Source organism: Dipodomys spectabilis, unplaced genomic scaffold, assembly GCF_019054845.1.
Source record: "Dipodomys spectabilis isolate Male_0828 unplaced genomic scaffold, ASM1905484v1 ptg000137l, whole genome shotgun sequence".
NCBI lineage: Eukaryota > Metazoa > Chordata > Mammalia > Rodentia > Heteromyidae > Dipodomys > Dipodomys spectabilis.
The window spans coordinates 10,977,792-11,831,602 of record NW_024870814.1 but is presented as its reverse complement, the minus strand read 5'-3'; the positions used below and the strand labels follow the sequence as shown (position 1 = coordinate 11,831,602).

The window sequence follows — 853,811 nt, the reverse complement described above, 5'->3', positions numbered from 1 at the left end:
AGAAAAATCTTTCTTACACAGACTTTGTGAAAAAGGTACATTGATATGTTAGTAGTGCCTGTCCATATGCTAATACATTTGTATTGGTAGACAAAGGGAAGATGCATGCAATGTAATTTAATATTTTGTTATAAGCTCTACTCTGCTGTGCATATTACATTTCTATGGGTATCAATGCAGGTTGTCAGATATTGAACTATACAATTCACCTCTTACTGATAGGCATTCTATTCCCCTCAAAAGCACCAGGAAATGGGTATTTGAGAGAGGAAGGGGCAAAAGAGAAGAGTAGAAGAATGATAGGCAAGAGAATAGAATGCAGGCAAGAATGCATCTAGAAAAAATAGGGGAAAGGGTGGGTCAAAGTGGGTGAAGATGTTGAAGGGATGACACAGATTGAGATGCATTGTAAACATAAACTTCTTTGTTAAATGGCAAAACAATCCATTATATGCTAAAGTATGAAAAATAAGGAAAGAGTTAGGGTGGGAGGGGTAGGTAAGAATGTTAAAAGGGGCAACATTGATTAAGAGGCACTGTGGTTATAAACTTGTATTGAATGGCAACTCCCTTTACTACTATTTACAAGAAAATAAAAAATATTCAAAAACAGTTACTTAGGGCTAACAAGTTAGACAAGAAATGTACTTACCACCTTACTTATGTAACTGTATCACCTCTGTACATCACCTTGACAGTAAAATTAAAAATAAACATAAACATAGGAATAATCCGAGGTCTCTTTGAATGGGAATGAAACATTTTAAGCTTATGCATGATATCAACACTTATGCATGATATGCCATGTCAACACTTCCTTCCTATGCTATACCATGTACCATGATATTTGCATATTCTCCTGTATGTAATGAAATATATGAAGGCATATAAAATATGGTGCCGAGCTAATTGAGAAGTTAACTTGCACATGAAGTTCAAGTCCAAGGTGATGTGGTCACCGGCTCTGATTCTCAGCTTTTCTCCTCTAGATCTTTCATGAGAGAAACAGTTTCTCTTCTTTATGGAATTAAGTGCTCAGAATCTTCACCAAATAGTACATTTTCAAAAGGGATTGATATTCTTCATCTTCTGAAAATATGATGCACTTGACTTGTCCTCCTTATTTCTATCCATAATCAAACAGAAGAAACAATATTCATACAGTCTCCACAGTTCCCGTCTACAGCTGCAGGACACAAAGCCACCATCCACTGCAAAGCCAGCACAGACATCGATTATGACATGCATTGGTACCAACAGAAGCCAGGAGAAGCTGCCAACCTCATCATTAAATATACTACTACTGCTGTTTCTAGGGACCCATGCTGATTCAGTGGTGGTGGGTATGGGACAGATTTTACCCTGACAATGAATGATATGTCTGAGGATGCTGTATATTATTTCTGTCAGCAGGATAATACTTTACCTTACACAGTGATGCACTCTGCTGCAAGAAACCTGACTAATGCGCTCAATGAGACTGCCTCAGCTGCTCCTGAAGATGGTTAATAGGGGAACAAGGCCTGCTGCGGTGTTTGCTTCATGCACAAGCGAATTCACTTCTCTTTCCTGTTCTGTAGTTTCTACTACCCACCTCCTCCTATGGTGTTCTTGACAAATTTGATGTGGCAGGTTAAAATAGATTTTTCCACATTCTCTGAGTCAAAGACTAAAAAAAAAAGATATCTCCAAAGCAGAGGTCAATTCATGTTGCAAAGTCCCTGGCTTATACCTCACATGTGATTTCCAACTCCAAGAAGAAATCAAAGACCAGAATGGACCTAGTTAATATTCTAAATAATATTAATAAAGGCAATTCTTGATCTTGCTCCAATCTTCCATACTCATGACCATATTCCAATGCCCTGGGCAAAGCACATGATAGGTCCTTCTTGCATTCCCAAAATTTGTCCTTCATGGATTTTTCCTTGATTTTTTATTATAAAGGCCATTAATCAATAAAATATCTATCTCTGTCTCTACTACTTTATGACTTCATTCAGTTTTATTTAAATTTATTTAGATAGTCCCATAGTTGAAGGCCTCCTCTTCTAATCTGGTATATACTATTTGCTTGAATTGATGGGACAAGAAGAATACAATAATGGCTTCCCTCTTTAGGCTTGAGGTTGCGGCTTTCAGACTGTACTCCTCTAGCCATCACCTCTACAAGGTCCAGATGTGATGGTCTCACCTGTGACTCTTCCTGGTTTGTAGGTGATGGCTATCAGTGTCCCAACTGTTAACTAATTAATTTGAAATACACATTCATAATACATATTCATAATATTTTCTAAATATGTTATAATAGTTCAATATTCCAGTCAGTGGCTTCTCTTTTTATTTTCTTTACATTGTCTTGGAAGTATAAATGTTTCAATTTCTTCTTTCTTTCTTTTTTTTTTTTTGGTTGGTTGTGGGCCTTGAACCTGGGTCTGGGCACTGTCCCTTAGTTCTTCAGCTCAAGGCTGAAGAAAAAAATGGTATGGGTTAGTAGTCTTAAGGATTGCAAGTTATGGTATCAATGTGGATTTAAACATCAAAATAAAAGTACATAGATTAAAAAAAATATTTAAACTAGTGATCGGATCATTATTTTATCCTGTGTGTGGGGCGGGGGGGGGGGGTCTATGCCAGGATTTGTGTGTTTGTGACTAATTTCACCTGTGGTCCACAAACATATTGATTTAAGATGTAGATTATTATACTATCAATGAGAGAGCTTAACTATCACTCTGAAAGACCTGAATTAAGACATTCAGAGACTTCTGCACAAGTGAAAACAAGGTGTGAAAGTATGTTCTGTAGCCCCACTGCTGCTCATGTGTAATTTGTCAGTGATGGAGGTTTTATCCTCCAAGATGAGCATTTACGGATTCCATCTATTAGACAGGAAATTTCCAAAAGCAGCATTAACTTGTACTTCCGTGAAACTTGTCAACAAAACAATGGAGGTAAGGTTGGTAATTTTTAGAGGTTCCCTTTGCCTTGGAAAATCCCCACTCTTCTTGTTTTGTGTTTTATTTTTTTTTTAATTTAATTTTATTGTCAACGTGATCTACAGAGGGCTTACAGTTACATATGTAAGGTAGTGTGTACATTTCTTGTTAAGCATTGTTACCTTCTCCCTCATATTTCTCCCATTCTCCCTACCCAAATTATATATTCTGTTGTATGAAACAAAAACAATAGCCCAACCATAATAATTTGGTAGTAAATAAGTAACTGATGAAAAATCATCAATATGTCTCACAGTGTTCGTGCAGAACCGTGCACTCCCCTCTCATTATTGGAGAATCCATGGGGATGATGGAAGGACCTAGACTCCATAATGCCGTCCCGCTATCCATGGAGAACTGGCTCCCACTTCCTGAAGGTCCATTCAGTGCCTACTACACAGTTATGGAACAATTACTTTAATTGACTTTTGTAGATGCAAGACTATTCTCTGTGGATTTCAACATGATCTCTGGGTCCCCAGATAGTTTCTGTGGCAGCAAGTTAAAAAAAAAAATAACCGACTATCTGCAGCATTGTTTCTAGGCATGAAAGAACACAATACTGTCTGCTCATTGGACTCAACGACTGTCCCAGTGCTACAGTTTTGAATAAGAAACTGCCTGCTTGGGTTGCCCAGCTGTAAACTTGTCCCTTCAGTGTGGAACAAGCAGGACATACTCCCTAGTTCTGTGTCAGAGAAAAATGTCAAGGAATTCATGTGTCCAAATTAGTAAGAAGCCATGAGATGCCCGGTTTATATCTGTCTCCTGGGGTGGCACAGCATCTTAATTATGGCTAAACTTTTAGGGGAGACTTTAGTGAGACTTGATGCTTGGAGAGCTGACTGGAAACCTCATCCTCAGTTTCTCTATTTTGTTTGTACAGTGTAAGTGTAACAATTGAGGCTGAATTTGTGGCAAGAATACTAGAGCAGTTTGACTGATCACTTGTGATTTAGTATTTGTGGTCTCTAGTGTTATAGCATATCACTTGGTAGTATGAAGAAATTTATTTTTGGGGCTGGGATGGTGGCTCAGTGGTAGAGCGCTTGCCTTGCATGTCTGAGGCCCTGGGTTCAATTCCTCAGCACCACATAAGCAAAAAGAAAAAAGCTGGAAGTGGTGCTGTGGCTCAAAACTAGCCTGGAGCTGAAGAGCTGAAGGACAGCGCCCAGGCCCAGAGTTCAGGCCCCATGACTGGACCCCCTCCCCCAAAAAAAGAAATTTATTTTTTCCTGTACTATTGCCTTCTGCTTTTCCTTACTATGTATTCCTTTACAGGCCAATGGCACACATAGGAGAGTGTGATCCTAAAGGAGAAGCTAAGAAGGACATGAAAATGGATACTCAGTTTTAATTACTTACAGTTTATCCACAGTTAAAATGGATAAATGTTATTCAACACTTTTAAAATACAATGTAAAACTAAATAAACTTCCTGGAGAAATCTCATTAAAAACAGTTTAATATAAACCACTATCATTTCCCTTCCATTTCCTTCTCTTCCTATCTTTCCTTCTTCCTTCCTTTCTTTAATGTGTGACTGTATAGGTTTGTGATGTCTGCATGTGTGCATGTGTAAGGTGAGGTGGAGGGAGTGTGTTGGAACTGATAATCTAATTCTGGGAGTCATGCATGTTAGACTTATAGTCTATCACAGATCTATATGAAAATAAATGTAATTTTGCAATTACACAGTTGTGCTTGAGTTTTATTGTTTTTTTTCAATTCTTAAGGAAAAGATCAGTTTATAAATTGAAATAAAATGATCCCATACATGCTGAAAATAAATTTTTAAAAATCCAAAATTGCGATGAAGGTCAAAGCACATTTTACCATACTGGATGCTGATAGTGAATGCTTTCCATGTTAAAGTAATTCATGAGTCACTCAATGCACTCTAAATAGATCTATTCACTATGCTATCATAATCTGGGAGGTGGACACTTGTGAAACCTAGCACCAGGAAGCAAACTTGGCATCAGAATGAGACTCAATCTCAACATATAAAATGCAGAACAATCTGAGTTCAGAGTGAGACCATATTTCAATATACAAAACACAAATATCACTGTAGAATTTTGGTGATTCAGAAACATATATTAATTATGCTATCATAGAAATAATGAGAAAAGGCTAGACTGAACAAAATACTTTTGCGAAAATAATCATGAATTCAAAAATTTCCATACTAATATATCCCATAATTAATACAATTAAAGTTCCTTTTTCCCAATTTAACAATCCTATGAAAATCTTTTTTTATAGAGAGGGTCTTGGCAGCAGCAAAGTAGTAATTCCACATATGGCAGTTTGCCTATATGAAGGATAAGATAGTACATGAGCTCTAGTTCTACCCTATTTGAAAACAGAAAAAGAGTGCTTCAATTAGAAATCAAGGAGCCAAATCTTGTCATCATTTCATGTCAATATTGCAGATATGGACCTAAAAGAGGAATCTGATCATTCATGGTGTTACACCTCACAGCACAACATCTGTGGTCATTGATACACATGCCTGGTGACCTTAAGTGCTTTCACGTGACAAGTGACACAGCAGCTATGCCTATCTGAATCAGCTCTCACAGGTTTGTGAGACAGGAGAGCTCTAGATCAGGAGACCTCATCGTTCTTCCCACCCTGACGTTATACCCTAGAGTTCCTCCAGGAACACTGTCTAAAACCACATTATTAACATTTCGAATATATCTTAATAGCCCATTCATAAGAGTCTTGTGACTAACATCTTTTCTGAATTTAAGGTTGCGTATTAGAATTTAATATTGAAATAGATGTCTGAATGACTGGGAAGGGGAATTTTTTATTGTAAAGATACTTTACAGAGGGGTTACAGTTACATGAGTAAGGTAATGTAATGAGTACATTTCCTATTGAGCATTGTTACCTCCTCCTTTGTTTTCCCCTACTACTCTTCCTTTCCTCCCTACCTGAACTCCTTCCCGAAGCTGTAAAGTTTGTTTTCAGCATAGTGTCTTGTACATCTTATTGTTACAATGGGTTAACCTGTAACCTTATTTCAGCATTTTGTTATTTCCCTTCCCTCCATAAATTAGAAAATGTGTATATAAGATGTAGGGCACCAGAATCAAATACAGTGAAAATAGGGGCTATACCAGGGTGAAGAACATACAAAAGAAACAAAAATTCACATGGTACATTAAAAACAACAGCAACAAAGAAAGAAAGTCTTGTGTCCCTATTTGAGGTTCATTTCACTTAGCATCATCTTATATACGGAATTGTTTTATATTCCTTACAGATTCCATTCTAGCAATGGATGAAAAGGATCAACAATAAACACTGATGGAAGAAAAGCATCACAAGTAAAAGTGGAGTTTGTCAACTACTGATATCTAATATCTGGCATTGTATAAGCTCAATGTGAGAGAAAGACTATCAGATGGCAAACAAATTCCAAAATAAACAAAAGAGCTCCTATCTTATAACAGCAAAGTAAGAATGAGTGTCTTGCTCTGTATTTCACAGGTCTTCCCCGCTGTACATTGCAATATTAGGCCAGGATCTCCCTACCCAGGACAAAATTAGAGATTAGGGGAATATCAGCTCAGAAATGAGATGTTACGTGTGTGTGTGTGTGTGTGTGTGTGTGTGTGAGAGAGAGAGAGAGAGAGAGAGAGAGAGAGAGAGAGAGAGAAAGTTGGGAAATTTGGTCAGTTCTTTTAAAAGATTGTGTTCCTCTATAAACTGGAAATCTAATAGCTTTCCTTCAAATTCTTTTTGGAATTTTTATAAGAGAACTTGGCAGAAGCACCACAGCTTTCTTGACACCATGAAACACTAAGCCTGGTATTGAATAGTCTACCTGATTATGGTAAAGTAGACATATAGAAGGAACCTGAGTCCTTTCTGCCATCATTATGTTGTAATAGCCCACTCCTTCCCAGCCTTCAGACTTCTAAGTGTGAGTTGGTGCTGCACTATTATTTCTTCTGCTAGCATATAAAGATGCATCTTCTGAAACTTGTCCCAAGTAATTCTATCTTGCTGTCATAGAGATGCTCTGCATGTCAGACTGTAACAGAGCAAGCCAACCTTCCTGTAGTTGAGCAGCTAGCTGAGAAAGTCTCATTAAGGGATACCTTTTGCAGGGTGGTTTTTTCTCATATCATGTCATTTGAGCCTGTGTGCTGTTTTACCACTAGGTGGAAGTCTAGGACCAGGTTTCTATTATTGGGTTACATACAAATAAAATAGGAGTTCAAGGGATTTTAGTGTCTTTGGGAGCTTAGGGTCATCGGTAGTCATCCAGTGCTCTGTAAGTTATTCCTATTAAGGTCACTCACCATAGTAAGTTATGTCCATCCTGGCAACTCAGTCATACTATGCTAATGTCCAGTCTAAATAACCTCCTAGTTTATGACTACTATTTTCCAATTTTCACTTCTCTTCCTATAGTCTAACTGTGAAACAGCCTCTTGTTTTTCTTAATCTTGTCTCCTTCAAGGGCAATTAACACAGAATTAGAATTAAGAAACACAGGAAGTCTGTCCACAGACCTTAAAGGATCAATAGAGCATCTCCTTATAGAGCACAATATCTGAACTAGTAAGAAAAACATTTTCTCTGTAGGGAAAATTCTTCTGCTTTGCTCTGACCTAGGACAACTGGCATTTGCTCTGCTATACCATATGGAGTTTACCAGACAAAGCCATCACCCCTGGTCAGAGCTCAGGCTGTCAGTGGGTTGTGGAGTGTTTTGGCCTGTGTCCACGAAGCCACTAAACATGTATGCTGCCCTGGGTGATAAAAGTCACTAGGAGAGGAGCTGTCCATGGTAAGTACTGGACACAAAGCTTCTTCACATTTGAGGGTAAGATCCAGTGTTTCTCCTGGGCTCCTGTTTCACTTTCTCCAGACCAATTCATGCCATTGTGTATCTTCAGAATGGTGAAGGTCTCTGTTTCAGCAGCAGGAGCACAGGGGTGGGTTTGGGAATTCATGAGTCTAAAGGGTTTGGAGTAGGAAGGATTCTGTGGAGTTGTATAACCAGCCCTGATTTTAGTATACCAACTCAATACATCTAAATGTAATATCACATACACCAACAAACAGAATTGCATCTATGTATATTCAAAGTAGGACTACAGAATGAGCTTGAGTCTCTTCTATTGTGTCTAAGTTGAAGCCCCATCCTAATAAGTTCTTCATTCTCAGCCTTATGCTTATGGCTTTAGCTATGATCAGATTTTCTTTTGATAGGTCTGACTGGGACTTGTTGGGTCACTGAATCTGTGCAGAGTTACTGTGATGATCCAGTTCTGTGCCTGTGCCCATCACTGGAGCTGTGCTAAGGCCCTGCTGATTTGCATCTGCCAAGAGCACAGCCCACTGCCTGAGCATGTCTAATAGCTGGTCTCAACCTGTGCAGGAGTCAGCCTCATTCAACACACAGTATAGCCATGGCAGCCCCTGCTCAGCTCCTGGGGTTCCTGCTGCTCTGTCTCCAAGGTAAGGAGGGCCAGCCTGGAGATCTATTCAGTCCAGTGTGATCAGTGCTGCCTAGCACTTCATGGAAGTCTTCTTGTATTATGATTAATACTATGGTGATTTTGTTTTGTGTTTCTCTACCAGGAGCCAGATGTGACATCCAGATGACCCAGTCTCCACCTTCACTGTCTGTTTCTCCAGGAGACAGAGTCACAATCACTTGCCATGCCAGTGAGAATAATTATAACAATTTACACTGGTACCAGCAGAAACCAGGGGGAGCTCCTAAGCTCCTGATCAATTATGTATCAAATTTGCAACCTGGGGTTCCATCCAGGTTCAGTAGCAGTGGGTATGGGACAGAGTTCACTCTCACCATCAGCAGCCTGCAACCTGAAGATGTTGCCACTTATTACTGTCAACAAAGTACTAGTTACCCTCCCACAGTGATACAAGTCATAGCATAAACCTCTTAGGGAAGCAGAAGTGTGAGGCTCAGCTGCCCCAGCTGCTCTTCCTGGTGACTCTTGTTGCTAAGGGTATTTCGTGGAGGAAGCCAAGTTCTGAAATTTATTGGAATGATGTTATTGATTTGTAGCAGTGGCAAGGATTAGCACCGTACTATCATTCCAGTTTATCCCACTGTTTTTCCCAGCACAGACATGTTGATGCCTCTTCTAAGAGAAAGGAAAGATATTTCCTCTGAAGAGTGTGAGTTTTGGCATCATTTACTATTAATTCAGCTAAATTGAAGGCAGGCAAGTTAATAAGCACCAACTGTTTTAATACAGAGCACTAGATTCTAAAGTTTCCATGTTGAGTGGTGGACAATGACATTAATAGAAATGAGATTATTTGGTGCATTCATAGGGCTTAGCTGTGTTAAAGTTTAGAATGTCTCATCATGTGATCCTCTGTCATGCAGAGAGAACCAGTGGTGAGGTAATTACGTCCTCACTTGCTCTAAGCACCTTTGCAGGTAACCTGGATTTACCTTTGCTCATGTATCTGACTGCTGATTTAAATAAATTTAAATCCTTTCCTGTGCCCCTCAGTCTCATAGGAATTTCAATCAATCAACTCTTCAGGAAACCATAGGAGGGGCAATTGCTCTGGAACAAAACAAAACAAAACAGAAGGCTTCCAGAGTGATAGCACTGACAGGTAATAAATGTTCCACAGGCTAGGATAGTAACTATGGCTCAACTCTCAAATTTTTCATTTAGAGAATAACCCTAGAATATAGTTGAATGTATTTGAGCCAACATTGACTATTGATCTTTCTTTACTTCTCTTTGCATATCAGGAAATAATTGTACTTGAATACCAAAGGACTAGTTCTTTCAGGTAGCAATCTATTTGTGTGTGTGTGTGAGAGTGTGTGTGTGTGTGTGTTTGTGTGTGTGTGTGTGTGTTGAAACTAATAGTATATTTGGAAAGAATAAAGACATTGTAATCTAGCCCAATCTTCAGTCAGAACCTGACTCTCCTACTTATTATTTTTCTAATAGAAGTTGAATAAATTGGGCATATTATGGGCATATATATAGTCTTGTTGTGAGAATGAAAAGAGATAATAGACATAAAATGTCTGCCATGGTATCTAGCACATCATCAGATATATACTAATACCCTTTGTAGTTGTTTTCCTTGCATTCAAGTTCAACATTTCTAATTCCAGACAGTGTCTTTGAAAAATGATGTTCCCTCTATCCTGTATTATATATTAAGGGATTCCCATCTACATCCCCTTAGAAATTTATCTTTTAGTCAGAATCATAGGACAATTCTTTACCGAACTAAGAATATTATTTTAATAGAAGAAATTATGATATTACTCTTACTGCTTTTCATTTTTCCTCATTCCGTATTTCCATATTGGAGAATGGAGTATTCATTTTAAGGGGTTCCTTAACCAAGTGTCACAAATTTGGGGACCAGAACCAATAGAAATTTCCAATCTCTTATCTCTGGATAATGGAATTCCGAAATTAATATCTCCATTCATCTCTAATCAAGAAGTTTATGTCTTAGCAGCTGTTTTAATGATGTGCCAGGAAAAATCTCAATCATTGCTGTAGAAACAGAGACATGAAAACATTGGGTTCAATGCTTGGTATTCCAGCTTGTGGAATCTAATTTAACTGTGAAATTTGTAGTTGTGATCACACCACAAAAAAACAGGGGTTGGGATAATATGGCAAGAAAAGAAATAGAAACTCTGACAATCCCAGCTTTTAAATGAAAAGAAAGTGTAAAAGTGTACAGGTTAGGATAATTTTAAAATAATCACAAATTAATACAATTCTTTCTTAATCATTCTGTCACACTATTTGGGTGGAATTGTATTTTTTTATTTTAATTTTTTATTTTTTATTATGATAATACCATACAGAATATTTACAATTACATGGGCAAGATAATGAGTACATTTCTTATCAAGCATTGTTGCTTAGTCTGTTATTTTCCCTTCCTATCCCTTCCCATATCCAGCCCCCCACCCCCATATCCACCCTTTTTCCTCCCTTTCCCCCTCTCCCCTTTCCCCACCAAAGTTGTAAAGTTTTTCTACATAATGACCTGTATATCTCATTGTTGCAATGGGTCCACCAGTATCCCTATTTAAACAATTTGTTTTTTTTCCCTTCCCCTCCAACATCAAATACAGTGAAAGCAGGAGTTATATTGTGGGGGAGGGCCATACAAAGCAACAAAGGAATCATCTTATAAATATGTTAGAAACAATCCCATGAAAGTAAAATACATTTGAATACTTATCTTGGTGTTCATTTCACCTAACATCAACATATCTGACCTTTTCTGTTTGCCTCACACTAGTTATTACAAGTAAGGGAAACCATGGGGCCTATGTTTCTTTGGGTCTGGCTTACTTCACTTAGAAAAATTTTTTTCAAGTCTTTCCATTTCCTAACAAATGGGGCAATGTCATTCTTTCTGATGGTTGCATAGAATTCCATTGTGTATATATACCACATTTTCTTGATCCATTCATCTACTGAGGGGCATCTGGGTTGGTTCCAGATCTTAGCTATGGTAAATAATGCTGCAATAAACATAGTCATGATGGTAGCTTTAGTGTGGTCTTGTTTGTAAACATTTGGGTAAATGCCCAAAAGTGGGATTGCTGGGTCATAGGGGAGCTCTATGTGGAATCTTTTGAGAAACCTCCATACTGCTTTCCAGAGTGGTTGAAGAAGTTTAGACTCCCACCAACAATGCAGTAAGGTTCTCTTTTGTTCACATCCCCTCCAGCATCTGTTGTTATTAGAGTTCTTGATTTTAGCCATTCTAACTGGGGTGAGGTAGTATCTCAATGTTGCTTTGATTTGCATTTCTTTTATGGCTGGAAAGGTTTAGCATTTCTTCATGTGTCTATTGGCCATCCTTCTTTCCTCTTTAGAGAAGTTTCTCTTTAAGTCTTTAGTCCACTTATTTATTGGGCAGTTGTTTCTTTGAGGATTTGTTGTTGGGGGAATTAATTTTTTGAGTTCCAGGTATGTTTTAGATATGAGACCCTTGTCCGTTGTATGTCTAGTGAAGATCTTCTCCCAATCCATGGGCTTTCTACTGATCTTGCTAGCTATGTCTTTTGCCATGCAGAAGCTCTGCAATTTCACGAAATACCATTTGTCCAACCTTTCTTTGAATAGCAAAAATGATCCTCAATGGAAAGAACAGTGCTGGAGGAATATCAATACCAAATTTCAAACTCTACTACAAAGCCGTAGTAATCAAAACAGCTTGGTATTGGCACAAGAACAGACCTCAGGACCACCGGAATAGAATTGAAAACCCAGAAATGAACCCCAAATCTATAGCCATCTAATCTTTGATGAGGGAGCTAAAAAAATAGAATGGAAGAAACACAGCCTCTTCAGTAAATGGTCCTGCCAAAATTGGTTAACTAATTATAGAAAAATAAAGTTAGATCCTTCTATATCACCCTGCACCAGAATCACCTCCAAATGCATCAAAGACCTTGGAGTTAAAACAGACACTCTGAAAACATTACAGGATGGAATAGGAAAAACCCTAGTCTCCTTGGTACAAGCCCAAATTTTCTTAATAGAGACCCAGAAACACAACAAATCAAAGAAAGGTTGGACAAATGGGATTGCAAGAAATATTTTTTTTATTTTTTAAAAAAAATTTATGGGGTTTCAACTCAGGTCCTGGGCTCTACCCCTGAGCTCTTTCACTGAGGTGGTAGTGCTCTACCACTTTGAGCCACAGTGCCACTTCTGGTTTTTCGGAGTGATTAATTGGACATAATTTTCACAGGGACTTTTCTGCCTGGTATGGCTTCTAACCAATATCCTCAGTCTCAGCTTCCTGACTAGCTATGATTTGAGGTGTGAGCTACCACGTGTGTGGCAGGTGAAATTCCTATTAAATAGTTTGACTGATCTGTAGTATTGCTATAGTATGAAAATGATATAATATTTGGTAAATTACACAAATTATTACATGGACTTTAATACTTAAGTCCTAAGGTATGACATCTCTCTGCTTTTACTCTCACTCAAAAGAAAAGCTATTATTTCTCAGCTCAAGGAAACCAGTTTTAATCTCCATGTACTGTTCTTTATCCTTGATTAGGGTACAGGGCCATGTTTATGGACCATGTTTATCCTACAGATCCAAACCTTTGCAATGGATTTATTTGGCTCACAGATGCAGGCGGCATAGTCTTTAGAGATGTTACACCAAATACTGAAGTTATTTATGTCACTCCAGTCTCAAGAGAGAGGTCTTTTCCTCCTCTTATCTTTTCCCATACAGCTGCACCAACAAAGACATGTACAGGTTCACTATAGGTAGTACCTTTCCTCAATCTCTGAGATAAATGCTCAGCTCTAATGATTTACTAGGACTTCTGCGTTTAGGTTCTAAAAATGAAGATCATGGTCTTTTAATAGTGAAGAAAATGAAAAATATTTTAGTGTTATATGTGTTCTCAGAAATCACATTTCCATATTTAGCAGTGTGCAGAAAGGATTCCTTATTGAGAAGGCTTTCAGAGTTTTAAATTCTTTGCTGGGTCAACTCTAGTAGAGTAGCATTATATAGTTCTCTTTCTGTTGCTCTGCTTGTTCCCTAATTTTGTTCTTACATTTAATTTTCCCTCTCCAATTTCTAATATGTTTCAGCTTCTTTTAATAGTAGAATATTAGAGGGTTTGATTGTGTCTGAAAAAAACAGATTTTAGTTAGTTAACATCATAAGAAAAAAATGGGAAGATCACAAGGGAAGATTTCATGATCCTCAAGGCAAATAAGATACATTACTACTGAACAACAGAATATTTCAGTCCTGTGGTCCTGATATATGTTAAGCTTACTGAGATGAGTCAGCCACATAGCTGTGCTCACCTAGCCCAGGCTATGCTGGTTTGCATGTGTCTCTCATTACACAGCTTAGGTGTCCTAAGGAATTCTTCATAGTCTGCTCATAACCTATCCAGCAGTCTCAGTCAGCACACAGCATGGACAGGAGGGCCCCTCTCCCACTCCCCCAGCTCCTACTGCTCTGGCTCCCAAGTTAAGGAAGGACAACAGTCAATATTTACTCAACATGGTTTGCCCATTGTTGTGTGGCCTTTCAAGGAAATCCTCTTCTAACACAATTAACCATGTGAATACTTACTTTTATATTTCTAATGTCAGGTGCCAAATGTGGCATCCAGATGACCAAGTCTGCATCCCTGCCTGCATCTCTAGGAGACAGAGTGATCATCAATGGTCAGGCCAGTAAAGACATAAATAATGAGTTATTTTTGTATGAACTGAAACCAGGGAAATGGATTAAACCTTTCATCAATTATGCAATTCATTTGGTATCTGGGATGCCATTCAGTTGCAGTGGATCTGGGACAGAGTTCACTCTCCCCATCAGCAGCCTGCAGCCTGAAAAATGCAACTACTTATCACTGTCAACAACTTAGAAGTGAGCCTACCAGAGTGATATACATCATAATATAAAGCTCCCAGAGAAGCAGAAGTGTGAGGCTGGGCTGCCCCAGCTGCTCTTCCTGTGCTTCCTCCAGCTATGAGAGTTTTCATTTGTAGCTGGGCAGTGAAAGTCATTGGAAGGGTTTGGTAGAAAGGGAAAAGAAGGCTTCTCAGTGCCCTAACACTCTTTCTTCCTCCTGAAGTCCATCAGGAGGCACATAGCAATGCCTCTCATGATTTAATAAAGAATAAGTATCAGTACATAATCTGGATTATCTCATCAGCTAAGACTTAGCCATCAAAAGAAGAACACGTCTTTGATTTCCCTGGGAAGATTAAAAATATTAAAGTGTGTATGTGAGTAAAAAGTATAAAGTTTCAAAAAGCTTTTGTTTTGTTTTGATCCCAGTGCTGGGGCTTCAACACTAGGCCTCTTGTTCTTGTTCTGCCTTTTCTCATGCTCAGGATTCTCCATTTCCAGATGTCTGATAATTAGTGAGAAGAGTCTCTTGGAATTGTCTATCTTACTACAAAATACAATCCTGAGATCTTAGTCTCCTAAATAACTATCATTATAAGCATGAACCACCATGATGCACTCATAATAAGTGTAAAAATTGTTGGGTTACAGTATGAGTTTTCAATCTGGATATTGACTAATGATGAAATTTGTTATTAACATATTTATAGCCTTAAACATTTATCGTTTCTTTGGTGTTAGTTTTCAAAGGTATGGAAGAATGCCTAACAAAGACTTAGATACTAGTACTGGGGTAATCTAAGGTCCAGGGCATCAGAAGTCAGAGTGCATCGCCACAGAAGATCTACCATGAGATTCTTAGATTTGAGTGTGATACCCAAGGGTATCATGATCTCTAATTCCATACATTGGTTTTGAAAAATGGTATTCTTCCTATCCTATAATAATTATAAAAATTTAGAATTTCCCATTTACATTCTTCTATCAATTTATCTCTTTGTCAGAATTTATAGGACAATACTTTACAAAGAGTTGAGAATACTTTAAATAAGAGCGATTAGAAAGTTACCCTTACTGCTTTTCATTTTTTCCTCATTCCAGATTCCAGATTTCCTCACTCCAGATTTGGGTAGTGGAATATTCATTTGTGGTTGAATGAAATACCTCGAGATGAGACTAGTGTATTTATCAAATAAAGTTTGGGGATCAACCTGAGATGTGCTGTGAGTTGTCATAATTGGTCATGTGACACCAGGATTAAATAGAAACCACCAAGACCGAGTACACTTCATTGGAAGTGCAAATTCCAGATTTCATATGATCCATGGGTGCACTGAAAAAGTTGCTTTACAAATTAGCTAGCATAAAAACCAACCAGTTACATAAGAATCATTGTCTTTCTGTACTTCTATTCGCTTAATAATAAAGTGTATGGTAATATGTTTCATCAAGCATGCAGTCTTGGACCATGGCAGTAACAGATTACCTCTATGTCAGAAGCTTGGAACCCACCTGTAGCTATGCATGTTTCCATATCCCCATTAACACACATTTAGCAGAGCTGTGGCACTGTCCCTGGGTTCATCAAGTAAGAGCACACCTAGCACTGAACCCTGGAGCCTGAGCTCTCACACTGAGTCCTGGTACTCTGATTCTAGCTGAGATAAATGAGTGTAGAGAGGTCCATGAGAGAACATTCACAAATTCCAAGGTCTCAGTTTGAGTCCCCATTCAGCAGGCCCAATATTCACAACCCCATTTGATCAAACAGAATGAATTTGTTTGAAGACCATTGAATGAGTAATCCTTAATACAATACATATAAGCATAACACAGGTATTATGCTTATTTTTTCATATTCTACTGGCAGTACTATGGACTTAGGCTCTGCTGTTCCTGTCTTCATTCTAACAGTTTCCATCATATGGGGGTGGGGGGTACAGAACTCAGCAAAGGCCTTAGAGCTCCATCCACGTATTAGCTCTATCTTGTTCCAAATGTAGAAGCATAGCTATAATACTGGTAAGTCTGGTATCACTGTCAAAAACTGTGCTGTTTCACATGCTAAATACTAAGCATAATTAGATAAATGCATACTAAACATAATTAGATAAATGCAAGTTAAAAGTAAGTTGAGTTTTCTAGTTACACTAGCTTTATTTCTAATGTCACTGACATATGCACAGAAACTTACCATGTAGTACAGTACAAATATGGACATTCTATTAATTTAGAAAAACCATATGGTCAGCACTGGTCTAATTATAGGCAGTCAGTAAAGTATCACAAAGCTCATCAATGTTTAGTCCAGCAGGCAAGCTAGCCCCAGAAGCTTCCTTGATTTAGGCAATTGTTTTACTTCATTTTTCCTATATTGAGTTGACATTTCTTTTTTTTTTTTTTGTCTTTTTTCTCTTTTTTTGTCAGTTGTGGGACTTGATCTGTAGGTATGGACAGCTCAAGGCTAGCACTCTACTACTTGAGCCATAGCACCACTTCCAGTTTTCTGGTGGATTATTGGAGATAAGAGTTACACGGTCTTTCCTGCCCAGGCTGGCTTTGAACCATGATCCTCAGATCTCAGCCTTCTGAGTAGAAAGGATTACAGGTATGAGCCACCAGGGTCCAGCAACATTTCTTTCATGATACACCATGCCAATTTAATCTAATGAATTAGCCTTGCCTTTACAATAATGCATTATAAAAAGTATTTTACCACTTCATGCCTTCCTGAGGATAAGTTAGGAGTGCATAGGAAAATCAGTATGTAAAAGCATTTCTTTTAAAATTCTTATTTTTGTATAATTATTATCAGGTAACAGTAACAAGAGAGTGAAGAATGGGGACAGAAGGGATGGTGGGGAAAAAAAAGGAGGAGGGAACAATGCTCAATAGGAAATGTACTCATTGCCTTACTCTGTACACTATTTACTTACTCTGTACACTATTTTTGCAATATAAACATAAAAAAGAAGAGGATGAAGATGAAAGAAAGGAGAATAATACTATTCCTGTCATGGGTTTATTTTAATAAAAAAGAGAAAGTATCAAGTACTTGTTGTCTTCCATTTATGTCAATTGCTTATTGTCTTTCCAGTTATTTTCTATGTTAAATACTTCTCAGAACATCAGTTCAGCGGTCTATTCCTGAGCTGTAGATCAGAAATTTTCTGTATGCCAATATTATGTCTTTACTAACTTCTATGTGATCTCCCAAAATGACTGGTAAATACTAAAAGCACGCACTCCAAATTTATCTCTTTACTGTTTACTCAGGAGCTAATTACCTGCTTTAGATAGGTTCAGAAAAATATCTAAACTATCTAAAGTCACATAAACATATATTAGCAATGCAAAAGAATAATTGCATCTTAAATATAGAAATAAATCACTAAATTCACCAAGAGATACAGTTTTGTCACTTATTATATCACCAAACTATACAGCCTGAATTCAATAATTAAAGCAAGTTAAATAATAATACACAAACATGCATAAAACTGAGCTTTAGTCCCACCTTTGTTTTTCCTCATTTGAAGTATGACTTTCCCTAATCTTCCAATTTTGGCTACACAGGAATACCGTTTCTGTCTTAAATATGACCTCAGATGACTTTTCCCAGAGTGCTATTTTCTCATCTTTTAATGATGAGTGCTAAAGCCCATCTCTTCTTTGTTCTCTTCTGATGTCATAAATCAGTTGGTCATTTGCTAGAAGATGTTGACATTTATATCAAGAACAGGGGCATAACTGATGTATCTAGCAGCAAGCTTCTGCCCAGTTTGGTCCTGCTGTGTCCCACACCCACAATCCTACTGTTCTACACCCTAAGTCAATGCAATCACTGCCAAAGAGGTGTTATCAAAAGTATAAAAATGTCTAGCAATTAGGTAGGACACTAAAGGTAAAGGAAAAATGTATAAAGCAGGTGCACCTTTGGAGTTCTCGAGGCAAGCATTCCTCCTTCCTCACAACCAAGATCAGATGGGAGGTAGAGTGGGCTGAAGGAGTCATATGAAAGCATCAGATGTCATTCAGGATCCCCTTGGGCCCTAGCGACCATAGCTGCCTCCTCCACTCAATTGCTCAGCAGAGTTTTCATCAGCTTCGTGCAGTCAGCTATCCCCAGTTCCTTATCAATGAATCTTGGAAGGTTTCCCAGAGGTTTCTTTTGGCCAAAACACACCTTTGTTATATAATATGGATTATATAATATAGACTTTAACTCTCCTGTGATCATTTCAAAATTCCCTTTGAAGTCTTGTTAACATTGAGAAAATTGATTGACAGTAGAAGACATTTGAGTTTTCTATGGAAGCCTATTTAGTAGTGGACAGAATAGGATCATGTTCATGAATATGAATGAAAAGATTTAGAGTGAAAATGTTAAGTACTCCTAACAAAAGACCATGTATGCTGCTGTTCAAATGCCTACCATTAGATGGTAAGCAAACCCAACCAGAAACAAGGCCCTGAGGCTGGTATTAAAAATCCTTACTGTTAGGAGCCTGAAGCTTGGCAGCTCTCCACCCAGATTTCAAGGCACTGGCAGTCTGTTCACAATGGACCACATCTCCCCATGTGCAAGTTCCCAAGTATCTTATTTTATATTAGGATCTGTTGGCCAAAATCCCTGCCAATGTTGACTGCCCCATCAGGATTCTTAGGGTGAAGTCTGAACTACAAGTCAACAGTGGAAAAGAATGTGAGAGAACATGGGAGGCAACTCTGAAGATGTCACAGCCGTGTGATCAATGAGGATGAATTATGTTCATGGAGTCAGAGCTGGAAAGGGAAAGACACACTGAAGACTTTTAAATAAAGCAAATTGGATGCACTGGGCACATCCCAAAGATGGTAGAGGGCAGGATGGGAGAGAGATGGCAATTTCATTGTGCTCTCTAGAATTCCAATGAGCAGGGTGCTGCTCTGTCCACAAGTGCACAGGGTGAGTCCTGAGCTTCACCATATTCAGACTGTGTTAGTGAAAAAGGCCACATGGAGAAGTGCCCATTGTGGGTTCCTAATGTTCATACTCAATTTGTGAGAACTCAAAATGATGTTATATAAACAATTAACATGATAATTCTTTAATGTTCTAATTATTTTTCACTAATTATAAGTAACAAATTTCTATTTATATATTCTAACACATTATCATTTAATTTGTAAGTAGACCAGTTCTGTCTGAGTATATTTCTTTTTTTAAGACTTTAGTAATAAATAATTTTTTATTTTATATTTTGTTGGTTGTAGGGCCTGAACTCTGGGCCTGGGCACACTGTACCCCTGCTCTTCAGCTGTACACCAGGGCTCTACCACTTGAGCCTCAATCCCACTTCCAGCTTTTTCTGTTTATGTGGTGCTGAAGAATTGAACCTAGGGCTTCATGCATGCAAGGCACGCACTCTACCACTGAGCCACCTTCCCAGCTCCAGTAATAAATAATTTTATTATCTTTTAGTTGTACAAAAGGACTTAAGTTCAATGAGCCAATTCATGGGATATTATGTGTCTTGAACAATGTCACCCCATCCATCATTCTTTACCCCTCTGCATATTTGTAAGTCAGTAAGTTGCAAATATGGCTGGTGGAAATGAGTGAAAGGAAACAGAGAAGGTACGTGCCAAAGCAGCCATTAAAACTGTGGATAGTATTCTTCTCATTGGAACTGGATCCTGTCAGGTTGTTGGCTTAAAAGTTCCCATGAAGTTCATGCCCCTGGAAGAGCAAAAGAGGTCAGTACCCAAGATGCAACACCACGTTTTGGACTTTTGCTATCATGCCAGCAGTAAGATCTGGATATCAAAGCTGCAGGGTAAGTCACAACTGCACTTCTTGTATCGCTGCTCTGAGCAGGGACAAGAAAGGCAAGTTTGTATTCATTCAGCTCTTTCTCTATATCTGTCCAGATCAAGATATTTCTCCATGCTCCTTAACACTGGTTTTACATGGAGACTCCCACTTCTTCTTCCTCGTCCTCATCCTCCTCCTCCTCCTCCCCTCCTCTTCTTCCCCCTCCTTGTCGTCGTCGTTGTCTTCCTCTTCTTCCTCTTCTTTGTCTTTGTCTTCTTTTTTCTTTTTTTTGAGTAGACGGTGACATTTATGGTGTTTGTATTGAGTATCTCTGATTTTTGTTGAGCTAATCAGATCTGGCATTAATAATCAGCCCTTTGTGCTGATGAACAGTTCTGCACTGATGTTTTATAAATGTATTTTTGTAAATGAGTGTGCTTAGCTTTAAAAGTGTATTGTTTCAAGATTTTGTTTTTTGTCAGACATGGGGCTTGAACTCTGGGCCTGGGTACTATCCCTCAGCTCTGCATCTCAAGACGAGCTCTCTACCACTTGAGCCATAGCGCCACTTCTGGTTTTCTGAGTGGTTTATTGGAGATAAGAGTCTCATGGAGCTTCCTGCCTGGGCTGTCTTTGAACCACGATCATCAGATCTCAGCATCCTTACTAGCTAGGATTACAGGTGTGAGCCACCAACACCTGGCTTCTTCAAGATTTTTTTTTTTTTTAAGAAAATAACATACATTGTACAACATTTCAAGTCATCCATTACTGAATAGATTTTATAACCTTATCCAGTTTTATTGATTAAAAAATAAGCATTCATTTTCACATCATATATGTGCAAATCCTAATGAAAATGAGAAGCTTCAGGATTGACAGCATATATGCATTCAGTGATACAGGTCACATGAGTGATCAGAGTCTTCTTACTTGAAAAATTTCCTAGTTTCAAAGTGCTGCAAGTTCATTATAGTGTAAGGATATAGCAAGTCATTATTCATACTCAACTTTAAATTTCATTTTCTTAACTTAATCCTGATGAAGTCCATGGCGGAACTGACAGACTGTCTTCTAGTGCATGAAAGACTGAGCTATTTGCACAAATATACAATGTATAACCCAACAGGTAAAGAGTCTGGAGAGAAGACTATGCTCTAAGGGAAGTTGTTTATAGTCAAGGACAGACATTAGTATGAGAGACACACATTCTGCTAGTTTATAATGTTTTAAACAGACTTCAGAGGATTCTGGTGTCTTAAGCTCCTATTTAAACTATTCTATGGGAATCTACAATATTGAACCTGAACAGCTAGTTCTAGAACACAAAGCTCTTCTCAGAGGCCTTTCACTTTTAGAGCCTAAGTCTCTATTCGCTGGCATGCATTGAATCTGCCCCTGGTGATTATCAAGTATTTATTTGACTTCTGGAACCCCCCCCCCCCACACACACACGAATTACTAACCCTTCAATAATACATATTAAGCCAATTTTTTTTTGTTGCACCATTAATAGACAGGACATAAGAATGACCCAGATTATGAAATTTCAAGGCCTCATATCTGGCTATTTCAGAAAAATCCAGTATTTCCATTGTAAGTGCTTTTAAGCATCACATGAATGCAAATATGAGAGTGCTTGATAAGAAGATTGGTCCAACAGAGCCCATGAGGTAGAGTTGGGTGAGATGCAGCATACACTGACATGTTGACTAGATCGCCCAGCAACACCTGCATCACCAGAGAAGCAGTGCAGACAGACATCAATGCCCATCATTTGTGCAGCATTGAGGAATAAAATTGTGCCAACTGAAATCTATTTCACCATACTAACTAGAGAATGATATCTATATTGAGTTGATAAATATATAATTTTACACTGTTACATGATTGTTCCTCTAATAACAAAGAGCATTTTTATGTTATAGTGGCAATAAAAGATTGCATTTAAAACACAACAATTCTACTTTTGTTTAAGGAAATAAACTTCACTTGGGAAAATTGTCTGTTCTGTGATAATATAACCTATGAAGAGAAAGGTAAAATCCTATTATTCAATGCTATCAGTTTTATGGAAATAATTGTAGATAGAAAATTGGGAGTAGCTAATCTGATAATATTGACAAAAACCTTTTATAGATGAGAACTAAACACTTCTAACAAAAGATGCCAAATTACTACAAACATAGGACAATTGTATATTGTAAAATATAGTAATCATTAACAAAATTAAAGGAAAAATAATGAGAACCCTTTCTATTTTACTCAATAATGCATAAACAGATAGCAAGACAAGCATGAAGTCTCTAATTCTTCAATATTATAGACCAATTAAATCTAAAAAACATGTAACACTCCAACATTAACAGCACAATATGCACTTTTCTGAAGTGCCCATGGATATTTTTTCAAGACATATTATATGAATTTGAAAAATATCTTAATGCATTTAGAAAAACTAAAACCCTTATAACCATTTTTTGAAGAAAATGAAATTGAGTTTAAAAACGAATGGAATAAGGAAAAGCTGAAAACTTCACAAATATGAAGGGAAGAATTCTACAAACAAATTTTAAGTTGAGAAGAACAAATCAAGAGAGATATTAATAATTATAACACACAAGAACACACAAATACAAAAAACTAAAATCTGTAGGATGCAGCTAAAGCTGTCACTGGAGGAGAATGTGTGGCTTTGAGTGCCTGCATTAACTCAGAGCAAAGTCCTCAAGGGAGATTCAGATTTTTCATACCATCCTCTAAATCTCTCCTTTGTATTTGGTAAGGACAAGTGAGTCTGCCCCAAGGCACACCAAGCAGAGTTTAGAGGTTCACCTGGATCATATCAGAAATGAGATGTGAAGGCAGCAGACAGCTGTTATAAAATTTTTGATTCCTCTAAAAAGAGGGAAGGCAAATTCTTAGAAATTTCTTTCTGGAATGGTTTTGAACATACTTGATGTGTGGGACAGCCCAATTGAAGATCAAGAGGCATTGAAGCCAAGATTGAATAGTCTGCCTGGAGACAGGAACACAGAAGGAACCTGAGTCCTTTCTGACATCCCAGTGTTGCTGCTCAAGCTCCTACTATCCATGCCTTCAAACTTCTGTATGTGAATCAGTTCTGCCAGATGGTTTCTTCTGCTGTCCTAGTGAGATGACCCTCCTGAATTCTGCCCTGAGTAACTCAGTATAAGTCAGCTGTCATGGAGCAGTTCTGCATACCAGATTACAGCCACACAGGCCTTCCTTCCCATGATTATAGTGTTTGTGATAACAGTAGAATCCCTGGTAAGAGCAGTGTCAGAGCTCTATCAGCAACTTTCCCATGGTCTGATTTTCCTGTTTTATAATATTTAAGCCTGTAGCTGCTTCTCCTGTTTTGATGCTAGGTGGAGAACTAGGTCCAGGTTCCTATCATTGACATACAACATATAAAATAAGAGTTCTGTAGGCTGAGGGTTGAACAGACTGGTGAGTTGGAGAGTGTATATACCTCTGAAGTCATCGAGGGTGCCACAAGGAAGCCTTAGTATAGTCACTCAAGTGAATTTCTGTGAGTTATTTTATGAACTGTAGGCACCCTCCCAGCTCATAGGTACAGGTTTCTTTATATTTCCCCAGAGAATTAGTATACTAACTTAATTGTAGAAGTATCTAATTAATCAAGAAAATATGTAAAATAAGTTTGAGATCCAACTGTGCCTTGCTCTACGAGGTAGAACAGCTATTACCATGTGTTTATACATATGCTTTGGGGGAGACTGAACCATGGAAGACTGGAAGCTATAACAAGTTGTATGTCCTTCCTGCTATTGTGGCATGCTGTGGTAATGTCTAGAGAAAAGTGCACCACATCACATAGTCTACAAAATCTTCCAGTGTTCATTTTTCTTTATATATCCTGAAGCATGAATGCTTCTCGTTTTCCTTAATTCTTCCCTCCTTCAAGTTCAATCAAGTACAACTATGATTAAGAAGCACAAGAAAAGTTTCACAGGCAGCCAGGAAATAAGCAAGAGCTTACTCTACTTTCAAAACTAACTGATTGATTCCTTTAGCTACCAGGGAGAAACACATTCTATGCACGCAAACTCTGCTGCCCTCCTCTGGCCTGTGACAACAGAGGAGAGTTAACATGCATTCTGCAGTTGTTTCCAGCTTTTTACAGCCTCTGCTGATTTGCATGTGCCCCAAGAACATTCCACTGCCTGAGGATTCATACTAGGCTGCTCTTATGCTGTGCAAGAGTCAGTCCCAGTGAGATCGCAGCATGGATATGAGGTCCTCTGCTCAGCTCCTGGGGCTCCTGCTACTCTGGATCCCAAGTAAGGAAGGACAATGCTGGGGCTTTACTCAGCTCTTGTGTCCAGTGTTAACCTGATTTTCAGCAAAGTCCTCTTCTAATATAATTAACTGTGTAGATATTTATTTTTATTTTCCAATGTCAAGATCCAGTTGTGACATCCAGATGGCTCAAAGCTAGTGCTTTACCTCTTTAAACCATTAAATTAATTGGAGATAAGAGGCTCATAGAATTTTCTCCTGGGCTGGCTTCAAACTGAAATGCTCAGATCTCAGCCTTCTGAGCTGCCAGGATTAGAGACATGAACCACCAGCCATCTCAGCATGAACCATGGGTAGTTTTTTTTATTTGCAAAATACACTTTTACTAAAAGACTTGTATTGTGAAAATACAATGAGTAATAGGGCAATATAATGAATTTGATCAAAGTGCATTATACAGATGTCTTAAATATCACAACACAATCTCTTTGTACAATTAATCCACACTAAAGAAGAATGCACAGGGAACACATGATGAATGATCATCTATAAGAAGATGTTCATCAACATTGGTTATTTAGATATGTACATTAAAACAAAATAAATGCAACTATAAATGTAATAGATTCTTCAAAACCCAGAAGGTTGGTCAGTATCAAATCCTGATTAGAATTCTGAGGGACGAGGGATTCTGACTAGGCTCTCATTGATGGTTATTCATAATATAAGACTGTATATTACTTCAGAAGGCATGTTGGCCGCTTTCTACAAACACCCACAAAATCTGATGAGTATGAGTATTTTCACTGCTACTTAGGTATTCATTTGAATAGAAAGCATGTCCTCATACAATATTGCTTGTGAAAACTTTCAGTGCTGTTCTTCATGCTTGCAAACCCAGGTGAACAATACCAATCTTCTTGAAATTTATAAGCCACCTGTGAAACTTCCATACAATGGAATATTAGTTAATGACAGAATGGAAAGAGTTTTCAATCCACACAGCACATAGATGGGTCTTAAAATATAGGTTGCTTAGTGAAAAAATGTGAAAAGGCTGTGCACTGTCTTACTTTGTTTAAATGAAGTGCTCAAAATAGGAATACTTCAAGGAGTCAAGTCTAGGATTGCCATAAATTGGAAGGTGTGAGAAGTATATTGGGGAGGGGGGCATAGGGAGTTTTCTAGAACTGTGATAGATATTACTCTGCTTGTTTTTGTAGGGGTGGATCCACAATGCTATTTAATTTTGGAAACATTGAGACTTAACAACAGAAAGTGAGTGTCAGTGTATGAAAATGAGTTGAGGTCCCAAGATCTCAATATAGAATTTAGGCTGTAATAGAGGAATCTAGATTAATTGCAAATCCTGATATCACCTCAGTACAAGGAAGGAATTGAGTACATGTTGCTATGTCCTCAGATAAAAAAAGGATAGAAAGACAATGTCATCATACAATTGCATGGCCTCTTTTCTATACCTCAATGTACCTTGTAAGTCAGGGGCAATTGTCATCACTGATTGTTCTAATTCTCACTTATTTTTCATTGTCTCCACTCTAACTCACACCTTCAAAATTTACTGCAGAATAAGTTTAGGAAAACAAGTATATTTAGTTACTTCCAATTTTGGTCAATATTCCCTTAGAAAGGAACTCTAAAATGTAGGGTAAATGTTGAGGTTGATTTTAAATTTTGTTATGTTCTTACTTTAGTAAACCAACTCTTGTTTCATGTCTAAGAACTGTGACATTTAAAGAGCATGTTCAATTGCAACATTCTATAAAGCTTTGTGTAAAAGAAATAAAGAGCTTGAAGAAAAACTTCTATAAATCTTCCTTGTCATGAAAATTTACCAAGTGTCTTTTGGTTGGAAGCAGGATGTTTGCTCTGATCAACTGCAGAAGGGTCTTTGTGGTTGCAGGTGTTACTCATGGTTTGGCAAAAGCATTAACCAAACAAGGTAGCAAAGATGTAATGATTTATTAGGATGCTGTTGAGAGATAGCTGAGGCACAAGAGAGGACTGGTGACCCAATATGAGGATTAGGAAGAGCATCTATAGAATTAATAGCTATATGGAAATGGTTGGTAGATTAGTTCTTCCTTATGGTTTCGAAACCAGAGTTCTAATACTCCAGGCCCAAACTGCTCAAGTTCCCTGTGCAAGGTCTGGCAACTCCTCTATGCATTAAATAAAGGGATATACAGGGTAAAAGATGGAGATTTGTTACATAGCATGCAAAAGACAGGAAGACAGAATTTAACCCATCTTTAGTAGTCTTCAGGGTACTCACAGTAGATCTAGGTTTAAATAGACAAAGAACTGTGATTAGGGAAAGAGCTATGCATAATATTTAAGTGCTTCTAGTCACTGCTGTTGGCCCGTTATCTCTGTGCTTGTTTCTTAAGGCCTTGCAGAGGAGTAGATATCACCTTATCACTTGATGGGAGTGAACTAGTCTTTGGTGCCTGGTGGTTGCTCTATTTGGAATTCTATGGTTGGGGAAGTTTTCCTTTTTTAAAACTTTATTTTATTGTAAAGATGATGTACAGAGTTGTTTCAGTTACATAAAGTAATGAGTACATTTTTTAAAACAAAGATGAGTAGTTTATCAGCAATCCCACAGTTGTAAAATTAAAAATTGCAGTAATAAATAAATTTAGATGATTGATTCAAAGATACAAACTATCAAATCTATGTAAGGAAGAAAGAGCAATCAAATTGAATCTATACATATTAGTTAATGTATATTTAAATGCATTACAATCAAGAATACCCATAGTATTGATGCGATTGTTACTGATTCTAAAACTTTAAAGGTCATTTTGATTCTTCAAAAATATTCTTTAGAAATTGAAGAAATATGCCCATGTAATTATAACCCCTCTGTACAGTATTTTCAGAATAAAAAATAAATAAAAATTAAAAAAAGAAATAATATTTGCCCATATAAAAGTTATTTTTTATTGTAAGGGTGATGTACAGAGGAGTTACAGTTACATATGTAAGGTAATGAGTACATTTCTTATTGAACATTTCTTATCCCCTTCCTCATTTTCTCCCACTTTCCCTTCCCTCTACTTCCCTCTCCACCCCAAGTTGTAAAGCTTGTTTCCAAAATGTCTTGTGAGTATTACTATTACACTGGCTCATCCTTTGTCCTTTGTCTCACCACTTTGTTCTTCCCCTTCCCTTCCTCAAATCAGATATATATTTATACAAGACACAAAGTACCAAAATAAAAAAACAGTGACAACAGGGAATAAACCAAGGGATAAATGAAGGAAAAGAAGAAATAACTTCACACAGTACAATAAAATAGAAAATTCTAAACAAAACCTAAAAACACTTGTTTCCATATGTTGGAGTTCATTTTGATTAGCATCATTTGATATGGTCATAAGATTAGTACATTTCTTTTTGAGCAGTTTTACCTCCTTCCTCATTTTTTCCTGCTTTCCCTTCCCCTACTATCCCATACCCCAAAGTTATAAAGTTAATTTTCAATATAGTGTCTATATCACTGTAGCATTGGTTCACCCTTTGTCCAACTGTTTCTGTGATTCCTCTACCCTTCCCCCAAACAGATAAACTGTATACACGACAAAGGGCAACAAAAATCAGAAATCATGAACATGCAGAATAAATCAGAGAAGAAAAAAAGCAAAACAAAAGAAATAACTGCAAACAATACACTTTAAAAAAAGAAAGAAAAAGAAAACAACAATAGCAACAAAAAACCCTCCTTGTGGCCAAATCGTGAAGATCTATTTTTTGTTTTTTTTTCTTTTATTTTATTGTGAAAATACCATACAAAGGAGTTACAATTACATAAGAAGATAATAAGCATTTTGTTTATCATCATTTTATAAGGTCATATATACAGAGATATTGGGCTATTGTGAACCTCTACTAGGACTATCCTAGGCATATACTATTTATTACGAATGAGGAAAACCGTGAGCCTATGTTTCTTTGGTTCTGGCTTACTTCACTTAATATAATTTTTCCAAGTCTTTCCATTTGCTTACGAATGGGACAATTTCATTCTTTCTCATGGAAGCACAGAATTCCGTGTGTGTGTGTGTGTGTGTGTGTGTGTGTGTGTGTGTGTGTGCGCGCGCGCGCGCGCGCGCGCGCGGGCGTATCACATTTTCTTGATCCATTTATCTAATAAGGAAAATCTGGATTGGTTCTGTATCTTAGCTATACTAAATAATGCTGCAGTGAACATAGTTGTGCTGGTAGCTTCAGTGTGTATAAATGTCCAGGAGTGGGATTGCTGGGTTGTAGGGGAGCTCTATGTTTAGTTCTTGAGGAACTTCCATATTGCTTTCCAGAGTGGTTGTCTAATCTTGGCCTGACTTGTCAAGACTCGTTATTTCATTCCTAAAAATGAAGTCTTTTTCTCAGCTCTTGTGGCTGTTAGTGCTCTGGATCCCTGATAAGGGCAAAGGAAGATGAGGAATGAGAGTGAGATGGAAGGGTGAGCTCTCAGGCCCACTTCTGCCCTATCCATGTGTTAGATGTGCAGATCTCGTTATCATGATGGGCAAGTGACATTTAGGTCTGGGAAAATAAGGAACTTCCCAAAAAGAGCTTGATGCTTTGTTTGGCCCAAGACTCTGCTAGGTGGGAATACCACGGGTGCCAACTAGAGACACATTTATGCTTTAAAAATGTCTCATTTTTACAAATATTTAGTATTTTAGATTCTGGTTTAAATCATGAAATATGAGTAATAGGCAAATAATTATCAAATTAGATGTAATAAATGTATATGCCCCTATAGTTGTACATAACCTTGCACCTCTAACTTATTCTAATTTCAGGATGCAGTAGAGATGTTGTGCTGACCCAGACTCCATTCTTACCTGCCAGTCACCCTGGGAGAGCCGGCCTCCATCTCCTACAGGGCTAGTCAGAGCCTTCTAGAGAGTGATGATGCTTATCTGGCATGGTTTTTGCAGAAGTTTGGCCAGTCTCCAGAACTCCTTATCTATGGAGTTTCCAACTGAGCGTCTAGTATCCCAGTCAGATTCAGTGGCAGTGGGTCAGATACAGATTGCACACTGAAAAATCAGCAGGGTGGAGCCTGGGGATGTTGGAGTTTATTACTGCTTTCAAGATACACATTTTCTTCCCACAGTGATACAGCCTTGAACTAAAACCTCCCATCTGACTGGGTGAGTTGCTTTCATGGGTTACTTGTCTAGGGGCACAGCAGAAAAGATTGTCTGAGTGTGCGTAGGACATTCATACAATGGTCAATGTGAGTGTGACTCTGAGAGTAGAAGAGTATGTGGCTACATACAATTTACAAAGACCAAGAGAATAATCATGGAAGAACAAAACCAGGAGACTTCAGATCAACCATAGGGTATTGATTGAAAATATTCCTTGTGTCTTAAGTAGCATTATGGCTAGCTAGCAATATAAGAATCAAATGTCTACTGCAATGTAAGTTTGTTCCCTTTGTAATGAAAATTATAGTAATTCCATCAAGCACACCATCTCGGTTCATACTTATAGTATATGATTTGCTTTCTATTCAGAATCTGGAAGCCCAGTTATGCATTTTCTAGCTTCTGCTCTCTGTGTTTCCCAAGTCTTTCCTGACTATCAAACTATTAGCAGAGTTTGATAACTGTCCTTTGGCTGTATCAACCTGGAACAGTTACAGTACTGGACTTTGTACAATGGTCTCTGGCCTTCTGTGTCCTGGTACTTTACAAGGGAGAGTCTGGTGAAACCCTGTAATAGTGTTCATAGGTTCCAGAGAATCTGAGATTGAGCTCTTGTTCAATGGACATAGCATTCACTGCCCTACCAGGTCAGCCTTTGTGATTTTACTTGAAAAACCATGGCATGAGGGAATCATCAATGCATTAGTTAGTCTTTTATCTACTTTTATCCCATTAAATAATGTCATTTTCTTTTAATGAGCCTTTCAGAAGCTTGGAAGTATGATACTGCACAGTCGAGGACTCGAGGATTGTCTGGCCTCCACCAGTGTCCAGTGTGCATCTGCCTCCGGTGGTGTAAACTGTTTTACCGTGATGCTCTCAAAGCCATCTCAAACTAAAGGATGAAGTTGGAGATACTATGATGCCACTGAGATAACATTCATAGGAGAAATACGATCTGCAATGTATATGATCTAATGGAATAATTCATGTAACTTATGGAAATTTCTAATAAATTGTATCCACAATTGTATCATTCTGCACAAGATTAGTATCATAGGTAGAGAGACTGTTTTTACTCCTCAGTTAGCCCATTTTAGATTGCTTCTATTTCAAGCATTACTCTCTCTCTCTCTCTCTCTCTCTCTCTCTCTCACACACACACACACACACACACCAGTATCAGTTCTTTTCTTTTCCTTTCTTTTCTTTTCTTTTTCTTTTTTCTTTTTTTTTTCTTTCCTTTTTTGCAAGTCCTGGGACTGAACTCAGGGCCTGAGCACTGTCCCTGAGCTTCTTGGCTCAAAGATAGTGTTCTACCACTTGAATGGCAGCACCACTTGTGGATTTTTTTCCCTGTGGATGTGGTACTGAGAAATTGAACCCAGGGCTTCATGCATGCTAGGCAAACTCTACACTAAGCCACATTTCCAGCCTTTTCTATAACAAAGCTAAGCTCTGAATAAAAAAGAATTTAAGATACAGAAAGTCCTAGATGTAATATTCTCATCAGTGTTCTCACCAGGTGATGGCTGTCATGTTTGTGGGAAAATATGGTGTGTCTATGAAAAGAGAACCAGCCACAAGTTGAAGTGGTCAAGCATATGATTGCCTTCCTTTTATCACAAATACTACTGTTGAACCTACTCTCACTTCAGGAGAGTAACTTTAGTCCTCCAGAGTTCAGGAACTCCCCTGATGTAATCACTTCCTACAAGACACCTTTTCCAATGGCCAAGTGGGGACCATTGGGACATCAGTACAAGCCTCCTTCTCCAGATGCTCCCGCTTCCCAGGTGATGTTGGAGACAAGAAAAAGACAATGAAAACTCTGAGATACTTATGCAAATATCGGTTAAATTAGATTGAAACTAGAGACATTTAAATGTTAAGTACTAATTTAAGTTAATCATAAATTATATGTATATGATTATGCATCAGAAGTTACACAAAGGGGTTTTGCCTCAGCATGTCAGTGTTTGAGTACAATGCATCTTGATCAATTTCACCCTTCCATTACTTTCTAGAGGGAACATTCAATAAAACCATTAATTAATTTGCTGTACAAATATAGTGTAGGACAATGAAAGGATATTTAGTGGATTTTAAAAATTAAAAAATTAAATTTGAAAATTTAATATATATATTTCCATTCTCTGATATAAATATTCTACCATTTTACTTTTCCCTTATAAATTCTACTATCTGTATTATTAGTTCACTCTCTATAAAAGAAAATCCTGTTCTCCTTGACATTTCTTTAAGTCTTAATAGGAAGTTCTTTGGAAACAGAATTTCTAACAATTGTAGATATTATCCTTGCTTCTTCTTACCCCTCTACTCTGTGCTCATATTGGTCAATTCCCTGAGGATCAGAGGAGCTGACAGTGTGCGCTATGTCTTTCTCTAGACTAGCTGAGGGAAGTCAGAAGAGCCAGGCCCAGTGTCCATTCTTTCCAAAAGACTGTCCTGGACTTATATATATAGTATGGTGGTAGGAACATGTGCACTCTCTGGAACCTGCAGTTCCAGACTTTTACAGTGGGGTCCCTCCTAGTACCACAGGTATCATGGATTTTTATTGATTATCATGAAACTCAGAACACACTTGACACTTTTCTCAGAAGAGCAGGCTTTACCTTCCCTTTTTCTTTCCTCACTCTGCTGCACCCACCTGGCTATTTGCATATTGCTCTCTAAAGAGGACCTTCCTTTCTAAATCTGAGATAAAGGCTCAGATCTGAACTTGCCTTGATCTGTCAAGACTCCTCATTTTACTCCAAAAATGAAGTCCTTGTCTCAGCTCCTGTGGCTGTTAATGCTCTGGATCCCTGGTAAGGACAAAGGGAGATGAGGAATGAGAGAGGGCAGAAGGGAGAGCTCTCAGGGCCCAGTTGTGCCTTATCAGTGTGTGAGATGTTCATGATAGGACAAATAATGTGTAGGTCTGAGAGAGTGAGAAACATTCCAGAATGAGTACCTGTGCTTGGGTAAAGATTCTGCTGGGAAGGAATACTGTCATTGACTTCTACAGACACTTTTGTGCTTCAAAAATATATCTTTTTAATATTTAGTATTTTGAGTTTATAAATCAAATCATGACTATGAACAAGAGGCAATATTTATCTAAATAATAGTAATAAACACATGGTTCTCTATGATTATATATAACCTTGCACTTCTGTCTTATTCTAATTTCAGGTTCCAGTGGAGATGTTGTGATGACCCAGACCCCGAGTTCCCTACCTGTCACCCTGGGACAGCTGGCTTCCATCTCCTGCAGGTCTAGTCAGAGCCTTCTGTATAGCGATGGAAACACCTATTTGGACTGGTATCTGCAGAAGCCAGGCCAGTCTCCACAACCTCTGATCTATTTGGTTTCCAAACGAGCATCTGGGGTCCCAGACAGATTCAGTGGCAGTGGGTCAGGCACAGATTTCACACTGACAATCAGCAGGGTGGAAGCTGGGGATGTTGGAGTTTATTACTGCATGCAAGCTACACATGATCCTCCCACAGTGATACAGCCTTGAACAAAAACCTCCCATCTGGCTGGGTGAGCTGCCCTCATGGCTGGCTGGTCTGGGGAGCAGCCCAGCAGATTTTGTGAGTCTGCCTAGGAGGAAGATGTTGAGATCAATGTGAGAGTGACTCTGAGTGGAAATGAAGAATCTGTGACAATATGACAAAATACAATCTATAATGACCAGGAGAACAATTATCTGAATATAAAGACCAGGAGACTTCAGATAAACCGTAAGGAATTTTTGAAAAATTTCTCTCTTTAGTAGTATTAGAACCAACCAATGATCTATGAATCAAATGAATCTTTGTAATGAAATTCTTAATACTTCCTTCAAGCACATCGAAGCCTACAACTTTAGCATATCCTGTGCTTTCTGTTCAGAAGAAGCCCAGTTCTACCTTATCTAGCTTCTTCTCTGTGTCCATCAAACCCTGCCTAACCATCAAGCCATTAGCAGAGTTTTATCATTGACTCTTGGTTGGATCAACCTGAGAAAGATACAAAATTGCACATAGCCAGTTGTCTCTGCATTCTCTGTCCTGGGGATCAGGATCTAATTAAGAGAGTGGATTGGGGTCAAGCCTGGGAATATGCTTCATATGTCCCAGAAGTCTGAGACTGAGCCCTTGTTCAATGGGCACAGCATTCACAGTCCAACCTGTTCAACCTCAGTGACTTCATATAAAAACCATGTCAAGAGGGAATCTTTCATATTTAAGTGTTTCTGGTATCCATTTCCATCACTTTCAACATTTATCATTTCCTTGTAATGGGCCTTTCAGAGGCCTAGAACTATGACATTGCACAGGCTGGGACTTGGGGGATACTCTGACCTCTACCAGTGCCCAGTGTGCATCTACCTCAGCTTGTGTAAACTGTTTCTGCATGATGCTCTCAATGCCATTTGGGAAGAAAGTAACATGACATTGGAAATGCTCTGAGCTCATAGGAAAAAATATAGGTCTGGAATGTATATTAACAAATGGAATGGCCTTAAGTCACTCTTGGGAATATCTTAACAGGAATAGTTAATGCCAAGTTTATCCACAACTGTAATATTCTGTAGAAGACTAGTCAGAACAAAATCTCAGCTCACACCTCTGTCCAGGCATTTTACCAGCGTACACAAAGTCACCTCTCTGATTTTCAATTCTCACTAGGCTCCTCATTGTATAAGTCTGTGTGAGTCATCAGAAAAGAAAAATAAATTATCACTGTGCCTCTACTAGAATGCTGTTGCTGTGTGATTGAAAAGTCAGTTGTGATCACTACTTCCTTTGTAAGAATTTTACCAATTGGGTTCTGGTTCTGGAGCTCACTTTGAGGTGTTTCCTGATATTAAGTCTAAAATCATAGCAACAAAAATTCATCACTGCATCTCCAGCACAGTGATTGATATTAGCTGTCATTACTACTTTCCATCTAAGAATTTTGATGATTGAGTGATGGGTCTGGAACTCATTTGGAGGTATTTTCAAATACGATTATTGAGTCTAAAATCATAGCAACAAAATTTCATTGTAATACGTTGATGAAAAATGACAAATTACATTAACTATTTCCAGTCTACATTTGACAAGCCTTTCTAGAAGACCTTTCTAGAAAACATGTATATGGGCAAATACACATACTAAAAATAACTGCATAACACTCATGTAGTTAAATATAAAAATATACTTGACTGCTCATTTTTTCTTCAGAAACCAGAAATATTCCCATTATCTCTAAGCACTTGTTACAAAGGCAATAGCGGATACATCTCTGTCCAAGGAATGATGCTCTGTGTTTTAACAAGGAAACAGGTGTCCAGGGAATGTTTTAGAATCCATAATTTAGGAAAATTTTACTTCAGCAAATGGGATCCTTTAAGGAAAGTTGTAGGCAACCCATTAACATTTTTCTTATTTAACAATCATTTCTGTTCATGGATGCTGAAGTGCAAATTCATAATTATTTCTGAGTTGAATCATCCAATTCAAATGACTATTAAGAGATACGAATCACTCCATGAGAGCAGCTTTATCCTTCCAAAAGGCAGCACCTCCAAAAATCTGAGTAGTTCTAACAGAGCACTGACATTTCAAATCCCACATCTGTTAGCATAGATACACAGGGGTCCACTGGAAAAAAAATCCTTAGTACTCAGGCCTTGTGGAAAAGCAAAATCTAAATGTTAGTAAATCCTTTCCTTGCATTTGTTTTCACATAAAAAGATATTGAAAAGATTGTGAAGTTATTGTCCTCTAAGAAAGAATAATATAATTAAAACCTTTCAATAACATGATAAAGTATTTGCTTGTACAGCTTGAATAGTCAATGGATTGGATTTTCTCCAAGTACTTTCTCAAGATACTTTCCTTCTGTTTACTTCACATTCCTAGACTAGCTGTCTCATGATTCTATCTCCTTTCTACTTGATTTCTTCTTCCTTCCTGAGTCTCTGGGAATTCTCATGGTATAAGGTTAATCAAGGTATATCTTACTTTTTTTGGTTTCCAACTAAGAGATCTTAAGGATTTTTTCCCAGTGGACCCCTGTGTATCTATGCTAACAGATGTGGGATTTGAAATGTCAGTGCTCTGTTAGAACTACTCAGATTTTTGGAGGTGCTGCCTTTTGGAAGGATAAAGCTGCTCTCATGGAGTGATTCGTATCTCTTAATAGTCATTTGAATTGGATGATTCAACTCAGAAATAATTATGAATTTGCACTTCAGCATCCATGAACAGAAATGATTGTTAAATAAGAAAAATGTTAATGGGTTGCCTACAACTTTCCTTAAAGGATCCCATTTGCTGAAGTAAAATTTTCCTAAATTATGGATTCTAAAACATTCCCTGGACACCTGTTTCCTTGTTAAAACACAGAGCATCATTCCTTGGACAGAGATGTATCCGCTATTGCCTTTGTAACAAGTGCTTAGAGATAATGGGAATATTTCTGGTTTCTGAAGAAAAAATGAGCAGTCAAGTATATTTTTATATTTAACTACATGAGTGTTATGCAGTTATTTTTAGTATGTGTATTTGCCCATATACATGTTTTCTAGAAAGGTCTTCTAGAAAGGCTTGTCAAATGTAGACTGGAAATAGTTAATGTAATTTGTCATTTTTCATCAACGTATTACAATGAAATTTTGTTGCTATGATTTTAGACTCAATAATCGTATTTGAAAATACCTCCAAATGAGTTCCAGACCCATCACTCAATCATCAAAATTCTTAGATGGAAAGTAGTAATGACAACTAATATCAATCACTGTGCTGGAGATGCAGTGATGAATTTTTGTTATTAAAGTGTTTTGAAAATAGTTGCTTCATATATTTGGGGCATGTTTTAGTTAATCCATCAGGAGTATAAATAAAATGCATTTATACTAATCTATTTGAGCCCTAAGTAACTCTGTGGGTATAACCTCAACTCAAGTCAAACATGTGATCATGTGGAAATTGTCCAATGTGTAATGATGGTGGAGATGTAAGATTGAAGGCTAATGTCTGGGGACCAAAGCATGAAACCCTGTTTTTGGGTGTCAGAGTGTTTCTGGTTGAAGTACTGTTGTGACACTGTGTATTATCAGTGAAAAATCTGTCAGATGGCAATTATTTCCATCTGGCTATCAATACTGGCTTTCTTTTTTTTTTTTTCATTCTGTGTCCATTTTTATTAGTACATTGATAATCTTCTATTCCACTGAATATTTTCTTCTTTTTTTTTTGATGTGCTTTGAACTTATTTTAAATTTAATTTAATTTTTTTTTTGTGAACATACTGTACAGAGGGGTTACAATTACATGGGCAGGATAATGCGTACATTTCTTATAAAGCATTGCAGCCTCCTCCTTTGTTTACCCTTCACATCCCTTCCCAGCCTCCCCCACACCCCCCCAAACCTCTCCCGTCCCCCCCCCCCCCCCCCCCCCCCCGCACCAACGTTGTAAAGTTCGTTTTCGACATGACAACTTGTACTTCTCATTGTTGCTACAGGTCCACTTGTATCCTTAAACGACTTGTTTTTCCCCATCTCCTCCACAAATTATACTGACATCAAATATAGTGAAAGCAGGAGTTATACTGTGGGGGAGGGACATACAAAGCAACAAAAATATAATCTTATAAATGGGTTAGAAACAACTGCATGGAAGAAAAAAACATTAGAATACTTATCTAAGGGTTCACTTTCCTAATATCACATTATCTGACCTTTTCCGCTTGACTCATACATATACTAGATATTGCAAATAAGGGAAACCATGGGACCTATGTTTCTTTGGGCCTGGCTTACTTCACTTAATATAATTTTTTCCAAGTTTTTTTTCATTTCCTAACAAATATGGAAATGTCATTCTTTCTGATGGAGGGGTAGAATACCATTGTGTATATATACCACATTTCCTTGATCCATTCATCTACTGAGGGGCATCTGGGTTGTTACCATATCTTAGCTATGGTAAATAATGCTGCAATAAACATAGTTGTGCTGGTAGCTTTAGCGTGGTCTTGTTTGTAAACATTTGGGTAAATGCCCAAAAGTGGGATTGCTGGGTCATAGGGGAGCTCTATGTGAAGTCTTTTGAGGAACCTCCATACTGCTTTCCAAAGTGGTTGAACAAGTTTACACTCCCACCAACAATGCAGTAAGGTTCCCTTCTGTCTACAACCCCTCCAGCATCTGTTGTTGTTAGAGTTCTTGATTTTTGCCATTCTAACTGGGGTGACGTGGTATCTCAATGTTGTTTTGATTTGCATTTCTTTTATGGCTAGCCAGGTTGAGCATTTCTTCATGTTTCTATTGGCCATCCTTCTTTCTTCTTCAGAAAACTTTCTCTTTAAGTCTTTAGCCCACTTATTGATTGGGCAGTTGTTTCTTTGAGGATTTGTTGTTGGGGGATTTATTTTTTTGAGTTCCAAGTATATTTTAGATATGAGACCCTTGTCTGTTGTATGGCTAGTGAAGATCTTCTCCCAATCCGTGGGCTTTCTATTGATCTTGCTAGCTATGTCCTTTGCCATGCAGAAGCTCTGCAACTTCATGCAATCCCAACTTTTCTTTGATTTGTTGTATGAGAAGGAGTGAGGATGTCTTGAGGGTACTAGCACCTTTCCCTTGGTTTCTGGGCCATCTTCGGTATGTGACTATCTATGGTCAGCAGGATGAAGATTTTCACTCTGTCAGTTTTTGCTGCTGGTGAGTAGAATCTGCTTTTACACTGCCTCTGGTTCCTTTGTCCTGGAATCTTTCTGTCGATATGTTGGCCATGGTAGCAGCTGCTGCTGCCACCACCACAGACCCTAGAGTGTTGGAATCTGTCTCTGGAACCAATCTGCCTGAAGTTTTCCTCTCTGGCCAAACTATTTGTACTATGATGGTATATTTGCTGTGACTCTAGCCTTAAATTTGCCACTGGAACAGTAAAACTGGTTTCTACCTGAGAGCTTATTTAGCCCCCATGTTCTCCTCTGCCATCTTCCTCCAGACTCTCTTGGTTTACATCTTAACAGGCAGCAACTTTTTCAAAAGTTAATGCAAAGAATGGAAATAATAGTAGAGAGAACATCTGAAGACACAATTCTAAAAATGATAAATAAAACATGACAAAATCTACAACGCAGCATGATTTTATCACTTAACATATATCCCATATATTGCACAACATGTCCTTGAAGATAAACTTCTTGACCTTAGGAAAAATTTTGGCAACAAACAAAATGCATGTACATAAAGTGTGACTGAACAATCATCTCTCTCTTGCTCTCTCACCCTCTGATCATACACACACACCTGTACACATACATATACATATACACACATACGTAGATACACACACAATGCATTTTTTCCACTGTAAAAGAAGGATGCTTTCTGTGAACGGATATGGAATGATACAAGTATATGTTGTTAATAAATTGAAGAATTATTTGGAATATATTTCATATAAAGTTGAAGAAAAACGATTTGGTATTCTAATATAAGCGGGGAAAAACCTTTAAAAACAAGCATACAGCAAGTGAATGTGATACCCAGTATCTGCGATACCCAGCAATGTGACAGATGGATTAGATATGTGATTTTTCTTTGAGCATGACTTCCTTCATTTTGTTAATTCTCACTTGTTGTGCAATATCAAACTTACACTTATACAAAAGGAATAGATGATGAGAAATATAAAGGAGGGTGAAATTATGATTCTTTAAGAGGAAAAGGAAATTGTGAAAGTCAGAGAGAATATCTGTGAATAAGAATCCACTCTCCTGAATGATTAGTTAGCCATACAGTCAGATCAGTAGATAATGTATTAAAAATTATATACAAATATAATTCTTGAATATCCAGGTGAACATAATTTGATATATTGAAGTTTGGAATTTTATTTCTCAAGTAATGAATTAAAAGTATAAATTAAACAAGCACCAATCATACAGTTTTCATCTACAAGACCCCAGATCTCTGTGACCAGAAATGTGATTGAGGAAAAAGAGCTGAGACATTAAATAGTACATCATAAGAACACTGAAGAATTCCTAAAACATTTTGTATTCTTTCCTTTTTTGGAACCAGGAAGCAAAATAGTATGTCAAGCACCATTGTCATCTTCATACATAGTGCTCATCTCATGACAAAAGAAAGGGTTTTCTTTTTATTCAAATAAGCTCATGAAAGTCCAAGATTTAGGAAATCAATGGTTTAGAGAAGATAACAGGGCATCTCCTTCTTCTATGACCATCAAGCAGGTGTTTCCCAGATCCCTGGAAATTAACAATTGAAGAAGATGACATCCAACTGGAACTGAGAATTTGAAGACAAGCTTTCCTCTTTGACCATCATTTCTTTCTGCCCAATATGTCCCAACAAGGACCAGGGAAGACATTAGCCAGAAAAAGAGATGCTGCCTGTTAAAGCTCTTAAGTGCTTGGACTTTAGTTTCTGTGAAATCAAATGGTTTATTGAGTCATGACACATAACAAAAGAAAAACATCATGTCCTAGGATAAGTTCCTATATCCATCAGTGAAAATACTGAATAGAAGTAGGACCATTTTTCTCTGGATCTAAACACCAAGAGCATTTTTGTCATCCTTCCCGAAAAGTTCATGCAATAATTCTATATTAGCTAGAAATGAGACAAGTTAGATTGTACATACAGTGGTCAAGTGTGGCTGTTTGTAAACAATGTATTTGGTGTTTAGGGATTGATTGAGGTTAGCAGTCTATAAATTCACTGTTACTAAAGATTTCTAATTTATGTGTGAGTGGCTACTCAGGTTTTAGTATTTTAATTAACTTTCAGAAAACTTTTGTCAAACTTTCATTCTATGGGCCTTTAACTTTTAAGTGATTAACTTTCCTTATCTCTTCCTTCCCCTTCTTCCAGCTTTCAAAATTTAGGATGATTGTTTTTATCATCCCTCAGAAACAAAGAGTAAACAGAACGTCTAGCACAATAAAGACTAACTGAATCTCTACAGCCCCAAGTCAAGTGACATTGAAGTCTCTCCAGTGAAACCTAGGGAGCATTGGCATCGAGGATTTCCAGGAATGGTGGTGGAGTTCCATTTCAGAATCACTAACATCTAACTGAAGACTACATCTCACTAACTCATTCAGCCATACTCCTAGATTATTCAGAATAAAAACATTCAAGAATGTTATGTCTAGATAATGAATGACATCCATAGAAGATGATTGAAGAATTATATCCCTCTAATCTATATTGTGTCCTTCCAATGCTGTTAAAACGAGGAAGGAAGTTTTCAGTTTGCTTCTTCCCACTTAACCACAAGAAAGGACACATTTTCCGAAGGATTGCTCATGTGTTTTGGAATGATTTTGGTGGCTTACACTATCACTCATCTTTTTGTTAAGTTATTTCTTTCTCTCAAAAGAGTTTCTATGTTGTTGTGTTTCCAAAGTTTGGTCCCCTGAATTCACAAAGCTAATTCACAAAAAAATGGCAGCAGTGTGTTGAGGAAAAAGAAAATAAGGCTTATTATTTGTCACATGTCAAATGAGAAGAATAGTGAAGATTTGAAATCAAAGCTCTATTATTCTACTAATCAGAGAAAAGGTCCCAGTTTTAAGAGGCTGCTCAAGGGGTCTGCTCCAGGCTACATGAAAGATGTCCATCCCAAGACTAAATGGTAGCACAATTGGTTCTTATCTTTTGGTTTACTGTTGTCTCATCTCTTTAGTTCTGTGTTTCTCTGACAGAGATTTAATAACTTTCTGGGTTGGAGAGATGAGAGGTGACTGTCTGTTTTGGTTGAAAGTATGTTAAACTTGTTTTCCCCTTCATGGGTATGTGAGATAGAAAGGGGAAACAAATGCAAGTTTGAATTTTTAAACATACAAATTTGTCCAGTAATACAAACTGCCTAGGAAGAATACAGAGGAGGGAAAGGACAGGTAGAGGAGAAGTAAGGCAAAATTTTACATTGATGTAAAAATCAGTTTTGGGATTTCTAGAACCCAACGGAACAATGCACTAAATAGATATGTTATGACTTGATTATGACAGAAGAATCAATGAATATATAACAATATAATTTTTTAGTAAAAAATCAATGAAAAATGAACAGACAATTCCTCAGAGAATTATAGGCTAATTTAGTGATTACTATGGTAAGATTGTATATAAAACCCTACAAATGAAAAGATAAAAATAAGCTAAAAATATTTGAAAAATAACTCTTAAAATGAGATTTATTTTTGCATTAAAGAGTTCTACTGAATCACAATCAGGTAACCACAGATAAAAAGCTGTTATACAGGAAAAGAGACTCTTGTAGAAAATTATGCCTATTTGCACAGGAAAATTCAATAACGTCCTGGATTAATTTTATCATTAACAATTGAGGTTAGAATATAGTAGAATGGCATATGTGACAATCAATTAGAAAAGAAAAGCCAACCAAGAATATTGTATTCATGACCCCATACCTTAAAATTGAAGGCAAAAAAATAACATTGTTTTTCTAACTGTAAATGAAGAGAAATTGGTATGTGCAGACATACTCTGGCAGAACAAGAAGCCTTTCAGAACCAAAGGAAGTGATAGGAAGGACGCAGAACCTATGAGGGTAAAAGACCTCAAAAGGATTTCAGAAACAAGAAGCTGAAACCACATAAAAGTTCTCTCTTCCACTTATGTGATGGTCAAGTCTAGGAAACAAACTATAATGCCACATGTTGGGACTGTCTGTTATGGACTGGAGTAGGGGCCTTTGCATAACTTGATACTGAATACCATGATTTGTCTGAATTGTAGATCTGTGCTAAACATTGTACATTTCTTATTTTTGCTCTCTACATTACATGTAGTTTATACTAAGCAAAATAAAATGACCAGACCTAAACTTGTAAACAAATACCTAGAAAATAAATAAGAATGACTCAATATTTATAGAAATGCATCCTTATCAAGAAAACTGTAAAACATACCAGAAAGGGTTGAAGAATTAGGCAGCAGACAAGAGCAGGAGGAATCATGAAGGCATTCCCTTTCTAGGGAACACACATTAGATTTCTCTTGCTTTACTTGGTCCCAGTTAATGTCATTTGCTCACAGGAGAGGCCCCACCCTCCCGGTGTCTGTTTCCCTCTCACCTGACAGTTTGTCTCTCACCATTGCACCCACCAGGACATTTGCATATTGCTCCTTAGGGAGGAACTCCCTTGCAAGTACAACATAAAAGCTCAGCTCTAAGCTTGCTTGGACTGACCAGCATTGCTTACTCTCAAAATGAGGTGCCCTGTTCAGCTCCTGGGGCTGCTCTTGCTCTGGGTATCAGGTAAGAACACACTAGAGCTCAGGAAGGAGATGGGGAGGGGCTGAGCTCTGCTCCCCATGTGTGTTATGTCCACTCCTGCATATTTGCCCTCTTGAATGGAAATATGTATCTTTGAGAGTGAGGAAGATTCCAGAAAGAGCAAAGCCCCATGCAGTTTTACAAATTCTGATATGTGTATGTGTGTGTGTGTGTGTTCATCATGTATTTAATGAACATTGTGTTGGATGAAACAAAAATTTAAAAAAATTATAGCCTGCAATAAGATAATTGTGAAAATGTCTCATGATGCCTGTAATTAACCCTGTCCACTTTTCTAATTATTTTAGGATCCAGTGGAGATGCTATATTGACTCAGACTCCACTCTCTCTGCCTGTCACCCTGGGAGAGCCAGTCTCCATCTCCTGTAGGTCGAGTCAGAGTCTCTTATATAGTGATGGAAACACCTATTTGTACTGGTTCCTACAGAAGCCAGGCCAGTCTCCACAAGCCCTAATCTATTTGGTTTCCAACCGGTATTCTGGGGTCCCAGACAGATTCAGTGGCAGTGGGTCAGGCACAGATTTCACATTGAAAATCAGCAGGGTGGAGGCTGAGGATGTTGGCGTTTATTACTGCTTTCAACATACACATGTTCCTCCCACACTGATACACCCCTGAACAAAAACCACCCTGACTGGTGCAGCAGAACTGTCACATGTAGCCTTTTTTAGGAGCAGCACAACAGCTTTTCTGAGTGAATGTGAGAGCAAGATGCTAGAGAAGTCAGGATAGTAAGTCACTGTTGTGCTCTCTGATCCAAGCATTTCTGATACCCTTTAGGATATTGCAGCAAAAGCCATGGAATTGTACAGGCAGCCATATGGCTCCTTTGGCTGATGGGATGATAATGCATCATATCGTTTAATAAATAATCATTCTGATTCCATTTTCTTCTCTATCATTTGTCCACTCGATTTGAACACTACAAATTGTATAGTTAATATTTAAAAACTAGTGCTTTTCAAATAATTCTCATCTTTGGCTGTGGTGGTGGGATTTACCAGCTCAGTATTAGCCTAAGCTATATTGTGACTTCCAGTGCTAAAGGGAACATGTGCACACAGCATGTCCAGTTGTGGGAGATGAGAGAGGGCTGCAGGATCAGTGCAGTCCCCAGCAGGTCACCAGAGTCCTCTGCAGTGAGCAGGCCACTGCTTGTGCTCAAGGGCACAGACTGTGTCCTAAGCTTCATCATGCCCAGGCTAAGAGTGAGGGAAGGACAGCCGAGTGACTCTCCATTATTCCCTAGATTTCCTTCTCAGTTTCAGAATTTAAAATGATATGTTATACAATTAAATATTAGTTTACCAATCAATTAAATTAATACCTAATTTACCACATATACACAATAGACATATAGCTTTTGCATTCATGCATTTATGCAGTGCTCCTGGATGTTCTAAGAACAGACTCCACTGGTTTAAGACACTGTTCTTAGGACTCTGCTGACTCTCCTCATTATCCAAGTCCCTCAGAAGCAGTGAGAACGGCCCTTGAGCATCCTTCCAACACAGTCCTGGCCCTGGAGCTTTTTCCAGGGCCAGGAGGCTTTTCTGTAGGTTGGTTTAAGAGCTTTGCGCCCGTTGGCCTTGGCTCTTCTTGGCTTGGGCAGGCGCTTGCTGCTTGCACACGCTGCTCTTGGTCTTGGCGAAGCCGCAGGTACAGCTCTCGCCAGGACTCACCCTTTGCTGGTTTTACATCTTTGAATGCTTTGCAACAGCGGATTTGCCACAGCCTGCCTGTACCACTGTGCTCCACTGTCCTCTGGTGAGTGTTCCCTTGAGGCTGGTGCGCAGAAGGGGTAGAAGTCTGGGAAATGGGTGCTAGGAGAATGCAGGGCGGCCTGGGAGTGGCTGGAGTGCTGTGTTGCAGGAGCCCCTGGACATCCTGGGGACACCAAGGAGCGAGGGAGTCGTGCTTTGGTCCAGAGTACAGTGGCATCTTCCGGGACTTTCTGACAAAAGGCAAGGCCATCTCTTCCCCTCCCTCTCCCTGTCCCCCTTTGCCTTATGCTCCCCTTCCCCCTTCCCTTTCCTCTCCCTTTACCCCTTCCTCAACACCTCCTCCTTCCCCTTCCCATTCCCCTTCTCCCACTTCCCAGGCCACAGAGGCTCCTGGCCTAGATGAAAAGAGGGAGGGCATCCTTTTCAGGTCAGGCAGCCGACCCGAATAGGCCTGCAGCCAAGGGAAGTTATAGGTTTCAGTGCTGAGCTGCACCATTGGCACCCTGACTGCTACTGTGGAATTGACGGGACTGGCTGGATTGGCGGCTGAGGTTGGTACCAGCTGTCCCGCCTGGTTTTCCTGGACCTTGCTTGCCTTTGGGACTGAGCTGTGCACGGAATCCGAGGGTCTTCTGGGGCCGCTGGAGCCATTCCTTTTCAGGCCTCCTGAGCCAAGGCAGCAGCACGAATCCTGTCCTTGGTCCTCTGTCTCCTTGGCAGCAGCTGGGTCTCGTTGAGGGCATCCTCGAAAGACTGTGGAGGTGCCCGGAATTGATGCTGTTGCTGGGATTTGCTCTTGGGATTGCGCCTGCGCAACTTCGCTGCCTGCGTCTCTGGATTGCCAGAGGTCTGCTTGACCTTAGAGGGCAGGGGGCCTGAACCTCTCTTCCACTCTTCAGAGGATCGGCACCCATCTTTTGGTCTGGCCCCAGCCTGTCCCTGGGGTTCCCAAGGGAGACCTTCTTGTGGGAGCCCTGGTGAGTCCGGAGACTGGGGAACTGGTCCGCATGCAATACCAGGCATGTCCCGGATATCAGTGGGCCCAGGGTCCCGCGAGACTCCAGAGCTGTCCACAGCCCAGCGATGAGACCTGCTGCTGCCCCCAGAGGACTCTGGGTCCACTTGGGGATGTTTCTCCTGCCTGCTCCTGGGACAAGGGCTGGAAGACCTCTTTCCAGGTCCCTGGAACTCACACAGCTCCCCGGGCCCTGGGGGCTCTGGCCCAGAGTTGGGGCCTCCCCTCCCCTCTGCAGTTTCTTTCCCCCTGGAGCCCCAAACCACACTTGACTCTTTCAACTTGTCCTCTTGCACCCACCCTGACTCTGACAGCCCAAGAGCCTCCTTCCTGGACTCTTGAGCGCCATCCTGTTCAGAGACCTGCTGTAGAATCGCCGAAAGAAGCGCTGGGTTGCAGCCCAGGAGAGCCAAGGTCTCCCAGCGTGTGTCCAGCTCCTTTGCCATACTGCCCACCAGCGGGTGCTTCCTAAAACCCTTCACTATCTCTCTGACACCCGTGGTACCAAGGATTTCTGCCGTTATGGGCAAGACAGAGAGCAGACTCAAGGATTTGCGGAGCTCCTCCATATGTGTGCTGGAGGCCAGGTGCACTTTGAGAAGCATCACGGCTCCCCACACCCACTCGGTGGTCTGCGTCCCTATGCCACCCCTGGCTACGTCTACAGAGATGTGGGAACCACAAGCCTGGACTCCTCCATCCAGGGGTTCACTTGCCCTGCTCTGAGAGGACAGATCCACATTTGATGCCTTCAACAGGTCCTCCTGCTCCCTCTCACCATCCTCCACCTCCCTCTGCCCCTCCCCCTGCCCAAGATCATACTTCCTGGGCTCTAGACCTCCATCCTGGTCAGGGACCTGGCTCAGAGCCTCTGATTTGTGGCTCAGAACAGCCAAGGTCTTCCAGTGTTTGTCCAGTTCCTTGGCCAAACCGGCCACCTGTGGGTGCTTCCTAAAACTCTTCACTACCCTTCTGACACCCGTGGTGGCAAGGATTTCTGCCGTGATGGGAATGACTGAGAGCAGCCTCAGGGAATTAAGAAGCTGGTCCATGTCTGTACGGGAGGATAGGCGCTTCTGGAGCTGCCGCACAACTCCGTACACAGACTCAGCATTCTCCATCCAGATGCCACCACCGACCATGTCTACAGAGATGCTGGGCCCACTCACCTGTGTTCCTGGATCCTGCGGATCACTCGCCCTACTCTGAGAGAACGCACCTACATTTGAGGACTTCAACATGTCCTCCGGCTCCCGCTCCCTTGTCCCCTTCCACTCCCCCTCTCCCAGATCATCCTTCCTGGGCTCTTGACCACCATCCTGCTCAGGAACCTGGCTCAGAGCCTCTGATCTGCACCTCAGCACAGGCAAGGTCTTCCAGCGCTTAGCCAGCTCCTTGGCCACACTGCCCACTTGCTGGTACTTCCTAAATCCCTTCACTGTCTCTCTGACACCCATGGTGGCAAGGATTTCTGCCGTGATGGGCATGACTGAGAGCAGCCTCAAGGATTTGTATAGCTCGTCGACATCTGTGCTGGAGGCCAGGCGCTCCTGAATCTGCCTCACGGCTCTGCACTCCCACTGGGCTGCCTCCATCCTTCTGCCAACCCCGTCTATGTCTACAGAGATGCCCAGGACACTCACCTGGCTTCCTGAATGCTGTGGGTCACTCACCGTGCTCTGGGACTCTTCTTCTGGTCAGTCGCTGTGAGGCACGTAGGCTTCCTCCTGGTCCTCTCTGCAGCCGAGTCCAGAATGATCCTGCCCACCAGCTGCCTGCCTTATATAAACTCTTACTGCCCCACCTCTTCCCACAGTTCCTCCTGTAAGCCCCTCCCTGTCTCAAGCCTGTCACACCCTTACATCCTAGAAGGGGGTCTCCCAAGATGCACCTTGCCTGACCTTCCACAAGTCCCCTCCCTACAAGTCTCAAGTCTGGGTGTAGACTCTGCCCTTCTTGTCCGGAACTCCTGTATCAAGACATTATTCCTCTGACCTGGGGGACCAGGGGATAGTGCAACTGGCACCCTCCACTAACACTCCCATTTTCTCCATCCTGTTTACAGGATCCTCTGTATCTGGCCCTGTATTTTCCACCTTTAAAGATAACCCATAACCCTAGACATACTTTTGTAGTTGCTCCACAAACTCCAGGGCTATTCTTGCCGATTCAATGTCCTTCATCACCTGATGTGCGTTGGCACTTCCAGGATTGAACACTTGCTGAGGGAATTGCTGATCTCGCCTGCACCAATCCAACTAAAGGCAGTGGCCATTTGCCTGGTCAAGTTTAATAAATATATAAATGAATGAATAAATATGTACATATGTGTCTGTATGTATTTTAACCTATGTATATGTGCAAACATATATACATACATATATATGTATATACACAAGCATATATATTTACATATAATTGTTTATAGTTTATACGAATACAAATATATATATATATATATATATATATACATATATATGCAAATCTGTACTGGCCAGTGTCTTTTCCCAGTCTTTCCTTCCTCTATTGTTGTTCCTTTGGGGTTTGTGAGCTGCTTGCTTGCTAAGGAACTGTTTCGTTTGCTTGCTTTGTTTCAGAGACAGGGTCACACTGGGAAGACCAAGTTGGACTGGCGCTTTGGAACCTGGTGATTCTGGCGCCTGTAGGCTGAGCACTGGTGAGGACCATCAACACTTAGCTCCTACCCCCTGTGGTTAGGGTGTGTTTTGAACTGAGCTTGTTGCTCTTGTTTTGGGTAGATGGGAGAGAGTGCCTTGATCTTCTCCATCACATGATGGGTGTTGGCAGTTCCCAGGTTGGATAATTGTTTAGGGAATTGCTGCTCATGCTTGAACTAATCCAACTGAAGCCAGTGGCTATTGGTCTTCTAGACATAAGTGTATATATATATATATTCCCTTGTGTATATATGTATATATCCATACATATATACACATATATATACATACACATATGCAGAAACCTATACAAATGCACATATATTGCATATATACGTGTGTGTGTGTGTGTGTGTGTGTGTGTGTGTGTGTGTATACAGTGTGTACAGCCTTTCCTTCCTCTTTCTTGGTTCTTTGTAGGGTTGTGAGACTTCTGGCTTGGTGGGAACCATTTTATTTGCTTGCTGGGTTTCAGTGACAGGGTCCCACTGGGAATACCAGGTTAAACTTGAGCTTTGGAACCCGGTGAGTTGGCCTCCTGTAGATTGTCCCACAGGTGTGGACCATCAACACTGATCTCCTAACCCTCCCTGCTGTTAGGGTGTGTTCTGATCTTAGCTTCTTCCTTCTGGTTTAGTAGGAAGCAGCTTGGGTAGATGGGAGAGAGTTCATCAACGTCTTTCATCACCTGACGAGAGTTTTCACTTCTCAGATTGGATAATTATTTAGGGAACTGCTGATCACTTCTGCACCAATCCAACTGCTGCCAGTGGCCATTTGTCTTGTCCATATATATAATATATATATATATGTAAAATTTATACATTTATCCTTATATACATTTATATGTTTACCTATTTATATGTGTGAGTATACATACACACACATATATATGCATATATATATACCAATCTATATGCAGATATATATGTGGATATCTATATCCCAAACTTAAAATATGTTATCAAACAACATTTAGCAGGAAGGCTTTAGGATCTTATTTTTAACTCTCTTGCTCTGAAATTACTCATTCTCCATCCTCCACATTTCTATTGTTAGAAAATTTCTTCGAAAATAATCATTACCCATAGTTTATTTGTTCAAAATCCTTACTAACAAGAAAATCATATTCCAAATTAACCACTTCTTCTATTTCATTGTCTCTCTTTCTCTCTTTTCTAGTCTCTTTTCTGGAATATTTTCTTTCTTTATTTTTTTTTGGGGGGGGGTAATTCCTCATTTTGTTTACTTCTTTTTTTTAATTGTGAAAATACCATACAGAGGAGTTACAATTACATGGACAAGGTAATGAGTACCTTATCAAGCATTGTTGCCTCCTCCTGGGAGTATTTTCTTGAGGTTACATATATGGGCCACCAAACTTGGCTTTCTGTAAGACTTCTTATGTTTGCTGAAGAATGTAGGCAACATTATCAACAATTTAAGATCTAGACGTCTCTCTGTCCTCAGAGTTTGAACATTGGCCTTACTACTCATCCTAACCTGGTGTGTTCCTTGGGTTAATGTTTCAGTGTTTATAGGATTCTTCACAGGTTCTAAAGGATGTCTGAAAGACAAAATCCTAACATGCTCTATTTCAACTTTTCTTCCAATAACTATGAACCCATCCTCTTACATACACAAAAATTCTTCAAACCTGCTTACCAACAGGGACAAGTTGATTGCACCCAGAAGGTAAATAAGAGGATTTCAAGCAGCCCGTGGGAACACACCACTTAAGGAAATGGAGAAGGAATGCTGTCCTCCCATGCTTTCCCATCCAAAGGGTGCCAATCTCAATCCAGACAGAAAATGAACACCTTCCTGCAGTCAGCAGAGAAAAGATTCACTCTCTGGCACACCTTTCAGCTCCATAACACAAAGCTAATTTAAATATGTACCAAAAAGTCTGAGGGATTTCTGTATTTATCAGAACCCTTATTCTTTGTTGTCACACATAAGTTTAGTGTTTAATATAGGTCATCTTTATCAGTAAATTATAGCCAAAACATCATTTCATAATAAATTAGAATGCTATTTAAATATTTATTGATTGTACACTATAGACAAATGAGAATCTTGGATATAGATGTATTATTTACTGACAAATAATAAAATGAATATCACTTACTCACTACTTGGTCTAAGAAATAACATTCTCAATAACATTGAAGTCTAGATTTCTCCCTTTAAGAAAGCTTGTTCAGAATAATAGTATTAGTATCTTCTTTGTTTTTCTTTACAGTGACATAAATACAAATAATGCATCTTCTATGTTTAAAAAAATGGGATTATACTTCCTAGATTTTTCAGTGGTTTATTGAACATCAACATTATGTTTCTCAGGTTCACCTGCATTAATGCATATGGCTGTAGTTCATTTTTGTTACTTAGAGCATTCTGTTTCTGTGACTGCAGGACAGTATATTTCTCCTGGGATAGACCCTGAGATGTTTCCAGTGTCTTCTGTTTCTGGATGATGGCTATTGTTTCCCTCTTCTAGAGATGATGAGCAAGGTGTTTCAGGCATGTATAGCCAGGAGAGGAGGTGTTGTGTGGCAGCCCGTGTACAAAAGATACACCTCCCACTTTACCCAGCAGCCCTGGTTTCTTCCAAGATCCTCAAGCCAATTTTCAGTTCACACCAGAACTTTAGGAAAATAACCATCACTTCACAGTCTTGCCAACCCTGAGTCCTGGCAGATTATGTATGTCTTGAAGTCCTCTGGGGTTTGATTTCCTGATTACCACTGAGATCATCTGTCTTTAAAGTTTATTTTATACTTTTCTTTGAAATGCCCCACTGTGCCCTTAGGTGGACAGTTCTTTCCAAACTGGCTCATTAGAATTTTTTTTTTATGTTCACGTAATTAATCTCTTCTTTTCTTTATTATTATTTTTTTATTGTGAAAATACTGTATAGAGGGGTTACAATTATATGGGTAAGGTAATGAGTATATTTCTTTTTTTTCCTTATTATTTCTTTATTGTGAAAATACTGTACAGAGGGGTTACAATTACATGGGCAAGATAGTGAGTACATTTCTTTTCAAGCATTGTAGCCTCCTCCTTTGTTTACCCTTCCCATCCCTTCCCATCCTCCCACTCCCCCCACCCATTCCCCCTCCCCAAGTTGTAAAGTTCATTTTTGACATGACAACTTGTATTTCTCGTTGTTGCAACAGGTCCACCTGTATCCTTATTTAAATGACTTATTTTTCCCCTTCCCCTCCACAAATTATACCGACATCAAATACAGTGAAAGCTTAGGTTATACTGTTGGGGAGGGCCATACAAAGCAACAAAGAAATAATCTTATAATTGCATTAGAAACAAATGCATGAAAGAAAAAAAACATTTTAAATAAATATCTTAGGGTTCATTTTCCTAACATCAACTTATCTGGCCTTTTCTGCTTGACTCATACATATACTAGATATTGCAAATAAGGGAAATCATGGGACCTGTGCTGCTTTGGGCTTAGCTTACTTCACTTAATATCATTTTTTCCAAGTATTTCCATTTCCTAACAAATGGGGAAATGTCATTCTTTCTGATGGAGGGGTAGAATACCATTGTGTATATAGACCACATTTTCTTGATCCATTCATCTACTGAGGGGCATCTGGGTTGGTTCCATATCTTAGCTATGGTAAATAATGCTGCAATAAACATAGTTGTGCTGGTAGCTTTAGCGTGGTCTTGTTTGTAAACATTTGGGTAAATGCCCAAAAGTGGGATTGCTGGGTCAAAGGAGAGCTCTATGTGGAGTCTTTTGAGGAACCTCCATACTACTTTCCAAAGTGGTTGAACAAGTTTGCACTCCCACCAACAATGAAGTAAGGTTCCCTTCTGTCCACATCCCCTCCAGCATCAGTTGTTATTAGAGTTCTTGATTTTAGCCATTCTAACTTGGGTGAGGTGGTATCTCAATGTTGTTTTGATTTGCATTTCTTTTATGACTAGAAAGGTTGAGCATTTCTTCATGGGTCTATTGGCCATCCTCCTTTCTTCTTCAGAGAAGTTTCTCTTTAAGTCATTAGTCCACTTATTCATTGGGCAGTTGTTTCTTTGAGGATTTGTTGTTGGGGGATTTAATTTTTTGAGTTCCAAGTATATATTAGATACGGGACCCTTGTCTGTTGTATGGTTAGTGAAGATCTTCTCCAAATCTCTGGGCATTTTATTGATCTTGCTAGCTATGTCCTTTGCCATGCAGAAAGCTCTGCAACTTCATGCAATCCCATTTGTCCAACCTTTCTTTGATTTGTTGTGTTTTCCGTCTCTATTAAGAAAATTTCGGCCTGCGCCAAAGAGACCTAGGGTTTCTCCTATTCCATCCTGTAATGTTTTCAGAATGTCTGCTTTGACTTGGAGGTCTTTGATCCATTTGGAGTTGATTCTGGTGCAGGGTGATATATAAGGATCTAGCTTTAGTTTTCTACAAGTAGTTAACTAATTTTGCCAGCACCATTTACTGAAGAGGCTGTCTTACTTCCATTCTATTTTTTTAGCTCCCTTATCGATGATTAGATGGCTATAGGTCTGTAGGTTCATTTCTGGGTTTTCAATTCTATTCCATTGGTCCTGAGGTCTGTTCTTGTGCCAGTACCAAGCTGTTTTGATTACTATGGCTTTATAGAAGAGTTTGAAATTTGGTATTGATACTCCTCCAGCAGTGTTCTTTCTGTTGAGGATCGTTTTTGCTATTCGGGATCTTTTATTGTTCCATATGAATTTTTGGATTGTCTCTTCTATTTCCTTGAAGAATGAGGTTGGAATTTTGATAGGTATCACATTAAATTTGTAGATAGCCTTGGGAAGTATTGCCATTTTCATGATGTTAATCTTTCCAATCCAGGAGCATGGGAGTATTTCCCATTTTCTAAGTTCTGTTTTGATTTCCTTTTTCAAGTTTTTAAAGTTTTCATCATAGAGGTCCCTCACTTCTTTGTTTAAGTTAATTCCTAGGTTTTTTATTTTTTGTGGGGCTATTACAAATGGAGTTGCATTCCTAACTTCAGCCCCACTTTTCTCATTGTTGGCATACAGAAAAGGCATTGATTTTTGAGGGTTAATTTTATACCCTGCTACTTTGCCAAAGTTTTGAATGAGCTTTAGTAATTTGGGAGTAGAGTCTATGAGATTCTTTAATACAAGATCCTGCCATCTGCAAAGAGGGAGAGTTTTATTTCTTCTTTCCCTATTTGGATCCCCTTTATGTCTGCATCTTGTCTCATTGCTGTAGTTAGGCATTCTAATACTAGGTTGAAGAGAAGTGGAGAGAGTGGGCATCCTTGTCTTGTTCCTGAGTTAAGCGGAAATGGCTTTAGATTTTCACCATTGAGTATAATGTTGGCTGTAGGTTTGTCATATACAGCCCTTATTGTATTGAGGAATGTTCTATGGATTCCTAATTTTTCCAAAACCTTCGTCATAAAGGGGTGTTGGATCTTGTGGAATGCTTTTCCTGCATCTATTGAAATAACCATGTGGTTCTTATCCTTGCTCCTGTTGATGTAATGAATAATGTTAATTGATTTGCGTATATTGAAACAGCTTTGCATCCCGGAAATGAATCCTGTTTTATCATGGTGTATGACTTTTTGGATGAATTGTTGAAGTCAATTGGCCAAAATTTGTTGAGACGTTTTGCATCAATGTTCATCAAAGAAATGGGTCTATAATTCTCTATCTTTGATGAGTCCCTGCCTGGTTTTGGGATGAGGGTTATGATGGCTTCATAGAATGTGTTCGGTAGTGAGCTTTCTCTTTCAATTTCATTGAAGAGTTGGAGGAGAATTGGTGTGAGCTGTGCTTTGAAGGCCTTGTAAACTTCCACTGTAAAACCATCAGGTCCTGGACTTTTCTTAGCTGGGAGGTCTCTTATTGCTGTTTCTATTTCAATGCTTGATATGGGCCTGTTAAGATAGTTTAACTCATCTTGGTTTAGTTTTGGCATGTCAATATTTGCTAGGAAGAGGTCCATTTCTGTCAAGTTCTCAAACTTATTAGCATAAAGTTTTGAGAAGTATTCCCTTATAATGTTCTGAATCTTGGTTGTTTCTGTGGTGATGTTTCCATTCTCATCTGTGAGTTTATTAATTTGGGTGTGTTCTCTTCTTTTTCTGATAAGATTTGCTAAGGGTCTGTCAATTTTGTTAAGTTTTTCGAAGAACCAACTCTTTGTTTTGTTGATTCTTTCTATAGTTTTTTGGATTCTAATTCATTTAATTCTGATTTAATTTTGATTATTTCTTTCTGTCTACTGGATTGGGGTTTTTCTTGCTGCTCTTTTTCAAGGAGGTTTAGATGTGTCATTAAATTGTTGGTTTCAGATCTCTCCAATTTGTTGATGTAGGAGCTCAGAGCTATAAACTTGCCTCTGAGTACTGCCTTTGCTGTGTCCCAGAGGAGCTGGTATTTTGTGTGTTCATTTTTGTTGAATAGCATGAACATTTGAATTTCCTTTCTAATCTCTTCCATGACCCACTCATGATTCAGCAATGTGTTGTTCAACCTCCATGTGATACTGAACTTTCTTTGGTGGCTTTTGGTGTTGAGTTCTAATTTTATTCCCTTGTGGTCAGAGAGAATGCAAGGTATAACTTCAAGTTTTCTGAATTTAGAGAAGTTTGCTTTGTGGCCTAAAATGCGGTTTATTTTAGAAAACGTTCCATGTGCTGCTGAGAAAAACGTGTATTCTAATGCTGCTGGGTGAAATGTTCGGTAGATGTTTGTTAAGTCTAGTTGATCTATGCAGCTGTTTAGATCTGCGGTTTCTCTGTTGAGTTTTTGCCGAGTTGATCTATCTAGTGGGGAGAGCGATGTGTTAAAATCCCCAACAATTAATGTCTTTGGATCTATATGGGATTTGAGGGAAAGTAGTGTTTCTTTGATAAATTTGGGTGCTCCATTGTTTGGCGAATAGATATTTAGAATTGTAATATCCTCCTGAAGGAGAGATCCTTTAATTAGTATGTAGCGACGTTCTTTATCTCTTCTCACGAATTTTAATTTGAAGTCTATTTTATCTGATATTAGGATTGCATCTCCTGTCTGTTTATGGGGCCCGTTTGCTTGGTAGATTTTGTTCCAGCCTTTAACATTGAAAATGTGTTTGTTTTTACTGGCAAGATGTGACTCCTGCAGGCAGCAGATAGAAGGGTCTTGTCTTTTAATCCAACTAGATAGTCTATGTCCCTTAATTGGAGAGTTCAGTCCGTTAACATTAAGAGATTGGACTGGGAGGTATTTGGGAGTTCCTGCCATGTTATCTACCTTCTTGGGGGCTGCGAAAACTGGGTTCTTCCTATGGTTCTTGGATTCTCAGTTTGGGTGCAGTTTCTTGGCATTTATTGCGGTCTTGTTGGTTTTCTATGTGTAGGACATCTTTAAGAATCTTTTGTAGGGCTGGTTTGGTGGAGATGTATTGTTTCAATTTTTCTTTGCTATGGAAGGTTTTTATTTGGCCTTCAGTTATGAAGGAGAGTTTAGCTGGGTACAGTATTCTTGGTTGATAGTTGTTTGTTTTTAGGGCATGGCATACATCATTCCAGGCTCTTCTTGCTTTGATTGTCTCTGCTGAGAAATCTGAGGTGATTCTAATTGGTTTCCCTTTAGAAGTGATTACCCTTTTCTCTCTGACAGCTTTAAGGATCTTTTCCTTGTTCTGAGTTGATCCTGTGTGGATTATAATGTGGCGGTGGGATGTCCTATTCTGGTCTGGTCTATTTGGGGTTCTAAAGGCTTCTTGTATCTGGACAGGCCTATCTTTTTGCATGTTTGGGAAGTTCTCTGCTAGGATCCTGTTAAACAAATTTCCTAGACCATTAACTTCTGTTTCTAGGTGCTCCTCTACACCCATTATCCTTAGATTAGGCCTTCTGATGGTGTCTTCCAGGTGTTGGATAGATCTATCATATTTCTTGGACTTGTCTTGGATGGTTGTATGTTCTTTCTCTATAATATCTAGGCTGTCTTCAATCCCTGAGATTCGATCTTCTGCATGGTCTAACCTGCTGTCAAGACTCTCTACTTTTTTTTTATCTCTTTTCCTTCTACTTGGTCAGCTTTGATGGCTTCAAGTTCTTTGTTGAAGCTCTGTTTTAGGTCTTGTATGAATTTCTTTACTTCCTTAATTTGGTGTTCAGTGTTTGTCCTCAAATCACTTAGTTGATTGGTTATGTTTTCTTTGGGCTCCCATTCCTTCTGTTGGATTCCATTCAGCATTCCCTTTGTGGTCTCCCTGACTTCCTTCAGCTCTTTGTTAATGGATTCCATGAATGCCTTTAGTGATCTTTGTGTGTTCTCTACCTGGTCTCTCAATTTCTGTATTACTCTTTGATTAGCTTCCTCCCGTTCGTGGGATTCCTGCAGATCTCTTTGAGTGTTCTCAGCCTGCTCACGCCATTCCTCCCTTTCTCTTTGAGTATTCTTAAGTTGTTCACGCAACTCCTGTATCAGTTTTTGAGTAGCTTCCTCACACTTATGATATTCCTGTATAAACTTCTGGGATGCCTCCTCTCTCTCCCTATCACGCTCATGCAGAGTCCTTTGTACGTTGTCAAACTTCTCATTTATCATGTTTGCCAGCAGTGTTTGTAGAGCTATTTGGGAACTCTACTCTGGATTATTCATTATCTGTTCTAACCCCTGATTATCAAGATTGGGAATTGAGATACCCGAATTTGTCATTTTTCTTGTGTTTTTCCAGCTTACTCTGCCCATTTGAGATGAAGATAGCACCAGTTTTGTGCTAGAACTCTATCTTAAGTCAACCATCAACCAAAGTTTGCATTTGTACAGTCAATAGTCTACAGATACAATCTAGTTCAACAGATACATCTATTCGACATCAAACAACTATATGTTAAAGGACTTCGAACCGCAGAGAAGAATTTGGAAAACCAGAAATTATTAGGGTTAGGGAGAGATGTGGTTAAAAAATAGGAATAGATTGGTGTGGGGAGGCACAGGGAGAGTTAACTATGTCCTAATCACAATGCAGGAAATAGGTTGGGTAGGATGCAAGTAGAGAGAGAGAGAAAAAGAAGAAAGGGAAAGGGGAATGAAAAGAGACCAGAAAAAAAATGGAAACGTAAAAATTAATGTTATTATAGAGATTAAAAGACCATCTATTTAGAGAGGGATGTGAATATGTTGAGAAAAAGGGAGGGACATAGAGGAGATGTGAAAAACTTTAAAAAAATGCTTAAAATATTATATAGGTATAAAGAGGTAGTACTGCTATTAATGAATTTAAGTCTCAGAGGTTTTGAATTGAGTAATAAGTTTGTGGATTAAGTGTGTACACAATGGGGGATAGGGTCTACTAGTTAACTACGGGTTTATCTGAGGATGTGCAGGACAAGAGTTAAGTCACATAAAGAAGAACAAAAGAGGAAAAGGTGGAAAGGATGGGAAAGTGAGAAGAAAAGATCAGAAGTTCAGTAGAGCTAGACAAAACACAAAAAGATAATTAAGAATGAAAGAAAAAGAGAAAGAAGACAAGAAAAGAAAGGAAAACACACATTCACGTTATTCCTAAAATAAAAATTATGAGAAAAAAAAAAGTTACTGGAAAACAATTATTTTTTTCAGAAGAGGCAAAAATTAAAGATTAATAAAAGTTTTAGAAAAGGAAAAAATTTTTTTTATATATATAAGGTAACAAAAAACGAGAAAAAAAAAAACAAAAAAAGAAAAAAGAAAAGAAGAAGAAAAAAAAAAGTTCTTTGATTTTTTTTTTTTTGGGAGGGGTGGGAAGAGTCCTGTATCTCCCTTTTGTCTGTAACCAGAGTCTGGTTGGAGTCTCTGGTCAGCTTGAGGTCCTGTGGCTTGATTGGTTTCTTAAGTCAGTTTGTTGGAAAAGGCAGAAAAATGCTCTGCTTTACCCAAGATTTTGAGATCCCCCTCCCAGGTTAGTTTACTGGGAGGGTGATCTGCTTTGAGAATCACACAAGAGGGGGATGCAGTGATGGGGCTAGGTTCTGGTAGAGTTGAGGCCTTTCAACAAACAGTAGCTTTTCCCTGGGGCTATTTTGTGAAAAAAACTCACAGCACCCAGCCTAGAGCCATTCTCAGGGTTTCTGTTTTTCAATTGATTGTGGTGGCTGCTAGAGGGAGGGGCAGCCTCTGGCTCTGGTTACCCGGTGAGGAGAGCCACTCCAATGGCCGGCGCCTGAGCTGGGTGACTTTTCCCTGGATGGAACTGAGTCTGTGAGGTCACTTCGCCATTAAGTTCTTGTGACCTGCTAAATGACTCATTTTATTCCAAGGCCTGAGCTGGAGCTAGCCGCTCCTCCGAGCTTTGTTGGTATCCAAGATGGAGATCACCGGTGCTGGGGGGGAGGGGTGGCCTTCCCTCCTCTGCTCCCTGAGATGGAGTGAGGACGTCGGGCTTCTACTCACGCCGAGTCTTGGATCCTGGGTCGTCTCTGGTCTGCAAAGTGCAGGATGAAGTTGTCCGCTTCTTGTCGGTTCTTGCTGGTGTTGAGTAGGATCCGCTCATCCGCTGCGTCTGGCTCCTTCGTCCCGGACTGTGTCTCAGGTATGCCCCCGTGGCAGTGGTCGCTGCCATGACACTGCCGCCGCAGCGGCAGCTGCTCAGATGTGTCTGCTTGGCTTCCCCCCTCTTGACTAACTCTCTGTCCTTTGATGGCACACTTGGTGTGATTCTCTGGCTTGGGACTGTTCACTTGAACTCTGAAACTGTTTTCTATGCAAGAGCTTGTTCAGATTCCAGTTTCTCCTCCGCCATCTTCCCGGAACTTCCATGAGACTCTTATCTCCAATTATTACTGGAAAACCAGAAGTGGACATGTGCTTCAAAGTGGAGAGTGCTAGCCCTGAGTTCAAGCTCTATGTGACCAAAAAAAGTATGAATTGCTGATGAATATAAGTTCTTGTGTTGTATGCCAAAAAGTTTTTGAGTGTTTCATTGCACACTATTTTTGTTAAAAACCAATTGCTTCACTATAGATATTTACAAAACAATGGAAACAGGAGAAATAGAAAAATCTACAAAATATATGAATGAATAGAATACATTTTAGTTCATTTATGGAAACATCCAAGGAATAGTTAGTACTATTACCAATATTACAGAATTATATAATATAATATACAGTAATGTGTGGTAATATATAAATGGAGCAATAAAATGTGGCTTTATATGTACAATAAAGACTTTTCAAATATAATTAAGTTCATAATTAAAAAATGAGTGGCATATATCCCTATGGGCTATAGGTTTTAAAACATGCATATAGATTTATTTATTGCTGCATACATACATGTATATGTGTGTATTTATAAATATCAAGAGAAAGATGCATCATTTGCAGATACACACACAAACACACATACACAAACACAAATTATGAGGCATCTGATGAAAGGTAGCTTAGTTTGTCCAGAGCCTCTCCTAAAGACAGAAATGTAAGAATGTAGATCATGGAAACCTCTGAGGAAACATATATATTGCTAACCTATATATTGCTAAATAATCTTATTTCTACACTTACCATTCTCATGAAAGTTTCAAGAAAACAGAAATACTTTGGGAACCTTTTATAGTAGTTCTGCATTGTCAAATGGGTAGGATTGCTTACAGATTAAGAAAGTGTATTTCTGAACCTGTCTGTGAGAAACTCTTTGGAGAGAATTGACTGTGAGAGGAAGATCCACCTCATATTCCACAGCTCCTTTCAATAGTATGTGGTCTCTCGTGCAATAAAAGAGCCAGGAGGAAGAAGGAGAACATTCACTGTGCTTCTTGGGTGACATGATGTGAGCTCCACTGTATTCTGCCCACATGGCAGAGTAAAATTTCTAATCTAAGATTGAAATAAAGAATTCTTCCCTTCAAGTTGCTTTTATTAAGGTCTTGTCAGCAATTAAAAGCTAAGTACACATGTTTATAACATGTTCTAATTAACTTTGACCAATGATATAAGATGGATGCTGTACTGAAGAGCATTTGGCATCACAGTCTCTGGGTTGAGAGGGATGGCTATTATTTATAGTGGAAACTTTGCCAATTTGTTAGATAACAATATGGTGAAGTAGATTTCTTTAAAGAGGGTTTATAAGTGTGTGAAACTATGTTTCTAAGCAGATGGTGTAGAACAACATCCTGAACTTATCTATTTAGCCTCAGGATGATGAAAAGTAGGTGTGATTAAGGCGGGAGAGCTGCTAGGAGGTGGGTTCAGAACACTGGTATCTGGGTGCCATATTCTTGGAGCAGGAAGGCAGTGACATCTCTTCTCTGCAGGAGGCAAGGTGTCCCCCTACAGGCTCCATGTACAACTTTAATCTTAAAACAGTTTTGAGACCCTTTGCAGGGATGGGAAGGGGAAAAAAATGAGGAGGCAACAATGCTTGATAAGAAATGTACTCATTACCTTGCTCATGTAATTGTAACCCCTATGAATGGTATTTTCACAATAAAATAGAGAAAAAAAAGAAAAAAAGACTTCTCAAAATTTTGTGAACAAATCCACATCCCATGATAAATCCATTGGCACTGAGTGCACTTGACATCTGTAACTAACAGTGATGAATTCACACTGAGAGTATCAGCCTGCTTTTCTTCTAATTATAATACTTTCCCAGCACATTGGTTTCAAGAAGTTAATACTATCAACCTTGTAAATTGTCAGGATTCAATGGCCAATAGACATAAAAGAAATGCAAATCAAAACAACATTGAGGTTCCACCTCACCACAGTTAGAATGGCTATAACCAAAAACTCTAATAACAATAGATGTTGGAGGGGATGTGGACAGAAGGGAACCCTACTGCATTGGTGGTGGGAGTGTAAACTTGTTCAACCACTTTGGAAAGTAGTATGGAGGTTCCTCAAAAGACTCCACATAGAGCTCCCCTATGACCCAGCAATCCCACTTTTGGGCATTTACCTAATGATCAGAAGCAAGATCATACTAAAGTTACCAGTACAACTATGTTTATTGCAGCATTATTTACCATAGCTAAGATTTGGAACCAATCCAGATGCCCCTCAGTAGATGAATGGATCAAGAAAATGCGATATATATACACAATGGAATTCTATGCCTCCATGAGAAAGAATGGCATCGCCCATTTTTTAGGAAATGGAAATATTCGGAAAAAAAAATATATTAAGTGAAGTAAGCCATGCCCAAAGAAACATAGGTCCCATGCTTTCTCTTATTTGCAATAACTAGTATATGTCTGAGACAAGCAGAAATGGTCAGATAAGTTTATGTTAGGTGAAATGAACCCCACAATAAGGACTCAAATGTTTTTTTTCTTTCTTGCTATTGTTTCTAACATATTTATAAGATTATTTCTTTGGGGCTGAGATGGTGGCTTAGTGGTAGAGTGCTTGCTTTGCGTGCATGAGGCGCTGGGTTTGATTCCTCAGCACCACATAAGTAGAAAAAAAAGCTGGAAGTGGCACTGTTGCTCAAGTGGTAGAGTGCTAGCCTTGAGCTGAAGAGCTGAGGGACAGTGCCCAGGCCCAGAGTTCAGGCCCCTTGATTGGACCAAGAAAAAAAAAAGATTATTTCTTTGTTGGTTTGTATGTCCCTCCGCCATGGTATAACCCCTGTTTTCACTGTATTTGATGGTATTATAACTTGTGGAGGGGAAAGGATAAAACAAATTGTTTAAATATGGATACAGATAAACCCATTGCAACAATGAGATTTACAAGACATTATGTTGAAAATGGAACTTTACAACTTGGACATAGGGTGGGGTTGGGGGGTGGTGACTGGGGTGGTGGAGGAGATGGGAAGGGATGGTAGGGGAAACAAAGCAGGAGGTAACAATGCTTGATAAGAAATGTACTCATTACCTTGACCATGTAATTGTAACCCCTCTGTATGATATTTTTACAATTAAAAAAGAAAAAAAAAAACTAGCTCACAGGGAAACACTGGTTCTCCCCATCTGCACCATGGCATGCAGAATAGTGATAGATTTTCCTTTACCACTTAAGCCCTCTACATGCCATGGGACCTATGTTTCTTTAGGCCTGGCTTACTTCACTTAATATAATTTTTTCCAAGCCTTTCAATTTCCTAGGAAATGGGGCAATGTCATTCTTTCTGATGGAGGCATAGAATTTCATTGTATATATGTACCAGATTTTCTTGATTCATTCATCTACTGAGGGGCATCAGGATTGGTTCCATATCCTAGCTATGGTAAATAATGCTGTGATAAACATGGTTGTTGTGGTAGCTTTGGTATGATCTTGTTTGTGTAAATGCTCAAAAGTGGGATTGCTGGGTCATAGGGGAGCTCTATGTGAAGTCTTTTGAGGAACCTCCATACTGCTTTCCAAAGTGGTTGAACAAGTTTACACTCCTACCAACAGTAGGGTTCCCTTCTGTTCACATCCCCTCCAGCATTTGTTGTTACTGGATTTCTAGATTATAGCTATTCTAACTGGGGTGGGGTGGAATCTCAACATTCTCTTCAATGATATTGAAAGCAAAAATTCACTATCACACTCTTTTACATGAAGCCAGCATAACCCTCATACAAACCAGGCAGGGACTCATCAAAGAAAGAGAACTATAAACCCATTTCTTTGATGAATATTGACGCAAAACTTCTCAACAAAATCTTGGCCTAAGGACTTCAACAACTCATCAAAAAAATCATACACCATAATCAAATAGGAATCATTTCAGGGATGCAAAGATGGTTCAATATATGCAAATCAAGTTATAAAATTCAACACGAGTAAGGATAAGAACCACACAATTATCTCAATAGATGCAGAGAAAGCATTTGACAAGATCCAACACCCCTTTATGATGAAAGCTCTGGAAAAACTAGGAATCTACAGAACATTCCGCAATACAATAAAGGCTGTATATGACAAATGTACAGCCAGCATTTTACTAAATGGTGAAAAATTAAAGCCATTTCCTCTAAATTCAGGAATGAGAAGAGGATGCCCACTCTCTCCACTCCTCCTCATCCTATTATTAGAATGCCTAGATCATGGGCCTCAAGCCAGAAATCTCAGGGATCATGCCCATGTCCTGCAGCCTTGCCTAGCTCCTGAGGATTTGCATGTGTCCATGCACAGCCAAGTGCCTGAACCCTTCTCCATGGTCTGCTTACACCCTGTGTAGCAGTCAGTCCCAGTCAGCACACAGTATGAGTGAGAGCCCCTGTTCAGCTCAGAGGATCCTGCTGCTTTGACCCAAAGATACAGAAGGACAGTACTAGGAATTTATTGAGCCCTAGGTTAACAGTGATGCCTTACTCCTCATGGAAACTCCCAGAACATAATTAATTCTGTGGATATTTGGTGTCTGTTTTCAATATCAGGTGCTAGAGTGACATCCCCATTTCCCAGTGTCCATCCTCTCTGTGTGCATCTGTAGGAGACAGTCTCCATCACTTCTAGATCCAATCAGGGATTAGTCGTGATTCACAGTGGCATCACCAGAAACGAGGTGATGCTCCTAAACTCTTGATTTATTGGGCATCACATTTACAGTCTGGGGTGACATCCAGATTTAATGGCAATGGACAGGAGTATTGACAACCCTCTCAATGTTGTCTGTCTGTCTTCCATCAGCCTCAGGAGCACCAACCAGATAATGCTTCTCGTGTCTTATAAAAAACACAGATCTGTCATTCTGAGCCTCTGAAATATGGCATCCAGGTGGATATAATTTGCAGTTTGTCACACAAGAGGCTTTTGCCCGCCTTGTGCTCCCTTTACACTGCTGCACCCACCTGCTAATTTGCATAGTGCTCCCTAAGGAGGACTTTCCCTTTTGAGATGAAGACTCAGCTTGCCCTTGTCTTGTCCTATCAGGACTCTTGAAAAAGAATTCTTTTAGTAAGCTCCTGGGCTGCTAATGCTCTGGCTCACTGGTAAGGACAGAGGGAGATGAACAATGAAATCATGTAAATCTCAAGAAAATGAAAGGAAATAGATCATCATATTGAGTGTCATAGGTCAGGATGCAAAAGCAAAATAGTGTTCGGTCCTACTCACTTGTGGAACCCAGACTTAAATGATGGTAGTGATGATGGTGGTGATGGTGATGATGGCATTGATGATGATGATAATAATGATAATAATGTAATATAATTTAACATGAATGCCAAAATGGAAAATATCTGAAGGGAGACAGGTGAAGCTGAAAGAAAGGGACAACAAGCACACTAAGTGTAGAAGATGAATTGGTATATAAATAAATATATACATTCATATACTCACATGTGCATTCGAGTTACGAAGTTCCTTTACACAGTATGAAAAATGGTGGGAGTTGGAGAGCAAGAGTATTGCAATAGAAAGGAGGTGGTGAGTTTTTGAAAATAAGCTGCATTCAGGTAGGGATTCTCATCACAAACTAACCTACTGTTGTTAATATATGACAATTACAATTTATCCAACAATGAAATAAATAAAATACCATGATTATGCATATAAAACTACTGGGAATCTGCACAACTATTAACCAAGAACGGTAAAACTCCAAATGAAAACTTGTCAGCTGCTATGTCATAAAAAGGCCACTAGATGGAAAACAAATCTCACAAAGAAAAACTTGAAACCTAACCTTGTCCATAGGAGCTTGAAGCCAGGGAGTTCCATCTCAGTCTTTCATGGCACACATGGCATGTAGGACCATGTTTACAGAGGGTATTGTGTCTCCCTACGTCCACTTTGTAAACCTGACAAGGATGACGCACAAGTTTCTTTTTTTGGGGGGGGTGGGGGCCGGTCGTGGGACCTGAACTCTGGCCCTGGGCCCAACACACAAGTTTCTTGTAGTGAAGTTATTAAGGGCAGGTCAGAAAGGTGAGGGGAGGAGGGTGGACCCTGCAGATATGCAGCCCTGACGGGAACATGTGCACACACCCTGTCCAGCTGTGGGAGGTGAGAGAGGGCTGCAGTGTCAGTGCTGTCCCCAGCTGTTCCCAAGGGTCCTCTGCAGTGATCAGGCCACTGATTGTCCTTAAAGGCACAGATGGTGTCCTGAGCTTCATGATGTCAGGCTAGAAATATAGCTGTTCATTGTTCCTAGCATTCTTTTACAGTGTTCGAATTTAAAATGCTGAGTTAGACAATTAGAATTATATTAATTAATGTTTTAGTTTACTAGGTAATTTACTATGTATAAACAATAGATATATAAACTCTACATTCATTTGTGAAGTGCTCCTCTCTATTTGAGAGGAATAGACTTTTTCTTTCGATCCAGTCATCACTCAGGTCCATGACCCAGACCATTAACACTTTTCTTTCCTGTATGCTCTTTCTTCTTCCAGGAAGATCTCCAGAAATGTTTTCTTATGACCTGCTTGGTCTTCATCTCTTTCCTTGGTTTTCAGCCTCATTTCTCAGCCAGCTGGCTACATTCCTCACACCTCAGGGCAGTGTAAGCCTATCTGCAGCTCTGATATGAGACTAGTATTCCAAGTCTTCCATGTATTTCAGTACCTGAAGGAAGTCTGTGCAGATTTCAAATTCACAAGTCCCATGCCACATGTCCACACATGCTGAAGGCAGCCCTGGAGTATGGATCTGGAGAATGTAATGTGTTATTCCCAGAGCCTGGCTGATTTTAACCACACTCAAATAGATACTCTTGAGTTCTCTCTTCTTCATCCTATTATAATGGCCCCTTGAATTTATTAGATGGCCTTCACAACTATAGCAGCCAGCTGCCTTCTCCTTGTTTTATTTAGTACCAACTTTGTCCTGGAGTGCATGTAAGAGATACCAGATCCCTCCCAGCAAGGGCAGTAGGAGCAATTCATGGGACCATGTCATAAGATTAGAAGTGATATTTCAGAACAGTGAAGGGGGTGGGCATATCTTTTAGGGAAATATATAAATCATCATCAAAATAGGAAAAAAGAGCATTGTAAAAGAATTATGTGAGCATGTAGTGCAGAGAACATTAATTTTTTATAGGATGGAGGTCATCAAATCAAGACTCAGATGGAGTTCTGGTAGTAAATGGTACTGAAGAATACACTGATTGGGTAATGAGTTACTCATGGTCTATTGGCTTTGAAAGAGCAGTGTTATCTTTACACATCATCTTCTTGGACTTACAGTGGTAAGTTCCATGTGATCACCCTGTTCATTTAACTCTGGTATGACAATCTACACAATGGGATGAAGCATGTCCATATGCTAATCTCTATGTGGGGACCTTTTTCATTTCACTTTGGCTTCACTGTCTGTGATTTCCCAGGTGGAAGATGTTCTTCGCAAACTGGGTGGCTCCAGTTTCTCAACCCCACCCTTGACCACATTGTAATTTGTCATTTCTGTACCTATATGAATAACATCTCCTACATACAACTTGTGAAAACTGCTTTGTTGGGGTAATGCATATAATACTAGCCACAGGAGGTTGAGATCTTACGATTAGGGTTGGAATTCATGTTGGACACAAAAGACTATGAGTCTCTGTCACCACTTAAACACCAAAAGGTTGGAAGTGAAGCTGTGACACATTTGGCACACTTTCACCCTTGAGCACAAAAGCTCAGGGACTAAGTCAAGCCCCAGGCCTAGTACACAAAAATCTGCTTGACTTAGGACCTAAAAGACATGTAACTTGAAGGACTATGCAGGCTTAAGGAGCATAATGGAGTTCAAGTAGAGTTGAGTCCTCGGTCTAGAGAATAACTCAGCTTCTGAGAAAGAAAAATTTCCATTAATAGAAGAAACAAATGTCCTCTAAAAGTTCAGAAATATCTGGCACATACATGCATAATAGCCACAAAGCTAGATATGATTCCAGGTATTTTCCTAAAACTAAAGAAGAAATACCTGAGGGTGAACTGTTCTAGGAGAAGGCGTTAGGGAAGAATATTCAGAAGGGAAGCAATCCAGTCAAATATATGAGTTCACAGGACACCAATGAATGCACCAATGGATTGTCCATACACCTCTGATCATGACACTTTATTGCACATATTATATTTTTCAGTGCTACCTTCCAATAAAGACTTTGAAAACTGTCCACTTCTCTCTTTCTATCAATGCATCTATCTGTCTTTCTACCTACACATATATTATCACTTTTATAGCACACATGTCTGGGTATTAATGATCATTATTAAACCATATAACAAGGTTCAAGCAAACAACCTGAATACTCTTAAGAATTCTGTGTCACAAACTTCACTGATACCAGAGTTAGGGGCATTCTAAAATTACTTTCCCTTGGAAATGTTTGCCTTTGAGTGACTGATTTTAGTGAAGGAAATCATACCAAGTCATGGATAAGTTGAAAATGTTAAAAATTCTATTTGGGGTTGAGAATCGAGCTCAGTGGAAGAGTGCTTACCTGGAAAGTGCAGGCCCTCTCAGTTCAGTCCTCAGATCTGGAAAAAAAATCTATTCTTATCACAGGCCAACAGAATCATAATGTTTTCTTGTCTCTAGAAACACATCATCTACAAGCACATTGGACATCTGGGTTCCCAGGACTGTGCTTTGTCACTGAGATCTGCTAGCCTGCGGCTTTGACTCGTACTGCCCAAGCCATGTTGATTTGCATGTGCCCAGAGCTCAGCCCACTACACTGGGAACTTCTTCATAGGCTGCTCACACCCTGTGCAGGAGAAGTTCCAGTCAGCACACAGCACGGACATGAGGGCCCCTGCTCAGCTCCTGGGGCTCCTGCTGCTCTGGATTGCAGGTAAGGAAAGATGATACTGGGGATTATTCATCCAGTGTTCAACTGAGCTACTTTGCTGTTCATGGAAGTACTTGGACAGCAGAATTAATTAAACTGCTAATGGCTTTTATGTTTTCAATGTCAGGTGCCAGATGTGACACTCAGTTGACCCAGCCACCATCCCTGTCATCATCTCAGGGAGACAGAGTCACCATCACTTGCCGAGCCAGTCAGGGCTTTACCAATTATTTACATTGGTACCAGCAGAGAGCAGGAAAAGCTCCAGAGCTCCTGATCAGTTATGCAACTACTTTGCAATCTGGGTTCCCAACAAGGTTCAATGGTAGTGGATCTGGGACAGAGTTCACTCTTGCCATCAGCAGCCTGCAGCTTGAAGATGCCGCAACTTATTTCTGTCAACAGAGTCATTATTATCCTCCCACAGTGATATAAGTCATAACAAAAGCCTCCCAGCAAAGCAGAAGTGAGAGGCTGGGCTGCCCCAGCTGCTCCTCCTGGGGCCTCTACCTGCACAACTGCCTCTACTCTACACAACTTCTCAGATGCAGCCAAACTTTAAGGTCACTGGAATGTATTGGGAGAGGTCATGGAGGCATTTGCACACCCTAACATTCTGTCCTCCTGCTCATCCCAAGCAGCACACACCTTCTGACTATAAAAATCACTGATCTATACTCATGTTTCACTTACATTGTGCTAACAATTTGCAGCCACCCAAAGAAAGAGCCATTTTAGGTATATCAAACCAGGTTTTAAACGCAAGGCAATAAAGCTTTAGAAAAGATTTGGAAAAAATTATATTAAGTGAAGTAAGACTGACCAAAAGAAACATAGGTCCCATGGTTTCCCTTATTTGCAATAACTAGTATATGTCAGCGTCAAGCAGAAAAGGTCAGATAAGTTGATGTTAGGGAAATGAACCCTAAGATATGTATTCAAATGTTTTTTCTTACATGCGATTGTTTCTAACACATAAGATCATTTCTTTGTTGCTTTGTATGTCCCTTCCCCACGGTATAACCCCTGCGTTCACTGTATTTGATGTTGGTATAATTTGTGGAGGGAAAGGAAAAAACCAAATTGTTTAAATAGGGATACAGGTGAACCCATTGCAAAAATGAGATGTACAAGTCATTATGTCGAAAACGAACTTTACAACTTTGGTGGGGGGGAGAGGGGTAGGAGGAGTGGGTGGAGGGGCAGGGGGAGGATGGGAAGGGATTTTAGGGGGAAACAAAGGAGGAGGCTACAATGCTTGATGAGAAATGTACTCATTACCTTGCCCATCTAATTGTAAACCCTCTGTATGGTATTTTCACAATTAAAAATTATAATAATAAAAAACAGGTTTTGTTTTCAGATTATAAAGAATTCTTCATCAAGTTTTGAAATATAATTTCTTGATTAAAATGGAAAATTTCCAGTTCACTGAGAGATACATCCATGAGTTATCATATATATATATATACATATATGTATATATATATATGCCAGTAGCAATACATAAGATAGCAAATTTACACAATTCCTGTTACAGCCATGGTCTGATTCATAAGATACTTCATCCATCTGCCAAGGGCTCTGAGGATATTGAGCAGAGCATATCTTCTGAGACCCCACTCCGCTGGGCCTACAGCCCACAAAGCTCTCCCCTTGCAGGTCTGTATTGGTGGCTCTACTCAAGAAGCAGTTTTCCCTGTATTTGATGTTGGTTTATGTCACAACCACCTCGGCCAGCAAGGAAGACACGACCCGGGATTCTTCTCAAAGCAGTTTATTCAGGAACCTTGTTTGCTAGCTTCTCCACGCCCCGCACCCGCACTCCGGTTACAAGCCTCCTGGATGGCCAATCCCGAGGTGCCACGTGGCATATACCAATAGGGTCGCAAACACGGAAGCAAGCCAGTAGCCAAGCCATAGCCATATAAGGAGTTGTTTTTCACAGAGAGCACTCGCCATCTGGAAGGCGGAAGGCGGAAGGCAGCACCATCTTTGGTAGTGGCCGCGCCATGCGGCCGCGCCATCTTTGGTCAGCTCCTGCAGCTCTCCACAGGTTTAATTTGGGGAGCGGAAGGGAAAAAACATATTGTTTAAATAGGGATACAGGTTGATCCATTGCAACAATGTACAAGACACTATATTGAAAAATGAACTTTACAATTTAGACTGGGAGGAGTGTGGAGGGAAGAGAGAAGGGAGTGTAGTTGTGGAGATGGGAGGGAAAGGATGGTAGGGGAAAACAAAGGAGGAGGCAACAATGATTGATAAGAAATGTATTCATTACCTTGGTTATATTGTAACCCCTCTGTATTAGTATTTTCATAATAAAATCCTTATTTAAAAAAAGGAGTTGTTTGAAGATATTGAAAGGTAAAGAAAAACAGAAATAGGAAAGGAACAAGAAAAAAGCCTTGCTCCTGTCATTGCTTAAGGAGGTAAAGAAAAAAATAAGTTAATAGAGGAATAGAAACATCTTAATACTCCTTAAAATAACATGAAGCTCAGACCTAAGTGAGACATAAGTCAGGCAACGCAGTTCTCAACACTTTCAAACAGTGTGTTGAGCATCCTTTGAATATCAAACTGTGAAATAAGAAAGCAACAAAATCATGCTCTGAGAAAGAAGTTAGAAAGGACAGTTGTGTAAAGCTTAAGGTTGAAAATGGTTCTCCAGTATCAGTTCTTTGGCTTGCTGGGTAGTAGCCTCCAGAACAGCAAGATGTGAGGCTCTGGTTTATGGATGCTATAATGACCCCATACCGACTCTGCTGCACACCAAGATTCCTCCTTGCAGATTCAGACAACAAATTGCTTTTAGGGACAAGCTCCATTATGTCGTTGGGCAACATGTCATCCTGGCATGTCCTATTTATCTGAACAGTAAATTTGTTTATACAACATGAATGCTCCATCAGTGAAATTCTAAATGCAAGCTTCTAACCATCAAGCAACTCATAGCAGCACATTTGAAAACATTTTCGAAAAGTAATTTTATAAAGAAAAAATAGTCATTGAAAAACAATTTTGATTGCCGTGATACAATTGTATTTGAAGTACACTATTGTGCAATGATCTAAACATTTGAACTAACAAGCTAGTTCATCACATTAAACATCCATTTCTTATAGGCATGGGATATTTTCAGCTAATTATGTCTTTAAGAACTTATTTCTGGGGCTGGGAAGGTGGCTCAGGAGTAGAGTGCCAGAGTTGGCCTGAAGAGCTGAGGGACAGTGCCCAAGCCCAGAGTTCAGTCCCCATGACTGACAAAAACAAAACAAAACAAAAATAAAATCTCCCTTATTTCTACTCATGTTAACAAAACATCCAATCTAATTATCAGAAAATTAATTTCTTTCTGATGGTGATTATCAAATTGGTTATTAATTGTCAATGCCATGGTCTCATCCCTTGAAAGTAGAATAGAACAATGACATTATAATAACTTAAGGAAATACAAAGACAAAACTAAGAAAAATGTGTTACCCAATTTTGGAAAGTTTGGACATAGATATATCTTTTTCAGTTACTAGACCTCAAGGTATTATTCAGAGTTCAGAAGGTCAAGGCAGCCTTGGATTCTGGCTAGGTTCAAATAAATACACACATAGAAAAATAAAATATGAGAATTTGGGAATAGATAAAATACATTTAAGACAATATTTAACAGGTTCCGATACACACTGACCCATTACATCAATATTTACTATAGAGTAATGAGAAAGGGATCTTACATATACTATACAATTTTTCAGGGTCATAAATTCACATTTATTAACTGAAAATATTTTATATATGGAAATATGTATAGAAAAAAGGGTTGGATAGAGAGGACTGGGGTAGAAAGATGAAATGGTAATATGGATCAAGATGCACTATATTTATATACTGACATGTTTAATGTACCTTTTATGTAATACTCACAGATAATAAAAATATAATTCAAAACCAGAAATATGCCTGAAGTTCTCAGTTGTCCACATTCTCATCTCTGTCCACATGATTCTTTGCAGGTTGTAGATGGACTGGATTGAGACTCTTAAGGCTTCTAAACTCATAAGCGAATAGAAGAGGTTTCATCTCATTCAGAATAACCACAGTAAAGAAGAGAAGGAATAGAGTGCTGGAAAATGCACTTCCTGAAGAGGCTGTGATCACAGGAGCTCACAGCTGAAGACCCGGTGAGGTCAGGGCCCAATTCTCAGAATATATCCAGGAAGGCATTGCACAAGACCATGTTCACACGTGCTTCTTCTTATCAGCAACTTTTAACCATAGCAAGAATTTCAGTAAGACTCAGTCCACAGAAAAGGAGCTATTTGTATGAAATATGTTAGGGACACTTAAGCAAAACTACTTCTTGACACAAAGGAATCAAACACAACAAATCATGGATGAAATATTATTTTCTTACCTATTCAGAATATGTCCAGAATTCAGAATCATCATCAGTATCCCTGAGAGCATCTTACAAATAACATCTTAGATCTACTGAATGTGAATCTTCACTGATTCTTAGGAATCTGAATATGCTTCCTTAAGGTTTAGGATGTTATTTATGAGAGGAGAGGAGTATCATGGGTAGAGAGATGCTTTTTATTCCTCAATCAGCCCATTAAAGAGCATTTCTATGTAAACCGCATCCAACACACACACACACACACACACACACACACACACACACACACACTCCTTTATCAGTCAACTGACTTAAGCTCTGAATAATGTTTAACTCAGTTTTAGATACAGAAAATTCTAGATGCAGTAGTTTCATCTGTCTCTACTCAGGTGAGGCCTGTCCTGTCTGTTGAACAATTTGTTGTATTAATGTAAAGAGAACAAGTAGTAGCCAAGTGCTGGTGGCTCACGCCTATAATCCTAGCTACATAGGAACCTGAGAGCTGAGGATCAAGGTTCAAAGCCAGCCCAGGCAGGAAAGACCTTAAGAGTCTTATCTCCAATAAACTACCAGAAAACTGGAAGTGACACTGTAGCTCAAGTGGTAGAGCACTCTCCTTGAGCTGAAGAGCTGAGGGACAGTGCCCAGGCCTAGAGTTCAAGCCCTATCTCCAAATAAACAGAAAAACAAAAAAAAATTAAAACAAGCTGCAATTAAAAGAGTTTAAACATATGGTTTATAACAAGCAACTACTGTGAGAACTGACTCCCTCCATGAGAGGAGATATAGCCCTTCTGAGAACAGGACCTCCAATGAATTAATCACTTCCCACAAGGAGGCTCTTCAGATGACCATGTGGGGTCTTCTGGAGCATCAGCACCAACTTCCTTCTCCATATGTTCCTTCTTACGATGTGATATTCTGCCCCATGACAGAGAAGAATCCTTGGAGACAAGAAGTAGGGATTTAAGTCTCTGTGACAAATAAGCAGAGACTGGTTAATATAGATTGGGAAGGTAGACATTATAAGATTTTATGTTAATTAAAGATAACCAGAATTACATACCTATATTTGTCTTTACATAGTTTAAAAAAGAGGCTAAAAAACAGGTCAGTATAGCAGTAGAATACATCTTGATCACTTTCTCCCTTTACTCTCTAGAGGTCAGATTTAAGAAATTCTGTGAGCAATTTGTTGTGTAAATACAGTGTGGAAGATTAACAGGATAGATAATGGATTTTAAAACTCATTACACTGAAGTAAAGATTTATAGCATTTTTCCTTTATCCTTTTTAATTTAATTTTATTTTGTTGTAAAGGTACTGTACAGAAGGGTTACAGTTACGTAAGCAACGTAATGAGAACATTTCTTGTCAAATATTGTTACTCATTCCTTCATCTCCTACTATCCCTCCACCCCCACCCACCCCGAAGCTATAAAGTTCATTTCCAACATAGTGTTCTGTGATTATCACTGTTGCATTGGTCACCCTGTGTCCTTGTTTCACCATTTTGTTATTCTCCTTCTCTTCTCAAGTCATATAAATGTGTATAAAAGATGATGGTTCCAGAATATAAACAGTGACTACAAGGGATAAGCCAAATGGAAATTAAAAAAGATATAATAAAAAGAAGGAACTTGATACAGTATAGAGACCACAACAAAGACAACAAAAAAGACATCTTGTTTCTATATCTTGGAGTTCATTTGGATTAGCATCATTTTATATGGTGATATGTACATAGCTATTGATCTATTGTGATTGTCTGCAAGGACTATACTAGACATATACTAATTATTACAAATGAAGGAATCTATAGAGCCTATGATTCTTTTGATCTGCTTACGTAATTTAATATGGTTTATTCTAAATATTTCCATTTTCTTGCAAAGGGATTTGTAGAGCTCCTTTACCCAGGTGAAAACTTTCTAAATAAAGATCGAGAAACACAACGAATCAAAGAATGGATGGATAAATGGTATCATATTAAGCTGCAGAGCTACTCCATGGCAAATGCCATAGCCAGCAAGATAAAAGCTTGCACACTGGGAGAAGATATTCACAAGCTATACAACAGACAAGGCCTCATATCAAAAATATACCTAAAGCTCCATAAGCACCCCTCAAAAATCCTCAAAGAAATAACCAGCCCCTTAATCATTAGGCTAAAGAATTAAGAGTCTATTCTGGAGAGCAAATAAGAATGTCCAATAGACACCTGAAGAGAGGTTCAACATCTCTGGCCATAAGAGAGATGCAATTCACAACCACATTAAGATTCCACCTCACCCCAGTTACAATGGCCATTATTAAGAAAACAAATAATGGGGATGGGAATGTGGGTCAGTGGTAGAGCGCTTGCCTTGCATGCTCGAGGCCCTGGTTTGATTCCTCAGCACCACATAATCAAAAAGAAAAAAGCCGGAAGTGGCGCTGTGGCTCAAGTGGTAGAGCGTTAGCCTTGAGCTGAAGAGCTGAGGGACAGCGCCCAGGCCCAGAGTTCAGGCCCCACGACCAGAACCTCCCCCCCTAAATAAAAGAAAACAAATAATAATAGATGTTGGAAGGGATGAGGCCAGATACTACTCTGATGGTGGGAACATAATGCAATTCAACAACTATGGAAAGCAGTATGGAGGTTTCTCAAAAGATTAAACATAGAACTCCCTACAATCCAGCAGTCCCACTTCTGGGAATTTACTCACGTGACCACAAACAAGGCCACATTAATGTTACCAGCACAACTGTATTCCTTGCAACACTATTCACTGTAGGTAAGATATGGAACCAACACTGATGACCCTCAATAGATGAATGGATCAAGAAAATGTGATATATATATATATATATATATATACATCTATCTATCTATCTATATATATACACCTGTATACATCTATATCTATCTATCTATCTATCTATCTATCTATCTATCTATCTATCTATCTATCTACATTGGAATTCTATGCTTCTGTCAGAAAGAGGGCATTGTCCTTTATTTATTTATTTATTTATTTATTTTTAATTTTATTTTATTTTATTTGAGAACATACTGTACAGAGGGGTTACAATTACATGGGCAGGATAATGCATACATAGCTTATCAAGCATTGCAGCCTCCTCCTTTGTTTACCCTTATAATCTTATAAATAAATGCATTTAGATCACTACTAGTAGCAGAAAATTTTGTTTTTCCTGTCAATTGTTTAAAATGTGTGTGAATTTGCATCAAATGGTATAAACTGTTTCACCATGATTTTCTCAAATACATCTGGGAAACTAACAGTTAGAGGTTGAGATGTTCTGAGCTCCAGATTTTATCATTCATTGGCAAAATATATGACAAGAATGTATGTTAACAAAAGGGATGCCTTCGATTCACTTATGAACAGTTATTGTAAAGTTTATCCTCATTTGTAGCATTCTGTAGAATGCTAGTCAGAACTACCTCAGATTGTATTCTCAGTTCTCACCTCTGTCCTAGCAAGCATCTTACCCACATACAGAGAGGCACCCTTCTGATTTCTAATTCTCACTGAGTCTCCTCATAGTGTAAGTTTGTGGGTCACCAGAAAAGAAAAAGTAAATGATCCCTGAGCTTCCAGCGTGGTGCTTACGCTGGGTGATTGATAGTCAGCTGTCATCACTACTCCCATCTCAGAAACAGTTGATTGAAGGGACAGAGCTTACTTGGAAGTATTTCCAGACACTTTTATTGGTTCTAAGATTAGTGCAACAAATCTTCATGGTAATTTGGTAAGTAAAAAGAAGAAATTACATTAAGCATTGTCAACATTTGACAAGTAGTGGAAAACCTCTCTTGAAAAGCACATACACAGGCAAACACATATACTGAATATAAATATATAACACTCATTTACCTTAATGTATATGAATATACATTTCTTCTTAATTTTTCCCTGAAATGAGACATATGCTCCTCATCACTTAGCACTTATTACAAATGCAGAATAGCTGATGTACTCTGCATTTTATCAAAGTAACACTTGTCCAGCAATGTTTTGAAATTCATGATTTAAAAGGACTTACCTTGCAAATGAGATCTCTTATGAAAAGTTGTTGGCAAAACACCAACATTTTTGTGTAAGTAATAAAAACTATTTTTTCTTCTTGGATGTTGAAGTTTAAGTTCATAATTATTTACTATTTGCAAGATCCAATACCTTGAAAGTCTAATGGCATGATTGGTTCTCATTAACTTGATGAATTATTAAGAAATACTGATTTCAAATGTGTATTTCTGTTCTGGAGATACATGGACATAAATGTGTTTCTATATCTTGACATCAAGATAGTGTTCATGATCTTAAGTGTCCAATGCCTCTTTGGTGTCTGTTCCAGATCTAACAAATCCACACAATGGAGACAAATCCAGTGACCCGCAACAGAACTCTCCAGTTGCTCCCTGCCTGCATTGTAATGGTGAACTTCTCTATGACCTAAGATACATGTTTTGTAGTAGGATCCCCTGGGTTTGGAATTTTTACACACCATCATTGTTGAAACACTGATTTCATGTCAAATATGCACACAGAGAGATGAATTTTTATCAAAACTGACTACATAACTAAACTATTTACAAAAACAGAGAATACAGGGAAAATGTGAATATGTGAATGAATGAATTACAGTGAGATCTTCCTAGGAACCGTCTATCAGGAGCAGTAAATTTGCAAGAGATCCACCAACATCAATAAATATCAGAGGACTTAAAAAAGGACTTAGATATAACATGTGAAAGTACTGATGATAAGAAGTTTACAACAATGTACACACTAACAGCAAATGGTATGTTTGTTCCTATAAACTTGTATAAAGAGCTCAGTTGCCGGCAGCCCTCAACTCTGTCCTCTGCTCTCTCAGAGATGGATAGGACTCTGTCATTCTACAGCGTTGAATTCTAAATAAGGCCCTCATTCACCATATGGATAGGGATCTACAGAGGGAAGGAGTTATGGAAAATACACTTACTGCAGAGACTGTGTAATGAAGTTCAGAGCTGACTACCCACTGTGGTCCTATGGCCCAACTCTCAGGATTTGATCAGGACAGCATTGCCCAAGAACATTTCCATATTGCATCTATGTGTCATCAGAAAGTTGCAATAAAAGCAACAAAGTTTCATAAAGTCACACATTAATGGAAATAAAGTTTTTATATTATATGTATATATATGAGTCTCTTTACAAACTAAATTCTCGCTTAACACAATAAAAGCAAAATTCAACTAAATATGGAAATAATAGTTTCTTTCTTATTCAGTTTTCCAGAATTCAACAATATCATCAACAACACTGAAAAAATGTTGCAAATACAAAATTATAAACCACTTGAGATCTACTGAATGTGAATCTGCATTTCAGCATGTTGGCAGGTGAGCTTTATTAGGTTTAAGAAGCCATGTTTAACCCAGGAGCTGGTTGCTCACAGCTGCCATTTTAGCTTCTCAGGAGTCTGAGGTCTGAGGATTGTGGTTCAAAACCAGCCAAGGTAGGAAAGATATTAAGTACTTATCTCCAGTTAACCACCAAAAATCTGGAAGAAGAGCTGTGATTGAAGGTGGTAAAACACTAGCATTGAGCAAACAGAGATTAAGGACATTGCCCACACCCTGAGTTCAAGCCTGAAGACTGGCACAAACAAGCAAACAGACAGAAACAAAAGAAAACCAGCTGTGTTTAGATGATGAATATCAAGGTTGAGAGATTCTCTTTACTTCTCTATTAGCCCCTATTAAGAACATATCTAGTTAATCCACATGTTAAGTACACACATGTGCATATATACACATGAATGTGCCCATATGTACATGCATATGCACGTGCATATACACACATACACAGTCCGTTTCCAGTTGCTATAAAAAAGTGAGTCACTTTCAATAGTTTGATGTATAGACTTATTCATTCAGAGAATGATAATCAGTTTTTTCTTAGTTGACCTAGGTGAAAAAATTGCCACAAACCTTACAAACTATACTAAAAAAGAATAATATCTTTATGAAAAAATAAAATATTTAATCCAATTTGTTGTCCTTTACAGAGATCATTGCACTGAATTCAACATTCAAATCCAATGTAACTTTTACTCTTATCTCTTGTAATGTCATTAAGGCATCATGAAAAGCTAAATTTTTCAGAAGACATTTCAAACTTAGCTTTCTTACAGAACCAAATCTAGAAATGGATTTGTTTTCTGGATGTTTTAACAAAAAAAGTACTGGGTTTAATTTGGGCTTATTACCCAAGATTACATTTTATTACTTGGTTTTGGGTTAAATTATATAAAACTATATTTTCTTAATATTTATTTATTTATAACTGCTGGGTTGAACATGGAGCCTTATATCATCTTGGCTAGTCCTCTTTCCCTGGAAAATTCCTCCAGCATTCTTTGATGGTAGTTATTTAGGAGATGGGTCTTGTGACCCTTTGTGACCATATACTGATCCTCAACCCAGATTCTCCAGATCTCAACCTCCCAAGTAGCTTGGTATACAAGGTTGATCTTTGCTTCCAGCAACAATCTGTAAATCCCTTTCCTCCAGCATTTGTTTGCTGTCCTGAGCATGTTTCAAAAGTGAAGGGATGTAGGCAAAAATGGTTCCAAAAGCTGGTTAATCTAGATTCAAATATACTATCATTCTTCAGAAACTACTTGCACCTGAAGAAGCTAATTGTAAGCAGAACTCTGAGTAGCCAGGTTTGGTTCCAAGGATACTATGTAAGTGATCAGATGGTGTGAAAGAAAAAAGTAAATGTGGAGCCATTGCAGCAATTGTCACTGTGAGCTTACTATACGTTAATACAATTTAAATGCACAGTTTTCAAGAATTTCCAGTAGTTAATTACTTTAAATATCAACTGTACGCTTTCAGTAGAAACACAATATGAAATGTGAATTGAGAGATACCAGAATAGGAAATTACAAAGACAACTGAAGTATTAGTTCTTGTGTTACCTCATGCAATACATTATTTTGAATACTTTTTATTGTAAAAATGCTGTACAGAGGGTTTACTGTTACATGAGCAATGTAATGAGTACATTTTCTAATGAGCATTATTGCCTACTCCTTTGTTTTTCCCCTACTATCCCTTCCCTCCCACCTCCACAACTGCCCCGCATAATTGTTGTCACTATTTATTTGTTTGGCTCTGGTCCTGGGGTTGAACTCAGGGCCTGGTTGCCCTTCCTGAGGTTTCCTTCCTCAAGGATAGTGTTCTACCACTTGAGCCAACACTCCACTTCCAGCAATGATTTTGAAGGGGGGTGGGGGATGCCTTTGGGGAAGGGTAGTTCAGTGGGTAGGACAGTCTCCTGTACTTTCCTACACGGTCTTTTTTCAACCATGGTCTTCAGATACCAATATTCTGAGTAGCTAGGATGGCAAACTTGAGTCAGAGGTCCCCCAGCTTTTCCCCTGTTTGGAAAAAAAATCTGATTACTTTCCCCTGTCCAGAGGCCCACTGAGTAGTCTGTTCTGGATCTGAGTCTGAGACACATACACACACACACACACACATGCACAGATATTATGTATGTGTTTGCTTGTATATCTGTGTGTGTGTTTGCTTGTATGTGTGTGTGTGTGTGTGTGTGTGTGTGTGTGTGTGTGTGTGTGTGTGTGTTTAGTCTTTGCACTATACAGGTATTCCCTGTGATTTGAAATCCTCTAATATTATTGCACATATTCATTCATACATTGGTATAAAACTTAATTTTATTGATTTTGACCATGTTTGACTGTTTTCCCCTATCCACAGCCTGTCTGCACAATGTGTGCACTTTGTGGGTCTATGTGTGGGTATATTTTGCATTTCCATACAGCTGTTCCCTGTGAATGGGAGGAAAACCCATTTCCTTCCGAGAGTAATAACACTTATTAATATATATGTCTTATAAACCCAATCTACATAGAATACCTGTTCCTTAGGAATTCTTCCTTCAAGTTGTATAAGGACGGGAATTAAGGAGGGAGGAGTAGCCATGAGGTGCTAGGGTCCCAGAGATAAGGTAAGAGTGGACATATTGTGAGACTGTGGCCTTGGCAGAGGCATGGGAAAGCCAGTGGGCAGTGTCCTTTGGACATCCCACCAGTGTTCCAGGCCTCTTGAGCTCATCGCCAGGGGAACTTGCCATTATCCTAGTTGTCCTCCCAAATGGTCTTGAACATGAGCTTGGCAGTTTTCATACCAGAGGCCTTTCTGGTGTTGCCCATGGACCTGTGTACAGATGGTGGTGCTGGAAGGGGCACAGGCTGTTGTCTGGGCTTGGGATGAAACTTCCTTCCCCTGAGACCACCCCTGCCCTCAACTCCTCCAGCACTAGCAACACTACCAGCACCCCTTCCTCCTCCTATACCTCCAGCTCCTGGCTGACCAGCACTTCACATCACACTTGGTAGAAGGGCAGAGATGTGGCCACTCCCAGTGCAGGCCAGGTCTGGCTAGACTTGACCTCCTCAGGACACTGTGCCACTGTGTTCATGGCCCAGAAGCTTGTGCAAGAGCCAGGAGGCTTTTCTGGATGTTGGTGTAGGAGCATCTGGACCTGTTGTCCTCGGCTCATCTTGCTTTGGGGAGCCCAGAACCTGGCACTCACAGCTTTCAGACGCCATAGGCAGAGTACTTAGTTGCTACTTCCATAACAACAGCATTGTAGGGGGGTTAAAAATCCCTTTCAATTAGGGTTTAAAGTGATAGTATTTTTTATGATCATCACAAAAATAAAAATGTAATCAAACAATATATCAATACATTATTCTGACAATATTACTGTTCGAATTTGAAAATAAATATGACTTGTTTATTTGGTAGGAGCTGATGCAAATATATGCTTTTAATTTGATTTCTTTTAAAATAGTGCTATATGATGAGTTTTCAATAATGCTTTTCATTTCAAACATTTACATGGTATAATGAAAGTAAAAGAACACTTCCATCACCAGGTAAGATAAAGAAGACTTTGATCAAGAGAATAAATTAGTTTAGAGAAATATCTCAAGATACAGGAAATTCCTTCTAACTCTAATTGAGAAGAAGTGGAATTTGATATTAGAACTTCCTGAATTCAATGCTGTTTATAATCATCTGATCCTTATACCAGCAAAACAGTAGGGGTCACTCAAGTGTTAGATCTATAGACATTTTTCTCATTAAAACTTCTGGACTAAATTTTTCAGACTTCATTCAAAGGATAGGAGGAGAAAAACAAAGGAGAGGCTAATAATGCTCGACAGAAATGTACTTGTTACATTACTCATGTAACTATAACCCCATCTACACAGCATCTTTGCAATAAAATAAAATTTTAAAAGGCCTCAATGGCTCCCACTTTAATTCTACCTAATTGAGGGTTGAGAATATGTGGTTTGAAGGCCATCCTGGACAAAAAGTTCACAAGACCCCTTCTAAGCTGATAGTGCTGGACACAGTGCTGTGTAGCTTTTATCCTAAGCTATGGAAGGGGGGTGGGTGAGATTTGGAGGATTGCATTACCAATTAAACTCATATTCACCTTTTGCTGCCACCTTACTGGGACTCCAAGATGTGGTCTTTAGCTGCCTCTTTCCTTGAAAGTAGAGTCAGGTCTTCAACCACTGAATAGGATGCATAGCCCTTCTTGCTGGCTAATCATGGAGCACAGGAGAGAGCTATAGAGCAAAATGCTACCTTTAAACTGGATTCAGATGTAGAGAAGAATGTTAAGAAATGTCTACTTAGGGGATAAGTGACTTCAAACTCAGAAGCTAGTTAGAAATAAACTTGCAGGTTCAATTCTACATGCCCTGAGATTCAAGGATCTATTCCATCCACCCAGAGCTTGGAGTAATGCTTTGTGCTTTGTGACTAGACATCACTTTTAAATTACGCAAACACTCCCCATTTGATTGGAGAGAACATCCATTTCAGCCTTGGAAGGGAACTGTTTCTGTGTGAATTAATCTGTCCTCAAACATTGGTCTCCAGGGATGGCAAAGAATTCCCTCAACAAGTATTTTTCCAAGGCACAGGAGGCGCAGCAGCCAGACAGGGTCATGGCCCCAAACAATAGCACTTGGCAACACAATGGACATTACAAGGCAGTGCACCTGCCTCAGTCTTTTCCTTAATGATGGCCAGATCATAGGCACTTGGGGACACCTACTTCCACAAAAACAACAGGATTAGGAATTTGAAGCATGTCAGAGGCTACATTGTGAAAATGGTACTTTCTATTTTTTATTTTTAAATTTAATTTTATTGTAAAGATGCTGTACAGCGGGGTTACAGTTACATGAGTAAATCAATGAGTACATTTCTTGTCGAGCATTGTTACCCTTTCTCTTACTGTTCTCCCACTATCCCTTCCTATTTTACATTATTTATATTTTTTATCCTCAAGCTTCTTCATATTCCTTGCTTATCTGGTCCTCTATAACATGAGCCACACCTCCAGACCACCTTCTTGAATGTTAGTTGGGATTTGATCATGATCCTTGAGATTTCCATACTCCTGTATGGTTAGGAATATAGTCATGAGACACTGATATCTGACAAATGTTTTCATGATTATATTTTTATTCTATGAGCTCATGACAGAATTTTTGCTGCTTCTTCATTTTGTCAGTCCAAGTTTCCATATTGGATAATTACAGTATTAACACTTGGGGCAACCATAAACAACATTTCACAATTTTAGTGTTCATTGTAGCAGAAAGGAATTTTTTTGTCATATATTTGATTGCTGGAAGGGGAAATAATGTGTCTATGCAGCTCTGACAAAGCATCCTGTTCTTCAGCAGGTTTTGATGAAGGTCCAGTGAAATTTCAGCCATTGCATTGAGAAAAATAAACAGTGGATCTACTCTTGTGTTTTAATCTGGGAAATCTACATTTCAACTATGGACTCCTTGTTGTGGGTGCTCTACATACAACTTGGGATGAGATGAGGTAAGTTTCTCACTAAGAGCTATAAATCTTGACAGGATCACATTTTGCTCATCAGAAAATTAGTCATTCTGTCCCATTGTACACAGAGAAATAAAAAGAAATATGTGATTAAGTGCCCAATTATCATGAAGAAATAATGTAGGTTTACTAATTATATTGTAAAAATAATTCCACGGAGTTTTATATTCACATTTTAGTAAACATCTCTGCTATTATCCAATGTATTTTTGTTAATATTATGAGCTCACTAACTGTAAGAAATGGCTTTATCTTCTGTGTCTATTTTTTCATCCATGATCATTCTGATTAGTTTATTAGAGCCAATAACAACATTTCTATTATTTTTTGGTAAATTTTATTTTATTGTAAAAATGCTGTACAGAGGGGTTACATTTACATGAGGAAGGCAGTGAGTACATTGCCTGTTCAGCATTGCTACCCTTTCCCTAGTTGTTCTCCCTCTATCCCTTTCCTCCCAAACCATCCTCACCCCTTCACCCTCCCCTTCCCACCACCTTCCCTGAAGTTGTAAAGTTCATTTCCAATATACTCTCTTGTGGATATGCTGCAATGTGTCATCCTATGTCTTTGTTTCCCAATTTTGTTATTCCTCTTCCCCTCCCCAAATTAGACAAATGTATACACATGATGCAGGATATCAAAATCAAGTACAGTAACAACAGGGGATATATCCTAGGGGGAAGAACAGACAAAGGAAACAAAATAATCACATAGTACATTAAAAATAACAACAATAAAGAAAGACCTCTTGTGTCCATATCTTGTGGTTCATTTCACTTAGCATCATGTTATATGGTCATATGTACATAGCTTTTGAGCTTTTTCTGCTCATCTGATAAAATTGTTCTATACATACACTCAATATTGTAAATGAGCGAAACCATGGGACCTATATTTCCTTTGGTCTAGCTTACTCCACCTTAGGTCTCTGGGACTGCCAGTCCTGTACTTGAATTCAGGGCCTGGATGCTATCCCTGAGCCTCTTTGTGCTGAAGGTTAGTGCTCTACCATTTGAGTCACAGCAGCACTTCTGGCTTTTTCTGTGTATGTGGTACTGAGGAATTGGACCGAGGGCTTCATGTATACTAGGCAAGCACTCTACCACATAGCCACATTCCCAGCCCAGGACAGACTGTCTTATTTCACAATTAGTCGGTGATTCTTACTCCATCCTCATATCCACTCTTCTTCCACCTGCAACTGAGAGCTATTCCTCTAATTGTTCTTCTCTCAAACCCACATCAGAGGAATGATAATTTAGAGACATTGTCTGTACCAGGAGTGCATGTTTACCATAAGCCAGGTCCAGCATCAAAGCTATACTCATTATGTGGAGGGGGGAGAGGAAAACATGAATTTATTTCTATATTCTGCTTTGGCTCCAAAAGTGTGTGAAATACTTCAGTTAGCAGGGCTGCTATAAGAACCTGTCATGTAGGGCCTGGTACAGATGGACTCTGATTTGGCAATGTCTGGTCCATGAGCTATTGGCCTTTGGGGAGCAGTGTTATCTTTGTTCACCTGTAGCAACTGCTTGGACTCACAATAAGATGGTGGATTCATTGTCAAGCAAATGTCCTGTCCGTGTCTTTCCAGTTGTGACATCCAGCACTAGGCTGAACAGCTTCCTCACATGCTGGACTCCAGGTGGAAGCTTTCCTCATCATACTCTGGATTTATCACCTGTGGCATTTTCCCTTGGCTTCTCTGGGCTTTGCAGCTCCAGTGTCCCATTTCACACTTCACTATGCGACATGTCATCCTTTCAGAGCTTGTTTATATCATAAACTATGAGTTCAATCACTGAAAACTTCTTTAATTACAAATTCCATTAAATGGGAGGTACTATAGTAATTTACAGTTTTAAGAGGCAGAGTAAATGGTAGTTCATCCTTGGTTTAGAGAATAGTTCATGTTCTGAGGAGGAATAACTTGGATTACGAACAATAAGGTATGAATATCATCAAGACATTAGGAGACTTGCAGTCAGAAATGTACAATGATAATAAGGCTATGCCTGTAGCCAGGTCCTTTCAGTATACAGAGAGCCAATGTCTGATGTTAAGTCTACTGGATGATGGTGGTGGGAAAGTGCATTCAGAAACAGACAACAGCAACCTGGAGTTGATAGCAAAACCCAATAGCTAGCCTGTACATTGTATACCACAGCACAATACTGCACATAGTTTAATTTCATATTTTTCATTGTCTTTCATTAAGTCTTAATTGATACTTGTCTATCATCTATTTATTTAACTATCACTCTCTCATCAACCTACATACCCATGTAGGTTGAGTAATTGAGTAATTGTGTCTATGATTAACAAACCGGTTCAAGGAAACCAAAGACTTAGAAAATCTGATCTAAATCATCAATTCTACATTTTGGAACCGTTTTTGCTTGAAAAATTGACTAAGATAAAATGCTTTGATGAAAAGCTTGTCATGACCCATGTATAAATTAAAGTTCATTGTATTTAACCAGAGAGGCATTCTGTCCCCTGAACCACAGAGGTAGACACATTCTCTTCAGGCACAACAGTGCTACCCTGGTATGGTTTTTTGTATCTGAGGCATCATGTCTGGGGTGAGATACTGAAATCTGGCATTCTGGTGCAGCTGTGCTGGCCCCTTCCAACCCCTACTGATTTACATGGGCCCAGAGCACAGCCCATTGCCCTGAGCAGTTCTTGAAAGCTGCTCACACCTTGGGCAGGAGTCAGTCCTAGTCAGCACACAGCATGGACATGAAGGCCCCTGCTCAGTTCCTGGGGTTCCTGCTGCTCTGGATTACAGGTAAGGAAAGACTACGCTGAGGGTCTCCTCAGTCTTCTGTAGTCAGTGATGCTTGGCTGTTTATGAAGCTTTCTTATAACATGCTTAATTCTATGTATACTTATTACTTTTCAATGACAGGTATCAGATGTGACATCCAGATGACCCAGTCTCCATCCTCCCTGTCAGCATCTCCTGGAGACAGAGTCAACATCACTTGCCGGGCCAGTCAGAGCATTTACTATGGGTTAAACTAGTATCAGCAGAAACCAGGGGGAGCTCCAAAGCTCCTGCTCTATGGTACAAACACTTTACAATCCGGCATCCCCTCCAGATTTAGTGGCAGTGGATCGGGGACAGAGTTCATTCTAACCATCAGTAGCCTGCAGCCTGAAGACATTGCCACTTATTACTGTCAACAGTATTATAATTACCCACCCACAGTGATACAAGCCATAACATAAACCTCCAAGAAGCAGAAGTGTGAGTCTGGGCTGTCCCAGCTGCTTTCCTCATGCTTCCTCTTGCAAGAGCTGTCCTAGAATCATAGGACAGGAATCTTGCCCAGGATATCCTGGAGCAGCGAGCTTCTCTGTCTCAATCTTTGGAGTAAGTGTAATTATAGATGTGCAATAATGGCATTGGGCTGAATGTTGAAATATTAAAATTACATTCCAGACTATGAACATGGAAATACTCTGACTTTATTCAGGTTTTTTAAATCTTGACTAGATATTCACAATGTGCACAGAGACACTTTGAAGTTATTTCAAACTTTTATTTTGAGATTTTTCAATAATTCATGCATGAATTTCATCAGCACATAAAGACAGTTTGCCACTTCCTTTTTCTGCTTCAGGACTTTTATGCTTTTTTCAATTAGTTGTAGCTTTTCTTATTGCATTTGGAGAACCTCAGTACTATATTAGATACAGAAGATAATAGTGAACATTTCATACTTTAGTACAACTTAAGTGGTAAAATGCTAAATAACTATATCAATGAGTACAAAGTTTGTTTCAGAGATTGCCTAGTTATTAAAACAGGCGTTTTCCACTATTCCGGGCCTGCTGATATGTCATGGAGAGCTATTGACTCTATTAGAAATATTTTTCACATAAATGGAGACAGCCTATAGCTTTCTTCTTTAACTCAATCAGAATGATGAACTGCAAATATAAGTCATCTAATTTAAAAGAGTTTATACTTGTGCAATATATTTGACTCAATCAACATACATTGCCTGAGAAAAATAAGAAAAATGAGAGAGAGAGAGTGAAAGAGAGAGAGAGAGAGAGAGAGAGAGAGAGAGAGAGAGAGAGAGAGAGAAGCAAAGTAGGAGATGGTGTGAATGGAAGGAGAGAAAGGGAGGGGTGAAAGGAAGATAAATTTGGTTTATTTCTGTTTTCTAAATCCCAGTCCCACTTAGCAATCAAGCTGAAATTATCAAGAGAAACACTGAATACAAACAACACTGTTGGCACTGTGTATCCAGCCATTCTGTGCTCTCTCCTGCAAGGTACACTGAAGGTGAGATGTTTCTTGAGCTTAGTCCCTCTGTCCTCCAGACCAGTTCCCACCAAGAATCACTGAATCACCTAGCTCACTGAATCTTCTCTGTTTTAAGCTCAAGAATCTAGCAATCTTTGACAGTCAGCGGAACAACACTGACGTCTTTTATTTACAAAAAGAAAAATGGAGAAATCCCAAGATAAAGCAGATCTTCCTTAAGTCAGAAGCCCTCTGATTCTCAGACTGACAAGTGAACATATGCATGCAACTTATGCATCATATTTCTGTATTTATACCTAATGAGTAAAATACAGTACATAATAATTAAATATAAATTATATAAAATATATTATTGCTTTTTTGTATATATGATGTATCATTAGATATTAGTCTATGATTTTTCTGATTTTCTCTATTTTATTGTTTTCACGTTTTTTGTAAAGGTGATACATAGAGAGGTTACAATTACAAACATAAGGTAATGAGTAGATTTCTTTTTGAATAGTGCCACCCTCTCCCTCATTATCTCCAATGTCTACCCTGCCAACTACTCCCCTAGCCCAAGCTGTTTTCTACCCTGCCAACTACTCCCCCAGCCCAAGCTGTGAAGTTCATTTCCAGTATACTGTCTAATAAGTATTATTGTCACATTGTTTTGTTATTATATGCTATGTCATTTATGTATCATCTTAAGACTTACCCAATTTTTTAACCAATGTATAGGTAAACTCTTCCATTTTATAAAATATTGTCCTACAGATTATAACTTTACATGGAAATATATCCAATTAATCATAAGGAATAACTTGGGGAAAAACTCACTCTGAAGGAGTTTCTACTGTGCGTATTGAACTTGCCACTACTAAATATCATGAGTTAAGTATTAAGGAAAAGGTATACAAAAAGGTGAATTAATAGCAAGTAAATCACTTAATATAATTTTTTCCAAGTCTTTCCATTTCCTCACAAATGGGGCAATGTCATTCTTTCTGATAGAGGCATAGAATTCCATTGTGTATATATACCACATTTTCTTGATCCATTCATCTACTGAGGGACATCTGGGTTGGTTCCATATCTTAGCTATGGTAAATAATGCTGCAATAAAGCTGGTGATCATTTGGGTTTGGACTTGTAGCTTTTAATTGATTAACTTCCCTTGTCTTTCCCTTCTTCTTCCTCTGTCTTTTAAAATTTAGGACAATTTTGCTTTTATTATAATTCATAAACAATAGCTAAACAGAAAGTATAACACAAGAAAGACTAACGGAATCTCTAGGGCTCTAAGTCTAGTGACACTGAAGTCTCTCCAGTGAGACCTAGGAAGCACTGGCACCGAGGATTTTGAGTCGTTTGGATGCCAGACATGGTGGTAGAATTTGAATTCAGCGGCTATTACCATCTAATGGAACACTATATCTCACTATCTCATCTACCCCAGGATGCTCTGTCTTGGTAAAGAATGACAGCCATGGAAGGTGATTCTAAATTTATTTCCTTCTAGATTATAGTGTATCCTTCTAATGCTGAAGCTACAGAGAAAATAAATCTCCAGGTTGCCTCTACCCATTTGGTCATAGAATGAACCCATAACTAGCTTATGTCAAGGACAAGCAGACAAGGTCAAAAGCTATGTACATATGACCAGATGATGTTAAGCGAAATGAACCCCAAGATAGGGACCCAAGTGGTTTTTTTTTTCTTTCTTGCTATTGTTTCTAACGTATTTACAATGTACCATGTGATTTTTTTTGTGTCTTTGTATGTGCCTCCCCCATGGTATAACCCCTGTTTTCTCTGTATTTGATGTTGGTGCCCTGCACCTTTTATATACCTTTTATATATTCTCTAGTTTGGGGAGGGGAAGGGAAAAAATCAAAATACTTAAATAGGGATACAAGTTGACCTATTGTAACAATGAGATTTGCAAGACACTAAGTTGAAAACGAACTTAACAATTTCTGAAGGGATGGTGAGGAGGTGTAGTTGTGAAGATGGGAGGGAAGGGATGGGAGGGGAAAAACAAAGGAGGCAACAATGCTCGATTGAAAATGTACTCATTACCTTGCTCATGTAACTGGAACCCCTCTCTACAGTATCTTTACAATAATAAAACGTACAAAAAAGAATGGGCCAATATAGATTAATGTGTTAGTTATCATTGGAAGATTATGTGTAAAACTTTCAAAGGAAAAGGCAGAACTAAGCAAAAAATGTTTGAAAAAATAACTCTTAAATAAAATATACATTTGTACATAGAAGAGTTCTACTGAAACAGAATCAGAAAACAGATAAAAAGATGGTATGCCTTTTTACAAGTGGAAACTTCAATATAGCCATGGAGTAAATTTTTAATAAGTTTTTTATTGTGAAAATACTGTACAAAGGCTTTGCAATTACATGAGCAAGGTAATGAGTACATTTCTTATCAAGCATTGTTGCCTCTTCCTTTGTTTTTCCCTTACCATACCTTCCCCCACCTCCTCAATTAACCCTCCCCCAACCCTCACCCTAACCCCAGCTAAACTGTTAAGTTCCTTTTTCAACATAGTGTCTTGTACATCTAATTGTTGCAATGGGTCAACCTGTATGCCTATTTAAACATTTTGTTTTTTCTTTTCCACTCCCCAAATTATGCCAACATTTAATACAGTGAAAACAGGGGTTATACGGTGGGTGAGGGACATACAAAGCAACAAAAAATCACATGGTAACTTGTAAATCCATTAGAAACAAGAGCAAGAAAGAAATTTTGTGCCCCCATTGCAGGACCCCACCAAAAAGACCACAGAGAGTCAGAACTTCCGAAATGCAAAAGCAAGGCTTTATTCAGGCGGGCTGCAGCTCAGGCTTCATCCTTCACACCAACACAGCAGAGCTTAGGAGGAAGCGCTGAGCTGAAATTTTACAAGGCTTATGAAGGCAAAAATCACAAGGTTACAGGAACCAGATGCAGGACATTCCAGGGCGATAAAGGCCATCTGGACATTTCAGAGCAGTTAAAGTTTAGCAGGGAGTTTTCTGGCTAGTCGGATTCGGATAAGCTGTTCTGCTAGCTGGGATAATTGCTGGTCTGGGTTTTCTCACAGGGTCTGTTTATCTTGGGCCAGCTTAGTCATCTCTTGGAGTTTGTGGGGGTCTAAGGTCAGCTATAGTACAAAGTGGGGCCTAACTTCAGAGCAGTTTCAGCACAAACAAGTCAGCTAGTGGAACTCAGGTGGGCCCTGGGTTAATATGAACAGCAGAATGGCCACTGCTTTGAAATGAAGCCACTTTTAACTCTTCAGAAAAAACCACTTATGTCTTTTGTTTGTTTGTTTGTTTTATACAACTTTATTTTTAAAACATCTTGTTAATGTACAGGCATTGGCACATTTTTTAAAACAAACGACATAAACAACTCTTTCCTAGGCTCTAGGAAAGTGGAATGTCAGAAGTCAACAAAATGTGATCAACTTAAAGTGCTAAAACAGAAGGCACTTCACAAAATCTGTTCACTGAAACAGTTACATCCTTCACCTTATAAATGGCAGTGAGTATCTGGACTGAAGGACATATCAAAATACAGCTTTGTGACAGTTAAAATACAAAACAAGTTGATTAGCCCTTGGCCAACATTTTTGCTTTTGATGACCTAAAGTCCACTTTAACTTTCCTCTATGAAGAATCCACACAAGGATTCAGAACTGGAAAAGCTGGAATCCAAATTATACAGGGAAGGTGAATACAAAGTTTATTTTCCCCTGAAGCAGTAGAGCCCTTCGTTTTTATGAAGTTTTGTGAAGTTAAAAAAAATAAGAAGTATTAAAAAGAAGAACACTTGAGAATCAGTGAACTACAAGGTGTTACATTCATTATTTTAAATACTTAGGTTATTAAGAAGTCTAAAATGTTACAGTTCGAGGTAGATAACAGTCCCAAGTGGCCAAGGAATCTAATAATTTAGTTGCTGGACATCAAACAGATCACATACACCTTCATTATCATCTAAATTAAAGTTGCAATCATCAGCCAGAGTAGGAGAAAGCCCTAAGAGAGGAAACACATCAGAAGTAGGAGTACATGGATAAGTCCTGAGTGACTCTTTAAATTTATCTGATACTTCTTTTGTCCATTCTGACTCATTTCTAGAATAGGAACCTCCAGCTGCGTACCGGAAGGGGCCTGAATGGCCAAAAGCGTGTCACCATTAAAGCAATTACAGATGTCTTCATGAGTCACATAGGAAAATCTGTTATTAATGGAATCATCCATCACATTTTTGATGCTTTGCTGTAGCCACAACTTCTGCTGGTCAAGTTCTCTTTCCTTCAGTTCTAGATCTTCAATTTCAGCTTTAAGAAGTTTTAATCTATCTATAACTTCTTTTGTGTTACAGCCAGCACCTACACCTTTCCATTGGATACTATTTTTTTATTTCTTTTCAATCAGATCAATTCCTTCTAAGACATTGGTGATATCATAAATTCTTCTCTTTTGCATAACAGCCAAAGTATCTGCAGCCGCTTTGAGATCCAGCACGCTTCCTGAAGCAGCGACACGAACTTGGTGGTGAGCAGCCTCAGGCTCTTCTCGTGCCGGCAGCAGCCTCCCCCGAGGCCCGCGAGCTGCGGCTGCGGCGGCTGCGATGGCTGCGCGGGCTGGGCCGGCGCGGGCTGTGGGCGCTGGTTCTGGCCCTGGCCCTGCGGCGCTGGCTGGCCCGAGCTGGCGGGTTCGGCCGCCGCCATCGCGTTCCAGGCTGCACCGGGGTGGTCGGGCCCCCACCCCCACCTACCCTCCGCGCTCCGCGCCCACCTGCCGGGCTGGGCAGCCGCGGCTCCCCGCAGCCGCTGAGTGGGTGGCAGGCTCCAGCAAGCCACAGGTGCGCCGCATGTCCTCGGGAGTCCGGGCAGCTCGCTGGGCGCGCAGGGCCTCCGCCCCGCCCCCCTGCCCAAGCCCGGGAAGCGGGAATGGAGCCCACGAGCCACTGAGGGAAGGCCAGCCACTTGTGTCTTTACCTTGGGCTTCATTTCACTTAACTTCATCTTATCTGGTCATATGCATATAGCTTTTGACCTTTCCTTGATCACAGTTAATGTCATTTGCTCACAGGAGAGGGCCCACCCTCCTGGTGTCTGTTTAGATTGTCTCTCACCACTGCACCCACCAGGATATTTGCATATTGCTCCATAGGGAGGAGCTTCCCTGCAAGTCCAACATAAAAGCTCAGCTGTAAGTTGCCTGGACTGACCAGGACTCCTTACTCTCAAAATGAGGTGCCCTGCTCATCTCCTGGGGCTGCTCATGCTCTGGATCCCAGGTAAGAACACACTAGAGCTGAGGAAAGGGTTGGGGAGGGGCTGAGCTCTGTTGCCACTGCTCTCCATGTTTGTTGTATCCATATATGAGATGTGCAGATTTGTCCTCCTGGGTGGAAATGTGACATATGTATCTGTGAGATTGAGGAAGATTCCCGAAGAAGCAAGGACCTGTGCTCTGGTTACAACTAGATAGTGGGATGGTGCTGGCAAATTATAGAGGTCCCTTACAAGCATGGTTTAGAAGCATCAAATTCTGTGTGTGTGTGTGTGTGTGTGTGTGTGTGTGTGTGTGTGTGTGTGTTTTCATTGTATATTTTATGAACATTTGATACATAAAAAAAATTTAAAAATATAGCACGAAATAAGAAAAGATGCTTATAAAAATATCCTATGATGCTTGTAATTAACTGTGTTCACTTCTCTCATTATTATAGGGTCAAATGGGGATGCTGTATTGACTCAGAATCCAGGTTCTCTGACCCTCACCTTCGGAGAGCCAGCCTCCATCTCCTGCAGTTCTAGTCAGAGTCTTCTGCATAACAGTGGAAACACCTATCTGTCTTGGTTCTTGCAGACGCCAGGCCAGTCTCTACAACTCTTCATCAATAGGATCTCCAACCAATATCCCGGTGTCTCACACAGGTTCAGTGGCAGTGGATCAGGCACAGATTTCACACTGGCAATCAGCAGGGTGGGGCTGAGGATGTTGGAGTTTATTACTGCTTTCAACATACACATGGTCCTCCCACACTGATACACCCCTGAACTAAAACCTTCCTTCTGAGTGATACAGCTGTGCTCATGTGTTGCTGTTCTGGGAAATCAGCAGAGCAGATTGTGTAAGTCTACCAAGAATGAAAATTGTGTTGTTATGATGAAAGTGACTGAGTCCAGAAGAAGACAATTGGATAATTATACTACATACAATCTACAAGGACTAGTAGAATAATCATAGAAGTACAAATATCAAGAGACTTCAGACAAACCATTAGGTATTTAATGAAAAAACTGCTCATAAGCTATTTATTTATATTTAAATATAAATTATAATTATAATAATTATAATGTAATGTTATAATTATACTATATTACATATAAACATAAATTATACATATATGAATTTATATATTTATTAATTATATATTATATTAATATTTATAGCTTTATATAGCTATCCAGTTTATACCTATCAAATGTTGTGTGTGATTTATTTTTCATTTGTAATGAAAGTTAAAATACTTCCATCAAGATGTGGTCCTGCTCCACAACTATAGAGCATACTGTTATTTCTGTTCAGGAGCTGAAAATCCAGTTGTGTCTTTTCTAGCTTCTACTGTTTGTTGGTCAAACATTGCCTGGTCATCAAGCTCTTAGTAGTGTTTGGTTACTGTCTCTTAGCTGGATCACCCTGAAGAAGATACAGCATTGGACTCTGCACTCTGGTCTCTGGCCTTCTGTGTCCTGGGTCTCTGGCCTAGTTAAGACAGTTGATAGGAACTTCTGCCTATCCACTCTTTCTCATCACAGTCAGCAGAAACAGAAATAGTAATGGCAAAGAATAAAATTAGGGAAGGTTTATTTGATCTCCCTCAAGAGGGAAGGCAGAAAGCTTTGTGACACTTGTGTGTATTCGAAAACCCAAGTGCACTGAGTTAGCCTTTGCCTGACTGACCCTCCCTGGCTTTAAGCCATCTTTAATCATAAAGTGCCCATCACATCATCAAACACTCTCTGCAGTACTGATGTTTTGATCTGCAGTTTGTTGTATCCCATGTCACACATTCTAGTGACAATTGTTGGGTCCAAGTGATCTGGCAGTGGATATTCTGGATACAGACAGTGTTCCTCAACTTGATCAAACCAGGGGTGTACCATTATTTGATGTATATCCAGCCTCTGTTATGGGTCTATTGTTCAGAGCTGCCAAAGGATGTTACATCCTTTGGTAGTCAGGTGAGATGGCATATTATACTTGCCCTCTACAATTTCTGCACATAGCTGATTGGAAGTGTTCCCTTTAAATGGGAAATTTCCTCTAACCATAAACAACAAGCTAGTGCCCAGGCACCAGACTGCTACCTTAAAGCCATTATATTTTTGCAAGTATATTTCAGGGGCACAGTACACATAGGCACCACGAATTTCTGTGAGCAACTGACCTGGGGCAATCCTAGTGCTTAACCCAATGCCCGACTTTGACATTGCCATTTCCATACAGTAGGATGCTGTCAAGTTTTAGGTCAAGGTATGCAATCTGATTCAGATGAAAGTACTGCTTAGTACTTAATATCTGCTTTAGAATCCTTCTGGTTTCCTTCTAAAAAAGGCAGCCAGATGCTTTGATCCACATCTGGAGATTTCCCTTGGTGGCCATCTCCATCACCAGGTAGACATATTCTTCTCCCTGGATCACTTGGTATAACCCTGACCATGTGAGGGTGATTCAGAGCCTTAACAATTTCCACCTCATTGTCAACCAGCATGGGGTTCTAAAAAAAAAGACAGTGGAATGTGGTGAAACCTTGTAATAGTGTTCATAGGTCCAAAATATCTGAGACTGAGGCCTTTTTCAAGTGGAACAATATTCAAAGCCCTACCTGATCAACCTGTGTAACTTTATTTGAGAAATAATGACAAGAGTACATCACTAATGCTTAAGTGAGTCTTGTATTGAGTTCTATCATCTTGGTTGTTTTGTTGTAATGAGCCTTTCTGAGGCCTAGAACTGACATTGCACAGTGTTGGTCTTGGAAGATTCTCTAGTGTCCATCAGTGTGCAGTGTGCATTTATCTGCCATGGTATAAAGTCTTTTACATGATACTCTCAGTTCCATCTGAGAAACCAAAGGATGAAGGTGGAAAGCTATGAGCTCACTGAGATATATTAATAGGAGAAATATAGGTCTGGAATGTACATGAACAAATGAAATATCTTTAAATCATGTATGGAACTTCTAGCAGACATAGTTAACCCAACATTTATCTATACTTATAACATTTTCTAGAATACTAATTAGAATCACGTCAGAGTTGATTCTGTTCTCATCTCTGTCCAGCCATTTTACAATGGTTCAGAGTGGCACTGTTCTGATGTCTAATTTTGCCATGGCTTCACATTGTGCAAATATGTGGGTCAACAGGAAAATAATAGTAAATGTTACTGTGCCTCCCATGTGGTGCTGATGCTGGGGATTGGCAGTCTACTGCCATCATTACTTTCCATCTCAGAATTTGGCCAACTGGTAATGGGCCTGGAGCTCACTTGGAAGTATTTCCAGACATTGTCAACAAAATTTCATCATAATATACTAATGGAAAAATGAGAAATTACATTAAAATATTTCCAGTCAACATTTGATAAATAGTGGAAAATCTTTCTTGAAAAACACATACACAGATAAACCCACATAGCGAATACAATGGTGGAACGTTCATTTACCTAAATATATATAAACATTGCTACTGATTTTTCCCCCAATTCAGAAATATACTCATCACGACTGAGCACTTGGTACAAATGCAAGATAACTGATCCTTCTTAGTCCCAGGAATGACAGTCTGGATTTTAACAAGGTAGAAAGTATCCAGGGAAGGTTTGCAATCCACCCTTTAGGAGCTTTTTACCTCAGCAAATGAAACCTTTTAGGAAAAATGTTGGAATTTGAGATTGAAATTCCTCCAGCTCTGTTCTTTCTTCTAAGGACTACTTTGTTCCATATGAATTTTGGGATTGCTTCTTCTATTTCATTGAAGAATGAGGTTGGAATATTGATAGGTATCGCACTGAATTTGTAGATAGACTTTCGCAGTATTGCCATATTCATGATGTTAATCTTCACATTCCAGGAGATGGAAGGTATTTCCTCTTCCTTAGTTCTGCTTTAATTTCCTTTTTCAGGTTTTTAAAGTTTTAATTGTAGAGGTCCCTCAATTCTTTAGTTAACTCCTAGATATTTTAATTTTTGTAGGGTAATTACAAAAGGAGTTGCTTTCCCTATTTCAGCCAAGCTCTTCTCATTGTTGGAATACAGAAAAGCCATTGATTTTTGAAGGTTAATTTTATACCCTGCTACTTTGCCAAAGTATGACATGATACTGCCGTTTACCAAAACTTAATCTTTTTCTATATTCTCGCAAGAACCATTTTTGGATTGTGTATTAGTTCTGATAAAAACAATAATCAAAATTTCTTGAACTAGTTTCATTGCAATTACATATCATGCCATTCACAGTAAAAGACTATTTAAATAATCAGGGAAATAATCTGTTCAGTCAGATTTTTTAATGCCAAGGAAATAGATTCTATTGTTCAGTATCATTGCATACCTGTTCATAAAATAAACACAAAGAAAAACATACAGGAAGGATTTGGCAACACAACTCTATAGAATATATATTTCGTTTTTTATATTTCAGTAAGTCTTATTAATTTAGCAATACACAAATTGTTTTTGATTTATGTTAAAAGAATTTACAAAGTAGAACCCTCTTATTTAGCTTTTAAGGAAATTGATACATATAATGATGGTAGAAACTTTCTAGTTTGCTTTCAAATATCACAACTTTAATGTTTCTCCAATAAATCAAGTGTTCATTTATAGGTAAAGGTAAGTCATTCCTGAATTACCTTAGGAAATCATTATTTTCACTACATGAAAAATATAAAAACATTTTCTTTTAAAATATGTGATTTCCTGTTTAATTAAATCTGTAAGACATGACAAGTACAATAGAAGAGTTACAGAATATAAATTTCTACAAACACTCTATGAAGTGTGATGACCCGGCACACACAGCTCTGAGCTGGACACTCACTGGAACCCTGCACAATGTCACAGCCCCAAACACAAACTCCCAAGATAGCCTAAGATTCTCAATGTAGCAGCAGCAGCTGCAAAGCTCAGAGGACTACAGGGAAACAGACTTGGCTCAGGGGCAAATGGCTTCAGAGTCTTGAGAAAGAGTCATGGGAAGCCTCAGTCACAAGCACTGGCAGCCCTCATGCAAAAACAGGAACCAGTACTTGGCCAAAATAATCTGGTAGCCTCTTCTTCCCTCTATATTAAGAGCCTATTTTGAATACATTTTAGTAGGAAGTGGGTGTAATTTCTCCTTAAATGTCATTGCTTAACATCATGGAGGCAGGGAAATTCTGTCATGACCTCTCGGGAGGAGACCTGACATCACTGCTGCTATATGGCCCACTAAGGGCACTAACTCATGCCTGTTCTGGGTATCTGTCACTCTCCTAGCAGGAGATCAATTGTGACCATAGATGAACCAAACATTAGAACTTCAGAATACTGGAATTAACAGTGACTGAATGGGAGAAATAGATTTACAAAAATAATAGCATATTCTACTATGCTACTTTCAATAACACAGACTATACATAGAAGATCACTAATGAAAAGGATTGAATCTTTAATTATTTAAAAGCACAAAAAATCATATCTTCATTACACCACCAAAAACATAATATATTTTTCTTATGCAAAATTCATTTTTATTAATAATTATGTGTATTTATTTAAAAATTGTTAATAAATTTAAAAACAAAGACGCAAATTGTTTTCATTAATGAAAAAGGATAAAAGCACAAATCAATAGAAAAAAGAAACGTGAAATTTTTACAAATATGATGGGGGGAAAACATTACATTTATTTTTCTTTACTGTTATTGTAAAAATGATGTGTAGAGGGGTTACAGTTACATAAGCCAAGTAAAGACTACATTTTCAAACAATGCCTGCATATCTGTTTTTTAAAGTTGGTCTAAGAAGAAATCAAAAGTCATCTTAGAAAATATCATGTCAAAAATACAACTGCAAAAATAAAATACTAAAACTTATGAGTTTCAAAAACACGTGGTATATATACACAATGAAATTCTATGCCTCCATTAGAGAGAATGATATTGCCCCATTTGTTAGGAAACGGAAAGGCTTGGAAAAAATTATATTAAGTGAAGTAAGCCAAGCCCAAAGAAACATAGGTCCCATGGTTTCCCTTATTTGCAATATCTAGTATATGTAGGAGTCAAGCAGAAAAGGTCAGATAATGTGATGTTAGGAAAATGAACCCTTAGATATGTATTTAAATGTTTTTTTTCTTTCATGCATTTGTTTCTAACGCATTTGTAAGATTATTTCTTTGTTGCTTTGTATGCCCCTCCCCCCACAGTATAACCCCTGCTTTCACTATATTTGATGTCGGTATAATTTGAGGAAGGTATAATTTGGGGAAGGGGAAAAACAAATCGTTCAAATAGGGATACAGGTGGACCCATTGCATCAATGAGATGTACAAGTAGTTATATCGAAAACGAACTTTACAACATTGGTGAGGGCGGGGAGGATTGGGTAGGTGGGGCCGGGGAGGATTGGGTTGGGGGGACAGGGGAGGATGGGAAGGGATGTGAAGGTAAACAAAGGAGGAGACTGCAATGCTTGATAAGAAATGTACTTATTATCTTGCCCATGTAATTGTAGCCCCTCTGTACAGTATGTTCATAAAAAATTAAAATTAAAATTAAAAAAATAAGAAAAAAATTTGCAACCATAACTGCATACTTAATAACAGAGTTCTCATAGTAAATTTAAATTTGGAAAACTTCCTTTAAAAAAATTACCTTTGTAATAGCTGAGATTTGTTTCATGCTGCAAGAATCATTAACACCTACAATATGTACAAAAGTTTCAAAAGTTAGCTGGGAGCAAGTGGTTTACACCTGTAATCCTAAACTATTCTGGATGCTGAGATCTGAGAATTGCATTTCAAAGTCAACACCAACTTCAGGCAGAAAAATAATGCATGAGAATCTTTTTTTTTGAGGAGTGGCGTGGTGGAAAGGGGTTGTTGGCCTGAGGCCTGAATTGAAGGCCTGGGTGCGGTTCCTGAGCTTTTTTGCTCAAGGCTAGAACACTACCACCTAAACCACAGCTCCATGTCCACTTATGAGTTTCATGAACTTTCCTGATCAAGCTAATTTTAAACCACAATCCTCAGATCTCAGTCTTCTGAATAGCTGGTATTACAAGTGAGCCACTGGAATATAAGACTCTTATCTCCAATAAACAATCAAAAAGCTGGGAGTGAAGATATGGCTCAAGTGGTTGAGTATCAATCTTGAGGGAAAAAGCTAAAGAATAGCATCACTGCTGGCACAAAAATTAAAACAAGTGACAAGGTTGGAAAAACCACCTAAAGTGATTCAAAGATAAAAATGGACAACCTGAACACTGTATTTACCGGGTTTCCATCTTTAGGCCCAGATCCCCTCACAGCTGAGTAACAGTGGTTAAACAATGATGTCACTCTTAGCAGCAGCAGCCTGGAGATCCAGGGGCTGTTGGACAGACTATGCTAATAATTATCATCCTGATTGTCATAATCATGCTAATGAATATAATTATTAAAATGTGCTGTCTCACATAACCAATACCAGCAGCACATGTGTGTTTAAATTTAAATTTTACTCTAATTATAAATTATACATTTCAGTTGCATTCAATACAGTTCAACTGCTTAATAGCCATATGCAACTAATGACTACTGTACTAGACAGATCAGATATAGGCATTGTCATTGCAGAACATTTTTTAGAAAATATTGGCTTAATTTACAGAGGTAGAGAATGTCCACCTAAGGGATGATAGGAGTAGAACACAATTTAATATATGACAATTGAGACATGTATGCTTCTGGTAGGGTCTTGTAACTACTCACAGCCCATAGGTGGAGTGACAATTTTGTATGAACGAAGAATAATGGGAATGTTAAAAGAGGTGACATTGATCAAGATATATGTTGCTGTTTTTGTTTTCTCTTCCTTTTGTTTTGCTTGTATTTGAGAGAGTAAGGGAGGGCACATAAAATGTGGAACAAAGATGAACAAATACAGCAGTGATACACACTGGACACTATGTGGAAAACGAACTGGTTAAATTATGGGTGGGGATGGGAGGGAAATACTGGGAAAGGGTGACAGAAAAGGAGACATGGTTCACAGAGAATTGTACTCGTTTCTCATTACCTGATTCATGTAACTGTAACCCCTCTATATATCAACTCTACAATAATAAGCATTTTTCTTGGCAGAAACAAATATTCCCCTATCTCTAGGAATATTAATTGGATCTTTCAGTGTTCCAGATAAAGATTCATATCTTTCCAACTCTCTGGGTAGATATACCTTGTAACAACACTGGAGACTTATAGTATTTGTGCACATATATGTGTGCACTTTTGTGTGCATACAGGTGTGAAGGGAGACATGGGGAAATAGAGAACGGTGAGGATGGTAAGAGACACTGCAATGAATGTAAAGAGGGACTGAGTGTTTAGGTATGGAAATCAGAATGAGGGGGATAGGACAGGAGATGGCGATAGTGGTATTGTAACTGAAATACAGTATATGAACGTCATCAGTATAAAACATCAGAAGTAAATAGTAGCAGAATAAAAATATCCAGTGGTAATTATGAGCAAATAAAATGTATGCATGTATGTATAGAGGTTTAAAAATGAAGCTCCTTTGGACAAGTAATATATGCAAAGGGAGATGAGAGGAAATGGGAGAAGAGGAGGGAATGAGGATTCATAAAATCTAGTTTCTCTAAGCTTACAAGATGCAATTTTACAGTATGACCATTAGATGGCACATCTGACACTGCTCACACAAAGCCCCCTATAAGAAATACTAGAGGGGAAATAAGAGAACTATGTTTGCTATCACTAGTGACACCCACTGGAACTCTGAACAGAGCAACAGCCTCAAACATAAACTCACAGTTAAGTAGCTCCTCCTAGCAGGATGGATTTGGGGGTGAAAGTCTTTGCCCTTGCTGATTCTGAGACTGGAAGCCTGGCATTGCCTCTATCCCTGCATTCTGTATGACACCAAAGCTGTCTCTAAAGGAAGGAGTTGTGTCCCCTGTGTGTGTCCTTATGGAGAGTGACCTGCAAGGAGGAAATGAATGTTAAGAATGCAGTCATCACATCCAATGCATGTCCTAAAACTTAAGACAATTGAGGAAAGGGGTTGAAAGAATGATGAAAAAGGTGATATTGAATAAGATGCATCGTGTTCATAAACTGCTTTATTGAATGGCAACTCACTTGTACAACGACTTAGAGATAATTTTAAAAAGAGAGGAAGTATAATGAAGAGTGACTTCCATATCACCAATGTCATTAGAAGAAAACATTCCAAGACACTCTTTTTCTAGCCTTCTTCATAGGCAACAAGCCTGTAAGGACATGACAAGAATGTGAATCATCAGGACAGACAGGAATCTTGGATTTACCCAACTTCTAGAACTTTGATAAAAATTAATTCCAGTTGATTAATAAACCCTGCTCCAGGTATTTTGGCTCCTTATTGCACACAAGGCAAACTAATACACCAAAAACCAGCTCTGCCTGAGCAGGATCCGCCTTTGGAGTTGACTTTGGAAAACAGAGTCCCTAATTTTGTTATTCTCCATCCTGAAGCTTTGACCTTGGTAAGAAAGGACTACTGAAGCTCCAGACCCAGTGTGTCTGCATTAAACATGACTGTATCCTTGTGAATGAAGATATTTTCCTGTTTGGTTATCTGAACAGAATGACATTCACTAAATAGCCTGCTTGATCAGCATTGATTTTTTTTCTCACACTTAGATATCAGTGGACAAGTTATGTGGTCCTTATATCTAGCTTTCCTCCCTTATTCCCAGGATGTGGATGATCAGCTAGAAGATTAACAGCATCCTACCCAGAAACCAAGTTTTCTCATTCTGGGAGAGAGGGGATGCTGCCTGTTTGTTTCCCTTTGTAAACAGGAGCTTGAATCTGAGGATCTCTGCCAGGCTTTTGAGGCATACATAGAATCTGGGATCATGATATTAGAGGGGGTCATGTCTGCCCATATGAGAGTTTTTGACCATTTCTTTTCTTTCTTTATTTTTTGTCAGTCTGGGAGCTTGAACTCTGTGCCTGGGCACTGTCCCTGAGATTATCAGGTCAAGGCTAGAGCTCTACCACTTTGATCCACAGCGCCACTTCTTGACCATTTCATATATTACTTTTTAAAGTGTAATCATACCTGTCATTGATAACACTTGATCCAGGTTTCTTACAGTAAAGTCATTAATTGCAGGTCAGAAAGGTGAGGGAAGGAGGGGAGACCCTGCAGATATGCAGCCCTGAAGGGATCATATGCAATCACCATGTCCAGTTGTGGGAGGTGAGAGGGAGCTGCAGTATCAGTGCTGTCCCCAGCAGGTCCCCAGAGCCCTCGGCAATGAGCAGATCACTCTTAAAGGACACAGATTTAGTACTGAGCTTCATGATGCTCAGGCTTAGAGTGAGCAAGGGCTACATAGTGACATGCACATTGTGCATCAGAGAATTTTCTCAGTATCAAAATTCAAAATGATGACTTACACAATTAAAATCATGTTTATTAATGTATTGATTTAACAGGTAATTTATTACATATAAATAATACATGTATAATTTCTGCATTCATTTGTGATGTACTCCTCTATGTTCTGATAAGAAGGGACTCCAGTGGATTTAAGGCTCTGTCCTGAGGGCCCTGCTAACTTTCCACATTATCCCAGCCCCTCAGAATCAGTGAGAAAAGCCCTGGATCATCCTTTCACAGAGTCAGCCCAGTCAGGCTGGATCTCTCAGACTTTCACCTTAGTCCCAGATGTCATTCAGGTTCATGGCTCAGACTATAAGCACTTTCCTTTCCTGGATGTATTTTCTTCTTCCAGGAAGATTCATGGAAATATCTGCTGGTTTTCCCCGCCAGTGGGGTCTTCAGCCTCATCTCCCAGGCAGATAGCTCTATCTGTCATAACCCATGGCCTTGTACGCCTGCCCACAACTCTGATTTGAGTCTAGTATTTGAACTCTTCCATATATTCCAGTACCTGAAGTCTGTGTGGACTTGAAGTTCACAAGTCACATGTCCACACTTGATGAAGTGAGCCCTGGAGAGTGGATCATGGGAATTTAATGTGTTATCCTCAGAGCCTGGCTTCTTTTACTCATACAAGAGTAGAGGCTCTCAGGATCTCTCTTTCTCATCCAGTTAATATGTTCCTTATAATGTACTAGGTAGCCTTCACATTTACAAAATAGCTAGCTGCCTTCTCCTTGTTTCCTTTAGTATCAGCTTTGTCCTGAAGTGCATAGTGGAGAGAGCAAATCTCCCCCAGACAAAAGCAGTAGGAGATACACAATGACCATATGATATGATTGGAAGTAAAATTTCAGAGGAGTGGCAAAGATGTGTAAACCCTGTAGACAGGATTATACATCATTGTCAAAAGAGGAAAGAAGAGCATTGTAGAAAACTTGAAACCGTTATGCTAGCATGTAGTGCAGTGAGCGCTAATGTTTAAGAAGGTGGAGGTGATGAAATAATTACTCTCATGGCATTCTTGTAATGAATGGTTTTGAAGAGGCATCTGAATGGCCAATGATTTGTGCATGGGCTAGTGCAGCAGAGCAGTGTTATCTTTATGCATCACTGTCTTGGCTTTGTTAAGTTCCATTAGAGTACTCTGCTCATCATTTCTAGTTCTGACATTCTGCACAATGGGATGAAGTCAGTCCACATGCTAATCTCCATGTGGGGAAAACACCTTCATGTCACTCTAGCTTGACTGTCTGTGGTCCCTTGTCCTTGATTCTGTGTGTTGAAGATGTTCTCTCCACACTGTGTGGATCTACTTCCTGTCCCCAACTTTGGCTTTGTTGCATTGTATCTGGATCACACAGACTAAACACAGTAAACACTGCTTTCCTCTTGGTCACTGGTAGCTCATGCCTATAATGCTAGTTACACAAGAGGCTGAGATCTGAGGATTGTGGTTTGAAGCCAACATTGGTTATAAGAGTCTATGAAACTTGTTTTAAAAAATGGGATTGCATGATATTGCTGAGCTTCTGCATGACAAAGGACATAGCTACCAAGATCAATAGAAAGCCTATGGATTGGGAGATCTTCACTAACCATACAACAGACAAGGGTCTCATATCTAAAATATACCTGGAACTTAAAAAATTAAATCCCCCAAATCAAATCTTCAAAGAAACAACTGACCAATAAATAAGTGGGCGAAAGACTTAAAGAGAAATTTCTCTGAAGAGGAAAGAAGGATGGCCAATAGACACATGAATAAATGCTCAACCTCTTTAGCCATAAAAAATGCAAATCAAAACAACATTGAGATACCACCTCACCCCAGTTAGAATGGCTATAATCAAGAATTCTAATAACAACAGATGCTGGAGGGGATATGGACAGAAGGGAACCTTACTGCATTGTTGGTGGGAGTGTAAACTTGTTCAACCACTTTGGAAAGCAGTATGAAGGTTCCTCAAAAGACTCCACATAAAGCTCCCCTATGACCCAGCAATCCCACTTTTGGGCATTTACCCAAATGTTCACAAACAAGACCATACTAAAACTACCAGCATGACTATGTTCATTGCAGCATTATTTACCATAGCTAAGATATGAAACCAAATCAGATGGCCCTCAGTAGATGAATGGATCAAGAAAATGTGGTATATATGCACAATGGAATTGTATGTCTCCATCAGAAAGAATGACATTGCCCTATTTGTTAGAAAATGGAAAGGCTTGGAAAAAATTATATTAAGTGAAGTAAGCCAGGACCAAAGAAACATAGGTCCCATGGTTTCCCTTATTTGCAATAACTAGTATATGTCTGAGTCATGCAGAAAACGTCAGATAAGTTGATATTAGGGGAATGAACCCCAAGGTAATATTCAAAATTTTTTTTGTTTTTTTTTTCCTTTCATGCAATTGTTTATAACATATTTATAAGATGATTTCTTTGTTGCTTTGTGTGTCCTTCCCCATGGTATAACCCATGCTTTCACTGTATTTGATGTTGGTATAATTTATGGAGATGAAAGGAAAAAAATAAATGGTGGACCTATTGCAACAATGAGATGTACAAGTTGTTATTTCGAAAAACAAACTTTTCAACTTTGGTGGGTGGTGGGGGGAGGATCGGGTGGTGGGATGGGGGGTGTTTGGGAAGTGATGGGAAACGGAAAAAAAATGGAGGCAACAATGATTGATAAGAAATATACTGGTGGTTATCTTGCCCATGGAATTGTAACTCCTCTGTATGGTATTGTCACAATAAAAAAGAGAGCACTAAAAAAACTTATTTTCAAAGTGAGGTACAGAGGGCTTACAATTATATACAGAAAGTAGGAAGTACATTTCTTGTGATAATCTTATCTCCAATTAAACACCAAAAACCTGGAATTGAAACTGTGGCTTATGTTCCTTGAGAGCAAAGGCTTAGGGACTGACTTCAAGCCCCAGGTAGAGCAAACAAAATATTGCTTTACTTAGGACCTAAAAAATATGGATGTTGTTTTAGAGGACACTCCAGCTTCTGAGAAGGAAGTGTTTCCAGTAATTAAGAAAGAACACACACATATCCTAAAAAGCTTAGTAAATATCTGGCACAGAAATGCATAATGCACACAAAACTAGGTGAGGGGACATTGTCTTTTCCTAAGTATTAAGGGGAAATGTCTCATGTGAACTATCCTAGAGGGAGGCAATGCTTAAGTTTAAGAGCATTCAGAATAGAAGGAGGACAGCCATTTATAAACAGTACCCAGGGCACCAATGCAAAGACCAGTGGCCAGTCCATAAAACTCAGAGCATTTTACTTTATTGCATATATTTTATTTTATCTTCCATTAAACATTTTGAAATCTATCCCTCTCCAGCTGCTCACCAGGGCTTACAAACCAAGCTGGCTCCAATGGTACCTCCAACACCCGGCCCATAGCAGGTTTTTTAAAGAAAGTTGATATAGCTTTTGAAGATTTTTGGAAAGATTTTGTAAAGAAAAAAATACTCATTAAAATTTTAAGATAAGTTTTATTGCCAAAATATAATTGTATCTGAAGTACAATATGACGTTTAGGTATGTTCATATATTTTACAATGACTTAAACAGCGTAATTAACATGTTCGGTCATTACATTCAACATTGATTTCTTGTAATCAAGAATTTTCTTCTTCAGTTAATCAAACCTTTTATTAAAAATGTTATTTCAAGTGACATGTTAACATTTATTGTACTTTCTTTTGTAAAAATACTGTACAGAGGGGTTACAGTTACAGGAGCAATGTAATGAGTACATTTCCTATCGAGCATTGTTTCCTCCTCCTTTGTTTTTCCCCTATCATCCCTTCCCTCCTACCTACACAATTACCCCCCCCACCCCCAGCCCTGACAAAGTTGTAAATTTTGTTTTTAACATCGTGTCTTGTATATCTCACTGTTACAATGGGTCAACCTGTATCCCTATTGAGCATTTTGTTTTTTCCCCTACCTGAATTACAGAAGAGTATATAGAAGATGCAAGGCTAATACAAAATAGCTTGTGAAAAATATTTTTGAAAAATAATATTATATGATAAAGTCATTAAAATTTTTAAAACAATTACTGATTACCACAGTATAATCTAATTTGAAGTACAAGATAATTTTTGTATTTGCACACATTGTGCAATGATCTAAAGGAGTTAATTAACAAGTTAGTTCACCACCTTAAATATTTATTATTTTTGTATTGTGAACTTTTTTTCTTCAGGAAATTAGATTTTTATAACAACTTATTTCTACTCATCTCTCAATAATACATCCAACATTGCAATTTAGCTATCAGAAAATTAATCTTTTTCATCCTGAATATCACATTAATTATTATTATTTCTCAATGCCACTGTCAGACCACTTTTGGAAGTCAAATGGAATCATGAATTTGTTATTAACTTAAAAAACATAGAGACAAAATAAAGATTTTGTACCTCCATTTTGAAAAGTTTGGATATGCTTGATCTTCTCAAAATAAATTACTCTCTTATTATTTTTCACTTCTTATTGTTATTGTATAGGTGATGTACAAAGTGATTACAGTTATATAAGACAGGTAATAAGTACATTAATTTTTGAACAGTGTTGCCACTTCCCCCATTTTCTCCCTTTTCTTCCTCCTGATCCTTGCCCCAAAAGCTGTGTGGTTCATTTTCAACAGTGTCTAGTGAGTATTACTGCTGCATTTGTTGACAATTTGTCCCACCATTCTTATGTCATACCTTACTCTCTTCAAAATAAAAAAAAACAAAATTTATATATAAGACAAAGAGTACAGAAAACAAAAACAGCCAGAAAGGAGATTAAAAAATAAAAAGCAAAAAAAGAGAAATAAATCATAATTTTAATTGATCATATGTATACATCCACTGAGGCTTTTTTGTGAAAATATCGTACAGAGGGGTTACAATCACATGGGCAAGGTAATGAGCACATTTCTTATCAAGCATTGTTGTCTCCTCCTTTGTTTCACCTTCTGGTCCCTTCCCATCTACCCACACCGCTCCCCATTTCCCGAAGTTCCCCAACCCCACCCCACTCCCACTGGTCAAAGTTGTAAAGTTCCTTTTTCGCAGTAACGTCTTGTATATTTCATTTTTGCAATGGGTCCACCTGTATCCCTATTTAAACAATTTGATTTTTTCCCTTTCCCTCCACAAATTATATCAACATCAAATACAGTGAAAACAGGGGTTATGCCGTGGGGGAGGGACATACAAAGCAACAAAGAAATCATCTTATAAGTATGTTAGAAACAATCACAAGAAGGAACAAAAAAACATTTGAATCCTATCTTGGGGTTCATTTCACCTAACATCAACTTATCTGACCATTTCTCCTTGTCTCAGATATATACTAGTTATTGCAAATGAGGGAAACCATGGGACTTATGTTTCATTGGCCCTGGCTTACTTCACTTAATATAATTGTTTCTAAATCTTTCCATTTCCTAACAAATGGGGCAATGTCATTCTTTCTGATTGAGGCATAGAATTCTATTGTGTATATAACCACATTTTCTTGATCCATTCATCTTTTGAGGGGCATCTGGGTTGGTTCCATATCTTAGCTATGGTAAATAATGCTGCTTAAACATAGTTGTCCTGGTAGCTTTAGTATGGTCTTGTTTGTGATCATTTGGGTAAATGCTCAAAACTGGGGTTGCTGGGTCATAGAGGAACTCTATATGGAGTCTTTTGAGAAACCTCCATACTGCTTTCCAAAGTGGTTGAACAAGTTTACACTCCCACCAACAGTGCATTAAGGTTCCCTTCTGTCCACATCCCCTCCAGCATCTGTTGTTATTAGAGTTCTTGCCTCTTCAGTAAATAGTGCTAGGAAAATTGGTTAATCACTTGTAGAAAACTAAAGCTAGATCCTTATATATCACCCTGCACCAAAGCAACTCTAAATGGATCAAAGACGTCGAAGTCAAAGCAGACCCTCTGAAAACATTAAAGGATGGAATCAGAGAAACCCTAGGTCTCCTGGGTACATGCCGAAATTTTCTTAAAAGAGACCCAGAAACACAACAAAACAAAGAAAGTTTGGGCAAATAGGACTGCACGAAATTGAAGAGCTTCCCCATGGCAAAGGACATAGCTAGCAAGATCAATAGAAAGCCCACAGATGGGGAGATCTTCACTAGCCATGCAATGGATTAGGGTCTCATATCTAAAATATACTTAGAATTTGAAAAATTAAATCCCCCAACAACAAATTCTCAAAGAAACAACTGCCCAAGAAATAAGTGGGCTAAAGACATAAAAGAGAACGTTCTCTGAAGAGGAAAGGATGGCCAATAGACCCTGTTCCTTTTTCTTTTCTTACACTGTTGCACCCATCTGGCTATTTGCATATTGCTCCCTAAAGGGGACCTTCCTTTTTAAGTCTGAAATAAAGGCTCAACTATGATCTTGCCTTGACCTGTCTAGACTCCTCATTTCACTCCTAAAAATGGAGTCCTTGTCTCAGATCCTGTGGCTGTTAATGCTCTGGATCCACGGTAAGGGCAAAGGAATGTGAAGAATCAGAGAGGGTTGGAGGGTGAGCTCTCATGGACCAGTGGTAATTTATCCATGTGTTAGATGTTCATTGTAGGGCAATGAGGTTTAGGTCTGAGAGAGTGAGGAATAGTCCAGAAAGCTAGAACCTGTGCTTGAGTGAAGACTGTGCTACGTGGGAATACTGCACTTGACTCCTAGAGACACTTCTCTGCTGCAAGAATATCACTTTTAATACTTAGTATTTTAAATTAAAAATCAAATCATGAATAAGAGGAAACATATATAAAAATAAAAGTAATGTATGCATGGCTCCCTATGTTTATATATAATCTTGCTCTCTGCCTCATTCTAATTTCAGGATCCAGTGGAGATGTTGTGATGACCCAGACTCCAAGGTCCTTGCCTGTCGCCCTGGGAGAGCCAGCCTCCATCTCCTGCAGGTCTAGTCAGAGCCTTCTCTATAGCAATGGAAACACCTATTTGAACTGGTACTTGGAGAAGCCAGGCCAGTCTCCACATCGCCTGATCTATTTGGTTTCCAAACGAGACTCTGGGGTCCCAGACAGATTCAGTGGCAGTGGGTCAGGCACAGATTTCACACTGAAAATTAGCAGGGTGGAGGCTGAGGATGTTGGAGTATATTACTGTTTTCAAGGTACACATGAACCTCCCACAGTGATACAGCCTTGAACAAAAACCTCCCATCTGGCTGGGTGAGCTGTCCTCATGGCTGGCTGGTCTGGGGAGCAGCCCAGCAGACTGTGTGAATCTGCCTAGGAGGAAGATAGTGAAGTCAATATTAGAGTCACTCTAAATAGAGGTGAAGAGTTTATGACAATATAACAAAATGCAATCTAAAACAATCAGGAGAATAATTACCTGAATATAAAGACCAGATAAACCATTAGGTATTTATTGAAAAATGCAATTTTCTCTTCAGTAATATTATAGCCAACCAGAAATCTAAAAATCAAATGTCTGCTAGCACAGGCTAGCCTACAACTTTTGCCATGCTTTCTGTTCAGAATCAGCAAACCCAATTTTGCCTTTTCTTTTTTTTCTCTTTTTTTTTTCTTTTTTCTTTTTATTTTTTGTGAACATACTGTACAGAGGGGTTACAATTACATGGGCAAGATAATGAGTACATTTCTTATCAAGCATTGCAGCTTCCTCCTTTGTTTACCCTTCACATCCCTTCCCAGCCTCCCCCCAACCCAATCCTCCCCCCACCCCCAACCCCACCCCACCAAAGTTGTAAAGTTCGTTTTCGACATGACAACTCGTACTTCTCATTGTTGCAACAGGTCCACCTGTATCCGTAAACGAATTGTTTTTCCCCATCTCCTCCACAAATTATACTGACATCAAATATAGTGAAAGCAGGGGTTATACTGTGGGGGAGGGACATACAAAGCAACAAAAAAAAATCTTATAAATGCGTTAGAAACAAATGCATGAAAGAAAAAAAACATTTAAATACATATCTAAGGGTTCATTTTCCTAACATCACATTATCTGACCTTTTCTGCTTGACTCATACATATACTAGATATTGCAAATAAGGGGTCTGTCGAGGCGATCTCGGACTGTACTTGGCCAAGTTTTCCTGGAGGATGGCGTTCCTTCCTTGGTCAGAGGCTTGTGCCCCATGTTGGGCGCCAGTTGTCCTGACCATCAGGACTTCAAGGAGGGCAATGAACCTAAGCGAGAAGGAATGAAGGGACAAGAGACACGAAGAATGACAGCAAGACAAGGATTCTGATCAAGCTGCAAATTGTTATTTTTCACACAGGTTTATTTATATGCTTAGAATAAGGAAGCCTTTTCACTGGCCATAGCAGTTGCAGGATGTTTGCTTAGGGCAGTGTGAAAAGGTGGTCTTTAGCAGCTACAGGGTGTTTGTTTGGGGCAGGATGAAAACACCAGATTCTGTAAACAGCCTCAAGATGTTCCAGTGAGATAGTCAAGCCTATCATGTTGAGAGACTTCCTTTTGGCTCCCAACATATTGTTGAATAGTGATACTTAGTTAAAGTCACAAACATTACAACCTTTACAAGGCAAATTGTCATTATCATGGTCTATAAAGTTTGTGAATTCTATGAGCTTTGACAATACAAATTCACATATACTTTTTTTTAAATTTTTTAATGTTCACTTGGCCTTTATTTGATACATTTTGATTTTATAACATGAGAGTTTTTCAAAAAGGGGTTTAAACGTTTGCATTTCAGCATAGTACATTGGTGTTTCCATTTTGACTATCTGCCATGAAGAGTGAGAATGAAAATGAGTACATCATTCCTCCCTAGAGGGACAATTGATGTTATTTCTTTTTTTTAATTTCTTTTTATTTTTTGTGAACATACTGTACAGAGGTGTTACAATTACATGGGCAAGATAATGAGTACATTTCTTATCAAGCATTGCAGCCTCTTCCTTTGTTTACCCTTCACATCCCTTCCCAGCCTCCCCCAGCCCCCCACCTAATTCTCCCCCCACCTTCACCAAAGTTGTAAAGTTCGTTTGCGACATGACAACTTGTACTTCTCATTGTTGCAATGGTTCCACCTGTATCCTTAAACTGAAAGATTGAAATTGGGGCTATGTTCATTTTACAATATGCTAACTGCTAATTCTGCTTCTGTAAACCTGCTTGCGCTAACACTGACTCTTCCCCTCCCAGAAACAAGTTAAAAAGTTACAAAGTCCAGATGCAGGCCGGCCCAGGGACAAGGTCTGCAAACATAGATAAAGAACAAAAGAGTATGTTCTTCTAAATTCCTGTTTAGAAACTCTCAGCAAGGGGCTCAAGACAAGGACCATCTGGCGAGCCCAGCAAACTAAGTCAAATGTCAACCAATCACGAGCCTGTAACTATGTGGACTCCCCCCCAGGGAAGCCTCCCCCTAGAGAGCCAACCAGTTTTCAACAAGTGTTACAAGACTTCCCACACAACAAAATGATTGCTGGAGTATATGATAATTTTTAACCTGAGCCAATCCTGGGGAGCCTGGGGTCTTATGCTAATCCTGTGGTTTTTGTCTTTAAAAGTGCCTGTAACGGCTGCTCGAGGCTTCCAGTCTGCCTTGGACAGGGAGCCCGTTTGCGCAAATGCCTAATAAAATCCTCTTGCTTGTTGCATCTGCTGGTTTGGAGTCTTGGAGCCCTCCCGTTGAAGAAAGCATCTCAGTGAGTCTGGGTTCTTTCAGTTGGGGGCTCGTCCGGGATCCAGGCGCCCCCAGACCCCAAATTCCAGGACCGGTAGGAGGTAAGATAGCGCTCTTGTGTCTCGTGTCTTGTGTGTTTGTCACTTTCGTTTTGCATTCTGGGATCCAAATCTGTATTAGGACTAGAGGGAAAAGCAGACCTGCCCAGTACCCTAGTCCCGCCCTGGAGCCCTGCTCCAGGGTCGTCTAGAGGAAGGAGGAGATCCAAGTGTCTCTGTTCTGGGGAGTTAAGGCGAGGCCGGCCACTCCCATCTGTAATTCCTTCCTCATCTGCACTCGGTTGCCGCGCTGCGTCTGGTTCTGTCTGTCTCTGTTTAGTGTTACTCCTTTTTAGTGTGTGTTTTTTATTCTCTATAGAGATGGGACAACGAGTGAGTCCACTCCTAGGACACCCGAGACCTTGTCCTAGTTCGTTTGAAAACTGCTGGTTCTGCTTTTGTAACTTGCTTGTTTGTCAATTATGAAACTGCCACTGACCACCTGCAAGTGGCCCCAGTTAGATCTCAGCCTTGGGCCTTGGCTAGGGGGGTCTGAGCGTGGGGGAGAACCTGTCAGTCTGAGGGGACAGCCGCTAGGGACTTTTCCCTTGCCCCAAGATGACTGGGAATTCTCTTCCGCCTTGGAAGGCCCCTGGGTCAACGTCTACAGGAATCTAAAAGAAAAATCCTCCAGAGGTGAGTAGGGGGGGTTGAGCCCCTGGTAAGTGAATGGTGGTGAGATGTCGCCCCATTCACTGAGACTTGATTTTGTCTTTTTGGCCACTTTGTCTTGTTAACTTTAGTGTGTGTTTGTTTTATGTTTTCTGGGGTAGGAAAGTTCTGGGTGAGTGTGGCAGGCTCACTCAGCAGACTCTGGATTCAGCTTGTTGAGTGGGAGCAGCACAGAGTTCCGGTAGGGATAAATTGGGTCCCATTAGTCCCCAACTCAGCCTTCAGTTCTTGTCTAGTTCTGTTTTAGAATTGGTACCAGTTTTAAATGTGGATTCTTGGTTTTTGTGTTTATCTGTGTTTTAGTTATTTATTTTTTTATTTTTATTTTTTTTAATTTAATTTTATTTTATTTGAGAACATACTGTACAGAGGGGTTACAATTACATGGGCAGGATAATGCATACATTTCTTACCAAGCATTGCAACCTCCTCCTTTGTTTACCCTTCACCTCCATTCCCAGCCTCCCCCCTCCCTCCCCACCCAATCATACCCCCCTTCCCCCCACACCGACATTGTAAAGCTGGTTTTGACATGACATTTTGTACTTCTCATTGTTGCAACAGGTCCACCTGTATCCTTAAACGACTTGTTTGTGCCCATCTCCTCCACATGTTATACTGACATCAAATATAGTGAAAGCAGGGGTTACACTGTGGGGGAGGGACATACAAAGCAACAAAGAAATAATCTTATAAATGCGTTAGAAACACATGCATGGAAGAAACAAAAACATTAAAATACATATTTAAGGGTTCGTTTTCCTAACATCAAATTATCTGACCTTTTCACCTTGACTCATACATATACTAGATATTGCAAATAAGGGAAAACATGGGACCTATGTTTCTTTGGGCCTGGCTTACTTCACTTAATATAATTTTTTCCAAGCCTTTCCATTTCCTAACAAATGGGGAAATGTCAATCTTCCTGATGGAGGCATAGAATTCCATTGTGTATATATACCACATTTTCTTGATCCATTCATCTACTGAGGGGCATCTGGGTTGGTTCCAGATCTTAGCTATGGTAAATAATGCTGCAATACACATAGTTGTGCTGGTAGCTTTAGTGTGGTCCTTTTTGTAAACATTAGGGTAAATGACCAAAAGTGGGATTGCTGGGTCATAGGGCAGTTCTATGTGAAGTCTTTTGAGGAACCTCCATACTGCTTTCCAAAGTGGTTGAACAAGTTTACATTCCCACCAACAATGAAGTAAGGTTCCTTTCTGTCCACATCCCCTCCAGCATCTGTTGTTGTTAGAGTTCTTGATTTTTGCTGTTCTAACTGGAGTGAGGTGATATCTCAATGTTGTTTTGATTTGCATTTCTTTTATGGATAGGGATGTTGAACATTTCTTCATGTGTCTATTGGCCATCCTTCTTTCTTCTTCTGAGAAGCTTCTCTTTGTCTTTCGCCCACTTATTTATTGCGCAGTTGTTTCTTTGAGGATTTGTTGTTGGGTGGTTTAATTTTTTGAGTTCCAAGAATATTTTAGATATGAGACCCTTGTCCATTGTATGGCTAGTAAAGATCTTCTCCCAATCCGTGGGCTTTCTATTGATCTTGCTAGCTATGTCATTTGCCCTGCAGAAGCTCTGCAACCTTATGCAATCCCATTTGTCCAAACTTTCTTTGATTTGTTGTGTTTCCGGGTCTCTATTCAGAAAATTTCGGCCTGGGCCAAGGAGACCTAGGGTTTGCCCTATTCCATCCTGTAATGTTTTCAGAGTGTCTGCTTTGAGTTCAAGGTCTTTGATCCATTTGGAGTTGATTCTGGTGCAGGGTGATATATAAGGATCTAGCTTTACTTTTCTACATGTAGTTAACCAATTTTGCCAGCACCATTTACTGAAGAGGCTGTCTTTCTTCCATTGTATTGTTTTAGCTCCCTTATCGAAGATTAGATGGCTATAGGTCTGTAGGTTCATTTCTGGGTTTTCAATTCTATTCCATCGGTCCTGAGGTCTGTTCTTATGCCAATACCAAGCTGTTTTGATTACTATGGCTTTATAGTAGAGTTTGAAATTTGGTATTGATATTCCTCCAGCAGTGTTCTTTCCGTTGAGTAGCGTTTTTGCTATTCGGTGTCTTTTATTGTTCCATATGAATTTTTGGATTGCCTCTTCTATTTCCTTGAAGAATGAGGGTGGAATTTTGATAGGTATTGCGTTGAATTTGTAGATAGCCTTGGGAAGTATTGCCATTTTCACGATGTTAATCTTTCCAATCCAGGAGCATGGGAGGTTTTTGCCATTTTTTAAGTTCTGTGTTGATTTCCTTTTTCAAAATTTTAAAGTTTTCATCATAGAGGTCCTTCACTTCTTTAGTTAGGTTAATTCCTATGTATTTTATTTCTTGTGGGGCTATTACAAATGGAGTTGCTTTCCTAATTTCAGCCACACTTTTCTCATTGTTGGCATACAGAAAAGCCATTGATTTTTGAGGGTTAATTTTATAACCTGCTACTTTGCCAAAGTTTAGAATCAGCTTGAGTAATTTGGGAGTGGAGTCTATGGGATTCTCTAAGTACAAGATCATGTCATCTGCAAAGAGGGAGAGTTTTATTTCTTCTTTCCCTATTTGGATCCTCTTTATGTCTGCATCTTGTCTTATTGCTGTAGCTAGGCATTCTAATACTAGATTGAAGAGAAGTGGAGAGAGTGGGCATCCTTGTCTTGTTCCTGAGTTAAGAGGAAATGGCTTTAGTTTTTCACCATTGAGTATAATGTTGGCTGTAGGTTTGTCATATACAGCCTTTATTGTATTGAGGATTGTTCCATGGATTCCTAATTTTTCCAAAACCTTCATCATAAAGGGGTGTTGGATCTTGTCGAATGCTTTTTCTGCATCTATTGAGATAACCATGTGGTTCTTATTCTTGCTCCTGTTGATGTGACGAATAATATTAATTGATTTGCGTATATTGAACCAGCTTTGCATCCATGAAATGAATCCTCTTTGATCGTGGTGTATGATTTTTTGGATGAATTGTTGAAGTCGGTTGGCCAAAATTTTGTTGAGAAGTTTTGCATCAATGTTAATAAAAGAAATGGGTCTATAGTTCTCTTCCTTTGATGAGTCCCTGCCTGGTTTTGGGATGAGGGTTATGATTGCTTCATAGAATGTGTTCGGTAGTGAACTTTCTCTTTCAATTTCATTGAAGAGTTGGAAGAGAATTGGTGTGAGCTCTGCTTTGAAGGCCTTGTAAACTTCCGCTGTAAAACCATCTGGTCCTGGACTTTTCTTAGCTGGGAGGTCTCTTATTGCTGTTTCTATTTCAATGCTTGATATAGACATGTTAAGATAGTTTAACTCATCTTGGTTTAGTTTTGGCATGTCAATATTTGCTAGGAAGAGGTCCATTTCTGTCAAGTTCTCAAACTTATCAGCATAAAGTTTTGAGAAGTATTCCCTTATAATGTTCTGAATCTTGGTTGATTCCATGGTGATGTTTCCATTCTGATCTCTGAGTTTATTAATTTGGGTGTGTTCTCTTCTTTTTGTGATAAGATTTGCTAAGCTTCTGTCGATTTTGTTAAGTTTTTCGAAGAACCAACTCTTTGTTTTGTTGATTCTTTCTATAGTTTTTTTTGGATTCTAATTCATTTAATTCTGATTTAATTTTGATTATTTCTTTCCGTCTACTGGATTGGGGTTTATCTTGCTGCTCTTTTTCAAGGAGGTTTAGATGTGTCATTAAATTGTTAGTTTCAGATCTCTCCAATTTGTTGATGTAGGAGCTCAGAGCTATAAACTTGCCTCTGAGTACTGCCTTTGCTGTGTCCCAGAGGAGCTGGTATTTTGTGTGTTCATTTTTGTTGAATAGCATGAACATTTGAATTTCCTTTCTAATCTCTTCCATGACCCACTCATGATTCAGCAGTGTGTTGTTCAGCCTCCATGTGATACCGGACTTTCTTTGGTGGCTTTTGGTGTTGAGTTCTAATTTTATTCCCTTGTGGTCAGAGAGAATGCAAGGTATAACTTCAATGTTTCTGAATTTAGACAAGTTTGCTTTGTGGCCTAAAATGTGGTCTATTTTAGAATACATTCCATGTGCTGCTGAGAAAAACGTGTATTCTGTTGCTGCTGGGTGAAATGTTCGGTAGATGTCTGTTAAGTCTAGTTGATCTATGCAGCTATTTAGATCTGTGCTTTCTCTGTTGAGTTTTTGCCGAGTTGATCTATCTAGTGGAGAGAGTGGTGTGTTAAAATCCCCAACAATTAATGTCTTTGGATCTATATGGGATTTGAGGGAAAGTAGTGTTTCTTTGATAAATTTGGGTGCTCCATTGTTTGGTGAATAGATATTTAGAATTGTAATATCCTCCTGAAGGAGAGATCCTTTAATTAGTTTGTAGCGACCTTCTTTATCTCTTCTCAAGAATTTTAATTTGAAGTCTATTTTATCTGATATTAGGATTGCAACTCCCGCCTGTTTATGGGGGCCGTTTGCTTGATAGATTTTGTTCCAGCCTTTAACATTGAAAATGTGTTTGTTTTTACGGGCAAGGTGTGACTCCTGAAGGCAGCAGATAGAAGGGTCTTGTTTTTTAATCCAACTAGACAGTCTATGTCGCTTAATTGGAGAGTTCAGTCCGTTAAGGTTAAGAGAAAGGACTGAGAGGTATTTGGGAGTTCCTGCCATGTTATCTACCTTCTTTGGGGCTGCGAAAACTGGGTTCTTCCTATGGTTCTTGGATTCTCAGTTTGGGTGCAGTTTCTTGGCCTTTATTGCGGTTTTGTTGGTTTTCTATGTGTAGGACATCTTTAAGAATCTTTTGTAGGGCTGGTTTGGTGGAGATGTATTGTTTCAATTTTTCTTTCCTTCAGTTATGAAGGAGAGTTTAGAAGGGTACAGTATTCTTGGTTGATAGTTGTTTGTTTTTAGGGCATGGCATACATCATTCCAGGCTCTTCTTGCTTTGATTGTCTCTGCTGAGAAATCTGAGTTGATTCTAATTGGTTTCCCTTTATAGGTGATTTCCCTTTTCTCCTTGACAGCTTTAAGGATCTTTTCCTTGTTCTGAGTTGATCCTGTGTGGATTATAATGGAGGTGGGATGTCCTATTCTGGTCTGGTCTATTTGGGGTTCTAAAGGCTTCTTGTATCTGAATAGGCCTATCTTTTTGCATGTTTGGGAAGTTCTCTGCTAGGATCCTGTTAAACAAATTTCCTAGACCATTAACTTCTGTTTCTAGATGTTCCTCTACACCCATTATCCTTAGATTAGGCCTTCTGATGGTGTCTTCCAGGTGTTGGATAGATCTATCATATTTCTTGGACTTGTCTTGGATGGTTGTATGTTCTTTCTCTATAATATCTAGGCTGTCTTCAATCCCTGAGATTCGATCTTCTGCATGGTCTAACCTGCTGTCAAGACTCTACTTTGTTTTTTATCTCTTTTCCTTCTAGTTGGTCAGCTTTGATGGCTTCAAGTTCTTTGTTGAATCTCTGTTTTAGGTCTTGTATGTATTTCTTTACTTCCTTAATTTGGTGTTCAGTGTTTGTCCTCAAATCACTTAGTTGATTGGTTATGGTTTCTTTGGACTCCCATTCCTTCTGTTGGGTTCCATTCAGCATTCCCTTTGTGGTCTCCCTGACTTCCTTCAGCTCTTTGTTAATGGATTCCATGAATGCCTTTAGTGATCTTTGTGTGTTCTCTACCTGGTCTCTCAATTCCTGTATTACTCTTTGATTAGCTTCCTCCCGTTCGTGGGATTCCTGCAGTTCTCTTTGATTGTTCTCAGCCTGCTCACGCCATTCCTCCCTTTCTCTTTGAGTATTCTCAAGTTGTTCATGCAAATCCTGTATCAGTTTTTGAGTAGCTTCCTCACGCTTATGATATTCCTGTATAAACTTCTGGGATGCTCCTCTCTCTCCCTATCATGCTCATCAGAGTCCTTTGTACATTGTCAATCTTTTCAATTATCATGTTTGCCAGCAGTGTTTGTAGAGCTATTTGGGAACTCTCCTCTGGATTATTCATTATCTGTTCTAACCCCTGATTATCAGGATTGGGAATTGAGATACCAGAATTTGCCATTTTTCTTGTGTTTTTCCGGCTTACTCTGCCCATTTGAGATGAAGATAGCGCCAGTTTTGTGCTAGAACACTAACTTAAGGCAACCATCAACCAAAGTTTGCATTTGTACAGTCAATAGTCTACAGATACAATCTAGTTCAATAGATACATCTATTTGACATCAAACAACTATATGTTAAAGGACTTTGAACCGCAGAGAAGAATTTGGAAAACCTGAAATTATTAGGGTTAGGGAGAGATGTGGGTAAAAAATAGGAATAGATTGGTGTGGGGAGGCACAGGGAGAGTTAACTATGTCCTAATCACAATGCAGGAAATAGGTTGGGTAGGATGCAAGTAGAGAGAGAGAGAAAAAGAAGAAAGGGAAAGGGGAATGAAAAGAGACCAGAAAAAAAATGGAAACGTAAAAATTAATGTTATTATAGAGATTAAAAGACCATCTATTTAGAGAGGAATGTGAATATATTGAGAAAAGGGAGAGACATAGAGGAGATGTGAAAAACTTTAAAAAAATGCTTAAAATATTATATAGGTATAAAGAAGTAGTACTGCTATTAATGAATATAAGTCTCAGAGGTTTTGAATTGAGTAATAAATTTGTGGATTAAGTGTGTACACAATGGGGGATAGGGTCTACTAGTTAACTACGGGTTTATCTGGGGATGTGCAGGACAAGAGTTAAGTCACATAAAGAAGAACAAAAGAGAGGAAAAGGTGGAAAGGATAGGAAAGTGAGAAGAAAAGATCAGAAGTTCAGTAGAGCTAGACAAAAAACAAAAAGATAATTAAGAAAGGAAGAAAAAGAGAAAGAAGACAAGAAAAGAAAGGAAAACGCACATTCACGTATTCCTAAAATAACAATTATAAGAGGAGAAAAAAAAAGTTATTGGAAAACAGTTATTTTTTTCAGAAGAGGCAAAAATTAAAGATTAATAAAAGTTTTAGAAAAGGAAAAAAATAAATTTATATATATAAGGTAACAAAAGACAAAAAAAAAATAAGAAGAAGAAAAAAAAAGTTCTTTGATTTTTTTGGGTGGGGGAGGGGTGGGAAGAATCCTGTATCTCCCTTTTGTCTGTAACCAGCCTCTTGTTGGTGTCTCTGGTCAGCCTGAGGTCCTGTGGCTTGATTGGTTTCTTAAGTCAGTTTGTTGGAACAGGCAGAAAAATGCTCTGCTTTACCCAAGATTTTGAGATCCCCCTCCCAGGTTAGTTTACTGGGAGGGTGATCTGCTTTGAGAATCACAAAAGAGGGGGATGCAGTGATGAGGCTAGGTTCTGGGTAGAGTTGAGTCCTTTCAACACACAGTAGCTTTTCCCTGGGGCTATTTTGTGAAAAAACTCACAGCGCCCAGCCTGGAGCCATTCTCTGGGTTTCTGTTTTTCAATTGATTGTGGTGGCTGCTAGAGGGAGGGGCAGCCTCTGGCTCTGGTTACCCCATGAGGAGAGCCACTCCAATGGCTGGCGCCGAGCTGGGTGACCTTTACCTGGATGGAACTGAGTCTGTGAGGTCACTTCGCTGTTAAGTTCCTGTGACCTGCTAAATGACTCGTTTTATTCCAAGGCCTGAGCTAGAGCTAGCCGCTCCTCTGAGCTTTGTTGGTATCCAAGATGGAGATCACCGGTGCTGGGGGGGGAGGGGTGGCCTTCCCTCCTCTGCTCCCTGATAAGGAGTGAGGACGTCGGGCTTCTACTCATGCCGAGTCTTGGATCCTGGGTCATCTCTGGTCTGCAAACTGCAGACTGTTCTTGCTGGTGTTGAGTAGAATCCGCTCGTCCACTGCGTCTCTGTTTTTGTTATTTATTTAAACATCTCTGGGGGAATAAAAGTTCCAGCTGGGCTCGGTCACAGACCTGCTATGCCCCCCCTCCCTGTGAGGCATGGAAGGTTACTGGGCTAGTTTGGTTCCCTTCTAGCCTCAGGCTGCATTTTCTCCTTGTGGAGGCTGCCAGCAGGGAGGGTGTAGAAGGCTGTGTGCCTAGTTTGGACTTTTTCAGCTAGTCCTGACAATGTAACAATTTGTAAAGTGCTCTTGTCTGAAATTGGATAAAAGAAATCTGGCCAGTTTAAAGTGCCCCCCCCCCCCCCAGCCCTCCTCCAACAGAAGGGATTCAAAAGACTAATTAGTGAATTGCCTTGCTAGACAAACAAGCTCTGAGAAAATAAAGCCCAACAAAGGTACTTAGTTTAAAGGAAATACTGTCTTAAATGTTTGTTTAAAAACTTTAGAAGGTGTATGTATGACTGATTTTGATTTTTGCGCGTTTTAAAATCTGTGTGAGTGTTTTGTGTGTGTCTGTAAACGTGTTCAAAGATAAGACTTGTCAGCATGCTGTAACAATTGGGTGAGTTTAAATTTAAAAATTCAAACGGTTATGAGGTTCGGACATTACCAAAAATTTTTAAAAAATCTTCACATTGATGTTTTAAATTTCTTAAGACTGTTTATACTGTAATCAAGTTAGCTGGCTTAATAAAAATGCACTGGCAGTTTGGGATTGAATTCCCTTGGCTAAAATTTAGGGATAAATGTTAAAAATTTAAATGTAAAGGTTAGTTTAACACTATCAAAGATGTTACCTGTTCTGTCTGTCTAAAAAACTGTGTATTTCATTCGAGAACCAAGAGATAAGAAAAGGGAAAACTAGAAGCCAACAGAAGACCTATCTTTAGGGGTAAGGGGTGAACAAGCAGAAGTGCACTTCAGCTGGTCATGCATGGTGGGACAAGCCCTGGGAGGAGTCGACGCATGGTGAAAGAGGGTAAGCTGGCACAAACGCAGTTCATCTAACCCTAAAGAGTCGGATTGGGTGCATGCCCATTCCATAGAAGGGGCTGAGTGGCCCATCTTTGTTCTCTCTCTTTTCCCTGCAGATACAGACTGAAAACATGATGGTTAAAATGAGTAATGTGATGATCTGATTAGTATTGCTAAAACTTCCCCTTGGATGTGTTAACATTAAAATTAGAAAGGCCTTAAAAAAATTAGAAATGGATTTCTGGATATAAAGTTTAAAAATAAAATTGTTCTTAACATTGGCCTCAATGTGCACAGAGGAAAAATTAGGATTATCAAAATGATTGCTATTCCAGTTTGCTCTTATAGGTTGTTTTTTTAAGTTTCCAGCAAAGTCCAGAGCAAAGCACAGAGGATTCTTAAAAGTTTGTCAGATGTAACTTTGACTCTTAATAAGTTTTAGGTAAGAGCATGCTTAAAAGCTACTTCTATGTTGACCTCCTTTTTGCTTTTAATTGGAGTAAAATGGCCTTTTGTAGGACTCATTGATCTGCAAACTGGTTCAAAGCCAGCCTGGGCAGAAAAAGGTCCCTGTGAGACTGTCACCTCTACTCAGCCAGCAGAGTGCTGAAAGAGCAAGCAAAGTTGCTTTGGGACTCAAAGTGGCAGAGTGCTAGCCTTGAGCTGGAGAGCTGAGGGACAGTGCTCAGGCCCGAGTTCAAGTCCAGCGACCAGCTAAAGGGAAATGCCAATGAGGCATTTATCCCAATGTGGAGAAGACACTCCTGGGACAAGAGCAATGGAGGAGCATCCAGAGGCAGTAAGTCACTGCTTGGATGGCAGAAATGTCAGATCCTCGAGTCATTTGTGCATGGCCCTTCAAAACTGGTCAGAGCCGGGAAGTCATGGGAAGAGTTTGTAAGCATGCCTAATGTCCATGACTATCTACCTTGTAAGGGACAGGAACTTGCCAGTCCTCTGTGATAGTAAAAAGCTAATGTTATAAAATGTGGGGGATAGCTTAAATCTCAACCCCTTTATGTGCCAAAAGCTCTAATTGGCAGCTTTAATTGAGCTGACACTAGTTACATGAAGTTCATCTGCTCAGGAAAAATACAGAGAGTGTGTTTCTATTGATATCTGTCTTAGGCATTGTTGGGATCATTAGAGATCACATTCCTAAGCCATCTAGGAAGATGCTTTTGCAAACCAGAGTGCTAAACAAGCTACACTGCTGTAGCCGGAGAAAAGGTCTGTGCAGTTGTCAAAATATTGTTCTTAATGACATCTAACCCTGATGGCCTCTTTGTAAAATAGGCTAAGGTTATAGGTTCCTGGCTAGGTAAGATCAACGCCCCTGAAGTCAGCTTGAAAAAGTTACAGAAGATGGACCTTCACTCTTCTACCCCCATTTTAAGATCAAGGGTCCAGAGTCAGTTTTGGAGAAATGAGGCAAAATAGATAAAATAATTTTAAAAAAAGACATAAAAATAGTGTTAACTGTTGTAGGTGTGCAAGGTGTGGAGACTGCATCTGTCAGAAATGGTTACAAGACTGAGCCCTCTGTGTCTATTTACAAAAATATCTGGTTAGTAAAAAAGTTATGATTTTGGTAAATTGTCCTGGGCTATTGTTTGAAGCTCTTAAAAACCAGCAGGATCAAAACCTGCCAAGCCTATGCAATGTATCTTTAACCAGTCTGTGTAGGAATTTACAGCCCAGCATAAGGTGTGACAGTCCCTCGGAACCACTTAGAGACCCTGCTGCTGCTGCTGCTGCTGCTGCTGCTGCTGCTGCATACCCTAATGGGTAAAGTTCAACAACGGCATGACAGCCACCTGGCAAAACTCCTGCCTGATTCCATCACCTGAGTCTACTTCCTGGTTGACTGCTGCTAAATCTAAGATCTTATGGGACATTCTTTTGAGTAATATCCAGAAACTCTCTCTTCCCACAGTGGATATTGGGGACAAGGATATCACTGGCTTTCTTGTCTTAGGCACTTCAGTGCATAGTGACTGGAAATCCACTCTATGGTCACAGCCTAGTTTGGCTCTGGTATGGTAATAACTTGAGTGTGTTATCAATGGAAGTAATAAACTGAAAAGGAGAGAGGGGTAGTAAGAAAGCCTTGGGAAAGGAATTGGGGAAAAATTGGTATCCCCTTTGGATAAGAAAGGATTTGAAAACTAAGGATTGTCTTTAAGACAAACCTCAGAAAGTTTAAGTATGTCACAGGTGGTATGAGTATGTCTTAAAATTGGAGCTTACAAGTACAGCTGATATAAAATTAAGTTAACTGTGATACACGGAGTCAGGACTTGTGGAAAAAAATGTAAGGGGCCCTGGTCAACTGTTACTTTTGTTACAATCGGACCTTGTATACTCAACAGACTTGTAAAAGAAAAAGATCAGCTCAGTCCGTACATTAGTTCTGAGATCCAAATACCAAGCATTGAGAACAACTGACACCCCACAAGATAATATAGAGACACCCTAAATTTTAAGATTAAAATTAGTCCAAAGACAAGAGGAGGGAATGAAAGATTGAAATTGGGGCTATGTTCATTTTACAATATGCTAACTGCTAATTCTGCTTCTGTAAACCTGCTTGCGCTAACACTGACTCTTCCCTTCCCAGAAATAAATTAAAAAGTTACAAAGTCCAGATGCAGGCCGGCCCAGGGACAAGGTCTGCAAACATAGATAAAGAACAAAAGAGTATGTTCTTCTAAATTCCTGTTTAGAAACTCTCAGCAAGGGGCTCAAGACAAGGACCATCTGGCGAGCCCAGCAAACTAAGTCAAATGTCAACCAATCACGAGCCTGTAACTATGTGGACTCCCCCGCCAGGGAAGCCTCCCCCTAGAGAGCCAACCAGTTTTCAACAAGTGTTACAAGACTTCCCACACAACAAAATGATTGCTGGAGTATATGATAATTTTTAACCTGAGCCAATCCTGGGGAGCCTGGGGTCTTATGCTAATCCTGTGGTTTTTGTCTTTAAAAGTGCCTGTAACGGCTGCTCGGGGCTTCCAGTCTGCCTTGGACAGGGAGCCCGTTTGCGCAAATGCCTAATAAAATCCTCTTGCTTGTTGCATCTGCTGGTTTGGAGTCTTGGTTCTTGGGGTGCCCTCAAGATGAATAAAGCATCCCAGTGAGTCTGAGGTCTTTCAAAACGACTTGTTTTTTCCCATCTCCTCCACAAATTATACCGACATCAAATATAGTGAAAGCAGGGGTTATACTGTGGGGGAGGGATATACAAAGCAATAAAAAAATAATCTTATAAATGTGTTAGAAACAAATGCATGAAAGAAAAAAACATTTAAATACATATCTAAGGGTTCATTTTCCTAACATCACATTATCTGACCTTTTCTGCTTGACTCATACATATACTAGATAACATATACTTTTGAAGTATTATCTTTAATTAAGAATTTGGATATTATTCTTTATCTATGTATGCATTTTCTTGACTATCTTTCTGTCTCCACATGCTTATCGCTTTTACAACACTTGTTTCTGGGTAATAATGATCCTTAGTAATCATATTCTAGGAATTGTGTGTCATAAAATCCACTGATACCAAATGCAGAGGAATTATAAAACTAACTTGCCTTGGAAATATTTGTCTCTGAGTGACTTATATTAAGAAAAAAACTAGCAAATTTTAGATGATGTTTATTAGATTATCATTCTTCTCACAGAGACACATCTGTTTTTTCCTCACCAGAGGCAAATGCATGTTCTAGAAACTAAGTGGAAATCTGGGGTCTTTAGGTCTGTTCTTTGTCACTGAGATATGCCAACCTGAAACTCCACCCAGCCCTGCCCAGCCCTGCTGATTTGCATGTGTCCATAGCATAGTCCACTTCTTCATATGCTACTCACAACCTGAGCAGGAGGTTTTAGTCAGCACACAGCACAGACATGAGGGCCCTTCCTCTTGATGCTCTGGCTCCCAGGTAAGGAAGGATGATAATACTGAAGATTTCTCATCCTGTGTTCACAGAGCTGCTTGGCTCTTCATTGAAATATTTGGATAGTAGAATTAACTAAACAGATAATGTTTTCCATATATCCATTGTCAGGTGCCAGATGTGACATCAGGTTGACAAGTAACATCCCTGTCTGCATTTCTGGAAGACATAGTTACCATCACTTGCAGGGCCAGTAAGGGCCTTAGCAATAGCTTACTTTGGCACCAGAAGAAACCAGGGAAATCTCCAAAGGTCCTGATACTTTATGCAACTGGTATGCAATCTGGGGTTCCATCAAGGTTCAGTGGCATGGATCTGGGACACAGTTCACTCTCAACATCAGCAGCCGGCCGCCTGAAGATGTTGCTACGTTTTTATTTTTTATTTTCATTTTTTATTACTGTCAACAGAGTTGTAGTTACCCTTCCACAGTAATACAAGTCATAACAAACTTCACAGAGAAGCAGAAGTGAGAGGCTGTGCTGCCCCAGCTGCTCTTCCTGGTGCCTCCACCTGCTGACAGAGCTTCTCAGATGCTCTTTTAATATCATGGGAAAGTATTGGGTGAAAGGTCATGGAGACATCTTCACACACTAACTCTCTGTCTTTATGCTCATCTCAAGCAACACACACCGGACTATGCCTATTATGACTTACAAGGAATACACAACTGTACTCACGTGTAGCTCAGATTGTGTTAATAATGTGCAGTCACCCAATAAAATGGAAACAGTTTTATGTAGATCAAAGCAGATATTTTGTATGTTTTTCATTGTAAAAATACCATACAGAAAGGTCACCATTATATGAGCAAAGTAATGAGTACATTTCCTATCAAGCATTGTTACCTCCTCCTTTGTTTTCCTCTACCATCCCTTCCTTCCCACTTCCACAACTACCCCTCACTCCCACGACTCTCCCCAAAGTTGTAAATTTTGTTTTCAACATAGTGCCTTGTATATTTCACTGATACAATGGGCCAATCTCTATCCCTATTTAAGCATTATGTTTTTCCCTTCCCCTACCCGAATTACAGAAGTGTATATCGAAGATGCAAGGCTAATACAATATAACCTGTGAAAAAGATTTCTGAAAAGATAATTTTGTGTGATAAAATCATTAAAATTTTTTAAAACAATTACTCTCTGCCACAGTACCTAATCTAATTTGAAGTACAATATAATGTTTTTGTATTGGCATACATTGTGCAATGATCTAAAGTAGTTCATTAACAAGTTAGTTCATCCACTTAAACATTAATTACTTTGGTGTAGTCAACTATTTTTCTTCAGGAAATTAGATCTTTATAACAACTTACTTCTACTCATTTCTCAACAATACATCCAACATTGTAATCTAACTATCAGAAAATTAATCTGTTTTTCATGCTGAATATCACATTAATTATTATTTCTCACTGTCACTGTCAGACTACTTTTAGAAGTTGAATGGAATCATGAATTTGTTATTAACTTAAAAAATATAAAGTCAAAATAATAAAGATTTTGTACCTCCATTTTGGAAGGTTTGGATCTAACCTTTTTTTGCTTGATCTTCTCAAAATAAGCTACTCTTTTATTATTTTTCACTTCTTATTTTTATTGTAAAGGTGATGTACAAAGTGATTACAATTACATAAGACAGGTAATAAGTACATTTCTTTTTGAACAGTGTCATCCCTTCCCCCATTTTCTCCCGTTTCTTCCTCCTGATCCTTGCCCCAAAAGTTGTGTAGTTCATTTTCAACAGTGTCTAGTGAGTATTACTGCTATATTTGTTGACCATTTGTCCCATCATTTCTATGCTACCCCTTACTCTTTTCAAAATAAAACAAACGAAATTTATATACAAAACAAGGGTACAGAAAAAACAGCCAGAAAGGAGATAAAAAAATAAAAAGCAAAAAATAACACAAATAAACCATAATTATAATTGCTCAAAATTTTTTCCAAGTCTTTCCATATCCTTATGAATGATGCAATATCATTCTTTGTGATAGAAGCCTAGAATTCCATTGAGTGTATATGTCACATTTTATTGATTCATTTGTCCATTAATGGGTATTTGGGTGAATTCCATATCTCAGAGTAAGATAAGATACCATGAAAATATGACAAGAAGGAGTAGAAAAACACTAAGGCTCTTAGGCATAGCTCTAAAATTCTTAAGTAAAGATCCAGACTCAACTCAAAGAAAGATTGGATAAGTGGGATTATTTCAAACTGAAGAGTTTCTACATGGCAGAGTTTCTACATGGACATAGCTAGCAAGTTAACTAGAAAGCCCACAGAATGGGAGAAGATTTTTGTTAACTATGCATCAGTCAAAGGCCTAATATTTAAAATATATTTAGCACTCAAAAACTTAAACCTTCTAAAAATAAGCCTGCAAAACCCCAATAATCCAACTAATAAAGGGTCTAGAAAACATCATATATATATATATACAATGGAATTCTATGCCTCCATCAGAAAGAGTGACATTGTCCCATTTGTTAGGAAATGAAAAGACTTGGAAAAAATTGTATTAAGTGAAGTAAGCAAGGCCCAAAGAAATATAGGTCCCATGGTTTCCCTTATTTGCAATAACTAGTATATGTCTGAGTCAAGCAGAAAAGGTCAGATAAGTTGATGTTAAGTGAAATGAACTCCATGATAGGGACACAAGTGTTTTTTTCGTTTGTTTTGCTTTTTGTTTTTCCTTTCTGGCTATTGTTTCTAACTTATTCATTAGGTACCATGTGATTTTTTTTTTTTTGGTCGTGGTTCTTGAACTCTGGGCTTGGGTGCTGTCTCTGCACTCTTCAGCTCAAGCCAAGCACTCTACCGCTTGAGCCACAGTGCCACTTCCAGTTTTCTAGTGGTTTATTGGAGATAAGAGTCTCAGGAAATTTCTTACCCTGGCGGGGTTTGAACCACGATCCTCAGATCTCAGCTTCCTGAGAAGCTAGGATTACAGGCTGAGCTGAGCCATCTGCGCCCAGCCATGTGATTTTTTGTTGCTTTGTATGTCCCTCGCCCACAGTACAACCCCTGTTTTCACTGTATTTGATGTTGGCATAATTTGGAGATGGGAAGGGAAAAAACAAATTGTTTAAATAGGGATACAGGTGGACCCATCAACAATGAGATGTACAAGATGTTTGTTGAAAAACAAACTTTACAAATTAGGCGGGGTGTGGGGGGAGTGTAATTGAGGAGGTGAGAGGGAAGGGATGGTAGGGGAAAAACAAAGGATATGGCAACAATGCTTGATAAGACATGTACTCATTACCTTGCTCATGTAACTGTAACTCCTCTGTACAGTATTTCCACAATAAAAAAACTTATTTTAAAAAAGAGCAAAAGAGATAGCTCCATATAAGAAATAAGAATGGCCAATAGAAAAATGAAGAAATGTTCAACATCTCTGGCTATAAAAGGAATGCAAATCAAAACAACACTGAGATTCTATCTCAACCCAGTTAACATGGCTATGGCCAAGAAAATGAACAATAATAGATGCTGGCAGAGATGCAGCCAAAGGGAACACTACTACACTGTTGGTGGGAATGTAAACTTGTTTAGCTACTCTGGAAAGCAATGTGGAGGTTCCCCAAAAGACATAACATACAGCTTTTCTACAACACAGCAATTCCACTCCTGGGCATTTATCTCCTAGACCACAAACAAGGTTAAATGGTTTCATTGCAACATTGTTTACCTAAACTGCTTCTTGACACAAAGGAAGCAAATACAACTAAACATGGATGCAATATTATTTTCTTTTTTATTCAGAATTGGTCCAGAATTTAGAATTATCATTAGCATCATTGAGAGCATGTTACAAATACAAAGCGACAAAACAATCTCAGATCTTGTAAGTGTAAATCTTCACTTCAGCAAGTTAACAAGTGATCTCTTTACCACATAGGAAGTGGTGTTAAGGAGGATATGAGTATCACAGGTAGGGAGATACATTTAACTCCTCATCCTATTTTAGATCATTTCTATTTAAACCATCTCTCTCTCTCTCTCTCTCTCTCTCTCTCTCTCTCTCTCTCTCTCTCTCTCTCACATACACACACACACACACACACACACACACACACACACATACACACACACACTCATTCCTGTTTCATTCCTTTTCTATAGTAAAGTATCTGCCCTAAGCACTGAATAAGGAATTTTGTTTAATTCACAGGTTTAGATGCAAAAGTCCTAGATGAAATATTCTTACCAGTGTCCTCATTAGGTAATGGCTATCATATGCATGACAAAATATAATGTATTTTTAAGAAGAGAACTAGCTGCAAGTTTAAGTGGCCAAGCACATGAGTGTCTTCATTTTATAAGGAACAACTATTATTTCAAGCGACTCACTCCATGAACGTAGCTTTAACCCTCCAGAATACAGGACCTCCAATGACCTAATTACTTCCCACAAGACACCTTTTCCAATGGCTAAGTGGGGTCCAGTAGGGATTCAGCACAAGCCTCCTTCTCCAGGTGCTCCATCTTCCTAGCTGAGGTTCTCCCTCAGGACAGGGCCAGCATCTTTGGAGACAAGAAGACCATGCAAACTGTGAGAGAAATACCCAAAGATTGGTTAAATTAGATTGAGAATGGAGCTCAAGTGATGATTTAAGGTAATTAATTATAAACTATATATTTGTGATTATGCTTAAGAAGTGACACAAAGAGGTTTCACCTCAATTTGTCATTCATTTTTTTTGGGGGGTCCGGTTGTGGGGCCTGAACTCTGGGCCTAGGTGCTGTCCCTCAGTTCTTCAGCTCAAGGCTAGTGTTCTACCACTTGAGCCACAGCGCCACTTTCGGCTTTTTACTTTTTCTGCTTATGTGGTGCTGAAGAATTGAACCCAGGGCCTCATGCATGCAAGGCAAGTGCTCTACCACTGAGCCACCTTCCCAGCCCCTGTCATTCATTTTTAATTATATACATTTCTACCATTTTCTTTTCCATTAAGTCACTATCTGTAAAAATGTCTTCTTGACAATTCTTTACTCTAAGTCTTAATAGGAAGTTCTTTGGGAACATGGTTTCTAACACTACTAGGTAATATCAATAAACAGATAACTTGGTAAGTATGGTGTCAGATGCCTTTTCTTATCCCTCAACTCTGTGCTCATATTGGTCAAATTCCTGAGGATCAGAGCTTCTGATGGTGGGCACTATGTCGTTATACTAGTTGAAGGAAGTCAGACGAGACAAGCTGAGACATAAACCTCATTATAGTATGGTGGTGGAAACATGTTCACCTTCTGGAACCTGCAGTTCCTGACTTTCACAGTGGGGTCCCTCTGCCTAGAAGCACAGGCATCATGGATTTTTATTGATTATCATAAACACAGACATTTTTGATGATACTTTTCTCAGAAGAGCAGATTTTACCCTTCCTTTTTCTTTATTTTATATATGTATATATACATTTTTTTTATTTTTTTAATTGTGAAAATACCATACAGAAGGGTTACAATGACATGAGCAAGGTAATGAGCACATTTCCTATCAAGCATGTTGCCTCCTCCTTTGTTTCCTCTTACCATCCCTGCCCTCCCATCCCCGCCTCCCGCCCCCTGCTGCCTCCCCACAAAGTTGTAAATTTGTTTTTTGATATAGCATCTTATACATTTCATTGTTGCAATCGTCCATCTGTATCCCTATTTAAACAATTTGTTTTTCCCTTCCCCTCCCCAAATTATACCAACATCAAATACAGTGAAAACTGGGGTTATACCACAGAGAAGGGACATACAAAGCAACAAAAACATCACCTTATAAATATGTTAGAAAAAATAGCAAGAAAGAAAAAACACTTCAGTCCTTATCTTAGGATTCATTTTGTTTAACATTAATTTATCTAACCTTTTCTGCTTGTCTCAGACATATACTAATTATTGCAAGTAAGGGAAACCATGGAATCTATGGGCCTGGCTTACTTCACCTAATATAAGTTTTTTTTAAATCTTTCCATTTCCTAAAAAATGGGACAATGTCATTCTTTCTGATGGAGGCATAGAATTCCATTGTGTATTGAGGGACATCTGGGTTGATTCCATATCTTAGCTATGGTAAACAATGCTGCAATAAACATAGTTGTGCTGGTAGCTTTAGTATAGTGTTGTTTGTATTTATTCAGATAAATGTCCTATAGTGGGATTGCTGGGTCATAGGGGAGCTCTATGTGGAGTCTTTTGAAGAACCTCCACACTACTTTCCAAAGTGATTGAACAAGTTTACACTCCCACCAAGAATGCAGTATGGGGTTCCTTTCTGTCCATATCCCTTCCAGCATCTGTTGTTATTAGAGTTCTTGATTATAGTCATTCTAACTGGGGTGAGGTGGTATCTCAGTGTTGTTTTGATTTGAATTTCTTTTATGGCTAGAGAAAAAACAGAATTGAACTCACAGATGAATAGCCATCTAATCTTCGATGAAAAATAGAATGGAAGAAAGACAGTCTCTTCAGTAATGGTGCTGGCAAAATTGGTTCATCACTTGTATAAGACTAAAGCTAGATCCTGCACCAGAATCAAGTCCAAATGGATCAAAGACCTTGGAGTCAGATATTCTGAAAACATTACAGGATGGAATAGGAGAAACCCTAGGTCTCTTTGGCACCGGCCAAAATTTTCTTAATAGAGACCCAGAAACACACCAAATCAAAGAAAGCTTGGACAAATGGGATTGCATGAAATTGCAGAACTTCTGCATGGCAAAGGACATAGATAGCAAGATCAATAGAAAGCCCACAGATTGGGAGAAGGACTTCACTAACCATACAACAAACAAGGGTTTCATATCTAAATTATATTTAGAACTCAAAAAATTAAATCTCCCAACAACAAATCCTCAAAGCAACAACTGCTCAATAAATAAGGGGCTAAAATCTTACAGAGAAACATCTCTGAAGAGAAAAAAAGGATGGCCACTAGACACCCTTCCTTTTTCTTTTCTTACACGGTTACATCCACCTGGCTATTTGCATATTGCTCCCTAAGGAGGATTTTAATTTCTAAGTCTGAAATAAAGGCTCAGTTCTGAACTTGCCTAGACCTGTCAAGACTCCTGATTTCACTCCTAAAAATGAAGTCTGCCTCTCAGCTCCTGTGGCTGTTAATGCTCTGGATCCCTGGTAAGAGTAAAGGGAGTGAGAGTGTGTGGCAAGAATTACTAGTTGTAATTTATCCATGTGTTAGATGTTCATAGTAGGGCAATGAGGTTTAGGTCTGAGAGAGTGAGGAACAGTCCAGAAAGGCAAGAACCTGTGCTTGAGTGAAGTAAAAGTAATGTATGCATGGGTCTCTATATTTATATATAATCTTGCATTCTGCCTTATTCTAATTTCAGGATCAAGTGGAGATGTTGTGATGACCCAGACTCCACTTTCCCTGCTTGTCACCCTGGGAGAGCCAGCCTCCATCTCCTGCAGGTCTAGTCAGAGCCTTCTGCATAGCGATGGGAACACCTATTTAGATTGGTTCCTACAGAAGCCAGGCCAGTCTCCACGTCGCCTGATCTATTGGGTTTCCAAACGAGACTCTGGGGTCCCAGACAGATTCAGTGGCAGTGGGTCAGGCACAGATTTCACACTGACAAACAGCAGGGTGGAGGCTGAGGATGTTGGAGTTTATTACTGCATGCAAGCTACACATCTTCCTCCCACAGTGATACAGCCTTGAACAAAAACCTCCCATCTGGCTGGGTGAGCTGTCCTCATGGCTGGCTGGTCTGGGTAGCAGCTCAGCAGATTGTGTGAGTCTGCCTAGGAGGAAGATATTGAGGTCAATATAAGAGTCACTCTGAGTAGAGATGAAGAATATATGACTACACAACAAAATGCCATCTATAACAACCAGGAAAATAATTACCTCAGTATAAAGACCAGAAAAACCATTAGGTATTTATTGAAAAATGCAATTCCCTCTTCAGTAATATTATAGCCAACCAGTAATCTAAAAACCAAATGTCTGCTATGATGATTATTCTCTCTGTGATGGAATTTATAATAATTCCTTTCAGAACATGGTAGCCTACATCTTTTGCTATGCATTCTGTTCAGAACCTAGAAGAACAGTTGTGCCTTTTCTAGCTTCTGCTCTGTGTGTTCATCAAACCCTGCCTGACCATCAAGCCATCACCAGAGTTTGATCAGTGTCTCTTGGCTGGATCAACCTAGGGAATATACAAAATTGCACAAAGCACAATAATGTCTGCCTTCTATGTCCTGGGGCTCTGGCTCTACTTAAGAGAATGGTGTGTGGTGAAACCCTGTAATATGGTTCATAGGTCGCAGAAGTCTGAGACTGAACCCTTTTTCAATGAGTGCTATATTCACAGTCTTACCTGGTCAACCTCTGTGTTTTTATATTAAAAAACCATGTCAAGAGGGCATCATTAATCTTGTTTTCTTTGTATCCACTTCTATCACCTTAGACACCTGGAACTATGAAATCTCACAGGCTAGGACTTGGGGAATTCTCAAGTCTCCACCAGTGTCCAGAGCTCATCTGGTTCAGATGATATAAATTGTTTCGCCATGATGCTCTCCAATCCATCTGGGAAAAAGTGGCATGAAGTTGGAAATGATCTGATTTCATCAAGGTATCATTCATAGAAGAAGTGTAGGTCTCGAATGTATATGAATTTATGGAATAGCTTTAAGTTACTTATGGAAACATCTTGACAGGAACAATTAATGCCATGTTTACCCACAATTGGAGCATTTTGTGGAAGACCAGCCAGAAATGTCAGAATTGAATCTCAGTTCTCCTCTCTGCTCAGGCATTTTAACAGAAGTTCCCATCAGATTTCTAATTCTTACCTGGGCTCCGCATTGTCTCCTCACAAGTCTGTGACTCATCAGAAAAGAAAAATAAAGTTTCACTGGGACTCTGCACACTGCTATTGCTGTATGATTGACAAGACAGCTGTTATTATTACTTCCTATCTAACAGTTGTGACTGGAGCTCATGTGGAGTTATTTCCAGATATTATTATTGAGTCTATTATCATATCAACAAAAATGCATTGTAGTAATGGTAATTACAAAAGGAGAAATTACATTAAATATTTGTTGTCAATTTAACACTGGAATACCTTTCTAGAAAAGCACATGCACAGGCAAACACACATATGGAATATAACGGAGGAATATTTGTTTACCTAAATATATATATATATATAATTAAGCATTTCTACTCATGTTTTTCCTGAAACAAGAAATATTCTTATCATCTCTGAGCACTGGATACAAATGCAAAATAAATGATTCACCTTTTTTCAAGGAATGATGCTCTGCATTTCAACAAGTTAACAGGTTTCCATGGGATGTTTTGAAATCTAAACTTTAGGAGATTTTGACCTCAACTAAGACCTTTTAAGAAAAAAATGGTAGCAACACAATACATCTTTGTCTAATTAACAAAAATTAATTTTTGTTCTTGGATGCCAAACTGCAAATTCATGATTATTTCTCAGTTATAAGATCCAGTCCGTTGAAAGTATAATGGAATAAATCCCCTGTTCAGGGGATATTTGGACATAAATTTGTTATAATAGTTTGACCATATCAGAATGTATATAATCTTAAGTGGTCATTTCCTCTTATGTCTCTGTTCCAGATCAAACAAATCCACACAAAGGAGACAAGACCAGGGACCTGCAACAAAATGAAGAAGCTGAACCCTGCCTGGATTGGGCACATCAGTGCAATTGTGAATTTGTCTTTGCACTAACATAAATGATTTGTGTTATAAGCCACTAGATTTAGAGGAGTTTGTTACACTTTATTTTTGTTGAAATGATGACTGGTTTTATATGAAACATGAACGAATAGAAAGGATGCATTTTTATGAGAATGATTACATAATATAAGTATTTATAAAATAAATATAAAGTGATAGAATACAGAGACAAATATGAGATTATATAATTAAAATAATGCAGTTGCATCTACCAAAGAACCTTCTGAAAAAGAAACAATTAATTTGCAATTGACCCATGAGCATCAATAAATATCAGAGGAATTAGAAATAGGCTTACATATATGAACTGATATTCACATGTATACGTTAACAGAAAAAACATACTTAGACACACATAATATATAAAACATATATAATACAGGCTGACCCATTGTAATAATGAGATGTGCAAGACACTATCTTGAAAACAAACTTTACAAGTTGGGGGGAAGGGAGGAGCTGGGAGTTGGGGAGGGAAAGGATGGTAGGAGCAAAACAAAGGAAGAGGTAACAATGCTCAAAGAAATGTACTCATTACCTTATTATGTAGCTGCAAACTTCTGTACAGTATTTGTACAATAAAATATATAAAACATGTCTAATACATATAAAATATGTAAAAATTTATGAATCCTCGGTTGTCTACAGTTCTCAACTATTTCTTCCTGTATATCTGGGGATATTATTACTGAGTCATCTTAGGGCCTAGAATCCTATATAACCACAGGAAAACAGAGAGGGAAAAGGGTTCTGGGAAATACACTTCCTGTAGAAACTGTGTAAAATAGAAGTTGAGAGCTGGCCACCCTTTGTGGTCATATGACCCAAAACTCGAGGATTTGATCAGGATTTCATTATCCAAGAACATTTCCACATTGATTCTAAGTATCATCAGCATATTGCAAGCAAAGCAAGGAAGTCTCATTAAGTCACAGGTCAGTGGAAAATGACATTTTTGCATGAAATATGTAAGAATTGCTTCACAAGCAAACCAAATTCTTTCTTAACAATATAAAAAGCAAACAACTAAATAGGGATGCAGTATTTCTCTTCAGAGTGTGTACAGAATTCAACATCATCAACCTCACGAAGACCATGTGACAAAAACAAAATTATAAACCATCTCAGATCTACTGAATGTGAATATTCAGTTCAGCAAGGTAACAAGTGTTCCTTGTTAGGTTTAACAAACCTTGTGCAAGCCAGAGCCAAGTGGCTCACAACTGTAACTACAGCTACTCAGGAGACTGAGATTTGAAGATTGTGGTTCAAAGCCAGCCCAGACAGGAAAGGAAGACTCATCTCTAATTAACCAAAAAGATCTGGAAGTAGAGCTCTGACTCAAGTGGTAGAGCACTAGTCTTGAATACACATAGTGCAAGGAAAATACCTAGGCCCTGCATTTCAACATGAGGAACGGCAGAAAAAAAATCAGCTGTGTTTGCAGGATGAGTATAAAGGGTAAGAGATTCTCCTTACTTCTCTATTAGCCACATATAAGAACATGTCTATTTAACCTACATGTTAAACACACACAGATGTGCAACTGCATATACATGCATGTGCATACACACATACACATACCTTCATTAGCTCATTCCCAGTTTTTATAACAAAGTACCTGAGCACTGTACAAAGAACAGTTTTGGTTAATCCACACTTGTAGAGTTAGAAAGTCCTAGGTGCAGTGTCCTTATTTGTCTGTTCTCAGGTGAGGGCTGTCATGTCTGTATCAGGACATGGTGTATTATTAGAAAGCCACATGTTGAAGAGGCTGATTATTTGGTTGTCTTCATGTCATAGCAATTGACTCTTAAGAGATCTGACTTACTAATTAAACCCTCCAAAAGGCAGCACCTTCAGTGTTCTAAGCACTTTCCACAAGTCACTGACATTTGAGGTCTTCTACCTCTTAGCATAGATACACAGGGGTCCACTGAGGAAAATCCTTCTTACACAGACTTTGTGGAAAAGGCACATCGAAATGTTAGTAGTGCCTGTCCATATGCTAATATATGTGTATTAACAGACAATTAGATTGGAAATGTGTGAAGTTACTGTCCTCAAAGAAAGAATAATGAACTTAATGCTTGCCAGTACTATAATGATGGATTCACTTCTACAGATTGAGTAGTCACTGGATTGGGAATTTTTTTGGCCTATCTTTCTATAGTTTAATTATACCTTTTGACAATGTTAAGTTCTTTTTTTGTGTGAAAAACTGTACAGAGGAGTTACAATTACAGGGGCAAGATAATGAGTACATTTCTTATCAAGCATTGTAGCCTCCTCCTTTGTTTCCCCTTCCCATCCCTTCCCATCCTCTTCCCAGCCCCCCACCCAATTCTTCCCCCCCCCCCATTAAAGTCGTAAAGTTCGTTTTCGACATAACGACTTGTACATCTCATTGTTGCAATGGGTCCACCTGTATCCCTATTTGAATGGTTAGTTTTTCCCCTTCCCCTCCACAAATTATACCGACATCAAATACAGTGAAAGCAGGGGTTATACTGTGGGGGAGAGACATACAAAGCAACAAAGAAATAATCTTATAAAGGTGTTAGAAATAATCACATGAAAGAAAAAAAGCATTTGAATACATATCTTAGGGTTCATTTCCCTAACATCACCTTATCTGACTTTTTCTGCTTGACTCAGACATATACTAGATATTGCAAATAACGGAAACCATGGGACCTATGTTTCTTTGGGCCTGGCTTACTTCACTTAATATAATTTTTTCCAAGCCTTTCCATTTCCTAACAAATAAAGCAATGTCATTCTTTCTGATGGAGGCATAGAATTCCATTGTGTATATATACCACATATTCTTGATCCATTCATCTACTGAGGGGCATCTGGGTTGGTTCCATATCTTAGCTATGGTAAATAAGGCTGCAATAAACATAATCCTGCTGGTAGCTTTAGTGTGGTCTTGTTTGTAAACATTTGGGTAAATGCCCAAAAGTGGGATTGCTGGTTGATAGGGGAGATCTATGTGGAGGTTTTTGAGGAACTTCCATACTACTTTCCAAAGTGGTTGAACAAGTTTACACTCCCACCAACAATGCAATAAGATTCCCTTCTGTCCACATCCCCTCCAGCATCTGTTGTTTTTAGAGTTTTTGATTTTAGCCATTCTAACTGGAGTGAGGTGGTATCTCAATGTTGTTTTGATTTGCATTTCTTTTATGGCTAGGGAGGTTGAGCATTTCTTCATGTGTATATTCACCATCCTTCTTTCCTCTTCAGAGAAGTTTCTCTTTAAGTCTTTAGCCCACTTATTTGTTGGGCAGTTGTTTCTTTGAGGATTTGTTGTTGGGGGATTTAATTTTTTGAGTTCCAAGTATATTTTTGATATGAGACCCTTGTGCATTGTATGGCCAGTGAAGATCTTCTCTGTATTGGGAAATTTTTACATTTATAAATGTCATCATAACACTGGGATCTGAATGTTCATGGTTCTTCAGCCTTAGCTCAGATATAACATGGGAATCATCTTAGTGTTCTGCAGGGCAGCCACACAGAAGCCCTGTCAGCACCAGGGAATTCTGCACATGAAAATGTATGGCATTAGTTTCAACATGCTGGTCTTTCTTTTTTGTGTGTTTTTTTCAGTGGTACAGAGGTGAACTCAAGACTTCACAAGTACTCTTCTATTGCTGCAACATATCCAGATCTTTTTGATTTAGGTTATTATTTTCAAGTAAGGTTTTGGGGTTCTGCTTGTCTGGGTCACAAGCCCAGACATTAGTTCAGTCACTAAAGATTTCTTCATTTTGACACTAAAAGAGATGAGTAACATAGTAATGCACATGTTTATAGAGCAGAGTAATCTGAATAGACTTCAGTTTGTAGGATAGAGAATATCTCAGTTTCTGAATGGGAACAATTTGAAAGGACAGAAACATGAATGTCATCCAAAAGTGTAGGAGATTTCTACCTCAGACACGTGGAATGATCACAAAGCTGTCATGAATCTATGTCTTTTCAGAATACAGAGAGCCAAAGTCTAATATTAACTGTCCTAAATCCTGGTTATGGAAAAGGAGTAGAGGGCAACAAATGGCTTATGTGGTAGACTGTACTTTGAAGCACATAAAAATATATTTCACAAAGAATATTTTCACATATTTCTTCATCATTCATTGAAATATTTTAGGTTTCTCTCCATTCATCTATCTATCTCTCCATCCATCTTCAGTCTTAAGTCTCATTCTATCTCTGGGTAATTGGGTAATTCTCTTCATGATCAAAAAACAATAAAGTTTGTTAAAAAAAAAAAAAACAAGCTAATGAGTCAGGGAATCTGGTAAAAAAAATAATTACTTGTATATCTCTGGGACTGTCTTTTCCTGGAAGTTTGGCTTAGATAAAAAGCTAGCCAAATAGTATTTCATGACCAACATGGAAATCACAATTCACTCATACCACAGGACATAAATTCATTTAGTTCACTGGACCCAAGAGAATACCATCCCATGCTAGCACATTTGTATTACCCTGGCTGGGTTGACCTTAATGTATCCTGGGCACATTAAGGACAACATGTCTGAGCTAAGATACTAAAATCTGCAGCCTTATAGCTGTGCACCACACTTCTAGTCCCTGCAATTTACATGTGGCCAGGGCACAGCCCACTACTTTTAGGATGCCATAATAGTCTGCTCACATCCTGGTCAGGCCTCAGTCCCAGTCAGCACACCGCATGGACATGAGGGCCCCTGCTCAGCTCCTGGGATTTCTGCTGCTCTGGCTTCCAGGTAAGGAAAAACAATCCCTAGATTTACTTAACACAATATTGTAAACAATATTTTAACAATATTTCTTCAAGGAAGTCTTTTAATAAATTAATGTACTATTTTTAATTTTATTTTATTGTAAAGATGCTATACAGAGGGGTTACAGTTACGTGAGCAAGACAATGAATACATTACTTTTTGAGCATTGTTACCCCTTGTTGTTGTCCCACTATCCCTTCCTTCCCCCACTTCCCTCACTCCTCCCCCTCCTCCCCACCCCTGCACCCTTTGCCAGAAGTTGTAAAGTTCATTTCCAATATACCATCCTGTGGGTATCATTGTTGCAATGTTGCAATGTGTCAGCATTTTGTTATTCCCCTTTCCCTCCCCAGATTAGACAAATGTGTAATCAAGATGCAGGGTACTAAAATCAAGTACAGTGTCAACAAGTTTTGTGTTTCAATGTTAGGTGACAGATGTGACACCCAACTGACACAGTCTCTGTCACTGTCTGTGTCTCCAGGAGACAGAGTCACCATCACCTGTAGGGCTAGTCACAGTATAAGCAGTTACTTACACTGGTATCAACAGGAAGCAGGAACAATCTCCAAGCTCCTTTTATATAGAGCATTCCATTTGCAATTGATTTTCCCATCAAAATTGAGTGGCAGTTGATCTGGGACAGAGTTCACTTTTATCATAAACAGCTTGCAGTCTAAAGATGTTACAACTTATTTCTGTATGCAATATGCAGTGACTCTCCCATAGTGATACAAGTCATAACATGAACCTCCCAGGGAAACACAAGTGTAAGGCTGGCTGCCCCAGCTGCTCATATTTGTGCCTACATTTGATAACAGTGGTACTCAAAAGAATGGAACTCTGCAGGTCATTTGAAACTTTTGGTTGAAAAAAAAATCAGGGATAATCCTTTCCAGCTTACTTCTCTTCTTCTGACCCACCAGCACAGATCTGACAATGTCTCATAAAAGAGACACATCTATACTTACGAGGATCTGAGCTATGATATTCAGTTGGATTCACAAAGTAAACAAGAAGATAAAATTATACAAAAATGATTTTCAAAAGAAAAGCTGTAGATTTTATAGCTCTTCTTGTTCTGGTCCAGAAATAGGCATGTGGATGTAGAGGACACCTGATATTTCTACCAATCTCTTCCACTTACAGTTCTTTGCTTTCTGGAAAGGGTGAAAAACAATACAATGGAGAACACAGTATCTATTGAACAATTAGTGGTAAAACAAATAATTTCTATAGGCAAAAGCCTAGATACAACTGGATACATGCTACATAGCATTTAGGAAAATTAATACAAACTATTATGAAAATGCAAGTATAAGAAGTAAAATTAAAATTCTTAGTAGGCGCACCAGCTGTCTAGCTTTGTAACTATGCCTAAGCACCATTTCTTAGTTGTCAGAGTTGGGAGGGGGGAGGAGTTGGAGAGGTGGGAAGGGAAAGGATGGTAGGCCTTAAACAAAGGAGGAGATAACAATGCTTAATAGGAAATGTACTTATTACCTTACTCATGCAACTGTAACTCCTCTGTACAGTATTTTACAATAAAAACATATTTTAAAAAAAATCAAACAAAAAATTCTTGAGTGTAAACAAGGAGGATTTTCTTAGTATTTTAGAGAGATTCCCATTTTGGTATACACAGTCACAGATCCTGCTATGTACATCTAGTTACCAGTAATATTTATCAATCTATTATTTCCCAGTGTTAACAATCTTAAAGTAACTGGAAAAGGCACACAGTATTCATGTGTAGGTTCTTAGTGGCTGGTATTCCACTCCTTATACTTGGATCTACATGGAAGTGGCCTTGACAAGTGTCTGGGTTTCCATTCTCATCCATGGACAGAACTCTCATCTCTAATAAGTTGGATACTCCAGTATAGGCACCAGATCGAGACAGGTCTCTGTGTGTTTAGAACCCCATTAATGTAATATAGATTTCGAGATTTTGCAAGATTATAGTCTAGACAATCTAGAGCATATGCAACTGTACGATATAAATGAGATAAAGATGTCTATTAATGCTTCATGTCATTTATTCAAACCACACATTTATTTACCGTTTTCTTTAAAGGCAGATTTGTATTGCCAAATTTAATTTTACATATCCAGTTATTTCAAATTTCAACAAAGTGGCACTGATTTTGACCACTAAAGAAGTAGATAGAGTGGGGCTCCAGGAAACTCCATCCACAACATCAAGCAATCAGGAAAGATAAACCCAGGTCATGGAAATTCCTAAGCACACTGGCCTTGTGTATCTCTGACCTAGAGACTCCCTATGTGTCTCAGAGTGAAGTCTTCTAGACAGACTAGCCCTTCTTTGTTCCCTGTCATCTCAGCTTCTAGACAGTCTCCTGTTGTGAGGGGCTTTATTCTGCAAATGTCAGCCATCCCCAAAATAAAACTGCCACTTACTCCTGGTCCGTGAGATCAGATCATTTTTATGTAATCATATCACAGATGTCACAATACTCTTATAGATTCACACTTCCTGCTTGTTGGACACAAACAATTCACTTTGAAGAGCTTCTGGCCTGACATCCAGATAATATACCTGGTTCTAACGTATGAATCCAGACTAAGAGCATCAGGCAAAGGAGCCTGAATAGCAGAATACAAAGTGCCCTTTTATAAGTCCTACCTCCTTTGATTGCCTCAGGTCTTTATTAAAGACATTTAGGAGCCTGAATCCCACCAGGGCACAATGGATACTCCTCTTAGATCCTTACTCTTTTCCTTTTCAGCATGTGGTCACCAAATTTGGTGATGTTGTTACAGCCACAGTATTATGTATTAGCATAGGAGAGTGACAGTTTAAGTCAGGGTCAGCATAGTCTGCTTTAGTTCTATAGACAGTATGTGAAAACTGAAATGGCTCTTTTCTTTTTCCGTGTGCTGATACCAGTACTTGTATTCAGAGCCTGGGAGCAATCCCTGAGAATTTTTGGCTCAAAGCTCTACCACTTGAGCCACAGCTTTACTTCTGGAATTTCTGATAGTTAACTGGAGTTGGCTTTGAACTGTGATCCTCAGATCTGGACCTCCTGAGTAAGTAGCTTGGATTGCAGAGTGAGCCACTGGCACCTGGCTGAAATGGCTTGTTTTTGCTAAAGAAGAGTTTTGGTGAGTATTTATATTTTCTGAACGTTTAAGGGTCATATATTATGACAGAAAACAAAAACAAAAACAATAACAATGATAGTATCTTATAGTGTTAAGCATTTATTTCCCAAAATGTAGAAATACATTCTAATACAAACATCTTTAAACTATGATTTGTACCCATTATATTTTCCAGCAGTAAGTGAGGTCATGACATATTTCATATTGTTACTCATTTTCCCAGAATTCAAATTTGGTATTTAGCAATAGGTCTTAGTGTTATTTTTAATTTAACATTTCTTCACAAATATTTTCTAAGCAAGCAGTTGTATTTAAAATGGATTCATGAGTTGATTTTATTTTTGTGTGTATCTGTGTACTTTTCTTTTCCAAATCCTTATGTCCTCAACTCCTTTTACTGGAATGAGACTTAGATTTAATCATTTATAGAATGATAGCCAGTTTCTAATTTGTTATGCTAAGTGACAAAAAGTTAAAATGCACAAATCATAAACATTATACTAAAGGAAACAGTAAAATCTTTGTGGAGATATGAAACATTTGCTCTAATTTTATCTACTCATCATGATTTGTTGGCTTTCACAGAGATTGCCCAGAATTTTGCAAATAATTTTATGCAAATATTTCTTGTTAGTTTGTTAAAATATCTTATTTTGCTAAATTTCCTAGAAAAGATTTCAAAGTTAGCTTTCACAGAAACTTACCTAGAATTAGATTTGTTTTTTGGTATTTCTTTTAAATTAAGAATGATAGAGAAGGATATATTGTCTTGCTATTTGTTTATTTATAAGTGCTGGGTTGAGCATAGGATCTTACATTTGCTTGAATGGTCCTTGATTACTTGAGCCATACACTCAACAATATTTTTAGTGGTCATTTTGGAGATAGGTTTTGTGACCATATTTTTCTTTGACTGTCCTGCAACCAGGATCTTTAGGATCTCAGCCTCCTAAGTAGCTAGGACTACAAGCCTGATCCCTGCCTCCCAGCATCAATCTATGATTCCTACTCCTCTAGCATTTGTTTTCAGTTGTGTGAGCATTATTCTAAAGTAAACTGAGGTAGGCAGTATTTTTCCAGAACCAGATTATTCCGGTTTCAAATGCTTTAGTGGGAAGTGGAGCATAATCAAGTTGTTTCCATGTTTAAATGATTCATGATGTGAAATTCTCACAACAGTAACAGTTATCATCATTAAATGAAGGGCTAATAAAATGTCAGCCTTACAAGCTAATTGTAAACAGGAATGTGACCATCCTGGCTTGGACCCAAGGATACTATGCAAATTATCAAATGATTCAAAAGAAAGGGGCATGTGTGCTACATCTTTGAAAAGGAAACAAAAATGGAGTTTTTCCATGAAATGTCATTGAGGGATTGTGAAAGATCAAGATGATAACTTTAAGCGCATGATTCTCAGGAATATTCACCAATATTTTTAGCAAATACTTTAAATATGCATTAAAATCTTTCAACCAAGACACTACGTGAAACATAAATTGATTGGTACCAGAACACATAATTACAAAGATAACTTAGGCATTTCCTCTTCTGTTACCTCATGCGATATATTTAAGTCATTGGCCAGTATGAGAACAGGTGCAGACCCTCTTTTAAGTTTTAAACCTGTCTGTAACCACAATCAGAAACAGCATGATGATTACATGATACTGGGCCTCTGAATTGAGAAAGACGACAAAATAGAAAAGGGGCAGCAGGAGATCCAGAGCGCAGCACCTGCTTCTGAATCCTGAGATCCCTTAACAAGGCTTTTTAATTTAGTTCAGAACAGGCGAAGTTACTTGTTTTTAATGTACTTACAACGTACTATATGATTTTTTTGTTTCTCTTGTATGTTCTTGCCCCATGGTATAACCCCTGTTTTCACGTATTTTATTCCAGTGCCCTGCATCTTGTACATACATTTTTCTCATTTGGGGAGGGGAAGGGAAATAACAAAATGCTGAAATAGGGGTATAGATGACCCACTGTTACAATGAGATGTACAAGATAATATGTTGAGAACGAACTTTACAACTTTGGAAGTGGGACAGGAAGGGATGGAAGGGAAAACACAAAGGAGGAGGCAAAAATGCTGGATAGTAAATGTACTCATTACATTACTCATGTAACTATAACCCCTCTGTACAGTATCTTTACAATAAAAAATATATTTTAAAAAGGACTTAAATAGGGATACAGGTTGACCTATTGTAACAATGAGATGTACAAGACAGTATGTTACTTTACAACTTCGCACTGGGGGCAAGAGTTAAGGAGGTGGGGAGGGAAGGGATGGTAGGGGAAAAACAAAGGAGGAGGCAACAATGCTGGATAGGAAATGTACTCACTACCTTGCTGTATAACTATAACCCCTCTGTACAGTATGTTTACAATAAAAAACGTACAAAAAATAAAAATAAGTACAGGCAAAATGACTACAGGTGTGTGCAGAGACTAGGGTATCCATATCTTTGAAGTTAACACCATTAACATGAAGCATAATTTGCATACAAGTGACAAATGCCTCCCTTAGGAAGCAGAGGGAAGCAATAAATACTCTAACTTTTTAAATAAGTTTTTTTATTGTGAACATACTATATAGAGGGGTTACAGTTACATGAGCAAGGTAATCAATACATTTCTTATCTAGCATTGTTGCCTCCTCCTTTGTTTTTCCCCTAACATTCCTTCCCTCCCACCTCCACAACTACACTCTCACCCCCCCCCCCCCCCCGCAGTTCCCCTCTCCTCCTAAATTATAAAGTTTGTTTTTCAACATAGTGTCTTGTACATCTCATTGTTACAATGGGTCAACCTTTGTTCCTATTTAAACATTTTTTCCCTTCCCCTACCAAAATTATACCGATATTAAATACAGTGTAAACAGGGGTTATGCCGTGAGGGAGGAACATGCAAAGCAACAAAAAAATATGACATCAAAACAGACATTTTTCTCATCTCCAAGTATTAAACTGCCCAAGCAGCTCGCACTTAATGGAGAAAATTGAACCTCTGTTTTGCCTTAACAGTCTGACCTTTCTTGGGCACAACTCTCAGCCTTCTGAATGCAGTCAGAGATGGCTTTCCAATCTCTTAACCCTTTCTAGGTCTCACAGATCAACTCCAGAGTTCACTACATTTCCTCCTTTTATTATTATTTAAGACAGTATGATTGTCATTTCTGCTTGAGTAAAACTCATGCTGATGATAAACATTGGAATAGACAAGGAACCAACAAGACAACCCCTAAGATGGAAGCTCTTGGACCCAAGAAGAGACATAGCCAAGACAGCCCCCAGTCATTAATAATTTTTAACTTGTTTAATTCCATTTCAAGCTGCTGTAATTGGTTCTGATTTTTTTTGAGAATTATTAGTCATATTAAAGCAACATAACCCTTCAAATTCTTGTTCTTCATCAGCAAATAATCTATGGAAGCTCATTTTTTGCCAAATACTTGATCTTCACTCCTTTATTTCCTGATTTATTTCTTCCAGAATTATGGCCCTAACATTTGTTGTCTTGTTGAAAAGACAAGCTAGCTGACTAGGCTCTCTCTGGACACCTACTTCACAAGTTTAGGGTCAGATAGAGTAAATGCTGTAGCTACAACTCTATCATCAGTACTTAATAGTGTAAGGTTATCATCATAATTTTCTGGAGATCATGTTTCATTCATCCCTTATTCTGGTGAGTCAAATTATTAAGTAATTTAGGTACATCCTCCCAATGTAACAGAGTCCTGAATAATTTCTCTTCAGAACACGAGATGCTTTTCTTCCACAAAAGAAAGACCAACCAATTCCAAGTAATTTTCCTTTAGACAAAGCAAGTATTGCTACAGAAGAAGAGTTACTAACATGTTCCATGAAACTGAAACATAAACATTTCTTTTTGGTTTTTTTTTTGGGTCTGGTCGTGGGGCCTGAACTCTGGGCCTGGCCGCTGTCCCTCAGCTCTTCAGCTCAAGGCTAGCGCTCTGCCACTTGAACCACAGCGCCACTTCCAGCTTTTTTTCTTTTTGCTTATGTGGTGCTGAGGAATCGAACCGAGGGCCTCAGGCATGCAAGGCAAGTGCTCTACCACTGAGCTACCTTCCCAGCCCATACATATCTAATGAACTATAAATTCAAGGTCCAAACTCAACTCATTCTCTATGATTTCATCTTTTTTGCTGACTAATTTTATCCTAGGTTATAATTTTGTCCCCTTCTAAACTGACAGCAGTTTCAACTAAATTTTGCAATAGGATATTTTGTACAGAGGGCTTTCCTCGATAAAAAAAAGGAAGTTTTAATCATGGTATTAATGGCCAATTGAAGCCTTATGTTTGAAGAACTGTAAATTATCTCAGGAGCTAAATATACAGTAACATTTTTTTCTATAAGAACACTGTCTTGGGGGTAGCCATTCTGTATTTTGGAACTTAAACCGATCAGATATATTTATCCAGGGCCCTAATAGTTCTACTCTATCTTTATATCAATGGACAGGTCCCACTTCTGAATTGTTACATATCACAGTACAAGTTAAGTAGAATATTGACCCAGCATTGGAACCTTCCCGGCAGAGGCTTGCACTCTGCAAGAGGCACTCACAGTAAGAATAAGTGCTGTTTCCATTACAAACAAAGTCACGGCATTAATTTCCTGTCCATTGTCCTGTAAGCATCTCTCAACTTCTTGAGAAAGCTTCTTCATCTGTTCAGAGATGGGAATAGTTGCTGTTCTGGTTTGCACTGTTTATCCAGCGCCTGCAGTCATATTCATCCTCTTGAAGGATTCATCCAGAGGTTCCTTGGTATTAGATGATCTTTTCTTCATTCCTGGATTTTAGTTTCTGGGCTGGTAACAAGACTTCTGCAAAATCTGTGGAGACACAAGCATGAACATGGTGTCATTCTTTGACAGTTTCAAATTTCCAGGTATTATCACTATCATCCTTCTACCATATAGGCTGACATGAAGATGGCAATTTTTTCAGAACCTTCCAATGTTTATCTTCTGGTGAAGTACTGGATGCAAAATTAAATTTCATAATTTAGGGTACGTAATGATTGCTATCTGTTCTTTGGCTGGTCCAGTGACTTATGCCTATTCCCCTTTCTTGTTTACTTAGTTGTGACTTGAGTGTATGGTTACTGTATTCCACAATGGCTTGTCCTTGAGGATTATATGGGATTCCTGTAATATGATTAATGTGCCATTTATGTAGGGAAGATTGCAATTTAGTACTAGTATAAGCAGAACATTGTAAAGGAATCACCTATGTTCAATGAACTCATTGCCCTGGGACAAAGGACCGAGCAATTGGGAGTGAGCTCTAATGAGATTAAAAGAAGTGGGTTAAACCTTGAACAGTTTGATGAACAGGTGGATGAACAGTTCTTTCTGCTGTGTAGACTGTTAAGGGAGTTGTTACAAGAGCGATATACCTTTCTGTTTTTGCTTCTGTCAGTAAAATAAAGAGGTAGTCTTCATTTAGGATAACAATCTTTGGCAAAATCCGTTGTATATATTTTAGAGATGAATAGACCTTACCACTTTGATTATGATATCCTAGATGTTTCAGCTAGCTGGAAAGAACTATTTATCTCCTTACATGCTAGAGATTCAGGATCCACTCTTTCTAACTCTATATTTTGAATATGTTGCTGCAGTAGTTGCAGCTCCTCTTGAGCCTGTGGAAGTTAATACACCAGGGTTACTTAGATCACTATTTTCCTGCATTTATAAATCATAATTCCTGGGGAAGGATTTAACCAATATTTGCTTCCCAGATAAGAATAGGTAGGTGACTGACAAGTCAGGTGAGAGTAAACATGGAGACCAGTAAAAATAGATTTTAAGCATGGCTTACCTAGAACTTATTAAGAATCAAAGTTAAATCAGGAAAATTTGTGAGTATCACCTGTCCCTTTGTGAGCCTGACTATAATTGCTACAGAAGCTCTGTCTCCAAAGCAACTTACATACTTAGGGAACAGACATGTTAAATAGCAAAACTGATCTTGCTAGCTATGTCCTTTGCCATGCAGAAGCTCTGCAATTTCACACAATCCCATTTGTCCAATCTTTCTTTGATTTGTTGTGTTTCTGGGTCTCTATTAAGAAAATTTCAGCCTGTGCCAAGGAGACCTAGGGTTTCTCCTATTCCATCCTGCAATGTTTTCAGTGTGTCTGTTTTGACTCTGAGGTCTTTGATCCATTTGGAGTTGATTCTGGTGCAGGGTGATATATAAGGATCTAGCTTTAGTTTTCTACAAGTGATTAACCAATTTGGCCAGCACCATTTACTGAAAAGGCTGTCTTTCTTCCATTTTATTTTTTTTAGCTCCCTTATAGAAGATTAGATGGCTATAGGCCTTTAGGTTCATTTCTGGGTTTTCAATTCTATTCCATTGGTCCTGGGGTTTGTTCTTGTGCCAGTACCAAGCTGTTTTGATTACTATGGCTTTGTAGTAGAGTTTGAAATTTGGTCTTGATATTCCTCCAGCACTGTTTTTTCTGTTAAGGATCATTTTTGCAATTTGGGGTCTTTTATTGTTCCATATGAATTTTGGATTGTCTCTTCTATTTCCTTGAAGAATGAGGTTGGAATATTTAGAGGTATCGCATTGAATTTGTAGATAGCCTTGGGAAGTATTGACATTTTCACGATGTTGATCCTTGTAATCTAGGAGCATGGGAGGTTTTTCCACTTTCTAAGTTCTGTTTTGATTTCCTTTTTCAGGTTTTTAAAGTTTTCATCATAGAGGTCCTTCACTTCTTTGGTTAATATCAAGGTATTTTATTTTTTGTGGGGCTATTATGATTGGAGTTGCTTTCTTGATTTCAGCCATGCTTTTCTCATTGTTGGCATACAAAAAAGCCATTAATTATTGAGGGTTAATTTTGTACCCTGCTACTTTGCCAAAGTTTTGAATCAGCTTGAGTAATTTGGGAGTGTAGTCCATGGGATTCTTTAAATACAAGATCATGTCACCTGCAAAGAGGGAGAGTTTTACTTCATCTTTCCCTATTTGGATCCCCTTTATGTTTGCATGTTGTCTTATTGCTCTAGCTAGGCATTCTAATACTAAATTGAAGAGAAGTGGAGATAATGGACATCTTTGTCTCATTCTTGAGTTTAGAGGAAAAAATAGCATTTTAGTTAAGAGGTATTCATTTGAAGGATTTTTGACATAAACACTTAAGTGAACTTGGTTTAGTTACTAGTTTAATGCCATTAAAACTTGACAAATTTAATAGTACATGTACTATTACTTTCATGAGTGGACATAAAGAATGAGATGCTGGTTTTAGTGTATTAATCCTAAATTTATTCAAATCACATTTAGTTACGTACTGAATTCACTACTAAACTTTAACAATAAATTCTCACTTATAAATTCAAGACATATTCTGACCATCTTCTAGTTACTTAAACCTTCAGTCATTAGTCTTCTTCCTTCATCCACTTTGAAACAAACATTTAAGACAATTCTTACTTTCTAAATCCTTTCTTATCTAAGGAAAATCATTTTTCTGTTTCCTCAATTTTATTTCCAAAGCCTTTCATTTACTCTCTTTTTTTCTTCACATTCCCTTGTCTCCTTAATTTTTTTCTGTAATTTGTATTTTGAATTAACACTTACAAAAGTTTTAAGGGCTGGGAAGGTGGTTCAGTGGTAGAGCGCTTGCCTTGCAAGCCTGAGGCCCTGGGTTCGATTCCTCAGCACCATATAAGCAAAAAAGAAAAAAGCCGGAAAGTGGCACTGTGGCTCAAGTGGTATAGTGTTAAGCCTTGAGCTGAAGAGCTGAGGGACAGCGCCCAGGCCCAGAGCTCAGGCCCAACAACTGGACCCAAAAAAAAAAAAAAAAAGAAAAGAAAAGTTTTAAACTCAAAAATCATAGTTTTTCTTAATATAATAGCAGACACATCTGTTGACATGCAGATATAATGATGATCTTCTTTGTAGTTTGAGTCTAACACTGCCCCTTTTTTCTTTCTCTTTTCTCTCTGTATTTTTATTTATTTTTTAATCCCAACTAGCTGGGAGCAGGGCCTTTTAACAAGCCCCACACTTGGTAATTACAATTTATTCTTTTAATTCCTCTGACACAAGATTCACATTTTTTATATGGCCGCTGCTCACAACAGTATAGATAATAGTTCATCAGTAAACAATTCCAGAGAATATCAATACAAAAAATATTACAACATGAAACAGAAGCACTTCAGTTTAATAGAGGAGAGTAATTGTCTAATACTATCTGATATTAAAATATCAGATTATTTTGAACATGTTCAAACATATATACACACTTGTGCACAAAGGTTTAAGGCAACTTAAGTTTTATAATTGAAAATAGGCCATAAATTTCACATACAAAATGATATTATTTTGCCCAATATGATATAACGTGGTCAGTGTTAGAAAAACAGTCCACACCAAAGAAACTATGAGACAAAATGCAAAACACAAAACTCCTGTTAACAATAGCATTTGTATACAGCTGATCAAGACTTAGATAGCACAGAACACATTCCAATACACATTAGCACACATATTGATTTTTAAATATTTCCTAGATGGGCTTCAGTCTCCAGGACCTGGAAAGAGAAATAGAGAAAGAAAGGCACATGGCCTTATTTTAAGAATGCAATAGAAATCTATAGAAGGGTCTGTCAACCTCCATCCTATACCAAGAAGTTTATTTAACTTATACAAGGATCTGAATTTGTTTGGAGTTTTTATATTCTGAACAATTCCTTTTAATCTGCAAGGTTGGCATTTGTGGCCCTGATTAGGTCCAAGCATTCTGACACTCTGAATTAGTATTATCAAAGGCAAGCATTTGGAGAAGTAATTCTATTAACTCAGCTTGTTGTACAGTTTTATGAAGATTGTCTCAACCTGGCTATAAAATAACATAAGGTGCTGGGCCTCCATGCCTGATTTCTACTGAAGAGATAGTCACTTATCCTGGCTGTGTTATCTTTTCTCTTGCCCTGTGTTCCTGATTAATAGCTTGATCATCATACTGTAACTGTTGAGCCATGTTCAGCCAAGCTCGCTTCCTCCTAAGTGGGGCAGCCCCAATTTGTATGGGGGCTAGACATGCTTTTTTCTAAAGGTTTGGCTATGGGCTTCCTCATTCCAGGACATTTTGAATTACAAATACTTGTTAGGCTTCAAGCAGGTTTCCTTTTTCTACATAAGAGCTTCCAATACAGACCTACACTCTGATTGTGGAGGAGTTTGAAAAGGCTGAAACATCATTGTAATTATTGCATAAAAATCAGTTTTTATGTTTTTTTATTGTAAAATACTGTACAGAGGGTACAGTTATATGAGCAAGGTAATAAGTACGTTTCCTATCAAGCATTGTTATCTCCTCCTTTGTTTTTCCTCTACCATCCCTTCCTTCCCAATGGGATTATTTTCCCCTGGTTATGAGCCATTTCAAATGGCCTCACAACCTCCTTCCATCACCAAATTTGAAGCATTCCTTGTGGAGGCAACCGATGACTATATTTCTTGACATAAAAGGCTAAGTCCTCAGTCTTTTCTCTTTACTTTTGCTCCTGAGGCTACCAGCAGCATCTTTGTTGACTTAAAATACTCAGCCCTTTTGCTTCTAGCTTGCCCCATTATTACCCTGACAATCCTGAAGTGTGGTGCTAGTGCAGGAGCTCCTGAGGGTTCTTCTGTTGACTCTTCCAAAACCTTGATTTCACTTGTTATTCAAGCCCCATGTTGGGTGCCACTTGTTGCTAACCACAACCAGGATCACCAAGATGACAGGATACCTGGCCAATGAAAGAGAAAAGAGAGAAACTACAAAAGGAGAGAGCAGGGGATCCAGAGCTGAGATCTCAGTAACAAATATTTTAATTTAGTTCAGTATTGATACTAGGGTATGAATATCTTTGAAGTTATAACCACTATGGATAATTTGCATACAAGTGATAATGGAGTCCCTTATCTTATGAAGCTGAGGGAAGCAATAAGCATTCCAACAATAGCATAGACTTTTATCTTACCTCCAAGGCCTTAAACTTTGGATGCACACTCAGCCACAGGGTAGAAACTTGAACCTCTGTTTTGCCTTGACTATTTGATATTTCCAGGGCCCAGCTTTCAGCCTTCTGGTTACTGTTGAGATGGCTTTCCAATTTCTTTTTTTTGGGGGGGAGGGAGTCCAGTTGTGGGGCCTTGAACTCTGGGCCTGGGCACTGTCCCTCAGCTCTTCAGCTCAAGATGAGCGCTCTACCACTTGAGCCACAGTGCCACTTCCGGCTTTTTCTTTGTGCTTATGTGGTGCTGAGGAATCGAACCCAGAGCCTCTTGCATGCAAGGCAAGCACTCTACCACTGAGCCACCTTCCCAGCCCCTGGCTTTCCAATTTGTTAACCCTTTCCAGGCCTCGCAGCTCAGCTCCAGAGTTCCCTACATAAATCCATGTTTGAATTCCTTTTATTAAGTAAACAAGCAGCTCCAGACATCAAGCAGGCTTGTGACATCTTCATCAGCTCAAGCATTATTGCAGACTATGAATCCCCACCACATGTTCAGGAGCTTTATCACTGCTCCTCAGGTCAGCCAGTCTCTCCTCTCCCATGTCAAGTGCTCCCACATCTCTGTCATTGACACATTGAAGGCTCCACAGCCCCACCTGATGGTAATAAGTAAAACAGCTACAGATCTAAAACTATTGGGCAGTTGTTCATTTACTCCTACCCCAAACACAAAGAAATTACTGTTATAAACTAATAGTATCAGGGACTATCACCAACCCTGAAATCTTGAGCACATAAAAGAAAATCAAAGATCTCATAGAGCATTCAATTTAATGATATTGACAGACATATTTAATGATATTGAAGACTGTTCCGGCTGCTCCTAACTTGGTCTTTGGATATTCTTACCCCTTTTTCTGTGCTGTCCAGGCCTTTGAACTTAAGGCCTGGATGCTGTCCCTGAGCTGTAGTGCTTGAGCCACATTTCTACTGCTGTCTTTTGGTGGTTAATTGGAGGTAAGAGTCTCACAGAGGTTTCTGTCTGAGCTGGCATTGCACTTTGATCCTCAGATCTCCATCTTCTGAGTGGTTATCTATCCACATTGGAAATTACCTGTGCTTCACATCATGGAGAGAAGTTTTACAGAGGGTGGCATGTAATATATGAGCACCGTATAACAAAGATCATTGGATTTTAGGGTTTATTCAAATCCAGACTTGGGCTTCTCTCTCTCTGTCTCTGTCTGTCTGTCTCTGTCTGTCTCTGTCTCTCTCTCTGTCTCTGTCTCTCTCTCTCTGTCTCTCTCTCTCTCTCTCTCTCTCTCTCTCTCTCTCTCTCTCTCTCTCTCTCTCTCTCTCTCTTTCTCTATCCTTTCTCCTCTTTCCCCTCCCCAAAGTTCCAAGGGATTTATAGGCTCTTATGTCATGAAAAAGGATGGAAGTGCAAACACACATTGTTTTGTATCACAGCTACCTTTAAGAGTACACCTAACACAAATGTTTCTTTTTCTTAGGCTTCTCCCATTTAATGCATTGTCACAGAGTTTTCAGCCCATTGTAAACAAAAGTTTTCACAAAGGCCACTCACTTTATGTTCTTGCTTAGGTGTAGTATGGATTGATCCTCATGTGTGAAGACCTCCGCACTTACTCTAACTTCACAGTCTGCGGTCTTTGTCCTCACTGTATGAAGATGTCCACTCTATATTTTTAATTCCAGTTCCTAGTCCTCATCCTTGGGCATGTTGCATTTTACCCTTTCCGTGCTTATTTGAGTCATGATCCCTAAACTCAGTCATTAAAAACACTATCACTTAGTAGACACCTTCACTTAGACAGTAGACAAAATGGATGATGTACGAACACACAGATGTGTGAAATGGAGTACACTGAAGTAGATATGAGTCCATGATTTAGAGAACACCTCAGCTTCTGAGGGGCCTCAGGTTCAGATAATAAAGATAGGACATATATGACACCCAAAAGCTTAGGAAATGTCTGGTGTAGAAATGTGTAATGCTCACTAAGGTAGAAATAGCATCAAATTCTTTCCTTAGTAGAAGCTGGGGGTGGTTAGGGGAGCTTATATGAACTGTCCTGGAGGGAGGCATTGGGAAAGAGCATTTACCAGAGCAGAAAAACAATCATTTATCAGGAGTGTGCAGGGCACCAATGCAAAGACCAGGGGATGGTCTATACTTTGCAGATCATGATTTTTTATTGCATCAATTTTGTTTTTGCATAGTATTTTTAAAGTAAAATTTAAGCCACCTAGCTACCTAGGCAGCTTTCTGGATTTTCTTTCCTTCCTTGCTTCCTTGCTTTTATTCTTTCCTTAAATTTCTATTTTTTTCTTTTTTCTACTTCCCTACATATGTACATTTCTATCTGTCTACTTCTACCTAGCCAACTACCTACCTACCTATGATTGGTGTTATCACGTATCAATTTCTGGGTAATACTGATTATGATTATTCTTTGGAATAGGACAGGGAAACAGTGAAAACTCTGGGAATCTGGCATCATAATATCTACTAACAAAGCAGCAGTCTTCTATATTTTTATTGTAAAACTGTTTAATTTTTTTCTGAGTGACTAAATTATATAAAAAGCTGTCATGAAAACCATAGCATGGGCCTGGGAGGGTGGCTCCGTGGTAGAGTGCTTGCCTTGTATGCATGAGGTCCTGGGTTCAATTCCCCAGCAACAAATGTGGTGCTGTGGCTCAAGTGGTAGAGTGCTTGCCTTGAGCTGAAGAGCTGAGGGACAGTTCCCAGGCCCAGAGTTCAGGCCCCACAACCAACCGGGGAAAAAGAAGAAAAAAAGAAAAAAAAACATAGCATGGATTATGTCAAAATTAAAATGCACTTTAAAAAAAAGAGCAGTGGAGAACAATAGAGTCAATCTGCCTTAGGTTTCCAAGGAAAAATATTTTCTTCTTTTTGTATAAATGCATAGATTTTCATTTTCTTTTCTTTCCTTAATTTTTTTACAGGCACTAAAGTTTATTTAACATTTAAAAATGTTTCACTTCACTAATATGACAGACATCCTTGTACAAGCAGTTAAAATCGAGGTTTAGGGCAGGAGAGATCTTAACCTATTTCAGAGGTGGAGTTAGGGAGTTGAGCCAGGCCTTCAGGATGGGTCAGGCTCCTCCACTAGGTGGAGAGAGGAAGCTTCAGACTCATTGCCATCAGGAGTCAGGTTTAATGCTCACAAAGAACAAAGAGCTAGATACATTGGGAACTGGTATCGGATGAGTCAATGGGGAGGTCAGTGGTTGTTTCTTCAGTAAGAAAAAAGAAGTTGTCTGGAGTGGGGCAGGGGGATGGAGACTAAGGGCCACCGTTCCACAAAGGTCCCCTTCTTTTCCAGTAACACTGTCCCTTCATTTTCTTTTAATATATATTTTATTGTAAAGCTATTGTACAGAGGAGTTACAGTTACATGAGTAAGGTAATGAGTCCATTTTCTATTGATCATTGTCACACCCTCCTTTAAAAACATTTTCTGAAGACAAATTTGTTCTGTGCAGGTCTCTAGAGACTCCACCCCTGGTGACTTTAGTTCTGGGCTTTGACAGGCCTTTCAGCCAGCCTGCATCTGGGCCAGGCCTGCAGCTCTGCCCACTGCTTGAGGATTTGCATGTGCCTAGAGCACAGTCTACTGCGCCAAGAATTTCTTTATAGTCTGCTCACACTCTGTGCAGGAGTCAGTTGCAGTCAGCATACAGCATGGACATGAAGGCCCCTGCTCAGCTCCTGGGGCTCCTGCTGCTCTGGCTCCCAGGTAAGCAAGGAGATGCTAGGAATTTACTCAGCCCAGTGTTAACAGTGTTGCCTCATTCTTCATGAACGGTCTCAGAGCAAAATTAATTGTGTTGATATTTGTCTTTTGTTTCCAATATCAGGTTCCAGATGTGACATCCTAATGACTCAGTCTCCATCCTACTTGTCCGCGTCAGTAGGAGACAGAGTCTCCATCACTTGCAGAGCCAGTCAGGGCATTGGTACTAATTTACATTGGTATCAGCAGAAACCAAGGAAAGGTCCTAAACTTTTGATTTATTGGGCAAACAGCTTGCAAACCGGGGTCCCATCCAGATTCAGTGGCAGTGTATCTGGGGAAGAGTACACTCTCACCATCAGCAGCCTTTAGCCTGAAGACTTTGCAACTTATTACTGTCAACAAGGTAGTAGGTACCCTCCCACAGTGATACAAGCGATAACATAAACCTCCAGCGGAAGCAGAAGTGAAAGGCTGGGCTGCCCCAGCTGCTCCTCCTGGGGCCTCTGCCTGCAGATAGTGCTTCTCAGCTAGAACAAGGCTCTGAAATTCAGTGGGGGTTTGGTCCAGGTGGTCAGTGACAATCCTCTCAATTTATTCTTTCTTCCTTCTCAGCCTCAGGGGCACCAACCAGACAAGGTTTCTGTTGTCTTATAAATAACACAAGTCTGTATTTCAGAGCATCTGTGATTTGGTATTCAGGTGGATATGATTTCCACTTGGTCACAAGAGAGACGTTTGCCTTCTCTTTCCTCCTCTTAAACTGCTGCAAGCACTTCCTGACTTGCATAGTGTTTTCCCTTCTAAGTCTGAGATGAAGGCTCAGCTTGACTTTGTCTTAACATATTAGCACTCCTCAGTTCACTCTTTAAAATGAGGTATTGCTGAGTACTGGTGCCTCATACTGGGTACTGGTGGCTCAATCCTAACTACTTATGAAGCTGAGATCTAAGCATCTCAGTTCAAAGCCAGCTTGGGCAGGAAAGTCTTTGAGACACTTATTTCCAGTTAACTACCAGAAAACCAGAAGTGGAGCTGGGGCTCAATGTGGTAGAGTGCTAACCTTGAGCAAAATAGCTCAGGGTTCAAGGACTATGATGGACAAAGAAGGTATTTTAGTAAAATCCTGAGGCTGGTAATTCCCTAGATCAGGGGCAAGAACAGAGGGGAAGGAAATCTATAATATGCTGAAAAATGAATGGTACTAGACATCATGTTGAGTGATATAGGTAGGGATCCCAAAGCAAATTGTCCAAAGACCCACCTAAATTATGATGATGATGATGGTGATGATGATGCTATAATAATAATAATTAAGTAGTAGTGACAATAAAACTCAGTAATACATACACAAATACACTTTTGAATAATGGAGTCTATTACCTACCATCAGAAAAATGGTATGTGTTAAACAGGAAAAGACAATGGAAATATAAAGTGTTTAGTGAAAAATTTCAAAGTACACTGCATTCAGGTAGAGAATTATCAAGAAATCACTGCATGTTATTAATATACATAAATTACAATTAAGCAAGTGGTAAAATAAATAAAATAGCATAATTTCACATAGGAAAATACTGGGACTTTCTTGCAGAACTCTTTGAGGTAATCATTTAATATAATATAGCCAAGCCAAAACTCCAAATGAAAAGCTTACCTGTTGATTTGTCACAAAGTTGCCACTAGTTGACAAACAATACCCACAGGGAGAAATATCCAAATCTTGACCTTCTAAACCCTGGGAAAGCATGGGAAATACTGGATCTTTATCAATAACAGCTAGAAACTGGGGAGCTCTATTCTAGGCTTTCATGGTACATAGGCAGCTGGGACCATGCTTTTAGAGGGGTCATGTCCCCCATGTGAAAGTTTCTATTTCCTATTTTACTTCGAAAGTGTAATCACACTTGACTAAGATGACACTTTCACCAGGATTCTTTTTTTAAATTTTACTTTATTTTATTTTATTTTTTTATTGTGAGAATACCATACAGAGGAGTTAGAATTACATGGGCAAGAAACGAGTACATTTCTTATCAGGCATTGTTGCCCCTTCACATCCCGTCCCAAACACCCCTCTCACCACCACCTAACCCTTCCCCCACCTTCCACCAAAGTTGTAACATAACAACTTGTACATCTCATTGTTGCAATGGGTCCACCTGTATTTTAAACGATTTGTTTGTTCCCTTCCCCTTCACAAATTATACCAACATCAAATACATTGAAAGCAGGGGTTATACCGTGGGGGAGGGACATACAAAGCAACAAAGAAATCATCTTATAAATATGTTAGAAACAATTGCAAGAAAGGAAAAAAAGAAACAAACAAAAAACATTTGAATACTTATCTTGGGATTCATTTCCCTAACATCAACTTATCTGACCTTGAAAGACCCCCGACGGCGTGGGGTGTCCTTCAGTCTGAAGAGACCCTTCCCCAAGGAACAACGAGACCACTTGTGCGGATGCAATCAGCAAGAGGTTTATTCGGGCATGCCTCGGCTCCCAGGTGCACTCAACCACGAGATCCACAAGGTTCGAGTCAAGTGTCTGAGAACCGGTTACACGGGTACCCGGGGCGACAAAGTCTGTCGGAAGACTTGCGCGCCCAGTGCCTGAAAGCACCCTCTTTTTATGGGCAGCAGAAGCGAGGTTACAGAAGCGAGATGCGTGGTTACAGGGGGTTGATTGGTTAATTTTGAATTACGCGTAGGGTGATGATTGGTCAGGTTAAGCTGGCCAGATGGGGTAGGTGGGGTTGGGGAAGAGCTGACATGTCGGTACTTGCCCTGACATGCCGGTTCTGGTCGGAATGCCCCGAAACTTCTTCTTCCCTAATTTTGACAAGTGATTTATTACATCCTGCCCTACCCTGCCATTAGGGTTAAGTTTTACAGGAAGGGACGGGTGGGTCGGCTATTTTACCGGAATGCCTGGTTTTAAGGCATGTACTAGGGTCAGGCTAGGGTCTGCAGGCGGTGACTCAGAGGCTCGAGGTTTCGTTTCCTGGTTAGCGGCCTGCACTTATCCTGCCCCACCACCCCCTTAGGTATGCAGGGTAAGGGGCAGCAATTTTCCTTGGGGTACCTAATGGGCAAGCACAGGCTGGGGTCTTTCAACCTTTTCTGCTGGACTCAGACATTTACTTGTTATTACAAATAAGGGAAACCATGGGACATATGTTTCTTTGGGCCTGGCTTACTTCACTTACTATAATTTTTCCAAGTCTTTCCATTTCCTAACAAATGGGGCAATGTCATTCTTTCTCATGCAAGCATAGAATTCCATTGTTTATATATACCACATTTTCTTGATCCATTCATCTACTGAGGGGCATCTGGGTTGGTTCCATATCTTAGCTATAGTAAATAGTGCTGCAATAAACATAGTCTTGCTGGTAGCTTTAGTGTGGTCTTGTTTGTGATCATTTGGTTAAATGCCCCAAAGTGGAATTGCTGGGTCTTAGGGGAGCTCTATGTGGAGTCTTTTGAGGAACCTCCATACTGCTTTCTAGAGTGGTTGAACAAGTTTACACTCCTACCAACAATGCAGTAAGGTTCCCTTCTGTCCACATTCCCTCCACCATCTGTTGTTATTAGAGTTCTTGATTATAGAAACTCTAACTGGGGTGAGGTGATATCTCAATGTTGTTTTGATTTGCATTTCTTTTATGGTTAGGGAGGTTGAGCATTTCAACATGTGTCTACTGGTCATCCTTCTTTCCTCTTCAGAGAAGTTTCTCTTTCAGTCTTTAGCCCACTTATTTATTGGGCAGTTGTTTCTTTCAAGATTTGTTTTGGGGGATTTAACTTTTAAAGTTCCAGGTATATTTTACATATGAGACCCTTGTCTGTTGTATGGCTAGTGAAGATCTTCTCCCAATCCGTGGGTTTTCTAATGATCTTGGGAACTATGTCCTTTGTCATACAGAAGCTATGCAACTTCATGCAATCCCATTTGTCCAACCTTTCTTTGATTTCTTGTGTTTCTGGGTCTCTATTAAGAAAATTTCAGGTTGTGCCACCCTCATTCTTCAAGGAAATATAAGAGGAAATTCAAAAATTCATATGGAATAATAAATGACCCCGAATAGCAAAAGTCATCCTTAAAAGAAAGAATAGTGCTGGAAGAATATCAATACCAAATTTCAAACTTTACTACAAAGCCATAGTAATCAAAACTGCTTGGAACTGGCACAAGAACAAACCCCCGGACCAATGGAATAGAGTTGAAAACCCAGAAATGAACCTAAAGACCTATAGCCATCTAATTCTTGATAAGGGAGCTAAAAAAATAGAATGGAAGAATGACAGCCTCTTCAGTAAATGGTGCTGGCAAAATTGGTTAACTACTTGTAGAAAACTAAAGCTATATCCTTATATATCATCCTGCACCAAAATCAACCCCAAATGGATCAAAGACTTCGGAGTCAAAACAGACACTTTGAAAACATTGCAGGATAGAATAGGAGAAACCCTAGGTCTTCTTGGCACAGGCCAAAATTTTCTTAATACAGAAACAGAAACACAACAAATCAAAGAAAGGTTGGACAAATGGGATTGCATGAAGCTGCAGAGCTTCTGCATGGCTAGCAAGACCAATAGAATGCTCACGGATTGGGAGAAGATCTTCACTAACCATACAACAGACAAGGGTCTCATATCTAAAATATACCTTGAACTTAAGTCCATGAGATTCTTGTCTCCAATTAACCACCAATAAAACTGCACAGTGCCCAGGCTGAATTCAAGCCCCACAACCATCAAAAAAAGAACTAATTACAAACAGAGCACTATAAAACAAAGAAACAAAACAACAAAACAAATACTCTTGTCTTCCACATTATAGAGATCATTTTGATCACCATCATTTTATATGGCCATATAAACATACCTATGGTGCTATTGTGAGCCTCTGCTAGAATTGTGAGGGGTATAGGTGTTAATTATTTCAAATGAACCTAGAAATTCTTCCATTTCTTCTGGATTTTCCTATTGAGTTAAAAAGTTATTCAATGTGCATTATCATCTTTTTATGTGCTGTATTTTCACATTTCCTTCATTTTAGTTTTAGTATAAGTCTATATATTTCTGTATATTTGTATATAGATAGGTGACAGACTACATAGTTTTCCCTCATGTTCCACTTGATCATATATCATCCCTATGTATGCATACTGGTATGTATGTCTTTATCTCTTTACAACCCATTCTATCACTGGCTGCTAATAATGATAATATACCACATAAAGGATTTTAGGGACTCATATAAAAGTAGAAATCTCTTTGTCTTTAATATTATCCACATGTAGCAAATGTTACGAACTCCTTAATTTCTTGTGGTTTCTGAACATGTGATTCTGCAATAGAGTATCTTAGATAAAATCTTTGAAATAATAGAATGTCCTAAGACAGAAAGAAACACAGATCTACAGTTAACAGAGCAGTCAACTTTGTCTCTGTTTGGCCTCCTGAGACAAACACATTTTCTAGAGACAAATGTATCCCGCTGTGGCAAGGTCATGAACACCTGAGGAAGCAGCTCTTGCTGAGTTATTGACATTCAGAAGCCTGCAGCTCTTCTAGCTCTGTCTAACCCATAGTGATTTGCATGTGCCCAGGGCACAGCCCACAGCCCTCAGGACTTCATAATAGTCTGTTCACACTCTGTGCAGCAGTCAAAAGAGCAGAGAGAGAGCAGAGAGAGCTGTAAGAACAATTTCTTATCAACTCATATTAATATATTTTAAACCAAATGTTCAAGAATAGATTTGACAGTTCAATTCATCTGAGAGATAATAGTTAATCCAGATGATCAAATTAAGAATACAAATAAGCCGGTGCCAGTGGCTCATGCCTGTAATCCTAGCTATTCAGGAGGCTGAGATCTGAGGATCATGGTTTGAAGCCAGCCTGGGCTGGCATGTCTGTGAGACTTTTATATCTCAGTCAGCACAGAGCATGGACATGAGGGCCCCTGCTCAGCTCTTGGGGCTCAGCTGCTCAGGATCCCAGGTAAGGAAGAACAATGCTGGGCTTTAACACAGCCCAGTGTTATCCAGGATTCTTTACTCTTCAGGATGCCCTCTGATAACTTGATTAATAGTGTGGATGTTTGTTTTCATGTTTCCATACAGGAGCCAGGTGTGAAATCCAGATGGCCCAGTCTCTATCCTCACTGTCGCTGTCTCTAGGAGACACCACCACCTTCACTTGCAGGGCCAGTGAGAGAATTGGTTACAGTTTAGTTTTGTACCAGCAGAAACCAGAGAAAGCTCCAAAACTCCTGATCTATGCTGCAGATACTTTGTTGTCTGGAGTTCCATCAAGGTTGAGTGGTGATAGATATGGGACAGAGTTTACTCTCACCATCAGCAACCTGAAGCCTGAAGATGTTGCCACTTATTACTGTCAACAAGGTTACATTGCTCCTCCCACAGTGATACAAGCCATAACATAGAACTCCTAGGGAAGCAGAAGTGAGAGCTTGGGCTGCCCCCACAGGTGCTTCTCTTGGTGCTTTCCCCTTCTGAGAGTGCTTCTAACAGGAATCCAGGCTTAGAAAGTTACTGCAAGGTTTTGGTAGAAGAAAAAGATTTTTAAACATCATATTTTTCTTTCTTTTGATTATCCAACAGGACACAAATTATGTTTGCTCTCCTGATTTAAAAAATGGTAGGGATTAGTAGTCTTAAGGATTGCAAGTTATGGTATCAATGTGGATTTAAACATCAAAATAAAAGTACATAGATTAAAAAAAAAACATTTAAACTAGTGATAGGATCATTATTTTATCCTGTGTGTGTGTGTGGGGGGGGGGTCTATGCCAGGATTGTGACATGGGTTTGTGACTGATTTCACCTGTGGTTCACAAACATGTTGATTTAAGATGTAGATTATTATACTATCAATGAGAGAGCTTAACTATCACTCTGGAAGACCTGAATTAAGACATTCAGAGACTTCTGCACAAGTGAAACCAAGGTGTGAAGGTATGCTCTGTAGCCCCACTGCTGCTCATGTGTAATTTGTCAGTGATGGAGTTTTTATCCTCCAGGATGAGCATTTATGGATTCCATCTATTAGACAGGAAATTTCCAAAAGCAGCATTAACTTGCACTTCTGTGAAACTTGTCAACCAAACACTGGGGGTAAGGTTGGTAATTTTTAGAGGTTCCCTTTGCCTTGGAAAATCCCCACTCTTCTTGTTTTGTGTTTTGTTTTTTAAATTTATTTTTATTGTCAACATGATCTACAGAGGGTTTACAGTTACATGTGTAAGGTAGTGTGTACATTTCTTGTTAAACATTGTTACCTTCTCCCTCATTTTTCTCCCATTCTCCCTACCCAAATTATATATTCTGTTGTGTGAAATAAAAACAATAGCCCAACCATAATAATTTGGTAGTAAATAAGTAACTGATGAAAAATCATCAATATGTCTCACAGTGTTTGTGCAGAACCGTGCACACCCCTCTCATTATTGGAGAATCCATGGGGATGATGGAAGGACCTAGACTCCATAACGACTGCATGCTATCCATGGAGAACTGGCTTCCACTTCCTGAAGGTCCAGTCAGTGCCTACTACACAGTTATGGAACAATTACTTTAAATGATTTTTGTAGATGCAAGACTATTCTCTGTGGATTTCAACATGATCTCTGGGATCCCAGACAGTTTCTGTGGCAGCAAGTTAAAAAAACATAACCAACTATCTGTAGAATTGATTCTGAGCATGAAAGAACACAATGCTGTCTGCTCTTTGGACTCAACGACTGTCCCAGTGCTACAGTTTTGAATAAGAAACTGCCTGCTTGGGTAGCCCAGCTGTAAACTTGTCCCTTCAGTGTGGAACAAGCAGGGCATACACCCTAGTTCTGTGTCAGAGAAAAATGTCAAGGAATTCATGTGTCCAAATTAGTAAGAAGCCATGAGACACCCAGTTTGTACCTATCTCCTGGGGTGGCACAGCATCTTCATTATGGCTAAACCTTTAGGGGAATGGAGCAGTGAAACTTGATGCTTGGAGAGCTGACTGGAAACCTCATCCTCAGTTTCTGTATTTTGTTTGTACAGTGTAAGTGTAACAATTGAGGCTGAATTTGTGGCAAGAATACTGGAGCAGTTTGACTGATCACTTGTGATTTAGCATTGTGGTCTCTAGTGGTACAGTATATCACTTGGTAATATGAAGAAACTTCTTTTTTCCTCTACTATTGCCTTCTGCTTTTACTTACTATGTATTCCTTTACAGTCCAACGGCAAACATAGGGGAGCATGATCCTAAAGGAGAAGCTAAGAAGGACATGGAAATGAATACTCAGTTTTAATTACTTACAGTTTATCCACAGTTAAAATGGATAACTGTTATTCAACACCATTAAAAATACAATGTGAAACTAAATATACATCCTGGAGAAATCTCATTATAAACAGTTTAATATAAACCAATATCATTTCCCTTCCATTTCCTTCTGTTCCTATCTTTCCTTCTTCCTTCCTTTCTTTAATGTGTGACTGTCTCGGTTTGTGATGTCTTTGTGTGTGCATGTGTAAGGTGAGGGGGAGGGAGTGTGCTGGAACTGGTAATCTAATTCTGGGAGTCATGGGTGTTAGACTTATAGTCTATCACAGATCTGAGGGGGAGGGAGTGTGCTGGAACTGGTAATCTAATTCTGGGAGTCATGGGTGTTAGACTTATAGTCTATCACAGATCTATATGAAAAGAAATGTAATTTTGCAATTACACAGTTGAGCTTGAGTTTTATTGTTTTTTTCAATTCTTAAGGAAAAGATCAGTTTATAAATGGAAATAAAATGATCCCATACATGCTGAAAATAAATTTTAAAAAAATCCAAAATTGTGATGAAGGTCAAAGCACATTTTACCATTCTGGATACTGACAGTGAATGCTTTCCATGTTAAAGTAATTCATGAGTCACTCAATGCACTCTATAGATCCATTCACTATACTGTCATAATCTGGAAGGTGGATATCTGTGAACCTAGCACCAGGAAGCAAACTGGCATCAGAATGACTCAATCTCAGCATATAAAATGCAAAACAGAGTTCAGAGTGAGACCATAGTACAATATAGAAAACACAAAAATCACTGTAGAATTTTGGTGATTCAGAAACATATATTAATTATGCTATCATAGACATAATGAGAAAAGCTAGACTAAACAAAATGCTTTTATTTGAGAAAATAATCATGAATTCAAAATTTTCCATACTAATATATTCCATAACAAGTACAATTAAAGTTCCTTTTTCCTAGTTTAATGATCCTATGAAAATGATTTTTTTGGAGAGGATCTTGGCAGCAGCAAAATAGTAATTCAACATATGGCAGTTTTCCTATATGAATGGGGACCTATTAAAACACTTTCAAGCAAAGGAAGGATAAGATAGCACATGAGCTCTAGTTCTACCCTATTTGAAAACAGAAAAAGTGCCTCAATTAGAAATCAAGGAGCCAAATCTTGTCATCATTTCACGTCAGTGTTGCAGATATGGACCTAAAAGAGGAATGTGATCATTCACAGCGTTACACCTCACAGCACAACATCTGTGGTCATTGATTCACATGCCTGGTGACCTTAAGTGCTTTCACGTGACAAGTGACCCAGCAGCTATGCCTGTCTGAATCAGCTCTCACAGGCTTGTGAGACAGAAGAGCTCTAGATCAGGAGACCTCATCTTTCATCCTACCCTGATCCTATACCCTAGAGTTCCTCCAGGAACATTCTCTAAAACCACATTATTAACATTTCAAATATATCTTAATAGCCCATTCATAAGTGTCTTGTGACTAACATCTTTTCTGAATTTAAGGTTGCGTATTAGAATTTAATCTTGAAATAGATGTCTGAATGACTGGGAAGGGGAATTTTATTGTAAAGATACTATACAGAGGGGTTTCAGTTACATTAGTAAGGTAATGTAATGAGTACATTTCCTATAGAGCATTGTTACCCCCTCCTTTGTTTTTCCCTACTCTTCCTTCCCTCCCTACCTCCCCAACTCCTTCCTGCCCCCATAACCGAAGTTGTAAAGTTTGTTTTCAACATAGTGTCTTGTACATCTCATTGTTACAATGGGTTAACCCATAACCTTATTTCTGCCTTTTGTTATTTCCCTTCCCTCCCCAAACTAGAAAAATGTATATATAAGATGTAGGGCACCAGAATCAAATACAGTGAAAACAGGGGTTATACCAGGGGGAAGAACATACAAAAGAAACAAAAAATTCACATGGTACATTAAAAACAACAGCAACAAAGAAAAAAACGTCTTTTGTCCCTATTTGGGGTTCATTTCATTTAGCATCATCTTATATGGGGAATTGTTTTATATTCCTTACAGATTCCATTCTAGCAACAAATGAAAAGGATCAACAATAAACAGTGATGGAAGAAAAGGATCAAGAGTAAAAGTGGAGTTTATCAACTACTGAAATCTAACATCTGGCATTGTATAAGCTTCTGTGTGAGAGAAAGACTATCAGATGGCAAACAAAGTCCAAAATAAACAAAAGAGCTGCCTATCTTATAACCGCAAAGTAAGAATGAGTGTCTTGCTCTGTATTTCACAGGTCTTCCCTGCTGTACATGGCAACATTAAGCCAGTGTCTCCCTACCCAGGACAAAATTAGAGATTAGGGGAATATTAGCTCAGAAATGAGATGTTACAAGTATGTTGTGTGTGTGTGTGTGTGTGTGTGTGTGTGTGTGTGTGTGTGTGTGTGTTTGTGTGTGTGTGTTTGTTTGTGTGTGTGTGTGTGTGTGTGTATTTGTGTCAGGAAATTTTGTCAGTTCTTTTAAAAGATTGTGTTCCTCTATAAACTGGAAATCTAAGAGCTTTCCTTCAAATTCTTTTTGGAATTTTTATAAGAGAATTTGGCACAAGTTCTTGACACCATGAAACACTAAGCCTGGGATTGAATAGTCTTCCTGATTATGGTAAAGTAGACATACTGAAGGAACCTGAGTCCTTTCTGCCATCATTATGTTGTAATAGCCCACTCCTTCCCAGCCTTCAGACTTCTAAGTATGAGTTGGTGCTGCACTATTGTTTCTTCTGCTAGCATATAGAGATGCATCCTCTGAAACTTGTCCCAAGTAATTCTATTTTGCTGTCATAGAGATGTTCTGCATGTCAGACTGTAGCAGAGCAAGCCCTCCTTCCTGTAGGTGAGCAGCTAGCTGAGAAAGCAGATTTCATGATAAAAGCAGAGACAGTCTCATTAAGGGATACCTTTTCCAGGGTGTTTTTTCTCATATCATATCATTTGAGACTGTGTGCTGTTTTGCCACTAGATGGAAGTCTAGGACCAGGTTTATATTATTGGGTTACATACAAATAAAATAAGAGCTCAGAAATTGGTAGGCACAGTTAAGGGATTTTAGTGTCTTTGGGTGCTTAGGGTCATCGGTAGTCATCCAGTGCTCTGTAAGTTATTCCTATTAAGGTCACTCACCATAGTTATTTATGTCCTTCCTGGCAACTCAGTCATACTGTGTTAATGTCCAGATAAGTCTAAATAACCTCTTAGAGTTTATGACTACTCTTTTCCAATTTTCACTTCTCTTCCTATAGTCTAACTGTGAAACAGCCTCTTGTTTTTCTTAATATTGTCTCCTTCAAGGGCAATTAACACAGAATTAGAATTAAGAAACACAGGAATTCTGTCCACAGACCTTAAAGGATCAATAGAGCATCTCCTTATAGAGCACAAAATCTGAACTAGTAAGAAAAACATTTTCTCTGCAGGGAAAATTCTTCTGCTTTGCTCTGACCTAGGACCACTGGGCATTTGCTCTGCTATACCATATGGAGCTTACCAGACAAAGCCATCACCCCTGGTCAGAGCTCAGGCTGTCAGTGGGTTGTGGAGTGTTTTGGCCTGTGTCCACAAAGCCACTAAACATGTATGTTGCCCTGGGTGATAAAAGTCACTAGGAGAGGAGCTGTCCATGGTAAGTACTAGACACAAAGCTTCTTCATATTGGAGGGTAAGATCCAGTGTTTCTCCTGGGCTCCTGTTTCACTTTCTCCAGACCTATTCATGCCATTGTGTATCTTCAGAATGTGAAGGTCTCTGTTTCAGCAGCAGGAGCATAAGGGTGGATTTGGGAATTCATGAGTCTAAAGGGTTTGGAGTAGGAAGGATTCTGTGGAGTTGTATAACCAGCCCTGATTTTAGTATACCAACTCAATATATCTAAATGTAATATCACATACACCAACAAACAGAATTGCATCTATGTATATTCAAAGTAGGACTACAGAATGAGCTTGAGTCTCTTCTATTGTGTCTAAGTTGAAGCCCCATCCTAATAAGTTCTTCATTCTCAGCCTTATGCTTATGGCTTTAGCTATGATCAGATTTTCTTTTGATAGGTCTGACTGGGACTTGTTGGGTCATTGAATCTGTGCAGAGTTACTGTGATGATCCAGCTCTGTGCCTGTGCCCATCCCTGCAGCTGTGCTAAGGCCCTGCTGATTTGCATCTGCCAAGAGCACAGCCCACTGCCTGAGCATTTCTAATAGCTGGTCTCAACCTGTGCAGGAGTCAGCCTCATTCAACACACAGTATAGCCATGGCAGCCCCTGCTCAGCTCCTGGGGTTCCTGCTGCTCTGTCTCCAAGGTAAGGAGGGTGAGCCTGGAGATCTATTCAGTCCAGTGTGATCAGTGCTGCCTAGCACTTCATGGAAGTCTTCTTGTATTATGATTAATACTATGGTGATTTTGTTTTGTGTTTCTCTACCAGGAGCCAGATGTGACATCCAGATGACCCAGTCTCCACCTTCACTGTCTGTTTCTCCAGGAGACAGAGTCACAATCACTTGCCAAGCCAGTGAGAATAATTATGACAATTTACACTGGTACCAGCAGAAACCAGGGGAAGCTCCTAAGCTCCTGATCAGTTATGTATCAAATTTGCAACCTGGGGTTCCACCCAGGTTCAGTAGCAGTGGGTATGGGACAGAGTTCACTCTCACCATCAGCAGCCTGCAACCTGAAGATGTTGCCACTTATTACTGTCAACAAAGTACTAGTTACCCTCCCACAGTGATACAAGTCATAGCATAAACCTCTCAGGGAAGCAGAAGTGTGAAGCTCAGCTACCCCAGCTGCTCCTCCTGGTGCCTCTTCCTGCTAAGGGTATTTCGTAGAGGAAGCCAAGTTCTGAAATTTATTGGAATGATGTTTTTGATTTGTAGCAGTGGCAAGGATTAGCACTGTACTATCACTCCAGTTTATCCCACTGTTTTTCCCAGCACAGATGCCTCTTCTAATAAAAAAGAAAGATATTTCCTCTGAAGATTGTGAGTTTTGGCATCATTTACTATTAATTCAGCTAAATTGAAGGCAGGCAAGTTAATAAGTACCAACTGTTTTAATACAGAGAACTAGATTCTAAAGTTTCCATGTTGAGTGGTGGACAATGACATTAATAGAAATGAGATTATTTGGTGCATTCATAGGCCTTAGCTGTGTTAAAGTTTAGAATGTCTCATCATGTGATCCTCTGTCATGCAGAGAGAGCCAGTAGTGAGGTAATTACTTCCTCACTTGCTCTAAGCATCTTTGCATTCATAGGCCTTAGCTGTGTTAAAGTTTAGAATGTCTCATCATGTGATCCTCTGTCATGCAGAGAGAGCCAGTAGTGAGGTAATTACTTCCTCACTTGCTCTAAGCACCTTTGCAGGTAACCTGGATTTACCTTTGCTCATGTATCTGACTGCTGATTTAAATAAATTTAAATCCTTTCCTGTGACCCTCAGTCTCATAGGAATTTCAATCAATCAACTCTTCAGGAAACCATAGGAGGGGCAATTACTCTGGAACAAAACAAAACAAAACAGAAGGCTTCTAGAGTGATAGCACTGACAGCTAATAAATGTTCCACAGGCTAGGATAGTAACTATGGCTCAACTCTCAAATTTTTCATTTAGAGAATAACCCTAGAATATAGTTGAATGTATTTGAGCCAACATTGACTATTGATCTTTCTTTACTTCTCTTTGCATTTCAGGAAATAATTGTACTTGAATACCAAAGGACTAGTTCTTTCAGGTAGCAATCTATTTGTGTGTGTGTGTGTGTGTGTGTGTGTGTGTGTTGGAACTAATAGTATATTTGGAAAGAGTTCAGACATTGTAATCCAGCCCAATCTTCATTCAGAACCTGACTCTCCTACTTATTATTTTTTTAATAGAAGTTGAATAAATTGGGCATATTATGGGAATAGATATATAGTCTTGTTGTGAGAATGAAAAGAGATTATTGGCAGAAAATGTCTGCCATGGTATCTAGCACATCATCAGATATATACTAATACCCTTTGTAGTTGTTTTCCTTGCATTCAAGTTCAACATTTCTAATTCCAGACAGTGACTTTGAAAAATGGTGTTCCTTCTATCCTGTATTATATATTAAGGGATTCCCATCTACATCCCCTTAGAAATTTACCTTTTGGTCAGAATCATAGGACAATTCTTTTCTGAGCTAAGAATATTATTTTAATAGAAGAAATTATGATATTACTCTTACTGCTTTTCATTTTTCCTCATTCCGTATTTCCATATTGGAGAATGGAGTATTCATTGTAAGGGATTCCTTATCCAAATCTCACAAATTTGGGGACCAGAACCAATAGAAATTTCCAATCTCTTATCTCTGGATGATGGAATTCTGAAATTAATATCTCCATTCATCTCTAATCAAGAAGTTTATGTTCTAGCAGCTGTTTTAATGATGTGCCAGGAAAAATCTCAGTCATTGCTGTAGAAACAGAGACATGAAAACATTGGGTTCAATGCTTGCTATTCCAGCTTGTGGAATCTAATTTAACTGTGAAATTTGTAGTTGTGATCACACCACAAAAAAACAGGGATTGGGGGATAATATGGCAAGAAAAGAAATAGAAACTCTGACAATCCCAGCTTTTAAATGAAAAGAAAGTGTAAAAGTTTACAGGTTAGGATAATTTTAAAATAATCACAAATTAATACAATTCTTTCTTAATCATTCTGTCACACTATTTGGGTGGAATTGTATTTTTAATTTTAATTTTTTATTTTTTATTATGATAATACCATACAGAACAGTTACAATTACATGGGCAAGATAATGAGTACATTTCTTATCAAGCATTGTTGCTTAGTCTGTTATTTTCCCTTCCTATCCCTTCCCATATCCAGCCCCCACACCCATATCCACCCTTCTTCCTCCCTTCCCCCCTCCCCCCTTTCCCCACCAAAATTGTAAAGTTTTTCTACATAATGAACTGTATATCTCATTGTTGCAATGGGTCCACCAGTATCCCTATTTAAACAATTTGTTTTTTTCCCTTCCCCTCCAACATCAAATACAGTGAAAGTAGGAGTTATATTGTGGGGGAGGGCCATACAAAGCAACAAAGGAATCATCTTATAAATATGTTAGAAACAATCCCATGAGAGTAAAATACATTTGAATACTTATCTTGATGTTCATTTCACCTAACATCAACATATCTGACCTTTTCTGCTTGACTCACACTAGTTATTACAAGTAAGGGAAACCATGGGGCCTATGTTTCTTTGCGTCTGGCTTACTACACTTAGAAAAAATTTTTTCAAGTCTTTCCATTTCCTAACAAATGGGGCAATGTCATTCTTTCTGATGGTCGCATAGAATTCCATTGTGTATATATACCACATTTTCTTGATCCATTCATCTACTGAGGGGCATCTGGGTTGGTTCCATATCTTAGCTATGGTAAATAATGCTGCAATAAACATAGTCGTGATGGTAGCTTTAGTGTGGTCTTGTTTGTAAACATTTGGGTAAATGCCCAAAAGTGGGATTGCTGGGTCATAGGGGAGTTCTATGTGGAGTCTTTTGAGGAACCTCCATACTGCTTTCCAGAGTGGTTGAAGAAGTTTAGACTCCCACCAACAATGCAATAAGGTTCCCTTTTGTTCACATCCCCTCCAGCATCTGTTGTTATTAGAGTTCTTGATTTTAGCCATTCTAACTGGGGTGAGGTAGTATCTCAATGTTGTTTTGATTTGCATTTCTTTTATGGCTGGAAATGTTTAGCATTTCTTCATGTGTCTATTGGCCATCCTTTTTTCCTCTTTAGAGAAGTTTCTCTTTAAGTCTTTGGTCCACTTATTTATTGGGCAGTTGTTTCTTTGAGGATTTGTTGTTGGGGGAATTAATTTTTTGAGTTCCAGGTATGTTTTAGATATGAGACCCTTGTCCATTGTATGTCTAGTGAAGATCTTTCTACTGATCTTGCTAGCTATGTCTTTTGCCATGCAGAAGCTCTGCAATTTCATGAAATACCATTTGTCCAACCTTTCTTTGAATAGCAAAAATGATCCTCAACGGAAAGAACAGTGCTGGAGGAATATCAATACCAAATTTCAAACTCTACCACAAAGCCATAGTAATCAAAACAGCTTGGTATTGGCACAAGAACAGACCTAAGGACCAACGGAATAGAATTGAAAACCCAGAAATGAACCCCCAAATCTATAGCCATCTAATCTTTGATAAGGGAGCTAAAAAAATAGAATGGAAGAAACACAGCCTCTTCAGTAAATGGTGCTGGCAAAATTGGTTAACTAATTATAGAAAAATAAAGTTAGATCCTTCTACATCACCCTGCACCAGAATCACCTCCAAATGCATCAAAGACCTTGGAGTTAAACAGATACTCTGAAAACATTACAGGATGGAATAGGAAAAACCCTAGGTCTCCTTGGTACAGGCCCAAATTTTCTTAATAGAGACCGAGAAACACAACAAATCAAAGAAAGGTTGGACAAATGGGATTGGAAGAAATATTTTTTTTATTTTTTTAAAAAAATTTATGGGGTTTCAACTCAGGTCCTGGGCTCTACCCCTGAGCTCTTTCACTGAGGTGGTAGTCCTCTACCACTTTGAGCCACAGTGCCACTTCTGGTTTTTCAGAGTGATTAATTGGACATAATTTTCACAGGGACTTTTCTGCCTGGTATGGCTTCTAACCAATATCCTCAGTCTCAGCTTCCTGACTAGCTATGATTTGAGGTGTGAGCTGCCACCAGTGTCTGGCAGGTGAAATTCCTATTACATAGTTTGACTGATCTGTAGTATTGCTATAGTATGAAAATGATATTATATTTGGTAATTTACACAAATTATTACATGGACTTTAATACTTAAGTCCTAAGGTATGACATCTCTCTGCTTTTACTCTCACTGAAAAGAAAAGCTATTATTTCTCAGCTCAAGGAAACCAGTTTTAATCTCCATGTACTGTTCTTTATCCTTGATTAGGGTACAGGGCCATGTTTATGGACCATGTTTATCCTACAGATCCAAACCTTTGCAATGGATTTATTTGGCTAACAGATGCAGGCGGCATAGTCTTTAGAGATGTTACACCAAATACTGAAGTCATTTATGTCACTCCAGTCTCAAGAGAGAGGTCTTTTCCTCCTCTTATCTTTTCCCATACAGCTGCACCAACAAAGACATGTACAGGTTCACTATAGGTAGTACCTTTCCTCAATCTCTGAGATAAATGCTCAGCTCTAATCTTGCATTGATTTTCTAGGACTTCTGAGTTTAGGTTCTAAAAATGAGGATCATGGTCTTTTAATAGTGAAGAAAATGAAAAATATTTTAGTGTTACATGTGTTCTCAGAAATCACATTTCCATATTTAGCAGTGTGCAGAAAGGATTCTTTACTGAGAAAGCTTTCAGAGTTTTAAATTCTTTGCTGGGTCAACTTTAGTAGAGTAGCATTATATAGTTCTCTTTCTGTTGCTCTGCTTGTTCCCTAATTTTGTTCTTACATTTAATTTTCCCTCTCTAATTTCTAATATGTTTCAGATTCTTTTAATAGTAGAATATTAGAGGGTTTGATTGTGTCTGAAAAAAACAGATTTTAGTTAGTTAACATCATAAGAAAAAAATGGGAAGATCACAAGGGAAGATTTCATGATCCTCGAGGCAAATAAGATACATTACTACTGAACAACAGAATATTTCAGTCCTTTGGTCCTGATATATGTTAAGGTTACTGAGATGAGTCAGCCACATAGCTGTGCTCACCTAGCCCAGGCTATGCTGGTTTGCATGTGTCCCTCATTACACAGCCCAGGTGTCCTAAGGAATTATTCATAGTCTGCTCATAACCTATCCAGCAGTCTCAGTCAGCACACAGCATGGACAGGAGGGTCCCTCTTCCACTCCCCCAGCTCCTACTGCTCTGGCTCCCAAGTTAAGGAAGGACAACAGTCAATATTTACTCAACATGGTATGCCCATTGTTGTGTGGCTTTTCAAGGAAATCCTCTTCTAACATGATTAACCATGTGAATACTTACTTTTATATTTCTAATGTCAGGTGCCAAATGTGGCATCCAGATGACCCAGTCTGCATCCCTGCCTGCATCTCTAGGAGACAGAGTGATCATCAATGGTCAGGGCAGTAAAGACATAAATAATGAGTTATTCTTATATGAACTGAAACCAGGGAAATGGATTAAACCTTTCATCAATTATGCAATTCATTTGGTATCTGGGATGTCATTCAGTTGCAGTGGATCTGGAATAGAGTTCACTCTTGCCATCAGCAGCCTGCAGCCTGAAAAATGCAACTACTTATCACTGTCAACAACTTAGAAGTGAGCCTGCCAGAGTGATATACATCATAATATAAAGCTCCCAGAGTACAGAATTGTGAGGCTGGGCTACCCCAACTGCTCTTCCTCTGCTTCCTCCGGCTATGAGAGTTTTCATTTGTAGCTGGGTAGTGAAAGTCATTGGAAGGGTTTGGTAGAAAGGGAAAAGAAGACTTCTCAGTGCCCTAACACTCTTTCTTCCTCCTGAAGTCCATCAGGAAGCACATAGCAATGCCTCTCATGATTTAATAAAGAATACGTATCAGTACATAATCTGGATTATCTCATTAGCTAAGACTTAGCCATCAAAAGAAGAACACGTCTTTGATTTCCCTAGGAAGATTAAAAATATTAAAGTGTGTATGTGAGTAAAAAGTATAAAGTTTCAAAAAGCTTTTGTTTTGTTTTGATCCCAGTGCTGGGGCTTCAACACTAGGCCTCTTGTTCTTGCTCTGCCTTTTCTCATGCTCGAGGATTCTCCATTTCCAGATGTCTGATAATTAGTGAGAAGAGTCTCTTGGAATTGTCTATCTTACTACAAAATACAATCCTGAGATCTTAGTCTCCTAAATAACTATCATTATAAGCATGAACCACCATGATTCACTCATAATAAGTGTGAAAATTGTTGGGTTACAGTATGAGTTTTCAATCTGGACATTGACTAATGATGAAATTTGTTATTAACATATTCATAGCCTTAAACATTTATTGTTTCTTTGGCGTTAGTTTTCAAAGGTATGGAGGAATGCCTAACAAAGACTTAGATATTAGTACTGGGGTAATCTAAGGTCCAGGGCATCAGAAGTCAGAGTGCATCGCCACAGAAGACCTACCATGAGATTCTTAGATTTGAGTGTGATACCCAAGGGTATCATGAACTCTAATTCCAGACATTGTCTTTGAAAAATGGTATTCTTCCTATCCTATAATAATTAGAAAAATTTAGAATTTCCCTTTTACATTCTTCTACCAATTTATCTCTTTGTCAGAATTTATAGGACAATACTTTACAAAGAGTTGAGAATACTTTAAATAAGAGCAATTAGAATGTTACCCTTACTGCTTTTCATTTTTTCCTCATTCCAGATTCCAGATTTCCTCACTTTGGATTTGGGTAGTGGAATATTCATTTGTGGTTGAATGAAATACCTGGAGATGAGACTAGTGTATTTATCAAATAAAGTTTGGGGACCAACCTGAGATGTGCTGTGAGTTGTCATAATTGGTCATGTGACACCAGGATTAAATAGAAACCACCAAGACCGAGTACACATTCATTGGAAGTGCAAATTCCAGATTTCATATGATCCATGGTGCACTGAAAAAGTTGCTTTACAAATTAACTAGCATAAAAACCAACCAGTTATATAAGAATCATTGTCTTTCTGTGGTTCTATTCGCTTAATAATAAAATGTATGGTAATATTTTTCATCAAGCATGCAGTCTTGGACCATGGCAGTAACAGATTACCTCTATGTCAGAAGCTTGAAACCCACCTGTAGCTATGCATGTTTCCAAATCCCCATTAACACACATTTAGCAGAGCTGTGTCACTGTCTCTGGGTTCATCAATTAAGAGCACACCTAGCACTGAACCCTGGAGCCTGAGCTCTCACACTGAGTCCTGGTACTCTGATTCTAGCTGAGAAAAATGAGTGTAGAGAGGTCCATGAGAGAACATTCACAAATTCCAAGGTCTCAGTTTGAGTCCCCATTCAGCAGGCCCAATATTCACAACCCCATTTGATCAAACAGAATGAATTTGTTTGAAGACCATTGAATGAGTAATCCTTAATACAATACACATAAGCATAAGACAGGTATTATGCTTATTTTTTCATATTCTACTGGCAGTACTATGGACTTAGGCTCTGCTGTTCCTGTCTTCATTCTAACAGTTTCCATCATATGGGGGTGGGGGGTACAGAACTCAGGAAAGGCCTTAGAGATCCATCCACGTATTAGCTCTATCTTGTTCCAAATGTAGAAGCATAGCTATAATACTGGTAAGTCTGGTATCACTGTCAAAAACTGTGCTGTTTCACATGCTAAATACTAAGCATAATTAGATAAATGCATACTAAACATAATTAGATAAATGCAAGTTAAAAGTAAGTTGAGTTTTCTAGTTACACTAGCTTTATTTCTAATGTCACTGACATATGCACAGAAACTTACCATATAGTACAGTACAAATATGGACATTCTATTAATTTAGAAAAACCATATGGTCAGCACTGGTCTAATTATATGCAGTCAGTAAAGTATCACAAAGCTCATCAATGTTTAGTCCAGCAGGCAAGCTAGCCCCAGAAGCTTCCTTGATTTAGGCAATTCTTTTGCTTCATTTTTCCTATATTGAGTTGACATTTCTTTTTTTTTTTCTCTTTTTTTTCTTTTTTTGTCAGTTGTGGGGCTTGATCTGTAGGCATGGACAGCTCAAGACTAGCACTCTACTACTTGAGCCATAGCACCACTTCCAGTTTTCTGGTGGATTATTGGAGATAAGAGTTTCACGGTTTTTCCTGCCCATGCTGGTTTTGAACCATGATCCTCAGGTCTCAGCCTTCTGAGTAGCTAGGATTATAGGTATGAGCCACCAGGGCCCGGCAACATTTCTTTCATGATACACCATGCCAAATTAATCTAACGAATTAGCCTTGCCTTTAACAATAATGCATTATAAAAAGTATTTTACCACTTCATGCCTTCCTGAGGATAAGTTAGGAGTGCATAGGATAATCAGTATGTAAAAGCATTTCTTTTAAAATTCTTATTTTTGTATAATTATTATCAGGTAACAGTAACAGGAGGGTGAAGAATGGGGAGGGAAGGGATGGTAGAGGAAAAATAAAGGAGGAGGGAGCAATGCTCAATAGGAAATGTACTCATTACCTTACTCATGTAACTGTAACCCCTCTGTACACTATTTTTGCAATAAAAAACATAAAAAAGAAGAGGGTGAAGAAGAAAGAAAGGAGAATAATATTATTCCTGTCATGGGTTTATTCCAATAAAAGTAGAGAAAGTATCAAGTACTTGGTATCTTTTCATTTGTGTCAAGTACTTGTTGTCTTTCCATTTATGTTCTATGTTAAATACTTCTCAGAACATCAATTCAACGGTCTATTCCTGAGCTGTAGATCAGAAATTTTCTGTATGCCAATATTATGTCTTTACTAATTTCCATGTGATCTCCCAAAATGACTGGTAAATACTAAAAGCATGCACTCCAAATTTATCTCTTTACTGTTTAATCAGAAGCTAATTACCTGCTTTAGATAAGTTCAGAAAAATATCTAAAATATCTAAAGTCACATAAACAAGTATTAGCAATGCAAAATAATAATTGCATCTTAAATATAGAAATAAATCACTAAATTCAACAAGTGATACAGTTTTGTCACTTATTATATCACCAAACTATACAGCCTGAATTCAATAATTAAAGCACATTAAATAATAATGCACAAACATGCATAAAACTGAGCTTTAGTCCCACCTTTGTGTTTTTCCTCATTTGAAGTATGACTTTCCCTAATCTGCCCATTTTGGCTACACAGGAATACTGTTTCTGTCTTAAATATTACCTCAGATGTCTTTTCCCAGAGTGCTATTTTCTCATCTTTTAATGATGTTCTCTTCTGATGTCATCAATCAGTTGGTCATTTGCTGGAAGTTGTTGACATTTATGATATCAAGAACAGGAGCATAACTGATGTATCTAGCAGCAAGCTTCTGACCAGTTTCGTCCTGCTGTGTCCTACACCCACAATCCTACTGTTCTACACACTAAGTCAATGCAATCACTGCCAAAGAGGTGTTATCAAAAGTATAAAAATATCTAGCAATTAGGTAGGACACTAAAGGTAAAGGAAAATGTATAAAGCAGGTGCACACTTGGAGTTCTCGAGGCAAGCATTCCTCCTTCCCCACAACCAAGATCAGATGGGAGGTAGAGTGGGCTGAAGGAACCATATGAAAGCATCAGATGTCATTCAGGATCCCCTTGGGCCCTAGCGACCATAGCTGCCACCTCCACTCAATTGCTCAGCATAGAGTTTTCATGAGCTTCATGCAGTCAGCTATCCCCAGTTCCTTATCAATGAATCTTCGAAGGTTTCCCAGAGGTTTATGTTGGCCAAAACACACCTTTGTTATATAATATGGATTATATAATACAGACTAACTGTCTTGTGACTATTTCCATTACAAAATTCCCTTTGAAGTCTTGTTAACATTGAGAAAATTGATTGACAGCAGAAGACATTTGAGTTTTCTATGGAAGCCTATTTAGTAGTGGACAGAATAGGATCATGTTCATGAATATGAATGAAAAGATTTAGAGTGAAAATGTTAAGTACTCCTAACAAAAGACCATGTATGCTGCTGTTCAAATGCCTACCATTAGATGGTAAGCAAACTCAACAAGAAACAAAGCCCTGAGGCTGATGTTAAAAATCCTTACCGTTAGGAGCCTGAAGCTTGGCAGCTCTCCACCCAGATTTCAAGGCACTGGCTGTCTGTTTACAATGGACCACATCTCCCAATGTTCAAGTTCCCAAGTATTTTATTTTACATTAGGATCTGTAGCCCAAAATCCCTGCCAATGTTGACTGCCCCATCAGGATTCTTAGGGTGAAGTCTGAACTACAAGTCAACAGTGGAAAAGAATGTGAGAGAACATGAGAGGCAACTCTGAAGATGTCACAGCTGTGTGATCAATGATGATGAATTATGTTCATGGAGTCAGAGCTGGAAAGGGAAAGAACACACTGAAGACTTTTACATAAAGCAAATTGATGCACTGGGCACATCCCAGAGATCATAGAGGGCAGGATGGGAGAGAGATGGCAATTTCATTTTGCTCTCCAGAATTCCAATGAGCAGGGTACTGCTCTGTCCACAAGTGCACAGGGTGAGTCCTGAGCTTCACCATAGTCAGACTGTGTTTGTGAGAAAAGGTCACATGGAGAAGTGCCCATTGTGGGTTCCTAATGTTCATACTCAATTTGCAAGAACTCAAAATGATGTTACATAAACAATTAACATTATAATTCTTTAATGTCCTAATCATTTTTTCACTAATTATAGGCAACAAATTTCTATTTATATATTCTAACACATTATCATTTAATTTGTAAGTAGACCATTTCTGTGTGAGTATATTCTTTTTTTAAAGACTTTAGTAATAAATATTTGTATTATCTTTTAGTAGTACAAAAGGACTTAACTTCAATGAGCCAATTCATGGGATATTATGTGTCTTGAACAATGTCACCCATCCATCATTCTTTACCCCTCTGCATATTTGTAAGTCAGTAAGTCACAAATATGGCTGGTGGAAATGAGTGAAAGGAAACAGACAAGGTACCTCCAAAGCAACCATTAAAACTGTGGATGGTATTCTCATTGGAACTGGATCCTGTCAGGTTGTTGGCATAAAAGTTCCCATGAAGTTCATGCCCCTGGAAGAGCAAAAGAGGTCAGTACTCAGGATGCAATATCATGCCAGCGGTATGATCTGTATATCAAAGCTGCAGGGTAAGTCACAACTGCACTTCTTGTTTCACTGCTCTGAGTGGGGACAAGAAAGGCAACAGTTTGTATTCACTCAGATCTTTCTCAAGCTCTGTCCAGCTCAAGATATTTCTCCATGCTCCTTAACACTGATTTTACATAGAGACTCCCACTTCCTCCTCTTCTTCCTCCTCTTTCTCCTCCCCCTCCTCCTCCTCCTTTTCGTTCCCTCTTCTTCTTCCCCTCGTCATCGCTGTCTTCCTCTTCTTCTTCCTCTTCTTTGTATTTGTCTTTGTCTTTTTTCTTTTTTTTTTTTTTTGAGTAGACAGTGGCAGTTATGGTGTTTCTATTGAGTAGCACTGATTTTTGTTGAGCTAATCAGATCTGGCATTAATAATCAACCATTTGTGCTGATGAACAGTTGTGCACTCATGATTTATAAATGTATTTTTGTAAATGAATGTGTTTAGACTTAAAAGTGTATTGTTTCAAGATTTTGTTTTTTGTCAGTCATGGGGCTTGAACTCTGGGCCTGGGTACTATCCCTCAGCTCTGCAACTCAAGACAAGCTCTCTACCACTTGAGCCATAGCACCACTTCTGGTTTTCTGAGTGGTTTATTGGAGATAAGAGTCTCATGGAGCTTCCTGCCTGGGCTGTCTTTGAACCACGATCATCAGATCTCAGCATCCTTACTAGCTAGGATTACAGGTGTGAGCCACCAACACCTGGCTTCTTCAAGATGTTTTTTTTTTTTTTTTTTTTTTAAGAAAATAACCTACATTGTACAACATTTCAAGTCATCCATTACTGAATAGATTTTATAACCTTATCCAGTTTTATTGATTAAAAAATAAGCATTCATTTTCACATCATATATGTGCTAATCCTAATGAAAATGAGAAGCTTCAGGATTGACAGCATATATGCATTCAGTGATACAGGTCACATGAGTGATCAGAATCTTCTTACTTGAAAAATTTCTTAGTTTCAAAGTGCTGCAAGTTCATTATAGTGTAAGGATATAGCAAGTCATTATTCATACTCAACTTTAAATTTCATTTTCTTAACTTAATCCTGATGAAGTCCATGGCGGAACTGACAGACTGTCTTCTAGTGCATGAAAGACTGAGCTATTTGCACAAATATACAATGTATAACCCAACAGGTAAAGAGTCTGGAGAGAAGAGTATGCTCTAAGGGAAGTTGTTTATAGTCAAGGACAGACATTAGTATGAGAGACATACATTCTGCTAGTTTATAATGTTTTAAACAGACTTCAGAGGATTCTGGTGTCTTAAGCTCCTATTTAAACTATTCTATGGGAATCTACAATATTGAACCTGAACAGCTAGTTCTAGAACACAAAGCTCTTCTCAGAGGCCTTTCACTTTTAGAGCCTAAGTCTCTATTCTCTGGCATGCATTGAATCTGCCCCTGGTGATTATCAAGTATTTATTTGACTTCTGGAACCCCCCCCCCCCACACGAATTACTAACCCTTCAATAATACATATTAAGCCAATTTTTTTTTGTTGCACCATTAATAGACAGGACATAAGAATGACCCAGATTATGAAATATCAAGGCCTCATATCTGGCTATTTCAGAAAAATCCAGTATTTCCATTGTAAGTGCTTTTAAGCATCACATGAATGCAAATATGAGAGTGCTTGATGAGAAGATTGGTCCAACAGAGCCCATGAGGTAGAGTTGGGTGAGATGCAGCATACACTGACATGTTGACTAGATCGCCCAGCAACACCTGCATCACCAGAGAAGCAGTGCAGACAGACATCAATGCCCATCATTTGTGCAGCATTGAGGAATAAAATTGTGCCAACTGAAATCTATTTCACCATACTAACTAGAGAATGATATCTATATTGAGTTGATAAATATATAATTTTACACTTTTACATGATTGTTCATCTAATAACAAAGAGCATTTTTATGTTATAGTGGCAATAAAAGATTGCATTTAAAACACAACAATTCTACTTTTGTTTAAGGAAATAAACTTCACTTGGGAAAATTGTCTGTTCTGTGATAATATAACCTATGAAGAGAAAGGTAAAATCCTATTATTCAATGCTATCAGTTTTATGGAAATAATTGTAGATAGAAAATTGGGAGTAGCTAATCTGATAATATTGACAAATATCTTTTATAGATGAGAACTAAACACTTCTAACAAAAGATGCCAAATTACCACAAACATAGGACAATTGTATATTGTAAAATATAGTAATCATTAACAAAATTAAAGGAAAAAATAATGAGAACCCTTTCTATTTTATTCAATAATGCATAAACAGATAGCAAGACAAGCATGAAGTCTCTAATTCTTCAATACTATAGACCAATTAAATCTAAAAAACATGTAACACTCCAACATTAACAGCACAATATGCACTTTTCTGAAGTGCCCATGGATATTTTTTCAAGACATATTATATGAATTTGAAAAATATCTTAATGCATTTAGAAAAACTAAAACCCTTATACCATTTTTTGAAGAAAATGAAATTGAGTTTAAAAACGAATGGAATAAGGAAAAGCTGAAAACTTCACAAATATGAAGGGAAGAATTCTACAAACAAATTTTAAGTTGAGAAGAACAAATCAAGAGAGATATTAATAATTATAACACACAAGAACACACAAATACAAAAAACTAAAATCTGTAGGATGCAGCTAAAGCTGTCACTGGAGGAGAATGTGTGGCTGTGAGTGCCTGCATTAACTCAGAGCAAAGTCCTCAAGGGAGATTCAGATTTTTCATACCATCCTCTAAATCTCTCCTTTGTATTTGGTAAGGACAAGTGAGTCTGCCCCAAGGCACACCAAGCAGAGTTTAGAGGTTCACCGGGATCATATCAGAAATGAGATGTGAAGGCAGCAGACAGCTGTTATAAAATTTTTGATTCCTCTAAAAAGAGGGAAGGCAAATTCTTAGAAATTTCTTTCTGGAATGGTTTTGAACATACTTGATGTGTGGGACAGCCCAATTGAAGATCAAGAGGCATTGAAGCCAAGATTGAATAGTCTGCCTGGAGACAGGAACACAGAAGGAACCTGAGTCCTTTCTGACATCCCAGTGTTGCTGCTCAAGCTCCTACTATCCATGCCTTCAAACTTCTGTATGTGAATCAGTTCTGCCAGATGGTTTCTTCTGCTGTCCTAGTGAGATGACCCTCCTGAATTCTGCCCTGAGTAACTCAGTATAAGTCAGCTGTCATGGAGCAGTTCTGCATACCAGATTACAGCCACACAGGCCTTCCTTCCCATGATTATAGTGTTTGTGATAACAGTAGAATCCCTGGTAAGAGCAGTGTCAGAGCTCTATCAGCAACTTTCCCATGGTCTGATTTTCCTGTTTTATAATATTTAAGCCTGTAGCTGCTTCTCCTGTTTTGATGCTAGGTGGAGAACTAGGTCCAGGTTCCTATCATTGACATACAACATATAAAATAAGAGTTCAGTAGGCTGAGAGTTGAACAGACTGGTGAGTTGGAGAGTGTATATACCTCTGAAGTCATCGAGGGTGCCATAAGGAAGCCTTAGTATAGTCACTCAAGTGAATTTCTGTGAGTTATTTTATGAACTGTAGGCACCCTCCCAGCTCATAGGTACAGGTTTCTTTATATTTCCCCAGAGAATTAGTATACCAACTTAATTGTAAAAGTATCTAATTAATCAAGAAAATATGTAAAATAAGTTTCAGATCCAACTGTGGCTTACTCTACAAGGTAGAACAGCTATTACCATGTGTTTATACATATGCTTTGGGGGAGACTGAACCATGGAAGACTGGAAGCTATAACAAGTTGTATGTCCTTCCTGCTATTGTGGCATGCTGTGGTAATGTCTAGAGAAAAGTGCACCACATCACATAGTCTACAAAATCTTCCAGTGTTCATTTTTCTTTATATATCCTGAAGCATGAATGCTTCTCGTTTTCCTTAATTCTTCCCTCCTTCAAGTTCAATCAAGTACAACTATGATTAAGAGGCACAAGAAAAGTTTCACAGGCAGCCAGGAAATGAGCAAGAGCTTACTCTACTTTCAAAACTAACTGATTGATTCCTTTAGCTACCAGGGAGAAACACATTCTATGCAGGCAAACTCTGCTGCCCTCCTCTGGCCTGTGACAACAGAGGAGAGTTAACATGCATTCTGCAGTTGTTTCCAGCTTTTTACAGCCTCTGCTGATTTGCATGTGCCCCAAGAACAGTCCACTGCCTGAGGATTCATACTAGGCTGCTCTTATGCTGTGCAAGAGTCAGTCCCAGTGAGATCACAGCATGGATATGAGGTCCTCTGCTCAGCTCCTGGGGCTCCTGCTACTCTGGATCCCAAGTAAGGAAGGACAATGCTGGGGCTTTACTCAGCTCTTGTGTCCAGTGTTAACCTGATTTTCAGCAAAGTCCTCTTCTAATGTAATTAACTGTGTAGATATTTATTTTTATTTTCCAATGTCAAGATCCAGTTGTGACATCCAGATGGTTCAAAGCTAGCGCTTTACCTCTTTAAACCATTAAATTAATTGGAGATAAGAGGCTCATAGAATTTTCTCCTGGGCTGGCTTCAAACTGAAAGCTCAGATCTCAGCCTTCTGAGCTGCCAGGATTAGAGACATGAACCACCAGCCATCTCAGCATGAACCATGGGTAGTTTTTTTTATTTGCAAAACACACTTTTACTAAAAGACTTGTATTGTGAAAATATAATGAGTAGTAGGGCAAAATAATGAATTTGATCAAAGTGCACTGTATACATGTCTGTAAATATCACAACACAATCTCTTTGTACAATTAATCCACACTAAAGACGAATGCACACGGAACACATGATAAATGATCATCTATGAGAAGATGTTCATCAACATTGGTTATTTAGATATGCACATTAAAACAAAATAAATACAACTTAAATGTAATTGGTTCTTCAGAATCCAGAAGTTGGTCAGTATTAAATGCTGACTAGGATTCTGAGGGACGAAGGATTCTGACTAGGCTCTCATTGATGGTTATTCATAATAAAAAATCGTATATTGTTTCAGAAGGCATTTGGCCGCTTTCTACAAACATCCAGAAAATCTGATGAGTATGAGTATTTTCATTCCTACTTAGGTATTCATTTGAATAGAAAGCATGTCCTCATACAATATTGCTTGTGAAAACTTTCAGTGCTGTTCTTCATGCTTGCAAACCCAGGTGAACAATACCAATCTTCTTGAAATTTATAAGCCACATGAGAAACTTCCATACAATGGAATATTAGTTAATGACAGAATGGAAAGAGTTTTCAATCCACACAGCACATAGATGGGTCTTAAAATATAGGTTGCTTAGTGAAAGAGTGTGAAAAGGCTGTGCACTGTCTTACTTTGTTTAAATGAAATGCTCAAAATAGGAATACTTCAAGGAGTCAAGTCTAGGATTGCCATAAATTGGAAGTTGTGAGAAATATATTGGGGAGGGGGTCATAGGGAGTTTTCTAGAACTGTGATAGATATTACTCTGCTTGTTTTTGTAGTGGTGGATCCACAATACTATTTAATTTTGGAAACATAGAGACTTACCAACAGAAAGTGAGTGTCAGTATACGAAAATGAGTTGAGGTCCCAAGATCTCAAGATAGAATTTAGGCTGTAATAGAGGAATCTAGATTAATTGCAAATCCTGATATCACCTCAGTACAAGGAAGGAATTGAGTACATGTTGCTATGTCCTCAGATAAACAAAGGATAGAAAGACAATCTCATCATACAATTTCATGGCCTCTTTTCTAGACCTCCATGTGCCTTGTAAGCCAGGGGCAGTTGTCATCACTGATTGTTCTAATTCTCACTTATTTTTCTTTGTCTCCACTCTAATTCACACCCTCAAAATTTACTGCAGAATAAGCTTAGGAAAACTTAAGTATATTTAGTTACTTCCAATTTTGGTCAATGTTCCCTTAGAAAGGAACTCTAAAATGTAGGGTAAATGTTGAGGTTTATTTTAAATTTTGTTACGTTCTTACTTTAATAAACCAACTCTTGTTTCATGTCTAAGAACTGTGACAAATAAAGAACATGTTCAGTCACAACATTCTGTAAAGCTTTGTGTAAAAGAAATAAAGAGCTTGAAGAAAAAACTTCTATAAATCATCCTTGTCATGAAAATTTACCAAGTGTCTTTTGGTTGGAAGCATGACGTTTGCTATGAATAACTAAAGAAGGATTTTTGTGGTGGCAGATGTTACTCATGGGTTGGCAAAAGCATTAACTAAACAAGGTAGCAAAGATGTAACAGTTTATTAGGATGCTGTTGAGAGACAGCTGAGGCACAAGAGAGGACTGGTGACCCAAGATTAGGATTAGGAAGGGCCTCTATAGAAGTAATAGACTACATGGAAATATTTGGTAGATTAGTTCTTCCTTATGGTTTCGAAACCAGAGTTCTAATACTCCAGGCACAAACTGCTAAAGTTCCCCGTGCAAGGTCTGGCCAGTCCTCTATGCATTAAATAAAGGGATATACAGGGTAAAAGAAGGAGATTGGTTACATAGCATGCAAAAGATAGGAAGACAGAATTTAACCCATCTTTAGTAGTCTTCAGGGTACTGACAGTAGATCTAGGTTTAAATAGACAAAGAACTGTGATTAGGGAAAGAACTATGCATAATATTTAAGTGTTTCTAGTCACTGCTGTTGGTCCATTATATCTGTGTTTGTTTCCTAAGGCCTTGCAGAGGAGTAGGTATCACTTTATCACTTGATGGGAGTGAACTATTCTTAGGTGCTTGGTGGTTGATCTATTTGAAATTCTAATGTTGGGGAAGATTTCCTTTTTGAAAACTGTATGTTATTGTAAAGATGATGTACAGAGGGGTTACAGTTACATAAGTAATGAGTACATTTCTTTTTAAAAAACAAAGGTGAGTATTTTATCAGCAATCCCACAGTTGTTAAATTTAAAACTGCAGTAATAAATAACTTTAGATGATTGATTCAAAGATACAAACTATCAAATCTATGTAAGGAAGAAAGAGGCAATCAAATTGAATCTATATATATTAGTTAACTTACATTTAAATACATTACAATCAAGAGAACCCATGGTATTGATGAACTTGTTACTGATTCTAAAACTTTGAAGGTCATTTTGATTCTTCAAAAATTTTCTTTAGAAATTGAAGAAATAATATTTGCCCACATAAAATTTATTTTTTTATTGTAAGGGTGATGTACAGAGGAGTTACAGTTACATATGTAAGGTAATGAGTACATTTCTTATTGAACACTGTTATCCCCTTCCTCATTTTCTCCCACTTTCCCTTCCCTCTACTTCCCTCTCCACCCCAAGTTGTAAAGTTTGTTTCCAAAATGTCTTGTGAGTATTACTATTACATTGGCTCATCCTTTGTCCTTTGTCTCACCACTTTGTTCTTCCCCTTCCCTTCCCCAAATCAGATATACATTTATACAAGACACAAAGTACCAACATAAAAAACAGTGACAAAATGGAATAAACCAAGGGATAAATGAAGGAAAAGAAGAAATAACTTCACACAGTACAATAAAATAGAAAATTCTAAACAAAACCTAAAAACACTTGTTTCCATATGTTGGAGTTCATTTCGATTAGCATCATTTGATATGGTCATAAGATTAGTACATTTCTTTTTTAGCAGTTTTACCTCCTTCCTCATTTTCTCCTGCTTTCCCTTCCCCTACTGTCTCATACCCCCAAGTTGTAAAGTTAATTGTCAATATAGTGTCTATATCATTGTAGCATTGGTTCACTCTTTGTCCAAATGTTCCTGGGATTCCTCTACCCTTCCCCAAAACAGATAAACTGTATTCATGACAAAGGGCAACAAAAATCAGAAATCATGAACATACAGAATAAATCAGAGAAGAAAAAAGCAAAACAAAAGAAATAACTGCAAACAGTACACTTTAAAAAATGAAAGAAAAAGAAAACAACAATAGCAACAAAAAAATTAACCCTCCTTGTGGCCAAATCGTGAAGAACTTTTTTTTTTTTGTTTTCTTTTTTTTATTGTGAAAATCTCGTACAGAGGAGTTACAATTACATCGGAAGATAATAAGCATTTTGTTTATCATCATTTTATAAGGTCATATATACAGAGATATTGGGCTATTGTGAACCTCTACTAGGACTATCCTGGGCATATACTACTTATTACGGATGAGGAAAACCATGAGCCTATGTTTCTTTGGTTCTGGCTTACTTCACTTAATATAATTTTTCCAAGTCTTTCCATTTGCTTACGAATGGGACAATTTCATTCTTTCTCATGGAAGCACAGAATTCCGTATGTGTGTGTGTGTGTGTGTGTGTGTGTGTGTGTGTGTGTGTGTGTGTGTGTGTGTATCACATTTTCTTGATCCATTTATCTAATAAGGAACATCTGGGTTGGTTCTATATCTTAGCTATACTAAATAATGCTGCAGTGAACATAGTTGTGCTGGTAGCTTTAGTGTGGATAAATGTCCAGGAGTGGGATTGCTGGGTTATAGGGGAGCTCTATGTTTAATCTTTTGAGGAACCTCTATATTGCTTTCCTGCATGGTTGTCTAAACTTGCCTTGCCTTGGCAAGACTCCTTATTTCACTCCTAAAAATGAAGTCTTTTTCTCAGCTCTTGTGGTTGTTAGTGCTCTGGATCCCTGGTAAGGGCAAAGGAAGATGAGGAATGAGAGTGAGATGGAAGGGTGAGCTCTCAGGCCCCTTTGTGCCCTATCCATGTGCTAGATGTGCAGATCTTATCATGATGGGCAAGTGACATTTAGGTCTGGGAAAATAAGGAAGTTTCCAAAAAGAGCTTGATCCTTTGTTTGGCTGAAGACTCTGCTAGGTGGGAATACCACTGGTGCCACCTAGAGACACATTTATGCTTTAAAAATGTCTCATTTTTACAAATACTTAGTATTTTAGATTCTGGTTTAAATCATGAAATATGAGTAATAGGCAAATATATATCAAATTAGATGTAATAAATGTATATGCCCCTATACTTGTACATAACCTTGCACTTCTAACTTATTCTAATTTCAGGATGCAGTAGAGATATTGTGTTGACCCAGACTCCAATCTCCCTGACTGCCACACTGGGAGAGTAGGCCTCCATCTCCTACAGGGCTAGTCAGAGCCTCCTAGAGAGTGATGATGCTTATCTGGCATGGTATCTGCAGAACTTTGGCCAGTCTCCCCAACTCCTTATCTATGGAGTTTCCAACTGAGCATCTAGTATCCCAGTCAGATTCAGTGGCAATGGGTCAGATACAGATTTCACACTGAAAATCAGCAGGGTGGAGCCTGGGGATGTTGGAGTTTATTACTGCTTTCAAGATACACATTTTCTTCCCACAGTGATACAGCCCTGAACTAAAACCTCCCATCTGACTGGGTGAGTTACTTTCATGGGTTACTTGTCCAGGGGCACAGCAGAACAGATTGAGTGTACGTAGGACATTCATACAATGGTCAATGTGAGAGTGACTCTGAGAGTAGAAGAGTATGTGGCTACCTACAATTTACAAATACCAAGAAAATAATCATGGAAGAACAAATCCAGGAGACTTCAGATCAACCATGGGGTATTAATTGAAAATATTCCTTGTGTCTAAAGTAGCATTATGGCTAGCTAGCAATATAAAGAATCAAATGTCTGCTGCAATGTAAGTTTGTTGCCTTTGTAATAAAAATTATAGTAATTCCATCAAGCACACCATCTTGGTCCATACCTATAGCATATGCTTCAGTTTCTATTCAGAATCTGGAAGCCCAGTTATGCATTTTCTAGCTGCTCTCTGTGTTTCCCAAGTCTTTCCTGACCATCAAACTATTAGCAGAGTTTGATAACTGTCCTTTGGCTGTATCAACCTGGAACAGCTACAGTACTGGACTTTGTACAGTGGTCCCTGGCCTTCTGTATCCTGGTACTCTGGTACTTTAAAAGGGAGAGTCTGGAGAAACCCTGTAATAGTGTTCATAGGTTCCAGAGAGTCTGAGATTGAGCTCTTGTTCAATGGACATACCATTCACTGCCCTACCTGGTCAGCCTTTGTGATTTTATTTGAAAAACTATGGCATGAGGGAATCATCAATGTATTAGTTTGTCTTTTATCTACTTTGATCACATTAAATAATGTCATTTTCTTGTAATGAGCCTTTCAGAAGCTTGGACTATGATACTGCACAGCCGAGGACTCGAGGATTGTCTGGCCTCCACCAGTGTCCAGTGTGCATCTGCCTCCGGTGGTGTAAACTGTTTTACTGTGATGCTCTCAAAGCCATCTCTGAAACTAAAGGATGAAGTTGGAGATACTATGATGCCACTGAGATAACATTCATAGGAGAAATACGATCTGCAATGTATGTGAACTAATGGAATAATTCATGCAACTTATGGAAATTTCTAACAAATTGTATCCACAACTGTATTATTCTGCACAAGATTAGTATCACAGGTAGAGAGATGGTTTTTACTCCTCAGTTAGCCCATTTTAGATTGTTTCTATTTAAACCATCACTCTCTCTCTCTCTCCCTCCCTCTCTCTTACACACACACACACACACACACACACACACACCAGTATCAGTTCATTTCTTTTCTTTTCTTTCCTTTTTTGCCAGTCCTGGGCCTGAATTCAGGACCTGGGCACTGTCCCTGAGCTTCTTGGCTCAAGGATAGTGCTCTACCACTTGAGCTGTAGCACCACTTGTGGCTTTTTTTTCCCCTGTGGATGTGGTACTGAGAAATTGAACCCAGGGCTTCATACATGCTAGGCAAACACTCTACACTAAGCCACATTTCCAGCCTTTTCTATAACAAAGCTAAGCTCTGAATAAAGAAGAGTTTTGTTTAACTCACAGTTTTAGATGCAGAAAGCCCTAGATGTAATATTCTCATCAGTGTTCTCATCAGGTGATGGCTGTCGTGTCTGTGGGAAAATATGGTGTGTCTATAAAAAGAGAACTCGCTGCAAGTTGAAGTGGTCAAGCATATGATTGTCTTCCTTTTATCACAAACAACTACTGTTGAGCCTACTCTCACTTCAGGAGATCAACTTTAATCCTCCAGAGTTCAGGAACTCCCCTGATGTAATCACATCCTACAAGACACCTTTTCCAATAGCCAAGTGGAGACCCTTGGGACATCAGTACAAGCCTCCTTCTCCAGATGCTCCCGCTTCCCAGGTGATGCGCTGCCTCAGATAGGCCAGCATCATTGGAGACAAGAAGAAGACAATGAAAACTCTGAGATAATTATGCAAATATTGGTTAAATTAGATTGAGACTAGAGACATTAAGATGTTAAATACTAATTTAAGTTAATCATAAATTATATGTGTATGATTATGCATCAGAAGTTACACAAAGGGGTTTTACCTCAGCATGTCAGTGTTTGAGTGCAATGCATCTTGATCAATTTCACCCTTCCATTACTTTCTAGAGGGAACATTCAATAAACCCTTTAATTAATTTGCTGTACAAATATAGTGAAGAACAATGAAAGGATATTTAGTGGATTTTAAAAATTGTTACATTTAATATATATATTCCCATTCTCTGATATAAATATTCTACCATTTTACTTTTCCCTTATAAGTTCCAATATCTGTATTATTAGTTCACTATCTATAAGAGAAAATTGTGTTCTCTTTGACATTTCTTTACTCTAAGTCTTAATAGGAAGTTCTTTGGAAACAGAATTTCTAACAATTGTAGATATTATCCTTGCTTCTTCTTATCCGTCAACGCTGTGCTCATATTTTGGTCAATTCCCTGAGGATCAGAGCTGCTGACAGTGTGCACTATGTCTTTCTCTAGACTAGCTGAGGGAAGTCAGCAGACCCGGGCCCAGTGTCCATTCTTTCCAAAAGACTGTCCTGGACTTAAACATACATATAGTATGGTGGTAGGAACATGTACACTCTCTGGAACCTGCAGTTCCAGACTTTCAAAGTGGGTCCCTCCTAGTACCACAGGTATCATGGATTTTTATTGATTATCATCAAACTCAGAACACACTTGACACTTTTCTCAGAAGAGCAGGCTTTACCTTTCCTTTTTCTTTTCTCACACTGCTGCACCCACCTGGTTATTTGCATATTGCTCTCTAAAGAGGACCTTCCTTTCTAAATCTGAGATAAAGACTCAGCTCTGAACTTGCCTTGGCCTGTCAAGACTCCACATTTTACTCCAAAAATGAAGTCCTTGTCTCAGCTCCTGTGGTTGTTAATGCTCTGGATCCCTGGTAAGGACAAAGGGAGATGAGGAATGAGAGGGGGCAGAAGGGAGAGCTCTCAGGGCCCAGTTGTACTTTATCCATGTGTTAGATGTTCATGATAGGACAAATAATGTGTAGGTCTGAGAGAGTGAGAAACATTCCAGAGTGAGTACCAGTGCTTGGGTAAAGACTGCTAGGAAGGAATACTGTCATTGACTTCTACAGACACTTTTGTGCATCAAAAATATATCTTTTTAATATTTAGTATTTTGAGTTTATAAATCAAATCATGACTATGAATAAGAAGCAATATTTACCTAAATAATAGTAATAAGCACATGGTTCTCTATGATTATATATAACCTTGCACTTCTGTTATTCTAATTTCAGGTTCCAGTGGAGATGTTGTGATGACCCAGACTCCGAGTTCCCTACCTGTCACCCTGGGGCAGCTGGCTTCCATCTCCTGCAGGTCCAGTCAGAGTCTCCTGCATAGTAATGGAAACACCTATTTGGAATGGTACCTGCAGAAGCCAGGCCAATCTCCACATCTCCTGATCTATTTGGTTTCCAAACGAGCATCTGGGGTCCCAGACAGATTCAGTGGCAGTGGGTCAGGCACAGATTTCACACTGACAATCAGCAGGGTGGAAGCTGGGGATGTTGGAGTTTATTACTGTTTTCAAGGTACACATGTTCCTCCCACAGTGATACAGCCTTGAACAAAAACCTCCCATCTGGCTGGGTGAGCCGCCCTCATGGCTGGCTGGTCTGGGGAGCAGCCCAGCAGATTGTGTGAGTCTGCCTAGGAGGAAGATGTTGAGATCAATGTAAGAGTGACTCTGAGTGGAAATGCAATCAAGAAATTTAAATTATAGACCACAAAATTAAGAAAGAAAGGGTCAGAGTGGGTAAGGGGATTGGGGAAAACATTGAAAGGGGTGACATTGACCAAGATACATAATATTCATATATGGCTTTGTACAACTACCAAAAGATCATTTAGAAAACTAGATGTGGCACTAAAAGTTTTCACTCTCTCTATGTTAGGAAGCACTAGCCTCTGTGTATTTATCTATACAGTCGACTGATCTATGATGCATTTTTACACTTTCATTCCATAAATATACATTTAATTCGTATTTCTATAAAACAAAGAAATTGTACTCTAGGTTTTATTTACAACCCCAAATCAGAGTTCATTCCACTATTTTCCCTTTTTTATTTCTGTAATACTTTTGCAACAGTGAAAATTTTGTTTCTAATTATATTTGCTGAATTTCTTTCTTTTTTTTTTTTTTTTTTTGGGTCCAGTTGTGGGGCCTGAACTCTGGGCCTGGGCGCTGTCCCTCAGCTCTTCAGCTCAAGGCTAGCGCTCTACCACTTGAGCCACAGCGCCACTTCCCGCTTTTTTTCTTTTTGCTTATATGGTGCTGAGGAATCGAACCCAGGGCCTCAGGCTTGCAAGGCAAGAGCTCTACCACTGAGCCACCTTCCCAGCCCCTATTTGCTGAATTTCAATATCTGATTATTCCTTTTAATCCTAATTTCCTACTGTATGTGTCACCTATACTTCTTTTGAAGGCAATTTACTTCACATGCTTCTACAACTATGATAGCCCTGATACCCCTTTCCTAACCCCAATGATCCTTGTCCCTTTCTTTGTGCCTTTGTCCTACTAATGTGTTCTTTACCAATATTAGTTCTGGCTAATCCTTGTCAGCCTAAACTTTGTGTGTATGCCTCTGTGTGTGTGTGTGTGTGTGTGTGTGTGCACTGAAGTTGTTCCCCTTTTTGTACAATTCTGTGGGGACAACCTCAACACATTGCACTCTAACTTCAACAGCCTGAGATCTTCTTTCTCTTAGCATAATGTAGATATGCTTTCCATATTTTGGATCTCAACACTTTGAGCAACATTCTACCTTATCCTTTCGTTTTATTCCTTGGATTATTTTCAGAACCTGGTTGCCTCCCATGCTCTAAACAAAACCATTAAATATTACTTTCTGTTTGGAACAAAATTTAAAAATATAAGTGATATAAGTATATGCAAGTTTTCTTGGAACAATTGGATTAAATGATACAATTAAATTTATGATGTAGAGAACATCTCATTCCTTGACTTATGTATAATCTTTAAGTAAAGATAAATAGGATTCATGGAGTCAGTCATCCATGCATTTAAGAGATAAATAACATAAAAATGCCATATGACAGAGCTAAAAAGAACCAGAGGATCTGCAGAGGTGGGAAGAAAATGGTTTGTGATGTTGGATATTCTAGAAAGAGGTGATAGGAAAGAGTATTCAGAAGTGGAGGGCAACATCCACACATCTGGAGATGACAAGAACAAATGACAATGTTTGAGCTCCTATATATAGATCGTGACACTGTGTTTCATGTAATTATAATTTTCTCTATTTTATACTTCTATCTATAGGGACATGTCTGTGGATATCTATGAATTATCTGTTTATCAGTCTATGTATCGTCTATTTATCTGACTTTCTATGCATCTTTCTGAAGCATGTCTCTTTGTTTATCTATCTGCTTAGATCTCATTTGCCACTTACTGCTTGTGATAATGATTTATTACACAGAGAGCATCAGACATTGAGAAAGAAAAGGGAATCTCTTTGGTCTCAGCAATAGTCACAGTTCCCAAATTCAGCAGAACTACTTAAATTTCTTAACATTTTCCTCATATGATTCCATAATAAGATGTCTTAGATTTTCAAAGTTACCAAGAAAGGATGCCAGGACCCATGAATTGAGCAGAAGACACTACCCATAGGATGCTAGAGTGATTCTGCCCTGTGGTTCTCAGGACAAAACAGGTTCTGTTAGGCAACTCTGTTCAATTCTGGCATGATCCAGATAGTCTGAGGACTCAGAACTCTTCTGGGCTGTATAAGATAAGATAGCCCTTTCTTTGCCCACTCCTATCTAGCTCCTGCTGATTTTTATGGGTCCAGAACACAGTCCTTTGTCTTAAGAATTTCTGAAAAAGCTGCTTCTCTGTGCAAGAATCATTTTCAGTCACAACACATCATGGACCTGAGGGTCCCTGCTCAGTTCCAAGGGATCCTACTAATCTGGCTCCCGGGTAAGAAAGGACAGCAATGGGAATTTCATCAGCACAATGTGGTCATGAAACATGAAACATGCATAATTTTGTGAATATTGGATTCTGTGTTTCTATGTCAGGGACCAGATATGACATCCAGTCTCCATCCTCCCTGCCTGTATCTCAAGGAGACAAGTCACTAACACTTGCCAGGACAGTCAGGACATTAGCTAAAACTGACATTAGTATCTGAAGAAACCAGGGAATCCTCCAAGGCTGTTAATCACTTATTTATCCAATTTGTACTATGGGGTCCCATCGAAGTTCAATGGCAGTGGATCTGGGACAGATTATTTTCTCATCATCAGCAGCCTAGAATCTAAAGATGACACCACTTATCACTGTCAAGAAGAATATAAAAGTCTTTCCAGAGTGTTACAAGTCATCAAACCTTCCAGCAAAGCAGATACCTGAGGCTAGGCTGCACCAGCTGCGCCCCCTGGTGTTTCTGTTATTCTCAGACACAGTCAGATGCTCAAGTTCAGTAAGTTGTTTTGCTAGAAGAACGTCTGTGAACTTCTGTTTTATTTAAACACCCTTTCCTTCTCTTCATCCCAGAAAGGCCTTCAGAACAAAGTCTCTTCTTACTCAAAGCAGATGTAGATCATTATTCCTCAGCAGTGTAGGTTATGACATTAGTTTGGATTTACTGGGCAAAGTAAAAGCCATTCTAGGTATTAGGAACAGCATTGTTGCTGTAGTTATTATTGTTCCTAGTAAAAGGTAATCAGAATTTAAACTACATTAAGCAACTAATTCACACATAATAATATTTTGTGGTTTCAGACATGATATTATGCTTCAATAAGATTTATATTGTATAATAAACAAATTAGTGCAATTGGCATATCAACAATCATAAGATCTCGTTTCTTTGTGGAGAATTTTTAAAGACCTGGGGGTTTGACAATCAAATATTACTGGAAATTGGAAATTCTTCCTTGCACCAGACCATCTTCACAGGACCAAGAAATCGTAGATGAAAACTTCTAAAAAATGAGTTTAAATCTTTTCTCTTTTTGAGGTGATTATTTTAGTTATTTTATCAGAGTGATGGAAAGCTGACCAATATAATGGGTAGGTTAACTGGATTAGACTGAGAAATGTCAAAGAAATTAGCTCATTCTGAAGGGTTGTCCATGAGTGTTTTTCTAGATCTATCATGTGGGCTCTGCCACAATGACTAGATTCATCACTTGAAAGGTTGGCAGTGGAGGAATATTACTGGCATGTTGTAAAAGCATGGTATGGGCTTAGATGGAGGAACTACACCACCAGTAGACATGACCTTGGGGCTATATCTTGCCCTGATCACTTCCTGTCTTCCCTGGCTTCTTATCTGCCCTGAGTTGCCTCACCATAGGCCAAGAAAGCTTAGAACAATAAACTTAAAGCTCTGAAACTATGAGTTGAAATAACATTTCCTTCCCATAAGTTGTTCCTGTCAGACAACAAACTTTATGAACATACCCATATCTACTGACTAGCAATCTATACTTTAAGCGGGTAACAAGGATCCAAAGAAGGTTCCAAAGAATAATGAATTTTAGAAATTTGAGGATATATAAGTACTACAGTTGCTAAAAAAATTGCTTATGATCCCAATGAACTCCCAAAAGGAAATAAAGGAATTAAATTTGATTCTACATTGGCAAAATTGTTATCAAGAAGCTTTCTGGTTTTTTTTTTTCAGTTTGGGGACTTGAACTCTGTGCTTGGGCGCTGTCTCTCAGCTCTTCAGCTCAAGGCTACCACTTGAGCCACAACACCACTTCCAGTTTTCGGGTGGCTTATTGGAGATAAGAGTCTCATGGTCTTTCCTGCCAGGGCTGACTTTGAACCAGGATGCTCAGATCTCAGCCTCCTGAGTAGCAAGGATTACAGGCATGAGCCACAGGCACCTGGCTTCAAGAAGCTTTTTTCAAAGATATCTAGGGAATATTGGGGTATATGCCTATAATCATGACTACCAGGGAGGCAGTATGACAGCTCTAGCCAGATCAGTAGACATTAAAAGCATGAATAGCTTACAGATATAACTGGTTAGGGTTGTGTTTTAGGGTTAACTTTTAGGGTGGCTCATTGCACGCTATTTTTGTTACAAACCAATGTATAACTATGTATATTTATAAAACAATGGGAAGCAGGAGAAATTTTTAAAAATCTCCAAAAAACATGAATAAGCCTAATAAAATTTAATTCATTTATGAAAACATCTAAGGAACAGTTAGCACTAACATTACCCATGAGATACATATATAGAAAATGTAATGCACAATAATGTATAGTAATATATGAAAGAGCAAAAAAATGAGATTTACAGGTATAATACAGTTCCTTCCAATAGTCTGGAATCTCTTGTGAAATGAAAGGGGAAGGAGGAGGAAGCCACAAAGTAGAATATTCACTCTGCTTCTGGCCTGACTTGTTATGGGCTCCACCACACTCTACCCACCTGGTAGACTAAAATTTCTAATCTATGAGCTGAAAAAAGGAATTCTATCCTTAAAGTTGCTTTTACTGAGGTCTTAGACACAGCAATGGAAATTTAAGTATCACATCCTTATAACTTAGGTTGTACCTTACCTCCTGAGCAATGATAGAAGATGGATGCTGCACTCAAAGTGATGGTGGCATCACCATCACTAAGTTCATAGGGACAGCTATTACTTGTAATAGAAACTGTAATTTGTTAGGTGATAACAGATTGCTGTAGATTTTTTAAAAGTGGGAATTTAATGTGGGAAAATACGTATTAGTGAAGGAAAGTCATAAAGCAGGAGTAGAGTAAGACCCTCAACCCATAGCTTTGTCCACAGGCGGATGAGATGTGAAAGTAAGCACCACAGGAGAGCTGCAGGCCTAGTGGTGCAGGATCTAGGGAAGCACTCTCTGCAACTGAGTATAGAACCACAGTTAGCCAAGACTTTCCCTACAGGCTCCATCTATAACTCCACTTCTACAATGGCTTTTAAAACTGTTGCCTGAAGACTTCTCAATAGTCTGTGAACAAATCCATATCCTACAAAAAATGCTTTGGTGCTGAGCACCCTTGATATCTGTAACTAAAAACAGTGCCCACTCCACCTGGAGAGCAACAAGCTCCATTTCTTCTAATTTTAATACTTTCCCAGCAGACTGGCTCCAGGAAGCCAACATTAGCAACCTTGTAAGTCATCAAGAGTCAAGCCAAACAAGCAGAGGAGTGCCATTTCTTCTCCCCAACTGCACCATTTCATGAAACAAATAGTGATGGATTTTCCTTTACCCCTTCTGCCTTCCACATGCAGTCAGTGTTTCATATTTCACAGAATACCAGGAGTGACATACAGAGCTTCAGGTATCTTTCAGGGATCACTATTTGCCATAGCCATGATATGAAAATAGCCTTTCAATGGATGAATGGATCAAGAAAATGTTGTATATATACACAATAAAATTATACTCAATAATCAGAAAGAATGATAATGTACCATTTTTAAGGACAAGGAAAGACCTGGAAAAAAATTATTGAACAGCTGGGCTCCAGTGGCTCAGACTGTAATCCTAGCCACTCAGAAGGCTGACATCTGAGGATCACGGTTCAAAGCCAGCCTGGGCAGCAAATTCTGTGAGACTCTTATCTCCAATAAACCACTAGAAAACCGGAAGTGGCACTGTGGCTCAAGTGGTAGAGCACTCGCCTTGAGCTGAAGAGCTCAGGGGCAGTGCCCAAGCCCAGAGTTCAAGCCTCATGATTGACAAAAAAATAAATTAATTAATTAAACAAAGTAAGCCAGACCCAGGGAAGCATAGGTTGTATGTTTTCATTTGTTGTAGGTAGAAAGTACCTATATAAATCTACTGTAATTATGCCAGGTTTGGTTACAAATGAATTAACTGAAATTTAATAGACTTTATGCAAAGTTCAATAATTTTTAAAAAGATTAAGTCAAAGCTCAACAAAATAAGTATCAGGAAATGGGTACTTGCAAGAGGGGAGAGTTGGGCCAAGAGGAAAGGGATAGATGAATGAAGGGGAAAGGAGGAAGAAAGGAGAAAGGAGAAAAAATGAGGGAAGGAGTGTGTTGAATGGAGTGAAGATATTGAAGTGGTGACACATATCAACATGCATTGCACACATGAACTGTGTTGTTAAATGTCAAAAAACTAATACATAACATAAACTTAAGTAAGGAAGGGGTATGTGAGAATTTTGAAAGGGTGACACTGATCAAAATGCACTGTATTCATAAACTGCTTAGGTAAATGGTAAACACTGTACAACTACTTAAAGATAATGAAAACATTAAAAAATAAATGATCATCAGGTTGCGAACCACAAAATAATATATTTGTATTTTACTTCTAGTAGACTAAAATGATAAACAGTGGCATCAACTTTTGTTATCAGTCTTGTTGCTCTTGAAAATTACATATATGCTACTGTAAACTTATATGCTTTAAGTGACAATCATATGACATTGAATTTTGAATTTTCTGCTTTAAAATATTTAAATAATTTTGTTATTATTAAGGTGTTGTACAGAGTGTTACCAGTTTATAAGTCAGATAATGATTACATTTTTGGGGATACTGTCACCCCTTCCTTTACTTTCCCCCAGTTTCCCCACCCCTCATTCTTGCCCACAAATTACTAAGCCATTTTCCACAGAGTGTATACTGAATGACATGGTTGAATTTGTCATCTCTCCTCCCTCCTTCTCACTCTTTCTGCACCCCAATTTACCTTCCCTACATTCTAAGTATTTTAGAGAAATAATCAGTTAGACAAACATTCCTGTTGTACAGACTCGGGACCCCGGAAAGACCACCAGAGACCACGACCAATGCAAACATCAAAAGAGTCGTTTATTTGCAAGCTCCAGCTTGGTCCTCCACGCACTCAGTAATTGGTGACGGTAAGAGGCCCCGAATACAAAATCAGTACAGCTTTTATAGCATTTAACAAACAAGTTTAGGGGATTTCCACACAAACAGTTACATGATTGGTTAACATTTATAAAGATTGCAAAATCATTTTTTATTAGTCCATGTACCGAGGTTTGAGTTCACCCTAACCGCACTGCCCTTATTCTGAACTATTGGTCTACGTTTCACGGTTTGATGTTTACAAAACTGTTAACGTTCTGTTCCTGGAACACTTGGGCAATTGTTCTGTTTCTTAAAGGTGGGCAGGGTTGATGGCAACCGAGAATTGTTTTTTTTCTCTCTCTTGGGGTTACTCTGAGGGCAGCCCAACACAAGATGGTGGAGTTAACCTCAAAATGGAGTTACTTTAGCTCTTCAATTCCCAGATTCTTTGTGTGCTGTTGTTATCAATGATATTTACCGTATATTATTTCCTATGGGTGGCTATGTTCATTTTATCTTCATTTTTAGATTTCTCGAAGTCATTATCCTATTCATCAGACTTGGAAAAAGTGGCCTTCACAGGGCTCAATTACGATCTCATCCATGGACAAAACTCTCACCTGTAATCAGAGCACTATGTTAAATGACATAAGTCAGGCTGACAAAGTCAAATATTGCATACTCTCCCTCATTTGTGGAACCTAAACCTACACTGATGGTGATATAAATAATAACAATAACAGGACATGAATGTAAAAGAGGAAACTATCTGAAGGGAGGTAGATGTGGCAAAAAGAAACAAAAGGATTCTAAGTTTAAAGATTAATTATAATATATAGTAAATATTTATACACACATGTACATGTGTATGATGATGGTCATAAATACTATATGAAAAATCGTAGGTGTGGGAGGAGAAAAGAGAATGGAAATACAAAGAGCTTGGTGACTTTTTTCTTCACAGTACACTGTATTCAGGTATGGAATTATGAAATCACCTCATGGTGTCAATACATGACTTGGACATCATTAATTGAACAGCTCTAACATTCATACAAAAGACGAAGGATCTTTTTAGGAGAGGATCACAAGAGATCAATAAGTATGTGCATGTGATTATATTAAATGATGCCTATTGAAATTCATTTCTAGAAATGGAAACATAGTGTTTATATAGTACTGTTTGTGGGGGGGGGGGGTTTGCTTTCCTTTTTTTCCTTTGATTCCCTTTTGTCACTGTATTTAATTTCTGTATACTTTGTTTGTATATAAGTCTACCTGATTTGGGGAGAGAAAGGGGAAGTCCAGAAACAGTGGGACAAATGGTGAACCAAGTCACAATTGAATCTATTACACACTAAATTGGAATGAACTACACAACTTAGGGGGAAGAGAGACAACAGGCAAAAATCTGGATGAGAACGAAAAATGGGTGACACTTCAAAAATAATTGTACTCATGACCTGAATTTTGTAACTGTAACCCTCCTGTATGTCATCTTTACAATAAAATATTTTAATAATAAAATTTATCCAAATTCAAAGTAAATAAAATGGCATAATTATGCATATAAAATTACTGGGACTCTGCACAACTCTTGAGATAATCAAGTAACTTAACAAAACAAAACAAAACCAAAACTCCGAATGAATATCCTGCCAACTGATATGTCAAAAAGCTGCTACATGATGGCAAAAGGATCTCACAAAGAGCAAAAAATAAACTATGGCCTTAGGAACCCTGGGAAAAAAGGGGCATTGCTACCCCTTTCTCAACAGGAGCTCCAAGCTAGAGGGCTCTCTGTCAGGTTTTGATGGCTCATGTGACAGCTGGGACCATGTTTATAGAGGAGGCTATGTCTCCTCATGTGCAAATTCCTGTTTTATATTTTTTCTGTCAACTACAATTATACCTCACAAGAGTGACACACCAGGATTCTTGTAGTGAAGTCATTAAGTACATTTCAGAAAAGTGAGGGAAGGAGTGTGGACCCCACAGACATGCAGCCCTAAAGGGAGCATGTGCACACATCATTTCCAGTTATGGAAGGTAAGAGGGGGCTGCAGTGTCAATGCTGTCCCCAGCAGGTCCCCAGGGTCCTCTGCAATGAGGAGGTCACTGCTTGTCCTCAAGGGCACAGACTGGGTCCTGAGCTTCATGATGCTCAGGCAAAGAGTGAAAAAGGGCTACTTACCTGGTGACCTGCCTGCCTATTGTTCTGCTGTATGTTTTCTCAGTATAAGAATTTAAAATAACCCAGGAGCCAGTGGCTCAGACCTGTAATCCTAGCTACTCAGGAGGCTGAGGTCTGAGGATTGTGGTTCAAAGCCAACCCGGGCAAGAACATCCGTGAGACTCTTATCTCCAATTAACCACCAGAAAACCGGAAGTGGTGTTGTGGCTAAAGTGATGTAGTGCTCCCTTTGAGTGCTAACACAGACTCCAGTGGGTTTCAGACTGTCCTGAGGACCCTGCTGACTCTCTTCTTTATCCCAGCCCCTCAGAAGCAATGAGAATACCTCTAGAGCATCCTTCCCAGTCTGTCCTGCTCTGAAGTCTGGGTCTCTCAGACTTGCAAAGTGGTCCCAGATTTCCTTCCAGCTCATGTCGCAGACTATAAACACTCTCCTTTCCTGTGTATACCTCCTGAACTGAGTGTAGGTGGAAAGGACTTCTGATCCCCACTTCCTCCTCATTTTTAACCTCATCTCTCAGCTAGTCAACTTCTTGCCTCCCAACCCTAGACAGTGTATGTGTGCCAACAGCTCTGGTTTGAGGCCATTGTTCCAAACTCTCCACGTATTCCAGAGTCTAATGTCTGTGTTGACTTGAAATTCACAAGTCATGTCCTGGAGCATAGATCAGGAGAATTTAATATGTTATCTTCAGAGCTTGGCTTCTTTCAACCCCCCTGAGTAGCAGCTTTTGGTGTCTCTCTTCCTCATCCTATCAATATATCCCCTACAATTTATCAGGTGTTTTTCACAATTACACAATATCTAGCTGCCATCTTTTTATTTGAACCAGATTTGTCTTTCAGTGCATGGTAGAGAAGTGAATCTGTACCAGAAAAGGTAGTAAGGGCTATTCAAGGGAACAGATGATAAGATTAGATGTGAAATTTTAGAGGAGTGGAGGGAATGGGTATAGCTTTTAGGTAGTATTATAAATCGCCATAAAAGGAGGGAAGAAGAAAATTATAAAAATCTTCCTGAAGCAGTTCTGTTAGCATATGCTACAGAGAGCAGATGGCCCAGTCCTCATCCCTGTCTACATCTCTTGGAGACAGAGTTGCCATCACTTGCAGGGCCAGTCAGGGTATTAGCAATGATTTACATTGGTACCAGCAGAGAACAGGGAAAGCTCCAAAACTCCTGATCAGTTACACAACTACTTGGCAATCTGGGGTCCCATCAAGGTTCAGTGAGGTCAATCTGGAACAGATTTCACTCTCACCATCAGCAGCCTGCAGCCAGAAGATGTTGCTACTTATTACTGTCAACAGAGTAATAGTTACATTCCCACAGTAATTCTAACAATAACATAAACCTCCAGGGAAGCATAGGTGAGAGGCTGGGCTGCCCCATCTGCTTATCATGGTGCTTGCATCTGCTGATAGAGCTTTTCAGATGCAGCCAAACTTTGAAGGTCACTGGAAAGTATTGGATAGGCATCTCCACACCCTAACCCTCTGTCCTTCTGCTCATCCCAAGCAGCACACACCTGACAATGCCTCTTCTAACTTTATAAGAACACACATCTGTACTCCTGTGTGGTCCATATTGTGCTAAAATTCTGCAATCACTCAATGAAGAATTGATTCTAGGTATGTCAAAGCAGGTTTTTGAAAGGAAGACAATATGGCTTGTGAAAAATATTTTTAAAAATAATTTTGTAAAGAAAAATAGTCATTAAAAAGTTTGATTGCCATGGAATAATTGTATTTGAAGTAATATGATGTTAGGGTATATGTTCATATTGTACAATGTTTTAATAATACAATTAGACAATCAGTCATCACTTAAAACACTTACCAAATTTTTTGTAGTCAGCAGATTTTCTTTTCTTCAGCACATGAGATCTTTTTTTTTTTTGGCTTTCATAATTTTTAATATGTTTTGTCTTTTCTTTTTTGTACCAGGGATTTCAAGTAACATTTTTACAACACATCCAATGCTTTTAACTAGTTACCAACTATTAATTAACTTGGATGCGGAATGTCAAATCGATCATTATTCTCCATGTGATTCTCTCATCCCATGACAATAAAAATGGAATGATTTTTTTTTGAAACTTGAGGAAATATAATGGCAAAAATAATAAAAAAAATTTGTAATTCTGCTTTGGAAACTGCAGACAGAATTTTTCTGTTGTTTGACCTCAGATTATTAAAGCACACTTGATTTCTAGCCCAATTCAAATAAATCCACATATAGCTAAATAAAAATAGGCAACATGTGAATAAATAGAACATATTTAAGACATTTATAAACCATATACTAGGTACAGTTACATAGTGACATATATTACACCAAATGTTTACCAGTTTAATCAGAAAAGGGTCTTCCATGTACCATGCAGATGTAATAAGAGCCATAAATTCATATTTAGTATTTATATATAGAACTATACATGGAAGAAAGGGGTTGAGTAGAGAGGGATGGGGTAGAAAAATGAAAGAGATGACATTGATCAAGATACATCATATTATAAACTATGTATAATGGTCACTCTTTTATACAACCACCTATATATAATAAAAATATAATTAAAAACAAAAAATGTGTATGAAATTCTCATTTGTCATGACACTCATCTCTGTCTGTCAGACAAGATGTGGATGGACAGGGTTGAATCTCATCTGATTCAGAAAATCCACAGTAAAGCAGAGAGGGAGAGGACTGCTGGGAAATGCACTTCCTGAAGAGACTGTGATGACAGGAGCTCACAACTAATTGCCCAAGACCATATTCGCACATGCTTCTTCCTATCAGCAACTTGTAACCATAGCCAGTTACACTCAGTCTCAGTCCATGGAAAATGAATATTTGCATGACATATGTAAAGGACAATTCTCAAGCAAAACTTCTTGACATATAAGAAGCAACATAACTGAACATGGATGCAATATTATTTTTGTCAGCATCACTTAGAGCATGTTAAAAACACAAAATTACAAAATGACCTCAGATGTACTGATTTTGAATCTGCATTTCAGCAAGCTAACAAATGATCCCTGTAAGGTTTAGGAAGTTGTATTAAGATGAGTATCAGAGGTAGAGATTTACTTTTTATACACCAGTCTATTTAAGAGTATTTCTATTTAAACCACTTCTCTCATACCCTCCTCTCTCCCCTCTCTTTCCCCCTTTCTCTCTCAATCTCTCTCTCTTTCTTACTCTCTCTGTCTCTCACACACATACACACACACATACACAGATCTTTGTCAATCATTTACTAAAACAAATTTATTGGCACAAATTCTGAATAAAGAAGAGTGTTGCTTAACGCACAGTGTTAGAAATAAAAGTCCACGATGTAGTATCCTCATCTGTCTGTGCTCAGGTAAGGCCTGTCCTGTCGTGCCACAACAGTATTAGTAAAGAGGGAACAAGCTGCAGATGAGATGGCCAAGCATATAGTTGTGGTTACTTTATAACAAATGAGTATTATGAGAACTGACTCAATCCATGAGAGCAGCTTTAATCCTCCTGATGGCAGGAAATCTGATGGTCTGCTCACTTCCCATAAGGCATCACTGCTCAAGGCCAAGTGGGGTCCATTGAGCCATCAGCACGTCTCCTTCTCCATGTGCACCTTCTTCACAAGCACAGAGATTTTGGAGACAAGAAGTAGAGACAGAGCATCTGACACAAATAAACAAAGACTAATTAACTAGATTGGTACTGCAGACATTTAAAGATTTTATGTTAATTAAAGGTAATGAGAAATATATTTATACAAATATGTATTAATATAATTATCTTGAAGTAGTCACATCAGTACATTTCAACTCAACATCTCCATGTATGAGTATAATACATCTTGATTGAATTCAAACTTCTATTACATTCCAGGTAGGATTTTAAAGAAATAGGTTGATTAATTAATTAAATATAGTATAGGATATTGTTGTATCAAAATGGTTACATTGAATATACATATATATGAATATATATTCACACTTTCATGCATAAATATTTCTGTCATATTTTCATTTTAAGACAATTTGGTCCATAAGAGAAAAAATTGCTCTCCCTGTCAATTTTTTTGCCCTAAGTCTTAACAGGAATTTCCTATGGAAATGGACTTTCTAACACTTGTAGCTAACATCCCTGAACAGATCATCTGGTAACTATGGATATCAGATGCCTCTTCATCTACTCAACTCTCTGCTCTTAGTGGTCAATTCCCTTGAGGATCACTGAGGAAAGAGGGTACTGTGCCTTCCCCTATACTAGCTGAGGAGATTCATGGGAGCTAAGGCATGATATCTATTCATTTCCTAGAGATGATCCTGGACATAAGCCTGCCTATCATTGGGTCCCTGATACTGTTCTATGGGGTGAGAGCATGTGCACCCTATACTTCTTGGAGAAACAGAACTTTTACAGTGGGATCCTTCTTTCCAGTGTTGCAGAAACCATGTAATTTTTTCTTTGGTTATTACCAAACACTGAACACTTCTGTTGTCACTTTTCTTAGAAGAGCAGGCTTTATCCTCCATTTTTCTTTCCTCACACTGTTGCCCCCACCTGGCTATTTGCTTATTGCTCCCTAAGGAGGACCTTCCTTTCTAAGTCTGAAATAAAGTCTCAGCTATGATCTTGCCTTGACCTGTCTAGACTCCTCATTTCACTCCTAAAAATGAAGTCCTTGTCTCAGCTCTTGTGGCTGTTAATGCTCTGGATCTCTGGTAAGAGCAATGGAGATGAGGAATGAGAGTGGGTGGGAGGGTGAGCTCTTAGCACCCATGGTGCCCAATCCACGTTTTAGACATGCAGGTCTTGTTATCCATGATGGGGCAAATGAAGAAAAGGTCTTAGATAGTCAGAAACGTTCCAGAAAGTGCTAGTACTTATGCTTGGATACATATTCTGCTGGTTGAGAAGACTGTTGGTGACTCCTACAGACTCATTTATGGTTTAAAACGTCTGATCTTTAATTTTTGCTATTTTTACATTCTGAATCAAGGCATGGTATGAATAAAATGCAATATATATCAAAATATAAGTAATACATGCGTGTCTGTCTATAGTTGTGAATAACCTTGCATTTCTTCTTATTCTAATTTCAGAATCCAGTGGAGATGTTGTGATGACCCAGACTCCAAGTTCCCTGTCTGTCACACTGGGAGAGTCGTCCTCCATCTCCTGCAAGTCTAGTCATAACCTTCTGTATGAGGATGGACACATCTACCTCGATTGTTTCCTGCAGAAGCCAGGCCAGATTCCACAACTCTTGGTCTATAAGGCTTCCAACAGAGCATCTGGGGTAAGTCAGACTCAGTGGCAGTGGGTCAGGCACAGATTTCATACTGAAAATCAGCAGGGTAGAGGCTGAGGATATTGGAGTTTATTACTGCTTGCAACGCACACATTATCCTCCCACAGTGATACAGCCCTGAACTAAAACCTCCCTTCTGACTGGGGCAGCTGCGTTCATGCATTGGTGGTCTGGAGAGCAGCAGAGCAAATTGTCTCAGGTACTATGTCAGTGTGAGAGTGACTCTGAGTGGAGGCGAAAGGTCTGTGTCAATGAGACAACATACAATCTACAACGACCAGGAGAGTAATCATGCAAGCACAGAAAACAGGAGATATCAGATAAATCTAGTTGTTTGTGTGGTACTGAGGTTTGAACTAATGACTTCACAAGTTCTCTTCCATTTCTGCTATACATCCAGACTTTTACTTCTTGTTTTGTTTGTTGGTTTTTGTTTTTTCAGGTCAGTTTCTGTGGTTTGTTTGTCTGGGTCACAAATCCAGTCTTTAATTCACTCACTGCATTTTTCTCCTGTTTGACACTAGAAGAGATGGCTGACATAGGAACATGCATGTTTACAGAGAAGTGTAATGTGAGTAGACTTCAGATCATAGGAGAGAAAATACCTTGGCTTTTGAAGAAGAACATTTTGGGATAAGAAGGACAGAGTCATTGGAACTGGGGTGAGGTGGAATCTCAATGTTGTTTTCATTTGCATTTCTTTTATGGCCAGAGGAATTGAGCATTTCTTCATGTGTCTATTGGCCATTCTTATTTCCTCTTCAGAGAAGTCTCTCTTTAAGTTGTTAGCCCACTCATTAATGGGTATGTTGTTTCTTTCAAGATTTGTTTTTAGGGGATTTAATTTTTGTGTTCTAATTGTATTTTAGGTATGAGGTCCTAGTCTGCTGTATGGCTACTGAAGATCTTCTCCCAGTTTGTGGGCTTTCTATTGATCTTGCTTGCTATGCCCTTTGCCATGAAGAAGCTCTGCAGTTTAATTCAATTCCATTTATCCAAACTTTCTTCGATTTGTTTTGTTTATAGGTCTTTTTAAAATTTTATTTTCTTATAAAGATGCTGTACATAGATGTTATGGTTATATCAGTATATGAATACATTTTTTGTTGGTCATTGTTACCCCCTCCTTTGTTTATTCCCCCCCCCACTATTCCTTCCCTCCCCTATTTCCCTACTCTCCATTCCCTCTCACAGCCTCCACACTCACCCCCACCCCAAAGTTGTAAAGTTCATTTACAACATAGCATCTTGAGAATATCATTGTTGCAATGGATCATCCTGTGTCCTTGTTTCAGCATTTTGTTACTCCCCTTCCCCTCCCCAAATTAGATTAAATGTATATACAAGATGCAAGGTACCAAAATTAAATACATTGACAACACGGATATGTCATAGGAGGAAGAACATAAAAAAGAAACAAACAAAAATCACATAGTATATTGAAAACACCAACAACAAAGAAAAACCTCTTTTGTCCATATCTTGGAGTTCATTTCACTTAACATCATCTTATATGGTCATATATACATTGATTTTGAGCTTTTCTACTCATCTGATATGCTTATCTTAGACATAAAATAATTATTGCAAACAAGGGAAATCATGGGACCTACATTTCTTTGGGTCTGGCTTACCTCACTTAATATGATTTTTTCCAAGTCTTTATTAAGAAAATTTCAACATGGGCCAAGGAGCCCTAGAGTTTCTTCTATTCATTCCTGTGATGATTTCAGGGTGTCTACAGATGCTGGAGAGGGTGTGGCCAAAAGGGAACCCTATTGCACTGTTGGTGCGAGTGTAAACTCGTGCAGCCACTCTGGAAAGCAGTATGGAGGTTCCTCAAAAGACTGCACATAGAGCTCCCCTATGACCCAGCAATCCCACTTTTGTGCACTTATCCAACTAATCACAAACAAGGCCATACTAAAGCTACCAGCACAACTATGTGTAGTGCAGCATTATTCACCATTGCTAACACATAAAAAGCAACCCAGTTGCCCATTTGTAGATGAATGGATCAAGGAAATATGTTCTCCCTCTCTCTCTCCATATATATATGTATGTGTGTGTGTGTGTGTGTGTTAATCATAAAGAATGACACTGCCCCATTTGTTAGGAAATGAAAAGAGTTGGAAAAAAATCATATTAAGTGAAGTAAGCAAGACCCAAAGAAATATTGGTCCCATGGTTTCCCTTATTTGCAATAATTAGTATATATCTAGGATAATCTTATCAGATCAGCAGAAAATATCAAAAGCTCTGTACATATGACCATATAAGATGACGCTAAGTGAAATGAACCCCAAGATATGGACAAAAGAGGTTTTTCTTTGTTATTTTTTTAGTGTACTATATGATTTTCTTTTGTTTCTTTTGTAAGTTCTTCCTCATGAGGTATAAGCCCTGTTGTCACTCTATTTGATTTTCATACCCTGCATCTTGTATATTCATTTATCTAATTTGGGGAGGGGAAGGGGAATAACAAAATACTGAAACAAGGACATAGGATGACCCATTGCAACAATGATATTCTCAAGACGCTATGTTGTAAATGAACTTTACATCTTCGGGGTGGGGGTGAGTGGGGAGTTTGTGAGAGAGAATGTATAGTAGGAGAAAAACAAAGGAGGGGGTAACAATGCTTGACCAGAAATCTACTCATTACCTTCCTCATGTAATTGTAACCCCTCTGTGTAGCATTTTACTATGTATCTAGCTATGTATCTATGCATCTAACTATATATCTTATGTCTCTATCTATCTATCTATCTAACTACTGTCATCAACAATCTTAAGTTTTGTTACTATAGGGTAATTATGTTCATGATAACCCAAAAAGAAGTTCATAAAAAACAACTGATGTAGCAGCGAATCATAAAACAATTAGTTGTATATCTCTGAAACTGTCTTTTCCTGAATGTATGGCTTTATAAAAGGCTAGCATGAAAAACACTTTGTGGTTTCCCTTACTTGCAATAGCTAGTGTATGTCTGAGTCAAGCAGAAAAGGTCAGATAAGTTGATGTTAGGGGAAAGAACCCCAAAATAAGTATTCAAATTTTTTTTCTTTCATGCAACTGTTTCTAACATATTTATAAGATGATTTCTTTGTTGCTTTGTATGTCCCTCCCTCACAGTATAAGCCCTGCCTTCAATGTAATTGATGTTGATATAATTTGTAGAGGGGAAGGGAAAAACAAATCATTATCTAGGGATACAGGTGGACCCATTGCAACAATGAGATGTACAAATCGTTATGTCGAAAAACGAACTTTACAACTTTGGTGGGGGGGGAGGGAGGATAAAGTAGGGGAAGGTGGGAGAGGTGTATGGGAACGGATGGGACAGGGAAACAAAGAGGAGACAACAATGCTTGATAAGAAATGTACTCGTTATCTTGCCCATGTAATTGTTACTCCTCTGTATGGTATTCTCATATTTTTTTAAAAACAGAATTAATCAGCAACACAAAATTCAAATGTTAATTTTTCTTAATTTTGTGTTATTATTCTGATTCTCTTTTTAGTTTCCTTACGCTGTATTATTAAACAATATGTTATTTAGTTTTATCTCATTTTAAGACAGAAATTATATAAGATCTATTCTTTTTTTTTTTCTTTTTTTTCATTGTGAAAATACTATACAGAGGGGTTAAAATTACATGGTCAAAATAGTGAGTACATTTCTTATCAAGCATTGTAGCCTTCTCCTTTGTTTACCCTTCCCATCCCTTCCCATCCTCCCCCACCTAATCCTCCCCCCCCCAAAGTTGTAAAGTTCATTTTTGACACGACAACTTGTACTTCTCATTGTTGCAACAGGTCCACCTGTATCCTTATTTAAACGACTTGTTTTTCCCCTTCCCCTCCACAAATTATACCGATATCAAATACAGTGATAGCAGGGGTTATACTGTGGGAGAGGGACATACAAATCATCAAAGAAACAATTTTATAATTGCGTTAGAAACAAATGCATGAAAGAAAAAAACATTTAAAATACATATCTTAGGGTTCATTTTCCTAACATCACCTTATCTGACCTTTTCTGCTCGACTCATACATATACTAGATACTGCAAATAAGGGAAATCATGGGACCTATGTTTCTTTGGGCTTGGCTTACTTCACTTAATATAATTTTTCCAAGTCTTTCCATTTCCTAACAAATGGGGCAATGTCATTCTTTCTGATGGAGGCATAGAATTCCATTGTGTTTATATACCACATTTTCTTGATCCATTCATCTACTGAGGGGCATCTGGGTTGGTTCCAGATCTTAGCTATGGTAAATAATGCTGCAATAAACATAGTTGTGCTGGTAGCTTTAGTGTGGTCTTGTTTGTAAACATTTGGGTAAATGCTCAAAAGTGGGACTGCTGGGTCATAGGGGAGCTCTATGTGGAGTCTTTTGAGGAACCTCCATACTACTTTCCAAAGTGGTTGAACAAGTTTACACTCTCATCAACAATGAAGTAAGGTTCCCTTCTGTCCACATCCCCTCCAGCATCTGTTGTTATTAGAGTTCTTGATTTTTGCCATTTTAACTGGGATGAGGTGGTATCTCAATGTTGTTTGATTTGCATTTCTTTTATGGCTAGGGAGGTTGAGCATTTCTTCATGTGTCTATTGGCCATCATTCTTTCTTCTTCAGAGAAGTTTCTCTTTAAGTTATTAGCCCACTTATTTATTGGGCAGTTATTTCTTTGAGGATTTGTTGTTGGGGATAAGATCTATTCTTATAGGAGTTTTATTTGAATTGCTTTTAGATCCATGCATGTCATGAACAGTTCAATTATTTGCATTAATAGCATTCAATGATGCTATTAAAAGAAAGAAAAACATTTTATGAACAACATGGAAACCACTATTCTCAAATCACAGGATATAAATTCATTTGGTTCTCTGGACTCAAGGCTGAACCCTTTTAAGCTAGCACATTTGCACTGCTCTAGTCAGGTAGGCCTTATTGTATCCTGGACTTATTGAAGACAATAGCTATGTACTAAGAGAAGGAAATCTGCCAGCCTTGCTGCTGTGTGTCCCCTTTTTACCCCGGCTCATGTGCATATGCCCAGAGCACTGCCCACAGCAATTAAGACTTCATGATAGGCTTCTTATTGACTGGGCAGCAGTCAGTCAGTTTCAGCACACAACGTGGACATGAGGGCCCCTGCTCAGCTCCTGGAGCTCCTGCTACTCTGCTCCCAGATAAGAGAAGACAATGCCTCAATTTATTCATTATAGCCAAAGCTTCTTCAAGGAAATATTATAATAAGCAAATTATTATTCATTTTTGTATTTTCTGTGTCAAGTACCAAATGTGTTTTCCAGATGACCCAGTGCCATCTCTGTTGGCAACTCTAGGAGAAAAAAAATCACCATCACTTTCAGGGTCAGACAGGGCATTAGCAATTATTTAAATTATTATCAGAAGATACAAGAGAAATCTCCTGAGCTCCTGATATATTGAGCATCCAGGTTGCAATCTGGGGTCCCATCAAGGATCACAGGCAGCAGATCTGGGACAGCGTTCACTCTCACCATCAGCAGCCTGCAGCCTGAATGTTGCAACTTATTACTGTCAACAACATAAGACTACCTCCAACTGTTAAACAAGTCATCATATAAACCACCCAGAGGAGCAAAAGTGGAAGTCTGGCTGCCCAGATACTCCTGTTGGTGCATCCCTCCACTGACAGTAGTACTTAATGGAATTTTTCATGGAAAGAATCAATGAAAATCTTGTCCAGCCTTCTTCTCTTTTTTCCTACTCAGCCCAGCAGCACAGACCTGACAATGTACTTGCTGTCTAATCAAAGATAAACCTATACTTACAAGGAGTCTGGAAAGTGATATCCTATTGGATTCATAAAATAAAAAGAAGCTGTTATGAATATACCAAAAATGATTTTATACTGAATAGCTGTGGTTTTTCTGGGTAATCATCTTCTGGTCCAGTGATAGACCGAAGGAAAATAGAGAAGACTTGATATTCCACCAAGTCCTCCCATTTATGTGATAATTTAATTTCTGGAAAGGGTAATAAGACAATACAACAGAGAAAAAAATATGTATTTTACATTTCATTGTGAAATAGCCTAGTGTTGGATCCATGTTTCATAATGTTTAGGGAAATTAAAAAATGTTATGAAAACCCAAGCATAGGGTCTAAAATAGTAAAATTCTCACCAGACACTCAATTACATCTTTGTAATTTTGTATTAGCAGTATTTCCTTAGATATGCATAATGCCAAGACATGAAGTGAAATCAGGGATAAATTAGACTTTGTAAATTTGATCAATTTCAAAGCTCTAATAGACACTTTTAAGAAAGTGAAAAGACAGACAATGGAAAGAGAGAAATGGTATGCCAATCATCTATCTCATACCAGGTTAGAGCTTCTGTAGTTTTCTCAGTGGTCATTGGAAGAGGTCCACACTAGAAGACCAATCTGAAATTTCTAGGTGAGAAGTGCTCTTGTAGAAATATTAAGGACAACCCCTGCCAGTATTTCTCCAGGCTGAGAACTGATAGAGAATCAAGATCACCAAGGTTGCATGGTTCAGTTGTGCAGTGAACACATCTTCACTCTCAGTTGCAAGCTGGTAAATGAAGTGAGTTCAGCAGAAATCAACATGCAGAAAGGCAAATTCTACCACCCAGTCTCATAACCCAATACAGTTTCATATCTTCAATTTTTCCAAGAAAAAGAGAAGGAAAATTATAGACAGTTATAAACAAATGCAAAAGACAAATCATTACATCTGGAAACAATTAATTAAATAGCAATCTAAACACCCAGTGAGAACAAAGGTTGATGGATATCTTAGGACAGGATCACAAGGCTCAAAAGCTGTGTGCATGCGATCATATAAAATGATCCTTGTCAAAATGGACTCCAAGAAATGGAAGTAAGAGCTTTTTATTGAACTGTTTGCATTTTTTTACTTTCCTTTTCCTTTGGTTTATTTCCTTCTGTAGCTGTTTTTTTTTTCTCCATAACCTTTGTCCTGGTGTGTGGTCATTTGGATAAATGTCCATAAGTGGGGTAGCTTACTATTTTCCTTAAAGGCAGGTTTGTATGTGCCAATTTTAATTTTGCATATCCAGTTATTTCAAAAACAGCATAAAGAAGTGCTGATTTTTATCCACCAAAGAAGTGGATACAGAATGCACTTCAGGATAATATATCCACAGCACCAAGCAATAAGGAAAGATAAATCCAGTTCATGGAAATTCCTAATCACCTTGTCCCTATGTGTCTTTCTGACCCAGACACTCCCTGTGTGTCTCTGGGTGAAGTCTTATAGACAGATGAGCCTTTCCATACTTCCTGTCACCTCAGCCTCTAGACAGTCTCCTGTTGTGAGGAGCTTCCTCCTCCAAATGTTAGTCATCCCCAAAATAAAATACTTTTGATCACTGATATCATGGGTTTTTTTGTTGTTTGTTTTTGTTTTATGTGATCAGCACACAGATCTAACCATCCTCCCAAAATTTCAAAACTCCTGAGCCCAAATTGTTCACTCCTATTTGATGGACACAAACAACTCACTTTGAAGAGCTTCTGGCCTGACACCAAGATACCACACATGGTTCCAATCTATGGACCCAGACCAAGAACATCAGACAAAGGAGCCTGAATGGCTGAATACAAAGTGTTCTCTTTAAGTCCTTCCTCCTTTAATTGCCTCTGGTCTTTAGGAAAGGCATTTAGAAGCCTGCATCCCACCTGGGAACAACAGACACTCCTCTTAGGAACTTACTCTTTTTCTTGACCAGCTTGTGGTCACCATCTCTGGTGACCTCAGCATTATGTGGTAACATAGGAGAATGCCAGTTTATGTCAGTCACCAGAGGACAGTTGCCTGCCCCTATTCTCCTTTAGTTCTATAGATAGTGTACAAAAATTGAAATTGCTCCTTTCTTTTTCTGTGTGCTGGTTATGATCCTTGTACTCAGAGCCTAGGAGCCATCTCGTGCATTTTTGGCTCAAGGCTAGCTCTCTACCACTTGAGCAACATCTCCACTTGTTACATATTTAGTAGTTACACTTGGCTTTGAATGGTCACGCTCAGATCAAGGCCTACTGAGCAAGTAACTAGGATTACAATTGTGAGCCACTAGCACCTGGCTGAAATGTCTTGTTTGGGCCCAAGAAGAATTTTGGCTAGTTTTTATAATTTCTGTAGAATTGAATTTCATATATTAAGACCAAAGGCAACCAAAAGTAATGATAGTCTCTTTAAAGATTAATCATTTATTTTTGCAAAAATGGTAATATGTTTACAATAGAAATGTCTTTAAAGAATATATTGCATCTATTATGTTTTCCAGCATTAAGTTCCAGTAAGTGAGGACATGACATACTTCATATTGTTACTTATTTTCCTAGAATTCGAATTTGGTATTTAGTAGTAAATCTAAGTACAGTTTAATTAAAGATCCAAAACATGTATTTTTTTTCCATTTTCTTTTGAAAAATAGTATTAGCATTGAGGAATTACACAAAGGGATTTCATTAGGATATTTACAACATGAATATCATAGACACTGAGCAAAAATATAAAATATATTACTCTTTATTATGATATATGTATATGTGACACATACATATATGTCAACCATGTGTTAATAATATGTCATATACATGCCACATGCATGTCACAAACATTTAACACATGCATCATGTACATGCCACATATGTGTCAGCTGGCATACATACCCCCACACACCTCACATGTCATATATCATGTACATGCCACACATATCATGCACATCATATGTGTCATATAATATTCATATCTGTCATGTATATACAGGTATTTGCCTATATGTAGATGTTAACATGTATATAGGCCTATGTATTTTAATAGCATATGTATATATTCTATGTATATATTTTCTGTATATAATGTACTGTATGTAATACTGTATAATAGTCTCTCTAAACATAAAGAATATATAATACTGCATTTTACATATAATATTCTTCTATTGGATTTATTATTTATCACCATCTCCCTTATTTTTCACCATACATGATGGCCCTCCAACATTTACCCATTTATTTCCTTTTTATTTTTGTTAATTTAGTTTAATTTTGTTATAAAGGTAACATACAGAGCGGGGTTATATATACATATGTAAAGTAATGAGTACATTTCTTTTTTTATTGTGAAAATACTTTACAGGGGGGGTGACAATTACATGGGCAAGATAATTAGGACATTTCTTATCAAGCATTGTAGCCTCCTCCTTTGTTTCCCCTTCCCATCCCTTCCCCCATCCTCTCCCCGCCCCCCCACCCAATCCTCCTTCCTCCCTCCCCCCACCACCAAAGTTGTAAAATTCATTTTTGACATGACGACTTGTACATCTCATTGTTGCAATGGGTCCACCTGTATCCCTATTGAAATGATTTGTATTTTCCCTTCCCCTCCACAAATTATACCAACCTCAAATACAGTGAAAGCAGGGGTTATATTGTGGGGGAGGGACATACAAAGCAACAAAGAAATAATCATATAAATATGCTAGAAACAATCACATGAAAGAATAAAAAAACATTTGAATACATATCTTAGGGTTCATTTCCATAACACCAACTTATCTGACCTTTTCTGCTTGACTCAGACACATACTAGTTATTGCAAATAAGGGAAACCATGGGACCTAAGTTTCTTTGGGCCTGGCTTACTTCACTTAATACTGTTTTTTCCAAGTCTTTCCATTTCCTAATAAATGGGGCAATGTCATTCTTTCTGATGGAGGCATAGAATTCCATTGTGTATATATACCACATTTTCTTGATCCATTCATCTACTGAGGGGCATCTGGGTTGGTTCCATATCTTAGCTATGGTAAATAATGCTGTAATCAACATAGTTGTGCTCGTAGCTTTAGTGTGGTCTTGTTTGTGAACATTTCTTTTCGAACATGGTTACCCCCTTCCTCATACTCCCTCGCTCCTGAATCAACACCCCCCCCAAGTTGTAAAGTGCATTTTCAACTAGTGTTTTGTGAGTATCACTGTGGCATTGGTTCACCCTTTGTCCTTTGTTTCACCATTTTGTCATTCCCTTTCCCTTCGCCCCAAAACATATAGTTTTAATTTAACATTTCTTCCGGATTATTTTCTATTTATTTATTTTAATTTTTTATTGTGAAAGTACCTTACAGAGGGGTTACAATTACATAGGCAAAGTAATAAGTACATTTCTTATCAAGCATTGTTGCCTCCTTCTTTGTTTCTCCTTCCCAACCCTTCCCAACTCACCCCTGCCCTCCTCCCCTGGGCCCCCCCCACCCAGGCCCTGCCCTGCCAAAGTTGTAAAGTTCGTTGTTCAACATAACGACTTGTACATGTCATTGTTGCAATGGGTCCTCCTAGATCCCTGTTCAAATGGTTTGTTTTTGCCCTTCCCCTCAACAAATTATACCAACATCAAATACAATGAAAGCAGGGGTTATACCATGGGGGAGGAACATACAAAGCAACAAAGAAATCATCTTATAAATATGTTGGACAATTTCTTTCTTAGACAGGCCTTCAATCAGAATCCTCCAAATCTCAGTCTCCTAAATTGCTAGGGCTACAAGCCTGATCTCTGCCTCCCAGCATCAATCTATGATTTCTATTGCTCCAGCATTGGTGTTCCGGTGATGGAGCATTATTCTTAAGTGAGTTGAGTTTGGTGCTATTTTCCAGAATCTGATTATTCTAGTCTCAAATGCATTAGTGAAAAGTGGGTCAAAATCGGATAGTTTCCCTGTTTAAATGATTACTGGTATGAGATTCTCACACTGTAGCAATTATCATCATTAAGTGAAGACCAGGAAAATGTGAGCCACAAGCTAATTGTAAACCTAACTCTGTGTAGCCTGACTTGGACCCAAAGGTACTATGCTACATCATAGAAAGGGAGACAACAATGGAATCTTTCCAGGAACTGTCATCTGTTAACCTGTGAATGATCAAGATGGAAACTTTAAGTGAATGATTCTTAGTAATGTTCATCAACATTTTCAGTAAAGACTTAAAATATTGCCTGGTGCTGGTGGCTCATGCCTGTAATCCCAGCTACTCAGGAGGCTGAGATCTGAGGATGGTGGTTCAAAGCCAGCCATTGCAGTAAAGTATGTGATACTGTTATCTCTAATTAACCACTCAGAAAACCAGAAGTGGCACTGTGGCTCAAGTGGTAGAGTGCTAGCCTACCCAGGCCAGGCCCAGAGTTCAAGTCCCACAAAAGGACTTAAAATATTAACTAAATTCTTTTAAACAAGATACTATGTAAAACATAAGTGGTTTATTATCAGAATAAATAGCTACAAAGGTAAGTAAGGCATTACTTCTTGTATTACCTCTTGCAATATATTTAAGTCATTGGACATGATGAGAACAGAGTGCATGGTTTATGGCTCTGTCTTAGACTCTCTTTCAAGTTTTAAACCATGTGTAAGTTCCTCTTATTTAGTGCATATCAGCTCCTGACATCAGAGCAGACCTCTGATAAATCCCTCAGCACAAGCACCATTGCAGAACTTGGAGTCACTATATGCTGCATAGTCACCATTCCTTAGGTCAGCCTTTCTGTCCTATCCCTTGTCCAGTCTTTCCTGGGCCTGTCGCTGACACATCTAAGGTTCCACAACTCGCTCTGGTGCTAATAGGTGAAACAACAGCAGATCTCAAGCTATGTTGGACAGTTCATTTATTCCTACCCCAAACACAAAGGAATTATTTACTGTTATACACTAATAGTATCATGGACAATACCAACAATGAAGTCTTGAGCACATCCAAAAAATCAGTAATCTCACTGAGCTTTTGCTTTAATGAGATTGACAGACATCACATGAACAAATAATGTTCTATGGCTGCTCCTAACTTGCTCCTTTGGGATTGCCACCCTCTTTTTCAATACTGCCTTGAACTCTGAGTTTAAGACCTGGATACTCTTGCTGAGCTTTTCTGCTCAAGGGTATCACTGAACTACTTAACCTACGGTTCCACTGCTGGTTTGTGGTGGTTAATTGAAGGTAAGAGTCTCACAGAGGTTTGTGCCTGAGCTGACATTACACTATGATCCTCAGATATTGGTTTCCTGACTAGCTAAACTTACAGGTAGGAGCACTGGTTCCAAGTTAGATTCTCTCTCTTTCAGCAATGACCTTAAATAGAGCACTGAGACATGTTCATTTAGTGTCTTCTCATTTATCACAAGGGACTGAAGAATAGAAAAGAAGTTGTACAGTTGAACACTTGTGTTTCATCAAAATTAAAGTCAACTGTGTGCTCACTAGGGTCCAGTTATCCAAACTAAGACAGAGGTCTTCCAGTCCATCATGTGCCCACAGCTTGAAGCAGTAGACTCTAGTCAGTGAGGAGGATTAGTGTCTGATAAAAATCTATGTAAACAAGCACAGACCTATTTTTAGCATAATGCACTTTTTACTATATTCATCATTTGTTTTAATAAAAATTAGCCTGTCATTTAATTTGGAGGGAAGCATTTGAGGGTGAAGAAGAGCAAGGAACATTAGTCTGTTATAATATATCCCCATGATTCTCAATAACTCCCTTAATCCTATGACTGTTTCCTTCTCTGACTAACTCACAGCCTTGGTCGCTGATGATAGAGCAGATATTTGCTTCTCTAAAGCACTTTTTTTGCCTTCTCTATTCTCAGATATCATTTGGTGGGTTATTTAATTTAGGAGATGTTGATTCCCACCACATTCCATAGATGAGGTGCAGTCTCCCTGACTGGTCTATATGCAATGTTATGTGGTGATCTCTTCACACCAGGCATTACCTGTGCTTTATCTCAAGGAGAGAATATCTGTGGCTGGTAGCATGAAATTTATGAACACTCTATAACAAAGATTATTGGATTTCTGCCTTTATGCATTTCCAGGCCCAAGTACCTCTCTCTCTCCATCTATTTCTGTCTCTGTATCTCTCTTTTTTTGAAATTCCAAGGGATTTATTGGCTGTTATGTCATCAACAGAGGAAGAAGAGCAAATATTTTTTTTTTATCAGAGCCCCACTTAGACACTAGAGAAAATGGGTGGTGTAAGAATATTCAGATGCATGGAATGCAATACACTGAAATAGATGTGAGTCTATGGTTTAGAGAACACCTCCGCATCTGAGGGTCAACAGATTCAGATAATAAAGATAGGAGATACATGACACCCAAAAGCTTAGGAAATGTTTGGTGCAGAAATGCACAATAGTCACAAGGCTAGAAATAGTACCAAGTTCTTTCCTTAGTATGGCGGGGGCAACTTATGTTAACTGTCCTGGAGGGAGGCAATGGGAAAAAACATTCACAGGGGAAGAAAATCAAGTATTTATCAGCTGTGTATCAGCCACCAATGAAAAGAGCCAGGGGATGGTCTGTATATTGTAGATCATGAATTTTTATTGCACTGAATTTGTTTTTACATAATTATTTTTAAAATTTAAATCACCTATCTACCTGGGTAGCTCTCTTGGTTTTCTTCACTTCCTTGCTTTATTCTTTCCTTACATTTCTCATCTTTGGCATTTTTCCTACTTCCTACCTCTATACATTCATATAAATCCATTATTTCTACCTAGACAACTATCTACCCACCTATAATCAAACTTAACGATCATCAGTTTTGGAGTAATAATGATTATGATTAATTGCACTTTGGGTTTTGGGATGGGAACAGCAAGAAACTCTGGAAATCTGGTCTCATAATATCCAGTACCAGCGAAGCAGTCTTCTATAATTATTTTCATTCTGAAACTTTATATTTTTCTGAGTGACTGACTTTTATAAAAAGCTATCATGAAAACCATAGCATGGATCATGTTGATAGTGAAATTCACTTAAAAAAATAACAAGCACATCACTCTATCTTGATAAAACATTTTCTGCAGACAAATTTGTTCTGTGCATGTCTCTTTGGGACACCTGGTGACTTCAGGTCTGGGATTGGACATAAATTTTGGCCAACCTGCATCTATGCCAGCCGTGCAGCTCTGCCCACTGCTTGAGAATCTGCATATGCCCAGAGCACAGCCCACTTGGCCTGAGAATTTCTTTATAGAATGCTCACACAGTGTGTAGAAGTTAGTGCCAGTCAGCACACAGCATGGACATGAGGGCCCCTGCTCAGTTCCTCGGGCTCCTGTTGTCTGGCTCCCAGATTAGGAAGGACAGTGCTAGGAATTTACTCAGCCAGTGTTAAGAATGGTGTCTCACTCTACAAGGACGGTCTCAGAGCATAATTAATCATGTGGATATTTGTCTTTTGTTTCCAATATCATGTGCCAGATATGACATCCTGAAGACCCAGTCTCCACCCTTCCTGTCTGCATCTATAGGAGACAGAGTCTCCATCACTTGCAGGACCAGTGAAATCATTAGCCATGATTTACAATCCTATCAGCAGAAACCTGGGAAAGCTCTGCTTAATTTACTGAACTCAGGGGTACCATCCAGGTTCGTGGGAGTCAATCTGAGACACAGTTCGCTCTCCTCATCAACAGCCTTCAGCCTGAAGACTTTGCAACTTATTACTGCAAACAGGGTAAGTAATTCCCTCACACAGTGATATAAGTCATAACAAAAACCTCCAAGGAAGAAACAGTGGGAGGCGGGGTTGCCCTTGCTGCTGCTCTTGGGGCTTCTGCCTGCTGACAGAGCTTCTCAGCTAGAGCCAGGCTCTGAAGTTCTGTATATGGTCAGTGACAATCCTCTCAATCTTACCTGTCTTTCATCCATCTCAACCTCAAAGCCATCAGCCAGACAAGGCTTCTGGTGTCTCATAAAAACACAGCTTTGTACTCCAGAGCATCTGAGATATGGTATCCAAGTGGATATGATTTCCACTTGGTCACAAGAGAGGCCATTGCTCTCCCTTTGTTCCTCTCACACTACTGCACCCACTTGCTGTTGTGTATAGTGCTTCCCCTTCTAAGTCTGAGATTCATAAGACACATATCCCCAATTCTTGAAGCCAGCTCTGGAACATGGATCATGAGAATTTTGTGTGTTATCCTCAGAGTCTGGCTTCTTTCAACCACACCTAAGTAGGTGCTTTTGGGGTCACATTTTGTCATTTTATTAATATATTCCCTATAATATGCTAGGTGGCCTTCATAACTATACAGGAGCCAGCTGCATTTTCCTTGTTTTATTTAGTACTAGCTTTGTCCTACACTGCATGGTAGCAGGAACAAATTTCTCCGCACAAAGGCAGTAGTAGAGATTAAGAGGACCACATGAGAAGAATAAAAGTTAAATTGAAGAAGAGTAGAAGGGATGGATACAACTTTTCAGTAGTAGGATTGTAAATTATCATAAAAAGAAGGGAGAAGATCATTGTAAAATCTTCCTGGAGCAGTTGCTTTAGCATGTGCTAACAGAGACCATTAATATTGTAGGAGGAGGAGATGATCAAATCAAGACACAGATGGAGTTTCTATAGTGAATAATAATGAAGAAGTCTTTGATTTTGGACAATGACTTGGGCTATGTGACTTAGAGCAACTGTGTTTTCTCTGTGCACCCAAAGCAACTGCTTCTATTTATGATGTTAAGTTCCATGTAAATACTGTGCTCATCTGCACAGTACAATGTGTCAACACATGCTGATCTCCATGTTAGGGCCTCCTAACTTTACTCTAGCCTCACTTCCTATGGTCAGTTACTCTTGATTTGTCATGCTGAAGATGTCCTCTCTAAATAGTATGACTACAGTTATTTGTCCTCACTCTTGGCCACATTTCATTTTATTCCTTCTGTGTTTGTTTGGATCACATGGCCTAAATGAATTCACTAATAAAATGCTTTAGCACCAGATGCCACTGGATCATCCCTGTAATCCAGCTACTCAGGAATCTGAGATCTGATAATGGTGATTGGAAGTGAGCCTGACCATGAAAGTCTGAGACCCTTATCTCCAATTAACAACTAAAAAAGCTGGAAGTGAAGCTATGGTTTGTGGGCAGAAAACCAATCTTGTACACAAAAGCTCAGGAAAACACCTAAAAACAGAGTTTAAACTCCAGGCCAACTACACAAAAAAATTCCTTTACTTACAACTCAAAAGGTATTGGCATGAAGGACCATGCAGGCTTGAGGAGCAAGTTAATTTTAAGTAGAGTTGAAGGCCTGATTTACAGAACACCTTAGCTTCTGACAGAAAACAGTTTTCAGTAATTAAGAGAGAAGGCAAAATTGTCCTCCAAAAGTTCATTCAATTTTAACTGAAATATAAATGCATGATACTCACAAAGCTAGATATAAAGTCACGCCTAATCTTAAGAATGAAGAGGAAATGCCCGATGTAAACTGTCCTAGAGAGAGGCTATGGTTAAGAACATTCAGAAGAAAAGGAAACAAGTCATGGTCTAAGGAGTGAACAGGGCACCAAGTAAACACCAACAGACAGTGTATACATCTCAGATCATAATGCTTTATTGCACATATTATGTTTCTTCAAGAACTTTATCTTTCATGAAAAATTTTGAAGTCTATCATGCTACCTACCTGTTGGGAGCCAACAGTAAAGCTCCAAGGTCATCTTGACCCTTGTGCTCACTTGAAGGCACCTACAAGGAACTGGCTTTCATTGAAAACACCAGGTGCCTGGAATTGCTTTGCTATGTCTGTAGAGTTTGTTTTACTTTCTACCAGTTGACCTTGTCTTGTTTATACTGCACCTTGTTTTTATTAAAATTTTCCTTGTTTTTCTGCACTTTGGTAACCTTATGTTACCTCTTGACTTCTAATAGTATATAATAAGGAAAGTTAAAAATAAACGGTGCTGTAGTCTTGAACTGCAGACCTCCCGACCCCATCCTTTGTCTTATGTCTTTATTTTTCTGCATCCTCGCCCCCTAATTCAGGATTCTCTTTCATTGCCAGCAGGCTCCGGCAAGTGACACTGGAACAGGGACCTAAAAACCTGGGATCACTATAGAGGACCCCACTAAAGTAAGAGGACGCATCCAGAAAAAGAGAGTGGGTGATAGTATAGTCAGGAGTAAGAAATTATGGGGCAAGCTAACAGCAGCAAGTTATATGTGCAGGTTCTTAAGGGCTTGCTTCAAGCTCGAGGAGTGAAAGTTGGACAGAGTCAGTTAGAGTGTTTGTTTCACTTTGTCGAGGAAGTATGTCCCTGGTTCCCGGAGGAAGGAACCATTAGTTTAGAAACTTGGCAAAAAATAGGAAAAAGGATTCAGCAACATTATGATGCAAGAGGCCCTGGAAAAACCCCAGTGGATGCTTTTACTCTTTGGAATTTATTAGTTCGAGACTGTCTGGACCCCAGGCATGAACAAATAAAATTTGATCAGTTGACTGGGGAAGTTGAACAGGGTAACGAGTCTCGCCCTGCTCCGGAAGCGCATACTGCTGCCCAAGAAAAATCAAATAAATTAATAAAAGTTGAATCTATTGGCTAAGACAATGAGGAAAAGTCAGATGGCTCGGATGCTCAAGAAAAATCAGATGACTCAGATGCTGAGAAAAAAATATATGATGAGTCTACTGAGGATAGAATGGTCCATGTTGAGGAAATGTTGAATTCAGTTATAAAAAAATTGTCACAGAGGGGCTGGGAAGGTGGCTCAGTGGTAGAGCGCTTGCCTTGCATGCATGAGGCCCTGGGTTCGATTCCTCAGCACCACATAAGCAAAAAAGAAAAAAGCCGGAAGTGATGCTGTGGCTCAAGTGGTAGAGTGCTAGCCTTGAGCTGAAGAGCTGAGGGACAGCGCCCAGGCCGAGTTCAGGCCCAACGACCGGACCCAAAAAATAAAAAAAAATTGTCACAGATTGAAACAAAGCAACGACCCCCTTTAAGGGTGAATGCTTGTGAGCTCTCCTTAACAGCTCTGGGGGACTCATTTCTTTCTGCCACCCCCTCTGCCTGTTATTCCCCAGGCACAGTCTACTCAGTCTGCACAGGCTAGTCGGCCCAGGCCTTTGAAGTTATCTAGTCCTCGTAATGATGCATTCCCTCTTGGGACCGGGGCTATTCGCCCTCCCAGGCATAGTGCATTGCAGCTCTCATTAGCACAGGCTGCTCAAAGAGGGGAGGATATTTCTGGTTTTCATTTATTTCCTGTAATGGAGGACCAAAACCAACAAAGAACTCACCAACTTACTCAATTTAAACAAATAAGAGACTTGAAAAATGCTTGCGCTCAATATGGACCTACAGCTCCATTTACTCAGGTAATTTTGGAAACATTGTCCACTGATGCTTTATGCCCTAATGATTGGAAACAATTAGCTACAGCTTGTCTTACTGGAAGAGATTACTTGTTGTGGAAGTCTGAATTTGTGGAACAGTGTCAGGCCACAGCAGAGGTTAATAGGGCTAATAATATACCTACTACTTTTGCAGAGCTTTCTGGGGAAGGTGCTTATAATGATACCCATACCCAGTTAAATTACCCTGTGGGCACATATGCTCAGATTAATGCCGCTGCTAAGCATGCCTGGAATAAACTTCCTATCTCTAGTAAGACTGATGATCTTTCTAAAATTAGGCAGGGACCAGATGAACCTTATCAAGACTTTGTCTCTCGGTTACTAGAGGCAACAGGCCATCTGATCCAACATGGGGATGCCGGTATGGTTCTTGTTCAACAATTGGCATATGAAAATGCTAATATAGCTTGTCAAGCAGCCATTAGACCACTTAGAAAAAAAGGAGGAATAACTGATTATATTCGGCTCTGTGCTGACATTGGCCCATCCTATATGCAGGGCCTCACACTGGCTGCTGCACTTCAGGGACAAACCATAACTGAATTCCTCCGCACTCCCTGGGGAGGCAAAAAAGGAGGAAACCGTCCCCGTGTTGCTGGACCTCCTGGCAGCTGTTTTTCTTGTGGCCAAATGGCCCATCTAATAAGTCAATGTCCTAATCAGAAAAAGGGAATTATACTAGGGAAATGCCCCCGATGTAAAAAGGGAAAGCACTGGGCCAGTGATTGTAGATATACTTTTGATAGTGCTGGCCATCTGATTTCGGAAAACTGGCAAAGGGGCCAGCCCCTGGCCCCTCAACCAAAAAATGGAGCCGCCCCTACCTTCCATCCTTTTCACGGTTTCAAGCCTACCCGCTGGAAACCAACAACAAACATTTTCCAGACTCCTCAGAGCAACCCCAGAAAGTGCAGGATTGGACCTCTGTTTCTCCACCTACACAGTATTGACTCCTGAAATGGGAGTTCAAGCTCTTCCTAGGGGCATAGTTGGCCCCCTTCCAAAAGGATCTTTTGGCCTATTATTAGGCCACAGTAGCTCGGCATTGAGAGGCCTCCATCCAGGAGTGATAGATCAAGACTATACTGGAGAAATAAAAATCATAGCCTCACCGCCTGCTGGAGTTTTATCTATTTCTTCTGGGCAAAGAATTGCTCAGCTGGTCCTAGTTCCTTTAATCTCTGTTGGAAATTCTGTTACTTCTGCCCCTAGAGGCACAAAAAGTTTTGGGTCTTCGGATGTATTCTGGATTCAAAATATTAAACAAGGAAGGCCTGGACTTATAATTTATATTCAAAAAATGCCTTTTTGAGATGTATTGGATACTGGAGTAGATGTATCTGTAATAGCTAAAAAATATTGTCCTTCTCACTGGCCCCTTACTGCCTCTCTTACATCCTTTCAAGGAATTGGCCATCCGACAGACGCACAGCAAAGCAGTGCTATTCTCAATTGGAAAGATGATGAGGGCCACCATTCTGGAACTTTTCAGCCTTATGTGCTGTATCATTTGCCCATTAACTTGTGAGGGAGAGATATTATGGAAAAAATGGGGGTTTATTTGCCTAGCCCAAACGATGTAGTCACTCTACAACTTTTAGATCAAGGACTGCTACCTTCAAGGGAACTGGAGATTGGTCAACAAGGCATTTGAGAACCCATTCAGCCACAGCCCTGACCCCATAGACAAGGTTTAGGATATTTTTAGCGGGGGCTGCTGCTCATCCTGCCTCTCATGCAGATCCTATTACATGGTTTTCAAAAACTCCGGTGTGGGAAGATCAGTGGCCCCTACCAAATGAAGATTATTGTTGCCCAGCAGCTGGTGCAGGAAGAGCTGGAATTGGGCCATATAGCTCCTTCTACTACCCCATGGAATTCACCTATTTTTGTTATAAAAAAGAAATCTGGAAAATGGAAACTTCTTCAAGATCTCCAGTGAGTAAATATTTCTATGGAACTTATGGGGCCGTTACAACCAGGTTTGCCCTCCCCAATGGCCATTCCACAAAATACATACAAAATAATAATTGATTTAAAAGACTGTTTTTACACCATACGCCTTGCATCTCAAGACTGCAAAGGTTTTGCATTTAGTGTCCCTTCCACTAATTTTAAAGAACCCATGAAATGGTACCATTGGCTAGTACTGCCTCAAGGCATGGCAAATAGCCCCACCTTGTGTCAAAGTTTTGTATCGCGGGCTCTTTCTTTTATTCGCCAAAAATTCCCTTCTGTTTATGTCATTCATTATATGGATGATATATTGTTAGCTCATTTAAACCCTACAGTACTACAACAAGTTTTTGGACAATTAAAACTAGACCTAACCTCTTTTGGATTAATTGTAGCCAATGATAAAGTGCAAGAGCATCCTCCATACACTTATCTTGGTTATATTTTAGGCCCTTATTATTTTACTAGTCAGAAATTACAGATTAAAACCTCTCATTTGCGTACTTTACATGATTTTCAAAATTTTCTGGGAGATATTAGTTGTCTTCGCCCTTATCTTAAATTATCTACAGCTAAAATAAAACCTTTATTTGATTTGTTAAAAGGAGACCCGAACCCTGCATCCCTCAGAAAATTAACAACTGAAACAGCTGAGGCTTTAAAAATAGTAAATTCTGCTATCTCTTCCCAACATGTAAATTATATTGATTATTCAGCTCCTTGGGAAGCTTATATTTTAACTACACCTCATTCTCCAACAGCAGTCCTCTGCAGAAGGGACCCCTTTTATGGCTTTCTTTATCTGCTATCCCCTCAAAAGTATTAACTCCTTATTATAAATTGGTGGCTACTTTGGTCCACATGTGCCGTGTAGAATCTTGTAAATATCTCAGATGAGATCCACATGTTATTTATATTCTCTATACATTACAACAGCAGGAATGGCTTTGTTTTCATTTTGATTCCTGGGCTGTTGCTTGGGCTAATTTTATGGGCACAATTTCACATCATTATCCCTCTAACAAATTGCTTCAATTTGCCTCTTCTTACACTTTCATATTTCCTCGGGTGGTATCTTTATCAACTCCTTCTATGGCTGCCTTAGTGTTTACAGATGGATCTTCTAATGGAATGGCCGCTCTTACTATTGATGGGAATACTACATCCTGGGATACTGGTCTTTCTTCAGCCCAGGAAGTTGAGCTTCAAGCAGTTTTACAGGCCCTTACACTTCTGCCTACTAGTGCTTTTAATTTATATTCAGATAGTCATTATGTTATTCCAGCCCTTCAGGTTATTGAAACTGTCCCCTTTCTTGGGACGGCAAATTCCACTATTCAAACTCTTTTTTGCCAAATACAGCTTCTTCTTCACTCTCGCACTTGTCTATGCTATTTTGGATTTATACGTGCCCATACTAAGCTTCCTGGTCCATTAAATGAGGGCAATGCTATTATGGACAAGGCTACTCAAGTTTTTCTTACTCAAATTGATTTGGCAAAACAATCACATGCCACCCATCATCAAAACAGTCATGCTTTATACCTACAATTCCAAATCACTCATGAGGCAGCTCATTAAACTGTAAAGACCTGCCCTAGTTATACTACTTTCTTACCAGCGCCCTCCATCGGAATTAACCCTCGAGGTTTAGTTGCCAATCAGATGTGGCAAATGAATGTTACTTTGTTCATGTTACTATAGATACTTATTCTAATCTTATTATGGCTACTCCCCTTGCTGAGGAGACTAGCAAACATTGTATTTCCCATTCTCTATGTTGTTTTGCCACTATGGGACATCCTAAATATCTTAAAACTGACAATTGTCCAGGATATGTAGGACAAGCTTTTCAAAATTTTTGTAAATCTTATCAGATTATTCACACTACAAGTATTCCCTATAATCCTCAAGGTCAAGGAATTGTTGAACAAGCTAATGGTTTGCTCAAACACCAAATTTTTAAATTAGAAGGTGGGGAATTATACCCCTTCTGTCCTGTTAATATTCTTTCTCATGCTTTGTAATAATTTTTTTAAACTTAGATTGTAATGGCCTTTCCGTAGCACAGCGGTTTTGGGAAAAAAGAGAGCAAAGAGCTTTTGCTCAAGTTAAGTGGAAGGATCCTTTAACAAGTGCTTGGCATGGGCCTGATCCAGTTTTAACATGGGGTCAAGGACATGTTGTGTTTTCTCGCAGGAAGAAAATGACTCCCGCCGGTTGCCTGAGCATTGTGTTAGGATTGTGGAGGCTCATTCAGATAACACAAACCCTGACACATTGGGCTTACGTGCCGGATCCCCGGATTGTGCACCCTGTGACCTGGGAGTGAGTTGAAGTACTCATTCATGTCAATAGATCAGCATATGGTACAGCCCCGATCCTTTCATCCAGTATACAAACATGGGAGATCTCTCAGCTTCAGGTATTGGAACTCCTTTATGCTTTACCACCAATTTTAAAAGCTCCATTCCAGGCTGTACTTTTATGAGATCCATGACTCATAAAATTTGGATCCCAGACAAAAATCAAATGTACAATATACAGATGACATCTTTGCCAATTGGGCACTTAGTTTATGCAAATTCTATTCCATCCTATAGGATACCCCGTTGCATTAATTCTTCACAAATAGTAGAATCTACAGGAAAGCCTAATCCAATAAGGTGCAGGCATGTGCAGCCATTTGTTACCAATATTTCTGGAATTAATTCTCAATTAATGGATTGGTCTGGAGCTAATCTTACTAATAAGTTCAGTCCTGGATTGTGGTGGATCAATAGGCATCCTCAACATCATGTTTGGATGTTGGTGGCTGCACTCAATAATATAACCTGGCTCAATTCATCCCTTTTAAAAAATATTATGAGTTGTATATCCCCCCCATGTCATTATGTATGGACCATTTAATATTTCTGTAGGAGCTAATTATTTTAATGTTATCTGTTCTTTTACTAATTGCTTGTATAGCGGCATAACTGAATCCATACTTATTGTTAGACAACCACCTTTTTTATGCTTCCTGTAAATATTTCTGAAACTTGGTATAAAGATTCTGGTATTCAGGTGTTAAAACAATTGAAAGAACTAGTACACCCTCGTAGATTTGTTGGGCTACTTATAGCTGGTGTTCTAGCCTTTATTTTGTTAGCTGCCTCTTCAGCAGCAGCTGCTATGGCACTAACTCGAAATGTAGAAACTGCCCATTATCTTAATCAGCTTGCTCATAATACTACTCAGGCTCTACACTTTCAAGGTCGGATTGATGACAAGGTAGAACAAAAACAAGAAGCATTATATGAGTCAGTATTATCTTTAGGAGAACAAGTTCGCGCTCTGCAAACTTTACAGCGAGTGCGCTGTCATGCCGGGTTTGATTTTATTTGTGTAACCCCCCATATATACAATGAATCAAATCACTCTTGGAAAAAGGTTGTAGCTCATCTCAATGGTATTTAGCACCATAATAACTTGTCTTTAGATCTTTTTCAACTTCACAGACAAATAGCCGGATTAGAACAAGCCCCACCGTTGGACTCTGATGGCTAAAATTGCTAACAAGCTGTTTCAACAATTTCAATGCTATATCCCTTCCCTGACTAATGTTAAAGGATAGTTAATGACATTGCTTGGCCCCGGTGTACTTTTATTGATGGTTTTTCTATGCCTTCCTTGTATTATACGTGCACTGAAAAACTCTGTTATGAGTTTAGCCAGCCAGCTACATAAGATCAAGCTCCAAATAAATGGATTTCCCCCGAGAGGAACTGCAGCCAGAGACGGGTAAGAGGGGGTGCCAGTCTGACCAACCTAAGACAGGGCCTTCAGCTTCACTCTGAAGAAATTCCCAATGATGGGTCAGGCAGACAAGGTCATCCACCCAACCTAAGACAGGCGGGTTCTCTTCTTCAAACAAAGATGGGGGAGATGTTGGGAGCCGACAGTAAAGCTCCAAGATCATCTTGACCCTTGTGCTCACTTGAAGGCACATACAAGGAACTGGCTTTCATGAAAAACACCAGGTGTCCGGGATTGCTTTGCTATGTCTGTAGAGTTTGTTTTACCTTCTACCAGTTGACTTTGTCTTGTTTTTACTGCACCTTGTTTTCATTAAAATTTTCCTTGTTTTTCTGCACTATGATAACCTTATGTTACCACTTGACTTCTAATAGTATATATTAGGGAAAGTTAAAAATAAACAGTGCTGCAGTCTTGAGCTGCAGACCTCCTGACCCCATCCTTTGTCATATGTCTTTATTTTTCCATCATCTCCCCCTAATTCAGGATTCCCTTTCATTGCTGGCAGGCTCCAGCAACTACCTATAGACTATCTGACTTTCTTGCTACATAAAGATATATTTTCAGTTTATAATATTTGTGTCTGGATAATAATGATCATTATTAACTATATAACTATAGAATCCTGTGTCACAAAAATCTACAGATACCAAATGCAGGAGAATTCTCAAATTAATCTCCCCTGGAAATATGTATCTCTCAGTGATTGGCTTACATTAACACAAAGAAGAAAGAAAGTGCTAGCAAGTCTTGGATAATGTGGAAATTATAGACCAATATTTTGTTCGCAGGACAACACATTATTTTTCCATTACTTGGAATAAACACATTATCTACATAAACAAATTGGGTATCTGTGGTCTTTAGGCATTTGTTTGTCACTAAGATCTGCGAGATTGTAGCCATGCCCAGACCTTGCTGATTTTCATGTACCCAGAGCACAGCCCACTTCACTGAGAACATCTTCATAGGCTGCTCAAATCCTGTGCAGGAAAACATTCCATTCAGCACACAGCATGGACATGAGGGCTCCTTCTCAGCAACCAGGGCTCCTACTGCTTTGGCTCCCAAGTAAGGACTGACCATTCTGGGGATTGCTCATCACATGTTACCAGAGCTGCTAGACTCTTTATGGAAGTACTTGGATAGCATAATTAATTAAATACCTAATGGTTTTCATGTTCCATTACCAAGTGCAAGATGTGACATCCAGTTGAACCAGTCCTCACACTTGTCTGCATATCTTGGAGCAGAGTTGTCCCCATTGCAGGGCCAGTCAGGACATTAGCGATGACTTACACTGGTACCAACAGAGAAGGGAAAGCTCCTGATGTATTATGCAAGTAATTTACAATCTAGGGTCTCAGTGGGAGTCAATTTGGAACAGAATGCACTTTCACCATCAGCAGCCTACAGTCTGAAGATGCTGCCACTTATTACTGTTAACAGGGTAGCAGTTATCCTCCACAGTGATATAAGCCATGACATATAACTCCCAGGGAAGCAGAAGTGAGAGGCTGGGCTGACCCAGCTGCTCCTCCTGATGCCACCACCTGCTGACAGTGCTTCTCAGATGCAAAAAGACTTTTAATTATTGGGAGAAAGGTAGTGAAAGCATCTGCCCATCCTGACTCTCCTTCCTCCTGCTCATCCCAAGCAGCACACACCCAACAATGTTTCTTCGTACTTGAAAAGAACACACATCTGTTTTTATGTATAGTCCATGTTGTGCCAAAACTTTGTAGTCAATCAATAAAGAAGCATCAATTCTAGGAATGTCAAAGCAGGCTTTTGAAAGCAAGGCAATATAGCTTGGAAAATAAATTTTTGAAAAGCAAATTTGTAAAGAAAAAATGTCATTATTTTTAAAAACAATTTATGATTGACACAGTATACCATACTTGAAGTACTATATGAAATTTTGGTATGTGCACACATTGTGCAATTATCTGAACAATGTAATTAACAAGTTAATTCATCAACTTAAACATTTTTCAATTTCTTGTTGACAAGGACTTTTTTTCTTCAGCAAAGAGATCTCTAGAATCCTTTTTTCTACTCATATATTTTCAACAAATACAACGTTTAGTATAATTATCAGAAACTTAATTTCTTTTTCATGCAGAATATCAAACTGATTATACATTCTTTCTTTCTTATTTTTTTTATTGGTCACAGAGCTTGAACTCTGGTCCTGGGTGCTATTTCTCAGCTCTTCAGCTCAAGGTGAGCACTCTACCACTTGAGCCATAACACTACTTCTGGTTTTCTAGTGGTTTATTGAAGAGTTTCAAGGACTTTCCTGCCCATGCAGACTTTGAGCCATGATCCTCAGATCTCAGCCTCCTGAGTAGCTAAGATTATAGGCATGAGCCACTGGCACTCTGTTTGTTTATTTCTTAATACCGTCATCTCATCATTTGAAAGTATAATAGAATAATGATTTTATTGTAGTTTAAGGAAATACAAAGACAAAAGTAATAAGAAATGTTCACCCTTGTTTTAAAAAATACAGACATATATTTTTCTATTACTGATGTCATGCTGTTAATCAGAGTCAAATGATCAAGGCACCCTGATTTCCAGTCTAGTTCAAATAAAATCTCACATAGACAAACGTAAATATATGAATAAATAGGACAAAGTTAATATTCTATGGAACCATGTAGTAGGTTACATATTTATATATGTATATACATGTATACAGTGACATAGTGACTCATATTACAACAATATTTAGCAGTGTAATCATAAAATAGCCTTCTATATACCATACAGAATGCAGAGTCATAAATACAAATTTCATAATTAAAATTTATTTATATATATGGTAATAAGTATGAAAGAAAAGGGTAGGATAGAGAGAGAGGGGGTAGAAAGAAGAAAGGGTGACATTGATAAAGAAGTATAATACTTATAAATGGACTTGTGTAAGGGGAATGTTTTGTACAAGCACTTACAGATTATAAAAACTATAAAATATAATTAAAAAGAAGAGATTTGTATGAAGTTGTTGCATGTCTGCACTCACGTCTCTGTCCATTTGTTACTTCATAGGTCATAGATAGATAGGACTAACTCTCTTAAAGCTTCTGATATCATATGAGATGAGAATTGCATCTCATTCACAATATCCACAAGAAAGCACTGAGCAAGAGAGTGCTGAGAAATGCACTTCTTGAAGGAATTTTAATGAGAGTTCACAGCTGATGACCCAGTGAGGTCATGGACCAACTCTCAGAATATATCCTGGAAGGCATTGCCCAAGATCATGTTCACACGTGCCTCTTCCTGTCAGTCACTTGTAACCATACCAACAGTTTCAGTCAATCTCAGTCCACAGAAAATGAGATATTTGCATGAAATATTAAAGGATACTTCTCAAATAGAAATACTTGTTGACACATAGGAAGCAATACAATTAAACATAAATGCAATATTTTTTCCTACTCAGAATTTTCTTTCAGCATCATCGATGGCATGTTAAAAACACAAAAAGACTTAACAACCTCAGATATACTGAGTGTGAATCTGTACTACAGGAAGTTGACAAATGATCTCTCTAAGGTTTAGGAAAGTTGCATTTAGATGAATATCAATGGTAGGGGGATGCTTTTTACCCCTCAGCCTATTTAACATCATTTCTATGTAAACCAGATCTCTCTCTTTCTATTTCTCTCTCATTCTTTCTTTGTCTCTCACACAGACAAATACACACACAGAAACACACACGCATACACAGAATCTGTATCAGTTCTTTACTAGGACAAAAGTTATTGGCATAAGCTCTGAACAAAGAACAGTTTTATTTAACTCATAGTTTTAGAGACAAAATGACCTACATGCTGTATCCTGATCTGTCTGTAATCAGGTGAGGCCTGTCCTGTCTGTGGAACAATATGGTGAGTTAATAAAGAGATAATTAACTGCAGGTTGAAGTGGCCAATTATATGGTTGTATTTATTTTCTAATAAGCAACTCTTACAGGAACAGATTCACTCCATGAGAGTAGATTTAACCATCCTCAGTGCAAGATTTCCAATGACCTAATCATTTCCCACAAGGCACCTCTTCCAAAGGCCAAATTGGTGTATTGGAGCAGCAAAACAAACTTCCTTCTTCAGGTGCTCCTTCTTCATGTGCTCCTTCTTCAAAGATGATGATCTGTCTCACAATAGGACCAGGGTATTTGGATACACAAAGTAGAGACTAGTTAATTTGATTGGAACTGCAGACAGTTAAATATTTTATATTAATATAAGGTCATAAGAACTATGTATATATGCCTATATATATTTATATACTTAATTATCCTGAAATATACCAAGGGGATTCAACCCAACATATTCGTGTATGAGTGCAATGCATCTTGAATGAATTCACCTTTCCATTATACTTCAGAGAGGATTTTTAAAAAGTCCTTTGATTAATTTGCTTTATAAATATAGTATGGGACAATGACAGGATACTATTGCACTTAAAATTGAATATATATTCACACTTTCTACCCTTATCTTTTCATTTATAAAGACCATTTGGACACTACTTGTACGAGAAAATTTGCTCTCCTTGTCAATTCTTTACCCTAAGTCTTCCATAGAAAGTTCCTTTGGAAACAGACTTTATAACACTTGTGCCTAAGATCCCTGAACAGATCATCTAGTAAATATGGATATCTGATGCCTCTTCATCTACTTAACTCTCTGCTCTTTGTGGTCAATTCCATTGAGCATCTCTGAGGCTGCAGGGTGCTGTGCCTTAGCCTAGACTAGCTGAGGAGTTTCATGGAAGCTAAGGCATGGTATTTATTTGTTTCCTAGAGATGATCCTAGACTTAAGCCTGCATATCATTGGGTCCCTGATGCTGTTTTATGGGTGTGAGAGCATGTGTACCCTATACTTCCTGCAGAAAAGTACTTTCACAGTGGGATCTTTCTTCCCACTACTGCAGCCATAATGTAATTCTATTGGTTATCACCAAACACAGAACACATCTGATGTCATTTTTCTCAGAAGAGCAGGACTTACCAACCCCTTGGCTGTTCTCACACTGTTACACCCACCTGGCTATTTGCATACTGCTCCCTAAGGAAGACCTCCCTTTCTAAGTCTGAGATAAAGGCTTAGCTCTGAACTTGTCTTGAACTGTCTAGACTCCTCATTTCACTCCTAAAAATGAAGTTCTTCTCTCAGCTGCTGGGGCTGTTAATGCTCTGGATCTCTGGTAAGGGTAAAGGGAAGCGAGAAATGACAGTGGGTGGGAAGATGGGCTCTCAGAATCCAGTTGTACCCCATCCATGTTTTATACATGCAGATCTTGTTATCCATGATGGGACAAGTGAGGTATAGGTCTTAGAGAGTGAGAAACGTTCCAGAAAGAGCTAGAACCTGTGCTCGGGTGAAGACTCTGCTAGGAAGGAAAATTGTCAGTGACTCCTAGAGACTTATTGATGCTTTATAATAACTGTTCTTTTAATTTGTATTGTTTTACATTTTGAAACAAAGCATAAACTATGAATAAAATGCAATATATATGAGAATATAATGAATAAATGCATGTATTTCTATGTACATCAATATTCATTTCTGTCTTATTCTAATTTCAGGATCCAGTGGAGATGTTGTGCTGACCCAGTCTCCAAGTTCCCTGCCTGTCACCCTGGGAGAGCCAGTCTCCATCTCCTGCAGGTCTAGTCAGAACCTTTTGCACAGCAATGGAAGGACCTATCTGGACTGGTACCTGCAGAAACCAGGCCAGTCTCCACAAGTCCTGATCTATGAGGTTTCAAACAGATATTCTGGGGTCCCAGATAGATTGAGTGGCAGCGGGGCAATCACAGATTTCACATTGAAAATCAGCAGCGTGCAGTTTGAGGATGTTGGAGTTTATTACTGCTTGCAACGTACACATGTGCCTCCCACAGTGATACAGCCCTGAAGGAAAACCTCCCTTCTGACTGGGCATTGAGCTGTGCTCACACATTGCTGGTCTGGGGAGCAGCAGAGCAGATGGTCTGACTCTGCCCAGAAAGAAAGATAATATAATCAATGTGGGAGTGACTATGAATGGAGACAAAGAATGTGTGATAATGTGACAACATACAATCTACAAAGAACAGGAGAACAATCATGAAAACACACAAAAAAAACAGGAGATAACAGATAAATCGTGAAATATTTACTCAAAAAATATAGGTCTCTTAAGTAGTATTATAGCTAACCAGTAATAGAAGAATCAGCTTTCTTCTGTGATTTCACTCCCTTTATAATGAAACTTAAACTTCCATCAAAAGCTGGGCACCAATGGCTCATGCTTGTAATCCTAGCTATTCAGGAGACTGAGGTCTAAGGATCTGCCTGCCAGCCCAGGCAGAAAAGTCTATGAGACTCTTATCTCCAATAAGCCGCTAGAAAATCAGAAGTGGCATTGTGGTTCAAGCATTAGAGCTCTCACCTTGAGAGGAAGAGTGCAGGGACAGTGCCCAAGCCCAAAGTTCACACCTCACGACCAACAAAAACAAAACAAAAAAAACAAACTTCCATCAAGCCCACACCCACAGCACATGCTATGTTTTCTCTTCAGAAGAAGGAAACCCATTTGTACCTGAGTGTTCCCCAAAACTTACATGACTGACAAGCCCTAATCAAGGTTCAGGCACTGTTTCTTGCCTGTATCAATGTGAGACTGATACAGTACTGGAGCCTGCACAATGGTTTCAGGCCTTCTGTGTCCTGGGCTCTGTCTCTTGTGAAGACAGTGAGTGAAGTGTGGGGAAGCCCTGAAGGGTGTTCATATGTCCCAGAAGTCTGAGATTGAGCCCTTGTTCAATGTGCACAGCATTCACAGCCCTCCATAGTCAGTCTCTGTCATTTTATTTAAAGAAACCTGGCATGAGTGCATCATTAATATTTAAGTGTGTGTCTTGCATCCTTTTCTATTAATTTAAACATTTCTCATTTCATTGTAATGAGCCTTTCAGAGGCCTGGAATTATGACACTGCACAGCCCAAGAATTGGTGGATTCTCCAGTGATGTAAACTGCTTCATCACAAGCCTCTCAAATTCATCTGAAAAAAAATGGTGTAGATGCACTGAATTCACTGAAGTAACATGAATTGGAGAAATGCAAGTCTGGAATGCATGCTAACATGATTATCTTTAGCACTCTGTGTGCACACAGTTTCATTTTATGCTTGAAAATCATTCTAAGGCTGAGCTAGGAGAGCTTATGTATTCACCATTCAATCCTATAACTGAAGCCACTAAAGGGACAGAGGAAAGTATATTCATAGTGTTCAAAGTATTTCATAGTATATTTTCACAGGGTTTTTATAATTCATTAAATGTTTTAGGTTTCTATTATTCTGTCTTTTTCTAAATTAATTTTATTTTCAAGGTATGTAAGAAGGGATTAGTTACATATATAAGGTAATGAGTACATTTCTAGTGGAACATTGTTATTCTTATTCTTCCCTCACTTTTTCCCACTTTCTCTTCTCTCAAATCTCTCCCCCCCAAGTTGTGAAGATCATTTCCAACATACCTTCTTGCGTATCACTATTGGATTGCTTCACACTTTGTTCTTTGTCCCAAGATTTTGTTGTTCTCCTTTCCTTCCCCAATTGAGATAATGTAAGTACAAGACACAGTACCAAAATAAATATAGTGACAATAGGGGAAAAACCAAAGGAAAACAAAAATGAAAGAAAAAAGAAATAGCTTCACATAGGATATTAAAAACAAAAACAACAAAGAAAAACATCCTGTTTCCATATCTTGGAGTTCATTTGGTTTAGTGCCATCTTATATGGTATCATTTTTTCTATGTCTCCATACATCTATATATGCATCTATTATCTATCTATCCATCTATCTAGCTATCTATTATCAACATCTTATTTTATGCCATCTCTGTATAATAAGGTAATTGTGTTCATGATAACTAAACAAACAAGTCTATGAAAAAAATCAACTGATAAGTCAGGGAATCACTTAAAATAATTAGTTGTACATCTCTGGAACCATCTTTTTCAGAAAGATTGACTTTTATAAAAGGCTGTCATGAAAAGCATTTTGTGAACAACATGGAAATCACAATTCTAAAATCACAGGATATAAAGTCATTTGGTTCCCTGGATTCAAGGGACAACCATTTTCTGCTAGCACAGCTGTACTACTATTGCTAGGTAGACCTTACTGAAACCTGGACACATTATGGATTGTTTGCCACCTTACTATCCCCTGCTGATTTGCATGTGCCTAGAACACAACACAGTGCATTAGAACGACCCTGTGCAGCAGTCAGTACCAGCTGTATCAGTGAGCACACAGCATGGACATGAGGGCACCTGTTCAGCTCCTGGTACTCCTGCTGCTCTGGGTCCCAGGTAAAGGAAGACAATGCCTAGATTTCCTCAACACATGGTAAATTAGGCTTCTTCAAGGAAATCTTCCAATAAATGAATTATTATTGATTTTGTTTTTTCAGTATCAGGTACCAGATGTGACATCCAGATGACCCAGTGCCATCTCTGTCTGCATCTCTAGGAGAAAATGTCACTATCCCTTGGAGGGCCAGTCAGGGGATTAGCACTTAATTAAAACGGTTGTCAGCAAACACCAGGGAAACCTCCTGACCTCCTGATACTTAGAGAAACCAGGTGGCAATCTGAGGTCCCATCAAGGATCACTGGTAATAGATGTGGCTGGAGTTCACTCTCACCATAAGTAGCCTGCAGCCTGAATGTTGCAACTTATTACTGTCAACAACATGACTTTACTTCCCACAGTTAAACAAGTAATCACATAAAACTCCCAAAGGAACAGAAGTGTGTCTAGTATGATGAACATTCCACTAGAAGCCAGATGGGGAACAGGTCTCTCTGTATTTGGAATCTCATTAATACAGTATAGAACTTGTCCCTTTGCTCCAATATTTGTCTAGCCAAAGTCTAGAGCATATGCAAGTGACCTAAACATACTTTAATCTATGAATGCTTCCTGTTATTTATCCAAACCACATATTTATTTCTAACTTGTTATTTACTTTTTTAACAGTTTTTAATTTTTTAAAATTTTACTGTAAAGGTCATATAAAGAGAGGTTACAGTAACATGAATCAGATAATGAGTACATTTCCTTTTGAACAGTGTCTCTCCCCCCCTCATTATCACAGCTTTTTCCCTTCTAATTTCCCTCATGCCAAAGTTTTATACTTCATTTCCGACATGATGTCTAGTAGGTTTCAGTGCTAAATTGCTTCACTTTTTGTTCCACCATTTTTGTACTTCATCTTCCTCTCCCTAAATAAGGTAAACATATATATATATATATATATATATATATATATATATATACACGTTATATATATATGAAAAATTGTATAGAAATTAAAAGCAACAGAAGGAAATAAACGAAAAAAAAGGAAAGAAGAAAAGAAAGAAAAAGTGCAAGCAGTTCAATTAAAAAGCTCTATTTCCATGGCCTGGAGTTCATTTTGACAAGGATCATTCTATATGATCATATGCACACAGCTTTTGAGCCTTTGTGATCCTTTCCTAAGATATCCTCCTTTGTTCTCACTGTGTGGATGTTTAGATGACTGTTTAATTATTTCCAGGTGCATTCATCTCTCTTGTACGATCCATTGGGTTTCATGGTAGATTTATAGGCACATTCTAGCTATTAAAAATGAGTTGAAAACATGCAGTTTATGTTTCTTTGGTTCTGGATTCTTTTCTTAGTATTATGTTTCCTGGTGTTTCCATTTTCTTGTGAGTTAGGCAATATCATTCATTCTGATGGAAGCATAGAGTTCAAATGTGTATATAAATACTACATTTTCTTGTTCCATTCATCCACCGAGGGGCATCAGAATTTATGTATATGGTCCTGCTGGTGGCTTTAGTGTAACCTGGTTTTTGGTCATTTGAATAGATGAGATGATGTGAAAGAAAAGTGCAAATACAGTACATCTTGGAAAGGAGACAAAAATGGAGTTTTCCCAAGAATTGTCATTGTGAGACTGTGAATGGTCAGGATTGGGCATAGTAAGTGCAAGATTCTCACTAATATTCACCAAAATTTTCAGTAGTTAAACACATTAAACATTAACGAAACTCTTCCAACTGATACACCATGTGAAACATGATATGGTTGGTACCAGAATAGTTGATTACACAAATAAGGTATGCATTACTTCTTGTGTTACCTCATGCAAAATATTTAAGTCATTGGACAGGATGAGAACAGAGTGCAGGGTTCATGGCTTTGTCTTAGCCCCTTGTTTGAGTTTTAAAGTCATGTTTAAGTTCCTCTTCTTCAGTACATATCAGTTCCAGACATCAGAGCAGACTTCTGATATCTCTCTCAGTACAAGCACCACTGCAGAACCTTGAGTCACTACATGCTCAGGAGCCATCTTTGTCACTGCTACTCAGGTCAGCCAGACTATCCTGAACCAGCTCAAGTCCTGTCACTGACACTTCTAAGATTCCACTCTTCTCCCTAGTGGTAAAAGGTGAAACAGCAGCAGGTCTCAAGTTGTACAGGTGTTCATTTATTCCTATCATCAAAGGAATTATTTAATGTTATACAATGATAGTTATTATGAACATTCGCCAACAGTGAAGTCTTGAGTATATCAAAGAAAAACAATGATCGCACAGAATTTTCATTTTAATGAGACTGGCAGAAATCAAATGAACAAATACTGTTTCTATTTTTCTTTTTTCTCTTTTACTTTTATTATTATTTTTTATTGTGAAAATACCATACAGAGGGGTTACAATTACATGGGCAAAGTAACGAGTACATTTCTTATCAAGCACTGTTGCCTCCTCCTTTGTTTTCCCTTCCCATCCCTTCCCATCTCCCCCCCACACACCCAACCGATCTTTCCCCCACCAACCAAAGTTGTAAAGTTCGTTTTTCGACATAACAACTTGTACATCACATTGTTGCAATGGGTCCACATGTACCCCTATTTAAACGATTTGTTTTTTCCCTTCCCCTCCACAAATTATACCAAGATCAAATACAGTCAAAGCAGGAGTTATATTGTGGGGGAGGGACATACAAAGCAACGAAGAAATCATCTTATAAAAATATGTTAGAAACAATCACATGAAAGAAAAAAAAACATTTGAATACTTATCTTGGATTTCATTTCCCTACCATCAACTTATCTGACCTTTTCTGCTTGACTCAGACATATACTAGTTATTACAAATAAGGGAAACCATCAGACCTATGTTTCTTTGGGCTTTGCTTACTTCACTTATTATAATACTGTTTCTATGGCTGTTCCTAACTTACTCCTTTGGGATTCTCATCCCTTTTTTCAATGTTGTTGTGGCTTTTGAACTTAAGGCCTGGATGCTGTGGCTGAGGTTTTCTGCTCAAAGATAGCACTGAACTGCTTGATCCACAGTTTCACTGCTGGCTTTTGGTTGGTTAGTTGGAGCTAAGAGTCTCACAGAGGTTTGTGTGTGTGAGCTGGCATTGACCTGTAATCCTTACAGTTCAGTTTCCTGAATAGCTAGAATCACAGGTCTGAGTCACAAGTCCCGAGTGTATTCTCCCACTTTCAGTAATGTCCTTAATCAGGGCACATGGTATTGGGCTTCTTCTAACTTATCATAATGAACAGAGAAGTAGACAAGAAGTTGAACAGTTGAACAATTATATTTCATGGAAATTAAACTCAACTGTGTGCTCACTAGTGGCCAGTTATCCAAAGGCAGTGGTTTTCTAATCCATCATGTGTTCACAGCTAGAAGCAGTACACACTGGTCATTGAGATGATTACTGTCTGATGAAATCTATATAAACCAACACAGACCTATTTTTAGCAGGGTGTATATTTTTACTATATTCATCATGTGTTTCAATAAAAAAGTAGCCTGTCCATTTATTTAAAGGGAAGCATTTGAGGGTAAAAAAGAGAAAGAAACATTAGTCTTTTATATCCCCAAGATTCTCAATAACGCTTTTTAGTGCTATGACTAACCTTTTCTTCCTCTGATTAACAGAATTGGTCCCTAATTGTAGAGTGGACACTTGCTTCTCTAAAACACTGATTTTGTCTTCTTAATTCTCAGGTATCATTTGGTGTGCTGTTCAGTTTTGAGGATGTTGATTCCCATCACATTTCATAGATTAGGTTCAGCCTCACTAACTGAACTTTCAGAGAAAACATGTCCTAGGAGGCAATGCCATGTGGTTATCTATCCTCACGGGGCATATTACCTGTGCTTCCCTCATAGAGAGAACACTGTAACAAAGATTGTTGGATTTCAGTCTTTATTCACATCCAGGCCAAAGCATCTCTCCCTCTCTCTCTCTCTCTCTCTCTCTCTCTCTCTCTCTCTCAAATTCCAAGGGATTTCTAGGCTTTCATGTCATGAGCAGAGGAGGATGAGCAAACGTACATTTTTTTATTGTATCAGAGCCACATCTAGGAGACATATTTCCTTTTCTAGTTCTCACCCATTTCATACATTGTCACACTTTTCAGCCAAGTGTAAGTAAAAGTTTTCCAAATGGCCATCCAGTTTCTGCTCTTGTTTGGACATAGTAAGGAATAAACTCCATGTGGAGACACTCCTCACTTCACTCTAGCTTCACTGCCTGTGGTCTTTGTCCTAACTGCCCGGAGATGTCCTCTGCATACTGTGTGGCTCCAGTTCCTCATCCTCAGTCTTGGTCATGTTGCATTTCACCCCATTTGTTTGCCTGTTTGTGCCTCATTGTGTTTCGTTGAAAACACCATCACTTAGACACTAGAGAATCTGGAGGGAGATATAGGGATATTCACACGTATGGAATGGAGTAGACTAAAGTAAGTGTGAGCCCATGGTTTAGAGCACAACATAGTTTCTGAGGGACCACGGTTTCAGATAATAAAGATAGGAGATATCCTGCACTGAAAAGCTTAGAAAATGACTGGTGTTGAAAAGAATAATTGTTACAAAGCAAGAAATAGAACCAAGTTCTTTCCTTCATATGAGGTTGAAAATTTAAAAAAAAAAAATCTTATGAGAAATGACTTGGAGGGAGGCTTTGAGAAAGAACATTCAAAAGAGAAGAAAAGCAACCATTCATCAGGAGTGCACAGGGCAGCAATGCAAACACCATGGGCTGGTCTCTACATTGCAGATCATGATTTTTTTTTGCACTTGCTTTGTTTTAACATGGTATTTAAAAAAATTTAAATCCATCCTGCTACTTAGGTAGCTATCTAGATTTTCCTTCCTTGTATCCTTGCTTCCTTGCTTTAAACTATCTTAATTTTTTAATATTTTTTTCTACTTCCTTAACTCCATACATTCCTACCTATCTACTTCTACCTAGCCAACTACCTACCTATGATCAGGGTTATTGCTTATCAACTTCTGGGTAATGAAGATTATGATTAACTACAATTTGGGGTAGGGCAGAAAAACAAAAAACTCAGATATCTGGTGCCAAGGCAGCAGTCTTCTAAAATTATTTTCATTCTGATTTTTTTTCTGAGTGACTCACATGAAAAAGCTATTGCAAATATCCTAATATAGATCATGTTGAAATCAAAATATACTTTTTAATTTTTTTGGTTGGTCATGGGGCCTGAACTCTGGGCCTGGGCGCTGTCCCTCAGCTCTTTAGCTCAAGGCTAGCACTCTACCACTTGAGCCACAGTGCCACTTGAACCACAGTGCCACTTCCAGATTTTTCTGCTTCTGTGGTGCTGAGGATTCGAACCCAGGGCCTCATGCATGTGAGGTAAGCACTCTACCACTGAGCCACCTTCCCAACCCATAAAAATAAACTTTTTAAAAAACAGTAAAAGAGTCGTTCTGTCTTTGGAAAAAAATTTTCAAGGACAAATTTGTAATGTGCAGGTCTCATTGGGACACATGATAACATTAGTTCTGGGCTTTGACCTCAATTTCCACCACCTTGCATCTGTGCTGGCTCTGTTGCTTTGCCTAGCAGTTGGAGGATTTGCATGAGCCCAGAGCACAGCCCACTTGGCCTGAGAATTTCTTTAAGGCTGCTCAAATTCTGTGTATCAGTCAGTTCCAGTCAGCACATACCATGGACATGAGGGCCCCTGCCCAGCTCCTGGGGCTCCTGCTGCTCTTGCTCTCAGGTAAGGAAGGACAGCACTTCTTCCACCCTGTGGGAGAAGTCTAGGTCTAGAAGCCTGGGTCTTCATGGAAGTTCTCACAGTATAACTAATTGGGTGGATATTTGTCTTTTGTTTCCATTATCAGGTACCAATTGTGACATTCTGATGACCCAGTCTCCATCCTCTCTGTCTGCATCAGTAGGAGACAGAGTCTCCATCACCTGCAAGGCCAGTCAGGGTATTAGCGATAATTTACAATGGTATCAGCAGAAACTAGGAAAAGCTCCTACACTCTTGATTTACTGGGCATACAGATTGGAATCCGGTGTGCCATCCAGGTTCGGTGGGAGCCAATCTGGGACAGAGTTCACCCTCACAATCAGCAGCCTTCAGCCTGAAGACTTTGCAACTTATTGCTGTCAATAGAGTAATAGTTACCCTCCCACAGTGGTACAAGCCATAACATAAACCTCCAAGGGAAGCAGAAGTGACAGGCTGGGCTGCCCCCGCTGCTTCTCCTTGTGGTTTCAGCTGCTGACAGTGCTTTGCAGCAACAGCCAGGCGCAGAAGTTCAGTTGGGGATTTGGTCGAGGTGGTCAATTACAATCCTTTCAATCTTAACTGTATTTCTTCAATCTCAGACTCACAGTCATCATTCAGACAAGGCTTCTGTTGTCATAAAAAGAACACAGATCTGTACTTCAGCGTATCTGGAATACGGTATCCAGGGGATATGATTTCCACTTGGAAGGCCTCACAAGAGAGGCATTTGCCCTCCCTTTGTTCCTTTTACACTGTTGCACCCATTTGCTTAGTGAATTCCCTTCTAAGTCTGAGATTCAAGATTCAGCCTGACCTTGTCTTGACCCATCATGACTCCTCAGGTCCTTCTTTAAAATGAGGTTGTGCTGGGCATTGGTGGCTCATGCTTATAATCCTAGACACAGGAAGCTGAGATCTGAGGATCTGGTTCAAAGGCAGCCAGGCCAGAAAGCTCTGAGACACTTATCTTCATGTAAATACCAGAAGAACAGAAGGGTGGCTGTGACTTAATGTGCTAGAGTGCTAACCTTGAGCAAAAGAGCTCAGGGACAGTGCCCAGGCCCTGAGTTCAAGGCCTATGACTGACAACAATAGGGATTTTAGTAAAGTCCTGAGGACATTATTGCTCTGGATCTTTAGCAAAGACAGAGAGAGATGAACAATGAAATTATATAATATGCTGGAAAATTTAGGAACTGGATCATGTTGAGTGATATAAGTCAGGATTCCAAAGACAAATATTCCCTAGTTCCACTCATTTGTTGTATGTAGAATTAAATGATGATGATAATATAATAATTAAATAATAGTAAGAATAAAACATAGTAACAGTTCATGAAAGTAAAATGGGGAAAACGTCTAAAGAGAGATAGGTGAGGGAGTTAGTAAGGGACCAAAGGCACAAATAAATGAAAATAAATTAAGTTATATATATAATATGTATGCATATTTACATATATTTTTGAATAATGAAGTCAATTACATACTGTAAGAAAAATAGGAGGTGTTGGAGGGAAATGACAGTAGAAATAGAAAGAAGGTAGTGAAATTTTCCAAAGTACACTGAATTTAGGAATAGAATTACTAAAAATCACCTCATGCTATTAATATAAGCAAATTAAAATTAATCCTTAGGTACAAGAAATAAAATGGCATAATTTTGCATTAAAATACTGAGATTCTCTTGTATAATTGTTTGAGAAGATTACTTAACAAAACAAAACCAAAACTCCAAATGGAAATCTTGCCAGTTGCTATGTCACAAAGCTTCCACGAGATGCCAAAATCCACACAAGGAGAAAAAACTGAACCCTGATCTTAGAGACCTTGGGAAAGCAGGGGTGATGCTTCCCTTTTGTCCTTAGGAGCTTGAGCCTGGGGAACTCTATTCCAGGCTTTCATGGTACACATGGCAGCTAGGACCATGTATATGGAAGGGTCATGTCTCCCCGTGTACAGTTCCTATTTCATATTTCACTTTGAAAGTGTAATCACACAAGACAAGGCTGACACTTCCACCAGGATTCTTATAGTAAAATCATCAAGTACAGATCAGAAAGGTGAGGGAAGGAGGGCTGAAGACACACAGCCCTGAAGGGAACATGCACACACCATATCCAGTTGTGGGAGGTGAGAGGGGGCTGCACTGTCAATGCTATCCCCAGAGTCCTCTGCACTGAGCAGGTCACTGCTTGTGCTCAAAAGAACAGATTGGGTCCTGAACTTCATGATGCTCAGGCTAAGAGTGAGGAAGGGCCATTGTTCCCTAGAGTTCTTTTTCAGGATCAGAATTTGAAATGAGTTAGACAAAGAAAGTATGTTTATCCATGTGTTAATTTGATACATATGAACAATAGACATATTACTTTGGCATTCTTTCATTTGTGAAATGCTCCTATATGTTTTTTTTTAGTTGGTGGGTGGGTTTTTTTTTTTTTGGTTGGTTTTTGATGTTTGTATTTTTTTTGCCAGTCCTGGGGCTTGAACTCAGGATGTAGGTGTTGTCTCTGAGATCTTTGTGTTCAAGGCTAGCATTCTCCCACTTAAACCATAACATCATTTCCAGCTTTTTCTGGGTAATTTATTGGAGATTAATTTATTCCTGACCAGGGTGGATTCAAACCATGATCCTCAGATCTCAGCCTCCTGAGACACTAGGATTAGAGGAGTGAACTACCAGAGCCCCACTTCCTCTATGTTTGAATAAGGAATAGAATTAAGAATCTGTCCTTAGGGCCCTGCTGAATTTCCTCCTTTTTCAAGCCCCTCAGAAGCCAAGGGAAGAACCCTGGAGCATCCTTTCCAGTCTCAGCCCTGCTCTGAAGTCTAGGTCTCTTAGACTTTGACCTTGTCCCAGACCTCGCTTACTTTCATGCCCCAGATTATAAACACGTTCCTTTCCTGAAGCTCTTCCTTCTTTCAGTAAGATCCACAGAAAGTTCCTTTAGTCTCCCCCATCTCCCTGTCTTCAACTTCATCTCTCAGCCAGTAACTCCATCCCTCACAGCCCAGAGCAAGATCTCTGGTTGAAGGCCATTGTTTCACTCTTCCAAGTATTCCAGTACCTAAATCCTTTGCAGACTTGAAACTCATAAGACACATTTTCACAGTTGCTGAAGCCAGACCTGGAGTGTGGATCAAGAGAATTTATGTGTTATTGCTAGAGCCTGTCTGCTTTTAACTCCACACAGGTAGATGTCCTTTGTCATTCTATTAATAATTTGCCAGGTAGCCTTTATAACTTCACAGCAGCCAGATGACTTGTACTTGTTTTATTTAATACCAGCTTTGTTCTACAGTGCACAGTAGAGAGAGCAAATCTCTTCCAGCAAAGACAGTGACAGAGATTGAGAGGACCATATGAGAAAAATAGAAGTTAAATTTAAGAGGAATAAGGGGAAGAGTATAGCTTTCCTAGTAGGTTCATACATCATCATAAAAAGAGGGAAGAAGAACATTGTAAAATCCTTCTTGGAGCAGTTGTGTTAGCATGTGCTGCAGAGACCATTAACGTGTGAGAAGGAGAAGATAATCAAGTCAAGACTCAAATGCAGTTTACACACTAAATGGTAATGAAGAAGGCTCTGATTGGACAATGACTTATTTGTGGGCTCTGTGACTTGGAACAACTGTGTTATCTCCTTGCACCCACAAGCAGATGCTTCCATTTGTGATGCTAAGTTCCATGTGACTATTCTACTCCTTTGTCCTCAAATGTGACATCCTGCATATACAATGCAGTGTGTCACCACAAGCTGATCTCCATGTTGTGGGGCCCGGTAACTTAACTCTAATTCCACTTCCTATTGTCAGCTGTGCTTGATTCCTCATGCTGAAGATGTCCTCTCCAAACTGTGTGACTGCAGTTTGTCCTCACTCTGACCACAGAGCATTTTATTCCATCTGTGTCTGTTTGGATCAAATGGCCTAAATGCATTCACTAAAAAATGCTTTAGTACCAGGTACCACTGGCTTATCCCTGTAGTCCTAGCTACTCAAGAAGCTAAGATCTGCTCAAGGTAATTGGAAGTCAGCCTGGGCATGAAAATCTATGTGCTGCTTATCTCCAATTTACCACTAAAAAGCGGGAAGTGAAGCTGTGGCTCATGTTGTAGAAAACCAGCCTTGAACACAAAAGCTGAGGAAACTACCTAAAATCTGAGTTCAAACCTCAGGCCAAGCACAAAAAAATAGATCACTTACAACCTAAAATATATTGGTTATGAGAGATAATGCAGGGTTAAGGAGAACAGTGAACTTGAAGTAGAGTTCAGCCATTGGTTAAAGATATTAGATACACAGAGAGACAGTGGGGGGAGAGGGAGAGAGAGCACTTTCCAGTAATTAAGATAGAAGACACAAATGTCCTCCCAAAATTTAGTAAATGTCATATTAAACAGAAATGCATGACACTTACAAAGCTATATATGGAGCCACATGTATTCCTATATATAAGGAGGAAATACCTTTTATGGTCTGTCCTTGAGAGAGGCAATAAATCACAGCATTCAGAAGAGAAGGAAATGAGTCATTTGTATGGAGTGAACAGGGCACCAATACAAAGAGCAGAAGACACTCTATACATCTCAGATAAAAATAGTTTATTTCACATATAATACTTTTCAAGAGTTTTAACTCTCATGAAACTTTTTGAATTCTATATATTTCTCAATCTGGATAATAATGATAATTATTAACTATATAATGTGGTTCAGGGAATTAACTTGAATGCTCTAGAATCCTGTGTCACAAAATTCACAGATACAAAATGCAGGAAAAGTATAAAATTGACCTCCGTTAGGAATGTTTATGTCTCAGTGACTGGCTTACATTAACATAAACAGTAAAGAAAATACTAGCAAGTCTGGATCAATATGGGAATTAAAAACATTTATTTTTCTCACAGGACAACATATTCTGTTCACCATGGAGAAACACATTATGTGCAAGATAAACAGACATCTGTGGTCTTTAGGTCTGTACTTTGTCACTGAAGTCTGCCAGATTGCAGTTATGCCCAGCCCTACCCAACTCCTACTAATTTGCATGTGCCCAGAGCTCAGCCCACTGAACTGAGAACATCATAACAGGCTGCTCACACCCTGTGCAGGAGAAGGTTCCACTCAACACACAGCAAGGACATGAGGACTCCTGCTCAGATCCTGGGGCTCTACAGTTTTGGCTCCAAGGTAAAGAAGGACAATGCTGGGGATTATTCATCTCATGTTTGTGTGTGTGTGTGTGTGTGTGTGTGTGTGTGTGTGTGTGTGTGTGTGTGTGTGTGTGTGTTTTATTGGGAAAATACCATACAGAGAGGTTACAATTACATGGGCAAGGTAATGAGTACATTTCTTATCAAGCATTGTTGCCTCCTCCTTTGTTTTCCCTTTCCATCCCTTCCCATCTCCCCCCCACCCTGTAACCCCCCCCACTCCGCCAAAGTTGTAAAGTTCGTTTTTTCAACTTAACGTTTTGTATGTCTCATTGTTTCAATGGGACCACCTATATGCCTATTTAAACGATTTTTTTCCCTTTCCCTACACAAATTATACCAACATCAAATACAGTGAAAACAGTGGTTATACGGTGTGGGAGGACATACAAAGAAACAAAGAAACATCTTATAAATATGTTAGAAATAATATCGAGAAAGAGAAACAGCCTGCTTCTTTCTGGAAGTACTTGGATAGTATAATTAATTAAATGCATAATGTTTTCCATGTTTCCATTGTCAGGTGCAAGATGTGACATCCAGTTGACCCAGTCCTACCACTTATATGCATCTCTTGGAACAGTTGTCATCACTTGCAGGGCCAGTCAGCACATTAGCAATGAGTTAAATTGGCATTAGCAGAGACCAGAGAATGCTACAAAGCTTCTGATCTAATTTGCAAATAGATTGGCCTCTGGGGTTCCATCAAGGTTCAATGGGAGTTGATCTGGAACAGAGTTCCCACACCATCAGCAGCCTGTAGCCTGAAGATATTGCCACACTGTACTATGAACAAAATTATAGTAGACCTCCAACAGTTATACAAGCCATGACAAAAACCTCACAGGGAAACAGAAGTGAGAGACTGGGCTGTCCCAGCTGCTCTTCATGGTGCCTCCACCTGCTGACAGAGCTGCTCAGGTGGAGTCAGTCTTTTAAGGTGACTAGACAGTATTGGGAGGAAGGTCCTAGAGGCATCTGCACACCCTAACTCTCTGTCTTCCTTCTCATGCAAGCAGCACATATCTGACATTGCCTCTTCTGACTTACAAAGAACATACATCTGTACTTATGTGTAGTCCAGGATGTGCTAAAATTTGTAGTCATTCATTAAAGAAGAAGCCTTTCTAGGTATGTCAAAGTAAGCTTTTAAAAACAGGGCAACATGGTTTTTTACAAAAGATTTTTGAAAAGCAACATTATAAAGAAAAAAATTGTCATTAATTTTTATACAACTTGTGACTGACACATTATAATATATTTGAAGTACAGTAGGTTTTGGTATGTACACGTATTGTCAAATCATCTAAACAAGGTAACTAACTAATTAGTCCATCAACCTAAACATTTACCAATTTCTTCTTGTCAAGGGATTATTTTCTTCACCAAAGAGATCTTTAAAAAAACATTTTCTAAACTAAAGGCAGATCCGTATATACCACCTGCACCAGAATCAGCTCCAAATAGATCCAAGACCTCAATATAAAAACAGACACCTTGAAAATATTACAGGAAGGAATACGAGAAACTCTAGGGCGCCTTAGCACAGGCTGAAATTTTCTTAATAAAGACCCAGAAACACAAGTCAAAGAAAGTTTGGACAAAAGAGACTGCATGAAACTACAGAGCTTCTGCATGGAAAAGGACATAGCAAGCAAGATCAATGGAAAGCTCAGGGATTGGGAGAAGATCTTCACTAGCCATACAATGGACAAGGGCCTCATATCTAAAATATACATAGAATTCAGAAAAATAAATCCCCCAACAGCGTATCATCAAAGAAACAACAGCCTGATTAATAAGTGGGTTAAAGACTTAAAGAGAGACTTCTCTGAAGAGGAAATAAGAATGGCCAGTAGACACATGAAGAAATGCTCAACTTCTCGAGCCATAAAAGAAATGCAAATCAAAGCAACATTGAGATTCCACCTCACACCAGTTAGAATGGCTATAATCAAGAAATCTAATAACAACAGATGCTGGAGGGGATGTGACCAAAAGGAAACCCTATTGCATTGTTGGTGGGAATGTAAATTTGTTCAACCACTTTGGAAAGCAGTATGGAGGTTCCTCAAAAGACTCTACATAGAGCTCCCCTATGACCCAGCAATCGCACTTTTAGGCATTTACCCAAATGATCACAAACAATGCCATACTAAAGCTACCAGAACAGCTATGTGTATTTCAGCATTATTCACCATAGTTAAACTATGGAACCAACCCAAATGCCTCTCAGTAGATGAATGGATCAAGAAATAGGAATTCTATGCCTCCATCAAAAAAATGGCATCACCACATTTGTTAGGAAATGGAAAACCTGAAAAATTTATATTAAGTGGTGTAAGTCAGACCCAAAGCATCATAAGTCATATGGTATTGCTTATCTGCAATAACTACTATATGCCCAGGACAAGCAGAAGTGGTCCAAAGCTCTGTATGTATGACCATATAAGCTGATGTTAAGTGAAATGAATCCCAAGATAGGGCCACAATTTTTTTATATTTCTTGCTGTTCTTTTTAATGTACTTATAATGTACTATGTGATCTATTTTTGTTTATTTCTTTGTTCTTCCCCCATAGTATTTGATTCTGGTGTCCTTCAAAATCTTTTTTTAATTTTAATTATACCTTTATTGTCTTTAAGTAGTTGTACAAAGTGGTTACCATTCAGCCAATCAGTTTGTAAGTACAAGTGCAGTTATAAGTATGACACCCTTTCATCATTCTCCACCATCCCTCCTAGGCCTCCCCTCAATACTCTTCTCTGAAACCTCACTCCACGTGTGAGTGACAGAGACACAAGAGAGGCCTTGAGCAAAAGGAAGTGAGGTGACCTGGCTGCACATTGAATGCACTCTCAATCCACAAACCAGGGTGTACGGAAGAAGCAGGATGGACTTGTAGTGTAGGAAACCTGACCCATCACTGGCATTTGTCATGCTGTGTAGATAAAGGTAAGCCATTAGAGATTCAAACAATAAATTGGAAATGAAAAGTTTAGAAAAGATCAATGACATCAGTAACCAACCACCAAATGCTAAATAGACTTCAAAGTAGTTATTTTATGGATTATAAATGCTATGAATGTTTAAACATCATTGAAGCTTCTGATCTTTGATCAAACACCTAAAAAGCAATATACAAAGAAAATAATAGAACAAATAAGTTCCAAATAGCAATATGAGAGAGACCAAATGGGAATCTGAGAATAGAAAACACAATGACCTCACATGTTTGAGTTCTTAGCTAACACATCCTGATCATCCAAAGAGACTTCTTAGATTTCCATCAGTGCAAACACCATCTTCAAAAATGAGTTCTCACATACTTAGGAATCCCTCTCATTGCTGTACCTCAGGACAACTAGTTCCCCCAATGACATCTCAAATGCTAACCAATCCCTCTGTCACCAAGAGATTTAAGGTGCCACAGCTCCCTCTGGGGGTAAAAGCTGAAATATCTTCAGTACATTTCCTCACAGTACCATGAGCACTTGTAGACACAAACCTCTGATCTTACAGAACACTCATTTTAATGCAAAGGCAAGACAATGAACAAATACTTCTCATGCTGTCCTGTTTCCAGAGACTCCAGTCACTCCATCCCATCTGCTGCCCTTTTGCCACTCTCTCTAGCAACACTATTACTCAAGGGAAGTGGGTAGTGGGCATCTTAGAACACGTTTTGTCTCTTCACCTCTTAGCATGATAAGAATGAGAGGAAGAGGAAACAAGTTAAAATTGAACATCTGTGGTTCATTAAAAATATTCCATGTGATCTCACTGAAGCCCATTTAACAAATTAATCTTCTGAATAAGGATATTAATTTTTCATTCCATCATGTCCCTGCAATTGGAATTCAGCAAACACACAGATGAGTAACATGAACCAGACCCTGACTCTCTATTCAAAACAAGCCTTGAACCCCCTGTAAAAGAGCATCTTAGGGTTGGGAAGGTGGCTCAGTGGTAGAGCGCTTGCATTGCATGCATGAGGCCCTGCGTTCGGTTCCTCAGCACCACATAAGCAAAAAAAAAAAAAAGCCAGAAGTGGCGCTGTGGCTCAAGTGGTAGAGAGCTAGCCTTGAGCTGAAGAGCTGAGGGACAGTGCCTAGTCCCAGAGTTCAGGCCCCATGACCTGACCCAAAAAAAAAAGAGTATCTTAGACCTTTTTTAATATCTCTGTTAATAAAGAGAACCAGTCTTCATTTGAAGTGGTTTGTTCACAGGCAAAGAGAGAGGAAGCATGTTTGATCAATTATATCCCTCTGATTCATAATGATACTTCCTTCAAAATATAACTTACTTCCCTTCTTTGGTCTTTAACTCATGGCCTTGGTCATAGATGAAAGAATGGACATATATGTTTGCTCTTCCAATGCATTTGTTATGCACATCAGAGCTCTTACTACAAACAGCTATTCTTGTCTGTAGGCAGTTTGCTTTTAAGGATGTTTAATTTAATCCCATTTCAGAACAGCTGATTGGCCTGTATGCGAAGTCATTCCCTGGACAGTGATTGTCTCCAGTATTTGCCCAAGTTGACCTTACCTGGCTTGACCTCATGGAGAGAAACTGAGATCCTAGTGGTAGGAAGAAGCCTGTGCGTGGCAAGGAGTACACATGGTCCTACAATTTGTTAAAAACAAGACAAAACCTTGTCCTAATTACAGAAGTAGGACACAGGAGGAAAGAGGAGAGAGGTAGGAAAAAATCATATCTTGCTATAACAAATGAACCCCTGGATTAAGTGTTGTTTGAGCTTCCTCTCTTGAATTACCTTTTGTTTCTCCATTCTTCTATAAACTGAAATCTCTGCCTACTTCCAGTGAAATATTGCCAAATGATAAATGAGTTCTAATGGAAGAATATATGTTATTTTGCATCCTATTGTGTAAGAAAAAAAACACAATATAATCATGGTCTTATCATTCTTAGTGACTGCACAGCAGCCATGTTTCTGAATGCCTTTCAAACTGATTCATGCAATTTTCCTTCAGGTTATATTCAATAGTACATATATGTGAGCAAAGTCCAGAATTGCCACTGTGTTCTTTTTATGATGACTGTTAACAGACCCATGGTTTGAATCATCATTACTGGTGATCTTCATTTCAATTCTAAACTAGGTGATGGCTGCCAGATTTCTCTGCTGTATAATAATTCTTTCCCTTTTACAATTTATGAAAATGTGTGGAGAAGTTTTTGATCATTTTAGAATATCCCATTTGTTATGAAAATATCATGGCGAATCCAAGGATTTACAATTGATTTATTGCGGTATATTAGCATTTATATGGTATTCAAAATCCCTTGAAATTGGTCAGTGGGCATCCCTTTCTAGTTGATTTTCTCCACTTTTTCCTTTACCTCGCACACCAGGATTTTTTTTTTTGGCACAAAATGGTCCAAAATTACCTAACACTTTCTTAGTTTTGATAAAAAAAATCAATTATTTCCATAAGGGTCACTTGTTTCATTTATTGGAGAAAGTTTACAGGTACATTAGTGATGGTGCTATCTATTAATGGAACTAGAACATCATTACTATTAGACTGTGAAAAATTATCCATCCACACATTCATTCATCTAGTCTTATACATACATATATGTGTGAATTTATGGTGATTTCTCTACCTGTATGCACAGCAATAGGTTATTCTGAAATACATTCTTAGACAAAGTTCTCCTGTATTAGATTACAATTCTTTCTCTCAAGAGTATGACCATTGATTCCTCATGAATTTAGCCACATGATCAACTTTTTTGGATGATGAGAAACACCAGCTGTCACTGTCACTTACATGATCATAGCATACACCCCCCTCACATATTTGCTCATATATTACTCAGACTGGCATAACACTGCTGAGATGAGTCAACGTTGCATCCCATGCAGTAGTGACTTGTGGGCCCTGACAACTGCACAGGCCCATATGGATGTCCTCGTGTCTCATTCCACCTCAGCACCTTCAGTGCAGCCAGCAATGCTCTTTCTCCCTGGCATAGACAATCAGCTCTCCTCACTCTTGCTTCTAAGCCCCATGTTGCCTCCTCTCAATATGAATGACATTTCCATGTACTGCTGGCTCCTGGATTCTGTTAAAAAATTCCAACATGATCTTCCTTTCCATGGTTCTACTCGCTCTACTTGAGCCCAATATCTTTAACCCAGCTGTTAAACACAGTGTTCTCTTCTCAAATAGAAGAGACTACCAAATGAAAGGAATATATGTAGGTTTAGGCAACTCAGTAGGCTTCAGCATAACCCAAGTTTATCCTCCTTTTCAAGGAGAATCTCTGGTTCAAACACAGTAGCTTTGGTTAAGATGTTTAAAAAACAGAAGTTAATATGAAGACTTCAATAATGGACATTATAAACTATACACACCCCTAGGATGGTGGAAAAGATTGGTCAGGTTTGAAGAGAAGAAAATGTCTTGCTTTTATGTATCTGCTGATGCAAGAAATTCAGAGATATAGGAGAAAAAAAGGCTGTGCTGCACAATTCACAAGTTTAACTATTTTCTAATCAATGTAATAGCTTCACATTCTTATTTCATCTCTAAGGATCACATTACAGGGCAGCAGTGCTGACAACTTGCCACATAAAGATGATCAGTGAATCAGAGCAATTCCCAAAATTCCTGCTCTGGATAATAAATGCCTGTGCCAAATGAGTGTTGTACAAACGTCTGTAAATTTCTGGAACTAACCTTTTGATGGATAGGTCTTGTCTCAGATAAAGGAATAAAAAGAAAAGAGACTTTTATCCTCAATGAGATCAGTGGTCTGCTCCACCCACAGGAAAGAAATGTGCTGATTCTCTTCTGTGGCTACAATACAGACTGTTGCCTGACCTAAGTCTCCTGAGACTCAAATTTGTGTAGATCTACTGAGATGAGACAGCCGTACAGTTGTGTTTAACCTTGTCCAGAAGCTGATGATTTGCATGTGCCAGCAGCACAGCCCACTGCCCTCAGGACTTCTTCATAGGCTGTTCATAGCCGGTGTAGCAGTCTGTCCCAGTCAGCACACAGCATGGACGTGAGGATCCCTGCTCAGCTCCTGGGGCTCCTGCTGCTCTGGCTCCCAGGTAAGGATAAAGACTATTGGGCATTAAAATTCCTCAGTGTGATCCATGATGCTTTACTCTTCAGGAGAGCCTTCTTATAATTCGGTTAATAATGTCGTATTTGTTTCATGTTTCCCCTGCCAGATGCGAGGTGTGACATCCAGATGACCCAATCCCCATCCACCTTGTCTGCATCTGTAGGAGGCACAGCCACCATCACTTGCAGAGCCAGTGGAAACATTTATAGCAATTTAGCCTGGTACCAGCAGAAACTAGGGAAAGCCCCTAAACTCCTGATCTATGCTAGTAGTAATTTGGTATCTGGAGTTCCATCTAGGTTCAGTGGCAGTGGATATGGAACAGAGTTCACTCTCACCATCAGCAGCCTGCAGCCTGAAGATGTTGCCACTTATTACTGTCAACAGTATAACAACTTTCCTCCCACAGTGATATAAGCCATGACAAAAACCTCCCAGGGAAACAGAAGTGAGAGTCTGGGCTGCCCCAGCTGCTCCTCCTGGTGCCTCCACCTGCTGACAGAGATGCTCACATATAGACAATATAGACTTGAAGAGTGTGAATTGTGTCAACACTTGAGATTCATAAAACAATAACACAAGTAACAGATGTTCTAAGCAGCAATGTTTTTTTGTTATTGTCAGTCCTGGGGCTTGAGTTCTTTTGCTCAAGGTTAGCACTCCAACATATTGAGCCACAGTACCATTTCTGATGTTCTGGTGATTAATTGGAGCTAAGACTCTCACCAAGTTTCCTGCCCAGGCCAGCTTTGAACTAGGATCATGAGATGTCAGTTTCTAGAATAGCTAGTTTTACATGTATGAGCTACCATCAGGAATTGTTTATAATACGAAGAACAGATTCATTGCATCAGATTTTAGTCATTACTTCTCTGATATCTATTGTATTAACTTATTTTATCAGCATCTATTAATAAGATTCTAGGATTCTCCTTATACATCTATTATGTACATTGATCATGTCCTTCTATTTTTCCCCTGTGCTCACCCTCCTGCCTCCTGAACTGGAGCCCTTTTTTGGCCCACATAATTACTCTTCTATTTTGTTTTGTTTGAATGAGAAAGGCCTTTTGTTTTGGCTGTTTTAACAGAATGTCTCCAGCTCTCTTCATTTTGCTGCGGATTACAGGATTTCATGTTTCTTTATATTTGTTGTGTACATGTATATATCTATATCTATATATATATACACACACATATATATGTGTGTATATGTATATGTACATATATATGTGTGCATATATGTATATGTATGTGTACATATATATATGTGTGTATATATATACATATATACAGACAGACAGACATATATGGGCCAGTTCATCACTACTTTCTAATTGATTCTAGGACAATTGACCGATTTCAAATTTTCTCTACTGAGAACAGTATCACAATAAATCTATATATGCAGAAATTCCTTTATAAATATCACTTTTGTGTGTTGGCTTTATTTCAGATGTTTCCCGGGCGTGAGGTAGCCAAATCATCTGGTATGTCTCTTTTTAGGTATTTTAGTAACTTCCTTTCTGTCCTCCATACTGGCTATGCTAACTTGCATTCCTACAAAATGAATTTGCCTAGTGTTGAAAGGGAATTTAAATGGAGATGATAATGTCTCATCTCCCAATCCGCTCAACCTTCTTTATTGGATCACATCATTCCACATTTTTCTGTTCTGTTCTAATTTATCAACAGGCAACAAAGTAACAGTGTATTAAATCATGTAGTTAAACCTTTACAGACCTGATCTTAAAGAAAGAACTGGGGAACCTGGATTGTGGAGATTTAGTAAGGAAAAACATGGGTTCCGTATGTAATGTATCAGTAGTCATCTTTTTTTATACATTTTTATTGTAAAAATACTGTACAGAGGGGTTACAGTTACATGAGTAAGGTAATGAGTACATATCCTATTGAGCATTGTTGCCTCCTCCTTTATTTTTCCCTACCATCCCTTCCATCCCCATGTCTTCAACTAACCCCCCACTCTTCCTTACCCCTCAACTCCCCCCCACCGACCCCCGACGTGTAAAGTTCATTTTCAACATAGTGTGTTGTACATCTCATTGCTACAATGGGTCAACCTGTATCCCTATTTAAACATTTTGTTTTTCCCTTCCCCTCTCCAAATTATAAAAATGTATATACAATATGCAGGGCACTGAAATAAAATACAGTGAAAACAGGGGTTATACCATGGGGGAGGAACATACCAATGAAACAAACAAAATCACATAGTACACTATACATACATTATAAACAATAGCAAGAAAGAAAAAAATAATTTGTGTCCCTATCTTGGGGTTCATTTCACTTAATATCATTTTATATGGTCATATGTACATAGCTTTTGACCTTTTTTGCTTGTCCTAAACTTATACTAATTATTGCAAATAAGATTATTATTTTCTTTAAAAGTCTATACATGAAATACTACTTTGGATTCACCATTTTAATTTAGTCCTGGGATTACACTTGAGACTTCTGAAGGAGAACCAACAAGTGGGTTTGGGTTTCCCTATCATCTGAATTGAGGTAAGTAATTTTTGCTTGTAAAGAATATGTTTGCAATGTATTCTGTGGTCATGTATTTCTCCTGATATTTTACAAAATGTGAATTTGTTTATGGAAAAATGTGCATTGCATCTATATCCAAGATCAGATTGGTGGTTTGAGATAACAGAATGGCTGCAGGCCAAGAGCCCTGGTCTCTTGTAGCTGTACTGCTGCAGAGTTGTAATCCTTCTGAGTTACAAGAATATCCTTCTTCCCTAGGGAGTCGCTTGAAACTGAAACTACAGGTGTTGGGGATCCTTCCACAGGCTTAATTAGCAGTGGCCTTGTTGGATCTGTTTCTTGAAGCTTTGCAGGAATCTACTCCATAACAGTTTCTAAGAATGTGTAATTTGACATTCTAGAATGTGCACTTTTCTGCCTGTTATTCATATTTACAATCATCAGCAAGAGTAGCCACTCCACACAGGAACAAGGGAAGCCAGTTTACTCCAAGAACATCACCTACACATTTTGTTGCTAATCAACATACTATCTAGTGGACTTGCCAGAAGTGGGCAGTTGTGCAGGCTTTCAAACCTGAAGTCAAACAAGAATAGAGGAGCATGTGAGTTCTCTTCCCCTGCAGCAAGGTTGGCCCCACTGTGGACCTGGGGAATGGACTACTGCTGTTATCTATCCTATGAACAGGATAGATCCAATGAAGAAACACACAGAGTCTATGAAATTTAGGCTTGAACTTTTTAGCTTGAAACTTTTGTTGCCCAGCGGTAATGATGATGAAAATAATTGATACCTTGTAAATTATGTTTTCATTATTTTAAGTATTTGCATAAGAATTTACCATTCTCCAAATCAGGTTTCGAGTTCAATACATTATGTCAGCCTACCACTTTTTCTGGGTCTCCAAATTCTTTCTGGTTGACAAGACACTCTGATTATTGTTGTGACATTATAAGGCTCCAATTGCAATAGAAGATAGGGACTTGAATGAAGACACTGCATTTTTCATAGGGTCCTTCATGATCCATCAGGTGTCAGGACTTTCTGGCATTCTTACATTCCTAGTGGAACTTTTGATCTCTGCCTTTTCTCTTCCTCTCTATGTTTCCAAACTCAGTGATGTGATGTTGATTTGAATTTTACTTGGGAGTCATTGTTTTGCAATAGATCATGACGAGTCCAGGGTTTTAGTTTTATCTTAATCCTGGTTCCATCTTGCTTGGCTGGAAGAAGTGAAAAATTAATTTCTCTTTGACAAATATGTTTAGCATTACTGGTAAGAACTTCCAGGTTGCTGAATAAGACCACACTCAAAGGAAAGAATATGGAGGTCCCTAAACAAAGAGCAATACTTAGGCAATTATTAGGAGGGCATTAAGGAGCATATGGCTTTTGTAAGGGTCATATATTTGAGGAAACAGTATTATCTTCGACATTTGTAGAAAAGTGATTTTTCTTACAAAGCAAAAATAATTTCAGCATATGGTTAAGGAATTTTATTTTATATTGCAAATTATTTGAAACATTTTTACCTTTACAGATGGGTTGTAAGTGTAGTAAAAAATTGCATTTTGTTCTCATTCATTTCAGAATATGCCCTCATAGTTTTACACCCTAAAAATTTCTTAAAAACAGGGCATTCTCTAATCTGACCCAATAAAATGATGGTATCCTAAATCATGCCCTGTGGACTGCAAGACCATTTTGACTTTGACAATTGTAACAGCATTTGTGACAAAAGGACCCACTTACAGGTTGCCTTAACTGGCCTAGATCTCAGTCTGCTTTTAATTCAGAACAGTTTTGCTGTCCCCTTCCTTGAAAATCATGATCTGGCTCTTTTACACATTATATACCCATCACTTCTTAGAGTCATATGGTTTCTATCACTACACAGTTACAACTCTGAATGTTCATTAGAAACATTTTTATATGTTCATATAATATTTTTACCATATTTGCCTATTTTAACTGTTTTCTCTCTCTCTGTCCCATGAGTACCCATACCCAGAGAGGACCTACTTTACCATTCCATCATTAATTTTGTTTCCCAATTTTTAATGTTTAAGCAGTTGTACAAAAGAATTGCCATTTAAAAAACCACACATCATTTAAATAGGAATACAGGTGGACCCATTGCAACAATGAGATGTAAAAGTCCTTATGTGGAAAACAAAATTTACAAATTTGTCAGGGAGGGGGGAGTTGGCTGGGAGGGTGGGAGGAGGATGGGAAGGGATGGGAAGGGGAAACAAAGGAGGAGGCTACAATGCTTGATAAGAAATGTACTCATTATCTTGCCCATGTAATTGTAACCACTCTGTACAGTATTTTCACAATAAAAAATAAATAAGCAAGTTATGAATACAATGCAAATTGATCAATGTCATCCCTTAAAACATTCTCACTATCCATCCCTACCCACTCTTTGTGCACTCTTCATAATCTGGGTGCTGTCCCTGTGCTCTTCAGCTCAAGGTGATTGCTCTACTGCTTGAAACACAGTGTCACTTCTGGTTTTCTAGTGGTTTGTTGGAGGTAAGAATCTTACAGACTTTCCTGACCATACTGGCTTTGAACTGAGATGCTCAGATCTCAGTCTCCTGAGTATCTAGGATTGCAGGAGTGAGCCACCAGCACCTGACTTTGCAGTGAATTCTTATCCCCATTCTCCTTTTCTCACCTTCATTCTTCTTCCCCTTTGCCCTTGATCCCACTCCATTCCATTCAAGTGCCTGCCCTCTACTGTTGTTTTGTTGAAATTTGACTTCGCCATTCTAAGGGATTATACTAGAGTGCTGTGTGGAATCTACCATCTTCCAATGAATATATTTGTATATATTTGTACACCAACTAACCTATTTACTAATAAATTTATAAGCTAAATCTGGCTTCCATACATAAGGGAAAACAGGCATCCTTTGTCTCATTCATTTTTCTTTAAATCTGCACTATAAGATTTTCTTATTTATTTTTATTGTGAAACTACCGTAAGGAGTTGTTACAATTACATGGGCAAGGTAATGAGCTCATTTCTTATCAAGCATTGATGCCTCCTCCTTTGTTTCCCCTTCCATCTCTCCCCACCCCTTGCCCGACACACCCCCACCCCCTTGCCCGGCCAAAGTTGTAAAGTTCATTTTTCAACATAACGTCTTGTATATCTCATTGTTGCAATGGGTCCACCTGTATCCCTATTTAAGCAATTTCTTTTTCCCTTCCCCTCCACAAATTATACCAGCATCAAATACAGTGAAACCAGAGGTTATACGATGGGGGAGGGACATACAAAGCATCAAAGAAATCATCTTATAAATATGTTAGGAACAACTGCAAGAAAGAAAAAAAAAAAAACATGCGTCTGAACCAGGGCAAGCAAAAGGCCATGTGCTTCTGGGGTCACAATGAGCCCTGTCAGGTTCACTGGTTTCCAGCTAGCTATGTTTATGGAAGCACCATGCCTCACTCTTCCCTAAATGTCATATTTCACTGGACACATGGAGATCTCAATACTGTAAAATGAGGAGTTCCAAAGATGATTTCAAATTTACAAAGGCAACTTTGGGAGGAAAGGAAGGAAGATGTGGCAATGTTTAAAAGGAAATGTACTATTTACCTGACTCATGTAACTATAAGTCCTCCATATGTCACCTTTCCAATAAAATGTAAATAGAGGCAGGTAAAAAATAATGTTGTTTTAATGTTTTTCCTCAGCAGCCAGGGCAAAAATTTAGCAAACCTCACACCTGTAAGCCTGTAACTGTGATAATATGGAATGCATAGGTAAGAGTACTGGGTTCTGTGAGCACCCTCAGAACAAAGCATGGGATTCTCCCTCAAAAATGTGCTAGAGTCAAAGTGCTGGAATGTGGTCATTTACCAAGATTGTTTGAATTCCTGAATACAAACTTCAGTCCTAACAAATAAAAACAATAGCATCAAAATTGGTACTGATGATGGTCAATATGTTTTAAGTGGCTGTATGTGTGCCCACACACTTTGCATCATAGATATTCTTTTTGGAGAATTACATGTTATTTAATAAATAAGAATGCTATTTGTAACTAAGGTTTATAGAAAAAAAAATTGAGAACAGAAATGTGAAGGTGTCCAATGATGCTAATCAGTATCAGCTGATTTTGAACTGTTACTCACAAGTGCTTCTGAGACCACTCACTGTGCACAGAGTACTTTCTGACACTGTCCAGTCAGACAATGATTGCCCAAATTCTGATTATCACTTGCAGGCAGGTAGTCTGATTACACCATTAGTCACACTGCCTCCATCTTTATCCTTAATCACTCTCCTCCGTGCTCTTTCTGCAATTCAGGATCATATCCCACATAGGCTTCTCTGAGACCATGAATGGAGGATTTCTTGTCAGGGAGTCTTGTAGGACCCAGGGATTCCTGTTTTTCAAAATGCAGGATTCAGTTCCGCGTCTTAAATTGTACTTGGAAAAAGAAAAAATATAACAGGAATATTGTTATTTTGTGTGTAGTGTCAGTCCTGGGGCTTGACCTCAGGGCTTGGGCACTGTCCCTACATTTATGTTCTGAGTTAACATTCTACCATTTGATCCACAGCTCCACTTTCAGCCTTTTTTGGTGCTTAATTGAATACAGCCTGTCTTACAGCCTGTCTTGCCTAAACGACCTTTAAATTGTGATCCTCAGATCTCAGCCTAAGTAGCTAGGATTACAGGTGTGAGCTACCCATGCCAGGCTAATTACTGTTTTTAATGCCTATAAGAATGAGACAAGGCCACCTTATTAAAGATGTTAGAACATCTTCAGTCGGTACTCAACAAGTGCTGTTTGAGTTTTTAAAGGGAAACTATTTCAAGAAGAAATGTTAAAAGTACAACACAAAGTAGATTTTCCCTGAACCATCTGAAGCAAATTGAAGAAGTAAGAAACATACTCTTGTGTATTTCTATTTATTTGCAACAAATAAGAAATCAGCATTCGTACCCCAGGAAGATAACCTTAATATACAAGTCTAATTCTTTCTTAGGCTCATGTCAAATACTGACAATTATCCCCCATTGTTTTTTGTCACATAATAGTTCAGTGTAGGTCACATTGTCCTAGATCAGCCTTTCCTCCTCTTCCCTGGAAATCTTCCAAAGTCTCTTCAGTCCCCTGATCTTATCAGTCTTGAGGATCACAACCACTTATACTCCTGAATGTCCTTTGGTGTGGACTTGTGCACTTTCCATCAAAGTTAGACTCAAGAATCCATGCTTAGAGGAATGTACAGCAGTAATTCTGAGTTCTTCCCAGGATATCCACTTGAAAGTCCCTGTTTCCACTCAGTTCCATTACTGATGATCTTCACTTCAATTCTATTCTAAGGTAATGGTTGTTTGATTTTTCTTAGCTCCATTATTTTTTCTTGGAAATTAAGTTGCTCTGTGGAAAGAACTTGATGGCTTACAACCATCACATTCCTTGTTGAAATATACTTATGGATCCAAGTTTCTACAGCAGAATGTAAAATTATCTTTTTTACTTGATAGGGAAAACACCACAAAGTTGGTCAATGGGCATAAAATACAGTTGGCTTCTCATCACATTTGACAATTTCCTCATTTTTCATTATTAAAATATTTTTATGGAATATGTATATTTTTTAATTGTGAAAATACCGTAAGGAGGGGTTACAATTACATGGGCAAGTTAATGAGTACATTTCTTATTAAGCATTATTGCCTCCTCCTTTGTTCCCCTTCCCATCCCTTCCCATCTCCTCCCGACATCCCCCTCTTCCCTCCCACCCCAACTTGGCCATAGTTGTAAAGATTGTTTTTTGATATAACGTCTTGTACATTTCATTGTTACAATGGGTCCAACTGTATCCCTATTTAAATGATTTGTTTTTTCCCTTCCCCTCCACAAATTACACCAACCTCAAACACAGCGAAACAGGTGTTATACCGTGGGGGAGGGACATACAAAGCAACAAAGAAATCATCTTATGTTAGAAACAGTGCAAAGAAAGAAAAAAAACATTTGAATCCTGATCTTGGGATTCATTTCACCTAACATCAAATTATCTGACCATTTCTGCTTGTCTCAGACATATACTAGTTATAAATTATATTTATTTTTGCCAGTCCCGGGACTTGAATTCAGGGCCTAGGCACTGTGCTTAAGCTTCTTTTGCTCAAGACTAGCACTCTACTACATGAGTCACAGCTCCACTTCCAGCTTTTTCTGTTTATCTGTTACTGAGAAATCAAACCTGGGGCTTCATGCATGCTAAGTGAACACTATCACTAAGCCACATTCCCAGGCCTCATTAGAATTTGTATCATAAAAAGGATGTTGAACTTTGTCAAAAGATTTTCTGGATAAGTTAAAGTAATCATGCTATTTTTTAAACCTTGATTCTGTTTAAGTACTACATTATGTTTGATTTCTATATGGTGAGAATTTCTTTTTTTCAGGATAGAAACCAATATACTTGATCATGTTTTATGATCTTTTAATGTGAAGCTGAATTTGATTTGTAAATATTTTATTGAGAATTATTGTGCCTAAGTTCATCAAAAAGATTGGTCTATAATTCTTTTTTGTTGTTGGAATTCTCTTTTGGGAATGAGTGTAATACTTGTTCCATAAAATCAGTTGAGTAGAGTAACATGCCTTCCATCTCTGTCGCGACCGCCTTGACCCGCAAGGATGACACGACAACAGGTTCTTCTTTCAGGCGGTTTATTCAGGACCTTTTACAACATCTTCTCTCCCGCTTCTTCTGCCCGCTTCTTCCTGCTTCTCTGTCCCTCTGCCCCCGCGCTCCGGTTATAAGCCTCCTGGATGGCCAATCCCGAAGTGCCACCTGGCATATACCGATAGGGCTGCAAACACGGAAGCAAACTAGGAGCCAAGTCATAGCCATATAAGGAGTTGTTTTTTACAGAGAGCACTCGTCACCGGGAAGACGGAAGGCGGGAGCCAGCGCCATCTTTGGTCGCAGCCGCGCCAGCTACAATGTTGCTTTTGTGGCCGTGCCGTCTTTGGGCACGGCTCCTGCAGCTCTCCTCACATTTCTATTTATCTAAAAACTATGAGGGTTATAGGTGTTAGTTATTTTATAGTAATAAAATTTCACAATAAAAAACAATTAAAAAATAAAATAAAGTGACCAAACTTAAACTTTTCAATAAATATCTAGAAACTAAATAAGAATGACTCACTACTTAATGAAAAGGCATCTTTATTTAAGAAAACTGTAAAACATGCCTGGAAAGGGTTAAAGAATTAGGGCGCAGGCAAACAGGAGGAATCATGAAGGCATGTCCCTCTCTAGGGAACACATATCTCTCTTGCCTCTCTTTTTATTATTTATTTATTCATTTTAATTGTGAAAATACTGTACAGAGGGGTTACAATTACATGGGAAAGATAATGAGTACATTTCTTATCAAGCATTGTAGCCTCCTCCTTTATTTCCCCTTCCCATCCCTTCCCATCCTCCCCCTGCCCTCCCACCCAATCCTCCTACCGCCCTTTGCCTTTCTTTTTATGATATGTATTTTTATTGTGAAGGTACTGTACATAGGGGTTACAATTACATGAGTAAGGTAATGAGTCCATTTCCTCTTTTGTTTTCCCTTACCATTCCTTTTCTCTCCAACTCCTTCCTCTCTAAACCCTCCCCACAGCAAAGTTGTAAAGTTTGTTTTCAACATAGTGTCAAGTACATCTTATTGTTACAATGGTCATCCTGTATCCTTATTTCAGCATTTTGTCATTTCCCTTCCCCTCCTCAAATTAGAAATAGGTATATATAAGATGCAGGACACTGGAATCAAATACAGTGAAAACAGGGGTTCTACAATGGAGGAAAAACATACAAAGAAAAAAATCTCAAAGTACATTATTAGTACATTAAAAAGAACAACAAGAAAGATAAAATCTCTTGTGCCCCTTTCTTGGGGTTCATTGGCTTAGTATCAGGTTATATGGTCATTTGTACAAAGCTTTTGACCTCTTCTGCTTGTCCTAGACATATACTAGTTATTGTAGATAAGGGAAACCATGGGACCTTTGTTTCTTTGAGACTGGCTTACTTCATCAATATAATTTTTTCCAAGTTTCTTGATCATAGTTAATGATTCTAACTAAAAGGAGAGGCCCCACCCTCTGGTGTCACTTTGTTTCTCTTCTGACAGTTTGTCTCTCACAACTGCACTTACCAGGATATTTGCATATTGCTCCCTGGGGAGGAGCTTCTCTGCAAGTCCACCATAAAAGCTCAGCTCTAAGCTTGCCTGGGCTGACAAGGACTGCTTATTCTCAGAATGAGTTGCCCTGCTTAACTCCTGGGGCTGCTCATGCTCTGGATCCCAGGTAAGAACACACCAGAGCTGAGGAAGGAGATGGGGAGGGGCTGAGCTCTGGTGCCCAATTCTTCCCATGTGTGTTGTATCCACTCGTGAGAGGTGCACATTTTCCCTCCTGGATGGGTAGATGATATATGTATCTGTGAGAGTGAGGAAGATTCCAGAAGGACCAAAGAACCTTGTTCTGCTTAGGACTAGATAAGCAGAAAGTGCTGGTAAATTCTAGAGGTCCTCATGGTTTACAACTATCAGTGTGTGTGTGTGTGTGTGTGTGTGGTGTGTGTGCAGTGTTTAATGAAGATTTTGGATCAGAAAACATTATTAAAAATTTTATAGTCCAGTATAAGTTAGGAAAGAAACTTGTAATTAACCCTGTCCACTTCGCACTTTAGGATCCGTTGGGGTTGCTATATTGACCCAAACTCCACTCTCCCTGCCTGTCACCCTTGGAGATCAGGCCTCCATCTCCTGCAGGTCTAGTGAGAGCCTCCTGTACAGTAATGGAAAAACATATTTGTGTTGATTCGTGCAGAAGGCAAGCTAGTCTCCACAGCGACTGATCTATTGGGTTTCCAACTGAGAAAGCAGAGTCCCAGACAAATTCAGTGGTAGTAGGTCAATCACAGATTTCACACTGACAATCAACAGGGTGAAAAACCAGAATGGTAGACATTTTGAATCACATGGCCTCCAAAGAGTAACCTTGCAACCCCACCCCCATTCCAATAACAGTCTTCAGATTTGGAGAATCTTCCTTGGAAGGGGAGGACTTAAGTTGGGACAGATTGTCTCCTCTTCTTGACAGTTTCCATGTCAGGTGCCTGAAGAGGAACTTGGGGAACTTTACCTTACATACGGTCAACAAACTTCACTATATATAGAAACTGCTACTAAAACTTAGAAAAAAAGCCAACTAAAAAGAAAGCAAATTGGGCTAGGAATCAACACTAAAGTGCAGGTTGGAGTTAACTATTCACTGGTCATTGGGCTTCACATTTTTACCTTCTCTCTTAGCTTCTGAAGTACTGTTCTCCATTACATTTTTGTGCCCAAATATAGGGGAAAGATAACTTTATTCTCACACTCAACTCTTTTGGAGATCTGTGGGTATTTTCTCAAAAATATGTAATTCAGTTCTCTAGTATATATTGGTAAATCATCAGGTCCATCCACTTCTGGGCTGAACCTTACAAGATTGCCCCCCTTCAGATGTCAATCATCATCCCTTCTTTGTTAGATCATTTTCTAGGATGATTCACAGTCCTCAGAACAAGTTTACTCTTAGATTATGGATTATAAAAGGACATCACTCAGGAATTAGAATATTCCATGCTCTCTCCAGATGTGCCACTTTTCAGCCAGACAGGTGTTTAACCACTTATAAGCTCACTGAAACTTGTGATTTTATTATTACAGAAGGAAAACATGGCAGAAACATAGCCTTGAGTCACAGGAGCATAGGCAAAACAATCTTGACTTGGTCAGCATGATCAATACTATCAAAGCTATTGACACTATTTTAGAAATTATTTTTATTATAAGCTCCTAACACAGCATTTTAATGCAGCTGGTGATAAGCCTCAGCTGTCAATAGCTTTTTGCAAAGCTGCCAGTTTAGTAAACTTGAGTGAGGGAGCGATGTTCTTTTGCTTTTTATCAAGGATGAGGAAAGGACAAAAGCTGAGGACTGTCAGCCTTTGTCTGGGGTTTTTATTTACCAGGAGGTTTTTGCCCTTTATCAATAATTGTGTTTTGTTTTCTGATTTCACAGGTTTGTACCCATGGCTATTCTTTTCCCAGGGAAAAGGGGAGAAAGTACATTTCTAACTGCAGGAGGGACTGAGACCAGAAAACAGGAAAAAATTTCTGCCAGTGAATAGTCACTCAGATATTACAGAAAACCAAAGATCTGGTGTTTTAATGCATTAAGCTGTTCATCGTAATCAAATTATCTGACTTATCAAAAATGTAAAGGATTATTGCATTATTTTGAAGAAGAACTTTAATTAATTTTCAAGTTTTTGCTAACACCAAAACTTGATGACTTTTCTTGGGAGTTTAAAAAAACTCACTTATGTTTTTACATGATGATGACAGGCAGAAACTTACTGGTAGAACAAACTCCAGAGTCCATTTCAGGGGTTCCACAGAGCAAGGGCACCTGGGGCTGAGGAATGTCTCTCAGAGGCCTTCCACTAGGTGCGCCCATGTGGCCTGTCCTCTGACACAGGAGTCAGGTCGTGACAGGGGTCGTCCTGTTCAGGCAAGAATAGGATCTCACTGGGGCCTCCAGATGAAGTGGACTGACCCCTGGACAAAATCACAGACACTTACCAGTATCTTAAAAGATAGTTTATTCAATTGACCAGCCAGGGATAACTCTATAGACTTTTCTTCCAAATAAACCTGTGCTAGTGTTTAAGTTACCTCTTTGCCTATCTTCTGTGGCTTTTAGGGGCCTAATAGCTTTGTATCTTCTTTTGCTTGTTCTCATTTCTCCAGTGTTAAGATACTGACTGAATACTTGAAGCTTATGGCACAAATGCAGTACAAAGAGCAGTGTTACTCTAATAGTAATCCCCAAACCCAAACATGTGTTAATATAGAACCTATTAGAGACTCAAAAATTCTCAGCACCTCCAGCCCCATTAAATCTGAAGCTACACTTAAAATTCCCAAATAATTTATATGCACATTACTGTTCATAAAGTAATGCTATAGTCTGGATCTTAAGTGTCCACCTAATGCCTGTGTTTTAAAGACTCAGCCCTTAGCTTCTTGGAGATGGTGCAAATGAGAATGTAAGACCTAGTGGGAGGTCTTCTGGTTATTTAGGGTATGTCATGGGAGGTCTTCTGGTTATGTAGGGTGTGTCCTTGAAGTGAGAAATAGGACCCCAGATTTTTCTTGACCATGAAGTGAATAGTTTTCCTACACCATACACCCATCATGTCATCCCCATCCTCAACATAGGAGGCCTTAACACAGTAGGTCTGCCCTATTATAGACTGGAACCACAAAATTTTTGAGCCAAAATAAGCCTTTCTAAGGTAACTATCAAGTATTTGTAATAGCAACATAAAATTAACTCCAGCCTAATTGTAGAGAAGTCCCCAAAATATTTTCAAAACCTTGTATTCATGACATCACTGCTAAAGACAGATTACTTCCTGGTGTATATGTATAACTTAAGTAGTTTCTCACCATGCCTCAATGGACCACCTTGAGCACATACCTACTTTGCAGATTGCTGACTAGTACACTGAGTGAATATAGCATTTGACTACATGCTCTGCCACTGCTCAGCTTTATTCCAGGAAAGACTGCAGAGCAAAAAGCAGATTGCAGAGGGAGAAGCAGATAAAATGATAACCAGAACCAAAGCTCCAATAAAATGAAAACTACCCTTGCTCACTAACAGGCAGGCTCACCACCAATGGGTGCCTACATTTTCAGAATAAGTAATGGGAGATGCTTATGATTCAATGGTTAAAAACAGAAAATAATAATAAACACTTCAGATTTGAAAGCAGCCCCCTCATGGAAAAGAATGAAAACAGAAAAGTTTGAAGATAGACATATCCGAGTTAACATAATGCTTCTTCCATTCTAAGACTTTTAAATCTTGTTAGCACAGTCTGCCGCGGACCGGGTTCTGTCGGGACGACGGAGGACACCTAAGGGAGGAACCTGGAATAGGTGGGGAGATGGCAAACAGACAACTCACACACATTAGGAGTGGATGCTGAGTGCGATTTAATGCAGAGGATAACAAACTTTTATAGCAAAAGTCTCCATGAGGAAGGGCAAAAGGTTACACAATCTTGCTGCAGGGCTTCTTTCTTGGGTGGTCACCAGCTGGGCACCTGATAGGCATTTGTCTCCGGCTTATCTCTAAGGAATACAATGGGTTTGGGTTTTGATGTTTGTCACCAATTAACCATTACCTATCTTTATAGAGGCCTTAACTTTCCCAAATAGATCTTTCCTGTTTCTTCTTTAATAGTAAACCTCAAGGAGACCTGGATCTAGCAATTCTCTAGGTCTAGCAATTCTCTTAGTAAATAGCAGGAAATTCTTTCTCCTAAGTAATTATCTCAGCAATTACCATACATTCTTTCTGTTGTAGCTGAGCCTACAGCTTCTTGTAAATCCCTTACAAATAATTCCTTCTGCTGAAGTGACTTTGTGAAACCCCCAATACTTTTATATTTACTTATAACTTATCTCCTAGCCTCCATAAGAGGTGTTTCAGGGTAGCACTTAACTCTGGTGAGTTAGTCATATTTTTAAGACACTCATCAGATATTGGGGTCATCAACACTCTTAAGAAAGAGCTTTGAATAAGGGAACGTTGACAATGAGCAAGTACAAAGAGCAGTAGAAGCAGTAAAAGATTAATAGGCACTCTTATGCAGTGAAGAAAGGCAGAAACACATCTTTTCCCAGGGGTTTTTCCAGCCTTTTCCCAGGAGTGGGCCTCTTAGAAGCCCTATTCTCCGAGGTAGACTTCGGTGAAGTCCCAAAACTTGGAGATAGGTCTCGAAGCCCCTATCATGGTCTGATAGATGGTTTCCCATGCTAAGCAGACTCTACTGGGGTCGGCGTGGCAACAGTCTTTAGTCTATTTTCTGTAAGTATTTTTGCTTACAATAACTTATGCCAAAGATATAAAAGGCAAACAAGAGCCCTCAGACTGGAGCAATAACTGGACAGATGGGGAACAGGAAAGGTGAAAGTGATGGAGATGAAGATGATTGAAGTATGTTCCATAAAGCTGGCCATAAAAAGGGGAAGAGTGATCAAATTCTGTTAAAAGTACACCTTGTATACATGGAAGTAACAGTAAAATCCCTTTGTATAATTAATATACAGTTTTAAATTGTGCTTTTCCAAAGTTATCCCAAATAAGTTTAAGCTCATCAGAGCAGTTGTTGGAAATATCTTGATGTTTTCTCCTATGTGACACCTGATATCCCAACTCAAAAGGAACCCAACAAGGCATAATTTACTTCTGCAGAAGAATCTGATACTGACAGGAAGCCAAGCAAGCATGCTGAGCAGGCAGTCTACCATGTCTCTCACTCATCAGAACTTTGGGATCATAAACTTTCTTGCTCAGATAAACTTTCAAACTAGATAAAACCAGGATATCTGGTCAAAGTTTGTCAGAAAAGCAGTCTTAGCTTCTTGTAAGATAGCAGCTATCCTTTAAAAGGCAGTGCTTATGTCAAGCATTTTGGTAGGAAAGATTCTAACTCCTACAGTCCTGCCTTGTTTTATCTTTTTTCAAACATAGTCAGCTTTAACAGACTTTCCCATTCAGCAGTATCCAAAGGGAGAATATTTAAGAAATGGGTCTTTGTTTTGCCCTCATTCTTACAGCCACCAACAGAGGCATTGCTATGAAAACAAGTGCTAGAGGCAAATTTGGAAAACACTATTCCTTTGTCTTCCAAATTATTGATCAACAAGCTAGTAAATGGTTCACCTTTTGCCAGCCTTCAATCTATGTAAGGCCTTTGTGTAGCACTAGTTTCTAATCACCACAGAGATAATTCTCTTTCCAGCCTATACACCTAGCGCTAGTCTTTCAATGTCATCCTACTAGTGGCACTTAGTTGTTCTGTTATTACCTTGGTGTCTAGTATAATTACCAAGGCTCTGCTGATAATAAATCTAATCCAATCAACTAATGGATCTAACCCAATCTACATTTTATAGGTATTACCAGTTTAAAGCTAGAAATCAAATAGTAGGTTTTGATTAGGAACTCTTTGGGAGACCCCAATAGCATCTACACAAATATGACAGTTGGAAGACTCTCTGGGGATGAATCTCACTCCTTACTTGATGTTAGCATTTTCTCAACCTGGCCATTCTCAAATAGCTTGAGTAAAATGGATGTATGTTGAACCAAATTGCAGTTTCCAACCCAGTTGGCCAGTAAGGTCTCCAATACTGGTCCTCTGCAATACCAGACACCTTGCTAGGACTTAAAGTTGCTTTTGGATTGTATTTTTTCCTTTGATGATCCAACTTTGCTCATTAATAGTTGGCAGGTTTGAGCTGACTGATTAAGTAGTGGGCCTGGCTCAAATGAGGTCATGTGGTTCCCACCTCTTCAATTACCCTGGAAGATCCAGAGTATAAACAAAGTTTATCTTTATAATAGTAAATGTACTCATTATCTTGCTCATGTAACTGTAACCCCTCTGCACATCATTTTTGCAATAAAACAAACATCCCAAAGAAAGGAAGGTTATGACATACCCAGGCTGACCTTGTTCTGGTGTTCTAAGTTCTGACATGCATGCTTGATAAGGTCTGACAACAGCCCTCCCATTAATTTTTTTTGTTTTTTAAACAATTGCTTAGATGTTAAATCATCCCTCGCCCCACCCCATTTTCCTCACCCAAGGCTGTTTGAAACTTTTTTTGTCGGTTATGGATTCTGAATGCTGGGCCTGGGCACTGCCCCTCAGCTCTTCAGCTCAAAGTTAGCACTCTATGACTTGAGCCACAACACCACTTCTGGCTTTTTTCTGCTTATGTGGTGGTGAGGAATTGAAACCAAGGCCTCCTGCATGCAAGACAAGCACTCTACCATTGAGCCACCTTCTCAGCCCTTAAATCAATCTTGACTGGCCTATTATAGAGCTAACTCAAAAACATGTACTCATCATTCCCATGTTTCCTCTACTTGCTGGTTTTTCCTTTTATAAAACTTTCAAACTTACATAACATTCTTTTAAATATCCAGGAAAAAGTAATCCTATATGAAGTTTTTCTAATGTAATAGCAATAATAACTTGTTAGACTTAGAACATTGTAAATAACCAAATTTCAAGAACCTTTTGCTATTAAGTCAGTTAATTACTGAATGCCTGTAACAGATCCTTCTGAAGATATTTATACAGAGACAGGGATATACAAGAGTTAACAAGTACACATTAAATATAGAGCTAAAAATAAAATTCAGCCTTCATATAAAATAAAAATCAGTTTTCATATTTTTCCACACATTCTCCCTAAAAGACAACAATATAAAAAATATGTAAGGGAGCCTTGTTAGCTCCAATTTTCCTGGGCTTCCTAGGTTTACAATTCTCAAATCACAGACACATGCTGAAATGGGAGTTTTTTCTTTTTCTTTTTTTGTTTTTGTTTATTGGTGCATTTTGCACTTCAGACTGCTTTTTTGTGTGTGTGAAAATACCATATGGAGGGGTTACAATTACATGGGCAAGGTAATGAGTACATTTCTTTATCTTTTTTTCTTTTTTTTGGATCCAGTCATGAGGCTGAACTCTGGGCCTGGGCGCTATCCCTCAGCTCTTCAGCTCAAGGCTAGTGCTCTACCACTTGAGCCACAGCACCACTTCCAGCTTTTTTTCTGCTTATGTGGTGCTGAGGAATCAAACCCAGGGCCTCATGCATGCAAGGCAAGTGCTCTACCACTGAGCCACCTTCCCACCCCATGAGTACATTTCTTATCAAGCATTGTTGCCTCCTCCTTTGTTTCTTCTTCCCATCTCCCTCCCCCACAAAAAAAGTTGTAAAGTTTGGTTTTTGACATAACGACTTGTACATCTCATTGTCGCAATGGGTCCACCTGTATCCCTATTTAAATGATTTATTTTTGCCCTTCCCCTCCACAAAGTATATCAACATCAAATACAGTGTAAGCAGGGGTTATACTGTGGGGGAGGAACATACAAAAAAATCATCTTATATGTTAGAAACAATCACAAGAAAGAAAAAAATTTCAATACTTATCTTGGGATTCACTTCAACTCTTGTTCACCCTTTTTCTTAACTCCCTTACTAGAGATTTTCCTCAGAGATGACTCCATCTCCAACATTTCATTCTTACCCAGCTGGACAAATGAAGTTGCAGATTAAGACTCTTAGTCACAAAGAATTTAAGAGTCTGAATCTAAGACAATTCTCACACACAGCCCCTGCAAACACACAACTACCAAAGCAGTATTCATAGTTTCATTTTTTTCTACTGAGGCCAATGCATGAGGTTGCTTGCTTCTAAGCGTCCCTGTTTGGACCCCTTCCTGATATTGTGGATTAATTTTATATCTCAGGTCCATTGTCAGCTACAAAGGATGGCAGGTTTAGCCCATGCACGAGACTGCCTCAACAGGATGGCAGGGTGTCTCTCCTCTTGAGGGGCTCCTTGGATCCCTCGTGAATGGCATGGAAGATTTGTGTTGGAAATACCTGGGGAAATTAAGGTATCCTGAGAATACCAACTCAGAATGCCTTTTGCAGGATATACTTTGCCTTGCTGTCTGTTGCATGCCCAAGTTGAATAAGCACACTGGATGGGCAGCCCACACTGGCTCCCCCGAATTTGAACTTTGGGATCATCTTTCATGATAGCTCTAACTTTTGACCCCTTTGCAAACTAGTCAAAAGCATTAATAATCAACCCCCAGAACACCTGGCCATGTTAAAAGAAAAATAACCAACTTTTACCCAGTTGGTGTTCTACCACTAGAGCCATGCCTCCAACCCCTAGCACTTCTCTAAAATAGCATTGGTAAGGGTGTGACTACCTTTACAAGGGCAGTGCTTTTATCAGTCAAGCACTTCAAGACTTTTACAATTCTCCCATCTTATTTTACTTTTTCTTCCTACCTAATGCACTGACTTTCCTATTCAGCAGTATCCAAAGGATATTTTGTTTGATTAAAGAGTGTTTGGTTAAGGCAGTTTTTCAGTCACTAAACAAAACCTCTTATACAAGAGATAAAGCACCCATCCACACATTACTCTGAAAACAATTACTAAAGAGGAAATATTGACACCATGACTCATTTTTAAAATGCTTGTTCCATCATCAAGTTAGTAAAGGGATCTGCCACCACACACAGACACACAAACTTTTTTTTTTTTTTTTTTTAACGGACTGTAGGCTGGTCCTGGGTTTGATCGCATCTCTTTTTTTGCTCATGGCTACCACTTTAGCCACAACTCTAGTAGTTTATCTTTTTGCAGGTTAGTTGGAAAGTCTCATCGTACCTGCCTCAGTTGACTTTAAACACAGATCCTCAAACTCAGCCACTTAAGCATCTAGGATTATACTCAGCTTCATCTAAGTTTTTAGGTAACTTGTTTGCCAGTATTCAATCCTTGTAAGTCTTTCTATAGCATTGACCTCCAACCACCACACAGATTCCCTTTCAAGTATTATACTTAGAGCTAATTTCTCCCATTCAATCCTACCAGTTGCTCCTAGTTTTTTCCCCGCTTGGTGGCATTTCCAATTAACAAACCTGGCTGATAAATAAAAGCACATGTTGGAATAATCGATTGTGGAGATCAAAAGATTAAAACTAATTTGAACTGCTATTTCTGGTTTCTAGCTTTAAGCTCTTTGGGAAATTTTTAGGGGCTCCTAAATAGCATATTTGTAAATATGATTCTTGAATGACTTAGTATGAAGTCTCTCCTTACCTAATTTAAGGTGTTTGAGAATGGTCAGGTGTGGGTTGGCCACTTGAACCAAAGCACAGATTCCACTCCAGTTGGCCAGTAATATCTTCAACAGTGTTCTTCTGCAATACCACCAGATATTTCACCTGGCTATGATTAGTGCTTATTGCTCATCTCAAAGGGTTGGCTTTCACTACATCCAGGTAAGTTTCCCTGAAATGTCGAATTTTCCCCAGGTATAGTTGGCCTTGGAAGAATGGAGCTGGTCAGTTTCAGGGGTTTTGGAAATAGACTCTTGCTTTTGAGAAGAGCAACAGTTCGAAGTTGTCTTACTGACCTATCATGCATTTCATGCCCATGGGGTCTGAGATCCAGGACAGCACAAATAGGACCACTTGTGTGGCCTCTCTACCACACAGTCATAGCAGTACTTAGAATGTGGACAGAATCACCACATTATTTACCTCGCTTATCCAGTCTCAATTTCAGTCCTGGTAGACTCAAAATTGGAAGTCATACACAGAGTGGCTACTTCAAGACTGAAGTTGCAACCATACCATAGGATTAACTAGAGGGCGGATTGAGGCCCTAGAGCCAAGCATGGTCACCATAAGATCATTAAGACTGGAGTTCCCCATGCAGGATGTTTTTACAAGTGAATACCTGACAAACATTAGTCACTTATTTGGGCATTATGAAACTGAATCAATCAGAAGCCCCCTCCTTACTAGAAGACAATACCCCTCCCAACTAGAAGGGAAACCTGCTTTCCTGCTAAACAGAAACCCCCAAGACTCCCTCCCACTTGGTAGGAAACACTCCTTCCCTTCTGGTAGGAAACCCTTTTAGCTTTTTTTTTTTTTTTTGGTAGGTCTTAAGGCTGAACTCTGGGCCTGGGTGCTGTCTCCCTCAGCTCAAGGCTAGTGTTCTACCACTTGGGCCACAGCAATACTTCTGGTTTTCTGAGTGGTTTATTGGCAATAAGAATCTCATGGACTTTTCCTGCCCAGGTTGGCTTTGAACCATGATCCTCAGATCTTAGCCTCCTGAGTAACTAGTATTACAGGCATGAGCCACCAAAACCTGGTTTTTAATATTTTCTCTTTTTTGTCGGTTGTGAGGCCTGCACTCTGGGCCTGGGAATTGTCACTCAGCTCTTCAGCTCAAGGCTAGTGCTCTACCACTTGAGCCACAGCACCACTTCTGGCTTTTTCTGCTTACATGGAGCTGAGGAATCGAACCCAGGTCCTAATGCATGCAAGGCAAACACACAACCACTGGGCCAACTTCCCAGCCCTTCATCTGAGTTTTCAGTTTACTTACTTGCCAATGTTCAATTCTTCTAAGGCCTTTGTGCAGCTTTGGCCTCCAATCACCACATAAACTCTTCTCTTTTCAGATAATGTTTCTAGAACTAATTTTCCCATGCCATCCTACTAGAGCATTTAGTTTATGGGTTAAAAAAAAAATCTTTTAACAAACCTGTTTTGTTTGTTTTTTTTTGCCAGTCCTGGTGCTTGAACTCAGGGCCTGGGCACTGTCCCTGAGCTTTTGCTGAAGGCTAGCACCCTACTGGTTGAGCCACAGTGCTACTTCCAGCCTCTTCTGTTTATGTGGTGCTGAAGAGTAAAACCCAGGACTTCATGAATGCTTGTTAAATACTTTACCAGCCCCCAAACTAAATTTTTATTTATAGTAATCATCAGAATAAAACTGATTCATAAGCTGCTATTTGGTTTCTGGCTTTGAACCTTTTGGAAACTTTTGGGAAATCCTGAATAGCACCCATGTGAACATGAGATATGAATGACCCTCTAGGGAAGGAGTTTCTCCTTACTTAGTATAAAATGTTTGAGAATGGACACATGGGTGAAATGCTAGGGTGAAAGGGATGGCCAATTGAACCAAAGCACAGGTTCTTCTCTAGTTGGCCAGGAAGGTCTCCAACACTGGTCCTGCACAATACCATCAGACATTTCCCCTGGCTATGGTTAGTGCTTACTGCTCATCTCTTCACAGGAGCAGCCTTCACTCATCCTGATAAGTTTCCCAGAAATGCCAATTGTCCCCCCAACCTAGAGAGGCAAGGGGTATAGTTGGCCTTGGGAAGATGGGGTTTTTGTCTTAGATCCTTACTATCACGAACAGCAACAGCAGGGTCTTACACGTTTCCCCAGGCCATGTTTGACCGATGATAGATCATGCACTCCATGCCCTTAGGGGTCAGAGGTTCATCACAGTGGGAAGTGGACCACTTGATTTTCTGGCCTCTCTGCCACACAATCGTAACAGTAATGGTGGACAGAATATTTAATCCATTTCACCCAAGCATTTGTTTTGTTGGTGGTGGTTGTGGGACATGAACTCTGGGCCTGCGTGCTGTCCTTGAGCTCTTTAGCTCAAGGCAAATGCTCTACCACTTGATCCACAGCACCACACCACTTCCAGGTTTCTGGTGGTTAAATGGAGACAAGGGTCTCAAGAGCTTTCCTGCCTGAGCTGGCTTTGAACCCCAACCTTCAGATCCTGAGCAGCTAGGATTACAGGTGCAAGCCATTGGCACCTGGCTTTTAACGAATTTTCAGTCTACCCTGAAAGTCTGCTTCTGAAACAGGTTCCAATGCCATACATCTCTGGATCAGCTAGAAGATCGGTCCAGGCCTCAGAGTCAAAGTGGGTCAGCTGAAGTAGTTTAGTGAGTAGGACTTTTTGAGTTCTCCCTTCCGGATATAGGATTTAACACACACATGCAAGCACATATACACAAGTTTTTGTTTGAACAAGTGCACATTATAGAGCTCAAAAATGAAAATCATTTAGAATGTTCTCAGATTTTACAGCATTCCATTTTTCTTGGGTTCCTGTAGGTCTACAATTCCCCATTTTAGCAGGTCTTTTGTGATTTCAGTTTTTGGTGCACTAAATCCTCCCTATTGTAAGTTTCTTGTGCACCCCTTTCATATTCAATTTTCCCCTTACTGGGTATTTGTCAAAGATGTCTTCCTCCAGCTCCCACATTTTTTCTTGGGCCAGAGAATGAAAACGCATATCAAGACTCAAATTCTCTTTGTGCCTAAGACACACTCAGCCCATGAAAATTCCCAACCAACATGGTAATGTGCTCTAGTCCAATTTTTCTTCTCATGGTCAATGCATAAGGTTACTTTTTATTTTGGTGCTTCCATGGGCCCCTTCCTGACATTGCTGATAAACTTTCCATCTTGGGTTCATCATTAACCACAAGGGATGGTGTTTAACCCAAGCTTGAGCTACCTCGACAAGGTAGGATATGTCTCCTCCTGAAGGGTTCCCAGGATCCCCTTGAGTAACAAGGATCCTGGATAAGTCCCCAAATTATTGGGAATACTCCCATAGTGTACCCCAATATCCAAAGAAAGACCATCGACTTGAAAGAACTTTGATGGCAAAGTTTAGTTCTGTCAAAGGGCATGTTACTGACAGGAAGCCAATTAAGCAAGCACTCTGAGTAGGAATCTGCCCAGGTTTTACCCTTAATGAGTTACTCCTTGTCTTGATCAGAAGTTGTGTTCACAGTCTTGCTCAGTTATCTATTTTGAAAGCTCAGCTGGCTATTTTCAAAGCGGTTAACAGTTTCAGAGCAACCAACTAAACCAGGACAACCAGGCCAGAAATTTTTAGAAAAATCTTACTCAGCTTGTGCTCTATGAGTTAATCCATGCCTCAAGTCCCTAGAACAATTCTAGTAACAGGATATACTTTAGTTAAAATAGCTTTTTGCAAGATGATGGCCACTCTTGGTTTTTACTTCAAGCAATCACTTTGAGACAAAAAGATTCTAACTCCTACAAAGTCCATTCCCAGACAGAATGGCCTCGCCTCAGGCCAGTCCACCGGTAGCTGACCCATTCAGCGGTGCTTGGTCCCTGCCGCTTGCCTCACACGTGTCCAAGGCCAAGGCGATTGTTCTGGAACGATGCGAAGCTGAAACTTGTGTTCCTACACCAAACGTTTGTGGACGCCATGCATTCCCACACCAAACGTTTGTGGACGCCATGCAGGTCACCGGCCAGGGCATCCCAGGAGCAGCTCCTGGCTGCCTTTCCACCAGCGGCTGTGGGCGTGGCCGGGACCCCACCACTGCTGATAGGCATCCAACCTTGCTGGGTTCCCAGCCCTGTGCCTGGTTGCCAAGGAGGGGCGTCCAGCCCGGTGCCTGTGATGCCACCCCGCCCTCCCTCTGGCAGCTGCCTGCCTGCCCCTCCAGCATCACCCAGGCAGTCCGAGGACCCCCTCCTCCCCCCCCACCACGGCCGGGCCCCTGCTCACCCTCCCCATGGCCTGAAAGCCAAAGCTTCCCTCCCCCCAACATCTTCAGAAAGGCACTATTGTCTATGTCTCGGGTTTGTTTTCTTTAAAAATTTTTCTGCTCTTGAATTCCTTTTTTTTTAAAAAAAGTTTTTTCTTGTGAAGATACCACACAGTGGGGTTACAATGACATGAGCATTGTTGCCTCCTCCTTTGTTTTTCCCCTACCATTTCTGTGCTCCCATCTCCACCACTACACTCCCCACCCCCACCCCACCTCCCCACACTTCACCCCCCACGTTCCCCCACCTCCCCATTTCACCCCCCACCACCCCATCTCACCTCCCCCTCCCGATTTAACCCCCCTTCAAAAGTTGTAAAGTTTGTTTTTCGAAGTAGCATCTTGTACATCTCATCTCACTGTATCCCTATTTAAACAATTTCTCTTTTTCCCTTCCTCTCCCCAAATTATACCAACATCAAATACAGTGAAAACAGGGGTTATACCCTGGGGGAAGGACAAAGCAAAAAAAAAATCACCTTATAAATACATTAGGAAAAAAGTTTTTAAAGCAGGTATTTTGTTGCTTTCTTGATTTTTTTCATCCTTTCCCATTTCCCCCTTAAAGCATGCTCTTTTGCTTTTTTTCATCCCTTCCCATCTCCCCCCTAAAGCAGCTTTTCTTCAAAGTGAAAAGAGAGCAGTGAAAGAGACCCCTCAAGGAAAGGAGAAGCCAAAAGCAGATCCAAAGAAGCCCACATCCCTGCGGTATATGTAGAGCCCTTTGATTCTGCCCCTTAGGGTGTGTTCCTGGATTGATTGGTCAAGGGACGTGCTTGTGCTGCATGGCATCTCGTGATTGGTTTCCCAGTCTCGGAGCATGAGTAGGAAGTTTCCTTATTGGATGTCCCATCTCAGAGCACAAGTGGGGAAAACACTTTTGATTGGATGGGAGGGAGAGGGACACTCCCTAGACCATAGTCAGAAACAGCTCATGCATTAGCACTTGAAGCCTCATGGGAGCAAGGTGTGTATTTTTTGCTGAGTCATTCATCCCCGCCATGTTGGAGCCAATTCCAACCATCACCTGTTATCCATAACTACCCAGCTGAAGTGGTTTAACATCCTCTGAGTGGCACATCAACACTTGTTACTCACAGGGCCCTGGTCTCCCATGGAATACTATGCTAACAGAGAGATTGAATGTCTAAATCTCTGTTTTGAAGCAGCAAAGCCCTCTGACTTAAACTTGCACACTTACCTTGAATGCCACTTGATTTCTACTTACAGAAGGCAGATTCAGTTCTGCTTTGAACCAGCATGGTAAAATCTAGGGCAGAGAAATACCTGGACTGTATTTCTAAAGTCAGGTGGAGTAGGAGCCACCATTCCCGAGGGCTTGTATTGTCTTCATAGTCCTGTATTTTGTTGTGGGAAGTAATTTCTCCTGAAGGTACATTCTGAGCTGCATTCAGCCGGAAGATCGTATTTGTGCATCTGTAAGCATATGCTTAGGAATCTCAACTGCAGGTGAAGCAAATTCTTAGTAACAGAACAGTGTGTTCAATATATAACTGGTAATGTTATTTTGTTGAACAAATGAAAGAAAAATAATAAAAGGACCGATAACTAACTTGTTGAGTGATGACCCTTTTACAACTACTTAAAGGATAATATATATATATATATATATATAATATATTAAAAAGCAATACTATGTATTTTCTGTGAGTGCATAGCCACAGTGTAGGTATCTTAAGGAAAGGAGAACTCAAATGCTTTATAACAATGCAACTAGAAATGGTTTAGTCTCTTATCTGTTGAAACCCCAGAGGAAGACAGTAAATGCATGAAGATTCCAAGAAGATGGAGGCAGACCCCAACGTTAGGATATAGCCCTCACTCTCTTGGCCCAAGGTAATTGCTTAAATGCCAGTAATCACTTTCAATTTCCAGAAAGTGAGGTGAAGGAACAGAAAGAAGGAAATAAAGAAATATAGAACATGTGCGGACTGTCTTTTAAGACAATATTGTAGAAGCTATCAGGTAACATTTTTCTCTGTATTGTTATCTAAATATTATCACTATTGGGAAATGTTATTATTTTGCTTAGCCTGGAGTTCAGTTAAATGGACAGGTGTCTCTATTGATTCAGAAAGGAAGGGTGGATATTATGGTAGGCACGTGAGATGTTTTGCTATGTATATCAAGGGCTATAGACTTCACCTGTAATGTTTTATTGTTTTGAAAGCAGAATAGATCCTGCATTTTGTGTGCAACTAGAAACTACTTTGAACCTTAAAAATAAGAGGAAACATCTCAGATGCTACATATGCTATTATATTTTTAAAATGTGTACATTAACATCCAAATTTCGGTAAATTGACTATGTATTTTGTACAAAAGGGGTGATATCCCTGAGCATTCTCTCATTACATTAAAAAAAAACAGCTTCACACACTTAAGTGAGATACAGTTTTGAACCCAGGTTTATTACTTACTGGCAATTTAAATTGTTTTCCCAACCTGTGGTTGTTTTTTTTTCGTTTTCTTTTTTTCAGTAATTGTGGTCAAATGCAAACAACTCAAAATTTATCATCTTTTTTACACTTTGTATTAGCATTACCTAGTTATATAAGTGGATTTCATTTTGATATATCCACATAGGCATACAATGTACCCTGATTATACCTACCCCTTCATCATTCTCCTTCTTCTCCTCTCCCAGGTTTTCTTATCTTAATCATTTTAAGAATACAACATAGTAGTAGTAAGTATATTTACAATATTGTACAAGTTCAATGTCCACACTCTTTTCATCCTCCAAGATTAAAATTCTATATTCATTAAAATAATTTTCCATTCTCCTCTGCTTCAAGATCTCCATCAAGTACGATTTTGCTTCCTGTTTCTATCAATTTGACTGTTCTATTAACTGATATAAGTAGAATTATGCAATATTTGATCTTTTTATAACTGGCTTAGAGGAGCCTGAGGACTGAGTGACTCCATCTTGAGCTAGCTGTCATCTTCTGAAGTATGAGTTATGTAACTGATCATGAGCCTGGCCTGGGAATGAACGGAATAAGCAATTCTTGGGCACTAGGAACATAAACAATCCTTGAGAAAATCGCAGGCAGGCAGGTGCTGGAAGGCATGGTGACCCCCCCCCCCCCACCGCAGTCAGGCCACAGGTGGTGTTTGTGTAAGAAAGGAACCCTGTAGTTTAGCTGGAATCTCCTTGAGACTTCCTGTGGTGCAAACCAATCAGTTTAAAGTACTTCAGCCTTCTGATCTTACCAACAACCTGTTTCTGCTTTGTAGTGTGCCAATCATACTATAGAATTGTATTATAATTTTCCCGCAACGTGTAATAATTTGTTGTAAAATGCTATGATATACACAAAGTCCCTGCCTTCCCTAAAAAAGTGTATAAAAAGTACTATAACCCTGGGCTGGGGCCTCTTAGCATCACCAGTTTCCTGGTATGCAGAAGACCAAGCTCCAGCTTGCAATAAAGGCTCCTTTGCTTTTACATTGGTGAAGGTCTCTGATCGTCTCTTGGGTAAGGATTTCCAAATTCGGTTTTACTGCTTATTTCATTTAGCAGTGTTCCTAAGATTCATCCATAATATAGCATCTGTCACAACATAATTCTTTTTAAAGTTGAAGCAATATACCACTGTATGTATAAACCATATTTATTTTATCTATTCATTTGTTGATGGCCATTTGGATTGCCTCCATGTTTTAGTATTGTACAAAATGAGTATGTGTTCAAAGATTTCTTCAAGACCCTGCTTTTAGATCTTTAGAGTATATGCCCTGAAGTGGAGTCATTGTATCATAGGACAATTCTCTTTTCTTTCTTTCTTTTTTTGTCATGGGCTAGTTTTCTACTACTTTAAAACACAGGTCCACTTCCTGTTTTCTATGCAGGCTAGCTTTGAACCTCAATCCTTGGATTTCAGCTTCCTGTCCAGAGTGGTTAGGATTATAGGCATGAATGATCCTGTTTTTAATTGTTTGAAAAGATGCCATACTGTTTCCCATAGAAAGGTTCAAATTTTACCACACTTTTGTCAGTTTTGTTACTTTGTTTTTTGTAGTTATCTCAATTCATATGAAGTGGTCATATTCTTCATTGTTTTGACTTACACTGTCCTGGTGATTAGTGATGTCCTGGTGATTAGTGATGATTAGGCTAGACAGTGTAAAGTTAAAATATAGGCACATTCATTTGTGAGGATGAAGAGGATCAAACCATGAACGTCAACAGAATCAACCTTCTCAATTTTAGGACTGAATAGGTAAAAATTTCAGTAATTCTTTACAGCTTTGCTTCTGTGATTGAAATTGGCTGTGGTATTCCCAATGGTGATTTTTTGGAAAGTATAAATCTATAATTACCACATTAGCTCACAGAAGAGGGTTTGTGCTTTGTAAATGTCATTTGGTATTTATATGTGACATTTCAATTTCTCCTGGTATCAATACACCACAAATATCTTTATATTGTTTCTGAGTTGCTTCTTTCATTAATTTTGATTCTTCTTATAGGAGGCATTTAAAAAATAGTGGAGGGGCTGGGAAGGTGGCCCAGTGGTAGAGTGCTTGCCTTGCATGCCTGAGGCCATGGGTTCGATTCCTCTGCACCACATAAGCACAAAAGAAAAAAGCCAGAAGTGGCACTTTGGCTCAAGTGGTAGAGTGCTAGCCTTGAGCTGAAGAGCTGAGTGAGGGACAGCGCCCATGCCCAGAGATCAGGCCCCACAACCAGACCCTTCCCCCTCCAAAAAATTTAAAAAATTAGTGGAAAAGTTAAGACTTTCTTGTGTTTTATAATCCCATTAGTACTCAGTGAGCTTAATAAAGAATGAGAATCCAAGAACTATGTGAAGAAATTTTATCTCCAATCACCTGTTCCCTTTCATTAATTACTGGAGCAAAGAGAACTGGCTCCCCAGAATCTCACCTTCAGAATTGAAGAATGAGGTGGGAATAAGGCAAGGAAAGAGAGACATAGTAATTTGTACTAAAGTTGCTGTGCTGTCACAATGAACACATGTTCTCATGCAATCTTTTTGAATCCCACAGTTAGCATTTTTGTGGTTTTTATTAGTATGACAAGGATGTCTGACTTTCCCGGACTGAGAGTTGGAAATATGTGGGACACATTCCTTTATCTATGGAATCTTCCTCAAAATTGTGTATCATTCACTTTGGCTCTCAGTGCCTTTTCCATCCTTGTCACAGGTATGTATTTCTACAAATGGAGAAGTTGGTTCAACATTTGCATCTAAATGATCAAATTATGTGGATTTGGGGGATTGTGTGATTTGTTATAGAAGCAAGGTATTATGAGTAGGACCCTTTGGTTCCCATTGACATTTCTTTGTGGAATTCATATTGGGGATCTTACTCATGGACTTGTGTAAATAATTCTCTCCATATTCCAGTCCAGTAGAGTGGGGCAATGAATTAGAACTTTAAAACATGCCTATAATTCTTTTAAAATATAGTTTAAAATAGAACAAGTAAAAGCTTTTGGTTTTCTTTTTTAGTTTTTTTATTTTAATTTTATTGTCAAGGTGATGTACAGAGGGGTACAGTTACATAAGTAAGGTAGTGATTACTTTCTTTTCTTGTCTAACTTGTAACCCACTCCCTCATTTTTCTTCCTCTTTCCCTTCCTCTCTCAATGCTCCCCAAGTGGACAGATCATTTCCAACATATTGTCACTTTTGAGTTTCTTTAAGTAAATGTTTATGTTGATCCCATTTTGGTCTTCCACTAGGTGAACATTGGAACACCACGGTTAGACCTTTCTGCCATGCATATATGCATATATATATATTTTCCTACAACTTCGGGGTCATATATTTGTTTGATTATTCATTTGTTTATTGCCAAAATTGGAGCTTGAATTCAGGGCCTGGGCATTGTTCTCAGCTTTTTTATTTTCCTCAAGGCTAGCCACAGCTCCACTTTTGGCATTTTGGTGGTTAAATGGATTTTCCTGTGGGGGCTGGCTTTGAACCATGATCCTCAAATCTCACCCTTATGAGTAGGTAGGATTACAGGTGTGAGTGTACTTTATAACTTGACTTTTCATCGCATTATTTCATCCATATATTTCCTATCTAATAGCATCCTAAGAAATTTCACTGTTCTAAGAACATCACTTACAATGATTACTTGGGAATCCAGTGCTTATAAATACCATAGTTAATTGAACTGTCTCTACACTGAAAATCTTTGTTGTCTCCAAAATATTAAATGCATCATTAAAGTTGTTTTGAATTTTTCATTCTAGTATTTATTTTTATAAATAGATAAGTATCTGTTAGTTTTTAGAAAGAACAAAATACAAACTTCCTTCTTACATAATAATCCATCTTAACTTGGCTCATCTAAAAAAGTAAGTTACTCCTCCCTGTGAAATTATTCTTTTCCCAGCATACAGTTTCAGTTTTGTACAATTTTATACACCTTACCCACTATAATGCCTTTTCTAAAATCCCTCTTGCTATCATCCAGTTTTTTTAAAAACCTTTTCCAAGTTATTTCAATAATAGGAAGGCATAATTAACTAATAACAACTTAATGTCATCATTTCCATTAGTATTTGCATTTTAGCCTGGATCAAAACTTGATTCTAACAAGATTATACTTTAATAGAAGAATCAGAGCATCAATCAGGAGGTTGAGAGGACCCTCATGAACAAATTGTATCATGCATTGCTTATATTTGTTTTAAGATTTGAAGGCTAAAGATTACCAGCTCATGTAACCCTGGTTCCAGTGCACTGCATCTTGTATATACATTTTTTTTTAATTTGGGGAGGGGCAGGGAAATAAAAAAATGCTGAAACAAGGATTCAGGTTGACCCATTGTAACAATGGAATATACAAGACACTATGTTGAAAATGAACTTCACAACTTTGGGAGTAAGGGAAAGGAGGAGTTGGGGAAGTAGGGAGGGAAGGGAATGTAGAGGAAAAACAAAGGAGGGGGTAACAAGGCTCAATAGGAAATATACTCATTACCTTACTCATGTACCTATAACAACTCTATACAGTATCTTTACAATAAATAATATTTTTTAAAAGTTTACCAGCTCATACTTCCACAATGAACTTGCTATCCACCTTAAATATTTCATATGGCTCAAAATAGGAAACCAAAAAGAAAGCAACTTTCAATATAGATTGTCCATTGTTGTAAAACCGAGATGCCAAATGCAATGCCCAGCGCACAAGAACCCAGAGTAGAGTCATTAACCTCTAGAATGCTGAGTTGTCTTCTTTGGCTGGAAATCTCTTAATTTTATTATAGACATTATGCAGAAATGTCCTGAAACTATATTCATGGAGAATAAACAGTTCTACAAAATCAGGAGAATTTTATCAAGTCAAAAAGAGGCAAACAAGACAAGAAACATTCTATTCCTGGTTATATAAAAATAGGATTGAACAATAGTCTACCAATAGTCTGAAGAAGAGAACAATTATTTAAGTGAGTTGTTATTATAAGTGTAATAATAGAGTGATATGCATGGTAAAATAAAACCTGATGATGAGCCATGAACTCTGCCTTGGGAGGTCAGGAAAATCCTTCTTGCACAGTGTCTTGATACATGGGAAGGGAGAAAAAAGATGAAAAGCGTATGAAATTTTGTAGTCTCCAAATATTATGACAAAGGAATGCAAAGTATCAGGAACAGGGTAGCAGTAAATCAAATTGGAGAGATGGAAATGGCCATGTAGCTTAGTGTTGTTGCACTTGCTTAATATGCACAAAGCCCTGGGTTCAATCCTCAGCACTAAAAAGGAAGGAAGAAAGATTTGTGAAGTGGGCCTTGTACCATCATAGAAGTTTTATTCTCTAGCCCAGGATTTCATACTGTTAATTACATATTATTATTGCATGGGAAAGTTCAATGTACAGTTGTCCAAGTCTCAGCCATTTGTATTTGAGTGGGTACAGATGTATCAACTTCAGCTGATATGACTTGGGGGCAGCCAGGATAGAGATATCACGGTAGCGCATATGAGTGTAGAACATGGAAAAAAAGTTCATGAGCCTTTTATTTCTGCAGGACAATAAATGCACATGGTATGACAGCCTAAGTATGGATATAGTTTAGTCTGCATTTAAATGTACAAATATACAAATTTTTCAAACTTGGGTAAATTACCTACCTCTCTTTAAGCCTTAGTTTCCTATTTTGGACATGAGAGCCAATGAGACTATAGTGAGAGAGTGTTCATAAAGTGTTTTCTGGCTTTGCATTTTAAAATGTATTATAACTACCTTTAGTTGACTTGTTTATATAGTGTAAATTTGCACCAGGTGCTGAAGAGCAAAGCAGATGAGAACCAACTACTTGATGTCATTCCTTACATTCCAAAATTTTTGAAGTCAGAGTTGGACAAGAAGGCAGTTTTAAAACTTTTGCCTATGGAGCCTTAACATTTTTCAACATCACAGGGACTCTGGAAAGATGGAAGAATAAAACATAGAGAAACCATAACAGTGCTTTTCAGCTGGCTTACTGTTCATCCTTTTCACCTATGATGACAAATTACCAGACACTGTACTGGTTATAATCACTAAATTTATTTCTACATTCTGGAGCCTGGAGGTCCAAGATTGCAATGCCAGCATAGTCAGGATTTTTTTTTTTCTGAGTGATGCTCTGTATTAAAGATCAGGAGTGAAATTTATTTGTTTTTGTTTATTTAAATCCCATTCATGAAGGCTTGCCTCCATGACTTAATTACCATCCACATACACACAAAGGCCCACTTCTATAACATTACATTTGAGATAGGATTTCAACAAGTAAAACTGGATGAAGGGTGTAAATAAATGCATTGTACTTATACATTCCTTTCCCCTCCCACACAAGATTGTGGATCTAAGAACAGTATGATCCAGACATTGAATGATCTTAAAGCTGACCTCTCGGCCACTCTATGATTTTGGAGTATTATATTGATCTGGCTTATTCAGTTCTCTGCCTTCACTACAAGATTATTTGGAGAATACATAAGATAATTACACTAATTGAGTAGTTATCTAGAGAATTATTTCATATTATTTACTTTTTTTTGGTAGGTACTTGGACTTGAATTCTGAGCCTTGCATTTGCCAGGCAGGCACCTTACCTCTTGAATCATGCCACATCCAGCATGCTTTAGTTGTTTTCGAGATAGAGTCTTGCATTTGTTTATTCCTAGGCTACCTGGATAGTGAACTTCCTAGTTGGATGTCCAACACAGGTAGGATGACAGACACACATTGGCACACCCAGCTTTTATTGATTGAGGTTTTGGTCTCTTGTATGTTTTCCAGCTTGACCTTGAACTCCCACTATCCACCTGTCAATTTTCAGAGTAGCTAGGATTATAGGTATAAACTATCTCACTCGGTTTCTATTATTTATGTTTATGAAAAGTCTGAAAGCTATAAGAAAATCCCCTAGAGTTTACTAACCATATCCAGATTCTAGGTGACATACTCATGTTTATTCTGTTACAAACTGTGTTTTTCATTCTGTTTTATATAGAGATATGGCACATCAAGAATAAAAATATTATTACTAATGCCAATTCAAACAGTTGTGTCTATCTAATTTCTACGTGTGGATTTATGTTTTCTGGAAAAACATCCTGAGTACATAGGCCAAAAATTTGATAGTCCTAACAAGCAAAATTTGCTTCCAGTATGATCAGCAGATTGCAAATAGGAGTTCCATGCCTTGAGCTCTTCAGCTCAAGGCTAGCGATCTACCACTTGAGCCACAGCTCCACTTCTGGCTTTTTTCTTTTTGTTTATGTGGTGCTGATGAATCGAACCCAGGGCCTCATTCATGCAAGGCAAGCACTCTATCATTGAGCCACTTTCCCAGCCCTTGTATAGATTCTTGTATATGCATTTTTCTAATTTGGGGAGGGGAAAGGGAATAACAAAATGCTGAAACAAGGACACAGGATGACACATTGCAACAATGATACCCACAAGATTCTATATTGTAAATGAACTATACTACTCTGAGGGGGAGGTGAACCAGGTAGGGAAGGGAAGCAATAGTGGGAGAACAACAAAGAGGGAGTAACAATGCTTGACAAGAAATGTACTCATTACCTTACTCATGTAAGTGTAACCTTTTGGACAGCATCTTTGCAATGAAGTAAAATAAAAACTTAATTAACAAAAAATAAAAAAAATTAGAATCCTGTTTCTAAATCATGTAATGTTAGAATAATACCACTAGATGGTAGCGAAATCCCACAATATATATGAAAAGACCTATCTAGCTTAGTAAACTATGGAAACCACAGAGTTAGTGTTTTATCATCAACAAAGAGTCTACAGGCTTGGGTATTTGACTAGGACCAGGGACACTCAGAAGGAGCTGTCAGCAGGCTGAATTGTGGGGGAAAGTCTTCTGTTTTTGGAATTTAGAGACTGGAAGCTTGGCTTTGTCTCTATTTCCTTCCTCATTTATAAGCAAAGGCCATCTTTCAAGGATTGATTCATGTCCCCTGAGATATGTGTCCTTGGAGAAGTCTGTAACAGTGAGTGAGGTGATGTGAGGTCCCTGAGACTGTAGCAAGTCCTGTAGTGCTAGTGTCTTGAAGAGATGTGGCACTGGATGGCTCTGTCTCTGTCTCTGTCACAGGCGTCAAAGTCCTTGTGAGGACATTACAAGAAAGTGAACAGTCAGGAAGAGAGTCTAAAACAGATGACACTCTACACTTTCCTGCTTCCAGAACGTTGATTTAAAACTAATCCATAAATTTATCTACCAGCCCAAGATATCTATGTTCTCCATGGCAGTGCAGGGAAACTAAGTCACATAAACCAGCTCTCCCTGAGCAGGATCAGCCTTAGGAATTGACATGTAGTTTGTACATGTAGTTGCAGACTTGCTTCTCTTCTTCCTGTTGCTCCAGCCATGGTGAGGAAGCAGGACTCAGGTTCCATTTTCAGTGAGCTTGAATTCAAGAATGTTTCCTAGCATTGGAAGCCTGCTTAGTTTTTTTTATCAGAATCAGAAAAATATCAAATAAATGGGATGCATTACTGGTCTTGTTTGTAGATGTACATGTATTTTTTTTTTCTTCTGTAAGGAACTGAGAAGATCATTTTTTCCCCAACATTCTTTTCTCTACATGGCCCTCAGCACAGACTTTATAATGCCTCTCCTGACTTGTAAATGACATGTCTACACTGGTGAGTCAGGGTTGTGCCAATACTTTAGATTCACATAGCAAAGAGAAGTCTATCTAGGTAAAATAAAGAAGTATATGTAAGTATATATTTGTTTGTGCATTTCATTTATTTAGTTTTGTTATAGTTTTCATTGTAGACATGATTCATCTCTCCTTGGTTATGCTTATATATTCTTATTTTTGAGGAAATAATTTCATAATTTCAGTTTTCCCCATTTAGTATGATGTTAACAATAGTTTCGTCACATATCTTTTATTGGGCTGAGGTGATATTTTTTCTATCCTTAGTCACTTGAGAGATTTTTATCAAGCCCTTTTTTCCAATGCATGGCAACATATAAAGTTATTGTCCTTTTTATATTTTCTGATGCTTCTCTGTATCAAACTTGCCAAGAACAATGACCACTACTGAGCCTCTACAACTACACCACACCTGAGAAGAGCAGACTATCACCTGGTATGCATTTGAGGGCAAATGGCCAGCAGGATTGATCAGCAACTTCACAATGTTCCAATTGTGAGAATGAAACCCTACCATGCCTGGTGGTGTGGCAAGGAAATGTGGTTCCTGAAGCTATACTTTGTCCTCTTTTGACAAGTATAAATTCAAATCCTGGTGTTCTACAAGGCTGATGTATCTACAAGAGGCCAATGCAGGTGGCTCATGCCTGAAAACTTACCTACACAGAAGGCTGGGATCTGCTGACCCAGTTCAAAGTCAGGCCAGGAAAGGAAAGTGCAAGAGACTCTTTCCTCCAGTTAACCAACAAAAGGACAGAAAGGGAGATGTGGCTCAGGTGGAAGAGGGCTGACCTTGAGTACAAAAGCTCAGGACCATGGCCTAGACCCTGAGTTTAAGTCTGAAGACACACACACACACACACAAAGTACATAAATGCAAAAAGATGAGTCTGCTTACGGTTGCTCATCCTTGGTGAGGGGTATGAAGAGATAAGATTTCAGTTTTTCTTTTGAGCTATATCATTTATAAATCATCTACAGTATTGAAGTTACAACCTACTGGAAAATTACCTGTGTTAGTCATCTCCCTTTCCATGTGATTGGCATATAATTTCATTTTGGAACTTTCTTCCAGTAATGGTATCTGAAAGAGTTTGGAAAGGAATACAAGTAATAATTCACAAATAACATATTTATAAGATAATTTCTTTGTTGATTTGTATGTCTCTGAGCCATGGTATAACCCATGATTTCACTGTATTTGATGTTGGTATAATTTGGATAGGGGAAGGGAACAAACAAATTGTTTAAATAGGGATACAGGTGGACCCATTGTAGTAATGAGATGTACAAGACCTTATGTTGAAAAATGAACTTTACAACTTTGGTGCTGGGGGTGGGTAGTGACGGCAGGGGTCGGGGGAACAGGAGTGGGGGAGATAGGAATTGATGGGAAGAGGAAAGAAAGAAAGAGGCAACAATGCTTGATAAGAAATGTACTCATTACCTTGGTCATGTAATTGTAAACTCTCTATATGGTAGTTTCACAATAAAAAACTTATTTAAAAATAGTATATAATACCACATATGTGGTATATAAGGGCACATCAAAGGGAAAATAGAAGGACACAGAAACAGAGGGAAACAGGGGAAAACATACAACAGTGGGACCTATCAACTACACTGGACATTGATCAAAACAAACTATGTAACTCAGTGGAAGCAATGGAGGAAGGGAATGAGCAGGAAAGAGGGAACAGCTGACACTAAGCAAAAATAAAGAAATGTATATATCACCTGATGTGGAAGAAATAACTGTATTGTCAAAGCCCATAGAATTAACAAACATTATGAACCATGATATAGATAATTTACTCCAGAATGTTAGAATGTGTTTGTGACTATAAATATCACTTACTTTGTGACTATAACTATCACAATCCTGTGAAACTTGAAAAATTTATGTAATCACTTAATCACAATAAAAATTCCTATAATAAATTTCATTAGAAGAAATTTTTTTGTGTAACCCATAAGAAAATGTCACAAATGGTGGCCAATAGCAACAGAAATGTATGTTCTTCAGGCTCCGTGAAATATGAATTCCTCTGTACAACTCTGAACCTGCATTCAGTTTCTGAGTAGATCCTGATGAAGCTTAAGAGAAGACTTAATCTTGAGTGTTTGTTATACTGAGACATGAAAACAGCTCTTGCTGGGTCCTGCTATGAGGTGTGGAATCCTGGCTGTGGCTTCCTCCATGGAATGCAGGCAGGACAAGGAGGGTCTCATACAGAGTTAACAACTTTTCCAGGAGCAGACTCTGTAGAAAGATTAAAAAATAGATGTTGCAATAGTCTGACTACCTAACTGAATGTAACTGTCATTCTTTTTCATACTGTCTTATAGAAGAGAGAGAGAAATATTAAGAATACTCTTGTTAGTCTGGTGAAGAGTTATGCTGAAAAAGTGTCATCCCATATTTACGGATTGCGAAAATGCCTATGTAAAATTTAGTTTTCTGGGGCTGGGAAGGTGGCTCAGTAGTAGAGTGCTGGCCTTGCATGCATGAGGCCCTGAGTTCGATTCCCTAGCACCACATAAGCAAAAAGAAAAAAAAAGCTGGAAATGGTGCTGTGGCTCAAGTGGTACAGCACTAGCCTTGAGCTGAAGAGCTGAGGGACAGCGCCCAGGCCCAGAGTTCAAGACCCATGACCGGATGCAAAATAAATAAATAAATAAATAAATTTAGTGTTCTCTACCATTTTTCTCTTCCATTTAGAAATATTATTAGTTTACCCTCTATAAGGAGGATTTTATCCTCTGGGATATTTTGTTTTGACACAAGTGATAATAAGGAACTTAATTTATTAGGCCCTCTATGAAGAATCTTATTTTTTTAATCACTTGTAGGGATTGAACTCAGGACCTGGGCACTGATCCTGAGCTCTTTTGCCCAAGGAAAACACTCTACCACTTTCAGCCACAGCACCACTTCCAATTTCTGAATGATTAATTGGAGATAAGAGTCACAAGGAGAATTTTCTGCCTGGCCTGGCTTTGAACCATGTCCTCAGAACTCAGCCTCCAGAATAGCTAGGATTACAGACATGAGCCACCAGTGTCTAGCTTATAAAGAATATCTATAACAGGTGTTGATAACTTGCTAATCATAAGTTAACTTTGTTTCAGTGATATCAGATTAATTCAAGTAGGTATTTGATTTCCTTACCTAAATAAAACCACAGTGATATTGGATACAAGTCTTGAGAGACAATGGCAAATGAAGTCTCTGTACAGTATTTTCTCTAAAATAACTAGAAGAGGGCCAATCAAATTGACCCTTCACCAAGACTCTCCTGGACACACATTTCAATTGAATTGGGCCTCTAGTGTTTTAAGTTGACAGGGTCAACTCCCTGTATATCCAGGTATCAGGAGAGAGGGGTCCTCCTACCCAGTGCTGGAGCCAGCCTGGTATTTGTGGTTCTTTTCTCCAAACACAGAAGAAATTTAAGTGACTTTCTTCACCAGAGAGATGCCCTTGCCCTTGGCTTTGTTCTTCTCACACTGCTGCACCCACCTGCTGATTTGCATAGTGCTCCCGAAGGAGGACTTTTCAGCCCTAGTTTGACATAAAGGCTCATCTTGACCTTGACTTCACTGATCAAATCTCCTAGATTCCCAGCTACAATGAGGCTCTGTTCTTGGGCTCTGGGTTTCCTAATGCTCTGGATCACTGGTAAGGGCAGAGGGAGATGAGGATGGAAAAGGGGGTTGTAGGGGAGCCCTCAGGGCCACTACTTCTTGTTTGTATTCTGTTCATGGGTTAGATGCACAGAACTTGTCCTCTAGAATGGGGCAGGTGAAGTTAATTATATGAGAGTGATGAACATTCTAGATGGAACCAGGTCCTGAGCTTTGTTGACAACTATGACAATTGTGTAGTGGATAGTATACATGAGATCTAGAACCTCATTTTTGCTTTTTAATATTTGTATATGTTTTGAAATATTGAATGGCAAGATAGAAGGAAAAACCATGAAAAGGATTGGGAATTAATATATAACCACAGAAAAAATTATATACCATCTATAACCTAGTACTTTTCATTTATTTTAATTTCAGGGTCCAGTGGCGATATCCTAATGACTAAGACTCCACTCTTGCTGCCTGTCACCCTGGGAGAGAAGGTCTCCCTCACCTGCAGGTCAAGTCAGAGCCTAATTGATAGCGATGGAGATAGCCGTTTATATTGGTACTTGCAGAAACCTGGCCAGTCTCCAAAACTGCTGATCTATTGGGCTTTCAAAAGACCATCTGGGGTCCCAGACAGATTCAGTGGCAGTGGGTCAGGCACAGATTTCACACTGCAAATCAGCAGGGTGGAGGCTGAAGATTTTGGGGTTTATTACTGCATGCAATATATAGGTTTTCCTCCCACAGTGATATAGTCCTTAACAAAAACATTTCTGTAGGGCTTGGCCCAACTGTCCTATTTCAAAGCTTGACTGGGGAACAGCATAGCAAATCTCTGAACCGAAGCAGTAGTCTGAGTTTGGAGGAGTTGACAGAAGATGTCATACCAGAGACCTTGTCCAACTGGGATCTTGGATTACTTCAGCTTCCAGGGATTCCCAAAACCAGAATTTATAATGTTACTGCAGAAGTCAATTTATCACTTATTCCCAAATGTGAAAGACAAAGACAGAAATATCTACCAGCAGCATGCCATTTCTATAGTTTGGAGAGAATTACAGAGTCAAATCTCATGCAGAATGACTCAAGAAACATTAGTAGCTAGGAATTGAAGAATGAATCGCAAAGCTAGGCTTAAAAGTGAGAAAGATTTTTTAAATAGGAATGTTATTAAATATCACCAAATAAAATAGAATATGTTTGTTAAATATAAAGCAAGTTAATTATATGATTCAGATGTTAAAACCTTGTTGCTTAATCAACCCATGATTCTGAAAGTCCCATTAGTATTACTTTTTAATTGTGAAAATACCATACAGAGGGGTTACAATTATATGAGCAAGGTAATGAGAACATTTCTTATCAAGCATTGTTGCCTCCTCCCTTGTTTCCCCTTCCCATCCCTGCTCTCCCATCTCCCCTTCAACCCCCTCAAAGTTGTAGAGTTCATTTTTTGACATAACATCTTGTATATCTCATTGTTGCAGTGGGTTCACCTGTATCCCTATTTAAACAATTTGTTTGTTCCCTTCTCATCCCCAAATTATACAAACATCAAATGCAATGAAAACAGGGGTCTTCTTGGCACAGTCCTATTTTTTTCACAAATCTACAAATTGAAGTTTGATTTTGCATAATGCTATTCTCCATGTGTGCTTCCTCCAGTCCTCCTCTAATGGAGGCCTTTTTTCACCTGCCTGTTATGTTAGAAGAATATATTTTTGCCTTCCAAAAAACATACCATTAGATGGCAAACAAGCTCCACAATGAGCAAAGGCTTCCACTGAGACTTGAGTATGTATTGGATTTTCCCTCAGAAAATGCACAGACCACTCAGACATCCAAAGTTGACCCCTGCTATCATCTTAGGAAAGGACCATCCTTACCAGTTTCTTCATTACATTTAAGTGCTCCTAATCCCTCTGTCACTGATAGATCTAAAATATCTCAACTTCCCCTGGTGGTAAAACATGAAATAGCCTCATAGCCACAGCTGTGCTGGGAGAAGTTCTATACTTACTGAGTCCCAAACAGACAGAAAACATTTATAAAATTATCCATTGACTATATCATGAGCTTTACTAAGGAATCATTTGAATATCTAAAAGAACCACAAACCACACAGAGAGTTGGTTTTAGTGCCAGGGGCAGACAAAACTATTGAACAAATGCTACTTCTGCCGCTGCTCCCTCTCTGCTCCTGCCAACACCACTCCATGAAGCAAGGCGATGTCAGGTGAGACAGGGCTTATCCATGTGTGTCCTGATTGACTTGAAACTCTCCATAGTCCTTCCTGTGCCTCCCTGAGTGATTAGGATTACACATAGGCCGTGTCTGTGGTAGGAACAGTCCTTTCATCTCAAATAGCTTATATGTGTTTTACACAGGATGTCATTATCTATCAATGTTACACCTTACATCTTAAATAAGAAGACTATTTTTAAACAGAACTTTGAAGGCATTTTAGGAAAACGAATAAACACAAAACACTCTGCCCTCGTTTACATGGCAGCTAGCCTGTGAGACATCAGTGACACAATGACCCTGAGATCCCTGTGTGCAGATCAGCTTCTTACTCTATGCACACAACAGAATTTTTTAAATAAGTTTTTTATTGTGAAAATACTGTACAGAGGGGTTTCCATCACATGAGCAAGGTAATGAGTACATTTCTTATTAAGCATTGTTGCCTCCTCCTTTGTTTTCCCCCTACCATCCCTGCCCTCCCATCTCCAAAAGTACATTTCCCTCTCTCCACCCCCACCCCACACCTAAATTATAAAGTTCATTTTTCGACATAGCGTTATGTATATCTCATGGGTTAACCTGTATCCCAATTTAAACAATTTGTTTTTCCCTTTCACTCCCCAAATTATACCAACATCAAATACAGTGAAAAAAAGGAGTTATACCATGGGGGAAAGTCATAAAAAGCTACAAGAAAATTATGTGGTACCTTGTAAATACATTAGAAACCATTGCAAGGAAGAAAAAAAAAACACTTGTGTTCCTATCTTGGGGTTCATTTCGATTAATATCATCCTATCAGACCTGTTCTGCTTATTCAAGACACAGTTATTGCATATAAGGGAAACCATGGGACCTATGTTTCTTTGGGCCTGGCTTACTTCACTTAATATATATATTGGATCTGGTCGTGGGTCCTGAACCTTGGGCCTGGGCACTGTCCCTCACCTCTTCACCTCAAGGCTAGTGCTCTACCACTTGAGCCACAGCACCACTTCTGGCTTTTTTCTTTTTGCTTATATGGTGCTGAGGAATCGAACCCAGGGCCTCATGCATGCAAGGCAAACACTCTACCACTGATCCACCTTCCCAGCCCTATCCTTGTCAGTTATATACACTACATCTTAATATGAGGATCCTGGCAAATAGAGGTGCTAGCATCCCTTAGAGATAACTTGGTAACTATGGTATGCCTCTTCATCTAGTTCAACTCTGTGCTTTTATTGGTGAACTGTTCTGAGAATCAGTGCTGCTGATGCTTGACACTGTGTCTTTCTCTAGACTAGATGAGGGAGGAATGGAGGACCCAGGTACAATGTCCATTCCTTTCCTAGAGTCTCTCCTGGACATAAAGCTGAATATCATTGGGCCTCTGATGCTGTTTTAGGGTGGTGGGGTGATGTGCACCCTGTTTTTCCCTCAGTTGCAGATATTATCAGTGGAGTCTTTCTTTCCATATTACAGGCATGATGGATTTTATTGGTTATCACCAAATATAGAACACATCTGCTTGTACTTTTCTCAGAAGAGCAAGCCTTTCCTCCCCTTGACTCTTCTCACACTGTTGCCCCTACCTGGCTATTTGCATATTGTTCCCTAAGAAGGACCTTACTTTCTAAGTCTGAGATAAAGGCTGAGCTCTGAACTTGCCTTGACCTGTCAAAACTCCTCATTTCACTCCTAAAAATGAAGTCCTTGTCTCAGCTCCTGTGGCTGTTAAAGCTCTGGATCCCTGGTAACAGCAAAGAGGGATGAGAAATGAGAGTGGGGTGGCAGGGTGAGATCTGAGATTCCAGTTGTACCCTATCCATGTGTTAGATGTGCAGGTCTTGGTAATCATGATTGGGTAAGTGAAGATTAGGTCTGCAGAAGGAGTGAAAACATGTGTTTGGTGAGAATAATGTATTACGCCTAAAGACACCTTCACTCTTAAAATTATCTTTATTTTTTCATTTTAATGAGCACAGAAGATAAAAATATGCCTTTTCATTCTCAATTAAATCACATAAGAGTATTTCTACTCAAACATCCCATTTTTCTTCCCCCCACATAATCTATATTGGTTCTTTAGTAAAACAAAGTTATTGTCATAAGCTCTGAATAAAGAGTTTTGTTTAATTCACAATTTTAGATGCAAAATGTTTTTATATTTTAAGCCAAACTATGTAATATTCATAATAGGTAATACATCAAAATAAAAATAAAGAGCATGTCTCTCTATGTTTGCATATAACCTTGCACTTCGATCTTATTCTAATTTCAGGATCATGTGGAGATATTGTGATGACCCAGATTCCACTCCCCCTGCCTGTCACCCTAGGATAGCCGGCCTCCATCTCCTGCACGTCTAGTCAGAACTTTCTATATAGCAATGGGAACACATATTTGAAATGGTTACTGCAGAAGCGAGGGTAGTTTCCACAACTCCTGATCTATGAGGTTTCCAACTGAGAATCTGGGATCTCAGAAAGATTCAGTGTCAGTGGTCAGGCCCAGATTGCACATTGAAAAGTAGCAGTGTGGATGATATTGGGGTGTATTACTGCTTTCAAGCTACACATGATCCTCCCCAGTGATACATCCATTAACTAGAACCTTTCCTCTGGCTGGGTGAGCAGCCCTCATGTGTTGTTGTACTGGGAAGCAGCAGAGAAGATTGTCTGAATGAGCTGAGGAGGAAGACGTTGTGATCAATGTGACTGGGTGGACATGAAGAGCATATGATATCTGGATGACTTGCAGACTACAAAGAGCAGGAGAAAATCATGAAAGGATAAAAACCAGGAGACTTTAGGTAAACAATGAGGTATCTATTGAAAAAAATATTTGTCTTTTTAGTAGTACGGTAGACAATCAGTGATATAAGAATCAAGTATCTTCTATTATTTTAATCCCTTCATAAGGAAACTTATAAAACTTCCATCATGCACATGGTTTTGGCCCATACATACAGTCTATGTTATGTTTTCTGTTCAGAATCTGGAAACCCAGTTGTACTTCTTCCAGCATCTTCTCTGTTTGTCCCCACAACCCTTAATGAATATCAAGCCCTTAACAGAGTTCTCTCACTCGTTCTTGATTGAATCAAGTTTGGGTTGATACAGTACTGGACTCTGCACACTGGTCTCTGGTCTTGTGTGTTCTAGGGCTCTGGCTCTACTTAAGAGAATGGAGTGTGATGAAGTCCTGTAATAGTGTTCATAGCTCACAGAAGTCTGCGACTGAGCCCTTGTTCAATGGGCATAGAATCAAGATCCAGTTATGGTCAGCCTGTGTGATTTTTTTCTTCAAAAATTATTATATAGGGGTATCTGTCATATTTAATTCTGTCTTGTATTTGTGTCTAGATTCTATTGACACTGTTATGGGGTCTCAAGCTTTATGTCTCTTTTAGTGTCTCTAAGACAAAATATCTCCATCACTTGATGGGCAGAAACAATCCTAGAAAATTCTGAATTTTTCTCACATGCTATGTCAACCTGGATGCAATACATCCCCCAGCTGGGTTCAGAGCTGTGGGATAGACCATTGATTTTCAAGTACCAGCATGGTTGTAATAGTAATAAGGCTTGTGACCACAATCCAAAACTGGGCTGTCACACTCAGTGAAGCCCACCAAAAAAACTGTAAGAGAATTTCACACACCCTTCCCAGGGTACCACGCAGAGGCAGGGAGGCACAGGAGAAAGATTATTATAAGGTTTATTATAGGAGCCATATTTCCCTCAAGAGGAGCACATGGCCTCCATCACCATCCAGGTAGCAAGAGAGTCTGAGGGATAGGAAGTGAGGTAGATGGGAGTTCAGGTGGGTCTAGGCAGAGAGAGGGAGAGGCCAGCTGTATAAAGGGAACCCCAGGATGTGTGGGGGGCCCAGTTCTGGGTGGAGCTGAGGAACAAAGGTGAGCATAACACTAACAGTAACTACACAGAAGTATATTAAAACTAAATTTTTAGTCCTTCAGGGATCATAGGTACTTTCCCAATGCCAATGAGGGAGGTGCTGAGTGAATTTGGTTTCCTTGTCATTTGAGATGCGTTTCTTTCCTGTGTAAAGAAAAGCTCTGCAGAACCTTCTGTGAGGAAACAAAGTGAGATTGCAATATTGTGTCAGAATGCAAATGTGGGTTGGGGGAGAAACAGCCACTGTGTCCACAAAGCAGACAAATCATCATGTGACCAACATGGGAATATAGTCAACACCAGCATTGCTGCAAGCCACGAGGCCAGGCCTCTGTTTCCTGTATGCAGGGCTGTGAGCCTCCTGTGGCTAGAGTGACAGGAGTAGCTGTCTTCTTTGTAGGTCATAGCCTGAAAGTTGAGCCACAGGCATGAGGGACCCTCCAGAGGCTCTATCAGCAGTGGCATTATTGAGACTGGTAGGAGTTTGTTGCTTGAGGATTCCCAATAGTTTGTAATTCAGTATTCCAGAATGTAACATTTTCTGATTCCCAATAGTTTGTAATACAGTATTCCTGAATGTAACATTTTGTGCTTCTTAGACTTAATATTTGAAACCAAAACAATAACTAGTCCACCAGATAATATCAACAAAGTTTCTTTGTTGTTGCTAATTATCATATTTTGACACTAGATTTGTTAGAGGAGGCCAGTATGAACACACTTCCAGGCCTTCACACTGAAGTCAGACAAGAATAGGGGAGACACTAATTCCTCCACCTGCACCATCACATGGTAAAAATGGAGGAAAAGGGAAAATTTTCCTTCTGTGAATCAGTTTTTGTTCTTCAGCGAAATTCGTTTTCTACTTATTCATGTTGTTCAGTGTTCCGTTGAAAACTAGCAGAGACCTGGTCTCTCTGGGTGTAGCTTAGTCCTCTCTATTTACTTCACACTCTTGGATTTGAGTTTATTCACCCCTTGATGGGTTAACAATAGAGTGGTGTTATAGGAAGTGTTAAGAGCATGGAATGGGGCTCAGTTGGAGGCAATACATCACTTGTGGGCATATCCTTGGGGCTAATCTTGCCCTTATACTTCCTATGGTTTTTTTGTTTTTTCCTTTGGATTCTAATGTGCCTTGAGTTGAGTAGCCTCTGCTAGATGCTCCCACCACCTGATCTTGTGTCTCACCACAGGCCAAGGAATCCAAGGACTGTGAACTGAAATCTCTGAAAATATGAGCCAAATCATCACTTCCTTCCCTTATGTTGTTCCTGTCATGTACTTGGTTTTATACATGTTATGGGGAAAAGAGTCCACCACTCATGGAAAGACAGCCTCATGTTAAAATGTGACTTTATTGGGGAAGTCGATAGCTGACCGACTAGGGACACAGCACAGATTCGGGGGCTGAAACTGCTACCTTGAATGTCCCATGAGCTAGGGTTTTTAAAGGCAAAATTCATGTGGTCAAGCCTGGCCACATGCAGGTGGCCAATGGGATTGTAGCGCACACACAAGGATTGCATATTTATGTCAGTGGCCAATGGGGTTACAGTCTGCCTCATAGTATCTGTTTGAACTAACCTATCATTCTGGTTTGAATTGGCACACAAATTTGAGGGTCCCCACACAAAGCAGGCGATATTCTCACTCGTGGAGGCAGACATAAGGCTGCTCCTTCTTGGAAGGGCAAAGGTGGCTGGGCTGTTTTACTATTGATAACCAAACAGGGCTGCAGATCCTGTCTGGGCTATTGAGATCCTATCTGGGCTATTGATAATCAAACAGGGCTACACATCACATAACCTGATCACAACAATCCTAAGGCCTTTCCAAACAGTTTCCACATTTCCTGGAGTCTCAACAAATAGCATATTTCCTGACCCTTGGGGCTTGTGAGAAACCAGTATTTTGATTCTCAGGGGTGTTAGGGGGGAACTCTAGGTATATTAAAAATGGAGTTAGTTTTGGCTCACCCCAACAACACACACAAAATTTATGAACACATCCATACCTAGTGCATAGCAAACTGTACTTTAAGCAGGTAACAAGGATCCATACAAGATTTTAGAAACTAGGCTTTAGGAGAAGTCTATTTTTGCTAAGGAGATCTTCACTGGGCAAAATTATTTAGACACACACAAATATTTATCAATTATATGATCTCAGGCCTCAAAATAATAATGATTTTTAGAAATCTGTGGATATATCAAGATTAAATATTATTCAAAATATTGCCTACAATCCCCAAAAGTGGGAGAAGAAGTGGATTCAAATTGAAGTTATACTGGCCAATTGTTATCAAGAAGCTAGCTCAAAAGGAATCTAGGCATTGAGATAATCTCCTATAGTCATGGTTACCAACGCAGTACAGATAGGTGGAACATGGCATAGTTTTTATCTCCTAAACAAATCTAACGTGAAAAAGTTTAGGACTAGTGTTCATTTTGGAGGACTTGCTTAATCAGCTTAAAACTCTGTTGAATGTTCAGAATACAAATCCTTGTGTTTCTTTGCTGGATATTTTGTGACTGGAATTTCTCTATGTACCTTAAAATCTAGATGTTGGTCATGATCTCTATAATTCTCTGCCTCTTTAGTCACCGAGGAAGATCAAACAAAATCCATGTTGGAGGCATGCAGAGTGACCCAGTAAACAGCACAACAGTTAAAGGAGCTCTAGCAGGATTATCACCAATTAAAAGCATGAATAGTTGATATACATAACTGTTAGCAATTGTGTACCAGTGGTTCATTGCATACTATTTTTGTTAAAAACCAATTGCATAACTATGGATATTTAAACAGCAATGGGGAAAAGTGAAAATAAAAACATTTGCTAAATATATGAATATGTAATTCACTTATGGAAACATGTAAGGAACAGCAATCACTTTATCCATATTATTGTAATATATGATGTAATATACAATAATATATAGCAATGTATAGGTAGAGACATAAAAATGATATTTTAATAGGCAGTACAGATTTAAAAAAATATGATTAGTTCACAGTTAACAAATAGGCATATTTATACATATATTAGTATGTGTTTACATGGGTCATCTATAAAACATGTGCCTAGATTTATGTATTTATTGTGTGCATATATACACAGATGTGTGTATATATACATGTAAATTTCCATATGTAGCTGCATAAACACGCAGCTACAATACACACACAGAGAAATTATCAAGGATCCAATGATACATAGTTTATCCTTTGTAGAAACTGTCTAAAAGAAAGACATGAAAGAACACAGCATGTAGACTTTGAGGAAACCATGTATATATGGCTCAATAATCTTCTTTCTATACTCACTATTTTCTTTGAAAGGCTTAAATACACAGAAAAAAATCCTGATGATCTTTTATGATGGTTTTCTTGGTTGGATTGCTTGGAGATGAAAAAATATACTTCTGGACCTGGCTGTGAGAGATTCTCTGGAGAGCACTGACTAAGAGGGAAGACCCAGCCTATTATACACAGTCCCTTCCAAAAGGCTGAGATCTTATCAAATAAGAGGGGAAGAAAGATGTAGCCACCAAGTAAACATTTCCTCTGTTACTTGGGTGCCATGTGGTGAGCTTCACCAAACTCTGCTCACATGGTAGACTAGACTTTATGATCTAAGAGGTGCAATCAAGTACTCTGCCCTTTATATTGCTTTTACTGAGGTCTTAGCCACAACAAGGGAAAGCTAAGTAACACATCTTCATAACTCAGGCCCTAGCTTACTTTCTAACCAATGATGGAAGATGAATTAGGCACCAGAAGCATTTGGGGTCCCCAGCACTGAATTGAGAGAAATGGATATTATTTGTTGTGGTAATAAAATGTTGAGGTAGATTTTTTTAAAGTCTGAGTTTCAATGTGGGAATGTATGTATTAGTGAAGCAAAGTCATTAAACATGAATCAATCCATGAGCTCATGGATTGGATTTATCCTCAGGAGTGTGAAATGTGGATGTAATCAGTACAAGAGAGCTGCAGACCAGGAGGTGGTTTCTGAGCACTCATGACTTGGTGCTATTATCTCAGAGAAGGAGGAAAGGGACAGCTCTTCTCTGCAAGAGATCACTGAATATAGAGACCCCATAGCCAGGGTTCATCCTACTGGCTCCATCTTCCACTCCACTCTTGGAAAGGTTTCCAGAACTTCTGCCTTAAGACTTCTCAATAGTTTGTGAGCAAATCCATATCCTGAGATGAATCATCTTGTGCTGAGCACACTTGACAACTGTGACTAAGAACAGTGACAAATCCACAGGGAGAGAAACAGGCTCCTTTCCTTCCAATTAGAATACTTTCCCAGCAAACGAAGTCCAGGAAGCCAAGATTAGCTACCTTGCAAGCCATCAGTACTCAAGCCACGCAAACAGAAGGTGAGCCATTGGTTCTCCACACCTGTACCATGTCATGCAACAAATAGAGATAAATTTTTCTTCACCACTTCAGCCCTCCACATGCAGTCAGTGATTCATATTTAGTAAAATACCAGGGTTTGGCATGGAGAGATTCGGGGATCTCTATGCAGCTTTTGCCTCTTGTTTCTCTATCTTCAACTGTGTGGACTTAGTAGCTCTTATTCTTCAACTTATCACTGGCAAACCACTGACACACACACACACACACACACACACATACACACACTCAGATACAGACAGATATTCACACTCTGAATTTGATCCATAGAAAAGTTGAAAAGGACATCTTGAAATGTAATTTATAACTCTTTCTGAAAAAAGAATCCCAGGGTTCATTTAGCTTAGCATCATCTTAGATGGTCATATGTACATAGTTTTTGAGCTTTTCTGCTTTTCTGATAAAATTATCCTAGATGTATCCGAATTATTGCAAATGAGGGAAATCTGAATCCAAGATAATGACACAAGAGGCCTTTCTTTGTTGTTGTTTTTAATGTACTATGTGATTTTTTTGTTTCTTTTACATGTTCTTTCCCCTATGGTGTATGCCCTGTTTTCAATGTATTGATTTTGGGGCTGGGAAGGTGGCTCAGTGGTAGAGTGCTTGCCTTGCATGCATGATGCCCTGGGTTCGATTCCTCAGTACCTCATAAACAGAAAAAGCCGGACATGGCACTGTGGCTCAAGCGGTAGAGAGCTTGCCTTGAGCTGAAGAGCTGAGGGACAGCGCCTGGCCCAGAGTTCAAGCCCCAGAATTGACCAATGTACTGATTTTGGTACACTGAATTTTGTATAGAATCTTGTATATACATTTTTCTAATTTGGGGAGGGGAAAGAGAATAATAAAACACTGAAAAAAGGACACAGGATGACCTATTGCAGCGATGATACCAACAAGACTCTATATTGGAAATGAACTTTACAACGTTGGGGGGGAGATGTGAAGGAGGTAGGGGAGGGAAGGGATAGTGGGAGAATGACAAAGGAGGGAGTAAAAATGCTTGACAAGAAATGTACTCATTACCTTACTCATGTAAATGCAACCCCTTTGTACAGCATCTTCACAATAAAGTAAAATTAAAAATTCATTAATAAAAATAAAAAAGAATCCTGGTTTTAAAACATGTAATTTTAGAATAATACCACTAGATGGTAGGGAAACCAAACAGTATATATTAAAAGAGGTTTCTAGCTTAGTTATCTAAGGAAACCACAGTGTTAGTGTTTTATCATCAGCAAAGAGTTTCCAGGCTTGGGTATTTGACTAGGACCAGGGACACTCAGAAGGAGCTGTCAGCAGGCTGAATTGTGGGGAAAAGGCTTCTGTTTTGGAAATTTAGAGACTGGAAGCTTGGCTTTGCCTCTATTCCCTGCCTCATTTATCAGCAAAGGACATCTTTTAAGTATTGATTCATGTCCCCCTGAGATATGTGTCCTTGGAGAAGACTGTAACAAGTGTGTGAGGTGATGTGAGGTCCCTGAGACTGTAGCAAGTCCTGTAGTGCTAGTGTCTTGAGGAGATGTGGCACTGGATGGCTCTGTCTCTGTCACAGGCGTCAAAGTCCTTGTGAGGACATTACAAGAAATTGAACAATCAGGAAGAGAGTCTAAAACAGATGACACTCTAGACTTCCTGGCTTCCAGAACTTTGATTTTAAAACTATTCCATAAATTTATCTACCAGCACAAGATATCTGTGTGCTCCATGGCAGTGCAGGGAAACTAAGTCACCAAACCAGCTCTTCCTGAGCAGGATCAGCCTTAGGAATTGACATGTAGTTTGGACATGTAGTTGCAGACTTGCTTCTCTTCTTCCGGCTGCAACCATGGTGAGGAAGCAGACTCAGGTTCCATTCTCAGTGAGCTTGAATTCAAGAATGTTGCCTAGCAGTTGAAGGTGTAAGCCTGCTTAGTTTATGGATCAGAATCAGAAAAACATCAACTAAGTTGAATGCATTACTGGTACTGTTTGTAGAATTACATGTATTTTTTCTTCTCTAAGGGACTGAGAAGATCCTTTTTATCATGGTTTTTCTTCTATCCTGAAACCATTCCATATTTCAAAACATATACAAATATTAAAAAGCATTAATGAAGTTCTAGATCTCATGTATACTACCCACTGCATAGTTGTCATAGTTGTCACCAAAGTTCAGGACCTGGTTCCATCTAGAACGTTCATCACTCTCATATAATTAACTTCACCTGCCTCAATCTAGAGGACAAGCTCTGTGCATCTAACCCCTGAACAGAATACAAACAAGAAACAGTGGCCCTGAGGGCTCACCCTCAACCCCCTTTTCCATCCTTATCTCCTTCTGCTCTTACCAGTGATCCAGAGCATTAGGAGACCCAGAGCCCAATAACAGAGCCTCATTTTAGCTGGGAATCCAGGAGATTTGATCAGTGAAGTCAAGGTAAAGATGAACCTTTATGTCAAACTAGGACTGGAAAGTTCTCCTTGCAAATCAGCAAGTGGGTGCAGCAGTGGGAGAAGAACAAAGCAGAGGGCAAGGGCATCTCTCTGGTGAAGAAAGTGACTTAAATTTCTTCTGTGTTTGGAGGAAAGACTCAGACATTGCCATTGCAGAATATTCTTTAGGAAGTTGTTTGTCTAAAAGATTAATGCAATCATTAGCTGTCCTATCTGAAGATAAAGATTTCTCATCTCTTGGTCTCATCTCTGTGCCTTTTTATTTGTATGTTTTGGAGTTCATTCTATATGATCTTTAACTGTTATAACATTCTAATGTCATTATAAAATGGTGCTTGAATAATTTTAAATGAGTTTTTTATTGTGAAAATACTGTACAGAGGGGTTACACTTACATGAGCAAGGTAATGAGTACATTTCTTATCAAGCATTGTTGCCTCCTCCTTTTTTTTCCCCCTACCATCCCTTCCCTCCCACCTCCACAACTACACTACCACCTTCCCCCCTTAATTTGTAAACTTCATTTTTTTTTTGTTAAATTTTATTTTATTTTATTTGAGAACATACTGTACAGAGGGGTTACAATTACATGGTCAGGATAATGCATACATTTCTTACCAAGCATTGCAGCCTCCTCATTTGTTTACCCTTCACCTCCCTTCCCAGCCTCCCCCCTCCCCCCCACCTAATCATACCCCCCCTCCCCCCCCTCCGACATTGTAAAGCTGGTTTTGACGTGACATTTTGTACTTCTCATTGTTGCAACAGGTCCACCTGAATCCTTAAACGACTTGTTTGTCCCCATCTCCTCCACATGTTATACTGACATCAAATATAGTGAAAGCAGGGGTTACACTGTGGGGGAGGGACATACAAAGCAACCAAGAAATAATCTTATAAATGCGTTAGAAACACATGCATGAAAGAAACAAAAACATTAAAATACATATTTGAGGGTTCATTTTCCTAACATCACCTTCTCTGACTTTTTCCGCTTGACTCATACCTATACTAGATATTGCAAATAAGGGAAACCATGGGACCTATGTTTCTTTGGGCCTGGCTTACTTCACTTAATATAATTTTTTCCAAGCCTTTCCATTTCCTAACAAATGGGGCAATGTCATTCTTTCTGATGGAGGCATAGAATTCCATTGTGTATATATACCACATTTTCTTGATCCATTCATATATTGAGGGGCATCTGGGTTGGTTCCATATCTTAGCTATGGTAAATAATGCTGCAATAAACATAGTTGTGCTGGTAGCTTTAGTGTGGTCTTTTTTGTAAACATTAGAGTAAATGCCCAAAAGTGGGATTGCTGGGTCATAGGGGAGCTCTATGTGGAGTCTTTTGAGGAACCTCCATACTGCTTTCCAAAGTGGTTGAACAAGTTTACATTCCCACCAACAATGAAGTAAGGTTCCTTTCTGTCCACATCCCCTCCAGCATCTGTTGTTGTTAGAGTTCTTGATTTTTGCTGTTCTAACTGGAGTGGGGTGATATCTCAATGTTGTTTTGATTTGCATTTCTTTTATGGCTATGGATGTTGAACATTTCTTCATGTGTCTATTGGCCATCCTTCTTTCTTCTTCAGAGACGCTTCTCTTTAAGTCTTTCGCCCACTTACTTATTGGGCAGTTGTTTCCTTGAGGCTTTGTTGTTGGGTGGTTTAATTTTTTGAGTTCCAAGTATATTTTAGATATGAGACCCTTGTCCGTTGTATGGCTAGTAAAGATCTTCTCCCAGTCCGTGGGCTTTCTATTGATCTTGCTAGCTATGTCATTTGCCCTGCAGAAGCTCTGCAACCTTATACAATCCCATTTGTCCAACCTTTCTTTGATTTGTTGTGTTTCCGGGTCTCTATTCAGAAAATTTCGGCCTGAGCCAAGGAGACCCAGGGTTTCTCCTATTCCATCCTGTAATGTTTTCAGAGTGTCTGCTTTGAGTTCAAGGTCTTTGATCCATTTGGAGTTGATTCTGGTGCAGGGTGATATATAAGGATCTAGGTTTAGTTTTCTACATGTAGTTAACCAGTTTTGCCAGCACCATTTACTGAAGAGGCTGTCTGTCTTCCATTCTATTGTTTTAGCTCCCTTATCGAAGATTAGATGGCTATAGGTCTGTAGGTTCATTTCTGGGTTTTCAATTCTATTCCATTGGTCCTGAGGTCTGTTCTTATGCCAATACCAAGCTGTTTTGATTACTATGGCTTTATAGTAGAGTTTGAAATTTGGTATTGATATTCCTCCAGCAGTGTTCTTTCCGTTGAGCGTTTTTGCTATTCAGGGTCTTTTATTGTTCCATATACATTTTTGGATTGCCTCTTCTATTTCCTTGAAGAATGAGGGTGGAATTTTGATAGGTATTGTGTTGAATTTGTAGATAGCCTTGGGAAGTATTGCCATTTTCACGATGTTAATCTTTCCAATCCAGGAGCATGGGAGGTTTTGCCATTTTTTAAGTTCTGTGTTGATTTCCTTTTTCAAGATTTTAAAGTTTTCATCATAGAGGTCCTTCACTTCTTTAGTTAAGTTAATTCCTAGGTATTTTATTTTTTGTGGGGCTATTACAAATGGAGTTGCTTTCCTAATTTCAGCCACACTTTTCTCATTGTTGGCATACAGAAAAGCCATTGATTTTTGGGGGTTAATTTTATAACCTGCTACTTTGCCAAAGTTTTGAATCAGCTTGAGTAATTTGGGCGTGGAGTCTATGGGATTCTTTATATACAAGATCATGTCATCTGCAAAGAGGGAGAGTTTTATTTCTTCTTTCCCTATTTGGATCCCCTTTATGTCTGCATCTTGTCTTATTGCTGTAGCTAGGCATTCTAATACTAGATTGAAGAGAAGTGGAGAGAGTGGGCATCCTTGTCTTGTTCCTGAGTTAAGAGGACATGGCTTTAGTTTTTCACCATTGAGTATAATGCTGGCTGTAGGTTTGTCATATACAGCCTTTATTGTATTGAGGAATGTTCCATGGATTCCTAATTTTTCCAAAACCTTCATCATAAAGGGGTGTTGGATCTTGTCGAATGCTTTTTCTGCGTCTACTGAAATAACCATGTGGTTCTTATTCTTGCTCCTGTTGATGTGATGAATAATATTAATTGATTTGCGTATATTGAACCAGCTTTGCATCCCTGAAATGAATCCTGTTTGATCGTGGTGTATGATTTTTTGGATGAATTGTTGAAGTCGGTTGGCCAAAATTTTGTTGAGAAGTTTTGCATCAATGTTCATCAAAGAAATGGGTCTATAGTTCTCTTTCTTTGATGAGTCCCTGCCTGGTTTTGGGATGAGGGTTATGATGGCTTCATAGAATGTGTTCGGTAGTGAGCTTTCTCTTTCAATTTCATTGAAGAGTTGGAGGAGAATTGGTGTGAGCTCTGCTTTGAAGGCCTTGTAAAATTCCGCTGTAAAACCATCTGGTCCTGGACTTTTCTTAGCTGGGAGGTCTCTTATTCCTGTTTCTATTTCAATGCTTGATATGGGCCTATTAAGATAGTTTAACTCATCTTGGTTTAGTTTTGGCATGTCAATATTTGCTAGGAAGAGGTCCATTTCTGTCAAGTTCTCAAACTTATTAGCATAAAGTTTTGAGAAGTATACCCTTATAATGGTCTGAATCTTGGTTGTTTCCGTGGTGATGTTTCCATTCTCATCTCTGAGTTTATTAATTTGGGTGTGTTCTCTTCTTTTTCTGATAAGAATTGCTAAGGGTCTGTCAATTTTGTTAAGTTTTTCGAAGAACCAACTCTTTGTTTTGTTGATTCTTTCTATAGTTTTTTTGGATTCTAATTCATTTAATTCTGATTTAATTTTGATTATTTCTTTCCGTCTACTGGATTGGGGTTTATCTTGCTGCTCTTTTTCAAGGAGGTTTAGATGTGTCATTAAATTGTTAGTTTCAGATCTCTCCAATTGGTTGATGTAGGAGCTCAGAGCTATAAACTTGCCTCTGAGTACTGCCTTTACTGTGTCCCAGAGGAGCTGGTATTTTGTGTGTTCATTTTTGTTGAATAGCATGAACATTTGAATTTCCTTTCTAATCTCTTCCATGACCCACTCATGATTCAGCAGTGTGTTGTTCAGCCTCCATGTGATACAGGACGTTCTTTGGTGGCTTTTGGTGTTGAGTTCTAATTTTATTCCCTTGTGGTCAGAGAGAATGCAAGGTATAACTTCAATGTTTCTGAATTTAGACAAGTTTGCTTTGTGGCCTAAAATGTGGTCTATTTTAGAAAACGTTCCATGTGCTGCTGAGAAAAACGTGTATTCTGATGCTGCTGGGTGAAATGTTCGGTAAATGTCTGTTAAGTCTAGTTGATCTATGCAGCTGTTTAGATCTTCGGTTTCTCTGTTGAGTTTTTGCCGAGTTGATCTATCTAGTGGGGAGAGTGGTGTGTTAAAATCCCCAACAATTAATGTCTTTGGATCTATATGGGATTTGAGGGAAAGTATTGTTTCTTTGATAAATTTGGGTGCTCCATTGTTTGGCGAATAGATATTTAGAATTGTAATATCCTCCTGAAGGAGAGATCCTTTAATTAGTATGTAGCGAGCTTCTTTATCTCTTTTCATGAATTTTAATTTGAAGTCTATTTTATCTGATATTAGGATTGCAACTCCCGCCTGTTTATGCGGTCCATTTGCTTGGTAGATTTTGTTCCAGCCTTTAACATTGAAAATGTGTTTGTTTTTACGGGCAAGATGTGACTCTTGCAGGCAGCAGATAGAAGGGTCTTGTTTTTTAATCCAACTAGACAGTCTATGTTGCTTAATTGGAGAGTTCAGTCCGTTAACATTAAGAGATAGGACTGAGAGGTATTTGGGAGTTCCTGCCATGTTATCTACCTTCTTGGGGGCTGCGAAAACTGGGTTTTTCCTATGGTTCTTGGATTCTCAGTTTGGGTGCAGTTTCTTGGCCTTTATTGCGGTCTTGTTGGTTTTCTATGTGTAGGACATCTTTAAGAATCTTTTGTAGGGCTGGTTTGGTGGAGATGTATTGTTTCAATTTTTCTTTGCTATGGAAGGTTTTTATTTGGCCTTCAGTTATGAAGGAGAGTTTAGCTGGGTACAGTATTCTTGGTTGATAGTTGTTTGTTTTTAGGGCATGGCATACATCATTCCAGGCTCTTCTTGCTTTGATTGTCTCTGCTGAGAAATCTGAGGTGATTCTAATTGGTTTCCCTTTATAAGTGATTACCCTTTTCTCTCTGACAGCCTTAAGGATCTTTTCCTTGTTCTGAGTTGATCCTGTATGGATTATAATGTGGCGGTGGGATGTCCTATTCTGGTCTGGTCTATTTGGGGTTCTAAAGGCTTCTTGTATCTGGACAGGCCTATCTTTTTGCATGTTTGGGAAGTTCTCTGCTAGGATCCTGTTAAACAAATTTCCAAGACCATTAACTTCTGTTTCTAGGTGCTCCTCTACACCCATTATCCTTAGATTAGGCCTTCTGATGGTGTCTTCCAGGTGTTGGATAGATCTATCATATTTCTTGGACTTGTCTTGGATGGTTGTATGTTCTTTCTCTATAATATCTAGGCTGTCTTCAATCCCTGAGATTCGATCTTCTGCATGGTCTAACCTGCTGTCAAGACTCTCTACTTTGTTTTTTATCTCTTTTCCTTCTAATAGGTCAGCTTTGATGGCTTCAAGTTCTTTGTTGAAGCTCTGTTTTAGGTCTTGTATGAATTTCTTTACTTCCTTAATTTGTTGTTCAGTGTTTGTCCTCAAATCACTTAGTTGATTGGTTATGGTTTCTTTGGGCTCCCATTCCTTCTGTTGGGTTCCATTCAGCATTCCCTTTGTGGTCTCCCTGACTTCCTTCAGCTCTTTGTTAATGGATTCCATGAATGCCTTCAGTGATCTTTGTGTGTTCTCTACCTGGTCTCTCAATTCCTGTATTACTCTTTGATTAGCTTCCTCCCATTCGTGGGATTCCTGCAGATCTCTTTGAGTGTTCTCAGCCTGCTCACGCCATTCCTCCCTTTCTCTTTGAGTATTCTCAAGTTGTTCACGCAAATCCTGTATCAGTTTTTGAGTAGCTTCCTCACGCTTATGATATTCCTGTATAAACTTCTGGGATGCTTCCTGTCTCTCCCTATCACGCTCATACAGAGTCCTTTGTACGTTGTCAAACTTTTCATTTATCATGTTTGCCACCAGTGTTTGTAGAGCTGCTTGGGAACTCTCCTCTGGATTATTCATTATCTCTTCTAACCCCTGATTATCAAGATTGGGAATTGAGATACCCGAATTTGCCATTTTTCTTGTGTTTTTCCGGCTTACTCTGCCCATTTGAGATGAAGATAGCACCAGTTTTGTGCTAGAACACTATCTTAAGGCAACCATCAACCAAAGTTTGCATTTGTACAGTCAATAGTCTACAGATACAATCTAGTTCAACAGATACATCTATTCGACATCAAACAACTATATGTTAAAGGGCTTCGAACCGCAGAGAAGAATTTGGAAAACCAGAAATTATTAGGGTTAGGGAGAGATGTGGGTAAAAAATAGGAATAGATTGGTGTGGGGAGGCACAGGGAGAGTTAACTATGTCCTAATCACAATGCAGGAAATAGGTTGGGTAGGATGCAAGTAGAGAGAGAGAGAAAAAGAAGAAGGGGAAAGGGGAATGAAAAGAGACCAGAAGAAAAAAAAAAAAAGAAACGTAAAAATTAATGTTATTTTAGAGATTAAAGGACCATCTATTTATAGAGGAATATGAATATGTTGAGAGAAAGGGAGGGACATAGAGGAGATGTGAAAAACTTTAAAAAAATGCTTAAAATATTATATAGGTATAAAGAGGTAGTACTGCTATTAATGAATTTAAGTCTCAGAGGTTTTGAGTTGAGTAATAAGTTTGTGGATTAAGTGTGTACACAATGGGGGATAGGGTCTAGTGGTTAACTACGGGTTTATCTGAGGATGTGCAGAACAAGAGTTAAGTCATATAAAGAAGAACAAAGAGGAAAAGATGGAAAGGATAGGAGAGTGAGAAGAAATGATCAGAAATTCAGTAGAGCTAGACAAAAAACAAAAAGATAATTAAGAATGAAAGAAAAAGAGAAAGAAGACAAGAAAAGAAAGGAAAACACACATTCACGTATTCCTAAAATAAAAATTATAAGAGGAGAAAGAAAGAAAAAAAAAAGTTAATGCAAAACAATTATTTTTTCAGAAGAGGCAAAAATTAAAGATTAATAAAAGTTTTAGAAAAGCAAAAAAATTTTTTTATATATATAAGGTAACATAGGACGAAAAAAAAAAAAACAAAACAAAAAAAGAAAAAAGAAAAGAAGAAGAAGAAAAAAAAAAAAAAGTTCTTTGATTTTTTTTTTTTTTTTGGGAGGGGTGGGAAGCGTCCTGTATCTCCCTTTTGTCTGTAACCAGAGTGTGGTTGGAGTCTCTGGTCGGCTTGAGGTCCTGTGGCTTGATTGGTTTCTTAAGTCAGTTTGTTGGAACAGGCAGAAAAATGCTCTGCTTTACCCAAGATTTTGAGATTCCCCCTCCCAGATTAGTTTACTGGGAGGGTGATCTGCTTTGAGAATCACAAAAGAGGGGGATGCAGTGATGAGGCTAGGTTCTGGGTAGAGTTGAGGCCTTTCAACAAACAGTAGCTTTTCCCTGGGGCTATTTTGTGAAAAAAAAAACTCACAGCACCCAGCCTGGAGCCATTCTCAGGGTTTCTGTTTTTCAATTGATTGTGGTGGCTGCTAGAGGGAGGGGCAGCCTCTGGCTCTGGTTACCGGGTGAGGAGAGCCACTCCAATGGCTGGCGCCTGAGCTGGGTAACTTTTCCCTGGATGGAACTGAGTCTGTGAGGTCACTTCGCCGTTAAGTTCTTGTGACCTGCTAAATGACTCGTTTTATTCCAAGGCCTGAGCTGGAGCTAGCCGCTCCTCCGAGCTTTGTCGGTATCCAAGATGGAGATCACTGGTGCTGGGTGGGGGGAGGGGTGGCCTTCCCTACTTTGCTCCCTGGGAGGGAGGGAGGAAATGGGGCTTTTACTCATGCCGAGACTTGGATCCTGGGTCGTCTCTGGTCTGCAAAGTGCAGGATGAAGTTGTCCGCTCCTTGTCGGTTCTTGCTGGTGTTGAGTAGAATCCGCTCGTCAGCTGCGTCTGGCTCCTTTGTCCCGGACTCTGTGTGAGCGCTCAGGTATGGCCGCGGCTGCGGTCGCCGCTGCGACCCTGCCGCCGCAGCAGCAGCTGCTGGCAGACGCTCAGATGTGTCTGCTTGGCTTCCCCTCTCTTGACTAACTCTCTGTCCTGTGATGGCACACTTGGTGTGATTCTCTGGCTTGGGACTGTTCACTGGAACTCTGAAACTGTTTTCTATGCAAGAGCTTGTTCAGATTCCAGCTTCTCCTCCGCCATCTTCCCAGAACCCTCGTAAACTTCATTTTTCAACATAGTGTTTTCTACATCTCATTGTTACAATGTATCCTTATTTAAACATTTTGTTTTTTTCCTTCCCCTCTATAAATTATACCTACATCAAATACAGTAAAAACAGAGGGGGAGGAACAAACGAAGCAACAACAACAACAACAAATCACATTATACCCTATAAATACGTTAGAAACAATACCAAGCAAGAAAAAACAAAACTGGTGTCCCTATCTTGGGGTTCATTTCACTTAACTTTGTCTTATCTGGTCATATGTACACAGCTTTTGACCTTTTCTGCTTGTCCCAGACATGTACTAGTTATCGCAAATAAGGGAAACCTTGGGACCTGTGTTTCTTTGGGCCTGGCTTACTTCACTTAATATAATTTTTTCCAAGTCTTTTCATTTCCCAAAAAATGGGGCAATGTCATTCTTTCTGATGGAGGCATAGCATTCCATTGTGTATATAGACCACATTTTCTTGATCCATCCATCTAATGAGGGGCATTTAGGTTAGTTCCATATCTTAGCTATGGTAAATAATGCTGTAAAAAACATAGTTTTCCTGATAGCTTTAGTATGGTCTTGTTTGTGATCATTTGCGTAAATGCTCAAAAGTGGGATTGCTGGATCATAGAGGAGCTCTATGTGGAGTCTTTTGAGGAACCTCCATACTGTTTTCCAAAGTGGTTGAAGAAGTTTACACTCCCACCAACAATGCAGTAAGGTTCCCTTCTGTCCACATCCCCTCCAGCATCTGATGTTATTAGAGTTCTTGATTAGCCATTCTAACGGGTGAGGTGGAATCTTAATGTTGTTTTCATTTGCATTTTTTTTTTTTTTGGTCTGGTCTTAGGGTCTGAACTCTGGGCCTGGCCCTGTCCCTCAGCTCTTCAGCTCAAGGCTAGTGCTCTATCACTTGAGCCACAGTGCCACTTGTGGAGGCAAGTGCTTTACCACTGAGCCACCTTCCCAGCCCCTTGATTTGCATTTCTTTTGGGTCTATTGGCCATCCTTCTTTCTTCTTCAGAGAAGTTTCTCTTTAAGTCTTTAGCCCACTTATTTATCAAAATTGTTTCTTTGAGGATTTGTTGTTGGGGGATTTAAATTTTTGAGTTCCAAGTATATTTTAGATATGAGACTCTTATCCATTGTATGGCCAGTGAAGATCTTCTCCCAATCCGTGGGCTTTTTATTGATCTTGCTAGCTATGTCCTTTGCCATGAAGAAGCTCTGAAGCTTCGTGCAATCCCATTTGTCGAACTTTTCTGTGATTTGTTGTTTTGGGGTCTCTATTAAGAAAATTTCGGCCTGTGCCAAAGAGACCCAGGGTTTCTCCTATTCCTTCCTGTAATGTTTTCAGGGTGTCTGGTTTGACTCCAAGGTTTTTGAACTGTTTGGAGTTCATTCTGGTGTAGGGTGATATATAAGGATCTAACTTTAGTTTTCTACAGGTGATTAACCAATTTTGCCAGCACCATTTACTGGAGAGGCTGCCTTTCTTCCATTCTATTTTTTTTAGCCACCTTATCAAAGATTAAGTGGCTATATGTCTATGTGTTCATTTCTCGGTTTTCAACTCTATAATTTTCATCCACAATCTTCATAAACCATTCATGAGTCTTCACTTAAAACATTCTAATGTAAGTGAGATTTTATATCTTTTGTTTTTTTGGGGGGTCTGGTCGTGAGGCCTGAACTCTGGGCCTGGGTGATGTCCCTCAGCTCTTCAGCTCAAGGCTAGCGCTCTACCACTTGAGCCACAGCGCCACTTCCGGCTTTTTTCTTTTTGCTTATGTCGTGCTGAGGAATCGAACACAGGGCCTCATGCATGCAAAGGAAATGCTTTACCACTGAGCCACCTTCCCAGACCTAGATTTTATATCTTTAATTAATTAAACTGTAAGTTTGAGCCAGATTATATAGTTACTCAAAAGATGAGAACAAAGAAATAGAAGTATAATTGAAGAAATTATTATTATTGTTTCAGCGTCAAAATTGTATATAGAGGTTAAATAATTCCTAGTACTGTTCAGTGATAGATATTGCTCTTAAAAGAATCATTTTTATCCAAAGTTTCTATCCAATATTCAGATCTTTTCATCTACATAGTTGTTATAGGATAAATTAAAAATTAATTTATAAAGTATATTTTTATTTTGAAATGATGACTATTCTAAGATAATATATTGTGGTGGGTGAAATTTTTTTTATTGGGTTTGGAACACTGAGAATTATGAGAGCCTGTATAGCCTGTCTGGAGTGCTGGACTAGGTCATTCATGCCCATGTCAGGAACAGTTCTGAGAGCCCTGGGAGCCCTGGCTTCTGGGAGCTAACAGATCTCCACATCTAACAGATCTCATTTTGTTTTTGTGTAGAAGCAACAGGTGAATGGGAACCACTGAGGAAGAGTGGAAGATGGTGCAATTTCCTGCATGTGACCACAGAGCCACTTGGGGTGCAAGTCCTGGGGCCTTGTGCACAATGAACTAGAAGCAGAGTGTGGAGTCATACTTAGTAAGGAGATATTCAGGGTCTGGTCTACCCACAATTGAGTTGAAAGGTAAGTCTTTGTTTGATGTCTTAATTGCAATTTCACTCACAGAGACTCTTCAAAATAAATGGAAGAAAATCTCTCATGATTGACGTGGTCTGTCCTTTTCAGCACCACTAACTAGAGGCCTTTTGAAAAGATCTGTGTAAAAGAGGCTCTGTCAGAGCATGCAGCCTGATTAGAGGAAGAAGTTGGGAAGGTAGAGGCTTCTGTTGCCAGTCTTGAGATAAGAACACAGATATAGATCTATGATGTTAACATAAAAATCCCTCCATTCCTCTATAAGTAATCCTTCCCATATTTGAAGTAATGGATCATTGAGCAGTAATGAAGGTGGTTCTGGAAGCTCAAATGGTATAAAACACACTGAACAGCTGTTTCTTTCATGTGTTGATTTTCATATGACATATTGTGGATTACATATCTTCTGTAAAATTGAGCATTCTTCCTTACAAAAGGTCAGAAAATTCAATAGCTTATTTATTATTTTAAGTAGTATTATCTTTAAGTAGTAGTACAAAGTACTTTTAGTTTGTAAGTACAATGCAGCTTGACTGATGTCATACCATCACTCCTTTTACTATTCTCCCTTAATACCTCCCCGCAACTTTCTCAGTTTCACAGGATCTGCATTGGAGTTTATGACTGCATTCTCCCTACTTTCCTCACTACATTCATCTACTCCTCCCTTTGTCCTCCCCTCCACATCTTTCAAGTGACAGTATTCATTTTATTGAACTGGGTTAGTTTATCTAAGGAGTTATATCATTGGAATTTTCCCATGTAAATCTCATACTTTGGTTAATATATTTGTTACTCTTGCATATGCCACTCTATGTGTTTATATATGCATTAATACATTTGAACTAGCTTCTGCATATGAGAGAAATCATGTGTGCTTTATGTCTCTAAGCTTGACTTCATTAAACATAATTCTAACCCTGTACTTGCATTTTTTGCAAATGATGAAGTATCACTGTTTCTAATGTGACATTAAAAATCTATATCCAAATTTGCTTCAAGTTATTTCTACAGGTGCATCTGTACTGGCTTGATAACAGATGCAATCTCTTTCTCTGTGGAGATACAGACAGCGAGGATGGTGTCTAGGCCAATTTACTAAGAGATTCAAATTTGCAGCTGTACAAACCCAAACCCCTACTGATTTGCATGAGCCCACAGCACAGTCACCACCCTGATACCTTCTTAATAGGCTGTTCACCCCAGATGCAGGCATCAGTCTCAGTCAGCACACAGCATGGACATGAGGGCCCTCACTTAGCTCCTGGGTCTCCTGCTGCTCTGGATTCCAAGTAAGGAAAGACAATGATGAAGATTTCCTCCATGTGTTATAGTCACTGATACTTGGCTATTAATGAAGCTTTCTTATAGCATGCTTCGTTCTATGTATTATTTATTGATTTATTGATTCCATATTTATTTATTACTTTTCCAATGCCAGGTAGCAGATGTGACATCCAGATGACCCAGTCTCCATCCACTCTGTTTGCATCTCATGGAGATTGAGTCACCATCAAATGTCAGGCCAGTCAGAGTGTTAGCAATGAGTTAAGCTGGTACCAACAGAAACCAGGGAAAGCACCTAAACTCCTTATCTATGCTGCAAACAGTTTACAATCTAGAATCCCCTCTAGATTTAGTGGCAGTGGACGTGGGACAGAGTTCACTCTTACCATCAGCAGTCTGCAGCCTGAAGATGTTGCACGTTATTTCTGTATGCAGGATTATAGTTACCCTCCCACAGTGATACAAGCCCTAACATAAACCACCAGAGAAGCAGAATTGTGAGGCTGGGCTGCCCCAGCTACTTTCCTCATGTTTCCACTTGCAGGATCTGTCCTAGAAACATAAGATAGGAATCCTGCTCATGCTTTCCTGGAGCAGCAGTTCTCAAGGTCTGAACTTTTTGAGTAAATGTGATTGTAGGCTTCAGCTACTGGTTCAGGGCTGGAAACTGAAATACTAAAATAAGATTCTAAACGATAGCTATGGAAATACCTTATATCTATTTGTCTTTTAATTATTAACAGCTATTCAAAATATGGGCAAAGACTATTATGTTATTATTTAATATATTTTGTCTTTAGATTTTGAAAAAAATTGTACATAAAGTTTTTCACCAAAGAAAGACATTTTGCTACTTCATTTATCTGCTTCATGCCTTTCGTATTTTTTCTGTTTGTTTTTGGTTTTGGTTTTGATGATAATTTTTCTAATTCATTTGGAGAACTTCAGTATAAATTTGGATACAAAAACTGATTATGACATTTTTGTCTTTAACAGAACTTGAGTAGTAAAATGTTAAATACCATATTAATGAGTACAGTGTTTATTGTAGTTTTGCTGATCATTTTTAACGAATAGCTATTTTTTATTATTTCTGGCCTGATGATAGATCATGAGTAGCTGCTGAAACCTTTAAAAACATTTTTTCAACTACTATAGAGACAATATAGAGTTTTTTTTCTTTAGATCAATTAGAATGATGAACTATAGATATCATTATTTAATTTTAAAATAGACTTCTATTATGGAATAGTTTCAACCTGATAGATTACCTGAGAAATATGAGAAGGAAAATGAGAGAGAGATAGAAAGAAGAAAAGCTAGGATGGATGGAGAGAGATGGATGCAGGTGGATGGAGGTAGAGGAAAGGAGGGTCAATGGAAGGATAAATTTACTCTATTTCTTTTCCTAAATTCCAGATTCACTTATTAGTCAAGTTGTCATTGCCAGGAGAACACTCAATTCAAAGGACAGCAATCCCACTAGAGGTCCAGCCATACTGTGTCATCTGATCACTGCAAGGTGAGGTAAAGGTGAGCAATTTCCTGGGTTTATGCCCTCTGTCCTCCACAACTGCTCCCACCAAGATTCACAGAAGTATTCCTACATCAATAAATCTCTGTTTCAATTTAAAAAATCTAGGCATCTTTGACACTTATAGTAAAAACACTCAAGTCATTCATTTATAAAGAGAATGGTGGAGAAAACTCAAGATAAAGCAGCTATTTTTTAAGTCAGAATCCCTATAATTCTCAGGTTCCCAAGTGAACACATGTACACAATTTATGTATCATATATATGTACATATACTTTATGTGTAAGATATAGTATGTGATAATTAAACATATACTATATCATTGTATACGATGTAAAATGTTGTATATATGATGTATTATTAATCATTAGATTCTTGGGCATCCCTTATGATTGTTCTGTTCTAATTTTCTGTTTCATTTTAATTTTTATTTTAAAGTTGGGTGATATGCAGAGGGGTTACAGTTACACAAGTATGGTCATGAGTACATTTCTTTTTGAACAGTGTTACTTACCTCCCTCATTTTCTCCCATTCTCCCCCTCCTCCTATCCCCACCCCCCCACAAGTGTAAATTTCATTTCCAACATATTGTCTAGTGATTATTACTGTCGCATTGTGCTCTTATTCTATGTCATTCATGTTTATTTTTAGGACTTATAAATTAATCTTTACCAATGCATAGGTAAACTCTTCCATTTTATAAAACATTGTCTTACCAATTATAACTTTTACCTGGAAATATATCTCACCATTCTGAAGGAATAACTTGAGGAAAAATCATTCTGAAAGAGTTTCTAGGGTGTGTTAAAAAGTTTCTAGTATTGAATATCATGAGTTAAGTATTGCAAGCAAGGTAAACAAAAAGGTGAATTAAGAGCAAATAATAATGACAAATCATGGGGCATTCTCTCTTTTACAGGCAAAGTTCTAACAGAGGATTTAAGAGTAAATAGGATGAAGAGGTGGAGATGTGGTGTGATTAAAGGCCTCAGGGATTTGTTGCCATTGAAGAAAATACTTTGGTTTCTGAGATATATAATCCTGTGAGTGAAATTAGCTAGGAAGCAATTGGGCCATGGACGGAAGAAGGCAAAACCACAGAGAAAGATACTGCAAAGCAGTCTACTACTATATTGTAAGAGTTACACAAACAAGGACACTGAAGCAGACAGTTAAAGAACTTAACTGATGCCACACTCCATTAAGCATGGGAGGGCAGGGCCCCTGAGGCATATCGTTTGACCTTAGTCTCACAGTGTAACAGCTGGACTGTGGCTATGGATGGGCACTTCACTCTGAGTCTATAAAGACATACATGGAATAGAAATGGTACAAATGGAGCTGCTTTCTTGAGACACATTTTGTAGATGGAAAAGGAGAGATTAATTTCTATTGGGAAACTAGAAGGTGGACAGAGAGGTCAGCAAGAGCCAGAGAACTTAAGCTAAAGCAAAGAGCTGCTTGCACAGTCCACCCAGACATGCATGGCCATCCAATGAGTACAACTTGAAGGAGCAGGAAAAACCCAAGGTACATTCCACATAGATGTGGTTTCAGCCTTCAAAGTAGCAGAGAGCCTGAGATCACTGGGAATTTTTTTGTTGTTCATGACAGTTACTTCATATCAGGTAAATGCTTAGGTGGTTACTTAGTTTTAGTGTCTCTGTTTCTTAAGATTGTAGTAACTAGTTGATAAGATTTTCATCTTAATTCCCAGAATTCTCTTTGGATTTAGTCTAATGTTATATTAAAGAACAATTTCACTGCAAATTACTTTGGGTGAAACTCATGTAAGTGTATGCTTTTAAAGTTGCACATGTCAAGTACACATGCCATGGCCATTGCCATGGGATGTCAAAAAACACATAAGAAGAATATGAAAAGCCCCTGCATAGTGCCGCATGCTTATAATTTCAGATATATAGGAGGTAGAAGTAGAAAGATCTCAGTTAATGGCCAGCTCAGGCATTTTTTATATATGCCAGATGATATCTGAACAATGAATTAAAGCAAAAACAATTGGGAATGTGGCTCAATGGATAAGACTGCTAGCCTACCAAGCCTAAAGCCATTAGTTCAAACTCTAGTACTCTCCAAAAGAACTGAGATAGAATAAAAACTGTAATGACTTACACAGGAGAGTTTCTGTGCAAATACAGTCAAGATAATTTACAGTTCAATGTTGATATATCAATTGAAATATCAGCTCAGTGGATGCAAAATTAACTAAACTTTGGACTAAGCTTGTGTCTCCCTGTTTCTGAGTCTAACAGAATGAAAGGCACAGCTCCATGCTGGACACAGATTATTTTGAAAACAGATTTTAACCACCCTCCCTCTCAAAGTGCATAGTCCTAGCTATATTAGGTCTGGCTACTCACTCCCAAATGCCATGTGCAGACACAGTGAAGGGCAGAATAAAAGAGATTCATCATGACAGCCATGGGAAGAGAGCACTGTAGTATTTTTCAATCATCTTTGGATGAATTCTTGTAACACTTATCTCCTATTAAAAGCCAGAACTGGAGGTGTGGCTCAAGTGGAAATATACCAAACTTGAGTGAAAAATCCAAGCCCGAACGAGCAGGAGGCCTTGAGTTCAAGACAGTGGACTAGCACCAAAATTTAAACAAAAATGAATTTACAGGCAATAGAAGGAACTGAAAGTATGATTTGAATTGAGGATATTATATGCATAATAGTAAATGATAAACAATGAATTTCAAACCACCCTTTTGGTTCTATTGTTGTTTGAACTCAAGGTTTCCTGCTTATTAGAGTCTACAACTTAAGCCACTACACCATAGATTTTACTTTAGTTTCTTTTTCAGATGACGTCTTGTGATTTTACCCAGTTTGGCCTTCTGTTAAAATCTTTCTAAATTCATCTCCTGCATAGCTACCATGCACCACCTGCTTCAACGTGCTTTTGAGATAGATCTCACTGCCTTCCAGAATGGCTTTTACTCACTATCTTAAAATCTGTGTCTCCAGTTTAGTTGGGTTTACAGGCATAAGTTACTATGTTCAGCCAGAACATAGTACTTGTTATTATTAAACATAATGAGGTAAATATTTGAAGCACAAAATAATGGATGTAAGGAAAGGAACTGAAAATTACAACTATATGTCAATTGCACATATGTTGTCATGGACAAAATGAAATAAATATGCTCCCAAACATTACACATACATAGACAAACACAAGGACACACACCTCTATGAACAAATAAATTATGTTATTATATAAATTATTGGTTCACATCTTTTTTAGTATATATTTTTACTGTAAAGGTAGTGTACCCAGGGGTTACAGTTACATGACTAAGTTAATGAGTACATTTCCTATCCAGCACTGTTACCTCCTCCTTTGTTTATCCCCTAACATCCCTTCCCTCCCTCCCTCCCTACCATCATTCCCGCCCTGCCCCACCAACCCCCATATCAAGTTTAACTTGTACATCTCATTGTTACAGTGAGTTAACCTATATCCTTATTTCAGCTTTTTGTTATTTCCCTTACCTTCGCCAAATTAGAAAAATTTATAAACAAGATTCAGGGCACTGGAATTAACTATAGGGAAAACCCACATTATACCATGGGGAAAGAACATAAGAAGAAACAAAAAAAAATCAAATAGTACATTATAAATACATTAAAAACAACAGCAAGAAATATAGTTTCCCTCTCTTGGGGTTCATTTCATTTAGCATCAGGTTATATGGTCATATGTACATAGCTTTTGACCTTTTCTGCTTGCCCTAGACATATACTATTTATTGAAAATAAGGGAAACCATGTAACCTATGTTTGTTTGGCCTGGTTTTTTTCACTTAATATAATTTTTTCCAAGACTTTCCATTTCCTAACAAAGAGGCTGGTCCCATTCTTTCTGATGGAGGCATAGAATTCCATTTTGTATGTGTGTGTGTGTGTGTGTGTGTGTGTGTGTGTGTATCACATTTTCTTGATCCATTCATCTCCTGAGGTGCATCTGGGTTGGTTCTATATCTTAGCTATGGTATATAATGCTGCGATAAACATAGTTGTGCAGGCAGCTTTAGGATAGCCTTGTTTGTGATCATTTGGGTAAATGCTGGGTCATAGGAGAACTCTATTTGTACTCTTTTGAGGAACCTCCATACTGATTTCCAGATGGTTGGACAAGTTTACAGTCCCACCAACAATGCAGTAGGGTTCCTTTTTGGCCACATCCCCTCCAGCATCAGATGTTATTAGATCTCTTTTTAATTCTGTACAGAAGGGTTACAGTTACAGGAGCAAGGTAATGAGTACATTTCCTATCAAGTATTGTTTCCTCCTCCTTTTTATTCCCCTATCATCCCTTCCCTCCCACCTCCACAACTACCCCCACCCCGCCCTTGTACATCTCATTGTTACAATGGGTTAACCTGTATCCCTATTTAAGCATTTTATTTTTTCCTTTGCCCTCTCCGAATTAGAGAAGTGTGTATACAAGATACAGAGCACCAACATCAAATACAGTGAAAATAGTAGTTATAATGTGGGGGAGTAACATACAAAGAAACATAAAATCACATGGTACATAATGAAAATGTTAGAAACAATAGTAGGAAAGAAAAAAAGTATTTGTTTCCAAATCTTTGGGTTTATTTCACTAAACATCATGACCTTTTCTATTTGTCCTACACATGTACAGTTATTACAACAAAGCTAATCCATGGGACCTGTGTTTCTTTGTGCCTGGCTTAATTCACTTATTATAAATCTTTCCATTTCCTAAGAAATGTGGCAATGTCATTCTTTCTGATGGAGGCAAGGTGGGCAAGGTGTGTCTTTTTAAGGCAGCAGATAGAAGCATCTAGTTTTTTGATCCAACTAGACAGTGTTTTTCACTTAATTGGAGAGTTAAGTCCATTAATATTGAGAGTTAGGCCTGAGAGGTGTTTGGTAGTTCCTGCCATGTTATCCATATTCTTGGGGGCAGTGCCAACTGGACTTTTCCTGTGCTTCTTGGATTCTCTGTTTGGGGGCTGTTTCTTGGCCTTTATTATGCTCTTTTTGATTTTCTATGTTCAGGACTTCTTTAAGTATCTTTAGTAGGACTGGTTTTTTGGTCCATTTTATATATATATATATACACACACAGCAAAACAAAATGCCCAATACAGAAAAATGGCATCTGAGGATGTCCAGGTATGAATACACCAGAATATTACATTTTGCAATTGCTTGCTTCCACCTCTCCTCCAACCCAATAAAGGAGGACAGACCATTCTGCTCAGAGAGGTGGTTTCCCATTCCATTTTCTAAAGACAGTGTTTATTGTGAATGTTAGCAAAAAGATACCTAAAAAGTAGTATGTTACTATCTCTACATTTAACATACATTGGGCACTTCTAAACATCTAGAGAGACTAGATGTTTTCAATAAGGACTCAGTCTGCCCACTATATACATGGCAGTCTTCACTGACTGCACACATGTGACTAATTATAATCTAAAAAGTGTCTTCAAACTAGGAATATTCTAGAACCTTTCTCCACCTACCGAGTGTGCTAGAATGCTCAGATTTTCAGCAGACCTTTTCTAGGAATTTTAGCACAGAACATACAAACTATGTCTATACTAACTATTTTTGTCATACACTGGCAACCTCTCTAACATCTAGAATGCCTAGATGTAAGTTAGGACTCCTTTGTCCTTTATATACACTATGTACACAAGAAAGTAGAACAAAATGGGACAATGTTACCCTTCACTGTAAGCACTGGCGTGGCCGCTTTACATTTCTCTCACCTGATACCAAGGCATAAGCACCATGCCTACAACTCCAGCGGTTAACCGTTTTCCCTCCCCCAAAAATGGCATTTAAAATACATCAGGCATTCAGAATATCCAAGGTCCTTAAGCACAGTCAGCTCTGCATGCAGCAAGGGGGATGAGCTGCACACAGATCAATGGCTGTCGCTGGAAAACGTCTTCGCCGGTCCCCTCTTCCTTCTCACAGGTCTTCTGTTCCATGTCCTCCAACCAGGGAACGGAACAAACGCGGAGGAGTGCGGCTCTGACTGTGTCCCCTGGAGGAAGTCTCTCGCGGCCATTCCAGGTCACTTCCAGAAAACGTTTCTATGGTCTTTACAAACCCATGGCGTTGACAGGTGCGACTTCCTGCGTCTCCTATATTACTGGTCGGCAACTTCTTCGCATCCAGAAGGCCAGGTGGACGAAAGGTCGTCTTTGAGAAGGTTGGGGAAGTTGAGAGCCCCCTTTCTATATGATGGACACAGACCTACCAGCGGCCCACAAACCTTGGTGGGCTCCGGTGGGCACCTGTGTCACCCGTGGCCATCACTCTACTGTTTCTCCGCGGGCACCAGCCCAACCGCCCGGGCCGCCAACCGCTGCCCCTGCCTCCATCCAGGGTTCCGCTCAACTGCCAGGACCCTTAGGGCCTTTGTGTGTCCTTGTCGCGGGGTGCGGCCTCTCTGTGGGGCAGGGAGGTCACCCCAGGTCCTGGATCGGCAACCTAGAATGCTGGTGAGCTTCCAAGGCCTCCTGCGGTCTCCGTCCTCTAGCCGGTGAAAGCCTCCGCCGTGGTCGCCTGGCTGCGCCATGCCTGTCACCACGCAAGGGCGCTGCATCCTTGGCAGCTGGGCGAGGCCTTCCTCTGGATCCGGCAACATGGAGCACCATCGCTATCAATCATTACAGCGGGGCGCGGGGATGCGGGGAGCTCATTGCCGCAAGAGCCCCCCATGTCTGCTGGACATAGATTGCATACAGGCCCATCCCAGGGGACTCTGCTCAGCCTCAGGCCTGGGGCCGCAAGGCACCGAAGGCCCGGGAAAGGAGGCCGTGCTCCATCCCTCTCTGTGCTCTCGACCAGGTAGGACTGGTTTTATGGAGATATATTGCTTTAATATTTATTTGATGTGGAAGCTTTTTATTTGTGCTCCCATTATGAAGGACAGTTTTAGTGGGTGCATTATTCTTGGTTGATAGTTGTGTGTCTTTAAGTCATGGCAAACATCGTCCAGACTCTTCTTGCATTGATTGTCTCTGCTGAGAAAGCTGCAGTCATTCTGATGGTTTTCCCTTTATAGCTGGATGGTTGTTTCTCCCTGATAGCTTTAAGGATCCTTTTTGGTCTCACTTGATCTTGTGCAGACTACAATGTGGGATGAACTGTTCTCGTCTGGTCTATTTGGGGTTTCCAAAGGATTCTTGTATCTGAATGGGCCTATCTTTTTGGATGTTTGGGAAGTTCTTTCTCTAATGTCTAGGCTCTTTTCAATCCCAAAGATTCTATCTTCTGCATGGTCTAACCTACTGTGAAGATTTTTCTACTTTGCTTTTTATTCCTTTCCTTTTAATTGGTCAGATTTGATGGCTTCAAATTCTTTTTTGGAGCTTGGTTTTAGGTCTTGTATAGACTTCTTTCCCTCCTTCATTTGTTTTTCAGTGTTCATTCTCAAATCCCTTACTTGATTGCTTATAGTGTCATTGGACTCCCTTTCCTTCTGTTGGGGTTCATTCAGCATTCCTTTTGTGTACTCCATGGATTCCTCCAGCTTTCTGTTTGTGGATTCCATGATGCCTCTATTAATCTTTGTCTAGTCTCATCCTGCTCTTTTATTCCTCTATTAATCTTCGATTAGCCTCCTCACTCTCACGACATTCCTGTATTCATCTTTGGTTAGCCTCATCACACTCACACATTTCCCTTCCATGCTCACGCATTTTCCTGTCACACTCACACAGAGTCCTTTGCAGGCTTGCAATCTTTTCATTCAGCATGGTTACCAGTAGTGTTTGTGGAGGATTTTGGGAACTCCCCTCTGTTTTATTCATTAACTGCTCTGTTGCCTGATTATCATGGGTGGTGGGAGTTGAGATACCTAGACTTTCCTTTTTTCTTCTGTTTCTCTGACTTGTTCTGCCAATTTGGGTATGAAAGCAAAACCAATTCTGAGATAGAAGACTATTTTAAAACAAGCATGAACCATAGACCTGACACATAGACTGACACAGTCAAACTGTCTACAGAAGCAATCTAGTTCAACAATAAACTAGGAATCAATGGACAAAGAAAAATCAAATAAAGAGTCAGCAGACCAGAAATTAATAGGTTTAAGGAGAATTGTGAGTAGAAAATAAGATTGGAGCAATGTAGGGATGGAAAGTGAGAGAAGGAATATAACCCATACCTAAATTCAGAGAGAGGGAAGTGATAGAAGGAAAGGAGAAGAGAGAGAAAGAAAAAGGAAAAATTAAAAAATTTACTGTGGGGGAGGGACATACAAAGCAACAAAGAAATAATCTTATAAATGTGTTAGAAAATATCGCATGAAAGAAAAAAAACATTTGAATACATAACATAGGGTTCATTTTCCTAACATCAACTTATCTGTCATTTTCTCCTTAACCCCTGCTTTCACTGTACTTGATGACAGTATAATTTGTGGAAGGGAAGGGAAAAAACAAATTGTTTAAATAGGGATACAGATGGACCCATTGCAACAATGAGATGCACAAGTTGTTATGTTGAAAACGAACTTTACAACTTTGGTGGGGGGAGGAGGATTGGGTGTGGGAGTGGGGGTGGGGGGTAGGGTGGGGGGAGGACGGGAAGGGAAGGGGAAACGAAGTAGGAGGCTACAATGCTTGATAAGGAATGTACTCATGATATTGCCCATGTAATTATAACCCCTCTGTACAGTATTTTCACAATAAAATATAAATAAAAAGTAATTGAAAATTTAAAAATGAAACACTTTAAAATTATTTAAGCATAAATACATATTACTACAATTAAAGGAGTCAAGACTGACAGTTTGTGAACTGAGTAACTGATATCTGAATTAAGTATGCACATAATGAAGGATAAACTATAATGATTGAAGACAAGTATACATCTGGTGACGAACAAAACAGCACTTAAGGCAAAAAAAACAAAACCCAAAAGGACCAAAATGGAAAAGATTATAAAGAGAATTAAAAAAAGAAACAACAAAAACAAATCAAGAAACCTAATATTTAAATGATGAAAAAAACCAACAGTTTTTTTCAGATTCTTTAATTGTGATTAAGTGATTACATAATTTTTCTAATTTCACAGTATTGTGGAATAGTGATGCTAGTTAAAGTCACAAACACATTCTAACTTTCATGGGGCAAATTGTCTGTCATGGTCAATAACATTTATGAGTTCTATGCACTTTGACAATACAGTTATTTCTTCCACACTGGGTGATGTACATTTCTTTTGTTTTGCATAGAGTCAGCTGTTCCCTCTTTCCCACTTGTTCCCTCCCTCCCATCGCTGCCATTGAGTTGCTTAGTTCATTTTGATCAATGACCAGTGCAGCTGATGGGTCCGGCTGTTCCCTCTAGTTCTGTGTCTTCCTCCTGGTTTCCCTCTGGTGTGCATATATATGCCATATATGTGATCAGCAGCATGGGGTTATTTAGTAGTGATTCTACCAGATGAGTGGAAGTCCTTTGTTTATTTTTGTTGTTGTTGTTCCTAATGTGATATTTATTTTCAAATTTTTTATTGTGAGTCCTTTGTTTTTTAAGTCTTGTCATCTTTGTCATATCAACTTTACATTTTTGGATTCAACATCCAGTTATGAGGGAGACCATGTGTCATTTGTCTCTTTGTTTACCTCCCTCATCATGATTTCTTCTAGCTCCATCCATTTCCCTGCAAATGCCATTATTTTGTCGTTTCTAAAGGCTGCATAATATTCCATTGTATATAGATACCACAGTTTTTGGATCCATTCATCTGTGGTGGGACATCTGGGTTGTTATCCTATCATGGCTATTGTGAACAGTGCTGCAATAAACATGGAAGTGCATGTGTCATTTTATACTGGTTCCTGTTGTTCAGGATAAATGCTGAGAAGTGGTATGGCTGGGTTATAGGGAAGTCAATATTTTGCTTTCTGAGGACTCTACAGACTGCTTTCCAAAATGGTTGTATAAGTGTACATTCCCACCAGCAGTTCCTCTTTCTCTGCATCCCCTGTAGCATTTATCATTGGCTGATTTTAGAATGTGGACCATTCTGATTGGGGTAAGGAGGTATCTCAGGGTTTTTATTTGCATTTCCTTTACAAACAGGGATGGTGAACATTTTCTCATGTGTTTCTTTGCCATTTTTAATCTCTTCTTCTGAGAAGTCTATCTTTACTTCCCTTGCCCATTTAGAAATTGGGTTGTTAGGTTTGGGAGGGATTAGTTTCTTGAGTTCCCTGTATATACTGGATATTAACCCCATGTCTGATATATTTCTGGCAAATATTTTTCCCCAGTTAATTGATTGTCTCTCTAGCTTGGTTGCTATAGCTTTAAATGTGCAGACAATTTTTAGATTAAAGTAGTCCCATTTGTCCAGTCTGTCCAGTTTGCTGTGACCCCGGGACTCTGTTCAGGAAGTTCATGCCTATGCCTATAAATTCAAGAGTCTCTCCTACTCTGTCCTGCAGTAGTTTCAGAGATTCAGGTTTGATGTTAAGGTCTTTTATCCATTTTGAGTTGATGTTGGTGCATGCTGATAGGCTGGGAGCCACTTTTAGTCTTCTGCATGTAGCCTCCCAGTTTTCCCAGCACCAGTAGTTTAAGAAGCTGTTTCTTCCACTGTATGTCTTTGGCTCCTTTGTCAAATATCAGCTGATTATAGGTGTGTGGTGTTATTTCTGAATTTTCTATTCTATTCCGTTGGTCTTCGGGTCTTTTTTGTGCTAGTACCATGCTGTATTTGTTAGTATGGCTCTATAGTAGAGTTTGATGTCCAGCATTGAGATCCCTCCCATGTTGACTTTTTTGCCTAGAATTGTTTTGGATATTCTTAGTCTTTTGTTGTTCCATATGAATTTTTGGTTCGTTTTGTGTATTTCAGAAATGTACCTCATTGGGTTTGTTAGGAATTGCATTGAATTTGTGTACTAATTTTGGCAGTATGTCCATTTTCATTATGTTAAGTCTGCTACCTAAGAGCATGGAAGGTCTTTCCATTTCTTAGTGTCCTCTATAATTTCTTTCTTTAAGTTTTTATAGTTTTCATTAAATAGTTCTTTTACATCTTTGGTTAGGTTAAATCCTAAATGCTTTATTTTTGGGGATGTTATTGTGAATGGGATTGCTTCCTATATTTTCCTCTCTACTTGTCCATTGTCAGTGTACAGGAAGACGACTGATTTTTGTGGGTGGTTTTTGTATCCTGCTACTTTGCTAAAGTGGTTTATAATTTCTAAGAGTTTGGGGATGGAGTTTGTGGGATCATGAAAGTAGATTATCATCTCATCTGAAAAGGTATAGTTTAACTTCTTCCTTCCCTATGTGGATCTTTTTAATGTCTTTTTCTGGCCTTATTGCCCTGGCTAAGGATTCCATGTCTATATTGTAGAGGAATGTAAACAGTGGGCATCCTTGCATTGTTCCTGATTTTAGGAGAATTGGGTATAGTTTTTCCCCATTAAGTGTAATATTCAACCAACAGTTTTTTAAACCAAAAAACATTTTAGCAAAACTAGGCAGAAAAAAAAAAGGGTTCTTCAATTTTTTTTGATGGGGGGAATCTTGTGTCTCCCTGTGTCTGTAACCAGTCTCTTTGTGGAGTCTTTGTTTTACTTGTGGTGTTTGGTTTTCCTGTGGTTTGGTTAGTTTCTTAAATCAGCTTGTTTGAGCAGGCAAATGAAGCTCTGTCTTACTCGAGCCTTTACGACAATCCTCTCAGGCTGGTTCAGTGGAAGTGTGATCTACTTCGACTATGATAAAAGAGAGATGTGGCTGTTTTCTCCAGCTTAGAGTTGCTGTGTGGGAGCTAGGTTGTAGTCAGCGCTGTGGAAAGTTAGCAATCAGTAGCTTTCTCCTGGATGGTCTAGGTCCTGAGAGAGTCAAGCAGGCCAGCGTGGAGCTATTCTCAGGATTTACGTGAAACAAGTTTCCAATTATTTTACTTTTACACTCCAGCAGCTGGAGTTGCTACCTTTGCTGCATGGGTAGGTTAGCTTCTGTGTCTATTTAACCACTGATGGACAGTCTGCCCTGCACAAGTGGAGCTCCCTCTGCTTGGGAAGGACAACTTTCCACAAGGATTGAGCTGAGACCCACAGGTCAGTTTCCTATGACCTGTTGAATGGCTCCTTATTCTAAGGCCTGAGTTAGTTGTTAGCTGCTCTGGCCTGTTCTTTCTCAATATCAGACATGGAGTTCTTCTCCAGGGCTGAGGGATGAGCTACCATTCCACTGCTGCTCTATAAGAAGGAATGAGGATGTCTTGATGGTACTCGCACCTTTCCCTTGGTTTCTGAGCCATCTACCGTATGTGACTATCTATGGTTAGCAGGATGAAGATTTTCACTCTGTCAGTTCTTGCTTGTGGTGAGTAGAATCTGCTTTTACACTGCCTCTGGTGCCTTTGTCCTGGACTCCTGCTATAGATATGGTGGCCACGGTAGCAGCTGCTGCTGCCACTCCCACAAACCCTAGAGTGTTCGAATCTGTCTCTGGGACCAAGCTACCTGAAGTTTTTCTCTCTGGCCAAACTCTTTGTACTATGATGGCATACTTGGTGTGACTCTAGCCTTAGATTTGCCACTGGAACAGTAAAACTGGTTTCTACCTGAGAGCTTATTTAGCCCCCATGTTCTCCTCCGCCATCTTCCTCCAGACTCTCTTGGTTTACATCTTTACCTGCAGCAACTTTTTCAAAAGTTAATGCAAAGAATAGAAATAATAGTAGAGAGAACATCTGAAGAGACAATTCTAAAAATGATAAATAAAACATGACAAAATCTACAAAGCAGTATAATTTTATCATTTAACATATATCACATTTCAAGAAATGTCCTTGAAGATAAACTTCTGGACAGTAGGAAAAATATTGGCAACAAACAAAGTGCATGTACATGAAGTATGACTGAACAATCACCTCTCTCTTGCTCTCTCTGTCTCTCTTTGATCATACATACACACACATACAAACACACACATGTACATACATACACACACATACATAGACACACACACAATAGATTTTTTTTCCATTGTAAAAGAAGGATGCTTTCTGTGAATGGCTATGGAATGATACAAGTATATATTGTTAATAAATTGAAGAATTATTTGGAATATATTTCATATAAAGTTGAAGAAAAACTATTTGGTATTCTAATATTAGCAGGAAAAAAACCCCTAAACTACAAGCATACAGCAAGTGAGTGTGATACCCAGTATCTATGATACCCATCAATGTGACAGAAGGATTAGAGATGTGATTTTTCTTTGAACATGACTTCCTTCATTGTGTTAATTCTCACTTGGTGTGCAATATCAATAGATGATGAGAAAAATAAAGGAAGGTGAAATTATGATTCTTTAAGAGGAAAAGGAAAATGTGAATGTCAGAGAGAATATTTGTGAATAAGAATCCACTCTCTTGAATGATTAGCTAGCCTTACAGTCAGGTCAGTAGGTAATTTATTAAAAATAATATACAAACCTTATTCTAAAATATCTAGGTGAACATAATTTGATATAATGAAGGTTGGAATTTTATTTCTCAAGTAATGAATTAAAATTATGAATTAAAGAAGCACCAATCATACAGTTTTCATCTAAAACACCCCAGATCTCTGTGACCAGAAATGTAATTGAGGACGAAGAGCTGAGACATTAAATAGTACATCATAAGAACACTGAAGAATTCCTAAAACATTTTTATTCTTTCCTTTTTTGGAACCAGGAAGCAACATAGTATGTCAAGCACCATTGTCATCTTCATACATAATGCTCATCTCATGACAAAAGAAAGGGTTTTCTTTTTATTCAAATAAGCTCATGAAAGTCCATGATTTAGGAAATCAATGGTCTAGAGAAGATAACAGGGCATCTCCTTCTTCTATGACCATCAAGCAGGTGTTTCCCAGATCCCAGGAAATTAACAATTGAAGAAGATGACATCCAACTGGAACTGAGAATTTGAAGACAAGCATTCCTCTTTGACCATCATTTCTTTCTGCCCAATATGTCCCAACAATGACCAGGGAAGACATTAGCCAGAAAAAGAGATGCTGCCTGTTAAAGCTCTTAGGTGCTTGGACTTTAGTTTCTGTGAAATCAAATGATTTATTGGGTCATGACACATAACAAAAGAAAAACATCACATGCTAGGATAAGTTCCTATATCCATCAGTGAAAATACTGAATAGAAGTAAGACCATTTTTCTCTGTATCTAAACACCAAGAGCATTTTTATCAACCTTCACTCTTGCAATAATTCTATATTAGCTAGAAATGAGAGAAGTTATATTGTACACACAGAGGTCAAATTTGGCTCTTTGTAAACAATATATTTGATGTTTAGGGAATGATTGGGGTTAGCAGTCTATAAATTCATTGTTACTAAAGATTTCTAAGTTGAGTGTGGGTGGCTACTCAGGTTTTAGTATTCCAATTAACTTTCAGAAAGCTTTTGTCAAACTTTCATTCTTTGGGCCTTTAACTTTTAAGTGATTGACTTCTCTTATCTCTCCCTTCTCCTTCTTCCAGCTTTCAAAATTTAGTATGATTGTTTTATCATGCCTTATAAATAAAGAGTAAACAGAAAGTCTAGCACAATAAAGACTAACTGAATCTCTGGAGCCCCAAGTCCAGTGTCATAGAAGTCTCTCCAGTGCAAACTAGGGAGCATTGGCACCAAGGATTTCCAGGCCTTCGAATGACAGAAATGGTGGTGGAGTTCAAGTTCAGAGTCACTAACATCTAACTGAAGACTACATCTGACTAACTCATTTAGCCATAGTCCTAGATTATTCAAAATAAAAACATTCAAGAATGTTATGTCTAGAAAAAAATGACATCCATAGAAGATGATTGAAGAATTATATCCCTCTAATTTATATTGTGTCCCTCCAATGCTGTTACAAGGAGGAAGGAAGTTTTCAGTTTGCTTCTTCCCACTTGACCACAAGAATGGACACATTTTCCCAAGGATTGCTCATGTGTTTGGAATGTTTGCTTATGTATCAAAATGATTTTGGTAGTTTACACTATCACTCATCTTTTTGTTAAGTTATTTCTTTCTCTCAAAAGAGTTTCTATGTTGTTGTGTTTCCAAATTTTGGTCCTCTGACTTCACAAAGCTAATTCACACACAAAAAATGACAGCACTATGTTGAAGAAAAAGAAAATAAGGCTTATTATTTGTCACATGTCAAATGAGAAGAATAGTGAAGATTTTAAAGCTCTATTATCCTACTAATCAGAGAAAAGGTCCCAGTTTTAAGAGGCTGCTCAAGGGGTCTGCTCCAGGCTACATGAAAGATGTACTTCCCAAGACTAAATGGTAACACAATTGGTTATTATCTCTTGGTTTACTGTTGTTTCATCTCTTTAGTTCTGTGTTTCTCTAACAGAGATTTAATAACTTCCTGGGTTGTAGAGTTGAGAGGTGATGGTCTGTTTGGTTTGAAAGTATGTTAAACTTGTTTTCCCCATCATGGGCATGTGAGAGAGAAAGGGGAAACAAATGCAAGTTTGAATTTTTAAACATACAAATTTGGCCAGTAATACAAACTGCCTAGGAAGAATACAGAGGAGGGAAAGGAGAAGTAGAGGAGAAGTAAGGCAAAAATTTACATTGGTGTAAAAATCAGTTTTGGGAATTGTAGAACCCAATGGAACAATGCACTGAATATGTATGTTATGATTGATTATGGCAGAAGTATCAATGCATATATTACAATATAAGTTTTTTAGGAAAAAAAGTCAATGAAAAAATGAACAGATAATTCCTCAGAATATTATAGGTTAATGTAGTGATTACTATGGTAAGATTGTGTATAAAACCTATAAAGGAAAAGATATAAGTAAGACAAAAATATTTGAAAAATAACTCAAAAAGAGATTTACTTTTGCATTAAAGAGATCTACTGAATCACAATCAGGTAAACACGGATAAAAAGCTGTTACACAGGAAAGGAGAGTCTTCAAGAAAATTATGTCTATTTGCACAGGAAAATTCTATAAAGTCTTGGATTAATTTTATCATTAATAATTGAAGTTAGAGTATAGTAGAATGGGATATGTGACAATCAATAGAAAAGCCAAACAAGAATATTGTATTCATGACCCCATACCTCAAAATTGAAGGCAAAATAATAACATTGTTTTTTTAACTGCAAATGAAGGGGAATTGGTATCTGCAGATATACTTTGGCAGAACTAGAAGCCTTTTAGAACCAAAGGAAGTGATAGGAAGGGCGCTGAACCTATGAGGGGAAAAGCCCTCAGAAGGATTTCAGAAACAAGAAGCTGAAACCAAATAAAAGTTCTCTGTTCAACACATGTGATGGTCAAGTCTAGGAAACAAACTATAATGCCATATGTTGGGGCTGTCACCTCAGTATATTACAGCCTCTGTTATGTAGTGGATGAGGGGCCTTTGAGTAACTTGATACTGAATTCCATGGTTTGTCTGAATTGTATATCTTTGATTAACATTGTACATTTATTTTTGCTCTCTACATTAATGTAGTTTATACTAAGCAAAATAAAATGACCAGACCTGAACTTGTAAACAAATATCTAGAGAATAAATAAGAATGACTCAATATTTATGGAAATGCATCCTTATCAAGAAAACTGTAATGCATACCAGAGCAGGTTGAAGAATTAGGCAGCAGAGAAGAGCAGGAGGATCATGAAGGCATTCCCTTTCTAGGGAAAACACATTAGATGTCTCTTGCTTTACTTGGTCCCAGTTAATGTCATTTGCTCACAGCAGAGGCCCCACCCTCCTGTGTCTGTTTCCATCTCACCTGACAGTTTGTCTCTCACCATTGCACCCACCAGGACATTTGCATATTGTTCCCTAGGGAGGAGCTCCCTTGCAATTCAACATAAAAACTCAGCTCTAAGCTTGCTTGGACTGACCAGCACTGCTTACTCTCAAAATGAGGTGCCCTGTTCAGCTCCTGGGGCTGCTCTTGCTCTGGGTATTTGGTAAGAACACACTAGAGCTGAGGAAGGAGATGGGGAGGGGCTGAGCTCTGCTCCCCATGTATGTTATGTCCACTCGTGCATATTTGCCCTCTTGAATGGAAATGGATATGTATCTTTGAGAGTGAGGAAGATTCCAGAAGGAGCAAAGACCCTGTTTTACAAATTCTGATGTGTGTGTGTGTGTGTGTGTGTGTGTGTGTGTGTGTGTTCATCATGTATTTAATGAACATTTTGTTGGATGAAACAAAAAATTTAAAAAAATTATAGCCTGAAATAAGGTAAATGTGAAAATGTCTCATGATGCCTATAATTAACCCTGTCCACTTTTCTAATTATTTTAGGGTCCAGTGGAGATGCTATATTGATTTAGACTCCACTCTCTCTGCCTGTCACACTGGGAGAACCAGTCTCCATCTCCTGTAGGTCAAGTAAGAGTCTCTTCTATAGTGATGGAAACACCTATTTGTACTGGTTCCTACAGAAGCCAGGCCAGTCTCCACAAGCCCTAATCTATTTGCTTTCCAACCGATATTCTGGGGTCCCAGACAGATTCAGTGGCAGTGGGTCAGGCACAGACTTCACATTGAAAATCAGCAGGGTGGAGGCCGATGATGTTGGTGTTTATTACTTCTTTCAACATACACATGTTCCTCCCACACTGATACAGCCCTGAACAAAAACCACCCTGCCTGGTGTAGCAGAACTGTCACGTGTAGCCTTTTATAGGAGCAGCACAACAGCTTTTCTGAGTGAATGTTAGAGCAAGAAGCTAGAGAAGTCAGGATAGTAAGTCACTTGTCACTTGTGTTCTCTGAACCAAGCATTTCTGATACCCTTTAGGATATTGCAGCAAAAGCCATGGAATTGCACAGGCAGCCATATGGCTCCTTTGGCTGATGGGATGATAATGCATCATATAGTTTAATAAATACTCATTCTGATTCCATTTTCTTCTCTATCGTTTGTCCAGTGGATTTGAACGCTACCAATTGGATAGTTAATATTAAAAACTAGTGCTTTTCAAATAATTCTCATCTTTGGCTGTGGTGGTGGGATTTACCAGCTCAGCATTAACCTAAGCTATATTGTGACTTCCAGCGCTAAAGGGAACATGTGCACACAGCATGTCCAGTTGTGGGAGATGAGAGAGGGCTGCAGGATCAGTGCTGTCCCCAGCAGCTCACCAGAGTCCTCTGCAGTGAGCAGGTCACTGCTTGTGCTCAAGCGCACAGACTGTGTCCTAAGCTTCATCATGCCCAGGCTAAGAGTGAGGGAAGGATAGCTGAGTGATTGTCCATTATTCCTAGATTTCCTTCTCAGTTTCAGAATTTAAAATGATAAGTTATACAATTAAATATTAGATTTCCAATTAATTAATTAATACCTAATTTACTACATATACACAATAGACATATAGCTTTTGCATTCATGCATTTATGAAGTGTTTCTCTGTGTTCTGATAAGAACAGACTCCAGTGGATTTAAGACTCTGTTCTTCGGACTCTGCTGACTCTCCTCATTATCCCAGTCCTTCGGAAGCAGTGAGAACGGCCCTTAAGCATCCTTCCAACACAGTCCTGGCCTGGGAGCTTTTTCCTCGGCCAGGAGGCTTTTCTGGAGGTTGGTTTAAGAGCTTTGCGCCCATTGGCCTTGGCTCTTCTTGGCTTGGGCAGGCGCTCGCTGCTTGCACATGCTTATCTTGGTATTGGCGAAGCCGCAGGTACAGCTCTTGCCAGGACTCACCCTCTGCCGGTTTTTCATCCTTGAATGCTTTGCAACAGCGGATTTGCCACAGCCTGTCTGTACCAGTGTGCGCCACAGTCCTCGGGTGAGTGTTCCCTTGAGGCTGGTGCACAGAAGGGGTAGAAATCTGGGAAATGGGTGCTAGGAGAATGCAGGGCGGCCTGGGAGTGGCTGGACTGCTGTGTTGCGGGAGTCCCTGGACATTCTGGGGGCACCAGGGAGCGAGGGAGTAGGGCTTTGGTACAGAGTACAGTGGCATTTTCAGGGACTTTCTGACAAAAGGCAAGGCCATCTCTTCCCCTCCCTCTCCCTGTCCCCCTTTGCCTTCTGCTCCCCTTCCCCCTTCCCTTTCATCTCCCTTTACCCCTTCCTCAACACCTCCTCCTTCCCCTTTCCCTTCCCCTTCCCCTTTTCCCAGTTCCCATTGCACAGAGGCTCCCGGCCTAGATGAAGAGAAGGAGGGCATCCTTTTCATGTCAGGCAGCTGACACGAATAGGCCTGCAGCCCAGGGAAATTAGAGGTTTCAGTGCTGAGCTGCACCATTGGCACCCTGACTGCTTCTGTGGAATTGACAGGACTGGCTGGATTGGCAGCTGAGGTTGGCACCAGCTGTCCCGCCTGGATTTCCTGGACCTCGCTTGCCCTTGGGACTGAGCTGTGCATGGAATCCGAGGGTCTTCTGGGGCCGCTGGAGCCATTCCTTTTCAGGCCTCCTTGAGCCAAGGCAGCAGCATGAATCCTGCCCTTGGTCCTCTGTCTCCTCGGCAGCAGCTGGGTCTGGTTGAGGGCATCCTTGAAAGACTGAGGAGGTGCCAGGAATTCATGCTGTTGCTGGGATTTGCTCTGGTGATTGCGCCCGCGCAGCTTCGCTGCCTGCATCTCTGGGTTGCCAGAGGTCTGCTTGACCTTAGAGGGCAGGGGGCCTGAACCTCTCTTCCCCTCTTCAGAGGATCGGCACCCATCTTTTGGTCTGCCCCCAGCCTGTCCCTGGGGTTCCCAAGGGAGACCTTCTTGTGGGAGCCTTGGTGGGTCCCGAGGCTGAGGGAACGGTCGGCATGCGTTGTCAGGCATGTCCCGGATATCAGTAGGCCCAGGGTCCCGCGAGATTCCAGAGCTGTCCACAGCCCAACGATGAGACCTGCTGCTGCCCCCAGAGGACTCTGGGTCCACTCGGGGACGCTTCTCCTGCCTGCTCCTGGGACAAGGGCTGGCAGACCGCTTGCCAGGTCCCTGGAACTCACACAGCTCCCCGGGCCGTGGGGGCTCTGGCCCAGAGTTGGGACCTCCCCTCCCGTCTGCCGTTTCTTTCCCCCCGGAGCCCCAAACCACACTTGGGTCTTTCAACTTGTCCTCTTGCACCCACCCTGACTCTGACAGCCCAAGAGCCTCCTTCCTGGGCTCTTGAGCGCCATCCTGTTCAGAGACCTGCTGTAGAATCGCCGAAAGAAGTGCTGGGTTGCAGCCCAGGAGTGCCAAGGTCTCCCAGCGTGTGTCCAGCTCCTTTGCCATACTGTCCACAAGCAGGTGCTTCCTAAAACCCTTCACCATCTCTCTGACACCCGAGGCGCCAAGGATTTTTGCTGTGATGGGCAAGACCGACAGCAGACTCAAGGATTTGCGGAGCTCCTCCGAATGTGTGCTGGAGGCCAGGTGCTGTTGGAGCAGCCGCACAGCTCCCCACACCCACTCGGCGGTCAGTGTCCCCATGCCACCCCTGGCCATGTCTACAGAGACGCGGGAACCACACACCTGGACTCCTCCATCTAGGGGTTCACTCGCCCTGCTCTGAGAGGACACATCCACATTTGACGCTTCCAACAGGTCCTCTTGCTCCCTCTCACCTTCCTCCACCTCCCTCTGCCCCTCCCCCTGCCCAAGCTCATACTTCCTGGGCTCTAGACCTCCATCCTGGTCAGGGACCTGGCTCAGAGCCTCTGATTTGTGGCTCAAGGTCTTCCAGTGTTTGTCCAGTTCCTTGGCCAAACCAGCCACCTGTGGGTGCTTCCTAAAACTCTTCACCACCCTTCTGACACCCTTGGTGGCAAGGATTTCTGCCGTGATGGGAATGACTGAGAGCAGCCTCGGAATTAAGAAGCTCCTCTGTGTCTGTGCTGGAGGCTAGGCGCGCCTGGAGCTGCCGCACAACTCCGCACACAGACTCGGCATTCTGCATCCCGATGCCACCCCCGACCATGTCTACAGAGATGCTGGGCCCACTCACCTGTGTTCCTGGATCCTGCGGGTCACTTGTCCTTCTCTGAGAGAACGGATCCACCTTTGAGGACTTCAACATGTCCTCCGGCTCCGGCTTCCTTGTCCCCTTCCACTCCCCCTCTCCCAGATCATCCTTCCTGGGCACTTGACAGCCATCCTGCTCAGGAACCTGGCTCAGAGCCTCTGATTTGCGCCTCAGCACAGCCAAGGTCTTCCAGCGCTTGGCCAGCACCTTGGCCAAACTGCCCACCTGCTGGTACTTCCTAAAACCCTTCACTGTCTCTCTGACACCCATGGTGGCAAGGATTTCTGCCGAGATGGGCATGACTGAGAGCAGCCTCAAGGATTTGTATAGCTCGTCGGCATCTGTGCTGGAGGCCAGGCGCTCCTGAATCTGCCTCACGGCTCTGCACTCCCACTGGGCTGCCTCCATCCTTCTGCCAACCCCGTCTATGTCTACAGAGATGCCCAGGCCACTCACCTGGCTTCCTGAATGCCGTGGGTCTCTCACCATGCTCTGGAACTCTTCTTCTGGTCAGTCGCTGTGAGGCATGTAGGCTTCTTCATGGTACTCTCTGCAGTCCAGAGTGACCCTGCCCACCAGCTGCCTGCCTTATATAAACTCTTACTGCCCCACCTCTTCCCACATTTCCTCCTGTAAGCCACTCCCTGTCTCAAGCCTGTCACACCCTTACATCCTAGCAGGGGGTCTCCCATGATGCACCTTGCCTGACCCTCCACAAGTCCCCTCCCTACAACTCCCAAGGATGGGTGTAGACTCTGCTCTTCTTAACCGGAACTCCTGTATCAAGAGATCCCCCACTATTCCCCTGACATGGGGACCCGGGGATGGTGCAACTGGCAACTTCCACTAACACTCCCTCTCTATCTGGCCCTGTATTTTCCACCTTTAAAGATAAGCCATAACCCTAGACATACTTTTGTAGTTGCTCCACAAACTCCAAGGCTATTGTCGCCGATTTGACCTCAATGTCCTTCATTACCTGATGTGCGTTGGCACTTCTGGGATTGGACACTTGCTGAGGGAGTCGCTGATCCCGCCTGCACCAGTCCAACTAAAGGCAGTGGCCATTTGCCTGGTCAAGTTTAATAAATATATAAATGAATGAATAAATATGTACATATGTGTGTGTATTTTAACCTATGTATATGTGCAAACATATATACATACATATATATATACACAAACATATATAATTGTATATAATTATTTATGGTTTATACATATATATACATATATATGCAAATCTGTACTGGTCAGTGTTTTTTCCCAGTCTTTCCTTCCTCTTTTGTTGTTCCTTTTGTGTTTGTGGGCTGCTGGCTTGCTAAGGAACTGTTTTGTTTGCTTGCTTTGTTTCAGAGACAGGGTCACACTGGGAAGACCAAGTTGGACTGGCGCTTTGAAACCTGGAGATTCTGCTGCCTGTAGGCTGAGCACAGGTGTGGACCATCAACACTGAGCTCCTACTCCCTGTAGTTAGGGTATGTTTTGATCTGAGTTTGTTGCTTCTGTTATGGTAGGAAGCAGGTTGGGTAGATGGGAGAGAGTGCCTTGATCTCCTCCATCACATGATGTGTGTTGGCAGTTCCCAGGTTGGATAATTGTTTAGGGAATTGCTGCTCACTCTTGAAATAATCTAACTGAAGCCACTGGCTATTGATCTTCTAGAGATAAGTGTATATATATAAGTGTATTTTCCCTTGTGTATATATGTATATATGCATACATATATACACATATATGTACATATGCATATGCAAAAACCTATACAAATGTACATATATTGCATGTATATGTGTGTGTGTGTCTGTGTGTGTGTTTGTGTGTGTACAGTTGAATGTCTTTTCCCAGCCTTTCCTTCTGCTTCCTTGGTTCCCTGTAGTGTTGTGAGACTACTGGTTTGGTGGGAACCATTTTATTTGCTTGCTGGGTTTCAGTGACAGGGTCCCACTGGGAAGACCAGGTTAAACTTGAGCTTTGGAACCCGGTGAGTTGGCCTCCTGTAAACTGGTCCCACAGGTGTGGACCATCAACACTGATCTCCTAACCCTCCCTGCTGTTAGGGTGTGTTCTGATCTTAGCCTCTTCCTTGTTTAGTAGGAAGCAGCTTGGGTCCATGGGAGAGAGTTCCTCAATGTCTTTCATCACCTGATGTGAATTTTCATTTCTCAGGTTGGATAATTGTTTAGGGAACTGCTAATCACTTCTGCACCAGTCCAACTGAAGCCAGTGGCCATTTGTCTTGTCCATATATATATATATACACATATATATAATTTATATGTACTTATATATACTTATTTATATATACTTATATAAATTTATATGTTTACCTATGTATATGTGTGAATATATATATATATATACATATATATACCACTTTATATGTAGATATATATGTGGATATCTATCTATCTATCTATATTCCAAGCTTGAAATATGTTATCAAACAACATTTAGCAGGAAGGCTTTAGGAACTTATTTTTAACTCTCTTGCTCTGAAATTACTTATTCTCCATCTTCCACATTTCTATTGGTAGAAAATTTCTTCGAAAATAATCATTCTCCATAGTTTATTTGTTCAAAATCCTTACTAACAAGAGAAAACATCTTCCAAATTAACCACTTCTTCTATTTCATTGTCTCTCTTTCTCTCTTTTCTAGTCTCTTTTGTGGAGTATTTTCTTTATTTGGGGGGGGTAATTCCTCATTTTGTTTCTTTTTTTTAATTGTGAAAATACCATACAGAGGGGTTACAATTACATAGGCAAGGTAATGAATACATTTCTTATCAAGCATTGTTGCCTGCTCCTGGGAGTATTTTCTTGAGGTTACATATATGGGCCACAATACTTGGCTTTCTCTAAGGCTTCTTATATTTGCTGAAGGATGTAGTGAACATTATCAACAATTTAAGATCTAACGGTCTCTCTGTCCTCAGAGTCTGAACATTGGTCTTACTATTCATCCTAACCTGGTGTGTTCCGTAGGTTAATGTTTCAGTGTTTATAGGATTCTTCACAGATTCTAAAGGATGTCTGAAGGACAAAATCCTAACATGCTGTATCTCAACTTTTCTTCCAATAACTATGAACCCATCCTCTTACGTACACAAAAATTCTTCAAACCTGCTTACCAACAAGGACAAGTTGATTGCACCCAGAAGGTAAATAAGAGGATTTCAAGCAGCCCGTGGGAACACACCACTTAAGGGAATGGAGGACTGCTGTCCTCCATGCTTTCCCATCCAAAGGGTGCCAATCTCAATCCAGACAGAAAATGAACACCTTCCTGCAGTCAGCAGAGAAAAGATTCACTCTCTGGCACACCTTTCAGCTCCATAACACAAAGCTAATTTAAATATGTACCAAAAAGTCTGAGGGATTTCTGTATTTATCAGAACCCTTATTCTTTGTTGTCACACATAAGTTTAGTGTTTAATATAGGTCATCTTTACCAGTAAATAATAGCCAAAACATCCTTTCATAATAAATTAGAAAGCTATTTAAATATTTATTGATTATACTCTATAGACAAATGAGAATCTTGGATATAGATGTATTATTTACTGACAAAAAATAAAATGAATATCACTTACTGACTACCTGGCCTAAGAAAAAACATTCTCAGTAACATTGAAGTCTGGATTTCTCCCTTTAAGAAAGCTTGTTCAGAATAATATTATTAGCATCTTCTTTGTTTTTTCTTTAGGGTGACATAAATACAAATAAATGCATCTTGTAAGTTTATAAAAATGGTATTATACTTCCTAGATTTTTCAGTGGTTTATTGAACATCAACATTATGTTTCTCAGATTTACCTGTATTATTCCATATGGCTGTAGTTCATTTTTGTTATTTAGAGCATTCGGTCTCTGTGAATGCAAGACAGTTTATTTCTCCTGGGATAGACCCTGAGATGTTTCCAGTGTCTTCTGTTCCTGAATGATGGCTATTGTTTCCCTCTTCTAGAGATGATGAGCGAGATATTTCAGGCTTGTATAGCCAGGAGAGGAGGTGTTGTGTGGCAGCCCATGTACAAAAGGTACATCTCCCACTTTACCCGGCAGCCCTGGTTTCTTCCAAGGTCTTCAAGCCAATTTTCAGTTCTCACCAGAACTCTAGGAAAATACCCATCACTTCAGAGACTTGCAAGTCCTGAGTCCTAGCAGATTATGTATGTCTTCAAGTCCTCTGGGATTTGAATTTCCTGATTACCAGTGAGATAATCTGTCTTTAAAGTTTATTGAGCTTCATGTTTCTTTGACCTTCACTTATACTTTTCTTTGAAATGCCCCACTATGCCCTTGGGTGGACAGTTCTTTCCAAACTGGCTCATTAGATTTATTTTTTAGATTCACATAATTAATCTTTTCTTTTATTATTATTATTTTTTATTTTGAAAATACCGTATAGAGGGGTTACAATTACATGGGTAAGGTAATGAGTACATTTCTTATCAAGCATTGTTGCCTCCTCCTTTGTTTCCCCTTATCCCTTCCTATTTCTCTCCCCCAACCACCAAACCCCTGGGTCAAAGTTTTATAGTTCGTTTTTCGACATAACGACTTGTATATCTCATTGTTGCAATGGGTCCACCTGTATCCCTATTTAAATTATTTGTTTTTTCCCTTCCCCTCCACATATTATACTGACCTCAAATACAGTGAAAGCAGGGGTTATACTATAGGGGAGGGACATACAAAGCAACAAAGAAATAATCTTATAAATGTGTTAGAAACAATCGCATGAAAGAAAAAAAAATCTGAATACACATCTTAGGGTTCATTTCCCTAACATCACCTTATCTGAACTTTTCTGCTTGACTCAGACATATACTAGATATTGCAATAAGGGAAACCATGGGACCTATGTTTCTTTGGGCCTGGCTTACTTCACTTAATATAATTTAGGAAAAGGAATCTTATCCTTTGTCTGCTATTCAGAACCTCCACCGTTTTGATCCCTTTGCTGATGCAAGTAAGGGTGATGACCTGCGTCCTGCTCTCTCCGAGGATTATATCTAAGTGTTTTTTTCTTTCTTTCTTGCTATTGTTTCTAACGTATTTATAAAGTACCACGTGTTTGTTTTTTTTGTTTTTGCTTTGTATGTCCCTTTTCCATGGTATAACCCCTGTTTGCACTCTATATGGTGTTGGTGTAATTTGGGAAGCAGAAGGGGAAAAAAAAAACAAATTGTTTAAGTAGGGATACAGGTGGACACATTGCACAATGAGATGTACAAGATGCTATTGGGGGGAGGAGTGTAATTGGGGAGTGGGAAGGAAGGAATGGGAGGGGAAAAAAGAGGAGGAGGCAACAATGCTTGATAAGAAATGTACTCATTACCTTGCTCATGTAATTGTAACCCCTCTGTACAGTATTTTTACAATAAAAACTTATTTAAAAAAAGAAAATAGAGAATTCAATAGAGAAGTGGCAGGAAGAACCTTACTACTGTCCAAGGGATCAGTGATGATTTTGATAAAAAGAAACTAGTGAAGGTGTTTAAGATGAAATTTGCCTGCAATGGTACAGTAATTAAGCATGCAGAATATGGAGAAGTAATTCAGCTACAGGGTGTCCAGCGCAAGAACATATGCTAGTTCCTGGTAGAGTTCGGACAGGCTAAGGACGATCAGTTTAAGGTTCATGTGTTTTAAGTGCTTATGGCTCACTAAAGCTTAAGTGAGGATTTCCTTACAATGAGTAGAATTTCCCTCTTTTCCCTTGTCACAAGTTTACAAACCTCACAGCTTGCATAATGTAACCATTTGGGGTCTGCTTTTAACTTGGACTAGTATAACTCCTTCATGCACTAAACTGAAAAGAGCCATCCTTTCTAGTCTTGAAGTCCCTTATTTAAACTGAGGTCAAGCAGCAGGTGCCTGGCAGTGTCCAGCGTGCAACAAAGCAATAATGTGAAGTTTCAGTTAAGCCCAGAGCCCCAGGATCACAGGTGGCTATGTCTGGACAGAAGCTCCCTCTGCAGCTTCCCCTGCCCTAAGAGAATGCTGCTGTTTAAACTACACATGGTACTCCAGAGAGAATGGGTAAGTCATCAAGCAACAGCAGCTGTGCCACTAGGGGGAGCCTTGAGCTGGCCACACATGGTCTAAGTAGGGGGGTCCAAAAAAGAAGGATATTAGACCAGCCTAATAGCAATTAAACACTTTTTTTATCTTTAAATTTCTTTATTTTATATTATTTGTGAACATACTGTACAGAGGAGTTACAATTACATGGGCAGGATAATGCGTACATTTCTTACCAAGCATTGCAGCCTCCTCCTTTGTTTATCCTTCACCTCCATTCCCAGTCTCACCTCTCCCCGCCCAGTCCCAATCCTTCTCCTTCCCCCCCCACCCCCCCTCCCCCGCACAGACATTGTAAAGCTCATTATGGACATAACAACTTGTACATCTCATTGTTGCAACAGGTCCAACTGTATCTTTAAACGACTTGTTTTTCCCCATCTCCTCCACAAGTTATACTGACATCAAATATAGTGAAAGCAGGGGTTATACTGTGGGGGAGGGACATACAAAGCAACAAAGAAATAATCTTATAAATGCGTTAGAAACACATGCATGAAAGAAAAAAACATTAAAATACATATCTAAGGGTTCATTTTCCTAACATCACATTATCTGACGTTTTCTGCTTGACTCATACATATACTAGATACTGCAAATAAGGGAAACCATGAGGCCTATGTTTCTTTGGGCCTGGCTTACTTTGCTTAATATAATTTTTTCCAAGCCTTTCCATTTCCTAACAAATGGGGCAATGCCATTCTTTCTGGTGGAGGCATAGAATTCCATTGTGTATATACCACATTTTCTTGATCAATTCATCTACTGAGGGGCATCTGGGTTGGTTCCAGATCTTAGCTATGGTGAATAATGCTGCAATAAACATAGTTGTGCTGGTAGCTTTAGTGTGGTCTTGTTTGTAAACATTTGGGTAAATGCCCAAAAGTGGGATTGCTGGGTCATTGGGGAGTTCTATGTGGAGTCTTTTGAGGAACAGCCATACTGCTTTCCAAAGTGGTTGAACAAGTTTACATTCCCACCAACAATGAAGTAAGGTTCCCTTCTGTCCACATCCCCTCCAGCATCTGTTGTTGTTAGAGTTCTTGATTTTTGCCATTCTAACTGGAGTGAGGTGGTATCTCAATGTTGTTTTGATTTGCATTTCTTTTATGGCTAGGGAGGTTGAGCATTTCTTCATGTGTCTAATGGCCATCCTTCTTTCTTCTTCAGAGAAGTTTCTCTTTAAGTCTTTCGCCCACTTATTTATTGGGCAGTTGTTTCTTTGAGGATTTGTTGTTGGGGGGGTTAATTTTTAGAGTTCCAAGTATATTTTAGATATGAGACCCTTGTCCTTTGTATGGCTACTAAAGAACTTTTCCCAATCCGTGGGCTTTCTATGGATCTTGCTAGCTATATAATTTGCCATGCAGAAGCTCTGCAACTTTATGCAATCCCATTTGTCCAACCTTTCTTTGATTTGTTGTGTTTCTGGGTCTCTATTCAGAAAATTTCGGCCTGAGCCAAGGAGACCTAGGGTTTCTCCTATTCCATCCTGTAATGTTTTCAGAGTGTCTGCTTTGACTTAGAGGTCTTTGATCCATTTGGAGTTGATTCTGGTGCAGGGTGATATATAAGGATCTACTTTTAGTTTTCTACATGTAGTTAACCAATTTTGCCAGCACCATTTACTGAAGAGGCTGTCTTTGTTCCATTCTATTATTTTAGCTCCCTTATTGAAGATTAGATGGCTATAGGTCTGTAGGTTCATTTCTGGGTTTTCGATTCTACTCCATTGGTCCTGAGGTCTGTTCTTATGCCAATACCAAGCTGTTTTGATTACTATGGCTTTATAGTAGAGTTTGAAATTTGGTATTGATATTCCTCCAGCAGTGTTCTTTCCGTTGAGGAGCGTTTTTGCTATTCGGGGTCTTTTATTGTTCCATATGAATTTTTGGATTGCCTCTTCTATTTCCTTGAAGAATGAGGTTGGAATTTTGATAGGTATCGCGTTGAATTTGTAGAAAGCCTTGGGAAGTATTGCCATTTTCACGATGTTAATCTTTCCAATCCAGGAGCATGGGAGGTATTGCCATTTTTTAAGTTCTGTGTTGATTTCCTTTTTCAAGATTTTAAAGTTTTCATCATAGAGGTCCTCCACTTATTTGGTTAAGTTAATTCCTAGGTATTTTATTTTTTGTGGGGCTATTACGAATGCAGTTGCTTTCCTAATTTCAGCCACACTTTTCTCATTGTTGACATACTGAAAGGCCATTGATTTTTGGGGTTAATTTTATACCCTGCTACTTTGCCAAAGTTTTGAATCAGCTTGAGTAATTTGGGAGTGGAGTCTATGGGATTCTTTAAATACAAGATCATGTCATCTGCAAAGAGGGAGAGTTTTATTTCTTCTTTCCCTATTTGGATCCCCTTTATGTCTGCATCTTGTCTTATTGCTGTAGGTAGGCATTCTAATACTAGGTTGAAGAGAAGTGGAGAGAGTGGACATCCTTGTCTTGTTCCTGAGTTAAGAGGAAATGGCTTTAGTTTTTCACAATTAAGTATAATGCTGGCTGTAGGTTTTTCATATACAGCCTTTATTGTATTGAGGAATGTTCCATGGATTCCTTATTTTTCCAAAACCTTCATCATAAAGGGGTGTTGGATCTTGTCGAATGCTTTTTCTGCATCTATTGAGATAACCATGTGGTTCTTATTCTTGCTCCTGTTGATGTGATGAATAATATTAATTGATTTGCATATATTAAACCAGCTTTGCATCCTTGAAATGAATCCTGTTTGATCATGGTGTATGATTTTTTGGATGAATTGTTGAATTCGGTTGGCCAATATTTTGTTTAGCAATTTTGCATCAATGTTCATCAAAGAAATGGTTCTATAGTTCTCTTTCTTTGATGAGTCCCTGCCTGGTTTTGGGATGAGAGTTATGATGGCTTCATAGAATGTGTTTGATAGTGAACTTTCTCTTTCATTTTCATTGAAGAGTTGGAGGAGAATTGGTGTGAGCTCTCCTTTGAAGGCCTTGTAGAATTCTGCTGTAAAACCATCTGGTCCTGGACTTTTCTTAGCTTGAAGGTCTCATATTGCTGTTTCTATTTCAACAATTGATATGGGCCTGTTAAGCTGATTTAACTCATCTTGGTTTAGTTTTGGCATGTCAATATTTGCTAGGAAAAGGTCCATTTCTGTCAAGTTCTCAAACTTATTAGCATAAAGTTTTGAGAAGTATTCGCTTATAATATTTTGAATCTTGGTTGTTCCTGTGGTGATGTTTCCATTCTCGTCTCTGAGTTTATTTATTTGGGTGTGTTCTCTTCTTTTTCTGATAAGATTTGCTAAGGGTCTGTCAGTTTTGTTAAGTTTTTTGAAGAACCAACTCTTTTTTTTGTTGATTCTTTCTATAGTTTTTTTGGATTCTAATTCATTTAATTCTGATTTAATTTTAGTTATTTCTTGCTGTCTACTGGATTGGGGTTTATCTTGCTGCTCTTTTTCAAGGAGGTTTGGATGTGTCTTTAGATTGTTGGTTTCAGATCTCTCCAATTTGTTGATGTAGGAGCTTAGAGCTATAAACTTGCCTGTGAGGACTGCTTTTGCTGTGTCCCAGAGGAGCTGGTAATTTGTGTGTTCATTTTTGTTGAATAGCATGAATATTTGAATTTCCTTTCTAATCTCTTCCGTGACCCACTCGTGATTCAGGAGTTTGTTGTTCAGCCTCCATGTGATACCAGACTTTCTTAGGTGGCTTTTGGTGTTGAGTTCTAATTTTATTCCCTTGTGGTCAGAGAGAATGCAAGGTATAACTTCACTGTTTCTGAATTTGGACAAGTTTGCTTTGTGGCCTAAAATGTTATCTATTTTAGAAAACGTTCCATGTGCTGCTAAGAAAAACGTGTATTCTGATGCTGCTGGGTGAAATGTTCGGTAGATACCTGTTAAATCTAGTTAATCGATGCAGCTGTTTAGTTCTGCAGTTTCTCTGTTGAGTTTTTGCCGAGTTGATCTCTCAAGTGGGGAGAGTGGTATGTTAAAATCCCCAACAATTAATGTCTTTGGAATTATATGGGATTTGAGGGAAAGTAGTGTTTCTTGGATAAATTTGGGTGCTCCATTTTTTGGCGAGTAAATATTTATAATTGTAGTATCCTCCTGAAAGAGAGATCCCTTAATTAGTATGCAGCGACCTTCTTTATCTCTTCTCACGAGTTTTAATTTGAAGTCTATTTTATCTGATATTAGGATTGCAACTCCCGCCTGTTTATGGGGGCCATTTGCTTGGTAGATTTTGTTCCAACCTTTAACATTGAAACTGTGTTTGTTTTTATGGGCAAGATGTGACTCCTGAAGGCAGCAGATAGAAGGGTCTTGTTTTTTAATCCAACTAGACAGTCTATGTCGCTTAATTGGAGAGTTCAGTCCGTTAACATTAAGAGATAGGACTGAGATGTATTTGGGAGTTCCTGCCATGTTATCCACCTTCTTGGGGGTTGCAAAAACTGGATTCTTCCTATGTTTCTTGGATTCTCATTTTGGGTGCAGTTTCTTGACCTTTATTGTGGTCTTGTTGGTTTTCTATGTGTAGGACATCTTTAAGAAACATTTGTAGGGCTGGTTTGGTGGAGCTGTATTGTTTCAATTTTTCTTTGCTATGGAAGGTTTTTATTTGGCCTTCAGTTATGAAGGAGAGTTTAGCTGGGTACAGTATTCTTGGTTGATAGTTGTTTGTTTTTAGGGCATGGCATACATCATTCCAGGCTCTTCTTGCTTGGATTGTCTCTGCTGAGAAATCTGAGGTGATTCTAATTGGTTTTCCTTTATAGGTGATTAATCTTTTCTCCTTGACAGCTTTAAGGATCTTTTCCTTGGTCTGAGTTGATCCTGTGTGGATTATAATGTGACGGTGGGATGTCCTATTCTGGTCTGGTCTGTTTGGAGTTCTAAAAGCTTCTTGTATCTGAATAGGCCTATCTTTTTGCATGTTTCGGAAGTTCTCTGCTAGGATCCTGTTAAACAAATTTCCTAGGCCATTGACTTCTGTTTCTAGGTGCTCTTCTACACCTATTATCCTTACATTAGGCCTTCTGATGGTGTCTTCCAAGTGTTGGATAGATCTATCATATTTGTTGGACTTGTCTTGGATGTTTGTATGTTCTTCCTCTATAATATCTAGGCTGTCATCAATCCCTGAGATTAGATCTTCTGCATGGTCTAACCTGCTGTCAAGACTTTCTACTTTGTTTTTTATCTCATTTCCTTCTAATTGGTCACCTTTGATGGCTTCAAGTTCTTTGTTGAAGCTTTGTTTTAGATCTTGTATGAACTTCTTTACTTCCTTAATTTGATGTTCAGTGTTTATTCTCAGATCACTTAGTTGATTGGTTATGGTTTCCTTGGACTCCCATTCCTTCTGTTGGGTTCCATTCAGCATTCCCTTTGTGGTCTCCCTGACTTCCTTCAGCTCTTTGTTAATGGATTCCATGAATGCCTTTAGTGATCTTTGTGTATTCTCTTCCTTCTCTATCAATTCCTGTATTACTCATTGATAAGCTTCCTCCCGTTCGTGAGATTCCTGCAGTTCTCTTTGAGTGTTCTCAGCCTGTTCACACCATTCCTGTCTTTCTCTTTGAGCATTCTCAAGCTGCTCATGCAAATCCTGTATCAGCTTTTGAGTAGGTTTCTTGTGCTTATGATATTCCTGTATAAACTTTTGGATTGCCTCCTCTCTCTCCCTATCACGCTCATACAGAGACCTTTGTATGCTTTCAATCTTTTGATTTATCATGTTTGCCAGCAGTGTTTGTAGAGCTATTTGGAAATTCTCCTCTGGATTATTCATTATCTGTTCTGTCCCCTGATTATTGGGATTGGGAATTGATATACCCGGATTTGCCATTTTTCTTGTGTTTTTCCGGCTTAGTCTGCCCATTTGAGATGAAAATAGCACTAGTTTTGTGCTAGAACACTATCTTAAGGCCAGAATCAACCCAAGTCTGAATTTGCACAGTCAATAGTCTACAGGTACAATCTAGTTCAACAGATACATCTATTCAACATCAAACAACTATACGTTAATGGGCAACAAACTGCAAAGAAGAATTTGGAAGACCAGAAATTATTAGGGTTAGGGAGAGATGTGGGTAAAAAAATAGGAATAGATTGATGTGGGGAGGCTCTGGGGGAGTTAACTAATTCTTAATCTCAAAGCAGGAAATAGGTTGGGTAGGATGAAAGTAGAGAGAGAGAAAAAAAAAAGAAAAGGAGCGGGAAAAGGAAAGAGACCAGAAAAAATAGAAAGGTAGAAATTAATAAAATTATGTAGAATCGATAACAATCTATTTAGATAAGAACGTGAATTTATTGAGAGAAGGGGAGGGATATAAAGGAGATGTGAAAAACTTAAAAATAAAAATGCTTAAAATATTATATAGGTATAAAGAGGTAGTACTGATATTAGGGAATTTACGTCTTAGAGGTTTTGACTTGTATAATAAATTTGTGGATTAAGTGTGTACACAAGGGGGATAGGGTCTAATAGTTAACTACAGGTTTATCTGAGGGTGTGCAGGACAAGAATTAAGTCACATAAAGAAGAACGAAAGAGAGGAGAAGGTGAAAAAGATAAGAAAGGAAGAAGAAAAAGATGAGAAGTTCATTAGAGCTAAACAAAAAACAAAAAGATAATTTAAAAAAGAGATAAAAAAAAAAGAGAAAGGAGTCTAAAAAGGAAAGCAAAAACGCACACTCCCGTATCCCCAAAATAAAAATTATAAGAGGAAAAGAAACTTTCTGGAAAACATTTTTTTTATCAAAAAAGGCAAAGATTAAAGATTGAAAAAAGTTTTAGAAAAGAAAAAAATATATATTTTTTTAATATAAGGTATCAAAAATAAAAACTTAAAAAAAAAAAAAGAAGAAGACGAAGAAGAGAAAAAAGAAAAAAAAAACAAAGAAACAAAAAACAAACAAACAAAAACATTTCTTTGATTTTTTTTTTTTTGGGAGGAGTGGGAAAAATCCTATATCTCCCTTGTGTCCGTAACCAGCCTCTTGTTGGAGTCTCTGGTCTGCTTGTGGTCCTGTGGCTTGGTTGGTTTCTTAAGTCAGTTTTTTCCAACAGGCAGTAAAATGCTCTGCTTTACCCAGGATTTGCCGATCCTCCTCCCAGGCTAGTTCATTGGGAGACAGATCTGCTTTGAGTATCACAAAAGAGGGGGATGCAGTGATGAGGCTAGGTTCTGGTAGCTTTTCCGGGGCTGGTTTGTGAAAACCTCACAGAGCCCAGCCTGGAGCCATTCTCAGGGTTTCTGTTTACTGATTTTCAATTGCTTGTCGAGGCTGCTAGAGGGAGGGGCAGCCTCTGGCTCTGATTACCCAGTGAAGAAACCCACTCCAATGGCTGGCGCCTGAGCTGGGTGACTTTTCCCTGGGTGGAGCTGAGTCTGGCAGGTCACTTCGCCATTAAGTTCTTGTGACCTGCTAAATGACTAGTTTTTTTGTTTTTTTTTGTTTTTTTTTAATTTTATTTCATTTTATTTGAGAACATACGGTACAGAGGGGTTACAATTACATGGTCAGGATAATGCATACATTTCTTACCAAGCATTGCAGCCTCCTCCTTTGTTTACCTTTCACCTCCCTTCCCAGCCTCCTCCCTCCCCCCCACCCAATCATACCCCCCCTCCCCCCCCACCGACATTGTAAAGCTGGTTTTGACATGACATTTTGTACTTCTCATTGTTGCAACAGGACCACCTGAATCCTTAAACGACTTGTTTGTCCCCGTCTCCTCCACATGTTATACTGACATCAAATATAGTGAAATCAGGGGTTACACTGTGGGGGAGGGACATACAAAGCAACCAAGAAATAATCTTATAAATGCGTTAGAAACATATGCATGAAAGAAACAAAAACATTAAAATACATATTTGAGGGTTTGTTTTCCTAACATCACATTCTCTGACTTTTTCCGCTTGACTCATACCTATACTAGATATTACAAATAAGGGAAACCATAGGACCTATGTTTCTTTGGGCCTGGCTTACTTCACTTAATATAATTTTTTCCAAGTCTTTCCATTTCTTAAGAAATGGGGCAATGTCATTCTTTCTGATGGAGGCATAGAATTCCATTGTGTATATATACCACATCTTCTTGATCCATTCATCTACTGAGGGGCATCTGGGTTGGTTCCATATCTTAGCTATGGTAAATAATGCTGCAATAAACATAGTTGTGCTGGTAGCTTTAGTGTGGCCTTGTTTGTGATCATTTGGGTAAATGCCCAAAAGTGGGATTGCTGGGTCATTGGGGAGCTCTATGTGGAGTCTTTTGAGGAACCTCCATACTGCTTTCCAATGTGGTTGAACAAGTTTACATTCCCACCAACAATGAAGTAAAGTTCCTTTCTGTCCACATCCCCTCCAGCATCTGTTGTTGTTAGAGTTCTTGATTTTTGCTGTTCTAACTGGAGTGAGGTGATATCTCAATGTTGTTCTGATTTGCATTTCTTTTATGGCTAGGGATGTTGAACATTTCTTCATGTGTCTATTGGCCATCCTTCTTTCTTCTTCAGAGAAGCTTCTCTTTAAGCTAAATGACTAGTTTTATTCCAAGGCCTGAGCTGGAGCTAGCAGCTCCGCCGAGCTTTGTCGGTATCCAAGATGGAGATCACCAGTGCTGGGGGGGGGGAGGGGTGGCCTTCCCTCCTCTGCTCCCTGAGAAGAAGTGAGGACGTCAGGCTTCTACTCACACCGTCTTAGTTCCTGGGTCGTCTCTGGTCTGCGAACTGCAGGATGAAGATGTCTGCTCCTTGTCGGTTCTTGCTGGTGTTAAGTAGAGTCCGCTCACCTGCTGCATCTGGCTCCTTCATCCTGGACTCTCTGTTGCTCAGGTATGCCGGCTGTGCTTGCCTGCCACTACTACAGCTGCCGCCACCGCGGCGGCTGCTGGCAAGGGCTCAGAAGTGTCTCTTTGCCTCGGTTTCCTTCTCTGGCCAAACTCTCTGTCCTGTGATGACTCACTTGGTGTAATTCTCTGACTTAGGACTGTTCACTGGAACTCTAAAACTGCTTTCTATGCGAGAGCTTACTTAGACTCCAGCTTCTCCTCCGCCATCTTCCCGGACTCCGACAATTAAACTTTTGACAAGGGAACAAACATCAGAGTCATCTCTCATGTAGCTAGCTGTAGAGTTTGCAACTTAAGTAACAGCTACTCAGTGCCATGTGAAGTAATGGACTGGTTTTTGGTTTACTTCTCCCAGTTTTAATGTTATATCAGTTATTTATATTTAAATGAAAAAGAATCAATCTTTTTTCCCATTATCAGGGAGGAACCGGTATAGAGGCAAATTTGACACATGGTATCCTTAAGTCTCTATTTGGTCACTGAGATCTGACACCCTGCAGTTGGCCCAGCCCCTGTTGATTTGCATCTTCCCCAGAGCACAGCCCAAGGACTTGATAGGCTGCTTACACACTGTTCAGTAGAATGTTCCAGTCAGCACACAACATGAACATGAGGAACCCTCCTCAACTCCTGGGGCTTCTGATGCTCTGGCTCCCAGGTAAGGATGGACAATGCTAAGCATGTGTTGGCTCTACTTGGAAAGCATAATTTACTAAATGGCTAATGGATTTTATGTTTCCATTGTCAGGTGCCAAATGTGATGTTCAGTTGACTCAGTTACCATTCATGTCTGCATCTCTTGGAGAGAGATTCTCCATCACTTGCAGGGCCAATCAGGGCATTGGCAATTATTTACATTGGTACCAGCAGAAACCAGGGAATGCTCCTAAGCTCCTGGTTTATTTTGCCACTAGTTTGCAATCTGGGACCCCATCCAGGTTCAGTGGCAGTGGATGAAATGTCTCCTTTTTGTTGCTCTATTTATATATTACCATACATTATATTATATTATATAATACTGCAATATGGGTACTATTAGTGCTGTGTTCCTCAGATATTTCAATAAATAAACTAAAATGTATTCTATTTGTTAATATATCTTGTAGATGTTTTTCTTATTCCTGCTCAGTTGTTTTTATAAAGATTCATAGTTAATCAACTGGTTTTTAACAAAAATAGAGTAAAGCGAACCACCACAAAACTTTTTTTTGGTCATTCTTTAGGATTGAACTGTGGGTCTGGGTGTTGTCCCTCAGATCTTCAGCTCAAGGCTAGTGCTCTACGTTTGAGCCATGGTGCCACTTCCAGTTTTGTGGTGGTTTACTGGAGCTAAGAATCTCATGGACTTTCTTGCCCTGCTTGGCTTTGAATCGTGATCCTCAGATTTCATCTCCCTTAGTACCTAAAATTACAGGTGTGAGCCACTGGCACCCAGCTACCATAAACGTTTTTGGCATACAACCCCAAGCACTTAAATTCATCAGCTACTCATGCATTTTTGTTGGTCTTAGGGCTTGAACTCAGGGCCTGACTACTGCCCCTAAGCTATTTTGTTCAAGGCTAGGTCTCTAACACTTTGAGTCAAAGTTTCACTTCTGGTTTTCCAGTGATTATAGCTAGAGATAGAGTCTCATAGACTTTCCTGCCCAAGTTGATTTTGAACTGAGAGCCTCAGATCTCAGGTTCCTGAGTAGCTAGGATTTTAAATGAATAGCTGGGAGCTGGTGGCTCACAGTGGTGCCCAGTTAATAATAGGCGACATTTTCATTCTCTATGGATCATATATTTTAAAAACATGTACAAATATTTATTACTGCACATATATGTATATATATAAATATTCAGAGAAAATATATCATGTGCAGATACACACACACACACACACACACACACACACACACACACACACACACACATTATGAGGGATCTGATGAAAGGTAGTCTAGTTTTTCCAGAGCCTTTTCTAGAGAAAGATATGTAAGAATGCAGAACATGGAGACTTTTGAGTAAATATATATACACTGCTAAATAATCTTCCTACACTTATCATTTTCATGAAAGGTTTAAGGAAACAGAAGTAATTTTGATGACTTCTCAGGTGGTTCTTCTGCATTGTCACATTGGTTGGATTACTTGTAGGTTAAGTACACTTCCCCACCTGTCTGTGAAAGCTTCTCTAGAGACAATTGACTAAGAGCGAAAGATGAACACCATTGTCAACAGCCCCTTCCAATAGGCTGGGGTCTCTTCTGCAAGAAAAGGGGAGGGAGGAGGAAGTAGAATATCCACTCTTATTCTTGGGGGTCATGATATGAACTCCACTACACTGTGCTTACATGGCAGACTACAACTTCTAATGCAAGATTGAAGTAAAGATTCCTGCCCCTCAAGTTGCTTTTAGTAAGATCTTAGTCAGAGCAATGGAAAGTTAACCTATATTTATAACATGTTCTAGCTTACTTTAACTATGATAGAAGATGTATGCTGAACTGAGAGCACTTGAACTCACTATCACTTAGTTGAAAGGGACAGGTCTTATTTGTAGTGGAAACTTTGTTAACTTGTTAGGCAACAATATGTAGATGTAGATTTTTAAGAGACTGTTAAAATGGGCAAAAATAAGTATCAGTAAAGAAAAATAAGCTGAAGGTGTAGAAAAACTTCTTGCATTCATAGATTTAACCTTCGGAGGGTGAGATGTGGATATAAAGAGCACAGGACAGCTGCAGGACAGCAGATGGGTTCTGAACACTGGTGTCTGGGTACAGTATTTCTGGAGCAGGATGAGAGGGGCAGTTCTTCTCTGCAGGAGGCAAGTGAGAATAGAGCCTCAAGACAGCTGGGGTTCTCCCTACAGCTGCACTTTTAGTGTGGTTTTCAGAACTTTTGATTTAAGAATTCAATAGTTTGTGTCAAAAATATACCTCATAAGTCCATTGGTGCTGAAGACACTTGACATCTATAACTAAGAACAGTGAACAAACCACAGGAAGAGCAACATGTTCTTTTTTTGTGGAATTATCATATTTTCCCAGCACGCAGACTTCAGGAAGCCAACACAAGCAACCTTGTAAGACATCATGACTCAAGTCAGACAAGCACAGGGGAGCCACTGGTTCTCCTCACAGGCACCTGTTGTGCAACAGAGAGAGTTAGATTTTCCTTTATCACTTCAGCTCTCCACATGCAGTTGTGATTCATATTTGGGAGAACCCCAGGGGTGACTTAAAGACATTCTGGGATCTCTGTGCAGCTTTTATCTCTCATTTTTCTGTCTTCAACTTTGTGGACTTCCTAACTCTATTCTTCCACTTCCTACTGGCAAATCACAGACATACTCTCTTTCTCTCTGTCTCTCTCTTTCTTTCTCTCTATCTCTCTCTCCATTCCCTCTCTCTCTCTCTTACAAACACACATACTACTGGAAAAAAGTGGAATTTTATCTCACTAAACATTTCTCATGTTAAACAAAGCAATATCCATTCAGTTTGAAGCCACAACTCTCTATAATGCAATAGCAGGGACTAAAAGTTTGAGTATAAAATCACTGAGGAAGAAGAGGACTACCTAAAATACAGACAGAAGATACAGACTCCAATAGGAATAGAATATTCTTAATAAACTGTGAAGAAACCAAATAGGAAAAATAATGAAAGCTGCTGCCATGATGGCAGATATATCTTGCTTAAAACATCTTCATTTTCTTAATTATTACTACCAGAAAAAATAAGATAGGTTAGAATGTAACTCCTGCTGTGGCATACTGACAGTATTCTTTCTGTATTACTTTTCTCAAAAAATATGTAATCAAATCCAGGTAGTACTGAAATCTAAGTATGAGAGGATAATATCTGAGATCAGAGTTCAAAGAAACTTGGGAATTAAAGACTATGAGACCCTGTCACTGATTAACCAGCAAAAAAGGTTTAAGTGGAGTTATCGAGATGTAGAGCAACAGAGCTAAGGGCAGCACCTAGTCCTTGACTTGTATTACTTCCATAAACACATGAACACACACACATAAACCCCAACCAAGCAATCTGAATTTAATCTATAGAAAAGGATAAAAAGTCATTTTAAAATGTATTACATAATTAATTCTTCCTTTAAAAAATCCTGGTTTCATAAGATGTAATATTAAAAAAATACCACTAGATGGTAGAGAAGCCCCACAATAAACAAAAATGCTGTTTATTAGTTGTAAGGAAGCCATAGAATTAGTGTTTTATCCTCAATGAAGAGGCTCTGAGCTTGGGCATTTGACTATGATAAAAGACACACAGGAGGAGCTGCCAGCAGGCTGATTTGGGGGGGAAGTCTTCTGTTTTTGGTATTTGGAGATTGGAAGCTGGGCCTGCCTGTATTTCCTGCTTCCTTTCTCAGCAAAGGCCATCTTTTAAGGATTCATTAATGTTACCCAGAGATATGTGTCCTTGGCAAAAAGGCCTTTAAGAAGTGTGTGAGATCATGTGAGGTCAATGGAGCTGTAGCAAACCTCGTAGTACTAATACCATTAGGAGATGAGGCATTGGGTTGCTCTGTCTCTATCTCTGTGTCTGTGAAAGGTATCAAGGCCTCAGGATGTTGCAAGAAGTTGAACAGTTAGAAAGACCAAATAAAATGATAGCTCCTGATTTGCAACCTTCAGAATTTTGGTTTTAAAAATATGTTGATTTATCTACCTAGCATAAGATATTTATATTCTTCATGGCAATTCAGGCAGAGTAAGGTACCAAACCAGCTCTCTCTGAACAGGATCAGCCTCCCTCAGGAGTTGACTTCTGGACATGGAGTCACAGCCTTGCTTCTCTTCTTCTCTCTGCTCTGACCTTGGGGAGGAAGCAGGGCTGTGGTTTCTTGCTGAAGATGCTTGCATTCAATGAGAATATTTCCTTGGAAATAAAAGTGTGAGCCTGCTTCATTTTCTGATCATAATTAGAAAAAAAATTGACTATACGCAATGTTTCATTGGTTTTGTTTGCAGATGCATATGTATTTTCTTGTCTTGCTCAGATGCCAGTGAATACCTTATATGGACATGGTTTCAAGACTTCTTCCTGTGTCCTACCAAGAATATAAAGAGTATCCCAGACAGGAATCAGCAGAAACCAAGCCTGAATCCTGAATTCCTGCTCATTCCCTGCCTGGTCATCATGTCTACCAGAGTTAGGGTGGGGTCTGGACATAGGTCACTCTAGCCATCAGCAGCCCATTGCCTTTGAGGCACATGAACTTCCTCCTGTCACAACTAGAAGGGGAAATTTCACCATAGCTGCTGCCCTGCAGGGGGCAGCTGGGAGCCTGGGAACTTCTTTAAGAACAGATGTTGGATTGGAGTGGAGGCTGAGGGATGAGGGTTCAGCTCTGAAATGACATCAAGACCTCTCCTACATCCTTCTGTTTTTCATACAGGGACAACTCCAATGATTCTGCTCAGCTTTTCTGATACTTGACACTTGCACTATGCGCATAAGCCAATTCTTCCCTAATTCTCACATAGCTGTTCTTGAGTTGAGCTTCAGTTCTCCTTTCTCTGGCTTACTAGTTTCTCCACAGTACTCTAAGAATCTTCCTTGGTTAATTGTGGTTATTGACAAACTTCCAAGGAAATGCTATATAGATAGAGGATTACATATGGAGAAGTTGTAGCTTTTCAGGAAGAGATTTCCAGCAGAGCAGAGAAACCCTCATTGCTGCCAGCCCAAGAGGACGCTGACAGTGTTCGGTGTGGTTCTTTATTCTGTGCCCACATAGATCCTACCAAGGTATATGCACTGAGTGATGGGAAATTCAAGGGAAGTAAATTCATTGTAAATTCCTCACCCATAGTTTCTCTGCCCATGGATCCTTGATATCCTCAGGTTCCAGAGCACCTGGTTTTCTGTGTCTTAGATCCATTTAGATAACCTATCATTTTCAACAATGCAAAACAAATTTCTCCATTAGCAGGAATACAGGAGGAGTTTCTTGACTGTGGAGGTCTTGACTGTGGAGAAGACCATACGAATGCTCAGTTAGCATTGGCTTTATGTCCCCAAGGCAAGTTACCAAAAAATAAAGTCATATATTACATTAGACAGGAAAATATTATCTCAGAGTATCCAAATATTATGAATATTGAACCATGGTGTATATATAAGATTTTACATCCTGTGCAAGAGTCAGTCCCAATCAGCAAACAGCATGGACCTGAGGGCCCCTGCTCAGCAGCTAGGGCTTCTGCTCCTGTGACTCCCAGGTAAGGAAGAAAAATGTTGGGCCAGTGTGGCCAGTACTGGTCACTATCAGGGAACTTAAATAAGAGTAATGATGTCAACTTTTTTTATTGTGAAAATACTGTACAGAGTGGTTACAATTACATGGGCAAGATAATGAGTACATTTCTTATCAAGCATTGTTGCCTCTGCCTTTGTTTCTCCTTCCCATCCCTTCCCACCAAAGTTTTGAAGTTTGTTTTTCAACATAACGATTTGTACATCTCATTGTTGTAATGGGTCCCCCTTTATCCCTATTTAAACGATTGTTTTTTCCCTTCCCCTCCAAAAAATATACCAACATCAAATACAGTGAAAGCAGGGCTTATACCATGGAGGAGGGACATACATAGTCACAAACAAATCATCTTATAAATATGTTAGAAACAATTGCATGAAAGCAAAAATATTTGAATACTTTTTTGGGGGTTCATTTCACCTAACATCACCTTATCTGACCTTTTCTGCTTGACTCAGACATATACTTGTTATTCAAATAAGGGAAAGAATGAGACCTATGTTTCTTTGGGTTTGGCTTACTTCATTTAATATAATTTTTTCCAAGTCTTCCCATTTCCTAACAAATGGGGAAATATCATTCTTTCTGATGGAAGCATAGAATTCCATTGTGTATATATACCACATTTTCTTGATCCATGCATCTACTGAGGGGCATCTGGGTTGGTTCCATATCTTAGCTATGGTAAATGATGGTGCAATAAACATAGTTGTGCTGGTAGTTTTAGTATGGTCTTGTTTGTGATCATTTGGGTAAATGCCCAAAAGTGGGATTGCTGGGTCATAGGGGAGCTCTATGTGGAGTCTTTTGAGGTAACTCCATATTGCTTTTCAAAGTGGTGGAACAAGTTTACACTCCCACCAGCAATAAAGTAAGGTTTCCTTCTGTCCACCTCCCCTCCAGCATCTGTTTTTATTAGAGTTCTTGATTATAGCCATTCTAACTGGGGTGAGGTGGTACCTTAATGTTGTATTGATTTGCATTTCTTTTATGGCTAGAAAGGTTGAGCATTTCTTCATGTGTCTATTGGCCATCCTTCTTTCCTCTTCAGAAAAGTTTCTCTTTAAGTCTTTAGCCCACTTATTTATTGGGATGATGTTAACTCTGTTTTCATGTTTCCAATGTCAGATACAAGATGTGATATCCAGATGCCCCTGTCTTCATCCTTCCTATCTGTATCTCCAAGAAATAGTCTCCATCATTTCTAGGGACAGTAAGAGCCGTGGTACCAATTTAACCTGGTAACAGCAGAAACCAGGGAAAACTCCTATGTTCCTGATCTAATATGCAATGAGTTTACAATTTGGGGTTCCATTCAAGTTCTGTGGCAGTAGGTTTTGGACAGGTTCACTTGGACCAACAGCAGCCTGCAGCCTGAAGATGTCACAAGTTATTACTATCAACATGGTACTGGTTTTCCTCCCACCATAATACATAACAAAACCCTACTGACCTGTCTACTGGCAACAGCAAATTTTGTCCTTTTGTGAAAAACCCTGGGTCTCATCTCCTTATTAGAGACCATATTCTTCACACATCAGCCCACCTGGGATGATTGTCAGCAACATTTACAGGTGCTTTTCACCTGGGAGGAAAGCGAGTGAATCCAGCACCGTGCCTTGAAGGCAGTCCTTGTACGATATGGTTTCCCCACTGATGACCCAGTCCATTTGAAGCAAGTCTTTCCTCAGACTTGCCCAAGCTGGGACTACAAAAACGATCAAGGCAAGGAGGCACTTTTCAATTATCACCATTTTGTTAGCAGGGATACAGGCAGTAGCTAGGAAACCAACTAATTTATCTATGGTGAGTGATACTGTACAGCTCCCCAGAGAGTCCCCTAATGCTTTTCTGGAATGGCTCCTAGAAGCCCCTAGGCACTATATGGCTATAGATCTTGAGGCCCTGGAGAATTGAAGAGCCCTAAATATGGCCTTTGTTACCCAATCAGCCCCAGATATTTGAAGAAAGCTTCAAAAGTTAGAAGGTGTTGAGGGAAAGGAGTTATCTGCATTGGTAATGGTTGCTCAGTGGGTGTTTGATAACAGAGATACCCTGGAAGAAAAATAGTCCAAGAAGGAACTTCGAGTTTTGGTAGCAACACCAGGATATGGATTAAGAAAGGCTTGGTGAAAACAGTATAATTCATTTGCAAATGGCAGTAGGGAACCTCTAGGAGGAGATCAGTGTGCTTACTGCAAGCAAAAGGACAATGTGATGTCACTGTGGAGAGGATGTCACAAAACGATAATGATGGTAGATTGGCATGTCTTACCTCATTTGTCCTTAATTCAAAATGATGATATGGTTACCCAAAGAGACTGTGATGCACCAAAGGCCATGTGTTATTTCAAAGGTGCTAAGAGGTCTTAATAGGTTTAGCATGTCACAATGTGATTGTGATGTCACAATGGCAATGTGACTCACAAAGGGTTGGTGTTGTCACGGTGGTTATGAGGTCTCCATTGGATAGTGATATCATGACAAATATGTAATATCACCATCACATATCCACTTTCAATTACTACTAGATCACAATGAAGATACCAGTTCAAGGAAAGAGCTAGAAGTCAGAAAGGCCATGAATTTTCTAAAATATTCTGAGGATATAATAAGCTTGTGAAAACACAATGGGACAGTGTATTACATTGGCAATGTGATGTTACAATATCATGTCATAATAATGTTTTTATGTCAAAATTAGTTGGTGATTCCATACCGGTGATGAGGTCACAATAGGCTTGTGATGTTGTGATGGGTGATGATGTCATTTCACAATGCTCTGATGTCATTGTAGTTTGGTGATGTCACAATGAGCTGATGGTGTCATAATGACAATGCGATGTCACAGTGGTGCTGATACCACAAAGGGTTTATGATGTTACAATGGCATGATTGATCTCAAGTGTTATTAGTTTACAATATTAACACACAAAGGGACTGTGATGTCACAAAAGACCCATAATAGGTTTTTTTCCCAGAGCTATTATGAACTCATAACCTTTTAGAAAATTCTTGTTCTTTGGCACTTCTAGCTCCTATGTTGAACTCATATCTTAATTGTGAAGTAGTAACAATTGAAATTGGACATGCTATTTTGATATTACAAACTCATTAGTACATCACAAATCCATTGTGACCTCAAAAACAGTGTGAAATCACAAACCTACTAGGGCCTCAGGAAATTTGAAAAATACCTGGCCTTTGTGACATCACAGTCCCGTTTTGTACCCATCCCCCCATTGTGAACTAATGACAATTGAGATCAGACATGTCATTGTAACATCACAAACCCTTTGTGGCATCATCACCAGTGTGACAGCACATTGTTGTTATGATACAATCGACTCATTGTAACATAATAAAACTACAATATGATCATACCATTAGGACATCACATTGTTATTGGGATGTCATAGACACATTATGAATGCCAGTTCTGTGATTTCATGCTATTTCAAATGTGGCATGTGGTTGATACCAGAAATTCATTGTGAAATGATAACTATTGTGACATCACTTTGCATGGTGATATCACTAACTCTCTGTGACATCACAAATCTGTCCTGTCCTCATAACTTTTTTGCCATTGTGATATCTTAGGCCCTTTGTGAGCTGATAATCTGTATTCGACCTAATACTATTTCAGGTATGACATGTGATATCAGAAATCCACTGTGACATCATGAAAATTCTGACATCATATTGGCAGATGTCATGACTATTGTGTCACACTGAGACATCAAAACCTGTTAGGACTTCATCACATTTGTGAAAACATATACCTTTGGAGACATCACAGTCCCTTTGTGAACTCATATACTCATTGTGAATGAATGACATTTGTGATCCAGCATGATATTGTAACATTTCCAATCCATTGTGACCTCGCAAAACTATAGTGACCCCATCACCACTTTGACATCACAAAATCATTGTGAAATTACCTTCCCATTGTGACATCCCAAATCTATTATGATCTCTTACAACCTTTCAAAAAACATATGGCCTTTGTGACATTACAGTCACTTTGTGTACCAATATCCTCATTGTAAACTAAGGACAATTGAGGTCAGAACTGCCATTGTAACATCACAGGGACGTCATTATACATGTGATATCATATAGTCATTAAGATACCATCATTCATTTTGACAATACCAACCTACAATGATATCATAGCATTATGCCACCATACTATCATTGTGATGTCATAAACATTTTTGAGTGCCTATTCTGTGATTTCATTCTATTTCAAATGTGGCACATGGGTTAATATCAGAAATGCATTGTGGCCTCATAAGCATTGTGATATCACAATCTCTTTGTGACATCACATTGTTATTATGATACCACTAATCCACTGTGACAACACAAACCTGTCCTGTCCTCATAACTTTTGTGACATGCTGCCATTGTGATATATTAGTCCCTTTCTAAGCTCATATTCTTTTTCGACCTCATAATATTTCAAATATGAAATGTGATATCAGAATCCACTGGGACTTCATGACCCCTGTGACATCAAACTACTGGATGTCATGACTATTGTGTCATGGTTTGTGACATCACAAACCTTCACAGTTTCTGTATGGCATGGAGTGAGATCCTTTCATGTTTTCAAGTAAATATGAAGGACTCTATAGAAATCTATAAGCAAATATTTGATGCTTCGCTAGTGCTAAGTGTTGGCTATTTGAAAGCAAAACACAGAACAGCCAGGGTTCACTGATTCCTGTCAATGATGAAACCATTCAATCACTGAGTCCTTCTCTGAACCCTCACTCCATGTGTGAATGACAGAGACCCAAGAGAGGCTGTGAGCAAAGGGCCTTGATGTGACCTGGCTGCATTTGAATGCAGTCTCAAAACTGGGAGAAGTAGGATGAACTTTCAGTGTGTTTCTTACACACCTGACCCATCACTGGTACTTTCATGCTGTGTAGATAGAGGTCAGCCATTAACACTTCAAACAACACACTGAAATAAAAAGTGAAAAAATTCAGTGACATCAGTATTCAAATACCAAATAGCAAGATGATAGCAAGTGAAATGAACTCCAAGACATGGACACAAAATGTTTCGCTTTGTTGTAGTTTTTAATGTACTACGTGGTTTCTTTTTCCTTTTGTGTCTTTAGTTCTCCATATAGTTTATCCCCTGTTGTCACTGTATTTGATTTTGGTACCCTGGGTATTGTATGTATGTTTGACTGAATTAGGGAAGAGAAGGGGAACAAAAAATAGACAAAGGACAGAGGAGAATGAATGCAACAATGATACTCACAAGACAATATGTTGGAAATGTTCTGTACAACTTGGGGTGGTTTGTTGTGCAGGGAAAATGGGAGAAAAAGTTTGACAAGGAATGTACTCACTACCTTACTTATGTAATTACCTGTAACCACTATATACATCACCTTGACAATAAAATTAAAATTTAAATAAAAAAGAGAAGTGGATTGTTGGTATCCTGGACCACACTGTCTCCTCATCTCTTAACATTAGAGGGAGAGGAATTGGAAAAAGTTACAATTGAGCTCTGATGCAATATCACTGATTAACCAAATCATCTTTTGATCTAAGATGTTAGTTATTCATTCCATCATGTCCCTATAATTAGAAATTCCCCAAGAGACAGTTTAATGTCATAAACAGACACTGATACTCTATATAATCATACTTGGAGACACAAGTAGTACAGTATCATTGACCATTTTCACCATTTCTGTCAGTGAAGACAACCCTAATTTGTTTTAGGTGTTTTGTACACAGGTGAAAGGAGAGAAAGTAATTTTATCTATTATGTCCCTAGAATTCATAATGATACTTTATTGGAACTCTGACTACCTTTTCCTTCTCTAATATTTAACTCACAGCCTTGTTCACAGATGGAAGAATGGACAATGGTTTTCTTTCTCTTCTAACGCATCTATTATTCCTATTTATTACAATACACCTATTACACATTGGGGTTCGTATTCCAAATAGCTATTATTGTTTGTAGAGACATTGCGTTTAAGGATTATAAATCTAAACCCTTTGCAAAGACAATGTGCAGAAAAGAAGATTGGGCTTTATGAGAAGCCATGTCCTTGGCTATTTAAGGCTTGGCCTTACCTATCTTGACTTCATATTGAGAAACTGAGATCCTAGTGGTATGTCAGGAAAGAAGCTTGTACATGCCAGTGATACTAGGATACAAGGGAAATTCTTCTCCTAATACAGAAATAATACACAGGAAGGCAGAGCACAGAGATAGGTAAAAATCATATCTTAGTATACAAATGAACTTCTGGATCAAGTTTGTTTGAACTTCCTCTCTGGAATTTTCTTTTGTGTCTCTATTCTTCTATTCACTGCATTGTAAACAGAAATCTCTGCCAATTCTCTGAAATTTTGTCAAATGATCTATGAATTCTAATGTATATTTTTCAGTAATGGAAGAATATTTCTATCTTACATCCTACTATGCAAGTATAAAGAAATATCTAATTATACTTCAATTTAAATTGATTTTAAATAAAAATTAAGAAGGAAAGAAATGCAATGGAAGTTTGTGAATCCTTTCTTAAAAATAACTTTGATGGCTCTAAAAGAAAGGCTAACGCATGGGTCATTCTGATTAGAATATGATGTGAGAGCCGGGTGTGGTGGTAAACCTAGCTACTTAGGAAGCTGAAATCTGAGGATTGTTTTTAAAAGCTATCATCAGAAGGAATTCAGTGAGTGTCTTTCTCCAATTATCACAAAAATAACTGGAAGCAGAGCTGTGGCTCACGTAGTAGAGGGATAGCCTTGAACATAAAAATTTAGAGACATAGGCCAGGCCCAGAGTTCATGCCCAGGACCAGCAAAAAGAAAAGAAAAGAAAAGAAAAAGACAAAGAACAAAAGAGAAGGTAAAAGAAAAGGCAAGAAATATGCAACATGCACAGGTGAGATATCATGGTGAAAACCCTTCATGTATTTAATATATACTAAATAAATGAATGAAAGGAAGACAAAATAGGCTCTATGGGTTTCTGGGAAGAAATGACAGAGAAGGAAGGAGAGGAAATGAAGGTGAATATGATTTAAGTGCTTTAATGGCATATGTAAAATAGAACAGTGAATCCTGTTGAAATGTTTTAAGAAGGTAAAAGTGGGATAATGAATAGGGATCAGCGGCATGAAGTTGATGATGTACATTGTATGCAAGTGAAAAAGTCACAATGAAACCCTTTTGGCACAAGTTATATATGCTGAAAAACAAACAAATTCATTTTTATTTTCCTTATTTTCTTGCAGTACAAAAGCAGTGGTCAAAAACTGTATATGTTGCTATTTTCTACAAAAAAATGTCACTATGTCTTTATGCTGTCTAAAATATCTCAGTCCAACGTGATGGAAATTCTCTTACCCAGACTTGTAAATTCAAGTTTTAATCTTAGTCACAATACATACAATAATCATGAACTTGTTAAGAAATGATTGTAGAAAGTGAATGATTTCAAAACACACAGAGAAATTGATGAATTAATACCATATTGGGCATGATGGCTGATAGCTGTAGTTCAGACTCCTAAGGAAGCAGAGAATGGTAGGAATGTGCTTCTAGGTCAGTCAGGGAAAATTAGTAAGGCCATATCTCATTCATTAGGCCACCAAAGAACAATTTCTTTTTTTAAATAAGTTTATTATTGTGAAAATACTGTACAGAGGGGTTACATTTAAAGATAAGTATTCAAATGGTTTTTTCTTTCTTGTGATTATTTCCAACATATTTATAAGATGATTTCTTTGTTGCTTTGTATGTACCTCCCCCATGGTATAAGCCCTGCTTTCACTGTATTTGGTGTTGATATAATTTGTAGAGGGGAATGGAAAAAATAAATAGTTTAAATAGGGTTACAGATGTACCCATTACAACAATGAGATGTACAAAACATTATGTCAAAAAAACCGAACAGTCTTATCACTATCAGTGACCAAAACTAACCATGTTGCTGAATGTCTCTCAGATTAGATTTTTACTTGTTTTCTCACAGGTTTATATTCAGTAATGCATATCTGTGAGCAAAGTCCAGAAGTGCTTCTATGTTCTTTTTGTGGTGTCTGTTAGGAGATTCTTTTTTTGAATTACCATTACTAGCAGTCTTCCTTCCAGTTCTAGACTAAGGGGGTAGCTGTTAGATGGCTCTGCTCAGTTATTCTTTCCCCTTGGTAATTTGTGAGAATGCATGGAAAACTTTTTGATAGTTAACAAATCGCCTATTGCTTGTTGAAATATCATTATGAATTCAAGGATTTACAATTTCTTTAATGGATGTGATATCCAAATTCATCAGTGAATAGCACTTGATAGCTCATTTCTTTTCTCTTATTACTTTAGCTCAAGCTAACTTTGTATCCCACACAGTAGTGACTCCTTGGGTCCTGACACCTGCACAGGCCAATCCCAAACATCTGGATGTCCTCTTGTGTCACTCCATCTCAGCACCTTCAATGGAGTCAACAATGCTATTTCTCCCTTGCATGGACAATCAGCTCTCCTCACACTTGCTTCCAAGCCCCTTGTAGCTTCTGCCCATATGAATGATATTTCTGGGTGCTAATGGTTCCAAAAATCTGTTCAAAGATGCCAACATCATCTTCTTTTCTGAGGTTTTACTCATTCTGCTTGGACCCAATATCTTTAGCAGAGGTAATGAGCACAGTGTTTTCTTAGTAACTAGGAGACCACTGAGTGCAGAAGACAGATGCAGGTTTGCACAACACAATAGGTTCTAGGATAACCTGAGTTTATCCTCCTTTTCAGCAAGAATCTGCTTCTGAACACTGTAGCTATGGTGAAGATGTTTAAAACACAGAAAGAATAATATGAGGCCCTTAAGCACAAATATTTGAATTTATATACAAGGGTAGGTTGGTAGCAAAGATTGTTCATGTATGAAGGGAGACAGTCTCTGAAAAGTCTTGCTTTTACCAATTGATCAGGACTAAAAAAAAAAACCTCAGAGAAGATGGAGGAAACAAGGCAGAGCTATACATTACACAACTTCCAGTCATTTTCTTATCAATGAGCTACACTTTCTTATTTCACCATTATGGATTGCTTTATAGGACAGCAGTGCTGATACGTTTTCATATAAAGGTTATCTGTGAACAGAAGCAAGGCAAATAGCCCCACCTTGTGTCAAAGTTTTGTAGCGCGGGCTCTTTCTTTTATTCGCCAAAAATTTCCTTCTGTTTATGTCATTCATTATATGGATGATATATTGTTAGCTCATTTAAACCCTACAGTACTACGACAAGCTTTTGGACAATTAAAAGTAGACCTTACCTCTTTCGGATTAATTGTAGCCAATGATAAAGTGCAAGAGCATCCTCTGTACGCTTATCTTGGTTATATTTTAGGTCCTTATTATTTTACTAGTCAGAAATTACAGATTAAAACCTCTCATTTGCGTACTTTACATGATTTTCAAAAATTTCTGGGAGATATTAATTGGCTTCGCCCTTATCTTAAATTATCTACAGCTAAATTAAAACCTTTATTTGATTTGTTAAAAGGAGACCCTAACCCTGCATCCCTCAGAAAATTAACAACTGAAGCAGCTGAGGCTTTAAAAATAGTAAATTCTGCTATCTCTTCCCAACATTTAAATTATATTGATTATTCAGCTCCTTGGGAAGCTTATATTTTAACTACACCTCATTCTCCAACAGAGGTCCTCTGGCAGAAGGGACTCCTTTTATGGCTTTCTTTATCTGCTACCCTCAAAAGTATGAACTCCTTATTATAACTTGGTGGCTACTTTGGTCCACATGTGCCGTGTAGAATCTTGTAAATATCTCGGAAGAGATCCACATGTTATTTATATTCTCTATAGGTTACAACAGCAAGAATGGCTTTGTTTTCATTGTGATTCCTGGGTTATTGCTTGGGCTAATTTTATGGGCACAATTTCACATCATTATCCCTCTAACAAATTGCTTCAATTCGCCTCTTCTTACACTTTCATATTTCCTCGTGTCGTATCTTTATCCCCCCTTCTTTTTTTTTTTTAATTTAATTTAATTTAATTTGTGAACATACTGTACAGAGGAGTTACAGTTACATGGGCAGGATAATGCATACATTTCTTACCAAGCATTGCAGCCTCCTCCTTTGTTTATCCTTCACATCCCTTCCCAGCCTCCCCCCTTCCCCCCAATCCCAATCCTTCCCCCCCCCCCACACCAATGTTGTAAAGCTCCTTTTGGACATGACAACTTGTACTTCTCATTGTTGCAACAGGTCCACCTGTATCCTTAAACAACTGGTTTTTCCCCATGTCCTCCACAAGTTATACTGACATCAAATATAGTGAAAGCAGGGGTTATACTGTGGAGGAGGGACATACAAAGCAACAAAGAGATAATCTTATAAATGTGTTAGAAACACATGCATGAAAGAAAAAAAACATTAAAATACACATCTAAGGGTTCATTTTCCTGACATCACATTATCTGACCTTTTCCGCTTGACTCATACATATACTAGATATTACAAATAAGGGAGACCATGGGACCTACGTTTCTTTGGGCCTGGCTTACTTCACTTAATATAATTTTTTCCAAGTTTTTCCATTTCCTAACAAATGGGGCAATGTCATTCTTTCTGATGGAGGCATAGAATTCCATTGTGTATATATACCACATTTTCTTGATCCATTCATCTACTGAGGGGCATCTGGGTTGGTTCCACATCATAGCTATGGTAAATAATGCTGCAATAAACATAGTTGTGCTGGTAGCTTTAGTGTGGTCTTGTTTGTAAACATTAGGGTAAATGCCCAAAAGTGGGATTGCTGGGTCATAGGGGAGCTCTATGTGAAGTCTTTTGAGGAACCTCCATACTGCTTTCCAAAGTGGTTGAACAAGTTTACATTCCCACCAACAATGAAGTAAGGTTCCTTTCTGTCCACATCCCCTCCAGCATCTGTTGTTGTTAGAGTTCTTGATTTTTGCTGTTCTAACTGGAGTGGGGTGATATCTCAATGTTGTTTTGATTTGCATTTCTTTTATGGCTAGGGATGTTGAACATTTCTTCATGTGTCTATTGGCCATCCTTCTTTCTTCTTCAGAGAAGCTTCTCTTTAACTCTTTCGCCCACTTACTTATTGGGCAGTTGTTTCTTTGAGGCTTTGTTGTTGGGTGGTTTAATTTTTTGAGTTCCAAGTATATTTTAGATATGAGACCCTTGTCCGTTGTATGGCTAGTAAAGATCTTCTCCCAGTCCGTGGGCTTTCTATTGATCTTGCTAGCTATGTCATTTGCCCTGCAGAAGCTCTGCAACCTTATACAATCCCATTGGTCCAACCTTTCTTTGATTTGTTGTGTTTCTGGGTCTCTATTCAGAAAATTTCGGCCTGAGCCAAGGAGACCCAGGGTTTCTCCTATTCCATCCTGTAATGTTTTCAGAGTGTCTGCTTTGAGTTCAAGGTCTTTGATCCATTTGGAGTTGATTCTGGTGCAGGGTGATATATAAGGATCTAGCTTTAGTTTTCTACATGTAGTTAACCAGTTTTGCAGCACCATTTACTGAAGAGGCTGTCTGTCTTCCATTCTATTGTTTTAGCTCCCTTATAGAAGATTAGATGGGTATAGGTCTGTAGGTTCATTTCTGGGTTTTCAATTCTATTCCATTGGTCCTGAGGTCTGTTCTTATGCCAATACCAAGCTGTTTTGATTACTATGGCTTTATAGTAGAGTTTGAAATTTGGTATTGATATTCCTCCAGCAGTGTTCTTTCCGTTGAGGAGCGTTTTTGCTATTCGGGGTCTTTTATTGTTCCATATGAATTTTTGGATTGCCTCTTCTATTTCCTTGAAGAATGAGGGTGGAATTTTGATAGGTATTGCGTTGAATTTGTAGATAGCCTTGGGAAGTATTGCCATTTTCACGATGTTATTCTTTCCAATCCAGGAGCATGGGAGGTTTTGCCATTTTTTAAGTTCTGTGTTGATTTCCTTTTCAAGATTTTAAAGTTTTCATCATAGAGGACCTTCACTTCTTTAGTTAAGTTAATTCCGAGGTATTTTATTTTTTGTGGGGCTATTACAAATGGAGTTGCTTTCCTAATTTCAGCCACACTTTTCTCATTGTTGGCATACAGAAAAGCCATTGATTTTGGGGGGTTAATTTTATAACCTGCTACTTTGCCAAAGTTTTGAATCAGCTTGAGTAATTTGGGAGTGGAGTCTATGGGATTCTTTAAATACAAGATCATGTCATCTGCAAAGAGGGAGAGTTTTATTTCTTCTTTCCCTATTTGGATCCCCTTTATGTCTGCATCTTGTCTTATTGCTGTGGCTAGGCATTCTAATACTAGATTGAAGAGAAGTGGAGAGAGTGGGCATCCTTGTCTTGTTCCTGAGTTAAGAGGACATGGCTTTAGTTTTTCACCATTGAGTAGAATGCTGGCTGTAGGTTTGTCATATACAGCCTTTATTGTATTGAGGAATGTTCCATGGATTCCTAATTTTTCCAAAACCTTCATCAGGAAGGGGTGTTGGATCTTGTCGAATGCTTTTTCTGCGTCTATTGAGATAACCATGTGGTTCTTATTCTTGCTCCTGTTGATGTGATGAATAATATTAATTGATTTGCGTATATTGAACCAGCTTTGCATCCCTGAAATGAATCCTGTTTGATCGTGGTGTATGATTTTTTTGGATGAATTCTTGGAGTCGATTGGCCAAAATTTTGTTGAGAAGTTTTGCATCAATGTTCATCAAAGAAATGGGTCTATAGTTCTCTTTCTTTGATGAGTCCCTGCCTGGTTTTGGGATGAGGGTTATGATGGCTTCATAGAATGTGTTCAGTAGTGAGCTTTCTCTTTCAATTTCATTGAAGAGTTGGAGGAGTATTGGTGTGAGCTCTGCTTTGAAGGCCTTGTAAAATTCCGCTGTAAAACCATCTGGTCCTGGACTTTTCTTAGCTGGGAGGTCTCTTATTGCTGTTTCTATTTCAGTGCTTGATATGGGCCTGTTAAGCTGGTTTAACTCATCTTGGTTTAGTTTTGGCATGTCAATATTTGCTAGGAAAAGGTCCATTTCTGTCAAGTTCTCAAACTTATTAGCATAAAGTTTTGAGAAGTATTCCCTTATAATGTTCTGAATCTTGGTTGTTTCCGTGGTGATGTTTCCATTCTCATCTCTGAGTTCATTAATTTGGGTGTGTTCTCTTCTTTTTCTGATAAGATTTGCTAAGGGTCTGTCAATTTTGTTAAGTTTTTCGAAGAACCAACTCTTTGTTTTGTTGATTCTTTCTATAGTTTTTTTGGATTCTAATTCATTTAATTCTGATTTAATTTTGATTATTTCTTTCAGTCTACTGGATTGGGGTTTATGTTGCTGCTCTTTTTCAAGGAGGTTTAGATGTGTCATTAAATTGTTAGTTTCAGATCTCTCCAATTTGTTGATGTAGGAGCTCAGAGCTATAAACTTGCCTCTTAGTACTGCCTTTGCTGTGTCCCAGAGGAGCTGGTAATTTGTGTGTTCATTTTTGTTGAATAGCATGAACATTTGAATTTCCTTTCTAATCTCTTCCATGACCCACTCTTGATTCAGCAGTGTGTTGTTCAGCCTCCATATGATACTGGACTTTCTTTGGTGGCTTTTGGTGTTGAGTTCTAATTTTATTCCCTTGTGGTCAGAGAGAATGCAAGGTATAACTTCAATGTTTCTGAATTTAGACAAGTTTGCTTTGTGGCCTAAAATGTGGTCCATTTTAGAAAACGTTCCATGTGCTGCTGAGAAAAACGTGTATTCTGATGCTGCTGGGTGAAATGTTCGGTAGATGTCTGTTAAGTCTAGTTGATCTATGCAGCTGTTTAGATCTGTGGTTTCTCTGTTGAGTTTTTGCCGAGTTGATCTATCTAGTGGGGAGAGTGGTGTGTTAAAATCCCCAACAATTAATGTCTTTGGATCTATATGGGATTTGAGGGAAAGTAGTGTTTCTTTGATAAATTTGGGTGCTTCATTGTTTGGCGAATAGATATTTAGAATTGTAATATCCTCCTGAAGGAGAGATCCTTTAATTAGTATGTAGCGACCTTCTTTATCTCTTCTCACGAATTTTAATTTGAAGTCTATTTTATCTGATATTAAGATTGCAACTCCCGCCTGTTTATGGGGGCCGTTTGCTTGGTAGATTTTGTTCCAGCCTTTAACATTGAAAATGTGTTTGTTTTTACGGGCAAGATGTGACTCCTGAAGGCAGCAGATAGAAGGTTCTTGTTTTTTAATCCAATTAGACAGTCTATGTCGCTTAATTGGAGAGTTCAGTCCATTAACGTTAAGAGATAAGACTGAGAGGTATTTGGGAGTTCCTGCCATGTTATCCAGCTTCTTGGGGGCTGTGAAAACTGGGTTCTTCCTATGGTTCTTGGATTCTCATTTTGGGTGCAGTTTCTTGGCCTTTGTTGCGGTCTTGTTGTTTTTCTATGTGTAGGACATCTTTAAGAATCTTTTGTAGGGCTGGTTTGGTGGAGATGTATTGTTTCAATTTTTCTTTGCTATGGAAGGTTTTTATTTGGCCTTCAGTTATGAAGGAGAGTTTAGCTGGGTACAGTATTCTTGGTTGATAGTTGTTTGTTTTTAGGGCATGGCATACATCATTCCAGGCTCTTCTTGCTTTGATTGTCTCTGCTGAGAAATCTGAGGTGATTCTAATTGGTTTCCCTTTATAGGTGATTACCCTTTTCTCCTTGACAGCTTTAAGGATCTTTTCCTTGGTCTGAGTTGATCCTGTATGGATTATAATGTGACGGTGGGATGTCCTATTCTGGTCTGGTCTATTTGGGGTTCTAAAAGCTTCTTGTATCTGAATAGGCCTATCTTTTTGTATGTTTGGGAAGTTCTCTGCTAGGATCCTGTTAAACAAATTTCCTAGACCATTAACTTCTGTTTCTAGTTGCTCCTCTACACCCATTATCCTTAGATTAGGCCTTCTGATGGTGTCTTCCAGGTGTTGGATAGATCTATCATACTTCTTGGACTTGTCTTGGATGGTTGTATGTTCTTTCTCTATAATATCTAGGCTGTCTTCAATCCCTGAGATTCGATCTTCTGCATGGTCTAACCTGCTGTCAAGACTCTCTACTTTGTTTTTTATCTCTTTTCCTTCTAATTGGTCAGCTTTGATGGCTTCAAGTTCTTTGTTGAAGCTCTGTTTTAGGTCTTGTATGAATTTCTTTACTTCCTTAATTTGGTGTTCAGTGTTTGTTCTCAAATCACTTAGTTGATTGGTTATGGTTTCTTTGGACTCCCATTCCTTCTGTTGGGTTCCATTCAGCATTCCCTTTGTGGTCTCCCTGACTTCCTTCAGCTCTTTGTTAATGGATTCCATGAATGCCTTTAGTGATCTTTGTGTGTTCTCTACCTGGTCTCTCAATTCCTGAATTACTCTTTGATTAGCTTCCTCCCGTTTGTGGGATTCCTGCAGTTCTCTTTCCTCCCGTTCGTGGGATTCCTGCAGTTCTCTTTGAGTGTTCTCAGCCTGTTCACGCCATTCCTCCCTTTCTCTTTGAGTATTCTCAAGTTGTTCACGCAAATCCTGTATCAGTTTTTGAGTAGCTTCCTCACGCTTATGATATTCCTGTATAAACTTTTGGGATGCCTCCTCTCTCTCCCTATCACGCTCATACAGAGTCCTTTGTAAGTTGTCAAACTTCTCATTTATCATGTTTGCCACCAGTGTTTGTAGAGCTATTTGGGAACTCTCCTCTGGATTGTTCATTATCTGATCTGACCCCTGATTATCAAGATTGGGAATTGAGATACCTGGATTTGCCATTTTTCTTGTGTTTTTCCGGCTTACTCTGCCCATTTGAGATGAAAATAGCACCAGTTTTGTGCTAGAACACTATCTTAAGGCAACCATCAACCAACGTTTGCATTTATACAGTCAATAGTCTACAGATACAATCTAGTTCAACAGATACATCTATTCAACATCAAACAACTATATGTTAATGGGCTTCGAACCACAGAGAAGAATTTGGAAAACCAGAAATTTTTAGGGTTAGGGAGAGATGTGGGTAAAAATTAGGAATAGATTGGTGTGGGGAGGCACAGGGAGAGTTAACTATGTCCTAATCTCAATGCAGGAAATAGGTTGGGTAGGATGCAAGTAGAGAGGGAGAGAAAAAGAAGAAAGGGAAAGGGAAATGAAAAGAGACCAGAAAAAAAATTAGAAATGTAAAAATTAATATAGTTATGGAGATTGAAAGACCATCTATTTAAGGAGGAATGTGAATATAATGAGAAAACAGGAGGGAGATAGAGGAGATGTGAAAAACTTAAAAAATGCTTAAAATATTATATAGGTATAAAGAGGTAGTACTGCTACTAAGGAATTTAAGTCTCAGAGGTTTTGGATTGAGTAATAAATTTGTGGATTAAGTGTGTACACAATGGGGGATAGGGTCTACTAGTTAACTATGGGTTTATCTGAGGATGTGCAGGACAAGAGTTAAGTCACATACAGAAGAACAAAAGAAAGGAAAAGGTGAAAAGGATAAGAAAGGGAGAAAAAAAAAGATCAGAAGTTCAGTAGAGCTAGACAAAAAACAAAAAGATAATTAACAAAGAAAGAAAAAGATAGAGAAGACAAGAAAAGAAAGGAAAACGTACATTCACGTATTCCTAAAATAAAAATTATAAGAGGGAAAAAAAAGTTACTGGAAAACAATTATTTTTTCAAAAAAGGCAAAAATTAAAGATTAATAAAAGTTTTAGAAAAGGAAAGAAAAAATTTATATATATAAGGTACCAAAAAAAAAAAAGAAAAAAGAAAAGAAGAAAAAAAAGTTCTTTGATTTTTTTTTTTTATTTTTTTGGGAGGGGTGGGAAGAATCCTGTATCTCCCTTTTGTCTGTACCCAGCCTCTTGTTGGAGTCTCTGGTCAGCTTGAGGTCCTGTGGCTTGATTGGTTTCTTGAGTCAGTTTGTTCAAACAGGCAGAAAAATGCTCTGCTTTACCCAAGATTTTGAGATCCCCCTCCCAGGTTAGTTTAATGGGAGGGTGATCTGCTTTGAGAATCACAAAAGAGGGGTGATGAGGCTAGGTTCTGGTAGAGTTGAGGCCTTTCAACAAACAGTAGCTTTTCCCTGGGGCTATTTTGTGAAAAATTCACAGAGCCCACCCTGGAGCCATTCTCAGGGTTTCTGTTTTTCAATTGATTGTGGAGGCTGCTAGAGGGAGGGGCAGCCTCTGGCTCTGGTTACCCAGTGAGGAAAGCCACTCCAATGGCTGGTGCCTGAGCTGAGTGACTTTTCCCTGGATGGAGCTGAGTCTGGCAGGTCACTTCGCCGTTAAGTTCTTGTGACCTGTTAAATGACTCATTTTATTCCAAGGCCTGAGTTGGAGCTAGCAGCTCCTCCGAGCTTTGTCGGTATCCAAGATGGAGATCACCGGTGCTGGGGGGGGGAGGGGTGGCCTTCCCTCCTCTGCTCCCGGAGAAGGAGTGAGGATGTCAGGCTTCTACTCACGCCGAGTCTTGGATCCTGGGTCGTCTCTGGTCTGCAAACTGCAGGATGAAGATGTCCACTCCTTGTCGGTTCTTGCTGGTGTTGAGTAGAATCCTCTCACCCGCTGCGTCTGGCTCCTTCGTCCTGGACTCTCGGTGTGAGCGCTCAGGTATGGCCGCGGCTGCAGTCGCCGCCGTGACCCTGCCGCCGCCGCCGCGGCTGCTGGCAGGCGCTCAGATGTGTCTCCTTGTCTTGGCTTCCCCTCTCTTGTCTAACTCTCTGTCCTGTGATGGCACACTTGGTGTGATTCTCTGGCTTAGGACTGTTCACTGGAACTCTAAACCTGCTTTCTATGCGAGAGCTTGTTCAGATTCCAGCTTCTCCTCCGCCATCTTCCCGGAACTCCTTTTATCACCTCTTTCTATGGCTGCCTTAGTGTTTACAGATGGGTCTTTTAATGGAATGGCCACTCTTACTATTGATGGGAATACTACATCCTGGATACTGGTCTTTCTTCAGCCCAGAAAGTTGAGTTTCAAGCAGTTTTACAGGCCCTTACACTTCTGCCTACTAATGCTTATAATTTATATTCAGATAGTCATTATGTTATTCAAGCCCTTCAAGTTATTGAAACTGTCCCCTTTCTCAGGACGGCAAATTCCACTATTCAAACTCTTTTTCACCAAATACAGCTTATTCTTCACTCTTGCACTTGTCCATGCTATTTTGGATTTATACATGCCCATACTAAGCTTCCTGGTCCATTAAATGAGGGCAATGCTATTAGGGACAAGGCTAATCAAGTTTATCTTACTCAAATTGATTTGGCAAAACAATCACATGCCACCCATCATCAAAACAGTCATGCTTTACGCCAACAATTCCAAATCACTCTTGAGGCAGCTCATCAAACTGTAAAGACCTGCCCTAGTTATACTACTTTCTTACCAGCTCCCTCCATTGGCATTAATCCTCGAGGTTTAGTTGCCAATCAGATGTGGCAAATGGACATTACTCATATTCCATCCTTTGGATGGCTTCGCTTTGTTCATGTTACTATAGAAACTTATTCTAATTTTATTATGGCTACTCCCCTTGCTGGGGAGACTAGCAAACATTGTATTTCCCATTCTCTGTGTTGCTTTGCCACTATGGGACTTCCTAAATATATTAAAACTGACAATAGTCCAGGATATGTAGGACAAGCTTTTCAAAATTTTTGTAAATCTTATCAGATTATTCACACTACAGGTAATGCCTATAATCCTCAAGGTCAAAGAATTGTTGAACAAGCTAATGGTTTGCTCAAACACCAAATTTTTAAATTAAAATGTGGGGAATTATACCCTTTCTCTCATGTTAATATTCTTTCTCATGGTTTGTACTAATTTTTTAAAACTTAGATTGTAATGTCCTTTCCGCAGCACAGGGATTTTGGGAAAAAAGATAGCAAAGAGCTTTTGCTCAAGTTAAGTGGAAGGATCCTTTAACAGGTGCTTGGCACGGGCCCGATCTGGTTTTAACATGGGGTCGAGGACATGTTTGTGTTTTCTTGCAGGGAGAAAATGACTCCAGCTGGTTGCCTGAGCATTGCATTAGGATTGTGGATGCTCATTCAGATGACACAAACCCTGACACATTGGGCTTACCTGCCAGATCCCCGGATTGTGCTCCCAGCGACCTGGGAGGGAGTTGACGTACTCATTCATGTCAATAGATCAGCATATGGTACAGCCCCGATCCTTTCATCCAGTATACAAACATGGGAAATCTCTCAGCTTCAGGTATTGGAACTCCTTTATGCTTTACCACTAAAAGCTCCAATCCAGGCTGTACTTTTATGCGATCCATGACTCATAAAATTTGGATCCCAGACAAAAATCAAATGTACAATATACAGATGACATCTTTGCCAACTGGGCACTTAGTTTATGCAAATTCTACTCCATCCTATAGGATAACCCGTTGCATTAATTCTTCACAAATAGTATAATCTACAGGAAATCCTCATCCAATAAGGTGCAGGCATGTGCAGCCATTTGTTACCAATATTTCTGGAATTAATTCACAATTAATGGATTGGTCTGGAGCTAATCTTACTAGTAAGTTCAATCCAGGATTGTGGTGGATGAATGGGCATCCTCAACATCACATTTGGATGTCGGTGGCTGCACTCAATAATATAGCCTGGCCCAATTCATCCCTTTTAAAAAATATTATGAGTTGTGTATCCCCACCCCATATTATTATGTATGGACCATTTAATATTTCTTTAGGAGCTAATTATTTTAATGTTAACTGTTCTAATTGTTCTTTTACTAATTGCTTGTATAGCGGCATAACTGAATCCATACTTATTGTTAGACAACAATCGTTTATTATGCTTCCTGTAAATATTTCTGAAACTTGGTATAAAGATTCTGGTATTCAGGTGTTAAAACAATTGAAAGAACTAATGCGCCCTCGTAGATTTGTTGGGCTACTTATAGCTGGTGTTCAAGCCTTTATTTCGTTAGCTGCCTCCTCAGCAGCAGCTGCTGTGGCACTAACTCGAAATGTACAAACTGCCCATTATCTTAATCAGCTTGCTCTTAATACTACACGCTCTACACTTTCAAGGTCGGATTGATGACAAGGTAGAACAAAACCTAGAAGCATTATATGAGTCAGTATTATCTTTAGGAGAACAAGTTCGCACTCTGCAAACTTTACAGCGAGTGCGCTGTCATGCCAGGTTTGATTTTATTTGTGTAACCCCCCATATATATAATGAATCAAATCACTCTTGGAAAAAGGTTGTAGCTCATCTCAATGGTATTTAGCACCATGATAACTTGTCTTTAGATCTTTTTCAACTTCACAGACAAATAGCCGGATTAGCACAAGCCCCACCGCTGGACTCTGAAATGGCTAAAATTGCTAATGAGCTGTTTCAACAATTTCAACGCTATATCCCTTCCCTGACTAATGTTAAAGGATTGTTAATGACATTGCTTGGCCCCGGTGTACTTTTATTGATGGTTTTTCTATGCCTTCCTTGTATTATACGTGCACTGAAAAACTCTGTTATGAGTTTAGCCAGCCAGCTACATAAGATCAAGCTCCAAATAAATTAATTCCCCCAGAGAGGAACTGCAGCCAGAGACGGGTAAGAGGGGGTGCCAGTCTGACCAACCTAAGACAGGGCCTTCAGCTTCGCTCTGAAAAAGTTCCCAATGACAGGTAAGGCAGACAAGGTCACCCACCCAACCCAAGACAGGCGGGTTCGCTTCTTCAAACAAAGATGGGGGAGATGTTGGGAGCCGACTGTAAAGATCCAAGGTCATCTTTACCCTTGTGCTCACTTGAAGGCACATACAGGAACTGGCTTTCATGAAAAACACTAGGTGCCCAGGATTGCTTTGCTATGTCTGTAGAGTTTGCTTTACTTTCTACCAGTTGACCTTGTCTTGTTTTTACTGCACCTTGTTTTTATTAAAATTTTCCTTGTTTTTCTGCACTATGGTAACCTTATGTTACCTCTTGACTTCTAATAGTATAAGGAAAGTTAAAAATAAAGGGTGTTGCAGTCTTGAGCTGCAGACCTCCCGACCCCATCCTTTGTCATATGTCTTTATTTTTCTGCATCCTCGCCCCCTAATTCAGGATTCCCTTTCATTGGTGGCAGGCTCCGGCACCTACCTATAGACTATCTGACTTTCTTGCTACATAAAGATATATTATCAGTTTATATATCTGTGTCTGGATAATAATGATCATTATTAACCATGTAACTATAGAATCCTGTGTCACAAAAATCTACAGATACCTAATGCAGGAGAATTCTAAAATTAATCCCCCCTGGAAATATGTATCTCTCAGTGATTGGCTTACATTAACACAAAGAAGAAAGAAAGTGCTAGCAAGTCTTGGATAATATGGAAATTATAGACCATTATTTTGTTCCCAGGACAACACATTATTTTTTTCATTACTTGGAATAAACACATTATCTACATAAACAAATTGGGTATCTGTGGTCTTTAGGCATTTGTTTTGTCACTAAGATCTGCCAGATTATAGCCATCCCCAGACCTTGCTGATTTTCTTATGTCCAGAGCACAGTGCACTTCACTGAAAACATCTTCATAGGCTGCTCAAATCCTGTGCATGAAAACACTCCATTCAGCACACAGCATGGACATGAGGGCTCCTTCTCAGCAACCAGGGCTCCTACTGCTTTGGCTCCCAGGTATGGACCGACCATGCTGGGGATTGCTCATCACATGTTAACAGAGCTGCTAGACTCTTTACGGAAGTACTTGGATAGCATAATTAATTAAATACCTAATGGTTTTCATATTCCATTACCAGGTGCAAGATGTGACATCCAGTTGAACAAGTCCTCACACTTGTCTGCATCTCTTGGAGCAGAGTTGTCCCCATTGCAAGGCCAGTCAGGGCATTAGTGATGACTTACACTGGTACCAACAGAAAGAAGGGAAAGCTCCTGATCTATTATGCAAATAATTTACAATCTAGGGTCTCATTGAAGTACAGTGGAAGTCAATTTGGAACAGAATTCACTTTCATCAGCAGCAGCCTACAGTCTAAAGATGCTGCCACTTATTACTGTCAACAGGGTAGCAGTTATTCTCCCATAGTGATATAAGCCATGACATATAACTCCCAGGCAAGCAGAAGTGAGAGGCTGGGCTGCCCCAGCTGCTCCTCCTCTTGCCTCCATCTGCTGACAGTGTTTTCAGATGCAAAAAGACGTTTAATTATTGGGAGAAAGGTAGTGAAAGCATCTGCATATCCTGACTCTCTGTCCTCCTGCTCATCTCAAGCAGCACACACCCATCAATGCTTCTTCATACTTGAAAAGAACACACATCTGTGTTTATGTACAGTCCATGTTGTGCTAAAACTTTGTAGTGACTCAATAAAGAAGCATCAATTCTAGGAATGTCAAAGCAGGCTTTTGAAAGCAAGGCAATATAGCTTGGAAAAAATTTTTTTGAAAAGCAAATTTGTAAAGAAAAAAGTGTCATTATTTTTTAAAAGAATTTATGATTGACACAATATACCATATTTGAAGTACAATATGAAATTTTGGAATGTGCACACATTGAGCAATTATCTAAACAATGTAATTAACAAGTTAATTCATCAACTTAAACATTTTTCAATTTCTTGTTGACAAGGGATTTTTTTCTTCAGCAAAGAGACCTCTAGAATCCTTTTTTCTACTCATATATTTACAACAAATACAACGTTTAGTATAATTATCAGAAACTTAATTTCTTTTTCATGCAGAATATCAAATTGATTATTCTTTCTTTCTTCCTTTTTATTGGTCAGAGCTTGAACTCTGGTGGTGGGTGCTATTTCTCAGCTCTTCAGCTCAAGGTGAGCACTCTACCACTTGAGCCATAACACTACTTCTGGTTTTCTAGTGGTTTATTGAAGAGTTTCAAGGGCTTTCCTGCCCATGCAGACTTTGAGCCATGATCCTCAGATCTCAGCCTCCTGAGTAGCTAGGATTATAGGCATGAACCACGGGCACCCGGTTTGTTTATTTCTTAATACTGTCATCTCATCACTTGAAAGTATAATAGAATAATGATTTTATAATAATTTAAGGAAATACAAAGACAAAAGTAATAAGAAATGTATACCCCTGTTTCAAAAAATGGAGACGTATATTTTTCTATTGCTGATCTCATGATGTTAATCAGACTCAAATGATCAAGGCACCCTGATTTCCAGTCTAGTCCAAATAAAATCTCACATAGACAAATGTAAATATATGAATAAATAGGACATAATTAATACTCTATGGAACCATATAGTAGGTTACATACTTGTATATGTATATACATATATACAGTGACATAGTGACTCATATTACAACAATATTTAGCAGTGTAATCATAAACCAGCCTTCTATGTACCATACAAACATTCAGAGTCATAAATACACATTTCATAATTAAAATTTATTTATATACATGGTAATAAGTATGAAAGAAAAGGGTAGGATAGAGAGGGAGGGGGTAGAAAGAAGAAAGGGGTGACATTGATAAAGATGTATAATACTTATAAATGGACTTGTGTAAGGGTAATGTTTTGTACAAGCACTTACAGATTATAAAAACTATAAAATATAATTAAAAAGAAGAGATTTGTATGAAGTTGTTGCATGTCTGCACTCACATCTCTGTCCATCTGTTACTTCATAGGTCATGGATAGATAGGACTAACTCTCTTAAAGCTTCTGATATCATATGAGATGAGAATTTCATCTCATTCACAATATCCACAAGAAAGCAGTGAGCAAGAGAGTGCTGAGAAATGCACTTCTTTAAGGAATTTTAGTGAGAGTTCACAGCTGATGACCCAGTGAGGTCATGGACCAACTCTCAGAATATATCCTGGAAGGCATTGCCCAAGACCATGTTCACACGTGCCTCTTCCTGTCAGTAACTTGTAACCATACCAAGAGTTTCAGTCAATCTCAGTCCACAGAAAATGAAATATTTGCATGAAGTGTTCTCAAATAGAAATACTTCTTGACACATAGGAAGCAATAAAATTAAACATAAATGCAATATTATTTTTTCCTACTCAGAATTTTCTTTCAGCATCACTGATGGCATATTAAAAACACAAAAAGACTTAACAATCTCAGATATACTGAGTGTGAATCTGTACTACAGGAAGTTGACAAATGATCTCTGTAAGGTTTAGGAAAGTTGTATTTAGATGAATATCAATGGTAGGGGGATGCTTTTTATACCTCAGCCTATTTAAGATCATTTCTATGTAAACCAGATCTCTCTCTTTCTATTTCTCTCTCATTCATTCTTTGTCTCTCACAAAGACAAATACACACACAGAAACACACACATACACAGAATCTGTATCAGTTCCTTACTAGGACAAAAGTTATTGGCATAAGCTCTGAACAAAGAAGAGTTTTATTTAACTCATAGTTTTAGAGACAAAATGACCTACATGCTGTATCCTGATCTGTCTGTAATCAGGTGAGGCCTGTCCTGTCTGTGGAACAATATGGTGAGTTAATAAAGAGATAATTAGCTGCAGGTTGAAGTGGCCAAGTATATGGTTGTATTTATTTTCTAATAAGCAACTATTACAGGAACAGATTCACTCCATGAGAGCAGATTTAAACGTCCTCAGTGCAAGATTTCCAATGACCTAATCACTTCCCACAAGGTACTTCTTCCAAAGGCCAAATCGGTCTATTGGAGCAGCAAAACAAACTTCCTTCTTCAGGTGCTCCTTCTTCACAGGTGATGATCTGCCTCACAATAGGACCAGAATATTTGGATACACAAATTAGAGACTAGTTAATTTGATTGGACTGCAGACATTTAAATATTTTATATTAATATAAGATCATAAGAACTATGTATATGTGCATATATATATTTATGTACTTAATTATCCTGAAATATACCAAGGGGATTCAACCCAACATATTTGTGTATGAGTGCAATGCATCTTGAATGAATTCAACTTTCCATTATACTTCACAGAGGCTTTTTAAAAAGTCCTTTGATTAATTTGCTTTATAAATATAGTATGTGACAATGACAGGATACTATTGCACTTAAAATTGAATATATATTCACACTTTCTACCCTTATCTTTTCATTTATAAAGACCATTTGGACACTACTTGTATGAGAAAATTTGTTCTCCTTGTCAATTCTTTACCCTAAGTCTTCCATAGAAAGTTCCTTTGGAAACAGACTTTATAACACTTGTGCCTAATATCCCTGAACAGATCATCTAGTAAATATGGATATCTGATGCCTCTTCATCTACTTAACTCTCTGCTCTTTGTGGTCAAGTCCACTGAGGATCTCTGAGGCTGAAGGGTACCGTGCCTTTCCCTAGACTAGCTGAGGAGATTCATGGAAGTCAAGACACGGTATTTATTTGTTTTCTAGAAATGATCCTAGACTTAAACCTGAGTATCATTGGGTCCCAGATGCTGTTTTATGGGTGTGAGAGCATGTGTACCCTATACTCCCTGGAGAAGAATACTTTCACAGTGGGATCTTTCTTCCCACTACTGCACCCATAATGTAATTTTATTGGTTATCACCAAACACAGAACACATCTGATGTCACTTTTCTCAGAAGAGCAGGACTTACCAACCCCTTGGCTGTTCTCACACTGTTGCACCCACCTGGCTATTTGCATACTGTTCCCTAAGGAGGACCTTCCTTTCTAAGTCTGAGATAAAGGTTCAGCTCTGAACTTGTCTTGAACTGTCTAGACTCCTCATTTCACTCCTAAAAATGAAGTTCTTCTCTCAGCTGCTGGGGCTGTTAATGCTCTGGATCTCTGGTAAGTGCAAAAGGAAGCGAGAAATGATAGTGGGTGGGAAGATGGGCTCTAAGAATCCAGTTGTGCCCCATCCATGTTTTATTCATGCAGATCTTGTTATCCATGATGGGGCAAGTGAGGTATTGGTCTTAGAGAGTGAGAAACATTCCAGAAAGAGCTAGAACCTGTGCTTGGGTGAAGATTCTGCTAGGAAGGAAAATTGTCAGTGACTCCTAGAGACTTATTTATGCTTTATAATATCTGTTCTTTTTACATTTTGAATCAAAGTATAAACTATGAATAAAATGCAATATATATCAGAATATAATGAATAAATGCATGTATGTTTATGTACATCAATATTCATTTCTGTCTTATTCTAATTTCAGGATCCAGTGGAGATGTTGTGCTGACCCAGTCTCCAAGTTCCCTGCCTGTCACCCTGGGAGAGCCAGTCTCCATCTCCTGCAGGTCTAGTCAGAGCCTTTTGCACAGCAATGGAAGGACCTACCTGGATTGGTACCTGCAGAAGCCAGGCCAGTCTCCACGAGTCCTAATCTATGAGGTTTCCAACAGATATTCTGGGGTCCCAGATAGATTGAGTGGCAGTGGGGCAATCACAGATTTCACATTGAAAATCAGCAGGGTGCAGGCTGAGGATGTTGGAGTTTATTACTGCTTGCAACGTACACAGTATCCTCCCACAGTGATACAGCCCTGACCGAAAACCTCCCTTCTGACTAGGCATTGAGCTGTGCTCACACATTGCTGGTCTGGGGAGCAGCAGAGCAGATGGTCTGACTCTGCCCAGAGAGGAAGATACTGTAATCAATGTGGGAGTGACTATGAATGGAGATAAAGACTGTGTGATAATGTGACAACATACAATCTACAAAGAACAGGAGAACAATCATGAAAACACAAAAAAACAAGAGATATCAGATAAATCGTGAAATATTTACTCAAAAAATATAGGTCTCTTAAGTAGTATTATAGCTAACCAGTAATAGAAGAATCAGCTGTCTTCTGTGATTTCACTCCCTTTATAATGAAACTTACAAAACTTCCATCAAGACCTGGGCACCAGTGGCTCACACTTGTAATCCTAGATATTCAAGAGGGTGAAATCTAAGGATCGTGATTCAAAACCAGCACAGGCAGAAAGTCTATGAGACTCTTATCTTCAATAAACAACTAGAAAATCAGAAGAGGCACTGTGGTTCAAGCAGTAGAACGCTTGCCTTGAGCTGAAGAGCTCAGGGACAGTGCCCAAGCCCAGAGTTCATGCCCTAATACCCACAAACAAACAAACAAACTTCCATGAAGCCCACACCCACACCACATGCTATGCTTTCTCTTCAGAAGAAGGAAACCCATTTGTACCTTCTGTAGCTTCAGCTCTGAGTGTTCCCCAAAACCTACCTGACTGACAAGCCCTAATCAGGGTTCAGGCACTGTTTCTTGCCTGAATCAATGTGAGACTGGTATATGTACTGGAGCATGCACAATGGTCTCAGGCCTTCTGTGTCCAGGGGCTCTGGCTCTTGTGAAGACAGTGGACTATGGTGAAGCCCTGAAGAGTGTTCATATGTCCCAGAAGTCTGAGATTGAGCCCTTGTTCAATGTGCACAGCATTCACAGCCCTCCCTGGTCAGCCTCTGTAATTTTATTTAAAGAAGCATGGCATGAGTGCGTCACTAATATTTAAGTGTATCCTGCGTCCTTTTCTATTAAACATTTCTCATTTCCTTGTAATGAGCCTGTCAGAGGCCTGGAATTATGACACTGCACAGCCCAAGACTTGGTGGATTCTCCAATGGTACAAACTACTTCATCACAAGGCTCTCAAATTCATCTAGAAAAAAATGGTGTAGATGCACTGAATTCACTGAAGTAACATGCATTGGAGAAATCAAGCCTGGAATGCATGCTAACATGATTATCTTTAGCACTCTGTGTGCACACAGATCCATTTTAACCATAAAAAGCATTCTAAGGCCAAGCTATGTGAGCCTATGTAATCACTATTTAATCCTATAACTGAAGCCACTAAAGAGATAGAGGAAAGTATATTCATAGTATTCAAAGTATTTCATAGTATATTTTCACAGGGATTTTATCATTCATTAAATGTTTTAGGTTTCTATTATTTTCTTTCTTTTTCTAACTTAATTTTATTTTCAAGGTTATGTACAGAAGGATTAGTTATATATAAAAGGTAATGAGTACATTTCTAGTGGAACATTGTTATTCTTCCCTCACTTTTTCCCACTTTCCCTTCCCCCAAATCTCTCCCCCCAATTTGGGAAGATCATTTCCAACGTATCTTCTTGTGTATCACTGTTGGATTGCTTCACACTTTGTTCTTTGTCCCACGATTTTGTTGTTCTCCTTTCCTTCCCCAATTCAGATAATGTAAGTACAAGACACAGTACCAAAATAAATACAGTGACAACAGGGGAAAAACCAAAGGAAAACAAAAATGAAAGAAAAAAGAAATAGCTTCACACAGGACATTAAAAACAAAAACAACAAAGAAAAACATCCTTTTTCCATATGTTGGAGTTCATTTGGCTTGGCATCACATTATATGATATCATTTTTTTTCTATGTCTCTATACATCTTTTTTTATTTGTATCTAACATATATCTATGCATCTCTTATCTATCTATCTATCTATCATCTATCTATCAAGTCTTAATTTTATTCTATCTCTGTATAATAATGTAATTGTGTTCATGATAACTAAACAAACAAGTCTATGAAAAATATCAACTGATAAGTCAGGGAATCACTTAAAATAATTAGTTGTACATCTCTGGAACCATCTTTTTCACAAAGATTGACTTTTATAATAGGCTAGTATGAAAAGCATTTTGTGAACAACATGGAAATCACAATTCTAAAATCACAGGATATAAAGTCATTTGGTTCCCTGGCTTCAAGGGACGACCATTTTCTGCTAACACAGCTGCACTACTCTTGTCAGGTAGACCTTAGTGAAACCTGGGCACATTATGGACAACAGATATGTACTAAGAGATGAAAATCTGGATGTGAAGGGTAAACCAAAGGAGGAGGCTGCAATGCTTGGTAAGAAATGTACGCATTATCCTGCCCATGTAATTGTAACCCCTCTGTACAGTATGTTCACAAATAAAATAAAATTAAATTTAAAAAAAAAGAAAATCTGTCAGCTCTGCAGCTGTTTGCCACCTTACTATCCCCTGCTGATTTGCACGTGCCCAGAACACAACACAGTGCACAGAACTTCATAATAGGCTGCTCACACCCTGTGCAGCAGTCAGTACCAGTCTGTATAAGTGAGCACACAGCATGGACAAGAGGGCACCTGCTCAGCTCCTGGTTCTCCTGCTGCTCTGGGTCCCAGGTAAAGGAAGACAATGCCTAGATTTCCTCAACCCATGGTAAACAAGGCTTCTTCAAGGAAATCTTCCTATAAATGAATTATTATTGATTTTGTTTTTTTCAGTATCAGGTATCAGAAGTGACATCCAGATGACCCAATACCATCTCTGTCTACATCTCTAGGAAAAAAGTCACTATCACTTGGAGGGCCAGTCAAGGAATTGGCACTTAATTAAAACAGTTGTAAGCAAGCACCAGGGAAACCTTCTGACCTCCTGACCTCCTGGCAATCTGAGGGCCCATCAAGGATCACTGGTAGTAGATGTGGCTGGAGTTCACTCTCAACATCAGTAGCTTGTAGCCTGAATGTTTCAACTTATTACTGTCAACAACATGACTTTACTTCCCACAGTTAAACAAGTGATCACATAAAACTCCCAAAGGAGCAGAAGTGTGTCTGGCTGCCCAGATGTTTCTGTTGGTGCATCCCTCAAATGACAGTAGTACAGAATCTCAGGAGTGAGATTCTGAAGGTCATCTATAAGGTTTCATAGAAAGGATCAGCAACAATCCTTTCCAATTTTTTTCTTTTCTTGCTCAACCCCAGAAGAACAGACCTGACAATACAATTTTCATCTTATCAAAGATAAGCTGATACTTACATGGAGTTCATAATGTGACATCCTGTTGTCTTCATAAAGTAAAAAGAAGCTCTTACAATTATACCAAAAAGAGTTTATAATGAAAAGCTGTGGTTTTATGGGTAACCCTGTTCTGATCCTGTGATAGACACAGGGAAAATAGAGGAGACTTGCTACCAAGCTCTTCCACTTTCATGATTAGTTAATTTCTGGCAAGGGTGATAACAAAATACAACAAAGAAAAATCCTTATTTTACAATTCATTGTGAAGCAGATGATCACTATATGCAAAAGTCTAGAGTTGGATCATTGCTACATAGTATTTAGAAAAATTAACAAATTGCTATGAAAACCCAAGCATAGGATCTAAAATATTAAATTCTTACCAGATAACTCAGCTGTATTTCTCTATGACTTTGTATTAGCACTATTTCATTAGATAAGCATAATGCCGAGACCTGAAGGGAAATGAGGGATAAATTAGATTTGGTAAAATTAATTAACTTCAAAGCTCTAATAGACACTTTTAAGAAAGTAGAAAGACAGACATGGAAAAGGAGAAATGTTATGCAACTCATCTGACACTAGATTAGAGCATTTGTAGTTTCCCCCAACGGTCATTGGAGGAGATCCAAACTAGAAGAATGATCCAAAATTTCTAGGTGAGCAGTTTCTTGTAGAAACCTTAAAGACAACCCCCACCAGCCCTTCTGGTTGAGACTTGACAGGGAATATAGAGGACATGAAGAGATCACCAGGTCTACATGGTTCAGTTATGCACAGAACAAATCTTCACTCTGAGTTGTGGCCTGGTGAGTAAGATGGCTTCAAGAGAGATTAGCACGCAGAAAGGACAAGCCCACCACTCAGCCTCTTAACCCAATGATGTTTCATAGAAGATCTTCTATTTCCTCTCAGAAAAAAAGAAGGGAACTTACCCCCACTTATAAATAAATGCAAATTGGCAAGAACTAGAAAGATCAAAAGATTGCTGAGTGTAAACAAGGAAAATTTTCTTAGTATTTTAGAGATACTTTCTTACAGATTCACATTCACTTAACATTCTTTGTGCTCCTTGTTACCACTAATACTTATCCACATATTATTTCCTTGTGGAAACAAGGATCACTTGTCTAGAAAAGGCACACAGTATTAGTGTACAAGTTTCTGGTGGATGGTATCCCACTCCACAGATTTTGTTCAACATAGGAGTTGCCTGGATTTCCATTCTCCCCCATGAATAAGACTTTCATCTCTAGTATGATGAACATTCCACTAAAAGCCAGATGGGGAACAGGTCTCTCTGTATTTGGAACCTCATTAATACAGTATAGAACTTGTCCCTTTGCTCAAATATTTGTCTAGCCAAAGTCTAGAGCATATGCAAGTTAGCTAAATATACTTTTATTTATGAATGCATCCTGTTATTTATCCAAACCACATATTTCTTTCTAACTTTTTATTTTTTTTAACATTTTTTATTTTATTTTTTTAAATTTTATTGTAAAGGTCATATACAGAGAGGTTATAGTAACATGAGTCAGATAATTAGTACATTTCCTTTTGAACAGTGTCTCTCCCTTCCTTATTATCATAGCTTTTTCCCTTCTAATTTCCTTCAAGCCAAAGTTTTATAGTTCATTTCCGACATGGTGTCTAGCAGGTTTCAGAGCTAAATTGCTTTACTTTTTGTTCTGCCATTTTTGTGCTTCATCTTTATCTCCCTAAATAAGATAAACATATATGTGTGTGTGTGTGTGTGTGTGTGTGTGTGTGACAAATTGTATAGAAATAAAAAGCTACAGAAGGAAATAAACCAAAAGAAAGAAAAAAATGCAAACAGTTTAATTAAAAAGCTATATTTCCATTACCTGGAGTTCATTTTGACAAGGATCATTCTATATGATCATATGCACATAGCTTTTGAGCCTTTGTGATCCTCTCCTAAGATACCCTCCTTTGTTCTCACTGTGTGGATGTTTAGATGACTGTTTAATTATTTCCAGGTGCATTCATCTGTCTTTTACTATCCATTGGGTTTCATGGTAGATTTATAGGCACATTCTAGCTATTAAAAATGAGGGAAAATATAAAGCTTATGTTTCTTTTGCTCTCGAATACTTTTCTTAGAATTATATTTCCTGGTGTTTCCATTTTCTTGTGAGTGGGGCAATATTCTTTCTGATGGAAGCATAGAATTCAAATGCATATATAAATACTACATTTTCTTGATCCATTCATCCACTGAGGGGCATCAGAATTTATTTATATGGTTCTACTGGTGGCTTTAGTGTAACCTGGGTTTTGGTCATTTGAATAGATGTCCAGAAGTGGGGTTGCTTGCTATTTTACTTCAAGGCTGGTTTATATGTGCCAATTTTAATTTTGCATATCCAGTTATTTCAAAAACAGTACAAAGAAGCACTGGTTTTTACCCATCAAAGAAGTGGATACAGTGTTCACTGCAGGAAACTCCATCCACACCATCTAGTGATAAGGAAAGATAAATCCAGGTCATGGAAATTCGTAAACGTACTGGGCCTGTGTGTCTTTTTGGCCCAGGTACTCACTCTATGTCTCTGGGTGAAGTCTTCCACACAAATTAGCCCTTCTATATTTCCTGGCACCTCAACCTCTAGTTAATTTCCAGCTTTGAGGATCTTCGTCCACTTGCTCCTAGTCCTTGAGATCGTATCTTTTCTATGTGATCATTCCATAGATATCACAATCTTTCCATAGTTTCACATTTCCTGTGCCCAGTGATGCTCCAGCTTGATGGACACAAACAACTCACTTTGAGTAGCATCTGGGCTGACACCTGATAATATACATGAGTCCAATCCCAAGACTAAGAACATCAGGCAAAGGAGCCAGAATGGCTGAATACAAAGTGTTCTCTGTAAGTTATTCCTCCTTAGATTGCCTCTGGTCTTTCTCAATGACATTTGGAAGCCTGCTTCCCACCTGGGCACAATGGACACTCCTCTTGGGTCCTTACTCTTTTCCTTGTCCAGCATGTGGTCACCAGTATTATGTGGTAATATAGGAGAATGACAGTTTAGGTCAAAGTCACTGGAGGACATTTTACTGTCCATGGTGTCTGTTAGTTCTATAGATAATGTATGAATATTGAAATGGCTCTTTTCTTCTTCAGTGTACTGGTTCTGTTACTTGTTTTCAGATCCTAGGAGCCATCCTTGAGCATTTTAGCTTCAAGGCCAACACTCTAGCAATTGAGCCACAGCTCCACTTCTGCTGGTTTTGTTACTTTATTAGAGTTGACTTTGAATGTCCATCCTCAGATCAAGGCTTCCTAGCAAGTAGCTAGGATTACAGGTGTGAGCCACTGGCACCTGGCTGAAATGGCCTGTTTTGGTCAGAGTAGAATTTTGGCAAGATTTTCTAATTTCTGTAGAATTAAAGTTCATATATTATGACAGAAAGCAGCCAATAAGAAGGAACAATTGTAACAATGAGATGTGCAGGACACTATGTTGAAAATGAACTTTACAACTTTGGGTGGGGAGGGAGTACTTGGGGAGGTGAAGAGAAAAGGTAAAATATAAAGGGAAAAACAAAGGGGCGGTAACAATGCTCAATAGGATATGTACTCATTATTTTACTCATGTAACTGTAACCCTCTGTACATTATCTTTACAATAAAAATATATATTAAAGTAATAATGATAGTCTCTTAAAAGTTTAATCACTTATTTTCACAAAAAGCCAGCCTGAGCAGGAAAGTCCATGAGACTCTTATCTCCAATTAACCACTAGAAAACTGAAGTGGTGCTATGGCTCAAGCAGCAGAGCCTTGGCCTTGAGCTGAAGAGAGCAGGGACAGCATCCAAGCCCAGAGTTAAGCCCCAAGACTGACAAAAGAAAAAAGAAAAAAAGAAAACAAGTGTCAATACATTTTCAAATACAAATATCTTCAAAGAATACTTTGAATCCATTATATTTTCCAGTAGTATGTTCCAATAAGTGAGGACTTATGAAATTTCATATTGATACACATTTTCTAAGAATTCGAATTTGCTATTAAGTAGTAGGCCTGATAGTATTTTTTTTTGAGATTTAAAAGATTTTTTTTCTTTCTGTAAAAAGTAGTATTAGCATAGCGGAACTATACAAAGGGCTTTCATTGGGATATTTACAAGATGGTTATAATATACATTGATCAAAAATTCAAAATATATACTATTCTTTATTATTCTTTATTCACATACATTTCTATGACATATATGCCTATCTACCATATATGTCACATTCCATATAGGACACCCAGGTCACATATACATCATATATGTTACATACATTACATGCATCACATATGCCACATATTTGTCATGTGCATGTTACATATGATGTATAGTTCACATGTGTCAAATATGTCACGTGTGTTGTATGTGTCACATGTTTCATATGTGTCAGGTATCTATATGCACATTATTGACAAATGTTTATATGCTAACATACTAACATGCTAACATGTCTTATATGCTTTAATGGCATATGTATATATTCTGTGTATATGTTTCATGTATATAAAATGTTCTGTATATACTACTTCATAATATTCTCTATACACAGAGACTATATAATATCGCGTTGTAATATATAATATAATGTATTCTTCTATTGAATTTATTATTTATTGCCATTTCCTTTTACTTTTCACTCTACCTGATGGCCCTCCAACATTTATCCATTTATTTACTTTTTACATTTAATTTAATTTTGTTGTAAAAGTGATGTATAGAGGGGTTACATTTACATATGTAAGGTAATGGGTACATTTCTTGTTTACCCCCTCCCTCAATTTCTACCACTTTCCTTCCCACCTGACTACACTTCCCCACAAGATGTAAAGTTCATTTACAACTTAGTGTTTGTGGGTATTGCTGTGGCAATGGGTCACCACTTGTCCTTTTTTCACCATTTTAATTCCCTTTTCCTTACCAAAATCACTTGGAGTTTTAATTTAATATTTCTTCTAAATTATTTCTGAGCACTGAATTATTTTCAAAGTAGCACTCACTTTCATTACTGTGTTGATTTCATTTATGTGTGTATAAAATGTTTACATTTCTTTTACAACTCCCTATTTACTGACTCCTTTCACTAGAATGAAACAGATTTAAACATTTATAGAATGATAACAGTTTCAAGTTTGTTAACTTGAGTAACATAAGTTAAAATCCACAGATCTTAAAAATTATACTAAAAATAACAGTAAATGTTTTGTGGAGATATAAACTAATTACTCTAATTTGCTCTGCTCATCATGAATTTTTGTCTTTTACAGAGATCATTGCCAGTAATTTTGACATATAAAGCCAAATTATTTTTATACAATTATCACTTTTTAGCTTGTTAAAATGTCATATTTTGCTAAATTTCCCAGAAGAGATTTTATGGTTAGCTTTCTTTCAGAACACTAACTAGAGTCAGACTTGTTTGCTGGTGTTGCTTTTCAATTAAGAATGACTTTAAAAGAACGACATTTTATTAATATTTATTTTTAAGAGTTGAGGATTAACATATGGCTTTTCATTTACTTGAATGATCCTCGATTACTTAGGCCATGCACCCAAAAATGCTTTTAGAGATCATTTTGGAGATAGGTTTGTGACCATTTTTTCTTAGACTGGCCTTCAATCAGGATCCTTCAGATCTCAACCTCCTATGCAGCCAGGGCTACAAGCCTGATTGCTGTCTCCCAGCATCAATCTATAGCTCCCATTGCTTTAGCACTTGTGTTCAGGTGTGTGAACGTTGTTCCGAAGTGAACTGAAGGAGGCACTATTTTCCAGAAGATGGTTATGTTAGCCTCAAATGAAGTAGGGAGAAATGGAGCATTATCATATTGTTTCCCTGTTGAAATGATTAGTCATGCAAGGTTCTTACACCTGTAGGCAGTTATCATTATTAAGTGAAGCCCAGGAAAATCTGAGCCACAAGCTAATTGCAAACAGAACTCTGTGCATCCTGGCTTGGACCCAATAGTACTATGCAAATCATGAGATGATGTGAAAGAAAAGTGCAAGTGTGGTAAATCTTGGAAAGGGAGACAAAAATGGAGTTTTCCCAAGAATTGTCATTGTGAGACTGTGAATGGTCAGGATTGGCATAGTAACTGCAAGATTCTCACTAATATTCACCAAAATTTTCAGTAGTTAAATACATTAAACATTAACTAAACTCTTCTAACTGATACACCATGTGAAACATGATATGGTTGGTACCAGAATAGTTGATCACAAAAATAAGGGAAGCATTACTTCTTGTGTTACCTCATGCAAAATATTTAAGTCATTGGACAGGATGAGAACAGAGTGCAGGGTTCATGGCTTTGTCTTAGCCCCTTGTTTGAGTTTTAAAGTCATGTTTAAGTTCCTCTTCTTCAGTACATATCAGTTTTAGACATCAGAGCAGACTTCTGATATCTCTCTCAGTACAAGCACCACTGCAGAACCTTGAGTCACTACATGCTCAGGAGTCACCTTTGTCACTGCTACTCATGTCAGCCAGACTATCCTGTCCCAGTTCAAGTCCTCCCTATGCCTGCCACTGACAAGTCTTAAGGTTCCACTCCTCTCCCTGGTGGTCAAAGATGAAACAACAGCAGGTCTCAAGTTGTACAGCTGTTCATTTATTCCTATCATGAACACAAAGGAATTATTTACGGTTATACACTGATTATTATGAACAATTGCCAGCAGTGAAGTTATGAGCATATCTAAGAAAATCAATGATCTCACAGAATTTTCATTTTAATGAGACTGGCAGAAATCAAATGAACAAATCCTGTTTCTATGGCTGCTCCTAACTTACTCCTTTGGGATTCTCATCTCCTTTCTCAATGTTGTTGTGGCTTTTGAACTTAAGGTCTGGATGCTGTGTCTGAGGTTTTCTCGCCAAAGATAGCGCTGAACTACTTGATCCAGTTTCACTGCTGGCTTTTGTTGGTTCATTGGAGGTAAGAGTCTCATAGAGGTTTGTGTGTGAGCTGGCATTGACCTGTGATCCTCACAGCTCAGTTTCCTGAGTAGCTAGAATTACAGGTCTGAGTCACTGGTCCCCAGTGTATTCTCCCACTTTCAGCAATGTCCTTAATCAGGGCACATGGTATTGGCCTTCTGGTTCCATTTAGTGTCTTCTAATTTATCATAATGAAAAGGGAAATAGACAAGAAGTTGAACAATTACATTTCATGGAAATTAAACTCAACTGTGTGCTCACTAGTGGCCAGTTATCCAAAATAAGTCAGAGGTCTTCTCATCCATCATGTGTTCACAGCTTGAAGCAGTACACACTGGTCATTGAGGATGATTACTGTCTGATGAAATCTATATAAACCAACACAGATCTATTTTTAGCAGAGTGTGTATTTTTACTATATTCATCATATGTTTCAATAAAAAAGTAGCCTGTCCATTTATTTTAAGGGAAGCATTTGAGGGTAAAAAAGAGAAAGAAACGTTTGTCTCTTATATCCCCAAGATTGTCAATAACCCCTTTTAGTGCTATGACTAACCTTTTCCTTCTCTGATTAAGTGGCAGCATTGGTCCTTAATTGTAGAGTGGACACTTGCTTCTCTAAAACACTGATTTTGCCTTCTTAACTCTCAGGTATCATTTGGTGTGCTGTTCAGTTTTGAGGATGTTGATTGCCATCACATTCCATAGATTAGGTTCAGCCACATTAACTGGACTTTCAGAGAAAAAAATGCTTTAGGAGGCAAAGCCATGTGGTTATCTATCCTCACGGGGCATATTACCTGTGCTTCCCTCATAGAGAGAACACTGTGTAACAAATATTGTTGGATTTCAGTCTTTATTCAGATCCAGGCCCAAACATTTCTCTCTCTCTCTCTCTCTCTCTCTCTCTCTAAAATTCCAAGGGATTTCTAGGCTTTCATGTCATGAGCAGAAGAGGATGAGCAAACATATATTTTTTATTGTATCAGAGCCACATTTAGGAGACATATTTCTTTTTCTAGTTCTCACTCATTTCATACATTGTCACAGTTCTCAGCCAAGTGTAAGTAAAAGTTTTCCAAATGGCCATCCAGTTTCTGCTTTTGTTTGGACATAGTAATGAATAAACTCCATGTGGGAACACTGCTCACTTCACTCTAGCTTCACAGCCTGTGGTCTTTGTCCTAACTGCCTGGAGATGTCCTCTGCATACTGTGTGGCTCCAGTTCCTCATCCTCAATCTTGGTCATGTTACATTTCACCCCATTTTTTTGCCTGTTTGTGTCTCATTGTGTGTCATTGAAAACATCATCACTTAGACACTAGAGAATGTGGAGAGGGATATAGGGATATTCAGATGTATGGAATGGACTAGACTAAAGTAAGTGTGAGCCCATGGTTTAGAGCACAACATAGTTTCTGAGGGGCCACAGTTTCAGATAATAAAGATAGGAGATATACTGCAGTGAAAAGCTTAGAAAATGACTGGTGTTGAAAAGACTAATTGTTACAAAGCAAGAAATAGAATCAAGTTCTTTCCTTCATATGAGGTTGAAAATTAAAAAAAAATCTTATGAGAAATGAATTGGAGGGAGGCTTTGGGAAAGAACATTCACAAGAGAAGAAAAGCCAATATTCATCAGGAGTGCACAGGGCAGCAATGCAAACTCCATGGGCTGGTCTCTATATTGCAGATCATGATTTTTGGTTGCACTTGCTGTGCTTTAACACGGTATTAAAAAAATTTAAATCCATCCTGCTACCTAGGCAGCTATCTAGGTTTTCCTTCCTTGTATCATTGCTTCCTTGCTTTAATCTATCTTAATTTTTTAAATTTTTTTTCTATTTCCTTAACTCCATACATTCCTACCTACTTCTACCTAGCCAACTACCTACCTACCTATGATCAGTGTTATGACTTATCAACTTCTGGGTAATGCTGGTTATGATTAACTACACTTTGGGGTAGGGCAGAAAAACAAAAAAACTCAGATATCTGGTGCCAAGGCAGCAGTCTTCTAAAATTATTTTCATTCTGACTTTTTTTCTGAGTGACTGACATGAAAAAACTATTGCAAATATCCTAATATAGATTATGTTGAAATCAAAACATACTTTTTAATTTTTTTGGTTGGTCATGGGGCCTGAAATCTGGACCTGGGCGATGTCCCTCAGCTCTTTAGCTCAAGGCTAGCACTCTACCACTTGAGCCACAGTGCCACTGTCAGCTTTTTCTGCTTCTGTGGTGCTGAGGATTCGAACCCAGGGCCTCATGCATGTGAGGCAAGCACTGTACCACTGAGCTACCTTCCCATCTCATAAAAATAAACTTTTAAAAAAACAGTAAGAGTGTCGTTTTGTCTTTGGAAAAACATTTTTCAAGGACAAATTTGTGATGTGTAGGTCTCATTGGGACACATGATAACTTTAGTTCTGGGTTTTGACCTTGATTTCTACCACCCTGCATCTGTGCTGGCTCTGTTGCTTTGCCTAGCAGTTGAGGATTTGCATGAGCTCAGAGCACAGCCCACGAGGCCTGAGAACTTCTTTAAAGCTGCTCAAATTCTGTGTATCAGTCAGTCCCAGTCAACCCATACCATGGACATGAGGGCCCCTGCCCAGCACCTGGGGCTACTGCTGCTCTGGCTCCCAGGTAAGGAAGGACAGCACTTCTTCCACCCTGTGGGAGAAGCCTAGGTATAGAAGCCTGGGTCTTCATGGAAGGTCTCGCAGTATAATTAATTGGGTGGATATTTGTCTTTTGTTTCCAATATCAGGTACCAATTGTGACATTCTGATGACCCAGTCTCCATCCTCTCTGTCTGCATCAGTAGGAGACAGAATCTCCATCACCTGCAAGGCCAGTCAGGGTATTAGCAATAATTTAGAATGGTATCAGCAGAAACCAGGGAAAGCTCCTACACTCTTGATTTACTGGGCATACAGATTGGTATCCGGGGTGCCATCCAGGTTCAGTGGGAGCCAATCTGGGACAGAGTTCACTCTCACAATCAGCAGCCTTCAGCCTGAAGACTTTGCAACTTATTACTGTCAACAGAGTAATAGTTACCCTCCCACAGTGGTACAAGCCATAACATAAACCTCCAAGGGAAGCAGCAGTGACAGGCTGGGCTGCCCCAGCTGCTTCTCCTTGTGGTTTCACCTGCTGACAATGCTTTGCAGTTACAGCCATGCTCTGAAGTTCAGTTGGGGGAACATTATATATACATGAAACATATACTCAGAATATATACATATGTCATTAATGTATTTAGGACAATATACCCATATATGTTAGCATATAAACGTCCAAATAATGCACACTCCAATACACAAGAAACATATGTGACATATATAACACCCGTGACATATTTGACACGTGTGACTATAGTGTATGTAACATGCATATGGCAAATATGTGGCATATGTGAAGCATATAATGTAGGTAACCCATGTGACATATATGTAACCTGGGTGTCCTATATGGAATATGTGACATATGTGGTATATACACATATATGTCATATAAATGTATGTGAATAAAGAATAATATATATTTTGAATTTTGATCAATGTATATTATAATCAACTTATAAATATCCCAATGAAAGCACTTGGTACAGTTACTCTAAGCCAATACTATTTTTTAAAGGAAGAAAAATAAAAAAAAATCTTATGAGAAATGTCTTGGAGGGAGACTTTGGGACAGAACATTCACAAGAGAAGAAAAGCAACCATTGATCAGGAGTGCACAAATACTTCTCCTGCTGTCCTTTTTCCTGAGACTTCAGCCACCCCACCCCACCTGCTCCCCTCTCGCCACTCTCTCTAGCAACACTATTACTCAAGGGAAGTGGGTAGTGGGCATCTGGGAACACATTTTGTCTCTTCAACTCTTAGCATGATTAGAATGAGAGGAAGAAGAAATAAGTTAAAATTGAACATCTGTGGTTCATTAAATATATCCCATGTGATCTCACTGAAGCCCATTTAACTAACTCATTTTCTGAATAAGGATATTAATTTTTCCTGCCATCATGTCCCGGCAATTGGAAATCAGCAAACACACAGATGAGTAACATGAACCAGACTCTGACTCTCTATTCAAAACAAACCTGGATTCCATTGTAACAGAGCATCTTAGACCATTTTTAATATCTCTGTTAATGAAGAGAACCAATCTTCATTTTAAGTGGTTTGTTCACAGGCAAAGGGAGAGAAATTATGTTTGATCAATTATATCCCTCAGATTCAAAATGATACTTCCTTCAAATGTAACTTACTTTCCTTCTTTAATCTATAACTTAAGGCCTTGGTCATAGATGAAAGAATGGACATATATATTTGCTCTTCCAATGCTTCTGTTATGCACTTCAGAGCTCTTACTAAAAACAGCTATTATTGTTTGTAGGCAGTTTGCTTTTAAAGATGTTTAAATTAATCCCATTGCAGGACAGCTTATTGCCTGTTTGAGAAGACATTCCCTGGGCAGTGATTGTCTCCTGCATTTGTCCAAATTGATCTTACCTGTCTTGACCTCATGGAGAGACAGATCCTAGTGGTAGATAGAAGCCTGTGCATGGCAAGGAGTATACACAGTGCTACAATTTGTTAACAACAAGGAAAATCCTTCTCCTAATTACAGAAGTAGGATACAGGAGGACAGAGGAGAGAGGTAGGAAAAAATCATATCTTGCTATAACAAATGAACCCCTGCATTAAGTTTTGTTTGAGCTCCTCCTTGAATTACCTTTCCTTTCTCCATTCTTCTATAAACTGAAATCTCTGCCTACTGCCAGTGAAATATTGTCAAATGATGAGTAAGTTCTAATGGAACAATATGTTATTTTGCATCGTACTGTGTAAGAAAAAATCATGATATAATCATGTTCTTATCATTCTTAGTGACTGCACAGCAGCCATGTTTCTGAATGTCTCTCAAACTAGATTCATGCAATTTTCCTCCAGGTTATACTCAGTAGTGCACGTATGTGAGCAAAGACCAGAAGTGCCACTGTGTTCTTTTTATGGTGACTCTTAACAGACCCATGGTTTGAATCATCATTACTGGTGATCTTCATTTCAATTCTAGACTAGGTGATGGCTGCCAGATTTCTCTGCTATATAACAATTCTTTCCCTTTTGCAATTTATGAAAATGTGTGGAGAAGTTTTTGATCATTTTAGAATATCACATTTCTTATGAAAATATCATGGTGAATCCAAGGATTAACAATTGATTTAATGGTGTATATTAGTGTTTATATGGTATTCAAAATCCCTTGGCCAGTGGGCATACCAGGAATTTTTTTGTGTTTGGCACAAAATGGTCCAAAATTATCTTACACTTTCCTAGTTTTGATTAAAAAAAAATCAATTATTTCCACAAGGGTCACTTGTTTCATTTACTGGAGAAAGTTTAGTGGTGCATTAGTGATGGTACTATCTTTTTTTTTTTTTTTTTTTTTGTCGTAGTAGGGGTGGTTTGAACTCTAGGATTGGGCGCTGGCTGTCCCTGTGCTCTTCAGCTCAAGGCGAGCGCTCTACCACTTGAGCCACAGCGACACTTCCGGTTTTTGAGTGGTTTATTGGAGAGAAGAGTCTCACGAACTTTTATGCCTAGGCTGGGCAGAACGGTGATCCTCAGATCTCAGCCTCCTAAGTAGCTAGGATTACAGGCATGAGCAACCAGTGCCCGGCTTTGGTGCTATCTATTAATGGAACTAGAGCATCATTATTTCTAGGCTGTGAAAAATTATCCATCCACTCATTCATTCATCTAGTCTTACATATACATACATATATGTGTGAATTTATGGTGATTTGTCCACCTGCATGCATAGCAATAAGTTATTCTGAAATACATTCTTAGACAAAGTTCTCCTGTAGTTAGATTACAATTCTTTCCCTCAAGAATTTAGCCACATGATCAACTTTTTTGGATACTGAGAAACACTAGCTGTCACTGTCACTTACATGATCACAGCATACATCCCCCCTCACATATTTGCTCATATATTACTCAGACTGGCATAACACTGCTGAGATGAGTCAACTTTGCGTCCCATGCAGTAGTGACTTGTGGGCCCTGACAACTGCACAGGCCCATATGGATGTCCTTGTGTCCCACTCCACCTCAGCACCTTCAATGCAGCCATCAATGCTCTTCCTCCCCGGCATAGACAATCAGCTCTCCTCACTCTTGCTTCTAAGCCCCATGTTGCCTCCTCTCAATATCAATGACGTTTCCATGTACTGCTGGCTCCTGGATTCTGTTAAAAAATTCCAACATGGGAATTTTCCATGTAGAACCTTTCCATGGTTCTACTTATTCTACTTGGGCCCAATATCTTTAACCCAGGTGTGAGACACAGTGTTCTCTTCATAACTAGAAGAGACCACCAAGTGAAAGGAACATATGTAGGTTTAGACAACTCAGTAGACTTCAGCATAACCCGAGTTTATTCTTCTTTTCAAGGAGAATCTCTGATTCAAACTCAGTAGCTTTGGTTAAGATGTTTAAAATCCAGAAGGAATATGAAGACCCCAATAATGGACATTATAAATTATACACACCCAAAGGATGGCGGAAAAGACTGGTCAGGTTTGAAAGGAAGAAAATGTCTTGCTTTTATGTATCTACTGATGCAAGAAATTCAGAGTTATAGGAAAAAACAAGGCTGTGCTGCACAATTTACAAGTTTAACTATTTTCTAATCAATGTAATAGCTCCACATCCTTATTTCATCTCTAAGGATCACATTACAGGACAGCAGTGCTGATAAATTGCCACATAAAGATTATCAGTGAATCACAGAATCAGAGCAATTCCCAAAGTTCCTGCTCTGGATAATAAAGACATGTGCCAAATGAGTGTTGTGCAAATGACTGTAAATTTCTGGAACTAACCTTTTAATGTAAAGGTCTTGTCTCAGATAAAGAAATAAAAAGAAAAGAGACATTTATCCTCAATGAGATCAGTGGTGTGCTCCACCCACAAGAAAGAAATGTGCTGATTCTCTTCTGTGGCTACAATACAGTCTGTTGCCTGACCTAAGTCTGCTGAGACTCAAATTTGTGTAGACCTACTGAGGTGAGGCAGCTGTACAGTTGTGTTTAACCTTGTCCAGAAGCTGATGATTTGCATGTGGCAGCAGCACAGCCCACTGCCCTCAGGACTTCTTCATAGGCTGCTCATAGTCGGTGTAGCAGTCTGTCCTAGTCAGCACACAGCATGGATGTGAGGATCCCTGCTCAGCTCCTGGGGCTCCTGCTGCTCTGGCTCCCAGGTAAGGATAAAGAATATTGGGCATTAAAAGTCCTCAGTGTGATCCATGATGTTTTACTCTTCAGGAGAGCTTTCTTATAATTCGGGTAATAATGTGGATATTTGTTTCATGTTTCCCCTGCCAGATGTGAGGTGTGGCATCCAGATGACCCAGTCCCCATCCACCTTGTCTGCATCTGTAGGAGGCACAGCCACCATCACTTGCAGAGCCAGTGGAAACATTTATAGCAATTTAGCCTGGTACCAGCAGAAACTAGGGAAAGCCCCTAAACTCCTGATCTATGGTAGTAGTACTGTGGCATCTGGCGTTCCATCCAGGTTCAGTGGCAGTGGATCTGGGACAGATTATTCTCTCACTATCAGCAGCCTGCAGCCTGAAGATGTTGCCACTTATTACTGTCAACAGTATAGCAACTTACCTCCCACAGTGATATAAGCCATGACACAAACCTCCCAGGGTAACAGAAGTGAGAGTCTGGGCTGCCCCAGCTGCTCCTCCCAGTGCCTCCACCTGCTGACAGAGCTGCTCATATATAGACAATATAGACTCGAAGAGTGTGAATTGTGTCAACAGTTGAGATTCATAAGACAACAACACAAGTAATAGATATTTTAAGCAACAATGGTTTTGTGTTATAGTTATTGTCAGTCCTGGGGCTTGAGTTCTTTGGCTCAAGGTTAGCACTCCAACATACTGATCCACAGTTCCATTTCTGATGTTCTGGTGGTTAATTGGAGCTAAGAGTCTCACAAAGTTTCCTGCCCAGGCGAGCTTTGCACTACGATCATGAGATGTCAGTTTCCAGAATAGCTAGTGTTACATGTATGAGCTACCATCAGGAACTGTTTATAATACAAAGAAGAGATTCATTGCTTCAGATTTTAGTTGTTACTTCTCTTCTATTTATTGTATTAGAATATTTTAGCAGTGTCTAATAATAAGATTCTGGGATTCTCCATATACATCTATTATGTACATCGATCATATCCTTCTATTTTGCCCTGTGCTCACCCTCCTGCCTCCTAACCTGGAGCCCTTTTCAGGCCCACATAATTACTCTTCTATTTTAATTGTTTTAAGTTTGTTTGAATGAGAAAGACCATACATAATGGCCTTTTGTTTTGCCTGTTTTAACAGAATGTCCTTCAGTTCCATTCATTTTGCTGCAGATTACAGGATTTCATGTTCCTTTACATATGTTGTGTACATGTATCCATATCCATATATATTTATATATATATATATATATATATAAACACATATACACAGACATACATACACATATGCACCAGTTCATCACTACTTTCTAATCGATTCTAGGACAATTGATCGATTTCAAATTTTCTCTAGTGATAACAGTATCACAATAAATCTATATATGCAGAAATTCCTTTATAAATATCACTTTTGTATTTTGGCTTTATTTCCTTCAGATGTTGCCCTGGGAGTGAGGTAGCCAAATCATCTTGTATATCTCTTTTTAGGTAGTTTAGTAACTTCCTTACTGTCCTCCATACTGACTATGCTAACTTGCATTCCTACGAACTGAGTTTGCCTAGTGTTGAAAGGGAGTTTAAAGGGAGATGGGAATGAACTGAGTTTGCCTAGTGTTGAAAGGGAGTTTAAAGGGAGATGGGAACGATGTCTGGTCTCCCCATCTGCTCAACCTTCTCTATTGGATCACATCACTCCACTTTTTTCTGTTCTGTTCTAATTTATCCACAGGCAACAAAGTAACAGTGTATTAAATCATGTAGTTAAACATTTACAGATCTGGACTTAAAGGAAGATCTGGGGAACCTAGATTGTGGAGATTTAGTAAGGAAAAACATGGGTCCCATATGTAATCTGTCAGCATTCATGTTTTTTTATACATTTTTAATTGTAAAAATACTGTTCAGAGGAGTTATAGTTACATGTGTAAGGTAATGAGTACATTTCCTATTGAGCATTGATGCCTCCTCCTCTATTTTTCCCCTACCATCCCTTCCTTCCCCAAGTACAACTAGCCCCCTCACCCCTTTCCACCCCTCAACCCACCCTCACCCCGCGCCGAAGTTGTAAAGTTCATTTCCAACATAGTGTTTTTTATATCTCATTGTTACAATGGGTCAACCTGTATCCCTATTTAAACATTTTGTTTTTCCCTTCTCCTCCCCAAATTAGAAAAATGTATATACAAGATGCAGGACAAGGAAATAAAATACAGTGAAACAGGGGTTATACCATGAGGAGGAACATACCAAAGAAACAAACAAAATCACATAGTACATTATACATACATTATAAACAATAGCAAGAAAGAAAAAAAACATTTCACTTAATATCATCTTATATGGTCATAAGTACATAGCTTTTGACCTTTTCTGCTTTACCTAAACTTATAGTAGTTTTTGCAAATAAGAAGATTATTATTTTCTTTAACGTCGATAAATGAAATACTCCTTTGGATTCACTATTATAATTTAGTCCTGGAATTACACTTGAGACTTCTGAAGGAGAGCCACCAAGTGGGTTTAGGATTCCCCATCATCTGAATTGAGATAAGTCACTTTTGTTTGTAAAGAATAGGTTTGCAATGTATTCTGTGGTCATGTATTTCTCCTGATGTTTCACAAAATGTGAATTTGTATGTGGGAAAATATGCATTGAATCTATGTCCAAGATCAAATTGGTGGTTTGGGATAACACAATGGATGACTCCTCAAGAAATACAAATGTGATATAGTCCATTCAAGAAAGGCTGCAGGCCAAGAGCCTTGGTCTCTGGTATCTGTACTGTTGCAGAGTTGTAATACTTCTGAGTTACAGGAAAATCCTTCTTCCCTAGAGAGTCTCCTGAAACTGAAGCCACAGGTGTTGGGGACGCTTCTGCAGGCTTAATGAGCAGTGGCCTTGTTGGATGTGATTCTTGAAGCTTTGCTGGAATCTATTCCATAACACTTCCTAAGATTGTGTAATTTGAATTCCAGAATGTGCACTTGTCTGCCTGTTATTCATATTTACAACTATCAGCCATTCCATACAAGAGCAAGGGAAGCCAGTTTACTCCAAGAACAGCACCTAAACATTTTGTTGCTAATCAACATACTATCTAGTGGACCTGCCAGAAGAAGCCAATGTGGGCAGTTTTGCAGGCTTTCAAATCTGAAGTCAAACAAGAATAGAGGAGCAATTGAGCTCTCTTTCTCTGCAGTAGAGTTGGCCCCACTGTGGACCTGGGGAATGGACTACTGCTGTGATCTGTCCTATGAACAGGATAGATCCAAAGAAGAAACAAACAGAGTCTATGAAATTTAGGCTTGAACTCTTTAGTTTGAAACTTTTGTTGCCACACGGTAATGATGATGAAAATAATTGAAACCTTGTAAATTATATTTTTATTATTTTAAGTATTTGCATAAGAAGGTATCATTCTCCAAATCAGTTTATTAGTTCAATACATCGTGTCAGCCCCTCCATCATACTCCCCCATTCCTCCAAAGGAAATTTGATACTTGAATTGTCCACTCTGTCAGAATGACTGAAGGAGCACTATGTGAGTGGTCTAATTTCTGGGAGCAATGAAATATATTAAAGAGTGATACTACTTTTTCTGGGTTTCCAAGTTCTTTCTGGTTGACCAGATGCTCTTTTATTGTTGTGACATGATAAGGTTCCAATTGAAATAGAAGATAGGGACTTGAATGAAGACACTGTTTTTCATACGGTCCTTTGTGATCCATCAGGTGTCAGGATTTTCTGGCATTCTTACATTCCTAGTGGAGCTTTTTATCTCTGTCTTCTCTCTTCCTATGTTTCTAAACTCAGTGATGTGATATTGATTTGAATCTGACTTGGGAATCATTGTTTTGCAATAGATCATGACTAGTCCAGGGTTTTAGGTTTATCCTAATTCTGGTTCCATCTTGCTTGGCTGCAAGAAGTGAAAATTAATTTCTCTTTGACAAATATGTTTATCATTACTGGTAAGAACTTCCAGGTTGCTGAATAAGGCCACACTCTAAGGACAGAATATGGAGGTCCCTAAACCAAGAGCAAGACTTAGGCAATTATTAGGTAGGCATTAAGGAAGATATGGCTTTTTAAGGGTCATATCCTTGAGGAAACATTATTATCTTGGATATTTGTAGAAAAGTGATTTGTCTTACAAAGGAAGAATAATTTCAGGATATGGTTCAGGAATATTATTTGTATTGTAAAATATTTGAAATATTTTTACCCTTACAGATGGGTTGTAAGTGTAGTAAAAAATGTATTTTCTTCTCATTCATTTCAGAATATGCTCACATAGTTTTACACCCTAAAAATTTCTTAAAAAGAGGGTATTACCTAATCTGACCCAATAAAATGATGGTATCCTAAATCATGTCCTATGGACTGCAAGACCATTTTGACTTTGACAATTGTAACAGCATTTGTGACAAAAGGACCCACTTACAGGTTGCCTTAACTGGCCTAGATCTCAGTCTGCTTTTAATTCAGAACAGTTTTGCGGTCCTTCCTTGAAAAATCATGATCTGGCTCTTTTACACATTACATACCCATCACTTCTTAGAGTCATGTGGTTTCTATCACTACACAATTACAACTTTGAATGTTCATTAGAAACATTTTTATATGTTCATATAGTATTTCTACCATATTTACCTACTTTATCTCTGTTTTTTTCTCTCTCTGTCCTATGAGTACCCATACACAGAGAGGACCTACTTTACCATTCCATCATTATTTTTTTTTCCCAATTTTTAATGTTTCAGCAGCTGTACAAAAGAATTGCCATTTTAAAAGCAGGTTATGAATACAATCATCTTGATCAATGTCATCCCTTAAAACATTCTCACTATCCATCCCTACCCACTTTTTGTGCGCTCTTTATAATCTGGGTGCGGGTGCTGTCCCTGTACTCTTCAGATCAAGATGATTGCTCTACTGCTTGAGCCACAGTGCCACTTCCAGTTTCTAGTGGTTTGTTGTAGGTAATAGTCTCACAGACTTTCCTGCCCAGGCTGGCTTTGAACTGAGATCCACAGATCTCAGCCTCCTGAGTAGCTATGATTGCAGGAGTGAGCCACCAGCACCTGGCTTTGCATTAAATTCTTATCTGCATTCTCCTTTTCTCAGCTTCATTCTTCTTCCCCTTTGCCCTTGGATCCCACTCCATTCCATTCAAGTGCCTGCCCTGTACTGTTTTTTTGGCTAAATTTGACTTCACCATTCTAAGGAATTATACTATTTGAGTGCTCCCTGGAATCTACCATATTCCAATGAATACATTTGTATATATTTGTACACCAACTAACCTATTTACTAGTAAATTTATAAGCTAAATCTGGCTTCCATATATAAGGGAAAACAGGCATCCTTTGTCTCATTCATTTTTCTTTAAATCTGCACTATAAGGTTTTCTAATGCATCTCAACCAGGGCAAGCAAAAGGCCATGTGCTTCTGAGGTCACGTGAGCCCTGTCAGGTTCACTGGTTTCCAGCTAACTATGATTATGGAAGCACCATGCCTCACTCTTCCCTAAATGTCATATTTCACTGGACACATGTGCTCTTCATGGAGATCTCAATACTGTAAAATGAGGATCTCCACAGATGATTTCAAATTTCAAAAGGCAACACTGGGAGGAAAGGAGGGAAGATGTGATACTGTTCAAAAGGAAATGTACTATTTACCTGACTCATGTAACTGTAAATCCTCCATATGTCACCTTTCCAATAAAATGCAAATAGAGGCAGGAAAAAAATAGTATTATTTTAATGTTTTTCCTCAGCAGCCAGGGCAAAAATTTAGCAAACCTCACACTTGTAAGCCTTTAACTATGATTATATGGAAAGCATAGGTAAGAGTACTGTGTTCTGTGAGCACCCTCAGAACATAGCGTGAGATTCTCCCTCAAAAATGTGCTAGAGTCAAAGTGCTGGAATGTGGTCATTTACCCAGATTGTTTGAATTCCTGAATACAAACTTCAGTCCCAAAAAAGAAAGACAATAGCATCAAAATTGGTACTGATGATGGTCAATATGCTTTAAGTAGCTGTATGTGTGCCCACACACGTTACATCATATTTATTCTTTTTGGAGAATTACATGTTATTTCATAAATAAGAATGCTGTTTGTAACTAATGTTTATAGAAAAAAATTGAGACCAGAAATGTGAAGGTGTCCAATGATGCTAATCAGTATCAGCTGATTTTGAACTGTTACTCACAAGTGCCTCTGAGACTACTCACTGTGCACAGAGTACTTTCTGACACTGTCCAGTCAGACAATGATTGCCCAAATTCTGATTATCACTTTCAGGCTGGTAGTCTGATTACACTATTAATCACACTGCCTCCATCTTCATCCTTAATCACTCTCCTCCCTGCTCTTTCTGCAACTCAGGATCATATCATATCCCAGATAAGCTTCTCTCAGACCAGAATAGAGGATTTATTGTCAGAGAGTCTTGAAGGAACCAGGGATTCCTGATTTTCATAATGCAGGATTCAGTTCCAGGGTCTTAAATTGTACTTGGAAAAAGAAAAAAGATAACAGGAATATTGTTATTTTGTGTGTAATGTCAGTCCTGGGGCTTGAACTCAGGGCTTGAGCAGTGTCCCTAAGTTTTTTGTTCTTAGCTAACACTCTACCATTTGATCCACAGCTCCACTTTCATTTTTTTTTTTTTTTGGTGCTTAATTGAATATAAGAGTCTTACAGCCTGTCTTGCCTAAACGATCTTTAAATTGTGATTTTCAGATCTCAGCCTAAGTAGCTAGGATTACAGGTGTGAGGTACCCATGCCAGGCTAGTTACTGGTTTTAATGCCTATAAGAATGAGACAAAGCCACCTTGTTAAAGGTGTTAGAACATCTTCAGTCTGTACTTAACAAGTGCTGTTTGAGTTCTTATAGGGAAATTATTTCAAGAAGAAATTTTTTTTTTAAGGTTAATTTTTTTTATTTATTTTATTTTATTTGTGAACGTACTATACAGAGGGGTTACAATTACATGGGCAGGATAATGCATACATTTTCAAGAAGAAATGTTAAAAGTACAACACAAAGTAGATTTTCCCTGAACCATCTGAAGCAAATTGAAGAAGTAAGAAACATACTCTCTTGTGTATATCTATTTATTTGCAACAAATAAGAAATCAGCATTCGTATCCCAGGAAGATACAAGTCTAATATACAAGTCTAATTCTTTAATATACCAGTCTAATTCTTTCTTAGGCTCATGTCAAATACTGACAATTATCCCCCATTGTCTTTTGTCACGTAATAGTTCAGTCTAGGTCAGATTTTCTTAGATCTGCCTTTCCTCCTCTTCCCTGGAAATCTCCCAAAGCCTCTTCAGTCCCCTGATCTTATCAGTCTTGAGGATCACAATCACTTATATTCCTGAATGTCCTTTGGTGTGAATTTGTGCACTTTCCATCAAGGTTAGACTCAAGAATCCATGCTTAGAGGATTGTACAGCAGTACTTCTGAGTTCTTCCCAGGATATCCACTTGAAAGTTGCTGTTGTCACTCAGTTCCATTACTGATGATCTTCACTTCAATTCTATTCAAAGGTAATGGTTGTTTGATTTTTCTTAGCTGCATTGTTATTTTTTCTTGGAAATTAAGTGTGCTCTGTGGAAAATACTTGATGGCTTATAACCATCACATTCCTTGTTGAAATATGGATCCAAGTTTCTACAGCGGAATGTAAAATTATCTTTGTTACTTGATAGGGAAAACACCACAAAGTTGGTCAATGGACATAAAATACAGTTGGCTTCTCATCACATTTGACAATTTCCTCATTTTTCATTATTAAAATATTTTATGGAATATATATATATATTAATTGAGAAAATACTGTAAGGAGGGGTTACAATTACTTGGGCAAGGTAATGAGTGTATTTCTTATTAAGCATTGTTGCCTCCTCCTTTGTTTCCCCTTCCCATCCCTTCCCATATTCCCCAACATCCCCCTCTTCCCTCCCACCCCAAACTGGCCATAGTTGTAAAGATCGTTTTTTGAAATAATATCTTATACATTTCATTGTTGCAATGGGTCCAACTCTATCCCTATTTAAATTATTTGTTTTTTCCCTTCTCCTCCACAAATTATACCAACCTCAAACACAGCGAAAGCAGGTGTTATACCGTGGGGGAGGGACATACAAAGCAACAAAAAAATCATCTTATAAATATGTTAGAAACAGTCAAAAGAAAGAAAAAAAAAAACATTTGAATCCTGATCTTGGGGTTCATTTCACCTAACATCAAATTATCTGATCGTTTCTGCTTGTCTCAGACATATACTAGTTATTGCAATTTTATTTATTTATTTTTGCCAGTCCCAGGACTTGAATTCAGGGCCTAGGCACTCTGCCTGAGCTTCTTTTGCTCAAGACTAGCACTCTACTACGTGAGTCACAGCACCACTTCCAGCTTTTTCTGTTTATCTGTTACTGAGAAATCAAACCTGGGGCTTCATGCATGCCAAGTGAACTATCACTAAGCCACATTCCCAGGCCTCATTAGAATTTGTATCATAAAAAGGATGTTGAACTTTGTCAAAAGCTTTTCTGGATAAGTTAAAGTAATCATGCTATTTTTTAAACTTTGATTCTGTTTAAGTCCTGTATTGTGTTTGATTTCTATATGGTGAGAATTTCTTTTTTTCAGCATAGAAACCAATATGCTTGATCATGTTTTATGATCTTTTAATGTGAAGCTGAATTTGATTTGCAAATATTTTATTGAGAATTATTGTGCCTAAGTTCATCAAAAAAATTGGTCTATAATTCTTTTTTGTTGTTGGAATTCTCTTTTGGGAATGAGTGTAATACTTGTTCCATAAAATCAGTTGAGTAATATCCCTTTCTATTTATCTAAAAACTATGAGGGTTATAGGTGTTAAGTTATTTTATAGTAATAAAATTTCACAATAAAAACAATTAAAAATAAAATGACCAAACTTAAACTTTTCAATAAATATCTAGAAACTAAATAAGAATGACTCACTACTTAATGAAAAAGCATCTTTATTTAAGAAAACTGTAAAACATGCCTGGAAAGGGTTGAAGAATTAGGGCCCAGGCAAAGAGGAGGAATCACGAAGGCATGTCCCTTTCTAGGGAACACATAAGATCTCTCTTGCCTTTCTTTTTATTATTCATTTATTTATTTTAATTGTGAAAATACTGTACAGAGGGGTTACAATTACATGGGCAAGATAATGAGTACATTTCTTATCAAGCATTGTAGCCTCCTCCTTTATTTCCCCTTCCCATCCCTTCCCATACTCCCCTTGCCCTTCCACCCAATCCTCCTACCGCCCTTTTCCTTTCTTTTTATAATATGTATTTTTATTGTGAAGGTACTGTACATAGGGGTTACAATTACATGAGCAAGGTAATGAGTCCATTTCCTCTTTTGTTTTCCCTTACCATCCCTTTTCTCTCCAACTCCTTCCTCTCTAACCCTCCCCCCAGCAAAGTTGTAAAGTTCGTTTTCAACATAGTGTCATGTACATCTTATTGTTACAATGGGCATCCTGTATCCTTATTTCAGCATTTTGTCATTTCCCTTCCCCTCCTCAAATTAGAAATAGGTATATACTAGATACAGGACACCAGAATCAAATACAGTGAAAACAGGGGTTATACTGTGGGGGAAGAGACATACAATGCAACAAAACTATCACCTTATAAATATGTTAGAAACAATAGCAAGAAAGAAAAAAACCACTTGTGTCCTTATCTAGTGAAGTAAGCTGGGCCCAAAGAAACATAGATCCCATTGAAGTACCTGATTTTGGATGCCCCTCACAGACCACCAGGCTCTTTGCAAACAGCAGAGTCATTTATTGCAAGCTCAAGCTTGGTCCTCCATGCACTCAGTAACTGGTGACGGTAAGAGGCCCCGAGCACAAAATTAGCACAGCTTTTATAGTATCAAACAAGTTTAGGGGGTTTCCATACAAGCAAGTTCACAAGCTCAGGGGGTTTAAGTCCACCCTGACCATACTCCCCTTTTTCTGATGGAACACTTAGGCAACTGTTCTGTTACTTAAGGATGTGCAGGGTTGGTGGCAACCTGGGTTTTTCCCGAGAATTTTCTCTTTGGGGGTTACTTTGAGGGCAGCACAGCTCTTTGGGGGTTACTCTGAGGGCAGCACAGCTCAGGGGGTTTGATCTTCAAATGGAGTTACTATAGCTCTTCACCATGGTTTCCCTTATTTGCAATAACTAGTATATGTCTGAGACAAGCTGAAAAGATCAGATAAGATGATGGTAGGCAAAATGAACCCCTCCTGTAATTTAAGAAGTCTCCAACAGTTATACCCTGTATCTGCTCAAAGTCCTAATTTGGGGATTTAAACTATCCCCCACATATTACAACCCACTTAGATGACTGCCACATTCTTGCCCAGTTATGAAGCAGACAGACATTTAGAAAGGCATGATTACAATTTACTTTTCCATGACTTCCTGACTCTGATCAATTTTTTTTGGGGGGGGGAGATCCAGTAATGAGGCCTGAACTCTGGGCCTGGTGCTGTCCCTCAGCTCTTCAGTTCAAGGCTAGCACTCTACCACTTGAACCATAGCACCACTTCCGGCTTTTTTCTTTTTTCTTATGTGGAGCTGAGGAATCGAACCCAGGGCCTCATGCATGCAAGGCAAGCACTCTACCACTGAGCCACCTTCCCAGCCCCTCAATTTTTGAAGGGCCAAACAGAATCTGATACGATCTCTGCCATTCGAGCAGTGGCTTGTAACTGCCTCTGGATGATTCATCATTGCCAGGGTCCCAGGAGTGTCTTTCTCCATGCTGGGATACATACACCTTGGCATTTTCCTTAATCACTGAACTTGAGCTGGAGAGATGAGGGATAGTGCTCAAGCCCTGAGTTCAAGGCAAGCACTCTGCCACTTTGAGCCCCAAAGCAACTCTTCTGCTGACCAATTAGAGATAACCTCAAAGGGACCTTTCTCTGCCCAGGCTGGCTTTGAACCACAGTTCTCAGATAACAAATCTAAACAAAAGGCCACGTTTACTCCAATTGAAAGCAACAAAGATGGTCATTACAAATAGTTTTTTAAGGCATGATCTACCTAGAACTTATTAGGGGCTGAAATTTATATCTGACAAAATTGTAAGAATCCTCACTCCTTTTTGTGGGTCTGCTGGGAACTGTTACAAAAAAAAAAAAAAAAAAAAAAAACGTATAAGAGCAAACTGACATAGCAATTAAGCAATTATTTTGTAATCCTAATTTTTCCTTTTTGTACTTTGAGACAAATGTTAAGAACAATTTTACTTTCAAACTTTATAACCAGGGAATTCATCTCCAATTATTTTTTGCCAGTCCTTGGTCTTTAACTCAGGGCATAGGCATTGTCCTTGAGCTTCTTTTAGTCAAGGCTAGCACTGTATTTGAGCCCCAGCACTGCTTCATCTTTTTTCTGATTACGTGGTAGTGAGGAATTGAACTCGGGGTTTGATGCATGCTAGGCAAGCACTCTACCACTAAGCCACCTTCACAGCCCAGACACCTTCCCAGCCCATCCAATCCTAATTTATATTTGAAGTTCAAAGGGTTTTTTTTTGTTGTTGTTATTGTGAAAATACCATACAGAGGGGTTACAATTACATGGGCAAGGTGATGAGTACATTTGTTGTCTCCTCCTTTCTTTCCCCTTACAATACTTTCCCATTTCCCCCACCACCTTCCTACCCCCCCAACCCCCACCCCCTCCGTGGGGGTGGGACATACAAAGCAACAAAGAAAAAATCTTATAAGGGGCTGGGAAGGTTGCTCAGTGGTAGAGTGCTTGCCTTGCATGCCTGAGGCCCTGAGTTCAATTCCTCAGCACCACATAAGTAAAAAGAAAATAGCCAGAAGTGGCACTGTGGCTCAAGTGGTAGAGTGCTAGCTTTGAGCTGAAGAGCTGAGGGACAGCGCCCAGGCCCAGAGTTCAGGCCCATGACCGGACCCTCCCCCCCCAAAAAAAGAAAGAATCTTATAAATATGTTAGAAACAATAGCAAGAAATAAAAACTATTTGAGTCCTTATCTTGGGGTTCATTTCACCTAACATCAACGTATCTGACGGTTTTTGCTTTTCTCAGACATATACTAGTTATTGAAAATAAAGGAAAACATGGGACCTATGTTTCTTTAGGCCTGGCTTACTTCACTTAATATAATTATTTTCCAAGTTTTTCCATTTCCTAACAAATGGGCAATGTCATTCTTTCTGATAGAGTCATAGAATTTCATTGTGCATATATACCACAATTTCTTTATCTATTCATCTACTGAAGGCATCTGGGTTGGTTCCATATCTTCGATATGGTAAATAATGCTGCAATAAACATAGTTGTGCTGTTAGCTTTACTATGGCCTTGTTGTGATCATTCAAGTAAATGCCAAAGTGGAATTGCTGGGTCACAGGGGAGATCTAAGTGGAGTCTCTCTATGAGAAACCCACTTTAAAAACTTGAAAAAGGAATCAAAACAGAAATTACAAAGTGGAAAAAACCTCCCATGCTCCTAGATTGGAAGGATCAACATCGTGAAAATGGCAATACTTCCCAAGGCTATCTACAAATTCAATGTGATACCTATCAATATTCCAACCTCATTCAAGGAAATTGAAGAGGCAATCCAAAAATTCATATGGAACAATAAAAGACCCCGAATAGCAAAAGTGTTCCTTAACACAAAGAACAATGCTGGAGGAATATCAATACCAAATTTCAAACTCTACTACAAAGCCTTAGTAATCAAAACAGCTTGGTACTGGCACAAGAACAGACCTCAAGACCAATGGTATAGAATTGAAAACCCAGAAATGAACCTACAGACCTATAGCCATCTAATATTCCATAAGGGAGCTAAAAAATAGAATGGAAGAAAGACAGCCTCTTCAGTAAATGGTGCTGGCAAAATTGGTTAACTAATTGTAGAAAACTCAAGCTAGATCCTTACATATCACTCTGCACCAGAATCAACTCCAAACGGATCAAAGACCTCAGATCAACAGAAAGCCCATGGATTGGGAGATCTTCACTAGCCACACAACACACAAGGGTCTCATATCTAAAATGTACCTGGAACTCAAAAAATTAAATCCCCAAAAACAAACTTCAAAGAAATAACTGCCCAAGAAATAAGTGGGCTAAAGACTTACTAATTGTAATTTTTTAAGCCTTTTACTAATCTCTGCTTTAACATTTTATACTTCAGTTTTCATTTGCATTTTGAAAAATCCTTTGAAATCTTGAGGCTAGGTACCACTCATTGCCTCTTGGCTGCTCATTTTAAAATAGATATACATTACAAACTTTTGAACTCAAATGGCCTTTTTTTTGTTAATGCAAGAATTAATCACCAGCACTGTACCAAGAAGCTAGACTTAACACCTATATGCCTTTTTTTTGGGGGGGTAATCTGGTCGTGGGCCTGAACTCTGGGCCTGGGTGCAGTCCCTCAGCTCTTCAGCTCAAGGCTAGCAGTCTACACTTGAGCCACAATGCCTCTTCCGGCTTTTTATTTTCTGCTTATGTGGTGCTGAGGAATCGAACCCAGGGCCTCATGCATGCAAGGCAAGTGCTCTACCACTGAGCCACCTTCCCAGCCCATCTATATTCCTTTTAAAAAACATATTCAATTGCAGAATATCATTGAAAGCAAATCACAGTGATAAACTTTCTAAGGCTTTTTCAATGTTAATACATCTAAGTAGCAGTTTTAGGAATACCAATCAGATCGTGACATCACTCATTTTTACTATTATGTTTCCAGTGTCTATCTGCAAGAGAAAGGGACAGGACAAAGATAGGCCGCAGGGACCCTTCTAAGGAATGGGCATGCACCCAACTCTTCTGGGTTAGTTGAACTGCCTTTGTGCCAGCTTGCCCTCTTCCACCATGCTTGGTCTCCCCCAGGGCCTGTCCCACCCTGCATGACTGCCTGAGCTGCACTTCTACCTCTAAAAGTAGGTCTTCTATTAGAGTCTAAGGTTTTCCATTTTTTTATCTCTTGGTTGTTGAATGAAACAGTTTTAGACAGACAGAACAGGTAAAATCTTTGACAGTGTTAAATAAACCTTTATATTTAAATTTCTATTAGTATCCCCAAGTTTTAACAAGTTTTAGGCCATGCCTTTTTGTTGAGTCAGATAACTTGATTACAGTGTAAACCGCCTTTGCATTTTAAAATACTGAATTTTAAAACACAGATTTTGATTTGTAAATTAAAGAATTCTTAGAAAGTTTAACTAAACTTCCTGTTTAAAACAATACAATAATTCTTTAAAATACTTGGCATCCAAATCTGATGACTTTCCTTAGAGTTTAAACTCTTTTTTTTACAACATGCTGATTTTCATCTTGAACATGTTCCAACATACTCACAAACCTTAAAGTGCACAAAAATGAACATCAGTCTTACATTTTCCAGAATCTTTATCTAAAGATTTAAGATTTGTTAAACAGAGTACCTTTGCTGAGCTTCATTTACCCAGGGCTTGCTTGTTTAGCAAGGCATTTTACCAATTGGCCTTGTGAATACCTTCAGCTGGAGGAAGGCTAGGTAGGAGTCACCTGAAACTGAACTGGCCTATCTTTTATCCATTTTTTTTTTTTTTAGACAAGAGCATTTTACAATTTTAACTGTTCGGACCAGCCAAATGTCCAAACTAGGCTCAAACTGTCTATGCCCTCACTTCAGGCTGCCTCTGCAGAAAAATGCAACCTGAAGCTTGAAAGGTCTTGCAACCTTCCATGCCCACCTCTTGACTGCTGCAACACGGACAAAACAGAGAAGGTCTATGAGCAGGCCCAGACAGAGCTGGAACTTTTATTCCCCCAGAGATGCCCAAATGAACAAAAATAACAGATTCTAATAACTTGAATAATTGTCTGGAGTTTTTTCAGAAAATGGTGAGCTCTGGCGTTTAGGGGACCTGATTTCGGTGACTGAGACCCCCAAAATAACTCTCTGAACCTAGAAGAGAGGGGTTTAGAGGAGCTCTCCTGCAGCTAGTTTACATTAAGGGAGGGCCAATCTACCTGGCAGAGAGTACAGAGATGACCTTGGGCAACTATACTTATAGGCTCTGGCTTTTTCCTGAAAATAAGAAAAGGGATCTAAAAGCATTTCCAAAAGTGATGGATAAAGAAGGTTGGTACATTTCTGTAAAAAGAAAGCAATCAGTGATCTCAGAATTAGCTTAAAAAAAGTTGTATCTTACTTTTCCTTTTTGGGCCAAATAAGCTTTCCCCTTGGAATTTGATCAGCACCAGAGTGGAGACCCAAGTTTGAGGAGATTCTCTACCTCATCCCAATATTTCTCCAACATCTGGGGTTGGGGTTGGAGACATAGGTTTGACAGGAAATTCTCCATCTCATCCCTTTCTCCAATGCCTGTGGTTCTCAGACATTTAGACAGAAATGTCAAGTAAAACAGACACAGACCATTGGCCACACAAACCAAATGGTCAGACAGACCTAAGCAACAGCACCAGAAGTCACGTCCAACTGACACAGAACAAATAAGATAACCCAAGTGAGGCCAGACTCCAGGTTAAGAATGCTAATCTGCCTCCACTGGGGAGAGAGGCATCCCAATCTCCTCTGGGGCTGGGAGTTCTGCTGTGCCCTGCCTCCCCTCTGCCCCTTCCACTACACCTAGCCAGGCTTTTCAACTTACCTCTAGAGGCTTTTGCATTCTAAGTTCCTGCTAAGAACTTCTCTCCACAGCCATCCCCTAGGGAGTGGCCCTTATGGACACCAGTCCAAAGTCCCGGAACTCAAGGCCTGGTATCCCGAATCTCACTGGGGCCTACATCTATTATATCCCGGATCCAAAAGAGACTCCATGAAACCCAGTTAAAGGAGTTAGGAACTTTATTTCCACCACATGGGACCACTTCCTACCACCAGGAAAGTAGGACAATAGCCTTGAGCTCAGAGTAGGATGCATTTTTTTATAGAGCTAGGTTACATGGAGTTATATAGACAAGCCATGCAAGGCAGGTTTGGCATATTTTCCATTGGGTACAGTTATATGATCTTTAAATTTGTTTTTTTATGGTAATATCATATGTAATAATTTGTAATAGGCCACTCATAGTGGGACTACTTAGCACTGGTCTTTAATTAGTGGGCTTAAGGCCTTGTTACCGAGGAAGCAAACAAAGTTACAGAAGCAAAACATGGCAGAAACATAGCCTTGACTCACAGGAGCATAGGCAAAACATAATCTTGACTCGGTCAGCATGATCAATACTATCAAAGCTATTGACATTATTCTAGAAATTATTTTTATTATAAGCTCCTAACACAGCAATTTAACGCAGCTGGTGATAAGCCTCAGGTTGTCAAAAGCCTTTTGCAAAGTTGCCAGTTTGGTAAACGAGTGACGGAGCGATGTTCTTTTGCATTTTATCAAGGAGGGGAAGGGACAAAAGCTGACTACTGGTCAGCCTTTGTCTGGGGTTTTTCTTTACCAGGAGGTTTTTGCCCTTTATCAATAATTTTGTTTTCTGATTTCACAGTTTTGTACCCATGGCTATTCTTTTACCAGGGAAAAGGGGAGAGAGTAAATTTCTAACAGCAGGAGGGACTGAGGCCAGACAACAGGAAGAAATTTCTGCCAGTGAACAGTAACTTGGATATTACAGAAAACTGAAGATCTGGTGTTTTAATGCATTAAGCTGTTCATTGCAATCAAGTTATCTGATTTATCAAAAATGTAAAGGATTATTGCATTATTTTGAAGAGGAACTATAGTTAATTTTCAAGTTTTTGCTAACACCAAAACTTGATGACTTTTCTTGGGAGTTTAAAACAACTCATTTATGTTTTTACATGATGATGACAGGCAGAAACTTACTGGTAGAACAAACTCCAGAGTTCATTTCAGGGGTTCCACAGAGCAAGGGCACCTGGGGCTGAGGAATGTCTCTCAGAGGCCTTCCATTAGGTGCGCCCATGTGGCCTGTCCCCTGACACAGGAGTCAGGTCGTGACAGGGGACGTCCTGTTCAGGCAAGAATAGGATCTCACTGGGGCCTCCAGATGAAGTGGACTGAGCCCTGGACAAAATCACAGAGGCTGACCAGTATATTAAAAGATAGTTTATTCAATTGACCAGCCAGGGATAACTCTGTAGACTTTTCTTCCAAATAAACCTGTGCTAGTGTTTAAGCTACCTATTTGCCAATCTTCTGTGGCTTTTAGGGGCTTAACAGCTTTGTATCTTCTTTTGCTCGTTCTCATTCCTCCAGTGTTAAGATACTGACTGAATACTTGAAGCTTATGGCACAAATGCAGTACAAAGAGCAGTGTTACTCTAATAATAATCCCCAAACCCAAACATGTGTTAATATAGAACCTATTAGAAACTCAAAAATTCTCAGCAGCCCCAGCCCCATTGAATCTGAAGCTACATTTCAAACTCCCAATTAATTTATATGCACATTACTGTTCATAAAGTAATGCTATAGGCTGGATCTTAAGTGTCCACCTAATGCATGTGTTTTAAAGACTCAGCCCTTAGCTTCTTGGAGATGGTGCAAATGAGAATGTAAGACCTAGTAGGATGTCTTCTGGTTATTTAGGGTGTGTCATGGGAGGTCTTCTGGTTATGTAGGGTGTGTCCTTGAAGTGAAAAATAGGACCCCAGATTTTTCTTGACCATGAAGTGAACACCATACACCCATCATGTCATTCCTCCACATAGGAGGCCTTAACACAGTAGGTCTGCCCAATTATAGATTGGAACCACAAAATTTTTGAGCCAAAATAAGCCTTTCTCAAGTGACTATCAAGTATTTGTAATAGCAACACAAAATTAACTCAGCCTAATTGTAGAGAAGTCCCCAAAATGTTTTCAAAATCTTGTATTCATGATATCACTGCTAAAGACAGATTACTTCCTGGTGTGTATGTATAACTTAAGTAGTTTCTCACCATGCCTCAATGGACCACCTTGAGCCTATACCTACTTTGCAGATTGCTGACTAGCACACTGAGTGAACATAGCATTTGACTACTTGCTCTGCCGCTGCTCAGCTTTATTCCAGGAAAGACTGCAGAGCAAAAAGCAGATTGCAGAGGGACAAGCAGATAAACTGATAACCAGAACCAAAGCTCCAATAAAATGAAAACTACCCTTGCTCACTAACAGGCAGGCTCACCACCAATGCGTGCCTACGTTTTCAGAATAAGTAATGGGAGATGCTTATGATTCAATGGTTAAACAGAAATAATAAACTCTTCAGATTTGAAAGCAGCCTCCTCATGGAAAAGAATGAAAACAGAAAAGTTTAAAGATAGGCATATCCGAGTTAACTTAATGCTTCTTCCATTCAAAGACTTTTTAATCTTGTTAGCACAGTCTTTAGTCTATTTTCTGTAAGTATTTTTGCTTACAATAACTTATGCCCAAGATATAAAAGGCTAACAAGAACCCACAGACTGGAGCAATAACCGGCCAGATGGGGAACAGGAAAGGTGAAAGTGATGGAGATGAAGATGATTGAAGTATGTTCCATAAAGGTGCCCATAAAAAGGGGAAGAGGGTTCAAATTCTGTTAAAAGTACACCGTGTATACATGGAAGTAACAGTAAAATCCCTTTGTATAATTAATACACAGTTTTAAATTGTGCTTTTCGAAATCTATCCCAAATAAGGAGTTTAAGTTCATCAGAGCAGTTGTTGGAAATATCTTGATGTTTTGTCCTATGTGACACCTGATATCCCAACTCGAAAAGAACCCAGCAAGGCATAATTTACTTCTGCAGAACAATCTGTTACTGACAGGAAGCCAAGCAAACATGCTGAGCAGGCAGTCCACCATGTCTCTCACTCATTAGAACTTTGGGATCATAATCTTTCTTGCTCAGATAAACTTTCAAACTAGATAAAACCAGGATATCTGGTCAAAGTTTGTCAGAAAAGTAGTCTTAGGTTCTTGTAAGATAGCATCTATCCTTTAAAAGGCAGTGCTTATGTCAAGCACTTTGGTAGAAAAGATTCTAACTCCTACAGTCCTGCCTTGTTTTATCTTTTTTCAAACCTAGTCAGCTTTAACAGACTTTCCCATTCAGCAGTATCCAAAGGGAGAATATTTAAGGAATGGGTCTTTGTTAGCCCTCATTCTTACAGCCACCAACAGAGGCATTGCTATGAAAACAAGTACTAGAGGCAAATTTGGACAGCACCGTTCCTTTGTCTTCCAAATTATTGATTAACAAGCTAGTAAATGGTTCACCTTTTGCCAGCCTTCAATCTATGTAAGGCCTTTGTGCAGTACTAGTTTCTAATCACCACAGATATAATTCCCTTTCCAGCCTATATACCTAGAACTAGTCTTTCAATGTTATCCTACTAGTGGCACTTAGTTGTTCTGTTATTACCTTGATGGTGTCTAGTATAATTACCAAGGCTCTGCTGATAATAAATCTAATCCAATCAACTAATGGATCTAACCCAATCTACATTTTATAGGTATTACCAGTTTAAAGCTAGAAATCAAATAGCAGGTTTTGATTAGGAACTCTTTGGGAGACCCCAATAACATCTACACAAATATGACAGTTGGAAGACTCTCTGGGGATGAATCTCACTCCTTACTTGATGTTAGCATTTTCTCAAGCTGGCCATTCTCAAATATCTTGAGTAAAATGGATGTATGTTGAACCAAATTGCAGTTTCCAACCCAGTTGTCCAGTAAGGGCTCCAATACTGGTCCTCTGCAATACCAGACACCTTTCTAGCACTTAAATAAAGTTGCTTTTGGATTGTATTTTTTCCTTTGATGATCCAACTTTGCTCATTAATAGTTGACAGGTTTGAGCTGACTGATTAAGTAGTGGGCCTGGCTCAACTGAGGTCATGTGGTACCCACCTCTTCAATTACCCTGGAAGATCCAGGGTATAAACAGAGTTATCTTTATAATAGTAAATGTACTCATTATCTTGCTCATGTAACTGTAACCCCCCTGAACATCATTTTTGCAATAAAAAACAGAAAAAAATACAGAAAAAAATGAAGGTTATGACATATCCAGGCTGACCTTTTTCTCGCATTCTAAGTTCAGACATTCATGCTTGATAAGGTCTGACAACAGCCCTCCCATTAAAAATTTGGTTAGTTTTACACAATTGCTTAGATGTTAAATCAACCTTTGCCCCACCCCATTTTCCTCACCCAAAGCTGTTTGAAACTTTTTTTTTGTCCGTAATGGGGCCTGAATTCCGGACCTGGACACTGCCCCTCAGCTCTTCAGCTCAAGGTTAGTGCTCTACCACTTGAGCCACAACACCACTTATGGCTTTTTTCTGCTTGTGTGGTGCTGAGGAATTGAACCCAAGGCCTCATGCATGCAAGGCAAGCACTCTACCATTGAGCTACCTTCAAAGCCCTTGAAACAATCTTGACTGTTTATTATAGAACTATTCCAAAAACATGTACTCATCATTCCCATGTTTCCTCTACTTGCTAGTTTTTCCTTTTATAAAACTTTCAAACTTAAATAACATTCTTTTAAATATCCAGGAAAAAGTAATCCTATATGAAGTTTTTTTTTAATCTAATAGCAATAATAACTTGTTAGACCTGGAACATTGTAAATAACCAAATTTCAAGAATCTTTTGCCATTAAGTCAGTTAATTACTGAATGCCTGTAACAGATCCTTCTGAAGATATTTACACAGAGACAGGGATATACAAGATTTGAGAAGCCCACATTAAATGTAGTGCTCAAAAATAAAAATCAGCCTTAAAACATGTTTTCATATCTTTCCCCACATTCTCCCTAAAAGACAACAATATAAAGAATGTCTGAGGGAGCCTTCTTAGCTCCAATTTTCTTGGGCTTCCTAGGTTTATAATTCTCAAAGTACAGAGACATGCTAAAATGGAAGTTTTTTTTTTTGTTGTTTTTTTTTTTTTGGTGCACTCTGCACTTCAGACTGCTTTTTTTTTTTATTGTGAAAATACCATACTGAGGGGTTGCAATTACATGGGCAAGGTAATGAGTACATTTCTTATCAAGCATTGTTGCTTCCTCCTTTGTTTCCTCTTCCCAATCCCTTCCCATCTCCCTCCCCCCCCCAAATAGTTGTAAAGTTCGTTTTTCGACATAACGACTTGTACATCTCATTGTTGCAATGGGTACACCTGTATCCCTATTTAAACGACTTGTTTTTGCCCTTCCCCTCCACAAAGTATACCAACATCAAATACAGTGTAAGCAGGGGTTATACCGTGGCGGAGGAACATACAAAGCAAAGAAATGATCTTATAAATATGTCAGAAACAATCGCAAGAAAGAAAAAACATTTGAATACTTATCTTGGGGTTCATTTCACCTCTTATTCACCCCTTTTCTTAACTCCCTTACTAGAGATTTTTCTCAGAGATCACTCCATCTTCAACAATTCATTCTTCCCCAGCTGGACAAATGAAGTTGCAGATTAAGACTCTTAATCACAAAGAATTTAAGAGTCTGAATCTAAGACAATTCTCACACACAGCCCATGCAAACACACAACTACCAAAGAAGTATTCATAGTTTCATTTTTTTCTACCGAGGCCAATGCATGAGGTTGCTTGCTTCTCAGGGTGCCTGTTTGGACCCCTTCCTGATGTTGCAGATTAATTTTACATCTCAGGTCCATTGTCAGCTACAAAGGATTGCAGGTTTAGCCCATGAACTAGACTGCCACAAAGGATGGCAGGGTGTCTCTCCTCTTGATGGACTCCTAGGATCCCTCATGAATAGTATGGAAGATTTGTGTTGGAAATACCGGGGATATTAAGGTATCCTGAGAACACCAACTCAGAATGCCTTTTGCAGGAGTAAACTTTACCTTGCTGTCTGTTGCATGCCCAAGTTTAATAAGCACACTGGATGGGCAGCCCACCACTGGCTCCCCAGAATTTGAACTTTGGGATCATCTTTCATGATAGCTCTAACTTTTGACCCCTTGCAAACTAGTCAAAAGCGTTAATAATCCACCCCCAGAACATCTGGCCATGTTAAAAGAAAAATAACCAACTTTTACCCAGCTGGTGTTCTACCACTAGAGCCATGCCTCCAACCCCTAGCACTTCTCTAAAATAGCATTGGTAAGGTTGTGACTACCTTTACAAGGGCAGTGCTTAAATCAGTCAAGCACTTCAAGACTTAACTTCTACAATTCTCCCATCTTATTTTACTTTTTCTTCCAACCTAAAGCACTGACTTTCCTATTCAGCAGTATCCAAAGGATTTTTTGATTAAAGAGTGTTTGGTTAAGGCAGATTCAGTCACTGAACAAAACCTCTTATACAAGAGATAAAGCACCCATGCACACATTGCTCTGAAGACAATTACTAAAGAGGTAAATATTGACACCATGACTCATTTTTAAAATGCTTGTTCCTTCATCAAGCTAGTAAAAGGATCTGCCACCACACAGACACACAAACATTTTTTAAACGGACTGAAGGCTGGTCCTGGATTTGATCTCATCTCTTTTTTTGCTCAAGGCTACCACTTTAACCACAACTCCAGTAGTTAATCTTTTCGCAGGTTAGTTGCACAGTCTCATCTTACCTGCCTGGGTTGACTTTAAACACAGATCCTCAAACTCAGCCACTTGAGCATCTAGGATTATACTCAGCTTCATCTGAGTTTTTAGGTAACTTGTTTGCCAGTATTCAATCTTTGTAAGTCTTTCTGTAGCATTGACCTCCAACCACCACACAGATTCCCTTTCAAGTATTATACTTAGAGCTAATTTCTCCCATTCAATCCTTCCAGTGGCTCCTAGTTTTTCCCCCCTTGGCGGCATTTATCTGTTGAAAGCCCAGAGGAAGACAGTAAAGGCATGAAGATTCCAAGAAGATGGAGGCAGACCCCAATGTTAGGATATAGCCCTCACTGTCTTGGCCCAAGATAATGGCTAAAATGCCAGTAATCACTTTCAATTTCCAGAAAGTGAGGTGAAGGAACAGAAAGAAGGAAATAAAGAAATACAGAACATGTGCGGACTGTCTTTTAAGACAATATTCTAGAAGCTATCAGGTAACATTTTTCTCTGTATTGTTATCTAAATATTATCACTGTTGGGAAATGTTATCATTATTTTGCTTAGCCTGTAGTTCAGTAAAATGGACAGGTGTCTCTATTGATTCAGAAAGAAAGGGTGGATATTATGGTAGGCACCTGAGATGTTTTGCTATGTATATAAGGGCTATAGACTTCACCTGTAATGTTTTACTGTTTTGTAAGCAGAATAGATCCTGCATTTTGTGTGCAACTAGAAATTACTTGGAAGCTTAAGAAAAAGAGGAAACATATCTCAGATGCTACATATGCTATTATATTTTTAAAATGTGTACGATAACATCCAAATTACAGCAAATTGACTATGTATTTTGTGCAAAAGGGTTAATATCCCTGAGCCTTCTCTCATTACATTAAAAATCAGCTTCACACACTTAAGTGAGATATAGTTTTGAACACAGGTTTATTACTTACTGGCAATTTAAATTGTTTTCCCAACCTGTGGTTGTTTTTTTTTCTTTTCTTTTTTTCAGTAATTGTGGTCAAATGCAAACAATTCAAAAGTTATCATCTTTTTTACACTTTGTATTAGCATTACTTAGTTATATAAGTGGATTTCATTTTGATATATCCACATAGGCATACAATGTACCCTGATTATATTTCCCCCTTCATCATTCTTCTTCTCCTCTCCCAGGTTTTCTTATCTTAATCATTTTAAGAATACAACATAGTAGTAGTAAGTATATTTACAATATTGTACAAGTTCAATGTCCACACTCTTTTCATCCTCCAAGATTAAAATTCTATATTCATTAAAATAATTTTCCATTCTCCACTGCTTCAAGATCTCCATCAAGTACGATTTTGCTTCCTGTCTCTATCAATTTGACTGTTCTATGTAACTGATATAAGTAGAATTATGCAATATTTGATCTTTTTATAACTGGCTTTGAGGAGCCTGAGGCCTGAGTGACTCCATGTTGAGCTCTCTGTCATCTTCTGAAGTATGAATTATGTAGCTGACCATGAGCCTGGCCTGGGAATGAACAGAAGAAGCAATTCTTGGGCACTAGGAACATAAACAATCCTTGAGAAAATCGCAGGCAGGCAGGTACTAGAGGGCATGGTGACCCCCTGCAGTCAGGCCACAGGTGGTGTTTGTGTAAGAAAGGAACCCTGCAGTTTAGCTGGAATCTCCTTGAGACTTCCTGTGGTGCAAACCAATCAGTTTAAAGTACTTCAGCCCTCTGATCTTACCAACAACCTGTTTCTGCTTTGTAGTGTGCCAATCATACTATAGAATTTTATTATGATTTTCCCGCAACGTGTAATAATTTGTTGTAAGATGCTATGATATACACAAAGTCCCTGCCTTCCCTAAAAAAGTGTATAAAAAGTACTATAACCCTGGGCTGGGGCCTCTTAGCATCACCAGTTACCTGGTATGCAGAGGACCAAGCTCCAGCTTGCAATAAAGACTCCTTTGCTTTTACATTGGTGAAGGTCTCTGATGGTCTTTTGGGTAAGGATTTCCAAATTCGGTTTTACAGCTTATTTCATTTAGCAGTGTCCCTAAGATTCATCCATAATATAGCATCTGTCACAACATAATTCTTTTTAAAGTTGAAGTAATATACCACTGTATGTATAAACCACATTTATTTTATCTATTCATTTGTTGATGGTCATTTGGATTGCCTCCATGTTTTAGTATTGTACAAAATGATTATGAGTGTTCAAAGATTTCTTCAAGACCTTGCTTTTAGATCTTTAGAGAATATGCCCTGAAGTGGAGTCATTGTATCATAGGACAATTCTCTTTTCTTTCTTTCTTTTTTTGTCACGGGCTAGTTTTCTACTTCTTTAAACCACAGGTCCACTTCCTGTTTTCTACCCAGGCTAGCTTTGAACCTCAATCCTTGGATATCACTTTCCTGTCCTGAGTGGTTAGGATTATAGGCATGAGTGATCCTGTTTTTAATTGTTTGAAAAGATGCCATACTGTTTCCCATAGAAAGGTTCAAATTTTACCACACTTTTGTCAGTTTTGTTACTTTGTTTTTTGTAGTTATCTCAATTCATATGAAGTGGTCATATTCTTCATTGTTTTGACAAACACTGTCCTGGTGAAAGTGATGTCCTGGTGATTAGTGATGATTAGGCTAGACACTGTAAAGTTAAAATATAGGCACATTCATTTGTGAGGATGAAGAGGATCAAACCATCAACGTCAACAGAATCAACCTTCTCAATTTTAGGACTGAATAGGTGAAAATTTCAGCAATTCTTTGCAGCTTTGCTTCTGTGATTGAAATTGGCTGTGGTATCCCCAATGGTGATTTTTTGGAAAGTATAAATCTGTAATTACCACATTAGCTCACAGAAGAGGGTTTGTGCTTTGTAAATGTCATTTGGTATTTATATGTGACATTTCAATTTCTCCTGGTATCAATACACCACAAATATCTTTATATTGTTTCTGAGTTGCTTCTTTCATTAATTTTGATTCTTCTTATAGGAGGCATTTAAAAAATAGTGGAGGGGTTGGGAAGGTGGCCCAATGGTAGAATGCTTGCCTTGCATGCCTGAGGCCCTGGGTTTGATTCCTCTGCACCACATAAGCACAAAAGAAAAAAGCCAGAAGTGGCACTGTGGCTCAAGTGGTAGAGTGCTAGCCTTGAGCTGAAGAGCTGAGTGAGGGACAGCGCCCAGGCCCAGAGATCAGGCCCCACAACCAGACCCTTCCCCCCCCAAAAAATTAAAAAAATAGTGGAAAAGTTAAGACTTTCTTGTGTTTTATAATCCCATTAGTACTCAGTGAGCTTAATAAAGAATGAGAATCCAAGAATTATGTGAAGAAGTTTTATCTCCAATCACCTGTTCCCTTTCATTAATTACTGGAGCAAAGAGAACTGGCTCCCCAGAATCTCACCTTCAGAATTGAAGAATGAGCTGGGAATAAGGCAAGGAAAGGGAGACATAGTAATTTGTACTAAAGTTGCTGTGCTGTCACAATGAACACATGTTCTCATGCAATCTTTTTGAATCCCACAGTTAGCATTTTTGTGGTTTTTATTAGTATGACAAGGATGTCTGACTTTCCCAGACTGAAAGTTGGAAATATGTGGGACACATTCCTTTATCTATGGAATCTTCCTTAAAATTGTGTATCATTTACTTTGGCTCTCAGTGCCTTTTCCATCCTTGTCACAGATATGTATTTCTACAAATAGAGAAGTTGGTTCAACATTTGACTTTAAATGATCAAATTATGTGGATTTGGGGGATTGTGTGATTTGCTATAGAAGCAAGGTATTATGAGTAGGACCCTTTGGTTCCCATTGACATTTCTTTGTGGAATTCATATTGGGGCTCTTACTCATGGACTTGTGTAAATAATTCTCTCCATATTCCAGTCCAGTAGAGTGGGGCAATGCATTAGAACTTTAAAACATGCCTATAATTCTTTTAAAATATAGTTTTAAATAGAATAAGTAAAAGCTTTTGGTTTTCGTTTTTAGTTTTTTAATTTTAATTTTATTGTCAAGGTGATGTACAGAGGGGTACAGTTACATAACTAAGGTAGTGAATACTTTCTTTTCTTGTCTAACTTGTTACCCCCTCCCTCATTTTTCTTCCTCTTTCCCTTCCTTTCTCAATGCTCCCCAAGTGGACAGATCATTTCCAACATATTGTCACTTTTGAGTTTCTTTAAGTAAATGTTTATGTTGATCCCATTTTGGTCTTCCACTAGGTGAACATTGGAACACCACGGTTAGACCTTTCTGCCATGCATATATGCATATATATATTTTCCTACAACTTCGGGGTAATATATTTGTTTGATTATTCATTTGTTTATTGCCAAAATTGGAGCTTGAATTCAGGGCCTGGGCATTGTTCTCAGCAATTTTTTTTTTCTCAAGGCTAGCCACAGCTCCACTTCTGGCATTTTGGTGGTTAAATGGATTTTCCTGTGGGGGCTGGCTTTGAACCATGATCCTCAAATTTCACCCTTATGAGCAGGTAGAATTACAGGTGTGAGTGTACTTTATAACTTGACTTTTCATCGCATTATTTCATCCATATATTTCCTATCTAATACCATCCTAAGAAATTTCACTGTTCGAAGAATATCACTTATATTGATTACTTGGGAATCCAGTGCTTATAAATACCATAGTTTATTGAACTGTCTCTACACTGAAAATCTTTGTTGTCTCCAAAATATTAAATGCATCATTAAAGTTGTTTGAATTTTTCTTCCTAGTATTTATTTTTATAAATAGATAAGTATCTGCTAGTTTTTAGAAAGAACAAAATACAAACTTCCTTCTTACATAATAATCCATCTTAACTTGGCTCATCTAAAAAGTAAGTTACTCCTCCCTGTGAAATTATTCTTTTCCCAGCATGCAGTTCCAGTTTTGTACAATTTTATACACCTTACCCACTATAATGCCTTTTTCTAAAATCCCGCTTGCTATCATTCAGTTTTTTTAAAACCTTTTCCATGTTATTTCAATAATAGGAAGGCATAATTAACTAATAACAACTTAATGTCATCATTTCCCTTGGTATTTGCATTTTAGCCTGGATCAAAACTTGATTCTAACAAGATTATACTTTAATAGAAGAATCAGAGCATCAATCAGGAGGTTGAGAGGACCCTCATGAACAAATTGTATCATGCATTGCTTATTTTTGTTTTAAGATTTGAAGGCTGAAGATTACCAGCTCATGTAACCCTGGTTCAAGTGCACTGCATCTTGTATATACATTTTTTTTTAATTTGGGGAGGGGCAGGGAAATAAAAAAATGCTGAAACAAGGATTCAGGTTGACCCATTGTAACAATGGAATATACAAGACACTATGTTGAAAACGAACTTCACAAAGTTGGGAGTAGGGGGCAGGAGGAGTTGGGGAAGTAGGGAGGGAAGGGAATGTAGAGGAAAAAAAAAGGAGGGGGTAACAAGGCTCAATAGGAAATGTACTCATTACCTTACCCATGTACCTATAACAACTCTATACAGTATCTTTACAATAAATAATATTTTTTAAAAAGTTTACCAGCTCATACTTCCACAACGATCTTGCTATACACCTTAAATACTTCATATGGCTCAAAATAGGAAACCAGAAAGAAAGCAACTTTCAATATAGATTGTCCATTGTTGTAAACCCGAGATGCCAAATGCAATGCCCAGCGCACAGGAACCCAGAGTAGAGAATTAACCTCTAGAATGCTGAGTTGTCTTCTTTGGCTGGAAATCTCTTAATTTTATTATAGACATTATGCAGAAATGTCCTGAAACAATATTCATGGAGAATAAACTGTTCTACAAAATCAGGAGAATTTTATCAAGTGAAAAAGAGGAAAACAAGACAAGAAAAACTCTATTCCTGGTTATATAAAAATAGGATTGAACAATAGTCTACCAATAGTCTGAAGAAAAGAACAATTTTTTAAGTGAGTTGTTATTATAAGTGTAATAATAGAGTGATATGCATGGTAAAATAAAACCTGATGATGAGCCATGAACTCTGCCTTGGGAGGTCAGGAAAATCCTTCTTGCACAGCATCTTGATACATGGGAAGGGAGAAAAAAGATGAAAAGCTTATGAAATTTTGTAGTCTCCAAATATTATGACCAAGGAATGCAAAGTATCAGGAACAGGGTAGCAGTAAATCAAATTGGAGAGATGGAAATGGCAATGTAGCTTAGTGTTGCTGCACTTGCTTAATATGCACAAAGCCCTGGGTTCAATCCCCAGCACTAAAAAGGAAGGAAGAAAGATTTGTGAAGTGGGCCTAGCACCTTCATAGAAGTTTTATTCTCTAAGCCCAGGATTTCATACTGTTAATTACATATTATTTTTGCATGGGAAAGTTAAAAGTACAGTTGCCCAAGTCTCAGCCATTTGTATTTGAGTGGGTACAGATCTATCAACTTCAGATGATATGACTTGGGGGCAGCCAGGATAGAGATATCACGATAGAGCATACGAGTGTAGAACATGGAAAACAAGTTCATGAGCCTTTTATTTCTGCAGCAAAATAAATGCACATGGTATGACAGCCTAAGTATGGATATAGTTTAGTCTGCATTTAAATGTACAAATATACCAATTTTGCAAACTTGGGTAAATTACCTATCTCTCTTTCAGCCTTAGTTTCCTATTTTGGACATAAGAGCCAATGAGACTATAGTGAGAGAGTGTTCATAAAGTGTTTTCTGGCTATGCATTTTAGAATGTATTGTAACTACCTTTAGTTGACTTGTTTATATAGTGTAAATTTGCACCAGGTGCTGAAGAGCAAAGCAGACGAGGATCAACTGTCCTGTCTTAGGTCTCTTGGATACTTGATGTCATTCCTTACATTCCAAAATTTTTGAAGTCAGAGTTGGACAAGAAGGCAGTTTTAAAACTTTTCCCTATGGAGCCTTAACATTTTTCAATATCACAGGGACTCTGGAAAGATGGAAGAATAAAACATAGAGAAAGCACAACAGTGCTTTTCAGCTGGCTTACTGTTCATCCTTTTGACCTATGATGACAAATTACCAGACACCATATTGGTTATAAACACTAAATTTAATTCTACATTCTGGAGCCTGGAGGTCCAAGATTGCAATGCCAGCATAGTCAGGATTTTTTTTTTCTGAGTGATGCTCTGTATTCAAGATCAGGAGTGAAATCTATTTGGTTTTGTTTATTTAAATCCCATTCATGAAGGCTTGCCTCCATGACTTAATTACCATCCACATACACACAAAGGCCCACTTCTATAACATTTGAGATAGGATTTCAACAAGTGAAACTGGATGAAGGGTGTAAATATATGCATTGTACTTATACATTTGTTTCCCCCCCATAAGATTGTGGATCTAAGAACAGTAAGATCCAGCCATTGAATGATCTTAAAGCTGATCAATGGCCACTCTGATTTTGGAGTATTGTATTGATCTGGCTTATTCAATTCTCTGCCTTCACTACAAGATTATTTGGAGAATACATAAGATAATTGGACTAAGTGAGTAGTTATCTAGAGAATTATTTCATATTATTTACTTTTAATTTTTTTGGTAGGTACTTGGGCTTGAATTCTGAGCCTTGCATTTGCCAGGCAGGCACCTTACCTCTTGAATCATGCCACATCCAGCATGCTTTGGTTGTTTCTGAGATAGAGTCTTGCATTTGTTTATTCCTAGGGTACCTGGATAGTGAACTTCCTAGTTGGATGTCCAACACAGGTAGGATGAGAAGCCACACATTGGCACACCCAGCTTTTATTGATTGAGATGGAGGTCTCTTGTATGTTTTCCAGCTTGACCTTGAACTCCCACTATCCACATATCCACTTTCAGAGTAGCTAGAATTATAGGTATAAACCACCTCATTTGGTTTCTATTATTTATGTTTATCAAAAGTCTGAAAGCTATGAGAAAATCCCCTAGAGTTTACTAACCATATCCAGATTCTAGGTGATATACTCATGTTTATTCTGTTAAAAACTGTGTTTTTCATTCAGTTTTATATAGAGATATGGCACATCAAGAATAAAAATATTATTACTAATGCCAATTCAAACAGCTGTGACTATCTAATTTCTATGTGTGGATTTATGTTTTCTGGAAAAACATCCTGAGTACATAGGCCAAAAATTTGATAGTCCTAACAAGCAAAAATTTGCTTCCAGTATGATCAGCAGATTGCAAATAGGGGTTACATGCCTGTAGAGGAGACAGGTCACAGGGGAATTCCCTGCTTGTGACCCTAAAATAATTTTGCCCTGTTCAAAATAGCAGAATGGTAAAAATTTGTCAAAATTATTATATGGGAACTTCCTTTTTTTTTGCTTTTTTTTTTTGGAGGTGGCGGGTCCGGTCGTGGGGCCTGAACTCTGGTCCTGGGTGCTGTCCCTCAGCTCTTCAGCTCAAGGCTAGTGCTCTACCGCTTGAGCCACAGCTCCATTTCTGGCTTTTTTCTTTTTGTTTATGTGACGCTGAGGAATCGAATCCAGGGCCTCATTCATGCAAGGCAAGCGCTCTATCATTGAGCCACTTTCCCAGCCCTTGTATAGAATCTTGTATATACATTTTTCTAATTTGGTGAGGGGAAAGGGAATAACAAAATGCTGAAACAAAGACACAGAATGACCCATTGCAACGATGATACCTACAAGATTCTATATTAGAAATGAACTATACTACTTTGAGGCGGAGGTGAACCAGGTAGGGAAAGGAAGGAATAGTGGGAGAACAACAAAGGAGGGAGTAACAATGCTTGACAAGAAATGTGCTCATTTCCTTACTCATGTAAGTGTAAGCACTTTGGACAGCATCTTTGCAATGAAGTAAAATAAAAACTTAATTAACAAAAAATAAAAAAAATAGAATTCTGTTTTTAAAACATGTAATGTTAGAATAATACAGCTAGATGGAAGTGAAATCCCACAATATATATGAAAAGACCAATCTAGCTTAGTAAACTATGGAAACCACAGAGTTAGTGTTTTATCATCAACAAAGAGTCTCCAGGCTTGGGTATTTGACTAGGACCAGGGACATTCAGAAGGAGCTGTCAGCAGGCTGAATTGTGGGGGAAAGTCTTCTGTTTTTGGAATTTAGAGACTGGAAGCTTGGCTTTACCTCTATTTCCTGCCTCATTTATCAGCAAAGGACATTTATGAAGGATTGATTCATGTTCCCTGAGATATGTGTCCTTGTAGAAGTCTGTAACAGTGAGTGAGGTGATGTGAGGTCCCTGAGTCTGTAGCAAGTCTTGTAGTGCTAGTGTCTTGAGGAGATGTGGCCCTGGATGGCTCTGTCTCTGTCTCTGTCACAGGCATCAAAGTCCTTGTGAGGACATTACAAGAAAGTGAACAGTCAGGAAGAGCGTCTAAAACAGATGACGTTCTAGACTTCCTGGCTTCCAGAACTTTGATTTTAAAACTATTCCGTAAATTTGTCTACCAGCGCAAGATATCTGTGTGCTCCATGGCAGTGCAGGGAAACTAAGTCACCAAACCAGCTATCCCTGAGCAGGATCAGCCTTAGGAATTGACATGTAGTTTGGACATATAGTTGCAGACTTGCTTCTCTTCTTCCCGCTGCTGCAACCATTGTGAGGAAGCAGGACTCAGGTTCCATTCTCAGTGACCTTGAATTCAAAAAAGTTTCCTAGCAGTTGAAGGTGTAAGCCAGCTTAGTTTTTGGATCAGAATCAGAAAAGCATCAACTAAATGGGATGCATTACTAATATTGTTTGTATATGTACATGTATTTTTTTCTTTTGTAAGGGGCCGAGAAGATCCTTTTTATCCTATCATTCTTTTCTCTAGATGGCCCTCAGCACAGACTTTATAATGCCTCTCCTGACTTGTAAATGGCATATCTACATACTCTGGGGAGTCAGGGTTGTGCTATTACTTTGGATTCACAAAGCTAAGAGAAGTCTATGTAAGTAAAATAAAGAATTATATGTATATATACATTTGTGCATTTTGTTTATTTTTATTATAGTAGTTTTCATTGTAGAAATGCTTCATCTCCTTGTTTACACTTATATATTCTTAATTTTGAAGACATAATTTCCTAATTTCAGTTTTCCACATTTAGTGTGATGTTGATAATAGTTTTGCCACCTATATCTTTTATTAGGCTGAGGTATTTTTTTCTATCCATAGTCACTTGAAAGATTTTTATCAATCGCTTTTCTCCAATCCATGGCAACATTTAAACTTATTATCTTTTTATATTTTCTGCTGCTTCTCTGCGTCCAACTTGCCAAGAACAATGACCACTACTGAGCCTCTACTACTGCACCACACCTAAGAAGAGCAGACCATCACTTGGTATGCAGTTGAGGGCAAATGGCCAGCAAGACTGATCAGTAACTTCACAATGTTCCAATCCTGAGAATGAAACTCTTCCATGCCTGGTTGTGTGTCATGGGACTGTGGTTCCTGAAGCTGTACTTTGTCCTGTTTTGAGAGGTAGTAATTCAAATCCCGGTGTTCTACAAGGCTTATGTATCTACAAGAGGCCAGTGAAAGTGGCTCATGCCTAAAAACCTACCTACACAGAAGGCTGAGATCTGCTGATCTCAGTTTAAAGCCAGCCCAGGAAAGGAAAGTGCAAGAGACACTTTCCTCCAGTTAACCAACAAAAGGGTAGAAATGGAGATGTGGCTCAGGTGGAAGAGTGCTGACATTGAGTAATAAAGCTCAGGGCCATAGATCAGACCCTGAGTCCAAGTCCAAAGACACACACACACACACACACACACACACACACACACACACACACACACACACACAAAGTATAAGAATGCACAAAAATTAAGTCATATATGAGTCTTCTTATGGCTGCACATCCTTAGTTGGGGGCGGGGAATCAAAGGATAAGATTTCAGTATTTCTTTTGAGCTATATCAATTATAACTCATATACAGGATGAAGTTACAACCTATTGGGTAATTACCTGTGTTAGTCATCTCCCCTTCCATGTAACTGGCATTTAATTTCAGTTTGGAACTTTCTTCCAGTAATGGTATCTCAAAGAGTTTGCTCATTCTCTTTCCTTAAGCAAGCACCAAAAGAATAAAAGAAATAAGATATTTAGAAATAACATATTTACAAGATGATTTCTTTGTTGCTTTGTATGGCCCTTCTCCACGGTACAGCTCCTGGTTTCACTCTATTTGATGTTGGTATAATTTGCAATAAAAAATAAATAAAAAAGCAGGTTATGAATACAATGCAAATTTATCAATGTCATCCCTTAAAACATACTCACTGTCCATCCCTACCCACTTTTTGTGCACTCTTCATAATCTGGGCTTGGGTGCTGTCCATGTGCTATTCAGCTCAAGGTGATTGCTCCACTGCTTGAACCACAGTGCCGCTTCCGGTTTTCTAGTGGTTTGTTGGAGATAAGAGTCTCACAGACTTTCCTGTCCAGACTGGCTTTGAACTGAGATCCTCAGATCTCAGCCTCCTGAGTAGCTAGGATTGCAGGAGTGAGACATCAGCACTTGGCTTTGCATTTAATTCTTATCTGCATTCTCCTTCTTTTCTCAACTTCATTTTTCCTCCCCTTTGCCCTTGACCCCACTCCATTCCATTCAAGTGCTTGCCCTCTACTCTTGTTTTGTTGAAATGTGATTTCGTCATTCTAAGGGATTATACTATTTGATTGCTCCGGGAAACCTACCATATTCCAATGAATATATTTGTATATATTTGTACACCAGCTAACCTATTTATTAGTAAAATTTATAAGCTAAATCTGGCTTCCATATATAAGGGAAAACAGGCATCCTTTGTCTCATTCATTTTTCTTTAAATCTGTACAATAATATTTTTTATTTTTAAAATTTATTTATTTATTTATATTGTGAAAATACTGTACAGAGGGGTTACAATTATATGGGCAAGGTAATGAGTACATTTCTTATCAAGCACTATTGCCTCCTCCTTTGTTTCCCCTTCCCATCCCTTCCCCTCTCTCCCCCCATGCCCCCGTCCCCCTAGAACCCTCCATCCCTCCACCCCCCGCATCCCCTAGCCAAAGTTATAAAGTTTGTTTTTTGACATAACATCTTATATGTCTTATTGTTGCAATGGGTCCAACTGTATCCCTAGTTAAACAATTTGTTTTTTTCCTTCCCCTCCACAAATTATACCAACATCAAATACAGTGAAAACAGGAGTTATACCATGGGGGAGGGACATACAAAGCAACAAAGAAATCATCTTATAAGTTTGTTAGAAACAATCGCAAGAAAGAAAAAAACATGCATCTCAACCAGGGCAAACAAAAGGCCATGTGTATGGGGTCACGTGAGCCCTGTCAGGTTCACTGGTTTCCAGCTAGCTATGATTATGGGAGCACCATGCCTCACTCTTCCGTAAATGTCATATTTCACTGGACACATGTGCTCTTCATGGAGATCTCAATACTGTAAAATGAGGAACTCCAAAGATGATTTCAAATTTCAAAAGGCAACACTAGGAGGAAAGGAGGGAAGATGTGGCACTGTTCAAAAGGAAATGTACTATTTACCTGACTCATGTAACTATAAATCCTCCATATGTCACCTTTCCAATAAAATGTAAATAGAGGCAAGTAAAAAATAGTGTTGTTTTGATATTTTTAATCAGCAGCCAGGGCAAAAATTTAGCAAACCTCACACTTGTAAGCCTGTAACTGTGATTATATGGAAAGCATAGGCAAGAGTACTGTGTTCTGTGAGCACCCTCAGAACAAAGCGTGAGATTCTCCCTCAAAAATGTGCTAGAGTCAAAGTGCTGGAATGTGGTCATTTACCAAGATTGTTTGAATTCCTGAATACAAGCTTCAGTCCTAACAAAGAAAGACAATAGCATGAAAACTGGTACTGATGATGGTCAATATGCTTTAAGTAGCTATATGTGTGCCGACATACTTTGTATCATAGATATTCTTTTTGGACAATTACATGCTATTTAATAAATCAGAATGCTGTTCGTAACTAAGTTTTATAGAAAAAAATTGAGAGCAGAAATGTGATGGTGTCCAATGATGTTAATCAGTATCATCTGATTTTGAGCTGTTACTCACAAGTGCCTCTGAGACCACTCACTGCACACAGAGTGCTTTTTCTGACACTGTCCAGTCAGACAATAATTGGCCAAATTCTGATTATCACATGCAGGCTGGTAGTCTGATTACACCATTAATCACACTGCCTCCATCTTTATCCTTAATCACTTTCCTCCGTGCTCTTTCTGCAACTCAGGATCATATCCAAGATAGGCTTCTCTGAGACCACGAATGGAGGATTTATTGTCAGAGAGTCTTGTAGGACCCAGGGATTCCTGTTTTTCATAATGCAGGATTCAGTTCCAGGGTCTTAAATTGTACCTGGAAAAAGAAAAAAGATAACAGGAATATTGTTATTTTGTGTGTAGTGTCAGTCCTGGGGCTTGAACTCAGGGCTTGGGCACTGTCCCTAAGTTTTTTGTTCTTAGTTAACACTCTACCACTTGATCTACAGCTCCACTTTCAGGGGTTTTTTGGTGCTTTATTGAATATAAGAGTCTAACAGCCTGTCTTGCCTAAACAATCTTTAAATTGTGATCCTCAGATCTCAGCCTAAGTAGCTAGGATTACAGGTGTGAGCTACCCATGCCAGGCTAATTACTGTTTTTAATGCCTATAAGAATGAGACAAGGCCACCTTGTTAAAGGTGTTAGAACATCTTCAGTCTGTACTCAGCAAGTGCTGTTTGAGTTTTTAAAGGGAAACTATTTCAAGAAGAAATGTTAAAAGTACAACACAAAGTAGATTTTCCTTGAACCATCTGAAGCAAATTGAAGAAGTAAGAAACATACTCTCTTGTGTATATCTATTTATTTGCAACAAATAAGAAATCAGCATTCGTACCCCAGGAAGATAACCTTAATATACAAGTCTAATTCTTTCTTAAGCTCATGTCAAATACTGACAATTATCCCCCATTGTCTTTTGTCACATAATAGTTCAGTCTAGGTCAGATTTTCCTAGAGCTGCCTTTCTTCCTCTTCCCTGGAAATCTTCCAAAGTCTCTTCAGTCCCCTGATCTTATCAGTCTTGAGGATCACAACCACTTATATTCCTGAATGTCCTTTGGTGTGGACTTGTGCACTTTCCCTCAAGGTTAGACTCAAGAATCCATGCTTAGAGGAATGTACAGCAGTACTTCTGAGTTCTTCCCAGGATATCCACTTGAAAGTGCCTATTGTCACTCAGTTTCATTACTGATGATCTTCACTTCCATTCTATTCTAAGGTAATGGTTGTTTGATTGTTCTTAGCTGCATTGTTATTTTTCTTGGAAATTAAGTGTGCTGTGTGGAAAGAACTTGATGGCTTATAACCATCACATTCCTTGTTGAAATATGGATCCAAGTTTCTACAGTGGAATGTAAAATTATCTTTGTTTCTTGATAGGGAAAACACCACAAAGTTGGTCAATGGACATAAAATACAGTTGGCTTCTCATCACATTTGACAATTTCCTCATTTTTCATTATTAAAATATTTTTATGGAATATATACATATATTTAATTGTGAAAATACCGTAAGGAGGGGTTACAATTACATGGGCAAGGTAATGAGTACATTTCTTATTAAGAATTGTTGCCTCCTCCTTTATTTCCCTTTCCCATCCCTTCCCATCTCCTCCTGACATCGCCCTCCTCTTCCCTCCCCCCCAATCTGGCCATAGTTATAAAGATCGTTTTTTGACATAACATCTTGTACATTTCATTTTTGCAACGGGTCCACCTGCATCCCTATTTAAATGATCTGGTTTTTTCCTTCCCCTCCACAAATTATACCAACCTCAAACACAGCGAAAGCAGGTGTAACTCCATGAGGGAGGGACATACAAAGCAACAAAGAAATCATCTTATAAATATGTTAGAAACAGTTGAAAGAAAGAAAAAAAAAAACATTTGAATCCTGATATTGGGTTTCATTTCACCTAACATCAAATTATCTGACCATTTCTGCTTGTCTCAGACATATACTAGTTATTGCAATTTTATTTATTTATTTTTGCCAGTCCCGGGACTTGAATTCAGGGCCTAGGCACCATGCCTGAGCTTCTTTTGCTCAAGACTAGCACTCTACTACGTGAGTCACAGCACCACTTCCAGCTTTTTCTGTTTATCTGTTACTGAGAAATCAAACCTGGGGCTTCATGCATGCTAAGTGAACGCTATCACTAAGCCACATTCCCAGGCCTCATTTGAATTTGTATCATAAAAAGGCTGTTGAACTTTGTCAAAAGCTTTTCTGGACAAGTTAATCATGCTATTTTTTGAACCTTGATTATGTTTAAGTCCTGCATTATGTTTGATATCTATATGGTGAGAATTTCTTTTTTTCAGGATAGAAACCAATATGCTTGATCATGTTTTATAATCTTTTAATGTGAAGCTGAATTTGATTTGCAAATATTTTATTGAGAATTATTGTGCCTAAGTTCATCAAAAAGATTGATCTATAATTCTTTTTTGTTGTTGGAATTCTCTTTTGGGAATGAGTGTTATACTTGTTCCATAAAATCAGTTGAATAACATCCCTTCCATTTCTATTTATCTAAAAACTATGAGGGTTATAGGTGTTAGTTATTCTATAGTAATAAAATTTCACAATAAAAAACAATTAAAAAATAAAAGACCAAACTTAAAACTTTTCAATAAATATCTAGAAACTAAATAAGAATGACTCACTAATGAAAAGGCATCTTTAAGAAAACTGTAAAACATACCTGGAAAGGGTTGAAGAATTAGGTGGCAGGCAAAGAGAAGGAGGAATCATGAAGGCATGTCTCTCTCTAGGGAACACATAGAAGATCTCTCTTGCCTTTCTTTTTATTATTTATTTCTTTATTTTAATTGTGAAAATACTGTACAGAGGTGTTACAATTACATGGGCAAGATAATGAGTACATTTCTTATCAAGCATTGTAGCCTCCTCCTTTGTTTCCCCTTTCCATCCGTTCCCATCCTCCCCCTGCCCTTCCACCCAATCCTCCTACCACCCTTTGCCTTTCTTCTTATAATAAGTATTTTTATTGTGAAGGTACTGTACATAGGGGTTACAATTACATGACCAAGGTAATAAGTCCATTTCCTCTTTTGTTTTCCCTTAACATCCCTTTTCTCTCCAACTCCTTCCTCTCTAACCCCTCCCCCACCAGGAAAGTTGTAAAGTTTGTTTTCAACATAGTGTCATGTACATCTTATTGTTACAATGGTCATCCTGTATCCTTATTTCAGCATTTTGTCATTTCCCTTCCCCTCCTCAAATTAGAAATAGGTATATACAAGATGCAGGACACCGGAATCAAATACAGTGAAAACAGGGATTGTACAATGGAAGAAAAACATACAAAGAAAAAAATCACAAAGTACATTATTAGTACATTAAAAAGAACAAGAAAGATAAAATCTCTTGTGTCCCTGTATTGGGGTTCATTGGCTTAGTATCAGGTTATATGGTCATTTGTACATAACTTTTGACCTCTTCTGCTTGTCCTAGACATATACTAGTTATTGCAGAAAAGGGAAACCATGGGACCTTTGTTTGAGACTGACTTACTTCATTAATATAATTTTTTCCAAGTTTCCTGATCATATTTACTGACTCTTACTAACAGGAGAGGCCCCACCCTCCTGGTGTCACTTTGTTTTTCTCCTGTCAGTTTGTCTCTCACAACTGCACTTACCAGGATATTTGCATATTGCTCCCTGGGGAGGAATTTCTCTGCAAGTCCACCATAAAAGCTCAGCTCTAGGAGTTCCGGGAAGATGGCGGAGGAGAAGCTGGAATCTGAACAAGCTCTTGCATAGAAAACAGTTTCAGAGTTCCAGTGAACAGTCCCAAGCCAGAGATTCACACCAAGTGTGCCATCACAGGACAGAGAGTTAGTCAAGAGAGGGGAAGCCAAGCAGAAACATCTGAGCGTCTGCCAGCAGCTGCTGCTGCGGCGGCAGGGTCGCAGCGGCGACCGCAGCCGCGGCCATACCTGAGCGCTCACACAGAGTCCGGGACGAAGGAGCCAGACGCAGCTGACAAGCGGATTCTACTCAACACCAGCAAGAACCTACAAGGAGCGGACAACTTCATCCTGCACTTTGCAGACCAGAGACGACCCAGGATTCAAGACTGGGCGTGAGTAGAAGCCCCATTTCCTCACTCCTTCCCAGGGAGCAGAGGAGGGAAGGCCACCCCTCCCCCCACCCAGCACCGGTGATCTCCATCTTGGATACCGACAAAGCTCGGAGGAGCGGCTAGCTCCAGCTCAGGCCTTGGAATAAAACGAGTCATTTAGCAGGTCACAAGAACTTAACGGCGAAGTGACCTCACAGACTCAGTTCCATCCAGGGAAAAGTCACCCAGCTCAGGCGCCAACCATTGGAGTGGCTCTCCTCACTGGGTAACCAGAGCCAGAGGCTGCCCCTCCCTCTAGCAGCCACCACAATCAATTGAATAACAGAAACCCTGAGAATGGCTCCAGGCTGGGTGCTGTGAGTTTTTTTCACAAAATAGCCCCAGGGAAAAGCTACTGTTTGTTGAAAGGCCTCAACTCTACCCAGAACCTAGCCTCATCACTGCATCCCCCTCTTTTGTGATTCTCAAAGCAGATCACCCTCCCAGTAAACTAATCTGGGAGGGGGAATCTCAAAATCTTGGGTAAAGCAGAGCATTTTTCTGCCTGTTCCAACAAACTGACTTAAGAAACCAATCAAGCCACAGGACCTCAAGCTGACCAGAGACTCCAACCACACTCTGGTTACAGACAAAAGGGAGATACAGGACTCTTCCCACCCCTCCCCCCCCCCCAAAAAAAAAAATCAAAGACCTTTTTTTTTTTTTTTATTTTCTTCTTCTTCTTTTTTTTTTTTGTTTTGTTTTTTTTTTTCGTTTTTTGTTACCTTATATATATATAAAATTTTTTTTTTGCTTTTCTAAAACTTTTATTAATCTTTAATTTTTGCCTCTTCTGAAAAAATAATTGTTTTCCATTAACTTTTTTTTTCTTTTCTCCTCTTATAATTTTTATTTTAGGAATACGTGAATGTGTGTTTTCCTTTCTTTTCTTGTCTTCTTTCTCTTTTTCTTCCTTTCTTAATTATCTTTCTGTTTTTTGTCTAGCTCTACTGAACTTCTAATCTTTTCTTCTTACTTTCCTATCCTTTCCATCTTTTCCTCTTTGTTCTTCTTTATGTGACTTAACTCTTGTCCTGCACATCCTCATATAAACCCGTAGTTAACCAGTAGACCCTACCCCCCATTGTGTACACACTTAATCCACAAACTTATTACTCAATTCAAAACCTCTGAGACTTAAATTCATTAATAGCAGTACTACCTCTTTATACCTATATAATAATTTAAGCATTTTTTTAAAGTTTTTCACATCTCCTCTATGTCCCTCCGTTTCTCTCAACATATTCATATTCCTCTATAAATAGATGGTCTTTTAATCTCTAAAATAACATTAATTTTTACATTTCTATTTTTTTTTCTGGTCTCTTTTCATTCCAGTTTCCCTTTCTTCTTTTTCTCTCTCTCTCTACTTGCATCCTACCCAACCTATTTCCTGCACTGTGATTAGGACATAGTAAACTCTCCCTGTGCCTCCCCACACCAATCTATTCCTATTTTTTACCTACATCTCTCCCTAACCCTAATAATTACTGGTTTTCCAAATTCTTCTCTGCGGTTCGAAGTCCTTTAACATACAGTTGTTTGATGTCGAATAGATGTATCTGTTGAACTAGATTGTATCTGTAGACTATTGACTGTACAAATGCAAACTTTGGTTGATGGTTGCCTTAAGATAGTGTTCTAGCACAAAACTGGTACTATCTTCATCTCAAATGGGCAGAGTAAGCCGGAAAATGACAAGAAAAATGGCAAATTCCGGTATCTCAATTCCCAATCTTGATAATCAGGGGTTAGAACAGATAATGAATAATCCAGAGGAGAGTTCCCAAACAGCTCTACAAACACTGCTGGCAAACATGATAAATGAAAAGTTTGACAATGTACAAAGGACTCTGTATGAGCGTGACAGGGAGAGAGAGGAGGCATCCCAGAAGTTTATACGGGAATATCATAAGCGTGAGGAAGCTACTCAAAAACTGATACAGGATTTGCGTGAACAACTTGAGAATACTCAAAGAGAAAGGGAGGAATGGCGTGAGCAGGCTGAGAACACTCAAAGAGATCTGCAGGAATCCCATGAACGGGAGGAAGCTAATCAAAGAGTAATACAGGAATTGAGAGACCAGGTAGAGAACACACAAAGATCACTAAAGGCATTCATGGAATCCATTAACAAGAGCTGAAGGAAGTCAGGGAGACCACAAAGGGAATGCTGAATGGAACCCAACAGAAGGAATGGGAGCCCAAAGAAACCATAACCAATCAACTAAGTGATTTGAGGACAAACACTGAACACCAAATTAAGGAAGTAAAGAAATTCATACAAGACCTAAAACAGAGCTTCAACAAAGAACTTGAAGCCATCAAAGCTGACCAACTAGAAGGAAAAGAGATAAAAAACAAAGTAGAGAGTCTTGACAGCAGGTTAGACCATGCAGAAGATCGAATCTCAGGGATTGAAGACAGCCTAGATATTATAGAGAAAGAACATACAACCATCCAAGACAAGTCCAAGAAATATGATAGATCTATCCAACACCTGGAAGACACCATCAGAAGGCCTAATCTAAGGATAATGGGTGTAGAGGAGCACCTAGAAACAGAAGTTAATGGTCTAGGAAATTTGTTTAACAGGATCCTAGCAGAGAACTTCCCAAACATGCAAAAAGATAGGCCTGTCCAGATACAAGAAGCCTTTAGAACCCCAAATAGACCAGACCAGAATAGGACATCCCACCGCCACATTATAATCCACACAGGACCAACTCAGAACAAGGAAAAGATCCTTAAAGCTGTCAGAGAGAAAAGGGTAATCACTTATAAAGGGAAACCAATTAGAATCACCTCAGATTTCTCAGCAGAGACAATCAAAGCAAGAAGAGCCTGGAACGATGTATGCCATGCCCTAAAAACAAACAACTATCAACCAAGAATACTGTACCCAGCTAAACTCTCCTTCATAACCGAAGGCCAAATAAAAACCTTCCATAGCAAAGAAAAATTGAAACAATACATCTCCACCAAACCAGCCCTACAAAAGATTCTTAAAGATGTCCTACACATAGAAAACCAACAAGACCGCAATAAAGGCCAAGAAACTGCACCCAAACTGAGAATCCAAGAACCATAGGAAAAACCCAGTTTTCACAGCCCCCAAGAATGTAGATAACATGGCAGGAACTCCCAAATACCTCTCAGTCCTATCTCTTAATGTTAACGGACTGAACTCTCCAATTAAGCGACATAGACTGTCTAGTTGGATTAAAAAACAAGACCCTTCTATCTGCTGCCTGCAGGAGTCACATCTCGCCCGTAAAAACAAACACATTTTCAATGTTAAAGGCTGGAACAAAATCTACCAAGCAAACGGACCGCATAAACAGGCGGGAGTTGCAATCCTAATATCAGATAAAATAGACTTCAAATTAAAATTCATGAAAAGAGATAAAGAAGGTCGCTACATACTAATTAAAGGATCTCTCCTTCAGGAGGATATTACAATTCTAAATATCTATTCGCCAAACAATGGAGCACCCAAATTTATCAAAGAAACACTACTTTCCCTCAAATCCCATATAGATCCAAAGACATTAATTGTTGGGGATTTTAACACACCACTCTCCCCACTAGATAGATCAACTCGGCAAAAACTCAACAGAGAAACCACAGATCTAAACAGCTGCATAGATCAACTAGACTTAACAGACATTTACCGAACATTTCACCCAGCAGCATCAGAATACACGTTTTTCTCAGCAGCACATGAACGTTTTCTAAAATAGACCACATTTTAGGCCACAAAGCAAACTTGTCTAAATTCAGAAACATTGAAGTTATACCTTGCATTCTCTCTGACCACAAGGGAATAAAATTAGAACTCAACACCAAAAGCCACCAAAGAAAGTCCGGTATCACATGGAGGCTGAACAACACACTGCTGAATCATGAGTGGGTCATGGAAGAGATCAGAAAGGAAATTCAAATGTTCATGCTATTCAACAAAAATGAACACACAAAATACCAGCTCCTCTGGGACACAGCAAAGGCAGTACTCAGAGGCAAGTTTATAGCTCTGAGCTTCTATATCAACAAATTGGAGAGATCTGAAACTAGCAATTTAATGACGCATCTAAACCTCCTTGAAAAAGAGCAGCAAGATAAACCAGAATCCAGTAGACGGAAAGAAATAATCAAAATTAAATCAGAATTAAATGAATTAGAATCCAAAAAAACTATAGAAAGAATCAACAAAACAAAGAGTTGGTTCTTCGAAAAACTTAACAAAATTGACAGACCCTTAGCAAATCTTATCAGAAAAAGAAGAGAACACACCCAAATTAATAAACTCAGAGATGAGAATGGAAACATCACCACGGAAACAACCAAGATTCAGAACATTATAAGGGAATACTTCTCAAAACTGTATGCTAATAAGTTTGAGAACTTGACAGAAATGGACCTCTTCCTAGCAAATATTGACATGCCAAAACTAAACCAAGATGAGTTAAACTATCTTAACAGGCCCATATCAAGCATTGAAATAGAAACAGCAATAAGAGACCTCCCAGCTAAGAAAAGTCCAGGACCAGATGGTTTTACAGCGGAAATTTACAAGGCCTTCAAAGCAGAGCTCACACCAATTCTCCTCCAACTCTTCAATGAAATTGAAAGAGAAAGCTCACTACCGAACACATTCTATGAAGCCATCATCACCCTCATCCCAAAACCAGGCAGGGACTCATCAAAGAAAGAGAACTATAGACCCATTTCTTTGATGAACATTGATGCAAAACTTCTCAACAAAATTTTGGCCAACCGACTTCAACAATTCATCCAAAAAATCATACACCACGATCAAACAGGATTCATTTCAGGGATGCAAAGCTGGTTCAATATACGCAAATCAATTAATATTATTCATCACATCAACAGGAGCAAGAATAAGAACCACATGGTTATCTCAATAGACGCAGAAAAAGCATTCGACAAGATCCAACACCCCTTCCTGATGAAGGTTTTGGAAAAATTAGGAATCCATGGAACATTCCTCAATACAATAAAGGCTGTATATGACAAACCTACAGCCAGCATTATACTCAATGGTGAAAAACTAAAGCCATTTCCTCTTAACTCAGGAACAAGGCAAGGATGCCCACTCTCTCCACTTCTCTTCAATCTACTATTAGAATGCCTAGCTACAGCAATAAGGCAAGATGCAGACATAAAGGGGATCCAAATAGGGAAAGAAGAAATAAAACTCTCCCTCTTTGCAGATGACATGATCTTGTATTTAAAGAATCCCATAGACTCCACTCCCAAATTACTCAAGCTGATTCAAAACTTTGGCAAAGTAGCAGGGTATAAAATTAACCCCCCAAAATCAATGGCTTTTCTGTATGCCAACAATGAGAAAAGTGTGGCTGAAATTAGGAAAGCAACTCCATTTGTAATAGCCCCACAAAAAATAAAATACCTAGGAATTAACTAAAGAAGTGAAGGACCTCTATGATGAAAACTTTAAAATCTTGAAAAAGGAAATCAACACAGAACTTAAAAAATGGCAAAACCTCCCATGCTCCTGGATTGGAAAGATTAACATTGTGAAAATGGCAATACTTCCCAAGGCTATCTACAAATTCAACGCAATACCTATCAAAATTCCAACCTCATTCTTCAAGGAAATAGAAGAGGCAATCCAAAAATTCATATGGAACAATAAAAGACCCCGAATAGCAAAAACGCTCCTCAACAGAAAGAACACTGCTGGAGGAATATCAGTACCAAATTTCAAACTCTACTATAAAGCCATAGTAATCAAAACAGCTTGGTATTGGCATAAGAACAGACCTCAGGACCAATGGAATAGAATTGAAAACCCAGAAATGAACCTACAGACCTATAGCCATCTAATCTTCGATAAGGGAGCTAAAACAATAGAATGGAAGACAGACAGCCTCTTCAGTAAATGGTGCTGGCATAACTGGTTAACTACATGTAGAAAACTAAACCTAGATCCTTATATATCACCCTGCACCAGAATCAACTCCAAATGGATCAAAGACCTTGAACTCAAAGCAGACACTCTGAAAACATTACAGGATGGAACAGGAGAAACCCTGGGTCTCCTCGGCTCAGGCCGAAATTTTCTGAATAGAGACCTGGAAACACAACAAATCAAAGAAAGGTTGGGCAAATGGGATTGTATAAGGTTGCAGAGCTTCTGCAGGGCAAATGACATAGCTAGCAAGATCAATAGAAAGCCCACGGATTGGGAGAAGATCTTTACTAGCCATACAACGGACAAGGGTCTCATATCTAAAATATACTTGGAACTCAAAAAATTAAACCACCCAACAACAAATCCTCAAAGAAACAACTGCCCAATAAGTAAGTGGGCGAAAGACCTAAAGAGAAGCTTCTCTGAAGAAGAAAGAAGGATGGCCAATAGACACATGAAGAAATGTTCAACATCCCTAGCCATAAAAGAAATGCAAATCAAAACAACATTGAGATATCACCTCACTCCAGTTAGAACAGCAAAAATCAAGAACTCTAATAACAACAGATGCTGGAGGGGATGTGATCATAAGGGAACCTTATTGCATTGTTGGTGGGAGTGTAAACTTGTTCAACCACTTTGGAAAGCAGTATGGAGGTTCCTCAAAAGACTCCACATAGAGCTCCCCAATGACCCAGCAATCCCACTTTTGTCCATTTACCCAAATGATTACAAAAAAGGCCACACTAAAGCTACCAGCACAACTATGTTTATTGCAGCATTATTTACCATAGCTAAGACATGGAACCAACCCAGATGCCCCTCAGTAGATGAATGGATCAAGAAGATGTGGTATATATACACAATGGAATTCTATGCCTCCATCAGAAAGAATGACATTTCCCCATTTGTTAGGAAATGGAAAGGCTTGGAAAAAATTATATTAAGTGAAGTAAGCCAGGCCCAAAGAAACATAGGTCCCATGGTTTCCCTTATTTGCAATATCTAGTATAGGTATGAGTCAAGCGGAAAAAGTCAGAGAATGTGATGTTAGGAAAACGAACCCTCAAATATGTATTTTAATGTTTTTGTTTCTTTCATGCATGTGTTTCTAACGCATTTATAATATTTCATTGTTGCTTTGTATGTCCCTCCCCCACAGTGTAACCCCCGCTTTCACTATATTTGATATCAGTATAACATGGGGAGGAGATGGGGACAAACAAGTCGTTTAAGGATTCAGGTGGACCTGTTCCAACAATGAGAAGTACAAAATGTCATGTCAAAACCAGCTTTACAATGTCGTTGGGGGGGGGGGAAGGGGGGGTATGATTGGGTGGGGGGGGGAGGGGGGAGGCTGGGAAGGGAGGTGAAGGGTAAACAAAGGAGGAGGCTGCAATGCTTGGTAAGAAATGTATGCATTTTCCTGCCCATGTAATTGTAACCCCTCTGTACAGTATGTTCTCAATTAAAATAAAATAAAATTAAAAAAAAATTTAAAAAAAAAAAAATAAGCTCAGCTCTAAGCTTGCCTGGGCTGACAAGGACTGCTTACTCTCAGAATGAGTTGCCCTGCTCAACTCCTGGGGCTGCTCATGCTCTGGATCCCAGGTAAGAACACACCAGAGCTGAGGAAGGAGATGGGGAGGGGCTGAGCTCTGGTGCCCGATTCTTCCTATGTGTGTTGTATCCACTCGTGAGATGTGCACATTTTCCCTCCTGGATGGGTAAATGATATATGTATCTGTGAGAGTGAGGAAGATTCCAGAAGGACCAAAGAACCTTGTTCTGCTTAGGACTAGATAAGCAGAAAGTGCTGGTAAATTCTAGAGGTCCTCATGGTTTACAACTATCAGTGTGTGTGTGTGTGTGTGTGTGTGTGTGTGTGTGTGTGTGTGTTTGTGTGTGTGGTGTTTAATGAAGATTTTGGATCATAAAACATTATTAAAAATTTTATAGTCCAGTATAAGTTAGGAAAGAAACTTGTAATCAACCCTGTCCACTTCTCTCTTTAGGATCCGGTGGGCTTGTTATATTGACCCAAACTCCACTCTCCCTGCCTGTCACCCTTGGAGATCAGGCCTCCATCTCCTGCAGGTCTAGTGAGAGCCTCCTGTACAGTAATGGAAAAACATATTTGTGTTGGTTCGTGCAGAAGCCAGGCCAGTCTCCACAGCGACTGATCTATTGGGTTTCCAACCGAGAAAGCGGAGTCCCAGACAGATTCAGTGGTAGTAGGTCAATCACAGATTTCACACTGACAATCAGCAGGGTGAAAAACCAGAACGGTAGACATTTTGATTCACATGGCCTCCAAAGAGTAACCTTGCAACCCCACCACCATTCCAATAACAGTCTTCAGATTTGCGGAATCTTCCTTGGAAGGGGAGCACTTAAGTTGGGACAGATGGTCTCTTCTTCTTGACAGGTCCCTGAAGAGGAACTTGAGGAACTTTACCTTATACACAGTCAACAAACTTCACTATATATAGAAACTGCTACTAAAACTTAGAAAAAAAGCCAACTAAAAAGAAAGCAAATTGGGCTAGGAATCAACACTAAAGTGCAGGTTGGAGTTAACTATTCACTGGTCATTGGGCTTCACATTTTTACCTTCTCTTAGCTTCTGAAGTACTGTTCTCCATTATATTTTTGTGCCCAAATATAGGGGAAAGATAACTTTATTCTCAAACTAACTCTTTGGGAGATCTGTGGGTTTTTTCTCAAAAATATGTAATTCAGTTCTCTGGTACATATTGGTAAATCATCAGGTCCATCCACTTCAGGGTTGAAACTTACAAGATTGCCCCCCTTCAGCTGTCAATCATCATCCCTTCTTTGTTAGATCATTTTCTAGGATGCTTCACAGTCCTCAGAACAAGTTTACTCCTAGATTATGGATTATAAAAGGACATCACTCAGGAATTAGAATATTCCATGCTCTCTCCAGATGTGCCACTTTCAGCCAGATGTTTAACCACTTATAAACTCACTGAAACTTGTTTTTTTATTATTATAGAAGCAAAACATGGCAGAAACATAGCCTTGAGTCACAGGAGCATAGGCAAAACATAATCTTGACTTGGTCAGCATGATCAATACTATCAAAGCTATTGACACAAATTTAGACATTTTTTTTATTATAAGCTCCTAACACAGCATTTTAATGCTGCTGGTGATAAGCCTCAGCTGTCAAGAGCTTTCTGAAAAGTTGCCAGTTTAGTAAACTTGAGTGAGGGAGCAATGTTCTTTTGCTTTTTATCAAGGATGAGGAAAGGACAAAAGCTGAGGACTGGTCAGCCTTTGTCTGGGGTTTTTCTTTACCAGGAGGTTTTTGCCCTTTATCAATAATTTTGTTTTGTTTTCTGATTTCACAGGTTTGTACCCATGGCTATTCTTTTCCCAGGGAGAAGGGGAGAAAGTAAATTTCTAACTGCAGGAGGGACTGAGGCTAGACAACAGGAAGATAATACAGAAAACCAAAGATTTGGTGTTTTAATGCATTAAGCTGTTCATTGTAATCAGGTTGTCTGATTTATCAAAAATGTAAAGGATTATTGCATTATTTTGAAGAGGAACTTTAGTTAATTTTCAAGTTTTTGCTAACACCAAAACTTGATGACTTTTCTTGGGAGTTTAAAATGACTCATTTATGTGTTTACATGATGATGACAGGCAAAAACTTACTGGTAGAACAAACTCCAGAGTCCATTTCAGGGTTTCCAGAGCAAGGGCACCTGGGGCTGAGGAATACGTGCGCCCATGTGGCCTGTCCCCTGACACAGGAGTCAGGTCGTGACAGGGGTGGTCCTGTTCAGGCAAGAATAGGATCTCACTGGGGCCTCCAGATGAAGTGGACTGACCCCTGGACAAAGTCACAGTCGCTGACCAGTACCTTAAAAGGTAGTTTATTCAATAGACCAGCCAGGGCTAACTCTGTAGACTTTTCTTCCAAATAAACTTGTGCTAGTGTTTAAGCTACCTCTTTGCCTATCTTCTGTGGTTTTTAGGGGCCTAATAGCTATGTATCTTCTTTTGCTTGTTCTCATTCCTCCAATGTTAAGATACTAACTGAAAACTTGAAGCTTATGGCACAAATGCAGTACAAAGAGCAGTTTACTCAAAAAGTAATCCCCAAACCCAAATATGTGTTAATATAGAACCTATTAGAAACTCAAACATTCTCAGCAGCCCCAGCCCCATTGAATCTGAAGCTACAATTCAAACTCCCAAATAATTTATATGCACATTACTGGTCATACAGTAATGCTATAGGCTGGATCTTAAGTGTCCACCTAATGCCTGTGTTTTAAAGACTCAGCCCTTAGCTTCTTGGAGATGGTGCCAATGAGAATGTAAGAACTAGTGGGAGGTCTTCTGGTTATTTAGGGTGTGTCATGGGAGGTCTTCTGGTTATGTAGGGTGTGTCCTTGAAGTGAGAAATAGGACCCCAGATTTTTCTTGACCATGAAGTGAATAGTTTTCCTACACCATACACCCATCCTGTCATCCCCATCCTCCACATAGGAGGCCTTAACACAGTAGATCTGCCCAATTATAGATTGGAACCTCAGAATTTTTGAGCCAAAATAATCCTTTCTAAGGTGACTATCAAGTATTTGTAATAGCAACACAAAATTAACTCAAGCCTAATTGTAGAGAAGTCCCCAAATTATTTTCAAAATCTTGTATTCATGACATCTCTGCTAAAGACAGATTACTTCCTGGTGTGTATGTATAACTTAAGTAGTTTCTCACCATGCCTCAATGGACCACCTTGAGCACATGCCTACTTTGCAGATTGCTGACTAGCACACTGAGTGAACATAGCATTTGACTACTTGCTCTGCCGCTGCTCAGCTTTATTCTAGGAAAGACTGCAGAGCGAAAAGCCGATTACAGAGGGAGAAGCCCAATAAAATGAAAACTACCCTTGCTCACTAACAGGCAGGCTCACCACCAATGGGTGCCTACGTTTTCAGAGTAAGTAATGGGAGATGCTTATGATTCAATGGATAAACAGAAAATAATAATAAACACTTCAGATTTGAAAGCAGAACCCTCATGAAAAAGAATGAAAACAGAAAAGTTTGAAGATAGGTATATCCGAGTTAACATAATGCTTCTTCCATTCTAAGACTTTTAAACCTTGTTAGCACAGTCTTTAGTCTATTTTCTGTAAGTATTTTTGCTTACAATAACTCATGCAAAAGATATAAAAGGCAAACAAGAACCCTCAGACTGGAGCAATAACTGGACAGATGGGGAACAAGAAAGGTGAAAGTGATGGAGATGAAGATGACTGAAGTATGTTCCATAAAGCTGGCCATAAAAAGGGGAAGAGTGATCAAATTCTGTTAAAAGTACACCTTGTATACATGGAAGTAACAATAAAATCCCTTTGTATAAAATACAGTTTTAAATTGGGCTTTTCCAAAGCTATCCCAAATAAGGAGTTTAAGTTCATCAGAGCAGTTGTTGGAAATACCTTGATGTTTTCTCCTATGTGACACCTCATATCCCAACTCGAAAGGAAGCCAGCAAGGCATAATTTACTTCTGCAGAAGAATCTGATACTGGCAGGAAGCCAAGCAAGCATGCTCAGCAGGCAGTCCACCATGTCTCTCACTCATCAGAACTTTGGGATCATAATCTTTCTTGCTCAGATAAACTTTCAAACTAGGAAAAACCATGATATCTGGTCAAAGATTGTCAGAAAAGCAGTCTTAGCTTCTTGGAAGATAGCAGCTATCCTTTAAACGGCAGTGCTTATGTCAAGCACTTTGGTAGAAAAGATTCTAACTCCTACAGTCCTGCTTTGTTTTATCTTTTTTCAAACCTAGTCAGCTTTAACAGACTTTCCCATTCAGCAGTATCCAAAGGGAGACTATTTAAGAAATGGGTCTTTGTTTTGCCCTCATTCTTACAGCCACCAACAGAGGCATTGCTATGAAAACAAGTGCGAGAGGCAAATTTGGACAGCACCACTCCTTTGTCTTCCAAATTATTGATCAACAAGCTAGTAAATGGTTCACCTTTTGCCAGCCTTCAATCTATGTAAGGCCTTTGTGCAGCACTGGTGTCTAATCACCACAGAGATAATTCCCTTTCCAGCCTACATACCTAGAGATAGTCTTTCAATGCCATCCTACTAGTGGCACTTAGTTGTTCTGTTATTACCTTGATGGTATCTAGTATAATTACCAAGGCTCTGCTGATAATAAATCTAATCTAATCAACTAATGGATCTAACCCAAGCTACATTTTATAGGTATTACCAGTTTAAAGCTAGAAATCAAATAGCAGGTTTTGATTAGGAACTCTTTGGGAGACCCCAATAGCATCTACAAAAATATGACAGTTGGAAGACTCTCTGGGGATGAATCTCACTCCTTACTTGATGTTAGCATTTTCTCAACCTGGCCATTCTCAAATAGATTGAGTAAAATGGATGTATGTTGAACCAAAGTGCAGTTTCCAACCCAGTTGGCCAGTAATTTCTCCAATACTAGTCCTCTGCAACACCAGACACCTTTCTAGGACTTAAATAAAGTTGATTTTGGATTGTATTTTTTCCATTGATGATCCAACTTTGCTCATTAATAGTTGGCAGGGTTGAGCTGACTGATTAAGTAGTGGGCCTGTCTCAACTGAGGTCATGTGGTTCCCACCTCTTCAATTACCCTGGAAGATCCAGGGTATAAACAGAGTTTATCTTTATAATAGTAAATGTACTCATTATCTTGCTCATGTAACTGTAACTCCTTCTGCACATCATTTTTGCAATAAAAAAATACTGAAAAAAAGGAAGGTTATGACATATCCAGGCTGACCTTTTTCTGGCGTTCTAAATTCTAACATTCATGCTTGATAAGGTCTGAAAACAGCCCTCCCATTAAATTTTTTTTTTGTTTTTACACAATTGCTTAGATGTTAAATCAACCTTTGCCCCACCCCATTTTCCTCACCCAAGGCTGTTTGAAACTTTTTTGTCGGTAATGGGGCCTGAATGCTGGGTCTGGGTACTGCCCCTCAGCTCTTCAGCTCAAAGTTAGCACACTACCACTTGAGCCATAACATCACTTCTGGCTTTTTTCTGCTTATGTGGTGCTGAGGAATTGAAACCAAGGCCTCTTTCAGGCAAGGCAAGCACTCTACCATTGGGTTACCTTCCCAGCCCTTAAATCATTCTTGACTGGCCTATTATAGAAATATTCCAAAAACGTGTACTCATCATTCCCATGTTTCCTCTACTTGCTGGTTTTTCCTACATAAAACTTTCAAACTTACATAACATTCTTTTAAATATCCAGGAAAAAGTAATCCTATATGAAGTTTTTTTAATGTAATAACAATAATAACTTGGTAGACCTGGAACATTGTAAATAACAAAATTTTAAGAACCTTTTGCTATTAAGTCAGTTAATTACTGAATACCTGTAACAGATCCTTCTCAAGATATTTACACAGACAGGGATATACAAGATTTAACAAGTGCACATTAAAAATAGAGCTGAAAAATAAAAATCAGCCTTAAAATGTGTTTTCATATCTTTCCCCACATTCTTCCTAAAAGACGACAATATAAAGAATGTCTGAGGGTGCCTTCTTAGCTCCAATTTTCTTGGGCTAGTTAGGTTTAGAATTCTCAAATCACAGAGACATGCTGAAATGGGAGTAAGTTTTTTTTTTTTTTTTGGGTGCACTCTGCCCTTTTCAGACTGCTTTTTTTTTCTATTGTGAAAATACCACACAGAAGGGTTACAATTACATGGACAAGGTAATGAGTACATTTCTTAACAAGCATTGTTGTCTCCTCCTTTGTAACCTCTTCCCATTCCCTTCCCATCTCCCTCCTCCCCCCCCCAAAAAAAAAAAGTTGTAAATTTCGGTTTTTGACATAACTACTTGTACATCTCATTGTTGCAATTGGTCCACCTGTATCCCTATTTAAAATATTTGTTTTTGCCCTTCCCCTCCACAAAGCATACCAACATCAAATACAGTGTAAGCAGGGGTTATACCACGGGGGAGGAACATACAAAGCAAAGAAATCATCTTATAAATACATTAGAAACAATCACAAGAAAGAAAAAAAAAACATTTGAATACTTATCTTGGGGTTCATTTCACCTCTTGTTCACCCATTTTCTTAATTCCCTTATTAGATATTTTTCTCAGAGATGACTGCATCTCCAACATTTCATTTTTCCCCAGCTGGACAAATGAAGTTGCAGATTAAGACTCTCAATCACAAAGATTTTAAGAGTCTGAATCTAAGACAATTCTCACACACAGCCCCTGCAAACACACAACTACCAAAGCTGTATTCATAGTTTCATTTTTTTCTACCAAGGCCAATGCATGAGGATGCTTGCTTCTCAGGGTGCCCATTTGGACCCCTTCCTGATGTTGCAGATTAATTTTACATCTCAGGTCCATTGTCAGCTACAAAGGATGGCAGGTTTAGCCCATGCACGAGACTGTCTCAACAGGATGGCAGGGTGTCTCTCCTCTTGAGGGACTCCTAGGATCCCTCATGAATGGCATGGAAGATGTGTGTTGGAAATACCTGGGGAAATTAAGGTATCCTGAGAACAGCAACTCAGAATGCCTTTTGCAGGAGTAAACTTTGCCTTGCTGTCTGTTGCATGCCCAAGTTCAAAAAGCACACTGGATGGGTAGCCCACCACTGGCTCCCCCGAATTTGAACTTTGGGATCATCTTTCATGATAGCTCTAACTTTTGGCCCATTTCAAACTAGTCAAAAGCGTTAATAATCAACCCCCAGAACACCTGGCCATGTTAAAAGAAAAATAACCAACTTTTACCCAGCTGGTGTTCTACCACTAGAGCCATGCCTGCAACCCCTAGCACTTCTCTAAAATAGGTTTGGTAAGGTTGTGACTCCCTATACAAGGGCAGTGCTTATATCAGTCAAGCACTTCAAGACTTAACTTCTACAATTCTCCCATCTTATTTTACTTTTTCTTCCAACCTAAACCACTGACTTTCCTATTCAGCAGTATCCAAAGGATATTTTGATTAAAGAGTGTTTGGTTAAGGCAGTTTTTCAGTCACTGAACAAAACTTCTTATACAAGAGATAAAGCACCCAACCACACATTGCTCTGAAAACAATTACTAAAGAGGTAATTATTGACACCATGACTCATTTTTAAAATGCTTGTTCCATCATCAAGCTAGTAAAGGGATCTGCCACCATACACAGACACAGAAACTTTTTTTTTTTTTTTAACGGACTGTAGGCTGGTCCTGGGTTTTATCTCATGCTCAAGGCTACCTCTTTAGCCACAACTCAAGTAGTTTATCTTTTTGCAGGTTAGTTGGACAGTATCATCTTACCTGCCTGGGTTGACTTTAAACACAGATCCTCAAACTCAGCCACTTGAGCATCTAGGATTATTCTCAGCTTCATCTGAGTTTTTAGGTAACTTGTTTGCCAGTATTTAATCCTTGTAAGTCTTTCTGTAGCATTGACCTCCAATCACCACACAGATTCCCTTTCAAATATTATACTTAGAGCTAATTTCTCCCATTCAATCCTACCAGTGGCTCCTAGTTTTTCCCCCCTTGGCAGCATTTCCAGTTAACAAACCTTGTTGCTAAATAAAAGCACATATTGGAATAATCGATTGTAGAAATCAACAGAATAAGACTAATTTGAACTGCTATTTCTGGTTTCTAGCTTTAAGCTCTTTGGGAAATTTTTAGGGGCTCCTAAATAGCATATTTGTAAATATGATTCTTGAATGACTTAGTATGAAGTCTCTCCTTACCTAATTTAAGGTGTTTGAGAATGGTCAGGTATGGGTTGGCCAATTGAACCAAAGCACAGATTCCATTCCAGTTGGCCAGTAATATCTTCAACAGTGGTCTTCTGCAATACCACCAGATATTTCGCCTGGCTATGATTAGTGCTTATTGCTCATCTCAAAGGGTTGGCTTTCACTACATCCAGGTAAGTTTCCCTGAAATGTCAAATTTTCCCCAGGTATAGTTGGCCACGAAAGATAGGAGCTGGTCAGTTTAAGGGGTTTTTGAAATAGACTCTTGCTTTTGAGAAGAGCAACAGGGTATTCCAAGTTGTCTTACCAACCTATCATGCATTTTATGCCCATGGGGTCTGAGATCCATGACAGCACAAATAGGACCACTTGTGTGGCCTCTCTGCCACACAGTTATAACAGTACTTAGAATGTGGACAGAATCACCACAGTATTTACCTCGCTTATCCAATCTCAATTTCAGTCCTGGTAGACTTAAAATTGGAAGTCATACACAGAGTGTGTGCTTCAAGAATGAAGTTGCAACCATACCGTAAGATTAACTAGAGGGTGGATTGAGGCCCTGGAGCCAAGAATGGTCACCATAAGGTCATTAAGACTGGAGTTCCCCATGCAGGATGTTTTCACAAGTCAATACCTGACAAACATTAGACACTTATTTGGGTATTATGAAACTGAATCAATTTGATCAGAAGCCCCCTCCTTACTGGAAGACAATCCCCCTCCCAACTAGAAGGGAAACCTGCTTTCCTGCTAAACAGAAACCCCCAAGACTCCCTCCCTCCTGGTAGGAAACCCTTTAGGTGTAGCTTTTTTTTTTTTTTGGTAGGTCTTAAGGCTGAACTCTGGGCCTGGGTGCTGTCCTTCAGCTCAAGGCTAGTGCTCTACCACTTGAGCCACAGCACCACTTCTGGTTTTCTGAATGGCTTTATTGGCAATAAGAGTCTCATGGACTTTTCCTGCCCAGCTTGGCTTTGAACCGTGATCCTCAGATCTTAGCCTCCTGAGTAACTAGAATTACAGTCGTGAGCCACCAACACCCGGTTTTTAATATTTTCTCTTTGTTGTCAGTTGTAAGGCCTGAACTCTGGGCCTGGGCATTGTCACTCAGCTCTTCAGCTCAAGGCTAGCACTCTACCACTTGAGCCACAGCGCCACTTCTGGCTTTTTCTGCTTACATGGTGCTGAGGAATCGAACCCAGGTCCTCATGCATGCAAGGCAAGCATTCTACCACTGGGCCAGCTTCCCAGCCCTTCATCTGAGTTTTTAGTTAACTTACTTGCCAATGTTCAATTCTTCTAAGGACTTTGTGCAGCTTTGTCCTCCAATCAACAAATAAACTCTTCCCTTTTCAGATAATGTTTCTAGAACTAATTTTCCCAGGCCATCCTACTAGAGCATTTAGTTTATGGGTTAAAAAATCTTTTAACAAACTTTTTTTTTTTTTTTTGCCATTCCTGGGCACTGTCCCTGAGCTTCTTTTGCTGAAGGCTAGCACTCTACCAATTGAGCCACAGTGCCACTTCCAGCCTCTTCTGTTTATGTGGTGCTGAGGAATAAAACCCAGGGGTTCATGAATGCTAGTTAAACTTTACCAGCCCCCAAACTACATTTTTATTTATAGTAATCATCAGAATAAAATTGATTCATAAGGTGCTATTTGGTTTCTGGCTTTGAACTTTTTGGAAACTTTTGGGGAATCCTGAATAGCACCCATATAAATAAGAGATATGAATGACCCTTTAGGAAAGGGGTCTCTCCTTACCTAGTATAAAATATTTGAGAATGGACAGGTGGGTGAAATGGTAGGGTGAAAGGGATGGCCAATTGAACCAAAGCACAGGTTCTTCTCTAGTTGGCCAGGAAGGTCTCCAATACTGGTCCTCCACAATAACATCAGACATTATCCCTAGCTATGGTTAGTGCTTACTGCTCATCTCTTCACAGGATCAGCCTTCATTCATGCTGATAAGTTTCCCAGAAATGCCAATTGTCCCCCCAACCTAGAGAGGCAAGAGGTATAGTTGGCCTTGGGAAGATGGGGTTTTTGTCTTAGATCCTTACTCTCGCGAACAGCAACAGCAGGGTCTTACAAGTTTCCCCAGGCCGTGTTCGACCGATGATAGATCATGCACTCCATGCCCTTGGGGGTCAGAGGTTCATCACAGTGGGAAGTGGACCACTTGATTTTCTGGCCTCTGTGCCACACAATCTTAACAGTAATGGTGCACAGAATATTAAATCCATTTCACCCAAGCATTTGTTTTGTTGTTGTTGGTTCTGGGACTTGAACTCTGGACATGTGTGCTGTGCCTGAGTTCTTTTGCTCAAGGCAAATGCTCTACCACTTGATCCACAGCACCACTTCCAGTTTTCTGGTGGTTAATTGGAGACAAGGGTCTCAAGAGCTTTCCTGCCTGAGCTGGCTTTGAACCCCAACCTTCAGATCCTGAGCAGCTAGGTTTACAGGTGCAAGCCATTGGCACCCGGCTTTTAACCTAAATTTTCAGTCTACCCTGAAAGTCGGCTTCTGAAACAGTTTCCAGTGCCATACATCTGTAGATCAGCTAGAGGATCCATCCAGGCCTCAGAGTCAAAGTGGGTCAGCTGAAGGAGTTTAGTGAGTAGGACTTTTTGAGTTCTCCCTTCTGGATATAGGATTTAACACACACATGCGAGCACATATACCCAAGTTTTTGTTTGGACAAGTGCACATTATAGAGCTCAAAAATGAAAATCATTTATAGTGTTCTCAGATCTTTTTCAACATTCTCCTAGTGGATTATCAGGAGCAGGTCTATGGATCCATTTTTCTTGGGTTCCTTTAGGTCTACAATTCTTATTCCCCATTTTAGCAGGTCTCTTGTGATTTCACTTTTTGGTGCACTTAATCCTCCCTATTGTAAGTTTCTTGTTCACCCCTTTCATATTCAACTTTCCCCTTACTGGGGATTTGTCAAAAATGTCTTCCTCCAGCTCCCACATTTTCTTCTTGGGCCAGAGAATGAAAATGCAGGTCAAGACTCAAATTCTCTTTGTGCCTAAGACACACTCAGCCCATGAAAATTCCCAATCAACAAGTTCATATTCTCTAGTCCAATTTTTCTTCTCATGGTCAATGCATGAGGTTACTTTTTATTGGGGTCCTTCCTTGGGCCCCTTCCTGACATTGCTGATAAACTTTCCATCGTGGGTTCATCATTAACCACAAGGGATGGTATTTAACCCAAGCTTGAGCTACCTCAACAAGGTAGATGTGTCTCCTGCTGAAGGGTTCCCAGCATCCCCTTGAGTAACAAGGATTCTGGACAAGTCCCCAAATTGTTGGGAATACTCCCACAGTGTACCCCAATATCCGAAGAAAGACCATTGACTTGAAAGAACTTTGCATGGCAAAGTTTAGTTCTGTCAAAGGGCATGTTACTGATAGGAAGCCAATTAAGCAACCACTCTGAGTAGGAATCTGCCCTGGTTTTACCCTTAATGAGTTACTACTTGTCTTGATCAGAAGTTGTGTTCAGTCTTGCTCAATTGTCTATTTTGAAAGCTCAGCTGGCTATTTTCAAAGGGGTTAACAGTTTCAGAGCAACCAACTAAACCAGGACAACCAGGCCAGAAATTTTTAGAAAAATCTTACTCAGCTTGTGCTCTATGAGTTAATCCATGCCTCAAGTCCCTAGAACAATTCTAGTAACAGGATATACTTTAGTTAAAATAGCTTTTTGTAAGATGATGGCCACTCTTAGTTGCTTTACTTCAAGCAATCACTTTGAGAGAAAAAGATTCTAACTCCTACAGAATCCATTCCCAGACAGAATTTATTGTCAGCAGTTCCCTCTTTGGAATGGAGGCTTATGAGCTTTGAGGTGAAAACAGCTTATTCACATATTGCCTTGGTTCCCTTAGGCAACCTCACCTCAGCGGGTGGTTATGAAACCAACAGCTGTGTGGCTGCTTCATATAAAGAACCTGCCTTGTACTTCTACTCCTATGGCTACTAGAAAGAGGAGGCACGTAGCTGTGGACTTAAGCACAGAGCTTATTGAGCACAGAGCAAAGAGCACAGAGTGGGCTGCAGCATTTTCAGATGAATCAGTCAGATCCTAGCTGCTTGGCTGACCACAGGGCACACTCTTGATGCCACATTTCTGAGGCAGAGCATTTCCAAGCTGCCAAGACACTATGGTAGGAAGAGGCCTGAAGGAGAAATCTTGGTGAGAAGGAAAAGGTGAACGTTTGGATTTAGGTTTTAGAAAATGCAAGCCACTTTCTGAATTGCTTGAGGCAGCTAGCAGATCAACATGTTTTCTAGCCCTCTAATGAAGAGTATGAGAACACTTCCCACATCTTACAGTCAACCCTGACTGCCTGGCAGTCTTCTATTCCCTCTTACAGGAGGTAAGCAGTTTTTAAGAAGTCTTAAAGGGTGCTCATTACATTGTTCTGGGTTTAAAAAAAACGGTAACACATTCTTATTGAAACAATGTAGCACTAGATTCTTGTTTGAAGCATTTCACTTGTGGCTTTGCTACTTACAAGGCTTAATCTTAATCAAAATAACTTGTCCGAGCCTAAATTTTTATTCTGTATAATGGACAGCATTATAGCAATGATGGACTTCGTCAATAGTTTACTACATTCTACAGAGGGGTATTTGTTTTCTTTGAACTATCACCTTTTATCAATCTATAAGGTTGGTCTTCATTATTGTACTTCAATACCCCCATTTTATATAGAAAAACTGTAGCTTCAAGAAAAATTTAATACCCAGTAGTTTATAGAGAATTTTTACCCACATTGAATCTACAAAGGGATGAGTGGAGATTCTGCCTCAGACAAGCCCCATGAATAAGATAGGATAAAGAAAGTAATGAGGGCAAATCAAGAGATGTTGTCATTAATCCTTGCCTGTAAAGCAAAGGAGAGGTAGTGTGTGGTGGCCAACCAGTGAAGGAGAGCAGAGTGGATCTAAGTATTGAAAGCAGTATTTTTTTAAGACCCAGTTTTAATTTATATACACAGGTGTTATATAGATTGTCTTTGGTTTAAAAAAATAAAAATTATTCAGCAAATTGCTGAGAGATTCTATTAAACTCTTAATTCTTGGACTAATTCACAAAATTAAGATCTTCGAGGTTCGTTGAGTATGAGACCATTTGGAGAAAGCAAGAGTCAGCGAATCTGATGTATTTGGTAAGAAAGCATATCCTCTGGCTTTAGATTAACTTCTATCTCAGAACAAGAGGAAGAAAATAAACAACATTCTACAGAACTTAACACCTTAAAGATACTAGATTGCTGCATTATTTTTTCATTGTTAGATTCATACAAGAAAATAAAAGCTGAGAACTCCTGGGCCCTTTGCTAGCCTAGAACTAGGTGCTCGTTGTTTTTGTTTTTTTCCTAATTCTTTAGAGATTCTAGTGAGAAGAATTGAGAAAATGCAGACATTAGCCTGGTTAGGATTAATCTTCAACCACAGTGCCTCATTTAGTGAATTTTAAACTGCCCACTTCCAATCACAGACCTGGCACACTGCACCGGGAGACTGGGGGCTGAGGTCCTGGGGTGGCCTGAAGCGCCCAGGTGGCACTGTGCCCAGAGCTCGGGCACAGGGTGGAGCTGGGGCCTGGCCCCTGTGAGCATGCACCATGCCCCAGCAACCACCGACCTCGCCCAGCGGGCCCAGTCACCAGGGCGTTGCACCAGGCCACTGCAGCCTCGCCTCAGGCCCGTCCACCTGCAGCCTATTCATTCAGTGGCGCTGGGTCCCCGCCGTTCACCTCAGATGCATCCAAGGCCTAGACGATTGTTCTGGAACAATGCAATGCTGAAACTTGCGTTCCCACACCAAACATTTGTGGGCGCCCTGCAAACAGCATCTGCCAGGAAGCAAGTCCGCGGGCAGCGGGCCGGGGCCGTGCGGGAGCCGCTCCCAGCCGCCCTTCCACCGGCCTGCGCTGTGGGGCGGCTGCGGGCATGACCAGGACTCTGCCACCGCCCGACATCCCTGGCGCGGGCCGACCGGCTTGGCGCCAGGTCGCCGTGGAGAGGTGTCCGGTGGGTAGGTCGGGCGTCCAGAGGGGAGTCTGGTGGAGCATTGGGTCGGGCGCCCACACTGTTGCCCCGCCCTCCCTCCGGCTGTTGCCTGCCCAGCCCGTGGCCCACCCTGCCCCTCCGACATTGCCCAGGCAGCCCTTGGCCCTGCAGCCTTGGCCCGGCCCCCTGCAAGCTCTCCCCATGACCTGAAGGCCAAGGCTTCCCTTCCCGCAACATCTTCAGAATGGCACTATTGTCTATGTCTCGGGTTTGTTTTCTTTAAGAATTTGAGAAAAAAAAATTTTAAGTAAGTTTTTTCTTGTGAAAATACCATACAGAGGGGTTACAATGACATGAGCATTGTTGCCTCCTCCTTTGTTTTTCCCCTACCATCTCTGCCCTCCCATCTCCTGGACTACACTCCCCACCCCCATTCCACCTCCCCCCACTACACCCCCCAAATCCCATTTCACCTCCCCCACCGTCCCGCTTCCAAAGTTGTAAGGTTTGTTTTTCGAACTAGCGTCTTATACATCTCATCTCACTGTATCCCTATTTAAACAATTTGTCTTTTTCCCTTCCTCCCCCCAAATTATACCAACATCAAATACAGTGAAAACAGGGGTTATACCCTGCGGGAAGGACAAAGCAAAAAATAAAAAATCACCTCATAAATACATTAGAAAAAAAGTTTCTAAAGCAGGTTTTTTTTGTTGCTTTCTTGATTTTTTTAATCCCTTCCCAGTCCCCCCTTAAAGCATGTTCTCTTGATTTTTTTTCATCCCTTCCCATCTCCCCCCTAAAGCACGTTTTCTTCAAAGCAAAAAGAGAACAGTGAAAGAGACCCCTCAGCAAAAGGGGAAGCCAAAAGCTGATCTGAAGGAGCCCACATCCCTGAGGTATATGTAGAGCCCTTTGACTCTGCCCCTTAGGGCATGTTCCTGGATTGATTGGTCAAGGGGCGGGCTTGTGCTGCATGGCATCTCGTGATTGGTTTCCCAGTCTCAGAGCATGAGTAGGAAGTTTCCTTATTGGATGCCACATCTCAGAGCACAAGTGGGGAAAACACTTTTGATTGGATGGGAGATAGAGGGACACACCCCAGACCATAGTCAGAAATAGCTAATGCATTAGCACCTGAAGCCTGATGGGAACAAGGTGTGTATTTTTGCTGAGTCATTCATCCCTGCCATGTTGGAGCCAATTCCAACCATCACCTCTTATCCATAACTACCCTGCTGAAGTGGTTTAACTCCCTCTGAGTGGCAAATGAACACTTGTTACTCACAGGGCTCTGGTCTCCCATGAAAGACTATGCTGACAGAGAGATTGAATGTCTAAATCTCTGTTTTGAAGCAGCAAAGCCCTCTGACTTAAACTTGCACACTTACCTTGAATGCCACTTGATTTCTACTTACAGAAGGCAGATTCAGTTCTGCTTTGAGCTAGCATGGTAGCATCTATGGCAGAGAAATAACTGGACTGTATTTCTAAAGTCAGGTGGAGTAGGAGCCACCATTCCCAAGGGCTTGTATTGTCTTCATAGTCCTGTATTTTGTTGTGGGAAGTAATTTCTCCTGAAGGTACATCCTGAGCTGCATTCAGGCCGAAGATCGTATTTGTGCATCTGTAAGCATATACTTAGGAACCTAAACTGCAGATGAGGCAAGTTCTTAGTAGCAGAACAGTGTGTTCAATATAGAACTGGTAATGTTATTTTGGTAAACAAATGAAAGAAAAATCATAAAAGGACTGATAACTGACGTGTTGAGTGATGACCCTTTGTACAACTACTTAAAGGATAATATGTATATATATATATATATATATTTATATTACAAAACAATACTATGTATTTTCAGTGAGTGCATATCCACAGTGTAGGTATCTTAAGGAATGGAGAACTCAAATGGATCATAACTGTTAGGTTTTTAAAAAGAGGTAGCCAAGTAAGAACTGCACCACGCACGTGGTATTCAGGTAAGGGGTAGGTTTATTCAGTACACCTGCTGGGACCAGGCAAGGTTGGCACTCCACGTGGTTGGGAAAGGCCTGGGAATGAGAGAGAGCTGGGAAAGAGAGGAAAGAGCAGCAGAGAAAGGGGAGAGGGGGGAGAGAGAGAAGAGAGAGAGCAGGAAGAGCTAGAAAAGAGAGGGAGATAGGTAGCAGAGAGAGCTAGAATAGAGCAGTGAGAGAGCAGAGAGCTAGAATAGAACAGAGAGAGAGCTCCTGGGCTTGGGCTAGGCCTTATCTAGGGTATGGGGGGGGAGGGAAAGGTGTGGCCACATCAAATTCAGATGTGACCTCAGGGGATGCAGATGTGACCTCTTCCAGGTGTCCCAGTTGCCTAGGTAATGTAGGTACTGGGTGGAGATTTTGCTGGGAGGAGGGTGGAGTCTGCTAGCCATCCAAGAGCGGACCTTACAATAACAATGAAACTAGTAATGGTTTAGTCTCTTATCTGTTTAAACCCCAGAGGAAGACAGTAAAGACATGAAGATTCGGATAAGATGGAGGCATACCCCAACGTTAGGATACAGGCCTCACTGTGTGGTCCAAGGTGATGGCTAAAATGCCAGTAATCACTTCCAAGTTCCAGGAATTGAGGTGAAGGAACAGAAAGAAGGAAATAAAGAAATACAGAACATGTGCAGACTGTCCTTAAAGACAATAGTCTAGAAGCTATTAGGTAACATTTTTCTCTGTATTGTTATCTAAATATTATCACTATTGGGAAATGTGATCACTATTTTACTTAGCTTGGAGTTCAGTTAAATGGAAGGGTGTCTCTATTGATTCAGAAAGGAAGGGTGGATATTATGGTAGGCACCTGAGATGTTTTGCTATGTTTATCAAGGGCTATAGACCTCAACTGTAATGTTTTACTGTTTTGTAAGCAGAATAGATCCTGCATTTTGTGTGCAACTAGAAACTACTTTGAAGCTTAAGAAAAAGAGGAAACATATCTCAGATGCTACATATGCTATTATATTTTTAAAATGTGTATGATAACATCCAAATTACGGCAAATTGACTATGTATTTTGTACAAAAGGGGTGATTTCCCTGAGCCTTCTCTCATTACATTAAAAAACAGCTTCACACGCTTAAGTGAGATATAGTTTTGAACCCAGGTTTGTTGCTTACTGGCAATTTAAATTGTCTTCCCAACCTGTGGTTGTTTTTTTTTTTTCTTTTTTTCAGTAATTGTGGTCAAATGCGAACAACTCAAAATTTATCATCTTTTTTACACTTTGTATTAGCATTACCTAGTTATATAAGTGGATTTCATTTTGATATATCCACATAGGCATACAATGTACCCTGATTATATCTACCCCTTCATCATTCTCCTTCTCCTCTCCCAGGTTTTCTTATCTTAATCATTTTAAGAATACAACATAGTAGTAGTAAGTATATTTACAATATTGTACAATTTCAAAGTCCACACTTTTCATCCTCCAATATTAAAATTCTATATTCATTTAAATAATTTTCCACTCTCCTTTCCTTCAAGATCTCCATCAAGTAAGATTTTCCTTCCTGTCTCTATCAATTTGACTGTTCTATGTAACTGATATAAGTAGAATTACGCAATATTTGATATTTTTATGACTGGCTTTGAGAAGCCTGAGGCCTGAGTGACTCCATCTTGAGCTAGCTGTCATCTTCTGAAGTATGAGTTATGTAGCTGACCATGAGCCCAGACTGGGAATGAACAGAAGCAATTCTTGGGCACTAGGAACATAAACAATCCTTGAGAAATTCAGGCAGGCAGGTGCTGCAGGGCGTGGTGATCCCCCACAGTCAGGCCACAGGTGGTGTTTGTATAAGAAAGGAACCCTGCAGTTTAGCATGCATCTCCTTGAGACTCCCTGTGGTGCAAGCCAACCAGTTTAAAGTACTTTAGCCCTCTGATCTAACCAACAACCTGTTTCTGCTTTGTAGTGTGCCAATCATACTATAGACTTGTATTATGATTTTCCCGAGACGTGTAATAATTTGTTGTAAGATGCTATGATGTATACAAAGTCCCTGCCTTCCCTAAAAAAGTGTATAAAAAGTACTATAACCCTGGGCTGGGGTCTCTTAGCTTCACCAGTTACTTGGTTTGCAGAGGACCAAGCTCGAGCTTGCAATAATGACTCCTTTGCTTTTACATTGGTGATGGTCTCTGATGGTCTTTTAGGTAAGAAGTTCCAAATTCGGTTTTACAGCTTATTTCATTTAGCAGTGTCCCTAAGATTCATCCATAACATAGCATCTGTCACAACATAATTCTTTTTAAAGTTGAAGTAATATACCACTGTATGTATAAACCACAGTCAGTTTATCTATTCATTTGTTGATGGCCATTTGGATTGCTTCCATGTTTTAGTATTGTACAAAATGAATATGAGTGTTCAAAGATTTCTTCAAGACCTTGCTTTTCGATCTTTAGAGTAGTTGCCCTGAAGTGGAGTCATTGTATCATAGCACAATTCTCTTTACTTTCTTTTTTTCTTTTTTTTGTCATGGGCTTGAACGAAGGGCCAGGTCACTGTCTCTGAACTTTTCCTCAAGGCTAGTGTTCTACTACTTTAAAAAACAGGTCCACTTCCTCTTTTCTACCCAGGCTAGCTTTGAACCTCCATTCTTGGATTTCAGCTTCCTGTCCTGCGTGTTTAGGATTATAGGCATGAATGATCCTGTTTATAATTGTTTGAAGAAATGCCATACTGTTTCCCGTAGAAAGGTTCCAATTTTACCACACTTTTGACAGTATTGATACTTTGTTTTTTGTAGTTATCTTAATTCATAGGAAATGGTCATATTCTTCATTGTTTTGACTTACACTGTCCTGGTGATTAGTGATGTTAAACACCTTCCTGTGCTTGTTAACACTTTAATTGTCTTCTTTGCACATTGTAAAATCAGGTTGTTTGTTGTTGTTAGGATGATGTTCTCTGTATATTCTTGATGTGAACCACTCATCAACTATATGCTTACAATGACTTTATCCCATTCTGTGTTGCTTCTTTGGACACTGATGATTGCATCCTTTGGTACATTCTGTTTTGTGTTTTCCTACAGTGACTGACCCTTCTCTGATGTCAGTTTCCAGTATGTCTTCTGGTTCTGTAACTATGAACCATCATATTGATTTGCACTCCTGTTTTTGTAACAGTGAACTAAAGCTACATAATAATGCTCTGGTTGCCTATCGGCTTCCATTTTTGGATCTCTTTCCCTCAGTTTTTATTAAAAAGCCTTGGGGCATATTTACAACTTATTAGGTCCTAAAAACCCTGTAGAAAGTTGCAGCCATTAAATTTAGTTAGTTCTGATGGAAATATGTGACTTCCAATGTCTAAAATAGGGCAAATAAGATGAAAATTCATACAGATTTTTTTTTTTTAATTGCCAGTCATAGGGCCTGAATTCTGGGCCTGGGTGCTGTCCCTCAGCTCTTTAGCTCAAGGCTAGTGCTCTACCACTTGAGCTACAGCATCACTTCTGGCCTTTTCTGGGTATGTGGCACTGAGGAATCGAACCCAGGGCCTCATGCATGCAAGGCAAGCACTCTACCACTGAGCTGCCTTCCAATGTTTGATAGGAAATATCCTCATTACCTTGCTCATGTAAGTGTAACCCCTCCGTACAGTATTTTTACAATTAAGAATGTATTTTAAAAAAAAGATGAAAATTGAGAGCTTCGTAATGTAGAAGCACACCAAAACTCTAGGTATATATTTTTATTCATATGAGTATTTAGAATTGTGTGAAGATAGAAATTTAACCTACTTGCAAGTTAATAACATTTTCATGGATGCTAAACTATTTGTGATACTCTTGGGTCAGAGACAAAAGGGACTTAATTTTTACAACAATAGTGCAAGTTAGTGATGTGTGTTTGTGTATTTATATATTTGAAGTAAGTCTCCCAGCCCTCAGTGCTACTGAGTGAGGTAAAGATAGCCAGGTGAAATCTATACAAACAATGGGTTCTGAGTTTCAGCAACTGCCATCTATATAATAGGCATGCCTGAACTTTACTCTGGAGGATGATAATAGCTTAGAAATAGCTCATAAAAATATCTTTGTAAATATACTATAGAATAAAGAGCAGCTGGCGTTCACTTGAAGATATGCAAATACTTGAGACTGCTGTGGAATTGTTCTTTTTCTTTTGTTTCTTGAAGGTTCCTAGCTATCAGGAACAATACATATTTCTCCTAATAAATACATAGCTCTCCTTAAAAATGAGGCATGACAATTTGTTGAGATTACTTATTCTTTTTCTAGCCCTAAGCCTTAAGATGAAATAGGGACTTAAATCCTATCTAGGGTACAAATTCAACAAAAGAAATAGATGGAGTTTGTATTTTACACATCTAGAAATTTTTCTCTTAGAGCCATTTTTTAATGTTGGTGTGGAAGAAATTAAGGAAAAAATAGGTCCACAAATATATTTTATGAAGGTATTCTATGTATTTTAACAGTAATAAAGGATTACATTTCTCTTATTTAGTGTGTGAATATTTATGGAGTATGTACAGAAAACCAAAGTTTATTCCAGACCCTATCATGGAATAGAATGTAGCAAATTTTCTATATGTTGCTCGTATATTTATAGAATTCACCTCTCTGATTTCTCTCCTATTTTGATAAACAGAGCACCTGTTTTACACTTTGAAATACATTTTTCTACCTACAGCATTCTAGACACTTTGCTGTCTACTAAATATAGAAAAGATTCATGCACAACCCTCACCTTCAAGGACCAGTTCTCAGTATCCCAAGTAGCTTGTGTTTATCGCCACCCCTTTCCTCCCAGCTGTCAATCTAGGTGAGTGATGACTGAATTCTATAAGACAGAAAAACTCAGATAATTCACAGACATGCAGCTAGTATCCAATGAAAACTTTTCACTTGGAATATATATATATATATATATTTTTTTTTTTTTTTCTTTTTTCTTTTTTGGTCGGTCATGGGGCTTGAACTCTGGTCTTGGGCACTGTCCCTGCACTCTTCAGCTCAAGGTGAGTACTCTACCACTTGAGCCACAGTGCTACTTCTGGTTTTCTAGTGGTTTATTGGAGATAAGAGTCACATGGACTTTCCTGCCCATACTGGCTTTGAACCATGATCCTCATATCTCAGCCTCCTGTGTATCTAGGATTACAGGTATTAGCCACCTGCGCCCAGCTTGGATTATATTTTATCACTATCTTTGGGAGAACTTCAGCTTCCTTATTTGGAAACTGAGCTGTCCAGCTCACAGTGAATATATGAATCTCATTATTTAAAATTTCATTTAACTTAACTCCAATTGGAAGAATTAATTTCTCAGACACTATTCATATTTGAGATTCAGTAGACGCATGTAGCTAGTGGCTTGTCTGTTAGACAATACATATATAGAATATTTCCATTATCACAGATTTTCTGTTATAACTGTTTTAGAGTGTGTTTCTGCTTGTTAAGGGATGGCCCATGTTTATAAACTACATTGCTCAATAGCGGTACTCAGACGAAGATCAGACCTGGAAGGCTAGACACCGTAAAGTTAAAATATACTTATAAATTGTTCTACATAGGCACATTCATTTGTGAAGAGGAAGAGGATCAAACCATCAATGTCAACAGAATCAACCCTCTCAATTTTAGGACTGAATAGGTGAAAATTTCAGCAATTCTTTGCAGGTTTGCTTCTGTGATTGAAATTGGCTGTATTATTCTCAATGGTGATTTTTTTGGAAATTATAAATCTGTAATTACCACATTAGCTCACAGAAGAATTAGGGTTTGTGCTTTGTAAATGTCATTTGGTATTTAGGTATTTACAAATGACATTTCAATTTCTCCTGGTATCAATACACCACAAATATCTTTATATTGTTTCTGAGTTGCTTCTTTCATTAATTTTGATTCTTCTTATTGAAGGCATTTAAAAAATAGTGGAGGGGCTAGGAAGGTGGCTCAGTGGTACAGGGCTTACCTTGCATGCCAGAGACCCTGGGTTCGATTCCTCTGTACCACATAAGCACAAAAGAAAAAATCTGAAAGTGGCGTTGTGGCTCAAGTGGTAGAGCACTATCCTTGAGCTGAAGAGCTGAGGGACAGAGCCCAAGCCCAGAGTTCAGGCCCCACAAACAGACCCCCCCAAAAAATTAAAAATTAGTGGAAAAGTTAAGACTTTCTTGTGTTTTTTAAATCCCATTAGTACTCAGTAAGCTTAATAAAGAATGAGAATCCAAGAATTATGTGAAGAAATTTTATCTCCAATCCCCTGTTCTCTTTCATTATTTACTGGAGCAAAGAGAACTGGCTCCCCAGAATCTCACCTTCAGAATTGAAGAATGAGGTGGGAATAAGGCAAAGAAAGAGAGACATAGTAATTTGCACTGAAGTTGCTGTGCTGTCACAATGAACACATGTTCTCATGCAATCTTTTTGAATCCCACAGTTAGCATTTTTGTGGTTTTTATTAGTATGACAACGATGACTGACTTTCCCTGACTGAGAGTTGGAAATATGTGGGACACATTCCTTTATCTATGGAATCTTCCTCAAAATTGTGTATCATTCACTTTGGTTCTCAGTGCCTTTTCCATCCTTGTCACAGGTATGCATTTCTACAAATGGAGAAGTTGTTTCATCATTTGCCTTTAAATGATCAAATTATGTAGATTTGGGGGATTGTGTGATTTGCTGTAGATGGAAGTTATTATGAGTAGGACCCTTTGGTTACCATTTACATTTCTTTGTGGAATTCTTATTGGGGCTCTTACTCATGGACTTGTGTAAATAATTCTCCCCATATTCTAGTCCAGTAGAGTGGGGCAATACATTAGAACTTTAAAACATGCCTATAATTCTTTTAAAATATAGTTTTAAATAGAATAAGTAAAAGCTTTTGGTTTTCTTTTTTAGTTTTTTAATTTTAATTTTATTGTCAAGGTGATGTACAGAGGGATACAGTTACATAAGTAAGGTAATGATTACTTTCTTTTCTTGTCTAACTTGTTAACCCCTCCCTCATTTTTCTTCCTCTTTCCCTTCCTCTCTCAATACCCCCCAAGTTGACAGATCATTTCCAACATATTTTCACTTTTGAGTTTCTTTAAGTAAATGTTTATGTTGATCCCATTTTGGACTTCCATGAGGTGAACATTGGAACACCACGGTTAGACCTTTCTGCCATGCATATATGCATATATGCATATATATATTTTCCTACAACTTCGGGGTCATATATTTATTTGATTACTCATTTTTTTATTGACAAAATTGGAGCTTGAATTCAGGGCCTGGGCATTGTTCTCAGCTTTTTTTTTTTTTCTCAAGGCTAGCCACAGCTCCACTTCTGGGATTTTGGTGGTTAAATGGATTTTCCTGTGGGGGCTGGCTTTGAACCATGATCCTTAAATCTCACCCTTATGAGTAGGTAGGATTACAGGTGTGAGTGTACTTTATAACTTGACTTTTCATCACATTATTTCATCTATATATTTCCTATCTAGTAACATCCTAAGAAATTGCACTGTTCTAAGAACATCACTTATAATGATTACTTGGGAATCCAGTGCTTATAAATACCATAGTTTATTGAACTGTCTCTACACTGAAAATCTTTGTTGTCTCCAAAATAGTAAATGATTCAGCGGCGCTCGGTCCCCACCACTTGTCTCAGAAGAGTCCAAGGCTGAGGAGATTGTTCTGGAACAATGCAACGCTGAAACTTGGGTTCCCACACCAAAGTTTGTGGGCACCATGCAAATGGTCCGCCGGGAAGCGGGGCATTGAGGGAGCCTCTCCTGGCAGCCTTTCCACTGGGCCCTGCGGTGGGGCTGCTGCGGGCGGGCGCGGCTGGCATCCCACCACGCGGGGTGCCCAGCCTGGTGCCTGATCACTGAGGAGTGGCATCAAGCCCAGTGCCTGCGACTCTGCCCGGCCCTCCCTCCTGCCGCTGCCCGCCCTCTGGCATTGCCTGGAGGCCTATGGCCCAATGGCCACGGCCCCTGGTCCCCTGCAGCCCTCCCCAGGGCCTGATGGCCAAGGCTTCCCTCCCCCCAACATCTTCAGAAAGGCATTATTGTCTATGTCTCAGGTTTGTTTTCATTAAAAAAATTTTCTGCTCTCGAATTCTTTGTTTTATTTAAAAAGTTTTTTTTCTTGTGAAGATACTTTACAGAGGGGTTACAATGACATGAGCATTGTTGCCTCCTCCTTTGTTTTTCCCCTACCATCTCTGCCCTCCCATCTCCACGACTACACTCCCCCACCCCCACCCCATCTCCCCAAACTTTACCCCCCACCACCCCATTTCACCTCCCCACCTCCCCATTTCACCCCCCCATTCAAAAGTTGTAAAGTTTGTTTTTGGAATTAGTGTCTTGTACATCTCATCTCACTGTATCCCTATTTAAACAATTTCTCTTTTTCCCTTCCTCTCCCCAAATTATATCAACATCAAAAACAGTAAAAACAGGGGTTATACCCTGGGGGAAGGACAAAGCAAAAAAAAAAAATCACCTTATAAATACATCAGAAAAAAAGTGTTTAAAGCAGGTTTTTTTGTGGTTTTCTTGATTTTTTTTCATCCCTTCACAGTTCCCCCTTAAAGCATGTTCTTTTGATTTATTTTCATCCCTTCCCATCTCCCCCCTAAAGCAGCTTTACTTCAAAGCGAAAAGAGAGCAGTGAAAGAGACCCCTCAGGGAAAGGAGAAGCCAAAAGTTGATCCAAAGAAGCCCACATCCCTGAGGTATATGTAGAGCCCTTTGACTCTGCCCCCTTAGGGCGTGTTCCTGGATTGATTGGTCAAGGGGCGGGCTTGTGCTGCATGGCATCTCGTGAGTAGGGAGTTTCCTTATTGGATGTCCCATCTCAGAGCACAAGTGGGGAAAACACTTTTGATTGGATGGGAGGGAGAGGGACACTCCCCAGACCATAGTCAGAAACAGCTCATGCCTTAGCACCTGAAGCCTGATGGGAACAAGGTGTGTATTTTTTGCTGAGTCATTCATCCCCGCCATGTTGGAGCCAATTCCAACCATCACCTGTTATCCATAACTACCCAGCTGAAGTGGTTTAACTCCCTCTGAGTGGCACATCTACACTTGTTACTTACAGGGCTCTGGCCTCCCGTGAAACACTCTTGTGACAGAGACATTGAATGTATAGAAATCACTGTTTGAAGCAGCAAAGCCCTCTGACTTAAACTTGTACACTTAACTTGAATGCCACTTGATTTCTACTTACAGAAGGCAAATTCAGTTCTGCTTTGAGCCAGCATGGTAAAATCTAGGGCAGAGAAATAACTGGACTGTATTTCTAAAGTCAGGTGGAGTAGAAGCCACCATTCCTGAGTGCTTGTATTGTTTTCATAGTCCTGTATTTTGTTGTGGGAAGTAATTTCTCCTGAAGGTACATTCTGAGCTGCATTCAGGCCAAAGATTGTATTTGTGCATCTGTAAGCCTATACATAGGAATCTAAGCTGCAGAAGAAGCAAGTTCTTAGTAGCAGATCAGTGTGTTCAATATATAACTGCTAATATTATTTTGGTGAACAAATGAAAGAAAAATCATAAAAGGATCGTTAACTGACTTGTTGAGTGATGACCCTTTGTACAACTACTTAAAGGATAATATATATACATATATATATATACATATATACTAGCAAGCAATACTATGTATTTTCTGTGAGTGCATATCCGCAGTGTTGGTATCTTAAGGAAAGGAGAACTCAAATGGATCATAACAATGCAACTAGTAATGGTTTAGTCTCTTATCTGTTGAAACCCCAGAGGAAGACATTAAGGGCATGAAGATTCCAAGAAGATGGAGGCATACCCCAACATTAGCATATAGCCCTCACTGTCTTGGCCCAAGTTGATGGCTAAAATGCAAATAATCACTTCCAAGTTCCAGGAAGGGAGGTGAAGGAACAGAAAGAAGGAAATAAAGAAATACAGAATATGTACGGACTGTTTTTTAAGACAATATTCTAGAAGCTATCAGGTAACATTTTTCTCTGTACTGTTATCTAAATATTATCACTATTGGGAAATGTTATTACTATTTTACTTAGCCTGGAGTTCAGTTAAATGGACAGGTGTCTCTATTGATTCAGAAAGGAAGGGTGGATATTAGAGTAGGCATGTGAGATGTTTTGCTATGTATATCAAGGGCTATAGACCTCACCTGTAATGTTTTATTGTTTTGTAAGCAGAATAGATCCTGCATTTTGTGTGCAACTAGAAACTACTTTGAAGCTTAAGAAAAAAGAGGAAACATATCTCAGATGCTACATATGTTATTATGTTTTTAAAATGTGTATAATAGCATCCAAATTACAGCAAATTGACCATGTATTTTGTACAAAAGAGGTGATATCCCTGAGCCTTCTGTCATTACATTAAAAAACAGCTTCACACGCTTAAGTGAGATGTAGTTTTCAACCTAGGTTTATTGCTTATTGGCAATTTAAATTGTTTTCCCAACCTGTGGTTGTTTTTTTTTCTTTTTTTCAGTAATTGTGGTCAAATGCAAACAACTCAAAATTTATCATCTTTTTTACACTTTGTATTAGCATTACCTAGTTATATAAGTGGATTTCATTTTGATATATCCACATAGGAATACAATGTACCCTGATTATATCTACCCCTTCATCATTCTCCTTCTTCTCCTCTCCCAGATTTTCTTAATTATTTTAAGAATACAGCATAGTAGTAATAAGTATATTTACAGTATTGTACAAGTTCAATGTCCACACTCTTTTCATCCTCCAAGATTAAAATTCTATATTCATTAAAATAATTTTCCACTCTCCTCTGCTTCAAGGTCTCTATCAAGAATGGTTTTGCTTCCTGTCTCTATCAATTTGACTGTTCTATTAACTGAGAGAAGTAGAATTATGCAATATTTGAAATTTTTATGACTGGCTTTGAGGAGCCTGAGGCCTGAGTGACTCCATCTTGAGCTAGCTGTCATCTTCTGAAGTATGAGTTATGTAGCTCGACCATGAGCCCGGACTGGGAATGAACAGAAGAAGCAATTCTTGGGCACTAGGAGCTTAAACAATCCTTGAGAAAATCTCAGGCAAGCAGGTGCTGGAAGGCGTGGTGAACCCCCACTCCCCCCCTGCAGTCAGGCCACAGGTGGTGTTTGTTTAAGAAAGGAACCCTGCAGTTTAGCTGGAATCTCCTTGAGACTCCCTGTGGTGCAAACCAATCAGTTTAAAGTACTTCAGCCCTCTGATCTAACCAACAACCTGTTTCTGCTTTGTAGTGTGCCAATCATACTATAGAATTGTATTATGATTTTCTGGTGACATGTAAATAATTTGTTGTAAGATGCTATGATGTATACAAAGTCTCTGCTTGCCCTAAAAAAGTGTATAAAAAGTACTATAACACTGGGCTGGGGTCTCTTAGCATCACCAGTTACCTGGTATGCAGAGGACCAAGCTCGAGCTTGCAATAAAGACTCCTTTGCTTTTACATTGGTGAAGGTCTCTGATGGTCTTTTGGGTAAGGATTTCCAAATTCGGTTTTACAGCTTATTTCATTTAGCAGTGTCCCTAAGATTCATCCATAATATAGCATCTGTCACAACATAATTCTTTTTAAAGTTGAAGTAATATACCACTATATGTATAAACCTAAGTCAGTTTGTCTATTCATTTGTTGATGGCCATTTGGATTGCCTCCATGATTTAGTATTGTATAAAATGAATGTGAATGTTCAAAGATTTCTTCAAGATCTTGCTTTTAGATCTTTAGAGTATAAGCCCAGAAGTGGAGTTATTGTATCATAGCACAATTCTCTTTTGTTTGTTTCTTTCTTTTTTGTCATGGGCTTGAACTCAGGGCCAGGTCACTGTCTCTGAACTTTTCCTCAAGGCTAGTGTTCCACTACTTTAAACCACAGGTCCACTTCCTGTTTTCTACCCAGGCTAGCTTTTAACCTAGATCCTTGGATTTCAGCTTCCTGTCCAGAGTGGTTAGGATTATGGGCATGAATAATCCTGTTTTTAATTGGTTGAAAAGATGCCATACTTTTTCCCATAGAAAGGTTCCAATTTTACCACACTTTTGTCAGTATTGTTACTTTGTTTTTTTGTAGTTATCCTAATTCATATGAAGTGGTCATATTCTTCATTGTTTTGACTTACACTTTCCTGGTGATTAGTGATGTTAAACACCTTCTTCATGTGCTTGTTAACACTTTAATTCTCTTCTTTGGAGAAACATCTGAGTTCTTTGCACATTGTAAAATCAGGTTGTTTGTTGTTGTTAGGATGATGTTCTTTGTATATTCTTGATGTGAACCACTCATCAAATATATGCTTGCAATAACTTTATTCCATTTTGTGTTCCTTCTTTGGACACTGATGATTGCATCCTTTGGTACATCCTGTTTTGTGTTTTCCTACAGTGACTGACCCTTCTCTGATGTCAGTTTCCAGTATGTTTTCTGGTCCTGTAACTATGAACCATCATATTGATTTGTACTCCTGTTTTTGTAACAGTGAACTAAAGCTATATAATAATGCTCTGATTGCCTATTGGCTTCCATTTTTGGATCTCTTTCCCTCAGCTTTTAGTAAAAAGCCTTGGGGCATATTTACAACTTATTAGGTCCTAAAAACCCTGTAGAAAGTTGTAGCCATTAAATTTAGTTAGTTCTGATGGAAATATGTGACTTCCAATGTCTAAAATAGGGCAAATTAGTCATACAGATTTTTTTTTAATTGCCAGTCATAGGGCCTGAACTCTTGGCCTGGGCACTGTTCCTCAGCTCTTCAGCTCAAGGCTAGTGCTCTACCATTTGAGCTACAGCGCCACTTCTGGCCTTTTCAGGGTATGCGGCACTGAGGAATCAAACCCAGGGCCTCATGCATGCAAGGCAAGCACTCTACCACTGAGCTGCCTTCCAATGCTTGATAGGAAATGTACTCATTACCTTGCTCGTGTAACTGTAACTCCTCTGTAGAGTATTTTTACAATTAAAAATGTATTTTAAAAAAAGGTTGAAAATTGAGAGCTTCGTAAAGTAGAAGCACACAAAAACTCTAGGTATATATTTTTCTTCATATGAGTATTTAAAATTGTATGAAGCTAGAAATTTAACCTACATGCAAGTTAATAACATTTTCATGGATGCTAGATGATTTGTGATACTCTTGGGTCAAAGACAAAAGGGACATAATTTTTACAGCAATAGTGAAAGTTAGTGATGTGTGTGTGTGTCTATTTATATATTTGAAGTAAATCTCCCAGCCCTCAGTGCTAGTGAGTGAGGTAAAGATAGCCAGGTAAAACCTATACAAACAATAGATTCTGAGTTTGAGCAAATGTGATCTATATAATGAGCAATAGGCATGCCTGAACTTTACTCTGGAGGATGACAATAGCTTAGAAATAGCTTGTAAAAATATCTTTGTAAATATACTATAGAATAAAGAGCAGCTAGTGTTCACTTGGAGATATGCTAATACTTGAGACTGCTGTGGAATTGTTCTTTGTCTTTTGTTTATTGAAAGTTTCTAGCTACCTAGACCAATACATATTTCTCCTAATAAATACATAGCTCTCCTTAAAAATGAGGCATGACAATTTGTTGAGATTATTCTTTTCCTAGCCCTAAGCCTTAAGATGAAATAGGGACTTAAGTCCAATCTAGAGTACAAATTCAACAAAAGAAATAGATGGAGTTCATATTTTACACATCTAGACACTTTTAGAGCCATTTTTTAATGCAGGTATGGAAGAAATTAAGGAAAAAATAGGACCACAAATATATTTTATGAAGGTATTCTATGTATTTTAACAGTAATAAAGGATTACATTTCTGTTTTTTAGTGTGTGAATATTTACAGAGTACAGAAAACCAAAGTTTATTCCAGAGCATATCATGGAATACAATGTAGCAAATTTTCTATATGTTGCTCGTATATTTATAGAATTCACCTCTCTGATTTCTCTCCTATTTTGATAAACAGAGCACCTGTTTTACACTTTGAAATACATTTTTCTACCTACAGCATTCTAGACACTTTGCTGTCTACTAAACATAGAAAAGATTCATGCACAACCTTCACCTTCAAGGAGCAGTTCTCAGTATCCCAAGTAACTTGTGTTTATCGCCACCCCTTTCCTCCCAGCTGTCAATCTAGGTGAGTGATGACTGAATTATATAAGACAGAAAAAATCAGATAATTCACAGACATGCAGTTAGTACCTTCTTCACTTGGATTATTTATTTATATTTATATATATATATATATATGTATATATACATATATATAGATATTTTTTTTTTTTGGTTGATCGTGGGGCTTGAACTCTGGTCTTGGGCACTGTCACTGCACTCTTCAGCTCAAAGCAAGCACTCTACCACTTGAGTCACAGTGCTACTTATAGTTTTCTAGTGGTTTATTGGAAATAAGAGTCTCACTGACATTCCTGCCTGGGGTGGCTTTGAACCATGATCCTCAGATCTCAGCCTCCTGACTAAGATTACAGGTGTTAGCCACCTGTGCCCAGCTTGGATTATATTTTATCACTATTTTTGGAGAACTTCGGCTTCCTTATTTGGAAACTGAGTTGTCCAGCTCACAGTGAGTAGATGAATCTCATTATTTAGAATTTCATTTAACTTAACTAAAATTGGAAGAAATAATTTCTCAGACACTATTCACATTTGAGATTCAGTAGCCGCATGTAGCCAGTGGCTAGTCTGTTAGACAATACATATATAGAATATTTCCATTATCACAGATTTTCTGTTAGAACTGTTTTAGAGTTTTAACACCACGGTTAGACCTTTCTGCCATGCATATATGCATATACATATTTTCCTACAACTTTGGGGTCATATATTTGTTTGATTATTCATTTGTTTATTGACAAAATTGGAGCTTGAATTCAGGGCCTGAGCATTGTTCTTAGCTGTTTTTTCTCATGGCTAGCCATAGCTCCACTTCTTGCATTTTGAAGGTAAAATGGATTTTCCTGTGGGGGCTGGCTTTGAACCATGATCCTCAAATCTCACCCTTATGAGTAGGTAGGACTACAGGTGTGAGTGTGCTTTATAACTTGACTTTTCATTGCATTATATCATGCATATATTTCCTATCTAATAACATCCTAAGAAATTGCACTATTCTAAGAACATCACTTATAATGATTACATGGGAGTCCAGTGCTTATAAATACCATAGTTTATTGAACTGTGTCTATACTGAAAATCGTTGTTGTCTCCAAAATATTAAATGCATCATCAAAGTTGTTTTGAATTTTTCATTCTAGTATTTATTTTTTATAAATAGATAAGTATCTGCTAGTTTTTAGAAAGAAACAAATACAAAGTTTCTTCTTACATAATAATCCATCTTAACTTGGCTCATCTAAAAAAGTAAGTTACTCCTCCCTGTGAAATTATTCTTTTCCCAGCATGCAGTTCCAGTTTTGTACAATTTTATACACTTTACCCACTATAATACCTTTTTCTAAAATCCCTCTTGCTATCACCCAGTTTTTGTAAAAACCTTTTTGAAGTTATTTCATTAATAGAAAGGCATAATTAACTAATACCAACTTAATGTATTCATTTCCATGGGTATTTGCATTTTAGCCTGGATCAAAACTTGATTCTAACAAGATTATACTTTAATGGAAGAATCAGAGCATCAATCAGGAGGTTGAGAGTACCCTCATGAACAAGTTTTATTATGCATTGCGTATTTTTGTTTTAAGATATGAAGGCTAAAGATTACCAGCTCATATAACCCTGGTTCCAGTGCCCTGCATCTTGTACATACATTTTTTTAATTTGGGGAGGGGCAGGGAAATAAAATTGCTGAAACAAGGATTCCAGTTGACCCACTGTAACAATGGAATGTACAAGACACTAAGATGAAAACGAACTTCACAACTTTGGGAGTAGGGGGAAGGAGGAGTTGGGGAAGTAGGGAGGGAAGGGAATGTAGAGGGAAGACAAAGGAAGGGGGTACCAATGCTCAATAGGAAATGTACTCATTACCTTACACATGTACCTGCAACAACTCTATACAGTATCTTTACAATAAATAAATTTTTTTTAAAAAGTTTACCAGCTCATACTTCCACAATGAACTTGCTATACACCTTAAATACTTCATATGGCTCAAAATAGGAAACCAAAAAGAAAGCAACTTTCTATATAGATTGTCCATTGATATAAAACCGAGATGCCAAATGCTGTGCCCAGCGCACAGAAACCCAGAGTACAGTCATTAACCTCTAGAATGCTGAGTTGTCTTCTTTGGCTGGAAATCTCTTAATTTTATTATAGACATTATGCAGAAATGTCCTGAAACAATATTCGTGGAGAATAAACAGTTCTACAAAATCAGGAAAATTTTATCAAGTCAAAAAGAGGAAAACAAGATAAGAAAAATTCTATTTCTGGTTATATAAAAATAGGATTGAACAAAAGTCTACCAATAGTCTGAAGAAGAGAACAATTATTTAAGTGAGTTGTTATTATAAATGTAATAATAGAGTGATATGCATGGTAAAATAAAACCTGATGATGAGCCATAAACTCTGTCTTGGGAGGTCAGGAAAATCCTTCTTGCACAGTGTCTTGATACATGGGAAGGGAGAAAAATGTTTATGAAGTTTAGTAGTCTCCAAATAGTATGACCAAGGAATGCAAAGTATCAGGAATAGGGTAGCAGTAAATCAAATTGGAGAGATGGAAATGGCAATGTAGCTTAGTGTTGTTGCACTTGCTTAATATGCACAAGGCCCTGGGTTCAATCCCCAGCACTAAAAAGGAAGGAAGAAAGAGACAAAGAAAGATTTGTGAAGTGGACCTAGCACCATCATAGAAGTTTTATTCTCTACACCGGAGTTCATACTGTTAATTGCATATTATTACTGCATGGGAGACTTTAAAAGTACAGTTGCCCAAGTCTCAGCCATTTGTATTTGAGTGGGTACAGATGTATCAACTTCAGCTGATATGATTGGGGGCAGCCAGGATTGAGATATCATGGTAGCGCATATGAGTTAGAACATGAAAAAAAAGTTCGTGAGACTTTTATTTCTGCAAAAAAATAAATGCACATGGTATGTCAGCCTAAGTATGGATATAGTTTAGTCTGCATTTAAATGTACAAATATACCAATTTTGCAAACTTGGGTAAATTACCTATCTGTCTTTAAGACTTAGTTTACTATTTTGGACTTGGGAGCCAATGAGACTATAGTGAGAGAGTGTTAATAAAGTGTTTTCTGGCTATACATTTTAAAATGTATTATAACTATCTTATTTGACTTGTTTATATAGTGTAAATTTGTACCAGGTGCTGAAGAGCAAAGCAGACAAGGATCAACTGTCCTGTCTTAGGTCTCTTGGATACTTGATGTCATTCCTTACATTCCAAAATTTTTGAAGTCAGAGTTGGACAAGAAGGCAGTTTTAAAACTTTTCCCTATGGAGCCTTAACATTTTTCAATATCACAGGGACTCTGGAAAGATGGAAAAATAAAATATAGAGAAAACAAAACAGTGCTTTTCAGCTGGCTTACTGTTTATCCTTTTGACCTATGATGACAAATTACCATACACTTTATTGGTTATAAACACTAAAATTATTTCTACATTCTGGATCCTGGAGGTCCAAGATTGCAATGCCAGCATAGTCAGTATTTTTTTTTCTGAGTAATGCTCTGTATTCAAGATCAGGAGTGAAATCTATTTGGTTTTGTTTATTTAAATCCCATTCATGAAGGCTTGCCACCATGACTTAATTACCATCCACATACACACAAAGGCCCACTTCTATAACATTACATTTGAGATAGGATTTCAACAAGTGAAACTGGATGAAGGGTGTAAATATATGCATTGTACTTATACTTTCGTTTCCCCCCCCATAAGATTGTGGATCTAAGAACAGTATGATCCAGACATTGAATGATCTTAAAGCTGACCTCTGGGCCACTCTATGATTTTGGAGTATTATATTGATCTGGCTTATTCAATTCTCTGTCTTCACTACAAGATTATTTGAAGAATACATAAGATAATTACACTGAGTAGTTATCTAGAGAATTATTTCATATTATTTACTTTTAATTTTTTGGTAGGTACTTGGGTTTGAATTCAGAGCCTTGCATTTGCCAGGCAGGCACCTTACCCCTTGAATCATGCCACATCCAGCATGCTTTGGTTGTTTTTGAGATAGAGTCTTGCATTTGTTTATTCCCAGGCTACCTGGATAGTGAACTTCCTACTTGGATGTCCAACACAGGTAGGATGACCAGCCACACATAGGCACACCCAGGTTTTATTGATTGGAATGGAGATCTCTTGTATGTTTTCCAGCTTGACCTTGAACTCCCACTATCCACAGGTCCATTTTCAGATTAGCTAGGATTATAGGTATAAACCACCTCATTTGGTTTCTATTATTTATGTTTATGAAAAGTTTGAAAGCTATGAGAAAATCCCCTAGAGTTTACTAACCATATCCAGATTCTAGGTGATATACTCATGTTTATTATGTTACAAACTGTGTTTTTCGTTCTGTTTTATATAGAGATATTTCACTTCAAGAATAAAAATATTATTACTAATGCCAATTCAAACAGCTGTGACTATCTAATTTCTATGTGTGAATTTATGTTTTCTGGAAAAACATCCTCAGTACATCGGCCAAAAATCTGATAGTCCTAACAAGCAAATATTTGCTTCCAGTATGATCAGCAGATTGCAAATAGGGGTTCCATGCCTGTAGAGGAGACAGGTCAAAGGGGAATTCCCTGCTTGTGACCCTAAAATAATTCTGACCTCTTCAAAATAGCAGAAGGGTAAAAATTTGTCAAAATTATTAAATGGGAACTTTCTCTTTTTTTTTCCTTTTTTTTTGGGGGGGGGGGAGGGGTCCGGTCGTGGGGCCTGAACTCTGGGCTTGGTTGCTGTCCCTCAGCTCTTCAGCTCAAGGCTAGTGCTCTACCACTTGAGCCACAGCTCCACTTCCGGCTTTTTTCTTTTTGTTTATGTGGTGCTGAGGAATTGAACCCAGGGCCTCATTCATGCAAGGCAAGTGCTCTATCATTGAGCCACTTTCCCAGCCCTTGTATAGAATCTTGTATATACATTTTTCTAATTTGGGGAGGGGAAAGGGAATAACAAAATGCTGAAACAAGGACACAGGATGACCCATTGCAACGATGATACCCACAAGATTCTATATTGGAAATTAACTTTACTCCTTTGAGGGGGAGGTGAACCAGGTAGGGAAGGGAAGGAATAGTGGGAGAACAACAAAGAGGGAATAACAATGCTTGACAAGAAATGTACTCATTACTTTACTCATGTAAGTGTAACCCTTTGGACAGCATCTTTGCAATGAAGTAAAATAAAAACTTATTTAACAAAAAATTAAAAAAAATAGAATCCTGTTTTTAAAACATGTAATGGTAGAAGAATACCACTAGATGGAAGTGAAATCCCACAATATATATGAAAAGGCCTATCTAGCTTAGTAAACTATGGAAACCACAGAGTTAGTGTTTTAATCATCAACTTTCTCCAGCCTATGGTATTTGACTAGGACCAGGGACACTCAGAAGGAGCAGTCAGCATGCTGAATTTTGGGGGAAAGTCTTCTGTTTTTGGAATTTAGAGACTTGAAGCGTGGCTTTGCCTCTATTTCTTGCCTCATTTATAAGCAAAGGACATCTTTCAAGGATTGATTCATGTCCCCTGAGATATGTGTCCTTGGAGAAGTCTGTAACAAGTGAGTGAGGTGATGTGAGGTCCCTGAGACTGTAGCAAGTCCTGTAGTGCTAGTGTCTTGAGGAGATGTGGCACTGGATGGCTCTGTCTCTGTCTCTGTCACAGGCATCAAAGTCCTTGTGAGGAAATTACAAGAAAGTGAACAGTCAGGAAGAGAGTCTAAAACAGATGACACTCTAGACTTCCTGGCTTCCAGAACTTTGACTTTAAAACTATTCCATAAATTTGTCTACCAATGCAAGATATCTGTGTTCTCCATGGCAGTGCAGGGAAACTAAGTCACCAAACCAGCTCTCCCTGAGCAGGATCAGCCTTAGGAATTGGCATGTAGTTTGGACATGTAGTTGCAGACTTGCTTCTCTTCTTCCTGCTGCTGCAACCATGGTGAGGAAGCAGGACTCGGGTTCCATTCTCAGTGAGCTTGAAATCAAGAATGTTGCCTAGCAGTTGAAGGTGTAAGCCTGCTTAGTTTTTGGATAAGAATCAGAAAAACATCAACTAAATTGGATGCATTACTGGTATTGTTTGTAAATGTACATGTATTTTTTTTTCTTCTGTAAGGCACTGAGAAGAACTTATTTATCCTAACATACTTTTCTCTACATGGCCCTCAGCACAGACTTTATAATGCCTCTCCTGACTTGTAAATGACATATCTACATACTCTGCGGAGTCAGGGTTGTGCCATTTCTTTGGATTCACAAAGCAAAGAGAAATCTATGTATGTAAAAATAGGAACTATTCTTTATTTGAGGAAATAAATTTAAAATTTCAGTTTTCCCCATTTAGTATGATGGTGACAATAGTTTTGCCACATATCTTTTATTGGGCTGAGGTAATTTTTTTCTATCCATAGTCACTTGAGAGATTTTTAACAATCGCTTTTCTCTAATCCATGGCAACATTTAAACTTATTATCTTTATTTTCTGGTGCTTCTCTGTATCCAATTTGCCAAGAGCAATGACCACTACTGAGCCTCTACAACTACACACACCTGAGAAGAGCAGACCATCACCTGGTATGCAGTTGAGGGCAAATGGCCAGCAGGACTGATCAGCAACTTCACAATGTTCCAATCCTGAGAATGAAACCCTTCCATGCCCGGTTGTGTATCATGGGACTATGGTTCCTGAAGCTATACTTTGTCCTGTTTTGAGAGGAATTAATTCAAATCCTGGTGTTCTACAAGGCTTATGTATCTACAAGTGGCCAGTGCAAGTAACTCATGCCTGAAAATCTACCTACACAGAAGGCTGAGATCCGCTGATCCCAGTTCAAAGGCAGCCCAGGAAAGGAAAGTGCAAGAGACTCTTTCCTACAGTTAACCAAAAAAAGGGCAGAAATGGAGATGTGACTCAGTGCTGACCTTGAGTACTAAAGCTCAGGGCCAAAGATCAGACCCTGAGTCAAAGTCCAAAGACAAACACACACAAACACACACAAAGTATAACAATGCACCAAAATTTAGTCATATATGAGTCTTCTTATGGTTGCACATTCTTAGTTGGGGGGGGGGGGGAATCAAAGCATAAGATTTCAGTATTTCTTTTGAGCTGTATCATTTGTAAGTCATATACAGGATTGAAGTTACAACCTATTGGGAATTTACCTGTGTTAGTTATCTCCCCTTCCTTATAACTGGCATTTAAGTTTGGAACTTTCTTCCAGTAATGGTATCTCAAAGATTTTGCTCATTCTTTTTGCATAAGCAAGCACCAAAAGAATTAAAGAAATAATTTACAAATAACATATTTATATGATGATTTCTTTGTTGCTTTGTATGTCCCTCCCCCACGGTATAACCCATGGTTTCACTGTATTTGATGTTGGTATAATTTGGGGAGGGAAAGGGAAAAAACAAATCATTTAAATAAGGATACAAGTGGACCCATTTCAACAATGAGAAGTACAAGTTGTTATGTAGAAAACAAACTTTACAAGTTTGGTGGGGCGGAGGGAGGAGGATGGGGTGGTGGGACTGGAGGGGGGAGGATGGGAAGGGATGGGAAGGGAAACAAAGGAGGAGGCTACAAAGCTTGATAAGAAATGTACTCAATATCTTGCCCATGTAATTTTAATCCCTCTGTACAGTATTTTCACAATAAAAAAAAAAGAGAGGAAAAAAATAAATTGTTTAAATAGGGATATAGTTGGACACATTGCAATAATGAGATGTACAAAACATTATGTCGAAAAATGAAGTTTACAACTTTGGTGCTGGGTTTTTGAGGGTAGGGAGGACAGGGAAAGGAGGGGAGAGATGGGAAAGAATGGGAAGGGAAAACAAAGGAGGAGGCAACAATGCTTGATAAGAAATGTATGGTATTTTCCTAATAATAAAGTTATTAAAAATAATATATACCACATATATGGTATATATGTGCACATCAGAGGGAAACCAGGAGGAGGACAGAGAGACAGAGGCAAACTGGGGACAACATACAACAGTAGGACCTATCAGCTGCACGGGACATTGATCATAACAAACTAAGCAACTCAATGGAAGCAATGGAGGGAATGAGCAGGAAAGAGGGAACAGCTGACACTAAGCAAAAGGAAAGAAATGTACATATCACCCCATGCGTAAGAAATAATTGTATTGTCAAAGCCCATAGAATTCACAAACTTTTTAAGCCACAATAAAGATAATTTGCCCCCACGAAGGTTAGAATGGGTTTGTGAGGAAAGTATCACTTACTTCGTGACTATAACAATCCTGTGAAATTTGTGAAATTTATGTAATTACTTAATCACAATAAAAATTCCTATAATAAATTTTAATAGAAGAAACTTTTTGTGTAACCCATACGAAAATGTCACAAACAGTGGCCAATAGCAACAAATATGCATGTTCTTCAGGCTCTAGATGGGGTAAGTGGAATATGAATTCCTCTGTACAACTCTGAACCAGCATTCAGTTACTTAGTATATTCTGATGAACCTTAAGAGAAGACTTAATCTTGAGTGTTTGTTATACTGAGACATGAACACAGCTCTTGCTGGGTCCTGCTATGAGGTGTGGAGTCCTGGCTGTGGCTGCCCACATGGAATGCAGGCAGGACAAAGAGGGTCTAATACAGAGTTAATAACTTTTCCAGGAGCAGAATCTGTAGAAAGATTAAAAATAGATGTTGTAATTGTCTGACTACCTTACTGAATGTAACTGGTGTTCTTGTTCATACTGTCTTATAGAAGAGAGAGAGAAATATTAAGAATGCTGCTGTTAGTCTGAAGAGTTATGCTGAAGGAGTGTAATCCCATATTTATTATGAAAATGACTGTGTAAAATTTAGTTTTCTCTGCCATTTTTCACTTTCATTTAGAAATATTATTAATTAAGGAGAATTTTTTCCTCTGGGTTATTTTGCTATGATATAAGTGATCATAAGGAACTTAATTTATTAGGCCCTATATGAAGAACCTTATTTTTTTTTATCACTTGTAGGGATTGAACTCAGGACCTGGGCGCTGATCCTGAGCTCTTTTGCCCAAGGAAAACACTCTGCCACTTTCAGCCACAGCACCACTTCTAATTTCTGAATGATTAATTGGAGATAAGAGTCACAAGGGGAAATTTCAGCTGGACTGGCTTTGAACCATGTCCTCAGAACTCAGCCTCAAGAGTAGCTAGGATTACAGACATAAGCCACCAGAGTTTGTCTTATGAAGAACATCTCTAACAGTTGTTGATAACTTGCTCATCAAAAGTTAACTTTGTTTCAGTGATGTCAGATTAACTCAAGTAGGTATTTGATTTCCTTACCTAGATCAGACCACTGTAGTATTGGATAGAAGTCCTGAGAAACAATGGCAAATGAAGTCTGTGCACAGTATCTTTCTCTAGAATAACTAGAAGAGGGCCAATCAAACTAACCCTTCACCAAGACTCCCCTGGACACACATTTCAATTGAATTGGGCCTCCCACATCCTCCCTGCAGATCCAGGCATCAGGGGAGAGGGGTCCTTCTACCCACTGCTGGAGCCAGCCTGGTATTTGTGGGTCTTTCCTCCAAACACAGAAGAAATTTAAGTCACTTTCTTCACAAGAGAGATGACCTTGCCGTCTTCTTTGTTCTTCTCACATTGCTGCACCCACCTGCTGATTTGCATAGTGCTCCCCAAGGAGAACTTTCCAGCCCTAGTTTGACATAAAGGCTCATCTTGACCTTGACTTCACTGATCAAATCTCCTGGATTCTCAGCTAAAATGAGGCTCTGTTCTTGGGTTCTGGGTCTCCTAATGCTCTGGATGACTGGTAAGGGCAGAGGGAGATGAGGATGGAAAAGGGGGTTGAGGGTGAGCCCTCAGGGCCACTGCTTCTTGTTTGTATTCTGTTCATGGGTTAGATGCACAGAACTTGTCTTCTAGAATGAGGCAAGTGAAGTTAATTATATGAGAGTGATGAATGTTCTAGATGGAACCAGTTCCTGAGCTTTGGTGACAACTATGACAACTGTGCAGTGGGTAGTATACATGAGATCTAGAACCTCATTTATTATTTTGATATTTGTATATGTTTTGAAATATTGAATAGTTTTAGGATAGAAGGGAAACCATGAAAAGGATGAGGAATTAATATATAACCACAGAAAAAATTATTTACCACATATAACCTTGTACTTTTCATTTATATTAATTTCAGGGTCCAATGGCGATATTATAATGACTCAGACTCCACTCTCCCTGGCTGTCACCCTGGGAGAGACGGTCTCCCTCTCCTGCAGGTCAAGTCAGAGCCTCATAGATAGTGATGGAGATAGCCTTCTGTATTGGTTCCTTCAGAAGCTTGGCCAGTCTCCACAGCGATTGATCTATTGGGCTACCAACCGAGAATCTGGGGTCCCAGACAGATTCAGTGGCAGTGGGTCAGGCACAGATTTCACACTGCAAATCAGCAGGGTGGAGGCTGAGGATATTGGGGTTTATTACTGCATGCAAGATATACGTTTTCCTCCCACAGTGATACAGTCCTTAACAAAAACATCTCTGTAGGGCTTGGCCCAGCTGTCCTATTTCAAAGCTTGTCTGGAGAGCAGCATAGCAAATTCTCTGAACTGAAGCAGTAATCTGAGTTTGGAGGACTTGACAGAAGATGTCATACCAGAGACCTTGTCCAAGTGGGATCTTGGATTACTTTAGCTTCCAGGGACTCCCAGAACCAGAATGTATAATGTTACTGCAAAAGTCAATTTATCACTTATTACCAAATGTGAAAGACAAAGACAAAATCATCTACCAGAAGCATGCCATTTCTATAGTTTGGATAGAATTACAGAGTCAAATCCCATGCAGAATGACTCAAGAAGCAGTAGTAGCTAGGAATTGAAGAATGAGTCACAAAGCTAGGTTTAAATGTGAGATGGATTTTTGAAATAGGAATGTTACTGAATATCACCAAATAAATAGAATATGTTGGTTACATACAAAAAAATTAATTATATGTCTCAGATATTAAAAGCTTTTTGCTTAATCAACTCATGATTCTGAAAGTCCCATTATTATCATTTTTTATTTGTGAAAATACCATACATAGGGGTTACAATTACATGAGCAAGGTAATGAGTACATTTCTTAACAAGCATTGTTGCCTCCTCCTTTGTTTCCCCTTACTATCCCTCCCCTCCCCTCTCCCCACCCCCACAACTGTTGTAAACTTTATTTTTCAACATAACGTCTTGTACATCTCATTGTTGCAATTGGTCCACCCATATCCCTATTTAAACAATTTGTTTTTTCCTTCCCCTCCCCAAATCATACCAACATCAAATACAGTGAAAACAGAGGTCTCCTTGGCACAGGCTTATTTTTATTTAACAAAGCTACAAATTGAAGCGTGACACTGCATAAGGCTATGTTCCATGTCTGTTTCCTCTGGTCCTCCTCTTATGGAGGCCTTTTCTCACTTGACTCTTACAGGTTAGAAGATTATGATCTTCCCTTCCAAAAATCTACCATTAACTGGCAAACAAGCCCCACAATGAGCAAAAGCTTCCCCTGAGACTTGAGTATGAATTGGATTTTCTCTCAGAATATGCACAGACCACTCAGACATCCAAAGCAGACCCCTGCTATTTCCCTCAGCACAGGTATCATCTTAGGAAAGGACCATACTTACCAGTTTCTCTATTACATTTAAGTTCTCCTAATCCCTCTGTCACTGATAAATCGAAAATATCTCTACTTCCCCCGGTGGTAAAACATGAAATAGCCTCATAGCCACAGCTGTGCTGGGAGAAGTTCTATACTTACTGAGTCCCAAACAGACAGAAAACATTTATAAAATTATCCACTGACTATATCATGAGCTTTACTAGGGAAGCATTTGAATATCTAAAAGAACCACAAACCACACAGAGAGTTGGTTTTAGTGCCAGGGGCAGACAATACTATTGAACAAATGCTATTTCTGCCAATGTGCCCTCTCTGCTCCTGCCAACACCACTCCATGAAGCAAGGTGATGTCAGGTGAGACAGGGCTTATCCATATGTGTCCTGATTGACCTGAAACTCTCCATATTCCTTCCTGAGTCTCCCTGATTGATTAGGATTACACATAGTCAGTGTCTGTGGTAGAAACAGTCTTTTTATCTCAAATAGCTTATACGTGTATTTCACAGGATGTCACTATCTATCAATGTTACACCTTACATCTTAAATAAGAATCCTACTTTTAAACAGAGCTTTGAAGGCATTTTAGGAAAAGAATAAACACAAAACACTTTGCCCTGGTTTGCATGGCAGCTAGCCTGTGAGACATCAGTGACACAGCGACCCTGAGATTCCTGTGTGCAGATCAGCTTCTTACTCTATGCACACAACAGATCGTTTTTAAAATAAGCTTTTTTATTTTGAAAATACTGTACAGAGGGTTTACAATCATATGAGCAAGGTAATGAGTACGTTTCTTATCAAGCATTGTTGCCACCTCCTTTGTTTTTCCCCTACCATCCCTGCCCTTCCATCTCCACAACTACCTTTCCCTCTCTCCTCCCTCACCCCACGCCTAAATTATAAAGTTCATTTTTTGACATGGCGTCATGTACATCTGATGGGTTAACCTGTATCCCAATTTGAACAATTTGTTTTTACCCTTTAGCTCCCCAAATTATACTAACATCAAATACAGTCAAAACAGGGGTTATACCATGGGGAGGGTCATACAAACTACAAGAAAATTACGTGGTACATGTTAAAAAGTTTAGAAACCATTGCAAGGAAGAAAAAAAAACACCTGTGTCCCTGTCGTGGGGTTCATTTCACTGACCTTTTCTGCTTGTCTCAGATATATACTAGTTATTGTAAATAAGGGAACCCATGGGAGTTATGTTTCTTTGGGCCTGGCTTACTTCACTTAATATATATTTTTCTAAGTCTTCCCATTTACTAACAAATGGGGCAATAACATTCTTTCTGGTGGAGGCATAAAATTCCATTTTGTATATATACCACTTTTTCTTGATCCATTCATCTCGTGAGGGGCATCTGGGTTGGTTCTGTACCTTAGGTATGGTAAATATGGCTGTATTAAAAACATGTGCAGGTAGCTTTAGTATTGTCTACACAAGAGATCTTTATGTTTATGATTTCTACCTGAACCCAGGGCATAACAGTATTATTAAACAAATAATTTTTTTTAATTTAATTTAATTTTTTTATTGTGAAAATACTGTGCAGAGGGGTTACAATAACATGGGCAAGATAATGAGTACATTTCTTATCAAGCATTGTAGGGTCCTCCTTTGCTTCCCCTTCCCATCCCTTCCCATCTATCCCCACATCCCCCCACCCTTATTACAAAAATTGTGAAGTGGTTGATCTCCACTCTCATATTCACTCTTCTTTCCTCCTGAAACATAGCCATTCCTAAAATGTCTTGGTCTCAAACCAAGGTGTCAGGACGTTGTGTGCACCAGTAGTGGATGTTTATCAAAAGACAGGTCCACCTTCAAAGCTCCTCTAATTAAATGCAAGTGAATAGAAAGGCATGAGTTTTACAGTTTCATCATAGCTTCCTCTGGCTTCAGAAGTATCATATTTCAGGCCTCAGATACATCATAACTGGGGTCGAAGTTCGTGAATCTCTCAAATCTAGATCCACATGCAGTTCATTTAGTGAAGGATGATGAAGAGAACTCTGACTTTGGCAGGGACTTTCCCTCTGTGTGAGCTTCTGACTATGAGGATTAGTGTTATTTTGTGTACCTGCAGCAGCTGAGACTCACAATGATGAGAGGTTGATTCACTGTCATGTAAATGTCCTGCTAGTTGCTCCCCAGATGTGTCATCTTGCACTAGGGTGGACAGTGTCCCCACATGCTGGTCCTGATGTAGGAGCCTTCCTCACTGTGCTCTGCCTTCACTGTCTGTGGTAGTTTTTCCTTGCTTCCCATGCTAAGGATGTCTTCTCCATTCCTTGTGGCTTCATTGCCTTGCTCACCCTTTACTGTGTTTCCTTTCATCAAATCTGAATCTGCTGGGACCACAAGTTCTAGAATAGTTACTAAAAAATGTTCTGAACTGGAAGAGACGATAGCATAAGAACATGAAGGTTTATGAAGCAGGAGAGACTGAAGTAGATGTGAGTTCTTGGTTTAGGGAACATCTTATCTTTGAAGGGGGTGTTTTGGGGCTTTGGATAGGAGACAGGAATTTTACCTGAGAGATTTGGAGACTGCTAGCTCAGAAATTCATGAAGATCACCAAGCTACATATATAGCCATGTCTTTTAAATCTTTCCAACCCTGCTGATTTTCATGTGCCCTGAGCACAGCCCACTGCCCTGAGAACTTCTTCAGAGGCTGCTCAGACCCTATGCAGGAGAAGGTTCCAGTGACCAAAGAGCTTGCACATGAAGGCCCCTGCTCAGATCTCGGAGCTCCTGCTGCTCTGGCTCCCAGGTAAGAAAGAACAATGCTGGGAATTGCTCATCTCATATTAACAGAGCAGCTTAAGTCTTCCTGGAAGAACTTGGATAATATAATTAATTAAATGACTAGTCTTTTTAATGTTTCCAATGTTATGTGCCCATTGTGATGTCCAGTTGACCAGTCGCCATTCCTGCCTGCATCTCTGGGAGAGAGAGTCCACATCACTTGCAAAGCCAGTCAGGTCATTAGCAATTATTTACATTCTTACCAGCAGAGAGCAAGGATAGCTCCAAAGCTCCTGATCTATTTTGCACCTACTTGGCAATCTGGGGTCCCATGGAGGTTCAGTGGAAGTGGATCTGGCACAGAGTTCACACTCAACATGAGCAGCCAGCAGCCTGAAGATTTTGCCACTTACTACTGTCAGCAGGGTAATTATTTACCTACCCCTGTGACACCAGTCATAACAAAAACCTCCCAGGGAAGCAAAAGTGAGAGCCTGGGCTGCCCCAGATGCTTATCCTGGTGCTTCCAACTGCTGACAGAACATCTCACATACAGCCCCCTTTTTAAGGTCACTGGAAAGCATTGGGAGATAGGTTCTGGAGTCAATTGCATACCTTAACTGTCTGTCCTCCTGCTCATCCCAAGCAGCACACACCTGACACTGCCTCTTCTGTGACTTTCAAAGAATACTGCTCTTTACTCATGTATGTTCCAGTCTGTCCTAAAATTCTGCAGTCAGTCAATAATGAAGCCATTCTAGATATGTCAGGGTTTTTAAAGGCAAGGAAAAATACCTTGTGAAAAACATTTTAAAAACTATTGTTTGAAGAAATATCATCGTTAAAATTTATTTGAAATCAATTTTAGATTGCCATGGAATAATTTTATTTGAAGTACAATATGATGTAATAATAATGTAATAAACAAATAATGTAATAAACAAGTGAGTTCAGTACCTTAAACATTTCAATTCCCTGTCAGGGAATTTTTTTTCAGCAAATGTATTTTTTTAAATACTGATATCAACTCTCATGTTAAAACATGCAACATTTTAATCTGGTTCTCAGAAAAATAATTTATTTTGATACTGAGTATCATATTATTGTTTTACATTGCCATGGTCTCAACTTTTGAAAGAAAAGTGGAAAAATATGTTTTTAAATAACTTCAGAAAATATCAAGAAAAAATTAACTAAAACTTTGTATCATGTTTTGGAAGGTTTGAACATATTTTTCTTCAGGTGCTTGATCTTAGAAGTGTTATTCAGAGGGCAGATATTCAAAGCACCCTTGGCTTCTGGCCTAGTTCACATAAATCCAAACTAAAGAATGGAAATAAATATACGAGAATAAATAAAATACATTTAAGACACTTGTGGAGTCATGTACTAGGTACAGCTACATAGTGACCCTTATTATATGTATATTTTTCAGAGTAATCAGAAGTGACTTCCATTTATCATACAGACATTCTGAGAGTCATAAGTTCACATTTAGTAATTAACATGCACTCTTACACATGGAAATGTATATGAAAGGGAGGAGCTGGATTGGGAGGGATGGTTCAGAATGATGAAAGGTTGATAGGTAAAGATGAATTGTATTTATAATCTTGTAGGTTTAGTGGACATCATTTTATACAGGTATTGATAGATATTAAAAATAGAATAAAGATAAGAGATGTGTATGGAGTTCTCACTTGTCCACACTCTCACCTCTGTCCAAGTTCCTTGCATATTGTGGATCGATAGGATTGAGTCCCTTCCACCTTCCAATCTTACATGTGATTAGAAGAGGTCTCATCTCATTCAGAATATAAACAGGAAAGCAGAGAGGGAGAGCAGTGCTGGGAAATTTATTTCCTGAAGAGACTGTGGTGATGGGAGCCCACAGCTGATGACCCAGTGAAGTCACCGCCCAACTCTCAGAATATATCCAGGAGGGCATTGCCCAAGACCAGGTACACACATGCCTCTTCCTATTAGCAACTTGTAACCATAGCAAGAGTCTCCGTTCATGGAAAATGAGATGAAATATGTAAGGGGCCATTCTCAAATAGAAATATTTCTTGACAAAAGGAAGCAAACACAACTAAACATGTATGTAGTATTATTTTCTTTCCTACTCAGAATGTGTTCAGAATTCAGGATCATCAAAAGCATCCCTGAGAGCATGTTACAAATACAATATTACAAAACCACTTCACACCTACTGAGTGTTAATCTTCCCTTCAGCAAGTTAACAACTAATCTCTGTATGGATTAGGAAGTTGTATTTAGAAGAAGAAAAGTGTCATTGGTAGAGAGATGCTTTGTACTCCTCAATTAGCCTATTAAGAGCACTTCTATTTAAACCAAATTTCTCTCTCTCACACACACACACATGTGTGCACACACACAAATATGACACACCTGTGTCAGTCCTTTAACAAAGTAGCTGACATAAACTCTGAATAAAAAAGAGTTTGTTTAACTCATAATTTTAGATGCAGAACGTCCCTGATGCTGTATCTTCATCTCTCTTTACTCTGAAGACTCTCTTACATGTGGTACAATATGTTGTGTTAATAAAGAGAGAACCAGTTGTAATTTGAGCTGGCCAAGCTTATGGTTGTCTTCCTTTGATAGCAGGTGACTATTATGAGAACTGCCTCACTGCATGAGAGTATCTTTAACCCTTTGGTGAGCAGTGGTATAATCTCCAATCCAATAATATAATCACTTCCCACAAGTCACCTCTTCCGTTGGCCAGGTTCATCCATTGGGGCAGCAGTACAAACATCCTGCATGTGTTCTTCCTTCCTTCAGGTGAAGTAGAGACTAAAATCTCTGAGAAAAATAAATAGAGACTGGTTAAATTAGATTGGGACTGGAGACATTCAGAGATTTTATGTTAATATAAGATAATCAACATTACATATATATATATATACCATTTCAAGTAGTTACACAAAGTGGTCTCACCTCAGTATGTCAATTTATAAGTACAGTGTATTTTGATCCTTTCACCCTTCCATTAATCTCCAGAGGAAACTTTAAGAAGTCCTTTGATCAATTTGCTGTACAAATACATTGTAGAAGAATGACAAGATAAAAACTGTTACATTGAATTCACACTTTCAAGTGCAATAATTTCTCCCATTATGTTAAAAGACCATTAGGGTACTTACTACTTATAAGAGAAAATTTTGTTATCCTTGTCAATTCTATACCCTACATCTTAATATGAAGATCCTGGCAAATAGAGGTGCTAGCATCCCTAAGAGATAACTTGGTAACTATGGTATGCCTCTTCATCTAGCTCAACTCTGTGCTTTTATTGGTCAAGTATTTTGAGAATCAGTGCTGCTAATGCTTGACACTGTGTCTTTCTCTAGACTAGATGAAGGAGGAATGAAGTACCCAGGCACAATGTCCATTCCTTTCCTAGAGTCTCTCCTGGACATAAAGCTGCATATCATTGGGCCTCTGATGCTGTTTTAGGGTAGTGGGGTGAAGTGCACCCTGTTTTTCCCTCAGTTCCAGATATTATAAATGGAGTCCTTCATTCCATGCTAAAGGCATCATGGATTTTATTGGTTGTCACCAAGTTTAGAACACATCTGCTGCTACTTTTCTCAGAAGAGCGAGCCTTACCTCCCCTTGACTCTTCTCACACTGTTGCCCCAACCTGGGTATTTGCATACTGCTTCCTAAGGAGGACCTTCCTTTCTAAGTCTGAGATAAAGGCTCAGCTCTGAACTTGTCTTGACCTGTCAAAACTACTCATTTCATTCCTAAAAATGATATGGGTATTTAAAAACAATGGGGAAAAGGAAAAATTAAAAAATGCAAAATATAAGAATATATATAATATATTGTAATTCACTTATGAAAACATGTAAGGTATAGTTAGCATTCACTTTATCCATATTAGAGTAATATATGATGTATTACACAATAATATATAGCAATGTATAAGTAGAGAAATAAAAATTATATTTTAATAGGTAGTACAGATTTAACAAATATGATTAATTCACAGTTAACAAATAGGCATACTTATACATAATTGGTATATGTTTATATGGGTCAACTATAAAACATGTGCCTTAATTTATATATTAATTCTGTGCATAGATACACATCTATATATGTATACAGATGTGTACAAATGGATGCATCTGTATGTGTATATAGATGTGTACATATGGACATATAAATGTCCAAATGTAGCTGCATAAACATGTAGCTAAAATACAGAGAGAGAGAGATTATCACAATTCCAATGAAACATAGTATATCATTTGCAGAGACTGTCTTAAAGAAAGACATGTAAGAACACACAGCATGTAGACTTTTGAGGAAACAAGTATATATGGCTCAATAATCTTTCTTTCTTTCTTTCTTTCTTTTTTTTGGTCCAGTCATGGAGCCTGAACTCTGGGCTTGGGTGCTGTCCCTCAGCAATTCTGCTCAAGGCTAGCACTCTACCACTTGAGCCACAGTGCCACTTCTGGCTTTTTTCTTTTTGCTTATGTGGTGCTGAGGAATCGAACCCAGGGCCTCATGCATGCAAGGCAAGCACTCTACCACTGAGCCACCTTCCCAGCCCTCAATAATCTTCTTTCTATACTCATATTTTCTTTGAAAGGTTCAAGGAAACAGAAAAAATTCTGATGATCTTTTATGATGGTTCTCTAGGTTGGATTGCTTGGAGATGAAAAAATATACTTCTGGACCTGGCTGTGAGAGATTCTTTAGGGAGAATTGACTAAGAGATAAGACCCACACTATTATACACAGCCCCTTTCAAAGGACTGAATTTTAATCAAAAAAGATGTAGCCACCAAGTAGAACATATCCTCTGTTTCTTGCGTGCCATGTTGTAAGCTTCACTAAACTCTGCTCACATGGTAAACTGGAATTTATGATCTAAGAGTTGCAATCAAATACTCTGCCCTTTATTTTGCTTTTACTGAGGTCTTAGCCACAACAAGGAAAAGCTAAGTAACACATCTTCATAACTTAGGCCCTAGCTTACTTTCTAACCAATGATGGAAGATGAATTAGGCACCAGAAGCATTTGGGGTCCCCAGCACTGAATTGAGAGAAATGACTATTTGTAGTGGTAATAATATGTTGAGGTAGATACACTTCAAAGTCAGAGTTTCAGTGTGGGAATGTATGTATTAGTGAAGCAAAGTCATTAAACATGAATCCATGTTCTCATGGACTGGATTTATCCTCAGGAGTGTGAGATGTGGGTGTAAACAGCACAAGAAAGCTGCAGGCCAGGAGATGGATTCTGAGCGCTCATGACTGGGTGCTATAATCTCAGAGCAGGAGAAAAGGGACAGCTCTTCTCTGCAAGAGATCACTGAATAGAGAATCCCAGTAGCCAGGGTTCATCCTACTGGCTCCATCTTCAACTCCACTCTTGGAAAGGGTTCCAGAACTTCTGCCTTGACTTCTCAAAGTTTGTGAACAAATCCCTATCCTGAGATAAATCATCTTGTGCTGAGCACACTTCACAACTGTGACTAAGAACAGTGACAAATCCACAGGGAGAGCAACAGGGTCCTTTCCTTCCAATTAGAATACTTTCATAGCAGACAGAGTCCAGAAAGCCAACATTAGCTATCTTGCAAGCCATCAGTACTCAAGCCACACAAGCACAAGGTGAGCCACTGGTTCTCCCCACCTGTACCATGTCATGCAACAAATAGTGATTAATTTTTCTGCACCACTTCAGCCCTCCACATGCAGTCAGTGATTAATATTTAGTAAAATACCAGGGTTTGGCATGGAGAGATTTAGGAATCTCTGTGCAGCTTTTGCTTCTTGTTTCTCTATCTTCACCTGTGTGGACTTACTAGCTCTTATTGGTCAAATTATCACTGGCAACACACACACACACACAAACACACACACACACACACTCAGATATAGACAGAGAGATAGTCACACACCACGCGCACAAAACTCCCATCTTATCTGAATTTTATCCATAGAAAAGTTAAAAACACATCTCAAAATATAATTTATATCTCTTCCTGAAAAAAGAATGCTGGGGTCCATTTAGCTTAGCATCATCTTAGATGGTCATATGTACATAGCTTTTTTTTAGCTTTTCTGCTTTTCTGATAAAAATATCCTAGATGTATCCTAATTATTGCAAATGAGGGAAACCTGAATCCTAAGATATGGACACAAGAGGTCTTTCTTTGTTGTTGTTTTTAATGTTCTATATGATTTTTTTCTTTTGTATGTTCTTCTCCCTATGGTATATACACTGTTTTCACTGTACTGAATTTGTTACCCTGAATTTTGTATATACATTTGTCTAATTTGGGGAGGGGAAAGGGAATAACAAAACGCTGAACAAGGACACAGGATGACCCATTGCAACGATGATACCCACAAGACTCGATATTGGAAATGAACTTTACAACTTTGGGGGGGAGGTCTGAGGGAGGGAAGGGATAGTAGGAGAAAAACAAAGGAGGGAGTAAAAATGCTTGACAAGAAATGTACTCATTACCTTACTCATGTAAATGTAACCCCTTTGTACAGCATTTTTACAATAAAGTCAAATTAAAATTTAATTAATAAAAAATTTAAAAAATCCTGGTTTTAAAACATTTAATGTTAGAATAATACCACTAGATGGCAGCGAAATCCCACAGTATATATTAAAAGAGCTATCTAGCTAAGTTTTCTATGGAAATCACAGAGTTTAGTGTTTTATCATCAACAAAGAGTCTCCAGGCTTGGGTACACTCAGAAGGAGCTGTCAGCAGGCTGAATTGTGGGGGAATGTCTTCTGTTTTTGGAATGTAGAGACTGGAAGCTTGGCTTTGCCTCTTTTTCCTGCCTTATGTATCAGCAAAGGCCACCTTTCAAGGATACGTGGCCTTGGAGAAGTCTGTAACAGTGAGTGAGGTGATGTGAGTTCCATGAGACTGTAGCAAGTCCTGTAGTGCTAGAGTCTTGAGGAGATGTGGCCCTGGATGGCTCTGTCTCTGTCTCTGTCACAGACATCAAAGTCCTTGTGAGGTCATTACAAGAAAGTGAACAGCCAGGAAGAGAGTCTAAAACAGATGACACTCTAGACTTCCCGGCTTCCAGAACTTTGATTTTATAACTATTCCATAAATTTGTCTACCAGCACAAGGTATCTGTGTTCACCATGGCATTGCAGGGAAACTAAGTCACCAAACCAGCTCTCCCTGAGCAGGATCAGCCTTAGGAACTGGCATGTAGTTTGGACATGTAGTTGCAGACTTGCTTCTCTTCTTCCTGCTTTTCCAGCCATGGTGAGGAAGCAGGACTCAGGCTCCATTCAAGAATGTTGCCTATCAGTTGAAGGTGTAGGCCTGCTTAGTTTATGGATCAGAATAAAAAAAAATCAACTAAATTGGATGCATTACTGATATTGTTTGTAGATGTACATACACTTTTTCTTCTGTAAGCGACTGAGATGATCCTTTTTATCCTAACATTGTTTTCTCTACATGGCCCTTCGCTCAGACTTTATCATGCCTCTCCTGACTTGTAAATGACATACCTATATACTCTGGGGTGTCAGGGTTGTGCCATTACTTTGGATTCACATAAGAAAAAGAAGGCTATCTAGGTAAAATAAAAAAGCAGTATGTATGTATGCATTTGAAATGCATGTATGTATGTATGAAATGCATTTGTGCATTTCATTTTTTATTTTTATTATAATAGTGTTCCTTGTAGAGCTGTTTCATCTCCTTGGTTATGCTTATGTATTCTTACTTTTGAGGAAATACTTTCATAATTTCAGTTTTCCTCATTTAGTAAGGTGTTGAGAATAGTTTTGCTTCTTATTTGGGGGGGGGGGGGGGCTGAGGTAATTTTTTTCTATCCCTTGTCAATTGAGAGATAATTTATCAATCACTCTTCTCCAATTCATGGCAACATTTTAACTTATTATCTTTTTATATTTTCTGGTGCTTCTCTGTATCCAACTTGCCAAAAACAATGACCACTACGGAGCCTCTACAAGTGCACCACACCTGGGAAGAGCAGACCATCACCTGGTATGCACTTGAGAACAAATGGCCAGCAGGACTGATCACCAATTTCACAATGTTCCAATCCTGAGAATGAAACCCTACCATGCCTGGTTGTTTGGCAAGGAAAGCTATACTTTGTCCTGTTTTGAGAAGCATAAATTCAAATCCTGGTATTCTACAAGGCTTATGTATCTACAAGAGGCCAGTGCGGGTGGCTCATGCCTGAAAAGCTACCTAAACAGAAGGCTGAGACCTGCTGATCCCAGTTCAAAGCCAGCCAAGGAAAGGAAAGTGCAAGAGACTCTTTCCTCCAGTTAACCAACAATTACAGAAATGGAGATATGGCGCAGGTGGAAGATTGCTGACCTTGAGTACAAAAGCTCAGGGCCATGGCCCAGACCCTGAGTTCAAGTCCCAAGACACACACACAAACACACACACACATACACACACACACACACAAACACACACAAAGTAAAAAAATGCACAAAAATTTAGTCATATATGAGTCTTCTTATGGTTGCTCATCCTTGGGGTGGGGGAAATAAATGGGTTTCTTTTGATGTATATCATTTTGATTTATATCATTTCTTTTGATCTATATCATTTATAACTCATATACACGATTGAAGTTACAACCTAATGGGAAATTACCTGTGTTAGTCATTTCCCCTTCCATGTGATTGGCATTTAATTTCTGTTTGGAACTTTCTTTCAGTCCTGGTATCTCAAAAATATGCTCATTCTCTTTGCATAAGCAAGCAGCAAAGGAATAAATGAAATAATTTACAAATAACATACTTATAAGATGATTTCTTTGTTGCTTTGTATGTCACTCCCCTATGGTGTAACCCATGTTTTCACTGTATTTGGTGTTGGTATAATTTAGGGAGGAGAAGGGAAAGAACAAATTGTTTAAATAGGGATACATGTGGCCCCACAGCAATAATGAGATGTACAAGACGTTTTGTCGAAAAATGAACTTTACAACTTTGGTGCTGAGGGGGAATAAGGTGGGTGGGTAGGATGGGGGAAAGTGGAGGAGAAAGGAATGGATGGAAAGAGGAAACAAAGGAGGAGGCAACAATGCTTGATAAGAAATGTACTCATTACCTTGCTCATGTAATTGTAACCCCTCTGTATGGTGTTTTTACAATATAAAACATATTTAAAAATAATATATACCATATATATGGTATATATGTGCACATTAGAAGGAAACTAGGAGGACGACAGAGAAACAGAGAAACAGGGGAAAACATACAACAGTGGGATCTATCAGCTGCACTGGAAATTGATCAAAGCGAACTAAGCAACTCAATGGAAGCAATGGGAGGGAGGGAATGAGCAGCAAATAGGGAACAGCTGACACTAAGCAAAAGGAAAGAAATGTATATATCACCCCATGTGGAAGAAATTATTGTATTGTCAGAGCTCATAGAATTAACAAACTTTATGAACCATGATAAAGATAATTTGTCCCACATTCTTGAGTTTGTGACTATAAGTATCACTTACTTTGTGACTATAAGTATCACCATCCTGTGAAATTTGTGAAATTTATTTAATCACTTAATCACAATAAAAATTTGCTACAAAATAAGTTTAATAGAAAAAACTTTTTGTGTAACCCATAAGAAAATGTCACAAACAGTGGCCAATAGCAACAGAAATGTATGTTCTTCAGGCTCTGGATGGTGTAAGTGGAATATTAATTCCTCTGTACAACTCTGAACCAGCATTCAGTTTCTTAGTAGCTTATTATGAAGCTTTAGGGGAGACTTAATCTTGAGTGTTTGTTATACTGAGACATGAAAACAGCTCTTGCTGGGTCCTGCTATGAGGTGTGGATTCCTGGCTGTGGCTGCCCACATGGAATGCAGGCAGGACAAGGAGGGTCTAATACAGAGTTAATAACTTTTCCAGGAGCAGACTCTGTAGAAAGAATAAAAAATAGATGTTGCAATAGTCTCACTAACTAACTGAAAGTAACTGGCATTCTTGTCCATTCTGTCTTATAGAAGAGAGAGAAATATTAAGAATGCTGTTGTTAGTCTGCTGAAGAGTTATGCTGAAGAAGTGTCATTCCATATTTACTGATTGTGAAATGGACTATGTAAAATTTGGTTTCCTCTGTCATTTTTCTCTTTCATTTAGAAATGTTATTAGTTCACCGTCTGTAAGGAGGACTTTATGCTCTGGGTTATTTTGTTTTGAGACAAGTAATCATAAGAACTTAATTTATTAGGCCCTCTATGAAGGACCTTTTTTTTTATCACTTGTAGGGATTGAACTCAGGACCTGGATGCTGATCTTGAGCTCTTTTGCCCAAAGCTAACACTCTACCCCTTTCAGCCACAGCACCACCTCCAATTTCTGAATGATTAATTGGAGATAAGAGTCAAAAGGGAACTTTCAGCCTGGATTGGCTTTGAACCATGTGTTCAGAACTCAGTCACCACAGACATGAGCTACCAGTGTCTGGCTTATAAAGAACATCTCTAACAGTTGTTGATAACTTGCTAATCATAAGTTAACTTTGTTTCAGTGATGTCAGATTAACTCAAGTATGTATTTGATTTCCTTACCTAGTTGTAACCACAGTGGTGTTGGATAGAAGTTTTGAGAAACAATGGCAAATGAAATCTGTGCACAGTATCTTTCTCTAGAATAACCAGAAGAGGGCCAATCAAATTGACCCTTCAGCAAAGCTCTCCTGGACACACATTTCAAGTGATTGGGCCTCTAGTGTTTTAAGTTGACAGGGTCAAGAATAAAACATCCTCCCTGCAGATCTAGGCATCAGGGGAGAGGGGTCCTTCTACCCACTGCTGGAACCAGCCTGGTATTTGTGGGTCTTTTCTCCAAACACAGAAGAAATTTAAGTCACTTTCTTCACCAGAGAGATGCCCTTGCCCTCTGCTTTGTTCTTCTCATTCTGCTGCACCCACCTGCTGATTTGCATAGTGCTCCCCAAGGAGAACTTTCCAGCCCTAGTTTGACATAAAGGCTCATCTTGACCGTGACTTCACTGATCAAATCTCCTGGATTCCCAGCTAAAATGAGTCTCTGTTCTTGTGTTCTGGGTCTCCTAATGCTCTGGATGACTGGTAAGGGCAGAGGGAGATGAGGATGGAAAAGGGGGTTGAGGGTGAGCCCTCAGGGCCACTGCTTCTTGTTTGTATTCTGTTCATGGGTTAGATGCACAGAACTTGTCCTCTAGAATGGGGCAGGTGAAGTTAATTATATGAGAGTGATGAACATTCTAGATGGAACCAGTTCCTGAGCTTTGTTGACAACTATGACAAGTGTGTAGAGGGTAGAATACATGAGATCAAGAACCTCATTTATGTTTTTTAATATTTGTATATATTTTGAAATATTGAATGGTTTTAAGATAGAAGAAAAACCCATGAAAAGGATTGGGAATTGATATACAACCACAGAAAAATTATATACCACATATAACGTTGTACTTTTCATTTATTTTAATTTCAGTGTCCAGTGGTGATATTGTAATGACTCAGAATCCACTCTCCCTGCCTGTCACCCTGGGAGAGACGGTCTCCCTCTCCTGCAGGTCTAGTGAGAGCCTTATAGATAGTGATGGAGATAGTGCTCTATCTTGGTACTTGCAGAAGCCTGGCCAGTCTCCAAAACTGCTGATCTATTGGGCTTCCAACTGAGCATCTGGGGTCCCAGAAAGATTCAGTGGCAGTGGGTCAGACACAGATTTCACACTGCAAATCAGCAGGGTTGAGGCTGAAGATATTGGGGATTATTACTGCATGCAAGATATAGATACTCCTCCCACAGTGATACAGTCCTTCACAAAAACATCTCTGTAGGGCTTGGCCCAGCTGTCCTATTTCAAAGCTTGTCTGGGGAGCAGCATAGCAAATTCTCTGAACCAAAGCAGTAGTCTCAGTTTGGAGGACATGAGAGAAGATGTCATACCAAGGACCTTGTCCAAGTGGGATCTTGGATTACTTCAGCTTCCAAGGACTCTCAAAACCAGAATTTATAATGTTACTGCAGAAGTCCATTTATCACTTATTCCCAAATGTGAAAGACAAAGACAAAAACATCTACCACCAGCATGCCAGTTCTATAGTTTGGAGAGAATTACAGAGTCAAACCCCATGCAGAATGACTCAAGAAGCAGTAGTAGCTAGGAATTGAAGAATGAGTCACAAAGCTAGACTTAAAATGAGACGGATTTTTAAAAATAGTAATGTTACTGAATATCACCAAATAAATAGAATATGTTTGTTAAATATAAAGCAAATTAATTATATGACTCAGATGTTAAAACCTTGTTGCTTAATCAACTCATGATTTTGAAATTCCCATTATTATTTTTAATTGTGAAAATACTATACATAGGGGTTATTATTACATGAGCAAGGTAATGAGTACTCTTCTTATCAAATATTTGCCACCTCCTTTGTTACCTCTTACCATCCCTGCCCTCCCATCTTCACCCCAGACCATAGTTACAAAGCTCATTTTTTGACATAATGTCTTGTACATCTCATTGTTGTAATGGGCCCTCCTATATCCCTATTTAAACAATTTCTTTTTTCTCTTCCCCTTCGCAATTTATACCGACATCTAATAGTGAAAACAGAGGCTTCCTTGGCACAGGCCCATTTTTTTTTAAACAAGGTACAAATTGAAGTATGTCTCTGAATAATGCTTTGTTCCATGGCCGTTTCCTCCAGTCCTCCTCTAATGTTGGCTCTTTCTCACCTTCTTCTTACAGCTTAGAACAATATGTTCTTCCTTCCAAAAACCTACCATTAGATGGCAAACAAACCTCACAATGAGCAAAGGCTTCCCCTGAGACTTGAGTGTGTATTGGATTTTCTCGCAGAAAATGCACAGACCACTCAGACATCCATAGCAGACCCCTGCTATTTCCCTCAGCATAGGCATCATCTTAGGAAAGGACCATCCTTACCAGTTTCTCTATTACATTTAAGTTCTCCTAATCCCTCTGTCACTGATAGATCTAAAATATCTCTACTTCCCCTGGTTGTAAAACATGAAATAGCCTCATAGCCACAGCTGTGCTGGGAGAAGTTCTATACTTACTGAGTCCCAAACAGAAAGAAAACATTTATAAAATTATCCACTGACTATATCATGAGCTTTACTAGGGAAGCATTTGAATATCTAAAAGAACCACAAACCACACAGAGAGTTGGTTTTAGTGCCAGGGGCAGACAATACTATTGAACAAATGCTATTTCTGCCAATGTGCCCTTTCTGCTCCTGCCAACACCACTCAAGGCGATGTCAGGTGAGACAGGGCTTATCCATGTGTGTCCTGATTGACCTGAAACTCTCCATATTCCTTCCTGTGTCCCACTGAGTGATTAGGATTACACATAGGCAGTGTCTGTGGTAGAAACAGTCCTTTCATCTCAAATAGCTTATATTTGTATTTCACAGAATGTCACCATCTATCTATCTTATACCTTGCATCTTAAATAAGAATACTAATTTTTAACAGAACTTTGAAGGCATTTTAGGAACACAAATTAACACAAATCATTTTGCTCTGGTTTACATGGCAGCTAGCCTGTGAGACATCAGTGACAGAGTGAGCCTGAAACCCCTGTGTGCAGATCAGTTTTCCACTCTATGCACACAACAGATCTTTTCTTTTTAAATAAGATTTTTCTTATTGTGAAAATACTGTGCAGAGGGGTTACAATCACATTAGCAAGGTAAGGAGTACATTTCTTATCAAGCATTTTTGCCTCCTCCTTTGTTTTTGCCTACCATCCCTGCCTTCCCCATTTCCACAACTACATTTCCCTCTACCCTCCCCCACCACATTCCCCAAATTATACCAATATCAAATACAGTGAAAACAGGTGTTATATTGTGGGAAAGGGACATATAAAGCAACAAAAAATTACGTGGTACCCTATAAATACATTAGAAACAATTGCAAGAAAGAATGAAAACCACTTGTGTTCCTATCTTGGGGTTCATTTTGCTTAACATCATCTTATCTGACCTTTTCTGCTTGTCTCAGATATACACTAGTTATTGCAAATAAGGGAAACCATGGGACCTATGTTTCTTTGGGCCTGGCTTACTTCACTTAATAGAATTTTGCCCAAGTCTTTCCATTTCCTAACAAATGGTGCAATGTCATTCTTTCTGATGGAGGCATAGAATTCCATTGTGTATATTTACCGCATTTTATTGATCCATTCATCTACTGAGGGGCATTTGGGTTGGGTACCTATCTTAGCTATGGTAAATAATGCTGCAATAAACATAGTTGTTAAGTTAATTCCTAGGTATTTTATTTTTTGAGGGGCTATTACAAATGGAGTTGCTTTCCTAATTTCAGCCACAATTTTCTCATTGTTGGCATACAGAAAAGCCATTGATTTGGGGGGTTAATTTTATACCCTGCTACTTTGCCAAAGTTTTGAATCAGCTTGAGTAATTTGGGAGTGGAGTCTATGGGATTCTTTAAATACAAGATCATGTCATCTGCAAAGAGGGAGAGTTTTATTTCTTCTTTCCCTATTTGGATCCCCTTTATGTCTGCATCTTGTCTTATTGCTGTAGATAGGCATTCTAATATTAGGTTGAGGAGAGGTGGAGAGAGTGGACATCCTTGTTTTGTTCCTGAGTTAAGAGGAAATGGCTTTAGTTTTTCACCATTAAGTATAATGCTGGCTGTAGAAGTGTCATATAAAACCTTTATTGTATTGGGGAATGTTCCATGGATTCCTAATTTTTCCAAAACCTTCATCATAAAGTGGTGTTGGATCTTGTTTAATGCTTTTTCTACATCTATTGAGATAACCATGTGGTTCTTATCCTTGCTCCTGTTGATATGATGAATAATATTATTTGATATGCGTGTATTGAACCAGCTTTGCATCCCTGAAATGAATCCTGTTTGATCATGGTGTATGATTTTTTGGATGAATTGTTGAAGTCGATTGGCCAAAATTTTGTTGAGAAGTTTGCATCAATGTTCATCAAAGAGATGGGTCTATAATTCTCTTTCTTTGATGTGTCCCTGCCTGGTTTTGGGACGAGGGTTATGATGGCTTCATAGAATGTGTTTGGTAGTGAACTTTCTCTTTCAATTTCATTGAAGAGTTGGAGGAGTATTGGTGTGAGCTCTGCTTTGAAGGCCTTGTAGAATTCCACTGTAAAACCATCTGGTCCTGGACTTTTCTTAGATGGGAGGTCTCTTATTGCTGTTTCTATTTCAATGCTTGATATTGGCCTGTTAAGATGGTTTAACTCATCTTGGTATAGTTTTGGCATGTCAATATTTGCTAGGAAAAGGTCCATTTCTGCCAAGTTCTCAAACTTATTAGCATAAAGTTTTGAAAAGTATTCCCTTAAAATGTTCTGAATCTTGGTTGTTTCCTTGGTGATGTTTCCATTCTCCTCTCTGAGTTTATTTATTTGGGTGTGTTCTCTTCTTTTTCTGATAAGATTTGCTAAGGGTCTGTCAATTTTGTTAATTTTTTCGAAGAACCAACTCTTTGTTTTGTTGATTCTTTCTATAGTTTTTTTGGATTCTAATTCATTTAATTCTGATTTAATTTTAATTATTTCTTTCCATCTACTGGATTGGGGTTTATCTTGCTGCTCTTTTTCAAGGAGGTTCAGATGTCTCATTAAATTGTTGGTTTCTGATCTCTCCAATTTGTTGATGTAGGAACTCAGATCTATAAACTTGCCTCTGAGTACTGCCTTTGCTGTGTCCCAGAGGAGCTGGTAATTTGTGTGTTCATTTTTGTTGAATAGCATGAACATTTGAATTTCCTTTCTAATCTCTTCCTTGACCCACTCGTGATTCAACAGTGTGTTGTTCAGCCTCCATGTGTTACCGGGCTTTCTTTGGTGGCTTTTGGTGTTGAGTTCTAATTTTATTCCCTTGTGGCCTGAGAGCTTGCAAGGTATAACTTCAATGTTTCTGAATTTGGACAAGCTTGCTTTGTGGCCTAAAATGTGGTCTATTTTAGAAAATGTTCCATGTGCTGCTGAGAAAAACGTGTATTCTGATGCTGCTGGGTGAAATATTCGGTAGATGTCTGTTAAATCTAGTTGATCTATGCAGTTGTTTAGATTTGCGGTTTCTCTGTTGAGTTTTTGCCGAGTTGATCTGTCTAGTGGGGAGAGTGGTGTGTGAAAATCCCCAACAATTAATGTCTTTGGATCTATGTGGGATTTGAGGGAAAGTAGTGTTTCTTGGATAAATTTGGGTGCTCTGTTGTTTGGCGAATAGATATTTAGAATAGTAATATCCTCCTGAAGGAGAGATCCCTTAATTAGTATGTGGCAACCTTCTTTATCTCTTGTCACAAATTTTAATTTGAAGTCTATTTTATCTGATATTAGGATTGCAACTCCTGCCTGTTTATGGGGGCCGTTTGCTTGGTAGATTCTGTTCCAGCCTTTTCCATTGAAAATGTATTTGTTTGTACGTGCAAGATGTGACTCCTGGAGGCAACAAATACAAGGGTGTTGTTTTCAATCTAACTAGACAGTCTATGTCGCTTAATTGGAGAGTTAAGTCCGTTAATGTTAAGAGATAGGACTGAGAGGTATTTGGGAGTTCCTGCCATGTTATCCACCTTCTTGGGGGCTGAGAAAACTGGGTTCATCCTATGGTTCTTGGATTCTCAGTTTGGGTGCTGTTTCTTGGCCTTTATTGTGGTCTTGTTGGTTTTCTATGTGTAGGTAATCTTTAAGAATCTTTTGTAGGGCAGGTTTGGTGGAGATGTATTGTTTCAATTTTTCAATTTTTGCTATGGAAGGTTTTTATTTGGCCTTCAGTTATTAAGGAGAGTTTAGCTGGGTACAGTATTCTTGGTTGATATTTGTTTGTTTGTAGGGCATGGCATACATCATTCCAGGCTCTTCTTGCTTTGATTGTCTCTGCTGAGAAATCTGAGGTGATTCTAATTGGTTTCCCTTTATAGGTGATTAATCTTTTCTCCTTGACAATTTAAGGATCTTTTCCTTCGTCTGAATTGATCCTGTGTGGACTATAATGTGATGGTGGGATGTCCTATTCTGGTCTGGTCTATTTGTAGTTCTAAAAGCTTCTTGTATTTGAATAGGCCTATCTTTTTGCATGTTTGGGAAGTTCTCTGCTAGGATCCTGTTAAACAAATTTCCTAGACCATTAATTTATTTTTCTAGGTGCTCCTCTACACCCATTATCCTTAGATTAGGCCTTCTGATGGTGTCTTCCAGGTGTTGGATAGATCTATCATATTTCTTGGACTTGTCTTGAATGGTTGTATGTTCTTTCTCTATAATATCTAGCCTGTCTTCAATCCCCGAGATTCGAGCCTCTGCATGGTTTAACCTGCTGTCAAGACTTTCTTTTTTTTTTTGGGGGGGGGGGGAGTTGGTCTTGGGGCCTGAACTCTGGGCCTGGGTGCTGCCTGTCAGTTCTTCAGCTCAAGGCTAGCAATCTAACTCTTCAGCTCAAGGCTAGCACTCTATCACTTGAGACACAGTGCCACTTTCGGCTTTTTTCTTTTTGCTTTTGTGGTGCTGAGGAATCAAACCCAGGGCCTCATGCATGCAAGCCAAGCGCTCTACGACTGAGCCACCTTCCCAGCCACTGTTGTCAAGACTTTCTACTTTGTTTTTCATTTCTTTTCCTTCTAGTTGGTCAGCTTTGATGGCTTCAAATTCTTTGTTGAAGCTTTGTTTTAGATCTTGTATGAACTTCTTTACTTCCTTAATTTGGTGTTCAGTGTTTATTCTCAAATCACTTAGTTGATTGGTTATGGTTTCCTTGGACTCCCATTCCTTCTGTTTGGTTCCATTCAGCATTCCCTTTGTGGTCTCCCTGACTTCCTTCTGCTCTTTGTTAATGGATTCCATGAATGCCTTTAGTGATCTTTGTGTATTCTCTTCCTGCTCTCTCAATTCCTGTATTACTCTTTGCTTAGCTTCCTCATGTTCCTGCCATTCCTGTAGTTCTCTTTGAATGTTCTCAGCCTGCTCATGCCATTCCTGCCTTTCTCTTTGAGTATTCTCAAGCTGCTCATGCAAATCCTGTATCAGTTTTTCAGTAGCTTCCTCACGCTCATGATATTCCTGTATAAACCTTTGGATTGCCTCCTCTCTCTCCCTATCACACTCGTACAGAGTCCTTTGTATTTTTTCAATCTTTTTATTTATCATGTTTGCCAGCAGTGTTTGTAGAGCTATTCTGGAACTCTCCTCTGGATTATTCATTATCTGTTCTGTCCTCTGATTATCATGAGTGGGAGTTGAGATACCCGGACTTGCCATTTTTCTTATGTTTTTCCAGCTTATTCTACCCATTTGGGATGAAAATAACACAAGTTTTGTGCTAGAACACTAACTTAGGGCAAGCATCAACCATCAACGTCTGTATTTGCACAGTCAATATTCTGCAGATACAATCTAGCTCAACAGATACATCTATTCAACATCAAACAACTATATATTAATATGCTACGAACCGCAAAGAAGAATTTGGTAAACCAGAAATTATTAGGTTTAGGAAGAGATGTGGGTAGAAAATAGGAATAGAGTGATGTGGGAAGGCACAGGGAGAGTTAACTTAACTAAGTCCTAATCTCAAAGCAGGATTTAGGTTGGATAGGATAAAAGTAGAGAGAGAGAAAAAAGAAGAAATAGAAAGGAAACAAAAAGAGACCAGAAAAAATAGAAAAGTAATAATTAAAAATATTATGCAAACTATTCAGAGAAGAACATGAATATAGTGAGAGAAGGGGAGGGATATAAAGGAGATGTGCAAAACTTAAAAATAAAAATACTTAAAATATTAGATAGGTATAAAGAGGTAGTACTGCTATTAAGGAATTTAAGTCTAAGATGTTTTGAATTGAATAATAAATTTGTGGATTGAGTGTGTACACAATGGGGGATAAGGTCTAATAATCGACTATGGGTTTATCTGAGGATGCACAGAACAACAATTAAGTCACATAAAGAAGAAGGAAAGAGAAGAAAAGGTGAAAAGGATAAGAAAGAAAGAAAAAAAGATCAGAAGTTCAGTAGAGGTAAACAAAAAAAAAAGAAAGAAAAATGCACACACACATATACTCCTAAAATAAAATTCTAAGAGGAAAAAAAAAGTTACTAGAAAAAAATTGTTTTTTCAAAAAAAGGTAAAAGTTAAAGATTTAAAAAAAATTTTAGAAAAAGCATTTTTTTTATAAAACGTACAAAAAAAAAAGTTCTTTGATTGTTTTGGGAGGATTTGGGTGGGAAAAATCCTGTATCTCCCTTGTGACCATAACCAGCCTCTTGTTGGACTGTCTGGTCTGCTTGTGTTCCTGTGGCTTGGTTTGTTTCTTAAATCAGTTTGTTTGAACAGGCAGAAAAATGCTCTGCTTTACCCAGGGTTTTGCGATCCTCCTCCTAGGTTAGTTCAATGGGAGGCAGATATGCTTTGAGTATCACAAAAGAGGGAGATGGCTTTTTCCACAAGTTTGGAGATGTTATGATGAGGCTAGGTTCTGGGTAGAGTTGAGGCCTTTCATCAAACAGTAGCTTTTCCCGGGGGCTGGTTTGTGAGAGACTCACAGAGCCCAGCCTGGAGCCATTCTCAGGGTTTCTGTTTACTAAATTTCAATTGATTGTCAAGGCTGCTAAAGGGAGGGGCAGCCTCTGGCTCTGATTACCAGGTGAAGAAAGCCACTCCTAGGGCTGGCGCCCCAGCTGGGTGACTTTTCCCTGGGTGGAGCTGAGTCTGGCAGGTCAGGTAAGGCTCTTTTGACCTGCTAGATGACTCTAGATTTATTCCAGGGCATGAGTTGGAGCTAGCAGCTCCACTGAGCTTTGTCGGTATCCAAGATGGAGATTTCCGGTACTGGGGGTGGGTGTGGCCTTCCCTCCTCTGCTCCCTGAGAAGGAGTGAGGACTTCAGGCTTCTACTCATGCCGAGTCTTGGTTCCTGGGTGGTCTCTGGTCTGCAAACTGCAGGATGAAGATGTCTGCTCCTTGTCAGTTCTTGCTGGTGTTGAGTAGAATCCGCTCACCTGACGCGTCAGGCTCCTTTGTCCTGGACTCTGTGATTCATGTACAGGAACTGCAGCCGCCGAAGCCACTGCTGTCACCACAGTGGCAGCTGCTGGCAAGTGCTCTGAGCTGTCTCCTTTCATGGATTTTTCCCTCTCTGGCCTAACTCTCTGTCCTGTGAAGGCACTCTTGGTGTGATTCTCTGGCTTAGGATTGTTCACTGGAACTCTAAAACTGCTTTCTATGCGAGAGCTCCTCCGCCATCTTCCCTTCAAATTCTTTAAGACATTATAATTTCCCTAATTTCACAGTATTGTGGAATAGTGATGCTAGTTAAAGTCACAAACACATTCTAACTTTCATGGGACAAATTGTCTGTCGTGGTCAATAACATTCATGAGTTCTATGAGCTTTGACAATACAGTATTTCTTCCAAATTGAGTGATATGTACCTTTCTTTTGTTTTGCATAGAGTCAGCTGTTCCCTCTTTCCAGCTTGTTCCCTCCCTCCCACGCGCTGCCATTGAGTTGCTTAGTTCGTTTTGATCAATGACCAGTGTAGCTGATGGGTCCAGTTGTTTTATGTTTTTCCCTGATTCCCTCTAATTCTGTGTCTTCCTCCTGGTTTCCCTCTGATGTGCACATATATACAATATATGTGATCAGCAGCATAGTTTTACTTAGTAGTGATTTGACCAGATGAGTGGTCCTTTGTTTCCTTTTTTTTGTTCTTCTCAATATGATATTTATTTTGAATTTTTTTAAAATTGTGAGTCCTTTGTTTCTTAAGCCTTGTCAACTTTGTTGTATCACCTTTAAGTTTTGGATTTAACATCCACTTATCAGGGAGTCCATGTGTCATTTGTTTCTTTGCTTACCTCCCTCAACATGATTTCTTCTAGCTCCAACCATTTCCCTGCAAATACCATTATTTTGTCCTTTCTAATGGCTGTATAATGTTATATTGTGTATAGATACCACAGTTTTTGGATCCATTCATCTGTGGTGGGACATCTGGGTTGCTTCAATATCCTGTCTATTGGGAACAGTGCTGCAATATACATGGAAGTGCATGTGTCCTTTTATACTGGTTCCTGTTGTTCAGGATATACGCCTAGAAGTGCTATGGCTGGGCCATAGGGGAGGTCAATATTTAGCTTTCTGAGGACACTCCAGACTACTTTCCAAAGTGGTTGTATAAGTGTACATTCCCACCAGCAGTTCCTCTTTCTCTGCATCCCCTCCAGCATTTGTGGTTGGCTGACTTGAGGATGTGGGTCATTCTGATTTGGGAAAGGTGGTATCTCAGGGTTGTCTTTATTTGCATTTCCTTTACAACCAGGGATGGTGAACATTTCCTCATGTGTTTCTTTGCCATTTTTAATCTCTTCTAAGAAGTCTCTCTTTACTTCCCTTGCCCATTTAGAAATTGGGTTGTTAGGTTTGGGAGGGATTAGTTTCTTGTGTCCCCTGTATATACTGGATATTAACCCCATGTCTTATATATTGCTGGTAAATATTTTTTCTCAGTTAGTTGGTTGTCTTTCTAGCTTGGTTGCTATAGCTTTAGATGTGCAGAAACTTCTTAGTTTATGGTAGTTCCATTTGTCCAGTCTCTGTCAAATTTGTTGTGACCCTGGGACTCTGTTCAGGAAGTTCCTGCCTGTGCCTATAAATTCAAGAGTCTCTCCTACTCTGTCCTGCAGTAGTTTCAGAGATTCAGGTTTGGTCTTAAGGTCTTTAATCCATTTTGAGTTGATGTTGGTGCATGCTGATAGGCTGGGGGCCACTTTTAGTTTTCTGCATGTAGCCTCCCAGTTTTCCCAGCACCAGTAGTTGAAGAAGCTGTTTCTTCCACTGTATGTCTTTGGCTCCTTTGTCAAATATCAGCTGACTATAGGTGTGTGATGTTATTTCTGGATCTTCTCTTCTATTCCATTGGTCTTCGGGTCTGTTTTTGTGCCAGTACCATGCTGTCTTTGTTATTATAGCTCTATAGTAGAGTTTGAAGTCTGGTATCAAGATCCCTCCCATGTTGTCTTTTTTGACTAGAATTGTTTTAGATATTCTAAGTTTGAAGTCTGGTATCAAGATCCCTCCCATGTTGTCTTTTTTGACTAGAATTGTTTTAGATATTCTAAGACTTTTGTTGTTAAATATGAATTTTTGGACCGTTTTCTGTATTTCAGAAAACAGGAATTGCATTGAATTTGTGTATCAATTTTGGCAGTATGCCCATTTTCATTATGTTAATTCTGCTATCTAAGAGCATGGAAGATCTTTCCATTTCTTTTTTTTTATCAGGCGGGAGAATAATTTTTTTTACCCAACTGCTGCCCCCCCCCCCAACCCCAACCCCATGCGTGGTGGAGAAGCATGGCTGAAAAAGAAGGTGGGGGGGCGCAACCCACCTCTGGGCCATGACTTATCTGGGCCAGGGAGAGGAAGAGGTGTAGCCAGGTGGGAGAAAATGTATGCCACACTGGATCTGGATGTGACCTCAGGGTCTGGGACCCTCCTAAGGTCAGATGGGAGGCATGTGACCAGAGGTGGCCCAGGATATGACCTAGTAGGAGGGGAAGGTGACTGCTTCCAGGTGTGCCAGTTACCTGGGTAATAGATACTGGGTGGAGACTTAGTCAGGAGGGAGGGAGGTGTCCCTGTTCAGACCTTACATTCCAGCCTTTCATAATTATGAAAATGGGCAAAGATTCTCTCTGGCTATTTCCTGCTGGCAAGGGGCATCAGCAGTAGGGGTATTAGGATGAGATGTGGTCCCCTCTGGGAGAAGGCAGCAGGCAGCAGCTGTCATTTGGTAGGTGTGAGTCCTTAGATGAAGTCTGGAGGAGGCAAATCTCTTGGAAGAAGTCTTCAGGATCTCATGAGGGAGAGAGGGGCATGGAGTAGGTAGTCAGGATGGTCTAGGCAGGAGTGAGGCAAGAGTGAGTCCTGTCTTCCAGGCTGGAAGAGATGAACTGGATCTGGACTGCAGGTAGATTGGCTAGCACTGAACCACAACTGAACAAACTGAACAAACTTCTCCCATGATGCCAAGATGGCACATCCACCACATGGTCAATGCTAGAGAGAGCAGAGTAGAAAAGTGGTGTGGATGTGAATGTGAAGGCTGGCCATGGTGTTGGTCAAAAGTCTCCTGTGATGTCTCCAGGCACTTTGGTTTGCAGAAAAGGGGTGGTTAGGAAATTGTAACATTTCCAACTCAAAAACCCCATCCGAGTCAAGGCACCATATGTAAGGTATATTAAATAGGTAGGTTTCATTAGGTAGCCAATGAAGAGAACACCACAAGCTATTTAGGCAGATGTTTATTTCCTGACTTGTTGCCCTGCCATGCATGGTGGAAAGCATGGCTGTAAAGGAAGTGTGTGCGGGGAGGATCTTTCCATTTCTTAGTGTCCTCTATAATTTTTTTACGTTTTTATAGTTCTCATTAAACAGTTCTTTTACATCTTTGGTTAGGTTAAGTCCTAAATATTTTATTTTTGGGGGTGTTATTGTGAATGGGATTGCTTCCTTTATTTCCCTCTCTGCTTGTACATTGTCGGTGTACAGGAAGGCGACTGATTTTGTGGGTTGTTTTTGTATTCTTCTACTTTGCTGAAGTAGTTTATAATTTCTAAGAGTTTGGGGATGGAGTTTTTGGGATCATGAAAGTAGATTATCATCTCATCTGAAAAAAGGGATAGTTTAACTTCTTCCTTACCTATGCGGATCCCTTTAATGTCTTTTTCTTGCCTTATTGCTGGCTAAGGGTTCCAGGACTGTATTGAAGAGGAGTGTAGACAGTGGGTATCCTTGCATTGTTCCTGATTTTAAGAGAATTGGTTTTAGTTTTTCCCCATTAAGTATAATATTCAACCAACAGTTTTTTAAACCAAAATTTTTAAAATGAAACTAGGCACAAAAAAGAGTTCTTCAATTTTTTTTTGAGGGGGGGAATCTTGTGTCTCCCCTGTGTCTGTAAACAGTCTCTTGGTGGAGTCTCTGCTTTTCTTGTGGTTTTTGGTTTTCCTGTGGTTTGGTTAGTTTCTTAAATCAGCTTGTTTGAGCAGGCAAAATGAAGCTCTGACTTACCCGAGTCTTTAGGACAATCCTCTCAGGCTGGTTCAGTGGGAGGGTAATCTTCTTTGACTATCACAAAAGAGGGATGTGGTTGGTTTCCCCAGCTTAGAGTTGCTGTGAAGGAGCTAGGCTGTAGGCAGCACTGTGGAAAGTCAGCAATCAGTAGCTTTCTCCCGGATGGACTAGCTCCTGAGAGAGTCAAGCAGGCCAGGCTGGAGTTATTCTCAGGATTTACATGTAGCAAGTTTCTAATTGTTTTACTTTTACCCTCCAGCAGCTGGAGTTGCTGACTATGCTGCATGAGTAGGTTAGCCTCTGGGTCTATTTATTCACTGAGGACAGTCTGCCCTGCCCAGGTGGAGCTCCCTCTGCTTGGGAAGGACAACTTTCCCCAGGGGTGGAGCTGAGCCCCACAGGTCAGTTTCCTATGAACTGTTGAATGGCTCCTACTGACTTATTCTAAGGCCTGAGTTAGATGTTAGCTGCTCTGGCCTGGTATTTCTCAATATCAAAGATGGAGTTCTTCTCCAGGGATGAGGGATGAGCTACCATTCCACTGCTGCTCTATGAGAAGGAGTGAGGATGTCTTGAGGATAATAGCATCTTTCCCTTAGTTTCTGGGCCATCTATGGTATGTGACTATCTATGGTCAGCAGGATGAAGATTTTCACTCTTTGTCAGTTCTTGCTTGTGGTGAGTAGAATCTGCTTTTACACTCCTCTGGTGCCTTTGTCCTGGACTCCTGCTGTAGATATGGTGGCCAGGGTAGCAGCAGCTGCTGCCACTCCCACAGACCCTAGAGTGTTTGAATCTGTCTCTGGAACCAAGCTGCCTGAAGTTTTTCTCTCTGGCCAAACTCTTTGTTCTATGATGGCATACTTGGTGTGACTCTAGCCTTAGATTTGCCACTGGAACAGTAAAACTTGTTTCTACCTGAGAGCTTATTTAGCCCCCATGTTCTCCTCTGCCATCTTCTCCAGACTCTCTTAGTTGACATCTTAACCTGCAGCAACTTTTTCAAAAGTTAATGCAAAGAATGGAAACAATAATAGAGAGAACATCTGAAGAGACAATTCTAAAAATGATAAATAAAACATGACAAAATCTACAAAGCAGCGTGATTTTATCATTTAACATATACCCCATATATTGCAAAAAAATGTCCTTGAATATAAACTTCTTGACCCTAGGAAAAATATTGGCAACAAACAAAATGCATGTACGTAAATTGTGACTGAACAATCATCTCTCTCTTGCTCTCTCTCCCTCTGATCATACACAAACACACCTGTACACACACATGTACATATACACACATATGTAGACACACAAAATGGATTTTTTCCACTGTAAAAGAAGGATGGTTTCTGTGAATGGATATGAAATGATAAAAATATATATTGTTAATAAATTGAGTAATTATTTGGAGTATATTTCATATAAAGTAGAAGAAAAATGATTTGGTATTCTAATATAAGTGGGAAAAAAAACCTAAACTACAAGCATACAGCAAGTGGGTGTGACACCCAGTAGCTGTGATACCCAGCAATGTGACAGAAGGATTAGAGATGTGATTTTTCTTTGAGCATGACTTCCTTCATTTGGTTCTCACTTGGGGTACAATATCAAACTTACACATATACAAAAGTAATAGATGATGAGAAAAATAAAGGAAGGTGAAATTATGATTCGTTAAGAGGAAAAGGAAAATGTGAAAGTCAGAGAGAATATCTGTGAATAAGAATCCACTCTCCTGAATGATTAGCTAGCCATATAGTCAGGTCAGTAGGTAATTTATTAAAAATAATATACAAATGTAATTCTTGAATATCCAGGTGAACATAATTTGATATATTGAAGGTTGGACTTTTATTTCAAAGTAATGAATTAAAATTATAAATTAAAGAAGCACCAATCATACAGTTTTCATCTACAAGACCCCAGATCTCTGTGACCAGAAATGTAATTGAGGAAGAAGAGTTGTGAAATTAAATAGTACATCATAAGAACACTGAAGAATTCCTAAAACATTTTGTATTATTTCCTTTTTTTTGGAACCAGGAAGCAACATAGTATGTCAAGCACCATTGCCATCTTCATACATAGTGCTCATCTCATGACAAAAGAAAGGCTTTTCTTTTTATTCAAATAAGATCATGAAAGTACATGATTTAGGAAATCAATGGTTTAGGGAAGATAACAGGCATCTCCTTCCTCTATGACCATCAAGCAGGTGTTTCCCAGATCCCAGGAAATTAACAATTGAAGAAGATGACATCCAACTGGAACTGAGAATTTGAAGACAAGCTTTCCTCTTTGACCATCATTTCTTTCTACCCAATACGTCCCAACAATGACCAGGGAAGACATTAGCCAGAAAAACAGATACTGCCTGTTAAAGCTTTAAAGCTTTTGGAATTTAGTCTCTGTGAAATCAAATGTATTATTGAGTCATGACACATAACAAAAGAAAACCATCACGTCCTAGGATAAGTTCCTATACCCATCAGTGACAATATTGAATAGATGTAGGACCATTTTTCTCTGGATCTAAACACCAAGAGCATTTTTGTCAGCCTTCAAAAAAGTTCTTGCAATAATTCTATACTAGCTAGAAATGAGACAAATTAGATTGTACATACAGAGGTCAAGTGTGGCTGTTTGTAAACAATGTATTTGGTGTTTAGGGATTGAATGGGGTTAGCAGTCTATAAATTCATTGTTAGTAAAGATTTCTAATTTATGTGTGGGTGGCTACTCAGGTTTTAGTATTTCAATTAACTTTCAGAAAGCTTTTGTCAAACTTTCATTCTTTGGGCCTTTAACTTTTAAGTGATTAACTTCTCTTATCTCTCCCTTCTCCTTCTTCCCGCTTTCAAAATTTAGGATGATTGTTTTTATCATCCCTCAGAAACAAAGAGTAAACAGAAAGTCTAGCACAATAAAGACTAACTGAATCTCTGGAGCCCCAAGTCCAGTGACATTGAAGTTCAACCTAGGGAGCATTGGCACGGAGGATTTCCAGGCCGAGTTCCAGTTCAGAGTCACTAACATCTAACTGAAGACTACATCTCATTAACTCATTCAGCCATACTCCTAGATTATTCAAAATAAAAACATTCAAGAATTTTATGTCTAGAAAAGAATGACATCCATAGAAGATGACTGAAGAATTATATCCCTCTAATCTATATTGTGTCCCTCCAATGCTCTTACAAGGAGGAAGGAAGTTTTCAGGTTGCTTCTTCCCACTTGACCACAAGAATGGAAACATTTTCCCAAGGGTTGCTCATGTGTTTGGAATGTTTGCTTATGTATCAAAATGATTTTGATGGTTTACACTATCACTCATCTTTTTGTTATTTCTTTCTCTCCAAAGGGTTTCTATGTTGTTGTGTTTCCAAACTTTGGTCCCCTGAATCCACAAAGCTAATTCACAAAAAAATGACAGCAGTATGTTGAAGAAAAAGAAAATAAGGCTTATTATTTGTCACATGTCAAATGAGAAGAGTAGTGAAGATTTGAAATCAAAGCTCTATTATTCTACTAATCAGAGAAAAGGTCCCAGTTTTAAGAGGCTGCTCAAGGTGTCTGCTCCAGGATACATGAAAGATGTCCATCCCAAGACTAAATGGTAGCACAATTGGTTCTTATCTTTTGGTTTACTGTTGTCTCATCTCTTTAGTTCTGTGTTTCTCTGACAGAGATTTAATAACTTCCTGGTTTGGAGAGATGAGAGGTGACTGTCTGTTTGGGTTGAAAGTATGTTAAACTTGTTTTCCCCATCATGGGCATGTGAGAGAGAAAGGGGTAACAAATGCAAGTTTGAATTTTTAAACATACAAATTTGTCCAGTAATACAAACTGCCTAGGAAGAATAAGGAGAAGGGAAAGGACAGGTAGAGGAGAAGTAAGGCAAAAATTCACATTGGTGTAAAAATCAGTTTTGGGAATTCTAGAACCCAATGGAACAATGCACTAAATAGATATGTTATCACTTGATTATGGCAGAAGAATCAATGAATATATAACAATTTTTTTAATAAAAAATCAATGAAAAATGAACAGATAATTCCTTAGAGAATTATAGGCTAATTTAGTGATTACTATGGTAAGATTGTGTATAAAAACCAATAAAGGAAAAGATAAAAATAGCCAAAAATATTTGAAAAATAACTCTTAAAACGAGATTTATTTTTGCATTAAAGAGTTCTACTGAATCACAATCAGGTAAACACAGATAAAAAGCTGTTATACAGGAAAAGAGAATCTTGAAGAACATTATGCCTATTTGCACAGGAAATTCAATGAAATCCTGGATTAATTTTATCATTAACAATTGAGGTTAGAATATAGTAGAATGGCATATGTGACAATAGAAAAGAAGAGCCAAAAAAGAATACTGTATTTATGACCCCATACCTTAAAATTGAAGGCAAAAAAACACCCATTGTTTTTCTAACTGCAAATGAAGGGAAATTTATATGTGCAGACATACTCTGGCAGAAAAAGAAGCCTTTCAGAACCAAAGGAATTGATAGGAAGGGCACAGAACCTATGAGGGAAAAAGACCTCAAAAGGATTTCAGAAACAAGAAGCTAAAACCACATAAAAGTTCTCTCTTCAACACATGTGATGGTCAAGTCTAGGAAACAAAAAAACTATAATGCCACATGTTGGGATTGCCTGTTATGATCTGGAGGAGGAGCCTTTGCGTAACTTGATACTGAATTCCATGGTTTGTCTGAATTGTAGATCTGTGCTAAACATTGTACATTTCATATTTTTGCTCTCTATATTACATGTAGTTTATACTAAGCAAAATAAAATGACCAGACCTAAACTTGTAAACAAATACCTAGAAAATAAATAAGAATGACTCAATATTTATGGAAATGCATCCTTATCAAGAAAACTGTAAAACATACCAGAACGGGTTGAAGAATTAGGCAGCAGACAAGAGCAGGAGGAATCATGAAGGCATTCCCTTTCCAGGGAACACACATTAGATTTCTCTTGCTTTACTTGGTCCCAGTTAATGTCATTTGCTCACAGGAGAGGCCCCACCCTCCCAGTGTCTGTTTCCATCTCACCTGACAGTCTGTCTCTCACCATTGCACCCACCAGGACATTTGCATATTGCTCCTTAGGGAGGAACTCCCTTGTAACTACAACATAAAAGCTCAGCTCTAAGCTTGCTTGGACTGACCAACACTGCTTACTCTCAAAATGAGGTGCCCTGTTCAGCTCCTGGGGCTGCTCTTGCTCTGGATATCAGGTAAGAACACACTAGAGCTAAGGAAGGAGATGGGAAGGGGCTGAGCTCTGCTCCCCATGTGTGTTATGTCCACTCCTGCATATTTGCCCTCTTGAATGGAAATGTGGCATATGTATCTTTGAGAGTGAGGAAGATTCCAGAAGGAACAAAGACCCATGCTGTTTTACAAATTCTGGATGTGTGTGTGTGTGTGTGTGTGTGTGTGTGTGTGTGTGTGTGTGCTCATCATGTATTTAATGAACATTTTGTTGGATGAAACAAAAATAAAAAAAATATAGCTTGCAATAAGATAATTGTGAAAATGGCTCATGATGCTGGTAACTAACCCTGTCCACTTTTCTAATTATTTTAGGATCCAGTGGAGATGTTATATTGACTCAGACTCCACTCTCTCTGCCTGTCACCCTGGGAGAGCCAGTCTCCATCTCCTGTAGGTCGAGTCAGAGTCTCTTATATAGTGATGGAAACACCTATTTTTACTGTTTCCTACAGAAGCCAGGCAAGTCTCCACAAGCCCTAATCTATTTGGTTTCCAGCTGATATTCTGGGGTCCCACACAGATTCAGTGGCAGTGGGTCAGGCACAGATTTCACATTGAAAATCAGCAGGGTGGAGGCTGAGGATGTTGGCGTTTATTACTGCTTTCAACATACACATGTTCCTCCCACACTGATACAGCCCTGAACAAAAACCACCCTGCCTGGTGTAGTAGAACTGTCACATGTAGCCTTTTTTAGGAGCAGCACAACAGCTTTTCTGAGTGAATGTGAGAGCAAGAAGCTAGAGAAGTCAGGATACTAAGACACTGTTGTGCTCTCTGAACCAAGCATTTCTGATACCCTTTAGGATATTGCAGCAAAAGCCATGGAATTGCACAGGCAGCCATATGGCTCCTTTGGCTGATGGTATGATAATGCATCATATCGTTTAATAAATACTCATTCTGATTCCATTTTCTTCTCCATCATTTGTCCACTGGATTTGAACACTACAAATTGGATAGTTAATATTAGAAATTAGTGCTTTTCAAATAATTCTCATCTTTGGCTGTGGTGGTGGGATTTACCAGCTCAGTATTAGCCTAAGCTATATTGTGACTTCCAGTGCTAAAGGGAACATGTGCACACAGCATGTCCAGTTGTGGGAGATGAGAGAGGGCTGCAGGATCAGTGCTGTCCCCAGCAGGTCACCAGAGTCCTCTGCAGTGAGCAGGTCACTGCTTGTGCTCAAGGGCACAGACTGTGTCCTGAGCTTCATCATGCCCAGGCTAAGAGTGAGGGAAGGACAGCCGAGTGACTGTCCATTATTCCCTAGAGATCCTTCTCAGATTCAGAATTTAAAATGATAAGTTATACAATTAAATATTAGTTTACCAATCAATTAATTAATACCTAATTTACTACATATACACAATAGACATATAGCTTTTGCATTCATGCATTTATGAAGTGTTCCTCGATGTTCTGATAAGAACAGACTCCAGTGGATTAAAGACTCTGTTCTAAGGACTCTGCTGACTCTCCTCATTATCCAAGTCCCTCAGAAACAGTGAGAACGGCCCTTGAGCATCCTTCCAACACATTCCTGGCCTGGGAGCTTTTTCCAGGGCCAGGAGGCTTTTCTGGAGGTTGGTTTAAGAGCTTTGCGCCCGTTGGCCTTGGCTCTTCTTGGCTTGGGCAGGCGCTGGCTGCTTGCACAAGCTGCTCTTGGTCTTGGCGAAGCCGCAGGTACAGCTCTCGCCAGGACTCGCCCTCTGCTGGTTTTTCATCCTTGAATGCTTTGCAACAGCGGATTTGCCACAGCCTGTCTGTACCACTGTGCGCCACTGTCCTCGGGTGAGTGTTCCCTTGAGGCTGGTGCGCAGAAGGGGTAGAAGTCTGGGAAATGGGTGCTAGGAGAATGCAGGGTGGCCTGGGAGTGGCTGGAGAGCTGTGTTGTGGGAGCCCCCGGACATCCTGGGGGCACCAGGGAGCGAGGGAGTCGCGCTTTGGTCCAGAGTACAGTGGCATCTTCAGGGACTTTCTGACAAAAGGCAAGGCCATCTCTTCCCCTCCCTCTCCCTGTCCCCCTTTGCCTTCTGCTCCCCTTCCCCCTTCCCTTTCATCTCCCTTTACCCCTTCCTCAACACCTCCTCTTTCTCCTTTCCCTTCCCCTTCCCCTTTTCCCACTTCCCAGGGCACAGAGGCTCCTGGCCTAGGTGAAGAGAAGGAGGACATCCATTTCAGGTCAGGCAGCCGATCCGAATAGGCCTGCAGCCAAGGCATATTAGAGGTTTCAGTGCTGAGATGCAACATTGGCACCCGGGCTTCTTCTGTGGAATTGATGGGACTGGCTGGATCGGTTGAGATTGGCGCCAGCTGTCCCGCCTGGATTTCCTGGATCTCGCTTGCCCTTGGGACTGAGCTGTGCACGGAATCCCAGGGTCTTCTGGGGCCTCTGGAGCCATTCCTTTTCAGGCCTCCTTGAGCCAAGGCAGCAGCACGAATCCTGCCCTTGGTCCTCTGTCTCCTCGGCAGCAGCTGGGTCTGGTTGAGGGCATCCTTGAAAGACTGTGGAGGTGCCCAGAATTCATGCTGTTGCTGGGATTCGCTCTGGTGATTGCGCCCGCGCAGCTTCGCTGCCTGCGTCTCTGGCTTGCCAGAGGTCTGCTTGACCTTAGAGGGCAGGGGGCCTGAACCTCTCTTCCCCTCTTCAGAGGATCGGCACCCATCTTTTGGTCTGACCCCAGCCTGTCCCTGGGGTTCCCAAGGGAGACCTTCTTGTGGGAGCCCTGGTGGATCCTGAGACTGCGGGCCCGGACGGCATGCGTTGCCAGGCATGTCCCGGATATCAGTAGGCCCAGGGTCCCGCGAGACTCCAGAGCTGTCCACAGCCCAACGATGAGACCTGCTGCTGCCCCCAGAGGACTCTGGGTCCACTCGGGGACGCTTCTCCTGCCTGCTCCTGGGACAAGGGCTGGCAGACCACTTGCTAGATCCCTGGAACTCACACAGCTCCCGGGGCCGTGGGGGCTCTGGCCCAGAGTTGGGGCCTCCCCTCCTGTCTGCCGTTTCTTTCCCCCCGGAGCCCCAAACCACACTTGACTCTTTCAACTTGTCCTCTTGCACCCACCCTGACTCTGACAGCCCAAGAGCCTCCTTCCTGGGCTCTGGAGTGCCATCTTGTTCAGAGACCTGCTGTAGAATCGCCGAAAGAAGCGCTGGGTTGCAGCCCAGGAGAGCCAAGGTCTCCCAGCGTGTGTCCAGCTCCTTTGCCATACTGCCCACCAGCGGGTGCTTCCTAAAATCCTTCACCATCTCTCTGACACCCGTGGTGCCAAGGATTTCTGCTGTGATGGGCAAGACCGACAGCAGACTCAAGGATTTGCGGAGCTCCTCCGAATGTGTGCTGGAGGCCAGGTGCTCTTGGAGCAGCTGCACGGCTCCCCACACCCACTCGGCGGTCTGCGTCCCCATGCTACTCCTGGCCATGTCTACAGAAACACGGGAACCACACATCTGGACTCCTCCATCCAGGGGTTCACTCGCCCTGCTCTGAGAGGACAGATCCACATTTGACGCCTCCAACAGGTCCTCCTGCTCCCTCTCACCTTCCTCCACCTCCCTCTGCCCCTCCCCCTGCCCAAGATCATACTTCCTGGGCTCTAGACCTCCATCCTGGTCAGGGACCTGGCTCAGAGCCTCTGATTTGTGGCTCAGAACAGCCAAGGTCTTCCAGTGTTTGTCTAGTTCCTTGGCCAAAGCAGCCACCTGTGGGTGCTTCCTAAAACTCTTCACCACCCTTCTGACACCCGAGGTGGCAAGGATTTCTGCCGTGATGGGAATGACTGAGAGCAGCCTCAGGGAATTAAGAATCTCGTCTGTGTCTGTGCTGGAGGCTAGGCGCTCCTGGAGCTGCCGCACAACTCCGCACACAGACTCGGCATTCTGCATCCCGATGTCACCCCCCACCATGTCTACAAAGATGCTGGACCAATTCGCCTGTGATCCTGGGTCCTGCGGGTCACTCGCCCTTCTCTGAGAGAACGGATCCACATTTGAGGACTTCAACATGTCCTCCGTCTCCGGCTCCCTCATCATCCTTCTCCACTCCCCCTCTCCCAGATCATCCTTCCTGGGTTCTTCACCGCCATCCTGCTCAGGAACCCGGCTCAGAGCCTCTGATTTGCGCCTCAGCACAGGCAAGGTCTTCCAGCGCTTGGCTAGCTCCTTGGCCAAACTGCCCACCTGCTGGTACTTCCTAAATCCCTTCACTGTCTCTCTGACACCCGTGGTGGCAAGGATTTCTGCCGTGATGGGCATGACTGAGAGCAGCCTCAAGGATTTGTATAGCTCGTCGGCATCTGTGCTGGAGGCCAGGCGCTCCTGAATCTGCCTCACGGCTCTGCACTCCCACTGGGCTGCCTCCATCCTTCTGCCAACCCCGTCTATGTCTACAGAGATGCCCAGGCCACTCACCTGGCTTCCTGAATGCCGTGGGTCACTCACCGTGCTCTGGGACTCTTGTTCTGGTCGATCGCTGTGAGGCACGTAGGCTTCCTCCTGGTCCTCTCTGCAGCCGAGTCCAGAGTGACCCTGCCCACCAGCTGCCTGCCTTATATAAACTGTTACTGCCCCACCTCTTCCCACAATTCCTCCTGTAAGCCCCTCCCTGTCTCATGCCTGTCACACCCTTACATCCTAGCAGGGGGTCTCCCATGATGCACCTTGCCTGACCTTCCACAAGTCCCCTCCCTACAACTCCCAAGGCCAAGTGTCGGCTCTACCCTTCTTGTCTGGAACTCCTGCATCAAGAGATCCCCCACTATTCCTCTGACCTGGGGGACCAGGGATGGTGCAACTGGCAACTTCCACTAACACTCCCTTTGTCTCCATCCTGTTTACAGTATCCTCTCTATCTGGCCCTGTATTATTTTCCACCTTTAAAGATAACCGATATCCCTAGAGATACTTTTTTAGTTGCTCCACAAACTCCAGGCCTATTGTCTCCGATTTGACCTCAGTGTCCTTCATCACCTGATGTGCGTTGGCACTTCTAGGATTGGACACTTGCTGAGGGAATCGCTGATCCCGCCTGCACCAATCCAGCTAAAGGCAGTGGCCATTTGCCTGGTCAAATTTAATAAATATATAAATGAATAAATAAATATGTATTTATGTGTGTATGTGTGTATTTTAACCTATGTATATGTGCAAACATATATACATACATATATATTCACAAGCATATATAGTTATATATAATTATACATATACATATATATACATTTGTATGCAAATCTGTACTGGCCAGTGTCTTTTCCTAGTGTTTCCTCTTCTTTTGTTGTTCCTGTTGGGGTTGTGTGCTGCTGGCTTGCTAAGGAACTGTTTTGTTTGCTTGCTTTGTTTCAGAGACAGGGTCACACTGGGAAGACCAAATTGGACTGGCAATTTGAAACCTCGTGATTCTGCTGCCTGTAGGCTGAGCACAGGTGTGGACCATCAACACTGAGCTCCTACCCCCTGTGGTTAGGGTGTGTTTTGATCTGAGCTTGTTGCTTCTGTTATGGTAGGAAGCAGGTTGGGTAGACTGGAGAGTGCCTTGATCTCCTCCATCACAAGATGTGTATTGGCAGTTCCCAGGTTGGATACTTGTTTAGGGAATTGCTGCTCACGCTTGAAGTAATCTAACTGAAGACAGTGGCTGTTGGTCTTCTTGAGATAAGTGTATATATAAGTATATTTTCCCTTGTGTATGTATGTGTACATGCATACATATATACACATATATGTACATACACATATGCAGAAACCTATACAAATGTACATATATTGCATATATACATATGTGTGTGTGTGTGTGTGTGTGTGTGTACAGTGTGTGTACAGCCTTTCTTGCCTCTTTCTATGTTCTTTGTAGTGTTGTGAGACTTTTGGCTTGGTGAGAACCATTTTATTTGCTTGCTGGGTTTCAGTGACAGGGTTCCACTGGGAAGACCAGGTTAAACTTGAGCTTTGGAACCCGGTGAGTTGGCCTGACTGTCCCACAGGTGTGGATCATCAACACTGATCTTCTAACCCTCCCTGATGTTAGGGTGTGTTCTGATCTTAGCTTCTTACTTCTGGTTTAGTGGGAAGTAGGTTGGGTAGATGGGAGAGAGTTCCTCAATGTCTTTCATCACCTGATGTGAGTTTTCATTACTCAGGTTGGATAATTGTTTAGGCAACAGCTGATCAGTTCTGCACCAATCCAACTGAAGCCAGTGGCCATTTGTCTTGTCCATATATATATATATATATATATATATATATATATATAATTTATACATTTATGCTTATATAGATTTACGTTTATCTATGTATATGTGTGATATCTATTTAGCTATCTATATCCCAAACTTGAAATATGTTATCAAACCACATTTAGCAGAAGGCTTTAGGATCTTATTTTTAACTCTCTTGCTCTGAAATTACTTATTCTCCATCCTCCACATTTCTATTGTTAGAAAATTTCTTCAAAAATAATCATTCCCCATAGTTTATTTGTTCAAAATCCTTACTAACAAGAGAAATCATATTCCAAATTAACCACTTCTTCTGTTTCATTGTCTCTCTTTCTCTGTTTTCTAGTCTCTTTTCTGGAGTATTTTCTTTCTTTATTTGGGGGGTAATTCTTCATTTTGTTTCTTTCTTTTAATTTAATTGTGAAAATAACATACAGAGGGGTTACAGTTACATGGGCAAGGTAATGAGTACATTTCTTATCAAGAATTGCTGCCTGCTCCTGGGAGTATTTTCTTGAGGTTACATATATGGGGCCCCATACTTGGTTTTCTGTAAGACTTCTTATGTTTGCTGAAGAATGTAGTCAACATTATCAACAATTTAAGATCTAGAGGTCTCTCTGTCTTCAGAGTTTGAACATGGTCTTACTATTCATCATAACCTGGTGTGTGCCTTAGGTTAATGTTTCAGTGTTTATAGGACTCTTCACAGATTCTAAAGGATGTCTGAAGGACAAAATCCTAACATGCTCTATCTCAATTTTTCTTCCCATAACTATGAACCCATCCTCTTACATACACAAAAATTCTTCAAACCTGCTTATGGACAAGGACAAGTTGATTGCACCCAGAAGGTAAATAAGAGGATTTCAAGCAGCCCGTGGAAACACACCAATTAAGGAAATGGAGAAGGAATGCTGTCCTCCATGCTTTCCCATCCAAAGGGTGCAATCTCTATCCAGACAGAAAATGAACACCTTCCTGCAGTCAGCAGAGAAAAGATTCACTCTCTGGCACACCTTTCAGCTCCATAACACAAAGCTAATTTAAATATGTACCAAAAAGTCTGAGGGATTTCTATATTTATCAGAACCCTTATTCTTTGTTGTCACACAGAAGTTTAGTGTTTAATACAGATCATCGTTTCCAGTAAATGATAGCCAAAACATCATTTCATAATAAATTAGAATGCTAGTTAAATATTTATTAATTATACACTATAGTCAAATGAGAATCTTGGATATAGATGTATTATTTACTGACAAATAATAAAATGAATATCATTTACTGACTACCTGGCCTAAGAAATAACATTCTCAGTAACATTGAAGTCTGGATTTCTCCCTTTAAGAAAGCTTGTTCAGAATAATAGTATTAGCATCTTCTTTGTTTTTCTTTAGGGTGACAGAAATACAAATAATGCATCTTCTATGTTTATAAAAATGGGATTATACTTCCTAGATTTTTCAGTGGTTTTTTGAACCTCAACATTATGTTTCTCAGATTCACCTGCATTAATGCATATGGCTGTAGTTCATTTTTGTTTCTTAGAGCATTGCATTTCTGTGAATTCAGGACAGTTTATTTCTCCTGGGCTAGACCCTGAGATGTTTCCAGTGTCTTCTGTTTCTGGATGATGGCTGTTGTTTCCCTCTTCTAGAGATGATGAGCAAGGTGTTTCAGGCTTGTATACCCAGGAGAGGAGGTGTTGTGTGGCAGCCCATTTACAAATGGTACATCTCCCACTTTACCCCGCAGTCTTGGTTTCTTCCAAGGTCCTCAAGCCAATTTTCACTTCTCACCAGAACTCTAGGAAAATACCCATCACTTCACAGACTTGCCAACTCTGAGTCCTGGCACATTATGTATGTCTTCAAGTCCTCTGGGATTTGAATTTCCTGATTACCAGTGAGATCATCTGTCTTTTATAAGTTTATTGAACTTCATGTTTCCTTTGACCTTCACTTATACTTTTCTTTGAAACGCCCCACTGTGCCCTTGGGTGGACAGTTCTTTCCAAACTGGCTCATTAGAATTTTTTTTATGTTCATGTAATTAATCTTTTCTTTATTATTATTATTTTTTGTGAAAATATCCTATAGAGGGGTTACAATTACATGGGGAAGGTAATGAGTACATTTCTTATCAAGTATTGTTGCCTCCTCCTCTGTTTCCCCTTCCTGTTCCTTCCCATTTCTCTACCCTAACCCCCCAATTCCCGGGCCAAAGTTGTATAGTTCTTTTTTCGACATAATGACTTGTACATCTCATTGTTGCAATGGGTCCACCTGTATCCCTATTTAAATTATTTGTTTTTTCCCTTCCCCTCCACAAATTATACTGACCTCACATACAGTGAAAGCAGGGGTTATACTGTGGGGAAGGGACATACAAACCAACAAAGAAATAATGGTATAAATGTGTTAGAAACAGTCGCATGAAAGAAAAAAAAAACATTTGAATATATATCTTAGGGCTCATTTCCCTAACATCACCTTATCTGACCTTTTCTGCTTGACTCAGACATATACTATATATTGCAAATAAGGGAAGCCATGGGACCTATGTTTCTTTGGGCCTGGCTTACTTCACTTAATATAATTTAGGAAAAGGAATCTTATCTTTTGTCTGCTATTCAGAACCTTCACCCTTTTGATTCCTTTGCTGATGAAAGTAAGGATGATGACCTGTTTCCTGCTCTCTCCAAGGATTATATCTAAGTGTTTTTTTCTTTCTTGCTTGCTATTGTTTCTAATGTATTTATAATGTACCACATTTTTTTGTCTGTTTGTTTTTTGCTTTGTATGTCCCTCCTCCATGGTATAACCCCTGTTTTCACTCTATTTGATGTTGGTATAATTTGGGAAGCAGAAGGGAAAAAAAAACAAATTGTTTAAGTAGGGGTACAGGTGGACACATTTCACAATGAGGTGCACAAGACGCTATTGGGGGGAGGAATGTAGTTGTGGAGATCGGAGGGAAGGGATGGAAGGGGAAAAAGAGGAGCAGGCAACAATGCTTGATAAGAAATGTACTCATTACCTTGCTCATGTAATTGTAACCCCTCTGTACAGTATTTTCACAATAAAAACCTTTAAAAAAATAAAGAATTCAATAGAGAAATGGCAGGAAGACCCTTACTACTGTCCAAGGGATCACTGACTATTATGATAAAAAGAAACTACTGAAGTTGTTTAAGAAGAAATTTGCCTGCAATGGTACTGTAATTAAGCATCCAGAATATGGAGAAGTAATTCAGCTACAGGGTGACCAGCACAAGAACATATGTCAGTTCCTGGTAGAGCTTGGACAGGCTAAGGACGATCAGTTGAAGGTTCATGTGTTTTAAGTGCTTATGGCTCACTAAAGCTTAAGTGAGGATTTCCTTGCAATGAGTAGAATTTCCCTCCTTTCCCTTGTCACAAGTTAAAAACCTCACAGCTTGCATAATGTAACCATTTGGGGTCCACTTTTAACTTGGACTAGTATAACTCCTTCATGCAATAAACTGAAAAGAGCCATCCTTTCTAGTCTTGAAGTCCCTTATTTAAACTGAGGTCAGGCAACAGGCGCCTGGCAGTGTCCAGCCTGCAACAAAGCAATAATGTGATGTTTCAGTTAAGCCCAGAGCCCCAGGATCACAGGTGGCTATGTCTGGTCAGAAGCTCCCTCTGCAGCTTCCCCTGCCCTAAGAGAATGCTGCTATTTGAACTACCCATGGTACTCCAGAGAGAATGGGTAAGTCATCAAGCAACAGCTGTGCCACTAGGGGGAGCCTTGAGCTGGCCACACATGGTCTAAGTAGGGGGTGTCCAAAAAATGAGACCAGCCTAATAACAATTAAACTTTTGACAAGGGAACAAACATCAGAGTCATCTCTCATGTAGCTAGCTGTAGAGTTTGCAACTTAAGTAACAGCTACTCAGTGCCATGTGAAGTAATCGACTGGTTTTTGGTTTTACTTCTCCCAGTTTTAATGTTATATCATTTATTTATACTTAAATGAAAAAGAATCAATCTTTTTTCCCATTATCAGAGAGGAACCTGTATAGAGGCAAATTTGCCATATGGTGTCCTTAAGTCTCTATTTGGTCACTGAGATCTGACATCCTGCAGTTGGCCCAGCCCCTGCTGATTTGCATCTTCCCCAGAGCACAGCCCAAGGACTTGATAAGCTGCTTACACACTGTTCAGTAGAATGTTTCAGTCAGCACACAGCATGAACATGAGGAGCCCTGCTCAACTCCTGGGGCTTCTGATGCTCTGGCTCCCAGGTAAGGATGGACAATGCTAAGGATTAGTTGGCTCTTCTTGGAAAGCATAATTTACTAAATGGCTAATGGATTTTATGTTTCCATTGTCAGGTGCCAAATGTGATGTTCAGTTGACCCAGTTGCCATCCATGTCTGCATCTCTTGGAGAGAGAGTCTCCATCCCTTGCAGGGCCAGTCAGGGCATTGGCAGTAATTTACATTGGTACCAGCAGAAACCAGGGAATGCTCCTAAGCTCCTGATTTATTTTGCCACTAGTTTGCAATCTGGGACCACATCCAGGTTCAGTGGTGGTGGATGAAATGTCTCCTTTTTCTTGCTCTATTTATATATTACCATACATTATATTATATAATACTGCAATATGGATAATATTAGTGCTGTGTTCCTCAGATATTTCAATAAATAAACTAAAATGTATCATATTTGTTAATATATCTTGTAGATGTTTTCTCTTTCCTGCCTGATTGTTTTTATAAAGATCCATAGTTAATCAACTGGTTTTTAACAAAAATAGAGCACAGTGAACCACCCCAAAACTTTTTTTCGGTCGTTCTTTAGGATTGAACTCTGGATCTGGGTGTTGTCCCTCAGATCTTCAGCTCAAGGCTAGTGCTCTACACTTGATCCATGGTGCCACTTCCAGTTTTGTGGTGGTTTATTGGAGCTAAGAATCTCATGGACTTTCCTGCCCTGGCTGGCTTTGAATCATGATCCTCAGATTTCATCTCCCTTAGTAGCTAAAATTACAGATGTGAGCAACCAGCACCCAGCTACCCTAAACCTTTTTGGCATACAACCCCAAGCACTTATATTCATCAGCTACTCGTGCATTTTTGTTGGTCTTAGGGCTTGAACTCACAGCCTGACCACTGCCCCTGAGTTATTTTGTTTAAGACTAGGTCTCTACTACTTTGAATTACAGCTTCTCTTCTGGTATTCCAGTGCTTAGCTGGTGATAGAGTCTCATGGACTTTCCTGCCCAAGTTGGTTTTGAACTGAGAGCCTCAGATCTCAGGTTCCTCAGTAGCTAGGATTTTAAATGAATAGCGGGGAGCAGGTGGCTCACAGTGTTGCCCAGTCAATAGGTGGCATATTCATACATATATGGGTATGTTTCTCTATGGATCATATATTTTAAAAACATGCACAAATATTTATTTATTACTGCACATATATGTATATATATAAATATTCAGAGAAAATACATCATGTGAAGATACACACACACACACACACACACACACACACACACACACACACACACATACACACACACACAATGAGGGATCTGATGAAAGGTAGTCTAGTTTTTCCAGAGCCTTTTCTAGAGAAAGATATGTAAGAATGCAGAACATGGAGACTTAGGAATCTTCCTAAACTTATTATTTTCATGAAAAGTTTAAGAAAACAGAAGTAATTTTGATGACTTCTCAGGTGGTTCTGCATTGTCACATTGGTTGGATTACTTGTAGGTTAAGTACACTTCTGCACCTGTCTGTGAAAGTTTCTCTAGAGACAATTGACTAAGAGAGAAAGATGAACACCATTGTCCACAGCCCCTTCCAATAGGCTGGTGTCTCTTCTGCAAGAAAAGGCGAGGGAGGAGGACGTAGAATATTCACTCTTATTCTTGGGGGTCATGATGTGAACTCCACTACACTGTGCTCACATGGCAGACTACAATTTCTAATGTAAGATTGAAGTATAGAATTCTGCCCTTCAAGTTGCTTTCAGTAAGATCTTAGTCACAGCAATGGAAAGTTAACCTACCTTTATAACATGTTCTTGCTTACTTTGACTATGATAGAAGATGGATGCTGATCTGAGAGCATTTGGACTCACTATCACTTAGTTGAAAGGGACAGCTCTTATTTGTAGTGGAAACTTTGTTAGCATGTTAGGCAACAATATGTAGATATAGATTTTTAAGAGACTTTAAATGAGCTAAAATAACTATCAGTGAAAAAAAAATAAGCTGAATGTGTAGAAATCTTGTTTTTTTTTTGGGGGGGGGGTCCGGTCGTGGGGCCTGAACTCTAGGCCTGGGCGCTGTCCCTCAGCTCTTCAGCTCAAAGCTAATGCTCTACCACTTGAGCCACAGTGCCACTTCCGGCTTTTTTCTTTTTGCTTATGTAGTGCTGAGGAATTGAACCCAGGGCCTCATGCATGCAAGGCAAGCACTCTACCACTGAGCCACCTTCCCAGCACCTAGAAAAACTTCTTGCATTCATAGATTTAACCTTCAGAGCGTGAGATGTGGATATAAAGAGCACAGGACAGCTGCAGGACAGCAGATGGGATGTGAACACTGGTGTCTGGGTACAGTATTTCTGGAGCAGGATGAGAGGGGCAGTTCTTCTCTGCAGGAGGCAAGTCAGTATAGAGCCTCAGACAGCTGGGGTTCCCACTACAGCTCCACTCTTAGTGTGGTTTCCAGAACCTTTGATTTAAGAATTCAATAGTTTGTGTCAAAAATATACCTCATAAGTCCATTGGTGCTGAAGGCACTTGACATCTATAACTAAGAACAGTGACAACCCACATGAAGAGCAACAGGTTCTTTTTTGTGGAATTATCATACTTTCCCAGCACACTGACTTCAGGAAGCCAACACTAGCAACCTTGTAAGACATCATGACGCAAGTCAGACAAGCACAGGGGAGCCACTGGTTCTCCTCACATGCACCTGTTGTGCAACAAAGAGAGTTAGATTTTCCTTTATCACTTCAGCTCTCCACATGCCGTTAGTGATTCATATTTTGTAGAATCCCAGGGGTGACTTAAAGAGATTCTGGGATCTCTGTGCAGCTTTTTCTCTCATTTTTCTGTCTTCAACTTTGTGGACTTCCTAGCTCTATTCTTCAACTTCCTACTGGCAAATCATGTACATACTCTCTTTCTCTCTGTCTCTCTCTGTCTTTCTCTCTATCTCTCTCTCCATTCTCTCTCTCTCTCTCTTACAAACACACATACTACTGGAAAAAAGAGGAATTTTATCTCAGTAAACATTTCTCATGTTAAACAAAGCAATATCCATTCAGTTTGAAGCCACAACTCTCTATAATGTAATACCAGGGACTAAAACTTTGAGTATAGAATCACTGAGGAAGAAGAGGGCAACCTAAAATACAAACAGAAGATATAGACTCCAATAGGAATAGAATATTCTTAAAAAACTGTGAACAAATCAAATAGGAAAATTAATGAAAGCTGCTGCCATGATGGCAGACATATCTTGTCTAAAACATATTCATTATCCTAATTATTACTACCAGAAAAAATAAGATAGGTTATAATGCAACTCCTGATGTGGTATACTGACAGTATTCTTTCTGCATTACTTTCCTCAAAAAGTATATAATCTAATCCAGGTACTACTGATAAGATCTGATATCAGAGTTCAAAGAAACTTGGGAAAGAAAGACTTTGAGACCTTGTCTCTGATTAACCAGCGAAAAAGGTTTAAGTGGAGTTATCCAGAGGTAGAGCAACAGAGCTAAGGGCAGCACCTAGTCCTTGACTTCCAGTACTTCCATAAAGACACGAACACACACACACACACACACACACACACACACACACACACCAATCAAACAATCTGAATTTAATCTATAGAAAAGGATAAAAAGACATTTTAAAATGTAATTCATAATTAATTCTTCCTATAAAAAATTCTGGTTTTGTGAGATGTAATATTAAAAAAATACCACTAGATGGAAGAGAAACCCCACAATAAACAAAAATGCTGTTTAGTAGTCATAAGGAAGCCATAGAATTAGTGTTTTATCATCAATGAAGAGGCTCTGAGGTTGGGCATTTGACTATGATACAGGACACTAAGGAGGAGCTGTCAGCAGGCTGAATTGTGGGGAAAAGTCTTCTGTCTTTGGTATTTGGAGACTGGATGTTGGGCCTGCCTTTATTTCCTGCTTTCTTTCTCAGCACAGGCCATTTTTTAAGGATTGATTCATATTATCCAGAGATATGTGTCCTTGGCAAAGAGGCCTTTAAGAAGTGTGTGAGTTCATGTGAGGTCAATGGAGCTGTAGCAAACCCCGTAGTACTAATACCATTAGGAGATGAGGCATTGGTTGCTCTGTCTCTGTCTCTGTCTCTGTGTCTGTCAAAGGTATCAAGGCCTCAGAAGGTTCCAAGAAGTTGAACAGTTAGAAAGACCAAATAAGATGATAGCTCCTGATTTTGCAACTTCAGAATTTTGGTTTAAAAAATACTTTGCTTTGTCTGCCCAGACTAAGATATTTATGTTCCTCATGGCAATGCAGGCAGTGTAAGGCACCAAACCAGCTCTCTCTGAACAGGATCAGCCTCCCTCAGGAGTTGACTTCTGGACATGGAGTCACAGCCTTGCTTCTCTTCTCTCTGCTCTGACCTTGGGGAGGAAGCAGGACTGAGGCTTCATCCTGAGGATGCTTGCATTCAACGAGAACATTTCCTTGAAAATAAAAGTGTGAGCCTGCTTCATTTTCTGATCAGAATCAGAAAAAATGACTATATGCAATGTTTCATTGGTTTTGTTCGTAGATGCATATGCATTTTTTTCTCCTGTTTAGATGCCAGTGAACACCTTATATGGACATGGTCTCAAGACTCCTTCCTGTGTTCTAGCAAGAATATAAAGAGCATCCCAGACAGGAATCAGCAGAAACCAAGCCTGAATCCTGAACTCCTGCTCACTCACTGCCTGGTCATCAAGTCTACCCGAGTTAGGCTGGGGTCTGGACATAGGTCACTCTAGCCATCAGCAGCCCATTGCCTTTGAAGCACATGAACTTCCTCCTGTCACCACTAGAAGGGAAAATTTCACCATAGCTGCTGCCCTGCAGGGGGCAGCTGGGAGCCTGGGAACTTCTTTAAGAACAGGTGTTGGCCTGGAAGACACCATCAGAAGGCCTAATCTAAGGATAATGGGTGTAGAGGAGCACCTAGAAACAGAAGTTAATGGTCTAGGAAATTTGTTTAACAGGATCCTAGCAGAGAACTTCCCAAACATACAAAAAGATAGGCCTATTCAGATACAAGAAGCTTTAAGAACCCCAAATAGACCAGACCAGAATAGGACATCCCACCGTCACATTATAATCCATACAGGATCAACTCAGACCAAGGAAAAGATCCTTAAAGCTGTCAAGGAGAAAAGGGTAATCACCTATAAAGGGAAACCAATTAGAATCACCTCAGATTTCTCAGCAGAGACAATCAAAGCAAGAAGAGCCTGGAATGATGTATGCCATGCCCTAAAAACAAACAACTATCAACCAAGAATACTGTACCCAGCTAAACTCTCCTTAATAACTGAAGGCCAAATAAAAACCTTCCATAGCAAAGAAAAATTGAAACAATACATCTCCACCAAACCAGCCCTACAAAAGATTCTTAAAGATGTCCTACACATAGAAAACCAACAAGACCGCAACAAAGGCCAAGAAACTGCACCCAAACTGAGAATCCAAGAACCATAGGAAGAACCCAGTTTTCCCAGCCCCCAAGAAGGTGGATAACATGGCAGGAACTCCCAAATACCTCTCAGTCCTATCTCTTAACGTTAACGGACTGAACTCTCCAATTAAGCGACATAGACTGTCTAGTTGGATTAAAAAAAAAGACCCTTCTATCTGCTGCCTGCAGGAGTCACATCTTGCCCGTAAAAACAAACACATTTTCAATGTTAAAGGCTGGAACAAAATCTACCAAGCAAACGGCCCCCATAAACAGGCGGGAGTTGCAATCTTAATATCAGATAAAATAGACTTCAAATTAAAATTCGTGAGAAGAGATAAAGAAGGTCGCTCCATACTAATTAAAGGATCTCTCCTTCAGGAGGATATTACAATTCTAAATATCTATTCGCCAAACAATGGAGCACCCAAATTTATCAAAGAAACACTACTTTCCCTCAAATCCCATATAGATCCAAAGACATTAATTGTTGGGGATTTTAACACACCACTCTCCCCACTAGATAGATCAACTCGGCAAAAACTCAACAGAGAAACCGCAGATCTAAACAGCTGCATAGATCAACTAGACTTAACAGACATCTACCGAACATTTCACCCAGCAGCATCAGAATACACGTTTTTCTCAGCAGCACACGGAACGTTTTCTAAAATAGACCACATTTTAGGCCACAAAGCAAACTTGTCTAAATTCAGAAACATTGAAGTTATACCTTGCATTCTCTCTGACCACAAGGAAATAAAATTAGACCTCAACACCAAAAGCCACCAAAGAAAGTCCAGTACCACATGGAGGCTGAACAACACACTGCTGAATCAGGAGTGTGTCATGGAAGAGATTAGAAAGGAAATTCAAATGTTCATGCTATTCAACAAAAATGAACACACAAATTACCAGCTCCTCTGGGACACAGCAAAGGCAGTACTCAGAGGCAAGTTTATAGCTCTGAGCTCCTACATCAACAAATTGGATAGATCTGAAACTAGCAATTTAATGACACATCTAAACCTCCTTGAAAAAGAGCAGCAAGATAAACCCCAATCCAGTAGACGGAAAGAAATAATCAAAATTAAATCAGAATTAAATGAATTAGAATCCAAAAAAACTATAGAAAGAATCAACAAAACAAAGAGTTGGTTCTTCGAAAAACTTAACAAAATTGACAGACCCTTAGCAAATCTTACCAGAAAAAGAAGAGAACACACCCAAATTAATGAACTCAGAGATGAGAATGGAAACATCACCACGGAAGCAACCAAGATTCAGAACATTATAAGGGAATACTTCTCAAAACTTTATGCTAATAAGTTTGAGAACTTGACAGAAATGGACCTTTTCCTAGCAAATATTGACATGCCAAAACTAAACCAAGATGAGTTAAACCAGCTTAACAGGCCCATATCAAGCATTGAAATAGAAACAGCAATAAGAGACCTCCCAGCTAAGAAAAGTCCAGGAACAGATGGTTTTACAACGGAATTTTACAAGGCCTTCAAAGCAGAGCTCACACCAATACTCCTCCAACTCTTCAATGAAATTGAAAGAGAAAGCTCACTACCGAACACATTCTATGAAGCCATCATAACCCTCATCCCAAAACCAGGCAGGGACTAATCAAAGAAAGAGAACTATAGACCCATTTCTTTGATGAACATTGATGCAAAACTTCTCAACAAAATTTTGGCCAATCGACTTCAACAATTCATCCAAAAAATCATACACCATGATCAAACAGGATTCATTTCAGGGATGCAAAGCTGGTTCAATATACGCAAATCAATTAATATTATTCATCACATCATCAGGAGCAAGAATAAGAACCACATGGTTATCTCAATAGACGCAGAAAAAGCATTCGACAAGATCCAACACCCCTTTATGATGAAGGTTTTGGAAAAATTAGGAATCCATGGAACATTGCACAATACAATAAAGGCTGTATATGACAAACCTACAGCCAGCATTATACTCAATGGTGAAAAACTAAAGCCATTTCCTCTTAACTCAGGAACAAGACAAGGATGACCACTCTCTCCACTTCTCTTCAATCTAGTATTAGAATGCCTCCCTACAGCAATAAGACAAGATGCAGACATAAAGGGGATCCAAACAGGGAAAGAAGAAATAAAACCCTCCCTCTTTGCAGATGACATGATCTTGTATTTAAAGAATCCCATAGACTCCACTCCCAAATTACTCAAGCTGATTCAAAACTTTGGCAAAGTAGCAGGTTATAAAATTAACCCCCCAAAATCAATGGCTTTTCTGTATGCCAACAATGAGAAAAGTGTGGCTGAAATTAGGAAAGCAACTCCATTTGTAATAGCTCCACAAAAAATAAAATACCTCGGAATTAACTTAACTAAAGAAGTGAAGGACCTCTATGACGAAATCTTTAAAACCTTGAAAAAGGAAATCAACACAGAACTTAAAAAATGGCAAAACCTCCCATGCTCCTGGATTGGAAAGATTAACATCGTGAAAATGGCAATACTTCCCAAGGCTATCTACAAATTCAACGCAATACCTATCAAAATTCCACCCTCATTCTTCAAGGAAATAGAAGAGGCAATCCAAAAATTCATATGGAACAATAAAAGACCCCGAATAGCAAAAACGCTCCTCAACGGAAAGAACACTGCTGGAGGAATATCAATACCAAATTTCAAACTCTACTATAAAGCCATAGTAATCAAAACAGCTTGGTATTGGCATAAGAACAGACCTCAGGACCAATGGAATAGAATTGAAAACCCAGAAATGAACCTACAGACCTATAGCCATCTAATCTTCGATAAGGGAGCTAAAACAATAGAATGGAAGACAGACAGCCTCTTCAGTAAATGGTGCTGGCAAAACTGGTTAACTAAATGTAGAAAACTAAAGCTAGATCCTTATATATCACCCTGCACCAGAATCAACTCCAAATGGATCAAAGACCTTGAACTCAAAGCAGACACTCTGAAAACATTACAGGATGGAATAGGAGAAACCCTGGGTCTCCTTGGCTCAGGCCGAAATTTTCTGAATAGAGACCCGGAAACACAACAAATCAAAGAAAGGTTGGACAAATGGGATTGTATAAGGTTGCAGAGCTTCTGCAGGGCAAATGACATAGCTAGCAAGATCAATAGAAAGCCCACGGTTTGGGAGAAGATCTTTACTAGCCATACAACGGACAAGGGTCTCATATCTAAAATATACTTGGAACTCAAAAAATTAAACCACCCAACAACAAATCCTCAAAGAAACAACTGCCCAATAAGTAAGTGGGCGAAAGACTTAAAGAGAAGCTTCTCTGAAGAAGAAAGAAGGATGGCAATAGAAACATGAAGAAATGTTCAACATCCCTAGCCATAAAAGAAATGCAAATCAAAACAACATTGAGATATCACCTCACTCCAGTTAGAACGGCAAAAATCAAGAACTCTAACAACAACAGATGCTGGAGGGATGTGGACAGAAAGGAACCTTACTTCATTGTTGGTGGGAATGTAAACTTGTTCAACCACTTTGGAAAGCAGTATGGAGGTTCCTCAAAAGACTTCACATAGAGCTCCCCTATGACCCAGCAATCCCACTTTTGGGCATTTACCCTAATGTTCACAAACAAGACCACACTAAAGCTGCCAGCACAACTATGTTTATTGCAGCATTATTTACCATAGCTAAGATATGGAACCAACCCAGATGCCCCTCAGTAGATGAATGGATCAAGAAAATGTGGTATATATACACAATGGAATTCTATGCCTCCATCAGAAAGAATGACATTGCCCCATTTGTTAGGAAATGGAAAAACTTGGAAAAAATTATATTAAGTGAAGTAAGCCAGGCCCAAAGAAACGTAGGTCCCATGGTTTCCCTTATTTGTAATATCTAGTATATGTATGAGTCAAGCGGAAAAGGTCAGATAATGTGATGTCAGGAAAATGAACCCTTAGATGTGTATTTTAATGTTTTTTTCTTTCATGCATGTGTTTCTAACACATTTATAAGATTATCTCTTTGTTGCTTTGTATGTCCCTCCTCCACAGTATAACCCCTGCTTTCAATATATTTGATGTCAGTATAACTTGTGGAGGAGATGGGGAAAAACCAGTTGTTTAAGGATACAGGTGGACCTGTTGCAACAATGAGAAGTACAAGTTGTCATGTCCAAAACGAGCTTTACAACGTTGGTGCGGGGGGGTGGGGTGGGGGTGGGGGGTGGGAAGGAGAAGGATTGGGATTGGGGGTAGGGGGCAGGCTGGGAAGGGATGTGAAGGATAAACAAAGGAGGAGGCTGCAATGCTTGGTAAGAAATTTACGCATTATCCTGCCCATGCAACTGTAACTCCTCTGTACAGTATGTTCACAAATAAAATTAAATTAAATTAAAAAAAAAAAAAAAAGAACAGGTGTTGGAGTGGAGTGGAGGCTTAGGAATGAGGGTTCAGCTCTGAAATGACATCAAGACCTCCTCCCATATCCTTCTGTTTCTCATACAAGGACACCTCCAATGATTCTGCTCTGCATTTCTGAATGAGGACTTCTCAGTTTCCTCACCCCACTTGCCTCTTACCCAAGCCAGTTCTTCCCTACTTCTCACATAGCTGTTCTTGAGTTGAGCTTCAGTTCTTTCTCCAGATTTTGGACTCTGGCTTACTACTGTCTCTACAGTACTTTAAGAATCTTCCTTGGTTAATTGTGGTTATTGACAAACTTCCAAGGAAGTGATATATAGATAGAGGATTACATATGGAGAATTTGTAGCCTTTCAGGAACAGATTCCTAGGTGAGCAGAGAAACCCTCATTGCTGCAGGTCAGAGAGGAGGCTGACAGTGGTCTGTGTGGTTCTTTGTTCTGTGCCGACCTAGATCCTACCAAGGTATATGCCCTGAGTGATATGAAATCCACGGGAAGTAAATTCATTGTAAATTCCTCACCCATAGCTTCTCTGAACATGGATCCTTGATATCCTGAGGTTCCAGAGCATCTGGATTTCTGTGTCTTAGATCCATTTAGATAACCTTTCATTCTCAAAAATGCAAAACAAATTTCTCCATTAGCAGGAATACAGGAGGAGTTTCTTGGTGTTTGGAGGTCTTGGCTGTGGAGAAGACAATGAGAATGCTCACTCAGGCTGGTTTTATGTCCCCAAGGCAAGTTACCAAAAAATAAAGTCATATATTACCTTAGACAGGAAAATTTTATCTCAGTGTATCCAAATATTGTGAATATTGAACCATAGTGTATTTATAGGATTTCATATCCTGTGCAAGAGTCAGTCCCAGTCAGCACACAGCATGGACCTGAGGGCCCCTGCTCAGCTCCTGGGGCTACTGCTCTTCTGACTCCCAGGTAAGGAAGAAAAATGTTGGGCCAGTGTGGCCAGTACTGGTCATTATCAGGGAACTTAAATAAGAGTAATGTTGTTAACATTTTTATAGTGAAAATACCGTAGGAGTTATATTTACATGGGCAAGATAATGAGTACATTTCTTATCAATCATTGTTGTCTCCTCTTTTGTTTCCCCTTCCCCTTCCTTCCCATCAAAGTTGTAAAGTTCGTTTTTTGACATACCGATTTGTACATCTCATTGTTACAATAGGTCCACCTGTATCCCTAGTTAAACGATTTGTTTTTCCCTTCTCCTCCATAGATTATACCAACATCAAATATAGTGAAAGCAGGGGTTATGCAGTGGGGGAGGGATATGCAAAGCCACAAAGAAATCATCTTATAAATATGTTAGAAACAATTGCATGAAAGCAAAAATATTTGAATACTTATTTTGGGGTTCATTTCACCTAACATTAACTTATCTGACCTTTTCTGCTTGTCTCAGACATATACTAGTTATTGAAAATAAGGAAAACAATAGGACCTATGTTTCCTTGGGTTTGGCTTACTTCATTTAATATGACTTTTCCAAGTCTTTCTATTTCCTAACAAATGGGATGATGTCATTCTTTCTGATGGAAACATAGAATTCCATTGTGCATATAAACCACATTTTCTTGATCCATTCATCTACTGAGGGGCATCTGGGTTAGTTCCATACTTTAGCTATGGTAAATAATGCTTTAATAAACATAGTTGTGCTGGCAGTTTTCGTATGGTCTTGTTTGTGATCATTTGGGTAAATGCTTAAAAGTGGGATTGCTGGGTCTTAGGGGAGATGTATGTGGAGTCTTTTTTTTTTTTTTTTGTTAAATTTTATTTTATTTTATTTGAGAACATACTGTACAGAGGGGTTACAATTACATGGTCAGGATAATGCATACATGTCTTACCAAGCATTGCAGCCTCCTCCTTTGTTTACCCTTCACCTCCCTTCCCAGCCTCCCCCCTCCCCCCCACCCAATCATACACCCCCTCCCCCCCCCTCCGACATTGTAAAGCTGGTTTTGACGTGACATTTTGTACTTCTCATTGTTGCAACAGGTCCACCTGAATCCTTAAACGACTTGTCTGTCCCCATCTCCTCCACATGTTATACTGACATCAAATATAGTGAAAGCAGGGGTTACACTGTGGGGGAGGGACATACAAAGCAACCAAGAAATAATCTTATAAATGCGTTAGAAACACATGCATGAAAGAAACAAAAACATTAAAATACATATTTGAGGGTTCGTTTTCCTAACATCACATTCTCTGACTTTTTCCGCTTGACTCATACCTATACTAGATATTGCAAATAAGGGAAACCATGGGACCTATGTTTCTTTGGGCCTGGCTTACTTCACTTAATATAATTTTTTCCAAGCCTTTCCATTTCCTAACAAATGGGGCAATGTCATTCTTTCTGATGGAGGCATAGAATTCCATTGTGCATATATACCACATTTTCTTGATCCATTCATCTATTGAGGGGCATCTGGGTTGGTTCCATATCTTAGCTATGGTAAATAATGCTGCAATAAACATAGTTGTGCTGGTAGCTTTAGTGTGGTCTTTTTTGTAAACATTAGGGTAAATGCCCAAAAGTGGGATTGCTGGGTCATAGGGGAGCTCTATGTGGAGTCTTTTGAGGAACCTCCATACTGCTTTCCAAGGTGGTTGAACAAGTTTACATTCCCACCAACAATGAAGTAAGGTTCCTTTCTGTCCACATCCCCTCCAGCATCTGTTGTTGTTAGAGTTCTTGATTTTTGCTGTTCTAACTGGAGTGAGGTGATATCTCAATGTTGTTTTGATTTGCATTTCTTTTATGGCTAGGGATGTTGAACATTTCTTCATGTGTCTATTGGCCATCCTTCTTTCTTCTTCAGAGAAGCTTCTCTTTAAGTCTTTCGCCCACTTACTTATTGGGCAGTTGTTTCCTTGAGGATTTGTTGTTGGGTGGTTTAATTTTTTGAGTTCCAAGTATATTTTAGATATGAGACCCTTGTCCGTTGTATGGCTAGTAAAGTTCTTCTCCCAAACCGTGGGCTTTCTATTGATCTTGCTAGCTATGTCATTTGCCCTGCAGAAGCTCTGCAACCTTATACAATCCCATTTGTCCAACCTTTCTTTGATTTGTTGTGTTTCCGGGTCTCTATTCAGAAAATTTCGGCCTGAGCCAAGGAGACCCAGGGTTTCTCCTATTCCATCCTTTAATGTTTTCAGAGTGTCTGCTTTGAGTTCAAGGTCTTTGATCCATTTGGAGTTGATTCTGGTGCAGGGTGATATATAAGGATCTAGCTTTAGTTTTCTACATGTAGTTAACCAGTTTTGCCAGCACCATTTACTGAAGAGGCTGTCTGTCTTCCATTCTATTGTTTTAGCTCCCTTATCGAAGATTAGATGGCTATAGGTCTGTAGGTTCATTTCTGGGTTTTCAATTCTATTCCATTGGTCCTGAGGTCTGTTCTTATGCCAATACCAAGCTGTTTTGATTACTATGGCTTTATAGTAGAGTTTGAAATTTGGTATTGATATTCCTCCAGCAGTGTTCTTTCCGTTGAGGAGCGTTTTTGCTATTCGGGGTCTTTTATTGTTCCATATGAATTTTTGGATTGCCTCTTCTATTTCCTTGAAGAATGAGGGTGGAATTTTGATAGGTATTGCGTTGAATTTGTAGATAGCCTTGGGAAGTATTGCCATTTTCACGATGTTAATCTTTCCAATCCAGGAGCATGGGAGGTTTTGCCATTTTTTAAGTTCTGTGTTGATTTCCTTTTTCAAGATTTTAAAGTTTTCATCATAGAGGTCCTTCACTTCTTTAGTTAAGTTAATTCCTAGGTATTTTATTTTTTGTGGGGCTATTACAAATGGAGTTGCTTTCCTAATTTCAGCCACAATTTTCTCATTGTTGGCATACAGAAAAGCCATTGATTTTGGGGGGTTAATTTTAAAACCTGCTACTTTGCCAAAGTTTTGAATCAGCTTGAGTAATTTGGGAGTGGAGTCTATGGGATTCTTTAAATACAAGATCATGTCATCTGCGAAGAGGGAGAGTTTTATTTCTTCTTTCCCTATTTGGATCCCCTTTATGTCTGCACCTTGTCTTATTGCTGTGGCTAGGCATTCTAATACTAGATTGAAGAGAAGTGGAGAGAGTGGTCATCCTTGTCTTGTTCCTGAGTTAAGAGGAAATGGCTTTAGTTTTTCACCATTGAGTATAATGCTGGCTGTAGGTTTGTCATATACAGGCTTTATTGTATTGAGGAATGTTCCATGGATTCCTAATTTTTCCAAAACCTTCATCATAAAGGGGTGTTGGATCTTGTCGAATGCTTTTTCTGCGTCTATAGAAATAACCATGTGGTTCTTATTCTTGCTCCTGATGATGTGATGAATAATATTAATTGATTTGCCTATATTGAACCAGCTTTGCATCCCTGAAATGAATCCTGTTTGATCGTGGTGTATGATTTTTTGGATGAATTGTTGAAGTCGGTTGGCCAAAATTTTGTTGAGAAGTTTTGCATCAATGTTCATCAAAGAAATGGGTCTATAGTTCTCTTTCTTTGATGAGTCCCTGCCTGGTTTTGGGATGAGGGTTATGATGGCTTCATAGAATGTGTTCGGTAGTGAGCTTTCTCTTTCAATTTCATTGAAGAGTTGGAGGAGAATTGGTGTGAGCTCTGCTTTGAAGGCCTTGTAAAATTCCGCTGTAAAACCATCTGGTCCTGGACTTTTCTTAGCTGGGAGGTCTCTTATTGCTGTTTCTATTTCAATGCTTGATATGGGCCTGTTAAGATAGTTTAACTCATCTTGGTTTAGTTTTGGCATGTCAATATTTGCTAGGAAGAGGTCCATTTCTGTCAAGTTCTCAAACATATTAGCATAAAGTTTTGAGAAGTATTCCCTTATAATGGTCTGAATCTTGGTTGTTTCCGTGGTGATGTTTCCATTCTCATCTCTGAGTTTATTAATTTGGGTGTGTTCTCTTCTTTTTCTGATAAGATTTGCTAAGGGTCTGTCAATTTTGTTAAGTTTTTCGAAGAACCACCTCTTTTTTTTGTTGATTTTTTCTATAGTTTTTTTGGATTCTAATTCATTTAATTCTGATTTAATTTTGATTATTTCTTTCCGTCTACTGGATTGAGGTTTATCTTGCTGCTCTTTTTCAAGGAGGTTTAGATGTGTCATTAAATTGCTAGTTTCAGATCTCTCCAATTTGTTGATGTAGGAGCTCAGAGCTATAAACTTGCCTCTGAGTACTGCCTTTGCTGTGTCCCAGAGGAGCTGGTATTTTGTGTGTTCATTTTTGTTGAATAGCATGAACATTTGAATTTCCTTTCTAATCTCTTCCATGACCCACTCATGATTCAGCAGTGTGTTGTTCAGCCTCCATGTGATACAGGACTTTCTTTGGTGGCTTTTGGTGTTGAGTTGTAATTTTATTCCCTTGTGGTCAGAGAGAATGCAAGGTATAACTTCAATGTTTCTGAATTTAGACAAGTTTGCTTTGTGGCCTAAAATGTGGTCTATTTTAGAAAACGTTCCATGTGCTGCTGAGAAAAACGTGTATTCTGATGCTGCTGGGTGAAATGTTCGGTAAATGTCTGTTAAGTCTAGTTGATCTATGCAGCTGTTTAGATCTGCGGTTTCTCTGTTGAGTTTTTGCCGAGTTGATCTATCTAGTGGGGAGAGTGGTGTGTTAAAATCCCCAACAATTAATGTCTTTGGATCTATATGGGATTTGAGGGAAAGTAGTGTTTCTTTGATAAATTTGGGTGCTCCATTGTTTGGCGAATAGATATTTAGAATTGTAATATCCTCCTGAAGGAGAGATCCTTTAATTAGTATGTAGCGACCTTCTTTATCTCTTTTCACGAATTTTAATTTGAAGTCTATTTTATCTGATATTAGGATTGCAACTCCCGCCTGTTTATGCGGTCCATTTGCTTGGTAGATTTTGTTCCAGCCTTTAACCTTGAAAATGTGTTTGTTTTTACGGGCAAGATGTGACTCCTGCAGGCAGCAGATAGAAGGGTCTTGTTTTTTAATCCAACTAGACAGTCTATGTCCCTTAATGGGAGAGGTCAGTCCGTTAACATTAAGAGATAGGACTGAGAGGTATTTGGGAGTTCCTGCCATGTTATCTACCTTCTTGGGGGCTGCGAAAACTGGGTTCTTCCTATGGTTCTTGGATTCTCAGTTTGGGTGCAGTTTCTTGGCCTTTATTGCGGTCTTGTTGGTTTTCTATGTGTAGGACATCTTTTAAGAATCTTTTGTAGGGCTGGTTTGGTGGAGATGTATTGTTTCAATTTTTCTTTGCTATGGAAGGTTTTTATTTGGCCTTCAGTTATGAAGGAGAGTTTAGCTGGGTACAGTATTCTTGGTTGATAGTTGTTTGTTTTTAGGGCATGGCATACATCATTCCAGGCTCTTCTTGCTTTGATTGTCTCTGCTGAGAAATCTGAGGTGATTCTAATTGGTTTCCCTTTATAAGTGATTACCCTTTTCTCTCTGACAGCTTTAAGGATCTTTTCCTTGTTCTGAGTTGATCCTGTATGGATTATAATGTGGCGGTGGGATGTCCTATTCTGGTCTGGTCTATTTGGGGTTCTAAAGGCTTCTTGTATCTGGACAGGCCTATCTTTTTGCATGTTTGGGAAGTTCTCTGCTAGGATCCTGTTAAACAAATTTCCTAGACCATTAACTTCTGTTTCTAGGTGCTCCTCTACACCCATTATCCTTAGATTAGGCCTTCTGATGGTGTCTTCCAGGTGTTGGATAGATCTATCATATTTCTTGGACTTGTCTTGGATGGTTGTATGTTCTTCTCTATAATATCTAGGCTGTCTTCAATCCCTGGGATTCGATCTTCTGCATGGTCTAACCTGCTGTCAAGACTCTCTACTTTGTTTTTTATCTCTTTCCTTCTAATTGGTCAACTTTGATGGCTTCAAGTTCTTTGTTGAAGCTCTGTTTTAGGTCTTGTATGAATTTCCTTACTTCCTTAATTTGGTGTTCAGTGTTTGTTCTCAAATCACTTAGTTGATTGGTTATGGTTTCTTTGGGCTCCCATTCCTTCTGTTGGGTTCCATTCAGCATTCCCTTTGTGGTCTCCCTGACTTCCTTCAGCTCTTTGTTAATGGATTCCATGAATGCCTTTAGTGATCTTTGTGTATTCTCTACCTGGTCTCTCAATTCCTCTATTACTCTTTGATTAGCTTCCTCCCGTTCGTGGGAATCCTGTAGTTCTCTTTCCTCCCATTCGTGGGATTCCTGCAGTTCTCTTTGAGTGTTCTCAGCCTGCTCACGCCATTCCTCCCTTTCTCTTTGTGTATTCTCAAGTTGTTCACGCAAATCCTGTATCAGTTTTTGAGTAGCTTCCTCACGCTTATGATATTCCTGTATAAGCTTTTGGGATGCCTCCTCTCTCTCCCTTTCATGCTCATACAGAGTCCTTTGTACGTTGTCAAACTTCTCATTTATCATGTTTGCCAGCGGTGTTTGTAGAGCTATTTGGGAACTCTCCTCTGGATTATTCATTATCTGTTCTGACCCCTGATTATCAAGATTGGGAATTGAGATATCCGGATTTGCCATTTTTCTTGTGTTTTTCCGGCTTACTCTGCCCATTTGAGATGAAAATAGCACCAGTTTTGTGCTAGAACACTATCTTAAGGTAACCAGCAATCAAAGTTTGCATTTGTACAGTCAATAGTCTACAGATACAATCTAGTTCAACAGATACATCTATTCAACATCAAACAACTTTATGTTAATGGGCTTTGAACCGCAGAGAAGAATTTGGAAAACCAGAAATTATTAGGGTTAGGGAGAGATGTGGGTAAAAAATAGGAATAGATTGGTGTGGGGATGCACAGGGAGAGTTAACTATGTCCTAATCCCAATGCAGGAAATAGGTTGGGTTTGATGCAAGTAGAGAGAGAGAGAAAAAGAAGAAAGGGAAAGGGAAATGAAAAGAGACCAGAAAAAAATAGAAATGTAAAAATTAATATTATTATGGATTATAAAAGACCATCTATTTAGAGAGCAATGTGAGTATATTAAGAGAAGGGAAGAGACATAGAGGAGGAGTGAAAAACTTAAAAAAAAATGCTTAAAATATTATATAGGTATAAAGAGGTAGTACTGCTATTAAGGAATTTAAGTCTCAGCGGTTTTGAATTGAGTAATAAATTTGTGGATTAAGTGTGTACACAATGGGGGATAGGGTCTACTAGTTAACTACGGGTTTATCTGAGGATGTGCAGGACAAGAGTTAAGTCACATAAAGAAGATCAAAAGAGAGGAAAAGGTGGAAAGGATAAGAAAGGGAGAAAAAAGATCAGAAGTTCAGTAGAGCTAGACAAAACACAAAAATATAGTTAAGAAAGAAAGAAAAAGAGAAAGAAGACAAGAAAAGAAAGGAAAACGCACAGTCACGTATTAATAAAATAAAAATTATAAGAGGAAAAAAAAGTTACTGGAAAACAATTATTTTTTCAAAAAAGGCAAAAATTAAAGATTAATAAAATTTTTAGAAAAGGAAAAAAAAATTGTATATATATAAGGTACCAAAAAAAAAAAAGAAAGAAAAGAAGAAGAAGAAGAAGAAGAAAAAAAAAAAAGTTCTTTGATTTTTTTTTTTTTTTGATTTTTTGGAAGGGGTGGGAAGAATCCTGTATCTCCCTTTTGTCTGTAACCAGCCTCTTGTTGGAGTCTCTGGTCAGCTTGCGGTCCTGTGGCTTGATTGGTTTCTTAAGTCAGTTTGTTCAAACAGGCAGAAAAATGCTCTGCTTTACCCAAGATTTTGAGATTCCCCTCCCAGATTAGTTTGATGGGAGGGTGATCTGCTTTGAGAATCACATAAGAGGGGGATGCAGTGGTGAGGCTAGGTTCTGGGTAGAGTTGAGGCCTTTCAACAATCAGTAGCTTTTCCCTGGGGCTATTTTGTGAAAAACTCACAGAGCCCAGCCTGAAGCCATTCTCAGGGTTTCTGTTTTTCAATTGATTGTTGAGGCTGCAAGAGGGAGGGGCAGCCTCTGGCTCTGGTTACCCAGTGAGGAAATCCACTCCAATGGCTGGCGCCTGAGCTGGGTGACTTTTCCCTGGATGGAGCTGAGTCTGTGAGGTCACTTCGCCGTTAAGTTCTTGTGACCTGCTAAATGACTCGTTTTATTCCAAGGCCTGAGTTGGAGCTGGCAGCTCCTCCGAGCTTTTTTGGTATCCAAGATGGAGATCACCGGTGCTGGGGGGGGAGGGGTGGCCTTCCCTCCTCTGCTCCCTGAGAAGGAGTGAGGACATTGGGCTTCTACTCACGCCCAGTCTTGGATCCTGGGTCGTCTCTGGTCTGCAAACTGCAGGATGAAGATGTCCGCTCCTTGTCAGTTCTTGCTGGTGTTGAGTAGAATCCGCTCGCCCGCTGCGTCTGGCTCCTTCGTCCTGGACTCTCTGTGTGAGCACTCAGGTATGGCCCTGGCTACGGTCTCCGCCGGGACCCTGCCGCCGCCGCCGTGTAGGCTGTTGGCAAGCGCTCAGATGTGTCTTCTTGCCTTGGCTTTCCCTCTCATGTCTAACTCTCTGTCCTGTGATGGCACACTTGGTGTGATTCTCTGGCTTAGGACTGTTCACTGGAACTCTAAAACTGCTTTCTATGCTAGAGCTTGTTCAGATTCCAGCTTCTCCTCCGCCATCTTCTTATTAGAGTTCTTGATTATAGCCATTCTAACTGGGGTGAGGTGGTATCTCAATGTTGTTTTGATTTGCATTTCTTTTATGGCTAGAGAGGTTGAGCATTTCTGCATGTTTCTATTGGCCATCCTTCTTTCCTCTTCAGAGAAGTTTCTCTTTAAGTCTTTAGCCCAATTTTTTTATTGGGATGATCTTATCTTTGTTGTTATGTTTCCAATGTCGGATGCAAGATGTGACATTCAGATGACCCAGTTTTCATCCTTCCTGTCTGCATCTCAAGAGATAGTCTCCATCACTTATAGGGCCAGTATGAGTCATAGTACCAATTTAACCTGGTATCAGCACAAACCAGGGAAAGCTCCTATGTTCCTGATCTAATATGCAATATGTTTAAAATTTGGGGTTCCATTCAAGTTCTGTGGCAGTCGATTTTGGACGGGGTTCATTTGAACAGCAGCAGCCTGCAGCCTGAAGATGTCACAAGTTATTATTATCAACATGGTACTGGTTTTCCTCCCACCGCAATACATAACAAAATCCTATTTACCTGTATAACTGTCAACAGCAAATTTTATCCTTTTGTGAAAAACCCCAGGGGCTCATATCCTTATTAGAGACAGTATTCTTCACACATCAGCCCACCTGAGATGATTGTCAGCAACATTTACAGGTGCTTTTAACCTGGGAGGAAAGAGAGTGAATTCAGCACAGTGCCTTGAAGGCAGTCCATGTACCAGATGGTTTCCCCACTGATGACCCAGTCCATTTGGAGCAAATCTTTCCTCAGACTTGCCCAAGCTGGGACTACAAAATTGATTGAGATAAGGAGACACTTTTCAATTATCACCACTGTGTTAGCAGAGATACAGGCAGTGGCTAGGAAACCAACTAATTTATCTATGTGAGTGAGACTGTACAGCTCCCCAGTGAGTCCCCTAATGCTTTTCTGGAATGGCTTCTAGAAGCCCCTAGGAGCTATATGGCTATCTATCCTGAGGCCCTGGAGAATTGAAGAGCACTAAATATGGCCTTTGTTACCCAATCAGCCCCAGATATTTGAAGAAAGCTGCAAAAGTTAGAAGGTTTTGAAGGAAAGGAGTTATCTGCATTGGCAGTGGTTGCTCAGTGGGTGTTTGATAACAGAGATACCCTGGAAGAAAAATAGTCTAAAAAGGAACTTCGAGTTTGGGTAGCAGCACCAGGATATAGATTAAGAAACCCTTGGTGAAAACAGTAAATTTCATTTGCAGTGGCAGTAGGGAACCTCTAGGAGGAGATCAGTGTGCTTACTGCAAGCCAAAGGACAATGTGATGTAACTGTGGAGATGATGTCAAACAGCGATAGTTATGGTACAATGGCATGTCTGACCTCAACTGTCCTTAATTCAAAATGATGATATGGTTACCCAAAGATACTCTGATGTCCCAAAGGCCATGTGTTATTTCAAAGGTGTTAAGAGGTCATAATAGGTTTAGGATGTCACAATGGCAATGTGATTTACAAAGGGTTGGTGTTGTCACAGTGGTGATGAGGTCTCCATTGGATAGTGATGTCACGACTAATTTGTAATATCACCATCACATGTCCAATTTCAATTGCTACAAGATCACAATGAAAATACCATTTCAAGGAAAGAGCTGTAAGTCAGAAAGGCCATGAATTTTCTAAAATATTATGAGGAAATAATGGGTTTGTGAAAACACAATGGGACAGTGATATTACATTGACAATGTAATGTTACAATATCATGTCATAATAACATTTTGATGTCACAATTAGTTGGTGATTCCATACCAGTGATGAGGATACAATAGGCTTGTTATGTTGTTATGGGTTGATGATGTCATTTCATAATGCTATGATGTCATTGTAGTTTGGTGAAGTCACAATGAGCTGATAGTGTCATAATGACAATGTAATGTCACAGTGGTGATGATATCACAAAGGGTTTATGATGTTACAATGGCATGATTGATCTCAATTGTTATTAGTTTACAATATTATCATACAAAGAGACAAGCTTTTTTCCTAAACCTATTATGAACTCATAACCTTTTAGAAAATTCCTGGTCTTTGGCACTTCTATCTCCTACCTTGAATTTATATGCTAATTGTGAACTAGTAACAATTGAAATTGGACATGCCATTGTGATATTACAAACTCAGTACATTACAAATCCATTGTTACCTCACAAACAGTGTGAAATCACAAAACTATTAGGACCTCAGAAAATTTTGAAAATACCTTGCCTTTGTGACATCACAGTCCCTTTTTGTACCCATACCCCATTGTGAACTAATGACAATTGAGATCAGACATGTCATTGTAACATCACAAACCCTTTGTGGCATCATCAGGAGTGTGACATCACAGTGTCATTGTAACACTAACAACTCATTGTGACATCACACAAAAAATGACATAATAGCATTATGATATCACATTGTCACAGTGATGTCATATACACATTTGAATGCCTATTCTGATTTCATTCTATTCAAATACGGCATGCGTGTTGATATCAGAAACCTATTTTGACCTCATGAACATTGTGACATTGCAATCCCTTTTGACATCATGTTGCCATTGTGATATCACTAACCCACTGTGACTTCACCAACCTGTTCTAATCTCAGAACTGTTTGACATGATAACATTGTGATATCTTAGGCCTGTTGTGGGCTCACAGTCTGTTTTTGACCTATTTCAGGTAAGATATGTGATATCAGGAATCCACTGTGACATCATGACCATTGTGACATCTCACTGTCAGATATCATGACCATCGTGTCACATTGTGACATCACAAACCTGTTAGGACTTCATCACATATATGCCAACACTTACGTTTTGAGACATCATGGTCCCTTTGTGAACTCACATATTCATTGTGAATTTATGACAATTGAGACCTGACATTCAATTTTGACTTCACCCACCCATTGTGACATCACAAACCTATAGTGACCTCATCACAAGTATGACATAAGTAACACATTGTGATATCAAAATATTATTATGTCATGATATTGTGAGATCACATTGCCATTGTGATATACATCTCATGGTGTTTTCACTAACTTATTGTGACCTCTTAATATTTTAGAAAATTCATATCCTTTAGGAATTCAAGTTCTTTCTGTGAACTTGTATCCTCATTGGTAACTAGTAGCAGTGGAAATGGGGCATGTCATTGTGATAATAGAAACTTGTTGTGACATCCCAAACCCCTTGTGACCTCATCACAGCTGTGACATCAAATCCTTTGTGATATCACATTCCCATTGTGAAATCAGTCACATTGTGACAGCCCAAATATATTTTGACCTCTTAGCTACTTTGAGAAAACATGGCTTTTGTGACATCACAGTCCTTTTGTGAACCCATATCCTCATTGTGAATAAATGACAATTGATATCAGACATGCCATTGTATCATCATATTGTATCATCCCATTGTGACATCACATTGCCATTGTAACATAATGATTATATTGTGACATTCCAAATCTTTTATGACATCTTAGCACTTTTGAAAAAGTATATGGCCTTTGTGACATCACAATCCCTTTGTGTGCCAATTTTTTGAACTAATGACCATTGAGATCACAAACCCTTTGTGACATCACCAGTGTGACATCACATTGTTGTTCTGATACAAACAGCTCATTTTAACATAATAAAACTACAATATCATCACACCATTAGGACATCACATTGTTATTGGATGTCATAGACACATTATGAATGCCTATTCTGTGATTTCATGCTATTTCAAATGTGGCATGTTGATGTTCAGAAACATTGTGACCTCATAACCATTGTGACATCATATTGCATGGTGATATCACTAACTCGCTGTGACATCACAAACCTGTCCTGTCCTCATAACTTTTGTGACGTGCTGCCATTGTGATATCTTAGGCTCTTTGTGAGCTCATAATCTGTATCCAACCTCATAATATTTCAGGTATGACATGTGATATCAGAAATCCACTGTGACATCATGAATATTCTGACATCATATTGGCAGATATCATGAGCATTGTGTCACACTGGGACATCAAAAACCTGTTAGAACTTCATCACATTTGTGAAAAGATATACTTTTGCAGACATCAAAGTCCCTTTGTGAACTCATATACTCATTTTGAATGAATGACAATTGTGATCCAGTATGACATTGTGACATTTCCAATTCATTGTAACATCACAAACCTATTGTGACCCCATCACCAATATAGCATCACTTAATAATTGTGACATCAAAATATTATTATGTCATAATATTGTGACACACATTACCATTGTGATATTACTGTTCCATTGTGTTTTCACAAACCCAGTATGACCTCCTTGCATTCAAGAAAATTCATGGCCTTTGGGACTTTAAGTATCTTCTGTGAATTTGCATCCCCATTGGGAAGTAGCAGCAATTAAAATTAGACACTTGGTTGTGATATTACAAACTCATGACATCACAAACCTATTGTGACCTCATCACCACTTTGACCTCAAAAACCACTGTAAAATCACATTGTCCATGATTTCACAATCACATTGTGACATCCAAAAGCTATTATGATCTTTTAGAACCTTTCAAAAACACATGGTCTTTGTGACGTTGCAGTCACTTTGTGTACCAATATCCTCGTTGTAAAATAAGGAAAATTGAGGTCAGACCTGCTATTGTAACATCACAGTGACATCATCATAAATGTGACATTATATAGTCATTAAGATACCATCAACTCATTTTGACAATACCAACCTACAATGACATCATAGAATTATGACATCATACTATCATTGTGATGTCATAAACAGTTTTGAATGCCTATTCTGTGATTTCATTTTATTTCAAATGTGGCACGTGGGTTAATATCAGAAACGCATTGTGAACTCATAATCATTGTGACATCACAATCTCTTCGTGACATCACATTGACACTATGATACCACTAATCAACTGTGACAACACAAACCTGTCCTGTCCTCATAACTTTTGTGACATGCTGCCATTTTAATATATTAGGCCCTTTCTGAGCTCATATTCTTTTTGGACCTCATAATATTTCAGATATGAAATGTGATATCAGAATCCACTGGGACTTCATGACCCTTGTGACATCAAACTACCAGATGTCATGATCATTGTGTCATGGTTTGTGACATCACAAACCTTCACAGTTTCTGTGTGGCATGGAGTGAGATCTTTTCATATTTTCAAGTAAATGTGAAGGACTCTATAGAAATCTATAAGCAAATGTTTGATACCTTGCTAGTGCTAAGTGTTGGCTATTTGGAAGCAAAACCCAGAACAGCTAGGGTTCGCTGATTCCTGTCAACGATGAAACCATTCAATCACTGAGCTCTTCTCTGAATCCTCACTCCATGTGTGAATGACAGAGACCCAAGAGAGGCCATGAGCAAAGGGACTTGATGTGACCTGGCTGCAGTTTGAAAGCAGTCTCAAAACTGGGAGAAGTAGGATGAACTTTCAGCGTGTAAGAAACCTGACCCATCGCTGGTACTTTCATGCTATGTAGATAGAGGTCAGCCATTAACAATTCAAACAATATTGAAATAAAAAGTGAAAAAAATTCAATGACATCAGTATTCAAATACCAAATCGCAAGATGATGGCAAGTGAAATGAACTTAAGACATGGACACAAAAGGTTTCCCTTTGTTGTAGTTTTTAAATGTACTACGTGTTTCTTTTTCCTTTTGTGTCTTTAGTTCCCCATATAGTTTATCCCCTGCTGTCACTGTAGTTGATTTTGGTACCCTGGGTATTGTATGTATGTGTGTCTGAGTTAGGGAAGAGAAGGGGAACAAAAAATGCTGAGACAAAGGACAAAGGGGGAATGAATGCAACAGTGATACTCACAAGACAATATGTTGGAAATGTTCTGTACAACTTGGGGTGGTTTGTTGTTGGAGGGAAAATGGGAGAAAAATGGGGGAGAGGGTAACATGTTTGACAAGGATTGTAGTCACTACATAACCTATGTAATTAACTATAACCTCTATATAGATCAACTTGACAAAAAATTAAAATTTAAACAAAAAAGAGAAGTGGACTGTTGGTATCATGGACCACACTGTCTCCTCATCTCTTAGCATTAGAAGGAGAAGAATGGGAAAAAGTTACAATTGAACTCTGAAGCAATATCACTGATTAACCAAATCATCTTTTGATCAAAGATGTTAGTTATTCATTTCATCATGTCACTCTAATTAGAAATCCCCTGAGAAACAGTTTAATGTCATGAACAGACTCTGATACTCTAAGTAATCATACTTGGAGACACAAGTAGTACAGTATCATTGACCATTTTCAACATTCCTGTCAGTGAAGACAACCTTAATTTGTTTTAGGTGTTTTGAACATAGGCAAAGGAGAGAATGTAATTTTATCTATTATGTCCATAGAATTCATAATGATAGTTCCTTGGAACTCTGACTACCCTTTCCTTCTCTAATATTTAACTCACAGCCTTGTTCACAGATGGAAGAATGGACAATGTTTTTTTTTTCTCTTCTAATGCATCTATTATACCTATTACAATACACCTATTACACATTGGGGTTCTTATTCCAAATAGCTATTGTTGATTGTAGAGTGTTTGCTTTTAAGGATTATAAATCTAAACCCTTTGCAAAGACAATGGGCAGTAAAGAAGATTGGGCTTTCTGAGAAACCATGTCCTTGGCTACTTAAGGCTTGGCCTTACCTAGCTTGACTTCATATTGAGAAATTGAGTGGTATGTCAGGAAAGAAGCTTGTACATGCCAAGGATAATAGGATTGATTAGCAACAAGGCAAATTCTTCTCCTAATAAAGAAATAGCACACTAGAAGGCAGAGCACAGAGGTAGGGAAAAATCATATCTTAGTATACAAATGAGCTTCTGGGGAACCTTACTGCATTGTTGGTGTGAGTGTAAACTTGTTCAACCACTTTGGAAAGCAGTATGGAATTTCCTGAAAAGACTTACATAGACCTCCCCTATGACCCAGCAATCCCACTTTTGGGCATTTAACCAAATGTTTACAAACAAGACCACACTAAAGCTACCAGCACGACTATGTTTATTGCAGCATTATTTACCATATCTAAGATATGGAACCAACCCAGATGCCCCTCAGTAGATGAATGGATCAAGAAAATGTGGGATATATACACAATGGAATTCTATGCCTCCACCAGAAAGAATGAAATTGCCCCATTTGTTAGGAAATGGAAAGACTTGGAAAAAATTATATTATGAAGCAAGCCAGGCCCAAAAGAAACAGGTCCCATGGTTTCCCTTATTTGCAATATCTAGTATATGTTTGAGTCAAGCAGAAAAGATCATTTAAGTTGATGATAGGGAAATGAACCCTAAGATATGTATTCAAATTTTTTTCTTTCATGCTGTTGTTTCTAACACAATTATAATATTATTTCTTTGTTGCTTTGTATGTCCCTCCCCCAGGGTATAACACCTGCTTTCACGCTACTTAATGTTGTTATAATTTGTGGAGGGGAAGGGGAAAAACAAATCGTTTAAATAGGGATACAGGTGGACCCATTGCAACTATGAGATGTACAAGTCCATATGTCGAAAACGAACTTTACAACTTTGGTGGTGGGGGTGGAGGGTTAGGTAGGAGGTGGGGGAGGATGGGAAGGGGAAACAAAGGAGGAGGTTACAATGCTTGATAAGAAATGTACTCATTATCTTGCCCATGTAATTGTAACCCCTCTGTACAGTATTTTGACAATAAAAAAACAAAGAAAGAAAGAAAAAAAACAAATGAGCTTCTGGATCAAGTTTGTCTGAACTTCCTTTGTAGAATTTTCTTTTGTGTCTCTATTCTTCTATTCACTGCATTGTAAACAGAAATCTCTGCCAACTGTACTTTAAATTTTGTCAAATGATCTATGAATTCTAATGGATATTTTTCAATAATGGAAGAATATTTCTATCTTACATCCTACTATGCAAGTATAAATATCTAACTATAATTTAAATTTTTTTAAATAAAAATTAAGAAGGAAAGAAATACAATGGAAGTTTGTGAATCCTTTCTTAAAAATTAACTTTGATGTCTCTAAAAGAAAGGCTAACGAATGGGTCATTCGGATTAGAATATGGTGTGAGAGCTGGGTGCTGGTGGTAAACCTAGCTACTTAGGAAGCTGAAATCTGAGGGTAGTATTTAAAAGCTATCCTCGGAAGGAATTTGTGTCTTTCTCCAATTAATCACAAAAAATAACTGGAAGCAGAGCTGTGGCTCATGTAGTGGAGGGATAGCCTTGAACATAAAAATTTAGAGCTATAGACCAGGCCCAGAGTTCATGCCCAGGACCAGCAAAAAGAAAAGAAAAGAAAAGAAAGTGAACAAAAGAGAAGATAAAAGAAAAGGCAAGAAATATGAGACATGCACAGGTGAGATATCATGGTGAAAGCCCTTCATGTATTTAATATATACTAAATAAATGAATGAAAGGAAGATAAAATAGGTTCTATGGGTTTCTGGGAAGAAATGACAGAGAAGGAAGGAGAGGAAATGAAGGTGAATATGATTTAAGTGCTTTAATGGCATATGTAAACTAGAACAGTGAATCCTGATGAAATGTTTTAAGAAGGGAAAGGTGGGGATAATGAATAGGGATCAATGGCATGAAGGTGATGATATACATTGTATGCACGAGTGAAAAAGTCACAATGAAACACTTTTTGTACAACTTTTACATGCTGAAAAACAAACAAATTCATTCTTATTTTCTAGCAGTACAAAAGCAGTGGTCAAAAACTGTATACATTGCTATTTTCTACAGAAAAATGTCACTTTCTCTTTATGCTGTCAAAAATATCTCAGCTCAGGGTAGGTTCCGGGAAGATGGCGGAGGAGAAGCTGGAATCTGAACAAGCTCTTGCATAGAAAGCAGTTTCAGAGTTCCAGTGAACAGTCCCAAGCCAGAGAATCACACCAAGTGTGCCATCACAGGACAGAGAGTTAGTCAAGAGAGGGGAAGCCAAGCAGACACATCTGAGCGCCTGCCAGCGGCTGCCGCTGCGGCGGCAGGGTCGCGGCAGCGACCACTGCCACGGGGGCATACCTGAGACACAGTCTGGGACGAAGGAGCCAGATGCAGCGGACGAGCGGATTCTACTCAACACCAGCAAGAACCGACAAGGAGCGGACAACTTCATCCTGCACTTTGCAGAACAGAGACGACCCAGGATCCAAGACTCGGCGTGAGTAGAAGCCCGACTTCCTCACTCCTTCTCAGGGAGCAGAGGAGGGAAGGCCATCCCTCCCCCCCCAGCACCGGTGATCTCCATCTTGGATACCGACAAAGCTCGGAGGAGCGGCTAGCTCCAGCTCAGGCCTTGGAATAAAACGAGTCATGTAGCAGGTCACAAGAACTTAACGGCGATGTGACCTCACAGACTCAGTTCCATCCAGGGAAAAGTCACCCAGCTCAGGCGCCAGCCATTGTAGTGGCTCTCCTCACCAGGTAACCAGAGCCAGAGGCTGCCCCTCCCTCTAGCAGCCACCACAATCAATTGAAAAACAGAAACCCTGAGAATGGCTCCAGGCTGGGTGCTGTGAGTTTTTTTCACAAAATAGCCCCAGGGAAAAGCTACAGTTTGTTCAAAGGCCTCAACTCTACCCAGAACCTAGCCTCATCACTGCATCCCCCTCTTTTGTGATTCTCAAAGCAGATCACCCTCCCAGTAAACTAACCTGGGAGGGAGATCTCAAAATCTTGGGTAAAGCAGAGCATTTTTCTGCCTGTTCCAACAAACTGACTTAAGAAACCAATCAAGCCACAGGACCTCAAGCTGACCAGAGACTCCAACCTTACTCTGGTCACAGACAAAAGGGAGATACAGGACTCTTCCTACGCCTCCCCCCCCCCAAAAAAAAAAATCAAAGAACTTTTTTTTTTCTTATTCTTCTTTTCTTTTTTTCTTTCTTTTGTTTTGTTTTTTTTTTCGTTTTTTGTTACCTTATATCTATTAAAAATTTTTTTCCTTTTCTAAAACTTTTATTAATCTTTAATTTTTGCCTCTTGTGAAAAAATAATTGTTTTCCAGTAACTTTTTTTTTTCTCCTCTTATAATTTTTATTTTAGGAATACGTGAATGTGTGTTTTCCTTTCTTTTCTTGTCTTCTTTCTCTTTTTCTTTCTTTCTTAATTATCTTTTTGTTTTTTGTCTAGCTCTACTGAACTTCTGATCTTTTCTTCTCACTTTCCTATCCTTTCCACATTTTCCTCTTTTGTTCTTCTTTATGTGACTTAACTCTTGTCCTGCACATCCTCAGATAAACCTGTAGTTAACTAGTAGACCCTATCCCCCATTGTGTACACACTTAATCCACAAACTTATTACTCAATTCAAAACCTCTGAGACTTAATACCTCTTTATACGTATATAATATTTTAAGCATTTTTTTAAAGTTTTTCACATCTCCTCTATGTCCCTCCCTTTCTCTCAACATATTCACATTCCTCTCTAAATAGATGGTCTTTTAATCTCTATAATAACATAAATTTTTACGTTTCTATTTTTTTTTCTGGTCTCTTTTCATTCCCCTTTCCCTTTCTTCTTTTTATCTCTCTCTCTACTTGCATCCTACCCAACCTATTTCCTGCATTGGGATTAGGACATAGTTAACTCTCCCTGTGCATCCCCACACCAATCTATTCCTATTTTTTACCCACATCTCTCCCTAACCCTAATAATTTCTGGTTTTCCAAATTCTTCTCTGCGGTTCGAAGCCCTTTAACATATAGTTGTTTGATGTTGAATAGATGTATCTGTTGAACTAGATTGTATCTGTAGACTATTGACTGTACAAATGCAAACTTTGGTTGATGGTTGCCTTAAGATAGTGTTCTAGCACAAAACTGGTGCTATTTTCATCTCAAATGGGCAGAGTAAGCCGGAAAAACACAAGAAAAATGCAAATTCGGGTATCTCAATTCCCAATCTTGATAATCAGGGGTTAGAACAGATAATGAATAATCCAGAGGAGAGTTCCCAAATAGCTCTACAAACACTGCTGGCAAACATGATAAATGAGAAGTTTGACAACGTACAAAGGACTTTGTATGAGCGTGATAGGGAGAGAGAGGAGGCATCCCAGAAGTTTATACAGGAATATCATAAGCGTGAGGAAGCTACTCAAAAACTGATACAGGATTTGCATGAACAACTTGAGAATACTCAAAGAGAAAGGGAGGAATGGCGTGAGCAGGCTGAGAAAACTCAAAGAGATCTGCAGGAATCCCACGAACAGGAGGAAGCTAATCAAAGAGTAATACAGGAATTGAGAGACTAGGTAGAGAACACACAAAAATCACTAAAGGCATTCATGGAATCCATTAACAAAGAGCTGAAGGAAGTCAGGGAGACCACAAAGGGAATGCTGAATGGAACCCAACAGAAGGAATGGGAGCCCAAAGAAACCATAACCAATCAACTAAGTGATTTGAGGACAAACACTGAACACCAAATTAAGGAAGTAAAGAAATTCATACAAGACCTAAAACAGAGCTTCAACAAAGAACTTGAAGCCATCAAAGCTGACCAACTAGAAGGAAAAGAGATAAAAAACAAAGTAGAGAGTCTTGACAGCAGGTTAGACCATGCAGAAGATCGAATCTCAGGGATTGAAGACAGCCTAGATATTATAGAGAAAGAACATACAACCATCCAAGACAAGTCCAAGAAATATGATAGATCTATCCAACACCTGGAAGACACCATCAGAAGGCCTAATCTAAGGATAATGGGTGTAGAGGAGCACCTAGAAACAGAAGTTAATGGTCTAGGAAATTTGTTTAACAGGATCCTAGCAGAGAACTTCCCAAACATGCAAAAAGATAGGCCTGTCCAGATACAAGAATTCTTTAGAACCCCAAATAGACCAGACCAGAATAGGACATCCCACCGTCACATTATAATCCACACAGGATCAACTCAGACCAAGGAAAAGATCCTTAAAGCTGTCAAGGAGAAAAGGGTAATCACCTATAAAGGGAAACCAATTAGAATCACCTCAGATTTCTCAGCAGAGACAATCAAAGCAAGAAGAGCCTGGAATGATGTATGCCATGCCCTAAAAACAAACAACTATCAACCAAGAATACTGTACCCAGCTAAACTCTCCTTCATAACTGAAGGCCAAATAAAAACCTTCCATAGCATGGAAAAATTGAAACAATTCATCTCCACCAAACCAGCCCTACAAAAGATTCTTAAAGATGTCCTACACATAGAAAACCAACAAGACCGCAATAAAGGCCAAGAAACTGCACCCAAACTGAGAATCCAAGAACCATAGGAAGAACCCAGTTTTCGCAGCCCCCAAGAAGGTAGATAACATGGCAGGAACTCCCAAATACCTCTCAGTCCTATCTCTTAATGTTAATGGACTGAACTCTCCAATTAAGCGACACAGACTGTCTAGTTGGATTAAAAAACAATACCCTTCTATCTGCTGCCTGCAGGAGTCACATCTTGCCCGTAAAAACAAACACGTTTTCAATGTTAAAGGCTGGAACAAAATCTACCAAGCAAACGGAACCCATAAACAGGCGGGAGTTGCAATCCTAATATCAGATAAAATAGACTTCAAATTAAAATTCGTGAGAAGAGATAAAGAAGGTCCCTACATACTAATTAAAAGATCTCTCCTTCAGGAGGATATTACAATTCTAAATATCTATTCGCCAAACAATGGAGCACCCAAATTTATCAAAGAAACACTACTTTCCCTCAAATCCCATATAGATCCAAAGACATTAATTGTTGGGGATTTTAACACACCACTCTCCCCACTAGTAGATCAACTCGGCAAAAACTCAACAGAGAAACCGCAGATCTAAACAGCTGCATAGATCAACTAGACTTAACAGACATCTACGGAACATTTCACCCAGCAGCATCAGAATACACGTTTTTCTCAACAGCACATGGAACGTTTTCTAAAATAGACCACATTTTAGGCCACAAAGCAAACTTGTCTAAATTCAGCAACATTGAAGTTATACCTTGCATTCTCTCTGACCACAGGGGAATAAAATTACAACTCTACACCAAAAGCCACCAAAGAAAGTCCGGTATCACATGGAGGCTGAACAACACACTGCTGAATCATGAATGGGTCATGGAAGAGATTAGAAAGGAAATTCAAATGTTCATGCTATTCAACAAAAATGAACACACAAATTACCAGCTCCTCTGGGACACCGAAAAGGCAGTACTCAGAGGCAAGTTTATAGCTCTGAGCTCCTACATCAACAAAGTGGAGAGATCTGAAACTAACAATCTAATGACACATCTAAACCTCCTTGAAAAAGAGCAGCAAGATAAACCCCAATCCAGTAGACGGAAAGAAATAATCAAAATTAAATCAGAATTAAATGAATTAGAATCCAAAAAAACTATAGAAAGAATCAACAAAACAAAGAGTTGGTTCTTCGAAAAACTTAACAAAATTGACAGACCCTTAGCAAATCTTATCAGAAAAAGAAGAGAACACACCCAAATTAATAAACTCAGAGATGAGAATGGAAACATCACCACGGAAACAACCAAGATTCAGAACATTATAAGGGAATACTTCTCAAAACTTTATGCTAATATGTTTGAGAACTTGACAGAAATGGACCTCTTCCTAGCAAATATTGACATGCCAAAACTAAACCAAGATGAGTTAAACTATCTTAACAGGCCCATATCAAGCATTGAAATAGAAACAGCAATAAGAGACCTCCCAGCTAAGAAAAGTTCAGGACCAGATGGTTTTACAGCGGAATTTTACAAGGCCTTCAAAGCAGAGCTCATACCAATTCTCCTCCAACTCTTCAATGAAATTGAAAGAGAAAGCTCACTACCGAACACATTCTATGAAGCCATCATAACCCTCATCCCAAAACCAGGCAGGGACTCATCAAAGAAAGAGTACTATAGACCCATTTCTTTGATGAACATTGATGCGAAACTTCTCAACAAAATTTTGGCCAACCGACTTCAACAATTCATCCAAAAAATCATACACCACGATCAAACAGGATTCATTTCAGGGATGCAAAGCTGGTTCAATATATGCAAATCAATTAATATTATTCATCACATCAACAGGAGCAAGAATAAGAACCACATGGTTATCTCAATAGACGCAGGAAAAGCATTCGACAAGATCCAACACCCCTTTATGATGAAGGTTTTGGAAAAATTAGGAATCCATGGAACATTCCTCAATACAACAACGGCTGTATATGACAAACCTACAGCCAGCATTGTACTCAATGGTGAAAAACTAAAGCCATTTCCTCTTAACTCAGGAACAAGGCAAGGATGCCCACTCTCTCCACTTCTCTTCAATCTAGTATTAGAATGCCTAGCTACAGCAATAAGGCAAGATGCAGACATAAAGGGGATCCAAATAGGGAAAGAAGAAATAAAACTCTCCCTCTTTGCAGATGACATGATCTTGCATTTAAAGAATCCCATAGACTCCACTCCCAAATTACTCAAGCTGATTCAAAACTTTGGCAAAGTAGCAGGTTATAAAATTAACCCCCAAAAATCAATGGCTTTTCTGTATGCCAACAATGAGAAAAGTGTGGCTGAAATTAGGAAAGCAACTCCATTTGTAATAGCGCCACAAAAAATAAAATATCTAGGAATTAACTTAACTAAAGAAGTGAAGGACCTCTATGATGAAAACTTTAAAATCTTGAAAAAGGAAATCAACACAGAACTTAAAAAATGGCAAAACCTCCCATGCTCCTGGATTGGAAAGATTAACACCGTGAAAGTGGCAATACTTCCCAAGGCTATCTACAAATTCAACGCAATACCTATCAAAATTCCACCCTCATTCTTCAAGGAAATAGAAGAGGCAATCCAAAAATTCATATGGAACAATAAAAGACCCCGAATAGCAAAAACGCTCCTCAACGGAAAGAATACTGCTGGAGGAATATCAATACCAAATTTCAAACTCTACTATAAAGCCATAGTAATCAAAACAGCTTGGTATTGGCATAAGAACAGACCTCAGGACCAATGGAATAGAATTGAAAACCCAGAAATGAACCCACAGACCTATAGCCATCTAATCTTCGATAAGGGAGCTAAAACAATAGAATGGAAGACAGACAGCCTCTTCAGTAAATGGTGCTGGCAAAACTGGTTAACTACATGTAGACAACTAAAGCTAGATCCTTATATATCACCCTGCACCAGAATCAACTCCAAATGGATCAAAGACCTTGAACTCAAAGCAGACACTCTGAAAACCTTACAGGATGGAATAGGAGAAACCCTGAGTCTCCTTGGCTCAGGCCCAAATTTTCTGAATAGAGACCTGGAAACACAACAAATCAAAGAAAGGTTGGACAAATGGGATTGCATAAGGTTGCAGAGCTTCTGCAGGGCAAATGACATAGCTAGCAAGATCAATAGAAAGCCCACGGATTGGGAGAAGATCTTTACTAGCCATACAACGGACAAGGGTCTCATATCTAAAATATACTTGGAACTCAAAAAATTAAACCACCCAACAACAAATCCTCAAAGAAACAACTGCCCAATAAGTAAGTGGGCGAAAGACTTAAAGAGAAGCTTCTCTGAAGAAGAAAGAAGGATGGCCAATAGACACATGAAGAAATGTTCAACATCCCTAGCCATAAAAGAAATGCAAATCAAAACAACATTGAGATATCACCTCACTCCAGTTAGAACAGCAAAAATCAAGAACTCTAACAACAACAGATGCTGGAGGGGATGTGGACAGAAAGGAACCTTACTTCATTGTTGGTGGGAATGTAAACTTGTTCAACCACTTTGGAAAGCAGTATGGAGGTTCTCAAAAGACTTCACATAGAACTCCCCTATGACCCAGCAATCCCACTTTTGGACATTTACCCTAATGTTTACAAACAAGACCACACTAAAGCTACCAGCACAACTATGTTTATTGCAGCATTATTTACCATAGCTAAGATATGGAACCAACCCAGATGCCCCTCAGTAGATGAATGGATCAAGAAAATGTGGTATATATACACAATGGAATTCTATGCCTCCATCAGAAAGAATGACATTGCCCCATTTGTTAGGAAATGGAAAGGCTTGGAAAAATTATATTAAGTGAAGTAAGCCAGTCCCAAAGAAACATAGGCCCCATGGTTTCCCTTATTTGCAATATCTAGTATATGTATGAGTCAAGCAGAAAAAGTCAGATAATGTGATGTTAGGAAAATGAACCCTCAAATATGTATTTTAATGTTTTTGTTTCTTTCATGCATGTGTTTCTAACGCATTTATAAGATTATTTCTTTGTTGCTTTGTATGTCCCTCCCCCACAGTATAACCCCTTCTTTCACTATATTTGATGTCAGTATAACATGTGGAGGAGACGGGGACAAACAAGTCGTTTAAGGATTCAGGTGGACCTGTTGCAACAATGAGAAGTACAAAATGTCATGTCAAAACCAGCTTTACAATGTTGGTGTGGTGGGGGGGCAGAGGGGGTATGAATGGGTGGAAGGGAGGGGGGAGGCTGGGAAGGGAGGTGAAGGGTAAACAAAGGAGGAGGCTGCAATGCTTGGTAAGAAATGTATGCATTATCCTGCCCATGTAATTGTAACCCCTCTGTACAGTATGTTCTCAAAGAAAATAAAATAAAATTTAAAAAAAAAATCTCAGCTCAAAGTCATATAAATTCCGTTATCCAGACAGGTAAATTCAATTTTTAATCTTAATCAAAATATATACAATAGTCATGAACTTGTTAAGAAATGATTGTAGAAAGTGAATGATTTCAAAACACACAGAGAAATTGATGAATTAATACCGTATTGGGCATAATGGCTTATACCTGTAGTTCAGACTCCTAAGGAAACAGAGAATGTTAGGAATGTGCTTCTAGGTCAGTCAGAGAAAATTTGTAAGGTAATACCTCATTCATTAGGCCACCAGAGAACAGTTTCTTTTTGTAATAAGTATTTTATTGTGAAAATACTGTACAGAGAGGTTACAGTTACAAGATAAGGATTCAAATGAATTTTTCTTTCTTGCAATTGTTTCCAACATATTTCTAAGATGATTTCTTTGTTGTTTGTATGTACCTCCCCCATAGTATAAGCCCTGCTTTCACTATATTTGAAGATGATATAATTTGTGGAGGGGAAGGGAAAAAACAAATTGTTTAAACAGGGTTACAGATGGACCCATTAATGAGATTTACAAGATGTTATGTCGAAAAAAGAGAACAGTTTCTTTAGTCTGGCCTCCAATTTTGTGATCTTATCACTATCGGTGACCAAAAGTAACCATGTTGCTGAATGTCTCTCAGATTAAATTTGTACTTGTTTTCTCACAGGTTTATATTCAGTGGTGCATATATGTGACTAAAGTCCAGAAGTGCTGCTGTGCTCTTTTTGTGGTGTCTGTTAGGAGGTTCATGTTTTGAATTACCATTACTAGCAATCTTCCTTCCAGTTCTAGACTAAGGGGATAGCTGGTAGATTGCTATGCTCAGTTATTGTTTCCCCTTGGTAATTTGTGAGAATGCACAGAGAACTTTTTGATATCTTACAAATAGCCTGTTCCTTATTGAAATATCATTATGAATTCAAGGATTTACAATTTCTTTAACGGATGTGATATCCAAATTCATCAGTGAATAGCACTTGATAGCTCATTTCTTTTCTCTTATTAGTTTAGCTCAAGCTAACTTTGTATCCCACACAGTAGTGACTCCTTGGGTCCTGACACCTGCTCAGGCCAATCCCAAACATCAGGATGTCCTCTTGTGTCACTCCATCTCAGCACACAAAAATTAGGGAGCCTGTGAAAGACAGTTTATTCTTTCCAGAGGCTGCCTTAGAGAAAAACTTGTAAGAACCCAGAACCTGGAGACTTCTGAAGAAACATGTATATACTGTTCAATAATATTCTTTTTTCACTCACTATTCTCTTGAAAGCTTTAGGAAAATAGAAGTACTTTTGATGATGGTTTGTGATGGTTTATCTGCATTGTCAAATTAGTTGGATTGCTGCAAGATGAACAAACTATACTTGTTGACATATCTGTGAGAGTTCCTGTAGAGAGAATTGGCTAAGAGAGGAAAATCCACACCATTGTACACAGCCCCTTCCAAAATGCCAGGGCCTCTTATGAAGTTAAAAAGGAAGGTGGAGTAAGCAAATCAATGTGCTACTTGGCTGCCATTATATGAGCACTCTTCCCATATGGTACACTAAAGTTTCTAATCTATGAGCTGAAACAAAGAATTCTGCTATTTCAGGTGTTTTTACTGAGGACTTAGTCACAGAAATGACAAGTTAAGTAACACATTTTTATAACTTAGGTTCTAGCTTACTTTCTGACCATTGATGGAAGATGGATGCTACACTGAGAGCATTTGGTGTCCCCATCACTGGGTTGAGAAGGATGATACTTATTTTCAGTGGAAACTGGTAATTTGTTGCAGAAGATTTTTTCAAAGTGAGAGTTTGAATGTGGGAAAACATTTATCAGTGAAGGAAAGCTGTAATGCAGAGGGAGTACAATAAGTTCCTGAACACATGGATTTATGCTTAGGAAGATGAGAGGTGGAAGTGAACATCTCAGAAGAGCTGCAGGCCAGGCAGTGGGTTTTGAGACCTGGTGACTGGGTGCTGTGCTACTTGGAGCAGAATGGTAGGGGCAGCACTTCTCTGCTGGAGGCAACTGGGTATAGAGCCTCAGACAATCAGGACTACACCAACTACAACCACCCTCCCCCATCTCCAACTCCAGAAGCTTTGTCTTAAGACTTCTGAATAGTTTGTGAACACGTCCATATTTTAAGTCCTTTATAAGCACATTTGACATCTGTAACTAAGAGCAGTGACCAATCCTCACAGAGTGCAACAGCCTGTTTTCTTCTAATTATAACCCTTACCCAGCATACTGGCTCCAGGTAGCCAGCAACTAGCAACTTTGTAAGTCATCAGGACTCAAGGCAGAGAAGCAGAAGAGGAGCCACTGGTTCTTTCTACCTGCACTATGCCATGAACCAAATACTGATGGATATCCTTTACCAGTTCAGCCCTCTACATGCTTTCAATGATTCATATTTGGTAAAATGTGGGGTGTCAGATGGAGGGATTCAGGGATGTGCAGCTTTTTTCACTTGTTTCTGTGTCCTGCCCTGTGTGGACTTACTTCCTCCTCCTCCTCCTCCTCCTCCTCCTCCTCCTCCTCCTCCTCCTCCTCCTCCTCCTCCTCCTCCTCCTCCTCCTCCTCCTCCTCCTCCTCCTCCTCCTCCTCCTCCTCCTCCTCCTCCTCCTCCTCCTCCTCCTCCTCCTCCTCCTCCTCCTCCTCCTCCTCCTCCTCCTCCTCCTTTTTCTGTCCTGGGGCTTGAACTCTGGGCTTGGGTGCTGTCCCTGCACTCTTCAGCTCAGGACAAGCACTCAACCACTTGAGCAACAGCACCACTTCCAGTTTTCTAGTGGTTTATTGGAGATAAGAGTCTCACGGAGTTTCCTGCCAGGGTTGGCTTTGAACCGAGATCCTCAGATCTCATCCTCCTTAGTAGCTAGATTACAACCCGGCTTAGTTCTTCTTTTTCAACATAATACTGAACACCCTCCTCACCATCCCATAAAAAAGGGTAGAATTTTATCTCACAAATTACTCCTCAGGTTGAACAAAGTGGTATTCAATCAATTTGAAACCACAGCTCTCTACAATGTAAGGCAGTGAATAACAGTTGAGTATAGAATCCCTAAGGAAAAATAGGAAGACCTAAGTAAAGACAGGATCCAATTGGGATAGAATATTCCTAATATTCCTAATAAACTGTGCATAATATCAAATAGGAAGAATTATGAAAGCAGCTGTCGTGGTGCTCTTCTAAAGAGTTAATTTTGCCAGAGGGGTTTCTTTTTCCATATGAATTTATTACTACCAGAAATAATAAGATAGGTTGAAGTTATATAACTCCTGAAGTAGTGCACTAAGAATGAGTATTCTTTCTATAATGCCTTGCTGAGAAAACTTATACTTGGAGTCAGTACTACTGAAATCTAGGTTCAGTGAATGAAATCTGAAGACCAGAGTTTCTAGCACCTGGAAAGGAATGTCTTTGATACTTTCTCCAATTAACCAGCAAAACACCTGCATGTTGAATTGTCAAATGGTAGACCTCCAGCCTTGTACAGAAAAAGCTAATGGCAACATACAAGCCCTGAAATCAGTACAAACACACACACACACACACACACACACACACACACACACACGCACACACACACACACGCACACACACACAGAAACTGCAATATTAAACCCCCTACACACCACTAACAATATACAATACAAATTTAATCCATAGAAAACGTCAAAAAGACATTTTGGAATATATTTATTAATATTTCTAGGGGGAAAAGCTTATTTTATAAGATATAAAGCTAAAATATTACCACTAGAGGGCAGAAAAACTCAGTAGAAAACAAGCTGGAAACTTCGTCTTGTCTCTATTCATGCCTGCTTTCTCAGCAAAATAATCTTTTCAGGGAAGATTCATGTCCCCCTGAGTTACGTTTACTTGGAAGAGGCCTGTAAGAAGTGAGTGAGGTGATGTGAGATCACTGGGGCTGAAGCAAACCCTATAGTACTAGTGTCTTTAGCAGATGAGGCATTGGGGATTGCTCTCTCTGTCATGGTGTCTGTCTCTGTCTGTCCCTGTCTCTGATCCTCCTGGTCTGCACTTCATTATGTAAAACACGTGGTCAGCTGATACAGATGGATTGCCATAATAGTTTACACCACTTGGATATTCAGCATTTGTTTTTTGTTTTTCAAACATTCTTTTCATGAACAATCACTAATTTATTTTTCTTCACATTGTCATTTCTACCTTTTAGCACCTTGATATAGAAAACCTTCTATCAACTCTGGCCTTAGGAGAAGTTTTATGAAATATTTAATGCACTCATACATTCATAGTAGTCACAAGGTTCTTATACCAACATGTTTCCTCTGCCTTATCAACTTTTTGCAAATTAAAGAGGATAATTCTCACAAATCTTTTCTTCTCTGAATTGCAAGAGTTGTACAAGAGATTATGATGTAACATGCTCATTGGAATGTCTAGGGCTTCTTGATCAGAGTCAGCCTTCTGTCATGCTATTTGAAAATAAACAGCAGAAATTATAGCATGGAAAACATCAAGTTACTTCATACAACAGAAAATATGAAGAATTATATAGGATTTCTCTCACACAAATCCTCATAATTATGAGTGACCTAAATATTATTTTAGATAATAAATTGTTGTTATTTTACCAAAATTAATGTTTCAATCACAAGAATAAATTACATTCCTATCACATTATTAAATGCGGAGACATACATATATGCATAGCTTTTTATTTAAATATTGGCAAATATTTAAACACTTTCAGATGATGTAATTTCAAATATTAAAAGATACATGAAATATTGTCTATACATTACAAAAGTCCTTCCAGAATTAGAAATACTTTACTTGTGTGCACATTCATATGAGACATAGAGCAGCAGGGAGCTGAGGAGTTGGGGTTGTGATGCCATCTTGTTGCCATTCACCCGTATGATGCTCTCAGACTCTTGTTGCTAGGAAAGCCTATCAGAGCTCTGAGCACCCAATGTTGGACCTAAGCAGCCTATGCTAAGAATCAGAGAATTAAATATTAGAACAGGGGCAGTGAGTTCTTAGGAAAAATAATGGAAAGACAGGAAAGATGCCATTACTCCTAGAAATATAAATGTATGTTTGCCAGGTATTTGCCAGCAAACTTAAATGCTTCATTTTCAGTTCTATTTCCTACAATTCTAAATATAACATGCATTTTATATCTTGTACTATGCTTTTTCAAATAACATAGAGTAAATTTTAAAACACAGATTTATGGAGCCTAATCAATGAAATTCTTGGCATAGAACTGCAAAACATGGTGAAACAAGTCCTTGAAACACATAAAACTGTTGATTGTTTCTAGATTGAATTAGAAGGCTGCACTTTTCAGACTCTTTTCCTATTTGAATACATGTTTGATTTCTTAGATAATGAATAGGCACCCAGTCATCCAAAGCAGACTTCTTAGATTACCATCAGTGCAAACACTATCTCCAAAATGAGTTCACACATACTTAGAAATCACTTGTCACTGCACCTCAGGACAGTTAGTTAAACCTATGACATCTCACAACCTAGGAAATTCTTCTGTCACCATGAGATTTGAGGTGTCACAGCTCCCCCTGGGTACAAAATATGAAATACCTTTAGTTCCTCAATTCTGGTAGAACACTTTTTTTTATTCTTACTCTAAATACAAAGAACCACATTTACCAAAGAATGGAGAAATAGTACCATGAACACTTCTAGACATGAATATTTTGAACAAATCAAATAGAACCTCTGATCTCACAGAGCTGCTTTCATTTGAAGGCAAAGAGAAGAAATTGAACAAAAGCTTCTCATGATTCTCTAATTTCTGATACTCCCCACATGCAGACTTCCCTTTCTCCCCTCACCACAAGTAACACAATTACTAAAAAAGATGAGCTTACCACCTGACATGATTAGAGTCAAGAGCAGGGTGATAAGTTACATTTGACCATTCGTATTTTCTTAAAATAAAACAAAAACAACAAAAAATCCCTCTGATGCAATTTCACTGAAGGCCATTAAATCAAACTATCTTTTGAACACACATATAAATTTTTCATTCCATCATTTATATGCAGTTGGAAATCACCAAACACACAGATCAGAGCTGTGAATTACACCTCAATCTCTATTAAATAAATCTGGATCCATTTGTAGCAGAGCATTGTTTTTGTTTTGTTTTTTAATATTTTTACCATTTCTGTTAGTGAAGAGCACCAGTCTCCCTTTGTTTTTGCTGAGTTGTTCACAAGCAAAGGGAGAGAAAGTAATTCTTGCCTATTATATAAAGTCAGTCAGATTCAAAATGATAGTTCTTTGGAACTGTGCATTACTTTCTACCTGTAATCTTTAAATTGGCCATGGGCATTTCTGTTTGCTTTATTAATTCATCTTTTGCAACAATTTGTTACAATACATCAATTACACATGGAAGCTCTCACTCCAAATAGCTATGAATGTTTGTAGACAATTTGCTTTGTAAGATGCTGAATCTAAACCCATTGCAGTGAACATACGCAGGAAAGCTGAATAGCCTGTCTGAGAAGCCATGCCCTTGGCTCTGATCATCTCAATATTTGTCCAAGATTTGGCCTTGTCTGTCTTAGATTCATGGAGAAAAAAATGACATGATAATGGTATATGAGAAAGAAGCCTGCACATGGCTAAGAGTATACATATCCATAGGATTGGGTAGCAACAAGCCCAAACCTTCTCCTAATACAGAAGTAGTACAAAAAGGGTAGGAGAGAGAAGTAGATAAAAATCATATCTTAGTATACAAATAAGTCTCTGTATTAACTTTTCTTTGTGATTCTTCTCTGGAATTTTCCTTTGTTTCTGTTTCTTCTGTTCACTTCATTGTAAACTGAAATCTCTGCCAACTATCAAAGAAATATTGCCAAATGATCATGGAGTTCTAATCACTGTTATTCAGTAATGGAAGACTAGTTTATCTTACATCCTACGATGTTAGTAAAAAAAAATCCACAATGTAATTATGATTCTAATTTAATTTAATTAATTAATTAATTTATTTTAAACTGTAAAGCATACTATTTTTTTAATTGTGAGAATACCATACAGAGGAGTTACAATTACATGGGCAAGATAATGAGTACATTTCTTATCAAGCATTGTTGTCTCTTCTTTGATAATGAGTACATTTCTTATCAAGCATTGTTGTCTCTTCTTTGTTTCCCCTTCTCATCCCTTCCAATACTAGCCCCCTCCTCCCATCTGATTCTCCCCCCAATCTCCCACCAATGTTGTAAAGTTTGTTTTTCGACATAATGACTTGTACATCTCATTGACTTGTACATATCATTGTTGCAATGGGTCCTCCTGTGTCCCTAGTTAAACGATTTTATTTTAAAATAAAATTAAAAAGGAAAAGAACACAATGGAAAGAGGTCAATCCTTTAAAAAATACCATTGATGTCTCGAAAAGCAAGATTAATAGAGAGGGTTGTTCTGATTAAAAGTTGATATATAACCTGGCACCTGTGGCTCACTACTGTAATCCTAGCTACTCAGGATGCTGAGATATAAGGATAGTGGTTCCAAAATCAGCATGGCCAGGAAAGTCTGTGACACTCTTATCTCCAATTAACCACAAAAAAGGTGAAACTGGAGCTGTGGCATAAGTGGTAGAGAGATAGAATTGAACACAAGTACTTAGGGACATTGGTCATTCCCAGAGTTCAAGCCCTAGAACCAGCAAAAAGAAACAGAAAGGAAATATCATTTATGCACAGGTGAGATACCATGGTGAAAGCCCTTGGTAAAATTAATATATATATGAAACAAATGTATGACAAGAGAATGAAATAGGCTATGTTGGCATTTTATGGAGCGAGTACTATGAATGGAGGAAGTTATATGAAGGTGAAGATTATTGAAGTGCTTCTCTGGAATATATGAAAAAGGCCAGCAAAACCCATGCAACTGCTTTAAGAAGGGAAATATGGGGATTAGGATGAGAGATCAAGGGTGTGAGGTTAATGGAGTACATTGCATGGGTGTGGAAATGTCACAATGAAACTCTTCTCTACAGTTAATATATGCTGACAAAGACTAGTGTATGTCTAGGACAAGCAGAAAAGCTCAAAAGCTATGTACATATGACCATATAAAATGATGCTAAGCAAAATGCATCCCAAGATAGGGACACAAATGGTTTTATCTTTCTTGCTGTTTTTTAAGGTATTTATAATGTACTATGTGATTGTTTTGTTTCTTTTGTATGTTCTTGCCCCATGGTGTAACCCCTGTTTTCACTGTATTCGATTCTGGTGCCCTGCATCTTGTATATACATTTTTCTATTTTGGGGAGGGTAATATAAATAACAAAATGCTGAAATAAGGATACAGATTGCCCTTTATAACAATGAGATGTACAGGATGCTATATTGAAACCAAATTTTACAACTTCATTGGGGGAGTTGTGGGAAGGGAGTAGTTGGGGAAGTGGGGAGGGAAGGGACAGTAGGGGAAAACCAAAGGAGGAGATAACAATGCTGGATAAGAAATATACTCAATACCTTATTCATGTATCTGTAACCCCTCTGTACAGTATTTTTACAAAAAATATATGTAATAATTTAAAAAGAAATTAAATGTATTCTTATTCTGTAGCAGTATAAAAACAGTGGTTAAAAATTGTATGTGTTACTGTTTTGTTTGTTTTTTTAACAGATATAGCTCACTATGTCATTATATTTTCAAAAAGATCTCAGTTTGAAGTCACTGAGGTTCTCTTAACCAGACATGTGAATTCAATCTTTAGTCTTAGTCACTGTACATACCATGTTTATGAACTTGTGAAGAGATGGCTGTAGAAGAATGATCTCAAGACACAAAAATTCCAAAGAAAAGAATACTTTAATGGTCATGATGGCCATAATGGTTCACACATATAATTCAACCTCTAGAAAATGGTAGGAATATGGTTCCAGTTAAGTCAGAACAAAGTAGTCAGACCACATCCCAATAATCAAGCCACCAAGGAACAGGGGTTTAGTTCAGTCTTAAATTTTGTGTTCTTATTGCTCTTGGTGATCACATACTAATCATGTGGATGAATGTCACTCAGATTAGATTTGCGCCTTTTTCTCCTCCGAGTTCTTTCAGTAATGGATATATGTGAGCAAAGTCCAGAAGTGTTGCTATGTTCTATAAGGACATCATTACTGATCATCTTTATTTCAATTCTAGATTAAGGTGTTGGCTATTGGATTCCTCTGCTATATAGTTGTTCTTTTTCCTTTGAAATTGTGAGGATTTGTGGAGAAATATATGGTGGTTTATGGATATCACATCCCTAGTGAAAATATCACTACTAATCCAAGGACTTGCAATTTATTTCATGGAATACTTTGGTATTTATTTAATATTCAAAAACTCTCAAAATTGGCGAGTGGGCATTCTTGTTAGCTGATTTCTCTCCACTCTTTTCTGTACATCATCCAATATGAATTTGTAATTTGTGACAAAAATGATCCAAACTCATCTTCCTCTTTTTCTATTTTTGAGAAAGAAATAAACTGTTCTGCAAAGGTCACTGGTTTTATTTATGAGAGAATAAATGAGGTCAATTAATGAAGGTGCTATCCGTTATTAAAATGAAAGAATTATTACTTCTAGATTAGAAAAAAATTATCCACTTGTGCATCTATTCATCAATATGTATATATATTTATATGTACACATTCATATATACATATGCATACATCATACATATGTAAATTTATGGTAATTATTTCACTCACATCAAAAAAATAGGTTATTATTAAATGAATTCTTAGAAAAATTTTCTGATTTTCTTTTTTCCAGAAAATATTCAGTATAAAAATCTTTGAAATATGCCACTAACATTAGATGAAATTTTCATTTAATTAGCTTACTTTTTTTTTAACCTCAAGAATATTGGCTCTAATTTTCCCTCATTAATTTAGTCATATGCTCAGCAACTCTTCTGGGTGATATGAAACTCTTGGTGTTACTGCCACTTACATTATTATATAATACACCCCCTGTCTCCACTCCCAGATTTGTTCAGATATTCCTCAGAATGTGATAACATGGATAAGATGAGCCAACTTTGTATCCCATGCAATAGTGACTTCCTGAGCCCTGACAACTGCACAGGAAAATCCAACACATATCGATGTCCTCTTGGGTCACTCCATCTCAGCACCTACAATGGAGTCAACAATGCGATTTCTCACTTGCAGAGAAAATCATCTCTCCCATGTTGCCTCCTCCCAATATGGATGACATTTCCATGTTCTATTGATTTCAAGACTCTGTTCAGAGATTCCAACATACTCACTCTGCTTGGGCCCAATATCTTTACCAAGGTGTGCAGCACAGTGTTCTCTCAGGAACTAGAAGAGTCCACCAAACAGAGGAGACACATGTAGGTTTAGGCCACAAAATAGGCTTCAAGATAACCTGAGTTTATCCTCCCTTTCAAGGAGAATCTATCTCTGCTTCTGAACATAGTAGTTGTGGTAAAGATATTTAAAAGCCAGAAGGAATAATATGAGGGACTTCAGCATGGACATATGAAATTATACACATTTCTAGGTCAGTAAAAAATTTAAAGGCTGCTCAGACATGAAGGGAGAAAGGCTCTGAAAGGATGTGCTTATATGGATCACCTGGGACAAAAACTCAGAGATGAAGGAGATAATAAGGCTGAACAGCACAGTACAGAAATCCAAGCATTTTCTTAACAACACAACAACTGTACTTATTTCACCTCCATGGATTAAATTCATTACAGGACCACAGTGCTGATAAGTTGACACATACAGATTATCAGTGAATCAGAGCTACTGTAAAACTTTCTGTCCTGCATAATAATAAATGCCAGATTTGTGTTGTGCAAAATTTGTTTGTAAATATATGGAACTAACACTCCAGTGAACAAGTCTTGACTCAGTTAAAGAAATAAGAAGAAAAGAAGCTTTGATCCTCAAAGCTACCATTGTTGTGCACACATCACAGGAAAGCAACTTGGTGATTCTCTTCTGTGTTTAAAACTTATTCTGTTGCCTGACCTAGTTCCCTTGAGACTCAGAATGTGCAGAGTTGCTGAGATGAGGCAGCTGGACAGCTGTGTATAACTCTGCTGCTGATTTGCATGCACCAACAGCACAGCCCAGTATGCTCAGGACTTCTTCATAGGCTGCTCACATTAGGCAGTAGTCAGTCCAAGTCAGCACACAGCATGGACATGAGGACCCCTGCTCAGCTCCTGGGGATCCTGCTGCTCTGGCTCCCAGGTAAAGAAGGACAATGCTAGGGATTAACACAGCTCAGTGTGATCCAGGATGCTTACTCTTCAGGGATGTCTTCTTATAACTTGATAATTAGTGTGGATATTTGTTTTCATGTTTCTGCTTCCAGGTGCCAAGTGTGATATCCAGATGACCCAGTCTCCATCTTCACTGTCTGTGTCTCTAGGAGACCCTGCCACCATCACTTGCAGGGCCAGTGAGGACATTGGGTATAATTTAGCCTGGTACCAGCAGCAACCAGGGAAAGCTCCTAAACTCTTGATCTATAGTACAAATAGTTTGGAGTCCGGAGTTCCATCAAGGTTCAGTGGGAGTAAGTCTGGGACAGAGTACACTCTCAGGATCAGTGGCCTGGAGCCTGAAGATGTAGCCACTTATTACTGTCAACACTATAGGAGTTACCCTCCCACAGTGATACAAGCCATAACAAAAACCTCCCAGGGAAGCTGAAGTGTGAGTCTGGGCTGTCCCAGCTGCTCCTCCTGCTGCCTCCACCTGCTCAGAATGTTGTCAGAAAAGACCAGCTAATACTTGCAGAGTCTGAATTGTAACATCAGTTGATATTTATGCAATAATAAAATAAATAACGGCTTTTTAAGCAGGAATTACCTTTAATACAAAGAATGGATTCATTGCTTCATATTTTATTCCTTTATATTCTGATAGCCTATTTTGTTAATGTATGTATCTGTAACTATTAATGGGATTCTGGGTTTCTCATTATACGTGTATTATGTGCATTGATCATAGTCTTCCATCTTTCTTCTGTGTTCAACCTCCTGTGCTCTGATCCTGTGCCCTTAACCCCATAGAATCACTATTGCATTTTATTTTTTTTAAATTTTGCTTGAGTGAGAAGCAGTATAGACAATGCTCTTTGTTTTTACTACTTTGTTTAACAAGGTGTTTTCTACTTCTATCCATCATGTTGCAGACTATAGGATTTCTTGATTCTTTATGCATATTGTGTGTATATATATATATGTATACATATATATATGTATACATATATATATACATATATATATATATATATATATATATATATATATATATATATATATTTCATGGGGCTTGAATTCTGGACCTTAGATACTGGAAACTGTCCCTGAGATTTTCATGTCAAGGCTACCAGTCACCACTTGAGCCACAGTGCCACTTCTTGTGGTTAATTGGAGATAAGACTCTTATGGACTTTTCTGCCCCAGCTGGCTTTGAACTGGGACCCTCAGATTTAAGCCTCCTGAGTAGCTAGGATTACAAGCCTGAGTCACTGGTGCCTAGCTGTTTTGTTTTAAAAGGCAATGTTTTGCAAATGATTTTCCACTCATGTGTCTTGTGTTTTAGTTAATCCAGAAACCCATGTAATTCAACAATATTCAGATTTTTAGGCACAAATTTAATTATCTGGGAGCTCTGTTTTGCAGTTAGGCTCCTTCAATTCTGCTGCCTGATTTAGCAATAGTGAGTCCTGATCTTGTACTGATCGTCCACAGACCACTTTGACCCTTCATCTCACATTTCTCCACACAAATCACAAAACAACTCTTGTGTGGACTGTCTGTTCACATATTCAGAATCCATCCACCTTCCTAAAAGCAGCAGGGTTGGACCCCTGTGGATCTGGGGAATGGATAATCTGTCATGGAATCATGGTCAAGAGACTAGATCTGAGGAAGAGAGCCACAGAGCCTATAAAATTTAAGCTTTGAATTTTTAGTTTAAAACTTTTGTGGTCATGAGGGTAATATAAATTGAAAAAGATGATTCCATTTTAATTATATCTTTATTATCTTTAACTAGTAAGATAAGAAATTACCATTCAACAAGTCAGATTTGAGTAAAATAATATCATTCTCTCCTGTCCCTCCAAGGAAAGTTGATTCTTTTTTTAAATTCAATTTTATTGTCAAGATAAGGTACAATGGGGATACAGTTACATATGTAAGGTATTGAGTACATTTCTTGTTGAACATTGTTACTCTCTCCCCCATTTTCCTCCCACTTTCCCTCCCTCATCACACCCCACCAAGTTGTAAGGTTCATTTCCAACATATTGTTTTGTGAGTATCACTGTTGCATTATTTCTTTTTATTTCTTTTATTTATTTATTTTTATTGTGAGAATACTGTACAAAGGAGTTACAATTACATGAACTAGATAACGAGTACATTTCTTATCGAGCATTGTTGCCTCCTCTTTGTTTCCCCTTCCCATCCCTTCCCATACTCCCTGCTCTCCCCCCACACCCGATTCTCAACCACCCCCCCTACCAAAGTTGTAAAGTTCATTTTTCGACATAACGACTTGTACATCTCATTTTTTTCTATTTTCACCTATGGTTTATCCCTTGCTGGCTGTATTTTATTTTGGTACCCTGTGTACTATATATAGATTTATCTGAATTAAGGAAGGAAAAGGGAACAACAAAATGATGAGACAAAGGACAAAATTGATGCTTGAATTGTCCTTTCTGTCAGAATGTCTGAAGGAGGGCTATGCCAGAGATCTAATTTCTGGTGATCAAAGGAAGATATCAAAGTGGCAATGTATACTTACTGGGTTGTCAAAATGAGACTGTTTGACATGAAGCTCAGATTATTGTTGTTACACTCTGAGGGCCTAATTGAAATAGAAGATGGCAACTTGAACGAAGACACTGCCCTTTATATAGTGTCCTTTTTGATCCATCAGTTCTCTGTTTTCTGGTGTTCTTAGATTCCTGGCAGCACTTTTCATCTCTGCCCTCACTCTCTTCCTTGCTGTGTCTCTGAACTCAGGTTAATAACCCAGGTGATGTGATGCTGATTTTTGTCCTACATAGGGATGGTAAAGGGAAATAAAGGAGGAGGCAATAAGAAATGTACTCATTACTTTTTTCATGTAATTGCAACCCCTCTATATGGTATTTTTACAAAAACAAAAAGAAAAAAGAGAAGAAAAAAGAGAGAGAGAACTGGAAACAGCACATCTTGGAGCTCATTTTGATAAGCATCATTTTATATGGTCATATACACATAGCTATTGAACCCTTGTGTTCTGTTCCTAAGAACATACTCCTTTGTTTTCATTGTGTGAATGTTTAGACTATTGTTAAATTATGTCTCTATGTAATGATTTGTCTTTTAATATCCATTGGGTTTACTTGTAGATTTATAGGCACATCCTATGTTACTAAGTGTCAGGCTTGCTTTAATTAGTACAACTTTTTCCAAGGCTATTGTTGATAATTATAATTTTTATCCAAGCTATGTTATCATTGGAGGCAAATAAGAACAATTTTCCAGGTCTTCAAATCTAAAGTCAAACAAGAACACAGGGACAGTAATTCTTCCACCTGTACAGTCAGATGGTACAAAGGAACAGACGGGAATTTTTCCTCAGCCAATCAGCATTTCTTTCTTCAGCCAAACTCATGCTTTCTCTCATTCACATTGATCAACATTCTGTGGAAAAGTAGCAAAAAGTGTGCTCTCTCAGTTAGCTCTGTCCTCTCTGCTTTCTTCACATTCCTGGATTCTGTGTTTATTCATCATTTGATGGGTTAACAATGGGGTGATGTTACTGGGAGTTGGTAAAAGCACCTAGTTAGAGGAAATACATTTGTGGGACTGTCCTTGGGCCTAAATCTTGCCCTCACCTCTTCCTATATAATTTTGAATTCATGATTGCCATGAGTTGAGTAGCCTCTACTAGATGTCCCAACATCATGATATTCTGACTCTCCATAGGCCAAGGAAGCTAAGGATGGTGAACTGAAATCTCTGACACAATGAGCCCAAATGAATACTGTCTTTCTTCCTTTAGGTTGTTCCTGTCAGGTACTTGGGTTCAGACACACAAATATTAGGAAGTCACCTATATATTCTGACTAGCAATCTCTACTTTAATCAGGTAACAAGGATCCATACAAAGCTTCAGAAACTAGACTTTAGCACATGCTTATTTTGGCTAAGAAGATCTTAACTTGGAAAAAATTATTTAGATATGCACAACTCCTTATCAATACCATGATCTCAGGCTTCAAAGTAATAATAGTTTTAGAAACTTGAGATATATCAAGATTAAACAATTACTAAGCATTTTGCATAAAGGTCACAGAAGGAAATAAGTAGATTGAAGTTGAAGCTATATTGGCAAATCATTATCACAAAGCTATCTGAAAGAAATCTAGGCATTGTGCTATACCCCTTTATACTTATGGCTACAAGGGAGGTACAGATAGAGGGAACATGGTCTTACCTCTATCTGATAGACAAAACTAAAACAGAAAAAGCTAGGTGTATGGCTCATGGAGTGTGGGAGGTTGGAGAGGGAAGGGATTGTGGGACAACAACAAGGGAATGGGTAACAATGATCGACAAATAATGTACTCATCGCCTTACTCATAACTGTACCGCTGTATAGCATCTTTAAAATAAAATGAAATAGGGGCTGGGAAGTTGGCTCAGTGGTAGAGCGCTTGCCTTGCATGCTTGAGGCCCTGGGTTCGATTCCTCAGCACCACATAAGCAAAAAGAAAAAAGGCGGAAGTAGCACTGTGGCTCAAGTGGTAGAGTGCTAGCCTTGAGCTGAAGAGCTGAGGGACAGCACCCAGGCCCAGAGTTCAGGCCCCACTACCGGAACCAAAAAAAAAAAAAAAAAAAAGAAACAAAAAAGAATTGCTTGGCAAGCTCAAGGCTTTGGACTACAGGCCCTTTAAAAATGTGCTCCTGTGTTGGGTATTTTGTGACCTGAATTTCTCTATGCACCTAGATTTCTATATGTTGCTTATGAACTCTACAAGTGACTCTTTGGCCACTGAGGAAGATCAAACAAAATCCATGTCAGAGACAAGCTGAGTGACCTGCAACACAAGAGCTCCAGTCGGATCAACAGTCATTAAGAGTGTGAATATTCTTGAGCCGGTGGCTCATGCCTGTAAATCTTAGCTACTCAGAAGGCTGACATCTGAGGAGGTCAGCAGGAAGTCCATGAGACTCTTACCTCTAATTATCACTGGAAAACCAAAAGTGGACATGTGCCTCAAAGTGGAGAGTGCTAGCCCTGAGTTCAAGCTCCATGAGTGACCAAAAAAAGTATGAATTGCTGATGAATATAAGTACTTGTGTTGTATGCCAAAAAGTTTTCGAGTGGTTCATTGCAAACTGTTTTCGATAAAAACCAATTGCATCACTATAGATATTTATAAAACAACTGGAAACAGGAGAAATAGAAAAAATCTACAAAATATATGAATAAATAGAGTACATTTTAGTTCATTTAAGGAAACATCCAAAGAATAATTAGTACTTTTACCCATATTACAGAAATATATAATGTAATAGTAATGTATGGTAATATATAAATGGAACAATAAAATGTGACTTTATATGTACAATAAATACTTATCAAATATCATTAAGTTCATAGTTAAAAAATGAATTTTAAAATTTCCATATGAATTTACTTATTGATGTATACATACATATATATGTATGTATATTTATAAATATCAAGAGAAAGATGCATCATGTGCAGATACACACACAGACATACACAAACACAAATTATGAGGCATCTGGTGAAAGGTAGCTTAGTTTGTCCAGTTTGTTATAAAGACAGAAATGTAAGAATGCAGAACATGGAGACTTTTGAGGAAATCTATATATTGCTAAACAATCTTATTTCTACACTTACCATTGTCATAAAAGGCTCAAGAAAACAGAAGTACTTTGGATGACTTTTTGTAGTAGTTCTTCGGCATTGACAAGTGGGTAGGGTAGATTGCAGATTAAGAAAGTGTGTTTCTGAACCTGTCTGTGAGAAACTCTCTAGAGAGAATTGACTGAGAGAGGAAGATCCACCTCATAGTCCACAGCTCCTTTCAATAGGATGTGGTCTCTTGTGCAATAAAAGAACAAGGAGGAGGAAATAGAACATTCTCTCTGCTTCTTTGGTGGGATGATGTGAAATCCATTCTACTCTGCCTACATGGCAGAGTAAAATTTCTGATCTAAGATTGAAATAAAGAATTCTTCCCTTCAAGTTGCTTTTATTAAGGTCTTGTCACAGCAATTAAAGCTAAGTACACATCTTTATAACATGTTTTAACTAATTTTGGCCAATGATATAAGATGGATGCTGTACTGAGAGCATTTGGCATCACCGTCTCTGGGTTGAGAGGGATGGCTATTATTGTAGAGGAAACTTTGGCAATTTGTTAGATAACAATATGATGAAGTAGATTTTTAAAGAGGGTGTTTAAGTGTGGGAAACTAAGTTTCTAAGTAGAGGGTGTAGAATAACATACCGAACTCATCGATTTAGCCTGAGGAGGATGAAACATGGGTGTGAATAAGGCAGGAGCGCTGCAGGCCAGCAGGTGGGTTCAGAACACTGGTATCTGGGTGCCATATTCTTGGAGCAGGAAGAGAGTGGCAGCTCTTCTCTGCAGGAGGCAAGTGAGTATAGAGCAAGGTTTCATCCTACAGGCTCCATGTACAACTCCACTCTTAAAACTGAGTTTCTAGACCCTTTGCCTTAAACTTCTCAATAGTTTGTGAACAAAACCACTTCCCATGATAAGTATAAGACATTATGCTGAAAAACGAACTTTACAACTTTGGCACAGGGCAGGGTGGTGGGAGGGGGTCGTGATGGGGGTGGTGGAAGAGATGGGAAGAGATGTTAAGGGAAACAAAGCAGGAGGTAACAATGCTTGATAAGAAATGTACTCATTACCTTGACCATGTAATTATAACCCCTCTGTATGGTATTTTCACAATTGAAAAATGAAAAAAAAAACTAGTGATTACTTCACTTAATATAATTTTTTCCAAGCCTTTCAATTTCCTAACAAGTGGGGCAATGTCATTCTTTCTGATGGAGGCATAGAATTTCATTGTATATATGTGCCACATTTCCTTGATTCATTCATCTATTGAGGGGCATCAGGATTGTTTCCATATCCTAACTATGGTAAAAAATGCTGTGATAAACATGGTTGTGTTGGTAGCTTTGGTATGACCTTCTTTGTGACTGTTTGGTAAGTGCTCAAAAGTATGATTGCTGGGTCATAGGGGAGCTCTATGTGGAGTCTTTCAAGGAACTTCCATACTGCTTTCCAAAGTCTTTGAACAAGTTTACACTCCTACCAACAGTAGGGCTCCCTTCTGTCCACATCCACTCCAGCATTTGTTGTTACTAGATTTCTTGGTTATAGCTATTCTAACTGGGTGTGGTGGAATCTAAACATTCTCTTCAATGATATTGAAAGCAAAAATTCACTATCACACTCTTTTTATGAAGCCAGCATAACTCTCACCCAAAACCAGGCAGGGGTTCATCAAAGAAAGAGAATGATAGACAAATTTCTTTGCTGAATATGGTCGCAAAACTTCTCAACAAAATCTTGACCAATTGACTTCAACAACTCTTCAAAAAAATCATATACCATGTCCAAACAGGATTCATTTTAGGGATGCAAAGCTGGTTAAATACATGCAAATCACTTAAGAAAACTCAACAAGAGCAAGGATAAGAACACAATTATCTGAATAGATGCAGAGAAAGAATTTGACAAGATCCAGGACCACTTTATGATGAAAGCTCTGGAAAAACTAGGAATCTATGGAACCTTCTTCAACACAATAAAGGCTGCATAGGACCAACCTACAGCCAGCATTATACTAAATGGCCATTTAGGTAATATCAAAGCTATTTCCTCTAAATTGAGGTATGAGACAAGGATGTCCACTTTCTCCACTCCTTTTGAACCTAGTTTTAGAATGCCTAGATCATGGGCCTCAAGCAAGAAAGCTCAGGGATTATGCCCAGGTCCTGCAGTTGTGCCCAGCTCCTGAGGATTTGCATAGATCCATTTCTTTGCTGAATATGGTCCCAAAACTTCTCAAGAAAATCTTAGCCAATTCACTTCAACAACTCATCAAAAAAAACCATATGTCAAGAAAGCTCAGAGATTGTGCCCAGGTCCTGAAGCTTTGCCCAGGTCCTGAGGATTTGCATATGCCTCCCCCCACAGCCAACTGCCTGAACCCTTCTTCATGGTCTGTTCACACGCTGTACAGCAGTCAGTCCCAGTCAGCACACAGGATGAGTGAGGTCCCCTGTTCAGCTCAGGGGATCCTGCTGCTTTGACCCAAAGATAGAGAAGGACAAGACTAGGAATTTATTGAGCCCAGGATTAACAATGATGCCTTACTCCTCATGGAAACTCCCAGAACATAATTGATTCTGTGGATATTTGGTGTCTGTTTTCAATATCAGGTGCCAGAGTGACATCCCCATTTCCCAGTGTCATCCTCTCTGTGTGCATCTGTAGGAGACAGTCTCCATCACTTGCAGATCCAATCAGGGATTAGTCGTGATTCACAGTGGCATCACCAGAAACGAGGTGATACTCCTAAACTCTTGATTAATTGGGCATCCAATTTACAGTCTGAGGTGACATCCAGATTTAGTGGCAATGATGGGGAAGAGAGTCTATTTTCACTATCAGCAGCCTGCCATCTGAAGATATTGCAACTTACTACTGTCAACTGAGTCATAAATAGTTCAACTCCCACAGTGATGCAAGACCAAATATAAACCTCTCTGTGGGGCGGGGAAGGGGGGGAAGCAAATGTGAGAGGCTGGGCTGTGCCAGCTACTCTTCCTGGTTCCTTTGCCTGCTGACAGTGCATCTCAGCCACAGCCAGGCTCTGAAAGTAACTGGGGGATTTGATAGAGGGGGTCACTGACAACCCTCTCAATCTTGTCTGTCTTCCATCAGCCTCAGGAGAACCAACCAGATAATACTTCTGGTGTCTAATAAAAAACACAGATCTGTCCTTCTGAGCCTCTGAAATATGGTATCCAGGTGGATATAATCTGCAGTTTGTCACACAATAGGCCTTTGTCTGCCTTGAGCTCCCTTTACACTGCTGTACCCACCTGCCAATTTGCATAGTGCTCCCTAAGGAGGACTTTCCCTTTTGAGTCTGAGATGAAGGCTCAGCTTGCCCTTGTCTTGTCCTATCAGGACTCTTAAAAGAGAATTCTTTTAGTAAGCTCCTGGGCTGCTAATGCTCTGGCTCACTGGTCAGGATAGAGGGAGATGAACAGTGAAATCATGTAAATTGCAAGGAAATGAAAGGAACTAGATTATCATATTGAGTGACATAGTTCAGGATTCAAAAGCAAAATAGTGTTCAGTCCTACTTACATGTGGAACCCAGACTTAAATGATGGTAGTGATGATGGTGGTGATGGTGATGATGACATTGATAATAATAATAATAATAATATAATATAGCATGAATGCCAAAATGGAAAATATCTGAAGGGAGACAGGTGAAGGTGAAAGAAAGGGACAAAAGCACACTAAGTGTAGAAGATGAATAGGTATATAAATAAATAGATATACATACATATATATATATATATATATATATATATACACACACACTCACATGTGCATTCGAGTTACGAAGTTCCTTTACACAGTATGAAAAATGGTGGGAGTGGGAGAGGAAGAGTATAGCAATAGAAAGGAGGTGGTGCATTTTTCAAAATAAGCTGCATTCAGGTAGGGATTCTCATCACAAACTAACCTCCTGTTGTTAATATATGACAATTACAATTTATCCAACAATAAAATAAGTAAATTGCCACGATTATGCATATAAAACTCCTGGGAATCTGCACAACTATTAACAAAGAATGGTAAAACTCCTAATGAAAATCTTGTCAGCTGCTATGTCATAAAAAGGCCACTAGATGGCAAACAAATCTCACAAGGAAAAACCTGAAACCTAACCTTGTCAATAGGAGCTTGAAGCCAGGGAGTTCATCTCAGGCTTTCATGGCACACATGGCATGTGGGACCATGTTTACAGAGGGGATTGTGTCTCCCCACATCCACTTTGTAAACTATAATCAAACCTGACAAGGATGACACACAAGTTTCTTCTAGTGAAGACATTAAGGGCAGGTCAGAAAGGTGAGGGAAGGAGGGTGGACCCTGCAGATATGCAGCCCTTAAGGGAACATGTGCACACATCTTGTCCAGCTGTGGGAGGTGAGAGGGGGCTGCAGTGTCAGTGCTGTCCCCAGCAGTTCCCAAGAGTCCTCTGCAGTGATCAGGCCACTGATTGTCCTTGAAGGCACAGATGGTGTCCTGAGCTTCATGATGTCAGGCTAGAAATATAACTGCTCATTGTTCCTAGCATTCTTTTTCAGTGTCAGAATTTTTAAATGCTGCGTTACATAATTAGAATTATATTAATTAATGTGTTAGTTTAATAGGTAATTCACTTCATATAAACAATAGAAATATAAATTCTACATTCATTTGTGAAGTGCTCCTCTCTGTTCTGAGAGGAATAGACTTTTTTCTTAGAGCCAGTTCTCACTCAGGTTCATGGCTCAGATATTAACACCTTTCTTTCCTGTATGCTTTTTCTTCTTCCAGGAAGATCCTCAGAAATGTTTTCTTATGTCTTCCTTGGTCTTCATCTCTTTCCTTAGTTTTCAGCCTCATCTCTCAGCCAGGTGGCTACATTCCTCACACCCCAGGGCAGTGTAAGCTTACCTGCAGCTTGGATATGATGCTAGTATCCCATGTCTTCCATATATTTCAGGACCTAAAGTCTGTGCACATTTCAAATTCCCAAGTCCCATGCCACATGTCTACACATGCTGAAGGCAGCCATGGAGTGTGGATCTGGAGAATGTAATATGTTATCCCCAGAGTCTGGCTGATTTTAACCACACTCAAATAGATACTCTTGGGGTCTCTCTTCCTCATCCATTATTATGGCCCCTTGAATTTACCAGATGGCCTTCACAACTACAGCAGCCAGCTGCCTTCTCCTGGTTTTATTTAGTACCAGCTTTGTCCTGCAGTGCATGTAAGAGACACCAGATCCTCCCAGCAAGGGCAGTAGGAGCTATTCTTGGGACCATGTGATAAGATTAGAAGTGAAATTTCAGATCAGTAAAGGAGGTGGGCATAACTTTTAGGGAAGCTTATAAATCATCATAAAAATAGGGGAAAAGACCATTGTAGAAGAATTATGTGAGCATGTAGTGCAGAGAACATTAATTTTTTAAAGGATGGAGGTCATCAAATCAAGACTCAGATGGAGTTCTGGTAGTAAATGGTACTGAAGAAAACACTGGTTGGGAAATGAGTTACTCATGGTCTATTGGCTTTTAAAGAGCAGTGTTAACTTTGCGCACCATCTGCTTGGACTTCTCATTTACCTTAATGTATATGAATATACATTTCTTCTCTTTTTCCTGAAATGAGACATATGCTCATCTTCCATTAGCACTTATTACAAATGCAGAATAGCTGATCTACTTTGGTCTACCGAATGATACTCTGCATTTTATCAAAAAATCACTTGTCCTGCAATGTTTTGAAATTCATGATTTAGAAGAACTTACCTTGGCAAATGAGATCTCTTATGAAAAATTGTTGGCAACACACCAATGTTTTTGTGTAAGTAATAAAAACTGTTTTTCTTCTTGGATGTTGAAGTTTAAGTTCATAATTATTTACTATTTGCAAGATCCAGTAACCTTGAAAGTCTAATGGTATGATTGATTTTCATTAACTTGATGAACTATTAAGAAATACTGATTTCAAATGTGTATTTCTGTTCTGGAGATACATGGACATAAAGTTATTTCCATATCTTGACTTCAAGACATAGATGTGATCGTAAGTGTTCATGATCTTAAAGGTTCAATGCCTCTTTGGTGTCTGTTCCACATCAAACAAATCCACACAATAGAGACATGTCCAGTGACCCACAACGGAACTCTCCAGTTGTGCCCTGTCTGCATTGTAATGGTGAACTTCTCTATGACCCAAGATACATGATTTGTGGTAGGATTCCCTGGGTTTGGAATTTTTACACACCATCATTGTTGAAACACCGATTTCATGTCAAATATGCACACAGAGAGATTAATTTTTATCAAATTGACTACATAACTAAACTATTTACAAAAACTATAAAGAGAATACAGGGACAATATGAACATGTGAATCAATGAATTAGAGTGAGATCTTCCAAGGAACCTTCTATCAGGAGCAGTTAATTTGCAAGAGATCCACCATCAGAAGAATTAAAAAAGGACTTAGATATAACATGTGAAATTACTGATCATAAGAAGTTTACAACCATGTACACACTAACAGCAAATTGTATGTTTGTTCATTTAAACTTGTATGAAGAGCTCAGTTGCCGGCAGCCCTCAACTCTGTCCTCTGCTCTCTCAGAGATGGATAGGACACCATATTTCTACAGCTTTGAATCCTAAATAAGGCCTTCATTCACCATATGGCTAGGGATATAGAGACGGAAGGGGTGCTGGGAAATGTACTTCCTGCAGAGCCTGTGTAATGAAGTTCTGAGCTGACTACCCAGTGTGGTCCTAGGGCCAACTCTCAGGATTTAATGAGAGAGCATTGCCCAAGAACATTTCCATATTGCATCTAAGTGTCATCAGAGGGTTGCAATAAAAGCAACAAAGTATCATAAAGTCACACATCAATGGAAATAAAGTTTTTATATTATATATATGAGTTTCTTTACAAACTAAATTCTCCCTTAACAAAATAAACACAAAATTCAACTAAATATGGAAATAATATTTTCTTTCTTATTCAGAGTTTTCCAGAATTCAACAATATCAACAACACTGAAAACATGTTGCAAGTACAAAATTATAAACCACTTGAGATCTACTGAATGTGAATCTGCATTTCAGCATGTTGGCGATGTTGGTGATCTTTATTATGTTTAAGAAGCCATGTTTAACCTTGGAGCTGATGGCTCACAGCTGCCATTTTAGCTTCTGAGGAGTCTCAGGTCTGAGGATTGTGGTTCAAAACCAGGCAAGGTAGGAAAGGTATTAAGACACTAATCTCCACTTAACCACCAAAAATCTGGATGAAGAACTGTGACTGAAGGTGGCAAGGCACTAGCATTGAGCAAACAGAGATTAAGGACACTGCCCACACCCTGAGTTCAAGCCTGAAGACAGGCACAAACAAGCAAACAGACAGAAACAAAAGAAAACCAGCTGTGTTTAGAGGATGAATATCAAGGTTGAGATATTCTCTTTACTTCTCTATTAGCCCCTATTAAGAACATATCTAGTTAATCCACATGTTACGTACACATATGTGCATATACACACATGAATGTGCACATATATACATGCACATGCAAGTGCATACACACATACAGTCCATTTCCATTGCTATAACAAAGTAAGCGATTTCAATAGTTTGATGCATAGACTTATTCATTCAGAGAATGATAATCAGTTTTTTCTTAGTTGACCTAAGTGAAAAAAATGCCACAAATCTTACAAACTATACTAAAAAGAATAATATCTTTATGAAAAAAATAAAAATATTTACTCCAATTTGACACCTTCATCATCATTTTTGTCCTTTATGGAGATCATGGCACTGAATTCAACACTCAAAGACAATGTAATTTTTACTCTTATCTCTTGTAATGGCATTAAAACATCATATATAGCTATAGGAACTGTGGGAGGAGGTGGAGCAGCCAGAGGACTATATAAGGCAGGCAGCTGGCAGGCCGAGTCACTCTGGACACTGCCGGGCAGTGCCACGTGCCTCGCAGTGACCAACCAGAGATGAGTGCTTTGAGCACAGTGAGTGACCAATGGCATCCAGGAACCCAGGTGAGTGGCCCAGGCACCTATGTAAACGTGGACATGGTTGGCAAATGATGGAGGTGGCCAGGTGGGTGTGTGGAGCTGTGAGGCAGATTCAGGAGTGCCTGGCCTCCAGCACAGATGGCGAGGAGCTCTGCAAATCCTTGAGTCTGCTCTCAATCATTCCCATCACGGCAGAAATCCTTGCCACCACGGGTGTCAGAAGGGTAGTGAAGAGTTTTAGGGAGCACCCACAGGTGGCCAGTTTGGCCAAAGAACTGGACAAACACTGGAAGACCTTGGCTGTTCTGAGCCACAAATCAGAGACTCTGAGCCAGGACCCTGACCAGGATGGAGGTCTAGAGCCCAGGTAGTATGATCTTGGGCAGGGGGAGGTCAGAGGGAGGTGGAGGATGGTGAGAGGGAGCAGGAGGACCTGTTGAATGTGGATCTGTTTCTCAGAGCACGGCGAGTGAACCCCTGGATGGAGGAGTCCAGGTGTGTGGTTCCCGCGTCTCTGTAGACGTGGCCAGGGGTGGCATGGGGACGCAGAACGCCAAGTGGGTGTGGGGAGCCGTGCGGCTGCTCCAAGAGCACCTGGCCTCCAGCACACATTTGGAGGAGCTCCACAAATCCTTGAGTCTGCTCTCTGTCTTGCCCATCACGGCAGAAATCCTAGGTGCCACGGGTGTCAGAGACATAATGAAGGGTTTTAGGAAGCACTCGCTGGTGGGTAGTATGGCAAAGGAGCTGGACACACGCTGGGAGACACCAGGTCTCTGAACAGGATGGCGTTCAAGAGCCCAGGAAAGAGGCTCTTGTGCTGTCAGAGTCAGGCTGTGTGCAAGACGACAAGTTGAAAGAGTCAAGTGTAGTTTGTGGCTCCGGGGGAAAAGCAATGATGCCCAGGAAGGGAGGCCCCAGCTCTGGGCCAGAGACCCCATGGCCTGGGAAGCTGTGTGAGCTTCAGGGACCTGGCAAGCAGACTGTCAGCCCTTGACCAAGTAACAGGTGGGAGAAGCATCCCCAAGTGGCCCCAGCATCCTCTGGGGGCAGCATCAGTTCTCATCACTGGTCCATGGACAGCTCCAGGGGCTCTCAGGACCCCAGGCCTACTGGTACCAGGGCATGCCTGGCATCGGCTGCCCTCCCAAACTACAGGTCCGGGACTCACCAAGGTGCCCACAAGAGGGGTTCCCTTGGGAATGCCAGGGATGGGGCAGGGCCAGACCAAAAGAGGGGTGCTGATCCTCTGTGAGGAGAACGGAGGATTAGGCCCTCTAAGGTCAGACCTGGCAACCCAGAGAAGCTGTGTGGGGGCAATTACCAGAACAAATCCCAGCAACAGCATGAATTCCGGGCACCTCCACAGTCTTTCGAGGATGCCCTCAACCAGACCCAGCTGCTGCCGAGGAGAGAGAGGACCAGGGGCAGGATTTGTGCCGCTGTCTCAGCTCTAGGAGGTCTGAAAGGGAATGGCTCTCATGGCCCCAGTAGACCCTCAGATTTGGTGCATAGTTAGTCCTGAGGGTGAGCACCGGACAACTGCCCCAAGTCCCAGCCAACTATACAGCCAGTGTTACCAATTCCACACAAGAAGCCAGGGTGCCAATGGTGCTGCTCAGCACTGAAACCCCTAATTTCCCTGGGTCGCAGGCCAACTCGGGTGAGCTGCCCAACCTGAAGTGGATTTCCCCATTCCCTCCAAGTAGACTCAGAGCCTCTGTGCCCTGGGAAGTGGGAGAAGGAGAAGGAAAGAGGGAGGGGAAGGGGCACCCTTGCCTTTTGTCAGAATGTCTCTGAAGATGCCTCTGTACTGCAGACCAAAGCATGGCTCCCTTGCTCCCTGGATCACCCAGGAATTCCAGGACCTCCTGCAACACAGCGCTCCAGCCAGTCCCAGGCTGCCCTGCATTCTCCTTGCAATGGCTTCCAGGACTTATACCCCTTCTCTGCACCAGCATCAAAGGAACACTCACCCCAGGCCCATGGCTCACAGGGTCTGCAAGCAGTGAGTGCCAGCGTCTCACCTGCCCAAGCCAAGAAGAGCAGAGGTCAACAGGTCCAGAAGCGTCTACACCCACCTCCAGAAAAGCCTCCTGGCCCTGGTGCAAGCTTCTTGGCCAGACTGTAAGGCCAACCATGTCCCGAGGAGGCAAGGTTAGCCCAAACTGGCCCCCACTGGGAGGTTCCATATCACCATCCACCTAGCAAACCTGTGGGCAGTGCTGGTCAGCCAGGAGCTGGAGGTGTAGGAGGAGGAAGGGGTGCTGGTAGTGTTGCCATTGCTGGTGGGAGTGGAGGAATGAGTGGTCTTGGAGGCAGGATGTTTCATCCCCAAGCTCAGACAACAGCCTGTGCCCCTTTCAGTACCACCATGGCTGCCCCCCAGGACTATGGGCAACACCAGAGAGGCCGCTGATATAAGAACTTCCCTGCTCATGGTCAAGACCATTCTTGAGGACAACCAAGGCAATGGCAAGTTCCCCCTGACGATGAGCTCGAGAAGCCTGGAATAACAGGGAGATATCCAATGGACACAAATGACTGGTTTTCCAATGCCTCTGCCAGGGCAACAGTCTCACAAGATGTCCACTCTTACCTTACCCCGGGATCCTAGCACCTGATGGCTACTCCTCCCTCCTTAATTCCTGTCCTTATACAACTTGAAGGAAGATGTCCTAAGGAACAAGTGTCTCTCACATGGATTGGGTTTATAAGATATATAAATTAATAAGTCTTAATACTCTCGAGGAGGGAGGTGTTTTTTCCCATTCATAGGGAAGAGCTGTGTGAAGATGCACCATGTGCCTACACACAGACCCACATAGTGCACACATTGTGCAGATTATTTGTGGATAGGGGAAAGCAGTCAACCATGGTCAAAATCAGTGAAATAATTTTATACCAATATGTGAAAAAATCAGTGCAATACTTTGGTGGGATTTCAAATCACTGGGAACATCTGTATAGAGCAAAGAATAGACACACACATGTAAACAACAAACACACACAATCAGTGTTTTGTGTGTCTCCGGCTCAAATAAAGGACAGACTACTCAGTAGGCCTTTGGATAAGGGAAAGTAATCACATGTTTTCCAAAGAGAGTAAAAGCTGGAGGACCTCTGACTCAAGATTTTTATCCTAGGTACTCAGGAGCTTGGGATCAGAAGACCATGATTCCAAAAAGACCAGATAGGAAAATACAGGAGCCTGTCATCTCCACTGAACTAATCTTCCCCAAAGGCATCCCACTCTCAAAATCATTGCTGGAAGTGGAGCTTTGGCTCAAGTAGTAGAACACTATCCTTGAGGAAGGAAACCTCAGCAAGGGCAACCAGGCCCTGAGTTCAACCCCAGGACCAGAGCCAAAAAAATAAATAGTGACAATTAAAAGTTTTATGAAAAATCTTGTAAATTAAAAAGGGTTTACATGTTTTTAAGAATATCCAGGTAAAAGATGATCATGGAAAAGCTGAGAGACACAGTTGGTGTCCCTCATCCTGGGCTCCAACTGGTGAGGCAGCTGGAGAGGCACACTGGAGCCAAGGGCTTCATAGCCAGGCTGCCTGAGAAACCAACACTTCATGTCCTAGGAAGCATTGTGTGTGAGGGCTCAGAGGCAGAGGGAAGAGGACAAGGAAGCAGTTAAACACCATCTTTATCAGCACAGGTTTGGATGGACATTACTTCCAGGTGCTTGATAAACCTGAGGCAACCATCCCTGTCCACACCACATCATATACATCAAGAGGGAGAGGCTCCAACAGCACTGGTCTTGCAAAGTCCCCCTTTCATTTTACCTAGAATGCTGGAGATTGGCATGTAGGGTATAGAGAGGTGTTAGCTACCATTGATTTCATGCCTTCATTCAGTGGGCTCTGGTGGGAATGTGATGGCTGTCAATGACATGAGTGCAAAAAGAGGTCTAGGGTATTTCTTGTGAGCAATGAATGACGAAGAGGCAGTAGCCTGGCTCTCATAGAGTCTGAACAGCTGCAAGATTCACAGGAGTGTAATGCATTGTCTGTAGCTAACAATGTCCTGTGCTGATCCCATGCAAAGAAACCTGATGCTCTGTCAGTCCCCTTATTGCAGGTAAAAAGAGCTTACAAACTGCTTTCTGCTTCAAGGGGTAGACTAGCACAGCTGGGTTTAGGAACATATTACATGCTGTGACATGATAACCGAAGATCCATCAGGGTTTTCCCAACATGGAGCAGGGGCAATAGGAATCCATGTTCATCAGTCAGATCTGCATTAGGAATGATCTGTGTAACCATAGGAAGCAAGGACACCTGAGCCTGTGCAAGATTCTATCTTTTTCCATAGCCACCAGCAGCCTTCTTGCACACCCAGTAATTAGCTAATAGCCAAAAGCAGATCTTGACTCTGTAACAGAGCTTGTACTGGATTATGATGTGGCTCATTCCTTTTACCTTTACCCCCCTAGAAGTTTCTACACCAAATGTAATCTTGTGTCGAATATAAATTTATCAAATAATGGGGGGAAAAAAAAGACCATCAGTCTAAATAGAAGGAATGATGTTTACTGTGACGTCTTATACTTCCTGGTCTTTATTCTTCGGCTTTATTGTGATGACATGAATATACACCTTTATTTTATTCTTTAAATAGTTTGTCTAGGTAGATTACTTATTTGCTACTTCCATGATGACAGCATTGTAAGGGGGTTAAAAATCCCTTTCAATAGGGGTTTAAAGTGATAGTATTTTTATGATCATCACAAAAATAAAAATGTAATCAAACAATATATCAATACATTATTCTGATAATATAACCATCCGAATTTGAAAATAAATATGGCTTGCTTATTTCACAGGAGCTAATGCAGATATATGCTTTTCATTTAATTTCTTTTAAAATGTTGCTGTATGATGAGTTCTCAATAATGCTTGACATTTCAAACATTTACATGGTATAATGAAAATAAAAGAACACTTCCATCACCATGGTAAGATAAAGAAGACTTCAGTCAAGGGAGTAAATTAGAGAAATATTTAAAGATAATGGCAATTCCTATGAACTCTAATTGAGAAGAACTGGAATTTGACATTAGTGCTTCCTAAATTCAATGGTATTTACAATCATCTGGTCCTTACACCAGCAAAACACTAGGGGGTCATTCAAGTCATATATGTACAGACATTTTTCTCTACAACTTCTGGACTAAATTTTTCAGACTCCATTCAAAGGATAGGAGGAGAATAACAAAGGAGAGTCTAATAATGCTCGACAAGAAATGTACTTATTACATTACCCATGTAACTATAACCCCATCTACACTGCATCTTTGCAATAAAATAAATTTTTAAAAGACACCAATGGCTCCCACTTCTAATTCTACCTAACTGAGGGTTGAGAATATGTGGTTTGAAGGCCATCCTGGACTAAAAAGTTCACAAGACCCCTTTTAAGCTGATAGAGCTGGACATAGTGTTGTGTACCTTTTATCCTAAGCTATGCAAGGGTATGAGATTTGGAGGATTGCATTGACAATTGGATTATTTTAAGCTCATATTCACCTTTTGCTGCCACCTTAATGGAACTCCAAGATGTGGTGTTTAGCTGCTTCTTTCCTTGAAAGTAGAGACAGGTCTTCAACCACTGAATAGGATGCATAGCCCTTCTTGCCGGCTATTCATAGAGCACAGGAGAGAGCTACAAAGCAAAATTCTACCTTTAAACTGTATTCAGATGCAGAGAAGACTGTTAAGAAATGTCTAATTAGGGGATAAGAGATTTCAAACTCAGAAGCTAGTTAGAAAAAAACAGGCAGGTTAAATTCTACATGCCCTGAGATTCAAGGATCTACTCCTTCCACCCTGAGCTTGGAGTAATGTTTTGTGCTTTGTGACTAGACATCACTTTTGTATTAAGGAAACACTCCCCATTTCATCAGAAAGAACATCCATTTAAGCCTTGGAAGGAAACTGTTTCTGTGTGAATTAATCTGTCCTCAAACAGTAAGGGATGGGCTGTGTGTGATGACAGAGTCTAAAGGACAGTGTGCAGAACCTGTGGTCCAACCATGCTCCTCGACTCGCCAACATCTGCCTCCAGGGGATGGCAAAAAATTCCTTCAACAAGTAGTTTTCTGAGGCACAGGAGGTGCAGCAGCCAGACAGTGTCATGGCCCCAAACAATAGCACCTGGCAACACAATGGACATTTCAAGGCAGTGCACCTGCCTCAGTCTTTTCCTAAATGGTGGCCAGATCGTAGGCACTTGGGGACACCTACTTCCACAAAAAACAACAGGATTAGGAATTTGAAGCACGTCAGAGGCTACATTGGGAAAATGATACTTTCTATTTTTTATTTTTTTAATTTAATTTTATTGTAAAGATTCTGTACAGCGGGGTTACAGTTACATTTCAAAATGAATGAGTACATTTCTTGTCAAGCATTGTAACCCTTTCTCTTATTTTTCTCCCACTATCCCTTCCTAGCTTGCATTATTTATCTTTTTATCCTCATGCTTGTTCAGATTCCTTGCTTGTCTGGTCCTCTATAACATGAGCCACACCTCCAGTCCACCTTCTTGAATGTTAGTTGGGATTTGATCATGATCCTTGAGATCTCCATACTCCTGTATGGTTAGGAATATATTCATGAGATACTGATATCTGACAAATGTTTTCATGATTATATTTTGATTCTATGAGCTCATGACATAATTTCTACTGCTTCTTCATTTTGCCTCAATCCAAATTTCCATATTGGATAATTACAGTGTTAATGGTTGGGACAACCATAACAAAATTTCACAATTTTAGTGTTCAGAGTAGCAGATAGGAATTGTTTTGTCATATATTTGATTGCTGGAAGGGGAAATACTGTGTCTGTGCAGCTCTGGCAAAGCATCCTGTTCTTCAGCAGGTTTTGATGAAGGTCCAGTGAAATTTCAGCCATTGCATTGAGACAAATGAACAGTGGATCTACTCTTGTGTTTTAATCTGGGAAATCTACATTTCAACTATGGACTCCTTGTTGTGGGTGCTCTACATACAGCCTGGGATGAGATGAAGTAAGGTTCTCACTAAGAGCTATATACCTTGACAGGATCACATTTTGCTCATCAGAAAATTAGTCATTCTGTCCCATTGTACACAGAGAAATAGAAATATGATTAAGTGCCCAATTATCATGAAGAAATAATTTAGGTTTCCTACTTAGATTGTAAAAATACCTCCATGGAGTTTTATATTCCCATTTTTAGGTGTAAACATCTCTGCTGTTATTCAATTTATTTTTTTTAATGTTATGAGCTCACTAACTATAAGAAATGGGCTTTTTCCTCTGTGTCAAATTTTTCAGCCATTATCACTCTGATTAGTTTATTAGATCCAATAAAACATTTCTATTATTTTTGGTAAAATTTATTTTATTGTAAAAATGCTGTACAGAGGGGTTACATTTACATGAGGAAAGCAGTGAGTACATTGCCTGTCGAGCATTGTTACCCTTTCCCTAGTTGTTTTCCCTCTATCCCTTTTCCCCCACCACCCTCACCCCTTCATCCTCCCCTTCCCTCTCCTCCTCCTTCCCCGAAGTTATAAAGTTCATTCCCAATATAATCTCTTGTGGATATGTTGCAATGTGTCATCCTATGTCTTTGTTTCACAATTTTGTGATTGCTCTTCCCCTCCTCAAATTAGACAAATGTATATACAAGATGCAGTGTATCAAAATCAAGTACAGTAACAACAGGGGATATACCGTAGGGGGAAGAACATACAAAGGAAACAAAATAATCACATAGTACTTTAAAAATAACAACAATAAAGAAAGACCTCTTGTGTCCATATCTTGGGGTTCATTTCACTTAGCATCATGTTATATGGTCATATGTACATAGCTTTTGAGCTTTTTCTGCTCATCTGATAAAATTGTTCTATATATACACTAATTATTGTAAATAAGGGAAACCATGGGACCTATATTTCCTTTGGTCTGGCTTACTCCACCTTAGGTCTCTGGGACTGATTGTCTTTTTTTGCCAGTCCTGTACTTGAACTCAGGGCCTGGATGCTATCCCTGAGCCTCTTTGTGCTGAAGGTTAGTGCTCTACCACTTGAGTTACAGCACCACTTCTGGCTTTTTCTGTGTATGTGGTACTGAGGAATTGGACCGAGGGCTTCATGCATACTAGGCAAGCACTCTACCGCAGAGCCACATTCTCAGCCCAGGACTGACTGTCTTATTTCACAATTAGTGGGGTGATTTTTTTCTCCATCCTCATATACACTCTTCTTCCACCTGCAACTGAGAGCTATTCCTCTAATTGTTCTTCTCTCAAACCCACGTCAGAGAATGATAATCTAGAGACGTTGTCTCCACCAGGACTGCATGTTTACCATAAGCCAGGTCCAGCATCTAAGCTCTACTCATTATGTGGAGGGGGGAGAGGAAAACATGAATTTATTTCTATACTCTGCTTTGCTCCAATAGTGTGTGAAATAGTTCAGTGAGCAGGGTTGCTATAGGAACCTGTCATGTAGGGCCTGGTACAGATGGACTCTGACTTGGGCAATGCCTGGTCTCTGAGCTACTGGCCTTTGGGGAGCATTGTTATCTTTGTGCACCTGCAGCAACTGCTTGGACTCACAATAAGATGGTGGATTCATTGTCAAGCAAATGTCCTGTCCGTGTCTTTCCAGTTGTGACATCCAGCACTAGGGTGAACAGCTCCCTCACATGCTGGATTCCAGGTGGGAGCCTCCCTCATCGTACTCTGGATTTATCACCTGTGGCATTTTCCCTTGTCTTCTCTGGGCTTTGCAGCTCCGGTGTCCCACTTCACACTTCACTATGCTACATGTCATCCTTTCAGAGCTTGTTTATATCATAAACTATGAGTTCAATCACTGAAAACTTCTTTAATTACAAATTCCATTAAATGGGAGGTACTATAGGAATTTACAGTTTTAAGAGGCAGAGTAAATTGTAGTTCAGCCTTGGTTTAGAGAATAGCTCAGGTTCTGAGGAGGAATAACTTGGATTAAGAACAATAAGGCATGAATGTCATCAAGACTTTAGGAGACTTGCAGCTCAGAAATGTACAATGATAATAAGGTTATGCCTGTAGCCAGGTCCTTTCAGTATACAGAGAGCCAATGTCTGATATTAAGTCTACTGCATGATGGTGGTGGGAAAGTACATTCAGAAACATAGGACAGCAACCTGGAGTTGATTGCAAAACCCAATGGCTAGCCTGTACATTGTACACCATAGCACAATACTGCACATACTTGAATTTCATACTTTTCATTGTCTTTCATTAAGTATTAATTGATACTTGTTTATCATCTATTTATTTAACTACCACTCTCTCTATCAACTACATACCCATGTAGGCTGAGTAATTGATTGATTGTGTCTATGATTAACAAATGGGTTCAAGGAAACCAAAGACTTAGAAAATCTGATCTAAATCATTAATTCTACATTTTGGGACCATTTTTGCTTGAAAAAATGACTTAGATAAAATGCTATCATGAAAAGCATGTCATGACCCATGTATAAATTAAAGTTCATTGTATTTAACCAGAGAAGCATTGTGTCCCCTGAACCACAGAGAGAAATGCATGCTCTTCAGGTACAACAGTGCTACCCTGGTTTGATTTTTTGTATCTGGGGCATCATGTCTGGGCTGAGATACTGAAATCTGGCATGTTGGTGCAGCTGTGCTGGCCCCTTCCAACCCCTACTGATTTGCATGTGCCCAGAGCGCAGCCCACTGCACTGAGCAGTTCTTGAAAGCTGCTCACACCCTGGGCAGAAGTCAGTCCTAGTCAGCACACAGCATGGACATGAAGGCCCCTGCTCAGTTCCTGGGGCTCCTGCTGCTCTGGATTACAGGTAAGGAAAGACTACGCTGAGGGTCTCCTCAGTCTGCTGTAGTCAGTGATGCTTGGCTGTTTTTGAAGCTTTCTTATAATATGCTTGATTCTATGTATACTTATTACTTTTCCAATGGCAGATACCAGATGTGACATCCAGATGACTCAGTCTCCATCCACTTTGACTGCATCTCCTGGAGACAGAGTTTCCATCACTTGCCGGGCCAGTCAGGGCATTAGCAATGTGTTAAACTGGTACCAGCAGAAACCAGGGGGAGCTCCAAAGCTCCTGATCTATCTTGCAAACAATTTACAATCCGGGATCCCCTCCAGATTTAGTGGCAGTGGATCTGGGACAGAGTACACTCTCACCATCAGTAGCCTGCAGCCTGAAGACATTGCCACTTATTACTGTCAACAGTATTATAATTACCCACCCACAGTGATACAAGCCATAACATAAACCTCCAGGAAGCAGAAGTGTGAGCCTGGGCTGCCCCAGCTGCTTTCTTCAAGCTTCCTCTTGCCAGAGCTGTCCTTGAATCATAGTACAGGAATCCTGCCCAGGCTAACCTGGACCAGCGAGCTTCTATACCTCAATCTTTAGAGTAAGTGTAATTATAGATGTGTGATACCGGCACTGTGCTATGTGTTGAAATATTAATATTACATTCCAGACTAGAAACATGGAAATACTCTGACTTTATCCAGGTTATTTTATTCTTGAATAGATATTCACAATGTGCACAAAGACACTTCAAAGTTATTTCAAAACTTTTATTTTGAGATTTTTCAATACTTCATGCATGAATTTCATTAGCAAGTAAAGACAGTTTGCCACTTCCTTTTTCTGCTTCAGGTCTTTTGTGCTTTTTATCCAATCAGTTTTAGCTTTTCTTATTGCATTTGGAGAACCTCAGTACAATTTTAGGTACAGAAGGTAATAGTGAACATTTCATAGTTTAATGCAGCTTGAGTAGTAAAATGCTCAATAACTATATCAATGAGTACAAAGTTTGTTGCAGGGTTTTCCTATTTATTAAAGCAGGTATTTTCCATTATTCCTGACCTGCTGATATGTAATGGATAGCTGTTGATGCTATTAGAAATATTGTTTCACATAAATGTAGACAGTTATAGTTTTTCTCTTTAACTCAAGCAGAATGATGAAATGCAGAGATCAGTTATCTAATTTTAAAAGAGATTTCTACTTGTGGAACATATTCGACTTGATCAACATACATTGCCTGAGAAAAATAAGAAATGAGAGAGAGAGAGAGAAAGAGAGAGAGAGAGAGAGAAGCAAAGTAGGAGATGGAGATGAATGGAAGGAGAGAAAGGGGAGATGAAAGGAGGATAAATTTAGTTTATTTCTATTTTCTAAATGCTAGTTCGACTTAGCAATCAAGCTGAAATTATCAAGAGAAACACTGAATACAAACAACACTGTTGCCACTGGGTATCCAGCCATCCTGTGCTCTCCTGCAAGGTACACTGAAAGTGAGATGTTTCTTGAGCTTAGTCCCTCTGTCCTCCAGACCAGTTCCCACCAAGAATCACAGCAGTGTTCCTAGTTCACTGAATCTTCTCTGTTTTAATCTCAAGAATCAAGGAATCTTTGACAGTCAGAGGAACAACACTGACGTCTTTTATTTATAAAAATAAAAATGGAGAAACCTCAAGATAAAGCAGATCTTCCTTAAGTCAGAAGCCCTCTGATTCTCAGATTGACAAGTGAACATATGCATGCAACTTATGCATCATATTTATGTATATATACCTAATATATGAGATACAGTATGTAATAATTAAATATAAATTATATACAATATATTATGTGTTATTTTGTATATATGATGTATTATTAGATATTAGTCTATGATTTTTCTGATTTTCCCTATTTTATTGTTTTCACGTTGTTTGTAAAGTTGATATGTAGAGGGGTTACAATTACAAATGTAAGGTAATGAATAGATTTCTTTTTGAATAGTGTTCCCCTCTCCCTCACTATCTCCAATGTCTACCTTGCCAACTACTCCCCCAGCCCAAGTTGTAAAGTTCATTTCCAATATATTGTCTAATAAGTATTATTGTCACATTGTTTTGTTATTATATGTTATGTCATTTATGTATCTTCTTAAGATTTAACAAATTTTTTAAACAATGTATAGGTGAACTCTTCTATTTTACAAAATATTGTCCTACTGATTATAACTTTACCTGGAAATATATCCAACTAATCATAAGGAATAACTTGAGGGAAAAACTCACTCTGAAAGAGTTTCTATGGTAGGTATTGAAGTTTTCACTAAATATCATGAGTTAAGTATTAGGGAAAAGGTATACAAAAAGGTGAGTTAACAGCAATTTAAAATGACAAACGTAGGGCATCTCTCTTTTATAGGCAATGTTTTAACAGTGGATGTAGGAGGAAATGTGTTGAGAAGTTGGAGATTTGCTTCAGGGGTTTGTTGCCATTGAAGAAAATACTTAGGATTATGAGATATATGATCCTATGAGTGAAAATAGCCAAGGGAAAAATTGGTCCATGGATGGAAGAAGGTAAAATCCCAGAGAAAGATACAGAAAAGTGTTCAACACTACTGTAACAGTTACACAAATGAGGATGCTGAAGCAGAGAATTAAGGAACTTAACAGCTGCCACACTCCATAAAGCATGGAAGGGCGGGGCCACCAGGGCTCATTGTTTGACCTCAGGCTCACAGGATAGCAGTTGGATTGTGTCTATGGATGTGCATTTTACCTTGAATCTACAGAGATATGGAATAGAGTGGCACAGATGAAAATGCTTGCTTGAGACACATGTTGCAGATGAAAAAGGACAGTTTAATTTTTATTGGGGAACTAGAAGACAGACAGGGAGGACATTCAGAGACAGAGAACTTAAGCCAAAGTAAAGAGCGGATCACACTGTCCTTCAAGACATGCATTGTTGAAGACCAGCCATCCAATGAGCACAACTTGAAGGAGCAGGAAAAACCCAAGGTGGATTCTAGGTAGAACCTGATTTTCTTTTTCTTTTTCTTTTTTTTTTAGTATTCCACAATCTTATTTTTTAATTGTGAACATACTGTACAGAGGGGTTACAATTACATAGGCAAGATAATGAGTATATTTCTTATCAACCATTGTAGCCTCCTCCTTTGTTTACCCTTCCCATCCCTTTCCAGCCTCCCCCTCCCCCACCAAAGTTGTAAAGTTCGTTTTCGACATGACAACTTGTACTTCTCATTGCTGCATCGGGTCTACCTGTATCCTTACTTAAACGACTTGTTTTTCCCCTTCCCCTCCACAAATTATACCGACATCAAATACAGTGAAAACAGTGGTTAAACTGAGGGGGAGGGACATACAAAGCAACAAAGAAATAATCTTATGAATGCGTTAGAAACAATCACATGAAAGAAAAAAAAAAACATTTGAATACATAACTTAGGGTTCATTTCCTTAACATCAACTTATCTGACCTTTTCTGCTTGACTAATACATATACTAGATATTGCAAATAAGGGAAACCATGGGACCTATGTTTCTTTGGGCTTGGCTTACTGCACTTAATATAATTTTTTCCAAATCTTAACATTTCCTAACAAATGGGGCAATGTCATTCTTTCTGATGGAGGCATAGAATTCCATTGTGTGTATATACCACATTTTCTTGATCCATTCATCTACTGAGAGGCATCTGGGTTGGTTCTGTATCTTAGGTATGGTAAATAATATACTAAACACATGTGCTAGTAGCTATAGTATCGTCTACACAAGATATCTTTATGTTCATGATTCCTACCTGACGCTCAGGGCATAACAGTCTTATTACACAAATTGTGAAGTGGTTGATCTCCACTCTCATATCCACTCTTCTTTCCTCCTGAATCGTAGCCATTCCTAAAATGTCTTGGTCTGAAACCCAGGTGTGGGGGGACATTGTGTGTACCAGGAGTGGATGTGTATCAAAAGACAGGTCCACCTTCAAAGTTCTTCTCATTAAATGAAGGTAAATAGAAAGGCATGAGTTTTACAGTTTCATCATAGCTTCCTTTGGCTTCAGAAGTGTAATATTTCAGGCCACAGATACATCATAACAAGGGTCGTAGTTGGTGAATCTCTCAAATCCAGATCCACATGCAGTTCATTTGGTGAAGGATGATGAAGAGCACTCTGACTTTGGCAGGGACTTTCCCTGTGTGTGAGCTTCTGACTGTGAAGAGCAGTGTTATTTTGTGTACCCGCAGCTGCTTGGACTCACAATGATGAGAGGTTGATTCACTGTCATGTAAATGTCCTGCTAGTGGCTCCCCAGAGTGACATCCTGCACTAGGGTGGACAGTATCCCCACATGCTGGTCCTGATGTGGGAGCCTTCCTCACTGTGCTCTGCCTTCACTGTCTGTGGCAGTTTTTCCTTGCTTCCCATGCTAAGGATGTCTTCTCCATTCATTGTGTATTCATTGCTTTGCTCACCCTTTATTGTGTTTCCTTTCATCAAATCTGAACCTGCTGGGACCACAAGTTCTAGCCCAGTTACTAAAAAAATGTTATTCTGAACTGGAAGAGACGATAGCATAAGAACATGAAGGTTTATGAAGCAGAAGAGACTGAAGTAGATGTGAGTTCTTGGTTTAGGGAACATCTTATCTTTAAGGGGAGTTTTTTGGGCTATTGATAGGAGACAGGAATGTTACCTGAGAGATTTGGAGACTGCTAGTTGAGAAATTCATGAAGATCACAAAGCTACGTATATAGCCATATTTTTAAATCTTTCCAACCCTGCTGATTTTCATGTGTCTTGAGCACAGCCCACTGCCCTGAGAACTTCTTCAGAGGCTGCTCACACCCTATGCAGGAGAAGGTTCCACTCAACAAACAGCTTGCACCTGAAGGCCACTGCTCAGCTGCTGGGGCTCCTGCTGCTCTGGCTCCCAGGTAAGGAAGAACAATGCCAGGGAATACTCATCTCATATTAACAGAGCAGCTTGAGGCTTCGTGGAAGTACTTGTATAATATCATTAATTACATGACTAATTGTTTTAATTTTTCCAATGTCAGGTGTCCATTGTGATGTCCAGTTGACTCAGTTACCATCCCTGCCTGTATCTCTGAGAGAGAGAGTCACCATCACCTGCAAAGCCAGTCAGGCCATTAGCAATTATTTACATTAGTAGCAGCAGAGAGCAGGGAAAGCTCCAAAGCTCCTGATCTATTTTGCACCTACTTGGCAATCTGGGGTCCCATGGAGGTTCAATGGAAGTGGATCTGGCACAGAGTTCACTCTCAGCATCAGCAGCCTGCAGCCTGAAGATTTTGCCACTTACTACAGTCAGCAGGGTAATTACTTACCTACCCCTGTGACACCAGTCATAACAAAAACCTCCCTGGAAAGCAGAAGTGAGAGGCTGGGCTGCCCCAGATGCTTATCCTGGTGCTTCAACTGCTGACAGATCATCTCAGATGCAGCCCCCATTTTTAAGTTCGCTGGAAAGCATTGAGAGATAGGTTCTAGAGTCAATTGCATACCTTAACTGTCTGTCCTCCTGCTCATCCCAAGCAGCACACACCTGACACTGCCTCTTCTGTGACTTACAAAGAACACTGCTCTGTACTCATGTATGGTCTAGTCTGTCCTAAAATTCTGCAGTCAATCAATAACGAGGCCATTCTATATATGTCAGGGCAGGTTTTTAAAGGCAATTAAAAATTCCTTGTGAAAAGCATTTTGAAAACTACTTTTTTAAAGGAAAAGTAGTCGTTAAAATTTTTTAATTCAACTTTGGATTTCCATGAAATAATTTTATTTGAAGTACCATATGATTTTTGGGGATGCTAAATAATGTAATAAACAAGTGAGTTGAATACCTTCAAAATTTATCAACTTCCTGTCAGGGAATTTTATTTCCAGCAAATGTATTATTTTAAATAATTTCAACTCTCATGTCAAAACATACAATATTTTAATCTAGTTCTCAGAAAATTTGATTTGATACTGAGTATCATATAATTGTTCTAAGCTTTCGAAAGTAGAGTGGAAAAATAAGTTTTTAAAAAACTTCAGGAAATATCAAGAAAAAATTAACTAATACTTTGGATCAGGTTTTGGAAGGTTTGAACATGTTTTTTTTTTCTGGTGCTTGATCTTAGAAGTGTTATTCAGAGAGCAGATAACAAAAGCACCCTTGGCTTCTGGCCTAGTTCACATAAATCCAAACTGAAGAATGGAAATAAATATATGTGAATAAATAAAATACATTTAAGACACTTGTGGAGTCATGCACTAGGTACAGTTATATAGTGACCCATATTATACCTATATTTATCAGAGTAATCAGAAGTGACTTCCATATATCCTACAGACATACTGAATGTCATAAGTTCACATATATTAATTAACATGCATTCTTACACATGGAAATGTATATGGAAGGGAGGAGCTGGATTGGGAGGGATGGTTCAGAATGATGAAAGACTGATAGGTAAAGAAGAATTGCATTTATAACCTCATATGTTTAATGGAAATCATTTTATACAACTCCTTATAGATATTAAAAACAGAATTTAAGACGAGAGGTGTATCGAGTTCTCACTTGTCCACACTCTCACCTCTGTCCAAGTTCCTTGCATATTGTGGATCGATAGGATTGAGTCCCTTCCACCTTCCAATCTTACATGTGATTAGAAGATGGCCCATCTCATTCAGAATATAAACAGGAAAGCAGAGAGGGAGAGCAGTGCTGGGAAATGTATTTCCTGAAGAGACTGTGGTGATGGGAGCCCATAGTTGATGATCCAGTGAAGTCACCGCCCAACTCTCAGAATATATCCAGGAGGGCATTACCCCATACCAGATATACACATGACTCTTCCTATTAGCAACTTGTAACTATAGCAAGAGTTTCAGGAAGTCTCAGTTCATGGAAAATGAGATATTTTCATGAAATATGTAAGTGACCATTCTCAAATAGAAATATTTCTTGACAAAAAAGAAGCAAACACAACTAAACATGTATGTACTAGTATTTTCTTTCCTACTCAGAAGGTGTCCAGAATTCAGGATCATCAATAGCATCTCTGAGAGCATGTTACCAATACAATATTACAAATCCACTTCACACCTACTGAATGTGAATCTGCATTTCAGCAAGTTAACAAGTAATCTTGGTAAGGATTAAGAAGTTGTATTTAGAAGAAGAAGAGTATCATAGGCAGAGAGCTGCTTTTTACTCCTCAATTAGCCTATTATGAGCACTTCTATTTAAACCAAATTTATCTCTCTCTCTTTCTCTCTCTCTCTCTCTCTCTCTCTCTCTCTCTCTCTCTCTCTCTCTCTCACACACACACACACACACACACACACACACGTGTGTGCATACACACAAACATGACACACTATTGTCAGTCCTTTTCATTAACAAAGTAGCTGACCTAAACTCTGAATAAAGAAGAGTTTGTTTAAGTCATAGTTTTAGATGCAGAACATCCCTGATGCTGTATCTTCATCTGTCTTTACTCTGAAGACTCTCTTGCATGTGGTACAATATGTTGTGTTAATAAAGAGAGAACCAGTTGTAATTTGAGGTGGCCAAGCCTATGGTTTTCTTCATTTGATAGCAGGTGACTATTATGAGAACTGCCTCACTGCATGAGAGTATCTTTAACCCTCTGGTGAGCAGTGGGTATAATCTCCAATCCCATAATATAATCACTTTCCACAAGTCACCTCTTCCATTGGCCTGGTTCATCCATTGGGGCAGCAGTACAAACACCCTGCATGTGCTCTTCCTTCCCTCAGGTGAAGCAGAGACTAAAATCTCTGAGACAAATAAACAGAGACTGGTTAAATTAGATTGTGACTGGAGATATTTGGAGATTTTATGTTAATTTAAGATAATCAAAATTATATATATATATATATATATATATAATTTCAAGTAGTTACACAAAATGGTCTCACTTCAGTATGTCAATTAATAAGTACACCATATTTTGATCCTTTTACCCTTCCTGTACTCTCCTTTGATTAATTTGCTGTACAAATACATTATGGAGGAATGACAAGGTATTTAGTGAATTTAAAAAACTGTTACATTGAATTCATTCTTTCAAGGGTAATAATTTTTCCCATTACGTTAAAAGACCATTAGGGTACTTACAACCTGCAAGAGAAAATTTTGTTATTCTTGTCAATTCTATACCCTCTATCTTAATATGAAAATCCTGGCAAGTAGAGATGCAAGCATCCCTAAGAGATAACCTGGTAACTATGGTATGCCTCTTCATCTATCTCAACTCTGTGCTTTTATTGGTGAACTGTTTTGAGAATCAGTGCTGCTGATGCTTGACACTGTGTCTTTCTCTAGATTAGATGAGGGAGGAATGGAGGACCTAGACACAATGTCTATTCCTTTCCTAGAGTTTCTCCTGGACATAAAGCTGCATATCATTGGGCCTCTGATGCTGTTTTAGGGTGGTGAGGTGATGTGCATCCTGTTTTTCCCTCAATTCCAGATATTATCAGTGGAGTCCTTCTTTCCATGCTAAAGGCATCATGGATTTTATTGGTTGTCACCAAATATAGAACAGATCTGCTGCTACTTTGCTCAGAAGAGCAGGCCTTACCTTGCCTTGACTCTTCTCACACTGTTGCCCCAACCTGACTATTTGCATACTGCTCCCTAAGGAGGACCTTCCTTTCTAAGTCTGAGATAAAGGCTCAGATCAGAACTTGCCTTGACCTGTCAAAACTCCTCATTTCAGTCCTAAAAATGAAGTCCTTGTCTCAGCTCCTGTGGCTGTTAATGCTCTGGATCCCTGGTAACAGCAAAGGGGGATGAGAAATGAGAGTGGGGTGGCAGGGTGAGATCTGAGATTCCAGTTGTGCCCTATCCATGTGTTAGATGTGCAGGTCTTGTTAATCATGATCGGGTAAGTGAGGATTAGGTCTACAGAAGGAGTGAAAACCTGTGTTTGGTGAGGATAATGTATTATGCCTAGAGCCCTATTTATGCTTAAAATTATCTCTATTTTTTCACTTTAATGAGCATGGAAGATAGGGAGATGCCTTTTCCTTTTTAATTAAATCATTTAAGAGCATTTCTACTCAAATACCCCATTTCTCTCTCTTCCCCTCACACATAATCTGTATTAGTTCATTCGTAAAACAAGTTAATTTTCATAAGCTCTGAGTAGTTTTGTTTAACTCACAATTTTAGATGCAAAATGTTTTTATATTATAAGTCAAACCATGTAATATTAATAATAGGTAATACATCAAAATAAAAATAAAAAGCATGTCTCTGTACGTTTGTGTATAACATTGCACGTCTATCTTATTCTAATTTCAGGATCAAGTGGAGATGTTGTGATGACCCAGACTCCACTCCCCTTGCCTGTCAACCTAGGAGAGCTGGCCTCCATCTCTTGCAGGTCTATTCAGAACTTTCTATATAGCAATGGAAACACATATTTGAAATGGTTCCTGCAGAAGCGAGGGCAGTCTCCACAACTCCTGATCTATGAGGTTTCCAACTGAGAATCTGGGATCTCAGAAAGATTCAGTGGCAGTGGGTCAGGCACAGATTGCACATTGAAATGTAGCAGTGTGGAAACTGAGGATGCTGGGGTGTATTACTCCTTTCAAGCTACACATAATCCTCCCACAGTGAAACATCCCTGAACTAGAACCTCGCCTCTGGCTGGGTGAGCAGCCCTCATGTGTTGCTGGTCTGGGAAGCAGCAGAGAAGATTGTCTGAATGAACTGAGGAGGAAGCCATTGTGATCAATGTGACTGGGTGGACATGAAGAGCATATGATAATTGGATGCCTTGGAAACTACAAAGAGCAGGAGAAAATCATGTAAGGATAAAGACCAGGAGACTTTAGGTAAACAATGAGGTATCTAGTGAAAAAAATATGTGTCTCTTAAGTAGTACTATAGACAATCAGTGATATAAGCATCAAGTATCTTCTATGATTTTATTCCCTTCATAAGGAAACTTATAAAACTTCCATCATGCACATGGTTTTGGCCCATACATACAGTCTATGTTATGTTTTCTGTTCAGAAACTGGAAGCCCAGTTTTACTTTGTCTAGCATCTTCTCTGTTTGTCCCCAAACCCTGTATAAATATCAAGCCCTTCACAGAGTTCTCTCACTGGTTCCTCATTGAATCAAGCTTGGGCTGATACAGTACTGGAATCTCCACAGTGGTCTCTGGCCTTGTGTGCTCTGGGGCTCTGGTTCTATTTAAGACAGTGGAGTGTGATGAAGTCCTGTAATAGTGTTCAGAGGTCACAGAACTGAGACTGAGCCCTTGTATCTGTCTTGTATTCTGTCTTACATCTGTGTCTAGTGTCTATTGACAGTTTTATGGTCTGAAGCATTGTATATCTTTTAGTGTCTCTAAGACAGAAAATCTCCATCACTTGATGGACCGAAACAATTTTGGAAGAGTCTGAATTTTTCTCACATGCTATGTCAACCTGGATGCAATACATCCTCCAGCTGGGTTCAGAGCTGTGGGATAGACCATTGATTTTCAAGTACCAGCATGGTTGTTCTAGTAATAAGGCTTGTGATCATGATCCTGAACTGGGCTGTCAGCCCATCAATGTAACTGTAAGAGGATCAGACACATGCATCCATGGGACCAGGCAGAAGCAGGCAAGCACAGGAGAAAGAATATTATAAGGTTTATTATAGAAGCCATATTTCCCCCAAGTGGTAGCACATGGCCTCCATCACCATCCAGATAGCAAGAGGGTGTGAGGGATAGGAAGTCAGGTAAATGGGAGTTCAGGTGGGTCTGGGCAGAGAGAGGGAGGGGACAAATTATGGACGGAACTCCAGGATGGGAGGAGGGCCCAGTTCTGGGTGGAGCTAAGGAACAAAGCTGAGCACAACACTAACAGTAACTACACAGAAATATATTAAACTCAATTTTTAGTCCTTTAGGGACCATAGGTACATTCCCAATTGTGATGAGGGAGGTGCTGAGTGAATTTGGTTTCCTTTTCAATTGAGATACATTTCTTTCCTTTGTAAAAAAAAAAAAAAAAAAAGCTCCGCAGTATCTTCTGTGAGAAAAAGAAATGAGATTGCAATATGGTGTCAGAATGCAAATGTGGATTGAGGGAGATACAGCCCCTGTGTCCACAAAGCAGACAAATCCTCATGTGACCAACATGGTAATATAGTCAACACAAGTGTTGCTGCAAGCCACGAGGCCAGACCTCTGGTTCCTGTAGGCAGGGCTGTGAGCCTCCTGTGGCTAGAGTAACAGGAGTAGCTGTCTTCTTTGTAGTTCATAGTCTGAAAATTGAGCCACAGATATGAGGGACCCTCCAGAGGCTCTATCAGAGGTGGCATTACTGAGACTGCTAGGAGTTTGTTGCTTGAGGATTCCCAATAGTTTGTACTTCAGTATTCCAGCATGTAACATTTTCTGATTCTCAATAGTTTGTAATTCAGTATTCCAGAATGTAATATTTTCTGCTTCTTAGACTTAATATTTGAAGCCAAAATAATAACTAGTCCACCAGATAGCATCAATAAAGTTTCTTTGTTGTTGCTAATTATCATATTTTGACACTAGATTTGTTAGAGGAGGCCAATATGAACAACCTTCCAGGCCTTCACACTGAAATCAAATAAGAACAGGGAGACACTAATTCCTCCACCTGCACAGTCACATGGTGGAATGCACAATTGGAGGTAAAAGGACAATTTTCCTTCTGGGAATCAGTGTTTTGTTCTTCAGCGAAATTCATGTTATTCATGTTGTTCAGTGTTGTGTTGAAAACTAGCAGAGACCTGGTTTCTCTGGGTGTAGTTTTGTCCTCTGTGTTTACTTCACACTATTGGATATGTGTTTATTCACCCCTTGATGGGTTAACAATAGGGTGGTGGTATGGGAAGTGTTAAGAGCATGGGGTGGGGCTCAGTTGGAGGAAATACATCACTTGTGGGCATGTCCTTGGGGCTAATCTTGCCCTTACCACTTCCTATGGTTTGTTTTGTTTTGTTTTTGTTTTTTTCCTTTGGATTCTATTGTACCTTGAGTTGAGTAGCCTCTGCTAGGTGGTCCCACAACCTGATCTTGGGCCTCACCTCAGGCCAAGGAAGTCAATGATTGTGATTTGAAATCTCTGAATCTATAAGCCCAAATTAGTACTTCCTTCCCTTATTTGTTCTTGTCATGTACTTGGTTTTACACATGTTCTGGGGAAAAGAGTCCACCATTCATGTAAAGACAGAATCATGTAAAAAGATGACATTTTTGGGGAAGTGGATAGCTGACCAGCTAGGGACTCAACACAGACTCTGGAGCTGAAACTGCCACCCCGTTTGGGCCTCAAGCTAGGGATTTTAAAGACAATACTCATGTGGTCAAGCCTGTCAACATGCAGGTGGCCAACAGGATTGTAGCGCACACACAAAGATTGCATATTTATGTCAGTGGCCAATGGGGTTACAGTCTGTCTCATTGTTGGGTCTTCGTCCGTCCCAAGAAAGACGGACGGGGTCCAAGGAAAGGTAAGTGCAGTGCTCCCCCGATCCCCAGCCTTCCTCAGCCTGGGAGATAATCAGACACAGTGGAGAGCCAAATCAAGTAGGAAGAAAACTCGTTTATTAACAGAGAGCAGCCCTTTTTAAAGCCCAAAAGGGCAGGTAGAATGGCAGGGGGGGGGGGGAGGAAACTACACTGTCAAGGTCACACCCTATCATGCACCTAAGCTTCCACTGGCTGATTATGCACTGAACCTAAGGGAAATTGGGCTCTGCCCACTCTACTCTTTCTCAGTGCCATCTTTGCTGCCCATGTGCTCTGCATCTCATAGTATCTGTTTGAACTAACCTATCATTCTGGTTTGAATTGGGATGCAAATTGGGTGGTCTCCACACAAAGCAGGTGGATATTCTCATTCATGGGGACATAGAATAGGCTGCTCCTTTCTGGCAGAGCAAAGGTGGCTGGGCTGTGTTACTGTTGATAACCAAACAGGGCTGCAGATCCTGTCTGGGCTATTGATAATCAAACAGGGCTACACATCACACAACCTGATCACAACAATCCTAAGGTGCTTTCCAAACAGTTTCCACATTTCCTGGGGTCTCAACAAACAGCGTATTTACTGACCCTGGGGGCTTTTGAGAAACCAGTATTTTGATTCTCAAGGGTGGGCAGGAACTCCTGGTATATTAAAAGAGGAGTTAGTTTTGGCTCACCCCAACAACACACACAAAATTTATGAAAACACCCATACCTACTGCATAGCAATCTGTAATTTAAGCAGGTAATAAGGATCCATACAAGGTTTGAGAAATTAGGCTTTAGGGGAAATCTATTTTTGCTAAGGAGATCTTCACTTGGCAAAATTATTTAGCCACATATCAATATTCATCAATTCTGTAATCTCAGGCCTCAAAATAATAACTATTTTTAGAAATCTGACCATATGTCAAGATTAAATAGCATTCAAAATATTGCCTAAAATCCACACAAGTGAGAGAAGTAAAGAAGTGGATTCAAGCAGAGGTTATTCTGGCCAATTGTTATTAAAAAGCTATCTCAAAAGAAACCTAGGCATTTGGATAATCTCCTATAATCATGGTTACTAGGGCTGTACAGATAGGTGGAACATGGTCTTGCCTGAATCTCCAAAACAAAACTAAAATGAAAAAGTTTAGGATTGCTGGGTCATAGGGGAGCTCTATGGGGAGTATTTTGAGGAACATCCACACTGCTTTCCAAAGTGGTTGAACAAGTTTACACTCCCACCAACAATGCAGTACAGTTCCCTTCTGTCCCCATCCCCTCCAACATCTGTTGTTATTAGAGTTCTTCATTATAGCCATTCTAACTGGGGTGAGGTGGTATCTCAATGTTGTTTTGATTTGCATTTCTTTTATGGCTATAGAGGTTGAGCATTTCTTCATGTGTCTATTGGCCATCCTTCTTTCCTCTTCAGAGAAGTTTCTCTTTAAGTCTTTAGCCCACTTGTTTATTGGGCAGTTGTATCTTTGAAGATTTGTTGATGGGGGATTTAATTTGTTGAGTTCAAAGTATATTTTAGATTTGAGATCCCTGTCCGTTGTATGGCTAGTGAATATCTTCTCTCAATCTGTGGGCTTTCTATTGATCTTGCTAGCTATGTCCTTTGCCATGCAGAAGCTTTGCAACTTCATGCAATCCCATTTGTCCAACCTTTCTTTGATTTGTTGTGTTTCTGGGTCTCTATTAAGAAAATTTCAGCCTGTGCCAAGGAGACCTAGGGTTTCTCCTATTCCATCCTGTAATGTTTTGAGAGTGTCTGCTTTGACTCTGAGGTCTGATCCATTTGGAGTTGATTCTGGTGCAGGGTGATATATAAGGATCTAGCTTTAGTTTTCTACAAGTAGTTAACCAATTTTGCCAGCACCATTTATTGAAGAGGCTGTCTTTCTTCCATTCTATTTTTTTAGCTCCCTTATCGAAAATTAGATGGCTATAGGTCTGTAGGTTCATTTCTGGGTTTTCAATTCTATTCCATTGGTCCTGAGGTCTGTTCTTGTGCTAGTACCAAGCTGTTTTAATTACTATGGCTTTATATCAGAGTTTGAAATTTGGTATTGACATTCCTCCAGCACTATTCTTTCTATTGAGGAGCGTTTTTGCTATTCGGGGTCTTTTATTGTTCCATATGAATTTTTGGATTGCCTCTTCTATTTCCTTGAAAAATGAGGTTGGAATATTGATAGGTATCGCTTTGAATTTGTAGATAGCCTTGGGAAGTATTGCTATTTTCATGATGTTGATCTTTCCAATCCAGGAGCATGGGAGTTTTTGCCACTTTCTAAGTTCTGTTTTGATTTCCTTTTTCAAGTTTTTAAAGTTTTCATCATTGAGGTCCTTCACTTCTTTGGTTAAGTTAATTCCTAGGTGTTTTATTTTTTGTGGGGCTATTACGAATGCAGTTGCTTTCCTAATTTCAGCCCCTCTTTTCTCATTGTTGGCATACAGAAAAGCCATTGAGTTTTGAGGGTCAATTTTATACCCTGCTACTTTGCCAAAGTTTTGAATCAGCTTGAGTAATTTGGGAGTAGGGTCTATGAGTTTCTTTAAATACTAGATCATATCATCTGCAAAGAGGGAGAGTTTTACTTCTTCTTTTCATATTTGGATTCCCTTTATGTTTGCATCTTGTCTTATTGCTGCAGCTAGGCATTCTAATACTAGATTGAAGAGAAGTGGAGAGAGTGGACATCCTTGTCTTGTCCCAGAGTTAAGAGGAAATGGCTTTAGTTTTTCACCATTAAGTATAATGCTGGCTGTAGGTTTGTCATATACAGTGTTTATTGTATATAGGAATATTCCATAGATTCCTAATTTTTCCAGAACCTTCATCATAAAGGGGTGTTGGATCTTGTCAAATGCTTTTTCTTCATCTATTGAGATAACCATGTGGTTCTTATACTTGCTCCTGTTGATGTGATGAATAATATTAATTGATTTGCATATATTGAACCAGCTTTGCATCCCTGAAATGAATCCTGTTTGATCGTGCTGTATGATTTTTTGGATGAATTATTGAAGGTGATTGTCCAAAATTTTGTTGAGAAGTTTTGCATCAATGTTCATCAAAGAAATGGGTCTATAGTACTCTTTCTTTGATGAGTCCCTGCCTGATTTTGGGATGATGGTTATGATGGCTTCATAGAATGTGTTTGGTAGTAAACTTTCTCTTTCAATTCCATTGCAGGGTTGGAGGAGTATTGGTGTGAGCTCTGCTTGAGGGCCTTGTAAAATTCCGCTGTAAAAACATCTGGTCCTGAGCTTTTCTTAGATGGGAGGTCTTTTATTGTTGTTTCTATTTCAATGCTTGATATGGGCCTTTTAAGATGGTTTAATTCATCTTGGTTTAGTTTTGGCATGTCAATATTTGCTAGGAAAAGGTCCATTTCTGTCAAGTTCTCAAACTTACTAGCATAAACTTTTGAGAAGAATTCCCTTACAATGTTCTGAATCTTGGTTATTTCTGTGGTGATGTTTCCATTCTCATCTCTAAGTTTAATTATTTGGGTGCATTCTCATCTTTTTCTGATAAGATTTGCTAAGGATCTGTCAATTTTGTTCATTTTTTTGAAGAACCAACTCTTTGTTTTGTTGATTCTTTCTATAGTTTTTTTTTATTCTAATTCAATTAATTCTGATTTAATTTTAATTATTTCTTTCTATCTACTGGATTGGGGTTTATCTTGCTGCTCTTTTTCAATGAGGTTCTGATGTCTCATTAAATTGTTGGTTTCAGATCTCTCCAATTTGTTGATGTAGGAACTGAGAGCTATAAACTTGCCCCTGATTACTGCCTTTGCTGTGTCCCAGAAGAACTGGTAATTTGTGTGCTGATTTTTGTTGAATAGCATGAACATTTGAATTTCCTTTCTAATCTCTTCCATGACCCATTCATGATTCAGCAGTGTGTTGTTCATCCTCCATGTGTTACTCGACTTTCTTTGGTGGCTTTTGGTGTGGAGTTCTAATTTTATTCCCTTGTGGCCTGAGAGAATGCAAGGTATAACTTTAATGTTTCTGAATTTAGACAAGTTTGTTTTGTGGCCTAAAATGTGGTCTATTTTAGAAAATGTTCCATGTGCTGCTGAGAAAAACGTGTATTCTGATGTTGCTGGGTGAAATATTTGGTAGATGTCTGTTAAATCTAGTTGATCTATGCAGTTGTTTAGATCTGCAGTTTCTCTGTTGAGTTTTTGCCAAGTTGATCTATCTAGTGGGGAGAGTGGTGTGTTAAAATCCGCAACAATTAATGTCATTCGATCTATGTGGGATTTGAGGGAAAGTAGTGTTTCTTGGATAAATTTGGGTGCTCTGTTGCTTGGCGAATAGATATTTAGAATTGTAATATCCTCCTGAAGGAGATATCCCTTACTTAGTATGTAGCAACCTTCTTTATCTCTTCTCATAAATTTTAATTTGAAGTCTAATTTTATCTGATATTAGGATTACAACTCCCATCTGTTTATGGGGGCTGTTTGCTTGGTAGATTTTTGTTCTAGCCTTTAACATTGAAAATGTGTTTGTTTTTATGGGCAAGATGTGACTCCTGAAGGCAGCAGATAGAAGGATGTTGCTTTTTAATGCAACTAGACAGTCTATGTTGCTTAATTGGAGAGTTAAGTCCGTTAATGTTAAGAGATATGACTGAGAGGTATTTGGGTGTTCCTGCCATTTGATCCACCTTCTCTGGGGCTGTAGCTACTGGGTTCTTCCTATGGTTCTTGGATTCTCCCGTTCATGCCATTCCTGTAGTTCTCTTTGAGTGTTCTCAGCCTGCTCACGCCATTCCTGCCTTTCTCTTTGATCTCAAGCTGCTCATGCAATTCTTGTATATTTTTTAAGTAGCTTCCTCACTCTTATGATATTCCTGTATTAATCTTTGGTTTGACTCCTCTCTCTCTATCACACTCATACAGAGTCCTTTGTAGGTTTTTAATCTTTTCCTGTATTAACCTTTGGTTTGCCTCCTCTCTCTCCCTATCACACTCATACAGAGTCCTTTGTATGTTTTCAATCTTTTCATTTACCATGTTTGCCAGCAGTGTTTGTAGAGCTATTTGGGATCTCTCCTCTGGATTATTCATTATCTGTTCTGTACCCTGATTATCATGAGTGGGAGATGAGATACCAGGACTTGCCATTTTTCTTGTGTTTTTCTGGCTTACTCTGCCCATTTGGGATAAAAGTAACACCAGTGTTGTGCAGGAACACTATCTTAAGGCAAGCATCAAACGAAGTCTGTAGTTGCAGTCAAAAGTCTGCAGATATTATCTAGTTCAACAGATATGTCTATTCAACATCAAACAACTATATATTAATGGGCTACGAACCACAAAGAAGAATTTGGCAAACTAGAAATGATTAGGTTTAGGGAGAGATGTGGGTAAAAAGAGGAATAGAGGGATGTGGGAAGGCACAGGGAGAGTTAACTTAACTGAGTCCTAATCTCAAAGCAGGAAATAGGTTGGATAAGATGAAAGTAGATAGAGAGAAACTAAAGAGGAATGAGAAAGAGAAAAAAGAGAGAAGAAAAAATAGAAAAGCAAAAATTAAAAAATAAAAAGTGCAATGCTTAAAAATTATGCAAATTTGAAAACAAAGTATTCAGAGAAGAACGTGGATATAATGAGAGAAGGAGAGATATATAAAGGAGATGTGAAAAACTTAAAAATAAAAGTACTTAAAATATTATATATGTATAAAGAGGTAGTACTGCTATTAAGGAATTTAAGTCTAAGAGGTTTTGAATTGAGTAATAAATATCTGGATTAAGTGTGTACACAGTGAGGGATAAGGTCTAATCATCAACTACAGGTATATCTGAGGATGTGCAAAACAGCAATTAAGTCACACAAAGAAGAATGAAAGAGAAGAAAAGGTGAAAAGAATGAGAAAGAAAGGAAAAAAAAGATCAAAAGTTCAGTAGAGCTAAACAAAAAACAAAAAACAAAATTTTAAAAGAAAGAAAAACACACACACACATATACCCCTAAAATAAAAATTATAAGAGGAAGAAAAAAAGTTACTAGAAAACAATTTTTTTAAAAAGGTAAACATTAAAAATTAAAAATAAGTTTTAGAAAAAAAAATTTTATACAAGGTACCAGAAAAGAATTTCTTTGATTTTTTTTGGTAGGGGTGGGAAGATACTGTATCTCCTTTGTATCCTTAACGATCCTCTTATTGGACTCTCTGGTCTGTTTGTGGTGTTTGATTTTCCTGTGGCTTGGTTAATTTCTTATGTAAGTTTGTTTGAGCAGGGAAAATAATGCTCTGCTTTACCCAGGATTTTGTGATCCTCCTCCTAGGCTAGTTCAATGGGAGGGAGGTCTGCTTTGACTATCACAAAAGATGGAAATGTCTGTTTCCTCAAGTTTGGAGATGCTGCAACGAGGCTAGGTTCTGGGTAGAGTTGAAGCCTTTCAGCAAACAGTAGCTTTTCCTGGGGGGCTAGCTTGTGAGAAACTCACAGAGCCCAGCCTGGAGCCATTCTCAGGATTTATGTTTATGGAATTTCAATTGATTGTCCAGGCTGCTAAAGGGAGGGGCAGCCTCTGGCTCTGTTTACCCAGTGAAGAAAGCCATTCCTGGGGATCGTGGCCCATTTTTCTCCGAGTGGAGCTGAGTCTGGCAGGTCAGCTTAGGTTCTTGCGATCAGCTAAATGACTCTAGTTTTCTTCCAAGGCCTGAATTGGAGCTAGCAGCTCAGCCCGGCTTGGGCCTTTGTCAGTATCAAAGATGGAGATCTCCTGTAGTGGGGGGGAGGGGAGGAGTGGCCTTCCCTCCTCTGCTCCCTGAGAAGGAGTGAGGATGTCAGGTCTACTCACGTCGAGTCTTGGTTCCTGGGTCGTCTCTGGTCTGCGAACAGCAGGATGAAGATGTTTGCTCTTTGTTGGTTCTTGCTGGTGTTGGGTAGAATCTGCTCGATGGCCGCATCTGGCTCCTTCCTCCCGGACTCTCTGTGTTGCATTTATGGCGGCTAAGGCTGCCACCGATGCAGCATCAGCCACGGTTGCTGGCAAGTATTCAGGTCTGTCTCCTTGCCTGGATTTTCCCTCTCTGGCCTAACTCTCTGTGTACTGTGATGGCACACTTGGTGTGATTCTCTGGCTTAGGACTGTTCACTGGAACACTAAAACTGCTTTCTATGCAAGAGCTTGTTTATGCTTCACCTTCTCCTCAGCCATAGTCCAGCTGACTCCTCACAGTTCCTCTTTCTCTGCATCCCCTCCAGCATTTGCTGTTGGCGGACTTGAGGATGTGGGCCATTCTGATTGGGGAAAGGTGGTATCTCAGGGTTGTCTTGATTTGCATTTCCTTTACAACCAGGGATGGTGAACATTTCCTCATGTGTTTCTTTGCCATTTTTAATCTCTTCTTCTGAGAAGTCTCTCTACTTCCCTTGCCCATTTAGAAATTGGGTTGTTAGGTTTGGGAGGGATTAGTTTCTTGAGTCCCCTGTATATACTGGATATTAACCCCATGTCTGATATATTTCTGGCAAATATTTTTTCCCAGTTAGTTGGTTGTCTTTCTAGCTTGGTTGCTATAACTTTAGATGTGCAGACACTTTTCAGTTTAAGGTAGTCCCATTTGTCCAGTCTCTGTCCAATTTGTTGTGACCCTGGGACTCTGTTCAGGAAGTTCCTGCCTGTGCCTATAAATTCAAGAGTCTCTCCTAATCTGTCCTGCAGTAGTTTCAGAGATTCAGGTTTGTTGTTAAGGTATTTAATCCATTTTGAGTTGATGCTGGTGCATGGTGATAGGCTGGGGTCCACTTTTAGTTTTCTGCATGTAGCCTCCCAGTTTTCCCAGCACCAGTAGTTGAAGAAGCTGTTTCTTCCACTGTATGTCTTTGACTACTTTGTCAAATAGCAGCTGACTATAGATGTGTGGTTTTATTTCTGGATCTTTTATTTTATTCCATTGGTCTTCAGGTCTGTTTTTGTGCCAGTACCATGCTGCCTTTGTTAGTATGGCTCTATAGTAGAGTTTGAAGTCTGGTATGGAGATCCCTCCCATGTTGACTTTTTGCCTAGAATTGTTTTGAACATTCTAAGTCTTTTGTTGTTCCATATGAATTTTTGGACCGTGTTCTGTATTTCAGAAATGTACATCATTGGGTTTCTAATAGGAATTGCATTGAATTTGTGTATCAATTTTGGCATTATATCCATTTTCATTATGTTAATTCTGCTATCTAAGAGCATGGAAGATCTTTCCATTTCTTTTTTTTTTTTTTTCAGGCAGGAGAATAAGTTTATTTACCTAACTGCTGCCCCCCCATCCCATACATGGTGGAGAAGCATGGCTGAAAATGAGGGGGAGGGCGTGACCCACCTCTGGGCTAGGACTTATCTATGCCAGGGACAGGCAGAGGTGTGGCCAGGTGGGGGAAAATGTATACCACACTGGATCTGGATGTGACCTCAGAGCCTGGGACCTTCCTAAGGTCAAATGGGAGGCATGTGACCAGAGGTGGTCCAGGATGTGACCTAGCAGGAGGAGAAGGTGACAGCTTCCAGGTCTGCCAGTTACCTAGGTAACAGATACTGGGCAGAAACTTTCAAGAGGGAGGGAGGTGTCCCTGTTCAGATCTTACATTCCAGCCTTTCATAATTATGAAAAAGCACAAAGATTCTCTCTGGCTACTTCCTGCGGGCAAGGGGCATCGACAGTAGGGGTATAAGGATGAAATGTGGTCCCCTCTGGGAAGAAGGCAGCAGGCAACAGCTGTCATTTGGTAGGTGTGATTCCTTAGATGAAGTCTGGAGGAGGCAAATTTCTTGGATGAAGTCTTCAGGATCTCATGAGGGTGACAGGAGCAATGAAGAGGTAGTAGGATGGTCTGGGCAGGAGTGAGTCCTGTCTTCCAGGCTGGAAGAGATGAACTGGATCTGGACTGAAGGTAAACTGGCTGCCACTGAACTACAATTCCAAACTGAACAAATTTCTCCCATGAGGGCAAGATGGCCCATCCACCACATGGTCAATGCTAGGAGAGCAGAGTAGAAAAGTGGTGTGGATGTGGATGTGAAGGCCAGCCATGGTGTTGGTGAAGAGTCTTGCGTGGTATCTCCAGGCAGTTTGGTTCACAGAAAAGGGGTGGTTAGGAAATTCTAGCATTTCCAACTCAAAAACCCCATCCAAGTCACGGCACCATATATAAGACATATTAAATAGGTAAGTTTCATTAGGAAGCTGATGAAGAGTACACCACAAGCTATTCAGGCAGAAGTTTATTTCCCAAATTGCTGCCCCGCCATACATGGTGGAAAGGCATGGTTGTAAAGGAAGTGTGTGTGTGGGGGGGGGGGGGGCGGCGGTCTTTCCATTTCTTAGTGTCCTCTATAATTTCTTTCTTTAAGTTTTTATAGATTTCATTAAATAGTTCTTTTACATCTTTGGTTCGGTTAAATCCTAAATATTTTTTTTTGGGGGGGGGGTGATATTGTGAATAGAATTGCTTCCTTTATTTTCTTCTTTGCTTGTACATTGTCGATGTACAGGAAGGCGACGGATTTTTGTGGGTTGTTTTTGTATTCTGCTACTTTGCTGAAGTGGTTTATAATTTCTAAGAGTTTGGGGATGGAGTTTTTGTGTTCATGAAAGTAGATTATCATCTCATCTGCCAAAAGGGATAGGATAACTTCTTCCTTCCCTATGCAGATCCCTTTAATGTCTTTTTCTTGCCTTATTGCCCTGGCTAAGGGTTCCAGGACTATATTGAAGAGGAGTGGAGACAGTGGGCATCCTTGCATTGTTCCTGATTTTAGGAGAATTGGTTTTAGTTTTTCCCCATTAAGTATGATATTCAACCAACAGTTTTTTAAACCAAAAAAAATTTTCATGAAACTAGGCAAAAAAAAGAGTTCTTCAATTTTTTTTGAGGGGGGGAAATCTTGTGTCTCCCCTGTGTCTGCAACCAGTTTCTTGGTGGAGTGTTTGTTTTGCTTGTGGTGTTTGGTTTTCCTGTGGTTTGGTTAGTTTCTTAAATCAGCTTGTTTGAGCAGGCAAAATGAAGCTCTGCCTTCCCTGGGTCTTTACGACAATCCTCTCAGGCTGGTTCAGTGGGAGTGTGATCTACTTTGACTATCACAAAAGAGGCATGTGGCTGTTTTTTCCAGCTTAGTTTTGCTGTGCAGGAGCTAGGTTGTAGGCAGCACTGTGTAAAGTCAGCAATGAGTAGCTTTCTCCCGGATGAACTATCTCCTGAGAGAGTCAATCTGGCCAGCCTGGAGCTATTCTCAGGATTTGTGTGTAACAAGTTTCTAATTGTTTTACTTTTACCCTCCAGCAGCTGGAGTTGCTGCCTATGCTGCATGGGTAGGTGAGCCTCTGGGTTTATTTACCTACTGAGGACAGTGTGCCCTGCCCAGGTGGAGCTCCCTCTGCTTGGGAAGGACAACTTTCCCCAGGGATGGAGCTGAGCCCCACAGGTCAGTTTCCTATGACCTGTTGAATGCTCCTTTTTCTAACGCCTGAGTTAGATGTTAGCTGTTCTGGCCTGGTCTTTCTCAATATCAAAGATGGAGTTCTTCTCCAGGGCTGAGGGATGAGCTAACATTCCACTGCTGCTCTATGAGAAGTATTGAGGATATCTTGAGGGTACTAGCACCTTTTGCTTGGTTTCTGGGCCACCTACGATATGTGATTATCTATGGTCAGCAGGATGAAGATTTTCACTCTTCGTCCGTTCTTACTTGTGGTGATAGAATCTGCTTTTACACTGCCTCTGGTGCCTTTGTCTTGGACTCCTTCTGTAGATGTGGTGGCCATGGTAGCAGCTGCTGCTGTCACCCCCACAGACCCTACAGTGTTTGAATCTGTCTTTGGAACCAAGCTGCCTAAAATTTTCCTCTCTGGCCAAACTCTTTGTACTATGATGGCACACTTGGTGTAAGTCTAGCCTTAGATTTACCACTGGAATAGTAAAACTGGTTTCTACCTGAGAGCTTATTTAGCCCCCATGTTCTCCTCTGCCATCTTCCTCCAGACTCTCTTGGTTTACATCTTAACCTGCAGCAACTTTTTCAAAAGTTAATGCAAAAAATGGAAATAATAATAGAGAGAACATCTGAAGAGACAATTCTAAAAATGATAAAATACGACAACATCGACAAAGCAGCATGATTTTATCATTTAACATATATCCCATATATTGCAAGAAATGTCCTTGAAGATAAACTTCTTGACCCTAGGAAAAATATTGGCAACAAATAAAATGCATGTACATAAGGTGTGTCTGAACAATCATCTCACTCTCGCTCTCTCTTTCTCTCTGATCATAAACACACTCACCTGTACACACACACATGCACATATACACACATACTTAGACACACACACACAGTGGATTTTTTTCACTGTAAAAGAAGGATGCTTTCTGTGAACGGATGATACAAGTATATATTGTTAATAAATTGAAGAATTATTTGGAATATATTTCATATAAAGAAGAAAAATGATATGATATTCTAATATTAGCGGGGGAAAAAACCTAAACTACAAGCATACAGCAAGTGAGTGTGATACCCAGTACCTGTGATACCCAGCAATGTGACAGAAGGATTAGAGATGTGATTTTTCTTTGAGCATGACTTCCTTCGTTTTGTTAATTCTAACTTGGTGTGCAATATCAAACTTACACATATACAAAAGGAATAGCTTATGAGAAAAATAAAGGAAGGTGAAATTATGATTCTTTAAGAGGAAAAGGAAAATATGAAAGTCTGAGAGAATCCACTATCCTGAATGATTAGTTAGCCATACAGTCAGGTCAGTAGATAATGTATTAAAAATAATATACAAATATAATTCTTGAATATCCAGGTGAACATAATTTGGTATATTGAAGTTTGGAATTTTATTTCTCAAGTAATGTATTTAAATTATAAATTAAAGAAGCACCAATCATACAATTTTCATCTACAGGACCCCAGATCTCTGTGACCAGAAATGTGATTGAGGAAAAAGAGCTGAGACATTAAATAGTACATCATAAGAACACTGAAGAATTCCTAAAAAAATTTGTATTCTTTCCTTTTTTGGAACCAGGAAGCAAAATAACATGTCAAGCACCATTGTCATCTTCATACATAGTGCTCATCTCATGACAAAAGAAAGGGTTTTCTTTTTATTCAAATAAGCTCATAAAAGTCCATGATTTAGGAAATCAATGGTTTAGAGAAGATAACAGTGCATCTCCTTCTTCTATGACCATCAAGCAGGTGTATCCCAGATCCCAGGAAATTAACAATTGAAGAAGATGAGATCCAACTGGAACTGAGAATTTGAAGACAAGCTTTCCTCCTTGACCGCCATTTCTTTCTGCCCAATATGTCCCAACAATGACCAGGGAAGACATTAGCCAGAAAAAGAGATACTGCCTGTTAAAGCTTTAAAGCTTTTGTCTCTGTGAAAACTTTAGTTTCTGTGAAATCAAATGGTTTATTGAGTCATGACACATAAGAAAAGAAAAACATCATGTCCTAGGATAAGTTCCTACATCCATCAGTGAAAATACTGAATAGAAGTAGGACCATTTTTCTCTGGATCTAAACACCAAGAGCATTTTTGTCAGCCTTCACAAAAAGTTCTTGCAATAATTCTATATTAGCTAGAAAGGAGACAAGTTAGATTGTACATACAGCGGTCAAGTGTGGCTGTTTGTAAACAATGTATTTGGTGTTTAGGGATTGAATGGGGTTAGCAGTCTATAAATTCATTGTTACTAAAGATTTCTAAGTTATGTGTGAGAGGCTACTCAGGTTTTAGTATTTCAATTAACTTTCAGAAACCTTTTGTCACACTTTCATTCTTTGGGCCTTTAACTTTTAAATGATTAACTTCCTTTATCTTTCCCTTCCTCTTCTTCCAGCTTTCAAAATTTAGGATGATTGGTTTTATCATGCCTTATAAACAAAGAGTAAAAAAAAGTATAGCACAATAAAGACTAACTGAATCTCTAGAGCCCCAAGTCAAGTGACATTGAAGTCTCTCCAGTGAAACCTAGGGAGAATTGGCATTGAGGATTTTCAGGAATGGTGGTGGAGTTCCAGTTCAGAATCATTAACATCTAACTGAAGACTACATCTCACTAACTCATTCAGCCATAGTCCTAGATTATTCAGAATAAAAACATTCAAGAATGTTATGTCTAGATAACGAATGACATCCATAGATGATGATAGAAGAATTATATCCCTCTAATATATATTGTGTCCTTCCAATGCTGTTACAAGGAGGAAGGAAGTTTTCAGTTTGCTTCTTCCCACTTAACCACAAGAAAGGACACATTTTCCCAAGGATTGCTCATGTGTTTGGAATGTTTGCTTATGTATCAAAATGATTTTGGTGGTTTACACTACCACTCATCTTTTTGTTAAGTTATTTCTTTCTCTCAAAAGAGTTTCTATGTTGTTGAGTTTCCAAAGTTTGGTCCCCTGAATTCACAAAGCTAATTCACAAAAAAATGGCAGCAGTGTGTTGAGGAAAAAGAAAATAAGGCTCATTATTTGTAACATGTCAAATGAGAAGAATAGTGAAGATTTGAAATCAAAGCTCTATTATCCTACTAATCAGGGAATAGGTTCCAGTTTTAAGAGGCTGCTCAAGGGGTCTGCTACAGGCTACATGAAAGATGTCCATCCCAAGACTAAATGGTAGCACAATTGGTTCTTATCTCTTGGTTTACTGTTGTCACATCTCTTTAGTTCTGTGTTTGTCTGACAGAGATTTAATAACTTCCTGGGTTGAAGAGATGAGAGGTGACTGCCTGTTTGGGTTGAAAGTATGTTAAACTTGTATTCTCCATCATGGGCATGTGAGAGAGAAATGGGAAACAAATGCCAGTTTGAATTTTTAAACATACAAATTTGTCCAGTAATACAAACTGCCTAGGAAGAATACAGAGGAGGGAAAGGACAGGTAGAGGAGAAGTAAGGCAAAAATTTACATTGGTGTAAAAATCAGGTTTGGGAATTCTAGAACCCAACAGAACAATGCACTAAATAGATATGTCATCACTTGATTATGGCAGAAGAATCAGTGAATATATAACAATATAAGTTTTTTAGTAAAAAATCAATGAAAATTGAACAGATAATTCCTCAGAGAATTATAGGTTAATTTAGTGATTACTATGGTAAGACTGTGTATAAAAATCTATAAAGCAGATCGGTTCCGGGAAGATGGCGGAGGAGAAGCTGGAATCTGAACAAGCTCTTGCATAGAAAACAGTTTCAGAGTTCCAGTGAACAGTCCCAAGTCAGAGAATCACACCAAGTGTGCCATCACAGGACAGAGAGTTAGCCAAGAGAGGGGAAGCCAAGCAGACACATCTGAGCGTCTGCCAGCAGCTGCTGCTGTGGCGGCAGGGTCGCAGCGGCGACCGCAGCCTTGGCCATACCTGAGCGCTCACACAGAGAGTCCGGGACGAAGGAGCCAGACGCAGCGGGCGAGCGGATTCTACTCAACACCAGCAAGAACCAACAAGGAGCGGACAACTTCATCCTGCACTTTGCAGACCAGAGACGACCCAGGATCCAAGACTCGGCATGAGTAGCCCTACTTCCTCACTCCTTCCCAGGGAGCAGAGGAGAGAAGGCCACCCCTCCCCCCGCCCCCCAGCACCGGTGATCTCCATCTTGGATACCGACAAAGCTCGGAGGAGCGGCTAGCTCCAGCTCAGGCCTTGGAATAAAACGAGTCATTTAGCAGGTCACAAGAACTTAACGGCGAAGTGACCTCACAGACTCAGTTCCATCCAGGGAAAAGTCACCCAGCTCAGGCGCCAGCCATTGGAGTGGTTCTCCTCACCGGGTAACCAGAGCCAGAGGCTGCCCCTCCCTCTAGCAGCCACCACAATCAATTGAAAAACAGAAACCCTGAGAATGGCTCCAGGCTGGGTGCTGTGAGTTTTTTTCACAAAATAGCCCCAGGGAAAAGCTACTGTTTGTTGAAAGGCCTCAACTCTACCCAGAACCTAGCCTCATCACTGCATCCCCCTCTTTTGTGATTCTCAAAGCAGATCACCCTCCCAGTAAACTAACCTGTGAGGGAGAATCTCAAAATCTTGGGTAAAGCAGAGCATTTTTCTGCCTGTTCCAACAAACTGACTTAAGAAACCAATCAAGCCACGGGACCACAAGCTGACCAGAGACTCCAACCACACTCTGGTTACAGACAAAAGGGAGATACAGGACTTTTCCCACCCATCCCCCCCCCCCCCCAAAAAAAATCAAACACTTTTTTTTTTTTTTCTTCTTCTTCTTTTCTTTTTTTCTTTTTTTTTGTTTTGTTTTTTTTTTTCTTCGTTTTTTGTTACCTTATATATATAAAAAAATTTTTTTTTGCTTTTCTAAAACTTTTATTCATCTTTAATTTTTGCCTCTTCTGAAAAAATAATTGTTTTCCATTAACTTTCTTTTTTTTCTTTTCTCCTCTTATAATTTTTATTTTAGGAATACGTGAATGTGTGTTTTCCTTTCTTTGCTTGTCTTCTTTCTCTTTTTCTTTCATTCTTAATTATCTTTTTGTTTTTTGTCTAGCTCTACTGAACTTCTGATCTTTTCTTCTCACTTTCCTATCCTTTCCATCTTTTCCTCTTTGTTCTTCTTTATGTGACTTAACTCTTGTCCTGCACATCCTCAGATAAACCCATAGTTAACCAGTAGACCCTACCCCCCATTGTGTACACACTTAACCCACAAACTTATTACTCAATACAATACCTCTGAGACTTAAATTCATTAATAGCAGTACTACCTCTTTATACCTATATAATATTTTAAGCATTTTTTTAAAGTTTTCCACATCTCCTCTATGTCCCTCCCTTTCTCTCAACATATTCATATTCCTCTATAAATAGATGGTCTTTTAATCTCTAAAATAACATTAATTTTTACGTTTCTATTTTTTTTCTGGTCTCTTTTCATTCCCCTTTCCCTTTCTTCTTTCTCTCTCTCTCTCTACTTGCATCCTACCCAACCTATTTCCTGCATGGTGATTAGGACATAGTTAACTCTCCCTGTGCCTCCCCACACCAATCTATTCCTATTTTTTACCCACATCTCTCGCTAACACTAATAATTTCTGGTTTTCCAAATTCTTCTCTGCGGTTCAAAGTCCTTTAACATATAGTTATTTGATGTCGAATAGATGTATCTGTTGAACTAGATTGTATCTGTAGACTATTGACTGTACAAATGCAAACTTTGGTTGATGGTTGCCTTAAGATAGTGTTCTAGCACAAAACTGGTGCTATCTTCATCTCAAATGGGCAGAGTAAGCCGGAAAAACACAAGAAAAATGGCAAATTCGGGTATCTCAATTCCCAATCTTGATAATCAGGGGTTAGAACAGATAATGAATAATCCAGAGGAGAGTTCCCAAACAGCTCTACAAACACTGCTGGCAAACATGATAAATGAAAAGTTTGACAATGTACAAAGGACTCTGTATGAGTGTGACAGGGAGAGAGAGGAGGCATCCCAGAAGTTTATCCAGGAATATCATAAGCGTGAGGAAGCTACTCAAAAACTGATACAGGATTTGCGTGAACAACTTGAGAATACTCAAAGAGAAAGGGAGGAATGGCGTGAGCAGGCTGAGAACACTCAAAGAGATCTGCAGGAATCCCACGAACGGGAGGAAGCTAATCAAAGAGTAATACAGGAATTGAGAGACCAGGTAGAGAACACACAAAGGTCACTAAAAGCATTCATGGAATCCATTAACAAAGAGCTGAAGGAAGTCAGGGAGACCACAAAGGGAATGCTGAATGGAACCCAACAGAAGGAATGGGAGCCCAAAGAAACCATAACCAATCAACTAAGTGATTTGAGGACAAACACTGAACACCAAATTAAGGAAGTAAAGAAATTCATACAAGACCTAAAACAGAGCTTCAACAAAGAACTTGAAGCCATCAAAGCTGACCAACTAGAAGGAAAAGAGATAAAAAACAAAGTAGAGAGTCTTGACAGCAGGTTAGACCATGCAGAAGATCGAATCTCAGGGATTGAAGACAGCCTAGATATTATAGAGAAAGAACATACAACCATCCAAGACAAGTCCAAGAAATATGATAGATCTATCAAACACCTGGAAGACACCATCAGAAGGCCTAATCTAAGGATAATGGGTGTAGAGGAGCACCTACAAACAGAAGTTAATGGTCTAGGAAATTTGTTTAACAGGATCCTAGCAGAGAACTTCCCAAACATGCAAAAAGATAGGCCTGTCCAGATACAAGAAGCCTTTAGAACCCCAAATAGACCAGACCAGAATAGGACATCCTACCGCCACATTATAATCCACACAGGATCAACTCAGAACAAGGAAAAGATCCTTAAAGCTGTCAGAGAGAAAAGGGTAATCACTTATAAAGGGAAACCAATTAGAATCACCTCAGATTTCTCAGCAGAGACAATCAAAGCAAGAAGAGCCTGGAACGATGTATGCCATGCCCTAAAAACAAACAACTATCAACCAAGAATACTGTACCCAGCTAAACTCTCCTTCATAACTGAAGGCCAAATAAAAACCTTCCATAGCAAAGAAAAATTGAAACAATACATCTCCACCAAACCAGCCCTACAAAAGATTCTTAAAGATGTCCTACACATAGAAAACCAACAAGACCGCAATAAAGGCCAAGAAACTGCACCCAAACTGAGAATCCAAGAACCATAGGAAGAACCCAGTTTTCGCACCCCCCAAGAAGGTAGATAACATGGCAGGAACTCCCAAATACCTCTCAGTCCTATCTCTTAATGTTAACGGACTGAACTCTCCAATTAAGCGACATAGACTGTCTAGTTGGATTAAAAAACAAGACCCTTCTATCTGCTGCCTGCAGGAGTCACATCTTGCCCGTAAAAACAAACACATTTTCAATGTTAAAGGCTGGAACAAAATCTACCAAGCAAACGCACCGCATAAACAGGCGGGAGTTGCAATCTTAATATCAGATAAAATAGACTTCAAATTAAAATTCGTGAAAAGAGATAAAGAAGGTCACTACATACTAATTAAAGGATCTCTCCTTCAGGAGGATATTACAATTCTAAATATCTATTCACCAAACAATGGAGCACCCAAATTTATCAAAGAAACACTACTTTCCCTCAAATCCCATATAGATCCAAAGACATTAATAGTTGGGGATTTTAACACACCACTCTCCCCACTAGATAGATCAACTCGGCAAAAACTCAACAGAGAAACCATAGATCTAAACAGCTGCATAGATCAACTAGACTTAACAGACATTTACCGAACATTTCACCCAGCAGCATCAGAATACACGTTTTTCTCAGCAGCACATGGAACGTTTTCTAAAATAGACTACATTTTAGGCAACAAAGCAAACTTGTCTAAATTCAGAAACATTGAAGTTATACCTTGCATTCTCTCTGACCACAAGGGAATAAAATTAGAACTCAACACCAAAAGCCACCAAAGAAAGTCCGGTATCACATGGAGGCTGAACAACACACTGCTGAATCATGAATGGGTCATGGAAGAGATTAGAAAGGAAATTCAAATGTTCATGCTATTCAACAAAAATGAACACACAAATTACCAGCTCCTCTGGGACACAGCAAAGGCAGTACTCAGAGGCAAGTTTATAGCTCTGAGCTCCTACATCAACAAATTGGAGAGATCTGAAACTAGCAATTTAATGACGCATCTAAACCTCCTTGAAAAAGAGCAGCAAGATAAACCCCAATCCAGTAGACGGAAAGAAATAATCAAAATTAAATCAGAATTAAATGAATTAGAATCCAAAAAAACTATAGAAAGAATCAACAAAACAAAGAGTTGGTTCTTCGAAAAACTTAACAAAATTGACAGACCCTTAGCAAATCTTATCAGAAAAAGAAGAGAACACATCCAAATTAATAAACTCAGAGATGAGAATGGAAACATCACCACGGAAACAACCAAGATTCAGAACATTATAAGGGAATACTTCTCAAAACTGTATGCTAATAAGTTTGAGAACTTGACAGAAATGGACCTCTTCCTAGCAAATATTGACATGCCAAAACTAAACCAAGATGAGTTAAACTATCTTAACAGGCCCATATCAAGAATTGAAATAGAAACAGCAATAAGAGACCTCCCAGCTAAGAAAAGTCCAGGACCAGATGGTTTTACAGCGGAATTTTACAAGGCCCTCAAGCAGAGCTCACACCAATTCTCCTCCAACTCTTCAATGAAATTGAAAGAGAAAGCTCACTACCGAACACATTCTATGAAGCCATCATAACCCTCATCCCAAAACCAGGCAGGGACTCATCAAAGAAAGAGAACTATAGACCCATTTCTTTGATGAACATTGATGCAAAACTTCTCAACAAAATTTTGGCCAACCGACTTCAACAATTCATCCAAAAAATCATACACCACGATCAAACAGGATTCATTTCAGGGATGCAAAGCTGGTTCAATATACGCAAATCAATTAATATTATTCATCACATCAACAGGAGCAAAAATAAGAACCACATGGTTATCTCAATAGATGCAGAAAAAGCATTTGACAAGATCCAACACCCCTTTATGATGAAGGTTTTGGAAAAATTAGGAATCCATGGAACATCCCTCAGTACAATAAAGGCTGTATATGACAAACCTACAGCCAGCATTATACTCAATGGTGAAAAACTAAAGCCATTTCCTCTTAACTCAGGAACAAGACAAGGATGCCCACTCTCTCCACTTCTCTTCAATCTAGTGTTAGAATGCCTAGCTACAGCAATAAGACAAGATGCAGACATAAAGGGGATCCAAATAGGGAAAGAAGAAATAAAACTCTCCCTCTTTGCAGATGACATGATCTTGTATTTAAAGAATCCCATAGACTGCACTCCCAAATTACTTAAGCTGATTCAAAACTTTGGCAAAGTAGCAGGTTATACAATTAACCCCCCAAAATCCATGGCTTTTCTGTATGCCAACAATGAGAAAAGTGTGGCTGAAATTAGGAAAGCAACTCCATTTGTAATAGCCCCACAAAAAATAAAATACCTAGGAATTAACTTAACTAAAGAAGTGAAGGACCTCTATGATGAAAACTTTAAAATCTTGAAAAAGGAAATCAACACAGAACTTAAAAAATGGCAAAACCTCCCATGCTCCTGGATTGGAAAGATTAACATTGTGAAAATGGCAATACTTCCCAAGGCTATCTACAAATTCAATGCAATACCTATCAAAATTCCACCCTCATTCTTCAAGGAAATAGAAGAGGCAATCCAAAAATTCATATGGAACAATAAAAGACCCCGAATAGCAAAAACGATCTTCAACGGAAAGAACACTGCTGGAGGAATATCAATACCAAATTTCAAACTCTACTATAAAGCCATAGTAATCAAAACAGCTTGGTATTGGCATAAGAACAGACCTCAGGACCAATGGAATAGAATTGAAAACCCAGAAATGAACCTACAGACTTATAGCCATCTAATCTTCGATAAGGGAGCTAAAACAATAGAATGGAAGACAGACAGCCTCTTCAGTAAATGGTGCTGGCAAAACTGGTTAACTACATGTAGAAAACTAAAGCTAGATCCTTATATATCACCCTGCACCAGAATCAACTCCAAATGGATCAAAGACCTTGAACTCAAAGCAGACACTCTGAAAACATTACAGGATGGAATAGGAGAAACCCTGGGTCTCCTTGGCTCAGGCCGAAATTTTCTGAATAGAGACCCAGAAACACAACAAATCAAAGAAAGGTTGGACAAATGGGATTGTATAAGGTTGCAGAGCTTCTGCAGGGCAAATGACATAGCTAGCAAGATCAATAGAAAGCTCACGGATTGGGAGAAGATCTTTACTTGCCATACAACGGACAAGGGTCTCATATCTAAAATATACTTGGAACTCAAAAAATTAAACCACCCAACAACAAATCCCCAAAGAAACAACTGCACAATAAGTAAGTGGGCGAAAGACCTAAAGAGAAGCTTCTCTGAAGAAGAAAGAAGGATGGCCAATAGACACATGAAGAAATGTTCAACATCCCTAGCCATAAAAGAAATGCAAATCAAAACAACATTGAGATATCACCTCACTCCAGTTAGAACAGCAAAAATCAAGAACTCTAACAACAACAGATGCTGGAGGGGATGTGGACAGAAAGGAACCTTACTTCATTGTTGGTGGGAATGTAAACTTGTTCAACCACTTTGGAAAGCAGTATGGAGGTTCCTCAAAAGACTCCATATAGAGCTCCCCAATGACCCAGCAATCCCACTTTTGGATATTTACCCAAATGACCACAAACAAGGCCACACTAAAGCTACCAGCACAACTATGTTTATTGCAGCATTATTTACCATAGCTAAGATATGGAACCAACCCAGATGCCCCTCAGTAGATGAATGGATCAAGAAGATGTGGTATATATACACAATGGAATTCTATGCCTCCGTCAGAAAGAATGACATTGCCCCATTTGTTAGGAAATGGAAAGGCTTGGAAAAAATTATATTAAGTGAAGTAAGCCAGGCCCAAAGAAACATAGGTCCCATGGTTTCCCTTATTTGCAATATCTAGTATAGGTATGAGTCAAGCGGAAAAAGTCAGAGAATGTGATGTTAGGAAAACGAACCCTCAAATATGTATTTTAATGTTTTTGTTTCATTCATGCATGTGTTTCTAATGCATTTATAAGATTATTTCTTTGTTGCTTTGTATGTCCCTCCCCCACAGTGTAACCCCCGCTTTCACTATATTTGATGTCAGTATAACATGTGGAGGAGACGGGGACAAACAAGTCCTTTAAGGATTCAGGTGGACCTGTTGCAACAATGAGAAGTACAAAATGTCATGTCAAAACCAGCTTTACAATGTCGGTGGGGGGGAAGGAGGGGGGGTATGATTGGGTGGGGGGGGAGGGGGGAGGCTGGGAAGGGAGGTGAAGGGTAAACAAAGGAGGAGGCTGCAATGCTTGGTAAGAAATGTATGCATTTTCCTGCCCATGTAATTGTAACCCCTCTGTACAGTATGTTTTCAAATAAAATAAAATAAAATAAAATAAAAATCTATAAAGCAAAAGATAAAAATAAGCTGAAAATATTTGAAAAATAACTCTTAAAATGAGATTTATTTTTGCATTAAAGAATTCTATTGAATCACAATCAGGTAAACACATATAAAAAGCTGTTATACAGGAAAAGAGAATCTTGAAGAAAATTATGTCTATTTCCATAGGAAAATTCAATAAAGTCCTGGATTAATTTATCATTAACATTTGAGGTTAGAATATAGTAGAATGGCATATGTCACAATCAATAGAAAAGAAAAGCCAACTAAGAATACTGTATTCATGACCCCATACCTTAAAATTGAAGGCAAAAAAAAAACATTGTTTTTCTAACTGCAAATGAAGGGAAATTGGTATCTGCAGACATATTCTGGCAGAACTAGAAGCCATTTAGAACCAAAGGAAGTGATAGGAAGGGCGCTGAACCTATGAGGGGAAAATACCTCAAAAGGATTTCAGAAACAAGAAGCTGAAACCAAATAAAAGTTCTCTCTTCCAGTTATGTGATGGTCAAGTCTAGGAAACAAACTATAATGCCACATGTTGGGACCGTCAGCTAAGTATATTACAGCCTCTGTTATGGACTGGAGGAGGGGCCTTTGCGTAAGTTGATACTGAATTCCATGGTTTGTCTGAATTGTAGATCTGTGCTAAACATTGTACATTTCTTATTTTTGCTCTCTACATTACATGTAGTTTATACTAAGCAAAATAAAATGGCCAGACCTAAACTTGTAAACAAATACCTAGAAAATAAATAAGAATGACTCAATTTATGGAAATGCATCCTTATCAAGAAAACTGTAAAACATACCAGAAAGGGTTGAAGAATTAGGCAGCAGACAAGAGCAGGAGGAATCATGAAGGCATTCCCTTTCTAGGGAACACACATTAGATTTCTCTTGCTTTACTTGGTAACAGTTAATGTCATTTGCTCACAGGAGAGGCCCCACCATCCCGGTGTCTGTTTCCATTTCACCTGACAGTTTGTCTGTCACCATTGCACAACCAGGACATTTGCATATTGCTCCCTAGGGAGGAACTCCTTGCAAGTACAACATAAAAGCTCAGCTCTAAGCTTGGTTGGACTGACCAGCACTGCTTACTCCCAAATGAGGTGCCCTGTTCAGCTCCTGGGGCTGCTCTTGCTCTGGGTATCAGGTAAGAACACACTAGAGCTGAGGAAGGAGATGGGGAGGGGCTGAGCTCTGCTCCCCATGTGTGTTTTGTCCACTCGTGCAAAATGTGGCATATGTGTCTTTGAGAGTGAGGAAGATTCCAGAAGGAGCAAAGAATCATGCTGTTTTACAAATTCTGATGTGTGTGTGTGTGTGTGATATCATCAGGTATTTAATGAACATTTTGTTGGATGAAACAAAAATTAAAAAAAAATTACAGCCTGCAATAAGATAATTGTGAAAATGTCTCATGATGCTAGTAATTAACCCTGTCCACTTTTCTAATTATTTTAGGATCCAGTGAAGATGCTATATTGATTCAGACTCCACTCTCTCTACCTGTCACCCTGGGAGAGCCAGTCTCCATCTCCTGTAGGTCCAGTCAGAGTCTTATATAGTGATGGAAACACCTATTTGTACAGTTCCTACAGAAGCCAGGCCAGTCTCCACAAGCCCTAATCTATTTGGTTTCCAACCGATATTCTGGGGTCCCTGACAGATTCAGTGGCAGTGGGTCAGGCACAGATTTCACATTGAAAATCAGCAGGGTGGAGGCTGAGGATGTTGGTGTTTATTAATGCTTTCAACACACACACGTTCCTCCCATAGTGATACAGCCCTGAACAAAAACCACCCTGCCTGGTGTAGCAGAACTGTCACGTGTAGCCATTTTTGGAGAAGCACAACAGCTTTTCTGAGTGAATATGAGAGCAAGAAACTAGAGAAGTCAGGATAGTAAGTCACAGTTGTGCTCTCTGAACCAAGCATTTCTGATACCCTTTAGGGCTATTGCAGAAAAGCCATGGAATTGCACAGGCAGCCATATGGCTCCTTTGGCTGATGGTATGATAATGCATCATATCGTTTAATAAATACTCATTCTGATTCCATTTTGTTCTCTATCATTTGTCCACTGTATTTGAACACTACAAATTGCATAGTTAATATTAGAAATTAGTGCTTTTCAAATAATTCTCATCTTTGGCTGTGGTGGTGGGATTTACCAGCTCAGTATTAGCCTAAGCTATATTGTGACTTCCAGCCCTTAAGAGAACATGTGCACACAGCATGTCCAGTAGTGGGAGATGAGAGAGGGCTGCAGGATCAGTGCTGTCCCCAGCAGGTCACCAGAGTCCTTTTCAGTGAGCAGGTCACTGCTTGTGCTCAAGGGCACAGACTGTGTCCTGAGCTTCATCATGCCCAGGCAGAGAGTGAGGGAAGGACAGCCGAGTGACTGTCCATTATTCCCTAGATTTCCTTCTCAGTTTCAGAATTTAAAATGATAAGTTATACAATTAAATATTAGTCTACCAATTAATTAATTAATACCTAATTTACTATATATACACAATAGACATATAGCATTTGCATTCATGCATTTATGAAGTGTTCCTCGATGTTCTGATAAGAACAGATTGCAGTGGATTTAAGACTCTGTTCTTAGGACTCTGCTGACTCTCCTCATTATCCCAATCCCTCACAAGCAGTGAGAATGGCCCTTGAGCATCCTTCCAACACAGTCCTGGCCTGGGAGCTTTTTCCAGGGCCAGGAGGCTTTTCTGGAGGTTGGTTTAAGAGCTTTGTGTCCATTGGCCTTGGCTCTTCTTGGCTTGTGCAGGCGCTCGCTGCTTGCACATGCTTATCTTGGTCTTGGCGAAGCCGCAGGTACAGCTCTCGCCAGGACTCACCTTCTGCCGGTTTTTGATCCTTGAATGCTTTGCAACAGCGGATTTGCCACAGCCTGTCTGTACCACTGTGCGCCACTGTCCTGGGTGAGTGTTCCCTTGAAGTTGGTGAGCAGAAGGAGTAGAAGTCTGGGAAATGGGTGCTACTAGAATGCAGGGTGGCCTGGGAGTGGCTGGAGTGCTGTGTTGAGGGAGCCCCCAGACATCCTGGGGGCACCAGGGAGCGAGGGAGTCGTGCTTCGGTGCAGAGTACAGTGGCATCTTCAGGGACTTTCTGACAAAAGGCAAAGCCATCTCTTCCCGTCCCTCTCTCTGTCCCCCTTTACCTTCGTCTCCCCTTCCCACTTCCCTTTCATCTCCCTTTACCCCTTCCTCAACACCTCCTCCTTCCCCTTCTCCTTTTCCCACTTCCCAGGGCACAGAGGCTCCTGGCCTAGGTGAAGAGAAGGAGGACATCCATTTTAGGTCAGGCATCCAACCCAAATAAGCCTGCAGCCCAGGGAAATTAGAGGTTTCAGTGCTGAGCTGCACCATTGGCACCCCAGCTTCTTCTGTGGAATTGACGGGACTGGCTGGATTGGTGGCTGAGGTTGGCACCAGCTGTTCCGCCTGGATTTCCTGGACCTTGCTTGCCCTTGGGACTGAGCTGTGCATGGAATCTGAGGGTCTTCTGGGACCGCTGGAGCCATTCCTTTTCAGGTCTCCTTGAGCCAAGGCAGCAGCACGAATCCTGCCCTTGGTCCTCTGTCTCCTCGGCAACAGCTGGGTCTGGTTGAGGGCATCCTCGAAAGACTGTGGAGGTGCCCGGAATTCATGCTGTTGCTCGGATTTGCTCTGGTGATTGCGCCCATGCAGCCTTGCTGTCTGCGTCTCTGGCTTGCCAGAGGTCTGCTTGACCTTAGAGGGCAGGGGGCCTGAACCTCTCTTCCCCTCTTCAGAGAATCGGCACCCATCTTTTGGTCTGGCCCCAGGCTGTCCCTGGGGTTCCCAAGGGAGACCTTCTTGTGGGAGCCCTGTTGGATCCTGAGACTGAGGGACCGGAAGGCACGCGTTTCCAGGCATGTCCCGGATACCAGTGGGCCCAGGGTCCCGCGAGACTCCAGAGTTGTCCACAGCCCAACGATGAGACCTGCTGCTGCCCCCAGAGGACTCTGGGTCCACTCGGGGACGTTTCTCCTGCCTGCTTCTGGCACAAGGGCTGGCAGACCGCTTGCCAGGTCCCTGGAACTCACACAGCTCCCGGGACCGTGGGGGCTCTGGCCCAGAGTTGGGGCCTCCCCTCCCAGCTGCCGTTTCTTTCCCCCCGGAGCCCCAAACCACACTTGACTCTTTCAACTTGTCCTCTCGCACCCACCCTGACTCTGACAGCCCAAGAGCCTCCTTCCCGGGCTCCTGTTCAGAGACCTGCTGTAGAATCGCAGAAAGAAGCGCTGGGTTGCAGCCCAGGAGAGCCAAGGTCTCCCAGCGTGTGTCCAGCTCCTTTGCCATACTGCCCACCAGCGGGTGCTTCCTAAAACCCTTCACTATCTGTCTGACACCCGTGGCGCCAAGGATTTCTGCCGTCATGGGCAAGACGGAGAGCAGACTCAAGGATTTGCGGAGCTCCTCCGAATGTGTGCTGGAGGCCAGGTGCTCTTGGAGCAGCTGCACGGCTCCCCACACCCACTCGGCGGCCAGCGACTCCATCCCACCCCTGGCCATGTCTACAGAGACTCCGGAACCACACACCTGGACTCCTCCATCCAGGGGTTCACTCGCCCTGCTCTGAGAGGACAGATCCATATTTGACGCCTTCAACAGGTCCTCTTGCTCCCTCTCACCATCCTCCACCTCCCTCTGCCCCTCCCCCTGCCCAAGATCATACTTCCTGGGCTGTAGACCTCCATCCTGGTCAGGGACCTGGCTCAGAGCCTCTGATTTGTGGCTCAGAACAGCCAAGGTTTTCCAGTGTTTGTCCAATTCCTTGGCCAAACCAGCCACCTGTGGGTGCTTCCTAAAACTCTTCACCACCTTTCTGACACCCGTGGTGGCAAGGATTTCTGCGGTGATGGGAATGACTGAGAGCAGCTTCAGGGAATGAAGAAGCTCGTCCGTCTCTGTGCTGGAGGCTAGGCGCTCCTGGAGCTGCCGCACAACTCCGCACACAGACTCGGCATTCTGCATCCCGATGTCACCCCCCACCATGTCTACAGAGATGCTGGACCCATTCGCCTGTGTTCCTGGGTCCTGCAGGTCACTCGCCCTTCTCTGAGAGAACGCATCCACATTTGAGGACTTCAACATGTCCTCCGTCTCTGGCTTCCTCGTCTCCCTCCACTCCCCCTCTCCCAGATCATCCTTCCTGGGCTCTTGACCGCCATCCTGCTCAGGAACCTGGCTCAGAGCCTCTGATTTGCGCCTCAGCACAGGCAAAGTCTTCCAGCGCTTGGCCAGCTCCTTGGCCAAACTGCCTACCTGCTGGTACTTCCTAAATACCTTCACTGTCTCTCTGACACCCGTGGTGGCAAGGATTTCTGCCGAGATGGGCATGACTGAGAGCAGCCTCAAGGATTTGTATAGCTCGTCGGCATCTGTGCTGGAGGCCAGGCGCTCCTGAATCTGCCTCACAGCTCTGCACTCCCACTGGGCTGCCTCCATCCTTCTGCCAACCTCGTCTATGTCTACAGAGATGCCCAGGACACTCACCTGGCTTCCTGAATGCCGTGGGTCCCTCACCGTGCTCTGGGACTCTTCTTCTGGTCAGTCGCTGTGAGGCATGTAGGCTTCCTCCTGGTCCTCTCTGCAGCCGAGTCCAGAATGATCCTGCCCACCAGCTGCCTGCCTTATATAAACTCTTACTGCCCCACCTCTTCCCACAGTTCCTCCTGTAAGCCCCTCCCTATCTCAAGCCTGTCACACCCTTACATCCTAGCAGGGGGTCTCCCAAGATACACCTTGCCTGACCTTCCACAAGTCCCCTCCCTACAGCTCCCAAGGCCAAGTGTCTGCTCTGCTCTTCTTGTCCGGAACTCCTGTATCAAGAGATTCCCCCACTACTCCTCTGACCTGGGGCACCAGGGGATGGTGCAACTGGCAACTTCCACTAACACTCCCTTTGTCTCCATCCTGTTTACAGGATCCTCTCTATCTGGCCCTGTGTTTTCCACCTTTAAAGATAACCCATAACCCTAGACATAATTTTGTAGTTGCTCCACAAACTCCAGGGCTATTGTAGCCGATTTGACCTCAGTGTCCTTCATCACCTGATATGCATTGGCACTTCCGGGATTGAACACTTGCTGAGGGAATCGCTGATCCCACCTGCACCAGTTCAACTAAATAAAAGCAGTGGCCATTTGCCTGGTCAAGTTTAATAAATATAATAATGAATGAATAAATATGTATATATGTGTGTATGTGTGTATTTTAACCTATGTATATGTGCAAACATATATACATACATATATATATACACAAACATATATAGTTATATATAATTATTTATAGTTTATACATATATATACATATATATGCAAATCTGTACTGGCTAGTGTCTTTTCCAAGTCTTTCCTTCCTCTTTTGTTGTTCCTTTTGGTGTTGTGGGCTGCTGGCTTGCTAAGGAACTGTTTTGTTTGCTTGCTTGTTTCAGAGACAAGGTCACACAGGGAAGACCAAGTTGGACTGGTGCTTTGGAACCTGCTGATTCTGCTGCCTGTAGGCTGAGCACAGTTGTGGACAATCAACACTGAGCTCCTACCACCTGTGGTTAGGGTGAGTTTTGATCTGAGCTTGTTACTTCTGTTATGGTAGGAATCAGGTTGGGTAGATGGGAGAGAGTGCCTTGATCTCCTCCATCACATGATGTGTATTGGCAGTTCCCAGGTTGGATAATTAGGGAATTGCTGCTCATGTTTGAAATAATCTAACTGAAGCCAGTGGCTATTGGTCTTCTAGAGATACATATATATATAAGTATATTTTACCTTGTGTATATATATATATGCATACATATATATACATATATGTACAAACACGTATGCAGAAACCTATACAAATGTACATATATTGCGTGTCTATGTGTGTGTGTGTGTGTGTGTGTGTGTGTGTGTACAGTTGAATGTCTTTTCCCAGCCTTTCCTTCCTCTTTCTTGGTTCTTTGTAGGGTTGTGAGACCTCTGGCTTGGTGGGAACTATTTTATTTGCTTGCTGGGTTTCAGTGACAGGGTCCCACTGGGAAGACCAGGTTAAACTTGAGCTTTGGAAACCGGTGAGTTGCCCTCCTGTAGACTGTCCCACAGGTGTGGACCTTCAACACTGATCTCCTAACCCTCCCTGTTGTTAGGGTGTTTTCTGATCTTAGCTTCTTCCTTCTTGTTAGTAGGAAGCAGGTTGGGTAGATGGGAGAGAGTTGATCAACGTCTTTCATCACCTGAGGTGACATTTCTCAGATTGGATAATTCTTTAGGGAACTGCTGATCACTTCTGCACCAATCCAACTGAAGCCAGTGGCCATTTGTCTTGTCCATATATATATACATATATATATATATATATATATAATTTATTCATTTATCCATAGGTACATTTATATGTTACCTATGTATATGTGTGAGTATACATATATATCACTCTATATGCAGATATATATATGTATATCTATTTATCTATCTATATCCCAAGCTTGAAATATCTTATCAAACAACATTTAGCAGGAAGGCTTTAGGATCTTATTTTTAACTCTCTTGCTCTGAAATTACTCATTCTCCATCCTCCACATTTCGATTGTTAGAAAATTTCTTCAAAAATAATCATTCCCCATAGTTTATTTGTTCAAAATCCTTACTAACAAGAGAAATCATATTCCAAATTAACCACTTCTTCTATTTCATTGTCTTTCTTTCTCTCTTTTCTAGTCTCTTTTCTGGAGTATTTTCTTTCTTTATTGGGGGGGGGTAATTCTTCATTTTGTTTCTTTCTTTTAATTTAATTGTGAAAATAACATACAGAGGGGTTACAATTACATGGACAAGGTAATGAGTACATTTCTTATCAAGAATTGTTGCCTCCTCCTGGGAGTATTTTCTTGAGGTTACATATATGGGCCACCATACTTGGCTTTCTGTAAGACTTACTATGTTTTTTTGAAGAATGTAGTCAACTTTATCAACAATTTAAGATCTAGAGGTCTCTCTGTCCTCAGAGTTTGAACATTAGTCTTACTATTCATCCTAACCTGATGTGTTCCTTAGGTTCATGTTTCAGTGTTTATAGGATTCTTCACAGATTCTAAAGGATGTCTGAAGGACAAAATCCTAACATGCTCTATCTCAACTTTTCTTCCAATAACTATGAGCCCATCCTCTTACATACACAAAAATTCTTCAAACCTGCTTACTGACAAGGACAAATTGATTGCACCGAGAAGGTAAATAAGAGGATTTCAAGCAGCCCGTGGGAACACACCACTTAAGGGAATGGAGAAGGAATGATGTCCTCCATGCTTTCCCATCCAGAGGGTGCCAATCTCAATCCAGACAGAAAATGAACACCTTCCTGCAGTCAGCAGAGAAAACATTCACTCTCTGGCACACCTTTCAGCTCCATAACACAAAGATAATTTAAATATGTACCAAAAAGTCTGAGGGATTTTTGTATTTATCAGAACCCTTAATCTTTGTTGTCACACATAAGTTTAGTGTTTAATATAGGTCATCTTTACCAGCAAATAATAGCCAAATCATCATTTCATAATAAAGTAGAATGCTATTTAAATACTTATTGATTATACACTATAGACAAATGAGAATCTTGTATATAGATGTATTATTTACTGACAAATAATAAAATGAATATCACTTACTGACTACCTGGCCTAAGAAATAACATTCTCAATAACATTGAAGTCTAGATTTCTCCCTTTAAGAAAGCTTGTTCAGAATAATAGTATTAGCATCTTCTTTTTTTTCTTTAGGGTGACATAAATACAAATAATGCATCTTGTAAGTTTATAAAAATGGGATTATACTTCCTAGATTTTTCAGTGGTTTATTGAACATCAACATTATGTTTCTCAGAAGCACCTGCATTAATGCATATGGCTGTAGGTCATTTTTGTTACTTAGAGCACTCCATTTCTGTGAAGGCAGGACAGTTTATTTCTCCTGGTCTAGACCCTGAGATGTTTCCAGTGTCTTCTGGTTCTGGATGATGGCTATTGTTTCCCTCTTCTAGTGATGATGAGCAAGGTGTTTCAGGCTTGTATAGCCAGGAGCGGAGGTGTTGTGTGGCAGCCCATGTACAAAAGGCACACCTCCCAATTTACCCAGCAGCCCTGGTTTCTTCCAAGGTCCTCAAGCCAATTTTTAGTTCTCACCAGAACTCTAGGAAAATACCCATCACTTCACAGACTTGCTAACCCTGAGTCCTGGCAGATCATATATGTCTTCAAGTCCTCTGGGGTTTGAATTTCCTGATTAACAGTGAGATAATCTGTCTTTTATAAGTTTATTGAGCTTCATGCTTCTTTGACCTTCACTTATACTTTTCTTTGAAATGCTCCACTGTGCCCTTGGGTGGGCAGTTCTTTCCAAACTGGCTCATTAGAATTTTTTATGTTCATGTAATTGATCTTTTTTCTTTATTATTATTATTTATTGTGAAAATACCATATAGACGGGTTACAATTACATGGGTAAGGAAGTGAGTACATTTCTTATCAAGCATTTTTGCCTTATCCTTTGTTTCCCCTTCCCATCCCTTCCCATTTCTCTCTCCCCCCACCCCCCCGGTGGGCAAAGTTGTATAGTTCATTTAATTTTTATTTTTTATTGTGAACATACTGTACAGAGGAGTTACAATTACATAAGCAAGATAATGAGTACATTTATTATCAAGCATTGCTTTTTCAACATAACGACTTGTACATCTCATTGCTGCAATGGGTCCACCTGTATCCCTATTTAAGTGATTTGTTTTTTCCCTTCCACTGCACAAATCATACCAACATCAAGTACAATGAAAGCAGGGTTCATACCATGGGAGAGGGACATACAAAGCAATAAAGAAATCATCTTATAAATATGTTAGAAAAATCATAAGAAAGAAAAGCTTTTGTATACTTATCTTGGGGTACATTTCACCTAACATCAACTTATCTGACCTTTTCTGCTTGTCTCAGACATATACTAGTTATTGCAAATAAGGGAAACCATAGGACATATGTTTCTTTGGGCATGGCTTACTTCACTTAATATAAATTCTATGCTTCCATCAGAAAGAATGACATTGCCTAATTTGTTAGGAAATGGAAAGACTTGTAATTAATCTTATAAATATTAAAAATATATTTTCTTGCTGCGTGGCTGACACTAATAATCCTAGCTCCTCATGCTGAGATCTGAGGATAGTGGTTTGAACCCAGCCAGGGCAGAAATAGTCTATGACATTCTTATCTCCAATAAATTACTCAGAAAAAGCTGGAAGTAGAACTATGGCTTAAATGGTAGAGCCCTAGCCTTGAGCAAAAAAGGCTCAGGGACAGTGCCCAGACATTGAGTTCAAGCCCCAGGATCAGAACAAAACCAAGTATGTTTTCTCTTAATACATAAAATGGTTTTCTTGCACATGTTTCATCTTTATATATTTTTTCTTATTCTTTTTTGGGGGGCTGGGGGCTGATCCTGCATCTTTTACTCTGCCTAGGCACGGTCCCTGAGCTTCTTTTGCTCAATGTGAGTATGCTACCACTTGAGCCACAGCCCCACTCTGGCTTTTTTTGAGTAGTTTATTGAAGCTAAGAACTTTCCTTCCTGTGCTGGCTTTGAACCAGGATCCTCAGATTTCAGCCTTCTGAGTAGCAGGGATTATGGCTGTAAGCCATTGGTGCCTAGCTTTCTTATTCTTTTCATAAACATAAGTTCCTAGTAATAGATGGATTAGTTAGTCTCTTTCTTTGTATTTTTGGTCTCTTTCTTGTTTGCTTAAGAAATATTTCTTGCTCTGTGGTAATTATGATTTTCCTATATCTTTAGATTTACTAAGAGTTCTCTTTCTTTTGAACACACAAATATTCACTCTCAGAATTATTTGATTTAAGCTACATTTTGAAGTAACCGTCAAACTTTACTTTTCTTCTACAGAGTCCCAGTGCCATTTGTTAAGCAGATCATTATCCTTACCCCAATACTAAGTTTCTTTTTTTTTAATTAATATAATTAGTTTATTAATGTAATTATATATGTGTAACATATTTCAATCCCTAATGTCTTATACTTTTTACCCAACCCTTCCCACCATTCTTCTCACACTTAATACTCATATCCATCATCATCATCATCATCATCATCATCAACAACAACATTGTCATCATTTTAGTGTTAGTTTCCACATAAGAATGAAAGCCTGCAATATTTAGCCTTTTTATTTATTTTTTTTTTATTTTTTTTTAATTTTATTTTATTTTATTTGAGAACATACTGTACAGAGGGGTTACAATTACATGGGCAGGATAATGCATACATTTCTTACCAAATATTGCAGCCTCCTCCTTTGTTTACCCTTCACCTCCCTGCCCAGCTTCCCCCCTCCCCCTCACCCAATCATACCCCCCTCCTCCCCCCCACCGACATTGTAAAGCTGGTTTTGACATGACATTTTGTACTTCTCATTGTTGCAACAGGTCCACCTGAATCCTTAAAGGACTTGTTTGTCCCCGTCTCCTCCACATGTTATACTGACATCAAATATAGTGAAAGCGGGGGTTACACTGTGGGGGAGGGACATACAAAGCAACAAAGAAATAATCTTATAAATGCATTAGAAACACATGCATGAAAGAAACAAAAACATTAAAATACATATTTGAGGGTTCGTTTTCCTAACATCACATTCTCTGACTTTTTCCGCTTGACTCATACCTATACTAGATATTGCAAATAAGGGAAACCATGGGACCTATGTTTCTTTGGGCCTGGCTTACTTCACTTAATATAATTTTTTCCAAGCCTTTCCATTTCCTAACAAATGGGGCAATGTCATTCTTTCTGATGGAGGCATAGAATTCCATTGTGTATATATACCACATTTTCTTGATCCATTCATCTACTGAGGGGCATCTGGGTTGGTTCCATATCTTAGCTATGGTAAATAATGCTGCAATAAACATAGTTGTGCTGGTAGCTTTAGTGTGGCCTTGTTTGTGATCATTTGGGTAAATGCCCAAAAGTGGGATTGCTGGGTCATTGGGGAGCTCTATGTGGAGTCTTTTGAGGAACCTCCATACTGCTTTCCAAAGTGGTTGAACAAGTTTACATTCCCACCAACAATGAAGTAAGGTTCCTTTCTGTCCACATCCCCTCCAGCATCTGTTGTTGTTAGAGTTCTTGATTTTTGCTGTTCTAACTGGAGTGAGGTGATATCTCAATGTTGTTTTGATTTGCATTTCTTTTATGGCTAGGGATGTTGAACATTTCTTCATGTGTCTATTGGCCATCCTTCTTTCTTCTTCAGAGAAGCTTCTCTTTAAATCTTTCGCCCACTTACTTATTGGGCAGTTGTTTCTTTGAGGATTTGTTGTTGGGTGGTTTAATTTTTTGAGTTCCAAGTATATTTTAGATATGAGACCCTTGTCCGTTGTATGGCTAGTAAAGATCTTCTCCCAGTCCGTGGGCATTCTATTGATCTTGCTAGCTATGTCATTTGCCCTGCAGAAGCTCTGCAACCTTATACAATCCCATTTGTCCAACCTTTCTTTGATTTGTTGTGTTTCCGGGTCTCTATTCAGAAAATTTCGGCCTGAGCCAAGGAGACCCAGGGTTTCTCCTATTCCATCCTGTAATGTTTTCAGAGTGTCTGCTTTGAGTTCAAGGTCTTTGATCCATTTGGAGTTGATTCTGGTGCAGGGTGATATATAAGGATCTAGCTTTAGTTTTCTACATGTAGTAAACCAGTTTTGCCAGCACCATTTACTGAAGAGGCTGTCTGTCTTCCATTCTATTGTTTTAGCTCCCTTATCGAAGATTAGATGGCTATAGGTCTGTAGGTTCATTTCTGGGTTTTCAATTCTATTCCATTGGTCCTGAGGTCTGTTCTTATGCCAATACCAAGCTGTTTTGATTACTATGGCTTTATAGTAGAGTTTGAAATTTGGTATTGATATTCCTCCAGCAGTGTTCTTTCCGTTGAGGAGTGTTTTTGCTATTCGGGGTCTTTTATTGTTCCATATGAATTTTTGGATTGCCTCTTCTATTTCCTTGAAGAATGAGGTTGGAATTTGGATAGGTATTGCGTTGAATTTGTAGATAGCCTTGGGAAGTATTGCCATTTTCACAATGTTAATCTTTCCAATCCAGGAGCATGGGAGGTTTTGCCATTTTTTAAGTTCTGTGTTGATTTCATTTTTCAAGATTTTAAAGTTTTCATCATAGAGGTCCTTCACTTCTTTAGTTAAGTTAATTCCTAGGTATTTTATTTTTTGTGGGGCTATTACAAATGGAGTTGCTTTCCTAATTTCAGCCACACTTTTCTCATTGTTGGCATACAGAAAAGCCATTGATTTTGGGGGGTTAATTTTATAACCTGCTACTTTGCCAAAGTTTTGAATCAGCTTGAGTAATTTGGGAGTGGAGTCTATGGGATTCTTTAAATACAAGATCATGTCATCTGCAAAGAGGGAGAGTTTTATTTCTTCTTTCCCTATTTGGATCCCCTTTATGTCTGCATCTTGTCTTATTGCTGTAGCTAGGCATTCTAATACTAGATTGAAGAGAAGTGGAGAGAGTGGGCATCCTTGTCTTGTTCCTGAGTTAAGAGGAAATACTAAGTTTCTTCTTAGCATGGAAGGGGTTCCTTATGGGCAGATGTCCTTCACCAAGTGTTGTATTTGCTGCCAAACCTTTCTGACACTTCACATTATGTGTATATTTTATGTCATTTTCTGGTGTTTTGCAGTGTTTTCCAGTACATTTTAGGTTTTTCTGTTTTATTCAGAAACATTGTAACATTTTGTCTCCTATACAACTATCCTTCAATGTCTATGGGGATTGGTTCCAAGACGCATGACAAAATTGGTGTCTGATTATGTCTCTCCTATAAATAGTCCTATATTTACATATAACCCGAGACATTCTCCTGAATATTTAAGTCATCTCTGTACCTTGGTGTCCTCTGTTATGATACAGGTCCTTTGGTATGAGGGTTGGAGATAATCTTACTGCCTCAATTCCAGGAGAAACATAAAAATATAGCCACCAATGAATCTCAGTTTCAGCCAGGTCTTGGCTGCTATGCCTCAGTGCCCTATAGGTAAAATGAAATTCTGGAGCTATAGCTACTGCACAGAGACTCTACATGAGATGAAACATCATATATTTTTGAAGAGAGTAACAGAGGGAGGGAGTTTGACCAAAGCAAATTCTATGCATATGGAAATACCACAATGAAACCCCTTTGTACAGTTAGATGCAAAGAGAAGAAAGTTGTCTGTAAATTATTGGAAAACTGTGTGGCTCTTTCTCTTCCTGAAAATCCCATACCAAAGACACAGTAACCAGAGGAGAATATGAATTTATTGTCAAAGTTTGCCTGACACCAGAGCCATCAGAAGACACAGAGTGTATCCTGAGATATGATGAGGAATGGAAGAAATGTGTCTGGAAGAGAAGGGCTTGACTTAATGATAATAGCTGGACAGGGAAGCTCAGCAATGCCTGTCTGTCCAGATTCTTCTTGGCCTTTCCATGTGGCCCTCCTTCCTCCCACACAGAGGGCAAGACAAGTTGATGTATAGGATGAGAAGTTTCTAATCTGACAACATGGGTGAGAGGTTTCTTCTTGGCTAGCTCCAGCACAGAAAGGTAAGACTAGGTTTTTGTAGCTACTTATGGAGAAAAGGAATTCTAGTTTCTATAATTAGTCTCAGGGATGAAGAATTCTATTTCCTGTGATTTGGCTTGGGGATAGGTGAACAACAAAGGAAGGGCAGGAGAAGGTTAGGAAGATCTTGCATTATGGTGGCATTGGTACCAGGGTACCATACTGGGGAGATACCATTTTATGATACCTCAATATAGTTATTTTAAAATCAATGAGATGTAGTTAAATGTTAAGGGCTAATGTAAAGTAGTGGCACTACTAGTAGTTTTCACATTTAGAAAGTGCTTCTCAAGTTTTCATCCAACAGCCCAGTTGTGATTCTTCTACTGAGAATTTAGAAACAACTTCTTCAGGGTCTTTGTCTCAACCTTGGCAGTCTCCTTGATAGAGAGGTTCCTCTACATGGTTAATGCAGGAGCATCTTAGTTGGTGATGCATCTACCAGATATTTTATCACTTTAGTGATTGTGATCTTTAGTAGATTGTACAATAGATATTATCCCTTCATTGTTTTATACTTGTGATACTTGCCCATTCTTGGTGGTGACACCGGAGGAGGGAGAATTGTGCTTCTGGTGGCACTTGATTATCTCAGGGGAGGGCAAAAATGACTTCCCCAGTAACTGAGAAAAGAGGCTACCCCTGAGGACAGGGAATTTTAGAGCATCTGGGTGGCCTTGGGGTGTACTTGAGCTCTCTACTTCACCTCAAAAGGCTCATTTCCCACCTTTATTTTCACCTTGTGTTTGAATTTTTATGATTGCTGAGATCAAAGTTTTGGCCATCAGAAGGGATGACTGAGATGAGAAGTTTGTGGCACTCTGGAAGTTCCATGTTGGAAAGGAGCTTCTCTTCCCCTCTGACTGAGGAGGGCTTCCTGTGGAGCAGGTGGCTGGCTAGGCTTTCCCTTCCATGAAGGCTTTGGTATTGGCTAATACTCATCAGGATGCTGGTCATTTCTGGCAAGCCCCAATGCTTTGCTTAGGTCCCTGCCACACTTTAACTGGAGCCCTGCAGGACATTTGGCAATTAGTTAGTGCACACTTAAGCAATTCCTTTTATTTTTGGTGTCCTTTGAAAGACTCTCCACTCTGTGAAGTTTCCTAGGTCCCTGTCATAGCACTTGCAATACAACATGGCCTCCTATGAGAAGTTATTCAGCCATAAGTGAGCCAAAGTGACAGGAGCAGATAGGAAAACCTCTAAGCATTTCCCAATTCAATTCTAGAATTGGAGATAAACATGTGAGGCCTAAGAGCTTTCTCTTTGGTGAAAGCCTACCCAGGATTTGTTACCTTCTAGTGATAGTTGTCATTCACAGCTTTCAAATATCAAGATATTTGGGTACCACCAGGAGACAATACTTAACAAGTTCCAGCTGCCATCACTCAATGTTTACAAAAGCATCCAGTCCTTTGATAAAATGTTTTAGCTTCATCTGACCACCTTTAATATGCCACCTTCAAGAATTGAATGGGATTCACTTTTTGTGTTCCTTTTTTCCATCAGTGTGAAAAAAATATGCTGAGCTGTCTGGCACCTGAAGAACAGGATGTTAGCACAAAAGAGCCCTGGCTTGCTTTTCTTCCTCCAACAAAACTTGGCCAAATCTTGAGATAAGAGATATGACAAGAAGAAATTTGGTTTGATTTGAATTTGTTTTTCTCCTTATGATCACTAAAGCTAATTATTCTGGAAACAAAAATAATATATTAGGGAACAATTAAAGCATTGCTTTGTAGAAACTCTTGGTTTTTTTTCTGTAGACAGTTAAGGCTTCAAAAATAAACAAGCAAAAGAAGGCTCTTGGCCCATTTGGATCACCATTGAGGTGAAGGCAAATGGTCACATGTGAAGAAAAAAGATCATGAGATCCCTGCTTCAACACTGCAGCTGTTTATCTGAAGTAAAATCCTTTTCATCATATATTTGACATTTATCAGAAAAAACAATGGCAGCATTCATATGAGGATTCCTTGAAAATCACTGAAATTTTGTGTTTCATTATGATAGGCATAGATGATTGGTTTTAAGGGCATAGATGGAGATCCTCACTCCTTTTGTTGTGTTTCAAAGGGCACCAACCTTTGTCACTCTAACAGCCCAGAGATGGAGTTGTGTGTGGCATTTTATGGCCTACTGTGGTGGGCTTTACTTCTTGTCTGAGTGCTCTTGGCCCAGAATCAGGTCTAGGTCTTGAACTGACTGAAGGATTCTAGAGGAACTTACATGAATAAGGGCAGATATATTGGATATTGGACAATTCAAGTGGCTGAGATATGATGATCATGGTTCAAAGCCAGCCTTGGCAGGAAAGCCCTGGAGACTCTTATCTCTAAGCACCAAAAAAGCAGAAAGAAGAGATGTGGCTCAAGTGGTAGGGCACTAGCTTTGAGCAAAAACTCAGGAAAAGGGTCAAAGCACTGAGTTCAAGCCACAGGACTAGCAAACCCATGAAAAGTCCTGGATAGTGTTGTGGATCAGAAAGATATGGAAATATTTTCTTACTCACCATAAGGCTCAGTGCCCAAACTCCTATAAAATGAAATAAATGTTAACCAGAGGAAAGCATCACAGATTCATTTACTCACAGATTCATGTTGGGCTGGCAAGGTAGCTCAGTGGTAGAGTACTTGTCTTGCATGCACGAGGCCTTGGGTTTGATTCCTCAGCACCACATAACCAGAAAAAGCTGGAAGGGTTTTGTCTTAAGACACATTGCATCAAATGTTTGAGGAGACTCAGATTAAAAACAAGAAGGGAGACCTTTGTGTTACAGAGTTAGGGGGTGTGGTAATATTGACCCAGTCTCTAAAGAGGAATGAGATAAGTACAAAGAAGCCTGGAGTATTTTTTGTTTGCTTTGCTTGTAGGTGTTTTGTTGCAGCCAAACACTAGAGGGATAAAGAAAAAAATTGTCCTGCTATGTCATTGAAGAACTGGTCCCAGGGTTCTTGCAGACAACCAAATCTGCAGAGGCTGAAGTCTCAGGTAATAGGACGTTATATTTGCATAGAACCCAGGCATATTCTCTAGGTCACTTACATTACTTAATACCATGTGGATTTTATGTAAACAGCTGATATATATTTAAATTTGTGGTTTCACTTTGTTTTTTTAGTCTATGTAGTCCATACTAGGTTAAACTCATAGGTATGGAGGTGTTAGCAGAAACTTAGAGCTAGTTGACCTTGAGTGCCTAGCTCTGGCAAGACTGAAAGAGTAAAGGTGATAGAGAAGTTTATTTCAGGAGAAATATGGCAGAGCAAGAGAGCATATTGCACACACCTGGATAGGGAAGACAGCAGTTCAGTCCATCTCAACCATCTTGTGCTATCTTTGGGGATACAGAGCTTGATCTTGAATTAAATACGGAGAATTGGGGTCCATGAAGATGGCTTTTGGATTGGTGTTTCTTCTTTCTGGTAAGGCCAAAGATTTATGTCTTTCTTCCCCATTCTCTCATAGTCTCCACCCTCATTTCAGGATTGGCTTATCAGCTTATCTTGCCACATGCAATTTGTGTAGCACACAAATCCTTGACTGCCTGCTTTAAAAAAAAATATTCATGGGACTTGAACCTCTGGGCCTGGACTCTGTCCTTGAAGTCTTTTTGCTTAAGGCTAATGTTCTTTGAGCCACAGCTCCATTTTCTGTTTTTTGGTGGTTAATTGGAGATAAAGAGTCTCACAGACTTTCCTGCCTGGGCTGGCTTTTGAATTTAGATCCCCGGATCTCAGGCTCCTGGGTAGCAGGGATTACCAGTGTGAGTCACCAGCATGGGGCTTGACTGCCCACAGCTTTTCTACTACCAGTAGCTTTCCATGGTGGGGTATATCTAGAGTCACCCTTGCATTTCTTTTGTTTGAAGCTGGAAGTAGACCACCTATGCCTTAGAAGCCAGAAATCCCCAGGCTATAGCCTTGCCAGAGCAGCCAGCCTGGTGGGGTGGGGTGCAGTCAGGCCTCCCCTCTGTCTGATGGGAGGAGTGCCTCAGATAATAGAGGCCAGGTGTCCCTGTGCCAGGCTGGAAGCATGCCAGAGAGGGGTGGTAGGTAGCGACCCATGATGTGGGTAACAACAGGCACTCCTGTTAAGACAATAGAAATACTTGCAAGATAAAAACAGGAATAATTTATATAGTCCATGTTTTTCTAGTATAAGGGTTTGAACTGAAGAACTCATACTTGCTAGTCAGGTGTTCTACCCCTGAAGCAACTCTGCCAGCCTCTTTTAGTTTTCTCAGTCCAGGGCCCAGAACTCTGTGCAGGGGGGTGAACCACAACTAAAAGGCAGTTGGGACTCAACAGCCTAGTATGGGCTGATGATGATGTATTTTCATGTTTGTTCTTCTGGTCGCTTTATACGAAGGTACTTTAGGTTGGATAATTGAAAGCAACAGACATCTAGTCTTCCCTGTGCCTCTTCAATAAAACTACCCTGTGACCTACTCACCTTCTAAATTTAGGACCCCAGAGTTCCATTCCACAGTTGTGGAGGTTAGTTTCCACCCTGTGACCTTGGGGGACATCTTCCTAGATTTCTCCCCCCCCCCTCTGTTTCTCTATCCAGTCAGGTATCATGTGATCCCACCTCTGAGGTCTCCTTTATTTTATCTGCTGATGCTCTAATTGGTCAGGGTGGAGGAACACAGAAAGAACTTACAAAATTAAGTGTTAAGTTTCCGTAAGGAGACAACTTTGAAGGACAGGGAATGATACCCATAAAAGCAGGAGATGATGAACACAAAGTATTCCAGTGTAAATGGAGAACACGTGTACCTGGAAAGAGCCAATTAGAAATCCCAAAAGTGAAAACCTCCACGGAACAATAATAATTATTTAACAATATCTAACAATTTTAACAATATTTAACAATCCTTTAAAATTTAACCCAATAACAATTATTTAAAATCAACAAGGCACTTCCTCATGAAGTGGATTTAGCGAAAGGAAGAATTGGGATTTTGGAGACTGTGAGTAAAGATTTGACCCAGAACATAACTGAGAAATAAAGGAATGAAATCTATGAAAGCCAAACTGGGCTGAAAAGAGAAAGTGGAGAAGTCCTAATTTGCTTTTCATTGGAAGTTTCATTAATTAAGAAGTGAATCCCTGAAAGAGAGACAGTATTTAAATAGGCAATATTTAAATGTTTAAATAGAGTGGTGTGTTGAGGAGAATTTCAAGATTTCTATACATGTTGATGGTAGCAGCATCCACCAAAATATGGCAAGCTCACTCACAGTACGGATCAGGAAAGTGGGCTGTTCATTTACACAATCAGAGCTCTGTTCAAAGGCTTGTTATGTTTTGGCGCACTTGCCAGTTTCCAGGTGACTGGTCTGTCAGCTTCCAGTGTAGTCTCTAGTCCTTTGAGAAAACATATCCAACTGTGTTGCTTTCCCATACAAAAGCCCGTGATGAGCTGGATGTAGGGCTCGGCAGGCTTCATACTTGCTATGTTCAGAACTCAGTACTGCAAGGTCAAATCTCAGTACCAATGAATGAATGAATGAATGAACAAATGAGGCACTTTGGCTGTGTGTTGCTTCTAGCTTGCTTTTTTCAGCCACTCATTTCTATGACATTGTTAGCTCCATTCAGTTAAGCCTTTGTGTTTGCTGCTCGTATAGAAATACTTCACACAGTCTACTTCACATAGGCTATTTCTGAAGATTGAAATTCGAAGTCAGCCAGGGCAGGAAAGTCCATGAGACACTTTGTCTCCAATTAATCAGCCAAAATCTGGAAGTGGAGATGTGATTCAAGTGGTAGAGTGTCAGGTTTGAGTGAAAAAGTTAAGTGAGTCCAAGACCCTGATTTTAAGTCCCAGTACACACACACACACACACACACACACACACACACACACACACGCATGCACACACACATGTATACATAGGAATATTCATATAAAAAATATATATGTATATGTGGAGCACATGGCCAGCAAAGATGGCGCTGGGAGGGGGTTGAGTGGGCAGACCCCAATTGATCTTCTGATCAGTGCCTAACCAGCCTCTTCAACAAATGGTGCCGCGTAAAGTGACTAATAGAAGAAACTGAAACTATAGCCTTATGTCACCATGTACTAAAACAATTCCTAAAGGACCAACGAACTAGATATAATATCAGAAATTCTGAAATGAAAAGAATAGATAGGGAAAAGTCTGGAAGATATAGACACATGGAATTATCTTCTGAAAATATTCTCAATTGCCCAGAAAATAATAGCAAGAATGGACTAGGACTGCATCAAGAAACCATGAGAAAATCCACTGAATGGGAGAAAAACCTTGCCAGTGATTTCAATAGATAAACCATTCTCTAAAGAACAAATATATGTGGCTAATAGATAACTGAAGACATTTTTAGAATCTTTTGCCATGGAGGAAGTTCAAATCACAACTACAATTAAGATTCCATCCTTTTGGGCACAGGTGGCCCATGCCTGTAATCCTAGCTACTCAGGAGGCTCAGATCTCAGGAAAGATCTGAGGTTTGAAGCCAGCATGGAAAGGAAAGTCCATGAGATTTGTATCTCCAGATATCCACCAAAAAGATGGAAGTGGCTTGGCACTAAGGCTTCAGCCTTGAAAGGAAAAAATATTCCATCTCATGCTAGTCAAATTAGCACTCATAATAAATCAACAATAAATAGTGGCAAGGAAGGGAAATGAGGAAAGAACCATCATGCTGCTGGTGGGAATATAAACTAGTGCTACCACTATGGAATCAATAGGAGGATTCCTCAAAACACTGAAAGTATACTCACCTATAATCCTACCACACTACCACTGGACATATACCAGAATGCATGTAAATACACAAGAAAGACACCTGCATACCCAAGTTGATTGTAGTGCTGTACATAATACCAAAATGGTAGAATCAGCTCAACTGCTCAACAAATGATCAGTGGATAAAGAAAACATAATAAATACTAGGCAAGAACTATCAGTAATATGATACATATATACCATGAAATATTACCACTGTGTTTCTATTTACCATAGAATGTTAGCATTCAAAAGAGGCATTATGTCATTTGCAGCTAAGTGTATAGAGCTGATGATCATCCTTTTGATAAAGTTATAAATAAGATCACTTAAATTTGATGCCTAGAAACTCCCTCTTACTGTTTTTCTGCTTAGGATTTATCTACTCACAGGAAAGTTGCTTTGTCTGAAGTGTCCTCTGAAATGAGGTCTTGCTGTGTATTTCTTTAAAATATTTAATACTAATAATCTAATTGCCACCATATTGTGTGTAATATGAACCTACCTTGATTTGTTCCAGCAGGCTTTTAGTGACCCTTGCAAGCACAACATCAAATCTCGTTTCTTGCCTCTTAATTCCTTTCTCTTCAATAGTATGGCTTGCCATGCTCGAGTTCACCCAACTCAGCATCTCTGATGGAGATGCTATGAGACTACACAGGTCTTTGAACCCTGCTTGCCATTGGCTCAGGCTGGGCCAGACAGAACTGCTCTACTTGCCCCGTGGTGAATATTTCCACTTGTCTGTACACACACACTCAGTAAAGAAATCTTAGCACTGTAGTATTCCCTAATACTTCCTATGCACTGTGCAGACTATGTGTAGAATATCAGTATGCAGTGTTCCTGAATCATTTATCTTTTTTGCTTTTTTATTGTGAAATACTGTACAGAGGGGTTACTATTACAAGGGCAAGATAATGAGTACATTTCTTATCAAGCATTGTAGCCTCCTCCTTTGTATCCCCTTCCCATCCCTTCCCATTTCCTTCTGCCCCCCCTACCCACAGTTGTAAAGTTTGTTTTTCAACATAACATCTTGTACATTTCATTGTTGCAATGGGTCCACCTGTATCCCTATATAAACAATTTGTTTTTTCCCTTCCCCTCCACAAATTATACCAACATCAAATACAGTGAAAGCAGGGGTTATACTGTGGGGGAGGGACATACAAAGCAACAAAGAAATAATCTTATAAATATGTTAGAAACAATCACATGAAAAAAAAACACATTTGAATACTTATATTGGGGTTCATTTCCTTAACATCAACTTATCTGACCTTTTCTGCTTGACTCAGACACATACTAGTTATGGCAAATAAGGGGAACCACGGGACCTATGTTTCTTTGGGCTGGCTTATTTCACTTACTATAATTTTCCCAAGCCTTTCCATTTAGGAAATGGAAAAGTTTGAATTATTTATCTTATGTAGTGTTTACATTCAAACAGTAATTATTCCCCAACCAACCCATTCCCATAAAATCTTTAGACTTTTAATATGATCTACCGTGGAGCTCCCTCTGCTGGATATTTATTTTTCTGTAATTTGTCAAACAAATAGGGCCTTTTCTGAAAAGGAGATTTAAGTGCAAACCTGCATGATTGATTATCTCATGAAAGCCATCCTGAGTTGAAAATGATCATTAGCCCTGCTTTCACTGTATTTGATGTTGAATTTCATGTTGATATAATTTGTGGAGAGGAAGGGAAAAAACAAAATGTTTAAATAGGGTTATAGGTGGACCCATTACAACAATGAGATGTACAAAACGTTATATCAAAAAATGAACTATACAACTTTGGTGGGGTAGGTGGGTGGGTGGTGGTGGTGGTGGTAGGGGGATGTTGGAGTTGGGTTGGAGAGGGGAACGGATGGTATGGGGAAACAAAGGAAGAGGCAACAATGCTTGATAAGAAATGTACTCACTATCTTGCCCATGTAATTGTAACCCCTCTGTATGGTATTTTCACAATAATAATAATAAAAATTTTCTGCTCTGCCCCATTTGGAAAGAACAGCATCAAACCATAGAGGCAGCTTCAGTGGATCCTCGCAGTCCTGGGTGGATTGAAAGCTAAATTTCCTAGTTTAAAATGAGGTAAGCCTGTGTGTGTGTGTGTGTGTGTGTGTGTGTGTGTGTGTGTGTGTGTGTGTGTTTGTGTGTGTGTGTGTGTGTGTGTGTGTGTGTGAATAATGGTAATGCCTAATAAAATGCAAATGCAATGTGAATAGTTGGTACATTGCATTTTAAGAGAAGAATGTCAGAGAAAATCTGTACACATTCAGAATAGGAGTAAACCTTTCTCTAGTATTTTCTACTCTTCATTGTGCTGAACCTGTGGATCCAGACTCCAGGAATAGGGAAGGCTCCGTCTATATGTGATCTGTATATGAGAACATAAATATATAAATATATTAAGTGTATATATATATATGGCATGGCATGAAGGGTACATGCAAAAAAATCAATATATAATCCTTATCACACTTACTATATTATTCAATCCCTAATGATCCATTTGTTATAATTCAAACATCATAATGATGATGGACAGACCACCTGTTAATACAATGTCTACCTCTTGTACTTTGATGTTGTAGAGTAGTTCCTTCCAGACCCCTTCTTTGTTCTTTTGAAAGCATGAAAAATTCTAGTTTCCAAGAAATTTTTCTAGAGCTAAAATACTCTACAGAGGGATTACAATTACATGGGCAAGATAATGAGTACAATGCTTGATAATAAATGTACTCATTACTTTGTTCATGTAATTGTAATTCCTATGTACAGTATTTTCACAATAAAAACTTATTTAAAAAAGAATTCAATAGAGAAATGGCAGGAAGACCCTTACTACTGACCAAGGGATCATTGATGATTATGATAAAAATAAACTAGTGAAGGTGTTTAAGAAGAAATTTGCCTGCAATGGTACTGTAATTAAGCATCCAGAATATGGAGAAGTAATTCAGCTACAGGGTGCACAGCGCAAGAACATATGCCAGTTCCTGGTAGAGCTTGGACAGGCTCAGGATGATCAGCTGAATGTTCATGGGTTTTAAGTGCTTATGGCTCACTAATGCTTAAGTGAGGATTTCCTTGCAATGAGTAGAATTTCCTCCTTTCCCTTGTCACAAGTTTAAAAACCTCACAGCTTGCATATTGTAACCATTTGGGGTAGGCTTTTAACTTGGACTAATATAACTCCTTCATGCAATAAACTGAAAAGAACCATCCTTTCTAGTCTTGAAGTCCCTTATTTAAATTGAGGTCAAGCAGCAGGTACCTGGCAGAGTCCAGAGTGCAGCAAAGCAATAATGTGAAGTTTCAGTTAAGCCCATAGCCCCAGGATCACAGGTGGCTATGTCTGGCCAGAAGCCCCCTCTGCAGCTTCCCCTGCCCTAAGAAAATGCTGCTATTTGAACTACCCATGGTACTCCAGAGAAAATGGGTAAGTCATCAAGCAACAGCAGCTGTGCCACTAGGGGGAGCCTTGAGCTGGCCACACATGGGCTAAGTAGGGGGTGTCCAAAAAAGGATATGAGACCAGCCTAATAACAATTAAACTTTTGACAAGGGAACAAACATCAGTCATCTGTCATGTAGCTAGCTGTAGAGTTTTCAACTTAAGTAACTGCTACTCAGTGCCATGTGAAGTAATGGACTGGTTTTTGGTTTATTTCTCCCAGTTTTAATGTGATATCATTTATTTATATTTAAATGAAAAAGAATCAATCTTTTTCCCATTATCAGAGAGAAACCTGTATAGAGGCAAATTTGACACATGGCTTCCTTAAGTCTCTATTTGGTCACTGAGATCTGACACCCTGCAGTTGGCCCAGCCTCTGCTGATTTGCATCTTCCCCAGAGCAAGGCCCAAGGACTTGATAAGCTGCTTACACACTGTTCAGTAGAATGTTTAAGTCAGCACACGGCATGGACATGAGGAAACCTGCTCAACTCCTGGGGCTTCTGATGCTCTGGCTCCCAGGTAAGGATGGACAATGCTAAGGATTACTTGGCTCTTCTTGGAAAGCATAATTTATTAAATGGCTAATGGATTTTATGTTTCCATTGTCAGGTGCCAAATGTGATGTTCAGTTGACCCAGTTGCCATCCATGTCTGCATCTCTTGGAGAGAGAGTCTCCATCCCTTGCAGGGCCAGTCAGGGCATTGCCAATTATTTACATTGGTACCAGCAGAAAGCAGGGAATGCTCCTAAGCTCCTGATTTATTTTGCAACTAGTTTGCAATCTGGAACTCCATCCACGTTCTGTGGCAGTGGATGAAATGTCTCCTTTTTGTTGCTCTATTTATATATTATCATACATTATAGTATATTATATAATACTGCAATATGTGTACTATTAGTGCTGTGTTCCTCAGATATTTCAACAAATAAATTAAATGTATTATATTTGTTAATATATCTTGTAGATGTTTTTGTCATTCCTGCCCGATTGTTTTTTTTATAAAGATCCATAGTTAATCAACTGGTTTTTAACTAAAATAGAGTACAGTGAACCACCCCAAATCTTTTTTGTTGTTGTTCTTTAGGATTGAACTCTGGATCTGGGTGTTGTCCCTCAGATCTTCAGCTCAAGGATAGTGCTCTACACTTGAGCCATGGTGCCACTTCCAGTTTCGTGGTGGTTTATTGGAGATAAGAATCTCATGGACTTTCCTGCCATGTCTAGATTTGAATCGTGATCCTCAGATTTCAGCTCCCTTAGTAGCTAAAATTACAGATGTGAGCCACCGGCATCCAGCTACCCTAAACCTTTTTGGCATACAACCTTAAGCACTTATATTCATCAGCTACTCATGCATTTTTGTTGGTCTTAGGGCTTGAACTCAGGTCCTGACCACTGCCCCTGAGCTATTTTGTTCAAGGCTAGGTCTCTACCACTTTGAATCATAGTTTCTCTTCTTGTATTCCAGTGATTATAGCTGGAGATAGAGTCTCATGGACTTTCCTGCCCAAGTTGGTTTTGAACTGAGAGCCTCAGATCTCAGTTTCCTGAGTAGCTAGGATTTTAAATGAATAGCAGGGAGCAGGTGGCTCACAGTGTTGCCAGTTAAAAGGTGACATATTCATACATATATGGGTATGTTTCTCTATGGAACATATATTTTAAAAACATGCACAAATATTTATTTATTACTGCATATATATATATATATATAAATATTCAGAGAAAAATACATCATGTGCAAATACACATTCACACACACACACACACACACACACACACACATACACACACACACACACACACACACACACACATTATGAGGGATCTGATGAAAGGTAGTCTAGTTTTTCCAGAGCCTTTTCTAGAGAAAGATACGTAAGAATGCAGAACATGGAGACTTTGGAGTAAACATATATACACTGCTAAATAATCTTCCTACACTTATCATTTTCATGAAAGTTTTAAGAAAACAGAAGTAATTTTGATGACTTCTCAGGTGGTTCTACTGCATTGTCACATTGGTTGGATTACTTGTAGGTTAAGTACACTTCTGCACCTTTCCGTAAAAGCTTCTCTAGAGACAATTGACTAAGAGAGAAAGATCAACACCATTGTTCACAGCCCCTTCCAATAGGCTGGGGTCTCTTCTGCAAGAAAAGAGGAGGGAGGAGGAAGTAGAATATCTACTCTTACTCTTGGGGGTCATGATGTGAACTCCACTACACTGTGCTTACATGGCAGACTACAACTTCTAAAGTAATTTTGAAGTGAAGAATTCTGCCCTTCAGGTTGATTTTAGTAAGGTATTAGTCATAGCAATGGAAAGTTAACCTATCTTTATAACATGTTCTAGCTTACTTTGACTATGATAGAAGATGGATGCTGAACTGAGAGCATTTGGACTCACTATCACTTAGTTGAAAGGGACAGCTCTTATTTGTAGTGGAAACTTTAACTTGTTAGGCAACAATATGTATAGGTAAATTTATAAGAGACTATTTAAATGGGCAAAGATAACTATCAGTGAAGAAAAATAAGCTGAAGGTGTAGAAAAAAGCTTCTTGAATTCATAGATTTAACCTGCAGAGGGTGAGATGTGGATATAAACAGCACAGGACAGCTGCAGGACAGCAGATGGGATCTGAACACTGGTGTCTGGGTACAGTATTTCTGGAGCAGGATGAGAGGGGCAGTTCTTCTCTGCAGGAGGCAAGTGAGTATAGAGCCTCAGACAGCTGGGGTTCCCCCTACAGCTCCACTCTTAGCGTGGTTTCCAGAAACTTTGATTTAAGAATTCAATAGTTTGTGTGAAAAATATACCTCATAAGTCCATTGGTGCTGAAGGCACTTGACATCGATAACTAAGAACAGTGACAACCCACATGAAGATCAACAGGTCCTTTTGGTCGAATTATCATACTTTCCCAGCACACTGACTTCAGGAAGCCAACACAAGCAACCTTGTAAGACATCATGACTCAAGTCAGACAAGCACAGGGGAGCCACTGGTTCTCCTCACATGTACCTGTTGCGCAACAAATAGAGTTAGAGTTTCCTTTATCACTTCAGCTCTCCACATGCAGTTGTGATTCATATTTGGTAGAATCCCAGGGGTGACTTAAAGAGATTCTGGGATCTCTGTGCAGCTTTTATCTCTCATTTTTCTGTCTTCAACTTTGTGGACTTCCTAGCTCTATTCTACCACTTCTTACTGGCAAATCACAGACATACTCTCTTTCTCTGTCTCTCTCTGTCTTTCTCTCTATCTCTTGCTCCATTCCCTCTCTCTCTCTCTCACAAACACACATACTACTGGAAAAAAGTGGAATTATATCTCACTAAACATTTCTCATGTTAAACAAAGCAATATCCATTCAGTTTGAAGCCACAACTCTCTATAATGCAATACCAGGGACTAAAACTTTGAGTATAAAATCACTGAGGAAGAAGAGGACAACCTAAAATACAGACAGAAAATACAGACTCCAATAGGAATAGAATATTCTTAATAAACTGTGAACAAACCAAATAGGAAAAATAATGAAAGCTGCCGCCATGATTGCAGATATATCTTGCTTAAAACATCTTCATTTTCCTAATTATTACTACCAGAAAAAATAAGATAGGTTAGAATGTAACTCCTGATGTGGCATACTGACAGTACTCTTTCTGTATTACTTTTCTCAAAAAATATGCAATCTAATCCAGGTACAACTGAAATCTAAGTATGAGAGAATAATATTTGAGATCGGAGTTCAAAGAAACTTGGGAATTAAAGACTATAAGGCCCTGTCTCTGATTAACCAGCAAAAAAGGTCTAAGTGGAGTTATGAAGAGGTAGAGCAACAGAGCTAAGGGCAGCACTAGTCCTTGACTTGTAATACTTCCATAAACACATGAACACACACACATAAACCCCAGTCAAGCAATCTGAATTTAATCTATAGAAAAGGATAAAAAGTCATTTTAAAATGTATTACGTAATTAATCCTTTAAAAAATCCTGGTTTCGTAAGATGTAATATTAAAACAACACCACTAGATGGTAGAGAAGCCCCACAATAAACAAAAATGCTGTTTATTAGTTGTAAGGAAGCCATAGAATTAGTGTTTTATCATCAATGAAGGGGCTCTGAGCTTGGGTATTTGACTATGATGAGACACTCAGGAGGAGCTGCCAGCAGGCTGTTTTGGGGAAAAAGTCTTCTGTTTTTGGTATTTGGAGATTGGAAGCTGGGCCTGCCTCTATTTCCTGTTTCCTTTCTCAGCAAAGGCCATCTTTTATGGATTGATTAATGTTACCCAGAGATATGTGTCCTTGGCAAAAAGGCCTTTAAGAAGTGTGTGAGGTCATGTGAGGTCAATGGAGCTGTAGCAAACCCCGTAGTACTAATACCATTAGGAGATGAGGCATTGGGTTGCTCTGTCTCTGTCTCTGTGTCTGTGAAATGTATCAAGGCCTCAGGATGTTGTAAGAAGTTGAACAGTTAGAAAGATCAAATAAAATGATAGCTCCTGACTTTGCAACCTTCAGAATTTTGGTTTTAAAAGTATGTTGATTTATCTACCTAGCATAAGATATTCATATTCTTCATGGCAATTCAGGCAGAGTAAGGTACCAAACCAGCTCTCTCTGAACAGGATCAGCCTCCCTCAGGAGTTGACTTCTGGACATGGAGTCACACCCTTGCTTCTCTTCTTCTCTTTGCTCTGACCTTGGGGAGGAAGCAGGGCTGTGGTTTCTTGCTGAAGATGCTTGCATTCAATGAGAATATTTCCTTGGAAATAAAAGTGTGAGCCTGCTTCATTTTCTGATCATAATTAGAAAAAGTTGACTATATGCAATGTTCATTGGTTTTGTTTGCAGATGCATATGTATTTTTTTGTCTTGCTCAGATGCCAGTGAACACCTTATATGGACATGGTTTCAAGACTCTTTCCTGTGTCCTAGCAAGAATATAAAGAGCATCCCAGACAGGAATCAGCAGAAACCAAGCCTGAATCCTGAACTCCGGCTCATTCCCTGCCTGGTCATCAAGTGTACCAGAGTTAGGGTAGGGTCTGGACACAAGTCACTCTAGCCATCAGCAGCCCATTGCCTTTGAGGCACATGAACTTCCTCCTGTCATCACTAGAAGGGGAAATCTCACAGTAGCTGCTGCCCTGAAGGGTGCAGCTGGGAGCCTGGGAACTTCTTTAAGAACAGATGTTGGAGTGGAGGCTGAGGGATGAGGGTTCAGCTCTGAAATGACATCAAGACCTCTCCCACATCCTTCTGTTTTTCATACAGGGACACCTCCAATGATTCTTCTCAACTTTTCTGATACTTGACTCTTGCACTATGCGCATAAGCCAATTCTTCCCTACTTCTCACATAGCTGTTCTTGAGTTGAGCTTCAGTTCTCCTTTCTCTGGCTTACTAGTGTCTCCACAGTACTCTAAGAATCTTCCTTGGTTAATTGTGGTTATTGACAAACTTCCAAGGAAATGCTATATAGATAGAGGATTACATATGGAGAAGTAGTAGCCTTTCAGGAAGAGATTTCCAGCAGAGCAGAGAAACCCTCATTGCTGCCAGTCAGAGAGGAGGCTGACAGTGTTCTGTGTGGTTCTTTGTTTTGTGCCCACATAGATCCTACCAAGGTATATGCACTGAGTGATGGGAAATTCAAGGGAAGTCAATTCATTGTAAATTCCTCACCCATAGTTTCTCTGCACATGGAGCCTTGATATCAACAATGCAAAACAAATTTCTCCATTAGCAGGAATACAGGAGGAGTTTCTTGATGTTTGGAGGTCTTGACTGGGGAGAAGACCATGAGAACGCTCAGTTAGTGTTGGTTTTATGTCCCCAAGGCAAGTTACCAAAAAATAAAGTCATATATTACATTAGACAGGAAAATATTATCTCAGAGTATCCACATATTATGAATATTGAACCATGGTGTATATATAAGATTTCACATCCTGTGCAAGAGTCAGTCGCAATCAGCACACAGCATGGACCTGAGGGCCCCTGCTCAGCTCCTGGGGCTTCTGTTCCTGTGATTCACAGGTAAGGAAGAAAAATGTTGGGCCTGTGTGGCCAGTACTGGTCACTATCAGGGAACTTAAATAAGAGTAATGATGTTAAATTTTTTTATTGTGAAAATACTGTACAGAGGGGTTACAATTACATGGGCAAGATAATGAGTACATTTCTTATCAAGCATTGTTGCCTCTGCCTTTGTTTCCCCTTCCCATCCCTTCCCACCAAAGTTGTAAAGTTTGTTTTTCGACATAATGATGTGTACATCTCATTGTAATGGATCTACCTGTATCCCTATTTAAACTATTTGTTTTTTCCCTTCCCCTCCAAAAATTATACCAACATCAAATACAGTGAAAGCAGGGCTTATACCATGGAGGAGGGACATACATAGCCACAAACAAATCATCTTATAAATATGTTAGAAACAATTGCATGAAAGCAAAAATATTTGAATACTTTTTTGGGGGTTCATTTCACCTAACATCACCTTATCTGACCTTTTCTGCTTGACTCAGACATATACTTGTTATTGCAAATAAGGGAAAGAATGAGACCTATGTTTCTTTGGGTTTGGCTTACTTCACTTAATATAATTTTTTCCTATTTCCTAACAAATGGGGAGATATCATTCTTTCTGATGGAAGCATAGAATGCCATTGCGTATATATACCACATTTTCTTGATCCATTGATCTACTGAGGGACATCTGGGTTGGTTCCATATCTTAGCTATGGTAAATAATGCTGCAATAAACATGGTTGTGCTGGTAGCTTTAGTATGGTCTTGTTTGTGATCATTTGGGTAAATGCCCAAAAGTGGGATTTCTGGGTCATAGGGGAGCTCTATGTGGAGTCTTTTGAGGTAACTCCATATTGCTTTTCAAAGTGGTGGAACAAGTTTACACTCCCACCAGCAATGAAGTAAGGTTCCCTTCTGTCCACTTCCCCTCCAGCATCTGTTTTTATTAGAGTTCTTGATTATAGCCATTCTAACTGGGGTGAGGTGGTACCTCAATGTTGTTTTGATTTGCATTTCTTTTATGACTAGAGAGGTTGAGAATTTCTTTATGTGTCTATTGGCCATCCTTCATTCCTCTTCATAGAAGTTTCTCTTTAAGGCTTTAGTCCACTTATTTATTGGGATGATGTTAACTCTGTTTTCATGTTTCCAATGTCAGATACAAGATGTGACATTCAGATGCCCCTGTCTTCATCCTTCTTGTCTGTATCTCCAGGAAATAGTCTCCATCACTTGTAGGGACAGTAGGAGCCGTGGTACCAATTTAACCTGGTAACAGGAGAAACCAGGGAAAACTCCTATGTTCCTGATCTAATATGCAATGAGTTTACAATTTGGGGTTCTATTCAAGTTCTGTGGCAGTAGGTTTTGGACAGGGTTCACTTGGACCCACAGCAGCCTGCAGCCTGAAGATGTCACAAGTTATTACTATCAACATGGTACTGGTTTTCCTCCCACCATAATACATAACAAAATCCTACTGACCTGTATACTGGCAACAGCAAATTTTGTCCTTTTGTGAAAAACCCTAGGGTCTCATCCTCTTATTAGAGACCATATTCTTCACACATCAGCCCACCTGGGATGATTGTCAGCAACATTTACAGGTGCTTTTCACCTGGGAGGAAAGCGAGTGAATCCAGCGCGGTGCCTTGAAGGCAGTCCTTGTACAATATGGTTTTCCCACTGATGACCCAGTCCATTTGAAGCAAGTCTTTCCTCAGACTTGCCCAAGCTGGGACTACAAAAACCATCAAGGTAAGAAGGCATTTTCAATTATCACCACTTTGTTAGCAGGAATACAGGCAGTGGCTAGGAAACCAACTAATTTATCTATGGTGAGTGATACTGTACAGCTCCCCAGTGAGTCCCCTAATGCTTTTCTGGAATGGCTCCTAGAAACCCCTAGGACTTATATGGCTATCGATCCTGAGGCCCTGGAGAATTAAAGAGCCCTAAATATGGCCTTTATTACCCAATCAACCCCAGATATTTGAAGAAAGCTTCAAAAGTTAGAAGGTTTTGAGGGAAAGGAGTTATCTGCATTGGTAATGGTTGCTCAGTGGGCGTTTGATAACAGAGATACCCTGGAAGAAAATAGTCTAAGAAGGAGCTTCGAGTTTTGGTAGCAGCACCGGAATATGGATTAAGAAACCCTTGGCGAAAACAGTATAATTCATTTGCAAATGGCAGTAGGGAACCTCTAGGAGGAGATCAGTGTGCTCACTGCAAGCAAAAGGACAATGTGATGTCACTGTGGAGATGATGTCACAAAGCGATAATGATGGTACATTGGCATGTCTGACCTCATTTGTCCTTAATTCAAAATGATGATATGGTTACCCAAAGAGACTGTGATGCACCAAAGGCCATGTGTTATTTCAAAGGTGCTAAGAGGTCTTAATAGGTTTAGCATGTCACAATGTGATTGTGATGTCACAATGGCAATGTGACTCACAAAGGGTTGGGGTTGTCAGGGTGGTTATGAGGTCTCCATTGGATAGTGATGTCATGACAAATATGTAATATCACCATCACATATCCACTTTCAATTGCTACTAGATCACAATAAAGATACCAGTTCAAGGAAAGAGCTAGAAGTCAGAAAGGCCATGAATTTTAAAAAATATTATGAGGATATAATAAGCTTATGAAAACACAATGGGACAATGTATTACATTGGCAATGTGATGTTACAATATCATGTCATAATAATGGTTTTATGTCACAATTAGTTGGTGATTCCATACCGGTTATGAGGTCACAATAGGCTTGTGATGTTGTGATGGGTGATGATGTCATTTCTTAATGCTCTGATGTCATTGTAGTTTGGTGATATCACAATGAGTTGATGGTGTCATAATGACAATGCAATGTCACAGTGGTGCTGATACCACAAAGGGTTTATGATGTTACAATGGCATGATTGATCTCAAGTGTTAATAGTTTACAATATTAGCACACAAAGGGACTGTGATGTCACAAAAGACCCATAATAGGTTTTCCCAAAGCTATTATGAACTCATAACCTTTTAGAAAATTCTTGTTCTTTGGCACTTCTAGCTCCTACGTTGAACTCATATCCTAATTGTGAAGTGGTAACAATTGAAATTGGTCATACTATTGTGATATTATAAACTCATTAGTACATCACAAATCCATTATGACCTCAAAAACAGTGTGAAATCACAAACCTACTAGGGCCTCAGGAAATTTGAAAAATACCTGGCCTTTGTGACATCACAGTCCCGTTTTGTACCCATCCCCCCATTGTGAAATAATGACAATTGAGATCAGACATGTCATTGTAACATCACAAACCCTTTGTGGCATCATCACCAGTGTGACATCACATTGTTGTTATGATACAATCGACTCATTGTAACATAATAAAACTACAATATGATCATACCATTAGGACATCACATTGTTACTGGGATGTCATAGACACATTATGAATGCCAGTTCTGTGATTTCATGCTATTTCAAATGTGGCATGTGGTTGATATCAGAAATTCATTGTGATATGATAACTATTGTGACATCACTTTGCATGGTGATATCACTCATTCGCTGTGACATCACAAACCTGTCCTGTCCTCACACCTTTTGTAATGTGCTGCCATTGTGATATCTTAGGCCCTTTGTGAGCTGATAATCTGTATTCGACCTCATACTATTTCAGGTATGACATGTGATATCAGAAATCCACTGTGACATCATGAAAATTCTGACATCATATTGGCAGATGTCGTGACCATTGTGTTACTCTGAAACATCAAAACCTGTTAGGACTTCATCACATTTGTGAAAACATATACCTTTGGAGACATCACAGTCCCTTTGTGAACTCACATACTCATTGTGAATGAATGACATTTGTGATTCAGCGTGATATTGTAACATTTCCAATCCATTGTAACATCTCAAAACTATTGTGACCCCATCACCAATATAGCATCATCTAATAATTGTGATATCAAAATATTGTTATATCATAATATTGTGACATCACATTGCCATTGTGATATTACTGTTCCATTGTGTTTTTACAAACCCAGTATGACCTCGTAACATTCAAGAAAATTCATGGCCTTTGGGACTTTCAGCACCTTCTGTGAACTGGTATTCTCATTGGGAAGTAGCAGCAATTAAAATTGGACATGTGGTTCTGATATTACAAACTCATGACATCACAAACCTATTGTGACCTCATCACCACTTTGACTTCACAAAACCATTGTGAAATTACATTGCCATTGTGACATCCCAAATCTATTATGATCTCTTATAACCTTTCAAAAAACATATGGCCTTTGTGACATTACAGTCACTTTGTGTACCAATATTCTCATTGTAAACTAAGGACAATTGAGGTCAGACCTCATTGTAACATCACAGGGACATCATCATACATGTGATATCATATAGTCATTAAGATACCATCATTCATTTTGACAATACCAACCTACAATAACATCATAGCATTACGACACCATGCTATCATTGTGATGTCATAAATATTTTTGAGTGCCTATTCCGTGATTTCATTCTATTTCAAATGTGGCACATGGGTTAATATCAGAAACTCATTGTGGTCTCATAACCATTGTGATATCACAATCTCTTTGTGACATCACATTGCCACTATGTTAACACTAATCCACTGTGACAACACAAACCTGTCCTGTCCTCATAATTTTGTGACATGCTGCCATTGTGATATATTAGTCCCTTTCTAAGCTCATATTCTTTTTCCGACCTCATAATATTTCAAATATGAAATGTGATATCAGAATCCACTGGGACTTCATGACCCCTGTGACATCAAACTACCGGATGTCATGACTATTGTGTCATGGTTTGTGGCATCACAAACCTTCACAATTGCTGTGTGGCATGGAGTGAGAACCTTTCATGTTTTCAAATAAATATGAAGGACTCTATAGAAATCTATAAGCAAATGTTTGATGCTTCGCTAGTGCTAAGTGTTGGCTATTTGAAAGCAAAACACAGAACAGCCAGGGTTCACTGATTCCTGTCAGTGATAAAACCATTCAATCACTGAGCTCTTCTCTGAACCCTCACTACACGTGTGAATGACAGAGACCCAAGGGAGGCTGTGAGCAAAGGGGCTTGATGTAACCTGGCTGCAGTTTGAATGCAGTCTCAAAACTGGGAGAAGTAGGATGAACTTTCAGAGTGTAAGAAACCTGACCCATCGCTGGTACTTTCATGCTATGTAGATAGAGGTCAGCCATTAACAATTCAAACAACACACTGAAATAAAAAGTGAAAAAAATTCAATGACATCAGTATTCAAATACCAAATAGCAAGATGATGGCAAGTGAAATGAACTCCAACACATGGACACAAAAGGTTTCTCTTTGTTGTAGTTTTTAATGTACTATGTGATTTCTTTTTCCTTTTGTGTCTTTAGTTCTCCATATAGTTTATCCCCTGTTGTCACAGTATTTGATTTTGGTACCTTGGGTATTGTATGTATGTTTGTCTCAAATAGCGAAGAGAAGGGGAACAAAAAATGGTGAGACAAAGGACAAAGGGGAATGAATACAACAGTGATAACTCACAATACAATATGTTGGAAATGTTCTGTACAACTTGGGGTGGTTTGTTGTGCAGGGAAAATGGGACAAAAATGGGGGAGAGGGTAACATGTTTGACAAAAATTGTACTGACTACCTTACTTATGTAATTAACTGTAACCCCTATATATATCACCTTGACAATAAAATTAATATTTATACAAAAAAGAGAAGTGGACTGTTGGTATCCTGGACCATGCCATCTCCTCATCTCTTAGCATTAGAGGGAGAGGAATGGGAAAAAGTTACAATTGAACTCTGATGCAATATCATTGATTAACCAAATCATCTTTTGATCTAAGATGCTAGTTATTCATTCCATCATGTCCCTATAATTAAAAATTCCCCAAGAGACAGGTTAATGTCATGAACAGACTCTTATACTCTATATAATCATACTTGGAGACACAAGTAGTACAGTATCAGTGACCATTTTCACCATTTCTGTCAGTGAAGACAACCTTAATTTGTTTTAGGAGTTTTGTACACAGGTGAAAGGAGAGAAAGTAATTTTATCTATTATGTCCCTAGAATTCATAATGATACTGTATTGGAACTCTGACTACACTTTCCTTATCTAATATTTAACTCACAGCCTTGTTCACAGATGGAAGAATGGACAATGTTTTTTTTTTTTTTCTCTTCGAACTAATCTATTATACCTATTTATTACAATACATCTATTACACATTGGGGTTCTTATTCCAAATAGCTATTGCTGTTTGTAGAGACATTCCTTTTAAGGATTATAAATCTAAACCCTTTGCAAAGACAATGTGCAGAAAAGAAGATTGGGCTTTCTGAGAAGCCATGTCCTTGACTATTTAAGGCTTGGCCTTACCTATCTTGACTTCATATTGAGAAACTGAGATCCTAGTGGTATGTCAGGAAAGAAGCTTGTACATGCCAATGATACTAGGATACAAGGGAAATTCTTCTCCTAATACAGAAATAACACACAGGAAGGCAGAGCACAGAGGTAGGGAAAAATCATATCCTAGTATACAAATGAGCTTCTGGATCAAGTTTGTTTGAACTTCCTCTCTGGAATTTTCTTTTGTGTCTCTATTCTTCTATTCACTGCATTGTAAATAGAAATCTCTGCCAACCCTTCTTGAAATTTTGTCAAATGATCTATGAATTCTAATGGATATTTTTCAGAAATGGAAGAATATTTCTATCTTACATCCTACTATGCAAGTATAAAGAAATATCTAATTATACTTCAATTTAAATTGATGGCTCAAAAAAAAAGGCTAACGAATGGGTCATTCTGATTAGAATATGATGAGAGCTGGGTACTGGTGGTAAACCTAGCTACTTAGGAAGCTGAAATCTGAGGATAGTGTTTAAAAGCTATCATTGGAAGGAATTCAGTGAGTGTCTTTCTCCAAGTAATCACAAAAATAACTGGAAGCAGATCTGTGGCTCAAGTAGTAGAGGGATAGCCTTGAACATAAAAATTTAGAGACATAGGCCAGGCCCAGAGTTCATGACCAGGACCAGCAAAAAGAAAAGAAAAGAAAAAGAAAAGTGAACAAAAGAGAAGATAAAAGAAAAGGCAAGAAATAAGCGACATGCACAGGTGAGATATCATGGTTAAAGCCCTTCATGTATTTAATATATACTAAATAAATGAATGAAAGGAAGATAAAATAGGCTCTATGGGTTTCTGGGAAGAAATGACAGAGAAGGTAGAAGAGGAAATGAAGGTGAATATGATTTAAGTGCTTTAATGGCATATATAAAATAGAACAGTGAATCCTGTTGAAATGTTTTAAGAAGGTAAAAGTGGGATAATGAATAGGGATCAACGGCATGAAGTTGATGATGTACATTGTATGCATGAGTGAAAAAGTCACCATGAAACCCTTTTTGCACAACTTATATATGCTGAAAAACAAACAAATTCATTCTTATTTTCTAGCAGTACAAAAGCAGTGGTCAAAAACTGTATATGTTGCTATTTTCTACAAAAAAAATGTCACTATATCTTGATGCTGTCTAAAATATCTCAGTCCAAGGTCATGGAAATTCTCTTACCCAGACTTGTAAATTCAAGTTTTAATCTTAGTCACAATACATACAATAATCATGAACTTGTTAAGAAATGATTGTAGAAAGTGAATGATTTCAAAGCACACAGAAAAATTGATGAATTAATACCCTATTGGGCATGATGGCTGATACCTGTAGTTCAGACTACAGGTATCAGAGAAAGGTAGGAATGTGCTTCTAGATCAGTCAGGGAAAATTAGTAAGGCCATATCTCATTCATTAGGCCACCAGAGAGCAATTTCTTTTTCTAAATAAGTTTATTATTGTGAAAATACTGTACAGACGGGTTACATCTAAAGATAAGTATTCAAACGTTTTTTTTCTTTCTTGTGATTGTTTCCAACATATTTATAAGATGATTTCTTTATTGCTTTGTATGTACCTCCCGCATGGTATAAAACCTGCTTTCACTGTATTTGATGTTGATATAATTTGTAGAGGGGAATGGAAAAAATAAATAGTTTAAATAGGGTTACAGGTGTACCCATTACAACAATGAGATGTATAAAATATTACGTCAAAAAAAGAGAACAGTCTTATCACTATCAGTGACCAAAACTAACCATGTTGCTGAATGTCTCTCAGATTAGATTTTTACTTGTTTTCTCACAGGTTTATATTCAGTAGTGCATATCTGTGAGCAAAGTCCAGAAGTGCTGCTGTGTTCTTTTTGTGGTGTCTGTTAGGAGGTTCATGTTTTGAATTACCATTACTAGCAGTCTTCCTTCCAGTTCTAGACTAAGGGAATAGCTGGTAGATTGCTCTGCTCAGTTATTCTTTCCCTTGGTAATTTGTGAGAATGCATGGAGAACTTTTTGATAGTTAACAAATCGCCTATTCCTTGTTGAAATATCATTAATTCAAGGACTTACAATTTCTTTAATGGATGTAATATCCAAATTCATCAGTGAATAACACTTGATAGCTCATCACTTTTCTCTTATTAGTTTAGCTCTAGCTAACTTTGTATCCCACACAGTAGTGACTCCTTAGGTCCTGACACCTGCACAGGCCAATTCCAAACATCTGGATGTCCTCTTGTGTCACTTCATCTCAGCACCTTCAATGGAGTCAACAATGCTATTTCTCCCTTGCATGGACAATCAGCTCTCCTCATTCTTGCTTCCAAGCCCCTTGTAGCTTCCTCCCCATATGGATGACATTTCTGGGTGCTAATGATTCCAAAAATCTGTTCAAAGATGCCAACATCATCTTCCTTTCTGAGGTTCTACTCACTCTGCTTGCGCCCAATATCTTTAGCAGAGGTGATGAGCACAGTGTTTTCTTAGTAACTAGGAGACCACTGAGTGTAGGTTTGTACAACAAAATAGGTTCTAGCATAATGTGAGGTTATCCTCCTTTTCAGGAAGAATTAGCTTCTGAACACAATAGTTATGTTGAAGATGTCTAAAACCCAGAAAGAATAATTTGAGGATAAGCACAAACATTTGAAATTATACACAAGGCTAGGTTGGTAGAAAAGATTGTTCATGTATGAAGGGAGTCAATCTCTGAAAAGACTTGCTTTTATGAACTGATCAGGACAAAAAAACTTCAGAGAAGAAGGAGGAAACAAGGCACAGCTGTACATTACACAATGTCCAGGCATTTTCTTATCAATGAGGTCCACTTTTTTATTTCACCATTATGGATTGCTTTATAGGATAGCAGTGCTGATATGTTGCCATATAAAGGTTATCAGTGAACAAAAGCAATTCAAAAATGTTCTGTTCTGGATAATAAAGACATGAGTCAAAAATGTCTGTAAATGTCTGGAACTAACACTCCAGTGGACAGGTCTTGTCTCAGTTAAAATAAATCAAAAGAAAAACAGCTTTGAAACAAAGGAACCATTGGCATGATCAAGCCACTGAAAAGCAACTTGTTGATTCTCTTCTGTGGCTACAATATTTTCTGTTGATGATCTAGGTCCCCTGAGAATCAGAATGTGCAGAGTTGCTGAGATGAGGCAGCTGGACAGCTGTGCTTAACCCTACCCAAATGCTGCTGATTTACATGATCAAACATCACAGCCCACTATGCTCAGGACATCTTCATAATCATGCATTTTACATGCATTTGTTCCATGCATTTGTTCAAGTCCATGCATTTTGCGGCTGCTTATAGGATGTCATGTTTCTTTATGCATGTTTGTGTGTGTGTGTGTGTGTGTGTGTGTGTGTGTGTGTGTGTGTTTGAAGCACTTTACTTTCTTATCTTTTGTAGGATACCTTACTAAAGCCAAATTTTCACTACTGTGAACAATATCACAATTAACATAGGTATGCTTAAATTCCTTCTTAATGCTACTTTCATAAATTGGTTGTTTTTCCTTTGGATATATACCCAGGAATGAGCTAGTCAACTCATCTGGTATGTCTATTTTTAGGTTTTTAGTGCTTTCCTTACTCTCATCCATACTGGATATCTAACATATTCCTACCAACTGTACTTGCTTACCTAGTAGTTTATACAACTAGTTTGGATTCACAGGGTAAATGAGAAGCCATTCTTGGTATTAGAAGCAGGGTTGCTGCTGTTCTTGTTGTTTCCTAGTAAAAGAGAATTAAAGCTTTAATTATATTTGATCCACACTTATTAATCATATGTAGTTAATGGCATGGTATCAAGTTTCAATAAGACTTACATTTTGTAATAAATAAATGTGTGTACGTGGCATATCAACAATCTTAAAATAACTCCTTTCTTTGAGGAGAATTTCTAAAGACCTGGGGTTTTGGCAATCAAATATTGGAAATTGGAGATTCTGAGTTGCACAGGACCAATCTTCACACGGCCAAGAAATCATAGATAGAAATTTCTAAAACCAAGAACTAACATCATTTTTAAGCTGTTTATCTGAGGCATTTTATTTTATCTCAGGCATTGAAAGCTGACTGGCATAAGAGGCATGTTAATCCTGATAACAACTTGAGTAGATTGTTAAATGTCTAAGAGATCAACTCATCTCAAATGGTGTTCATGAGGGTATTTCTAGATCACATGGGCTCTACCATAATGAGTGGATTCATCACTTTATGGATTAACCATGGGATAGTATTATGGGGAGGTGTTAAAGCATGGAGTGTGTTTAGTTGGAGGAAATATACCACTTATGGGCTCAGACTTGGACTATACATTGTCCTGTCCACTTCCTGTCTTCTTGTGGTTTCTTGTCTGCTCTAAATTGAGTGACCTCTGCTAGATGTTCCTACCCCATAACGTTCTGTCTCACCATTGACCAAGGAAGCCAAGGACTGTGAATAGAAGTTGTTACTGTCAAGCATTTGCTTTCAGACACATGAAATTTATGAAATCCCTCATATCTCTTGACTAGCAATCTATACTTTATCTAGATAACAAGGATTCATACACAATTTCAGAAATTATGCTTTTGATGAAGTCTATTTTGGTTAAGAAGATCTTAATTTGGCATAAATTAGGCATACACAAATATTGAATCAAACAATGATCTCATGTATCAAAACAACAATGGTTTTAGAAACTTGAGGCTATATCAAGACTAAAGAAATTACTAAAAAAATTGCCAACAATCCCAACGAAATTTGAAAAGTAAAGAAGTAGATTGAAGTAGAGGCTCCATTGGCAAAATTGCTACCAAGAATCTATGTTAAAAGATAGATATGGGGGTAGTTGTGGAGGTAGGAGGGAAGGGATGGTACAGGGGGAAAAAAAAGGAGGAGACAACAATGCTTGATAGGAAATGTACTCATTGCCTTGCTCATATAACTATAACCTCTCTGTAAAGTATTTTTACAATAAAAAAAACAGACAACAAAGATAGATAGACTATAGTCCTGACTACCAATAGGAGGAACCTGGTCCTGTCTGTATCTGACAAGCAAAACTAAAACTAAAAAGCGTGATAGAAGTATGGCTCACTTTAGAGCGCTTGCTTAGCAAGCTCAAGGTCCTGAATTACAATGCTTGGACTACAAACCCTCTAAAAATGTGTTTCTGTGTTGGATATATTGTGACCTCAATTTCCTTTGTACCTTAACCTCTAGATGTTGTTTGTGACCTCTAGACGTCATTACCCCTCTGGCCACTAAGGAATATCAAATAAAACTCATGTTTGTGGCAAGTTGGGTGACCCACAGCATAACAGATAGGTGCTACATCTGGATCAGCAGAAATTCAGAGCATGAATAGCTAACGAATATAACTGCTTGAGATTGTGTGCTGCTTTTTGGGAGGTGCATTATGCTTGCTAAAAACAAATTAGATAATTATAAATCCTCATATAACTATAAGAAATAGGAGAAATATAAAATATCTACAAAATATGATTGAGTACAAAATTTAGTTCTTTTATAGAAACATCTAAGGAACAGTTAGCACTAACATTAACCATACTATGATAGTCATCTCTATTCTAGTCTCTGTCATCTCTGGTGTTGTCTATCTCTTACTGTAATACATAGTCATGCATAGTCATATATAAATGGAGCAATAAAATTGAGAATCATAAATATAGAATATATAAATACAGAATCATAAATATAGAATATATAAATATAGAATCATAAATATCATTAGGTTCACTGTTAATAAAGAAGAGGCATATTAATAAATATATGAATATTTGTCTATATTGGTCATATAGTTAAAAATATGTAATTTATTTATTTATTTATTGCTGCATATGTACAAATTTCCAGGAAGAAATGCATACATGTGCAGATAGATGCACATACAAAAATCAGGGATCCTGTGAAAGACAGTTTATTCTTTCCAGAGACTGCCTTAGAGAAAAACTTGTAAGAACCCAGAACCTGGAGACTTCTGAAGAAACATGCATATACTGTTCAATAATATTCATTTTTCACTCACTATTCTCTTGGAAGCTTTAGGAAAATAGAAGTACTTTTGATGATGGTATGTGCTGATTTATCTGCATTGTCAAATTAGTTGGATTGCTACAGGATGAAGAAACTATACAATCAGGACGACTCCGACTACAAACCCCCTATCTCCAACTCCAGAAGCTTTGCCTTAAGACTTCTGAATAGTTTGTGAACAAGTCCAATTCATATTATAAGTCCTTTATAAGCACATTTGTTATCTGTAACTATGAACAGTGACCAATCCTCACAGAATGCAACAGCCTGTTTTCTTCTAATTATTACACTTTCCCAGCAATGGCTCCAGGTAGCCAACACTTGCAACTTCGTAAGCTTTTTTCACTTGTTTCTGTGTCCTCCCCTGTGTGGACTTACTAGTTCTTCTTCGTTTTCTTCTTCTCCTTCTTCTTCTCCTCCTCCTCCTCCTCCTCCTCCTCCTCCTCCTCCTCCTCCTCCTCCTCCTTCTTCTTCTTTTTTCAAATTTTATTTTATTTTATTTGAGAACATACTGTACAGAGGGGTTACAATTACATGGGCAGGATAATCCATACATTTCTTACCAAGCATTGCAGCCTCCTCCTTTGTTTACCCTTGACCTCCTTTCCCAGCCTCCCCCCTCCCTCCACCCAATCATACCCCCCCTCCCTCCCCTCCCACCACACTGACATTGTAAAGCTGGTTTTGACATGACATTTCGTACTTCTCATTGTTGCAACAGGTCCACCTGAATCCTTAAATGACTTGTTTGTCCCCGTCTCCTCCACACGTTATACTGACATCAAATATAGTGAACGTGGGGTTACACTGTGAGGGAGGGACATACAAAGCAACAAAGAAATAATATTATAAATGCGTTAGAAACACATGCACGAAAGAAACAAAAACATTAAAATACATATTTGAGGGTTCGTTTTCCTAACATCACATTCTCTGACTTTTTCCGCTTGACTCATACCTATACTAGATATTGCAAATAAGGGAAACCATAGGACCTATGTTTCTTTGGGCCTGGCTTACTTCACTTAATATAATTTTTTCCAAGCCTTTCCATTTCCTAACAAATGGGGCAATGTCATTCTTTCTGATGGAGGCATAGAATTCCATTGTGTATATATACCACATCTTCTTGATCCATTCATCTACCGAGGGGCATCTGGGTTGGTTCCATATCTTAGCTATGGTAAATAATGCTGCAATAAACATAGTTGTGCTGGTAGCTTTAGTGTGGCCTTGTTTGTGATCATTTGGGTAAATGCCCAAAAGTGGGATTGCTGGGTCATTGGGGAGCTCTATGTGGAGTCTTTTGAGGAACCTCCATACTGCTTTCCAAAGTGGTTGAACAAGTTTACATTCCCACCAACAATGAAGTAAGGTTCCTTTCTGTCCACATCCCCTCCAGCATCTGTTGTTGTTAGAGTTCTTGATTTTTGCTGTTCTAACTGGAGTGAGGTGATATCTCAATGTTGTTTTGATTTGCATTTCTTTTATGGCTAGGGATGTTGAACATTTCTTCATGTGTCTATTGGCCATCCTTCTTTCTTCTTCAGAGAAGCTTCTCTTTAAGTCTTTCGCCCACTTACTTATTGGGCAGTTGTTTCTTTGAGGATTTGTTGTTGGGTGGTTTAATTTTTTGAGTTCCAAGTATATTTTAGATATGAGACCCTTGTCCGTTGTATGGCTAGTAAAGATCTTCTCCCAATCCGTGGGCTTTCTATTGATCTTGCTAGCTATGTCATTTGCCCTGCAGAAGCTCTGCAACCTTATACAATCCCATTTCTCCAACATTTCTTTGATTTGTTGTGTTTCCGGGTCTCTATTCAGAAAATTTCGGCCTGAGCCGAGGAGACCCAGGGTTTCTCCTATTCCATCCTGTAATGTTTTCAGAGTGTCTGCTTTGAGTTCAAGGTCTTTGATCCATTTGGAGTTGATTCTGGTGCAGGGTGATATACAAGGATCTAGCTTTAGTTTTCTACATGTAGTTAACCAGCAGGCATTTTCTTATCAATACAACAGCTCCACTTATTCCACTTTCATGGATTGGATTCATTACAGGACAACAGTACTGATAAATTGACACATACAGATTAACAGTGAATCAGAGCTACTGTAAAACTTTCTGTCCTGCATAATAATAAAGAAATGCCAAATTTGTATTGTGCAAAATTTGTTTGTAAATTTCTGGCACTAACACTCCAGTGAACAAGTCTTGACTCAATTAAACAAAAAAGTTGAAAAGAATCTTTGATCCTCAAAGCTACCATTGTTGTGCTCACATCACAGGAAAGCAACTTGGTGATTCTCTTCTGTGTTTAAAACTTATTCCGTTGCTTGACCTAGTTCCCTTGAGACTCAGAATGTGCAGAGTTGCTGAGATGAGGCAGCTGGACAGCTGTGTATAACTCTGCTGCTGATTTGCATGCACCAACAGCACAGCCCAGTTTGCTCAGGACTTCTTCATAGGCTGCTCACATTAGGCAGTAGTCAATCCAAGCCAGCACACAGCATGGACATGAGGACCCCTGCTCAGCTCCTGGGGATCCTGCTGCTCTGGCTCCCAGGTAAAGAAGGACAATGCTAGGGATTTACACAGCTCAGTGTGATCCAGGATGCTTACTCTTCAGGGATGCCTTCTTATAACTTGATAATTAGTCTGGATATTTGTTTTCATGTTTCTGCTTCCAGGTGCCAAGTGTGATATCCAGATGACCTAGTCTCCATCTTCACTGTCTGTGTCTCTAGGAGACACTGCCACCATCACTTGCAGGGCCAGTGAGGACATTGGGTATTATTTAGCCTGGTACCAGCAGCAACCAGGGAAAGCTCCTAAACTCTTGATCTATGGTGCAAATAGTTTGGAGTCCGGAGTTCCATCAAGGTTCAGTGGGAGTAAATCTGGGACAGAGTTCACTCTCAGGATCAGTGGCCTGGAGCCGGAAGATGTTGCCACTTATTACTGTCAACAGACTTATAGTTACCCTCCCACAGTGATACAAGCCGTAACAAAAACCTCCCAGGGAAGTTGAAGTGTGATTCTGGGCTGTCCCAGCTGCTCCTCCTGCTCAGAATATTGTCAGAAAAAGCCAGTTAATACTTGGAGAGTCTGAATTCTGACATCAGTTGATAATTATGCAATAATAAAATAAGTAATGGTATTTTAAGCAGGAATTGCCTTTAATAAAAAGAATGGATTCATTGCTTCAGATTTTATTCCTTTATTTTCTGATAGCCTATTTTTATTAATGTACGTATCTGTAACTATTAATGGGATTCTGGGTTTCACAGTATATGTGTATTATGTGCATTGATCATAGTCTTCCATTTTTCTTCTGTGTTCAACCTCCTGCGCTCTGATCCTGTGCCCTTATAAGCCCCATAGAATCACTGTTGCATTTTATTCATTTATTTTTTAACATTAAAACATATGGGTAGGTCTTTATTTGAGAAGTTTAGCATCAGAGGGAAGGAAGCAGCAATAATTCCATTCATTAAACAGTGTATCTTCAATGGCTTTGTCCACAAACCCTGGCAAAAGGCATTCAGCCTTGTGATCTGAATTACTTAGGAATCCATTCTCATATGTACACAAAAAAGCCTATGTACATAAATTGAAGCAAAAGGTTTACAAAATGATATTTTTATGTGTAATGCTTTCTAAGATTTTTATGATTTTTTAAATTTTTATTTATTTTTTATTGTGAAAATACTGTACAGAGGGGTTACAATTACATGGGCAAGATAATGAGTACATTTCTTATCAAGCATTGTAGTCTCCTCCTTTGTTTCCCCTTCACATCCCTTCCCATCCTCCACCTCCCACCCCCCACCCAATCCTCCCCGCCCCGCCTCACCAAAGTTGTAAAGTTCGTTTTCAACATAACAACTTGTACTTCTCATTGTTGCAAGGGGTCCACCTGTATCCTTATTTAAATGACTTGTTTTTCCCCTTCCCCTCCACAAATTATACCGACATCAAATACAGTAAGCCAAGCCCAAAGAAACATAGGTCCCATGGTTTCCCTTATTTGCAATATCTAGTATATGTCTGAGTCAAGCAAAAAAGGTCAGATAAGGTGATGTTAGGGAAATGAACCCTAAGGTATGTATTCAAATGCATTTTATTTTTTTAAAGTCTGCTTGAGTAAGAAGCAGTATAGACGATGCTCTTTGTTTTACTACTTTGTTTAACAAGGTGTTTTCTACTTCTATCGATCATGCTGCAGACTATAGGATTTCTTGATTCTTTATGCATATTGTGTGTATATATGTATGTATGTATGTATATATATATATATATATATATATATATGTATTTCATGGGGCTTGAATTCTGGACACTGGATACTGGAAACTTTCCCTGAGATTTTCATGTCAAAGCTTCCAGTCACCACTTGAGCCACAGTGCCACTTCTGGTTTTCTGGTGGTTAATTGGAGATAAGACTCTCATGGACTTTTCTGCATCAGTTGGCTTTGAATTGCGACCCTAAGATTTAAGCCTCCTGAGTAGTTAGGATTACAAGCCTGTGTCACTGGTGCTCAGCAGTTTCATTTTAAAAGGCAATTTTTCGTAAATGATTTTTCCAGTCATGTGTTTTGTGTTTTAGTTAATCCAGACACCCATGCAATTCAACAATATTCAGATGTTTTAGGCACAAATTTAATTGTCTGGGAGCTCAGTTTTGAAGTTAGGCTCTTTCAACTCTTCTGCTTGATTTAGCAATAGTTAGTCCTCATCTTGTACTGATCGTCAGCAGATCACTTCGACCCTTCATCTCATATTTCTCCACACAAATCACTGTGCACATATTCAGAATCCATCCACCTTCCTCAAAGCAGAAGGGTTGGACCCCTGTGGATCTGGGGAATGGATGCCCTGTCGTGGAATGTTGGTCAAGAGGATAGATCTGAGGAGGAGAGCCACTGAGCCTATAAAATTTAAGCTTTGAATTTTTACTTTGAAACTTTTGTGGTCATGAGAGTAATATAGATTGAAAAAGATGATTCTGTTTTAATTACATCTTTAACTAGCAAGATAAGAAATTACCATTCAACAAGTCAGATTTGAGTAAAATAATATCACTCTCTCCTGTCCCTCCAAGGAAAGTTGATTCTTTTTTTTTAATTCAATTTTATTGTCAAGATAATGTACAACGGCGATACAGTTGCATATGTAAGGTAGTGAGTACATTTCTTGTTGAACATTGTTACTCTCTCCCCCATTTTCTTCCCACTTTCCCTCCCTCATCACACCCCACCAAGTTGTAAGGTTTCCAACAGATTGTTTTGTGAGTATCGCTGTTGCATTATTTCTTTTTATTTCTTTTATTTATTTTTTTAATTGTGAGAATACTGTACAGAGGAGTTACAATTACATGGGCAAGATAACGAGTACATTTCTTATCAAGCGTTGTAGCCTCCTCCTTTGTTTTCCCTTCCCATCCCTTCCCATACTTCCCGCTGCCCCCCACCCTATCCTCCCCCACCCCCCACCAAAGTTGTAAAGTTCGTTTTTCGACATAATGAATTGTACACTCGTTTTTTTTTTTTTTTTCTATTTTCCCCTATGGTTTATCCCCTGTTGTCTGTATTTTATTTTGGTACCCTGTGTACTATATATACATTTATCTGAATTAGGGAAGGGAAAGGGAACAACAAAATGATAGGACAAAAGTTGATGCTTGAATTGTACTTTCTGTCAGAATGTCTGAAGGAGAGCTATGCCAGCGATCTAATTTCTGGTGATCAAAGGAAGATATCAAAGTGGCAATGTATACTTATTGGGTTGTCAAAATGGGACTGTTTAGCATGAAACTCTGATTATTGTTGTTACACTTTCAGGGCCTAATTGAAATAGAAGATGGGAACTTGAACTAAGACACTGCCCTTTACATAGAGTCCTTTTTGATCCATCAGTTCTCTGTTGACTTTCTGGTGTTCTTAGATTCCTGGCAGCATTTTTCCTCTCTGCCTTCACTCTCTTCCTCTCTGTGTCTCTGAACTCAGGGTAATAACCCAGGTGATGGGATGCTGATTTTTGTCCTACATTGGTGTCATTGTTCTGAAATAGATCTGGACTAGACTGGGGTTTTAGGGTTATCCTAATCCTAGTTCCAATCACAGGGCCAGGTTGCTTGGTTGGAGGAAGTAGAAGGTTCATCAGTAAGAGATAACCATAGAACTACAGTAGGTACAACATAGTAAGTTTATATTTAAGTGTTAAATTATATGTATATGTTCTTTGTCTAAAAGTTGTATAATTAGAAGAATCACAGGAAGTAGGTGTAATCTAGGTCCATGGTATAACTAACTACATGGAAGAATCCATCAGGGAATGTCTCTCTCTGGATGTGTGTACCAAACATACATAATTCATCTCATTAAATTTTATTTAAGTCTGCAGAGCAAGATTTGCTGTGCATCTCATCCTGACAGGAGTAGGGGAAAGTGCTTCTGGGGTCACATTGAACCCTGTCAGGTGCCTGGTTTCTATCTAATTGTGACTACAAAAGCACCATGCCTCACTCTTCCCTGAATGTTGTGTTTCATTAGACACAGGTGCTCTTCATGGAGGGATCAATACTGTAAAAATATGAAGTTAAGAGATCACTTGAAATTGTAAAATCTCTTCTTCACTTCTCATTAAGGTGATATTTTGATAGTATGCAATTATGAATTGAAAAGCAATTTTCCTCAAAATATATTGTTTCTCCAATTTCCAGATTTCAAATGGAAAAGTCACATTTGAGTTGAATATTTTCATCTCTGATTTTCAAACTTCTGCTATGTACATTGCATCATTGCTTAATGGAAAATTTTTCCTAAATTTTATAATGACATGCTAGTTCAGACAATCTTCTAACTATTTTACTGAGTACTCAAAGGGTTTTTTCAATCCACATGTTGAGTCTCTGAGCATATGACAAAGACAAAACCCTATACTATTACCCTTGTTACTTATTTATTATTTCTGAATTGTTCTTATATGTAGAAATAGTGACATCATTTAATAGCTATAGAATCCCTAACAGGAACAAAGACACAACTTTCTATGATCAATTTTTATTACTCCTTTGCTAACATTTTTAATTTTATGATTACTTGGTTGACTTGAGACACAGAAATTCCCCACCCCTGTTGCACTTCACAAATGAGTTGCAGATGAGTCTCCATGTGCTCACCATTCAAGAGATGGAACAAGGTTAGACCCGACTTCCAGGTGTTGAATGTCATTGCTATGTAGTGTCTATTATATAAATATAGCACAATTAATCTGCTATTGGTTATACTGTTTTAGCTATAGATCTTACATAGAAAAAAACTGTGATGGGAACAATTATTTTCGTTGGCTTTTTGGAGCTCAGTTCAGGCACAGGATTATATCTTATATTTTTAATCTATTTTTAAAATATTTCTTTTGGTATTTTAGTTTACAATTCTGAACAACATGCATTTAGTGATATTTATTTAATAATTCATCAACATGTTTAGATATTAGATATCTAATATATAAATTTTCTAAACATGTCAGAGATTTAGTGGTACAAAAACCTGCAAAAATCCACAGACACACACACATCCAGATGAAGACTTCCCCTGCTGGATTCTTCCATGTAGAGTTAGTTATACTATGGATCTAGACTAAACCTACTTCCTGCCATGCTTTTAAATGTACAACGTGTAGACAAAGAACAGAAACATATAATATATAATATAATACTTAAATTTAAGCTTTATTGTGTTGTGCCTACTGTAATTCTATTGGCACAAATACAGAGTGTCAGATATCTCCTACTGATTGGCATTCAACAGTCTACTGACATGTAAAGTATTCAGACATATCTGCCACTAGAGTGAAGAAGTTAGAAAGTTTCTTGTTTTATTGTTTTTTGTTTTTTCCCCACTGAGAAATTACAAGTCATTTCTTCAGTGCTATGGAATAAGAAAACTATTATATGTTCTTATTATTTATTTACAAATAATTATAAATGTCCATAAAGTTGTGAAGAAAATTACTAGGAGGTTTTTTTGCATCCGTCCCCCAGACTATCCCAGTACCAACATATTGTATAACTCTGTTACCTTATTTAAATCAGGAAATAGACATTGGTTCAATCCATATAGGTACTACAGTAGTCACTTGCACACTTTGGTGTTTGTTCATGTGCAGATGTGTGTGCATTGGGTGTGCTCATCACATGAGCAGCCCACATGTATGTGTGAATGTTGAGAATATATAGGTACCCCATATTTAGGTTTCTCTGTTGTCAACACCATCATGGAGGAACTGTTCCCTACCAATGCCACAGACTCCTGGGGCTGTGCATGAGCCACAGAATTCCCTTTTTCCAATCCCTCAGCCCTGGACACTTCATAAAAAGAAAATATAAAAAAGTCCCATTTTAAGATTGGCTGTATTATTCAGTATAGCTTTCTTATGGTTCATCCAGTCAATGTATATGATAGTTTAGCTCCTGCTTATATTGAATAGAATGCCTTGGTTGAAGAAACACATTTTCTTTTATTTTTTATCAGTTAGGAATAGTTGGGAAGATTCTTAGTTTTACTACTGATAAGGATTCTAAGACTATTTCTTTACACGTTTCTATGTGAAAATGAAATGCATTACTCTGGGATAAATGCCCCACCATTTGTTTTTGGAAATGTATTTTAATAGAGATTTCAGGTTTAGAAAGCACTGTCCAAGTTCATATTTTTTATTGTCATGGTGATGTACAGAGGGGTTATAGTTACATAAACAAGGTAGTAAGTAAATTTTTTGTCAAACTTGTTACCCAATTTCAAGGTCATTTTAGAATTGCTGTAACACTTTAAATTCCATTCAGCAATAGATGAATATTCAGCTCTTCACCATGTTTAGCATAGTTCCTGTTATCTTTATCCTTCTCATATTTCCTCTCGAAAGTTTATGTAGCTTTTCTTCTGATAATATAGAAACTTGTGCCAGATCTCATTCAGCTTCATACCACAGATCATAAACACTTTCATTCTGAACTGTACTTCCTTATCCCAAGAAGATCCACAGGAAAGTCATTGAGTATCCTCCTTCCTACACATCCGCAGCCTCATCTATCAGGCAGAAACTCAAAACCTATGAAGTGTTTGCCTGCCCACAGCTCTGGTTTGAGATCATTATTCCAAATTATTCCATGGATTCTGGTGCCTGAGTCTATGTGGACTGGAAATTCACAAGCCACATGGCCACATTTGCTGCAGCCAGCCCTGGAGCATATAAATCATGAAAATTTCAGGGGTTATCCTTAGAATCTGGCTTCTTTCAACCCTACTTGTGTCAATGCTTTTGCAGCCTCTCTTTGTCAATCTATTAATGTGCCCCCTAAGTTTACCAAGTGGCTTTCACACCTATAGAACATCCAGCTTCCTTCACCTTGTTTTATTTAGTACCATCTTTGTCTGTCCTGCAGTTCACATGATAAAGGGAGAATGAAATAATGATTTTACAGTAAGTGGAGGAAATACAAAGGAGAAATAATATAAATTTGTATCTTGTTTTAGAATGATTGGACATCATTTTTTTTCTATTTTTTATTCAGAGTTTAGATGGTCAAAGCACCCTTGGCTTGTGGCCCAGTTAAATAAATACACACATAGAAAAAAGTATGAAAAATATGAATAAATAAAATACATTTAGAACACTTATGGGACTGTATAACAGGTACAGATAAAATAGTGACCCATATTACTTCAGTATTTCCAAGAGTGGTCTGAAAAGGGTCTTCCGTGTACCATACATATATAGAGTCATAAATTCATATTTAATAATTTAGTATGTATTTTTATACATGGAAATGTTTCTGGAGGCAAAGAGGTTGGATAGAGAAGGACAGAGTAGAAAGATAAAAGAGTGACATTATTCAAGATGCATTGTATTTATAAACTGACATGTTTAATGGTAACGCTCTTTTTTTGCACAACTACAGAGAGATAATAAAAGTAGAACTAAAAACAAGAAATGTGTATGGAGTTCTAAATTTCTTCTTTTCATGGGCACAGAACCTGGCATTTATTACAGGGGGAGTTAGGGATGCTCATTCGGTCCAGCGGTGGCTGCAGTGCACATGTAGTACAGGCGCATGGCATCCTCAGCCCGGGCCTTGTGTGACTGGAAGAACACTGCCTCCTTGTGGCCTCACTTCTGGCATTTGTGGTCTTTGGTCCACGGCAAAGTGGGGTCCTGGGACACGTCAGCGATGATTTGGGTCAGCTCGTCCACTTCGTGCTTGATTTTGTTGACGTTAGATGTAGCTGCTGTCTGCTTCCTGCTGGTAGTCACAGTTCCGGCACGTGCACAGCAGGACGCGGTTCTCCTTCTCTTCCTTGGGGTACAGCATGTTGTTACATTCCTGGCAGAAGTGAATACCTACAAAGCCCAGCAGGTTCCATAGTTACGCACTGACCGCCCAGCATCCCCAGCTTGCACAGACTGAAGTTCTAAATTTCTTCACTCTCCTCTCTGCCCTTCTGTTTCTTTGAAGGTTATGTTTGAATAGGATTGAATCTTTTAAGGCTTCTAACATCAGATGAGATTAGAAGTGATCTCATCAGTGTTGGGAAATGTACTTCCAGAAGAGACTGTGATGAGAGGAGTTCACAGCTGATGACCTAGTGAGGTCGTGGTACAACTCACAGAATATATACAGGAAAGCATTGTCCACAACAAGAGTTTCAGTCAAACTCAGTCAATGCAAAATGAAGTATTTGTAGTCATATATAAGGAACACTTTTCCAACAAAACTCCTTCTTGACACATAGGAAATAACACAACTAAACACTGATGTAATATTATTTTCTTTTCTACTCAGAATTTGTCCAGAAATCAAAATCAGCAGGAGCATCCCCGAGAGTGTGCTACAAATTCAAAATTACAAAATCACCTCAGATCTAGTGAGTTGACAAGTGATCCCTGTTTGGTTTAGGAATTTGTGTTCAGGAGATGAGTATAACAGATACTACATATATGATTTTACTCCACAACACATTTAAAAGCATTTTTATTTAAATCATATTTCTCAGAATTTGTTTCTCTATCTCTTTCTCTGTCTCTCTGTATCTCTCTTACACATGCAGATAAATGAACACACACACACACACACACACAGAGCCCTGTACCAGTCCTTTATTATAAAAGAGGAATTGACCTAAGCTCTGAATGAAAAAGAGTTTTTTTTTAACTCACAATTTTAGTTGCAAAATTTCCTAGATGCAGTAACTCTCATCTTCCTGTACTCAGGCAAGGCCAGTTCTGTCTGTCATAATAATATTTATAAATAGAAAAACACTGCAAGTTGAGATGGACAGGCATATGGCTGTCTTCACGTTAAAACAAGTGAATATTATATGACTCATTTCATGAGATCAGTTTTAATACTCTTAAGGAATGGACAGCCAATGGTCTAATAATTTCCCACAAGGCACCGCTTTGCAGGGCTAAATTGGGTACATAGTGGCATCAGCACAAGCCTTCTTCTCTATTTGTTCACAATTGCCAGGTGAGGTTCTGCCTTACAAGTCGAGAATCTTTGGAGACAGGAACTAGAGACTGAAATCTCTGAGACAAATAAGCAGAAACAGGTTGTTTTGGATTGGGACTGAAGACCTTTAAAGACTGTATGTTAGTTTAAAATAAGCAGAATTATATATATATACACACACACACTCAACATGTGTATATGTATATAATTATGCACAAGTATTTACACTAGGGCATTTCAAGTCTACATATCAGTATATGAATGCAGTACATCTTCATCAATTTCAGATTTCCATTACTCCAAAGAGAGAATTTTAAAGAAATATTAGATTAATTTGCTATAGAAATATGGTAATAACAAGATATTAGTGGATACAAAAATTGCTACAATGAATATATATTCACACTTTCATGTATAAACATTTCTATCATTTTCCTTTTCCATTTTAAAGGCCATTAAGACACTAGCTGTAAGAGAAAATTTTGTTCTCCCTGTCAATTCTTTATCCTAAGTCTTAATAGGAAGTTCCTAGGAATCATAGTTTCTAACACTCATAGCAAACATCCCTGAACATATAGGAACTATGCTATCAGCTGCATCTTCAGGTAGCTCAACTCTGTGCACTGATTGGTCAACTCCCTTGAGGATCAGTGCTGTTGATGGTGGACACTGTCTTTTTCTGGACTAGCTGAATTAGGTTCAGGGGAGATCAGCCTCAAATCTATTCCTTTTCTAGAGACTGTTTTGGACATGAACTTACTTATCACTGGGTCTCGGATGCTGATTTAGCGTGGTAGGTGCATATGTCTCTTCAAAACCATACTATCACAGTGGGGACTGTCTTTCCGGGGCTGCAAACATCATGGATTTTTATTGGTTATTACCAAGGGATGTTACTTTTCTCAGAAGAGCAGGCCTTACCCTCCCCTATGTTCTTCTCACCTGTTGCCCCACCTGGCTATTTGCATATTGATCCCTAAGGAGGGCCTCCCTTTCTAAGTCTGAAATAAAGGCTCAGCTCTGAACTTGCCTTGACCTGTCAAGACTTCTCATTTCACTCCCAAAAATGAAGTCCTTCTCTCAGCTCCTGTGGCTGCAAATTCTCTGGATCCCTGGTAAGAGCAAAGGGAGATGAGGAGCAAGAGTGGGTGGAAGGTATGTCCTCAGGAGCCAATTGTGACCTATGCAAGTGTTAGATGTTCAGTTCTTGTTATCTATGATGGGGCAAGTGAGATTTAGGTCTAGAAATAGAGAAATATTTCAAAAGGATCTAAAACTTCTGCCTTGGTGAAGATTCTCCTTGGTTAGAATAATGTAGTTGAGTCCTGAATACTCATTATATTTAAAAATACCTTTATTTCTAATATGAAATATTTTATATTGTAAGCCAAACTATGAAATATGAACAATAGGTAATATATCAAAATACAAATAAAAAGCATGCTTTTCTATGTTTGTACATATTGCACTTCTGTCTTATTCTAATTTTAGGATCCAGTGGAGATGTTGTGCTGACCCAGACTCCACTTTCCCTGCCTGGCACCCTAGGAGAGCCAGCCTCCACCTCCTGCAGGTGGAGTCAGAGCCTCTTGCATAGCAATGGAAACACCTATTTGGATTGGTTCCTGCAGAAACCAGGCCAGTCTCTAAAACTCTTGATCTATCAGGTTTTCAACCAATTTTATGAGGTTCTGGATAGATTTGGCGGGGGGGGGGGGGTGTTCAGGCAAAGATTTCACATGAAAACAGGGTGGAGGCAGAAGATGTTGGAGTTTATTGCTGCTTTCAACATATACATGTCCTCCCACAGTAATACAGCCCTGAGCTAAAAACTCCCCTCTGGCTATGTGAGCTGCCCTTATACATTGCTGGATTTGGGGGTATTAGAGAAGATTGTCTGGGCTGCTTTGTATGTCCCTCTCCCACAGTATACCCCTGTTTTCACTGTATTTGATGTTATAATTTGTGGAGGGGAAGTGTAAAACAAATTGTTTAAATAGGGATACAGGTAGACCTATTGCAACAGTGATGTGCACAAAATATTATGTCGAAAAATGACCTTTACAACTTTGGCGGGGAAGGGGGGAGATAGGAGGGCAGGGATGGTAAGGGGAAATAAAAGAAGAGGCAATAAGAAACAAAGGAGGAGGCTGCAAAGCTTGACAAGGAATGTACTCATTATCTTGCCCATGTAATAGTAACCCCTCTGTACAGTATGTTCACAAAAAATAAAAATAGAAATTAAAAAAAAGAAATGTACTCCTTACCTTGCTCATGTAATTGTAATCCCTCTGGATGGCATTTTCACAATAAAAAAGAAAAAAAAGAGAAGAAAAAAGAGAGAGAGAGAACTGGAAGCAGCACATGTCTTGAAGCTCACTTTGATAAGCATCATGTTATATGGTCATATGCACATAGCTATTGAATGCTTGTGTTCTTCTCCTGAGAACATACTCTTGTTTTCACTGTGTAAATCTTCAGACTATTGTTAAATTATGTTTAGATATAATTATTTGTCTTTTACTATCCATTGCGTTTCCTTGTAGTTTTATAGGCAAAACCTATGCTCCTAGGTGTCAGGTCTGCTTTAATTAGTACAACTTTTTCCAAGGCTATTGTTGCTAATTATAATGTTTATCCAATGTATCTTATCATTGGAGGCAAATACAAACAATTTTCCAGGTCTTCAAATATGAAGTCAAACAAGAACCCAGGGATAGTAATTCTTCCACCTGTACAGTCAGATGGTACAAAGGAGCAAACAGGGGAATTTTCCCTCAGCCAATCAGCTTTTCCTTCTTCAGCCAAACTCATGCTTTCTCTCATTCACATTGATCAGCATTCTGTGGAAAAGTAGCAAAGTACTGGGCTCTCTCAGTTAGCTCTGTCCTCTCTGCTTACTTCACACTCCTGGATTCTGTGCTTACTCATCACTTGATGGTTTAACAATGGGGTGGAGTTACTGGGAGGTGGTAAAAGCACCTAGTTGGACGGAATAGATTTGTGGGACTGTCTTCAGGCCTAAATCTTGCCCTCACCTCTTCGTATGTAATTTTGGATTCGTGTTTGCCATGAGTTGAGTAGCCTCTACTAGATGATCCCACATCATGATGTTCTGCTTCTCCATAGGCCAAGGTAACTAAGGATTGAGAACTGAAATCTCTGACATAATGAGCCCAAACGAATACTGTCTTTATTCCCTTAGGTTGTTCCTGTCATGTACCTGGGTTCAGACACACAACTATTAGGAACCCACCTATATATATACTGACTAGCAATCTCTACTTTAATCAGGTAACAAAGATCCATACAAAGCTTCAGAAACTAGGCTTTAGCATGTGCCTATTTTGGCTAAGAAGATCTTAACTTGGAAAAAAATATTTAGATATACAACTACTTATCAATACCATGATCTCAGGCCTCCAAATAATAATGGTTTTAGAAACTTGAGGATATATCAAGACTAAACAATTACTAAACATTTTGCCTATAATCCCCAAAGGTCACAGAAGGAAATAAGTGGATTGAAGTTGAGGCTATATTGGCAAATCCTTATCACAAATCTATCTGAATGAAATCTAGGCATTGTGCTACCATCTTATACATATGACTACAAGGGAGGTACAGATAGATGGAACAGCCCCAGAGGAAGATATTTTGATCAGTGTAACTATGAGTGCAGATGAGGTTTGAGTGACAATATGGCTTCATTCAATCTACAATCATGGAACAGGAGAAAAATCATAGTAGCACAGAGACCAGGAGACTTCAGATAAACCATGAAGTATTTATTGAAAAAAATGTTTGTGTCTTAAGTAAGATTATAGCTAACAGGTAATATAAGAATGAAATGTCTGGGCTGGGAAGGTGGCTCAGTGGTAGAGTACTTGCCTTGCATGCCTGAGGCCCTAAGTTAGATTCCTCAGCACCACATATACAAAAAGAAAAAAGCCGGAAGTGGCCTTGTGGCTCAAGTGGTAGAGCACTAGCCTTGAGCTAAAGAGCTGAGGGACAGCACCCAGGCCCAGAATTCAGGCCCTATGACTGGAACCCCCCCAAAGAAAGTATGAAATGTCTTTTGTGATTTTATTCCATTTATTATGAAACTTGAAATACTTCCATCAAGCACATGGTCCTGGCTCACAACTATAGCAAATGCTGTGCTTTCTGTTCTCCAGCTGGAGGTCCAGTTGTGCATTTCTAGCCTCTGCTCTATGTGTTCCCAAAATGCTGCTTTACCTTCAAGCCCTTAGCAGAGTTTGGTCACTGTCCTTTGGTTAGATTAACCTTTCCCCAGTTACAGTACTACACTCTGTAAACTAGTGTCTCACATTTTGTGCCCCAGGCCCTGGCTCTATTTAAGACTGTCGAGTGTGATCAAGCCCTGTAATGGTGTCCATAGGGCCCAAAAGTGCAAGACTAAGCCTTGTTCAATAGGCACAGCATTCATAGCTCTATCTGGCCAGCCTTAATGAATTGATTTGAAAAATCGTGGCATGACAGCATCATTAATAGCTTAATTTTATTCTATATCCATCCCTATAATCCTTAATTTTAAGCAATGACAATGTACTCCCTAGGATTTGGGTGATATTCTGTCTTATGCCAGCATCTAGTGTGCATTTGCATCAAATGGTGTAAACTGTTTCACCATGATTTTCTCAAATCCATCTGGGAAACTAACGGTTGGAGTTTGAGATGCTCTGAGCTCCAGATTTTATCATTCATTGGCAAAATATATGACAAGAATGTATGTTAACAAAAGGGATGCCTTCGATTCACTTATGAACAGTTATTGTAAAGTTTATCCTCATTTGTAGCATTCTGTAGAATGCTAGTCAGAACCACCTCAGTTCTCACCTCTGTCCTGGCAAGCATCTTTCCCACATACAGAGAGGCACCCTTCTGATTTCTAATTCTCTCCGAGTCTCCTCATTGTGTAAGTTTGTGGGTCACCAGAAAAGAAAAAGTAAATGATCCCTGAGCTTCCAGCGTGGTGCTGATGCTGGGTGACTGATAGTCAGCTGTTATCACTACTCCCATCTCAGAAACAATGGATTGAAGGGGCGGAGCTTACTTGGAAGTATTTCCAGATACATTTATTGGTTCTAAGATTAGTGCAACAAATCTTCATTGTAATTTGGTAAATACAAAGAAGAAATTCCATTAAGCATTGTCACCATTTGTCAAGTATTGGAAAACCTCTCTTGAAAAGCACATAGATGGTCAAACACACATACTGAATATAACTATATAACACTCATTTACCTGAATGTATATGAATATACATTTCTTCTTAATTTTTTCCCTGAAATAAGACATGTGCTCCTTATCCCTTAGCACTTGTTACAAATGCAGAATAGCTTATATACTTTGGTCTGTGGAATGATGCTCTGCGTTTTATCAAGGTAACACTTGTCCTGCAATGTTTTGAAATTCATGATTTAGAAGAACTTACCTTGGTAAATGGTATATCTCTTATGAAAAGTTGTTGGCAACACACCAACATTTTTGTGTAAATGATAAAAACTAATTTTTCTTCTTGGATGTTGAAGTTTAAGTTCATAATTATTTACTATTTGCATGATCCAATATCTTGAAAGTCTAATGGTATGATTGGTTCTTATTAACTTGATGAACTATTAAAAAAATAGTGATTTCAGAAGTGTGTTTCTGTTCTGGAGATACATGGACATAAATGTCTTGACCTCAAGATAGTGTTCATGACCTTAAATGTTCAATTCCTCTTTGGTGTCTGTTCCAGATCAAACAAATCCACACAATGGAGACAAGTCCAGTGACCCACAACAGAACTCTCCTGTTGAGTCCTGCCTGCATTGGGCAAATCATTGTAATGGTGAATTTCTCTATGACCTAAGATACATGTTTTGTTTTAGGATCCCCTTGGTTTGGAATTTTTTACACACTATCGTTGTTGAAACACTGACTGATTTCATGTCAAATATGCACACAGAGAGATGAACTTTTATCAAAACTGACTATATAACTAAACTATTTAGAAAAATTATAAAGAGAACACAGGGACATTATGAACAAGTGAATCAATGAAGTAGAGTGAGATCTTCCAAGGAACCTTCTATCAGGAGCAGTTAATTTGCAAGAGATCCACCAACATCAATAAATACCAGAGGAATTAAAAAAGGACTTAGATATAACATGTGAAAGTACTGATGATAAGAAGTTTACAACAATGTACACACTAACAGCAAATTGTATGTTTGTTCATAGAAACTTGTATAAAGAACTCAGTTGCCTGAAGCCCCCAACTCTGTCCTCTGCTCTCTCAGAGATGGATAGGACTCTGTCTTTCTACATCTTTGAATCCTAAATAAGGCCCTCATTCACTATATGGGTAGGGATCTAGAGATGGAAGGGGTTCTGGGAAATGTACTTACTGCAGAGACTGTGTAATGAAGTTCAGAGTTGACTACCCAGTGTGGTCCTATGGCCCAACTCTCAGGATTTGATCAGGAAATCATTGCCCAAGAACATTTCCATATTGCATCTATACGTCATCAGAAGGTTGCAATAAAAGCAACACATCAATGGAAATAAAGTTTTTATGATATATATATGAGTCTCTTTACAAACTAAATTCTCACTTAACAAAATAAAAACAAAATTCAACTAAATATGAAAATAATATTTTCTTTCTTATTCAGAGTTTTCCAGAATTCAACAATATCATCAACAACACTGAAAACATGTTGCAAATACAAAATTATAAAGCACTTGAGATCTAATAAATGTAGATCTAATAAATGTAGACCCAGAAACACAACAAATCAAAGAAAGGTTGGACAAATGGGATTGCATGAAACTGCAAATAATCTGCATGGAAAAGGACATAGCTTGTAAGATCAATAGAAAGCCTACAGAACGGGAGAAGATATTTACTAGCTGTTCAACAGTCAAGGGCCTCATATCTAAAATATACTTAGAACTCAACTATTATATCCCCCTAAAACAAATCCTCAAAGAAACAACTGCCCAATAAATAAGTGGGCTAAAGACTTAAAGAGAGATTTCTCTGAAGATGAAATAAGAATTTATTTTCCTATGTCTTATCTGCTGTTGTCACTGTATTCTATTTTGGCAGCCTGGATATTGTATATATGTTAATCTGAACTAGGGAAGGGAAGGGGAACAACAAAATGGTGAGACAAGGGACAAAGGGTGAACCAATGCAACAGTGATACTCACAAGACACTATGTTGGAAAAGAACTGTACAACTTGGGGGTGAAGAGGAGAGGGAAAGTGGGAGAAAAATGAGGGATAGGGTAACAAGTTCAAGAAGAATGTACTCACTACCTTATATATGTAACAGCCACCCCTCTATACATCGCCTTGACAACAAAATTAAATAAAAAAAGAATGGTCAATAGAAACGTGAAAAAATGCTCAACGACTCTGACCCTAAAAGAAATGCAAATCAAAACAACATTCAGACTCCACCTCACCCCAGTTAGAATGGCTATAATGAAGAAATCTAATAACAACAGATGCTGGAGGGGATGTGGCCAAAAGGAAACCATACTGCACTGTTTGTGGGAGTATAAATTTGTTCAACCACTCTGGTAAGCAGTACAGAGGTTTTCCCAGAAGACTCCACATGTGACCCAACAATCCCACTTTTGGCCATTTATCCAAACCATCACAAACAAGGCCATGCTAAAGCTACCCACACAACTATATTTATTGCAGCATTATTCACCATAGCTAATATATGGAACCAACTGAGATGCCCCTCAGTAGATGAATGGATCAAGAAAATGTGATATATATATATATATATATATATATATATATGTACACACACACACCCACACACACACACACACACACACACATATGAATTCTATGCTTCCATCAGAATGACACTGTCCCATTTGTTAGGAAATGGAAAGACTTGGAAAAAATCATATTAACTTAAGTAATCCAGACCCAAAGAAATATAGGTCCCATGGTTCCCTTCATTTGCAATAATTACTATACATCTAGGATAATTTCACCAGGTGAGCAGAAAAGGTCAAAATCTATGTACATAAGACCATATAAGATGACGCTAAGAAAAATGAACCCCAAGATATGGACACAAGTGGGCTTTCTTTGTTGTTTTTAATGCACTATGTGATTGTTTTGTTTGTTTTGTATGTTCTTCGCCTTACAGTATATCCCTTCATGTCACTGTATGTGATTCTGGTACCCTGCATCATGTATATACATTTTTCTAATTTTGGGAAGGAAAGGGGAAAAACAAAATGCTGAGACAAGGACACAGGATGACCCATTGCAACAATGATACCCACAAGACAGTATATTGGAAATGCACTTTACAACTTTGGGTGGGGGAAGGACTGTGGGAGGAGGGGATGGGAAGGGATAGTGGAAGAACAAGAGGGGGGTAACAATGTTCCACAAGAAATGTACTCATTGTCTTACTCATGTAACTGCGATCCCTCTGTACAGCATCTTTACAATAAAATTTTAAAGTTAGACAAAATTATCATCTAATTTCTTTGGCTGAAGAGTAGTAATATTGTCACTAATTATCCCTCATGAATCTAACCATATGATCAACAGCTCTTCTGGATGCTATGAAACTTCTTGTGACACTGCAGTTTACCCAATCATATCAAATATTCTCCCCCACATTTGTTCATACACTCTTCAGACTGTAATAATGTTGATAAGATGAGCCATCTTTGCATTCCATACAGTAGTGACTTCCTGAGCCCTGGCAACTGCACAGGCAAATGTCCTCTTGTGTCACTCCATCTCAGCACCTACATTGGAGTCAACAATGCTATTTCTCCCTTGCGTAGATAACCAGTTCTTCTCACTCTTACTTCTACTGTTGCTTCCTTCCAAGATGGATGACATTTCTCTGTGCTCAAAGAATAGATTCTATCCAAGAATCTATCCAAGAATCTATTCAAAGATTCCAGCATGATCTTCCTTTTTAGAGTTCTACTCAATCTTCCTGGGCCCAATACCTTTAATGAAGGTGTTGAGCACATTGTTCTCTTAGTAACTAGAAGAGACCAGAATGGAGGAGACACATGCAGGTTTAGGTGATACAATAAGTTTCAGATAAACTGAGTTCATACTCCTTTTCAAGGAGAATTTACTTCTGAACATAATACCTAAGGGTGAAGAAGTTTAAAATCCAGAAGGAATAGTAAGAGGACCTCAAGCATGGACATTTGAAATAATACCCAAGGCTAGGTTGTTTTAAAAAAAGGTTGCAGGCATGAAGGAAGAAAATTTCTGAGAGGACTTGCTTTTATGGATCATCTGGGACAAGAAATTCAGTGGTAGAGGAGAATATAAGACTGAGCAATCCAGGCATTTTCATATCAATGAGTTCCACTTTCTTATTTCATTCCCATGGATTTCATTACAGGACAGCAGTGCTAATATGTTGCCACATAAAGATTATCAATAATTCATAGCAATTCCAAAACTTTCTATTCTGCACAATAAAGACTGCCAAATTGGTGTGAAGCAAATTTTGTCTATAAATTTCTAGAACTAAGTTTCCAGTGGACAAGTCTTCTCTGACACAAAGAAATTAAACAGAAAGAAGCTTTGATCCTCCAAGGGATCATTGGTATGATCAAACCACAGGAACAATTTGGTGATCCCCTTCTGTGGCTACAACTTATCCTTTTACATGAATTGTGTCCCCTGAAATTCAGAATGTATGCAGTTGCTGAGATGAGGCAACTGGACAGCTGTGTTTAGCCCTGCCCAAATGCTGTACCAGCCCACTACCCACAATAATCAGGCTTCTTCACAGGCTGCTCACACTGTGCAGCATTCAGTCCCAGTCAGCACACATCATGGACATGAGGACCCCTGCTCAGCTCCTGGGGCTTCTGCTGCTCTGGCTCCCAGGTAAGGAAGGACAATTCTAAGGATTAACATAGCTCCATGTGACCCACGGTGCTTTACTTTTCAGGGAAGGCTTGCTATAACTTGATTAATAGTGTGTATATTTATTTCCATGTTTCTGCTGCCAGGTGCCCCGTGTGACCTCCAGATGACTCAGTCTCCCTCATCATTGTCTGTGTCTCTAGGAGACACTGCCACCATCACTTGCAGGTCCAGCGAGGACATTGGGTATGCTTTAGCCTGGCACCAGCAGCAACCAGGGAAAGCTCCAAAATCTCTGATATATAGTGCAGATAGTTTAGAATCTGGAGTTCCACCAAGGTTCAGTGGCAGTGGGCATGGGACAGAGTTCACTCTCACCATCAGCAGCCTGCAGCCTGAAGATGTTGCCACTTATTACTGTCAAAAAGCTTTCAGTACTCCTTCAACAGTGATACAAGTCATAACAAAAACCTCCCAGAGAAGCAAAGTGTGAGGCTAGGCTACCCAGCTGATCCTTCTACTCCCTCCACCTGGTCAGAAGGTTCTCAGACACAGTTAGTTTACACTTGAAGAATATGAATTGTGGCATCAGTTAGTATTTATGGAAGAATAAAATAATTAGCTGGATATTTTAAGCAGGAATTTTCTTTAATACAAAGAACAGATTTATTGCTTCAGATTTTATTCATTCATTTTCTGATATATTATTTCATTAACATACATATGTACTTATTAATGGTATTCTAGGATTCTCCATATATATCATTTATATGCATTGATCTTCCACCTTTCTTTTGTGTTTAATCTCCTGACATCTGCCCCTGTGCCCTTTCCAGCCCCACAGAATCACGCTACTATTTTATTTTTTTCAGTTTGCTTGAGTAAGATACAGTATACATATGGTATTTGTTTTGACTATTTTTTAATAAGATGTGCTCTAGTTCCATACGTTTTGAGGCAGATTGCAGGATTTCCTGATTCCTTATGCATGTCATATATATATATATATATATATATATATATATATATATATATATATATGGACCACTTTGTCTTTACTTTCTCATCTCTTGTAGGGTACTTCACTGAATTGAATTTTTCACTAGTATGAACAGTTTCACATTAAATAAAGGCATGCAGAAATACCTTTCTAAACATCACTTTTTATAATGGCTTTTTTTCTTTTGCATAAACACCTAGGAGCTAGGTGGCCAAATCATCTGGTAAGTCTATTTTTATATTTTTAATAACCTCTTACAGTCATCCATACTGGAAATGATACTTATGTCCCTACCAACTGAGCTAGCCTAGTGTTGATAATTTACTTTAAGGGAGATGGGAATGATGTGTCTTCTCCCTTTCTCTTACTCTATTGGATTATGCATTTGTCTGTTCTGTTCTAACTGGTCCATAACCAGTCCATAGGAATAAACTATGAGTGCGCCAAAGTCCTGTAGTTAAAGCTTTACATTTCAGGTATTAAAGATAGACCTAGGAAAACCTAGAAGATGGACATTTATTAAGGAAAATCACCCCAAAGCAAATATGGGTCCCATGACAATTTTCAATAGTCAGGTTAAACTCATTAGTACATCAGTAGTAATCTCAAGCATATTACTTTCTTTAAAAGTCTTTAAATAAAATACAGTTTTGGGGTCCACCATTATAAATAAGGCCCTATATTACATTTGAGACTTCTGGAAAAGAAGACTAAGTGGTTTTTGGTTTCCACAGCATTTGAATTGAGATGAACAACTTTTGTTGGTAAAGAAAATGTTTGACATTTATTCTGCAGGCATTCCTTTCTCCTGCTGTTTTCCAAAATATGAGTTTATATGTGGCCAAGTGTGCATTGCATTTTCATCCAAGATTAAAAGTGTGGACTGGGGTAGAAATAACACTTGCAGCCAGACATAAACAGATGGATCCTGAAGAGATAAACATGGAGATATAGTCTACACAGAGAAAGGCTGGAGTCACAGACATCAGGGGCCCTTCCACAGGCTGATTAACCTTGGTCTCATTGGACCTGGTTCTAGAACTTTTGCAGGAATCTACCCCTTAAGATTTCCCAACAGTGTTAATTATTTGACATTCCAGAATGTGCACTTTTCTGCTTGCTATTCATATTTATAAGCAGCAGCAAGAGTACCATTCAACGCAGGAGCAAAGGAAGCCAGTTTACTCCAAGAGTGTCATCTAAATCTCCTTTATGTTGGGAATCACCATATTATTTCAATGGACCTGCCAGAAGAAGCCAATATTCATGGCCCTACTTGGTCAGCCCTGTGACTTTATTTAAAAAACCATGGCATGAGGTCATCATTCATATTTTAATACGTCTTTTATCCACTTCTGTCACATTCAATATCACTACAAATGCCAAATAGCTGATCCATCTTAGTCCAAGGTATGATGCTCTGCATTTTTATTATTAGTAGATGTCTAGAGAATGTCCTAGATTCCATATTTTAGTAAACTTTTACCCCAGAAAATGCAATATTTTAAGAAAAGATGTTTGATATGAAAAGCAGAATAGCTAATATCTATGTACATATGACCATATAAGATGATGTTAAGCAAAATAAACTCCAAGATATGGAAACAAGAGGTTTTCCTTTGTTGTTGTTTTTAATGTACTATGTGATTTCTTTTTTCTTTTTTTTTTAAATTTTATTTTATTTGAGAACATACTGTACAGAGGGGTTACAATTACATGGGCAGGATAATGCATACATTTCTTACCAAGCATTGCAGCCTCCTCCTTTGTTTACCCTTCACCTTCCTTCCCAGCCTCTTCCCTCCCCCCACCCAATCATACCCCCCCTCCCCCACACACTCCGACATTGTAAAGCTGGTTTTGACATGACATTTTGTACTTCTCATTGTTGCAACAGGTCCACCTGAATCCTTAAACGACTTGTTTGTCCCCATCTCCTCCACATGTTATACTGACATCAAATATAGTTATTTCTTTTTTCTTTTGTTTTTTTTTCTTATGGTTTATCCCCTGGTGTCACTGTATTTGCTTTTGGTACCCTAGATATTGTATGTAGGTATATCTGAATTAGAGAAGGGAAGGGGAAACAACAAAATGGTGAGACAAAGGACAAAGGGAGAACCAGTAAAATAGTGATACAAGACAATATACTGGAAATGAACTGTAAAACTTGGGGAGGGGATTGGTAGGGAGAAAAATTTGGAGAAAAATAAGAAGTGGATAACATATGTAATTGTAATCCCTCTGTACATCACTTTGACAATAAAATTAAATTTAAAAAGAAAAAGGGGAAAAAAAGAAAAGATGTTGGCAACATACTAAGTTTTTAGCTAATTAACACAAACTAATTTTTGTTCTTGGATGCTGAAGTTCAAATTCATAATTATTTCTAAATAGCATTATCCAATTCCTTGAAAGCATAATAGAATAAAAGTTTATTATTATTATTATATTATTTTACCATTATTTATTATTAGATTTATTATTATAATGATAAACTATTAAGACAAAATAATTGAGTCCTTTCTGTTCTTGGAATATTTGAATAGAAACTTGTTGCCATAGCTTGATTACATGATAGTGTATATGATCTTAAATGGTCATTTCCTTTTTTTGTCTCTGTTCCAGATCTAACAAATCCACATGCTGGAGACTAGACCAGTGACCGGCAACAAAAGCAAGAAGCTGTGTCCTTCCTGGATTGGGCAAATCATTGCAACTGTGAACTTCTCTAAGCACTAACATAAATTATATGATGTTTGGAAGAATTTGATACATACAATTGTTTTGAAATTCTGACTATCAATGCAAGATATGTATAAATACAGATGCATATTTATGAAAACTGATTGCATAACTACAAATAACTGAAATAATTATGAAGAGAAAGAATGCAGAGACAAATATAAAATTATGTAAATAAATAGAATACAATTACTTCTATCAAGGAAACTTAGAATAGGAACAGATAATTTGCATGTGATCCATTCACATCAATAAATATCAGAGGAACAACAAAGGGAATTACATATAGCATGTGAAATTACTGATGGCAAGAAGCTCACATTAATATTCACATTAGAAGATAAAAAGTATATTTATACATATAGATTTGGATGAAGTTCTCAATTGCCTGCAGCCTTGCATCTGTCCACCTGTCTCTGGGAATGCACATCTTTGAGTTTGGACTCCTCTAGGAGGCCTTCATTCATCATATTCACAGGAACCCAGAAAGGGAAAGGGGTGCTTAGAAATGCACTTCCTGACGATACTGTGTAATAGAAGTTCAGAGCTGACCACACTTTGAGTGTATATGGCCCAACTCTCAGGAAGCATTGCCCAAGAACATTTCCACATTGATTCCAAATGTCATCAGTAAGTTGCAATCAAATTAAGAAGTTTCATTAAATCACTGGCCAATGAAAAAATAAACTTTTTGCATAAAATGTGTAAGAAACTCTTCACAAACAAAATTCTTTCTGACAAATAAAAAGCAAACTCAACTAAACATGGATGCAGCATTATTTTTTTCTTATTCACTTTATCCAGAATTCTACAGCATCATCAACACTGAGAGCATGTTGCAAATGTAAAATTATAAATCACCTCAGATCCAGTGAAGGTGAGTCTTTATTTCAGCAAGTTATCAGGTGATCTTTGTTAGGTTTAAGAAACTTTGCCAGAAATTGGTGGCTTACAACTCAGCTACTTAGGAAACAACAGCGATCTAAGGATTATGGTTCAAATCTAGCATCTACCAAAAAGCTGGAATTATGCACATGAAAATCTATGCCACATGTTAAAAGGCACTGGTGCTGCTAAAGACAACCCAAGGCAGTGTGAGAGGATTCTGGGATGAAAAGAAAAAAAAAAGTAGGAAAAACAGAGACATAAACAGATAGAGAGATAAGGGGGAAAACCAATGGTCCCAAGGCCCACCTGTACTTGAACCCCAAATGCCCACTGAAAGCATATTAGTTGAATTCACACAAAGAGTGTTACCATGGAAACATGCAAAAGTTAAGCATCTATATTAATATTACAATTAATAATTACAAAACAGCATTTGTAAGAGACACTGATTCCCTTATTCTTTTGAAACATGAGACTGAAGCCTAAGGGAAAGTCCAGACATGAAGTCTACTTATCTAGCCCAAGGTTAAGCTATCAAGGTCTTTAGTCCAACCTACAAGGTCCCCAGCATAGCTGCCAGCCTAAGGAAAAGGGAGTAGGCAGACTTCCAGTCTCAACCCTCTTCAGAATTGTCTGTTTTATCCCTTCCATGGCCAGCTCTAAGAGATCTCAGTCCTGTGGAGACAGCATTCCAACATTTCAAACCTTTTCCAGGTTTCACAGCTCCAAGTCCCCTACACACTGATATTCTCACTGATATTTTCCTTGCTGTTGTTTCTCTGGTACTGAGATTTGAACTCAAAACTGCACAAGTGCTCTTCCATTTCAGCTAAACATCCAGATCTTTTCACTTTAGGGGTGTGTGTGTGTGTGTGTGTGTGTGTGTGTGTGTGTGTTTCTTCCATAGGTTTTTGTGGTTTTGATTGTCTGTTTCCCATGCCCAGACATTAGTTCAGTCATTTCAGCTAAACATCCAGATCTTTTCACTTTAGGGGTGTGTGTGTGTGTGTGTGTGTGTGTGTGTGTGTGTGTGTGTGTCTGTTTCCCATGCCCAGACATTAGTTCAGTCATTTCAGCTAAACATCCAGATCTTTTCACTTTAGGGGGGTGTGTGTGTGTGTGTGTGTGTGTGTGTGTGTGTGTGTGTGTGTGTGTGTGTGTGTGTGTGTGTGTGTGTGTGTGTGTGTGTGTGTGTGTGTGTGTGTGTGTGTGTGTGTGTGTGTGTGTGTTTCTTCCATAGGTTTTTGTGGTTTTGATTGTCTGTTTCCCATGCCCAGACATTAGTTCAGTCATTAAAATTTTCTTCTGTTCCACACTAGAAGAGATGGCTGATGTAGGAATATGTAGGTTTATGGAGCAGAGTAATCTGAAGTAGACTTTAGCTCTTAGGTTAGGGAATATCCCAGTTCCTGAAGGTGAACTGAAAGATTGACCCCCACCCTATTGTCCCAGGCCCATACATATGCCAGGCAAAAATCCCAGGTATGTGTGAACTTGTTTGAAGTGCAGGTAGGGCAATCCACCTAAGCCCAGCCCTAAACATCCCATTGTGGGCCCAACTGAAAGGCCCCCACCTTCCCTGACCTAGTGGCTTTTTCATTCACCTCTGCCTCCTTGCTCAGAACTCCTATAAAAACCCAGCTCCTGTTCCAACTCTTTGGCACAACCTCCAAACACAGGAAGGTCTGTGCCCCTCTTTGTTCCTGAATAAAGTCCTCACTTATTAATGATTGAGTCCAGCCTATTCCTTTTCCATTTTCCATTTTTCTAACACGAACAATTTGTGTTAAGATAGAGACATGAATGTTATCCAAATACTTAGGTGACTTTCAGCTCAGAAATCTGCAATGATCACAAAGGTGTACATGTAGCCTAGTATTTCAGGATATAAAGAGCCCATTAGAGTAAATTAAACTTTGCCAGAAAACCATGGGGACATGCAAGTACAAAGAACAAAGAAAAGGTTTATTGCTGGTGAGAGGTGGTGAGAAGTGCCAGTATGGTATCAGGTGAACTTTTATAACCTCTGGGTTTGGGGGACCTCACTGCATTATGTGGTCATAGCTATCCCAACGGAGTGCCCTCTCAGGTGACCATATAACCTGTGAGGTCTAGGAGATCTTGCTTCCTTATATGGTAATAGCTATTCCAAAGGAGCTTTCTCTGGGGAAAGGGAGTTGGGGCTAATCATTCACTGCCTTTACTACATAGGCCTAGTGTTGCCTAGAGAAAAAGCATGCCAAGCTATGAGAGAGGAGGCTTCTGGGCTAACAGAGCAAATTTTTGATGTTAACTGTCCTAGACCTTGGTGGTGGGAAAGCACATTCAGGAGTGGAAGACAGCAAGTCATTTATATGGAGTTGAAAGCAGATATACACTGGGTAAATTGTAAATTGCAGACCATGACACTATAGCTCACATACTATATTGTTATAGTTTTCATTGTTATTCAATTTAAATTAATTAGGTTTATTTATTCATCTTTTAATTATCTATCTATCTATCTATTCATCCATCTATCATTCATCTACCTCTTTAGCTGAATAACTATCTACCTTGCTAGCTATCATCAGTCTTAAATTTTGTTCCATCGCTGGGAAAACGCATACTTGTGTTCATATTTAACAATTAAAAAGTTTATAGAAACAATTTAAATCGGAAATCTAATCAAAATAATGAATTATACATTTCTGGGTCTATTTTTCCCTGAAAAGATTGGCTTACATAAAAAGTTATTATGAAAAGCATGTCATGGACAACAATTAAATCATAATTCACTCTATTTATAGTGTAAAGTCTGATCCTGGATGGCGAGCAGACTCCACCTTCCTAGCAGCAAAGTCTCTGACCAGTACCTGCATTACCTAGGCAACTGACACACCTGGAAGAAGTAACATCTGCATCCACTGAGGTCACATCTGGATTTGATGTGGCCACACTTTTCCTGCCCTACCCTGGATAAGGCCTAGCCCAGGGCCAGACCTTCTCTTTCCCAGGCCTTTCCCAGCCACATGGAAGTGCCAGCTGGAATGATGAATAAAAAAAAATCTGCCCCTTACCTCAATACCACGTGCATGGTGTGCTTTTACTTTGCCTCTTCTTTAAGAACCTAACATATAGGATATGAATTCAGTTGGTTCTCTGGACTCCATGGAAAAACATCTTCTGCAAGCACAGCTGGCTACCCTGTTCATTTCTAGGGCACCTTGAAGAATACAGGTCTGTGCTGAGATAATAAAGTCAATTAGCCTTGCAGCTGTGCTCCTCCCTCCCAGACCCAGATTTGCCCATGCCCAGAGCACAGCCCACTGCCTGGAGCACTTCTTGTAAGGCAACTCACACCTTATGCAGAAATCAATCCTCCCAATCAGCATACAGCATGGACAGGAAGGCATCTGCTCAGGTCCTGGGTCTCCTGCTGCTCTGACTCACAAGTGAGGAAAGAAAATGCATAGATTCACCCAGCTCATTGTAACCAACACTGCTTCAAGGAAGTTCTCTAAGTAATGCATAATTATAGGTTGTTTTTAATGTTGTCAGTGCCAGGTGTTAGATGTGACATCCAGCTGACCCACTCTCTATCCTTGTCTGCATCTCTAGGAGACAGAGTCATCACTTTCAGGAACAGTCAGGGCACTGGTAGTTACTTAAGCTGGAATCAGCAGACATCAAGAAAAACTTCTGTTTGCTTTAATCTAAATGTAATGTAAATAAAATGACATAATTTTGCATATAAAATTACTGAGACTCTCTTGCATATCTCTGTTTAGATAAACATTTAACATAACAAAACAAAACCAGAACTTCAAATGAAAATCTTGCCAGGTGTTATGTCATAACATTGCCACTAGTGGGAAATAAAACCCCAGAAAGAAAAAAACACAACTGATCCCTGACTTTAGAAACCCTGGGAAAACATGGGTGACCCTGCCCCCATGTAAAAAGGAGTTTGAAGCTGGGGAGCTTTCTGCCATGCTTTCATAACACTCATGGCAACTAGGACTATTATTACGAGGGGGGGGCGGGGTGCCATGTTTCCTAATGTACAGGTTGCTGACTATTCCATATATTATTTTGTAAAGTGTAATCACTTTACAAGGTTGACACTTCCACCAGGATTCTTATAGGGAGCTCATTACGTACAGGTCAGCAAGGTGAGGGAAGGAGGGTGGACTTTGCAGATATGCAGCTCTCATGAGAACATATGCACACACCATGCTCAGTTGTGGGAGATGAGAAGAGGCTGCAGTGTCTGTGGTGACCCTAGTGGGTCCCCAGAGTCCTCTGCAGTGAGCAGATCACTGCTTGTCCTCAAGGACACAGATTGCATCCTGATCTTCATGATGCTCAGGATGAGAGTGAGGAAAAGCCATGTGGTGGTGACTATCCATTGTGCCCTAGTGTGTTTTCTCAGATCAAAATTTAAAATGGCCAGTTATACAATTAAAATTGGTATTATTAATATTTTAATAACTTTTTTATTGCATATAAAATAGTCATATAGCTTCTGCATTCATTTCTATGTAAAATCCTCCTTTCTGTTTTATTATTAATAATTTTTACTGTGAAAATACCATACAGAAGGATTACAATTACATGAGCAAGGTAATCAGTACATTTGTTATCAAGCATTGTTGCCCTCCTCCTTTGTTTCCCCTTATCATCCCTGCCCTCCCATTTCCCCCCCCCCCCCACACACACAAAGTTGAAAATTTGTTTTTTGACATAGCATCTTGTACATTTCATTGCTGCATGGGTCCACCTGTATCCCTATTTAAACAATAGTCCTCCTTTCTATTCTGATAGTTATATTAAGTGAAGTATGCCAGGCCCAAAGAAACCTAGATCCCATGTTTTCCCTTATTTGCAATAACTAGTATATGTCTGAGCCAAGCATAAATGGTCAAATAAGTTGATGTTAGGCAAAATGAACACCAAGATAAGGACTCAAATGCTTTTTCTTTCTTGCTATTGTTTCTAGCATATTTATAAGATGATTTCTTTGTTGTTTTGTATGCCCCTCCCCCACAGTATAACCCCTGCTTTCACTGTAATTGATGTCAGTATAATTTGTGGAGGGGAAGGGAAAAAACAAATTGTTTAAATAGGGATACAGGTGGACCCATTGCACCAATGAGATGTCTAAGACGCTATGTCAAAAAATGAACTTTACAACTTTGGTGGGGGGCAGAGATGGGAGGGCTGGGAAAGAAAGGGGAAACAAAGGAGGAGGCAACAATTCTTGGTAAGAAATGTACTCATTACCTTGGTCATGTAATTGAAGCCCGTCTGTATAGTATTTTCACAATAAAAAAAGGAAATTGGCTCCAGTGGATTTTGGACCATCCTGACCACACTGAAGACTTTCCACCTTATCCTAGTCACCTCCACCACCCTCAGCATCCTTCCCACAGAGTCAGCCCTTTTCTGAAGGTCTCTCAAACTTTCACCAAGGTCCCAGAACTAATTGAGGTTCATGGCTCAGCCTATAAGCACTTCCTTCTTACCAATAAGCCTCATAGAAAGGAGTCTTGGTCTCCTTCTGTTCCCACATCCTTACCCTCGCTTTTCAGCCAGGAGCTCCTTCCCTCACAACCAAGGTCAGGGTAAGCCAAAGTACAATTCTGGTTTGAGACCATTATTCCATGTATTCCAGTGCCTGAAGTCTGTGTGGACTTGACATTCACAAGCCAGAAGTCCACACTTTTAAACCAGCCCTGGAGCATAGCCCATGAAATTTTATATATACATATTTATGTACATATATATAGTATATAATATAATAAATAATAGATTATTGTAAAGATACTGTACAAAGGGGTTACAGTTACACGAGTAAGGTAATGAATAATTCCTATCAAGCATTTTTAAAAGGCTCTCGAGATTTTAGAGACTGGCTTCTTTCAAGTCCACTCAAATAGATGTTCTTGGGATCTCCTTCCTCATCCAGTTAATATTTCCCCTATAATTTACCAGGTGGCCTTTACTCTTAGCCAGGAGCCAGTTGATTCTTCTTGTTTTTTTGAGTACCCACTTTGTCTTGCAGTGCATGGTAGAGCTAACATCAATAGCAGCTACTTGAGGAGCCATGTGATAAAATCAGAAGTGAAGTATCAGAGGAGTGAAAGGATGTGCAAAACTTTTAGTAGGATAAAATCATTGTTGCAAAGTACTTCTTGGATCAGTTATGTTAGTATGTACTGCAGAGAGCAGCAATGTTGCAGAAGCTAAGGACAATCAAAACACAACTCAGATGCAGATTATATAATGAATGATGTTGAAGAGAGATCCTGCAGTATGGGGTGATGTGCCCCTCATGCTGATCTCCATGTGGGTGGGGGCTATTTACTTCACTATAGTTTCACTGCCCCTGATCAGTTGTTCCCAGGATGAAGATGTCGTCTCCCTACTGTGCGGCTTCAGTTAATTGTCCTCACCCTTGACAACAGTGTATTTTATACCTTCTGAATCTTCTTGGGTCCTATGGCCCTAAACAATCATTAAAAACTGCTTTACTGTCTGTTGGTGGTAGTTTATGCCTGAACCACCAGGTACACAGGAACTCAAGATCTGAGGCTCTTGGCTGGAAGCCACCTTGGTACAAAAGTACATAATTACTTTACCTTCAATTCACTACCAAAAAACGTGGAAGTGAAGCTGTGGCTCAAGGGGAAATGCACCAGCCATGAGCACAAGAGCTCAGGAAACCTCTTAGACCCCAAGTTAAAGGTCTAGTCCTGGCACTCAAAATATTGCTTTAGTAGCCAGGCGCAGGTGGCTCATGTCTGTTATCCTACCTGCTTAGGAGGCTGAGATCTGAGGATCATCATTCTAAGACCATGAATCTCTTTTCTCCAATAAGTCACCAGAAAACAGGAAGTGGTACTGTGGCTCAAGTGGTAGAGTGCTCAACTTGAGCAGAAGAGTTGAGGAATGGCACCCAGGCCCAGAGTTCAAGTCCTATAACCAACAACGACAACAACAACAACAACAACAACATATATATATATATATATATATATATAATACACATTTACATATATATATATATATATATTGATTTACTTAGGACCTAAAAATGTAACTTGAAAGATTTTTAGGCTAAAGGAGCACAGTGAAGTTAAAGTGGTTGAGCCCTTGAGTTAGAGAACACCTAAGCATCTGAGAGCGGACAATTTCCATTAAGATAACAGACATAAATGACCTCTACAAATTCATTAAATATCTAGCAATAAAGTGCATATGCACACAAAGCTGGCTACGATGCTATGAATCTATCTAAGAGTAAGTGGGAAATGTCTAATGTGAGCTGTCCTGTCCTAGAGGGAGGTGAGGATGAAGAGCCTTCAGAAGAAAAGGAAACCACTTATATATAAGTAATGTACAGGGCACCAACCCAAACACCAGCAGATAGTCTATACATCTCAGATCAAGAGAACTAATTGCACATATACGTTTTTGTTAGCATTTTCCCAATGACATATGGTTTAACTCCTTTTTAAATATTGTTTATTATTATATCTTTACGTAGTTGTACAAAGAGGTTCTTATTCTACAAAACAGTATATGAGTACAAGGGGTCTGACAACATTGTCACCCATCCCTCCAAACCCAACCCTTTTCTCACTATTCTTTTAAATTGAGATTAGGTGATTATATAAGTTTCACAGTATTGTGGAATAGTGATACTTAGTTAAAGTCACAAACATTTTAACCTACACAAGGCAAATTGTCTACCATGGTCTATAAAGTTTGTGAATTCTATGAGCTTTGGCAATACAAATTCAAATATACTTTTCAAATATGATCTTTCATTAAGAATTTGGATATTTTTCTTTATCTACATATGCATTTTCTTGACTATCTTTCTATCCTCACATGCATTATCACTTTTATAACACTTGTGTCTGGATAATAATGATACTTTTTAATCATATTCTAGGAATTGTGTGTCATAAAATCCACTTATACCAAATGCAAAGGAATTATAAAATTAACTTGCCTTGGAAATGTTTATCTCTGAGTGACTTACATTAAGAAAAAAGCTAGCAAATTTTAGATAATATCATTAGATTATTATTCTTCTCACTTAAAAAAGTTACACAAAGAGGTTTCACCTCAATTTGTCATTCATTTTTAATTATAAACATTTCTACCATTTTCCTTTTCCATTATCTGTAAGAGAAAAGTATCTTCTCCTTGACAATTTTTTACTCTAGGTCTTAATAGGTAGTTCTTTGGGAACAGGGTTTCTACCACTAGTAACTAACATCCCTAAACAGATATCTAGGTAAGTATGGTGTCAGATGCCTCTTCTTATCCTTCAACTCTGTGTTCATATTGGCCAAATTCCTGAGGATCGGAGCTGCTGATGGTGGGCACTATGTCTTATACTAGTTGAAGGAAGTCAGACGAGACAGGATGGGACATAAACCTAATTATAGTATGGTGGTGGAAACATGTTCACCTTCTGGAGCCTGCAATTCCTGACTTTCACAGTGGGGTCCCTCTGCCAAGTACCACAGGCATCATGGATTTTTATTGATTATCATTAAACACAGACACTTTTGATGACACTTTTCTCAGAAGAGCAGGCTTTACCCATCTATTTTTTAATTTTACATATATATATACACATATTTATTTTTATTTTTTAATTGTGAAAATACTGAACAGAGGGGTTACAATGACATGAGCAAGGTAATGAGCACATTTCTTATCAAGCATGTTGCCTCCTCCTTTGTTTCCTTTTACCATCCCTGCCCTCCCATCCCCTACCCCCGCCCTGTGCTGCCCCCACCAAAGTTGTAAATTCATTTTTTGACATAGCATCTTGTACATTTCATTGTTGCAACGGGTCCACCTGTATCCCTACTTAAACAAATTTTTTCCCTTCCCCTTCCCAAATTATACCAACATCAAATACAGTGAAAATGGGGGTTATACTGCAGAGAAGGGACATACAAAGCAACAAAAAATCATCTTATAAATATTTTAAAAACAATAGCAAGAAAGAAAAACCACTTGAGTCCTTATCTTGGGGTTCATTTTGTTTAACATTAATTTATCTGACCTTTTCTGCTTGTCTCAGACATATACTAATTATTGCAAATAAGGGAAACCATGGAACCTATGTTTCTTTGTGCCTGGCTTACTTTACCTAATATAATTTTTTCCAAATCTTTCTATTTCCTAACAAATTTGGCAATGTCATTCTTTCTGATGGAGGCTTAGAATTCCATTGTGTATTGAGGGGCATCTAGGTTGGTTCCATATATTAGCTATGCTAAACAATGCTGCAATAAACATAGTTGTGCTGGTAGCTTTAGTAAAGTGTTGTTTGTGATCATTCATATAAATGCCCTATCGTGGCATTGCTGGGTCATAGGGGAGCTCTATGTGGAGTCTTTTGAGGAAACTCCATACTGCTTTCCAAAGTAGTTGAACAAGTTTACACTCCCACCAACAATGCAGTAAGGTTCCCTTCTGTCCACATCCCTCCCCTCCAGCATCTGTTGTTATTAGAGTTCTTGATTATAACCATTCTTACTGGGTTGAGGTGTTATCTCAGTGTTGTTTTGATTTGCATTTCTTTTATGACTAGAGAAGCTGAGCATTTCTTCAGGAAAACACTGAAATGATCCCACAGACCTATAGCCATCTAATCTTCGATGAAACATAGAATGGAAGAAAGACAGTCTCTTCACTAAATGGTGCTGGCAAAATTGGTTCATCACTTGTAGAAGACTAAAACTAGATCCTTATATATCACCCTGCACCAGAATAAACTCCAAATGGATCAAAGGCCTTAGAGTCAGTACCCTGAAAACATTACAGAATGGAATAGGAGAAACCCTAGGTCTCCTTGGCACAGGCCAAAATTTTCTTAATAGAAACCCAGAAACACACAAAATCAAAGAAGGTTTGGGCAAATGGGATTGCATGAAATTGCAGAGCTTCTGCATGGCAAAGGACATAGCTAGCAAGATCAATAGAGAGCCCATGGATTGGGAGAAGGACCACACTAGCCATACAACAGACAAGGGTCTTGTTAGGTTTTTAAAAAGAGGTAGCCCAGTAAAAACTGCACCAGCATGCACGTGGTATTCAGGTAAGGGGGAGGTTTATTCAGTAGACCTACTGGGACCAGGCAAGGTTGGCACTCCACGTGGCTGAGAAAGGCCTGGGAATGAGAGAGAGCTGGGAAAGAGAGGAAAGAGCTAGAAAAGAGCAGAGAGAGGGGTAAGAACAGTAGCACTCACGTGGTATTCAGGTAAGGGGTAGGTTTATTCAGTAGACCTGCTGGGACCAGGCAAGGTTGGCACTCCACGTGGCTGGGAAAGAGAGAGGAAAGAGCTAGAGCAGAGAGAGAGCAGACAGAGCTAGAAAAGAAGAGCAAGAGCAAGAGCTAGAAACGAACAGAGAGAGAAAGAGAGAGAGTCTGGGCCTGGGCTAGGCCTTATGTAGGGTATGGGTGGAGAAAGGTGTGGCCACATCAAATTCAGATGTGACCTCAGCGGATGCAGATGTGACCTCTTCCAGGTGTCCCAGTTGCCTAGGTAACGCAGGTACTGGGTGGAGACTTTGCTGCGAGGAGGGTGGAGTCTGCTCACCATCCAGGAGCGGACCTTACATTCCAGCCTTTTAATAATCATGAAATAGGGCACGGATTCTCTCTGGCTACTTCCTGCTGACAAGGGGCGTCGACAATAGGGGTAAAAGGCTGGAATTTGGTCTCCTCCCAGAGAAGGCAGTGAGCAGCAGCTGTCCCTTGGTGGTGTGAGTCCTTAGGTGAAGTCTGGAGAAGTCTCATGAGCATTGAGGGGCTGGAAAAAAAAATACTAAACAGCAAATAAATGGCAAGAGGAAGGACTTGGGGCTGAAAATGTTGTTAGAAATGTCCCTAGCTACTTCTGACATCTGGCTACTAGGTAGAGAAGCCAGGTGACAAAGGCAAGAATATAAATTCCTGTTCAGTTAATAGGTACACAGGTATAGACATTAGCTGGGTAGGCTTCTTACTTCCACTGACCTCCCGGCTCTGGTTAATTTTGAAAGGGCAGGCACAAAGTAGCTGATGTGACATTATCTCCTCTTACTCTTCTCCATGTTCCCTTGTTCCCCAGACTGGCTGAGTCTAGGTGCTCATTGCTGGGATGGCTTGTCCCAGTTGGTATTCAAGATTTGAACTCAAGGCCTGGGTACTGTCCCTGAGAACTTCTGCTCAAGGCTAGCACTGAACCACTTTGAGTTATAGTACCACTTGCAGAGTTTAGCTGGGAGATGGAGTCTTAGGGATTTTTCAGCCTGGGCTGGCTTTGAACTGCAGTCTTTGCCTCAAAAGCCCTTTATTATTTCCAATTAAAGCAACAAGGAGCTCAAGTAGAATAAGTAGAGCTTACCTGGTTCTTATCAAGAATTGCCAACAAATGTTCTGAAATGATGAAACTCATTAGATGTGATGAGAATTTTAGCAGATATACCCAGTATTTTAGAACCACATAGTCAGTAGTAGAATACACAACACAAAACAAAAAAGGCAAAACTTAAAACCTAAAATTTCGACGTTTAGACATCTTTGCTAACAAAACATATCAGCTGGTTGGGCCTCCATTACCAGGGCCTGTGAAAAGAGCTACTTGTTAGCAAGGCACCTTAGAATAGATGGAGTAGTAAACTTAGTGGAAGGTTAAGGGTCAGATGGGGCCAAACCCTTAACCCACCACGTGGCCAAGATGGCGAATTCAAGATGGCGAATTTCTGAAAGAATGCAAAGAAAGCCTGAATAGATTAAGCCTACATTGGCTAGCCTTTGAGAGGGAACCTAGAGGGCGGTCCCTGGGACCCAGCCTGCGTCGCACTCTTCAGGGCACAAGCCAAAATGTAGAAAAGAGAAAGGGAGAGATAGGGAAAGTTGGACATGAATGGCAGAGAGAGAGCAAAGAGAGCCCGAAAGTAAACAGACTTCTGATCATTTACCATTGCAGTAGCAAAAACTGTACTTCTGAGAATGGCATAAAAATGAGGCTCTCTGGCTTTCCAGGGAGCGCAGGAGACATTTCAAAGGGGTTTCACGGCTCAGGCGTGATTCGTAGCACCCCATTAAATGAGTAGAGTCAGTCTGGTGAGTGAAGGAGAGCTGACCAGGCAGAAGCGGCGTCCCGACTTCCCCCAGAGCCCTCTAGAGAGAAATGGCCAAGCCCCCAAAGCCAAGCATCCTCGGCTTCAGAGGTGACCGGCCTTTCAGCTAAAGGCCGTAGGAGCTCTCTGGCGTGGCGCCACGTCTGGACAGAGACTGAGCAACAGAGAGCCGTAGAGTAGTTTCACTCACCAGAGTAGAGAAGTGGTGTGGACGTGAATGTGAAGGCAGCAATGGTATCGATGCGCTGATTCCGCCGCAGACAGACAAGTTCGCAAAAGGCCGTCAGAACTGTGGGTATTCCTCAAAGCAAAAAGGGAAGAACAAAAAAAAGAAAAAAGAGGAAAAAAACAGAGAAATCCCAGCTTTCCTGACTTTAAGCCTTTATCCGAGTCACGGCACCATTTATGTTAGGTTTTTAAAAAGAGGTAACCGAGTAAAAACTGCACCAGCATGCACGTGGTATTCAGGTAAGGGGGAGGTTTATTCAGTAGACCTACTGGGACCAGGCAAGGTTGGCACTCCACGTGGCTGAGAAAGGCCTGGGAATGAGAGAGAGCTGGGAAAGAGAGGAAAGAGCTAGAAAAGAGCAGAGAGAGGGGTAAGAACAGTAGCACTCACGTGGTATTCAGGTAAGGGGTAGGTTTATTCAGTAGACCTGCTGGGACCAGGCAAGGTTGGCACTCCACGTGGCTGGGAAAGAGAGAGGAAAGAGCTAGAGCAGAGAGAGAGCAGACAGAGCTAGAAAAGAAGAGCAAGAGCAAGAGCTAGAAACGAACAGAGAGAGAAAGAGAGAGAGTCTGGGCCTGGGCTAGGCCTTATGTAGGGTATGGGTGGAGAAAGGTGTGGCCACATCAAATTCAGATGTGACCTCAGCGGATGCAGATGTGACCTCTTCCAGGTGTCCCAGTTGCCTAGGTAACGCAGGTACTGGGTGGAGACTTTGCTGCGAGGAGGGTGGAGTCTGCTCACCGTCCAGGAGCGGACCTTACAGGTCTCATATCTAAAATATACTTAGAAATCACAAAATTAAATCTCCCAACAGCAAATCCTCAAAGCAACAATTGCCCAATAAATAAGTGGGCTAAAATCTTACAGAGAAACTTCTTTGAAGAGGAAAAAAGATGGCCACTAGACACCCTTCCTTTTTCTTTACTTACACTGTTACATCCACCTGGCTATTTGCATATTGCTCCCTAAGGAGGACTTTAATTTCTAAGTCTGAAATAAAGGCTCAGCTCTGAACTTGCATTGGCCTGTCAAGACTCCTGATTTCACTTCTTAAAAATGAAGTCTGTCTCTCAGCTCCTGTGGCTATTAATGCTCTGGATCCCTGGTAAGTGTAAAGGGAGTAATGAGAGTGGGTGACAAGAATTACCAGTTGTAATTTAGCCATGTGTTAGATGTTCATGGTAGGGCAATGAGGTTTAGGTCTGAGAGAGTGAGGAACACTCCAGAAAGAGTAAGAACCTGTGCTTGAGTGAAGTAAAAGTAATGTATGCATGTCTCTCTATATTTATATATATTCTCACACTCTGCCTTATTCTAATTTCAGGATCCAATGGAGATGTGATGACCCAGACTCCAAGGTCCTTGCCTGTCACCCTGGGAGAGCCAGCCTCCATATCCTGCAGGTCTAGTAAGAGCCTTCTGTATAGCGATGGAAACACTTATTTATATTGGTTCCTACAGAAGCCAGGCCAGTCTCCACATGGCCTGATCTATTTGGTTTCCAAACGATATTCTGGGGTCCCAGACAGATTCAGTGGCAGTGGGTCAGGCACAGATTTCACACTGACAATCAGCAGGGTGGAGGCTGAGGATGTTGGAGTTTATTACTGCATGCAACCTACACATGTTCCTCCCACAGTGATACAGCCTTGAACAAAAACCTCCCATCTGGCTGGGTGAGCTGCCCTCATGGCTGGCTGGTCTGGGGAGCAGCCCAGCAGATTGTGTGAGTCTGCCTAGGAGGAAGATGTTGAGGTCAATATAAGAGTCACTCTGAGTAGAGATGAAGAGTATATGACAATACAACAAAATGCAACCTGTAACAACCAGAATAATTACCTGAATATAAAGACCAGATGAACCATTAGGTATATATTGAAAAGTGCAATTTTCTCTTCAAAACCAAATGTTTCCTGTGATGATTATTCTCTCTGTGATGAAATTTATACTACTACCTTTCAGCACATGGTAGCCTACATCTTTTGCTATGCTTTCTGTTCAGAACCTAGAAGCCCAGTTGTGCCTTTTCTAGCTTCTGCTCTGTGTGTTCATCAAACCCTGACTGACCATCAAGCCATCACCAGAGTTTGATCAGTGTCTCTTGGCTGGATCAACCTGGGGAACATACAAAATTGCACAAAGCACAGTAAGGTCTGCCTTCTATGTCCTGGGGCTCTGGATCTACTTAAGAGAATGGTGTGTGGTGAAACCCTGTAATATGGTTCATAGGTTCCAGAAGTCTGAGACTGAACCCTTTTTCAGTGAGTGCTATATTCACAATCTTACCTGGTCAACCTCTGTCTTTATATATATATATATATATATATATATAAAACATTTCAGTAGGGCATCATTAATCTTGTTTGCCTTGTATCCACTTCTATCACCTTAGACACCTGGAAATATGAAATCTCACAGGCTAGGGCTTGAGGAATTCTCAAGTCTCCACCAGTGTCCAGTGTGCATCTGCTTCAGATGCTATAAATTGTTTCGCCATGATGCTCTCCAATCCATCTAGGAAAAAGTGGCATGAAGTTGGAAATGCTCTGAGTTCATCAAGGTATCACTCATAGAAGAAGTGTCGGTCTGGAATGTATATGAGCTTATGGAATAGCTTTAAGTTACTTATGGAAACATCTTAACAGGAACAATTAATGAAATGTTTATCCACAATTGTAGCATTTTGTGGAAGACCAGCCAGAAATGTCAGAGTTGAATCTCAGTTCTCCTCTCTGCTCAGGCATTTTAACAGAAGTTCCCATCAGATTTCTAATTCTCATCTGGCTCCTCATTGTCTCCTCACAAGTCTGTGACTCATCAGAAAAGAAAAACAAAGTTTCACTGGGACTCTGCACACTGCTATTGCTGTATGATTAAAAAGTCAGCTGTTATTATTACTTCCTATCTAAGAGTTGTGACTGGAACTCACGTGGAGTTAATTCCAGATATTATTATTGAGTCTATTATCATATCAAGAAATATTCATTGTAGTAATGGTAATTACAAAATGAGAAATTACATTAAATATTTGTTGTTAACATTTAACACTGGAATACCTTTCTAGAAAATCACATACACAGGCAAATACACATATGGAATATAATGGAAGAATATTTGTTTACCTAAATATATATAATTAAGCATTACTACTCATTCTTTTTCTGAAACCAGAAATATTCTTATCATCCCTGAAGCACTGGTTACAAATGCAAAATAGCTGATTCACATTTCTTCAAGGAATGATACTCTGCATTTCAACAAGTTAACAGATTTCATGGGATGTTTTGGAATCTAAGCCTTAGGAGATTTTGATCTCAACAAAGACCTGTTGAGAAAAAAAAATGGTAGCAACACAACTACATCTTTGCCTAATTAAGAACTACTAATTTTTGTTCTTGGATGCCAAACTGCAAATTCATGACTATTTCTCAGTTATATGATCCAGTCCTTTGAAAGTATAATGGAATAAATGTTTATAAGTAATTTGATAAAAATTCATGGTCCTATTCTGGGAATATTTGGACATAAATTTGTGACAATAGCTTGACCACAGCAGAATGTATATAATCCTAAGTGGTCATTTCTTCTTATGTCTCTGTTCCAGATCAAACAATTCCACACAATGGAGACAAGACCAGGTATCTGCAACAAAATGAAGAAGCTGAGCCCTGCCTGGATTGGGCACATCAGTGCAATTGTGAATTTGTCTTTGCCATAACATAAATGATTTGTGTTACCAGCCCCTAGATTTACAGGAGTTTGTTACACTTTATTATTGTTGAAATGATGACTGCTTTTATATGAAACATGAACAAACTGAGAGGATGCATTTTTATGAGAACTGATTACATAATATAAGTATTTATAAAATAAATATAAAGTGATAGACTACAGAGACAAATATGAGATTATGTAAATAAAAGTAATGCAGTTGCATCTACCAAAGAACCTTCTGAAAAAGAAACAATTAATTTGCAATTGACCCATAAACATCAATCAATATCAGAGGAATTAGAAATGGGCTTACGTATATGAAATTACTGATAGATATTCACATGTATACGTTAACAGAAAAAGCATACTTAGACACTCATAATCTATAAAAACATATATAATAAAGGCTGACTCATTTTAATAATGAGATGTGCAAGACATTATCTTGAAAACAAACATTACAACTGGGGGGGTGGAGGAAGGAGTTGGGAGGTGGGGAGGGAAAGGATGGTAGGAGCAAAACAAAGGAGGAGGTAACAATGCTAGAAAGGAAATGTACTCATTACCTTATTCATGTAGCTATTACCCTCTGTACAGTATTTGTACAATAAAAATATAAAACATATCGAATACATATAAAATATGTAAAAATGTATGAATCCTCAGTTGTCTACAGCCCTCAACTCTTTCCTCCTGTATATCTATGGATGGATATGACTGAGTCATCTTAGGGCCTAGAATCCTCATTTAGCCCTCATTTAGCATATCCACAGGAAACCAGAGAGGGAAAAGGGTTCTGGGAAATACACTTCTTGTAGAAACTGTATAATAGAAGTTGAGAGCTGGCCACCCTTTGTGGTCATATGACCCAAAACTCAAGGATTTTATCAAGATTTCATTACCCAAAAAAATTTCCATATTGATTCTAAGTATCATCAACATTTTGCAAGCAACACTGGAAAGTTTCATTAAGTCACAGGTCAATGGAAAATGAAATTTTTGCATGAAATATGTAAAAAGCTCTTCATAAACAAACCAAAATCTTTCTTAAGAATATAAAAAGCAAACTCAACTAAATAGGGATGCAGTGTTATTTCTTACTCTTCAGAGTTTGTACAGAATTCAACATCATCAACATCACCAAGACCATGTGACAAACGCAAAATTATAAACCATCTCAGATGGCTTGGGAAATTTTCACATTTATAAATAACATCATAACATTGGGATGTGAGTGTTCATGGTTCATCAGCCTTGGCACAGATATAATATGGGGATCATCTTAGTGTTCTGCAGGGCAGCCACACAGAAGTCCTGTCAGCACCAGGGAATTCTGTACATGAACATGTGTAACATTAGTTTAAGATGCTAGTCTTTCTTTTTGTGTTTTTTTTTCTGTGTTACTGAGGATTGAACTCATGACTTCACAAGGACTCTTCTGTTGCGGCAACATATCCAGATCTTTTTGCTTAAGGTCATTTATTGCCAAGTAGGGTTTTGGGATTCTGCTTGTCTGGGTTACAAGCCCAGACATTAGTTCAGTCACTAAAGATTTCTTCAGTTTGACACTAAAAGAGATGGGTAAAATAGTAATGCACATGTTTAGAGAGCAGAGTAATCTGAATATATTTCAGTTTGTAGGATAGAGAATATCTCAGTTTCTGAATGGGAACAATTTGAAAGGACAGAAACATGATTGTCATCCAAAGGTATAGGAAACTTCTAGCTCAGACACGTGGAATGAATCGATGTCCTTTCAGAATATGGAGAGTCAAAGTCTTATGTTAACTGTCCTAAATCCTGGTTATGGAAAAGTGCATTCAGGAGTGGAGGACAACAAATAGCTTATCTGGAGTAGATAGCAGATACCCAATAGGTAGACTGTACTTTGCAGGACATAACAATATATTTTACATTGTATATTTTCATATATTTCTTCATCATTCATTGAAATATATTAGGTTTCTCTCTAATCATCTATCTATCTCTCCATCTATCTTCAGACTTAAGTCTCATTCTATCTCTGGGTAATTGAGTAATTCTATTCATGATCACTTAACAATAAAGTTTGTTAATTAATAAAAACACAAGCTAATGAGTCATGGTATCTAGTAAAACAATAATTACTTGTATAACTCTGGAGCTGTCTTTTTCTAGAAGATTGGCATAGCTAAATAGCTAGCAAAAAAGTGTTCTCAGGACACCATACAACCTATGAGGTCTAGGAGATTTTGCTGCCTTCTATGGTTATAGCTATTCAGAAGGAGCGCTTTTTCGGGGAAAGGGGGTTGGGACTAATCATTTACTGCCTTTACTACCTGGGCCTGGTGTTGCCTACGGAAAAAGCAGGCGAAGCTATGAGAGAGGAGGCTTCTGGGCTAACAGAGAAAATATCTAATGTTAACTGTCCTAGACCTTGTTGTGGGAAAGCACATTCATGTGCGGAAGACAGCAAGTTATTTATATGGAGTTCATAGCAGATATACACTGGGTAAATTGTAAATGACACTAAATTCACATATCATATTTTTATACTTTTCATTGTTATTCAATTTAAAATGATTAGGTTTTTATCAACATCTTTTAATCTATCTATCTATCTATCCATCCATCCATCATCCATCTACCTCTTTAGCTGAATAACTATCTACCTTGTTAGCTATCATCACTCTAAAATTTTGCTCCATCTCTGGGCAAACATATAATTGAGTTCATAGTTATCAATTAAAAAGTTTATAGAAACAAAATAGGAAATTTAATCAAAATAATGAATTATAGATTTCTGGAGCTATTTTTCACTGGAAAGATTGGCTTAGATAAAAAGCATGAAAAACTTGTCATGAACAACAATTAAATCACAATTCACTCTATTGATAGGATATGAATTCAGTTGGTTCTCTAGACTCCATGGAAAAACATCTTCTGCAAGCACAGCTGGCTACCCTGTTCATGTCTAGGGCACCTTGAAGAATACAGGTCTGTGCTGAGATACTAAAGTCAATTAGCCTTGCAGCTCTGCTCCTCCCTCCCAGACCCTGATTTGCACATGTCCAGAGCACAGCCCACTGCCTGGAGCACTTCTTGTAAGGCAACTCACACCTTATGCAGAAATCAATCCTCCCAATCAGCATACAGCGTGGACAGGAAGACATCTGCTCAGGTCCTGGGTCTCCTGCTACTCTGATTCACATGTAAGGAAAGCAAATGCATAGATTCACCCAGCTCATTGTCATCAACACTGCTTCAAGGAAGTTCTCTAAGTAATGCATAATTATAGGTTTGTTTTTTTAAAGATTTCAATGCCAGGTGTTAGATGTGACATCCTGCTGATCTATTCTCTATCCTTGTCTGCAGCTCTAGGAGACAGAGTCATCACTTTCAGGAACTGTCAGGGCACTGGTAGTTACTTAAGCTGGAATCAGCAGACATCAAGAAAAACTTCTGTTTGCTTTAATCTAAATGTAATATAAATAAAATGGCATGATTTTGCACATAAATTTACTGAGACTCTCTAGCATAACTGTTGAGATAAACATTTAACGTAAAAAAACAAAACCAAATGAAAATCTTTGAATTTTCAAATGAAAATCTTGCCAAGTGTTATGTCGTGACATTGCCACTAGTGGGAAATAAAACCCCACAAAGAGAGAAAAAAAAAAACCTGATCGCTGACTTTAGAAACCCTGGGAAAACATGGGTGATGCTGCCTCCATTTAAAAAGTTGAAGTTGGGGAGTATTCTGCCATGCTTTCATAACGCTCATTGCTACTGGAACTATAATTACCTGTGTGTGGGGGCGGTCATGTTTCCTAATGTACAGGTTGCTGACTATTCCATATTTTATTTTGTAAAGTGTAATTGCTGTGCCCCCATCGCAGGACCCCCACCAAGAAGACCACCCAGAGTCAGACGTTCCGAAATGCAAAAGCAAGGCTTTATTCAGGTGGGCTTCAGCTCGGGCTTCGTCCTACACACCAACACAGAGAAGCTTAAGAGGAAGTCCGGAGCTGAAATTTCACAGGGTTTATAAAGACAAGAATCACAAAGTAACAAATTTATACCTACCAGACACGTTGACAATTTTACAGCAACCAGAGGCATCAACAAGCCACTCCAGGGAGATAAGGGTTAGATAAGGGGTAGTAAGGAGTTATCAGATCCATTGGGTCTAAGGTCAGCTAGAATACAAAGTGGAGCCTGACTTCAGAGCAGCTCTGTTCAAGTAATTTGTGGCTTAGTAGTTTCAGTGCAAACAAGTCAGCTCCTGGAACTCAGGTGGGCTCTGGGTTAATATGAGGAGCAGAATGACCACTGATTCGAAACGAAGCCACTTTTAACTCTTCATAATCACTTTACAATGCTGACATGTCCACCAGGATTCTTATAGGGAGCTCATTAAGTACAGGTCAGCAAGGTGAGGGAAGGAGGGTGGACTTTGCAGATATGAAGTCCTCAAGGGATCATATGCACACACCATGCTCAGTTGTGGGAGATGAGAAGAGGCTGAAGTGTCAGTACTGACCCTAGTGGGTTCCCAGAGACCTCTGCAGTGAGCAGGTCACTGCTTGTCCTCAAGGACACAGATTGCATCCTGATCTTTATGATGCTCAGGATGAGAGTGAGGAAAAGCCATGTGGTGGTGACTATCCATTGTGTCCTAGTGTATTTTCTCTGGTCAAAATTTAAAATGACCAGTTATACAATTAAAATTAGTATTATTAATATTTTAATAACTAGTTTATTGCATATAAAATAGTCATATAGCTTCTGCATTCATTTCTATGTAAAGTTCTGCTTTCGTTTTTATTATTAATAATTTTTTATTGTGAAAATACTGAACAGAGAGGTTACAATTACATGAGCAAGGTAATGAGTACTTTTTTTTTTTTTCTCATTCGTGGGGTTTGAACTCTGGGCTTGGGTGCTGTTCCTCAGCTCTTCAGGTCAAGGCGAGTGCTCTACCACTTGAGCTACAGTGCTACTTCCAGTTTTCTAGTGGTTTATTGGAGATAGTAGTCTCATGGACTTTCCTGCCGCCACTGGCTTTGAACCATGATCCTCATATCTCAGCCTCCTGAGTTGCAAGGATTACAGGCATGAACCACCATTGCCAAGCTGATGAGTACATTTCTTATCAAGCATTATTGCCTCCTCCTTCATTTCCCCTTACCATCCCTGCCTTCCCCTCTCCCCCCCACCAAAGTTGTAAAGTTCATTTTCGACATAGCAACTTCTGCATTTCATTGTTGCAATCTGTATCCCTATTTAAACAATAGTCTTCCTTTCTATTCTGATAGTTATATTAAGTGAAGTAAGCCAGGCCCAAAGAAACATAGGTCCCATGGTTTCCCTTATTTGCAATAACTAGTATATGTCTGAGACAAGCAGAATTGGTCAAATAAGTTGATGTTAGGCGAAATGAACCCCAAGATAAGGACACAATTCATTTTTTCTTTCTTGCTATTGTTTCTAGCATATTTATAAGATTATTTCTTTGTTGCTTTGTATGTCCCTCCCCCACGGTATAACCCCTGTTTTCACTGTAATTGATGTTGGTATAATTTGTGGAGGAAAAGGGACAAAACAAATTATTTAAATAGGGATACAGGTGGACCCATTGCAACAATGAGATGTACAAGACATTATACCGAAAAATGAACTTTACAAATTTGGTGGTGGGGAGGGGCAGAGATGGGAGGGTAGGGATGGGAAGGGGAAACAAAGGAGGAGGCAACAATGCTTGATAAGAAATGTACTCATTACCTTGCTCATGTAATTGTAACCCCTCTGTACAATATTTTCACAATAAAAAATGAAAGTGTCTCCAGTGGATTTTAGACCATCCTGAAGACACTGAAGACTCCCACCTTGGAAGTGGCGCTGTAGCTCAGGTTGTAGAGCACTCGCCATGAGCTGAAGAGTGCAGGGACAGCGCTCAAGCCCAGAGTTCTAGCCCTATGACCAACAACAACAAAAAAAGACTCTCCACCTTATCCAGCCACCCTCCCCCTTTCCCCCAGCATCCTTCCCACAGAGTCAGCCCTTCTCTGAAGTCTGGGACTCTCAGACTTTCACCAAGGTCCCAGACCTAATTCAGGTTCATGGCTCAGCCTATAAACACTTCCTTCTTGCCAATAAACCTCATAGAAAGCAGTCTTCATCTCCTTCTGTTCCCACATCCTTACCCTCGCTTTTCAGCCAGGAGCTCCTTCCTTCACAACCCAGGTCAGGGTTAGCCAAACTACAATTCTGGTTTGAGACCACTATTCCATGTATTCCAGTGCCTGAAGTCTGTGTGGACTTGAAATTCACCAGCCAGAAGTCCACACTTGCTAAACCAGCCCTGGGGCATGGATCTTTATATATACACATTTATGTACATATATACAATATATAACATAATATATAATATATTATTGTAAAGATAATGTACAAAGAGGTGACAGTTACATGAGTAAGGTAATGAATAATTCCTATCAAGCATTTTTACAAGGCTCTTGAGATTTTAAAGCCTGGCTTCTTTCAAGCCCACACAAATAGATGTTCTTAGGATCTCCCTTCCTCATCCTATTAATATGTCCCCTATAATTTACCAGGTGGCCTTCACTCTTACTCAGAACCAGCTGCCGCCTTCTTGTTTTTTGAGTACCAGCTTTGTCTTGCAGTGCATGGTAGAGCTAAAGTCAATAGCAGCTATTTGGGGAACCATGTGATAAGATGAGAAGTGAAATATCAGAGGAGTGAAAGGGATGGGTAAAATTTTCAGGTAGGATAAAACCATCATTGCAAAGTACTTCTTGTATCAGTTATGTTAGTATATACTGCAGAGAGCCTCAATGTTTTAGAAGCTAAGGATGATCAAAACACAACTCAGATGCAGATTATATAGTGAATAATAATGAAAAGAGATCCTTCAGTATGGCGTGATGTGCCCCTCATGCTGATCTCCATGTGGGTGGGAGCTATTTACTTCACTATAGTTTCATTTGTTCCCAGGCTGAAGATGTCCTCTCCATACTGTGTGGCTTCAGTTAATTATCCTCACCCTTGACAACAGTGTATTTTATACCTTCTGAATTTTCTTGGGTCATATGGCCCAAAACAACCATTAATAACTGCTTTACTGTCTGTTGGTGGTAGTTTATGCCCATACCACATTCTACAAAGAAACTGGAGATCTGAGGCTCTGGGCTGGAAGCCACCTTAGTACAAAAGTCCATAATTACCTTACCTTCAATTCACTACCAAAAAATGTGGAAGTGAAGCTGTGGTTCAAGTGGGAATGCACCAGTCATGAGCACAAAAGCTCAGGAAACCTCTTAGACCCCAAGTTAAAGCTATAGTCCTGGCACTCAAAATATTGCGTTAGTAGCCAGGTGCAGGTGGCACATGCCTGTAATTCTACCTACTCAGGAGGCTGAGATCTGAGGATCATGGTTCAAAGCCAGCCCGGGCAGGAAAGGCCATGAATCTCTTTTCTCCAATAAATCACCAGAAAACAGGAAATGGTACTGTGGCTCAAGTGGTAGAGTGCTCAAACTGAGCTAAAGAGTTGAATGACAGCGCCCAAGCCCAGAGTCCTATGACTGACAAAATAAAAAATAAAAAAAATATATATATTGTTTTACTTTATGACCTAAAAATGTAACTTGAAAGATTTTCAGGCTAAAGGAACACAGGGAATTTATAGTAGTTGAGCCGTTGATTTAGAGAATACCTCAGCATCTGAGAGGGAACAATTTCCCTTAAGATAACAGACATAAACGTCCTCTAAAAATTCATTAAATATCTAGCACAAAAGTGCATATGCACACCAAGCAGGCTATGATGCTATATATCTTCCTAAGAATAAGTGGGAAATGTCTAATGTGAGCTGTCCTGTCCTAGAGGGAGGTGATGATGAAGAGCCTTCAGAAGAAAAGGAAACCACTTATATATAAGTAACGTACAGGGCACCAACCCAAACACCAGCAGATAGTCTATACATCTCAGATCATGAAACCTAATTGCACATTTTTTTGTTAGCATTTTCCCATTTACGTATGATTTAACTCCTTTTTTAAAATATTTTCTATTATTATATTTTTAAGTATTGTACAAAGAATAACTCATTCTACAAAACAGTATATGAGTACAAGGTGTCTGACAACATTGTCACCCATCCGCCTAACCCAACCCTTCTCTCACTAATTTTTAAAATTGAGATTAGGTGATTACATAAATTTCACAGTATTGTGGAATAGTGATGCTTAGTTAAAGCCACAAACATTTTAACCTACACAAGGTAAAATGTCATTATCATGATCTATAAAGTTTGTGAACTCTATGAGCTTTGACAATACAAATCAAATATACTTTTGAAGTATTATCTTTCATTAAGAATTTTGATAGTTTTCTTTATCTACCTATACATTTTCTTCATCTATCTTTCTATCTCCATATGCATGATCACTTTTATAACAATTGTGTCTGGGTAATAATGATCCTTATTAATCATATTCTAGGAATTGTGTGTCATAAAATCCACTGATACCAAAAACTGATGAATTATAAAATTAACTTGCCTTGAATATGTTTATCTCTGCGTGACTTACATTAAGAAAAACACCTGTCAATTTTGGATAATAGCATTAGATTATTATTCTGCTAACAGGACACACATCTGTTCTTTCCTCACCAGAGGCAAACACATGTTCTAGAAACAAAGTGGAAATCTGGGGTCTTTAGGTTTGTTCTTTGTCACTGAGATCTGCTAGCCTGCAACTCTACCTAGCCCTGCCCAGCCCTGCTGATTTGAATGTGTCCATAGCACAGTCCACTTCTTCATATGCTGCTCACAACCTGTGCAGGAGGTTTTATCAGCACACAGCACAGACATGAGGGCCCTTCCTCAACAACAGAGCCTCTTGATGCTCTGGCTCCCAGGTAAGGAAGGAATACTGAGGATTTCTCACCCTGTGTTCACAGAGCTGCTTGGCTCTTCATGGAAATATTTGGATAGTAGAATGGTAATGTTTTCCATATATCCATTGTCAGGTGCCAGATGTGACATCAGGTTGACACAAGCAACACCCCTATTTGGATTTCTGGAAGACATAGTGACCATCACTTGCAGGGCCAGTCAGGGCTTAGCAATAGCTTACTTTGGCACCAGTAGAAACCAGGGAAATCTCCAAAGGTCCTGATCCTTTATGCAACTAGGATGCAATCTGGAGTACCATCAAGGTTCAGTGGCATGGATCTGGGCACAGTTCACTCTCAGCATCAGCAGCCTGAAGCCTGAAGATGTTACTACTTTTTTATTTTTTATTTTCATTTTTTATTACTGTCAACAGAGTTGTAGTTACCCTTCCACAGTAATACAAGTCATAACAAACTTCATAGAGAAGCAGAAGTGAGAGGCTGGGCTGCCCCAGCTGCTCTTCCTGGTACCTCCACCTGCTGACAGAGCTTCTCAGATGCAGCCAGACTTTTGAGATCATGGGAAAGTATTGGGGGAAAGGTCGTGGAGGCATCTTCACACTCTAACTCTCTGTCTTTCTGCTCATCCCAAGCAGCACACACAATGCCTATTATGACTTACAAGGAATATGCATCTGTACTCATGTGTAGCTGAGATTGTGTTAATAATTTGCAGTCACCCAATAAAGAGGAAACACTTTTCTGTAGGTCAAAGCAGATTTTTGTATGTTTTTCATTGTAAAAATACTGTACAGAGGGGTTACTATTACATGAGCAAGGTAATGAGTACATTTCCTATCTAGCATTGTTGCCTCCTCCTTAGTTTTTGCCCTACCATCCCTTCCCTCCCACATCCACAACTAGTCCTCCCTCCCCCCCACCAAAGTTGAAAAGTTTGTTTTAACATAGTGTCTTGTATATCTCACTGTTACAATGGGTCAACCTGTATCCCTATTTAAGCATTTTGTTTTTTCCCTTCCCCTACCGGAATTACAGAAGAGTTATTGGAGATGCAAGGCTAATACAATATAGCTTGTGAAAAAGATTTTTGAAAATTAATATTATATGATAAAGTCATTAAAATATTTTAAAATAATTACTGATTGCCACAGTATAATCTAATTTGAAGTACAATATAATTTTTATATTTGAAAACATTGTGCAATGATCTAAAGGAGTTAATTAACAAGTTAGTTCACCACTTTAAACATTTATTATTTTTGTATAGTCAACTTTTTTTTCCTTCAGGAAATTAGATCTTTATAACAACTTATTTCTACTCATGTCTTAACAAAACAGTCAACATTGTAATCTGACTATCAGAAAATTAATCTCTTTTTCATGCTGAATATCACATTAATTATTGTTATTTCTCAACGCCACTGTCAGACCACTTTTGGAAGTCAAATGGAATCATGAATTTGTTATTAACTTAAAAAACATTAAGACAAAATAATAAAGATTTGGACTTCCATTTTGGAAAGTTTGGATCAATTTTTTTTGTTTGATCTTTTCAAAATAAACTACTCTCATTTTTCACTTCTTATTGTTATTGTATAGGTGATATACAAAGTGATTACAGTTACATAAGACAGGTAATAAGTACATTAATTTTTGAACAGTGTCGCCCCTTTCCCCATTTTCTCCCTTTTCTTCCTCCTGATCCTTGCCCCAAAAGTTGTGTAGTTCATTTTCAACAGTGTCTAGTGAGTATTACTGATGCATTTGTTGACCATTTGTCCCACCATTCCTATGGCAACCCCTACTCTCTTGAAAATAAAACAAAACAAAATTTATATACAAGACAAAGGGTACAGAAAACAAAAACAGCCAGAAAGGATATAAAAATAAAAAGCAAAAACCAAAAGAAAAAAACCATAATTTTAATTGATCATATATATACATCCATTGAGGCTTTTTTTGTGAAAATATCATACAGAGGGATTACAATTACATGGGCAAGGTAATGAGTATATTTCTTATCAAGCATTGTTGCCTCCTCCTTTGTTTCACCTTCATATCCCTTCCCATCTACCCACACCGCCCCCAGTCCCATGAAGCCCCCAGCCCCGCCCCTCAACGCCAAAGTTGTAAAGTTCGTTTGTCACCATAACGTCTTGTACATCTCATTTTTGCAATGGATCCACCTGTATCACTATTTAAACAATTTGTTTTTTCCCTTCCCCTCCACAAATTATATCAACATTAAATACAGTGAAAACAGGGGTTATGCTGTGGGGGAGGGACACACAAAGCAGCAATGAAATCATTTTATAAATATGTTAGAAACAATCAAAAACATTTGAATCCTTATCTTAGTGTTCATTTCGCTTAACATCAACTTGTCTGACCATTTCTGATTATATCAAACATATACTAGTAATTGCAAATAAGAGAAACCATGGGACCTATGTTTCTTTGAGCTGGGCTTACGTCACTTAATACAGTTTTTTCCAGGTCTTTCCATTTCCTAACAAATGGGGCAATGTCATTCTTTCTGATGGAGGCATATAATTCCATTGTGTATATAACCATATTTTCTTGATCCATTCATCTTTTGAGGGGCATCTGGGTTGGTTCCATATCTTAGCTATGTTAAATAATGCTGCTTAAACATAGTTGTGCTGGTAGCGTTAGTATGGTCTTGTTTGTGATAATTTGGGTAAATGCCCAAAAGTGGGATTGCTGGGTCATAGGGGAGCTCTATGTGGAGTCTTTTGAGAAACCTCCATACTACTTTCCAAAGTGGTTGAACAAGTTGACACTCCCACCAACAGTGCATTAAGGTTCCCTTCTGTCCACAACCCCTCCAGCATCTCTTGTTGTTAGATTTCTTGCCTCTTCAGTAAATGGTGCTGGCAAACTTGGTTAATCACTTGTAGAAAACTAAAGCTAGATCCTTATATATCACCTTGCACCAGAATCAACTCCAAATGGATCAAAGACCTCGAAGACAAAGTAGACACTGAAAACATTACGGGATGGAATCAGAAAAACCCTAGGTCTCCTGGGTACAGGCCGAAATTTTCTTAAAAGAGACCCAGAAACACAAGTCAAAGAAAGTTTGGACAAATAGGATTGCACGAAATTGCAGAGTTTCTACATAGTAAAGGACATAGCTAGCAAGATCAACAGAAAGCCCACGGATTGGGAGAAGATCTTCACTAGCCATGCAGTGGACAAGGGTCTCATATCTAAAATATACTTAGATCTCAAAAAATTAAAACTTCCAAATAGAAATTCTCAAAGAAACAACTGCCCAAGAAATAAGTGGGGTAAAGACTTAAAGAGAACCTTCTCTGAAGAGGAAAGGATGGCCAATAAACACTGTTCCTTTTTCTTACACAGTTACATCCATCTGGCTATTTGCATATTGCTTCCTAAGGGGGACCTTCCTTTCTAAGTCTGAAATAAAGTCTCAGTATGATCTTGCCTTGACCTGTCTAGACTCATCATTTTGACTCCTAAAAATGAAGTCCTTGTCTCAGCTCCTGTGGCTGTTAATGCTCTGGATCCCTGGTAAGGGCAAAGGGAAGTGAGGAATCAGAGAAGGTGGGAGGGTGACCTCTCATGGACCATTGGTAATTTATCCATGTGTTAGATGTTCATGGTAGGGCAATGAGATTTAGGTCTGAGAGAGTGAGGAACAGTCCAGAAAGAGCAAGAACTTGTGCTTGAGTGAAGACTGCTAGGTGGGAATACTGCTCTTGACTCCTAGAGACACTTTTGTGCTGCAAGAATATTGCTTTTAATACTTAGTATTTTAAATTAAAAATCAAATCATGAAAATGAAAAGAGGAAACATATATCTAAATAAAAGTAATGCATGTATGGCTCTCTATGTTTATATATAATCTTGCACTCTGCCTTATTCTAATTTCAGGATCCACTGGAGATGTTGTGATGACCCAGACTCCAAGATCCTTGCCTGTCACCCTGGGTGAGCCAGCCTCCATCTCCTGCAGGTCTAGTCAGAGCCTTCTGCATAACAATGGAAACACCTATTTGCACTGGTACTTGCAGAAGCCAGGCCAGTCTCCACATCAACTGATCTACTTGATTTCTAAACTAGCATCTGGGGTCCCAGACAGATTCAGTGGCAGTGGATTAGGCACAGATTTCACACTGGCAATCAGCAGGGTGGAAGCTGAGGATGTTGGAGTTTATTACTGCATGCAAACTACACATATTCCTCCCAAAGTGATACAGCCTTGAACATAAACCTCCCATCTGGCTGGGTGAACTGTCCTCATGGCTGGCTGATCTGGGGAGCAGCCCAGCAGATTGTGTGAGTTTGCCTAGGAGGAAGATATTGAGGTCAATATTAGAGTGCCTCTGAGTAGAGGTGAAGAGTTTATGACAATACAACAAAATGTAATCTATAACAACCAGGAAAATAATTACCTGAATATAAAGACCAGAAAAACCATTAGGTATTTATTGAAAAATGCAATTTTCTCTTCGGTAATATTATAGCCAATCAGTTATGTAAAAACTAAATGTCCTCTGTGATTATTCTCTCTGTAATAAAACTTATAATATTTCCTTTCAGCACACGCTAGACTACAACTTTTTTGAGGCTTTCTGTTCAGAACCTGGAAGCCCAGTTGTGCCTGTTCTAGCTCCTGCTCTGTGTGTACATCAAACCCTGCCTGACCATTACCTGGGAGCCAGAGCAGCAGGAGCCCCAGGAACTGGGCCCTCCTGTCCATGGTATTGCTCACTGGGACTGACTGATACACAGAATTTGAGCAGCCTTAAAGAAGTTCTCAGGTCAAGTGGGCTGTGCTCTGGGTGCATGCAAATCCTCAACTTCTAGGCAAAGTAACAGAGCTAGCACAGACGCAGGATGGTGGAAATCCAGATCAAAGCCCAGAACTAAGGTTATCATGTGTCCCAATGAGACCTGCACATCACAAATTTGTCCTTGAAAAATGTTTTTTCAAAGACAGAACGACTCTCTTACTCTTTTTTAAAAAGTGTATTTTTATGGGCTGGGGAGGTAGCTCAGTGGAAGAGTGCTTGCCTCACATGCATGAGGCCCTGGGTTCGATTCCTCAGCACCACATAAGCAGAAAAAGCTGGAAGTGGCACTCTGGCTTAAGTGATAGAGTGCTAGCCTTGAGCTGAAGAGCTGAGGGACAGGGCCCAGGCCCAGATTTCAGGCCCCACGACCAAGCAAAGAAACCTAAAAAGTATATTTTGATTTCAACAGGATCTATATTAGGATATTCGCAATAGCTTTTTAAAAGTCAGTCACTCAGAAAAAAAATCAGAATGAAAATAATTATAGAAGACTGCTGCCTTGGTACCAGATATCTGAGTTTTTTTGTTTTTCTGCCCTACCCCAAAGTGTAGTTAATCATAATCAGCAATACCCAGAAGTTGATAAGCAATAACACTGATTATAGGTAGTTAGGTAGTTGGCTAGGTAGAAGTAGATATGTAGGAATTTATGGAGTTAGTGAAGTAGAAAAAAATAAAGGAAATTTAAGATAGATTAAAGCAATGACACAAAGAAACAAGGAAGGAAAATCTAGATAGCTACCTTGGTAGCAGGATGGATTTAAAATTTTTTTAAATACCGTTTTAAACAAAGCAAGTGCAACCAAAAATCATGATCTGCAATGTAGAGACTAGTCCATGGCGTTCGCATTGCTGCCCTGTGCACTCCTGATAAATGGTTGCTTTTCTTCTCTTGTGAATGTTCTTTCGCAAAGCCTCCCTCCAAGACATTTCTCATAAGATTTTTTTTTAATTTTCCCCCTCATATGAAGGAAATAACTTGGTTCTATTTCTTGCTTTCTAACCATTATTCTTTTCAGCACCAGTCATTTTCTAAGATTTTCAATGCAGAGTGTCTCCTAAATTTATTATCTGACACTGTGGCCCCTCAGAAGTTGTTTTCCTCTAAACCATGGGTTCACATTTACCTTAGTCTACTCCATTCCATACATCTGAATATCCCTATATCCCCCTCCCATTTCTCTAGTGTCTAAGTGATGGTGTTTTCAATGAATGAGACGCAAACATGCAAACAAATGGGGTGAAATGCAACATGACCAAGACTGAGGATGAGGAATTGGAGCCACACAGTATGCAGAGGACATCTCCGGGCAGTGAGGACTAAGACCACAGGCAGTGAAGCTAGAGGGAAGTGAGGAGGGTTCCCACATGGAGTTTATTCATTACTATGTCCAAACAAGAGCAGAAAATGGATGGCCATTTGGAAAACTTTTACTTACACTTGGCTGAAAACTGTGACAATGTATTAAATGGGCGAGAACTAGAAAAAGAAATATATATCCTAAATGTAACTCTGATACAATAAAAACGTATGTTTGCTCATCCTCCTCTACTCAAGACATGAAAGCCTAGAAATCCCTTGGAATTTAAGAGAGAGAAAAATTGAAAGAGCAAGAGAGACAGAGAGGAGAGAGAGAGAGAGAGAGAGAGAGAGAGAGAGAGAGAGAGAGAGAGAGAAAGAGAGAGATTTTCTTGAGCCCGGATGTGAATAAAGACTGAAATCCAACAATCTTCGTTACAGTGTTCTCCTATGAGGGAAGTACAGGTAATATGCCCCGTGAGGATAGATAACCACATGGCATTGCCTCCTAGGACATGTTTTCTCTGAAAGTCCAGTTTGTGAGGCTGAACCTAATCTATGGAATGTGATGGCAATCAACATCCTCAAAACTGAACAGCACACCAAGTGATACCTGAGAATTAAGAAGGAAAAATCAGTGTTTTAGAGAAGCAAGTGTCCACTCTACAATTAGGGACCAATGCTGTGACTTAATCAGAGAAGGAAAAGCTTAGTCATAGCACTAAAAGGGGTTATTGAGAAACTTGGGGATATAAGAGACTAACATTTCTTTCTCTTTTTTACCCTCAAATGCTTCCCTTTAAATAAATGGACAGACTACTTTTTTATTGAAACACATGATGAATATAGTAAAAATACACACCCCGATAAATATAGGGCTGTGTTTGTTTATATAGATTTCATCAGACAGTAATTATCCTCACTGACCAGTGTGTACTGCTTCAAGCTGTGAACACATGATGGATTAGAAGAACTCTGCCTTAGTTTGGATAACTGGCCACTAGTGAGAACACAGTTGAGTTTAATTTCCATGAAATATAATGTTCAACTTCTTGTCTATTTCTCTATTCATTATAATAAATTAGAAGATACTAAATGGAGCTGGAAGGCCAATCCCATGTGTCCTGATTAAGGACATTGCTGACAGTGGGAAAATACGACTGGGGACCAGTGACTCAGACCTGTAATTCTAGCTACTCAGGAAACTGAGCTATGAGGATCACAGGTCAATGCGAGCTCACACACAAACCCCTGTGAGACACTTACCTCCAATTAACCAACCAAAAGCCAATAGTGAAACTGTGTATCCAGTAGTTCAGTGCTATCTTTGAGCACAAAACCTCAGCCACAGCATCCAGGCCTTAAGTTCAAAAGCCACAACAACATTGAAAAAGGAGATGAGAATCCCAAAGAACTAACTTAGGATCAGTGATAGAAACAGTATTTGTTCATTTGATTTCTGTCAGTCTCCTTAATATTAAAACTCTCTGAGGTCATTGATTTTCTTTGATATACCCAAGACTTCACTGCTGGTGATTGTTAATGATAACTATCAGTATATAACAGTAAATAATTCCTTTGTGTTGGTGATAGGAATAAATGAACACCTGTACTTGAGACCTGCTGCTGTTTTACCTTTTACCACCAGGGGGAGGAGTGGAACCTTAGACATATCGGTGACAGGCATAGGGAGGACTTGAGCTGGGACAGGATAGTCTGGCTGATCTGAGTAGCAGTGACAAAGGTGACTCCTGAGCATATGGTGACTCAAGGTTCTGCAGTAGTGCTTGAACTGAGAGAGATATCAGAAGTCTGCTCTGATGTCTGGAACTGATATGTACTGAAGAAGAGGAACTTAAACATGACTTTAAAACTCAAACAAGGGGCTAAGACAAAGCCATGAACCCTGCACTCTGTTCTCATCCTGTCCAATGACTTAAATATTTTGCATGAGGTAACACAAGAAGTAATGCTTCCCTTATTTTTGTAATCAACTATTCTGGTACCAACCATATCATGTTTCACATGATCTATCAGTTGGAAGAGTTTAGTTAATGTTTAATGTATTTAACTACTGAAAATTTTGGTGAATATTAGTAAGAATCTTGCACTTACTATGCTAATTTTGACCATTCACAGTCTCACAATGACAATTCTTGGGAAAACTCCATTTTTGTCTCCTTTTCCAAGATTTACCACACTTGCTGTTTTCTTTCATATCATCTCATGATTTGCATAGTACTATTGGGTCCAAGCCAGGATGCACAGACTTCTGTTTGCAGTTGGCTTGTGGCTCACATTTTCCTGGGGTTCACTTAATAATGATAACTGCCTACAGGTGTAAGAACTTTGCATGACTAATCATTTCAACAAGGAAACAATGTGATAATGCTCCATTTCTCCCTACAGCATTTGAGACTAGAATAACCATCATCTGGAAAATAGTGACTCCTTCGGTTCACTTCGGAACAACGTTCACACACCTGAACACAAGTGCTAGAGCAATGGGAGCTATAGATTGATGCTGGAAGTCAGCAATCAGGCTTGTAGCCCTGGCTGCTTAGGAGGCTGAGATCTGAAGGATCCTGATTGAAAGCCAGTCTAAGAAAAAATGGTCACAAGACCTATCTCCAAAATGACCTCTAAAAGCATTTTTGGGTTCATGGCCTAAGTAATCGAGGACCATTCAAGTAAATGAAAAGCCATATGTTCACCCTCAACTCTTAAAAATAAATAATAATAAAATGTAGATCTTTTAAAGTCATTCTTAATTGAAAAGCAACACCAACAAACAAGTCTGACTCTAGTTAGGGTTCTGAAAGAAAGCTAACCATAAAATCTCTTCTGGGAAATTTAGCAAAATATGACATTTAACAAGCTAAAAAGTGATAATTGCATAAAAATATTTTGGCTTTATATGTCAAAATTACTGGCAATGATCTCTGTATAAAAAACAAATTAGTTCATCAACCTAAACATTTATCAATTTCTTGTTGTCAAGTGATTTTTTTTCTTCACCAAAGAGATCTTTAAAAACCTTTTTCTAAACTAAAGGCAGATCCGTATATTCCACCTGCACCAGAATCAACTCCAAATGGATCCAAGACCTCAATATAAAAAGAGACATCTTGAAAATATTACAGGAAGGAATAGGAGAAACTCTAGGGCTCCTTAGCACAGGCCGAAATTTTCTTAATACAGACCCAGAAACAAAAAAGAAAAGAAAATTTGGACAAAAGAGATTGCATGAAACTGCAGAGCTTCTTCATGGCAAAGGACATAGCAAGCAAGATCAATAGAAAGCTCACAGATTGGGAGAAGATCTTCACTAGCCATGCAATGGAAAAGGGCCTCATATCTAAAATATACTTAGAATTCAAAAAATTAAATCCCCCAACAATGTATCCTCAAAGAAACAACAGCCTAATTAATAAGTGGGCTACAGACTTAAAGAGAGACTTCTCTGAAGAGGAAATAAGAATGGCCAATAGACACATGAAGAAATGCTCAACTTCTCTAGACATAAAAGAAATGCAAATCAAAAGAACATTGAGATACCACCTCACCCCAGTTAAAATGGCTATAATCAAGAAGTCTAATAACAACAGATGCTGGAGGGGATGTGGCCAAAAGGGAACCCTACTACATTGTTGGTGGGAATGTAAATTTGTTCAACCACTTTGGAAAGCAGTATGGAGGTTCCTCAAAAGACTCCACATAGAGCTCCCCTATCACTGACCAATCCCACTTTTAGGCATATACCCAAACGATCACAAACAAGGCCATACTACCAGAACAACTATGTTTATTACAGCATTATTCACCATAGCTAAGCTATGGAACCAACACTCATGCCCCTCAGTAGATGACTGGATTAAGAAAAGGAAATCTATGCCTCCATAAAAATGGCATCACCCCATTTGTTAGGAAAAGGAAAGACCTGGAAAATTTATATTAAGTGGTGTAAGTCAGACCCAAAGAATCATAGGTCATATGGTTTCCCTTATCTGCAATAACTAGTCTATGCCTAGGATGAGCAGAAGAGGTCAAAAGTTCTGTACATATGACCATATAAGCTGATGTTAAGTGAAATGAACCCTAAGATAGATTTTTTTTTTATATTTTATGCTGTTCTTTTTAATGTACTTATACTGTACTATGTGATCTTTTTTTATTTCTTTGTATGTTCTTCCCCCATAGTATTTGATTCCCGTGTTCTGCAAACTGTTTTTTTTAATTTTAATTATACCTTTATTGTCTTTAAGTAGTTGTACAAAGTGGTTACCATTCAACAAATGTTTATAAGTACAAGTGCAGTTATAAGTATGACACCCTTTCATCATTCTCCCCCATCCCTCCTAGGTCTCCCCTCAATACTCTTCTCTGAAACCTCACTCCATGTGTGAGTGACAGAGAGGCCTTGAGCCAAAGGAAGGTAGAATACCTGGCTGCACATTGAATGCACTCTCAACCCACACACCAGGGTGTATGGAAGAAGCAGGATGGACTTGTAGTGTAGGAAACCTGACCCATCACTGGCATTTGTCATGCTATGTAGATAAAGCTAAGCCATTAGAGATTCAAACAATAAATTGGAAGTGAAAAGTTTAAAAAAGATCAGTGACATCAGTAACCAACCACCAAATGCTAAATAGACTTCAAAGTAGTTATTATATGGATTATAAATGCTATGAATGTTTAAACATCATTGAAGCTTCTGATATTTGATCAAACACCTAAAAAGCAATATATGAAGAAAATAATAGAACAAATAAGGTCTCAATAACAATATGAAAGAGACCAAATGGGAATCTGAGAATAGAAAATACAATGACCACATATGTTTTGAGTTCTTAGCTAACACATCCCGATCATCCAAAGAGAATTCTTAGATTTCCATCAGTGCAAACACCATCTTCAAAAATGAGTTCTAACATACTTAGGAATTCCTCTCATTGCTGCACCTCAGAACAACTAGTTCCTGCAATGACATCTCAAATGCTAACAGTCCCTCTGTCACCAAGAGATTTAAGGTGCCACAGCTCCCACTGGGGGTAAAAGCTGAAATATCTTCAGTTCTTGAGCTCTCTTACATTTCCTCACAGTACCATGAACACTTGTAGACACTAACCTCTGTTCTTACAGAACCCTCATTTTAATGCAAAGGCAAGACAATGAACAAATACTTCTCATGCTGTCCTGTTTCCTGAGACTCCAGTCACCCCACACCATCTGCTCCCCTTTCGCCACTCTCTCTAGCAACACTATTACTCAAGGGAAGTGGGTAGTGGGCATCTGGGAACACATTTTGTCTTTTCACCTCTTAGCATGATTAGAATGAGAGGAAGAAGAAATAAGTTAAAATTGAACATCTGTGGTTCATTAAATATATCCCATGTGATCTCACTGAAGCCCATTTAACAAACTCATCTTCTGAATAAGAATATTAATTTTTCATTCCATCATGTCCCTGCAATTGGAAATCAGCAAACACCCAGATGAGTAACATGAACCAGAACCTGACTCTATTCAAAACAAACTTGGATCCCCTTGTAACAGAGCCTCTTAGACCATTTTTAATAACTCTGTTAATGAAGAGAACCAATCTTCATTTTAAGTGATTTGTTCACAGGCAAAGGGAGAGAAATTATGTTTGATATTGCTCTGATTCATAATGATACTTCCTTCAAAAATGTAACTTACTTTCCTTCTTTAATCAAAACTCATGGCCTTCGTCATAGATGAAACAATGGATATATATGTTTGCTCTTCCAATGCATCTGTTATGCACTTTAGAGCTCTTACTACAAACAGCTATTATTGTCTGTAGGCAGTTTGGTTTTAAGGATGTTTAATTTAATCCCACTGCAGGACAGCTGACTTGCCTGTTTGAGAATACATTCCCTGGGCAGTGATTGTCTCCTGCATTTGCCCAAGTTGACCTTACCTGGCTTGACCTCATGGAGAGAAACTGAGATCCTAGTGGTAGATAGAGGCCTGTGCATGGCAAGGAGAATACACAGTCCTACAATTTGTTAACAGCAAGGAAAAACCTTGTCCTAATTACAGAAGTAGGACACAGGAGGACAGCAGAGAGAGGTAGGAAAAAATCATATCTTGCTATAACAAATGAACCTCTGGATTGTTTTGTTTGAGCTTCCTCCTTGAATTATCTTTTGTTTATCCATTCTTCTATAAACTGAAATCTCTGCCTACTGCCAGTGAAATATTGCCAAATGATGAGCAAGTTCTAATGGAAGAATATATGTTATTTTGCATCCTATTGTGTAGAAAAAACACGATAAAATCACGGTCTTATCATTCTTAGTGACTGCACAGCAGCCATGTTTCTGAATGTCTCTCAAACTAGATTCGTGCAATTTTCCTCCAGGTTATATTCAGTAGTGCATGTATGTGAGCAAAGTCCAGAAGTGCCACTGTGTTCTTTTTATGGTGACTGTTAACAGACCCAAAGTTTGAATCATCATTACTGGTGATTTTCATTTCAATTCTAGACGAGGTGATGGCTGCCAGATTTCTCTGCTGTATAATAATTTTTCCCTTTTGCAATTTATGAAAATGTGTGGACAAGTTTTTGATCCTTTTAGAATATCCCATTTCTTATGAAAATATCATGGTGAATCCACGGGTTTACAATTTATTTAATGGTATATATTACTCTTTATATGGTATTCAAAATCCCTTGAAATTGGCCAGTGGGCATCCCTTGCTAGCTGATTCTCTCCATTTTTCCTTTACCTCACACACCAGGAATTTTTTTTGTTTTTGGCACAAAATGGTCCAAAATTATCTTACCCTTTCTTAGCTTTGATAAAAAATCAATTATTTCCACAAGGGTCACTTGTTGCCTTTATTGGAGAAAGGTTACAGATATATTAGTGATGGTGCTATCTATTCATGGAACTAGAGCATCATTACTTCTAGACTGTGAAAAATTATCCATCCACACATTCATTCATCTAGTCTTATACATAAATATATGTGTGAGTTTATGGTGATTTCTCCACCTGCATGTGCAGCAATAGGTTATTCTGAAATACATTCTTAGACAAAGTTCTCCTGTAGTTAGATTACAATTCTTTCCCTCAAGAGTATGACTGTCGGCTCCATTGATTCCTCATGAATTTAGCCACATGATCAACTTTTTGGATGATGAGAAACACCAGCTGTCACTGTCACTTACATTATCATAGCATACATCCCCCCTCACATATTTGCTCATATATTACTCAGACTGGGATAACACTGCTGAGATGAGTCAACTTTGCATCCCATGCAGTATTGACTTGTGGGCCCTGACAACTGCACAGGCCCATATGGATGTCCTCGTGTCTCATTCCACCTCAGCACCTTCAATGCAGCCTGCAATGCTCTTTCTCCCCAGCATAGACAATCAGCTCTCCTTACTCTTGCTTCTAAGCCCCATGTTGCCTCCTCTCAATATGGATTACATTTCCATGTACTGCTGGCTCCTAGATTCTGTTAAAAAATTCCAACATGATCTTCCTTTCCATGGTTCTACTTGCTCTACTTGGGCCCAATATCTTTAACCCAGCTGTTAAATACAGTGTTCTCTCCTCAAATAGAAGAGACCACCAAATGAAAGGAACATATGTAGGTTTAGGCAACTCAGTAGGCTTCAGTATATCCCGAGTTTATTTTTCTTTTCAAGGAGAATCTCTGATTCAAACACAGTAGCTTTGGTTAAGATGTTTAAAACCCAGAAGGAATATGAAGACTTCAATAATGGACATTATAAATTATACACACCCCTAGGATGGTGGAAACGATTGGTCAGGTTTGAAGAGAAGAAAATGTCTTGCTTTTATGTGTCTGCTGATACAAGGAATTCAGAGATATAGGAGAAAACAAGGCTGTGCTCCACAATTCACAAGTTTAACTACGTTCTAATCAATGTAATAGCTTCACATTCTTATTTCATCTCTAAGGATCGCATTACAGGACAGAGTGCTGACAAATTGCCACATAAAGATAATCAGTGAATCAGAGCAATTCCCAAAGTTCCTGCTCTGGATAATAAAGGCATGTGCCAAATGAGTGTTGTGCAAACGTCTGTGAATTTCTGGAACTAACCTTTTAATGGACAGGTTTTGTCTCAGATAAAGGAATAAAAAGAAAAGAGACTTTTATCCTCAATGAGATCAGTGGTGCTCCACCCACAGGAAAGAAATGTGCTGATTCTCTTCTGTGGCTACAACACAGTCTGTTGCCTGACCTAAGTCTCCTGAGACTCAAATTTGTGTAGACCTACTGAGATGAGACAGCCGTACAGTTGTGTTTAACCTTGTCCAGATGCTGATGATTTGCATGTGGCAGCAGCACAGCCCACTGCCCTCAGGACTTCTTCATAGGCTGCTCATAGTCGGTGTAGCAGTCTGTCCCAGTCAGCACACAGCATGGACGTGAGGATCCCTGCTCAGCTCCTGGGGCTCCTGCTGCTCTGGCTCCCAGGTAAGGATAAAGAATATTGGGCATTAAAAGTCCTCAGTGTGATTGATGATGCTTTACTCTTCAGGAGAGTTTTCTTATAATTCGGTTAATAATGTGGATATTTGTTTCATGTTTCCCCTGCCAGATGCGAGGTGTGGCATCCAGATGACCCAGTCCCCATCCACCTTGTCTGCATCTGTAGGAGGCACAGCCACCATCACTTGCAGAGCCAGTGGAAACATTTATGGCAATTTAGCCTGGTACCAGCAGAAACTAGGGAAAGCCCCCAAACTCCTGATCTATGGTAGTAGTGCTTTGGCATCTGGCGTTCCATCCAGATTCAGTGGCAGTGGATCTGGGACAGATTATTCTCTCACCATCAGCAGCCTGCAGCCTGAAGATGTTGCCACTTATTACTGTCAACATTATTATGGTGTCCCTCCCACAGTGATATAAGCCATGACAAAAACCTCCCAGGGAAGCAGAAGTGAGAGTCTGGGCTGCCCCAGCTGCTCCTCCTGTGCCTCCACCTGCTGACAGAGCTGCTCAGATATAGACAATGTAGACTTGAAGAGTGTGAATTGTGTCAACAGTCGAGATTCATAAAACAATAATACAAGTAATAGATAGTCTAAGCAGCAATGGTTTTTTGTTATTGTTGTTGTCACTCTTGGTGCTTGAGTTCTTTTGCTCAAGGTTAGCACTCCAACATATTTAGCCACAGTTCTATTTCTGATGTTCTGGTGGTATATTGGAGCTAAGAGCTTCACAAAGTTTCCTGCCCAGGCCAGCTTTGAACTAGGATCATGAGATGTCAGCTTCCAGAGTAGGTAGTATTACATGTATGAGCTACAATTAGGAATTGTTTATAATACAAAGAACAGATTCATTGCTTCGGATTTTAGTTGATACTTCTCTGTTATCTGTTGTATTAACATATTTTAGCAGTATTTATTTATAAGATTCTAGGATTCTCCTTATACATCTATTATGCACATCATGTCCTTCTACTTTTCCCCTGTGCTCACCCTCCTGCCTCCTGAACTGGAGCCCTTTTCATACCCACATAATTACTCTTCCATTTTAATTGTTTTAATTTTGTTTGAATGAGAAAGACCATACATAATGGCCTTTTGTTTTTCCTGTTTTATCAGAATGTCCTCCAGGTCCATTCCTTTTGCTGGGAATTACAGAATTTCATGTTTCTTTATATATGTTCTGTATATATATACATATATATATGTATATATATATACATATACACAGACATACATACATATATGGACCAGTTCATCCCTACTTTCTAATTGATTCTAGCACAATAGATCAATTTCAAATTTTCTCCAGTGATAACAGTATCGAAATAAATCTATATATGCAGAAATCCCTTTATAAATATCACTTTTGTATGTTGGCATTATTTCCTTCAGATATTTTCCCAGGAGTGAGGTAGCCAAATCATCTGGTATGTCTCTTTTTAGGTATTTTAGTAACTTCCTTACTGTCCTCCATACTGGCTATGCTAACTTGCATTCCTACAACTGAGTTTGCCTAGTGTTGAAAGGGAGTTTAAAGGGAGATAGGAGTGATATCGCGTCTCCCAATCTGCTCAACCTTCTCTGTTGGATCACATCATTACACATTGTTCTATTCTAATTTATCCACAGGCAACAAAGTAACAGTGTGTTAAGTCATGTAGTTAAACACTTACAGATTTGGACTTAAAGGAAGATCTGGGGAACCTAGATTGTGGAGATTTAGTAAGGAAAAACATGGGTCCCATATGTAATCTGACGGTAGTCATTTTTTATACATTTTTAATTGTAAAAATACTGTTCAGAGGAGTTACAGTTACATGAGTGAGGTAATGAGTACATTTCCTATTGAGCATTGATGCCTTCTCCTTTATTTTTCCCTTACCATCCCTTCCTTCTCCAACTACAACTAACCCCCCCCCCCCCACCCCTTCCCACCCCTCAACCCACCTTTTGGGCATTTGGGAAAACGCCCAAAAGTGGGATTGCTGGTCATAGGGGAGCTCAATGTGTAGTCTTTTGAGGAACCTCTAAATTGCTTTCCAAGGTAGTTGAACAAGTTTATAATCCCACTAACAATGTGGTAGGGTTCTCTTATGGCCACATCCCCTCCAGCATCTGTTATTAGATTTCATGATTCTAGCCATTCTAACTAGAGGGAGGTGGACTCTCAAAGCTCTTTTGATGTGCATTTCTTTTATGGCTAGAGAAATTGAACATTTCTTCATGTGTCTATTGGCCATTCTTATTTCTTCAGAGAACTCTAAGTCTTTAGCTTACTTGTTAATCAGGAGGTTGAGGATTTATTGTTGGAGGATTTACTTTTTTGAGCTCTAAATATATTTTAGATAGGAGGCCCTTGTCCATTGTATGGCTAGTGAAGATATTCTCCCAATTGATGGGCTTTCTTTAGATCTTGCTAGCTATGTCCTTTGCCGTGCAGAAGCTCTGCAGTTTCATGCAATACCATTTCTCCAACCTTTGTTTGATTTGTTGTGTTTATGGGTCTTTATTAAGAAAATTTTGGCCTGTGGCAAGGAGCCCTAGAGGTCTCCTATTCTTGTAATGTTTTCAGGGTGGCTGCTTTGACTTCATACACCAAATCAACTCCAAAATGTATCAAAGATTTCAGTGGTATATAAAGAGCTAGCCTTAGTTTCCTACAGGCATTTAACCAATTTTGCCAGTACCATTTACTGAAGAGGCCTTCTTTCTTCCATTGTATTTTTTAACTTCCTTTTTGAAGATTAGGTGGCTATAGGTTTGTGGGTTCATTTCTGGGTCTTCAGTTCTATTCATTGGTCCTCAGGTCTGTTCTTTTGCCAGTACCCAGCTGTTTTGATTACTATGGCTCTGTAGTAGTTTGAAATTTGGTATTGCTATTTGTTTTTGCTATTTGGGGTCTTTTCTTGTTGCAAATGAATTTTGGGGTTGCTTCTTCTATTTCATTGAAAAATGAGGTTGGGATATTGATAGGTATTGCATTGAACTTGTAGATAGCCTTTGGCAGTATTGCCATCTACAAAGTCTTCTTACTTCTGTCCTACCTACTCAGTATGAGATTTTTATTTCCCAATTCTGATACCTGCCCTGTCTCAGAAGAAGAGATGTTCAACCTGCGGATCCAAATCACAGTTGCTTTTGGATGTCAAGTTTTGGAGCCAGTTTTAAGAAATACACTGAAGATAGTTTGTACATATGGTTACCATAGTTTCCATCAACTGAAGGAAATGCCAAAGGCGATAAAGCACAAGAACAAAAGAAACTATGATTACTCAGAACTTGTACCTTACAGAAACACTTTCACAAATACACTAGCTTATAAAGAGGCCCAGAGTTCATCTGTATTCTCAGAACTTTTAAGAAATGCTACTTAAAAGGAATGCAAATAGCTTCCCAAGGTCTGTAGTAAGGAAAATTTCAGAAAATTAGTTAACATTTTCTTAATGTTGTAAATACAAAGCAAACAAATTTATAATGCATGTATCTGCTAGCATAAATCAGTGTAAGAATATAAAGAATGTAAAACAAGAGGTGAACCAAGAGTTGATTTTAGAAAAAGGAAATCTGTGTTTTTGTTTTAAAAAAATGTCTTTCTAAAGTTAGATCTTTGTATAGAACTCTGCAACCAGAATCAACTCCAAAAGGATCACAGACTTTTAGGTAAAAGTAGATATCTGGAAAATATTACAGGGAGGAATAGGGCAAACATAAGGGCTCCTTGCCATGGGTCAAAACTTCCTTAATAAAGGCCTGGAATCACAACACATCAAAGAAAGATTAGATAAATTGGACTGCATTAAACTGCAGAGCTTCTGCACGGCAAAGGACATAGCTAACAAGATAAATAGAAAGCCCACAGACTGGAAGAAGTTCTTCACTAGGCATATTCTAAGGTGAAGCATCCTAGCCACATTTAAGTAGATGGAATATTGGAGTCTTTATTACACAGTTAGCAGACTGCTGGCCACCCATTTTTACAAAGGCCTGAAGCCCCCAAATACAGAAAACACGATTAGGGGACAGGCCAGAGAGGAAAGAAAGAACAAAAAACAATACCACCAAACCAATTCAACTCCAATGGAGAACTAAATTGTGTTGCCATGATGACTGGAGATGAGTCAGAAGACAAGACATGATCACAGAGACACATGTGGCATGGCATAATGGCGGCTGGTCTGGTCTGGGCCCAAATGGGGTCTCAGCAGGGGACAGGTCCACAGGTTACTAAATCTGCCAGTCCGGTGCCTGGGACTGGTAATTTCTATCAGCCAAGTGCTCGCCCCTGCCTCCAGGGATCTGGGCATATCCATCACCTGGGAGTCAGATGATGGGTGGAGGCATTTTCCTTCCCCCAGCATGAAGACAAGATACCAGACCCTATCATCCACCATGTGGCCAATATGGAACCAGTCAGATCTGACCTCCTTACTTCATTCCCCACTTTTATTCTTATGTACATGAAATCATTGATTTTTTTTTTTTCTGTAAGAGATCTGAATTTTTCCCTGGGCTGTTCCCTTCTGTAATTTTTAATATTAATATATATAAGTAATTTTTAATATCAATATATATGTTTTATTGTGAAAACACAATACAGAGGGGCTACAATTACATGAGCAAGGTAATGAGTACATTTCTTTTTTTAATTTTAATTTTAATTTTTTGTGAACATACTGTACAGAGGGGTTACAATTACATGGGCAAGATAATGAGTACATTTCTTATCAAGCATTGTTGCCTCCTCCTTTGTTTTTCCCCTACCATCCCTTCCCTCCCATCTCCACAACTACACCCCCACCCCGGTGCCAAAGTTGTAATGTTTGTTTTTGAACATAGGATTTTGCACATCTCCTTGTTGCAATGGGTCCACCTGTATCCCTAAACAATTTGTTGTTTTTTTTTTCCTTCCCCTCCCCAAAGTATACCTACAGCAAATACAGTGAAAACAGGGGTTATACTGTGGGGGAAGAGACATACAATGCAAAAAAACTTTCACCTTATAAATATGTTAGAAATAATACCAAGAAAGAAAAAAAAAAAAAAAAAACACTTGTGTCCTTATATAGTGAAGTAAGCTGGGCACAAAGAAACATAGATCCCATTGAAGTACCCAATTTCAGATGCCCCTCACAGACCACCAGACTCTTTGCAAACAGCAAAGAGTCGTTTATTGCTAGCTCAAGCTTGGTCCTCTGTGCACTCAAGTAACTGGTGAAGCTAAGAGGCCCTGAGCACAAAATTAGCACAGCTTTTATAGTATGAAACAAACAAGTTTAGGGGTTTCCACACAAGCAAGTTCACAAGTTCATGGGGTTTAAGTCAACCCTGACGGTACTTCCCTTTTTCTGATGGAACACTTAGGCAACTGTTCTGTTCCTTAAGGATGGGCAGGGTTGGTGGCAACCTGGGGTTTTTCCAAGAACTTTCTCTTTGGGGGTTACTCTGAGGGCAGCACAGCTCAGGGGGTTTGATCTTCAAATGGAGTTACTGTACCCTTCACCATGGTTTCCCTTATTTGCAATAACTAGTATATGTCTGAGACAAGCTGAAAAGATCAGATAAGATGATGTTAGGCAAAATGAACCCCTCCTGTAATTTAAGAAGTCTCCAACAGTTATTCCCTGTATCTGCTCAAAGTCCTAATTTGGGGATTTAAACTATCCCCCGCATTTTACAACCCACTTAGATGACTGGCACATTCTTGCCCAGTTATGAAGCAGACAGACATTTAGAAAGGCAGGATTACAATTTACTTTCCCATGACTTCTTGGCTCTGATCAATTTGTTTTAGCTGGGGGGGTCTGGTCCTGGGGCCTGAACTCTGGGCCTGGGTGCTTCCCCTCAGCTCTTCAGCTCAAGGCTAGCGCTCTACCACTTGAGCCATAGCGCCACTTCCCGCTTTTTTCCTTTTGCTTATGTGGTGCTGAGGAATTGAACCCAGGGCCTCATGCATGCAAGGTAATTGCTCTACCACTGAGCCACCTTCCCAGCCCCTCAATTTTTGAAGGGCCAAACAGGATCTGATACCATCTCTTCCATCTGAGCAGTGGCTTATAACTCTCTCTGGATGTTTCATCATTGCCAGGGTCCCAGGAGTGTCTTTCTCCATGCTGGGATACATACACCTTGGCATTTTTCTTAATCACTGGACTTGAGCTGGAGAGATGAGGGATAGTGCTCAGGCTCTGAATTCAAGGCTAGCACTCTGCCACTTTGAGCCCCAAAGCAACTCTTCTACTGACCAATTAAAGATAATCTCACAGGGCCCTTTCTCTGCCCAGGCTGGCTTTGAACCACAGCTCTCAGATCAACAAGTCTAAACAAAAGGCTACATTTAGTCCAATTAAAAACAAGAAAGATGGTCATTAGAAATAGATTTTTAAGGCATGGTCTACCTAGAACTTATTAGGGGCTGAAAGTTATATTTAACAAACTTGTAAGAATCCTCACTCCTTTTTGTGAGCCTGCTGGGAACTGTTACAAAAAAACTTATAAGAGCAAACTGAAATAGCAATTAAGCAATTATTTTGGTAATCCTAATTTTTCCTTTTTGCACTTTGAGACAAATGTTAAGAACAATTTTACTTTCAAACTTTATAACCAGAAATTCATCTCCATTTTTGTTTGCCAGTCCTTGGGCTTTAATTCAGGGCATAGGCATTGTCCTTGAGCTTCTTTTGGTTAAGGCTAGCATTCTATTTGAGCCCCAGCACTGCTTCCTGCTTTTTCTGAATACGTGGTAGTGAGGAATTGAACTCGGGGTTCGATGCATGCTAGGCAAGCACTCTACAACTAAGCCACCTTCGCTGCCCAGCCACCTTCTCAGCCCATCCAACCCTAATTTATTTTGTTTAAAGTTCAAAGGTGTTTTTTTTTCTTTTTTATTGTGAGAATACCATACAGGGGGTTACAATTACACGGGCAAGGTAATGAGTACATTTGTTGCCTCCTCCTTTGTTTTCCCTTACAATACCTTCCCATTCTGCCCCCACCCCCGCCCCCCTCACAGGCCGTGGGGGATGGACATACAAAGTAACAAAGAAATCATCTTATGAATATGTTAGAAACAATAGCATGAAAGGAAAACTATTTGCATCCTTATCTTGGGGTTCATTTCACCTAACATCAATGTATCTGACTGTTTCTGCTTGTCTCAGACATGTACTAGTTACTGAAAATAAGGAAAACCATGGGACCTATGTTTCTTTTTAATTTTTATTTATATTTATTGTGAAAATACTATACAGAGGGGTTACAATTACATAGGCAAAAAAATGAGTACATTTCTTATCAAGCTATGTTTCTTTAGGCCTGGCTTACATCACTTATTGTATTTTTTTTTCCAAGTCTTTCCATTTCCTAACAAATGGGGCAATGTCATTCTTTCTGACAGAGGCATAGAATTCCATTGTGCATATATACCACATTTTCTTGATCCATTCATTTACTAAGGGACATGTGGGTTGGTTCCATATCTTAGCTATGGTAAATAATGCTGCAATAAACATAGTTGTGCTGGTAGCTTTAGTACAGCCTTGTTTGTGATCATTTGGGTAAATATCCAAAAGTGGGATTGCTGGGTCACAGGGGAGCTCTAAGTGGAGTCTCTCTGAGGAACCCACTTTAAAAACTTGAAAAAGGAATCAAAACAGAAATTGGAAAGTGGAAAAACCTCCCACGCTCCTAGATTGGAAGGATCAATATCGTGAAAATGGCAATACTGCCCAAGGCTATCTACAAATTCAATGCAATACCTATCAATATTCCAACCTCATTCTTCAGGAAAATAGAAGAGGCAATCCAAAAATTCATATGGAACAATAAAAGACCCCGAATAGCAAAAGTGATCTTTAACACAAAGAACAGCGCTGGAGGAATATCAATACCAAATTTCAAATTCTACTACAAAGCCCTAGTAATCAAATAGCTTGGTACTGGCACAAAACAGGCCTCAGGACCAATGGAATAGAATTGAAAACCCAGAAATGAACCCACAGACCTATAGCCATCTAATCTTCAATAAGGGGGCTAAAAAAATAGAATGGAAGCAAGACAGCCTCTTCAGTAAATGGTGCTGGCAATATTGGTTAACTAGTGGTAGAAAACTAAAGCTAGATCCTTAGATATCACCCTGCACCAGAATCAACTCCAAATGTATCAAAGACCTCAGAGTCTGAAAACATTACAGGATGGAATAGGAAAAACCCTAGATCTCCTTGGCATAGGCCAAAATTTTGTTAATAGATACCTAGAAACACAACAAATCAAAGAAAGGTTGGACAAATAGTATTGCACGAAATTGCAGAGCTTCTGCATGGCAAAGGACATAGCTAACAAGATCAACAGAAAGCCCACGGATTGGGAGAAGACCTTCACTAGCCACACAACGGACAAGGGTCTCATAGCTAAAATGTACCTGGAACTCAAAAAGTTAAATCCTCCAACAACAAACCTCAAACAAACACCTGTCCAAGAAATAAGTGGGCTAAAGACTTACCAATCCTAATTTTTGAAGCCTTTTATTATTCTTTGCTTTAACATTTTATACTTTAGATTTCATTTGCATTTTGAAAAATCCTTTGAAATCTTGAGGATAGGTACCACTCATTGCCTCTTGGCTGCTCATTTTAAAACAGATATACATTAAAAACTTTTGAATTCAAATGACTGTTTTGTGTTAATGCAAGAATTAATCACCAGCACTGTAACAAGAAGTTAGACTTAACACCTATATGACTTTTTTTTTTTTTTGGGGGGGGGGGGGGGTTCTGGTCTTGGGCCTGAACTCTGGGCCTGGGCGCTGTCCCTCAGCTTTTCAGCTCAAGGCTAGCACTCTACCACTTAAGCTACAGCGCCTCTTCCAGCTTTTTTTTTTTTTTCTGCTTATGTGGTGCTGAGGAATCGAACCCAGGGCCTCATGCATGCAAGGCAAGTGCTCTACCACTGAGCCACCTTCCCAGCCCACCTATATGCCTTTTAAAAAAACATATCCAATTGCCGAATATCTTTGAAAGCAAATCACATACTGATAAACTTTCTAACCATATTTTTAAGGCTTTTTCAATGTTAATACATCAAATTAGCAGTTTTAGGAATTCCAATCAGATCATGACATCACTCATTTTTACTATTATGTTTCCAGTGTCTATCTGCAAGAGAAAGGGACAGGACAAAGATAGGCCACACGGCCCCACCTAAGGAATTGGCATGCACCCAACTCTTTAGGGTTAGTTGAACTGCCTTTGTGCCAGCTTGCCCTCTTCCACCATGCGTGGACTCCCCACAGCGCCTGTCCCACCCTGCATGACTGGCTGAGCTGCATGTCTGCCTTTACATCCCTCACCTCTAAAAATAGGTCTTCTAATAGAGTCTACATATTTCCTTTTTTTTTTCTCTTGGTTCTTGAATAAAATAGTTTTAGACAGACAGACCAGTAAAATCTTTGACAATGTTAAATAAACCTTTGTATTTAAATTTCTAATAGTATTCCCAAGTTTTAGCAGAGGGAACTAAATCCCAAACAGCTAATGCCTTTTTTGTTGAGTCAGATAACTTGATTACAGTGTAAACAGCCTTTGCATTTTTAAATACTGAATTTTAAAATAAACATTTTGTTTTGTAAATTAAAGAATTCTTAGAAAGTTTAACTAAACTTCCTGTTTAAAACAATACAATAATCCTTTAAGACATTTGGCGTCCAAATCTGATGACCTTCCTTAGAGTTTAAACATTTTTTTACAGCATGCTGATTTTCATCTTGAACATGTTCCAACATACTTACACAAACTTTAAAGTGCACAAAAATGAAAATCAGTCTTACATTTTCCAGAATCTTTATCTAAAGATTTAAGATTTGTTAAACAAAGTACTTTCCTGAGCTTCATTTACCCAGGGCTTGCTTGTTTAGCAAGGCATTTTACCAATTGGCCTTGTGAATACCTTCAGCTGGAGGAAGGCTAGGTGGGAGTCACCTGAAACTGAACTGGGCTATTTTTTATCCAATTTTTTTCAGACAAGAGCATTTTACAATTGTTTTAAGTGTTCGGAAAAGCCAAATGTCCAAACTACGCTCAAACTCTCTATGCCCTCACCTCCGGCTGCCTCTGCAGGAAAATGCAGCCTGAAGCTTGTAAGGTCTTGCAACCTTCCATGCCCACCGCTTGACTGTTGCAACATGGACAAAACAGAGCAGGTCTATGACCAGGCCCAGACAGAGCTGGAACTTTTATTCGCCCAGAGATGCCCAAATAAACAAAAATAACAGATTTTAATAACTTGAATAATTGTCTGGGGTTTTTTCAGAGAATGGTGAGCTCTGGCATTTAGGGGACCTGATTTGGTGACTGAGAGCCCCCAAATAACTCTGTGAACCTAGAAGAGAGGGGTTAGTTTAGAGGAGCTCTCCTGCAGCCAGTTTACATTAAGGGAGGGCCAATCTACCTGGCAGAGAGTGCAGAGATGACCTTGGGCAACAGTACTCATATGCTCTGACTTTTTCCTGAAAACAAGAAAAGTGATCTAAAAGCATTTCCAAAAGTGATGGATAAAGAAGTTTGGTGCTTTTCTGTAAAAAGAAAACAATCAGTGATCTTAGAATTAGCTTAAACAGAAGTTGTTTCTTACTTTTCCTGCTTGGGCCAAATAAGCTTTCCCCCTTGGAATTTTGTCAGCACCAGAGTGGAGACCCAAGTTTGAGAGGAGATTCTCCACCTCATCCCAAGATTTTTCCAACATCTGGGGTTGGGGTTGGAGACATAGGTTTGACAGGAGATTGTCCATCTCATCCCTTTCTCCAATGCTTGTGGTTCTCAGACATTTAGACAGAAATGTCAAGTAAAACAGACAGACAGGTGGCCAAACAAATGATCAGACAGAACCTAAGCAAACAGGACCAGAAGGCACCTCCAACAGACAGAGACAGAACAAATAAGACAACCCAATTGAGGCCAGACTCCAGGTTAAGAACCCTAATCTGCCTCCACTGGGGAGAGAGGCATCCCAATCTCCTCCGGGGCTGGGAGTTCTGCTTCATCCCACCTCCCCTTTTGCCCCTTCCACTACACCTGGCCAGGCTTTTCAACTTAACTCTAGAGGTTTTTGAGTTCTAAGTTCCACCACATGGGACCACTTCCTACCACCGGGAAAGTAGAACAGTCTTGAGCTCAGGGTAGGATGTGTTTTTATAGGGCTAAGTTACATAGAGTTATATAGACAAGCCATGCAAGGCAGGTTTGGCATATTTTCCATTGGTTACAGTTATATGACCTTTAAATTTGTTTTTTTTTATGGTAATATCCTATGTAATAATTTGTAATAGGCCACTCATAGTGGGACCACTCAGTGGTGGTCTTCAATTGGTGGGCTTAAGGCCTTGTTACTGAGGCAAACAAGCAAGGTTACAGAAGCAAACCATGGCAGAAACATAGCCTTGAGTCACAGGAGCATAGGCAAAACATAATCTTGACTTGGTCAGCATGATCAATAATATCAAAGCTATTGACACTACTTTAGAAATTATTTTTATTATAAACTCCTAACACAGCAATTTAATGCAGCTGATAATAAGCCTCAGGTTGTCAATAGCCTTTTGCAAAGCTGCCAGTTTGGAAAACTTGAGTGAGGGAGCGATGTTCTTTTGCTTTTTGTCAAGGATGAGGAAGGGACAAAAGCTGACTACTGGTCAGCCTTTGTCTGGAGTTTTTCTTTAACAGAAGGTTTTTGCCCTTTATCAATAATTTTTTTTCTGATTTCACAGTTTTGTACCCATTGCTATTCTTTTCCCAGGGAAAAGAGGAGGGAGTACATTTCTAACTGAAGGAGGGACTGAGGCCAGACAACAGGAAGAAATTTCTGCCAGTAAATAGTAACTCGGATATTACAGAAAACCAAAGATCTGGTGTTTTAATGCATTAAGCTGTTCATTGCAATCAGATTATCTGATTTATCAAAAATGTAAAGGATTATTGCATTATTTTGAAGAGGAACTGTAGTTAATTTTCAAGTTTTTGCTAACACCAAAACTTGATGACTTTTCTTGGGAGTTTAAAACAACTCATTTATGTTTTTACATGATGATGACAGCCAGAAACTTACTGGTAGAACAAACTCCAGAGTCCATTTCAGGGGTTCCACAGAGCAAGGGCACCTGGGGCTGAGGAATGTCTCTCAGAGGCTTTCCACTAGGTGCGCCCATGTGGCCTGTCCCCTGACACAGGAGTCAGGTCATGACAGGGGTCGTCCTGTTTAGGTGAGAATAGGATCACACTGGGGCATCCAGATGAAGTGGACTGACCCCCTGGACCAAGTCACAGATGCTGACCAGTATCTTAAAAGATAGTTTATTCAATTGACCAGCCAGGGCTAACTCTGTAGACTTTTCTTCCAATAAACCTGTGCTAGTGTTTAAGCTACCTCTTTGCCTATCTTCTGTGGCTTTTAGGGGCCTAATAGCTATGGATCTTCTTTTGCTTGTTCTCATTCCTCCAATGTTAAGATACTAACTGAAAACTTGAAGCTTATGGCACAAATGCAGTACAAAGAACAGTGTTACTCAAAAAGTAATCCTCAAACCCAAACATGTGTTAATATAGAACCTATTAGAAACTCAAAAATTCTCAGCAGCTCCAACCCCATTGAATCTGAAGCTACATTTAAAATTCCCAAATAATTTATATGCACATTACTGGTCATACAGTATTGCTATAGGCTGGATCTTAAGTGTCCACCTAATGCCTGTGTTTTAAAGACTCAGCCCTTAGCTTCTTGGAGATGGTGCAAATGAGAATGTAAGACCTAGTGGGAGGTCTTCTGGTTATGTAGGGTGTGTCCTTGAAGTGAGAAATAGGACCCCAGATTTTTCTTGACCATGAACTGAATAGTTTTCCTACACCATATACCCATCATGTCATCCCCATCCTCCACATAGGAGGCCTTAACACAGTAGGTCTGCCCAATTATAGATTGGAACCTCAAAATTTTTGAGCCAAAATAAGCCTTTCTAAGGTAACTATCATGTATTTCTAATAGCAACACCAAATTAACTCCAGCCTAATTGTAGAGAAGTCCCCAAAATATTTTCAAAATCTTGTATTCATGACATCACTGCTAAAGACAGATTACTTCCTGGTGTGTATGCACAACTTAAGTAGTTTCTCACCATGCCTCAATGGACCACCTTGAGCCTATACCTACTTTGCAGATTGCTGACTAGCACACTGAGTGAACATAGCATTTGACTACTTGCTCTGCCGCTGCTCAGCTTTATTCCAGGAAAGACTGCAGAGCGAAAAAAAGATTGCAGAAGAAGCATATAAACTGATAACCAGAACCAAAGCTCCAATAAAATGAAAACTACCCTTGCTCACTAACAGGCAGGCTCACCACCAATGGGTGCCTACATTTTCAGAATAAGTAATGGGAGATGCTTATGATTCAATGGTTAAACAGAACATAGTAATAAACACTACAGATTTGAAAGCAGGCCCCCCTCATGGAAAAGAATGAAAACAGAAAAGTTTGAAGATAGGCATATCCCAGTTAACATAATACTTCTTCCATTCGAAGACTTTTTAACCTTATTAGCACAGTTTTTGGTCTATTTTCTGTAAGTATTTTTGCTAACAATAAATTATGCAAAAGATATAAAAGGCAAACAAGAACCCTCAGACTGGAGCAATAACCGGCCAGATGGGGAACAGGAAGGGTGAAAGTGATGGAGATGAAGATGATTGAAGTATGTTCCATAAAGCTGGCCATAAAAAGGGGAAGAGTGATCAAATTCTCTTAAAAGTACACCTTGTATACATGGAAGTAACAGTAAAATCCCTTTGTATAATTAATATAGTTTTTAACTTGTGCTTTTCCAAAGCTATCCCAAATAAGGAGTTTAAGTTCATCAGAGCAGTTGTTGGAAATACCTTGATGTTTTCTCCTATGTGACACCTGATATCCCAACTTGAAAGGAACCCAGCAAGGCATAATTTACTTCTGCCAAAGAATCTGATACTGACAGGAAGCCAAGCAAGCATGCTGAGCACGCAGTCCACCATGTCTCTCACTCACTTTGGGATCATAATCTTTCTTGCTCAGATAAACTTTCAAACTAGATAAAACCAGGATATCTGGTCAAAGTTTGTCAGAAAAGCAGTCTTAGCTTCTTGTAAGATAGCAACTATCCTTTAAAAGGCAGTGCTTATGTCAAGCACTTTGGTAGAAAAGATTCTAACTCCTACAGTCCTGCTTTGTTTTATCTTTTTTCAAACCTAGTCAGCTTCAACAGACTTTCCCATTCAGCAGTATCCAAAGGGAGAATATTTAAGAAATGGGTGTTTGTGATGCCCTCATTCTTTTTTTTTTTTTTTTTTTTTAATTTAATTTTATTTTATTTGAGAACATACTGTACAGAGGGGTTACAATTACATGGGCAGGATAATGCATACATTTCTTACCAAGCATTGCAGCCTCCTCCTTTGTTTACCCTTCACCTCCCTTCCCAGCCTCCCCCCTCCCTCCCACCCAAACATACCCCCCCTCCCCCCCCCCCCGACATTGTAAAGCTGGTTTTGACATGACATTTTGTACTTCTCATTGTTGCAACAGGTCCACCTGAATCCTTAAACGACTTGTTTGTCCCCATCTCCTCCACATGTTATACTGACATCAAATATAGTGAAAGCGGGGGTTACACTGTGGGGGAGGGACATACAAAGCAACAAAGAGATAATATTATAAATGCGTTAGAAACACATGCATGAAAGAAACAAAAACATTAAAATACATATTTGAGGTTTCGTTTTCCTAACATCACATTATTTGACTTTTTCCACTTGACTCATACCTATACTAGATATTGCAAATAAGGGAAACCATGGGACCTATGTTTCTTTGGGCCTGGCTTACTTCACTTAATATAATTTTTTCCAAGCCTTTCCATTTCCTAACAAATGGGGAAATGTCATTCTTTCTGATGGAGGCATAGAATTCCATTGTGTATATATACCACATCTTCTTGATCCATTCATCTACTGAGGGGCACCTGGGTTGGTTCCATGTCTTAGCTATGGTAAATAATGCTGCAATAAACATAGTTGTGCTGGTAGCTTTAGTGTGGCCTTGTTTGTGATCATTTGGGTAAATGCCCAAAAGTGGGATTGCTGGGTCATTGGGGAGCTCTATGTGGAGTCTTTTGAGGAACCTCCATACTGCTTTCCAAAGTGGTTGAACAAGTTTACATTCCCACCAACAATGAAGTAAGGTTCCTTTCTGTCCACATCCCCTCCAGCATCTGTTGTTGTTAGAGTTCTTGATTTTTGCTGTTCTAACTGGAGTGAGGTGATATCTCAATGTTGTTTTGATTTGCATTTCTTTTATGATGCCCTCATTCTTAAAGCCACCAACAGAGGCATTGCTATGAAAACAAGTGCGAGAGGCAAATTTGGACAGCACCATTCCTTTGTCTTCCAAATTATTGATCAACAAGCTAGTAAATGGTTCACCTTTTGCCAGCCTTCAATCTATGTAAGGCCTTTGTGCAGCACTGGTGTCTAATCACCACAGAGATAATTCCCTTTCCAGCCTACATACCTAGAGATAGTCTTTCAATGCCATCCTACTAGTGGCACTTAGTTGTTCTGTTATTACCTTGATGGTATCTAGTATAATTACCAAGGCTCTGCTGATAATAAATCTAATCTAATCAACTAATGGATCTAACCCAAGCTACATTTTATAGGTATTACCAGTTTAAAGCTAGAAATCAAATAGCAGGTTTTGATTAGGAACTCTTTGGGAGACCCCAATAGCATCTACACAAATATGACAGTTGGAAGACTCTCTGGGGATGAATCTCACTCCTTACTTGATGTTAGCATTTTCTCAACCTGGCCATTCTCAAATAGATTGAGTAAAATGGATGTATGTTGAACCAAAGTGCAGTTTCCAACCCAGTTGGCCAGTAAGGTCTCCAATACTGGTCCTCTGCAACACCAGACACCTTTCTAGGACTTAAATAAAGTTGATTTTGGATTGTATTTTTTCCTTTGATGATCCAACTTTGCTCATTAATAGTTGGCAGGGTTGAGCTGACTGATTAAGTAGTGGGCCTGGCTCAACTGAGGTCATGTGGTTCCCACCTCTTCAATTACCCTGGAAGATCCAGGGTATAAACAGAGTTTATCTTTATAATAGTAAATGTACTCATTATCTTGCTCATGTAACTGTAACTCCTTCTGCACATCATTTTTGCAATAAAAAAAATACTGAAAAAAAGGAAGGTTATGACATATCCAGGCTGACCTTTTTCTGGCGTTGTAAGTTCTGACATTCATGCTTGATAAGGTCTGAAAACAGCCCTCCCATTAAATTTTTTTTTTTGTTTTTACACAATTGCTTAGATGTTAAATCAACCTTTGCCCCACCCCATTTTCCTCACCCAAGGCTGTTTGAAACTTTTTTTGTCGGTAATGGGGCCTGAATGCTGGCTCTGGGTACTGCCCCTCAGCTCTTCAGCTCAAAGTTAGCACACTACCACTTGAGCCATAACATCACTTCTGGCTTTTTTCTGCTTATGTGGTGCTGAGGAATTGAAACCAAGGCCTCTTTCAGGCAAGGCAAGCACTCTACCATTGGGTTACCTTCCCAGCCCTTAAATCATTCTTGACTGGCCTATTATAGAAATATTCCAAAAACGTGCACTCATCATTCCCATGTTTCCTCTACTTGCTGGTTTTTCCTACATAAAACTTTCAAACTTACATAACATTCTTTTAAATATCCAGGAAAAAGTAATCCTATATGAAGTTTTTTAATGTAATAACAATAATAACTTGGTAGACCTGGAACATTGTAAATAACAAAATTTTAAGAACCTTTTGCTATTAAGTCAGTTAATTACTGAATACCTGTAACAGATCCTTCTCAAGATATTTACACAGACAGGGATATACAAGATTTAACAAGTGCACATTAAAAATAGAGCTCAAAAATAAAAATCAGCCTTAAAACATGTTTTCATATCTTTCCCCACATTCTTCCTAAAAGACGACAATATAAAGAATGTCTGAGGGTGCCTTCTTAGCTCCAATTTTCTTGGGCTAGTTAGGTTTAGAATTCTCAAATCACAGAGACATGCTGAAATGGGAGTAAGTTTTTGTTTTTTTTTTTTTTTTTGGGTGCACTCTGCCCTTTTCAGACTGCTTTTTTTTTCTATTGTGAAAATACCACACAGAAGGGTTACAATTACATTGACAAGGTAATGAGTACATTTCTTAACAAGCATTGTTGTCTCCTCCTTTGTATCCTCTTCCCATTCCCTTCCCATCTCCCTCCTCCCCCCCCAAAAAAAAAAAGTTGTAAAATTCGGTTTTCGACATAACTATTTGTACATCTCATTGTTGCAATTGGTCCACCCGTATCCCTATTTAAAATATTTGTTTTTGCCCTTCCCCTCCACAAAGCATACCAACATCAAATACGGTGTAAGCAGGGGTTATACCACGGGGGAGGAACATACAAAGCAAAGAAATCATCTTATAAATACATTAGAAACAATCACAAGAAAGAAAAAAAAAACATTTGAATACTTATCTTGGGGTTCATTTCACCTCTTGTTCACCCATTTTCTTAATTCCCTTATTAGATATTTTTCTCAGAGATGACTGCATCTCCAACATTTCATTCTTCCCCAGCTGGACAAATGAAGTTGCAGATTAAGACTCTCAATCACAAAGATTTTAAGAGTCTGAATCTAAGACAATTCTCACACACAGCCCCTGCAAACACACAACTACCAAAGCTGTATTCATAGTTTCATTTTTTTTCTACCAAGGCCAATGCATGAGGATGCTTGCTTCTCAGGGTGCCCGTTTGGACCCCTTCCTGATGTTGCAGATTAATTTTACATCTCAGGTCCATTGTCAGCTACAAAGGATGGCAGGTTTAGCCCATGCACGAGACTGTCTCAACAGGATGGCAGGGTGTCTCTCCTCTTGAGGGACTCCTAGGATCCCTCATGAATGGCATGGAAGATGTGTGTTGGAAATACCTGGGGAAATTAAGGTATCCTGAGAACAGCAACCCAGAATGCCTTTTGCAGGAGTAAACATTGCCTTGCTGTCTGTTGCATGCCCAAGTTCAAAAAGCACACTGGATGGGTAGCCCACCACTGGCTCCCCCGAATTTGAACTTTGGGATCATCTTTCATGATAGCTCTAACTTTTGGCCCCTTTCAAACTAGTCAAAAGCGTTAATAATCAACCCCCAGAACACCTGGCCATGTTAAAAGAAAAATAACCAACTTTTACCCAGCTGGTGTTCTACCACTAGAGCCATGCCTGCAACCCCTAGCACTTCTCTAAAATAGGTTTGGTAAGGTTGTGACTCCCTATACAAGGGCAGTGCTTATATCAGTCAAGCACTTCAAGACTTAACTTCTACAATTCTCCCATCTTATTTTACTTTTTCTTCCAACCTAAACCACTGACTTTCCTATTCAGCAGTATCCAAAGGATATTTTGATTAAAGAGTGTTTGGTTAAGGCAGTTTTTCAGTCACTGAACAAAACTTCTTATACAAGAGATAAAGCACCCAACCACACATTGCTCTGAAAACAATTACTAAAGAGGTAATTATTGACACCATGACTCATTTTTAAAATGCTTGTTCCATCATCAAGCTAGTAAAGGGATCTGCCACCATACAGAGACACAGAACCTTTTTTTTTTTAACGGACTGTAGGCTGGTCCTGGGTTTGATCTCATGCTCAAGGCTACCACTTTAGCCACAACACAAGTAGTTAAACTTTTTGCAGGTTAGTTGGAGAGTATCATCTTACCTGCCTGGGTTGACTTTAAACACAGATCCTCAAACTCAGCCACTTGCGCATCTAGGATTATTCTCAGCTTCATCTGAGTTTTTAGGTAACTTGTTTGCCAGTATTTAATCCTTGTAAGTCTTTCTGTAGCATTGACCTCCAATCACCACACAGATTCCCTTTCAAATATTATACTTAGAGCTAATTTCTCCCATTCAATCCTACCAGTGGCTCCTAGTTTTTCCCCCCTTGGCGGCATTTCCAATTAACAAACCTTGTTGCTAAATAAAAGCACATATTGGAATAATCGATTGTAGAAATCAACAGAATAAGACTAATTTGAACTGCTATTTCTGGTTTCTAGCTTTAAGCTCTTTGGGAAATTTTTAGGGGCTCCTAAATAGCATATTTGTAAATATGATTCTTGAATGACTTAGTATGAAGTCTCTCCTTACCTAATTTAAGGTGTTTGAGAATGGTCAGGTGTGGGTTGGCCAATTGAACCAAAGCACAGATTCCACTCCAGTTGGCCAGTAATATCTTCAACAGTGGTCTTCTGCAATACCACCAGATATTTCGCCTGGCTATGATTAGTGCTTATTGCTCATCTCAAAGGTTTGGCTTTCACTACATCCAGGTAAGTTTCCCTGAAATGTCAAATTTTCCCCAGGTATATTTGGCCTTGAAAGAATGGAGCTTGTCAGTTTCAAGGGTTTTTGAAATAGACTCTTGCTTTTGAGAAGAGCAACAGGGTGTTCCAAGTTGTCTTACTGACCTGTCATGCATTTCATGCCCATGGGGTCTGAGATCCATGACAGCACAAATAGGACCACTTGTGGGGCCTCTCTGCCACACAGTCATAGCAGTACTTAAAATGTGGACAGAATCACCACAGTATTTACCTTGCTTATACAGTCTCAATTTCAGTCCTGGTAGACTCAAAATTGGAAGTCATACACAGAGTGTCTACTCCAAGATAGAAGTTGCAACCATACCGTAGGAAAACTAGAGGGTGGATTGAAGCCCTGGAGCCAAGCATGGTAACCATAATGTCATTAAGACTAGAGTTCCCCATGCAGGATGTTTTCAAAGTCAATGCCTGACAAACATTAGACACTTATTTCGGCATTATAAAACTGAACCAATTTGATCAGAAGCCCCCTCCTTACTAGAAGGCAATCTCTCTCCCAACTAGAAGGGAAACCTGCTTTCCTGCTAAACAGAAACCCCCAAGACTGCTCCCTCTTGGTAGGAAACCCTTTAGGTGTAGCTTTTTTTTTTTTTTGGTAGGTCTTGGGGTTGAACTCTGGGCCTGGGTGCTGTCCCTCAGCTCAAGGCTAGTGCTCTACCACTTGAGCCACAGCACCACTTCTGGTTTTCTGAGTGGTTTATTGGCAATAAGAGTCTCATGGACTTTTCCTGCCCAGCTTGGCTTTGAACGGTGATCCTCAGATCTTAGCCTCCTGAGTAGCTAGTATTATAGGCATGAGCTACCAACACCTGGTTTTTTTTTTTTTTTTAATTTAATTTAATTTTATTTGTGAACATACTGTACAGAGGAGTTACAGTTACATGGGCAGGATAATGCGTACATTTCTTACCAAGCATTGCAGCCTCCTCCTTTGTTTACCCTTCACATCCCTTCCCAGCCTCCCCCCTCCCCCCCTAATCCCAATCCTTCTCCTTCCCCCCCCCCCCCCCCCCGACTCCGCACCGACGTTGTAAAGCTCGTTTTGGACATGACAACTTGTACTTCTCATTGTTGCAACAGGTCCACCTGTATCCTTAAACAACTGGTTTTTCCCCATCTCCTCCACAAGTTATACTGACATCAAATATAGTGAAAGCAGGGGTTATACTGTGGGGGAGGGACATACAAAGCAACAAAGAGATAATCTTATAAATGTGTTAGAAACACATGCATGAAAGAAAAAAAACATTAAAATACACATCTAAGGGTTCATTTTCCTGACATCACATTATCTGACATTTTCCACTTGACTCATACATATACTAGATATTACAAATAAGGGAAACCATGGGACCTACGTTTCTTTGGGCCTGGCTTACTTCACTTAATATATTTTTTTCCAAGTTTTTCCATTTCCTAACAAATGGGGCAATGTCATTCTTTCTGATGGAGGCATAGAATTCCATTGTGTATATACACCACATTTTCTTGATCCATTCATCTACTGAGGGGCATCTGGGTTGGTTCCATATCTTAGCTATGGTAAATAATGCCAACACCTGGTTTTTAATATTTTCTCTTTGTTGTCAGTTTTGAGGCCTGAACTCTGGGCCTGGGCATTGTCACTCAGCTCTTCAGCTCAAGGCTAGTCCTCTACCACTTGAGCCACAGTGCCACTTCTGGCTTTTTCTGCTTACATGGTGCTGAGGATTCGAACCCAGGTCCTCATGTATACAAGGCAAGCACTCTACCTCTGGGCCAACTTCCCAGCCCTTCATCTGAGTTTTTAATTAACTTACTTGCCAATGTTCAATTCTTCTAAGGCCTTTGTGCAGCTTTGGCCTTCAATCATCACATAAACTCTTCATTTTTCAGGTAACGTTTCTAGAACTAATTTTCCCATGCCATCCTACTAGAGCATTTAGTTTATGGGTTTAAAAAATATTTTAACAAACCTGTTCTTTTTTTTACTTTTTACCAGTCCTGGGGCTTGAACTTGGGGCCTGGGCACTGTCCCTGAGCTTCTTTTGCTGAAGGCTAGCACCCTACCAGTTGAGCCACAGTGCCACTTCCAGCCTCTATTGTTTATGTGGTGCTGAGGAATAAAACCCAGGGCTTCATGAATGCTAGTTAAATACCTTACCAGCCCCCAAACTACATTTTTATTTATAGTAATCATCAGAATAAAACTGATTCACATAAGCTACTATTTGGTTTATGGCTTTGAACTTTTTGGAAACTTTTGGGCAATCCTGAATAGCACCCATGTAAATAAGAGATATGAATGACCCTCTAGGGAAGAGGTCTCTCTACCTAGTATAAAATGTTTGAGAATGGACAGGTGGGTGAAATGCTAGGGTGAAAGGGATGGCCAATTGAACCAAAGTACAGGTTCTTCTCTAGTTGGCCAGGAAGGTCTCCAACAGTGGTCCTCCACAATACCATCAGACATTTCCCCTGGCTATGGTTAGTGCTTACTGCTCATCTCTTCACAGGATTGGCCTTCACTCATCCTGATAAGTTTCCCAGAAATGCCAATTGTCCCGCAAACCTAGAGAGGCAAGGGGTATAGTTGGCCTTGGGAAGATGGGGTTTTTGTCGTAGTTCCTTACTATCGCAAACATCAACAGCAGGGTCTTACAAGTTTCCCCAGGCCGTGTTTGACCAATGATAGATCATGCATTCCATGCCCTTGGGGTCAGAGGTTCATCACAGTGGGAAGTGGACCACTTGTTTTTCTGGCCTCTAGGCCACACAATCTTAACAGTAATGGTGGACAGAATATTTATTCCATTTCACCCAAGCATTTGTTTTGTTGTTGTGGGTTGTGGGACAAGAACTCTGGGCCTGTGTGCTGTCCCTGAGGTCTTTAGCTCAAGGCAAATGCTCTACAACTGGATCCATTGCACCACTTCCAGTTTTCTGGTTGTTAATTGGAGACAAGTGTCTCACGAGCTTTCCTGCCTGAGCTGGCTTTGAACCCCAACCTTCAGATCCTGAGCAGCTAGGATTACAAGTGCAAGCCATTGGCAGCAGGCTTTTAACCTAAATTTTCAGTCTACCCTGAAAGTCTTCTTCAGAAACAGTTTCCAATGCCATACATCTGTGGATCAGCTAGAGGATCCATCCAGGCCTCAGAGCCAAAGTGGGTCAGCTGAAAGAGTTTAGTGAGTAGGACTTTTTGAGTTCTCCCTTCCGGATATAGGATTTAACACACACATGCAAACACATATACACAAGTTTTTGTTTGGACAAGTGCATATTATAGAGCTCAAAAATGAAAATCATTTATAGTGTTCTCAGATCTTTTTTCAACATTCTCCTAGTGGATTATCAGTAGCAGGTCTATGGATCCATTTTTCTTGGGTTCCTTTAGGTCTACAATTCTTATTCCCCATTTTATCAGGTCTCTTGTGATTTCAGTTTTTGGTGCACTTAATCCTCCCTATTTTAAGTTTCTTGTGCACCCCTTTCATAGTCAACTCTCCCCTTACTGGGGATTTGTCAAAGATGTTTTCTTCCAGCTCCCACATTTTTTTCTTGGGCCAGAGAATGAAAACACAGGTCAAGACTCAAATTCTCTTTCTGCCTAAGACACACTCAGCCCATGAAAATTCCCAACCTACAAGGTAATATGCTCTAGTCCAATTTTTCTTCTCATGGTCAATGCATGAGGTTATTTTTTATTGGGGTACTTCCTTGGGCCCCTTCCTGACATTGTTGATAAACTTTCCATCTTGGGTCCATCATTGACCCATGGGATGGTGTTTAACCCAAGCTTGAGCCACCTCAACAAGGTAGGATGTGTCTCCTCCTGAGGGATTCCCAGGATCCCCTTGAGTAACAAAGATCCTGGACAAGTCCCCAAATTGTTGTGAATATTCCCATAGTGTACCCCAATATCCTAAGAAAGACCATCAACTTGAAAGAACTTTGCATGGCAAAGTTTAGTTCTGTCAAAAGGACATGTTACTTACAGGAAGCCAATTAAGCAACCACTCTGAGTAGGAATCTGCCCAGGTTTTACCCTTAATGAGTCTTGATCAGAAGTTGTGTTCACAGTCTTGCTCAATTGTCTATTTTGAAGCTCAGCTGGCTATTTTCAAAGGGGTTAACAGTTTCAGAGCAACCAACTAAACCAGGACAACCAGGCCAGAAATTTTTAGCAAAATCTTACTCAGCTTGTGCTCTATGAGTTAATCCATGCCTCAAGTTCCTAGAACAATTCTAGTATCAGGATATACTTTAGTTAAAATAGCTTTTTGTAAGATGATGACCACTCTTAGTTGCTTTACTTCAAGCAATCACTTTGAGAGAAAAAGATTCTAACTCCTACAGAGTCCAGTCCCAGACAGAATTTATTGTCACCAGCTCCCTCTTTGGAATGGAGGCTTATGAGCTTCGAGGTGAAAACAGCTTATTCACATATTGCCTTGGTTCCCTTAGGCAAACTCACGTCAGTGAGTGGTTATGAAACCAACAGCTGTGTGTGGCTGCTTCATATAAAGAACCTGCCTTGTACTTCTGCTCCTATGGCTACTAGAAAGAGGAGGCACATAGCTGTGGACTTGAGCACACATATTGAGCACAGAGCAAAAAGCACAGAGAGGGCTGCAGCATTTTCAGAGCTATATATGAATCAGTCAGATCCTAGCTGCTTGGCTGACCACAGGGCACACTCTTGATGCCACATTTCTGAGGCAGAGCATTTCCAAGCTGCCAAGACACTATGGTAGGAAGAGGCCTGAAGGAGAATTCTTGGTGAGAAGGAAAAGGTGAAAGTTTGGATTTAGGTTTTAGAAAATGCAAGCCACTTTCTGAATTGCATGAGGCAGCTAGCAGGCAGATCAACATGTTTTCTAGCCCTCTAATGAAGAGTATGAGAACACTTCCCACATCTTACAGTCAATCCTGCCTGCCTGGCAGTCTTCTATTCTCTCTTACAGGAGTTAAACAGTTTTTAAGTAGTCTTACAGGGTGCTCATTATATTCTTCTGGGTTTTAAAAAAACGGTAACACATTCTTATTGAAACAATGTAGTACTAGATTCTTGTTTGAAGCATTTCACTTGTGGCTCTGCTACTTACAAGACTTAACCTTAGTCAAAATAACTTGTCCGAGCCTAAATTTTTATTCTGTATAATGGAGAGCATTATAGCAATGATGAACTTTGTGAATAGTTTACTACATGCTACAGAGTGGTATTTGTTTTCTTTGAACTATCACCTTTTATCTATCTATAGGGTTGGTCTTCATTATTGTACTTCTATACCCCCATTTTATATAGAAAAACTGTAGCTTCAAGAAAAATTTAATACCCATTAGTTTATAGAGAATTTTTACCCACATTGAATCTACCAAGGGATGAGTGGAGATTCTGCCTCAGACAAGCCCCATGAATAAGATAGGATAAAGAAAGTAATGAAGGCAAAGCAAGAGATGTTGTCATTAATGCTTGCCTGTAAAGCAAAGGAGAGGTAGTGTGTGGTAGCCAACCAGTGAAAGAGAGCAGAGTGGATCTAGGTATTGAAAGCAGTTTTTTTTTTAAGAGCCAGCTTTAATTTATATACGCAGGTGTTATATAGATTTTCTTTGGTTTAAAAAATAAAAATTCAGCAAATTGCTGAGAGATTCTATTAGTTTAAACTCAATTCTTGGACTGAGTAATTCATAAAATTAAGATCTTCGAGGTTCCTTGAGTATGAGACCATTTGGAGAAAGCAAGAGTTAGCGAATCTGATCTATCTGGTAAGAAAGCATATCCTCTGGCTTTAGATCTTCTATCTCAGAACAAGAGGAAGAAAATAAACAACATTCTACAGAACTTAACACCTTAAAGATACTAGATTGCTGCATTATTTTTTCATTGTTAGATTCATACAGGAAAATAAAAGCTGAGAACTCCTGGACCCTTTGCTAGCCTAGAACTGGGTGCTTGTTGTTTTTGTTTTTTCCTAATTCTTTAGAGATTCTAGTGAGAAGAATTGAGAAAATGCAGACATTAGCCTGGTTAGGATTAATCTTCAACCACAGTGCCTCATTTAGTGAATTTTAAACTGGCCACTTCCAGTCACAGACCCAGCACACCGCACCAGGAGACCGTGGGCTGAGGTCCGGGGTCGGCCTGAAGCGCCCGCGGGCGGCCCTGGGCCCAGAACTCAGGGCGCAGGGCGGGAGCCGTGGCCCAGCCCCCGGGAGTCCGCGCCCCGCGGGTCCCAGAACTGGGCGCTGTGCCCTGTGGCCCCAGCCTTGCTGCAGGCCCGTCAGCCTGGCGCTGGGTCGCCAAGGAGTGGTGTCTGGCCAGGTGCCTGAGAAGTTGCCCCGCCCTCCCTCTGGACGCTGCCCGCCCTCCAGCTTCTCCTGGGCGCCCCATGCCCTCCCCATGGCCTGAAGGCCAAGGCTTCCCTTCCCCCAACATCTTCAGAAAGGCACTATTGTCTATGTCTTGGGTTTGTTTTCTTAAAAAATCTTTCTGCTCTCGAATTTTTTTTTTTAAGTTTTTTCTTGTGAAGATACCATACAGAGGGGTTACAATGACATGAGCATTGTTGCCTCCTCCTTTGTTTTTCCCCTACCATTTCTGTGCTCCCATATCCAGGACTACACTCCCCCACCCCCACCCCACCTCCCTCCTCTTCACCCCCCCTTCCCCCCACTTTACCACCCACCTCCCCATTTCACCCCCCACCACCCCATTTCACCTCCACCACCCCATTTCACCTCCCCACCTCCCCATTTCACCCCCCTTCAAAAGTTGTAAAGTTTGTTTTTCAAATTAGCGTCTTGTACATCTCATTCACTGTATCCTTATTTAAACAATTTCTCTTTTTCCCTTCCTCTCCCCAAATTATATCAACATCAAAAACAGTGAAAACAGGGGTTATCCCCTGGGGGAAGGACAAAGCAAAAAAAAAAAAAAATCACCTTATAAATACATTAGGAAAAAAGTTTTTAAAGCAGGTTTTTTGTTGTTTTCTTGATTTTTTTTCATCCCTTCCCATCTCCCCCCTAAAGTAGCTTTTCTTCAAAGTGAAAAGAGAGCAGTGAAAAAGACCCCTAAATGAAAGGAGAAGCCCCCAAACCTGAGGTATATGTTGAGCCCTTTGACTCTGCCCTGTAGGGCGTTTTCCTGGATTGATTGGTCAAGGGGCAGGCTTGTGCTGCATGGCATCTCGTGATTGGTTTCCCAGTCTCGGAGCATGAGTATGAAGTTTCCTTATTGGATGCCCCATCTCAGAACACAAGTGAGGGAAAATACTTTTGATTGGATGGGAGGTAGAGGACACTCCCCCAACATAGTCAGAAACAGCACATGCCTTAGCACCTGAAGCCTGATGGGAACAAGGTGTATATTTTTCTCTGAGTCATTCAGCCCCGCCGTGTTGGAGCCAATTCCAACCATCACTTGTTATCCATAACTACCCAGCTGAAGTGGTTTAACTCCCTCTGAGTGGCACATCTACACTTGTTACTCACAGGACACTGGTCTCCCGTGAAACACTCTTGTGACAGAGAGATTGAATGTCTAAATCACTGTTTGAAGCAGCAAAGCCCTCTGACTTAAACTTGTACACTTAACTTGAATGCCACTTGATTTCTACTTACAGAAAGCAAATTCAGTTCTGCTTTGAGCCAGCATGGTAGAATCTAGGGCAGAGAAATAACTAGACTGTATTTCTAAAGACAGGTGGAGTAGAAGCCACCATTCCTGAGTGCTTGTATTGTTTTCATGGTCCTGTATTTTGTTGTGGGAAGTAATTTCTCCTGAAAGTACATTCTGAGCTGCATTCAGGCCGAAGATCGAATTTGTGCATCTGTAAGCCTATACTTAGGAATCTAAACTGCAGAAGAAGCAAGTTCTTAGTAGCAGAACAGTGTGTTCAATATATAATTGCTAATGTTATTTTGGTGAAAAAATGAAAGAAAAATCATAAAAGGATTGTTAACTGACTTGTTGAGTGATGACCCTTTGAACAACTATTTAAGGATAATATGCATATAGATATATTTATATATATATAATAAAAGCAATACTGTGTATTTTCTGTGAGTGCATATCCACAGTGTTGGTATCTTAAGTAAAGGAGAACTCAAATGGATCATAACAATGCAACTAGTAATGGTTTAGTCTCTTATCTGTTGAAACCCCAGAGGAAGACAGTAAGGGCATGAAGATTCCAAGAAGATGGAGGCATACGCCAACATTAGCATATAGCCCTCACTGTCTTGGCCCAAGTTGATGGCTAAAATGCAAGTAATCACTTCCAAGTTCCAGGAAGTGAGGTGAAGGAACAGAAAGAAGGAAATAAAGAAATACAGAACATGTACGGTCTGTCCTTTAAGACAATATTCTAGAAGCTATCAGGTAACATTTTTCTCTGTACTGTTATCTAAATATTATCACTATTGGGAAATGTTATCACTATTTTAATTAGCCTGGAGTTCAGTTAAATGGACATGTGTGTCTATTGATTCAGAAAGGAAGGGTGGATATTAGAGTAGGCAAGTGAGATGTTTTGCTATGTATATCAAGGGCTATAGACCTCACCTGTAATGTTTTACTGTTTTGTAAGCAGAATAAATCCTACATTTTGTGTACAACTAGAAAGTACTTTTAAGCTTAAGAAAAAGAGGAGACATATCTCAGATGCTACATATGCTATTATATTTTTAAAATATGTATGGTAACATCCAAATTACGGCAAATTGACTATGTATTTTGTACAAAAGGGGTGATATCCCTGAGACTTCTCTCATTACATTAAAAAAACAGCTTCACACGCTTAAGTGAGATATAGTTTTGAACCCAGGTTTATTGCTTACTGGCAATTTAAATTGTTTTCCCAACCTGTGTTTGATTATTTTTTTCTTTTTTTCAGTAATTGTGGTCAAATGCAAACAACTCAAAATTTATCATCTTTTTTACACTTTGTATTAGCATTACCTAGTTATATAAGTGGATTTAATTTTGATATATCCACATAGGAATACAATGTACCCTGATTATATCTACCCCTTCATCATTCGCCTTCTTTTCCTTTCTCAGGTTTTCTTAATTATTTTAACAATACAGCATAGTAGTAGTAAGTATATTTACAATATTGTACAAGTTCAATGTCCACACTCTTTTCATCCTCCAAGATTAAAATTCTATATTCATTAAAATAATTTTCTACTCTCCTCTGCTTCAAGGTCTCCATCAAGAATGATTTTGCTTCCTCTCTCTATCAATTTGACTATTCTATTCACTGAGATAAGTAGAATTATGCAATATTTGATATTTTTATGACTGGCTTTCAGGAGCCTGAGGCCTGAGTGACTCCATCTTGAGCTAGCTGTCATCTTCTGAAGTATGAGTTATGTAGCTCGACCATGAGCCCGGCCTGGGAATGAACAGAAGAAGCAATTCTTGGGCACTAGGAGCATAAACAATCCTTGAGAAAATCTCAGGCAGGCAGGTGCTGGAAGGCATGGTGAACCCCTGCAGTCAGGCCACAGGTGGTGTTTGTTTAAGAAAGGAACCCTGCAGTTTAGCATGCATCTCCTTGAGACTCCCTGTGGTGCAAGCCAACCAGTTTAAAGTACTTCAGCCCTCTGATCTAACCAACAACCTGTTTCTGCTTTGTAGTGTGCCAATCATACTATAGAATTGTATTATGATTTTCCCGTGACGTGTAATAATTTGTTGTAAGATGCTATGATATACACAAAGTCCCTGCTTTCCCTAAAAAAGTGTATAAAAAGTACTATATCCCTGGGCTGGGGTCTCTTAGCATCACCAGTTACCTGGTATGCAGAAGACCAACCTAAAGCTTGCAATAAAGACTCCTTTGCTTTTACATTGGTGAAGGTCTCTGATGGTCTTTTAGATAAGAATTTCCAAATTCGGTTTTACAGCTTATTTCATTTAGCAGTGTCCCTAAGATTCATCCATAATATAGCATCTGTCACAACATAATTCTTTTTAAATTTGAAGTAATATACCACTGTATGTATAAACCACATTTATTTTATCTATTCATTTGTTGATGGCCATTTGTATTGCCCCCATGTTTTAGTATTGTATAAAATGAATGTGAGTGTTCAAAGATTTCTTCAAGATCTTGCTTTTAGATCTTTAGAGTATATGCTCAGAAGTGGAGTCATTGTATCATATGACAATTCTCTTTTCTTTCTTTCTTTCTTTTTTGTCATGGGCTTGAACTCAGGGCCACATCACTGTCTCTGAACTTTTCCTCAAGGCTAGTGTTCTACTACTTTAAACCACAGGTCCACTTCCTGTCTTCTACCCAGGCTAGCTTTGAACCTGGATCCTTGGATTTCAGCTTCCTGTCCTGAGTGGTTAGGATTATGGGCATGAATAATCCTGGTTTTAATTTGTTGAAAAGATGCCATACTGTTTCCCATAGAAAGGTTCCAATTTTACCACACTTTTGTCAGTATTGTTACTTTGTTTTTTGAGGTTATCCTAATTCATATGAAGTGGTCATGTTCTTGTTTTGACTTACACTTTCCTGGTGATTAGTGATGTTAAACACCTTCTTCATGTGCTTGTTAACATTTTAATTGTCTTCTCTGGAGAAACATCTGAGTTCTTTGCACATTGTAAAATCAGGTTGTTTGTTGTTGTTAGGATGATGTTCTTTGTATATTCTTGATGTGAACCACTCATCAAATATATGCTTACAATGACTTTATCCCATTCTGTGTTGCTTCTTTGGACACTGATGATTGCATCCTTTGGTACATCCTGTTTTGTGTTTTCCTACAGTGACTGACCCTTCTCTGATGTCAGTTTCCAGTATGTCTTCTGGTCCTGTAACTATGAACCATCATATTGATTTGCACTCCTGTTTTTGTAACAGTGAACTAAAGCTACATAATAATGCTCTGGTTGCCTATTGGCTTCCATTTTTGGATCTCTTTCCCTCAGCTTTTAGTAAAAAGCCTTGGGGTATATTTACAACTTATTAGGTCCTAAAAACCCTGTAGAAAGTTGCAGCCATTAAATTTAGTTAGTTCTGATGGAAATATGTGACTTCCAATGTCTAAAATAGGGCAAATAAGATGAAAATTCATACAGATTATTTTTTAATTGCCAGTCATAGGGCCTGAACTCTGGGCCTGGGTGCTGTTCCTCAGCTCTTCAGCTCAAGGCTAGTGCTCTACCATTTGAGCTACAGCACCACTTCTGGCCTTTTCTGGGTATGTGGCACTGAGGAATCGAACCCAGGGCCTCATGTATGCAAGGCAAGCACTCTACCACTGAGCTGCCTTCCAATGCTTGATAGGAAATGTACTCATTACCTTGCTCATGTAACTGTAACTCCTCTGTACAGCATTTTTACAATTAAAAATGTATTTAAAAAAAAAGATGAAAATTGAGAGCTTCATAAAGTAGAAGCACACCAAAACTCTGGGTATATATTTTTCTTCATATGAGTATTTAGAATTGTATGAAGCTAGAAATTTAACCTACATGCAAGTTAATAACATTTTCATGGATGCTAGATGATTTGTGATACTCTTGGGTCAGAGACAAAAGGGACCTAATTTGTACAGCAATAGTGAAAGTTAGTGATGTATGTGTGTGTCTATTTATATATTTGAAGTAAATCTCCCAGCCCTCAGTGCTAGTGAGTGAGGTAAAGATAGCCAGGTGAAACCTATACAAATAATAGATTCTGAGTTTGAGCAACTGCGATCTATATAATGAGCAATAGGCATGCCTGAACTTTACTCTGGAGGATGACAATAGCTTAGAAATAGCTTGTAAAAATATTTTTGTAAATATACCATAGAATAAAAAGCAGCTAGTGTTCACTTGGAGATATGCTAATACTTGAGACTGCTGTGGAATTGTTCTTTGTCTTTTGTTTCTTGAAAGTTCCTAGCTACCTAGACCAATACATATTTATCCTAATAAATACATAGCTCTCCTTAAAAATGAGGCATGACAATTTGTTGAGATTATTCTTTGCTTAGCCCTAAGCCTTAAGATGAAATAGGGACTTAAATACAATCTAGAGTACAAATTCAGCAAAAGAAATAGATGGAGTTCATATTTTACACATCTACACACTTTTAGAGCCATTTTTTAATGCAGGTATGGAAGAAATTAAGGAAAAAATAGGACCACAAATATATTTTATGAAGGTATTCTATGTATTTTAACAGTAATAAAGGATTACATTTCTGTTTTTTAGTGTGTGAATATTTACAGAGTACAGAAAACCAAAGTTTATTCCAGAGCATATCATGGAATACAATGTAGCAAATTTTCTATATATTGCTTGTATATTTATAGAATTCATCTGTCTGATTTCTCTACTATTTTGATTAACAGAGCACCTGTTTTACACTTTGAAATACATTTTTCTACCTACAGCATTCTAGACACTTTGCTGTCTACTAAACATAGAAAAGATTCATGCACAACCTTCACCTTCAAGGAGCAGTTCTCAGTATCACAAGTAGCTTGTGTTTATCCCCACCCGTTTCCTCCCAGCTGTCAATCTAGATGAGTGATGACTGAATTCTATAAGACAGAAAAACTCAGATAATTCACAGACATGCAGTCAGTATCCAATGGAAGCTTCTTCACTTGGATTATTTATATATATATATATATATATATATATATATATATGTATATATACATATATATGTATATATACATATTTATATTTTTTGGTTGATCGTGGGGCTTGAACTCTGGTCTTGGGCACTGTCACTGCACTCTTCAGATCAAGGCAAGCACTCTACCGCCTGAGCCACAGCGCTACTTATAGTTTTCTAGTGGTTTATTGGAAATAAGAGTCTCACTGACGTTCCTGCCTGGGGTGGCTTTGAACCATGATCCTCAGATCTCAGCCTCCTGACTAACTAAGATTACAGGTGTTAGCCACCTGCGCCCAGCTTGGATTATATTTTATCATTATTTTTGGAGAACTTCAGCTTCCTTATTTGGAAACTGATTTGTCCAGCTCACAGTGAGTAGATGAATCTCATTATTTAGAATTTCATTTAACTTAACTAAAATTGGAAGAATTAATTTCTCAGACACTATTCACATTTGAGATTCAGTAGCCACATGTAGCCAGTTAGTATTGTCTGTTAGACAATACATATATAGAATATTTCCATTATCACAGATTTTCTGTTAGAACTGTTTTAGAGTTTTAACACCACGGTTAGACCTTTCTGCCATGCATATATGCATATACATATTTTCCTACAACTTTGGGGTCATATATTTGTTTGATTATTCATTTGTTTATTGCCAAAATTGGAGCTTGAATTCAGGGCCTGAGCATTGTTCTCAGCTTTTTTTTTCTCATGACTAGCCATAGCTCCACTTCTTGCATTTTGAAGCTTAAATGGATTGTCCTGTGGGGGCTGGCTTTGAACCATGATCCTCAAATCTCATCCTTATGAGTAGGTAGGACTACAGGTGTGAGTGTGCTTTATAACTTTACTTTTCATTGCATTATATCATGCATATATTTCCTATCTAATAACATCCTAAGAAATTGCACTGTTCTAAGAACATCACTTATAATGATTACATGGGAGTCCAGTGCTTATAAATACCATAGTTTATTGAACTGTGTCTACACTGAAAATCGTTGTTGTCTCCAAAATATTAAATGCATAATCAAAGTTGTTTTGAATTTTTCATTCTAGTATTTATTTTTATAAATAGATAAGTATCTGCTAGTTTTTAGAAAGAACCAAATACAAACTTTCTTCTTACATAATAATCCATCTTAACTTGGCTAATCTAAAAAAGTAAGTTACTCCTCCCTGTGAAGATATTCTTTTACCAGCATGCAGTTCCAGTTTTGTACAATTTTATACACCTTACCCACTATAATGCCTTTTTCTAAAATCCCTCTTGCTATCACCCAGTTTTTGTAAAAACCTTTTTGAAGTTATTTCATTAATATGAAGGCATAATTAACTAATACAAACTTAATGTAATCATTTCCATGGGTATTTGCATTTTAGCCTGGATCAAAACTTGATTCTAACAAGATTATACTTTAATGGAAGTATCAGAGCATCAATCAGGAGGTTGAGAGTACCCTCATGAACAAATTTTATTATGCATTGCGTATTTTTGTTTTAAGATTTGAAGGCTAAAGATTACCAGCTCATATAACCCTGGTTCCAGTGCCCTGCATATTGTACATATATTTTTTTAAACTTGGTGAGGGGCAGGGAAATAAAATTGCTGAAACAAGGATTCAGGTTGACCCATTGTAACAATGGAATGTACAAGACACTAAGATGAAAACGAACTTCACAAGTTTGGGAGTAGGGTGAAGGAGGAGTTGGGGAAGTAGGGAGGGAAAGGAATGTAGAGGGAAAACAAAGGAAGGGGGTAACAATGCTCAATAGGAAATGTACTCATTACCTTACCCATGTACCTGTAACAACTCTATACAGTATCTTTACAATAAATAATAATTTTTTAAAAAGTTTACCAGCTCATACTTCCACAATGAACTTGCTATACACCTTAAATACTTCATATGGCTCAAAATAGGAAACCAAAAAGAAAGCAACTTTCTATGTAGATTGTCCATTGATGTAAAACCGAGATGCCAAATGCTGTGCCCAGCGAACAGGAACCCAGAGTACAGTCATTAAACTCTAGAATGCTGAGTTGTCTTCTTTGGCTGGAAATCTCTTAATTTTATTATAAACATTATGCAGAAATGTCCTGAAACAATATTCATGGAGAATAAACAGTTCTACAAAATCAGGAAAATTTTATCAAGTCAAAAAGAGGAAAACAAGACAAGAAAAATTCTATTCCTGGTTATATAAAAAATAGGATTGAACAATAGTCTAACAATAGTCTGAAGAAGAGAACAATTATTTAAGTGAGCTGTTATTATAAATGTAATAATAGAGTGATATGCATGGTAAAACAAAACCTGATGATGAGCCATGAACTCTGCCTTGGGAGGTCAGGAAAATCCTTCTTGCACAGTGTCTTGATACATGGGAAGGGAGAAAAAAGATGAAAAGTTTATGAAGTTTAGTAGTCTCCAAATAGTATGACCAAGGAATGCAAAGTATCAGGAACAGGGTAGCAATAAATCAAATTGGAGAGATGGAAATGGCCATGTAGCTTAGTGTTGTTTCACTTGCTTAATATGCACAAGGCCCTGGGTTCAATCCCCAGCACTAAAAAGGAAGGAAGAGACAAAGAAAGATTTGTGAAGTGGGCCTAGCACCATCATAGAAGTTTTATTCTCTAGCTCAGTATTTCATACTGTTAATTGCATATTATTACTGCATGGGAGACTTAAAAGTACAGTTGCCCAAGTCTCAGCCATTTGTATTTGAGTAGGTACAGATGTATCAACTTCAGCTGATATGACTTGGGGGCAGCCAGGATTGAGATATCATGGTAGCGCATATGAGTGTAGAACATGAAAAAAAAGTTCGTGATCCTTTTATTTCTACAGGAAAATAAATACACATGGTATGTCAGCCTAAGTATGGATATAGTTTAGTCTGCATTTAAATGTACAAATATACCAATTTTGCAAACTTGGGTAAATTACCTACCTCTCTTCAAGCCTTAGTTTCCTATTTTGGACTTGGGAACCAATGAGACTAGAGTGAGAGAGTGTTAATAAAGTGTTTTCTGGCTATGCATTTTAAAATGTATTATAACTACCTTATTTGACTTGTTTATATAGTGTAAATTTGCACCAGGTGCTGAAGAGCAAAGCAGATGAGGATCAACTGTCCTGTCTTAGGTCTCTTGGGTACTTGATGTCATTCCTTACATTCCAAAATTTTTGAAGTCAGAGTTGGACAAGAAGGCAGTTTTAAAACTTTTCCCTATGGAGCCTTAACATTTTTCAATATCACAGGGACTCTGGAAAGATGGAAAAATAAATTATAGAGAAAACACAACAGTGCTTTTCAGCTGGCTTACTGTTCATCCTTTTGAACTATAATGACAAATTACCAGACACTATATTGGTTATTAACACTAAAATTATTTCTACATTCTGGAGTCTGGAGGTCCAAGATTACAATGCCAGCATAGTCAGTATTTTTTTTTTTTTTCTGAGTGATGCTCTGTATTCAAGATCAGGAGTGAAATCTATTTGGTTTCGTTTATTTAAATCCCATTCATGAAGGCTTGCCTCCAAGACTTATTTACCATCCACATACACACAAAGGCCCACTTCTATAACATTACATTTGAGACAGGATTTCAACAAGTGAAACTGGATGAAAGGTGTAAATATATGCATTGTACTTATACATTTGTTTTTTCCCCCATAAGATTGTGCATCTAAGAACAGTAAGATCCATAGATTGAATGATCTTGAAGCTGACCTCTGGGCCACTCTATGATTTTGGAGTATTATATTGATCTGGCTTATTCAATTTTCTGCCTTCACTACAAGATTATTTGGAGAATACAGAAGATAATTACACTAAGTGAGTAGTTATCTAGAGAATTATTTCATATTATTTACTTTTAATTTTTTTGGTAGGTACTTGGGTTTGAATTCAGAGCCTTGCATTTGCCAGGCAGGCACCTTACCTCTTGAATCATGCCACATCCAGCATGCTTTGTTTGTTTTAGAGATAGAGTCTTGCATTTGTTTATTCCTAAACTACCTGGATAGTGAACTTCCTAGTTGGATGTCCAACACAGGTAGGATGACAAGCCACACATTGGTACACCCAGCTTTTATTGATTGAGATGGAGGTCTCTTGTATGTTTTCCAGCTTGACCTTGAACTCCCACTATCCACATGTCCACTTTCAGAGTAGCTAGAATTATAGGTATAAACTACCTCCTTTGGTTTCTATTATTTAGGTTTATGAAAAGTCTGAAAGCTATGAGAAAATCCCCTAGAGTTTACTAACCAAATCCAGATTCTAGGTGATATACTCATGTTTATTCTGTTACAAACTGTGTTTTTCATTCTGTTTTATATAGAGATATGGCACGTCAAGAATAAAAATATTATTAATGTCAATTCAAACAGCTGTGACTATCTAATTTCTACGTATGGATTTATGTTTTCTGGAAAAACATCCTGAGTACAAAGGCCAAAAATGTGATAGTCCTAACAAGCAAAAATTTGCTTCCAGTATGATCAGCAGATTGCAAATAGGGGTTCCATGCCTATAGAGGAGACAGGTCACAGGGGAATTCCCTGCTTGTGACCCTAAAATAATTCTGTCCTGTTCAAAATAGCAGAACCATAAAATTTGTCAAAATTATTATATGGGAACTTTCTTTTTTTTCCTTTTTTTTTGGGGGGGGGCGGGTGTCCAGTCGTAGGGCCTGAACTCTGGGCCTGGGTGCTGTCCCTCAGCTCTTCAGCTCAAGGCTAGCACTCTACCACTTGAGCCACAGCTCAACTTCCAGCTTTTTTCTTTTTGTTTACGTGGTGCTAAGGAATTGAACCCAGGGCCTCATTCATGCAAGGCAAGTGCTCTGTCATTGAGCCACTTTCCCAGCCTTTGTATAGAATCTTGTATATACATGTTTCTAACTTGGTGAGGGGAAAGGGAATAAGAAAATGCTGAAACAAAGACACAGGATGACCCATTGCAACGATGATACCCACAAGATTCTATATTGGAAATAAACTATACTCCTTTGAGGCGGAAGTGAACCATGTAGGGAAAGGAAGGAATAGTGGGAGTACAACAAAGAGCGAGTAACAGTGCTTGAGAAGAAATGTACTCATTACGCTACTCATGTAAGTGTAACCCTTGGACAACATCTTTGCAATGAAGTAAAATAAAAACTTATTTAACAAAACATAAAAAAAAAAAAGAATCCTGTTTTGAAAACATGTAATGTTAAAATAATACCACTAGATGGTAGTGAAATCCCACTATATATATGAAAAGACCTATCTAGCTTAGTAAACTATGGAAACCACAGAGTTAGTGTTTTATCAACAAAGAGTCTCCAGGCTTGGGTATTTGATTAGGACCAGGGACACTCAGAAGGAGCTGTCAGCAGGCTGAATTGTGGGGGAATGTCTTCTGTTTTTAGAATTTAGAGACTGGAAGCTTGGGTTTGCCTCTATTTCCTGCGTTGTTAATCAGCAGAGGCCATCTTTTAAGGATTGATTTATGTCCCCTGAGATATGTGTCCTTGGAGAAGTCTGAAACAGTGAGTGAGGTGATGTGAGGTGCCTGAGACTGTAGCAAGTCCTGTAGTGCTAGTGTCTTGAGGAGATGTGGCACTGGATGGCTCTGTCTCTGTCTCTGTCACAGGCATCAAAGTCCTTGTGAGGACATTACAAGAAAGTGAACAGTCAGGAAGAGAGTCTAAAACAGATGACACTCTAGACTTTGCTGCTTCCAGAACGTTGATTTTAAAACTATTCCATGAATTTGTCTACCAGCGCAAGATATCTGTGTTCTCCATGGCAGTGCAGGAAAACTAAGTCACCAAACCAGCTCTCCCTGAGCAGGATCAGCCTTAGGAATTGACATGTAGTATGGACATGTAGATGCAGACTTGCTTTATTCTTCCTGCTGCTGCAACCATGGTGAGGAAACAGGACTCAGGTTCCATTCTCAGTGAGCTTGAATTCAAGAATGTTGCCTAGCAGTTGAAGGTTTAAGCCTGCTTAGTTTTTGGATCAGAATCAGAAAAACATCAACTAAATTGGATGCATTACTGGTATTGTTTGTAGGTGTACATGTATTTTTTTCTTCTGTAAGGCACTGAGAAGAACCTATTTATCCTAACATTATTTTCTCTACATGGCCCCCAGCACAGAGTTTATCATGCCTCTCCTGATTTGTAAATGGCATACCTACATAACTCTGGGGAATCAGGGTTGTGCCATTACTTTGGATTCACAAAGCAAAGAGAAGTCTATGTAGGTAAAACAAAGAACTATATGTATGTATACATTTGTGCATTTCATTGTAGAGATGCTTTATCTCCTTGGTTACACTTATATATTCTTTTTTGAAGAAATAATTTCATAATTTCAGTTTTCCCCATTTAGTATGATGGTGACAATAGTTTTGCCACATATCTTTTATTGGGCTGAGTTAATTTTTTTCTATCCATAGTCACTTGAGAGATTTTTAACAATCGCTTTTCTCTAATCCATGGCAACATTTAAACTTACTATCTTTTTATATTGTCTGCTGCTTCTCTGTATCCAACTTGCCAAGAACAATGACCACTATTGAGCCTCTACAACTACACACACCTGAGAAGAGCAGACCATCACCTGGTATGCAATTGAGGGCAAATGGCCAACAAGACTGATCAGCAACTTCACAATGTTCCAATCCTGAGAATAAAACCCTTCCATGCCCAGTTGTGTGTTATGGGACTGTGGTTCCTGGAGCTATACATTGTCCTGTTTTGAGAGGAATTAATTCAAATCCCGGTGTTCTACAAGGCTTATGTATGTACAAGAGGCCAATGCAAGTAGCTCATGCCTGAAAACCTACCTACACAGAAGGCTGAGATCTGCTGATCCCAGTTCAAAGGTAACCAGGAAAGGAAAGTGCAAGAGACTCTTTCCTCCTGTTAATCAACAAAAGGGCAGAAATGGAGATATGACTCAGGTGGAAGAGTGCTGACCTTGAGTAATAAAGCTCAGGCACACACAGACACACACACACACACACACACACACACACACACACAAAGTATAAAAATGCACAAAAATTTAGTCATATATGAGTCTTCTTATGGTTGCACATTCTTAGTTGGGGGGAGTGAAATCAAAGCATAAGATTTCAGTATTTCTTTTGAGCTGTATCATTTGTAATTCATATACAGGATTGAAGTTACAACCTATTGGGAATTTACCTGTGTTAGTCATCTCCCCTTCCATGTAACTGGCATTTAATTTCAGTTTGGAACTTTCTTCCAGTAATGGTATCTCAAAGTGTATGCTCATTCTCTTTGCATAAGCAAGCACCAAAAGAATAAAAGAAATAACGTATTTATAAGATTATTTCTTTGTTGCTTTGTATGTCCCTCCCCCATGGTATAACCCCTGGTTTCACTGTATTTGATGTTGGTATAATTTGGGAGGGAACGGGAAAATAAAACAAATCATTTAAATAGGGATACAAGTGGACCCATTTCAACAATGAGATGTACAAGTTATTATGTAGAAAACAAACTTTACAACTTTGGAGGGGGCGGAGGAAGGAGGATGGGAAGGGATGGGAAGGGGAAACAAAGGAGGAGGCTACAATGCTTGATAAGAAATGTACTCATTATCTTGCCCATGTAATTGTAACCCTTCTGTACAGTATTTTCACAATAAAAAAAGAGAGAGAAAAAGAAATTGCTTAAATAGGGATTTTACAGGTGGACCCATTGCAATAATCAGATGTACAAAACATTATGTTGAAAAATGAAATTCACAACTTTGGTGTTGTGGGTATGGGGGTAAGAGTGGACGGGGAAAGAGGGTCAAAAATAAAGGAGGAGGCAACAATGCTTGATAAGAAATGTATGGTATTTTCCCAATAATAAACTCATTTAAAAAATGATATATACCACATATATGGTATATATGTGCACATCAGAGGGAAACTAGGAGGAGGACAGAGAGACAGAGGGAAATAGGGGACAACATACAACATTGGGACCTATCAGCTGCACTGGACATTGATCATAACGAACTAAGCAACTCAATGGCAGCAATGTGAGGGAGGGAATGAGCAGGAAAGAGGGAACAGCTGACACTAAGCAAAAGGAAAGAAATGTATATATAACCCCATGTGGAAGAAATAACTGTACTGTCAAAGCCCATAGAATTAACAAACTTTATAAGCCACAATAAAGATAATTTGCCCCACGAAGTTTAGAATGTGTTTGTGATTATAAGTATCACTTACTTCGTGACTATAACAATCCTGTGAAATTTGTGAAATTTATGTAATCACTTAATCACAATAAACATTCTTCTAATACATTTTAATAGAAGAAACTTTTTGTGTAACCCATAAGAAAATGTCACAAACAGTGGCCAATAGCAACAGATATGTATGTTCTTCAGGCTCTAGATGGGGTAAGTGGAATCTGAATTCCTCTGTACAACTCTGAACCAACATTCAGTCGCTTAGTAGATTCTGATGAACCTTAAGAGAAGACTTAATCTTGAGTGTTTGTTATACTGAGACATGAACACAGCTCTTGCTGGGTCCTGCTATGAGGTGTGGCATCCTGGCTGTGGCTGCCCACATGGAATGCAGGCAGGACAAGGAGGGTCTAATACAGAGTTAATAACTTTTCCAGGAGCAGACTCTGTAGAAAGATTAAAAATAGATGTTGTAATAGTCTGACTACATAACTGAATGTAACTGGTGTTCTTGTTCATACTGTCTTATAGAAGATAGAGAGAAATATTAAGAATGCTGCTGTTAGTCTGAAGAGTTATGCTGAAGGAGTGTAATCCCATATTTATTATGAAAATGACTGTGTATAATTTAGTTTTCTCCGCCATTTTTCTCTTTCATTTAGAAATATTATTAATTAAGGAGAATTTTTTCCTCTGGGTTATTTTGTTATAATATAAGTGATCATAAGGAACTTAATTTATTAGGCCCCATATGAAGAACCTTATTTTTTTTTTATCACTTGTAGGGATTGAACTCAGGACCTGGGCGCTGATCCTGAGCTCTTTTGCCCAAGGAAAACACTCTACCACTTTCAGCCACAGCACCACTTCCAATTTCTGAATGATTAATTGGAGATAAGAGTCACAGGGGGAAATTTCAGCCTGGACTGGCTTTGAACCATGTCCTTAGAACTCAGCCTCAAGAGTAGCGAGGATTACAGACATAAGCCACCAGAGTTTGTCTTATGAAGAACATCTCTAACAGTTGTTGATAACTTGCTCATCAAAAGTTAACTTTGTTTCAGTGATGTCAGATTAACTCGAGTAGGTATTTGATTTCCTTACCTAGATCAGACCACTGTAGTATTGGATAGAAGTCCTGAGAAACAATGGCAAATGAAGTCTGTGCACAGTATCTTTCTCTAGAATAACTAGAAGAGGGCCAATCAAACTAACCCTTCACCAAGACTCCCCTGGACACACATTTCAATTGAATTGGGCCTCTAGTGTTTCAAGTTGCAGGGTCAAGTACACCACCTCCTCCCTGCAGATCCAGGCATCAGGGGAGAGGGGTCCTTCTACCCACTGCTGGAGCCAGCCTGGTATTTGTGGGTCTTTTCTCCAAACACAGAAGAAATTTAAGTCACTTTCTTCACCAGAGAGATGCCCTTGCCCTCTGCTTTGTTCTTCTCACATTGCTGCACCCACCTGCTGATTTGCATAGTGCTCCCCAAGGAGGACTTTCCAGCCCTAGTTTGACATAAGGCTCATCTTGACCTTGACATCACTGATCAAATCTCCTGGATTCTCAGCTAAAATGAGGCTCTGTTATTGTGTTCTGGGTCTCCTAATGCTCTGGATGACTGGTAAGGGCAGAGGGAGATGAAGATGGAAAAGGGGGTTGAGGGTGAGCCGTCAGGGCCACTGCTTCTTGTTTGTATTCTGTTCATGGGTTAGATGCACAGAACTTGTCCTCTAGAATGAGGCAAGTGAAGTTAATTATATGAGAGTGATGAACGTTCTAGATGGAACCAGTTTCTGAGCTTTGGTGACAACTATGACAACTGTGCAGTGGGTAGTATACATGAGATCTACAACCTCATTTATTATTTTGATATTTGTATATGTTTTGAAATATTGAATAGTTTTAGGATAGAAGGGAAACCATGAAAAGGATTGGGAATTAATATATAACCACAGAAAAAATTATATAACACATATAACCTTGTACTTTCCTTTTTTTTTTTTCTCTGAGTTTGCTGTATTTTATTGTCAAGGTGATGTACAGAGGTTACAGTTATATAAGTAAGGTAATAAGTACATTTCTTTTTTTTATTAATTTAATTTAATTTTATTTGTGAACATACTGTACAGAGGGGTTACAATTACATGGGCAGGATAATGCGTACATTTCTTACCAAGCATTGCAGCCTCCTCCTTTGGTTTACCCTTCACATCCCTTCCCAACCTCCCCCCTCCCCCCCCAATCCCAATCCTTCTCCTTCCCCCCCTTACCCCCCCCCCCCCGCACCGACGTTGTAAAGCTCGTTTTGGACATGACAACTTGTACTTCTCATTGTTGCAACAAGTCTACCTGTATCCTTAAACAACTGGTTTTTCCCCATCTCCTCCACGGGTTATACTGACATCAAATATAGTGAATGCAGGGTTTATACTGTGGGGGAGGGACTACAAAGCAACAAAGAGATATTCATATAAATGTGTTAGAAACACATGCATGAAAGAAAAAAACATTAAAATACATATCTAAGGGTTCATTTTCCTGACATCACATTATCTGACCTTTTCCGCTTGACTCATACATATACTAGATATTGCAAATAAGGGAAACCATGGGACCTATGTTTCTTTGGGCCTGGCTTACTTCACTTAATATAATTTTTTCCAAGTTTTTCCATTTCCTAACAAATGGGGCAATGTCATTCTTTCTGATGGAGGCATAGAATTCCATTGTGTATATATACCACATTTTCTTGATCCATTCATCTACTGAGGGGCATCTGGGTTGGTTCCATATCTTAGCTATGGTAAATAACGCTGCAATAAACATTGTTGTGTTGGTAGCTTTAGTGTGGTCTTGTTTGTAAACATTTGGGTAAATGCCCAAAAGTGGGATTGCTGGGTCATAGGGGAGTTCTATGTGAAGTCTTTTGAGGAACCTCCATGCTGCTTTCCAAAGTGGTTGAACAAGTTTACATTCCCACCAACAATGAAGTAAGGTTCCTTTCTGTCCACATCCCCTCCAGCATCTGTTGTTGTTAGAGTTCTTGATTTTTGCCTTTCTAACTGGGGTAAGGTGATATCTCAATGTCAACAGAGCTTCAACAAAGAACTTGAAGCCATCAAAGCTGACCAATTAGAAGGAAAAGAGATAAAAAACAAAGTAGAGAGTCTTGACAGCAGGTTAGACCATGCAGAAGATCGAATCTCAGGGATTGAAGACAGCCTAGATATTATACAGAAAGAACATACCACCATCCAAGACAAGTCCAAGAAATATGATAGATCTATCCAACACCTGGAAGACACCATCAGAAGGCCTAATCTAAGGATAATGGGTGTAGAGGAGCACCTAGAAACAGAAGTTAATGGTCTAGGAAATTTGTTTAACAGGATCCTAGCAGAGAACTTCCCAAACATACAAAAAGATAGGTCTATTCAGATACAAGAAGCTTTTAGAACCCCAAATAGACCAGACCAGAATAGGACATCCCACCGTCACATTATAATCCACACAGGATCAACTCAGACCAAGGAAAAGGTCCTTAAAGCTGTCAAGGAGAAAAGGTTAATCATGTATAAAGGGAAACCAATTAGAATCACCTCAGATTTCTCAGCAGAGACAATCAAAGCAAGAAGAGCCAGGAATGATGTATGACACGCCCTAAAAACAAACAACTATCAACCAAGAATACTGTACCCAGCTAAACTCTCCTTCATAACTGAAGGCCAAATAAAAACCTTCCATAGCAAAGAAAAATTGAAACAATACATCTCCACGAAACCAGCCCTACAAAAGATTCTTAAAGATGTACTTGTCATTTATATTAATTTCAGGGTCCAATGGCGATATTATAATGACTCAGACTCCACTCTCCCTGGCTGTCACCCTGGGAGAGATGGTCTCCCTCTCCTGCAGGTCAAGTCAGAGCCTCATAGATAGCGATGGAGATAGCCTTCTTGATTGGTTCCTTCAGAAGCCTGGCCAGTCTCCACAGCGATTGATCTATTGGGCTACCAACCGAGAATCTGGGGTCCCAGACAGATTCAGTGGAAGTGGGTCAGGCACAGATTTCACACTGCAAATCAGCAGGGTGGAGGCTGAGAATCTTGGGGTTTATTACTGCATGCAAAGTATACGTACTCCTCCCACAGTGATACAGTCCTTAACAAAAACATCTCTGTAGGGCTTGGCCCAGCAGTCCTATTACAAAGCCTGTCTGGAGAGCAGCATAGCAAATTCTCTGAACTGAAGCAGTAATCTGAGTTTGGAGGACTTGACAGAAGATGTCATACCAGAGACCTTGTCCAAGTGGGATCTTGGATTACTTCAGCTTCCGGGGACTCCCAGAACCAGAATGTATAATGTTACTGCAAAAGTCAATGTATCACTTATTGCCAAATGTGAAAGACAAAGACAAAATCATCTACCAGCAGCATGCCATTTCTATAGTTTGGAGAGAATTACAGATTCAAATCCCATGCAGAATGACTCAAGAAGCAGTAGTAGCTAGGAACTGAAGAATGAGTCACAAAGCTAGGCTTAAAAGTGAGATGGATTTTTGAAATAGGAATGTTACTGAATATCACCAAATAAATAGAACATGTTGGTTACACATAAAAAAATTAATTATATGTCTCAGATATTAAAAGCTTTTTGCTTAATCAACTCATGATTCTGAAAGTCCCATTATTATCATTTTTTAATTGTGAAAATACCATACATAGGGGTTACAATTACATGAGCAAGGTAATGAGTACATTTCTTAACAAGCATTGTTGCCTCCTCCTTTGTTTCCCCTTACCATCCCAACCCTCCCATCTCCCCAACCCACAACTGTTGTGAAGTTTATTTTTCGACATAACGTCTTGTACATCTCATTGTTGCAATTGGTCCACCCATATCCCTATTTAAACAATTTGTTTTTTCCTTCCCCTCCCCAAATCATACCAACATCAAATACAGTGAAAACAGAGGTCTCCTTGGCACAGGCTCATTTTTATTTAACAAAGCTACAAATTGAAGTGTAACACTGCATAATGCTACGTTCCATGTCTGTTTCCTCTGGTCCTCCTCTTATGGAGGGCTTTTCTCACCTGACTCTTAGAGGTTAGAAGATTATGTTCTTCCCTTCCAAAAATCTACCATTAACTGGCAAACAAGCCCCACAATGAGCAAAGCTTCCCCTGAGACTGGAGTATGCATTGGATTTTCTCTCAGAATATGCACAGACCACTCAGACATCCAAAGTAGACCCCTGCTATTTCCCTCAGCACAGGTATCATCTTAGGAAAGGACCATCCTTACCAGTTTCTCTATTACATTTAAGTTCTCCTAATCCCTCTGTCACTGATAGATCTAAAATATCTCAACTTCCCCTGGTGGTAAAACATGAAATAGCCTCATAGCCACAGCTCTGCTGGGAGAAGTTCTATAATTACTGAGTCCCAAACAGACAGAAAACATTTATAAAATTATCCACTGTTTATCATGAGCTTTACTAGGGAAGCATTTGAATATCTAAAAGAACCACAAACCACACAGAGAGTTGTTTTTAGTGCCAGGGGCAGACAATACTATTGAACAAATGCTATTTCTGGCAACGCACCCTCTCTGCTCCTGCCAACACCACTCCATGAAGCAAGGCTATGTCAGGTGAGACAGGGCTTATCCATGTGTGTCCTGATTGACCTGAAACTCTCCATATTCCTTCCTGTGCCTCCCTGAGTGATTAGGATTACACATAGGCAGTGTCTGTGGTAGAAACAGTCCTTTCATCTCAAATAGCTTATATGTGTATTTCACATGATGTCACTATCTATCAATGTTACACCTTACATCTTAAATAAGAATCCTACTTTTAGCAGAACTTTGAAGGCATTTTAGGAAAAGAATAAACACAAAACACTCTCCCCTCGTTTACATGGCAGCTAGCCTGTGAGACATCAGTGACACAGTGACCCTGAGATTCCTGTGTGCAGATCAGCTTCTTACTCTATGCTCACAACAGATCTTTTTTTAAAATAAGCTTTTTTATTGTGAAAATACTGTACACAGGGTTTACAATCATATGAGCAAGATAATGAGTACATTTCTTATCAAGCATTGTTGCCACCTCCTTTGTTTTTCCCCTACCATCCCTGCCCTTCCATCTCCACCACTACATTTCCCTCTCTCCTCCCTCACCCCACGCCTAAATTATAAAGTTCATTTTTTGACATGGCGTCATGTACATCTCATGGGTTAAACTGTATCCCAATTGGAAAAATTTGTTTTTACCCTTTAGCTCCCCAAATTATACCAACATCAAATACAGTCAAAACAGGGGTTATACCATGGGGAGGGTCATACAAAGCTACAAGAAAATTACGTGGTACCTGTTAAATACTTTAGACACCATTGCAAGGAAGAAAAAAAAACACCTGTGTCCCTGTTGTTGGGTTCATTTCGCTGACCTTTACTGCTTGTCTCAGATATATACTAGTTATTGCAAATAAGGGAACCCATGGGAATTATGTTTCTTTGGGCCTGGCTTACTTCACTTAATATATATTTTTCTAAGTCTTTCCATTTACCAAAAATGGGGCAATAACATTCTTTCTGGTTGAGGCATAAAATTCCATTTTGTATATATACTACATTTTATTGATCCATTCATCTCGTGAGGGGCATCTGGGTTGGTTCTGTACCTTAGGTATGGTAAATAATGCTGTATTAAAAACATGTGCTGGTAGCTTTAGTATCGTCTACACAAGAGATCTTTATGTTTATGATTCCTACCTGAGACCCAGGGCATAACAGTATTATTAAACAAATCATTTTTTTAATTTAATTTTATTTTTTACTGTGAAAATACTGTACAGAGGGGTTACAATAACATGGGCAAGATAATGAGTACATTTCTTGTCAAGCATTGTAGCCTCCTCCTTTGCTTCCCCTTCCCATCCATCCCCACATCCCCCCACCCTTATTACACAAATTGTGAAATGGTTGATCTCCACTCTCATATCCACTCTTCTTTCCTCCTGAAACATAGCCATTCCTAAAATGTCTTGGTCTCAAACCAAGGTGTCAGGACGTTGTGTGCACCAGGAGTGGATGTTTATCAAGAGACAGGTCCACCTTCAAAGTTCCTCTAATTAAATGCAGGTAAATAGAAAGGCATGAGTTTTACAGTTTCATCATAGCTTCCTTTGGCTTCAGAAGTATCATATTTCAGGCCTCAGATACATCATAACTGGGGTCGAAGTTCGTGAATCTCTCAAATCCAGATCCACATGCAGTTCATTTAGTGAAGGATGATGAAGAGAACTCTGACTTTGGCAGGGACTTTCCCTGTGTGTGAGCTTCTGACTATGAGGAGCAGTGTTATTTTGTGTACCTGCAGCAGCTGCTTGGACTCACAATGATGAGAGGTTGATTCACTGTCATGTAAATGTCCTGCTAGAGGCTCCCAAGATGTGACATTCTGCACTAGGGTAGACAGTGTCCCCACATGCTGGTCCTGATGTGGGAGCCTTCCTCATTGTGCTCTGCCTTCACTGTCTGTGGCAGTTTTTCCTTGCTTCCCATGCTAAGGATGTCTTCTCCATTCCTTGTGGCTTCATTGCCTTGCTCACCCTTTACTGTGTTTCCTTTCATCAAATCTGAACCTGCTGGGACCACAAGTTCTAGCCTAGTTACTAAAAAATATTATTCTGAATTGGAAGAGACAATAGCATTAGAACATGAAGGTTTATGAAGCAGAAGAGACTGAAGTAGATGTGAGTTCTTGGTTTAGGGAACATCTTATCTTTAAGGGGGGTCTTTTTGGGCTATTGATAGGAGACAGGAATGTTACCTGAGAGATTTGGAGACTGCTAGCTCAGAAATTCATGAAGATCTCCAAGCTACACATTTAGCCATGTCTTTTAAATCTTTCCAACCCTGCTGACTTTCATGTGCCCTGAGCACAGCCCACTGCCCTGAGAACTTCTTCAGAGGCTTCTCACACCCTATGCAGGAGAAGGTTCCACTCAACAAACAGCCTGGACATGAAGGCCCCTGCTCAGCTCCTGGGGCTCCTGATGCTCTGGCTCCCAGGTAAGGAAGAATAATGCTGGAGATTACTCTTCTCATATTAACAGAGCAGCTTGAGGCTTCATGGAAGTACTTGGATAATATCATTAATTCAATGACTAATTGTTTTAATGTTTCCAATGTCAGGTGCTTGTTGTGATGTCCAGTTGACCCAGTCGTCATCCCTGTCTACATCTCTGGGAGAGAAGCACCATTACTTGCAAAGCCAGTCAGATCATTAGCAATTATTTACATTCTTACCAGCAGAGAGCAAGGAAAGCTCCAAAGCTCCTGATCTATTTTGCACCTACTTGGCAATCTGGGGTCCCATGGAGGTTCAATGGAAGTGGATCTGGCACAGAGTTCACTCTCAGCATCAGCAGCCTGCAGCCTGAAGATTTTGCCACTTACTACTGTCAGCAGGGTAATTAGTTACCTACCCCTGTGACACCAGTCAGAACAAAAACCTCCCAGGGAAGCAGAAATGAGAGCCTGGGTTGCCCCATTTGCTTACCCTGGTGCTTCCAACTGCTGACAGAACATCTCAGATGCAGCCCCATTTTTAAGGTCACTGGAAAGCATTGGGAGATTGCATACCTTAACTGTCTGTCCTGCTCATCCCAAGCAGCACACACCTGACACTGCCTCTTCTGTGACTTACAAAGAACACTGCTCTGTACTCATGTATGTTCCAGTCTGTCCTAAAATTCTGCAGTCTGTCAATAACGAAGCCATTCTATATATGTCAGGGCAGGTTTTTAAAGGCAAGGAAAAATACCTTGTGCAAAGCATTTTGAAAACTACTTTTTTTAAAAAAAAATAGTGGTTAAAATTTTTTAATTCAATTTTGAATTTCCATGGAATAATTTTATTTGAAGTACAATATGATGTTTGGGAATGCTAAATAATGTAATAAACAAGTGAGTTGAGTACCTTCAACATTTATCAACTTCCTGTCAGGGAATTTTATTTCCAGCAAATGTATTTTTTTAAATACTCATTTCAACTCTTATGTCAAAACATACAACATTTTAATCTAGTTCTCAGAAAATTTTATTTGATACTGAGTATCATATAATTGTTCTAAACTTTCGAAAGTTGAGTGGAAAAATAAGTTTTTAAATAACTTCAGAAAATATCAAGAAAAAATTAACTAATACTTTGGATCAGGTTTTGGAAGGTTTGAACATGTGTTTTTTTTTTTCTGGTGCTTGATCTTAGAAGTGTTATTCAGAGAGCAGATAACAAAAGCACCCTTGGCTTCTGGCCTAGTTAACATAAATCCAAACTGAAGAATGGAAATAAATATATGTGAATAAATAAAGTACATTTAAGACACTTGTGGAGTCATGCACTAGGTACAGTTACATAGTGACCCATATTATATCTATATTTATCAGAGTAATCAGAAGTGACTTCCATATATCCTATAGACATACTGAGAGTCATAAGTTCACATTTAGTAATAAACATGCATTCTTACACATGGAAATGTATATGGAAGGGAGGAGCTGGATTGGGAGGGATGGTTCAGAATGATGAAAGGCTGATAGGTAAAGAAGAATTGCATTTATAACCTCATATGTTTAATGGAAATCATTTTATACAACTCCTTATAGATATTAAAAATAGAATTTAAGACATGAGAGGTGTATCGAATTCTCACTTGTCCACACTCTCACCTCTGTCCAAGTTCCTTGCATGTTGTGGATCGATAGGATTGAGTCCCTTCCACCTTCCAATCTTATATGTGATTACAAGAGGTCTCATCTCATTCAGAATATAAACAGGAATGTAGAGAGGGAGAGGAGTGCTGGGAAATGTATTTCCTGAAGAGACTGTGGTGATGGGAGCCCACAGCTGATGACCCAGTGAAGTCACCGCCCAACTCTCAGAATATATCTAGGAGGGCATTGCCCAAGACCAGGTACACACATGACTCTTCCTATTAGCAACTTGTAACCATAGCAAGAGTCTCCGTTCATGGAAAATGAGATGTTTTCATGAAATATGTAAGGGGCCATTCTCAAATAGAAATATTTCTTGACAAAAGGAAGCAAACACAACTAAACATGTATGTAGTATTATTTTCTTTCCTACTCAGAATGTGTTCAGAATTCAGGATCATCAAAAGCATCCCTGAGAGCATGTTACAAATACAATATTACAAATCCACTTCACATCTACTGAGTGTTAATCTTCCCTTCAGCAAGTTAACAACTAATCTCTGTATGGATTAGGAAGTTGTATTTTGAAGAAGAAAAGTGTCATTGGTAGAGAGATGCTTTGTAATCCTCAATTAGCCTATTAAGAGCACTTCTATTTAAACCAAATTTCTCTCTCACACACACACATGTGTGCACACACACACAAACATGACACACCTCTGTCAGTCCTTTAACAAAGTAGCTGACATAAACTCTGAATAAAGAAGAGTTTGTTTAACTCATAATTTTAGATGCAGAACGTCCCTGATGCTGTATATTCATCTGTCTTTACTCTGAAGACTCTCTTACATGTGGTACAATATGTTGTGTTAATAAAGAGAGAACCAGTTGTAATTTGAGCTGGCCAAGCTTATGGTTGTCTTCCTTTGATAGCAGGTGACTATTATGAGAACTGCCTCACAGCATGAGAGTATCTTTAACCCTCTGGTGAGCAGTGGTATAACCTCCAATCCAATAATATAATCACTTCCCACAAGTCACCTCTTCCGTTGGCCAGGTTCATCCATTGGGGCAGCAGTACAAACATCCTGCATGTGCTCTTCCTTCCCTCAGGTGAAGTAGAGAGTAAAATCTCTGAGAAAAATATATAGAGACTGGTTAAATTAGATTGGGACTGGAGACATTCAGAGATTTTATGTTAATATAAGATAATCAACATTATATATATATATATATACAATATACAATATACTATATATATATATATATATATATATATATACCATTTCAAGTAGTTACAAAAAGTGGTCTCACCTCAGTATGTCAATTTATAAGTACATTATATTTTGATCCTTTCACCCTTCCATTAATCTCCAGAGCAAACTTTAAGAAGTCCTTTGATCAATTTGCTGTACAAATACATTGTGGAAGAATGACAAGATAAAAACTGTTACATTGAATTCACACTTTCAAGTGCAAAAATTTCTCCCATTATGTTAAAAGACTATTATGGTACTTACTACCTATAAGAGAAAATTTTGTTATCCTTGTCAATTCTATACCCTACATCTAATATGAAGATCCTGGCAAATAGAGGTGCTAGCATCCCTAAGAGATAACTTGGTAACTATGGTATGCCTCTTCATCTAGCTCAACTCTGTGCTTTTATTGGTCAACTATTTTGAGAATCAGTGCTGCTAATGCTTGACACTGTGTCTTTCTCTAGACTAGATGAAGGAGGAATGAAGTACCCAGGTACAATGTCCATTCCTTTCCTAGAGTCTCTCTTGGACATAAAGCTGCATATCATTGGGCCTCTGATGCTGTTTTACGGTAGTGGGGTGCAGTGCACCCTGTTTTTCCCTCAGTTCTAGATATTATAAATGGAGTCCTTCATTCCATGTTGCAGGCATCATGGATTTTATTGGTTGTCACCAAGTATAGAACACATCTACTGCTACTTTTCTCTGAAGAGCGAGCCTTACCTCCCCTTGACTCTTCTCACACTGTTGCCCCAACCTGGGTATTTGCATACTGCTTCCTAAGGAGGACCTTCCTTTCTAAGTCTGAGATAAAGGCTCAGCTCTGAACTTGCCTTGACCTGTCAAAACTCCTCATTTTATTCCTAAAAATGATATGGATATTTAAAAAACAATGGGGAAAAGGAAAAATTAAAAAATGCAAAATGAAAGAATATATATAATATATTGTAATTCACTTATGGAAACATGTAAGGAATAGTTAGCATTCACTTTATCCATATTAGAGTAATATATGATGTATTACACAATAATATATAGCAATGTATAAATAGAGAAATAAAAATTATATTTTAATAGGTAGTACAGATTTAACAAATATGATTAATTCACAGTTAACAAATAGGCATACTTATACATAATTGGTATATGTTTATATGGGTCAACTGTAAAACATGTGCCTAAATTTATATATTTATTCTGTGCATAGGTACACATCTATGTATGTATACAGATGTGTACAAATGGATGCATCTGTATGTGTATATAGATGTGTACATATGGACATATAAATGTCCAAATGTAGCTGCATAAACATGTAGCTAAAATATACAAGAGAGAGATTATCACAATTCCAATGAAACATAGTATATCGTTTGCAGAGACCGTCTTAAAGAAAGACATGTAAGAACACACAGCATGTAGACTGTTGAGGAAACAAGTATATATGGTTTAATACTCTTCTTTCTATACTCATATTTTCTTTGAAAGGTTCAAGGAAACAGAAAAAATTCTGATGATCTTTTATGATGGTTCTCTAGGTTGGATTGCTTGGAGATGAAAAAATATACTTCTGGACCTGGCTGTGAGAGATTCTTTAGAGAGAATTGACTAAGAGAGAAGACCCACACTATTATACACAGCCCCTTTCAAAGGACTGAGTTTTAATCAAATGAAAGGGAAAGGAAGATGTAGCCACCAAGTAGAACATATCCTCTGTTTCTTGGGTGCCATGTTGTGAGCTTCACTAAACTCTGCTCACATGGTAGACTGGAATTTATGATCTAAGAGTTGCAATCAAGTACTCTGCCCTTTATTTTACTTTTTCTGAGGTCTTAGCAACAACAAGGAAAAGCTAAGTAACACATCTTCATAACTCAGGCCCTAGCTTACTTTCTAACCAATGATGGAAGATGAATTAGGCACCAGAAGCATTTGGGGTCCCCAGCACTGAATTGAGAGAAATGACTATTATTTGTAGTGGTAATAATATGTTGAGGTAGATTTTTTTTTAAGTCAGAGTTTCAGTGTGGGAATGTATGTATTAGTGAAGCAAAGTCATTAAACATGAATCCATGAACTCATGGCTGGATTTATCCTCAGGAGTGTGAGATGTGGATGTAAACAGCTCAAGAAAGCTGCAGGCCAGGAGAAGGATTCTGAGCAATCATGACTGGGTGCTATAATCTCAGAGCAGGAGGAAAGGGACAGCTCTTCTCTGCAAGAGATCACTGTTTAGAGAATCCCAGTAGCCAGGGTTCATCCTACTGGCTCCATCTTCCATCCACTCTTGGAAAGGGTTCCAGAACTTCTGCCTTGACTTTTCAAAGTTTGTGAACAAATCCATATCCTGAGATAAATCATCTTGTGCTGAGCACACTTCACAACTGTGATTAAGAACAGTGACAAATCCACAGGGAGAGCAACCGGCTCCTTTCCTTCCAATTAGAATACTTTCCCAGCAGACAGAGTCCAGGAAGCCAACATTAGCTATCTTGCAAGCCATCAGTACTCAAGCCACACAAGCACAAGGTGAGCCACTGGTTCTCCCCACCTGTACCATGTCATGCAACAAATAGTGATTAATTTTCCTGCACCACTTCAGCCCTCCACATGCAGTCAGTGATTAATATTTAGTAAAATACCAGGATTTGGCATGGAGAGATTTGGGAATCTCTGTGCAGCTTTTGCTTCTTGTTTCTCTATCTTCACCTGTGTGGACTTACTAGCTCTTATTGGTCAAATTATCACTGGCAACACACACACACACACACACACACACACACACACACACACACTCAGATATAGACAGAGAGATAGTCACACACGCACAAAACTCCCATCTTATCTGAATTTAATCCATAGAAAAGTTAAAAACACATCTCAAAATATAATTTATATCTCTTCCTGAAAAAAGAATCCTGGGGTTCATTTAGCTTAGCATCATCTTGGATGGTCATATGTACATAGTTTTTTTAGCTTTTCTGCTTTTCTGATAAAAATATCCTAGATGTATCCTAATTATTGCAAATGAGGGAAACCTGAATCCTAAGATATAGACACAAGAGGTCTTTCTTTATTGTTGTTTTTAATGTACTATATGATTTTTTTTTCTTTTGTATGTTCTTCCCCCCTATAGTATATACCCTGTTTTCACTGTACTGATTTTATTACCCTGAATTTTGTATATACATTTGTCTGATTTGGGGAGGGGAAAGGGAATAACAAAATTCTGAAAAAGCACACAGGATGACCCATTGCAACGATGATATCCACAAGACTCTATATTGGAAATGAACTTTAGAACTTTGGGGTGGGAGGTCTGAGGAAGGGAAGGGATAGTAGGAGAAAAACAAAGGAGGGAGTAACAATGCTTGACCAGAAATGTACTCATTACCTTACTCATGTAAATGTAACCCCTTTGTACAGCATTTTTACAATCAAGTCAAATTAAAATTTAATTAATAAAAAATCCTGATTTTAAAACATTTAATGTTAGAATAATACCACTAGATGGCAGTGAAAGCCCACAGTATATATTAAAAGAGCTATCTAGCTAAGTTTTCTATGGAAATCACAGAGTTTAGTGTTTTATCTTCAACAAAGAGTCTCCAGGCTTGGGTATTTGACTAAGACCAGGGACACTCAGAAGGAGCTGTCGGCATGCTGAATTGTGGGGGAATGTCTTCTGTTTTTGGAATTTAGAGACTGGAAGCTTGGCTTTGCCTCTTTTTCCTGCCTTATTTATCAGCAAAGGCCACCTTTCAAGGAGATGTGTCCTTGGAGAAGTCTGTAACAGTGAGTGAGGTGATGTGAGGTGCCTGAGACTGTAGCAAGTCCTGTAGTGCTAGTGTCTTGAGGAGATGTGGCCCTGGATGGCTCTGTCTCTGTCTCTGTCACAAACATCAAAGTCCTTGTGAGGTCATTACAAGAAAGTGAACAGACAGGAAAAGAGTCTAAAACAGATGACAGTCTAGACTTCCCGGCTTCCAGAACTTTGATTTTAAAACTATTCCATAAATTTGTATACCAGCGCAAGATATCTGTGTTCTCCATGACAGTGCAGGGAAACTAAGTCAAAAAACCAGCTCTCCCTGAGCAGGATCAGCCTTAGGAATTGACATGTAGTTTGGACATGTAGTTGCAGACTTGCTTCTCTTCTTCCTGCTTTTCCAGCCATGGTGAGGAAGCAGGACTCAGGCTCCATTCTCAGTGAGCTTGAATTCAAGAATGTTGCCTATCAGTTGAAGGTGTAAGCCTGCTTAGTTAATGGATCAGAATCAAAAAAACATCAACTAAATTGGATGCTTTACTGGTATTGTTTGTAGATGTACATACATTTTTTCTTCTGTAAGCGACTGAGAAGATCCTTTTTATCCTAACATTCTTTTCTCTACATGGCCCTCAGTTCAGACTTTATCATGCCTCTCCTGACTTGTAAATGACATACCTATATACTCTGGGGTGTCAGGGTTGTGCCATTACTTTGGATTCACATAGGAAAGAGAAGGCTGTCTAGGTAAAATAAAAAAGAAATATGTATGTATGCATTTGTGCATTTCATTTGTTTATTTTTATTATAATAGTTTTCCTTGTAGCGATGTTTCATCTCCTTGGTTATGCTTATGTATTCTTACTTTTGAGGAAATACTTTCATAATTTCAGTTTTCCTCATTTATTATCATGTTGAGAATAGTTTTGCTTCATATTTTGGGGGGGGGGCTGAGGTAATTTTTTTCTATCCCTTGTCAATTGAGAGATAATTTATCAATCACTCTTCTCCAATTCATGGCAACATTTTAACTTATTATCTTTTTATATTTTCTAGTGCTTCTCTGCATCCAACTTGCCAAAAACAATGACCACTACTGAGCCTCTACAAGTGCATGACACCTGGGAAGAGCAGACCATCACCTGATTTGCAGTTGAGGGCAAATGGCCAGCAGGACTCATCAGCAAATTCACAATGATCCAATCCTGAGAATGAAACCCTACCATGCCTGGTTGTTTGGCAAGGAGAGCTATACTTTGTCCTGTTTTGAGAAGTATAAATTCAAATCCTGGTATTCTACAAGGCTTATGTATCTACAAGAGGCCAGTGCGGGTAGCTCATGCCTGAAAAGCTACCTAAACAGAAGGCTGAGACCTGCTGATCCCAGTTCAAAGCGAGCCAAGGAAAGGAAAGTGCAAGAGACTCTTTCCTCCAGTTAACCAACAATTACAGAAATGGAGATGTGGCTCAGGTGGAAGAGTGCTGACCTTGAGTACAAAAGCTCAGGGCCATGGCCCAGACCCTGAGTTCAAGTCCCAAGACACACATACACACACACACACACACACACATACACACACACACACAAACACACACAAAGTTAAAAAAATACACAAAAATTTAGTCATATATGAGTCTTCTTATGGTTGCTCATCCTTGGGGCGGGGGAAATAAAAGGGTTTCTTTTGATTTATATCATTTTGATTTATATCATTTCTTTTGATCTATATCATTTATAACTCATATACATGATTGAAGTTACAACCTAATGGGAAATTACCTGTTAGTCATTTCCCCTTCCATGTGATTGGCATTTAATTTCTATTTGGAACTTTCTTTCAGTCCTGGTATCTCAAAAAGTATGCTCATTCTCTTTGCATAAGCAAGCAGCAAAGGAATAAATGAAATAATTTACAAATAACATATTTATAAGATGATTTCTTTGTTGCTTTGTATGTCACTTCCCTATGGTGTAACCCATGTTTTCACTGTATTTGGTGTTGGTATAATTTAGGAAGGAGAAGGGAAAAAAAACAAATTGTTTAAATAGGCATACATGTGGCCCCACTGCAATAATGAGATTTACAAGACGTTTTGTCAAAAAATGAAATTTGCAACTTTGGTGCTGAGGGGGAATAAGGTGGGTGGGTAGGATGGGGGGAAAGTGGAGGAGAAAGGAATGGATGGGAAGTGGAAACAAAGGAGGAGGCAACAATGCTTGATAAGAAATGTACTCATTTTTTTCTTTCATGCATTTGTTTCTAACACATTTATAAGATTACCTCTTTGTTGCTTTGTAGTCCCTCCCCCACAGCATAACCCCTGCTTTCACTATATTTGATGTCAATATAACTTGTGGAGGAGATGGGGAAAAAGCAGTTGTTTAAGGATACAGGTGGACCTGTTGCAACAATGAGAAGTACAAGTTGTCATGTCCAAAACGAGCTTTACAACATTGGTGTGGGGGTGGGGGAGTGGGGGGGAAGGGAGGGAAGGAGAAGGATTGGGATTGGGGGGGAGAGGGGAGGCTGGGAAGGGATGTGAAAGGTAAACAAAGGAGGAGGCTGCAATGCTTGGTAAGAAATGTACGCATTTTCCTGCCCATGTAATTGTAACCCCTCTGTACAGTATGTTCACAAATAAAATAAAATTAAAAAAAAGAACTGTACTCATTACCTTGCTCATGTAATTGTACCCCTCTGTATGGTGTTTTTACAATAAAAACATATTTAAAAATAATATATACCACATATATGGTATATATGTGCACATTAGAAGGAAACTAGGAGGACGACAGAGAAACAGAGAGAAACAGGGGAAAACATACGACAGTGGGATCTATCAGCTGCACTGGACATTGATCAAAGTGAACTAAGCAACTCAATGGAAGCAATGGGAGGGAGGGAATGAGCAGCAAAGAGGGAACAGCTGACACTAAGCAAAAGGAAAGAAATGTATATATCACCCCATGTGGAAGAAATAATTGAGTTGTCAGAGCTCATAGAATTAACAAACTTTATGAACCATGATAAATATAATTTATCCCACACATTCTTGTGTTTGTGACTATAAGTATCACTTACTTTGTGACGATAAGTATTACCATCCTGTGAAATTCATTTAATCACTTAATCACAATAAAAATTTGCTACAAAATAAGTTTAATAGAAAAAAACTTTTTGTGTAACCCATAAGAAAATGTCACATACAGTGGCCAATAGCAACAGATATGTATGTTCTTCAGGCTCTGGATGTTGTAAGTGGAATATTTATTCCTCTGTACAACTCTGAACCAGTTTTCAGTTTCTTAGTAGCTTATTATGAAGCTTTAGGGAAGACATAAGCTTGAGTCTTTGTTATACTGAGACATGAACACAGCTCTTGCTGGGTCGTGCTATGAGGTGGAGTCCTGGCTGTAGCTGCCCACATGGAATGCAGGCAGGACAAGGAGGGTCTCATACAGAGTTAATAACTTTTCCAGGAGCAGGCTCTGTAGAAAGATTAAAAATAGATGTTGCAATAGTCTCACTAACTAACTGAAAATAACTGGCATTTTTGTCCATTCTGTCTTATAGAAGAGAGAGAAATATTAAGAATGTTGTTGTTAGTCTGGTGAAGAGTTATGCTGAAGAATTGTCATTCCATATTTACTGATTGTGAAATGGACTATGGAAAATTTAGTTTTCTCTATCATTTTTCTCTTTCATTTAGAAATGTTATTAGTTCACACTCTGTAAGGAGGATTTTATGCTTTGGGTTATTTTGTTTTGAAACAAGTGATCATAAGAACTTAATTTATTAGGCCCTCTATGAAGGACCTTGACTTCACTGATCAAATCTCCTGGATTCCCAGTTAAAATGAGGCTCTGTTCTTGGGTTTGAGGCCTCCTAATGCTCTGGATGACTGGTAAAGGCAGAGGGAGATGAGGATGGAAAAGGGGGTTGAGGGTGAGCCCTCAGGGCCACTGCTTCTTGTTTGTATTCTGTTCATGGATTAGATGCGCAGAACCTGTCCTCTAGAATGGGGCAGGTGAAGTTAATTATATGAGAGATATGAACATTCTAGATGGAACCCGGTCCTGAGCTTTGTTGACAACTATGACAAGTGTGTAGAAGGTAGAATACATGAGATCTAGAACCTCATTTTTGCTTTTTAATATTTTTATATATTTTGAAATATTGAATGGTTTTAGGATAGAAGGAAAAACCATGAAAAGGATTGGGAATTAATATATAACCACAGAAAAAATTATATACCACATATAACATTGTACTTTTCATTTATTTTAATTTCAGGGTCCAGTGGCGATATTGTAATGACTCAGACTCCACTCTCCCTGGCTGTCACCCTGGGAGAGAAGGTCTCCCTCTCCTGCAGGTCTAGTGAGAGCCTCATAGATAGCGATGGAGATAGTGCTCTATCTTGCTACTTGCAGAAGCCTGGCCAGTCTCCAAAATTGCTGATCTATGGGGCTTCCATCCAAGCATCTGGGGTCCCAGGCAGATTCAGTGGCAGTGGGTCAGACACAGATTTCACACTGCAAATCAGCAGGGTTGAGGCTGAAGATATTGGGGGTTATTACTGCATGCAAGATATAGATACTCCTCCCACAGTGATACAGTCCTTAACAAAAACATTTCTGTAGGGCTTGGCCCAGCTGTACTATTTCAGAGCTTGGCTGGGGAGTAGCATAGCAAATTCTCTGAACTGAAGCAGTAATCTGAGTATGGAGGACTTGACAGAAGATGTCATACCAGAGACCTTGTCCAAGTGGGATCTTGTATTACTTCAGCTTCCAGGGACTCTCAAAACCAGAATTTATAATGTTACTGCAGAAGTCAATTTATCACTTATTCCCAAATGTGAAAGACAAAGACAAAAATATCTACCACCAGCATGCCATTTCTATAGTTTGGAGAGAATTACAGATTCAAATCCCAGGCAGAATGACTCAAGAAGCAGTAGTAGCTAGCAATTGAAGAATGAGTCACAAAGCTAGGCTTAAAATGAGACGTATTTTAAAAAACAGGAATGTTACTGAATATCACCAAATACAGAATATGTTTGTTAAATATAAAGCAAATTAATTATATGACTCAGATGTTACAACCTTGTTGCTTAATCAACTCATGATTCTGAACGTCCCTTTATTATTTTTTAATTGTGAAAATACTATACATAGGGGTTACAATTACATGAGCAAGGTAATGAGTACTCTTCTTATCAAGCATTTTTGCCATCTCCTTTGTTTCCTCTTACCATCCCTTCCCTCCCATCTTCACCCCAGACCATAGTTATAAAGTTCATTTTTCGACATAACGTCTTGTATATCTCATTGTTGTAATGGGTCCCCCTATTTCCCTATTTAAACAATTTGTTTTTCTCTTCCCCTTTGCAATTTATACCAACATCTAATAGTGAAAACAGGGGCCTCCTTGGGACAGGCCCATTTTTTTAAACAAGATACAAATTGAATTATGACTCTGAATAATGCTTTGTTCCATGGCCATTTCCTCCAGTCATTCTCTAATGTTGGCTCTTTATCACCTGCCTCTTACACCTTAGAACAATATGTTCTTCCCTTCCAAAAACCTACCATTAGATGGCAAACAACCCTCACAATGAGCAAAGGCTTCCACTGAGACTTGAGTGTGTATTGGATTTTCTCTCAGAAAATGCACAGACCACTCAGACATCCAAAGCAGACCCCTGCTATTTCCTTCAGCACAAGCATCATCTTAGGAAAGGACCATCCTTACCAGTTTCTGTATTACATTTAAGTTCTCCTAATCCCTCTGTCACTGATCTAAAATATCTCAGCTTCCACTGGTGGTAAAGCATGAAATAGCCTCATAGCCACAGCTATGCTGGGAGAAGTTCTATACTTACTGATTCTTAAACAGACAGAAAACATTTATAAAATTATCCACTGAGTATATCATGAGCTTTAGTAGGGAAGCATTTGAATATCTAAAAGAACCACAAACCACACAGAGAGTTGGTTTTAGTGCCAGGGGCAGACAATACTATTGAACAAATGCTACTTCTGCCGCTGCTCCCTCTCTGCTCCTGCCAACACCACTCCATGAAGCAAGGCTATGTCAGGTGAGACAGGGCTTATCCATGTGTGTCCTGATTGACCTGGAACTCTCCATATTCCTTCCTGTGTGAGTGATTAGGATTACACATAGGCAGTGTCTGTGGTAGAAACAGTCCTTTCATCTCAAATAGCTTATATTTGTATTTCAGAGGATGTCACTATCTATCAATCTTACACCTTATATCTTAAATAAGAATACTACTTTTACACATAACTTTGAAGGCATTTTAGGAAAATGAATAAACACAAAACACTTTGTCATGGTTTACATGGCAGCTAGCCTGTTAGAGATCAGTGACACAGTGAGCCTGAAACCCCTGTGTGCAGATCAGTTTCTTACTCTATGCACAAAACAGATCTTTTCTTTTTAAATAAGATTTTTCTAATTGTGAAAATACTTTGCAGACGGGTTACAATCACATGAGCAAGGGAATCAGTATATTTCTTATCAAACATTGTTGCCTTCTCCTTTTGTTTTTCCCTACCATCCCTGCCTTCCCATTACCACAACTACATTTCCCTTTCCCCTCCCCCCCACACTCCCAATATCAAATACAGTGAAAACAGGTGTTATACTGGGGGAGAGGGACATATAAAGCAACAAAAAATTACGTGGTACCTTATAAATACATTAGAAACAATTGTAAGAAAGAAAGAAAACTACTTGTGTTCCTATCTTGGGGTTCATTTCACTTAACATCATGTTATCTGACCTTTTCTTCTTGTCTCAGATATACACTAGTTATTGCAAATAAGGGAAACCATGGGACCTATGTTTCTTTGGGCCTGACTTACTTCAGTTAATATAATTTTGCCCAAGTCTTTCCATTTCCTAACAAATGGGGCAATGCCATTCTTTCTGATGGAGGCATCGAATTCCATTGTGTATATATACCACATTTTATCCATCCATTCATCTGTTGAGGGACATCTGGGTTGGTTCCCTATCTTAGCTATGGTAAATAATGCTGCAATAAACATAGTTGTGCTGGTAGCTTTAGTGTGGTATACAGAAGAGATCTTTATGCTTATGATTCCTACCTGAGGCTCAGGGACTAACAGACTTATTACATAAATTGAGAAATGGTTGATCTCCAACCTCTTATCCACTCTTCTTTCCTCCTGAAACACAGCCACTCCTAACATGTCTTTGTCTCAAACCCAGGTGTGGGGTGACTTTGTGTGTACTAGAAGTGGATGTTTATTAATAGACAGGTCCACCTTCAAAGTTCTTCCCATTAAATGCAGGTCAATAGAAAGGCATGAGTTTTATAATTTCATCATAGCCTGGTTTGGCTTCAGAAGTCTGATATTTCAGGCCACAGAAACATCATCACCAGGGTAGAATGGTGAATCTCTCAAATGCAGATCCACATGCAGTCCATTTAGTGAAGGGTGCTGAAGAGAACTTTGACTTTGGCAGTGACTTTCTCTGTGTCTGAGCTTCTGACTTTGAGGAACAGTGTTATTTTGTGTACCTGCAGCAGCTGCTTGGACTCACAATGATGAGAGGTTGATTCACTGTCATGTAAATGTCCTGCTAGTGGCTCCCCAGGTGTGACATCCTGCACTAGGGTGGACAGTGTCCCCACACGCTGGTCCTGATGTGGGAGCCTTCCTCATTGTGCTCTGCCTTCACTGTCTGTGGCAGTTTTTCCTTGCTTCCCATGCTAAGGATGTCTTCTCCATTCCTTGTGACTTAATTGCCTTGCTCACCCTTTACTGTGTTTTCTTTCATCAAATCTGAACCTGGGGGCTTGGAACGTGGCTCAGTGGTAAAGCCCTTTCCTTGCATGCATGAGGCCCTAGGTTCGATTCCTCAGCACTTCATAAGCAGAAAAAAAATGCCAGAAATGGTGCTGTGGCTCAAGTTGTAGAGCGCTAGCTTTGAACTGAAGAGCTGAGGGACAGCACCCAGGCCCAGAGTTCAGGCCCCAAATCAGACCCCCCCCCCAAGAAATCTGAACCTGCTGTGACCTCAAGTTTTAGCCCAGGTACTAAAAATGTTATTTAGGAACTGGAAGAGATGATAGTGTGGGAACATGAAGGTTTATGAAGCAGAGGAGACTGAAATAGATGTGAGTTCTTGGTTTAGGGAACATCTTATCTTTGAGGGGGGTCTTTTGGGGCTATTGATAGGAGACAGGAATGTTACCTGAGAGATTTGGAGACTGCTAGCTCAGAAATTCATGAAGATCACCAAGTTACATATATAGCCATGTCTTTTAAATCTTTCCCACCCTGCTGATTTTCATGTGCCCTGAGCACAGCCCACTGCCCTGAGGACTTCTTCAGAGGCTTCTCACACCCTATGCAGGAGAAGGTTCCACTCAACAAACAGCCTGGACATGAAGGCCCCTGCTCAGCTCCTGGGGCTCCTGCTGCTCTGGCTCCCAGGTAAGGAAGAACAATGCGGAGGATTACTCATCTCATGTTAACAGAGCAGCTTGAGGCTTCGTGGAAGTACTTGGATGATATCATTAATTAAGTGACTAATTGTTTTAATGTTTACAATGTCAGGTGCCCATTGTGATGTCCAGTTGACTCAGTCACCATCCTTGCCTGCATCTCTGGGAGAGAGAGTTCACATCACTTGCAAAGCCAGTCAGGTCATTAGCAATTATTTACATTCTTACCAGCAGAGAGCAAGGAAAGCGCCAAAGCTCCTGATCTATTTTGCACCTACTTGGCAATCTGGGGTCCCATGGAGGTTCAATGGAAGTGGATCTGGCACAGAGTTCACTCTCAGCATCAGCAGCCTGGAGCCTCAACATTTTGCCACATACTATTGTCAGCAGGGTAATTATTTACCTACCCCTGTGACACCAGTCACAGGGTGAGAGGCTGGGCTGACCCAGATGCTTATCCTGGTGTTTCCAACTACTGACAGAACATCTCAGATGCAGCCCCCTTTGTAAGGTCACTGGAAAGCATTGGTAGATACGTTCTGGAGTCAATTGCATACCTTAACTGTCTGTCCTCCTGCTCATCCCAAGCAGCACACACCTGACACTGCCTCCTGTGACTTACAAAGATCACTGCTCTGTACTCATGTACGTTCCAGTCTGTACTACAATTCTGCAGTCAGTCAATAACGAAGTCATTCTAGATATGTCAGGGCAGGTTTTTAAATGCAAAAAAAAAAACCTTTTGAAAAACATTTTAAAAACAATTTTTTGAAGAAAAATAGTCATTAAAATTTATTTGAAATCAATTTTGTATTGCCATGGTACAATTTATTTTGAGGTACAATATGATGTTTGGGGATGCTAAATAATTAAACACGTGAGTTTAGTAATTTAAACATTTATCTATTTCTTGTCATGGAATTTTTTTCAGCAAATGTATTTTTAAATACTCATTCCAACTCTCATATTAAAACATCCAACATTTTAATCTAGTTCTCAGAAAATTAATTCATTTTGATACTGTGTAACATATTAATATTTTACACTGCCATTGTCTAAACCATAGAAAGTAGAGTTGAAAAATATGTATTTAAATAACTTCAGGAAATATCAAGAAAAAATTAACTAATACTTTGTATCATGTTTTGGAAGGTTTGAACATGTTTTTTTTTTTCTGGAGCTTGATCTTGGAGGTGTTATTCAGAGAGCCGATATCAAAAGCACCCTTGGCTTCTGGCCTAGTTAAAATAAATGCAAACTGAAGAATGGAAAGAAATATATGTGAATAAATAAAATGCATTTAAGACACTTGTGGAGTCATACACTAGGTACAGTTACAGAGTGACCCATATTATATCTATATTTATCAGAGTAATCAGAAGTGACTTCCATATATCCTACAGACATACTGAGAGTCGTAAGTTCACATTTAGTAATTAACATGCATTCTTACACATGGAAATGTATATGGAAGGGAGGAGTTGCATTGGGAAGGATGGTTCAGAATGATGAAAGAGTGATAGGTAATGATGAATTTTCATAACCATGAATGTTTATGGACATCATTTTGTAAAACTAGTGATGGAGGGGCAACATGACCTGGTGCCAGCCAGATCGATGAATAAACATACCCCTTACCTGAAAAAAACAAATACAATGTAAGACAAAAGATTTGTATGGAGGGGGCTGGGAAGGTGGCTCAGTGGTAGAGCACTTGCCTTGCATGCCTGAGGCCCTGGGTTCGATTCCTCAGCACCACATAAGCAAAAAGAAAAAAGCTGGAAGTGGCGTTGTGGCTCAAGTGGTAGAGCGCTAGCCTTGAGCTGAAGAGCTGACGGACAGCGCCCAAGCCCAGAGTTCAGGCCCCTCTACCGGACCCAAAAAAAAAAAAAAAAAGATTTGTATGGAGTTCTTTTGCCCACACTCTCACCTTTGTCCAAGTCCCTTCGATAGGATTGAGTCCCTTCCCCCTTCCAATCCTATATGTGATTAGAAGAAGCCTCATCTCATTCAGAATCTAAGAAAGCAGAGAGGGAGAGGAGTGCTAGGAAATGTATTTCCTGAAGAGACTATGCTGATGGGAGCCCACAGCTGATGACCCAGAGAAGTTACCCCCTAACTCTCAGAATATATCCAGGAGGGCCTTGTCCAAGACCAGGTACACACATGCCTCTTCCTATTAGCACCCTGTAACCATAGTAAGAGTTTCAGTAAGTCTCAGTTCATAGAAAATGAGATATTATCATGAAATATGTAAGGGACCATTCTCAAATAGAAATATTTCTTGTCAAAAAGGAATCAAACACAACTAAACATGCATGTAGTATTATTTTCTTTCCTACTCAGAAAGTGTCCAGAATTCAGGATCATCAATAGCATCCCTGAGAGCATGTTACAAATAAAATATTACAAAACCACTTCACATCTGAGTATGAATCTGCCTTTCAGCAAGTTAACAAGTAATCTCTATAAGGTTTGAGAAGTTGTATTTAGAAGAAGAAGAGTATCACAGGTAGAGAGCTGCTTTTTACTCCTCAATTAGCCTATTAAGAGCACTTCTATTTAAACCAGATTTCTCTGTCTCTCACACACACCTGTGCGCACACACACATAAACATGACACACGTGAGTCAGTCCTTCCCTATAACAAAGAAACTGGCCTAAACCCTGAGTAAAGAAGTTTGTTTAGCATACAGTTTTAGATGCAGAAAGTCCCCGATGCTGAATCTTCATCTGTCTGTACTCTGGTGAGGCCTGTCTTGCATTTGGTACAAGATGTTGTGTTAATAAAGAGAGAACCAGTTGTAATTTGTGGTGGCCAAGCATATGGTTGTCTTCCTTTGATAGCAGGGGACTATTATGAGAACTGCCTCACTGCATGAGAGTATCTTTAACCCTCTGGTGAGCAGTGGTATAACCTCCAATCCCATAATATAATCACTTCTCACAAGTCACCTCTTCCATTGGCCAGGTTCATCCATTGGGGTATCAGTACAAACATCCTGCATGTCCTCTTCCTTCCTTGAGGTAAAGTAGAGACTGAAATCTCTGAGACAAATAAACAGAGACTGGAGACATTCAGAGATTTTATATTAATTTAAGATAATCAAAATTATATATATACATATATATCATTTTAAATAGTTACACAAAGTGTTCTCAACTAAGTATGTCAATTGATAAGAACACTATATTTTGATCCTCTCGCCCTTCCGTTACTCTCCAGATGAAACTTTAAGAAATCCTTTGATTAATTTGCTGAAAAATACATTGTGGAAGAATGATAGGATATTTAGTGAATTTAAGAAACTGTTACAATGTAGGGGCTGGGATGGTGACTCAGTGGTAGTGCGCTTACCTTGAATGCATGAGGCCTTGGGTTCGATTCCTCAGCACCACATAAGCAAAAAGAAAAAAGCCTGAAGTGGTGCTGTGGCTCAAGTGTTAGAGCGCTAGCCTTGAGCTGAAGAGCTGAGGGACAGCGCCCAGGCGCAGAGTTCAGGCCCCAAGACTGGACCCCCCCCCAAAAAAAAACTGTTACACTGTAATTCTATGCTTCCATCTGAAAGAATGACATTGCCCTATTTGTTAGGAAATGGAAAGACTCAGAAAAATAGTATATTAAAATATAAAATAAAATAAAATAAAATATATAATATAATATATAACTATATAAAATATAAAATAAAATTAAAATATTATATTAAAATATTATAAAGTGTAATAAGCCAGGCACAAAGAAATATAGTTCCCATGGTTTCCCTTATTTGCAATAACTAGTATATATCTGAGACAAGCAGAAAAGTTCAGATAAGATGATGTTAAGTGAAATGAACGCCAAGATAAAAGTACAAAAGTGCTTTTTTTCTTTCTTGCTATTGTTTCTAATGTATTTATAATGTACCTGGTGAATTTTTTGTTTCTTTGTATGTCCTTCTCCCACGGTTTAACCCTTGGTTTCACTATATTTGATGTTGGCATAATTTGCGGAGGGGAAGGGAAAAACAAATTGTTTAAGTAGGGATACAGGTGGACCCATTGCATCAATGAGATGTACAGAATGCTATGTTAAAAAAGGAACTTTACAATTTGGCAGGGTGGGTGGGGTAGGTGAGGGGGAGTGTAGTTGTGGAGATGGGAAGGAAGGGATGGTAGGGGAAAAACAAAGGAGGAGGCAACAATGCTTGATAAGAAATGTACTCATTACCTTGCTCATGTGATTGTAACCCCTCTGTACAGTATTTTCACAATTAAAAACTTATTAAAAATTACATTGAATTCATACTTTCAATTGCAATCATTTCTACCATTAGGTTAAAAGACCATTAGGGTACTTACTGCCTGTAAGAGAAAATTTTGTTATGCCTGTCAATTCTATACCCTTCATGTTAATATGAATATCCTGGAAAATAGAGGTGCTAACCTTTGTAGCTAGCATCCCTAAAAGATAACTTGGTAACTATGGTATGCCTCTTCATCTAGCTCAACTCTGTGCTTTTACTGGTCAACTATTTTGAGAATCAGTTCCAGATATTATCAGTGGAGTCCTTCTGTCCATGCTACAGGCATCATGGATTTTATTTGTTATCACCAGTATTTTGATTGGAAGGGGTGTGGGGGGGGGAACTCCCAGTCTATTAAAAATGTAGTCAGTTTTGGCTCACCCCAACAACACACACAAATTTGTGAACACACTCATACCTACTGCATATCAATCTGTATTTTTAAGAAGTTAACAAGGATCCATAAAAGGTTTTAGAAACTAGGCTTTAGGAGAAGTCGATTTCTGCTAAGGAGATCTTTAAATGGCAAAATTATTTAAGCACAGACAAATATTTATCAATTATATGATCTCAGGCCTGAGAATAATAATGATATTTAGAAATTTGAGGATATATCAAGATTAAATATTATTCAAAATATTGCCTACAATCCCCAGAAATGGGAGAAGTAGATTCAAGTTGAGGTTTTACTGGCCAATTTTTATCAAGAAGCTATCTCAAGAGAAATCTAGGCATTGGGGTAATCTCCTATAGTCATGGTTACCAAGGCAGTACAGATAGGTGGAACATGGCCTTGTCTGTATCTTCTAAACAAAACTAAAATGCAAAAGTTTAGGAGTAGTGCTCATTTTAGAAGACTTGCTTAGCTACCTCAAAGCAGTGTTGAATGTTCAGAATACAAACACTTCAAAAATGTGTTTCCTTGTTGGATATTTTATGACCGGAATTTCTCTATGTACATTGACTTCTAGATGTTGGTCATGATCTCTATAATACTCTGCCTCTTTAGTCAATGAGGAAGATCAAACAAAATCCAATTTAGAGGCAAACTGAGTGATCTGCAGCACAACAGTTAAAGGAGCTCCAGCAGGATCATCACCAATTAAAAGCTGATATATATAACTGTTAGCAGTGGTTTACCAGTGGTTCATTGCATACTATTTTTGTTAAAAACCAATTGCATAACTATGGATATTTAAAAAACAATGGGGAAAAGGAAAAATAAAAAGTCTGCAAAATATAAAAATATGTAGAATATATTGTAATTCACATATGGAAACATGTAAGGAGCAGTTAGCATTCACTTTATCCAGATTATTTATAACATATAATGTAATATACAATAATATATAGCAATGTATAAGTAGAGAAATAAAAATGATATTTGAATAGGTAGTACAGATTTAACAAATGTGATTCATTCACAGTTAACAAATAGGCATACTTATACATATATTGGTATGTGTTTATATGGGTCATCTATAAAACATGTGCCTAGATTTATATATTTATTGTGTGCATATATACATCTATATGTACATATAGATGTGTACATATGTACATATAAATGTCCAAATGTAGCTGATAAACATGCAGCTACAATGTACACACCGAGAAATTATCACAGGTCCAATGAAACATAGTTTATCCTTTGAAGAGACTGTCTTAAAGAAAGACATGTAAGAACACCCAGCATGTAGACTTTTGAGGAAACCATGTATATATGGCTCAGTAGTCTTCTTTCTATACTCACTATATTCTTTGAAAGGTTTAAGGAAACAGAAAAAATTCTGATGATCTTTAATGATGGCCTCTAGGTTGGATATACTTCTGGACCTGGCTGTGAGAGATTCTCTAGAGAGAATTGACTAAGAGAGAAGCCCCACCCTATTATACACAGCCCCTTCCAAAGGACTGAGTTCTCATTAAACCAAAGGGGAAGGAAGATGTAGCCACCACGTATAAGATTTCCTCTGTTTCTTGGGTGCCATGTTGTGAGCTTCACCAAACTCTGCCCACATGGTAGACTAGACTTTATGATCTAAGAGTTGCAATCAAGTACTCTGCCCTTTATATTGCTTTTACTGAGGTCTTAGACACAACAAGGGAAATCTAAGTAACACAGCTTCATAACTTTGGCCCTAGCTTACTTTTTAACCAATGGTGGAAGATGAATTAGGCACCAGAAGCATTTGGGGGTTCCCAGCACTCAATTGAGAGAAATGGCTATTATTTGTTGTGGTAATAATATGTTGAGGTAGCTACTTTTAAGTAAGAGTTTCAATGTGGGAATGTATGTATTAGTGAAGCAAAGTCATTAAACATGAATCAGTCCATAAACTCATGAATTGGATTTATCCTCAGGAGTGTGAGATGTGGATGTAAACAGCACAAGAGAGCTGCAGGCCAGGAGGTGGATTCTGAGCACTCATGTCTGGGTGCTATAATCTCAGAGCAGGAGGAAAGGGACAGCTCTTCTCTGCAAGACATCACTGAATAGAGAATCCCAGTACCAAAGTTCATCCTACTGGCTCCAACTTCTACTCCATTCTTGAAAAGGTTCCCAGAACTTCTGCCTTAAGATTTCTCAATAGTTTGTAAACAAATCCATATCCTAAGATAAATCATCTTGTGCTGAGCACACTTGACAACTGTGACTAAGAACAGTGACAAATCCACAGGGAGAGCAACAGGCTCCTTTCCTTCCAATTAGAATACTTTCCCAGCAGACAGAGTCCAGAAAGCCAACACTAGCTAACTTGCAAGCCATCAGTACTCAAGCCACATAAGCACAAGGTGAGTCATTGGTTTTCCACACCTGTACCATGTCATACAACAAGTAGTGATCAACTTTTCTTCACCACTTCAGCCCTCCACATGCAGTCAGTGATTCATATTTAGTAAAATACCACGTTTGGCATGGAGAGATCTGGGGATCTCTGTGCAGCTTAGGCCTCTTGTTTCTCTATCTTCACCTGTGTGGACTTACTAGCTCTTATTCTTCAAGTTATCACTGGCAAACCACTGACACACACACAAACACACATCCACATATACACACTCAGATACAGACAGACAGATACACACACACACACACACACACACACAAATCTACCATCTTATCTGAATTTAATCCGTAGAAAAATTAGAAAGGATACATGAAAATATAATTTATAATTCTTCCTGAAAAAGAATCCTGGGGTTCATTTAGCTTAGCATCATCTTAGATGGTCATATGTACATAGTTTTTGAGATTTTCTGCTTTTCAGATAAAATTATCCTAGATGTATACTAATTATTACATATGAGGGAAACCTGAATCCTAAGATATGGACACAGAGGACTTTCTTTGTTGTTGTTTTTAATGTATTGTGTGATTTTTTTTTGTTTCTTTTGTATGTTCTTTCCCCCTGTGGTATAACCAATGTTTTCAATGTACTGATTTTGGTACCCTGAATATTGTATGTACATTTGTCTAATTTGGGGAGGAGAAAGGAAATAACAAAACGCTGAAACAAGGACACAGGATGACTCATTGCAACGATAATACACACAAGACTCTATATTGGAAATGAACTTTACAACTTTGGAGGGGGGGGAAGGTATGAGGGAGGGAAGGGAGAAAAGGGATAGTGGGAGAACAACAAAGGAGGGAGTAACAATGCTTGACAAGAAATGTACTCATTACCTTACTCATGTAAATGTAACCGTTTGTACAGCATCTTTGCAATAAAGTAAAATTAAAATTTAATAAAAAGTTAAAAAAAGAATCCTGGTGTAAAAGCATGTACTGTTCGAATACTACCACTAGATGGTAGTGAAACCACACAAGACATATAAAAAGAGCTATTTAGGGCTAGGAAGGTGGCTCAGTGGGAAAGCGCTTGCCTTGAATGCATGAGACCTTGGGTTGGATTCCTCAGCACCACATAAGCAGAAAAATAAGCCGGAAGTGGCGCAGTGGCTCAAGAGGTAGAGCGCTAGCCTTGAGCTGAAGAGCGGAGGGACAGCGCCGAGGCCCAGAGTTCAGGCCCCATGATTAGTAATCTAGGGAAACTAGAGCGAGTGTTTTATCATCAACAAAGAGTCTCCAGGCTTGGGTATTTGACTAGGACCAGGGACACTCAGAAGGAGCTGTCAGCAGGCTGAATTGTGGGGGAAAGTCTTCTGTTTTTGGAATTTACAGACTGGAAGCTTGGCTTTGCCTCTATTTCCTGCCTTATTCATCAGCAAAGACCATGTTTCAAGGATTGATTCATATCCCTCTGAGATATGTGTCCTTGGAGAAGTCTGTAACAGTGAGTGAGGTGATGTGAGGTCCTGAGACTGTAGCAAGTCCTGTAGTGCTAGTGTCTTGAGGAGATGTGGCACTGGATGGCTCTGTCTCTGTCTCTGTCACAGACATCAAAGTCCTTGTGAGGACATTACAAGAAAGTGAACAGTCAGGAAGAGAGTCTAAAACAGATGATACTCTAGACTTCCTGGCTTCCAGAACATTGATTTTTAAAACTATTCCATGAATTTATGCACCAGCTCAAGATATCTGTGCTTTCCATGGCAGTGCAGGGAAACTAAGTCACCAAACCAGCTCTCCCTGAGCAGGATCAGCCTTAGGAATTGGCATGTAGTTTGGACATGTAGTTGCAAACTTGCTTCTCTTCTTGCTGCTGCTGCAACCATGGTGAGGAAGCAGGACTCAGGTTCCATTCTCATTGAGCTTGAATTCAAGAATGTTGCCTAGCAGTTGAAGGTTTAAGCCTGCTTAGTTTTTGGATCAGAATCAGAAAAGCATCAACTAAATGGGATGCATTACTGGTATTGTTTGTAGACGTACATGTATTTTTTTTCTTCTGTAAGCAAATGAGAAGATCCTTTTTATCCAAACATTCTTTTCTCTATATAGCCCTCAGCACAGACTTTATAATGCCTCTCCTGACTTGTAAATGACATATCTACATACTCGGGGGAGTCAGGGTTGTGCCATTATTTTAGATTCACATAGCATATAGAAGTTTATGTAGGTAAAATAAAGAAGTATATGTATTTATATATTTGTTTGTGCATTTCATTTATTCAGTTTTATTATTATAGTTTTCATAGTACAGATGATTTATCTCCTTGGTTATGCTTATATATTCTTATTTTTGAGGAAATAATTTCATAATTTCTTTTTCCCTATTTAGTATGGTGTTGACAATGGTTTTGCCACATATCTTTTATTGGGCTGAGGTGATATTTTTTCTATCCCTAGTCACTTGAGAGAATTTTATCAAGCGCTTTTCTCCAATGAATGGCAACATTTAAAGTTATTATCTTTTTATATTTTCTGCTGCTTCTCTGAATCCAACTTGCCAAGAACAATGACCACTATTGAGCCTCTACTGCTGCACCACACATGAGAAGAGCAGACCATCACCTGGTATGCAGTTGAGGACAAATGGCCAGCAGAACTGATCAGCAACTTCACAATGTTCCAATCCTGAGAATGAAACCCTACCATGCCTGGTTGTGTGGGACTGTGTTTTGAGAGGTATACATTCAAATCCTGATATTCTACAAGGCTGGTGTAGCTATAAGAGGCCAATGCAGGTGGCTCATACCTGAAAACCTACCTACACAGAAGGCTGAGATCTGCTGATCACAGTTCAAAGCCGGCCCAGGAAAGGAAAGTGCAAGAGACTCTTTCCTCCAGTTAACCAACAAAAGGACAGAAATGGAATTGTGGCTGAGGTGGTTGCTCATCCTTGGTGGGGGGTATGAAAGGATAAGATTTCAGTATTTCTTTTGAGCTATATCATTTATAACTCATCTACAGGATTGAAGTTACAACCTATTGGGAAATTACCTGTGTTAGTCATCTCCCTTTCCATGTGATTGGCTGTAATTTCACTTTGAAACTTTCTTCCAGTAATGGTATCTGAAAGAGTTTGGAAAGGAATAAAAGAAATAATTTACAAATAACATATTTATAAGATAATTTCTTTGTTGCTTTGTATGTCCCTCCCCCAAGGTATAACCCATGATTTCACTGTATTTGATGTTGGTATAATTTGGAGAGGAGAAGGGAAAAAACAATTTGTTTAAATAGGGATACAGGTGGACCCATTGTACTAAAGAGATGTACAAGACGTTATGTCGAAAAATGACCTTTACAACTTTGGTGCTTGGGGTGTAGTGAGGGCAGGGGTCGAGGGAACAGGAATAGGGGAGATAGGAATTGATGGGAAGAGGAAAGAAAGGAGGAGGCAACAATGCTTGATAAGAAATGTACTCATTAACTTGGTCATGTAATTGTAAACTCTCTGTATGGTATTTTCACATTAAAACACTTATTTAAAAATAATATATAGTACCACATACGTGGTATATAAGTGCACATCAGAGGGAAACTAGGAGGAAGACACAGAAACAGAGGGAAATGGGAAAACATACAAGAGTGGGACCTATCAGCTACACTGGACATTGATCAAAATGAACAAAGCAACTCAATGGAAGCAATGGGAGGGAGGGAATGAGCAGGAAAGAGGGAAAAGCTGACACTAAGCAAAAGGAAAGAAATGTATATATCACCCCATGTGGAAGAATAACTGTATTGTCAAAGCTCATAGAATTTACAAACTTTATAAACCATGATAAAGATAATTCACCCCACGAATGTTAGAATGTGTTTGTGACTATAAATATCACTTACTTTGTGACTATAAGAATCACAATCCTGTGAAATTTGAGAAATTTATGTAATCACTTAATCACAATAAAAAACCCTATAATAAATTTTAATAGAAGAAAATTTTTGTGTAACCTATAAGAAAATGTCACAAACAGTGTCCAATAGTAACAGAAATGTATGTTCTTCAGGCTGAGTCGAATATGAATTCCTCTGTAAAACTCCGAACCAACATTCAGTTTCTGAGTAGATCCTGATGAAGCTTAAGAGAAGACTTAATCTTGAGTACTTGTTATATTGAGACATGAAAACAGATCTTGCTGGGTCCTGCTATGAGGTGTGGAGTCCTGGCTGTGGCTGCCCCCATGGAATCCAGGCATGACAAGGAGGGTCTAATACAGAGTTAATAACTTTTCTAGGAACAGACTCTGTAGAAAGATTAAAAATAGATGTTGCAATAGTCTGACTACCTAACTGAATGTCACTGGCGTTCTTGTACATACTGTCTTAAAGAAGAGAGAGAAGAATATTAAGAATGCTGTTGTTAGTCTGGTGAAGAGTTATGCTGAATAAGCGTCATCCCATATTTACAGATTGTGAAAATGCCTATGTAAAATTTAGTTTTCTGGGGCTGGGAAGGTGGCTCCGTGCTAGAGTGCTTGCCTTGCATGCATGAGGCCCTGGGTTTGATTCCGCAGTACCACATAAGCAAAAGAAAAAAAGCCGGAAGTGTTGCTGTGGCTCAAGTGGTAGAGCACTAGCCTTGAGCGGAAGAGTTGAGGGACAGCACCCAGGCCCAGAGATCAGGACCCACGACCGGACACAAAACAAATAAACAAACAAACAAATAAATAAACAGTTTTCTCTGCCATTTTTCTCTTTCATTTAGAAATGTTATTAGTTTACCCTCTGTAAGGAGGATTTTATCCTCTGGGTTATTTTGTTTTGACACAAGTGATCATAAGGAACTTAATTTATTAGGCCCTCTATGAAGAATCTTATTTTTTTAATCACTTGTAGGGATTGAACTCAGGACCTGGGCACTGATCCTGAGCTCTTTTGCCCAAGGCTAACACTCTACCACTTTCAGCCACAGCACCACTTACAATTTCTGAATGATTAATTGGAGATAAGAGTCACAGGAGAATTTTCTGCCTGGACTGGCTTTGAACCATGTCCTCAGAACTCAGCCTCCAGAATAGCTAGGATTATAGACGTGAGCCACCAGTGTCTGGCTTATAATGAATATCTCTAACAGGTGTTGATAACTTGCTAATCTTAAATTAACTTTCCTTCAGTGATATCAGATTAACTGAAGTAGGTATTTGATTTCCTTACCTAATTCAAACCACAGTGATATTGGATAGAAGTCTTGAGAGACAATGGCAAATGAAGTCTCTGTACAGTACTTTTCTCTAGAATAACTAGAAGAGGGCCAATCAAATTGACCCTTCACCAAGACTCTCCTGGACACACATTTCAATTGAATTGGGCCTCTAGTGTTTTAAGTAGACAGGGTCAACTCCCTGCAGATCCAGGTATCAGGAGAAAGGGGTCTTTCTACCCACTGCTGGAGCCAGCCTGGTATTTGTGGTTCTTTTCTCCAAACACAGAAGAAATTTAAGTCACTTTCTGCACCAGAGCGATGCCCTTGTCCTCCACTTTGTTCTTCTCACACTGCTGCACCCACCTGCTGATTTGCATAGTGCTCCCCAAGGAGGACTTTCAGGCACTAGTTTGACATAAAGACTCATCTTGACCTTGACTTCACTGATTAAATCTCCTGGATTGCCAGCTAAAATGAGGCTCTGTTCTTGGGCTCTGGGTCTCCTAATGCTATGGATTACTGGTAAGGGCAGAGGGAGAAGATAAAAAAAGGGGGTTGAAGGGGAGCCCTTAGGGCCACTGCTTTATTTTTGTATTCTGTTCATGGTTTAGATGCACAGAACTTGTCCTCTAGAATGGGGCAGGTGAAGTTAATTATATGAGAGTGATGAACATTCTGGATGGAACCCGGTCCTGAGCTTTGTTGACAACTATGACAACTGTGTAGTTGGTAGTATACATGAGATCTTGAAACTCATTTATGCTTTTTAATATTTGTATTTTTTTGAAATATTGAAAGGTAGGATAGAAGGAAAAACCATGAAACGATTAGGAATAAATATATAACCACAGAAAAATTATATTACCAATATAACCTTGTGCTTTTCATTTATTTTAATTTCAGGATCCAGAGGCGATATTATAATGACTCAGACTCCACTCTCCCTGGCTGTCACCCTGGGAGAGAAGGTCTCCCTCTCCTGCAGGTCAAGTCAGAGCCTCTTACATAGCGATGGAGATAGTGCTCTATTTTGGTACTTGCAGAAGCCTGGCCAGTCTCCAAAACTCCTAATCTACTGGGCTTCCAACTGAGCTTCTGGGGTCCCAGGCAGATTCAGTGGCAGTGGGTCAGACACAGATTTCACACTGCAAATCAGCAGGGTGGAGGCTGAGGATATTGGGGTTTATTACTGCATGCAAGCTATAGATACTCCTCCCACAGTGATATAGTCCTTAACAAAAACATCTCTGTAGGGCTTGGCCCAGCAGTCCTATTTCAAAGCTTGTCTGGGGAGCAGCATAGCACATTCTCTGAACTGAAGCAGTAGTCTGAGTTTGGAGGACTTGACAGAAGATGTCATACCAGAGACCTTGTCCAAGTGGGATCTTGGGTTACTTTAGCTTCAAGGGACTCCCAGAACCAGAATTTATAATGTTAATGCAGAAATCAATTTATCACTTATTCCCAAATGTGAAAGACAAAGACAAAAACATCTACCACCATCATGCCATTTCTATAGTTTGGAGAGAATTACAGAGTAAAATCTCTTGCAGAATAACTCAAGAAACATTAGTAGCTAGCAATTGAAGAATGAATCACAAAGCTTGGCTTAAAAGTGAGAAAGATTTTATTTAATAGGAGTTACTGAATATCACCAAATAAATAGAATATGTTTGTTAAATATAAAGCAAATTAATTATATGATTCTGATGTTAAAACCTTGTTGCTTAATCAACCTATGATTCTGAAATTCCCATTAGTATTACTTTTAATTGTGAAAATACCATACAAAGGAGTTAACAATTACATGAGCAAGGTAATGAGAACATTTCTTATCAAGCATTGTTGTCTCCTCCCTTTTTTCCCCTTCCCATCCCTGCCCTCCCATCTTCCCCTCAACCCCCAAAAATTATAGAGTTCATTTTTTGACATAACGATTGTATATCTCATTGTTGCAATGGGTCCACTTATATCCCTATTTAAACCATTTGTTTTTTTTCCCTTCTCCTCCCCAAATTTTACCAACATCAAAGACAGTGAAAACAGGGGTCTCATTGGCACAGGCCCATTTTTTTTAACAAAGCTACAAATTGAAGTGTGACTGCATAAGGCTATGTTACATGTCTGTTTCCTCTAGTCCTCCTCCAATGGAGGCTCTTTCTCACCTGCCTCTTACAGGTTAGAAGAATATGTTCTTCCCTTCCAAAAACCTACCATTACATGGCCAACAAGCCTGACAATGAGCAAAGGCTTCCACTGAGACTTGAGCATGTACTGGATTTTCTCTCAGACAATGCACAGACCACTGAGATCCCTGTGTGCAGATCAGGTTCTTACTCTAGGCACACAACAGATCTTTTTTAAAAATAACTTTTTTTATTGTGAAAATACTGTACAGAGGGGTTACAATCACATGAGCAATGTAATGAGCACATTTCTTATCAAGCATTGTTGCCTCCTCCTTTGTTTTTCCCCTACCATCCCTGCCCTCCCAGCTCCAGAACTACATTTCCCTCTCTCCTCCCCCACTCCACGCCTAAATTATAAAGTTCGTTTTTCAACATAGGTCATATACATCTCACGGGTTAACCTGTATCCCAATTTAAACAATTTATTTTTTGGGACCGGTCGTGGGGCCTGAACTCTGAGCCTGGGTGCTGTCCCTCAGCTCTTCAGCTCAAGCCTAGTACTCTACCACTTGAGCTACAGCGCCACTTCCAGCTTTTTTTCTTCTTGCTTATGTGGTGCTGAGGAATCGAACCCAGAGCCTCATGCATGCAAGGCAAGCACTCTACCATTGAGCTACCTTCCCAGCCCTAAACATTTTTTTTCCTTTTCGCTCCCTAAAATATACCAACATCAAATACAGTGAAAACAGATGTTATACCATGGGGAAGGGGCTTACAAAGCTACAAGAAAATTACATGGTACCTTATAAATACATTAGCAACCATTGCAAGGAAGAAAAAAACCACTTGTGTCCCTGTCGTGGGGTTTATTTCACTGACTTTTTCTGCTTGTCTCAGATATATACTAGTTATTGCAAATAAGGGAACCCAAGGGGCCTATGTTTCTTTGGGCCTGGCTTGCTTCACAGATATATTTTTTTCCAAGATTTTCCATTTCCTAACAAATGGGGCAATATCATTCTTTCTGGTGGAAGCATAGAATTCCATTTTGTATGTATACCACATTTTCTTGATCCATTCATCTACTGAAGGGCATCTGGGTTGGTTCTGTATTTTAGGTATGGTAAATAATGCTGTATTAAACACATGTGCTGGTAGCTTTAGTATGGTCTACACAAGAATCTTTATGTTTATGATTCCTACCTGAGGCTCAGGGCATAGCAGTCTTATTACACAAATTGTGAAGTGGTTGATCTCCACTCTCATATCCACTCTTCTTTCCTCCTGAAACATATCCATTCCTAAAATGTCTTAGTCTCAAACCCAGTTGTGGGGGGACGTTGTGTGCACCAGGAGTGGATGTGTATCAAAAGACAGGTCCACCTTCAAAGTTTTTCTCATTAAATGCAGGTATATAGAAAGGCATGAGTTTTACAGTTTCATCATAGCTTCCTTTGGCTTCAGAAGTCTGAGATTTCAGGCCCCAGATACATCATAACCAGGGTCGAAGTAGGTGAATCTCTCAAATCCAGATCCCCATGCAGTTCATTTAGTGAAGGTTGATGAAGAGAACTCTGACTTTGGCAGGGACTTTCCCTATGTGTGAGCATCTTGACTGTGAGGAACAGTGTTATTTTGTGAACCTGCAGCAGCTGCTTGGACTCACAATGATGAGAGGTTGATTCACTGTCATGTCAATGTCCTGCTAGTGGCTCCCCAGATGTGACATCCTGCACTAGGGTGGACAGTGTCCCCACATGCTGGTCCTGATGTGGGAGCCATCCTCACTGTGCTCTGCCTTCACTGTCTGTGGCAGTTTTTCCTTCCTTCCCAGGCTAAGGATGTCTTCTCCATTCCTTGTGGATTCATTGCCTTGCTCACCCTTTACTGTGTTTCCTTTCATCAAATCTGAACTTGCTGGGATCACAAGTTCTAGCCTAGTTACTAAAAAATTCTGTTTAGAAACTGGAAGAGATGATAGTGTAAGATCATGAAGGTCTATGAAGCAGAGGAGACTGAAGTAGATGTGAGTTCTTGGTTTAGGGGACATCTTATCTTTGAGGGGGGTCTTTTGGGGCTATTGATAGGGGACAGGAATGTTACCTGAGAGATTTGGAGACTGCTAGCTCAGAAATTCAGGAAGATCACAGAGCTACATATGTAGCCATGTCTTTTAAATCTTTCCCACCCTGCTGATTTTCATGTGCCCTGAGCACAGCCCACTGCCCTGAGGACTTCTTCAGAGGCTGCTCACACCCTATGCAGGAGAAGGTTCCAGTCAGCAAGCAGCTTGGACATGAAGGCCCCTGCTCAGCTCCTGGGGCTCCTGCTGCTCTGGCTCCCAGGTAAGGAAGGACAATGCTGGCATTTCTCATATTGTGTTAACAGAGCAGCTTGAGGCTTCATGGAAGTACTTGGATAATATAGTTTATTTGTCAGGTGCCCTTTGTGATGTCCAGTTGACCCAGTTGCCATCCCTGCCTGCTTCTCTAGGAGAGAGAGTGGCCGTCACTTGCAAAGCCAGATAGGTCATTGTAAATGTAAATAATTACTTGCATTTTTACCAGCAGAGAACAGAGAAAGCTCCAAATCTCCTGATGTATTTTGCACCTACTTTGTAATCTGGGATCCCATGGGGAAATGGAAGTGGATCTGGCATAGAGTTCACTCTCAGCATCAGCAGCCTGCAGCCTCAAGATTTTGCCACTTAGTACTGTCAGCAGGGTAATTATTTACCTACCCCTGTGACACCAGTCATAACAAAAACCACTCAGGGAAGCTGAAGTGAGAGGCTGGGCTGCCTTTCAGCAAGTTAACAAGTAATCTTTGTAAGGTTTAGGAAGTTATACTTAGAAGAAGAAGAATATCACAGGTAAAGAGATTATTTTTACTCCTCAATTAGCCTATTAAGAGCACTTCTATTTAAACCACATTTCTCTCTCACACACCCACACACCCACACCCACCTGTGTGTGCACACACACACAAACATGACACACGGTGTCAGTCCTTTTTGTATAACAGAGTAGCTGACCTAAATTCTGAATAAGAAGAGTTTGATTAACTCACAGTTTTCGACATAGAAAGTCCCTTATGTTGAATCTTCATTTGTCTGTACTCTGGTGAGGCTTGTCTTGCATGTGGTACATTATTTTGTGTTAATAAAGAGAGAACCAGTTGTAATTTGAGCTGGCCAAGAATATGCCTGTCTTCATTTGATAACAGGTGACTATGATGAGAACTGCCTCACTGCATGAGAGAATCTTTAACCATTTGGTGAGCAGTGGTATAACCTCCAATTCAATAATATAATTACTTGCACAAGTCACCCCTTCCACTGGCCAGGTTCATCCACTGGGGCATCAGTACAAACATCCTGCATGTGCTCTTCCTTCCTTCAGGTGAAGTAGAGACTGAAATCTCCGAGACAACTAAACAGAGACTAGTTAAATAACTGGAGACATTTGGAGATTTTATGTCAATTTAAGATAATCAAATTTATGTGTGTAGATATATATATATATATATATATCATTACAAGTAGTTACATAAATTGGTCTCACCTCAGTATGTCAATTTATAAGTAAACAATATTTTAATCCTTTCACCATTCCATTACTTTCCAGAGGAACCTTTAAGAAATCCTTTGATTAATTTGATGTACAAATACATTGTGGAAGAATGCCAATATATTTAGTGAATTTAAAAAACTGTTATCTTGAGTTCACACTTTCAAGTGCAATCATTTTTCCCATTAGGTTAAAAGATCATTAGGGTACTTACTACATGTAAGAGAAAATTTTGTTTTTCTTGTCAATTCTATGCCCTACATCTTAATATGAAGATCCTGGCAAATAGAGGTGCTAGCATCCCTAAGAGATAACCTGGTAACTATGGTATGCCTCTTCATCTAGCTCAACTCTGTGCTTTTATTGATCAACTATTTTGAGAATCAGTGCTGCTAATGCTTGACACTGTGTCTTTCTCTAGACTAGATGAGGGAGGAATGGAGGACCCAGGCACAATGTCCATTCCTTTCCTAGAGTCTCTCCTGGACATAAAGCTGCATATCATTGGCCCTCTGATGCTGTTTTAGGGTGGTGGGGTGATGTGCATCCTGTTTTTCCCTCAATTCCAGATATTATCAGTGGAGTCCTTCTTTCCATGCTGCAGGCATCATGGATTTTATTGGTTGTCACCAAATATAGAACAGATCTGCTGCTACTTTGCTCAGAAGAACAAGCCTTACCTCCCCTTGACTCTTCTCACACTGTTGCCACAACCTGGCTATTTGCATACTGCTTCCTAAGGAGGACCTTCCTTTCTAAGTCTGAGATAAAGGCTCAGCTCTGAACTTGCCTTGAACTGTCAAAACTCCTCATTTCACTCCTAAAAATGAAGTCCTTGTCTCAGCTCCTATGGCTGTTAAAGCTCTGGATCCCTGGTAACAGCAAAGAGGGATGAGAAATGAGAGTGGGGTGGCAGGGTGAGATCTGAGATTCCAGTTGTACCCTATCCATGTGTTAGATGTGCAGGTCTTCGTAATCATGATCGGGTAAGTGAGGATTAGGTCTGCAGAAGGAGTGAAAACATGTGTTTGGTGAGAATAATGTATTACGCCTAAAGACCCCTTCACTCTTAAAATTATCTTTATTTTTTCATTTTAATGAGCACGGAAGATAAAAATATGCCTTTTCATTCTCAATTAAATCACATAAGAGTATTTCTACTCAAACATCCCATTTTTCTTCCCCCCACATAATCCATATTGGTTCTTTAGTAAAACAAAGTTATTGTCATAAGCTCTAAATAAAGATTTTTGTTTAATTCACAATTTTAGATGCAAAATGTTTTTATATTTTAAGCCAAACTATGTAATATTCATAATAGGTAATACATCAAAATAAAAATAAAGAGCATGTCTCTCTATGTTTGCATATAACCTTGCACTTCGATCTTATTCTAATTTCAGGATCAAGTGGAGATGTTGTGATGACCCAGACTCCACTCCCCCTGCCTGTCACCCTAGGAGAGCCGACCTCCATCTCCTGCATGTCTAGTCAGAACTTTCTATATAGCAATGGGAACACATATTTGAAATGGTTACTGCAGAAGTGAGGGCAGTTTCCACAACTCCTGATCTATGAGGTTTCCAACTGAGAATCTGGGATCTCAGAAAGATTCAGTGTCAGTGGTCAGGCCCAGATTGCACATTGAAAAGTAGCAGTGTGGATGATGTTGGGGTGTATTACTGCTTTCAAGCTACACATGATCCTCCCCAGTGATACATCCATGAACTAGAACCTTTCCTCTGGCTGGGTGAGCAGCCCTCATGTGTTGTTGTACTGGGAAGCAGCAGAGAAGATTGTCTGAATGAGCTGAGGAGGAAGACGTTGTGATCAATGTGACTGGGTGGACATGAAGAGCAAATGATATCTGGATGACTTGCAGACTACAAAGAGCAGGAGAAAATCATGAAAGGATAAAAACCAGGAGACTTTAGGTAAACAATGAGGTATCTATTGAAAAAAATATTTGTCTTTTTAGTAGTACGGTAGACAATCAGTGATATAAGAATCAAGTATCTTCTATTATTTTAATCCCTTCATAAGGAAACTTATAAAACTTCCATCATGCACATGGTTTTGGCCCATACATACAGTCTATATTATGTTTTCTGTTCAGAAGCTGGAAACCCAGTTGTACTTCTTCCAGCATCTTCTCTGTTTGTCCCCACAACCCTTAATGAATATCAAGCCCTTAACAGAGTTCTCTCACTCCTTCTTGATTGAATCAAGTTTGGGTTGATACAGTACTGGACTCTGCACACTGGTCTCTGGTCTTGTGTGTTCTAGGGCTCTGGCTCTACTTAAGAGAATGGAGTGTGATGAAGTCCTGTAATAGTGTTCATAGCTCACAGAAGTCTGCGACTGAGCCCTTGTTCAATGGGCATAGAATCAAGATCCAGTTATGGTCAGCCTGTGTGATTTTTTCTTCAAAAATTATTATATAGGGGTATCTGTCATATTTAATTCTGTCTTGTATTTGTGTCTAGATTCTATTGACACTGTTATGGGGTCTCAAGCTTTATGTCTCTTTTAGTGTCTCTAAGACAAAATATCTCCATCACTTGATGGGCAGAAACAATCCTAGAAAATTCTGAATTTTTCTCACATGGTCAACCTGGATGCAATACATCCCCCAGCTGGGTTCAGAGCTGTGGGATAGACCATTGATTTTCAAGTACCAGCATGGTTGTAATAGTAATAAGGCTTGTGACCACGATCCAAAACTGGGCTGTCACACTCAGGGAAGCCCACCAAAAAAACTGTAAGAGAATTTCACACACCCTTCCCAGGGTACCACGCAGAGGCAGGGAGGCACAGGAGAAAGATTATTATAAGGTTTATTATAGGAGCCATATTTCCCTCAAGAGGAGCACATGGCCTCCATCACCATCCAGGTAGCAAGAGAGTCTGAGGGATAGGAAGTGAGGTAGATGGGAGTTCAGGTGGGTCTGGGCAGAGAGAGGGAGGGGCCAGCTGTATAAAGGGAACCCCAGGATGTGTGGGGGGCCCAGTTCTGAGGAACAAAGGTGAGCATAACGCTAACAGTAACTACACAGAAGTATATTAAAACTAAATTTTTAGTCCTTCAGGGACCATAGGTACTTTCCCAATGACAATGAGGGAGGTGCTGAGTGAATTTGGTTTCATTGTCATTTGAGATGCCTTTCTTTCCTGTGTAAAGAAAAGCTCTGCAGAACCTTCTGTGAGAAAACAAAGTGAGATTGCAATATTGTGTCAGAATGCAAATGTGGGTTGGGGGAGAAACAGCCACTGTGTCCACAAAGCAGACAAATCATCATGTGACCAACATGGGAATATAGTCAACACCAGCATTGCTGCAAGCCACGAGGCCAGGCCTCTGGTTCCTGTAGTCAGGGCTGTGAGCCTCCTGTGGCTAGAGTGACAGGAATAGCTGTCTTCTTTGTAGGTCATAGCCTGAAAGTTGAGCTACAGGCATGAGGGACCCTCCAGAGGCTCTATCAGCAGTGGCATTATTGAGACTGGTAGGAGTTTGTTGCTTGAGGATTCCCAATAGTTTGTAATTCAGTATTCCAGAATGTAACATTTTCTGATTCCCAATAGTTTGTAATACAGTATTCCTGAATGTAAAATTTTGTGCTTCTTAGACTTAATATTTGAAACCAAAACAATAACTAGTCCACCAGATAATATCAACAAAGTTTCTTTGTTGTTGCTAATTATCATATTTTGACACTAGATTTGTTAGAGGAGGCCAGTATGAACACACTTCCAGGCCTTCACACTGAAGTCAGACAAAACAGGGGAGACACTAATTCCTCCACCTGCACCATCACATGGTAAAAATGGAGGAAAAAGGAAAATTTTCCTTCTGTGAATCAGTTTTTGTTCTTCAGCGAAATTCGTTTTCTACTTATTCATGTTGTTCAGTGTTCCGTTGAAAACTAGCAGAGGCCTGGACTCTCTGGGTGTAGCTTAGTCCTCTCTATTTACTTCACACTCTTGGATTTGAGTTTATTCACCCTTTGATGGGTTAACAATAGAGTGGTGTTATGGGAAGTGTTAAGAGCATGGAATGGGGCTCAGTTGGAGGCAATACATCACTTGTGGGCATATCCTTGGGGCTAATCTTGCCCTTATACTTCCTATGGTTTTTTTGTTTTTTCCTTTGGATTCTAATGTGCCTTGAGTTGAGTAGCCTCTGCTAGATGGTCCCACCACCTGATCTTGTGTCTCACCACAGGCCAAGGAATCCAAGGACTGTGAACTGAAATCTCTGAAAATATGAGCCAAATCATCACTTCCTTCCCTTATGTTGTTCCTGTCATGTACTTGGTTTTATACATGTTATGGGGAAAAGAGTCCACCACTCATGGAAAGACAGCCTCATGTTAAAATGTGACTTTATTGGGGAAGTTGATAGCTGACCGACTAGGGACACAGCACAGATTCGGGGGCTGAAACTGCCACCTTGAATGTCCCATGAGCTAGGGTTTTTAAAGGCAAAATTCATATGGTCAAGCCTGGCCACATGCAGGTGGCCAATGGGATTGTAGCGCACACACAAGGATTGCATATTTATGTCAGTGGCCAATGGGGTTACAGTCTGCCTCATAGTATCTGTTTGAACTAACCTATCATTCTGGTTTGAATTGGCACACAAATTTGAGGGTCCCCACACAAAGCAGGCAGATATTCTCACTCGTGGAGGCAGACATAAGGCTGCTCCTTCTTGGAAGGGCAAAGGTGGCTGGGCTGTTTTACTATTGATAACCAAACAGGGCTGCAGATCCTGTCTGGGCTATTGAGATCCTATCTGGGCTATTGATAATCAAACAGGGCTACACATCACATAACCTGATCACAAAAATCCTAAGGCCTTTCCAAACAGTTTCCACATTTCCTGGAGTCTCAACAAATAGCATATTTCCTGACCCTTGGGGCTTGTGAGAAACCAGTATTTTGATTCTCAGGGGTGTTAGGGGGGAACTCTAGGTATATTAAAAATGGAGTTAGTTTTGGCTCACCCCAACAACACACACAAAATTTATGAACATATCCATACCTAGTGCATAGCAAACTGTACTTCAAGCAGGTAACAAGGATCCATACAAGATTTTAGAAACTAGGCTTTAGGAGAAGTCTATTTTTGCTAAGGAGATCTTCACTGGGCAAAATTATTTAGACACACACAAATATTTATCAATTATATGATCTCAGGCCTCAAAATAATAATGATTTTTAGAAATCTGTGGATATATCAAGATTAAATATTATTCAAAATATTGCCTACAATCCCCAAAAGTGGGAGAAGAAGTGGATTCAAGTTGAAGTTATACTGGCCAATTGTTATCAAGAAGCTAGCTCAAAAGGAATCTAGGCATTGAGATAATCTCCTATAGTCATGGTTACCAAGGCAGTACAGATAGGTGGAACATGGGGAAGTTTTTATCTCCTAAACAAATCTAACGTGAAAAAGTTTAGGACTAGTGTTCATTTTGGAGGACTTGCTTAATCAGCTTAAAACTCTGTTGAATGTTCAGAATACAAACCCTTGTGTTTCTTTGCTGGATATTTTGTGACCGGAATTTCTCTATGTACCTTAAACTCTAGATGTTGGTCATGATCTCTATAATTCTCTGCCTCTTTAGTCACCGAGGAAGATCAAACAAAATCCATGTTGGAGGCAAGCAGAGTGACCCAGTAAACAGCACAACAGTTAAAGGAGCTCTAGCAGGATTATCACCAATTAAAAGCATGAATAGCTGATATACATAACTGTTAGCAATTGTGTACCAGTGGTTCATTGCATACTATTTTTGTTAAAAACCAATTGTATAACTATGGATATTTAAACATCAATGGGGAAAAGTGAAAATAAAAACATTTGCTAAATATATGAATATGTAATTCACTTATGGAAACATGTAAGGAACAGCAATCACTTTATCCATATTATTGTAATATATGATGTAATATACAATAATATATAGCAATGTATAGGTAGAGACATAAAAATGATATTTTAATAGGCAGTACAGATTTAAAAAATATGATTAATTTACAGTTAACAAATAGGCATACTTATACATATATTAGTATGTGTTTACATGGGTCATCTATAAAACATGTGCCTAGATTTATGTATTTATTGTGTGCATATATACACAGATGTGTGTATATATACATGTAAATTTCCATATGTAGCTGCATAAACACGCAGCTACAATACACACACAGAGAAATTATCAAGGATCCAATGATACATAGTTTATCCTTTGTAGAAACTGTCTAAAAGAAAGACATGAAAGAACACAGCATGTAGACTTTGAGGAAACCATGTATATATGGCTCAATAATCTTCTTTCTATACTCACTATTTTCTTTGAAAGGTTTAAATACACAGAAAAAAAATCCTGATGATCTTTTATGATGGTTTTCTTGGTTGGATTGCTTGGAGATGAAAAAATATACTTCTGGACCTGGCTGTGAGAGATTCTCTGGAGAGCACTGACTAAGAGGGAAGACCCAGCCTATTATACACAGTCCCTTCCAAAAGGCTGAGATCTTATCAAATAAGAGGGGAAGAAAGATGTAGCCACCAAGTAAACATTTCCTCTGTTACTTGGGTGCCATGTGGTGAGCTTCACCAAACTCTGCTCACATGGTAGACTAGACTTTCTTATCTAAGAGGTGCAATCAAGTACTCTGCCCTTTATATTGCTTTTACTGAGGTCTTAGTCACAACAAGGGAAAGCTAAGTAACACATCTTCATAACACAGGCCCTAGCTTACTTTCTAACCAATGATAGAAGATGAATTAGGCACCAGAAGCATTTGGGGTCCCCAGCACTGAATTGAGAGAAATGGATATTATTTGTTGTGGTAATAAAATGTTGAGGTAGATTTTTTTTAAGTCTGAGTTTCAATGTGGGAATGTATGTATTAGTGAAGCAAAGTCATTAAACATGAATCAATCCATGAGCTCATGGATTGGATTTATCCTCAGGAGTGTGAAATGTGGATGTAATCAGTACAAGAGAGCTGCAGACCAGGAGGTGGTTTCTGAGCACTCATGTCTGGGTGCTATTATCTCAGAGCAGGAGGAAAGGGACAGCTCTTCTCTGCAAGAGATCACTGAATATAGAGACCCCATAGCCAGGGTTCATCCTACTGGCTCCATCTTCCACTCCACTCTTGGAAAGGTTTCCAGAACTTCTGCCTTAAGACTTCTCAATAGTTTGTGAGCAAATCCATATCCTGAGATGAATCATCTTGTGCTGAGCACACTTGACAACTGTGACTAAGAACAGTGACAAATCCATAGGGAGAGAAACAGGCTCCTTTCCTTCCAATTAGAATACTTTCTCAGCAAACAAAGTCCAGGAAGCCAAGATTAGCTACCTTGCAAGCCATCAATACTCAAGCCACACAAGCACAAGGTGAGCCATTGGTTCTCCCCACCTGTACCATGTCATGCAACAAATAGAGATAATTTTTTCTTCACCACTTCAGCCCTCCACATGCAGTCAGTGATTCATATTTAGTAAAATACCAGGGTTTGGCATGGAGAGATTCGGGGATCTCTATGCAGCTTTTGCCTCTTGCTTCTCTATCTTCAACTGTGTGGACTTAGTAGCTCTTATTCTTCAACTTATCACTGGCAAACCACTGACACACACACACACACACACACACACACACATACACACACTCAGATACAGACAGATATTCACACTCTGAATTTGATCCATAGAAAAGTTGAAAAGGACATCTTGAAATGTAATTTATAACTCTTTCTGAAAAAAGAATCCCAGGGTTCATTTAGCTTAGCATCATCTTAGATGGTCATATGTACACAGTTTTTGAGCTTTTCTGCTTTTCTGATAAAATTATCCTAGATGTATCCGAATTATTTCAAATGAGGGAAATCTGAATCCAAGATAATGACACAAGAGGCCTTTCTTTGTTGTTGTTTTTAATGTACTATGTGATTTTTTTGTTTCTTTTGTATGTTCTTTACCCTATGGTGTATGCCCTGTTTTCAATGTATTGATTTTGGGGCTGGGAAGGTGGCTCAGTGGTAGAGTGCTTGCCTTGCATGCATGAGGCCCTGGGTTCGATTCCTCAGTACCACATAAACAGAAAAAGCCGGACATGGCACTGTGGCTCAAGTGGTAGAGAGCTTGCCTTGAGCTGAAGAGCTGAGGGACAGCGCCTTGCCCAGAGTTCAAGCCCCAGAATTGACCAATGTACTGATTTTGGTACACTGAATTTTGTATAGAATCTTGTATATACATTTTTCTAATTTGGGGAGGGGAAAGAGAATAATAAAACACTGAAAAAAAGGACACAGGATGACCTATTGCAGCAATGATACCCACAAGACTGTATATTGGAAATGAACTTTACAACGTTGGGGGGGAGATGTGAAGGAGGTAGGGGAGGGGAGGGATAGTGGGAGAATGACAAAGGAGGAAGTAAAAATGCTTGACAAGAAATGTACTCATTACCTTACTCATGTAAATGCAACCCCTTTGTACAGCATCTTCACAATAAAGTAAAATTAAAAATTCATTAATAAAAATAAAAAAGAATCCTGGTTTTAAAACATGTAATTTTAGAATAATACCACTAGATGGTAGGGAAACCCAACAGTATATATTAAAAGAGGTTTCTAGCTTAGTTATCTAAGGAAACCACAGTGTTAGTGTTTTATCATCAGCAAAGAGTCTCCAGGCTTGGGTATTTGACTAGGACCAGGGACACTCAGAAGGAGCTGTCAGCAGGCTGAATTGTGGGGAAAAGGCTTCTGTTTTGGAAATTTAGAGACTGGAAGCTTGGCTTTGCCTCCATTTCCTGCCTCATTTATCAGCAAAGGACATCTTTCAAGGATTGATTCATGTCCCCCTGAGATATGTGTCCTTGGAGAAGTCTGTAACAAGTGAGTGAGGTGATGTGAGGTCCCTGAGACTGTAGCAAGTCCTGTAGTGCTAGTGTCTTGAGGAGATGTGGCACTGGATGGCTCTGTCTCTGTCACAGGCGTCAAAGTCCTTGTGAGGACAATACAAGAAATTGAACAGTCAGGATGAGAGTCTAAAACAGATGACACTCTAGACTTCCTGGCTTCCAGAACTTTGATTTTAAAACTATTCCATAAATTTATCTACCATCACAAGATATCTGTGTGCTCCATGGCAGTGCAGGGAAGCTAAGTCACCAAACCAGCTCTTCCTGAGCAGGATCAGCCTTAGGAATTGACATGTAGTTTGGACATGTAGTTGCAGACTTGCTTCTCTTCTTGCTGCTGCTGCAACCATGGTGAGGAAGCAGACTCAGGTTCCATTCTCAGTGAGCTTGAATTCAAGATAGCAGTTGAAGGTGTAAGCCTGCTTAGTTTATGGATCAGAATCAGAAAAACATCAACTAAGTTGAATGCATTACTGGTACTGTTTGTAGAATTACATGTGTTTTTTTCTTCTCTAAGGGACTGAGAAGATCCTTTTTATCCTAACATTCTTCTCTCGCATGGCCCTCAGCACAGACTTTTAATGCCTCTCCTGACTTGTAAATGACATATCTACATACTCTGGGGAGTCAGGTTTGTGCCATTACTTTGGATTCACATAGCAAATAGAAGTCTATCTAGGTAAAATAAAAAATAAGTATGTATGTATATATTTGTGCACTTCACTTATTTATTTTATTATCATAGTTTTCATTGTAGGGATTCTTCATCTCCTTGGTTATGTTGATTTATTCTTATTTTTGAGGAAATAATTTCATAATTTTAGTTTTCTCCATTTAGTATGATGGTGACAATAGTTTTGTCACCTATATCTTTTATTGGGCTGAGGTAATTTTTTTCTATCCCTAGTCACTTGAGAGATTTTTATCAATCGCACATCTCCAATCCATGACAACATTTAAACATTATCTTTTCATATTTTCTGGTGCTTCTTTGCATCCCACTTGCCAAGAACAATGACCACTACTGAGCCTCTGCAATTGCACCACACCTGGGAAGAGCAGACCATCACCTGGTATGCAGTTGAGGGCAAATCTCCAGCAACTTCACAATGTTCCAATCCTGAGAATGAATCCCTTCTATGCCTGGTTGTGTGGCAAGGGACTGTGGTTCCTGAAGCTATACTTTGTCCTGTTTTGAGAGGTATAAATTCAAATCCCGATATTTTACAAGGCTTATGTATTTACAAGAGGCCAGTGCAGGTGGCTCATGCCTGAAAGCCTACCTATACAGAAGGCTGACATCTGCTTATCCCAGTTCAAAGCCAGCCCAGGAAAGGAAAGTGCAAGAGAATCTTTCCTCTAGTTAACCAACAAAAGAGCAGAAATGGAGATGTGGCTCAGGTCGAAGAGTGCTGACCTTGAGTACAAAAGCTCAGGGCCATGGACCAGACCCTGAGTTCAAGTCCAAAGACACACAAGTATACACACACACATACACAAAGTATAGAAATGCACAAAAATTTAGTCATATATGAGTCTTCTTATGGTTTCACATCCTTGGTGGGGGTGGGGAATCAAAGACTAAGATTTCAATTTCGTATTTCTTTTGAGCTATATCATTTATAACTCATATACAGGATTGAAGTTACAACCTATTTGGAAATAACCTGTGTTAGTCATCTCCCCTTCCATGTGATTGACACTTAATTTCAGTTTGGAACTTTCTTCCAGTTTTGGTATGTGAAAGAGTTTGCTCATTCTCTTTGCATAAGCAAGCAGCAAAAGAATAAGAGAAATAATTTACAAATAACATATTTATAAGATGATTTCTTTGTTGCTTTGCATGTCCGTCCCCCACAGTATCACCTCTGTTTTCACTGTATTTGATGTTGGTATAATTTGGGGAGGGGAAGGGAAAAAACAAATTGCTTAAATAGGGATACAGGTGGATGCATTGCAACAAAGAGATGTACAAGACATTATGTCGAAAAATGAACTGTACAACTTTGGTGCTAGGGGGGTATGGGGAGTAGTGGGATGAGGAAAAGGGGGGGAGATGGGAAGGGATGGGAAGGGGAAACAATGGAGGAGGCAACAATGCTTGATAAATGTACTCATAACCTTGCTCATGTAATTGTAACCCCTCTGTTCAGTATTTTCACAATAAAAAACTTATTTAAAAATAATATATACCACATGTATCGTATGTATGTGCACATCAGAGAGAAACTAGGAGGAAGACACAGAAACAGAGGAAACAGGGGAAAACATACAACAGTGGGACCTATCAGCTACACTGGACATTGATCAAAACGAACTAAGCAACTCAATGGAAGCAATGGGAGGGAGGGAATGAGCAGGAAAGAGGGAACAGCTGACACTAAGCAAAAAGAAAGAAATGTACATATCACCTCATGTGGAAGAAATAACTGTACTGTCAGAGCTCATAGAATTAACAAACTTTATGAACCATGATAAAGATAATTTACCCCACGAAGTTAGAATGTGTTTGTGACTATAAGTTTCACTTACTTTGTGACTATAAGGATCACAATCCTGTGAAATTTGTGAAAGGTATGTAATCACTTAGTCACAATAAAAATTGCTATAGAATAATTTTAATAGAAGCA

The 853,811-nt window shown here is 39.2% G+C and overlaps 1 protein-coding gene, 2 long non-coding RNA genes, 11 pseudogenes and 14 gene segments (V, D, J or C); 23 read left to right on the top strand and 5 right to left on the bottom strand.

Annotated features, from left to right (window-relative positions):
• Positions 1-32,424: 32,424 nt before the first annotated feature.
• On the top strand, positions 32,425-34,448 carry LOC122116659. The segment is given in 2 exon segments: positions 32,425-32,527; positions 32,895-34,448. Coding segments are annotated over 2 exon segments (381 nt in total).
• Positions 34,449-42,671: 8,223 nt separating this feature from the next.
• Positions 42,672-43,857, top strand: LOC122116661. The segment is given in 2 exon segments: positions 42,672-43,007; positions 43,334-43,857. Coding segments are annotated over 2 exon segments (381 nt in total).
• A 21,490-nt stretch (positions 43,858-65,347) lies between these two features.
• On the top strand, positions 65,348-68,666 carry LOC122116816. The gene is made up of 4 exons (XM_042690415.1): positions 65,348-65,495; positions 65,770-65,879; positions 68,030-68,162; positions 68,287-68,666. Exons 1-4 carry the CDS (start codon positions 65,348-65,350, stop codon positions 68,592-68,594), a joined length of 699 nt encoding a protein of 232 aa, XP_042546349.1. The 3' UTR covers positions 68,595-68,666.
• A 2,172-nt stretch (positions 68,667-70,838) lies between these two features.
• LOC122116815 lies at positions 70,839-71,063 on the bottom strand (annotated as a pseudogene).
• Positions 71,064-86,256: 15,193 nt separating this feature from the next.
• Positions 86,257-86,885, top strand: LOC122116686 (annotated as a pseudogene).
• A 4,348-nt stretch (positions 86,886-91,233) lies between these two features.
• On the bottom strand, positions 91,234-92,718 carry LOC122116636 (annotated as a pseudogene).
• A 244-nt stretch (positions 92,719-92,962) lies between these two features.
• LOC122116664 lies at positions 92,963-110,800 on the top strand. The segment is given in 2 exon segments: positions 92,963-93,126; positions 110,431-110,800. Coding segments are annotated over 2 exon segments (381 nt in total).
• A 47,201-nt stretch (positions 110,801-158,001) lies between these two features.
• On the top strand, positions 158,002-158,664 carry LOC122116679. The segment is given in 2 exon segments: positions 158,002-158,241; positions 158,363-158,664. Coding segments are annotated over 2 exon segments (303 nt in total).
• Positions 158,665-181,598: 22,934 nt separating this feature from the next.
• LOC122116748 lies at positions 181,599-193,412 on the bottom strand. The gene is made up of 3 exons (XR_006149020.1): positions 193,336-193,412; positions 182,299-182,392; positions 181,599-181,679 (listed from the first exon to the last, which is right to left on the bottom strand). It is a non-coding gene; the product is annotated as an uncharacterized LOC122116748 (long non-coding RNA).
• A 1,214-nt stretch (positions 193,413-194,626) lies between these two features.
• Positions 194,627-195,470, top strand: LOC122116663. The segment is given in 2 exon segments: positions 194,627-194,721; positions 195,085-195,470. Coding segments are annotated over 2 exon segments (381 nt in total).
• Positions 195,471-242,537: 47,067 nt separating this feature from the next.
• LOC122116814 lies at positions 242,538-716,836 on the top strand. The segment is given in 2 exon segments: positions 242,538-242,596; positions 716,490-716,836. Coding segments are annotated over 2 exon segments (402 nt in total).
• Positions 248,277-248,768, top strand: LOC122116718. The segment is given in 2 exon segments: positions 248,277-248,343; positions 248,468-248,768. Coding segments are annotated over 2 exon segments (336 nt in total).
• LOC122116701 lies at positions 260,590-261,121 on the top strand. The segment is given in 2 exon segments: positions 260,590-260,672; positions 260,796-261,121. Coding segments are annotated over 2 exon segments (366 nt in total).
• LOC122116763 lies at positions 351,096-353,669 on the top strand (annotated as a pseudogene).
• On the top strand, positions 413,314-413,803 carry LOC122116707. The segment is given in 2 exon segments: positions 413,314-413,368; positions 413,493-413,803. Coding segments are annotated over 2 exon segments (366 nt in total).
• Positions 535,024-535,909, top strand: LOC122116668 (annotated as a pseudogene).
• On the top strand, positions 542,119-544,826 carry LOC122116762 (annotated as a pseudogene).
• Positions 593,100-593,653, top strand: LOC122116650. The segment is given in 2 exon segments: positions 593,100-593,173; positions 593,298-593,653. Coding segments are annotated over 2 exon segments (396 nt in total).
• Positions 616,676-617,228, top strand: LOC122116685. The segment is given in 2 exon segments: positions 616,676-616,762; positions 616,884-617,228. Coding segments are annotated over 2 exon segments (378 nt in total).
• On the top strand, positions 618,677-626,792 carry LOC122116643 (annotated as a pseudogene).
• Positions 697,438-697,972, top strand: LOC122116653 (annotated as a pseudogene).
• Positions 705,000-705,353, bottom strand: LOC122116761 (annotated as a pseudogene).
• A 17,520-nt stretch (positions 716,837-734,356) lies between the features above and the next one.
• On the top strand, positions 734,357-742,370 carry LOC122116813. The segment is given in 3 exon segments: positions 734,357-734,451; positions 734,671-734,984; positions 742,272-742,370. Coding segments are annotated over 3 exon segments (462 nt in total).
• A 7,098-nt stretch (positions 742,371-749,468) lies between these two features.
• LOC122116688 overlaps positions 749,469-853,811 on the top strand; it is a 247,471-nt pseudogene continuing 143,128 nt past the window's right edge.
• LOC122116697 lies at positions 760,509-761,180 on the top strand. The segment is given in 2 exon segments: positions 760,509-760,620; positions 760,745-761,180. Coding segments are annotated over 2 exon segments (366 nt in total).
• Positions 802,557-805,501, top strand: LOC122116648. The segment is given in 2 exon segments: positions 802,557-802,616; positions 804,829-805,501. Coding segments are annotated over 2 exon segments (399 nt in total).
• Positions 820,268-836,300, bottom strand: LOC122116752. Its single transcript, XR_006149024.1, has 3 exons — positions 836,289-836,300; positions 826,520-826,523; positions 820,268-820,353 (listed from the first exon to the last, which is right to left on the bottom strand). It is a non-coding gene; the product is annotated as an uncharacterized LOC122116752 (long non-coding RNA).
• Positions 836,997-837,807, top strand: LOC122116689 (annotated as a pseudogene).

Bases quoted from the DNA above. Each gene is read 5' to 3' on its own strand.
- LOC122116816 (XM_042690415.1), top strand. From the start codon at position 65,348: ATGTGCACACACCCTGTCCAGCTGTGGGAGGTGAGAGAGGGCTGCAGT. The intron at 65,496-65,769 runs GCTAGAAATATA...TTCTTCTTCCAG, and splicing joins CCTGAGCTTCATGATGTCAG to GAAGATCTCCAGAAATGTTT. The intron at 68,163-68,286 runs GTAAGGAAAGAT...TTTCAATGTCAG, and splicing joins CCTGCTGCTCTGGATTGCAG to GTGCCAGATGTGACACTCAG.